The sequence below is a fragment of the Nipponia nippon genome, unplaced genomic scaffold (genome assembly GCF_047370975.1).
Source record: "Nipponia nippon isolate SJK-2023a ecotype South Korea unplaced genomic scaffold, ASM4737097v1 scaffold_10, whole genome shotgun sequence".
Lineage (NCBI taxonomy): Eukaryota > Metazoa > Chordata > Aves > Pelecaniformes > Threskiornithidae > Nipponia > Nipponia nippon.
In genome coordinates this window covers 14,689,422-15,664,596 of record NW_028262291.1, presented here as the reverse complement: position 1 = coordinate 15,664,596, position 975,175 = coordinate 14,689,422, and the positions used below count along the sequence as shown (strand labels likewise).

The following is a 975,175-nucleotide window of genomic DNA, read 5'->3' as shown; positions in this document are numbered from 1 at the left end:
ATGTATATAGAATTGTAATACTGCTACGTATGTGGTGCCAACAGCAGTTTTGAGCGCAGTGTGTTGAAGCTTATGCAGTTCTTATATTTCATGCTGCTGGGGTGTTTTGGTCCGAACACGATCTGTACTGTGTCTCTTCTGGCGCTGGTTTGCTAGGGGGGGCTGGGCTGCGCTCGTGTGGCATCTCGCCCCTCCAGTGGCGCTGAAAGCGGCTGACCGTGCTGGAAGAAGAGGGAAGGGCAGGTGCTGTTGCTGTGATGGGGTCTGTCCCACAGGGGTGGAGGAGAGGGGCAGTACCATGTAGTGAGTACTACTCGCCGGAATGAGACTGCCCAGGGACAAATCCTGGGCTTGCAGTAAGGTCAGATCCAGGTGCCGAAGGCGCTCCTGAGGATAGAGTGAGTGGTACACCAGATTGACTGCCTGTAGAGCTGGGCAATCTCTTGTCGAAGAACAGTAATGGTGTTGTGATTGTACTGTTATGCACATATATTTCTACTGCTTACGTTGCATTACTTACATTTCTATTACTTACGTTACTTACTTTACATCTTACATTAAGATACTGTATTTCCTGTAAATCCTACAGCCTAGCTTAAGTAAGCTGTCTGTCCTCACTAAGACTGTCAGCCCCTTACCCTTTGGTTGCCAGAAGAGGTACGCTGTCAGTGGAACTCGTTTGCCCCAGGGCACGCAGGTTGTCTGCTCGGCAGCTGGCGCCACGGGGCAGCGGATGCCTGCCTGGGCGTGGGAACAGCAGAGCCGAGGCACTGGCAGGGGTAAATCCTGCCGGGGGAGTGGACCCCTGCCAAGCACAACACCGAGCAACGCGTTTGACAGCGCGTGTCTGAAGAGAGGAGTGTGGGACCAGGAGGAACGTGGTCCTGCGGAAGCATCAGGTAAGCTTACCGCTCGGGGCTGTGGTACAGGCCTGTGCCTGGGTGGGAGTGAAACTCTCTCGGGTAGTCTCTGAAGTCTCCTGGACTTGTGATCCAGCTGCCCAGGTACAATACAGGTCGCGGGTGCTCAGGAGAGTTAGTGGAGTCTTTCCTGCTGCTCTGGGTAAAGGTACTATAACTTCCCTTGGCTGGACAGATGTGATAACGGGAGTAAACCCAGATCTGCAAATAGTTGGCAAAATTAATTCTTTATATGAACCAGCACAAACCTTCTCTGACCCATGGTTGTCTCCAGGCACTGCCCTGGCTTCCCTTTCCCCGGCAGCCTGGGGTGTTCACCGGGCTTTGGGCTCCACTGCCCTCCTGCTTTCTCCCGTCACAATGTCTCATCTCTTTATGGTTTCTTTTGCCTTGGCTTAACCTTCAGAAGCTATGTTCCTGCTTCTGCCTCATTCCCAGCAGCCTTTTCTGAATTTCCAGTGTTAGTCTTTTCCTCTTGCGGTATTTTTTTGTTCTCCCAGCAGGTACAAATCTGAGCGATGATAATTTTTATCCCAACGTGAGCTTTTTCCTGTGTTGCACCAGAGCACGCATCAGAAAGGAGCTCACAGCCCGCCCCTTGCAGCTCTCTTGGCCGCTGTGGCGCAGTGAAGCCTGCCCTTCCTTCGTCAGAGAGGTGCAGCCGCAGGGCCTCTGCCTCCACAGCGAGCCGTGGCACCCGGGGCCCCGCTGGCAGCCTCCCTGTGCTTTGCTGCTCCACACCAGGCGTGTTCGCGTGGCGAGTTTGGTTCACAAAAGCCTCCCGCTGGACTTCAGCCCTTGCCAGCTCCGCAGCTCTTCCAGGGCTGTGGGGTGTATGGCAGAGGCTGAGAGGCTTCCCTGTGGCTGAGAAACAACCGGTTTTGAAGGCTGGCTGCTGAGGCACCCTTCCTCTTGCAGAGCCCCCGGTGGCCAGGACTGTCTGCCAGTTCCCGGGAAGGTTTGTCGTTGGGTTGTCTTAGGAAGAGTAACGATTCTTGGAGTCGCTGCCGGGTCGCTGAGTGTGCTGAGTAGGGATCGGGTTTACTTCAGGTCTGAAGCATCGAGTTCTCCATTGGACATGGCACAGGGAGGTGGCACGAGGGCATTCTTTGGGTTATAGGTTTTCTTTCTAAACCACCTGTTTTCTCAGGAGCATGAAGCTCTTCCCTCTCTTGCCTCCCGTTTGCCTGCACCTTTCTTCTTCTCTAAACACACACACCCCCCCAGCCCAAGTTTCTGTGCTTTAAGTGTTTGCCCTGATATTTCTGGCTGTGTGTCCGAGTTCCTGTTAAGGAAATTCCCCCCCCCCCCCCTTTTTTTTTTTTTTCAAATCAATCAAGACAGTTTTCTTCATTCCTTTAGGTGACATGAGTTTAGCTTACCCTGATTTGAGTCAGCTAGGGCAGCATTCAAATGTACGAGCACAACTTCATGTTTTCTTCACTTCTACAGTTCATTCCGGAATGGTAAGCCCAGAACGGTGAGTCTTTATTCCTATGGTTAAATTAATAGGTGATTAACGCCACACGCAGTTTCTACTTTCGTTTTTAGGAAAGAGTTTGAGAGGTAACTGTTAAGTATGGGAAAGATTAACCCTGACAGGGATTTAAGGGAAAGCTGTGATTCAGTTGTTTCCAGAGGACGCTTTGAGCGCTAGATATCTGTTTGTTCTGAAGGATTTTGTGGTGTGTGAGTGGTTCCCTCATGGAGGCAAATAGACCACCTTTTACCTCTGTGAATTTTTCAAATCGACAGTTCCTGTTTACAAGTACTTCTGTGAAAAATAAGAAACCTCTAGTAATTTATTTCAAGTAAGGAAACCTAAACACCAGTTATTCTGCTGATAAGTCGTTACCACTGCTGGAAACCATTAATTTCTCTAGCTGAAAAGGGCAAAAATGTCAACCAAGCTATAGTAACAACAGTCAGAAAAGGCAAGAGATTATTCGGGTTTATAAATGGCTGCAAGTATATGCTCTTCTGATTTTTCTGGAAAACAGCTACTAAAGTGTGTTTTCGGTTGCATTTTCTGCCAGTGAGCTTTTTACAGTTTTCAACTCGCAATCATTGTTAATCCCAAATAGCGAAATGTGAATGAAACCTGTACTCTGATTTTTCTGAGCGAAGGTTTGTGTGTCGCTTTCTTCCACTGTTTTCAGTGTCACTTACAGATCACGAAAAACAATGTAGTTAAAAAGCACTGCACGTGTTTCTCGGGACTCAAGGGCCGGTTTCTTTCCCTGTTCCCATGTAAAGAAAGAGCAGTAGGGCCTACTGAATTCGCCAAAGGCAGGTTTGGTACTCCCATAGCTCTGGGATAGCTGGTGTTTCTGGCTTAGGCCAATGCTGCTTCACGTTCACACAGTTGTTTTGTTTCCTTTTCAATGCTGGGATCAAACTAGTGAAAAAATGTGGGCTGTTGCTGGGAAGTCCCTTCAATAACTCTGCACCATTTGCATGACAATGTGTTGTCCTGCCCTGGTCGCCTCCCTCCGCCAGCACGTACCTTGGCAACAGGACACGGCTCAGCAATGTTCGCTGCACTAATGGGATGTCTGTGAGTGTCCTTTTCTTGCTTCCCAAGGATTCCTGGACATACTTGCAGCTGGATAAATGATGGCTTCCCTCTTTCCTCTCCACCCTCTCCTGCTCTGGGATAAATTTTACTTCTGGTTAGAAATCTATAACCCTTGTAATGAACAGTGTTGCTGACTAGTGTGAGTTCTTCCCTGTTGCCACAGGATTTATTGAAGACATTAACCAGCACAGATGCAGTAACTGGAGCTGGATCAATATAAAAGGTTAATGTTAATGGCATAGCAATACGTACTGGATATGACGATAAGCAGTAGCGTTGTCCTACAGGCCTTGGCCGCTAGAGAAGTACTGGCAGTTAATTTCTGGAGGCTTGCTCGGTGCTCGGGACAAAAGGACCTGAAGTGCAGCCTGTTACATCCACCTCTGAGCTTGAGATGCTGGGTGGCAAGTAATTACGTGGGCTGTGCCTGAGGCAAGAGGTGTACCGACATTAAAAGATCACCTGAGTTTTCTAGCGAGTGCTGGTTTTACAGGCTAATATTTTATTCCCTTTCAGGCTGCTCACTCAAGACCCCTTTTCAGGTCAGAATTCTCCTTCTTCAGAGCCAGAAAGGGGCTTTCAAGTTTAGTGCAGCTGTCAGGGAGCAATCTTTTTTACAGCTCCTTCAAGTTCTTTATGATGCAGATGAATAATTTCCGTAGATCCTGAGCCCTGTGTTATGCCAGAGTGGGAAGAGGGTGGCTGGTGTTTTGAACTGTAGAAGCTGTTGACTGACTGGGTGAAATAACCAGTGACAGCCATTAAAAATTAATCAGGTTAAATGAATTTAGGAAGGATTCAAATCTCGGATCAGTTCTGATGGCGGAGGCATTTGAGATTTGCAAGAAAGGGAGTGGAACCATCTCTCAGTATAATATATGTTAGTGGACACTGGGGCACACCAAAAGCTGTTGTGAAATACAGGCTGTAAAAGAGCTTGCTTCTTTGTGAGGTTTTTTTTCAGTGTTGTTGTTGTTTTTATGGAAAAAACATAGCATCTTCCTTTTCCTTAAAATAAAGTCCATCCCATCGTTGCTCAGCTCTGCTGATCTTGGCAAAACTAGGACTATAAATTGATAAATTTTCAGAAACTGCTGGTATAGTAATACCTCTCTTTTGTATTGGGTATTCCATTTACAGCTCAAACTCATGCTACACATACCTCCTTAGGCTCCACTTCAGTAGTTATTCCTGATAACTTTCTTCAGCAGTAGAATCAGGTCTGGATTCTCTTGTTTTAGTATTCTGCAATTATGCCACACGGTATCTGGAAAGCAATACAAGAGCAATATTTTAAAATAGTATCTAGCTAGTTTCAATTATGCTAGGATCTCAAAAACACACATGATAAACAAATAAAGCCCTTACTAACAAATAACATTCCTGTGACGTGCAGAGAGGTGACTCGGTGTTTCAGTGGCCCTGAATTCCAAGTAGTATTACACTTGGGAGTGTTGTGGAATGACCTGGGAACAGACAGCTGCTGGAGAAAGCCTTTAGTTTTTTGGAATTCACCAAACGTGAGTGTTGCAACTTTGATGCTGCAGGAACACCATTTCACTGGTGTCTAGCTCTTACATAGTACTTTTGACCCATAAATCTTAGTGGTTTTTGTGAGAATAGAGTAGCCGATCCCCCACCCTTTCGAGGGAGACAGAGGCATAAAGCGGTGAAATAGCTTGCCTGGGGCAGTGGGAGAGCAAGGCATGCAGCTCTGCTGTCCTAAATCCCAGCCCCGTGTCCTACCTGTGAGCCTGTAATACAGTTACACTTCAAACAAAGATGGACGTATGTGGGGAGTGGTGTAGAGCTGAGCACGGAGGCAGTTTGCAGAGGCATTTGGGGCCACAGCCCATGGCACTTACTCCTGGCACAGGATACCATGGTGGGACTGTTAGCGGACAGCAGTGGGCGGTTACGATAATCCCTTTTTGCACTGATGTACGTGCAAGGTTGAGAGTGGGGGGAACAACTCCTCAACCTCTTCCTGCCCGGAGTGGGGAGCGGGCTGGGCCTCTCTTCCTTCCGCCATAGAGCACCAGGGAAATGGAGCCTGACTTTGTCTCGGAGCTTCGTCTGCCTGATTTTGCTCTTGCGGGGCACACAACTCTCTACTCCTACCAGCTCAGAGCAGATTGCGATGTGGTCTCCTACTGTTATCTTGTCTTTCTGTGTATGGCAGCTTCGGATGTAGCAAAGGTGGATATAAAAAGCAGGAAAAGTTAGGGGCTTGGCCATGTTGTACAGTTGAGACGCTGTCACTTCTCAGTTTTGAAACTTCTTGACTTACAAGTTCTGTTGTAAAATACTACACGATAATCCCCTCAATTTAGCTGCCTAATATACAGGATTCTTCTTAAAGCATAGGTAAAGCCTAGGTTTTGGTGATCTCTGGAAATTGTGTCTTCCCCTCTTAACAAATACCAGCACCTTCTGCAGCTGTGTAATAAAATTCTCAGGGCCATAAATTGGTCTAGTAAGAAATTCTATTTCAGATTAAGGATTCCTGTCAGCCTTGCTTCTGGTCTGATCAAACTAATAGGGTCGACTGAGCAGTTTAAAGAAACAATGTTATTTAAGCAAAGCAATCATGTCCTGCCGCAGTGGTGTTTGGTATTAAACAGCAATTAGATTTGTCTCCCCAACAAAATTGAAAAGCTCGTCTGAAAGCAGCTGTAATCGGAAATGTCATACCGCAGATACCGATGATAGATAGGGTTTAACAAAACACAGGCTTTGCCTTCAGTTCATCACAATGATGGATAATCCCATGGCATACAGCAGTTTAGTGCTGTTTATGTAGCTTGCAGCTTAGGTTGAGAGTATTCCTTTCACTGCCGCATACACGCTTGTATTTTTCTTTTTTGCTCTAGCGTGCCACGTGATCAACAACCATGTTAAACTTACTCTGTGGTGAAGGTCAAGTGAAACGGCATTTGGGATGATGAACCTGAGGTTTACCCAACGGTGCTTGCTGTAACAGCACATACATTGAACTTTCTGAGTCTGAGCTTTTTGCAGTGGCTCGCTCTGTGGAAGCACAAGAAACTAAGCAGCAGTTTCAGAAAGCTGCAGTGGCAGTGGTGAGAGTTGAGCAAGAGTCAACACCGACAGTAAAAGCAGATGTGCTGAAGTGTTGATTAGGGGGGTATTTACACAGACTTTAGAGGTATATGGCTGGATTTGGTTCAGCTGCCTGCATGGGAACTTTTGCAAGAGATACTTTGTGGATTGCACAAAGCTCCATCTCCTGGGCTCATGCAAATTTGCAAGAATTTTTGCTTAAAAAAAGACTAGAACATATTGCATGTGTGGCAGCCAGTCTTAAAATGCGGAACTTTTGTTAGTCAGAATACCCTGAGTAATAAGCCTTCCTCCATCCATCCTGACTTTCAGTCCTTAAACATTTGAGTTAAAGATGTTAGCAGTGAAAGAAAGCAAGCCCTGTTAGCATCAGACTACAGAGTAGGTACAAGCACCTGATGTGCGTAAAAGAGTTGGCCATCGGTGTATTTTCAGTCTTAATATTTCTTCTCATGCGAGCTGGGAGATAGTAGGAGATTCCCTCTTGCTGTGTATTTTTGCTGGGAAGGTATGGCCACTGTGAAGAAGTGTTAGGTGTGCTGTTGTCCTGCAGGCCTGCAGCGTTAGCATCACTCCACATTTTTATGGCCACAAAAAAAGTGACAGCCTGTGGGTTAGATTGTGCTGGGTGTTTCAAGCAGTGGCTTTGTTTTCTGCTCCCTAGTCCCCGAGTACTCCTGCACTTATTAAAGCGCAGGGACTCATCAGGGAGTATGTTGAAGTGCCTGGAGTCCTGATGTGCATTATTTGGAGCTTTCTCTGATCTGTGCCAGATAGATAGCTGGGGTAGTCTGAGTGCTGTCTCTTCCATCACTTCCCTTCCAAGCCACCTTGTCCTGGTGATCTGCTAAAGGTACCTCATTCCCAAGCTAAAAGTCTCTGTTGAAGTAGTGGTGCCTGACTCCATATTACCTCTCCCCAGAGGGCACAAAATGTGGCCCACCTGATTACTGCACTTCCCACGGCTGGTGGGCACACACTGAGCCCTGCATCGTTCATACACGCAGCGCCCTGTTCAAATGCAGTTTCACTTGCTGGAGTTGGTTCAAGATACAAGTTAAGAGCCAGCTTAAACAGAAATCTTCCACCCGTTCAAGTTGCAGGCATTTACTTCTCGTTGCCAGGAAATTTGCTCTGCTTTCAAACAAGAAACCGCTATCCATTTTGATGCAGGACACAACAAATTGCAGGCACCTCTCTCTATGGAGGAGGAAGAGGAAACAGATTTGCCACCTGGTTTTCTGCCTCAGTTTCCCAATCAGGGGAATGGGCTGCTTTCCAGCTGTCTGCATCCAGGCTGGCTCCTGGTGATGGGAACCTTCCCCAGTTCCATGGCTTGAGAAGAGCCAAACCTCATACATGTTGGTGTAGGCTTCAACTTGCTCTAGGGGTGAAGATCATGTGAAGAAGAATGTCTCCATATGTGTTCACTTTGGATATGTTCCCTGTCCATCAGGTGCAGGGCTGCTTTCTGTTAACTGATCCTCTTCCCCCCTCCTGCCACTGACATCTTTGACACCCTCATTTGCTATCACCCTGCAAGAAGGATGCAAAGTTCTCTGGTTAGCTATGTAGGATGCAGTTTATTATTTGAGCAATGTTGGTGGATTAGCCCGCTACTGCTGAAAGTGCAATCCAGTCTATGGTTACTATTGCAGCTCAGTCTGCAGACACTAGATCTGAGGTAAGGAAAGAAGTAGTGGAGTGGGAGGCAGAAGAGGATCCCTTTTGGTGCACAGCTATCTGTTAAATGCTCTTTACTGTCATGCCGACTGCAGAGTTCAGCTTTACCTGACAGCTGGCTCGAGGCAGCGCAGAAGTGAGTGGGTGCGCAGGTCACGCAGCGCGCTCTGTGCTGGAGGAGGCTTGACACGTCAGCAGGCTTTCAGTCCGTGATCGGCTGGTGTCATCAACCCAACAAATCTGGGAAACTGCGCGTGAGATGAGTTCTTGTGGTCCCAGTAGCAGGAGGCTGCTGCCCCCAGTGCCCTCTCTGGGAGACTCTCTTCCCCTCCCTGCTATGTGCCCCACACAGGTCTGTGATAAAAAGGGGAAAAGCCAAGAGGAAGGAGCGGTGGCCCAGAGGCGTTGCCCTAGCGTGCCCTGTGTGGCATGCAGGCCGTGCAGGCAGCCCTGTGAGGGGCAAGTCAAACCCCAGAAAATTAGGATAATTAGTTTTATATGTAGCAGTGTCACAGTTCCTCTCAGAGGGACCCCAAAGCACTTTGAGGTTTTCTTAGTAGAGTGTTTTTTCCCCTTTTATGACTGTTCAAGTGTTTCCTCCCTCAGTCTTGAATTGCTCTGAGTGCTTTTCTTGTGTTAGAGGTAGCTCTGCCTCTCTACGCTTCAGAGTAATTGAGCAGTCATTCGTTTTGCTCCCCCCCCCTTGTCTTTCAAATGCCTACCAAGCCATTGTCATCTTTAAAATTAATTTTTAAAAACCATAGTCCTTTTATAGTTCAAACTTGCTACAAAAGCAAGATCCAAATTGCGCTGTACTCTGTGGAGAATTATGAGTGTGTTAGGTAGGGCTGCAGTTTCTGTTCTTAATAAAATAACTCTAGTAACAAAGACATCTTTCTGCAAAGTAGCTTCTTTCAATTACCCCTTTTTTTTCTTTTCTAATGTTAATAATTCAGTATGTGGAAGCAAAGCCTTAAAAGGGAAATAAACACTTTGTGTCCTGACCATAAGATGGACGTTTTTGAGTTTAAATTCCCTTGATAAATGCAGTCTGGTTTGTTGTTGGGCTGTGCCGTGGCCTCGATAACTCTGGAGCATTAAGTGCAGCTAGATCATGCTGCCTTAGGAAACCCAGGAGAGGACAGGGCTGTGTGTCAAGTGCCAGGCCTTTGTGCAGTTTGTCTTAACTTTTTAGATTCATTTATCCAATCCCCTGGAAAAGCCTTTTACTACTGCACTGTATATTACACTGCCTGCTTTTCCTGTTAAGTAGAGTGTGCTTAGGGAAGGCAATGGAAGCAGTAGGTTTTGCACAACAGTAATTACTTCGGGCTTCAGATATCAGGGACCTTTTGACCTAACTGCCACTCAGGCCGAATCGGTCACGTTTAATCCCTCATGCCCCATCCATCCCTGGGAGGCTGCAGAGGTGTCCTGTTCTGCGGCCTGAGCCAAAGACCTTCTGGATACTTACCTATAAACAAGGTCTAAAAGGGAAAATTCATGTGGCGCTTCATCTTGACTTAAGCATTGAACCAGCTCAGGAGTTACGTTCGCACTTTGAGGAAAAGTCATGCTTTTGTTGGGAGGGTGGGATGGCCGACGGTTAAAACGAAGGGCTGAGGTTAGGTATTGTTTCTGTTCTGCCCCCGCCTTGCAGGTTTGCCTGGAGCTGGTTGTTAATTGCCCAGCCTTCAAAAACAATTGTACGTTTTGGCTACATGTTTTTGTTTCCTCAAGGCCAGCTCTGCCAAAATAGCCCCATGTAATCATTGCTTAGTTTTTAGACTGAATGATCCATACAGGTGTGGGTAGCCAGTGGCTTAATTTCTGGTTGTTGAAATCAGGTTGTTTGGTTAGCTACAATTCTTGATTTCTTCATAAATTCTGGGTGTTGAAGTACAGGCACAAAAATGCAGAGTCTTAATTAAGAGTCTTTTGGCCCTATTGTTTAGTTTGTCCTTGGATTGGCCCACTCCTAATTACTACCCGGTTACTATTGCTATTATTCTTGTTTAATGAGATAATCCAAATAATCTCATTTCAGTTTCACAGATCATTAGATCCAACACACTTATTAATAAGGCATTTGTGAGCTCTTTATGTCCACTCAGCTGTTTTCAGTCCTTATCCTCTACCAGGGAGGGAAGAGATGTGCTGAATGTTTTGTAGTTAGATATGTTTCTTCAAAGTATCAGCACTTGTCCCTATATACTGTTTAAACAGCTGCTTCTTTTTGTTAATTGCAGTAATAAAAACGTTGTACCTCTTGGACAGAGGTGTTGACTGTGCTAGTGAAGAGCGGCTCTCACAAGGAGGGAGCTGCTGCAGTCTCTCTCCTGCCAAAAAGGGTCACCTTTCCCAGGCAGGCAGCAAGGCGCAGCAGATGCAGGGCTACCTCGCTCCACTGGCAGTAGGATGAGAGCGAGCGGGGCGTTCTCATGCCGACTTCCCAATGACGGTCAAAGGCAAGGAAGCACTAAGGGGACCATCTAGTTCATTGCTTCCCCATCTTTTCAGCCAGCGTATTTACCCATGCAGCCAGTTAGGTGTCTTCACAGGTCTCCCCAGAGCGTGTCAGTCGCAGCCGCGTGCCCCATGCCTCATTGGCTGTTTTTAAGTCCCTCGCTGGTGAGATGTGCCTCTGAAGCAGGGAGTGCGGATCAGGTACATCTGGCGGGATGGCAGGGAGCATAGGTGTGCCCTTGGGTGAAGTATTTGCAGTGGCCTGTTACCCCACGCATCTCCCGTCGATACCAACACCGATGTGGTCTCTAACGCTGTGGCTCGGATTCTGCTTTTGCTTGGAGCTAGTAGAGCAGTGCTTGGATATCTGTACGTTTGCTGGGACCATGTGATTTAAAACAATGAAAATTCTCAAAGAGTTGAAATAAACAGGGGTGTGTGGCTGTGCTTTTGTGCCGACAATGAAAAAAGCTCCAGTTTTTATGCGCACGTATAGAATTAACTGCAAAGAGTAACAAATGCTTCACTGCTTTCCGTAGAGCGAACCTGTAACTCTGGAGGATGTGCGCTCTTCTAGTTGGGTCAGTTGGCCGCGAAGCGTGACAGTCCTGGGGCTGAAAGTGTCGCACTTCGTCACTGTGGCCCGAAGACAGGCATACATTGCTGACTCTGAACAGCGATCAAACGGTGAAATGACAACAGGAAAAGGGTTAGAAAAATCAACCCTGTTTCATCGTTGGACAAACTGGCACAGGCTGTCGGAGCAGCTGAGGTTGCCATCTATTCTGTGAGACTCTTCTCCCTGCTGTGTCACCCACGTGTGTCTGTGACATAAAGGGAAAGGGACCTGCTAGAAACGACTGTGGGCTGGAGGCTTTGCCCTGGCAAACCATGCGTGGCATGCAGGCCACGGCCCAGAGTTCTTTTAAAGCTGAAACTTGCTATAAAGGCAAGATCCAAACCAGGCTGTACTGAACAGCTGATGAATTGTCAGTGTCCAGTGAAGCTATTCTTCACGGGGCGGGGGGGGTGGGGTGGGGTGGGGAAACTCCGTCTGCTCCACTCATGATCCCTGTGGGCCTGTCTTCACCACTACAACACTTTGAAGTTCAGCTCAGAACCTGGCCTCTAACGTAGCCTGCATTCACATGCAAAAGTCTTTAGCCTGAGTAAGTGTTAGCTCTTTGTAAGGAAATGTGCCTTGAGGCTTGCTTAATGCTGCAGTGGGGACAACGCAGGCTGCGGGTTTCTCATTTGATACCAGCTCTGCTTAAGCAGGATTTAGCAGTCTCCTCCTCAGGCCCGTCCTCCTACCCTTCCACTCCCTTTGCCGTTGTGTTGGCAAGGTTACTGAAGCAGCAGCGCGGCAAGCTGGAGTGAGAGTCAATAGAGTTTGAGAAGAAAAAAAAAAAAAAAGTTGGGGGTTTATTTGGTTGATTTAAAAAAAAAAAATAAAATCCTTTCTCTGATCTGGTTTACTGTGCCGCTGCACAAACAGCTATGTCGGAGAGTGTAGTAAAGGTCGGGGCAAATCTCTGCCCAAAAAGTGACAGGGATTGCATGCAGTTTGTTTTCACGTTTGACGGCAGGGCCAGCGAGAACGGTGAGCTAATGCCATCCGTGTGTCTTCGCGGCACAGCACTCCCATATGCCAGGGCTGCTAAAGCCTCCGCGCGAACCGCCCCACTGCTGGTGCAGCCTGAGCGGGCCTTCTAACTCTCCTTACCTCACTTGAAGAGCAGGGAATGAGCTTAAGGGTGCATAATTCAAGCTAACACTGCAGTGAAAACAAGTCCCTTACCTCAAATATCACTGAAGACTCTTCTGCCCTCCCAAACCTCTGACTTCATTGCCCTTTAACAGCAGCCGATATTCTACTGGCACAGACTACAGCAGGGAAAATTAATTGCTCTGTAATGGCAAACCTGCACTCAGAAACTGGCCTTCTGTTGTGTATAAATGGACGGCAATCTGTAGCCTATCAACAGACCATTTCCTTTGGGCAAAGAGCCTTGCAGTTCTCAAATTCCCCTTTACGCTACTGGCGTCTCTTCCTACCTCAAGATCTGCTACGTTGCTGCACATTTTTTTTCTCTTTAATTAATTTCTTTCGTCTCTGTCAGGATACAGGGTAATTAAATGCTTCAGTATGTTGTCATAAAAATGCCACTTTTCAGAGGAATTGTCTTAATGAGCCTGTTTTTCAGTTTAGCAGAGACTCATCTATTAGTCCAGTGTATATTTTTAGAGCATGGCATTAGTCAGAAAAGCCCATTAGATCGTTATACAAGTGGCTGAATCAGCAAACTGTATCTGCTGCTATCCTGTCAAAGCAATAACGTTAACATTATCAAAGTGATTAAAAGCCATTCATTCATTTTGCATCTGAGTTGACAAGTTCATTCCTGTAGAGGCATACAGTATGAAGATGTAAGAAAGGAAATCTAAAAGCTCATCATACCGCTCAACCTAAAGATCTACCAATGTGTGACAGATGCAATCAAAACATGACAACTGGGTGAAATTTCGGACGCCTGTGTTCTGTCATGTGGCGGGTTGTCACTGGCAAGCAAAATCAGTCTTAACCTGGGACCCTTTTTTAAGGTTGCGTGTCTCTATGCAGTGAGTTTAAAAAGTTGCGTGTGCTTGAACAGGGCAGGGTTTCCACGAGAGACGTTGTCCTTCAGCTCTGGGTCACCCTCCTGGAGCTTCAGAGCAACGAGAGTGCTGCTGGTCTTTCCTTGCGGGGGTTACGGGGTGCGCTTGGCCAGCGCGTTCCCCGGCTCTTCAGTCCCCCTCGGGAGCTGTTGAGGGCTGGGTACTTTAGTTGCAGTTCTTGGCCTTGGCAGGGGGGTGTTGTTTGTCCGGTGTGGTACGTATATGGAGCAGGAGTTACAGGAAGGCTGAACAAGCGTTGACATTGCTGTCGTGACCCTTCTGAAAAAGCCAAGTGGACAGAAAGGTTCAATTCCTAGGAGCTGCCCTGGGGAAACGGCTCGATTAACTTGCTTGTGGAGGTGCAGCATATGCAAATCCTTTCTGTGGATAGGGCGTGACTGTAAAAGGGGTGAAAGTTGGAAGAGCGGTCTGTGCGTCTGAGACTGGAGTGACAAAATACCTGTTGGCTAGAGCGGGAGATTTGCTTGTAGGGGGCTCTGTTTTCCACTAACAAATGTAAAGCAGCTTTGAGTTCTGCAAGTCAAATTGTGCATCAAGGAAGGAAAAGGCAGAAGATGGGAAGGGCAAGCCGTTACTTGGTAAAAATCCAGCACCTGCTTCACTAGTGATCCCACCTATTCAGTTCTGATCAGTACACGAATGTATTGAATTGCATTAAAAAAAACCCCAAACGATAATGATCCAATGAGTTCTCACACTGGGGTACGTACATTTAGCTGACTTTTTTCCCCCATTGTCAATCGTCTTCATTCTGCTGATGTCAGTGTGGCCCTTTATTATTGATTCCTTTCAGTGCCACGCATCTGTTGTGGTGAAGTGTCGCTAACACCATATGTTTGTTTTAAACGAGTATCTTGTGATTACATCTATATGAATGTGGGCGTCAGACTTTTATGCTGTGTGTGCTTGTGCACGCCTGTTCAAGAGATATTAGCCCTTTTAATGGTTGTTGTGCATGCTATGTGCAATTTAATCTTTTCCTACCATGATGAAGAAAAACAACATTATTTTTGGGGGTATTTTTAATGGGCAAAGAAAAATGTGGCGAACCTGCTGGTTGATGTTTATCCAGGGAAGAATTGCTCCAGTAGGGCATCAGTGGTATTCTCGGAGCCCATGAAGACAAAAATCCATAGATACTGGGGGTGATGTAGAGGCTTTAGATATCTAACTATGAACCGCAACCTGGGAATCTCTTTCCCATTTGTAGGCATGTACTTTCTAGCCACTTGGCCACAGAGTCTTCCTGCTCATTGAATTTGTGTCCTCGTTGGCACTCTTCAAATCAAGAAAATTAATGCTTGAAGCTGTTTACTTGATTATTTTTACTAGCTTGCTAATATGAATCATGCCCAGGAAACAAGAATTTTTACTGATTTTGAGGAAAAAAAATGAGGAAGTGGCTTACTTACAAATAAACGGTGAATTCAAATCATCAGATAACTGTGAGGGTTAAAAGACAGAAACAATGATGTTTCGTTTTGAGGAGTGAGATCTGACTTTCTGAAAGGCATTTGAAATTGCGCAGCATGGTTGTTAGGTTTGGTCTGATAAAGGTACCTCAGCAGAACAGGCTCGAAAAGAGAATTGCAATAGCAGCGCTTTCTGCACAAAATCTTGGCTTCGATACAGCCGTGGGAATGAACATCTGAATATTTTATATCTCGGAAGGCAAATCTAATGATCTGTTGTTGTTTTTTGTCTCTTTTATCTATCAAAAATTTAAGCATCCATTTTTATTGGTGATTTGCTTTGTATAGACCCTTTGCCAACTGGATTGTATCATAGCTAAGTTGTGGTATGTAGAGCACAGGAGATCAATATTTGATTTTAAGTGTCTGCCACAAGAGAGCAGTGTTGGTGTAATAAGCTAGGAGAGTGTGCCTCTGGTAGCTTAATTCTTCCATCAAAATGTACACCGAAGTACTGCAAAAGAAATTCAAATACAGGACAACAAATCTGGGAGCTCCGCAGGGTTAAGGGATAAAAATAATGAATGGTGCCTAATTTCAGGTCTTAAGTTTCTTAGAGACATAATTGATATGACGGTGGAATCTTTGCGAAATTTCAAGGAGTTTATATAAATTTCATCACACTACTGATAATCTAAAGATGTTTGTTCCCATATTTGCCGGTGCAACTCCATTGAAATCAGTGCCGTTCCACTGGTATACCCGAGAGTGTAATTTGGCGATGCGTGCACATTTGTGTATGGTACAGCCAGTTCTTCAGATCTGCGGGAAACGCAGCTTCCACTGAGTGCGCTGGAAGGTGAGGTCGCTCCAGGCTTCTCAGAGCTGGGCCTGAGCTCTGTGGAGTCGCAGACCGGGAGCCCTCTGTGGGTAAGTTGTGTGCTGGATCGGGCTCATTGGCACCCAGGGTTTGCTTCATTTTTAAGCACATAACTCAAGCTGCTGAACTGCATGCTGTTGGAGAAGCTCAAAGCTACTGCTCCACTGCAGATGCCCAAATCCCAATGATACTAAACAATTAGGACTGTGCCAGTAGATTCACTGCTCCCTACCCTTTCCTGGCTGGAGACCAGAGCTACAGCGATACTTGAAATATATTACTGCCAATTTCTCCTCAAAAAAATAATTAAACTTTTATTTGGAGAAATTTGTATGGATTAGTTTGGAAGTAATTAACCGTAATTTATGTGTGGTTTCGTAGTGAAAATCTCTCTCAATATTACAAAAAATAACGGCATTCAGATCTTGATCAAAATGACTCATTTTCACTGAAATGTATTAGAAGTCTTTCTAGCAACAAAACCTGATACTAAATTTTTTAAAGCATGTGCCTGATAGTTCCTGACTTGAAAGCCTGGAGTCTGATTTTAAAACCGCCACTTCACTTGGTGCTGTCAATGGTTTGTTTCCATGTGATAGAAAACTTGCTATCTAAAAATTACAAGGCAAGTATGTGTCAAAATGAGATCCAACAGAAGCCAGGCTTAGGCCTAAGAAAGCAGGACGGATTACTTTGAAGACAAGATGTGTTTAAAGGAGGAAAGGATGTAAATGGGGAGAAGTTGCTAGGAAAAAAAAAAGCTGAAAAATGATCCAGTCAGGGAGCAACATTTTAAGCTTGGAATGAGTGGAAGAGATATAGTAGACTGCATTATCTCTTGGTACAACAAAATGCTGAACTTAGCAGAAATAGATCAGCAGATAATTTGATCCATTTGGAGGAGGCCAACAAAAGCAGTTGGGTGAGAGAAGAGAAAATTATGGGAGAGCATGGCTGTACTATGTCAGGGTATAGTGGCCTAGACAGGTCGCTGGCCTGTCTCCAAATATCTGCTACTGGATGCTTAGGAAGGGGTAATAGAAATGCTTTGTGACAAGTTTATGATTACTTTTCTCCTCCTTTACCTGTTAGTTTTCAGAAGACAAATAGGGAGAAGGGCTCACAGTATGCAGTATCTTGTAGGTGAGAATGAGAGCTGGAATAAAGCGTATCTGAACTGATTAGCCAAATCAGTGCACTTGCTAAAGTAGCCAAAACCGAGCTCTGTTTTGACTAAAAATAGTTGTCTTATCTAAATATGTCGTGTATCTACTATGCCTTCCACTTCCGAAATGTTATCGCAGCTGCAGTGTCCTGCATCCTAAATTTAGAACCATTCATCCCACTGAATTTTCCAGTACAGTAGATGGATGCAGCAGCTTTTTTAGAAACTAAAAAATAGAAAAGGTTAAGAATGACATAATGCAGAGCTGCCATACTGAAATACCTGTGCTTAATCTTTGGTAGCTATGACCGTCTTCAGTTCAGTTCTTATTTTAAGTAATGATTATACAAAACGTGTAGAGATTTTAGTGTCTGAATTATCAGTGATGGTTCTGCTTTTTTCTAGCATACTGACAAGTGTCCTTGACACCCCTTTTGTAAAACAGTGTATTTGACTATAGTCTGTGAGTCACACAGGACATGAACTGTACTGTCTAACTGTACCTCAGTATAAGAGGTCAGGCTGCTTACTGCTGTAGGTCAAATTTGAATGTGAAATCTATGCCTAATATGCAGCAAGATGAGACCAAGAATTTCCAGAACTTTATAGACCTCTGGCTTTTCATTAACCCTCACAAGTAGAGACTGTTTGGGATTTGGCTGGGGTCTTTTTCACAGGTACATGCAGGAACAAGGTCACAAAATCTTTTTTCTTCTACTCATATACAGTTGTCAGTACAACAGCCCCTATAATATCTAATAACCAATATATTTTCATACTTTAGGACTTCCCAGAATGCCTTTGACTAAGTCCAGGGTTAAATTAAAAGTGTATGCTATTTTATTAGTTTCTGTTATTAAATGGTTGTAAATTCCTCCTTTGTATTCCATCTAATAAAAATTTCTTGAAGAGATTAAAAAAATCTGTTGACAGAATAGGTGAGTAAGTCTTTATGTTTAGACTAAGCCTTTATGCTCAGATTAGTTAGGAGGTTGCTTATCAGCTGATAAACTGCACAGAGTTCTTCATACATCCTGAATTGCCGCTAGATCTAGTAAAATGCATAGGAAATGTTGAGTTTGTCCTAACGTTTTGCCAGTTCTTTCCTGATTATCACCTTAAAAATTCGGTAGTGTTGTGTATGAGCGTAAAGTATGAGTTTACAGAAGAGAGTTGCTTTTTCGTATCTGACCAAGGATGCAGAAATCTTGAGGGACTTGTAGATTAACAGTAAAGCTACTGACTGCCCGTAATCTTTACAGCTGTTTCCCTTTTGGAAGCTCTAAACTCTATTGATAGTGAGAATCAAGTTCTTAAGCTGGATTCCTAAGGTGACTTAGGACATAAAAATCCTACAAATGGTACAGGGGAAAAAAAAAAGGTGTTTTCTGACAGTTTGAACATCAAAATGCAGCTCCTCACGGTGGCCAAGCCAAAGCAGTCTTTAGACTCAGCTATGTGGAGTGAACAGTGCTCAAAGTGGATTTCATGCTCATGCGTCCTCCTTTGTGTTGGTGAAAAGAGAGGCTCCTGCCCAATGCGGGGCGGCGGGACTCGGATGCCATTCCCAAAGTGGGCTGGCTGCGAGACTGCCGCTCTCCCCGCGCTGCCTGCTCTCAGAGACAGACAATTTTGTCGTCATCTGCAATTTCAATGTTTTTCAGAGAGCTGCAAATCCCTTGTAGAAATGACGTTGTCATGAAAGTCAGTTTTACAGGGAACGGTTGTAAGAGCTCGCAGGCGGGTTGCTATTTTAGTCAGCTGGGGCTCCTGCAACAGCTGGTTTGTTTGTGGAGTCTTTTTAACATTCAGACTTCAATATAATTTTTTTAATATTCCTTCTTATTTTTCAGTTAGGAGAAGAAGAAATAAAGGGAGAGCTGGACAGAGCATCTTCCCTAGGAAGTACTGAATTTTACATCTTAAGCGAAGCTGTTCTCATCAAAACAGGATTTAATGATGATTTGCTTTCTGAGGGACCCGATGGGTTTGATGCCTATCTGAACTTTGTCATTATCTTCTAAATCTCCAGGTGTAACCTCTGACCCTTCTCCTAGGCATCTCTTCGCCGACAAACCTGAAATCCCAGTTGTTAGCTACCTCACTCAGGTTGTTTTCAATTCTAATTCCTTAGCTGTCGGGTGAGCCAGTAAAACCTAGGTCCATTTTGCTGTTTTCTGTTGAGAAGGGCACGCTGCCATTTTCCAACAATTTGGCATTCTCAGCGAGTTCTGTTTTGTAATCACCCAGGCTAACGCTCTGGAACACAGATTTGGTCATTTCTTTCTCAAAAAGCAACTCAATTTCTTACCACAATTACCTCAGGCCGTTCTGTGGCAGTTTCACAGTTATGGCAATCATTAAAATGTTCATTATTTCATTCTTTATCGTACTTGCGTTTAGTCAGACATTAAATACACATTGCGCTCTGAAAGGCTGTGGCTCTCTTTGTGCGCTGCGTGACCCCATACCTGGCCCTTTAATCAGGCTGTGGGAGTGCTCTTGTGTCGCGCTTCCTGAGATGAAGAATAGGGCTCTGGAAGAGAAAGTGACTCAGGATCAAAGATTAATAATCACCCTTTCGTTGTTGCTTTTTTCATTTGTCCATTTCAGAATAAAAGGCACAGGATTCGAGGGGAGGGAAGGTAGAATTTCAGGCAGCGTGATTTATTCCTTACTGTATTTTTAGATTTCTTTAAGTAATTTAGTCAAAAAGCTAGAGGTTGCTAGCATAAGAACCGTGGGATGTCTGCTCACAACCGGCTCAGAGGCAGAAGTCCATTTACAGTAGAAATGTTCCTGCTCCTAAAGGCAGATCCAGATCTGAACTTTTGCAAAGGTTTGAGGTGAGCTTCGATTCAGATTTCTTGCCGGTTATTATTTGCTATTATGGCAGCTATGGGCCCCTGCTGAGATCAGAGCTTCCTTTTGCTAAGTAGTTTGTATGAATTAAGAGACAGATTCACAACATGAAGAAAAAGGACAGAATAGGAGTGCAAGAAAGGAAACATTATTTTCCTTTGTATATTTGTAAGATGACAACTGAGTCTGAAAGTTTATGAAATATTTGGGAACTGAACTCTGATGTCCCCAGGCCAGTGTTCAATCATAAGATATCCTTCCTCTGGTTTTTTGTATTTACCACATGGTTGGGATGAGAGTTGAGTGCAATAAACTCTGAAGCTACTTTGGGTGTGTTTGGCAGCTCTTTCGTGAGCTTCCTTCTCTGTGTGTTTCTCTTTGCCCTTGGTCCCTGTTCCCATACATTGCATTTTACTGCTGCAAAATTTCAGTGCTCCAGTAACAAAGTTGTTCTGAAAAATGACAGATAAAGTAGAGGTCTCTGCCTGGCCTTTCACCCTGCCAGAATTCGTCGTTTTTGTCTGCAAGTAAAATGTAAACCTGAGGGGTTTTATGAAAGTTTGCATTCTGCTGTGTTAGAATAGTTCTTAGAAATAGAATAATTTTGGCTGTTAGCTTTGTGGAATATAATCCTGAAGTGGATATTGCTAGTTTTCATGCTTTATTATGTATTTCATACTCTTCCTGCCCCCCCCCCCCCTTTTTTTTTTCTTAGTGGCCTTGAGTCTGGCCAGACTGCCAGATTTTGCCTGAAAATTAAATGCTTCCAGTTCTCACTGGGGTGGTTAGGATCTCAGGAGTGCGAACCTAGGGCCTGGAAAACAGAAGGCCCAGCAAACAAAGAATCTCAGGTTTATTTATTTATTTATTTATTTGTTTGTTTTAATCAAAATATTTCTAAACTATTATTGTTGTTTTTAGGGACTGACTCAGGTTTGAATATGCAGGGTTGGTAATACTGTGTTGTATGTCCCATCTCAAAACAGTGCCCAAAATGTAGTGATGTGCCCTGGGCTGTGACCCCTTTATTTCATGATAACACTGGGGGCACGAAGCAGGCCTTGGGCTTCGCTGGCAAATGCCCTTGACGCAAAGTGCTCCACCACAGGGCGCTGAACCTGTTTTAGCAGCCCGTCCTTCGCGCAGCAAGCCCAGGCGGGTGGGAGAAGGAGTAGGAGAGATGGTAGGAGCAAGGAGCAGCCTAGCTATGGTATCTTTACTTTCCTATGCACAACCGGTAAAGCCAAACTGCAAATTACATCAGCCGTAGGGGGTGAAACTTTTGGCTAGAGTAGACCATAGTGTTTGTATAAAAAAGAGGGAAAGCTGTGAATGAGTGTGCTCAGGGAGCGAATACAGGCTGTGTGTCTTGCCAAGGCAGTGGAAATATCTTTTTTTCCTAGATGTCTTTTTAGTCGAGTAATAAAGGCAACCTTAGGCAAATGGTTTCTGTTTCTATTCATCTAACATACATATTTTAAGACTTACTCTTGTGGGAAGTTTTACCTGGCTTAATAACGTCTCTTTTATTGTTGTCTTTGTCCTCTGTGTCCCCTGTCACTGAGAGCAGTGTGCCAGGATAATGGGAACTGGGGCATGGATCACATCACAGTTATCAGTGGGAATTATGTTCGTGCAACAGAGGGAAAACTTCAAAATCTTAGAAACGGAGATATTCTTGATCTCCAGTACAGAAAAGGTGCATTGTATTTAATTTATGTGGTCATCTCGCGTTGTCCTTACATCCTCGCAGTATCAGTGAGGGATAAACTCTTCTTTCGAATTTACCAGACTAAATCCGCAGTAGCTGTGCTGAAAGTGTACGAAACTTGCCCTAGAATATCTGCTAGTGTTGTGTCTCCATTAGCACAGTATATACTCTGAACGATGCGCATGACAGGAACTATAGGGTAACAGCCTTGCGACAGGGGAACTTTGCTTAGAAAAGCTTGAGAAAGTACTAGTCTTTTCTCCTGCCGCTAAGACTTTCCCAGGGGCTAGAATCATGGATCGTTAGAGAATACACTGAATGCACCTCATGTAGGCCAGCAGGTAAACTGGCGTACTTTCAATAAATCGGCTTGGATAAGGAAGAACAGCAGGCAGTATCCTTTGCTAACCTTGGAGCTGAGTAGTATGGAAACCATGTATTCATCTCAGAAGGTGCCTGATAACCGAAACTGAATTCACACCATCACCATTAAGTGAAAAGTAAGATCTTGGAGAGACATTTTGGGATAGTCACAGGTAGGATTGCTCAGACATACCATTTATTATCCCTCTAGTTTTATATACATACACCAAAACCAGATTTCGTATCGCCTCTTCGTCCGACTTGGTGACACAGTCTCATCAGAGAGAGAAGAGACTTCAGTCTCTTCATGTTCTTAGAGAACATGACAATGACACCTTCTGAACAGGACACCTCGGCAAGCCCTGTTCCCTTTGCAGGGGGTTTCGAGGAGATGCAGTCTGCCTGCCTGCCTTCCGCAGCATTTACTGGAGGAGGCAGCAACCCTCCAGTCCTGTTAGTGTGTTGTCTTGCGAGGGGTGCGCGGGCTGGTAGAAAACTCAGCGCTGCACAGGTGGAAGGCTTCAGCAGAGAGCAAGCTGGGGACTTTATATTCAGTGGCATCAGGACAGCTACCCCAGAGCAGTCTCCCCCCAAACCCCCAGGTGCCAGGACTCCTTGACTTCTCGTAGATGCAGACAAGTCAGACCTATGTAATGAGCATTGATGGTGTGTTTATGTTTGTTGTGTTGTGAAGAGGGATGAACTTTGATGGGCTCCTAAAGTAATAGTAGAGGTCCGCGTGTGAAAGAGGTACAGCGACAACTTGAGCTCTTATCTAGGCAGCTTGTTTCACTGAGAGGGAGGGTGGTTTTCTGATGACAATGTGAAGTCTGCTTTGCCAGTATGTCTGCGTGTACACTAAAAGTGTTTTGCTGTGACAGTTTCCTGGACAAGTAAAGCGGTTCTGTTGTACAGCAAGCCTTGAATCTCCTTGTCTCACAGCATGCAATACTTTATTTTTCCAGGAATTTTTTTATGAGTATGTCTGCACAGCAGCTATCGGTTGCCTGGCTCTGATCTCCCCTCTCCCTTTCTCAGTCAGAGGAGGTGCTAGGAGTCTCCTATCTGTATCAAACCCACTTCATGAAGGCAACATTACTGTTAGTCATGGCAAGAAGTTTGAAGAGTGTGGCTGAAAACAGTTTTGTGACTTTAACTAGGACACTAGCTGTGGGGTTGCTGCTTAAAGCCCACGATAAAAAGCTGTTGGCCAGTGTCGATGCTTATTAGTGAGTCTGGACCATAAGCTTTATCTTCATTGCATACTGCTCCCTTATATTATTCTCTCTCCATAAGGCCCGGTGGTGCAATAAATCCACATTCTTTAGTCATCTGATTTGCCAAGTTTTTTCACATAAAGACCATTTTCCATTGGCTCATTAGAAGCCGCACTTCAAAACCTACTTGTTATAGGGAAAGAGGATGTAAAAATTAAAACTAGTAGCAAATCAGGCTTTCTGGGCTCTACTCTGTAAGGGTCAGTGTGTTCCTTTAAAAACAGATACTGTGAACTTTGGGGATAGGAAACTGGGAAAAACGCCAGGACAGGATAGAATGAAGATTAACGCAGGCAGCTCCTAGGCAAGTTTTCCACATTTCCTTTACAGGATGTCAATATGGTAAGATTATTTATGAATTTATATAGGATATTATTATAAAAGCTGCCAATAAAGACTCTCCTTCTTAACCTAAACTGTAGCAGTTCTTGTGTTTCAGTGTGAGGCTTCTGCACAGAGCTGCTACTGTGCTGAGCACTGCTCATGTGAAGAGAATACATTTCTGAAGGGATTACGCTGAAATTGCCCAACTTGTTTCCCTTTAGGCTTAAGCTAGATTTAAATTTTGGTTTCTGGATGTGAAAAACAAACACATTGATTTGCTGAATTGCTTGCTGTTCCCAGGAAACATTTTCAAAGAAAGATGAAATTCTTTTAACGCTCTTTTGCTCACACCCCTAAATATAAGGGTGAGCTCCTATGAACAGAGACAAATCTGCCACATTAGGATAAATATTAGCACCTCACACGTACCATGTCCCAGTTTTCTACGGATGCTCCAGTTTTTCCATTGTAGCCAATTACGTTTGAAACCAGCAGTTTGTCCCAGTTTCACTAAAATAACACATTACATTTATGAAGTGCCTATTATCTCAAGTTCTTCCAGCATTTTACAAATGACAAAAATATCTCTTAATACCTGTACGAGCTGGTGGGAGATGGAGGTGGCAATTGGAAATGGAATTACAGAGACAATCATACTGATAAGAAAAAACAAAGTATGGTACTGTGAACTGTTAGAATATAAGAATAAGTTTGAATCTACTTGCGTTTTACAGTGTCCGAGATCAAATACTGAGTCAAAGTCTGGAAGAGCAGAAAATGTTAAGATTCTTTACATTTCTGTCAGAAATACCTTTGATTTCAGGACAAAAAACCTGATGAGTGTTGCCAGGATTCCCTGTGGATTTCTATTACATCTCCTAGTAAAAATCCATTGTTCTAATGCTTTTTAACGATGGGATTTCTTCACTTTTGGTCGATTTTATCAGCTTAATAAGAAAGCTACTGTTCTGTCTTTATTTGGCAGACTGTGCCTGCCAAATCAAAGTTCCTCACAAATTAATTAAAGATTATTTCCTGCTTTGCCTGGCATTCCTCAGTAATAATGCCATTTTTTTCAGAATTCATGCATGACCTTCTCAGTGAAGCTCTGTTGAGCAAAAAACCCCCAAAAGCTTGTCATAAGTGTATCTTTGACTCAGTGCTATTCAACACAACACAGTTCCATTTCTTATTTTCTTTATTCATTGGTGAGACAGGATTATGCTTAATCCTCTCAACAGCCTCATATTTGTGATGTGCTGGCATCTTTTCTATGTATTGTGCTCTGTCAATTATTACATAGGCTATTAGAGAGATGTGTGTAGGACATTTCAAATTGTTGAGCTGGCAAATGTTTACTCCAAGTGGCTTTTGATTCCTAAGGAAATTCCAAGGGGTTTTGAATTGGTCCTTTGCTCTTTGCCTTGCATGTTAATTTTCTGTCGTGTTTTTTTTTTGGCAGGGGTATACTAAATATTTACGTCAATGAAACTGTTAGATGAAAAATGCCACCAAATGTACATCGAATCTTTTGCAAAGCGATTTTAGTAAAGCACAAACAAACTGCATACATAATTCACGGTGTAACCATTCTTTTATAGCTAAATATCTCTCCTACCCACATAGGAATAGCGTTATCCCACTTCAGAGATAGTAGCAATTGTAGGTGGCCTTAATGCAGCTATAAAAGTTGCATCTAATTCTTTTTGACTTGAGATTCGAAATATTGTTCAGCAGGAATGATACGGCGAGTTGCAGAAGGCCAACAAGGAGGTGCGTTCCCTTTTCAGTGGAAACAGCAGAAATATTGCTTGTTTCATAGTGGGAAACTTCTCCCCACTTTGCAGAATTTCCCAGATCTCCAAGCAGGTTTTTAGGATGTGGGAAACTGTTGCTTCTCAGAGTGAATCCATTATTCTTTTCCCTCTTCCACCTCCAGGTCTGTGGAATACAGTTAGAGCTCAGCAAATATCGTGCAACCCTTTCCTGGGCATCTGTCAGATCCCCCTTCCTACGACGGCTGGGTTGATGTTACACCCTCTGCAGAAGAATCCGCATTTTGCTTCTTGGTTCAGAAGTTCTGCATTGTTCTGTATCTACCTCTGGGTCCTGATATCCACCAAAATCCGGTTCAAGTGGACTTCCACTGAATGGGTTTTGGTGTGAAGAATTGGAGGTAGAAGGAAGGGAAGTAAGACAAAAGAGTTAGCTAGCAGACAGAGCACTGGCCTTACATACGCTCAGGAGGCTGCATTTGCCTTTGAATGGTAACTCACCCTTTGGATAAGTTACTTTCCATCTCTTTTTTTGCTTTTTTTTGCCCATCTTGTCTTTTTAAAGGCATATACTCTTCCAAATAGGAATGATCTCTCAGCACGTTTTCATGGCATGTTGTCAGTAGCACCTTGATTGCAATTAAGGTCTCTAGTCACTATAGTACCACAAGTAATAGCCTGCTCAGTCTCCCTGCTGCTAGGAATTGTGGATGCATTGCATCCCTGAAAATACTACCTCCCTTCTCCCTCTTTTTCCAAGATTGCTATGTGTCTGGGAAGTGGAGTGGGGATGGAGAAGGGCTGCTTTTTTTATCTTTTTCATTTTTTCTTTCTCACTTTGTAGTATTTTCTTATTCTTTCTGGCAAAGGAGACATTACGTGGCAGTGACAGCCCCGGCCCTGCTGGATCATGTGCTTCTCTCTCTGAGCTTCAGCAATCCAGCCACGGAAGCCATGTAGGAGCACGTGCATTGGCTAATGTGTAACTAGCTTCTTTCTGCTGTTGTTTTTTCTGAGGCTCAGCGCTTTTTTTTTTTTTCCCAGGACTTCAGTGCTTTCATTTTCTTTTTTATTTTGAAATATAGGACCTCTTGGATCGTTGCATCCAGCCTACTGCTATCACAGGTACAACAGCATTCAGTCTCTTTCCTAAACCTGCCAAGTTCTGTCTTAAAACCGGTTACAATTACTCCCACTGGAATGCTGTTATAAAACCTGTGTATCTCACGCCTGTAAGTATTATGAGTTTGTCTGTGCTGGTGCAGCCAGGATAGCAGAGGGCCATACTGAAGATGCAGCATGAGACAGAGGGAATTTTTTTCTGCTGGGCTTATTTCCCCACTTTCCTGAAAGCCATGAAGTAAGCCAATAAAATATTCTGGAATTTTGCCTATGTAGCCATATAAGATAAGGTGTGGATTTTTTTTTCACATTCTTAGCTGACATACTGTATCATCAAAGCTTTGTAGGATAGACTCAAGCCTTATCTGCAGACAACAATTGTACCAGTTTGCAACTGCATCGTTTTTGGAAGCTGATTCAAGGTATGGGTCAAGTCTGAAGGCAGGATTTACATCAGGTCAGTTGTGGAAAGCAAAGGGATAGAGGAGGAGAGAATTTAGGTCACTGGCAGGTGGAAAGAGAGAGAAATGTTTGAGTGCCTCAGGTCACCTGCAAGGACTGAGAAACACCACACAAGGGGCCTGGGGAAAGAACAGAAATTTTTTTCACTTGCAGGTGAAGTGGAGATGCTGTTTAGCCCCCCAAATCCTTTCCCCATTCCTATGCTGCTGGCATGGGCACGTTGACTAAATGGGACGGGTAACAATCTGTAACTGTGCTCTTAGCTTGCCTCAGCTGTAGATTGCACTGCTGTCATAACCGGATCCTCCTCAGTCATGTGCGTTTGCTCTTCGTAAAAACAATATATCTGGGTTTTTTTAGACTGTCTTAAATAATTTGACATGCCCCCACAGGAGGAGGATAGCACCTCACCAAATAAGTTGCTAAGTGAATTTAGTTACACCGATATTTCTTTATGTGAACAAAGCCTTACTAGATGCTAAAGCTTAAAATTTTCTGGAAAACATTGACTGTGACCTTTGGTATGCATCTGATTTTTCTTGTTCCTTGAAGAAGCCTTTCAGAGCTCATTGCTTCAGGGAATGGGAAAGCAGGAAGTTGATCAACAACAGCTTTCTGACACTGATGTGCTGCCTCTTTAGATGCCAGCTACTTTCACCGAGAGACTTCCCTGCAGGAGCTCAAAGGCAGGTGCTAGGAATGACATTCCTGCTTAGGCAAATGTCAAAACAAGAGGATTTTCAATTTGTAGAACAAATTCAGGACATGTAAAACTAGCAAAATTCAACAAATGTTGAAAATCTGCCTGAATCCCCCTTGTGTTAGGGAGGAGCTGCATTTCTCATTCTGCTCCCTCTGACGTGTCTGAAAGCACTTTCTTTGCTTTTCACTATGTACCTGCTCTTTGCTCTCAGGTCATGAAGCACCCCTTGTGAAACATGATTACAAATACTTGCACTCATTGGGCCAACATATATTGCATTGATCGCTAGGGACAGCTAAGCTTGTGTCTGAATTTGAGGAGGCTGCATCTTTAAAAGCACCCACAAGAATGAACCTTGGACACAGAACCACAGCGTATGCTGGTACCACAAGATGCTTTCAGTCACCATAGGTGCTAGGGGTGCCCAAAATAGACAGAGGAATTTAACCGAGTAATCTTTAAGGTGTGCAAAATAGGTGTGAAGTCCAAAATTCCTCCCCCATGCACTTGATACCTCTGCCAGCCATGGCCAAATGTTTTGGAACATGCATAGCACTGATGTTGTTGTTGGAGAATGGAAATAAGTCATAGAGTCCTTTTATATGTTGGGAGACAACTGAGACTGTGAGACCCTGATGCTATAGGCATCTATATGCATACCTTGTGTTACCTGGGTGAACATCCTCATGGACTTCAAAGGTTGAATCTATGTAACGTTAAGCATGCACTTCAGTGTCTCCAGGACTGGATGTTACTTTGCTTGTCCTAACATTAAGGAAGGATGACAAGACCTTCAGGCAAAGTTGGGCTTTTTTTTCTTCCCCAAAACTGCCTACTTGTGTTTAATTGGTTAACTCCCTTCAGTTGGATCCCTCTGTGAACTCAGGTCAGTAATGTGATTAATTACTATTACTTAGAAGGGTTTGAGACTTACTAATATTACTTAGAAGGGTGGAATGTGCTGTGTGTTACATGCTACTGCTATTAGACACAGACATATTCTGAACAGATTCATGACAAACCATTGCCTTTTATTTAAAGAGATAAATTGGTTGCATGACTTTGTGTCTCTGCCTATCCATCTAACCACTCTGACGTTCTACGCAGAATTTCTGCATGCTTCCAAGATATTTTAAAAGATGAGATTTTAATACGCTTTCTTGACAGCGGTCAGGACGTTCCCACGCCCCAGGGATTAAAGTGATGGTGGTGGTTATTTTTTAATTTTCATCTCGTTCGTCTAGAATACTTTGAATATGTGATTTTCTGTAAAATGTCATACATCCGTTAATATGCATTTACAGTGTGATTCAACATTAAGTATTCACAAGGAATTGTGTATTTGTCACGGCTGTGGTAAGGCAGCAATGATGCAATTGAGAACAGTACTGGGCTCTTACAGTAATTTACCCTGGGTATTTGGAATGCTGGAGTATACTGGCTGTCTGGATGCATGGCTTTTATTCTGGACTGATGAAAAGTTAATTACAGTTCCTGATGTTGTATGTACAGCTGTTTTCCCTTGAGAAAAATAGAATCCCATCGGGGCAAAAACTTAAAAAGAACACTGAAAAATCAGGGAATTGGCACTTGTGTTTGCAAGAATCTGAATAACTTCACAAGTAGAACAAGAATCAAAATCTTTAATGGTCCAATTGCAAAAAACAGTAACTCCAAGAAGAAATCATTAGATGTGGCCTTCTTGCAAACAGGAATTAATAAAATGTAATCTTAGGCTACAACACATTTTAATTAACTTAATGCCTCTTTCTGACAGATGCTAGTTTCTATAAATATTATCTGCATATACAGTACTGCTAAGGAAATTGGTATGATCTTGAATTCCAGTCATGCTTCTCCTGGGCAATTTTTTTGCTTTTTTTTTTTATTTTTCCTTCCTAACAGAATGCAGTCTTCACACTGACCCCTGGTTATTACATTATATTTTAGCCAAACTAGTTACTATGCCTGGCTAATGAGGAAAAATGACATTTAACTTCAAAGTTGGCTATTTAATAAAAAGAACGTAACAATAATTTGTATCCTCTCTGTCCATGAGGCCGCCATGAACCATTGACAGCTTTATTTTTTGTTGGTATATTGGCATTGGTGCATATAATACAAACTGTACCCTTTCTTGTGTCCCAAGATGGACTAGAAGCCATGTACGAGGGAAGTACAAGCCACTGTAGAAACAGCCACCACCTACAGGTGTGGGAGAGATGAATTAATGGGCAGAAAGGTGCAAGATGTTAAAAGCCAAGGTTTTGCCATTCCTGACTTCTCATTTATTGTGCATAGCAAGATGTAGAAAAAAAACTGTTTGGGCAACAGTTAGTTAACATGGGAAGAAGGACTACTTAATTCCACAGTCTTTATTGTGCTTGATGTTTCTCTTTTCATACTAAAACCTGGTCTTATAAAGTCTTGGATTTCCTCTAGAATTAGTGAAACTATTCTTCACCATCACCAGTGTTATATCAGTTTTTATCCTTAGTGATAATGCAACTACCATAGTGTACAAAGAATGAAAAAAATTTGGAGTTTAAGAAAATTACCATTTTGGAAATCTCATTTTTTCAAATAGACATTTAACTAGTTAAAAAGGCATACAGAATCTTTAACAGATGCAATGGTATTGCAACAATGGGCAAGAGACTCACATCATCAAGCAGATAGCACATGGAAACATGAGATCATCTTGTTTGCCACTTCTGCTGATAGAAGTTCATTGTATGTCGTACACTTTCAGAAATCTGTATTTCAGAAAGCTGGTCTTCCAAGGAGAAACCCTGCGATGCAAGGAACAACAGTTGACTTCAATAGAGTGCCAAGGTGGTAGAGATGGGCTGAAAGAGCTCAGCTCTCCTGGTGTTCCAACACTCTCTTCTTGATCTTAGTGATAGTGATAAAAGTGCTTGAACTCATAGGACATAGAGAAGAGATTTGGACCATGTCAGTAAGACAGCTATCGTTTTTTAGAAATGACGAAAAACTGTTTCCAAAGGGAGTGTTATGGCTACTTAATCTTGTTTATTTATCTTCTGAGAAGGTCTTTGAGATGTGACACAGGATTGCCCCATATGGGGAAAATAAGGGTGAAATGGGGTGAAAATAAGAGAAGAGACAGTGTTACACGACTTTTCCTTTCTCTCTGCGCTTCAGAGTGGATTCAGTGGGAAGGAAGCACACTTAGCCTTTCAACTGGACAGGACGTTAACAGGGGGCTTTCCTAGCTAGTGAAGTAATACACCCTTCAAATGCACATGTTGATGAGCTTTACTGGCTTTTTTGAACCAGTAATCTACACTACTTCATTCATTGTAAATAGTATAATGTTTTGCATTTAGAGAGTGCATTTCAGCCAGAGCTTTACAAATACTCATTAAGCCCCGAAACACTGCTCTGGAATAGATGAATAAATTATATGGGGAAAGTAATCATTAGAAACGGTGTTGTTTTGTCGAATGGTGTACAGTTTTCATGTAACCAAGGACTTAAGTGCAGCAAGTCCTTGACACCTACTTTCACTTTCCTATATGAATATTCATTTGGCTGAAGTGAACATTTCATCCCCACATCTTATCAGAATTAAAATTCATCCTCCTCTAATGGAAACTGTGCTGTTTCACTGCTACAGACAATGGTTGGCATAAAATAAAATTGTTCTTTGTTCCAAAACTATGGTTAGAATTCAGTAGCTAATCGGATGCTGATAGCAAACACTCACGGTTTCCTTTACATCCACGTGACAATACAAAAGACAATTGATACGTGGCTAGCGTAAGATTCACTCTCGACATTCCAGGCACATTGGGCCTTGTCAATATACAGCTTGTCATCATATGTTGCCTTACTTTGAGTTGTGTTTCTTTCCCCTAGTGCAAAACGGTTGTGCACTGAATGCTATTATAGATGTATCTTAACTACATGTATCTTACATATATCTATATATCTTACACTTGGCTAGTGCTACATTTTGTTCTTAAAATCTCTCTAGAATGTTAAAACCAAAAGAAAGGATGCTTCCAGGGACATATGGTGGGTTATCACATGGTTTCTTCTAAAAATCCAGCCTGAATCTGATCCGCTTTGTTAATCTCCAGATGTTTCTCATTACATTAGCATCAGCTTAAATGAAACAAGTTTAGCTGGGGTGCTCATATTAAGAAAAAAATAGCCATAATGGTATCATTTTTGCTAATTTTCTCAGTGAAGCTAATATTTGAATGGCTGGAGTTGTAGGTGCACTTGATCCTGCCATCAGGTCTTACTGCATCAGAACTTAGATGTTCACAGAGCCAAGGGTAAAAGCCTGCAATATCCTCACTCATCTTGTAACTGCTTTATGAACTATATGTACAATACCTGTTTATCTTCATCTTGATTCACAAGCAACAAAATAACCTTAGAAAAGTAAATATTCTCAAAACAGCTAAAACTGAAAATTGCAAAGCTGATTTCCCATGTACCAAACTAATGCTCTTCCAGAGTTTATACGACAATATCGTCATCGATACCATCAGCTGTTTTTTCAGCACTCCAGACAGATGTAATGCTGATAAAAAGTGGAATTTTTAAGGTGATTTTATCTTCAGCAGCAACAACCCCAAAAGCAGGGTTAATTGGAATAATGACCTTCAGTTGAGGCATTTCTTGGGAAATTCACCAGGAAGTGGAGAGAATGCCCTGAAGTGAAAATGCTAGCTTGTTATCCATCTCTGGAAATGCCTCAGGGCACCACTGCTACTACTAGAGCAAAGCTGCACCCTCCACTTGGGAATTAGCACATTCCCTACAGATTTGCATATAATGGAAGTAGTTGTGATAGTTTCTCAAAAAAGCCTTTGTTTTCACCATGCCTTTGCCAAACCTGAGCCAGAAACGTGTCATCTATGGAGTCATTTATGTATTTAAAAAATGAGTACTGCTTTTACACTGTTGCCATGGGACAGCTGTAGCAGGAAATGAGCAAAACACATAGATAATTATTGTTGACAGAATACAGTTCCAATTTTATCAAGTGTAACCCCTCTGCGATATGTTGTTAAGGCAGCCATCAACATCTCAGTGAATGAAATACTGATTTGAGAAGTATGCAGTGCCCAAAAGTAACATACAACTGTTATGCTTGGAAAACAGAACATGTGAAAGACACCTCCTTGACTGAGATGATACGGGAGTAATTATTGCTAAGTCTCTGAAGAACAATTAGAGTTTTTTATTACATTTTCACATTATGATTGACATTGAAACAATGCATCAATATGTAAATCCAGATTACAGTGATCTAATAAGATATTGAGAAAGATGATACTTTATAAAACAGTTGGTGGAAAAACTATACAGAGCTGAGAAAAAGCCATAAATTTATCATTTTGCAACCTGCCTTGCTTTTGTTCTTTTTTTTTTTTATTTAATCTGCTTAGCTACTAAATTAGATTAAAGAGGACTCTGTAATTAAGAATTAGGATATAGTTCATCATTTGTAGAGATCAGATCCATTAGGTATCTAAAGAATAGAAGTTATTTATAACAGCATTTTACAGCAACCTTATTAATCAATGCCAATGTAATGTTAATAATGTCAATATATAAAACTGAATCAGGTATAACAATATTCCAGTTTGATAAATATCAGGATATAACTTGCTGAAATACATAATTCTCTCTCCTTAATTGCATGGTTACTTATTTCATTGATTAAAAGGAAATCTATGGGGGTTTATTGTGAATAGTAACAAATTTGTATATATTTAATATGTATATATTTAAAAGCTATATGGAATAGTCCTATGCCCTCAAGAAAGGAAGTCTCAAATAAGAAAGAATAATTTTTTGAAAGGTAATACTGCAGTAAATGAAGAAAGTTTCTTTTAATTTTTATAAAATAATGAAGTTCACTACACATCTTTTTTGTATGAATTGAGTCTGTATTGTTTATCTATTTCAACATGCATATTTTAAAAAGTGGGAATGAGAAGGTGTGACACATGTATAAGTGCATTAAATTACTGAACTATGTTTTGCACCCTGCTGACCTTTTTAATGGTAAAGTAAGCTGAGGCACCGAGTCTATTTTGCTCTTTTCTGTGGAAGTCCACCTTCACAGGCTCTAGACAAATGAAGATTACATGACTGTTAAAAAAGGCATCTTTTCTTTAATACCTTGACTCAGTCCAGTCAGATTCAAGACCTCTTCTCAAGAACTTGCAGAAGGCTCTTCTTTTTGTATCTGTGTTTTAAAAGTTACCTATGCTATTTTGAATTATTAGAAATTGCTCTCCAGGTTTGTGCAACAGTGAGCTAGGTCACAAGCATCAGCACGTGGCCTTACTGCTTCGGGATCTGAACAGATGTCTTTAGACAGCCCAGCACTGCACTGGGGACACTGTCCTCTCTCAAACCCTTACTAACCTCCCAAAGTGCCCCTGGGACTCCCCGGGGATCTGCACCCCGGTAGTTCCCACAGAGCAGCTGGAGGTGGGGAGCTGCATTACAGGAGTCGGTTATGTGTGCGCCCAGCGAGGCAGGGACGCTCAGCTGTAATTCTTATCCCGGGGCTGGCTCCCATGCTGGGTACCATGGCCCTGTGAATCCACCTGCATGCCTGGGATTTGGGGATTGCAGGTGGAGGACTGTGCAGCCAGGCAACGATGCCAGCCTCAGTCCTGGGTGAAGCCTTTCGGTGGTGCTGCCCTGAAGACCAATTCGTAACCCGAAAGTAATAGCCATACATCTGCATCCCATCCATCTTTTTGAGGAATAACTATTCAGCCCTGTTACATCTGAGATTGAACTGACTTGCCAACTGAGAGGCATTGGTCATGCTGATGGTTTATTGCAGGAAGGGAAGATTACTAAGAAAACAAGACAATAAAAAGGAAACAGTGGAAATTAATTTCACAGTCCGCAAGAATCCTATGGTTGAACCTGTATCAGAAATTAAGGCAGAACTGGGATAGTGACAATTTTGCCTATCCTGGATTTGCAACTTACAGATGTATTTTTTCTTTTTCCAGGAAAGAGATGGTCTTTTCTTTCTAGTTTTATGTTGTATGTGATTATTTATTTCTTTTCCTCCTTAAACCAGGCAAAAGAAAGTTGTATTTCTGTCTCACTCCATTTTGGGCTAGGGGGAGATACAATTAGGTGAAGATATGCAGGAGGATGTTTATGGAACCCTGCAATATTTGGGGACGGGGAAAAAGATGACAGGTATCGCTCAGATATTTTTTTGTTTTTCTTTAAAGTATGCCTTTCTGTTACTATAGCTACTGCCTGTGTCATGCTCACATACAGATGCTTTATCACATTGTCTTTAGAAACTGACTGATTGCTGTTGCAAACCATTGAAGCCAGGAGTGGAGGGGATACAGATGTGTAACAGCAGACTGGAAAACCATGGAATGACCTGAGCCCAACATAGGAACAGGCAAAAATAGATGTGGAGGATTGACAAGGCGGCACACTTGCTAGGGTTGTAACAGAAAGCAGGAAGAAACAGGAAAGAAGTAGGACACTGGAAAACCTGCAATGAGGTATGTACGCTTCATGTTACCAGAAAAATCAAGGAGCCTGGTTAACCTTCAGTTATATCCTTCTGGAGACAAGCAGATAACCAAAATCTTAGATTCTCCTGCAAAGGAGTCTTTGAAAGAGGAACTGGGAGACCACAGTGGGAAGAGATTGCTCTACCTGGCAAAAGCTTATTTAGGAAGAGGGCTGAGACCTTGGTGAGTTATAAGCCTGCTGAGAAAATAACATCTCTGGAAAGAACGGGCAGATGCTAAAATTGAATCTTGTCTGGAGTTTTGTGTGGGGATTGTTATTAAGGGGACTCCAGGGTGAAGTTTTGGGTCTTGCAAAGCAAACAAGGAACAAACTTCAGGAGGAGCCTGGATAGTGTATTCAGGGGTCTTTAATTTCTTTAGAAAAAATGTCTTGGTGAAGATTACTGGAAATATGCGACATTCTGCTTGCCCGGAGTGCGGTCAGTAGTTGCAAAAAAAAAGGCAAATATGGTAACAGCAGTTGCCAGAGGTGCTGGAAGAGGGTAATACCAGGCATGGGCTATTACACAGGATAGTGGACTCAAAGCTGGGGAAAAATGCTTTGATGGGAATACAGAAGCGAGGTATCTCATGTTGGGGGAAGGAGTAAAGTGCTTCCTTCCATGAGGAAACCTCAGAGAATTCAACGGTTTAATTTAAAATTTTAAAGCTTTTAGTCTTAAAGTTCAGAGATGTCCATCTTTCCATTTGTCCCGTTTCTTACAAAAAAGGATCTCCTCCTCATACTCAGGTGCTCATGGCTATGGGATGACAGTGAGCCTATTTGTGTTCAAGCGTCTGCTTTAAACCAAACCAAATGTTGGTAGTCACAGGTACATAAATGTTGAAGAACTGAGGCTTTCTCAGTGCTGCCAGGCCTGCAGTATCCTTTGCCACAAAAGTAAGAAAAAGACCCTCAACGGTTCATTATAAAAATTTCAGTTAAATTTCTGGAAATGATCCTGTAAGTGACTTTGGCACATAATTGCTCTTTTCTATTTTTCCCTTCTACAAATAACTTGAAAACTGTGCAGCCATTTAATTATTGCCACTTGTATTTAGAATGATAAGACATGTGTCATGACAAAATTATGACTATTTGTTATTTAGTTTAATTATTGATTACCAAATATATCTTAGTACAAGGATTCTAGGTGTTAGGTATGTACGTTATTGGGACTTTGTGAAATGCGAAAGAGAGAAAATGAAGAGAAGCGAGAGTACTGTGTTAAATATAGTAATCATTAAAGCTTGTGTGACAGAAAATTGTAAATTGACATAGCCATTAGGAAATGTATTCATTCATTTTTGCTTTTGCATGCATTTTTGTGCATTTCAGGGGACAAGCTTAACTTGATTCCTGAAATATAAATCTTTTGGGCAATAGGATATTCAGGTGAGAGAGGTAATTGGATATATTCAGATACTAGCATCTAAAAGGTAAATCAGCAGGATGTCTTTAAAAATGAAGGAGATTTGTAAGGAAAATAGAATTGTTTTGAAGATATCTTCTGGATTCCGCAGAAGGTACTTTCAGCATGAACACACTTTTAAATACTGACAGTGGTTTGGAAAAGAAAACCTTTTAACTAAAGATAATTACCATTTTTCTTACTCCTAGGAGAGTTCAGTATGTTTTGGAAGGAGAAGTTTGGATTTGTTATGCAGCACGAGTGTTGCCTTCTCAATGTCATTTTCCCATCTGTCTTGCTCAGCAGTGTTACAGCCTCGGCTGATCCATGTGTGCAGTCATCAGTCAGATCCTACTGCACAGTGATACAGTAAGCCTGAAAACTATTCTTGTACAGTGTCTGCCATGCTCCGTATCTTCCTCAAAGGAACTGTGGATACAATTTGAACTTGTTTATATTCTTTCCAGTGGCCAGGAAAATGAATAATTCCTTTTTCTGTATTTGGAATTCCCTCAACAATAGATTTACCATTATTTAATCTGTCTTACTTTATGAGCTATATTTATCTTCTGGTACTCATAGAATTCTATTGCCTGACACTAGTCCCATGGAAATTTAGGGAAATGTCTCAATCTATTGCAAGGGAAACAGGCTCTGAAAATCTTACTTTGTCTAAAATTTGCCATCACTTTCCCCACAGCATAAATTGCCCTGTGCACAAAATGCAAAAGATGTTTCATTTAATGCCAATGCTTATAAAAAGATAAACCACAATCTATTGGTGACAATACCTTGCCTGTTCTAGTCAAGATTTATTTGGCACTGCAAACAATATGTATTAATCTTCTGCAAAGTACTTAGGCTGGAAATGGGTGATAATATCTTCCAGATGGTTTGCCTAACTTTTGTACATATTTTGTGACTCTTGCCACCCTTCCTTGTGTCTAGCTCTCCTGACTTCTGTGGATTGTGTGGTGCAACTGAAAACATTCTGGACTAGAAATGAGCATGTGCTCTATATTTAGTAATGTCATCAGTAGTACCATTGTGCAAGTTGCTTAACTACATCAGCGATTGTCCTTTCTCTTCTTGTAAATAACAGAGATCTTTAAATTCAAATGGTTGCCATGTATTCTTTCTGTGAGCTAGATAGCCACTTGATAATGGTGCTCTTTAGTAGATACCAGGTGATGACAATTTTTGATGTTCACCTATTTCTAAAAATCTTAACATTTTGACTCAGCTTCTGTTTTCCTAGAAATCTAGGCTAAAAGGGATGTTGTGACATCATCTGTTCATAGCTCCTGATCTGAGACAAGTATACTTAGAATCTCCCTGACAGAAGTTTCGTCTGGACCAGCCTTTAGAAACTGGTGATGAAGGGAATACCATAACATTCCTACTTAGTCTGTTTTACTGCTAATTACATTTGGGAAAATTTCCATGTAGTATCTCTCTTCAAATTTATCTTGGCATAAAGCAAGCTGATTTTTACTTGCACTGAAATAGAAGAACATGGTATCAAATTGATTGGTATGTATTAAAAACCATCAACTGTATTTTCATTTTGAAGGAATACAATAATGATCTTTTTGTTACCTGGTTTGCTTAACCTACGCTGTAAGGTAATATTTGGTCTTTCTTTGACTTGAATATTTTTAATTTGTCCTCTTCTTGTTGTAAACAATCTTGGACCTCAGACTTAAAAAAAAAAAAAAATCTTTCTGCATGTTTTATCTATTTCTTTATAGCGTTCCTTTCTCCTACAGCATGACACTGGCTCTAGCTGTGCATGGCCATTTTTTGTTTTTCAGGTAATTGAAGAGTCCTGTTGATGACACTAATATTTTTATTCTGCACTGAGATACTGACATTAGGTAATCAATTACATATAGTCTCTTTTTTTCTTTATAATTCCTTTCGAATAGAAGCTACCCAGAAGTGTCTTAAGTGTCTGAAGTCTACCATTTTTGTGGGTTCAAACTTGCAGCAACTGGGGACCTCAGCATGTCTCCTTGAGTTACCCAGGAACAAAGGAATCTATTATTCTTATTGTGCTGTTTTTGGAATCATTAATACTGTTCCTTGAGATTGCTTTTTCCCATGCTGTTTGAGAGTTCAACAGGGAAAGTTGTTTTCCCTAATTTGAACAAATAAACCATAGCTATTCCTTAGTGAAGTTCCTCCATCATCTGAAAAAGTGTTGCAGTTTTGGAGAAAGGGCATCAGAAATTTTCCTGGAATGTGGATTTGCCCAATTTCTCCAAGATGTCTTTCCTATTTCCCCTATTGTCTGAACAACATATTCTTCTACCTATAAGAATCAGTGTTTTGATTTCTGGTGTCTTAAGCACTTGCCACTGTTTCACTAGATGTGAATCTCACTGCACAATCTTGAAGAACAGTTTGGTTGCACAACCTATATTTGAGTGTAATCAGAAAAAGAATTGGGCAAACTGCTCCAAAATTGTCTTGCAAGTTAATCTGTCTCACTGTGAAACCTTTTGTGATTTTAATTCTCAGCTGTTCTGAGCAGAGCTGGTAAATCATGCTAGAAGGCATATTACACATTTTGCATTATGGCTTACAAGCTTTCTTAAGCAGGATTTAATAATTCAGATTCATTGCTCCTCAAATGCTCTGCCTCTGTCTGGCCTCACACTTTTTATAGGTTGTGCTTGTCCTTTAAAAAATATACAGGCCATGATGAAAAAGTCATAACTAGCAGGCTTCTCTATGCATTGTATCTCACTTCAGTTAAGTTTCCCAAAACAGCAGCAGCTTTTGACCTTGAAGACCATCAAATTCAATTATATTCAATTATATTCAATTCTCAGAAAAATAGGAAATAGATCATTAGAGTACATAGCAGCCTGAAATCCAGCTGTGATTCTGTAACCTCCTAGACACTGGATCTAATTGTGACTGATGGAAAGCATACTTTAATTTCTTTTGGTTGGAGATTCTTATATAGTGTCTCCAGTATTATTTCCAGATTCCTACTCCATGTTTTGTCGAAAAGTTATAGCATATGAAGGGTTGAAAGAGTTCAGGCAAACATGCAGACCTGAATGGGGCAGGGGGTGGTGGTGTGTGCAATAAAAGTGGAAAAAAAGGAAATGAGAAGATTTGGATGTTACCACTGACAGAGTGAAGCTGGGTTGTAAGGGCAAGGGCTGAAAAGAAAGGAAAGGGATGACGTAGAAAGGATGTTCATATTCAGTGGTTTGATTTTATTCTGGAAATAGCAAAGTGTAGATACAGATTTTCGCATACTTTAAAATACACCACTGTCCTCCCAAGGCAGAAGAAACTTAACAAAGTCATCCAAAAAAGTGCTCCCAGGGGATGCAGACAGAGCAAGTAACACCAGTAATGCATTCATATAAAGCTGCCAAACATGGGTTCAAACTTGCAGCATTTGGGGACCTCAGCATGTCTCCTTGAATTTCCCAGTTATTAACAAAGGGAGCCTCGAATCTCCTAGATTTTATTAGACCCTTAATCTTGTTGAATAGCATATTTCACTTCCTTTAGCTGAATTTCTGATATTGTGGCCTGAAACTCCTAATTTAACCCCAAATAGCTTCTTCCAGATAGTGCCTCTAGAGAGCAATGAATGATATATAATAGAAAATAAAAGCGGCTGAGATCAGTCAGGGAGGACTGGAACCAGAGCTTGAGCACTACTTGAGCACTAGCTGAATGTGGGGGGGGGGGGGGGGGGGGGGGAAGAAATCAGAAGAATCTGGTACTCTTATTAATGAATGATGCCTGGAGGCATTCTTCCTCCAGGGCTCTAAATCACAAACCTACCTCCTGATGAGCCCACACAAGTCAGCTTGTGAACTTTTATAAATTCAGAATAAGTTTGCATCTTGATCTTAATTTTAGAATAGAGATCTGCAAGTTACTGTAATAAAACACGCTTTTTCAATAATGCATTTGTCTGAAATTAACAGGTGCATGTGATAACGTGCTAATGCTGCAAGCAGCATGATGCATCAACTCAAGATTTGGTCATATGACAAGGGCGATAAATTGAAACAGGGAGCTTCTGACTTGATGTAATGAAAGTATTTTCACCACAAGAACATGGGAATGAGTTGCTAAGAGAGGCTGTGGAATTTCCATCCTTGGAGGTTCTCAGATCCTTACCTGGACAAAGACCTGAACCACCTGGTCTAAATTCAATGCTGACCCTGCAGGAGGTTGTACTAGATGACCACTGCCTCTTTCATTGCAAAAACTGAGGAGAATCAATGAAATAGGAGCTGGGTTCAAAACAAAGAAAAGGAGGTGATTCTTCATACACAGCTCAGGTAGGATGAGCATTAGGAACACTTCACTACCGGCTGTTTTGGATGACAGAAGTTATGTGGGCTCTAGTCTAGACAGGTTCACAGGAGAGATCCATTGAGTTACATATGGAAACAACATCTTGCTCATGAGTCTTCTGAAGGCAAGTACTAGATGTAGATAATAGAGGTAAGGGAAGAAAGAAAGAAGCTGGGGAGTTGCATATGACTGTCTGGCTCTTGCACTCTTTCCTGGCACCTGCTTTTGTTGAGATCTGAGACAGAATACTAGGCTAAACAGACATTTAGTTTGATCCAGTACAGATGCTTTTAGGACCTGAAATCCACAACACAATAATTTTTATTCAATTAAGTTACCATTCACTATAAGTGGAGAAGCCTGCCTTGTCACGGTGGTCTAGTGGCCAAAGCATGCTGGAGTTACAGGCTAACTTCAATCAATTCATGCAGCTAACAGAGCATGAAAGACTTGCTTCATAGCATCAAGGTAAATTAATCTTTCCAGAGCAAGAGTTTGTCTTATCTCTTCTGCACAGATCTAAACATGCAATGACACTAAGCAACTTGTATTTGATTTACTTTGTAATTGCATGAGAACTGACCTTATTGTGGTTTCTATGATAACTCACATCTAATCACAACATTACCAGAATGACTCAAAATTGTTAGGGTTTCAAAGACTCTGCTAGGCTTTCACAAAACCCCTGCCAAACTCTTGATTTCAAGCCCATGCTTTCTCATGTGTAACGGAAATCACTTTCCAACATATAGCTTCTAATGTGTCCCACAGTAATGACCATTCTTGGTCTAGCATAGCGTCATCTTCTCCAACAGTAGCCAAAAAGGGAGCACCATACAATGTCATCCTGATGCGCCATACCTGCATGTTGTCTGAAACTCCTGTGAAATAGAGCAAAGTCCTCTCTCTTTCCATTGCTGCTGCTTTTCTTGCCTCCTACTTTCTTCTAATGATGTCTTTTGGTTATTTAGAAGAAGAAAAAGCATACATGTATTATTTTCCCTGTACTGCAGCACTCTCCCCTCTTACACCCTCTCTACTGCATGGGTTCTCCCTCTCCCCCCACAGCCATGCCCTCAGTTGTTCTCTTCTGTTTTTCTTTGCTCACCTGCCCCCAGTCAAGCCCATCTACCCTTTCCCACCCCTCTTTGCAGCCTGTCTTTGCCCTATTTAATGCTCTCCTATCCCGAGCTAGCAAATCATCCCATTTCCTGGCTTTTTGATCCTTCCCTCTCCCCAGTATCAGAACAGCAAAAACGCCAGAGAGCCATGCTTGGCTCTACTGCTGCTGCCCTCTTTGCGAGAGGCAGGTGCAGATTTCCCCTCCTTGGCCTTCTTGCTCCCCGTCTCCTGCTGCAACTACCCCTACTGCCAAGGCGCGGGCTGGGCTGCCTCACCCATGTGCTGCTGGCTGCCATAGAGGACCAAGGGAAGAAGCGCAAGGGCTCTGCTGTGCGGCAGCCCGGCCACAGCACCCCTTTGCCTGTCCCATCCACTCTGTCCCTGGACCACATTCTCAAGCGACTGCAGCTTAGCCTGGAGCGCTTAACTCCGTCCTTAGCTTCCCTGCGCGAGCACCGGCAGAGATCTTGATGTCACAGGTCTGAGCGGGGAGCGAGTAACACGTAACTTAAGTTCACCTGGCAGGCTCTCTCATGTTACCACTCCCTCCTTTTCTAGGTCATTGATGAATATAGGGATTGGCACAGGTCCCTTGCGATACCGGTGACAGCTCTACTTTGTCAACTGACTGCTATTGACTCTCTGCTATCTTTTAACCTTGCAGAAATCGTCCCCTGTACCCGAGGTTCAAAGTCGTACGGCCTTTTTCTCCTCACCTTCCGCCATTGGTGAGAGTGTATCCCGGGTCACGGTGGAAATCAATTGCTATCACACCTGTTCTCATCCCCGCTTCTGACGCGTTTGGACGGGAGCTCGGACTCCGGGACTGGAGCGGGAGATGCACCCGGCCTCTCCACTGAGCGAGGAGCGTCGCTAAGGATGCGCGCCCTCCCCGCCAGACCCCGGCGCCGCTCCTGCCCGCACAGTACGCTGCTCGCCTCCCAGGCGCCGTCCCTGCGGCCCCCTCGGTGTCCTGCGCCTCGTGGGTGACGGCGGGGGCCGCTGCGCCTCCCTCGGGCGGGCGGCTCCGCCGGGGCGCGAGGGGACGAGGCCACCAGCCCACGCGGGACTCAGGGGCTGGGGGGGCGAGCGCCGGGCAGCGGCGGACAAAGCCGGCCGGCGCCGCCTCAGGCTCCCGCCCCCGGCTCCCGCCCCCCTTCCCCCGCCGGCTCTCCGCGGCTTCCCCGGGGCAGGCGCCTGCCTCCTCAGGGGCGGGAGGTGTCGTCCCGCGCCGGGGCGCCGCGCCTCCGGCGGCCGCGGTGGCGCTGCCGAGCAGAGCCGGGCGCTGGGCGCCGAGCGCCGGCCGCCCGCCCGCCCGCACCCCCTCCCCGGCCGGCTGGCTGGCTGCGCGCACGGCGAACATGGCGGCGGCGGTGGGGCGGGACACTCTACCTGAGCACTGGTCCTACGGCGTCTGCAAGGACGGGCGAGTCTTCTTCATCGAGTAAGGGGGCGCCGGCGGGCGGGGGCGCCGGGGGAAGGGGTGCGGGGGTGGAGGGTGGCCCCGCACCGCCGCTGCCCGCCTGCCTCCCGCCCGGGCGGGCGGCCGCACGCAGTCGCTAACAGGTGCATGTTTTCCGCTTCTCCCGCCCAGCGACCTGACCCGCACCACCACTTGGCTGCATCCTCGCACCGGGGAGCCCGTCAACTCCGGCCACATGATCCGCTCAGGTGGGTGCCGGGGGCGGCGGGCAGCCTGCCGCCGCCCTCCCCGCCCGCCGCGCACCGCTAACGGCCGCGCCGCTCCCCCTCCTCGCCCCCCGCGGCCCCTGAGGCGGCTCGGGGGCGCGGGCGAAGTTCTCACCCCTCCTTCCCCGCTTTCTTTCTCTCCCCCTCCCCTGCAGACCTGCCCCGCGGATGGGAGGAGGGCTTCTCGGAGGAGGGCGCCAGCTACTTCATCGAGTGAGTACTCCCCTGCCCCGCGCCGCCGTTGGCGGGGGGCGCTGGCGGCGCGGCCCCGGCCCGCCCGCGGGGACGCCTCAGGCGGGTGGGGGGGGCGCCGGGCCGCTTCCCCCTCCTTCCCCCGCAGCCCGGCACGGCCGCCCGTTTCATTAATGATCCACGCGAGGGAAGGTGACAACGAGGTGTGCGGTTTCGGCGGCGGGTGGGGAAAGTTGAGTGCCGGCCGCGGCGGGATGCGGCGATGCCCCCGCCTGCCGCGGCTCTCGGAGGCTAGCAACAGGTTTCCCCGGAGGCCGCTCTTCACTTTTTGTTGTTTGGTTTTTTGTTTTTTTTTTTTTTTTTTTAATCCTCTCTTCCTGGTATTTAAAGTGCTGTTTGTGGCAGGTGGAGCGTTGCATTGCTGAGCGCCGGTCATGGTTGAAGGTGGATGGTTGTTTTCTTTATTTTAAATGGCTCGTGGCTGTGGATGCAGCACTGGGAAGTTTGGCAAGCAAAAGGCTTTCAGTGTTTCTTCCCAGAGACGGGAAGAACGGGTGAAGTTGCCTTGCCTTGCCTGGGCTGGGCTGGTGGTGGCTGTCGTATCTCTTATGTAGTGTATCTTATTCAGAGAACAGTTAAAAACTTGAAACATGCTGCCTGTTAAAGCTCTCTTATTCTATGAGATGCAAGCATGTTGCAGTAAAATAGGATAATTAAGAGAGCTTCTTTCAAATGTTACATATATGAGGCTTTTACAAATGTAAACGCTGACATAAAAGTAGAGGTTTAATCAAATCAGTAAAGCTCTGGTATGCCCTGGATATAGAGTTGTGTGTCACTTACGACATCTTTGCATTTTCTTTTGGAAATCTAAATGCGTGACAAATTCAATGAAGCTAACAGAAAGGGATTGGAAAGCACTCGTTACTTCAGTGCAAGACTGGAATGGTTAACCCACATCACAAGTACAGTCTCCTATAACTGCTGGCAACTGTGTGACAGGTGTCTAGTTTTCAAATGCCTGCAGAGCGTACCCCAAAATCACAGACAAACTTGAGGTTTTTAGTAAAGATCAAACTTCAGAATGATAGTGGGCCCGGTGAAGGAGGGATTGACTGAAGGCATCGTAAATGCCTCACACGGTAGGATGTTTGTTAAATAAAATTACAGATGATCCTAAAATGTCCTTTTTTCCCTACAAAGGAGGAAAAAACCCATCAGGTCCTGTTTGCCTGAGCTGGAGAATTAATTATAGTGCTGGACTGGGCAGTTAGTTTAGCCCTCAACTAGTGAACAGGAGATTGCAGCAAGACATTGGAGGGCAGCTGAATTCTGCTTATAGCAGCCACCCTTTAACTGCGGCCAGTGTGTTGAGAAAAAAAAGGAATAAAAGTTGTTCTGGTTACATTGATGGGTGGTAGAACTCTAAAATATGATAACTGTACAGTCTGTAAATGTCATGTAAACAGGTCGTTTACATAGATACATGAACATAAACGTCTCTCCTCTTTGTAGGAATACATCTATTTGTTTTTCTGTCCTTTCCAGAAGCTTACTAGTGCAATTTTAGAACAGCTTCAATTCCTTTTCCCACCTGCTCTATTTGGAAGACCATTCTCGTGTCTTGTTTGTCAGGCAATTACAAAACTTTTAATTTCTGATCCGTTAAATTATAGTTGTGTGCAGTGCATTGTCATAACTTGTGCTAGTAGCATTATTTAGCTTGAACTGGAATTGCTGCAGGAAATGAAATATGGAATGGAGTGTGTATTTTACAGAGCAACTGGTTAAACTCAACCATCTTTAGACAAGCAAAGTTTTGTGAGGAGCAACAGCAATTTTTTGACATAAATATATTCAGCCGTACTGCTTCACACCGAAGATTCACCTGATATAGTATCATCTTCAGCAGTGATACTTCCCCCAGCACTGCTCTAGCCTCTCTGTTTTCAGCTCAGAGGCTTTCTGAGCCAAGTGGAATTTCTCAGTTTTTCTTCCGTGAACATACTGAGCTCCCCTTGTGCTCATGTAAACATCAGCATCCTTAGATGAGGATTTCCATACCTCACTGCTCTGTTCATTCCTCCTATGTTGCTTCCACGTGATGAGTTCTCAGCTTACAGAAAAGGTTACTGGTCCCTAAATGCATGATTTCACATGTTGTACTATGAAATTCCATTTTCTGGCATTCCAGCTTACAAAAACCATGAGCGCTTCTATATAACTACCCAGTCCTCTTTGCACTGGTGATAGTTTCCAGTCTGGTGTCATCCACAGAAATTTCATGAGCGTGTTCTCACTTCTTGACTACTACTTTATGCAAGGGTGTCAGAAGGAGTGCTATGAGTAACCCCTCTCTCTTGTGATAATTTCCACTATTAATACAACCTATTGTAGATTTTCCTCTTTGGTCAATTTCTTTGTGTATCTTGTAAGTCTTATTGTTATTTTAAGTATTATTTCTTTAATGAAATGAAAGTATTACTAAGTATTATATCTATTTTAAATAATTTCATGTGGGACACAGTATCAAACATTTTATTTAAATGTACAGAGGCTAACTTCACTTAGATAACTGATTTCTGGTACAGCAGTAATCAAAATGTTAGATAAAATACTGGATGTGAGCCATCTCTTACTTAAAAAAAAATTAATTAATCCTATGTCCATTTACTTCCTTGTCTTTATTACTTTCTTCAGTGCTATGGATAACCTTAAAGTATCATATAGAAAAACAAAGGTTTATAAGCTGGTCAAGCTTGATATCAAAACCAGGTAAGCTTTTCTCCCCTTTCCACATACCAGGAGTTGGAAAATTTCCAGAACTCCACTTCTGATGCATAGAAGCTTTCCAAATTAACATGCTCTCATTTATAACGTTGTTTTTTTGTGTGTGTGTCTGTGTGTCACTGCTGTTCTATAGTTAAGCAGCTGTGCTGTAGTTTAAGGGGAACTATTTTCCCTTTGGTTATTTACTCGAGGTGTTTGTATGAAATCACATCCCCTCTTAGTCTTGTTTTGCTCAACTAAATAAGCTGGGTTCTTTGTCCAGCCCTTTAAAAAGGGCTCTCCATCTGTCTGATTATCCTGTCATTCTTCTCTGCACCTCTTGGAATATGAAGTCATCTTTGTTGCATGTGAGTGAACAGAATCGTATGCTGGAATGAGCTTTTGTGAGACTCTCAAACAACAAAAGTGCTTTCTTGGCTCTAAAAATTTCTCAGCTTTCTGCATTTTAGCTTGTTTGCCTATTTGGGGAAGACACCCACGCTGACAGCACATGTGAATGCTCTGAATTGACTGATACATCCAGATCTTTCTTCTCCTTTACTGCTTTAAGACTATAATTTATATTAGGAAGCCATGTACAAAGCTACATTCTAGTTCTTCCCATTTATGCATGTCCACATCTTCCTGAATGATTTTCTCTGTTCTGATCATTCTTCAGGTTTTCTTGATAGTGGCAAACCCTATTAGCGCAGTCCTGCCTTTTATCCTAAAATCACTAAATAAAACATAAAATAAATGATGTATAAGCTGATTTTTCTGGATCTCCATTTCATAGTTTTGGTAAAATCTTGCTGTTTCTTTTGCAGATTATTTGGAACTTAAATAGCTTGTACTAAGAAGAAAATGGGGTAACTTTTTATAAAGTTTTATGTCTTTCCACATACATAGCCTCAGCATCTTTGTTACTCTTTGTCAAATAAAGATGTGGCATAATCAGCTGTACTCAATATAGATAGCAATTATGACAGGTTGCAATTTGGTCACCATTGCTTGTGAACTGTTAGAGTTTTTTCATCAATGATGTGACTTATTTCCTCTTTTCTTTGAGTGACAAAAATGCGTAAAAACAGCAATTTAACTTTTTTTTTTAAACCAAAACAATGGAGTGTTCAACTTGCTTGGTATGGCAACCTTTGCTCTGTTTTAAGAGGAATATTGATTTAGGCATGATCATAGGACTGGATGTTTCTTTGTCTAAAAGTATCATGGATGTTGCGTTTTCTGACTTTGAGTGCCGAGGACAACTTGCACTACTCTTATCCATCTGTTTTTTTTGCTTGTTTTCTCTGCTGATGTTTTTGAAATATGTTGCATTTGTTGGGCAACTGTTTTATGTTAGAGTCGCTGCAGAAAGGCTGTTGTTGCTGAGCATAGGTGGAATTGAATGAGGCTTGCTCTGGTTTGTTTCTGGTAGTTGGGTTGCTGATGTGAAGTGATAAGTGTGGTTGGCAGACTCTCTTTTTGGGGAAGGAGATGTGACATGCAGGGAAAATAGTGACCGATGGAAAAACAGTGCATGTATGCATTATAGTTCAGGCTGTTGTTTCCATTTGCTTATTATCTTTTTCTGATCATCCGAAAGACGGCTAAGTTGGAAAGCTTTGAAAGTCTGGAATGCTTTTTTTTTTTGTTACCTTCTTATAGCTTTGAAAGATTGAGATGAGTATTTATGTGAAAGGATCCATTCTTCCAGTATTAGATACCTAACTGGCTTGTATTAATGTATGTTAAAAAAAGTGTACTGCTGCTATAGAGGTGGTTTTAGAATGCTGCAATAATGTTCCACATCTCAAAGGTAATATTGCATTCAAATTGTAGCTTAAAATTAAGAACAAAAAAGTGGAAATCAGCACTTAGATATCTGAAGTTAACCCTTTATTTATTTTTTTCTGAAATCAGTTTTTAGTCCAACGTGGCCTCTTCTTCGGTTAACAGTGGATGTACAAGAAACAGAACTTTTTATGAAATCACTATTGTTCATAGCAATAGTCTGTAACCAACTGTTATTCTTTAATTTTTTTATTTAGCTTTTACTGTATACAGGAAATACACATGGTATGTGTTTCAAGGATTTGGAATAGTAAAAGAGCAAAGAACACAGAAGTTGAGGAACACCAAATTGAAGCCTGCATTTGTAATTTTGATTCTGCTGTGCCAAACACGTACGTTCAGATACCATGTCACTGAAAACCATACAAGAGCTCAGATTCAGCCGGTGTGGGCTGTAGATGATACCCAGTTAATGATTATTTAATCACAGAAGCCCAAAGGGAAGGAGACCATCTGGATTATTGAGTTCAGTCCTTTCGATTATCTGAGAAGACTCTTTTATAATCTCGTTAATAAATTAGTCAACAGTTTTCTTCTGCTCTGCAGAAATTCCTGCTTTCCCCACTCCTAGTAGGATGTTGAAGACTGTTGCTTTTTAGTGGCTGTTTAGGTGGGCTGAAGTACTACTGACTGTATGTGTTTCATGGCCTGCTGTAAATACAAATTATTATCTAGCTCTGTTTTCCGTGATGGTTATTGCTGTAGAAGCAAAAGATATTGGAGCACTTAACTACTGTGAGTAAGGAGTAGTTATGTCCCTTATAATGAGATCTTCAATATAGATTATGTCCTTTGTGGTTCTTGAACCCATGCTTAGATAAAGGCTCTCAGTGTGTAAGTAAGGCCATAAACCAATATGAAATCCACCTGTGAGGAGCTGGCCTGTGGAGTACTTCACTCTGTCACTGCTGTGTATAACCAGTTTGAGTTGCGTGGAGTTCCTGAAGTGGAATAAAGATTATGTAGCTGGAACCACATGAGAACTTCACCAACCAAAAGTGAAGATGTTTACACCATCACTAGCAAATTCGAGGATAGTCTCTGGCAAAATGAAAAGACTTTGTGTGCTGTAAAATGTCATGGAGAAACTTTGAGGGAAAGAAACCTGGACTGGTTCCATAGCAATGGGTGAAGCTCTAGTTTGCATAAATCTTGCGAGGCACCATATGCAGCAATCTGTACGTTATGACTGTTCCTAGAATGCAACCAGGAGTTGCCCTTGAAGGGACTAGACTTCATTGAGGTAATTTGTACAGGTGGAAAAACGGATATGAGTTTGAGAAGTAGAAGAAAAATACTAGAACTGGCTTTTGTGTTGAAATACGAGGGTAGGGAAGCCGTCCCATCCTGCAGTTCTGCAGAAGTGATAGGCGGTCTTGAGCGGCCTCTACTGGTTCCCTGGCAGGAAATTAGGCAGCAAGAGAAAAGCTGCCAGGATGGGCGTAAATCTGTGTTGGTGCTTTTTATTATTATTTTTTAATGTCTTGTAAGAAAGTGTTCCATTTGGGCAATGGGAAAAAAGAACTATATACAGTAAAAGGAAATAGTATTGCTTGTATGAGTTTCTCTGTATCTCTCCTCTTGCCCTTTGTTCTCCAGCTCTGGGCTTGATCAGAGAGCCTGTTTAATGTGTTTTGTTCTCCTGGAGTGTGAACAGAACTGAGCTGGGAATGTTGGGCCTGCTGGGTAGATACAGTAGCTATGTTTCATTCAAGTTGGGGAAACAATTAAGTGTCCTTTTTTGATGACAGTTAAAATGAGAGATCACTCTAATGAGTGAAGTAAACGCTGATAGATTTGTACTCCGGCAGAGATTGCTGATGATTGCAGGCAGCAAAAGAAGTACTTTGTAGTTTAGCTGCCAGAAAGCGGGAAAAGGGTATGTTTGTGCTGCCTGAATTGCAGAGTGCCCTCTGGAAGAGCAAGCTTGGAACTGTGCATAAGGAAAATGCTATGTGCGGTTTGATTCAGTGATGTATATGAATGAAGAGGAACATTGTGTGCATTCCTTGGGGGAGGGAGGAGTGTATAAGGGGAGATGCTGGTTTTTGTTTGTTTTTAAAGCAAGGCTGCACCAAGAAGTACTTAGCTTGGTTTGTCAATCCTTGTTTGCCTTTCTTCCAAAATACACACATGTTGGAAAACTGAATTTTGACTACCTGAGGAGGCCAGCAAGGATAAAATACACTTAAAGCATAGTTCCCATTAATTTGAGACTTCTTTTGGGTGTTAAACTCTCCTGAAAATCAAACGGGTGATGGAGGAACATTCTTTTATTCTGGTTGAGGTTATATGACTTATTTGTGTTGTAGCTCAGAAACAAGGGTATGAACTGGTTCTCCAGAGCTGCCAGTGTCCACGTTTTTTTCAGTACACATTCTAGCTTCTTTAACATGAATCTGTCAGAAAAACTTCATTCATTCAGCCTCTTTCCTGAAGTAGTGTCCACTTCTGCATTCATTGAACCTGTGAACCTGCAGGTGAACATGCGCATATGTTTTACGAAGCTGCATATTGCAGTGAGGGTTTCAATATTTCTGAAAGTCTGTCTAAAATGTAAAGTTTAAAAATAAATACAGTTGTACTGGGTAAGTATTGCTATAGTCTTAAAAATAGTTTTCATAATCTTGTGTTATATTTCAGACCGCTTTTAGAAGTGTGCAATATGTCTACCACATCAGATGAGGAAATAGATAATCTGTTCAACACTTTTGTTTTATTTGTTACCCATTATCTACCAGAAAAGAAAGATTCAAATATTTGGGACAGCAGAATCTTGATATTAATACTACATGTTTTGTTGAAGAAGGTTGCTTCTTCAGTCTATCAATAGCTATTAAACTCTCTAGCAGCTGGACCTAGTTAAAAGGATTACCTATCTGCAGGCAAATATATCATGCAAGATGTTTTTGTATTTTATAATGGAGGAAACAAAAAAGTACCTTTTCCAGGTGAGTCTGGCAATACTAAACAATCTAAGCAAGTGCTTCAGTGAAGAGAGAAGTGCACGCTGTGAAGTACATGGGTGCAGGTTTTTCTCCCGGGTTCTGTGCCCTGCATTTTCCCATCGTTCTGTTTGCTGCAGATGGATTATACTAAAATGAGTTTTCACCTCGCTACTGATCAAAGTTTGCCATCATCTCAAATATTTACATTTCACTGGTACAGATTAAGTGTACTGCTTCAGTATTGTAGTGCTGCCTCCCTGCAAAGACCAACTTGAATAATGTGGTGTCACAGTTACTTAATATCATACCCGATTCTATCCAGTATGACTGTATGTTCTAATTTATTGTTAAATCTAATTTGTTTTGTCTTTGCCTCTTAGTTGTGCTTTTTTAAAAAATGTGGGGTTTTTTTTTATGACCTTGGCTTGGATAACGGCAAAGGATGGGGCTAAAACCTCATTTTATTTGTATTTTAATTGTCTTTTCCTGCAGCATTATTAGACAATTTTACAAGGTCTGCTCTGAGACATTATCCTTAGAAGCAGAACTTTTAAATTAAAAGCAGATTTGTAATTAAAGATGTTAAAATCCAAGAAGAATCTGGTTAAGCGCCCAACCCTTTTCTCTTTGATTATCTGCCACGTGGTACTTGGCAAGAACGTCACTGACTTGTCTAGACAGGTACAAAAGCTTCTTAGCAATACATGGTAGGTATGTGCTTTTCTGCCTGAAGTTTTCTGGTTAAACCCTTGTTTTCCTTATTGCTTATCTGTATCTTCAAAGGTTTTATCTTTAGTTTAATAGAAAGTACAACCAAAACCACAAAACTTTTAAAATGAGGTTTGGATACACTGCTGAAGCGAAGTATTTGAGTAATACTGGATTTTATTTACAATTCTTTGTCAAATGAGGACTTTTATTATATTTTTATTACTTCCTAGAGGCCAAATATCCTGAACTAAGAGCAGAGTACTGAGCATTTTGAAAATACATGTTGATTCCACAACATGGAGGTGATTTTTTTTTTTTTTTTCCCCAGGAGCTTTGTATAGACTGTGATTGTCAAATATGACTAAGCAGAAAAGCTGCTGTTAATTTCCTCCTTTATTTAATCCGAAAAAATGTAGAGTTACTGGCTTTTTGCAAGCTGCATTTTTGTTTCAAAATGTCATAGTTTCACCGTCATCTTCAAACTAGCAAAATGCTTGAGCAGCAACTTCCACTTAACTTTCATGTTTACTTGGTTCTTTGCTTTTTGCTGTTATCTCTCTGTCCCTTTTCTAGGCAGAAGACTGACTCATTTTGATTAACTTAGGATATTGGTATTTATATAATGGAGAACAATGAAAAACTAGAGGCACTGTTTGTTTATCAAGCAGTGTAAATCAGAGGGCAAAAGGCAAATGTAACTTTTTTTTTTTTTAAATAGGTGTCTTTTAAAGCCAATTTTTCGGTGTTTTAAATGTGTGCTCTGCAGGTTAACCTCTTGGTGCTTGAGTTCAATGCCTACTTTGGATCAAAGGGAAAGAAATGGGGCTTATCCTAATACCTAGAATAATAAACCTGTTAGATCTATTTCAGCAGAATGTTTAAACACATCTGGAGACAGAACTATGCTAGTGGGTGTGATTCACTATATGTAATTTTCACTGGTTAGTAAAGCGGCATTGGTAGTATTTTCTTTATATATTTCTGAAGATCAGGAGTTGTAACATTAGCTGTTTGCATGGTGAGGCAAGACTGACAAAGTCTGGATGTAGACAGTTGTTCCGGAGGACATGGTGCTTCAAAACCATGTTGAATTGCACGTACTAAATTAAAATTTAATTAATTAATTAAGTTAGCTGCAAAATTATGAAAACGATTTTTCTTAGATGGCAATTGTCAGCCACTTGATATTTATTGTTACGATCTTAGGATATCAGCCCTCATTTTTTATTTAGAGAGAGTAATTTGTGAACATGCCAAATTTTTTGATGTGAAGTCGTTGCTTGCTTTCCAGTTAAGACAATGATCTTGTCAAGTGGCTTGAGAAAATGTTTTTATTTCCTTCCTTGCAAATGATAGATTGATGTTGTTCTTTAAATGCTACTTTTGTGCTTTACTTTTTTAGCACAGCAATACTTGAATACCTAAAACTATTTCAGATAGCGATAAGATTTATTCCTTCAACACTCTGCATGTTATTACTCCCAGTATTCAACTTTAAATAGCCTGACCTCTTTCTTTTTGCTCTTCCAGTTAGCTATGTAGTGAGTTGCAGTTTGAGGTCATTTATATTTAAAAAAAATAAATCAATGGCTTATTTTTACTTGTCTCATGCAAAATAATTATATGAAATTCTTTTAATAAGCAGATTACAGGTATCAAGTTGGGCTTTGATAGACTCATTTAACAGTGCATTTAGTCCTTTCAGTAGAAATGTGAAGTGATAAATCTTTACTTCATCAAGGTGCTAATCTCAGTGTAACGGATACTCTTCAGTGTCACTGGCTGGTTTTTATCCTCGTACTGCTAACTTGTTTGAGGGTGGACAGCTAAATCTCCAGGTAAAGAGTCTTTCTTGAGAGTTGCATTTCCATGCCTTTGGACAGTATTGAATTGTCTGAGGAAATATTGAAACAACAGAACAGAGGAAGGCAAATTGAAATTACTGAGGTGTATGACAATGTCATCTGACAAAGAAGTAAAACAGCACGCGCTTTTATGACTTTCAGTATATTTCCATGTGTGGCACGTGATTGCTGGGCATTCATTATGTGAATTGTTAGGCATTGAAATTCAGGTTTTGCTTATGGATTTTTATTGCAGTTGAAGGATTAAAAAAAAAACTCAGGTAGAAACATAAATTGCCGTTATTCCTGAAGTAAACATTACTAACCCAGAACATCTAGTGTGAAGGTTAAACACAAGATATGACAATACACGATTAAGGCATTCAGACATAACACCCAGTATTTGCTGTGCAGGAACTGTCTTATTGATGCAGGATAGTCTTTGCTTAGAGATTTACAAATAATACGGATATTTAAATTCTGGTAGTTTCCCTCTCCCTTACTGAGCAATTTGAGATGCTGCAACAATATTACTGGCTTTGCCAGGTGATCCTGAGAATTTCAGTAGAAATTTCAAATTTTATGTGAGATTTAAATACCCCTTGTACTTGATGGATTTCTTCACTGGATGGCAACATTCACTCCTGTGGACTGACTACAGTAAGGAATCATAGAATTGTTTAGGTTGGAAAAGACCCTTAAGATCATCAAGTCCAACCATTAACCTAGCACTGCCAAGTCCACCACTAAACCATGTCCCTAAGCACCACATCTACCTGTCTTTTAAATACCTCCAGGGATGTGGACTCAGCCACCTCCCTGGGTGGGCAGCCTGTTCCAGTGCTTGACAACCCTTTCAGTGAAGAAGTTTTTCCTAATACCCAATCTAAACCTCCCCTGGCACAACTTGAGGCCATTTCTTCTCACCCTATTGCTTGTTACTTGGGAGAAAAGACTGACCCCCCACCTCGCTACACCCTCCTTTCAGGTAGTTGTAGAGAGTGATAAGGTCTCCCCTCAGCCTCCTTTTCTCCAGGCTAAACAACCCCAGCTCCCTCAGCTGCTCCTCATAAAACTTGCTCTCTAGACACTTCACCAGCTTTGTTGTTCTTCTTTGGATGCAGAAGATGGGATCTCAGCTGTGACTTTCCCTTGGGATGGCTGCAGAGTCAGACGGTAGCTGAACTGCAGGGGCAGTGTCTGAACCGGTGGTTCCCAAGGGGCTCGCTGTGCTCGCCACACACCGGTGCTGCACATCAGTCAGCAGTGGGTGGCCAAGGGGCAGGGTGGGCTACATGCCAGGCTCAGCAGCTAGTCTGTGGGTAGCTGGCTGCTCGCACTGGGCCAGCAGAATCATCGTTCCAGTTCTAATAATAATAATAAAAAAACATGCCCCAAACATTGGAAGTTTGTGAAAACACTGTTTAAACTGAGTTTACGTGAATAAGATAATCAACATTAGCAGAAGAGAAGGAATGATGGGAAGTAATTTTGGAAATGTAGCTAAGTAGTGCATTGAAAGCTTTTCGATGTCGATTTTTCGATGTGTCTATATGTTCGCAAATTAGAAAAGAGACAAAGCATTTTGAACAGTCAGCAGTGTGAACTTGAAAAGGCCAGAAGCAGTGTTCGCGTTGGATACTATGGACTGTTTCAAATACAGCTTCTGGGGGATTTAAAATAGCCCCCCCCGCCAATCTATGTCTTCTTTCTGCAACTTTTGCTGCATCAGCATTGCTTATAAGGAAGCTCGCAGTTTTTTATTTTTCCCATTGACCAGGTGCAATGGTCAGCTATTGTGCCTGAAGTTCTTGTCCTGTCACTGGTCAAACTTGTGGTTCTGGTAGCGTAGGGGTAGCTGGGTGATGAGGCTCTTGGAAAGCTGCAGAAAAAGACAAGCAGGTAAGGCTCAAGCAGTGAACGACGGATCTGTATAGATCAGCCATCTCTGGGGAGAATAAATTCTTGAGTGAGTGGTGGACAGGATGTAAAATTTACTTATGTGGGAGGGTTGCAAAGCATTGGTTTAAACTAGTTGCAAACGAACTATTAAGTGGTACTGATAAATAAGATGGGCTAAAGAGAGAAAACAAGGAGGAAAACTGAAGCTTCTGTGTATGGATAATGTGACTTTTCTCTTCCCTCACCAGAAAAGTAGCAGTCAGAGAGAAGGGAGCTACAGGAGTTAAATTTTTTACAGCTCATCTTCCTCAGTGGATCTAATAGGGGAACTACAGTTAGCAATTTGAGGGGTGTCTCTGAAAACCAGCGTGCTGTTCCTGTGTCACTGTGGCAGGCAGACAGCAGAAGTAAACTGTGGTTTGTGGAAGTCAGATTAAGCGTTGCCTGAAATCTTAAAAAGAAGTAGCTGTAGATTGTGTTTTTAAGTAATGTGAGTAGTAAGGCTACAAGAATTTTTGAATTACTGAGGTACAGAAGAGGATTTTGTTTGTGTAGGGAGATGAGAAGACTTGTAAATTTATGTTTAGGCTATCATACAGCTATTTCCTGAGTGGTTTCTTTAGCTATGATGAGGTACATTGCAAATAGGCCTGCTACTTTTCTTTTTTGTGTGTGGGAGTAGAAAAAACCTGAATTTTTATAGATAGTGGCCTGTTAGCGAATATTAGGTTTGTTTCCTTTAGAAAGAAAATTTCAGATGGTTTATTTCTGATGAATTTTTAAGATTTCTGTGATTAGAAGCACAATAAGAAATTCTGTTAATGAGTTGAACTGTGATAATTCCAAATGAGGTAATGCAGATGGAATCAGTTTAAGAAAAGTTCAGCATCAGTAATTTTTGTTTTCCCCAGAATGTTGATGATAAATAAACTTTCTTCCTTTTATCTCATCTTTCAGGAATTCCATTAATGATAACAAACATGTTTTCTACCTGTTATTGGGTCTGTATAATGGTTTTGGGTGAAACTGAATTAAAGAAACATGCTGAGAATGCTGTTCTTGGTGAATTTCAGCATTTGTAAAACATGTAGGTGAAAATATAAAATAAATTGAGCATGATTATATGTTCAGTTGAGTTAATGAAGTTCTTAAGTATTCTGTCACAAGGTTTCTTGGTTCCGCAGTAGCACAGAAATCTGAGAGATTGTTGACCTCTGTAAATATATTAAAAATTCAACTGGATTATTCATTTTTGTGTTTTATTCAGCTCAGCAGCTTCCATGCCAATTAACTTGACATTCCATTTATTGTGGCTACTGAAGTTTGTAGTGAAAATGCTGAATTGCAGTGTAAGACTTGTCTGCCAGGGAGGTGAGTAGAAATACAAAGAAGGTATGAATTCGGAGTGCTACAGTCTGTGGAGAAGTAGTGTTAGGAAAGCCTCTGTTTTCAGCTGATCTGAAGGCAGCATGCTTATTTCTCAGTTGTGTTGTGGCTTTATTTAGGTTGAGCTCTAGTTCAAAAGCTATGAAAAACGTTGAGGCAACATCTGAACGTGCCATGTAGGAATGGAGTACTGTAAGAAAAACCAACCTTCCTGGAAGCTTTTAACTATTTGTGAGGTAGACAAAAACCATTTCTGTCTAATAATTAAATAAATTACTTTTTGCGGGGAAGTAGAGAGTCAGTAGAAGTTAGCATTAGTTGGAACTGCTGTCTTCATAAACGAAATGACTTCTATCTATGAAATATACCCTGCTTAACAATTGAAATAGTTTTGCTTACTTGTAGTTGTTTGTATAATTTTTTGGATTTTTCTGAATTTGTTATAAGAAATCCTTCAGTGGGTATTTCATGCTGCACCAGTGTCTCCAGAAATGAATGTTTGGTGACCTGGAGCAGAGGTCACAAAGCGACTTAAATTGTGGCAGTAAATATGTGGGTCCCACTTGCATTTAACTTCTGAAGTGAGCTAAAATAAAAAGTCTCTTATTAGTATGTGATAACAATGGATTTTTTATATTTTGTGATAAACTGCTTTTGGAGTGCTTCACATAATTTTAAATAGTAAATTTTGATTTCATTTTCTATTTTCAAATACTGGTTTTAATCTAGAACCATGTAAATTTGTTCTTCCATTCCTAGTGGGTTATAAATTGCAAAAAGAAAAAGGAGTTTAAGTGTGTTCCTGGTAGTTTTTCTCAGCTTCTGACATAGTTGTGAACTGAATTAGCTGAATAAGAGGAGGAATATTTTCTCTGTGCCTGCCCAGAAGCTAAAGCATTATACAAACTTTTGAAAGCAGTTTAGAGGTACAAGAATTGCTTTATCACCATGTGTTATGGGCAAGTTAAATTAACAAGGATGATGTTAAAATGTGGAGTTTCCGATACAATAGGAGAGATTTGTGTGACGTTGTTGTGTTGAAATAATCATGTATGCATACATTTTGAAAAGCTCCTGATACAGTCTTGCATCAATGTCTTAAAAGCAAGCCTTTACACTTCATCTGCTATTAGGAAAAAAACAATCACAAACCCCTGGAATTTTAAATGCTATATGTAAAAAAAAAAAAAAAAAAAAGACGGAATGACACAAAGAAAAAATTTCACATCTAAGTTAGCAATTGCTTTTATAATGGCTTCCCCTCTTTAAGAAAGAAGCAGAGCTCTGATCTTGGAAGATTTGGACAGCGAAGTTATTCCCTCTACCTAATCCATTTGTGTCAAAATGCATTTATGATAAAATACATTTATAATGATGTAGCTAACAGCTTCTCCCCTCCCCCTGCAAAAAGCATTCTTGAAGCTCAAGCAGGTCAAAGAGCGTCTAGTGGAAGCTTTTTTTTCTGTCTCATGCTGGATAAATAAATCTTCTGAGAGGTGAGCACTTGCCATCTTCATAAGACAACATTATAAATATGCTACTTAGTGAGACAAATGGCTTTGAGGAAATATTTCTGTATTGGGTATTATTTTTCTTGATGCTAGGAAGAAAAGTTGTATCTCTTTTGAAAAAGCTTTGGAAAATGGTAGGAGCAATTCTGTTGTAAGTCTTTCCTGGAATTCACGCAGTTTCAGCTGTTAAAAGGTCAGTCAGAGATTTGCAGTAAACTTGTAGCTTGCAGGTGTTGTTCTGTTAATTTTCCTTCTTTTTTTAAAGTGTGGACCTTTACCATTGATTGGGGTAAAGACTCTTATCACTAACTCGATATTCAGATAGACTAGGGTAACTTTTACAGTGCAGCTTTTAATTTATTTTTTATTTTTTAAGGTGGCTAATCATGAGGATGGCTACTTTCTGGTCAACAGGTCTAACAATTAGAGGAAGGAGTTTGTACTTAATCTGAAATATGACAGGAGAAGAATGTCCTTTAAAGCTTTCTAGATTTTACATTGATACCTCCCCCTGCCCCTGGTGTTGAAAACAGTTTCTACAGGGCATGAAAAACAGGTTTATAGTTGGGTAATGCTTCTCTGGAAATAGAGAAGATCTGTAAAAAAATTGTAATAAAACCAGTTTTTAGAGATGTTCTATTTTGGAAAGCAACGGTTTGATTGCTCAGAAGAAAGGCAGACCAACCCATTCAAATGGGCTACTGCTTAGTATGTCCTTAATGTGGATTTTTTTTTTTTTAATAGGTGTAGGCTTCTCCTTAGATTGCCTGCTAAAGAAGCTTATCTTAAGTGTCACGGCTGCCTTTTTAAAGTTGACTTGTGTAAGGGTATCATGTCCTAGTTGCTCAGAGTAGCTGCAAACAACTAAGGGACCTACAATAGCCGAATACTTGCCTTCTTTACACAATTGGTACTAGTGATGGTATAAATACTGTCACTGATGGGAAGGTGCTCCTAGTTTCAAGAAAACTGAGATACTTGTGACCTGTGTAATCAGTACCATTTGTTTAAACTTGAATACACTGAAGTGAAATTGTAAATGACAGACCTTCTTAGCATTCAACTGCTCAAGGATTATGAAGAGTTATTTCCTGTAGGGGTTGGGAAATGGTGTTCTCTGCCTGAATGGGTAGGCTGGTGCTCTGGAGAGGAGACTTGCTGAGTCAAGATGGGTGGGTGCAGAGATTAAGAATTTCCTTCCAGGATGAGAAGACAAAGAGAGAGGCTAAGAGAGCTGCAGACATCTTGGGACAGCACAGGTTGGTGATCTGGGCTAAATTACGGAGAGAGGAGTTTTTGTTATGATATGCCTGAGGAAGGCTGGTTGAAGAGGAAGCCTCGCAAGGCTGCATACTACTGATTGGAGACTTCTCTCTTCCAGTCTTAGGTGTGGCTTAATAGCTATTCTGAGGTAATAAGGAAACTTGGTGATTTCTTTTTCTCTTCTTCCTCAACCCATACCGCTCCTTTTATATGTGTGTGTACACACATACATGTTTTTCTTATATTCTGCAGGCAGTGGAGGAGAACTACATACAGTTGTATGAAAGACTGCACCTTTGATAGGTTGGGGTCTTGACCAGATAACTGGTTTGGTAGATCTTCTTATGGCTTGGTTTTACTCAGTGTCTGATAGTTAACTTTTCCTTTTAGGTAGCAAGACCAGGATGTAGGAAACACACACAAGCTAGGATAACTCTGAAAGGAAATATTGATTTATTGGTTTCAAAAGGGATGAAAAACTTGGTTGTACATAGAAGGAAAAGGGCTGTTGGACTGTTACACCTGGAAGAATGCAGCTTAATGACTCTTGATTCTTTTCTCTTTGAAAATCTTTACTGGAAATGCCGCATGAGCAAAATGATCAAAAATATCTCAAATCCTACTGATTTCACGTGTTGTCATGCTGGGTTGGTAAACTCCCTTGCCATAATCCTGCGTGGTTTCTGAACTGTCCGAGTAGCTGTGCAGCATGGCTAACAGGGCTTTGTCTCGAGGAATCTGCTCGTATGTTCAGTGTCGGCGATGTGTGCGCTTCCATGACCATTGCGTAAAGCGTTGTCATCTGGGGGGCCCAGACTGCTGCAGAAATATGGGGTACAAATAAGCCCGCAGTGCGTGCATCTGACTATTCGCAGAAGGCTTGCATCTCAGCTACATACAAACCAAGTTTTGAGAAAAAGCTCAGTGACGCTTGTCAAAAAGGATTTTTTTTTTTTTTTTTATGTTTACATCTGTGCTCTTACAGATGAAATGACAGCGACTTCACTAAGGATTAAATGATTATTTTAAAAGACATTGTTTTTATAACAAGTATTTAAAAAAAAATTCTTGGAACTTGAAAATTCAGTTGAAGACTTTGAAAATGCCTTTGTATAAACCAAACATGGATGGTTTCTGTCTGAAAAGAGAAAGTTTCAGATACTCAGGTAATGTTTTGTTATTTTCTAAAGCTGTCTGAATATTCCAACTGAAATTTCAGGCTTGATTGAGGGTTTATAATAGGTTGTGAAAGTGTTGTGTGGGTTTTTTTCTTGTTTTTAATTATTGCACTGAGGTAAAAATACTGGCTGAATATTTTCCTGTTTGACCAAAATGTGTTGTGTTTTGTTTTTTTTTTTTCCCCTCCTCTCAGCCGTAACATTTCAAACTTGCCTATTTGCTCCTGTGTTGCAGCGCGCAGCGCTACGGATGCCACCACCAGCTCGGTCCGAGTGCTTGTAGTGAGCGCACATTAGTGAAATACGACCATGCTCTGGGTTGTTGCAGATTAACTGGCAGCTGAAATATGGTATTCCTGTGCTTACAAACAATTGTTTCCTACTTGAGCTGTGTTTTGAAAAAACAGAGTAACACCTTTCACAGCAGACTCTTTACATAGGAGCAGGACGAGGGAAACAAGCTGTTAGTGACTATCCTCATGAATAATCTGGCCGGCTGCCAAGCAGCCTGAATTGCCATCGGTTGGGAAAATGCAACCAAGAGAGATGTGTTCAAGAATGTGCTCTTAACTGTGCGGTATTGTAGACGCGAGATGGGAGGCTGCCCCCCTCGCTGGGCATCGGAATTTCAGTGCCTCTTGAGGTTTGGCTTCAGTTGAAAAGCTTTCTTGGTGTTTTTTTTTTTTTTTTTGGTTTGCTTGCAAATGAACCGCTACCTTAACGTCATTTTGGCAGACTAAGAGTTAAAAAGCAGCAAAAATAAAATCTGTGTGAAAGATGTCCCTTTCAAATAAGGGAATTGAAGTGTCACGGTCACATTTCTATTAACAGAAAAATATGTAGTGTGCTAGCTTGGGGGGGGGGGGGCGGCACAAATCTGCTGGGTGGTTGTCTGTTGATTGCAGTTGTCTGTTGATTGTTCCTCTTAAGTTCAGTGGTACACCTCTGAGGATTAGTAGTCTATGGGGATGAGAGTGAGGCAGTCCTGCAAGTTGTCGCCTCTTGTTGGAGATGTTCAAGTGCATGGATACTTTCCCAGCAAAGCTGTTTTTACGCTCTTTCTTTAATAAAAGGTTCCAAACAGCACAAAGATTCCCCTTTCAGGAATCTGCCGAAGTGACAGTGCTCTGTTCCCAGAACAGCTTTCCCCAGGAATTTGATTATGCTTAGATTTACAGGAGGGACTAGATGTTCTCACTAACACTCAAAAAAAGGAAAATGAAAGAACCACATAGAAAAACTAAGTTCAGGCATTCATTCAAACTCTGAACAATGTCTGCAGTTTCAGTTTAGTTTATTATGGGCTTTCCCATCTCATTTTAGTTTCAAAATAAGCCCTGAGTAATACATTCTTGTTTTAAAATTTAAGTTGAAAGAACTGAGAGCAGGCTTTGCAGGGTTCTGCTGTGCCACAAGAGGGCAATTTTGGTGCCAACTCTCCAACTATTAAGGAATAAATGTGCTTTTAAATGTCTCACTTTAGATGAATTAATCTTGAAAAATAGAATTGAAATTATGCATCTTTTGTCCAAACTCCTGAGTTTCATAACCAAGAAAGAACAGTTTGAGATCTTTGTTTTCCTAGTTAACATGGAATTGTTGAATGATTTTTGTAATTGCATAAAGCCGGAGAATTCAAAGCAGAATTGTGTTAGATTCAGAATTTTGTGCCTGGTGAAGTTTATTTAAATGATCTGCCTAGTATTGGTTACAAAGAATTAAGTTGGACATTGAAGAAAATACGATGCTAGAACTGTTTTCCTCTTAGGACCAGTAACTTAAAATAATGTGGTTCAATGTGGAAGATGGTGATCGTAAGAACAGTGTATTCTTTTGTTCTGTTATATGGAATTCAAGACTAATAAAACTAGAGGAAATGTACTCTAAATACAGCAACATAAAATGCTTTAAATCATGCAAGATATCATCATGATAACGTTTTATAGAGTTTGCATTTTATCACTGAAGATCAGTAATACTGTAAATGGGAGAAGAAAATGTGCATAGTAAGTTTGACTTGCTGTTTAATTCAGAGATGCCCACCCCTTGCAGTGGGACGAGCCACAGTTTCTTTCAGTAAGCCCTAGAAGACCTATGCCTGTTGCCTCCTCCTTGGGCATGAGGATGTCTGCATGCGATTGCTTCATCATGTGCCTGGGACGTGTGTGTGCCTGTTAGCTGTGGGTGCATATCCTCTTAACAACATGGAGGCGTCCTCCAGCGTGTGCTCTTCTCAGGTGAGAGGATACATTCACGTACTTCAGTTGTTTATCTTGATTCCCAGACCTGTCATGTGATAAGGGGGCTCTTTACTCATAAAAGAGAATTGTAGGAGCAGAATGCCAGAAGAGTTTATCCAACTTAAAATACGTCTGGTTTTGAGCATTCCTCAGGAAATATGGCCGCAAGGAACAGCATATAAGCCAGATGAATCGTTCTGGCAGGTTTGGTTTGTTATGCCAGCTCAACTAATCTTCAGGGGCTTTCCAGTCTCACTGAACAGAAAACATAATTGTGGTAGGATTTTGTTTGTTTGTTTGTTTTTTAAAACATGGCAATTTGAGGCTTGTGAAACATTGTTCATGCTCTCGGGTTGGTGGGCCAAACTTAGGATGAAGGCATTAGCAAATACTAGAAAAACAACATTAAGATTTTAGAAAGTTGACACAAAAATTCTAACTGCAGCAAAATTTGGCTAGATTGTTTTAATGTAATTTTTGCTCCACCAAATTCACGTTTAAAAAAACCCCCAACTTCTTTAATAACCAGCACATACATTATTAGCTTCAAAGGTGATATCAGGTCTCCGTCCATAAAAACTTAAGTTATGGAAATACCTTTAGCTTTATGTACTTCACTCACTTGGCAATATTGCTGTCGTGTTAACATTCTAAAATACTCCAATTCATACATGAAATTATACTGAAATTGTGTCTTTAAAGGTCAGTGGTATGCTCTGCATCAAGAAAACAGAGAACTGTGTTTTTGTCATTCTGTTCTAGAGCATCTCTGCATGGTTATTCAAAGGATGGTTGAAGCTTTCTGAATACTTAATGTGGAGGGGTATGATATCACCAATAATTTTTGTACATCAGTTAAATAATGTGGATGCTTATTTATAATAATGCTGTTCAGTTAGATTTGGCATGGTTCATTATGAAAAACATGAATTCTTCCGCTGATGTAGTTTTCTATTGGGAATGTTTTTTATTGTGCTGTATATTTTTCTTGAAATTTATGGGCTTTTGTATATGACATGCCTGTTTTTGTGTCTTGCTTGCCAATAATCAGATTAGTTCATTGCTTGGTTTGTTTGTGGGTTTTTTCCCTTTAAAAGAAAATCTACTTTATTGGCTTTTTAAAAAAAATTAAAGTAGTATGCGAAAACACTGTTGTAATGCATGTGCTTTGAAAGAAGAAATAGCAAACTGAATACATGCTGAAAGAAAGGATAACCTTAACAGATTTTTTTTTTTTAAACTGGATTCTTCAGTGCTCCTCTGTGTCTTTTAACAACTTTGTTTTGAGGCTGTTACAGAATTTTAATCTTTTTGCAATGAGCAAGTGCATGTGCTGGTAACTCCTATTGTTTACCCTTAAGGAACAGTGTTTTGTCATTAGAAAGAGTTTATTAACACTAGGGTGGCAATTAAAAACATTCTACCTATTTCTATTTTTAAACCTTTTTAGCTTGTTTTTTGCACAGAAATTCAAAAATAAGTAGTTCCAAAGTAAAGCTCTATTCTTTTCACGGTGTTAGGGATGACAATCAAAAATGTAGAAAGCTGCCGGAGATTTGGGTTTATACGTGCCTTTAGAGAGACTCTGTTGAATGAAAATGAATAAAGGCTAAGTATTTGCAGTCTTTGGCTAGCCCTTCTTGGATTCTTAAAGCGTGTTCGTATAAGAAATACTGTCATAATTGGCACCAAGTAATTATTGTTATGAAAGTCTTAATTGAGGCTTGGCTTGGATTACTCACGGAATCTCTGTTGTTTTCCTCTATAAATTCTGCTATAAATTGGTGTTAAACTGCAGGGGAAGCTGGTAGAAGTCCAAAGATATACACCTATGCAGCAGATGTACTTGCCTGCAGATACATACATGATTTGGAGCTCATACTGCCAATAAAACACTTTTCAGAAACCCTTCTGTTCTAAATCTAGAGTCTGGGAAGCATGACAAGTTGTGCTAGCTCTATTTAAAAACAAACATACCCTCCCTCTTCCCACACATGCACGTGTAAAAATGACAGGACTTAACATTTGCATCAGCATAGAAATACGGAACTTGTATCTGTAACACGTGAGGAAAAAACCACGCTGGATTTGTGGAAAATAAGACATTAAATGACTTGTCAGAAGTTGTGTTTTGGATGGTAAGGTTTTACAAAGATGCTGCTAGTAGTAAATATTTCCAGTGGAGACCTATCCAACAAATCAAGCAGTGGATTCCAGGGAAGTTCCATTAAAACTTCATTGTTACTTCAAATTGGTAAAGCTCTTGGATAGTACAATAAAGGGCCTGTTGCAGTGTAAAGTATTTGCAGTCAGCCTTATTCAGACAAGACAACGATTGCTTTTGTTCCTATGTGTAATGTAAATGGCACTTTTCAAGTAATGATGTTTAACTTCTGGTGCCTTCAGAATGGCTTTGGAAAATAATATCTTCAGCTAAGATGATTGATTATTGAATAGATTGTAGTTTATAGGCTCGATATTTTTCGTCATTGTTTTCTAATTTAACACTACAACTTCTTTAGAAGAACACTGGTTTGAAACATTTTAAATCATACATGCTTTTTATGTTTTGGAACTATTAGAACAGTGAATGGTGTGTTTATGTGCTGCCCAAGCAATTTTTACTTTTTGTGATTCATAACAGGAGAGGGAAAGAATTAGTGGACGGATGTGTACAGAATGTGAGTGACGGTTCCTAAACATATAATGTTTGGATATGAGCTTTTCCAATAATTGGTTAGGAGATTACGCAGCTGTATACTGGTCTATAAATGAGTAAACATTAGTCCCCACTTCTGTGATTACTGTATCGGTGTGGAAAAAATGCAGTAGTGATCAAAACAAACAATATAGCATTACAAGATATAACTAGAGCATGTCTGCTTTGTGGTTTAAAGCCAGGACCAAATCCTGGGAATGTTAATTTGGCCATGATGCGCATGTTCTTACTTGCAGAGCTTTTGAATGTCATGTGCTGCCATTCCATTGCAGACAGAATTGTTTGGTGTAGAGAGTATAGTATCTCACCATAGGCATCGTACTTCTGTAAAATCATCTATGTGTGACATTCCAGGGTTTTGAAAAGGAGAAAGAAAGGGAGAACGGTTTTATTTAACCTGGAGACAATATCCGTTTGACTGGAACTAAATATCTTTGCGTGTATTCCTTAAATATATGAACGGCTTGCAATTTCTGCACTTAAAGTAATAGTACAAAACCAGAACAATTAATAACAGCATATACATCAAAGCTTTGCTTGTTTATAAAGTATTTCCTACAAATATTTAATAAATAGGAGAATAACAAAGTTGTTAGAACCAATAAAAGTTGTTTTGCCTACTACTTAGCACATGTATTTGGTTTTTTCTACTTTATCTCTACATTATTTGTTATATTTGGCACAAAATAAAGGTGTCTGTACTGTTTATACCCTAGCTATATACACTGTTATAGATGGGAGCAATTGTGTTCACTGGCCTGTTTCCCTCATGGTTATTATGGGAGGGGGAATCTTGGAACATAACAGATGATGTCCAGATTGGTTAATGAATATAAACGTTATTTGGTGATGATTCAGCTGGTGACCTTGAGAATAGCTTTTTAGAAAATTAAATTTCTTTATCAGTTAATGTTCAAACTTGTCATCCATTTCGAGGCATTTGTTTAGGCCTTTTGTTTTTAAGCTAAATAACGAAATTAGATGATAGAGTGTGTGTTCACAATTTTGAATCTTGCTAGAGTTGGGCTTCTGCCAATACTTTAAAAGATCAAATTTATATAGCGAAACTACTCAATAAGAAAGTAGTTATTGCTGTTTATTTCTGAAGAATATAATAACCATATATATTTCTTATGTACTCAGATCCTACTCTAAATCTTTGTAGAAAGTATGGTATGCTGGTTTTGTATACGTGCCTTTAATTTTATGTAGAAGACCGTCTTGCCATGGTTTAGATTAGTACGCCTTACAGTAGTACCGATGTGCACGTTTGCCCTGTCTTACCTCTTTTAATGTCATTGTAGCATACTTGGTGCTTTGTGCATGAGGACTTGCTAGGTCTGTGTAATTGTTACAGTAGCTGAGATTTTGTGTGACCATAAATTCAGTTGCATCATGTGAATATAATTAACTCTCATTATGTGTGCCTCATAAGTTCCATTCAGTTATCTGAGTAGTAATCAGCTGAAAAAGTACTGGAGATACTGTATTCAGCAGCCAGCCAGAAGAAATGTAGGAATGTGTAAACAGTGGTCTGATTTGTGTTGGGAAGTGCTGGACCTCAGTGGCCAGCATCGAGTAGCCTTCCAGGACAAGAAAGCTGAGAATCTAGCAAAGACGGGAAAGGTATCAGTAAGTCAGAACAGTATTGACTGAGCCTACGCATCGAAGGAAACACTAAAGAAAATGTTAAAATGTGAAGGAGTAGGATGTTTTATAGCATTTCTTCCTATTAATTCCGTAGCTATGGATGTGCCTGTTGCTCTCCTAAAATGATTGCTGAGGTGCTCATCCCCTTAACTAAAGTCAAAGTTGGCAGTTTGAGAATGTCGTATCTTGCTTGTAACCAAGGTACTGAATTTCAAAGTACACTTTTAATATTCCACCACCCTTCCCTCCAGTGAGTCCTCCTTGCATATGGTGTTTTACCAGAATGCGTGTCATCCATTGTGATGGGTTTTCTACCAAATTAGCCATAAATAGCGAGTATTAGCAAATATATGTAAAGATAGGAGGCAAAAATTCTGTGGGAAATAGAGGAAAACTTTGAAGAACCAAATGTTTACTTGCACACTAATAAATTAGCATACTTAGATGATCTGCTGAATGATAATTAAAGGCTTTATTCTGTCATCTTTAAATCTCATGCCTTGACTTTTTCCAGAAGCTGTTTCTGTTCTCTGAGGTAAACCCACAGTATCTGTCTCTATCTTTTCCTTTTATATGAGCTTTTAACAATAGCCTTTCAAGTAAGCTGAGTGTGCTGACAGTGGTGAGAAGTATTTCTAAGTGAAATTTTAATGGATCGAAAGTGAGGAATGCTAAATAATGGGTCACTCCAATGAGTCTACAGAAAAAGTTAAACATCTTGAAAATTAATGTAGTTATGCTCTCATAAAACCCTGGCTTGTTACAGATGCATTTTTGTATGTTGTTACATTCTTGACATGCATTTCTCCTGCAGTTTAACTTTTTCTCAAGTATACTAGGGAATACATTAAAACTGGGAAAGCTTGGCTGTTGGAGTTCTGCATTTTATTTAAACAACGGTATTTTTATAAAGGAAACATAATTTCTGTCTATAGAGAATATTGTACTTTAACATACTCAAACATTTTGATAAAGATTTAAGCTTTCAGGCTATGTGGAAATTGTAGCAAAGCCTGTGGTTTCTGAATTTCTGTAAAGGTTCGCAACAAGTGGAATAAGGGGCAGCTGGGTATTTGGGGAACTGTCTTAAACCCAATATTTTTCTATTTTTAACTAAGCTTTGGGCAGTTTTTATTCATGCTTGTTACATGTTTGTACACATCTCTCTGTTGGAAAAATAAAGTGAAAGTGGGAGGTAGATAGGGTAAGATTTATTTATTGGGCAGAGTATTCGTTATTCTCTATTTGTTTCTTGTTGATTTTTTCCACTACCTTCAGATTCCTCCTCTCCCTCTCACCCCCGAATTTTTTGAGTAATAATGTTTTAAACTATGTCATTCCAAACTAGTTATGTTTAATCATCTTTTCCTTCAGTATAGTGACTAAATGTGTTCGTTATTTTTTTTTTAAACTTTGAAGTTTGAACCAACTCCTTTAAATATTCTAGGTGACTTTGTTATAGATAGAATCCAATAGTCAAATTATAATTCAGTGTACTCTCCCCATGTGTATTTGGAAGTTACACAATGTGTAATGCCTTCCTTTTTTAAATCCTTTCCAAATTGGAGTCCTGCTGTACGTGACTACTGTACTCCCTGCTGATCTCTCACAAGCTGCAGTCCTGCCTTAGAAAACGGGTAAACGCTTCTTGGCTAGACTTTCTTGTGATACCAACTTAACCATTTAAATGAGTTTTCAGGTTTGGCATAGATTAGTTCTAATAGCATCCACTTCTTTTAGGTTTTTGGATATTCCTAACATAATCTGATCCTGAAGGCCATAATCTAAAGGTTGTTCTCTTCAGTATCTCTGTATTCCTGTTTCTATAAACCTGTTGCCTGGCACAGTTTTGTTTGCAAAATATGCTGCCATAGCACTTCCTGAACAGCATTTAATATATATGTATATGCATATATATTTAATTTTAAATTTTTTGAACTATATATGCGAGTTTTATGAGAGAGAAGCTTCCAGGTATTCAGTGACTGTTGCGTAGTTGTATGTGTATCAGAATAAATACTGTGTGATTTGAGAGTATTCAACAGTATGCTGATCTTGGCTGAGGAACAATAGCTATTGGTTTAATAAATTACTTCGGTAATTAATATTTTAGCTTATGAATCTTTTCTGTACAGTCTGAGAATAAACAGAAGAATTGACAGAATACTTACATACATAAACATATTTAATATGTCTAAAAAACAAGTATACATGTGTGCATGTAAAGCTAGATAATAGTCATATTAAAAAATGTCTATTGAGAAGTTTAATCCCAAATTTTTTATTTTGTCCTATCCATTACCAAGTTTTACATTGAGACATATTTTTACACTAGAGTTCATAAATACAGGTATCTAAAATAATGTAAATGCTTTTTAATTGTACTGCAGTTTGTTTAACATAAAGAAGCAAAGTGTTCATGAAGAATTAAGGAGGATCAGTTTTAACCATGCTTCTTAGTTGTTGAATGTTACTTTAGTAGAAGTATAGTTTTGGTTGTGCCTTCTAGCATCTTTCATGCCTTATGCAATTTTATTCACTAAGATTGTGTTTTAGGACTGCTCTCCATTTTTACAGTGGATGGTTTCTAGAGATGTCTTTACCAAGAATGCTGAAAACATGTTCTTAGTATTCTTATGGGTTTTCTTACCTCGTAAGAGGGGAAAGAGAGATTGTGCTAAGGGTGTCCAGAAGCCATGTGTCCTGATATGACCATGAGATCGCAGCTGCCAAAAGGGGAAGTGTGTAATACAGTGTCTCTATTCTGAAAGCTATGCCATCCGTCAAACCACCCTTGGTCTTGCAAGGACTTGGTTGTTCTGTGATTGCCCAGTTAGCAATCTCAGCAAAATCTGTGATGCGATATGCTTGCCCATGGCTTTTCTTTGGTACTTTCATGCATGTCTTGCATATTTGTTATGGCCTTGAAGCCATTAGCTAGAAATCATACACAGATTTACTTTTTGTCCAGCTGTAGATATCTGTAACATAGATGACACCTGAGAAAGTCACTTTCAGGTTCATTTAGCAGAAGAAAGGCCTTTCTAGGGCAACTCCATCTATCTTAAAGCTGACATCTAAAATACATCAGAGGAGTTGTTCCCCCAAATTCCCTTTCTTTCCACTGTGAAATGCAGTGGACTGCAATGCGATGACTAGCTCAGCTATTGATGTTTAGAGATAGAAGAAGTAAATCCCACAACATGTCTTAGGTGGAAACTTACTGTGCAGCTGCTTTCTGCCAACTTACTATGCAGCCAGTACCTGGTTGATGGTAGATCTTTCGGTACAGGACTAGAAAAGTTGCTCACCTCTGTAGCTGTTCTGGGTAAAGAACTTTTTTTTCTTAAATGCTTTCAGTAAAGATCCTAAAATTAATAGCTACTTGTCTGTTTTTGGGCTTGTTGATTTGGGTCCAGAGAGGAGAACTTTCTCCTTGCTAGGCAGCGTTTTCAGTTTCTTACTAGTCTGGGACTGATGGAATAACAAGTATTTATAAAAGAAAACAGTAGTGTGTTGGCTTTTTAAAATTCATGTTATTCTTTCAAAGTGGATAGTTGCTTCTGTGTTGTAACATTTCCTGGGTTGTTCTTATTTAGTTGAGATACTTTCTGGGATTAATCAAAGTTTTGATTCTAAGTAGGGTCTCAACACAAATTCAGATATCTTGCTGTTTTTCAATGCTCGGTTTGGCTCTAAAATGTATTCTGCCTGCATACAATTAAGCTGTTCAACAAAGTCCCTAGTTATGCTTCGCATTTGTGACAATAGCTGTTGTGAGCTTTCAAATTCCAAACAGCTAACAAAATGCTGTCAGCAGGAGTATCTAAGTGAAAGACAAAGAACTAGAGTGATTAAAGTCAGAAAATCCATGAATAAAGCATTAAGGGTACTGCAGTACCTATTTTGGCAGTTATATTAATAAAAAACTCTTCTCTATTTTTTTCCTTAGCTTCAATAGGTGTCTTTGTTTACCTCTTTCAGGTTATAAAATGTATGGGGAGCAGAACCGAGACTTTTGAAAGCAACTGACCTTGGGTAGTTTTGTACTTTTGTCTTCTGTTTGGTACCATTTCCCAAGTCCGCTCCCCTCACCCCATCATAGGCATATGCATTGTGTATTCTGAGAAGTTTTAAATGGTGCCCTGAAAAGTTTCTTGTTGCTTCTTAAAACTTGGCAGGGATTTCTTTCTTAGGTTACTGTTTTTGTTAGGGGGGTATTATATGCTTGGGTGAAGTAGTTGTTGCCACCAGACAGTGGGCTACTTATATCCAGCGTGTGGGAGTGGAAGAGTCAAAGGAATTAACATGCGCCTGTTTCTGAGCATTTCTGTAGAAACAAAGGACAAGAAAAGTAAATTATGTGCTTTCACCACTCTGGGTCATTAAAGGTCTAATCTGAAGCTTGCTGATTTTGGTGAGCTTTGGATTACTGCATGGCTGACTTAGAGGCCAATTAATTCAACTTCTTCACTTTCATTAGAAGAAGAAGGTGTGAAGTCCTATCCTGATTGCTGTGGATGAGAAGAACACGAATGGACTAGCTAATAAGTTTCATGAGGGGCTTAAATTAATCTAAAAATGAGCTGCCAATGAAAGGGATGCTAACATTTCCACCGTTTCCATTTTGGAGCCCTTTCCTGACCAGTCCTGGAACACTTGCTTAGCAGCCTGATGCTCCAGCTCACTTCTTTGATCTAGCTGAAAAACACATCCTATGAGAGGCTGATTTCAGCTGAATAACTTGCCCTTCACTTTGCTGCATGGCTGCACCAGTACCAGTGCTGGTGCAGAAGAAGCATTGGGAAGGCAAGAGGTGGGACTGTTCCTTTCAGTAGCAATGGGATCTTAGTTGGACTTAAGCTCTTCAGAAAATTGTACATTCAGTGGAACTGTATGACAGATGAGAATTAAGTAGAGCACGTCTTAGAGATTTAGACCTCCCAAGAGACTAGACATTCCTTGAGATTTGGCAGTTGTCCTTAGAGTTTGGTTTATACACTTCCCATCTGAAGTAATTAATTTTGTTTTACTTTTTTTTTTTACATTCATTTTCTTAAATACCTCTTACCTAACCTTTGCTTTTTATGCCTATCACGTCACTGAGCAGAACTAAAATAACTCCAGAATAAAACGATGTATAATTAAAATTAGATAGTTTTCTCTGTGAAAGCTTACCATGTGAAATTTGAGATGAAGTTACTATGCCAAAAATCTTTTGACAGAGATAGGAAAAATTAACCATTTGCCAAACAACATCTATCTTCAAGCTTTATTAGAAGAGCCTTAAGCTTTTCTTTTAAAAAACGGGCACTTTGCAAACGCTTATAGACAATGAATGTCTTGTAGAGTTTTGAATACAGATATGCATGGTTTTAACATAGTTTAGGCTTTAAATTACCTTTTGTGGAGTCTGAGTGTTATATAAGGATGCGCAGACAACCCAGGCTAGATCACTGATGTGTTCTGATACGTATTTATTGTGCATTGACTTTCCTGTAGAGTGGTGAAAGTGCTTGGCGCTTGGTTTGTTTTGCTACCCTTTGAGATTGGGAAACTGAGTAAATTTCCTTTTCAAGAACTTTGCAAAATACCAACCCATTGTTTTGGTGCATGGAGAGTTACTTTTGTAAAAAAATTGCATATTTTTGTCCTGTTGTGCAGACAAGGGATACAAAGGAACATTCAGACCTACAGCTGTGGTGGGAGGATGTGGTGGTTTCTGCAGGGACACCCCGTACATTCCATCTCATGGAATGCACTTGGTATGACATTTAACAAAATATGTTGCTTAACAGCGTCGAGAAAGACCAGCTTAATTGTAAGGACGTATGCAATGGGAGCCCTTCCTGCAAGATGGCATGCTTTTCCTACAGTTCAACAGAAGACGTTTATTGCCAAGGTAGAGAATGGGATTGTGCTGCCAGAGAGCGTTCTTGAAGTATTTGTGGCTTAAACCAAATTACAGGAGGCAGGCTTCTGTGTCTCCCAGAAAGCAGAAGGATTACCTGACCATATGTAGTTCCTGGTGAGCAAATTGAAATTATTCATTTGAATAAGTAAGATGAATTGTTTATTGTTCTTCAAATGTTTATGTGGTCATGTTGAAAACTGCAGCTAATCTACAATCTTCTACTGTCTGCTTTTTATGCTAATGTGGTGTTATTTGCAAAGGTCTAGGAAGGAAGCCTGTTATTGGGTTTATTGATCTTTGTGCTATTGACTAGCTGCAAAATAGTTTCCATAGATGGCAAAACAAACTCATATTTCAAACCTGAGGTGGTGAATTTGGATGTTGTCCTACTTCTGTTTCTTAATGAGATCCAACAAAGAACATAGGAATTCTGAGTTGATTTTTGGTGTTGTTTTGTTTTGTTGGGTTTTTTGTTTGTGTTTTTTTTTTTTTTTAATAACAAACCTTACCAAAATATTTGTTAAGCCCTAAAAGTTGTGTTTTACAAACTGTGTCTTTTTTTGGGAGGGGGAGAGTTGGTAACAGTATCTATCTCCAGAAAGAAACTATATGAGTAAAATGTGGTGGTGATTATGGCATGTAATCAGTGAGAGATAATTACGAATTTAAGCTCCAGTGTATCAGTTGTGAGGATTTCTAAATAACAGAATAGTGTCTAATGTAAAAGTATTTTGTAGGACTGACAGATTTCCTAAAGATCTGTCATGCACTCTGGTCTCTGCATTTCTTCCTCACTGGAAATATCAGATTGTAATTAATGCAAGATGACAATTATTTTAGGTGTCTCTATTTTGATGAGGGGGCAAAATTTTCAGTATTAGAAAAATAGTTCAGAAAGAATTTAATACAATTACAGAAGCAAACAAGATAATAAAATTTAGACAAAATCTGTCTTCAGAAATTGCAGTCAGGAAGAGTATAAAAATTGATGTTTAAAGTATGTTTTAAAGAATACAGGTTTAAGCCAAGAAAATTTCCTGATGAATCTGTAGAATACAATGATGTATGGTTATATCTAGGGTTTCTGAGTATTCCTGAGACAATGGGAGGACAGCAATATTGAAATAAAATGTAATTGAAAAAATTCTTATCCAAGCCTGTGTTTGAGGAACATCATATATTTTAAAAGTAGAAATAACTTAAAAAACTTCAAAGAGCTCAATGTTTACACCTCTCTCAGATAGGCAATGAGCATCAATAGTGTAATTTTACTTTTGTGTTTCTGTCTTTGCTAAAGCTTCATCTTTATTCCAAATGTGACCACTCAGGTTCTTGAAAATAATGGCAGTGTGCTAGTCTTCTGGAAGAGTGCAGCCGAAGTACCAAAGGAGCTCTGTGTGTGAGGAGGGTCTTTTTGGAAACCACAGAAGCTGAACCTTGTTGAAACTGATTTTTGTCAGACCTGTTTCCATGTGATAGGGACAAGGAACTTCTAGTTGTCAAAGTATGTCAAGGCTTCCGCAATTGTTTTTGTCAGCCTGCAAGTCTTTTCTGCGAGAGCGTGTCACTCCTTATCAGTGAACCAACTTATTTTGATACTCTAGTTCATGTTTTTGAGACAAGGGCTATCTGTTCCTTTCCCCTGCTTTCCTGGTATTGCTTGTTCTAGAAAACTTAAAGGTGTGTAATAATCTCGTGATGTAGATTCTGCCTTTTTTTGTTTTCTGCGTTTCCCTGTTGTAATGAAGTGGAGAGGTCAAGATCTAGAATGAAAATTGTGTAATAAATAATTTGTGTTCAACTTCTTCACCAGGACACATAGGTCCATTTGTACAAAGCTGTTTTCTAGCCAGCTGGCCTCCAACCTTTACTGCTGTATGGGTTTATTCCATCCCAGGTGCACGAGCCTGCATCTGTCTGTGTTGGATGTTGTGAGGTTTCTGTCAGCGTATTTCTTCAGCCTGTCAAGAGCCTTCCAAATGGCAGCTCTGTCCTCCAGTCTAGTGCTGTTTAAAACTGTCTTCTGTAGTAAATTTAGAAGGTTTAGTAAGCATGGCTTTTGGTCAGCTTTTGCATTGGTTTCCTTTCTAGTTCTACGGTGTGAAGAATGGCTATAAGAAAGTATGGAAAATCAGCAGCCTTAAAGGCAAGTCTGAATTTTAGCATCTTATTGCACTCATGCACAAAGTGCTCATATGTTCTGTCTCAGTTTCCTTATGTAATATATTGCAAGTATGGAACTTTACATATTTGACAAACATGGAAGATGAATGCTTGGCATATAGGATTTTTTTGTGTGTGCGTATGTGTTGAAAGAATGGTAGAGAGCTCTGTAAGAGATGTTTGTTGGAAGTCTTCATTGTTTATTGTGCTTTTCTGTGTACGAGCTAAATTATTTGTAAGTAAATATTTGAGCTTTCAGAAGAACTCCGTTGCTGTCAATGATGCTATAGCAAAACCTCAAGCCAAGTTACACTCAAGTTAGAAATGCCGGTGCAGGCATCTGTGATTGTCTTGCTCTAATTCTTCTTCAAGACTTTACTCTGCTTGGCTCAGCTGGTTAGTTTTACATGTGTGCGTTTTGATCTTCACTGTGAAGGACTGCGGCAGCTTTGTGAGAAAAATCACCAAATAGCCTTTGCTTATTCATACTAGTTACATGAAACTTTTTGTATGGCAGCAATTGGATCAAGTCTTTTTATAGATGTGCTGTTAAGTATCTGTTTCTAAGCTTTATAGAACTCAGATGGAATTTTTCGCACTGCTTGTGTCTACAGTTTAGATGGCTTGCTTATTTTTATGAGTATATATAGTAAATTAGAGGAATGGAAATGAGGGATAGGTGGGGCAGTTGAGAAACAGTAAGCCAAAGAGTTTCACTTGTTCTTATTTTATTTAAATTCATTTTGAGCTACAGTCTCTACAAGGTCAAATTTTGAATTATTGGGGGGGGGGGGAGGTAAAAGAACACACATAGGAAATGGTTAGGGTTTAAGGGTTATGAAAATCTTCTGAGTAAAATGCAAAAAAGAGGATTTTAAAAATAGCATATTTGTGGACCTTATTATAATTTATATGTGGAGTACAGTAGAATGCCAGGAATCTGTACTTCTCATGTAGAATTACTTAACAATTTCTAGATTTACTGGGCTCCTACTCTTTACACCCACATATTTATATCTGTTTCCTGAGCTTCTTCAGTGCCTATTTTTTCTCTCTTAAGCTATGAATATTAGGAACATCTTCATAAGATGAAAGCAGGCATTCTTAAGTCATTACATGATTGCAGGAGGCGATGTCTTAATAAATATAATAAATATCACCTCTCTTTGCGAATGGCGGCTCTTAATTGTCTGCCAAAAACTTTTACTTGGATTAAAGGCAAAGCTGGCCCAAAATATTGGAAATGTGTATCTTCCTGACTAATGCCAGTGTACATTACTCTTCTTGCTGAAGTGCTAATGAGCGAGTGCCTCTTAGCCAAATATATTCTAGTGTCATTGTTCTTGTCAGCTGTTCTAAGGCCAAATCTGGTACTTAGGTTGGATTGTTTAAAACTATTTTAATGTTTCATTTAACATAATATTTATTTCTAGCATAGGTAAGAGCTTAGCAAATCTATCCTCTTTCCCTCCCTACTTTTGACAAGTGCACACGTAAGAAAACCTGTGCATGTTAAGGATTGTGCGTAGGTGCTTTGATGCTTGAAGGGGCTATATAAGCACTACTCTCTACCATCCAAGTATAGTGTTCACAAGCTTTCACCATCATCCCTGATCAGCCAGGAAAGGTGATTCTTCAGTGTGAGAACAAGTAAACATTGCAGTAGGTTGCCTAGAGGAGGGGTGAAATCTCCCTTGCTGAAAGTAGTATTCAAGGCTCAGTTTGGATGAGTGGATGATCTAATCTAAGGCCTTGCTTTCAGCAGAACGTTGGACCAGATGATGGCCTGAAACCCCTTCGGGTTTAGGCTTTTCTATGTCTCTGATTGTTCACTGGGAAAGGGTAAGGCTTATACACCAAAGTCTTCCTCAGATTAGTTTGGGGCAACATTTTGGGTATTGCTAGTTGTCCTTTTAGGGATGAAGCAGGGATTTCTTCCTTTCTCTAGATTTAGTTTGATCATTTGAAGCTTTTAACATCCTTCTCTCAGCAGATCAGGCATCCCGGCTGTATGCATTGAACTGCAACAAAATGGGTTTTATACTTTTGGAATAATCTAATGATTCCAGAGGAAGCTGGAATTCCTGACATTCTGGACTTAGGATCATATCAGAAGAAGGTATATTCTTAATGAAATTGTGCATAATAGCTGAGGCCCTACTTTGCCAGCAAGAAGAAAATACCCAACTTCTGATGCCCTTGTCACCTGGTTGGAGGGGAGGAAGGGAGAGATTCCAGTACCATTGCTGGAACCAGACTGATGGAGGCAGGAATTTAGGTCAGATTCCTTTGCTGGACTGAAGAGACCACAGAGGGAAGATGGTTAGCGCTTGGTGAGTTTTTACTAGATAACCCCATGTATGTTAATTAAAAAAAAAAAAGTCATTTCCTAGCTGAAGAAGATGTCACTGTTTGTCTGAGACATCCAACAGGACAGATGTTGAACTTTCTTGATTCCAGAAATGTGCATCGCCCAGTTAGAGCTTTGTGGGAAGTTTGAAGTAGTGGAATAAAACCCCATGTGTGTAAGTAGACTATTGTGGACGTGAAGTAATTGTTTTCAGAATCTAAGCAGTTTTTAAGTATTACATAACATAATACCTTCAGGACGTGGGAAAACTATATTTTTTTCAGCAAACTAAAACATGACTTGAAGTTTTAAGAATTTGCTGACCTCTGCTCTACAGCAATGCTTGTTAGCTCTCGCTTACTGCTTATTTAAGGGGCAGCTTAGGAAAAAAGGAAACAAAAAGGTAGAGTTAAGTCTTAGGTTGTGGAGTAGCTTAGCGTGGTATACTCATAACATTTTTATCTTCTAGTATGCTGCAGATCAAAGACTTCTTTTGAATATTCTTGGTTCAGAAGTTTTGAAGTTCACAAGTAGGTGTTAGCACAATTGGAGAAGTCTCATGGCTTCAGAGATATAGTAGAATCCAAAATATTTATTGATATTTACAAACAGACATGAATTCTTTGCATGAGCAGTGTTACGAAATACTAGTAAATATATAATTTTTTTGTGGACGATAGGCTGGTTTCTGCAAGCAGGTATTGACTCAGTCATGTCTTCTGATTTTCACCACTTTATTTAAACTATCTCATGGACTGATTAATCTCTATCTGTTTTTTTATGTGGTTTTTTTTTTTTTATGTTTGTTTGCTTGTTTTTCCTTCCTTTTCCCTGTACCTACCAGATTGTGTTAGAAATAAAGAAATTTTGGCAACTCTGCTTTAAGTTCTGACTTGTATTAACTAGTGGCAATCTGGTATCTGTTGGTCTCCTGCCGTTACTGTTGTTCGATGAAGGCAGCTTTCCCTTCTCTGGTATTTGTATTACTGGTTGGTTTGTTTTTAAACAGAGCAGTCCTATACCCTACAAAATAAAGGGTTGAATAAGCTACATGCTAATGCACGTCCGCACTGTGCAGTGGATTGAACACAAGGCCCAGCTCATATACCTGTGTAGCACAATGCAAGTCAGAGGCATTAGTTTTCAGCCAAAAGCAGTATAGTCATGTCTGCATGATGATGTGCCTGGGCTATCAGATGTCTCGTAGTCTTCCATCTTCAGTCAGTCTGGTTCAGACACTAGCTTGGCTTGCTTTAGCTCAGGTTTCTTGGCCTTGTGCTACGTTTTACAAAGTAGATGTGCCCTCGCTCATTGCAAATGACAGAGTACTTGATGTGTCCTGATCTCTTCTCCAGATACAGAAAGTCCTCCTTTTTACATGCGTCTATTTGATGTTTTCTAAATCTGGATTATCTAGAATGGTGCATGATATTCGTGATAAAGTCTTGCTGAAACACTTTTTTATTGGATTTTTTTTTTTCTTTTTTAACTGACAGGCTGTCGTGCAATTCCTCTTGCCTCTTTTAAGTTGGTTGTAGGCTCTTCTGTCACAATATGGCCTTGAATATTTCATTATATGTTTGAAGAAGTGCCTTGCTGAAAATGGTAGAAGTCGTGGTTTCTAATTACATCTGGGTAGTTCTTTCACGTAACTCAATTGACCTTGTCATGTTTCTTGAATTAAAATAACATTACTTAAAGAAACGAAAAGCTGTAAATTCATAGAGGACTCCTATTATTACACTGTTGTTACATAATAATACATACAAATGGACATACCGGCAGCAGAGTCTTGATTTTAGGCTGTGACTTTTAAACCTAGTAACTTTTCTTTTAGATGGAGAACTTGGCTTTTTCCTGTGCTTGATCTATTCTGTTTATTGCTACTGGTAATGAGGCGATCCTCTTCTGAAGCTCCAGCTGCTCCCAATCTTTGTCGTTCATTTGAAAAATCCTGTTAGCAGAAGAAGTGTGGTAAAGCTCTGCTTCTGTCTTGGCCAAAGTAGGTGTACTGTAAGGGTGTATGGAGGAGAAAATCGGAGGAATAATAATTCTGTTAGAAACCCTAAATGTTTAGGAGATGGGCTTTCATTATAGAGCTACTTTTTCTTTGACGTGGTAAATGTCTGTTTGCTATGCAGCGCGTATATTGCTTAAAAACAAAGATGCTGCTGATCTGTTGTAATCTTATTGTAAACCCTCAAATTAAGATATGGTCCATCTTTTCAGTGAGTGTCATCTGAGTCTGATTTGAGAAAATTGGTGTTAACCACCCTCCTTACCAAAGTGGAGATAAAACTGCCAAGATATGAAAAAAGATAGTTAAGGAAAAGCTTAACTACAGCCAAAAAACCCTTCACTGCTACTTTTGGCTGTTACATCTGAGTGCAAGCATGTTTGTTTGCTCTGTCCAGGAATGCCAAGTCGTGTGAACTGCCAGGTCATACAGGCTCTAGCATTGCAACACGTGCTGCCTGTTAAAGTTCTAGAACGAATACATCCATTCTGCGTTTCACGGGTTAGAAATTTTCATTTGTGTTTCTTCTAGCTTCTGTTTTCTCTAAAACAGACTGACTTACTTTTTATCTTTTTCCTTTCCTTTTGAATGTTTGTTCTTTCAGTCTTTATTAGCATCTAGAAATAGGGTGAGTGGCAATTTATCTTCAGTTTGATGGAGTCTCAAGATTGCTTCCTTTAAGCAGTTGGCGATTAATCAGAGACGGTGTAAAACTACAATTTGATAAGGTTTTTAGATATATTTAAGCACAGCTAGTCAGTAATATGAAGATGAAATAAATAAAGTTGCACTTCTGATGTTTAAACTCTGTGTAGGTGTTCTAAGAGAGAAACAAGTGGGGGCTTAGTGCACTTTTAAAGGCTGTAGACAGATGTGAAACTTTCAGCTGAGCAAGAGATGGAGGTGGTCACTCATTCTTACTTGTCTGTCTTTTCTCCTCCAGGAGTTTACTGTCCTGTTGGATCAGCCAGCGTAACTGTGTGTATTGTCTCTTCCTAACGTGGTGTCTCAGTGATCTGGGTTACTGTATACTCTACTGCATGGTTTTCAAAAACTTAGCTTATTTTGATAGAACTGGGTTAAGGAACAACTACGTGTACAGTTACGGTGGCTGATCTGAGGAGGACATTGACTGACCTTTGGAAGTGTGTGGTGATGAGCTTTTGGGGGTAGTAGCCTCAGCAATGCCTCACTTGCAGCATAGTCTGAAAAGAGTGAATTGCACTGGTAATAGCCTTTAAACAAAGTCTTTCCAAGCATGGTGATCTTTTTAATCTCAAACCTATTCTTAATCAACAGAGACTTAATTGATATAATCTATTTATGAGCTCAAATCTATGCAGGTTTTGCACTCAGTGAATTTTATACCTTATAAAAGTATACAACCAGCTATAAATCTTTGTAATTTATATACTGTGGAAGGTCAGTAAGACAAAAGATTTTCAGAATCCTTCTGGCTGGTTTTGAAATTACTTCCAAGACAATAACGGGGTCTTCGAAGTCATGGCATTGTCCTCTTTGTAATGCAGAAACAGTAAAAGCAAACAGAACTCGATGGAAGATTGTTCTTCAGAAGAACTTAATAGATCTTGATTGAAGCCTCAACTTAGTGATCTATAACAACTGCACAATCTATGTGTTTGTATAAACTTTTCAAAGTAGAACATATCCTGATCTAGTTGAAGATGTCCCTGCCAATTGCAGGGGGGATGGACTAGATGGCCTTTAAAGGTCCCTTCCATCCCAAAGCGTTCTATGATACAAATGATACAAAAATTTAATGGACCGTATGGGGTAGATGCATAAAATTATATATTACTTGTCAAATTACTCTGTAGGATGGTACCTCTTCTTTCTTGATAAATTATATGTGTGAAGTAGAATAATACTCCTATGGAATTCTGGGGACTAAATAAGACGACTTTAAAGTAGTGTAGAAATGGCAGTGTGAAGAGGGAGAAAATTAGGAGTGAACGCTGTTTCTAGAGCAGTTGAGATCTCACTGTTTTGTATGAGTAGGAATGTGTACTGTCATTTAGTACTTCATCGGAATGGTTTATGCTGCCATCATGAGGAAATTCTATTACAAGTAGCTGCTTCTACACTGTGGTACTTGTTCATCATTTAACCAATTCTAAGTTAAGACTGTTGAAGCTCCTTTTAAATTTCCTTGAGTATGCCTACAGAATTGATAGCATATTTTTGATAATTAAATTAGTTAAAAAAAAAATCTTTAAAAATCTTTCAAGCACAAACATTTGGAAATAAGGTGAAGTGTAAAAGTGAATCTGGGTAGGTCTGGTGTTTGGGTTTCTGTGCTTTTGATCTTCATTTTTTTATAGAAATCCAGTGAAGCCTGCAGTATACTTATTTTCTGACATTTTGAATTAAAAACCACAGGACATCTTCTGTAGTCTTCTAGATCCTTATTATGCTACTTTCAGCCTGCAATGCAGAAGGGAAAATCTTCCGGAATAACACATTGTTTATGAGGTGAAGTTTACGATGTATGTTTAGGCTGAACAAACACTTGGAAGCTTCTGTAATGGAATTGCAGTGCTTTTCTCTTATCTTAGATGGCAAAATTAATCTGTTGGAACTCAAGTAAACTGGGAATGACTTTGACATTTTAGGATGTTAAATCAGGAATAAATCAGAATTTCAAGTATTTTTTATGGTCTTAGAGGGTAGTAGTTTTACACAGTCTCTGGTATTCCAGCTGTAATTTCTTTGTAGTACCAAACATGTCATGCATTAGCGGAAATGTTTTCTTGGTCTAGAGAAATCCATTGAAGGTTTTTTAGTGTCTTTAAATACTTCTTGAGCCATTATAATTTTAATTTGAGCTTCTTACAAAATTACTTCTTCTGTGCTAAAAGCTTAAACCTTACAAAAGCTGTTCACACAGCTTCAAAGTATTTTCTATGCAGAAAAGCTGTTTAGCATATTGATACTTCCCTGGGTCTATTCCATTTTAGATGACATACCAAAGCTGGAAAGCAGGTCCACAAATCGTCACAGGCATCTTATGTGTAATCTTGTTCTTTCCTCTTTAAAGGACATCGGCAACACAGGTCCCATGCTTTAAGGTTCCCATCTATTAAGTTATTATAGTAGCCCTTTGGAAATTTGAAAATTGTGTCTCATTTTTATGCTTAATATTTCCTTTTTCATCATTAGTGTAAAGACTAATCTATCTCCCCTTCCTCCTTTTTTAAGTGAGAAAACCGTTTAGGTATAATAGAGTAACTGTGAAGTAAGTTTGAAATCTTTAGCTTATTGAATCTAAATGCTGTGGGAAAAGAGGTGGTTCTGTTTCATGGGATTTTTTGTAGTATATTTATCAACTATTCCTTTTCAGAATTTAAAATTAGCATGTAAAAAGTCGTGTACTTCTTGGTAATGAGACAGTTCTGATGTTTCAAGAGTGGTAAAGATATGAAACTTATCATTTTCCACAAAGGCAAAACAAAATTTGAAACAGGTTGAGAAGAAATACTTCCATTAGGAAAGGCCAGGATTTCTTAGTCTTGTATGAAAAAAATTCTGGTTTACAAATGCCTGAATATGATAAGATTTCATGTTATGGACAGTTCCTAAATTTGGAGGGTGTCAGGGACAGAAGTGGCAGCTGGAGTATTGGGGAGATCACAAGGAGTCTTTGAAAAGGGAGCAGGAAAAAAGAGTGAGTCACCAGGATGGTGAAGTTGCGATAGGGAGAACAGGGAGAATCTGGGAAGAGAAGTGGTTGCTTAAATATCCAAAATAATTGGATAGCACAGTCTAAAAACCGTTACTTAGCAGATGTGTTGATTAAAAATTTCTATAGGCAAAAAAACGTTGTAGCCAGGGGTTGTAAGAACTGATTTTACTGGTAGCTCAATGTAGAGAAGGCATTTATGGCCGGTTCTGAAAAGTGATCAGAAGGACAGGACGCTGGGATTTCAGAAACTACGTGTAGCACTGCAGGAAGAGATTAATCCCCTTCTGCACCATGTAGTTTGTGGGAATGAAGAATGCGGGACCTGGTGTCAGGTTATGTGAGTAATTACTATTACATTTGTATAAAGTAGAAGAGTGGAAGTTTGTCAGCACCGTGCAGCTGAAATACAACAGCTGCTTTCTGATGTTGCTCTAAACCTTGTATGTGTTTGTTTCTGGTTTTAATGTACCCCTAGAAAGTACTGTCTGGGACATGTTTGCTGATGGAACGTTACGTAAATATTATTTCAAAGCAAAGATAAGGTTCTGGTGACTAATTAATATTACGATTCCAGCTTAAAATATTTTGTAATAATTAAGCAGAGATCAGTGTTGGTTTTTTTTAAACTTCATGAGCACCTGCAATTAAATGTACAGGAATTAAAAACAAATGTTGAATTAGGATGGATTGTCACTTACTCGCTAGATCTCATCTTCTGTTGGGTTTTAATGGAGGTACTTGTGTAGCATTTACTCCTAGAACCACTTCCTTGCATGTGTTTTTATATCTCACTTATAAGGTAAATAAGTAGTAATGGGAGTATTTCCAAACTTTGGTTTTGATCCTGTGATGATGAGTAAAATAAAAGCTTAGGAAAAAGTTTAATTTCTCACACATACGTTTGATGAACTGGAAGTGAAACAGAAAGCTTGCAGTCTTACAGATTTTTATTTTATCTTATTTTTAAAATAATATCCCTTAATAAAAAGAGCGTGATACTTTTGCCTTTTATTGTTTGCACTGGATTTTATTTCAGTCAAAACATTTTTATTTTTAAATGAATACTATAAGTAAACATAGCTAATATATGCTTGAGCTATAAAAATGGACCTCCTTTGATTTTGTGTCATGCCTTGCATGTTGCTCTTTTGAGCACAGCCGTAATACAAATACAGATAATAGCGAAGATCACGAGAGCTGCAAAGAGCTTTTCAATGAGAGTGAAGTCAGAGCAGCTTCGTGATAACAAACACCTCCCTTCAGGCCCCTTCTCCCAAATACGGAAAGAATTTCAGTCCTGTAGTTGTAAATGATGGTACTTTCACAAAGGCTCCCCTGTGTATCTTCAGCATAACAAAATTAATATAAAATACGTCTTCTGTACTCTGATAGAACTGGCTGTGGTGGGTTGACCTTGGCTGGATGACAAGTGCCCACCAAGCTGCTCTATGACTCCCCTCCTCAGCTGGGCAGGGGAGAGAAAATATAACGAAAGGCTTGTGGGTTGAGATAAGGACAGGGAGATCACTCAGCAGTTACCGTCATGGGCAAAACAGACTCAACTTGGGGAAATTAGTTTAATTTATTATTAAATCAGAGTAAGGTAATGAGAAAATAAAAACTAAACCTTAAAACACCTTCCCCCCCCCCCCCCCCCCCTTCTTCCCGGGTTTAACTTCATTCACGATTTTTCTACCTCCTCCCTGCGGCAGCACAGGGGGGTGGGAATGGGCATTGTGGTCAGTTCATCAGACGTTGTCTGCCTCTCCTTCCTCCTCAGGGGGAGGACTCCTCACACTCTTCCCCTGCTCCAGCGTGGGGTCCCTCCCACAGGAGACAGTTCTCCACGGACTTCTCCATCGTGAGTCCTTCCCACAGGCTGCAGTTCTTCACGAACTGCTCCAGCGTGGGTCCTTTCCACGGGGTGCAGTCCTTCAGGAACAGACTGCTCCAGGGTGGGTCCCCGCGGGGTCACAAGTCCTGCCAGCAAACCTGCTCCAGCGTGGGCTCCTCTCTCCTTGAGTCCACAGGTCCAGCCAGGACGCTGCTCCAGTGCAGGCTTCCCATGGGACCACAGCCTCCTTTGGGCATCCACATGCTCCAGCCTGGGGTCGTCCATGGGCTGCAGGTGGATATCTGCTCCACCGCTAACCTCCATGGGCTGCAGGGGGACAGCCTGCCTCACCGTGGTCTTCACCACAGACTGCAGGGGAATCTCTGCTCTGGCGCCTGGAGCACCTCCTCCCCCTCTTCCTTCACTGACCTTGGTGTCTGCAGAGTTGTTCCTCTCACATATTCTCACTCCTCTCTCTGGCTGCAGATGCAGAGGGGTTCTTTTTCCCCCCCTTCTTAAATATGTCATCACAGAGGCGCTACCACCGTCACTGATGGGCTCAGCCTTGGCTGGTGGCAGGTCCATCCTGGAGCCGGCTGGCATCGGCTCTGTTGGACATAGGGGAAGCTTCTGGCAGCTTCTCACAGAAGCCACCCCTTCAGCCCCCCCGCTACCAAAACGTTGCCACGCAAACCCAATACGCTGACCGAGAATGTGTTGAGTCCCTCAAAGACTGTGAGTTGCCTAATATATAATTTTAAATGAACAACTTTTTAGAGAAAATAAGGCAAACGCTTCTCTTGCGACTAGATTTATTAGGAAGAGATTTAAGGCAAATCTAATAGAAGTAGTGTGACCTACTTACATTAGTATAGCATATTAGATAATTATTTTAACACAGCATATTGTCGAGACAAAATTTAGTTACCAAGAGCAGTTACAGTGAGTTTTCTGATTGGTTTGTGTGGAAGTTTTTTTACAGAAAAGTTTTAAACTTACTGAAGCAATTGGACCAGAAGTCATTTTGTGATAGGCAGTGCTTTTAAGACAGTTTTAAAATAAAGCATAACAATTCCTGATAATTTAGTTACGTTGAAGCAGGAGTCATGGAATAGGTCAAGGCTCTTTTAATAAGTTTAATATCTCATAAAGCTGCAGAGATTTTTAATTCGTACCTCTGAGGAGGAATTTACAGGTTTAAGCCACCCATCCCGGAAGTGCTCCAATTTTATAAGAACTTCCATTAAAATCATGCTTGCAATAACTGTTTCGGCTTTGCTTTGAGTAATTAATCTGAGGAGGGATATTTTCTTGAAAGATTACAATTCGGCTTTATATAACAAGATTATTACCTTGTTCTAGATGGGAGGAGACCCAGAAGGTGATTGTCTGCCAACGTAATTATGGAAAGCTGCTGTCATCTCAGCCACAGAAGTTGCGTGGCCAAGGACTAATGTTAAGAGCTAATTAAAATAATGCAGCTCTATTAAAACATCAGTTTCCTGGTTTTAGGAATTATCTGGGATATAATATCATAATTATAGTTTCTTGATATTTGATATTTAAATTTATTGCCTTTATATTGAAACGTGAAGGAATGACGGCACGGAGCGGATGTGGTCATGCTACGGCATCTCCAGGAGCAAGTGGTTTTAACATCAGTGTAAAATCAACTAACATTAAATGTTCAAACTTACATCAGTTACCTAGAATGAGCTAATTATGGTTTGTTTCTCTTAAGCCAGTCTGAAGCACTGAAACCAATTTAGAGACCAGTTTTAGTCCTTTTTCTATGTGTGGATGACCTGTTGGGAGGAAATGATGGCAATGAGGTAGGCGGTATTCTGCTCTAATCTTCTTCCCTCCCCTTTCTTTCTTTCCCTAGGCAGAAAGAGAGGAGTGAAGGCGTTAATGATTTTTTCAGCAAATGGGGAGAGGGCAAGCGTGGTCCTTTTTAATGACTGTGCTTCACTTTTGAATGCTTGTGAATGCTTCAGGCTTAATCATGAGAAGGGTTAATGACTGACTGAAGCTGACAGTCTGTAAACAGAGCAGTGAAAAAGTATTATCTTAGGTATGTATCAGTGTTCAGTCCCTGCAAAAAGATTGTAATGTTTCATTTGAAACCCTGTATTTTTTCCTGTGTTCCATGTACTAAATGCCTGAAATAATACAAGGATTTTGTACTAATCTCTTGCTAACCCTTTTGAGTTTTCCATCCTGTAACTTTAAATGTGCAGTGTTTATTTTTCAAAGTTTCCTTTGTGATTAGAATACCTGCCTGAAAGTTGAGGACTGTTATCTTAAACAATTAGGGCAGTGAAAGTTGTATATTCCTGGCACATACTGTTAACACTGAGTCTCTCTCAGTACTTACATTCCAGGTTTGTGAAAGATCCTGATGAGAAGGGTAGGATTGTTTCTTGGTCATTGTGGACTTTGCCTTCAAATTGATGATTAATTCTTATCAAAGAGAATAAATATTTTCATTATTTTGAAAGTATTTAAACAGATTTTATTATGAGAGATGAAGAGTGGGAAGTATTTGTAATGCCTTCTGAAGTAATGAAATTGCTGTAGCAATCAGAAGCTTAGTTGTGAATGAAATCATGCCTTATCTTGGAAAATACCTAGCTATTTCTTATATCTATAGCCTTTGCATTTTTATCCTTGTTGTTTGGGGGGGGGGGGGGGCGGGGAACCAAACCAAAATAAAACCGAAAAGCTCTTCTCTTTTGACAGAGCACCTGAGGTTAGTCAGGTGTTGTAAACATGAATCATTTCACCGGCTCAGAAGATTAATCAAAATATAATTAGGGATTTCTACTTGTGTGTGTAAGTCCGTGTACTTTTAAGGGATGTCCTATTTGTCTGCTCTGTTTTGCATAGAAATGCATCCCATGCCCTTGCAAAGCATGTGGCCCCTGTTACTTTGCGCACTGCCATTCCTAGTGCTTTTATGTATTTCATTTTTTTGTGTTCCCATAAATCTCACTGTTCTTTTAGAACTCTATGCAGTCTGCTCAGTTCTTAACAGTGTGACTGTGATTCAAATGTGTATTGTATATTATATCATTTCACGGTTAAATTTAATTTCTTCCATTTCAAGATTGTGTATGATAATCAAAATCATAAGAATGTAACAGAATATAAAGGATTCTGTAGCATTATTTTTTTCTGAGATTAAAGTGACATACCAAAGAATATGCCAGAATGAAATAAAATAATTTCTTACACCGACACAGAATGAGGAGTTTAAACAGTTGACCGTTTAAAAAGATTGATGTGAAATATTTACATTTCAGAGAATAGGTTAGATTTGTCTCTACTTTAGTTTGTGGTGCTGAATTGTCATTTAGAGGCACATGAATTGACCTAACAAATGAAAAAGTTTTGCTATGCAAATTACATTTCTTAAGTGCAGTGAACAAATACCAGTATAATAAAAAGTGCCATCTGTCTAATTAAGCAAATTAAATATTTCTTCAGGGAGGCTGGAATGACATAGACTTGATTAAAACTATGTATACAATGTTTCGGTCTTTTAACACACTCACTCTGCTTTTAGTAGTCCAGGTGTGCCTGTGTGGACAGATAAGTAGAAGTCAGCAGATGTAATCCAAGAACTGACAGATACATTGTTTCTTTTTTTAATGCTCAGATTAAAATACATTGAGATGACAGTTACAAACAAGCAATTAATCTTGAACTGATTTGAGTACAGAGTTCTCAAAATATTTTGTGTAGTTTTAGGGATGAATTTGTTACCTTTCCTGTGTCTGAACTTAATTTTTTTTCATCCTCATAATGACCTTCAACTGGTTTTAATATGCTGGAGTTGATACTAAAAATATTTTATCAGGAATATTTCAGATTACTTCTAACAGTGATATTAGCTGAATGCAAGCCAGCTCTGGTTTAGAAGCCTTAATTAGGAAAGCTTATTTTGGAAGTGGTTTCGTTTATCACCCTGACCTCAGGAGTTTGTACAGTTTCATTTACTCTTGTTCTTTTGAGGCATGTCGAATTATACAAATTGCCATCTTTAAAGTGAAATGACAGTGTTTCATTTCCCTCTAATTGTAACGCTTTTCTGTAATCTGATACATGATTTGCACAATTCACAAAGCATTGTAGCTACAGTTGTATTTGCTAGTAAGAATTTTGAATAGGTTATTCTTATAGATAAGAATTTATCAGGGCTCTTAACGTAAAATATGTCTGAGTTAAAAAGGACACTGTATGACAGTCCTCTTATGTAGAAGACTTTTGTCTGATCTATCCTGAAGATCAAAAATTGACTCAGCCTTCCTTATGTGCAATCCTATGAGATGTATATTATATACTCCGGAGCTTCATCAAGGGCAAGCAAGCTGAAGTTTGGATGCCATTAAATAGGCATCTCTTTAGTTTGTATTAATGAGTTGGAGAGAGAAACTTACTATGTTCTGGTAGCTCAAGTAAATTAAGATTTATCTGGGTCACAGTAGAGAGGAACCTGCCTTCTAAATTCAAAGTAATTTAAAAAATTGCTTATAGTATCAGCATTCTGGCTTCTACATATGTTTGTAGTGACTGTTTTTATTAAATCGTTTCAGTCCAATTTACATGCATCCATACTCAGTGAAATACCAGATTTCCTGTTGGGTTTTAGCAAAAGTTTATTCCTTTAAAGCTTATATGGCTGACTCAATTTTTTTTATTCAATCAATTTTGGTTAGTTTTCTGTTCAATATTTTCGTGTCACTTGGCAGTAAATGTTTGTCTCTCTCCAGTATAATTCATTTTTAAGTAGGATAAAGTAGCTTAATCCCATTTCAGGCTCTGCATATTTTTTTGATTTAATAATGTCATGTCTTCATGAATGCTTTTTTTTTTTTTTTTTTAGAAGTGTTATTTCAGATTTAAGAATATGGAGTTATTTCTTACAGCGAGAGAATGTAATTTGATTCTCTGATTTTCTTTGAACTGAAATGTGGAATACCTGCTGATTCTACAGCACACAGTATTTATACTCTTGTGTTTACAAATGCAGTAGGCAGAAAATGGAATGATTGCTCCCAAATAGTCTTTGAAGATAGTCAATACCTGGAACAGGCCTTAAAATCTGTACAACTGTTTGGAAAAGTCCTGTAGAGATGGGTCAAGTTGATAACATCCTTTTGTGAGGAACTAGATGGGATTCTGGTTTGGTTCGGGCTTCTTTAGTTTTTTTGGAGCTTTTTTGGGATTTTGCTTGATTTGCTTTGGAATTCTCTCCTCTTTCTGGCCAGTAATGATGCTGGCATGGATTCACAGCCATGCAGCTCTGATAGCACTGGATTTCAGGCATGTGAGTCCTGCAGGCTTTCTCCACCAGACTGGTATGCCTGACCTGAGCTTCCCCAGTCTATTGCAGGTGGCAGCCCTTATGATTTGTGTACGCTGTAAAGCTGGGGGGAAGAAGTGCTTAGTCCTTTAGGCACCTCCTTCCAAAGCCAGTGTGAGGGCAGCGCCAGGCCAACCAGACTCCAATGATGAGATGCTGCGTCATTGATGCTCACTGCTGCAGCCTGTGCTGTGGCCTGTGAACCTCTTGCTTTCCAGCAACAGCGGTCTCCTGGCAGGCGATGGATTGCCGGTAATGACTGTGTGGCCAGGTGATATGTTTACTTTGTTTCCTGGATTAAGGTCACGGGGATGATACGGAGTGAACCTGGTGGTGGAGGGTGACATTTCCTGCTAGCCGTGAGGATGAGATCATCCCCCAAAGCTTACCTAGGTTAGAATTCAGAAATGTACAGTGCTGACTGTTTCTGTGCACAGGTACAGAATAACTAACATCTGTGTACCTCCGACTGTCGGTAGCGATCAGGTGATCTTGAAGTTAGTTTGCAGTTGCAGGTTACTCGTGGCTAATTGTTTCAGCTGGAATTGCAGTTAGAGAGGAGGGCAAGGTCATAAGGAGGGTACTTCCCCCTTCCTGTCTCCGTCATGGTCAATGGCTTTATATCTCTGAGGTTTCATGACTTGCAGTAGGTTAATTTACAGCCCAGGTATTCCTCTTCTGCCCCAGAACATCCTGATGTTTTATTGTTGACAAGAATTTTTCTTGCTCATTCTGCAAATTGTTGTGGACCAATGCAGCCAGCTGTAGGGCAGAATAGCCTGGTTGAGAACAGGGTACCTGGTTACATAGTAACTTCATTGTGATTTTACTTTTGCAGGCAGGAAGATTCACTGCTCTAGTTCAACAGGACAGGGTTATCTCTCTGACAGGCAGGATGCCAACCGTGTTCAGTTGCTCATGAATCACTGGAGAACCTTTGGCCACAGTAGTTGTTTAGCTTCTGCCTGAACACTTGCTAAACTGTAAAGAAGCATGCACTGGTTATCTGACATCTAGATCAAGATTGCAGTTTATTAATCTCAATTCTAGTACATGCTTTCTTCCCATGTTCGCTATCACGCAATATTAGTGAGAGCCATTGAGAATTCCTGGCCGACTCTTGAAACATCTGGTGGTAAAAGTTATCTGAGATACAGAATAAGTGAAATAATTATGCGAAATAAAATTTGGCTGTTATGGCTCCAGGCTCCCTAAATGGCTTATTTTGGTTTATGAGCTTTAGGTTTTTGCTCGCAATTGCTTAGTTATCTATCCTGCCTTCTGTGTTCAGAATAAAACCTTAAAGAATAAGTGCTGTAACTGAAAACAGAAACCGTGTTCTGTTCTTTGTTTAAAAATCTCTGAAGGTGTTATGCGTGAGGAACGGGGAAACTGCAGTGTAAAACACACTATTGCACAAGAGTTGCATGGATGGTGATTGCTTCTGGACATGTGCAAAACAGCTTCTGTTTTGGCTCTTCAGTGATGCAGGTTTTACACACAACAGCATACCTCCTCTTGCTTTGAGGTACAGTAGTAAACAATATGGTTCTAGCTAACTCCCTGAACAGATGCGTTACCAGAAAGGGTCCTTTTGTGAACAGGGCTAGGTTGCTGCTGGTACATACCTCCATGTCACCCTGCAGCCATTCTGTGTTGGTCATTGTTGCAGAATAGTGTGCTAAAACCTGATGTCTGTAGGTGCCATGGGACATTATGGTAGAGGGATGATGGCAGTATTAATATGTGAAGCCTGAAGAAAGGATCCTGTCTCTGGAGCACGGAGAGTAGAAGGAATGGAGCCTTAAGCTCCTTATAAATGGGGGGTGGCAATTTCCAGGAAGAGTGAAGAGGCAAGAGGGGGAGGTGTGCCACCTCCAGTTGGGGCACAAAGGCCAGAAAGATGTGCTTTCGAGTACTAATGGCGATGTGTGATTAGTAAATGAGCTGTGATTTTTGACTTGATGTAGAATTGGAATGCGTCGGGTCAGTGGAGGCTGTGCAGGCTGCACCGTAACTGCTTGTAGCTGGAATGGCTTTTGGATAATGCTGTTTAGATTGCCTTGCAAGTCAGGGCCCTGGTGTTGGACTTTGGAGTATCTTTACAGCCTGTCTAGTAGTAAAGTAGCTAAGAGCAGTTTTATGTCTGGGCTAAAAATAGAATTTTGTTTAGATAAGAATTTAATAACTTTGGCTTTTTTTGTTCCACATTGGAACAAAGACATTAAAAATATTATTTCTTAATCCAAGTAGGAATGTCTGGAAGGACTAAGGTAGGAAGCAGACATATCGGTCCTAGTAACTCCACTATGAATTCTCAGATGTTCAGAGTAAATTCTAGGCAGTGTTTCAGGCATAGGAGTTTGTCTAGCTTCAGACTCTGAGAGAAAGGCTCAATCCAGACTTACTATTTTTTTAAATCTACCAAATAAAATATTCATTGTGGAATTCTTCCAAATCCAATGTCTTTTGAAGTTCATTTTGTCAAGTAGTATTTAGCTTTTTTTATTGTATGTTTTTAATGACTGATTCCTGGAATGACGTTCGGAACACACGGAAGCTGGTGTCTGTCTAGAGGACAGCTAGGTTTAAGCCGGTGCTGCTGATGTCTCTGTGTGACTTCTGTGTCTCTGAAGAGGAGCATGGAATGAAACAGAATTGTTAGCTTTCGTATGTGACATCTTAAGATTAAGTTTCTGGATGCAGAAATATGTCTGTACCTAAAATAAAACCTACTGCTATATCTTGCAGTTACTTTTACTTCTCTATTCCTTGAAGCACAAATCCTTAATGGAAATAAATTTCTTACATGTCAGATACTTTACACTTCAAGGCCCTCGTTATTTCTACTTTATGGAGTTCCATCACTGTTACCAGCCTGCACGGTCACAGAGAGGAGTGCATTGGCATTTTGTCTTGCAAAAGATGCCTTTCTCAAGAATTTCACGTGGTACGCAAATTGCTTCAAAGGAGCCTTTTTGCAACTTGAGTGTTGCAGAAGCAGCTGAAAGCCAGGTCCTACATAACTGTTACATGTTTTCATATCTGGAAAATTAGGTTTGGGAACACATTTTTCCCTCTTTAAAGTGTATGCAAGGAAAAATGCAAGCATTTTGCCACTGAGAGGCTTCCCTAAATTGAAGGAAAGAATGACCTAGAATAGCTAGGTTTTAAATTTCTGTGCTCTGGTCTGCATCCCAGAGTGGACTCTTAACTGCTGTACAGGATGGCTGGGCAGTGGCTCTGTTCTGCGGAGGGTGCTAAGCTGCTCCTCTGATGCCTGGTTGAGAGGAACAAAGATGAACTTACGGGGACAGATGATGGAAGATTGCATAGTGCTTGAAAAGTCTCGGAACCCGTATGTTGCTTCTGGTGCTAGTATTTGATAATAGCCAGTGGAGTTCAAATCTCACACCTGTATACCAAGGAAAGAGCAAGTACATCTCTCTTCCCTCCACCACCAGTACTTTTTTGTCTGACCTACCCAGCCTTTCAGTGGCTAATGTGGGGCACAACTGCAAATTTAAAGCTCCTGCCAAAGGAGATTTCACTTATTTTTGTATCATCAGAGATGCGAACTTTGTGTTCCAGTATTCAGTTTGAGCGAGTAGCTTTACACTCGCTGTTTCATTCTAAAAATAAATAAGAAACGTACAAGCTTGAGAAACTAAGTGGAGATTCTTGCTTTTCTTGGGAATCTTGTGTTTTGAATCAGTTTTGTGTCAGTGTCACTAGCCATATTTCAGGACATGACAGTATATGGACAGGGAGTATATGGAGGAAATGTGGGGAAACTTCAGTGTCTTTATGAAGTGTGCAAGACTTAGTTGTTTAATCAACTGTTGCTTGCTCTTTGGGATGTTTACTTCTTTTTAAAGATCTTACCAGGAATGATGTAAAGCTGATGGAGGATGAGGATGGGTAACAGGCAGCCATCTCTAGGCTAGATAAATAGGCTATCAAGCTGAACAAGCTTGTACTAGGCCTACCCGGATAATGCCATGTATACGGCAAGAGAGTTGACTGAACAGCAGGAAGGAAAGAGGGGCTGGAGAAATTGAAAGCTACTGAAAGGCGAACCGAGCAACCAGGTATTGGCAGGGCAGGTAAATGGGAAATTTTAAAGACTGGAAGGCGGGGTAGGAGAGGGGGAGAAGGCAGATGTGTTTTTGCTTTGGAGAACCCAGTTTAATTGAAGTCAGAATACAAACATTTTTATGTGCTGCCTATCTTCTTTCAGGCATTGTTCAATTTTCTTTATTTTTCATTAGGTAGCCTGCCTGAAAACAAACACTAACCTGCTTATTCTGTATCTGCTTATGTGATGATGATCACTTCAGTTTTCTTAGGAAACTAGGCTGGGGGGAAAAAAAAAAAATCTTAGTTCAGTAGTTTGACCAGCAAGTTTAGGAGTGCAGCAGAGATTATGCATTGTCATTGAACCCACTAGTCTGCCTCAGAAAAAAGCGAAAGACGTCCTTCGGCAGCTAGGTTAGCTAACTCTTTCTTACATGGATGTTTTCTCCCAAGTTCTGGTGGTGTTTTAAGTCCTCTTTTCTTCCAGTGCTTTTCTGTTATTGCTTCTGGATTTTTGTTTGGTTGGTTGGTTTGTTTTGTTTTTCCCTATATAAATATCCAGTTAATCTTTAACTCTGGATAAGTTTGGGGGTTTCAGTGATAGTCCTTCTTCAGTTTCAAATTTGCCATTACTCTTCAGTGTTGTTGCATGTTTTCCTATTCTTGTTTTTCATACAGAAAGGAAAAAAAGACTTTCCATTATGTCTTCTAAGTATTGCTCATTATATTTAATATCTTTGTAATATTTTCTTTGTAAGTAATACTGTTATTTTCAAATTCCATGTAACGATTTTTCCTGTAATATTTTTTTTCTTCTATTTTAGCATCTGTAATGTATTTCTTAGCAGGCAGGGAAAATATCAGATATAATGCTGTATGGGAGTAAATTACTGATTTATGGTATTGATGTTACAATAACTTCTGCACAACACTTCGTTCTATTTTTATGAATATTAAACATTTTATGTGCATTTTGATATATCATCACATAACTGTCTACAATGTGCCTGTTTTCACTTCTAGACTTGATGAAGTTGATTTAGATTCCAATAATAAGGTTAGCTTCTTTTTCTTCTTCAGTCTGCCTTTTTAGTTTAAACTAATTTTCCATTACTTTACCAAGGACGCTACTTGTTTGAAATACCTGAAGGAGGTCATGAGCTTGCTCTTCTGCAGTCTTTCAGCCTATCCCTGCTTTTTGAAGTGCAGTTACACCTTGGTTAAGTATTGCATACCTTTTCACCTAGCAGCATTAAATGCTGTAACGGCTAACAGGTTCAGTATTAAGGTCACTGTAAATTCTGCAACACACAGTATTTGTGCCTCAGACTTATTTTCTTTGTTTAATTTTGTTCCAACAAAATAATAAGTACTACATGGCGTGCTATACCAAACAATACTAATGTGGTTATTTTTAAGTAAGTTTGTTGGCACTAAAACACGGAAGTAAAATTCAAACAAACATGACTGCAGCTGGAACGAAACCCACTTGTCTCTTTTATTGGAGGTGGTGTTTGGCAAGTATGTCTGGATCCCAGAAGTAGTTCTGTACTGTAATCAAGCCTGCATGTGGAAGGAAATAAAAGGGTCCGTTGGTAAATGTCGGGTGTCATTGTGTGGAGGCTTTCTCTTTGGTCCTTACCAGATTTTCTCTTCCCCCTTTCTGCCTCGTATGCCACATGTTCCCTTCCTGTTTCCAAATCGCTGAACTGGTATGATGCTTACCAATGAAGGATTCTGCTTCTGTAAAGATCATTTTAAATTCAGGTTTTGTCTGGCTGTTGTCATCTTGCTTATCCCTGTCTTTAAATGCTATGTAATGCTGTCCACCTGTTTAAAAGCTGTGTAGTTTCTACCACATTTTAGAATTCAAATGGCTTTTGTATTTAAATAGAAATTTCAGAGCAATAGTGCTTCTGTTGTGTTGGAGCTAGGAGCAGGAGACAAAAAGAAAGCTCTATTCTGAATATTCCCACACATCTTTTCCCTCAAATGCTACAGCTGTTTTATCCCTTCATAAATCTTTAATCAGAGGATTTCAATACTTAATTGCAAAAAAAATGTAACCTCACATCATTCCTTTGCTGTGAGCCAGTATTTTCCATATTATGTGGATAAGCTAGGCATTAAGGGACTAAGTGATTTTTGCAAAACGGCATGGTGAGCCATTGGCAGCCTCTAAGACTCCTGGTTTATAAGCCTGTAATCTGCTGACTTGACATTAACATCCTTTTCAGCTGGCAAATCAAATGGAAACACCCTAAATCCTGGTTGGGACTAAGAAGAATTATTCTGAGATGAGAATTACTGCATAAATGTGTTAATGCTGTGATTATCAGTGTCAAGGAGGCACCGAATAGAAAATGAGTAAATACACAGGATAGAAATGTAAGTGCTCTAGGGATATGCACACAAGGTGACTCATCGGGTCCGACCACAGCAGTGTAGCAGAATGACTTACGTGGCCCTCAACAGCTGTGGCAGCAGGGATGAAAGCTAACAGCACTTATCCTAACATCCCTGATGAGGCAGCAGGGAAAGGAGACTTGGACAGGCCTGGTAGAGTTTTCTCTTCCTCTCCCATGCGTGCAACTTTTTTTGCTGTTACCTGTGTGGTTTTTGAGAGCCGCGGGTTTTGGAATTAATGACGATCCATGCTAGACATGAGAGAGATTGTGTTTGTAAAAGCTGCTTTTTCAAGTCTGCTTGTAAAAATTGAGCTGATACCACAATATCATTTGTGCCTTTTCATTTTGAAATTTGAAATTTCAGTTTTGAAAATTGCCTTTTCAAGCTTTTTCTTTACAGCCAGGAGAGGTATAAAAATTTCTGTAAAATGATGTGCCCACAAGCTTGTTCGTTTTTTCCAGACATATCAGTAGGGCTAATGAAAAAAAATTACTTCTCTGGGCAAACTGTGCTCTCTTTGTATTATCCTGACATTTTCATAGGACTTCAGAAATCAGTGCCGTATCCAGTGACCTATGGTATCTGCATGTTATTCTGTGTGCAAGTGTACATTCCATTTACTGTGTAAAATGGCCTGTGATTCCCCAAGTTGTAGGTGTGGGAACAGGCAATTACTTGACTGAGCTCTATGTGTGACCATGTGCAGAGCTAATTAATAAGCATTCCCATTTTTTTGAGGACCGAGCCCTTATTCTGTAGCGTGTGATTGTTTTGGGTTTTTTTTCCCCTACTGTTTTATCTCTGTTTGACATGTTGTTACCATGTTTCACAAATAAACCACCCTTTTTTGCACCTTGACAAATATTTGTTAGGCAATGTTAAACATCACAGGGCTGTTAAAATGCTATAAAAACAGTTGACTTATATGAACAAGAAACTAAACATTTCACTGAGATCGGATTTAATTTTAAATTTAATATACGTTTGAGGTAGAAGAACGAGCTCCCATTCTTTTAAATCAGACTTTAAAAGGTACCTAGAATAGTGACAAAGTTTTGTACCAGTTTCCTAATGACTGAGCTGGTTATTGTGATAAACTTGTGATAAACCAAGTGAAACCGATTCAGTCTCTTTCCAAAACTTAGAGACAAAATAAAATGTCATGGGGTAGATGTATTAAATTCAACATTTTAATGTTTTCCAGTGCAACTAGCACAGAGAATGAAATTTCAAATCTATTTAATATTTTGCTGAAACTAAGCAAGTCTGTGTGTGAGGGCACTGTACGCCTTCTTTACGCTAATAGTAGTGTAGGTAGATAATCATTTAAGTCTGTTTGACATTAGTCTTGCCACTGGGCTATACTGTGGCTACTCACATGTCTTCCTGCTTTCCAGTTGTCTTTTCCTCTCCTGAAGAAGGCATGCCCAAATAAACTTTCACGTAACTTGCCATTGTACTGCATATCAAAAGAAATCTCGCTTTTCCTATTTCTTTGATTTAAGCTGTAGTAAAATACTACCGGAACGCATGCACATAATTTTATTTCTATATTCAATAGCTTAAATAATGTGGTTTAGGATTGCACCTCCTATCCTTCCCTCCTGCTTTCCCATAGCTGAGAGTGGAGCATGATAGGATTCTTTTTTAGCAGGGGAAACTCAATGATTTTTCATACTACTGTAGTGTGCAATGCAATCTGATGTTGCTTATAAAACAGCAGTATGCAATGTACATTTAACTGAAATTTTGAAAAGAAATTTTTGTCACTAATTTCAAGGTCATGGATCTCATGCATTTTCAAGGAAATTCTTGTCATGGGCTAAAATCGTGTTTCACCTGCAGTCTGGATCTTCATTAGCTGATAGGAGGGATTTGCGGCATTGGCAATAAGTTCTGCTGGTTGCTGGCTGCCTGCCAAAGCAGGGCTGCTGTTTAAGGCAGCAGGTCTCTCTGCCTCTCGCCAGCCTGAAAGGCACTGTGTTTTCAAGAAGAATGCGGTGCAGGATTTTATGTCGAGTCAAAACCGACGGGCTGTCCTTGCTTTACTGAAACAATTGCATGTTTATGATTTTGTAGTATGTGATGTCATGAGGGTGTTGGCTTTTAGGAATTTCACTACTGAGGAAGCAGTTTGAAATGCAGGCAGAATCTTCAAGACCTTCGAATATGCACTTGGTTTCTTTTTAGTTAGCTTTGAACCAATGTACGGATGGATACACGCATACGTTTATATTTTTATTTTTTTTTTTTGGTAAGGAATTAACATATGGAATATAGAAACGATTTAAGTGGATACAATACCTGAAGGCAATGTCGAGTCAGTCTGGATTTTCAAACTCTGTTCCTCTACCGGGATATCCATTCTACCAGGTGTCATGCAGGTATATCGTGTTTTAAGTTTTATCTTTCAATGCACTTGCATATAGAGCTGTAGCGTGATGCTTGTGTTAACAGATTTTTCTTTGTTCTCTGAAAAAACTTATGAAATCAGAGAATTAAGAAGCTGAAAAACCTAAATACAGTTTTAGAATGCTTTGTGCCTGACTTTGTAATTAGGTTTGCATTTATTTAAAGCAAATATTTTTTATTTCTAAACATGGTAAATATTTTGAGAGTTTTTCTAACTGGAAAAAAGAAGTTATAACCCTGGAGATTTTTTTAAGTGAGTTATGTATTCAGATATTTTAGTCATTTATTAGGAACCAGATATCTATGGTGTTGAGAAATGGAATTTATACAGATTTCTAGAAACATGAATAATTTTAAGTTTTTTTTCCATGCAGAATTGCATAAGATAAATAGACAAAAGTACTTATTGTTACTATGATTTTAAGATAATTCACAAAAACTGTGCACGTGTGAAAAGGTGATAAATGCTAGCGTTGTGATAAAGCTTAATCGTACAGGCTTCTTACTGTTTTATCTTTTTGACTCAACAATCCTGTTTTATTAAAAAACCTTCCTTCTGAGAGTGCTTTATAACAGTTTTCTAGCGAATGGGTTGGATTCTAACCATGAAATTACTGTTCCTGCTGTGGAAGACTGTAATATTGTATAATAATTAGAGGGAATGTGTTACAATACTTCTCTGGCTGAAAGATCTCAGGTTTCTGGCACACCTTAATAAAGGAATGTAATCTCTGTTTATTGTGTCTAAACCTGAAGTCCCTGCCTCTCATGCTGCAACAATAACAGAGGGAGAGGAAAATCGGGAGTTGGAACAGGAGTTTTGTGCTATTACTCATCTTTCTGTAACACATTTGAGGACCAGGATAAGAGAATAAGTTAATAATTAACATGTTCATATCCAGAGAATGACCCTGACAAATAATCTTCATAAACTGCAGCATACACAGTGGTATGGGTTAGTTTTGTAAGGCTGCAGTGATAGGCATTTGTGAATAGAAACAAAAGTGGTTCTGTGTATTGTTCATTTAACCACTTTTCTGTGTATTTTTTGAAATAAATTCCTGCACTTATTTGCATATTTATATCTCTGTAGCACTACCAGGCTGTCTGGTCAAAGGTACCAGTAGGGTTTTGTTGAAACCAGAGTTAGCCATTTAGAGGTCAACCACAGTGTTTGCTCATGGTTGTTGTCCTTTGGCCTAACTTTGGAGGATGCTGAAGTCTAGTAGCCTTTCTTCTTTTTTCTGGCCTTTTTTGTGATAATAGGCATGAATAAGCTGGAAGTTAAAGATGACAGAAGTTCAGTAAATGGTAGCTAATGTAAGAGCCTTCTCTTCCCAAAGGTGTATTAGATGCTTAGTCAAATGCACACCTTTTCACTCCTACGTCTTAAGATCAAAATGACCAGAGCCTGCCACCCAACTCCCTGGTTTCCACAGTGACCTTCTGGACAGAATGAAGGTCTTGTGAGCGAGTTCCAAGTCCTTGCCTTTCTGTTGTGGAAAGAGATAGATTGAAGTTCCTGAACATCTGAATCCCTGCTATTTAACTGCATTTTGTTTTTTAATTCTCCCCTCTCTGTTTCTTACATGTTTTTAAATAGTTATTCTGCATTTCAGTGAAGCCTGTGTTTAATAGTTTTCAGATAGGATAATTCTGTGATTTGCAACTGAGATCATTAAATCCTGTTTTATGTATGTAGAATTGGGTGGACTTATTTCCTTTCATTGCTAAGTTGTTCTGACTTTGCAACTCTGTTTTTGTTCCAGTACCTATAAAGAGAAATCCTTTACATTTTAGAGCTCATCCTCAGTGCAGAATTTTCCTTCAGAATAGTAACATACATCTGTTTCTGACTGGGGAGTAACATAGCTTACATAGACAGGACTGAATTAGGATTTTTATTCCTTTCTAGTTGTCATATTCTGGTGAATGAACATTTTCCAGTAAAATAAATAGGCAGTGAGACTCCTGTTTATCATAATTGGTTTGTGATCTCTATGGAGTGGGGAGGGTTAGTATACATTATGCTAAGTTTGTATGTTGGCAGAGACGTTAATCTAATATGGCTTGCATCTGGGATGGCATAAAAGTCTTGAACAGAGTTCTGGAAAAGCTCTGTCTTCAAGAAACTTTACCTTTTGTGTAGACAAGGTTAACTATCTAGAGGTCAGAATTATCTTTGGAATTGCATGGTGTTTGGAATGGATTGTGTTTTCTGTTACGCATAAGGATTAATAGTTTTGATATGATATTTTTGTGGAAATGCGGTCTGAAGTATTGGTGATAGCCTCTTCTGGAAGAGTGCAGAATCAGCATTGTGTTCATTTGTGGTTTTCTGAAGATTGCTTGGGACATTGTTTATACTTGATCTTGGAGACGACCAAGATACAGTCTCCAAAACTAGGTCACTCAGGGTGACACGGTCTCTTGGTTGGCTGTGAATTATGGAACGGCATAAATCAGGAGTTCATCTTGGGGACTGTGTTTTTGAGCCATATTGTAACTCATTTTTGGTATCCATGCACTGCTGAATTGGAGTTTCTTGGGTGCGTTTCCATATTTGGACAAAAATTGCAGATTAATAGAATTTATGTTGAGATTCATAATAAATTTCTTGTTATTTCTTTTATGGTACAACATAAGAGATCTGATCACAAGTAAACCTGCTATGTGCCATCTTACAGTGGCTAGAATGGAATTGGCCAGGTAGCTTGCGTTTTTTCACCTGCTTAATGTTGTAATGTTAGTTTTCTTTCATATATCATATAGTGTAGAAGGAAGTCTGTTCAAAAGATAGTCTTTGAAAATATGCTTATAGTGCTTTGATTTTCATAGGCTTAATCAGTAGAGATTAAGAGCAAAGTTTTCTCTGGCAGAGCTTGCAAAGACTGTGCTCATTCATGTCTTTTTTCCAGTTATCCTGGTATGGCAAGAGACCTTTTTTGTAAGAACGTTTGCTGTTTCTCATTGCTGTAGGCTGCTAGAGGGGAAGATGGTAGCCTTATGAGTTTTTCTTTGGCAAAGAGAAAAGGAAGAGATCTAGTGTCCTAGCCACATTTGACAAGAGAAGACAGAGCTTTCAGCTCCACTGGGATATTAGCAGATCGTAGCCATTTTAGAAAATGGTCACTGTTTTTATGTTTGCCTCAAAAATACACATTCAAAACCAATTTTGAGTAGCAGGAGTTACATCTCTCTTCTCACACAGAAATGTGAGATGATACAAAACCCAAGCCTGTCTCAGCTATGGAGCAATTACTAGTGTTTCTGTAATGTAGCTGGAGTTCTGCTGGTGGACTGTGATACTCTTCATAAGAAGATTCCTCTTTAGAAAGAATCTTCTTGTCTCCGACACAAATGCGTAGGGTTCAGGACATGGGTGTTCTGCATAGTTCAGAGATCTTATAATTTTCAGTAGTTACATTTGAAGTAGCAAAGCAGTTTTAAGGGTTTATCAGGGCTGCTGTAGCCCTCTGGCCTAACCAGTATCAGACCCTTCTGCAGCGCTTAGTAATACTGGAATTTCATCTTCTAGGGGAGTTGATGGAAACCATGTTCACAACAAAAGGCTGCTGTTCAGATCAAGACTTCCTTGGAATCACACATGCTATTACGCTTTTTTCTGTCTTCTAAAAAGAAAAGGGAAAAAGAAATAGGTATCCAGTGGGGGAGAGTAAAAACTTGTAATTTTGTGAATTCAAGACGAGTCAATTGCATCTGTGCAGTTGATTCCAAATGCAGGAATGCAGATCCCGTCCAGTCATAGCAATATCATAAATAAGCTATTATAATTGAAACGAAGCAACAAACGGACAGTGCATAGCTGTGGAAAGGGAAGAGATCCTGCAGCATTAAGCTGCTGCTTTTCCTTTGAGGAGGGAGCCACTTCAAATGTTGGTCTTTAATTAGCATCCATTTCTTAAATCTAAAAAAAAAATGCTGCTGTATTTTAGATAGAGGAATAGATCTTGATCACCTCCATGTTGTAGAGTGTTAGGAGAAAGCAAATACTTTTAAAGAAGCAAAACAATTACTGAGTTTTCTTTGTAGCATAATCTGACAAGTTTAGTTAAACTAAAATCTTTGAGAAATAATGACGTTAGGCAAACAGCAATCAAGAATAACAAAAAATACATTAAAATATTTGCTTGTTTGGTAGCGTTAATCAGACTCCTGGGTAGCTATTTAATGTTGATGTTCTGAATATTCAGCAACATGCATGTGTATGACAGGGATTTACAATTGAATTTTTCTTGGAATAACAAAATCTGTTGAGCAAAACTTCCTGTATTTTTTGTTCTTTGTTGGTTCAGAGCAGTTCCCGTTCCCCCGTAGGGAGAAGAGAAGGAGAAAGGGGAGGGGAGAGTTTTTGACAAAATTGACAAAATATATGCAAGAACATGGTGCGCTAAATTTGAGCTGGCTTTAGAAGCTGTTTCCCCATAGAATTTGATTTTTATATATGCCTACAATAAAATGGAGCTTTCATATTGGGAGAGGGAGATCAGTCTCTGCTTTTTAGATGGATAATTCCTTTTTCAGGACTTAGGAAGAACTAGTTAAGAAAGCTGGTGCTGCTGTCACTAGCTATTTCCTTTATGTCTAAAGAGGAATATATTAAATTCAGATTTAAGTAAGAGAGGGAATGATCAAAATCTGAAGACGACAGTTCAGTTTTACATATTTTATCCTCTGCAGTATTTAAAATGTAGGCAGGCTATTTTTATATTAAAGTGGTTTAAACATTATATAATTGCTTTACAGGCAAATGTAAAGATTGCTTTTAAGAAAAAAACCCCTTTTTTTTTCCAAGGGGCCTCATGATTAGAGTGTCAGCACTTATTTGGGCTTGACAGAACAAACAGCACATTAAAAAGCTTCACATAATAAAAAGTAACTCATTAAGCAAGATTGAACTTGAAAAAAGAGTTTTGCTTGCAGGGAATAAATCTTAAGTACAGGCTGCTCTCTGAGAAGACAAAATGATAGGAAAACTGTTAAAGACAAGGCAGGTTGCAAGATCGCCGTCTCTGAATTTTGTCCAGAAGATAGAAGCACAAAATCGTGAGTGAGAGATGTTGGTTAAGGTGTGGACTGGTGTTGTGGTTCCTGCGTGGCTTTCCTCAGTTGCTTCCTTGGAAAAACGGAGCTGGCTAAGAATGCTTTTCTTACAGAACGCCTCTAGTATGGGAAGTCTTTTCTCTCTGCCTTGTCTCCTACCTCTCCCTCCCCACCCCTTCTTCCTCACTCTGTTTTATTCACTTTTTTTTTTTTTTTTTTTTAAATCTCCCCTACTCTGTCATATCTGAACTGGAAATGAAGAGCCTCAGCTCTGTGCGAGTGGCCAGTAGATTGACACAGTCCCGCATGTGGCTCCCTTGTGAGCTACAGGACCAAGAGTGGAACTGCGAATGTCTTGATGCTGTCCCCGTGTTAAACTGAGCACTTGTGAAGCCGTTGGCAGTGATACGTTGCTAGTTTTGCCTGTGTTGAGTTATATCGGGTATTGCCTTCTCTAGGCATGTGTGTCACTTCTGGCACGTTACCTTCTGGCTCCTCAGGTCTCTTTCCACATTCCCAGCGTGGCTTGCTGCGAAGGGTGTAATCAGATGAATGCATGGCAGATTGCAACAATTCATTCTAAATCATTCTGTCAGGAAAGAGGAAACTCTGAGGAAAAATGTGAGCATTATGATAATGTTATCAACGAAGTGTCCTTAAAAGGAGACAAAAGTATAAACTGCATATGATGTGAAGCAATAGCTCTGATGTGGATTACTTACTGTTCTAATTACTTCTCGCTGAAACTTTGAATATTTCTTTTTGTTTATTTTGTGATATCTGGTATTTCAGGCTCTTATGCACAGAAATGTAATTGTAGTTCTTCTAATGACATTGATTTTTGGCCAGCAAAACCAGTTACAACAAGTTCTGTGTTACTTTTTTTCTTAACAGGTATTTTCTTACATATTCTTCATTATAAAAAAAGGAAAATGCCTAGCGTAACTAGAGATTCAGATGTAAAATCCTTTGTATTTTTGTTATTCTGAGGATTTCAGCATGGAAGGGCAGTTTGTTTCTTTATTTTTGGAACGTTGTGCATTATTTCGGTTGGTTTAGAGGAATGTGTTCTGAAACAAAATTGCTCTGTTGGTATAAATATGCACTAACTTGGTTTCCTGAATGATGACGGCTGTTCAGAATTCCGTTCAGTTCTTCTCTTCTTTCCATTCACCATTTCTACCTCAGCGGCTGACTAATCTACTTATGGAATTAAGTTAATGAATTATCATAGTTCTTAGTTCAGTAGTGTGCTTCCCACAATTTACACTGTGACCTGAAGCTGCCTGGGTGCCTCTTGGATCTTTTTAAAATCCTTACAGGGCTGTGTCTGGAAGTTTTCTGAGATTTACTTGGTGTGTTTGGGGGTCTGGGTTATGCAGCAAAATGTACGTCAAAGAACCAGAACCATCCTACAACGCTGAGAGTTTACGCTCTTAATACATTGGTTTTGAAATTAAGTATGGAAACTTACTTTGTGTCTTAGAAATTGAGCTGAGAGAGAAATATTGCTCTTTCTAGTATACATAAAGGAAACATTGACTTGTAATAAATCCTGCAGTTTAAAGGATGGTCCTAGAAATGGTCCTGGTTTGCGCAGCATTTAGTTGATAATTTGAGAAATGTGAACTAGGAATTTGTTACAATTTTGTTTGGAGAAAAAAAGTTGAAGCACTGGCAGAAAATTTGTAAGGCATAAATTTGCAAGTTTCTTCTTTATGCAAATTCAAAACTTATTAAATCAGAAATGAGGGCATTGCAGAAGCTTAAAAGTTATTCTTAAAACATTTAACTATAGGAAAATTATAACCAATACCGTGATTTGTGTTTAAATTTGAATGTGTCAGCTAATAATTGAATTATAACAAATTGTTAAACATAGATAGTATCTATGCAAATAAGATGTAGATTACATTTAGTCTCACTTTTTATGCTGTTATTTTGGCAACTGTATGATTTATGACATTGTTAATCCAGTTGTATGAGTCCTGCCATTCAGTTGAAGGACATCTTCCTGCAGAAAATGAGCATAAATTTGAGCACTTAATAAATGGATACTTATATATTCCATTTTTAGATTTTTTGCAAAAAATAGACTACTACTTTCTCACATGCTGAGGAGAGTCATCTTAAATTAAAGACACTTATTTGAAACAGATGGTAAGTCCTGTTGATGTGTAAATGCCTCTGTACACTGCTGAGATGACTGCAATGCAGATAATGTTGATGGTGCTAGCCTTTTCAAAATTTACATCAGGTTTTCAGCTCCTGCAAGAGGTTTGTTTACTTATAACTTTAGGTAAGGACTGATCATCTGCTGAAGACAAACAGCTACAGTGGAGAAGACTGTAATGGCTAAGACTATGACCTCACGCGGGGAGGGCTCCAGGGCACTACGTAACCGCGCTGTTTCCCTGGCACCTCTGTCTCAGATATGACATGCCCCAGCTGAAAAATCGGATGGCACAGGGCACCTTCTCAGAAATTAAGACCTGTGTCATTTTCAGACATCGTTGCGTGCTAGTCTCTTTCCTTGGAAACTCTTAGGTGTTGTACTATTAAGTTTTGCTTGCTGTGACATTAGTGGTGTCAGTTCTGTCTTCCCGGTGGCTACTGCCTTCTCCTGAAGTGGGACAGCATCTCTGCTGTTTTCTTTTACTCTCCAAATTCCAACTGTGCCTGCACTTTGCTCCCCTTTTCCCTGAAATGTTGAAGACCTGCCCTTTTTCCCTTAGGATTTACGGAGCCTCCTGTTAGAGGCCTTGTTTCTCTGCAGGGCTCTTCACAGAGCTCTGTAGCACTTATCCTCCTCTTCCCATGTAAGTAATCCACATTTTACCTACTGCTTTAACTACATCATCCGTTTAAAAAATCCGTTTCTTGGCTCTCCTGTTAAACTGCATCAAGTTCAAGCTTGTCTTTCTTGCTTTAAGATGTGTCATTAGCTCTGTCCCCACTCTGGTTTCTTACCAAGTTACTCCCTCTGTTTAAGTCTATTCAAATGTGACTGTAGTAAAAATTATCTGTTTTACGCTTGTCTGCTGTTGACTAGGTAAGATTTCTAGATTTGAAATATGTCCTGGTTTACAGAATTTGTAACTCGTGGTGTGGAAGCGTAATTATTCACTTATTACTGTTCTGAAAACTAAATTGTCTTGTCTTTCTCAGCCTATTTTGGCTTTTACTGATTTCCCTTCCCTCCTCCTCTCCCCTTTCGGGTAAAAGCTAGAGTGTTTCCCTTCATTTTCCTACAGCCATTCTGTCTTTTCCATTGCTCTAAAAGTTGCCTGAAGGGAAGTAAAAGACAAACTTGGAGCATTACCCATAATTGTGGAGTCTTTTAATTGTGCCTTTGTCTTCTCTTGGCGTGATGTGAGGTAAGGTGTGTTCCAGGTGATGTCAGAGATCCAGAAACATTGTTCACAAGAGTTTCTCTGTTGTTCACACAAATGAAAAACCAGCATGTGTATATCAATTAGAGAAATGTATGTATATTGTCTTGCAGGTCAACGGGATTTTAATTAGAATAATTTTCAAGTGTGTCCACAAGATACTTCTGTTGTTTTAACTCCAGCTTTTGCGAGCTGTTCTGTAGTGTCTGAAGAAGAGTAGCAAGTGTTGATGCAGCTTTTGGATGGGGAAAGATGCAATCAAGTTTTTGTTCCAATTTTGGCTATTCATGCAGAAACCTTACAGGCAGGTTTATTTTCTCTCTGCACTGTGTTACCATAGATGGATAAAATGCAGAATATTTAGTATGTGGCCTGTGTCAGCTTGTGATACTAAAATCTCAGTTCACAATTCAGAATTGTTCAAATTGAGGAAAAGCAGCACTGATCTATTAATGCCTACTAAGAGTCTTTTGTGTTCCTTCACTGGCAGAATGTTTTTCTTTTATGGATTTATTGCTGCTGTCTACCAGGCCTGCCTTATTTCCTTGTGCTGTAAACATTAGGCAAATCTGCAGTGGATTTGCTAACGTAAACTTTTCTATTGCTGTGCACCACGGGCCTTGATTTCGCTCCATTGTGCTTTCTCTCTATATTCTTTTCTGCCCACTCTCACCCTGCTGGGTCATGATTTGCTGTATTTCAGATGCTAAAAGCTCCTAAAGATAAGGCCCTTATTTTTAAGCACAAGCTGTTCTGAAAACCTCAGTTGCTCAAATGTCATAATTTTACATGTTTTAAAACCTAAATTTTCCTAACTACTAAGCTATTGAATGTTTGTACTTAGTAAGTTTGCAGAGTCTACTTTACTGCAGTGATTTGAAAGAAACTTCCTGTGTAGTTTACTAATATTAATGTATATTAAAATATTCTTCTAAAATATTCTTTCCTCTTTCTAGATGCAGCTTAAACGTGGGTAGAGTATAGTTTATCAAAGTTCACAAGCATACTCCCCTAATCTCTGTCTTCTGTATTATGACTGTGAATTTTTAGAAGTTGGAAGCATTACAGATAATGTAGTAAGTTGCAGCATTTATTCTTTTCTATTTCAGTACTGGACAGGTCAGGAACTGCAGTAGGTGTTTGGGCTTAGGTTCTTTGCCGCAGCCCTGTTGTCTAGTTGGCTCTGTTAAGTAGTAGTGTCCCAATACATGAATCCATTCTCTGCTCTGTTATTTTTAAGCTATTGCCTCTTCATGGGTTGTTTTTCCAGTTGTGAATATCCTCGTGGTGTTGTTTTTTCCTGACAATTTATTCAGCTTCTCATTGCATCGCATATAGCATATTAAGCCCAGCTTGAATACTAGCCAGTACTTTTTTGATGGAGTGATCATTGTTAATCTGCTGATCATTAAGTGCACTGATTTGGAAGTGGAGATCTGTAAGTGTTAGGACATGCATCTCAGATCTAAACCATAAATGTTTATATACTTCATAGAAATCTGGTGAAATACTGGCAACCTTCACTGGAGCCCAGCTGGAGGCACCATGTATTGTGCAAGCTTTTGTGGTTCAAGTTTAGAAATGTAACTCAGATGGTTGAATTATTTTTTTCAAAGAAAGATTCCCTTTCTGGGCAGTGGAAATAAAAACTGCTTTAGAGCAAATTCATAAATTCACATGGCATGAATTGTCCCATAGGAATCTGCAGAAACTAGTTTGAATGTAAGGGTTGCTTTTACTGGGTCATTATACTACTGTTAGCCTTATGATACGTGACAATATGTATCTTTAAAACTTGGAAGTCAGAGCTATGCAAACAACCATGGGTGCTCAGTACTAAGGCCATCCTTTTGAGCTTAAAACATCATCATTTGTTTCCAACTGGCACCTGCTCCTTCCTTTCAGCTGTTGATTTATTCTGGATTCAAAGTTGTCATGATAGGGCTCAGGTCATGATGCATTCATTTGCGCATACTGCTGTGTTCTTGCATGGAGAATTCTCACCCACCCAGAACCTGAGGCAGTTTTCTTTGGTAAAAAAGAAAGGGCAGAAAGTGGAAGTAGGAGGTGCCTCTGGGACAGAGGTGACTTTGCAATCTTCATATCAGACAACTGTAAAGCTGCTGCATGGACTTCAATTAATATTTTCACCCCCCCCAATTCTGTTACTTTGGTCAGATGTGATTGGTAATTTGGTCTTTGCCTATGCAGGCATCCTCTTGCACTCTTCTGGAAAGATGCTGCCAAAGTAGTGACAGCAGAAGCAGGAACACAAATGGTGTTTGAAGAAGAACTGAAGGTTGTTTCCCTGCCTTTTATTTTGCAAAGTACCCATGCCCTGCAACTATGTTTTAAAGAATGTGTAGCCAGTTTAACTGCCTATTTGATCACTGAGTTTTGGTGCTAGTGCATGAAATTACATGGGAATCTAATCTGACAGTAAATGTGTGTGCGGTCACTGGGTAATCCCTAGGAACTCTCTTACTGAGAGTATCTTCACATTAATTCCTTGAGGATTTCTTTTGTTGTTTGATTAGTGAAAAGCAAAAGATTTTTAACTATGGTTTATTGTGAATGTAGAGCCAAAAGGACTTTTACATGAGAAGCAACAGATAGTATGTCTGAACACACTTTTGAGGCAAATAATTTTGTGGTGTAAACAAGCGAAGAACTCTTTCTCTAAATATTAGAAGTACTAAGTGTACAACACAACTTAAAATGTACTGTTTTTCTATTTGCTACTTTGAAAGAGGTGGTTATAATTTTAACTTGGAACTTGCTTTCCCGAAAATTATAACACACGCTGAAGTTTTGCACCCTTTGAAACCTAGTATTTATATTTTGCTCCTAATATGCTACTTGCCTTGTATAACATGTATCCTGATTGTGGATTTGGAAGTTCTTTACATGTAAGATCTTTCAGGAAAATCACATAATGATCGAAATAATTTCAGTAGCCCTTGGGCTAGAAGTAGATAGTCTGATTGATATGATTAATATTACTGGTATCTGGAAGCTATTGTTTCTGAGTCACTGCTCCTTTCTACTAGGAAAACTAGTGTTCTGATACAACAGAAGTTAAATGCTTTTGTGCATAGTACAAATTGCAGCATTTATAGGATTTGATGAATTGCCAAATATGAGGGCTTTATAATTCAACAAGTAAAATTGGAATTACTTGCTGGCTCTTTGTTGTTGTTGTTTAATATTATGAGTGCATGTAGATAGTTGATACTGGTTTCCATCACTTTATAATTTTATCAATAAACTTTAAAATATAAAGAATCCAACATAGAAGTGTTGTACAGCACCAGTGTAATTAGATACTGCTAGTAGATGAGATCTGTTTCCCAGAACAGAGGTGCTGTAATGGAATCATTCTTCTTATCCCTTTTATGTAGACAGCATATGATTAAGGTGCAAGTCAAAGTGCTAAAGATAGCCAGCAAAATGTTTAGAATGATTTAAGCTAATAATTAGGTAGTTGGCAGGATGAAAGTTTATTCCTTTATTTTAGATGTGACTTTCAGGAATGCTTCATTTTCAGTTAATTAAAGGTATAGTAAATCTCCGTGGAGCTAAGATCACTTCTTTCTCACCTGACTTGTAATACTGGTTAAGCTTTAAATAAAGTAGGAACAAATTTTAGTACCAAAAGAAAAATACAGCTATGAGATAAAAGCGTGCGCGTGTGTGTATAAATCTTGTTATTTTTTTTATTACCATTTTGATGGTTCTATCTAAAGATATAACTCTAAAACGGCTATCACAATGTGGATTGTTCATCTTGAATTCTGATCTTTTTTTTCTTTTGCTGCACTAGAATATCTTATCCATTGTTGGCGTGAAATCCACTGCAGTTTAACAGATGAAGTATACTGTAACACGAGTAACTTGCACATCTCGGTACTTCTTCCTAATAAGCACAGCTATGAGTAATCAACTGCAAGACAAGTAGCTAGTCCTGACACTTCTTAAAAAGGCTTGGATTTCTCAAGTGATACTGGCAATTGATATCACTTGAGGCTTTTGTGATAAGGATTGATTACATTAATATTTCATAAAAACCTCTTTTCAGGCACTATATCTTAGTAATTTATTGTCTTTACCAACCCAGTCTGGATTCAAGATATTGATGTAAATAATTCCAGTAGTCCCCGAGTCATTTGGTCCCTGTAGGAAATTTGATTTAAATCGGTGTTGGTGATAAAGCCTCTACAGGTTTTGATCATTAACTTCTATAGTGTGATGGTTTAAACAAAGTAAATGCAGGTTATTAATGCTACAGATTTTTATTTAGTTGATTTTTCTAATCAATATACATGCCAGAATTTTTTTTGTGCTGATTTAGAACATTCTGCGTGTAGAACTTGCGAAGCTGGATGAATAAGCCTGCTGTAGTTAAATGGTGCATTTTAGAAAGGCAATCAGCACTCAGTGTTGCTTGGTCATGATTTGGAACAATATGCAGAAATAAAGGGCTTTGACTCCCTACCGCTTCTTGCCCTTGCAGTAATAAGTAATTCAACACTAACTCTTCATAGAAGGACACTTTTTTTTTCGTAGAAAAATATGTACGTATTTTCTGAGAAATACTCAACTCTACTTTTGTCCTTTGCTACTTGATTGAGTGTCTTAATGAATTCTGGATGATAATAGAAATGATGCCCTTGATTTAGAAAAAAATAACAAAACAAACCCTTCAGCTGTGTAGGAAATCAAATACTGAAATGAGAAAATTTTTTACATACTATATCTAACAACAATGGGATATGTACTGTTCTTTTTTTCCATCTGTGTTCTTTTAATGACCTAGCAGTGGTTTGGATAATTTCCTGCGAAAAAGTTCTTGGGATGTTAACTCTGGACAGATTTGAGGCGTCTGCAATACTTGTGAATTACTTTCCTTCAGTGGCGAGCTTTCGTTTCTTTTGATCGGGCTCGCTAAGTATTTGTGGTATTAGTGAAACTGTATGTTTGGTTCAGACTTGAAAAATTCCTCAAACGCTCAATTTCATGTTTCCCCCCAAAATTTTGAGTTTCCTATCATCTCTTTTACTTTAATGAGATCAATATTTAATTCATGATTCTCCATGTAATGCTGCCTTCTCACTGATATGAAGATCTTACTGATCAATAAAAACTTACTCTTTCTCACAGTACTGAACACAGGCTTTTGTTCTCGCCATTGAACTTGAAATTTTTCAGTGTTGATGCTTTCCAAGTGTCCTTCTTGAATATTTGTTTTAGAACTCTTTCACCCGAAGTGCTTTTCTAGATTGAACCCGTATTTCCTATTCAGGACATCCTGCAATTTCAGAATAAGTAACTTTTCTCTATTCCTTTGTGCCCTTTTTTTTTTTTTCTTATGTTGCTTTATTTTGGTTTGTTCTTGTATTGCAGTTCATCACATTGGCTGGAGTCTGTGCTTAAAATGTTCGCCTAGGCTTCATGTCCTGGAGAATTTGAATTCATTCTTAGGCATTGTGCTTTACTCTTCATCTTTTTTGTTGTTGTCTTTTTTTCTAAACAATTGTTGTTGTTTACTTATTTCGTTTGTTCAAGCAAGGGATTGAAAGTGTCATCTATTCACATATTCACACACATTTCTCTTTCTGTAAATGTACGTATCAGTGTATACTAGAATGGCTTTTTGACGTCCGTGAATATTTAAGAATCTGCATGAATGCAACTGTTATTTCAAATAGGTATGCATGATTAAAAAGACATGGGAGGAAGAGTCGTGACACTTTACTGATTAGGATAGCATATATGCTATATTAATTTATTTGCGTTATCTAAACTTACATGCCTAGTGGTCCTTTTTTTTTTTTTTGGTGGTGTAAACAAATGTCCTTAATATCAAAAGAAAAAGTAAGTTTTTTGCCTGAACAATCTAACTGCATTTCCCATTGCTACATATTTATTTGTACACTATAAAATTTCTGAGTAAAGTGATTACTCTGAAACCTGTATGAATACTAGTTTTTCTGCCATTTTGCATTTTTATCTGCATTTATATATTCTTGCATCACATGAGTTGCTTTTTTTTTACATTTCCTGATAGGACATGTCATGGTGGATTTAAGCCAAGAAGTAATTTTTTTTTCTTTGTTCCATGATCTCACCTGATGTTCCAAATGTACTTTGAATATTATTGTCTGATGATAGGCTATGCTGTGTGAACAGCTACAAATAATGGCAGATTATGAGGTTATCAGGCTGTATCCATTTGCCAGCTTGTTAGAGAAAAACATTGCGATGTGATTATACAGAATAACTCCAGTAGTTTGTGTTTTGTGGTAGCATGGAGAAAAATTACCACCAAGTGCTCGGCTTTTTATCCCCTTGTATATTTTTACCAGGGAACTGAAAATATTTTCTCATCTCCAGGATTGTTTATGCACACTGTGACTAATGAATAGCCCTGTCAAGCCAGGGGTTTATGGAAAGAATCTGCAGGATCTAGAACATGATGGTTTTTAATTTTGTTTTGTTTGGTTTTTTTTTCCAAAACAGTAGCTAGAATATTATCTTTAAAAAACCCACAACAGCACTTAGAAGAATTGTCTTTATTTTTCCCCAAGACTAAAATCTTGTATACTGTTGGGAACAATTGGAAAAGACATGAGATGCTTTGCCCACAGCTTTTCCTCCAGTCTTTTGCAGTTTTACCAGTCTGTGATGATAGTGGCTTAGACAAGTCAGTCTCTGATAATCATTTGAGATTTCCTACTCAGGTGACTTACAAAACTTACTCTGCATTGACATGAAAAGAATTCTGCCAGCCATCCTAAAATTCATATTCACTAACGTATTTGGTAAATAGCAAATGTGAAATCTAAACACGGGGAAAAAAATTACAAGGAGCAGGATGTTCAAGGAGAAGAATCGTGTTATTCTTGAAATCTTAAACTGGTATTTGTATTTTTGAGAGAGTAGAATTTTGTTTTGCTCAACCTGTCAGCAGAATGAATGGCAGTAATTAAAAATTCCCATTGTCTTCTCTAGGCGTGAAAAGGTTTTTGTTGTTGTCATGGTGACAGCTGAGTGACAGCTTCAAAGTGAGTAATTGCTACTGAGAGCTCCATTATGAACACTTACAATGTTTCAGAAAGGATTTCGGGACGAAATAGGATTTCTTTACTGGGCTTTCAAAACATCTTTTTTTTAACCTGATGTTTTTGTATAAAGAAATAGTGTCTAGGTGACTTTGTTTCAGAAGGTTCTTTTTAAGAACCATGTGAAATATCACTGCTAATTGCTTTTTCTTGCCCTGCTCTGATCAGAAGGGCCAAATTCACAGGAACTGTTAGCTGATGCAGCTGGTTAGAATTCGCAATACCCTGCAGGTCCTGTATATTGAATTGTTCTCTAACTCTTTCCTTTTACGGCAGGGTGTGTATGCGTTTCATCCTAGAAGGTGCATGTTGTGTGCATGCATGTACAGTCTGTATATATAATGTTGTATTTACTGCCTTTTGATGATTTGTAATGTGTTTCAGGTGATAAGTTTTTTGGATTATAAAGATTTTCTTACATGTACAAAGGTTTTATAAATTCATTTTTGGAAGACTGTATTGGAAAAGACAGTTTAGAGTTATACTTGCTTTTCAGAGCCTAAAAAGTTGCTGTGAATCCCATTTCTGAATAGTGGAAGTGTAATTAATTACGTGAGCACATTATAATCGAAATCTACGTGCTGTTCCTAAATATGCAAAAGATCAACTTTGTGAATTTTAAGAATTTTAATCTTTGGGAAATCTGCCTAACTAACATGTGTCTAGAGCATCAAAATGAAAACCGCAAGTAGGCACATGTGCGCACACATGCACACATTTTGTGTGTGTCTATTAAAAAAAAGTACAAGTAAATGTATCGGTAAACGTATATTTGTTTGGTTTATTTTTGTTCTTAACAAAAAGGAAGAGCAAAAGGGAATAACTTTAGTTTTTGGGTTTGGCCACGTAGTAGTTCAGGAAACCTCATTAGCCTTACTTTCTGCAGGCTGTCACGGGAACAGTTGGAGAGCTGAAGGACTACTGTGTTTGTGGAGGAAAACTCTGTTGAGACTACGCAATGAAATTTTGTCCATAACTGTGAATTTGACCAAATTTGGTCAGAGGTGATGAAGTATCTTAGGTCTGAACTGTCATTCTATGCTTGGTAATCCTTGACAGGTTTTGGTTTCATTTGCCAAGGAGTAAGTGAACTAAGGGCGTTCAACGTATTTTTCTGTTTGCTTCTGGTTCATGACTTTATGAGCTCAGTAGTTCAGAGCATATTCTTACATGAAAAACACTGTTGAAAAATGAGGTTGAATAGATTACACTAAGAGCACTGAAGTATTTTTTCACTGCATTGTAAGCTTTAAATATCATTGTTTTCTATATGTTTTATAAGCAGACTTACACTTTCTGTGATTACCTCTCTGTTTTAACTCATCCCACGAGTGTTAAGATGTCTTTTTACAAGAAGGTTCATAAGAATCCTTTACAGACTGACAAAAGGAGACCTACTGCTTGGTGTCCACTGATCTTAATTCTGCAAACACTAAAAAATACGAGTTGTCCCATTTGAAGTGTTTGTTAATTAAGCATGTCTTTAATCAGTTTTTATATTGTAGTAGGTAAATGACATCTCCATTTTTTCAGGTTTCATTTTTACTGATCTGTTTGTCTAGTAAGTAATTTAAATAGTATCAGTGCTGTAATTTAGACTTTCAGCTGATACCATTGATCTCAGGTCTCAGCTGGAACTTGCGGCTTCTGTCACTGCCTAAGTTTTTCCTTCCTGATAAAGGTAATACACTTCCTGGTTAATCATTTAAGCATTATTTTGTTTGTTTGTTTGAAACTGTTTATTTTATTTTCTTACTAGCAAAATTGCTTCTGGTGCTATAGTCATAGTGCCTGCTATAATTGTTTACATTAAGAGAGTTTTTAGTCTGATGAGTCGTTTCTAGGCATTTTAATTCAAATAAAGGACAGAGTACTGATTCAGAAAATACAATGGGTAATTCTAGTCTTGTCTTGGATACAGCGAAGAAGAGAGTGCGCACAGAAGTTTGTCATTTAAAGAAAAATAACTTGAAGTATTTCAAAACAAAGTTTCTTTTAATATGGTGAATATATGCAATATGAAGCAAAACCGTTTTGTGATCCAGTCGACAAATGATATGATCTTTGTCTTTTGTGTAAAATACCCATATTTCACATTGGATAATGCTAATAAGAGCCTACAACCCAACTTCCTTTTAGTCTTCTGTAGGAAATCTGCTTCTTGCCAGTTAAAATAATGTGATTAGACATTTAACTACAAAATATTGGATGGACAAAAGCATACAAAAACTGGCATCTTACAAGTTCTACCTTAATCTGTACTTTGCTGCCTGCATTGTAGTAATTCTTAATTTATGGTCAGGAAGCGTTACCTACTTTAATTCAGGTTTTTAAGGATGTTCAAGTAAATTATATGGGTTCAGCTGTAATAAATTTTATTCATGCTTTTTAGAAATATTAGTTGTTACAATTTGTTCTTAGGAACTCCACAACGGAAATACTGACATGCTGTAGTACGTTTTTCTGTCTTTGGTCATTTGGATCTTTCAGTAACAAGAAAACGTTTGTGAACGAAAACAGCTCAATATCTAAAATGGTATTCCTGATAGAGATGAAAAAATAGAATAAGGAAGAGAAAGTGTGCCAGAGCATTGTAAACTCAAGGGCTTACATTCCGTTTCTCTCTGTACATTTTGGTGCCAGCTTGTTGCAGATGCCTGATAGTTTTCCACGAATGAAGAGTGTGGAAAGTTAGTAGAAATATTTTAAGAAAGGTTGAGATGGATGCATCTTCAACTTCAGCTGGTTTTTGGAAGAGAAAATATGTCTCTGCAGTCTGCCTGTCTGCTTCTAATTCAGGATTTCTATAGTGTCCACAGTGGTATGACAGGCTAGTTGAACTAAAAGTAGTGCAAATGAAAATCTTGCTTGGAGGTGAATAGTTTAGAGAGATTGGGGGTGGGAGAGCCTGGAGCAATATGTGCGCAGCATTGTTGTTATATTTGGTGATAGAAGTGTCTGAAACTTCTCATTTACAAAATAGTACTGTACATACAGGCTCTGAGAAAATTTAAGATTAAAAGTTTTCTAAGAGTCTACTGTATTACGGAGGTTGCAGTAGAAGTGGTGGTGTGAAGACTGAATTGGGAACCCCATTTTAATTATTTCCTGAGAAATGTGCTAATTGATACCATTGAGATTTAATTTGTAGAAACAACTGCTGCTGCTAATGCCCCACATTCAGCATTCTGAATATCTGCATTTTAAAAAGTCTGCTCCATTTGGAATCTCATAGGTCAGTTAATACTTAGGTTTTGATTCTTGAATTTATGAATATGTAGAGATCTTGATTGTAAAAGTTGTATAATTGTATATGGATATAACATATATGGTTATAATATGATTATAATATAGTTATACATGTTATGGTGTGAAGAAGAGGACAGGGTATTTCTTTGGCGAGCTGGAATTACCTGTACTTCCAGCCCCAGGGAACAGTTGGAAGCTCAAGGAACAGAAGGGAACATCTCAGTTGTAGAGGATTAGGAAGCAAGGAAAATCCCTGTAGTGCTTATATGACTTTTTCTTTAGTTGCTGGAATTTGGTTTGCCTAAGGGAAAGTCCAGTGAAAAGCTGGTGACCTGAGCTGTGTGTATTGCAATGCTGCTTCCCTACCGAAGGGCATCCAATTTCTTGCTAGTCCAGTCCCTCATATGGTGGTTTTAGCTAGTAGTTGGTTTCCGAGCTCTAATGATAGTTTTCCTGTAACAGAACCAGAACTCTCATGAACCCTTTTTTCTTCCTCAATGGCAACTGCATAGAATTCATTTTGTCGTGGGCATTCGGCATTTTCCACACATCCTTCCCCTGTCTCCTTGCATGTACTGTTCCTTATTGCTCCTGCATCTTTACTCAACTGTTCCCACTACAAGCTAGCGTAACAGAAAGAGCAGATACAATTTAAAATCTCTAGCTGCCTTGAAAATATTGTGAGAAGAATTTGTGGAACACCTAGTTTATGAACTATACATGATGCTTGGATACTTTTATCAAGCATAGGAAATCTTGAGCAATCTGGAATACAGTTGTCATTAATAAGAATATGTGCGGACAATCTATGTTAAGTGAACACTGTTCAAAATACATTTTAAATGTACTTTGTGAATTTCAATGGGCAAATTGTGGTTAGCAGGTCGAGGGAGGTGATTCTCCCCCTCTATTCCACTCTTATGTGACCCCACCTGGAGTACTGCATTCAGCTCTGGGGCCCCCAGCACAAGAAAGACATGGACCTGTTGGAGCGGGTCCAGAGGAGGGCCATGAAGATGATCAGAGGGCTGGAGCACCTCCCCTGTGAGGACAGGCTGAGAGAGCTGGGGTTGTTCAGCCTGGAGAAGAGAAGGCTCCGGGGAGACCTTACAGCGGCCTTCCAGTACTTAAAGGGGGCCTACAGGAAAGATGGGGAGGGGCTCTTTATCAGGGAGTGCAGTGATAGGGTGAGGGGTGATGGCTTTAAACTGGAAGAGAGTAGATTTAGATTAGATATAAGGAAGAAATTCTTTACTGTGACAGTGGTGAGACACCACCACAACTTAAAGAAATCTTTTTTCCTCTTCTGTTGGTAAGCAGTTAGAAAACTGGCATCTTGCATATGTCTTTGATACATGCCACTTGGCATTAGATGAAGGTTACTTGCTTCCAAAAATAGTTGGTGTTACATGTCATGTATATGTTTGTTTGTTTTTTTTAACATGATTCTTGGTCCTGCTGTCAAGGGTTTTTTGTTTTTTCGTGGTTTTTGTGCACTGTAAAGTGCAGGGAGGTGGTCTCACAATTCACAGCAAAGTACCTGGCTGATCTCTGCTGTACGGTGGCTCTGCTGTTGCAGCTGGATAGTTAGGGTGCGTTCTGCTGATGCAGATTTTGGGTTCCCTCAGTTGAAGGGAAGTATTCTTAACACAATTACTGATAACAAGTAATAGTGAAATATTTACGTTTAAGTCATGGAAATCCAGTTTCAGTAAAATATCTGTTAAAGATTAATTTCTGTTTAGTTTCTTTACAAAAATAGGAATATGTGGTAGAGGTTTCTTTGGGTTTTTTTTTGTTTCCCTTCTTATTTTTGTTGTCCTTCCTTGTAGGGCATGCTGACTAACCATAAACATTAGTTTATTTTCTTTAGATCATGTTATTGAAAACAAAAATATTTCAAACTTCTGGTTTCTGTCCCCAAAATATAACTGACTATTCCCAAGTAGAACTCTAGTAGGTTTTTTTCTTCCCACAGTAACTCTCAGTTGTCATTTTCTGATGTATCAACGAAATAGCTTTCATGTCTATTTTCTAGTTCTCATGCAGATAAAATTTACGTTCATGTCAACAGAAATATTTGAGAGTGAAAACAGTTATGTAGGTATGTAAGGTATGTAGGAACAGACGTTTCAAGGTGCCAAAAAGTTTGAGCTGCTTTTTCTTAATGTTTTAAGAATACAGTGTCTTACTCTGCAACGTGTTCATGTCAGAAGAATGTAGAATATGCACGTGGTATTTGCAGAATTTGTGAGCTGTCTGAGTACAGTTAAATTCAGAGGTATTAAAACTTAAGGTCATGGCATATAACATGCAAGTCCTAGAATGCTGGATATAAAACAATGTCTGCGTCATGCAAAATAAGAATAATTTTTCTTGGAGAGCATCATCTTATTCAGAAACGGGGCATTTTTCTTCCTTTTGATCTGATTTGACAGTAATTTGCGTTACAATGTAGTTATGTCTTTCTAGTGTTGTACTTTGAAATGAATGAATATTGCCACTCATCACTTCCGGAATTTAATGTATTGTATTAGCATCACTAACTTAGATTTAGGTTCTTAAATTGTTTTCAAAGAACAGTAACAAGATGACAGTATGTGCTACTACAAAAGCAAACATATTCTGCGGCATGTTAGGCTGAACTTCGTGTTTCAGTTCAGTTATTTATAAGCCGTACCTGGGTGAATTAACTTGATAGCAACTAGGAAATAAGTAATTGAGCAGAAAGATTTTAATTAAGTAGTATAGGAAAGTTAATCTCAGAGTGAATTTCGTTTGAGAGACTTACATTTGGAGATGTAAGTTTTCAGATGGCGTTGATTGGTTTAGTTTTGAAGAACTGCACTGGCAATTTAATCTTGCCAAATAATTTTGTTAAACGTGCTTTCTGGTTTTCGTAATGCATTAGGCTTTATTGTGTTTTTACAGTGCATTACTTCACAGCTGTGAAAAAGTACACTAGTAAAGAAGGCAACCTTCTTCCCACATCCATACACTTAGTACTTGAAGTGAAAAGAATAATTGATGTAGCCAAAATGTTGTCTTCAGAATAAAGGACATTTTCTGTTGGATATAAATATTATAAAGAATAAACTTCCATGCATTGGAAGAGATTTTCTGTAAGTCTGTAAACAGTTAAACTTGGAAGGCAGCAACGTGGCTTATTTAGCTAGATTCAGAACTTCCAGCCTGTTCTCGCCTCCCAGAGTTGCTGGAATTCTTTGGGAAGGTCGAGGTAGTCCTTTCTACTATGGAAAAACAATGAATGTTTTTGCTTGTATGTACTGCAATAGCACCCTGAAAGCTGCAAATGAGGTAAAGACTCTAAATTAGTAGGAACCTTTTCTCTCTTTTGAAAGTCTTAAGTGTTAATAAATAAAATGGCAATCTTGCAAAAATAGGATTACTTGACAAGGTCATACAAGAAATCTGCCTCAGAGCTAAGATCTGAATCCTGATCTCCCAAATCCCCATGTAGTAGTGCCAAAACTATTAACTTCTTTTATCTGTTAATAATGCAGAAAAACTTACAACACTTAAAGTTTTACAAATTTAGCCACTTATTTCTCTTTTCTTGTAGGAGAACCCCATTTCTTTGTAAAGACACATTTCCAAGTCCTGATCCAGTGTCTGAAATAACTGAAATGTCATCACTCAATGAATTCAAATTGTTTCAACTTTATATTGCAAAACTGATGAATTTAACCTTGAAGCAGAATCACTCTGAGTCAGTGATGACTGACTTGGCAAAAATCAGTCACTCTGAAATCTTACTCTTTTCTATGCTACTTACAGCTTTATTTTTTTTTTTTTTTAAAATTGTGTAATTGCAGTGTCTATTAAGTTATGTTTTAGGAATAAGCATCATTTGTTGGTCACTTTATTAGAATTAAATAAGTATGAACAGCAAATGTTCAGAGTAATGATTTGTGGCCTTGATTAGTTCCAATAGCGGATTGGGAGAAATTACAATAGAAATTAATCTGAAATTAAGTCCTCAGGAAGAAATAACACAGGGCTTGTCCAGTTACTTAGTGTTCTCTAAGAGGAGCTGTTTCCTATTTGGAAGTTTTGACTTTCTGTAATCAGATAAAATCCCAGAGAAGGTGAATGTGGCAGTTACAGCTAAGCAGCTTCCAAACAACAGGTCTGGAGCTTTTTCCCCCTTTGTGGAGGTTATTGCTATAAGCTACAGCTTTTTCCCAAGCACGCAGAATTCATGCGGGGGAATGAGAGACCAGGTGAGTAGCTGTGCAGGCAAATTATTCTGCTCTTCGTAGCAAAGCAGATAGGACGCTTGAAAAAGAGTAGTTAACGTATTTTACAGTTGTAAAAAGTGAAAAGCAAATAATCTTAAGTAAAGTAGTTTTATGAAGTTAAAGCTAAAAATTTTTAGTGTAGTGTGTCACACTGTCCGAGAAGGTAGAAATAAATCGTAGCTTTCGTTTCAATTGCTGTGATGTCAAATGTAGCTTTGGAGAGGAAGGGAAGATCCCAAGAGTTCTTGAGAAAATCCTTGCAATGTTTGGTGCCTGGTCCTGGTTTAATTGTACAGAATAGTCAATATGTAAAACAAAACCAAAACAAACACAGGAAAAAAAACCCCAAACAAACTGAATCTTCTTTTGCAAATAATTAAATTGCTAGATTGTACATTTGTCTAAGCATGTTTTAAAACGTTGTGCATTTTATATAATTAGTAAATGAAAATGCAACTGAAACACTGAAAGCATGAAAAGGTACTATGCTGCTCGTAATTCTCTTGATCAAATGTATATTTATCATGTTGCACTTGGGGTTTCTTGCATTTTAAAAGTTAGCATTGAATAAAACCATTTTTACTATAGTGCTGGTCTGAACTTATCTGGAGTGCTTAGCTCTTAGTCTGGCTCTGCTTACTCATGTGCTTTGGAGCACTTTATTTTTGATCTTGCTGCCTCTGAAGGGGGAAAAAACCTTTTAATTCCCTGAATAGTGAAGGACTATTTAATACCTACATTTTCAAGAGGCTACAAAGTTTTCTGTAAGTGGAAGATGCACATTTTTGGAAGGCATTCTGTCATTGTACGTATTGTTAAATAATTACCTAAAGAACAAATATTACTTCATGTGAAGTTACTTCACCTTCATCGCTGCCAAGTTTCGGTCACATGCTCAATAGAGACTTGCTCGGCATTGAAAGGAAGTCATGCAGGATCTGAAGAAATTTTTGGAATTTCTTTCAATCTCTCATCCTGCCAGTGCTCCCCGTCCTCATCCCAGGCCTCATCAGCAACGTGAGAGTTTGCCTGCTGCCAGATCCTCTTGCTTCAGCGTTGCCGTGGCCTGTGCATCGGCTGACTGGAGGAAAGCCAGCTGGGGGGCGAGACATGCAAAGTGGACCGCTCCCTGAGTGGTGCTTCTGCTCTGCTCTGGCCGTGTTATTTGACAGTGGCAAACAGTGGTGGTGGTTTGAGGTTAGAAAGTGGACCAGCACGGGACTGTCCTCCCAGGTTGCTGGCCAGTTTGGGGAGATGGCAGAGAACTAGCCCTTGCATTGCAAAGGTGAGAGGTGGATAATACTGTAGATCCTCTGGCTGAGGTCTTATTAAGGGCACATTTTGCTGATATTCAGCTGTGTGAGCTCTGTTGTGGAGCTGTATGGGCTGTGAAAACCCTGGTGATAAAGCAGCAGGAGAGCAGTGCCATTGTACTCTTGGAGGTGTTATCTGCACCGGCTTCACATTGGTGAGAATGGAGCGCTCTGGTGGGGGCTTCAGTACGGCGGAGCTACAGGACGAGGACCAGACAAAGCGGCCGTAACACGCTGCTCAAGTGGTGCAGGAGGAATGTAGCTGATACCTCCACTATATATAGTGATGTACTAAGAGCTGTCTTTTGGCTGGATTTTGCTGCAGCCTTGCTCCGTGTACCAAAGTTAAGGAGCCTGATTTCATCCGTTTTGGCTGTTGTATTTGGCTGTTGACCTTTAGGCTTATTGTGAAGGGTGATAGTGGTGAAAATTCATCCTTCCAATTACTTTGAAAAATAATAGCACTCTTTACGTGTTTAAGGAAGAAGTTTTCATCTTTCCCAATGGGACAATGTGTTTTCACATAGAGTCTAATTCAGAGCTGATTTTGAAGATGTATGCTGTCCCCAAATGACTGCGTGCTATCCAGTAATGCGTATTGATGTTTGCTGATATCAATGAAACCTCCAAACCACTTCGTAGAAAACCAACAAAGTAGTTTTAAAAATGTGTTTGCTAGCTGAAGCTATTTTTGAGACAGAAAGAGTGAAAATGTGTTTCTTTATATATTCCTTGTGCTATTTTCCTTAGCCACTAGATCTTTGTATTGTCATCACCTGTGTCTGCTCTGGGCTTTTTCTGAGCTGGCTGTTTGGGCACTGTTAATGTGTCTACTTAGTGACATTAAGAAAATGCAAATGTTTCTTCTATGTTTGGGTTGTTTTCAGTGCTACTCTTCTCACAGCTGTCTGATTGTATTTTATTTTAATATTTTATTCTCAAATTTTCACCTTCAGATAGTGCAATGTGTTGATTCAAGAAATTGAACACAGAATGCGATTGTATGAGGATTTTCTTAAATTTGGTTTATGTTTGGTTCACATACTTAGACATTCAATACAGTAAACTCAGTGTAGTTTATGCCAATAATGTAAATTGTTATTAACCCATTGCTATAGGTTATATTGTGACTTGACATGCTTTGATTGCATGGTGATGGGTTTGAAGGTTGGGGAGGAGACACTGGATGACTGAAAATAATTGCCTTCTTTCTGCAAAATTAGTTCATTGGTTTATGTTTAGCAAAGAAAATTCTGGCATTACACACACCAAAATAGTTCATTTTTAAAACATTTTGTTTGAGTTTCTGCATTGAGTAAAATAATGAGTATTAAAGCAGGAAAGTTTTAGAGATGGGAATTGTTTAGTACAATGTTGAAATTCTTAATATCTTAATGTTTTGTTTTGTTTTTTTTTTTTTTGTTTGGTTGTATAAAGCTTGTCTAGTAGTATTATGTATATTTTAGCATATCTTTCCATTCTATAGATGCCAAAGAGAATACTTGAAATTAATTCTACAGCAATATTTCTGTGATTGTTTGGAAATGTCAGAGGAGTTTCTCTGCTTGTCTGACCTGGGGCCACTGAGTATTTCTACATCTCCGTAAGGATGAGTTGGCTCTAGGTTATTCTTTTGAGCAAGTTTGAGGTTGTCAACAACTGATACAGCTATAAACACCCCCGCCCCCTGCCTTTTTTTTAGTGCTGAAGAGCTTTTTGTTGAATTAAAAAGATGTTTCTGGATAATTTATAAACTCTGTGCATAATCTAAACAGAGAATCTTCCATGTCTGTTTTACAGTTCCAATCCCTAAACTATTCATCTGGAATTAGTTGTAGGCTATGAATCATAGTGGGTCTCTTACTACACAGTGGGGTAACTGTATGATGGAAACATTTGGGTAAATAACATTTTAGTAAAGTTTTATTTGCTTTATAGCTTTGGCCTCAGAACCATTTTATATGAGGTATGAAAGAGTGTGATTAATATGCAGTAACTCATAATACGTATTGATTCATGTGATTTAAAAAAAAATTTTTTTTTAAGAGATAGTAGTCTGACAGTGCAGATAACCCCTTTCTGTAATCTTTGAAGTTCTATTTAAGGGCAGTAGCACCTATAGCGTGTTGGGTTTTTTCCCTCTAGCTGGTCGGGATCAGCCCTCCGCGCGTGCAGTGCATGCGGGTACAGCGTGCTTCTTGTGCGCTTCCTGCGCAGGTGCGCTGCGGGGCCGGGCTTCGTGCCCACGGGCCTGAGGTCTGCACCGCGTGCGGGAGGGAAGGAGGGCTCAGAAAGAGGGGACAATGAAGTTCTGCTAGGAATGGCTCCCACTGCCCCAGGGTAAGAGCTGCCTCTGGTTAATGGGCCTTCTTTGGTTTTAATTGTGGAGTGTAAATCCGGCTCTGGGTTTGTATGGATTTGTGTGTGACTTACAGTAGCATTCTGTGAACTGATGCTAACATCATGGCTTTTTTACGTGTCAGTATTTCAGTGCTGTGGGTGCTGGGCCTCTTTAGAAAGGAAGGTAACCAGTAGCTGTGTAGCTCAAAGCTCTGAGGAGTTGGTTTGATAGACGCCGGTAATTTACACTTGATGGTTTTGTACTACTAGTCTTCTCTGAAGTGAAAGCTTGATGTTATGTGCCTTTCAGGAGTACTGTAGTCCACTTTATACTTCAAATTTGATAGGAAAAAATATTTTACAAATGCATTTAAATTTGGAGGAGATGCATCATATTTTATCCAACACAGTGAGCTGAAAGAGATTGGGGAAGGAGCAACTCCTTTAAAACAGTCAAGAATCACACAAACCAAAGGAAGTAACTTTGTTACTGTAATTTTTTTATTTTTGGCTTCAGCTGTATATGAATAGAGTTTGAAGTGTTTCAGAATTAACCACAAGATGGGCTGGAACAGTTTGTTACTAGTGAAGGAACTTTTATTAATATATATGCCAGTAAACATGAACAGCCAACCCACAAGAATAGGTGTGCACTGTGGGAATTGTGGTTTCTTCATATTAAATAGTACTTCAGCGAATGTGATGCTAATATCCTTGTTTATTCTTTAGGCTGGTGTCTGAAGGGGATGAGGTTTGTAGGATTGCAGTCAGTACCTCAACAGTGTTGTGAAGCGGTGGAGGACAGGGCTCGGCCTAGAGAGGGACTGAGACAGACCCATGCATGTTTTGAATATCCCTAAGGAAAGGCTTTGGTTGGAACATGTGTCCTATTAGATAAGAAGCACGTAACCACAGGAACCCAGGCTGCGTAAATTCTCTTCTTTCATGGAATATTTATTAGTAGAATGTAAATGAACTTTGGATTTACTTATTTGGTGAAGAAGTTAATGAATGGCATTATTAAAGGTCGAAGGAAGAAACCAGGTTTTAATGCCTATTTGAGTTTTTACTTCCTAAATGATGTGAAGTATTTACATTATTCTGTTAGCAAGATCTGTTCTGTGAAACTTTTTTGGTTGTTCTGGGTTTTGGTTGCATTTGTTTGGCTTTGTGGTAGAAATAGGAACTATACCCAACCTTATGATTGTAGGACAGTTTGTTTTGGGTGAGACCTCAGGAGGTCTGTAGTGCAACCTCCTGCTCAAAGCAGGGCCAGTGGTGAGGTCAGTCCAGGTTGCTCAGGTCTTCCTCCACTCCCGTGCTGAAAACCTCCAAGGATGGAGACTGCACAACCTCCTTGGGCAGCCTGTTCCAGTGCTTTACCATCCTCATGATACATCTGTGTATCCTCAAGGTGAAAAAGCTTCTCCTTCATGCAGGCTGAAGCTCTCTTGTTTCAGTTTATGCCTGCTGTCTCTTGTCCTTCTGTCATGCACTCCTGTGAAGAGCCTTCTTGATTACCTCCTTGCAGGAGGCTGCTGGTGGGTCGCCCTGAAGCTGTCATTTCTCCAGGCTGAAGAAGGGCTGCTCCCCCAGCCTCTGCTCACAGCACAGGTGCTCCTGACCATCTTAGTGCCTGTCCATTGAACTCGCTCCCGTTCGTTGATGCCTTTCCTGTATGAGGAGGTCAAAAACTGGATGCAGTATTCTAGACTGTAGCCCTGAGAGAATTTGATGGATACCAGCTATAATTCTTTAATTCTGTTCTGGACACTTGTGATTTTGTAAGGAAACAGTATTTGATTAACTTCATTCCTATGGTATAGGTTGTAGATAAAGCATTTCTATTTTTAGGAAAGGGGAAAAGGGCAATGTGTTTCCACACTGAGGGCACACACAGCAGCCCAGCAAGGTCTCAGTCTGTAGTATTGTCCTCTGATAACCAGTCTTTCATATTATGTGTTAAATTCAATAAATAATAAATCAGAAGTGCATTTGTCTTAAGAAGTTGAAAGTGGTCTTCAACATTAAAAAGCCAATGAAGAGAAAATATTTTGAGGTTATGTGTCTTATACGGCAGAGGAATAGTTTTTGAAAGCTGTTTTATTCAGTTTTTGTAGCTGTTGTATTAAATTGTTTCAGCTTTCTACACTGTGTGGCTTGCTAATTAGATGAAAGCTGGATGCTGGAAAACTTATATTTGCTTTCATATTTAGAACAATGTGGATCATCGTGTCTATTATTGTGTAAGTCTTTGCATCAAAGTAAAATATATTCAGATAGGACTGGTGAGGGTTTTTAGCCTCCATTGGTAAACCTAGATACTATGCATATCAACATCTCTTATTTTAACCATTTTTGTTATAGCTTCAAAATTGAGATATATAATATTTTTTGTGTAAAGCTTCCCTTAAATACTTTTTCCAAAATAGTATGCTTATATGGCAATGCTTGTTGGATGGCTTCCTCACTTGACTCTTTAAATTGTGGTTGATGTTGGAATTCAAGGGTGTGCTGCTTTTACTCAGGGTGTTTTAGTCATATTACTTAGTGATATCACCAACTTCTATTAGAGAATGCATTTATTAATTTAGGTTGTGTATCAGATCCAGAAGAAATAAATAATGTGACGTGTCACTCTCTACATATTGTTTTCTTGTGGCAGGATTGGTTTATAGCAGCATTTCACATATAACTATTCTGCAACTCTGCTGCTGTAGTATGGTTACATTAGGTCTGCATAGTTTTCTTCTGTGTGAAAGGCTGTACGGCAAATGTTGCTGTATGCGTAGGACAGAATTGGGTAGTGAAAAAAGTTAAGTTGCTGCTTTCCTGTCATACCAGTGGAAAAACAAAAAAACAAAAAAACACCTCCATGCTTCCCAAAATGTCTGATTTAAAAAAAAAAAATGTTTTCTATGTGAGCATCTGTCTTTGGAGTTTCTGCATCTAATTGGACTGTTGGGACCATTTGTCCCAACCATTCAATCCTATAGGAGTCAGTGTTATTTACATCATTGCAGAAATATCTGTGCCAGCATTGGAGATGAGGGGTGTGTGTGTATATATATCCCAGATATACATATATATACACACGTATACATGTAAATATGTATGCATACAAATACATGTATGTATATATCACCAATTCATGTATTTAACTATTGGACCTACTCCTGTTTCCGTTTCAAACTTTCAAGATTTGGATTAGATGTTCACATGATATCTGTAAGAAATATGCAATTGATTGAGCCTGCTCTTCACATTGTGACATGGTGACATTTCGTTGTCACTAAAAGTCAAGATTATTTTTATTGGGTAGCAAAGTTCGAAATTTATTTAGATAAATAGTTTTGAAGGTACTACATTTTATTTTGGAGGTTTATGGAGAATCATCTGTCTTCAAACACTTCAGTGGGAAAGAAAGGAACAGTCTTGAGTTCCAAGCCTGAGTTAAGATGATGTGATGCAATAATGTTTTTATCAAATAAAAAAATATACCTTTTTTACCTTTCTAATTTTATTTTGCTGTGATCAGAGAATGTTTTAATTTAATTTTCAATTTTGAAGGCAGGGACTGTAATTTTTCTAAAGTTGCAAAAGTGAGGAAATAGAATCAAATCACTTTTCAGGAATGTCCTCTTTCCTGAGGTTTTCCTTGTCTTCAAAACTTTATCGTGCCTTTCTTCCTTAATTTCAAGTTAACTTGAATGTGGGGTTTGTGAGTTAATAAAATCCTGATGGTGTCTCATGATATGCACCAAAAGGATTTGTGAATCAGCGGATGACTTTAATCTGTATTACTCATGAAAATCTGTGATGATCCTGTGTCGTGGTTTAACCCCAGCCAGCAACTGAGCACCACACAGCTGCTCGCTCACTCCACCCCAGAGGGATGGCTGAGAGAATTGGAAGAGTAAAAGTAAGAAAACTCGTGGGTTGAGATAAGAACAGTTTAATAATTGAAACAAAATAAAATAGTAGTAGTAATAATAATAAAAGAACATACAAAGCAAGTGATGCACAATGTAGTTGCTCACCACCCGCCGACCAATGCCCAGCCAGTCCCTGAGCAGCAGACCCCTGGCCAGTGTTCCCCTGGTTTGTGTACTAAGCATGACATGATATGGTGTGGAATAGCCCTTTGGCCAGGCTGGGTCAGCTGTCCTGGCTGTGCCCCCTCCCAGCGTCTTGTGCATCTCCAGCCTTCTCGATCTGTAGAGATGAGAAGCTGAAAAGTCCTTGACTTCGTGTAAGCACTACTTAACAACAACTAAAACATCAGTGTGTTAGCAACATTATTCTCATACTAAATCCAAAACACATCACTATACCAGCTACTAGGAAGAAAATTAACTCTATCCCAGCCAAAACCAGGACGTGCTGTGATGCGATAATATGTGCATCCTTTTATCTGTTCTTTTAATGACTGAAAATGTCTGTGATGATTCTGTGGGATTTTCCATATTAGCTTACCATTGATTTATGAGATCTGTTCTGAAAAGGATGTTCATTAACAACAAAATCTTTCCTGCTCATATTACTATTGGATAGTATAAATTATCTTCGGTAGTTCATTAAGACAGAAAAAAAATATTGACTCAGTTCCAAAGAAACTTGCAGTTCCCTTTTAACCTCATCACTAGCGAGCTAGGTAGAAGGAAGGACGCTATGTGAGAGCGCGTCTGTTGGTTTACCGACCATTTAACTGTTATTTTCAAACTTTTCCTGTCTGCAAGCTTTTACAAGGAAAAGTGAAAATATGATATAATCCAATGTCATGCCAGCTGTCCCCTTTGCTGTCGCTATAAGCACAGGCTCTTGTGTTGGCTGATTGTAGTCACAGACATAGCTGCTCAAGACAGTTACTGAATTGTATTCTGACTAAATAACTAAATACTTGTGAATTCTCAGGGTGATAGTCTGAGGAGGATATGAGATTTGAGAGAATCACTTTTACTTTGTGAATCCTATGTAATAGTTCATAGATTAAGACGCTAATTAAACTCTATGAGAGGGTGAGATTTTGACCTTATGAAAGTCTCCCAGACACTGATTACAGTGGAGCAAGGATTTTGCCACTACTCTGAGGAGGCACCCAGCTTTTTAAAACCATGGTTTTAAGTTCAGTATATTGAAAAGATGGGTTTTGATGTGAGTCCAGCTCGTAGTGGGTGCTGTTGCTCGTGTAATACAATTAGCTGGTATTATTCCAAATTCTTTTAAATTATGTCTGTACTACACTGCATTTTTCTTCCAGTAATATTCTTTGCAGAACTTTGATGGCACTGATTTTCTTGGACTATTCATTGATACTCTTTCCAACCAATTCTAAAAGCTAGTATCTAAAAAATACTGAGAAGCCAATGCTGAAACATAAAGATGTTCCTGCTTATCTAGTCTTGCAGGTAAGCGTAAAGGAGTCAGCCTACATGGAAAATAAATACTGTAGAAATGGCTTGTAATAATTTATAGGATAGTCTGTCCAATGATGACATGAATTTTTCTTGCAACTTATAGATTTGTTGTTAATGTGATGTAGACTCAATCAGTAGTTGATTCACACATTTCAAGATCCATCTGTCTGGGCATTTCAGTTACTCTAGAGGCAATCTATAAATTTTCTTGACTTCAAATGAAAGGTCATCAGCATCAGTCTCATCCAAAAGTTAATTATTAAAACTTGGCGTTGACTCAAATACAAAATGAAGTGAAAAGAAAAAAAAAAGTAATAACAGGTGAAGTCACGTTAATTATGAGTTCTGCAAAAGGATCCATGCAGGCAAAAGTGCCTGCCTGTGTCAATTATACTATAGGATTGGAGACTGGATTGTAATTGTGTGGTTTTCATGTGTTTAAATCAGTTACATTTCATCATACTGTAGGTTAGGTTAGTGCAAACAAATGATAGGCAATGTTAAATTTGCAGGCTTGCTTAATCAATACCTGAGAAATGTTTTAGGCTGCATTCTGATGGTGAGCAGTAAGGTGTTATCAAAGGGTATGGGTGTCTGTCTGCCTGCGCTCCCACCCACCCAGCAGGATCATACAATATCCAGTTTGTAACGTTATCTGGTTCCAGCCCCCCACCCCTGAACCCAGGGCCAACTTACAGGGCCCAGGGCCAAGTTACATTGGATGCTCAAGCAGCATGCTTTCACATGTAGCTAATATTAGCCAGGTGTATTAACACTGTTTACATCTTGAAGGTCTTGAGTCTTTCTGTACTGCTGTAGTACATTGGCCTTAAGGCAGCGGGTGACTATCAATTCTTACATTTGTAAAAGTTGTGTACACGTGCCGTGAAATGGTAGAATTTGTGTTGCAGTATCTAATTTCAAAGTAGTGGTGTTTGAACTGTGATTCTGTTACGAAAAGTCTGAGTCTTAACTACTACAAACCAGCAGCAAGCCTTGGAAAATGGTGTTCTGTAACTTTGAAATTCAGGATTGCTTTTAGCAGTCTATGGTGTGATTTAATGATGATGGTAGTGGTAGATGCTAATGAATGTAATTTTTGTGTGGATTTGTTACATTTTCACACTTGCTTTAGTTTGGTGGTTCTGTTGATTAGTAATTATACAAAATCAGAATAATACAAAACTGTTAAAATTAAAAGATGATTGCTAGGAAAAATGCCATCACTTATGACACAGAAAATTTGTAATGTTACTAGAAAAGTTAGCTTGGCATTTCAAATGTGTGGTGTTGTACAAGTTACATGGGGTTCGAAGTTCATGTGGTGAAGCTTCATAAGCCTTTCCCAGTTTTCTTGAGGGCATCAAGTCTTTCTCTAGTGAAAAAAGAATAAAAGGGACATGAAGAGTGGAGCAGGGTATCGTGTCCTTTTATTAAGGTTCATTTATTGTGCCTGTTCTACATGGTAGCATTCTAGACAAGAGAGACGCATTCAGCAGTTGCTATTTGGAGGAAATACAGGTGATTAACTACCGGGAGGCTTGGTTAGCTGGTGTGTCTGGAGAGCAACTGTGCCAGGTCTTTTCTTAGTCTGTGCTTGGAAAGGAGGGAGAACTTCCACTGCAACAAGTTTACTAGGTCACTCTCAGTGGAGACATATTGTTATCATTGTTGTGTAAACAGATAATACTGTTAAGCAAATGTTTAAAGGATATGAAAACAACACCAACAAAAAATCGTGATCTGAATCTAAAAATCTAATGTTACAATTTCTCTTGTTCTAATCAAAACAAGGTACTGCTAATATTCTTGGAATACATCTATTTAAATACTGGGAGAGCTTCAAAGGGATTGTAAGAATTAAATGATATTTGCAGAGAAAGATGGAGGGAGCAGCAGAGAATGACAGAACAGAAGAATTTAGGTTGGAAGGAACCTCTGGACCCCATCAGATCCAGCCCCTCCTGTTCAGAGCCAGGCCAGCTTCGAAGTTGGAACCAACTTTAAAAGTTTGATTCGGTTGCTGAAGACCTTATCCGGCCACGTTTCGGATGTTTCCAAGGATGGAGATTCCACAGCCTTGCTAGGCAACCTTTCCAATGTTTGACTGCTCTCATTGTGGACAAAAATCTCCCTGCCATCTAATTCCGTGTTGCAAGGCATTAGCCATCTGTTGTATGGGTTATTTTGAACAGTATTGCTTATTCTTAATGAGTCCTATGAGGCAAAACACTTAAACTCTCACTTTTCAAATTCAAATAAACCACAGTGTTCTGCAAAACTTAATTGTTAGTGGCAGTGGTTTCGTTTCTCTCTTCCCAGTCAAGTCCTCAGGATTGAAGCTGCAGATTTGCAGAAAGTTTTGGTTTTGTATGTCTTCTTGCCTGTGAAATTACCGTCTGCTTTTTATGTAGTGATGCAACGATCCTTCTGTTTCTCTGCTCTTACTACTCGAAGTGCAAAACTTGTCCCAAAATGCAATTGCTCAGATATTTAAGTAGTGTTTACTTTCCGTCTGAAACTTTTATTATTAGCAAATAATATTTAGTCTATTAGTAATGGACTTGTTCTTTAATTACAGCAAAAGGACTAATTAATCTTCTGAAGGCCTGGTGAATTTATTTCATAGGAAATAATAATACATTTGTAGCAGTGCTAGCATTCTGTAATGGGTAATTTCGTTTCCTAAATAACCCTGGAGCACTTCTGGAATATAGTCCTTTTTCTTCTTTTTCTTAGTCTTAACTGTAGAGTGAGTTATTAATGACTAAAAGCCTGCACATGAGAGCTTGCTGACAGAGTAAAGCTGACAATGTACTTTCATTTTTAAAGGTAACTCTGTATTTGCATTTTTGCTAGTCGTCCTAGCCTAAGTATCAAAGGTTAAACAGACTGCTTCGGTCCTGATTTAAAAGAAAAGAGGTTTAGCTTAAAACTGTTTGAACTGTATGACAAAAAGGGAGTTTAATTGCTAGTTATAATTCATTTATTATTTTCTTTGACATCTGCAAGTTCCTATTCCTTTCTTTGGATGTATACTCAAAATTAGAATCTAAACTCAGGTAAAACTGCTTCTTCAGAAAACAATGCTCCTCAGTCCTTTTGTGAGAAAAAGATCATGGTTGTTTTGTAGATGTTAGCACTCCACGCTTACTGGAAATACTTTCTCCTGAACTCTGATTTCATGGGAAAATTGAAGAGTTAGAAACTGCAAAGGTACTTCATTAACCCACCTCTGTCGCAGAGGTCAGTTCTCACCACTCTCGGAAATGAATGCTGTCGCTGGTGCTGTGGGATGGTTGATGGCCTAATATGTTGTTCACAGTTTTTAATGGCTGTAAGGCTAGAATTTTTGTAATAGGTGGGGCTGGAAAAAGTCCTTTTGGTGTACCAGAAGTTGTCACAGCTTTCAGCTTATCATTGAAAATGTTCATTTTCTTGGTCTCTTAAGTATGACTTCCCGTAGTTTATAACACAGAAGAAACATCCTCTGCCATTTATGGCCCAAGTGGGACTTAGCGTGAGCAGTTTGTGGTTTTGGTTGTGGGCTTTTTTTGTTGTTGTTGAGGGTTTTGGGGGTTAATTTTTTTTTGTGGTGTTTTTTGTTTGTTTTTGTTTTGTTTTTTTTAATCAAGACATGTCCTGAGCTATTTACATTTAAATGTTATGGGTGCATGAGCTGTGTGACTTTTAGCTGTCCTTTACTCTACAGAAAGGCTGTTATGTCTTTGGAATTTCATTAGTTTGAAACCCCAAAATATTGCTTTATGTCTTATTCTGTTTCTGGGGGGACATCCTGCTATGCTAGACAAATGGGTCAAATCTGTAAGACCTGAGATTGCTGGGAATTACAGGAGGAAAAACCCCAAATCTTCTTTAAAACAAAAAAATGGATGAAGTGTTCGTTTTTGGCTCTTTGACGTATAATTCATTTAATGGCCTTATTATTTTTTTTTTTTTCCTGAATATATTCGCAGTGTGTTAACATTTTGCTACATTTGGTGGGAATTCTAGTTTTGGATGTTGTTTACCTAAATATTGTTAACTAAACCCATAAAAATTTGGAACCTTAAATAAGTGAGCTCTTGGTTCATTACTCTCTGTCATTCTAAGACTCCCTAACAGCAGCTCAGCCGCGACCTTTCTAATTCTGAAATAAGATCTTCAATTTCCTATGTCTTTAAGATTTGTGATTGTTATAGCTTGCTTCTTTGGACAGGGCTGCAGAATAAGGCTTAGTAGGTATGAGACTCTCTAGAAATTGCCTTGTGTTTTCTATACAATTAATTCCAATGATCTACTTTGGGGAGGAGGGAAGACTACCAGTTTATCTTGAAACAAGCTTTCTTCACTCCATACTTTTGCGTTGTATGAGTACAGTTACACAGATAAAATAATTGTCTTTAATGGATAGCAATATTTCACAGAGGGTAGCAAAATATCTAGATAGTAATCTGGGGGGAAAGTTGATAGAAAATCCCAGTTTTAATTCAACTCAGATGAAATACTAAATTATGTTGGTTTATATAGGCCATGCAACTGAACAACTAAGGTTATATATGATCCTCTGCATGGAGGTGTAAAGAAAAATCATTGAAGAAATACCATACTAGAGGGGGAAAAAAAGCATGCAACAAATGGTTTCCACAGAATCTCTCTCTGTGATCTCATTAAATATTAAAAATTGTGTAAAATGTTGTCCATCAACATTTTAAGTTATTTTACTGGTTCTGTTATGTGAAATTTACAGAAATACAAATCAGTAGTGTTTGTTGTGTAATTTCTATGTTATGTTTAAATAATCTGGTAACAGTCAGGTGTAAATAATCATAAATACAAGTGCATCTCCCTAACTAAGGATTGCAACTAGTTTACTTTTAAAACATTAACCTGTTTAATAATTAAATGGTACAGTGTGCCATTGGCAAAGTCATCATGAATGTGGGAAGGAGCTGAAAACATTTCTGGCTTCAAAAATACCTAGGAAATACGTTTCATTTCTGGAGTAGCAGCAGCAAAGCATCAATGTAAACAGTTCTGCCTTTTAGAGATAAGAGGTATCTTTTACTGAGTTTAGCAATATTAATTTCTTTTTTCTTTTTTTTCTTTTTTTTTTCCTTTCAGCCATAATCAGCAGACCACGTCATTTAGACATCCTGTGACAGGACAGGTTTCTCCAGAAAATATTGAATTTATTTTGCGAGAAGAGTAAGTAGTTTTATACCCATGTCAAGAGATCTAAAACAGTAACACATTTACCTACAGTAGTTTAGCAGTTTTACAGTTCTTATGGTATTTTAGCAAAAATGTTATAGAGATAGTTTATGCTTAAAAATTTACTTCTCATTGTGATAGTGTGTTTTTGATTCGAGCACTGTTCCACCTTAGGGCTTGAGAGAAAATCTTTACCAAATCTTAAAAAATAAACAAACAAACAAACAAAAAAAAACCAACCCAAAAATAAACAAACAAAAAAGGCAATATAAATAGGATACTTTATATAAGGCTAAAGCATTATTATTTAATATCAAATATACAGAACATAAATGTAAAATGTCTTTAGAGCAAACTGGAAGGTTTGTACTGAAATTGAAATACACAAAATATTGCTAGTTTCCATTGTCATTCCTTGGTTTTCTTATATTTTAGATTTTCTGAATTCCCTGTCTTGGGCTGGTAGTTATTAAAATTTTTTTCAGTAGGCATTCTTCATTTAATTCTAGAGAAATAGAACCATATGCGGTGAGGCCGCACCTCGAATACTGTGTTCAGTTTTGGGCCCCTCACTACAAGAAGGACATTGAGGTGCTGGAGCGTGTCCAAAGAAGGGCAACAAAGCTGGTGAAGGGTCTGGAGCACAAGTCTTATGAGGAGTGGCTGAGGAAGCTGGGGTTGTTTAGTCTGGAGAAGAGGAGGCTGAGGGGAGACCTGATTGCTCTCTACAACTACCTGAAAGGAGGGTGTAGCGAGGTGGGGGTCGGTCTCTTCTCCCTAGTAACAAGTGATAGGACGAGAGGAAACAGCCTCAAGCTGCACCAGGGGAGGTTTAGGTTAGACATTAGGAAAAACTTCTTCACCGAAAGGGTAGTCAAGCATTGGACCAGGCTGCCCAGGGAAGTGGTTGAGTCTCCATCCCTGGAGGTATTTAAAGAACGGATAGATATGGTGCTCGAGGACATGGTTTAGTGGTGGACTTGGCAGTGCTAGGTTAACGGTTGGACTCGATGATCTTAAGGGTCTTTTCCAACCTTGTCGATTCTATGATTCTATATGTATTAGTTTCCAGCATATTTTATCTTCATTATCTGATTTAAAAAAAAAAAAAAAAAAAAAGTGTTCAGATTGGTGTATCTGGGCGTGTCTTTGGTTTTGGTTTGGATCACTCCCTGTTCTAGGGTTTAACTGCTCCTGTTGTCCTCGCTGCATGCTAGATTGCTCCTGGAATCCCTTCTGTAATGGGATGACTGGAAATCTTCCCTAGACAGAGTCTAGGAGAAAGTCTGCATCATCTTCTAAAACCACTCCAAAGGGCAAGGGGAATGGGACACCACCAGGTAGCTTTTCTTCCAGCCTGGTCTTCCAACATTGTTTAAGCAGCCTCTAGCCCTTCATGCATCACAGAGGCTGGGCATCATAGCTGTGATGGCCTGCGTGTGGTGGTTTGTGTGGCTGCCCGCACGATTCTGAACACTTTATGTTTCAGATTATGTGACATTTAATTTGCTTTACGTTTAATTTAAAGCAGTATAACCTTAAGAAAAATGAGGCCCATAGAAGGGCCATATGAGACTCCCAGGAGACTGAGGCTTTTCTGGCAATGTCTTCTGTTGTGGACTTGGAGAGGAAAGGACAAGTAGAGCATGACTGTACAGGCCTTTGCTTAGAGCTTCTGGTACAGCCTGGAGAAGTGCTTCTCATATGGTTTGAAAAACAAACAAACCAAACAAAAACAACAATAGCAACAAAAACCCAGCTAAACAGCTGCCCTCCCCAAGCCCAAAGCAAATCCAAGGGCCAATCCGATGTTAAGGCCCGTGCTGAGAACCAGCATGAAATAGAAGGTTGAACATATTTTGCAGTGTGTGGGAGAGGCCTGTGATCAGGTACAAAGACTGTGGGATATCTCCTGAGCTGGAGGTCACCCCAGGTGTTATGTGGTGTGCAGGTGGCTTGCTGCTCGGGAGGGGTTTGGCTGGATACAAGTACGCAAACAAGCTGCTCCAAGTCATTTAGTGAGGAGAACAGGTGCCTTGCAATGGAGCGTATCTCAAAGGCAGTGTAGACAACAGCCACTGTGCCTCTGTGTTCCAACTTCCATCCATTAATTGATTTTTATTTGATTTATTGTAAAGGTTCAATCAAATTTAATGTAAAGAAAATTTGTATATGTGTAAGGAAAAATAGGTGTTTGGATAGAACTCGTTGGAGTGCCTCCCTGGGTTAGTCACACTTCCCTGGGCTGTTTCTGGTCTTGTAATCGTGGTAGCAGATAAAATATTAAAAGCAGAATTGAAAGAACAACTTGCTGGTGGCACGTGACTTTAGTGATCTTTTATATGTTAGAAGCTTTTTAGGAAGAGAAATTAAGGTGTTTGTTTGGAGGGCAATCAGATGAACAGGCATAACTTGTCATCTCTAGACTTTAATTACTCGCACTGAGATGGTATCAAAAGCAGGAAAAAGATCTTACAATGTAGTAGAATTAATAGAGACAGGTGTTTTTTATTCTAAAAGAAGGGGGAATGGCTGGAGGGATATAGCAAGGAATATGTGTTTGTAGTGACTACTCAGGAAACAGTATTTGCGAGAACATTTTTTCTAAGCTTTATTATTTGCCTGACGTACATAGTGTTTTTAAAATTAGATGGTTTTAATACATCAGTTCAAATTACTTCAAAGATGTCATTTTCAAGTGCGTGGGATGCCCTGGTTTCCTTAGTTTTGTACTGCTTCTGTGCGACAGCGTAGGTTTTACACAGCTGCTGTTCATCACGGTCATATCGGACGACACTGTTGACATACGTGGATGTCTCTGCTGAAATCAAAGGAGGTTAGCACCTCCCTGTCTTTAGGCCTAGGTATCGTAGTGGGGCTATGCTGTGTTTTCAGTTCTTTTCCCTCAGGCATCAGGGATTTGTATGGAATCGGTGTTGTTGATCGTGTATTGGTTTGCAATCAGTATTGTAGGTTGTATCTTGTGAGGAAATGACTTTAACAAACAGGATGCAGTCAGAAAGATAGCCTCTGGATTTGCATGGTCTGTGGAAACTTTCCATCATGGGATCCTTTTGACCAAGAGTACTTTTTTCTATAGCTGAAGAATCCTGTCTGAAGTAGTAGCACTCTTAAGGGTTTCATAAATGGCAATTTGTTCTTCAGTGCTGTTGTGACGTGATATATTACTTACAGGTTGATTTTAATTTAAGATTAGAGCCAAAGCCAGGAGTTGTCACCAGATGTTTACTGGGAGCTAGGGGGGGAGACATAAGAACAAACTGGTTCGGGCTGCAACAAACATATCTATTAAAAGGACACATTTAACATCAGAAAAGTAATCTACAGTAATCCAGAAGTGATGAATGTACAGACTGCTCTGGCATTTTCTCATTCAGGAAGCAGTGTTCTGGCAAGAAGATTTGAAAAGAAGTTTTGGAAAATGATGTCAATAAATGATGTAATCTTAACTTGATTATGAGTCAGTTATGAACCAGACACCCTTGCCTCACTTGATCAAAGGATTGGATAGTTTCAGTAGAAGGCCGAGACGGTATTTTGCTAGTTTTTTCCCAAGGCATTTCCCCCTTTAAACAATATCATATCAATCTTGCTTTTTAAGCCAAAATCTGATTTCCTCAACTCCATTGCAACCGGAGGATAAAAACAGAGTATTGCCTGGAACCTGTACCTTTTAAATTACATTACCTTTTGATCCTTATGCTATTCCTTCTTCCTAAAGGTGTTCCGATTTAGATTTTTTTTTGAGAAACAGTGATAATAATCCCTTATTTCTAACCCCTTCTTAGCTGAGACCACTGTCAAATCCCCACCTCTAATTCTGCTTTCCGAGCTTAGAAGCTTTGGTCACTTAGTGTGTGGGACGTGTGTTCAGTACCTTTCGCTAGCCCTGCTTCAGTGCTAGCTTTTTGGTGTAAGGCTTTTAGATTTGTTTGTTATCTGAGTGATTGTAGGTGAATGCACTATTCAATGTATGAGCCCATTGTTTTTTATAATAATTTAATTATACTTTTTCTTCTCTATTCCTTTCCTAATAATTCTTAACGTACTTTGACTGCTGCTAGTCATTCTGCTAAGATTAAAAAATACCCTTTTCTCAGATTGCTAGTGTTGTTTTGAGTGATAAAAGCTGCAGAGATGTTTTCAATTTCTCCTTTCTTTGAATTAGTTTTCTGTTGTTGACACTGCATTCAGTTTGGCATTTTATCACATGGTTACGTGTATCTGAAGATTATTTTTCTATCTGTTCCTGTCAGCATTTCAGTTTTTGTCCGGATTAATTTTTGTCCTCTATTGACTTGGTCATCTCGCAGTTTTCAGGATCACCTCTAAATAATTTGAGCACCTTGGCTATATGGGAAGTCCTTCTGGTAGCCTCCCTCCATTTAACAACTGTATCTTAATATCTGTGCTTTACTTTCATGTTTTTAATGAACCCTTAATTCCCACAAGGAGACCTTTCCTAAACAACCAATGGAAAAATGAGTGTTAAGGACAAGGCTGCTGGAAAAGTGTTAGATCTAGTTTAATTGTTATATGTGAATTTCTCTGAAAAATCTATGATAGAATTACTTAGGATAGATGTACATAATGTTTAGATTTCTTCTGTGTTATCTTTCTTTAAATAACAGTTCTTCAAATAACTGACAGCCATGTATCTATTTGCATCTGTTGCTAAACACTAGTAGTTGTGTATTAGAAGTTTTACAGTATATTTGTGATAGTATTGTTTGCAAATGAAAAGATAGTACTTTAAAGTTAAAATATAAGACTTCAACATAATGAAGAATCGACGGTTGCAATGGCAAGGATCAGCAGGAGGAAGAGACTTCCCCCGAAGCCTGAGATGCCCTTGCAGAACTGCTTTACTGCTCTGCAGACTGAAGAGGAAAAGCCTGTCACACCAGGAGAGACGCTGGAGCTGAGCAAGGCAGCCCGATCTGCTCCCCCTATAACCACCAGTGCAACTAAGAAAAGGCAACGGGTGATAGTTGTAGGCGACTCTTTTCTGAGAGGTACAGAGGCACCCATTTTCCGACCTGACACACTCTCTAGAGGGGTGTGCTGCTTACTGGGGGCTCATACAAGGGATGTTGCCGAGAGGCTACCACGCCTCATACAGTCCACTGACTATCATCTGCTGCTGTTGTTTCACGTGGGCACCAGTGACACAGCCAGAAGCAGTCTGAGGAGTATTAAGAAGGATTACAGAGTCCTGGGAGCGGCGGTAAGGGACTCTGGAGCACAGGTATTTTTTTCATCAATCCTCCTGGTCAAAGGGAAGGGGTTTGAAAGGGCCAGTTGAATCTGGCGAATCAACAAATGGTAACGGGACTGGTGCCACAGCCAGGGGTTTGGCTACTTAGACCATAGGACTCGCTTTGAGAAACCTGGTCTACTAGGGGCTGATGGGGTCCTTCTGTAAGAGAAGGGAAGAGCATCTTTGGTCATAGGCTTGCCAAGCTGGTGAAGAGGGCTTTAAACTAAAGTTGCCAGGGGAGGAGAACCTCAATCCATCCCACTCCTACCAGTTTAATGCCAGTACCAGCAATAGATGCCCAGAGCCTGGAGAAGGATCACAGGTCAACAGGAGAGCATCTGAAGATCAGCGCAAAGGAATTCCAGCCACTCCAGCCAGTCAGCTTTGTTGGGAACCCAACTTAAATACTTCTATGCAAATGCACGTAGCATGGGGAATAAACAAGAGGAGTTAGAGATGTGCACATGCCTGCAGGTCTATGATCTTATTGGCATCACAGAGACTTGGTGGGATGGCTCCTATGACTAGAGTGTTGGTATGGAAAGATACAGGCTCTTTAGGAAGGACAGGCAGGGGAGATGAGGAGGGGGTGTTCAGACGAGGAGCTGGAGTGCATGGAGCTCTGCCTGGGGATGGCTGAGGAGCTGACTGAGAGCTTATGGGTCAGGATTAAAGAGAGGGCAGGGACAAATTACAGTATAGTGGGGGTCTGCTACAGGCCACCCAACCAGGAAGACCATGTGGATGAGGTCCTCTATAGACAGATAGGAGCAGCCTCACATTCGTAAGCCCTGCTCCTCACGGGGGACTTCAACCACCCCGATATCTGTTGAAGGGACAACACAACAGGGCATAAGCAATCCAGGAGGTTCCTGGAATGCATTGATGATAACTTCCTTCTCCAAGCGATAGATGAGCCAATGAGGAGAGGTGCTATGCTGGACGTTGTTCTCACCAACAAGGAGGGGCTGGTGAGGAATGTGAAGCTCAAGGGCAGCCTCGGCTGCAGTGACCATGAAATGGTGGAGTTCAGGATCCTTAGGGCACCGAGGAGGGCACACAGCAAGCTCACTGCCCTGGGCTTCAGGAGAGCAGACTTTGGCCTCTTCAGGGATCTTCTCGGTAGAGTACCGTGGGATAAAGCCCTGGAGGGAAGAGAGGCCCAAGAAAGCTGGTTATTATTCACAGATCACCTCCTCCAAGCTCAGGAGCAATGCATCCCAACAAAGAGGAAGTCAGGCAGAAACGCCAGGAGGCCTAGGTGGATGAACACGGAGTTCCTGGACAAACTCGAAACACAAAAAGGAAGCCTAATAGAGGGTAGGTAGGTAGGTAGCCTGGGAGGAATACAGACAAATTGTCCGAGCAGCCAGGGATCAGGTTAGGAAAACTAACGCCCTGAGAGAATTAAATCTGGCCAGGGACATCAAGAGCAACAAGAAAAGCTTCTATAGGTATGTTGGTGATAAAAGGAAGACTAGGGGAAACGTGGGCCCTCTTTGGAAGGAAATGGGACACCTGGTTACCCAGGATATGGTGGAAGATGAGGTACTCAGTCACTTTCTTTGCCTCAGTCTTCACCAGCAAGTGCTTAAGCCACACTGCCTAAGTTGCAGAAGGCAAAGGCAGGGACTGGGAGAATGAAGAACTGCCCACTGTAGAAGATTAGGTTTAAGACCATCTAAGGAACCTGAAGGTGCACAAGTCCATGGGACCTGATGAGATGTATCCCAGGGTCCTGAGAGAACTGGCGGATGAAGTTGCTAAGCCACTATTCATCATATTTGAGAAGTTGTGGCAGTCCAGTGAAGTTTCCACTGACTGGAAAAGGGGACACATAACCCTCATTTTTAAAAAGGGGAAAAAAGGAAGACGCAGGGAACTACAGGCTGGTAAGTCTCACCTGTTGGAGTGGGTCCAGAGGAGGGCCATGAAGATGATCAGAGGGATGGAGCACCTCCCTTGTGAGGACAGGCTGAGAGAGTTGGGGTTCTTTAGCCTCAGCCTGGAGAAGAGAAGGCTCCTGGGAGACCTTTTAGCGAGTTACCTTCCAGTACCTGAAGGGGGCTTACATGAAAGCTGGAGAGGTTTACAAGGGCACATAGTGATAGGACAAGGAGTAATGGCTTTAAACGTGAAAGAGGGAAGATTTAGATAAGATACAAGGAAGAAATTCTTCACTATGAGGGTGGTGAGACATTGGAACGGGTTGCCCAGAGAAGTTGTGGATGCCCCCTCCCTGGAAGTGTTCAAGGCCAGGTTGGATGGGGCTTTGAGCAACCTGGTCTAGTGGAAGGTGTCCCTACCCACTGCAGGGGGGCTGGAACCAGATGATCTTTAAGGTCCCTTTCAACCCAAACCATTCTATGATTATGTGATTCTATAAATGTGGAAATATATATATATTGTGAGCTTCATCCAATGAGTGTTACCCTCTTTTTTGCCTGTTTTTTGTGCAACTGGTAAAGCCTGTGTATCACCTCTGGGGAGAGAGCTATCTTATTTTGTCTATTGCATTTGGTTACTATAGCAGCAAAAATATCAGGTGGAGAGAAAGGAGGAAACCCAAACAGCCCCAAAATAAACATCTGCCATGTTTACATGTATGGAAATACTAGGACAGTTAATTTTTTTGTCTAGCTGAATAGGAGATTTATTAGTATTAAAAATAGATTGACATGATGTTATTGTGTCGTATTTGGTTTCAACAAAATAAACTTTTTAGGTTGCTGGTATGAATGTGGATCTTCTAAGTCGGCTAATCTTTATGATCCTTTAGAGAAAAGGAATGTGTTCTCTCGTGAGTATTGCATTTTCAGTATGGGCTACTGGTGTAATAATTTTTTTGTGTTGTTCAGTGTTTTGCCTTTTTTTTTTTTTTTATAAACCAAATATTGGCCATGTAATTCTTTTAGCTGGTAAATGTGATTTCTGTAGACATACTAACACTGTTTAAGTAGAGCAGGGAGTTGCTTGACAGGAGATACTATATAGAGTGTTATTTTCAAGTATTTTAAAAAGATGTATAAGGCACCGGAGCTCTGAATGTACATACTGCAATTCTGCGTGTGTATGCACGCACCTGGGGGGGGGGCAGTAAGAAAACTGTCTTGAAAATAGACAAAAAAACAGCACTATCAAGAGAGAATGGGATGTCTTGAATAACAGATACTATCAAACATGTTTGGTAATAGTGATTCTGAACTAATGTTTCTGAATGCACAGAGTTAGTGCTACAGTCACTTATTTTTAAAGGTTAATCTGTAAACACTATTAGGACAGTGTTAACTTCATTTACATGCTGGGATGTTTCAGGTAATTCTGCATATTCTGCATATTTTTATTTGCTTTTAAAAACAGACTGAGAATATTAATTAGCTGTTAAGAGACCTGAATACTTGAGTTTGGTTATGTTCTGATTTCATGCAAGTCTATTTTATCCTTGAAATACTATATATGAGTATTTAAATCAATTTTCAGTATTGTTTGATGTTTTCTGTTACATACACAAAGTTTGGATCACCAGTGACTGCTGCCTAAGGCTTTTTTTAGGAGAATAATAATGTATTTTCTCTTTTGGTGGATTTACTGTCTCTTTTGCTGGCTATGTGAGTTCTACCACAGGGCAATAACCTCACATGTTTTAAAAAACATTTTTCTCGTTGTGAATTTGTTCTTTTCCTAGTTGAAGTTCATCATTAATCTTGGTACTACTAGAAAAGGAAAACTCAGTTCATTGGCAGTGATCATTTTCAGTGGCAAGTGGAAGAGAGATTGCTAAATGGTCAAATTATAAATGCTTAGAAATTATGCATTTATTGTTCTGTGTTGCATTATGATTTTCTGATAGTGATGGTCTTGTTAAATATATAAAGCTTATCTCCCTCTGTAGTTCTAATTGTTTTTTTTTTTAAACTGCAGTATGTTTAACCTAATGTGAAACAGTATCTTGTGGAACAGTGAAAATCTGTTCAATCTGAGTTTGCCTACCCTGATTGGTAGATTAAAGCCATTCCTCTGGGGTTATTTCTCTTTCCATATTAATATTTTTGTTGGAAAAATTAATTCCAATTTGTTGAAAGTTAAATTTTATTTTTCATTTTTGTCTTTCCTGAGGAAGTTAGCTCTCTGTGAAATAGCTACTCTCTAAAATGAATAAACGTAATCTAATCAGATTATCTCTAGTCTGGGAAGGCCTACAGATTTTCTGAATATGTATGTTACATGCTCTATCCTCTTCCCTCCACCTCCTCCTTTCCCCCCTCCTTGACCCAGTGAGTATCTGGAAAATAACATGTATTGTGTGACTGTCCTACAGTATAAACTCAATAGTTTGTGGTGTGGACATTGTAAAGGATCTAAACCTCAAGGGAAGAAGAGAAATTTTGTGTCTTCTAAGGCCAAACATTTTCCTTGGATGTGTTTTCATACTTTTGCAACTCATTTCTAGTGGCCCTCTTAATGATCTAAAATCTAATACATTAGGTTCCTTTTGAGGAGGCAGTGTAGAAGACTGTCACATCTCTGTTAGTGTTCCTCCCTCCTTGAAATACCTGCTCTCTGCTTAGTTGCCTCGAGCAGGGAAATAGAACCTTTTTGATAAGTAAATATTAGGAAAAGGCAAGTAAGATGGTTTTACAAGCAAAATGCAGGGATATTGTAAGTCTTCATTTTCTACCTGTTTTGAAAGTTTATAGAGTGCAAGGGAGCAAGTGAGAACAGAGTCAAAAGCAGATAAGACTGGCTGATCAACAGAAATAGCTTAGGCAGTGTTATATACGGGAAGTGTCTTAATCTGCTCTCTGCTGAAACTGGATGTTCCTAAAGCTGATTAAATGCTGAAGTAGGATACTTGGTCCATAAGAGGTAAAGCAAATTGACTCAAACTGATGTGATGAAGTTCTCATGCGTTAAAGGCTGGCCAGGAATTTGGGGGTCGGCTTGTAGTTTGTTCTCGTATCTTGGACCCGAACGTACATATAAAAGCTAGAAAGGAGGGATTTATGCCAGATAAGCAAGGCATAAAGGAAATGGGATCAAGGCTGTGTTACTTCCTTGCAAGCTTAATTGAAACTGTGTGGTCACAAATGGAAACATGTGCTTTCCCTGACACCAAATCAAATATAAAAGCTTTTGGACAGGTAATTGTTCAGGTTGTAACTGAGGAAGAGCAACGGTGGCAAACACCTTGTCCTCAGTTAAACCCTGTGTTGAGCTACTACAATCGCAAACTCTTCTTCTCTGTTCTTCTGAGCGATAACTGCTCAGAATTGCTCTGTTCTCTGTTGCGTTCAGAATTGGATTGAATTTCAGTGGTAGCAACAGTAATGTTTGGTGTGGTTTGTGGGGTTTTTTTTGGTTGGGGTTTTTTTTTTTGGCTTTGGTGACTTACTAAGATGGGAAAAGGAAAATCATAAGTTGTTCATAGTTCGTTTTGTTTTGGTTTTTTTCTGATGTGACTGTATTGCTACTTGTTCCTAAGATACAATTTGCTAAACTATGTTGTTAATGATTTTTGAAAATACCACCTGTGGGTTTAATTCACAAGTTGGTGTTGAGCTTGGCTGCTGAGGGTCCTCTTCACAACCTGCATATGGGATTCCACAAGATTTTGCACTTCCATTTATCCTCTCATTTCTTCATCTGGGCAGCTGTACTGAATTCTTTCTTGTTGAACAGGTTCTTATGGTAGGATTGATCTCACCAATGCTTTAAATGGGTATCTGCATCTGAGCTAGTTATCAAGATTTCTTCAATCTTAGTATGACTCAGAAGTTATTTATTTCTAATGCTATCTGCCATGAATTGCAGCATTTCACTTAAAAGGTATTTTAATAATTCATATTGGATTATGAATCATATTTTGGGCAGATTCAAAGATCTAACATTAAGTTAGTGAACGATGTAACAGTCGGCTAGTCTCACTTTGATTTTTAAATAAGAAGCCTGTTATTGCAAAGTGCTGACTCCTATCCTTCCCTCCCCAGTACTGGCTCTTCCACATGTTTGCAGCCAAGCCTCTAAATTGGGCACAATTTAGTTTCTCTGCATTAGCCTTATCTTCTCTGAGTGCTCTTTATTATATCTTGATTCTCTGTTGGGTTTGCAGACAACTTGGCAGGTTTCTTCCTCCTGATACACTGACAAATACCAATCATCAGATGTCACTGGCAGCATCTGCTTGAGAAATATCTGAAATCAAAATAATAGGGGTGGTGCAAAGGAAGTTGCAGATGCATGGGAAATGTTTGACTAGCCTGTCATTCATTTGCTCACTGTGAATCTTAAATATAAAAAGGCAAAGCTGACTGTTTGAAACACTGTGCTTTAGTTTATCTGTTTTTCTTTGTTTTCTAGACAGAATTCATCTATGTCCAAGCAACAAATAAACCAAAGACCTTCAAGCATGGTCAGTGAAACGTCCACTGCAGTAACTACATCTGCTGTTGATACAAAACCTGGCTCTAAGGTAAAGGAAAAAGGCTATTATTTCAGCTTGATGATTAGAATTTCACTCACTTTAAATCCAATGCTCTTTTAATGCTGATTTTAATAGGGCCATGGGTTTAGCCCAGAAGTCTAATAACTTACCTCAAATAAGAGGTAGTATCTTCTACCCAAGCACAAACCCTTTTACAGCATAGGAGCACCGTATACCCCCAGGATGGTGTTGAATGATAATTTGAAAAATAGCGATTATTGTGACATGTAAAGTTTGAGAGGCTTCTTAAGAACAGAAGTAAGTACATGTAATACTAGTATTCCAGCAAGTCTTCTGATAGTCCAGTGTATATGGCAAGAAGAGCTGCAGAATACCAGGAATTGTAATTTGCAGTTCTTACTTTTCCATGAAACCTTATTGCTGTTCCTCCTCTTAGTAACAACTTAGATCCTTTTCTGTCATCACTGTAGTGCACAAACAGTGCAGACACCAAGTTTACACGCAGAATGTTTAATAATAGAAAAATCCATTATTTGTCATTGACAAAGGGCCTGTGTTTATTATTGCACAAAATACAATAAAGTGCTGTACTTGAAGTGTCACCAACTATTTTAATGCTTCTTTGACCTTACAATAAATTACAGTACAGTGAGAATGAGAGGGGGCTGGATAAAAAGAAGCAAAAAAATACTGGAAGAATTAGCAGAGATAAGATAGATTTCTTAACTTTGCCTGCAGTTCTTAAACTTCTCAGGTTTTTTTTTTTAAATGCAAAAGTGTGAAGCCTTTTAAGTAATTGAGTTGAAGAAAGGACTTTGCCAAATTGGTTGCAAAGGTATTTTTGTTGAGTTGGAATCACTTGAAATCTTTTTGTAATGTTTTGAATTGCTTGGGTGAATATTGGAGAAGATAAAAACAATTTCATGAAAAGCAAAAAAAAAAAAAAAAATTCTTTAGATCCAATGTGTATAGGTTATTGGACCAACACAAAGATTGTCATGTGTCACATTTATCTTCAAAGTGCTAGATGAAGTTATGACTGAAAAGAGGAAACTTAGTACTCACGAAAACATTGTCACAAAGAGGCTAGTTCACTGGAGACATCAGAACTGCACAGCTACAGGTGAGGGTAATGCTCTTTCCATCACAGCTTGGAGAATAGCCAGAATCACCTCCCAAAACTTCAGTTGGTCTGGTTTTGGTCTCTGCTTCTATTTTGTTTGCAGTCCAGTGTAAGTGTGGCCATGCATGCTTCTGGCAGGTTCCCAGGTGTAGCATTTTTTTTTTTAATATATGACAGCTTTAGACTTTGAATAGAGGTCTTGTAGAGGGCTTGCCTGTACTTTTCTTCTCCACCAGGTTTGTTTATATAAGATACATCCTGCTGCGGGCCCTCAATAAATACTTTACTGATGTTTTGATTAAAACAGAGAACCAACGTCTGTCTTATGTATGCTTTGCTTCATCATTGCATGTGTTTCCAGGCTTGAAATCACTCCTCTTATTCTGTAGAGTCAGAAGGAGATCTGTTAAATTCCTTTACAGCCTAACACAAAATTAATTCAAGTGAACTATCAATGAGAACAAAGGCTGTAAAGTGTGTACTGCATTTTGAGGTTGACTTTTGGCATGTTGAGAGTACATTTTAAAATCCTTTAATCTCTTTCTAAATGTTTTCTTCCATGAATTCCATAATCATTCTTTCAGAGAGTGAGTTCCCAGATGCAGACTTTAGACACAATCATGAAGCCAGAGACACGTTCTGTTTGTCATGGCAAAGGTCTCTAGCTACCCATAGCTAATTATTATCTTTTATGAAATGCTTTCATAATTTTGTCCTGCAAATGCCATCACAGAACTGCGTAGGTATAGTGTTGGAATCGTGGCCAAATTCAAACTGATTTTTATGTAGAGCTATGCGCATTGAAGTAGTACCAAATCAGAAAGTGCAGCACCAGGTACATGGCTTTCCGCTTGATTCTTCCACAGAAAGTTGACAGCTAAGAATTGCTACCTTTGGGGTGGAGGGGGAAGGTAAGCTGACAACTGTACAACAGATTTGTCATTCTCAGTTCAAGATGAAAGAGATGAAGACTTCTGGCTTGCTTGTTGCAGTGTTCAAGTCTGAACTTGGATTGAATAAAACTTCTGAAATAAAAAGTAATTGTTTGGAAAGAGAATTTCACATGTTCTGTCCAACAATTTCAGTTGAACAGTGTACAACTATAGGAGCATGTTGGAAAGAAGAATAAGAAAAAAGCCAAAATGAGGCTTATACTTATCAAAATGTCATTATGCTTTGTTGATGTGCATATAAATATATAAGGCTTCATTTTGTAAGACACCCAAGATGGGCAGTTTTGCAGAAATGCACATAGATTCTTGGCGTGGGCCCCACCATTTTGATGCTGGCGCTGTCTGAATAAGTCGTCTGAAGACTTTAGACCAATGCAGTCTACCCTTCCTTTTGAAATTTGAGGGGTATGGAATTGAGGGAATAAAAAGCAAAAGGGTGTGCTGATAAACCACAGCCGTTCTCTGTCCCAAAGATCTGCTTGTTCGTAGCCAGTTCAATTTCATTATTAACCATATTAAAAGCCATCTATATTGATTACAAATGAAGGATGTGGAGGAATAAAGATCTGTTTCAGTTTGAGAGTAAGGTACATTTGGAATTTAGTCTGTTAAAGCATCTGGTGGTGTGAATGGAAGCTTGTGAGTGTTAACTGTGCTACGCAGTACTTTGGCCAAGTCAAAAGCATAAAGGATAGTAGTGTAATGTATTTATTACCATCTACATTTTGAGAGTGTGTTTTGGATGGATTCTGCGTAAGAGAAGTAATTGAATTGTTGATGACGCTGATAGTTGCTGGTATTTTTCCAGGATGGGAGGTGAGGATTACAACAAGTAAATAAAGTAAATACTGCGTCTAGCAGTTGAGAGAAAGAGGCAATGGTGACAGGTATGCAATGGTGCCAGCTGGGTGGGACTGTGTGGAGCTGGAGTGTGGAACACAGGCATGAGTACAGGGCCACTGTAGATGAATATTCAATATTAAGAGCAGGAATTTCCTAAGAGTTTCAGGTTTTCCCATCTAAAAAATAAGGATTTTGTCTAATTTACTTAGAGATACTGAAAGGGTTGGACTTGATGATCTTGAAGGTCTTTTGCAACCTAGACGATTATATGATTCTATGATTCATGAGTTCATTTGTTAGTGTAACGTTGAGATTTTTTGAATGGAAGAGTTTATGACTTAAATAGGTGGGGTTTTTTGTGGGCTGGGTTTTTTTTGTTAATTCCCTGTAGATTGGAAGTTTCGTGTTCTCTTACCTGTATGTATATGCATATTTTTATCAAGTCTTCCTTTTTGCTATTTAGAAAATCTGTTCCAAACGAAAGGCTGTTTACTTTTTTTTTAACTGTCCAGTTTTAGAAAAAAAAAAAATTACATTTTATAATTAAGTTAGCAACTTTCCTCCTCAGCTAGAGGCTACTGTAAGGAAGGAGATGACGCAGTGATGAAAAGGGATTTGAAAATTTTGGCTCTTGACATTTTGGGGTTCTTTTCCAAAAACTTAGGAGTTATTCACAAACAAGACAGCATAACAAATGTACTGAAGTCAAAAGCAACTTCTTTGTCTTCAGTGACACAGGCAGCTGCTCTGACCTGCATTTTTCGACACGCAACAATGATATCAGAATATTTTAAGTTAGGAGAAGACTACTGCAGTACAGACAAATAGTTTTAAAAATATACCTTTTCTTTTAAACTAACTTTTTATTCTAGTCAGTGGAAGCACAGCCTGACATTCAGTATCTGTTATGCTTTGTTTTATTCCAGAGCGGAATGAGATGATTAATACTACAGATGATATGAAAATTTTAATTACATAAAGCACCATAAAATTATTTTTCATTTCTTTTATGGGTATTGTATTGATAGAGAATACACAGCCTTAGGGAAACTTTTCCCCCTCCCATGTAATAGAAATTGTTTGGTCTTTTGACCAAGTCCAAGATTGACTTTTCTACATTGTGGTCTGCATTTTTTTAAAAATTAAATAAGGTCAGAGAATCAAAGTGCTTGATCACTGACAGGGGATCTGATGAAAAAATCAAATTTAAACCCTGCTGTCAGGCTAGATTATCTATACCTTAACTGTTCCTCTGTTCATCCACCCTTCCTAGGATAAATATGAGAAAGAAAAATTAGAAAACTAAATTCTGTACATTTTGTAAATTGATTTCTGTTCAAGTGCAAAGCATAGATTTTTGCCTTTCAGAGCCTTAAACAGTTTGAGCCTCATGATTTTTAATCATCCTTGTAACGTAGCTGTTGCATCTAACACTTGGAAACAGTTTTTTAAAATCTTGACTGAATTTACTGCATCTCATTTTTCTTAAGAGAATATATATATACACACACACACACATATAAATACATATATATAGCTTGGCCTGATGATTGTATGATCATCCAGAGCTTGGCTGTCCTCATGATACATCTTTGTGTGTTTGTTTAAAGTGATATTTGGATGCAGGTTCAGAAGTTATTTTTTGAAATATTTTCAGTGGCAAACACAAAATGCCTGACATCTTATTTCTTCCTTCGTTTAGTCTCAGACTTGCTGCTTGTAGATCTGCGAGTGAGTACTGAGAGAGATTTTGTGGTTGTAATTGCGCTCTGCAGCCTGTTAGCCGAGTGCCTTAGCACAGGTACAGCAGAGAAATGGGCTGGGAGGTCTCGGTGATACCATCCTCACCTGGCTTTTACTGTGAACTGGTTATTGCCAGCTGAATGGCAGGGGCATCTGCTCAGAAACCTGTTGCTGTTTACAACCTGGCCTGTTAGGTTTGTGCTAGCCATAGACAGCTGGGCTGCTCAGGTGATCTGGAAAGCTGTCTGGTGATAAAGGACCTGGGGGTATTGGTCGCCAGCTGGCTGAATATGAGCCAGCAGTGTGCCCAGGTGGCCAAGAAGGCCAATAGCATCCTGGCTTGTATCAGGAATAGTGTGGCCAGCAGGACCAGGGAAGTGATTGTCCCCCTGTACTTGGCACTGGTGAGGCAGCACCTCGAGTACTGTGTTCAGTTTTGGGCCCCTCACTACAAGAAGGACATTGAGGTGCTGGAGCAACAAAGAGCAACGAAGCTGGTGAAGGGCCTAGAGTACAAGTGCTATAAGGAGCAGCTGAGGCAGCTGGGGTTGTTTAGCCTAGCGAAAAGGAGGCTGAAGGGGAGACCTTATCACTCTCTACAACTACCTGAAAGGAGGTTGTAGCGAGGTGGGGGTCGGTCTCTTCTCCCAAGTAACAAGCAATATGGCAAGAGGAAACAGTCTCCCCAGTTGCACTAGGGCAGGTTTAGGTTGGATAGAGGAAAAACTTCTTTACTGAAAGGGTTGTCAGGCACTGGACCAGGCTGCCCAGGGAAGTGGTTGAGTCTCCATCCCTGGAGGTATTTAAAAGATGGGTAGACGTGGTGCTTAAGGACATGGTTTAGTGGTGGACTTGGCAGTGCTAGGTTAATGGTTGGACTCGATGATCTTAAGGGTCTTGTCCAACCTGAACAGTTCTATGATTCTATGATTCCTGTGCTGCTCTGGGCCATGGGTAAATCTTGTGCAGACTGTCACTGAGGTGTCAGGTGAGGTGTCACACCAAGGGAAAAGCCCACACTTGGCATTCTTCGTGTCTCCTAAGCGTCAGGGCGTTTCACAGAAATGACTGTACCACGTAGCTCACCTGACTTCTCAGCAGAGCTGAAAGCAGCATGCTGCTTCCTGGTAAACAGACCTTGGGGCAACTACCTAGTAAAATCTGCCCTTTGATATCTCCTTATGAGCGTTAAATCAACATTGCTGTTTTATATGCTATAGCACCGAAGAAAAAGTGGATTTTTTTTTTCTTACTGATTATTGCTATTATCTTAATCCTGCATTAAGATGTGTGCTTATGTCTACTGAAATGTGTGAAATTTAGTGCAGATTGGTAAAGCCTGGCCTCGAAATTAACAGAATCCATTTAATGTTATCATATATTGCTAGAATGTTGTATTATTATATATACTGTCTTCTAGTCCAGATGTTGCCTGATTGGCAGAAGCAGTATGCTGAGGTATTTTCATGATATCATCCCTTGTGTATGACAAATGTGCTTGTTTCCAGAGCTGCTGTTTGTCTGCAGCTGACAGAGCATCAGTACTCTGACCAACTGAGAGGAGAGATTCAAACAAAGGAATTGTTCATTGTAGGAAGGAGACAGAGAGTGAATCTGGACAGCTCTTTCCTTGGAGAAGTCGGGAGCAACTGTACGGGTGGTTTGTGCACCTCAGGTTCCTAAAGCAATTGCAGTAGCAAACGGTGCTGAGGTTGGAAAAGAATAGGCAGATTATTCATCCAGAGATTCTTGCTGTCTTTTTCACAGGCTGATAGGCTTTCCTTGTTTGTTTTTGAAATAGTTTTGCCCATGTGAGTCAAAACTGAGGTTGCAGTAAAACACAAACCATTACCTAGACCTTGTGATTTCCACTTACGTGCCATCTAGGTTTCTTCCTTAGCAGCATCACTCTATGTCTTCTCCTTTTGTTTGCAGGGTCAAAGTCCAAGCATTTTATTAAGCTATCAATGATGTTTGAATTTAAACAGGAAAGAAAACCAAAGACAACAGAACACCCCCCGACAAACAACAAAGAGGAATAGTAGCATTCATGCGCACAAAGTCCCGTGCGTGTAAGAGACTTGTACCGTGTTGCAGAGACTTGCATGCAGCTCTTGTAGTACACTCAAAAATACTTCCCAAGCACACTAACACTTCAGTAGTTCTGCCTTTGAGACTTCAGTTGCCAGTGCTGCTGCTGTTCAGCTGGGAGTTGGCAGACCGTCCTGGCACTGATATGTTGATGAAAGTGGGAGATTGACTTTGCTATGTTGTAAATATCATTGTCTATTTACTTGCCCTTGAAAATGCTATAAATACTTTGTTACTGTGTAATGAAGTATGAATTATTGCAGTGAGGTTATTTGTAATATGAGTCTCAGTACAGTTTAAAAACCACTACTACATTATACTTCTTTACAGGTTGTAAAGGCTGGAAACAAAGTTCATAGCTTTGGAAAGAGGGAACAAGCTATTAGGAGGAATCCCAATGTTCCTGTTATAGTAAGAGGCTGGCTACACAAACAGGTATGCATGTAATCATCTGTTTCTGTTCATATACTTCAATACAATCATCAAGTAAAAGTAAGTGCATTCCAAGTAACTGAAAAAACAGAAGCTCAAATGTTGGCGATGCAGGGCCATGTTTGGTACTCCCACAACCTTCTATAATGAGGGCCTTGTGCTCAGCAAGTGTGAAAACCAAGTTTTATGTACAGGTTTGATTCAGAAGTGGAAACTGATAAATGGACATTGCCATCATGGTTAAATGTTGAGGCCATAATTTTGTTTTCTATATCTGGTTGTTTTCCCTGTTTTATCCTGCTGGCTTGCGGCCATGCTGATCTCGGTCTCGCTCAGAACACACTATAAACCGGAGGCTGGCTGTGAAGGCCTTATTCCATCTGCTTGCTTATGCCCTTATACCCTGATCAAAGGCTTAATTCCAACCCTTTTGTTCTCCAGAAGTAGGAGGGAGAAAATAGAGACAGGGACCCGTTCACCACACAGTGCTGTCACCAAGACCAGTGTCCAAGCAAAGGCTGGATTATAGGATTTCATCCAACAAACAGGATTTTACAGCTGCTGCATCTTGAACTCTTAAGCTGACAGAAGCACGTCCTTGAGTGCAAAAAGTAAATAAAGCTGTTGTTGTATGAGAATACTTCCCTGCTTCTAATTTGGCAGTCAGTGCCCATCAGATTATCACCAGAGATCCAGCAGCTAGGTTTAGGGATGAGTAGGAGAAGGCTAAAATCTAAGGCTTACAATTATGATTCTACATATACAGGAAAGTGAAATTGCTGACAGCCACCCGCTTCCTCCTGCATGGAGAGCTGTATTCTGCTATCAACTCTGTTGACATTCACTACCCAAGTCCATTAGTTTTCAGGACAGAATCAGAACTCCAACACAGTATGTGTTGACAGCATTGTAGCATGAAAAAGGAAAGGGAAGAAAGTCCTTGCATACTTAATATGATTGCAGAAAGAAGGGAGAAATAGTATATACAACATTCCTCTAGCTGTTTCCTTCTGTCCCCTTTCCTCTACTTGCAAGCACTTAAAGCTTGAAGATACTTTCTAGGCTGCTGATCTCATCAAAGCCTACCTCAGCTGAATAAGTTGTACGTGCTTAGGTTACAGTCTGGCAATTTTACAAGCTTTTAAAATTAATTTCAATGTAAATATTACTCATTTTGACAAGGTGATATATATTATACAGAGAGATACATATATAGATCTCCACAGACATATTATATTATACTTCATTAAAATTTGCACATTATGCACCCTGTTTTATTTCCTAAGGAATATTTGATTAAATTACATTTTAGGCATGGGTAACATATGGGAGATTGACTGTAGAATTATAGGGGTTCATTGTCTGAAATATGAGGTCATACTTCACAGCTGTGTAGTGATTTTCATCTTGGTCTACAGGCAATCCTTGCTGGAGTTTGTGCCATCCAGATGCATACTTTGTTTCTTTATTGCAGGATAAATCTGTCTAGATAAAATATGCATTGGTTGTGTATAAGGTTAATCTTAATGCTCTTTGGGATGCAAGTTTAATTACTTAATGAAAATTAGCAGTTTAATATTCTACCTTGATTATTTTATAGCTGGATGTTTTGCCTCTTATCTTTCTTAGCACATAATATTTTGCTAAAATATAAACCACTTGTTTTTGCAATTAATACCATATTTAAGCAAACTTCTGGTAAACTACTCACTGGTACAGCATTGCATAATAAGCTGTTAACTTTCCTTAAATGAAAAGTGTATCACATTTCTTGCATTTCAGGATAGCTCTGGAATGCGATTATGGAAAAGACGATGGTTCGTGCTTGCTGATTATTGTTTGTTTTACTACAAAGGTGAGTAGATACTAGCTCTTTTGAGGTAGTCTGTAACAGTTCACCTGTTCAAATCGCATTGCAAGCATAAACTAATTGAACTCTTCAGATATAGTTAGGTATTCTGAGAAGATGTGTAATGAAACACTTATCCGTGTGTCTTTAATGGGCAGCAAATTTCAGGCTGGAATGGGGGAACAAGGGGATGCTGTGTGATCTTTTGTCACATAACTTATCTTTGATATATGCCAAGGTTTACATTGCAAAACATTTGGCAGCAATACCAGTTTAAGATATATCCCATCTCTGGTCTGTATTGTGTTACCCACTTGCTTGCACTTGTACAGCTGATTTTTTGAGAATGCGCTATGGCTGGATCAGGGCATTGATTCAGCTTTAATCCAGGGGACAATGTAGGAGTGAGAACTTCCGAATCCAGTATTTATACCAAAAAAGGTTGGATGTGATCTTAGCCTGAACTAGGAATAATGGTATTACATAAGGTTATTTTGAAGTTTTGAATATTGTGTAGTGTGTTACAGTTTTTGGAAAGCCTTACAGAATATGAAACTCGAATTCATATTTCTAGGTGTTGCATTTCTGCTGCTGATCACTTTAGAGCCAGCAGTAATAGAGGTTTCCTAATTACAGCAGTTAGCCTAGATGTAGAATGCTAAATGGAAGGTCCATCATGTTATGCAGCCTGTCAGAGTTCGTCACAATAAGCTTTATTCTCAAAGCGTATTCTTCTGTCTGAACCTAAAAAATCACCCCACCCCCCTCCCCCAAAAAATCAACAAACCCCCAAACTGATCTTTTTCAAAAAAATTCAATCTTATTTCTTTAAAAATAAAACATTTTTCTCCATGTATTATTGGTGTTGACTCATAACGAAATTCAGGTCAGAAAGGACTTCAGGAAGTGTCTAGTCCAACCGCCTGGTGAAAGCAGGGTCAGGAAGGAAGTCAGCCCAGGTTGCTCAGGGCTTAATCCAGTCAGGCGTTGAAAACCTCCAAGGATGGAGATGGCACAACCTGCCTCGTTGGCCTGTTCCGCTGCTGATCCGTCCTCATGGGGAAAATTCTTTTCCTTATATCCAGTCTGAATCGCTCTTCTTTCTACTTAATGCCTGTTGTCTGTGTGTCCATAAAGGAGAATGTATTGTTAGCCCACTGAGAAGTGCAGTGAATTAGATTCTATTTTTTTTTATTCAACAGACAGCAGAGAAGAATCTGTTTTGGGTAGCATACCATTGCCTAGTTACGTAATATCTCCAGTTGGACCTGAAGATCGCATAAATCGCAAATTTTCTTTTAAGGTACAGTTACAAAGCTTATTAGCTAATCATATTTTAAAATGTTTATTTGCATTAGAAAAGATGCTGTTGTAAACAGAAACATCATCTGCTTTCCTATTTTTTTTTTTTTTTTTTAAAAGCAGACAGGTTTATTGACTGCCTGCTCAAATGTGACATAGCACTTTTTTGTTGCTTATGAAGTGACATTCATATGTCTGTTACTATGTAAGTATCTTTAGAGCTTCATAATGTGTCTGTGAGTAAAGATCCTGTTTCTAAAATTAGAAATCAGTATTGATAAGTTGTCCCAGTGTTGTTTACAAATTGAAAGAAAAGTTTTCGTTTTTTTCTTTATAGAGTACTTGATCTCATAGTGGACTGATGGTTTTGGTTTTGTTGTGTTCTTTTTTAAATGAAATAATCAGCTCAGTTCCTGCAGTTAGAAAATGACAACACTGTAGTTTTTGCTGTATAATTTCCTCGTTTCAAGGGAAAAAGAGTAACCAATTTTTTTCTCCTTTTTTGAGGGGGAGCAATAGTTGTCCTAAGTGACATGCAGTTTTTTAAAGAAAAAATACTCTTGTTTTCATGTAGTTTGAGGTTGGTTTTGTGTTTTTTCTTCTTTTAAAAACATTTAATTGTATAATTTACGGTTCTATTCTTTGTTATAAAAACTCTATGAAAATGAAATAAAACATACATTCCTTCTTGACAGTGGAGAAACCTGACTCCAATTGATTGTCTGAGCTGCAGCACTGAGGCAAAGTTTAGAAACATCAGTGTGTGTTGCAGATTTAAATTCTACTGAAACAAGGAGCAGAACCTGTTTTTCTGTCAAACAAATGAGCTATGTACTTTAAAAAAATTTCTTTTGAAATCAGGTTTTGATCAGGTATACATTAGGACATATAGAAGGAAACTTTCTGTTTAAATCTTTCTTGTGCTGAAATTACAAAGAACGTGTGCTCAGCTTAGACTTACTCTTGCATTTTGATTTTTGGGGTGTTTTAAAATTGTAGCCTGCCTTTTGTTGCTTTGGGTTCTGTTTTCAAGTGGATAATGGTTTGAAATTTATTAAACAAATATTAACTTGGGAAATGTGTTTTAAAAGAAACACCCAGTGCACTTTGTGGAAATGTTTATTGTACTTTTTCAAATGCATTGAACATGAGATAACAGGACAAGCTACAAAAGAACCTTTGTGCAAGAAAAACATTCCACTCAATTCAATATTTAATGAGTGTAATTCATCAAGCCCTCCTCTTCTAGAGCCTTTTCCTAGGAAGAAGCACATACCGAAAGAGGAAGACCCGATGTACTTCTAGGTTTCTACTGCTCTTGAATAACTATTAGTGCAGACTGGGGAAGGAGATAAAGTAGCGATAGTTGCTTTAGAGTTTAAAAAAAAAAATCTGCTTTTTATTTTATTGAAAGGATGTTTGAAAATGTTAATTGACTGTATATTAGGATTATTAACCAGTTTAACACTATGAGTGATAAGGGGGGAAAAAACCCTCTCTCTGTGTGTGTGCATATATTTATATATATGCAAACACACACGTAGTTTCCAAGCAGTATGTTCTGTAGGCAAGCTCTCAAGTCACCACTGCCAAGCTGTGCCTCTCCTTTCCTGTGGGGTAGAATCCATGGTTAAATGTTTTCAGAAGCAATTACAGACTTTCCCTGTTCCTTTTAGGATATCATATGTATATGAGCTCTACCAAGTCTTTAATCTGAGTCTTTTTCTGAAAATCAGCATGAGCCAGTAACTTGAGACTTTCAACATAGGGTCATTACTAAAAAGTTGATATAGAAATAGGGAGTTAATAGCAAAAGAAACTTTATGCTAGAAATCTATATAAAAAATCCATAACATACATTTCATGTATTCGTTTGTCCGGCCAATCTTAGCACTGCTTTAGGTGTTTGATGATTGACTGCAGACTTGATGCTGCAGTTTCATTTTATTTAGAACTAAGTCCTAGGGCAGTAGGAGGATTTTGTAAGATTCCTGTCGCATGGACCCCATCCAACACTGACGTTCAATGGTCGTGGCGTCGGCTGTGGGTGCACGGTGGCAGGAGCACGGCCGTCCTGGCATTCCATCACTCACCAGCCATTACCTTTATCTAATCTCTTCGGTACACTTCGATATCCAGAGCGTAGACGGACATTCTGTCTCTCAACATAGTGCAGCCAGAAATAGAAAACACAAGCAGATTAAGCCCAAAATGAAGATAGGACTTTTGCATTTAAGTCCTGAATGAACGGGAGAATGTGCCATGTCACTTTTTACATTTATTCGTATTGTTGTAAATCCTCTGTTACAATAGAGGTATTGGCACTCATTTTAAATGGCTGTTTTAAGCAACAATGAGTTTTTGAAGCTAGGAAAGCACTGAAACTGCAAAAAATGTCAACATTTTGGTTTGTAAAACTGAAGGAAGGAAATTTACTTAGCAAATACATGGATGCTTTTTGCATATGATGCAGTTAGAGGAAGGTTTCTAAAGTACATGCTCACTAGGATATATGTTAAACCCTGCTAGCTGTTAAAATGTACACCCTAGGAGTTCTCAGAATTCTTGTGCTTTCATCATCTCCTAAGGCCCAGCTTTAAGCTTATGTGTCTCTTTGGGAGTTTAACAATTACAGGCCTGCAGAACTGTGTACAGGCTGTTCAAATGCAATCAAAAACCTACTTTGAAGTGTAGCAGTATGTATGTTAAATTGTTTTGTTTAGAAACTCTCTTTTATTTATCTTGATGAATTTTTCACATTGTTTATTTGTCCCAAGGAAAGTGCTGTGACTGGCTGTAAGCTGCTGTCATTAAGCTGTGTGACAGCCTTTTAGAACTCAAGATCCTTGCTGCATAGTTAGTTCAGTAGCTAGCATCTTAAAGATATTAAATTAATCTAATCGCTATATTGTTAATATAGTAATTTTTTTGCTGATACAAATGTGAGGGAGCACAAATCCAATGTATAGATTTTAATGTGAAAAAGTCTGCACAACATTAATATATAGCTGGAAATACTCCCTGTGATTAATAGAGAATTGACTGTACTTTTTAGTAATACAACAATTTTAAACATGAGTAAACATTAACCTTCAATTTATGAAGGTTAATGTCATCACAGTCTCTTTAGAAGCCTCATTGTCCTCAATCATGAAAATTATTTTTAATTGGTCTTATATGTGTCAAAATATATGAGAGAACACTGAATGTAAACTCATTTCTATGAATCTGATTGTAATACAAATTGAGAAACTTGGAAGGCCTACCAACATTGGCTGTAAAGAAGACGACAAAACTTTACGCAAAGACAATATATGCAAGTATATGTTTGTATTTAGGTGCATATCTTGCTACCAAATAAAGTCAATGAAGGATGCTCTGATGTTTCTGTAAGAGGTTGGAAGTAGTGTTGGGGATAGAAGTTACTCCTTTTTATTTTGATACTACCTTTTAAATTTTTTCAAAGATATACCCTTTCAGCGTGAGGGCATTCAGAGCCGAGGAAGTCAGGCCAAATGATTACTTCCAGAAGACGCTACTGCAGCTTGTTTTTAAACATCTTTTCATTATTGACATTCTAAGACTTACTAATGGAAGTATCTGTTCATTGCTTTAGACCTCCTGGGACCAGGGCTAACTTCTTATCTTTTTCCTTGATCTGACTGGTTTTCCTAAAAAGTTTTGACATAGTTTGTTCATTTATGTTCTCTGGATCATTATTGCTTCCTTGGGCTCCCATATTGCTTATAAAGCTTCTCTGGGTCTGGGGAGTCAGGTGAAGAAATGCCAAGGGCTATAAATTTGAGAGGTGCCATTTTAGAATTTGGAAGAGGGAAGGTTTTAGCTTCTAGAAGTCCTGAAAAAGCTCAATATTATTTGAGGGTGAAAGACAAGTCAGATTGTAGTGTGCTGTTGTTGTGTTTATAGTGAAGGCTCAGAGTATCATTTCAGTTTTTGCTCATAAATGTTTCATAAATATCGAACTTCAGAAGGGAGAATTTCCTGTATTTTATAGCTTATTGAGAGGACTAACTTAGAAAGATTACAATTATTATAAAACTGTTCCCCTCCTCATCCCTCTGTCCTATGAACTGTGGCTTTTTCTCTCCTAGGAATTTTGAATTATTGGATGCGAAATTGACAGCTCTAGGCATTAGTTATTTTTAGTATAGTCTTTTGTTAAGTATTTTCTTTGGAAACGTGAATCTTTTCATGATTTAACTTGTTTTACTTTTTGTCCTTATCTTGTCCTATTGATATGCCCTTGGGGTTTACTGTCCATTTCTCCTTCTGTGCATTATGGGAGAGAGACTGCTTTTCTGCTCAATCTATCCACATTAAGGCATCTGAATGCATGAATAGGTACCAATATTATTTTTTCCCTGTTGTGTGTATGGTGTACGTGTGCGCATGTGCTGTGTTTTAGGCTTTTTAGTATGCTGTAGTCATCCTAATAGCTATTGCTTTAAAAAAAAAAAACAAAAAACCACAAAACTGCTAGCTTCTGTGTCTGCTAGCAGTGACAGCTATGGGACATTGGTGCAAAGTGGCTTTCTTGCATATAAAACATGCTACTAATCAATAACTGAAATATATTTGAATTTTCCTTTAACCGGTTTTATGTATTACAAACTTCAGAATGTCGTGTTTGTTGATAATAACACACCATCTCTGTTATCCCTTCTGAAGCTATGAATGTTTATGGCTGTGATAGCTTCAGCCTCTCAAGGGAGAATAGTGCAACATACTTTGCATTTTTATATTGTTCTCTCCTACAGCCTCTTAGGCAGTGCTTTCAGCTGTGTTCATCACGTGCTGCTGAAAGAGAACCTGAAAGGTGAATGGGTTATGCTGATCAGGACATACAGGTCAATTCAGACAGCTGTTAAATCCATTTATTGATGTGGTACGCAGTCTCCGCAGTTAGTTAGCCAAAGGTTCTGTTTTTTTTTCAGCAAGTATATAACCAGGAGTGGTAGGGTCCTACTGTGCCATCTGCAGCACGGCATACGTAGTCTGCTTTTCTGCAGGAGTTGCTTCACTTTTGAATTCTAGCATCGTCTTCTACGGGCTCAACGTGGTCTGTGAAGGAACCCTGTAGTCGTAAGGTCTAGTGTTAAAATCAGTGATTTCCTTTACATCTGGAGCTGCCAAGTTTTGGTCTGTTCTTACACTGAATGCTAACCATTAATTGCAATGAATTAAATGCTTCTAAATCATATTTGGTTTGACCACTTGTAACAGTCTCAAAATGGCAAAAAAAAAAAAAAAATCCCAATAACAGCAAAGAAAAACCAAACCCAAAGAACTCAACCAGGCAAACATGAAAAAAATCCTTTGATTCCTAAATACCCAATTGATCAGAGCTACTGTTTCATGTGTGTAAGTCCTGTTTTCCTGTGTTAAGGTAGGTAGGCAGCTATGGCGGGGAAGGAGAAACCACCTTGTATTCCCTTATCGGCTAACGCTGTTGGGAAGCAGAGACTCTTTCTAGCAGAAGAGACTTGGACTTGTCTATGTCACACTTTCCTCCTCTTCACCTCCTCCTTTTTCTAGCTGGCTGTTGTGTTGCAGTCTCACCCTTTCCACCACGGATGCGATGGCAGGCCAGGGACTGACCCCTGGGGAGGCTGTGTTACCACAGTTTTAAAAACAAACTGAGGCTTCCTTGCTTGAGGCGCATAAAGGAAAGACCACGTTTCACATGTGTGTAAGAACAGGCTGCAATAGAAAGGGAGTAAATTTTCCACAAAACTTAAAGCACTGTAATAGTAAGCAAATATTTTGCTCTTTGGAGTTGTTGATACAGGTTTCTAATGTTATGGTAATTTGGGAAATTCAGGGTAAACAACTCAAATTGTAACATTTAGGGAGGGCTGCACCAGATTAAATAGCCTGGGTTTTGTCAAAACTATTGCTGTGTTTCTGAAGCCATCTGTGATTGTAGAGTGGGTTTCTTTTATTTGGAATAATGAGGAGGAGAGGATTTCATCAAAATAAAAACACCAGTCATTTAGGGAAGATTTGTGAAATATGTTTAACCTTTAAAAGAAGATGTAGCCAAGGTAAAAAGTTGAGATAATTTTTTTTCCTTTTAAAAAACCCCCTGTCTCAGAAGTGTTTCATGACATTAGCTTTTGTGTGTGATAGCAGGTTTAGTTCTATAAAAAGCAGTTTAAATTACTAATTTTGTTTTAATATCATTATAAGAGCTTTCAAGCTGAGTATACTGTCTTCAGTGTTTCGGGAAGTAACGAGATGAATCTCTCCCTGCTAATCTGAAGCGCATCTGTAAAGTAACTTTGAGGAAATACAGTCAAGTGTTTCAGGACTGATACGACTTAGTGGTTTCTATACTATCGCTTATAGAAATTTGGATGAGACTTGATTGCATTTAGCTAGCTTAGAGTTACAAAGACATTACATATTGAATACATTTGAATATTGAATATATTTATAGAGGAATTTCCAAATACCTCTAGTTTGCAGTGGAATTTCATGGAGTATTTTGGTGTGCAGAGATACTTGTCAATATTTTGTGCTGTGATAATTCCACCAGTATTACTAACTTTATCAGTAAGTCTTGTGATTTTGCAGCTAATATATAGAGAGGTTCAACTGCACGCTTTAACCAAAAGATCTTAACGTGCATTATAATTAGTTCTTAAATAAGCAGTTTAATTGCTTCAATTGTAAGATTTTTGTCTGTGTTATGTCTGAATAAATTGCTTTATTAAATGAGCTGGGAAAATTGGCTTGCTTACGCATGTCTCAGGATTTCTTTAATTTGTTTTGCATGGTATTTATGGCAAATGAAATGTATCCGTTAAGAGAAAATGAAAAGCTGAAATTTCCTAGTATGAAAAACAGAAGCGCTGCACTTTTAGCTTAATAGTGCGAGAAAGAGGTAGAGGAATTTCAGCAAAAATCACAAGAGTGCTGTTTGAGTTTGCTGCACTACAGCCTGTTGTGGCAGTGTAATAATTTTACCCAAAATGCAAAAGTTATTCAAAAGTTATTTAAAGATATCAGGAAAAGTTACAGGAAATTTCCTGGGGGAAAAACTGGAAGGGCTGTCTGACTTTTTTCTTTTCTTTTGTTTCTTGCAGGCTGTTCATACAGGTATGCGGGCATATATTTATAATAAGAATTCTGTTATTGGCTCTCAGGCAGAGCATTCAGGGATGCGGACATACTACTTCAGTGCAGATACCCAAGAGGATATGAATGGCTGGATCCGGGCTATGAACCAAGCTGCTCTTATGCAAACACGCTCTTCACTGAAAAGGCAAGTTCAATATACAAACTGTTAGCTTTTAAAAATAATAATAATAAAAAAAATATATATATATATATTAAAAAAAATCAGATTAGTGGTGATTTCTGAAAGTGATATTTGTAAATGTGTGCATGAAACTCATTCCCATTTTAAAGAAATAATTCTTTTTAGTTTACATGCTGTTGCAAATCAGTTAACTAACATTAATTAAGAAAACCTGGTGTTCAGTATCTGTGTTTACACACAAATTGTGTGCCCATATTTAGTGACATGGATTAATTTCTGTATCTATATAATTTTTTAGGGAATTTCAGTTAAAAAGTTAGGTTTTTGTGAGAAAATTCATACACCTGCAACAGGTAATTGCCAGCCTTGAGGAGAGAGATGTAAAAGGGAAAAGACAGAAGAGTAACAAGTTGTTTCAAAAGAGTGTTCAGAAGTAGGATTAAAATGCTGTTAAGAGGGAAAGGAGTGTTACAGATGGGTAGGTCATAAGTGCATAGAGTTATGGGTATTAACTAATTTATGCAGCTATTAACTGCTTATTTTTTTTACTTACTTTGGTGGCCTTTAGTACTTGTAAGAGCTTTTTATGTTTTTCTTGGTGTAGAAAAAAAGCACTGCAACAACAGGTGGTTGTCCTTTGTCCCATTGTTAGTCCCAGTGCTAGAGGCAAATGAATTCAGCTGTGCCTTCATGTGCCTCCAGTTTTTCCCTTTTCTTAAAATTGGTGTAGCCTTCTTGATGTTTTGACTTCGGGAGCGTGATTCTTACCCTACAACTCCTTGTGAAAGAAGACTCCATACTGTGAGACAACCCTGCTTTTAACCTTTGGGGCTGTGAGGATTAAAATGTCATAGTGCAGTTTCTCACTACTGCTTGCTACTGGCAAATCAAATATAAGCAAAGGATCAACATCTCTTCCAGAGCTTTGCATCCTGTATGATTTTGTGTTAAGATTTTCTGGATTTAATTTAAATTTCAAATAACATGTAACCCATTACCTGTTTTTTCTTTGTAAATATAGGAATAATTGAAAGAAAAATTGGGGAGGTCTGGCATGTTAGAAGTATTGATCAAGTGTCCTTCCTCTTAGTAGACTATGCATTTTGCGACACTAAGTAGACTGAAGTGAAAACAATTGATTCATGGCACTTGTTCATAATTCACCTTCCATAAAGCTTTAAAGAAACTGAACTTAATTTCAGAGAAGATGAGGTGCTACTCCAAGATCAATGATACTCCATTGAATTGTAAAAGAAAAAAATGTTGTTGAGAAGCTTATCAGTATAAGGAGATGAAGAAAATTGCAAATGACATATGTAATGTGTCAAAAGCAACATAAAACTTATAGGATCCTTAGATATTTTACAGTGTGTTGTAAGTTTAATACCAAGATTTCTGGTACGGAATTTTTCAAATATTTAGACAATAAAGTAAATAAGTAAACTGGTGTGCATTGCAGCATGTGTTAGGAGCAATGGAGATATATTTTGTATTTCATTTTTTGCAGGAATAGTCCCCAGGTTAGAAATGCCCTGGACAATGATAGTACTGACTCAAATGTAGATATTGTTCTGTCCTCTTGGCCAGCAATGACTAGGCCCTAAGGCATCTACAAAGATATGAAAGACTTTTTTGACTTTGAAATGAGTAGTTGGCAGTTTGGTTTTGGTTTTTTGGCTTTCGGTGTTTCCCAGGATAGGAAGACTTTCTTATTTACAGTTGTTTGTACGTAATATTACACAAGTCGAACACTTCTTTCATACAATATTAGTGTATTCAGTCATTTTTACAGTTGCGTGTAAATGATTTCTGCTTCCTTGATAGCACTGTAAAGGTAACTTTTGTCTAACTGGGATAACAACTGAGTTTTGCTGCGTGTATCTATCTTAACATAATTCTGTCAAATTCACCACAGCCTGGAGAAAGTGCTTTTGTGGGTATCCTTTCTAAAATAGTAACAAGACCACATCAACTTTTCACAATTAAGCAGTATTCATTACTGACATGTATTTTCTTTTCAGAGAAACTGAAAAAGTGGATCAGCAAGCTGTTACACCCCAAGTCAATCATGTGGATGCCTGTAAAGAGTGTGTGAAAGCAGAGATTACAGATACAAAAGAAAGTTATCAGAAATCAGCTGAAATGCTTGGATATGATAAGCGTGAAGAGATAAGAAGAGAAAAAGAGGAGGAGGAACGTTATATCCACAGAAAAGAAACTCTGGAAACTAAGAAGGGAAAGGCTAAGCATGCGTTAACAGAAGCTGATTCATTATTTCCAGACTTAACGAATGCATCGCAGTCCCAAGTAGCTCAGCCTCAGCCAGCTGAGAAGAATGGAACGCTTCCTAGTTCATTAAGTATGAGTGCTGGCCTAGTGGAGCAGAATGGTACCAGCTCCTATAAAAGAGGGTTTGTTCCCAGAACAAATCCAGATAAACAGATTCAAAGAAAAAGTAACATGGCTCAAGTGGAGCACTGGGTAAAAGTCCAAAAAGGAGATACAAAAAGGTTAGTAATAGGCCCTTCTTTAAATAGACTGCCAAATGGCGTTTTCTTAAATTAAAGGAAAATATGTATTAGTAACATCTTTAGTGCAAATCAGAATGATATTTTACAGAGACAATATATAACAGAACTTACTTTCTCCTCCAGTGCAGAATGGTATTTTTCAGGTGGTTATCTCATGGGAAAGTCAATATGGGATTGGCTAATCAAATCCCTTTGGTGTTGTCACTATATTGCGAATAGAAAAAGTGAGATTAGAGTGCTATTTTTTTTACTGTTTTTAATCATGTGGATGCTTAAAACTTCTTAAAATTTGCTACAATTGAAGAGCCAGAAAGTGAAGTGCAGCCCTCAGTTACCTCTTATTCATAAACAACTACACAATATAAATTACAGATAATCGTTTGTTTTCCACTTAAAAGAATGATGATTTTTTTTTTTCCCCCTCCCTTCTGTTCCTGCTACAAACATCCATAAACTAGTCTATATCAGATCGCTGCACTCAAAGTCACCGTGTGTGTGGCACATATTGAAAGGTCTCCGTATATTCATTTAGTTCATGAAGAGGTCCTAGGATGATCCCATGGTCTCCAGGATTCTCTTTTCCCTTTTCAGTCCTTGAAAATTACTTAAATTGTACCAGGAGGTAGAATGCACACTGGAATGCTTTTGTAATTTGAAAATCTCGTAATTGCTTTACTTTCAAAGTGTGCAGTCAGATTAGGGACCACTTCTAAAAATGATGTATATATGCGTCTGTTCAGAATGTTACCTTGTGTCAAGTGGCAGGAAAGACAGCCGGGCTCTGTGCTGCATGTGAGGGTTTTTCAAATATGGGTAACCTACTGATTGGTACCTTATAAATTTACTAGAATCTCATTATAATATAGAACAATAGGAGACATTAGCATGTGGTTCTTAGGAGGGAGAAAACATTTTGGGCATATTTTTAACGCTTATTGAAGCTAACATTTGTCATTGTGGATCCAGTAACAAATACAAGGCTTGCTAATTCTGTTTGGAAGTCCATTCTTCTACTCTCTTATCTTTGGAATTCCCCTTAAAGAAGCTTTCATACTTTTCAATTTTATTTAATGTTCTTCTAGACTGCTAGAGTCAGTTTACTTGCTTGTTTTTGCTTGGATATCAGTCAGTGCTTCCCAAGAGAATATGACTTTAATGAAAAAAAGTACTTGGTATGTTAGTTCTTAGATGTGCAGGCGTATTAGTCTAAAACAATACAGAAAACTATTGAACTAGTTAGCCAGTGTTTAGGAAAACTTCTGCTGTTTTTCACATCAAAAGTAGAGGCCATGAACAGGCTTGATGGATAGCTAAATAAGTACTGGTTTCTTCCTAATTACTCTTTCCAGTAAATCAACTTTAGGTGTGTCTCAGGTATAGTGTTAAGATAGTGCTGTTGCAGGTGCCACCTTTTGTTCTAGATAAAACTAGCTACCTCAGCTGGAGCTGTTAAGTATTCAGTGAAACTTAGCAAGAGTTAACTGTAGTGATGTAACCAAAATCTGACTTTATATATATATATAAATTTTCTAATTTTCTTCTTACCTTGACAACTTCCTTTATGTTCTATTTTAGTTCAGTTGACCTTGTTTTCTTTGTCTTTCCCTGACAAATGCTGTTATATTCTCTGCATTCAGAATAAATGGCACATTACCTTCCCAAAGATTAATGGATTGATTTTTTAAATAGCACCTTTTCTCAGCCTGCTGAGGTTGTTGCAGTGCACTTAACTGATGGATAAAAGTGGCATGTTAGTAGTCAAATGTCTTCTTGATTTCAGGATATAGGAATTTAAGATAGAGATGATAATTTGACTGACACTCCATTTTGATTAATAAGTACGAGTAGACCACTTAATTTCTTAATGCTCCATGTTTAGTGTTATTCCACCTGAAATGTTACAAATAAAGAACTTCTGAGGATTTAGAAGCCTTTATAATTTTTGAACACAGAAGGAGTACAGTTTTATTTGTTTCCGGGCTCAGGTGTATAAAGCTGCAGTGCTTGCCAGCAAGTTGATTATGACAAGAAAGAACTCTTTTAGCTAGAAGCTTCACACAAATACAGCAGTTGTTCGTATAATTATTTGCAGGGATTGCACCTTTTATATAGAGATTTAGATCTTTCAAATAGATATTTTGCTTCCCCTTTTTATAAAGCACTCAGAACTGTTTGCTAAATAGTAAATGTTAGCTCTCTCTTAGACAATGAACTGTTAGCTGCACTGCAGTTACATCCAATGTAGTCATCTAACCCCTCTCTGTTCTCAGCAAAGGGGAATACCTGCTTTGGTAAGGTTCGTGCCAGCCTTTGAGAGAGATCTAGAGAATTGGAAGGAGGTTTGAAAGGAGGCTTTCGGGAGATTTTGATTCTAAGTAATTAAAGGTTGGGACCATCAAGCAGCAGCTGTCCAGAAATTATTAGTCTTTCATCTGATTCCAGTGCCTGGATAGACATAGTGAATGCATAGTTGTAAAGAATCTGATATTTCTACCAGTCAATTTGGACTTCTAAAATAAATAAATCTGATAAATGCAAGCTTAATATTTCCCAACTAAATGCAGTCACATTAAGGAATTTCCTTCCTTGCAAATACAGTGTCAAACATTTCTTGTTATGCAGAACCTTCCATTTCTTCATGATTTGCTTAAGGAAGCTTCTGTGCATTCCTGTGAATGGGCATCGTGTTTCCAGTAATTGTTTTCTTTTGAACTTGTATCTTCTCTTTGTACAATATCTTCTGTGTGGTTGCTTCCCATTGCAGACCCTGAATGGTTTTCATGGCAAATAATCATATAATATGACATCAGGCCATTTTTTTTACTCTTCAATGTCTGCTTTCCTTTTTATATTCTTTACACGTTATCATTCAAGACAGAGATTCTCAAGAGCATCTGCTTTTGCTCATTTTTACTCTTGATCCCTGAGAAAGCAATTTTCCGGAGTCCACTGTGGACTAATTTGAGTCATTCAGGACATTGTTCCTTCCCTGTTCTAGAAATTGGTATGTCGTCTTAGTGCCTATTTTTGTATTATGCAGATTATTTTTAAGGGTCTGAAACCTTGTGTGGTAGAGATGCCGGCTGCTTAAAGCCTGTCGTCTTAGCTGGAGGTTTCTCCCTACTTCATATACTGAGATATTACAACCTGCCTGTATGTAGGCAGTTGCCTGTGAAGTTCAGCTTTGAATATGACTTTCCCTGTGCAATCTAATGCACATGCAACTTTGTTCTTTCTAACAGGCTGAAGTATTGCATGAAGCTGACACTTACCAGCTGCTCAAAGTACAGCTTTCATCCAAAAATTTTTAGTTCCTCTCAGACAAATGCATCCTTTTCTAGAAGAAAGGCATGAATATTTTTTTTTCCCCAAAAACTCATGGGGTCTTTGTTTCCAGACTGCTTTTGCTCCTAAAGTTGCTAGCCCTGATGACTTCATTGACTACCAGTAATTCCTGCTGATCTGAATACTTTACCCTTTCATGTCCGATGAGAAAATAACCACACACAGATGGTTTGCAGCATTCAGTAGTTTGCCGATGCCTTCATGAGGGCTGCACAAGGTTGGAGTATAGGAATGGTCAAGGCCCTTTCCCCTTTATTCCACAGAGAAATCACCAAAAGAATGTGTCCTAGCTTCATGCCTGTCTCTGATGCCCTTTCAAAGCATTAAAGCATTACCTGCTCCAAACTTTGTCAGTTCTCATTCGTATCTAGAGAAAATACGTTTCTACCAACTGCTTTGATTTTCATGTGGAAAGAATTGGCAGTACGGTACAGAACATAGAGAGTACGCATGATGTAATGAGCTAGACAAATAAAAGAGGTTACTTGGCCACTAAACGGTGATCTTTGAGTTGCCTCTGTTCATACTACCTGCCTGCTTTAACCTTTATTGTGAAATTTGAGGATAACATCAAGGTTCTGTGGTATGAGAGCGCAGAGCTTTTATGAATTTGTAATCTTCCATGCAGTGCAGGGCAGTTATTCTGCTTTCTGCCATGAGGAACTATATATCCTCTCAAGAGCATCCATATTTCAAGACAGCTCGCCAGTGCCAGATACTGCAAGTAGAAATAGATGGAGGCAACTACTGAGCAGCAGTTACTGGTAGCCATTCTTTTCTCCCTGCTTCTGTTATTCTTGGATGCTGAACAAAGTTGTTCTTTTCCATACTGCTCTTTCGTTCATGTGGAATTCTGCAGTTCGCCCATCATGAGGTCTCCCTCTCATGCAGAGAGAGTGGAGCCTACTAAGTGGAGTGACGAATGTGCTCTTGAGTTCCTTCATTTGTGTTTTATTTGTTGTTGTTATTTATTTTTTGTATTGTCGCTCTGTGACAAGTCTGGCAGAATAGGTTTTGGTTTGGAGATCCTGAATCAATGGGCAAGTGACTGCAAATACAACCCCCCCAGATGTTTAACTGGGGAATCAGAAATTAGAGGCTATGGGAAGAGCATGATGCTACAGGAGGATTTTGACTTCAAAGTAGGAGAGGAAGCTAACTAAACTTTGTCAAAGCTTTTACCAGTTCTGTCTTAACTCTCTATCTACTAAAAGATTTAATTTCTACAGTTTAAGTGCATTATGGATGCAGTGCTAAAGCTAGGATGTAATGCCTCTTTTTGTATTCTGTTTGTCGATGAGTTATGTTGCAAAAAGCCTTCTGTTGCTTAAAATAGTAGAACCAGTAGCATTAGGTCAGATTAAAGTAAATCATACAGACTTGGGGACTTTGAGAAATTTCTTACCTTTTTTTGCTTCGTTCACATGAACAAAAATTAGCTGAGATACTCTTTCTGTGATTGGTGAGATTTCTTCTTGCACTTCAAGGTAATTTTTTATGAGTGTGCATTTGTTGTTCGTAAACTGCACCACCTAGTGGTGAGCAGGCTTTCGGTGAGAAGAAATATTTTGATTTACAGATTTGTTCTTTAAACATAATAATTCTGTTCTTCATGTTCTTGACATTCTTTTTGGTGTAAGTACGTAATGCACTGTCCCTTAAGTTTATTTCTAGTAGGTCATTCTAGGTTAGACACTAAGTTAAGAGCCTGTATTTATACTATTTGCATCTTTGCATGAATACAGTGTAATGTTTCTGTGCAGGGTAGATTTCATTAATATTACTTTGTTAATATTTCTGTAAGTTCTGTTCAAATGACTCTTGTATGTTGTGTCTTGTAGCTCCTATGCTAATGTCATTAGATATTTTTTTTTATCAGTCACTCCCACTCATCAATGTATGCTAAAATTTACCCTTTTTTCTTCCCCCCTCCTTTACAGCCTCACTTCTGATCAGACTCTTACGCGTCAGGGTCCCAATCCACCTTTTCCTGAAAACTATCACACTTTGCCAAAGAATACCAGGCAGCCTTCAGGGAGCTCACCACCACCACCAAACCGCAATTTGCCGAGTGACTACAAATATGCGCAAGACCGTGTTAGTCACTTGAAAATGTCCCAGGAGGAAAGGAAAGCAAATAAGGATGGAACTGTTTGGCAGCTATATGAGTGGCAGCAGAGACAGCAATTTAAACATGGCAGCCCCACTGCCCCACTTTATGTAGGTTCTTCAGACTTTATTGATCGTGGTAAGTCAAAAAGTTCATTAGATGTTCCACGATCAATATCTGTTCCACCCTCTCCATCTGATATTCCTCCACCTGGACCTCCAAAAAGCTTTCCCCCAAGGAGACCACATACTCCTGCAGAAAGGCTTACAGTTAAACCATCTGATGAGAGACAGACTGTAGATGTTCCTTTTGCTGGATCACCCAGGAAGACACGAAATCATGCTGTAAAGGTTTGTATACAGTATAAGTGATTTCAGACTATTCTGTATGTAGTGTCATACATTGATAATTTAATTTAGTCATTTTCATTGCACCCTTCCTTGTGTATGAAGGATTGTGCAAGTTGTAAAAGTTCATACAGTGAATAATTTTCTCCTAAAACTCTTATTTTTCTGATCGTTTCAGATTTATTAATTTTTGTTGGTTAGGAAAGGAATATTGGTGGCACATCGCATTGTTCTGGAATATTTTTATTCAAAAACTGGAAGGCATATGTTTATATGTATAAAATATACAAACTGAAGTATTTTAATATATAGAGTAGGTAGGCAAGAATATAAAACTCAGCAGGATGAACTCTTCCTTGATTATTTACTTATGCTTGTAGTTGTCAGTGTTTGCTGTGTCTGCTTTCTCTACCTGTTTTGCTAGTGTAGTTAGTCTTACAGCTGATTCAGTTTTTAGTTATGGCTAAAAACATAATAATTTTTCGTGCATTTGATAGTTTAAGCCCTTTGCAGAGTCGTTAGCATTGGGCTAACCAAAATCAAGTAGTGTTAGTCTGAAACTTTAACCTTCTGCAGAATTTCAGTGTGTTTTTTTTGTAGGCACTGTTGTACCTTTTTATCCAGAGGTGACAGAGGTTTCCCTATTCGGTACTCCACGTGGCTCTCCTTGCGTCAGGAAATTAGGGAAATTCAGGATTGAATCATTGTAGAATTTGCTTACTTGGTAGCTCTTACACTGGAATAAGTGGAAGTGAAAGCCTCTGTATTCACTTAATTCTTTGACCTCAGCCATGGGGTCTGATGGGGAAAGTATTTGCAAAGAGACAGACTTGTAAATTCAGATACCCAGCGTGGGTTCAGGACCATGACTTCAGGTGCATGCCAGCTTCATGCACAGTTTAGATTTTTTTCCTAGTGTATATGTGGTGTAGCTGTCAGATGCCTTTCAGCATTTATAGATTTATAATATTCTGTCAGAGGATTAAATAGTCTAGTGTTGTGCATCACTGGAAATTCATATTTTTTTAACTCCTGATTATATTATGCCAGACATTGATTTCTCCACGTGTAAGTCGAAGGAGCGTTACATCCCTTACGAAGGAATGTACAGCAGTCTTTTCCCTTCCTGTGCAATGCAGCTGTATGAATTTTACTCATAAAATAAATCTCTTTTTATGTCATACTGATTTTACCAATATAGGGAAACACAGTTTTCCTCATCTGTAAAACTTTTCTGTGAAACTTCTGTAAAAGTTTCTGGAGAAAAACACTCATGTTTTTATATGTAAGCACACAGTGTCATTTTAAATTTTAATTTATATGTCTGCAGAAATCTGTGATATTCCTCCCTCCCTGGAATGCTTTATTAAATTCCATCCAGTTACACTTAAAAAAATTAAAAGAAAAAAAGGCAGAACAAAACAGCATTCAGTGAAATTCAGAGACAGGAATAAAAACATATCATGAGACATTTAGTCTGCCTTGAAGAAAGCCATAAAAGTTTGGCATTAAGAGAACGATGAAAGAATGGATGTGCAGTAGGTTTTCATACTATAAGTGGAAAGGGGCAGATCAAATATGATTATTTAATAAAACCTGGTATTAATGGAACCCGTTGCCACAAGGTGTCACTCATGTCAGTAGCTCAGTGTTCCCTGGCTAAAAGAGGGCATTCACAGTTGTTAGTGTATGGAGTACAAGCCAACCAGGGCAAAAGCCAGCCAGCATTTCTCTGGGAGACATTAGGTGGGGGGGAACTTTATGAATATTTTTTTTATTTGCTGGAAGCCACTTTGCATGTTCCGCTGAAGCTTCTTGTGCTGCCAGAATTTACTGATCTGCCCAGCATCACAGGTGCTAAATTTGCATTTGTTCATTCATAATTTTTATTTAACCATCAAAGGATCTGGCTGGCCCATGAATGTTACCCTGATCTCAGCATGCCATGAATTCAAATACAAAATTTGTGGCAGAGGTGCATATCTTCTGAATTTTCCATCAAGTACAACATACCTCTCACTTGAGACAATCCTTACAATTCTGGCTGTGGCTTCTTACAGAGCTCAACTCACATTGATCGACGCTCTATGCCTGCTATGGGTTATATGACACATACTGTGAGTGCACCCAGTTTGCATGGCAAGTCGGTAAGTTGAGAGAGCAATTACTTTTCCTTTTGTGTCATCATAGTATTGTAGTTAAGTTTTAAAATCCTGCTCACTCCATAGTAGTTGTATTTTTATTAGTTAAAACATAAATAACTTCAATGAGAACTTAATCTTAACCAGCTCCCAGTAAAGCCTGTAGGAATTTTGCTGTTATCTGCATCGTGAACAGGGGTGAGCTGTCTGTTATTACAGGATTCAACTTTTATTATGTTTATTTGACCAAATGCAGAGTTAATGAAATAATTGCTTAATCATGTCAAGTAACTGCTTTCTGGGCACTGAGGTGAAAAATGTAATTACAGTTACTCTCCCTGAAGACTGCTAATTTCCTCTTTACAATGTGTCTAAATACCTGCAGCCTGAAGAGCTAACATTGCTTCTCATTCGATTAAGGAGACATCAGGCTAAGTTGGCTAGTATACGAAATTACACAATCGCACAATTACTGCAGCACTTGCCAACTAATTCCACCTATCAGGTCAGCTGCTGCTTGGCTCATCTGTGCCGTATGACATTTTGTGACTCTGCAAATGCTTCATTAGTGGCATGCTTGAGTCTGTGCTTTCTTGCCCGTTCTTTGGTATTCTACAATTCCCAGGTCGTTTGCGGTTTTTCTTTGCTACTGTAGTTACTATAAAAGATGAGCGGTTTAAGTTATAGGGCACCAGTGCATATGTTTCAAACTGTTATGTATGCTTCCTTTTTATACTATTTCTGAAAATGCTACATCTTCAGAAATGTGGATTAAAATATTAGATAAGTTCATTCTAAAGCAAAACCATTTCTTTGTGCTGCTTTCATGACGGGATTGGCTCTCTGTGCCACATGCTGCGTCATCTGCAAATGGAAATGCATTGGCCAGTTTGTACATTCATATGAGCTTGTAACTGTGTCAGTTCTGCAGGTGAACATTGGTTCATAAAAGCTCATGGGCATCTTGGATCATCAACAGTGCTCTCGATTGCACTGATGTATGAAACTTACAGAAATGTACTTAATGGAGCTCTTCAGTTCATATTAGAGCCTCAAAAATGGAGCCATCTGGGAATAAAATGTGGTGACTCTTTGTGGAATTGGTGAAGGCTTTGTATTGGTCCAAAACTAAAGAAATTTTTTTGAATTTGGAAAACTTTCGTTTCCTGACTTACCTCACCTACAGAACAATTGCACTAAGATGGGTGATAGTAACAGGGATTTCTCCAAAAATGGGCAGACTTTCTAGTCAAGTCCTCAGCCAGACTTATAAGCTGATCGGACAAGAACTGCAAGTGAACACCTCTAAAGAAATGCAAGTGTGATCTATTGATTTTTATGGCATAAAGGGTTTTTCTTTTCTTTTTTAACTACATATTCTCATTGGCTCAAAACTTGAGAAAAGGTATAGTTGTGTTTTTCTTTTATTCTGAAGTTTAATGTACCCAGGATATAAAATCCTGTCAAAATAGCAATAAAATTCTAGGAATTTGGGGGCATTTTGGCTGATTACAAAGCACTTCTGCAACAGTTAAGCTTTATTTTGTTGCCTATTGCAAATACCTCTTTTTGAAAAAAAAGAGAAATAACTTTGTTATGACTTCTGTGCATGCTTTTCTTGAAGCGACTGTAATGAAGATGTTGGTAGATGAATGTAACTATAAAATTAAGCTGATAGCAATTACAGGTGAGCCGATGAAAAATAAGGATCAAGTTGAATGCTATTACTTAAAAGACAAAATGGGTTCTCTATTTATATGTGAGATCTTTTTCAGTATTTTATTCACAAAACTTATTTCGTATTTTTCCTGAATAAAGGAATTCATACCTTAAAATGTGTATGAAATGTGATCAAAAGTATTCTAATGATTTGTTACATAATGCCTTCTAGTTATATTTGACGTTTAGTTAGGTACAAGTCTTCTTTTCTTCTCCCAAAGAGACATACTGTGCTGGAGGACACCACCATAGCTTTTTCAGTGAAGGGATAGTCAGTAGAAATTGATCTTGAAAAAGTAACTTTTGAAAATCTATTGTTTCAGGTATTTAATGTGTCTCATTAGAGGTGGAAAACTCAAATCTGTGTTTGGAGGGTTGGGCAGGAGGCAGTAATGTTCCTGGGAAATATTTTGCCCATTTTTCAGCTGTAAATAGCAATATGCTGGTGGAGCAAATGTGCTTTTTTTTTAAATGTACTTCCCACTCTGTTATTTTGTTTCCTCTTTCATCCATTTTCTTATATATAACCAATCCAAGTATTTTGAAATTGTTTCAAACATTCAAAGACATTGCATTTTTTTTCCCCTATGTACTTACCTGAAGGCGGATGACACTTATATCCAGTTGAAAAAAGATTTGGAGTATTTGGATCTAAAGGTAAGATTTTATAGGCGTCTACTTCCGTTATTTTTTTTTTTAACCCAGGGGTCTTTTGTGTATCGTTTTTGTACCTGCAGGTTTTCAAATCACCTTCTGTTCAGAGATAGAAACTCTGTGTCTTTTGCCATCACTGTTGTGCTTAAAATATTAAGTGTCTTTATAGTAGTGACTATACAATTAAAGTGCAAACTCAGAAAATGTAATTGCTTCAGTTTGTAGGATGAACTTGTGTTACTGGTGCTCCAGATGAATGGTGAGTTTAGAGAAATCAGATAAAAAACTGATTCAAAATGTTTGTCTGCTGTAGCATTAGAACCCATATGAAGTAAACTCCTCTAAGTTAAAATAGGGTGTTCTTTTAATCCAGCTTTTTCCCTTTAAATCTTCTTGAGCTGACTTTTTCCTTGTTTTTATAATATGCCATATTTATAATGTCTTGCTTTCTTGTGAAAATGTGGTGATTAATCAGCACCTGTCATTGTCTTCATATTATTACAGCTAAGAGATTTCAAACGCACCCATTCATCCATCCATCCGTAGATATAATCTGCCCAAATAATGTTACGTGATATTTCCTTTAAAAAAATATATATATATTGAGCATCAAAGCATCTGTCTAAACTAAATGACTTTTGTATCCAGTACACCTGATAGTTGGCAATTTGAAAGCAAATCTAGACTTATTAATATCAGGTTTTGAAGAAGAAAAAAGAAAAACGAAAACGTATAATCATTTTGCTTAGCAAAGCAGTCTGTCACTTTCTATGGTGTGTAGGATGTCTCACCATATATAAATCATATGGTGTTTCTGAAAATCAAGGTGGGGTGAAATTTGACACCTTATTATCCTTATTCTTTGCATGTACATAGCTCTCCTTGATGCCATGGGGCATTGCGTATGTGCAACTAGTGAGCTGACTGGACCTATTAGTATGTGTATTTCAGTTTTATCTGATGTTTTGATGGCTGAATATATAACCAAATATATCCATGGAAAATGTTAATAATACATATTACACATATATATAGTGACATTATATATAAAGATAGAATATTTATCACAAATATGTAAACTGTTGTAGTCGTTAATATACAAATTTAACATTGGTTGGACGCATTCCACTTTAGGCCTTGTTCTTGTTTTTTTCATGGCTTTGCCAAATGTAGCTGCATCCCAAGCCATAGCCTGAATTTTATGACAAATTTCAATTTAAAAGGTCCTACAATTTGAGAATTTTTTAATAAACACAGTGTTTTGTCCATTATAAAACAACAATTTCCACAGTTAAAAATGACCACAGTTTAAGCCTCTGAAAATGTTATGTGCTTAGCCAAATTATTAGGATGGGTTTTTAACTTTTTAGTTTATCCCATCTGGATTGATTTGTTGCAGTCCAGGACACGATGAGCTATTTGGTCTCCCAGGAGCTCCCCTTGTGCCTTTCCAGCCTGTGTAGCACCTGAAGAAAGCGGCCAGAAAGATAAATGTATGGGTGTTCCTGATCTTTCTGTGAAAAGAGACTTAATTGTAGAATGAGAATCGTAGAATAGTTTGGGTTGGAAGGGACCTTTAAAGGTCATCTAGTCCAACCCCCTGCTGTGACATCTTCAACTAGAGCAGGTTGTTCAAAGCCCCGTCCAACCTGACCTTGACTGTTTCCAGGGGTGGGGCATCTACCACTTCTCTGGGCAACCTGTTGCAGTGTTTCACCACCCTCATCGTAAAGCATTTCTTCCTTATATCTAGTATTAATCAACCCTCTTTCAGTTTAAAACCATTATCTGTTGTCCTATTGCAACAGGCCCTGCTAAAAAGTCTGTCCCCATTTTTCCTGTATGCCCCCTTTAAGTATTGCAAGGCCGCAGTAAGGTCTCCCTAGAGCCTTCTCTTCTCCAGGCTAAACAACCCAGCTCTCTCAGCCTGTCCTCAGAGGAGAGGTGCTCCAGCCCTTTTAACATTTTTGTGGCCCTCCTCTGGACCTGCTCCAACAGGTCCGTGTCTTTCCTGTGCTTGGGGACCCCAGAGCTGAAGGCAGTACTCCAGGTGGGGTCTCACCAGAGCAGAGCAGAGGGGCAGAATCGCCTCCCTCGACCTGCTGGCCGTGCTGCTTTTGATGCAGCCCAGCATACGGTTGGCTTTCTGGGCTGCGAGTGCATGTTGCTGGTGAATGTCCAGCTACCAGTACCCCCAATTCCTTCTCCTCAGGGCTGCTCTCAATCCCTTCATCCCCCAGCATTAGCGTTAATGTTAATGTTGGCGTTAGTTCCCTTTTGAAAATCTTGACAGTCAAAGTGTCAAGTGTGTTTCCATCAGAATGATCTGATTTTTTAAAACGGGCATTTCTTAATAACCTTCTTTCAGTACCGGTCCGGAAATGTAAAATTTCAGGTCAGGTTGCTGAGAGATTAAAGAGACCATGTGAAACTTGAGAAGGTGTCTTTGTATTGGTTAAGTTTGTGTTTTGCCACTAAACATAAATTACTGAAGAGGTGCTTTGCTTTCCAGTATGAGGAAAAAAGAATAGAGTGCTGGATGAAACTAAGCAAGTTACATATTGATTTGGTAATGATGGAATATGGCAAACTCACAGTTAATATATGTGGTACCTTTCATTTAAGACACTGAAGGCTTAGATAGAAAGCCTTTTAATTCAAGTCTCTCTTTTCACTTCATTGGGCTTTGAGTTAGACCCATTCTGATTAAACAGTTTTAAATAGGACTGAAGATTTTAGAACTGGAGTTAAACTTTCTTCTTTTCACTAAATCCATCATTTCTGAAGATCTCTCCTCCAAGAGGTTTTGAAATATAACTTTTCAACATGGAACAGTAATTAAGCAATTCACTGCATAATGCATGCTATAGTAATAAAACTGATTACAATAACTGGTTACACAGCATTTAGTAATTTGTCATTACACACGTTTTGTCCCCCCTTGCCCTTATCCTTTTATAAGAGCCCATTTTTTATTATTTAAGAGTTTAAAAATATTATCTAAGAAATAATTTTTATGTTAATACCAAGATGATATTTTTCAACATTACAGTGTATTGTCATAAGTATAAATGAAATAAAAATGCTCTAGAGATATAATCCATTTCAGTAGTTTTCTCTTGCGTGCAAGCTAGTTCTGACATAAAAAAAAAGTCTAAAGGCTGTTTACTCACACTACGAGGAACAATTATTCATCATTTTGAACTTGTCAAATACCATGTATTGTGGAGGTTTCCTTTAACAATATTGCCCTTAGGTTATGAACTTTTTTTTTCCCCCAAATTGCTGCAATGACTCTGTATTCTTTTTTCACTCATGAAGTAGAGCTATGTGGAGCATGAAAGAAACGGTGTAACTGTATGCTATAGCATAACCATGCCTCTTCTGCAAATAAATTTCCACAGTTGTGTTTCCACAGTTGTTGTTTTTTGATCTCTAAAGTGGATAGACCCTGTATTAGAAAAGCAGAAAGGAAGAGCAAAGGAAAGAAAACCTCAGTTTTCCCCACAAGCTTCTAAGATGACTTTGCAAATAAGGTGAAACGCAAGTGCTGAAGGAAGATTCCCTTTTCGTGACTATGAAATCAAGTTCCAGCAGGCCACAGGAGGGATGGATGGGCAGCCTCACTTCAGAATAGTTCGCAAACATTCCCGAGCAGGTTATACAAAATATGGATGAGGAAGTACAGGAAAGTTTGTGTCACTAGGTATAAACTGTGCAACCGGTTCAAGCAAATCTGGGGCCCTCTCAGTGGTTCAGCAGTGGCCCTGCTTCATTCTTCTGCAGTCATACTGTAATATCCGAAGCTGTTTAGGTTGCTCAAATTATCAATATAGAGCTCTTGGTACAAGTGTTACATGACAGAAGATATCTTCCTGTAATACCCAACACTCTTGAAACTGTAATTGGGCAAGTCTGAGCAAATCCTATTTTGTGTCGTGTGTTCATATGTGTGCTTTGCAAAAGTAAAAAAGTCTTATGGTTGGATGAACAATCTACCCACAATATAACAAGATAGGTAGATAACCAGTTGTAGCTTCCGTAATGGCAGATTATATAGACTATAAACCTCAAGGACTGGTGTGACATAAGAGCATGTGATTGCTGCTGCTCGTGGAGTTTTGACGTGTAAGATTTGGAAGTTCTCATTTTTACATCTATAACAAGCTATTACTAAACTTTTGTTTGAAACAGATAGAAAATAATGGACCTCTGATCAACATGATATACAAAGTGCTAAAGAACTCAGCACAAGGGTTACTATCCAGTATACATGTAAGACTGCTTGCATCTGAAATGTGCTCATCCCATTGCTTTTTAAAATAGCAGTCAATGTTTACATATTCTGGCTTTTACAGGTGTCTTATGGTAAACAGTAAAGCTTTCTGTAAGATTTTGTTTTTTCCTGCCTTTTTTTTTTTTTCTTCTCCCCACCGCCCCCCCCCCCCCCCCCTTTTGGAGTCTGTATGCGAAATTATGGCTGACCTCAGTGTTTGGTTTAATTTTATCATGTTTTTGAAAATGATCGTGTCAAGTAGCGACTCCTATGTGTAATTTTGAAAATGTGAAAGCATGCTAAATCTTCATTATGTTCTCATGTTCACTGCTTGATAATTAACAAATTCTTTACAGTTCTGATTATGTAATTTAAAATATCCCCAAAATCTATAGACTCTGGCTTTTATGTTAATTCCATTGCTTTGAAAAAGGCTTTTGCATTCTCTTAGCTTGCAAGTAATTAAATATGCAAAATTTTTACTTTGACATGCTGGTATTTATGCTTATATTTAATTATTTGTTACTATTATACATAGGATTTAGAATGTAAATAATTCCATTAATACTTTTGAAAGAAAGAGTTTTTCCTATATAAAACACATCATTGTTGAAAATGACAATATCCAAAAATAGAAAGTTTTGAGAAGCAGTAAATGCTTTTGATTTTGGTGGTGGGGAGATAATGTTTCACCACATGAAAACACATGATAAGTCTTTGAATGGAGTCTGCCATTGGAGGAGAGAAGACAGTAAATACAAATGATGACCATATTCTTCTGTCTTAAACCTGCTTTGTTATTTGAAGATACTATGTGTAGATGGCTAACTACACATAACATGTTAAATGAGAAACTGAGGTTGTATCAAAGATTTATTTCTACTTACAGTAAAATGTAATTACTTTAAAAAAGCTACCATGATCCTGTAGGTGCCTGTTAGGTTAATAAGTAAACTATGTAGCTTCAAGTCTGGAGATTGCCAGTCATTCAATAAAAAAATCAAACTATCCCTTCTACCCCACCAAAAAAGCCAACAACTTCTGCTCTTATATTAAATCTTCTGCGTCTTATATTATTAAAGGCAATATTTAGGTGAACTTTGCCTCATAAACTCTTGCCTGTGTATGAGTAGAAATATACTGTATATGAGTGCTATACTTCTAAACACCAGGTGTTTCTTTGGGAAGACAGCATTGGCTTTAATGAATCTTTAAAAGTGTTCTAATCTAGTAATATTAAGTCATTAGATTTTAAGGCTTTTAAAAACTGTATGATTAATGAGCTGTATTATATTGCCATTTTCTTAACCTCATTTATTCACAAAATGGGTCCCATGTAGGCAGTGGAGTAATCAACTTTCTACAGAGATAGACATGCCTTCATTTTAAGATTGCTGTGAAGGTTGAAAGTATAATATAGTATAGTTTCTGTACTGATTTAAAAACTGCATTATGTGAGAAGATAATCTTCTCACCAGAAATTGAATATAAAATGAGTGATTTATGGAATGAGAGATTTGTTATATTATAAATATGTCAAAATAGATTAATTACATTTAATTCCACTATAGCACTTGTATAGCAGTCTGTTTTTAATACAATTCACCCTGGACTATGGAAGAGACTATCCTTTGTAAAATGAAATAGTTGCCAAAAAGTTGTATTTTTAGTCATTAATTAATGCTGTTATTCTTGCAACCACACATTTAAAGGAACTATTCAAGTCCTTTGGCTTCAAGAAGGCTATTAAAACCAAACTGTTAAAACTATTAGGTTTTGCAGGAACAGGACCTTTGTAACCATAGACAAGTGGGGTTATGCTGTTTTGTACAGAATTTTAAGCTGCTGTAAGAGTTATTAAGTAGCCTAATATAACTAGTAATCCTTTCTGATAACATCTTTTTAAAAACTAAAGCCATATTTGAAAAGACTTGTATCCAAAATTTTCTTAATCTTTATTAATAACTGTGAATATTTAACAAAACTTTTCTTTTCATTGTTGAAGCATAATCAGGCTTTAGTTTGCAACAAATTTCTCAGATCTTTAAAACCTATTCCTCTTAGGTGACGGGGCGTGACACGTTAAAAGAACGAAGTACAAAACCTGTCAAGATTGCAGAAAGTGATATTGATGTAAGTATCAAATACCACTTCAGAACCTCTTGCATTGTTTTGGCTACTTATGTTGTACTGTTACGTGTTCACGTTGTTATGCTCTTTGGAGTAAAATACTACTAGTGGAGACTTTTCTGCTTGTTTTTTAAAATCTAACATTATATATTTATATGATTTCATTTTGAGGTCAAGCTAAGTATTTTCTGTGAGCAGGACAGAATTCTGCAGGACTTGGAGGACAAAATAAGAGCCCTGAAGGAAAATAAAGTAAGTAGATTAAAAATGGTTTTATAAAATAATAACTGTCATCTAATCCTAAAACGTGAAGTTGCAAACAAAAAATTGAATTACTGGATGCTGCTTGCATTATACTAGTTTTCTTTGGACATGTGTATAAACATATAAGGAAAAGAACTAGGTTTTATGTTAGGATGAGTACTCACTTTTAGAAAATATGTTTTTGAAAATGAATGTTTTATAACCACATTTAATTTTCTGGCATTTATTATAAATTGGAGTACATACACTGTTCTGTGTAGTTTTGCTTTATGTCTTAATATGTATGTGGTGTGAGGCGGAGTCATGTTTCATTTGCAGTTCTTCCCACGTGCACAAAAATTGTTTGCATGAGTAGCAGCGTGCTACCACATTGAGCTCTCACTGTAACTTGTGTGGTGGTTTGTTGGGGTTTTTTGTTGGTGGTTTGTTTTGATTTTTAAAAAAAGGAGTGAGAGAAGGGAGAGAGATTCAAGTTTGTAGTAATTTCAGAAACGTATGGTGGTTTATGTATAATACTGTGAACTTAGTTCTGAGGGTTGTGACTGAAAGGCTGGAATATCTCCAGTAACGAGTTTGTAGTTGGAACGACCTCCTTTCCTCTGTGCCCATTCAAGTCAGAGTTCAAATTGTAAACAATAACAAAATGGTTTGTCTTTCCTTGCCTGTATGTATCTTTATCTGCTTCACTGCCTGTGAGTTATAGCTGTCAATAAATTGAGGTGGTTGAGAAAAAAATCTATTCTAAAACGAAAGTACTGTCCAGATGGATCCTTTGGGAGAGCTACTGTGCAAAAATGATTCAGTGTTATTTACTCCTGACTGAATGAATCGGGCCTACTTAGTGTTTTAGACAATATTTTAATGCCTATCCTTAAATAAACATCTAATGCTGTGCGATGGTAGGGCTGTCACAGTTCTATACTACTTAGTGGGAATTTTTCTGAAACTGTACATTACAGTTTTGTACAGACTGTAAGTAGAAAAATTCCCCTCTCACTGCTTTGTTTTCCACAGTTTTGGCTACTCAATGGAAAGATTTAATGGAAAATACCAGATATTTTTGGTTATAGTAGTTAATTAAGGCTCTTGCACTTTTTCGTTTACATCTTAGTCTCCACAACAGGAGGCCAATCCTAACCTCCTGTGGCTTATAGGAAAGACTGGGGAGGTGGAAAAGAACTTTTTTTTTCCCGCAGGTTGATCCATAAAATTCCATGTAAATGTTGTAATCTTACTGCCATCATCTTTGTTAGGATCAGCTGGAGTCTGTTTTGGAGGTTTTACACAGGCAGATGGAACAGTACAAAGACCAACCACGACATGCAGAAAAAATTTCTTACCAGCAGAGACTTTTGCAAGAGGATCTCATCCAGATTCGGGCTGAAATATCCAAAGTTTCAACGGTATGTGTTTTTTGTTGTTTCAAGAAAACCATAGTTAAAATGCCAGCTAGAGTAAAACCGTATAGTTTGTTGGATTAGGGGAGTTAAGTCCTGTTCTGAGCTGATTTGGTTAAGGTACGGGATACTAAACCAGAGCAAAACAATTTAAACAGTCTCTCCAGCTTTCCTTTTTAATGCCCCCTTCTCCACCCACCCCCCACCCCCCACCCCCCCAGCTCAAAAACCTTTTTTATACCTTTTTCATTTATGTATGGGGTTTATATTGCAAATCTTTCAGCTAATCCTTTGAAAATATAAGTATGATTCCATGGTATTTTTCCAGAGGAAGAGGAATTGGGAAAGTCTGTTGATATTTCAGTCAAAATTCACTGTTGATATTATGACTTAATAAAATTGAAATGCAATTTAATGTTGCATTTTTATTAAAAAAAATATTTCTAAGAATTGGCGATGAAAGAGAGTATATGAAACCTGGGTGTTGTGTACTCAGTATATTACTCCTGCCTCTTAATGAATATGGGACCAGCTCTTCAGAAGACTGTTTCTAGAACTGCATGAACACCTTTCCTATAGTAAGATCTGGTCATTAAAATGCCAGTATTATTTTTATATATATATATATTCAAATAATACTGGCATTTTAATGCACGCATATATATATATATAATATGCAGTGTTTTGTGCCTGTAGAAAATGTGTGACTTTCACAGACAGCATTCCGCAGGGATCCATCTTGGGGCCAGTGCTCTTAAATATCTTCATAAATCACTTGGATGCAGGACTTGAAGGTTTGTTGTCAAAGTTTGGTGATGACACAAAATTGGGAGGAGCTGTTGACACTCAAGGGCAGAGAGGCCCTGCAGAGAGATCTGGACAAATTAGAGAGCTGAGCAATCACCAACCGTATGAAGTTTAACAAGGGCAAGTGCCGGATTTTGCACCCGGGACATGGCAACCCTTAGATGTACATGTAGACTGGGGAACGAGAGGCTGGAGAGCAGCCCCGCGGAGAGGGATCTGGAGGTTCTGGGTGACGGCAAGTTGAACATGAGCCAACGGTGTGCCCTGGCAGCCAAAAGGGCCGACCGTGTCCTGGGGTGCATCAAGCACTGTATTGCTAGCTGGTTGAGGGAGGTGATTGTCCCGCTCTGCTCTGCGCTGGTGCGGCCTCACCTTGAGTACTGTGTGCAGTTTGAGGCGCCACAGTACAAAAAGGATATGAAGCTACTAGAGAGTGTCCAGAGGAGAGCCACAAAGATGGCAAAGGGTTTAGAGGGGAAGCCATACGAGGAGCGGCTGAAGTCACTTGGTCTGTTCAGCCTGGAGAAGAGGAGACTGAGGGCAGACCTCATCGCGGTCTACAGCTTCCTCACAAGGGGAGGACAGGCAGGTGCTGATCTCTTCTCCCTGACGACCAACGATAGGACCCGAGGGAATGGCAGGAAGATATGCCAGGGGACGTCTAGGTTGATCATTAGGAAAAGGTTCTTCACCCAAAGGGTAGTGGAGCACTGGAACAGGCTCCCCCGGGAGGTAGTCACAGTGCCAAGCCTGACAATATTCAAGAAGCATTTGGATAACGCCCTGAGACCTATGGTGTGATTTTTGGGGTTGTCCTATGCAGGGACAGGAGTTGGACTCGATGATCCTTGTGGGTCCCTTCCAACTCCGGATATTGTATGATTCTATGATTTAAAATTTAATCAGGGGCATAAACAGCAAGTAATTGTAAGAATGGCTGTACTGGTCCAGTCCAAGGCTCCTTCTAGCCAAGGGTTCTGGCTTCAGCAGTGGGCATAAGCAGATGCTTAGGGAAGGAAGAGTAAGGATACAAGAGGTGGGTAGTATTTGCTGTCACAACCAATCCTTCTAACTATTTCCTGCTCAGGGAATTCCTGAGGCTGGTATTTTTTTGTGTGTGTGTTTAGTAATCCTGAGTAGATCTTATTTCCAAGAACCCGTACAGTCTCCTATTAAATTTTGTGAACGTTTTGCATCCAAAACATCATTTGGCAAGGTATTGCCCAGATCTTTTTTTTCCCCACTGCGTGGACAGCCACTTTCTTTTATTTGGTTTGAGCCTGACTTGTACATGTTTCATGTGGTATACCCTTGTTCTTGTATAAGAAAGGATGGGGAATGGTCAGTTGTTACCGCTCTCTCCCTGCCACTCATGGTTTCATAGACTTCTGTTATTTCTTCCCCTCAACTCCCAAGTGATCTCTTCTCTAGACTTCAGAGAAAAAGCCTTCTTCATCATTCCTTACATAAAAATGCTCCAGACATTTGATTTTTCTCAGTTCTGGGTCAGAAGGCAGACTGTAGTGCCATGGATGCTGGAAATAATCTAAGTAAAGTAAGGGTGATTAAGTAGCCTTATTTTCCAGGTGTCTGCTTGTTTAGTCACTTCTAATGACATTACAACACAGTCTGTAGAACTTTTAAAGAATGACCTGCTTTGTGTTTCAAAACATGAGTTCTGGTTTAGGTGACTGTTTGGATTTTAATTAAAAAGTTGTTTTAAATAGGTAAGGTAAAAGGAAATGGAACTGGAATAGACTTGATTCCTTCATAGCATATTAGTCATAGTTCAAATTCTATTAAATGCCGGTTCTATGCTTAAGAAATGGTTTTGTGTGAGGAAGCTGGCCAGAATTTTTTAACAAGGGATTCTTGACTTGATCTTGCAAGCTATAAAGCGTTTTGAAGTTTATCATTAACTCTAAGCGAAAATGTAGACTACAAAATGGATTTTTTGCTTCTTTTTATAATGGAACACCACCATCTTAAAAACACTTTGGCTCTCAATTAGAGAATGGATAGAGTGATTTCAAAGTTTATTGTAACATTGTATTAAGAGTATTCTCTCTGTTAATAGGAAATGGAAAATGCCTGGAATGAATATCTGAAATTAGAAAAGGATGTGAGCCAGCTGAAAAAAGCCTTACAGGAACAGATGAATAGTTCATTGGTATCTCAGGTGAGTCCATTTCCAGACACTGGTTTACTTATGAGATGATTTTGTCTGAACTTGAAAGCTATCATCTCATGAGAAATTCTCCACAATTTTTGCACTGTATTCAGCTGTCATGTAGCTTAGTTTGCAAAGTTCAGGCATTGTAACGGCATAGCTGCGCAGTAACTAGCTATCTTGCAGCATGTGTAATAGTTTCTCATAAGTTGTCTATGTAAATTTGTCATTATTTTATTACGGTTTTATTACATGCTGACATCTTGACATTGATAACGTATTTAATTTATAAGACTATGCAGGACTTCTTAGTCTTCCATTTATTTGATCTGACATTGTTGGCTTCTTTATCCATTTTTAAGAACATCAGTCACTAGCTTGTTACTGTCATTACTTGTTCTTTGTCATGTTCTGCTATTTATGGAAGATTTATCTCTGCAGATTGTTTTGTGAAGTGGAATAAGTGTTTAACAGCCATTGGTAATTGAAAGGCATCTTGGTTTTAAATCAATTATTCAGTTTTGAATCTTACAAAGAAGCTTTGTTTGAAGCTAAGCTATTCTGTTTCCTGAACTGGATGTGGCATACCAGATTATTTCTACATACCTGCTTACAGCTGGTGATTTTATTCTTAGAGCAAGAAATACAGTCCAGATTATTTTTTCTGTGTTTAAGCACAACAGTTTTATTTAAAAGACAAAACACAAGGAACAAAGCTAATGTATACATTTTGCTCAAATCTTAGCCTACTTTTCCAAATACCCTGGGCCAAAAGAGCTCACTAGTTAAATTTTTAGATTTATTTATTTGCAACAAATATCTGAGCAGATATGAATTGAAGTCTATTTATTTTCAATATTAATGGATAAACATTTTGTATCAAAGCAAGAGTTGTAAAACTTTTTTAGATTGCATCAATCTTCAAAGTCCATTTTGATTTAATTTTGGGGAGTGGCAGAGTGATTCAGTTGCTGGAGCCAGAATATTATGTAATTGAGCTCAGCTGTAGAAGACATCCCTCCAAAAAATCCCAGGGGTGTTTTAGAGTAAAATCTACCCTGTATGAAGTTATTTTGTTTAACAAAAGGAAATTACAGGTTTAAACAAAATATAGTTTGTTAAAGTACTTTAACAATTTCCAGTTGTGCATTGAGCATGCTTAAAATGCTGGATGTGTGGCATGTGATTTAGGAATACATATAGAAGGGAGTGTGGTTTGCACAGAAAAAGATGTTAACTCAATTTTATTATCATCTCATATCACATACATGCATAATTATAAAAAAATACACGTGTGCACACACACACATTATGCGTTTTGTGTGAAAGTACTGAATGACCTTAAAACTATATTCCTTCAAAGAAGCCTCACTTCAAGTGCCCATAATAGAGTTTTTTTGATCTCTGCCCAAGGGCAGGTAGACTCAAGACAGCTTATCTAGTATTTTCCAATAGCACTAAATTAATACACACTGCATTTGAAAAAATGCAGTCTTCATGGAATATGATTAAAAATTCAGTAAATTTGCAGGCTCAAGTTGCTGTAGGAAACAGCTAATGTTGTTTCTATATAGCATTAATTGAGAGGTTAAAAACTAAATGTTTCAAGCAGCTCAGTCAGAGTAAATCTTGCTTTTAAGTGTGTAGCTTCATTGTCTTTTGCTTAAGGGTTGGGGGGATCTGGGCACGCTGAAATTAACTGAGATGTGGTATTTCGTCAGTGATAACTTTTTGGTTGGTAAGTGTTTCTCCTCTGGTTTTATAAATCATTCTAAATTATGTTTCTGTGTGAAGGAAGTTAGAGAAATTGATTTATCTCTCCGAGTTATCTTTTCATGCTTGCCCATAAAGTATATTTATACCCTTTCGTGAACAGCAATCTTGGCTTTCATAATTTAAAAATAAATTCATCTGTTTATCTTTTAGATCTAGTCCATTTTTGATGTAAAATATTCTCTTCACATCAATATTTAAGTAATGGGAAGAAATAATATTAAAAGATCTCCTGGCTTTTATACATTACCGATCGAACATTTTCTGAGTGGTTTCAGAAGCAGGATTTTTGTACACGTGGGGTTTTTTTTTAACCAGTTCTGAGGCTTGATTATTGTAAATCCATCATTTGGTTCCTTGTAGTATGATTAATCTCAGAAAAATGAAATGAAACGTGCAGATTTATAGTTTGTATCCTGACAATCTTTGAAGATACGTCCCATCTATCGAGTGAGTTTACTACAGACAAATAACGTTCTCCATCATTTAAATGTTTGTGTTCTTGGCACCCTGTTTGCTGATCTATAACCTGGCTGAACATATTTTCTGATCTAAGACAGAAAGTGGAAAGCAATTTATATGCCTTCCTCAGCTCTATGAGGCATAAGAGCTTTTACTAAACTTTTTCTCTTTCAGGCTTATAGGATTAATTAGTGGTTATTTTGCAGCTCATGGCAAGTGATGGATTTCTAGAGTTCTTGAGCAGTTTCTAAGCAATTCTTAACCACAGTGTTTCACTGCCGCCTTCTTTCTTTAGTAAGACCAAGAGGAAAACAATATTATTAAGTTTATTCTTAATGCCAATTTTGGAAGGCAGAATTACCAGGCTTTGATTAAGTAGGTGAGAATAGCTATTTATGATGACTGCAGTGAACATCTGACTGAAGTGGGTGGCTTCAGTAGCCAAGGCCTCTGGCCGCAAGATGGAGTCAAAGGCGGAGTCCAGACTGTAGACAAAGTTTCCCTTTCTTTCCTCCTGGAAAGCCTCGGTAAAGCAAATAGGATGCAAGATGAGACCAAATCCTGGAACAGCAGCAGTATATTGTTTCAACTTATAATACATCATGTCCAGTAGGCCTAACAACCCGAATATAAGCAGAAATTAAATTTGTCAGCCCTTCTGAGTTAGTTTTGGTTTTATATTTCATCCATTAAAAACCATTAGGAAGTTCACAGCAGTATTCAGGGAGGCTATACTAATTTTTTGCTTTTTTTAATATTGGACATTTCCCCTAAATGTATTAAGATGATTTCTGTAAGGCTGCCTTAGCAGTCTTAAGTGTGTAATATAGGATTTAAGAAGAAAGTTCAAATGAAAAGTTGTGTAAGCTCATTTCATGTAGAACATTAAACTAGGTTTTTGTAGCCTGAATAATATTGTCGAGCAAAATGTAGATGTGTCTGTTTTGCCCAGCCTTCTATAGAAAGACTTCCAAGACTCAGAAAATGCTATAATAAATTTTATGGGCAAGATATGTTGGTTTGTGGTGGTGGGTTTTTTGTTTTTTTTTTTAATTTTAAAATAATTACTTAACTCATTTCTAGACTCCTAAGTTTTCATGTAAGTTCTGAAACGTTAGTTTGGTTTCGGTATCAAAAGAAGGATAAGCCCATAATAAATTAAAAATGAGATATAATTGATTTTTTTTTTATTTTGTTTCTCTCTCTCTCTCTCTCTCTTTTTTTTTTTTTTTTTTTTTTTTTTTACTACAAATGTCAGGAGAAAACACAAATACAAAAAGACTTGTGGAGAATTGAAGATGTTATAGCTGGCTTGAGTGCAAATAAAACAAACTACAAAACCATAGTAGACTCTATCAAGAATCCAGGTAAGAACATAATTAAAACACAAAAAAATATACAAATGCAGCTGAATCTTTGGGTCTGTACAAATAATCTAAAAGTTTGTTCTACTGCAGAAAATCCAGTTAATTCTGCCATTGGTTGCATCAAAAAACTCTGTTGATTGAGCACGTTAACTTGGTGTTTCTTTAGTTAGGTGGCAAAAAGGTTTTTTGTTGTTTGTTACCACACTCTGATGGCACTAAAATGTAACAAGCCATAAAAAAGGGAACAATAATAATAATAATAATGGGCTAAGTTCTTAAAGTTGCAGAAGGAGTTTCCGTCACATGCCAGGCTCATACCAGTCTAATATCTATTCTGCGTTCTGTCCAGGAGCTCCAATCTGTGTTTGTCTCTCCTTCCCCCCCCTCACCCCCCGCCTTGGATGCTGCCCAACTGCCCTTGGTGCAGTTGCCTTCCCCTTCCCTCTTCAGGCAGGTGTTCAGTGGGCAGAGCAACAACATCAGCTATGGAAAAGAGGAAGGGAAAGTGTGTGTGGTCTGCATTTCAATTGCTTTATTATGTTTCAAAGAAAAGACCTAAGGCATTGGGATAGCAAGAGACTGTTAACACCTACTGTAAATTCACTTTATATTTAAATTATCTTTGCTTACCTTTTACATGCAGAGATAAAATAGTTCTGGGATGGTGAGATCCTACTTTTTTTAAGGTATGGCTATGAGTGCTTAGCCTTGTCTAGATCTATTGGCATCTTAAGGAAACTGTGGCACGGGGCCAGATACAGCCTATGAACTGATTTCATATGACTCTCGGGCTTTTCTTCCCTCCCTTCCACTGCCCTCGCCAAGGAATTTTAGTGTATGACATTAAAGTGTGTGTTTTTATTTTTGGCCTGAAAGGCTTGCTTGAGCCTCATCAAGAAAATGTTTTCCACCCCTGCTATAATGTCACAATCAAACATTTTTATGTCCAAAAAACTCACCATTTGTGTTCAAAGCCATGTGCAGAGTATTAGGGCTGTTTTATGAAGTCTAAGGATGTTAATTGCTATTCTCATGAACATTATTGATAAGAAACAACACCTAACACATTTACATATTTCTCCCCTAGAGAGAAAAATAGTGCCTTCTTTTTCTCAGTCTTCAGTGCCTTCCTTACCAGCTTCCCTCACAACTGCAGAGAGCAAACTTTCAGTCCCGCAAAGCCCTCCACCCAGTCCGGTTAAGTCCTCTCTGGAGGTTAGGCTGTATCCACAGCCTTATTTCCAGGCTAGAATGCAGCATCAAGCACAGCAGCTGAAAAAAATTGAGCCGCCTCTTCAGTCACCAATTAAGCTAAAGCCAAAGGTTGTAAGTACTGCTCTTATGAGATTCATTCACCAATGTTTCCATTTACTTCTGGCAGAAACAGTGAAAGTTTTGTGGTTACAAAGTGCACACAGTGTGGAGGCACAACAGGGAGACGCTTAAGGTGTTTGTACTGAAACTGAGCAATGGCATTTACAGGAGAATATATGTGTGTAACCTGGAGCTTTATGTACAGTAGCCATATACTGGTTTAGAACATACCAATGCAGAGCCTTCCTTGGTGATGCTTTGTTGTTGATTACTTGTTTGCTTTCTTGGGTCTTTGGTTTTTAAAGCCTCAAGGTCCTGGTGTGGACAGAGGAGAGCATGCTAAAGCAATCACAAATAACTCATATAATGTAATGAACTTTCAGTCAGTTTATGCCAGACTGTTTTCAGACTGTTTGCCAAATACCTGTGCTTTCCTGTTACCAGGAAGATGAAGCACCGCCCAGACCACCTCTCCCTCAGTTGTACAGTCCTGATGATCAGCCACCAGCTGTTCCACCTCTCCCGAGAGAAGCCACTGTCATCAGACACACATCAGTGCGGGGCCTGAAACGTCAGTCAGATGAAAGAAAGAGAGACAGAGAACTCGGACAGTATGTTAATGGAGATTATAGGGTGAGCACTCATACACCGATACACCTGCACTTTAAAGATATGCGAACCTATAATAAAAGATATTGTCTGTATGTCTTGTGATAAGGAGAGAGGCATAATGGCAGAGGGGTAGTAATGGCAGGGAGAGATCTATGCCATACAGTAACAGCAGGGAGAGATTTAGTAATCCAGAAACAAAGCCTTAGGATTTAAGATTATTAAGACTTGCTGTCTGTGATTTCATTTGAGCTGATGAGTATTTTTCCATATAGGTGGAACTGCGTTCATACATGAGTGAACCAGAACTAGCAACGATAGGTGGTGACCTCAACCAACCTTCTAGTGGTTTAATAAGCTCTGACAGTGGATACCAGACATTACCTACCCGTGGTAAGCCAGGAATTTATGTAGTTGATTTTTAACAGTACTGTCTGTATAGGAGCTTTTTGCTCCTAGGATTTTCTGGAGATGGTCTTTATCATCAGATCATTATTTTTAGATTAACTATGCGATGCTGTGAAAGTCTAGAGATTTTGTGCGTTTTAATGGTGCTGTTACAGACAACCAGCCTTTTGCAAAGCAACTTAGTATATAATGCTTAAAAAAAGGCATAGCAAAACATGAAATTAGCTGTTAGAATGTCTCCTATATTTAGAGTTATTCCTCATAATTTCTGTGTGATCTTTTACAAACTCAAGTATTTTTTTTGAACACTTTTATTGCCATTGAAATGAAAGCGATAAAGAATAGGAATATAATGCCCCCAGACATTATATGTGACTTGACAGTCCATCTCCACTCTGCTACGGTCCTGTAACTGTTTCACAAATGAGGATAGAGAGGATATTTGGGGAAGAGCAATTAATTTCTTAGCCATTCTTTTCTTATTTCTTTCCTTTCTAACAGTGAATGTTAAGGTTTGATTTTTCTTCATAGATGTGATTATTTGTACGGCTTATCTACTGTTGTACAGCTGAGTTCACCCCATACCTCATTTAATAAAGCTTCTAAATTATCGTAAATATTTTTTATCAATAGTAACCTGAAACACATTACTTCTAGCTGAAATGAAATTTCATGCCTCTCATGATCTTCTGAACTGCAAAACATGAAATGTGAGCTAAAATAGTAACCAGAATGTGATAGAAAAAGCATGATAATTTAAAAAAATATCTGATGCTTGTCTTCCTTTTGTCTGTCAGTTGGTTTTAAAGCATTCTCTTTTTTCTTATCAAGGTTTATCTGGATCAACTTCCAGATTGCACCAATCATCTACCATTTCATCATATGCAACACTTCGAAGGGATAGGTCCAAGGTAAGTTTTAAATCAACATCTAAAGGCAAATGTCTGAACTGTTCAAAATAGTTAAACCCAGAATGTATATTGCATTGCAGGAAGTGGGATTGTAGTAGCACGCGAGAGGACCCAACACCTGTGATCTAATAAAATCTCCAATTTTTCAGTTTCTTAAGTGAATCAGGAATCGGACAGACAACTTACTGCATTTGAAATAGATTTATAAAACAAGGTTTAGAACCAAAAATCAGGGGTACTAATAGAAAATATAGACTTGGAATATGCAAATTAATGCAAAAATAATGGAGCAAAATCATATTAATTTAGTAATAATGTAGGAGAAAGAGTTAATTTTTTGTATACTACTTATAAAGTATTAATTACAACATGTGTTTTGTGTGCCTTGCGACTTCTACAGGAGAGACCAAAGAGTGCCTTGGAACGTTTATACTCTGGAGACCACCAAAGAGGCAAGATGAGTGCAGAGGAACAACTAGAAAGAATGAAGCGACATCAGAAGGCATTAGTTCGTGAACGCAAGAGAACTCTTAGCCAAGGAGAAAGGCAGTCTGTTTCATCTCGGTCTTTCATCAGGCCCATTTCTGCAGACGTAGGCTCAGTATGTTAGATATGCCTTAAAAGGACTAAACTAAAAATATCTTTGGATTTTTTTTTTTTTTTCCTAGCAAGCACTTTCACTTGAGTGTGTGTGTGATGCTTCTAGTCTAATTAAATTAGCGTTATACAGTATAAAATGAGTTCAGAGAGTGTGAGTAACAGATGATCTTTTTTCACTAGTAGGTACAGTATACGTAGCCGGTTCAGCAGGTAAGTTGGTCAGCGGTTAGTGTGCTGAGTGGAGATGTGAGTATATTGAGTGATTTCAGAGACATGGTTGTTTTTTATTGGAATTGTATTTAGAAAGTGTAAGAAGCTTGTACAGTTTTAAAACTGCTTCATAATGGAATGGGCCTTTTAGAATGTTCTTATTCACCATGGCTATTTTTCTTTTTAATTATTAAATCAGACTGCAAGATAGTCGTGGTAATATCAGACCAAGGTGGTATGTGTTTGGTTTTTTGTTTGTTTTTTTTTTTAAAGAAATGATAAATGGATAATCAGTTTTAAAACCTAATCATGCTGATTAGAAATTTAGGTAAAAGCTAATGTGTTTTAATTGATACAAATTCTTCTTTAAAGCTCAAAATGTAGAATATTCTAATAAGGCTCAAATTTAAGCTGCTGAATAAAAGGATTTTTGTTGCGTTCTGAGATGAAATGCTGTACAGATGATAAGTTTGTAATGATACATTTTTGGATACTAACCAAAGCAATTCTAATTGGTGAAGTTACCCAGTTGCTCACTTGGTGCTAAACCAAGATTGTACTGTAATTGCACTTATGCTGTGGTCTTTTAATTTATTTTTTATTTGGTCCACTAGAGCTTTAGAATGATCACCTTGTTTTACCTAATTCATTGCACAAGATCTCTTGCTTTTAGATTTGTCACTCATCATACCTAATGCCTCTTTTTTTGTTTGCTTGTTTTTAATTTGCAGAATTTCGTAGTCATTTTAAAATTTCTAACTGGACTACTCAATTTTTACCAGGCTTAATTGCATTTAGTACATGTGTGTCAATTGCTAGCATTAAAAAAACCCTATAATATTCAGCCTTTCATTCCCACTGTTCAGTAGCACTAATTTACAGCCAGTTACTTGTATTTACTTTCCCAGTAAATACGAGTGCACTATTTGGAGACATTCATCTATTTTGTCTTCTGTTTTGCAATCACAAGTTTATTAAAGATAGTGCATAATATTTGGGAACTGTAGAACCATAGTATCACTGTTATTTTCATATTTTAATTAGAAGAACTAAATCTGAGCTTCTGATGTTTCCTGATTCACATAACATACACAAGTTGAATTTAAACATTTTCGTAACACTCCTTATTAACATTTGTGGCAAACACTTTATCTATAAATTTGGGTGCCATCTTGGTCTTTTTCTTGCTTTAAAGAATTAAAATAGAATCTTTCAGCCCTAGCAATGTTTTGTAGAGGTCATCTCTTGTACCTATAGGGCTTCGATACGCAAAAAGCATGTTTAATAGCACAATTACTTACAGCATTACAATTATTTAGCAGCCAAAATGGCAAACAGTTAAATGTATAATTGAAGTGCTGCTCAGTATGTAACATTTGCTTTAAACATACATTGTATATGTAACTCTAATTTTTAATCGGTCAGCTCTCAAGTGTAGTATGGCATTTTAAGTATTGATCACAGTACATGAATTCATTTGTTATATACAATGCCTTTTTAATGTAAAAGTCGCAACATCAAAGCCAATAAAAATACTGCTTCGTAATAATGGTTTGATGTTTTTCTTACATATATATAATAACTTGAAGATGATACTGTGTATTTAAAATTATACTATGTCAATCAGGCCTGGTTCGAATATGAGTAGAAGAATGAGTTTGGAGTACTCGTATGAGAAAACATTTTCTTTCTCTTTTTGAATTCTCTAAAGAAACATCTTAATTTTTGAGATATAATTGCCTTTTAACTATTTAACTTTTTTAATATACATGGAAGATGTCTGTCTTCTGAGTGAACATTGAGAGCTTGTGCATGAATAGGTTTCAATTAGATTTATTAATGCAAATAGCATAATGAAGTCTAAGGACTTCATATGAAGCTCATACTTCAGCCAAAACAAGCCAAAGATTTGTAACAGAAATACTAGAGATGCTTGTAAGAAACATACAATGGCACGTTCTCCTGTCGGTACCCTCAAATGCTTGAGGAGATAATTTTTTTTGGTTTTGTTCTTTTTGTCCCTTCTCTTTCCCACTGCTTTTAATATCGTGTTTCAGTTCTGTATGGTAAAGTTACTGAGATCTGCTGGATGGAATGATGCTGCAACTGAACTTAATTTTTTTGGGGAAAAAAAAAAAAAAGCGTTGGTAATGTTCTTGAGCGTGAGTTTATATGCAGCTATATTGTGTGTAGCTGCGAAGGAGCTACTGTGCAGTGATTTGGGAACTCTAAGATTGTGCTGCTTAATTTAAATATGTTCTGAATTTATTATTTATTATTACTAAATATTTACCTTGTAAAGATAGAATGTGAAAGATTTTTACTTTACTTTAGTAAAGACATAAGAGCTTAGACATTACGAAATTATTATTTTTGAATTCAAGACAAGTTAATGCTAGTATGTAAAATATTACCAGCTTTAATCACTAGGTATTATTCTAGAAAGATACAGAAAATTTTCAAGCTGCAATTCTCAACCCGCAATACAAATACCCTTTCTGTGTAGTGATTCAAAATCACACAGCACTGCCTGGTTAGAATGCCTAGGACTAGGCTGTCAGACCATAGACTCACTTGTATTGATACCTGTGCTCCCAAAGACGTTTATGTGTAGCTAGTTCCGTGTTAATCAGCATATGTGAAATTGTGATTAATACATTTGTTAGAATTTGATACTGCTGAACGTTACCTGTAAAATTAAACAATACTCCAAAACCCATGCAGCACAGCTAGAGATCACATCTCCCAGCCATATGTTGCAAGAAACACGGTTGCATTTTCTTTTTCTTGTCAGTTAAGGGGTTTGCTCTGTGGATTCTTTCAGCAATAGAGCATTTGCAGCAGTAGTAATGTACATTGCTAAATGATGAATTTGGCAGTATGGTTGAATGCTGTTAATTGTTTTGTATCTATTACCAGTGGAAACGAGAGCAAGAATTTGATTTGCAGTTACTTGAGAGGGCAATTCGTGGAGAAGACAAGGATGAAAATGAATGGTTAAAAGTTCAGCCGGTAGCAGTGACAGAGACAGACCTGGAGCCTCAAGACTATGATTTAGATATCAGCAGAGAGGTAACACTCATAATTTTTTGCCTCCTATTCTGTGCCCCACAATATTAGCCTTTCTAAGTTTTAGGTAGTGAATTCTCATCTTTTCTTTCAAAAGTTAGCTGGAAGTTTGAACTAAAGCGAGTCTTTTGGGTATTGAAAATTTATGGCCTGGCACTTAGAATCTCTGTAAGGTTTGTGTTCATATTGTGTTTTAGTGGGGAGAAGAAATTGAAAGGTTGGCTCTACTGTTTGAAATATACGTTTCAGGCTTTATAGAGGAGAAAGTGATTAAGTTAGGCAATGTTATATAAATTGGAAAAAAAGATGAGAAGACAACATCAAGAGTATTTGAAAATAAGAAACAGCAATGAAGTATAAGTTAGCTCCCCAGAGCTACCTTACTCTTCATTTTGACTGGCAAAATATGTTAGAGAAGAGGGAGCACTGCTTTATCCTGGTCAGAACAGAAAACACCTTTCTGTTGGCTTTTCAAATGACTTGGTTGGTGTTCTGGGCACTAGATTTTTTTTCAGCTTTGGTAACCAAGTAAAGTATTTGTTTGAAATGCGATTGAGCCATCTGGTGGAAAAGAAAGAATACAGCAAGTGGAAAGATTTCAGTAGGTACTATGCATTGTGTAAAATGCCATGGTAGATGGAAAATCTGTAAAATTATTAATGATGACTAGACTAGTAAGCACCTCTACTTTTCTGAAAGCTGTTGGCAATGTATCATTTTCTGTACAGAGATATTTGTAAGAGGTTGAGTCTGTAAGCCCTTACCTGTTGATCTCTATGAATGAATGTGTCTTTCAATTAATCTTTGTATATTTTCTACAGAAAATTCAGTGCTCCTGTGAACTTCAGAAAAAGAAAAACCACTTCCATTGTATTACCTTTCCTTGTTGCACTCTGCTATTAAAATTTTTTCCAGGAGGCCTCCAGGACTATGTGAATCACTTTGCATATCCAAATTAGTGCCTTAAGCCTAGGATAGGAAACATGTTTGCTTATAGGCATTTCTGTCCTACTTCAGAGTAACTGAAGTAGATCTGAAGCTCCGAATCTAAGGCTTCTTTCTCAGGTTACCCAGGTTGTCCTTTTCCATTTCATGTAGCCACCCTCTTTACCTGGCAGGCACTTTGGTACCTGAGGTACTTCTGTGCCTCATAAGGAAATGTACTCAGTTGTGTCTTTAAGGCCAATAAGGCCATGCTGTTCACATGATAACTGAGTTTATTGTTCTGGAAGTGGCAGGATGAACAGATCTAGGTTAATTATAGTATGGACATAGATACTTAAATTTATTAAAAAAAGGAATGTACATATATAGCTACAGAGCTCCAGAGAGGAATTGGATTTGAAGGTAAGGAAGTGTAGTGGAAAATGAGGATTTTTCAGGAAGCATTGGCCTTGGGTTTACTGAGAAGGAGGTATGAAAATTTGAGGTTGTGATTTTAATGTGGTTATGAGTGCCAATGACTGTATTGTATGCTTTGGGCCTCTGATTGCCTGCGAATTACTGAGCCTAATCACTGGGGGTTAGGTCAGGCTCCTTTACAGATGCTATTGAGTTAGTGTGGACTAAGTTCAGTGGTGAAAAATTTAGGATTATTTTTATTTAAAACTTTGAATTTTGAAAACTCATCGCCTCATGAGTGTTTTAACAAGAATCCAAAGAAGAGAAGAAAAAATGGTTCCCCTTTACTTATTTTTATTTATTCACTCATCCTCTATTTGTGCTTTTAGAAAGCAGTCTGTTCTGTATAATAAGCATTGGTTTTTGAACTCCATTTGTAAACTGAATTTTCATTGGGTGACTTAGATCTTTTCTGTGGAGCAAAAATTTTACACAAAGAAACTGATCAGAACAAAAACTGTTGCTAGCTTTTGTGCAATCATATTAAAATTTTCAACCTACAGAATTATGTGTATGCAACGTGTTGTTACAATTGCACAATGTTAGTGTATTTCTGGGTCAGTTCCCTAAACAACTTCTGAACACCTAGGATTTCAGATTTCATAGTCCAAGAATTTCCTAAGATGATTACAAACTGCTGGTTTTCTTTTTTTTTTTTCCTTCTCCACTGCTCATAGAAGAAGATTATGCAGTCTCAAAAGAAGGATACCCTAGATTAAAACTTTAGGTGATACTTCCTTTCAGTTGTAGGAAGTCCTCGCTGGCATGACATACATATCATGACATTAAAATCTCAGGTTGTCTAGTCAGTCTTGTAGTGGTTGCTTCTTTCTACGGTAACAGCTTTAGGCAGTGTCCTACTTTGGGCTCTAAGCCAGAGCTGAAGAAAGGTTCCCTGTTGATTCTGATTTATTTTGTAATCCCCTTTAATATTTTTTCGATCTATCTTCTAAAGTAAAATGAATCAGAGGGAAAAGAGACTGTTAAAAGGGCATCAGCTCATATCCAGAGGGAGTGTTTAGCATCAGGTACATGTATTGACTGTGAAAACCGATGCTTTATTCTTCTCACTGTGTTCTCCCGTTGAGGAGAATTTATCTCAATTTTTTTTCAGTCTTTGTTATTAAAAACTTGATGCTTGCTTTCTTTCCACAGTTGTCAAAACCTGAGAAGGTTGCAATTCCAGAACGCTATGTTGAACTGGAGCCAGAAGAGCCTCTTTCTACAGAAGAACTGGCAGCAAGGCAGCGTAAAGCAGAAAAGATAAAGAATATTCTTACTAAATCAAGGTCAGGGTTTTTTCAAGTCTTACATAGGCGCTGGTGTTAAACCTTGGGAACTCACTTCATGCAACAGTCTAATTCGTATTGAATTATCAAAGTGTAACTTGTGGCTTTTAGAAAATGCGCACAGAATTTATGTAGTATACTTAAAGCTCCTTTTTAAAACAGGGTAGAAGAGATAATGACAACTTTTGTGTATGTCCATTTTCTTGTTCGGAGCATCCTAAAATAGTAGTGAGTTCTTTCTAAGCAACTTGTAGGTGAGACTGAGGAGGAAGGAAGGGCACAGATCTGGTCCACAGCAGAAGAAAAGTCAGTGTGAGAGCAAGTTTCTGTTGTCTCCAGAGAGCTGGCGTTCTGAAAGAACGCTTTGGGCTACTTACAGCTAATGTAGAGTCAGCTGAAACATTCCGTTTCAAGAATTTGATTACCTCGAGTATCTGCTGTCTCTTTGGAAGACAATTAAAGAGGCTGTGCCTGAGGACCACCAGGTTATACGTTTTCCTCTGGGCACTAACAAGAAATTTTACTAACAGCTTCAAATAGATAGCGTTTTTTGGTAGGGCTTCCATGTAAACAGCGTATTTACAACAAAGAACTTTCAGGTGTACTTAACGCAATGCAGAAATTGTGACTGAATGTGTAATGGCTGCATCGTTTGTATGCTGTAGTCATTTACATACAATATCTAACACTACTTGAAAGAACTTCAATAAAATACAGAGCTTGATAGATGAGATCTGAAAACTGCTGTATGAATTCAAGCTTGTTCTCATCTGCACGGTTGATTCTTCTTTATGTTTGTACATGTTAATGTTGTTTTCCACTTTCCCACTAGTATGCACAATCTACAGCCTACTGTTGCCCAGGACAAGCACAACTCAGTTGATTTAGATTCACAGCTGCAAGAGCAGGAGCGCATCATTACCATATCATACGCTTTGGCTTCTGAAGCCTCTCAGAGGAGCAAGGAGGTAGCAGGTAATACTTAGTTATTTACAAAATAACAGCTATTTCTTACCAGTTTCTAAAGTTGTGTGGGGTTGTTGCTGAACTCCTGGCATAGGAGAGTTTTAGTCATTTGTATTCAACATAGTGAAAAGTGTGTGTAGATAACAAATTTAGAGAGACTAAAGATTTAAAATTTAAATTTAAAAACTTAAAGATTTTAATTTTTTTTTAACAGAAAGATTCCTGGTCTGGTGATTGAGATTAGAGTGCCATCATTTGCAGCTAGAGCTGTATGACAACAGGCTGAAAAAGACATTTTAAAATGGGTATTGGCATGTTTCTGTCTGGTGACCAAGAAAGATTAGAGGTCAGAGCCAGACAGCTGTGCATGAATTCTGCTTGATGCCTGGAAATTAATAGATCCTTTGCAATACGTTACTAAAAGTGATAATTTCACTCTTGATTGCTTTATAGTTGAAATAAGTAAGAAATGTCAAGAGATTTGTATCACACAGTAATACACGCAGAACCTATTCTAGCAAGTATCTGACTGGCCATTTATAACTGGCACAATTCACTGTTCCAGTGGAGAATGGAAATAATGGAAACTTCAACTATGATGGAGATAAAATATGCACATTTCTCATCTGAAGGTGCCAGTTTAAACTTATGGCACTTGCCACAGAAGCCCTTAAGACCTTCCCATTAAAGACAGATTATTTCAATATCCAGATGCATAACATGCATCTGTAGTAACGGACTGTTGATTGAATGTGGCTGTATACTCACAGATGCAGTGGCAGCTAAACCTGAGGGGAATGCGATTTTGAGGGGATGGAATAAATTTTCAAGATATGAATCTTGAGACTTCAGAGAGGTTCTGTGGGTAACTTAACTGACTGGAAAGGGTAAGATGATTCACTGAGGAGACTAGACATGATAAAAAACAAAACGAAAAAAACCCCAGAATTGTAAAATCTTGGGAGCGTTTCAGGAATAACCTTTTGGACCTTCAGGCATCTCTGCGTCAAAATGGCTTCTCTGCAGGCAGTCTGGTCCTAGTTCTAGTAACCAGGTCTGTGTAATAGGGACTTGCACACTTTGGTTATGGAGCGGGACGTTGTGTTTCAGGAGGGATGAACCAATGCAGGATTTTGCCACGTGAGTTCTAGCTTCTTCTGGGAAAAGGTAACACCAAAGCTAAGATCAACCAAGATGAACACAGCCTATGCTTGAAATTATTCCTCAGCGTCAGTACAACAAGAGCAGAGTCCCTGCCATACTAAACAGTCTTCATATGGCCAGATAACTTACTTCTGGGTGTGCTTGAAGTTGCAGTAACTGTACAGTACTGAAATATGTTTGATCTTTTTATGTTGTATAGTGAATGTAGTAGCTATGTTTTCATTGCTACAGGTTTTTTTGGTTTAATTTTTTTATTGTAATTATTTCCAGAGTGTGATCACCGCATACTCTTAGGTATGCGTAACCACAGAAATCTTCTTAATTCTTTAGGAGAGAATTAAAATGTGTATCGGCACTGAAACGTTTAAATGGTGCTTGAAAAAATTTGCAGTCAGTCGTGAGATGATTTTTAATTTAATTTTCTTTGTGAAGTAGAGCAGCTAGCTCTTTTTGTCTTTCAGACACGTAAAAAAAACCTAATATAGTGTCCAAGGACTTGATTCTTTAAGGAAGCCCAAACCTTTATATGTGTGCAGTTTTCCTTGCCACATTTGCATCTCAAATACTCACTTCTTGTAACGTGTCTTGCTTTGATTTCAATTATTACTTACTCCTTGAAAAACAAACACCTTTCAAGGAATTCTAAAAAAAGCCAGAGTGGTTTGGTTTTGATGGAAAATATACAAACCCTAAAAAGAGTTCAGTGTTTTTAGTTACAGCCTATTTTCTGATGATCTAAAGCGATTAAAAAGAAAAGCATTTGATGCTTTGCACAGCTGATTGTAAATTCTCATTTATTCTAATTTTACAGAGTCCTTCATGTTCTTACTTTTGTAGCTTGATTTTTCCAGTATGAGTTGTCATTTGCTCCTTGTTGGCGAAGCAGACCATATCTGAAAGTCCCAGACTAAATATCTAGATTTTTTTTTTACAAAGATTTGCTTATGAAAAAAGACTGTGAAGCTTAACTTTTCCCACTTTTCACAGGGAAGCAGTTATGTTAAGATGCTGTGATAATATAAATCTCTTTTAAAGTAAATTGTACATTTATCTAATCCATGTAAAGCAGCGTTTTAGAGTCCCTCTGTTCCTAGTAAGATATCAACCTTCTAAATGGAAATCCTGCCAAGAATCTGAAAGATTAAAATCAAATGCATGAGTATAAAGAAGTCATTTCCTAAATTGCGTGTTTTGGAATTAGGTCTACCTTTGGCCCTCCAAAATGTAAAAGCAGAATTTAAGACTGAGTTTCAATCTCTTTACTTTTATGATTATTGTCTTCTAATAATATACCATTACTCTGTTTTATAAAGAAGGATAGTTTTAATCATTGTGTATTCTTTATCCTGAAGTTTCAAGCTCAGATCTGCAAATGTATTTACTGTATCATGCACTATACTAAGCAAAATGTTATATGCATCGGTAATTTTTTTTGTGATTTTTCTATACATTATCTTTGTTTCTGCTCATTGGCATATAACAAAGGTAATGCTGAAAACCTGTACAACCTCAGTGAAATATTGAAATCAAATTAGCAAATATAGGTGCTATTCCAGAACTGCACTTTTAAAAGTAGGGCTTGGTTAGGGTATATCAGTGTTGTGTGCCTTAAAATGTTCCAGTGAAACTTCATCTTAAGAGAGATTGTCCATATTCTCATCAAAACAGAAATGGTTTATTTGCATAATTTATACAACTAATAGAAAAAAACAGCAGATAGAAATGTTGTTTAAATTGTGTTCCATGTAACTAAAATAGTATAACACCTCATTGCATTACTAATCAGGTTTCCTATTCATGTGGTAGAAAATTAAGGTGGCTCTGTTACAATATGAATGTTTGATCGTGCAGCCTAATTCCTGTATGTGATCCCTTCTAGCTCAGCAGTTGACCTATCCATCTAAAGCACCCTCACCTTCTGTACCACAGCCACCTCACTCCCCCTTAAGCAATGGATTTCACTACACATTTGTTTAAACACCTTAAAAGTAAGAACTAACTGCTCTCAGCATGTCTGATTTGCCATTGTACCTTTGCTGTGGCTTGCTGAATTTTTACATTTTTACTAAACCTAAATTAGATCCAATTGAACGCATGCATCTATTTTTCAGAAACCTTTTATTCTTCTTAATATTGCTTCTAATGAGCTAACATGTGGGCTAATAAAGTCTTCAAATAACTGCTGTCGCTCTACAGATGAGATGCTTCCACAATCTTACTGTGGTGAAGGAAAGAGACATCTGTACTCTTGGTAGCATGGGGCCAGATTTTCAGCAGCAGTTTTTACTCCGGTGGCTAGCGTTGTGTACTCCTGTGGCTACCGTAGGGGTGCATAGGTATTTTTGCCTGCGCGTGGCATATATAGTTGCCGCACGAGAGAATCCAAAGTGCAAACAAAGTTGTATGAGCAGGGGGTTCGTTTATGGGCTGGTATCTTACACATGAACAAACATCGGAGTCTTAATTGAGGTGAGCTGAAAATTTGGCCCTTTATAACTAATTCTACAATATCGTGTTTGACTTTTTCATGCCTTTGATGTGTTTTTCATTGAATTGTGTTAACATAAGACTTGATTTTTGTCTCCGATTAGGTTATTTTGCCATTTCAAGTATTAAAATTACGATAATTTCATTGTCCTTAAAGAGATGCGTATCATCTCCTCCCAGTAGTATTTTCAGTTTTCTGTATTTGAAATAGGAAAGCCTGTAAATATGACGATACTTAACTGCGAACTGTGTCCCTAGTTAAGACACTCCCCATGCTTCTGTAGTTCCCTTTGAAATTATTCTCACCTTTCTGATTTCCTTTGGCCTAATCTTATTGCCTGATGTTGGACAAAAAGATAAAACATAGATAAAGTAGTAAAGAGGGTCGATTCAATGAATACCTCAAATAGTGTTGATCTTTAGATACCTTTATTTTCATTGTCACTAATCTGAATCAAATATATGTGCAAAAAATAAAAATCTAAATAAAAATGAGCACATACCAGAAAGGCCCAAACAGGCAGTGATCTGCCTTCAACAAGGCCTGTAAAAAATTATGAGAGGCGTATGGACAATAGGAGCTTGATGGAAATAGCTATTTGCTTTTCTGGTTCAGTTTATCTTTCTGAGAACCAGATTCTACCATCTTTGCTGTGTCTGAATAACACTTGACTCTATATGCTGGTTGATTATCACATGCGATCTTTGCATGCAAATAGGGTACCCATGTGTGGCCTCAAGAACCCAGAAAAATAACCGTACGGTCCCAAGGTATTAGACTTGAGCTGGGGGCTTGGACCGGATGACGTTCAAAGGTCCTTCCTACCCCAACCATTCTGTGATTCCAGACTGACTTAAACACATGTGTATCACATGTCTATATAAATATACATACATCCATGCATGTGTATGTATAGATATATATTTACATATATATGTATAAAACCCTACATTTTCTTCAGGAAAATTATCAAGAAAATAATTGCAATAACCAGCGACATTCAGGGGACACAGGAGTTTGAGCATCAGTGGCCCCATGAGATAATTATTCGCTTCATGTGTCCATATGATTTGTTCATTCTGTCAAACTGCAGAAGGCTTTAATAAAAAAAATGTTTCCTGAAAGTGCTTACTGCTTGGCATTAGTGTACTCACTTTAATATTAAATCATGTTTTATTTTACTTCACGCTAGCCAAAGCAGTAAGTGAACACTGACATAAGACTCAAGGCAAATCCCACCTAGTGACACCGCATGGAAGAAAGACGAGAGTCATTACCAGCTTTCTGTGAAGATACTCATCGGCCGATGACAAGTTCTTCTGGAAATACATTCAGAGAATAACAGGGGGATGTTCTATGAAAATGAAGAGAATTGCAAATCATTTTATTTTTACTTCTCTTTAGTTCAGACTTTTTATATGAATAAATGGCACTTTTAATAAACTCTGTAAAATACTGACAATGTATTTTTTAGGGCAATGTATTTTAGATTTTTTTTTTTTTTTAAATCAAGGGCTGAATTCATTTTAAGCTAAACTACTTGCATAGATGTTAAAAGATGCTGTTACTTCCCCCTCAGGCTCAGATGCACAATGTAAAGTTTCATGCAAAAAATGTAAATTTGAACAAACCTAGAAGCACATTCCTAGGGTATGGGTAGAGCTAACGCAAGTGAGAGGTTTGCCGAAAGGGTGTTTTGGATTGAATATGTTTGTAGAGTTAATCACCCACCCTTTTGCCCATTAAATAATACATTGCGAGGAACTTTTAGCTTGAATTTCTAAATATCAGTGACCACTGTATAGCTGAAATTTTTCACAAAAGCCATAATGAAAGCCAGTTTTAACTCCCGTTTCCTTTTTGATCCCATATGATTAGCTTGCTGGTATCGATACACAGTATGCTAGGTTGCTCTTGACAGTAGTACTGTCCCTTCAGTAACAAACAGCTAACAAATTATATTTTTTTGAAAGTTGAGATGTGGAAGAAGAAAACTTTTAATTATAATACATGAACTAAGCAATGAAAAAAATATAATAGGATATGTCATTTTACTAGTAAATATGTATTTTTCTTTTGATTTTTTTTTTCCAATAAACATTACAATATGATGTATTGACTAGTATTTATCCTGGAAACAGCAAAACTAATGTAATGTGGCACCTGCTAATTTTGTATGTATGTTCACCTGGTGCTTAACTTTGCCAAACTTTTGAAATTCAGCGTTTCACTTATGTGTAGAGCAAACGGTGAGGTGGTTACATAAGGAGAAAATCAGATTAAATGAATTGCTGCAACTACTTTACTTGAAAAAAAAAAACAAAACGTGTACGCATTGAATGCAAGACATGCAAAAATTTCCCCTTGTGTAATTATTAGTTGTGTTCAGCTCTGGATGAGAAATGAGTGAGAAATACTTCTGCAGTATTTCGTGAAACCACTAACTCGTTCATTTGCTGTATTGAAGTAATAGCTACAAAACGCTTGAAATTGACCTTCAAGTTTCAGACTTTAAGACAAATCATATTATTATTAACACTATACTCAGAAATATTCTTAAAAGTATATATTTAGCTAATGCAATCTATTTTACCTCAATACTGCCAGTATCAACTTCAAAACCTTTTGCCAAAATAATGATTTATTTTTGCCTTTATAAAAAGTTTTGAAAGCATAAATGAATATTTTGCAAGAAAACATTAATTTAAATAAAATGTAACAGTTTGGAAAATGGTATATGTACAGATTAAAATATTAACATAACTGCCTCCTATTGCCTCTGTCTTGTCTGCTCTCTTGTCAGCGTCCATGTGGTTGAAAATCCAGAGTCGTTTGTGCTGTTACCACATTTTGCTGCTCTTTGGTTCAAATTGGAGTTTCCCAGTTTTCCACCTGTTTCACGGGATTTGGATCAGGTTCCCCCTACACCAAAGCTTCATTTTTATTTTCTTTTTTTTTTTTTTTTAAATGTTTCTTAGCATTTGATTAAATCTGTCTTTATTCTTGAATGGAAAGATTTTTCAGAGTCGTCCCCTAAACACAATGACTACCATACTGGCCTTTCTCTCTTGTAGGTACATACGTTTGTCTGACACATTCTTAGCCCTTTAGTTTCTGGTGAAATAAAGTGTCAAAAATAACTTCAATTTAAAAACAAGCAAACAAAAAACCTGGAGGCCTCGCATAGTAACATGTGCACTGTCTGTGAATAGGGTATTGACGAAAGGGAGGATTGGTGGGCAGCTGGCAAAGCAGATTTCAGTAGCAGCTAACCAGCAACGGTGTACGCTCTAACGGTTCCCTCAAATGACATCGGTTTGATGAAGACCAGTGGAAATGTTTAATTCTTCTGAAACTTAATCGCTAGAACAAAATGTAAAGAAGCAGTTAGAAGTATTTCTGTAGCTTAGTGTTGACTCTGCGAACTCGAGGGCAAATATTTGAGAATGTGAGTACTTGACCTTCAGATGCCTGCAGCAGAAACTCAGAGCTGAGCTGCTTATGACGTGCTCCTCCTGTTTCTCCGGCGCACAAAGGAGCCTTTGACCACATCTTTCGTGGTTCAGTGAAACTGCATTCTTTCTCCAGAAGCTTTGTTACGCAGGAGGGAGGAGTACGTGGCCGTAATTGGTGGGTGAAGAGCGCAGCCCGTGGGTTCCTGAGCTGCGGCAGCCGTTGACTCCCAATTCTGCCTGCTGCCCTAGCGATGAAGGGAAAGGGGTGCAGGCACTTCTGCTCTGCGGGTTGTGGGAGACGTTAATTTTCTTTCCTTTGACCACACACACAATCTGCTCATTCAGGCTTGCATGAAAGACAAGGATTTTGCCCTAAATAGTTAATACCATTAATGTTTTTAACAAAACTAGTCTTCCTAAAGGTTTTGGTCTGTGTCCATAGTTAATCCCATATTTGGGAAAAAATTACCAAGATAATTTTTCTTCCGAAACTTTTTATTGAATATGTGAAATGCTCTTCTCCAGTGACCGTCTTTTTTGCAGGGATGGGTGTAGTTGCAAATAATTAGGGCTAATTTTCATATGCATGTAGCGTTGAGTTTGGGTTGATTTCCAGTTCTGTTTCTTTTAATCAAAATGCTGTTTTGTAGGTGTTAGACACTACTCTCTAATGTTAAGACTGGAAAAAAATGATGTCTACTTGCAGATCGATATCATTTTGGTCAGAAAGTGGCTTTTTTTCCCCCTCTGCCTATTAAGCATCTTAAGTGTTTGGGACTAATTATAATTAAAGAAACAGAAACTCATTAGAAAGCAGTATCAGTTCTTCTTTCGAAGGTGCTGTTTTTTAATTAAGTGTTTTGCAATGTTATACCAAGCAAAAATTATGCAGACTGACTTCCCTTATACATCTGTTTCCAATTTCTTCAACTAAAGTTATTAAAATTTTATTGCACGGCTGAATTTCTAAAACTACAGCCTGATACTCATGAGTAGCACTGCTTTCAACTTTTTGAACTTGCATAACACCACTCCCCTTTTTTTTTTTTTTTTCACCGCTGTTATGTTGAGTTTGTAGGTATTGCTGGGCTGTTAGGAAATGCTGTTGAGCTATAGAGCTGTTGCTTGTCTTTGTGCCGCTATATGAAGCTTTTTGTTTTAAAGGACTGGGCAGTAGCAGTAGTTAGAGGCATCCAGACTGTTTTGGAACAGTTGGATAAAAACCCTAGATAGAAAGGTTTCTCAGGAAGCAACTGGATTAAGAGATTCTATTCTGGAAAGTTACGTGTGGAGCTAAAAGCTACTGAAAGATACTACTGAACTTGTGTGCGGCTATTTCAAAAAAATCGTTACAGGTCAGGCGAGGCGGTCTCAGGTTCCCCGTAGCCTTTGGAGGGAGGGGTTGGTGTTCCGAAAACGCAGAGCACTCCCAGCGTGTTCTGGTATTGTTTACGTGGTTGTTTTTCCACCCGCGCCATTTACTCATCTGATTTCCAGATCTTCAAATATATGTGTATGTATTTTATATCAGCGTCTCTTCCCCTCTGTAAAACCGCATATTTCCCATGTGTCTTAGCAATTACCTTCTGGATGTTATATGAAGGAAAGACCAGATTTACTTAGTGTCAAAATTTAGAAGGTATAGAAGGCATGATCTGATGTTACCCCTCCGATTTATGTCTGTCTTCGAGTATTTTAAAGTGTTCACCTGTGCCGCGTGTGCGTGTCTGTCTGTGTATTGCGTAGTTATAAAAAGAACAAAGCCATGCACAAGAAAAACATGAAAAAATGCTATATTTTCCCTACCTAGTAAACATTCCCATTGGTTATTTGGCTGTATTCAAAAGGCTAAGACTTTTATTGCTCTACTAGCAAAAGCAACCTTTCTTCATAGTGGAGCAGTACAAAGAAAGAGCACAAAAAATACACACATCACAGTGTCTGAAATTCTGTTTGAACAACTGTATTGATTGGGTCTGACCCCTTTACATTTTTTTCCATTATTTCAAAAGGTGCATCTAACTGTAGCTGAATTGAACCAACCGAGATGAACTTTCCATGAAAACTTCTTGAGATACTTCTTTAGTTCAAAGCTTTGGAATTTTAAAGAGCATTTTTAATACAAGTCTGTGGAGGTATTCTGTGCAACAACCATACTTTGAATGTTAAACTACAGGTAAACCTAAGAGGAAGGTAAAATTATAAAGCCTACCGTGAAATTACTGGGAGGTGGCAGAGTAACTTTGAGCACTAATTAGAAAAGTAAATAAAACCAGAAAGTATTGCATATGTGCGCATTTGTGCACTGTTTACTTGTTATTTACTTGCCAGTGCTCCTGGTTGCCTTACAGAGAGTGCAAAACAGCCTCCAAAGAAAACGCTAACAGAATTAGGCAGCATTTCTGGAGCGGTTATTGATGAAATAGTGTTATAAGATGTAAGCTTAAAGGACAATGCTGTTTTCTTGTTGCCCACTAGAAGAAGCCTTTGACCAGGAGCTATAGCATGAGAAAGCACTGAAGGAAGGAAGAAATTAAGAAAACAAAGGTGAGTAGTGAGTTTGTATGAAATAATGGCAGAGATGTATCTGCAAGCAAGACTAAGAAAGAGGCTGAAGGTGAGAGCAGAGAACAGCCTAGTGGTTTGAAGTGAGGGGTGGTAAAAAAATTGAAGGAGCTGGAATACGTGGACTTGGACAGAAGCAAAATGCTTTAACGAAGAGAGTCGGCCTAAATTGTAGAGGGGAAGGTAAGAATAAGGAATAGCTGGCAAGTGAGAATGGAAGTCCAGTGTCCTAGTACAAAAAATACCTTATGAATGGGATAAACAAGAGAGTAGAGTGTTGATGGTGGCAATGGGTGAAGGAGAGAATCACGACTTCAAAATAGTGTTTTGGTAACAGGACAATTGTCTTTTCTATTGGCAGCTGCTGCGCTCTGTTTAAGCCAAATTGCAGTTAGGAATGGCTAGTATGAGTGAAACTCTCCTTTTCCCTGTAGGAACAGCTTGCCCCAGAGCCAGGGGTGGAAAAGGTTGGTCCGCCCTGGCACAGAGCCTGGCCCGAGTGAGTGCATCTCTCTCAGCGGTTGTGACGTGCCACTGCAAGATGGAGTGTTGTGTGGCCTGCTGTAGTCTCTGGCCTCGGTTCTGCTGTATCGTCAGGGGGCTTGGGCTGGCTTGACTTGGTCTCTAGAGCCAGAATTGAGAAAAGCCTTAACGTTGTTTTCCGGTTCATCTCTTGAGACATGGAGTGTTTTGGAGGTTTTTTGAAACTCTGGCTGGTGGCTTATGCAAGATCTAACCCTAATGAAATGAAGTAGCTGGCGACATTTAGTTCCAGTGAGTTGTACCACTCGGGGGGAGTGGGGTGGGGGGGGTCGAAGTTGACATCAGAGAAGCCACTGCTAATGCTGTTTGTCTCTCGTCTTGTCTGTTTGTTGGCTTTTCTGACTGCTAGTTCATGTTAAACAGTTCTTCTGTGTCCCTACTCAGCTTCTTCCATACTGCGCCTTTGAGCATCTGTCTTCTTCTCCCGGTATGGAACAGGATTTTGTCTTCTGCCCAGTGCAGTTGTAGTGTGTCTGTGTTGGGCGGTGTGAACGCATGCACACACACGCAGGTTGGTCCCGTTCTCCTTTCATGTGGTGCTAAGACACAGAATAAGCAAAAGGTGAGGGACCACTGCTGAGATGTGTACCAGAACTGGCTGCTCTGCTCACTTTCCGAGTTGTAACCTGGATGAAAGGCTCAGAAGGAAGAGAGAGCAACATCTCGTGACTGTACCTGTGTCCCCTGGCTTCCTCAAAGCCTTCTGTATGCCTGAGGACTCTTCGGTTGTCTTCACTGAATCCCGTTTAAAAATGACTTGGCAAATGATTTTTTACGCAGATTTTAGTCAGGATCTAGGTAGTGGCTCCATCACTTGACTACTGAGCAAATTTGATCTCTATTTTTTTTTGTGTCTAGTATCGATTTTTTATGTTAAGAAGAAACCTTTTTGATAGAAAAATTATATTTTGGTAAGAGATGTTCTATTACTGTGTCCTTACAAACAGATCTCGATTCCTAGACTTTAGTGGCTGTAATGGGAAGAAGGAGACTTGGCCCTAACCAGTTAAGGATCAAAAGCTTCACCTGCATTTGTTTTAAAGCTTTAGCAATAAATATGAGGGTGAAAAGGAGGCAGTTCAGATTGTCAGACCTTTCTGCAGTCTTTAATGTAGCTTGATGCGATGAGAACACTTACGATAACGGTTTGAGAGAATTTCCCTGCGTGTCAGGGTGGGCAGTTGTGAAAAAGTTCAAAGCAAGGAAGTTTTTTTTAAATGAGCCCCCGTATTGCTTGACTGATGATACAAAAACCTTCTTCTGATACACATTACTTCTCATTCTTCTTTTTTTTTTTCTCAACTAGATCTGCCTGAGCTATGGACACCGTAAATGGTACTGGATTTGGATGGATAATAGCACAAACTGTCAGTGTGATCTCATTCCGCACCTGCACAGCAAAACCAAATCAAATGACATTAAATCACTAAGTATTTTGCTTCTTTAATGCTGTGCAAAAACTAAGGACATTTTCTCTATCCATCGTGATGCGTACACCTATGTACTACTCGGATGTTTTTCTCAGGAAAAGTGCAGTTGAGGTGGCAGTCTTAAAAGCGAACAAAACCAACTTCTGCTTTGTCCCTTCGGTGAGGGTACCTTGACAGATGTCCCTTCTCTTAATCCCCTGACAGCTTCCAAGAGACTGATGCAAATAACTGTGCCAGGCTTTGATTATGAGATATTGCACTGCCACTTCTTCTCTTTGTCTCCTGCAGTTTACAGAGGCAGCTTCAGTGCATAATTTAATCCCTGTTCTGGGGACTGTAGCAAATCCACAGAGACTTCTACCAACCGTCCTCTCTGGCATCAGCACAACGTGTGCACATCTTCTTTGATGTGAATTCCCCAACCAGAGCCTTAGAAGGACCTGTAGCTTTGAAGCTGGCCTATAAATTGTGCTTTCAGGAATCAAGTTGTCAGCCTCCTCTTCAGGAAGAAAGGGAGAGTAAGCTGTAAAGCAGTTGCATAAAGCTACAGGGCAACTTACAGATCTGGTTTTCTTGGCCTTGAAGAATTCCTGTACGATGTTGAGAAAGAACCGGATCCCATTTTACCGGGCTTAGAAGCGTCCTCTTTTGTGACTGCAGGACCTTGTGGGCAGCGGGGCTGTGACAGTACTCGTCTTGAGGGGTTCCCTATTCCAGGGCAAAGGGAAGGGGAACAGGCACACAGTGCTTTCGACCTGTTCAAGTGTTTTCAGTCTTCCACAGCCAAATGCTGATCATGCACCTGCATTGACCTTTGTGTAGGTAAATTTTCAGAGTGGTGTAGAAACAGATGAAAACTTTGACCAGATATGATGGTGGTTCTGTGACAGATCCAACTTTCATCAGTTGTTTCCTAAGAAGACATGTAGGAGTATGGGCAGGCTTCTGCCTTTCTGTTGAGATGGAAATAAGCTGGTCTTTGAGTTGAGGAATTTCAGTGGCCAAATCTTGTTTGAAAAGACTAATACAGTTGCCCTCTTCATGATTCGGTGTCTGCCGTCATCTCTGGAAGCCCCTTCTGTACCAACCTGAAATAGCAAAGAACTGACTAGAATCAGCCAAGACATCAGCCTTCATTTTTCTTGTGTTCTCCGTCTCCGATAAGTGTGAGAGCTGAAACCATTCTGCTACTATCCATGTGGCTACTGCTGATGCTTTATACCCAGTGTTGTTAAAACTGACTCCTGAATAAAAACATTTGCTGCAGAATCTACGCTGAACTAAATCAGCCTTTCTCAATATATATGGAGAAGCTGCTTAGACAGGCTGCTTCGTAGATGAATCTGCAGGTTCTTAATAATACGTTTATAAATGTTAGACAGAAACAGACGCGATTGTGTAGAACTCTTCCTATTTTGAGCAGTTAGTCTTAGGTCAGCATCATAGAAGAGTTCCACCAAACCTCATCAGATGTTCACAATGTTAGGTGCCGTATTTTTGGGGAATGGAAGTCGTGTTGTCTTGATTGATTTTTTTTTTTTTTTTCCCCTGGCCAGAGCTGTTACTAGAGTAATTTCATTTCAGTTTAATTGTTATCCTTGTGTGGCCTATTTATTTATATTTAGAACTGATGACAAAATCTGTTTTACAAGGCAGGAGGCTGTAATCAATTTGGGGCAGAGCTGAGTGGCAGAGGCCCCTGAGGGTGCTCGTTGTGGCAGCCCATCTGGCGGCAGAGACCTGCGCAGGGCCTGCACGCTGCATCTGCTTTTCCGGGGTCTTTCCAAGTTGGTTGCAGTGCAGAGGAAAGCCCTCAGGTGAAGTTTTACCGTGCCCTTCGTGTGAGGCTGGTGGGAAAGCAGCAGGGCCCTCTGCCTTGCAGGGTGGGTCTACAGCAATGGATTCTGTCACCTTCGGAGTCTCTCATCGGATGCATGCCGATGGGCAGGTCTAGAGATCTGCGTGGATGCTGAGCAGCTGCAGAGGAAAGGTGGCGAGAGCAGCGCTAGCCTCAGCGCTGGGGCAGGGAAGGCGGCGAAGTCACTGCATAGGCAGCATTTTGCAGCCTACATCTTAATTCTGTAATCTCACTCAAGGCACTAAACAGCCACCAGCCACATCTAAAAGGATTTAACAGTGAAATGCTGGTTTAAAAGCATAGCTCGAGTGTCTAAATAGGAAAAAACTGCTATCGGTCTACTAGGAAAGTTAATCAGTTGATCTTTTGGGGAGGGCATCTATCTCTACCCAGAGATAGGGCAGCTTTCGTAAGTCATGGTGAGGTCTTCTTTCTTCACCATGTACAATTAAGTTTAATTTTTGTCTGTGTATTAGAAGCTGGCAGTATTGGGAAAACAAAAAAAATCCATACAAGTCAAGTACATATCACTGACTGTTAGTGGCTGCTGTAATGTTGTTCTTAGAACTGAATAACTGAAAGATTTTGTATTAAATGCAAGTATAGTAAAACAGATTAATCAAAATCTACACTCAGTTTTTATTTACAATCATAGAACTTTTATTTTTTCCATAATGTAACTTATTCCAAGTCCTCCCCCAGTACCTGATGCTGCAATGTTTACGTTCAATAAAACCTATACAATGATAGTACATACTGCTGCTTTCATGTAAGTCAACTGGCTTGCAAATGTTGTCTGCACGTCATAAATTGTATACAGAAATGGAAGATTCTCCACAAGCATCTGGAGTGTTTCTTGAAACACTGTTGTGGCAGAATGAGGCTGTACTAGAGGGACAGATTCTCCCAGAGCAAGGAGAAGCAGTTGATCCGTCCGATGTACTAAGAGGAAATGAAGTCTAAAAAGTTCTGCTATTTTATTAATTACTTGAATACAATAAACTATAAATTTGCAGAGGAATGGATGTGCTTAATTCTTGCTGGATGGAGTTACTGGAGCTCTGGACTCTTTAAGCCTATCAGTTTTACTTGAGAGGTACAACCTTTGACTTAGACCTCCAAGCGATGTGTGTATGGAGAGAAAACAAAGAAGGGCTTGCGTACTTAACTCTGTATTCTATATTTTAAAAAGCTAAATGATTTGTACATCCTTTTCATTATCAAACTATATTTTCTCTTTCAAAGTAAACTGGTTTCTTCGGGAGGAGTTACTTTTAATAAGAGCTCAGTGCTATAACCAGGAGCCAATAATTCAAAAATCACTCTTTTCTACTGAAAGGTATAAAGAACTACAGCTTATCCCCCTCATTATAAAGCCAAAGAAGTAATTAGAGCCTTCCGTTGTATTATGCGTTTCTAAAACATCTTCCGTGCAACTGCTGTAGGACTTCAGATGGATACAGTGATTAATACTGTCACAGAAGTGAGTGATTTCTCCTCTTAGCCCTGTCAACACTAGCATCTATAGACAAAATAATTGTTTAAAGCTCTAGTACATCACAGAATAGTGCCGATATCAGTATTTTACAACTAATGCAACATCCAGTAATTCACATGTAATCTTAAGAGTTAAAAATTCAAGACTGGGGTACTAACAAAAGAAACCACTAACATGAAGTTTCCTTATCTGGCATGGAATAAAGGGAGGAATAGTTCAGATAACATTGTAGAGATTGGGCAGGAACAAAAAGAATTTATTTCTCCATCCAGTATTTTATACACTTTACAAAAACTGGTAATATCACTGTGCCCATAAAAATGTTATCCATGGCAACTGAAAGCAAATACTACTTTTTGTCACCTAACAGGGTCTTTTTAAAATCATAATACAAAGATTTGTGCTGTAGCGGTCCTCCACTTTGCACTGTAACAATAAGGCTTACTGTACTTTAAATACAAAGCTGTTACATCTGCAGTTATGAACCGCTGGCTTTAACAAACATCATTTTATAGTTGCTTTTTGCTTCTTTTTTGTTTTCTGGAACCTCAGCTTCATCATGTTTTTCAGCAGCTTGTAGCTCCTCTGCAGACTCCTCTTGCTCTGACTCAGAGCCACTTTCGGAGTCCTCCGAACTCTCTTCAGAGGAGTGTCCAGCTGCCTCTTCTTGTTCTTCACCTTCCTGAAACTAGAAGTTCAGATTATGAGACAGATAAACCATTACTTCCTGGCAACTCCATTGCAGCTTTTAAAATTTCTCAGTGAGAATGTTTCAGTTAATGGCTCCTTTCATTTTAGAACTAAAATGGGCTATGTTGCTAAACACAGGTCTTTAATACACAAATTATTAGACAGAAAGCAACTCCACTGAAGTGGTTAACCATACCAACTGTGACATCCATGGTTTCACCAGCCACGTTCTTATTTAGTTACAGCAGAAATCCTAAAGACACCATTAACTTGAGTTTGAAAAGTTTCAGATCACATCAGTTTAGTAATTCCTTACTTTGGTATACACAGTACATAATGACACTTGAGTATCTGTCAGAGAGTGAAACATAATGAAACTAACAGCTAGACCATCAAGAATTCATATCCATGACTAATCTTTGAAAGTAAGTTTAGCACACTGCAGCATGAGGAATGCTGAAGTAATCCAGTGATACTGCTAACAAGAACAATCCCCAAATGGAATTTTGTTCATGCTCCTAAAGAGCAAAGCCTCCATGGCTGTAATATTAAGGATTCCCAGCACTGCAGAGGTGGTTTTACTCGCTCTGGAAACATCAGCTATGTTTTTTTTTTTTTACACAGTAATTGGTGCTAACAGTTAGCAAAAGATTAATTATTGCTCCTTTCAAGTGGCAGATGAAGACATGTTCCAAATAACCCAATTCTGTTGGCTTTTGTCACACTTCTCTTCCTGCTCATTCCTATGGAATTCCTTGCAAGTACAAGACCACTCAGGTGTCAGCTCACTGGAGGGCTCTGTACAGCAAACTTCCCTTGTCTGACCCCTCTATAGCCACTTACTTTTCAGGACCATAGAGAAGTTTGTGCCTCACCGCAACAGGAAGCTAAGATTAATTAGCTCGCAGCGACAACGCAGATGGTTATCCTGCCTTCTTATGTATTCCTTGGCAACACCCTGATCTAATATTTTTGTCACTTTCTGTCCTAATCAGTCTTGACTACTATGCAGCATTAAGCACGTCATATCACTTTTCAGAACCATGAGAAGCATCGATCATTTCCAGGCAGCTAAATGGCCACTGCAGTGTGGACAACTAGGGGTCAAGTGCCCGCAGTAAGCCTGCCCTTTAACCCAAACTGTGGAAGTTTGGCACTACTTGTGGTGACTGGATTTTTGAACCATGTACCATCCTGTCTTAGTGAAGTGAAAGCCAAATCATTATGGAAAGAATCAACTTACTACCTCGCTGAAACCAAGTCCACAATGGCGCCGGTTTCGTCCAGACATCGTGCTGTCCATGCTCTGTTGGTACTGAGACTCCAGTTCTTCATTCATTTTCTTGTCTTCTTCCCCTGCATTGTCCAGTGTACTTTGGTTATGGTTCATTCAAATTAACAAAGACATCAAATTACACAAAGTCACATTTTCCAAGTTTATTACTATATATGTGAAAAAGTTTAAATTAGCCACCTTGAACCACTAGACTGAGTATTATTGCGTACAAACCCATCAGATTTATGAGCAATCATATCAAGTGTGCACGCAAAATTGCTTTGATACAAAGACGAGTTGGTCAGTTCCCAAGACCTGACACATTCAGGCAGTTGTACTATGTGCAGTGTATGTTCCACAAAACAAGGTAAACATAACCAGCATGACTTCTCTGTGCTTCCTGCCAATACTGCAACATGTCACAGCAAGGAGAAAGTTTCTGACCTCCACTACATACATAACGTGATTACTATGCTTAAACCATGATTAATATATAGCAGCAGAAGTCAGGACAATACTACAGCTCTTGTTTACACAGCTGTATCTGAAACTATTTCATACAACCTGAATTATCAGGAGCGGTTACTACAGCTCTACATTTTTCTGTCTTTAGGAACTAGTGGAAAAACTAATTTTCATGAGCTACTTCTACATGCCTTTTAGTTACTTGTTTGAATAAGTAAATAATCATTTTTACTGCAGGAAAATATGGTCTAAAATAGTTAAGAATCCTCTGTTCTTGTGAAAGGTAGGAATCTGTAGTTCTCCCCTGACAGGCCTACTACACTAGTTTTTAGTTTGTATCTCTGTAAAATTAAAAGCTTGTGTTGCAAATTAATGTTTCCTCATTTGGAAGTTAGAGCTGTATGTTATTATAAAAGGACAATAACTGTATGTTGGACAAGGGAGTAAAGCGTTAAGAAAATAGCCATTCTGATTTTTTTGTGAAAAACCCCAGCATCTTAACTGTTTGCTAATAACAAAGCAGTACTGATTCTATTTGACTCCTTAAGGGAAGCATCATCTCCTTTCTAGGAAATTCAGGTATAAGGAAGTGATTCTCAGTCACTCTGCAAGCTAACAGCAGAACCTGGAACCAATCCTCAGGCTTCTGTTGGTGCTTTGGGCCATAGATCATTTTTCATCAACTGAAAAATGACTAGTGGAGCATATCAGGGAAAGAAGTTTTCTGGAATTCTGACAGTTGCTATTCTACACAGCTTTATCAAAGCTTCTCTCAGACAGTCAAGCCCAGCTTGGTTACGATGTACTTTGACTTACTACCTGAGCAAGCCTGATAAGAAGTTACCACGGTCATACATTATATGACATCAAATTATTGCTGATTGCCAAGATGACCTTGCAGATCTTTTCAGCTTCCACCTCATTGCTCCACAGCAGAGATCTTTCTATTCAGTAGGTAACCAGGTGGGGGGAGAAATCAACTCTGTTCTTTTCCACGCACAATGATTTAGAGGTTTGGATATCCATACCTGGCAGCAAGCAAGAAGTGTAGTACTGCGAGGTACCAATAGCAATAAAACTTTACTTTCTTATTTTGATAGCAAAATAAGACTGAGGACCTATAGGCTCTGATTTCCAGGGCATTTGTACACAAGTTTAACTGACCATCAAGTACGTTGCTGAACCTGGACTTTAGAAGGCAAGTAAGTGCAGTCAGGGAAAGTGTTTGTCAGCAATCTAATAAGAGAAATTAGGAACTTCTACAACTCCACAGCCTGACCCGTCTTCAACTTCAGCCACGAAACCTGAAATCCCTTCCTGCAACATCTACGAAGCTCAAAGTACTGGGATGTTCCTAAATAAGCATTCGATTTCCAACTTTGTATCAGCTGTTGGATAAACTGACCTGTCCTGAAGTGAGAGGTTGATCTGTGGTCTCCGATAACAAGGCGGCCAGTATGTTCTTTCTAAAAGAAAAGGCAGTTTGTTTTGGAGCTTTAGGGTGCACTGACAGCTCTGCCAACATTCTGGAAATCTCAAATGGAAAAGGTTTGCTGTCAAACCTTGACAACCAACTGTAAGACTCTAAGTTTTACTAGCTAACAACTGCTGTCTCTTGATAAACTTGTTTCAGCTTTATTTCGTTGAATTTTCTAAAAAAGAAACGCAACAACTAGACACTCTTTACTCTTCCCACACCCCAAAGCTGGTTCTGTTTCATTCCGTTTCTTACTACTCCAAAGATGAAGACAAGCCACACTAGTATGTCAGCTAAACAAGGAAGAATGGTGATCACCTGATACAAAAACTACACTACACAATGCTGGACAAGTGTGAATTTAGGCTCTGACAATTTACCCTTTGGGTCTCTTTGGCACTACGCAGTAGTTCAGTCTGTGCATCTTACGATGATCCCACTTTTAGCCTGGTCACAGTATCAGGTAAGACCTTCACGGTGCTCTTTAACATACTGCCTCAGTAGTTGCTCATTAGCAAATGTATCCCTACAGGCAAGAACTGGCATTGCATAGCAAGCAGCATTAAGTATCCAAATAGACCTTAAGATTAGTGGTAGCAGGATGTTTTAATAGGGTATTTTATTCCTACTCACTAGGAAGTATTAACTTTTACCTCTTTAATACAGTAAAATATTTTAGCTTACAAAAATACTGTATTCAAGCAAATTAAGCTAGTACAAGTGAAATTATTTTTCTTGAAGGTAAGTAGAATTGCAATACTAAAACATTTCGTACGTCGAGAAAGCACTAGTTTTACAGCATTTTTTGCAAAAAGCATAGCAGACATTGTTTTAGAGCATTTTCTCGTTAAAAATATCTCCTGGATTATTTAATTAGGCTTACTATTTTGCTGGTTTAGTCTATCAGCTACCATTTTTTTGAATCTTTTTTCCCCAATGAGAGAGAGTTTTACAGACCTAGTGCACAGGTTTGCTAGTTTGTAACGAGGACTCTCTCAGAGATGTCCACAAATAATTTTATTAGCTGGTCTGAAGGTATAAAGGCGTGGGGCGGGGAGGACGCTGCAGAGCAGAGGCTTGGCAATTTCAGGCCGACGTTTTGCGTTACCCCGCTGCTGACATAAAACAGCTGCGGCTGCGAAACCCGAATCCTCCTTAAAGGAGAGCCCCAAAGCGAAATCGTCTTTGAGTGTTGTCTTTTTCCCCAGAGAGCACCGCGCCCGGCCGCGACGTTCCGCTGCACGGCAAACAGAAAACCCCGCGTCGCCGCTGTGGGGGGTTCCCGCCGCCCGGGTCCCCGTGCGCCCGCTGCGGTCGGGGGCGGGGGGGAGCGGGGCGGCCTCACCTTCCCAGCGCCCATCAGCCGCAGGAACTTCTGCTTCCGCTCCTCGTTGCCGAGGTCCGCCGCCTCCCAGCTGCTGGAGCCCTGCGGGAGCACACGCTGACTGCGCCCGCCCGCCCCCTCCGCCCGCTGGGGCCCGCTGGAGCCCGCCGGCCCCCGAGCGGCCCCTCGCCCCCCGCCCTCGCCGGCCGCGGCCCCCGCAGGGCCGTCAGCGCGAGGAAGGGGGCGGCCGGGAAGGCCGCGGCCTTCCCTGCGTCCCGCCGCGGGGCTCGGGCGCCGCACCGGGACCGCGCCGCGGCCTCCCTCCCGGCCTCCGCCTCCCGGCCTCCGCCTCCGCCTCCTCCCCGCCGCCCCAGGCCCCGCGCCCATTTACATCGGGGGAGGCCGCTCGCTTGAGGCCGTGGTGGCCCTGGGACTCCCTGGCCGAGCTCATCGCTGCGGCTGGGTGACCGGGCCCCTCTGCCGCCTTCCTGCCGGAGCCGCTCCCTCGGCCAGCGCCGGGTCACAGCCCCGCCTCGGCCGCGGGGCGCGCCGGGACCGCGAGTTCTCGCCCGGCCCTCGGCGGCGCGGCGCGGGCCGGCGGGGACTACCAGTCCCACAGGCCTCCGCGGCGGCGGGGGGCGTCTCTGCCCGCTGATTGGCAGGGGCGCGGGACGGCCCCCGGGCTCCGCCTCCGGAGGGAGGCGGGGGCGGGGCCGTGGCGCGCGGGCGGGGCGGGCGGTTGGGCTCCCTGGCTGCTGCGCAGCGGTGGGGGAGGCAAGGGGGCTCCTTCGGTGTCGGTGCCGCAGCCGGACACCGAGACTTCGCCTCGGTGTGGGGGCAGGCGCCAAGTGCTGCTGGGGGAATGAGGGGGATAGAGGGCTCCCGGCCCCGGGGCTGCGCTTCTGCCGTCGTGTGAGCGCGGCCGAGTGGCGGCTGGCTCGGAGCCTGAGGTGATCCCCGCTGAGGGAAGGCGAGCTCTGGCCGCTGCCGGGCGTGCGAGCCGCCGGCGTGGAGGCGGCGCCCCGCCTGGGTGCGCCGCTGCCGGCCTCTCAGGTTGGGTCACGGTCGCCCGGAGGCGGCGGTAGCGCCCCCCGCCCCCCTCCTCCCTTGCGCCTCAGGTAACGGCCGTAGGCGCGAGGACACCGCGGGGTTCCCGCCGCTCTCCTCATCTCCCGGCGTTGGAGAGTCGGGACGGAGACGAGGCGCCGCTCCCGCTGCTCTTTTTGGTTCACTTCGGTAACCGGTTGTGTCCCGCCAGCTCCAGCCTGACCCGAAGTCCCTCTCACCACCGCATCCGAGTACCGCGGGGGCCCCCTCCCGCCGGCCGGTGCTGCCACCTCGTGTGGAGAACGGCAGTTTGTTACCTGTGGGGAATCCTGTCTTTGGAGCTCCAAACGTTTCCAGTTAACCCTTCAGTTGCTCTGGCCATTTGCCATCACTGTCGTTCCTGCAGTCCCATCTCTTCCATATATATGCCGTGTACAAAGCAAAAATTTACTTACTACCCCCAGGTTAGTATTTTCTCACATATGCCTGGTTCACAATTACCTTAATTTGAATGGGTTGCCATTGAATGTTAATATTCTGGAGTTTTTCCTTAGATTTGTTTAGTGGGGAGATGCACAATCACATCTTTAGGTCTTCTCACCTTAACGTTAAGAAAATCCCTTCTGTTTTAATTCCTCAATTACATAGTGACTTTGTCCCCATGATAAAGTTGTAGCAGTCCCACTAATGCCAGGAGGTTAAGGTGCGCATGCCGAAATGTGCAAACGATGTGTGCCAATTTGTATTGGAGCTTAAAGCTGGTTAGTTGAAGGTTAAAGTTGGTTGCTTAAGGATTTTTGAAATTAAAAGAGTTAAACTACTCGAGATGAAAACAGATATGAGCACACGTAAGTGTATGTAGTCTTACTGAAACCTCCTTAGCAACTAATTTAAAACAAATGATTGCAATTTTTTTGTTTAGTCAAAGAGCTAAAGTTAGTGTCCTAATTAGATCTTTTTTGAGTGGTTGTCAGTCTGTACATTTGTGTTGTCCATGTGCATAAAGGTAATCACTTCGGCCATGGACTTTTCATCCCAGCAGTACCCATAAATTAGGTGTGCTTGTTCCCTCAATCCGTTTGCATGCTTTGCACATACAGTAAAGGTGGTCAGAATATGCCCCAAATCTCCAGTTCTTCTCAATAGCTGGCTTGAATCTGAATAGAATAGAATAGACTATTTCAGTTGGATGGGACCTACAATGATCATCTTGTCCAACTGCCTGACCAATTCAAGGCTGACCAAGTTAAAGCATGTTATTAAGGGCGTTGTCCAAATGCCTCAAACACTGACAGGCTGGAGGCATCGACCACCTCTCTAGGAAGCCTGTTCCAGTGTTTGACTGCCGTCTTGGTAAAGAAATGCTTCCTAATGTCCAGTCTAAACCTCCCCTGGTGCAGCTTCAAATGATTCCCACGTGTCCTATCGCTGTATACCAGGGAGAAGAGCTCAGCACCTCCCTCTTCACATCCCCTCCTCAGGAAGCTGTAGAGAGCAATGAGGTTGCCCTCAGCCTCCTTTTCTCCAAACTAGACAAATCCAAAATCCTCAGTTACTCCTCATAGGACACTCCTTCCAGCCCTTTCACCAGCTTTGTTGCCCTCCTCTGGACACATTCAAGGACCTTCACATCCTTCTTAAATTGTGGGGCTCAGAACTGCACACAGTACTTACGGTGAGGCCACACCAGTGCTGAATACAGCAGGATAATCGCCTCTTTTGACAGGGTGGTTATACTGTGATGGACCCCAGGATGCGGTTTGCCCTCTTGGCTGCCAGGGCACACTGCTGGCTCGTACTGAGCCTGCTGGTGACCAGCACCCCCAGATCCCTTTCTGCAGGGCTGCTCTCCAGCCACTCCTTTCCTAGTTTATACTTGTGCCCGGTGTTTCTCCGTCCTAGGTACAGAACCCAGCATTTCGACTTGTTAAATTTCATCCCATTAATCACAGCCCAATACTCCAATCTATCTAGATCCCTCTGCAAGGCCTCTTGTCCCTCAAGAGAGTCAACAGCACCTCCCAGTTTGGTATCATCAGCAGACTTGCTAATGGTGCATTCAACTCCTGCATCCAGATCGTTGATAAACATATTGAACAGCACTGGCCCTAGAATTGAGCCCTGAGGAACACTGCTGGTGACTGGTTGCCAGCCAGATGCAGCCCCATTCACTACAACCCTTTGAGCTCTGCCTTTCAGCCAGTTCTTCACCCAGCGCACTGTGAACCCGCTTATCCTGCAGCTGGACAACTTGTCCAGAAGGATGCTGTGAGGGACAGTATCAAAAGCCTTACTAAAATCCAGAAAAACTACATCTACCGCCTTCCCTTCATCCACTAGGCAGGTGACCTTGTCATAGAAGGATATCAAATTAAACAGGACTTTCCCTTTGTGAACCCCTGTTGACTGTACCTGAACTTTCTTTTAACTTGCAGTGATCTAAGCTGCATTTCTTTGATCTACTTATCTTTAGTGATTTGTTTGGTTTAGTGTCTTCTATTTACAAGTTTTTAGTCTCATTTTTATTGGTTTTGTCACTACGACTGTTAAACATTTTGGATTTGAGCCAGTAATTTTATCCACCTACCTGTCTAGCTTTATGTTCCATCAAGGAAATTTTTGGATTTTGAAGGTTAGAGGGAAGGAAGGACAAGGTAGGCTATGCCTGCTAATGCCAGGTGTAGTCATCTGCAAGGCGGAAGACCACACTCTGCGAAGAGTGATTAGGGGCAAACATAACATTGAGAAGATAGCACGTAGGTCCCATAACACATAGGTCTACACACAGTGTAAAGATGCTGGTGGGCAACACATCTCATAAAGGAAGGGTGTTCTGTTCCTTGCAAGTAACTTCTCTTTATGCTGAAGCAGCTCGGGGTGGCGGGTGCTGGTGCGTCTGATTCCATTAACTCACTTTTGGCTGAGGTGATCTGACTGCTGGTCAGAGCTGGGTCCGGGTTTCAAACAATTTGGGGAAGATCCTTCAGTTTTCTGAATGTAGTTTTCCTATGCTCTCCCTGTAGTGAATGAAAAGTTCCTATAGGGCTTCTAAAGTTAGGCTTCTCTCTGAACTGTCTTTGAGAGCAATCTTTGTTCTTGGGGATGAACTGCTCCCAGCTAAGTTTGTCATTATGAATTTCCTCCTTACAGAGCTAAAAATGTGTCATTACAATGTTGTTTGTGAGTACGGCAATTAAGCGCTCCAGTCACTTTGATACTTTTTAGCATTTTCCCCGAGTCGTGTTATTCAGATGTCACCCATTGTTCTTTTGTAGGACTGAAATACAATGAAAGAAGAGTTGATAACAAGATATTCTGGAAGACGGAGCACAAAAGTTCAGCAGGTCTAATAATGTAGAGGTGTGCTGGTATAGCCCTTCCACTCCTGGGTACGTAAATTCAGAGTTAAAGATATATGTAGAATATCATTATTTTCAATTATTATTTATACAGAACAGCACTAGGATAGTGATGTTTAAATTCATGTTCATATATATTGCACTGCCTGAGTGTGCAAAATCAAACAGAAAGGCACAGCTGTTACACCTGCTTTCTAAAACTTCTGTAGTTATTGTCTGACAATGATAAAGAGCAGAAGGGAACATTAATATGAGACAATATTATATTTACAACATTAACCTCATTTTAATGTATTTAAATGTATAGAATATTATATAACGACTGAAATAGTGGATTAATTTAAATTTCAGTATTTAAAAAATGATTTCTCACAGAAGGGGTGTAAAAATGCAAAAAATGTAAAAATACGGTTCCCTTATGAGACAAATTGAGAAGGTTTGCCTTTGAAAAAAAAAAGTGCAAGCAAATGAGACTGTTAAACTCTAAATCAGCTATTATAATTGGGTCTTAGTTGTGGCTTGTTAAATTCAAGTCTTTTTCAGGACAACTGAAATGTGCTAATGTTTATAGGGCTGACTAATGGTTTGGTAATTTTGGTTTTGTTTACATTTTGAATGTTGATGTGCTGATGATATTTTAGTGAAGGGCTTTTACAGATTTTTTTCCCTTAGTTTATTGGTCACTTGGGATAAAAATGCTCTGTTTTTGCAGAAAATAGGTACCTTAATAAACAAATGCATCCCTAGCATTAAATGGCATCCATCTACTTATGGGGTAACTTAAAAATGGCATGATCTAAATGCTAACAAAAATGTGGATTCTCTCAGTAGCAGACAGGTTATGTAAAGGTTTCACTTATCTTTATGGAGATATTACAGATAATTCTGAGGATGTGCGACCCATGAGCTTCATATAATTCCGGTAACATGAGTAAATGATAAGAAAGGAGTTCTGAAAATCCTGTCATGCTAGGATTCAATGTTATATTTGCTGTATTCTTTTGAACAACTGAGAAATACAATGATTTGTGGAAGAACAAGGTAGATTGGGTTTCTAAGAAGAAACCTGTCTTCTCCAATCTGTGAGACTGTTTCAGAATATAAACAAAACAGTAGGTAAGGATCCTGGGCAATATTTGTGTGATTTTTCCACATTTCTTTGACATAGTCCCTCTGAAGAGAAAGTCCTGAAATTAACATACAATTCACAGGAGGTGAGATTTTTTTCATGAAGCAGAAACTGGCTACAATGCAGAAATCAGACCTCAACTAAATGACTCTCTATCAGTATAGCTAAAGCACAATAGGGAGGAATGTTGAGGTTTCTTGTTGGAAATTGACAGAGACAGACAATAAAGTGAGAGTGAGATGAGGTGAAATGACAAATAAGATAACAAAATTATTCACTGTCATGTACAATTATGCTCTGTCTTAGACTTTTCTGTAGATTTCTGCTTCTGTAGTGAGCTCCAGTCTCTGGATGGGAACCATCTTTGGGGGTGGAGGGTAGGTGAACACCAGCTCTATTACAGGAAATGCCACGAAAACTACCTTAATGAAGATTTTCCACCCCAGTCAATTCCAAGTTTTGGACCTCAGAAATCTGTGTTATAAAAACTTTCAGGCAGACAACAGCTTAGGAAAGCTAGGAATGGGGAAGCTGAGGCTTAACTAGATCTTGCGGAAGCTGTTTCATCTTTGAAGAACCTGATGTAGAATTGTGGATTTTATTTTTTTTTAATTTCTTTTTGAGCTCTCTGTGTAGAGGTAGGGTAGATTAAAGTAGAACTAGGTCTGACAGCCAAAAGAATTTTTTCATTGTGTAATGTGATAAGGATGTCTTTGCTGTGCCGTAAGTGACTGAGCTGCAGTAATAAAACTATCACATGGTGACCAAGACAATGGACAGTCCTGGCTTGGAAATCAGAGTTGAATCTTCCCCTGTTATAGTCCTGGCTCCACCGGAGGCTAAGTGGCCTTTGGAAAATTATCTCACCTTTCTGATTTATCTGTGAAATTAGGATAATATATCTACTTGCCAGCATTAAGAATTAATTAAGGGTTGCACAGTGTGTGTTCAAAGCAATGTATAAGTGCTAAATATTAGCTATAGTGTAATTGGACTGCTGTAATTTATAATATGCTAACTGACATTGGCATATAAAATAGGATCAACCTCTTCTCAAGTGCTGTAGAATTTTTAATTGTTACTAATGAACTTCTGATACTCAAAGTAGCTATGACTGTGAGACAGGGAATGCTGCCAGTATCTGTCTGTAGGAAAGCTTAACAAGGCAACTACTGATTTTTTTTAGCTTGAAATAAAAAAAAGTATGTATGTACACATACACCTACTTTAAGTGCACAGTTTAAATTAGATTTGTTTTAGGCAGAAAGCTTTATTTCTTTTTAAATGGAAACAGGACATTACCCTAGCATTTCAAAACTGCTTCATCTCTTTCAGCATATTTTAAGCTGAAAATGCTTCCTGTATTCTGACCAGCTTTGCTTAGTAGTTGTCACTGCAATATATAGAGGTTGCCACAGAGAAGAGTGGAAAATATTCTGTATATCAGTGGAGGTGGGGAAAGAATTTTTTTATTGAAATCTGACTTACACAACATACTTATTTAGTGTGTTTTAATGGCCTGATATCTGCCAAAAGTTCAATTCCAAGCTCTTGCTAAGTTTTGTTTTAAGGGGTTGGGAAGAAGAAGAGACAAGCTAAGAGCAAACAAAGAGATGTCAACAGAAAGATTGCTGAGAAGGGAGCGTCAGTTGAGGGAAGGCAGTCATACCTGTTAACATTTAAAAAGCCCTTTCAGGGACTAACAAAATAAAGGATAGAGATGTCCTCATCCTGAAATGGCTTTTATATTTCTGAACCTGTTATAAAAGCTTTTCCTAGAACACTTCCCTTCTAAAAACAAAATAGTTTCTATCGTAAACAAGACAGGCAGCACATCAATACAAAGACTGTCTTCACTTACTTTTATTTCTGGTCTAGCGGAACAGGCCATTATTCAATACCACAGAAAAAAGAATTGTTACCGCAGTTTAACGAACAAACAAAACAAAGAATGGAGAAATTATGTCCTTGAACCTAAGACTGTGCAGGCTTCCAGTACCATTGCATGTATTAGGCTTTGTCCTCAATACAAAGATTAAAAAAAAAATCCCCATTTTTTAACATCATAAAAGGTATGTTAGGACACCTTTCTCTAGGTACAGTCCTAGTGGAGACAGGACCCAGGTAGTTTTTATATCAGTCAAGGCCAATCTCTTACCTGGAGTTGATGTGAACCAGCTACACCAAAATATGAAAATACAGTGCTTTGCTGCTTCTAAGATTTTACATTGTATTAGACTGACTAGGCCTTTTCATTTACCACTGCACATGATACAGTGCTAGAATATTGTACCTGAGTAAAAATAATTTTTATTGCAGTGAAGATATAGCTTTATATATCTCACATCCTTTCTTTCTTTTTCTTTTGTGCTTGCTGTGCTGGTTTTGGCTGGGGTAGAGTGCACAAGAAGCTGGGAGGGGACACAGCCGGGACAGCTGACCCCAACTGGCCAAAGGGATATTCCATACCATATGACATCATGCTCAGCATATAAAGCTGGGGGAGGAAGAAGGAAGGGGAGGACGTTCGGAGTGATGGCATTTGTCTTCCCAAGTAACCGTTATGCATGATGGAGCTCTGCTTTCCTGGAGATGGCTGAACACCTGCCTGCCGATGGGAAGCAGTGAATGAATTCCTTGTTTCACTTTGCTTGCGTGCACGGCTTTTCCTTTGCCTGTTGAAATGTCTTTATGTCAACCCATGAGTTTTCTCACTTTTACTCTTCCGATTCTCTCCCCCATCCCACTGGTGGGGGGAGTGAGCGAGTGGCTGTGTGGTGCTTAGCTGCTGGCTGGGGTTAAACCATGACAGTTCTTTTTGGCACCCAACGTGGGGCTCGAAGGGTTTGTGACAATGACAGATCTGATTGGAATGTGCTAGGTCAATTTTATAGCTGTTATTGCTGTTTAGCTATTAATCAGCAGGCTCCTGTGCTTGCCATAGGGCTTGCTTCCTTACTGTATATTAGAGTCTAGTGCTCATTAGTGGCTGCTTTTTGCTTTTGCTGCTTGCTGTACTGCTGTACTGCTCATCATCTTACTCTGCTGTGCCTGGGAACGTTTTGATAACAGCAATGGCCATGTGCCTGGGCTGGCAGATGGCCAGGCCATCGCTGCTGTTTCTGTGCTGCTGTACTGGACAGGCTGGAACTCCAGTGTGAACTTGAGTCAAAGGGTCTGTGACCTGTGGATGAGCCCATGTGGGAGCAGGACACCCCGAAGCATCTGTGGCCGTGAATAAGACCATGCCAGAGCAGGTACATTTCAAAGTGTCTGTGGCCATTGTTATGTCGGTGCCACAGCAGGTGTACCTCTGAAGGGACTGTGTCCCAGGGATAAGTCCACGCTAGAGAAGGTACACCTCGAAGCATCAGTAGCTGTGCATGAGGTCATGCTGGAGCACCTCAAAGCATGTGGCCATGGATAAGCCCTTGACAGAGCAGGTACACTCCTGGAGGGACTGCAGCCAGGGCTAAGGCCCTGTTGGAGCAAGTTTACTTCTGAGGAGACTGTGGCTGAGGGTAAGGCCACGCTGGAGCAGCTATATCTCTGAAGGCACTGTGACCCATGGAGAAGGCCACACTGGAACAGGTGCACCTCAAAGCAGCTGTGGCTGTGGATATGTCCATGCCACAGCAGGTTAACCCCTGGAGAGATTGTGGCTCATTAATAAGCCTCCACTTGGAGCAGGTATATCCCTAAGGGACTGCAGTCTGTGGATGAGTCCCAGCTGGAGCAGGGGCAAGGGGAGGAGTTCATTGCAATGTTACACCCTATGGTCTGGTCCAAAGGGGCCACGGGTGGAGACTGTAATGGAAATACCTTTAAATTGTTGTAACCAGGGATTTGAGTGGCATGTTATGGGAATTGCTATAGCAGGAACCACCTGAACCAATGGAGGACAAGCCTTACAAAAGCAGCGCAAGTGTAGCAGTGACCCAACCTGAGCTGGCTTTGGTGCCCAATAAGTCCACACAACACACCACCTCTGCTGTGCTGAGTGACCACCATAACAGAGCCCAAAGCCATGGACTAAGTGAACTCAGTGGCCATTTTGTGGCCATTTGTGGACATTTTACAGACATTTCACATGGGTGGTTCATAGACTAAGGGAATGATATCTGTGTATGTATCAAAGGATGGGGGGGGGGGGGCGGTTAATGAGGTTGTATTGGATAGCGTGATACCTGAGCATGACATAAGTGGTATGGAGTAAGGGGTGGAGAATGTGCTGGTTTTGGCTGGGGTAGAGTTAATTTTCTTCACAGTAGCTAGTATGGGGCTATGTCTTGGATTTGTGCTGGAAACAGTGTTGATAATACAGAGAAGTTTTCATTATTGCTGAGCAGTGCTTACAGAGAGTCAAGGCCTTTTCTGCTTCTCACCCCACCCCACCAGTGAGCAGGCTGGGGGTGCACAAGAAGCTGGGAGGGGACACAGCCGGGACAGCTGACCCCAACTGGCCAAGGGGATATCCCATACCATATGATGTCATGTTCAGCATATAAAGCTGGGGGAAGAAGAAGGAAGGGGGGACGTTCGGAGTGATGGCATTTGTCTTCCCAAGTAACCATTACGCATGATGGAGCCCTGCTTTCCTGGGGATGGCTGAACACCTGCCTGCCGATGGGAAGCAGTGAATGAATTCCTTGTTTCACTTTGCTTGCGTGTGTGGCTTTTGCTTTACCTATTAAACTGTCTTTATGTAAACCCACGAGTTTCCTAACTTTTACCCTTCTGATTCTCTCCCCCATCCCATCAGGGGATCATGAGCGAGTGGCTGTGTGGGGCTTAGTTGCTGGCTAGGGTTAAACCATGACACTTGTTAACACATAAAAGCACCAATAAAGACATTTCACAGAAGGTGCCTGACAAATACAATTATTCCACTGTGAGTCTGAATGATGAGACAAAATCTTCAGTATTATCAAAATGAATTGTGTTTGCTTAAAGTGAAAACTCAGTAGTTCCTCCTTTTGGTATATCTTCTGTTTCATCCATCTGTAGTAAAGCAGAATACTTTAAGAAAAAGGGAATCTGACATTTCCATCTGTTTCTCTTAGGGAATTTAAGTTATCAGGTAATTTGAAAATTGCGCGGACAAACCACTCCTTAACATACCTCAGTGACTAACACTGCTGAAAAAGGCTGAACAAAATTAACATTGTCTTTTTTTGAGTCTTGTGGTGCTGTGAAAGCCAAAATCTCTGAAGTTAGTTGAAAGTTGGCTGCATACAGAATTTGTCTCTTCATATAATTATTCCTGTTCCTAACATCTTTGAATCTTTTACTGTATGGGCAAAGAGAAATTAGAAGGGAATGTAATTGGTATGGGAAAAACAGTGGCTCTGTGTGTTCTTTTTCCTAACCCTGTATGATTGTAGTAGTTGCTCCTCCCTGGGGGCTTCAGTAACATTTGTGGAAGTGGTCAGTGGAAAGGAATAAGAAATAACACTAGATATCTTTATACTGCTGATTTTCACTTGATCCAAAATGCTTTGAGAAAGATTTTAAAGGTGTGAAAGAAAACATGCATGTTAAAACTCTGATAGATTTACTTAGCTCTCAAGTTAGAGTCCTTTTTGAAAAGAAAACTTTCTCCTTAACTTTCATTGTCAGTGGAGCACACAGACTTTTCATATCCATCCAATGTCCAAATAAACTTCGAAGATTGCTGAAGATTCTTCTTTTCTGACAGTATCTGCATCTCCATGGTAGAGCTATATCACAATACTGTCTGCTGTCACCTCATCAGAAAGATTTTTCCTCCTGCAAAAAACATTTTCGTTAATTTGCGTCCTGACAGTATATGTTCCAAATACATGATCACTCATTACCCCTTTTATTTACAGGAGCCTATAGGAAGATGAATCAGGCCCATTGCAGCCAGTCTGTGTGTGTTCTGGTGACTTGTATGGCTTAAAACATAGGCAGCACGTCTCCTTGGCAATGCTGGTTTTTGCTCATTTTAGCTACTGTAAGATCTTTACTGTACAAAAGGACATACAAATACATATTCTCATTGTCCAGGTATTGGGCTCATGGATTATTAATTGGGTATCAGTCATAGCCCATTGGCTTTGAGTGACTGCAATAAACACAAAAATAAAAGGGAAATTCATTACCCTCTTTTACCTGTTTAACACCAACATCTTATTTCTTACATCAGGTCTTTAAAATTAATGTAGTGATCTTTTCAAGCTATAAACTATCTGGCAACTTTGCCAAGAACCTACCGTACACTCTGCCTATACTGAAGTTGACTTTACCATTTTGGTATTCATTCTCTTATAATAAATGACATTAAGTTGCAGGTGCAGTACTGCACAATTTATGTGCGTTTTGACTTTGAGCATAGAAATTTGTAGCCCAAGGATCAGGATATTTTTAATAGTCTGAAGTAATAAATTTTAAATAAATTAACCTATACATGAAAGATCATGTCCTCTTAATATCGTGGTATTTATGATAGGTCTGAGACTGTCATGGGATTGTCGTATCCTGCCTAGAGGCAGGACAGTGTCCTTTACATTAGGACAGTGGTTGTGACATACAGGCACAGTGTGCCAGGAAGAAAAATATGCTGTTCTACTGACTTTATGCCACCTTCCTTGTTTTTCCAGGGGCATAACAAGTGTCTCTTTCTATTTCAAGTAATGCATTATTTCTAAAGTATTTGGGCTTCGAAGTGGGAAGGCTTAGTATAAATGCCATGTATAATGCTGTTAATTTGCTAGAAGTAAGTTCTGTACAAAAGACCAAAGCCTTTGTTTGAATGAAAAGCTGAGAAAAGCCAATGTAAGGCTATATGCTGTCCCTAAATAGTTTAGCGAGTGCCTAGAGTGTGATACTCATAAATGTTCCTGTATATGGCATTGTTAAAACTGGTATGTGTAGCATACAAAATCATATCATGTCTATCATAGAAACATAGAATTACGTAGATTGGAAGGGACTGCCAGGGGTCATCTAGTCCTACCTCTTATTTGATGCAGGTCCAATTAGAGCACGTTGCGCAGGGCCATCTCCAGTCAAGCTGGAATATCTCCAAGGACGGTAATGCCACAGTGTTTCTTGGCAACTTGGCCCAGTGTTTGACCACCCTCAAGGTAATTTTTTTTCTTTATATTGAACTGGAATTTCCCATATTTCAGCTTGTGTCCATTGCCTCTTGTCATGTCACTGCGTGGCTCTGCAAGGAGTCTGGTTCCATCTTCCCTATTAGGCAGTTGCAGGCAGCAATAAGCTCTCACCTTCGCCTGCTGTTCCCCAGGCTGTGCAAACCCGGCTCTCTCAGCTTCTCCTTGTACATCATGCTGCAGCTTTCTAGTTGTCTTGGTGTCTCTGCCAGACTTGCTCCACGGTTTCAACATCTGTTAAGACCTGATGTAAGAAATAAGATGTTGGTGTTAAACAGGTAAAAGAGAGTAATGAATTTCCCTTTCATTTTTGTGTTTATTGCAGTCACTCAAAGCCAATGGGCTGTGACTGATACCCAATTAATAATCCATGAGCCCAGTACCTGGACAATGCGAATATGTGTTTGTATGTCCTTTTGTACAGTAAAGATCTTACAGTAGCTAAAATGAGCAAAAACCAGCATTGCCAAGGAGACGTGCTGCCTATGTTTTAAGCCATACAAGTCACCAGAACACACACAGACTGGCTGCAATGGGCCTGATTCATCTTCCTATAGGCTCCTGTAAATAAGAGGGGTAATGAGTGATCACATGTTTGGAACATATACTGCAGTCTCACAAGTGCCAGAAAGAGGGAAATTATCAGGTCCCTCAATCTGCCGGCAATGCTCCTGTTAAAACAGCCCAGGATGCTGTTGGCGGCCTTGGCTGCCAGGGCACGCTGCTGGCTCATGATCAGCTTGTTGTCCACAGGGACCTCCAGGTTTTTTCTTGCAAATAGGCTTTCTAGCCAGTTGGCCCCCAGCCTCTACTCTTGCATGGGGTTATTCCACCTCAGATGCAGGACTCTGCATCTTAATATATTGAATTATAATTATAGAATTCAATGTATTGAGTTATAATTTTGTGCTAGTAAGAATTAATAGCTTTGAGTTTGTCATTTGGGAATAGCAGTGGCATGCCTTCTGAATAGCCTAAATAATGCAGAATCATGCATAATATGACTCTCATTTTTGGATAGTCAGTTTAACAAAATCACCTAAAGCTGATGATATATCAGGTGCATCCTGGGATAAATAAATTACAGAAATCGTAGCAAATTACCAAAGAAGGGACAGTGAATTGTTTCCTGAAAGCAGATAATTTTTTTAGGCTAGCGATGCTTCATTTTTGTTTTGCACGTTTATAAATAAAGTAGGCCACACTAATTTGGAAGCAAAACCAACACTACTTTGTGGTTATTCTGTTTATTGATCAACTGAATATTTAACTTTTCTTGTTAGATTAATTTAGTGTGGAATCTTTTCATTAATGAAAGAGTTCAAAATATGATTTATTCTGAGGATATTGAAACACCATTTAATACTATCCAGTGTTGTCATTGTATGTTGAATGGTTTTCGTATAATGATTGTTCATGACTAGTGTGGTTTGACGTGTACATAAATTCTCAAACTAAAAGCTAACTTAACTTTTTATACCGTATGTCAATTTTTATAATAAAATACTTTATTATAATTTAAGAATTCTAGAATTATATGAGCAATTTGGTAGTTGATAACAAGTGGTTTTGGTTTGGGTTTTTTGACAGTCATGATAAAGGTAGTTCTCTTTGTGTTGTTAGCAAACCTCCTTAGAGGTAACACAAATCTTTACTTATGCCTTTCCGCCACTGTTAATTCATTTGCCCTTTTTAAGAATCTTGGAATTTGTCAGAAATGAGTCTGGGAGGATGAATTCAACAGATCTCTGTCCATGGTCTGTTGCAGCTTTCTCAAAAGGGCTGTATGCCCACAATGTTAGGAAAATTTGGTGTATTGTAAATTAAGCCTCGGTGCTGACGACTCTCAGCTAGGAGACGTTATACAGAAAACTAGCATTGCTGGTGCTGCCTCTGATTTTCAGCTGATGACCCCCTTCGCTAATGAAGCATGCAATCCTAATTTGGCATGGGTCAGAGGTAGGACGATCTTCTTGCAGGTGAAATGTTATTTGCCACATTTTGCAGAGTATTAGTCTGAACCTATATTTGGTTGGCACCTGTGCTCCAAAACTGGCATCCCACCTTGTGAGAGGGCAGAATGCCACTCTGACAGATGGGGAGGAATGCAAGCATGCCAGCAAACCAGTGTATGCATCAAGGGGTCACATTTCTCTCCAGGAATGTTCAAATACCGGTACATGCAGAGCTTCTGTATCTGAGGCACACGTGTTTCTTGGCAACGACCAAAGTTCCTGCTGAATATCTTGGCACAGTACGTAAGGAAGCTTAGTGAATTTTCATGGCTTTCATAGGGTTTCTACACCATGGGAGCCTACATATAATTTCTGCTAAGAATGGCCCTATGAATATAAACAGAAGAGGGAATATATTTTGCAAATTATTCTTTCTTATTAATAGATTAAGAACTGTTAAAATGCTATCATAGCTTTCATGGATGATGATTCTTTTGATTAGTTAATGGTTGGTTTATCCTGGTCTGAGAGCAATAGAACATGTGGTTTGGCAATCAACCCAAAATGTGAATATCACAGCTTAAACTTCTACCATTTCTTTTTTGTACTTTATTTTATTCTAACTTAAAAGTAAATTCTGGAATCCCATCACACTTTTGTACCTCGTCAAGAAATTAGTTTTTTTCTGTGTTGCCCAAAATGATATAATGTATTGAAATTAACTCTGGGGCATGCCTTTCTTTTGCTGAAGGTAATTCTGAATGGTTTGTTTCAGTGTTTTTACTTTTTTGCCTCCAGAATTACTGTAAAGCTTTTCTATTTCATCCATTACAGCACAGTGTTTTTCACATTTGAATAGCTGCATCAACATGAATCCTTTATAAGGACCTTAAAAACAAACTTTGCCAAGTCCCAGAATACAGAAGCTAATTCACATCCCAATACTCAGCTGCCTCATGAATAAAGGAGAGTCTGTGCCTGACACTTTGAAGCTGTAGCTGTTAAACCATACAGACTATTTACCTCAATAAATCATTATAAGAAACTAAGGTACAATTATACCCACAGAGAAATAGAATTCAAAACACTGATTTATGTGGTTCAGTGCCTGTTCCCTTTTCCATCATGTTTTGAATTTTATGCATGTTTGTCATCTTTGGCTGCTTCCATGTATCTTTAAACTAATGGGTCTTGCTTTTTTAACATTCCTCATTAGGTTTGTTATTTTACTTTGACATACAGACATGATTTGCACGCTGTACGAAGTTTTGCATTTAAAATTAACTATCTAATTTCTTATGCTATAGACCAAAAATGGAAAATGTGAGTAATTTGTTTAAACTAACATACACCCTTCTCTGGTTAATTTGTGACCATCTAAGCTGAAATTCCATATTAGTTAAGAATTTTTTTGGTGCTTATTTGTGTGATCTGAAGAGAGACCACTATACAAAGGAATCTATCATTGTGCTGTACAGAATGTGCCTGCTAATCTAGAGGGTTATCATAAAGAGATGGAAGCCGTATGAAGTTACATTTGAAGTTAGCTCCTCAATTCCTTTATCCCTTGAAGGGGCAAAATGAATCTAAAAGATTAAAAATTAAATAAAAGTGCTGGCTCAGAGGAAGGAATGGCACTGAAACCAACAAATAATTCCATATGAAATGGTAGAAGTAAGGTAAATATATCTAGCAAGTGAAGTCCGAGAGCAGCCACAGACTCTGTTAGGCCACCCAAGCCTTTAAGAGCATGCAGTGTTGTCCTGTAGAGCAACAGGGTGGGGAGTGATTTAGTAACCAATAAATGTTCCTTAATAAAACTTCAGAAAGTTACAAAATATTTAAAAGGAGATTTTAAATCTGAACAATAGTAAATATACTACAGTTCCAAATGCTTTATGCCTCGCTAATGACTTTTAGCACTGATGCTTAGGTGGATCTAAACAGTCCTGAGTGAGGCTGTATCATGCAACCTGCCTGATCCCAGTGGTTTGGATTAGAGTAGCACTTGTCTGCACTATTGAGAGGGAGTTATAAATCCATCATTATTTCTGAAGTGATTTATAACATGAAAGTTTTTAGACCATGTGTAACATTCATATATCTAGTTAAAAAAGATACATCTGTTGAAGACAGGTTTGGCCATTTCAGACTATTTTTGCTTTACAGAGGATAACAGAAATTAGAGTGAGAAGCCTAAACGCTCATCTGTACGTCTATCTGTATTTTCATTATCTTACACTGAATTTCATAAGATATTCAATTCATACATGAATATGCATATATACTCTGTGTATAATACATGAGTAACAGCACACAATCTTTTGCATGCACTCTGTCATTTGCATATATACTTAACTCTTGCACTTCGGTGTGTTTTTGCCTCTCTGAATCTACAAGCATTTTCTGAGGAAATAATATTATACCTAAGAATTTCCATATGCAAACAATGTTATTTATCCAAAATTGAAAACTCATATAGGATATTCCATAACCTGTTGCCCAGTATTCCAGGAGTCCATAACATACTGCTTTTACAGTCTGACAGCATTTAAAATGTTTCTGTTGTTATATCCATGTAATTAATAATGTTTTTATGCTACTGAAGTAGAGGATATTTTAGAAATATCAATGATGGTGGAATTCAACAAATCTGTGGATATAGCATTCTGCTATCAGCTATTGTGATTATGCAATGTGAGGCCTGTTGTATTATCGAGACATAGAAGGGCAAAGTTTAGGAATCTGGGAGCAGAAAAGCAAGACAACCACTTATCTCCAGGAAAAAAAAAAAATATATATGTTCATTATCAAGTGTGTTTCAATCTCATTTCTGATAGAAACACATCTGCAATGTCTGCACCAGTCTGTATCTCAGAAAGTGTTGGCTGATTTCAGTAGAATTTGGCAGTGGGGCAGTGTCTGAAAAGTTTCAAGTTTTTACGAGCTTCAGAAAAACTGGTGACTAGATAGGGAAAGACAGTGATCCAAAGTGTTCCTCTGTGCAGCTAAGACTGCAGAGTGAATGCAGCAGTATCTACAGCCAACCAAGCAGCTTGTCTTCATTTCTGTATGAATCATGTGTTGCGTCTTGCCCAGCTTCTAGCTGAGTACCCAGCTGCGTTCCCTAGTGAAGCACTAAAGGGAACCAGAGCTCGTGATGTTACCCATGGTCAGGGGAAAGTGGAGGGAGAGGCCACAGGACATACATGCAGCAAATGGCAATTATCATGGTTGAACCCACAGGAGGGGGTTACAGCACAAATCAACTGGTAGCCACACTGTGAACGTTTCTATTGCTTACAGAGCAATTTGTTCACTGACACCATTTAGATCTGTTGAAATTCCATTTACGAAACTACATATTCTAGGGCTTTGTAATACCTACATTTTATTTTTCCTCTGTTCTTAGTGCCCTAGAATGGAGATCCCTGCTCAATTATGAAAATAGCGATGTTATCAATGATTAAAGTTTCTTATTAGATATTTCCATTAAGAAATTTTCAAATTGTTAATTTTTCACATTGTTTTTATAGTTCAGTGCCAGTGCTACCAAGTGGCAAAGAGCCATTATATTTTGCAAAGTACTGAAAAATCTCATCCTACATTGAAAGAAATTCTGAGACATTTTCAACACTTTCTGAAATTTCAAATATTTACTAGGATTTGTTGGCTCAGGTGACCTTGCATGTTCAGTCTTTCAGTTCTCTAAGCAACAAATATAAATACATCCTGAATGCTATTTAAAAGCATCCAAAGTTAGGCGTTGTTTGCTGTGAAAATTGAAACACCTTCTCAGCTATTGGGATGCCACAGAAACTCAGGAAGCTGGTTCTGCAAGTACTCACGCCATTTTCCCTTCTGGTAGAGACTGACTATTATATCTGGAACTTTCCATCAGCTCTAAAATAGTACACATAAAAAATAAGAGTATTTTAATTCCTAATGAAATCTCTTACCAAAATTTCTAAGGGCCATCTACTTTTTCAGGTGTGTGTTCTGGTCTAAACATGGGTTCTAGAGCAGTGTAAGTACTTTGGCTATCCATTATGTTTTATTGAAATAATTCTGCAGGTGTAAGCTGGATGTGGATGCAACTGTAATAATATATAAGGGCCATGTCCGTCTTCCTTAACAAGAGGAGTTTCACATGTAGGAAGCAACCTTATGATCTCATCACAGTACAGGGCTTGAGCTGATTAAATTAAATCAGTATAATTAAGCATAACTTTTGTGTGTAGACAAATCTTAAGCATTGCATGAACACAGACCAAGGATAAACTTGCTTCGTTTACAAAACAGACTGTTAGTTGCAGCCTATCATGCAAACAGGGAAAAGAATTCTTAAATAAACTTAATGAGGTAATGATGCAACTCTGTATGTGTTAAGGAGGGCAAGATATGTCCCAGGAAAGCACCGTGAATGTTAATCTTAGGCACCTGAACCAATTTGTTGAGGCTACCTAGCATGATGTTTTTGTGGCTAGTTTGCAAAAGTAGTAACAGTAAGGAAGTACAGTTTTTTCTAAGCTTTTCTTCTATGAGCAGATGCCTTTCACTCACCGAAACTTTAAGTTCAAACAAAGGTTCTTTAATTTTAGCAATGATTCTTCAGAACATCCAGGGATTACATATAATAGATTGTGCGTATAGCATGAACAAACAAGGCATCAATAATAACCTTCTAGCATGGTTTTATCTGGATGTACTGAATTACAAGGAAAACAGTTTTGGATTTTTTCCTAAGTCTCATGGATCACAGATTGCATGTTTAAAAGTGCAGAGGGAGTAGCCAGACAAAGGAAAAGAAACAACATAAAAAGCCTTAAGTTTGCATGAGTTATGCTATGCTGAAATCCTGACCTCAAATCAATAAGAAATCCTTTATCTGGCACATATTGAGGGATTATAGACTCAACATTTTAGAGGATGTGTTTGAACAGCATTGACATCAAAACCTTCTGAAAACTCCAGGTGGATTATGGACTGTGTACTGTTTATATCTGTAAGTATAAGCAGCTGAAGAGTTGTTTCAGTCTATCTATGCTACAGTTTTGCAAGTATGCTACGTTTATTTCTTAGGAAATAATTATTAAGGAGCAGAGGGGTGTTTATGTTGGTCGAGCGGTTAAGGCATAAGGACTCAAGAGGTTAGAGTTTTCTTTGCAGTTATGCTACAGACATTCTTCATGAATGGGGTAAATCAAGTCCTCGTTCTGTATCTCTATTTCTCTGTTGGTACAGCGGAGGTGGTATACTGGCAGCACTTGATGGGCTATTGCAAGATTTGTTTTATTATTTTTGAGAGGTGCATGCAATTACTTTTAATTGCATGCCACAATATGGCGGCTTTAGGTGTTGGGTTTTGAAAAATATTTCATAATGGGCAATGCTGCTCTCCCAAAAAGCTGGTATCTTTCAGTAACCTATGCTTAGTGAGCCTGAAAACCCCAGTGATGGCATGCCGCTTAAGTAGTTGTATTTTAGATGTACCAATATAGGCTGAGCTCTGCATTTTAAACTGTTTAAACAAATTTGTTTTGCTGCAGAGAGTGTTAAAGATGCTCAACACTTCAATGCAATAGCTGTTCATTTGGGTGTTTTGTGAGCTATGTAACGTGTTTTAGGACATTTGGAAAAGTGTTTATTGGGTAAGCTTTTACTGTATATTCTGAGATTTAAGAAAGGGAATAGATCCCAATGTGTACTAAAGAAAAAAAGAAGAACATGAAAACAAAAGGGAAGGAAAATGCCTGTAATGAACAAGCCATTGGACTATATCTCGCATGTTATAAACTCAGGGAAAAGCTATAATACTTGATTTAGGAGACACCCATTCAAGAAAGCCTTTTGGAGTCTGCACAGTGTCCTGTCAATTATTTAATCAGTTTCAACCCTCTGTTCCCTACTGATGGCCAGCTGTCCTTAAACAGGGAGAAATGTTGGGGACCTGGACTTTTAAAAAGGAATTTAGATAATGAATGTCTATTATTTCCTTGATATTTAGGAGGAAGATGCGTATTGAAAAAAGACTGTGTGATATACTTCTAGAAGGACGCTTATAATATTCCTAAAATTAGTCTTCTGTTAATTTTCACGTCAAATGCAGTAGCAAAGAGACTTATCAATGGCAGAAATCTAGTTAATACAAATCAGGAGAACTGTGGATTAGTGAAAGTAAAAAGGAACAGCACTGGATCTGCTGTTACAATATTCCTTCCCTTTGACAAGTCTATGCATTTTATTTCATATACGTACTTCCTGTTTGTAAATGAACATTCAGAGTGCTGTCCTTGAGCACCACTGAGAAATAGGACATTTAGTTCTGTTTTACAGTGATGGACCTTTTTTTTTTTTTATAAAAAGTTTTAAATCTAGATTTTGTCATGTTTATGTCAGGATAAGTGAAAACTTTCTGGTTTAAGGACTGACAGAGTTCAAATGCATTTCACTTGTGATCAGGCTTTAGCAGGTAAATTTTTAGCGTGTCCAAGGCTGTGTAAGGGGAACTTATTTGGAACTGTTTATTGTTCTGGCTGGTGCCCTTAGGCAACAGCAATAACAACAACAAAATCTCTGCTGGACAAAACAAAGAACAAAACATATAATTTGGTGATAAATTACAACAGTGGGCAAATATGCCTGCAGAAATACAGCAGAAGAATAAGGATAGGTTATATTTAAAATAAAATCATACCTTTGATTGAAAGATTGTTCTGAATTTACCTGTCAGGGAAAGTAGGTACAGTGCTGCAGAATTCTTTCAGGGCTTCGGTGGCTCTATATGCAGCCCAACAGAAGAAACAGTTTATCTTGTTTAGCATGTCTGCTAAACAGTATTGCCATTATTTTAAGCTATCAGCTTGTGAATACATGGCCTGAACAGCAGTTTGATGACTGTAATGGTGATACCTGTGTACATTTGAAGCAGAACAAGGATGTTGGTCAAAGATTACAACACAGAGGCGAGAAGGGAAGCTTTGTCTGAAGTTGTGTTAAAGCACGGTGCTGGATCTTGGAGTGGGCTTTGATTTCCTTATTTCCATGAGTGTTTTCACCTTCTCTGAGAATACATCTGTACTGATCGGCTTTGCTTTGACTGCCACAAAACTAGTAGCTTGGAGTAGTAGTCATGGAGGCAAGGATTAAGATTAGAGAAACAGCAAATGAAAGAGAGCATTGCATGGTCTGACACAGGAAGAGGTGTGTCAGAAAGACCATCAGAAACCCAGCTTTTTTTTTTTTTCTGTGCTGGCCCCTGTTAGCTCTTTGTATAACAGGCACTAATTTCACTCATGCATGCTAAAATGCTGTGAATTGGTTTTACTTATGCAGGTATTATTTTTGATGTTATAAATGTTCAGACACTTAAACAAAAAGATATATCTATTATTCATATAGAAGGAAAATATTTAGTTTATATTAATAGAAATCTGCTGAACAAAGGTTTTTCTTTAAAAAAATATCTATACTAAAACTCATGACTGTGCATTTTCCTAAGAAAAGTCTGAATTAACAGCTCATTAACAGGTAGTGAGTGTGGTCAAGCAAGGTATTTTTTTTCTTCTTTCAAAATGTTTTGATTTCTTCAGGAACTATACATATCAAAGTGTCTATATCCTGTATATGTATTTGTCTTTCTGTGTCCCCATGCATATAAATGTACATATATACATACATATATACAACCAGTTAAGAATGCAAATGTGTGTGTATTCTAATACAATTATTATAATGCAGCGGGATTATATATATTGTATGCTATGGATTTCTTGTTAGGTGAATGTGTGAACTAAGAATTAGGAATGCAATGAGGACATGAGATTAAGGCTAGCAATTGATTTCCCTTGTCATAATTATGTGATTCCCATTTTAAGATGTCAAAGGAAACTTTCAGATTATATTTTCGTCCTTTACTCACTGGATGAAAATTTGTTACTTTTTCTTCCATACACATTGAGTAAAAGAAAGATATTAGTTGCAAGTAAGAGTCAAGCTCACGTTGTCATCTTGACAGGTGATGTTTGGGACTTCCTGCTTAGCCTATTAATGATCAGATTTTAATTTGAAGAAGTGAGTAAAGGTCCTAAATATCTTGCTTATCTCACTCTGAGTTTTAATAAGGCCTAAGACCTGCAGAAAGGCAAGCAAAGCCGTATGTATGCAGACAGGAATTCTTTTGTGTTAGAGGACAATGTGAGATCTGGTCTAATTTCTGGCTCTGCCATGGGCTTCCTCTGTGACCATGAACCATTTGCTTACTTTCTCTTTGCCCCACATTCCATGCTTTTATTTAGGCGTTACATTCTTTCCTTGCACCTTCTGTTTCTCTGTTAAACTTCAGACTATTCAGGACACAGTCTGCCTTTTACTGTGTATCTTCTGTCTATATGAGTAGTGCCTGGTAGAATGGGATGCACTTGTGGGTTGGGGTTTCTAGTCTTTGGTCATTTTGTAACACAGCTGCAAATGACTAAATTTATTATGTTGGGGACATAAAAATGGATTCTGAATGTTGAGCTGTTGAGCAATTGAGCAGAGATAACATAATCTTTTAGATACGTAATGAAATTAACATACAGGCAAAGGCTATTTTTTTTATGGTGGTTTTGCTGTTTGTAACTTTCTTTGTTGTTCTTGGATAGCAATATAATTAATTTCATTTTGTTTTCAATGAAACTAATATTTACAATATTATTAAAAGAACAATTATTTTTTAAGTACTTTATATTTTTGGTTGGTGAAAAAAGGTAAGGAATTCTAAATTTAAGGTTACTGATTACTGATTTGGAAGTCTGTGGTAACATATTGAAGTAAATTAAAGCTGCAACATGAAAGCAAATATTGTTGTATAATTTTTTTTGCAATCCACTTTAATGAAGTCTCTGTATGCAACAGATACTTGGAAGCAAGGGAGAAAGTCATCGATAGTGAAATTGTTTACTTGATTTATAGACCACCTTTCCAACTTTAGTTCATAAACTTCTGGTCAGAAAAATTGCTTGAAAATGTTTTTCTTGGTAAAGGCTAATATAATAAAGTACAGTGCCTACTGGAATTCTGTATATCTGTTATTTTTATACGTTATGAGTAGCAGATTGGAACCATAACCATTTCCATTTTAAAATACAACTTTTCAACATGTAAATAGGCAACGACTGTATTTTTAAAAGTACTTTAAAATTGTAAGACACCAAAAGACAGTCTGTAACTATATATAATTTAATTAAGAATTCTCAACTTCGAATGTTCAAACTTATAACTCCTGAGAAATGTGCAGAGTATATGTATGCTTGAAAGTACTTCTAATAGTTGTGCAGGAAAAGATATTTATGCCTAGCACAGGACAGCATACATGAAAAATAAGCCTTCAGTGTAGAACAGTTTATACACTGTCTATAAGGAACCTACTTCATATTCTTGCATTGTAATTAGTTATTTGTAATCCTGGTGACAATTTAGGATGGAGGAATTTGTTTGGGTTTCTCTTTGCTGTCTAGGGATTTAACCTTTTATATGTCTTTCCACAGGAGAGCTAAGATTGAGTTGAACATGATTTTAGTTTGTTAAAAAAAAAAAAAAGCAACCTTAGTTTCTAGTGTCCTGCCATGTTGATTATCTATTTTACAGTTTTTATAAGGAAATTTATACTTGCTGCACTGATATCCATTTGCAAACCTTAAATTCACTGTGATTTTTTTTTTTATGAATTGCCTTTTTTTGGTACTGAAACATCTAATCAGGAAAGGACATATTTCTTAGGGTATTACAGGAGGTGAGTGAAAATCCAGAGGATTTTAAAAGGTCACTGATTACCCACAAATTCTCCCACTGACCAACATCCAATAAAGAGGACATTTGATATCAAGAACTCATTACAAAAGGAGACCAGTGATCTCCCCCCACTAATAGCAATCTTTTAAATTTTGGGTAAGAAATGTGTTACTGTTTTGGAATACTATATGTGATCTAGTAAATTAGGGTGGTTACTTCATAATTGTATTATTGGAATGTTTTCTGTATGCATATCATGATTTATTTTGATGGTAGGACTGTGAGGAAGCATGCTGGATTGAACAATACCTGTGGTACACAGTATGGGGTAATTGCAAAACATTGCCTGAATCATCTGCTCTGAAGACAGCAGTTCCAGGTTTCACTCAAAGGTACACAGTTGCATACCATCACATGCTGATTAAAAAGACTATCAGTTAAAATCTGGGCACTCCACTCTGATGACTTAGACAAGAGTTGTAGTTTCTAGGTTAAAATACTGCAGACAGGAAAGACATTCTGTGGTCCTTTTATTCCTATTGATATGTTTTACTATCTTTCTGCTGTTAAGATAAAACTGTGCTTGGTTTTTTGGGTTTGGTTTTGTTTTGTTTTTTACAAAAATAAAAAGACTGTCTTGTCTCTGTGACAAATTCCCTAAGGAAATATGTTCAGATGTTGAATCTAATGAAGTCTAGCCTCTAAGTGTGGCTGAATCCTTGAGCTGTGCTCCTACAGGCAGTTTGAGTTCATCTGACTTGATCTGCTTAACTAATGAGAACTCAGTTTTGAGGACTGCTGCCAAATCTGTATAAACAAAGCAGACCAGAAAGGCGTGAGATTTACAGGTGTTTTTACAGTTGTATCATCAAAGCCCAGGTTTCCTTTTCCCAGCCTCAGAGATGCCATCCTATTCTTCCCCTTGCCATATATCTTTTCTTTCTCAGGATGCTTTCTGCTTGCCGAAGAAGACAGAAAGTATACCATAGCAATGCTGCTAACAACGACGTCAAAAATCAATATACATCCAAATTGGATTAACTCAACTAAACTTTGCTTTTATTATCTCAACCAGGGCAGGCCAGTAACCAAAGCTTCAGAAATCTAATTCCTTCCTTTCCCTCTCCTCAATATCTGTACATGGGGCCAGGGGACAGACACACATGAAACTTTTATTTCTGAGAAACTTTTATTTCTAGAAAACTGTCATCCAATAATTCTCCAAATCTGAAAATGTATTGATTGCATGTGAATTACGTCTACTCACTTTTCTCTTCTTGGAATTCCTTTGGCAGCTGTTTTCCAGCATTTTCCCCTTGAAGTACCCTTTACACTCTTTCCTTGCTGCTCTCCACTGCTATCCTCCAGAAGCAGGCATTTTTATCCCATCAAGTGTTCAAATGTTTCTGTTAACCTTTAACATACCTTGACCATTCTACTTAACTTTTGGAAATCTTTTTATGTCTTCATATAATTTATGCTAATTTCCCAAGTTATCAGCAGAGGACCCTAGAACATTTGTAATTCAGTACAGGAAGGTACTACAACAGTGCGGGCACAAATGTATCTGTAAATACCGGTTTACCGTAGTTAGGTTCAAAGACCTGTCTGCTAGTCGATGTACATTAGTGGGAACAGAGGTTTCACAGTCCATGTGTCACTTTGTTGTCTGTTCAAGTTCTTCATTCTGGGCCTTCTTGGCAAGTCAAGTGTTCAATATCAAACTTTCTCATCTTTTCTTAGATGTTTTCCCTGAATCAGTGGCAGTTTTTATCTTCCTTCCAACTAGTACAGGCTGCGGATGGGAAATCTAAACCTACTAATTAATATATATTTATTTATTTATGTACTTTGTATGCATAAACTAATCAAATATCTCAGTGGTCTGAGTCAGTCTCCATATAGCTGGCTTACTGATCTAATCCAAGTTACTTGCAAATAGCCTATTCTCTTTCAGGAATTAACATGCCAATCCTTTATAGCTTCCCTTCAGCTTTTGTCTGCAATTTCCAAAGCTTTAAGAAAATCTGTCTTTTACAGAGATTTTTTTTTTCTTAATATTGTTGCTGTAGTCAACATATTAGAGTTTGTTTCTTTGGTTTACAGTGTGACTGTAATATTAGAAATCTTTTTGTTGTTGGTTTAATTTCTCCTTGAATAAAGATTTTTCTCCTTTCTTTTAAATTCAGTTTTCCAACACTTCATCATGTCTACATAGTTGCCCTTATAAACTTAAGCTAGGGTAAATCTGTTTGTTCTAGAAACTTATATATCCTCAAGTAACAAAAGATTCATATTTTTGTGGATGTGGGATAGCAGAATTTAGATACTTGCATAGAGAAAAGAAGTCCGGTCTTCCGCACTATTAATTTTCCAAATGCTAGCTCCTAGTTTTCTTAGTTTCAGTCTTTTCTAGTCCTTCTCAAGCTATCTCTACCTTATCTTCTCATCTCCATTGTGATTGCATTGCAAAAAATAATATGTAGAATAATGGGTTTTATAATGATGATGGTATGGAGTCTTGTAAACTATGAGTAATGCTTTCTGAAGCCACGGCTAATGTCTTCCTGTCAGCCCAAAACTACACAATGAAGGCTTAGAAAGTAGAAATTTACTCAAAAGTGTGGTCTGTATAGCTCCAGTATTCCAGTCAGGAATGATTTGCCCTTGCTTGTTACATTCTACAGAAACTCTGCTAGATAGCTTTAAGACCATGGGGTTTTTTCTTGCTTCCCGTCTTGTTCAGTGTATAAGTAAGCGTCCCGATGTTATTTCTCTGGCATCTTGGTAATTTCAACTCGGTATACTTACTCATTCTATCATAGTGTTTTCAAAGAAAGTGCAGAGGTTTTAGAGGAAGCTTGTAAGCGGTCAGGCTGGCTCCGGCTCTGGGTCCATCACAGCTGGAGTTGATCTAAGTTTGGGCTGCCTTGTCCTCTCCTCTATTGCCTCTGGCTCTGTGTTTCCACCTTCTGCGCTGTGCTGGCACTAGCTCTTGTCTGATCATTCTGTGAATTGCTCCTTGGAGCAGATCTGGCTGAAAAGTTTTTTTGTTTGGTTGTTCTTTTTTTTGTACTTTTGTGGGGTTAGCTTCCAGACAAGTCACCTCCCTGAGCTGGCTCCTGCACACTTATGTGGGTGTTAGTGCTGATGCAAGGGAAAGAATAGAAATGCTTAGTTGGTAGAGAAAGGATGGGAGGCAAGGCTCTGTCAAACCGAACGTTTGTTGGTTTAAGGTGCCCATAGGATCCCAGCCGCAGGCTGCAGTTCTGCTCTTTCTTTAAGGGGGTATGGTCTCCATACCAGCACCTATTCACTCACCACTGTCCCCTCTTGGGCCAGCACTAGTTTTTGTGTAGCTGCGCCCTTCAAAATCACAACAGACCCCCTCTCCCTGCTCCCCCAATCCAGAGCATTTTCTTCAACTGGCTGACTATGTAGCCACTTAATGTTACTGCTGGCAGTGAGGATGGAGCAAGAAAAGTAAATTCTGTGATGCCAGCTATTAAGCCATGTAAAGTAACCATGGAATTGCAGCTTGTGAAGTACAACTGAAACCAATCTGTTTAGCCTTGATATGACTTTTAAGAAAACTGTTCTTGAATGGAAAATTGTTTCCCCCTACCTCCTCCTCCAACACACAACTCCCAGTTTAAGTCTTGTTGCAGACACCTCTAAGTCTATGTCAATATAAAGCCCAGATCTGGCACCTTTCATATATCAGAAGTTTATGATGGGTTTTTATACATATATGCATGTACTCCCATTCATACTTACACAGAAAATTAAGAAAACTATAGGGTTATTAAAAATAGGGCTTTAACAGATTTTCATGGAAAAATAATTTTACATGCTTCCCTGAAGTGTGCAACTAAACTCAGGGAAGGAACAGGTGGATCCGCATGTGGTGTAAATGATCACTGTTCCTTTAGCATTTTACATAGATGATGGTCTGCCCCGAGATTCCCGTTCTGAAGTAACACAAAGCAGGTGAATGACAAAAGGTAAATGGTAATAGTAGGCAAGGGTTGCAATAGTCATGCAAGATAGAATTCATCTCACTTGCTTGCATCACTAGAAGATAGGTATCTAGCCTAAATTAATTGTTTCTAGGTCCTTTTTAAGTCAGGAGAAAGGGACAGGCTCCTCCAGTGGCCAGTTTGTCTATTCTACTTCAGTTATTCATGGGCAAAACAGGGCAATACTGAAACATGCTATGGAGATACCTCTCTGCATGTATGTACTTGATTATAAAGGAATTCCACACAATTAGCTTAGACAGCTACTTTTAATTTCCTGAACTTATATGAGATATAATTGACCCTCAATGTTAGTTTATCACATGCACAAATTTTTATCCCCTTTAAGTGTGGAAAACCTTTATATGACTGGCAGCTTTTTTGTATTAACAAACTTCAATTATTTCATCAACTTACCGGTTACTCTTTACACAGACAGAACTACATCCATTTTAAAGAAATTCTGAATTTGTAAGAAGTGTAGTGATTCGACCCAGAAAGAAATTTTAAGCAAACATCTGAGAAAGCATAAAATTTTTGAGTTTTTCATTAAAAAAATCTAAAATAAAATAATGCTGGAAACTTAATTATGTTTTGGAATAGCTTGCTTATTGAACACAGAGCTGTTTATTTTATCCAGTGAAACCTTAGTAAATTTTTGAAGTAAAATTTGCAAGTAGCATACAGCTCCAGCTGGCTAATAATAGGACATCCTCTGCATAAGTATCCAGATCTTAAGGAGCAGTATCTCTGCATCTAAAGGGCAAGAGTCTAAATCTGAATGTAAGTATAAAAGCTGGAAAAGATTGAACATATGTTATTTCCCACCAGCACAATATTAAATGCAATTATTTTCTTTCTGCTAAAATCTTGAATATATCTTGCAACACAACCTCAAAGAGTCCCCTGCTGCTGTTGATTATAGTGAATCCCACTTCCTGCCACCCAGTAAGTCTTTGCAATTTTCTCTTTTTCGCCACCCTGTGGAGATAAATAATGTATATTAATGTGAAAATATAAACAGTAAAATCCCTTAATATTCTCCACAAAATAAAGCTTCTCTCTAAATCAAAGGATTTGTATCTTTCTTTAATTTTTTGAGCAAAAAGAAACAAGTTCCTCATGTAAGGGCTTTGAAAAGTTTGAATCTCACTCTTAGAAAACAAGTGTGCCAAATACTGTATAGGAGAGGACTGGGGTTTTTAGAATTGAAAAAGGATTCGGTATGGTGTACTACGTTTAAAGCACAGATTTTAGTCTTTTCTTATCTCAGTCTTTCATTAAATAGTCCTTAACAAATCCTTGTTTCACCTCCTTTGACTCAGAACCTTAGAAAGTATGTCAGAGTATTTTGTGGTGTTTTTTAGGAATTGCTACCTGTGCTGAACACAATGGTTACGGAGGATATTTTATAAAAGGTTCGTCATATGTGGCTACAAGAGATGTGTGCATTCAAATCTAATACATTGCTCATTCCACACTCAGCTTTCCCTGCTTTTGTACATTAAAGACCGTAACATGACAAATTTTCTTTGCGACTCTGAGCTCTAGAAAGGACAGGAAAAGCAAAGGCAGAAGCTATGACCCCTTGAATACTGCTTTACCATCTAGGTTTAGGTTTCAGTGCTTAAGTGGAAAATTACCATACTAAAGAAATTAGTACTTGCTGATCATAAGAGTTGGGGATTTGGGGTGCGTGTGACCATATTGATTATAAAGTGCTCTCCTTTTCCTCAACATATTTTTCTTTTTAATTCCAACTTCCACAAGCATGGGATCCTTTGCTGAACACTGCAAACATTTCCTAAGTTAATTTAAAAAAAACCCCAAAACTATAATGTTCCCCTTGGGCATACTTTTCTATTGCATAAATTAGAAAGCTAACTGAAAGAAAAATAATAAAAAAACCCCCACAGAACAGAAACCTTAGTTGCAGACATTTCAGATGGTAGTCTGAGAAAGCGAACCATTCCATATTACGAAAATGCCATCAAATTAAAATAATGGCAAAATACTGAGACAGAGGCAAATTGTGTCCCCTCCTCTGTGGTTGTGGCAGGCCAGCGTTCAAGGACCCAGCCAGGAGTATAATTTCTGTGGGAAGAAGGGGAGGGAGAAGGGAGGGTACCTTTTGTGTCTCTGGGCTGAGGAACGTGGTACTAGAAAAAACAGGCAGTTGTGAGCTGCATTGGATTAGCTGGTTTGGTACTTGGCATTAGTGCAATACCGGAGCAGGCTATTACAGACTGAGGGAGAAGTTGTTTCCTTCTTTTGTCCCCTATCTGCTCTTCCAATAACAGCTGCTGGGAAGGTATTTTCCCTGTGGTGTTTTTTGAAAGGTATACAAAATATTTTCAATTATGCCTTGCTGTTAGATTTCTGTGTAAATAGTTTGTATTATGGTAAAAATCCATCCAAATCAGGAAGACTGTTTGCTACTTTCAGCCCCGATTCTATAAATATTTATATGCATGTTTAGTTTTAACCATGTAAGCAGTATCCATTCGGGTGAAGTATGGCTGTAGCTGCAAGTTGGAAACTTGACCTACTTTGCATATCATTATGTATGTAGCATAATTTTAGTCCAAGAGAGTAGCCTGTAGATGGGAAGGCTGAGTTGTAGAAGAGTCCATCGAAGACATGAAATCTGGCCAACTAATATGAATTAAATATTTTTGTACTTTAGTGTAATGTATTCATTCATAACGGAATAGGTAGTAGGAATAGCATAAGCATTAACAGAAATCAGAATTTATTCAGTGTCTGAGGTAAAAAAAACCAGCTTGGATGGTGGCAACACAGGTGATTTATGAGTATCTTTTATGATTAGAACTGAAGTTTTTGGGATTATTTTACACATCACAAAGAGGTTTTTGTTTGTTTTGAAAATGTAGATATGATAAGATAGTGAAATTTTTTAATGTCAGGTTGGCTATGCATCCTCTTACTTGTACCAGAACATTATAACAGCAATTTTTAAAAGCATGCTTCTATTGAATATGATGTAGGACTTTAAGAATGTGAAGCCTGAACCTCATTACTAACTTGTATGAGTATTTTTACACTTTATCTATTCCATTAACTTAGTTCCTGATACTGCAGAAGTTTATATGCCTAGAATTATACAGAGTGAATAATTCTATTAGAGTAAATTGGACTGCTACAAATGTGTGAAGTGAAACGTGCATATGAGTCTTTGCAGGGCTGGGACTTTTAATGGTAATCTTGTTACGCATAAATACAATTGATATGTGAGGAGTCTTTTATGAATTAAGTCTCCCAACAGTCTCTCTCCATGTAGAGAAATAGGATAAGAAGATGAAAAGCCCAAAAAGGGTAGGCCCCAGCTTTTCAGAGACATATGCCTACATTCGCATGCATCCAATATAAGCAGATACGGATCTGTCTAAATTGAGCTCGAGGCATGCATTCTTTGAATTTTTTCTACTCAAGTGACTTGGTGTAAGTAACTTGTTCAAAAACACTCTGTAGGTTTGTAGCACAACCAGGAATAGAACCCACATCTCCTGACTCACAGTTATAGACCAGACGACTTCTTAAATTTGTGTGAAAAGTTAATTTGCCGTGTTTCTATATGAGAGGGAATTTATCAATATTGTTGCTACCTTCCAGTGTTTCATAATTTTCTTGCTATGATGCCATTCAATAAAGGTGTAGAACTGAATGTGGGCTTACCCTGTGTAGATGCGGAGCATCTGGTTTATACAAATGGTTTCCCACCAAAAAGGGAAACTTGGAACTGTAGATTTTTAATGCACAGATCTTGTGCTGTTGCAATGTTAAGAAGTCCTTGTTGTTATGAATGTGCATTATGAGTATATTGTACACAGTCCTGGTATGCAAATGTGTAGCATTCAGAGAAGTGAAATAATTCTGTGTTATTATTATCTTTGTAAATTGCATCTTAAGAGTTTGTTGAGGACTTTATGACGGCAGTTTTCTATAGTCACAGCCATACAGCACAAAGTGTTTCTTTCATTATTAACAATAACTGAGCCAATGAAAATGCTTTTAAATATACACCAGACAAGCAGTTATCCAGCTCTTCCTTCTTACCATCCACAAACCATCTTTTAGCATCTTATAAACGAGCATGTAAAATAGCTTTGTAAACATCTGCTTTTCATTGTTAATTGTCAGGGAAAACTAGAGATTTAAATGCTTCTTTTGTAGCATTCCTTAATCCTATCAGAAAGGATAGCTCTAGATGCTTCTCCCTTCTCACTGCAGATAGCTTCTCTAGGCTGTGGGGTTTCTCTTTTTTTCTTTCCTGTTTTTTGTTTTTAATATTGATAGTTTTCATTTACTTACAAAGAGCTTGTTTCATGTCTCAGTTTGAAAGGTCTTGCATATTCTAGTTTGTGTGGCAACTCAGTAAATTTAAACAAAATATACTATGTAATTATTGATTACTGTGTAAAATGTGTTGAAAATCCACATTTTTTTTTCTCATTAGGATCTGCTCAGTATTTTCTTTCATGTATAAACTATTGGATTAGGTATCGTATCATACATACGCAATAAGAAAACAAGAGTATATGTTCATACTGTCCTACAACAGCAAAAATAAAGAAATAGATTTTATACTGCTACAATACAATTATTATTTTTTAAAAAACACTGCCTTTATTTTGGTTAGCTTTTCTGTTCTAATAATCAAGTCATTAATGTCAGTTGAGTGTGTCTGGCAATGATTTACTTAAGGTAGCATTCGTAACACACAGTAGCTGCATTATACAGGAAAAATAAATCTATTCATGTTATATTTCCTACCTTTAAAGCTTTTTTTTTATATTGTATTATGGTCCTGGATTTGTAACATTTGACTTTTTGCTTCTTGCACACACAAAAGGAACATTCATGATTTAAAACTATTTCATGTTTTATATTTCTTAAACAGGAATAAATATTTTTTTTACGTATTTTGCCAAATCTGCTTCATTGGGAAAAGATAGATACTTTTTTTCAGTTAGAGTTTGAATGTTTCCATAGCTTTCGTCTTTTAATTTCGGTGGGTTTGAAGTCAAAGTCTGCTTAACTAGTTTCTCCAGCTCGGTTATAGTTTTAAAATAATTTAGAATTCTCCCTGTTTTGCTAATTAAATAATAATTGGAGGGTGCTGTTGCCTATCCATATTTTTATTCCTGCTTTTCAATATTTACTTCTAGAACTTCTTAAAAGAATTGTTACACGAACCTCAGCATCACTGCATGTAAAATTAATTGAAATTACATATTGTTGCAGTTTCTATGACAACCATATCATGATGCCAATGCTCTCAAAAATTTATAAACTACAATTTCAACTATGCTAATACCACTGAGTAGAGTTAACGTTTATTTACTTAATAGTCTTACTAGAATTAAGCTTTCAATACTTCATTTAAAAAAATGAGAAAAAGGTGTATGTCAGTGTTTTTCGTTTGTTTGATGTTGACTTTTTTGTAAAGGAGTTCTAATTTTTATGAGAACATTTTTTAAATCTAACTCTGCTACGTAATGTTGATGAAGAGCTTATTCAATCAAAACAAAGAAAATGTATATCATCAGTCACAGACTTTTAAATACAACATTCCAAAATAACTCTTACAGTGTAATCCACTGCGATTGATTTACAAATAGTCTTGTTTTGCTAGTGGAATGTTTAAGGCCAATTTATTCCTATTTCTATTGTCCTAGATGCTAAACCTCAAATGCTTGTGACATGAGAGTACTGATTCACTGGCATGACTTACATAAATAAAGTCACAACCGTAAGTGTCTGCATGACCAGGCACAGAATTATAAACCCCCTAAAAATATCTACTTATATTACTGCCTTCCTTTATTGTACACGTTAAAAAGCTTTGCTTAGTAACTTGATTTTTTTTTCCATATTAAATACATACCTTTAGGATAATCATGCTATTCCGTCAATCTGCAGGCTTTTAGAAGTTAGTTGATTTTAACAGTTTGACAGGGAACTCTATTACTCAGGCAACACTCACATTGGAATCAATGACTGTTTTACTTGAGTAAAAAATTTAGGACCAATGTAAGATGCCTTATTCAAGTTACTTCATAATTATATAGATTGCAATGACTTAAAAAATAGTGAGTTTTTCTCTCAAAACATAGTCATTTTATTCGGTCTAACTTGCACTTATTGAAAACGTGTGTTTTATATTCAAAATGCATGATTCTTCTGTATAAGACTTATTGATCATTGATTCAAATAGGAAATAAAACACCTTGATCTTTCAGTCATTTGTCTAAGGAAGATTCCAAAGCAGTCAAATCACATTTATTTTACTTCAGTCTTAAATTTGGTGTTACGTCGGAAAAACGTTTCATATAATTGAATGTTCAAATATGTTGAGATCATGTCGCATTTTAGTTTTTAACAGTCTGAATACTTTCAGCAGTTTCTACCCAATGTTCCCGGTTTAGTAAGCTATATTTAAACATGTTTTGAAAGATTTATACAGTGATTTGCTTCTTAGTCAACTTTGTTGCAAGAAGTTACTACTGCGTATTTTGGTTAGAAAACGTAAAGTGTTCTAAGAGGTGATCAAAGGGAGGAGACAGCCATACTACCCATTCAATATGCCATGATATATATAAGCTCCAGGCAAAATGGGACGATCTGAAACAACTTTGTACCCCAAAATTTCTTTGTAGACATTTTCACCTTTTTTTCTTGATATTTTCTAAACGGCTTATCCTTTCCAGCATCATCATTTTGATCCTCTTAATAGGAAGCATGCACTTTACATGCACAGGACTTGAGCTTCTGGGTGAAACGATTGACAATGACACGAGCCTACAAGATTAGGCCATATTATCACAAACTCACAGGAACACGCAATTTATAAGTGCACAGCGGTAGTAATATAAAATACAAAATCATTAGCCTGTCTTGAGGATTCCTTTTATTTCTGTTCGTGTGGCATATATATGTGGCTTAGTGGCAATGCATTTGTTTGCAATGTGGGCCAGTCCTCAGGTCAAAGACAGCTTTGTATATTTATTCTAGCCTTCATGTTTTTTTGGTTTTTTATATAGTATCTTGTTTGTAGCATGGTAGTTAGGTCAGGAACTTTAAAAATTGCGCTTTGGTGTTGCGATTATCGGGTTTTTTTGGGGGGTGGAGTACGAAACAAAAATAAACAGATGGAATAAATACAGTGTTATAATATGAAGTCTATACACATTCTGTTGAATTCCAGCACGTGCCATCAGAATGGGACATTGCCAGTGAAAAAAGAAAAGCACTATGGTGTGCTGATAAACCCTTACAATGGTTCATGGGGGTTTGCAGTAACCACGTTTAGCAAAGGTTTTGCTGTGATTGAGATTCTAGGGAAAATATTCAGCAACTTTTATGTTTATATCACTGAGCTACAATTTACTCTGAGCTGTAATATAAAATAGGATTACTGTGGGCTTTAAGGGGGGCTTCTAGCATGTCGTGTCCCCCCCCCAGCTCCTCGAACGTGCGTGCGGGTATAGATATGCCGGTATATCTTTCCGTCCTTCCTCATTCACAAGACGTGCTCAGCTATTCCCAGCTAAAGCTGGGAATATCGGTATAATACGTGAGGCCACACAGGTGTATGCTCGAGGAAGAGATGCCTTAGTATGACGGCGATGACTGCTGTAAGCGTCTCTTGCGTGGCTTTGGGTTGCTTCTGAAAAAGTACATTTAAAATCATTGTTAATCTTGAACTGCTTTTTTCTATGTTAACTGTTTTATGGTCATCCTATTATACGGAGATGGGAGTAGAAAAATTATTAAGATGACAAGTAGGCAAATCCAGCTGTTAGGTGAAATACCCAGCATAGGAGGAGCATTTCAGTGGAAATGTTTGCACCTTCCCGAGTAACGCTACTGTTTTTCTTTTTTTACTCTATACCTGCAAAGTATCAGGTACTCAATCTTAATGTGATTTCTAATTACAGCTGAAGGTAATTGCCATTTTTTTGGAGCGTGTTATTAGTGTTCTCATGATTTGTTTGCAGAGCTTACTCTGCCAGTGCAACTTGTAGCCAAGAGTTTGGTGACTTCAACTTTGCCGGTGCAGTTAGTGCCTTTCTGGGTGCCAGGGTGCCCTGGGGTGATGACTGCTTTCCGGCGGCTGGGGAAGAGCAGCAATCCCACCAGCTGCTGAAGGTCCCACAAGAGGACCCCTTCCTGGTTTGAGGCTTTTCGTGGATGTAAGGCTAAGAACTGCAATGTGTTGTGATGCATTGTGCCCCTGTATAACAGGATCTGTCTCCTAAAGCTGATCCGTTCCCATAGCTTTCATGTGCCTGCAGCGTGCCTATGGAACTCACTGTGCTGAGTCTTGCCTGCAACTTTTAGCAGTGTCACCCCAGGTACTGTCGGTGGGTCATAACAGCCTAGTCTTTTTTTTTTTCTTTTTTCCGTTCCCCTTCCATTAAAAAAATAAAACAAGTGTAGATTATAAACTATAAACCCAGCCTCTGGCTTGAAATCACCGAAAAGGCTTGAGAAGCAAAACCCTCCAGGAAAGCCCGGGCAGCGCAACTGGCCTGACTTTGGCCGGGGAAGGAGGCAGAGAGAAGCTGGGCAGGGGGTTAGAGGCACCCCCGGCACACGCTGCGGGAGGAGGCTGCCGCTGAGCAGGGAGGTCGGAGGCGCTTGGCGGAGCGGGGCCGGCGGGGGAGCGGGGCCGGGGTGCGCTTTCCTCCCCCCCAGCCCCTCCGGGGGAGCGAGCAGGGTGCGCTCGGCCCTGGTGGGAAAGGCAAAGGCAGAAGAGGGACTCGGGGCAGACGGTCAAGGAAAACACTGCTGTTGGGTTCGTTCTTTGTGCCTTCCCGCCTCCCTAACTTCGCCTTCAATTCGTGAGAGCGAGCGAGAGCCTGTCTGGCCCCGCAGCCCCGGGGGGCGGCTGCCGGGCGGCTCCCGCGGCGCAGCCCCCGGCTCCGCGCCCGCCGGCAGCGGCTGCTTCGGTGACTTTCGCGCTGCCGCTGAGGCTGTTTGTTTTGCTTTGCGAAGTGCTAATCCGAGAGCTCCTTGGCAGGCGGCTGCTCTCGCTGCTCTCTTTGCACTCGCCTCACGGTGGCGTTTTAAGCACATAAACAAAGCCCGAGTGAGCGGAGAGGCAAGTGTGTTTTCTAGTTTACCTTTATTAGAATAACAGTTCCGTTAATGTTTTGGATAAATCAAATCTGTCTATTAAAGCGGTTCAAGTACAGGAGATGCGCGGTGCTCCACGTCAGTGGAAGGTGTTTTCATCTTCCCGGCCGGCACAAAGCCCGGCGGAACGCGAGCGAGTCTCTGTCAGCCGAACAGCACGGTCTCACCTGGGGTTGGCTTTTTTCCCCTCCTTGGCTCTCTCCTCCCCCAGCCCCCCAGGAGAAGTTTACAAAGAATGTGATTGAAAGTTTAAAGCAGCAGATGCCGACGTTAAACTCCAGCTTGATTTGAGTATCACGATCTGAAACACAGCCCTGAGCCGCCGCCCTCATTAACACAGAAGCATGCCCCTGGGACCTGGGTTACCCGGAGAGAATAAACACAATATAGAGTCATCTTACCTCCGAGCCGGGAGAGCAACGTTAGGGGTAGGAGAGGGGAAAGTGCGGCTCTCCTCCATCCTACCTCGGCCGCTCTGGCGCAGGGCTCCGGCAGCGCTGCCGCCGCCTGCCCGGCTGGGATCCGCTCCCCCCGCCCCCCGCAGGCAGTCCCCAAACTCAGCCCAGCGCAAATCCAGAAGTCAGGGGCAGCGTTTCGAGTCAATCCGTGCCGGTGCAAATCCCCCATGGCTTCTCTCCGCCAGAGCGTGGAACAAAATTGCCGGTTACCCTGAGTTTTTTTTGTCAGGCTTTATTGGCACTCTAGGAGCAGGTAAGGCGGCTGCCGGCTGCCAGCGATTCCCGTTGCACTTGCGGAGAGCAGCAGAAGCCGGTGGAAGTGGGAGTGTGGTCTGCTCTTCATTAGGGAGGGGGGAACGGACCCTGGAGGTGATGCAGTGAAACACTTCTACTTCCTTGCATTGTGTTTGTTACAGATCACGGGCGCTCTCCTTTTGTAACATTCACTTCAAGCATTCTCAAACCCAACCGGAATAAGTTCCGATCCTCCCCTTCGGTTTACATTGGGGTTGTCAAAGGATTAAATAAATGAAACTTTATTTGACCGTGGAGTTTACAGACCCTGGGATCCCTGCGCGCTCTGGCCTTATTCTAATTCTATAGCGGTAATTACCCTTCGTTTCTTTAAGTGCAATAGATTTATTGCCTTAGAGACTATGCACAGTTTGATTGAATTATTCATTTTTTTTTCTTTGGTGTAGACTGCATCTGGGGACTGATGTGACGTGTAGATTTTTTTTTTTCAGGAACAAAGGGAATGTGGAAATGAAAGAGAGAGGGAGAGAGAGGCTGGCAGATGTGATGAGATGCGGTGAAGGTGTATCCAGCTTGGCACTCCCACTCCTCTCTTCTCCTCTCATTGCAGCCCTGGGTGACTCTCAGGCTAACACAAACAGCTTTTCTTCCGCAGCCTGCCCTCTGTCACTGTAAGTACAACAGCCTTCTCTTATCAGCATGCAAATTCCAGCCACTCACTACCTTAGCCTGGTGTTTGCACTTTAGATTTACAGAGGGGACCTTTAAAATGAACTTTCCGAGACAGGAAGGGGTTTTCATGTCAAACTTGCTTTTATTTTCTTTGTAAAAGTTTATGTGGTTTTTCCAGGTCGTATGTCCCCGTCCCGTCCCCCCCCCCCTTTTTTTTTTTGAACGGGGGGGTGGAGTGGGGAGATTGTTGCTGCGGCTTTTTGCTTCACTATCAAGATGATGCACAGTTTCAAATGAAATTAAAATCTGCTTGATCCTCTTTCCGCCAGGACAATAGATTGTGTTGGCAGATGACGCTGTAAGGAATTCAGAGTTTTTGTTTTCAGTCAGATCTTTAGCTTTGGGCGTTATAAAATGCAAACGTCCCCTAAATTTTGAGGAGATCGCCAGAGGTTCTTGTTCTAGGGGAACTCGTATCAGCTGATGGGTTTGCTTGTGAAGAACCGTGCAGTAATATGCTTCTATCTAGTCTAACAAAACTTTCTCCCAATCGGATGAGCAGGCTTTAACTTCTTTTCCTTCAGCTTTCTCTCAGATGCTGTTGATTATTTTGCAAAAGTTTCTCTGCACATCTTTAACAAGCCTATAAAAAGTCTTCATTGTCGGAGAGTGTCAGCAGAGGGAATTTATAAATACGCCTGTTAATTGCCCGGCATTAATTGGGGAGAGAGGGGAGTTCAGAATTGGGTGAATGACTTTTAAGGTGGAATCTCTTGCCCTTTGAATCAAAACTTCTGAGACTGTTCCACCAGCTCTACAGGAGTTGTAGGTTTGCTCATCACGTTAAAGATGCGGTATGTAAAACTTAACACACAGACAGGTTGCTTCGCTTGTTGAACATTGCTTTACTTTAACGTCTTTAATGAGAGAGACGGCGCAAAACGCAATGACAGCTGCGAACAGGTAAGTGCCCCGACGTGAACCGAGCGCCTCCGATCCCTTCCCTCTGCAAGGACCCGCCGCAGCTCAGCATCCCTCCTCAGCATCTGCCTGCGCTGCCTGCTCTGGCTGCTTGTAGCCTTAATGAAGCAAAAGCGAGGGAAGTAATTTAAAACGCGGTCTCTAAACGTCTGGTAACGCTAAAAGTAAAAGCGTTTTCTTGTTTCTCGGCACGTGTATACGTATCTACACGGCGGGTGTTCACTTCTGCAAACAAAGAGGGAACCACAATTATTCCTGTGCAGCGCAGACACACGCACATTTGCATACAATGCCCAAGGAGTCCTCCTCTTCTACCGCCGAGAAGTTGGAGCTCTCTGGCACCGTGTGTTACATCTGTAACTTAATTGATCACACAGGGGAAGCAACAAGCTAGAGAGGGTTACTTGCGCTCCGCCTGGGAAGGGGGACGCATCCCTGCGGCGTCCTGCCCCAGCCGAGTGTCATTCTCTGCACAGGGGGGTCGGCAGCGCAGCGAGATGCTCCCCCGATTTGGAGGTAGGTGGGCGGTTAGATTTAGCTGATGCCTTCATTATCTCTTGTCCCATTACCGCCTCGTACTTAATAAGGACGACGCTACATTTGAGGAGTGGGTGGTTGTGTTATTTTTTTTTTTTCTTTTCTGTTTCTTTCTTGAAAGAAAAAAACTTCCAGTTACAAATTGCTGGGGTTGCAAACTCGGGCAGGATAGTTCGTCCTCGTATTCTGAGTACATCTCTTTTCTTACAGAGCTCTTTCTTTTTTTGCGCGCCAAAGCTACTAGTTATGCAAAAAGTCAAGGTGTTGCCTTTACTTGCGGCAGGTTTAAATGTGTTACAAGGAAAGTGTCAGTGACCAATCAGGGGAATTCTTCTAATTAAAGATTAAAAAGGACATAGCACTATCTGGGAAGGCAGCTCTTTCCTGTTGTTAGACCCAGAGCCCGGATAACTGCAGCAAGGTGAATACTTTGAATTAGCTGAACGCAGGTGAATACAAACTCAGTATTCACAATCTTACAATTTACCCCCTGTCTCCGAATTCCAGTTTTTCTTAGTATCTTTTACTAAAATTGAAAGAATGCATGGAAATCAGCTACTATGCCCTCAGCCAGCTAATTTGATGGTAAAGCTTTACTAGGTAATTTTAAAGTTGTTTCAAGGTGTTCGCTGCTTGCCGAATAGGACTTGATTGCTCCTTTTATTGCAGTGGAATTGCCCCAAATACTGCCTGAAATAGGTCCGCTATTCCAAGAGGTTCGGACTTAAAACTCATTTTCCCTGGACTGGACTCGAGAGGGGCGATAGTACCTCGGATAGCAAGGTAGAGGATGCAACGTGCACGGCTCTGGTAGCGTGTGGAGTTTTACAGCTTGTTAGCGAAATGAAATAGAGCCAGATCAGATCAGTCCTGTGCCATCACGTTAACGCTCAATTTTCATCGCGTCCTTATGAAGCAAGATTCATTCGCAGTAGGGCTGAGTATGCGTCTGGGTCTAACCTAGTCCGCAAATTTCTACTTGAGAGAGGAGGAAAGCGAAATCAGGCTTTCTCCTCGTCTTTTTGGCCTCTATAAGTTATGAAGCTATTTTAAAATTAAAAAGTTTCTCTGTTACTAACTGTTCCAGGCGCCTTCTGGAAAATGGGGAGAAAGTGCCAAAAATACAGAGATGAATCAACAACTTCTCTCTCTCTCCCTCATTTTGTGGGCTTGAGGTTGCTTTCCGCACTCCCATCTTAACAACAGTTTAGCCTAGGTGTGAATAATATCAAAAGAGGGAGACGTTAGCTTTGCAGCGCTGTTTGCCCACCTGATCTGCGGGCCCCTGACAGTTTGAAAGACTCTTTTATGTTTACCTTTGGAATGTAAAACTACAGCAGAGAGACTTTCTTGGGTTTGCAGTACTCTGTGCCACTGGTTGATTTTCTCCTCGGCTCCTTATAGTTTTCCCTTCTTTCTCCCAGGCCGCCCCCCCCCCCCCCCCCCCCCCCCCCAATTAGCACTTCCAAGGGAGCGTGAGTTCCTAAATTGGTATTCAAGCTGATATTCAAGTCCCTATCTGTTGCCTTTTGGTAGGCAGAGAGAGAGATATTTATATATTGCCGCTGCTAAAATCTCTCGGCGTCGTCACGAGAATCCCAACTTCAGCTCCAGTCCGTCCTACATCAGTTTTTCTTCTCCGGCCATACCTGTCTTTCCCTTTGCACCCTGGGCAGGTTTTGCCTTTCTGTGGAACGCGTCAGTAGGCAGGCTGTGGACTCGGAGTGCCTTCTCCTTCCTCCCCTCCCCTGGGTGCCTGTAGCCGGACTCCCATCCCTGGTGTCATTCATACTTTACAGTTCATCTGGTTTTTACCCCGGCGGGGCTGTGGGATCGGGCTCCTCAGAGCCCCATTTATCAGCTGTCAGTAAGCGCTTGCTGAGTGCTTTCCTCCTCGTCCCCGCTTCCCCACCAGTCCTTCCCAGCTCCTCCAGACCGTCTCTCTCCCGCTTTTTTTTTTTTTTTTTTTTTTTTTCCCTTTTTCTCCCCTCTTCTTTTTTTTTTATTTGATTTGCGAGCAGGAGCCCGGCAGGACCCTCGGCGTGCGCCTCCCCGCGCAGCCCGCGGGCGGGGGAGGGCCGGGGTGTCAGACGCCGCTCCCCCCGCAGCCCCGGCCCCGCGCAGCGGCTCTGCCGGGACCCCCCCGCTCCCCCTCCTCCTTTTCCGGCCCCCGCCCTCCCCTCCCCGCCCTCGCACCCCCTCCCCGGTAACTTTCTAGTACCTTTCCTCACCACTCCGGGCAATCAGTGGTCATTAGAGGAGAGAGGTTTAAGGTTTCATTTGTCTAATAGCAATGTGAGTGGTGATAGCTTCTCGGGGATGCGGCTGGCAGCCTGGGGTGATTTCACTTTCTGTTTTGTGCTCACTTTCTCCGCAGTTGTTGCTTTCCCCGCTCGCTCGCTCTCAGCCTCCCTCTCTCTCTCTCTCTCTTCCCCTCTCCCTCTCTCTCTCTCTCTGTGTTGTCTCATCTTGCCTGTGCTGTCTGGGCGGGGGAGCCCTGCCTCCTTTTGCCTTCCTCAGATCAATGCCCTGGCCACTCACTTTCTGATGTTGCACGACGGGAAATGCTTTGAATACTTACGACATGGCCGCTCACATTGATTGCCAAGATTGACAGCAGTAACCATCGCCTTCACTTGTTTCAGGAGGAAAAAAAAAATAATAATAATGAACCTGATTGTAACCAAATCTCCAGGCAACCCATCCGCAAACTTCTAACGATCGGGATCCTGCACATCCATGGCCCGGAGAAACACCAGCAGACTCTAGTTCATTTATTTTATTTTATTTTATTTTACCCCGAATTACCACCCATTTATTCCTCTTTCTCTCTCCCCTTTCACCTCCTCCCCTCTTTTTTTTTTTTTTTTTTTTTTTTTTAATGAAAATTACCGAAGCGCGTTGCAAAAAAAAAAAAAGGAGGCTCTCCCAGTGCTTTGTGCCACACTGGATCCCGAGGAGGTAACCAGGAAAAAAAAGCCCTATTGTGTTGTATACCTGTTGTTTGCTGTGGTGTGTAGTGCTGCGTGGCTTGGTGGCGGTGGCGGTGGTTTAATGGGTTTTCGCTGGATTTATGTCGCTTTGCAGGAGAGAATCCGGTTCCCCCTGCGCTGTCTTTAATGGGTTGTTAGTTGCAATTGAGTGAAGCAGCAGCGTCCGGAGGTAGATCTGTTGTTTAGCTTTTAACGTTGCTGAATTCCCCCCTTCCCCCCGCCTCCCCCTGCACGATTATTTACTTTTATACCACGAGGGTGTTGTTGGTGGCTTTTTTTTTTTTTTTTTTTCCTTTAGGGAAAAGTAGTTACAGTCTCGTCCCCGTGCGAGTTTCCGGGGCTGTTTGAATCCCGAGGCTTCCGAGACGTTAGGGGACCCCAGTACCTTGAAATCACAACACTTTCTCATCCTTCCCGAGTAGAGTTTATTTTAAAATGTAGTGACAGATCAGCGTTGTATTTTAAGATCACCCACGGCAGGCGAACACATGGTGCTGGGAAGATATTGTACGTAAGGAACTAACACGAGAGGGAGAAAGAGAGAGAGAGGAAAAAGAAAATCCGAAATAAATCTTTGGGAGCAGAGCGCTGCTGTCATTCCTCCGAAGTGCTCGCGTGGGTTTCTCCCCACGGATAACCCCAAAAGACGCGGGATGGAGAGAGGCGAAGCGAGTTTAGTGGCGCTTTTAAATTCTCCGTTAAGTTTGAGGTGGGTAACTGCTTTGAAGTTGGCCACAAACGAGTGCTCTCCCCGGAGCAGGGCAGAAGGGAGAGCCGCCGGAGCGTCGGCGGCAATGCCGGCTCTGCCCACAGCGGGGCACTGTCCCGAGGACTTGCAGCTCCGCGGCGGCGCCTTATCTCTCCGAGCAGAGGGCTTGGATAAAGTTATACCGAAAACTTTAAAATTGATATCGCACCCTAATTTGTGATACACAAGGAGGGGGGAAGAAAGCAGTCCATCATCAGAGAGCTCTGTTTACACCCGGGGAGGGGGAGATGCGTGCCGCTTTGTGGCAATATTCGACTTGGGATTTCTTGCTGCCTTAGCTCTTTGCCGGAGGTCATGCAAATCGACCTTAAAAGAATGCATAAGCCATAAATTAAAATAAACCCTTAGCCAGAGGCTGATCCATAAGTAGACAATACCTAACCTGGACAAAACGGCTTCCTTTGCGAGCTGAAAAAAAGAATAGTGCCTAAACTAAATGCAAAGTAAGTTTTCAGGAAGTATTTCACTTGCTGTTATTATTATTGTTGTTATTATTCTTTTAAAATAAAATAGTGGCAGTTGCAACCAGCTAGCGCAGCTGTTTACAGGCGGTGCTGTAGGATACGAGTGAGGCAAGGTGTGTCTGGCGGAGAGCTTGCTCTTTTCCTGGCTTTCACTACCTTCCAAGCTGTTTGGTTTTTGATGGGGGATAAGAAGCCTCTTTAACCGTATAAGCAATTTAATGTTTTATCTCGGATAATGCTGAAGAGTTTATGAACAAATCTGGGTTGCCTGCAAATGTCACATGCGCGCACACAAGCTGTGTCTATATATAATAGTCTCGGGGCTTGTTTTTTTTTCCCGCAGTTTTTGACAATTGTTCCATTCATGATCCTGAAAGGAATCATCAGTGGGAGCTAATGAGTGTGCCTCCGCGGCTTGCCCTGCTCCGGGGAGGAGCGGGCACCGGCGCTGCCGCCGAGCCCGCTCCCGTAATGCATGCACGCGTGTACCGGCGGCGGGGTCGCCCCTGCGGGAGCGCGGCTGTCGGTAGATACGTGAGACAGAACATATAGGCGTGATGTGAGCAGGTACTTCCACGCGTGCATTAATAACCGAGCTGCCAGAGAGCTGCTCCTCTGCCGAGGGAGCTTCCCAGCTGCTTGCCGAGCCGTGCGGAGCGGCGCGGAGCAGCCCGCCCGCTCTGCCGCAGGGGCTCTGCGCTGCAGCAGAGCAGGGCCTTGAGGTCAATCAGAGGCACCGATCACAGCCGTTCGGTTGCTGTCTTTGCTTTCTGCCGAGCGCTTCCCCGTCGTGTTTGGTGTTTTGGGCTTTTTTTTTTTTTTTTTTTTTTTTTTTTAGGACGGCAAGGAGTGAAAGTGGCAACGTGAAAAGACAATTAGTGTTGTGTCTGAGGGGCGGGGGGGCTGCGGGGAAAGTCAGCCTGGTGGGAGCCTGGGGACGGCAGATTAGTTCTGTCCTAGGGGTGTTTCCCAAAAACATAGACGGTGAAACTTTCTGTGATAAAGTAATATATCTTCGCCTGCTGTTTGTAGATAAGGTATATGTTTATTAAGCTAATTTAAATAGCCTTCGGCACACGAGCGGCACTTTGTTCCTACTGTTTTCTTTTACCCTCATTTTAACATTTTTGGTGTTTCCATCTTCAGTGGCGATCGTGAGGGCAGAAGAGCAGTTTTAGCCAGTCCCCAAACAGGGTTCGAGGTCCAAAAATTAACGAATTTCCCTTTCTGTATTCGTGTAATGGAGTAATTTTGAAACCTGTTTTGAGACTTCGACTTGACTTGACTTGTTTTATTGACGTGCTTGTGCCCACTCATTTAATTAAGCCATTATACCATAAAGTAAATAATAAGAATGAATGTGAGATATGTGCATGTAGTCTGCCATTATATACAACTGTTGCCCTGGAAAAGACGCTTTAAAAAACTTTTCTCAGCACACCATGATTCCTTGGCAAGATCTTATTGCAGGTTTTTGTTTTGAGCCAGGATATTTCGCGTGGTTCTGTGCTCACGACGTTATATGCGCACTACACTCAGAATATAAACAGCAAGCGTACCTAGCAGCTCATTCTAGTAAAACTAAGAAATAATCTATTTATAGTGAGTACATTTAAAAGAAAATAATGAGGTCATTTGGAGCATGGTGCAGTTTGAAGTAGCTCGACACCTGGCAGAAACTACATACGCGTTTTCTTCAGACTCTGCACTATCCATAACTTTTCCTTATAATACATTCTTGTGTTAAGTGAGAAAGGCTGTTTGTAAAACAATCCCCTGGCTGGTTCCAGTGTTGGGTGAAGCTGATCCTGTAATGGCATTTTGTTTTGAACAGTTGCTGTAGTTGAAGTTCCCTCATAAGGTAAGGTGGCACTGGGTCTGAAAGGAGGTCCAAATGCCACATTTATAATTAGACTGCCAATTCAGCACATTGTATCTATTGCTATACAGGGATATACTGCTGTGTCTGGTCTCTCAATAGACTGTATTCAGAATTAGCCAATTCAACTGCTTAAACTTTGGAGTCAAATTTAGAATAGGCAATGAGAGAAGGAAAGAAAGAAAACAATAATGCTTTCTTTTTTTCCTCAGCTAGCTATTAAAAGCCAAAGAATATACGGAAACCAACCCAGGCACTGCACTTGGAATCAATGCACCGAGCGCAGCCTGGCCAGCCTCGCCTGCAAAACCATTTTGAAGCGCACTTCTCCGGGGGGAGGGGAAGGTGAGCCCCGGGCACCGCTCCGAGCGCCGCTCTCCAGGCCGCTTCCCTGCCCGCCGCCGGGCTCCCGCGGCCGGGGGGGGGCGCGGGGGCCCGGGCCCGGCGGCGGCCCCCGCGGGGCGCAGCCCTGCCCCGGCCGCGCCGCGGGGCCGGCCGAGTGCCCTGCTGCCGCCGGCCGGGGCGGCCGGGGGCCCCCGCAGCCACTCGCTCCGCGCCGGCGGCGGCAGCGCCCTCCCCGGGCGGGGGCTGGCCCTCCGCGCCCCCTCCGCGCCCCGCGGAGCCCTGGCGGCTGTCGGAAGGGCTCCCGCCCCCGCGGCGGGCGGGGGCAGCCGCGGCCCCGCGGGGAAGGAGCAGCCGCCGCCGGGGGACCCCGCGCCTCCCCGGGCCGCGGGCTCCGGCTGCTGGAGTCTCCCCGCGTTGCCCCCGGATTTACGGTTCCTGGCTCCTTTTCTCCCGTCATACTTTTTGTTTCGCTCACTCTGATTTCTCCGGCCTCCTCCCCTAGAACTTTAATTCATTCAGCGATGAGAATGTAAGAGGCCCTTTGGTCTGCAATCTCGCATCCTCTGCTAAATGCATTATTTTCTCTCTCTCTTGCTTGCAGTTCGGTACTCTGTTTCAGTACTGCTGGGAGACTTAGCTGGGCGGCTTCAAAGCTCGCTCAGTTCCCTTCTCTGCTAGATGGTAGGGTGCAAACTAGTGCCATGTGTATAACACATAGCATGAAGGGAGTGAGACAGATGGCTGGCTCTCCCTGCGCGGAACTGATTCTCTGCTGAACTTATGCAACGCTGCTTCATTTCTTCCTTCTTACGTTTACACGCTGGTGAAAGCGAGAAGAGAAACAAAGTGGAGCCCGTCAGCTTCCTTCGTAAGGCCGCTAGTGCCTGACTTGGAGAAAATAATAGCTGACGTCCAAAGTTAGTTGCCTTCACTTGTCAATTTGATTTTGTTCACAAGTGGGAACTGCCAGTGCTTGTTCCCTAGCCAGTGGTTTTTAATATGTGGCCAGCAATTGTTAGTGGTCACTTCCAGCTGTACTTCTTTTGCTCAGTGGGGAAAAAAAATCCCTTTGGACATGTTTTTTGCATCTTTGATCATATTTTTAGTCGAATGTATCCATGTATGTCTGCAGTTCTTAGAGGCCTTGGAATATCTTGTGGTAATAAAGGCCAGAGCTTTCCTGATGATAGCAAACCCAAATATATTTTTTCTCAGTGGGCATTAGAAAGTTTCTTTAGTCATGACCTTATATCTGCTAAACACTGTAATCACCTTGGGAGATATCACTTCAGGAGGCATATCCATTAATCTTTTACACTTGGTTTGATTTCCCCCTTAAAAGTGTATAGATCACACTTAAAAGGCTTCTGTCAATTTATTTATTTATTTCACGGAACAAAAATTACTTAGGAAAGAGAAGTCGCGAGGCACTTTTCTTTATAGGCCGTACAATGGGGTGATGTATATTTCTTTTTCCATAGTGTGACTTTAAAGATCAGCAGGCCGGTTTGGCAGAGGTTGCGTGTGATGACTAAGGTTTTAAAAGTTATGTAAATAAGGGTGTTTGTGTATATATAAGCTATGTCAACTGAAGTGATACAACGACATATTTTTAAAACATTTCGGTTAATATAGTAAATCACAGAGACAGAGCTTTGAAACATTTCTGCATGATGTCAGAACCTGCGAGAGAAGTACTGCTTTATGATGTATTTATTCGGTAGTTCACATATAGCTTATTCGTCAAGTAGCAGCAAAAGACAAAGGTGCACGTTTCAAGTTTGTGCCTTAGTAAGCTGATTTCTTGTCATCTCTTTCGGTGTCTTTTTGTGTAATCTTTACTTACACCGTTTTCTATTTTTTCCTTAGGTAGAACAGCAAGAATGGGAACGTTAGGGGACTTACTACCAAAACACAGAAACTGAATTTCCTTTTATTTTATGTGAGCTGTTCAGAATTTTTTTAGCCACACGATTCTCCCGCAGTATTTATTGATGTATCATTACAGGCCATGACATCATATTGTGAAAACAACACAATATGGCAAATTCCTGTCATTAGTAAGGTTGTGTACCGGGCCGGTGTGATGTCCATATGAAATACATGTATATTTTTTAGAGGTAGTTCTGCGCAGAAGGGAGAGATCTGATAGATGTATTTGCTGGAAAGCAGCCGATTTCTACAGCGATAAAACTGGATAATTACATGTTCCCAAAGCCTTTTCAGCACAGAAGTAGGTGTTCTTTTAAAACATTATTCTGTGGCAACAACAAATATTTGTGACATCATTGTAAGAGATTTCCTGCCAATTTTTAGTTTACTGTCTTTCAGAAAGTCTAGAGTTCTTTGGCACTGGTGAAACTGCTACACATACCCATCGTATATTCAAGTATTCAGTGAAGTTTTAAATAATTCTCTTTCAATTAGTACAACAGGAACCTGAAAAATGGATTTTCTCTTAAAGAAACAAGAATCAGTACATAGACAGTTCTTTCCTCCTCTTGTATATTTTAAAATAGTCATATCAGTTTTATGTTTACTATTTTGTCTCTTTAAATTAAGAAGAAAGAAAACACTATCCCAAGTTTGAAAATCATTGCTTGGACATTAGTTTAATCAAATAGTTTTTGAGCCTTGTGAATTGGAAAGAAAGAGTAATATAAAATTAGATATATTGGTAAACTAGGTTAATCAGAGTCATTCATTTATAGTGGAGAATAAATATCTATCAATCGATGTTTTTTTTGAAGTCAGGCAAAACATTCCATCAAGTTAATGTGTTTAAGGGTATCATATCAGGCACAGACAGGTACTAGAAGTGATAAAAAACAGATAACCCGCAACAAAATGATTTACAGATGGGTCATTATCTTCTATAGAGAGGTTACACAGATCATATTCTTTATGAAAAGAGAATGTAATTCTATAGAGCTAGGAGAATTATCTAAATAGGTCTGAATATTTAATGTTTTTCCGTGTAACTGGTAGAATTCCTCAAAACAAAATGTTTTAGCCTTCTTACAGGCAGCATATTAATGTAAGACATAGAAAAGTACTGGGTTTGTATTTTAAGTATTCTTTATGTTTATTTAACCTGGTTGATAAAGTAAAGCTTGGGAAACATTTTGCTTCTTCCCGTGTGAACTTTGTAGCACATACCTTTAAAATATGCACAAAAATGTTACATGCAAATTAAAAAAAAAAAAAAAAAGCTGGGAAGTTTGATGTTAGTGATTTATTAGCTTTCAGAACCTATTTCATGCAGCAAGTGCCTACGTTACATCTTTTCTATCGGTGGTGAGACAGAATGTCATTTAAATATCTTTTCTTTCTTCTTGAGCTAGACAGAAAGGTGTACAGTCAATTGTTTCTCCAGTCGCTGGTAGACTGACATAAGGCAACAGGAAACTCTAAAACCTCAGAGGTGCGGTATTGATTCGATTCCTAACTGCAAATCCTTCATATCATTGCTCCAAATATCTAACTTTACACCAATATTACCCATTCTTTTTATAGTGACACCATGCTTAGTAAAAAACTTCTAAGCACGGAGGTCAGGTGTTGAGATTGGATTCTAGTTTATTTTTTATGAATCAGATAAAGATTTCTTTGCATGAGACCGTATGTGAAGATGAGAGAACAAGAACATTTCCATATCAAAGGCAATATATCTGAGGCTGCATAGTAATTAAAATGCAGTGGTTTGGACTCTGTGCACTAGCACTTACGCAGAGCGTTGTTGGGACCTTGTGCAGCATGCAGGCGGTTGTCTCTTGCATACTTCTAGAAATATACTTATAATTTTGTACAAACATTTATGCCAGTCCACACTTTTCTGTGGATAATTTGTATTTCATCCAAACCATTCAAAGTAGAAGTTATTTTTTGAGCAACCCCCTCATTATGGCTTTTGTGCATCAACTATTTTTATTCTGGTTGTTTGTATTTCCTCTTACCAGAATGATGGCTTGTTTATAGTCGTATTTTTTTGTGTGTTTCTCTAAGACCCCTTCCATATACCACTGAAATTTTACTACTTGCTTGAAATATCTTGTATTAGAAACAAAAATGCTAATATCTTTTTAGATTTATTGGAGATGGTGTGATTTCTTATATACCATACTTTGCGGCAAATTAAAAAGCATGTGCTGGAACACAATATTTTTAATGGAACAATATGTATTTACTAATTCTAACTAACTGTTACACAACATAAGGAGAATTAATGCATTACTCCAAGGACCTGCTGATGTGGGAAAACTGACATAAAATACTGCAGGGTGCTCCCTATCTGGATAGTCTTTTCTGGAATAAATATGACTTTTAATTCCTGAGTAGATTGCCCTGGTGAGGAGCTGCTCCGGAAGGGCTGCCGTTGAATTGTTTACTTCATAAACTATATTGGTCAGTGTCCCAGTGCGGAGGAGGCAGTGAGTGCTGCAAAGTTCCTCATTACTCATAGATACTCGTTCTACAGAGGCTCTGTCCATTAATACTCCAAAACTATTGAGGTGAAACTTTTAGGAAGTCTTCATATTTAAACAGATGTTTGTACTGTGAAAGTATTGTATTATGGCAATCTTGCTTCATTTTGTCTAGTTTTAGCTTACAATTGGTGTATGAATACGTGAGTGCTTTGAGCTACAATATCACACTTTCAGAGATGTTCTGCATGCTTTTTACATCTGTATTATTGTTGTGGATCGGCTTGTTAAACTGAGTTCCTGACCATTTGTGGTTAGTAAAAACCCATGGTATTTTTGCACAAGTAGGGGGGTTAACCTCAATGTCATGGCCTAATTCCAGCTCAGATAGGATGTAGTTGCCCATCTACATTCTTCTTATAGTTTTAACTGGCTCAGTTAATCCTCGCTTCCTTTCCTCAATGTGGTAGTGTGCTAAGGACATTTGCAGCATTTTACCTCAGAAGTACCAAATCCAGCTATTGAAGTAATAGGTGGAATTAGATAATTAATCACATTTTGGGAGCTTTCTGAACAAGAGGGGTGCCATGTGCCTGACTGGCTTCTTATTATTAGGGTGAACATTTTGAAAGATTTAATATATATGGTATTTGAATGTTGAGCTATTTCAGAGGAATATTTTGATATAATTTGATATTTGACAGATTCTCAGCTGGCATAAGCCAGTGTAACTCCATTTACTTAAGTGGAAGGGTGCCATTTTACTCTACCCACAAGTGCATTCCTTAGGACATCATGCAGTTCCTTCTGGATTCAATGGAAAGACTTTTCTGTGACTGTGCTGGGAGGAGGGTCACATGTGAAGGCCCTGTTTGCATTGGATTCACTGTAGAAAATAACTTGGTTTCAGCTTATGGCTTTAGGATGACATTAAGAGGAATTCGTCTCATATAAACTACGTATTAGATCAACTGTCTCTCCATGTTTAATCTTCCAGCAGGTCTTCAGGTCTTCTGGTATAGTATATGCAACGTGTGGGGATTCTGACTGCTGACTTCCTGTAACCATGGAGGCTGCGGCTGTGCGTTTTCCTTTTTTTTTTTTTTTTTTTTTTTCTTTTTTTATTTCAGTCACACCTGATCTGCTGAGGGCAGATTATCTTCCTGCAGATCCTTTCATATTTTTCTTATGCTGAGGGATTCATGTAGGCCACTACAGTAAGAATATACTTTATTCAACCTTTAAAGCAAATATATGTAGATCTGCACATGAAAATTTTTTAATGTCCGTAAGTAGACATGTTTCACCATAATTTTAGTAGTATTTTTATTATGGTAGGGCCTACGATTGGGATTTTGTATTCACCTCTGTTTTACATGCGTATGTCCTTACGTTCTGCTATCTGTATCTATTCTCATTACTTGCCCAAAATGTCAAAGACGAATTCTAGGAAAACCCTTTCATGCTTTCCGGTTGCCTTCTGTATGCTCTAGTTCCCATTTTATTACCTGTTCTTTCCACATAGAAATTATGGTACCAGTGGTATTTATCTTTGAAAGTAACAATGGAATCTTCTCATTTATTTAAAAACAAGGTAGATATGATCAGCTTTTCATCTTGATTGCATGAGCTAGAAGATAGTAAACTGGTGTTGGGATGGGATGATGGCTACACAGGCTGTGAGGAGTAAGTTTGCAGAAGTGTAGTGAGATGGAAAAATGTGAAACAGAAGAGATCAAGAAAGAAAGGTAATGCCACCTAATGTTTTAGAAAAAGTAATAAGGTAAAACATACTCTCACGTCTGCTGAGCAGTAGTACAACAGATCTTTTGTACTCTTCTTAGTGGTGTTATTTATGTATTTTGATCACTCTTAGAATACCCCAAGTTACAAATCTGTCGGCATACCTGCCAGAGAAAAAAGGAATGTTCAGATGCTAGATTTGCCTAGATTTAAAGTACTGAGTGGGCAATCACTTTGCTGTCTTAAGGTGGAAGAATGTGCTAACATTGGCCATTCTGGCATCTGGCTACTTTGGACTTGGAGAGCAGATGCTATTAGCCTTTCTACTTCAAAGCTATATTGTTGCTGCAGGTAAATAAATCACAGGCTCCCTTTATTCTTCAAGAATGACTTGCAGAGGTCAGGGATATGTTACCTTATGTGTGATCATGCCTTCAGGCTTCTGCACCATATGCATGATGCTCTTGAGGGATGGCAAGTTTCAGGTAGCCCCCACTAGGCACAACAATCCCTCTTAACATTTCACTGTGTGCTGCCTCTGTATACGGACTCATACAGACACAGTGGAGTCTGTTCAGGTGTATCTCTGTGTTCACCCACAGTGCTCAACCTAGACTTCAAGGGACCATGTCTACAGAGTATTCAAGCACTTAAGTGGGCCTTTGTTCCCTGCTTTGTGGATCCAAAAAAGTTTTCTTTCCTTGCTTGTGTACACAGCCTTTCCTTGTGATTCCTTTTTTTCCTCAGTCTGTGAAAACTCTCCTTATTACTTTAATCATCACCATTGCCTCTAAACAATAATGATTCAATCTGTAATGTTTATTTTAAGAATGTAACAAAAGCTCTAATTAGCAATGGTAGTGGAGATACACCAGTGTGTATTTCAGTGCAGATATACTGCCATGCATTTTATGGGGTGAATGGGTGTGTCCACTAACAGTTGATTTGAAAACACCATTGCACAACGCTCTGTGATGGAATGGGATCAAATTACAGACTGAAAGTCAAGATGGTGGTATAAAAGTGAAAGGCTTTGACTGCAGTGAGTGTTATAGGTAGTCTTTTCAGGGAAAGAGAAAATGTGGAGAGAGAAGGTAGTTGAGGGATGTAGAGTAATTACTGAGGATTAGCTGGAGTTTCTATTTTATGAAGTCCTCCCTTGGACAGGTTGAATTCAGTTTTTCATGATGTATAATATGGCCAAAAGCAAAAAGAACAGGAGGAAATTGTTTTGCTGAATCGTATGTAGGGGTGATTTCTCACAGAAGTGCAAAAACTTCAAGGTATAAGCTGTTGCTGATTCTACTTCTGATGGATTTTTTTTTTTCCCCCAGTCAAAAAGGCGCAGAAATGCCTAGGATAACAAATAAACCAGTAAGAGACAAATCCAGCCCAAAATTGTTTTTGATTACTGCGTTCCTCTTGGGGAGGACTTTCAGTAATTCAGCATGGGATGATTAGATAAAGAAGGTGAACACTCGCTTCCCCTCACGCTGTCTAAGCGTGGCTCCCACATGATACTTCCTGTCTTTCACATATTGTCTCTTTAGTATCGATAGCAACTAGATGCAAATCAGCATGGCATCTGCTAGTTTGTTTTCAGCCGACCGGGCTAAACAGCAGATACAGAATTTATCGCCAGGAGGCTGTGACCTCATCACAGACAAGTGGCATTCCCACAAGCAGGTAATGAAGCACCCCTATTGAGTGTAGCTGAAGTCCAAATCCTCAGTAGAGTTATTACATATTCAATTTAAACAGCTCTCCCAAACTTTAAAGCTGTCCCTTGATTTTTTAAATCCATTCACTGTTGTAGCTGGAACAGCAGCTGTTGCTGGTCTCTGCCGATGCCACACTGTGCTGAATTGGGCCTTCTTGAAAGTGTGTGGGAGAAAAGAAGGGATGAAAAAACAAAGGGAGAGGAAGAGGAGGGGAAGGGATATGAAAGGACAAAGATGGGAGGGAAGAGTGAATGTGTTGAACTGAATAGTAACTGTAATGCTCTTACTGCTGTTGAACATGCATAGAGAATATCTGTAGCCAGACAGTATTTGGTAATAGCTTGATACATTTAAGTTATTAAAACTTCTCTATATAGATGGTGTAATGCTGTCTTTTTAAGACGATAACATGCAGTGGTCAAAAAAGTCCCCTTTAGTGCTTACTGTATTCAAGACTGAACTCCATATTCCTTTTCTGTTGCTCATCAAGTTGTTCACAACAAATACTTTGGGACACAAGTTATCTTTCCTTGCTGTCTGAGAAAAAGTAGGCTTCTGGGGAAGGTTTGAGTGGATCAGTTTGGTCATTTTTGTATTTTTTAGCAAGTCTTGTATGTGTACATAAATATTACTTATAAGAGCAGCCCGTGAATACTTAGCATGAATCTTAAACATTTTTGTGTTTTACTGATCTTCTAACGACTGATTGATAGCAAATATTGTTGAAAGGCTTTACAGATTCTGAATGATCAGTATAAATTAGTAATCCCAATACACTTGCACACCAATTTGTGGTCTGAATGTTGAATGTGAAATGAAATTGTATTTTATGTCTTTTTGATCTTGTTAGCGATAAAGGATTGAGACTAGCTAAAAGCAAAGCAGAAATGAAATAGGTGCTTTACAACCTGAAGTAGTCAGTTCCTGTGGATGGGAAGGGAGGGAGAATACTTCAATGAGAGGGGAAAATGAGAGAGGGAAAAGGGAAGAGGATAGGGTGAGAAGCAAAGAGCCAGAAAAAAACTAGGATATGTGGGGGCAGATCAGCATTAGTGGATGCAGCCTTTCAAGGCATACTTAGTGACTTTATTCTCCTTCTTCACCTATACTCTTCCACTTTCCAAGAAACTGGGGATGAGATATCAAAATCAGCATTTCTGTCATTCACAATCAAATGGGGTATTAATTGAGCTTAGAGTGGGAGTAATGACTGAACAGCTGTTGATAACTGGGATGTATAACCTCCAGAACTGGGAATATTGTGTTGTTAAAAGGGAAAAATAGTTTTCCTATGTTCTCAGCTTTGTGGAAAGTTGTGCAGTTCTTGTACTTTTAGTGTGAGGTTATTTTGGACTTCCTGTGATAGTCAATTTTTTTAGAAGAACTAGACCACGGCCTGCAGTCTTCCAGTTGTGCATGTTAGGCTGGGCTGGGCCCACTGCACCATGTTTAAATAACTGAGACACAGGCTGGCCTGCTAGTTATGTTGTAGAGGTAACAAATAGGGGGGTCAGTCCAAAAATACAAGAAATATGAAGCTTTATCATGAGAGGCATTGAGCCACTGAAACTTCCAGGAAAGGATCCATATATCCTCAGTGTCTCTCCTAAGAGAGTCTGGGGTTAGTAGGATCATCCATTACTGTGGCTTGATTGGAATTCTTGAGCATGTAAAAATATGCCACGGTGCATGCCAGCTCTTTTTCTCGGTGAATGCTGTAGACCAGGGTTCCCCATAGCAATGTTCTGTCTAGTTAAAGCTGCTAGATTGTGGCAGTCGACTGTCCGGTAATTTTAGGGTCACTCTATTACTGATTATGCATGTTCGCTACATCATTTCTATGCCAAAATGTAATACAGTTGTCCAAATGATGCACAGCAGCCACTACACAAAATAGTCTTTCACAATTTGTTTCGAATCTTGTTTCAGACATGAAGGTGCGTGTGGTTCTTTCTATTCCCTTTAAGTTTCTCTGTGCAAATTTTCCCTTGATTAATGTGTCAGTATCTTACTAAGCTTTCTTAAAACTCAGATTCTAATAAAATGCCTTTACTTGTGTTTAAAAATATTTGGTATATCAGTTTTTTGCAATAAATAGGGCCCTGAAATAAAAAAAAAGGCAGGACATAAAACAAACAACCCCTTTTGCACACAGATAAAAGGCTGTTTAACACTAGCCATTATTTGTTTGATGTGAGAAATTAATTTATTTGCATTTTGCTCTTCTGCTGTTTTGCTTGTCTGAAAGCACACTCGGTGTCACACCCGTTTTCATAGGACACGCTTGAGCCTTCGTTTCCTCATGGTGAATTCCAGAGCTGTGGTAAAGGCAATCACTGGGTAAGAGATTCTCATTTGCCAGAAGTCATTGACAGCCATGGGCTGCCTGCCTCTTCTCTGGTGTTGGAGCCATAACAAATATGATCAGATGTGTGAAGAGCAGTTTGCCTCTTATCACAATTTTTGTATTAAAATAAATAGCAATGATGAATTGGATAGTTGGCATTTATTCCCAATAATTCAGGCAATGATGATTCTTACAACTGAACTCAGCAGCACATGTCTTTTCTCAGCCAGTGGAGCTGATAGGCTTTGGTCCTTTTTCTAGGCCTAAGGGAAAACCTCTTTTTTTTTTTTTTTTTTTTTTTTTGACACCCAAACCAAAAGAAAATGCTGCAGTGGACCACAGCAATGGCTGCTGAGCCCTCATTCTTCTACTTGTAGTTGTGGAAGAAGGGTAGTCCGAATTCATAATCTCTGTATGGTTCACTTGTTTAGAATGAAGTTCAGAGTTATTGGCTAAGGCAGGTAGAAAATTCATTTGCTTGAGCTCTTTCAGGTCTGGCTGATAACACTCAGGGTTCAAGTCCTGGAAGATACCCAGTGCTCTGGTCCTAGTTCAACAGACTATATAAGCACATCCTGAGCTTTAAAGCCTGTGAATAATCTCAGCGGGAATGAGACTATGCATGTGCTTAAAATTCAGCATGTAGTTAAGTACTTTGTTGAACTGGAGCCAATGTGCTTAGCACTTTGGAGGGCTGGATCCTTATTCACTAGTGGTGGTTTATATGTTTTTGGCTTACGAATTTTTCTCACTGACCTCCTCCTTTGCTTAATGGTCAGCCCACAACATGGTCAGGATTAAAAACTTCTGGGGCTTGTTTTGTCTAGAAGGCTATGGATAATCTCTAGAGGGAATGGCTCATTTTACATAATTACTGATGCTAAATAAATATGTTCTTTATAATCAACTTGTGTTTAATATGCAATTGCTAAGATTTTTGATCAAGAGACCAACGTTTAGCCCAGATTTTATTTCTTCCCTTGTTTAGAACTATGTTGTCTATCTTCAGAAATTAATAATGCCTGTCTACAATTAGTATATCAAGTTCTGAAGATAAGTTATATTTGTTTATAATGACTTTTTCTGTTTCTAAGTTCTCTATGCTTTCTACCAGCTTTTTTCCCTTATTCTGAGAGAGTGTTCTTCAGGCAATAATTAGCAGGGGGCTTTATCTGAACTGAGATCTCTAGGCAGTTCTGTCAGGTATTTGGTCTTCACTCAAAATGTCTTGGCCACGTAAGGTAATGGTTCTAATCCCTTTCTTCCTTCTCTCACCTGTTCTGCTACAAAGCATAGTCTTGACACTACCTCAATGTTGTTAGAATTACAGAAGCCAGAGAATCTTTTTCTGTTATTGTATGATTATTCCCAATATTTTAAAATTTTTACCTACATATCTGTCCATTATTCTCTCTAAATTCGTGACCAAGCATCATAAAGGATCAACTGAAGAAAAACTGATTTAAAAAAACCAGAAACTCAGGAAAATCCTAGATGTCTCAGGCAAAGGTAATGGATGCAGTTTCTCCTCGGCAGGAACAAACCTTGGCCTTTTCAAACCAGTGAGGAAAGAGAATTTCATTGTCTCTGTAAGAGTTTTTGCTTGCTTCCACTAAGATGGAATAGGGGTACAGTTAAGTGCTAGCTTAAATCTTGACTTGTTTGTCTTTCTTTTTATGCTCCATCTTTAAAATAGCTGAGGTAAAGTATATATATAGCTTAGATTAGAGTGTAGACAGGCATGTTGTTGCACGTCTAGCTGGAGGGACAGAAGAAATCATACATTTAGCTCTTCTTTCCTGCCTCTCAGCTGAGGTGCAGTAAATGACTGTGTGAGCGCTTCAAATGTAATGTCATTGTGTAGCAAAGGGAGTTAGTTGAAACCACAGCTCAAACCATGTAATGTCTAAGTGGAGGGACAGTAAGTTCTACCAGGGAGAGCAGTGGCTTCTTAAACAATTCTAGTTGCATTCGTAAAAGGAGGAACAATATATGCCTCTCATGTAGCTCAGGGAGCAGTGGGCACTGAACGGGGAGGTAGGAGAACTTGGCATTATCTATTGTTTTGACGCTGCCGCAGACAGAGATTACAAACATGTTACTTTACTCACAGTATCCTTCTTTCCTCTTGTGTAACCTACTTAGACTACAAAGTGTAGAGATGTCTCTAGCTCAGTGTTTGTACCATGGGTATAGTATTTAAGTATGTTCTGGGAACAAATGCTAAGAGTTGCAAATATATGAGCAGATAGTTTTTAAGGCTGCTGTATGGATATGTGCTCCGAATCAGCAAGAAGAATCTCATTTCCAATTCAGTGTCAGTAAGGTCCTACATGATTAAAACACTACGAATTATTTTTTGCCAACTACCAGAGATTCATTGAAGGAGGATGGTGAAGCACAGATATTTTTAAAAAAACATTTATCACTTCATGACTTTTAAAATTAGATGGCCCAAGAATGCTTTTGAGAAATCTGAATGATAAAAATGTTCTGAGTTCTATGTGTACTACCAAATACATCAGAAAGTGTGCCACTGACATTTTTATCTTAATCTGAGTTCAATTTTCTGTTAATGATGACTGGGTTTTTGTATTTTTACTATTATTCTAAAGGTTTATTCAGCTTGACAGTTGTAGGATTAAGCTTTACAAACAAAAGGATAATATATCCTATGTTTACAAGTTAGCCAGAGGCCAGGTTTTATAAACTTTAAAAATACAGCTATTGCTAGTTTATAAAATAGACTAGTCAGCTTTCCAAGAGAGAAAATAAATCCAGCAATGGAGATGATTTCCATGGGAGCTTGGTACTCTCATGTATAATAATATACTTTGACCTAAAGCAATGTTACATGCGAATCTTAACAATGTTTTGGAAGAGGTAAAAATATGGAGCGCAAAGCGAAGGCATATGGGGCCTGATTCTGTATCTTACACTCCCGTGAGAGTTCCGTTGGAAGGGGCACTGAACAAGAGACATTCGGTACCATTCAGAACAGGGGCCACATAAGATTTTAGAATTTAATCTTTCCAGTGCTTTCTGTTGCATGCAATGGTTTTCATTAGTTAAAATATGATAATAAGTTCACAGGCAGGCCTGTAATCACCTGTGTTAGCAATGGAGAAAAGTATCTTGTGTTTTCTGCTGAAGACCATCTAGCAATACTTTTCATCTTAAAATTTCAACTCAAAACAGAAGAGATCCAAAGGTCATAGCAAGAAAAATAATAAATTCTGGAATTCAGGATGCATCAGGCAGCACAAGTATCTTTATTTACAAGCAAGAAATTTAAAGAAATTCTACAAAAACACAGATTCCTGTTTTATCATTTGCAGCATAGGAATAATTCGTCTTCACGTCACAACAGTTGTACTTCCAACAGATGAAGAGAACATCTCAGATGAACTATGGCTGCAATGCTGGGCATTTTTACTTACTTTTTTTTTTTTTTTAGTAATGGTGATATATTTAAAATGATGAAATCGGATTTGCCAGTGGCGTACAGGTCTCCTGTAGCACTGAGGAGGTGCTGCCCTGTTAGTTCTCAATCTTGTCACTTCTGGGGAACAGCAGTGAAACTGTTTGTTCCTGACAGCAGACAGCCCCACTGCAGGGCCCTGGTTTCATGTTACATTAAGTATTAGTGCTGTTCTTTCAGGAGCTATTATGCTGTGACATCAAAGATTTTCTGACAGGGCAGTTGTAGGTTAGCACTGAAGTTGTCTACTGAAATTTTTAAGAATGGAATTAAATATATATGATCAGATTTAATATGAGAGATCGGAAACTGCATATAAAATGGAGTTAGTGGTTAAAGAAAGCTGCAAGAATAATTATTTGGTTTGGCCTATTTGTCCTTTCTTGTCCAAGGCAATTTTTATTGCCTTTAATTTCTACAGCAGTTCCAAAAATACTGCCATATGTTAACATTTTTGTGCAACTGCTTATTTTCTGAAAAATGTTGTGTGAACCAGGAGGAAAAGGACTTTGATAAAATAAGGGTTCAGTATAGCCCCTGCAGTGCATATATAAATTAAGCCTTGAACAATAATTGTAATAGCCCAAATTCTTTTTTTACTGATTGCCTAATTACTTAAAAGGATCAAGATACACATTTTAAATAGTAAGAAAGCAATTTAAATGGCAAGCAAAAGCGTAATAGAGATCTCTGAGACTTGCATCTTTTTGTAAGAGAGAAACTGTAACTGTGTATAGATTGCAATTTCAACTATTGTTCTTTGGAAATTCTGAATCTAGTTTCTGTCTGACTTAAAGGGAAGATGATAGGAATTTGAAACTAACTGGCTGTGTAGCTGTTCAGAACAAAAAAAAATTCTTGAACATGCGCAACTTGAAATGTTCCTGTAGATTCTTATGTGATGAAATCAGCGTTGCTACAACTATAAAATTACTATTATGCTCTGATGAGGCAAGTTCAGTGACAGGAAATATCAAAATTAATTTTGGAAACACGTCTGCATATTTTTGATTACGTTACTAAGGCATTTGTTCCATTTAGTATCAAGCAAGTGAATCATCTATTAAAAATGAAAATGTGTACAATAGGGTAATACTTTTCCAGTAAAAAAAAAAAAAACCCAAACAACTAAGAAGTTGAACAATACTGTTTAGTCATCAACAAGACACTAGCATAATTTGTGCTATATATTTAATACTTACTTTCAGGCATGAGAAAAATTACATAAAGAATGTACTTCTTTCTTTGTAGTGGGATTTTTTTTTTTTAAATATAGCCAGGAATAAGAGGTATGATTCTAGGTCCTTGCTCAGGGAAACAGATCATTTGATTATTTTTGGCTGTTCTGTTCATTAAAAGCTTGCAGGATCAATTCTGAAGTTTATATTGCAGTAGAATATGCTATTTATGCTATGCTCGTTGATGAAAACTAGCTGTATGGTAGCTTTGATCAGGCATAATGATTTTAGTTTATTTAGATAACATTGCTTGACTTCTCCTTTGGTTTTCCTGCGTTGCAACACACCTATCAGCAAATCAAAATCTTTATGGCTGAACATTCAGAGGCAGCTAGCTTAGAATGAAAACTCAACCCTTTATACTGATGTGTGAAGCTCTGGGAATAGTGGCACTACCCTTAGGAAATACTCACTGACAGGTGGCAACAGTGGAATACAAAATTATCCTTTAGCTCTATAATCTCAAATCACAACATTTAAAGTATATATAAAGAAAGAAAACTGTGGGTAGTAGAGCTGAGTCTTGCAGAGAATTTTTTAAGTGATTACAAGGTACATGGCAAAATCTGGTTAGCTACTGTATCTAAAGTATTTGTTGATCGATAGTTCTAATGCCCTCGAGAGTGTGAGATTGTAAGTAGATTTTTCTTCCTTTCTTCCATGATTTAAAAGGTATAATGTAAAACTGTGTTTTTAAACAGATTTGTAGCAAACAATGTGTACCATCAGGAATCCATTTGAGTAGTTTATTATTTTGGACAGAGTATCCTTTCATTTAGCCTGTAATTGCAGAGCCCAAGGACTTTGTTACATTCAAGTCATGATGCATACCCGTTTATCTGCACTGTGTCTATGCTGGCAACATTTTTTATTCTTGCAGCTTCATTATGTTTTTTTTCTTAACTATTAGAGATGTCACTGTACTTCAGAATAGGAAACTGTTTAGGGAGGACTTGTCAAAAATTCTCTCATTATAGGAAGGTCTAGAGTCCTCTCAATTTCCTGCACAGAATGCCTGGAGTTTGTTGAACAGCTAATATTTCAATTTCTATTTAAATAAACAGCAGTAGAACTGACTTGATAAGTGTGCCACTAAATAGATCATGTTACCACTTAACTTAGGGCTAATGCTTAACAGTCTGGTTTGCTCCATTTTGGTGGCAATGTTCATGTAAAGGCCACGCAGTTCCAGGAAAGAAACAAACAGTAGTATTATATTGTATTACAGCAGCAATTATATTTAGTTGTCTGCAAGTGAAAAGCTGAAAAATGTCTAGCACATGAAAGTACATTAAGCAATTTTTTAATTATCTAGAGGAAACTAAGACTAATTATATTCTAAATCTAAAATATGCTTAAAATCCATGATTGCACAGACCCCATATAACAAAAACTAGGAAATCTAACCTTCTGATAGGTTAGTCTGTCACTAGCTTTTCCTGTTATAGAATGAAGATGAGAAGTACCAAGTCATTAAAGGTGTGGTATGTACACACCTAGACAGTATCCCTTGGCAGCTTCAGATAGCTCTAGATTTTCATGGCTTTTGCTAGACTCCACAGTACTTAAAAACACTTCTGAGAAGTTGTCTTTGTCTCTTCTTGCATGTTTAAAATGTATAAATACAATTGGGAAAGCATCAGTAGAAGGTGCTAAAGTTTCTTCTCTCAGCCATTCAGTTTTGCTTTGGTAAATACATAATGAATCAGGATGTTAAACCTGTATTATATTTTCAGGGGTCATTCAGGCCTTGGGTAAACAGAATCAAATTCTGTGAGCCTGATTCTATAGTTGCAAAGTGTTTGCATGTACATTGTGCATGAGCTAAGCTTGTGTGCTTGGCCAGTTCGGAAGGCGTCCTTTGGAAGATGAGGAGACCTTACGAATTACAGTTAAAATGATAATGGGGAGATATTTTTCTCCTTCAAATGAAACATAACAAGGGTCCTTTTTTCCCTTGTTATCTTTTATTTTTTTGTCAAAATGGTCATTTAGATGCTACAGAAGTCTCAGCTGTCTTAGCTTCTCATTCTTATTGAACATCTCACTTGTATTCACAGAGTCAGGAGTCTTTTCCTTTCTGATAGTTCTGTTTCAGAGCTGCCTGCCAGAAATGAAAAGTCAATGGAGAATGGCCACGTAAGGGTTCCCATTTTTGGAGACACCAGAGACACTGATGATACTGTAGGCAGGTCCTGGAAGGAGTTGCAAAAGCCTGTGTACACCATCTTCCAGAACTGAGGCTGAACGGCATCGTTAGGTGCATCCTGGTATGGCAGCAACTGTGGCTGATTCAGCTCTTAGAGTGCGAATGGCTGCTGAGTAAACTTGAGCAGTTCAGCCCTGATGGAGTCATGACAGGTCAAAAGTTTGTATCTGATAATATATTATTTTTATAACTGAACAGGACTTTACCTCTTCCAACTGATTTAAAAGCGCAAAAAACTGGCAAGGCACTGCTTGCTATGTATGTTAGGCAAGAAGGCACCATCAGCCATCTTTGGGCCAGCATGGATTGCTATGCAATCTGTAAGAACAAAAAGCAGAAACAGTAAAAGCCTGGCTTACGTTACTGCGTTGGGAGAGAGACAAATTGTTTCACCCTCCCTTGCTATCCAGTTCCAGGTTACTTGTCATTTAAAGCCCTGCTGGCTTTGGTGAGAGGTACCTGAGGGTTTCTGATGACAGGCATGTTCCTGCAGGTTTTAGACAAAGGTTAGTGCTTTTGTAAGAGTAAGACTCAGAAGAAAGTAAATGTGGACCTTGGAGGAGCTTTACTTTTGATTCTATGTGCATTTTCCATACGGTTTTCTTTCAGTCTCTCTTTTTCTCGAAATCACCTACCTAACCATGTCTAAACTCTCTTGCAGGTTAGAAAGCGAATGTATGTAAGAGAGAATATGCACGATTGCTATTTGTCTTTTACATTCATTTAGAGATGATAAGGGACATTGGAGCTTCTAAATAGGCAAGATACTAGTACACTGTGTTTAATTAATCCTCCACCCTTGAGAGAGAAATACTGTAGGCAAGTATGTTTATTCTCACTTTTCCAGTTGGGAAACTGAAGCAGGAAGGTTTCAAGATGGTTTGGGTCCTAGCCAGAATTCGAACTTGGAAGATATGGCTCATTTCCAGGCCTATGCTTAAATTGCAGACCATCTCTCTTTCTTTTTCTTATGCAATATTTTGTAATAAAGATAAGACTTTTTATACCATTACATATGCAGTTAGAAATAGTTCTTTATGTACTTGGAGCTGCCTTTTCTCCATGGCTTTTGATGGAGCATATGTCTGCTTGATCCGTGCTCTAGTGAGGATGCAGACTGTTCATAACAAATCTGTCGTTTATTCCTGTTTTCTTCCTGCCTGAAGGGGACTGCTCTCTTATGCAGTGGGCCATACCACTTTATAACATCAGTAGTTCTGTTACAGTGAATTCAAGATTACAGCAGGCTGTGGAGTTCACCCATCTTGCTCTTAGTTAACTAGCCATGAGCTCCCACCATATGTATGACTGAACATCTGTATCTCTCTTATTTGTGGCTACACAAGTGAGGCCTGAAATGCAAGCCCACTCCTTCATAGCACCGTGAAGAAAGAAGTTAAGTTAAATCTCCAGAAACTTTCTTTTAATTCATTTTGTCCTTGCATTTTTCTGCATGTGTTTCATCCTGTCTTTCTGTTTTACGACTCAGCAATATATTCTGTCTTGAAAACAACATTAAGTGTAGTTACGCGCACACACACTGAGAGGAGAATATCCCCCCACAGTGTTTACAGCAACACCTCTAGGTGACGGCAGGCAGTAAGCTTTCTTTTTATAGAGCTCCAGACTACAGATCATTAGCTTGATATGGTAGCTCAGTGGTGCAAAGTCATTTGAATATTTATTACCCTGCTTAAGAATTTCGCTTTTCAAGTGGGAAATAAATGTGATAAGACCCCCTTTCTGTCCTCTTGCCTGATATGCTAAAGCACAAATATGTGAAATGGATGTTAATTGTATTTCCTTGAACCTCTGTATTAGAGACCAGCAACTTGGATATTTTAAAGCAAAAACGTCTGTTGAACAGCTGCTCAAGTTTGCAAAGTCTTTTTACAACCTTCCCTCAAAGTTTGATAGGATATCCAGCTTCAGAAATGAGTTGAAATTTCAAAATTTAATATATTAATATTCATGTGTAATATACAAAAAGGCAGCTTTATAAATGTATATTTGAATGGGGCACTGTTACTTAAGTGAAGTACAAATTTAAAGGCCCCTTAAAATGGACTTTGCCAACAGTCATAGATTTTGAGAAACTGTAACAAACCAAACATTGTGTAAATGCAGGTTTGTGGGGGGGGGGAAAAGCCAGCCCTGTTACAATACGATCAGCAAGACATGAAAGGCAGCAGCAGGCGACAGAAAGGCAGAGGCAGGCTCCTGAATATATTTTAAAGGTAGAATGTTGTCAGTGTGTTTTCATTTAGCTATTTTAAGATGTCTATGTTTCGCTTGCTGCAGTCACAAATTCTAACTGTGAATAATAGGAATCATTATATGGGTGTAAATGGTATATTGACTACATTTTTCAGGCTCAAACATACCTTCCTTGTTGGCAGTGGAAGGCAATGAATGAGGCATTTTATTAAAACTGGTGCTTGTGGTTCTAATCAAAGGTCACTGGTTAGCTCTCACTTTTCAGTCTCAGATTTGTCTAGATGTTTGATCAGGGGGCTGCAATGAAATTATTATGACAAAGACTTTGTACTAGGCGGTATCTGTCTGCTGAAACTTGAAAGTCTTTGCCACAGTGATGCTGACAGCATGTGAATGCTGAAAGAATGTGCAAGAAATGTTATGTCTTAAAGAAACCTTTACTAAGTATCATCTTCCCTTTGTGTTACGTTTGAAATCATTTCAGTTGCTATTAAGGTACGAATGAAAAGGTGTTTCGTTGATTAAAGGTGGCGTGTTTTTTTTTTAAGTGTACTGTATGCTTTAAGACAGCCTTCCCATTACTTACTCTGTTCAGTCCCTGCTGCACACAGCAAGTTCATTAACATGCAGATATGCAGTGATTGAAGTCGGGTTGCCTTTTACATTGGAGTTGTCTTGATATAATGAGCTTCTCTTTAATGTTCAAAAAACTGTTGTTACTTTCTAAAAGGGGTTTGTTTGTGAATTTCATTAAATTTAATTCCATCTTCAAACAATTTCAGTATTGTTCATTTTACTACAATTAACATGCTTGCTGGTACTAAAAACTATTTTTTTTTAAACAGATGCATTTTAACTTTTAGGCAATGTGTAGTGGGGGGTTGTCATTAATGTTGAATGAGGGACCTCCTATTTAACTCATGGATTCAATATTTTAATTGGTGCCCATGTGCAAAAGTAGTAGAGAAAAGTAGGTTAGGGTTAGTCTAACGGGTTTTCCTCTTGGACTGGCATAGGCAGCATTCGGTCAGGGAGAGCAAAAAACCACTTACTATGCCAGCTTTGTTTTCTTTGTTAAATTAGGCCAGACAAATGGAGAAGGAAATGCATCAGTCAGATAATCTGTCTTTGGTACAGAGACCATTATAGGATGCAAACTTTAAAAAGGATGGTTGTAATTTTCTGCTCAGTATTTCTAATCTAAAAAGATTTGGTCGTTCAGGCCACCTAAGGTAGAAGCTTACTTGCTGTGAGGTCAAAAGACAGTGAACATCCAGTTGCTAAGATTTTGAGTCTGAGTCTTCAGTGTAGTTTCACAGCTCATTCGATGCCGGTGCCTCTTTGAAACTGCCTGTAAAAGAAAACGAGGCATAGCATTTAAGAAGTGGTTTGCTTGGTCTGGAAAAACAAATGAAGGTGATATCAGACTGAAGGTGGGGTGGGAAGCAAAACTAGGCTGGAAATACTTTTACTTTTCAATAAATGCAACTTCAGCACTCTAAGATACAGTGTTACTGTCCTGGAAGTCTCTTATGGATTAGGAAACCATCTGACATTATGTATTTTAAGGATGGATTATGATAGGGTACAGAAGCAAACAGAAGCAAATTCTTTAACTTGAGCAAACAGAACAGGGAAATAGGAAATAAGTTTACAGCTTGCCACATTAACATTTTTTTTTTTTTAATAAACTGTGCGACTTCTAAAGCCGTGTTTCTGGAACAGTTTTGTATGAACAGTGTCCACTTATGAAATGGTGGCATTGACAATTGGCCTTAATATGAAGGTAGTGCTGTCGTCTTAATTTTAATTTTCAGATCTACATAAGGAAGGATTAATTACAGATAAACCAGGTTACTATGGTATAGTTTTGTGGTCTTGTGAAGAATACAGAGATACAGAAGTGTTCAATGTGGTTTGGACAACTGAAGAAGCTCCAGTACTGGCTTTGGAGCTACTGGCTTAGAAAGCTTTAGGTTAACTTCTTGATGTAGCTAGCAGAAAGCCTGGTACAGATTACAAATGACAGCGTTTTGTATGCATAGGAAATTGAAAGTAGCTTGTATTTCTAATAAGACGGGATACTACTTTGTTACTATTTGGATACTATTGCAATACTATTGGTAAAGAAACTTTTTTTTTTCTGTTTGTGCTACTGTAACAAATGGAGTTATTAAAATATTCTGTGAGTATTAATATAAATGTTTATTCATTATCATTGCAATTCCAAAATATCTTTTTCTTACCACCTTTAGTATATTTTTAAATGTTCCATGGAGTATTTGGACGTTTACTGCTATCTCTGGGAACACATTCCTTAGGTTGATGGATTTATTATCACAATCTGTTTCATCAGTATTGAATCAATTTCCTTTAACTACCCTATTTCTCCAGTGGTGAATCTTCAGTAATAATCTGAACATCCTATGACGAGAATCTGCATTTAAAACTTACTGAAACTTCCAAGACTAACTTCTCTCAAAGTGTAATTCTTAGACATGTCCTGAACTCCGTGTGTGTGTTTGGATTTCCTTTTTGTAGAAATATTCCATTTATTTAACCTGAGATCATTCTTTTCCCGGAGAAGCTTAATTGTCTTACAGAAGAAAATATTCTCTGTGTCGCATGTACAGTTTATCTAACTTCAGGCTCTTTTATGCAGTGAGTAGAGAGAGAGGGTCTCCTATTCGCATTGCTTCTATGATTTTGGGAACCTCAGTAACTGTATAGAAAATCCTAGCTCCTAATTTAGGCATTTAAGCTAGATATCTGAAGTGATGTGGTATGAATATTCCCTGATAAGAATTTATCAATTTCTTGGTAATGATAGAGTGTGAGAGTAGCTTTATTGCTGCCAATGAAGTTGATGTTAGTGAAAATTTCCAGGCAAGTAAGAGTAGCAAACTGGGCATCTTAGTAGTAGAAATTTAATTTCAGTAAAGGCCTCTGTTGAAAACGAAGGACTCGATCCCCATGAATGTCCTCCTTATATGTTACCGGCCCTTAGGCACATTATGGAGTCCCAGTAAAGTCAAATAAGACTTTTTTTGGGCTCATGACTCAACTGTAGTGTAGCTCCAATTACAAAATCAGACCATTACTTGAGCTGAGCCCCACTGATTTCTGTTTTTTTGGTTGTTTGTTTTTTTTTTTTCCATTTTCTTTCCTTTGAGAGATTTTTTTCTTTATTTTCATCCCTCAAAAACAGTTGTTAATACATTGCTCAGATCAGTGACTTCTTTGTTTTGCCTTTCTGGATTATCACTGTTTAAGTGTTCTTTTTTAAGCCTTAAAAATGTTTAAATGCTTGCATGTGAAAATTTTGTTGAAATGAACTAGAGACTCCAAGTAGACCGGTAACTGCAAGGATATACAGTGCCTGCCTGAAATGACTTTATAGTTTGTTAAAATCAAATGACATTCAGTACGGATACTACGAAGAGAAAAATCAAAATAGACACCTAATTATAATTACTTTTTTTCCTGTCATTATATCCGTACGTGCAGAACAACTGATTTGAGATCACAACAGCTCAATTCAGTAGGTACAAAGGTTTTTCCTTCCTTTTTTTCATCATCTACAGGATGTAATATAATTTCTTATACTGACCAAAGTCTGAAATTTCCTCAAGTCAATGAGTATGCTACCTGAATTAGTGGAATTAATTAACAGTATGTGAATGCTATCAAGGTTATAGACACTACAGATTAACCATAAAAGTAAAATCCAAAGGATAAGCCTCTGATTTGGTCTCATTGTTCATAGATGGCTCTTTCCACCGGACAAAGTTGTTGTGTTAGCATATACTTTCATTGCTATTGAAGAAATGTAATTGAGAACTAAGAACAATGCTTAAGTGAGAGGGAGGAGGATACATTTTTGAGATGGGCTTTGCAATTTTTGAATGCAGAATGCATTGGCTTTCTTCCAGATTTTCATGACCTTTTTGAAATTTTAGTTCAAACTGCCAGTTCCTTTGTTAGATGAAAAATAACATTTATTTATGAAACTAGCCATTCATGTCTGCAGCTCTCAGTGTGAAGTGGGACAGACAAATAGGAACAATGCAGAAGCACTTCAGTCTGTACCTTATATACTACAGAAGGACTGAACGCAACAGGTGTCTGTCATCTGTTTTCATATATTTTTGGAGGGAGTTGGTCTTTCTCCCTAGAAAGGGGTATGTAGTACATATACATTAAAATGTGTGCATGAGTAGGCACATGCATGTGTGTGATACTGAAGGAAATGCTAGGTTTGTTGTTAGACAACAGCTTGTTTCAAAGCTGAGCCAAAAAGACCAATTAGTGTTAGATCAGAAACATGTTAAGTACAGGGGCATGTAAACTCCTGTGTGAAAATAGGGGAGGTTGGGGTGGGTGACAGAAATGAGTCTGCCGTGATATGTATTGATCAGGGAGGGTCTCAGGGGGAAAAACCAATCATGTGCTGCCAATGCTGGTTAGGGAAGTCTTACTGAAATGATCCCACGGACACTGGGATGATGCTTCCAGAGTAGGAATGTCTAAAGTCAAAGTTCTGATTCATGCTGAGACTTCAAAGTGGATGTGGTTGACTTTTGAAAGGTGCTTGCCCTTAGAATCAGGGAGGATGAGATGTTTGCCAAACACCTCTCGAAATCAGGTCACCTTTGCCTTGGTGGCTACAACAGGAGTTTAGGAGTCTTGCTTTAGGTGCTCCTGTTTCAGCTGCTTTACCAGTTATGTTTTAGAAACAGCTACCATAGGTGCCAGTCTTACCATAGTATTATCTATAATTCACCCTACAGTTACAACGAATCTGATTTCTCATGGCTTCTCAGAGGAACAGTCTATAGTGCAGATGGGACCGTACCTGATTATAAGCCATTTGTACATGGGTCCCCCATTTTAACTGTAACGTAGATAATGCTTTGATACGAGCACTGAAGAAACTAAATATTCAATTTAGTGTGCCAATACCATGAAAGATGTAGAAATAGCTGAATTGTAAATATTGTAAATCTTTCAAAAGATTGTCCAGAAATGACTGACCTTTTGTAAATCATATAAATCATGTTATTGACATTGAAAATTTTCCTCCAAAGTTTTTATTTTTTACACTAGGCTTTCTTTACAAAATGTCAGCTACATACCATGGTTTAGATTAGGTTCATTTAGCTTTACACTTCCCTGGAATCTGGGAGGCAAAAAGCCTTTTTACCACTTTATTACTGTGGTTTTAGATAATTTGTCAAAAAGTAATAATTTATTCTAAAGTTCACAGAGACAATTAAAGGACTTTTTTTTTTTTTTTAATTGTATTTCTTTTTGAAAACTGCTTTCAGTACAGTGCATGCAGGAATGTAAGCAAAAAATGAAATACAAATTTGGTTATCTAAATTGATTGGAATAATTCCAATAACTCCTTGGAATTTTTTAGCTTAAGCAGAAAGAGAATAAAACACATTCTGTTTGGTCAAACTAGGCTTTCAAGATGCATTTTTTTCATGTCTAAATTATTTACCTGCCACTACTTTTATTTAGCACTTTATAGATAAAGATTTTGGCATACCCTGTAATCTGGAGAATACCACACAGTGTGTGTCTGTATCAGATATACTGTAACTGAGGAGGCTTTTTTCCTGACCTAAAATGCTTGAGATCCTCCGCACCCTTGCCTCACCCAACATGGAAATATACTTACTGATTTATGTTCTAGGATTTTTAATATTAGCACATCAAGCTGTGAGGGAGGAGGAGTAAGGTGTGAAAAAGTGTGAAGTTGCAGCTTAGTATTTTCAAATTGTGAGAAAAGTTTTTAAATCTCTTAAGGAAGCACATGACAAAATAGTCTGTCAGAAGTGCCAGCAGGTGTGGCTCTGAAAAGAAACGCATTGTCCTAAAACTTGTAGGACTGGGGGGCTCCGGGGAGTGAGGCCCTGCATCGGCTGCGGCTGCCTCGCTGCCAGAATGCAAGTCACTCTGCAGACACAACATGCCCCAAGATGAGCTTTGCACAATTAGGTGACAGACTGATAAGCAGCTCGTTTTTTTGGAACCAAACTCAAAAGTCGTTCTAGCAGGGGTATTTTGCATTCGCAGATAACTGTACATTGTTCCATACATTTGCTGTTTCCAATAACACATGTTGCTTTCTGATAACAAGTTGGTGCTTTCAAGAGCAGGCCTTCTCTTTGTTGCTATAATATCACCGGGAAGGCACTGGACTGTTAGTACTGATGCCTATAACCCATGTTATTTTCAGAAATAATGTTTTAGGCAAATGCAAATTTATTTTATACCTTTTGGTTTCAATCCTATGTAATATCCAGGTATGTTCATCCTGAGATGGGGGATGCACAGCAGCAAAAGAAAACATTGGAGAATAGTCTGGTTAGAAAAAGCTGGGGAGAAAAGCCAATTTACTGATTATCATTCAGCCTAGAAATATTTAGGCATCGTTTAGAAATAAATAAAAGTAAAATTTAAGTTAAAAGTGTATTTTATCTGGAAAGGAACAGAAAATAATAACCATTTTCTCTGAAATAGATGTTAAAAGCGACTGACATGTTCTTTTAAATACAGGCCTTCTTTAATTTGTTTTGGAATGTATTTAAGATGGATGATATATATATAAGAAAGCTAAGTGACAAAAATAAAATATGCTTTCAGTAGATGCAAGAATATGTTTTATATTTACTTTAAACTATAAACCTTTGTTGTCCATGCTGGTGCACCGACGAGAGCACAGATATGTGTGTCTGTATGTGTACATATATGTGCGTTGCAAGCAGAATGGAGCTGGTCAACCAGTTTGTCCTGAAGACTGTTGTGAAAGGATCTAATATGTTTTGACTTTTTTACACCATGTCTGAGTTATGACTCTACTTTAATTTACCATCAGGATTTGAACAAGGTGCCTAACAACTTCTAGGTACCATGATTTGCTATTACACTAATGACAGGAATTACTAAAAATCTTTGCCACCTTATTGACCATTTAAAGTGCTTAATATTTCTAAGTGAACTCATGCTTTGAGGAGGTTTGTCCAGAAAAACATTTCAAAAAGCAGTTCAAAAGAACGGTGTGGAAGTTTGCAAGTCAAACTATGATTTATAATATTATTTTTATAAGTAGCAACCGCAAAAATAATCGTGCTGCTGGAGCCAACAGCAGTATTTTGAAATGGTAGGATCTAATGTATGAGGTTATTGCATATGAATGGAGAGATATGTTATTGCAATGATATATTTTATTACTTGCTTCTGTTTTTATTAAGGATAATGAAAACCTTCTGTTTGGCCCTGTGAACAAAACTAATGTGACCTTTCATGTGACCCACCTGTTGTGCTTTCACAATCGATAATAGTTACCTCATGTTAGGGTGATCTGGAAAATAACAGTGTGCCAGCACCACAGAAAATAACATTTGTGTTTCTGTAGTTTGAATTTGTATTTGCCTCAGATCTGAAATTAAGGAAAATATAGGTTATCTAACAAAATGCTTAAAAGGCAAAATATTATTGTAAGAGCATTGTCTGTATTACTAGCAGATACGTTTTCAAAGGCATTCAGCTGCTGAATCATAGCTGTAAATTTGCAGAATTGGCTTAAAATCTGTGATTTTTAATAGTATCAAAGATGGTGGGAAAGTCCAATTAGCTGTTTTGAAAGTTAGGAGAGTACACAAATTAAAAAAGTCAGTATATACAGATGCAAGTTTTCCACTTTTATTAATTTGAAAAATTACATTTTTTTTTTCTGTTTCATGTAGGACATAGTATTTATTTATTTTGAGCAGAAAATCTTAAAAGGCTGAATTATTTCTGGACATTTTTCTTCCACTTGCATTTAGGTCTTGATTCTGGAAACAAACATTTAACATGAATAGTGCAACGTTGTTTTTCTAGGGGTGCCTGATAAATGTATTAGACTTGTATTGTGATAACTTCTAGGTTATGGGCATAGCGGTTTGCAAGATCAGGACCCTAATTTCAAAGAGGTTTTCACATGTGGATTTGAAATACATGTGCTACTCCTGAATTTGCTTGACAGACCAGAAGGGCTCTTTCCCTTTGGAGCCCTTATGGTTTATCTGGTCAATGGCTTGCAAGCTAAGAAGGATTTACACTTTGAATCAATGATCCATGAAATAAGGGGGATTTCCACAATGTCTGTCAGTGACAAGTTACAGTGTGGCCACACAGTATGCATTTTCAGAATTAATATGTATGCAGGAATATGTAACTGTATAAATGATTATTATGTGATGCTGCCTAGTAGTCAGGGAGATATATAAATAATGTTTTATGTGTATTAGAGGGAACTTTGTCATTGCTGCATTTCTTTTGTTTGGATTGAAAAATGTGTGTGTACATTCTGTGCCAATAGTCTATGTTGTTGTACATGCATCAACAAAAATCAGAGCCAGTTAACACGAGATCTCTCAGTACTACCCTTTACTTCAAGTCATGTCAATAAATTTTTTTCTTTTCTGACCAAGTAAATGTCCCAGGTACTGAAGATCAGCAGTCAGCTGGAGTTACAAAATGGGGTCAAATGTCCTTAAATGAAAGTGTCCTCTCACCAGCACCTTTGTGGTTAAGCCACGAGACTGTCAATTTGAGTGCCTCCTGATGGCAACTGCTAAGTTATGACATGGGGAGGGAGGTAACCTACTAAGTAGGCAGGGCTTGATCAAAAGCTCTTTTGAAGTCAATAGAAAGATTCCTATTGACTTAAACAGGCTTTGGAACAAGCCCTTAATTATGAGGTACTCAATCAGGCACGTAATAAGCTTCTTATTGCCTAATTATGTACAATGGTAACTTTAGACCTATGACCCTTATGTAGGTTGGACCCCTTATCTTCCAGAAGCTCCACGCTACAAACTGACCCACTAGCAAGAGCAATGTCCCAGGTCCTTATCCTCAGTTCCTTCTCTTGCCTTAAGGGTGTAACCCTAAGCTGCAGTTCATCTCTTCTGCTTTGAGTCTGTCAGCTGGCTCATACCTTGTGTTCCCCATTATCCTACTGTAATGAAGAGGACAGGAACCCCACTGTACAGTAAACCTCAAATCTTGTCCATAAACCTGGCAAGTTCTTGGGACCAGCAGCAGATTGAGCATTGCCATGCAGAAACCCTGTATATCTGGATCTGATCTTTGTCAGTGTGCCCGTTTCAACTATACTAGCAAGAACACTTTGGTTTTGGTGAGATTCCTTCATTACAGAGGAGGCTAAATAGTGCAAATGGTGCAGCCTGGAGCTGCATTGTCTTTTGTAAAGGGTCTCCATGGGAACATCATCCAGAGAGGTGAAATGAGCCTGTCTTGGTCTTCTGCCTCTTCCTCAGCCCATTTGTTGACTGCTTGGTGTGTACAAGAAAGCCTCCAGGGGGGTACATTGCCATGGAAAGCAAATGTCGTTAAGACAGACAAATGATTCTTCCAGAAGACACTTGACAAACAGGAGTTTTACTACAGTTTACCTTGAGCAGTATGTAAACGATCACTGAGTATTCCTTGGAAATAAGAGAGTGTTAGCACTGGGATCAGCGAGTTATCGGTTAAAAAGACAGCTTATAGGGTGCCTCAAAGAACTGTTTTTAAGTCACCTGGATTTCTGTATTCCTGGTTAGTCTTTGAGAGTTTTCTTAAAAAACATTTGCTGTTGAGATAATTTAAGTCATGAACTGGCAGGCGTGTCACACTACAAAAACCCCCAAATCTGTAGTAGGATCTCTCTCCCCTGTTTTTCAGTAATGGTGTAGTTCTGTGACTTTATATTAGAGTTTTCCATGACTGCTCGCGGTAGTGTTAATCACACTGTTAAACAAGTATGAATTTAGAGACAGCTTGGAAGAGGGGAATATATGAAACAATCCTTTCCACAAGTTTTTGATGGCTTCTATTTGGTTATGTTCTTTCTGTCTGTGAGGTTTGAAGTTAGGGTCAGATAAAACAGAGAATGCGAGAGATTTGTATTGTGCTTTTAACCTCTTTCTTTGCTTTTTGTCACTACTTGTCTTATCAAAATCTAATTTAGATTCTGAGTTGCTTAGATTCTAACCAATCTGTGGCAGGATTTATGTCTTAAATTTTTAACAGACAAGCCATTTTCACTCTGCCCTGTGTTTGGTTATTCAAGGTCAAGACACCCAAAAAGGCCTCATTTTTAAATGGTGGATGGGCAGGGTTTTCTGACAGTCTGGTATCTAGAAGATGTCTTTGTACCACTAGTGGTTTTTTTTTTTTTTTTTTTTGAATGCTGAAAAGACCTATATCTTTTATTTATCTTTGAAGTACTCAGTCCATATTGAAGATAATTAAAGAGGAGAGTGCAGATTGGCATTTTCATTTAGGACAGATAAGCAGCATTAGGTTTTACGCTTTGAAAATATAATACTGGTATTTGGTTAAAAAAAAAAAGTGGTTTTCATATACTAGAAATATTTCTGTCAGCCATTCATCTAACACGTGTTATTCTCTTCCCAGATCTTTTCCCTGTTGTGTCCTTATTGCAGCAATCATCAAAACCATTTGAAGAGTTTAATTTAGACTGAAATGATTCTCCATAGAATAAACAGAATATCTCACCTGTGAAGGATGATTACATTTTCTAAATTTGTTTAAAAAGGAAGGACCTTCATAATTCACAAGTGTTCTACTTGCAGTTTTTATGGTGGAGAAATCTTACATACTTTAGGTCTGAAAATAAAGCACTGCTGTATTTGAGTGCTATTAGCAATTTAATCTTCCATATTATTGGCACTGAAAGAGGATCAGCGTTTTGATTTGAGCCATCACCTGGCCATATATTGCTATTCTTTTACTGTGAAAATACTTTTTTCTGGTTATTTGAGTACTTAAAATGTGCTGTGTTAAATAAGGGCGTTTCAGATGTCTTTCACAAGTTATACAGTAAAAGGCAGTTGTGGTACAGATATAGGTAAGACTAGACAAAACCAGGGATACCTTGTGAAAGTATTAGCTTAGAGTTCTGATGCATCTTCCACACGTGTGCGTGCTTCTCATCCGGTTTTGCATGCAGCTGAGGATATTGACTTGCTGTTTAAGCTGCTCTGTTTTGGTGAGTAGTTCACTCAGGTATGTCACTTGTGCAATCTAATTGAATGCATTTAAGGATGGAGAGTCAAATTCTTCACCTGCACACATACTTACTCTCGCCAGCAGCAACGCTGGTACAGATTTGCTTTGCAAATATGAGTAGGCTTGCCAGGAACTGTGCAAATGAATTTCCATGGCATTCATGGCAAGAACAGAATCAGAGGATGTACTGTGGTACGTCTCAACTGTCTCTTGCAGCCCATACAGAAGTTGTATGGCTTTGCTAGCTACCGAAGCTGTAGATCCTCAGCGATGGCCTCTAATCAGGTCTGTGGCCCTACCAACCCTGTTACTCCTCCAGACCATCTCCAACTGTGCAGCATACACAAACAGCTAATCCATTTATGCAGCAGCATCTGGCTAGGCCAGATTTCCAGAAAGAACAGGGTCTTTCAATAAGATTTCTGCCTGAATCTGTGAATTTCCATTCATTTTTTTAGAGGGTGGAAACCTTTGCTAAGGGCCTGAAACAGGCCAAATATGCTATTGTTGCTATTTCTTAGGCCTCTTACATAACCCAGCTGTTTTCTTTAGTGTCAGTTACATTTTTTTCTCTCTTTATAATAGGTTATATTTTTCTCTCTTTAAAGCTATGTTAAAATTGCATACTTGAATTAATTTGCTGTTGGTTCATTGTTCCTTATGCCTTTTACCTAGCTTGCAAGTTCAACGAATTTTTCAGTATATTTCCAGCAGCTCATAAGATATGAAATGTCAGCATTTTCAATGCAAAATTAGTTGTCTGTGCTTTTGGTTTTTATTAAACTTGAGACTCTGTAGAAACCTGTTTTTTGGCAACATCTTTATGAAAATCAGGGTCATCTCAAGATGGAGTCTTACAAACTAAGTGGCTACTTTAAGAGCAGATTTACTTTACATACTTCTAAATACCTGCTGCAGTTTGGTACAGTTGTGTATATTCTTATTTCAGCTTTCTTTTCCTTGAACGACTTGGCTCTCTTTTTCTTTTGCATGTTCAGGATTCCCTGTGTCCCTGCTTCTCTGCATTGTCTGCTGCCTTTTCACAGGAACAGAGTTCTGTTCATCCTGTCACATTTGTTCTGTATTAAAAACAGTGTCCAAAAGTCAAAGGGCAGTTTTGAATGGAGTAGTCGGGCCAAAAATATATTGGTGTGACAGGATTTCTGTTCATAAAAAGGGGGGAGAAAAAAAAATTGGGGGGAAAAAAAAAAGACTGATCATCTAGATTCCCTTAGGATTTTAAAAATTGAAGAAAGGTAAACAGTCATATTCTCATTTTTCTTGAATATCTCTCAGTTCAGGAGTATTTTATGTGTAACTGGCTAGTTGTGAATGTAACTATATGTGTATGTGTTTGTGAAAACATGTTTTATAATTTGAAGTTATATAGTCTGTTAACTAAAATAACACCCCCAAAAGCAGTTGGTCTGTCATAGATGACATAGCTCAGCTTTTATATCCTCTGTTCATCAAAAGAACTGATGAAAATTTCATTCTAACTGACAGCCAAGTAGCTAGAAAAATAAACTAAAGACTGCTGATGCCAGAGCATGAGCAACACAGTAATTTGCTAAGACTAATACAGCTGGCGGTAACCTGATCATATATGGATCAATTGATGATATTCTAGATTAATTTATCATGTGACTGACTTGCAGTTCTAAATTCCAGGAAAGTATCTACATTGAGTTTAGTGAAAAATAGCCTATTTAGTTCAATACAGACGTTTTGCAGCCAGGCAGTAGTGGAAGTGCTTCCTAATAAGTATATGTGAAGTTGAGAAACACATATTAGAATAGGATATTTTGTTATTGGCAGACTTCAGCTTTTTTTATTAGAGGTTTAGAAAAGGCATTATCTTCTCTCATCTAATTTTGTATTATAATTAATTATTAGACAAGGAGGAACTTCAGACGCATTCAGAATTAAACAGAATGGAATAATTCTTGACCAGACCCTGAAAAAAAAAAAAATCATTCTGGACTATACTGTTAAGGATTTATTTCCTTACTCTTTTCTTCCTTTTTCCTCTTTGCTCCTTCCCTGTTCCTTGCCATTAAATGGCAGGATTGTTTTAATTGTTTAAAGGAGAGGGGATTGTGGATAATTCTGGAGTGTCAGCTTCCGTACCTAAGCCTTGCGGGCTTACCGAGCTTTTCCAGTTCACTGATGCAAGTGCAAGCATCGAATGGTTCATATACAGCTCTAATTCCGACTTATTTGGCAGTTATTTCTTGAATGGCCTAATTTTACATACGATTAGTTTTTAATTCTTAAATCACAACATAAACTGTGTGTATTATACTACTATAAAAGTATGTTAATACATAGGATATGATTAATTCAAAGTGTGAGTTCTGTTTTTCCTGGTACGCCAGTGTGCAACCACCGTGGCTTCTGTGGGAACTCCTAGTTTGCAGCTGAAGGCAGAATTCGTCCTGAAGCAAAAAAAATGATGCAGATTTTTAGGATGTGACAAGAATAACATTACAAGATATATAACTATAGCAAGGCATAACAAGAAAATTATGTTTCTGTGAAAAGCAGACTGCAGTTATTTCTAGGCTGATCCTGGTTTCTGATTCACAGTCGTGAAGGCCAAAACATATAGAAATGCATATATTTGTGCATGGGGAGGACTTGGGAAATCTCTGCCGGGTCCTGTTCCCATTTGGGTAGGTAAGAATAGGGCCAGACAATTTATCTAGCTCTGTTTGTATCCACTAGCTTCTCCTCACATTCATTAGAGTGCAATTGTGGAAAGAACCATACACTAGGCTCATGACTAGCTCATATGCTTTGCAAAAACCGGCTGTATTTCAGAGCCGGCAACTCAGTCTTAACGTGCTCGAGGAATTTAAGTCTACTACTATCTCATGTCATTACTTGTACAGAATTTGCATCAAAAATATGCGAGAATGTATCACTTTTATAAATGGTAAACTGCTAGTTTTATTAGAAATGGTAAAGCAAGGACCTATCATATAAGGAAATTTTTTTTTTTTTTGAAGTGAGATGGAGATGTTAGGGTGTCTCTTTTTTAATGTAGACATTAGACCTAATTACTTTGTCTCATAGCAAATGAGACTCCATTGTTTCTGTGAAGTTAACATGTAATAAAACTGTAGTAACATATTAGTGAATCTGCTCCCATTGTGTCTGGCCTCTTCTGGATGCTGTGAAATTTAAACCAAAATATTAATTCCACTGGCCTGAAAGCACCAACATCTTTCCCTGTGGAAGTTTTTCTGATGTTATAGCAGTTGCTCAAGATTCTAAGGTGTAAGATGAATGATTTCTCTCGTAATTTTTATGCATTTGGATTTGATTTTTCCTTTTGGGGATGGTGTATTATCATCACATTGTGCTTGTTACATGTTACTGTGATGACAGTAGTTGAAATAACAGAGACACCCCATAATGTGTTTGTAAGGTGACAGTAATCTGATTATCCTTCCTGAAAGTAAATACTTTCATTCTTTTTCACTTGTTGGTAGAAACTTAAGAAAGTCATGCTGATGCTCAAAAAATATGAGATTATGACTTGATAACAATTTGCTACTTGCTGCAATATTGTTAGCCATGATAAAAATTAAAGGGAAAAAACCTGCGGGAAATAAATAAACCATATTTGTTTTTTTTTAAATCTCTGATGTTATGATGTTAGAAAATCTGCTCTGAGTTCCTGTATAAAAATAAAGATGTAATATGCAGTTTGTTTTTGCCAACAGATGAGATAGATATATACTCTTTGGAGTGTCACCCAGTAAGAATGATACTCTGCGTAGTCAAATGTTTATTTACTCGCTCATATATTACGTTTTGTCTGTCTGACGACTTGTCTAATAAGGATGAACACATTTGTGATTCCTCAGGTTGCCGTATGCATTCACAGATCTCTTCACCAAATTGACTGTTTCTAATTTCACACTTTCATTAGTTCCACTACCTTTACTGTTGTGCAGATATATTTTTGTGTGATTACATGTTTTATCCACCTCTTCTTTGCATCCTACTGTTATAATTTCATTAGACTTGTTTCTTCGGAATGTTGTTTTGTTGAGGGACTAACCTTGCAAAGTTACTTGTAATAATAGCTTGTTTAATTTCCATCCAAATTTCCTATACAACTTTGTTATTAATTTTTTGGTAAAATTCTGTTTGGTTCTCCATGTCTACAATATCTCATCTGTTAGTCTTTCACTATATCAGTCCAATTTATAGCTATGAAAATTTTGTTGGGTGCAAATCCATGTCCTGGTAGGATCATTTTGATTTGAAAACCTGTGTTTTCTGGTTTATATATTATTATGGTACGTTAAAGGTTTCTGTGCCATATGGAGTGCAGCAGCTTATTTGTTTGCTGTGAAACTTGGAGTTGTCATTTGGGATATATTTTCTACACTGCACTATTTTTTAAAATAGTTGCCTGTTGCTTTTTTCATGTATTTTCACTAATTTCAAAGCAGTTGACCCGTTTCGACACCATCCAGACTAATACTATGTATGTTCAATAAGCAGAAGTCTTTGAGAGAACTAATTTTTTCCACCTAGGACACTATAGAAATTAAATTCCTTAGAGTATACGGTCCAATACATTTGCATCATTTTGTGTCCTTGAATATGGGATGCTTGTAGGTGAGGGATATTAAATGTAGGCCTATCTTCAGAATTCCCCAAAGTAACTGAAATGTCTAAATTTGAGGATTATTGGTCATCACTTCAATTGAGCTCTGAATTTTTTTGTGCTATCCATATTGTCCTGAGAAAGCTGAGAATAACATCATTACTGCATACAAGTTTTCACCTTTTGCCACAAATTTTACCAGCAGAAATGAGTAAAATAAGCCAATTAAAGGCAATCTGCAAGAAAGACTTATTAATGCTCTTGGAAGAATATTCGATGTTCTCATAATGGCTTCTTTTATGTAGGTCTTGAAAACCAAGAGCCAAAAAGAATTCTAGTATCATTCAAGGGTAGTCCATATTCCTGTCGTCTCTCTTTGTTTTTCGGACTTTCCTGCATTTAGAGCTGTGCTCATATTATTACTATATGTGCAGGCACTGAAAAAAAATATAGTGGCAGTCTGATGCGAAATATTCTTGATATTGTTCTTCAGAGTATTATTGTGAAATAGCTTTGGTTCCTTTTACTTCTAATAGTTTAATTTCTGGTGGATCATTAGTTTGATTTCAGAGCCAGACATCTTAAAAGAAACTGAGTCTCAAACTAGAGGCAGTTCACTTTACCCCTAATCTGTTAGATAATGCTCTGAATCATCAACATATAGAGGAAGCATAGAATAACGAAATTGGTAAGAGATATCTTGTATGTGAATGTGAGGACATTAACTGAAGGTGAAGATGCTTCTTCTTTCTATCCTGGTAGGACAGTCAGATTCTGGTGTGTTGAAATTTCCTTTTGAGGCCGTGCTTTGGCAAGATGCTGTCTTGTTGCTTATAAAATGACTAAAGTGTCTACCAAATGCAAGTGCCAAGTCAAAATATGTTCTGTATTTTGGTAATTGTGCAGAAAGAACACCAGATGGTTCTGATGATGAAGCACTTTGGGTGGGATCACCAAGTTTTAATGGATGGCAAACTCCAAAGGCTTAATTACCAACCTCTCTAGCAGCATACTTTTTATCAGAGTGGACAAGTTATTTTCAGACACAAAAATGAAAGAACCATGTATTTCTTTGCATGTAGCTGAATAAAACCCACTGAGCTCTGTAGGAGTATCTGAAACTCAGAATACTTGGGCCTAATAGAAAGGGTGCCAAATTATGTTTCCAAAGTGGAAAAACTATATTATGAACAGTACTATTTTTGTTCGAGTAGCTTGATATTTTCCCAGCATGCTCAGTTTTCACAGTGTGCTGTATAATTCTCCTACAATATGAATATATCCTACATTTTGGGTTCAGGTGTATAATGATGATATTTATTTTCCATGGCTGGTCTGAGATGGCTCAAGAGTGGTCTGTTCTTTTAGAAGATTTTCCCATCAGAGGAATTTGGACAGGCTACATGTGGAGAGTAGAGAAACGAAACAATTAAATAGCAGGTCACACAGCACATTTTGTAACTCCCGCAGTGTTGCTTGATTTCATAAAGTAAGTCCATACAAGTTCGAAGTGTTGATTGATTTCCTTCTGCAATGTTAAAATTTGACTTTTAATTTTAATACCTTCCAGCCAGCCCTAATAACAGCACAGCAGTAATTCGTGTGCTGTAATCACAGAGGACTTTGTATGTATTTGAATGAAGTGTTCTGCATATGATTTTTTTTCTTGCATTTGTATGATACATTTGCTAAATCCTAGTGATGTTAGAGAACTTGGTGGTTAGTACTTGCTTCCAGTTTTTACACAAGAATAGTATTACTCTTGTCTGAAACTCTAGTTGTTATTGTCATTGAAATCATTGAAAGTTTCACGATTGACTGTAGTGTGATTGTACGGTCAGCTTGTTGAAATACATCTTGGATGAGGTACAGTTGAGATAATGAGGCCAAGTATAGCCATCATTTATATCATGCAAGTTCTTTGGCTTCCATATGATTAGACTGGTGCAACTGTGAAAGTGCTGTGAAATTTGAATTTTATAAAATGCGAGAATCCTGCTTCTTACGTTGCCATATAACAGTGAACAAAACCAGAAGGGCCTAACTGGTTATGTTTTTAGACCCTCTTATTGTGTCTGCAGGAGCCAGGTTTTAGAGATTGTTGGGACTTGCTGTAGAGCACAGCTGCTTCTCCAGGTAGGGAGAGGTATCAAGAAGAGTATCATATATGATTGATGGGAGACTCTTTTGTTGGCACTGAGCCACTTTGTAAATTTTTTTATATAATTATCTCTTAATTTTTGTACATGCACTTAAGCAACTTGTGATTAGTTCATCTTAAAATCGGAGTCAGCATGCTTACAGAGAGGATTCATCTCACTTCTAAGAGTAATGTATTTTTTTTGTACTTACAACTTTTAAAATGTTTTAATAGTATTTTTACTGATTTTTGCAGGCTCTACGTGGCTTAGACTGGGATTCTGATGTCTCTGATCTTACTGAATAGAATCTTATTCTCTGATTTTTCCAGGAGGTGACTTGCTATTAAGGTGTTGCTTAATTGCACAAATGACCCCAGTACAGGGTGTCAGTATTAGAAATGTATGTTGCTTGATCTCCCTCCTAGATCCTCAAATTATGGTTTGAAAGTTCTACAAACTTTATGTTGGCACTCTGTACAGAGGAAAATATAATCCAACTGTAGTATTAAATATTTATTTTCTCGTAAGGTACTTTAAAATTTCATCTGGAAATGTTATATATGTGCACAATGTATTCTTGTGGTGATTAATAGTAGTAGTGTCTGACTTTGCAGTGAATTATCAAGTACTGATAATTCACCAAAGTTCAGAAAATTTCTTAGAGATTCATTACCTCATTCGGGTGAGAGAATAAAGAGCAAAATCCTAGATCCATTAAAATCGTGGTTGTTCTGCAACGAATCAAATACAGCCGTGTTCTAACCCTGCGTTCCAAAAATAGCCATGCCTTCCTGTGAGATCAGGGGAGTCCCCAGATGTTGATATATTTCTTTGAGGGACCATATTTATTCATACTGAGTACTGTGTCTGTTGATACTTTCAAAATGCCTGTCCTCTTAGAACTGTCCACTTTTAAGACCCTTTACGGCAATTTACACAGCACTGAGAACAATGGGATCTTGAACGTAGCTGTGACCTGCAGTACCACCCTAATGCACTTAGCTGGAAAGAAAGGGAAGGATTAAGTTATTTGGAAGCAAGGAGTAGTTAGCAATAAAATAACTGAAATTATAAACGTGATCGTTGGAGCTATAACTAACATTTTACAGTTTCTTAAATGAAGAAAGAGAAGAATAAGGATTAAAAACTTTAGCAAGTGGGAAAGATCATCTATTAATGTGATTTTGGTTCTTGAGAGTGGTATTGGCTAAGATTTTAAACCTTTTCTTTTTCCTTGATTTCCCAGAAAGTTTTATTATAAGTTTACTTATACATAAGTAATTAACTTTGCACTGCACTCCAAAGGGTGCATATGCCAGAAAAAGAGGGCAGAGTCACCTGGAAAAAGAGAAATTTCTGCCTCAAAGAAGCAAAGTGTGTCTAGTTGAAGTAAAAGAAAGGAATCAGAAAATTTTACAAAAAAAAAAAAAAAAAGAAAAAAAAAAAAAGAAAAAAAGAAAGCAACCTGCATACTTCATAGTTGCCGGGGAGTAGTTATGACTTGTGCTCTAATGATTTCTGATGGATGTTGCTGTAATGTTCACTCTGGTGTTCGTTAAAAATAAAATGGAGAAAACAACACCCTAAAATTCCACAGCAATAGCTGCTTCATTTAGCACAAGACAGAAACATATTTGAAGTGCTTCCTAAAGAACTTTCTTTTTAAAGAAATATAAGTTATTCCCTGTATATTTTTCTTTCCTCATTCATTTTCTTTTGTTTAGTTAAACCAGTGATAAGATCTTGTAATGAGGCATGTCAGGCAGATGAGTTAATTTTGTAAAACTTTTAGGTTTGCTATCCAGATTAATGCCAACTTTTTGAGTGTGTGATTTTTTTTTTTTTTTTTAAGATCAGTATTCCATTTACATTTTTGAAATATCATATGCAAAGCACCTAGTAGCCACCCCTCTAGCCATCAACTTTTTATTGCTGCCTGTCAGTATCATGCTGAGGGCAGGTGCAGATAGCCTGAGGCTCATAGATGTTGAGCAATGCTAGTAAATGCCTGGAGATATGGTTTTATATGACTACCTAGAGAGGCTAGGAATCATTTTCATCACGTGAAAAACAGAACCCTTCCCCCAAACTTGCCTTTAAATTTGTAGCTTAGGACAGTCTGTCCTGAAGAGCAGGGCACCTCTGACTCCAAGATCAACAATTTACTGTTATGAGATCTCTATACACAATACAAAACCCAGGCTATGAACATAAGACTGGTCTTTATGGACTGATAGAAAGTAGTGCTTTAGCATTTTAACAGCTTGACTGTTAGTACCCATGACTGGGCTTAACATAAATTGGAGTTAGGGGTCATTGTGTCAGTTATTTGATGGGCAGTATTGCCTGCAAGGATTTCTATCTATGGTGAACATATTTCAGTTCTGGTTTTAAAATATCTTGCAGAGGTGGATGTTGCAGAAAAAAATAGGAAATCAAAACCTTTAGGTGGTAGGCACCAAGAACAAGTATTGTTCAAAATCACAAAGAAGATTTTGACAGAGATGCCATAGGTGAAAACCAGAAGAAACTAGGGCTTCACCTGGTGACGTCTCCAAAGCTTGAATTCGTATCAAACTAATAGCTTTACCATTGAAGGCAAATTTCTGTTTCAAGGTATACTTTTTCCTTAATTAAACATGATTTTTTGCTTGCTTTATAACTAATGAAGTAGTCATGCTTTAGGAGAGACTGAAAGGAAGGTGAGAGGTTTTTATTTTCAGGGCTTGGTGAGGTAACGTGTGTGTGTTGTGGTTTTTTTTTTTCTCCCCCCCGCCCCGCGATTTATTTGTCCAGCAGGTGAGAGTTAATTGTCTTCAGGGTTGATTATTGTAGATAATCACAAATAGAATGGTCCTTTGGGCAGAATACAAAGCCATATCCTTGCTGGTAGCACTCTGCCACATACTTGGAGAACTGTTTCCTGGCAGAAGATACATATGTAAGATGGGATTCTAACTGACTGAACAGATCCTTGAAGAAAGAAGTTTTATTGGCTTATGATGCTTCTAAAGTGAAATTAAAATGAGAGCACCTGGACCTCCTTTTCTCTGCTTATAGTGTCAGGACAAATGAATTTCAAAAACCGGAGCTGAGAGGGGAAGTTAGTATATGAGGTATTTTAAAAAAAAAAAAAAAAAAGTTTAAACCAAAAAAAGACTTAAGCTATAATTATTATGTTTCAGGGTTTTGGGAAAAAAAAAAAAACAAAACCCAAGATACGTAGTAAGGAGGTTTTGTCCCTCAGGGAATCCAGGGAAGTAGGCCTGAAGGCAGACATTCTTAAGGCCTAATTGATTTTTATGTCCTACTTAACTAGCTTTGAAAATCTGAGCTTCAGTAATATAGAACCCCAATATTTTGTCTGGATTAACACTGGTTTCAATGGGAGCAAATAGCACACTTCTATTATATTGTAATATTACAAAATGGATTTGTCAGAAAAAAATGTGAGTTTGTGTACAGCTGACTTAGCTCCTGGCCATTTGGCTCACAACCAGCTTACATTAAATTCTGAAGGTAAGGGTACATTGTTCCATTTTTCTTTTTCTTCTTTTTTTTTTTTTAATAGAAACCACTAATTTTTTTCTGTTGTGTAAGTGCACTGCAGTTCTGATACGTTAAATCTCCAATTTTCAGGGAATTTTCAAATCCAAGTGCTATATGGTATATTTATGCTGGAATTTTAGATAAGGTAATGTGTTCCCATGCACTAGTATTGTTGTTGATATCTCTAAAATATCAGATAGACATTTCAGCTATCTTACCACTTGTAGCTCTTGGAAATAATGGTAAAACTGGGCTTTCACAATTAACACTTTCCCCCCCACATCTCTGCTTGAGGGCTTTAGTCTCCTGTTTAAGAGGTTTCTTGTTACTATTCCAAGCCTTGCTTATGCATATGTAGGTATTACACTATCAAAAATTGTGCCAAGGAGTTTGCATCTGGTAAATGTAGCACAAGTACAACACAAGTAGGTGTTCAAGTAAAGTCCAGTGAAAGAACCTGATGAAGATGTGTCCTAAACCCTTTCCATGTTCTGTGTGCAACAGCTTCAGACTATGAGCAGTGATGTACAATGACTCAAAGCCTCCCATGTTGTTTAACTGTTCACAACTCTGTGTAATTCTTGATGCTTTGTCTAGGAAGGAAAATACAGTCATGGAACTTTCTTCTTTTTTTTTTTCTTTTCCCCAAGAAGACCATTTATTTGCTCAGAGGAGGTCAGTAATTGTGGATAAAATATAAGAATATATATAGATATTATATTAAAAAATTGGGGATAAAATGAATATGTACCTGTAAATAGATAGTCGATTTGAATCGCAAATCAATGTGATTCCATTCTGTTGTGTAATTGAATTTCAACTTAGTCCAATCCAGAGCTCATGAGGCTCATTAAAGAGACTTAACTGCGTGCTAAATTACAGTTTGAATAACATTTTACACTTTTTATACTGTCCTTTTTGGTCATATGACCGAGCTGAAAGAATGTACCCTCTTTTAAACAAAGTAAGCCAATTCTTCAGTAAAATTACTTTAAACATTGGTCTGAATATGAAAGAGAAGGGAACCTGACACATTACATATTCAAAAGATAAAGGGAGCCAAAACCTACTAATATAATTTTAATACAATTTGTCAAGGAAAAATACCTCAATGTGGTAGGCTAACAGCTCCTGGTATGTGTGTTGTTCGTCTTGCACAATGCAATTATTATGTAATGATAATATTATATAATAAACAAAAACATTGTTATTATTTTGTGTTAAAGTTGTATCCAGAGAACCCTTATGAGGTTGTTTTACAGTAGCACCCTGAGACCCTGTTATGGTTGCAAGTCCCTGTACACACATAGGAAGAGATTAAAAAGCTATCATTCCAAATGGAGGAAGTACAGTTGAGGCAGAGAGAGAGAGAAGAGAAAAAAATTGCCAAATATTGTAATGCGGGTCAATGCCAGGGCTGCCAGAGCTGTCTCTGTGTGGCTGATTTCAATGGCTGCGTGACAAATGTGAGTCTCTGAAGAGTGACCCTGGATGCCATTTCCAAGCCATGTCTGCTGCACGCTTCTGCTTCTCTAGGTACAGAAAGTAACTTTCCAAGTGCAGTTTGTGTTTGCTGTAAAACTCGCTCTGTATTTGATATATCCTTCTAACAGTGCCACATATTGGAAGGGTTCCTGGTATTTGGAACGCCAGTCATAGTTCTTGGGGCTTGTAATGCTGTAACTTTTCATTCTGGACTTAATTTACCTTGTAGTACCTTCAGCACATGGATCTGTATATGTAAACGCTACAGAAACGTTCCCGTTTTGAAAGCTTTCTCTGTTTTCTTTAATTCAATCACACTGATTAGGAATGACCCAGCCTGTGGCTATTAAAACGGCATATAGCTCACAAGAAGTTCAGAAGTGGTTTTTGTGTCACAGCTACACTGTGTGAGTGGCAGTGGGCTGGTGCAGGAACTGCTGGGGAATCTGAGTCCCTTGATGTGGGAGCAGGGAGCCAGCAGCGCTTACCAGCCTACCCCGGGCCACTGAGGAGGCTTTCGCTGTCTCTAACCCATGAGTTATAGCTGGAGTTCCTCCTCTCCCTTCAGCCTTCCAAGCAGCGTGGTGTATGTCTTGTGGTTCTTATCTGCTTGAAAGTATGAGTACAGACCTTATCAGATCTGGAATGCTAGCCCCCTTCCTTTTATACAAAAGAATAAATGCATATTTAGGTATTTCTTTCATCTTCACAGTGAACTAGATGTTTTTGGTGTTTTCAAGTGTAATTTTAGTGACAGGTATAATAATACTTTTAAATTAGTTGTTGGACATGTGCAGTACTTTTTTAATCAAAATCCTTTTTAGTCTTAACCTGATGCTATGCTGTGAAGCGATACAGCCAAAAGACCTTAATTTTGTATTCTGCGCTCAGGTCCTGTAGTGATTGGATGCTTTATAGATATGCAGGCACACAGCAGAGAAACCTTCACGAGCTGCCTGTTGAAGACATCATGCAATTTTGCAAATGCATGTGCCTTTACAGAAGAGACCGTAAGGAGCTCTTATAGTCAGTTATATAATATAATGCTGCCAGATCATGTGGCACTACTGAGTGATACCCTTTTGGGAGAAACAGGGAACAACTGTTGAGTGGTGGTGCTTACGGGGCTCCTTTTTTTAAGAGGTAGTTTACAGAAACACCATCTATTGTATGTGTATGTCGACATGCTTTTTGTAGGCAGATGTGAGGTTGCTCTAAACTGGAAGTCATGTAGTTTACGTAAGTGCTAACCATAGCTAAACTGGATTAGAGTGGGTTTGTGGCCAGTCATCTCCGAGTGTGGGCAGAGTGAGCTCACATCTCCCTGCAAAACTCTGTGGAGATGTATCCTATTTTAGGTATTTTTTTGAGCCTCGTTTCTGTAATAACAACATCACAGCTTCTGGTATGTAGAATTGTAAAGCATCAGTGTTACAGAAGGAAGAAATAGTAGCTCCTTTTTGTGAATAAGGAACTAAGAAGCACAAAGAAACTCTTTTGCTGAAGGTTGAGCAGAAAATCTACAGCAAAGGCAGCGACTGCGTCCAGAGCTTTGGAGACCAATGTTTTCATCCTATGCACCGTGTTGTTGTTGTTGTTACCTCACTGTGATGCAACATGTGTTTTAAAATGACCAATGGCATAACAGGTGGTACGCTCTGATTCCTCCTTTGATAGATCATTTGGCTGCAATCTTTGTTACAGAGTACAGAAATCCAAATGAGGATCATTGCAGAGGGACTATTCTAAAATGAAAAACATTAGGTAAACAACATTATGGTTGTTTTGGTTTGGTTGGGTCTTTTTTGTTTGTTCTTTTTTGTTTTTTTGCTAATGCATGGAACAAAGGAGAGTGAACAGTTTAAGAAACAAGCCAGCAAAGGCAGTAAAATACAATCCCAGGCCATTGAAGAGAAGTGACACAAAGGGAAGATAACAGGAATTTCCTTGTGTCTTTTGTAGAAAGTCTCATCTATAGTGGTTAATTACTGTGTTTACTTTCCTATTTCAAAATGATCATGTATGAAAAGTTTTCTGTGTGTGAGTAAACAATTCTTCATTGAATCGTCCTGAAATAGTGCCCTTTTCCTCAATTAAGCAAGATTTTTAGAAATCCAACTCAAAGGATCTCATCATAATCAGCCTACTGCCCCCTTAATTTTTCAGATTGTGGCTAGGGGCTTACAGGTCATTAATGTTGTTTTAATTGTGAAATTCTGCACATTTCAGGGTGTGAAATTGCTATGTGATTCAGGCCCTAAATGTATAGCTTCATTTTTGTATTATTCCTTTTTCTCATTTCACATCATGCTATAATTCTGAAAATAGTTTTTTAACAGTTGTTGAATGGTACATATTTTAGTCCCAGCAGCCCACAATGATAGGCCACATTCTCAAATGATATAACATGATGCCATGCTTTTTACTAAATAACTGCTTCCATTTTTTGCTTGCAGGCTTCCTTCATGCTCACTGATGACTGTGCACAGAAAATACAGACTACCTGTAGAGGATCTATCTTAGAAGAATCAGAACATTTTAATTAAAGATTTTATTAAAATGAGTAATTTTTTTCTGCTTTCCAAAAGTGGTGAAATCTTATGTTCTGAAAACTAAAATCTCTTTGTATTATTAGAGCTGACAGTGTTTGGGCGAAAAGAGGACTATTTTATAAGTGACATTTGGCTATTTATGGAATTTTCTTTGGTTCATAACACTTAGTGCATACAAGATCCTGCAGTCATTTAGTGATGTACATAATCTGGTTTATGGCCAGTGTTCTCTTGGTGTCAATATGCGTTTGCAAAACAAGCAAAAGCTTAGCTTTTTGAAAAGTGAGTTATTTTGAAAGATTCTGTGAAATTGTTGGATGACTGTACATTATTCTCAGTCAAGTCAATGAGAGATGGTTAACTTCATTAACCCTGTGACTTTTTGGTGTTTGCGGAAATGACCTTGGTTTTATTTCATGTTACCTGATGTTAGGACACCTTTTCTTTTTCAAAAAAAACAACCCCAAACAACCCAACAATCAAAACCATGAAAACTGCTATGACGGTTGCTTTTGAGCAAACATCTTCATTTAAAATGTAACCTTTTTATGGCTTTCTAAAATGGAATTTTTGAGGCAAATGAGGAGATGATCAACCTTTGCTATTTTCATTGAAAGCTGGTTGCCTCAACCCTTAGGTCCTTTTGTAAATCCCTGTCTTTGCAGTTTCTTGTTTTCGTGGTGTTGGCAGTTTGTGTTGTTCGAGTTTTTTATTCTACTTTCCAAGACTTGGGAGTCCATGGTATGTTACCTCTGGGGGTTTTCAACAGCAAGTGTCACAGAAGTATAGCCAGGAAGTTGATATAGATCTGCTATATTGCATCCGCTTTTGCCTCAGTTCCCCTGCCTTGCAGCCATGCTTCAGCTTGTAGGTTGAAATGCTGACTAGTACCAGAGCACTGGAGTCACTGGTACGCAGACTTAGGTCTTTACACTGTGTTTTTCCTCTGCCGTCAAAAGTTTTGGGATTTTAACAGCGTGGTAGAACAGAAAGTCAGCTATAGTACAGGAAAAAAAAAAACCCTAACCTTTTTTGTTTGGTTCATGCTATGTGCCGATTTAAGTATGAAACATCTTTTGGCAAAGGTATCTGCAATCAGAGCAGAGGTTGCTCTTACAGCTTTACTTTTCCCCTTTCATAGTGGGACTGGGAGAGCCAGTCTTTGATAAGGATGCTAGCAACTTTTCAAGCAAGCATCTGAAATACCTGCAGAAATTGCAGGCACTGAGAATGTTTTGAGAGCATTTTGACTGCAAAATATCTGAGTGAAGTTTCTGGTGGGACTTGTACCAATTAAATCAGCAGAATACTTTAAAGAAAACTTTGTTCTTCTATGTGTTTATGCAACAACTATTCACCTGTGTAGTCACCTGGAGTTCAACTTGAGACATCTAAAGTGCAAGTGTAAATGGTTTAAGCTAATAGAATAAGGGCTAGACTTCTGAAAGGGTTAGGTCTTTCTTCTCAACGTCAGTGGGAGCTGGCCTCCCAAACACCTTTAAAAACATGATGCAAGTCTTTTATTGATAAAAGAGACAGGTATAAAAATCTACATGGAACAACTACTGACCTGTAGTATTAGTCCTTGGTCTATTTTATTTAGGTAATAAATTTATATTTAATTATATGATTTTTACAGGATATGCCTGATGATAGAAATTTTGTATTAAACTTCATGATGTTACTGTTTGATGGACAGAGGGTTTTCTACATGGATAAGAAAATAGGGTTTTTTTTCGGTTTAAGAAAAACTACCTGGAAAGCTAAAAAGAAAAAAAGTGATGTGAGGCTACAGAATATAGGACTACAGGTGCAAAAGAGAAAAAAAAAAAAGTTAGCAACTACTTCATCTAATCAGGTCACTACGTTTGCTTTTGTTTTGTGTGTGTGTGTTAGCTATATTGTCTATCTTTTGAGCAAGGAACTGTGCAAGGTAGAATGAGTCAAGGCAATAAGAAACAGGTATCATTTTCTTCCATATAAGCTCCAGGTACCTCATACTTGAATTTTCACTGGTTGATTAGATTGTTTTCAGTATTTTACTTTGTTTGTGTTGGTAGACTACTGCTATTACTGAATGTTTAATTGATTGCACTATTTTATTAAATTTACTAAGAGAATGTGGTTGAAGGAAAAATCAGTTTTGCATGATGTACTAAATACAAGTCTAGCTCAGATGAGTCCATTTTGAATAGACTGGGCTGTTTGGGGTTGGGTTTCTTGTTTTTGTTTTTTCCACCCTGACCAGCTAACGTAATGGATAAGCCTGCAGCTGACTCCCAGCTATGAGGTGTTATCTGAGCAGCAAGCCTTCATTTGCTCAGCATCACTGGGTATGGTTAGCCCCGTTCTGCCTTCTCGCCCACTTGCACCATTGCGTAAGAATCAAGGCTTCACATACATATTATTCTGCAGGATTTTTTACCAAACTGAACTTTTTTCCTGGTAGATTAACAGAGTGCTAAAGCTAAATTTAAAATTTTGTATATTTAACCTTTCCCCCTAATTGCTTGCCCAGAATAAAGGTTTGGTGCTTTGTTCCTAAATTCTCTACATGAGGTGGTGTGCATTAAAGTGTATTTATACTCTTTCAGATTAATTAACTGTGACCTTATGAACCACTGTCCTTGTTTAATTGGTGGCTCCAAAGCACACTAATGGCATAAATCAGCTGATAATGAGATTCAGACTTGCTTTTAAAATATATAATAACACTGCATTGATAGAGCAAATGAGATTTGTTGACTCTCTGTTGGTATTACAGGAGAGAAGACACAATTAAATGTGTACTTTCAGGATGGGGGAGGGCTTGGTTGGAATGAATAATATGCACTTCAGGGTGGGTGTATGAAATAAGGAGGATATTCTACATCAAGATAAGTTTGGTATTCTCTCCTTGTCTCTAGGCACTGTGCAGTGTTGGCTGGTGCACTTTAGGATACAGAAATGTTGTGGGAAGGTGTTTCTTAAAGATTACTGGAGGCTAACAAAAATGATGATTTCATCTTAAATATAGTTACATGTTTTTAAACTGAGCTTACACCCACTGTTTTATGAACTGCAAATTAATCAGATAGCTCCCAGAGAACAAAAAGGTTTTGACCTAAACTAGTTGCCCAGGCTCCATTACTATTTTCAGTTTAATGTTACCCATATCCATCCTCACATTTTGGAAGGAAAACAAGGGCTGTGCAACAAAGTTTCTTTGTTTTCGTAAGAACTAAAAATGTGCTGTATGTAGACCAAACAATAAAAATAAACTACTGAACTACCTTCTAATGCATGGGGGTTCTGGAGAGAGGAAACCATGGATATTTAGAGGCATAAAGTGAGTCATTGTGCTAGTTAAAGAATTTTATAAGGCGAGCTCTGTGGGTTTGAGTTGCATCTGTTACCTTTCCAACTAGAACTGAAGGGTATGCAGGAAAAAGAATGTTGGATTTAATCATGCCTTATAGTGAACGCATTGTGCTTAGGCTAAGCTTCTAACCGGGATCTAGACTGTAGGAGAACAAAATCGTTAGTCTGTCTTTCTGTATGAATTTTGCCTTAGATGGGTTCCAGTTAAATGCACCTAAACAATATTATTTTACACCAGTTAAGCTGCAAAATGCTGTGAACAAAATATTTTTAAAATGTAATGAATGTTCTGTAACACTTGAAAACAAAAAAACCAAGCAAAAAACCCCAATCAAAAACCCCAACCAGCCAAAAAAACCCTCACAGCTATTTTCCTTATTAAAAGATAACCATGCGTGCATTTATGATAGTTCTTAGAAGCCGTAATGGACTGGGTTGCTATGGTGTGAGATGCAGAACAATGAAATAATTGTTTCTCTTGGTATTGGCTTCCTGGAAACAAATTCTGTGTAAATTACTTGGCTGAAATAGTGACAACAGCCTTGTGTGCTGTTTTATTTAATTCATAGTTAAAAATCATAACTATTCTATAATAATAAAAAAGTAACATTTATCAGTTCTGGGCTTTCTTTTGTTTCAACTTTTTTTCCTTTTATGTTTTCAGGTCAGTTTCATGAATTCAAAAGCAACTTACCAGTGATTTCTGGGAGCTGGGGCTGATTTTCTTGTGTATTTGTAAGTATTTATTGATTAATTTTCCTGTTATGTGCATCTTTCTAATACTCTTTTAACATAAAGAATGAAGGCTATTTTAAAATGTCGCTGTCCTATCACAGTTTTAGAACGTTCTTTTATTAAGAAATGTACCTAACTACTTATAAACCATTTGTAGTTCTTTTGCTACCACGTTATGCTTCAGTTATTCAGAGGGGCTACAGATGCTTGAATTAACAGTGAACATGCCTGTTATTTCAAGCTTTCTTTGGGTTTTTGTAGTAATAATAATAATGAGAGAACAGTGTTGCTTGCAGTAACACATCAGTTGTGACGCTTGCTAATGATAGCAATGCACCTTGCTGTTGTGATGAAAATTGTTTCTAGAAATGAATTGGGGCTGTGATTCAAGACCATCAGAACTTTTAGAGGAAATGCTACATGGGTTTATTGAGGAAACACGAGGATGACCAGTATCTGCTGAACTGGGAATGTATTTTTATACACCCTGGAGAAAGCTGACCTTTATGTTTGCAGCAAAATGACTGAGACTGTAGTCATTTAGGCCATGGCCCAAGAATATGTTTCATCATGTGCCCAAGTTCAAATAAAGCAAATGGGACTAGGCCTATGCGTAAATGCTTTGAGAAACGGAAAGATAGAGGAGAGGATCTGGGAGCAAGATAGTTATTTATGCAACGAATAGAAAGCTTTTCAGAATTGCTGTTTTTGTATAGTCTTCAGCTTTAGTCAAGTATAATAAGGAAAATCTGATGGGACTTAGACTTGGCATGATATAAATTATTGCAATAACTCTTGCATGAGGTAGTATAAGTGAAACCAATCTATGCAGCTTGTTCTCTTAAGTCACAAATACAGTTTATGAATAAATATTTATTCAATCATTTGTGGAAAAAGATGTTCACAAAACTACATTAATCAGGAAAAAAGATGGCTGGTTCTCCTCTCAGTATGGAAATGTGTTCAATTTGTACTAACCCTTCCTCTTTACAAATGTTTATTTTCGTGTATGGTTTTGCTATTATATTTGCAGTTTCCTTCATTTACAGGTCAGCATCTTTTTAATGAGCATTGTCGGTCGTATTTAAAGAAAATATTGTTATGAAATAACATAAACAATTTTAAAAAGTATTACCATTGAAAAATAGTTCTGAGAAGGCAATGTAAAGTGATTACTGAATTGAGAGTGAGGAATTTGTTGTAACTCTTCCTGGATTTGCCACTGCATGTTTTTTTCAAGCAATCAGTTAGGCTTTCTTTGCCTCATTTTTCTCGTCTATAATGGAAATAGTAATATATCAGTCAATACAACAGTACCTCTTTATACCTCAATATGGAGTATACTTTCCAATCAAAGCAATGGAATAAATACAATGGTAGATTCATGGTGAACTTTGTGTGTACCAGGCTAATTGGATGAGAACCTGTAAGTATTGTTTAATTCATGTTCATGTAGTATTATGAACGTATAAAGGGCTTTAGTAATTATATTGTGGACTCCTGATCCAAGTCCTGCTTTTCTTTGTTGACAACGACAAAAAGCAGTGGTAAACAAAATTGACATAAAAAGTACTTTGAAAACAATGTTTGTGTTTAGGTCAATCAAGTAAGGACTTAAACTTTAATGAGAAGTATGGACTGTTGTTATCACATAACTGTACACTGGCTTTTGCAGAAAAAGTTGTTAGTACAGTTGAAACACCTTACAGCATTGTCACCATGAGAGCTGGAACATGGTTCAGCAGCCTTACCAATGAAGCCAAGTAAATGACTATACAAAATGATGGTGCAAAATGAACCACAGACTAGCCTTTTATAGGTATTCTCTGCAACTCAGAGTTCAATCACATTGACATGAATATCTGGAGAAGCTAAGACTATGGCTGACTCTTCTTGTTCTCTGATTAAAGGACTTATTTTAGTATTGAGTGCTATGTATCTAGGAACATATGCAAACCTTAAGTTCACATAAACTGAAAAGAAAATGTAGAATGTACAACTGATTGATTCAGCCCGGTGTTTCCTCACATACTGAAAACAGGATTGAAATATCCATTCTATAGTAATACAGGTTTAGATCTTCTTGAATCATCTATCTCTATTGTACCTCTCCGAACTTGCAATTATTCTGTAGGTAGTATACATTAGTTCAGCAGATACAGACTCTTACTATTCAGTAACAGTAATATGTACAGTGTCATAAATTTTCACTGTGCTCTATAGACTAATAGGACAGGTTGTTACCTCAAGTATCTTTCAATTTAAAGGGTCGATTTCTGCAAATACTTATTCATGTGAGGTGTCCATGCAAGCTGATGAAACCAGGATCAAGACCTGAGGCTGAACAAATAGGCCCTAAGCAAATTATACCATGTAAGATGGGAGCTTTGGGGGGTTGGTGTGGAAGACAGAAAGTTTGCCTATATAAGGAGTTTTGAGAAGATTCAATTCTAGGCAGGATTTAAAAAAATGCTAATGAGAAGTGTATACCTTTTTCATGTTATGCTATAATATTTGGGCATGTTTTTATAGTGTGTGTGTTTGATCAATACTCCAAAGGGAAGGAGTGTAGATCAGTGCTAGGAAGATTGATCTTTGGAACTGTGCATATTTTTATAAGGGAATACAGCAAGATCAGCTAAATACTGCTATAGGTCTATACCAAAGCTATTTCAACCAGGGGCTATAATAACTTTTTCCTCAAATTTTTGAAAGTTTTGTCATAGATGCATTCTGCTGTAACATGTAATTACTTGGATCATCCAGTTCAGACAACTTTGGGGTTTTTTTGTCATATTTGGCTGGTTTTGTTCAGGAGAAAACAGGATTGATGATTCATACAAAAGTAAATTTCATGGAAAATGTGACATTTGTGAGCTTTTGTGTTATGCCCACAGAGTAATTGTCCTAACTAAAGGTTACTTTTTTCAAGAATGTGGTCTTAACATGGTTTAATTTATTTAATTGTTCTTCTCAAGTAGGTTTGTCCAGTAGTAAACTGCAATAGTTATTTAAAGTTACAGACGGCAAAATACATGCCCTCTAATAACACAGCATTTAAAACAAATTTTGCTTGTACATCAGCAATTACAACTACCTTTTTACTAGCAGTTCAGTTTCTGTGTAAACATTTTATTGTGACTTCACTACAAAGAGGAAACACTGAGAGACAGGAAAAAAGAACCCTGAAATGGATGGTGTTAAAGCCCATGAAACTTCAGTGTTTTGCAAGAACAGCTCTTCAGTGAAAAGCCTGTATTGCAAATATGGTGAAAATAATATAATTGGACTTGAGACTAAAATCAAATTGCTTTAAAAACAAACAGCAGCAATTTTTTTCAAAGAAGGTTTAAAAACAAAAATAGAAACACTTAGGGAACACCCACAGGCACACACATTATAACACAACAAAACTGAGATTATGAGTAGGTAAACTTTATCTTCTCAAACACTTATTCCAATCAGTACATCATCAGGGAGTATGCTTTGCTTCAAACTCAATATTTAATATTTTTTCCTCAATCTTATTTTTAAGGCAATTTTTATACTTTTTTTTGGTTTAGTATGGAATGGATCTATTTAAAACTTAGAGAGTGTGTTTATTTACACCATGGAGCATCTGACCAAATAGATTTGTGCTTTGTATTTGTACCAGCTTATTTAAAAGGAGAAAACTATTAAATTGTGAATATTTACATGATAAAGTCAAAGAATGCACAGCTTATTTGGAGCAAGTGAAGACATATGTGGCTTTGGCTCTATTTACCTTTATGGGTTTAATTGGTAACATCTGATGTTCTACTCAATTACAGTTAATTTATTTGGGAAAATATAGTGTCTATACTTCCTAGAAAAGCAATTTACTGAACTCAATTCTTAAAAAGTTGCTCTCCATTTTCTCTTTGTAAGATATAATTGTTTATCAGCATTTGGTCAAGGAGGTTTATCAGCTTATCACTTACCTCTTTCAATAAAGAGCTAATTCTTTCAAAATTCCTACTAAGAAAGCAAAGTGATGCCTTGCTAGAAGCTCTGTTTGCTACAAGATCCGTACTTTTTTGGCATGTGTGTGCTGGAGGTATCAGAGGTCTTTATCCTCTTCTGGCTACTTTCCTGCTAACATTTGTGGCATACCAAATGATGTAAAATGATGTAGTTGCACCATGAAGTAGCCCCTCAGCAATTCGAAGCTCTATTTTCCTGGGATTATTTTATAAACGGTGAATATAAAATCTGCTTCTGGTGGAACACTCTCTTACTCTTTTTATGCAACGCTTGCACTACAGTAGCACACAAATTTTCTAACAAGAAACAGTTCCAGTATATAACGTGAGGTATAAATAAATACAAAAGCAAGGCACCTGCCTTGAAGAGTTTTCTTGTCTCAGAAAGCTTCTGTAAATACACATATTTTAGATGTACTTAAGTAGAAACAAAATGGAAGGGGGAAAGGGCATTTCTTTACACTTCAGTAATACCTGGTGCATAGATGCCCAAGCACATTTGCTAGTGTGGGTCTAATAGAGCAGTTGCTTCCATCCAGAGTTTTGTAGTTGTACCTGAAGAGACACAGGTGTGGAAAAAAGACTGAAGGAGAGAGGAAGGTGGCTGGGACATTCATCTGCTAAGAACAGGACAGAAGTCCAATCAAAACTACAAAAAGTTCTGTTTATTTTTTAGTATCTGAACTGAAATTCTCTCTCCCCACCCTGTGCTTCTAGCTGGGATGTCTGATGGACTCCCCTGTGTGAATTTTTCTAAAGCTGTGTTTGTGGGAGGTCACCTAGGGACTTCTAATAGGAGAAGTGTCTGTTGCAGGATGCTGGCACAGAAGCGTGTTCCTGTCTGAGTTCCCACTTACCTTCTGAGTGCAGCAGACGTTATTTTGGCTGCTTCTCTATTGACCGTACACACTGTTTCTTGGTAGTAAGTAAAGAAATCAATAGATATACAGAATGCTCATATTGTGGAAGCAATATGCATTGTATTCATTTTAGCCAGTTTTTCTTGTAATAAGCAAATAGTGCACTTAAACTACTTCTAGGTTTTTGATATTTAACATAGCACAGAAATCTTCTTCAATTCTTTATGAAGAATGAAATGTATGCCACAAGAGAAAATATACAAAATAACAGTTTTCATGCATATAAACCCAAAGGGTTTCATGCTAATGTGGACACTACTGAGGGTGAGTGCGCTATCCAACCAGCTTCTGACACACTGCACAAAGACAGAGGCCACGTATGTGGTCTTTGCTTACTTGTGGTGAAGTTGAACCATTTAGTGAAAATGGTTTTTCAAAGGATTGTCATGCTCTGGATGTAAGCGAGGACCTCCTTGCTTTACTGCTCCTCCATATGTGTGCTGGATGAAATCCATGTAATGCACTAGATCCATCTGCTGTCTAAAAAATTCTTTGCAAAAGTACTAAGCAATAAAATGGAAATCCTCATCCCAACAATTCTATATGCTGTTGAAGTTGCATGCAATGCTTGGGAGAGAGGAATCTGTTAAGAAACATGTGTGCTAAGAAGCTGAATTAAGGATGTGGAAGCAAAAATATTCGTACAAGTCCATACCTGGTCAGAGTCCTATAGGTTTTCTGCAAGTGACTGGCATTTGCAGAGCCAAAATATTTTTAGAAGAAATGGTTGTTCATCACAAAACCAAAGCCTCAGGTCACTTAATAGCTACAGTGCAGGATCTTAGAAAGCTGTAAAGAGAATTTTCTTTAAGCCGTGCTGCGAGTAGTAAATTATATACAGTATTTCTCATTCTACGTAAATTATACAAAAGATTTTTTATTCTATAGTATGGATGAACAATGCCAACAGTTGGTGTCAGCATTAACTTTTCAAATCATATTACTTAAAAGGGTGAGGGTTATAAAGTGTCCACAGACAGCTTCATTTTCTCTCTGTCTTCCTAATGCACATATACCAATGGCTGTTTGATTCATTTATTGACATAAAACAGAATTGCTTAGAAGTAACCACTCATTCATCATAATCACAGTTACAAGAGAGCATGGGGTAAGAGGTTAACTGCTTGCTAGATGTATCAAGATCTTTGGTATATACCAAAGCCTGACTCAATAGAAATCTGATAATGGTCTGTTGAAGGTAAAACATAACTGTTAATAGCTAAATAAAAAAACTGATAAAGACTGTACAGTAAAACACTTAAATTCCTAAAGTTAATTAAAAAGAGCTGATCAAAGTGCAGCCTCTATTAAAAATGTTACTTTAAGATATTAAAGATAAGATAGAACACCAAGGTCAATTTAAATTTTTTTTTTTTAAATTCATTTTCCATGAGTTTTTTTTTTTTTTTTCCTTCTTGGCAGTGCTTTCATTAATAATTAAAATATAAATAATGTGAAAATATTCATTTTTACTTTTAGTAGTTTAAGTTCATGCACAGCGATGATGAATTGGTATTTTGGGGTATCTACATTAACAAGACATTGAACAAAATCAGTTTGAACTAACTGGGAATAGCTTCTGTTCTTAATACATGTGTGAGATGGATTCAGTACTGTGCATCATAAAATATTCAAAGACTATACTTAATTGTGTAAATACCATATTATCTTTATGGGTTTATTAGAGATTACTGTATAATCCTGGCTCTGAAAGTTAGTCTGAAAGATGCTCCCTGCAGGAGCCAAAAAGCCCCAGGGAGTAATTAATCCAGTTCTCCAATGCTAAAACGAAGCAGGTTACATGAGTTTTTGAAGTTTCACCTCTCACTTCTGCCTTCCCCAATGAAACAGTTCACAAAATGTAAGACTTCATTCAAAGTTCTTATTTTCCGTATAAAAAGAAAAATTTGATTTAGAAAGGGAGACGATCTTCATCGGGAAAATGGCAGGAATGAGGGTCGGACTGAGCCACGTGGTCCTGCAGGAGATCTAAAGTACTGTAGGACACCAGAGTGAAGATGGATGACTAGCTTAGCAAACTGGCTGTATATATGGAATTCCTACTGGTTTAGTATCTGTTTTCAACTCGAATGCTTTAGTATTCGATATATAATACTTTTCTTTAAAAGAATTGCCTGGTCACTGATATAACACTGAACTACAGTTAGATCTGCTGAAGTGATCAGAGTAAAGCGCAAGAATGTGAAGCCAAGGTTAGCATGATGAAAGTGAAGTAAAAATTTCACTCCCCAAAACCTCATAACTGACTACCTAATACTTGAGAGGTGCTCCTACAGCAGGCACAAGGGATCAGAGATGTGGTTAACTTCAGAGTGTGTGATAACACTCCTTGATCCTATTTCAGCAAAAGAAGTTTTATGAACATCAAATCAGGCTCATGATTAGCCAATCCATCGATGGAAAGTAGGCAGCCCTTTGCATTTCAGAGACAAGTAAAAATGTTCCAGAATGTACCTAGTTTATTAAACAATTCTGTGAAGTTCATTGAACTCACTTTTATTTCTCCTGTATTTCTGAGATATTTTTTAGGCTTGAGCACCCCAGCTTAATAGAACATGCACTATCGATTTATCTAAAGATATATTTTCTGTTTTCTTTTTATGTCTTTAGGGTTTGTTTGTACTATTGACATTTTATTTCATTGTTCCATTTTTACCAAGTGATTACAGTTTGTATAAAATCCAGCAGTGAAATTAAATAGCTGAAATTATTCTTTCTAAGATGCAACGTCCTGTGTTTGTCGACACTAGGTTTCATGTCACTTTGCTGCTTCTTAACCCAGTATTTTTAAAGTATGGTTAGAAAGTCTTAATTTTATGGAACATTTCCTCCTCCAAATCATGATGCAGATTTTAATATAAATTTTTGAAAAGCCATTTCCTCTACAACCGTATTGGATCTCCCCCCCGCCCTGTATCCACTAAAGAACAGTTATTTATTAGAACTCGGTTATCCTATCTTGCTTGGGCAAGTTTTTATCATTGCTAGGTTATTGGCCTTTTTTAATGGATTATGTGTTATGGTAGCATCCCACCCTAGCAAATAGTCCTTATACTTCCTTACTGTGTTCATTAAAGCCTACCAGTATATCTGTGTTTGTAAGAAGTGTGAATGGGTTTGAAAGGAATCTTTTGCCCAAAGATTTGTTTTGTATGAATTGAGGTATATTCACTTGCCTCTGAAATACCAGGTATTGGTTGCTGCCCACTCCAAGATTCTTCTGATCTAGTATGGAAACCTGATATGTTCTTAAATCTCCAGGTCTTGAAATATGATCAAGGAACAATCAATCTGATCCTTCACAGCCCCATTCCTAGACAATCGCAGCTAGGAAGCAACTATTATTAGCATGTCTGTGTATAATGCTTCTGTAAGTTAGTTACTTGTTTTTTAATCTCGTGTTCTTAAAGATGTTTTTAATGGACATAACTGTAACTTTTAGAGAACGATGAGGGGAACATAACCATGTACGTTCTATTATCTTTTTGCTGTATTCCTCAAAACAGCTGCAAGACCTGTATAATCTTACTCCAGATTCCTAGGTTCGTACATTACACAACATATACACATCCTCTTCACAGGCGAATTTACTTGAATAATTATGTAATTATTGAAACAAAATATAATAATAATTTTTCTCTTCCTGCAATATTTTTTAAAAACTGAATTTATATATTCTGATGGCCACAGTTTGCATTATAGATTTGTTTCAGATTGTGCAATATTCAGCAGCAAGCTATAACAATAATAAATGTTCTGTCCCGTTAAAAGCATTTAGGCAGAGCTCATGCATTCAAAAAGTGTTTGGTTTTTTTTTTTAAGGCCACATAGATTCTTGTACTTTACCCCAGAAACATGCCAGCCTTTCTTTCTTCCCCCCCCCCCCCGCCTCTCTTTTTAACTCTGGTGGTTTGTTTCTGTGTGTGAATAAACTCCTTCGTTCCTCCAAAACAGTCTTCCATTTCAGATGACTGGTTTTTTTATGGCTTTTTCCTCACCCACCCACCTGCCATTAACTATTTGGTTACCACTTGAAATACTTCATCATCGAGATTCAAACTCATTGTCCTGTGGCCATTGTTGCTTAGCAGAACACCCATGCTTGCTTCCTACACAAACACACACACACAAATTAATAACTGAGTGGAACTCCTCCTCCTCTGTGCTCCAGAAGGAGCTGCTCCAAAAAGAAGCCATTTATAGTATCAATAAGCTGCTTCTCCAAACCATGTACAGATGTGTTATTCAACCAGTTAATATTGGGGTAGTTAAAATCACCCATTATTATTTTTCTGGCAGATTTTGCCACTTCATTAATATCTTTCAACATACTGAGTTGCTTGGCTGTTCCTTCTTTTACATGGCTTATATCATATCATGCCATCACAGCATATTCTGTAGTTTCGAGTTAATTGCCCAATTAACAGTGGTATTCATGAAGTGCTAGGAAAATTCCACAACTAATGATTTGGACAATTTCAAAATAGGTTGGTATTTCATAGTTTAAAATGTCAAACATGGCAATAGCTGCAAGCTTAAGACTGTGCAGGCTTAGAACCCAATAGCTCAAAAATTCTGTATCGCAAAAATCATAATCCAGCCCTCAGAAACATGTTTCCCAGCCCCCAGGATTTCCATGTAGGGAAGTTCTGCACTACCCTAATTTCTTCTTAGACTGGTGAGGTGGGAGTGTGAAATCGGACCTCCTCGGCTTCTCTGTATTTTGTGGAAATGAGGAATAAATACCTTCTGGCAGCAGCGAATGCACTCTCACTCCCAACCTGGCCCCAGAGGATGTTTATGGCAGCACTGGGGAACCTGCTGTAATAACGGTTGTGCATATGCTTACAAGACTCAGGAAAACGGAGATGTGAGTGATTGGAAGGTTGTAGGATTTGCTAGAGGACTTTGTACTTTTCTTTCCCCTTGCCTGGATTAGGTAGGGTTATTAACAATACGTAGTTAGCTTTGATGGGCCATTGTTCCCAGATGCAACTGAGAGTTGCCAATAGACTCTCTAGGCAGTGATCTGATTTTTTGTTTTGTCTCACCAGCTGCCATGCAGGGATGCCAGGGGATACACTGCCTACTCTTTTTGCCTTTTCTCAGTACCTTCTGTGCCATTTATGAGTGGTAGGACTGAGGTGATGCCGTGGACTTAGTCTACATAGTCTGGGGATGTAAAGTAATTTCATTATTATTGCCCAAGAAAGAAATTATTCATTTTCAGCCTTGAAATTCAGGGTCAGAAGCGTGGGTACGGTAAAGGAGACAGTCCATCTCCTCAAAGCTAAAGGATCACAGACTCAAGGTTGATTTCTAACATTTGACATTATTAGAGCAGTTTGAATTTCCCTACTCATCCAGTCTATTGAGACTGTATTGGTGATCTAGTGCAAACTGCTCAGAGGTATATACATATGTGATTAAGGCCTTAGTTCAGCAAGGTGCTTTAAGTACTTTGAGGTACCTCATTGCAATTGACAGGACTTTGCAGGAGTTAAAATCCTGTGGCTACTGAGATCTTTGCTGGGACGGTACTGATTATGTAAGTATGGCTGCTGGATAGCTCTTTTTAAAAATTAAATTAATGAAATCCAGTGGTGTTTTGATCTTCCTTTTAGTCCTTCTTGGAGTTGTGGCAGATTCTTTAGGACATTATAATTCACATTTTATAACAAAAATATAGTGAATTGTCTTATCTCATGCCTCTTGGCAACTCAGCAAACTGTCATTAACATTTTTCATCAGTATTCTGTTTAGAGTTTTCTAAACTGAACAGTATAGTGGTAACAGCTCATTTTTAGATGCTATTACAGTTCTTTCACATTTTTATAGTACTGTAGTAAAGCTGAATTTACTAGCTACCTTGAAAGCAGAGTAAGACAGCATTAGAATCTACATTAAAGTGATTCAATACTCTTTAGAGAAAAGCCTTCTTAACTTGAGATCAGGTACAGTATGTGTTTTGGGGGCAGTTTTATAAGGATTGCCGATAAACTTGAATGCTACCAACAACAGCTGCTTTTTGAAATATTGTTCTGTCCAGCCCAATGAAATTTAGGGGAATTTGCTTTGCTTTGTAAGCACATGTGATCAACGTTAGCATTCAGTGGAGCTGCACCTGCAAATGGAAGGGAGGCTATATCCTAGAGACTAATTTTATGGTTTGAATTGGTAAAGATGGGAGGGATCAACTTGCATGCACTTCTTTCTCCTTGAGAGTTAGTGCAAATCTCCAGTCTCTTGGGTAAGTACCATGCTCTGATATATTTTTCCTAAACGTTTTTCTTGGTGGCCATTCAGATTCTTTCCAGTTTGGGTTTATGGAGAGAATAATTTTTTTCATAAGTGTTCATGAGTTAGGAAAATGCAAACCCTTCAAGGTCATTCAGTGTTTGCATCCAGTCAAGTTGACCTGCAATAAGTCCAGTGGTTACTGTTCCTGGCTTTATGGTTCTGAGCAGCTCACTTCATCTTTGTTTCCTTTCTTAATCTTTGACTAACTATTTTACATTTTTAAACTATAACCTTATAATGGATGGCAAAGTCTGGTGCTCAAAAGAGGCATTAGTGGAGGCCTCCAGAAATGGCTGTAATACTGATTACTATTATTACAATTATAAATACAGTAGTAGTAGTAGCAGCAGCAATTGCTACTACCTGTAGTACTGTTCAGTAAGTGCAATTTTAAACTGCTGAGAAACTAATAACTCTAAAGCTACCCACAACCACTAGAGAATGTCTTACTGCTTTTAAAGGGTACAGGTTTCTGTGTGTTCTAATGTATACAGAAGTTATACGTGTTTCTTACCTTGTTACCATTTTCAATAAATTTGCACCAAAAGCTTATTTTCAGATTAAGCTTCAGTTGTAGAAATAAACCCTCGGCCAATCAAAGTTTTAGAGAATTTTCCATCTAGACAGCTATGAAAAAAACATTTGTTAAGTTATTTTTGTGTAAGATATGGTCATACGTTTCCCATGTAGCACAATACAGCATTTAGTGTTCATGAAAGAAATGCTTTCAGTATTTTGAATGAGGCAGCTTAATGTTATTTCTCTTAAAATGTGCTAGCTTTTAAATTTTTTTTTTCCAGGTCAAAGTTAGTAAGTTAATTACACTATAGCCTTAATAAAATTTGAGAACATGACCAATAAATACCAACATCAAACAGAAAAATATTAAAAAGAAGATTAAGATATCTTTTTAAAATGGTAGTCTCTGATTCTAGTAAAATTTTTATTTTATTCCAAAGTAGGAACTATAAAATTAAGTGAACACCAAAAGAAGATCCTTCTATTATTAATTAGTTGCACAAATTCTACAAACTGAAAAATGGCAGGGATGTAAAAAGTGATTGACCATTCATTGTTAATTTAATAGCAATGTTACCATTAATGACCATAGTGACATACGCAGTATCGCAAACTGAACAGAATGGAAGAGGATTATTTTTGTGTTTAAAAAATATAATCAGTAATTAAAAGGTAACTTTAAATATACATAATTTTAAAATAGAATGGTGACCTAACATAGATAGTAGTAGTATGATTTAAGATCCAAGATCTAGAAACGTTCTGTGTTTTATCCAGTTGCAAAGTAAAACTTTTTTTTTGAGGGAAATGGCATTTATAATAAATACATTAAACTTTATAGTTTAAATATTCATTGTTGATAATGCTCGAGAATGCCTAAACATTTTCGGAATTGGTATTTAACCTTGAGGTTAGGAGTTCCCAAATACTCAGCTAGAGCCATTAAAACAGGTATTTTTCCCCCCCAGTACTGCATATAAAAAGTCACTGAAATATGTAATAAATATGTAATTCTGTCCAGGGAAGGTATAAGTGATATTGCTAAAAGGAAGAGTTGTAGTCTTTAGCTCTTTGACTCAGCTAAGTAATCTAGTTTTCAGTGCAAACTTACATTCTAATTTCTCTGCCAGATTTGACCAGCCTAAAGAGCTCTTTGATAGTGTTGCAAAAGTCTGTTTGCAAAACCACTTTCTAAGCCTAATAGACAATGCTGAAAGAAGTCTTGAATTCTGCTGTCCTAAAATGTTCTTTCTTTCTTCTAAGATGTAGGCTTACAATTTTCAGTATTTCGGTGTGTGAAAGGGAAAAGTTAACCAGTATTAGGGAAAGCAGCATATTTTTGAGATTGTGCTTTTTTTTAAGAAAGAAAATACTTCTCTCACCAGAACAGTCTTGTGGACTAGCCTCTTACGCAGTGTTTAAGGCCAGTACATTTAAAATAACAGTTCTAAAACCAGGGAAAAAAATACAGAAAAGGATGATTCCTAATTGCAGCTATTTACTGGACAGTTTCTCTGTTTTGCTGTCAAGTTTCTAAAAAACGAAAGAGTTTACAAACTTTAAAGACTAAAGGTGATCCCAGACACATCCTGTTCTTGGTTAAAGGTTCTGCTATATCACTGCTAGGACAAAAAAGTGAAGTGCCTCTCCACCAGCTGCAGAGAAAGGAGGTGATTTGAATGTTAATGAAGGATAGAAGTTTCATAGTAACAGAAAAACAGAGGCTCTATAGATAAGAGAATATTTTCCCAGGACGTCTCAGTCTGCAGTTGTTGTAACCAGAGGAAGTAATATTACTAAGGAAGTATTTAAATGTCTTTAACAGATATTAGATGATGAAGTGGAGGAGTCATTATATTCCTACCCAAGCTCCAATGCAAGAGAGGTCTATTGAAATACAATCTTTTGAGAATATCCACTTAGTCCTGTTTCTAGACTCCCAGATTAGTTTGGGCATCCTGTTAATCTACAGAGCTCCAAACACAAAAGATTTCTCAGAGAAGTTACTAAAGTTGCTGTTTAATGCATAAGGATAATAAGATTCATTGTCCTTATAAATTTAAATACGCTTCACCCCCTCTTCCATCTGAACTGGAAAAAATCCCTGTTTCAACAGCATTGAAATTCTTCCTGATATTTCACATTAGGTTTTTTAACATCTTTGGGACCTGGAAGTGCCCTCAAATGGTTCATAGCTCTTGATGCAAACATAAGAATTCCTTTTTACTCCTGCTTTTATTCTCTAGTTCTGATCATTCATTGCTATGTTTCGTGAGCCCCATGACACAATCCATTCTTTCTAAACATCTGATCCATTCACATAGATAGTTCTACAAACACAAACTGGCACTCATGGCCTTCCTTGCTATTCCCATCAAAAATAAAAAAAAAAAGAAAAAAAAGAAAAGAAAAAAAAAAAGACAGTAAAAATATCTGTATCTTTGTCTTTCAGAGTTTGAGTCAACCTACTTACACGCTAAGGTATTCAAATGTTTGGTTATTATTAAAAGCACTATCACTTGGTGTCCTCAGCAGTTATTTTCTACTGTTCAACTGGGTTTTTTTAAAGCAAATTAACAGAAAAGTAGCAATGAGTTCACAATAGTACCACTGAATTGCTCAAATCCTGAGACCTTCACAGATGGGCCTTGAGCCTATAAAGGTACAGCATTTGTCATTCTGACGGATGACTTTTCCTGCCCATAAAATAAGGGAAGTAATCCGTCCTCATTCTGCTTAGTTCTCTCTAAGCAGAGACATATATTTAGTTGCCAAACTCTCCTTTCCATTCTTCAATTAATCCCAGGGAAAAATGGAAATATGTTGAAAAGCCTGTGACACATGGTGGATGACTAGTTCTTTGCTCCCAGAGTGCTCATCTGTAGTGCTTGACAACACTATGCTTTTTCTTGCTCCTATTTAGTATCTTGATGGAATTGCTGTGGGATCCATTGAGATTAAATTTCTGCCATACATAGGAGATATGTGGCTTTCTGGAATGATAAAACCCAGTTCTGGCTCTCTGAATACCCAGTACAGAGCAGAATGAAGATCAGCTGGCTTAAGCTAAAACTGAGTAACGTGCAACAAAGGATGCCCCTCCAAAACATCTTTCTCTATTTTTCTCTGTTGAATATATCTAGCATTCACCTGCTAGCTTTCAAATAAATATGAGTAATAATCAGTTTCCAAGACAAAAAAGGAGATCTATACCTGAATATTGTTTCAAAATGTTGATTTGGGGAGGATAATGGAACAATGAATTCTCTTTTCCCTTTGGAATCTGTTTTTGTTGTGTGTGTGGGTTTGGTTTTTTTGTTTGTTTTGTTTTTTGTTTTTTTCCTGTAATCTCATCTGTGTGACATGACAGACTCTGAAAAACACTAATGTAACAGTCCATAAGCCTATTGAACTTTCTTGTTAACTATCTTTGGGTACCCACCATTGCCATCATCACCATGATATCTGAGTACCTTACAATATTTTTTAGTATTTCGGTATAATATTAACTTCTAGATCCTTTGAAAGACGGAGGGAAAAGATAGCTTTACTCACAGTTCTCAGTCAGGAATGGAACCTCGTATATAGGGTTTTGGGAATCCTTTCTTGAGTCTTATTTTGACACTGGTCAAGGATACAAAAATTATAAATTAGTTGCTTGATTTTTTTTCACAGGATACATCTGTATTCAACAAACGGGGTAAATTAGCCACTGCTGTGGGGGGTTTCAGTATTACCAGTGCAAGTTCATTAGAATTAGTTTAATTCAGCTTATCCAAATTTAGTTTTACTACCTCTAAACTATATCAAAGTGACTTCTTTGAATTCACCCTTTGCATTAATTCATCTCACAAAATTGGTAAGATGTCAGCTGTGTCACGGGATAGAATATGCAGATGCTCCTTATTTTTCCTCTGTTTTTACACTTGCACAGGGAGATGCTTAAGGTTCATTCAGGATGGATATTGGAAGCTAAGTGAGAAAGGAGCATGAAGAGCTCTGGAAGCTTAGACATGTCATCTTGGTTCTTATCTTTAAATATAATGCGGTCTGTTGTCATGTGCTAGTGATGTCAAATATCATCTGAGCATTCTTTGGGCTATCTGTCTCCACGTGCTACTGGCACATGTACATATTTCTGTCCATTTTTTAGCAGTACGTATTGGGCTTATTCCTGTGTTAACATTCCTTCCATCAATCCTGAATGCAAGCCAGCTCTACCAGCAGGAGAATTTTATATCTGTTTCATACGTTAGTATGATGACGACTTAAAAGGCCACTCCTTAATTCCAGCTAAGGTTTCTTTGTTTATTCTATATTACAGTGTGAAGGTGTCTTCTTTTGAGGCAATTAGTTTCAAACTGTTTTACATTTTTGATTTCTTCTGTCAAGCAGTATGGGACACACAAAAGCCCGAATGCCAGGATGTTCTTTGGTAAAACCTTTAGCAATGCTTCTATGCAATTACTGAGGTAGGAAAAAAGGAAAAGGGTAATAATTCTCAATGCTTGTTTTCTTACAATAGAAGATATGTGTGTAAATCAGATATGGACTATAAATCAGTGTTATTTTCATTAATTCTGTAGTTAACATTTTGTTCATATTTACATCTTGGAAAGATCTAATTCTGGAGAACAGCTGAGTAGGAGGATCCTTCTCTGTAGTCAGCTCTGACTGATAGCTTTGAAGCGGTCTCCTTTTCTGTCTGTGAAAACATATCATTCTACAGTAGATGGGATTTGCTGGACATGCTCTTCTTGAAGAAACAGACAAGTTAGCAACTTTTTCCACTGGCAAATCTCCAGTGCAAAATATTTGTTATAGTTCTTGTATGTCTTTATGCTTCATCTGCATGCTTTAATTTTTGTGTCTTAGTAACATAAGAAATCTAACCTGCTTACAGGGTAGAAGTAGCTGCATAGTTAAAAGTAGTCTCAGTTTTTGGCTGCAGAAGTATATTATTCCAGAGCACTTCTAAAGTATCTGAAGACTTAAGAACTGCAGTATCAATTTCAAAATACCAGTTTCACTGTGCATATCTAGGGGATGCTTCAGATACCTGTCTCAGACGAACTTGACAATAGATCCTGCCAGGACTCTTCATGACTGTGAATTCCTGCCAGAAATCTCAGCAGAGTTTTGCTTTAGGTTTGGCAAAAGTTTGAAGAGAGCATGGTAGCTGTAATAAGTTTGGCTATAGAATGCTGGAGAATCTGAAAAATTCCAGTCAATTCAATTTAGGAGTCTAAATCCTTCTGCAAGTTTATAGTAGCTGTGCTTGTAAGTGTCCAAGTCACTTTTTAAAACGAGAGTGAGAATTCTCATTTGTTGATACATTTGAAAGTTTTCTTTAGGGTCTTTTAGAATACATTACAAGATGTTTTCTGTTGAAAACAGGATGCACAGAGCTTTGCTAGATGACTAATTAAAAGTTTAATTGACTAACTGTACTTTTTGTGTAGTCTTTCTGAAGTCTAATGCTTCAGTGAAGATCAGATTGTTCTTAAAAATCTGTTTGTGCAATAATTCCATTTCTTTCTTGTAACTATTTTGAATGCAGCTTCAGTGTAATATGGTGACAGGGAGAGGGGTGGAGCTGCCTTGCCCTCTGAGCAAATAGCTGAATCCAGGAAATGGGGTCTTTAGTGGTAAACTTATGGGATGGGAACAAATGTGTTCTGGAGGATAATAAAGTTAGGGAAAGATAATATATTCTTTCATTTTTTAATTCGTAATGCCAAGCAGCAGAATTAGCTTTTCAGTAGCTTGTTCCTTTGGACTCTGAGCTGGGTGGCAAGTTGCCACTTGTTTGTTTGTTCTGTCCTGTGGTGTGGTCTTAAAACCTTTGAGATACTAGTTTCTGAAAATTTATGTACTACTCTGTACTATTACATCTAAGCACGAAGTTTCTTTCAATAGAATTTATTAAATGTATATGACAGAGAAGCACAAAAATACATGGAAAAAATGAACTGGATGATGAAATTCATTGTGTTTAGACAATTTTCTAATAATTAAGGACATCTGATATGTGTTTGGTATCTGCTATTAATTAATGACCTACTGTGAGATTTTTTTCCTCTGAATATCAAAGGTAGAAAAAAAACTTGCATTTGGAAAATGCATTTTGCCATTTGCAAAACTTGCATTGACTTGCATTTATTGACTCAAGCTAAGCCATTTTATTTGACTGTAAACTTTTTTCACTTCTTGAAGAAAAAGAAACTTTTTATCATGGGTATTTCCAGCATATCATGAAGAAAACTTGTTTCAGTTCATACTTTGTTGCTTCTAGTTTGTTCTGCAGTATACTGAGATTTTGTCATGAATGTGTTCAGAGCAATATATAATTGTCCCGGACTGGAACAGAAAAGCACAAATATCCTAGCATTTTGTAAGTTGAATGTAAAACATACAAATGCATTCATGTTTTTCTTCTTCACAATTTAGTTACTTACAAGTGAAGTTTACTGCAGTTCAGTAGTTTTCTACCTTTACACAACTGCAGTCTGCTATGCTACAAAGCCAAAGCCCGGTCAATGAAATAAGCCGTGTCTTCTGAAGGAAGGCCAGAGAGCCTAGCAGACAGCACTAAAATGCATAGGCAGAGTTGGTTAGCAAATATGAGGAACCCATTCTAAGAACTGATTGTCACATTGCATACACAGTAAGTTGTTTGGGTTTTTTTATTTTTTTTTTAATAGATGCTTTCAAATATATTACCCAAGTAGTTGTATACGAAAAGTTTACAATCATTTAGAAAACAGAAGAAGAATTTGATCATCTGGATGCAAGACAGGCCCGACTCTAAATGACATATTCAGTCCCACCTTAAATCAGATGAGGCCTGTGGTCCTAAAGCAGTATATACTATTTTAGAGCATCACTCTGCACAGAATAAATAGAAATTGGCCGTCTTGATCTTCTAAATGATATACTTATGTGCATCAGTCCAGTGGAGGTTTGAGAATTAACTTATGCTAAAGTGCTATAGTGAATCAATAAGAAGTCAAAGTATTCAAAGCATGTGTTCTGGATTCTAAATTAAGGCATTGTACTTCTCTGAGCATGCATATCAACAGAAGATGAGCATATGTAAATGACCTGATGTTAATATCTATCATGTGCAACTTGTGTTATGTGGACCTTTTTGGTTCTTGTTTTCCTTGATTTTTGTTGGATAGACCTTTGACATTTTGAAGTTACAGCGTAAATTGAAAGGATACAGACATAGCAAGGAAATGGATCCTTATCTAAATTTAAAAAATAAGAACTGAATGGTTTAAAAGTAACCAGCCATCTCAGGTGAGTCTGCAAGAGTCACTTTATGCAGTAGATCATGAAAGTTGTTACAAATGACATAAGCATACAGATAGTTCAGTAGCTTCAATTTCAGCATCCTTGTGCAGAGTATAGTACATCTCTATGAGTGATCTGGTTTGCTTTTGCCCTGCAAAGTCATAAAGTCCAACTTCGCTTTCTGACACTGACTAAACTGTGTGGATTAGGTATAACTGATCTTAAAAGAGAAAAATTGGACACTTGGCAAACCTAGCAGATATTTTGACACGCTCTTGGAGCTGATAAGAATCATCATAAATTTAAACGTTACCTTGCCTTGCACAGAAACCAGACTTAACAAATGGCTTTGAATTTTTCATGAATGACTGAGCACCCTGTTTTACTAATAAGACCAACGTTTTTGGGTGGGGGAATTGGAGAGGAACAGGACTATGAAGGATGCTATAAGGCTACTGATGGAGAGCCATATATTTTTACTAGTTGCATAACTGCTTTTAACTACTAAACTCTCTCTGATTAAAATAACAATCGAGCTTGTAATTTTTCTGAACAGCTGCTGCTACAGGGGGTCATTACCTTGGAGAGCTTTGAAATAATCGTACTCCTAATACATGAGTTATGTAGTCTCATGTTTTACAGCAATGCACAAAGTTTAAAGTCTATAGTAGGATGTTATTTGAAAGCTGTCAAACCATGTTAAAAAAGACTGCATCGTCAAAGGCCCTTGTGGCCAGGATTCAACATGTAGCCTTGTCTTACTCATTATAAAATGCATGTTTATAAAGTTCCACAGAGCATCCAATTCCCAATTCACTTATATCAGCAAGACTTAACTTGCTCATTAATCTAAATTCTTTTGCAACTTTAATCTACATGTTTAATTAATCATAAAATGAGGCGGTAAGTAATTTCAGCAATGTGTGGCTTGTTATCAGATGCATTTAATCACTCTTCTGTGAGCTCATTTGGAAACACCTGAAGATGTCGAGAGCAGTTTGAATAAGCATAAATTATTCTTTGTCAGTGTACTTCACTCAACTAATAAGACATTAATTTAAAAGGCACTGTTCGTCATTTTTAGATCTTCACCAATATTTTTAGCTTAGCAGTATAAATCTAATTGTACATACTGTATGATTCCCAACATAGTGCCCAACATTGAAAAGGGTAAGAGTTTTATTGAATTCATTTTTCTTATTTACATGTAATTATATCATGTAATCGTAATTTTAATGAGGATTAACCATAGGTATCAAATCTGTTAACTATTCAAATGTTTTTGGAATAAGCTGCTAATTACTTGAAATGCTAAAGAATATTAGATGGTACAAAGAGTTATAGAATCTGTTTTTTCTTTACAGATAATAGCTCTTGTCATATTTGAAACACTTGTCACATAGTAACTTGCTATAGATACGCCTGAGTAGCTCAAATGTAGGTAGGATTAGCTTTTGAAAATACAGAAACAAAGACTGCAATATTGCTGGGTATGTTACATGAATAGCTGCACTTTCAGATACTTACCCAGGATTATATTGAATGGAAAATAATATTCCCATTTTTCCTAGTCACTTAACCATTATGTAGTCAGTGATGGCATTCTAAAAAAAATAAGACATGACCTCAGACCATATATTTCAAAGGAGCTGAGTAAGTCATATATCTCTTCATGTCAAGAAAATGGGAATAAAAATCACATTTTATTGAATGTCATCACCTGTCTCTTTATGCTGTGAGAGAGGATGACATTCTATAAGAATAATTATTTCACTGGAAACAAATTTATTTGCTTGCCATGGAGCATCTCAGTTAATCTTGCTCTTGAACAGTGGACCACATTCACTAGTTGTCTGGTATGTTCCAGTATGGATCATAACAGGAAAGGGGAGGATATACCATTTTGCCGTGAAGTACAAATCACTTCTCCGCATTTTCTCCACTGTATTTAATGTCTGTGAATGAACTCCTGTTTTCTCTGACAGTGCAGTGCTCTAATAAGAATAATATTGCCATAAGTGCCCTGCCTCTGCTACCATGTTAAGAGTTGCCATACCATTTAAACTATAGCAATAAATTGTGGCAGTTGATCCTTTTTCCCTGCTGTCTATGTGTTCCTTTATACTACAATTTAGTTTTTATTTTTATTCAGCTGCCTTTTGCAGATGGAAGTGATTGTTTGTTTCTAGAGCGCTAAGAGTTTGAGGACAGTAAACCTTTTTCAACATCATATAGTACCTATCACCAGGCTGGACAGTTTAACAACGTTTTATGAAACCACCAAAAGCTATGTACAGATTACATTTAGGGTCTGACTAAAACACATACAAACTAGGAAATATGAGCTTCTTCTAGGCCTTCCTCCATGTAAACGTTTATTCTGACTTATTTACTCTGTAGACAGTAGTGAATCCTTCGCATGTGTTACTTGGCCTGTTTTTGCCTGCAGAATGTCTTTTGAAACATCTGTGGTCAAGTTTCAAGATTTAAAAAAAAAAAGTCTCAGTTCAGTAATCTGAAAAATGACGAGTTTGATTTTTCTGTAATTTCTCCTCAGTTAGAGAGTGTTATCAATGCTAGTCAGTAAATATTTCAGTGTGTGTGGATGGAGGATTTTGGGAAATCTTTCAGCCTGTTGCTGTGTCCATAGTTAGAACCATTGTTACCTATGTTCAAGTAGTTCATTTTTTCTGTGGGCATCCCACAATGGTGACTCATTTCTTCTTTTCTTTTTTTTTTTTTTTTTTCCTCTTTTCTTGTATCATAGAAAACCAGAGCTAAAATGTGCGGGAGTTGTAAGGCATTCTAGAACAAAAGACATCATTAAAATCTTTGCTGTTTATGGATAGCTAACGTACTACTTGTGATAACTCTAGGCAAAAATACATGTACTTCATTAGGCAGTAGGTGAATTTGTGAAGTTTTTGCGCTAATCACATTGGCCTTTGAAGGGAACATTCTAATCACTTGTTTATATAGAAATTGCAGAGAGCTCATGCTAAATACATTCAATTTGCATAATATATTTTGGCCTTTTCTAATTGTTTGGATTTATCTGTTATCTGCTTCAAGCCAAAAATATGTATTGACTTTATGGACTCATACAGAATGTTTTAAACGGGGATTCTTCAGGCAGATATGGCTTTTAAATTCGCAAAAACCTATGTACTTGTTTGGCAAGTGAGAGTCCAGTCTTTGACAAGAAAAAGTTGGATGCATTAAGTTCCAGGGTTGCCTATTGCAAGTGTTAAAAACTTGAATGAACTGTCCTCCCTCAAAAAAGTAAAGCAAAGCAAAGGAATCTTCATTTTTGTCTCATTAAATTTGTGCCTTTGAAGTTTGCATTTCCAAATGTTTCTGTACATCTATGACTGTTAGATATTTGCAAGAATGTACAAAAGATGAGATTCTCTTGCTCACATTACTCTGACAGTCATAGCTCCTAACAAAAGAAAAAAAAACAAACCAAACCTAAACCAAAAGTTGTCAGACCTTTGTAACAGGTCTATAAAACGTGGCACCATGGTGTTCTGCAATAAAGCTAAACTTCTAGGAATAGTGAGACACCATAACAGCAGACGTCCCTAGCACAGGCGTTTATATTAGAGCACCTGATTCATTGCACTCCAATATTCCAAGGCAGGGAACAAAGTTCTCAAAGAAAAAGATAAAATTGCTCAGCCATTATTAATTCCTATCATTTTAGCTCATAATACAAGTCCAAGTAGTTACATGAAAGAATCATGCCTAAAAGACACATATGTCAGCAAACAAGTAACTAAGTAAAATAGCGAATTTTTTCCCAGAAAGGGAGAAATAATCAGTAGATGCTATAGAAATGAGATTGAACCTATTGAGTGGTATGGTACCAGGTCACACCTACAATGGACAAGGTATTGAAAAGCTAATAATGGCTTGAAAAATAAGTATATTTATTAGCTGAACACCTTCCTAAAAGGGAGGAAACGCAATAACAGTTCTCTCTAAACTTTATTTATTCTGATAAACACTACCGTGAAATATTTAATTTTGAAAATGTTCAGCTGGAGGGAACTGCTAATCTATTGTTCCCCAAAATGTACTCACAGTTTTCAACTACCTTTGAGTGATTAGGTCTCATCATTGTCAGAAAGCAAAGAATCTGACAGCCAAGCACAACCTCCAGTTTTGAAACAAAATTTAAAAAGGTAAATCCCTTAGCTGAGGGCTGAGAACCCTACACATTCTTGCTAGTTACTTGTTTGAGACTGTTCCCTATTTTCCCCAAATGTAAATCTGACTCTTCTTCTTGCATCAAAATATTAATTTGAATTAATGAAGTCTTTCTCTTTCTAGAGAAAGTGCCCCAAACTGTGCTTTACCTTTGTTCTTTGTGGTATGTGAACCTTCTGCCTGCTACATGAAAAACAGATCTTGTGTTAAGTTCACTGTTATGTGTACTTATAAGATTTTAATGCTTGAAACTGGTCACTTGGACCACAATGCAAGTGCAGTAACAGTGATGTACTACAACTTGTCCTTGTCTCTTATTTAGTGTACATGTATCCATACACTCACAGTTTTTTAAGATGCTCATGTTGCAAAGGATCCACATAAGTGAGTAATGACGTAAGGCACAAGGAGAGTCGTGAATTACTTGAGGCATTGCATATGGCCAAGGGGTGTTCTTTTTGGCATAAAATTAGTTTAATGTAAGAGTTTTCCCCAGTACTTCTTGGATCACAAAATACAGCTTGTAAGCATTACATTCTGCAGGATGTCCCAAGAAGAGAAGGGAAATACAGAGGAGTATCAAAGGAAATTAAAAACTTCCTGCAATTTCCTAGACATTAAATGGGAGAATTCTTAGTACTATCAAATGAGACTTTATTATGCTTGGGTGATTGAAAAGCACAAAATTTACACAAAAAAGGCAAAGAAATATATTCTATTTCATTATCTTTCCATGTGTAAAAGAACCGCCGGAGTTGTCTACTTAAAGCTCTGGGAATTCTGAAACAGGCAATAGCTTTCTAACAAACATGTGACAGGCCACAAGTTTCCTTCAGAGACTATGCCTGATGAAAAGAAATCATTGAGAATAGTAAGATTTTAAAATACTAGCTATTTACCCTTGAGGAGATCACTGGTCACCGGCATTGTGGCCGCTTTGGGAAGAAATAAATCTGAAAAGTCCAGGAATATACTTCAGTGAATTTTGGACCAGCATTTTGGAGTGAGTAGTGCAGTGCAGTGTTATAAAGTTGACACACATGCTCCCCCATAAATAAACTGTATACAAGACCCATTGCTTGCTTTGGCAGGGTGTACTGATTCACAGTCAGGCTAGTGTTCTGTAGAAACTTGACGCGATAAGTAAAAACCTGCCATTGTACCAAAGTACCTTTTGATCCTCTGCGAATTAAAAGATTAATAGAAGTCTATATATTATAGATGTAATTAATTTTAGACATGCCTATAAAATACAGGAATAAAACAATAATTAAAAAAACCACCAGAAACCCCCCAAAACAACAGCGAGTAATAAAAAGAGGGAGGTGAAAACCCCATCATTGGAAAAAAATAACCTGGATTTGTATTACAAGTTTCAGGAGGTCAATTCTGTAACAATAATAAACTTTTTTTTAATATTTATTTTGTGAAAACAGACTTTTCTATGAAGGCAAAAAAAATCTTTCTACTTCAGAACCTAATTTTTCACTTAAAACTCAGTTTGACAGACTTTTCAACAAACCCTTGGTAGAATACGTTTAAAAGGCTCTCAAAGAGAAGGTGGATGGTGTTTTAGAGCTTTATAAGCAGCCTGCTGAGTAGTGGGACCCTAATACTTCATACCAGTGATTTATCTGTTTATTATTTAATTAAGCTGTAGTTATTAACAAACTTTTAATATTTAGTATGACTTATCAAATACAAGGCAGACTTTGGGAAATCTGAAACACTTTGGTAAGTGTACCTGGTGTTTATGGTTTGTTTTTCATGCCTTGCAGATATCTGCAGTGGAACCCCATCACAACAAGGGATTTGCTGATTAAGGACAGGTTGACAGGGCTCTTGAGGGCCCTCATATACTGGGTGTTCTTCACCAGCTAGCTGTGAATGCCTTGACAATTTTCTCTGGTTATTTTTTGTAGGAGTTGAAAATGAATGCAAATGGTGATCTTTGGTCTACTAATATGCTCTATGTTGCTGATACTCTTACTGCTTCGACAACTGGCTACTGACCATTACATTCTGTGAATAAAATAGCCACATAGCAGTATGTGTTTTTTGTCTGAGCGGTCTTTGTTAAAATTGTCGTTTCATCTCCATGGCATCAAAAGGGCACTTTGTAACAAATAAGGGAAGGCATCACCCTTAAAATAATCTTGACTCTTAATTAACCAAATGTATCCATTGTGGCTTTTATTCCTTTATTTTGAAGAGTTCTGAGGTAACTGAGAGACTGTTTTCTATGACAGAGATTTTTTTTGTTGTGCCTTAATGAAAAGTGCCAAATGATAACGTGACTTATTTGAAGTGGAAATTGCATTCTGAGTCATATCATGTCCTTCATCTCATCTTCATTTTGTAAGTAGGGGGGCCTGCTTGGTCTAAATCTTTTCCATAGGGAAAATTTCAGACCAGAAAGGCTGAGAGTGGTTGATAGACTGGCCTATGTATTAATTTATATAAGGCTAAAAGAAAACAAAATCTATTTAAAAAAAAGATTGCGAAGGTTCATTGGTGCTGCAGATATTCAAAGAAATGTAAAATTGTGGGAGATGAAAGAATAATGACGGGAGAACTTGTGGGAGGAGCTTTGTTTTACTGAATAAGATTAGAGGCCCAGCAGAATTCCTGGATTTAAATTTATTTTATTATGTATTGCTATATTTTAGTTATAAAATACATTCCAAAGCTAGCACCTGATGTAAGAAAGATACTAAATACTCCTCTGAAATAATAAAGCCCACAAAATTGGTGTGGTCTATTTAAAAACAAAGCAAAACAACAACAAATAACCAAAAAGCAGTCATTCCCCCCCCCTATTTCTCTAAACTTTCATGAAGTACCACTTTGATCCTCAGGAAAGACTCAAAGATCATGATGGGAGTAAGGGAGTCAGTGTGTCACGTTAGGACTGTGAAGTGCCTGAATTAGCGTTGCTGTACAGGCACTGTATAAACTCCCCAGCAGGCAATTACAGGTGCGAAAGTGAGGAATCACCTTCCGCTATGTCCATTGTTTGTAGGGGAATTTATGCTCCTAATTTAGATACCCAATTAAATGCCTTGGCAGTCTTATTTTCTCCTGTATCCGAATGTGTTCTTGAATGGGTCAGATAAGCCCCCGGGCTTACGTTTTTCCACTTATAAAATAAAGGCAATGCTGACTCATCTTTACAAAGTTCTTTGAGATCCACAAATAAAAACTGAGTCTCAGATGAGCACAAATGTCATTGCTGTATATCCTCTTCTATTCGAAGTTTGTGAGTTTTATGGTTAGAGAGTGCGACATAGTATTCATAACAAAACAGAAAACTCATTAGTAGCATATTTGTAGATATCGTGTGTAATAAGTGAAGACAGAGGTCATCAGTAAGAAATTCTGTAGATCTTTGATGAAGAATTTTTCTCTACATTTCAGTTCACAGAGGGAAAAAGCCAGAGTGTTTATACTGTAAGAATTTCCTTTTACCCCATCAACAAATGTGCCTCAGACTATAAAAACTGATATTAGTGCAGCTGATTTAGAGCTGGCTGTAGTGAATGGGAAACATTCTTAATAATCCTTGAAGTTTTGTGACACCACCCAAACCTGTTGGAGTCTGTGAAAGTAATTTCAGTTGTTCTAGCGGTAGAATATTTGAGGATAATGTGCTGACTGAATAAGATATATATTAAATGCATTTGAAAAATTGCTATTGATTTCTCAAGAAAAAGTTGGCAAACATTTGTGATCCATACTGGAATAGGAAGTTGTCATCTCCCAGGCTGATAAGGGTATTGCAATTTGACTGAATTTCTGACCTGTCAAGAGAGGGGAAAAATCTCCAAGAGAAGATCTGTGGTAGTGCCACCAACCAGACAAGAGAGAGGGCAGTATATGAGAGATTCCTTTTCAGCTTTGACAGTGCTAGGGTTTCCCAATGTCTCTGGCAGTTCAGCTATTTGATTTGGAGCCATGCTCATACTTACAGGAGCTGGAACATCTCGACTCTTATACAGCCAGTCAGTGAATTAATTGTAAAGCATAGTGAACCATTTCTTCATGTTACTTTTCTTTCTCTGCTGTGGACCTCCAGCTAAGGAGGGGGTCCAACATTTGAGTCAAATCTCTGCTCTTTTGCTCTGTTTTCTGTATAATTGCTTGGCTGTGTCTCTGAAGGCTGTAGTTTGATCAAGATTGTACTTTAGATTTTTGATTCAGGGGTTCATCTGAGTTGCCAGGCATTCTTGTTGCATAGCACATTATTTTCCAAGATGGTTGAGATCCCCACTAATGCCCACTTATCTTTAGACTTCAAGTTCCTTAATGCTCTCCAGAGCTGGTTAGGCAACCAGCAGTGCTTTCTGTTGTTGTCAGGAAAGAGCTTTTCCTCTTGTACCAGTTAAACCCTTTGACATTTTGGTTGAGTACTGCTGATGTCTTCATAGCAAGCAATCTGGGTTTTTGAAAAACCGTAAGTATAAGGACTGCTCACTTCTGCTTGGATTTGAAACTATATCATAAGGCTGCATAGAGATGCGTTTATGTTGGACCAAAATAGAATTACTCATGTTCAAATATGTTCAAAATAGAATAACTCATGTTCAAATATGTACTTAATGTTTTTAATAGGGCCCTGAGAGACAGTCTGATGAGTATTTAGCAATGGATTCACAACATTACCATTCCATATGAATCACCAAAAGGGTTTCTGATTCACATATTTTCTACTTCCTGTTCTCCTTTAGAGCCTCCTTTAGGTGGTATGTTTAGAAAGCAATTTCTTGATAAAAAGAAGAGGAGCAAGATGATGAAGGTTAAATAACCAGGAGTGTTGAATAATTGCTCTAAAGTAATTGATACCCTATGGTCTGCTGAATAGTTTGAAAACCTGTCCAATTAAAAAAAAAAAAGTATATATACACACATGATTTTAAAACATAGCAGGTCTTCTGGTTTCAGGTCCTAAACATGAAAACTTAAAAATGAGTTTTTAATGATGGTATCTTAAACTGAAGGCAAGTACAAAATCTAATTTACTTATTTTTCATTTTTATTCTCAATCATTTTTTAATATTTTATTTATTAGTATCTAATTACTCCTTACTCTTTTGAAAATACTTCAATTTAATTCAGTGTATTTAGGATAAATGAAGTCCCTATGATGATTGAAGAGGGTGGGCTTTGCTTTGTTTATAAGATCATGAATTAGAAACTAATTGATCTACATACTGAAACATAATTTGTGGCATTTGTCAAACTTATAGGAAATGAAGCAATATTTTGGAAAATTGGTTTTGCCTCCTACAAAGAATCTTTCTTATTTTTTCTTTTAAAAATACTAATTGCTGTACTGATTAAAATCAGTTATCCTGTTTCTAGTGCTTGAAAGCATCTATATGGCAATACAGAAATGCAACATGGGCTAAATGTGGTTCAGCAGACTTAGAAGCAGGACTTCTGAATTGGCTCCGTGTTGCCATTCATGTGTCATTGAGTGAGCTGTTTAACACATCTATGTCTCAGTTTCCATATCAGTAAATGTGCATGAAATGTCCACTTTACTGTTATGTCATAAAAATGAAGAACTGCAAAGTGGTTTCCACAAAGGTGCGAGATATTACTGAAATGGACTTTATTGGATTCCTGTTGTTGTTATTTTATTATTTATTAAAAATAGAGCTCCTTTGAACTGAAGGTATCTCTGCTGCTAAGTTTGCTTTCTAAATGCACAATGCAAACAAAAGGTAGAGGACAGAAAATATTTAATCCTCATGCACTGATAGTAAATTTAGACCAAATACATCCAGACTGATTACTTTGTTAAATCAGTCTCTGTATTTATTATAAACTGTGGGCTTTTAAAGATTTAGATGTCCATCCTTCAGGAAAAACTAATGAAAGGAGCTTTGAGTATGTGAATATGGGCCAGAGATTAATCGTGGTGTTTCCCTGAGCGTTTGCATGAAAGTCCAGTGGTGAAAGTCCACATGCATGTTTGAAAAACTCCAGCTTTAGTAAGTCCATAACTTTTAAGACTAGAGGGTCCATAGTAATTATTTAGTGTGACTTGCATAATGCAGGCATAGAACTGCCCCTCAAGTCCCCTAGCTATGGCTAGACTAGAGGATATATCTTTGTGGGATGTACCCTGACTGGAAAAATTTACAGTGACAGCAGATGTACCTGAACCTTTTGTTAATTTGTTTTAGTGTTTGATTTATCTCACTTACTAAGCTGTATGCCGTAATTCTACTTTGAATTGGTTTAATCTAAGTGTACAGCCATGGTTGTCTGTAAGGTTGAAAAATCCTCTGTTGTTATATTTTCTTTCCCATGTGCATACTGCTAGATTCTGATCTGAAGTCTTTTTTTTCTTCAACAAATTGGATGGAGTAAGCCACTTGGCTGCCTCATTACAGAATGTGTTTTCCATCATTTTAATCTTTCTCATGATTCTATATTAGCCTTTCATAATTGTAAAGGAGTTCTATGGAGAGGTAGTAGTACTTCTGCTGTCACCAAGTCGATTCTAGTGAAAACTTTCCCTCTTTATTGTACTCTTTGCAGATGCTTCTCCTCCTATAATGCTGATGCATTTCTCATGTAAGAGCTGCAGCTTTCTTACATATCAATTATTAGCTATGTTAGAAGTAAGCAAGTTCAATAATATGAGTCAATCATTTTGGGTCCTGGTTATGTTTGTTTTTCTGTAAAGCATATTTGATCTCCATTTAAATATCCTTATTTTTATTTTCTGTTAAGTCTGAAGGAATGCAGGTAACTACATAATACCTGGTGCTGCAAAGTCATAGTTGATTCTTCCTCACAGTACCTGAGTTTTTCTTCTTGCATTAGAATTGTAGAAAATAATTTTGAGCATTTTGAGTTTCAAATAGCTATAAAAGGCTATGAAAGTAATATGCTCCGCAAAATGAGAAGTTTTCCACCAAGTAGAGAAAATTGTCAGAGAAACAACTAATTGATCTCTGCTCCTTTACAGCTGTGTAATGCTATGCATAACTAAAAGCTCCTGTTAAATTAATTAATGATTTCAATTATGAACTTTTCTCCAAAATGTTATGATTCGTATCAAGCTGATAATGCAGTGACCTGGGAGTGTGAAATCTGTGTTATGTAGAGAGTCGACAGTTAATTGATTCACAAATTATTTAAAGTTTGTTGCACCCAAGGGAGTGCTCAGATCCATGACAGCTATTTCTTAAAGTGTGCAAACTCTCTTTTCTTTTTAAGATTGTCTTGAGCTAACAAGCATGATAAAATGGTTGCAAGCTGGATATTGGCAGTTGATAGTGCACCAGCTCATGTATTCAAAGGATTTCTCTATGTTTTTTTCCCATATCACAGCAAATGCCTCTATGAAAGGTATCAATAAGAAAAGGTTAATGTCTTGTCCAGAAATAAAGTTTAGTTTATCTTTTTATACCAATTGCTTCTGTCATTTTGAATGTTTCTCTTAACTTTCCTTATCACTTCTTATCACACATTTCATTTCTGATAATTGTAGAGTAACTCTTGTTTCCTGTTAGGGGAAATACTACTGCGCATTTCTGAAAAAGCTTCTGAGGTTTAAAATGACGGATATTTCATACAATATTGTGGTAGGCAGCAGTTTCATAGTACAGATGAGTAGTAATATGCCAACCTGTATTCCAGAATTTAATGTTATCCAATCCTGTATTTCACTGACTTTGCCATGCCTTTGCATGTACAGAAGCTTGAACAAGAAGTCTTCATACTTGCTACGGATGCATAGAGACAGGAGGGGATGTTCAGTGTAATTCTATCTGATTTTAACATCTTAGTGCATGAGTTTCACAACAATTAAAAATTGAAATGTACAAAGAATAATATAGAAGGAGGTATTAAACTAAGTTAAAGTACTGTTAATATTTTATAAACCGTTATTAAATTTTTATAAATGTTATTAAAGCGCAGTTGGGTTGACTACAGTGTTGTATAAAATGACTGCTTTCACAAATCCTTCTGTGAGTGCGAGTTCTTCACTGAAGGGGCAAAAGGACTTCATATGGCTCCCCGGGTCTGAGGAGAGACCTGAGGCATATTAGGAGAGGTATGTCTTGCTCTGAAGTTCATGTGATTGGAGTATTAGCAAGCAGTAATATTGCATTGATTTTTCTTCTACTATCAAAACATTTGGGACTGCTTGAAAGTGGAAAATTGTTTTAGATACTGGCAGTTAAATACTGTAGCAAATAAAATCATGGTGGTAACTAGCTATTCCCATCATCTTTCTCACTCTTGGAATATTCTGCCTACCCAAAGATTTAGTTCTCTCAATTACCAGTCACTTTTTCCTGGTTTTGTATTTCTGTTAAAAATACTTGTGTCAACTCTCCTCTGTTACTAAGACAAAACAAAACAACTAAAAATAAGAGTACATCTCATGGTATGAAGTTGCACATTTCTGCAGGGCCATGAGAAGCTGCCTTGAAAGGGAGCGACTTTAAACTAATATCTGTATTGTAGAAAAAAATACCATTTCAAATACTGAGTGACTGCTTCTGTTTCCTAAAATTAAGGAGCCTATAATCTCAGCACCATTAACAAGTGCTGTCATTCAGATACACAGTGTCTGGCTGATTTAAATAAAATGAAATGAAGATAGTTGTTTCTGGTCCCTTGGCTTCACTCATTGCCATAAACATATGCTCTGCGTCCCGCTTCTTTCCATCTTATTTATGACTTTAATTTGTTGTGTGGGCTGCGCTAGAAATTAAATTTAATACAATTCTCCAAGGGACCCTGTCATATAATAACATGGTAATTTCTGTGTATCCTTTTGAAAAATGAGGAAATTAATTCTTCCTGACATGTTCTAATTATTCCAGTGTGAACGGCAAATCCGTTTTTCCCAGCCCCTGAAGTGTTATAGGCAAATGGCTGCTGTTCAAAGCTGAGGTGCTAATGCTGACCAGCAGTGCGTTTAATTTGAAACATGAGCAGACACCTTTCAACACACCTTTGTAATATTGGAGTACTTTACAGAAATTAATTCACTACTTATTTGGCAGCTTAGCCTGGGGGTTATGGTTTTTATTCATCAATACTATAGTCATGTTAGCACAATGTTTCCTGTTTCCTCTAGTGCTCTGTGCCTGTGCTGCAAAATACAAATTCAGAAGGGTGTAATGGTTAGTTTTAATGCACATATTTGTAAGGTGGGGATGAGGGTACCATAGCACTGATGATTCTGTGTTGCGGTATGTTTGCAGTTTGGAGAGAGGTACTATAAGGTCTTCAGTGTTGAGTTAATTACATACTGTGCTTAACACTTTCAACTGAAATTACAGGGAAGGAATTATTTGAACCAACTTCCTGTGAAAGAGCTCTTCCACTCAGATGTTGACCTCTGTTGTGACAATCTGATGCCTGCTTCCATTTCTACTACATTGTAGAGTTCTAACTAAAAACCAGAATGCATATGCTCTAACTTCAGAATTCCGTAATATACCCGGCATAGGTAGACTTTTGCCAAGAAGAAGGCAACGAATTATCAGTATAGGAGCTGAAACTCACAGGAATTATTCTGGGCATTTATGACTTTTGATATGTTGCCTTCGGGAATTTCTATTTTAGTATGTTCATTTTGTGCAGGACTGCCGAGTGAAGTCCTTCAAGAGTCCCAGCTTTGTAATACACAGATGTTGTCTTTGTTAAGTGTTCTTTCAGAATTCAGATGCATGGAAGTATAGAAGAAATTTTAACTATTCCAAGAAACAGAATTTGACAGGATAGTTTTCAGAGATGTTTTTGAAGAGCTGGAATGAAGAATTGTCTAAAAAACTTGCTAACTGCCTAGCTATAGGGAGAAATGGGGTGGAGATTGTGGAGGTGTCAGTTAAGGCAGTAAGGGCATGAGATCAGTCAGGCTCAACCAAGGGAAAAGAGCTGAAATCTGAGTTTCTCCCAGAAGAGGGGAATGGATGGAAATAATAGGTCTATGAAAGGTGAAAGGGAACAGTGGTTGCCTGAAATGGGGTGGAGAGCTGCAAGAGAAGAGTATCAGCTAAGACTAGAGAAGATCAGATCAGGTTGAAGGTCGTTATGTACTTGAGTGGAACAGTTACAGTAGATGAAAAGGACAGAAATGACATTCGAGAGGATCTTGCAATATTAGAACGGAGACCAAAGGTAGAATTATTGAGGAACCTTGTAAATATAAAGAAGATTAAGCTAATTGATTATCAAGTCATAGGCAACACACAGGAACAAGGAAGGTTTATTTTATGAGAAGGACACCAAATGCTAAAGTAAAAAATTAATCTTCTTTTTACACATGGGATTAGTTTTTGCTAACAAGACAAGGAATCAATGTTAGAGCAATGATTAGAATTACTGGACCACACCTTAGTATGAAAGTCTCTATACAATGTCCTTTCTGTAATAAATACTTAACTGAAGAATGTGTTCTTCTTACTCCGAGTAGTTATTTACGCTGAAATCTCTGAATACGGAAAGAGAAGAGAGAAACCTTTTATGTGACTTTCATAAAGAGAGGTTTTAAGGCATAGTTGAAATCACCTTCTGACCAATATATAAGAGGTCTGAATTTCTTGAGGAGATGCTATTAGTGATATATTGTCATAAATGCTCCATGCATCCTTGCTCAACAGACTTTGTTCAAGGAGTTTCAAAATGCAATCTAAATAGTTTGACTACTGGATCTAGTTTTAATTTGAAAAAATAGATTTTGGCATTAGGATTTTCACTATAAAGGCTAAGTTCTCCCTGTGGATCTGTGTGATGGAAGAAGAAATTACTTCCAAAAGGCTGGCAATCTTGTGAATAACTCCAGTGATAAAATATGTAAGATGGTGGTCTGAGTATCTGAATAGCAAAATGGAAGGAGTACAGCTCCATCAAAAAAAGGATGAGTGCATAAAACTTGGGTATTGTTTCTGGGCACTCAGGACTCAATCAAGTCTGTGACCCACTGAGGTATATTTTGTTACATAAAAATTAGTAGGTAAAGGGAAGAAAACATAAGGCAACACAAACTATGGGTGTAGAAGCAGTACTCCTCAAAGGAGTGTTACTGATTTAGTGGAGCAAGTGTGTTCGTAGCAGCCGCATGTAGTGTGAGGGGCATTGGTTTAGTCCTCAGGGATGTTATTGCTGCATCCTTTTTGTACGCCAAAAGGATCTGCAACATGAAGGTACCTTCTTTTTTCCAGAACCAGAGAGATCTCATGGATACACAGAGATCTTGCAATACCATCTAGATCTCTTATTTCCACAGCCTGCCTGTGTGTAGGTATTGCAAGCACAGCAGTGGAAGCTGTGGCCGACTGTCTGAAGTCTTAGAACATCTGTTGCTGTCTGAAAGCTTGGTTCAGATTCCGGGCTATACACCAGGATTAGCCATGTTACTCATCATTCAGTGTACTCTCCTGTGCCATTCTCTGCATCTTCACCAAAACCTTCAAGGCTTTGTACGCTAATGGTTCTGCAATGGTACGTTTCCTGGTGACTAGAGAGTATGGTAAAAGGAATATTATAAACAAATTTTTTTTGGCTTTTCCATTGTATTCACAGTGGTAATATTCATAGTACTCTGTGCAGAACTTCAGAATAAAAAGCCTGGTCATTCAGGTAGTATTTAGTGCCTTGGCTGCTATGCATTCATATCCATCACAGTGTCATAGTGTTTTTCAGTCACATTTGTCTGATATTTGCCTCAAGGTGAAGATCACAGGATAATTCAGGTTGAAAGGGACCTCAGGAGGTCTCTAGTCCAACCTCCTGCTCACAGCAGGGTCAACTGTGAGGTCTGACCACATTACTCAGGGCTTTATCCAGGTGGGTCTTGACAAACCTCCAAGGATAGAGACAGCACAACCTCCCTTGGCAGTCTGTCCCATTGCTCGTCTCTCCTAAAGGTGAAAAAGGTTTTCCTTATGTCCACTTTGAAGCTTTCTTGTTTCAACTTCGCTCTTCACAGCAAAACTTAGAAGAGCTACAAAACTGGTTATTTAGGTGGTAATGTATGATAATTCTTTTAAAAACTGGTTGCCTTAGTGACCAACCATATGCAGCAACTTCTCTGCAGTCCTTCCTGCCTTAGCTTTTTTTTGTTGATGCCTCTAGGTATAACTTGGTCTAATCTCTCTTTTACCGTAAGATCTCTTTTCAGTGGGGAAACCCCTCAGCTTGAATTCTGCAGTAACGGTTTTGGTTTCCACTTAAAGTGCATGCTGTTAAATGTAAAAAGGCAAATGTAGGTTCCAACAATGAACCACAGATGCTTAGCAACAAAACTTAGCTAGTGAAGGTGGTGCAGCTGAAAGTTAGCATCTGAGGGGTGATTCTCTTCTTACTATGCTTCATGGTAAGGCTTCCAGTACTGGATTACACAGACAATAAGTATTTGTGTTTGGCCTGGGCTCATGACCTTTAGTTTTTGAGCCTCTTCTCTCTTTATACTACTAAATGCTGATTTCATCATTTGTTACTTGTTTGTTTTTTTTTTACCCACTCATGGGACTGGATTGCAAAGGAAGGATTTAATCAGAAATGGAACCCGTCATCCCAAAGTTCTCCAATTTGAACCCAGCCAAGTAAATAATATCCTATATTTGTTACAGTTTGACAGTTAGGTTCTCTGTGATATGTTAATTGATGGTTCAAATCCAGGAAGGTGTCCACAGGGCTAGGCCCATGGTTACTGGCACTACTTGATATTTTTTTGGCAGCTTCAGGAATCACATGAGGCTTGGAATGAAAATGGCAATTGATCTATCTGCCCACTCCTGATATTCGCTCCTTTTGGGTCAAGGTCGAAGCAGGTTGGTGGGGTAATGTGAAGAGGCCTGCATGGCCAGTGGAGTGTCTGTTCCATGGATAAATGGAGCCTTTTCAGTTTCAGAGGCTGTCAACCTGGCATGAGCAACAAATTTACTTGTGGGCAGAAAACTGAAAAGAAAGCAAGACTACCACATCTGTGTTGAAAGGTCTCTTGTTCATCAGAAGAAGGAAGCAATGTAGGAAATGGAGGAGGCAAGGTCTGAATAATTGGTTTTTCTGGGCTAGAAATGCAGTAACTTCTCTAGCAGATGAATGAAGAGTTGTTTGTTACTTTTTTCCCCTAATTATCTTGAGTTCATTGTAGATATTTTCTGTGGCAAACCTTTTTTCTGTTTATCCAGGAGACATCACTGACTGAATAATCAATAAGCCTTTTTCTCCTTCATCTATTCAAGCGTAAGACTGAGATTATTGAGTGAAAGAAGAGGGGGTCACCATCACAAATATTTTAGGACTATTGACAGTCTTTCTCTACTAGATACTTGAAGAAAAAAAATGCTCAAAGGTCTACTGATATTCTCTTAATGATTAATACTTTTGATGATATAGGTTTATAAATATGCTTTGTATACATTACAGAACTAAGGCACCCAAAACATTAGTACTGAGATGTCAGAATTAAAACTGATGTATTCTAAGACATAAGTATATACTCATCCCTTGCTTTTTTCCTTTTCATTCTTAAATTATGTTCCTTCTCCTTTATTCTACAACAGTCTATATTCCTTCTGTCTTTTTAATTAATTTGGTTCATCCCTTAAATGGATACAAAACATTAAAAGCAAGGGATTTATAAGCAAAACTGGACAAAAAAATCCAAACAGCACTTTCAAACATTTCAAGCAGAAGTCTGAATTTGTGATTCTTTGTTTTTGAAATATATATCTTACAACTTGTAACACTGTTATAAATTCTAAATCTGCTCTTACTCCTAAATCCATCCTTACATTATACTGGCAGATACTGCAAGTAGTGAAACTAAAATGTAGATGAAATTAAATAGAAAATTATTTGGCTTTTCAGACAGCATTGAGAGAATTTCTTAAGCAACTATCATTTTTCCTATCACTTCAGTCATGGCAGCTTTTTTTAAAAAAAGTATTATTTAAAGTAATACTGGCATTTTATTCTGTGAAAAAATATTCATGTTTTGCACATTTTCAGTATAAAAATGTCTTACATAGAAAGTTACTGAAAATCAGATGGAAGTAGAAACGTTATTTGCTACTTGACAAGCTGCTCTTTCTCTTGCAGCAAGATACAGAAGTGGATCCACTTGCGTTTATGACATATTGATCTTGCTAACTTCTGTCTTCATTGTGAGAGCTCCAATTCCCTCATTTTCCTGGCCCCTGTGATGGCCAGTCTGACACTTCTTTTAGCAGGCTTCTGCTGCAGTCACCGCAACTTCCTATCACACAGTCCCTGACTGTGGCCACCCAAGTGCCCTTGCTCACTGTGTAGGCTCGATGTCCCAAACTCACCTGTCACTAAGTTTGTACTGCTTTTGCATTATTCCCTTTTGGTCACGGAGCTGTAGTCTTCCCTGAGTCTGAATGGGTATGACCTTTTCCTTAATTCTGTATCACAATGCTATGTTATTTTTCTGCATTATTTTAGCAAAGAATTCAATATTGGATTTGTGCCACTGGCAACCCTGACCTTACTGATGATTGAACATGCTGAAGACATTTTCAAAATCTATGAAATTATGCAGTAGAAATACGAGCTGTAGAATACATTACTTTTAGATCATATTTATTTGCTGAATGGATAGTGCAGAAGTGACTTCACATTTTGCATTGGTTGACTTAAAAACATACTCCCTCTGCAAATAATAACTACATAGTTAATACGGAGTTCATTTAGTTGCTGTGGCAAGAGGTGTAAAGTAGGCAGAATGGGTATAAAAGTGTTACGCAATCGTTCATAATATTACGGCAAAGCCCTATGCATATTAATCTTCTACATACCTTGTTCTTAGAGAATAACTGATTCCTCCATTTCTTAGAGAACTTTATCTTGCCGAAATAATTTTATAGGGTACTAAAATTATCCTAACAGAAATGATTGTCAGAATGCATTTCACTAATGCTTATGGTTATTAGTCTTCATTGTTAATGATAAAAAAGAAATTAATATAGAAACCGTTAGAATAGCAGGAGAAATTCAGGGAAATTCAGTTTGGTCTTGAACCAAGCTAGGATTGGATAAGTGTTTGACTGGAGCTGGGGAAGGCCTTGCAGCATGACTTTCTTGACCTCTGCCTGGTTCAGTCTGCTGTTTGTCCGTTGAGGAACATATCCCAAAGGGAAGGGGAAGGTCAGGGAGAAAACTGTCCATGGCTCCTCCTTCCTTAAACTGCTTCAGTCCGAGTGCCCTTTCTGCCTGTCAGCTATCGTATGGGAGAGAAGTGGTGCTGATCCCACGTGAGTTAGAGCCTGAAATCACATTTTAAATCAATAATCTACAGTAAATCGGATGCTCTTTAAAATCCAACTGAGAAATAGATAGCAATACTTTTGATAAACATTACTAAATTGTGGCCATTTACATTTGTGTGCACACATGCACACCTGAGTATGTGCCTTGAACCATTTGTGACCCCTTTGAAGATGTGTTAGTAATAACAAGGTCATGGTAAAACAAGTTGCTTAAACAGACAAACAGTAAGATACGAGAATGTGTATAGCATACACCTATAGTATAACTGCTCACACAGATATAGGAACATGAATTAAACATCATGTACATAAAGAAGTAGTAACTCTAGGGAGAGTATATGTGACACTGTTACAGTATTTGTTTAGCTATGGAAACGTCTGTATTTAAATTGGCAGAAATTGTGCTGAAGTCTCTCAAACAACCTAGTCAAGAGCAATAATCTAAAAGCAAGTAGGAGGACTGTAAAATAGTATGATTCTTCAGTTAACATAGTTTTTAGTATTAATAGAGTTTCAAGTCAGCATGACTTTAATGCTGACCCTCCCAGTACATTAAAAAAAAAATTAACACTTGAAACTAACAGCATGTTAGCAGCTAATTCGTGCATTATTTCAGTATCATTCATAAATTACTTTTGAATCCTTTGACTTAAGAAAAAGAAAATCCCACAAATCCTACTTTTGGTCAAAGCATAAGACTGTAATTAACTCGGCATGTGCTTTTGAATTAAGAACAGAGTGTTCTGAGCTTTCTTAAAGAGCTTTTAAAAATGTTGGGGGAATACTTTCATAGAGCCTTATTGACTGAGCAGAGTTTTAAGATTTGTCACATATGAAGTGATGTTAATTAAATATTGTTATTTCTTTCTGTCAATCAAGTAAGGTTAAGCTTTTTTGTTACTTGAACAAAAAGGGAAGTGAAACAGGTGAAAATATATAAAACACCTGTGAGGAAAACAGGAGGAATAACATGGTAGGAATTTAATTAGTTGGAATTTATGGGGGATGCAGAAGGTTTAGGTGCTAATTCCAAAGCATTGAATTTTTTCAGTCCTAATACCATTTGAATATTTTTGGACTTTTTGGCAATATATCATTTACCTAATGAATGTAGAAAATAAACGTAGTGGCAGAAGGCCTTTTTTGATACATGCATATGGTTTATTTAAAGTCATATTTGCAAACTGATGTTTAATATGGCTGTCACTGAAACCTTCTTTTTATTAAATCAAAATGTCGTGAATCAGAATCCCATTTAATGCTGCTTCAGCTCTTTTGGATGATATAGGCATATTTTTAAGACAAAATGAGTTATTGTTTGCCTTAGGTATTCAAGTATTGCTGATAATGTCTCGCCAAACCATGAATTTTAAAATGATGCATGTTTATATCCTTTTATTTCTGTTAATGTGCATGCTTATGTGGGTGTGTCATATGTGCAAGGACATCTTCATGACAAGGTTTTCTAGAACTTTCCTTTTTGGAAGAAATGAAAATTGGAGTATAATTACATAACTTGAAATACTGGTACTTAAAATCCACCACCAAACATCATATGGTCTTCTATATAGCTACTACACTTGACAATTGTAAGGACAGAACCAAGAAGCAGCTATGGACGTACATAATAATAGGTAAGCTATATTGTTTCATCAATGTATTAAGCTTGGACAGTGTATTATTGCTATAGGGCTCTATTAATACTGTTGGTATTGAAACCTTTGAAGGCGTGAAAAGCATCTGGGAAGAAATGCGGAGCTCGTTTCACAGTTTCTTCTTGTTTTCTCCTTACTGGGGGAGAAACTTGTGTGTGAACAGAATTAAATTCATGTGGGGAATTCTGCCTCTAAATCTTTCGTTTCCAGGCTCTTCATGTTTTATTGTGGGTCTTTGGAAACAGCGTGGCCCATGGATGATCTAGAGTCATGAAAGGCTGCTTCAAAAGCTTCAGTGCTTTTGAAATTGTGTAGGTACTGAGGTAATATTTCATGGAATGAATCTCTTCTGCAACTCCACTTTGGAAAATTCAAAAGTCTGTAGCAAAATGATGTCTGTAGTTAGTTTTTTCACTTCGTCCTGGATAACTGAGGAAATACGGGAGCTTTGATGAACTAGAATGATTTTGCTTTATGATATTCTTTGTTTAATTAAATAAATACCAGTTATTTAAAAAAAATAAATTTCCCCAATATTAAGATTACATGATTTAAAGCAACTTAATTTGCATTGGAAACGTCATGTTTTAAATACCCAGTATGTTTTTTATCATTTAGGTATATTTTTTTTTTTCTAGTACAGTATTTAGGTTTGATGACCTCCAGAGGTCCCTGCCAACCCACATGGTTCTGTGGGGCTTCACCACCTTGACCAAACCTCATGGACTGAACTGTTGAGCCTAAGAGAACAAATGTCTATAGGTTGAATTAAAGAGCCAGGCTTTTAAAGTGAAGAGCTCTGATGGACTGGGTAGAAAAGAACACAGAGTCTACTGAGCACTTAAAATTTACTTTGAATAAGGAAACAGAACATTTTGCTTATAATCAGTTTTGTGTGGTTTTTTTTTTTTTTTTTTTTTATAGTAAGCTTCATTTTCTGGATCTTGTACACTCAAACGGATACAATTATAAGGTATTCTGGTTTCCTTATTTCATTAAAGAAAAATAACCAAAATATTACTATCTGTGAGCGTTTTTAAGGGTTCTGAATTTTGGAACTAAGATTTCTGCATGTTCCCTTTGAATCGGGAAATGATAAGAGTGTTAAGTGCAGCATCTCCAGCACTTCAAATAATCTGGGAGAGCAGAAAACTACTCAAACCTGAAGCAGTTTTGTTTAATAGTATAAGATATTGCCAATTAATCGATTTGCCCTGCATTAGCTATTAGTTTTGATACTGACTGGTAAGTAACATATTATGCATCTTTGAAAAAGTCTGTTATACTTTGATCTGCAAATATTTTATTAAAAGAGGCTATAAACCACAATGAGTGGCTCAGTTGTGGGTGGTTTTTTCATGCTTATTTTGATGATATAGCAGTATCTTGGGATGACATACTGTAGTGAGTGAGGATAAATATGTGTTGCCAAGGTCTAAACAGCAGCAATATGGAAGTAATTCAGCAGTCAGTTTCACTCAAAGTTTGAAATCTGTGCTGTATTAGAGGTATGCATAGAAGCTGTGTTAATTGCTAGCTTGTTTTCCATATGGTTCTGTTTTAATGGAGCACATTTGTTGCAGATGGTTGGAAAGTGGGTTGGACAGTGTCTAAACTGGCTATGACTAATTCATACAGTGATTATACTATACTTTAATGTTTAACAGTCGTCTTTGTAAACTACTTTCATTCACAGTTCCCTTGCCATTGAAATGTGGTCCAAGATAACTGAAAAGTATTCTTCTTTATTTAAACTTGGCCTTAGAGAAGAGCAAGAGCATGGGGTGTGTAGTCATCTTTTCCCTGATTCAAATTCAAAACCACACCCCAAATTGGTTTAATCAGATGGGTTATCTCCATCATTATTATGGTTTGCTGGGCGTATTTAGCTGAGGTAATGGACTCTAAGAAGAGCCACTTGAAGAACTGAAGTGACCTTAACAAATGCTAAAACTGGCTTTGTTCACACCACAGTGCTTTCACCTCTTCATTGGTTTGTAACTGACTATCGCCATTTTGGATACTAATAGCCATCTCTTGTTTGCAAGTTTTAATATTGCTAACTCAGACTCAAGGACACTAAATACTTGCATTATGTTGAGGTGAAACTGAAGGTATAAATGCAGCAACATTTTGTCGTAGGTCAATTTAGTGATGATATGCAGGACAAGAATCTTTCATCTATTAGCCTGGTGTTTTAACAGTTCATCTAGGAATTAATCCTAAATCCACAGAGGAAATTCAAACATAGAAGATTGTTCAGCACTGATGTAGTTGATTCTTATAATAGTTTATTTGGGTCTCTTGTGACAAAGCTTGTAGGACTGACTTTCCTTTTGCTGAAGACTACAGTGAATGTCATAGTCAAACTCCAGTCGATGGTTCTTAGTAAAGAAAAAAGAGCGCTACGGTTCAGTGAGTTTCTCTACCATTTTTACTGTTGTTTTCTCACATTGTCACTAAAATATTCTCTTTGTTATCTGAATGGGACATCTGCTGACTGGCCTAGCTCTCTTTACCTGATTGTGTGAAAAGTCTTGGTTAAATCTGTTAGGCCTTGGAGGCCCAGTAACCTGCTAAGTGCTATAGAGCCTGAAAGACATTATGTCCTTGGACTAACTTGTCTCTTCTACTTACAGCTGTATGTGATAGATAAAACAAACTTACATATAAAAGTCTGGGGTAAATGTAATTTTAATACACTTGCAGACATGTCAATGAGTAGCTGCATTTTTCTTACCCTAAAGTATATAAAAATCCATATGGAATAAGGTGTATTCTATAGTAGGGCAGAAAAGTAAAACAGGCCAAGTTTAAAAGAAAGCCTTTTTCTCTGGCTGTATCACAAACCTGCTCAATTGGAATTGATAATTTGTTTGAAGTGGTAGGAAATCCACTTACTATGGCTAACAACGTAGAATAATGCAGACCATTTGGCAGTTAGCACTAAGATGCCTAAACTACAGCTTTGATGCAATAATACTATAACTTGAAGATTTACCTAATTTATAATTTTTCTCAAAGCTTTCTCCTGCTCTGTGCCGCTGTTTGGCATGGCACTTTGTCTACGTTAACTGAAGTTTGGTTTGAAACACGTTTACATTTGATTGGTGTTTTTAGATTTTGATAGCTGCTAGTTCCTCTCTACAGAAGTAACCTTTTAAAATGTCATTTTTAATGTACAAATTTTATGAGAATAAAAAGACTTTTTAAAATACTAATTTTAGACTCCTCTGCTGAGCTTGTAGTCAGCTGCTGTTGTCTCAGGCTGAGTCTTGGAAAATTAAGTCAGTGCTCACTATAATAAAATGTGTACTCTGGACTTCATGAGGAGAAAAAAAATAGTTTCCTTTCAAATTCTTTTTCTGTAACTGTTGCACAACTGCCAAAGTAATCTTCTGTCCTTTTACTTGTTGATATTTACCCTCCTTCCTTCCTTCTTTCCATCTGTCCTTCTATCTGTCTGTCTGTCTGTCTGTTTGTGTCTAACGTGCTGGATTTCCTGCAAGAGAGAATTCCTCTCCTTTTAGGCGATAGTCCTCCCTGAGAGGAGTAATGTCAGGTACACACAATTTCATCTTGTGCTCTGTAACAGAAAAACCTTACAAATTAGGTGTACGGTTTATCAAATATTTCATGTAAAACATGGTTTAAAGAGTTTTTCCCTCTGAAGGTGACACAATATTAAATTGCTGCTAAAAGATCTGATAATTTTCTGTAATCTTAATTGCTGCAGCCTTTCCTGTAATTTGTCATATTGTCTAGGTTGCTGTGTCATATACTCCATTACAGAGATGACACCGAAATTCAAAAGGAATGGAAGCTTAAGCTTTTTCCCCCCCTTCCAATGTCCCTTGTTCTAAATCAGAAAAGCAGCACTTGTTTTGGCTTCAGGGAGCTGTATGTTCAAGCTCACAGCTGGAGGTATGGTGCTGCAGTGATGGTCACCAGTGATGGGAAAGGGAGAGTATAATGAATTAAAAAAAACAACAAAAACAACACCACATAAAAACCCCTCGGGATCAAAGGCAAGCGCTTCATTCTTTTCTCTCTCAAAGCTCCTGTATAAATTGTGCACACAGATGAAAGAATTACAGAAGGGAATATGTTCTGATTTTAAATATCAACAAGATATATTTGGTTGTGATATTGCCTCATATGGAAGTAGAGAGATTTTCTTTATCATCTTCCAGTTATGTTTCCTAAAATTGTGTCTTTTTGGTCATGATTCTTTTCAAAGAAGTAGCAGAGCTAAGCCTTTTCATTTAATTGTAATAAAATGTTGCCCTACAGTGGAATAAAAAATTATTTTTTTTTACTAGTTCATACAGAAAAACATATAAATGTAATAATATTTTAACTATAGTTTGTATAGATCTGACCCATTTAAACGCTATGCAAATCTTTCATACTGCAGGGCAAACAACTGTGCGACTATAATGTGTGGTGTAGCAAGCATACATCATAAATTTGATAATCATACTTGTGAGTTCTTCATATTTTATACAAAGAATCGGGAAGAATAAAAACAGGGGAAAAAGAGCACACAATGGAATTATGAATATCAGTGTGTAAAAGAAATAAGATTACCTTGATCTTCTGCACTTGCCTGTGCTAAAACTATTATGCTGAACGCCGATCGGATGCTGTGTTATAGTGGAATGTGGGAATATTATGGAATCAGAATTCCTTTCAGATGTACTCCATTATTTTGAAGTCCTATTTTTTTCCCCATGTGTTCCGGCTAATGAAATAAGGAAAGGGCCCTTTTAATGGGGGCAAGAGGAGACTTTACTGCTCAGCTTGTACATGTTATCCAGCTGGACTGATGGGCCACTGTTTAGAGAAACATGAGTGGGAGGCTATTTTAAAAGAAAATGAAAAAAACATTTGTTTAACTGCATGGCAACACAAATATTTTACCAAGTGAGGGCTGACTATGCATTTCATTATGACAAAAGGTGCAGGCTTGAGGGGAAAAAATTAAAGCAAAACACTATCTCTCTAGGATTTAAGATAATCGCTCTATATGTGATTATCTTAAACCTCTATATAAATTTATGGATTTAACTCTTTCATTTCTTGCATCCCTTTTCTAATCTGAAGTAGTCCATCAGAATGAAGTGCTTGCCAATGTTTCCTGTCAAATGCAGATGCTAGGCAGAAGTTCCCGGGGTTTTGTAGGGAGTCCCTGAGCTCTCCCAAGCTGTTGCTGTTCTCATTCTCCTCCCCTTAGTTCTGCTTCCTCCTCTCCTGCTAAGGCATCTGTTCCCTGGGGCCGCTCACCTGCGGCACCTGCTCTGTCCTGCACCTTGTCGTGTCCTCTTTCAGGTACGAGAGCTGAGAAATGGCTACATGTTTCCATCTGCTCTAGCTGGTGGGCTTTGAAGAAAAGGCTGAGAACACAACCTAATGATTTTCCTTAAATGTAACTGTACATGTAGGTGTATATATACCTACATATATACATATGCATACACACATTTGTATATGTGCACATACATATATATCTAAAAGATTTATATATATATATATATGAAAAGTCAGAAAAACTGTTTTCAAAACCCATTTGCGTTAATCATATTATTCACAAATGTTGAAGAAACCAGGTAGTTGTACAGCTTGTTCTCTGTGATTACCTGCAAGACTTTTATAACTGTGCTAAGTTAGCTTGCTGGAACACTGAATTGATCACAATAGTTAAAAAATTTAAGTGGTTCAACTTATTTGCATTACTTTGCTTACTAAACTGTTTTAGTTTCCATCAGTGTGACAGCGTTTCCAACTCTGTCAGCAGTGGAAATTTTGTAAAGATTTAGATATACCCCAAAATATTAATATATAACAAAAATGACACATTTTCAAAATCTATTACCTTAAGCTCTTTGAGAGTGAACTATAAATGAGTCTCTACACTGTAGTTATGAGTATCCTCTTTGTAATAGGTTATATATTTTAATTCCACTCTTTAGGAATGAAAGATTTAAAATCCTGATAATTATATGGGCAGAAGAAATGAGTGCCCAAAGATTGGATGGTGCATATCATTAAACTGCGACAGGTATACCTTTGGAGGGATGTATAATGTGTGAAAATTTGATATATGGGGTTTTAAGAAGTGTAGTGAAAGTGCCTGCTTGCAGCACCTTCCAGGTCTGAAACACTGTGTGGCACAGCTCCAGAAAGATTTGTCAGCCTGAAAGCTGTTGCAGCTGGAGCTGGATTTCGGTCTGAACCTAGGAAGGATATGTACAGGATATAGCATGTAAACAAAGTGCACTCACTGTCCTGACTTGATTAATTTGTCTGTTCTGATCCACTTTATAATAAAACAATGCAGTAGTATGACTGGCTGATTGGGTATTGAAAGCTTCAACATTAGAGAAAGGAAAAAAAAAAAACAAACCCACCCAACCAAACAACCAAAAAACCCCAAACCTTTATTTTCATTTGTTTGGTTTTGTTTTTAACTGATACCTGTTTCAGACTGCTTAGAGATTGTTTCCCTCATTCCCTCTTTTTATCAGCAAATCTCAAAGCAGTTTAGAAAGGTGATTTATAAAGGTTTTGTTTCTCCTGTTTCACACATGGGTAAACCAAGGTCTAAAAAGGTAATTTGCATGCCAGGTACTGAGTCAAAAATATGCCTTACTCTCCTGTGTGCCCCCTTCATTAGGCAACACTGATTGGGAAATTTTGACTAGTGGGAAAATTGTAAGTTAAATGCTGAAAGGTGCCTAGTGAATTATTTTCTGAGGAGGTATTGAAGTTCACCAAATGGCTCTCTTTTGTGTGTGAGTATGACACTGTAATTATATATGCATGATGCCTTTCTGTGTATGAGCTATTTTATGTTGGGTTCACCAGCAAACTGAAATCCCTTAACAGTTACATTTGGCCCAGTTTCTCTTGAAACCTAGCCTGTGTTTCTGAAGTGAGATGCAAGCCAAATTTGTATATAGATAATTTTCTTTTCACTTAATTGGCGTGAAATTTTCACGTAATTTGTGCAGGCTACTTTTGCGTGCTAGAATGCAAAAATATTTTTTGAAATGCTCATTGAGTATATTATCTGCCCTTGATAGTATATAGGTAGCTTTTCTATTACATATAATATGAAATAGTTTATCAACTTAATTTCTGACTCTCACTATAAAATCAGTGATGAATTGCATAGATCAGTATTCTCTTGCAGAAGACAGTTTGGAATATAATAGCCCTATCATTTATTGAAATCAAGTGATAATAGCCAGAAGAGTGGAGTTGACTGCTTGTGTGATTTTTGTTCCATCGTTTATCTATTTTATCTTCAGGACTAAAAAAATTAGCAGAAATGAAAATATGAAGACTCCAGTTGCAAAGAGAGTTTAAGATGTTAGGTCAAAAGTTCAATGGTATGTTCACAGGGGTAACAGTTCCAAAACCAAATAAGAAATTTATAAGGGATTTGAACACTGTTTTGTACATTATATCACAGATCCGATGGGAACGAAGTTTTGGAATGAGATGGGATACGTAGGATTGCAAGAAGCGTTAAACAGTAATAAGAATTTCTAGTAGTGAATGTGGTAACCTGATAAGTGACTTGAATTCAAATATGTATGTTGCTTGTTCCTGTAGTTCTTAGGGCTGAAAAAGAGTTACTTTGTATGGCCTAAATGCAGTCTTTTGGAAACCCAAAGAGCAGACAGCTCTGCTCTCTCTCATCTCACAGATATACAAAGCTGTGCATACAGTGATACCAGTATGGACTGACCAGGTGGAATAGCACGTGGAGAACCTGTAGAGAAGGATACATGGAAAAAACTGAGATAGGTTGTGCATAATGGGACAAACCTAAAGAGCTGTTACTGGTGCTCAGAGATAAGAACTATTCTTGTTTCACAGTATATAAAGATAGAGAAAATTGCTGTTCTGTATAATCAGTGCTAGTGGTTGGGGGGCACAAGCTGGTCATTTGAAGAAGAGGACTGGGTTTCATTATGTATATATATTTCCATATTATACAGGTTCAATTTTATACATATATATATATGCATATATAAAAAACACACTAATCTGTGGGGCTACTTGAGTAAAAAAAAATATTTAGAAGGAACTGACTTTCTTTTCCTTCTTGTCTTTGGGTCAAATATGCTTACATTATTATGCGTGAAATCTCAATGGCTTGATTTTTTTTTTCCTAGAAATACATTTTATTCATCAGTGCAGAGCATATTGTGACTTTTGCTTGGGATTACAGTTGTTCTTTTACATATATTTCTATGTACTACATGGATATTCAGCAAAAACCGCAGGACACAAAGTACTGTATTCATGTAGGCACTGGTTGTTCTAATTCTGACTGTATACAGACTGTACCTGGACAGCTCTCTAGCTGGTAGATGTGAAATGATGCAGATAATTTGCTATCTAAGCAGCTCTGATCTTAAAGCATGAATTCACATTCTGTGTCGGATACTAATGCAGATTTTATTACTTGTTCACTAAAACAGCATTGGCATATTTCATATATTTTAAGGAACAAATAGAACTTTTGGGAAATGGTGTATTTGCATTGTGCATATCAATGCCTTAGCCATCAGAGGATGCCTTTAAAATACACTGTTAGGATGAATTCTACAAACATAGTATGTGCATGGCCACAAATGAAAATAATGGTAATTTCCTGACACTGAGTTTTAAAGGATAGAGCCACCTATCACTTTGCACAAAGTCTGTTTTTCATTAGATGTTAGCGTATTTTTTTATAAATAAACTTAGCAGTGTGTTTTCTGTCTCACAGAGGTGGTCTTATTCAGGAAAAAATAACAACTAAGAGGCAGCCAAGGAACACTAGTGGATGATACATGTGTCTGTGAAAACAGGTTCTCATATCTTAAGATGTGATTATCTTGGCAGAACAGAGTTAAGTTTAAATAAATAAATAAATGGTGGTACTGGCTGCTGACAGTGATATCTCGAAGTTGTAGAAGACTATTGTGAAGTTCAGCATATTTTTAACCAGGTAGAATGCTACTACGTAGTTAATTTTATTGTTAACACTTCGTCTGCCAGAATTTGTCTGCCACCCTTTAAGCAGCTCAGGTGTTTGAGTGTTAAGTAAAGTAAATTGAAATTACTATTTTGGAAATAGGTGTATTTTCCCTTTTTACGTAGGTCATTTCAGTGACTTGCATGTAATTGTGTTAATGTTTTCAAGGGCAAGTTGTCAAATTTTTTTCAGGATCAGGACTATACTGTGAGGGAGTGTAGTGGCCACAACGTGGCAGAATCTGGCCTGTACTGTGTAAAATAGAGACAAGCAATACAGAGTGTTGACACATGGGTTTGAGACGAAACCACACCCATAGTCCTTTATATATCGTAATTTGCTTAACCTGGCTGGTTTGTAATTTATCTGGAGAAGAATTGCATTTTGCTTTCCATTGAGTAGTGGTGGGCATTGGGATTTGGAATCACATGGTACCTTGTCTCTGGACTGATGAACTTTTAAGTAAAACATAATGCAATAAGGGACTAAAAATGATTGAAAATCCCCTTTGCAGTCATTTTTGTCCCTTACTGGTCAATTAGGGATCACTTGAAGGGTGGGAGACTTCTGCGAATGAGCAGACATCGTCCAGCACAGCTTCTCAACATCTCATCCAACTTCCTACTGCTGTGACCTCAGAAGAATGCTGTCATGCTATGCTGGTATGTTTGGAAGGGGTTGGACCAGGATCTTTATGGCAAAGACATCAAGTTACAGAGAAAGCCTTTTTTCTTAACTGTTGGTAAAAAACAGGTCAAGTGGGGTTAATCTTGACTGCCCAGCTAATTACTCCAGACTTTTCAGGAAGGTATTCTTTGTGGTGCTGAACAGCAGCCTCTGCTGCTGCTGCTGTTTGGACCTAGCTTGGCACTGTCAGCAAGGTTTTGCTTCTTCGTTGATATCAGGTTGTGTGCCTCTACGTACTGTGTGACATTTCAGCTTGTCAGAGGTGTGGACTCTGTGACTGGAGGAGGATTGGTTCTGTGTACAGTTTAGGTGGTGCAGGAGACTAATCAATATTTTTGCAGCTACAATTTCAAAAAAGGAAGTAATTTATGATACATTTTGTCACCGGGAGATGAGAGTTCTTTTCTTTTGAAATTTTGTGTGAAGTGAGTGAGTTTGCTATAAGTCAAGTATTCAAAAAACAGAGCTTCAAGTACCATGAGGTTTAAGAAAATTTTTTCTATTTGGTTTGAGTCTTTGAAGTCTCATTGTCAGACTTCCTCCTGTAGCATATTTTAAGAAAATAACTTGAGGAAAAATTTTGAGATTTGGCAGCTCTAGCTTAATTTTGTGTGTTCAATAAACTTGTTACAATGAACGGTAAACTGAGAAAGGACAAAAATGTACCTGTATTTGGGATCTTTTAATGCATTATTGCCTTTTTGTGAACAAAGCGCAGAAGCAGAATTTATCACAGCAACTTGGGGCTGGCTCTTTTGAGATTTACAGAAGTGTATCTGTAGTTTCTGTCTGAGAGAGTAAGAATTTTCTATTCCGTGCTTTGCTCTGTGCCTGGTCCAAGTATCACCTGGCCCATGGTGGTTTCAAATGTTTTTCTCTTTCGTTACAGTTTCTGAATGAGCACAGACTTCTTTCCAGTTAACATACAACAATCTCTTGTGCTGATTACTGAACTCTGATCTTTGGCTGGATGCACGCTTGTTTCTTTAAGCACATGTGGTGCAGAGTAGACCTGGAGTTGGGTAATTCATAAGGGCTGGGTAGTATTATTATTATTATTATTATTACTACTGCTTGAAAGGGTCTGTATTATTTTGCACAGCAGTGTGGTCACCTGGCAGCAGGTCATTAGCATTTTAGGTTTCTTTCCTTCACAACAATGCACAACATGCTAATTAGAGGGTTTTGAAAGCTAAGCAACCTGTTTTAAAATCAGACATTTTAATTTGCAGCTTTAATGGCTGTATTATAATAACTGGCTTGGCTCGGGGGAGAGAAGCACTTCTCATGTTCCAGTAGCAAGGCCCAATATAACAGAGGCTGACAAAATTAAAAACCTCATAATGTGACCTTTGCCTGGGATAAAAGGCTGTTTCATAACAATTTCCTTTTGTTCTTTGTTTAAGCCATTACTCCAAAAGGAGCCTCCGATTAATCTAAGTAAATGCATCATTACAGTCCTAATCCATGTCCTTCTGTCAGTGTCTGTTTTAATTAAATAAGAAACACTAGCAGAAAGATATCACGCACAAAGCTGTGATTGGAGAAAGAGGGTTGTTTGATCAGGGTGAGATTAAAAAAGGCTTTACTGTTTTGTCCTTTTGCTCTAGATGCCATAATGTAGGTTAAAGGAAGAAAACTTGCCTAATAGTTTAGCATATTGCTCCTCATTACAGTATTAAAATAACCAGATTTACCAATGAAACTGTCCCAGACATCCAATTAATTATATACAGAACATTCACAGGCAAATAGTACAGCAACTTGGTTTGAGTAATTTGACACATTAATATGTTTGGGACTGTATACACAGTTGGCCAGAAATGGTATTCAAGTGCAGTTTTTTAGTATTAAATAAAGCATTGAATAAAACTGCTGATGAATTTAGGTACTTTTTTTTTTAATACTTGTGGCTTACAAATTGTAAACATGATTTATTGCAAGCCTCTGATTTAAAAATATTTTTATTTCTCAAAAAATCAGGATAGGTAAGAGACTCTTCCTCAAGGTAGTGTTTCAAGATCCCTGTGGTGAGGGTTTTCTCCCATATCCAGGCCATTATTTGATGTAATGAAAAGAGAAAGTGTGCAACACAGAGATTGTTAATTAATTTAGCCTAACAAGATGAAGATAAATGAAGCAAAGCATGGATTGAATGAAGCAAGAGGTCTTATTTACAATTTAATACTTCTTTATATTAGGCATTTTTCAATTTGCAACAGAAAAGACCCTGAGTTTAAAGAAAATGTGTTCTGTGAGCACATGCAACACAACTTCACATTATGCAAGCATTTTTAAGGACTGCTGAAAATGCCTTTTGGGTTAACCTTTAACTTTAAGTTTTCTTCCCCCTTTTATTCCTTTTCACACTTTTTTTCTCATTTTGATTTACAATATGTTGATAAGAATAAGAAAAATTAAAACCTAAACTTTTTCCCACTGAAATAAATAGCAAAGTACCAATGGGTACTCTTGCAAGCCCAAATTCTATTGTTTCTGATTGTTTATATTAACCAACAGTCATAGTTTATTTTTGAGCAATTTGTATACAGAAAGATGCATTGAGAGGTAACTATAAAAAGTACAATAAGGCATGATTTTAATTTCTGTTCCAAAGTGTAAATCCATTATTGCTTATATGTTTTCAACTATTCTATTGCAATGAAAGACGAGAGGAATCCAGGATAGTGTTATTTAACAATGATTTGATGTAATAAAACTATGATTTTTATTTGGGAGAATATTTTTTTTCTCAAGATCATGATTATCTTAAGCATTTTGTGAAAAGCTGTAGATTTTACTTTTTTATCAATAAAAAAAAAAAGATTAAAAGACATTCCAGAGGTTTTAGATATCTCTTCCTCCTAGTTCCAATTTTAAATGAAGAATATCCTAAGATAACAGTATGTTACAATATACATCAGTTGAGTCACTACATCTCAATGTATATTATTCAGTTGCCCAACTACAAAGTTTAGGGTTTAGTTCTATAGAAGAGGTGAAAAAAATACAAGGTCTATCATTTTTAATATCTATCCAACTAACCAAACAAAAAAGTCCTGTGTTGTGACTGACTTAGGCATACCTTTATCAGTTTGATCTAACCCCAGAATTCTAAATGATGACCAAATATATTAGGTCATTCTTTTTTTTTTTTTAATGAAACATCTTTCTTTTTACAGATGAATTGGGTCTGTCCACTATTTGACCTTCTGTCATGATTTCTGTCTGCAAAGGAAATGCCTTCCTTCCTTTCGCAGTAGCTAGACAGGACAGTGTTATCTAGTGTCACTACAAGCAGTGGTCTCTACAAATAGCATTATTATGGTCCCTATGTTTTTATCTTGGGGGTCATGAACAAATCCATGCAACGGCTTCTAAAGATTTCAATAAATAGGACTTTTTATCCAGACAATTGCCTTTTATATTACTTTTAAACAAAACTACTAGTCCATCAAGAGTTTCAAAAGGAAAACAATTCTACAGAGTGCTGGTATGGCAGCACAGACCAATCATTATGGCACCCATTCTCCAGTCCTTTATTTTTCAAGTCCACAACAATAGGTTGTTGATTCAATGGACAAGACCAGAACAATTAAGTTCTCTGTTTAGCAGCAGTGCAGCATTTTAATGCCCTCCTCTAATAATGGTCTCATTATTGTTATTCTAAGACTGGGCCTCAGGAGGAGGAATATTTGCTGGAGGTACGTCATTATCTTGCAAATTTCGATTAGCTCATCATGTTGTCTGTACTGTGAAAATCGTAGCTAATTAGGGCAGTCAGTTAGACTACCAGCTTTTGAGCTTATGAGTTAAAAGGTAGCACACTTGATAGGCCAATGATGTGAAAAAGGTGGTAAAAAGGGGGATTAGAGCTGTTGCCTTAGTAACTCTAACTTCCATCTGTGCGGGAACAATGGACCTGTGTTTCTCCTCCACCTTGGTGTAAAAATTGGTTTTGTTTCGAAAGGACGGGGCTTTTTATGACAATCTGGAATTCAGCCTAACCGGGTGTAGTTTTAGTTGTTAGGAGAGACCATTGGAGGATAGGAAAGATGAAAGGTCATGGCGAGCTCCAAGGACATGAAAGGTCATTGTCTCTTGTAACAATAGTGGATTGTTTTGTCCCATTATTTCCAGCCAACCACTCAGTCAGGTGATAGAAGAGATACCACCAGTCTAGTCAGGTGGAACAGGAGAGAAAGATAATGCACCTTCTAAAGAACAAAAGATAACTATAATTTGCCTTTATTAAACAAAGTTGCACTTATTTGTGACCATCCTCTGAAAAGGCTTGTTTACTGACTTACTATTCCAGCCTGCTTTGTTCAGCACTGCCTCTGTAGGCCATCACTTCTCTGGGAAGCAATCCAATGTGTTAGAAAATGTTGTTTAAGCTTTCTTCCCATGGAGAGGAGCCCCCAGGAGTACCACTGATGTGATACTTAACAATAAATTTAGTTGTTGTAGCTTTCTCGCATTATTGGTGTTCTTAAAAGGTTTTCCTTCAAACACACACAGAATAAAATTAACTATAAATATGAAATAAATTTGCTTCAACACTTTATAGCATTTTATCATAAATTCTACAGCACGTGTCATAGGAAGTTTACAGCAAACTGTATTAGGTGCTATAGAAGAGAGAGAGCAGTAGACAGAGAGCAGAGACCTACAGCTGTGTAAAAATAGATTTGCTATAGGACTGCTCTTATGCAAAGGGAAACAGATAAGTCTCTTCCATGCTATGCAGTAACTTTTGGAGACTCTGTCCCTTTGTCTAAGGAAAAACAAAAGTACTGCAGTATTATTTAATAAAACAGCTCTAGCACAATTTACCAGGAAAGCATTTCTGTTAGTGAATAGAACTGTCATCTCTTATCTTTTTCCTAGAGCATCCAAAATCCCATCATTATTTTCCAGGGGGAAGAAAAAAAAAAGCCTTTCTTATGATTCTCCATTTTTGTAGCATTATGCCTCAGTCGTCCATGCAACAAGTTTATTTTTCTCTTCCTCTCCCCTCTGTTCGCGATCAAAGCACATCCCAAGGTCCATCTTATATCCCCCAAACAAAGACTAGTTTCTTTAGGTCAGGATTTCCAGAATGTTTCGCCCTCCTATACTAGATCTCTAAACCCCTTTAACGGGTTTGTTTTATAATCTTTTTACTCATTTCACAACAGAGCTGCCAAAATGTATTAAATTCTTATGAAACTGATTAAATGTATGTAATTTATTACTATTACCTTTGAAAAATAAAATTACATGTAATTTTTAGGTATCCCATCTTAAACTGTTCTGACCTTATATGAACTCCCCTTTTTAGCTATTCTGGGCCTCTCTTATCTCATTTTTACTCGGGGCCACTCTTGCTCTTGCTTTCTGACAACACAGATGGACGGCCTTGCGCAGACTGATAACTGTGGTAATTTCTCAGCACACTATTCAATAATAAAAGATGTTATTTTCAGAATTCAGCAGGCATGTGCCATATTTACACGTACACCGAAGATGAGAGGTTGAGCCGTAGCTTCATGGGAGCGTGCTGTCGTATGAGCCATTGGACTTTACAACTTTCAGTTTGTTGATGCATTGCTTTACTGGCTCTTAGGTTTAGTAAGTAGAGTCTTTAAGAGAAAGAAAGTCTTATTTTAAGTATTTATAAGCTTTTAGTTTTTTAAAATAATCTATTCATAAACTTTCTCTTTAGCTCTTTATTTAATTGTCATGTATGTACTATCATGTGTTTTGTTATTTTTGTATTAAAATGAGCTGAACAGTGTAGGCTGCTTAGTTCAAAATGGGAGCCCTGCAAAGGGTTAACCAGCAGAGAATTACAAATGAACTATCAGGAAAGTTGATTATTAATCCAGCAAGAGAGAAAATATCCTTCCAGTTAGCAAGAATTAGTACCTGAAGAGCTGATAATATTGTTCAGGCTGTCGGTGTGGAATGGCAAAGCCAGGTAAGCTAGACATCTTCTCAAAGGAATAAAGTCTTTTCTTGCTGTTTTTCATTGTAAGAGAGTTTAGTTTTAAAAAGAATCTTTGGTGATTTACTTAAACTATCAGCATATGAAACAGCATATGTTGATCCTCAGTTTCCTCAAATGAATGAAAGAAATTAAAATTGTGTGTTAACTTTGGTAAGAAGATATATTTCTAAGCTATGCAATGTATGTAACTGTGAAATATTGTAACAATTCTTTACTGGTTTGTGGTTAAGTGTGAGAACTGATTACAAAACCTGAAGAGTCCTTTGCAATTGCAACCTAATATATTATGTAAGTCTGTCTTTAGTTGTGCTTGAACATATTGTGGAGTTTTATGGAAACTTTTATGTTGCAGAGCTCTTTCATTCACAGCGTTATTAGAGTTCAGTTTTCACCCTGTATGAATGATTTATTCAAGTTTGTTTTGATACCGTGAACACGTTTGTGTTCATTAAAAAACTTTTTTTGGTGGGATTTCAAAAATCTATGATCTGGGGTTAGAAGGAAATGGATGTTTGGTAAACATACCACTGTGTTTATATAGAGAAATGCAAACCAAACTATTAGATCAGTTGAACATAATCTTCTTATAAGTTTGGTAATTTTCTAAAGACTCAAATCTCTGTCTTGGGAAAACTTTGAAATTTGTCTATGTTTGTGCTGCTGATACTAATCAATAAGTATGATAAACATTTATTTTTTCAATGTAGTCTTCACTATTTAGTTTATTATATGAGTTGTAAAATCTTTTAAATAATGGTCTAATACTGTAGAAATTAGAAAGTCTGTATACAGTATTTAATGACTTTTCCAAACTTGTGTGCTGTTATTTAAATTAGTAGCTTTTAAAAAAATCCTGATTTGCTTGTAGAGTGGGACTCAATATGCATATGATGTTACTACAGTATCTGTCTTGGTGGAAAAGAGTTTACCATCTCCAGATTTTAGCCTATATCTATGAAATGGCCTGAAGGCTACATGAAAGGGATTGTGGTGATACAGGAATGAAAATACAGATAAAACCGGAAAGTAACCCAAATCTGAAGGCTGAGCCCCTGTAGCAATTTAGTTCTACGTGGTAACCTTTCACGAGTCATAAAGAAAGGAAGAAACCTTTTGATTTTGAGAATGGGATTAAGATATGGCATAGGGCAAAGGAGAAATGGAAAGAAGGGAAGAACAAGCAGTGAGGAAAGTGAAACGGAGAAGTGGCATTTGACAGACTTCATTGTTTTGCGTGTGACTTTGGCCTACTCCAGCAGAGAGACAGCTGGTGGCCAATTTTTCTGAAGGGCAGCTCATCACGTTAGAGTAAATTAAAATCCTAGAATTTGCTGAAGATGGAGCTATCAGGGCAACAAATGATAGCATTTTGGAAGCTATGCTAAATATTCAGATATACAGAGAGGCAAATAACTTCTTGTGGCACATTATATCTGAATATTTTTAAGGAAAATGGGGACAACACAAATAAGGTGCTTTGCCTGAATTTGAACACCAGCATCTAGGAAATACATAAAGAGCAAGAAAACCAATGATGAAAAAATTATCACACAGGAAATGATATACATAGAAAAAACAAGATTGTAATTAGTGGAGGAAAGTAGGAAACTGATTAGAGAAATGAAATTTCCCAGATGTTTAAGGAAAAAATGAAAGTTAAATTAGATAAGCTCTTTTAACTAGTATTGGGGAAGAACACTTGCTTCAGAATGGGAAAGCTAAACTTAAAATTAGAAAAGAGCTGGCAACTGAGTTTAGCTCAACTGTTTTCCTGCACGAGTGACTCTTTGGAATGCTCTGCTTGGAACATCATCAGGAACAACTAGTGTAGTGCTGTTGGGGGGGGGGGGGGCGGGAAACAAAATGAAATTCACTGTATGCTTATTTGGAATGATTAAGGTGACTGTATTACTTATGTGTGTACTAACCCACAAATTAGACAAATTGGTTGGATTTTTAAGTAGTATTTCAGCATTTATTGCATTTTGTATGTGTATGTAGTTGACATCTGAGCTCTTGCACTGTACTCATTCAACTGTTAGACTTTAATAATAATTTTAAAATTTATTGTACATATTAGCTTATTGGCAGAATCCTAAATCATCAAATACTGCCGGCAACTGAAAAGAAACAGTCTTGAACCCCCCCAGCTGTAAGCCAGTGTAAATTAGCTGTTATTTAATTATTATAATTTAAATCAACTGCGATAAAAGTAATACTCTTAAATTAAAAATGGAAAAAACAATCAAGCAGAAACTGTCTTTTTGTGCCCATTCCAGTGACTTGTTTCAAATTCAACAACATCATACTATAACCTGTGAAAAAAGTCCCCCTACCAAGTCAGTTCAGCATGGCTCTTTGCTGACATGACCCTTGCTTTTGTGCCAGTTGTAGCTTCTCAGTTGCATATTAAAAAAAAAAAAAACAACAACAAAAAAAAGTTGGACATGTCTGGAATAGATTGATAAGAACATCATCTGATTTAGTGGAACTAGCTTGACTGAGCAGGGTTTTCATGTTAAGTAAAATTGTTGCATTTTCTTCAATGCCAACTGTGTAGCTCCCAGCCTGTTTAAAGGCTTAAGGTTGAGAAGTGATGAATTTCTAGAGGTGTCTGACTAACTAGACATACATCTGGAAACAGCTGTAATTTAGGGGAGGCTGCTGAAGCAGTTAGCCTGCAGCAAGCAAGGCATTCTTGTCACTACATGGTTGGGACAGTAAGATGAGATGATGTGTAGGGTGGAGCATAAATATCTATACGTCGCTTGATTCTCTACTTTATAAAAACCTGGTGGTAGCCAGCAAGAAGCTTGTCTACAGAAGCAGATGGCCAAAGCAAAGGTTGGGCCAGGTTATTTTTGTTCCTTGGACCACACCTTGTTTGTGATGACAGCACTGGAGAGAGAGAATGTGTTTCAGTTCATTAGGAGCTCAGTGAGGCTATATGGATAACACTGAAGTATTTTATAAGATTCAGTGTAAAGCTGCATAGTTCAAGGAAGCTCATGTCTTATTAGCCATGGCTAAGGTCAGTTATCCACACAATGAGGGGGAAACTCTTTCATAAACAAGTAGATAAATATGGTGCAGCTGGTGCTTAGCTGTGCTTCAGGCTGTTATATTACCAAAAGAGCTCATGAACAACTCCGGCTTTTACGGAGTCCTTACGGAGCATCAGCAGCTTAGAGTGGTCGGATGTAACATTACAAGGTTGTGTCATGAAAAAAGGATAAATCCAGGATGAACTCGTGACTTTGCATATAGGCGTCTATCTCTACAAGATATTAAAGAGAGAATATAGAAACATTAGAACTCTCCTTCTAGAAGAAAATAAATTGTAAAATGTTAGAATTGGAAAAAAAAAAAAAAGAAACCTACCTAGTCAAACACCTGAATAAAACAGGCCTAGTGTCTTGTGGGTTTTGGTTTCAGTGCAAGCTGCTAAGTGCTCTGTTTTTCAAAACTGCCAATTAGGTACATAGGTGGTTATTAGCACTTGATCTATCTCTGATAATGTAGAGAGAAATCTTGTGAGACTTCATTTTGCCTTTGGGACTAGCATTTTTACTGTCTTATGGAAAATAATTATATTTTAAACAGCTGCAAAGAGAGAGGAGCTTGAAGAGTTAATTGAATCATGTGCTGCTAGAGGAAAACATTTTTTTCTTTCCTTTTTTTCCTTATCAGAAGTAGGAGTTACATGTGTTCCTTATTACATCCAACATATTTCAATAGTGTTTTTAAAAAGACATACTCATGAAAAAGTGTGTTTCTCGAAGACACATTATTTTCAGCTACTAAATTCTGGAGCAATCAAGCATGTCATTTTTCACTATCTGAATACAGTTCTGTGATAGTAGTGGATGATAGTACATAACATCCATAGAACTGTAAAATGTAATCCCTGACTGTCTTTACTACACAGGCTTTGGTTGTATTTTTGTAGCTGCTAGTGGAGAATCTGTCGGTATTTCTTCCAAAGATAGTACAAATCAGTATTTGTGCAGTTTTTAATTATTCTGGAGCCTTTAGACCAAATGTTTTAATTGTAGTAAAAAAACCACAAAAACAAACAAACGAAACCCACAGCAAATTTGCTCTAAAACTGTATTCACCCAAGTTTGTGAGAGCCAAAGGACAGTAGATTGACTGTTGTCCCACAAATGGGTCTGTTTTACTAACCAGACTGATGAGATTGTGATGTGCAGGTGTTCAGTGTAGGAGGCAAACAGTAGTATTCAGAACAGAGAGGCGATTTGTCAGGGTGCTTCTGCGTAAATAGGTCAAACCAACCAAACTCCATTGCGCTGGGAGAAGGCCAAAGCTGGGCACTTCAGCAGCAGCTATAATGCACAGATGCCACTACTACTCAGTGACATCCTTTTGGCCTTTCTACCTCTGGGCGGGGATGGATAATGTAAATAATATATAACATTGGTCTGCTGTCTAGTAGTTTATGTGCATGTGCAAGTTTCCTGTCATTTTACAGTGGGAGAATCATCTATTTAAACGTTAGTGAGAATTGCAGCAGGCAAATCCTAACTGTTTATGTTCATCTTTTTTCAAAACAGACTTTTCATCATGACCGTACTTGTTTAATTCCAATTTAAAGACATTTGTTCTACTTCCCTATTAACTTGGATTTAAAAAAAGCCATATGTATAAGCATACATCCCAATTTTTGCATGAAAAAGTGAGCTAAATCGCGTATGTCCCTGTTCCTTTACCGGGGTAAGCTTTTAGCATTTATTGAGGTAATATATATAGTTTACTAGCGCTGAATCTTTCATGTCTGTGATTTTTCAATAGACTGCTTTTTCTTTGAAAGAAATATTTTTAGTATGTTGTTGATTATCCTTTCTTCTTTCTACTTTTCCCATCAGTTGTAGTCCATTTAATGCCATCATCACGTTTCAGAGCACAGGTTTGAGGGAAAACAAAGTAGCTGCTAGTGACCCCATGACAACCCTCTGGTAAACCTGATTGCTAATCTAGAGCGTTGTTTAATGTAAAAGCCAAATAAAACCCTGCAGGAGAGAAACATTGTTTTGTTTTATATTCCTATTAGGAAGGGAGCTGCTATGTTATAAGAAAGAGAATAATAAGCCTCCCTTGCTTGTCAGGATTCAGATCTAGGCATTCAGTGCATACTTGCCTAGACTTCCTGTTTCAAAGAAAGAGATAAATTTTGGAATTGATGTCGAAGTCAACTAAAACAATAATTAGTAATAGCAGTTTTTTGTTTCGGGGAGGATCAGATTCTGCTTTGAACTATACTGATATAGTTCTGAAAGTCGTGTATGGACTTCATTAGGGTTATTCTCTCTTGCACCCTACAGCTGTGACATGTAATCCAGAGTTACTGTGTCCTTTGTCTTCTACTATCTGCTTTTAGCTGTTTGTAGCAACCAAAGAAAGTAAAGAATAAGAAGTGACTGCTTCATCTGCTAGTATTAATAATAATTTCTGCATTGTATGAGAAACATAATTTTCCCATTTTCCTAAAACCGATGTTTTCAGGGAATAAATTAGAAAGGAAGCTTGGTGCCAGCAAATAAATTATTGAGCCTTTTTCTGAATGTTTTTTGCACTATCACACCATTAGCCTTTAAGGGTACAATCAACATGCCTGAGGTGGTAGATGATCATAGAAGTTGTAGAAACAAGATTGCCTGCACACTTTCAACAGCATAAGGCATATGTAGGAAGAATGATTTACTTCACTTCACCTGTACTAGTGAAACACAACTAATTTTTAGTTGAATTTTAATTCATCTGTGGTGATGTTCTGGTTTTACTTCTGCAGCTCCAGCAGTGCAGCAACTGTTTTAGTTTAAAAAATGTGCCCGTATATCTGAATACATCTTCGTAAATTATTAAAACCATACCAAATGGTTTGACTGATACCAACCAAGTCTAGAGAGACTGAACCACACAGTAAGCAATTGACAGAAAAAATAATATTTATTGTTAGTAAAAATACATACTTTGTATACCTGTATTGTGGTTTTTAGACCCAGACTAGGAAGTGATCCATGCGTTAGAAAATTTGTGAGCAAACACTGTGATCCTGCAATATGATACACTACATCAGTTATTGTAGTCCTCATTAGTAACAATTAGCTTAGTGAATTCCTTCCATATTATGTATGTGTGTGTCTGTTTAAACAACATATAGTTATATGCAGGTTATAGATCTTTTTATCTACATATTTATGTATGTGTGTATATAGGCATACACACACATACATACACGCATACAAGTCCATTTTGTCCTTTATTTATATGTATTTCTGCATATGCAAATATGTATATGTATTTGCATATACATGTATGTGAACATACATATGCATCTGTCCAATGGTCATTTATGTACATATGCATAGTAATGCCCTATATAATTTTCATATTAATATTAGGTACAAAACTTCACACTTCCTTATATATATTGTCTGTCTTATAAATCATTCTGCTTTCAGAGATGATGTTCTAGAATTTAGAGGAGTAATACACTATCAGAAAATATCTTGAGAATTTATTGATAAAATCAGTAGTAGATTAGAATGCTTATGAGTCTTCCAGGCTATTGTTAGCAGTTTTACTTATGAAATGCATGGGTCAGTTCTAGCATAGCTATAGACCTGTAACCATCCCAATGTTCAACCTTGCACTTTCAGGATTTCTAATATAAAGCAGATAGAGAATTGGACATTGTACGTGTTTACTTATTACCTAAGATATTTATAAAATTGCTTTTAGAGATTATAGAGATCATACCAATGTTCTTTGCCAACTTGATTTTTTTTTACAAGGGCTTCAAGGGAAAAGGCATAAGAAAATCAGTTTCCTGGCAATGTCTGTAGTAGTACCAGGCTCATGATCTTGATAAATCTCACCATGAAGGGCTGGTGTCCCCTAATTTATGTGGTAGTCTGGAATATAATTCCTTTTCTCATTGTTTCTGTTGCCTTCTCCTGTGAAATACCGTAATATTTTAATGTGATGTTATATTGTGAAAACTGAAAATGAACCTAATCAAAATAGCTTTCAGGTGCTTAATTAGGTTTTTTTTTTTATGCTAGAAAATAGATTTTTATTTTTTATAGCTTTTATCTATAAATCTACAAGCATAATCAAGTATTAATTCTGTTTTCAAGTTTTAATCCTACTTTGCCAATCAAACCTCTTTAGTTAGAAGGAGTGTTTATCACTTTTCTGTCAAATAAAAGCTAATAAAGTACACATACTTTACAGCTTGAACATATATAAAATGTTTTCTTACACCATTGAAGTCAGTGGACAGGTGATCATCCCCAAAGTCACTTCTTTTTGTTTATATTCGGCAGTGACCTTTTTGCTGAGATATATTTATTCATACATTTTTTTTTAAAGTCTTCTAGTAGGTGGCCCTTAAATAACCTCTATCAGTCCATAATCACAAGAGAAATTAGCTGAAAATTTAGAGAAATGTAATCCTTTGTTACACAGTAATTTTATATTAGTGTTTAGAAGAACATTTGCAGGTTGAAAATCACATATTAGAAAGTGTTATAGCATGTTATATCATACATCAGCTGTTGATGAGTATAAGATACAATATAGAAATACAGAATGAAGAATCTGAACACATACATTTCCTTCTCAGGAAATTTTATCTGTATAGGAGAAGATCTAAGAGCGTGGGTAACTGAGTGAGAATCATGTTGGCCATTGATTATACCGTTTACCTTATTACAGAAACCGATTTTGGGGCAAACTACCAAATGCTGTCCTTTTGATGTAACAAATTTCACTCTCACTAGCTAACTAACTAAGCTGAAAGTTTTACCTAACAGTTTATATACTTAATACCATCTCATATACAGAGGCTAAGACTTAAAACATATTTTATTATGGAGCCCTAAGACAGAACTCTCCCTTTTTTCTGAACAGTATATTCTGCTCTTTTGTCCTTGTTATTCTTTTCTTGCTGCTCTAAGCAAGCAATAAACTAAAGGGTATAGCTTTTTTTTTTTCTGTAGTTATTGCTATAAAAAAATTCTTACCTTAACGCATCAATATTTTTAATAACATTACCATTGATTGCTTTATTTTACTTATAAGATAATTTAATTTATTTTTGCATACAATTTAAGAAAGCACTGGTTCTCATTATATGAAGTTACAGAGTTTTTGTTCTCAATTTATGTTTCATGAAAGGTTACACCATGAAGAACTCAGCAGAAAAAAAGGCTTATTTACTCATAAGATAGGCGAGGCATTTTATGCAGCTTTCATATATATTTACAACAATATGTTATGATCTTGCTCTGAATGAAAGGGCCAGCTAGTATCTGTCTTGAGGAACTGATGGGATTCATGTGTGATTGGTAAAGATTTGCTGTTGGCCTGAGAGCATCAACCCATTTTACTGAACCACTGAAAGCTTGTACATTTGTGTTCAGTTGTGACCTGAGAATCGTGGACTAGTAATAAGGGGACAAAAAAAGGTGCTTGTATTTCATTTCGGTTTCAAGAGCTTTGTTCCCACCTATCAACTTTTTGAAATCAGTTCCATGTACCCCTATAGGCAGTAGTTTACTCTTTCTGCTACGTGATTGTGGGCTCACTGGTAATGGTTTCACAGCTTTACCATTTCAGCTTGCAGATATTCTTTTTTCTTATATTATGGTACTATTTAATACTACTGACATAGCTGAAGGCCCAAGTCTTTCTCTCTAGTCCATGGAGTGGTGTTACTTTAACTTGAAGAAACCTCATAAAGACCGTTAAGTTCCATACAGGCATCTGCACTTTGCTTATAAATTACATACATCAGATCACAAGGCCAGGCACATAATTTTCATAGTTTAAAAATAATATTGGATCAAGATTTTTAATCCATTGGTTTGTTGCCTTATAGCCTTTTGATAGTGCCACCTTTTCTCTCTGCTGTGTAACAAATGTGGTATAGTTATCCGACCTTTGTTATGCCATTGTTACAGTTTATAGGTTGATAACCATTCTATGAGCTATGAAGTGTGGACCTGCCCCTGATGCATTTCCTGAAATAAAGAGAAAAAGAAAAACAAGAAAGGAAGGAAGAAAGAAACCCCTCTCCACTAACCATTAAATTGTAGAGTGATCTAGAGATAAAAGCAGAATCTCTTTTTTGCTTTTCAAATATTTGCCTGGCCTTCAAAAGGTATTTGCCTTTTGTGTTTACATTGGATTTATTTTTTTGGCCTACATGCAGAAAGAGAATGATACATTAAAGAATAATGGACAATAGAGAGGAAAATGCTCTCAGCTTTCACATCTAGCCTGTATTTTCTACTTTAGGTTTATTTTTTTAATCTTGTCTACTTTTATTTAAATAGAAACTGCTGAGTATTGTAAAGGGTTGTAAATGTGAAAGTATCAGATGAAGTACAGCACAAGAAGATTATCTACAGGTTGGCAGGCAGTAATGAGAGCTGGCAAAGTGCCATTTTCTACTATGAACCTTTGGGACCTCAAGTTATTCCTGCGTGTGGCAGAACAATGTAAAGCTTCAAAAGCCAATGTTCTGTCATTTGCAGAATTGCTTTTTGCTGTTCCTGAAAGAGGCAGGTGAGGTTTGTGTCTGTATAAATCTTCACCAAGGCAAAAGGAAAGATGCTTTGGTTGAAAGCTGAGGGCTGTGTCATATCATCTCCAGTTCTTTCCTTCTGGATGGCATTAGGGCTTCCTTGGAACCTGCATAGTCCCTCATGGATTTGTTTTCATTGAAAGAGCAGTTTTTCAGCAAGTTTGTATAAAATATAATTTGATATAAAAGCTCATATTCAAGGGAAGCACCACTTTGGGACAATAACCTGTCCCAAGGTTATCATCTTCTCTGTTGCTCAACGGTCCCTTTGTAGTGTAACATACTACTACCTCATCAGCAAAAGCTTGTGATTTTCTTAGAGTGGAATCACAAGACGGAGGTGCTTCCCAAATCTGCTTACTGTAATAATCAACGTTTTTTGATGCCACTAACTGGAAAACAAACAATGATTTAATTGAAGTATCTTGATTAACGTGCTTCAAAAATATATGCGTTTATAATACATAAAAATATATTTCACCACATGTATGTCATAAAGGTCTTAGTATGTTACAGTTTGTGAAAATTACAGTCAGTTAGTAATGTGTCAGCTCCCCACTGTGTGCTTTGTAGGATACTGAATGGGTGTTACATGATTTATTTGCTGGATTTTGCAGGTTTTCTGTAGCGTGTCAGATGCCTTGCTGATTGCTTGGTGAAGCCTAGAGCATGAGCTCCCTCCTGCAATGTTTACTTTAAGTCAATCTACATTTACTTAAAAGTATGACAGTCTTAAAATCACATCACCTCCTCAAAACTTTCCTAAAAACCTGGGTACTTTTTAGTTGTAATTTAGATGTATGTTTGTATGCCAATCATAATTTACTTCATAGTTCTTAGAATTACAGGGAATGGATTGTTAATGAAACAAATATATTATAATGTTGCTAGAGTGATAATAATACTGCGAATAACTTGTATACTTCTCTGGGATTTGGGGGGGGAAGTTGCTTAATTTGCATTTATTGACACTGTCCATAATATAGTTAGAAGGATTCTCTCTTCTTTTACCACCTTCATTCTTACGTATTTCATTGACCTCCTCATGTCTTCTCTTTCTTTCATTAATAGAGGGAACTAATAGGCCATATTGATAAAGGTGAAGTGTTGTTTTCCACCTACAGATTTAGGAAGTGGGAATGCCTAGTTAAGTTTTAAGTTCTCTTTATTCGTTGTCTTTCTGATGATTTTTATCATGCTGTCTTTTAGGATTACAGTGGAGCATTTCTGTTTAAATGATTGCATTCATGTCCTACAGCACACACAGACTTGAAGATTAGTTAGAAGGTGTAGAAATATCTGTTTTCAAAGAGTGTAAAATCCTGAAGATTATTGATGACTGGAGATAAAAATTGTAGGAGTCTCAAAATGGCAAACCATTTGAGCAAGGCATCGCTTTCTATAGTGTTCCACTGTACTGCCATATAGTATGTTATGTCAGGATAATATGGTTTCAACTGGATGGGTAAATTTCTGTGTGACTTCAAGAGCATCTAACACCAACTTGTATAGCAATTGGATTTAATAGGCAAAGAAATCAAAGGGAGTTCAGAAAAAGAGAAATTGTGTGAGTTGATGATTTAAGACTTCAGGCTCTTGTCTGATGCTAATAAAGGTTTCTGATGTCATTCTTTTTGTAGCTATAATGTACATTACTGAAATAATTTGTGTACGTCTGTGCTTGTGTGTACTATCTTGAATGAGGTATATGTTTATAATTTCTGGCTTTCAGATTTAAATCTGTGAACACTGAAGAGCTCAATGAGTTCTGGCAATAATAGTCCTATAATGCAAAGATTCTGAGAACTTCCTTGCAAATGGAAGGAGTCATTCGTCTAACAAAAGTGGTAGAGAAAGAAACTTGCCAGAGTTGCAAAGAATCATTTCTACAAAGGTCACGTAGAGTAGATTAGACCATAATCAAAATATTTTTGGGACAGCTTGGGATTTTGAGAGAGGTAGTTAAGAAGGAGCTTTGAGGATGGGTGTTTTGAGATGTATATTTCAGATCTACCACTTTGTCTTTGATTTACATCTCATGTGTAGTAAAAACATACATATCGTGAATTACAGGCTTTAATTCCCTGTCTGGTTTCTGCTGATACCGTATATCAGGAGAGTGAAACTAAAAAAATTTTTGTCTTCTCCAGATAATTTTTGATGGAATTATAACCCTTGTTTTCTTTCGGTTCCTCTCTCCCGTTTTGTGTGTAATTATGTATGCAAAGTAGGAGTGGTAGCAATTTCTAGGATTAATATGGAACAAACATTTATATTTTAAACTTTTTTTTCACTTAATTTACAAGTTCTACAAACTCACTTCTTCATTTAAAATTTACCTTTCTTGCCTTTCTTATAAATTCATTTTTATTTTGTGTTGGTTTATTTGGAAAAATTAGAGCATTGTGGGCAGTGTTTATGGAGCTGTCCTATAAAGTGTGTCTTGTATGCAGAATGAAATGGTCCTTCTCTTTCTGTCTTATATTTTCCCTTGTTTTATATATATTTGGTTGTACTTGTATTTCTTTGTGGAAGTTGAATCACCAGTTTTCACAAACAGGCTAGACTGGCACACTGCTGGGGCACCTCCGGAGAATCCTGTGGTTCTGCAGGGAGCGACATAATCTGATAACATATTTGTATCCTTCTAGCTCAAAACTTGGAATGTTTGAAAAATTAAGTTTACATCTGGTCATTTTTATAACATTTCTGGCAAATATAGAGGAGGTGCTCCCAAAATCTTCTCATAGTACATTATCATGCAGAGATCATTTCTCTGCAACCTTTTAGTTGGCTTCAAATGATAGCTTTCTGGTAGGTGCTGGGCAGATATTCAGTCTGTCAGGCACTTTAATCTGCCTTTCACTGGTCTAAGCTTAACCTGCTTGTGCTTGCTTCCAAAGTGCTGCCTTCCCGCTTTCCCTCCCCACTCTGTGTCCCAGAACCCAGTGCCTGGTAAAGCCACCTGGAAGAGCCCCAGGCATTTATTGACCCTGTTACTAGCCATTCAGAAGGAGGATGAGTGAGAGCAGGTCTGTAGCCTCAGCCTCTCTTTAAAAAGGCTGGTTGGTGTCAAGGCCATTAGAGCTGAGGTGTCTGCATCGTGTCCACTGCAGGAACCTGGGGGGAAATGTGGCCCCATTCCCACTGGTGATCCAGGAGGCCTGCTTAGTAAAGCCGCACCTTAAAATACCTTGAGTGAAATCCTGGTTCTGCTGAAGCCACTGGGCACTTAGGCATTAATTTTATTCCAGCAAGGATTTCACCAGTATTTTTATTTTGTAGCTGTCGTCAGGGGGGAAAACCCTGAACCAAGATGAATGTGACTTCACATTGTGAAATACATTCTCTGCTGGTTTCATCCTTGTCTTCCTCCCATCTGAATAACTGTAAATGATGTTCTCTGTTAATAAGTGTGTACTTTGTCTAAATTGCATTTATTTTTCTTTTGACATACATACCATTTTACTATTAATCATCCCCTTCTGCTCTTTACTGTACAAAGACACTGTTGTGCTGATGGAACATAGTTAATCTTTGGTATGTTATATTTTAGTTCTATTGTTGCTTTCTCATTTCTTTATGGAAAACCTTTCTTTATTGACTCTTAAATCATGGGCTAAGCCCTTATTGAAAACATGTTCTGTATGTACTTCTTGCTAGAGAAAAAAGTTCTTTTGAGGTTATAGGCTGGGCTTACTCAAATACTTCACTATACAGTAAAAATTCAGAGGCCTCCTATATGTTATCTAAAGCTAGAAATATACCCAATTACTCAGCAGCACATCATAAAAGGGATGCATACTATGTTCATGTCTGTCATGCCTTAAGTCATCACTCTACAGCCTTTTTTAAATTCTCTTTTTATTGAAACCAAGAAACAAAACAAAGACAAAAAAAGCAAAAGCAACATCAATTAGATGTCAACATGACATCAAACAGCATAATATATCATAAAAATAAATGTATGATCTGGTGACTCAATGATTTCTGTCCATATGGCATTTACAGAGAAGTAAAGAAAAGGCAAATAGCTACACATCTGTATTGAGAAAAATATCCAATATAGAATTGGCCATAGTGACAGCACTAGAAAGCTCTCAGCTGAGATTACCTGGAAATAAATAACGCGCAGAAGGGGAAGTGAGGTTCCAACGGTCTCACTCTTATATTTATTTAGAGTTTCGTACAGTGAGCATTGTGCAGGTCATATATGTTTTTATAAAAATTACTTTAAGGATGGAGATATGCTACTTGCTGGTGATAGGTCCAGGTTTATAGATGGGTGTGTAATGCAACTGCATGCAGAGTGATGCAAAAGTGCAATTAGGAAAAAAAAATCTTTGAAAATAAATGTGACTATATCTGTTGAAACTATTAAAATGAATGCTGACTCCAAGCCTATTTCTGTATTTGCTGAAAGACATATGAAAAAGCCTCTTTGTATAAGTGCTAAGCACATTAAAAATACAGAGAATCAGTTAAGCCTCTAAAATAACAACCTGGGAATTCCATTCATTATTATAGTAAAGGGCATCATAACTTTATGGTAAGTGGGGAAGGGTGGGAGAGAGGTGAGACTGTGGGGGTGAGAACTAAAGAAAGAAAACCCAGAAAGATCCAGAATCAAACACAGCCTCTGTTATTTGAATTTGTTGTTCATTTTCAATGGAGTGATAACTGCAACAGCTCAGCCTGAACCACCTGGCTCAACACTTCCCTTTCTAAGGAACTTGGATGTGTTTCACAGCTTACATCTGGACAACAGTGTACAGGGAAAAAAGCCACAAGGATAGATCACATATTCTCTTCGCATACTTAGGACTTGAATCTCATATATAACAAATGTATGCACACACAAAGAAACATACATATATGTGTAGATATATACATTTATGTATCTACACACGTGCATGTTCATGTGTGTGTAAATCCAGCTCCACATGGGATTTCTTCTCTTTTTGTTGTTAGGCTCAGTTCACAGATCTATCTCCTGTCTCTCCAGAGGTACAAGAAGTTCCCTTCTGGAATTTTGTTCCTTTTCCCTACCCAAGTTGTCTTTTTATACAGTGATATCTGAGATCTCTTTTTGTTAATCTTATTACAAGTACAGCTATAGGCCCCAAAGGAGGTGATAAGTAACCCATTGGACCTGGGAAATGGTACTTTCTGTAAGAGCAGGGAATCAGCAATGAACACCTTATGTTTTAGATCAGCGATAACTTCAGTGAGACCACTTGGTCAGTACTGTACAACTCACTGTATGGCCATGTCTCATCAAAGTAGTAACAAAATGCATTCTTCCCAGTATATGCAACTGGCTATTAGAGATGGTAGAAAAGAGTGTAGTGCAGAGCCTGTGGGGAGAAGCGGCTCCTGAGGGTAAAATAGCAGTACATTGAAACCTCAAAGGAAATTTAAGAAGGGATGGTGTGAGTGTGTGCGTGTATGCATTTAAGTCTGAAGCCAGAAAACTATGAGGGCTATGTGGAACATTTCCTGGAGCTTACCACTAATAAACATGGCGGGATTGTCAGCCCCGCAGTGTCCATACCTTCCTTCTGGGCCCGTGCCAGCACCCCTGCAATCGTTGGATAGTGCATCCTAACCAAAGGGTAGGAGCTTTTCACTGTATCCTCCTACACATATTTTAACACTCTCCCAGCTCCATGTTCTCTCCAGCTGAGGCAGGACTTTTCAGTATCCCTGTACAGCGTCCCCCAGTTGTTTGGATGTCACAGTGCAGAGGACTAGGGGAACTCCATTTTTGCCATTCTGTTTTGTCTTTATTGCTTCAGGCTGTGAAAAGCTAGGAGTAGAAACTAACTTAATCATTTGATTTATTCATACACTCATTTATTTTGGGTGAACTAACAGTAAACCACCAACTGTCATATCCCACAGTTTATTAAAATGGCATATATAGAACAGAGTCGCAAATAAAAACCAGTTCCTTTGTTTCCCTGCGCTGTCATGCTTTCTTTGTAAAATATTTCTTACTTTTTAAAATTGGGCTCATCCCATTCTGATACACAGAAAATCCCCTCTGCCACCAAAACATTTTGCATATTATGGGCCACATCCCCAAACCTTTACAGTCAGCCAGCATCTCTTCATTTACTTCATTTGGACATACATCAGTCCCTCTCTGTATTCAGCACAACTGAAATGCAGCCTTTTCTGGAGCAGGTTGGCAGCAATGATGCTATAGGCATCATTCCAGTGGAATGTATAGCAGCAGCACTGTGACCTGTAAGGACAGACACGACCTGGAGGACAGACAGGACTTCAAACTTTAACACTTGCTTTGAAACTACTCCAAAATTTCATTAGCATGAACGTGTCTCTCTTGGAAGCATAAAAGATTTAATTCTGTTGCTCCAGGCAGGACTTTTAAACCTAATACTTATATAAGTAAACTGTCCCCTCTATTTTTTTCACATTTACTTATAATGCCACACTGGCAAGCTTATTGGTTATATTCTGGGTCTGTGAACCAGGCAGTTGCTAGAGATGGGCTGGCAGGCTAATATGGACTGAGGTAACATCAGCAGCAAGATGGTTTTGGTTTTGACTGCTGCCTTAAGAGAAATTCCTGATAATGTTTCTTTTATATATTTACTGCAAGTCACAGTAGTCAGTTTTTTGCATGTTTGGTTATCAATGTGATATTCTGCATTTCACTCGGTTTCGTATTTTTGTACAATAAGATGAAGTATTGGGCTGCTGACAATATTAAAATAAAAGTCTGGGTGTCATTTTGCAATGAAAATGAGAAGATTTTTTCCAATTTAAGTTAGCATGAGACAAGAACATGAGTCCTTACTCTTTCAAGGAATTTAGAAAGTTGGCAGTGATGTGGTTGTAGTAGTATGCCACAGTTACCTTTTGACAGTTTAATTAGTATTATGCAAATATTTTCTGTGAATTTTTGAACAAGCTATATTTGAGGTGAAAAATCTTACAGCATGGACAGGAAAACTTTGTACAAAGTGTAGCTTTAACACCACTTTGACTCCAAACTTCTAAAGCTAATTGTCTTTTTATTTTGCTTTGTAAACATACACATTTCACATAATATCTGTAATAAGAGAGAACTTGTGGCAAATACTGTGACCTTCAGTAAACTGTGGAAAGATACCTCTTCTAATCAAACGCAAAAGCCATGATCTTCCTTGTTGTAACTGACTGTTGACACAAGAAAGGCCAGGCAGATTGACATCCATCTCTATAGAAACCATTAACCAATGCCGGATAAATCCAGAGCATTGAATCCATATGCATGCTTGCTTTTATTATTCCTGACCTATTGGCAAACTTCTGCATTTTGTGGGCTTTGTTTTAAAGGACGCTTTAAATTGCAGATAGTTATTATGTGATTTCATCGGTGAAATAAATAGTTTTGGTTGTCTAAATAAAGAAATCAGTATTATTTTGCATCTACTAAGCATTATTTGCTTAGGTGTGGCTTGGTTTGGGTCCAGATTAGCACACAATGAAGACTGTTACTTTAGCTGGGTGTAGCAAAACCAAGTAGTTTTGTTCATGTTTTCCAAATGATGTGCAAGTAATGTGTCATTTGAGCCTAACCGGGCTTTCACTGGCCTACGGTCTCTTTCTACCCTGTAAAGCATTAACAATTACTTTGTTGGCTGCAAAAACATATGCTTTTAAGAGTCCCAATGATGCTCCAAACTCACATCAGTCATAACTTCAGAACAATTGCCAGTCCTGTAGCAAGACCAGACGCCGTTAATCAAAGCTGTAGTATATTGAACGCTGTTGCCTTAACTTTCCCTTGCTGAAATCTTATTACTAGTTGTGGAGCACAAGGAAACAAAAATGCTTTTCATTTCACTCTGTGCTGTACATTTTCCAGTTTGGGTGACTAAAGCTGGCGAGGATGCCTATTTTTGGAAAGAGGAATTAAGATACTTTGGAGAAAGTAGTGCACTGTGTGCTGACATTCCAGATGTCCAAACTATAGTAGTACCAGCCCAAGTTTTTGAGCCTTTCATGCCAATGATGACCTCATGAGGTCCAGCCTGGAGAAATAGAGACATAGTTCTTCAACAATGTTCAAGAATGGCTCCTTCCTTTCATATTTCTATTCAGTGATCTCCAGTGTCCTTCTCTTTTCCTGTCTCTGACAAAATTAGCTCTTTATAATTAACAATTGTTAGTTTTTTGGCTTGTCTTTTAGACTTTTCTTAGAGTCTCTTTCACCCAATCTATGTATTGTATCCTTGCTCCCAAACAGAAAAACTTGTGATATTTTTCTCTTTGGCATTCCTGTCCTTTCCTAGCTAGCTGTTTTAATGTGGACTGTGGGAGATTTTACACTTGATTTGTTGAATCTGAACTCTTTGCTGTAAACTCTCGCCACACAGAAGAAACTATCTTTATAAATGACAGAATGGACCTGGCCTGAATGGTGCTTTGTTTACTGTTTTCCTAAAAGGGGCCCCTCTATATTTCATCTGTCAAAGTTGCTTTTCTTTCTTTCAACAATGCTTGATTGTTTTCACAAAAATTCAGGTTCCATAGACAGGAGAATTCTGTATTATATTTTCCTGCCAAATTCCGATCTCTGTTTTCCTTCCCCTGTGCTCACAAAGGGCTCATAACTTACTGTCAACTGTGAGGCAAACCACAAAGCTCCACTGTTGCTCAGCAAATAGGCTCTATTGGATGATGGCTTGACTGGCTGTAAAGTTTGCTTAACTGTAGCAGCAGTGGCAGAAGGCATGTGGGGTACTGTATCTCCCAACAGGCCCAAACGCCTTCGCTTCTCGCAGTTGCTTTTATGTTTTTAACGGCTTTAATTGTTGAACAAAGTTGACAGTGCTTTGTACAACAAATTAGATGTTGCTTATACGTATGGATAGATGTGGTAGCTTGGGAGCTGGCAGAGATTAACTCAGTGTGATTTCCTGACAGTGGCAGTGGTTCCTTGTGATTTGGGAAGGTGTCAGAGGTGTTATGCCATCAAACTCTGAAGTGCTGGCTGGTGTGGTAGGAGAAAGCAGGACAGAAGAGTGGAAGAACAGCCATTATATGTGAGTGATATGTGCAACTAGTAGTTGTGTTGTGTTTTTTTTTTTTTTTCTCCTATCACTTTAGCTTTTCTAACTACAATTCTAAAACAAATTATAGTTTTTGAGCTAAAAATAACCTTCTCTGTTACATTTATAGTCATGTATACTTTTAGATGACAATGCAGAAATTTTATTTAGAGCAATGGTTTTATTTTCAGAAGTCAGTGATACTCACTTACTATCCAAACCATGTAATTTCTCCTTGCATGCAGCCTTAGACATTTGCAATAGGTACTGCGTAAACTATTGCTTTAATTGAATCAAAGCAAGCTGTGAAGGGAAATTTTTCTTCATTGGTTTATAAATGAAAAAAAAATGTCTTCAGTTAGATGTATCTCTTGGGCTGATTTTCTACAACAGATGCAGAGTGTTTTGTGTTTTTCAAGTGAAGAACATTTCACTGCTTAACATATGTACAATGTTAGCAAATATTCCACGGAGGTTGTATTGATAAGCTATTCGCTGGGCTTGTCTTTTCACTATATTTACAGAAAGGTCCTTGAAAATACTAAAATGAATAATTTCGCTGTCTCAAGATTTATTAATTTAGTATTTTAATTGTGTATTGAAAAGATGAGATGCATTGAAACTGCAATAAATTTAAGTGCCTTTCTGAAGTGTTAAATATAGTGCAAGTGATAATATTTTTTGTTTGATGTTTTGCCCCTTGCATAAGAAAACTCAAAAGAAATGCACATAGCACACAAGCAAGTTGACAGTTTCCATGCCATTCTAGAAGCTGCGCTGGCTGGTCAAAAATGTATATTCCTTTTTTATCTTATTATCCAGTTTGTATTTTTAACACTGGCTTTGCATCACCAGCCTCTTTCTGAACTTGTATTTAATGTGGTGTTCATCCCGGTGTGGGAGCTTTCAGTTTCCTATCACTTTGATCACTACTTGCCAGTGCAGAAGTGCAGTCAGGTTTTGTAGGAATTCACTATTCAGTGTCAACAAACATTTCTCCCAGCATTTACTGGCTGATTTAAGTAAGCTGTAACTTGTGACAAGGTACAGTAAATTGATAATGACAACACTGTAGAAATAAATACAACTCTACACATCTGTTCAGTGAAATAAATCATTCTAAGGAAAGATTTCTTTGTCTGCTAGTGAGAAGAGGCTTGTTCAGTTATGAACGCATTATGAATCTGATTTGAGATTCATCTTACGCTGCAACTTATACCTTTCACAGGGAACTGAGAAGGGCTAGAAATTCAGTCGTATGTGCTCTTGACTTCCTTTGTTTCCTTGGGTTAATTCATTAAACTCACCGTGTCTCAGTTTCTTCTTTTGTAAAGTGGGAGTACCGAAAGAGTTGCTTAGTAAAGGTGAAGATATTTTGAGATTTCTGGAACACGAGAAGTTGCGCTGATTGCCAAATATTAGACTGCTTCATCACCTTCTATGTGAAAATAACCAGGGTAGAGTCTCAAAGTAAGGGAATCTCTTTATGGAGGTGCCTCTTCTGAGATTGACCCTTCTGCTGAAAAGATGAGAGGGCTCACCCCAAACCTGCCTCCTTCCTGGGGTGGCCCTGTGCCTCCCTGCTAGTTCCAGTTGCTGCCCTGGCAGGGCTTTTTCCTGCCTGAATCAGCTCCCAAAACCTCAATGACCAAAAATGATTCAACAGAAAAAAACTGAAGGAGCCTTTGCTTTCTCCCTTTTTCCACTTTATTTTTGCCTGCTCAAAGGTAGGCTGATGGGCACCTCCCCTAGTCCTGTCATCTCAGCCCTGGTCTGTGTAGTGTTAATGCCGTGGAGAGGCTGCCAGAGTGGTTGTGTGCTGAGGACTGATGTGGCCTAGTATTTGCGCCTGCTGTGCTGGGGGTCTTACATATTTGGATGACCCCCATCTCTTTCATGACCTTGCTCCACAGGAGCTGCTGGACTGCAGTGCTTTGCCAAGTAGCAACATAACAATTCATGTTCAAATTAAAACCTAAAATTGTTTTTGTTTCAGTAGTTTGTGTTAGATTCTTCCCAGAATTATTGTCTGATATTAGCGCTTATGCCAGAAGGAGAAGTAATTTTTGTTGGTTTTTTTTAAAGTGCTTGTCTGTGTAAGTGAAGAGATCTTGTTATTTTGAATCAGTTCAAGAGAATAAATTGAAAAAGTACAAAGAGTGATGCATACAGTCTGCCAGTATTCAGAATATACCTTACCATTTTTTTGCATTTCTCTGCAATGAGTGTTTGGAGGAATATTATCGTGTCGTATGATCTCTGGTAATAATGTGGTGGTAGTCAGTTCTTCACTGAAAACACAGAAATTTCATGTTGCAAAAGGACCCAATGTAATTTTTCTATGCCAAGAAAAGTTGGTAAGGATATATCTTTAGCTGGATAAAGAGGATTCAATTAACCTCGGTACAGCTGCTCTGATTTACAGTGTCTGAGGACCTGACCCATACTTGAAAGTCTGTAATGATTCTATGCCTGTGTCATAATTCCTAGATTAAAAGATACATTTCTTTTCAATTCTATTCGTACTCGGTTTAAAACCACAGACACTGGACTGTCTCGTTCATGGTTCATCATAGGGATGACAGCCGTACCAGCTAAATATGCATGTAAAGCTGTGTTCTGTATGGCAATGCTTTTGAAATTGATAATAGAGCTTTAAACAAATATCCATGAGAAAATGAAACTGTTCGAATCTGTTTTTTAGAAGTAACAGGCTGCACATATTATGTACTGTTTGCTTGTCTATTATAAATTATTACCAATAAACACAAGTGGGAAACTGTTACAAAATATAGCCCTGAGCAAAAATTGACACTGTTCGAGAAGACAAGACTTCTTTAGAAATGCAGATCATATGTTTTATTCTTAAAATATAGGAAAAAATGGGTCAGAGATGAAAACCACAGCAAGGCGCTGTGTATTTCAATGGTAAACATACTGCATCACAAGTTATAATAGAATATTTCAGTGTTTTAGCTAAAATCACCTGCAAGGAATCTAACTGAATTTAAATGGTAATGGTAAAAATGTTTAAAATCACTGACAATATGTTAAGTTTGCATTTTATACATTTGGGTTTTTATTTTCTAATTATTTGGGGACAACATTGTTTGACTGGGACTTTGGTTCATGTGCAGGTTTTGTTTTTCTTTGTATTCTGATAGTTGTGCTTTGTGATGTTCTTTAACACATTTAAAAATACTAACAGGGAACTTTGAGCACTTGGAAATGTGGAGCAATTCAGAGCCTGGGCACTCTTCACCTTTACCCTTACGATTGATTTTGCTATGCACGTTTCCTTCTCCTTGTTAGAGATCGGATGCTGTATGCCATTATCTTCTATGAAAACAGGACAGTTGAGGGTCCTCAGTTATTGCAAATTATTTCTTCCTATTTTGTGTACTTTGCAGAACTGAAACCAAAAGACAGGGAGAGTTTGTAGTTTCCTTTGCAATTGATGCAGTTTCAGAGTGCTGTATGCAGAGACTGCACACTGCTTGATCTCTCCAAGCTGAACGATGAAGCGGTGTAAGTTTTACCTGTGGCAATTACTTTTTAATGTTCTCTGATTCTTTTCAGTGCCTAGTCCAAATGACTTAATGAATTCCTTAAAAATACAAAACTTGCATTGGGAAACTGGTTAATATTAAACAATGATTTTGGGTTTTTTTTGTTTCACTAAATAACAATGAAAATACTTGATATTGTTAAGTACGTCATACTAAGAATAAGACTATGAATAACAACGTCTTAGTTAACTATTTTAATTTTTTTTTAAAGGCAGTTAAAATTGGTAGAGATTTCATCTGCGGATCTTGTGAAAGGATAGGAGGTTCAAAGTCTCAATAAATTGAACTTTAAATTGTTTGCACTTCTTAATGGCAACTGATTAGCTTAATTAATAGAGGAGATAATGTTTTGTTTTACTTTATTTGAATCCTTAGACTGGTGCAATTATTTATCTTTTGTGTTCCTATTTTCATATTGAAATAAATTAATATTAAGAAAAAAGGGCCCCATCTACTCCCTCCCATGAGAACTTGCACAGCCCAAGCAGTGGAGGGCTTGGGGGGGGAGAAAGAGAGAAGTTGCCATATTGTTGTCCTTGGCCACATTGCCAATCAAACAGGGATATTCCTGAAATATTTCTTGGGTTGTTTCAGCTAGGCATAGTATCCCTGCAGTCTTTTTCTGAACAGCATGCTGCTTCAGACTACCCTGTCCTTTATCCCAGTAGTAGCTGCAACTCACTGGTAAATGAGGTGGTTCCTGTAGGGGTCTGTAAACACATTTTAGGGTTCCCATTGTGCACGCATGTAAAGATCATGCTGTATAAGCATTAGATCAAAACAAAGATATATTGTGCACAATGTTGCCTTGTAAAAGCCTGTTTGTAAGGACTCTAACAAAAATCACAATGTCTCAAAGTTACAGAAAGTGGGGCATTTTGTCTAGTTTTGTTTTATCTGATCCAAAATGCTTGTGACTTCAAATTTGCTGTGGGTTTTTGCTACCTTCCTTTCTTCCTCTGTTCCCGTGACCCATATCCCAACCTGTCCTCCTAAATTTGCTGCTTAGCCCCTTGAAAACAATGCCACAATTAGGAATATTAGTGAGAGTGCATCAGTATTCTAATACAGTGGAAGAGAAGGTGCTCTGTGGTATGATACAGTGTAGTGCCCAAGAGCAAGCATCAACGGCCAAAACCTGCGAGCAGGTTGCAGCTGGACAGCCCAGCCTTTCGGTGCTGCATCTGAGCTCCTGGGGCTGCAACATGTGAGACAAGATGCAGGCGGTGTTCCCGATTATGTGGAGCCTGCATCTTTTCCTTAACCTGTTCTGCAAGGCTGACAATATATTTAAGCAGTCCTTGTGCCTGCTTTAACCACAAAGGTTAGGATTACATCCGGCTCTGGTGCAATTGTGCAGTGTGGAAAAAAGCTGCTTGTCCTTTACTGCAATTCTTGAATATTCCTTTGGAGAAAAAACGATCTCAAAGACCAATTCTCAGCTTTGCATATTTTGCTTTTCTCTCTTCTTTTGTAACTCCTCCAGCACTGGTGAAACTTTAAAAAGTATGTGAAGGGGATGTGCATTTACATCAATAAATGTACAAGAACTTTGTGTATGCATTTGTAGTGACTGGAATACAGACACAGAAAAGGTAATCCATAATATCACTCAATAATGCAAGTTTTTCAAGAAGAATTTAAGTTTAGCTTCATTTCTATGAACCAGATGAAAATATTTTTTCAAGTGTATATCCTACCTAGGACACACTTTTATATTTTATAGGATGCCCAAAGCTACTGTAGATATAAAACACAATTTCTGGTTATGTGATCTCTGCATCACCAAAATGCAAATTTCGCTCCTGAATATGTAGGCCACTTGCTGAATAACCTAAAGAAATATATGGTGAAAATGCTAGTTCTCATGTATTCAGATTACTCCCTTCAAAGGTTTTCCTCAGGTTTTTAATATCCTGAAAGTCCCAGTTCTGAGGCAGTCTGTAGTTCAAACTTCATTTTTGGTTCTTAGAGTGAAGTCATTTAAATAAACAAATAAAAGTGGCACGTCATGTGTAGCTTGTGCCAAAGTACGCCATGTGCCAGTTAGAATTAATTTTTATGAATCCTCACATATATGAGTTTATAATAACAACAATACAGATACATATGCTTGGCCCTAGCATCTCTGATGACACTCGCAGTACTCTAAACACGCACAAGTAACATCCCAGACCAGTTCTGACCTGTGTTTATTTTTAGTATTTCATGAATCACCTTCTGTAGCTGTTTTTCTTTTTCACTTAATGAAAGGCACATAAATCTTATTGCTAAATAAGACTAGGATATTTGATAGTAAAAATAAAATCCCTCCTCCTTTGCTTTGTGAATAGCCAGATGGATGTGTTTACCCTTTGGAGAAATTTAGATTTGATATTTTTGTTATGTTTTGTTTTCTTCCTGGTAATTATGTTGGCACTTTGCTGATCCCTAGTTGTGCATTATTACAATGGAAGGTGACAATTTGATTGTCTTCAGTTGGAGAAACAAGTAATTTCATATTCACCAAGCTGTCAGGTAACAGTACCTCACAGTACTAAGAGCTCGTGGCACTGTGGTTTGGCACCTATATTTAAGTGCTTTGATGCTTGCGTAACCTCTACTGAATTAGAAATATTTTGCCTGTTAGAAATGTTTTTAGGCTTGTAGCGTAAGGTTTTTATTAAAAAGACAATCCGTAACTGAGCTGCAGAGCCATTGTTTCATGTTACATGGAGGTACTAATTAGGTAGTTTAGTGCAACTGGCTACAGGTGAGCCTGAAATTGATACTTCATTTCACTCTCTACTGAGGTGGTCTATTTGACTTAGAAATGAGAATAAAAACTATGGAGAGGAGGGAAGAGAAAGGGGAAGGAGGGAGGAGAAATCTGACTGTAGATAAAATATTTCTGTTCTGAATTAGGTGGTGCAGAGAAACGGCACATGACTTTCTGTTTTCACACCTGTAGGATTGAAAATTAACTGTTTAACTCATTACATGGAATCTTAAGCACATCCTGAAAATTAACTGTAAGAAGAAAAAAAAAAAGTAAGAATACTGTATCTTACCACTGGAGTATGTATCTCATAGAGTATTGAAAGCATTTAAGAAACCTTTCAGGAACTTATGCCCATCAGGTTTAAGTGTGGTCAGGAAGATTTCTAGTTATTCGAACAAGTTCTTAACTGGCTTTGTAAGGGAAAAAAAAAATGTGTTCTTGTCTTTTGTATAAAGTCTCCAAGTCAAAGTCTAAACATGCTAAAATAAATTCTTCTTAGTATTTTTAGGCATCCTTTATCAAAACCATTTATATAATCATTCAGCTAAACAATTAAGTCATTCAGTTCCATAAAAATATGTGAATTAATGCTTATTTATAGCAACCATTGTTTTTTAATTTTATTGTTAATGATTGCTTTTATTTATATTGTATATTCTGTTACTTGCTGCCTAAAACAACAAATCCTAATAAGTTGCTGATGGATAAATTCTTGGCACACTCACTCTTGTTCCCATAGTTATTGGTAAAGATAGCTGGAAGTCAGTACTGCCTTTTTTCTTTTTTTTTTTTTTTCCAACAGTAAGAAATTGGATATCTAGAGACACATGGTGTAGTCATAGGACTTTAAAGGCACCCATCACTGAGAAGCTAATACCAACCAATTAAATAGAGGTGGTTACGTGATGTAACATTATCAGGAGAAACAATTCATGAGTCAAAGCATTCCAGAGCATATGAGCTCCAGTCCAAAGAACAGTCTCAAGCTGTTTAAATAAAGTGACAGCAATATTGTCAGCTAAATATAAACTACAGAAAATATTAACTACAGTGACTGAAGATGAGCACATCCCAGGTGCTAAATGACTATTCTTTCGCTGCCCTTTACTGCATTCAATGTGAGTTCACCTTAGGCATTTTCAGTGAAAGCTCCTGGTAGTGAATAAAGAGAATGGAACATTTAACCCACTAGAGAGGTAGGTTGTATTTTTAGCATTTTATAAATCCGAATAAACAATTTGGATTTTCACTGAAAAGTCATCAGGGGCTGCGAGGCTGTTTTGCTGCATCCATTTTAATGTTTTCAACAACTAGATGAATAGACAGGTTCCCTAAACCTAATATTTTACTGTGGCTGCATGGCTAAGAAGGTCACTATAATGGCAGAATGTAAGAAAAAGGCTTTCCAAAAAAGTCTGCTTAGGTCTCACATTATTTAATTACAAATGAGAAGCAATATCATAAAAATTGTTCCAAACCCTCTGAGCTTTGAGGAAGTCTGAATCTGAAGTCAAACTTTGTGATTTGGATTCATATCTATCAGCAGAAGTGTAATTTGTCTGGATTGGAAAAACAAATGCAAGAATAGCTGAGTGTGTATCTTGGAAGCCGTGGGTGTACTGCTTAGCTTGATGCTTATTTCAGCTAGAGATTTGGGTGCTCAGTTAACGTTATAGCTCCCATTTCTTAAATCATATTTGCTTCCATCCCTCCTCCCCCCCCTTTTTTATTTCCAGGGTGATTCCTGCAACTACCATAAACTCTCTAATCTTGCAATGCTCCTTATGATCTATATGTAACTAATTCTTGTAGTATTCCTGCAAAATGAAGCTGAGGAAGAGCTTGAGGGAGTTGAGCTGATTTGCTTAAGGCCTTGCTGTGACTCAGAGCCAGAGCCAGGAACAGAAATTGGGAGATTTTCTCCCATTGTTGCCTTGTCAGTTTATACGAGTTTTGTGCATAGGCATTCATGATGGGGTGTGGGGTCTCAGGAGAATGGAGTTTTTTAATAACTGTTCATTTGTGTTACTAAAGCTCCTTGAAAACAGATATGAGATTTCATAATTTTAGGAAATAACTGTTTATTCTAATATGGCAGACAGATTACGGCATTAGATTTACAATGAATTACGTTACTGAGTTATGCCTACATAACATTGTTTCACGGGGCAGAACTGCGCAATATTTTGGCTATTGGCAAAGCATTTTCATTTTTCTTTAAGTCTATCTGAACACTACTGTAACTGGTATCTTTACACAGCAAAAATAAAAATCAGTTTTCCTGAATGTTTAAACTATGCTGAACTGGTTCGCAGCTACAAATAAGTAAGTTGTTCCAGTAATTTCTATGCAACGATGTCAGTGTACCCCATTCTACATCTGGCCTGTAGTTGTATAGGTGAACTTGCACTGCAAAACAGATGGCATAAAGGATGCTCCATGGGTACGCTCTTCAGTTTCAGAAGGGGTTGGAGGATCCATGAAAGACACAGGGCTACCAAGTGATGAGGTGTGCCACAGGTATGAAAGAGGAGGATACTGTGGGCAGTGCAGGCAAAGAAGAGTATACATTGCATTTAATTTATTCCAAAGCTGAGTGCTGATTTGTAAGGGAGTGTCCTGTAAGTCAACTTTAATATCATGAAAGGAGTATGCACATTTGTTGCTCTTTTAGAAGGTGGGGAGGCCTAGGATACTGTGGCTGAATTTCACTTTTCATGAACACCAGGTTAGCATAAAAGTTTAGAAGGAAATATTTAAAAGGTTACGAGTACTTCTAAAAATGGTTTCTTTTAATTTATTTAGTTCTGGAGTCACCAAAGCACTTAGACATGTGCTTAACTTTTTGAAACTGAGTAGTCCAATTTGAAATTAGTGGACTGCTTGCATACTTGCAGTTAATCATGCACTTAAGTACTTTAATCTGGCACTTTGGGGAAAAGGAATGGAGACTGTTCATAAAAGCTCTGTAAGCGAATGTATTTCTAATCTAATCTGATTCCAATCTACTGTTGGAGCTGTAGACCTGGGTTATGTCTATACTGCAGTCACTAAAGCAGGATGAATTAGTCCATCTGAGTACCACGCTACTGTAGTTGGAGTGCTATCAGAAACGAGCTTGTTTAAAATTAGGTTGGATATCTCAGCGTTACAAAGCAGTCATTTATGTGGCTGCAGTGTAGACATGCCTTTAGTTTTATGAATGCTTTGTGAGGGTGGAGCAGAGCAGAAACTAGAGTCTCTGGCCAACTACAATCTGCTTTGTCATGTATCTTGTTATTGCTTAGTCTGTATGTTTTTGAAATAGTGTCTGGGCTATCACATTGTTGTTATCTGTGTTAATACTTTGTGGCTTGATTCTGAAATGTCTAGCGGCTAAAACTCCAGGTCTAGCCATAATTTCCACTGTAATATTTCATCATTTGAGCAGTCAGCAGGGATGGAAGATTTTAGGCTTTGGAAGCCTTTCATGTCAGGAATATCATCTAATTGTTTCAAAAAAGAATATATATATATTGTTCGAAGAATTTGAGACCATAGAAAAGCCTTAGACAAAAAAAAAAAAAAAAGTATTATTATTTGTGTATAGCAAGGTATAACACACTGTAGGAAAAAAGGAAAACTGATGTTTTGAGAATCTGACTGGCAGTCTTCATTAGAGCAGAGAGAATTTCTTCTCTGGATTAAAATAAAAAATCATGTCAGATGTATAGAAAATGGAGCTGTTTGGGACTGTGTTTAGTTTTACATAGGTAAAAAGCCCTTAGCTGTTCAATTTTAGTTTTACTACCTCGGTATCAAGGCCGACAGAAATTGGGGTCCAATTCCTCTGCTTTACTGAGGTTTTGATAAATGATCCCATTCTTTTTCTGTCTTGAGTTCAAAATGAGGAAAATCCCAATCAGGATTTATTTAATTCTCAAAGTTGAGTAGGTGATAGGACTTCAGATAATTAGCGCCTTTTTCAACTTTTTTTTCATACCCATTAGGTATATTTTCCACCTTTAGTGATTGCTGTGTTCAGCTAATCTGTCAATTTAACCAAAGCAACAATTTCACAATGTAGTTTTCTTTCTGATTGTGTGCTGTGTAATCAATATACTGATATAATGTGAGTGTAATTTCCTCTCTTATTTTATCTCCACTGCACAGTATTATAAATAAACAGCTAAAAAAGAAAAAAGAAAGAAAAGCACCAAACAAATCTGTTGCATCTTCTTTTAAGATTGTACCACTGTAGACACTTGTTCTAGTAAAGTAGAATTGGACCCACTTGATTGCATTTAAATTTTTCATGCTTCAGCAGTTTGTCTGGGAGCACAGTAAAGAAAACCCCCCGAGCGAGGATAGTTTAGAATAATAGAACTTGATTTTGTGTATTATAGCGGCACCATTTGCGCTGCTGTAGTTAGGGTTGTGTCAGCACTTCCATTATAAACCCCTGTTTGCAGGGGTTATAACTAGGGAGATATTTTTTATCAGAAACTTTTTTTAAAATCATTCGAGTGAATTTAATTGATAATAGGAGAAAAAAATAAAATAAATTATAATGGAAATTAGTAAATTTCTGATATTCTTTGCAAGCCTTATTTATTATGAATATTGATTTTTTTTTTTCTTTTTTCCTCTTGCCAGGGATTTTAGCAAATGCATTTTGAATATTTTAAATGTAAAATTGGGAAGTTATTATGGCTTAAAATTTGACTGCTATTCATGCTCATATTTTAACATTAACACATTTTATCACAACAACCTGTTCTATGGTTTAATGTTATCATAAATATAAACTACTCAAATGGGCCAGATTCTTCTCCCTTTGAATTTGATGAGACCTTGGAGTTATTGGCCAAACTCTGCCTTTGGACCTGGTGGAGTTCCCTGTACAGAATTCTCCCATTTAAGTAAAAACGAACAGGGAACGAGTGAAAACCTGCATGAAGTAATTGACTGGATAACACCCAGTCATAGACTTTATACTTACTCTGTTTTACTGATTATAAACCCAAGCATAATCAATATTTGGTGCATAACCTGGCACCCTCAGAAGACAAGTACACATGAACCTGGCACCCTCAGAAGACATGTACACATGAGGTATATTGATTGAGTTAATGATTGTGCTGGGAAAAGAAGGTGGAGGGCTTAATCTAGCAGGGTCCTACATCTCTGTCCCTTTTGCCCCAATGTTTAATATCTAGCAACCAAAAACCTGAAAGGAACCATGAAGTGCTGACCTCTGACCATAATTAATGTGCTAAATCTTGCAGTTTTAACAAAGGTTTGGGGGAAAATAGAAATGAAATGTACCCCTAAAAATTATGTCATGAGGCAAGCAAGTGCCTGGGAGGCCTGCCTGAGCTTGTCTTTCTTTTCAGACTCCAGGACTATAGGTAACCGAGTAAAGTACAGTATGAAAACATGTCTGACCATAATGCAGCAGTGGAGAAAAGGGGCAGGTAGAGCTAGAAAGCATTTGAACCCTGCTCTTGGTCCATTCTCTTAGTCTAGTACAGAAAAAAGTTGCTGGGCGTGGCTTGAGATTATTAGTGAATGCGACTTTGTCAATATAATTTTACTTTTAAGGTTAACAGAGTCCCCTTTTCTCTATGTAACCAACTTAAACAACAGAACATGACTAGAGATTTTTATTTAATTGTGCTTAAAACATCATGAATAAGAGGAAAGTATATTAGTGTATATGGCAAAGAAAAAGTGTTTTCTCTATAGTGCATTACCAGTAGATAGCTTTACTGAATGGTCACTTGACGAAATACCAAAAGCCTGTTTATGAAATAGAGGTGAAGCCTTTCTAGACTAATTATATTCAGCATGTAATTTCTAAACTTCAGTCTGAATTTTGATTTTCAATTAACATTCCCAATTTGAAGATAATTTTCTATTTAATGTAATTGCAGGAAATAATTTATTGGCTGATTAAGACTGAGGGCCCAGCCTTCCTTAAGAAAACAGTCCCTAACAAACCAGCCTTTAAAGCCAACTCGTAGCTTTGGACAGATTCAGCCTATTTTTGCAGCTGCAGAGTTGTGTTTAATTAGGATTGTGCACTATTATTCATTGGTGCAGTTTGTAGTTGAAATTATTCTTAAGAGACGTTTTCATTTCTAGTTTTGTGTCATGATTAATTTATGGTGAAGAAACAGCCATAGCTATTGCTTTTCACAGAAGCTCATTCAGTTTGAAACAGGAACGAGATCTGCTGAGAAGGTGAAAGAAAGGAAAATCCTTTATTGTGACTTTCAGTTTTCATGTCTGGTTTTCAAATTGCATAGAGCGTTGACTTATATTTTCATGTGAGTGATTAACATGACTATTTTAATGAGCAAAGGGAAAGTAAACCTTTTATTTTACCTGGGATCGTAGTAATTATGAACCAGAACCTTTTGAAGTACGTACAATAATGCCGGTTGCTGAACTCTTGACATGTTCTCTGTAGCATCAACACAAGTTCTTTAGCGTAGTAAGAATGTAATACATGGTTTAAATTCCTCAGTTCTGCTTATTGGCAACATTAATATTAGACTCCCACTTACGCTTAGGCTTCCCTAAAGAAAATGCAAACCTTTTTTCCCCACCAGTATCAAGTTTAAGAAGCTGGATTATTTCTATTTACAGAATAGTTATTCTAAATAGGTATCAGTGTTTTAATATGTTTCAAAGCACTTCAAAGCTTGTAATACTTTCATATAGAACTGTACATAATTAGATTAGTTGATCCTATATTAATTTTTTTTTCACTGTAGGATACTAAATCTGAACTCCCTCATTAATTGTGAGAAATTTAGCATTAGCTGTTAAATCCTATGTGAAACACAGGCTGCTACATAAAAACTACTGTTTAAATTGGAATTAACTTAATTATTTTTCTTTGCACTTGATATTTCCTTCACTGTAATATTCATGAAAGCATGTGACAGATTTGTAAATTTAACTGTTAGTCTCAGATTTCCAGACCCTTTAATCAGTATTTATTTGTCTGTAGAAACAGTACTAGCAAGTTAATGATTTGCTAATTTGAAAAATGCTCATGTGGTTTCCTATGTTAACTGATTTGTGCATTTTTAAAGAAATGGTATGAAATCAATTATTGTTAAAAAGCAATTAAGGTGAAGATCTTATTCCTTAGTTTCTCAGCAATTTCTGTGTCAAGGCTATTCTAAAGTTACTAAAACCTGGGAAAATAACTGATATATTTTAGCTGTCTTCTTTCAGATTTATTAATGATTGTTTTAACAGTTGCAGTTAATCTTCTTAGAAATTTTAAACAAAGTGTTTTCAGATTTTGAGTTGAAGTCAGTTATATTTTCATATAAGTGCAGAAACTGTGGTAAAAGCTGTGTTTGCATATGAGATGGTAGTAAGAGGCCATTATTAGGAAAAGACATTTAACATAAATCAGTGCATTTATTCATTACACTTTTAAGTCATTTACAGTAATTTGTTGAGCTATATTCTGTACTCGATGCCTAATATGAAATGAAACATAATTATTTTAGATTTTTAGTTCAAACTGTAAAAAATTACTCAGATATTATCCATCCACTCAATAACCCGTTCAGTTTTAGAACACTTTTCACATGAATGTCTCAAAACACTTTCCAAAAGGTGGTAAAAATTTTAAACATGTTAAGAGCAGATGCAGATTTAAACAAACAGCAAAAGGACTTATTTAGCAGAATTTGAAATGGATTTAAAAAATCTCATATGTGTAGAAAACATCTTCTGCTTGCAAGGAATGAGGTTAGGAAAGCATGATGGACTCTTTCGTTTAAACTTTTGCTTATAACCTTCAGATTGCTCATGGGAGTTAAAGACTTGAACTCCTATGCAAGATCAACACAAAAATACCAATAAAATCACTATTTTCTTATGGCTGGAGAAAATTATATTGTTTGACAAGTCTAAATGAATAGAATGACATCATATAACTTAACCCTGACCTTGACTTGGCATCAATGAACACTTTATTTCAGTGTTTTGGATCCAGACACCACAAACACGTACTTTTTAGAGTACTTTTGTCAACGGCATATGATTAATTTTAACTGTTGTAGGCAAGTGTGCCTCCTATCTGGTTTGTTTAGAGGACTGTTTTGAGCTTGGTATTTTCGTTTAACACCAATGTTTTCTTTTTATCTGCTTTTCTTTTTTTGTAGAAGAATGTCTTCCAAGCAGGCTACCTCTCCATTTGCATGTGCAGCTGATGGAGAGGAAACAATGACCCAGGATTTAGCGTCACGAGACAAGGAAGAGGGCAACAGTGATCAGCACGCGACCTCTCATCTGCCTCTACATAATGTAATGCACAACAAACCTCACTCCGAGGAGCTACCGAGTCTGGTCACGACCATCCAACAGGATCCTGAGTGGGATGGAGTCATCTCAGCCCAACACAGAATGGTGAGTTTCACAGTTCTCACCGTGGCTTTCTAAATTAGTATTGTAAAGACTGTTCACTTCCATTTTCAAAGACATGTTCAGTACAATCCTTCATGGGTGTAAAGCTTTTTAACTGTTAAAGTGTCAGTGTTAGTAATAGATCAACATCAATATGGTGTAATTGTAAATTACAATAGTATAATCTTCTTAAGTATACAGGTCTATATGAATGAGGTCATTTGATGAGTTCACCTTCGGAAAGGAAATGCATCTATTTATCATGTTTTCATTCATACCTTGATTTACGTCATAACTTCTCTAGCTCATATATTCAAGCATTAATTTCTGACAGGAGGATGTAACTCACAACTGTTTGTCATCTGCAGAGTGTTGTGCTGAAGGAAGAAACTTTAATGTATTTTTTTACTTGTCTCTCAGAAATAGAACCCACCAAATCTAGAGTATTACAGCTTTACACCACAACAAAGAAGCTGGCATTTTAGGTGACACAAACATCCTGCTGTATTTATAGGAAATTACAACTTTTTGTGGAGGGGAAAGGTGTTTATGAGTAACTATGTCATGCTCTTCTGCTCTAGATCACCAGTTTGTATATAGGTGATGTTAGCAAAGATCAGAATTATTATCTGTATTCTCTTCAGTAGCCTAGATAAAATTATTTTGCACTCGTAATTCTGTCTCTGCATCCCCAAAACTCTGCAATAAATGAGCAGACTGAATGAAGACTGAATGGGCATAGCATCTCAGCCAATTTATTTTCCTTGCATGTGTTCCTGAGGAACAGAATTAAGGTACGTGGAGCAGCCAGGTGTTCTATAAATTTAGAACATCATAATTCCAGACTCCCCATAAAGTGTCTTTCACAGACATTAAATTCACACAGTTAGTTTAAAAAGAATACCCTGCCTTTTCATAAAATTTCTTCTGTATTTTTATTAAATGTCTATGAGCAGAATTTTTTTCAGCAAGTCTTTTTTTTGCTTTCAGTAGAAATCAGCAGTTTTCAATAAGGTTAAAAAACAACTGTAGAATTTTTTTTTGACAGCTCTAACAATAACGAACTTATTTCACATTTGACTAGAAATAATAATTCTGATGCATTAATCAACGTAGATACTGGAATTCTTCACGTATATTTTGATGCCTGGAATTAATTAAATAATAACACCACAATAATATCTATTTTGTTAATATAGTGGGTTTTTTTCTTTCTAAAATCCAATTGATTCAAAAGATCAAACCAAACCAGAAAAACGCTACCTAGTCAGTAATGCACAATTTAACGCAGTGCAGAACTTTGTCAGGCCTAAAATATTCCCAAGTATTTGGGCTACTGTCATGAAGAAGGCAAAATTTCAGCTGTAAAAATGGCTTTAAAGAAAAATTATTATAGATTAGTAATTTGGCAAGGTAGGTTGTAAGTTGTACAAATGGCTTCTATGCAGAATTCTCAGATGGAACCTCATTTTGGATGGAGAGTCACCCTTTTGCCCAAGTCATGCGATAAGCACATCAGAATAACTTTAACTTCTATGTTATCAGGAGGACAAGCAGGATGCAGACTAGAAAGGAATGATCAAGTCTGTTGATGGAAAAAATAAATCTGTGAATTCATCAGCTACTTTCCTATTCATTCAGAGAGGCATGTACACCCTGGGAATTTTGGTCTTAGGACACCAATAACATTGATAAAATGACTGTGTGTCCCAGAGAGAAACTAACTCCTAGCCTATAGGAGTCCCTCAAAGCATTTGTTTTTGATTCAGGCTGTTCCTTGGACCTGGAGTAACGCTTAAGCCAAAATGATAGAACCTCTTGCAGTATGATCAGTTGTACTCATTTGTATTGCTCTGAAGTGGGTTTACAGTTACAGCAACAGAGTTTTCTTTCTTAATGCTGCACTATTACGTTAACGCTTGCTGTACCTCTGGACAGGCATGAATCATACCCAGCTTATCATGTTTCAGAACAGGTGCATAAACTTTGCTTGAGTGACTTAGCACTCTGGTTTTCCTCCCTCCTTTTTTCAGTAAATACTCCATCATATACATAGATGAATGTCCTGAAAATCATTAGGAGTTTCCACAATTCCCTCAGGTTAAATCTGGTGGTGGATGTTTGTCATCCTTATTTAGGTAGCTCTCAGCTAAACCAAACAGATTTTTTTGCCCAGCTCAAAGCTGGGTGGAATTTACAAGGCTTGGATAGAAGTGAAAACTGAAGTTCTAAGGCATGCTGTTTGGTTGCACTTAAAAGAGATCTAAAATATACAGAGCAATGTCCCACTGTATTTACAGTTTAGGTGAGTTAGATGACTAGTTAGATCATGACAGTGAAGTGGTGAAAATTTTTTTTTTCTCCTTGAGGGACTGTCATTTAGGGTAATTGGTTTGATTTTTTTTTTTTAATTATTTTTTCTCCCTTATTTATGTCCTTCATGACCAAATCTGTAAGCCTCAATTAACTGCATAAAGTTTCTCTGAAACACCTCAATCTCCAAGCAGACATCAGTATTGCTAAGAAACAATACAGAGGCACCTGCAACTTTCCTGATGAAAGCAATTTCATACTCCTTTTAGGGGAGGATAGGAGTTTCTTTCCAGAAAGACAAATTCCAGAAGGTGGGTTGGGCAGTTTTTAGATAGGTGCTGTGGTAGTGACCACTTCTCTACTTAATAAAACCAAATTCCCAGAAGGTAAGCGCTTTCTGACCTTTCCCAGACGGATCCTTTCAAAGCAGATTTGAAGAAGCACCTGCTCATACCATTTACGCTGAAAGTAAAGACAGTAGGGCTGTCATTAAAATGCATCAATAATGTGTGTTGTCTGGTTATAAGATAGTAAATTCAAAGAATGCTGTGTCGACATATGGGGAGGAAAAAATTCTCTTTTATGTGGTACCTAATTAAGGGCACAATCCTGCATCCTTTGTGCCCTTAAAACTACTAAGGAGTTAACTGGAATTTGTGAGAGCACACAGTATGCATCATAACATGCTACGAGGGCCGTACAGATCTTAGGTGAAAAAAAGATACTGTAGTAGGGCAATTTGACTGAAAAAAAAGGTTGAGGTTTTTTTCCCAACATTTATGGTATGCAGCACTTTCTGTAATGTAAGATACCTTTAAACTACATTGTGCATTATCATGAAAAAAACACACTGGCTAGAAATGTTTTCAAACTTTCACTCCCTTTTGATATCAGGCATTGCTTTCCACTGAGTCCTTTGTGTATTCTGAATGTCTGGAAGCCAAAATATTTTGTTTTAACTCCCACTCTGTAGTATTTCCCAGCTGTGTACTTATATGGTGTAATAAAAGGATTTAACAAATGGGAAATAGCAGCTGCATTTGGAAATTCCCTTTGTGCTCCCTTTTCATTTGACAGATTCAGCAATGTGTAACAACTGTAACGTCAGACCTGTAATGACTTACACTGCGAGTATCGTATCACCAGCCAATTTGGTGTTACAGTGGGGAGAAAATAAAACAACCGAAAGATTTCTGTAATTTCATATTGCTGAGCTGAAAAGGTTATATGTATATTTCTAACTGTAACTCTAATATAAAAATACCTGGACATATGGGTATTTATTGCTGCCTGTAGTTCCACTAGAAAATAAAATCTATTTTAGGCTAAGGACGTACCTGTTTGCTGCAGTAAACTGTAGGGAAGAGGGCAAAGTGGTACTAAGATAATGAGGAAACTATCCTGCTTTCTCCCATGGACAGTGAGTAGAAGGCAAGAAATACAGTCAAATTTTTAGATTGCATCCAAAACCTGGCTCTCTTGGGGCAACAGACTGAGTGAGGATGAGGGAGAAAGCCAACAATACTTACTTTTGCTAAATTTAAAGGTAACTGAATTGTTGTATCCCAATAATATATTTACTAGTAAATATGTAAAGAAATGGAGAATCATAATTTGTGCTTTGCTCACTGGGGAACCAGGAGTGGTCCCCATCTTTATACGGAGCCCCACACAGCTTGTGAGGTAAATTATGGAGGGGTTTTATTTTTGCTCTGAAGTATCAGAAAGCAGTGCCAACGACAAGATACAAAATTAGGTGGAAAAGTGGCCTGATCTTCTTTGAGGAATGGGATGGTGTATTCCCATGGCTGTAAAGGCTTGATGTAGGCCTCGTGAACAATACATTTGAGCAGCTTTAACCTAATGAAATCTGGAAACTTTCTCCAAATCGCAGAATTTCCCCCCGCACCCCGCCCACAACAGTAAAAGGAAGAGAGAGGCAAATTCTGTTCCTATCCCCAATCCCAATATAACAGTCTGGTAACAGCCAAGGTTTGCGAAGAACTCGCAGGCACTGTGCCGATCACTATACATGATGATGTATCACTGTGATGGTCACTGTACTCTTTTCTTTTCCCGTTAATGTTCCTCCCCTGCCCACCACCGTAGGGGGCATATAGACAGCATGTGCATGCACAGAATGAGGGCATCCACGTCTTTTTGCTCTACTGTTACTTGGAATGACGCAGTGAGAGACTGCTACAGGGAACCAGAGCAGCAAGTCAAGTCTAAAGGATGGGTGTTATTTCTCTGTGACAGGAAAAACAAACACATATACATATACAAATACAAGTTAATTACCCCCAAATATATGCTAGTTTCCCCATACATTTTGTAACATCACTCAGAGACCACTTAGATTTAGAAGTTAAATGTATCTCATTGGATTTTATCTCAAATGGGAATATCAACATGTATTTCATAATTATGTCAAGTCTCTGTCTTTTGTTGACTTCTTGCCAAAAGAGTGAAAGGCTTGCTACCTTTCCGCTGTGTCAGCGCGTACGTCACAGCAGTCCTGATAGCAGATTTGTATATGCAGCAGGCAAAGTGAAGATCTCTTAATGCCACATGTATTTGTTCCTTTTAAAACAATTTTAAATCACCAAGTATCAAATTTAACTTTATATAGCTTTAGCAAAACTATGGGCATCAGAAAGGCAGAAATAGGTGGTATCCTGAAGGTCTTAAAGTTTCAGTCCTTACTGTCTCTACATAAAACAAGCACAATCCTGTCACTCCCCCCCCTCCTTCTTATAAACTCCTCTTGTTCAAAGTTCTTCCCTTTAAGGAAAATAAACTCAGTTTTTTAGGAAAGATCACTGAAAAACGTTTACACATGCTAAACACCATGAGTTTGTTGTTATATAAATTCATGGCTTCAAATTCTCAAAAGTTATAGATACAATTACATGTTTTGAAAATTTATTTTTAGTTCATTTACGGGCTGGATACGAGCATATAAAATGCATCAAATATAAATGCCCTAAACTCTAGCAATTCTGTATCTGCTAAATTGCTCATGCAGCTGTTATTTACATGTACAAATCTGAGTTTTGTGATGATCAAAAGCAATTCTACTGCGCTTGTGATATTATTTCTGCATGCCAGGTAGTGCATCAGAATTTTTATCTAACTAAACAGATAAACACCTTCATATGTCATTGCATGGGTACAAAGTTTTGGCTGAAATTAAAGGGTGTGAAAACACACATGATATGATATTTTATTTTTCCATAAAATACACTTCTATGAGAAATATACTGCAGAAAAGATAGAAATAGTTTTTTTTCAAGCACGTTGTTTTGATTCAAATGCATTCGGGTATGTGCTTAACTTGACTTTATTAGGACTACCAACAACTATAATGTTAAGCACATGTCTAAAGTTTTGAACGATCAAGGACATAGTTTTACTAGCTTTAGCATAAAAAGATGTTTACATTTCATTTTAAAAATAATAAAACAATTCCCTAAAAGTGTGCAGGATAATGTGCTTAATGGGAGTGGTGAAATACAAAATTTACTTTATTTTAAGAAGAATCAAATAATTGTTCTTTTTGGCATGCCTGTTATACTTGTATTATTTTCGTTTTGACACTGTACAATTTTTTTTCCAAATGCATGGTCTAATTTAAACCTTTCCCTATATTCTAGGTTGAACTGTGTTTAAATAGAATTAATCATCACCTGAATTCTTTGCAAAATACTTGTAGTTTGTGTTCATCTAAACCTGTAGCCATTTTATTTCTTTCTCTTATTTTAACATTTCCTATTTTTTATAAAGCAATTTCTGAAAAGTTTTTAATTCACTTCTGCATATTGCCATGAATTTTTTCAAAAGTAGATGCATTAACACGCTCTAAATTGTTAAATTTTTTTTTCCTTGGGCAAGAAGGAATCAGGTATGCATGCTGATTAACACACTCCAGTCATTAACATGTGATTATGTGGGCTGCATATTGAGCACCTGCCAAAAGATAAAATCCAGCACTTTACTACATCTGCGCAAGGACTTTTTGCATTTCTTTTGTACTTTGACAGCTCAAGAAAAAACAGACTTTGGTATCTTTGTTCAGCATAATAAAACTGTGTACATAAAATGTCTTCATGGAGGAAGGGAAGATACTACATATATTTATTTTAATCTTTGAGGCCATGAAAAATCCAGTGACTGAGACTTACACAGCACCAAGTGTAATATGAATCTCCTAATGTACTGTATCACTGACATTCATATACAGTTTACAACATTCCTGCATGTTTATAAGGATTATCTGTTCTGGGATTCAGCCAATGTTATTGTAATTCAGAACAGTTTTATGTGATACCTTTATGTCTCATAAATGTCTTGTTTTTATTTCAATCTTCCAAATGTTTCATCAGTGTTTACCTTAAAGAAATACAAGTACTCTATGCAGCAGGCTGGTTTCCTGCATGCGTTCCTCTGCAAATGCTAAAAGGGAAACATAAAGCGTGTAATACATGTCATGTAACTATATACAGAGAAGGATTTCCATGTGCATTTGATATTGCTAAAAACGTAAATACAAATTTTATTTTGATATTTACAATAGATCTAGTTATAAGTCGGACAACTAAGACGACCTAATAGGAGGAAGTTGGATATATACAAAGTGGTCTGGAATATCCAAGCCACACAATCCTTGTTTTATTTGGCAGCTTCTGACAAGCATACATCACAAAATATGTGTCTTTATTTACCCAAAAGGTAAACAGTGCTAATCAGCTGGGACTGATCACAATGCATCTTCAGTTTCAGTTTGGATGAAAATATAAGTCTAAATGCTCATTCTGTAAATGGTTCTTCCATTACTTTTTCCTTAATAAGAGCATTTAACCAAAGTCCAGGGCATAAAGTCTCAATATTGTTGTGATTTATTACCAAACCTAAACACAGGGAGTTAGGACATATGGTATTTGGGTAATTAAGGAAATCCTTAGCATATAACTCTTATAAAAGCACACATGAGTTTATGCATATCATTTGTGGGTGAGTTGATTGCCCTATAGAAGTGATTGGTCATTGTATTTAACAATACAATTTAACATTGTATTTAACATTTTGAGGTGATTTTTCTATTCTGGAATGGAGCAAAATGCCTGTCAACATTTTTCACAGACTTGCCCATTTGTAAAGAGAAGGGTTTAAATCACATAGTTGAAAAATTGTAACTTTCTGAAATCTCTCTACCCAAAAGTTGGTGTAACTGGCTTCATTTTGTTTGCTCCAACAACTGAGTATGAAAGTATTGCTGCAATTAAGTGGTCATATTTTACATCAAACAAAAAGTCCCTGCCTATTCCTTCGAAACAGATACCTAGTCTTGCAGTGGCCTATCCATAAGGCCAGATTCATATTATGTGTGCCTGATTATTATGTTATTTCAGTTTTAAACCTTTGATTGAAAGTAAAGTTATTTTCCTTTTTATTTTTCTTAATTTGCCATATTCTTTCTTGGCTTAGAGCTAGTGCTTACTGTTACATTGTTTCTTCTTAAGGTTTTTAGATGTGTATGAAAGGTGAAATACGAGCCTTTTACAGATTGTATTCGGCCCATACTTTGGCAGTGAAATCAGTGTAAGTTTTATCAGAGTAAATGCTGAGTTAAAGACTTGAGGTTTTATTCCATTACTTGCCATTTGCCCTCCCACTAGCATAATCTGCTGAGACTTTACAAATAATGTTCTCTCAATAGCTCATAGCAGTCTTTCTCAAGCCTTGGATTTAAATAAATCTTTCTTAATAAAACTTTTGTTTTGTTTTTTTTTTTTTTTTTAATCGGATGAGAATTGGAAATGATCACTTAGATTTTTAATTTCTCTTAATTCTATTTAATTAAATTCCTCAAAATGGGAAACCTTATTTAATGTAGTGATTGGAAATGATTTTGTAAACATTTGCTTTCATTATATGTTAACTCCAGACTAGTTCCAAGTGCCAGCATGCCTCTAGTACTTGGAATCAAAACCACTCTGGATATCCAACTTTCCTGGGGTGTTTACATGTGTCCCATTCAATGCAGCGACAGATAAATATCCCTTTATAACAGAAAAGCTTCATCCACATGGAAATAAGCAATTCAGCTAACACATTTTATGTTAGTAATATTTGCTTTCTACTTCTTCTTGGCCATTCATCCTGTGATTTCTGTTGAACTCTTACAGAAACAGTTTTCTCTCTGGCTATAGAGTAGGATTGCAGTTGTCAACTTTCAATCAAAGGTGACGGTAGTTATTCTTGAATTGCTAACTAACACTGTGACCCTGATTTTGTACAGCCCACAGTTTCAGTTCCCGAGTTTTCCTCTTTTCTCACCTTCCGAGAGCTTCTCTTTTTGAGACAGAACCTGTGCTCCCTACATGAAACGTAAATGCCACCATAAAGGGATTGTGACGTCGCTCTATTAAAATCCACAGCCTTGTGCAACTCCCCCCTTCTAAGGCTCCCAACCAGACAATCCAGTTCACCAGTTCGTTAGTCTGTCCTTAACCCTTACGAGGATCCCAAAGAGAGATCTGTCCCAAGTCAGATCTCCACTCATGATTGTGGAATCCCCAACTCCCCAACAAATATTGCTTCTCAGCCCCCAGATGCAGCCCCCATGGTTTGTACTTTGGCCGTTCAGAGGAAGGAGCAAGAATATTGAGTCTTTATTTTAGCCTACAATGTTTTACCAATAGAACTGTCATTTTATGCGTGTTTGCTCTATTTTGGAAGTGAAGGGCTTCATAAAAGTTGACACAAGTTGGCTCATGATTCAGTTTGCAGATATTGCTATAAACGCTAGCTTCCCGATATGAAAAATACTGGGTCAACTTTCAATACCTTTATTTACATCGCTATACAGCAGTACTCCTTCATTTATCCTGCTAAAACCAGTGGGACCAATGACGGCAAAATGAACTACTTAAACTGTTAGAATCTAAATACACAAGAAAACACATTTTTTACACTAACAAGAAAATTACGATTATTTGTTCAGTCCCTTTTCAACAGAAACATCTAAGAAAGTATAAGGATTTTCCTTTCTTTGTACAGAAACTAAGCAGCTCTCTTTTTGAAGAATGTTACCAATGTAACTTGTGAAATTTAGTGAATGTACATGCTAAAAAATAATTTTCTCAGAGTAAGAGGCGTGCTGAAATATCTATACATATTATCTTAATGTAACAGTTTTAAAGGAATTATCATGGATTGTGAAGAAAATACCACGTAAGTAGTCACAAAGAGTCCCCCTCTTTATTTATACCAAACGGTTGTTTGTAATTATGCAGAATTGTTTCTGCCATTAGCAAAACTATACTTGAGGCATTCACAGCAGCTCTAAAAGGAATGGCCCATAGGCCACTCATTGTTTACACCAGGCAGCTTGGAAAGCTGATGAGACACTAAGGACACTGTTGTGGGACCACATATATTCAAAGCAAGCTTGGGATTGGTTAAAGAAATACGCTGCACCTCTAAAATGAAAAAGGCCAAGGATACACTAGGAAAGCTTTTACCACATTGCACTGGAAATCTTAATGTTGTTTTCTGAATGACATACGAGTAGGGGTGGAGGTAGAGATTTTAGGGGTAAGTAAAAGTATGATTTCATGCATGGGCTACCTATCCCTGAGTGCGCCATGCATAGTATTTTAGTATTCATGCCTTGATAATTTCTGGTTTTCTGTCTTTTGTGCATTTATTTATTTTTCTCTATTTTGCCCACTTTGAAACCTAATCCTTAAATTTTACTGACTATGTATAGGTATTTAATGTGTTATAGTGGGAACATTTTGTCAAAAAACTAAGCACAGTGGGTTGAATGATCTGTATTAAAATTTTGTCTGTGCTAATGTGCTGGCAGGGAAGGGTATACAGGAAAAATGCCCTTTATTTATCTTGATATTAAAAAACAGCTTTTCAAAAATAGACTCAATTTTGTTCCTGCTGAATGGTAAGCAGCTGGAATAGTGGTCCAGACTGAGTTTCTGTCTTCAGCTGCTGGGCAGTAAGATTTTCTGGTTTGGTCATCTCTGCAAATAAATACCTCTTCAACTTAAAACATTTTTTATATCTGACACAGTAAGGCAAAGAAAAAAGCTTAAGATGTAAAATCATCATACATGTTGTTCTTTAAGCAGTCAGATTTATGCCTAATTTTGTGTAATAAGCTGTCTTTGAATTTTATTCTTTACCAGTTATTAAGGGCTAGTCTGGAAATGCCACCATTGTGGTGGGCAAAAAATCCCTGTGCAATACCTTTGTGTATTCTGGTATGGGCATAAAGATTGTTCTACAATTATCCAGTATTAGCGTGTGAGTGGGAGGATAGTTTTATAAGTTGAGCAAAGGTGTGGTGGGATCCTGAGCAATCTGCACCAGATGTCACTTTGGATCAAACTGAGAAGAAACTCACTTTGCTATGTTATCTGTAGTAAGCAATACTTTTACCTAACACTTTCTGTTAGGACCAAATTCAAAATTTTACAAACATAGCTTTTTGTAAATTTCTTCTTTTCTAAGCACTCCATTCTTATTGGAAGTAAAATATGCTTCAGATGGGCATGATATTTTGATACTGACACTTCATTTATATGTTGATATTCTATTTCTTGACTGGAAATTGAATTAATCCTAATATAGTCAAGATTAAAAATGTGTAGGGCTTACTGTGACCAAATTTCACCAGTGTTGGATGAAGAAGTATGCTCTGTGTTAAATCTTTTGTCCATAGACTAAATGTTTAATTTTTATCTTATTATAAGATATTTTCCTTTTTTCCTCCTCCTTACATGGAAATCACTGAAATCAGTAAGAACAGCACACCTTGAGAAATGCACCTTTCAAAGGGACTGTCATGTGTTGAAGATAGTATTTCAAGTTTAGACTTAAAATGCCATTTTACAGAAATACATGAATTTTAAACCTGAGAATTCAGGGATGTGTCAGTTGTCTAGTGTATTATGTAGCTATTTGGATGACTTTGGGCACTAGATTGTGTCCAAATACATGAAGTGGACATTCGTGTCAGTCATGTTCTCTTGCCTATTTTCTTATTATCAGTTATGCTGAGAAAAGTTGACTTCAATGGAGAATTTTCATCAGTGCTGGTGGATTGCGCAGCTGGATTTTGCAAAATGAAAACATTAGAGTTGATCTTGGTTAGGCACTTGTCTTTACCTCTTCTTCCATGCTCTTGGAAAAAGCGTGAAAAATACCTTTAATAGCATCCTTTCTTTCCTCTCTTCAGGTCAAATGAACTGGGGCTTCCTCATTCTGTAAAAGGTGGCTCCATAAAGCGTCTCAAGGCTAGGATCTCTTTCATTATAATCAGAAGAACCAGGTTCTCCTTTCCATGAATTTAGTTTCTTGTTCTATAATAAGCAGCATGGTGGTTCTTTTCCATTCTGGACTCCAGATTTTCTAGTAAGAGGATACATAAGGGTGTATTTCCAGTTACATTAGGAGTATCTGCATGCTGCGTGTGAATGTTAATGCAAATTATTATTTGATAGCCAGGCCTGCGTCTGATGTATGTGATAGTTGCACTTTTGGTCATGCAGCGGGCGAGGTAATGGGACATAAATGTGACATGCGTTGGTCCGCAAAAGATTATAAGATCTACCAAGCAAGTTAAAATCCTTCATAAATTTGCTTTGTTTGATTTTCAACAAACTGAACGCTGCAGTAACAGCTTCCCTTCAAATACAGTTGAGCCAACTTTCTAGAGAAAATATAACAGAAATACTTCCCTTGCTCCATTGTTTTTTGATATGTCTAGTTTGCCATGAATGTGAGGTCAATATAACCTGTTCATATGGTTGGAATAAAAAAGAAAGCTGCCAACGGTAGTTACATAGGAGTAAAAATATCTATTCTGATTCCATAGCTATAAAATTCCTTCTGAAGCCTTTTCAGTGTTTCATTTTTAGCGATGTATTATTTGTAGATTATTCACAAATTTATCTAGAATCATAGAATGCATGGGAATTGGTTTTGTTTCTTGTAGATAATTGTACATGCAGCTGATTTTGATTTTTCTAGCTGAGTTCTGCTATTATTAGGTAAGGTATTTACACTGGACTGGTCTACAGTTTTTCCATTTGCCCATTTAATCCCTTAAATGCCTTTCAGTTTGTGCAGTTCTCCTGCTGAATCCTCAGCCGCTCTTTTTAACCATTTCTGATTTCAGAAAGAGATGGGGCTCAGAAAGTCATCCTGTTCGGTTTCTTAGAGTGCCAATTCAGATAATACACTGCAAATGTATTAGGCATTTAGTGACCCCAATACTACAGCTGTAGGGCCAAAGAGAACCAAAAATATTAGGGATACATTTTATTATTTTATTTTTATTCTATATTTTAATTATGCACAAAACTGACAATATAAAATACTTTATTAGTTGGACAGATCCTCATTCTTTCAAAGACTCATTCTGCCTCCATTCTGTACATCATTTGCACAGAGTTTCAACTTGTCCCATCTTCATTATGGACATTGTAGTCTTTGGGCAAGAAAAAGAAGTGTGGATGTGCTGCCTAACGGAGGCAGGACTCGGAGAGTCTTTCACTAGCAGTGAAGGAACGTTGTACTGGATGTTGTATGCATCCAGATGAGGGAGAGGATAGGTTATCAGGAGGAAGAACATTCAGTCATTTCTACCTGCTCCACAGATCAGCCTTATCTTCTTATTTCTGGCCTTAACAATAGATATAGTGTTCCTTGCTGAGAGCATGAAAACCCCTGCATCGAGCCTGATCGATATGCTTCAGGTACTGTAGGAGGACGTTGCTTTCTTGAGAACAAACTCCTTTAAAATTACTAAGTTGCTCTTATGCCGTAGTCTTCAAAGGTGAAAATGCCATGTTATGTAGTATTAATTCTTCACTGAGGAAATGTATTATAGAAATACAAGTTTTAAATTTGAAAAATATTAGAAGATCCTTTTTTCATCTCCATTGTAACTTAGACCAAGTTTTAAGAAAAATGCAAAGTAGTTTTCAGAAACAACTGAAGGCAAGAAAGCCTTCCTTTTCTAAAGGCAACAAAATAAATTCAGCTCTGCACCTGGACTAAGCTATTGTTGTCCTTTGTGATGTTTGATTCTTTAATGAATACAAATGGATGGAATGAAAAATTCTTTAATGTTTGACAGATGAAAAAATGAAGGTAAAGTTTTTGTTCCATGTCACCTCTCTTTCTGTCTGTGCTCACAAAACCTCTGTCACTCCTACTGTGTTGACAGGGGTGCTGCTACTGCTGGGATGTGATAGCGTCTTCTAGTTTCCTGTCCTGGCGAATAACTACATTTTCAACATCACTAGCAAATGCTGCCTCCTTCCCCAATGGCAATAATAGTGCTGTGCTAATCATATACTGCTGTGCTTGATGACGATTTGTCACCACCACCTTCTATGCAGTCCACAGCCCTTAGTTACCACACTTGCTCATTGTTAGTGTTGCTCCTTCTGTTACATTGCACAGCTACTTCTTAATCCATTCAAGACTGAAGCAAAGATTTATATCTGATGTTGTTGCCAATAGTTAATGTTCTCTAGTCCATCTTTCTTCAGACCTTGTTTCACCTGGGACATTTCCCAACACAAGTTTCTTCAGTACTCTGTAGCTGGGTATTTTCAGCTCATAGAGTAGTAGGAATATTATTGTTTGTGGGGAACACTATGCTTTGGGAGAACGATTTTTGATAGACCTATTAATTCCTCTCTTAATTATTAAGTGTATTGCTACTATTTTAAAGAAACTTTAATTTTAAAGAAAATCTGTTTTATGGCATTGAATATACATGCTGACATTTCTAGGCATACCATAAACAAAAATCCTTGATATTTTTTTACCCTAAATTTTTAGCACTCCTAGCCGGGTATTGTTAAAAATTAAAATAGAATAATAATATTGGAAAGGAAGTGTGCGAGAAATTCCCATGGTTGAGTTTTTGAGGGCAAATTGAAGAATTTGTGCTCTTTTTAGCTGAAAGAGTGAAAGCAGAGATGCAGTGGATGTTGCACCTATGGTTGGGAGAATGAGGAGTCTGAGCCGGAGGAGTTCACAAAGGGCTTGGCTGTTGGGTGATATCACAAAACTGAGGAGAATTGACATTACTCGTTGCTTTTTTATGCCTTTTTTTTTTTTTTAGGTTATTGCTCAAATACTATATGTTATCTGTTGACAAGGGAGATGAACCCTTTTTACTTCTCTTTCTGTGTTTTTGTCTATATAACACATTCTCTGATACATGCAGTCTCAATACCTATGTATCATGATACATGACTTGTTCTGCCATAAACTCATTTCCGTGCTCATTCTTGTCTATGTTAGCCTGGAAAGTGACATCTCCTTTTGTATATTAGAAGCACTATAACCTTCATTCTTTAAGAAAAGGGTTTAATTTAAAGAGCAGTGAATGAGTATGGGTAGACACATACCATTAGCTTTGTTTAACTGTGAAGTAGATTCCTTGCTCCTCAGTCATTATTGGCCTAACTCCTTTTCTAGTTTTAACGTTATGTTGTTTTCCATTAGCTGAGGATCTATCCACGAATAATTTGTCCTTGCCTGTATTTTCTCTCTCAGTGCTACATGTATTGCCCTTACTTAAGGAACTGTAAAAGCTTACTTTCATTGAAAAAAGTGTTGAAGTGGCTTGTTTCTGACAAGGAAAATCCTTGATGAGGAGTATCTCAGGCATGAAGTATGATCGTTAGAAGTGTGGAGACGACTGGCCTTAAGGAAAAAAGAGCCCCTGTCAAGCACTGAAACCGACAAATTCAAATCACAATGCTCATTTTAGAAACTGGAGGATACATGTAGGCTCATTAGTATTACAGACTAATAAAAAATGCTTTCAACTTTTACCTGTTTGAGATACTTCTGATGTAAGAGAATAGCCTATGTTTTCACATTCTATTGTTTCTTTGCAGGAGTCAGAGAGTAATAAGTTATGTTCCCTATATTCCTTCCGAAATACCTCTACCTCACCAAACAAGCCCGACGAAGGAGGTCGTGACCGCAGCGAGCTAATGACCAGTGTTAATTTTGGAACGCCAGAACGCCGCAAAGGAAGCCTTGCAGATGTGGTGGACACACTGAAGCAGAAGAAACTAGAAGAAATGACCAGGACTGAGCAAGAGGGTATGTGTTGGATAAGACCAATACAGTTTCCCCACCCCCAAACCCTACAATTTTTATGGCATAAAGAATGTATCGGGTATCAAGAGCCAGAAAATTGCATAATTGGCAAAGGCTAGGATAAAGTTATTCACAGGTTACCATGGCAATGGTAGCTTGAGATCCATTAGGGATTTTAGACAAATATGCCAGTTTTTTAAAACTTTCTAAATTGGGTTGGTTGTCTGTGAGTCAAAGCAAGAATGTCGGTTTAGGTGAAAACTCAACTCTTACTCGAAAGGTTATGATGAATTCTTAACAGATTGTAGAGTTGTGAGGGATATTCTTCAGTGGTATTTGTTCTTTTCCTTTTAAAAGATAAATGTTTATTTTAAACAATAGGAATGAATAAAACATGAGCTGGTTTGTTTTGCCTTAGAAATTCTCATCTTTCATCATCTTAATGACCCAGCATCTGTGGCTAGGAGGACGGGAAACAGTTTTAAGTGTAAAGAGTACCTAGTTGTGACCTATACATCTAGAATTGCGGCTGAAGAAATAATTTTTTTTACAGTCTGCTCAGATATTGTTACAAGTGCTAAAAGAGAGAGATAAAAATGAGGACAAAACTTCGAGCTCTAAGGCAGTTTATGTATTCAGTCCTTATTCAAATATTTTCATCGACTTTGCTAAGATTTTGGCCTTGATAGGAACTAAACAGAATTGGAGAATGAGTTTATCAGTATATGTGTGCACATGGTCAGGGTCCACTATGAAAATCTCTCCCCACGTCAAGCAGAATGAAGTCTTGGTTGCTTCTGCATCAATACCCTCTAGTCTGTGAGCTCATACATGAGTTTGAACCAGGGAAGATGTGAGAGCAGGAGGCTCTGAAATAAACAGGTGTGGAGGCATTTGTGTGGATTCTGTTAGTTAATTTACCAGTGTTGTTTTGTGGCATTAAAAATAACCCAGGAAGAATATTTGTAATGTGGTAGAACCACAAGGCGGTAGAACCACAAGGCAGTAGAACTTTGTGATCCCTTTTTTCTTTGAAATATGAATGAGTTAATAATGATTTTACATCCTCAATTTCATGGTATGGTCACAGTGCACTTCAAACAGTGCACTTTAGGATCACTTGGCTCTATGTAGCAATGTAGATTTCAATTAAAATTGATGCTGATACAATAATATGTTTAAATATGGGATAAAGTCATGTAGGGATGGAAGTAGGCTTTCAAATTTCTTGGCATAATTGTTAAATGCCAGCACATAGATAAATGTGTTCTATAGGTGTCCTTTCTGAAGCTGGTGAAACATCTCTAAAGAGAGAATGTCCCAGATTCTTTACTACCATCTGTCTGTTTTCAGCTGTAAAGATCACTCTCTTAAAAATTGCTTTCTTAGATTTGGTGGTTAGACTAGGAAAAATATTTTAAATGTTACTTTGGCAAAGTTGTTTTTTACAGTCAGTAACAGTCGTTCGACACTCCATGCTAATCAAAGGTCTTGGCTCATACTTTGCTGCGGGAGTATACAAATTGCTGTTGATTATAGTGACACCACAGCTAAGACTTTTCCAGGAGTATACTGAATGGTGTGCTAATAAAAATGTGCACCAAAAAGTTTAAACATAGTATCTTACTGTAAGGATTCAAGCATTTCATAGCTTATTTTTGTATGAATTCTCAAGAATTTTCTGCACTTCCGCTGCATTAGTATACACTAGTTGATTTACGAGAGGTGTGTGCACAGCAGAGAGATCCCTCTCACTGTGTTTGGGCCTTCCATGCTGTATGTTCTCACCAGCTGTGAAATAAAGGTCATTTCTGATCTATAAAATAATCTTGCCTTTTATGGACCACATTATACTGGAAAACTATGCTAAAGTCTGCCTGTAAGTCGAAAGGTAATTGACTGTATCTTCATGTTAACTTCTTTTCAATCCATCCAGCATTTTCTGCAGAAAAAAAGGCCACTTCCATTTTACAGAAAACAATTAATGAACAACTGACTGGTACCATATAAACTAACATGGAAAAATCATTAATAGAAAGATTGGAAATTCTTCAGGACGTTACACTTAGGAAGTTCAATGGTTTTAAACATCTGTGTAGATTAGGAATACCAAAATTCTTATGAGATATTTGAATAGCTATTTCAGTATTCAGAGGTTTCTCTGAATTAAAAAGAAGTAAACTCTCCATACTTGCTTGATTGGAATAAAATAACGTTTTTAAAATAATTACTATTTTAAGACTCTGATCTTTGTTGTGACTATGGGTGCTGCAACTGACTCAGTGCAGAGTCAGTTGGAGAAATGAGGTCTGAGATTATGAAAATATTTTGCCATCTTATAGTCTCTTTTAAGCAACCTAATTAATAGCCTAATCACACATGCACCATACATGATGCTCTTTAACATCTATCCTTTAAAATAGGTTTCTGTGGAGTTCTTTTCTTAAAATGGTATGCAGCCAATGCTGTTGAGGAGCCCTTTGTGTAATAAGTCCTGATCTGTCACAAAATTGCTTACCCAAAATGAAAAACACCTGCTGATTTTTTGAGCAAATAGATAGCATAATATAATTGCTTTAATGAATGTAATGAGGAAAAGACATGTATTGCTACTGTATACTACTGTGTAAAATCTGTGGGGCTCGAAGTCTCGCATCACTCATTTGAATAAATTAATAGTACATGTTAGCATCTTTTATAGGGAGGAGCTCCATGATCGTCAATGTAGCTGTGGGAATTGGGCTAACATATGGTCATATGTCAAGTTAATTGTAGAGTTAGAAGTGGAATAAAGAACTCAAGAATTCCAGTCATCTGCTCTAATCCCCACGCGAGTACAGCAACAAGTCTCTTTTAATGTTATTACAGTAACTTTCTGGTCCATCTATAGGATCTGAATTTGAGTAACATGAGTTGCTGATGTCAAATACTTAAATATTTTGTGGTATACCTTCAGATTTTAGGTGTCTGTTATGCTTGTATATACTATTTGTGGTCTCCACTGTACCTCATTACATTGGGAAAGAAATATATACTGAAAGACTTTATTGTGTCTAAATAGATACCTTTAATCAGAGTCCTTTGGCTTCTGAAAATAAGTTGTCTAATGAGAATTTCATCTGAGCAGCTGTGACTGAGGAGGTCAACAGGCATTGCCTAAGAGAATATGGCCCAGCTGGTTAAATCTGGTTGTTGTAGTGATTTAAATGGTCAAGTGCTGCTTGTAATCCAGGACCGTCTGTTTGTAAAGGAAAGAGTGAGTGCTTCAGCATAATGTACAGCTGTTTTAATCTCTCTTTAATAATAGTGCTTCAGCCAGTGTCATGTCTTGTGTATAAAACTGGGAACATGAGCACCTCGTACAGGACTGAATATACCTTAGGTACGTTTTTAGCATTATTTGTAGTTTGAACAAAGATTACCAGCATCACAGGGTAAACAACAGTTTTTGACTTCATGGTCCAGTATTTGCATACTTTGTACACTAAGGCATTCCTGTGTCTTAATTTGTAATGATTTGAAAATGAGAAAATTGATGAGAAAATTGTAACTTGGAAAAAAAAAAAAAGAATGCTACAAATATTTAGAGTTAATTTGAGTATGTAAAGACTTTGCTGACATGTGTTCTCATAAGACAGAAGAGGTCAGAAATGAACAGGTGTCTAATTTAATCAACAACACTAGACTCTAGGCCCTCTTGGATAACTTCAATATATTCATCTTCCTAGTTTTTCTATGAGCAGAAGGATTGTTTTCCTGGCTTTTTTTCTTTGGAAGTATCCTCCAGTACAATCAAGTATTAAATCTCTTTGCAGCTCAGATGAAGAGTTTATGTTAGATAGTATGGTCAGCCTGCTCCTTTCCCTTTATATCCCCCTTCAGTAAAAGACCTTTCTTTCAGAATATTGCTTATATTACTTTTGTGACACAGATTTACATCACCTGGGCTGCCTGAATTCTAGGCTGAGAATTGGCTTCCAGACAACTATCCTACTGTACTTCATCAAAAGCCTCTACGAGCAATAATTAGTAGTGCACATCTTGTCTGTAGCTAGGAGAGGAGATTTCCCCCTTTCGGGTCTGGAATGCTAGGTTGGCAGGTCAGCTGGCACTTCTGAGCTGGAAACTGAGCATGTCATTTCTGCTAAGTGCTAAGCCCTCATTACTCAGGGCCTGGATTCCTGATTCACTTTTGACCTTGATTCTGAGCGATGTATACAGTATCATTTTTCAACCAAGCTCAGTTCAGAATTCTAGCACAAGCTTTTTATAAACTGCTTCCCATTCTTGTTTCCTCCTTGAAGACCATAGTTGAACATTCAGAGATCAAAGATTTTTACGTATGCATGTTGGAATAATGAACATCTATATAAAGAGTAGTATATTCATAAATTTCCATCTATTCTCTGTCATGTGCACCTGTTTGTACTCTCTCTCTATGGGCGGATATATGTAACTCATAGTGATATATAATATGTCTAAAGATATCTAAATTAAAAATTAAGGATTCACATGTATTATTCATTTTATATGCAATAGGGAAAATCTTACTACTCTACCCGGTAGTGGCGGTTTCTCTGATTTTGTGTTTTGTTATTTTTTTTTTCCTTCAGCTTCATTAGTTAATAATAATTAAAGGCTTTCTTTTATACTGCCTTAAAATAGATTAACACTTCCCCTATAAAATTTTCTATCATGCCAGTAAGGACAGTATACTCAACTATTGCATACACAAATATGTACATATTTCCTGTTGACTTCACTGGGAAATAAAGAAACTTAAACTTTCACATACTGTGTTTTATAACTGGACACTGGTAAACCATTTTGGTTGTAATTTTTATGCAGGTGTTTTTGTTTGTTTGTTTGTTTGTTTGTTTTTTAATGGTATCTGTGTGTGCTATATTGTATTAAATGAATGGAGATTTTCAGGTTTGTATTTGTTTTAAGCCTCCCACAGCTGAGAACAGACAGAGTTCAGGCATATACACTTGTTTTCTGGTATAGTTTTAAGCACAATCTTTGAGGACATTACATATCAGGAGTTCTCTTTCATGGATCTAGAAGAGAACTACTGACCATCTGTGGTCAATGAATATTTTTGAATGTTTTTCAGAAGTTTTACTGAGATTTAATTCAAGTTACCCGTCTTGTGGTGTGCTCTATACCCATGCTTTCCACTAATGAAGGCATGATCCCTGGTTGTCTTAATACATCTGTCATTTATAGAACCCTGTTCTTTATTCTTCAGTTCTCTTGATGGCTACAGATATTTTGTTCTGTTTCAAGTCTTTAAAAATGTTACTGGGATTTGGTATTAGGATTATCCAAACTAATTGTTAAAAATTAATTAATACTAGTGTTCTATTTTTTGTGATACCTATGGAATTCATAAATGGTAACTGGAGTTCCTCTTAACAAGAAACAAGCTCTTTGCATGTGAAAAAACCCACCTTCTTAAGAATCCTTTCATCAGCTTTGAAAAACCTTGCCACATCTGCTAGGTATCGCGCTCATCATGTTTCCCTTTTCTTCTTCTTAACAATCATTTTTGGTAAGCAAATTCAGAATCAGTTATGTACATAGTTAATTTAATACATATCTTTTACTTGCTTTTTGTTAGAAGCCATATACGGTAGCATCTAGGCTGAGGAATTTTTCTGCTAAACTCCAAACACGCTTCCAAAATAAAAACACAAAAGCCCCAAAGTCCACACAATAAATAGATGACTCAGATCAAGTTAGAGGAGAGATATGAGGAACGTTTTCCTAAACTTTCTTGAATTACTTGCCTCTTTAGCATATAATTAAATGCAACTCACTGTCTCTTCTTTTCATCCAATAATCTTGGTAAAATCATATTGGTCAGTCCTTTTTCTTGCAATTTATGTTGCTGTTTTAGAAAAATATATTCTTCTATTTAGAGAAGTTTTATAGATCATAAAATTTCTAAGAATTCATTGTTGAAGTGTACAGTGAATTCCTATGTCTTAATGTGTTAAAGTAATTTAGGACTTTTTAGGAACATTACCACAAAGAAAGTGGTTTCTAGGGTTATTTTCCCGGTAACTAAAAGAAGATACAGCCTAGTTTGTTTCTATCTGATGTATTTGATTTTTCTATCAAAAACTCATTCTTGTCTGAAGCAGAAATAGCTTTAATAAACTTGTTTTAAAGACATTTAGAATGCAACATAGTTTAGGTAAATATTTTTTTTGCAAAGGCAGACCCAACCTGTGTAACCACACTGTATCTGGTCATTAATATTTTGTCTCATATTTTGATTTATCCTTCTAGGTATAGGAGAATTTGTGCATTTTTGATTATTTCCTGTCTTATATTCTTTAAGTCTTTCAGAGTACTGTTTTGTGATTAAATGCTATCTCACAATTTTTTTTAAGAAACTGGCACATGTTATCATCTTTCAGTATAGGCTTTTACATAGGTATCATGAAGAATGAGATCTACATGAATAAGTCAATAGATTATGGAGACCACCTTTTTTGCTAGAAGGTTTTCATGTCATTTCAGTTCTTAGCTCTAATTCAGGATTATCAACAAGAATGTGGCGAGTGTGATAGTAGCATTTTTCATAATAGAATCTGCTGGAAGCTGAACGGAAATAGCCATATGAGGACCTGTCAGGTGAAAATACACCTTCGTTACTCTCAGGCAGTTACCTAAATGTAGGATCTACGGCATTTTATGGAGCTTCTCCTGTTCTGGAGGTTCTGTTTCCCAATGCAGGTTGTTTTCTTCTTGAAGCTTTGTACCTCTGCACCTCTACAAAATTGTTGCTTTTGCTAATACACAGAGTTGATCATAGCTCAAATCCAGATATGGGGAGAGTCTGAAATTCAGGTCTCAATTCTGAAAATTGAGGCATCCCTTCTAGCTATGATAACTCTTTAAAGTATTTTTGGGTAGATGTTTACTTTCAGCATTTTGAGATGCTCACTTTGCATTGAGGAAATGTCTTTATTCAGCCCTGAATATTTGAGATGAGTAAAATCCTTTTCATTAGAACAAATGGGCTTTCAGGCTTTCCTCATTGTCTCTGAACTTCAGCTGTAGACAGGGACAGATTAAACTGAAACAGGACGAAATCTTCTCAATACCAGCATCTCCTGACCATTCCAACCAGTTCCTCCCCAGTGACTGTGTTTTCCAATATCTTACGTTCAGAGGTCATCTCTTCTTTAGTCGCACTGTACTTCTTAATTATGACATTGTCTGCTGCTGGGTACAATTTAATTTAATTTAATTTTTACTGTGTGATAAATTGTCTCCATGCTTCCATTTTATATAATTTTCTGCACTATGCTCCTCTACGGTTTTGTCTTCTTTTTTGATATGGTATAAGATTTGCTATCTTTACACTATTTGTATGTTATTAGTATTATGAAAGCATTATTAAAGAAGCATATCTAAAAAGCCAGCTTTTTCCTTAGGGCAGTAAGAAACGCAAGTTCAATGTGAATGGGTACAACTGACATTGGGCTCTGTGGCAAAGAATGTAAGTGAGTAAATAGCTGTAAAAATATGGAGAGTTGCTTCAGTTGTGTGATCTTGGCAGCAGAAAAATAAATTCAGACTTCATTGGTTTCTGATGTACTGTGACACAAACAACGTTATGATCAGATCATGCTTTAAAATGGGAATTGAAATACCTTTTGTAGTCATCAGGTTGATAGTAGGGACTAGACTGCAATACTTTCCTTCCTAAAATTGCTAATGTAAATACAAAAATATGAGGGAAAGATAGGGCTCGAATGTGGCCGGTCTTGTATGCCATTGTATTTTCCAAGTTCTGTAGGGTGAATGACCTCAGATTTCTTTGGTGATGAACTTTAGTTTTAGTTGGTTTTATTTGCTTTGCCCCATTCCTGCTGTTTTGCAACAGGGCCTAAAAGTGCTTTAAGTGCTTATGACTGGGGTAATGAATGAAAATATCTTTCCAGCACTGAGAGTATTGCATTAGACTGAATAGTCACCTTACTTGTAAAAGCACTATTAGAGAGGGGCAGCTGTAAGTAAGGATGACGATTTGTGTCCAGTGCTTATTTACTGAAAATTGTAAATGTATTATTTATTGAGAGCTCTCCAGACAGTGCTTGTCAGAATAAAAATGTCAACTCTAAGCAAAATGTTGTAATACATAATAAAAATGCTAGGTACGCACTTTAGAGATACAGCTAATTAGATCTGCTTTTCTTAAAGAAATGACAGTAAAAATGCTCAGCAGAATATACATTTTAAATGCTGATATATTCCTTATTTTTCTATACAGTATTTGGTTTAGATATCTTATCATTACTTAAAAATAATTTTGACAACTTTATTTGGTTACCACAAGAGAGACGGAGGCATTCGCTGCCTGGCTGCAGGAAGCAGCGACATACTCAGGCTGTCTTGTTCACCTAACGGAGAGAGCAGCTACTCTCACCTCTGTGTTTTAGTCTGAAACTCCAAGATGCCACGTCGTTTGTGAGGGAAACCTGCCTCCAGTGGAAATAACAAACAATTATTAAGATTAGTCTTCAGCCGTGCTAATTAACCCCAAACAAATATTATGTTAAGGAGACTAAATCCATTCAATGTCAGTGTTACTTCTGTGTATTATTAAATACAAGTAAGTATTAAGAAAAAAAAGTAGTTCATTTTTTCCATTTAAAATACTACTCTATTAAAGTATTTTTTAGACATTTTAATTTTCCCTGAAATTTGTAATGGGAAGAATTTGAGCTTAAAAAATTTGGAAATCTTCTAGAGGGTTTTATAATGTGAAGGAGGAAATTGGATTTTGAATTTATCCTTTTTACAATGAACTGCTCAGTTCAGCATCATAAAATTTAGGATGTCATCATTAAAAGCAGATTTCTTCTTTCAAGTATATCAGCCAATATGTGAAAGAGCCTTATTGTGTTTATTTCAGTGACAATCTATCCACTGCACTCAGTTTGCTGTCAGTTTCATAGAGCTGGACAATCAGAGTGGCTTTTCGTTTGCAATCATCCGGTCCAACCCACCCTGCTCAGAGCAGGATTGCCTAGAACAGGTTGCTCAAGGCTGTGTCCCATCAGTTTCTAAGTATCTCCAAGGAGTGAAACTCCACAACCTGTTCTGTGTTTGGTCATCCTTACAATAAGAAAGGTTTTTCTTATGTTTCAAGGGAATTTCCTATATTTCCGTTTGTGCCCTTTGCCTCTGGGCCTGTCACGGGGCACCGCTGAGAAGAGTGTGGATCTGTCTTTTTTACTCCCACCATCAGATATTTATATATTATCCCCTGGAGCCTGCTCTTTTCCAGGCTAAACACTCATGGTTCTCTCACCCCCTCTTTATATGAGAGATGACCCAGTCAGCGGGTTGTCTTATGGCCCATTGCTGGACTCTCTCCAGTATGCCCATGTCTTTCTTGTACTGGGGAGCCCAGAATGGGACACAGCGCCCCAGGTGTGGTCTCAAATATGGTTTATTTTAATGCCTCTAGTTTTGCACTGTAGGACTGATCTGGTGCCTTTAAAGCCAAGAAGGGCTTTATCATGAACTTCAGTGGTAGTATGCTCAAGCCCTATCTGAGTCCTACTCATCTGTATAATTCGAGTTTTAGCCCTACACGTGTGGTCTCACTTCCCAGTGCATAGCTGATGAGCACAAAGTGAAAACCAGGAACACAACATCATTCAGTGTTCTGAACTACATGTTTCTGTGCTTCATAAGTGTATTTTGCATTGTGATGAATCCTTCTAATTCCCATTTGTAGCCAGGCTTCTTCCTTATTTACTCATTGGTATGTTGATCTCCAAAATGAAGCAAGTTAATAGCTGTCAGTGTGTCAAACCCCTCCCCATTCTGTATTACTTTAATAACATAAAGAAGTGGTGGTGTTTCTGTAGAGTTCGGATCGTGACATTAATAAAAGAGTGTAACAGCCCTTTTTAAATATAATCGTGAGGGCAATTACTGTGTAAATATCTGCAGATAGCTCCTGTTAGCATTGCTCTGTCCTGACTAACAGCACCCATTCTGCTGCAGTCTTGGGTCGGTCTTTAACATGGGCTGCCAATCAATAAAGCTGTGCCAAAATGTCTTGTTCTACAGCCTAGCATTTTGGAATGTATCTAATAGCTGTTTTCTTTTATTAATCATAATATATTTTTAGTTTTACTTACATAGGTGCCCAGAGTTCCTGGGCATAGTGCCCTACGTTTGAATGCCTGTTTATTTTCATCTTCCTTTCTGTTAACTGTTTTACTTAATGCTTTACATAACCATTTGCCATATTTCGACATGAAGCTATAATGCACTGCTGCCTGCTCACATTTCTTAAAGGACTTGACGTGACATCACCTTCTACAGTGAATCATGATCTTCACTGAGCCAAAAAAACCCATCTTGAATACTCTTCTGTCTTTTATTTGTTTGAAAATGTTGAAGCAAGCAGGCTCTTTCACCCATCTGGAGGAACTCTGAACACAGTCTAGAGAGCCTGCAGTGGCACCAAAACCATTGAGAACTCTGTAGTGAATTTCTTGTTAGTCTAACACCACTTTAAGACAGAATTCTGTTTGCATTATGCTATGCTGTATGTGTTAGGGGATATGCATGAGGACAGGATTCGGCTCTTTCTACTCTTTCTTCAAATTTACCTGTATTTTCAATGTTTAAAACAGCTCTGGTTCTCAGGGTAGGTCTTAGCAGTCCTTATTGTATCTTAAATATGTAACAAGCAGATTACTTTTAAATATTTACAGTGAAACAAAAACTAACACATCGGGCAGAGGCTTGTTAAAATGTCAGAAGAACTTGCCGTAGTGAAAAATAAATATTGAACCAAGTTTATTCCTGAAGTGACTCCATTAATTTCAATGGAATTACTGTAGGAGTAGTTCTGAAAAAAAAAACTGTCTAGATTTTGTATCATAATTTTAACATTTTTTTACAGACCTTTGAATAGTTCAGAAGTAATTTTATAGATCTGGCATGCATATGCATCACTAAGTAAAATAAGCTTCCTTTACTTCAGTTTCTGTTTCCTCTGTGGACTGTTTGTGTTTTTAGCTGTTGAAATGCAGTTGTTGCAGCTTTATTAATAGGTTTGGTTACATCTGCAGTTACACTCATAATTAAAAATTTAGTTGGAGCATTGGTTCCTCCAAGTTTCAGTGTATATCTGCTGTTTCTGTCATATAATGACTAGGCAACGTATCGTGTCTGTTGCCTTTCTGTGTCTGTGTATCACGTAACACAACAGACCGTGGCCAGACATACAACCTCAAAAATCAAACCAATCTGTTAATGAACTAACAAGACAATATAGTAAGCATCTCTATTCAGTCATTTTCCCCAGCTTTCAGTTATTCCTTAGACCAAGAGTAGCTAGTGCTGTATCAACAAATGATTTGATGACAATAATTTGGCTGATGACAACAAAAGGAAAAAGTCCTAATCTCATTAGAAAACACTGTATATTAGGTGGCAAAATGTGGCTAATAGTTTATCTTTTATTGTAAAACTGCAATTTGCAACTTTCAGCAGTTAACGATTTTTATGTCCCCCCTCCCCCTACACGCACACAAAATCATTAAAAAGAAGGCAAAAAGAGACTACAGGATTTGAAACACAGTGGCCCTGAAGTGATGGGAAAATGGCCAAGGTGTCACAGCTAATTTCTGACCCTGCTTTATGAGTTCTGCTGTTCCTTATTCCCCTTGTCAGTCTGTGAATCCCTGAGGCTGTACAAACTGGCCTAACATCACTCAACTCCAGTTTTATATCCTCTTTTAATAATGTTGAGTCTATTCTGTCCAACTTTGATTCAGACAACCTGCTTGTCTTGAAAAAGTGATATATTTAATCAGTGGCTCTGTCTCCAGCATAGCTCCCACTGCGTGAGACTAGAGCCAAAGAGTAGTGCAGTGGCCTGTCACTTCTGTTTGAATAGGTAATGTGGAGCCGTTCAGCCGAAGAGACAGGAGCTGGAACTGCTTGTTAGGACACATGATCAAAAGCCACTCTCTGCTTTCTGCCAATCAAGCCTCATGTCGCCTTGTGGGGCAGACATTAAATAGATTTTTCTGCCGTACACCGTGGGCACTTTGCCAGTTTGACATGTGAACTGTTACAAAAGATACCAGAGTTTCCACTGCTTGCTGACTGCTTTTAAATATTACCAAGATCTTGCTGTCCAAAGTAGAATATTTTAAATAATGGATTATGATAAATTTCCAGTACTATTAGGCAGTCTCCTTCCTGCTCCCAACAGTTCAAAGATATTTTTAAAAACAAAACTGTAAGTTCATTTCTGAAAACAAACAGGCAAAAAAAAAATTGTTGAACAACCCTATGGCACATAGATTTGAACAACATGATTATTGTCTGAGAATTGTGGCGAGTTGTGGCTTTCACTGGTGTGATTTTGAATATTATTTCTATTTTTGGTCTTTTTACATGATTTAATTAGATTTTCCTAGTTGAGATCATAGCACTTTTATTATGATGTTTATGTGGAGGGATATTAAAAATGCCTTGTTTTGTAAATTAGGTTGAATTTATTTATTGTGTTTGTTGGCTGCTGGTGCAAATATAAATGTTTTCAAATGTCTCTGTAGTTGTTTTTAGTTATACTTTCCCTTGGTTTTTTCCTCTTTGTCTACTACCCTTCATAACCACCTCAGCTCTTGTGCCCATGGCAACAACACTCAGTGGTGGAGGCTAACAAAGATGACATTTAGGCTTTGCCTAAGTAATGAATATTCTTTTGTAACTTCCAGGGCTGCTGAATGTGTATGTCATTTTTTAGAGGTCCCCAATACCTAGATAACTGATTCTATTAATGTACTTGTGGTCATGATACCCAGATATTTGCTCCCTCGTGCTTGCTCTTCCTGATATAATATCTTTTTTTTTTTTTTTTTTGAGTAAAACTTTTCTACCAAAACATACCATGGCAATCTAGTGGAACTCATTTAAACAGTGAGCTACACATAAACAGCTGCTCCTTCAATAAGCCATTCTTTATAATACCCTTATTACCTTCTAGTGTCTCAAATTCTGATTAGTCAACAGTGCTGATTACTGTATGGCATTCCACTGCCCATCTTCCTTCTGCTCAGCTGCTCATGTCTTAGCTGTTATGTGATTACAACACAACTTGTGCATTGTTTCTCCAAGTTGTTCTTCATATTGTATATCTTAAAAAAACCCAACTAAACCCTCTTGAGGAGATGGAAAAATTTGAGTCACTATGAATTCTCTGAAACTCTGAATTGTTTTTGTACAACTGTGATCTTCACAGTCTGTGTGCTCTGCAACTTTCTAGTGGGATAAGTTCTTTAGATTTATAAGGGTAATATATAAATAAATTCCAGTTAAAAGAACTTCAGAAAAATGATGGTTAATTATTGTGGAACTTGTAATGTGGCAGAGCAGGAGAGACCAAAGATCGTGTTTAAAAAAAAAAACAACCAAAACCCCAAACCAAAACTCAGAAAACACACAGAGCCTTGGCCTAGCTTTGCTTTCACAAAAATCAGTGGGTTCAAAAGTCAGTAAGAACAGAGCAGTTTGGAAAATGTACCCCCAGTAATACACACTGAATTTCAGAAAGGTGTGTGGTGGTAGAGGGAATGCACAGAATGAAAATGGGAAGAAAAGGAATTGTTTCACCAGTGCCCTGGATCTCTGATTTCTGGTCAAAGCAGCAAACACAGAGGTTTGTTAAGGACATTAAAACTTTGTCAGCTGGTTTATAGGTAAATAGCATGGTAGTCAGGAGAACACCCTTGCCGTGGCTCCATAACCCCCTGCAGCTTCCTTTGGTGCAGCCCCTTAGAAGCAAGTCCTGGTGAGTATGAAACGCTGACACACTCAAAATGCAACCCCATTAAAGGCCTTAAATCTGTCATTGTGCTCTGGAGCCTGTTCTGAAAATAGCAAAGCTCTTTTTGTAAATTAAAATCGGTGTGAATGGGAACAGATGTTGACATGCTTTACTTTATCTGCAGGGATCCCCGTTAGGGGGGAGAGGGTCAGTGAGGTTAGATGGTAGGATTTACTGCAAATGTGCAAAGGACAGGATAGTCGAATATAGACATTGTCTTTGGTTTTATGTAGAGCTGTAATAATATCCAGTGGTTACTTCTGGTTGCTGATAAGTCTGTATATAAGGAAAGATGATTGTGTAATGCCTTTAATTCCTTGGAGAATGCTGTCCCCTTTTATATCTGTTTACACAGATAAAGGGGAGGGATGCTCGCCCTGTTTTTCAGAGTTGCTGTACTTGATCAGATCTGGATTCCAAGAGATTCTGAGTGACCTCAATTCCCATTTACTTCTGTGTTACCTGAGCTCACTCAGGACGTCATGGAAGGTGCTTAGTATATCCTAGGCTCAACCTACAAAAAATTTGTATTCAGTCTTGCATTGGGTAGCATTTTTGGTATTTCAGCATTACTTTTTAAGATTATGGGTGAACTCTCCTGTTGCTTTAGAGTCATCATCAACTTTTAATAGTTTTTGAAATAAGAAAGTAGTTCTGTTTTGAAATGTGCAATTTATTAAATAGCTTTGCTAGTCAATCTAAATAAATTCTTGTTGAAGATTTTTCCTGATTTAAAAAAAATATAGCAAAGGATGAATTTATTTATAAGAACTGTAATAGTTTCCCTCAATTCCTTTTATATTTTAGATTACCTTATAATTTTCTAAATCTACATGAACAATAATGATCAATTTTGTCAGTATTATTCACACCTTTTATTAATTTAGCATAGATGAATAAATGTGAATGTTGTGAAGAGTTGATTGGGAATAGATTTTAAATCTGACAGTTAGATTACAGGGTACCTAAGAAAAAATGGCTCTTTCACTAGGTACCTAGTAATTTAATTCTTGTTTGAAATTATTATAATTTATTACAGTGTGTGGGTCCTAATGAATGTCTACTATTAAATGAAAAGGAGAAATTGAAATTATGAAATTCTTTTAACTTGTATCTTAAAAATCCTCTTAAACAATTCAGTAGACATTAATAAGCAATGTGCTTTTCTTTCCCTTTTATGTGAGGGCAAACAAAAACATTTTTGCCAGTACATAATGATATCAGATGAGTGCTGCTGGAGATTCTTACTTAGAATCAAAACTGTCTTAAAATAGAATGAGATAATTTTATGTGATGAAAAATATCTAAAATTTGCTATCTTGATTAGACATTTAGACCTAAACGTATGAGTCCTTCTTCAAGGAAAGCTCAAAATCATTCTCTAGAAGTTTTACCTTTGTTAGAAATGCAGATATGTGTGTGCTGAGAAATTAAAACTTCACAGCATTTTTCCTAATGAAGGAGTCAATCATCATGGCATGACAACATATTAAGCGTTAAACTTTTACTATCATTATATAAAATGATTTTTCCACTTTCCTTATTGACTTTGCTTTGAAAAATAGGTAGGAGAACTTAGTAAAAATGGGTAGGTATTTACAAATTAATGGAAAATGGGTAGGTATTTCTACATAAATATTAAGAATAGGCTATAGTGGCATTTTAAATAAGTGATGGAACACAAATTGTGAAGTATCTTTGTTAAGAGGATGAATACACATTAGAAAATTCTTAGATACAAACTATATCAGTTCATACTACTGTAGCTCACATAAAATTAGGCCACTAATGGGGTTATACCAGGATAAAATATGTTTAAAGAATAGAAAGCATCTAGTTTTATCTGTAACATACCACATTATCTAAAATTGTGTGAGCATTATATAAGCATCTGATAAATAAAAAAAAGTTAGCAGTTTCAGTGGAAATTTTGTTTGTAATTACACTGTTTACAAGTCAGTAACAGGTGTGGCCATTGGCATTCACTGGTTCCAAACTAGCTCAAGTTTCTCATCTGTACTGGATTTTGTAGCTCTTCTACATGTCTTATTGTAGAGGATTTCCGTTATTAAAATATGAACCAGGATCTTTCTACAAGTCTGAAAAATGTATTTCTAAGCTGAACAAGTTACTAGGGTTTCCTGCCATTTCATGATTATTTTCTTTACGTGGAAAACAATACAGTAACCCTCCTTAGTGAAGTCAACTTAGTATGAATAATAAAATATTGCTTCTGGTTACCTGTTGCTGGCTTGCAGCTGACAGATGGAGCACCAGTTGGATATTCCATTTTAAGGTACCAAGTTAGCATTGCATGCTTGCATCCTTTGAGATGCATGTGTCTTTTCCTCTGGTAAGAGTGTGTGGGATATTATTCCACTGCATGTTTCCTGATGCGATGCCAGAAAGGAAAAGAAAAAAGAACAGAAAAAAAGAAAAGAACAGAAAAAGACAACAGAAAGAAAAGGAAAAGAAAATGGAAAGAAAAAAGAGAAGAAGAGAAAAGGAGACAAGTCTGTTTTGGGGTGTGGGTGTGATTTGTCACTTCAATAATTTTTGCATTTTCATCAAATGGATGTTTCTAACTTCAATTGGACCTAGCTGAAGCCAGTATTTTAAAAAGTAACCTGGATTTGGGACTGTATTTTTCTTTTATAATCCCTATCCAAAATAAAAGATACCCAAAATCACCATACTTGAAAATGACATTAGGCACAGAACAAAACTGGTTGTGTTAACCCTTTGTGCTCTTTCTCACTGCACACAATTGTGTTGTAGAATCTGATTGTGTATGAACTTTGTTATCTAGCTGATAGGATCCATTTCAAGCTACTAGTAGAAAAATGGAGACCAAACAGAATTTGTTCTTTTCAAATGTCTAAAAATACTTGGGCCTTTCTCATGAGTTTGGAATTTTTATATGTTTACTGTTCTTCACTATAACCAGTTCCAACAACTGCCCTGTTAGAGTAGAAAAATAGGAGCATGCTAAAACATGAGCTGAAATGTCCTTAAGAGCTAACATTTCAAAATATCAATATGAATTAATGCTAGTGTCAATTTTTTCCCCATTTTCTGAATTTCTTAGGCATATTCTAGCTATGCATGCTGTTTATTAAAATTTATTTTCGGTAAAATATGTAAGTACTATGAAATGAAGTTATTTATTTTATTAAACTTGTGAGTTTGGCATTATTTGAAACTTGAATGTGGAAATCTGAATGAGATGAGATTAAAAGGTTTAAATAGCTTTAAAATTGTATTTACATTAGTGCAATCTGTCCGTTTTAATACTAATCTGCTTTTTTAGTTGAGATTGTATTATAAAAAAGCACCCAGAGTGTGTTAAAATAGTCCAAAATATTTGCACTGTGAAGCTTGTTTGTTTGTTTCTTAATCAGTCAGAGTTCTAAAGGAAAAGTTCAGTTCAGATAGTAGCTATACTTCTTAGAAATGACCTTGTGGGGTAGAGAAGCATGGCACAGTGGCACTTTCCAGCTGTACACATGGTATCCGTCGGGGTACAATCATGCTCAGTCCCAGCACCGCAGGCTTGGACATATGTTGAGTTTTATTTCTTTCTTCTGACATTAATCCTATTCACCAGCTGTTCTGCCAGCTGCCATTCTTCAGCTTGGAGATTACATTTTGGGGGATACCAACAATCGCCTAGTTGACCAGTGTTCTCCCCACTTACTTTAAAAATGATTGGCGTTCTGGGTTAGCATTACTCAGTCTTTTTTACTGCCTATGTCCTTAACTGTCTTTGAATTCTAGACTTGATTTATGATCACTTTGAATACACTGCAGAAAAACCCTCAAAAGAGCTCTGATTTCCACCATACTGGTAAATCTGTGTTCACAGAAGAAAAAAAAAAAAGGTTTGCAGTTAACATTCTGAAAGCTGTAATTAATGTTACATGCACTATTATGTAAACAGCATTAATTAGTGACAAATTCTTCTGATAAAAATCATATTTTAGTCAAAAGAATGTCTTAATTTTTCATTTTTACATGTGTCTATTTTAAGAAGTTGCATTTTTGTAAGAAACGGTTTTGCTAATCTAGTTTGAACAGACTATTAAATCTCTGTTACACTCATAACATATACTAATAAGTCGTATAGATTTCTCAGTTCATATTCCAGATGATCTGTCCATAAGCAGGATGTTAAACATCTGTAGTTTAAGCCTTCTGGGACTAACAAATGCATTAATGCTGGAAAGAAATGTGGCCTGAACAATAAGGTTACAGACCATGTGGTAAAGAAACAACCCCGATATCATCAACTCAGCACATACGGTGCACTATGCCTGAGTTGTAATACAGCAATAAAAGAACAACGACAGTCTTAAACTGTATCCATTTATAGCATATATTTATCACATTCATATCAGTAAAGACAGAGAATCCCATATTCAACGTAATTATTTCATGTGGCAATTTAAAGATCTTTGTTGCACATCCTTCACAATTGAGAAAAATTGGCTATAAGCTGGATAAGGTTAAACTAAACTATAATGGTAAATATTTATTACAGGAATATTCAATTAATAACACATATTCGGCATTTCTTTGCACAGCCAGTGATTACATTCGGATCATGTAAAGCAGACGTTGGAATCATCCAACTCAGATCACACTTTAGGGAAACAGTAGCTACATTAATAAAAACCACCCACCTTGATTCCTTTTCCCTTTTCTCTTTTGCAGACTTCGCACAATGTTCATTTAATACAGTTATAGAATTAAGGTATCAATACTTCACACAGATGAAATATTTTTTTAAATAAGTGTTACTCTTGACTCCCGTCATAGTCAAGAAAAGTTTTGGAGAGGAATGGCGGGGGGGAGAATCCTAAGAAATATTCTTGATGAGACGATGTTCCAGACTCACCAGTAGTGAACCCCCTTAACTAAATATGGCCATTCTATTTATAGAAATATTCATATTTTCATTGGTGGCCAAAGCACTGCTTATAGGAAAACCTACAGGTGACTAATAGGAGTTGCTCACTAAGTGGAATAATGAATAGTATTAGGTGTCAATTAAATCAAGCTTCCCCGAGGTGCAGGTGCTCCACAATGTACTGACACATTTCAAGTAGCAGCGCCACTTCACCCATGCATATGAACAAGCACATTTGCATATTAAAAAGCTGAAAATTATTTAACTGAAGCAAAAGTCTTTTAGAGATGATGGAGGTTATTAAAACTGTTGACAAGAAAGAAGGTAATTGCCTGAAAATGAGAGATGACATTCTGCTATACACAGGGAACGTTGTTTTTGTTGTATTGTGCAGCAGTGCCTGGGTGTATAACCTATTACATTGAGATTGCTCCTATGCAATTAGACCCTTTTTGTCCTCACTTCAATAAGGCTATGATTATGAAGGATTGAAGAACACTTGGCATATTGAATGTCTGTTGTTTTTATAACTTCGTCAGAAATGACAAAACACGTTTTGTGTCCTGTTTTTTCTTTGTAGGCTTATTGATTCTGTGATTATAATATTCATAAAAGACAATGTGTTCATGGTTGAACACTCTGTCATTTATACAGGTTTTATTTTTTTATTTTTGAGCATAGTACTTGTTTGAATGCCAAGGTGTTAGTCAGAAAGACGGGCATATAGAAAGTAAAAGATGAATAGGTGAGAAATATAACACTCTAATAATGCCAAATATTTCTGTTAAAAGTGAAATAAAGAGCCCATGTATTTCAGAAGTGTCTGCTCAGAAATGCCAACTTACAGTGAATTTACTTTTTATCTCTCAGCAGTGTTTGTTTTCTTATGTGTTTTCTTTGTCCTGTCTTTCCTGGTGATAGTCTAAAGAAACTGGTTGAATTGTACCTTGCAAGTGGCAGGAAAAATTGCTTCTATGTAAGCCACGAGTGAGAAACTTCATTTAGCTCACATACTATTCTACGAGGAAGGAAACAATGGAGCTTCATTTTACGTAGCTCTCTAAGATAAAGGTGCCTGGCAGGCAATACCATTTAATGCTTACCACCTAAATGGTCATTTGTGGTGGGATTTGCAAAACTGCCTAAGAGATTTGGATGCCCAGTTCCCATTAAAGTTAATGAGAATTGGCGGCATCCAAATTCCCTTTGCAGCTTTGAAAATGTCAACCAGCCTTTCAGTGTTTGTGATCATGCTGTATGTTAAGAGAATGTTTCCTACAAGCTCTGTTTTTGTTAGGTTTTCTATTATGTTCCAGGAGTTGGCTCAGAATCTGGAGAGAAGCACAGCGATTGCAGTGACTTGCTTTGAGTTTGGGCAAAGATGTTAACCTTTCTGCTTCAGATACCTTGTCTGTAAATTGGAGACCCTAGCACTTACTTGATTTTGCACTATGCTTTGGTATCTTTTGAATTAATTTGTTTATATGAAAAAGTATTGATACTTATTAATAAGAAGGTTTTGTTTCACTCTTAGTGTCCTAGTCTCTTGAGGTGTGTGAGACATGTAAGACCCTCATCTGTCTGAAACAGTTTTAAATGCATGAAACCACAGAACATTGTAATGATATAAATTATTTATGATATAATTGATGTACTCAAATACATAATGAGTCATGAGGATAGATGATCCAAACTCAAGTAAAAGTATGTCATCTATTAGTATTAAGTATCTTTTCAAGAATGCATGATTTCTTTCAAGTTGTGGCTTTTTCATATGTGATTGCATTTTAATCTTTTGTCAGCCACTGCATGCCGTATACTTTCAGCTGACCCTTTCATGAAACCATTTATTTACTTTGATCTCTGAGACACTGAAATTATCTGCTTTCTTAAAATTACACTGGTCACAATTTGAAAAAGTAAAATTTACAATTTATGGGACCAATCTTGCAGTTCTTGTTTAGATAGTACACTGGTATGCCCCACGTGTAACAAACTGCTATATTAAAGATGCTAGTTGGACTTCCCGTCGTTCTGAGATACCCCCACTGGACCAGATTTTCAAATGGCCCTAGTGTTAAACAGGTCTTGTTTAGTCACATAAAAAAATGTTTCATTTATTAAAACTCTCAGTGCTGAGAATAGCGGGAACACTTCAGAGAAATTGTTCACGTCTTTTGAGTACTTGAAAGAGTTGAACTTTCTGGAAAATATAACTACTTGATTCTTGGTGTAAGTGCATGAGAAAAATGGAAGCTCAGCAGCTGTCACATAGTTCTAGTATCATGTTTGGTGTGATATATGGTATGTATGTGTATATTTTGACAGTTATATATTGAATATTTGATATTTCGTTGCCTTAGCATCTAGTATTCTTTTCAAACAAAGAAAATACAAAATCAAAGAAAATACCGATCTATTTGTTCCAAGGGAGTGCACCACTTACTAGCTGTAGAGAACATCTACGGCTTGATAAAATAAGCTGTAACTTCAAACACAGTAGCTCACATATTGTACTATAATATACTGTGAGAAGGTTTCTTAGCCAGGAGAAAGAATAGATGACTGTTATGGGCCAAGAAATATCATTTGATAGGTCTTGTGCAGAAACCATTATGGAAGTGATTTTAAACTAAAAGTAATCTCATAGATTTTAGTAGAAAATAAATCAGTTTGCATGCTATTGAAAATTAATGTTTCTAAAATAAATCTTGTTTTAACCAACAAACATTTGGCTTCAACCAAAAGACAATCAGAGAATGTTCTTTATGCCATTAGTGAAGCAGAGCATATGTTTCTGCTTTATCGGTTGCTGACATTAAGCATACTGATTTACTGGTTTGAAACTGGTAGTTGCGCTACTAGGATTCATTTAATTTGTATTAAGAATTACGTTTAAATTTTCTGCTGCACTTCTAAATTTTGGAAAGTTTTGTTATTTTTTTTTTTATATAACAGAGAGTGTAAGGAATGTTCTTCATACAGGATCTTTCTTTTACAAAGCCAGGCAATCTCCTGTGCTCTGAGGCATGGAAAGGATGAGAATGGTAGCTGCTCTTTTGCAGGACTGTCAGTCGGCAGGCAAGTAGGGAAAGAAAAATGGCATTAAACACAAGGCTGGTGAACCCCTGCTCTTATAACCACTCTGAAATCAGAACCGTGTTCATTTTGAAGTGAATAGCCACATGGAGCTTGGTGAACTTTGCAGACTTTGCTGCTGATTATTATATGGTTACCTGCACTTACTGAGGACAGGACTCATGGGCTCCAGAGATCCCTGCTTGACTGGGGCTCCTAACGTATGGAGTGGCTACTGACATTTCTGACAACTCCTTAGTAGCTTTTGTTGTGTCCCAGACTTCCAAGAGAGGAGGTACAGCATAAGCTTTGTGAGTTGTGGTAGAAGGACCTGCGAAAGGGCTGTCTGAGTTATGAGAAAGGGTTAAGGTCCCCAAAAGAAGTAGCTGACTCCCCCCAGGGAGGCTCCGAATTCTAAAAACATATTCACAGCTGGTGGCTCCTGTATTGCTTTGTCTGAAAGGTATTATATAACAGCCTTTTTTTCAGATGGAAGTGATATTTAGCTCATAGTGTCTTGACTCTGTAGTTGTGTATACTGTGAACATACTTTCCAGTGACCCAAATGATCAGTTGTGGTTACTGACTTTGGATGCCTAACTTGAAACATGCTGGGACTGATTTTTGAGATACGTTCAGCACTTATAACTTCAACTTCCAAAACTACTGGGCCCACAAGCTTTGAAAATGAGATGTAATTTGATTCAAGCACCGTACCTAAAACTTCTGGCCATTTTTTAAATACTGCAATTGTGTATGTATGTGTATCTAGCTATAAGCACACAGATGTATAAATGAGTTTCATAGGCATTCAATGTACCTAAAATACATGGGTTCTATGTATTATTCCAATTCATCTGGGCAGTAAAACCCAGCTGTCATTAAACAACACTTTTCCTCTTTCAAATGACAGTTATGAAATGGCAGACTAGTCATTCTTTCAAAGACCCAGACCTCGGTTATTGAGATGCTCAGAAGCATCTGTTGATTTTGCTGTGCCTCTATTATGCCAGGCTGAAGGTGCTGTTGATAAAGCCTTCTGAACAACCTTCCGTTTTAACAGGGATCAAATTCTCTTTATTAGCATGAAAAAAGAGAAATACTTATCATTTGAACTGGATAAAAGCTTCTCCAGTTCTTACTAAATGTTTCTGGAATCACAGTGGTCAATAAACTCTGCCTTTCTTTTCTGATATTTGGAGGTGCTATCTTGTCTGCTAACAGCAAATCTGATAAATAAAAATCTATATGTATTTCAGTGAAAAATACACTTTATTCTGCCTATATTTATACAGGCAGGATTTTTTTTTTTCCTTTTATTTGGTTTTGTCTGTAATCTAGCTTAAGAATGGAATGGTTGAAAGCTCTTTTACCATTTTTTCATAGGGATAATGCTGAGAGTTTCATTAACAGAAAAGCTTATACCTCAGCGGAATACAGACACCCAAACTATTGTTTAGCTATCTAACTCCCAATTACACAAATGGCAATTAGGCACTTAAATCTTATTTAGATATCTGAATAACTTCAGGGATTTGAGCTAATAGATCTTTATGTCTGACACATTTCTTATATGGAATGGAGAATTAGGGAGGGGAGTATGAAAGCAATAGTACAATGTCTGATGAATAGATTCCTAGATGATTTTCCTGGCTGACTCTACACAGCATTTGTAAGCATGTCAATGCAATGTTTAGGAAATTAGCCTCTGTCCTACTTATCAAATTTTGAAATTTCAGACATCCGCCAGGCACATTTGATTTTTCCAAAAGATAAACTAAAAGGAGAGCAAACTCTTTTGTGAAGGACAGATTCTCATCTGGTGTGACTCAGAAAAGATTTTGCACATAGTCTCTTTTTGCACCTTATTTCACTGTATGGCTCAAAACAATATGATTTTTGCATGACATCTGTCAACAAATCTGACCTCTGCTGAATAAACACCATTGAAGTTTGTTTGAAAAACTGTTTGAAGAAATGACCACATCCAGATTTTACTAGGGTTTTTTTTTCATCTGTAGATTGCACAAAAGCTAAGAAGGCACTTGGTGAGCAAGATCTCTTGGCCACTTTTCGGTAATGATAATAACTAAAATGAAATTCTGAGCTCTATTTGGAATAATTAATTATTATGTTTTCCAGGCATGGGTATTTGGGGCAGCTCTTTTCTGTCACATGTAATCATTTAATACTCATTATGAAATTATGGTCAGGATGAGCTTAATAACTTTGCATTATTACATTTTCAATTCAGTTATCTCTATTACACAGTGTTATTTTTCACGTCCATTTTTTTTGGAATTGTGATTTGCCAAATTTTTGTGTTTATGAACTATTCAGAGATAATTGAAATTGCCTGTTTCTCACATGTATTCTATTCATGCCATCTGCTACCTGAAATTTAGTTTGGATACTTGCCATGCAGTTGTAAAGTGTTTTCAGTTTTATTTATTTCTTGTTGACCATATGTTCTACTTATATTTGTGTGTATTTAGTATCTTTTATCTATCTATCTAAAGAGAAAGCATTAATTTATCTTGATTTACCCAGTTGACAACAGATATTACTACTTCGTGATGTCTCAAGCCCCAAATTAATTTCTTTCAGATTTAGTTGAAATTTGGTCTTCATTCAGAGTTACTGAATATGGCATAGTTCTGAAAAAATGAACAATCTCCAGTAAACTTTGAAAATACGTAAAAGTTAAGATAGTGTAATTGAAAAAAAAAGATACTATTGTGCTGAAAGCTGTTTGTATTACCATTTTGCAAAGGAATTAAATTCTTCAGTAGTTGTACAAGATAAAAAGATCATCTTTCTATCTGAGAAACTGAGTCACAAAAGGATTCAGGGATTGATTTTTTTCCCCCCACTGGTGTTTTGAAAACCTGCATGTTTTGCAGGAGTGTGATGATAAACTCTGATATTCCTATATTCCAGCTTCATTCTAATGGGGTGGACCAGCTAGACTAGTCTGTATGACCATCCAGGAGTAAGCAGAGCAGTTTCTGCAGCTTCTTCATGCTTGCATGGTAGTTTTACAGTACTCAGAGACTTTTTTTTTGAGATAGTCTGAGAATTGTTAGATTTTCCTTAACACTAGTTTGAACAACACCACTGTGTGAATATAGGTGTGCAGCACAGCTGAGAGTTGATTTGTTATGATATTTATCTTCCTTTGTGCAGTGAGATGGTATAATTTACTCCTGGCTGTATCGCTCAGGAGTAATGCTTTCTCTATTTGCTCTTAGAAATAAATTTTGTAACAGGTCAGCCATCGTATATCTTTCAAATTGTTTCAGAAATGTATGTTTGTATGTATCTATATATATAATATGCATTTTGCCTGTATCAAGGGCTGATAAAAATGCCCAATAGCATTGTGGAGTGCACAAAGCCTTTACCAGCCCAATCATTATGGTTGGGCGTGCGTGCTGGCTGTCTGCTCCTGCTGCTTTAAAGTTCCTGGGGGCAAATTATTGGAAGGGGGGTCAGAGAGGAGTTATGGCTTCACCTCTGTATCTAAGCATGCATAAAAATCTGGCTGGTTAGATGGAAGCACTAGGCTCCATCCACAGCCTTACCTGCTGAAGGAAAGCTGCTCTGAAGGTCTCGCTGCGTTCATGTGGCTGCATTGCTGCCTCAAAGGGCAATGGCATGTGTTTCACTCAATGTTTCTGAACATTGAACTGTCATACTTTTCCAGAGAGAGAATGCAAAAGAAGTAAAGCTTATTACTCTACTTCATTCTCCAAAGTATTCATGGCTCTCGTATGCATATACTCTGCAAATAAGCTTCTGAAGCCCTGTGTAAAGCAATATTTAATTCCTTGAAAGTTGTTTAATCCTTCCTGACAGTCCTTAACATTATTTCTGAGAAGAGAAGCTTGCCTGCTTTGGACTCATCAGCACAAGCCCTCAGGTTCACTAAATCCAGGCTGGCCCCCAGGTGCTACCTGTGAAGCCTGTCTGAGCAGAATGTGTCTTTCAAGAGGTACAGGAGAAAAGAGTACGTGTTAACATAAACACTAGATAATTCTAGGTAAAGGAGAAAGGAAACAGAAGAAGCCAAAAAAAAAGAGAATAGAAACATTAAGGAAGAAGGAGAAATTTTTCCTAATTGAGTCTAGAATGCAAGAAGGGAGTGTTTGCAGAAAGGGTACAACGATTGATCCCCGCAGCCTGCTTCACCACTGGAGACCACTTTGTCGTATGCACAGAACCCAGATTTCCTCTTTTGTGCACGAAGAACCCAGTTCCCCAAAAACTATGTGTCACATGTGCGGATTAGAATTATTTCATATTTGCTCTCTGGCATTTAGCCTGTGGTCACCTGACAAGTGTGGCATTTTTAGGGTAAGTGTTATTATTTTTCCAGGCTCGGGGTTTACAGTCGTCATTCGATTTGGAAAATGTGGACTGGATGAATGGACTTGTTCCTTTTGTAGGGGATTACAATAATACACGGAAGCTTGTGAGTGCTTCTGACAGATGTGTTGGCGGCCTGCCACTGCATGAAGGGTGCGGCTCTGACTGACAACTTGCAATTATATGATGATGAATGGTTCTGATGTGTGTTCAAGAGAAAACCACTTTCTAGAAAGTGAAAGTTGTGCATACGGTTCCTATAAAGTAAGTCTTAAGAAAGGCCCTAACTTCTGTTTTTTGTTGGGATAACCAATTTGGATCCCCTTTTCTGTCAAACTTTTTCTGGCTTTGATAAATAAGGGCCAAACCGAAGTTTATATGGGGAAAATTAGCTTTGGCCCATTTTGGCTTAAGAAATGCTTTATCTGCATTTTTAGTCAAACTGACATCATCATTGTAGAGATATACAAATGCATACACACAGAGAAATACTTAAATATATACACATGACTGTGCAGTAGCCAACAAGTTCATCAAAGAAAATCCATCGAGCAAAAAACCACTTTTCTGTCAGGGGTATAATTCACCCATCAGTAGGCCTGCGTAGCTCATGTTAGTGTTAATGGGAGTTTCAGCCACACACCAAAGACAGAATGTACCCACAGATGACTTATAAGTGATCTCTTTCTTTGCTAGATTTAATCCAGATTTTTACAATACAGTACTGTTGGAGTCACAGCCTCTGAACAAGAAGACATAGAGAAAGTCCAGTATAGGAGGGCACCTGGAACCTTGGTCCTGGCAAATTGTTACAGAATCATAGAATCATAGAATAGTTTGGGTTGGAAGGGACCTTTAAAAGTCATCTAGTCCAACCCTGCTGCAGTGAGCAGGGACATCTTCAACTAGAGCAGGTTGCTCAGAGGTCCAACTCTGACCTTGCATGTTTCCAGGGGTGGGGCATCTACCACCTCTCTGGGCAACTTGTTCCAGTGTTTCACCACCCTCATTGTAAAAAAATTCTTCCTTATATCTAGTCTAAATCTACCCTCTTTTAGTTTAAAACCATTACCCCTTGTCCTATCGCAATAGGCCGTGCTAAAATTTCATCCCCGTCTTTCTTATAAGCCCGCTTTAATTACTGAAAGGCTGTAATAAGGTCTCCCCGGAGCATTCTCTTCTCCAGGCTGAATAACCTCAACTCTCTCAGCCTTTCTTCATAGGAGAGGTGTTCCATTCCTACAGTCATTTTTGTGGCCCTCCTCTGGACATGCTCCAACAGGTCCATGTCTTTCTTGTGCTGAGGGCTCCAGAGCTGGATGCAGTACTCCAGGTGGGGTCTCACCAGTGCGGAGTAGAGGGGCAGAATCACCTCCCTTGACCTGCTGCTGGCTATGTTTCTTTTGATGCAGTCCAGGATATGGTTGGCTTTCTGGGCTGCGAGCACACATTGTCAGCTCATGTCCAGCTTTTCATCCACCAGTACCGCCAATTCCTTCTCCGAAGGGCTGCTCTCAATCCCTTCATCCGCCAGCCTGTCTTGATACTGGGGGTTGCTCTGACCCAGGTGCAGGACCTTGCACTTGGCCTTGTTGAACCTCATGAGCTTGTCCAGGTCCCTGTGGATGGCATCCTGTTCCTCAGGCGTGTCAGCTGCACCACTCAGCTTGGTTGAATATTGTTGATGTTGTCTGACTCAGTATTGTTTTCCAATGTATGTACTGCATCTAGCAGCTGATATTAATTGTCTAATTTTTGGGAGCTGTTGTGGATAACTTTGCCTGTTAAAGCTGTGATATTGTGAATTGAAACCAGAACACCTGCAAAACAAGAGAAATTGGGCTTTAAGTTTAGGATGTGCTATCTAAGCAACGAACAGGAGGTTGTAAAAGTAGTGTTTAAAAAACCCCTGAATTTTGTTTGCTTTGAACAAAGATGAGAATATGTGTATCTGACCACATAGATAACATCTTTTTGGATGCAAAATTAGTGGTTTACACGTGGGTTTTGTGTGGTTTTGTTTGGCCAAATTCTACTGACCCTTTCTGTGGACTGCCGGTCCTTGTTGTCTCTGGTATAAAGGGATGGAAGCTTCTTCAAAGGGAAAAAGTATTTTTGCTTAAAAGTGCAGTCTTGAGTATAGGTGGAACATGCTCATAGTATTCAAATTTTTAAACTAGTCTTTGCAAAAGTTACCATTGTTAGAGATGCATTCTTAAGCAGCCTGATACAACGTGGTGATTCCTGCATGACTTTGCAGTAAACAATTATCATAGTTTTCCTATACTTTTGTTGGCAATATTTGTTCTCATTCTCTGATCAGCAATTTAATGCAGTATAAGGTTCCATTTTTAGGGCCTGGATCTCTGTCATTATCCATCTTTTGCAATTATTTCACTAGTGCAAAAACAGAAAAAAAAAAAGGCAATCAAAATGAATGGGTAAATTTTATACTTATTTTTTAAATGACTGCAAAAAGTAATGGACTGTGGCAATTTAAATCCTTTAACCTGTGTTCTGGCTTTAATTGCCTGTAGTCTTAGGTGCCGAGTAGGTCCAGTTAATAGTTTTCAGAAGAAGGGAGATGTTATTGTCTTTGTATCAAAGTTCACATTTACACCACTGTTTATAAGACAATAAACTCATTAGGGAGTTACATTTTGCTGAAGAAGCAAATAGTTTAATTCCTGTCAACTAAAAAGCCTTTGGACAGTTCCTGAAAATATCTGGATGTGGGATAGTTCACTGAAAGGAACTGTTGTTCCTAACTGCAAGATCTTGTCACAATTCTTCTTACTTGCCTAAAATTGGAAACTCGGAACTTGAGAAACTCCATCAATCTCATTGTAGAATTAAAAAAATTCTATGTGACTTTCGCATTCGTGGAGTATACCAGCAGCTCTGGGACCTGCGGCAACTGGTTTGCCTTGGAAAAGCTGTGCCTGTGCATGCTGCCTTCCTCCTTTTGCACAGGCAAAGGTATGATGTTCATTGACCACTGGCTTAGGCTGAGCACTAGCAGTTGTTCCAGTTGAGATAGTAAGTTATATCACATGTATAGCTTTGACAGGAAAAAGGAACAAAAATAATTTATTCCATGGAGCTCAGGCCACTGAGTTCTGAAGGGTCTCTGAGTTTCACTAGAAGTAATCAGGATGATTCCGTATAATTTTTTCCAGGGACTTCTGTCAGGAAGTATGTTAGGTGCTGGACAAATAGCAGTAGTAAAAGCAAAGAACAGTCCTTGTCCCAGAGAGCTCTCAGTCAAATCTTATGATGAGAGAGAACAGGTGAAAATATGATTGGTGGGGAAAAGTGGGCACCACTGACAATGATGTTAGCGTATTTGATATAAGGAGCAGCAGTCACAGTGTACCACCTGCCCAGCCATACATAAGGTGGTGTAAATTATACTTTGCCCATAAATAAATGTTTAAAAAAAGCTTAAGGAACCAGAGACGTGTAACTTGCGATGTTTGAGACTCTGCCTTCCTAGTGCTCATGATTATATTAATAGCGTGAGTCCAAATGCAGGAGCAGGGTTTAGGCAGGTTTGCAGCCCAGGGATTAGAGAAGTGATTAGTTGACAAAAAAGATTGTATGGTTGTCTAAATACAATGAGTTTCATGGGTGACGTCAAGATAAAAACCCCAGTAAGGTAATTCTCATGTGGAGTAAAGACGATAAAAACACAACCAAAGGATAAGAGATTAATCTCAACTTTAATGTAGGTAAACACGAATTAGGTGGACCAAACCGTGAGCACGTGGAGAACCTGGCAGCAGCCCAAACTTCTGCTTTTGCCTTGATAGTAACAGGCCTTTGCATCGCATGTCCAAACCATTGTGGCCACGCTACTTTGTGTGTATGAAGTCCATGCATACAACCTTGTATATAAAAGATTTAGCCTTAGCAATCATGCAGTGGCCTTGCTAAAGACACTGTAAAAGATGGGAAGTATAGTTTACAATTAAGAAATATATAGATCCTGTTGTGAACTTTTTTATTACAAGTGCATGAAGTGCATTAGACTGATCTATTGAATGCAATGGGAATCAAATCTTCACTTGTTACTCATGCACTGAATTTGTTAGTATATTTAAATGAATAAGGCAATATAATAATTTTCCAATATACTATGTCATTTAGCATTCGAACAAAGGTATTTCCTACCTCTCCTGTTGTCTGGAATGGGTACTTCTAAGATCATAAATCAGAACTTATAATTAAGCAATCTTTTGATAACATTTTCTATTGGCCCTAAATATTAGAAAAATCCTTCTAAACAACTGAGTCTTTGTTAGATTCTCTTGCACTTGTGTAAAGAGTATATCATAAAACAGCATTAATCTACAATTTCAAAGTAGCTGTGTAGAATTTCATGCATGCTTAAATTTTCTGGGGAGTTATGCAGCTGAAATTCAGCTCATTAACTTAAATTGTTATGACTACAGAGTCTGGATTAAATCAACAAAAGCAAGAAGACTAAAAGTTTAAGACAGAAATTGTGTAAATTACCTTTGTTACCTGCAATATAACTTTTAGCGAAGGTTGTGGCATAATTCTCTAGAGCTCCATTGCCTACTTCTTGCTTGTAGTGAGGAGGATTCTGGAAAAGAAAGGATGTTTATTAGCAGAATAAGAAGTAAAGAATAACTCAGAACAGGTGGCATGATCTTACTGTGGTTGCCCTTCTCTGTAGCTATGAAATTTAATTGTACTGAATATGTATTTACCTCTTTGGGTAGCAGATTTTGGGATGAGAACTCCCCAAGTATTATTAGATGTCCTCTCAGATGTTTCCAAATGACCCCCATTTTCTTGGGTCTGAAATTTATTGTAATACTATGCTACATATTTTGGGAAGTTGTGTATGGTGACGAATTTGTGCACCAACTTTGGGGGCAAAATTTATTTTTTACCAAGAAACACGTGATGAGTTAATGGGGCAAGTAGCGTATGACACTGTGACATGACTTGCTCTAAGCAGACAGGGGAACCTAAACAGGGCTGTCAGCCCGTACATGGGAGATATGTCAAGATTTGTTTTGTCAGGAGAGCAAAAGGGGGCTGTGTCTGTTTTGCTGCACTAGGACAGGGTGCAACATGCAGTCTTCTATTATCATTAGTGCTTTTAATTGGTGAAGTCCAGTAGGGAGAAAGCAAAGTCCATTTCCTGTTCACTCTGTCTTTAATTCGGCATGATCAGTACCCTTCAAATCGCCATTGTTTCCAAATCTGGCTACTAAATCTAATTTATAAAAGTCTTAGCTGTATATAAGCACAGGTTTAAAACTGTTTTAATTTTGCAGAATGTCAGCATAACTGGTGAAAGCTTTCTTCAGTTACCCAACAGAACTTACAATGTTTTAAAAAGAAAACAATTTTTGTTTCCATGTAGATAAGTACAATTTTTCTTACATGATTAAACGATATTTTTCCTCAAAAAGAATTCTGATTCATCCAGTTCACTAACAGGATGATCCTTCGTGAATGCAAAACTATCCAGTAGCTTGTTATATCCTTACTGGTCAGTCTGAAGCCTTTGTGTCTATTAATTACTTATTATTCAAGCTGTGCTCTGAAGACGCAGATATTAAAAAATTGGCTGGGGGTTTTCAGCATACTCTGTAAATGTGCTACAAACAAATTATCTTCTCAAAGTCTTTGTAAAGAGGAAAAAAGGGTAGTCAGTATACCAACTTCACAGGTGTGGGACTAAGAGTGTGACTTTAAAAACATCACTGATTTATTGGTTGTTCAGCTTGAGGTGTTTAGGTCCTGATTCTTTTCCAGAGGACCTTTGTGCAGCAGTTTATATATAGCCATATATATTATAGCCTCAATCTTTACATTGACTTTACATTGACACAGCTGCAGCTGTGAATGTTCAGCAGTTCCTCAAATACAACCCCAAGTTTTTTGAATTGAGCTCCCAGAAAATGAAACTGCGACCCATCATTTCTCCTTTTGCAGTTCCATCCCTCATTCATTTAATTTCTTGGAACTTTTGCAGTGAAACGTGGCCAATGATCATGTGGGCAACAACCTCATTTGCTCTGCAGTTCCAGTTTATGCTTTTGTCTGGGGTTGTCCCATGTGCTGAATGTAGCAAGAATCCTCTAAAAAAAAAATTGTACATTTTTATTTTTAATTGCATTTATTTAAAGGGGTTTTTATTTAAAGAATGTATCATAATATTTATTCACATGGGGGCTGAATTGGGATTTCCTGGACAACTTTGATTCTAGCATTTCCATATCTTTCTAGTACTTGACTTTACAAAATCAATAATGTTACAATAAAAAAATTGATGGCTAATTTTCAGCTCTATGGATATAAGGAAATGAAAATTTTAAGATATTATTCTTGAAGATATTAGTGCATTCTTTTCTTAAATCTTTTCACAGATTTGTACTGAAATGTTATTGAAATATATATCCACGGCAAGTAGCTTGGTGCTTGTGAGATTTGTAAACGTTTTAAAGCTCTGTTTGCTGGAATTAGCTCAGGAAAGTCTTGCTTGTTCTATATTTATATTTATACAGAATATGATAGTTTGTTTAAGTCAAAATTTTATTGGTGTAAAGGAGGCTATAGAACTGATTTTGTCAGTGTATTTTAGCGTCCTGGAAAAGACTGCATCATGTGCCATAGAGACCTTCAGAAATGGTAAATAGAGAGGAGATTCTAGCTATTGTTTTCATTCCTTTGCATCCTTGTTTGAAGTCATTTCAAATCAAGAGCATATTATTTTGCTTTCTTTGTATTATACTTTTACATACAAAAACGCTTAAGGATTTCTCATGAAAAATTCTTTTTGTTATACAATTGTTTTGATTTCAGAATATTTTATGTAAGAGCTGAGTTAAGATTTTTATACACAATATTAAGAAGCCTTCAAATCATTAAACAGATGTTTATTACTGCATTATTAGGGTAATGAGTAGAACATGATTTAGGGGAACAAAATAGAGGTCTTTTGAATCATCCATGTTTTGTTCATAAATCATCTGGTGTCAAATTTTCCGAGGAACATTAATCAGTTTAATAGAAACTGATTTTTCTTGCTTTTCAGGAAGTCCCCTCACTCCCCACCCTACCCGCCCCAAACTAACCTGGTGTGGAGAAGGTTACACACACTTGTATTTTTGTATTACCTTTCGTTTAAGATGTTTTTACTCCCCAAAACTTTTATTAATACTGTCATGGTCATATTATGGAATTCCTACTTTTGTAAATGATACAGTACTTATTTGGCATTGCACTTGATAAGAGAAGATGCAATTACATAAATGTCTATTTGTACTACCAAATAATTTCTTGAGTTGAGATGGGATCCTCTGCTTGCTTCAGCTTAGTATAAGAATCTGGGAGAGCTGTACAATGTTAAGAGAAAATAAAATCTGTCCCCCTATGTCTTTAATAAGATGAGTCCAGCGAGTGGGTTTAGTACGTAGCTGGACACAGGCTGACATGCAATCTGCAACTTCTTGAGCTACTAGGGAAATTCATTTGTAAAAGAAAGATGCTACATATCTGGAGGCCATATGATACATGATTTGTTCCAGAGCAGTTTAACAAAGAAAGATTTAAAGATTAAATTCTCAATAGTTTGAGTAATAATGAGAAGAATGTCACTTCAACTCACAAGTGTTTGAAAAGAGTGGATACCAAAGATGAAAGTGAATTGTTTAGGGTCATAAAAGGACTATAACAAGGAATGGAGATATGAGATTAAGAGAAAGAATAATTAGGCCAAATATTGGGAGAAATTTCAAATCTATTTAAGTAGACTTTGATGGAGCTATGCTGGTGAGTTCTAGCTAAGATATCGGCTCAGTCTGTTCTTCTTTTCCACTCTGAGGAAAAAAAAAAAAAATTGATCTTCTAGAGCTGATCAATACGGAAAGATGTGAAGATGTGGAAACAAAGAAAAATAATGAAGGTTTTGAGATCTGCTTCCATTAACACAACTTTCTTCTTTTGCAAAATAACAAATATTTCAAATCCTATTGATTTTGTTACTTTGCTGATACGTAGTAAGAGACGGGAAAATAAGTGTATCATTTCCCTTTATTATATCAGTTTATGTAATGTTTTGGCCAGGGATTGCAAGCCAATTGTGCTCCCCTTTTCCTGACTGTCCCTGATTGCTGTTGTGTAAAGCCCGAGACTCTCTCTTGCCAATATTATATTTTCACTTGGGAAGTAAATAGAGGTGCACATACTTAGGGAAAAGGTGATTACATGTAATACACAGTATACTATCATTGTAATGCAAATAAGGCAATGATGTGTACTCTGATGAATACAGCCAATCTAACAGTAAAATATAGCTTATAATGGAAGGGAAACTTTAAGTGGAGGAATGAAATGTACATGTAATTTTGACAGACTTAAAAGATATTTCTCTTCTTCTAATATGCCAAAACATTGCATGCAAGCGATTACACTGACATTTGAGAAAGCTCCTTTTGACATACATAGTGTATCGTCTAGTGCAGTGTTCATGAAATTAACATTTTCCTGAAGTAATCATATACAATTAAGTGACCAAATAGTTCTGAGGCAATACAACTGTATTTCACAGGAACTAAATATATTTCTTCACACTGATCCTGCATGTTTTAGTTGAGCAGTCATTAGCATGTTTATAATGGTTCTAATTTAGCACAACATTTTCTGAATTTTATCCTTGAGTCATTTACAAATTGTTCATATTGAATAAACAAAGGAAACAGATTGCATTTTATACTTAGTAATTTATCTGAAAGAAGAGGGGAGGGTTAATTGTCTGAAAGTTTTGCTCTGTTTGGGGAAGTGATTCTAGTCTTGCATTGCTTGGCACACAATGCCTTTTTCCCTCTGTTCTGGGAAAAAAAAAAAAAAGAATGGAGGAGTGAGTAAAATGAAAAATTAGGAGCAGGACAAGATTTGCCACTCCCAAAGGGGAGTGTGGAGCAGAATTGGAGCTGGCACGAGATTATCTAAAACAGTTGGTGCATTCCTTAATGATCAAGTGCTTGAGAAGTCCAGCTCGCTCTCACAGAGCATCTGTGTTGATGTTTATATCCGTGCCATGCTGTATGGGAAAAGCATGCTTTCTCTTGTTGCTTTTCTAAAAATAGTGTGGCATATAGCATTGTATGAGTTATTTTAAGAGAACAAAAACATTTGCAAGGTTAAAGGTTTTACTCTTAATAAATAAATAAAAATAAAGGTCAGAACTGTATCTTGGGTTATTCTTTCCATGAAGTTCAAACTTCTTTTTATCTAGAGTTTTGCACTGAGCAGAATGCATTCTGCTCAGTGCAAATGCTCTTTGCACTAGAGAATTCCTGTTGAAACAAGCCATTTTAAGTGGAATTGGTACAAGCTTCAGACTCTCTACAGTTTTTCCCACTAGCCACATCATAGAAAGCAGGTTTGGAAATCACCCCCAGTTAAATTCCAATGTTTCTGTTTAGAATGTCTGTTGTTTCATGCAAGATCTAGACCATTCAAGTAGTGCAAATGAATTCAGAGGAAAACCAGAACATTTTAATGCCTAATTATTTTTAGTGAGCTTGGAGAGTTTTAATTAAAAGTTAAGAGAGCTCTCCAAGCTCTTACAGTTCTAATTTTATCATATTGTGGAAATCTTGTCACTGTGAAAAAATGTACAGCAGTTGGCAGATTTACTTGGTTCCCTGTCCTAAACAAAACTGTAATGTTAGGTAGTCAGATATCAGTTGCATTTCCATTATTGCTCTTGCAAGAAAACGTCTACTGTGAACTGACTGCCTTTTGCATATAATTGTATTTAGAAAGGCTTCTTTGCCCTTTTTTTGGTTTTCTTTTTTCTTTTTTCCTTTTTTGGTTTTACAGTATTGTCTACAGGTTGCACTGAGAATCAGAACCAAGTTCTAATTCATGATCAAAAATGTGCTAGGTGTTCAACAAAACCCTTGTGAGATACATATACTGTGCCAGAAATGTGACAGCCTCAATAGTCAAGGCAGACAAAGAGGTGGATAGAAACGAGTCAATATGAGAGGAGGGAGTAAGCGACTGGCCAGGATTACTTGGCTCCTTAATGGCAAGAGCAAGATATAGAATTTAAAAGTGGTTGGGTTTTTTTGTTGTTTGGGTTTTTTTTGTTTTCTTTTTTTTCTTTTTTTTTTTTTGTAATTTGCAATAAATGTAGCAAAAGGAATTAGCAGGTTTTCCAGTTCTAAATGTCATGTTGCTCATTTTTGTGCTGCGATTGTATTTTTGTTTTTCAAGAACTTGGCTTTTGAAAGCTTATTAAATCAAGAAAATCTTGAAAAGTTGGCCAAATAAATCAGTTCACTGGCTAACAACATGTCTGAAATGCCTTATATTTTAATTTTCTGTTAGACCACGGCAATTAATTACTGCACAAGAACAGTATGGAAATTGAGAAGGATGAGATGAGATTCTCCTGACCTGCCTCTCCACTGACAGCAAGATTGAAGCCAAGCTGCTTATGAGCAAGAGACAGTGGCAGTACATTGCAACTATGGATGTTAAGCCTTCAGGCTGATTTTTGATTAGTTTTGTATTGCTGTCCCCTTTTCTGTTATTTAAAGTTTATTGAAACAGGAAAGGATAATTTGTGTTTGAAAGAAGAAAAAAAGTAACTATGGCAACAAAGAATCTGTTTTAGTAACATTACACAAACTTTACATCCTTGGATTAAAAAAGAATAGATAGTACCATCCAGCAGTTAAGTTCCTGATAGTCACAGTTAAATTATATTTTTATTTCTCATAGTCATGAATGTAAATGTAAAGCCCTTAATTTAATTTTGAATTGTTAGAAGATTACAAAATCAGGTTCTTCCAAAGTGAATTAAATAAACCTTTTGCCTTTCCCTTTGAAACCAAAATGTTAGACTTTGCATATAATTTTAAAATGCGTAATATGAAGCATGAAAATTAGGAAATATTTTTATGATATAGATCTATGCTAGGTGGTTCTTTACCTGAAGGAAATCTGATGGGCAATGAAAGCACAAAAGGCCTGTAAGCAAGTTGTTGTCATGCACTCAGAGATGGGTCAGTTAATCAAAGGTCTCAACACAGGTATATTAAAACTCATCATTGGATTTAAAAAAGATGTATTTAATTTTCTGAATAATTCACATTTTTTATGAATGGATCTAATAATAGAACCAATGGACCTGGCGTTTTGGTTTATTTGTAAGTAACAAACATTGACTAGGGTAAAAATCTAAATTATCGTTGACTTTTATTCAGGAATACTTGTAAAGTACTGATTTTACTTAGCTTTTTCTACTCTGAACAGGATTTAGTATTCTATGAAAAATACTGAAACAAACCTTCCTCTTTCAGATGCATGATAGGTTGCGGCATTGTTATTATTATTTTAGAAGTCAGGTCTTTAGCTTCACCCACTTGAAAAAAGCACATGTGCACTTGAGGCGTGGGGTGAGATGCACAAAGGTTCAATAGGGAGCAGGGCAACCAAATGGTAGCCACTGTAATGTTTATTTGCAGCTTATTTGGTTTTTGGGGAAAAAAGCAGTTCTTCTGTAGCAGGAATCCAGCACAGTAGGCCTCGTAAGCACACAAACGTCTGTCCCAAGGAGTTCATAATCTCATTTAACATTCTTTCAAAGAAAAAAAACCCATACAACACTTTTTCTCTAACAAACGCTTCATAGATACTGACAGGGTAATTCTACTTGTGCTGTTCTTCTCATGATATAGAGTTGAAGGAGGCATTTGAACTCATTTGACAAAGGCTGATCCAAAGGACACCTTTTCTCCTGTGGAGCCGAAGGCAAATAAATGTAATGAGAGTAGCTTAGAGAATATAGAACATTAGGGATGGAGGAACTTGCATATTGTTATGTAGTCCCAAAGTTTGCAAAAATAAAACCTTTTTATGTTTAGCAATATCTACTAAATTGTAATGGGGTATAACTATAGACTATAGTTCCAAAATAGAGACAAAGATGCCACTAATTCCGTAATATTGTTCTTCTAAAATGCAGAAAAGAAGCTCATCCTCCTCCTATTGAGGATCTAATTGTATTTTAGAACAGTTTCTCTTGTAGTATGCCTGGTTTCTAAGCTCTCTACCTTGTCTTTCCCAGTGCCTCTTTCTTTAAGATGTAACAGTTCAGATGCATGTAGAAATATGTCACCTATACCTTTGATTGAATTATATTTCTGTATTGTTTATGAACTTGCTATGCATTTGCAATCATTATTAATAAATCAATGTGCTTTTGTCTTCTGTCACAAAATAATGTACGTATTCAAAAAGAATTGTATGCAAAACAAGTCATGTTTTAGAACTCATATCATTAATAATTATCAGTTTGCAGTATTGTTACAACATGTTTTGAGGGAAGCTTATTATAAAAGAAATAACAAGGCACTGCACGGTTGCAAGAATAAGACAGTTCAGTTGATCACTCGTATAGGTGTTATAAATATGCCAGTCTGTACTATAGTGTTTTATTAAGTCTCAAAAAGTCAAAGCTGATTTGAAATAATAATGTCTGACAGTCAGTGCTTTGAAGTTTTGCTGCTGCACTCTCACATTTAGGCTTTCTTTTATGTATGACTTTACCATAAAAAACAAAAACACACACACACGGCATGAATGCTTTTTTTTTCATATCTGTATTTCAAAGAAAGTAATAGGAGGCTACTTCAGTGAATTAAAAGGAAAAAAAAAAGGAACAACCCCCCCAAAATCGATGAGGATAGGTGCAGGCCACTGTAAGGTCATACAGTATTCATGTAAGCTATAGCTGGCATCGGTAACTTGTTGAACATCGCAAAAGTGAAATTAAAAAAAAAAAAAAGAAAAGAAGGGAAGAATAAGGAAGAGACAAGGCAAAAGCTATCCTTGCTAGGAACAAGATGACTTTCTTTCAGTCGGAAGGACTTGAGAGCTTGGCTGTGATAGCTAACACACTCGTTCTTCATCACTGGTCGTGCAACAAAGAGCTGGATTCCATCCATTCCATGACTGATTGATTACCCAATGGACAAATGTTAATTCTTTTCATCGATGCTTTGTCATTGTGGAGAGATCCTTTTCATCTAACACCTAGGGTTTTTTTTCTCGGCTTTTTTTTTTTTTTCCTGCTTATTTATCTTTTAACATCCTCTTCTCATTCACCTTTGCAAAACTGTCATGTCAAACAAGATTCTCACAGTACTTTAAACTCCTTTAGTCTACAATTAAAATTGCTAACAAAGTATGTAATAAATCGTGATATTAAATAATACTCAATGATTTCATTTAGTCATTTCAGTCTAATTATACTTAACCTGTTTGGTGTCCTTGAAAGAAAATTTTTCCTAGTTCACATGAGAAGAATATAAAGGACGAGAAGTTGTGTGTTGTTAATATAATAAATTGCTCCAGTGCAACTTCACGAGTTTGATCTTACATGTGCCAATACAAAATATGCAACTATGCGGCATAATCCCAACTGTGGTTTATAAAGTCAGTGAGAAGAGCTAAAAATGTATAAATGCTAATTTCTTCCTTTGCTTCTTTTATAATTGTCTTTAACAAGAATACCCCTGAATTTTGAAAACGTTGGGATCCACAAGGTTTTGGAATGGTTCTGAAGCAAAGCCTCAGTGCAGGGAGAGTGATGCAGTGCAGATGTGAGTTCAGGCTTCTTCAGTGTTCAGTGCTGGATTCCGAGTCGATGTTTTGTTTCTATAATGAACCAAATCAGAAAATGAATCATTATGGATGAAGACATTTTACTGATGTCAGACGATATCTTTCTAGATTTTATATGTATGTAAAAATTAATTTTCAGTACAGAAAGAAGAAAAAATAACTTTCCGATTCACAAACCTTTTCAAAATGTGTATTTGTGAACACAGAATACAGAACTTGAAGGGAGACATGCCTTTCAAGTATAAGCCTTTATATTTAGTTTTGTGTCTAATGTGGAGAACCTCCAGAGAGCTTTAACACAGAACATTATTTTAAATTCTAAAAATTATGCAGATTAAACCTGCTAATTGAAAATTTACAGGAATTTCAAAAATGCTATTTCTACAATAAAAAAGTTTATTAAAAGGCTCATTGTGTGTTTTTGTAATCTTCCCAATAACAAAATAGCTATAAATTGTGTGTATTCAAACATAGAGTTTGAATGAGATAGGAGTGTTTAAAGAAATGTTTCTTAAGGAATTTTTCAGTCATTTATAGAGATAAGAATTTTAACTAACAATGTGATTATATGAAAAAGAAAGCACACAGATAGACCTCTTTTCCATTCCAGTTCTTTCTCATTCTGTCTTTAGAGATGTGGGTTTTGCCCTTATGTAATATAAGAACACTACAGATAAACATGGGTGTTCTTAAGAACAGTAAGAGAAGAAATAAAACAAGTGCTTTTGAGGAAAGTATTTTATCAACTCCTGCAATATTCTAATTGTTTCTTTTTTTAAAATTTAAATGTTTTTCCTTCTTTGTATGAATTCAGGAAAATATCTTAGTTAAAAAGCAGTAGAATACATAACCTATAGCAAACATCAAAATAAAACTCTAAAGCTCTTTTTTTTTCAGGGATGAGGGGTTTGAAATTTTGGCAGGGGAGAAACACAGAAACATCTTTTTAAACTAATGATGATATCACAAAAAAGGACAAATTATAATGTTCTATTGATAATTGATGGTTATTTCTTGATTCTTCTATTATCAGGCCAGAACTCATAAAAGTAATAAGTGCCTGTTATTGTTAAAAGTAAATTGTTATTATGTAACAAGTATTTTAACACTGCCTATTGCAACTTACAGCTCCTTAATTTTGTCTCTTTCATAGAAAGATATAATTAGTAAATAAATTAGCTTTTCTACTGAAATATTACTTCAAAAACATTTACGAGCTGTCTTGTCTTTCCACGGAGGCTTGCACGGTGAATATGTGTTGCAATTAAAACCTGATCTTTGATCTTCCAGTAGTTACAGTTTGGTTTGCTTTCAACTGGTTTTCTTTTTTTGTTTTTTTGTTTGTTTATTTCTTTGTTTGTTTGTTTCAAATGAGTGGTGCTAATGTGAATTTTTAGGCTGAAACTACTTGCACCCTAAAATGTGATTCACCATATAACCTTTTTCTTCCTTAAACTTCTTAAATCTTCTTAAACTCCTCCTTTTGTGGCCTCTTTGAATGCTTCTCCTCCTTCTGAGTATTTTCTGAGGTGGAACAAACTATTACCCATTGCATTGATGCAATCTGTTTTGCCATTCTTAATCTGGGCTTTTTACTTTTGTTTTCACTTGTGTGAGTTCTTCTGATAGGACTGCTGACATGAGAATTTGAGCCACGATTTGGCCTTAATCTGCCAGTAATTCCACAGAAGGTATGTTAGGCTGAATTCTGCCTTCTTGTACACCCCAGTCGTAATTCTTCAGTGACTGGAGTGGGATCAGTGCAAATGATGTCAAAAGTTGGAACATTATTAGTTATTTAGAAAGTGTTGTGTAAATTGATCTCCTCCTAACACAAATGGCAGCTTGCTATGAGAATTTCTAACAAGCTAAGGTCTATGGCTATTCCCACTGTATGCACTAAGGAACAACATGCTCAGCACCACCCAGAGTGATATGTGGTCTTATGATGAAGGCTCTTTGCAAAGATTTGTTTTAGGAATAGAGTTGCATTTAAATAACGTTTTTGATGTCTTGCTAAACTGGGCCTAAGGTTTTCCAAGGAGTTTAGCATAGACATTCTTGGTGAGTCTGTCTACCAATGAATGTAGATGCACAATGTTTAATGGAGATTCTATTATTACCAACTGGGAAGGGAAAATAAGTGTTCAATTGTATGTAAAGTTTTCTTGATAATTGTTTATAAATCTGAATTGCGGTTCTTAAAGTCATAAAACTCTGGATCATTACATCAACCATAAGCATTGTCATCTTAAAAATCACCTTTCCTAAGTTATCTGGAAGGTTATGTAGCATTTAGACTCCAGAGCCAATTAGTTTAATTTAGGAACGGAAAAAACCCTTAGATTTTATTGAAGTGTGTTATGCTCGATATCAAATTTTCTAGTGGAATTGGGGACTGATTGTATCCAACTTACTAAGGCCTATCTTCTATTTCTCCTAAGTGTAATGACTTCAGTGACAGTTTCGCCTACAGAAGGCCTCCCAGATTGGAGTAAAGATTTGAAATGTATTCTGAACTTCAAATTATGAAAGCATATCTTCTAATCATTGCGCGTTGTTTATAGTGTACTGAGAAAATTTCTGATACTGTGAACATCCAATATGTAGAGTGCTTTTATGAATTCCATGGAGACATTATATGAATAACTTTTGCATTGACACGGGTATAAAAATGGGTTTCAGATGCCACTGTGTGCCAAATTTCCAAAAAAAGCTTCTAAATCTTCATGTATAATTTTGAGTGTACAATCATTCTCAAATGAAAAAGACAGAATTTGTATATACATTGGCAATCTATGCATGTAAATTGGCAGTTAGCATGCATAAATCCTGAACGAAGTTTTTCTTTCAATTAGACCCTTGTTAAATCCATAGTAACTCCATTAACCTCGGTGGAATTACTTTGGATTTAAAACGCAGTTAAATGAGAACGCTGTTTGGCTACAAGTTCATTTCCCTTTGAAACTATGGTCCAACTAGAACAGGGAGAACAGTTTTAAAATGAAGGTGGCACCTATTTTCCTGATGTGTGAGAATATATTTGATAATTCTTCTTTTTTTTCCCCCCTTTTTTTTTTTTTTTTTAAATAGATTCATCCTGCATGGAAAAGCTACTGTCTAAAGACTGGAAGGAGAAGATGGAAAAATTAAACACAAGTGATCTCCTTGGAGAAATTAAAGGTATCTGACTAGATCAAATTTTAAATGTTTGCATATGTTTTAAGAAGGGGATTGAGGAATTTTTAAAGTTCAGAAAAAATAATAGAAATAGCAGTCATAACTGGAAGGTGCTTTCCTCTTTCCACTCAACTCACCCTGTTTTTTAATATCTATTTTTGAGATGATGGATGTGTCTGCCAAATAAATGGATCAGAGTATGTCACAATCAGTTACAGGCAGTATCAAGGATGTTATCACAAACGCCAGATTAGTTACATTAGTTCATTGACTTAGCTATATATCTCTGTGACCAGGGGAAGAGGCAGAAACATCTCGAAAACATGGAGTTACTAGCACTTGGTACAGTTTCTTCCCAGGTGCAAAAACTATATGTAGAAAGTGTTTTCAGATTACAAAAGGGGGTAATTATGTGCTTATAGTTCTAAATTTTTGATTCAAAATTTGGAAAAAAATAATGGTTTATTTATATTCATGCTATTCCTGCAGAGAAAGAGTAGCTCTGGATGAAATTTGAGACCTACTGGTATCACTGCAAGTTTTATTGCATATATAGACAGTACTTTCCAGTATTTCCAAGATGTGTTGAACCAGCAATCTAGTAAAAGTGGAATTCTCTTGACAATTAAGTACTATGTAGAAAACTTGAAGTGTTTTTCCCCACCCATCAATTCTTCCATGGTTTTTCTTAGTGAAAAGAAATTCAGTGTTATTGATTAAGCAACAAATTAAATAGGTGGTTTTTTGTGCTGTGAGAAGGGGTCATAAGGCATGTTTGAGGAGTACACAAGTTATCTAAGATTTATTTCTCTTCATTGGTGTAATTTTATTAAACAGCAACTACAAATACGCGGAAACAAAGAATCATCTGCATCATATTAATAAATCTTTACTAGTTTAAAAGAAAAAAAAAGGAAGATACTATTTGCTAAAAGTTGATGCTTAGGGTTTTACATTTCCAGCAGTGAAACTTAAGATAGGTCAATTTTTTTATTATACAAACAGAGGAAACATTGGCCCTTTTTAATACGTCAGTTATAATTGGTTCCTTCAGCTTATTCAGGACCAAAATCTGTTGGATTGTCCTGTTGGATTTTTTTGGTAGAATTATGACAATGCATATGTATTCGGCAGGTAAGAAATCCTATAGTAATGTCAGTGGCAGAAATATAGTATGCAGCTTTACAGGAACATGTTAAAATTGACCGTAATAAAATGCAACAAAATTATGTCTTGAAATCACATTCTATTTAAAGCGATATTGTCTCTTAATAGTGTGGAAAACACTGAATGCTAGTTTGTCCATTAATTGCACAATATAGCTACTTAGTCTTTAAATAGAAACTACTTGAATGCTATTAGTGAATCAAAATTAAAAGAGGTGGGATCTCTAACAATGCAGAATAATGTTCTTTATTCTTCTATATGGCACATAAAGCTTTTTCATGAGCTTTCATTTATCAAAAAAAGGTTTGTTTTTTCTGGATTTATGTTATTCCTCCTATTTTCTTAGCATATATATTCACTGCAGAATGAACAGGTAGAGTTCTTGCTCCTAACCCTTTTTTCATCTACCTACAAAGCATTCTCACTCAGATTTGGAAGAATTTTCAACTCATTCAACCATCTTTTCTGGGGGTATAGCTTATTAGCTGTATAAAAAGGATCACCTGATTAGGCTCACTAGATTTATGTGTTGACAGTCATTCAGTTAGTTTCCACAACTTACTTCCTGTGTCTCATCCCTAGAAACCTATATTAATGTGGTCTTAATGTCTGCAGTATTCCTCTCCAGTACTGGTTGACTTCCAGCAAGATCCAATACTGAATCTTGGCTACTGCAACTGCATTTAACATCTTTCACGAACAGGCAAAAATACAAAAAAACATACACAAACATGGAAGATAAGTGATAGTTGCTGTTATGTCGTGCTTTACACTTACAGTATTCAAACCTCTTGACAAAGACATTAGTGTCATTTTATAAAAGAAGAAAACAAGGTGCAGTTACATAGCAGGAGTAGTGGCAGGTCTGAAGTAGGACTCCTTTCCTTTGGACTCCCAAGCCAGTGGCCTAGCTACTGTCTCCAGGATGGTTAGCTCCTAGCTGATAAAATTGCTATCAACCTAATAGCCTGGTATTAACTCCTATTAACGTTTGTGTGCCTTAAATCATCTCAGAAAGAAAAAACCCACCCCAACAATCTAGCCCATGGCAGCATGAAAACCAGATTACAAGAAGGAAATAAAGCAAAGTAGGGGAACTAGAGAGAATTTTTAATCTGGCAAAGAAGCATACTTTAAAAAAAATCTTTTCAGTGTTCAAGGTGGTAGATTTCCAAATCATGAAGTTCATTTTCATAGTGCTGAATGAATTTCCATTTAGGTAACTGGCAGGGCACGCTGAGGTCTGAAAGAACTACTTTTGAAAATGTGTCGTCTTTGGGAGGTCAAATATCTTTTTCCTTAATTTCCATTAGATTCTAAATCAATTTATTTAACTGGCTGATATTTTTGGCTTTTGTGCAGACTTTCTGCTCCTATTACTGAGAGCGTAACTTAAAGACATGAAGCGATGCAGTAAAAATAAATAAATGAGGTCATTAGGGAAAAAAAATCTTGATTATAAGAAAGTGAGGTGTGGTCCTGTGAGGAACTGCTCTTTGCACTGACTGTTACTGGGAGTTGTTTATTTTAGAGAGAAGGCGTCATTCTTGCTAAGGATAACCTGAGCACATACTCTTCCTCTGTGTCTGCACAACTACAACCCTCCCCCCTTCAGTGAAAGACTAGCATCTTGGTTGTGGGAAGGCAGTTCACTAGGAATCAGTGCCAGAAAAAAGGATGAAAGCAGAAAAAAATGTACCACTGACACAAACTGTTTCTATTCATGTTTGGGAAGCACATAGATGAGAAGAAAAGATAATTGGCTGAGAGAAACAAATAAAAATGGTATTTTCTTGCTTTACCTTCTATATTTAGAACACAATAGTGTTAATCAAGATATAATTATAAACTGTATCTATTAATTCAAACAATAGAAGCCAATACAAAAGTAACAAACAGTGAATCATTTATTTTTTCTCTAAGTGGGATTGTTCCTGTTCACAATTACTCTTGCATAGTGTGCTTCATTTGTAAAACTGCTTTTTCTGAGTTTCTTTATTAGGATTTCAGTTATTGATAATGGTCCAGATTCTTCCTTGAATTCCAGCCAAACAAGCCATTGACTTCAGGGAGGTTGCATGAAACTCTGAGGAGCATTTGGCAGAATGCTTTGTAGCCAAATTCCAGTGGTTAAATAAGTCTGCTTGTTCATTTGATATGTTTATAAATGAAACACATAGGTCAAATTTTCAAAGGTCTATGAAGCAGTTGAACTGAGTTAAATGACCTGCTCACCTGGAAAAAACCCTACAGCTGGCCATGCAAATCATTTCATTGTATGCTATTTGCCAGTGTGTGCATGCAAATACATTTATTTAATGTATACAAGCAATTTGTTAGGCTTATGTCTGGCTTTTGCAGTGGTTTTTTTTGTATAAAAATTAAGATCAGGAAATATTTTTCATTCTAATTTTTGTTATCATGTATTTGAATAAACAAAGTGGTGCAGGACTCTTTTCTAAATTTCCAGATATTTGGGTGCACAGAGTTCTGTCCTCACCCTCCCTCACTGCATGCGTTTCTGTTGCTTAGTTATCTAGTTTTTCTTCAGCAGCCACAGCTAGGCAGAGTAGCATCATTTATCACTGTACAGAGTCTGTTTTAAGTTTTCTGTTTCTGTTCCAAATATAAATCTCTGGAATAGCATAGTCTTGCATGTATCAGGCAGTTGTCCTACTGAACTAGCCTGCAGTGGTCTTTCTCAGCATGCAGGGTCTTTGAAGATCAAATAAGAAAGGTCAGTCTTTAAGTAACTTAAACGATGATGTTATCGTGAAAGGGTCAGAATTGGTCTAGCAGTCTTATAGAAGAGTGACTCCTGGGTCACCAGCTACTGTGTTGCAGGTTAGTTCTCTGGCTTCCATTGGTGGTGTTTACAACTGGAACTATCTATATTTATAGGCATTGTGACTTGAATGTCACATGCTGTCTTTGTACAGTATACTCTATTTTGGGAAGGATAGTGATTGATGTCCATAGCTTTATCCAATATAGAAGGCTGTTTGCATTAGGTTTCCCGTGCTTATTCCTTCCCCTTTTATATTTGCTACTTTATTAAAAAGAGCCTAAAACTCCTATTTCATGTACACATTTAATGGCCTCAAAATATTTGAATAGGTGGGAGGCAACATGCCTGTTTCCTAGGAAATGTTACATTCAGTAAAATGAAGCAACTTCACCCACTTGATAGTCTCCTTGTAAGATACACTATAAACAATATGGAAAATGATATTTGTCCCTGGTATTAGAACACAGGAGAGATGGAAAGAGGTGTCTTCTACAAGCATATTTTTGTACGTGCATTAATGACTGGAAGAGAACAGTGAGGCACAACTGTTTGAATCTAGTAATTTAACACTACCCATTTCTGGAATAGTCTTGGAGAGAGTTCTGCATGAATGAATCCTTGAGAAAGTTATGGTTTCTGTGTTTTTACAGTGAATTAAATTTTTTCTTAAAATATGCATGATTTACAAAACATTTTAAAATGCTATTTTTGCTTCCATTTTATAAAATTTGTCTTCACAGATAAGCTTTTGGGTGTTTCTTGGTGCACTATATCAAATGTGAAGACCGTTTTGACGAAAATAAAGCTGATGTTTTCCTGTAGCCCTGACCAACGCTGTAGTCTAGATTTGCAGTAATTATTTCTCAGTATAGTTGCTGAAATTTCTTTCTCATGAATTCTAAGGGTATATAACAGTCTGCCTTATAAATATGTATAAATAAATATATATATCTTATATCGCAGAGGCACTCAGAGGTTTTTTATTATGTTGCTTTGTATGGCTATAGACATTTCAAAGCTCTCCTTTGTGCTCTCTGTTATAAACATATTTTCTTTCTTTTGAAGTCTGTGTGATATAAATACTAGCAATTAAAAACCCAGCTCAGGCTTTGAGACACAAGGTCTTCTTAATTAAAACTCAAACAAAAGCTACAAGCAAAAGCCCCACTATATGATTAAGGTCTAAAGTGTTATGATACATTAGAATCATTGTTAACTGCTAGGATTTAAAAAATCAATACACAGGAAAAAGGATCAACTGGTTCCAATTAGTGAAGCCAATGAAAGCATCCAAGAAAACATAACAGAACAACGCAACCCAGAACCCCTACACCCGAATCCTTAAGAAATTGGTCCTGATTAGAAATATACCACAGTCTATAAAGATTTCTCATAATTTATTTATTACCATGATCCAATGAAGTGATATGTTTAGCTTTATGTTGTAGGTCTCCAAATCAGAGAGATATATTTGTTTTGCCATTTCTCAAGTCATTGGCATTTTGCGTAATGTGTTACAAAAGCTACATTTCCAGCTCTAAGCTGACCTTCTAAATTAAGTTGTATCTTGATATTTGAATGACTGAATATTTCATAAGCACTTTCAACAGTTAATGTTTGCATACTCTTTAGTCTGATTTGCTTGAAGAAGGTAATGGATTCCAAAATAAAAATATTTTGGTTAAACTTACCATGCCCCATTCTATCTATTTGTTATGATTAAGATACTGATATGATTGGTTACACTAATCACTAGTGTGAACTAGATTAAACTATATGGTCTTATGTTATCTTGACTTTTTTTGATATGAAATACTTTTCTCCAGATTCTGGATTTAAATAGACACAACCCAAACTGTACAGACAGAGGGCAGTTCTGTGGAAATGAATGGGACTGCTCACTGACATAGTGCTATTATTTAAATTATGTACATATAAGTCTTGGCACGATTGAAGCTGTACTTAGCGCAGAAAAAAAAAAAAAGAAGTAGTAAACATTTTTGTTGCTCTGGTCTTTTGGTCTGAGGGTCATATTTCAGTGGCACCTATCACAATAATGCCTGCTTCTAATGTTAAAAGTTAATGACTAGTACCGTTTCTAGTTCTTAAAACTCCACAACTATAAATTACATTGTAATCAACCTTTCACATAAATCAAGTTCTCCATATTGTTGAATACATTTTATAAATAATATCAACCAGGATGCATGCAGTATATTTCCAGGCACACAGTGAATTTGTCACTTACTGCAATCACATATATCTTTTTTTTTTTTTTTTTTACCTTACCAGTGTATGTTTCTAAGCTTAACAATGCAGGGCTAAAGATATGAACTCTGTACTACACTGAAATCAGTGGGGCAGCTCACTTAAATGCTGTGTTCTGTGGAACTGTGTCCCAAATAGTGTACTAAGAAATAGTATCAAGTGTTCATGAGAAAAAGGAATAAGAAGGATAATGATGCTAATAATAGGAACTTGAACCAGCAATACATTTATTGGGCACATTAGAAAAGACTGCCTTTTGGAATTTGATTCATTCTTCATTTGTACAAATAGTGACAAGAAATTGTATGGTATTAAAATGTGTTTATTTTCAAATACCATTTAATTTTTTTAGCAGAAAATGGTTGAATATAAATTAAAAATTACAAGTAGGTTTTCTTCACTTTTTCTTCAAAAATTCGCCATTTTCTTTTGTTGGTAGGTTGTTTTGGTATTGTATGTATATATTTTTGATTTTCATTATATCGGTAATTGTTTTCTTTAATAAATACAGAGTCTTTAACTGTAGTTGAAAGGCTTCTATGTTGAAGAAACCTATCACTACTTGGAACTTAAGGACTTCTCTTCTGACAATAGATGTCAGTGGCAAATTTCCTTTTGAATCAAGTCCCAGCTTAGTCTCCAATGAAGTTACTTACCTTTAGCAAAATAAAACTCTTACTGAAGACAAATATACTTCATATGAAAAAGCAAGTGCATATGTAGGAGTTTGCACTGCTAAAACAAGAGTGGAAGCTCCATTTCTTGTGTTTTATCATGTGTCAGTGATTTTGGCTTTTTGTCACTGTAGATATATGAAGTCAAATCTAACAAATTAATGGATGTAAGCGTTTATCTAGAAAGATACATATAGACACAGTATTGAAAGGACTGAAATTTTCTCATTGATTTGGATTCTGTGGAAACCGGTAGATGTATTTTATCAGTCTTTTGTTACAGGAGTTTCATATTAAGGAAATCTTTGATTTAAGTGTCAGATATAAAGAACATACTATGCTGTAGTGTCCTGTCTCTATGGATACTGAGCAACCTGGGGAAGGGTGTAAGGAAAGGGCAAACATACAGTAATGTTTCCTCAATATACTCTTCCAATTTCCCACGAAATATGATTAATGGGCTTCTTGATTCAGAGGTGGTACATTCAGGTTTAATGGCCCTTGATAGAATTATCATCTATGAACATGTCCAGTCGCTTTTGAACCCTTTAATAGACAGCTGGAAAGTCTGTGGGGATAAGCTCAGCAGTTAACAATATGCTGTATATTTGAACCTAGTACCTCGTAGGTGTGCCCTAGATCTTGTATTATAATGGACAGGGAATGGTTGTTCCCTGTTCCTCTTCTCTGTTACACTACGTTCAGTTGTCTCTTCTCCATGTTGAAAAGTAGAAATATATTTATTTATTCCTTATATGAAAGCTATTCTGCCCTTTGGTCACTCCCATCACCATTCTCTGCAGCTGATTTAGAAAGAAACTTTTTGCACAAAATATCCCTATTCTGAGCAACATCAAACTTTGGCACCAATTAATGAGAACCTTTGTGGCAATCCTTTTCACCTCAGTTGATTTTAAACTCTCTTTCTGAATAGGGAGTCTGTCTTGAAGTGGGGTCTTGATGTGTGGATGTTGTGTGGTAATGAGAGCATCCTGATGATATCAAAGCTATCAGATTTTTTTTTTTCTTAGGAGAGATGTAAAAATACCTTACTGGGAACTTTACAAACTGTAGACCCAGAGGTGGCTCAGAAATGTCATGTGTGAAACTTAAGGGACATAACATTAATACTCAGAAAAAATGAAGTATGAGCACATTTGGGAAACTCATGCAACTGAGGGTATCAATAACATAATGTGCAACCTGACACAGCCACTGCCTCAAAAGCCTAAGCTCAATGAGGAACAGAAGAAGAAATACAAGAAGGGTTGTCCTTGTCTTCTCTAAACAAGTTGACCCTTTGGAAGAGGTTAACTATCAGTATTTTTTTCAAGAGGTCTTGATTTGTCTAACTGTGTCACCTCACTTCAGATCTGACCAATGACATCTGACATTTTTCTGCCAAAGGGCAGATCTAGCCAAACCAGGCTCATTTTCCTTGTTTTCACCTCCTCCTGCCAACATTAAAGCGATTTCAGGCTAATCAGGATCCCCTTACTCCAATCAGATCATTCACAATACTTGCCCTCTTACTTAATGAGTGAATTGGTCTCAATTCATTGTCTCCCTTCTGTCTCTCCCCCAAGTATTTATTTTGGATTAAAGTAAATAATTTCTCTCTTTTCCACTCCCCCCAACTTGTTTTTGGTTCTATCATGATTTGCCAATAGAGAAAGTTTTCAAAAACAGTAAAAAGATGAAGTCTCATCAATTAATATGAGTGTATGAATTATAAAGCAAATTGAGAAAGCTATGTTGAAACAGTTTCCATAGGAAATTTGTCTGAACAGAGGAAAGAGAAATAGAAACCAATTAAGGACATAGCCTGCCCTGATTCTGTTTGTCGTAGGTATTACCCTCTGTGTTAATAAAATTAACAAATTTATACCCAGGCAGCTTGATCAGAAGTGGTTCTTTATTATTAGCTCTCACACAGAAATCCTGTTATTATATAAATATATTTTCTTACACTTTTTTTCTTTAAATTACTGTTAGTTTGACCCACATGTCCTAATATTTACCTTGGTCTGTATCAATATGAATTAACAAAGTTTAATGTTAGTCACGTTGTCATAAATGTTCTTTAAGAGTTATACAAGATTAAGCTGAGGCCTGCTCAATAGCTGTTTAAAATTTGTTGCCCCATAGATAGCAGTAATGAGAGGCTAACACACTCATGTTGGGAATGAATCCTCATGTCTATTAAGATTTGTTTGAATAGGTTTCCATCACAACAGGTGCACAATTATTTTATAAGTAAAATATTATCAGCCTTCCAAATTAGCCAGGGCAAAATGCAAGTTGTCTGATTAAATAATCAAACCCAATACTTAAAATGCACTTGATTTCCACAGGAATTTTAAGATGCTAAGTCCCAGTCTATCAGTGAAACTGTGATTGTTTGCAGCATGCAAGTAGCAGCTTGTAGAGTATCCTGTTTGGTATGTTTTACATAATTCATCCTACATTATACAAGACAAAACCGCTAAAAAAGCATATAATAATAGGTTTTACTTCTAATCAAACAATTTTAATCTACCAATGAAGGTATTATACTGTGCATTAGAATCAGAAAAATGTGGGCCTCTAATGGAAAATAGTTTGAAAGTGTTCTGCATTCAATTAGGAGGCACATCAGTTTAGAAATACAAAACACTGTGTTGTTTTTTAAATAATTTAGTTTATGAAGGGGGAGGGAAAAAAGGAAAATCCTCTGAATCTGAAGTGCACCTTGCAGTGTGGAGATCACATATGTCACCAGTTATTGAATAGCTCAGTAAACACAATGACTCAGAGACCCAAGAAATGGGTAAAATCTGAAACAGTAGGTTCACCACGAATGGAAAACTTAGCAGTGCAGCTGTCAGACGCAGATTATATACAGGTAACTGTTTGTTTTCATATCTGAATCTGTTTGTCAATCAAGGAATGCTATGAATCAGGAGATGGGATCTCAAATACAAAACCACAAAGTCAGAGACAGCATCTGGAGGAGCTCCAAGCCACAAAAATTAGGGAAGTAGCACAGAGGGAACAAAAACTGTAAATGCTTGCATGGATTCTGCCTCTATATACATTGAATTTAAATAATTGTGTTGATACATCAGTAATAATAATTGCTGATAAAAATTATAGTCCTTATTTTGGGCAGCAATATGTTTTACTAAATGTGAAATTAAATGCAATTTGTATTAATTAAGGATAATATGAAAGTATGTAAGTGGCTGACATTTCCGACATTTTTAAACATACTGCTATATGTGAAGACATAGCTTTTGCATTTGTTTTGACTTGGAAATACTGTAGATTGATATATGCCCCTAATGTGTTCTGTTGAAATAAAATCACAGTTCTAACCCCTAAGATCAGAAAATTATTTATAGACAAGGTTAACCACACTTTGAAATTTAGTTATGGGATTTGATTATTGATGTAACTGTTTACTAGACAATTGTAGCTCTCTCTGGATGCTGGAATACAATCTTATTACAGATACTAAAACAAAATACACTGTTAAAATGCAGGTGGTGTGCTCAAGTTGCAGGATTTCAAAAGTCAGTGTAGTGTATACAGACATTTTATGTAGGTTTGTACAACTTAGGTTTTTCTAAATGTGGGAAGGCTTACAGAGACTTCAAGTTTTGATTGGTAACATCAAAGGAATACAAACAGGTTTACTAAGGAAGGTAAAGAAAATGAAATGGGCATAACTGTTTTGTGGTTTGTTTTTTCAGATTCATTAAGAATCACAGAGTTCCTTTTAACTTGTAACTGAAAGAACTTCTTTTTACCTTCTCTGCTTTACTCTGGTGCCAGGATCCATTTGCCTATGTATTGTTGAGATTCTGCAACAGTCACAGGATGACTGTGGATTTCCTTTTAGGGGCTGTAGTGAATAGAGAGTTCCTACTTCAGGATGTATTAATAAATTAATTAACCCTCTTCTCTATTTTGTCGTTGTTTTCTTCACCTCCCAAGGATCTTATAGTATAATTTTGGGTCTCTCAGACTTCAGCCAGAGATGAGGGTGCCCACTTCTTCTGAAATGGAAGGGTTTTTCTAAAAAGAAATACTTTAGCCTATCAGGTTACGGTCTGCTGCTTTTCAAGATAACAGTGATTGACAAAGGCACTTCGGGTGTCTCTGCATACTCTCAGATAACATATCCCACCATCAGACAAATATGAACACTTGGTGCTAAGAACTGGCTGTGAGTAGGCCATAGTGAGAATTCTCTGTCTGCTGACCTGTTAAAACCATGGTCAGTCCCCACACATAGCTAAAGCTTAGTTAATTTCATAGATAGGTAAGTCCCTTCGCTCACTTTGCCTTTTCCTTTTCCCTTCCATGTGTACTGTGCTAACAAACACTGAGAAAAACACTTTTCTGAATTATAGTTCCTATTACAGAAAAGGGCTATAGTGATAATGAGCAAATCACCTGTGACAAAGTATAGGTGTTAATGGCACATCAGCTGAATCTGCTATCAGAAATTTACATTATGACAGCTAAGCCTGTGTAAATGCATTAAACACATAGAAATTAATATACAGTTCAAGTTTGGAAGTGAGGGAAAACTGAAGATTTATGTAATGAAAATGAACATTGTTTAACTTGTTTTAATGAAATAGTCTTCACAAAGGAGAAAGGCTTTCCTTGCAATAGGCCCACTCCAACACTTGTAGCATGATCTGTATAAGGAGAACACTGCTCTTCACCGATCAAAGTCAGATCCTATAGACCAGCTGGCATCACCAATGCCAGGGCTGAGACTGTGGCTACTATTTGAAATGGTAACATTTATAGACTCAGTTTCTGTGATGGTCCTTAAAAACCTCTGAGAGGTGTGTATTTTTTTTTTTAACAAAACTAACATGCTGTTTTTCACTGGATTTTTGAAAGACTTCATTTTCTGTTGTTCATGAACTCAAGATACATGATACTTGTTTAACATTCTTGACTGACAACTAGAAGACAGGAGAAGGTTAAATGATACTGTGAGAGTTAGAAGGTTAGTTGGTAAACTAGGTAATGCTTTTGCCATGCATACCTATTCAGGCTTTTACAGTAATGCTCTTTTTTGTCAGTGTTAGCTATGCCATAGCAGGCGTAGAGTTGTTCACTTGGCTAAGCAACTGAGAAAGTCACTCATCTTAAAGTATATACACTGAATTAATACCTAAAGCAATACTGAGTACTTGAGCTAGTAAAAATCTTTGTTTTTTTGCATGGGGAAATAAATGTGAATGAGTGTGTGTGAGTGTTGCCTTATAAATGCATTTTGTGTATTGTCTTCACATATCAGATTCGTATTTGTTCTTATGCAAGCTCGTCTTCTTATAGGGACTTTTGTCAGTATATATTGAGTCCATGATATAACTGAAAGATTACTGCAAACTTAGCTTTACTGCAAGCTGCTGAGGTTCCCTAAATGCAGAACATTTAATGTACACGAGGGCAGAAAAATCTCATCTTTGCTATTACATATCAAGCCAATAATGGAAAAGCTCCAGGAAGGAATTTGAAAATTTGTAGGTGAATGCAGTCCTTGCTACTTTGAAGTTACCAAGGTGCTACTGAGTTCTATAAAATGATATCTAAATACCTCATGTCCTTCAGCAGTTGTTCAACAATATTTCCATTTATGACTGTGTTTATTTTGATACCTGAAATTGTGATGATAACATAAATGTATTGGTGGTTACATGTTAGAATTTAGCTGTAAGGGTGCAGTTGAAAACCTTTTTTGTGCTAAGGTTATTACCTATGTGAAACTCAAAGTGAGCAACTTCAGGTTTTGACTGAAATATGTCAGCCCTAAGCCTGTATATATACACCTTCACACAGATCCAGGTTCTCATGTCCACTAGCTGGTGTTGCACATCAGAAAAGTAAACGAAACTACTTTTATGTTAAGGAAAGACAGCTGGTTGACCCATAAGTATGAATTCCCATACAGGGAAAACAAATCTTAATAAAAAATCATCAAATACTGTGTCTGAAGGGCTAAAGTTGCTACCGAAGAACTCAGAAAAAATGGAAAGGAAATCTTTGGTATAAGGAGGAAAAAACAGCGAAGCATTCATTTGACTCCAGCAGTAATCATAAATGGACACACAGCAACAAGGAAGAACAGGGAAAGCACATACTTTCACACTAATGTTATCCCAGCCTCTGACTATTTTCAGTTCCAGGGATTTCCTGACCCTGATGTGGTTTGTTTCAGTCAACTAGATCTCTCCTCCCCTCTTCCAAATACTTGTCCAGCTCCTCCCCTTGAGCCTATAGAAAACTTTGAGCTCACAGCATCTTTTAGGAAGGCATTTCATGGCTCTAGTGTCCACTGTGTGAAGAACCACCTCAGATGAAAGTGAACTGAAAACTTTTAAGGTGGATGTTATGTGATTCAAACACATCTATCTCATTTGTAAAAATAGTGTAACATGCCATCTGAGTCAATGGGTGTTAGATGCTTAATGTATTTTTTAAAAACATGGCCATTGATCTATCTGCAATAGTAAGAGTCCTCAATCCCTTTAAAAGACCTGTCCGGAGACATCTAAATCTAAGAAACCCCTTGGAAAAACACCCGAGATCTTTACAGATGCAGACAGATTAAAATTTTGATGCATATTTAAAATTCATAGAGAGGAAATGACCATAAAATACATTGCTTAAGTGCAAGATTATTTTGCAGTCACAATTAGCCTTCATCTTAGTGGGAAGTATCTCAGCATCACAATTACACTGATGTAACTTCTGAGAAACACATCAGAAACATTGCATCGAGTTGCAATAGGTATGTTGTTCCAGACGTAGCATTTTTTTTAATAGGACACTTAAAAGGAAGATGATTAACTTTCAAAACCAATTGAGAGAAGTCTCAGTAGAAATCTGTTTTCCATACTCCTGCTTCTTCTTCATTTGTGGTTCTAGTTTTAGTGTCCTGTTAGGAAGAAAAAATAATGATGAAATTGCAGTCACTGTAGAAATAAAGTAATGAAAATGCAACTTGGACAGTGTTTTATTGTCTTAAGGGGAGAAGAATAATTAGGGGATCCTGTTTTCTTAAATATATCCCAGGTCTATTTATAATATATTGAATTAGAATGCTGTTATAATGGAATTCAAAACCTCTTGGTGTGTTTCCTACATGCTCCCAGTGCTTCAAGATTTATTCTGAATTATCTTTAGACTGTGCTTAAAGTTGTGCCTCAGTTCAGGCCTTTGAATATTAAATTATATTAAGTCTTTTGAATAGTCAGTGTTTAGGTTTTCATTCTGAGTGATCCTGCTTGAGTGGTAGAATACCTATATAAACACAACACATTAACATGATACCACTCTCTGGTTTGGGACTGTGAAGAATTTCATTACTAGTGATTCTGTAGCAAAGGGCTGTGTTAAATGTTTTGGTTTGTGATCAACTAGGTATACAAATAAATTGAATTAAGAAAATTTCCAACTTTACTTTTAGTCGTTTCTAAGAAACATCTGGCTAAACATACTCATACTTGTGGTTAGAGTATAATTATACCAGAACACTCTTAGAATATGTGTGGAACTTCAGTCTGCAAATGTAGGCCACCTCTTTGTGCTCTGGTTAATGTGATTTAGGAGGTTTTTCTACAGTTAGAAAACTTGACTGATAATTTTGTAGCATATTTCACAGGAGCACAACAAGCTTGTAGTAGAATTCTAATTTGTTCTGGAATGTGTTCTATTTATTTATTTATTTATAAAATAAACTTTGAGGGAACGACAAGCATAGTTTACTTGTTTGGGTTTTGTTTCTCATACCCATACAGTGAGGTTGTGGTTATTTCAAAAGTCATAAGATAATTCATATTTGTAGCATTAATATGCTCTGCTGAACTGGTTTTACAGATTACTAGGTCGTGTGTAACAGATAAGTAGCACTTTCAACTTATAACTGTTTGATTATGAAAGGAATTTAAAATAATATTCAGATTTACAAGCCTGAAGCTGCCAATTTTGACCACCTAATGCCATTATTAATGAACATATCAATGGACCTGTTTCAAAGCCCACAGAAATAAGTGTAAATCCTTCAACTGACTTCTGTGGGCACATTCTAAATGTATAAAATGTTGTTGCTTTTCCATACATATCAAAGGCTTTTGACTAAATTGTCTCTTCTCAGATGAAGTAGGAAGTTTCTTCTTTACAGCTTCCATGATAGACAGGCTATGCTAATGTCCTTGTTTTGCAATAAACTTTGCTTCTTCATTACTTATCACCAGAGGCAATGAAAATCTTCAGAGGCAAATATAAGTTTTTCATTGATATACTTGTTTGTATTTGTAAGACATGAAAGATGAACATGTAATTAAGATCAAAATTAAAATTTATTTTTAAAGTATATAAATCTTGCAGTACTAATACTCCTCATATTTATATTTAGACATTTCTGAGTGGTGTAGCTAATAACTACTAACTAAAAACTCATGGAAGTAACTTATTTAACAAGATATAAAAAGTAACTGCAAGACATCATAAGTCAGAGTACATTTCACAGGGGCACATCTCCTCTCCTGTGTATATTGTGCGTTCTGGATGCAGTAGAAGAAACGCATTTGGGTTACGATTTTGAGTATAGGAAGAGAGGCAAGATTCCTAAAGTCTTTTGGAGTGGGATCCTCAGTGTTAGCTTTAAGGCAAATGAACTCCAGTAATTGAATCCTAATATGTAAATCGATTAGTCTTTTTATAAAAAAGCTGCAAGGGCACCTATGGAAAAGATCTCTTCCCTTCTTGCACCCATAGAGAAAAGCATTGATTCCTGTCCTTGTTCTCATAGACCTCCCTAGTACACAGATGTTCAGGTTCAATGTAAGGCAACACATCGTCCTCCTTAAAACTAGATCAGCCACAAGAAGATACAGTGATGACATGTTTTTTCACCTGATTTGCACATGTCCAACTGCAGGAGTACACATAAAAGCTGTATGGACTTCAGCTGTCACCTTTTCTTACCATCACCCCACGTATGTATTTATAGACATTACATTGCAAAGTACTCCTTACTATTTAAAGAGAAGAATCATGTTATTTCTGCAAATACTGTGACAAAAAGCAGAAAAAAAAATTACGAACCTCTTTTTCTGGAGCTTGCTGTTTTAAAATGGAAAACTTAATTAAAACATATGATTCTTTTTCATCTTTCATTATTAATCCATAGTTTAGACAATGTGAGAAGACTGAACAAACAACCAAAAGCTTCTTTTACATCATGAACTTTTTTCATGAAAGACAAATATCAGCTAACAAAATCACAACTATAAGTCCTGTTATATAGGGAAATTAATGTCATCTAATTCATACGAGCTATACTCATCAAATGAGATATTAAACTAACTTCCTCTAAACTCAGCTTCCTTCCAGTCATTTTTATGGATGTGCATATACAATTCTCTTTCCAGAATAAGATTAGATAGAACAGATATTCAGTTCATCCCTGTGATTGAAGATATAAGTTTTAATTGGAGAGCTCTTCCTTCCAAACAAGTGCTTTTTTTGCACTTGCACCACAACAGGAAGAAATACTAGTTTAAAAAAAATGAAAGAATGTATAGATCACTTGGAATTGTATCATGTTTACATAATAAAAAAATAAGATTCATTTTGAAGAGTATCACGGTACCTAGAAATCACTTGTTTAAATTAAATATGGAAACAAAATTATTTTTATCCAGCTGTATGCTGTTATGAAAGAACAATCAATGAAATGTAGTAATTTCAAAATCAGTCCTGAATTCTCCATTTACATTTTTTTCTCCAGCAGACTCCTAATCCTTTCGTGTTGGTTGATAAGATCCTACTTATTCCAGACTGTCATCAATTGTGACCCTCAACATTGTAATTCCAAAGAAGATACTACCTATGATTGTATATAAGCAAAACAAACTATCATTTCCCATCTAAAAGAGGAAGTTGGAAAAAAGTATCTTACTTACACCTTTTACTGCAATGTTTTATATGAATATTAGAGATGGCTTGGCATTCATATGTCAGACCATCTGTTCCTCCATATCAAGGCATGGGTGCTAATGTTCATCTAGAACTAAAATATTTTTCTTATTTTCTGGAAATGAAGGGCAGGGGTTTTCCATTAATTTCAAACATCTAAAACATTACTTAACTAAATTAAGATATAGTGACACTACTAGTGCAGCAGAACTCCGTTCAGTGAATTTTATGAGTCAGAAGAGAAAGAAGAAATTGAAAGAATTATCCAGAAAGCAAAATAATGTTGAGGACAAAAATACCATTGTGTTGAAATCCCTCTGAAGCTGGTGTGAAAGGTGGGGCAGTATTTCTATGTGTAAGCACCTCATTCTCAGTTTCACATATATAGTTTCACATTAAGCTGTAAGCTGCTCATGGAGAGAGGTAAGAATTTAATAAGAAAGTGCATTTAAAATTTGTTGGGACAAAGCAGTCTCAGACCTAAAAATGGGATGGTGCTATAGAATATGTACATATATAGGCTTCTTTACTAATATTTCTACATACCTAATATAGTGAGTTTTGTAGAAACTGAGAGATAGAATGTAATTAAAACCAGCATTATTCCATAACGTTCAGTGATGAGATATTTTGCATTTCTATTTGATGTGTCTGCTATTGGTCCTCTGATAATTACAAAATTCAGCCAAAGCTAATGAAAGAATCCATATGTTTTGAGTCAGGTTCAGAGATAATAGGGAAGGTGAACAACTGGCTTCACTTACTATTTATGGGAACATGGGGATCAGTTCTCATACTGTTGTAAATAAAGGATATTTCCACTGAAGTTTCTGGTTCGACATGTATGTGTAAATAATTTGAAGAGAGAATTAGGCCTGCTGAGTTGCTAATTCCAGTGTAATGAAGAAGCTACAAGCACTGTGAACATCATCGTTATTGAGGGACTTGATTTTTCTGATATTTAGTACTTGTGTCCAGTCTTCAGAAGGAAAAACTTTGGATATCTCCATTTGCCCATGAGACTTCCCCTGTCTTGCTATGTGAGAATTTAAAGCATTATAGGGCTAGTGGGTTGGAGTTAGTTGTAGAGCTCTTGTAAATGAGAAAAGTTACAGGATTTAACTTTCAAACCTCTTTTAAGAATTTCTCATCTCCTTGAGGAAGACATAACATTGGCCTGCTATTGTTTTTTGTGCTTAATGTGTGTTCTGTGATAGGGAAAGGTGAATCAATCTTGTGCCATTTTAACTTAAAATATTAACTTCCACAAAAAAATCCTGGCAAACATGATCTGTGTGGGGATGTTTGCACAGAGAAGGTTCCAATCCTGAAAGTTTATTCCTCCTGTGATGTTTAAGTATTTCTGCTATCCTTATTAACACAGTTGCTGGCATCTCAGTTTGGTTTTCTACAGAAGATGAACTGTTATATAATTACATGATGGTTAGATCTTTTTTTTTTTTTTTCTGTTTATCAGTTCTTTTTTCTTCCAATATCTCCTTTATCCTTTGGAATTTTTATTTTTTAATATACTATTTCCTTCTGTTATATGGCCCACAAATACAAATTTGGAAGCTTTTATGTTCCTGTCCTCAGAATAACACCCTCCTCCCTTTCTCCCTCCCTGATCTAGGGAAGTACTGTCATCTGTATTTAAATGGGAAAAACTAAAACTGGAGGTCAGGATATTATTTTAGCTCTCTCAAGTCCTGAGTACCTTATATAGATGGAGCATCTTTCCTCCTCTCTTGTTTGTAATTTTTTTTTACTTTAAAAACGTTGGAATTGAGCATTAGAGTCAATAATAGTATTAATAATACAAATTTTGCTCTCTATATAACACCACCATGTTCATTTTATTTTGGTGTGCTATGCCCTGGGCTACAGTCTTCTCATTTAAGAAAATAAAACTACTTATTTTTCTTTTCTCTTTACATCATATTTTAGTGTTTGTATCACTGTACAGATTACTCAGAGGCCTGTGGCCTCTGCTATATCATTATATTCTAATTCAGCAAGAACAGGTTGGCTGTGAGTTTTTAGTTGCAATGTATAATATGTATTTCTCTGTCTATATCCAGTATTATCACTATTTTTCCATATAGAGTCTGAACAGCTCATATTAAGTATATATGAAACATTTCTAATCCCACTGAAAGCACTAAAGCATTCATAATCGAATCTCTACTTGCTGCTGAAAAACCCTAGGAGTAATTTATTCAAAAAATTGTCGTCTTCTTTCTTTCACATGCACATGCATGAATTAACACTTAATATGTACTGGAATTAACACTTAATATGTACTTATAGTATTATTTAGAATGTAAGGTGACAAGTTCTTGTGGAATTGGAGAGTAATTCTAAGAAACTGGCTAAAGTATTTTTTTTTTAATAGCAAACAATACTAAAGTAGAATTGTATAGATGAGATAGTAACAAAATCTCTAAACGTAGTTAAAGTCCCCCAAGCCTTATGTCAGATAGAGGAGTTCTTTTCATGTGTGTGAAAGAAAGTAAGGAGTCAAAAAGATTTGTTGGAATTCTGCTTTTTGCTGGGTGCCAGTTTGGAGGAGGGGGAGGTTGAAGCTCTGGCTAACATCACATTCTTTCCTGCATTCCTGACGTGGATTACATTTTAGAACTCAGCTGCGCATTCACTACATCCCTAAAAACGGGGCATCGTATCATTGTGCTGCTCTATGAGCTGACCAGGCGCTACTCAATCCAGTCCTTTGCCTAGCAGGTTACTTTGGCAGTTTTGGAACTGTTTGGTAGTAACTTGTGAACAGTTTATGTTGATCCGGTCACTGCAGTGTCTTTCTTTTGAATATATTGGTTTACTTGGATTAGAGCTGTTGTGAAAAACAGGGAAGAAAACCTCTGAATATAAGGTATTCCTCAGGAAACACTACAGACTTGCTAAGAAAGAATGCAAGAACAGAAAGTCCAGCAAACACACGAGATCAGAAAAATGTTAAAGGCCATGAAAGAAACATTGTCTCAGAAGAAGCGGTTATTTGCTAAGGTATAAGCATTTGCTGGGAAATGCTAAGGCAGGTAAGCCTGCCTCAGTTGCCATGAGGTGATAGCAAATCTTTAGGGGAAATATTCAGCTGGATTACTATATACATTCCTGTGACTTATTTGTTCTTAATGCAGAATAAACTGTTCTTTGATTTGTGAAGTCTGCAGAAGGGATAAATCCTTCAAATTCTTTTGAGAAGGGAAAAAACAACTGAGTGCGGCACTTTAAATGATCGGACAGGGTACAGTTGAACCTGAACACTCAGATGTACAATGATAAAGTGAGGGCCTGTGAGGGCACTTAGGCCCAGGGACTCCTGTCTCTATCCCAGGTCAATGTCAGGGAGAGAGCTGGACATGGATCACTCTTCTGCATGTGTACTGTCTCCTCTGTTAGGCAAGATGTATGTGTGGACTGGATGAAAGCCTTAGTATGATCAAAACTAAACGGCAATGGGTGCAGGATCCTGACGTTTGCCGTGAGACAGGCCAGCAGCTCAGTTTGCACAGAGCCAGAGAGGTGGCTGTGGGGATGGAGGTGCAGCTGCCCCTGTAGTCGTGGGTCGCTGCCTGCTCCCTCACCTGTCTGTGGGCATACTGACCTGGGAAAATGAAGGGTCATCATGACCTCGCTGAGGTGATTTAATTTTCACTCAGCTGCCTCCAATTTTATAGCTAGTCTAGGAAAAAGTCTGGCCTATGGCAAGTTCAGGATTGTACTAAAACTCTCCTGTTCTGTGAATCATATTGGTTTCAAATTGTTCCCACCTAAGAAATGGCTTAAGCACCTGAGGTTTAGTATATGTGAAACTAGGATGAATCCCACAGATTGTCAGTAAAGTATTTTCATCCGTCTCATAAGCATAGCTAATTTAAGCCATTTTTTGTTTTTCTAAATCTGACAAACAGATTTTTCTCTACAGAATATTTTCAGTAGTTTCTAATATTAATTCCTGTTCCTGTTTAAGGACATAAGGTATTAATTTTTCCTTGCTCAAGGCTTAAAACACAGAATCATTTTGAGACAGAAGGGAGGGGGGGGGATCTCACACCTTCACAAGAGAAGCTATCTGCTGTGGTTTGCATGCTGGACATGTTTGCTGTGCTGCCTTCTGCACTGGGATGCTACAAAGCACAATGGAAGCATTTATAAAACTTTTTATTGACTAAAGACTGGACAGTAGCATATGGGAACATCAACAATTGCTAACTGATCATGAAATAAAGAAATTCCAGTATTCTAGTGTTATAAAAAGAAGGGGAAAAAAAAGTCATTCAGAACTTAGTCATATTGGTTCAGCTGTTGTAACCAAAGACTGATAAGATAATAGAGGTCTTTGTGTCTGTTTTCTACTGAAATGCTTTATCTTTATGATGCACTTGGGGCCCTTTGGAGTGGAAAGCTTTTTAAACTGCTGCTGGAGTTAGAACTCAAATTAGATGCTATAGCAATGGCAAGGGGGCTCCTTAGTCAGGCAGCCCTCACAAAGTGACTTTTATCTCCGAAGCCCTTCCATTAGATTGTTACTTTCTTCTGTTTTCCCTGTTTATTTTTGTTGACTTTTGCTGCCCTATTTTGTGGCATTTAAAAGGTGACCCAATCAAAAAAGGGTAAATGCTAAATGCTGGACAGAGCCTGTGAAGTAGAGACATCACAGCCTATCTGATGTGTGCTGCAGACTGCCGTGTTAGACAGAATGGTTTAACCAGGTTATCTCTGGGCAGCTAAGATCAAACACACTTTCTTTTATGTCTAGCATTGTGTTTTTGCTTTCTTTTCAAACAATGTCCATAAAAAAAAAAAAAAAACTAACAGAGGAATTGATTCCTAAAGGCTTTTTTTTTTTAAATGCTGAAATTGCTTAACTTGATTCAAAATCATTTTTGATTGTTGGTTGAATTGCTTTGGTTGATGATACTTTGGAACTGCAGTTATGTGATTTAAAGCCCTTCTTAGTTTCTGGCAAAGTCTGCATTTCTTTCTTGCATTACTGTCTCTTGATTTCATAAAAGTCACACTATGTGTTTATTCTAAAAAACATAACAGGAGTAATCATTTGTGATTTATTAATTTGTATTTCCTGTAAGTATATGGGGCAAAAGTTAGTTTAGATGCAGTGCATAAACAAGGATGATATTTGTCATGCTTTACACTAATCACAGAATTCAAGAGAACCAATAATACTTTGCAGCTGTGTAGAGATTCCATGCAAAGATCTCAAAGCACTTCAGAAGCATTAACTAACCAGGCATAAAAACCTCTGATTGGTAGTGTTTTACTTTGTGTACACGTTGGGAAACTAAGGCAAGCACATTCAAGAACCCACAGTAATTTAGTGTCACAGCTAAGAATCCTACTTCGGCAAGCTTTGGATCACGCCTATAAATTTTTGGCTTATTTATGCCTCCAGTATTTTGTCTTTTATTCACTTGATAGAATATGTGGTTTTATCTTGTTTTCCTTTGCTGAGTGTCAAAGAGATTAGTTTAAATTAGACTATGTAAGTCTAGAAGTCTATTTTTTGTTACTCCAGCTTATTTTTTCCCCTTACTCTGCCTCTATCTCATGACAACTTGCCACAAGGACAGTTCCAAATTTAACATTGAAAAGCCTCTTGTGTTTTTTGACATGCAGGTACATCTATATATAGACTGAATATGTAGTAAGAGGTAACAGAAGTGTTTTAAGGCGGTAAACCAGAGATTAATATAGGAGCTATAGTTATATTATGTATCAATGCTTACAGGATACTAGATTTTTAATCTTTTTTTGCAATGCTTAAAGAAACCTAGGTAGATAAAATGCAAGATGATGTTTATGATTTTTATTAAATGCATTCTATTGCAAGTTATACGATGATCTTTCTATTACATTGTGTACCAAAAATCATGTAGTATTGTGATCAGTTTTAAAAGGTAGGTTTTTGCCACAAGCAAAATTCTTTCTAAATGTAATTTTAGACTACAAGTTGAACTCTTTTTCAGCAGATTTATAGCTACTTCTTATTTTCTCACTCCTGGTTAGATTGACCTATGACCAGAATTTCTCAAAAGTTCTCTTTGATGCCTTAGTTCTGTTCAGTCTGACCATTTTATCTCAATTTGTGCTCAAATCTGTACAAAACTAAAGGGTAAAACAATAAGCACACATGGAAAAATTAAAATATTGCTACAACCAAATTATTTTTCAGTTTACGATTATAAACACAAAGGCAAGAATATATAACCAAAGGACTGTCACAAATAATAACTATTTTTTCTGAACTTTTAATAAGACTGTTATATTTTCATTTTAAAAAGAAGTCCTTAAACACTATTGACTTCCCACCAACACTCAAAATTTTAAATACTGCTGGTAAACGGAGTCAATGGATCAAATTCAGTATATCTGAAGTTACTGAAATAAAGGCCCCTAAGAAAAATGTGTCAATTTTAAAGGTCTTTCCTAACTGAAGACCATTTTGTGATAGAGCCAAAGGTTAATAAAATCAGTAGTGAATGTAGCAATTTTACAGATAAGCTATTCACAACAAGTGTAGTTACTTGAATAAAAAGCTAATTCAGTTCTAAAATGCCACATGCAGTAGCAGTGAATAGCTGCTTTTAGGTGCTTTCTGGAGGAGGATAAAATACAGAATCACAGCACTCTTCCAGCATCCCTGGCTGCCTGTAAATTGCTGTGAATGGGACTGTAGGCTGACAGGCTCTATTAAGACAAACTGCCTTTCTCATCGGAGAGATAAAATAAATCAGGTGTTTAGTCAAATTAAAATACTTCAGATGGAGCAGGCCCTGGGGAGCACTGATCCACCTGACAAATCTGAGAGAAACTCAAGACAGATGTGTTTTGGGGATAAGGAAGACCCCATGGAAAAAAAATGCACTGCTGTCTTTGGAGTAAGAGAATAGGATTATAACAGAGTGCGAGTTGTGATATATAATATTTTATAGAAGCTGGCATATTTACTGTATATTTTTTACTAAGCTTTTTGTTTTATCTGTTTTTATGGCAAATATATTTTACAGATAGCTATATTTTTATTTTATTTATAGGTATTTTTAGTCAGCAGCAGAAGTTTATTTACTGGTAATGAGTTTAGGAATCTCATTGCTTGCTACAGTAAGTGGATGCAAAACAGATGATGATGGCACACAGCTACTGATGACCTCTCTTGGCCCAGCCAGATCAGCTCAATCTGGTCTGCATTCTGAGCAAGTTGTTTTTTATTGGTATTTAAACTGTAAAATAATGGTTGGGATTTTCCACTCTAAAATTAAATTATACCCCCCCCCTCCCCCCGTTCATGAAGAACATTCTGCATCTTATGCTTTTTCTTGTCTTGAGCAGTGTTCAGTTAGGTGTTTTGCAGCTTCATGGAGGTCTCATTATTTTCCAGGAGCACAGTGTACATTTTGTGGTCATCAGTTCTATTCTGTTGTTCGATTACATAGCACAGTACAAATTAAAGAGTAGAGTACTTTAAATGGGGTCATTCATTTCAGATGTGTTTCTCTTGGGGGAAAAAGGAAAGAAAAACAATTACTATGAATTCCTGAATAAGAACTTATGCCTGTTATTGTATAAAACTCAAAAAAAAAAAAAAAAGAAAAAGAAATGACCTTATAAACTTGCTTCAACTATATCAAATGGCTCTAACTAATCATAAAAAATCAATCAAATTTTGTAGCCTTAGCAGGCACTCTTTGTGGTAGTTTTCTACTCGTATTATAAAGCAAGTACAAAGTATACAGAATAATATGGAAATGGAGCAGAAGATTAATATCTGCTTTGGGTGTGTAAAATATTTTATGACTGTAAGATCAGGGGCCTGCATTACAATGCCAAAGCTGCTTGACAGATGTGAAAGTCTCAAGCTGTGGTTTCCCAGGTGGCAGTGGATGGCAATAAGAATCATCTGAGGCAGCAGGTTGCTTCCCATTGGCTTTCTAAAATAGGTGGAGTGGTTGATCTCTTCTAGTCATGATGGGCAAGGGAATTTTTCTTTGGCAGAACAGTGTTTTTCTGTGAAAATGAGTTTTAGTATACAATAGCATATTCAAAAGCACCTAAATGACCTTTGATACATGCTGCAAAATCTTCAAGACTGAACAATAGAGTTTAAGAGGGTTAAGGTAAGTCTATACCAAAGTTGCAGATAATTGAACTGATCTCAACAGTGTGGAGCTCAGTACAAGCTAATGGATCCTGGCAAGGCAGTACCTTCAGTGTAGATATTTTCCTGGCCACATGCTTACTGCCTAAGCTTACTTTCAAAAATCTTTTTTTTTTTTTTTTTATTGCTTTGAAACAGCTTTTTGCACAGAACTCTTTTATTGCTTCAGTCACACATATCACACTAAGGTTTTGCAATAAGTTAGTCTGAATAGTAGAGTGTCCTTCAGGTTTAACTTCATGCATCCATCATACTTCTTGTGACTAAGAAAATTGCTAACCATTTCTAAAACTTCTACTACAACAGAAGTTACTGACTTTTCCTTGTCCGGAGGCCTGTGTCACATGTATACTGAATTAAGATTTGGCATTACAGGGTACTGAAACATTGGTTTGTTGCAGACTCTTTTAAAACTAAGATAGTTATTAGTGGCTAAGATATTGAATATTTTCAGTATTTTATGTTGTTAAATGCAATTAAGAAATGTACAGAGAAACAGGTACCTTTTGTTTCTGGGAGTTTGCTTTGTTTAGAGTGAATGACTTAAGCCATGCAGGTGTTTTTTTTCCATAGAAAGCAATCATAAACAGAGGTTTTCTTGTATGCTGCTTTTGCAAATAAGATTCTGTTTAAGAACAGCATTGGGCCCATCATAGCATGATGTAAGTAGCAGAGCATCTTGGGTTTGTGCCCTGCTTGGCAGGAGTCTGTTTTGTCTTCCCTCTCCTTATGAAACCTGTCAACTTCTTTCTTCTCTTCCCTAGAAGATATCCATCTTACTCCTGGGAAGAAGGTGGAGTCATAATTTTGGTGACAGTTTCTCCATTCCCTCCCAGGTCCTGTTCCTCACAAATTTTCTCCCTCTTCAAAAGTCCTGTGACTTCTTTATCACAATCCTCTATTGTGAGTGAAGGAAAGGAAGGATGTGAATACCGTCTCTTTTGTGCCACTTCTCATATCATTGCGGCAGATTACAGACCTGACTAGTTCTTGATTTGGTTCACTTCTTCTCTAACTCTCAGTTCTCCTGTACAACATAAAATTGCTTCATTTATCCCACTTCCAACTGTAAACCTCTTTCAGATGCTCTTCCAAGATTTCTGAATTGTTATCTTACTGTAATTATATTACCTCTTATAGAGCTGTGGGTCTGAGATGCTACACAAGGAAATGCAGTGTGTGACTCGAATATAGGAGCTGACATTGCCATTTGTGACAGAGTAATATGTTCATACGTAAGATGGGATATTTTTGGATTGATTTGCAAAAGGACCCTGTACTCTCTACTTAGGAGACCCATGCAATTTGCCCATAAACAGACCATTAAGCATCATTAGTGCAAAGAATAAATGTACCGTAGTTTCATATTAATTAAGTGCTCTCTGTAGAGTAAACTTTGAAAGTTAAATGAAAATTTTTAAGCCATTTTCTCAGGTTAGCCATTTCTCTAAGGGACAAGTAGAGCTTATTTTTAATACGCATTCCATAACCAAAGCTTACATTTACCCAAATGACCTACCAGATATATGGCTATTTTAGAGAAATGATCAATAAACTATTAAACTGCTTCTTCCACTGAACAGCATCTTTTAATTTTTTTTTTAGCATTTTTACATACTTGGGGAAAAAACCAACAAAATATATAAAGTGAAGGAAAATTATGTCTAATAAACTGTGAATGTATTTATCACACTGGGCAGATTTAGATGGAAAAGATATAGGGATTTGTACACAGTGCATCGTTAATTACTCCTGTCAGAAGAGAAGAAATACTCTATATCTTTTCTGCTCCAATTTTTGTTATATCCTCCAGTGCTTAGAGCACAGAAAAGCTATGTGCTAGATTCTTTTGGGATTTGTTAGCAAAATATATATTCAAGCTGCCACTTGAAATAAGCATGATTCAGCCATTTTTTTTTGTGAATATTGCTTGGTAACTATTGTCTATCTCATATTTACAGTACATCTTTCCTGCACATTTAGGTACACCAGAAAGCCTGGCAGAAAAAGAGCGACAGCTCTCTACTATGATCACCCAGCTGATCAGCTTACGGGAGCAGCTCCTGGCTGCCCATGATGAACAGAAAAAGCTGGCAGCCTCACAAATTGAAAAACAACGGCAGCAAATGGACCTTGCTCGCCAACAGCAAGAACAGGTGAGGCTCCAAGAAAGAAACCTGTGAAAATGTTTCATGCAGAATGCTTATCGTAAACACTGCTCTGCTTGGTGTTTCCTTTCATCTTTTTTTGATAAAAGAGCTTAAGTATCTTCAGAAATCACATCTTTTTCCAGAAAAAGGAAATATTATAGGACCCTGAGAAAACAAGTGGGTGTGGACATTCAAATAATTCTTTCCTAGAAGAAATGGCATTTGGTAGATTTCACAATTCTTGTTTCTTGCACTGAGATGTGATTTTGGGAGTTACAAATAAACCAGACTATAACCATTATTTAACTCTTTCACTTTTTGACAAGAAAATAATTGAACAAAAAACCTTAAGCATCCTTAAACCTTCCAATATCTTCTACAAGTAAGGTTTGATTTGTTTGTTCATCTTGTGGGTTTTTTTTGTTTGTTTGTTTTTTAAAGATGCAGTTGTCCAAAGAGCTGTCCTTTTCTCAGTGTACAAAAGTGTAACAACAGTGATCCCTTAAACTAGTCCCCTAGGCATTAGATCAGACAGATCCAAATTAATGTGTGGTTTTTAGGAATCTGACATTATTACTAGAATTATCTTTTCAGTTAAATGTATTTTATAGGATATATACAGCAATATATGCTCTGTTGATTTTAATGAGTTGTGACGTCTGGTATTTTATGTGCTTGAGTATTTGCCCACATGTAGGAATATGGACTCATCCCCTAATGGAAAAATAACATAAAGGAACACTGTAAAAAATCAGAAGTTAGAATGTCATTTAGCCATCCAGAGATGACACAGTAATTAACTATTGACACTTGTGAATAAGCTAGCACAAATTAATCTTGACACATTTGCAGACGAGTGATATCTTACAGTGAACACTTTGTAATTATATTTCAAAATGAAAATTAAATGACACTTAAAACTAGGTTGTCATGCTCAATGAAGCGAGCATGTAGCTCAACCGATAGGCAAATAAAATTCAGAATTTGAGCCACATGGTGCTTGTGTACCCTACTTTACTGTGTCAAGCCTATACATCAAGACTATGCTATGGTAATTGCATTGCGGGGTATTGGACACATTTTCTATCACAGTGCTGTTCCATCTAAGAGGAACCATTGACATTAGATGCTTCATGGTATATTCCTGGTTTTCATCAGGAAATGCCTGTTCAAATGGTACTATATTGTACAGACAGCTACAAAAAGCTGTTCACAAACAGTCTGAACTCCAGCAGATCAGTGCCTTTGCACATGTAAACAAAGATCTCATCCTTGCCTTGGCTATAGCTTACTATGTTAAGTAGCAGCCAGGTCACCAACAGCTCCAAACAATTGTGGACATAAGATGCTGTGTATCTGTGAAAAAAGATACAACACTCGGAAAGAATGACCCATGATGTAGCTCCATGCAGTGTCTGATTTCAATGTGAAATTACAAATAATTCCTTTCTGAAGCTGAATATCATGATAATCTTTTTATTACTTCACTGAGATTTTAGCAGCAGGGACAATGTGGACATAAACCTGACAGAGCTTATCTTTAGTGACAAGCACTACACTTCTAAGGTGGAATAGCACAATTGGTGTGTTACTCATTACAAAGAGTAACTCAAGCACTCACACAGGTTTTTAAATATTCTCTGTATCGCAGTTACCATTAGAGTTGCTTTTCCAAGCATAGATGCTACTGCTGACCACTGATCTGACAATAGATGACCTGAGATCCTAGGAGCTGCCCCTAGGTTACCTGGGCACACAGGCAGCTAGCTCTCTTTGAACTACCTTTTTCACGAGCAGACCAGGGCATGCTGCTTCAGTCTTCATTCACCATATTTTTATTGACTTTACTGGGAGATTTATCCAGAAATATTTGAACGCCAGGCTCATAAAGGGAGTTTGATCCCTGTTACAAGCATCAGTGTAGTGGGCTGTGATAGTTGCTTGATTCCTTTCCTGTGTGGCACTTTGCCTTGATCCAGCCCCAGAATCACAGAGACCTCAACTTGTCTCTTTGAGGCCATATGCAAGACTTAAAATATGTATGAATTTTGTGTTGGTCTTCCATACAAAAGTGAATTTTAACTGTAGCAGTGAAAAAAAAATGACAGAGCTATTTCCAGGTGACAAAGAAAGAGATTAAAGAAATGACAGACTTGATCTCTGTGTGTGCACAATTACAAGCTGTTAATATGTAACTGCAGATTCCTTAGGAGTTAATCTGAACAGTTTGCATTAAAACTATGGGATTGTTTATTTCCAAATCAACCTTGCTACGTTTCTGTAATTCTTTTATCATGAAAACATTTTACTTAGCTATCTCTGTTTATACAGAGAGAGTAAGCATGCTCGGAAGATGGTGGGGGAGGAGACCAAGAGGGTTTTTGCCAAAACCAAAACAGTGGATCCAAGTGACCAAGCTACCTTTGTCACCAACTTCTTGCTGTTTTATGTGGTTCCTGCTCTAGATAAATATTTATAGGAGAGGAAATTATACTTAAGAAATGAAGGTAGCAGAAGTGCTGAGGCTGGGGTTTCCAGGAAACACAAATCTTGTCCTTGTTTCAGTCTGCTGCACAGTTGCCCTTTTAAAGCAGAAGTCCAGTTGTTCCCCCAGCTCCCTGCAGCTTCTCCCCTGTAGCTGCAGTCCATGTTACCCATTGCAGGGGCAGCTCTGCGGTCTGAGGGCCGGATCCTATTTCCCTTCTGCTCTTGCATGCTGATTTTGGATGGTTTGTGGGAATTGGGGTGGGGTGGGGTGGGTGTGTCTGGGATAGATTCTCTCTCCTTAGTCTCTTATTGCTCCCTGCCCTGAACAATTGCTTCTCTCCATCTATGTTAGAGAAGTGAAATAGTGAACCTTTACCCTTCAGATCCCTTACTGAATCTACCAAATAAGGGTAAGAATATCTACATATTTCACAGTGTTGTGCTGAGGATGAGTTACTGAGCATCAGGTACTGCTTTTACACAGAATGAGACCCTACTTCCTTGAGCAGTTCCAAGGAAGACTTTGAGATATACAACAGAAGTAATGTGCTGCTCATTGTGAACGAAGTTAGAGAAGCTTGCCCTAGGAGCTTGTACTGAATAGCGAAACATCTATAAATACTAGCTAAGGCTCCAGTTCAGCAAAGCAGGAAAATGTGTGTTTAACCTTAAGCACCTGAGTAATCCCATCCCCATTCAGCAAAGCACTTCATTTTAAGCATGTGTTTCATTCCCATTGTAGCTAACAGTAATGCATCATAGTCAAAGATCACCACAGGCTTAAATGCTTTGTTGAATAGTGATGAGATTATTCACATGCACACAGCTAAACCCATGTTTCTATGCTTTGTAGAGTTGAGGCCTAAGTGCTTAAAACATATATTTCTTACTGGCTAATTGGATTTTTATGTTGCATTTAAATTTAAAATGTTTACATCACATATACCGATACCTCTAACGTATCTTTCATTTAAAAAAAATAAATTATGCTTAATAAAAACATAATAAAGAATAGCTAATAAGATGGTTTTCACTCATAATATTGAAGTTTCAATATTACTGTTTTAATTTAATGGAAATTTTATTTTTAATAGATTGCAAGACAACAGCAACAACTTCTGCAACAACAGCACAAAATCAATCTACTGCAGCAGCAAATTCAGGTCAGTGTGTTTTATTGCTCTCTCCTGATTATACTTAAATTCCATTTATGGAGAGGGAAGGATCTAAAATAAAGCAGCCACATGCTTTACTAACAAGCTTCAGTAAAGATGCTCTTTATGGAGGGTCTTCGTGTCTTTGAAAATTATTGTCAAACATCTTTTTGGTGGAAAGAGCTTTTCTTTAATAAGCAGAGTTTTCTTCTGAAAGTTATGAACTGTTTCTTAAATCTTGTAATTTAATTCTGAAATCTGCAATCACTTTGACTTGTGTGAATAATTTTTTATAGAATTCCTTATTCTACTAAGGCAAAATTGGCTTTATAAGAAGGTTAGAAGAATGTTTTCCATTTCATTAGCTAAAGCAAGCAGCTATACAATAGGATAATAGACATTGAGACAGTACTAAGTCCCTGAGATCAGTCTGCTCATGTACAAAGACCCACAGGTATGTGTGTCCCATGTGCCTTTGGAGTAACTGTACCTTTGTGGATCTGGGAGTGTTCTGGAGGTATTCAGTTATCTGTACTTGTACTCAGAACCTGGTTGAACTTTGTGCTAATAGATGTGGGTAGGGAGTCACATGTAGGTAGGGGCATTGTTGACGTGACTGTATTACCTTCTCTGCTTCCCACTTTGTTTGAAAGCATTTCCATGGGCCTGTTCTTCGATTTAAATATTTTGGTTTGGTCTGACAGATGATTGTGCTGCCAATCATTTCTTTTAAGCTTGGACTATCAGTTTTTTTCCTTAATCAGCTGATTGCCATGTTACTAGATGCCAAAACTAGTTTTTCCTTCCCTCATCCCAAAAGAATGCTTGTAAATGCTTTTGCAAATATTGTAATTCAGTTTCAGTTACACTTTAAGGAGTTTAATTAATATATATAAATGTGTTGATACCTGGGATGAGAGAGACAATTGAATTTTAAAGCACCATTATTGTCATTGCCTATTGGAAGGCTGCATGTTCATGTTAGGTGTACATAAAGGATGGAAGAGACGTAAGAATAGTGAAAGGAAACAATGCACCATTTTCTCTAAGTGTTATTTGCAAGTCTATCTTCAAAAAACAAAGAATCATGTAAAAAAATCTTTATTTGGCAAAAAAAACTAAGCATGAAACAGAGCTGAATCTGCTAAACGGAACAGTTATTTGCATGAGAAATTTCTAATTTTTTAAATTCCTTTAAAAATTAAGACACAGAAAGAGGAATCATGACCAGGTAATTTTTGTTCATATTTGGAGAATGTAGCTATGTTTTACTGGGAAGTATCCTGCTCTATAGTAAAAAGTTTAAAGGTACTTTATGTTTCAGCTCACTCAGTACTTTCCAGTAGCTTTACCCTTCCACTGACTCTGGGGAAAAGCGGTTTTAGAACAGGTTGCAGGTTCATTTTAGAATAGGTTGCAGGTTCATTTTCTTGTTCTTTCACAGTTTTCCTCTTACATAGTGCTGAAGCCTCCACAAGTTTTCTTTCACATCCTTTCCTAAACATATGTACAAAGGAGTGTTTTAATGATTGTTCTGTTCGTATGAGCTAAATTATTTCTTGCTGATCCTTCCCTATATTTGTTTCAAAATTCTTGCCAGTATAAGCTACTCTTATTCCATAGTTCCTCACTAGTTTGGCCTCTTTATTTATCCTTATATTTACATAAATCTTATCAGGGTATTCGAGGCAATGAGGACTGTTTCCTCTCCCAGCTTGTTAGCCAGATTGGTAGTGGGTATCTCATTGCCCAAGGAACATTGTTGACTCGAGTATGAAGCACTAGACCTGTTGGGCAGATGCAATCTCATACATACATTGATCTTATGAGGAGATTACTAAAAGAAGTTTGTTAGGAGATTGTTTCCTAGGCTGAACACCAGCTTACATAGTCCATTTGCTTGTAAGCCAAGTGGTTCTTCTTTGTTTATTTGTTCTTTCTTAATTCTGTGGCAGGTTTGCTAGCCAGGGGTTGCTCGGGAAAGAAGTTAGTTCCTAAGTCACCTCTGCAGTTCTTAATAGGTTTGTTGCTATTGAATTGATTACGAGTGTTGGAGTTTGTTGAGACCTGTAGCTCACTAAGGACTGCAGGTGGGCTTGAGGTAAACAAGGAGGCAGGCGAAAGATGCAGTCCTGTGCAGGTTCTCCCAGGTCCCCTCCCAGCATCTTCCTAGGAAACCTCAGTACCGATACTGAAGTTGTGCTGGTGACTCTGCGTGGAATTCATCATATCAAAAGTAGATAACTGCAGTGTAGATTCTGTCTCAGTTAATTATCCAGACTGTTTTTATAGTGAACAGAGAGAAGCAGAGTGAATAGTTTTAGAATGCAATTCATCTTGTCCTAAAGTAGACATTTAAAATATGTCAGATGAATTGTTCCCTAAAATGGCTGTTTCTCTCCATTAACTATAAAGGATATGGATGCCGATGCCTATAGTGTAGAGATCTGAAGTGAGATGAGGTGAATCACGCTCTCCGTGGCTTGAGGGGAAAAAATAATTTTCTAATAAACATTTACATTCTCAGTTTAGTTTTTTGGGCTTGGTAGAATTCAGAACTGCGTCCCCAAAAACTTACTTGATTTTATTCAGAAGGTGAATTTGTTTGAAGACATTCTTGAGCAACCCTTTTCAGGAAACAGTGATTACTTATATAAAATGGTGTGGATTCTTATCTATACTTTGTATGCATGGAAAAACAATAGTACTCTTCCCTGACACTGCCCTTTTGAAGAGATCACAAAATATAAGTAGCACAGGTGCCAGTTCCATCTGGGCATGGGCCTATTCATGGCACAGCTCCTTGAAATAAGTACAGTATGTTCTCTAGGATGCAGGAGTGGGGCATTGCTGATGCAATGTTTTCATCACATGAGACACATAGTGTACCACTGTCATCTTCTGAGGTACAGTGTTAATTCTTAAACAATAATTTATGTGAATAAGTGCATCCAGTTTATTTAACCATTTAAACAATTAGAAATGACTTTAGATGGGGCTTACAAGATTTCTGTCAACCACATATAACAGTGTAAATAATCCATATTAAATAAAACACATCTTTCCCTGGATACCTACTGGGTTAATTTACTGAGAATTTTCATTATTTGGTATTTATTATTTACACTGTGTTGTATATTATTTGTTTATTTAATCATTTTAACACCTTATTTCATTTACTTTTTGTTTTGTTTTGTTTTTAAGACCATTTACTGAAGCACCTTACTCCACACTTCTTATAGCTCCAAAATTTTGTCAACAATCTATGAGCGAAGAGAACATTAGCTAGACTTAGCATATGAAAACAACATAAGTATTTCAAGAGTACTGAGGTCATTAAATGTTCTGCATAATCATCTCATGTTTTCTAAGTGAAGCTAATGTTACTTTCAGGGTGTGCATGTTGGGGACAGCAGTTTTGTCTGTTGGCTAAAGGGAATGGGAATCTGGAGTTGTTCTCAGTTCTGTCTCTGATTATTTGAAATTTGGCAAATTGTTTCCTGTCCTTCAATTCAAATGTAACGTTTTGAGAATCTTAAATGAAAAATTTCAAATAAATGCAGTGTATTATTACTTTTCAGCTCATATGTTCATAATGTTCATAAACACTCTCCTACAGAGGTGTCTGTAGAGATGGGAGGAAAGCTAGTATGCCAAATTAAGTTCATTCTGCAAAGCTGTGCAGAGAAATCCTTGCTTTTAGTGGAAATAAAGTTGAGAAAATACTGTAGGGCAAGTAAAAGCTCACAGATCAGTCTGCAGGTTGATTCGGATTTTTTAAAAGAAATTTCTTTTTTGTTTAATAAAAAGTATCCCTTCTTAACGTAGAAGGGACAAAATGAGACTATCTTAAGGACATCTCTTAGCCTGTGCTGTGAAAGTGAAAACCTCTAGTGATACGGGAAAAAGCTGTTTAAAGGAGGAATTTGGTGGTACATCATGAAGATAAGACTACATTGGAAGAATGGAAAGCTTGCATCTCTAGGATGGTTCCAACCCTGAGAACTGCTTGAGCCTCTGAAATCCCTGTGAATTCAGTGCCTCATTGCCAGAATTCAGTCCTTTCAGGACTATGCTTGGGGACTGCTTCTGACCCCGCCATGTCCAGATGAGGAAGGGGTGGATTTCACTAATGCTTGGAGCATGTTGCTCCAGGGTTTCCCTCCAGGGCATGGGATGGGGTGGGATGGATTTAAGGGATGAAAGTTTGAGGGCTTTCCTCCTCTGGTGGGCAGGCTTTGTTAGGGCGAGTCCTAAGTTGTGCCTGAAATCTTTAAAAGGGACACTGGTTGTTGAGCTTTTCTGCAAAAACTTACAATGGGTATTACAGTGACAGCTGATCCAAACTGCTTTCATCTATTTCCATTCACCTTATTCTTCTGTACTATCCTCAATGCCATTGCAGAGCATTTTGTTTTCTGTTTGAATCGCTATGATTTCCATTGCATAGAAAAACTGGCTTCCTCTGCTCTCATAAGTATTCTGTTTTAATTCAGCCACTAGAAATTATTCCTAATAGTAATTTTTTTCTAGTTTTAATCTATACATTCATGCTGTTGTAGTTTCATATTAATGTTCTTGCATTTTCTGTTTCAGTCAAAAAGGGTGAACATGATTACTATGATAGTAAACAAACAAAAGAATAGTAACATAAAAATTACAACTATTTAAACTGTCCTTGAATAGGAATCATTTGAATCATACTTAAAACTTAAGAGGCTGAACCAATGAGTCTCTCTTCTTATCCATGATTAACTACTGACAATTCTGGTACCTGGTGAGCTGAATAAGGACTATCTCTTTATGTGAAGTACATGTCTAAAGATCAGGAATAATTACATTCCACATTAGCCTTCATGGCCTCCCTGACCTGGTTAATTAATTTTTTGCTAGGATAATAATAGTAGAAATAGATTTAAAGATATGCTTTATCATTAAGTATGTAACTGACCTCCAATTTCAAGAGCTGAACCTTTCATTTATTGCCTTTTGGAGACAGGTTAAAGCTCCTTGCAGTGAGCTTGCTGAAAATGCACAAGCTGGAATCTAGTTATTGTCAGTTCAGTTACGCTCTCTGAGGTTGCCTCTCTTTGTAAACTGTATTTAGCATTGACAAGCAAAAAGCAATTGCAATGCTACTATTCTGGCACTAGGGAATATTCTCCCCATCTTTTTTTTTTTTTTTTTTTTTTTTTTATTGATCATGAAACTGATCCCCTTCCAGCAAGCTCTGAACAGGACCAAATAAAGCCATTGAAAGCAATTTGATACTTCTATTGGCAGAGTACGCAGATCAGATACTCCCTTGAAAGAGAGCGAGAGTTATAAACAAAGCTTAGAAGTCTAGGAATAGCCCCCAGCTTCAGCAAACCCTTAAAATATTTTGTAATTGTATCTTCAATCACGAATTAGCCAGGAAAAACAGACCTTTTTTGCCTTTATATTTCACTGCTGTATGCTGTTTTTAATTGCCCACAGGCACACTGTTGTGATCTTCTTTGGAAGTTTAAAACCAGGATAAAAATGCAAATCTAATCATTTCTTTTATCTAATCTAATTAACTTTTACAAGTAATGATAGATGCACTGTAGCCTGCATCAAACATTTTAATAGTGATATTTCTGGATTAAAGTATAGGTAAAACTACCGTAATTTATAAGCAGTCAAGATTATGGCAGTAGAAAATGTAAATTATTGTGGTGGCTTAATAAACTATAGCTGCAGTTTATTAATTTACAGTAGAAAGGATACATTTCCCTTAAATTCCAGTTTGCTTATGAATTAGTTCCCTGCTGTCATTAGTATCTTTTTTCTCTTTTTTCTTTTTTTTCTAAACAGTTCAATGTTAAAAAAATCTATATCTAACTCCCTTCTGCAATGCAGTTGTGTGCACATGGAAGAGAGAAATGCTGTTATGTGCCTATAACTTGTAGCTGGCTGCTAAATCATTGATTCAAATTTATGGGCCTCTGCTGTAGGCGTGGCATCACAGCTTCTGTCCAGCTCATAACTTCCTTAGCAAAAACGGAAAGTGATCCAATGGAGGACAGACAAATATGCTAAACATCAAAGTCAAATGTTTCATATTTTATTTATTATTACATAGTGGCTTATTAATGAGTTCTAAAGTCCTTATTTGATTAATTACCCAAGCAAAAGGTCTAGTACAGGCTAGCTTTTTCCAACAAAAGCCATCTTTGTGGCTGGCTGGCTTGGAATTTTCTCTGTTAGCTGTGTGGGAAGAGAAGCAATGTGGGATCCTTACCTTCTCCCAGCAGTCTACCCTTTAATAAATATTCCAGCGATGCTCCCTATCCTTTATTCAGCCTCTTCCATACTAAAAATGCTTTGGCATGACAGCATGGTGGTGGCCTAAGCAAAAAGACACACTGTGCTAAAGGTTCACCCCTCCTGTGCTACTCCTAAGCTTCTGGTCTTGTACCTTGGTCCCCCATTTGCAAGGATCCTGCTAGTTGCTCTGCCCCTGAGGCCCTCAGCCTCTGGAAACAAGATTTATCCTAGCAAAGCAGAAAGTAGTTCTGGATTTGACTCTTAACACAATCCTTAAAACTGTATGCAGTCTTGAGGTGGGGGAGTGGGTTTTTAAAAAATTTTACTGTGACCTTCTAAGAGTAAAATCAGTTTTCTTGCAGTTTTCTAATTCACTATATGTTTTTTTTTCTCTTTTAAATAGCTTTATTTCTCCTACCCAAGTCTAAACAAATTGTATTTAATGCAAAAATTAAGCCTTGTGTATCTCTTTCATATGACTTCTCTAATTATAGAGCAGTAAATGGTAGAATAGCATATGTTAGCAACATGAGCAGCAGTCTATGAAATGAGCTACAAGTTAATAAAATGATCTTGTGGTGGTGTTGGCCAAATGTTAGCACACATGTTTCGGAAAGTGATATTTCAACAGACTTGAAGAATAGGACTTTGGCACACGGGTGCCGAACATGATCTGATGTGTGGAAATTAGTTAAACCAAAGTAAATGTCATTGTTTCTCAGGCTCATGTTGGTGCAGAAAATGATAGTAGCTGCCCTCCCACTTTCCCTCTCCCACGTCTGTTTTAAAATTGGAAATGAAGGCGCAGGCATCCATACTCCCCAGTTCAAGTACTGTTGCTGTGTTCGCTCTGGGCATGCTGCATTGCAATCTCACCAGTGGCTTCAGGACTTGTTCTCACCCATGCCTCTGTCAAAGCCGGGGGTAAAATCTCATTGATTCTATTGAGCCCAAACACTTGTTCTACAGCCTTTGCTTACAGAAGGGCCTCAGATTTGAGCCCTGTTAATTAAGGGGCAGATTATAACCAGCTCCTGAATAGCAGCAGAGGATCAAGCAAATATTTGCTACCCACCTGTACTGCTGCCCAGGGGTCACTCTCAGCTGGTGGTCTGCCCGTTCTAACCAAGTGTGGACCGAGATGCTGTGGCAGCCTTGGTGCTTGCTGATCAGACACCCTGGTCTAGCTCCCAAAGAGCTTAACAAAAATTACGCCCCTTGGAACCTCCCCGGTGCTATTTCTCTGGTAGTACAGGTCTGCATCACCCGCTCTGTCCGTCTGCATAATGTAATATTTGCAATATTGCAATATTTGGAATAATGCAATAATAATGCAGTATATGCTCCAGGACAGAAAACCAGTTTCCTTCCTAAGTGGCATGTGCAGAAACTAAAACGGATAACTGGGAGCAGAAATTGAGCCAACTGGCAGCCTACCAACAGGGCTGATCCTGTGAAGTCTTATTTGCTTGAGTAATACTTGCATAGCCAGTATTTGATGACTTGTATATCTACGTGTTGCTCACATAAGTCGGCTTTGCAGAACTGAGCACCTCGTATGAGGAAGGACTTTACAATATTAGTATTGTGGTTGGAATATCAAAGATATAAATAAGGCAGTGGTTTTAGGGGATGTAATTTCTTTTATTAGACAAATAGATGTTGGTGGAAAAAACAGGCAACCTTTTGGGCACACCAGCTCTTTTTCAGGTCTTACATCAGTGTTACATTGAAACATATCCCAGGACTGACAGAAACTGCTTAAGATATTGGCCTTTCATTTCTAATTAGTTACTTTTTCAGTGATGATTTTTGTGATTGACAGCCATGTGATGGTCAAGAAGGGAAACAATCAGGATTTGCATTACTTTTTAAAAACGAACAAACAAAAAACACACTATTTGACACACTCATCAGGAGATAGTGAATAAAGAAAATAGTTGATGAATGTTAGTATTGAAATGACTTGATTTATGCAGATATTCAGATATACCGGCAAGACTGGAATGTGATGATATCAGAGGTCAAAATTTCTGTCTGCAGAAGCAGGTATTTGGAGGAAAATGATGAAGTACAGCCCTACATAAAAAGGCAAAAAGCATTTAGCAAATAAATCATAGAATCGTTAAGGTTTGGAAAGACCCTTAAGATCGAGTCCAACCATTAACCTAGCACTGCCAAGTCCACCACTAAACCATGTCCTCGAGCACCACGTCTACCCGTCTTTTAAATACCTCCAGGGATGGAGACTCAACCACTTCCCTGGGCAGCCTGTTCCAATGCCTGACTACCCTTTTGGTGAAGAAGTTTTTCCTAATATCCAACCTAAACCTCCCCTGGCGCAGCTTGAGGCTGTTTCTTCTTGTCCGGTCGCTTGTTACTAGGGAGAAGAGACCAACCCCCACCTCACTACAGCCTCCTTTCAGGTAGTTGTAGAGAGCAATAAGGTCTCCCCTCAGCCTCCTCTTCTCCAGACTAAACAACCCCAGCTCCCTCAGCCGCTCCACGCAAGACGTGCTCTAGGCCCTTCACCAACTTCGTTGCCCTTCTTTGGAAATTGTAAAGTACTTTTTGAAATCTCACAGTAAAATCTTAAATTTACCAGATGGACTAAATCCCGATCTAAAGAATCAAAGTATGTTTTAGTTGTAATTGTGGGAATGCTCCAGAATGCAAGTGTATTACTTAATCAATCTGAGCATAAAAACTTATTTTAAATATATTTAATGTCATGACAGCAAGGAAGAAGTAAATGCATTGCTCTCTGAATGCATTCAGGAATTATGAATTCACATAAAGAAAGTAGTAGCATGTGCACACCAGTAAATGAGCAAACCAGATGCTGTTTAACATTTGGTATACATTTGATGGCATATATGTAAAAGTAAAGTGAATTAATATTTCTAATATTCATTGTCTTATGCAACCAGCTAATCCAGATACTCGCAAAAATGTCAAAGCATAGCTCTTAAGGAAAGGTGAATGGCCTTGCCTGGAATTTACCTATCTAATTTTAAAGTTGTCGTTAAAGTAAGGAAAAGCTGGTTTATGACTGCAGTTTACACCCTATCTCCTTTTGTCTGTTACATTAGAACCCTCTCTCTCCCCAGAATTAGATAATGTAGTGGCTTGTGTTGTATGCAAAAGTTTTGCTTGTTTGAAAGAACTAGTCTTTTATATAAATCTTGTATATATCTTCTTCAGCAAGTTGGGCATTTGCACAGCTTGGGTAAATTATGTCTATATTGAGAATCTAAGAAGTTACACAGTGTGCATTCCATGCTTGAGGGATGGGAAATAAAAATTGATATACTGTGCGGCACATGATATAACACAGTGAAATATCTTTTAAATTCCAGAGGGATGCACTGACATCACCACACTTAATTCACATGCAGTAACTCCCACAAAATGTTATTAATTTTAAATTGAAATTTGTAATCATTCAATAAAAAGAAAATAAATGATGTAAACAGCATACAATGGTGCATTATGAAATACTGAATTCATCTTATTCACCCACCCAAAATGACAGTATGTTAAGAAAACATTAAGGTTGTAACACCAAATAATAAAAGCAAAGAAATTCACAGTTGATGGTGAAGTGTGAAATCCATCTTGAGACACATCACTGCCCCACAGTACGGAAGGGCACTTCTGAGTTAGGGAACTTTATTTTAAAGTAACGTATTAGTCATTTTTATTCTGTAAATGAGAGACTAACCAGTTGGAGGAACATATAGTCAGTTTAAACTCTAGATCAGGTAGATAAATGAGTAGTGTGGGTACTTGCTACAGGTAACAAAATAAAGTTGATAGTGTAATGTATACCTAATAGCCTAAGCACAGACTGAGATTCCTTATTTGACAAAGCAATTTATAAAATATAAATATAGAAACAAACTTTTCTCAGAGGAGGAGGCATGGCACTTGTTTTTTGCTCTGACAATGAGTGATCTGTATGAAGAACTCTACTATCACATTTCTAGCTTTGCCTTTTCCATCTCATTGAATTTTATTGGTGATATATTTTCAGGATACTCATCTCTGTAACTGCATATCTGAGTGTCTCATAACCTGAAGTGTATTATCCTCACAACACTCTTTTGAGGCAGAATAAAAAGCATATAGATATTTGGGGGCATCTAATTTTAGATATCTAATTTGGGTGACTGAATTAGGACTTTTGACTCCATATATAAAGCAGTCCAGGTGCTGTGAATTACCTTCTGTTGATTAGACAACAAGGTTCCTAATTTAAGCACCTAAGTTAAATTTCCTAAGTGACTTGATCCAGTTCTTATATGAAATTTGACAGATGTGAAATCTGTGGTTTCAGAATCCATAGGGTGGTTCTCTAACATCTTGATCATCTTTTCTATCGTGACTTTCTGTCAGCTTATCACTTGCCTTAATGTACTCTGATGGAGCTTTTAGTCAGAGTTGAATCCACTTCAGAAATATTTGTTCGTTCCTCTCGCCCACTATCCTGCCTCAATAAAAACCATTTCAGCTAGCTTGAGTCTCCCATGTGGTTGAGCTGCTGACCAGAAGTATAGCCACTGTCATACAGGAAGAGGCAAGTGGAGAGACTACTCTCACTGAAGAAGTCTGTAGTTTCCCAAATCCATGTATTTTCCCTGCAGATATGGAACAACTTCCATGGCTGTGAAACATCCTTTGAACAGTGGCTTATTGTGGCAACAAAATAATTTTTTGTTCGAAAAATGCCTAGATTTCTTGTGGTGCCTTGCGCGTTTTGTGGGGCATTCAAAAGACGTACTTGAAACGGCCATTAAATAATGTTTTTTATTTAATCAAAATGGCTGCTTCTAAATGGAAGTCTTGCATGCCACATTTTAGGCCAGAATATATTTTTACGGCCAAGTTATAAACCTCTGAAAAAGGGGGCTTATAATGGAAAGGTTGACACAACATTAATTTTAGTGTTGTAAACGCAATGGTATAATTTTGGAAAAAAGCCTTTATAGCTCTGCTAAGATATTAATTGCAGGAAATTACAGCATATCCTATTAAAGTATTATGTCAGTGGCATACATAGCATATAACACCTTTGCATATTCTTCCTTGTTTTCACGGCAACGTTTTGCATTTTGATCTGTAAAGAGTAGGTGGATAAAGTGGCTCAGAGTTTCTGATCATTTTTTGCTCAAAGGGAAAAAAACAGCCTGGGTAATGCTTGCTTATGGTCTACTCTAGAAACAGATCTTCTGTTAACCAGGTAAATCCAATATGGGTATTGAGGAATGAACCGAATCGTGCTGAAATTAAAGTCTTTCCTTTGTTTTGTGACTTTTGCACCAGGGATTTGAATTTGGACCCAATCCTTACTCACACAAATTAGGTTCAGTCAGATTCTTTCCAGAATGACAACTACTTTTATGACAAACTTATTTTTGCTGATAAGGGCTTACTTTTCATTTACTTATACTTACAGAATCATTCCTAACTGTTACAACTGCATAGCAGACCCAGTCTTTTAACCTTTTTGATTTCTGTTCAGTTAATTATTCAGAAATGCAGTTTATGTATATATGGTGGAGGAGAAGCTGTAGATCCCTATTCAGTTGAACAATGCAGGTATGTGCATTGCATTGTACAGTTTTTTATTCCTAAGAAACACGTTATTTATTGCATTTCTCCCACTTTTAGGATTGCAGGGGCGTGGTATAATGGCATCATGGTTTCTTTACAGGAATTTGTTCTTATAACGTAATTATTTGTTAATATCTTAGTTTTAATATACGCTGAATTGTAGCCTTTGGGTATAGTCTAAGGTTGGACTTTATTCATCTGTGGTTGCTATTTTTAACTAGGATGAACTACTATTACAATAGTTTCTTCTGACTGTTGGATCTATCAGGACAAGGGGCCACGTCTTCGTATTTGCAAAGCACCTCATATTGATGTCATGATCCTGCCAGGCACTTTTTATTACTACATTGACACAAATTTGCAGTGAAAAATATCAATAACAACAACATGCAGGGTTTTTTTTTAATATATAAGTGTGACCTGGAGTCTTGATATCTTATCTCTTTTCCCCTCTGACGACAGTGGAGCATGCACAATTCTCTACACAAAAAAAGTCATGACTTTACAATAGATGAGTTTTTAACAAGACGGGAGAAAAGACCTTCTCAAAGACCCCACTGATATGCAAGTGCATTGGACTGTTGATGTCTCCCATTAATTGCAAGGCTTTAGCATATAACCATTAACTATATCTGGTTTTACTTATCAAATCCAGAACTGCTTTCTCTCTGCCTGCTGAGCAGGGAAAACTCCATGCTGTACCAGTTTCTTTTTATTTGGGGCTCCCAGTATCATCAGGATTAAAGCTGTCAGAACAGTCAGCCCTCCTTATTTTGTGGTTTTAAATACAAAGCGTAATATTGTTGCTTGAGAAATGGCATGCTTTCAATGTGTTAAAAATTGCCGAGTGGACAAAACAAAAAAAGATCCCTGTTAATAGCAGGCATTGAAATATTGCTTTCACCATTTCAGGGAAAGAAGATACAACTCTGCACTTTAATTTGTTTTTATTCTACACCACTAACATGTCTTCATTGGCTTAATCATACACTCAAGTATAAGGACAAACTCATGCTCAACTTAGTGAGAGTTTTGCTTCATTGAATGCGGTGCAGGGTGCCATTTCCTCAGCTGGTGTTGTTCGTGTTCTCTCCACTTATGTCAGTCTAACACTAGAAGTGCAGAATTAGGCCCTCTTTTTAAAAACAAAAAGAGCTCACGTGGAAATGACAGGATTTCATTTTGCCTTTTTTTATTCACTGTAAAATACTCCTCTGCTCTGTATGTGCACTTGTATTTGGGGATAATTGTGCCCACACACCATTGAGTGCTCAGAGGTAGCTTATATATTGTGTATGAATGTTTTTGTCTTGCATAAGTTTACTTCAGTTATCACTTTGTGTGATTAATATTTTTATTTTACTCATCAGAGTCCTTTTTCTTTTGTTTTATCCAGGGTAGTATAGATGCATCTTTGTGGTAACACTTTGTAAAGAACAAAACTAAAATTATTTCCTCATTATATTACTTTCCTGTTTGGTTTGTTTTAATTGAGAAAAGATTCTCTTCCTAGGCAAGGCTACGCATCTGTCATTTTATTTACCCTGTTGTTTTACTATCAGTTGAAATATGCATATATTTCAGATGTAACTTTAGGAGGAACAGAATATACTAGCAATTTATACAATAGACACTGATGATTATTGGCCATTAAAAAGTAATAAAACATTTCCTGTGTGAAATAGATGTAGCATCAAATGTCTTTATTTCTGACAGTAAATGTTTCAGGTTTACTTCACAGACATTAATGTTATTACATAAAAGTAAAAACCTGGCTACACTCTAGCAAACATAGGTCACCTCTTAATAAATGAATGGAGTTGCAGGCAAAAGAAAAAAATACTTTGAAGAAAGTCCCAGGCTCATGTGTATATTAACCAGAGCAGATGAAATGATTTATTGGGTTTTATACACAATCTGTAAAGGGTAAGCATTGCTAACAGAATGAGTGGCAGCCTCAGGGAGCTGAGTAGCCCCCAGGGACCAGCCTTTGTTCCTCTGGACTTGACAGGCATGTGTCCCTGTTAAATGAGGGCTTAATTTCTCTCATATGTGCACAATTTCCAAGCTCAACAAAGGCAGCCAGGACTGGAGCTATTTAAAAGAGCCAGATCAGGAGGAAGCATTCCTGGAGAAAGGGGATGCTAAGGGGCTAATTACTAACCATAGTTCAGCAACTGATTTTTTTTTTTCCCTAAGCAATGTTTATTAACACGGAACTGCCACTTTCATTTTACATAAACATACATTAAAATTACAAGGGTGCTATTTCTCTTTGTGAAATAGCCATTTTAAAGGTCCTGCTGATCAAAAATAAAATAAGAAATGTGTTCCTTTTATTTCAGGCCTACAGTGAAAGTCATCATCTCTTAAGCTCAGGGAAAGATTTTTTCCAAAAGGTGCAGAGAAATTCCCTCTCCAATGTCTTCCTCTTCTTTCTCGATCTTTTCCTGTCTTGCATATAGTAGTAGGAGTCGTCTTCAGTGCTTACTGCATTCATGATAATTAATATTGTCCAGGCAAATGGTTCAGCATATGTAAAGTATATTAATATTTACTTAATTACATGTGTAGTGCAGTATGCTTTTTATAAGCCTCTCACTACATATTTAAATATGTGTTTAGAACCAGCAGACCTTTATGGTGCCTTTCAAGTAGTCTAGTGACACTACTCCATACAAGAAATAGGACTTTTTCCCCCCTTTTCTAATGTGGGGCTTGGGTCACTCCTGTGTTACTGGCAGTTGGCATTCTCTGTGGAGAACAGGCCAATCATTTGACAGCGTGATACAATTTTTTTTTTAAAGTGTGGAAAACACAGTTATTTTCTTTGGACAATGTTGCCAAACTCTGTTGTTACTTCGAGAGAAAGATGAGCCACTCCAGTGCAACAGGTTTGAAAACATTATGGTCACCATTAGCAAACCACTTTGTCAAGAAATACTACGTGGTTTCAGGCTTATTTCCTATTCTGAAACAAACAGGAAACTTTCTTGTGAAACAGGCAGCCCATTTCATTCTTCTTGATTAGAACATGCTGATCCTCTTAAAATCAGAACCCAAACAGGTGGGAAAAAAGTGTTCTCTCATTGCTCTGTGGGGTCATGGGCTGAATGGGCTTCAACATGGCATAGGAAAAGGCTTTTGGATGTGTGGCGTCAAAGCCTGTAGCCTATGCTCACGACAGGGTGTATGTACATTTGTGAAAACTGAGAACACAGTAGCAATTATAGAGTGACCTCAGTAGAAGCAGCTTGCTTTTTGGATCAAGACAAGTCTCTGAATGTGAAAGGGATAAAATTTAGAAAAATTGAAAGTGAAGCATCTAATGGAGTGCTGCTTCCAACATTATATAGAGAGTTTGTACAGGTAATATTAGACGTTACCCCTTTGGCATAGGTCCTATGAAATCTTTGTGAGATTAGTCACTGTCTAACGTTACAGATGTAAATATGTTTTTTTGAATTGGATCCTTCATACATGTTTTATGGTGGTTTTTTTTTTTTTCAGTGTTGGGTTGTGTGTGGTTTTCTTGTTTTTTTTAAACAGTGTTGTAGATTGATATTCAGGCAGTTTCAAATCAAAACCAAAGCAACAAAATTTGACTGTTTTCTTCATCAAGTAATACATTTAGCATTGGAAGCAAGACTTAATCTTTTCAAGGCTAGGATGGTAAACTAAGGAATGTTTTGTCTTTCCTTGCATGGTTTCTTTGCTGTGTAATTTTTGTATGATAACCTTATTTTAAATTTTTACTTCAAGTGGCCACCTTTAGAACTTATATTATATTATTAGGATTATTATATTTCCAATATAATGGTTATAATTTTCAGAATTGTTTTGGAAATTTCAGGTGAAGCTTTTAGTCTTTCAGATCTACATTTTAAAAATTTGTAATTAAAAATATTAGAGAAATATATTTTTTTCTAATTTCAGTATTTCTGATTCATTACATAATCTAGGCAACAGAAATAGGTGTCCTCATAGAATTAGCAGAGCAAATAATCAGGTTTTATTCTTTGTATCCATTGTACATGTAGGAAGATTGTGAATGTACAAACTACAGGTTGCAGAATGCTAAGAATGAAACTAGTTGCAAACTTCTAATTGCTTTAAATCATCCCTGAGTAGACAGTGCTCTAGCAGTATGAGGAATTAAAGATTTTAAGAGGTACTATTTTAAATGAAAAATATCCATTCTTTCTTTCTTTCTGAGAAGAATGGTATGGACAGTGGATCACTGGAATGGGATGTAGGATTCTTGGTTTTTCTACTCTTTCCTTTCAAGACTTTGCTTTTTCATGCTGAAGAAGGGAATAATAGTAACAGGAAGGAGTGCAAAGCTTCCTTAGGATTTGTTAAGAGGTTTTTGTTTTTTTTTTTTTTTTTAAGTCATTATTAAGTAAATAAACTTATGTTTCTTTTTACTAAATAAAGGAATTCTGATTGGATAGAAGTCACAAACCTGACCCAGATCTTACTTACCTCTGTGCAAATCAGGAATAATGCCTCAGAATAGAAACAGTACATCTGCCTTCATCCTGGTAATAGATTTACAGCTGTCAAGGCCTAGAGTCACCCATTTATTTCCTTTTTCCCTAGAGATGACAAAGTGTATAACACTTGATGAACTGCAGCTTCCAGGAATATTCAGATGTTAATGCTACAAAGGCCTATATTGCACGTTGAAATCTTGCCTGGATTAAAATTCTGCTTTGGATGAAGTTAAGGAGCTACATATACGCAGGGGCATTTGGTACTGTCATAAGGCCCAGGGAAAATGGTTTAACCTGGATTCCATGCAGATTCTGACTAAGCCTTTCTCTAAAGATTTGTTTCCATTCTCTGGAGGAGGAGGGGTTCCTTACCAAGAGACTTTCTTTCCATCTGATTAAGAGAAAGCACCTCCTAATCAGAAAGGAAGGTCCCACACAGATTATCTTCTTGTCATGCTATGACAGGACCCAGATTTCACTGAGGCTTTTGTGAAGAGCTGTGGAGAGTATTAAAGCCATGGCTCCACAGTACTTAGCTTTTTTTACAATAGAAAAAAAGAAGATGAACTCGTGCTCACTGTTTCCAGCTAAGAATGAATTTTTATTCCTTTGCTGTATTGTTGTCTGGTTACCAGAATGAAATGTTAATCATGTAAAAGTAGCGTATCCATCTACTGAAGAAAGAAGGAATAATCAACACTTCTCTCTCGCATTCTTGCTACCTCAATGCTTTGCCTCAGTGTTACACTTCTCTTCCCCACTTCTTAAATGTTTTTCTATATTTACAAACAGCTGCCCTTGTCTTGTGGGGGGTTTATTACTATTTTGCAGCTTACTTCCATAAAATGGTAGTAACGAATGCAAATTTCAGACGGTCAACCTGCCTATTTCCCGTGTTTGTCATAGCATTTAGTTTTAAAGGAAAAAAAAAACCACCCCCAAAACCAAAACATTTTTTACCCTGATTTCCTAAGGAAAGGACTTTTATATAACTGTGCTGCCAGGCTGTCTATCAGAGTTCCACCTGAATAGTTTTTGGACACATTAGGTAATTAAGTAACCACATCTGAGTTATAGCAAGAAGTCTAAAAGGTATTGCATTCATTTAAGTCTTATGAAAGTTAGTGGTCCTGATAAACCCTTTAGTTTGCCCTGTAAGTAAAGGCTTCAGTCTAAGTTGTCCCCATATTAGAACTTGACCTATGTACTTGGGAAAGAGATGTTAAAATACCCTAACTTCAGGAAACATTTTGATCTGAGCTTATACTTCAGAAAACACTAGAGAAGCAAAACTCTGAGTTCGCATCTCATGCAAAACCATGGGAAATAAGCATTCATAAATTACGTTCCTTACCAAACTACTTGTTCTGAATATGCACACGCTTCCCATGGAAACGGAGCCTTGGGTACTGACCAAAATACTGTCTTCTTTCCTTCTTGCAGCGGGTTTGCGTGTGTCAGGGAAAGCATTTCATTTCTGGTGATATATTTCATCTTACCCTACGTGTTTTCTGCAAATTCACCAGCTAGAATTGTGCCTGAAGTTTCAGTGATTTGCTTTGAATATGCTGCACAATTTGAAGGAAGATCTTACTGGGAGATTTTACTCTAAAGAAACAGCCAATCTGTCACCTGCTGTAGCTCTCAGGTTCTTCCCTTTGTTATGCTTGCACTGTTGAGGCTTAGTTAAAATGTTTTCCATTTCATCCCCAAGAAGTTTTGTGAAACTAATGCTTTCTAAACTTCTGGTGGCAATACTATAAATTTATTGACAATAGTCCTATCTAAATTAAATTTATGGAACCCACTAAAACAATTAAGGTTTAGATGCATGGAGACTTTAAATTATATTTTTTGAAAATAAGTTTTACCTCATTCATTCCTTTTCATATTGCTCTGTACTCTGGGAGCAAGTGTTTTAACCAACCTACCAGCAACAGAAGTGCTTTTATTTCATTAGGGTATCACTAAAGTAAGAGGGCTTGGGAGAGATATGTAGCCTCCACATTTAATCCATAAATTTTAAATTATTTTTCAGTAATTCACAGCTAGAAACAATTAGTCTTAAAATATACAGAGCTATTTTTGTGTATCTTAGGAAGGAGTTATATCATGGATCTGGACAAAGTCTGGCACTTTGTCAAGTTCTTCACTATTAATTTTTATCTCTGGCCCATAATTTTCTCCTGACAGTTTGTACTTTTTTTTTCCATGTGTTCATTGATAGGTTTATGATCAGTCCTGTTTCTAATGTAAAAGGCTTCCTAGCTGTATAACCACATCAGTCCAGTTTCTCATAACGACTCACCTGCAGTCAATGATCTTGCTACTAGGGAAGCTGGGCGAGCTTCCTAGCCAGCAGTATTAGAGGAGAAAAGTGCAGTGTATTTGATGAATGACTGGGGCATCTATCTGTTTCATTCTTTATGATGTTTAAAAGGGCATAACATCATGAAAGGATCTTAGAAACGATACTGTAACCCTCAGAGGAAGTCACTTATTTGCTCCTTCTCTTGGGCCAATAGTCCTGGATTCTCTCTTGTTGGCTGGGTTTACATGCTTCCCATTCCTGTTTCAGGATTTCTACCCCATCTCTGTGCCTAAACTGCAAGTGTGCCCCACAGCCTGCTGGTGGTGTTATCCCCCTGAGAGAAATGCATCGGTGTGCACCATGGCCTCCATCCTGCCTAGCTCTTGGAAGGAAAACCTAGATGTAAGAGGAGTGGAGCAGAGCCCAGTCTCCTCCTGATATGGGATCCACACTTAGTTTGGATGCACTGTCAATCCAGGATTGTATAAGAAACATGTGAGCATAGACTCAATCTTACAGAGGCACCGCAGGACATTTTAACCCTCATATTTAAACAAGGCCTGACTTAAAATAGTATGTTACTGTTTTACCCAGCACTCATTTATCATATCTTACATTTTCCATGGCTCCTGGACTGATAGTTCACAGATCAGAGCCATCTTTCAATATGACAGGAAGCCCTATGGTTCCTGAAATCTCCATTCATCTCAGCAGAAAGTGAAGAGATCAGTAGCTATATGATTCAATACACTCTCAGTTTAGTGAGTAAAATAGGTTCACAGAAAAGGGAGCACCAGAGCTGGCAAGAGAGCAAGCATGGGAGTGAGTGCCTGGGTGGAGAAAGGAGAGGGATTGAAGAGGGAGCACTGGACCTTCCACTTTGAGGAGTGAGGTGTTGCATTGTGCAAGCTGCACTATAAAGTGCAGTTTAAGACTGTAGGAGCTCTAATCTTTTTTCCTTGTGAAATTTGTTGTTTCAAAAGTGGTCTGTGGCATTATAGTCAGTACTGTGAAGAGACCTTGTTGTAGATCACAGCAACAACAGCAAAAAAAGCTTCACTTTCTAGAGCTGTCAGTTTTGCAATTTGAGTAGAAAAGGAAGACATCAGATTTGTATTGTTAGCCTGATTGCCTCTGGAAATGATCTTTATGCAATTCTTTGTTGTGTTCGTGAGGTTGTGTATGCCACTAACTTTTCAGCCTGTTCATGGATTTCAGCTGAATTTGATAGATAGATGTTTCAAAGAAAACTAAGTTCCCACAATCTTTGTGAAAGCAGACAGTTAGACTGAGGTGAAGGAGTTTTTCCAGACTCTTTCAGACAGGTTGGGTTTCTTACCTCTACCTTTACACGAAAAGTTGTTGTGTGACAGTGTGCTGTTGAATGAGAGAATCCAAAATGGGCAGAGTCCTTATATATAACCCAACCACAGGAAAAGCTTCAGTTGAAGCTTTCACCTCAGTAACAGTGAAGGCAAATGACTGAAGTCACAAATCCATTGGGCTCTATTTGCCCTTGAACTTGTGGAACTTCTTGTGTCACTCATTATTTTAACAGTCTGTATTCCAGAAGCAAACAGGGAGTGGAGATACTCACTGTCATCAGTTGATCTATGAACTGTGACCTGATAGCAGCTCCAAAAGAAATACGCCTACTTGGAATAAATTTTGCTGTGGAAAACAATTCAAGACTGGAAGACAAGGGAAATTTCTGTCAAATTATGATCTCAGAATGCTTCCTGTAGTGAGAGAAAAGTCATGAACTGAAAATGTCTGATCTTTTGGTTTCCATTCAGTACTTCAAAGAGGGATTACTGGTGTTTTAGAGAAGTATTTAAAATGCATATGTGAATGCACAGGGGTATAAGTGAAAATATGGAGTAGCAGCAGAAAAAAGTTTTAACACCCTTGAGTTTGGGATAGCTTCTTTAACTGAAAAATCACAAGTGGATTATACATGCATCATACCATCAAAGATATCGAATTTGTTTTGGCAAAAAAACATGCAGAAATATTAAGTAGAGTGGTGGAAAAAACTAGAAAAATGAAGAAAGTTCTGAATAATAAAAAATACAGTATTTATATAGGTCATTCCTTTATGCTGACAGAAATCTTAAGTGGGGAGTAGTTCTAGTCTTACATGGTTACAAGAACATGAGCTTCTTCTGACTAATTATATAATTAATAGGAGGCGAATTTTAGGTAAAACAGTGTGAGAAATTTACATGATACATAGATACAGTGCAAAGGTGGGAAACAGACAAATATGCATGACAAATCTCTGTCTATGCTGGACGTCTTTCAGAAATCCTTTTTCCTCTGTCTATTAGTTCGTTCTGCCCTTTTTCCTTTGTTTTCTTCTTTCCACTCCTCTAATTTCTTACTTGCTGTTGAGAAAGGCCACTTCTGCACATGCAAAAGTATCAGGTTAATATTCATAGCCATGCTTATGGAAAAGATGGTCATTGCACAGTTGTTTAATTCATTCATTGTTTAAAAGCACTTTGAAAATCAAAAGTGTGATCAAAGATCTAAGTATTATATTGAAGAAACTGAAATCTCTGTGCAGTGGAGATGTTCTGAAAAGATCTGTTGTTAATGATCTTTCATTTTAAAATACATTTATTACATCGTTTATTTACTGAATTTAAAAAATAGCTACAACTAATTTATACAATCACCCCCAAAATCCAGCATTGTAGTTCTACCAGATACCCTGGGTATCCTGGGTGGTATAACTGCACATCTAGTCACATTCTTATTGCTTTCATACATACACACTGCGTAAACTCTGCCCAGCTGTACTGTGTCAGGCCATGCTTTTATCAGGGATAACTGGTGGCAATATAAACCACGAGAAAGAGAGAGATTCATATGGTTTCTACACGTGACCAGAAAAATAAGTTTAAAAATACAGTTTAACAGTGTGTATAGTTTTGGTGTTGCTGGTTATTTGTAGCAAGTGGGTACTAGGGAAAGGACATAGACACAAAAATCAAAGGTTTGACATTTTTGTTCAATATACTTAAAAATCTGAGCAATTGGATAGGAAATATGAGAGATAGAGTTCAGTTCACTGCTAAAATTAGCAATTGAATTCCTTTTAAAACACATAATCCTTTTGTTTAAAGACTTAGCAAAAAGCCATCCGTGCTTTCCTGGAATTTTTTTGCCCTCCCTTGAAATATCAGATATTGACCACAATTAATTGCAAGGCACTGATAGAGCTGAACTGAGAGTTTTAGGCTATTGGAATGGTATTGGAGTAGAGTCAATCCCGTTCAATGTGTTGGAGGTTTTGTCATGGTATGAGTGACCTTAGACTCTTCAGTCACGATTGCTTCTGAGAAGCAAGGGATGTCCCTCTCCCTAAAGAACTGAAAAATCTTGCTAGATAAGACTCAAAAGAAGAGTTACAGAAAGGAAATTTTATTTATCCTATTTTACAGGCAAGAAACTCAGACACTTAAGTGACTTGCTCCGAGTCTCACAGGAAGCCTGGGTGGAGCTGGGAATTGAACGCAGATAACCTGAGTCTGAGTGCTTGGCTCAGAAGACCACTTTAAAATGTTTTAGAATGTGGCTTTATTCACCTATTAAGTGGGGTCTGAATGACGTGGAAGATATGGGCTGGGGAACATGCTAGGTACATAATATATCTTCAGTGTACGTATATGGTATTTTATAGGAGAGTATAAACCCGTTGGTTGCTGTTTCAGGCATAGGTTAATATCACTTATAGAGTGTCTCAGTACACTGAGCATACATTGGAAAACACTAAAGAAAGGGAGTTTTTAGATTGCTAATGATTTCCTTTTAAGGAACATGTGACTAAGGGCTGAGAGAATTTGCTGCTGAAACTGCTTACTACAAGCCTTTGAAAATTCCCTGTCTAGTTATTCACATAGGAAATATCTGGTTGCAGGCACACTTGGCTGTGCAAGCTTCCATGAGTACCCCATATTTATAAAGCCCGTTCATTCAGGCCTTTGAATGGGAGCAGTTGACAGAAAGAGAGTCATTTTTGTGAATTCTTTTTAAGTATATAGCGAACTTGCTTCTTGACTTGTGGATTTGATGCTTCATTGTGATTCATGCAAAGTACAAAAGCCATATGCTACAGAGATAGATAAACATAGAGATGAAATATCACCAGTTCATTTAATTTTTAGTATCACTGGTTCATTTATTTTTTTCTTTTTCACTAGCAATAGTATTTTTACTGTGTACCTGCCTTTAAGTTTTCCAGCTCTTAGGCTGTCAGTTTGGTATCCTTCATGAAAAACTATACTCACTTAAGGCTGTATTCTCAGAGGCTTTTGGAAAGTGGCCTGGAAAAATTGTTTGCATGCCTGTTTGCACTAGCAAAATCCCAAATTATGTCTGTTAGTGAGTGTGTCTAAGCCTTCAGTTCTTTTCTATATTTTCTGTAGTACTTAAGAAATATTTTATCACTACTACTCTTTCAGCCAGTAATACTAATCTGTTGCTAGAATTCTTTTAATTTCACCCTTAGCAAGATTAATTTACATACTTCAGACTTAACTAGAATATATCTAAATGTCCGCAAACTGATTTTCATGTGAGGCTGGCATGATTTCTGACTTTGAATTAGCTAGCCGTTGCTTCACTTTGAGTAATTCAACACAAAAATAAAGAAGTGGTTGTACAAATCCTTGCGAAATGAAATCACCAAGTTTCCTAGAGCTCTGCTTTTTAATTATCCTTCTTTTCGCTCATGAAATGGTTGAAAATAAATTTCATGTAAGATAACTATTATGTATATTTCAGAAAGATATATGTTCAACTTGACACAGAAATCCAATGCAATTATTGCTTTCTAAATATTATTAAAATATCTTGAGCATCTTACTGACATATTTTGAGGTCCTGATACTTCTCAGATTTGCCTGGTTTTACTCCACCAACTTTCAGGGAGCAACTTATGGCAGGAGAAATTTATTCCAACCATTTCTTTTCAGGTGAAGTTGAAATTATTTAGACATCTAATCCCAAAGTACACCTGCAAATGAGGTACCAAATTGTTCAGGTTAAAAAATTTGCACCTCCATTTTATTGCACCTAAAACACATGGATCCCATAAGTTTGTTCATTTTTAAGTAATCATAATAAAACACTGGTTTTATTAAATTTCATGAGAATAGATAATAGATGCACACAAATATATAGATATGCAGAATTTAAAATACAGATTCCAAAGCAGTGAAGAGATCAAGATATTCTGTCCTTTTGCATTTTGCATCAACAATTTTGAATGTAATAACAGTTTGGAAATTCACACGTAGGCTAGTTATGTCCATATATGTAGGCAACTGAGAGCTCACATTTAGAGAAAATCATATGCAAAAAATTTCCAAGATAAATCAGAAAAATTTGCATAAATAGTTCACGTTTCTTATCACATTTTCTCTGCCTGTCTTCATGCAGAATATTAGATGGCTTCAGAAATTGTTGTGTTAACTCTAGAGTACAAAGAATACTATCTTGGTCTCGAGCATTTCAGCTTAATTGTTATCTGTATAGCTCAGAGCAAGAGAACCGCAAGCATCTAGTATAAATGAAGAGGGGAAAAAAGATTTCATGAAAAGGAAGGTCTAGCACCAGAAAACTGACAGAAACATGAGCAGCTAATTGCTGTAGGCTCCATACATCTTGGAATGACCTAAGGGGATATCAACAAATCACTTTCCACTGGGGTATAGTAACAGCAATGGCATAACAGTGAAATCACTGGCAAAAACTAGGGGAAAAATTCTTTTAAAGTATTGGCATTAGCATGTTAGTGAGCAATTCTTTTTCCATTTTAATCGTTATTAATGTGTGTGCTTGCATTTAACATCTGTAAACCCTTCCTTCCCACTTTTCTCCCCCAAAAACAACTGGTGGTGCGGTAATTGGATTTTACGTATCTATCTTCAGTTCCCCTATGGACTTGTGATCCTGAATAATTTTTTCTAATACCGACACCCAAAATGTAAGTTATTTGGCACTAGTATTTATAGCTTTTTTCCCCCAAAAACTGAAGAGATCGGATTAAAAAAAGAGTGATTTTGTATTTAAACCATTAGAGATTAAATTTCTTTCTTGATCATGTGTTCCAGGTTGCTCATTTCTAAAAAGAAAAAAAAATGTTCAGAGTTTAAATAAATTAATTAGATAATTTTGCAATCATTGGTGAAAGACAGCATGTAAAAGAATTTGGAAATATCCCTAGTAAGGGCCATTCTTTTGTATTTTTGCAGAACTCTCCAAAGCCATAAGCTAAACCAATTTTGGAATGTGATGACAGATATGTTTCTGAACAATTCTATTTGGCCAATACTAAATATTTAGTGGTAGATTTTACATTATTCCCATGTTTTGTTTTCTCATGGGCAGTACTGAACCTCAAATATATCATCACGATCTTTGCTAGGTAGCTTAGTTTAAAAACCAGATTTCTCCATGATTTAACTATAATTCTCGTTGAAAGACATTAGCTGGGTAATGTGCAGTGAACCATATTGCTTTGGGAAATCAATGCTCTCTTCTCCTCCTCCCCTCAGGTACTCACACGTTTTGCCGACAGTTGTTGCCGTTGTAATCGATGAGAATTTGAACCTTTTCTAAATCAAACTTCTTTTTTCGTTTCAACTGTATTCAACCGTTTTTAAATGCAGCTGGTGCTAGCAGTTACAGCATGATTTTTGGACCAGTATGGGCAGATTTCATTGCAGTTGTCAATCTTAAAGCATTTATTTCTAGTGCATCTCCAGTATCATGTCTGAAATTTGTTTGCAGTGAACTTAGGCAACAACATAATTTTATACCATGGTTCTGAAACATTCTTTACACACAAACCCCTCTGTGCTTTGCAAGGAAACTGTGGCTGACAGAGTTGTAGCACCATTGTGTTTTAAGTCTTTCTTCAAAGGCATTACTCTCTCTTTCTCCCAAAGATATGAATACTTGTGTAGAACTTCCCCATTTGTATCAAAATGATTTTTTTTTTCCCCCGAGGCATCTAAATGGGAGGAAAAAAAATCTACATATATTCAATGTCCAGTCATGGTATTCCATAGTTTAATCTAACTACAAGACAGTGATGCTATAGCTCCAAATATTTTATGTATTTGAAAAAAAGAAATACATTAGAGAAGAATAAAGACTACAGAATATATATTAAGACAGTCCATAATTAATCAACATTTGTAGGTGCAAATGTCTCACTATTACAAAGCTCACTTTTGAAATGATCTTTTATTTTTAAATGATCTCATGCCAACCACAGGTATAGCCATATTTGTGGTTTCCCCCAGATGCTGAATGATGTTCTGTAGTGGGGTCAAGCGCTCTCGTGACGTTTAGCCATTGGAAACGAAAGAAAACATTTGTGGTGTGAAACAACAGCACATACTTGACCCTCCAAAGCATATCCATTTATAAATGGATAAAAGTGACTATTTAAAGTTGTTTTATAAGGGAACCACTGTGCCCGCTGAAAACCCCTAATTTACTGTTTGAAAAAGCAAATGATGTGTGGGTACAAGAACATGCATTTTTTAAAAACATCTGTGGTGTTCCTTGTGTTGCATTTGATCTTAGTGGTAAAACAACAAAACCAAGTTTTAGAGGGACATTGCTGCCATCCTATTTTTAATTCACCATTATGTGTTGAAATAACCATTAGTTTAAACTGAACAATCACAGCTTTGCTTGCAATGGTTGCTCAGGTATTTCTTTTAAACCAGTTTATAATTTTACAGTTTGTTTTGCGTAAAGGGTGCAGCACTAGATGTAGATTAGGGAGCTGGTGGTGACTCAGTCACATTCCTTTCCTGCTCCTATTTGCCGTGGGGAAGAGGATGAATGAAGGAGAGAAAGTGTTATTTCACCCTCTTTTCTGATCTCCTTATCTGTAAGGCAAGCTGCATCAAAAAATTAGTTGTTTGGGTCAGCCAAGACTCTCCATTCTGCCCTCTGCCTTCTTGCATGCTTGCAGGAGTGGCACGAGGTCATGATTTGAGAGTACTACTACAAGAAGGTGTGTTCCAACCCATCCTTGTTTCCCTGCTCAAGCATAGCAAGGCAATGACACTCAACCCCTTTTTGTTTAATTGATTTTTTTCTTTTTAATACCCTTTGACTTCAAGCATAATTATAGCTTATAAATAGCTTATAAATATTAGTAAGCATCAAAGTGCACTTGCCTGTATGGAACTCTCCAAAGGTTATAAAATATGAGAAGTTGATTGGATCTCAAGTAAAACAAATCAGCGGTAAAATGTGTTTTTTGAGGCATGAGAGATTTTCAGAATGTATTTTTAAACAATCTGGATGTAAACAGATTAGTTGAAGACAACTTCAGTAAAGATAGCTTCCTTGAACCATCTACAAGCATTTTGTCAAAGAAAGCTGAACTATGACTAATTCTGTGAGTGGTATGAATTATTAGGTGATGAATTTTAAAAGTAGTGTCCAGATGTAAATAGTGAAAGCATCCAAAATATTACTCAGCAGCTGCAAGAGCTATAGGAAAAGCTGACATGACAAATTTAGTCATTTCTTAATCACTTTCGTTAGGCGGTATTGTCAGTTCCAAGAGGCAAATTTTCATCTTGATTTACGCCTATAATAGAAATGGCTGAAAACTGAAAAGTCCTCAAAACTGTTTACTTACAAAACACCTTTTAGGTCATTTTGGAAGCTTCCTATGACCTAGCAGTAATGTTCTTTACCCATGGGAGTTCAAAAAATACACTTTTAGACAGCTTATATCAACAAAGCAATATTTTCCACCTGAAAAAGTGACCTTAACATGTGTGCAAGTGGTAAAAACTGGCTTAAATGTATTATTTACAGCTAAGTCAAAATTTATTAATTCGTTACCTTTGGTTTAAATAAAATTGATTGTTAAAGCAGAAAGTAGAGGTTGATATGAATTCTATTCTGCAGTAGCTTTCAGATAAAAGAAGCAGTGACCCAACTCATTAGCCCTTTGATTTAATATATTGACACTTGGGTACGAATAATTCCGTTTAGTGGCTTTTGCTTCCCAGGGATCAATTTAATTAGTTATAAAATGTGACTTCAAGTCGGGAGCCAGAAGAAATGCTGACGTTAAATAAAGTCATACGCAATTTAAACAATAAAGCTATCGATGCCTGGTTAAAAGTTAATGATGCACAAAAAATGGTTTAATAGAGACAACCTCAGCAATGAAAGTGATGGTAGGAAAATTAAGCTAAGTGGATGAATGAGAAATGGTGATGTTGTTGGATTGTTAAAACAAATTCATGGATGGCCTGATGGTTCATTTCGTAGTACTGTATGTTTGTGATTTAAATACATGTTTGAAGGTAACCCTGTACTTTCATATTAGGAGTGACAAGAAGTGGTCTGAAACCTTTCTCCTTTAGATTCTAGAAAAGGACAGACAATTTACCTGTATCGCCCTGGGATATCTTGGGATGACCCAGTATTAACCATAATGACCTCCTGTTATAATATAGTACTAATATTTGCACAGTTGGTTGAGACCCCAGTCAGGATCAGTGTCTTATTATGCTAGGTGCTGTTTACATACTGTAGAAATAAGAAGGGACAGTTTGTGCCCTGAAGAAGGGTAGAAGCTAGCGTTAAAGCACCGTGTCCTTTCAAAACCCATTTAATGCTGTAGATGTAATCTACTTATGTTATCTAAGCAGAGCAAGAAGGCTTAGCGAAGAAAATAGCAACCCATAAAATTGTTGGAGGTACAATTCGTCCTTCATTTTACCTTCTGTTGCTCCATATGAACACACAGATGCACCAGAGCCCTTCAAGAATTATGGTTCCATTGTTTTCACATTTACTAGCCTGCTTTCAGCACAGCAAGGTAAAATCCATGGTAGATGTCTTAAGTAATAACCCGCAAATCCATATTCAGACATTGGGCCAAATTAATAAAAAATAATTCTCGTCTTTTTATGAGTAGCATACAAAGGATTTTTCAAGTCATGGTTCGTTGCTTCTATTTCAGTAAAACAGTGTTCAGATTTAATCGTGAATTGACACGGTCACCTCATTTAAAGATGTATAGACACTTAGCTGACTATGGTGAATAGATGTTAGGTCAAAAGAAATTATAGAGAAATGTGATTCCTTAGCTTAAAAATGTATGTTAGTCAAATGGTCTCTGACATAGAAATTATGATTAAAAATAATATGACAAGCTTTTTATTTGCTTGTAATTTATCACTGTTCGGATGAGACTGGAGTTAGTCCACCTGTGAGGAAAAAAACTGATATCAAAATGACTTGATGTTGAGCTAAACCATGTTATGGTTTCATTTATATTAATCCTTTTGGGGGCAGATGGATTCTGATTAGGAAGACCAATTGTGAAAAGGAACAGTAGTAAATTAGGCAGTTAGATGATAATTTTTAACAATTGTACACAATCGGGCTTGTCTATAGACTCCTAGAAAGCTTGAAGCCAAGCAGCAGGCAGCGGTTATTACCTGCTAAAAGCATTAACAGTAGCTACGGTAACTTGCCGAAGGATAGAGGGGATATGCCTTAGAATAAAACCTCTGTGTGTCAGAGGGATTTTCAGACTGTACAAGAGTTATGTTTTTTTTACTAATGTTAGGCAAACTGTTTTGTCTTTGCATTGACTTTACATTGGCCGCAGCCTACACAGAGGGAACTGCTGGAAAAAAGGGGGGCATTAATACTTTTTACTGTGTGCGGGCCAGCCAGTAGTTAGAGAGGGGGCCCATGTTTTCGTAGGGCTCAGATGGCAAAGCTAAGTATTCAGCCTACGGCAGGAAAAAAGTGCCTTTTTTGTTTTCTGGCTGGAGAGTCCAAGCATTCCCAAAGGAACACAATGAATGGCCCATTTTGTCTGACACTGTTTCGTAGACATAGAATTCTTGTTTTTTCATAATTATTCTTGCCTGTCACTGGGTATGCACATGACATTTGAGCGTGTTTTAAAGTCTTAACACACTCATGTGCCTGCAATAAAGTTACTCATAACAATCCAGGCTTTCTGCAGACAACAGAGCAGGGTCTGTTGTTTTCACAAGTCACAGCAGCTGGGAGGCAATTGTGAAGACAACAGCTTAATCTAGCTGGAAAATACAGGAAGAAGAGAATATACACTCAATTTCCTTCCATATTATTGCAGACAATGCAGAGGGCTTTTTTTGTTGTGGCTTTTTCTTTTCTTTGCTCTGGGTGGTCTGACTGAAAATGTGAGTGGCATAAAATACGCTAGGAAATGTACTTTGAAATTTCAACTTGTTGCATTTCTGCGTTCATGCTGATGTGCCTAGATCCGTTAAAGGGTGAAAATATTAATCTACATGAGCACTTTAAAAATCATACAATAACAGCCTTATTTTGACCTCATCTACACAGTGTTTACACTGGTGTTGGTTTACAACATATGTTGCAGTTGCTTCTGAGTTACAGCGGTATAAATGAAACTGGAATCAGGAACTTAGAGAAAATTTGGTTGCTGAAAACTTCCATTTGAAACAGCATTAAAGGAAAAATAAAGCTAGGCAGTCTTAGATGTTTGAAAGTTGTATTTTAGCTTCTGTGTAAAAGGACAAGGGCACTCAAGTAATTTGTTTCTTTATTGCATGCTTCTGAATCTGTAGATTAATCATATTTGTAAATGCTTCATTTATTTCAGAAGCACATTTACAAACAAAGCATGCAATAAATTAACATGCAAACTCAGTTAAAAAGAATCATAAGTAGGCAGTGATCAGATAGTTTTTACCCTAGCTATATTTTCTAGTGAAGTTTTGTGAAATATTAGGGAGCTGTTTTTTTTTTTCCTTGATGAAAAGTGAAGAGGAACATATACTTCAGTTGTTATGTCAACACCAGAAAAAGTAAAATGCAAATTAACATAAATTTGATTGGAGAGGTGGGGATAGCTTAGCAGTCACCATTAGATGTGGTTTCAGTGAGGGCAGAGGTTCCTTTTAAAGAAAAGGGGATATTTATCCAATTGCAGTAAAGGTACCTTCCTTTCCTGCTCTTGGGAATGCTACATACAGCAGATTTCCAGTAACCATGGCAGACAACTCAGATGGGAAAGATTTTTATTATGCATAGCACAGAGGTTATAGCAGCGTCTGGTAACAGCAAAAGCCAGTCAGTGAGTATGGAAAATGAATGAGTGATTTGAACACGGTCCAGACTTCCAGGAGAGAAAATCAAGATCAGGTTGACGTATACTGAAAAAATACAATGTGAATGCTGAGATGACTTAGATGTGCACTCTGTTGCTTGTAACAGAGCTGCAAATAGTACAGTACCACCTGCACCAGCCAACTCTGGGGCAGTGGTATTGGGGATGAACGTACTATTGGAAATGCAGTGGGTATTACTCTATTCAGCCATAAAATACAGCAGATAGTAATAATATCACATAAACATCTGATCAATTTAAAAAAGCATGGATGTGGACTTCAGGGTCTAAGCACTAAATCATTAGGCACACTACTGACCTAACGGTAAGCAAAATCTCTTCCTCTGTTTTCCTTAAGATATAATATCACACCTCTCCCCTCCATTTCCCTTAAAATTATAATACCAATGTTGTCCAAAATAAACATACAGATTAGTTGGTCTGTGCATCTCACATTAATCCTGTTCAACCCATTTGCCCTCACGTCTCAGAAACCCTATATTGGTATTTTATTTTCTTGTATTTTCTTTTGTTGCAGTTTTGGAGTTAGACCAACTTTCACAATGAAAAAAAAAACCAAACCAAACAACCTAAAAATTCTTTTGAAAAATGCATCTAAACTGAAATGGAAAATTACATCCTGAAAACTCTTATTTACCTGAAAAGACAGTGGAGACAAGCGCATGCTAACAAAATAGGGAGTCTGGGGAGGACATTGTTTACTCTGAAGACCCTTGAGTGCGCTAGGAGGGCTTTAGAAAAGCATGATTTAAATTTGTTTCACCTGGACGTGTCTATCTTAAAAAATAGATGTTTCTGTGTGTCCTCATTTCCTTGATATCATGCTACTTTTATGTCTAAGGTTTGCTTGTATTTGAGACAATGACCTTCCTGAAGCCAAGAAAGTCAAATGTACTTCACCATGATCTCCTTCTTCGTGATGGAAGTTTATTGACAACTTTTGGGCATGACTTTATTGGTATCAGTGGCCTGGAAAGGAGAATTTACTGCCAGATAGCTACCTTGTATACACAAAAAATACTCTCCAAAAGAGATGAAGTGAGAGTGAATGCTAGGAGTTTTGCAAGGAGACTGAAGGTGAGGAGTGAAAAGATTAATTGAAGGAGAAAAAAAAGATTTGATACATAGAAGAGACAGAAAGAAATCCAGCGATAATAGATGTGAGCGATAGAGTGATTTCCAAATTACTTTTTTTTGTTACTCAAGTTGTCTACCACTACGATTAGCCCAGCTGTCTTGCTGACTTCTTCACCCAGCAGTGAACCTGTTAAATGTATCATGCTCAAAGGACGTCTTTACAGAGATAGAGGTGGTCTTCCTAGAGTAAGCATTTAAGAAACACAGGTTTTGCATGTTCAAGAAAGTAATTCAAATGGTGACTATCCAGGAGTGCAGCAAGCAAGCTGTATGGCCAGATGGGTCTAAGAACACTGAAATCCCAAGTGAGGGATTTGGAAAACAAGACAAAAGCATATTCTACATATATATACCTATGTGTGTGTGTATATATGTATATTCAAACATATTTATACAAAATATATGTATATGTGTATATAAATATGTGTGCTACATATATATACACACAGATCTGTATATTATATATGTACATGTCTATATATGTAGAATATGCTTTTCTCTTTATAATATAAAATATATAAGCATATGCATACACTTATGTATTTATATATATATAGAGAGAGAGACGTTCACTTTCACTTTAAGAAAATGTCTAATAGGAAAGTTACTGCTTGTTAAGATGTGTGACTTTACAATGGCATGTACTACACACCAACGTCCACAGTGCATACTTTTTAAGAGCAATCTTCTCCTAGCGAATAAACAAATTCCCACAAAGGCATTTTCAGTGTAGTTAACCATTGTTCACATGGGAACGTAGTGCGGAAGAACTAAGGTGCTACAAATATATATACTGAAATACTGTGCAGTTGTTTCCTATATAGCTGAACCCTAAAACAGAGCTTCAGAACGGAGCACAGTGGCTTACAGGTAAACACAGATGTAAGACTTTGAGCAGAGCTATTGAAAGAAGCTTTTTGTCTTTTCCTCTGATTTTGGAAGTCTATTTAGATAGGCATTTTTGCAGAGTTCCTTGTCTTGTTTTCTTATTACCTGACCAAATACCAAAATTATGAGAAGGATAACTTACTTTCTGGATTTAGCTGTCACTAGGGCATGCCATTGTGGCTCACAGTTTTGCAAGACATTATTATGTTAGACTGATATGTTGGACTCTGTTTGTACCACCAAGTCAGCCCTCATCCTTACACTTAATTTTTATTTTTTTCCTATCTCCATGTCTCTTTCATTCCTATTCCAATGTATGTAAAAAGTGTCAGCACTAACTAGTTCCTACTTTGGAAAAAAAGTAGCACTTCAGCTGCTCCTGCAAATTCTTTCACCCTCTGAGCAGTGATTAATATACAGGTTTAAGAAGAATTCTTAAACAAAACCTGGAAAAAAGGAAAAGAGCAAATATGCAGGCTAATGGTGTACCCTGAGGTGAGCAAAATGCATTTTTTTTAACAAGCCAAGCATAGCAAAAAAGCTATTCTACAGTGAAATTAATAATACCAAAAAGATTTGCTAGCATTATTGTTGTATCCTTTATGAGAATATGGGTAACATGTTTAAAAAACATGGGAAGTGTGAATCAAAGCCCAAAGATTCAAACTGGTCTCTAATTTTTAATGTGAATTCTATTCATATACCCCTGGTGCATAGAGTGAAATACAGTCTGTGGATAACAACTGGTTTTAGAGTTGTGCCACTTAACCTGAAAATTGTATCCATTCCTCTGATAGTATGGATTTCTAATTTTCTTTACCATCCTGCTTTAACAAACCTTTAAGGTAGGAGGGCATCTTAGTGCCACATGTAGTAGATGCCTGGCTATAATACATTATTTCAGCCCCAAATATTTTCCAAAGGCAAGGTTTGTTTATTAACAGAACCCCATGCTGAGATTCAATCAATCTAATACAGCCTGAGTTTGAAGTTGAACATTCAAACGTATGCCCATACATCTTGGGCATATATCTTACATAATGATGTTGGCCCCAGACATCTTTCTGGGTTTGTTTATGTCTGTTATGGATTCCCCTCATTATCCATGCTGTTTGAGGGATTCCCTATGGATTCAGCCAGTTTATTGCATACTTTTTTAATTTTATGCCAAACAATGTTCTGAGTGGCAGCTCGTATGGTAGCTCCATACAGCTTCCTCTCAAATCCAGCGATGAATGCTATGATTAAGGTTAAATAAAATAATATGAAAACCAACATGCTGCAAAAGGGTATGTAAAAGAATGCCCCAGGAGAGGCAAGAGGGTTATAGAAGTAACATGAATGATAAAACATTAAGATGTTGACTACTCTTCCTATTTCTTTTCCTTTTAATTATAGTTAACTATTAGAGCAACAATTCTGTGATTTACAAGATCTTCCTTACTGAGCATCTATCGTAATAACACTTGGAAAACTCATTTATTAAATTTCATCAGAGTGAAGGGATGCTTTAATATGCCAGTCGCTAGGCACATCTGTGTGCACACAACTCCCAGTAACATTAATTGGAGATGCATATGCAGATCAGCCAGAGAACAGAGTCTTAAATATAGAAAGCACGGATTGGTATGGGCCACGCTCTGTTCTCAGGAGTGTGTCCTGCTCCATTGAAGTAAGTGGAGTTTCTGAGGCTCTCCTCCTGAGAAGTGAATATTGCCCTTCTCATATTCAGCGTATAGTACCCATTTAGTTCTTGTAGGAGAGTTTACTAGGGGTAATATATGGCCAGAAGAAACTAGGGCTAAAAGACAGGTTTTTCTTATAAAGCCTTTGCATTATGAAAAAGGTTGTTTTCAATCTGAAAACTCAGATTTATAAACACTTAATTCATCAGTTCCCCATGCCTTTCATTTGAAATAAACAGCCAGCAATATTATTTTAAAATAAGGCAGAAGGTGTAACAAAAATGAAGTAATGTTTTGAGAAATATGTGATTGATGATTAAAAAACAGAGAGAGAAGGGGTGGGGGGGTGTCAGTCCAGCATTCATTAGTCAGGCAAAAGTTCTATTTGAGCATGCATTAAGTCAGGAAGACCAGACAGTGTGTCTGGAAAATTATTCTTTCTTTGAGAAGTAGTCTCTCAAAAATATTCCCTTGTTTCTTAAATCTGAAGGCATCCTTTGACTGACTCTAGTTATTTTATGTCTATTGATGCTAGAGAAAACAAAAGAAACTTTAAAACCTGGAAACATAAACATCATTGAACCACCCACTTTAAAAAAAAAGGGGGGGGGGGGGAAGAGAGAAAGAAAAAAGAAAAGAAAGAAATCACAGTGGATGTTTTCCAGGAGGGAACATGCTATGCTGTGTAAAGGGGGCTAGTGTAACAAGAAGTCATCTATTCTTGATTTCTTTAGACAGCTAGAGCTTTGTGCCTTGTCTAGTTTCTACGTTTTAAGAGCTTGTTCTGTGTAGCAGAAATAATACAATAAATGGGTTTAACCACATTTGTCTCAGCTAGACAGTCTGCTTTGTCAAAGATTGCTGGTACAACATAAACAAATTATGTGTTTGTAGTGCTTTTCAATGAAAGCCTATCTAACAGAGCGGAGATTGTGTTTCGGCAGCTGTAGATTTAATCTCCTACCTGTCAGTTAAAGCAGGCATTTCCTGAGCAGATAAGGCCTGGCTGCAGAGGGGGGAGCAGCCACAGCTGGACAAAGGGCCATTGTTATTGCCCCGTAATTCTATGTAGATTTGCCCGTGCATTTCATCACACCAACTCCAGCACGTTAGGGTTGCAGAGGAGCCAGCCCTTCGCTGCTGGTTCGGCAGGCAGAGGGAAAGGGAATTGCAGCACAGCTTTGTGCTATCGACTCCCACCGATTATCATGAGCAACTGAAGAAAATATCCCAACTTTGAAAGCAGCGTCACTCTAACATGAGTGTGATCATAGGATTCATGGCAAGGATCTATTTGCAAGGCGAAAGCATGCTTTAAATAACACTGGAGTTCTGACAGATCGGGGAAAGCCAGAAAATGGGAAGATTGGCATTCCTTCTTGAATATCAGGATCCTCTGCAGAAAAGGCAGCACAGCAGTGTGGATTTATGTCTGAACTATAGCTGTTGCTGGAATTTTAACACCCACACTTGGATAGGAAATACCTAATGCTCATTTTAAATATGAGTTTCCTGGTTTTCTGCCTTATTTTACCTTTTTAATGTTTTTGTTCTTTCAAAATGTTTTTGCAGATGAATCATAAATGCTGTAGAAAGTTGAGGAGCCAATATAACTGATTTGAGCCAGACACAGTTGGCGTAGGAAGGAAGCAGGCTGTGTGTACGTTGCTGGTAGTTTAGAAACTCTCTGTGCTTACTCCCAAATCTGCAATAATTACTGTGTACCTAGTGGTGGCAATCACCTTTGTCATACTGTGCAAACACACTCTTTCTTGGAGCCTTTTCTGAGTAAAGATGGTCAGGTTGTGTCAAAATGTGAGGAATCCTAGGAAGCGATGGAACAAATTAATTTTTGCATGCAATCAGTATTCTGATTTGACTTTGATCTCTAGACACAGGAGTTTTCTGCATTAAACTAGTTCTCCACATAATTGCCTTTGATAACCCTTTGTGTTTTGATCTAGACAGTCCATAAATATCATGTGATTTCTGGAAGTTATCTAGGTTACTATTCTGCATTAAATCTCTTTCAAAAATATACAGAAGCTAGAATATTCTCACTAGATGTGAATACCTCTTTTGACCCAGTCTCTTGAATATTATCCATTTAGGCTTGAGGAAAAATATCAATGCTTGTCTCTATTAATAAAGGATAGTAAAATCACAGAGGAATAAATAGAGGAAGAAATCAGCCATAGGACTGGGTGGGATGGGAAAGGCGTCTCCTTTTGCACCTGTGACTCACCTCCACCCTTGCATCCTGCCAGTATACAAGTGTTCAAGGTAGCGCCGCCATGTACCTGCTCAAAAGCTGCCTCATTCTGATTTTTCAACAGAGCATGTCCCTCATTAGCTGTAGCTCTGCACTTTGGGTAGCTCTTTGTAAAGCTGTAAAGGTTACAAGCAGCAGATTCTAATGGAATTGGTTTATATCCACTATGCATTGTCGCTTCTGTGCCTGGAAAAGAAATGAAGGCCTCTTTGAGTGTCCTCCTGTGTAAGCTGTAGATGTAATACTGTCCTCTGAATGTGTCTTTGAGATTGAATTAATTAATAATCGTAAAGTATTCAAAATCTATAAGTGCTTATATAGTTACGATATAGTTACAAATCTTGGAATATTAGTGAAAATATAGAAAGCTTTGAAAACAGTATGCTGATCAGGAAGAAATTCTTCCCGTAGCGAAGTAAATGGCAGAACTCCTGTTAGCATCAGTGATCCCTGGGTTTCAGATATATTCTGTATTTGTTTAACATAATAGAAAAACCGCAACCTGTTCTTTTGTTGTATCTTTTTTACCTCTATAGGGCAGGAGTTTTGATCAGAGGCATTGAAAGATGTTTCTGTTTTCCTTCCCACTTCTGCTGAAGCTATTCTTTAAAGTGAAAGACAATCCTTCGTTTAGCAATCATCGATGTTGTAGCGTTAGATGATTTCTTATACTGTACATTGCAAGCCCTTCTATTGAGGGAATTAGTTTCATGTTAATAACTACTTATGGCTACTATTCAAAAAAAGAGCTCTGTCTTGAAAGGATGTGGGGGGAAAACTCTGCTTGAAAGCACCAATATGAAATGCAAATTTTAAAGCATCTCTTGCTCTAAATTTTTCCATCAACAGAAAATTTCAATGTATTCAAGAAATCTTGCACATTTTTATATCACCATAAAAACATAAGCTAATAAGGAATTTCTGACATAATTTATATTTAGATTTGAGCTCAAGTAATGGAGCTTCTGTATCTAAAATATCAACAAGTATCATTAGGCTGCAATATTTTTCTTATTTTGGCATGAGTAAGACAAGGTGCAAATGAGAAACATACATCTTCACTAGTCTTTGGAAAGATCTGAAATAATTGACTTGCTCAGTCTTCTGTGATGGCTTGGTGACCACTAACTGTGACAATTTGCATAATAGTCAACTCTTCACTTCTGTAGAGATAACTGTTTGTATCTGATTAAAATTAGGACTGTTTTAGTTCTCTTGACTTTTCCAGAAGTTGCAGAAATAGAGATTTGCTGTTATGCTTTAACCAAACAAATGCACACATGGGGATAACAATATGCTGAGTTTATGCAGATTTTACAACACAAATCTGAATAAAATACCCACTAATAGACCCTTAAGGAGTAATAAACACACATGAATTTTCCTTAGTTGCACTTTAAAGTGATTTTAACATACTACTAGGCCTTAACAATAATATTTAATTGACAAGATTATGCATTTGTATGGATTGAAAAGGTGGTAGATCTCTAATTCCAAATGAACTATAAATTCACTTTTGCATAACATGTTTTATTTATTTCTCTATAGCAGAGATGTTCTCCATCCCTCCTAGTGAGAGTTTCTTAAAATACAGACAATTTAAATAGATTTAATTACCATTTATCATACTCTTAACTTCATGAGATCATCTTTACTTGAATTCTGTATTTCCAGGTAGTCAAGGAGCTAGATAAAAACAGGCCAATACAATGAGAAGCTAAGAGAAATGAAATGAGAGCTAGTGTGTAAAACTATTCTGTTTTCAATGTGGTTGGTAGTAATTTTCTGTTGCTCCCTTCTTTATTTTCCAAGTAGACAGAATTTAAGTTTAGTTCATTTAAAGTTTCAAAGTAGTGAGGAAGAAATAATAAAAAATAAGGATGCTCTGTTTCGCTCTATGATCATGGCTGCAATTTTCACATTAATGTTGTAGCAACTGCAGTAGACTTAAATCTCCAAATCATGCTGAACCATTGGACAAATGGAAAAAACGATAGGGAAAGAGAAAGAAAATAGCAGTTACAATCCATTTACAAATTCAGTAGTGGGCTACATATTTTTCATAGTATTTCCCATATGAAATGTTCTCACTTTGCAAGTCTATGGTATCTTTTTTACAGTTTATTTGCCAACACTTCCCCTGGGATCTCATTGGCAGACATTTTCTTTGTGGCTCATGTACTTTCACTGAGAGGAAATATTTTTCAATTAGACTGTAGATAATTAGATGGCAGATAAATTAGAACATAATATACCTCCCTATATAGATATAGCTCCAGTGATTCTATATTGCTAAGAGGAGCAGAAAGTAGTCTCTGAATAATTTTCAATGTGGGAGCTATGTCAACGCCATTTTCAGTGTCTTAGCTACAATGCAGCGCCTGCATGATCACTTTTGGTCTGTTGGAGCCCGCCTTTCTTCAACTGCCGTTCCTCCTCACGCAGAGTCACAGTTGTTTCCCTGGGATTATTTATGCTAGAGAGGATTTCTCACTTAAGCATTTGGGTGCACTCTCACATATTATCTTTACTTTAGAGAATGCAAAGCCTTGAGAGTTCATCAGTTTTCTGAGCTCAAAACAAAAGGCCCAGCCACCACTCACACACAAAGCAGCCAGATCCTTTATAACTGAACTGGTCAGTTAACCCAGCCTTACAGTCATTTTGCTTCATCAGAACAGCACAAATAAAACAGCCAGACCATTCAATTATAACCAAAGAGACCTTTTTATTTTTTTCAGTACATTCTTCTGCAGTTTTTCAAAACATAATTTTTGGGACCAGAAAAGGGCTCAGTCATGTCATGAGTTCATTACAATATTGACAGAGTTGGGGAAGGGATTTGGGACCAAACCTGCAAAAATCTTAGCACATGACTGCTTTTAAACATTTAAGTGATCCCACTGACTTCCATATATATGAGTTTTCATAGAAGTCGTCCCTACTTCTTTATACAACATGGTGTTTACTTTCTAGCAGAGTCACCAAAATGACCTAAAATAAAATTCAAATTAACAAAACTTCTTATATTTCCTCTCTTACAAAGAACAACAAAGCCCAACCCTAGTTATTGAAATAAATAAAATTCCAATGGTGGTATAAAAATAATAGTGCCATGATACAGACTATTTAAAATGCAGATGAGGTAAATACATATAATATGCAGGGTATTTAAAAACTTGCACTAGTAGTACCTGGGGCACAAACACTGCTTTCAGTGCCATTAAGATTTTTAAAACGAATCAACATAAAATGTAACCTGTTGAGCTATCAGTTATAGCCATTATGTTCTATCATATAAACACGTATTCTGAGCGTTCTGAAAATGCACATTCTTAGTTGATATACTGCCATTACCTGGGAAACTCTTCTATTACTCTGCAGTTTTTAAATGAGAGTGTAGAAAACTTCAAACACATTTTTGCTATGGAAATTAAAAGCTTAATGACTGCATACAGAGGTTAAAGTTGTAGTCTGGCTATACCAATTATTCAAGAAGTTAAAAAAAAAACTTAGGTAGAAATCCAAGTTTGAACTATGAAAAGTTTAAACCTGCCTGTGAGTGAATTAGCATCTCACAGAGGCTACAACATCACAAGAACAAAACGTACTGTACATCTTATACTAAAGAAAAAAAAAGTCAATTCAGTAAATTCAAAGCTTGGTTTCTCAGCTAACATGCATCGGAGTAGTCTGTTAGACTCAATACAAATCTCAAGATTTCTACAAGTTGAGAACAGGGTCCAGAGATTTTATTGGTGGAAGAAGTGGAGCGCAATGGTTTTAAATAGCGATGTTGGATTATTCTAGGCAATTAGAGCACATTTAGCCTATTATGCTGTTTTCTACTAGTGCTGGTTGTAATTAAAAAGCAAGCTTTAAGGAAGGGATAAAATATTATAAAGATTGTGCTTACTATCTCTCAAAGAGATGGCACTTAATTCTCCCCTTTACTGAAGTAAACTGTGCATCAGAGAGTCAATTTGTCAAGTTTGATCTTGAAAAGTTTGCAAGGAATTCAGCCGCCATTATAGCGTGGGATTTACTTCTGGTCTTGAAACCTGTGATCATCACAGCTAAGCAGAAGTGTGTGAGCTGCCTTTTTGCTTGCACTGATGCCATCCTTTTCTCTGAATGCCTTTACTTCTCTAGCTGCAATCTTAGTTGTCGTAGAGGCAGCTTTGTTTTTTAAAGACAGAACCCTTCCTATTCCTTAGTCTCACTAAATGTGCTGCGTTCCTTATCCCAAAGAGGCAGATCATTTTCATTCAAGGCAGTATTTTTGTATGACATATCACTTTAGCTTCCATTTTCCAGGGACAACACTAACCATCAGTGACTTTTAAACAAGGAGGATTGTCCAGCCAACTTCTGAGATTAACATTCACATGGCTGTGGGACAAACCACTGCAGATTTGCCCAGTTTATCAAACAGGCCACACGCTTTTATTATTTCAGGGAGAATCAAATTGGAAGTTGCTTCTTGAACTAATCAGGGCTGATTTGCTCTAAAGTTGCTTCCTGACTTAGATCTCAGGCAAGGAAGTGCTGTAATCAGTTCCCAAGGGCTGTCAGAGTTGTGATGGGATATTAAAGGAATGGTACACTACCTTTTAAGAGTTCCCTAATCTTGGTGGTTTCTCATGTTTAACACAGTTAAACCTGAGCTTGTTGTATAAAATCAGAGATTAATTTTATGAGGTAGTTTTATATAAGAGATGATTTTACTAGAGGTTGCAGAATTGAGTTTTGGAAAGAATATGCTCACGTTTCCTCGAGGGTTTGTACAGTTCAGTTAAAGATATAGCCTCGCAGAATTGTTCAAAACCAAACATTTACTACCCGTCACAAAAAAAAATAAATAATCTTCATGAAAGAGAAAATGAGTCCCCCTGAGTGTCACTGTTTGCATATTAGCCCATAGTACGGGCTCTGCCAAGTTACTCTCTGACTGACTGCTGCAGATGCTCTTTCTCAAGTATTCTGAGTGAGATCTTTAGTGCAAGTCTTTGGGGACAAACAATAGCACCTGTTCCTCACAAGATAGCAGCCCAGTTAGTCCATTCATGTATCTTTAATGAAGCTCTGGGGCAGATGGCAAAAAATGGCATCATCAACAACTTAGCACAGAGGAGACAAAAGGGGAAAGCACCAATCCGACAATACGCTATTTTTACGAATGGGAAGAGACAGAGTCAGAGTGTTTCTCAGGCATCTGCTACAGTCTTGGTTTTCAGAAAGACCTGAGGAACATCTCAGCAATTAAAATTTCTGGGCATGTAGCCAATTTTATGAAGTACACCAATCAACCCCTCCTCCCAATTTCTCCCCCCTCAGTAAAATCAAAATAATAATAATAATAAAATCTTCATGAAAAAAATGTCAAAAATTAAGGTGTCCACTGTTTTTTTGGCATTCATTTTACATCTTTAATAATTCAGTGATCAGTAATACTTGTACTTTCTCTTCCTTTTTAATGCTTATTTGTGCTGTCAGTTGACCTGTGCTGAAAATCGACACCTATGTATATAATAATTCTGGGTGAAACAATATTTACCTGGGAATAGTATTTAATATGTGCCGGAGGGAATGATTACTGTTCAGTATGGGCTTTTTCAGTCTGTATAACTCTCTTAAGCGCAAACTCAAACTTACACTCTAAATGTAAGCCACCTTTAGCCAAAGTTACATTGATTTATATAGGCTGAGGACCTGATTCAGCACTCAGAGTAGTATTCAAGGAAGAATAACAGATAGCCAGAACATGCAATAGTAATTCTCCACACATACAGAATTGCTTTTATTTGAGACTTTTAAACAAAATCTTTTTGGATATGGTGGAGTGGATCCAACTCTATGGGATTGCATTGGGAAGAGGCAAATGAAATAACCATTGCAGGATCTGACCCTAATTATATGTTTCAAATGATTTTTATGACACTACGGTATGAAATACTGCTATGGGTATGTATGCACCATCACTCTAACCACAGTACTCACTCTAATCTCTTCTGTCTTGTGAGATTGTGTTGCCATCTTGTACCTTTGCAACCCCATGGAAATACTTTCTGTGCGTGCTGATTGAAAGGGATATTTCTTAAGCCTTGGGGCCATTTGATTAGACTGTAGTTGGGAACTACTGAAAATGATTGTAGACTGTATTGTGTTGAATTCCTTCCAATATATCCTACAGTTGTTTCTATCGGACAAAGCCTGTGGTTTTCATTTGCTGTACTCCTGTAGAGCCAGTGTAAAGGAACACCACACAGCAAAACTAGCACCATTTTATCAGAGGTAAATGCCTGTGCTGGGCACATGGGGATCAACTTCAATCTAACCAAGTTTAACTCATATCCTAAAACGCACAGCCAGGCTTACCTCAGCTAAAATGAGAGAAATAGCTGCTCAAAGCTAGTTTCTTTCACGCCCCAGTGCCATAGCAGTAATTGCACAAAGACCTTTTTATTATAAGTTGATTTTCCTGAGAAATGGATTCAAAAAAATACTGTAAAGTGTTTATTTTTTCCTTGACCTTTATTAACCTACATCTTAGGGCTTTCCCAAGAGAAGAGTTGTTGGTAAATTAACCCTCATAGACACACACAGTAGCATTTCTGCACTGCATCAATGGTTGTGAAAGTAATGGGGATATGACAAGAAAATTTGGCACCATTTAAACAATGTCATAGGTCAACATATGGGATTTGACCAAAAAAGTTTTTTAGGAATTAAATGAAAAAAAATTGCTTGAAGTGTACTTTAACTTTTTAATAGTATTTAATGCCACCAATTTATGCTAGGATGAGGGCAAATTTTTCATTCTGCCTAAAAAACCAATTTCTTCCTACATTTACTAGCTTTGATATATAAATCATTATATGTTTGCTTAACAACTAATCGGAAGAATCATAGTCAAACCCTTGGGTACTTCTGGGGTTAAGGAATGATGGACAAAACCTCTTTGTGATCCTAGCCACTGTCTCTGAAACACATGCAGCATAAATTAAGGAGCTAGGAAATTAACATGTGGATTTAACAGACACGATTCTATCCCATCTCCTGTTTTCTATATGTTGAATACAAATGCTGGTATAAGGTGAAGAATTTTCTGCTTTTGCATGTTTGTGCTTTTTGATACATTTATTAAGGTCAAATTAAATTTGATATAGTAAGTTTTATTCTGAAATGGTGTCTGAATACAGCTCCATAATTACCAAGCTACATGATAGTGCATAAAGCTATAAAACTGCTTAGACAGACAAGCAATTTATATGTTATAGTGAGGTGTGTATGGCAAAGGATGTTAGTTTAATTGGGAGCTAAGATGTTGGAGCCTTAAATCTTAAGAGCTGGGGTGTTGACTAGAAGACTATTTAATACTGTGGTGAGATTTTGAAATAACATACCTGAGTTGTTGGTATATATATGAACAATACAACGTTGTAAGATCTCAGAATTAAAATTACCCTAAGGATACTAAAATTTGAACATCAAAGTAGCTACTGTAGTGTTAGGTTACTTCTGAAATGCTTGTCACTCTGCTGTCTGTGACCAGAGACGAGAAAACTTGTGAAAAAATAATAGAAATACGTACCATTGTTCTTTTTAAAGAACCTGTGGTATATTAGAAAGGTTTGGTACCTTTTTACCTTGTGCCATGATGGGGAATATTAATAAAAAAAAAATAACAGAGAACCAGGAAGAAGTAGGAAAACGTGCAGTTCACTGAGACTGTTACACCTTTGACACTGAGGGAAAACAATGTTAGTGAGGGCTTTGATGTGATAATGTGAAATTGGCAGGGACTACATTAAGGCGAAGGTTCTGTGGGACTGTGTGAACACAAGAACACTATCAGTACTGGAGAAATACCTGTCAAGAGAAATTTGTGCTATGTCTGATCAGAGGCTCTCTTCTGTTTAGCAGGTTCAGGGTCACATGCCTCCGCTCATGATCCCAATTTTTCCACACGACCAGCGGACGCTGGCAGCGGCTGCTGCAGCCCAGCAGGGATTCCTCTTCCCCCCAGGAATAACTTACAAGCCAGGTAAGCTGACAGGGATGTGAAGCTATTTAACATTTTAAGATATTAACTGTAGCTTCTTGTGTGATCTGTCTCATATAGATGATGTTACACAACAGGCATAGCTGGTTGGAAATAACGTGCAGTTTTGCAGCTCCACTTGAGAAAAAACTTCTGGTTTGAAGGAGGTGGATGGAATATTGGTTATTGAACATCATGATTTTTTTTACCTTTATTTCCCACTAAATCATTTGCTCTAAATATATTGGCCCACTTGCCTAGTAATTTGTATCTGGTCTGCCCTGTGTCATTATACAAAAGCTACATATCGTTAAATAATTCTGTTATCTTCAGTATACTTGTATTTTGTGCCAAAATTCTTACTCTTAATTAGTGATAAAAGTCAGAGGAAGTATAATTTAATTAGCAGGCTTCAAATGGGCAACTTTTTGTTTGATTTCAATCTGAATAATAAAAGGTTTCAGTAGTTCAATCCCAGTCATCATTCAGACTTGTAACAGGTCACATATAACCTTGCAGTGAAATATGTTTTGAGATGATTTAGCAAATGTTATGATTTCTTTCTTTTTTCCTCTGAGTTTACAGGACTCCTGGGGAATTCAATTAGGGATATAATGGTTTGAAGCTACTTTCAGAGCCTCCTTGTAAACAGGGCTTTAAATGTTTAAAGACACGTTGCCAAAGGAATTCAATGTAGGAAGATAGTTAAGTAAATAAAAGTCAACCTTATTTTCATTTGTACATTCTTTGTAAGTGACCTCAGTCCAGAGGCAGCAACCTTATTTTGCTCATTAATAGTATACTCTGTCAAGCTGCCTTTAGCATATTAACCTGATAACTAATAACTACAAAACATAAATACCAGTTTCTTTTTTTGACATTAAATATGAAATGTACAAAGTAAAGCATTGATCCTGCTCCCACTGATGTTAGTGGTGGTTTTGCTGTTGACTGCAGCAGGAGCAGGGTCAAATCCAAAGTAAAGCCTCATAATAGATGATGTAAACAGCATACTAATTAAAAGCCAGGTTGAACTTAAAATCTTTTCTAGCAAGTTTACTTAATATTAGATGAAGTGAGGCCAAGCAGGATTTCAGCAAGCATTTCCGTTTGTCCCACTCCCTTCTGTCTCTTTAGAGACACTTTTCTTTAAACACAGATTCTTTGTCCAGTTATTATCTTATTTTCAGGTTGAGAAATCCCAAAGTTCTTTTCCAATTTGACAAACTGGCACACTGTATGCAGGAATCAGTTAATGGAGCTCTGAAAGGCAGCTGTCTCTAGATGGCACAGGATGATGGTTATTCACACACATCACCACCTCACAACAGTTGGTGACCAAAGTGAAGAATATTTTGTCTCCAAAGACAAAAGAGTTGCCAGTTGTGGAAATTGTCTATGACACCCTGGCTAATACCTTTCTTCTCACAGACATGAGAAAGCATGTGCTTTAGTTTCCTTGCTTTCCCCATTTTAATCCAAGATGCTTTCTGTACAATGACTATTAATGATTAAGCTGTTGGTTGTGCTTCCCCCGGAAAGGTGATATGTCAAATCACATCATGTTGATTTTGCCTCTGTAGGCTACTTAGTACAATAATGACTCGGGAAGAGTACCAGCGTGATTTCCTGCACAAGACCAGATTTCTGCACTTATTCTAAAGTGTTCCTTACAGTAGCTATCCTAACACTTTACCAAGCTTATACTGCTTTACCTCTGATCCTATTGACCTCATAGCAGAAGGTGATAGAGCTTTAGGACTTTTTTTCACTTGCCAGAATGCAGAAAGAGAGATCTACAACAAATATTAAAAGAATGAAGTGCAGGCAGAAATCAAGGCCTAGATATCTCGGAACACAGCTAAGCTGTTTGCTAGTATATTAGTGGTTTATATCCAGCTGATGCTAGTAAAGACCAGAAGTCAAAATGATCTGATTATACCCAGTGGCTTGCAAGAAATGAGAATATTTATATTTTTAATATATTTGTTAAATTCTGCAGCGTGAGTGGCAAAGGTAGCTGGGCAGGTTAGTAGCTTCTGTAGGAGAGGCATCATGGTAAAAAAACCTCTGTAACTACACTTGGTATTGATTAATTCCTATTTTTGGCACTCTCGGCACAGTAGTTAAGGAATTAATGAAACTGGAGATTAAGCTACACTCTTTCATAGAGAGGGTTCTTCAAAGTCATTTCTGAGGAATATTTATGAACTTGACTGCTACTACCTGTAGTCTTTTACTTTTGTGAGAAATGAGACTTTCACATCTAGAACTGTCAGTTTAGACTTGCTCATACTTCTGAGGAAAGATAGGAGATGGATTAACCCTTTAGATACTTACCATTTTCTTTTTGGTTGCCTGTTTAGTTTCTATTTCATTTTACTCTAGTTTGATGTAGGCAAGACTGAGTTTTAACACTGCCAGTTTTCCTTGACATTCAGAAAATACAGTGAGAGGGATTTCAATAATAGGAGCTGTGGGAACTGAGTATTTCTGAAACTGTGTCATTTAGGGAATGTCAAATATTGTGTGCACGGTCACTTAATTTGCTTTGCCTGCAAAATGGGCTAGATATAAGCCAGCTCTGACTTGGAAGCGGCATATCAGCGTTAGTGTGACAGCGCAGCCAAGATGAGAAGTCCTGCCTTGGTGTACAAGCTGGGGTATGATTATGTGCACATGTCCATGCATATATCTTCATGGGCTAAGTGGGAACCAATTTCATGGCTGTTTAGTTCAATGTCAAAATAGCAGTTACTGAGTACTGTTGTAAATCTGCACTTAACCTCTATGTCTTGAAGTAAGAAAATGGTATTCCTATAACAAAGTATACTAGGTCGTGCCCTCAATGGAAGGACCGCTAAAAGAGAGAATTGAGTAGGTTCTGAGGCCCTTCCAGCACGTGCCTTAGTTGCTCCTGAACTCCCGAGCTCAGAAAGTCATTATGAATAGAAAACTCGAGGAATTGCTGATATACAGCTATGAATTGTACTAAAGCCTGACAGGACAGAGTTTCCTACTGCCTGGCAGGATCTATAACATGAGGTGGCTATAGCCCTCCACCCTGTGGAGCTCTAGGAGGTGAAACAGGCCAAAGTTAGCAAGTGCTGATGACAAGTAATAATTACATTAGAAAAAAAATCCCCAAAGTCCCTTGCTTCCTTATGTATCTCAAAGTCATGAAATATAATTTTCCGGCATGGTAAGTACTAATTGAGAAATCAGAGCTGCATAGACCACCTAATTAATTTTTTATACATATTTCAGTATTTATACAGTATACCGGATTAATTAAAACTTTAGGGCGCTGTGCATCTCAAATGACTGTTGTGACTATTGACCTGCAGGCGCTTGACGAGCCTTGTAGAGTACCTGGTTGTGGGGGTTGCCACTTATTCCAGTGGGAAGCTCAGAGTGGCAGCTGTTAGGAAGCTAATACTTGCCCAGAGATGCTACGCAGTTAATATAATTATTTTGCGTTCCAAGTACAGCAAAGCAACTGTGCTGGCTTTCTGACTGTGACCACTCTACTCACTACTTGGAACTGGTGGGTAACATAAGTACCGTTATATCTCCTCTCCCAGTGCAAATTTCCCTTCACTTAACCAACCACATGCATCCAGGAAAAGTCAGTGGCCTGGAGTATCCTTGAATGTGATTAGCATGTCCCCATTAGTGCCCTGGGTCAAAAGGAGAAGACAGTGAGTGGGATAAGGAGGAAGACAATTCCCCCCTCCATCTTGCAGTGCCTAAAGTACTACTGCCTTCAAGTTTTGTGGCTAAGAGGGAATGGCAAAGTAGGATGATGACAGAGTAAAGACATAGAGTAATGCTGGGCAGCAGCCAGACCGTACTTTGAGCAGAGCTCAAACAGAGCTACGGTTTGCTCTGAGCAGAGAGTGGGAGGGCCGCTGTCCATGCTGGCTGCATAACAGCAGTCCATGTGACTTGGAAATGAATGATCACTTTTGCTTTATAGTCTTCTGAAAACATTTTGTATTATATCAGTTCTTTACCAGATGTGGAAAGTATCTCTGAAAAAGATTATTGAAAATAGAGACATTGAGGTATGGAGATTGTAAAGCTCTATTTAAAAGGGTTTGCAGTGTGATATGCTGCAGTGTATTTTCAAAGCATTTCTTCATATTTCATACATAAAGTATATAAAGACCATGATTAGAATGGCTAAGAAACAACTCCTGTCTGCCTACCTAGGTCATTCTGCTTTATACACAAAATAATTTACAAGAGATCTTGCTATGCTAGCAATACAATGAAATGTGAAAATGGAGACTGTTTTCCTAGGCTCGTGGCAAAAATAGTGAGAAATGGAGCCAACGTTTTGGCCTGGTTCCATTCCTACTTGCTTTGGGGCAAATCAACAGTAACTCCTTTGAAATCAATGAAAGCAAAATTAGGCAAAGCATGACAAACAAAACTGTCAGGCTTATTGTCATCTGGCTGGACCTCAGAACATTCCAATACTGTGAAATATTTGTCATCAAATGAATTAAACTCCTTGATTACAGTAGCTAATCCACATAACTAACATCATCTTGGTTAGCTGGATTTCACTGCTATCCATCATTGCAGTTTCCATTTGGAACAGGCCTTTCAGAAGTTTTTCCTAAAACTGTAAGGTGGTTTACATTTTACATAGCACAGTACTCTATTTTCAGTAGGCTGCTGTTCCTCTTGGCAGGTGAGAACAGAAAGTGTACATCAAATCAACTGTGTACTGAGTTGGCCGTGTATCTTTGCACGGTAGAGGAGTTGCATGAGTCTTGTTTCTAATGGAAATTCCCCAGGACTGAGATAGTCTGTCATGTGTTCCCTGTTGGGTTTTATTAGTTGGAACAAAGGATCCATAACCTCAGGATTTGTTGTAGCAATCCATATGTGCCTCACTCCTAAATGTTGAGGTAAGAGTTGGAAGTGATATTAGGTAGCTGAATATTTTCTACTGGGATTTTGCACTGAAGCTCTTTACCTGCAGACAGACAATTGTTGGGGCAACTGATTTTGCTGTGACATGAGGACGGCAATAAGGCAGTGTTGTGGCAAACCCTGCTGAGAACAAAGGCAAAACTGAGGTAGTGTCATTGGACAGAGGAGATGCTCCGTGGTATTGCCTTAGCCAGTTACCTCTGTTAACATCTTCCTCAATCTGGATGCTGCTGCACAAACAAAATGCATGCCCTGCGTGCTGCAGGAGTGGGCATCTGTATCCTTGCTGCATCCTGACAACACCGTGAGGAGAGGTATGCTTTCCTCAGTCTGTTCATTATGCCTGGGAGGGAGGGTAGGGGCCTGGAATTTGTGATCTCTCACTTTTCTTCCAACTCCATTTCCTGTTATTCTGTGATTCCACATGGAAAGCGTGCAAGTGGCAGTTTGACATCCATGCGTGAAGAGACGGATTTTAAGTTACAGACCCCAAAATGGGGAAGCCATCGTCAAACCAAAAGCTTTGTAAGTCAGATGAGGAGAGTCAGCTTGTGTCTTCCAATTGTGTTTTAGGAAAGATGGATAATACAGCAACACCTTCCCCCTACCCTGAGTCTCACAAGAGTCAGACATCCTTCTTTCCTCACAGCTCACAAAGCCCTGATCTGGAAAGTAAGTCCATACATCCTATGAATAAAGTCCACTAAGCTTCATCGCTTCATCCAAGACAAAAAGAAACATTTACATTATTTCTATGTAGAATAGCATGGTACAATTGCTCACTGCTTTTATTCATTTGGAAATGTTGCTCAACCTGACAAATGAAACAGAAGTCTGGCATCCATGGCTTATAAACACCGATTTATATATAAACAACAGCAGCCAAATGTAAATAGACAATCAGCGCAGCAAGAAGATTGAACAGATCAGTTTGCAAAACACGACAGATTTTCTTCTTCCGGCATTCTTCTCACTCCTGGTTATCAAAGGCCAGCACACACCGGTACCTAAAGCAGACCTGTTTGAACATGTTCTGCTGCCTTTTGTACAAATTTAAAAGAATGGATCCTCATGCAAGCATTCCAAATCAAGTAACAAATTTGAAAAAAATTGCTACAATACATTGACTGATTTCTTTCCATGACAGCTACTGAGAAGCTTCTTGATCCATTCTTGCACCGACAAAATGAGAGGGGGAAATAAGTACCTTCTGTAATGAAAAATTAAAACCAGTCCATTCCCTGTATGCTGAGTTTCCGCAAGGGAGAAAAAAGTACCTTTGCTCTGCTTTTACTGATTGGTGCCAGCAAAGTACTCCAGAGCTGAGAGAGTATTAATTTTTGTTCTCAGCACAAAGATACTGCTAACATACCAGGACTCAGCCATAATTTAACATGTTAAAATGAGGGGGAAAAGGGACAGTATTATGTTTTAATAACAAATAAATGGCATAACTATAAAATGATTTTTCCTGTAACAAAAGAAAGAACTGTAGCCAGCAGGTGAGCAAAACACTACAGGGTGTGGTAGAGATACTACTAAATTAACTGCAAAGCCAAAATCTATGTGTTTGTCTGCGTGCACGGCGTGCGTGTGTGTGTATAAAATACCCGGCTATTTCAAACCATAGGAGCATGACAGCTGTGAAAAAGGAGTGCCGCAGGGAATTCTTCCAGAGTTTGATTTTTTTAAAAATATGTTTGACATGGAAAATGTTTTAGTACAAATAAAGCAACTGGTATTGAACTTAAAAAGTGTATGTGGAGGGGGAGGGAGAAAGAAGAGATTGCTGTGTGGAACAGGAATGAATAATTCATGATATTTAAAGAAAGAATGCCTCCAAAATGTTCTGCAAGGCAGTCCATGCTGATAACTTGGATGGTTATTCCCCCCCCATTTAAAGCATCATTAATTCAACATCTTTGTGATTTTTTTTAAAACCTCGTAAGCTATTTCTGAAAGGAACATTATTTAACTTAGATTAGGATCATATTTATTCAGATAATTTCATATAAATATCAAAGAGATGAGTAGAATTATTTAACCATAAAGAGATAGATTTAGTACTTTAAGAAAAGGATCTAGGGGTTGGGGTTTTTTTTAAACAAAAAAAAAGAAAAAAACCCAACAACATCATTGCAAACTAAAATCAACCTCATGGAAGGGGGAAAATAAGAGGAGATATTTTGAACATTACTCCATAGGATACCAGTACAATATAGTGTTAGTGAATGCATTGTAGCAAAGCTCCATATGCAATCAGAATCCAATTGTTACTGGACTGTGTATAAGCGCGTACTGTGCTCAATGGTCTGATGAGGTATTATGAATATGATGCAAAGAGACCTTGTGCATTAGACATGTACAATTTATTAAGGAAGTGAAACAACCGAACATTTAAACTGAGCTGAATACAATAGTACTTCAGGTGGTAAAAAGGGAGAGTTCTGAGGAATTCAGTGACTGCAAAGACTTCAGCTATCATTATTTATTTGAGCGGGTTGACAAAAAAAAAAAAAATCTAACTCTTGGAATGTCCTGATTATATTATTTTGGATTTCTATATTTTTCCTTATTGCTACATGCTGCTTTCAGTGTGGAAAAGTTCATGTAAAACACCCTGATTATTGTAAATCTCAAAAATGTACAGAGGAGCAGCCTGTTAAAATGTAGCCTACAGATAGTAGATAACACTGACTTTAAATAAGAAGCTTGAGCCAAAGTGATATTCCATTAAATCATAGTTATTGTGTAATTTATCCATCACTGTATTAATTTTTACATTACAGATTACACTACTAAACGATTTCAGCCTTCCTTCATTCTTTACATTGACTAAGAGTCTCAATGGCACTGCGTGATGCATTGTTGCAGTGGCCCAGAAGTGGGAACACCCATAGATGCTATAAGATATAACGTTGCAATGCTTATTTTGGATCAATTGTATCTCTTATTTTCTGGAGTATTTGTTGTCCCCTCAATGCAGAAGGCACATATTTTCAGTTTCCAGTGAACAGAACACAGACATTTTAGTGCCTGAGTCTTCATGTAACTGAACAACTACATAATCTATCAACTGCAGGAGGGTCCCAGATCTACAAAAAAGTGAAAATTATATTTTGAGCTATATTTAAGTGATTCAATTTTATTTTTCTCTATGGCTACCTTAAAGGTGTTGTCCCAAGACAGAGAACCTCAAAGCAAAACAAGAAAGAGCCTCAACCTATGTTGAGCCAACTAGGTAGCTTTCCCAGGAAAGAGCCACTCAATACTGAAAAGAAATCACCCTGCATTAAACAGGGCTGAAATTTCTTGGGTTGTAACACATTTCTCCTGTTTTAAGAAACATGTGGTGACAACAATTTTTTTCCTCTGGGAACCACTGGGGTTTCCTGGGGTATCTTGTCTGTGTGTCTATGGCCTTAAGGTCCATTTTGTGCCCAAGCATAGACGCTTGATTTGAACATTTGCTTTTGAAAAAGGAAATCACGAGTTTCACATTTATGCTTTGCCAGTTTGCCTACCAGCTATCTGCTAACAAAAAAGTTCCAAGGGAGCACGGCAAGTCCGTGCCCAGCGAAGCCTTTTGTTTTTGCAGATGTTTAGGCTTAGAGGAGTGCTGTGGAGCACAGGCAATCCTAGGTCCATGTTTGCACTTGTCTGCTGCTATTCTCTGCTCATTGTCTGAACCTGCACGCATTGTTCTCCCGACAGGTGATAACTACCCTGTGCAGTTCATTCCATCAACAATGGCAGCTGCTGCTGCTTCTGGACTCAGCCCTTTACAGCTCCAGGTATGTGCCAGAACAAAAAAATGTGGGATTGAAGCCAACATTTTAGGGGAAAACTGCTAACCAGCTGTATGCTAAATAATAGTCTGAATGTTAAATAATTTTTGAGCACAGCCCAGGAGGATTAACACCTTATGTACTTACGGTACTGCAAATATAACAACGTGCGGCCAACCTTGATACTGTGAGTGAAAGACATTGTTCTGTGTGTCTTATATCAGCAGAGTTAATGGTATTTTTTTAATTATATGACCAGTTGATGGGAGATATGTTCAAGGATCTTTTTGTACTTTATTTTCATTTAGTCTTTCTCCTGTAGCTGCAATGCACTACCTTTAATTGGAGCAGCGAGTGTATCAAAACAAATGTGTGTTACTGGGTTTTTTTCTTTTTTTCAGACAATGTGGTGCTGACAATACAATAAATTGCAAACTCTTTCAGCTTCTGTATTTAGGTAATCTCAGCCTTTCCGTGCATTAAGCTGGTCAGATGCCAAGCATGGTCAGGAGCCTTGGTTTGGTCATTTATTTATTTTTGGCATATATAGAATGAAATGTTGTAAAAGTAAGATTTATGTGCCATATTATTAGCTAGGTTTTTGTGGCAAGAAGTTTTTAATTTCACAAGAAAAGACACAACAATGTCATAAATAATGAAGAAACAGTCAAAAGCTTTCAGAGTTAAAATGTGTGGAAAGGAAGTGACAGTGAACGTGAGAGGAAAGGCCATTAAAGATGCATGTAACTATTTGCAAGTAAACCTTTGAAACCCCTGTTTGAGTTAGGTTACAGTTAGGTTCAGATGCGAAGTAGGAATAAATTGTGCATAGAGTAGCAAAGTACTGCCATGTTAACATCCAAATATCTACTTTGCTTACCCTCCTGCAATTATATAATTTTCCAGAGGGACAAAAGCAAATTAAAAATCCTCTTGTCTTTACCCAATACTGATATTCTTCTTGCCAAGTTAACTTAGGATAAGTGAGATGGGACCAGAACTCACTGTTCACTGATAGTCCAGAACTGGCAAAAAAGACCACTTGAGCTTATGTCTGTCTACAATCAAAACTTGAAAAGAGAATACCCTGACACTGCAGGGAAAGATCTCCCAAAAATACTTTTGGGTTGTGATAGTATTATGTTAAGACTGTACCTTGGACAGGCTTCAAACCACAGGGGAGTTTTTCAAAAGGAAAAATAGCAGGTATCCTTTGAAAATCTGTATTTGAATACTTATTGAAGCAAAAGTCTCATTAGCTTTAGCTGAGAAAATACTTCAGAAATCAGCTTTGTGAATAGAGAGACTATTTTTGCTACCTTTGAAATGCAATACAACAAATAGTGAACCTACACAAGACTGTAAGGCAGGAAAGGGTAGAAACTGTTCAATGGCAAAAGAAACAGGATCTAAATCACAGACATTCCTGATTCTTTTCTTTTACAAGATCCATTTGTAGCTTGACCCACAGATCTATTTGAACATCAGCCTTGATCAGAACCTACAGCAATAGTGCAATTTCATTAACTTGCAGAAATGTTAGACTGAGCTGTTAAACATGATGAGCACAATTAGAGAGAAGACAACCAGCAAAGAAAGTGGTGTTAATAAATTCAGAAACATTTGAGTGCTTGAGGGGCCAGAATTTCCTTTCAGATATATTTGTTGTAAAAGAGTGTTTTTGTTTGTTCCCGCCCCTTTCTATTTTATTTGAATTTCACCTTTATGGGATTTCAAAACCTTTAAATGTTTCATGGTCATAAGAGCTTAAGAAATAGAGTACTTAATCTTCAGTTGGTACCTGTTCATCTGATTGTCAAACCGGCTGAACTAAATTTTATTTACTCTTACTATTAATATTCTCTTTGTGTAAATCAGTTAAGTGTTCCCTGAATGAACATTTATTTGGGTGTGTTTGTTGGAGGGAATTTGTTGTTATATGTGATGTGTCATGAAGATTGTTAGGGTGCGTAGCATTTCAGCTCATTTTTCCATCTTTGCTTCCCTTCCCCCTTCTTTCTCTGTTTTGGTGCTTTTCTTCCATGCACCCCACCCACTTATTTATTTACATTAATGCTGTGACCATGGTATCTGAGTATTTCCCAAGTGCTTAAAAATACTGATCACAAAACTAATCTCTTTTCCTTTCAACCAGTGGGAGAAATAGCTAATTCATTTGCAGGTTTGGTTTTGTTTCTACATGTGAGCGTGTGTGTGATATCTATGTTTGGAGAACTTGAGGAGGGAAAGCTATTTCAATTAAAAAAGATTTGCAGTAGCTCTAACATTTCAACTTTACCAGGGCATTATTACTAGTGCCAAAATTATATTCCATAACCCATATCCAGCTGCAGTGGAAATTCTGTCAGTTTCAAGTTTATAATCTCTCCTTTTTTTTTTCACTTCTGTTTTTTTTGGGATGATCATGCTTCAGGTAGGAGCTAGCAGCAATTTTGTGTTCTCATCTTTCTGTGTGTTAGGACAACTTCTATGGAAGCTCTGAATCTAATAGCGCAGAAAACAAATTACTCCCAGGTACATCATGTAACAACGGCAGTTATTCCACAGATGATGTTTCTCCAGCGGGCAATTTGTAATTAATGATTTGCCCATTTTATTCAAGCTATTTAGCACATTGGTATGAAAATGTATTTTCTCTGAATTGTATGTCAGTGTTCACCAGTGGATTACGTATCTCCATGAGTTAAAAAACTTTATTGAAATCATATATAGGATTTTCTCAAGTAACTAGTTTCACTCTCATGGGCCTTGAGTTAAAAAAAATAATAAAAAAAATTAAGCTCTCCTTCAGCAACAGACCTGTTTGACCCATCTACTCTTAAGATTTTGCATCACATTGATCAGCTAGTGGTAAAATACCATTAATATTCAGTTGCAGCTTTGAGTATCCTGAAAGAAAGCAGTAATTACCACATGCTTATGCCAGCCTGTGTTCCTGAAGTGGTGGCTTGCTCTGCTTTTGGTTGACATCAGATAGCTTCTTTTTATCTGTATACTGATCTTATGAGGGTGGCATTGATGATGTTGTTGACAAAAGACTTAAAACTCTGTGTTCCACACTTCCGATTGACAGCTCAGCCCCATCTCACCAGTTTCCTCAACAACTTGGCCAAGATTTAAATAATATGTGTGATAGGACCAAGCCTTGTTAGGCCTCTTGGTGTGAGGGAGGGTCTTGCTGATGAGGGAACAGTTCTGTAGGTGTGGTCTAAGAAGAAGGACCAAGCTATTTCTGTTCACCCCTCCAGCTTCAAACAACTGTGAGTGAATCCCGTCAAATCAACCTTCTGCTAAATAGTTTACAGATATATTACCAAATACACCTGTAGCAGGTATGCATAGTGGTGTGTGAACCAGTTCTGATGCATGTGTGTAACAAAAGCTTGTTGCTTTAATTAATCAGTGTGAGCAGTAAAACCTGTCAATAATTTTCCCTTAGCTCCTCTTTTTTATACCCACCTTCTCTGGAGTTTCTCCCCATTCCCATTTTCCTGAATTTTTTCCCTAGTTGTCAAATGATTGCACTGATATTAACTGATTCTAGATATGTGTGCCCGGTAATCTTGCTAAATGAGTGAACTTGATCATGAAATGGGTTTTCCCTGCTCTCATGGTTCTGGTTGCAGTAACCTGGTTACTGGGAAGTCTCAGTGGTGGCAGAGGTGGCACCTGTATGTCCTTATTTTCAAACAAGGAATGTTACTATATGCTCTTTATTGTTTAAAAAAATCTGCCTTCATTCTTAGGTATTTCTACAAAGCAGTTTATGAGGTAAATAAGGAAATGTCGCAACTCTCTCAACTACAACTGATAAACTGTTGATAGAAATGGAAGCACTACAATGATGCTAGCTGGAGTTATTCCCAAACAAAGTGAGCTCTAGGAAAAAAAGCAAAACTAAAAAGCTTTCGTTCATAACTCTTTCCCCAAACTGTTTGTGTAATTTGTCCTTCAAAATTTATCACTTATAACACTAATGAACCTTGGCAAGTCTTAACTATAGTTGCAGCTGTGTTCTTGAAGCCTGAAGTTTTTATAATCCATTAAAAAAAAAAATCTAAATTTTAACTAAACACATATTTGTCTATTTCTTTTCTCCCCTCCCATCTCATCCTACTCCTCCATACTCTCTTCTAATTGCAGACAAAGTAAATGACCTTCTGTTATACTACTGGGTGCGGATCCAGTGCACTGCCGAAGCATTGCATAGCCTGCCTCAGGGGCACGATATTAGTTGAGGGAAGGCCAAAGAATGCTATTTTTAGTTGAACAGTTCAGCAGATGGAGGCATGAATACTCATATATCTGAAGGTTGAGGGGTTTGAACCATTAATTTTGATAATGTATTTAACCCTGGGAACAATCAGAAACTGTAACTCTAAGGTTACAATGCTTTTGACCTTTAGAGAACAGAGGGCACTTGGTACAGTAAACAATATATTACATTTCTACTTATTCCAATTCTCTCACACATATAAATTTCAGGACATAGTTGACATTTGCTTTCCTCAGCTATTTTAGTGCTGGTCCTTAAAGTAAGTCAAGAAGAATGTGCAGGAAAGAGGCCAATGTAATGCGACAGTCATGTAAATACGGCCTTTAAATAACTAAGATGTTAAATGTGGCCTTTTATGAAGAAATATTATTCTCGGGAACTAGAATCTTGGTGACTTATTATTTCAATGAAAAAGTTGTTTTAGTGGACTGCTCCTCTTATGGAGTTTCCTCCATATGTTGTAACCTTAAAGCAATTTTTTAGTGGGGCTAATGTGATCTGATAGTGATAGCTTACACTGGAGGTGATTTGGTCCCACTCCGGTACCACATCATGCAAAGTGATGTACCTGCCTTATGTCTTATTAAATGATGCATGCTCCTCTTCAACAAATACAGCAGTTAAATATCACACAGCTTAAGTATTTCTAATTAAAATATCTCCATGTGTCAGCATATTGGTAATGTATTATTTTAATCCATTTATTTTGTTTATGAAACAGTGACATATGTTTAGATTGTGAAATATATGAGCCTTAAAAATCACTTTATTGAAGAAAATTAATTTCTACAATGCTGTCTCAGTAATGTGTTCACTCACCCAGTCAGTCACTGGCAGGGCTGCCAGTCTTAATGTTGGTTAGACACAGTTTAACAGTTTTATCTGACATAACACTCTCGGATGTAGGCAATAATAATTTTTTCAAATGCAAAAACCACGGGGTTTTCCTTTTTTTATTTTTTTAACACGATGAAGAATGGGGATTGGGTAAATGTGAAAGAGATTTGGTGAGACCAATCAAAATTAAAACCAGCTAGTTACCTTTTCAAAGTTAGACACTGTAATTTGTTTGTCAGCGGGTAGATGTTTGGGTCAGCACTGTGAGTGAGTGACTGTCAGCAGGAATTCCTACAAGACAAGTAATTTCCCTCAATGTATTACTGACAGATTGCTCACTTCTTCGAATCACTAGAGAAAACAAACTTAATATTGTTACAGGCAGAGTTTCTGTCTTCATTAGCCTTATAGAATGATTTTATCTAGCATTCAAAGACTACTGAGCTCTAGGTGGGCATATTTTAACAGAATGTTCCTTATTATGACACAGTGAATAGTGACCTAAATTAAGGGAATGGTGTGTGCAAATTTCAGTATATGGAAGTAGCAAATTAAATATTTTGGTCCTTTTCTTATGTGGAAATTTAGGTTGTAGCAAAGGAAGGAAAGAGGTTGAAAGAAGATTTTATTAGGGCTCTGAGAGACCAAGCAAGCCCTTTAATGAAAATAAAATTAAAAATATGCCAGCCTTGCAATACATAGGAAAATTTAATTAAAATCAATGAAATAGTTATACTTGTGCCTTTCCCTACTTGAATGTTTATGTCTCTGTATGTAATATCAGTGTTATCAAGTTGAATTATATCAGTGGCAGTATCAATGAAAATGATGTCATTGAGTCAATATTTTATCATATGACCTCCTTTCTTTGCAGAATTTCTTAATACTCGATCTTCTACACCTTCTTAACTTCAGGCCTGAATATCTGGCAAAGTGATTTTCGTCAGGAAAAGACAGCCCATCAAAATTTAGACTTTTTGCAGTAAAATATTGATTCTGATGAAATTTTTGCCAGGAGGATTTTCCTAGCTCCCCCAGTAATGGCATCCCTGGTCAAAATCAGAGGACATCTCACTGTTCTCTTCAAGTTAGTAAAAATGGACAGACAAACAAACAAACAAAACTGTTAGCCTAGAGTAATCAGCCTGGTACAGCAGCATTGCAGCTGCAAGACCTTTTTCTCACCCGTTTAATGCCCTGCATCGCCAATGATTACTTTAAACAGCGTGTCTTTGTTACTCTCATTCTTGTTTAATGGAACAGTGTCATATTATTTAATAAAAAATTATAGGAATGTTTAAGAAAGAGACTGTTTCTACAGTCTGTAGCAGTTCTAGTACTTGTCTTGGGTGTGGCAAGCCTAAGTCCAGTCCTGGGCTTGTGTTTCCCCCCGTTGCAGGAAAGACACTAGCCAACGGCCTGTAACCCAGTCTGGCATAGCTCTGTTTCTGTTCCCTTCAGATGGCCAAACCCTCCTCTGCCTTAGGAAGTGCTCCTGTCCCGTGCCTGCTCTCTTCTCCCAAGAGGGAAGACTTTTGAATCTCGCAGCTAGGGAGATCACGCTCCTGGCCTGATTCCCATCTTTTGCACCTTTAGATCTTACCAAGCAGGACAGCTGCCTTCCAGGCCCATATGTTCTGTTCCAGGGAGAATTTACCATTGAGATCATAAATGACACAGACATAAACTCACTTATCAGGCAACTTGTATGTTTAAAAGGATGTCATCCTTACAGCCTGGATTGCAGGAGGCTTCCTGTGTCTCTTCAGTCTGTATCAAGGCAGAAGCTTGAGCCCAAGTGACTGGAGCAGCTGAGCCCCCAGCGTCAACAAGACATTCTTGCTGCCTTAACCACTGGCTGCCCCTCACTGAAAGCCCAGGCTCTATTTTAAAATAATTGTGCTTTGCAAAGCTCCCTCCCTGGTGTATGTATTCACTCGGAAGCCAGTAAGAAGCAAATAAGTTACTGCTGCATTTACTGACAGAGCACCAGAGGCACCAGTACTACAGAGTGCCATCAGGGGACAAGCACTTTTTTTAAAGCTCTTTTAAAACTGTGGCATCCCTTTGGAGAATAGGCTGACTGTGAGGCATACTCTGCGCTGGCAGTTAGATTCCTTCAAGCTTTCTATACATGTATATGGTGTATGCCTTACAGGAATTAGCTGCAAGTGAATATGTTTCTGGAATTTTATTATACTTCTGATAACCATAGAGCAAGCTGCTTAATTTGGCTACAAATTACAAACATGAAGGATTTTTTCCTGTGAAGGTGATAACATATTTGGATTTTTAGGAACTTAGCAGCAATCAGATTGAAGACAAAAATGTCTTTTAAGTCAGGCCCATACACAAAGGAAAATAATACACTTCTGTATCATCATTTCTTCCTGGCTAATTGCTAAAGAAAAAGAAAACTTAATAACTCACCTTTCATCTGAAGTAAAAGTTCTAAGAATAAGGATGGTTAGATGAGAACTTCTAGGTGTAGACATACACACACATGCCTGCTAAAAGGAAGCAGAAGAATTCTCTTAACGATGCATAGACTGGAAAGATATCATCACCTGCTCTGTTTTGGAGGGTCTTTGATTATAAGAGAGTATTCCCTCCCACTGACCCAAATCATAAAGAAAGGGAAATTCATAGAAGATGAGATAGAACTCATCAAATCAGTGTGTAGAGATTGCTATCACTGAGTAGAGTCTTTTTAGATGATGAAATAGGAATGGTATTGCCTCCAACCCCCTGCTTGTCTAAGATGTGTGTGTATTTGGTCTGTGATGTTTTTAGAATCTGTATGATTGAGAAACTAGAAAAGTGCCCTAAGTCATAGGAAGTATTGGAATTATCTGTCTATTCTTAAGATTCAGCATGAAGGCTGCATATGGCTATGGGGCACAACAGAAGGCTTGCATATCCGTCCTGAAAAAAAGAGACTGGAGGGAGGAGCATCTTAAGGAATACAGGAATAAAAACACATCATGCTTAAATGTCAGTATTAAGGGATTATTCAAGACTTAAAGGAATCATTCACAAAATCTAGGGAAGTCAACACAATAGAGGACATATTTTGGTGTTGTGCATGAATTACAGCAAATAGCTAAGCATGAAAACAAATTAAGAAGTATTTCAGGTGCAGGAATAGTGAGTGTGTTGTCATGTCCACTGGCATTTTTGGAAGTGAAGTGAGAAATAAAAAAGGTAAAATCCTTTCCAGAAAGTTGCATTATTTGTCCTACACACTAGAAAGAGAACAAGTCACCAGATTTAACTAGTCTACAGCATTATTAAATAACATATCTGTGAACTATCCATAATAATTCATCCAGTACAGGCCATCTCTCCTGCTGCAGTTTTCAACATCTAGGGGAGGGCTAAGATGAGGCCTCATAACCATTTTAATCTGGTCCCAGCACTGTTGCTGAAATATCATCACACCCACTGCAGTTCAGAAAGCATGGCAAGCTTACGCCAAATTCACATTTACTTGTGTAAAATACATTAGCTTACAATGAATCTGTAATAGTAAATTCCCAGTTACCTGGTTTTGAGGTGCAAATGTGTATTTTTTTAGATGTAATTTTTATGAGCTTATTTGAATATGTTTTGCATAATTTTGTGTACACTTCCTTTAAGGAAATTATTTAATTTTCCTTGAAGGTGCATGAAAGTTCTAAACATATGGAAAAAGATCAGTGTGAGAGATCTGCTAAGCAGCCTGTAAAGCACAATTATTTCTAATGCTTTAAAATACCTGTAAACTGGGCTTGTTTTCTGCTTCACAAAGAAAACATTTCACTGTTTTCTGCATTTAAATATACATTTTAAATATGTTGACTTATCAGGTAACGCAGCAGGCTGAACAGGTACAAACCATTTTTAATGGTATGTTAATTGAATGGGATGCTAGAGATGCACCTGAGTGACTTTTTTCCCAGATGTGCCCCAGCTGACTGATAAAGCTTCTCCTGATCAGTAGAGCCAGTATATATTTATTATGTCCCTGTCTTTCGTCCATTTTCGCTAGTGAAAATAATAGAATGGCTGCAAGCTACCACATGACTGTCTGTGTCTCTTATAAAAGTAGGAAAACATTACAGCTTCAAACCCCAAGCAGCACTTTCAAAAATTCAGCTCTTAAATGTAGAGCTGCCTTGGCATCTTCTCGCAAGGTGGGGATTCAGACATGGGAACTGAGAGAGGTAGCCTAAATGGGACTCTTCCTTTTTCCTGACTTGCACCCATTTATTATGGGGATGGTGTCTCATTATTCTGTCGTGGGAGCCTGTAGAAATTTAATTGTAGTGCTTTTGCCTCCCAGTATGATTAGCAGTGGTACGTGAGCGTTCAGTTTTCTTGTTCTGTGTCTGTACAGTTCTACACAGGGAAATACTGCAATTGTTATATTTGACAATTTCTCCATCTGGGTGGTCAGATAGTGAATGAATCTACCAACCTATCACAGATCTTAAGAAACATTTCTAGAGAAGATTTATTGCCACTTATTTTTTCCATGTCCTGATTTATTTTTCTTTTACTTACGCCTCTGTTTTTCTGTCTGCTGCCACGTTGACAAACCTAGAAGGTCTACACTAGAAGCAGCAATTGTACAACGATCTACTGTCCTGAATTGATTTCATCCCCTGTAGAATTAGGAGAATAATTATGTTTTTAGACCCCTTCAACTAAGATTGTCTACATTATTGGCAATCGAACCAGTGACATGGACATGTGCTTACTAGAAAACTCATTCACCAACTCATTTCACACAGTTCAACAAGCAGTTACTCATAATTGCTTGTAATCCTGCTGACATGAGCCTGAATGAAACTCCTGACTTCTTTCACAAAGCCCATCTATGCGTTAACATTTTTTAAAATAAATATATGAAATACTGAAATGCAAAATTTGATAAGCTTTGATAGCTATCATCTCTTCAGCAAACTTACTGTAATTAATTGCTTTTAAATCATATAATTTTATTTCCCTTATCACAGGGGTTCTCTTTAAGCAGCTCCTTTTTTTTATAGTAGCTTTGGTCCAGAACACATTTCTACACATAAAGCGTGTGAAACTGTCTGAATTCGTGAGTTAACTGTTCTTCATATAGAGCTCTCACATTTATTGTTAAAGATACTTTTTATTAGCATTAAGGAATAAAAAACTGATTTTTGGAAAGCTTCTAAAAGAATATCAGAAAAAATTTTAAATTCTTTCTATGAATAATTTGATTTACAGTATCACCAGAGAAGGTAATATTATGATAGTGTAAAGTGAATGAAAAACTGCGCTCCAATGCAACCGTCTGGTTATATTTTCGTATTTCCCTGATAGGTCTGGTTATATTTTTATTTTAAATAAATGCTGCTTATTTGCTTTCCTTGGATACAGGAGGAGAAGTTTAAAATACTAGAGTCTTTGTTTGCAGGTATCTTTGGAGCCATGCTTCGTGGTCCTTGCTTGCTTTCCTAGGTGAGCTTGTTACTGTTAACTTTAGTGCTATCCACAATCTTGATGAGGTAGAATTTATGCTATCAAAATGCCAAAAGCAAATTCTAATGGAAGGAAACACAGGAAAATGACATAAAGATTTATCTTCAATATTTCACATTTTTTGTCAAATAACATTATCCACTGGAAACTCAATCTTTAAGCAAATGCAGTTGTCCTTTGCTGTGACTGGCTTTCTACCAAAGGTATTTAGGCTTAAATGATCTTATATTTTATTTATCTGTTTACTTCTATATCAAATACATAATAGTTTTAAGCAGAGTGTGTCACAGTTATTCTCTAAAACCATTTAAAAAGTTAAAGATTTTTTGCCAATTTCCAAGCTGTGTAGTGCAACATGTAATCTGGGAGAATCACAAAGATAAGTCAATTGTGTTCCTTCCTGTGCATGGTAAATAACAGGAGAATTGTGATCAAAATGTAGCATATCAGTAATCTGACAGCATTAAATGAAGGAATGAAAATCTTTGCGCTTAAGAGAAAGATTTTATTGACATTTCTGCTATTCTCCTGCAGAGGAAATGGCTATGACATTTGATGAAGTTTTTACATATTGTTGCATTCTGTTTTTTCTTGATATTTACAATATTTTATTAAAATAGCAGACTTCTATTAATGTTGACATCTTATCTTTAATAGGAATACTTTATGATTGTATTCAGACACACCTAATTCAGATACTGTAGTAATGCAGTAACAGTGTATCCATTTCACAAGCAGCACAAAGAAAATGGTGACTTGTTCAGGTTGACAGAGGAAGGTCTAAATGGAAGGTCTGAGGGGTACTTCCTAGTTTCTGGGTACAGATGCTCATCTCATGCGGAGGTGGGACACAGAAGTATTATTTAGTCCCTCCTGCCTTCTGTGCTCCTGTTTGCTGGCACACAGATGTGAGCCACGTCCTCAGGCTGGCCCGAGAAAAGATTAAGCTAGGAGGCTTCACTGTGAAAGTGCTCCTGCTCTGCAATTGCAGATGAAGACTCCTGGTTAAACTACCTCTCATTAGGTCCTCCTCTTGAGAAAAAATACAGCAAAAAAAGGATGCACTCCCAGTTTGGGCTTTGATCTTCCTTGCATAAACAACTCAAAGAATTTGCACGGTAGCATGCGACTATTCCATTATTGTTGCTAGCAAAAATACAGGAGAATAGATACACAAAGTGGAAGAGATGAGAACAGTTAGCATTCCTTTATTCCTTGTCAGAACTTAATCTCGATCAACTAAAATCCTTGCTGTTTTTGTCATGCCTCAAGATAAAATGTCAATGTTTAGATATTCCTATCTTTTAGACAAAAGATGCTTATTGTTTTAGAACTCATGAGTTACTATCCATATGAAATTATAAATATGTAACAGATGCCTAGGTTCTCCTCATTTTTAAGTATTTTGTATAAAGAATGGTTGTTATAACCACAACAAGCAATCTGTGTTCAATACTCCTGTGTTTTTTCTTCTTTTATCCTTTTCTTACACCATAAAGAATTAAACAAGGGTAAAATTAGTGAGATGAGAAGCTAAGGTGTTATGGCTTCTTCCTCCATTAGGAGAAAAAATGCTAAGCATATATTGTACAGAAAGGGTTGGTTTTTTTTTAATTATCATATTGTCCTTCCTGCTAATTGTCTAGATTTTTAGTCTGGAGAGCTCCATTTGAGACAGCAGAAGATCAAACTCCTGTTTTGGGGTTCCAAGCATTTTGTGTTAATTTTTGTGTCTGCTTAGAGTTTTTTTAGTGATATGTACACTGAACTATGCAACTGCAGTATTTCACTCCCACCCTCATTCAATTCCCTACTTTGTGCAGCAGTCTCAGTGTATTCAGCAGGTTGTACGCCAGCAGATGAAACAGATGTTTAGGCCATACTGGAATGAAGCGGCATGCTGCATCAGGACCTGGATATTCCTCTTGACATCTGGATGCTGCTGGGCTGGGAAGCTTGCCTTAGGCCAGGAGGCTGTAGGAGCCTTGTGGCAGTGAACATAGGGTCCTTGCTGCTCTTTAAGCGATTAGTGCACTGAAGCAGCAATAATGCTGAATTATCGCTTGGTTGCGTTCTTCTAAGGAATCTTGGGACAAAGGGATAGTCAAGGAGGAGTATTTACAGTAAAGTCATGTTCAGAAAGACAAGACTAATTACCATGTATCAAAAAGCTTTCTTTCAACTAATTTAATAGTAAAATTGTTATGAATACTTTAGGAAACTTTTTACAAAGCAGTAAACAAATAGCTTACAGAAAAACCTCCCTTTCTCATTTAAAATCATTTAGATGAAAAAAGACAATTTCAGCTACTTTCCAATTTCATAGTCTGGTCAAATTGTATGGAACAGACAACAAAATGTGACTGAAGACATGAAATTGAAGGTATACTAATATTCATGCCTACTAGAGACAAAAATGTGAACTTCTAATAGCTGCAGGGAAGAATATTAGGTATGGAAGCTGTCTGACTTATGCATTGATTCTTTATAGTTTCACTTTATCAAGTTGAAAATTGTGCTGTATGTGCTGCTATAGCCTAAATTGTCTGCTGCAGCACTTTCCTTTATAATGTGTGTTATTTAAACACAATAGACATGGTATATTGCATGGAAATAGGTGTTTAATGTTTTGTGATTACTAGCTGTCGGACAAAATAGCATTTAGCATGGATTCCTCTCCCCCCGCCCAATAAATTTTCATTGTTAAGACTGATGTGTTTAAACGAGGGCCCTCCCAAACAGATTACAGCTTTTTGGACAGCATGAGGTAATATTTTGAAGATGACCAGTTTGTTGCTCTCATTTAACCTCCAGTATTCTAAAGGGGTTATATTTCATTAACACTGGCTAAAGGCCTGACCTGAGAGGCAACCAAAAGTGATTGAACTGCATTTTCAGATCCAGGCTGTAATCTGTTGGGAGAGGAATAATAATAATAAAAAAAAATTAGAAAGCACCATTTACTGAAATTCTTTCTAACTAAGCTGTATTTCAATGGGCCATTTAATGCTCAGATGGACAAAGGTATTACTTCAGTCATTGAATTGTATCAAACCCTTTCTCAGAGGCCCAGTTTAAAAACTCTACAGGAAAAGTGGCTTAGCATCATATTCTCAGCAGACCAACACTCAGTCTGTTTGGAAAGGGGGAAAAAAAAAAGAGTGAAATGAGGTGAGACACAACCGCCAAGTCGGTGAGGATTTTTGCCTCTCCCTCCAGTCAGTCACTTCACAAGGGAATTGCTCTTCAGAAAGCAAGAGCTTCATATTCACTACAGAAGGCTTTCAATTTTTTTTTAAATTTTTTTTTCAGTAGCTGTTACTCTGTTCCCCCTGGTCAGCTTTCAGCCTGCCCTTTGTTCTTTTCTGACATGGCAGAAATATGGTTTTCTCTCTGGGGGACTTAGGACCAGTACCTACACTTTACAGGGTTAGATTTTTGACTCAATCACATTGGAAGAAATAAGAAGTCTCATTTAAATATCACAGACTGACACTTATGAGCTGAGTAGTTATTTTATTTCAATAGAGCTGTTGAGTATATTCTATGGTGATATAAGATACCTAATGTACTCTCTGAACTTTAATTGTATAAAAATTATAGGATACATTTTTTAAATTCATATTTTTTGCAGAGAGTAAAGCTTTTTTTGTAATTTTGACACTGTCTCATTAAAAATTCCCAGCAGCCTCATAGGGTGCTGGGGTGACATTATATCTTGGAAACTTGTCGAGGTGCTGTAAAACTAATAAACCAATGGCTTAACTTCCTAAGAGGAAACAAATACAATATTACTGAGGCAACTGCCAGGTGCCGAATTATATACATTGTCTTAGCTACTTGCAGTGACTGATAATTTATTTGCGCTCTAAGCATTCTTTCTTGGCTTTGCCCACAGCTTTACAATAAACAGGTTGTGAACAGGCTGTTGCTGAGAGATTGTATTTAATTGTCATAATTCAATGAAATCAAAGCCACTTGATTTCTAAGGGGTAAGATCTCAGGAACAATGCCTAAATGAGAGTTGCCTGCATTTAGGCAGCAAAGCAGTATGAGCTGTTTTGATGGCCATTTCTACTTTATTACATCAAAGCAGGATGAGGTCAAAATAATGAGAATACAGTTCGCAAACGAAACAGAAATGATCTTAAGAGCACCTTAATGCACATGTGCCTGAAGGCAAGTTAGTTCTTTATTGCATGGGTGCATATACTTTAGCTCTGTAGTGTTTCTCCAAATTTGCATGACTGTAACTGAGACTTTGGGATTGGATGTCTATGCTGTCAGGCCATGATGATAAACAGGTGGGGACAGGGAAAAGTGAATGAGTGAGTCTCTAAATGTGGATCTTGCTGCAGGTAGCTTCTCATTCCACTCCCCCCCGGCCCCGAACATCAGCATGAGCCTTGAGGACAGAATGTATTCTCTGTAAATCCTGTATTTAAAAATAAGCAATGTTAATAACATTTAAAGACAAATTAGTCAAATGGTAATTTCATCTTCAGTTTACATTTCCTATTACATTAAAAATTTAAGCAGATATTTCATAGCTGGCAATACTTATTCAGGCTCTCCCAATACCCGCCCATACTATGATGAATAAAACCAAACAAAATAATAGTGCAGGAACCACAACATGCAAGAATAAGTCAAGGACAAAAAGGCCTACCATTTCTTCAGAACGCATGCCAATGTGATCATTTAGTCCATTCATATTTTGAGGAGGGCCTATTATATGTGCTGTGGGACTCTTCTCTATCAAGTAATGAAAATTTGCTTCTCCAAAAGATGAGGCAAGAAATGAAAATTGATGAAGAATAGATATGGTTTGGCTAATTATTTTCCCCAGCAGAAGTCTGGGTCTTTGTCACTGACTTATTTAACAGATCCTCTTTAACATCTGTCCAGCACACTATGGACTTTATTAGCAGACAAGAGACCCACCAGATTTAGAGCCTGCTGGGTGCGTCTTCATCTTCACAGCTGTGGATTAACTCAGACTTTCCAGAAGAGGACAACCATATGGGATAATTGGTGTCATTGGGTAGCTAAAAAAAATATGAAGAAACAAATGTCGTCCAAACACAATTCACTGTTTTTACAGCCACAATTACTAGTCTGTTTAAGAAATAAGAAAGGCAGCATTACACTAAAAAAAGAAAATCTATTCATATCTGTGTGGGAACCTAATCAGGCTCTTGTTTCCAATGACGATGGCTCCACAGTCGCACCAGGTCTGCGACAAGAATGCTCCTTTTGTGTGCCGATAATGTGGAAGCGATAAAATTTCCTATAAGAGACATATGTGTTTACATCATGAGATGTGTTATTTGACAAAACGCTTTGTTCTCTGCATATTTTCCACGCAGAGTTTCATGCTGGGTTGTTTTGCTGGAAAGCTTTGATTAGCTAGAATTAGTTGCTGAAGTAAAATAGACACTTTTGTTTTATGAGTCCTCTTGCTGAGCTGTAAATTATAGTAAAACATATAAGGAGTGACAGAAAGAAGTGCTGATTTGAACCTCTGACCCATGATCGGCATAAAAACATAAGATAACTCTTTCAAAGGACTACTGAGAGCCATAAATATTCCACGGTCCACTTAAAGTTAGGCCCTTTTAACAAAATAAAGCTGTTATTTTGCATAAGGGGATCTTAACTCTGCAGTACTACAATACAAGCTGCAGTATCTAAAATGGGTAGAGATTCTTTTATTTTTGATATGGGTTGGCCATTATCCGCAGCAGGACAGTAAAAGTGATGAGAGTGATTTTTCTTTTTCTGAACCAGTACAATGAATTTGTGGTCAGTAAAAGGAGTTGGAATCGGCAGACACAGTGCCGAAATTAGGTATGTTACTTTGCAGCTTGAGAGAGAAGCAAAATAGGCATGTGTATCTCCTAAAAGAGACAGATATTGAGTGGAATATTGGAGATATTTGAGGGCCACATAAAAATTTCCCTTGACAATATATATAGTATAGCAACTGACAGACACTGAAGTTACTGGTGTTAATAGTTGAAAAAACCTGAAGTGAATGAATATGAATAACTGGTAAAATCATTCTTTTAGCTGAGAATTTTTTTTTCAGTGGATGCACACCTGAACATATAGGGAAAACTCCATCTGTGACTACAAAATGTATTATTTGTATTTTCACAAATACAGTTAGTTTGTTTGCACATATTGTGCTGTAATAAATCTGAGAGCACATTAGCCAGCAAGTGCATACATAATCACTGCAACAATCTTTGTTATTATGACATTAGTTATGATAATTCATTAGCTGCCTGTTCGTGTTACACCTTAACGCCTTTTGCAAAGATATTTTGTGGATTATCGTAAGAAGTAGAGGCTATTCACACTCTGTAACAATGAACAGACTCTGCAGTAGGGTGATGTATGGGTGTTTAGAATCAGAAAGTTATGTCCACTATGGATAGGTTAGGCCTGTAAAAACAGGGGAAAGAAAGGAATGATGCTGTTGAAAGAAAACCATGTACATATATTATGACACTTGGATTCTGTAGAGAAACAGAAGTCTTTGCAGTGTGTTGTTACTTATTATTTATTATATTTCTAAATTAAACACTTTTCCCCTAATTGTTACTCCACCTTCATGTAGCTGTACTTGATTGATACCATTTCAGATATCCCCATGTAAAGCCAAATAGTTCTCACTTACTTAGCATAAACCTGTGTGTTAAGTTGATGTTGCATACTTGTTGGTTCTTAAATAGTAAGCTGCTATTATCTATATGGTGGCACACATGAAAATGAGAGGAGGGTCTGGCCCACAGTACTAGCAGATCTGTAAAACCCACCTTATTTTGATTTGTTAACATTTTTCTTAGAACAAACTGAGAAAATGCTACCGAGACATCCAAATTGCATCAAAACAAATTTATAAAATACGCTGTTTTAACAGGTAGCACCTGCGCAAATATATTGTAAAACAAAAGAAAACATACACTCTTAGTATAAAATATTCTATCTATTTATTTGAAGGGATCTTGCTTTTGTCAGCAAAAACTTTGATTTTTCCCAGTTTTAAATTTTTAAATTCAAATAAGGGTTGCTTTCATGTGTACGTACATTTCCTTTAACAATTTTATATGCACCTTTCCTTCTCTTTCTCCTTCTCCTCCTTTTCCTTTTGTGTGGAGAGCACTGCTAGGACACAGATGCTGAGCTGTGGAAGGTGTTTTTCTGGTGATGGCATCTGGCTTCTTGGCAGACTCCACAGGCAGTAGCTGCCTTCAAGTTGCCCCTGGGTTTGTCACATGGTTAAGCTGCTGATGAGTTACTTAGGCTGTCTTGTGTTTCTGGATGTCGTTTTCTGTTAAACTACCTCCCACTCTAAGGATCTGCATAAAAATAATCTTAAAACAAAGAGAAAAACAACCATGTGCTTTTTTAAAAAATATACATACATAAGCCAATAACTCCATTTCTTACCTTGGTGCTACAGTAGAGATTCCAACTGCAGTGTCAGTCATTGAACATATTTGGTGTAAAAGACATGCCAATACAAAAAAATGACATTTATATACAAAAATAGGGAGGAATAAGTACAATTAATGTTACCTTAGAAACAGTTCTTGCACTTATATTAAGATGTGTGTGAAATTTTTAGGTAGGTTACTTATGCATCTGTACTGCTTTTTGAAAAGGTTACCTTGCCTGAATTGCTGAAGGCTATAGCAGTGACATCAGGTCAGCACTTAACCTTTATTTCCATAGTTATCTATGGCACCCAAAACATGGGTTTGAGCATTAATCCATTCTTCCTCCATACAGAAGAAAAACTTTTTCAAACAGAGACTCTGTTTCCTTTAATCTGTTTGACATCAAACTTATTTTAAGCACTTCTACACCAATAATAAAAAATAACCAGTCCCACTGAAGGTGGGATTTTTGTTTTGGGTAGCTTCTTTTCAGAAATGCGCCCTGGAAGTAGTAAAGATGTTGCTGGTTTTGGTGAGCTTGTAAAAACCCTTTGTGATCAGACAGTTCTAAGTATTATTATTGCATGTTATATACTCAGAAGTAAAATTCTGGAATTATAGCTTTGCAACACTACGTACTAAATATACTATGGAAAAAAATAACTGCATTACCTCTTGTAGTGCAGGATTTCAACAGCACTTGCAGTCACTCCTTAGAGTTTTTCATCTTTAGAAACCAAATTACTCATTGTCTAAATAGCTGAACTTTCATCTCTATAAATAAGATATTTCAGCTTTGCACAATTCGTTTAAAATGCTGACAAATAAGGATTCTCACTTGATTCTCAGTAGTTTTATTGTTTAGTTTCATTTACTGTAGCAAATGTATCTGTTGAAGATGTAATGCAGGACTTGCATTTTTAGTAATGGAAGACTTTAGAATTAATCAGGGTCCATAAAATTTAGCATTTGTTTCTGAGAAAAAAAAAAAAAATCTAACACCTTTGAAGAAATAACTTACAGAAAATGGAGAATGTATTTTCATTTTGCTCATAAATCTTTCAGTAAAACAAAATAAAAGGGTAAATGTTTCTAGAACAGATCCCTTCTTTCTTATTGAATCAAGGCACCTTCTACTGAATTTCTTTGTGGGGCATCTTCCAAATACATCCATTGCAATTCATCGTGCTAGGCCAGCCCTCATCACCTGCACTTTGATTATCTGCTACGCTGACTATTGCAAGCACTCTCCTTCTTATGCCCATATTTCACATATGGCCTTGCTATAGTTTCTTCAGAATTCTGCTGCAAAGAATAACATCTGAATTATATCCCCACTGCTGTGACCAAATTCTCCCTCACTAACACAGTCAGTTGAAACGTCTCTAGCCCTTGCCCTTTTGTTCTTGTATACAGAAGTGCAGTTGCTCTCCCTTTCCTCCCTGGGGTCATATATCTAAAGAAACTGCCTCTCTCCTATACAGCAGTTGATCACTTTCTCTTTATTGAAATACCTTCTGTAAACAAACTTCTTCCATAAGGCCTGTCACTGACAAACCACTGGTAAGAAGGTTGTGATTATCATAATTCTGTGTTAGGTGGTGAAACAGCCTGTCACAAAATTAACAAGTTGTTGTCAATGCACATCTCCCTTAACTGTGTTGATTTAAGGCCCATTCTATTTTCCTCACCATGTGTTACTTCTTTAACATTCGATTCTCAAAATTCTTCACCTTTATTCATTTGTTTAGACACAGATGCTGCAGCCTAAGAGGTAAGTATCAGTATTCCTGTTGTAAAAAAAAGGAAACATCTGGTGCATAGAAAGCTTTGCTCTGTGCTCATTTCCTGTGCTCAGTGTCATTCGACAGAGCATGTGCCTAGGAATGTCACAGGCCTACGTGCTGGCGAAAAGTCATACGGGAAAGGGACCTGAGCTAATGAAAGAGGTAGTTGAAAAAACTAGTTGAAAAACTATTGAAAAAATGTTGAAACCTGTGAGAGGGATGTGTAAGCCTAAGGTCTTTGTTTTCTAGCAAGGCATGAATGAACACTGGCAGCAAAGGCAGTTATCCTTCTGTATCGTGAAAATATCTCGCAAAGGCATTGTGAAACTTAGATGGCGTTATGAAAGGTTTTAACATTTGGATCAGTCAAGATGCTCTATTATTAGTTTATAGATTTTTTTCCAACAAATTTTAGATCATGGATGATACTTTTTATAAAGAGTGAAATGGAAATAATTCATCAAATGCCATACGCAATTTCTGAAGCAGAAAATACCACCACCAACAGATTATTATTTTTGTTAGTTATTCAATTCTTCTTGGCTGGTAGCTCTAAGCTATAGCAAAGGTATGAATTCTGCTCTTTCCAGGTAAAAAAAATCAGTATGTACTTGCACTGTGCTCTACACATGCCGAGTACAGCGCTTTCCCACTCGTCTGTAATGTTTTTTAGGTGGATGAACATCATTCAGACTCATAGGGACCTCCAACTTTCATAAATTCACCTCAGATTTTTAGCTGATTACAGCTGGAATAGTTTCAGTAACAAGCGCTTAAGTCCATAAGCCTGTAAGCTTGTAGGTGCCTAAATGTGAGACTTCACTTGCCACTGCCTTAAGGGAGACTTGTGGCATTTCAAAATCCCACTCTTCAGTGTCAGAACATGACATTAGAAGAAACCTGGTTCTGAAAACTGTTAAACTACATCCTTGTTCACGTACCTTAAGTGAGCTGGTTTTCAAAATTGTTAACTATGCAGGAGCACTCAGTAACTCAAAATCAGCACTACTTATATTTAGATGCTGGGAACTGGATTGTAAGAATCTGACTTAGTGACCTTTTAAAAAAATAAAACCCAGGCTATACATTTTTAAGGCTTCTTAAAACAATCATGAATACTTGATGGTTTTTAATATCTAATTTGTAATCAAGAGCCTTCTGAGTCAGTGGCTGGCGTAAGGGTTATGAAATGCTCTTCTCTTTATGTGCTAGACATACACTGAAAAGAAGATATGTTTCAGTGTTTGAGGTAGGTTAATATTTTTTAGTCACTCCTCAATAGTCAGTAGGTTAGAATTTCAACTGAAAAAATTCCACTGAAACTTTTGCTTTTGAGCATTAAAATCTAACAATGAACATTCATTGAATGTTTGGGGTTTTTCCCCTCCTTAACCTTGCAAATAAAAGCTTCACAAACTGACCATCTCAATGTGAGGTCCTAAATTGCCATTTTGAGCCACAGCAGTGGTATTTGCAAAAATATCAAATTTATCCCTGCAACAGTGGTGTGCACATATTTTTCCAGACTGGCGAGCTCCCCATACAAACTGGTATTTAAAAGAAGTTATGCAGCCTCCCAGTCCACACAGCAGTGTTGCTAGCACTAGTGCAAATTCTTGCAAGATTTGCACTCATTTGTGGAACAGCTTTGTTTTAAAGTCTAAGCAAAGCAGAAAGCTAATTACTGTTACTTATTTTTACATTTGTTTTTATGGTGTAAAACAAATTTACAGAATGTCAGGCTAAAGCCAGTACTATGACCTTGGAGTAACCCACTGATGAATTATACATACACACACATATATATAAACATCAAAATTTCTTCTGTTCTCCCTTCAGAAACACTTTTGCCTCATGCTGCTTGCAGTCCAGCCAATACAGCCCTCAACACACTGGGAGAGGAGCAGTGTATAACGCTAATTTTATTTTGCTTTTAATGTTTGCCTTTCCAAAATCAAACAGTTTCCTAGATAGCCACTACAACAGCCCACTTTGCTTCTTGCTATCTCTGTGACCCTTAAAGTGCTGCGGGCGTTTCTGTTGCCAGTCCTGTGGGGATTCACATACCAGGTCACCGACGAGCCCTCCTCTGACCAGCGTTACGGGTCTCTCTCTTCGTGTTGATCTTGAGCTATCTGGTCAAGTACAGCTACACCGTGGGCTGCAGCTTTTAGAGATGATAAACACACCTTTACTTGTCATGGAAAACTGGGCTACAAGCTCCATTTGCCGAGCCTGCCTGGTGTCTGTGCCCAGGTGCTCGCAGCGGGGGGGGCGCTGCAGGGCGGCCGCTGTGAGGAGAGGCGGCCAGGGCCTGGCCCGCGCTGGACCCAGCTGGTTCCAGCTGGTTCCAGAATGGCCCCACCACAGGGCACCACCGAGCCCGACAGCCAGGCTGGTGACGCCGCTGGGAAAACGTTCTCCAGAAAGGGTAAAACCCCTCATGGGCAGGGAGGAGCGAGGGACAACGTGTGAGGAACAGCCCTGCCGGCAGCCAGGCCGAGGGGGAGGAGTCAGCAATGAAGGCGTGAAGCTGAGCCTAGGAAAATGGCTGGGATGGGGGATTTTAGTTTTTGCCTGTTTCTCATCCAACTCTATTGTAATTGGCAATAAATTAAATTAATTTTCCCCAAGGCAAATCTCTTCTGCCCATGATAGTAACTGGTAAGTGATGTCCCTGCCTTTACCTCAACCCATAAGCTTTTCCATTGTATTTTCTCCCTCATCCTGTTGAGGAGGGGGAGGCAGAGAGCGGCTGGGTGGGGGGCTGGCAGCCTGGGTCAACCCACAACACCACGCTGCTGACTATCAACTTTTATCCTCTAAGAAAGAATGAATTTTGTAGAAAGAATAACTCATACCCCACCTTTTTTGCCCTGATGAGAAGGGAGAAGTCTTTTGAACTTTAGTTGGTAAACCTGGATTTGTTTTTACATAGAATTCCTTTCCTGCTCTTGAAAGTGCAATACACGCTACATTAAGTAGTAAAGTTTTAGTCTACTTTTAGTAGAATCTAAGTCATCTCCCCCAGATAGTTGAAGTAGATGTTAAATAGGTTCCTAATTAGGGGGAAAAAAAAAAAAAAAAAAGTATTTTAATAAACAGAAGTACAGAACACTGAGAAAGCCATTATAATCTTTGGGGTCTGTCTTTCAATTGTATTCAAGTTTATTGTATCATCATCATAGTACAGTGCCTGATTATTTCTGAGCTGAGAATGTGCACGCTTTCAGAAGTTTGTGAAATGTGCTTTTTACTCTCCCATAAGCAGAGCATCCTATTAAGCAAGCATAGATTGATCTGAAGAATATGCTAAAAGGGATAAGATCCCATTAGTAGGGGGAAAAAACGCCCACATACCATCGTATACAATGCTTCATTTTCATTCTCCAGGCCATCACCAAAAGCTGGGAATTTTTTCTATTTTCAATTTTTCTAGTTTTCTAGCGCAGGAAAAAATAGTACCTTAGCCAAAATGTTTGAACACCATTGATTTCAAAATATTAATCTGTGGTCCCTTTGTAGCCTCTGTGTGGTATTGAAAAGGGATGGCAGGAAACAAAAAAACAAACAAGAGTTTTCATTTGTCACCCAGAGTTCTGACACTGCCCCTCCTTCACGCGTTTGTCTAGCCACTGAGTCACTGAGCTTACAGTATTGTGTAACTTTCATTTCTGTGGAGGCTTGTTATATTAGAAAAATTGTTCCAAAGAAAGCAACAATTATGACATAAGCACATCTGGCTCTTGCAAATTATTCTTTATTAAGCTTTCATTTAATTACATGTGCTGAAAGGTCTGCTTTTGATTACTGTAATTTTTTTTATTTGTCCATCTGAATGATAGTAATGTTGGAAATTACATACAAACCACCTGGCTTTTTTCTCACTAATAAGGCAAAGTTTATATAGATTTATGTGTAGAAGAGGGATTAGGATCTTCCCTGTTTATGGTAGAAGAATTATTGCTGATGCTAATTCAAGGTGAGGGTTTAAGTTTGGTCACTGGAAGGAAATTAAACCTATTTGTTTTTGTTCAGTAAACACTTTGGATTGGTAGGAATAGTTTATTTTAATGTACAAGTCTTTTATTATGTTTCAGTTAAACTTTTTGAAAGTTCCATGAGGGCATTTTTGTATTTTCATCACTATTTACAGGAATTTTTAAGGCCTACATTCCTTACTAGCATTTATAGAAGTTATAACAGTCACTGTACACTGAGATGGAGACATACCCTGTTGCCTGTTTTACCTTTCCTTGCTATCTAGAGAAGATGCAGCATTGCCTTTTGGTAGCAAACAATTCCTATGTCAGCTCCCAGTAGAGGTTCTGGAGTTGGTGGGTAATTTCTGGGTAAGAACAGAAAGACCTGAAGCATTGTTGTTTCTGACAGGGGTTTGTCCCTCCTTTTCATAACCTGCCTTATAATTTTGCCAAGTTTGTTTTTAATATTCAGACACATTATAACCTTTTGCTCATTACCATGACCATCATTAGCAAGAAGGGAAAAAAAAAAAGCAGCTAAGAGTCAAATTAAGAAAAAAGATACTAGTGTGGGGGAGTTTTCCAGTCTTTTTTTTCCTCTTTGAAAATAACAAGAAGGGAAAAGCCACAAACAAGAAAGTGCTGAAAAAAAGCTGTAATTCCTTTAAGAGAAGAAACAGCAGAGCAATAAAAATTATGTACATTTACAGCTTCTTTTTTTAGGAATTTTGCAGGAATACATTGTATATCTTCTTGTCTTCCAGCAACTGTATGCAGCTCAGCTGGCAAGCATGCAAGTTTCTCCCGGAGCCAAAATGCCATCTACTCCACAGCCACCAAATACGACAGGGGCACTCTCACCCACTGGGATGAAAAACGAGAAGAGAGGGACCAGCCCGGTAACTCAAGTTAAGGTATTTTTCAGTAAAGAAAAAAGTTGGTGTCTGAAAAGGGCAGTGAAATTAAATGGTCTATTTAGTTGTTTTACAGTTGGAAGTTGAACCACATGACAGTTCTTCAATATTCAAATAAAATGTTCAAGTTTTAGTGCTGTATTATCAGTATAGAGAAGGGGAGAGAAAGCATTCACTTCTTGCTTCTAAAAATATCAGGCGTCCCTCTTCCTACCACAGGCAGCACAACAGATTCATCAGTAAAATGTGATATTTTCAAGATTTCAGTTTGTAATCTAGTAATGTGCATAAATGGCATCCATTTCATGAATTGTTTCACATTGAACTTTTGAGTATCTTAAAATACGGTGATAGCTTATATTGTTAGGGCACAAGAGACTGTAGATCTTCTAATTATTTTACAAATCTCTAGCTGTACTTATTCTACAATTTTGGAAAAAGCCTCACATAAAAATAAGATGTAAGTCAGGACTCCGGGGAAAACATTGTGTCACTGCAGATTGATTTGACTTTTGCTGATTTCACACAGCTGCTGACAACCGGGCTGCTCCTTGTTGGTTTTGCGCCATTGCTGAATGCTTGTGCCTGCTTATTCTCACTTGCTTGGAACCAGGCAGCTACAACATGGCATTTGCCAGCAGCTTGAAATGAACATCGTGCACCCCTTGAAATCTGTGGTGCAGCTAGTACCTTTGGGTGGAACCGTCTGGCTTTTACTGCTGTGTTCTTCTGTGGTTATTCTGCATTTCATGAGACCAAATATGCTGAGAAACAATTTACTTCAAACTGTAAAAAAACACCAACATTCAGGTGTTTTACCAATTTGAATGATAGTGCTATAAATGCAGAACTATTAAAATAGATCTAAAGAAGGCATATAGTGACTTTGTGGAGAGAGAGAATGTGTTTTTTTGCTAGCTGCTAACACCTTACCAGCATACAGTCCTTTGCCTCAAATCAGCCTTGGAAGATTTTGCTCACTTGAGGTGAGGGTTTCTTTTTTTTTTTTTTTATTTTTTGACATGAAAGTAAAATATCATTCGTTTTTTCATTATCATCAATCATCTTGGTAAAGTGTGGGTGAGTAGATATTTCTGCTTGCGCTGATAAATTTCCATGACACTTTTTTGCTAGGCTAAGAGTACTAATAAATAAAAACTATTCCATTATGGCCAGATCTAACATTTATTTAGCGAAGCGTTCACTTTACTTAACTGTAGATGTGTATTAGTCTAATATTTTACCTCTTGTAGTCCAATGCCAGGCTTGAGAGCAGTCAGTGAAATTTACCACATATGCAGTGCTTGCTATGGTCAATACAGAAGCCACCAAAAGCAAAGCCCAACTGTTTCAGCAAAGTTGCCATAGTATAGTGATACCTAATACCAGTGATTTATGGTATTGAGAATATACTACTGACTACTTTAATGTGAAAAAGTAATTTCATAAGTGAGTGAGCCAAATGGATCTACACCAAACCAAACCTTTAATATATGAGTAAAATTTTCCCTGGTTAAATTCAAGCACATATCTCCTTGAACCAAGGCCAATACCATTCCAGCTTTGTGGCCAGCTGAGTCCTATTACAGACTTGACCACATGCAAATTCTTGGGGGTTTCCCTACGTAATTTAACTTGAATGGACTGAAATATATGTTAATAAAAAAGAAGCCTTTTTATTCTTATTTTTATTAAGCACACTACTGCATTGAAAATATTAAAGATTATCTACAAGTGCTTTATGTCAACAAATACCAATGGCTAATGAAGAAATTAATTATTAGTATAAAAGCACTCTAATAAACTAGTACCTATATGCTGTCTTTGCGAATTGCTACCTTTATAAGACATGACAGTTTTGATGGTCATGCATTGCTTAACAAATCCTCTATATTTTCTGTTTTTAAACAGTTGTTTGTATATACTACATGCATTATTTATAGAACTAATGGAATTCTTTTACAGGAGTCAGATCTTTCAAAAAGTAATGATAGGTTTTTTTTAAGTCAGTGACCAGAATGTTTTCCAGCTTTTCGGTTGTCTCGCAGAAATAAGAATGCTGTCTATGAAGTACAAACACACAGGTTCTGGCAGTGTTTAGAGTTTTTTTCACATGATCGTATCAGGACTAGGCAGAAAATTATTTAGAAATTGAACATGGTAGCGTAGATTCATATGTGTACATGCTCACAGTACCTAGTCTGACAAACTTCATAGTCTGAAAGGGGCTCTGAACTCTCACAGAAATTTATTGAAGCCACTCTGTACCTGTGCAAGGAAACAGCTTGCATGTAAACATGGCCACAAAGCACAAGAATGGACTATGTCCCTTATACCTTTGTGTTTCTGCTTTCACTTGGACTCTGAACAGGTGTGGACATTTGTGTGCACTGCAAGGTCAGAAAGTATAAAAATATCATGCAGTTTTATGGAAACAGTTTAAAACTGGAGATATGATGGCATTATAAATACCTGTTTGTTGCATTTTCCTGTTTAATGCATTGTGTATGCTCAGATGTACTCTGCTAAATCACCGCTTGACAATAAGGAGAACAGAAAAGATGAGATAATGTAGTGTATTATTGTATTCTGACACATATTTCTAATCTTTGAAGAGATCAGTGCAGTGTTTTAAAATATGGACAATATTCTCTTATATCCAGCATAATTCTGCTTTGGGCCTATTTTAAGTGAGAGATCTGTCTTACTGGGCTCTTTAATTACAGAAAATCACTTTCACAATTTTCCAAATGCTCTGTCTTGCTTAACATACTAAGCAAAAGGAACAAGCTCAAAGAATGGGAAGAAGGTTACATTGTGAATATCAACCCTGATCAAAGAAATTAATTGCTTGAATGAGTCTTCATCCAAGAGTTAAGCTATTTTGTAGATGGACTTATTCTCCTATAGCACTGAAATAAGATATATGCCAGAGAGAATTTCTTGCATAATTGCATATGAAAAGTTTCAAAAGATATAAAAGTGCTGATACTAGATTTACATATCCTTAAAAAATATTCCTTGCCTTTATGCCAATAAACATACAGATATACTAAAGGTTGAATGCAGCAGAAATAACTACAGAATACAGAAATAATTAAAGAAGTATCAAACAAGAAGCAGAACAGCACTTACATGAAAAAAATTCTTGATTTTACATAAATCTGTCAAAAAATACATGACACATTTGAATAATAAAATATTGTAAAATATACAAACTTAAATAGTAGAAAATAAAATATATTTTGAAATGCATATAGTATGTATTCATTACCCTAATAAGTCAAGGAATTTGAATTCAGTGAAATTCTTATCTTCTATTATGGGGGACCAGCATAGATTATTTTGCTAAACAAAACATGCACTCAAAATAAGATGCATGGAATGTATAAGTTAGCAGCAGCATTAAATGTGGGCCAAAGAACTGTCAGGGTTTCCAAATGATTCCTTCATATAAGTACTTCTGATTCCTTAGTTTCTAATACATTTAAAAATAAGCTACATAACTTATTTTTATAGTGCCAGGAACTTTTCAAATAGAACCAATGCAAAAGCATTACTGAGCTGCTGGAAATTTTAAATAATTCTTTGTAAATGCCCTAGGTTAATTTAGATCTCTGAAAACACATTAGGAAATTAAGCTGTAATGTGAGCTAATTCAAATTTTAATTTGGCAAAAGGAACAATCCAGCCACATAGTTAATGTAAATAGAAGCATAACACAGAGAAATTAATGAGGTTTCCTTTCGCTGAATCTTAAAGGAGGCAGATAATTAGCTTCTTTTGTTATTATTGCTGGAGAATGTGGTATTGTCTTCGAGGTGTAAAGTAACTGCTGCTTGCAAAATGATGTGTTCATTTGTCTTTTCCTAATAATTATTTACATTAAATTCTTGTAGGATGAAGCAGCCCAGCCACTGAATCTTTCAGCCCGACCCAAAACAGCTGAACCTGTCAAATCCCCAACATCTCCAACACAGAACCTCTTCCCAGCTAGTAAAAGCAGTCCAGTGACAGTGACGAACAAGAGTGGCATCCCGAGCCCGCTCGGTGGATCTCTGGGAAGAGGATCCTCTTTAGGTAACTAATCTGTCCTGGGGAAAGGAGAAAACTGGCAAGTTTTCTACATGAAATCTCAGCTGGAGCACACTTACTTCTGAATTAAGTAGATATTTGGCCCTACATTTCTGTTTAAAATGGGAGAAAAATTCCAGGAAAGATTTTCAAAGAACTCTTGAATGCCAAGGTTTTACAAGAGTAACCAAAATGATGCAGCAGAGATATGCATCTACAAGAAATACAGCAAATAAATATATAACATAAGAAATATACATACATACAAATATATGCACATAAGTAAAGAGAGATGCATCTATAAAACATGTAAAAGAGGTTTGTATGAATATCTTCCCAAAATACATCAATTGGGTGTATACACGCAAAGCTAACTTTTGAATTTTGACCTCTGGATTAAACAAACGAAAAATGTCTTTGCATACACATAGAGCCTGACTAGATACTAGACATACAGGCGTAATGCCTCATGTGATTAGTGTACATGCAATGCAACAGTGTAACATACTTAAAATAAACAAGTTTTCAAGCACTTTGTTGAACCAGGGTCAAGGAGCATTCAGTATCTGCATGGCTTACAGTAAACCAGAAGCCAGGCAAGAAGGTAACTCCAAATGTGGTTTACAGCTATTTAGCCCAAATATACTGTTAGTTTTACCTAGAACAGCATTCTAAAAGAAATCTAATCCTCTGCATGCTGGGTATTAAGTTCATCTTACAAAGACCATATGCTGAATATATTTTTTTTTTTTTAACAAAGAGAGGAAGGCTTCAGTCCAGCCAGTTCATTTTATTATTTGTTCATTTTATTATTTGTTCATGGTTTTATTATTTGTTCACCCATCTGTCAAGATTTTGTTAATTCATATGGTTGCAAATAGGGAGTTTTTAACCTGTGTTCAAGATTCTTTAATTACGAAATAAAGCTTATTAAGTAACGCAACAAAATTGATCTGAAACCTATGTATGAAGACTACCTTAACCAGTCAAGAAACAGAATCAAGAGCTGCAAAATGTAGATGATCAGCCCTAAAGTTCAAATAGTAAATTTTAACAGTGACTAAATACTTACTACAGACCACTTATTCACAATCTGTAGCTCAAGTGTACTTGTAAAATATATAGAAGCACTTGTGAATAATGAACAGATACGTTAAATACATACATTAAATATATAAAAATTATGACTTGTTCCATTCTCAAAACACTTGGGAACATCATGATCTCTGAAAGATACTTTCTGCAGCTAGCTAGATATTCTACCTGTCAATTTATTTCCAGCTATCACTGCACTATCTAACATTAGAAAGTGGCATATCAGGTTGAAGTCGTAGACCATTCCAGAGAAATGGCTAGAGAAGATATGCCTAAGGTGTGAATATTTTTCATGTAAAGTCATAAAAACTTTTCCTCTCAATCCTTAAGTATAAAAGAAGCCAGGGAAACATTGTCAAAAATCAGCAAGCAACGTAGGAGCTTTTGCTCCATTTTTTACAATAAATGTAGGTGATTAGGAGTCTAAGTCTCATTAAAAGTCATGAAAATATGGTTCCCAATTTACTTAGGCTCCAGAATGGAACTTAGTTGCTGAATCAGTTCAGAGCATTGGAAATTTTACCCAGCAAGAACAATGGTTGTTCTCTAATATGTTGCTTTTATTTTGGAGGGGGTGCTTCATTCAGACAGAAAACATCACAGTTCCATCTAAAGCATCACAGTTTGCATCTCTTCTCATCCAGACCACAGTATTAAATCAACTGTTTGGTTCCCAGGATAAAGCATGGGAAACCCTTAATCTTAACCTTTTTTATTTTAAAAGAATTCAGGGTCCTTCAAAGTTGTATTCACTGTATTTTACTCAGCTGAACTTCAATGAAGCCAAAAGAATATGAAAATTATCTCTGCAGGAGAATTCCAAGTCTTAGCCTGTTTGTTTTTGGTTTTGGTTTTGGTTTTTTTATAGTGGACTGCTAGTAAGTACACAAATGTAACAAGTTCAGTGCTTTTATAAACGATATTTTCTTGTCAGGCAGATGCCCAGGTCATGCACAAACTTTGATTGCTCAAAATTTCCTAGCTAGAATGTATATGGACAAATCTATCCATGTGTGGTATAGACAATACACCCATGCAGGAACAGGCGGATCAAGTTAAAGCTTCATCACAGCAACACAAAACAACTAGTCAACAAATAATTCCTGTCTTTTGGTCTCAAATCAGAAACTGTATCCGGGGTACTCATCTTTACCTCTAGCATGCATTTTAAGATGCAACAGGAATGTTTTGTGTGAGTTTGATGCATGTTTAAAAGTTTCTCTTTCTGTCCAGAGTGATGGAAAGAAAACCATTTTTTCTCCTCTGATTTAGAGCTTTTTAGTCACGTTAAGGTGATAACAAGCTCTGTCCCCCAAAAGTAACTGTGGGTGCTCCTCTGAAATTAAAAGCTAAATGTCTGGAGTGATGGTTCTCTTGATAAAGAAATTCTAAAAATTTACTTTCATGGCCAAGTAAATAAGATTTCTTTCTCCTTCTTTGTTAATTTTTATTAATTATTATTAATACTTCAAAGGCTTCCCTGTTAAGCTTCAGAATACTGCTGTCTTAAACACATATTTAACTTTGAACTTTGAGTCCATGAGTATGGTCAGGTACCTCCATATTAGACTATGCCAAGGCTTCAGTGGTTGTATTTATGACCACAAAAGAAGTCCACAGGCTTATCAATCACTTCTATAGATTAATTCAGCCTTCAAACAGACAACAATTGCCACTCCTCCTCCTTTTGCAGATGTTAGTTGGGTGCAGCTCTAACAGTATGAGAGCTGAGTGCCTACCCCAGATTCTAATTTGGATAATTACCTAAATAAAGTGTGTTCTCTGTTTATAGATATCCTTTCCAGTCTTAATTCACCTGCCCTATTTGGGGACCAGGACACAGTAATGAAAGCCATTCAAGAGGCTCGAAAAATGAGAGAGCAGATCCAAAGGGAGCAGCAGCAGCAACAGCAGCCACATGGTGTTGATGGAAAATTGCCCTCCATGAATAACATGGGTCTAAACAACTGCAGAAATGAAAAGGTAATGTCTCCCATTGCCACACAGTCTGTCATTCAATAGCTTCTTATTTTTATATACAATTTATTTTTAGAGCTTTTAGCCATCTCTGATCTCTGATTTCACGTTGAATACACTTTGTCACTTGGCAGTGCTGGGCTACAAACTTCTCTACATTTACATGACAGCATTCAAAAAAACAGTCCTGTGCACTCACGTGATTAAGCTGTAAGCATGCATATAACAATGTGGAAAATGAATCGGTTGAAGCTACCATTGTTTGTGGTCACTAGATTTTGAATTGTGCTTTTGAGAATGATTGGATTGATAAATATGGCAAAAAGGCCAGTTGTGTACTAGCATAGTCGATTATTACAATGCTACTGAAAGTATCTGAGCATGCTTGAATCTGTGACTCAGATGCAACAAAGTAGTTAGGCTCAAAACAGTGCTTTTGGCTCTTTGATCTCTAATTTTCCATTGAAACTAAGTTATTTGTTGAATCGTGGCCATAGTTTCCAAACACTAAAAGGAAATGGGGCACTACAATAAAAGGTAAATGAGACAAAGTGGTGAGAGAACGTGACCAGCATTGGACTGAGCAGCACATCATTCAGTTTACAAAACAGCAAGCTGGGATCATATCCGAAAGGTGAGGAACATTTTCTATCACACATACTTTAAGGACCGCTCAGAGGACAAAGAAGTCTCTTGGAAAATTCTTTGTATCTGTCTGTGTTGTCCTGCTCTGTGGTCTTTCCAAGATCTACAAGATCTGCTCCAGGAGCAGGTCTCTGTGTGTATTAACGGAGCCAGTGAACACTGAATCAAGTAATTAGCTTAGCTATAAGGCAGCCCTTTTGATGAAAAATCCTTCGCTGTTAGCTTCCCTAGAGGTGGCTTATGCTGCAAAAAATATGGCACACAAGTTGTTTTTCACCACTGACACAAAATCAGTTATATACCACGATACTTATTCCAGTTAACTAGAAAGGGAAAAATATTATACAAGTAATCACTATGGCATTGTCAAATAGGAACAGTTATGATGCAATTTAGGAATGAATGAAAAGAAAATTGACACATTCATTAGCCTATAAAACAACTAGTGTTTCAGACTATTTGCTGCAAAAAAAAAAAAATATTGAAAACCAGGTAGCTTTCAATGCCTATAATTCATTAATGAAAATTCTGTAATATATCTGTATATTAGAGAGTAGGTTCTTTGTATCTTGGGGTAGGGGGTGAACATTATATTATACTCTGAAGACTACCAGGAATTTTTAGTCCAGGTTGAGTGTAAGACTCAGCAGAATATTAACTATATCTTAAACCGTGAATTTGATGATACTATGAAGTTTTCTCAGCCCACAAGGGAATACTCAGTGAGTAAGTGGATTGTAGCAAGGCACGGAAAGGCAGAGAAATGTTGTAAACAGACCCATCAAACATTGATACATACCTTTTAATCTACATTTTATATTTTTGCTTGATAGGTTCTTTACAGTACTCAAAACAAGAGAAAGGCTCAGTGTCTATTAGAAAGATTTGCTAAACTGTTACCACACAGCATTAACAATGCTTTTACAAGTCAAATTCAGAGGCTAATAAATATTTGTTTCTGCTAGTGTTAGTTTAAATGCCAGCATTGAAAAGCTCATTTAATACAGACTGATACTATAGAAAAATATAGAAACTAATAACTGATCAAGCAGCCCATATTCAGACAACAATTGTAAAGTCAGTGTTTGTCTTAACTAACTAAGAGGTAGGGTACTAAAGCCCAAGTTATAAAAATAAAATAAATGTCACATCTACGATCAGCATTAAGAGTTTATAAAATTACACTTATTTTAAAATATATTTTATGAGTTTCAGTGGCTTGACATTTAAAAAATACCTAATACACTATAAGGGCTATTAAAAGAATTCTTAACATTTGATTTGACTTCGAAAAGTAAGTATAAAAATGGCATCCCCTTACTTATCAGGTCTGCTCCCTAAGTATTTTCAGTACCATGTTTACGTCTTGTATTCAATATAACAAGTTTCTATTTCATCTTTCACCTTTTAAAGCAGAGTCAGTAAATATTTCAGTGAATAATCTGAATTTCTTTTTTGTGCTGGTTACTAGCAATACACAGATTGATGTACAGCTTCCAGACTGAGGTTATACATCAGGCAGGCAGAGGAAAAAAATTTTTTTTACTTGCAAATATAGTAAAGTCAATTGGAACTCTTTAACAAATATAAACAACATCATTCTCAAATGCCATCTTTTATGGGGAGACTTTTCATGGTAGCACTTGCAACTTTTAAAACCTAAGAATAAAACAGCAGCAAGGAAATCTGTTGTTAAATCTCTCAATGCCCTTATATAATCCTGCTGGGTTTATTTACTGTAGCATGTGCTATAGAGTGAACCATTAAGGCAGGAAAAAGTTGTAATACGTACTCTGGTTTTACCTTTGCTATGCTAGTCTGTTACCCTTGCTCTGCAGATGCAAGAAAAGGCAAGGTTTACAAAAGAATAGGATATAAATCAGTCATTTTGAATGATGAGATATCCCCACTCTCTATCCTAAAGAAAATAAAAGAATTCAGTCAGTCATGAATACTAAGGGAATGTATTTATATTTTATAGCAAGTATAAAATACATTAAAACCAGAAGCATCCTTTGCACAAACAGAATTCTACAATATTCTTCTTTCCCCCTTTACTCTCTGCCTTTCCATTTTTACATTATGATATATTTCTTTTAGTCTAAAAATGATGGGCAGGATGATCAAAATGGGGAGGGAATGATAGATCACTTCAATTAGAAAAACATAATTTTGAAATAATTGTATGGCAAGAAGATCGTGTGTAGTTTCTGTCATAATCCCAGTGAAGCTATGATAACATAGCTGCAATTTTGGATTGGTTTCTTTTGAAGAATCAGGACCCTATGTTTTCAGGACCAAATTTTCAGAGATACCTGGCTTCAGGTAATTAGACTTGTATAAATGAGTAGCTAGAAGCCGGCACCAAAAAAAGATGACAAATTAATTGCCTGCAGCTTGTTTAAAAAAGCTATTGAGTTCTGGTCAGTTACTGGTCTTCAAGTTCAGATAGCTGGTAATAGTTTGTTGTGCAAATGACTGTGCTTACAAAATTATGTACATAGCTTCAAAGCCTGAGCTTAGGCCTTTCTGAAAATGTGTCATTTAAATCTCAGAAAGCTTTGTATTTGGTTAGAGACACAGAATTGAAGATTGCCTCTGTTCATATTCTGCTGTTCAAAAAAAATCTCCTACAAAGCTTTAGAAGTGCTCACAGAGATTCACTTATCAGAAAGACCAAAACAAAAACATGCAGCACTCTAGCAGTCAAAGTTTGTCATTTGCTAAAGCATTAAGGTTAGGCTATATTTTTGAGATGATACCATTCTATGGACATCTACAATTACGGAGTTATTTCAGTTTGTGTACTGGGTTAGGGTAGGCAGGTAAGCACCATGCAGCTTCTCGCTCATGCCTCTGCAGTGGGATGGGGAAGAGAATCAGAAGGGTAAAAGTGAGAAAACTCGTGGATTGAGATAGTTTAATAGGTAAAGCAAAAGCTGTGCGTGCAAGCAAAGCCAAATAAGGAATTAATTCACTACTTCCCATCAGCAGGCAGATGTTTAGCCATGTCCACGAAAGCAGAGCTTCAGCATGTGTAACAGTTACTTGGGAAGACAAATGCCAAAACTCTGAATGTTTTGCCTTCCTCCTTTGTCCCCTAGCTTTTATTGCTGAGCACGTTGTCATATGGTGTGGAATATCCCTTTGGTCAGTTTGGGTTAGCTGGCCTGGCTGTGCCCCCTCTTGTGCATCCCCAGCCTACTCGCTGGTAGGCCAGCATAAGAAACAGAAAAGGCCTTGATGCTTTAGAAGCACTTTTCAGCAATAGCTAAAACATCCCTGTGTTATCAGCACTGTTTTGGTCACAAGTCCAAAACACAACATCATGTGACCTAAAATTAACCCTGAGCCAAAACCAGAACAGTGCATACAAGGCAAAAAGTCATTACAGCAGAGTTGACTTTTTCTGTCCCATCTGGTGCTGATCAGGTGTAGTCTGACTGAGGAAAGGGAAGAAGTAACTGTGTCAGTGGTTTCACAGAGTAAACAGAAACACTGGGGAAAGGGAGAGAATTAGGAAAATCCAGAAAATAGGCTACAGAGCTCTTTGCATGTGATATAAGCAAAACTAAAATAATACAAAAATTGGCTTTGCTTAGAGGATATGACTTTTTTCCAGTCAAGCCATGTTTACCTTCAACAAAAAAGAGTACTTAAACAAAATTTGCATTGCTAGAGCTACTTGTATTTATTTTAGTATTTCAAACTAGCATGATTGCCTGGAAGATTTGCTTTGATTTAAGGCTTTAAATGAACCTGAAAATGTATATAACTTATAAGATAACTGACATTATTTTTAAAAGGACAAGATCCTATCTTTTTTGTGCATAAAGCATGAAAACACTAAAAAAACACTTCAGAAAATCTTTGTAGAAAAAATATAGGCAGAAATGCGTTAATTTCATTGGAGAAAAATATATGAAGTCAAGATAGAATATATACCCAATTAATAATCACAATATATCTGCTACACCTAAGGATATTCCCCCACCTCCCCATGTACTTACCCACAAAGCATATTCATTGAGATCTGAGAGGAAGCAGAATTTAATATAGCATTTTTATGTTTATATTCCATTCCCACTCTTTTGTAGATTTTCAGGCAACTGTGTATTTGCAGTAGGAAACCAGAATTAGACCCCAAAATAAATGACATGAGTCATCGCCTACTTCCTGGGAATTATGGTACTTTAGCACCTCTTATAATGAGCCTTTTATTCCTTTCTTATTTCTAAATCAAAGTTTTACAAGTTGAATCCACATCATTTATCCTAATATAGACCATAGTTTGTATGCAAAATGTGTACATTCTTAAAAAAGTATATTATTTACCCTTGGAGATGTTACAGTCTATTGATCAAATCCATATTTAGGCACTTGGATTTGACTTGATAAGCCATAACGACCCCTTTGGAGGTGTTACGGTCTGCTGTATTTAGGGACTGTTAAATATGTGGATTATTGACACAATAGAGTGTAACAACTCCTCTGGAGCTGTTACGCTTCATCATTTATATGAAGCTACTGCACATGCGTGCAAACTCTGCCTGATAAAAACACTTCAGGAAGTCTTTGTAGGAAAAGTTACTAGTCATGCATAATCTCCTTTTGACTGCCTACAGCCCTGCAATGACTCCATCATTGTATTGCTTTTTTCTAAATGCAAGCAGTACTGGATTATGTTGCCGACAGTTTTTTTACCGGCTTTTTTCTCCCCATACATTCAGTATTACAGACAGAACAACTGCAGAGGCAGGAGTCACATTGTCTTTTCTGGAATTGCAGGTATTTCTCAGACAATCACCAAGAGAAGCACCTAGTTATTAGCATCCTTGTTATTAGTAATTTCTCAACTCAGTCTAAAAAAAACCCCACATAGTTAAGAAAATACTTTTCCAGTGTGTCCTGCATTCAATTATCTTTTCTTCTTTTACCGAAAGTAGTCATGACCACCCTTAAATTGAGAACATGAATAAATTGGTCATAAGGGCCTTGTATATTTTTATAAATCTTTATGAATAAGTCGTTTAGATTTGCAGGGACTGATCTATTCTCATTCGCTTTTATCTTTTAAGAAAAACTTCCTATATTTTCTTTTTTCCTTTAGTTTCTTATAGAAGAATATTTGTAACTAGTAAATAAGAGGTCAATGCTTCTATTTCAGTCTGCTAGGAAACATAACAGAAACTGTAAGCATTTTCAATTGGATCCTCATTTCTGTTGGTTAAATCTTAGTTCTACTTGTAACTAAAGGGAAATACCTCATAATTAGGCCAAAAAACGGATAGCAATATCAACAGCAAATGACTAGTTTTGCAAAGTTTTTACTTTTATTGTGGTATTGTCTTGATAGGCATTGTACCAAGTTCTGATCTCACTGCGACTTAAGGAAGGTCCTGCCTCATATAACTTACACTTAGGCATAATTTAATTTAAGTTTAAATATATATATTTAGATTCTATAATAGAAAATCTGGAACTGTATAGAGAGAAAAAAGAAAGACACTGATTTACTTAAGGAACTGTTAGTGTGGTCTCACTTTCTTGCAAGTATATAGGCAATTTATTCAACTCAGTGGGAGTGTATTCCATCTGTCTAATGAAGAATCTGATTTCCACAAAGAGACACTGCAACTGGGAGACTGTTTTTCCTGAATACGTCATTCTGCTCAGTCGACAAACCTTTCCCTGGGGAGTTTCTGAGACGTAGAAGGACACGTTGCATAGAGACAACCTCTTTACAGTTCCGTCATTTTATAACAGATAAATGACTTGTCTAAGTTAAATGCCCCAGAATAGGGAAAACTTTCAAATACAAATCCCAGCATTCCTCATAATTCTTACAAAACAAATGTCATTTATACTTTACTGTGAATTTGGCTAATTTAGCAATCTGCTTGTGGCTGTACATAATATATGTAAGTAACAATTTTTTTATATTGGGTGTTCAAATTAACTTCCTAAGCCATATTTGGGCACCAGTATTTTATTCTAAAAAACCTTTATTTAAAAAAAAAGGAAAAAATATAAAAATACTTTGTTCCAAAATTTTTTGAAACTGCAATAATTTTGCATTTTCCTTTTTAGGCTTAGGGCTTATCCTAGTACATGAAAAATGTGCCTTCATTTTATACCAATTGTAATATTTCCTTAATAATTTTGAAAGAAAAAATAGTGACTCAAGTAAAAATTTTGTAAAGTAGCTGCAATGCAGGAGCCTAAGTCCCACTGAACTAGCTCTGAAAATTTTACCCCAAGGCAGACAAGCAGATTTGTGGCTGCGTATACAGTAAGTCTATTTTCAGTGAAATTCAGCAGTTTTGTATCTTTCTCCAGCACTTTTTACAATAATTTGGACAATTCAGAATTTCAGCTGATGTAATACTGCCCCCTTTTATTAGAACTGGAAAACATGCTGGACTTCAAACATTTAGTTTTGTAGCTGGAGAAATTCTGTTTATTTATGCTGTTGCTTCTAATATTCAAAATTGCATGACAGGATAAAATAAAGCACGAAATCAATGTAAGTTTATAACAATGAATGGGGGGAAAAAAGTAATGATTCCAAGCCACATTTTTGCAGGGTGTATTGTGTGTGTTATGACTGGACTTCCTAGACAGCTTATCATGCCAGGGAATTCCCAGCTATTTTTTCAAGAAGTTCAAGGTGTTGATGATTTTTGCTTTTGTATGAATTTCATTGTCATATGTGCTTGCATTGGTTTTCTAAATCAGTGTATTTATAGAATAACAGTAGGGCACAGCTAGCATTGTATATTTTTTTTTCTTTCTTTTTTTCTATCTATTGTGAGGTCTGATCAGGAATTAGATGCATCTTTGAATAGCTGAATGATTTTAATAACTGTCAGACACAGAGAAGTGTTGCAGTGAATTCATCTTTACAATTAGAACTTTAAAATGTAATTTGAAATTAAATTCAAAGCAGAGTGTCTTGGGAAAAAGAAATTAATCCCTGGGTCTCCAACCATATCTTTTAAAAAGAAATGTTTCCATTATAAACAAACAAGAAAAAAAAAATCTGACTTTCAATATAACCCTGAAGCCTGTACTATATCACTAGCTTTTGTGGATATCACAGGAAATAAAATCAGGCTTAGAAATTTTACCCTTACTTAAAGAAATGTTTTATCTGATCTCTATGTATTTAGTGAGGAAGGTGGTGGAAGTTGTAACTGCACATGCATAAGAGGGGTCAAATACAGCCATAACACTGGTACTCAGGTTATAAGAGTTATGGCAGGAAAATACCATTGCTAGCATTAGCCTCTGTAGAAGAACATAGCTCCATTATCAAGGCCAGGTTTATAATGGGAACCAGGTGCAGAAGGCTGTGGGTATGAAATCTTGTCAAGTCTGTTCCTCAAACTCAAGAGATAGAAATATTAAAGCTGCTCATGAAACATTAAGTTTCTGTCTGTACGTAACATGATTCAGCCTTTAATTGATCACATGCTATTGCTCAAATACTGCTATTTAGACCTACATATTCATACTCATGCCTACCAATATACCTACTAAGTTTTTTTTCAGATTTACTTTGTACGCTAGGTGTAGAAAGACATAAAAATAATGCATTTGAAATTTACACATTAAAAATACATGTTCACTGAAACTGTGGAACTGACAGTGAAAAGACAAAAAGACGCAGTGCAAAATCGCTGGCATATGTAGGTCATCTAAATTTACACATAAGTTAGCTTTGGCACCAGCTTACTATAGATCCAATTTTGCACCTATGGAAGAATTTGCTGTGCAGACCTTTGTTTTTAAGCATTTTGCTCAATTGCCTTACTTTCCAAAATTGTCTTGACAAATTTGGAAGTTTGTGCATTTCTGTTCCAATATATTAGATGTGCAGTTAAGTGCTTAGTCCCTCAAATTATGTAGAGGTTGATTAAAATAAAATCTAAATTATTTGTCTATTGATTAAATTATCAAAATCAATTAATTAAGTGAAAAATATGCAATCTTTGCAAAGTATAAAATACAGAAATTTTATTGGACCATAAATAAAAAAAAAATTGACCAGTCCAATAATGATGTACATATGTAAGAAATTAAAAGAAAATGCACCTAAACATAAAGAACCTATATGAAACATTATTATTTGAATAACTGTATACACATATACATACAGGTGTGTATGTGTATATACACACACACTGTGTAGTGAAGAAACTTCCCATATTAGGTGAAGTTTTAAAGTTTTTCATACTTCCAGTTCAATCACCAGAGCACTTGGCAATAAAATATTATTTTCAGGAAAGAAATCTGCACACTGTTTTGGTATTAATAGCTATTTTTGCATTTGAATATTGGCACTAACTATGCTGAATAGTATGCTTCTATACTTGCTGAACACAACTATGGTTTTTTATTTCTGTTGTCAGGGCTACCTGAAGGGGTTGCCTAGCTGCAGGTTTTAGACCTCATTAATAACGATGATGATGATGATGATGATGATGATGATGATAATAATAATAATAATAATAATAATAATAATAATAATAATAATAATAATAACAACAATAATAATAATAATAATAATAATAATGATGGTATTTGGCCCCTTTCTACTATTGCCTTTCCAGCTTAAGAAAAAATGCCAGATACATTGCTTTTTCACTCACATGGGGTATTTCCTGTGAAAAGGATAAAAGCTTTGCTCTGTTTTGGTCTTCTCCCTCAAATCTTGGAGCAACAAAAAGTCCCAAAGGAACAGAATTAGATTAAAATGGGTCCCGAGGGTGAATGTTGAAAAATTTGCACAAACCAAGAAGGGTAATTTTTGCCAAAGGTTGATGTTCTGCCGTAAAGGATAGTGTCTTTGTGATGACTGTAACAGCATAATGATTGTATCTTCTTATGTACAATACATTTCCTAAGCTACTCAGGAGACTTTGCAGATATATACTGAAATGCATTCCATGTTTTTATTATGCTTCTCCACAAAACAATAAAGGTGGGTTGAAAATTATTGTTTGAACGTAAATTTGCTAGGACAGGAATATATTCATTGATTTAAATTGTGGGTCAGAATGGCAGCTGCACAATCCTATCATATCACTTCTTCAATTGTCCTGAGAACTACAGAACACATTTGCATATTATTTCACACTTAGATACAAGCAAAGCCATCCACAAAAGTTACTGCCATTTATTTCCAAGCTCTGTGTATTCCTCTAAGTAAATTCACAACACCAAATGCATTGCCAATATAACTCTCTTAACTACAGTAGATTAAGTACAGCAAGGATAAATTGGGATTACTTTCTCTGATACTTCATTACTTTCTAAAATTAAAAGTGTCTCCTGTTTCTCAGGTATCATTAGGCTGCATCAGTAGCTAGGATAAATTCAAATACACTCCCCGTTGTTGAAGGATATTACTTAGCTGCCTGTTTGTGGGGTTATACTTTGTGCTGCCTTAACTGTTTTGCTTCAAACAAAAGAATAAGCATGCTGGCAGGTAAAATTGTCTTCTTTTACCTCATGAAAAGACTTGAGCAAATAATGCAAAATGGTATTTGCAAACGTTTGTTTGAAATCTGATTAATGGGGTTTGACCATGCTTATTCCTTCCTTTGTTTTCTTTTCACAAATATTCATGCAAACGGATTTTTATTTTTATGGGTGTATTTGCATATGAACATGGACATTTGTGCACAATTAGGCATTTGCTGTTTATGCCCAAATTGCTCACCCTCTGTTCATAAAAAACGGAGGCTTTGATGCAGCACCCACTTCAAACTCCATGCTGACCAAATGAGGAACGCAGTATCAGGGAGCTCTTCCAGCCCCTGATACAGTGTCAATGCTAATTATAGATCTTTACAGCAACTCTGTGAACTCTGCAGCAATTTAATCTAGGGATCCTGCAGGCCTTGCTGCACTCTGCCTTACCACTGCCATCTTTTTCCTACCAATTGCATGCCAGAGGTAGGTTCATTGTTTTTTCTGTGGTGTTGAAGCTAATGGATGCAGGAGTTGATAGATAGAAGGAAAGGCTTTCCACTACTTGGGAGGTCTTTTAGCTGAGAGAATTCCCAGTTGCTTTTTTCAGGTAGTTTAAGGCAATATTGCAACACTTATCAATGAGTCAGGCACTGAAAACAATATAAATTGTCTTAGGTGACCAGCTACAGCATAAATCACAAACAGCATACTATTGAGCATTTAAGTGCATAGTTCATGCATAACTCAAAAGTTAGATTGTTAGAACACTTACAAGTTACTCATACATGTATAGCAATTGCTGATACTCCAGGGGTAGTTTGAAAAGATAAGAAAGACTACATTTGTTGGATAAATTGTTCACTGCACATAGCTTGTCCATCTGTAGTCACATAATACTAACTCCATAAACAGGTCTATCTCAATTGGAAATCTGTAACAGGGCAATAAATGATATTCAACATCAGATTACTCGTACTAAAATCATGTTCAAGTCATAGTAAGCTGTTATAACACTACTTAAAACCTAAAGTATGCCTAACCCACAAGCTGAAATTGCCCAGCTTACATCCTGAAAATCTACAGACAACATTAATTTCCCAGTATTTCACTTATATGCCTGTGGCCTCTAACATGTTGCAAATGCTTCTATAAGAAAGGCTGGAAAAACATATCAAATTTCGGTTCTCTTCCACTTGCTGACATTCATTAACTGAGGGAGAACACTGAGACAAGGTTTTGGAAAGATCTCTTCACCTCCACCCGTTCCAAAGCAATTTATTAAACAGCCAGTAAGAGAAGTGGACACTTGTGGTTTAATGTCAGACCCATGCTGCTGGGTGCATGCTTTCACTGTTATCTTGCCAAAGGCTTCTTGAGATAGCAGGCAATGGATGCATTCTTATCTCACTGCCATTTTCTTTGAACCCTTGAGTTAAATTGCTAAGTGACAGTTTCATTATAGGCTCCTATTCAGATGAACTATCTTTTTATATACATAAAAATTCTTGCTTAGTGCATCCTACTTTTACATGCTTGTTCCCTTCCATTTCTAAAGCACAGTAACACTGCTGTATTTCGGATGCCAGTACGAATAGAAGCCATCACTGGGAGGATGTGCATTAGAACTGTACACAAAGTGAGTCACTGACACATCTGTACTGTAAAACTCCTTGGTCTGTCAAGGGTTCAGCAGGTTGCCAAAACATATTCAGTTGCCAGCTCCTTGCCAGAATTCTGTTCCTTGCCTGATGCCACTCAAGCTCTTTGAATACTCATGAATAAGATTAGGTTGTACAGCTGCACTCTTCCTCCCAAGGGACTCCCCTTTATCAAGGGATTACCTGCATGACGTTTGCATAACTCCTGTGTTTTATTCTTCAGTATCACACTAGAGATCACACTACATCATGACAAATGTCTCATTGATGAAGTGTACATCAACTCTGTTTCCTTTCAGAAATAACCCAAAACTTGTAAATACAAGAAAGATATTTTCCTGCAAAGTTTTGCTCCCACCCTCTTTCACCCAAGGTTTATTTTTTCTCTTTCTTTGCAAGGAACGGGCTGAGTTAATACTCACAGGTATAGACTGACAATTTATAAACCAGGATACCTATCACTCCTCTGCAATAAATAGCATGCTCTGCCATGTCGGATTTCCATTCTGTTCAGTGCAAAAGCATCCATAGTTTATCAGTATATACTCACCAGCATGGACAGGCAAAAGTAATGAACTGCAGTATGGGAAATTTGTAGTGAATGTGTGAGTGATTCCCTACAAGGGAGTGAGATGAAGTGTACTACTTGCTTGGTTTATCAAGTGATTTCCCTTTATCTCCATCCATGACATGTTACTGTAGCTACCTGGGAATATGTGTTATGAGAACATAAAGAATCCAGTTAAAAGGGGAAAAAAGCACCCAATTTCCTGTTCGTGACCCCATTTAAGTTCTCCTAATGTAAAGCATTTGCTATGTTGAGGGTGGCTTTCAGCACATACGCCTCTCTGAATCAGGACCCACATTACTTATTCATCTTTCAACTGTTCTGAGATTCCACTCCTGCGGTATTAGGAATGATCCTAATGTGGTGCAGGCTATGGTTTAGGTAGTGGAAGCCTCTATCATTCTCTTATCATGAGAGAGATGAAAATTTTGTTGCAGTGTTTGCAATGATCTGCTAGCTCGGGTCTCCTTTCCTTGTTTCCCTGCTGCTGCTCTTCCCTGCTGCTTACCCTCACTGTGCTTTTGCTGGGACTCTTGTAGTGTCTCATGAAAACAACATCCTCATATGCTGTTGTGTGTCACATCTTAGTTAATTAATAGAATAGCACACAATTTCCACAGTTGAATTCCCACTAATATCTTACATGGTGAAAAGTGAATATTATTTCACGTATTTTTGCTATGTAGTGGGTATGTTCTCCATACAACAGCGTTCTTGTTGCTAAATCTGCCTTGGATTTGAGTTCACAACTAAGCTAAACACTGAACATTTTTCATAAGCAAAATACACAACTTACCATGTTTTTGATTGCTTGGAGGTAGCAAAGGAATGGAGATAAAATTGAAAACTGCATTATAAGTTAATCAGTCACATTATTTTTTTCTTTACTATTTCTATTTTGTTAGTGATGAAAGAACTCATTTAGGTTCAGATCCTTTTAGGCTGTGGTTTGAACCAAACCAAAGCAGGAATAGTTCCTGAGATAAAGATCTTAGATTTGAAAGGCAAGAGCTATCTATCTAAGTTCCGCACACTGCCCCTTGAGTGCAGAGGTTCTCAGCAAACTGGCCTGCAGCTCACTGCCCCCTCAAAGACATAACTATTTGAGCAACTCTGCTGTAAAAGTGGCAAAACATGACTTTGAAAACAAAAAGTCCCCCCTCTCCTTTTCTTAAACTGAAACATTTCACCATTTGAGTTTTCAGCATGACCCCATAAATAACTGAATCAGAAGATTTAAAGTATTGTGGACTGTTTGTGTTGTAGACTGGAGGATGAGGGATAGGACAGAGCTTCACTGCTGAATACAGGGCTGGTGAAACTGCACTTTGAATGTGATACAGAGTAGGAAATAAGAGTAAGGGAGAGCACAGATAGGAATATGAAGACCCTAGAGTTTGAATGGTGGATATACAACCAGATAGCTCCAGAGTATATAGTTCTTTCCTTACTTGTGGCATCATCCCTTTCAGTTCTCCCAATATATAATAATTTGAAATTCCTCTTATGTCTCTGTTTCTATACCCTGAGAAGCAGCAAACCTGAGCCTTGCTGTTTGCATTCTTCTGATATCAAAGACTCCTATCCCACTGGGGCCCTTAGCCATAGGAGAGGTTTGAGGGAGGGGGAAGAGATGTTTTTCCTCCTCCTTAGTTGCTCCACCAGATTGAAGGGTGGGGAGGGGAGAGGGAGCAGACAGTCGATTTTAACATTCAGAATGGAGGCTGGGATGTGACTGATACCAGAGCCTGACATTCTGCTGCTTAACACTGCTTCTCTTAGCTGATGTGGCAGCAGGCTTGGAGCTGGGTGGAGGTTAGTACCTGATGATGCAGAGTACCCATCCCCCCAGGGAGTCAGGGAGAGCCTTGGTCAGCCTGTTTTTGCAGAAGTCCACAGCCTAGAGATACCTTCTCCCGTATAGTAAGCAGTATGAAGGGTATTTTTCTTTATGTTTAAAATGTGTGTTACAGATTTACAGGAAGTATTTATTTATTCTTCAAATTAGCTGAGCAGGAGAATTAGCTAAACAGAGATGGATTTAGAGATCAGCACAATGCAGCAAGATTAAAAAACCCTTTCCATCTGAATTAATGAATTTCAGACTGCTTTTCATAAAGTAGTTTTTCAGAAGTCATCTGTGAAGGCTTGTATAAAGAATTTTTAAAGGTAACTTAATGGGATGGAGAAAAGGTTTAAAATTATCTACTGGGGCTGTTGCAGGAGATATTAAATATTGATTTATCTTGGAGTAAGAATCATACTAAAGAGTGAGGCTTGTAGTCAGATCAATTTATCTGGAATACAAACTGTATGGCCGTATTTAGTACAATGTCAACATGAATCTTAAACAAGTAGATGTGAAAGGTTGAGCATTTAATCTAAAGCAATTGGGTCTCCAAATCTTCAATTAAAAAAAAAAAACTTAACAGTTCAAACTGAACTGTTCCTAAATGTTTCTGGCGGTTTACATTAAAAAAAATGCTTCATTTAGTCAGTCATACTATATCATAACCCTCTCCTGTGCATCTTGTTGCAACTAGGAACAAAAATCCACAGTCCAAGGCTTTTCCAAATCTTAAGTTTTTAATACTCCAAACTCTCTTGAAAACCCAATGTAAATCGTTAAGTAATCTGGCAAATAACACTGTAAGCAATTTTCTGCTACTTGCCACTGCTACTGCACTGCCAAGCTTTTGGTCATAATATAAAAGTTGGCTCAGATTGTACTTAACCAACTAAAACTGATTATGTTCCCTTTTCAGACATAAATAGATACCAGCATGCCAGCTAGTGGTACTGGCTAAAATATTTTTCAGTATGTATATGTGTACATAGGTCTCCAGTAGGAAATCCTTTATCCAAGTGTGACATCAAAGCAGTATGTCTCAGATAGTTTAAGTGTTACATTTGCTTTTGTTTGTACTGTTTTCTTTAAACATATTCATTAGACAAGAGCAGAGCCTTTAATGTTCCATGACTGAAAAATCCATCAAACAGATTTACAGCAGAGGCAGTGTGGCATAACAGCCAGTGAACTGGCCTAATGTTCAGAAGTCCCGTGTTCAGTTCTCAGCTTAATCATTGACCTTCTAGGTAACCAGAAGATAATAATTTCCCCTCTCTGTGCCTGGAGATACCGCTTACAACCTCCTTTTTAATATGATTTGGGTACTACTAATGCACAGTGGTAGGTATAACGATTGTCTACGTGTATAATAGTAAAAAGCTCCAAAATATTGATTGCTTCCCCAGGACATTATTATTCTCTTTCCTTTAAGACATAGCAAGAAAATATGACCACAGTTATAAAGTATACAGGTATACAAAGGAGTAAGGAAGGTATGAGACAGGAAATTCCCTCTTACTCACAGATTGTGTTTGTCCACAAAGTAGCAAAAATATTCCACTGGAATGAGGTGCTGGAATGTTCCTTCCGTGAATCGCATGAACGTTTCCATATATGTCATCTAGGGTGGATGAATAAGGATAGGGAAAAAGGGAGAAAAAGTTCATTTTAAATGCAGAGAAATGTAGTAGGACCCAGTCTTTGTTTATGCTGAAAATGAGGTCAAAAATAGGTCTTAAGTGGGATGTAAGTGGCTAATATGCTCGGTGGGTGAAACCACTACTTTTGAAACTCCCATCCAAGACTGGTTGTTAAGGTATATATGTGTTTTCTAACTGTCATTGTTACATTGAGCTGAAGAGTACTTTAATGGATATCTTATGTGGGAAATTTGAAACAAGCTTTTCATGATACAAACAAAACAAGGTTTATAAAATCATTCTACTTCAAATGAAAAGCTAGAGAATGGATTTTTGCCAGTAGCATTAGCTACAGATGACTAGCAGTTTTGTCTTTGTATATTGCAGCAATAAAACCACATAACTTTTTCAGCCTGTAGGTATTCATTTTGCATTTAAGATGGTTTCAGGTATAAGGGTTCCTGGATTCTGCATGAAAAAAATGCATAGCCTTCAGTTACTCTTTTAAAGTACTCTCTCTATCTCTTGCATTCTTTTGAGTCATACGTCCTGCATGGAACAGTTACTCCTTTTGAGAGATGTAAATCTCTCCCAGTTTCCAGGAAGTACGTATTTGCCTGCATTTGGATGTTGGGTGTAGCAAATGGAACCTTTATCCTACTTTATCAGTTGCTTTTTTTTGTTTGTTTTAATGAATTTATAGTGTTCATAAATCCAGTTTGGGCTGCTTTTTCCTTGAGTGCAAATTTTAAAAACATAAATTATGAGCAACTTAGTTCTGATTGTATTAGAAAGATAAGTAAATATAGCAATTTCACTGATAGGGAGTTGTTCCTTTGCCTTCAGCTAGGACATTGTTAATGCAAGGTCTTGTTCACTTGCATAAATCCTTACAAGACCGTGTTCTTGGCTTTCTATTGTTTTATTCCTAAACAAGAATACTTCTTCTTCATACCAGAAGGCCTTCAACCTACCTGACTTAAAGGGAAAATGGAGTAATTGATAAGAAGGAGAAAGCATCCTTTTCAGCCTGGAAAAAAGTCGTTTAATTTTTATTCTCAGATTCATTGTAAACATATGAGAACTACACACTTTGGCCCTGATTCAGTGAAGTGCCATTAGTCCATTCTTAATATAAGCATATAAGTATTCCCCTGGAGTTAAGTAGTGACTATCCATGTCCTTGACGCCTCTGTTGGACTAGAGTGAAAGTACTCAGCACCTTACAAGATTAAGGACTATACGAGGCTGCAAGAATTTGCAACTCACTTGTTTTGTTTTGTTTTGTTTTCCTGTTGAATGAAGATTAAAGACAGGAGCTAGTTGAGGGGTACATCTATATTATCACAGGCATTATGTACATCATACTTGATATTGTAATCATGCAAACAGTAATCTTGCCTTCCTGACATAAACAGTAAGCAGCACATTTTCCTGAGGCTGCAATAATCAGAGAAAAACATGGCAGTGATGGGGGTACTAGAGGCAAAACACTGCATAACGATGTTGTTATCATTGTTCCATTGTCACCCATCCTTATTCTTTAGTGATACGTTTTTTTTCTCTCTGAACATAACAAAAAAGGCCTGAGTATAAAGAGAGTAATATATAAGCAGCAATCATAAAACGCAACCTTGAAAAAGTATACTTAAAATGTTACAAAATGAAAAGAAAAAAATCAGATTGATAAATACAGAAAAAGCCTACTTAATCTATATATGCATGGTATGCAGTTATACATTTACATCCAGCACAAGGCAAGGCATATACTTGAAGACAGTAGCATTTGGTGGGATTTTGTTAACTGTCTTGATTGCATTTCTAATTCTAAATATGAATATGAACTTTTAAGCCCAAGTGTCTTTTGCATCACCAATTTAAACTACTTCAGGTGTCTTCCTGAAAATGGGATGGAACAGCCATGTCTAGAGGCCTGCATTGCTTATAGAGATAAACGAAAGGGGTAGGTAGCCACAGTGACTCATTCAGAGTATCTGGGTTAGGTATCTGTACTTCCAAATCCCTGGAGGATTTACCCTAATGGAGCTACTGGGATCTATACTTACAGTATACAACACTACTCATGTTCAAAGATTGCTGTAATAAAATGCACAAAACTGAGATTCAGATTTTCCCTGAAGTTTAGTTCTCTAATTGTAAAAATACTTGCAAACAGAGTATTTGAAATATTTGCTTTTAAACCTTTATAACTACAACCCACATGTAGAGTAGGAAAAGTGCATTTATTGCTATTTGATAATTGATTATTGCATCATGTAGTCGATTTTTATCACAGTTTTTCCAGTATTGTTTGATCATATTACAAGATCTGACATGTGCCTATCATAAGGCACAGTTGAAATGATGGAATGAAAGTATCTATGAGAACATCATCTGTCTTTCTCTTAGCTTTTATAGGTTTAAAATCAAACGTATATATGTGTCTGTTTGCATGCGCTTACATTTCCATATTGTTCATAAAAGAACATCATATCGCTTCTCAAGATGTTTGACCAGTGGTGTGTGTGTATGTCTGTGTGTGTGTTCTGGATTTTTTTAAGACCACTCTTTTCCCAACTTTGTGTGGAGGGCAGCTGAATTTGCTTTGTGCTGTTGAGGTTTGCAGAACACCGCAATGAAATTGAAATTGGTGACTTCTTTTCTGCCTTTTTTTTTTTCCATTCTAAAAAAATTGTTGTGCTGAACCTAGAATAGTTTTGCTGGTTGTTATACTGCTGTGGCTTCTTGCTAAAGCTGTGTTTTCAGCCTGGAATATATTACTAGATGATTAAGAGAAAAGGAGATTCACAGTTTTGAGGCTAGTAACCAGATCTCTGATCTTCTAAATTCTATTCTGATTTTAATGCAGGGCAATATTTTTCATGAAATTTAGTCAGAAACAGAAAAGTTTGGGGAAGCATGCAGACATACATACAGAATCATGGCATTGTCTAAATTTGGTAAAAAAAAAAAATTTGGTAAAAGTGTTTCTGTACACTTCTATGGCATTTCAATGTCTCCATTTTTAAATACTTGGTGAAAATGAGGCCATAACTGACAAGGTCCAACCAGCTGCTAAATTAAACTGAAATACAGCAAAATGTATATTATTGTTCCTCTGGGGTATTTAGTCTAGTAGGAAAAACCCCTTTGTTTTACCATGCCCTTATGCATTTATTCTTGTAACTCAAATGTTAGAAATTTGAATGACCATTCTGAAGGTGCAAGAGTAGCTATTGAATTGCTTCCATTAGTCACTTTACAGTACAGACAAAAAAAAAATACAGTCCTTCTATTTCCTAGTAGAAGTGTATATCAATTGTAATTTGTGTTTATTTTTGTCTGTCTCTCAAAAATGCACATGTATGTGTTTAGTTAAAAGAAAATGTGTTTTTTTTAAATGGTTGCATTCGGGTTCTTTCTAATTACAAGGTAAATAGAGTTGGTCTGCCTTAAATCGAGTGAGCAATACCTGATGTTATAACAGAAAATTAACTTCTCTCTCTAGAAGGTTCCCAGTTAATCATCTGTGGATGTTGGTCAGGAGGGAAGGGAGCAGCAGAGAGAAAGAGGGAATTTCTCTTTGACCCCGGCAGTTGAACAGCTTACACTCTGGAACGCGAGATTTGATTATCTTAGCATGTGTTACTACAAATGTTATTAACAGTCATAAAATTATCCAGCTCTTCTAAAAACAAGTGACAGCCCAAGCTTTGGACTCTTTCTGACCTCTAGTGAATTCTACAGCTGTATTATGCAGAGTGTAAAGTAGTAACTCCTTTTGTTTGCTTTTCATTTACCAGCTGTTAATTTAATTGATTGTCCCTTTGTTTTTCAAGGACTGATGACTTCTCATCAGTCTAAGGTGGAATTCCACAGTTTGTGTGATTTTTTTTTTTAATCTTTACGTTTTAGATGATGTGTAATTTTACTGTAGGCTGCTGTATGAATTTGCTGCTGAAACAAAGAGTTAATCAGAAAGTTCTCAGATACTGCCATGCATCATGCCTTTGTGCATGAATAAAAAGTTGGAAACCGCATGAAAGCAGTAGTTGGGTTACCACACAACTGGATATGCTTAAGTCTGAACGCTTCATAACTCTAACTACTGGGGAGTTGCAAACTTATAAATAACCTTGCAATTGGTTAAAACCATATTAAAACCATATGAACAAAGACATAAAGCATTTGGTTAAGGGGGCTCAGTAAGTGCAGTAATCCTGTTGAAAGTAATCTAACCAGGGCAGATCCATAGCTTAGGAGTTCCTGCAAGTGTGGCAACAGTTACGGGTATGTCAATACTTCATGTGTAGGAGGGCATAATATCCTACTACATTTGCTATCTGTTCTTTTTTTTTTGCTTTTGAAGAATATTTTTAAATTCATACACTTATTTTTAAAGGCAATCTTCAATGCACTGAAATCTATTAACTTATTAGTATGTGCTGAATGTTCCAAATAATCAGGGAATTCCTCTAAATCCTTCATATTTGTGTTTGGAGGTCAAGATGGCTACTGCTCACACTAACCAGAGGCTCTAGGAATTCTGATCCTTAAAATCAGACTTCCAAAATAATTAGCTAAAGAGAGTGTTTACAAGTAGGGCATTTGGGTTTTCATTTATTTATCTGATGATTTTTTTTTCCCTTTAGCACTCCAGTTTCAAACTTCATTCTAGACACTTTAAATTTTGATGAAATTGTAATTCTCAATTTTGACTCCAGAACCTGGGTTGTAAAAGAAGAAAGTCCCATATCATGACAATCACTATGAAATTCTGTTACTGAACAAATTTGGAGTATTTTCTGCTTGTGATGGTCTTGTATGCGTCACATTGTCACGTAGAAGACAGCTGAGGCTTGCCAGTCAGGCAAAGAAATTTTAGTGTAAATTCCCTGTTATCTGCTTTTCATCTCTTACTTTTCAGTTATGTTTTAAGATGGGAGAATATATTTAAAAGAGGACCTAATGGCTTCTCTCTCCCCACATCTTTTCAAGCAAGCTGTTTGCTTTGAAGCACTGTAATGTAACACAAATCTGTAGTCTGTGGCAGGGATTCTAGTCCATGCTGTATGTTCAGCATACAAAGATAGTACTGGAACAGTTTATGAACAATATAGGGGCCTTCAAAAACTGAAAACAGCAGCGTGTCAGGGTGAAAATTCACTGAACTGTCCCTCTTTGGTTCCTGAGATCACTGAATTCAGGTATTTCACTTACATAAAAAATAAAGTAAGGTCAGGTTGTGTCAACATCATAGAACTCAGCATATCCTTCACTCACAAAACCTGTAAATCAGTGGTTGGAAAAGATGTACTTTCTATCTTGTAATATCTTAAAATATCAGCATTCCTACAATAAATTTGCCTACTTTGCTAATTTAATTTCTCCAGTTTCTTGGAGCAACTTCTGCTGCTATGATGCTGAAAACAAGTTCTAGATATTCACCACAGTTCTGCAAAACCAAAGGCCTTGCTTTTGATTGTAACAATAATGCCACTATTGTGTTTATCTACTTTGCCATCCAAAGAATTCAAGCAGTTGCATGCCTGCACACCAGTAGGATGATTGACATTGTTGTAATAAGGTTAATGTTTAAACTTCCCACCCGTAATAACTAAAATATCCAGAGATAAGGCTGAAAGTCAATTTGTAATTATCCCTGCTGTGCCAAGGTGTTGCAAAAGATTCTAAGCAGACGGTAATTTAACTTTTCAGTCTTAGCTGTTAAAAAGTAGTAAGAAGAAGGTGAAAAGCTTGGGACGTTTGTGTCTTGACTCTCCAGGGGAAAAAAAAAAACTTATTCAAACTGGGAATAATTTTTCCTGTGTTCTACTGAAAATGTCCTTTTTGTGTTTCAAATGTAGTAAGTTGTTTGCCTGTTGTTTACTGTCCATGGTACATGAAGGGAATAGATCACAGTTAGCAAATAAGCTACTAGAACATTTAGTATGGAATAATTCAATTTAAATACATTTCATATGTAAAGACAACATGTGATAATTGTTTGTAGGCATTCTAACTGAAGTACTGTCCTCAGAAGAAATAATATCCCTTCAGTCATATGCCCTGTGGCTTCTGTGAATGACCCGTATTAATTCAGTTTCTAGAAACTGGCTCTTTAAATTAATGTCGGTAACTGCTTCCATGCTAGACTATTGAAATAAAGGGTATTACATCATTGTCCAAACACGTCTACTTAAATAAAAAGTATTTGTTTGCAAAAAATATATATATTTTAAATCTTTTACACAACGATCAGCGTGCATGCCATTTTCCATTTCAGACTAAGCATACATTTCAGATGTGGAAAAAGCAAGCATGTTGAAATAATTTGAGGCATGGGTATAGTCGGATCAGTCTTGGTAATCCAGAAGGGAGGGACGCCCAGTGTATTATTACATTTCGTATATTATTTTTCAAGAGATGGATGCAATCAGTCATCTTCTCGCATATGGTTTGAAAAAAAAATTGTCTTCTGGCAAGTAAACTGTTATTTAAGTACACAATCCACAGTACTACAGAAACAGTTTTGCCAAACTTGTCCAAGTATTCTCACATCCTTAAAGATGGTATAAATATCATTTATAGCAAGCCGTTTACTTCAGACTATATGGAATGCCTTCCTGCTCCCCTGATCTAAGTGTCCCAGTTTGCATTATGGCCTTTATTGCTTCTGTTTGATGGAGTGATCAGTAAAAATTTAATGACACTATAAAATAATAAAAATGTCATTAATTTACCACGGATCTTGGATGCAGTGGTTGTAAAGTTACATTAATAAACAGAATATTTTTTACAACAAAAAGCATTGTTACGTGGGAATGTATAAATAACACACATAAATTTAAGAGCAATTTTACTGTTAGCACACACATTATTATGGAATAGCCAATAAGTGTATAAAACATAGTATATAAAATTTTATGAAAATATACTGTGCACATCAAAAATTCAGCTTTTATCTAAGTGCAGAGAAAAGCCATTATTGTGTGCTTACTGTTTCATTGCTGTTCTTTCACAGGATCACAATTTTATATTTGTTTCTAGTCATTTGAAGTTTGCAGCCTTTTCAGAGGTAGGGGCTACTGCTTCCTTTTCCTTTACTCCTTGCTTCACTAAATCATTCTTTTACCTTCCATAGATGAAGAAGAATTGATATTTTCTTCCAGAACGTGATGGAAAAGTTGCTAATTTAATGCAAAGCTAAAAATAATGCCAAAGGGGTTGAAAGGCTTGCTTGGTGACTCTGGAAATAAGGGATAACTATCTAGCAGTCTATCTGTCATCACTGGGGCTGCTCCATCACTGACTGTGATAATATGTGAATATGATGGATGCCACAGCCTTGTGGCTCATAACATTTAACATTCATCAGCTCTCACTAACGGGGGCTTTATAATTTAAATATCTTTATTTAATATGCAACATCTACCTCATACATCATAATTTCAAAGCACTTAGAGAACCAACAGTCCTGCAAGACAGTTGAGCAGACTTTAATTTTTTCAATAACTTTTACGTTTTCTGCATGTTTGTGACTGACAATGCATAAATAAGTGCCTAATCATATCACAGAATGGAAAATTAAGATTTGGCTGCTAAGAAGAACCTTTTTTCTCTTCTTTTTCTCATTTTAAAGATGTGATTATTTTTACTGTGTGTTCAACATATAAAGAAGCACAAAGGATCTGAATTGTGCTGGGAAGAGCTTTCATTTTTCTAGTGCAAAGTCCAATTCACTGTTGATCTAGTCATGAGAAAGGGTTGTCAGTACCATGTCCTAAACCCGTTTTCTGAAATTTACATGGGAAAACTTAATGTAACAATACAGTATAAGCTCCATAGCCAGTACAAGATATCGGTTCAGAATAGAGGTCCAAAATGCTTTTTCACAGGAAACACCTGCACTGTCCATAGCAGTGCACTTTATTACAAACTTGCCAACATTTTCAATTATTGCAGGTTAGGGAGGTAGCAATATATCCAGTGGTCAATGTACATGTGTGCAAATATAATGCATGTGTAGGTAACATATTTGTTATTGCAGCTATGTTGTGGTGGGTTGACCTTGGCTGGATGTCAGATGCCCACTAAGCCGCTCTATCACTCACCTCCTCAGCAGGATGGGGGTGGGGGTAGAAAATAAGATGGGAAAACCTCGTGGGTCAAGATAAAGGCAATTTAATAAAAGCAAAAGCAAAGGCTGCACGCGGAAGCAAAGGAAAACAAAAGATTTATTCTCCACTTCCCATCAGCAGGCAATGTCCAGCCACTTCCCGGGAAGTAGGGCTTCAGTACACGTAACGGTTTCTCTGGAAGACAAATGTCATAATAACGAATGCCCCTCCTCCTCTTGCTTTCTCTTAGCTTTTATTTCTGAGCAGATGTCATATGGTATGGAATATCCCTTTGGTCAGTTTGGGTCAGCTGTCCTGGCTACGTCCCCTCCCAAGATCTTGCCTACCCCCAGCTTACTGGTGAAGGGGGAAATGTTGGAGAGACAGCCTTGATGCTGTGTGAGCACTGCTCAGCAGTAGCCAAAACACTGGTGTGTTATCAACACCTTTCTAGCTACCAGTACAAAGCACAGCACTATGACGGGAGCAAAGACAAATCCCATAAAAAAGGATTGGAGCCTAGTGGGACAAGCTTCTTCTCTAATAACAAATTTCATATGAATTTGTTGTATTTCATGGAATTGTAAGGGCATCTACTAGATAAAAATATTATTAGTATTAAGGAACATTTTTCTATTTGTTACAGTTCTCTGAATTTGTTTAAACCTAATGCAAATATTGAGAATTTTTTTATGATCACTATGAAGATTATTTTCAGTAAAAAAGCAAGCAAAGAAATTACTTTAACAGGCATTTCAAAGACTTAAATATAGTTAGCTTTGTTACAGCTTTTTATGAATTAGAAGGAGGGGGCTATGAAATAACTATAAGTACATCTCCTTTGTTTGACAAGTGCAGGTATTTTTACTGTTTAAGTGCTTTCATTTTACTGTTCCCGAACCTTATAATGTAATTTTCCCTTTTCTCCCTCCATGTCGAAATATTGATATTCTTTCAGAAACTTTCTTTTTTTTAACAGAATATTTTCTGGTAAAATCAAAGGGAATGAATGACTAGAAAGATATTTCAAATGTGCATATTGATATGTAGCAGAGACTGTTGATTTTTATAGCAGAAAGGTATTTCTCCTCCTTCTGAAACACATTTAAAGGCTCTTCTTCCAAGAATACTGCAGGTGCTGTATTAACATCCTTAAGAAAAAGCTTTTAGTGCAAATATTTTGGAAGAGACAATATATGTGCCAAAAGCTGTTTTCTTAGTCCTGATCTTTGGTTTTATCTCAACTGCAAATCAGCCCTTTGCAATGGAACGCAGAATCCTTGACAAACTTATTTTTTATTCTGTCTACCAGTAAAACAGATCCCATCCTGATGATTCAGGTGTATTGTTACATTGCACAATATTTTTCAGTAAAATATTGGGCCTCTAGTATTGCAGTGCCTTTCTGCATTTCCATTTCATTTGTAAGTCTTTCTTTTCTCATGAGTTCCTTTGTATGTAAGCTCCTTCATCAACCACAGATTTTACAGCATAAAGTAAGTTAAGAAGTTAAGCAAATACAAAATGCAGTTATTTTGTTTGACAACTGGAAGATTCTGAGGAACTTTTAGAAATGCAGTTAGTACCTGAAATGCCTCAGCTGCATGTTGTGGCAAATCCAGTGTCAGGTTGTGCTTTCTTGTTTTCCTCTGCAAATTAAACAGAAAATAATTTTAAAAATCCATGTCTGAAGGAATCAAAAGAATTCCTCAGTTCTTGGCCTGGTGGGGTTTTATTACTGAAAGATAATGATAATAGAAAAATAATCGCATTGGAAAGCAGAAGTATTTGGAGGTGGAGCAAATGAGGAGTCAAGGCCATCAAGTATGTTTCGTCCTTAAGAACATTTCCAAGTTTCTAACCATCTTGCAGGAGAGAAACTCCTGATGTTTTCTTCTTATGTCTAGTATGCACACCACAGAACTAGGTCATTGAACAATAGACTGAACAGCAATCAGCACTCTACTTCTGCATAATGCATTAAGTATAACATGGAGAAACTGTTCGTAGAGCTGAAAGCTGGTATTTCATGTCTGTAAATTCAAGCTGACATGACATTTAATATTGTTTCATAGTAATGAACAACAAGGTTTCATTCATTCACAAGTACAACATAATGCCAAGTTTAGTCTGAAGAGGTAACAACAAGGCAAGAGGGAAAACATGCTATGTTCTTTCAAATGAGAATGCTAAATTAATGATAACCATTGAACGCTTTGCTACTGATACGCAGTACTATAGAGAGTACTATTGTGAGACAATATTACACTGTCATTTATAGCGCCCTTGTCCAGTAATTGATTGAAGAACTGGGTTAACACATAAAATACCTTTCAGTTTCCACTTTCTAGTTCCGGGTTTCCTATGGAGGTCTCCAGCTCTCAAAAGCTTTCTGTTTTTCTAGGAGTGTGCATTCTTTTTCCTTTTTTTTTTTTTTTTAAATCTCCTTAGGTTCCCTTTCCACTGAGGTACAATTTAAATTCCTAGACAAAACAATAATATCAGTTCTGTCACCTATTATTCTTTCTTTCAAATACTTGTCTTTGAAAACCTCTTGCATAAAATTCAGACTTGTGTTTTCTCAGAGGTATGAATGCAAACTTGAATCTCATAGTGGGGAAAAAGTGATTTTTCCATTAAATTAGCAGTATATTTTAATACAACCTCTTCTTTCAAGTTCTGAATTTTCATGTCTCCCAAATGTTGATTGTCTTTTCCAGTTTAAGTTAGAAAATAAGTGGAAAGGCAAAGTGAGCAGCATCAGTCAGCACTGTTTGCTGCCAAGAGTGTTTTGTATTTGCATGTACAATCATTTATACATTATGGCAGTGCAGATCAAAATAATCTCAAAGTTTCTGTATATGTTTCACATTTAAAACTGATTTTCATAAATGCAGACATTCAGAATATGTAAAAAAATTGTCCTTGAGTTAAAATTCTAATTAAATGCACTCATTATTTGTTCAGATTTAAAAAAATAAGGCATGTATCAATGCATACACATATGCACAAGCATATAATGTGAACTAACCTATATGGAGCATTAAGACTACTTCTATTCTTTTCCAGGAAAGAACAAGGTTTGAAAATTTAGGTCCACAGTTAACAGGGAAACCCAGTGAAGATGGAAAACTGGGCCCTGGTGTCATTGATCTTACAAGGCCAGAAGATGCAGAAGGTGAGTTGCAATTTTTACTATGGGTTATTGAACACTGCATCACAGAATGGTATGGCTGAAATGTTGCCAGTGTCGTAAGTACTGTCTAGCTTACATCCCAGGGTAACACTTGAATGATTTCTGTGTGTTTTTGTGAGATTGTAATAAGTCCATAGCAAAGGGCAGATACATGAAAAGAACTGTATGGCCCTCTAAGCCCTTCTGCAATGCAATTATTTTTTTCCCCCAGCAGCTGTCAATTAAGTGCTTACATTTTATACTATTAATAAAAGTGTAGGAAACATTGAGAAAATTATCTCAGCAAGGCAATATATACATATATATATATATATTTTCACCAGTTTTTAAGGATTTAGCAGCTTTGAAGAAAGTTAGAGCTCTTTAAGAAGTCTACCCATCAGCACACTCACAAACTATTCAAGATATAGCAAGCACAATTTTATTGACAGGCAGCTGTCAAATGATAATGGAAAAATATTTCACATTTTCTATATGAAAATCTTTTCTTCATTATATAAACCTTCAGTGCATTTGCACTCATTTCAGTGAGAGTTCTATATATCAGGCATACAGTGTCAAGTCACAAGTGGAAATCAGTGTTTATCAAGACTGAGTTTAGTCTCTAGCAGGATTACCATGCATGCTTTGGAAGTGGATGCCACTGGTATCCTCTCTACCCTATGATATATTAGAAGAGAACACATAGATAGATAGGAACCCTACCAGTCATTGTAGTAAGATTAATGAACTATTCAGATAGAATATTATGCAACATTTTGCCTCCTCAATTTACTTCTGTATGAGAATCATTTTGCTCTTTTTTAACCCGACATGTTCTAGTCATGCCACTGCTCTTGAGAAAAGGTTAAAAATAATCTCTATTTTTTTCCATTAATATCCAAACATCTGAGAGGTTCAAAATTTGCTTTTTTTCTTGGATCAAAAGAATAGGACCAATAAACTTGTGATTGTTGACAAATAGGGTTATTTTCAAATGATTCCTGAAATACTGTGACAGAATTTTTCTGATAAAAAGGCATTAATATTTTCTGTATAGAGAAATATTCCTATGAGCACGTATTGTCTTTTGTCTCCCTGTGACCTAGAAATAAATAGTCCAGGTACGGTCTCACAAATTGTCCCTTCATTTTGAAGTCTGACAACAACAGCACATGTAAATATTATCTTTTCTTTACTGTATAGGTAGTACATGATACACCTGTGATAAAACATCTCAAAGCCCTGATTCTCCTTGCTTGCCAACGAACATACATTATCTTTAATCAGTCTCTAGGCAAACCAAAAAAGCTGAGTTTAAAAGTATTCTGGGCATGGACTTGTATACAATGGAGAAGCTGCAAGTCCAGTTCCAAGGTGTTCCTATATTGGCTCATCCATACAAAGGAATAGTTCACTCTCAAATTTCATTCAGCGAAATATTCCTACTTATTGGCTTAATATCATGATTAGCTTATTGCATGGAACTGACACATGCACCTGGAGCACATGCTGACATGTTTCTTGCTTACAATTTTTTTTAAAGTATTTTGACATATTCAAGATTTCAGGTCTCCATAACAGTAAGATAAGATGATGACTGAAGCTCATCAGCCATTTATTACAAATAATATTCAGAAGGAGGCTAGCACCTTAATGAGACATTTCAGATTTTCCATATATGTATATATATTTTAATAGTTCCTTATAAAACCAGTAATTTCCAGATTTTCATTTTTAGGGAGCTATTATTTATGAGCTTAATTTATTCATCCTTTATTGAATGTGATTGGCCACTTTTGTATTGTCTTTAAACATAAAGAAAAATAATGAACAGAATGTAGGTAAAAAATAACTTTCAGAGAGGTGTTTTGCAATGATATTTTTTCTAGAAAGAAGGACTTAAGATATACATGGACTTTCAAAAGTACTTGTTGACTCATCAGTTATTTATAAACTGCTTTGTAAAGGAATTTCCATCCTGCAGCAACTTCTCATATTTCAATGTGTTGAAGGATATTTTTTTCCTCAGTTGGGATGAAAATTTGCAACAGAATACTTACAGATACACAGTTACTGGTTCATATGACATCAAGTCCCTGACGACTTTCTTGGTTTAGCTCATTTCCTTCAATTCATCCTTTCTCTTTCTAGTGTCCTTAATTTAGTATCTTGCTACACCTCGTGGTACTGACAGCCCCCCCTGTTATGGATAGTGCAGAATGAAGCTTTGACATATGTAACCCAAGCTACAGTGATGTGTGCCAGTTTAAGGATAGTGTACATGTCTTTCTAGAGCTAGTGGGGAGATTTGAGGCACGGTGTATTGCCACGTGGGAAATCTGAGTTCATGAATGGATTCAGATTTCCAGACTTTGTTTAGCAGCCAAGAGATGTCTCTAGAAAAGAGGTGCTGGATGAATACCTTTGCTGATCTGAAAAAAAAAAATGTTGGCGGGAGTTCAAAACTGAGCTGCTTATTTGTCCTTCTAGTTGTAGACAAGGTGAATTTAGATATTAGCTGGATATAAAAAAGCATTCAAAATATCACCCAAGTTTTTCCCGTTATCTTTGGCAACCTAGCTAAGAGATGACACTTCTAGTGTGGCATCATTTAGAGTGGAAGTCCATTGAAAACAGTGCTGCTGAAATATCAGCAGTTAAACTGTGGCCTCTGATGTACTGTACCATGCTACAGACTCTGTCTTCAAGAATATTAATGCTTCTAATTGTCATGAAACTATTATAAATCTTTCTAGGTTTCCCGTGTCACAAAGTTTTTTATGTGTTGCTATTATTTTGTGCTTCCATATGTGTCTGTTTCAGCACTGGGTTACTAAGAAACTTGACAACTTCTTCTTTAGAATCATAGAATCATTTAGGTTGGAAAGACCCTTAAGATCATCAAGTCCAACTGTTAACCTAACACTATCAATTCCACCACTAAACCATGTCCCTAAGTGCCACATCTACACGTCTTTTAAATACCTCCAGGGATGGGGACTCAACCACTTCCCTGGGCAGCCTATGCTTGATAACCCTTTCAGTGAAGAATTTTTTCCTCATATCCAATCTAAATCTCCCCTGGTGCAACTTGAGGCCATTTCCTCTTGTCCCATCACTTGTTACTTGGCAGAAGAGACCGACCCCCACCTCACTACACCCTTCTTTCAGGTAGTTGTAGAGAGCTGTAAGGTCTCCCCTCAGCCTCCTTTTTTCCAGCAGCTCCCTCAGCTGCTCCTCACAGGACTTGTTCTCTAGACCCTTCACCAGCTTCATTGCTCTTCTTTGGCCTCCTCTAAGAAGAGAGCCTTGTTGCATTTTAGTGTGTTGCCAAGGTCACCATCTCAACTGAATATCAAGGGTTCCTAATAGCCATAGTCATATTCTTTGAAGACTTAGTGTGTTTCACACCTTCCTTTCTGTTTTGTCATTGCTACTTACTTTTAATCTTTTTTAAAAGGTGGTGTAACAGATTTATTCCTGAGCCAAGGACCCCAAATTTAGTCCCACTGCTGGCCATAAACTGGGGAAAAGTGCAGTTTGGGCTGCATCCTGATCCCCCAAGTTATCTAGACCAAGTGGACTATGGAAGTGCAGTTCCACTCCCTGCCTACCTGCACACCTGCATTTCCAAAGGAAACTAAAGCACACAGGGACATGGTACATGTCTGTCTCATCCCAGCAGGCAGATGAGATAGACCAAATCTGGGAAGTGCTCCTGGTTCCCATAGCTTTGACACAGCCTTTAAGGTTCAAGTAATTTGTTATAAGAAATATCAACAGACTTCTATGTTTTATGGAATGCCTTTGTAATAGTATCTAGCAATGAGTTCTCTCTACTTCTTATATCTTTTCTATAACATATGGCAGTGATCTGAGTTTGACAGGATCAGAGTCATGTTTTCCTTTAATTTTAGGAGTGCTTGTGGTACTGGGTCATTGATCAGAAGCTGAAGCTACATATATTTTTTTTTTTTAATCATGAATTATAAGACAAGTCTTAAAATCGTTTAAATTTAGCTCTATGCAATTATAAGACAAATATGAAAGGATTCTGCAGAATGACTTTTAAGATTAATGGTAACTAGGTGTTCTTTCAGAGATGACCTAGCACATGAAATTGTATTCAAAGCTTGTGTTACTCATAATGACCTAACTGTCATCTGAATGGAGGCCTGAAAATCATCAACAAGAGTTTTATATTAAATATGACATGAACCAACATCTCTATTACTTCCTCAGCTACCAGCAGGACTGGGCTAACTATATTAAAAATAATGCTCAGACTGTATTCAAAAACATTGCCACTGACTGTGACACCATTGATGAATAATCCGCAGCTATTAGACTTATATCATTACCTGGAAATCCCAGTTGTCATGTTAAAATATATGATACATTTGTAGCTAGCAAAATTCAAAAACATGATTTGAGAGCCTCATAAATGTTTGGTGACTGGTATGCAAAATTATAAACAACAGCCAATTACCGAAGTAAACAAGGATTTTTTTTCTCCAAACCTCATCATTTTAAAGGAAGCATCATTCTTTCTGTAGGTGGCTTCATAATTTTGAGCATTTGAGATTGTCGGTACTGAAATACAGCTAGCTAGCATGGACACACCAAGACGGCTTTGAATCTAGCTATAGCTAAAACCCCTTTTTGAACATGACTGACATACATCAACTGACCAGACTGTGTAGAATATAGTCAGGAGCCCTAGGTGACCCCTGTTTAAATTCCAGGTGGGGAAACCTGTAGTATTTAGTTCTTAGTTATCTGAGGATATTGGACAATCTGAATATGTTTTTTTGGTTCAAGCTCTAAAAAAAGATATTCCTTTCACAGATGCTCACTTTTGGTGATAATGCTACTTCTTTTGAATAGTATAATGTGCTCTATGTTTATGGATCCTTCTGGTTTTGTGGTTGTGGTCAAATGCTTTGGAAATTTGTAGGAAGTATGTTAAGATTTTGTTTTGTAGTAGAGAGAAATCTGCAGAATAGACCTAACGTTCCTGTTGACAATTACTGATTTTACCTTAGCTCAGGTTGCACTGTCGTTTCCTTCAGCAGTCAAAGTCAGGGATTCGAATTCCATCAAGACCTGATCTTTATTCCTGCCAAAGAATTGGATCTGTTAAAATACAGTTTTCTTGATTGGATCCTGGGCTCAGGGCAAAAACATCTGAATGTTATTGTTCTGCCACTGCCTCACTGTGTGATTTTGTAAAAAAGAAATAACTTCTCTGTGTCCTGTTTTCCCAAGTGAAAAATCAGATGCATTGTGAAGCTAAATTCATTTTTAGAAAGCAAATGGAAACAGATGAAAATGCCATATTAGTACTTAACATTGAGTTCCATGTTCATTCCTGTTAATATATTAGAATCAGGGGCTTGTGAGTTAAATATTTGGCCTCACAGTTTGCCATTTGGGACAACATACACGAAGACCTTTTCTTCTGAGTCCTGTTTTGATGTTTTCATTTGTTCCGTTTCTCATGTAGTAGTTTTCTTGATTCCGTAAACTTTGTGTTTAGCACTTGCTGCTTCTTCCTTTGATACTAATCTATCAGTGTGTGTTAAGCATGGACCACAGTTCTGAGGATAGGTACATACCTGCTAGTTTAGATTATTTAAAATTTATATTATTTTAAAGCAATTTTAAATAATGTGGTGGGATCTGTCTTTCCACTTTATCTGTATCTATGTATTTACTTTATCCTTGTATTAGACTATTACTTTTTAAAGTCTCCCAAAGGATAACCTTTGCCATGAAACCTAGATGTTGAGTCAGTCATTAAGAGGTGTCTTGGAGTCCTCGGCATGGGACTGGTACCAGCCCATCTTCTTAAATTCATTGACTTAGTGCCCGTGTCCTGCTTAGTGCCTGTGTCCTCCTTAGTGCCTGTGTCCTCCCTTTCACTGCCTGCTGTCTCTTACTTTAATTTGTAAGTTCCTTGGTTCAGATATTGTGTTTTTCTATCACTGTTTGAGATTATATAGCTTTAAGCCTTATCTGTTTGATCATTCTGCAGCAATTCAGATGGTGGATTTGCTGACCAACATACAAAGTCAATGAATTTTTCAATATTTGCAGCACTTAATAGCAGTCTGTCTTTTTACGTCCATAAAATTAGCACTTCCCATTCATACTTGACTTGGGCTAGCCACATTGCAAGGCATGTTGTAGTACAATGAGAGATTCTACCTGCCCAAAAGCAAGGCAAATTGAATGGCAGAGAAAGAAAGAAATTGTGTTAGGCATCACCACAGATTTAACCAATTGCAAGAACATGGTGAACAATGAGTGGTTGCAATGGCAGCAGCAGCAGCAGTGAATGTGGGATCATGTGGAGGAGATAAATGAGCTAACTGGGGAAAGACAGGGAGTCTTTGCAATGTAGAAGGTAGTTTCTTGGCCATGTGGGGAGAAACATGAGAAAAAGGAGCTACAAACGGAGCACAAGTCTGATATCTAAAGATGAGGAGAAACTGCCGCCTTGTCCAGCTCCAAATTTCTGTCCATCTGTCAAAGCTTTATTTTCTCCCTCCCTGGTGATAGAGAAGACATTATGACAAGTGCCTGGGCTTTGCAAATCTCTTAAGTAAAAAACAGATCAATGCTTTCTTAAAGGAGCACCTCTACCATATACTCAAAGCCTCAACATTCTCATATATGCCCAATAGTAAATAATTGCTTATACAAAAGGGTGACACAGTTTCTTCTTAACTCCAGAAAAGGTTGACTTTGAGCAGCTGAAGAGGTAGGTGAAAGGGACCCGTATATTTGCAGGCAGATCAATCTTGGCAGGCTGCCAACACAATCCAAACCTGTGAGGTAACTTGTTTAACACCCTCCTATGCAGAGGTGTAAACAGCAGGTAGTACATGCATGACAAAGCATCACCTACTTTTGTGACAGTGCTTCATAAATACTGGAGAAAAGAATGCCTCTCCCTGCCAGTATTTGTCGCACATAAATATTTGTAATAGTTGCTATGGCAGTTGAGAGGGGAAAGATGAAAATCAGAAAACAGTGAAAGCTGTCTGAAAACAAAGAAGTGTTTCCAGAGAGAATGCAATAAGCTCAAGTACTGGAAGTTTTATTCTCTTAAATTCTTGTTATAGGTCTTTGATTAAAAAAAATCCCGTAAAGGGATCTTTATTATCTAAAGATAAAATAACTTAGTATCTTGGTTAATTAGACCAGATGCTAAAAGATGGCCTTCATTAATTGTGGTTGCCATTTTTAACACCCATGAATCTATTTGATTGTGCCTGATACTTGAGTGATACACTTAAATTTTTCAGAATAACTCATAACAAATCAGGAATCTGGGATAAAGTACTTAGGCACAGTATTTCAGTTGTGTTGGATGAGATTCAGCACCTCAGCCCTGGAGTAACTCAATGCCTGCAAGTGGGAGAGGAATAAGATGTTCTGTCTTTAAGAACCATCCCATCACTTTTCCGATGGCAACCACTTCATGAATCTCATTGTTGCGAGCACCCTCATAACATTTTACAGGGGGAACTCCCACTTTGAGTGCTGAAAAATCTGAGCTGGGGGTGTGTGGACTGATCTTCCCGTGGCATTGAAACTTATTCCTCTCAAGACACTAAAATTTAACATATACTATGCTTCTCACTTTTGGAATAATAAATCTGGATGTCCTCCACAAGTGTTACCTTTTGATTTTCAACTATCTTAGGTATTTTTTTCCTACTGCTAAATATGAGGCTTTCTCATTTGCTGTTTCCATGCTACAGTAATTGATTCTTATAGAATAATACCTTTATTTAAAAAAATTCTAGTTAGAATTTCTGATGTATCATCAACCACTGTACATGCAGTTTTACATAGGGGTGCCTATTAGCACAGTTATGGTTAAGGGATTGTCACAATTTCCATTATATAGTAAAACGTTATTTTCAGGAATTTAGAACAAGGCTGTAAAAAGTAATTGTGGACTGCAGTTTTACACAGAAAATCTTTGCCCATGAGAAAATTATTGTCACAAATGCTGAAAGCATCAGTCAGTTTGCTTAGCTATTTTTAAGTGGAGTGAACAAAGAATTAAATATAGTAGTTCAGTGGTTTATAACATTTTTTTCACACTCATGTACAGCCACCACAGGTGTAAAACACCCCATGGTCCTGATTCTTAGCTCTGCACGTCTTTGTATTGCTCCAATATCGCAAAAGGAGCTCGAAGCTGCCTAAATTAGTGTAACGTTTCCAAGCACAATTGAATTTTCAGCTGACTGAGAAAGCCACCATTATATCACACTGCATGGAGGAGGGAGGAATCTTGCCCTTCTTCCTTACCTCCTTGAGCACAGGGAGTGGAGCAGAAATATGAATACATTAAGGAAAGAACATCATACATTCTGGCTAAGCATGAGCAATTGATACAGATTCAGACAAGTCCTCTTTGTACAACTGTCTATTTTTCTAAGTTTATACTGCACACCATTTTCTCCTTCAGGAACCTCAGTATCTCAGCAATAAAATAGTGTTTCATAGCATTTGCTTTTCTTCCACGTAGATATGCCAAGTATCTAAGCAAGCACTTAGTGCAGAACTTAGTAGCAAGGGGACAATATTTTCTTAATTTGTACTTTGACATAATGTGGCAGTCCAAAATGTGTGTGGGGTGGGCATTACAGTATCTTCACAGCTCCTGCAAATATTAAATGATTATGTTTTCAATTTGGCAGGGGTAGTTTCACAGGAAGTGCAGTATTTCAAAAAAGAGTAATTTGTAAATTTTCATGTAAGTCCCTATTTTGTGGCAAAACCCCCATTTTAATCCAAACCAGGTAAATGTGGCAACACATTTGGACATGCCATTGCCCTGCTTGTAAAAACATCTCCCTGGCTTCACTCACAAATCCCAAATGCACAGGTGCGGCATATTTGAAAAATTAGCCTTAAGAGTTTTTCCTAACATTTATTTTTACTTGTTAACTTACAGCTCCTGTTATCATGCTGCTTTTGCTTCTCTCTCTTCATGATATGTTATTTACTAATTATATTATTAATTATTATAATATTAGCACCCCATGTGAAAGGCAAGAAGAAATGGCATATGCGTATCCTAGCCCTAGGTCCTTGCTATCTAATTACTGATATGATATGACAAGTGAGAACAACAAACACTGGATGAAGGGAATTAGTTATATTGATACAAAGAATGATGTTGCATATGCTAGAAAGTAACAAATTCAATTGCAGATTGAATGCAAGAAATGGGCCACTAAAGCAATGTTTCCAACACACATTAAAACCTTTTGCAAAGTATTCTGCATTTCATTAATATCACATATTTTGAGGGAGGTGGTTTTATAAACCTCTCTCCCGTTGTTAAACGTAGTTCCCTTTTATAAACCACATTGTACTTAAGCTTTTAAAATTCATTGTTTTGCTACATAGGAGAAAGCAAAGTTGTTCATTAACAGTGTTCAGCCACACCTTGAACAATACATCCATCAAATATGAAGTCAGGCTGTCTTTTTTCTCTGTAGTGAATTCTTGTCTGTCATTCCTCCATCTTAAAACAAAACAAAGCATTGACTGAAATAGGAATGGATCATGTCCTATGGCCCTTGTTCAGGCAGGATTTAAAAAAAAAACCCAACTGTCAGGGATGACTGAGGACTGCAAAATTAATCCCTGTGTTTTAAATCAGTATCATGTTTTCTGGATGTTCTAGGTGACACTGTCATGTCAGGAGAAATTTGAAATTATGTGAGTAACAGCTCCACTGGCAATAAAGCTGTTACTCTTATGGAAACATTTTTATGTTAATTAGATCGGTTCATTCCTCTTTGTATTGTTTTTACTTTGAATATGATTGATTAATATAGTAACAATAATTGCTTAGCTGTTAGAACAACAGTTTTTCTTAAAAAAAAAAACAAACCACAACAATTTGCAGTATTGATAGATCTTGTCAGATACCCAACAATAATTATTAGTAATATTTCTCTTGGGCTGGGGTGTTTTGTCCATGGTTTTCCTTTCTGTGGGCCTCTACTTTCCTCATTTGAGTATGAAATGAAATATCAAAGGGAAACAACAATAGTGTTCATGGGGATGTTGACTGGAGTTAGACCTGATGACTGGTAATCCCTTACTTCTGGTGTCATTACATAGGATGAATAAATTTCATCTTAAATACGTTTCACATTTTTTTTGTCAATAATATATATGTCAGAATGGGGTTGTTAGCATTTAATTAATTATCTGTGAAGGGTCTTGAAGTCTGCAAGTGGCACATGATTGAAAAATCTTATGACACTTACATATCTCCCCAAATTTATAGTAGAGGCTGCTTCTTCATCCCAAATTCTATCTAGATGTTTTAAGGATCTTCACAGAATAACTCCTCATGCTCTTATGTTACAGCACAAGTGGGACTATGTAGGCCACTGAGGGCTAAAGTCAGGCCTTAAGCACTAATTAATTCAATTAATATTCCATGTAATTTAAAAGATTATTGTATTGTTTTAGCTGTATTCCATGCCAAATTTCCATGAGGGTTAATTTTGCCATAAAACATGGTCAAGAAATCTAAGCTGTTTGTGTAAGCCATCAAGAAAGTAGTTGCATTTAGCGGTTTTAATTCACTTAAATAATGTAGATTTGGGCATGGCTGGCTGTGGAACATGGATGTACTAATAGTTTATTTAGAAATATCGTTTCAGTATTTAATATGACCCAACTAACAATTCCGCTTTAAACACTGGTGAGTGAACTGCTACCACTGATAGAGCTGAGAATAGTTGATTTGATTTCACACACAGAAGATATTGCACTATTAATTTTAGCTCTAGACTTTGAAATGGGGAAAGACGTATATGCAGGTTATGAAGATGGCTGTCAAAACTGGTGCTGTGTTTTAATTGAGATTAAGAATTTTGCTTGCATATGTAAAACAAATGTACTAAAAAAGTAAACTCACTGCCACCAAAACTGAAAACAAGGCACTTCGGAAAATATATGCTGATATATAACTGGGTAGAATTTCCTTCATTTTGCAAAGCCACGAGCCACATGCATCAGCTCACCACAAAGTCATTAGGTCTTTTTAAACTCAGATGAAAAACATTAACAAATACCACAAAAGGCTTTAGTATGGCCCCTTTGTTCATTCACATATGGCAGTTTATAACTCCTGCACCACTTGGGTCGTGTGTTTGTTTAAGCTGCCTCCATCAGGCCAGCCCTGAAAGAACAAAAGACATCTTGAGTGATCCTAAGCAGGAAATGGGCTAATCTAAACATGGCTTGTGACAATATAAGTAGAATAGAAAGGGGAGGGATTGATTAGTCATTAATGTCCAATTGACTCCATATGGATGTTGCAATAATAAGGCCTTTTTCAGTGCAGTAGCGGGGTTATTGAATTAGAGGTTTATGTTTCCTCAGAGCTGACCTTAGGGAATTCCCTTTTGGTTCTTCTTGTTGATGTTTTAAAGAGAATGGAGTCTCTTAACAGGAAAAATAGAAGCCTTATCATAACTGAGTGTTGCATGGATGTAACTAACCTGTGCTACAGTATATTCCCACCTCTTAATATTTACTTAGCACCTTTCAGAACCCTTGCAGGTGAGATATTTTAGAGCTCATTTAAATATTCCAGTATTTCATGAATCACTCATGTCTCTCTCAGTTTTTTACCCCTTTTCATTCACTGACATGCAGCCTAAAAGAAATGTTCGGCCCTCAAATCCCAGCTGAATAATATATGTTTAGCAATTAGAATGGAAGCAGCTTGACAAACAGACACTTCCCTGCAGAACATTTGTGCCACTGTGTGACTACAGGCATCCCCGTCCCAGACCTAGTCATGTTTCCAAGTGGGTGTTAGTTTTGCCTAGTGATGACAAGACATGCCAGTAATGACAATAGTTCATGAGGTACCCATTTATTTTGCCTCTCCAGCTGGTAATAAAGAATGAAAAAGTCTTCTGAATGTGGATGGGGATGAAGAAGTAAGAGGCAGGCAAGAGGCAAAACAGATAAATGTTACACTAACACTGCTATAAGTCGCTTAGATTACAGTGAAGTAGTAATTTTTGTAACTTTCTCCAAAATTGAACAAAAAAAGTTATTAAGTTATTAACAAAAGTTCAATAACTTAATAACTCAAAATAATAGTTAAATGATTATTCTTGTATTCTAAACTTTTTTGTCATTCTATTCTTTCCAGATTTGCATTTTTCTATTTGATTCGAAATATCGCCACATCTTTCATAGAAGCTGCATTTGTCTGTCCACAGGTTAAGAGCAGGAAGGGGGACTGCCAAGCCGGTTTTTCATGCTCTCTGTTTTTATGGCACTTCCATGTTTATGAGTAACCCATCTCTAGTAGTGAAAGAGTGACTCCTGTTTGCATGTTCACTAGGTTCTGGTCTCTGCAATGCAAGCTGCTAGCAGTGCTAGTTCTATGACCACAGACAGGACCAGATATTTTAGAGGTCACAATCAGTCTTTTCCAAAGTAGACAAAAATGTCATCTCAGCTTAATGAATAACTGATGATAAGAGCTTTACTACTAACCAGTCACTTTTACACTAGGAACCTAGAAAGATTTTTGTCTTTATTTCTATATATCCTATTTTGATATATGTCTATCGAAGACGGTATGCAGTATATTCTCTAGAGTAGCCAAAGATTCCTTATCTGGGGGGAGTCAAAGGAAATGTATCACTTGAAACATGAATCAATGGCCAAAGTGTGAAGAGTAATTAAGGAATAACAGTGTGACTGATAAAAATCTCTTTCTTTTTGCTGTCACCTCTTTTCTCTTTCTTTCCTCATCTTTTTTTTCTCCTTTCTATCATGTTTATTATTGTTTGCATTCTGGTAACGTGTAAAGGCCCAGTCTGAGGTTTTGTTGTGGTAGATGATGTATAAAATGGAAGGTAAAACCACATCTCATTAAAGACAATAGGATTAACCCTAATGTGGCCAAGATTTCAGGGAACATGCTAAGAGATGGTGCCTGTCCTGAAATTCTTGTCATTATAAAAGGTCAGAAACTCAGATAAAGACAGGAATAAATAAACAAACAATGTAACAATTGTTACTGTATGTTTCTTAACATTTAATTCATGTGAAAATGTTTATCTTTCCTGTTGATGATCAGATTCTTTTCTCTTTCTAAAGAACAGGGGTTCTTCTTCCCCTGCACTGTCATTAGAGAGCAATCAGTCTCTTTTGGAACAAGAATATTGTTTGAAATTACTTTAATGAAGCTGTAACATTTTTAGATTCATTCTGTGGTCTTCTTTGACCCAGTATTGTCCCTAGAGTCTAGTCTGGAATCCAGCTTCCACAGAGGAGTTGCCTGCCATATATCCACAAAACCTGATCATTCTCCTCTGATCTGCTTTTAGTTTTAAATCATCAAAGTCATGACAAGTTGAGCAAATGCAAAGCATTTAGGAACGGAGGCAGTCCACACCCTCAGAAGCTCAAAGTGTCACTCTGAGGACAGCCCCAGCCTTTAGGCTGAAGCGTAGACTTCTTTACCAGCTAAGCCATTAGGGCAGCCAAACTGTACTGCTTTTGCAATAATTTTTAATTCTGACCAAACTCTCAATTCTGAAAATCAAAACCTCCTCCTGCAACTGCAGTATGCACAGTAACTAGCAGATAGAGCATTAGTTGCCATAGAGAGACAATTACCAACTTCCTCCTCTCTTCTCCCTCTTCATTAGTAGTACATTTTTGTTTTATCTGTTATTTTGGGTTTATTATTTATTAGACTTTCCTGAAAATATTTTCAGAAAGAAGCAAAACACCTACTTCTTTGCAATTGTATATATCTTTTCTTTAAAAATTTCAGGCATCTCATTCAGCCTCTGTCAGTACTATAATTATCACAATAAGAAAAAAATCCATACTTTGTAAAACCTGTTGAAATTGTTTATATAGGGCACAATACTGTCTAAATATCTGATTGACAGGATGAAGTACCTAAGAACAACCAGTTTGAAAGCTTGTTCTTATGTGTTTCAAATTGTAAGAGCTCACTGAGTGTATGTGCTTTTTATATCATTAGCGCTTCATTTCTAAGCTAAAAAGGTGCTGGGACTTTCTGGCTCCCACATAGAATCACATGCTAACAGAAGTATTGTCTTGTAATGCTTTATATGCTGAACATAATTCTGTAGTTCTGAGATAGTTAGAAGAACACAGAGATTATATTACTTTAGTTATTTGCAGAAATTCATTTTGCAGATGCTTTTGTGATGGCCTATGGGTCAACTTGCAAATATTCCCCCAGAGATCAAGCACAAAGAACATCAACTCTTTGGCTGCTTTTTCAAATCCTTCAAGTATGGACTTGCTTAAAGCAGATACAGCCAGAGCTTCTTGGCCTTCTTGGGATGGTTGTAATTTATTACTCTTAAGTAAGAAGTGTTTTCTAACATAATCTTTCTCTGAAAATAGATCATTTATGGTGGGTTTTTTCCTTCTTTTTTTTATTCATTCTATCTACATTATATCCACATTAAAAAGCTGGACTATAATCTTGATACTAGTAAAGGTACTCATTGCCTGCATTAGGATTGAAAGGTCAGGCCAAAATTGTGTTAGAAAGGGCTAAAGACAAACTCCTCAGCCATAGTGAATAAGCACCTTTGGAAAAGTAAAAGATGGAAAATCATCATATGCATTCTAATACATCTTCTTTCCTTTGCTGTGAGTAGAGTAGCTGAATAAAAAATGACAATTTTTGCATCAATAATAATTAAAGTAATTTAATTTTTTTAAATTTGTCACCAACTTCCTAATTGCCCTAGTTACAAATTTTATCATATTATTTTAAAAGATGGAACAACCATTACCTGATATATTTGATTTTTCTCACATTATATAGCCATTTGTCTCAATAAATGTTTCAGGCTTGTCTTACTATGTTTGTAACTTATTATAGTTTCATAATAAATATATCCTCTCTCAAAAGATGGTATCTTTGATATGCATGTTCAAAGCCTTCTGACAACAATGGACAGAGCCTCATTAACCATACATGCCCCTAAGCTGGTCCTACGTGCAGGTCACTCAGCAAAGCTACTGTTCCTTTTTGCAATAAAAAGCTGACTGCATCTACAGCCTCCTGTAAATGCTGAACACCTGTAGCATGGTACTTAACTTATAATAGTAGTAAAATAGTTTTGCATCTCACATTTGCCACAAAACTGTCTTCTTTTATGTGCATGCATGTTAGTATACAAATTGCCAAATCGGTGTCAGTTGTAAACTAATGCCATTGGAGGCATCATAAATTACCATTCTTCCTCAGGAGAAGACAGTGCTGTATATGAATGAGTGTTTTGCTCTCAGGGTAATGTATGTCTTCATCTGGCCCAGTAGTCAGCATATTGCCCTGTGTTGATGGATATAGTCAGTTTGAAACTACACTACATTTCACTGCACAATAAACATGGCTGTCAACACCATATAAAGCAAAATCAATTTATCCTATATGGTCAGTGCGTTTTAAATGAAATTAATGTACTGTGGACCTGGTGGCAAAAAGGTAGTGTATTAGTTATGCATCCTCTATTTTAGGACTTTTTTCATGAAAGTATATTTCCTATATAGAATTTTTAAAATGGTATACCTAACATACAGTGTTTTCACACTAAATTAGGAAACTTTGTTTTTGCACAATTAAAAACTTGTGAGTCAGTCACTGAAATCAGTAAATCTGCAGTGTTTTACTTAGTGTAAAGAACTAATCTTATATTATTTGGCAAATAAATCTGTGTTGGGAACTGTAATAGTTTACAAAAAGGAGGCCTATTGCTGTATGAATTTGTTGTCAAGTTCCTTGCTTTTTCAAGATATTGAATTATATGAACAGTTTGATGAGGCCCTAGTATGTCACTCCTACTGTAAGGACTTTTTGCCTTTCTTTTATATCTAAGGTATAACCCTAAAAACATATCTTATCATCACAATTGCGCAAGTTTTTCTGGTAAAAGCATGCCTTATCTAGGCTCGGTTATCTCTTTCTCCTGTATTAACTAGTTCTACACCTCATACTCAGCTCTGTGAACTCTAAACCCCAATGAAGCTTTGCTGTTTGTGGTAAAGAAGCAGGGCTGGATGCATTAAAAAAACAGTTAAGGTTAGCATTTACAAGTTGAATTGATGGTGGGTAATGACAGGACACTGGGGTACATTAAAGCACAGCAGGCATGGAGAAGCTGGCATGCTTGTCTCCCATTCTGGAAGCTGCAGGATGCTGTGCGTGTACCTGTTGAAGGCAGACAGTTTTATTACATATATGTGATTGAATGCTCCAAGACATATCTAAAATTCAACTAAGCAGATGCGACTTTAAAATGTTGAGCGCCAAATATAATTGGATCCATAAAACTAGCAGCATGTACCTGGTGTACTATATAATTTATTTTATGAAATGCTTGGCATGTGCTTCACTGCTCAAGCAGCAAAGTCATTGTAAATTACTTGCGTGAACAGGTCTACATCAGTTTGGATTCTCAAGTGTAACTTTTAAGTGAGTTTTGTTGAGCATTCAGAACATGTATGGTATGTTAAAGTCCCAAATGGAAACTTTTTCAAATCACCATACCTTAACTGGAGAAATACCAGTGCAATTTGTTTCCTCACTCAGATGTTGATGCCTTCAGCTGGGTGGGCCTGAGCAACTACACTGAAATCACTGGATATCCTTTCTCTCTCTCTCTCTCATAGATCTGGCAGCAAAAAGAGAGAGAGAAAAAGAGAATGAGGCTAAAATAAACACAGCACTGAAAGCACTTGCGTAATCCACATAATAATGTTTTGCATCCATCTTGTTTCTTCCTGCCCTGACATTACAGGAAGTAAAGCAATGAATGGCTCTGCAGCTAAACTACAGCAGTATTATTGTTGGCCAACAGGAGGTGCCACTGTGGCTGAAGCTCGAGTCTATCGGGATTCGCGGGGCCGAGCCAGTAGCGAACCGCACATCAAACGACCAATGAATGCTTTCATGGTTTGGGCAAAGGATGAGCGTCGAAAAATTCTCCAAGCCTTCCCTGACATGCACAACTCCAACATTAGCAAAATCCTAGGTAAGTGCAAGACAATGAACAAATCATGACTGTGACTGAACCAAAACTGAGGGAAGCTTAGAAGGTTCTGCTATAGAAGTGGCAACTGGCAGAAGTTAGTTATTTTTGGAGCTGTGGAAAGATGAGGTTATTTTTATTGGTGACAGAGGCTCATTACTTCCTTCTTGGATATGCAACTTCTCTAATTTTAGGACGTATTTTGTTTGGGAGATGTTCACTGAAATTGGAATTACTGAAACTTATACAAATAAAGACTCATGGGTTGTTTTCATTTTAATTCCTTTCCTTTTCCCTTTCTGCCCCTTCCCTAATGCTTTTTATTTTCAACAGCAGAGTCACAACGTGCTTTAAAGACTTAGCAGCGGTCAAAGGGAATGTTTTGTGAAATCTGCTGCAAGAGTGTATCCTGATAAAAGCTCTAATTGCAAGATCCCATTAGAAATCACCTGAACTACAAATCACCAAAATGGTGCTTGCTGGAGTAATTACTGGGAAAAAAATAATAAAGTACAAAATCAAAATCAAAGGTTTATGTCAGACAGTGCAGTGTCAAAGAAAGAAACCTAGCACAGTTCAAAAGACATGTGCATGCATACCTGCTCACGTGCAAAATGATGTTTGATTCAAAATCTTACAGTGTTCAAAAAGCTAGGGAAGTGCTAGCATCATACAATTAAAATATTGCTTAGTTAAAAGACACTGTAGTTAATATTTAATTTGTATAGATTGGGATGATCAGGGAATATACCATGGATTACATTTTGCCACCATGCAAATAAATTGGCTCATTTTTAAGAAATTTTGATTTACTTTTTAAGAACCCTCCAGAGAATTAGAAACATACGTGAGAATGAGTGGTGAAATGTTAAAACCTATATTTGCTTTCTAAGTCTTTGAAGTGAAAGACAGATTCCACATGTAACTCGTAATAAATAAAAATAAAAATCAAGTTTCCTCTGTAATAATTTTATTGTAAACTTTGAGTTCAAATACCTTCTTACCAAAGTTTGTTGCATGTTAGTTCAGAGGCAAGAATACATAGAAATAAATGTTACTTTGTCCTAAAACTTTAAAAATCTTACTTAGTAGTTCTCATATTTTTGTCTACCATATAAGTAAGTTATATGAATAGCCTTTCAGTTTTGTATAAAACCTGCACTGTTTCAGTGTTGGCAGCTGTAGGGAATCTGTATTATTTGTGTGCATTCTGTGAAAAAACTATTAGGAGCATAGTAACTGTATTCATTAAAATGTAAACTTCCAGCATAAATATTTCAGAAGTGCCAGCAATTGAGTGTTTGTTAACCATGGAATTAACCTGTCAGTATCTGCTCTGCCACAAATAAGTCTATGTCCATATAATATCTGTGCAACTTTTCCAGGACAATGAGAAAAGAGACTGAAATATTAGAACTGACACAGAGTATTGCTGGCTACGGATAATATTTATACAACTTTTCCATTTGTTGATGTATGAAAAATCTTGGTAAAAGAATAGCTTCCACCCACGTTTACCACAGCTGTAATCATTTTATTCGTCTAAAAGACACTAAAAAAGCTATTTTCTGCATTTCTTATCCCCTGGAAAAAAAAAATCCCTTCTCTATTCAAGTGTTTAGATAGCTCCTTATAAACAATACAAGAGATCTGAATACTTTTTCCTCTTCCTGTGTACACTGTGTTAATTTTTTAACTTTTTTATTGGTGCATCTTTCAATGAGAGTTTACAGTACCTGAAGTGGTGTATATAATTACAATGTGCTTTCTGTTTTTCTTTTTTTTTAAATATAAGTTTGTTAAATGTAACTTTCTCAGTGCAGTTCTGTGCATTTATTACATCTGGCCAGAAGATAATATGCATAATAGGATTTAAAATATGGTAAGGTGACAATACTTTGCCAAGCTTATACCAGAAGGTTAGTAAATTTAAGACACCCAGACAGCAAGGGATTTTTCGTAATTTTGTTGAATCTGTAATGTTTTGATAATTTTTTTCTGCTACATAGCAAGGCATTAGTATCTATTAATAGGAGTGTATAAACCAAATCCTCATAAAACTATCAAAGCAGCACGTATCCCTAGGCAACGTGTTAAGCTTTTAACAGTAAAAGTATGGTTGTAGACCTTACTTAACCACAACACTGTGCGTTGTATTACAAAGGTATGGAATTATTCACAGATTAATGCTTATATTGTAAAAAATTAAATAGTCAGTTTTGCAGCATGAGACTGAGATTTTGAGAAGTAACTACTGATTTTAAGTGTACCTATTTAATAGAGATTTACATATGTTTGGTCTGCAGCAATATCTGAAAGTCAAGGTTCTTTTAAGGTGTCTCAAGTTGTGCATCCCAATATATATGCTGGCTGATGTAAATTCAAATCAATTTATTTAATTATATTATTTAAAATCTGTTTATTATGGCAAGAAGACATGTTGAAATGTGCATGTGTAAAGCTAAACCTGTTTTACTTGAGCACTCACTGATGTTTTGTGTTAATAGGATCTCGCTGGAAGTCCATGTCAAATCAAGAGAAACAACCTTATTATGAAGAGCAGGCACGGCTAAGTAAAATCCACCTAGAAAAGTATCCTAATTACAAATACAAACCTCGACCAAAACGTACCTGCATTGTTGATGGAAAGAAATTGCGTATTGGTGAATACAAACAACTGATGAGGTCTCGAAGACAGGAGATGAGGCAGTTCTTTACCGTAGGGTGAGTACTATTGTTGTGATTGTTTTCAAAGACAGAGCATGCTGTTTGAAAACAAATAGACTTATCTGTTTAAGTCACTGACTAATGTAATTTAGAAGGTAAGGATTTGAACCTGTAAAACCTTATTAAAAACATAAGATATATCATGGAATATGGAGCTATCAGCTTGCCACTGAATGCTGATCATGAGACTGATTGTGGAATTCTTTAAAGTCAAAAGAAGTTGTTTCCCATTAGCCTGAAAGGTTTGAATCATGTCTTTTGTGAGTTATTAGTAAGCTAATCCATTCTGGGTTAGTAATGACTCCAGGATTATTTCCTAAATTAAGACAAGAACAAAGGAAAAACACAAAAGATTACAGTGTAGAATAAGGATTCAGGAGAGGGGTAAAAGGGAAAAGGGACAGGAGTAATAGCAGTTACATTAGGAACACACATGAATGAATGATATCATAGCATGAGGCTATTAGGAATTTTGTTATATATAGAACTGTGGAAAAAATTTTTTTCAAAAAGTAAATGTTCTAGGAAGAGTCTTTCAAGCAGTGCATAGATAGACTGGGCAGATTTACAACTTGGAATATATGGCCCAAAAAGATCCTGGCACAGTTTTAAAAACATTGTGTGTTTTTTAACAGTATTTCCTCTAGTCTTCAGCAGAGAAAGCACCACTATGAAAGATCCACAGGCTAAAGATAACAGAAGTCCAGTGAAACAACTGCACCATAACTGATTTCTCTCTCCTGTTTTTTTATGAATTAATCTGTGATGCTCAGTGCTCTAACACAATGTTTCTGGTGGTTTACAAAGAGTCTAAAAGCTATCTCCAGTGCCAGCCTTTCCAAATTCACAATGTTCTGCTTATTTCTCTAATCACAATAGTCTCCTTTTGTTGGGTACTTCACTACCAGATAATTGACCTTGACGTCGATTATGTGCCCTCATTTTTGGCTTGGGATGCAGAACTCCTGTTGCAGTCAATTATTTTGTGGTACAGCCTGCAACAATGTGGGCTCTTTCTTCAATCAGTAAATAGAAGTGTTTCTGGTATCTTGAAATAACCTTCCAGTCTATAGTTTTGAGATTGTTTTTTATTCTTCACTCTAAGGGAAATTGTTTACTAATAGGCTTCCATCAGAATTGTGCATAAAACTCTAAATAGAAATCTGAATCACAGCACATCACAAATTATATTCAGATTGAGGGAATGAAACTCTAGCTTATGTCTTCCAAAGCAGATTGACAGACCAAATCACATCTAGACAAGAAATGCAAAAGAAATGCCAAAACAGCAGTCTGAACAATTTGAGAATTGTTTGCTAATTCAAAACAGTATTAAGCAGTAGCATTTTACACATTGGAAGCGGTGGCTAAATATGGAGGTGAATATGGAGGACGGATTTAAGAAACTTGTAAAAGTGCCTACTTAAAGAGTGATAGTGTGTTGTGTTTTAAAAAAAATATAATGAAAACTATTAAAAATTAAACTGCTGGTGTAACCTAAATGTAACATCTTTCTCATATATCAAACAGTATGATCACAAAGACCATGAGAATGTCATCATTTTCTTGAAAGAATTGGTTCTAATTCATATTTATGCTAAGTCCACTTCACACTGCTCTATCCATGTTGAAGAAGTTTTAAAGAGTAGATTACCTTTGTGCACTTACATAATGATGCAGTGGACTTCACCAGAAACAATGACTTTTAATTATGCAAGTGATGAAAAAGAGGGTATGAAGTCTAATGGATGTGTTCAATAAAGGTGAAATGAGATCCATGTTGCAGCTCAATATGAATATAAATTTTGATACTGAGGAAACACAGGCTGTGATTTTAAAAAATTATTTCATGCTTTTCTGTGACTTCCCACTATTGCCTGAAATTCCCTTTTTCGTTAAAGAAAAAATTAAAACAAAATTCTTGGAAGAAACCAAGCAAAAAAGGTGAAAAAGCCAGACCAGGACAGCTTTCTTGAACTGAAACATAAAACCTGGCATCATTTATTTCAGCAGAATAGTTTACTGAGTAATAAAAATCAACATTTCATCCAAATCAGATTATAATTAAGTGAAACACAATAATCAAGCCCATCAACTTCTTAAACTTACTTTCCTTGTGTTTAACGTAAATATCACATAAAGCATCAGCTAGAACAGTTTTCCTAACTGACCTTGTACACTCATCATTTTTCTACTGTTTTTATGGAACAAACAGCATAAACCATCCTTCAGAACTGTAGATGTGGGAGTTGAGATGCAGTTTCCTCTTCAGAATGAACTAGGACACAAATGTGGTTTTTAGGATTGAATATATGCTATGTTTACAGCAAATATTTCAGTGTAAGACAGAGAACAAAAGTACAAAATAGACTCCAATGAAATGTGCCAAGTGCTTCATGATGCTTGAAGTCCTGCTGGGTTTCATTTTTTTCAAAGAACATACCGATTAAGTTGGGAATGGGTATGCCAAAATGGCAAAAAATTATTATCACATAATAAAAAGATAAATAGGAGATGTATGAAAAGAAAGATAGACCTTCAAAACAGGTGGCCAGAGGAAAGTATAAATAGCAAGAAAAATTATATTCTTTCATATTTGTGTTTGGTAGTCTCTTGTACCAAATCTACACTTAATGGCTTAAGCAATCTAGTAAGCGCTAGTTCCTATCAGATCCCCTTGGGTGAATCATTGGCCAGCACAGAATAATGCTGCCATGTGTACAACTAAAACACCCCTCATCACAAACATAGAAAGAGTTTTACACTGCTTAAGCTTTTAAGATGCAGAAAGCTCATACTGCTTACTTCAGTGAGCCGCATTCTTTGATAAACATTGGTAAGATGCACAAAAGTTGTTTAGAGAATCTCAATATACAAACTAGCCAGGCTTTAAAATAAAATAGAGAAATGACCTAATGAATGGCCACATTCTGTTCTGATTTTTGAAGAAAAGCTTCCAAAGAATTGAATGACAGTGAAGTTTTCTTGCAATAAATTGCACAGGAAAGTCATGTTTCGAGATAACTGTTACATACGTGATAGACCAGCACAAAAATCTAGGAACTGGCAAGTATTTTAAAGAACCGAGTGGAACTTAAAATGTGTGCAGGCCTTCTATTGCCTCCATACATGAATGAACTTTGCTCCAAATGAGGCAGATAATATACAGAAATAATTCATGTTTAATGTAGAGGATATTAAAATTTTGCTGTTTTTAATCTAGTGGAAGCTGAATCTGAAGCCAGCTATGTCTTTAAAATAATTGAGTTATTTTTAATAATAAAATTATTAATGGGAAGTTGTGAATGATAACTTCAGCATAAGTTAATCCCTGAACAGATTTCAAGTGATTTATAATTTATCTTCAATAGTACTTTTTTTGTAATGCATAAATAAATGTGAAATAACAAATGGATCACATATAAGCCATAAATTCAGACATTTTAAGTTAAGAGTCTGTCTTTTGTTGCCTTGTCTTACAAAAATAATTCAATTCTCAGTCATTTTTACAGTCTAATACACTCTAAATACGAGTATATGATATATATTTTTCTCTGCAAAATGATGTAAGCAGTAACTTCTTTGTGTGTTTTACCAGTGTAAGATGTTTAGAATAAAGCCTTTATAGTGTTTATAACTACTGTACACACATAGTCTGAATGTTGCTAGACTGCAGTTTTGAATAAGGCTGTAATAATATACTCCTGTAGCTTGAACTTAAAGTAAGTACACAATGGGTGCTTTTGTGAGATTTACGGTTATTTCATTCCTTATGGGAATGTAAGTTTCAGGGGTGTGTAGCATATAAGCATTTTCTTTAATGCAATCGATTTTGCTTCAGTCATTTAAAGAGCTGTCAGAAAATAGTTGGGAAGGGATCAGAAAACAATGGTAATTTGCCAATCTAAATGTTTAGTTGCTTTTGCAAAAGTCAAAAGTGGAACATTCTCCAGGAAAATCCTAAGAATATTAATGCCAGAAACTTGTGAGTAGGTAAATTGGTCTAACAATTTTCATGTTACCTCCTTTTTTATATTTACCTAACTATTTTGGGCCAAATCTTTGGCCCCAGACTGGACAAATATGTTAGCAATGCTGGCAGAGCAGAGAGGCAAGCGACCTGTAGTAATTGGCCACATAAGGATTTCTTTGGCAAAGAGGAGATGGTGGAGACAGGAGTGGTTTGAAGCCAGGGTACCTAGCCATGCCTCTCCGTTCCTCACAGATCTGAAGAGACAGGAAGATTAATGTTGGGTTCTGGAAACCTTAATCAGGCAGAAAACATCCTTGCTTTAACCATGTACAAGGGAGCTGAATTGTAATGCAGCTTGCAGTAAAGTATGGTTTTATCTCCTTACTCCAAGGTCCTATGATACACAAAACTCTAGTGAGATACAAGGATTAAACATGTTGATTTTAATGTTATAAAAAATACCATTAACATGAATGCCTTTAAGAACGACAAATAAAAGAAAGCATAATGGCCAGAGTCATAGGTTAGAAACTCCAACTCTTCCTTTCAGGGAGAGTGGTTAGAATTTAAATAAATGCTCTGATTTCTTCTGCCCTCCCCATCCTATAAAATTTAATTACTTAGAAAATTATAACACTCATCTCCAGTAACATAAGCCATCCATATAGTTTGTGATATCTTAAAATAAGACTTTCTGGGATGTAATGCAGCAACTTGAGCAGAATTTACAGTGACAACCTGATCAGCTCTAAATAATAACAGGGCTCAAGTGAGAGGTAGGTGTCCAGTTACTTGGGGGGGGTGGGGTGGGGTGTGGTGTGCCCATGTTTAAGTGCTAGCAAATTTTTGCTAGCAAATGGGTAGCAATTTGAGACACTTCCCATTTAGGTGGTACAGTTACCACGTTTACAGTTCCACGGTGAGATACAGGTAATTTAAAGCTCACAGTTATTACTCACCCAGCAGCAGAAACGCACACCATGTCTGGTTTTTGTTTAACATGTAAAAAGGAACTGCATTTATGAATGACAAATTTGGTAAGCCTTTAACTTTCCTGTTACTCTGATCAAGTTCTTTACCAGTTAGATTCATTCTATAGTTTGCCATGCATTTGGTGCATTCTCAGGTAAAAAGTATCTCTGTAAATTCTGCTTCTTTATCCTCAGATGACCTGCTCCCTTTATACTTTGAAATGGGTGGTACTTGGACAAATATACACTGTCCCATTGAAACGTGGATATGCAAAAGAGTTTTGCTGACTTGATAAACATTCAAAAGAATTTCTGAGTTTCTTAAATTAGTCTGTCCTTTAGGGCTTAACAGTGACAACCATCATTTTATCAAGACACCTCACAGCCCCGTCCTAAACAGATTTTTTTCCTTCTTGCTGCTTATAAAAAGGCAATTTGCAAACTTTTTTGGGAGGAGGGGTAGGGGTGGGTATTAGGGTTCTGCCCCTTAGTGTCATCTATAACACAAGAGCAGCTTGCACCGAATCATTCTTTAAGTATAGTCTATAACTCTTATTAGAAGAGTTGTAAAAACAACTTTTCTGAAAACATTTTTGGCATTAATATTGTAATGTTCTTTGATGAACGACTGAGGATGCTTTGTTTTGTGAATTTATTTATTCTAAGAAATATCGGAAAAAGAGTAGTACCAGCAGTTAAATGGGCGGATTAGAGAGAATAAAGTGTGTAGGGCCTGGTGACAACTATGTAGAATTTTGCTGTGCCCATGTGTGGGTTTCTTTTTCCTTTGCTTTGTGGAAACAGTCATTAATGTGAACATTTTCTGTGCCTAAAAGTTGTGGAGGAGGTACATGTGGGTTTTTAACAGTAATAGTTTATACTCCTGACAACATGCAATCCTAAAACAGAAATGTTCCCATGTGAGGTAGGTGTTCAATTTTATGGATAAAGTATTGAAAGATGTTTGCAGAAAATCATTTGCAAGCAAATACATTGGCTGAAAATTGTTTTCACAGAACATTTATCAGACCATTTAAAAAGTGAAAATTTAGTGAAAAATCCCTAGCTGTTTGTAAATCATCTGCAAATCATCATTTGCAAACAGGAGTATAATGACTGTGTCAAATGAATTAGTGTGATGGTTTTGCTCGCTGCTAGCCAGGTGTACCATACTTACACAACAGATGTTTGAATTTCTCAAGCTGTGCAGAGGCTTTAAGAGTCGGGCTAGCAGCACCAGCAATGACAGTACTACATACTATTTTAATATTACCTTACACAGAGTATTCGTGATTTGACTGTCTGTATTGGTTCCCAAACGTGAAGTACTTTGGTTTCCCAGTAACTCTGTAGTGTCATATTTATCAAAATCAGAGTTTGATCAATGAACAATAAAGACTCAACATTTAGGGTCTTGTAAATAACCTTTATATTATTTTGCGTATTTGATTTAGCCAATGATTAAGGATTTGTAAGAGACTGGTTTATGGAATGTCCTTTGAATTTTAGCATAGAATGACACAGTGGTCAAGAAGTCACAGATTCGTTAGACTATTCAAACACATCTGACACTGTTTCTCCTAAAATTATAAAATAGTTCTATACTACTTGGCCAATATTGCTCTAAAGAAGGTTGGGAATACATTGAAATATACAGTTCTTTGAATAGATTATGTAAATAGGCATGTATGTTCAATAACTAGTCAATATTAAAAAGGCATCTTCCAGGGCACTTAGGTATTTCTGCTACTGGAGTATATTCATTCAGTGTTACATCTGAAGTACAATGGAGATTCTCTTCATTCAGACAAGTTACATCCCTTCTTTTTCTCTTAGCTTTACTAAAACTAATGATCCAGAAATAATAGGAGAATATTTTTATGAGTATTTTAATATAGAAAGTATGTTATTAGTTAATTAACCCAAATGTAAGAAGTAGATTTAATTAATTTGTAGCCAATAAGGGCTTGACCATGGAATGGGTTCAGCAACCTGACCTTTACTCAGCAAAGCATTTGAATATACACACATCACTGAAAGAAGAGACATTATGTCACTTAGTACAACTATGTACATGCTTACAGTAAAGCTTGTGTTCAATTGCTCGCCTGGCAGTGATATAAGCCTATTTTAGTTGAAGTGGGGTATTGCTCCAGTATGCTTAAAATCACACATACGAAAAAGGCAACATTACATAGTGCAAAGCTAGATATCGGAAGGTAAGATGTGTCAAAAGTAGAGGTAACGCACCCTTAATTGAGTCTTCCCATGTATTTGCATTGTCAAAATAAATCAGATCTGACATTGGGTCCTCAGGAGGAAGTCTTAATTTCTGTAGACTGTTACCATAGAAAAAAGAACATTTGTTCTTTTTTTTTAAGTACTTTGCTTCAAAAACTCAATCTTACACATTAAATCCTGAAGAACAAATGGCATTCTGATCATGGATTTAAATAAAAATGAAAAGCCAGCAATAAAATATCAAAAGTATTTCTATGTGACGTAGGAGTCTACCTAGCACTTAAATAGTAAATTACATACTTACAGTTAGACAATGTTACTTAGGCACCTGTCTGCCATTTTAGGTACTTACAGGTAATCTTGAGGTCCCCTCATTAACAGAAGCTCTTGTCAGGAGTTTGGAGGATTTAGATTTTGGGTACATGATGTCTACAGTAGCAGTTACGCATCACACAGGTGCCCGAAGCCTTTTGATGATCTCTGTCCAAGTGGTAGTTTACAGTATGGTTTAAACAAACACATAAAATACATAAAAGAATCAACATCTGGTAGTTACTAAACAGTTTACTCTCCAGTTGTCATTGGGGGGAGCTAAGATGAACCAATACCATACGGGACCAGACTGTGAACCCCAGAGGAATGCATGCAGCCTTTCTAGGAAACCACTCGCTTTTCTCTCATTTGGACTTGCAGAAGGTCTTCCGTCCTCTGAATACAGGAAATCATGTTCCCCTCTTGTTTTTCTTTCCAGACAACAGCCTCAAATTCCAATCACCACGGGAACGGGGGTTGTCTATCCTGGTGCTATTACCATGGCGACTACCACGCCATCACCTCAGATGACATCAGATTGCTCGAGCACCTCTGCCAGCCCTGAGCCCAGCATCCCCGTCATTCAGAGCACTTATGGTATGAAGACGGACAGCGGAAGCCTTGCTGGAAATGAAATGATAAATGGAGAGGATGAAATAGAAATGTACGAGGACTATGAGGATGATCCCAAATCAGACTATAGTAGTGAAAACGAAGCCCATGAGGCAGTCAGTGCCAACTGAGGAGTGTTCACAGAATTAAAGTACTCAGACTCATTTGGGTTTTTTTTGGGTTTTTTTTGAACAAAAGTTCTTAAAGAGCCTGCATGCATGTGTGGCTCCTACAGTTACATCAGCAGAATGGTCTTAAATGTTTCTTAACGTGTGAGACAGATTGTTTCCCTAATTTTTCATGAACTTGTTTTTTTTGTTTTTGTTTTGTTTTGTTTTTTAATTTAGATGAAGACATATATTAAATATCAGACATCAGGACTTGAAAACTTATATGAATCAATAGCTGTCTTACAAGTCTTACCTTTTGTCTTTTTCCTTTTGGATGCTGATAAAGGTTTAAGTTACTGTTTTAGATGGGGGTTATACATTCTCACTCAGGTATGCTGTGCCAGCCTACAGGTTGTGAATGTGTTTTTATTCTGGATTATTTTAGAAAACAAAAACTGCAGATTTCATATTGTGAAACAGAACAAGTCCGCAAGTGTGCACATCTGTGCATCATAGCTCGTCTTTAAAAAATAGTCTCTGAATTCCATTTTTTTCCATATGTATAGCTGAACTTCTGATGTGCCAAACTTTTCATAACTTTTGAATCTTAACATTTAAAAAAAAGTCTTAAAGGAGACACTGTAAAGTCTTAGACAATCCTTTGGCATCTTAAAAAAATTATATATAAAACCTAATTTTTTCCAGAATATGGTAAAGTACTCAGGAATCTGGAGACAGGATATTCTTAAGTAGTGAACATGGTTGCCATAGTGCATGTGCCCAATTGCTTTTGCCTCTTGATGTGCCATTAGTGTGAAATTTTAAGTAAGCACAAAAGAGCGATCACCAGCTATGGACGGGCCTGTCTTAGCAGTGTGAGGCCACCTCTGATTACATTCTCTACCCCTTTGCTTTTAACCCTTGCATTCAGTCTTAACACATTTTCTCTTAACTAATTTATTCATTCCAGAATGTCAAGGGTCCAAATACTTAATATTTATTTTTAAAAGTACTGTTGGTGGCATTACACTTACAATTCCTTATTGATATTTTAAAGAGCCCCTTCTTTCTCCTCCCCTAAATTACACAGGTATATGAAAATAAAAGTGCACCTGCTACTAAAATGAACATGACATTTATGAATGAGAAATTCAGTTGTTCCTGTAACACTGTATGTTCAAGGAGCACTTGGAAACACTCTGCTATATGTAATGCAAAATAAAGTGAGTACTTTTATATGTACATGCAGTAGAAATATTCCTAAAAAATTGTGTTTATAGTTATAAACCTCTATACTTAGGCAGCCAAGGCAGATGTAAAATCCAATTGCACATAGAGTCCACCATGATGAATTTTTAGGGCCTGTCGAATCCTGCAGTGAATCATGGCTCTGTACATCATGTTCCTGTTGCCACCTGAAGGAACTGTTTGCTACCTTAAGTATTTATGCAGTGATTTATATGTGAGACTCCTAGTGGGAGAGGGAAGGCCGCAGAAATATCTGACTTGCAAAGCTGGGAAAATGGTGCATCAAAAATATTTATTGAATATTGGTCATGTGGGAATGTGAGCCAGGCCTTGATAAATGCTTGTCAAGTGCTTCAGGATCTTTGGATATAAGGTGCTATAGAAACTAAAATTTTTATTTATATAACTACTAGAAACAATGCAATTGCTAGAGAAAATTCTGGGAAATACAAAAGAGAGAGAGATTCAAAGATTGCAAATTTATTAAATTTCAGAGACGGAGAAGAAATTGCCTTTATTTTTTTCCCTCACACTCCACTCCTGTTCACAAATACATCACTGTATATATATGCAGATCCAATGGGCCTAATGAATACATGTGCAGAAGCTCCTCGACTCCCTCAGCTTTTATTTTGAATTGGATACATTCAGCATGTTGGTGATAAATTCAGACTCGGGCTGAGAGGTATGCGTGGGCCTAGAGCAGCTCCTCTTGAAGTCTGTGGGAATATTCCCACAGAGCTGAACGGGCTTTGTGCAGGGCCCAGACAGTGGAAGAAGTATAGTGCTAATGCTGGCTATCCTCATGCTATCATCCTATCTTGCAGAAATTCAGGTGAGGTGCAATGATAAGATGCTGTATGAGGAGCAATCATTTTCCTCGTAGCCCCTCTAATATCTATTTGAGCAGAGACAGCCATTGTTGCCACTGTAGGAATCACATTTAAATGTGCGAGAACAACCCCCAAGACAAAGAACATTGTTCAATTTACAGGACAATTTATAAAGATAATGGCATAGAAACACAACGGTCAAATTTCTCTGACCATTTTGTAATTTGGAACAAAATGCTATATTTTTAATATTTATTTAAATGTGTTCTGAGTCCATGTCTATTAAGCAATAAACTGGTCTAGCCAAGACTTTAAAGGCATATGCTGTGTCGTTAGCTGGTGAGCGCCCTCTTTAAGCTGGCTAAGGTACTGATAGAAAGTGGTTTTTGTTCTTATAATTGCTTGGGAATTTGAACTGGTTTTAATACATTCAGCTCAGATTGGGGGGAGGATACCATTATTTCCTAAAAAAATGACTATTTATTAATGTCTTACATAATTCTCCAGTTAGAACTATCTCTCCCTCCCCCCACGTCACTTTCTTTCTCTCTTGCTCTCTTTTTTTCTGGTTTTGTTGCATAGGTAGAATGCTGTATTGCTAGCATTGTATTTTATGTAATTATTTTTTTGCACAAAGGCAAACATTTAGATTAGTTGGTTAATTTTTTTAAATTTTATGACCATGCCAAAATAATATTCTGCAGGCTTGTGGAGAACAAAGGACTGTTCTTTAGGACTGAAACTTGATTTTGCTTGTAGTACAAAAAAACACACACTCACAGATGTTGTTTCGTAAGTGTTATAAGCACTGGATATAAATGGTATTTTTTATCACTTCTGACTAATGTGAAACTGTTGTACGAAAACTACATGAACAAAAGTCATCTGTTTCGACTCGTGTGGGCCTGCCTCACAGTTGCCGGATTTGAGTCATTTTTATGTCTTGTTATTTCATTTATTTATGCAAAATACATGTATGTATGAACACTTTGTTTTAGCTCCAGCCCTGCCTCAGTGCTGATGCTCTGTATGTTAAAGCCACACTCTTGAAAATGACTGGCTGTTCAGGAATCGCCAGCTGGTAAAAATTGCATTTATTGGCTGGGGGAGTGGGAGGAACATATTTGAATCTGAATTGTGCATATGAGCATTTTATTCTATTTATTAGCCGACATTGGCTCTAAAATGTCAGTAGAAATCAAGGAAGGACAATCATAGGGATAAAAACCAACATTTTTACTTTATTAATCGGAGCTCAAAACAAAGTTTTTGATGAATTTACCATCTCATTTTAGAATTTTTTTAAATTGTGTAAATATAACATAGGAAATAGAATTTTATTTTTTGTTCATGGATACTTAGTGAAGTATAAGTTATGTATTTACTTTTGTTCTATATCAGTGTATGTTGGTCCATATTAAATGCTGACAAGTCACTGTACCTCATGTAGATGCTGAATTTACACCCGCAGTGTGAGCGCAGTATTGTGGACCTGTAGCTGGGACAGCAAGATGCCTCACTTGTGCTCTCACTGATTTTTAATAGCATATTCCACAAACACAGAATACTTCCTTCTTTTTTAGAAAGTTGATACATTAAACATACCAAATTTCCCATACATTTGATGATAGGAAACACAGTTAGTCTTCTGAATTCAAGTAAAACTGATGAGATATTTTGCTTCTTAACAAGAATGTCATTTGGAAGTCAAAAGCATATCCCTGGAAAGATTATCGTGACTAAGATGGCCCTTGCAATGCAGTCAAGACTTAATAATATCAAACCTTTATTTTCTGCATTCATTAAATCATGTTATTGTCATATTAGGGTATAATACCAGGGGAAATTGTTCACACAATACATGAAGAGGACTTGTGGAATTGCTTTCTAAGCATAGCGTTTGAGCCCCCTTTAATAACTCTGACTTAAAAAAATAACAACTCCATTCAGGTAATGCACAAATATAGTAATACTATTTTCTCTGTGAACAGACAGTTTATTTAATTAACAGATACAATATATTTTGTTTTTGGAAAATTATAAAATACTTATTTTCAAGAGAAGAACACTCCTGAAACAATCTGATACCAGCTAGAATAGTTCACTTCATATTTCACAAAAATGGAAGATAAAAGTCTTAATGGAAACAGAACTGCTTTCCAGGGTTCAGGTTTACATGGAGAAATGACTCTGATGAAGTGGCCCAATTCTGGTCTGCCTGTATGTTTGGGCATCACCATTTAGCATGTGAAACCGCCTGCTGAGGATGCACGGGATCACAATGTGCTCCTAAAATCAGTGTACTCAGGTGCAGCATGAGGCAGGGGGAGGGCAAAAGATGGGATTGCTCTGGGATGGGAATGCAAAACAAACAGCAGCGTTAGGCACAATAAATACGATACCCTGTGCAAAGTGTACAGCAGTCAGCTGTGGGCAGTTCCTGCTTTGAGTACAAACACAACCACCTCCCAATGCAATTTAAAACATAGTCCTCTCTCTGGGTTGGCTTTCTGGTTTTGGTTTTTGATCATGTCAAAGGCATGGCATTTCAAAATCATTTCCTAGCAAAACATACTACAAGCTTAACACCCCCATCCTCCCCCAGCAAAACACTTACCTACCTGCTTAATATTAAGCATGTTAGTACTTCCATGTTGGTCATGAGGACCAGTGAAGCGTTGGTGTTAAGCGGGGCAAACTTTGCTGAGCCTGGGCCACAGTGCAAACAACTGCACTGGAGATGCAGCCAGCAGAATGTATGATAGAGTTCTTCATGTTTTTACGAGAAGTTAGTGAATGGGCTTGGACCCTTGGTGTTTTGCATGCTTTTTTAAGATTCAAGTTGGCACTTAAGCATGTTCTTTTAAAAGAATAATACTATATGACCTCATTTGATCTTTCACAAAACACTTACTCTTTTTCCTTTAAAAAAAACTTCCCCCAAACCTTTTTTTTATATAACCCATTAGTATCTGCGATTCTTCTCAGATCAAACTGCATTTTTGATATACTGTAATGTCCTGCTACAGAAGGAAAAAAAAAATGTATATGCAAATATATTTTATTTTAATCCATTGCCCTTTTTTAACTACCAGATTTGTTGGAAATGGTGACAAAGAAGTATTCTGAGATTTCACACGCTGGGTAGAAAGGGGGTGGGGTGGGGTGAACTGGGCTAAAGGAAAACTTATCAAATTGGTATTTATGGCAATATGAAAGCTATAAAGCAACTTAGTGACATGGCTTGCTTTGTAATTTCCGCTTTCTAAAAACCACAAGTGAGGTCCTTGGTGCTCTTGGAGTATGGGGAATGTGCAAATATTTAACTGTTTGTATGCTGCACATTGCAGACCTGCTAGTGTGCATTCTCCGTTTGTCTTCCTTTGTCATTTGTGTTTTGCTTTCTAGAAAGCAACGGTTTTTTTTCTTGTACCCTTCTTCAGCTTGTAGCAAACTAGAATGCTTAGCATTTATGTTCATTCATTATTGTATTTCCCATGTAAAAATTTTTTTATTACATTAAGACAAGCTTATAAGCTGTTACTACATAACTTATCTTACTGTAACTCTTATTTCCTGACATTGTAATTTGTTTGTGATGTATATTGTGAGATTGTACTCTATGTTAATTTAATCAGCACAATTCACTGACATGCTGGACTGACATGCTAGCTGCTGTTTCAAATTGTAAAGTTTGTGTAGAGCTGTTGGGACAACTGAGACTCTTGTCAAGGTACTATGCTTTGATTCCTATAGCAACACTGTGGGTGCAGCTCTTAAAGGTGAGGGCTGCTCGTTGGACACCCACTGTCTAACTTAATGGGCAGGTTTTCTTTGTAGAAATTCTATATACAATGCAGGTACCTACCTGGGCCCATGGCCGGTAATTATTTGGGCGTTTAGAGGAAAAACTAGTGTCTATTGCTGCTTTGAATATGTTTTAAAGTCTGAAAATGTAAATAGTTTATCAAAAAAATCTTGTACAGTCCAGTGTAAAGTTTTTAAATGAACTTAAAGGTTGCCATCACATCTCACACTCTCCTCTTGATACAGTAAAAAAAAAAAAAGAAAAAAGTTTGCTAAGGATACTGATTTTAAAAAAAAATCTGTTCTCAATTTAAGAAAGAGAATAGTTATTCTTAGCTCTGCTTCATTGCATAAACAGACTTCTTGGATTTTGTTGTGCAGTATTGACGTGAGGTAAATTAAATATTAAATAATCTTTCAGTGGTACTTTTAAGAGTCTTCTCCTCCTCTGCCTCAGTTATTAATGGAAAAGACAAAATTGAAAGACACTGTCCATATACAGTATGTTCTGGTGTACATTGGCACCTTACCTACATGTTTCGGGTGGGGGGGATTTTCTTTTTATTTTTTTTTTTTTGCACAAGGTGCTTTCCTGATATGTTAAACATGTCATCCTTGGGTGATACAGTATATGCCATGATAGGGGTTTAGACCCCTCAGGGGAGTGTCTATAAGACTGCCTATTTATGCTCATTTACCTCAAGACTGTCCTCTCTACCCTTAATCTATTCACCATCACTCCATCTTTTGTACTGCTGTTGACACTTACAAATTAAAGATAAATTTTGTTTTATGAGATGTGTGTGTGACTTCTTCTATGCATCCCTTATTATTCCTTTGAAGTTAGCATTAAAGATTGACCATGATGAGCTGATGGACAAGAAAATGCAACTAGGCCTGTTCAGCCAGCCTCCTTTAAATTTAGCGACTGCATCTTCCAGCTCTTAAGTTTTCCCCATGCCTTTCCATTCTACAAAGGCATTTATCAGCCTCTGAAATCCATTAACACCATATGCTGTAAAAGACATGCATGATAACCAACTTAATCTGCTAATATTCACTGGGTACCGTCGATTTTGTAAGCAGGAAGTGCTGTTGGTAGCAACATAATCTCAGAAGGATTTTTATTGAGTAGAAATGAAACAAAACAGTTCTCATGTTTCTTCTTTCTTTGCCTTCCCTTTTCCCGCTGCATATAACATTAAACAAACTAACCAAACTTGACAACAAAAAGCCCTATAGTTGCCATATTGCCATGTCTGTAAACTGCTGCCATTTGTGTATTATGATTGGCTTTTGACTTAGTAATTAGTCATGGTTCTCATAGGAAAAGAATAAATTACATTGAAGTGTACTGTACTATAATGTAACAGAACATTTTGATTGTGCATTACATCAGATTTCAGCCTAGTTTCAGTTATTGCACAAACCACCCTGAAACATCTAAGTGGGAAAGAATCCTTACTTCCCTGGAGAGAGCATCATACATGAAATTATTACAAATGACACACTGCATTATGAATCTATGTGATTAAATACTTCAGGGTCAAAAGTGGATGTAATGAAGTTGCTGACCAACATCTTATAATGGATAAATACATAAATATTGACTTGTGCAATTTAAGCTTTGGTTTCTCGTAAGCAATCAACTGGTTACTTAGTCAAATTGCAACACTAAAGTGGTCTTGAGGAGAAGGCAGCAAAAAAACCTGTATTTCTGCTACTGAATCTACAACAGTTTGACAAAATGTGGCAATGGCCATACCGTAAGTTTGAAAAACAGAGTTAGGCACTAGATAACCGTCAGTCCAGCTTAAGCTACTAAGCTCAAAGGCACCTGGAGATGAAGCATCATGTTATTGGGCCTGAATTTTACTTTCATATGATACACCTGACCTGGGGTCCAATGGTCTGCTGCTGTAATTTCATATTGCTCCACTTCAGTCAACTTATGCCATCCAAATTTTAGCTTTTTCTCTGTTTTCCCTACACACACCCCTTACCACATGATTTGTCTCCTTTTCTTGCTGGAATCTGCAGCTGTGAATAATGATCAGTCATCTAGGAAACACTGATGGTGTCAGTTGCGTTGTTACATAGGTACAATGAAAAGCAAGCTGAGGAATGGCATACAAAAAGTCACTGCTTCCTGCAACAGTAAGAGACAAAATGTTTATTTGACACCTCTAGATGTCAATCTAAAAAAATATGCACAAATTACCATGCAGGACAGGGTTCTGCCTCCACACATACAACAATCTTCCGGAGAAAGTAGTGTGTTGGAGGCCGCAGAGCAGCATGCATGCTGTTCCTGGTGCCGAGAGGACTAGCGTGCCCAGGACAGATGGGTGGCCATACACAGGCAGCATCTGGTTTCCTTCCCTGGAGGAAACCAACTCGGTCATGCTGGCTTCCCTGCGCTACCCTTGTTGTCACTCTACATGACTATCTATCTTAGCCTTCAGAAATTTTACTAACAATACAACGTATGCATCAGCTCACTGCAAGGGAAAGATACCACAGTGCTGGATGAGTAATAAATAAGCCTCTTGGCCTCCTAAATTACTGTTGTTATTCCACTCATCACAGGAAAGATCTACTGCACTGGAAGCCAAGCCACTCCTCTGGCACCAAACGAGTGACAGAGCACAACCAAGATGAGAACCGGGGCGCTCCTGCTGCTTGGGTCCATTCTCCTTCCCTCGGACACGTTTCTCCCTCTGGCCGAGTACTGAAATGCAGCTTCGTAACACAAACTCCACTCACCAGCTGCAGCGGCTGGTTCCTTGGGAGCCCTTAGGACTCAACGCAGTTAGGGGTTTTCAGGATTACAAGGTTCGGTGCGATGGCCTGTCTCCCCACTGGTTACTTGCACTGGAATTTTCCTGTGGCAGTCAATTGCTACCACGGTAGCCCAACAGCAGCAGCTCGCAGGGGAGCGGGGTGGGGAGGAAGGGGAGAAAAATAGTAGTTGATTTATTTCTTTAATATATGGTTTACAATAGAAAATATGAGCTCCAGGTTGTGTCTCTGAGCAGTTAATGACCAGCTGGGTTAAGGGCCTTCAAATACTGCCATTGGTCATTAACTGGCAGGAAGTATCCTTCCTGTCATCTATTATTGCTTAATTGTATCAAGACCCACTACAGTGGAGGACTGTTAAATCTGTGGATTAATTGGAATCTGACCCTTAGTAGTTCTAATAATATCAAGGCCGTTGCAGGTTAGCATTTGGGTTCTTGACATGACAGGCCATAACAAATTTCTTCAGAGCTGTTCTGCTTTATATTAATGCCTATTGGATGATTGACACAGTAAAACGTAATTGCCCTGTAGAAATCACTGTGGTCAGTTGTATTAAGAACTACTTAGGGACATTTTAATTTACTTTGGCACCACAGACTTTAAAAGCTTCTATACTTGTATTAAAACCTACTTAGAGGTCTGGTTGCTGTTGTAGGTCATCAGCAAAGGATCACTTGCTAAGAAAAAAGGTAATTATTTGAGCTTTAAATAATTCTCCTCAAATAATCAAATTACAAAAGAAGTGCATATTGATTATTTAGGTATTTTTTTTTGCCACTTTTCTGGTTAATTAGCTACTAGCAGAACGTGTGAAGAAACCAACTAATCATTTTAAATTAGGTTTCAAAAATGGGATGTAAGCTCAAAACCTGTAAACATGAAGTACAAAACCCCCTGACTCTTGCATTACTTCCACAACATCCAGCTTTAATTTCATGAATGAGGTACCTCACACTTCAGCCACATGACTAAGCTCCTTTTTAAGTCAGGCCACACAGGGTTATATTTGCAAATCAGGAAATATAAATATTGTGCTATGATCCACAGCCATGCAGCGGGACCCTAGTCTGGAAGACACTACAATCAGCAAGTGGAAAGGTATCTCTGCCACCAAGACCCCATGATGGCTAATAATGTCTTTTTAGCTACTGTATGTTCACAACTAATTAGTCACAAATAACCTACAAAATTGAAAACACAGTAACTGTCCTACCGGGTTAGATTACTAGTCCACCTAGCCCAGTAATTTTATGTTCAACAGTGGCAATAGGAGATAGCATCTAATGAGAGCACCTGAGCCGGGCCAACATCTGTGGCTCGTTCTCATATTCCTCAGCATCTACAGTCATTGTGTTGGGCTGCTAATGGGTACGGCTCTTTCCTGGTCAGGAACAGGGTCTGGTATTTTGGTTGATGAAGTGATTGGGGGCAAATTGGCAGTTAAGTTTGCAGCCTGATCTTTCAATGAAGGGCCTTGATAAGGAGTTTTGCAACAGCTCTGTTCTTTTAATGGAAGAAAATCAGAGAATCAAAACAGTCAGTCTAGGTACAACTGAATTGCCAAGTCCATCAGATGATCTAAAGTATTTAGGATGCTAAACTTCTCCCATTTTTTGCAGGATCTGGTTAAAACTTAACAGACTTAATTCAGAAAATCTGGAGATCATCGGTTTTAATGATCAAATGACTCAATCACAATGAAATATCTTTCATTCAAACATCAGGAAATCCACACTTGATGAAAGACTTAGTTAATTCTGCTAGAATAGCTGCAGCTGCTGGCAAACCAAAGGGTAACTGCTGGAGAAAGAAAAAGAAATCCCCCAAAACCCACCCACCCCAAAAGAAATGCAAGTCTTTTGCTACATGTTGTGAGATCATGCAGGAAAAGGGGCTTTTGGAAAAAACAATAGGTACAAACTACCTATTTTGAGGAGTGTGACTGTAGAGACTAGCAAGCTCTCTAGTTTTGGCAATTACAATATGGGTTGAAAGAAAAAGTGGGGGACAGTCAGTGCATATGATCTTATCTGTATAGCTTCTCCTGTGGATACAGCCTGCAAAATCTCCCTGACGCTGCTTTGATTTTTATATGTCTCCAACTATGGGAGGAAAGCACTAGATAACCTAGCAGATTTAGGTTATTTTAAGGAAAAAAGGCCTTATTTCAAGGAAAATGAGTAAGTATGAATATTTACATTACGATATTTCACTGAGCTGCAATAATCTGTACTAAGAATGGCAACACTTCAGTTCTCCCATGCATACATGCATGCACCTGTAATCGTCTATAAAAGATTAATGGCTCTTTTATCATATGATAACGTGTTTAATGATCATTTTCTGTGTTTACAATTTATCAGTTATTTAAGGTGGACCTCTAAAACTACAAGATTATGAGCAGATTAATATCATTAGAAATCACCAGCTCCTCCCCGCCCCTCCTGCCGTCAGCGGGGAAGACTGTACAGTGGGCAGCAAGACTGCGAAGTTCAGCCAGCTTGTCAAGTCACATCCCTTGGTCGTTACTACCCATTTCTTAGTCCAACACGCGGTAGAACATTTCTTTCTGAGATGCCGTCCAGCGTTTCACAAATTCACAGTCACGGTGCTCCTGGGCTGTCACAGCTAAAGGGGCGTCACCGCCGCTCTGCAGCCTTTCGGAGCGCATCGAAGGGCGACGCGGCGCGCCCGGGCCCCGCCGCGCCGCGGGCGCACTGACTGCGCGGCCCCTCAGCGCCAGAGCGACGCTCGCGGGTGCCGCTCGCCGCCTCGCCCACCCCGGCCCCGGCAGAGCTGAGCCGCGCGCGCGGGGGGCCGTTGGTAACGGCCGTCCAACGGCCCGGCGCGCGCCCGGGGCAGCGAACCGTTAGTAACGGCCGGCCGACGGTCCCGCCGCGCGCACAGCGGGACTGAGGGCAGCGGCTGCCGGCGTCCCCCGCCACCGCTCCTGCCGGGTAAGGGCTGCCGCCCCTGCAGACCTCCGGCTCCCCTAACGGGCTCCCCGCCCGCGGCTCGTCCCTCTGCGCCCTCTGGGCGCCCCGACTGCCCTGCCCCACCCCGTCCTCCTGCAGGGCAGCGGCTGCAGGGGAATGGGGGGCTAATACACCCCTTCCCCCCCCCCCCCCCCCCCCAGCATCTCCAGTCCTCCTCGAACGACTTGAGCGGTGGGCTTATTTTGATCTGAGGGGACATAGGTAGTGGTTAAAGCATTTACTCCATCGCATCCGCTGTGGATGCTGGCACTGGGTGGCTGGAGCTGTGGGCAGCCTCCTGGGAGAGGCTGGGGATGATTTGTGTCACTGGGAAGGGGTGGGAAGTGCTGCTGGAAGCAGAAGTGCCTTCAGAAAGACCTCAGAATGGGTATAGGAAGGCTTAGTTTTTATTCCTTGTGTAATTCAGTAGTCACAAGTTACGAACATTCAGAAAAAATTTGGTGCCTCAGCTTTAAATTTTGACCAGCCTCCATTTTTCCTACTAGAGCCTTCGCTGCTGAGGAATTTGTCTTAAATGTATCTGCCCACTTTTGGTGGGACCCAGAGGCTGTTGATGATGCAGTCTGAGCAGAATAGCTGTGGGTCCTGCCCTTAAGGCTCCACCACACAAGTGATTCTTCTTGGACTGTGAGCTGATGCGAAGGGCCAGATGGGCTAAGTGTCCCCTGCTGGCATGAATTTCTGATCTCATGGGACAAACATGGCCTGGGTGAAGAGAGGTCAGAGTTACCTGAGAATGTGAGGGCAGATAATTTTTCTGTCTTTCTCGTAGTAGAAGAGGCAAAAGGCAGAGGTTGGAGCACATTCTTACGTTTTCTTCACAGTGTTCTCTGAAGTTTAATGGAAAAAACAAAAGAAAAGGAGATCTCTACTGTAACTGAGCAAACTTGGTAGGCACCTTACCAAACACAGTGTTTGGAAAGTGCTAAGGCTGTGATGAAGAATGTAGAAGAGCTCACTATCACTCTTTTGATAATTTGTGTGATGACAGCAAGAGTGGAGTTACAGAAATGTATTATTTGGTCAACACCTCATGGTATAAAGGGCAGTGAATGATTTTAAATTATCTTGTGGCTTTTTTTTTTTTTTCAGATAACAGGTTGCTGCTTTGAAGTTCTAAGTATGTCCTGCTCCCACTCCTGCCATAGAAACCATAGTTGGTTCAGTGCTTGGCAGTAAGTGCACAGTATTTTTCCAGGTACAATCTTGGCATTCATATTAGATGTTATATGCCTCAGATAGTGATTCATAAAGCTACCTTCTTTGATTTAATCCCTCCCTAAAAATCCACTGATCATGCTTAAAGACAGTACACACTTCTTTTACAATGTTTTGATTCTTATACTGCAAGGAGTTTGTGATTGAATTGCAAATGAAAGAGATTAGACAGTATGCAGTCCTAAGATACCTGTAAGAATCGCAGGTTGTGATGGACTTCAAATTGGTTCAGTTATTTATTCATTTTTAAGGGGATGAAATATTGGATTTCCACAACAAGACCATGCATGGAAACAGTCTGCGTTCCCTTATTCCCCAAACTTCAAAGACAATGAAGTTCTGAAATGAACCTAAAGCACTCTGAAATAATGAGAAGAAAAATCCCGTTCTTTTTCTCTTTTGAAAATGTTATTCCCATGTGAGGGATAAAAGTAAGCATTAAGTAGCTCATATAGAGAAATGTGAAATTTGCTACATTTTCTCAAAGCTTTGTGCAAAACATGCATCTCGGCTATATTTGGAATGTTATAGTAATCACTAAAGCATCTTAAAATTTTGAGATTTTCTGTCTTGATACTTGCTTATCTTCTTTCACACTCTTGCTTTTAATGTCTGAACACTTAAAATTCAGGCATCATAGATCATGCTTTCCATCTCTCCTCATTTACCTCCAACAGCTTAACCTGCAATTTATTGCAAGGATTGCACCTATAAGTAAAACAGGATCAGACCTTAATTTGTTCTGCTATTTATCCGTTGTGTTAATTGTAGCCACAGGGTTGTATTAAGAAAGTCAAAAAGTACCACTTGTAACTACGGAGTGGCTCTCACCTTTTAAATGGAAAAACACTTATTTTCTAGAAAAAATAGGAAAAACGTGGTTATGAGCTAAATGAAGAAGGCAGAAGCGTTTCTGCTTTTCCATTTTTAATGTAATTAATATAATATTGGCACCCAAAATGTAGCTGTCTGGGTGCAAGCCTGTTCCTAGCTTTTACTGCTGTTGGTGGGAACAGATGTGTAATTTCTCACACTTTTGTTTGTTTGTTTGTTTGTTTGTTTTTTAACTGCAAATGGGGTTCTTGTTAGGCTAATGGATGTTGGGATTTTTACCTCATGTTAATCAGGAATTTCATCTGCCTGTATTTCTGAATGATGCATTCTTCTTATGCTTGCTTTTTTTCCTCTCAATGCAAGAAAGAAGACAATAATTTACAGTACAAATGACCGAAAGCCAAAATTGAAAAATTGCTAAGAGAAATTCTAGTCCTACAACAGCCACCACAGTGGTAAATTCCTGGTGCCCTGGAAGGCTTTGACTGAGGGGTCTGTGTTACGTCTCACAGTGCCCACTGAAAATAAGGCACCAAGCTTGAGAATGGTAAATTGAAAAGAAAAATCCCACCTTAAATCTCTTTCAGGGCAGACTTAGAAATAGAGGTATTTAAATTCCACTGAAATGCAATAGGTTTAGAAGTACCTAATTGTCTTAGGCCCCTTTGAAAATCCTAGCCTTAAGATGCTTGATGGTTTTGGAAAACGAACAATAAACACTTTCAGTTCTCAACTTTTGGGAGTGGCTTTCCTTAGCTTGCAGTGTTTCTGCTTCCTTTCACAGAGCACAAAACGCTGCTGCATACTGAGGTCTAGGGCTGCTTGATGACTTCAGAAAGTCACCTTAAGCCTGATACTTTCTATATTGCAAAAGCAAAAAAATCTGGTAAATAATTAGCCTATCAATAATGAGTTGATGCTGCACACTACAGTGAAATCTGACAGAATATAAGAAATGGGAACTCATTCTCACTTTCTTCTTTTTCATAAAATGTCATTTTTGTCTGAGATTCCTTTTATAGTTTCTTTAAAGATAAACATGCCAGCTAATCAGTGGATAATGTGACTGCTAGAGATGTATTAGAATAAGAACTATTGCTGCTCCTGCCTTCCCAGCCCGTTAAACATTGGTTTAGCAGGACTCCACCTCACATTACAGCAAAGGTGGGAATTCTTAGTTTTTTTTTTTTTTTTTTTTTTAATTATTCTTGCCTTTCTTACCTCTCTTCCAGTCCTATGTTTTCAATATGAAAAATCTGACTGGAAAGTTCTGGATGATGAGTGAACAAGCTAGCTGTACCACCAGTGGCTTGGGAGTGTCTCATACCTTTAATTCACCAAAGCCAGCTGGCATAGTAAATGCAAGGTAGGACTGTGTAAAGCAGGGCCCAAGTACCTGCATAGTTCTCAAACAATGAAGAATGGCAAGGCAAACAGCACAGTCCTTGACTTTATCTTGTCGTTACTGGGGTTTGCTTCTTGGTATTGGGATCGCACTGCAAAGCTAGTATGTTAACGTACAGGTGAGCTCGAGCTGTCCTTGCCCTGTTGTATTGACAGAGAGCTTTTCAGGAAGGAGAAAAACCCCTCAGTCTGTCTGTGTGCTGCTCAGGTGGATGCGAGTGAGGAAGAAGACACCTGGGGAACTGAAGTGTTGCCACAGGTGTCTCAAATCTCTGTTTAGCAAAGAACGCCCTATCCTTGGAAGACTCCACTGGTCCACATCAGGATCTCATACACACAAACATGTTAAGAAGGTATTACACCTGTTTTCTATAAAATAAGTAGAGGGAGAATTCTGCTTTTTGCTGTTGTGGAAGGAGGGCTTACATCTGTAAAGCTAGAAGGTTTTACTACAAGCACTCACAAAACCTCGCACTGCTGTTTCTGAAACGTGTGGCATCCTAGGTGAGCTATCTGTCCTGAGTTTGTTCAAGTTGTTAGATATGTCTCTATAAAGAAAAAGTTAGTGTAAGCTGGTGCTCTTAATATTCTGTCTATCTGGTTATTAGAGTCCTTGTCCTCAGTAAATTGGTTTATTGGGTTGTTTTATTCTGCTTTCTTCACAGCAGTAGAGCATGACATCTGTTTCTTTTATTACTCTTTACTTGTTAGAAATATATGTGAAAGTAGGGTTTCTTCAAAGTCTTGCAGCATTTCAAAGTAATTTGGAACTGAGATTATCCAAAGAAATGCTCCTCTGATTTTAAATGTGAAGGCAATAGTACTTCTATTAGTATGTGTTGCGGTGGTGAAGTTCAACACAACTCATAATCAAACGCAGGGGAAATTTGTCTTTGATATTATGGGGAGATGTTCCAGCACAAAGGCCAGTGGCAGATGGAGTTTGGTGACTAATGGCCTTTGAAAATTTCCTTTCTTTTGGTTTATGAGCTTAAAAATTATGCATGTAATAGTAGTTGGACAAAGAATTTGTTTTGTTCCTGTGAACTGTGAATACTTTCAAGAAAACCTGTGGTTTGTTCTTTTATTTTTGTCCAACTTCCAGCAGATACTGATGGATCTCTCTTTTGTGACTAGAAAGTAAGGCCCAGGCCACTAATTCCAGCCATGCTAAAATCCCTGTGAGACCTGAAGCAGAATTCAGTAGAATTCCTGAAGAGGAGCTATTGCCCTAAAATGCTGATCCTAACCAACTGGATGTTTTGTGATGTTAGTTTGCTAGTGCACAGCATCCTCCACCCATTCCTTTTCCATCTCTTTTGGTCTGGGTGGGTTATGACAGGATTACATGGGGCAAGATATGTAAAGTCTAGAGAGATGTGAGCGTAGCTGGATTTCCTTGTGCCGGTGTCATGGGAGGGCAGTTTTCCTGGCTCCTTGTATTGAACCATCCATTTAAAAAAAAAAAAAAATAGGATAGAGAAAGATTCAAGGATGTGAGTGACAGTCTATAGAAAACAATGCTGGGAACCTTTGAGGTTACCTCAGCTTGCCTGTTTTGGTTTGTGTGCTGTGAATCCATTGGACGCTTGAGATAATTATGCCCTCCTTACCATGTCTTGTGCCAAACTGGTATCTCTCAAAGATCTCTGATGACTTCTTGAGGGAATTTTTCTGGGCATGGAACTTCTTCCTGTCTAGAAGGCAATAGAGAGCTTACCCAGTTATCTGGAAGGATGTATTATTGATGTGGTGGTGCTGTTTTATGCTAGTGGCAACTACAGCAGTATGTGATTAGTCTGTTTCTCAAGTATAATGTGAAGGTGTCTGAGGTTGAGAAATAAGTGGAGAAGGCTGCAATTGCCATTAGCTCTTATAGAAGACCAGATAAAGCTATACCTAAGGAATACACAGTTCTGTCCCCCTGCTCTCAATGGACAGATGTTAATAACCATTTTCTACAACACTAAGTTCCACACCCCTTCCTGCTGGCCAAAAAAGGCACTGGCATCAAGGATGTGCTATGTCTAGTACTATTTTTTGAATCTAAGTGCTGAGAAGCCTGTCTGGCACTGTGTGATATAATATGCTGTTCCAGACTACAGTCCACACAGTGTGTATGTTGTACTAAAGATTCTTGAAAGCATATGTGTGGGTTTTCTTTTTAAATATCACCTACAGGTATATGCTATTTCTGGAGCCATGCTTCTATGTTGGGACATAGAACAGTGCTGCACTGTACAATACCATGTTGTTTTCTGCATGACAGTATAGGGTCACTCTTGCTACCCTGCATATGGCTGAGCTGATTACCTGATTAGAGATCAGAGGGGGATTTTTGGCAAGGGTATAATAGCAGAAATCTGAAGAAAGCTTGCCTTTTTGAGACAGCTTTAAGTGGACTCTAACTGTACTTCATCTGTCTTTTTGGACCTTGTTCTGTCTATGCATTTATCTAACAACAACAAAAAACTTTTGTGATGTCCTCTATTCTGAGTCAGTCAATGTGGTACAAGGCACTCCGTCTGCCGTTGCCCATATATAGAATTTATGGTTGCATGGACATACAATTATAGAGCTCTAATGAATGGAGTGATGATTAAGAGAGATGTGGCTGCGAAGAGGAGGCAGATAAAAATTAATGGTTATTTCTTAACTCTGCCACTCTGCCTACCCTCTTTTATTCCCCACTCTGGTTTGCTGAATGGTTCCATTTGGACTGATGGTTTTAATGCTTACAGCCCAAAGGTGTGTTCTTGTGTTTTGTTGTTGGGTTTTTTTTTTCTCTCCTTAAGGAAGAAAATTGGTTCCTTATGTTCTGTACATTAAGTTTCCTTAACATTTTTTTCAACATGCGTAAAATTACAGATCTCTAGAGAGAATGAAATACCAGATTGCACATTGTAATACCGCACCCAATCGCTTGCTTCTCCTCTTCGCCGCCAAACCTTCCAAAAATCATAACATAGCATTAATACATTTACAGGCACTGGTTTTCCATGCTTGATACAAAGTAAAAATATAACTGAGTAACCAGACATAAAAATAAGTGATGTCAGTTTGTGGTGGATAAATACAATTCTGGGGAATAAAAACGTACCTTTGCCTCGAATCTGCTGCCTACAAAGAGACAGAAAGGAGGGGAGATTTGGTGTGTGAGGACTAATTTTAACAGTGCCATCCCGTGTGTGGCTACGGAACTACACTGTAGGTAATAGATAGTGAACTAGCACCCCTGACAGAATCAAGAAGATTACATCAAATTTGATAGTTGGAGCAGATTTTATGAGGATAGTAAATGGTACCTAATATAAACAAAAAGATAGAAAAAGATACTATTCCTAGGTCATCACTCTGTAGTGTAAACTTGAAGCATAATACTGTGTTTGGATATATGAATGATTGCAAACCAATGAGAATGAACATGACGTTCATGGACTGTTGTGTATTTTTCACTTTTTGCTTGATTTGCATTGTGAAAGCAAAATTCCTTTTCTGAGTGCCAGTTGTGGAGCAGACTATGCAAATCATAATTTTTTTCCTCCATTGCTCTGGCATAGAAGAAGCACGGTGTGTTGTAATGTTTGCTCTCTCCCTGACAAGTTGTTCCCAAGGAAGCAGGGACGTGGTTGTGGAGCTTGTCTCCAGCTACATCTCTGAGGTGAGGTGCTCAGCATATTAAAATGGTGGTGTTGTGTTTTGTGGCTCAGTGAGATGGATCCCAGCTCTGCTCTGAATAAGTCATTTACTCTGTTATGGCACCTTCCCACTATATTATTCATACTATTTTTTCCACCCCCATTTAAAAATTTCTCTTTCTAACCTTTTCTGTTCCTCAAGCTCTCTCTCCATCCCTGCTAACCTCTCATATTCTGCATGTATCTCTTGCTGGCAATCCTGAGCTTGGCAGTTTTGCTCCTCTTCTCTCTTACACTTCCAGGACTTTGCTTTCTCTTGTTGTGTCTATTCTGGTTTTCCTCTCTCCTCATCCCTTACTTCTGTTATTTCCTCTCTCCACCTTCGCTTTGCGTGAACTATGTCAAGTCAGCTAGCTGGGAATGTACATGGAACATTTGAGAAAAGCAGAATAAGGTAGAGGAAGGTAAGGGAAAGAAGTCTCTGGATGGTTGTTTAAAAAGGGACTTGTGTTTCCAGTACTGGGGGGGGGGGGGGAGGGGGAGGGGGGGAAGGAAGAACGGGTGGAGTAAAGTATTGAGAACTCTGGTGAGCTCCTGTACATTTTGAATCCTGTTAGCAGGGGACCTTGCTACAATAACAAGAAGTCATTAGCTGCCTTGTTTTATATCCACTGAATATGACACAATTTTTACAAGAAAATCTGTTGTGACTTTTCTCTTCTCCCCCCTCTTCACTCGCCACAAAACAATTTGGAGAAGGGGTGGGTTAGCAAATATTTAAGAAGCCATTTAAAAAGTCCTTTTTTGTTCTTTTCATCAACTTTCTCCCTGTCCTCTTGCCAGCATGTGCAGTAAGTTCCTGTCCCTGAGAGTTTGCACCAAAACCACAGTTTGAACCGGTCTGTACATAATGGGCGTCTCTGTTAGTTCCCGCCAACTGAAGCTCCCAGCAGTAGACGGAAAATTAGACATACACCACTGCACAATAAATCTTATTGTAATTCACTCAGCTAGCATCACCGCGAACAGGCCTTGAAAAATGTGTTGTGTGTGCTTGAAATCATACTTGTGCTCCTGCCATTAAAGAACGAAAAAAAAAAAAACCCTCATAAAAAAAGTTTCATTTACTTTTTTGTTATAAAATACTTTTTACTAGTGCCAGCTGGAAGGAAAATAACCCAGTTAGATCTCAAAATTATGATGTAGCTTTAAGTGCTATGTTTAGATTAACTGCCAAAATGTTAGTATAAAGTGGTAGGTGTTTGTGCTGCAGATAATAACTAATGTACTGTTGGTCAAGATAGGCCACTGTTCTGTTATTATTGTATGGATCTTATGACTAAACATTGGAGCAAGCCTAGTGGAACAACAATATTTTACTGTGCCTGGAATACTAGCTTGTCAGAACTTAACTGGGGTGCCAAAAATCTAATGAATCAGATGGGGAAGATTTTTTTTTTGTTTTGTTTTGTTGTGTGTGTGTGTCTGTGTGATGATATTTCTGATTTGCATTCCTTTCTGTAAAGTGGACTGTATTTGTCTTGTGTATTTCCTGGCAAGTATTGTCTCAAATACAACAAGACTTCTGTGATTGTCAAATGATTATGGTCTTCCAAAGACAGTGAAAATGTTTTGAGTTAGTTTGTTCCCCCGCCCCCGCTCGTGAGTGAGACTGGGTTAAATGTGTTGTATATTTTAAAGGACCTGGCTTACAAGGAAAAATCAAGGTTAAAAGCACTTCAGAACTCAAGTTGTGCTGATGTGTGTGACCTTTGGGCCCAGAATTAGCTATTTTTACTCTGTTGATATAAAACATTAACCTCAGTCAAATGCTTCTTGCAAGAAATGAAAACAAAACTGTGATGTTTAAATACACAATCTAGATGTACCTACGCCAGTCTCCATGAAAAAGTCAACATTTGCTAACAGACACCACATGGTGGATTCTGTGGTACTGCAGCTATTTCTTTGAATAGGAGGGGAAGTACCTGTGGGAGAGGAAATGTGAAATATCTTGAATCTACATGAGCTCCTAACCAATCTTCTGTTGTGATCAGTCCATGCTTCTGATTTTCCCAACTTCCTTCTCTCCCCTGTTCTGCTGTATCCCAGGCAATAACCATGACTAGATATTATTCAGTAAAGTTAGGTACCTGTCTTCTGGCCCCTGGTCATGACTCCTGTGTTACTGCTCTGTAGAAAGATTTGGTAAATTATACCAGGTGCAATAATGGTCATTGTATTGGACTTTTTTTTTTTTTTTTAAATGAGGGAGAGATTCGGTTGAACCAAACAGGAAATACTTGCACGTGTTTCTTGGTCTAGTTCTGTCTCACACCTGAGCTGATCTCAGTGTTGCGTTTGGTCTTGCTTTTCATAGCTGATAGGACTTCTAAATACAACTTGGGACTATTTTCAGAAAAGGGGAGTTTAGAATAACCTCTAACTCTTGACTAGTCCTAGGCTAACAGAAGGAAATGCCATCTTCACCTTGCCTAGAGAAACAGCAGATTTCCAGGGAATATGTAAATAGCAATGCTGACTAGCACTGACTTGCTGAAAATTGCTGTTTTCCAAAGCTTCATCTTGGACATCATTTTAAAGGAAAAGGATATTGCCAACAACATAACCAGGATAAATTTTTTATTCAGAATGTACACTAAACTTGCATTGTTCTTCCAAAATTAACTTTCAAATTATTTTTCTGTTGTCTATGCAAAATCCAGTACAAAAGTTCTGCAACTATGGTAGACAATTGAGAGAGGTGATTGATGGGTTAATATTTATACTTTACTTCAAATGAAGTTAATAAGATACTTGCTGTTATAATGTCTGTGGTTTCAGGAATGGATAGGGAATAAACGGTGATGTTTCAAACAGGGGAAATAGTGTACTTCAAATAATGCTATGACATTGATCTTTTTACAGTAATGTTTTCCTTAACATTCAGAATGACCAAAAATTTATGCAAAAGCCTCTGGCTGCCAAATTAAAAGAACAGCAAAACTCTTCCCAGAGTCATATTACTGTATATTTGGAAGAAGGATATATGAGTACAGCATGGTGTAAAATGGATATGAGTGAAAATACAGGTTAAAACTCCTTCACATCTATATTCATATTCAGGACATTTGTCATGTCGAAATTTTGAGTCTTCTGAATTGGCAATGCTGTAGACAGTGGTGTTTTGAATTCACTAAGACCTATAATATTTATCTAATGTGTTTTCCTAATCCACTCAATCTAATGTTAAATACACTTCAAGTTTTATTGCAAGTTCTGCTTAAATTCATAGAATGAGAACTTAACATCTTAGCCTTTACTGTACCAGGAAGTGATCAGTGGAATGCTTTAGAAAGTGAACACTGTTTATTTTAATTTGCTACTCCAATTAGAGTGTTCAATAAGAAAATACTTTTAATTAAAATATAGATGCTAAAAATATGTTGTTACTCTTTTTCAAACTAAGATGTTTAAAATAGCACTTTGGAAATATAGAAGTTTCTACTACTTTTTTCTGAAAGGTGTGGCAGAAATATTTGCATACATGTACAGCAATGAGCAACAGGGACAGTACCACCCAACTGGTACAGGGGACTGAATGGTTAGAGTAAAATGGTGTAAGGATATTGAAGCTGTTTCCTACAGAGGTTTATAGCAGAAGAGGACCTGATGAATGGACCAACACAGGACTTCTACATACACCTTTGAACTACTTCCAGAAACATGATAGAATGCAAATCGCAATATAGCAAGCTGTGATAGAAAGGATGCAGTCTGAAAATTAACCTTTGGATTTTCAGGTTGGCTGCTGAAGTCCTGATTCTCAGGCTGTGAAGCCTTGTATCCCCCTTGTTTCTATTGGCATCACCTCTCAGAAGTGGGTCTGAATTGATGCTAGCATACTTCTATCACTAAGTGGGGTTTTAGGTACATGATTTAAGATGGATGAACAATGCAGCTTTTGTTTAGCCTTACCTGAGAGTTAACTTCTTAATTGAAAGACACAGATTTTTTTTTTCCTCTGTGTGTTTATATTTGCTGTGTAGGAGCTATAAGATGAAACCTCAACAATCGAAGTTCAATACTGTTTGGTATTTACTTGTTTTTCTTAGTAAGACGAACCTTTCTGAGGAATTAAAAAAAAAAATAGATTTGTGTTTTTTGTTGGGTGTGTTTGGGGTTTTTTTTGACACAGGGCATGTAAGTGGTAATCTCTGTACTTTATTTGTCTGACAATTGTTGTAGTTTGATACTGTATTTTTCCTAAGTGTTCCAGAAGTTGCCAGGCCAAAACCTTGACTATTAATAGCTCTAGGTTTGTTGAGATGGGAATGGCATCCAGTCCTGCCAAGAAACAGCTGAGTATCTGGGAGTTTGAGACACATACCTATTTTTCTTTTCCTTAGTGAATGTGTAGTATCCAAAAGGAAGGATGTGCGTTAAGAATTATATGAATACAGGTACCTCTGTTGGTAAGATTTATGCTCTGGTAAATGCCACATATTCTGCAAAACTCCCCTGTAGACAACACACAATGTTTCCGTTAACTGCAGCAGTCGTAGAATCTGTACCATAAATAACAACACTGTGAATTCATCTCATGTGTTCACAGCATATAGGATGACCATGGAGAGGGATAAAAAAAAAAAAATCATTAAGGAAATGCTATGCAGAGTGATAGCTACAGAAAGCTACAGCTATAACTGCATTTCTTTATAGTCTAGGGACAGAACATGTAGTTATATTCTACTGAAAGTGAAGTTACTTCCTAATTACGTCAGAGTTTGTCTTTACTTCTGGGCGGCAAAGCAGTCCAAGCCAAAACACTGTGTCTGAACAATCTTCAGTTTTAGGATTATTTAAAATCCAGACTTGGTTCATGTCTGAAATGCCTCCAGATCCTAATTCTGTAGAGTTGAAACCCTTTATAACTCTTATGTTTAGCTTGCTAGTATGTAAATTGTAACGATAATTTATCTCAATTGCTGACATGCTTGCTATCTTCAAATATTCCCCCTAATTTCCCTGGGATAGTGAAATCATGTTTTGGATGGCCAATGATGCACTCTCAGGTGTTCTTAAAACTAAATAATGAAAGTTGGATTTGGCTATGTACTGCCCATGGATTTTTTTTTTTTTTTTTTTTTTTTTTTTATCACAGTGACCAGCATTACTGGTGAGGGCACTGCTTGGTTTTGCACTTGAACAAGCTGTCTGTTGCCTGACTACTCCAGCTACTGGACAATTGCAACTTTACAGCCTGAATCATGCAACTTACAAAGCTAAAAGGTTGCTGCCTGAACTGAGCATTTTAATTGTTCTTTTACAGACCTAAGAGCCTGCTTTGAATCTCCTGCACTACATGTTTTACTTAAAGACATATACTGAGGATTCTGTTGGGTCCTACCATTAGTTTAAGTTTTAGGTGGTGCATGTTGTCATGAGTTGCATGCTGTGCTGATTAAGCTGCATACTTCACTAATCAAGCTGCAAAGTTAAGTAGGTGAAATTTAATACACTCTACTAATCAAGGTGCATTCTTTGTTGAGCTAGCTGAATATTTTAAATGTAGAGGTTTTTTATGTACTCTGGTAACTGGCTTGGAGGCCTCTTATTGCCTACATACATGGCTAGCAAAAAGCCACCAGAAGCTATTCCATTACTGACAATGGAAGGAATGTGAGCTTTCACTTTGATACTTGTTCCAGTAGAGCTTAGGGACGAAGTAATCAAAATTAGCCCTAGTGAGCAAATGACACTATTTCCCTTTGATAAGTCTCATTGGATTACACTGGAACACATTCCTACCATAGCGGTTCCTACTAATAGCAAGGGTGCATATGACTTCTGCACCTCAATTTGGTCTGCAGGTTTCTCACAGAAGTAACTGATCTTTAAAGCCCTCTCATGATGATTATTGTTCTTGTTCAGATAATCTTAATTCAGTTTTAATTCTGAATTCTTTCTTCAGTGCATCTCAGTCACGTCTCTAAACTAATTGACAAAGCTAGAAGAATGGTAGTTTTGTCTCTTCCTCTCTTGCCAATAATAGACAGAACATATTGGGAAATATGCGAAGCCAAGGAGGAAAAAAACAGTTGCTGCAGAAAGTTTGGTAGCAGCATTTTTCAGCACTAGGACTGAACTAGTTTAGGGAGTAATGCTAAAGTCTACAATTAAGGAGACTAAGATTTTTTTTAAAGAGGGCAAAGTGAAGCATACAGGTAGGAAGTAAAGCTAAGGGTGGAAGAGAGGGGAAACAGAACAAATACTGGAAACTCAAGTAATTCCACAAATTTCTACTCTGCATCCACATATGATAATAAGGGCCAGTAGATATCCTGTCTGCGTTGCAAGCTCACATGTTCTAGCCTTGGTGGTCTTCTGGGTCTAATCTAGGGGTAAATTCTTCCTCTGTTTGCAAAATGCCGATGGACTCATTTGTATGTATTGCAGGGAAGAATTGATTCCTTCAGTCCGAGTCAAGCCTCCTTCTGCCATTTTGTTTGCTTCACTCTGTGGATTTTAACACAAGGACACCTGTGGTCAACAGTATGCAATGGCATCCTTCACTGAGGAAAGATTTCAGTCTGTGTTTCACCAGCTTAAAAAATGGCAGAAGAGGAATATTGGCTGTTTGAAAAAAATGCCTGTGATTGCTGCTGTCCATATGGAAACAAGGTGAGTAAAGTGAACTGCTCCGTCAAGAAAGGCTTTCTGAGCTTAACAAAAAAAACCAACCAACCAACCAACCAAAAAGATTGGTGTGAAAACAGACCTTCTCCCAGGTAACTTCAACATAGAGTGCTATTAGAAAGCAAGCAGTTGTATAGAAAGGCTGGGGGTTTAGTTTCAACTGTTTGGAAATGTCTTTTGCTTTGTTCAGTCTGCACGGAGTGCAACCCACTCGGCGTCAATTCACCAGCTTGTTTTATATCATTATGTTTATGCCTGTTAGTTTTTGACTTCTATCCTTTGCATCTAACCACTGGCATAGTTTGATCTTAAGGCCACTGGTAATTGAGCAAGTTGGTGACTTTTTTTTTTTTCTGGTTGCTCATTGTGGAGCAATAAGAACTGTCTTAAGGGGCATAGCATTGTTATACTCTTTGTCTCAGAGTGATTACTGAACATTATCTTCTTGTCATCTTTTATCTAATCTTTATGCTTTTGTTGGAGTATATGCAGGGAGAGATAAGGGATATGTGATTGTAAGGAAGGTATAACTGCATCTTCTAAATATTTAGTTAATGTCTGCTGTCAAACTGCTGTCTTTCCAAGCTATCAACATAACACTTTCCATGCACACAAAACATTGCAGTTCGTTTGTTAACTGAATTATTGAGATGTCCTCTATCTTTACAGTGAATCAGCAAAATACTGTATTACACTTAGTAAGAACCAAGTGCCATAAATTACTAAAACTAAACTGCACTTCTCAACAGTAATAAACAGAATATAGTGCAATGCAATGAGTGTGGTGTGTTGGGTTGCGTTTTTTTGCATTGATCACTGATTTCCTCAAATTAGGATTCCATGTTAGTGAGAAATAATCAGTTCTACTGTAACTTTAAAATTTTGAGTGGTGACCAATGCCGAATGTGATGTGCTGCCAGCTCTGTAGAGCAGGGACTTCTTGTTGGGTATGCGAAGCATAGCTGTACACAATAGAGATCTGATCCAAAAAGTGAATTCTTGAATGTTCAACAAGTATTAGTACAAGTGACCAGTTGCATAAGAAAACTAGGCACAGATTTAACTTATTCTTTCTCTTTTAGGTTTTCAAAGTAGGAATTTCTGTTGTGTGAATTTTTTTTAAAGGACCAAATGTCTATGGGAATTTTGTTTGAAAGTTGTTGGAAGTAAAGTTAGATTCCTAGGATGCTTTACAAATTTAAACTGCAACAGATGAAAGTGTCCATTGCGTACCACAGAGTGTCAGTGTAAAGCCTTAAAGAGTAAGTAAATTGCACAAGATGTAAATTCCACTCAGTAGTGTGCAAGTTGATTACGGCTCAACATTTACATAGGCTCTTTAATTAAGAGTAAAGGTCAATAGGTTAAATAAGTAACTTAATCAGAAAATTATGCAGAAGTGCCACAAATCAAACACATTATACAACCCTTGAGATCGATACGGTATGCAAATCGATCAGTAAAGTATATAGTGTATGTCTTTAAGGACTGAAACATGCAGCGTGATATTGCAAACACAATAGTTTATAGCGTTTATCTCAGTTGACAGCCCAACAATTATTTATTTATTTATTTATTTATTTATTTTCCAATTGCAGCTTTCCTTTGTTATGCGTAGTGTTTGATTCCTAGGTAACTGTTTTAGCTCATCTTGAGTGTTGTACAAAGCTATGAACAAAATTGGTGTTTGGATGAGTGAGTAAAGGAGAGGTTTCAAAGCATGCATGATGTTGTATAATCACCAAGGTTGCGTAAGGGGCAGGGAAAGGCAACAAGACTTCTTTAACTAGTAAATTAGGGTGTAGGCCCTCTAGAATATCAAAAGAGCAGGGTCCAGATTCTCTTCTCTGCTGTGGTTTGCTTGGCACAAGGAAGGAGGAGGGGACTGATTTATGGTTCCCTCATTCTCCTAGTTCATCTGTGCCAACCCTGACCACACCATAGGATACAGAACTGCTTTCTCTTATGGGAACTGGGGCGAGCCAAAGTGCAGTATGTTCCAACCACAAGCCTTCCTTGTTCCCATTTATTTGACAGGACATGAGGAGTTAGGACCAGATGTTCAGCATGTGGAGGTGGGTATAATTCCTGGTGGCTCTATGGACCTATGCCCAGATCCAGCCACCTTCCTTTTCTTTTGGGCTTACTTTACTATTTGTTGGAGTCTTGTTCTGCCCCTGTTCTGGAGCAGGTGACTGTTGTATGTAAGAGCTCAGACTGCTGTTATTGATGCCATGTTGCAGGAGGAGGCCATTGCCACAGTTTTGAGGGTTGTCTGGGTTCAGAAAAACTGTTCTGAAGGATTGTTAAGATTGGAAATGCATTCCATAATCGGATATTTGTAAGTGCTCGCTTTTCAACTGGTGGGAGCAATTTTTATCACCTGATGGGATGCAGTAGGTTTTTAGTGCATATCAATCTGTTATCAAGTCAGAAATGCATTGAGGTCAGAAGTTCTGCACCTCTTCAGACCAGCAGGAAATGCAGGGATACAGCACTTCTGGAAAAAACAAAACAAACAAAAAAATGCCACCACCAACAAAACCAAACCAGGTATGGGAATAATTTGACCGTCTTCACAGCAAGTACGCAGATTGATTGCATTTGGTTGGAACCGTGTTCACACAATGTAGTCTTTTTGAACTCTTCCACATAGTTTCTGAAAGTAGCCAGAGTTGTTATGGGAATAAGGCAGATGGAAATCCCCTCCTCCCGTAATCACAGTATGATGGGCTCCTTGGCAAAGGAGCCAGGATTTCCTGCCCATAAGCACAAATACAAAAGTCATTGGCATTTAGCAGTGGAAGTGATAGACACTCTCATGCCAAGTGGCATTCTATTGTGTCTCTCTTTTCTTTTTCCTTTCCACTTCTTTTGTTTGTCTGAAAAAGCCGCGGCTGAATGTATTCCAAGTGGCTGCATTGTTGCTAAGGCCCACGGTGGGAGGAGCCAATTCAGTAATACAATATTACTGAGAAAGAGGGTATTGGAGCTACTATTTTTTTGTTTGGTTTTTTTCACTGATTATGGAAATGACACTTCTGTGTTTATCTTTCTGTCCTTTTGCCTGTTTCTGTTCTTTCAGTGGTTTTTTTTTTTTGTTTTCAGGTTATATGGTCTGTTATGTAGTCACTATTTCTTCTTTATTTTGTTTAAGTTATAAGTAGTTTAACCAGGTAGAATAATTTCTGTGACTATTTTGGCAGGTTCTCACATAAGTTTGTTTCTCGAAATCTGAGCATAAACTGCTATTTTAAGTTGTAGGCTACCTCTGTATTTATATTAAGATTTCTACTTAGTAAATAAACTAATCTTGTTATCACATTTTACCCATACTGTTGTTATTTCTGCTGTGGGGAGAGGCTGCATCAGTACTGAACTTTTAGGATGTTTTGATGATATAAGTCCCAGACTCTGTGGTTTGAACCAAACCTTTCTATTTTTTATGCAAAGGGTCAAAATTCTAACCACATCTCTGCTTGCAAGCATCTTCCACAGCAGTGGGTGGCTTCAGTATGTAGGAAACTTTGCAAGTGCTTACTAGATTTCAACAGCTGTCTTGTACAATTGTACTGTGTTTTGTTAGAGAGATGTGCCTGCAAGCACCACTTGTGATTTAGCTTTTTTACCTCGGGTATTTTCCATATACCTGATTTAAAAAAAGTAAATTAAATTAACAAAAAATAGGACATTGTCCTGAGAAGTTTCCTGTGATCAGACAGATGAAAGTAAAGATGAGGAAAAAAAGGGACTATTCCAAATGAGATAAGTAACTGAAATCATAAGAAACAAATGGAATGTGCTATATTCAATACAGATCACATTTCTTAGCTAAAATAAATTTTAACTAAAACAACTTCAAGTACCCATGGTTGTAAAACTAGTGTAGCACTGAGCTTGGTTTGCTTAACTGTGGCTGGAATGCTTCTGGCCTGGCCTATTGTGTATGTTGTTAGTGCCGACATTCAAACTGTTTCCCATGTGTCTGTGTGAACTGCAGTTGCACCCTTACAGGCACTGTAAACATAGTGTTCATGCACTAAATGGTGAACTAAATAGTCTAAAGGACTTGGCTGGGGAGAACAGGCTCTTCTGTCAGATGCTACTGCTTCACTTACTACTTCAGTTCTCTAATTCTGGAGGCAAGCTTTCTTTTTCCCCTGTCTGTTTCTCTCCCTGTTTTCCTTTTTTTTGTTGTTGTCCATGAATATCTCAAAATGAGATCTGAATGCGATGTAAATCTTAGAAATAAAAGAGTCAGCAGGAAGAAATGCGTATGGAGTATATTTCAAATATTTCAATATATATTTCAACATTTCTCACGATTTCTAGTTCAATCTCATTATTTGATAATGGTCTGGCTTAAGCTTTCTAAATGTTTGTGTTTGGCAATGCTAGATTCCATTGATAATATATTAAAATTTATAGCAGAATTTCCCAGCATCTGGGGAGATGAACTTCCTCCAACATCTAGCTACCTACATATTAAGATACTGGCAAAATGTCTAAGCTCTTCTATGGTACCGCCCTCTTGTAACTCACTACTCAGTCTTGACATACTTAAAACTGGGGGTGTGTTGCTCATGAGTCTCTTAGCAAATCTTTTCATAAAGACACAATGATTTTCAAGCTTAAAAGAAAATTCAAAACTGGGCAATTTTTCAATTTTTCTGTGGCTTTGCTGCATACGTTTGGTGGAGCTCAAGCAGTGTTGGGAGTTGAGTACTATGACTTATGATATATATCTGCTTTCAAAGTGTAATGGACTTCATCCAAACATTCTCATAGCAGTCATCTTCAGAATCCTTCTCCTTGCATCTCTTCCTCATATAAAAACTCCTAGGTAAGCTCTTGTGTAAGGTTTACTATATTTTTGTCATAAATTTGTTGTCTGACTATTGGCTTTGCTAGTTAAGAGGAATGAGGGAAAAGGGGAGCACCACTTTGACGTCTTAGCATATGATAATTGCTGTTCTGAGGGCCTCAGAAATGACTAATGAAGGAGCATAGTCCTTTTAGGCTCCTCCTCTGTGCACGTGCTCGTACAGGTAGTGATTTTGCACCTGTGTGATGCTTTATTTACGTAAAATGCTTTCATTCTTCGTATGAGCCCATTTTTTATTTCAGTTTCTCTAGTTGATTCTTAACGTAAAAATCTTCAATGTTTATTCCATAGTCACATTGTAAAGTTATAATGTTCTAGCTTTGCTGTAGGTTCCATAGAATGAATTGCTTTGATTTTCATTACCAACAGAAGGTAGAATCAATAAACCTCTTGATGTTATTCAGTCTACATATAATTTTATTAGAAGGGGCTGTGTGGAAGGAACTGCATCTCTGGGCTGAAAATGTTCTATTTAAAAGGTTGCACTGGGACAGTGAGTAAAACTAATATTTTAATGGATGACATCTATATTGTTTAACCAGCGTCTCTCATGTTTCTGTTACTAATTTAAATTGTGAAGCCCAGCAGAAGAATGCAAGTGTGGTGCATTATGTAAATGATGTACAGGGTTCATATGGTCAAGAAAAAAAAAACCAACCCAAAATAGATATCGAATTGCTAACCCCAAGGCAAGGATCACCAGCTGTCCTTCAGTTCCATAAAGTAGTTGCTAACAGGAGCAGTTCATATGATTCTCGGCGCTACTATCACTTTTCAACTCTTCCATTGCATGAATCCCGTGCTGGTTTTGGCTGGGATAGAGTGAATTTTCTTTATAGTAGCTAGTATGAGGCTATGTCTTGGATTTGGACTGAAAAGGGTGTTGATAACACAGGGATGTTTTAGTTACTGCTGAGCAGTGCTTACACAGAGTCAAGGCCTTTTCTGCTTCTCACACCACCCCACCAGCGAGTAGGCTGGGGGTGCACAAGAAGCTGGGAAGGGGACACAGCTGCGACAGCTGACCCCAACTGACCAAAGGGACATCCCATACCATATGACGTCATGCTCAGCCTATAAAGCTGAAGGAAGAAGAAGGAAGGGGAGGAACATTTGGAGTGATGGCATTTGTCTTCCCAGCTAACTGTTACGCATGATGGAGCCCTGCTTTCCTGGAGATGGCTGAACACCTGCCTGCCCATGGGAAGTAGTGAATGAATTCCTTGTTTGGCTTTGCTTGTGTGCGTGGCTTTTGCTTTACCTATTGAAATGTCTTTATTGCAACCCATGAGTTTTCTCACTTTTACTCTTCTGATTCTTTGCTCCATCCCACTAGTGGGGGGAGTGAGCAAGCGGCTGTGTGGGGCTTAGTTGCCGGCTGGGGTTAAACCATGACAGTTCTGTTATTGAACAGAAATAAAAATACTTAAGTTAGCATTTCAAAGCCTGTGTTTCTTTTAAAAAGGAGAGAAAAGTAGCACATTTTTGTAAATCTGTGGGTGTTTTATGGTTATTAAGCTAATACACTTTAGGCTATTTGGTCACATTAGTAACTGAAAAATACAATAAGAACACGTATGTCTTATCACAGCTGATCTGTAATACTTCAGGTGTGTGAGATACAGTATATCGCATTATTATTTATTATTATTTTATACCCCTGAGGTATACCAGGGTCTTCACAGAAGACACAATCCTTGATAAATAGTAAGTGATTATCATCTCAAGCTCTGGTCCTGCAATTTACTATAGGAGCAGTACTTCCATCTGTGCGGAGCCTTATCTGCTTCAAGGTTTCAGTCATATAAAGAGCTCTCTGCAGGAGGATGCCTGGCTTCAATAGTTCCTTGTTCTCGCGTAGATCCCTATCTTGGTAGAGCTTCTTCTGTGCTCAGGGCCTGCGACTAAGCCATGACACAACTGGCAAACATTGTTCTGTAAAGGGATCTGGGAGTTGCTGCAGGGAGATGGGCGCATGTGCGTTCTGGTAGTTGTGTTTGCGCGTCCTCCCTCGCTGCAAAAAGGAATAGTGGAGTTTTTGGTCACAATCAGCTTGAGTTCCATTTTTTAAGGAATAGTGTACTGTATTTAATGAGGACCCATGTAATCAGGACACCTGCATTCCTGGTATGTTGCCCAGGGAACCAATTTAGCCTAATGACAGTGAATGACATTTACTGCTGCTTAGACTAGTGCTTAATTTAAACAATAGTGCATTAGCAATATTTAACTTAATGGGGATGTATTGGGTTTATGCCAGTGGGTTAAGTAATGTTTAACTAGGTGTTAAATAGGTAATAATAGAATAATACTTTGACTTATGTAGTGCCAATACATTCTACCTGACAATCTGTAAGTGTTAAAGAAACGTTAAGGTGCCATACCTCAGAGTATCTGTTTTGAAAGGGGAAGTAGTTTTTCCTCATTTCCCAGAGATGCACAGAGAAGCTAAGTCTGTCTAGTCTGTCCTCAGTTTGACATCTAGACAGTAATATATTGATACTAGCTGTGGATGGACTTCCGAGTACTCTGTTCCTCCAGAGTCAGTGCCTGGGGTAGATTTTGGCCCCTTGCTTAAGTTTTCTAGCTTTCTCTTCACTTAGTTACATGACAATCCTCCCTTTTTCAATTAAAAAAAAAAAAAAAAAAAGCTCCTGAATATGGTGTAAATCTACAACATGACACTGTTCTCCGCAAACAGTGAGATCCAGCTGAATGTTTTAAAATGTTTGTATAATGTGCTATTATAGAATGAATTATTTGGCTTTGCTTAACTTCCAACATCATAAAGGTGACTTCAGAGTCCAATGGCAGTGGGCCCCAAGTCGATAAGGGAAGCTGGTTTAGAAGTCAGAGACATGATTTATCATTGTGTTACCTCATTGTAAGCCCTGGATATAACTACACCAAACATGCCATCATGAAAGCTGCTGTGTATAACAAGAAGCTGATTTCACGTCTAGATCCCTGCAAAATTCTAGACTGTTTTATACTGGAGACTTGGATTTGTCAGAGATGTGTAGTGCCCTGTCTGCAACTCCTGCTGTAAGCTTCCCTGCATGTTTCATTTAAGTTGCCTGTGTATCAACGATTCAAGGCCCAGCTCTCATATAGCGTAGCTGCTTAATCTGGACTGTAGCTGCTAAAGAGGACCTGTGATAAAAATCTGTAAAGAGATAAGAAAGGTAAAAAACAGGCAAACACATGATTGTTGAGAGAGGGTCATTAGTAGCTCCAGTGGCCTAAAGGGAAAAAGCCAGCATGGAAAGGTGTGGAATCCTAAAAGGAAAAGGGGAGTCAGGGAACAGGGGGCAGAGCCTGTGCTTATGGAGCTGGTACAAGGTGGCAACTCAGCCGTGCTGAGAACGCCTTCCAGGGAGCTCTGGAGGCAGATCGTTGCCTGTCTGGCCTGGGAACACTGTACAGCTGCCTTATTGGGATGGTGAGCCGTACTGGTTGGCTTCATAGCATGTTAAATCCTTGCTATATTTTACATGTGTTTAACCAATAGATAACTGCATTATACTTCTCAGTTAAGTATACCCTGCTTGCAGTGTCGTCTTTGTGCTTGGCTAATGGTGCTCAAACAAGTGATATTTGGCTTCAAAACATTGGCATCTTTAAGGCATCTCCAGTTCATCCCTAGTTTATCTAGATAGGGCTATCCTAGCTCTGTGAAACCTGTTGTATTGACTTGAACTTTTGTGTGAAAATGAGTTGTGTTCAAATCTGATTTCATGTGGATTGGCTCCTTGGTGCCTCTATAAATGTTACAGTTCTTAGATTACTATGTCTGTACTGTATTTTACTGGAATTAGGGATCTCACTATAATGGTCTTCATTCTCTTCTTTCTACTGATATTAATCAATTCCTATTAAAAGCTATCATCCTGCCTAAACCATGATCAGATGGGATTTGGATGCTTCATCTTCTTTCTATACAACCATGATAGGAATGATTTTTATACATATATTAAATATTTATGCCATATAAATGTGGCATGTTTATCTATAAATACATACAAATAAATTAATATATAAAATACCTAAATGTACAGAAATACAAATGAAAAAATATAGATACTTAACACTTTGTATTCACCAAGAATATAGGCATGTTAACCTCTTGCAGTGTTAAAACATGGCCAACTTGGAATATTTTAGCAAATATTCTATATCTGGATGTTTTGCTTTCTAAATGATAAATTCTCAGGTTATGCTCTGCCTTAGTTCTGGAAAACAGGCTGCTTGACTGTTAGACTGGCAGGAGGTTTGTAGCATTTCAAATGCAAATAAACCTTCTTGCAGGTATTTGCAGTGAAACAGGATTTGGACTATTAGTATATCTCAATAATAATTATGAAGAATAAGTAATTTTCTAAAGTCATTGCAAAGTGGGTATTTATTATAATGTAGGAGCAGCTAACAAAAAGGTATTGTATTATGAAGAAAGTTTTGGAAAGATGAGCAACAGAATTTTGTACCTGTAGTGGAAGCAAAGTGTACCTGAAAACTTTAGTCTTACTATGTTTGTCAGATTTTGATGTGGTTTGGTTTTACCTTCCGGCCCCCGCCCCGTCCCGTGTCCCTCCCCCCCCGGCCCCCCCCCGGCCATGATATCATGTGAGGATGGGAGGAGTTGCATCATTTGCTTCCTGCAGATTCTAGATGTATTACTTGGTTTGTCTCAATAAAAAGCTTTAGGGAATGTGCTTACAGATAGTTCATATTTTGCAAACAGTGGCTTGTTATTTCAGCTAATGTGTTTTGTTGTGTTTTAGAGCATAAATTGATAAGGCATTTTACCAGGCTTAGTTGCTTTCTTCTACTCAAAAGAAAAAAGAAGCCTTGGAGTGGAGGCAGGAAATGTTTAGTCTCAAAGTGAAAGGACTGAACTTCTCCTGAGCAAGAATCCCATTGACTTCAGTGAGAGGAAGTTAAATCACCAGACTTTGAAAATTTATTTACATTACACTGAGTTCTGTCTATGCCCAAGCAAACAAGGCCTGTATAGGGAAACCTGGTGGAAATCAGCAGAAAAGGAATTCTTCCCTCTACAAGCTAAAAGCCTGTCAGAAGATGAGGTAGTTAAACAACTTATGATCTGGAATAGCGTGTTCCTTAAATGAGAGGATAACGGTGAGAACCGTACTTCCTTGCAGTGATAGATTCAAGACTGTTTCCTCAGTGCCTTCTGTCATATATCCATTCCCTTGAATCAACCAGTGGTTACTAGAGTCCTTGTTCTTCCATGGGAAGCAGACTAGAAGCTTGTGCTGTGATGCTTATCCATGACTTAAAAACAGAAATTTGGATGGAAACAGTGACTGCATCTGAATATGACTGGTTCAAATACAAATGAAACAGATTTTAATCTGTATGGAATATAAGTGCAGCAATACCCATTTTACATAAATTTACATAAATTTACATAAAGTAAAGATCAGTTAAGGCCAATGGGGTTGGGTTTAGGTAATAGAACAGGATACAAAGACATCAGTTACACCTTTTAACTAAAGTGATGCATCTGCCTCTAGAGGAAAGCAGGCTGTTAAGGTCCTGACTGAACTTGATAGGAGTGTCTGAGTCTGCTTTGGTTCATGACATTATAGCTGTAGGTATACACACCCAATGTTTAATAGATAATATATTACGCATGTGTATATAATATTTATATGTTTAATATAATATAGAATAATTATTATACAATACATACTATATTAATTTATATAATAATTAAACATTGTGTATATATATAGACAATATGAGCAATTGACAGGTTAACTATTTTTGTACTTGTTCATGAAAAGAACCTTTTACAGTGAAAATTTTAAAATAAAAATAAAATAGGGCATTTTTGAGGATTAATTTCTGCTTAAATAACTCAAAGTGGCTTTGTTGAAAGCAATGATTGTAGCCATACTGGCAAACAACTTTGCAATCTGAGTGAATATATTAGCACTGAGTGTGTCTATTCCCTTACTCCTTGAAAGGGTTTTTTCATTTGTCCAGAAGTAGCACTTCATAGCCTCCTCCAAAAGTTATATTACTATTCTACTTTAAGGCTTGACGTGTGAGGAGTTTAGTGGGGAGATATTTGCTGTTATCAAATTGTACATCAGCTCAATGAGATTAAGAGCACATGGAATCAGTCACTATTCTACTGGCTGACAGGACAGGTATGTTTATGATTTCATAAAGTCTTTCTATTCCTTTGAATGAAAAAGCTGAAAGGAGTGCTATGGCTCACCTTGTTGATTAATAGTATTTTTTTCTGGGTGACAGAAGTCAGTGGTTAGTGCTGTAGAGGGTTACAGGTCTATTGTATTTTCACAGTATTTCATCTGAAAACTGTACTTGCAGACGATGAAAAAAGGAAAACCTATTTGTATTACAGGACATAATTTAATAAGCCATAGCATATCTTTGATTCATGAAAATGGGGGTTCTGCTAAAATCAACAAGATTCCCATTGCCAGTACAGGATATCATGTCGAGGCCTTTGTACTATTGTATAATAGGAAGAGGAGTTGACAAGTGTTAGCCTGTAGTTCTAGTGAATTTGTATGGGTCCCCGTAGGGGAACTGTAAAACAGGTTCAGGGTTTGTGACAATAATGGGACCAAGTGGAAAGAGGAGCTGATGGGGGGAAAATAAACATGTAGCTAAGCAGTGGGATCCTGTTCTTTCATCTCTTTCTTGCAGCAAAGAATCAAGGAAGAAAAGACAAAAATGTATAAGGGGGTGATGTTTGCTCTGTTATGCCAAATGTATTTCTCAAACATGCATAATAATATCATAATGGAGAGAAGGGCTGTTGTCCTTCTGTTTCAGCTTAGTGAGGTCTTAAGAAATGCCTTCCTCCTGGCATAATTTTCTTTATGGTGGCATATCCTAGTACACATCTTTTCCAACAACTTATAGGCAAGTTAAGACAGAAGGTGTAATACTCTTGTTCACAATCACAGTGAATAGGGGTTTCTTCTGCTGTGATGTGCCACAGATAATCTCCACTCTTGGTCTTCTGCTTAGATTTCTGGAGTTTATTCAGCCCTGAATCTGTAGACATAGTTAGAAGCACTGCTTGTTGCCTCTGCTTTGCAGTAACTTGTTCAGCAGCACAGCTTCATTTGAAATAAAAAATAAAGGAATTCCTTGTAAAGGTTGAGAAAGGAAAAAAACCCTAACGTTTATCACAAATATCAAAAACAGAAGCCCACAACTTCAAGGAAAAGCAAGGAAATTAACTTTTAATTTGCAATTAAAAATCCAGGTAGTTATTTCCAGTTTGAGGCATATGTAATTGAAGATAATTTTAAGGAACACAACTGAATGAATGTCTAAATCTAAAATCAGTCTGAAACTCAGGCTAGAATCCCCCCCCTTCCCAAATGCTGGGAAAAGAGTAGTCATGTTCTGAGACTTTATGTCAGGATTTTGATGCAGTTTGGTTTCCAGGGTCCCTTTGGTCTAGGGTAGGACTGCCCTGTTTGCCCTTCCTGCCCAGCTAGTGTGCACGCATGCTCTCTGATTTATGTATGTATTTTAAATTTTTATATTGATATCCTCTTTACTTTAACTCTGTAATAGTCAGACAATTTCTTTTGGGCCACGTGGGGAAGATCCTGATGAAAACTTTAAATAAAAAAACAAAACAAAAAACCAAACAAAAAAACCCAAAACAGCAAAACAAAAGCCACATTTTTTTTAAAATAATACATGTGATTACTCTGCAAAAGAGCCAGAAGAGTCTCAGTTGTCTGTGTACTGACCACTGTAACAGTGACACCTAGGATGTGGTTTCAGGTGCTTACAAGTTTCATTACATGGTGTTTGTGGGTTTGTGAACACCAAAATGTAGCCATTTTTGGTGCTTGTCTCAAGAGAGAAGCCAACATCTTGCTCTTGGCTTCAACAGGTTCCTTTTGCTAAAATTTGAACTAAATTTCTCATAGGTGTACCTAAGATGGGTATGATTACAGCCACATGCCAGTGCTGCATATGGTTACAGGCTGCTTATCTGGCAAGAAATTCAGTTCCTCTTCCTGTTCTAGCATAAGCAGAAGAGACCTTATCGTAGACCAGGGCAGAATTGCTCTGCTTGGCTCCACAGCTGGCGTGAGCAGATCAGTCACAACGTGTGCCTTAAACAGTTAATCATCTGACTCCATTAACACTTTTCACAGCCACTATGTTTTTCAAAGAAGGAATGACAATATTTAGCAAAATAAATAAAACCCCTTATTTGGTGTGAGGACTTGGAAGAACTTGACAAAAGTTGTTTAAGTTGTTTTTCCAACAGCCCCCCTCCCCTTGTCTTTGGCTCCAAGTTCCTGAGAGGAATACAGAGGGATGTCTCCAGCTGTACCAGGTCCATTCTTTTTTCCTTGACAGATTTTTTTTTTTTTTTAATATCGGACTGTTCTGCTAAATATTTTTGCAAAAATAACTGTTTTGAGAGTGATAAGGACATACTCTTGCCAGGTTCATTTCTGTCCACCCCTTCTCCACACATTTTCTAAGAAAGAAGTCTTGGAATGGAAGCATTCGCGATAATAAAGCTATAAAATTAATTTCAAACATGGGCCTGATCCACATTGTTCTGAAGTAAAAAAAAAAAAAAATATTCTTTTCATTGACTCTGGTGGGCATTGAACTGAGCTGAAAAGGAAGAAAGAAAATTCATGAAACTTTAAGATAATTTTTTTTTTGTTTCCAATGCTAATCAGAGCTGTTTTAACATAATTCAGAGACCTTTCTGATAGTGCAGGGGGAGGCAGGAAGCAGTAATCTAACAGACATACAAAGACCACTTATTCTACAAGTAAACCCTGACAGAAGAGATGGGGAAAAGGGATAAAGCTGAATATATGGTATGAGGAAAAATAATTTTCTTCATGAAAAGTTGAACATAAAGGAACTTGCAGCTAGTATTCATGGTAGAGAATTTTTTGGTTAAAAAGATTGACATTTTAATAAACTGATCTTAATTAACAGTACTTTGAAATTCTGAGTTGTATGCTCCCTATCTCAAAACAGTAGAACCAATGGCTTTTTAAATAATTTGCTGCTTGTGGGTGATCTCTTTTTGAAACAAACCCAGACCCTCCAGTCACAATTTATTTTTTATTTCAAAAATGATTTTTACTAGCAAATTTTGCTTTGGTTCAAGAGAATTATAAATCATTATTACACAGCCAGACACTTCAAACATTTTGTAAGAGCTTTGTGCCCAATGAAGCATCAAAGGCAATGCTGAAATTCATGATTACAGCATGGGTGCACGTCCATTCATTAATACATTAAAGTTCAGGACTCTAATGTTATTAATAGGATTTCTAGATTGTGGTGCATTTCTCTCTTAGAAAAGGTGGCTCTTCCTGCCAGACGAAGCAAGAGGATTGTTCTTCATTAATGCCAATTTATGGAAACTTTTTTTTGTAGGTAATTTAGGGCTGCAGAACTTAGGTTTCTTAGGAGATTTTTGCTGTTGTTTATTCACCAAAGACAGGTTTAGCTTTTGTTTCCTGTTCCATCTCCCAGACAGTGTATTGTTAGTAATCTATGTAGGGAAGGAGGGAAGACAGGGAATTATCAATAGATACTTTTATTGACCCCTTCATTTCTGACACTAAATTATACTCGGTGATGATGAATCTTTATTTAGCTCTCACTGTAATAAGCTCTGAGAGACATACGTAACATGGAACAATACTTTTGAATGTAATTCAAACATGAGATAGCTCTTAAAGGCCCTGCTGTGTTCAGATCTCTATTGTATTAGACACGGCACAAATCCATAATAAGAGATGGCCCCTGCCCTTCAGCATTTGCAACCTATGTAAATGAGACAAAGAACAGAATAAATGAACTGCTGCCTGGTTTTTACTGTTGAGGAACTAAGACTCAGAAAGATTAAATGATTTGTTTAAATTGCACATCGAGTCTGTGCCAGAACTGGGAAGTGACTCCCTTTCTCCTGAGATCCCCCTAGTTATTTCTTTCTTCTCAAAATAAATGTCTATAAACGTGAAAAGAAAGGACTGATGTGCACCAAAATGCAAACCACGCTATCACCCTATTTTGAGTTTTGTGAAATTCATGGCTAGTTATGGAGTTTTTGGTGTTATGTGGCATTTGAGTAGATGTAATAAGAGATGCACTAGCTTTGTGCCAACACAAAGCTCTTGTTATCAGTGGCTTTCCTGGGGACCTGGGCAGGTTTTGAAAGTTGCTCTCGCAACAGAATTCAGTGTTCTGTTCTCCCTTTGCAGTAGTGCCTAACAGATGCAGGTATTTTTCAAAACTAACTTTTCCCTACTAGCAGAAACTCCCCTCCTCCTAAGCAGAGGAAGTTTCTTAATTCTCAGTTAATTACTTTTTTCCATCTTCTTTTCTTTCTTCCTTCTGACTAACATCCAGAAAGGTATTTCCAAATCATTTTTTTTTCATGTTGCTTTCCTGGTTATCCTGTTGTGGTACTACTTCTGTCTCTCTGGAAAGAGAACTTCACTGGAAAGATCAAGCCTCAGTAGCGGCTGCAGCTCTGTCCTGCATACAGAGCAAACATTGTACACATAACTTCTTTTTCTCCCAATTTTTTTAAAAGGTATGTGAATAGGAAAGATGAAGTATGGTGCAGGAAAAGGTCATATGACTTCTTGAGTTAGATGGGTTCATTATGGTCCTCAGCCTGCCTTCCTTGCTGTGGAGATGTTATCATGCGCTGGCCTGAAAGCTGTTATATTCATGTTGGTGCCGCCCTCTGCCAGTGCCAGAATGCCTTGCTGAGGACCTCACCATCAGGAGAATGGCCATGGTAGCTAAGGCATTAACCTGTGTTAACATGACTGCTTGGGTTCTGGGCAACTCGGAGTTTAGGAAGAGAATCTCAGGTCAAATGTATTTGTCTGTGTTGACAGGCCCTTTTTAGATCAGGTGAGTATCGAACATAGAACTTCTACATTGTGGTTAGTCCCTTAGCAACAGAATGACTCTTCTCCAGGAGAAATGACAGCAATTGGGAAGAGTTGTGACCTGAAACCAATGTGTTGGAACAACTGTTCAGTATGATCAATAACTCTGATGTCAAAAGGGCTCTGGCAGATACCAGGTTGGCTGATGTTCATTTTAGCAAGGAGAGAGCTCAGGAGGTTATGTTTAACCTGGGGTCATTTCTCTCTTTAAGTATACTTTTCACGTGCATAAGGTAGCTAGAGCTGGTTGTTAAGGTAATGGTAGAGGTAGCTTGAATGTTTGTTATATTCCTGATATCCTTTTCCCCTGTTGTGGAGGCAGGAGAAAGGCCCTGTTTAGACTGCTTTGCTCCATTTCTGAAGCAGTTCCCTGCAAATTAGGGAAAAGCCTGTTGTGAGACCATGTGCTTTATGCTAACTGAAATACAAAATGAGTTCTAATACTTAACTTTGAGTCCTACAGGAGACTTGAAATTTACTTGCAGAGAAAGAGGCTTTGATCCACATATTTTCATAAGTATTCATAAAGACATAGAATTAGAAGCTCCCCTTTGTTCCCCTTTTCATGTATGCTGGTTTTAAAACACATTTGAAGATGTGGAATTGATTGAACTTCTAGTGAAGCTTCTTTCTAGAGATGGGCTAGCCTAAAATGCAGGGTATCACAGGAAGCAAAAATATTCCGCAAAATGCTATTCCTCTCCAGCTCGGCTGGAGCAGTAGACTATGGGATGGGGGGATGTTGAGATTTACAGAATCCATAGTTGGTTTCTTAAACTGCCTATGTAGGGCTTTCATATAAGCATTTCAGCGGCCTTGAAATACCCTCTTCCTGCTAATCTGCGTGTGAACAAGGGACTGACTCTTCACTGGTTTCTACCTTGTGTGGAATTTATAGTTTTGCAAAGAGGTGAGAGAATAAGACCTCACTCACTGATTGTGTTTTAAGGCTATTTAACATGAATTTTTCAAACATACAAAGAAGATAGCAAACCAGGGCTTTAACAAGCCCTGTAGGTTACAAGTTCTCTATTTAGATGGAATAACAAAACCTGTACCTGTGGAACAGATGTTCTTGATTTTGTGAGATATCTGATTCTTCAGGTTTTTTTTTTCCCTATTCAGTTTACAGAACTAGTCAAAAGCATTTGAAGACAGATCACCTGAAATACATCATACCTTTTCAGCTAGCTCTATTTCTAATCTCTATAACTTACTTAGAACAGTAGTTGTTATTGGAAATAGTTCAAATCTTGGAATAGGCAGTTTTAAGTCTAGTACCTAGATTCAAGGAGGTTTTGAATCTCAAGGAGACAAATACACAGAAAGAAAGGAGGAAGGAATGTCATAATGACAAAGGAAGTCTAACCATATCAAGGTAGAATGTAAATATTATCTGACTGTGCTGACTTGGTTCCTTAAAATAGAATGAATGGGATACTGTGTCTCTAAATTTCTCCTTCAAATATTCTGTTTACTGTGCTGTGTATCTGGTATTTTATCCTCCTTTCGATATTATTTCTGGGATTAATATCAGTTGTATTAAACTGATGCAACAAAATATGCTGTACTTCAAAATGTTGGTATCTTCTATGTGAGATTCTTAGAGCTTTGCCAGAAATTTCTGGTGTCACATTCAGTAGATCATTTAGCCTCTTAATGCATCAGTTCCTTTCTGTTAGATGAGAAGAATATATTCTGAATCTCACAGGGTTGTTGTGAAGATGAATATAAAAGAAAGTAAACGCCAAGATTCTGAGGACCATGCAAATACTTTAAATAGGAGTCAGGGCTTTTCTGAGAGTTATCGCCATTTTCCTGTATCTCTCTTTCTATGTAGGTAACTATAGGGAAAATGAGGCATTATTAAATGTCATGTATAGTTAATTTGTAGTACAGTCAATGGCACATCTCTTGACTTTGGCTCAGTTTCTTTATCCTTTCAGGGTCTCTTTCCACTTGCAGAAGCACAGCAGACCCTCTTGTTTACTTGTTTGTTTTCTTATGTTTTGTTTTTGCCTGAACCAATAAAATATTTAAAGACAATAGAAATGTTTATTAGAGGCAAACAGCACAGTACCTATGTTTAAAAAAGAAATACACAAAACCACAGTGAACAAATTTTACTCCCAGGTGTTTCCTTGATGCCAGCCATGAAAGCTGGAAAAGTATTCATTATAAACTATCAGTTCTGTCAAGATCAAGGGTAGATTCCTGGAGTGAGCAGCACAAAAGGCAAAATGAAAGGATCTCCTCCTCTGTTACAGATAGTTCTACATATACATATGTATATGCTGTGCATGTATGTTTGCGCATATGCATGTGTAGGTTTATACATAGTCTATATAAATCAGTAGTGCTATCATCTTCTATTGAAAATATTCACGAAAGTGTGCTCTTTGAAATGTGAATATCAAAAGAATTTTTTTTTCCATTGTGAGGTTCCCGGAATAAAACAACTGTAGGGAGAATTTGACCAATCTACCTAAGTTAGCGCCTATTTGAACGTGCAGCCTTTAATCTCCACTGAATATACGAAGCCTTTGGTTACTATTCAGGTTCTATTTCTCAAATACGTGATGGAGGAACATGTGAGGGAAGCATGTGTGTGTTATGGAGGGGCTGGAAAATATCCCACCCCTCTCCCCCTACCCCACTCAAGAAATTCAGTGTGTCATCACTAAGGTGTGCTTGGAAACGGCTCCTGGAGTTAGTGGTCAGGGCCACTAAATAATAAGTACTTGGTATGAGGGCATTTGATTTTATACCTTTCAGTTCTGAGCACACAGTCTTCAATCTTCATTCCAAGACCTAGCAAAGCAGGAATTCACCACATGAGACAATGCAGTAGTTCCTAGTTTCATTAACACACAGGCTTTGTCTTCGACATTAGCAGTCAAAGTGACTGCCTGGAGCTTGGGTAGCCTTCTCATATCAGGCTACCTTGCATTGGCTGTCCTAAAAAAGAATAAACTATCCTGTATTTATCACTAGATAATGTGATACAATTCATTGTATATATTGTATATATTCAGGAGGGTTGGGAGCTAAAGGAAAAGATGCTGAGTAGATGGAGTAGTCTGCATTAGGAAAGGATTGGATAAAGGGTCCTGCTTTGGAGCCATGACAGGTAAGATAATGGAGCAGGATTGGTAAGAGGCTAAAGGAGGAAATGTGAGTTTGGGTATGTAGTGTTAAGGGAATTGGAGTTGTGGTGTGGGGAGACAGTCAAGGGACATAATGAATAGATCCTCAAGGTATGAGGCTGGTAAATGCGCTTTCTTAAAGAATAATTTAGGGCTTCACCTCTTTACTCACTAGGAACCTGGGATTGCCCGCAAGAATGGTTTTGTCATTTGCAGTGTTTCTGTTTTCAAGAAACTTCATTCCTCTGTGCACTCTTTCCCTATCTACGCTTTGGAGGACTTATTCATTGAGTAGATTAGGGTCTTGGTATTAGTTATACTGTCAAGTTAGCGAATGGACTCCAGTGTAGTGTCCTGGGTATTTTGATGTAGTGTGTAAAGTCTTATAAGTACTAAGTGAATAGATTTTATGAAAATGCAATGTTCTGTTTTTCTCAGTATCCAAACTGCTCCTACAACCCCTTCGCCTCTCCTTATGGTATGTGGAAAGTGTAGTTCCTTGATGGGCTTGCTTCAGTGTCAAAACACTTAAGTTCATGCCCTGACATTGCTCTGTCCTGCCCTCTTACTTGTGTCTATGCATCTCTGTGTGACCACACTGTAAGCTGGATTGGTAAACTGTCCTCAGTTAAAGAAAGAAACAAAGCAAGTGTCCCACCTCCATCTCAACGGAGCTACTTTAAGCCAGATCTTTTCAATGAACTAGTTTACAGTTCATTGCAGTTGTAATGGTACCACTGGTAAGGTGGTGGCTGGTAACTGAGGGTGAGGGAAGAGGGATTTAAGTATGGTTTTTGTGTTGTTACTTGTAAGCTCTGAAACAAATGTGATACAGAACTATTTACTTAGTGCCACATAGGCAGTGTGATCTCCCTGTGAGTGTATTTTAGTACCAGACTAGCTCCAGATGCTTTTGTTAATGAGAGTGGTGTTTAAAAGCAGGAAGACTGATTTCTCTGTGCCTTGCTTAGATGTTTTCACATGGGCCACAAAGTGGTTGCACAGCAGTGCCATTCTTATCCAAGCTAAAAAAAGATTTGGCTTCCTATTAAGTGTCACAGAGCATCATGCCCCCAAAACTTTCATAAGATTAAAAAGGCAGAAACAATTCTGATTTTAAAATGAGGAAAGTATTTGTGAGAAGCTGACCAATTCTTCACCTTATATTGTTTGGCTTATATTGTTTGCCTTATGATATCTTATATAGTACCTTGATTTGCTTACTTCCCAGGCTCTTTGATGTTACTAATAATAATTCATAATTAATTAATAATTCATAGCCATTTGTTCATATTCAGAATTCAGTAGTTTCAGTCCAAGTCAAGATGGGACACTCTGACTTGGCCAGGATGAGTTTTCACACAGGGGAATAGGATCCTCAGTAACTTTGTACTGGTGATCGTGAACACTTAACAGTTTGTGCAGAACCATGAGCTTCTCAGAACTGTCACTTGCATTATAGCTTTTGGTGGAGAAACCAACATTTGAAAACATGGAAGGATAAACAGCAGGTGAGAGCAGCATGGAGGAGTTTGTCCTGCCACTGTCCATATGCTATACGTTCTGTGGTTTAAACAGGATTTCAAGCTGCTGTACATTTTTGAAATACTAATTGCTATGAAGAAACATATTCTTATACAAGTATGTAAGTACGTTAAGAATATGTTTCTAAAAAAGTCACTAAACAATAACATCTGTGTTTCAGAAATGCTTAAAGTATGATCAATTGGTTAAACTCTGATCTGAGCTAACAAAAATGCCATGGGAAGTAAGAGTTTTTAAAGAGTATCCTGAGTGAAGAGTGAACAAAAGGTTAAAAAAAAAAAAAAAATAGTAGTAAATTTTATGGCTAGCTGATGTTTATTGTCATTGGTTCCCAAGGTAGTCTGTCCTCTCTGGTCTAATCTCACAAGTACAGTTCTTTTTTGATTGTACTTTAGTAGACACAGAAGTATTCATGCCTGATATGTTTTATTCTGCAGCTGGGTACGGGGATTAGAGTACCTCCTGCTTGTATCCCTGTGGGTTTCTTCTAATGAAAAGCCTCATATCTGTTCAGTAATCCCTTTGCTTTCTTTACTCACGTGCTGCCTCACGTGACACAATATTACCTTGGCTTAGCAGGAACGTCCATGTCAGAGAAGGAGAGGTAAAGGGGAGTCCAATTCTATTCTCATGACTCATTGGAGGGGAGGAGTAGGCACTGAATTCCTAATACCAGGCAGAAATCCTTTCTGGTGGAAAAGCTTGAGTGCTGCAGCAAACTTTGGCTTTTTACTTGATCTGCTAAAATGTTAGATGTTATCTGAAGGAGACTGTCCTTCCCGATTACAACTCTTCCTTAAGCTTGAGGCTGTTGTGTCCAGTTTCTTGTTCTAAAATAATTTTTGGGACTTCTGTGCATACTTATGGGAGGAGATTGGATTCATTTAAACATTGTCAGTTAGTGGAGCTGTAGAAATAAAATACAGTGCTGAGCATGGGGGGCCTTAAATCAAAGTTTGGGATCTCAGAGTGAATTAGGTCATGGTAAAATAAAGCAACAGAAATTGCGTAATCTACCATCTCCTGTGCCAGCCTCATTTTCTGTAGAGCACTGCTGAATGTGTTAATTTTCAGCCTGAGCTGGCAGTCTCTTGTATCTGTTAATAAACCTCAAAGCCTCGAATATATTTGCCACGCATTCCTAGCTTAACTGGGAGTCAGAATGCAATGTGATGCACAGTCCCCTCATGCACCTGGCTTCTCTTTGCAAAGGAAATTTGGTGCACAAGGAGGGAGGAAGGTACACTGTGTTCTGGTAGGTCCCTTGGGACAAATAGGTCTGGATGACTGGGGAGACTAGACCTGAGCATAGACGCAGGCATGTGCCCCTTGGTCTCATCTTAAAAGCAGAAATACTGCTGTTGATCTAGTCCCATTGACTGCTGTGGATGCCAACTCACAGCTGAAAATTTGACACTATATTTCTGTTCATTTGTGTAAAGCACACAGGAGAACTGTGAGTGCTTTTAGGATAATTGAGATTGCGGTCCAGCACTGGTTTGCAACAAATTGGGGTAGAAATTTGGAGAACAGGGAGAGGCAAGTAATTGGGCTTTCGCAGCTTAAGGAGTCGCTGCTAAATTGCTTGTGTGCATGTTTCTAACCTACTGTAATTCCAAGGTAACAAGTATTACATATTAGAATGTCATGATTCAGACTAACAACCGGATTAAAGTAATCTACTTTCCTTTGCAGTAGTATGCTGTGGTCCATTAATATAGCTCATCTAGTAAGTGTGAATTTGTTAAGCTGTGCTAACTGTAGTTTTCAGTCATCTGTCCATACCCTAATTTGCCACTTTGTTGGGCACTTGTTCTTTCCATCACATTTCCTCTGGATATTAGGAAAAACTTCTTGACCAAAAGGGTTATTAAGCACTGGAACAGGCTGCCCAGGGAAGTGGTTGAGTCACCATCCCTGGAGGTATTTAAAAGACATCTAGATGTGGCAGTTAGGGACATGGTTTAGTGGTGGACTTGGCAGTGCTAGGTTAACGGTTGGACTCGATGACCGTAAAGGTTTTTTTCCAACCTAAATGATTCTATGATTCATTAGGTCTTGGGAATAAGCACTCCCTACAAAGCAGTGCTCAATTAAGAAACATTTTAAGAAAGGAGTTTCTAGGCTTGATTTCAGGCGGTTGCACTATTCATCAGCATTGGACATTTCAGTACAGAAGAGCTGGCTGGCAGCATAGTATAGTAACAGCACAATTCAAACAGATGATTATTGCAGTTAAAGTGTGATGATAGCATCTGTGAAAATGTAACCAACCCATCAAGGAACATGCAGAATTGAAGTGAACAGTTGCACTGGCAATAGAGACTAGTGATCATAAATCATCTAGCAGCCTAAGTATAGACAAAGCTGAGGATCTGAAAAGCATCCCAAGCGCATGTGGGAGTCTTCGTTTTCCCTTTCTGCTCTCCTGTCACCTTCTCCATTATTGGCTGCTGAAGAAGTAGAATACTTCCTCTGGGTTTGTTGTGACAACATCTCGGAGAGTTTACAAAATGATTTTTGGTGTGAATCTTGTCACCTTGCTTGACAATTTTCTTGCCTCTTTATAATGTTCCATGGGGTAATGTAAACTATATTTGAGTAGTTCTCACTTTGGAGAACATGTGCCTCAAGGGGTATGTAAAGGCAGGAGATGAAAAAAAATTTAAATGCAAGGCACAGCAGCCTGACCGGGAGCGGTGCGTGGGAGGGGGGAGGCAGCATTACTTTCTTAAACTGTCTTTGGATATAAGTGTGGCCTGGGAGCTGCTGAACACTGGCAAGTGCACCATTAATGACAGTACGTGATAGAAACCTCATTTTTTCTGCAAACCAATTTCTTGTAATCATTCTATCTAATTTTACTATGTTGCCTTGGCTAAAGGATGCAATGGAGGCGAGTTGCAGCACAATGCAAGTTTTCTCAGTTATAGTACTTATGGGGAATGGTGGCAATGCCATGTATTTGAGTTGTTCATGTTTAAACCTATAGCTTGACTCCCCCTGTGCTGCAGTTCTCCTTAATTAAGAGAACTTTTCAGCAGTTTCTTGTTATGCCAGAGCCATCAACATTGTTTGAGGCTGCTCTAATGTGGAGGTAAACTACACAGGAGAAGGATGGTGGATACCTAAGCTCATATTCTGACTCCATGCTGTCCGAGGTGCAAATTATTTTGAATGGAGGTTTTCCTCCATAACAATATGTGGGTCTGAGGAGGAATTTGCATCTCCTTGTTTCAGTCAAGAGAGCTGAGGAAGCTATTTGAGAGATGGAGATTTTAGAAAGGAATTACTTTGTGAAGGTGCACTGATGGTTCTTCAAGAAGGACCCAGTGAATACAGGTTATAAATCTCTTTGAGTAAAAGGGACTTGTGAACATAGTATAAATAGACAAATTAGGAAAAAAATTCTGATTCTACATTGTGAGTTGTTTTTTTCTCAGGAAATTGGTTAACAAAGTTTGAAAATCTGCATCTGTTATGATAGTTTAAAAAAATTTATGAAAATCAAAATTCTGAAACTCACTAGCACAGAACATCTCTTTATTTTCTGACTAGCATGAGAGTGGGTTGACTTGTACAGTAATACAGAACTCAACATGAATAAAGTAGATGGAAGGTAAAATAAGCCCCTTGAATGAAATGAGAATTCATAGCCATAAAATTAAATGGTGAGATTTTCATCTGCTCACTCTGCAGTGTGTCTAAAATCAACACCTGCCTGCGAAGTTCTATTTACTAGTGTATCTTTGAATAAATTTAAACAAATAACTAAAAGTTTATTTGTTTTGAACTGAAGAATGCTGTATTTGGCTACACCCACAATTCTGCAGTAAGCACTGTGGCCAAAACCTTTTGCCTACAGCTGGTAGACAATGGATACCTTTATTCTAATTGACGTAAGTTACAGACTGCCTCCCAAAGGCTGGGATTCTGAACATCCTTCATATATATTTACAAACAAAATAGATATGAGATCAATTAAATTGTTAGTAATACTTCTGCACTTCCCCCAAATTCTTGTTCACATGTCTAGCATATTAAAAAGATTGTGTCGGCCGTTGTTTTTTGTCTATTTGAACTCTCTTTGCCTTTCCTTGTTCATTTTCTTTGCTTCAGTCTATCTAAAGTCATATAGCTAGGATCTTTGTAAGCATTCAGCACAATGCTCTGGGAATGCACACAAAGTGGAAAGGATTGGTTAGTACCTGTGGATGGAGGAACTGTATGGAAGGTAAGATGCGCATCTTGGAGCAGGAGAGTTTTTTTTTACTTGGAACATTTTTCATCCTGATCCCTTTTCTCTCCAGTGTAAGTTCCACTTCTAAGTACAGTTTGAATACCCTTTATTAAGACATCAATAAATGGGCCTTTTTTACGATAAGAGCTATACTAGTCGTGTTATTTGCTTCATTGTAGTTCAAGCCCCGTATCCTTTAAGAGAAGGAGAGGGACAAATGAGCATCTCTGGAGGAATACAATGCATTCTGAGCTTGTGAAAATCCCAGCAAAACTTAATTTTGGGGAAGCTGGCAGGTAGCTCAGTAGTGTTCTTTCCAGCCTGCAAATTCATTGATACTGCCGTGCTAGATTTATAGTTGTCTAGTGGAGGAGATGTAACAGAATGGAGAGGAGGGAAGTAAATAAAATGTGGTGGTGTACTCCTCCGCACCAGAAGAAATTTCCTTGCGGTAGATTATACCATCCAAAAATCTCACTGCAAAACAGTGTTTCTGCCTTGCCTGCATACATGAATTTCTCAGAAGATATTTACAGCAGTGTAGAGACACTATATTTTTGTGTTGCTGTCCTGCTCTCTCCACTTTTTTCCCCCATAATCTCATGGAATTTCTTGGTGGATCTCGGGATACACGTTAAGTTTTTAAATACTGAGATTCACCTTAAATATTAGGAAGAGTAGGCTACAGGGTTATTCTAAAAGAATAGAAGAATGAAAATTGTAATTTTTCATGTGTATGGAAATACATGGGAGTGCTCATCTGCTCTGTACCTTTTTTCAGAGGGGAACACATATCTCGATACCCTTCTTTTTGCTTTTAAACAGCTGCTTTCATGAGCAAGGGTACAGACCTAGCTATCTTATCTTTCAGATAGGCAAACACAATGCTTTTGTTGTTATTAAGGAAAAGAGAGCTAAGGATACTCAAGTAACCGGGTAAAAATGAAATAGCTCCTGGGAAACAAAATGCATAGTTAAAAATAAATTCATTGTGAAAAGTTCTCCAAAAAGATCTTTTCAAGTTTATGGCAGAGAATGAATCTGTATCCTAAAAAAGAATAAAGTCAGCAATCGTATGCACTTTTCATGACTCTCATGTAAAACCTGGCAAACAGATTATTTGTTGGCTTAGTAGATTAGACATGAGGGCTTCTGTAAATTAAAAACAAAAGCAGCTTTGGAATGTATTTCACTGTCTCAGTTGGAAAACAAAGATCTCTTTCCCTCCACCCCTTCTTTTCCTTAGGATAATTAAAAATAAAGAAGTGTGCAGAGCCATATAAATAAAACAAGGGCTGGGATGAAAAAAAAAAAAAGAAAATCTTCCTTCAAAGAGATGTCAGCAATCACAGTTTTCATTTGTCTGTGCCAAGAAATGTGCTTATATGTAGGTCTGAATGTAGTTTATTCTTGACTATTTATGGAAGTTATGCTCTTAGAGACCTTAATATGTAATAAAAAAAAGGAAAATCCTTAATTACAATCTGTTTTAAATGATGCTTAACTTAAAAGCTTTCAAATACCCCTCTAAGCATTACACAATGTTCCACTGTCTTCCTTTTCTAGCATTCCTTACCGGTACAAATACATTAAAGTTTATGCTCTAATTATATAGGGTTTTGTTGTAATTTACTTCAAGAAAGTGTGAATGCATTCTTCATGGGCAAAATATGCTACTTTGAATTTCTGAAAAACCCCTTTGGCTGTACGACTTCTCATCAAGTTTGTAACCTAAAAGAGAGCACAGTCTGTAGTAAAGAACATAGAATACATTAAAATAGAGCTCACTGTTAAAAATCATTCAAGAAAGAGGAAAAACACACAGTCCAGGAGTGTGAGTGCCTGAGGACAGCCCAGAATTGTCCCTTGACATGTTATACAATTACTTACTTTTCTATTAAGTGAAAGATTTCGAAATTGCCATAACTCGCAAAATATATATTCTGACCAGAAGCTACAGAATAACTCCTTAAGAGATGCTTGCCTAACATACAAGTTTCTGATTGTACTGAATGCTTTTGTCAATGTTTATTCTTTCCCTTTTATTTTGTGGTAGCTTCTTTCTGTGTTTCTCCATCTCCTTATTTCTCTTCTTATATTTAATTTTGGGCTGAGTCTTGTCAGACTTGGCTGGTGGGAGGATGACAAATCAAAGGAAATACAAAGTTCCCAGGGAGCAGTCTTTGCTCAGTCATAGAAGAAGCTCAAAACTACATTCCCTTTCCAGAAATTGCAGAATTTCCTCTGGTGCCCCATTCAGCTTGAGAAGAGGATGCGGAGGAAAAGAATAACTGAAGAGTGATACTGTCCCCCTGGAAGCCGTTATCTGTGGTATAGCTACATCCTCGCCCATGTTCCCATCTTGTAAGCTTTGATGACTGAACATGTGTGTTTTCCTAGATAGTCTTTGAAAGGATGCTTCTGCAAGGATATCAGATGTAGTGCATTGCTATACTGTTTTTGCTACCTGGTGATTTGCAGAATTTACGTACGGTTCTCAAGATAATCCAAATGAGTTTGAGACTCATTTACTGCTTGTGGAAACTGGAATGCCAAGTGGGGAAAATGAAGTCTTCAAATCTAATGGACACAAATGAACAGTTTGATGGCATCTATACAGGTTTCATGTGTGGCACCATTCTTTCCTCCCACTCTTTCAGGACTTTATAGAGAGTGCAACCAAAAATCAAGACTTTAGGATGTTGTATGAGGAATGCAGAATCAGTTTTTGAATCGGCAGTTGGGAAATATCTTAGGCAGTTTTGGCTAATAGTTATCAGGCATGTTCCATACAAGACAGTAACTCTCAAGGATATTCTTGATTTTGATTGAATGTTGTTTTTTTTTTGTGTGTGTGAACACTACAGTCTTTATGTTGAAACTAATACTCATTTTCAGTTCTGGGCCAACTGGCAGATCCAAATACAAATGTTACTAATTGGCTGCTCATAAGCCTTTCTAGCAATTAATTCAGTTATAAATGATTCAGACCTTTCTGTAACCCAAATAAGATTCATGCTTTGTTTATTTTTCACAGAATTATTTCATGCTAGACAAGGATGTGTAATAAACCATTATTGAGGGTGGGGGAGATCAGATGGTTAATTTGACAGTCCTTGTTACCTCTGCTGCAGTGTGGCAGACAGATAAAGTGTAACCTTTATTGTAAAGCTGTTTTTTGATTTTTATAAAAACACAAAAAATATAGTTCTTTAATTTCCAACTTTTGCATGGAATATTCTGTCAGTAACTTTGAAACTCAAAGAAAGTATAAGGAAAGATTACCTAGGGAAGATGTAAGATTCTAACCCAGACCATTGGTACAATGATGTACCAAATCTTCAGTAAAAATCAGTTGTTTTACATAACATTATGCACCCATATGTTTGTGCATTGTTATTAGTTTTCCAGGTAAATGTTTTGTTGTCTAAATCACTGAAATGAGTGGTTGCAAGTAATTATGTTTGCATTTCTTCACTGCATTTCTATATCGTGATGTACACATGAAACGGGGCCTCTAATGGAACTCTGTCCACGTGGATCCTGTGGCATTCTTTCTCAACACTGAGGCATTTCATCCTGGTATTCTAGCTGGATTTACAAGTGATTACATTTACTTGTCTAAACTGCCCTGCAGTCGCTGTTTGCACAGTGTTCTTTCTCTTTTCCAGTTTTAAACTGTTCTCTGTTGAATTAGCTGCATTCCAACTCTGTGACATCTACATTTTGGGGATGGTTAGGCCCTGATCCATACAGGGACCACCAGTTCCTCTTTGGTGACTGAATGATACTTGGCACCTATTTGGCTTCTATCTCAAAATTCCTCTTTAGTCTCTGTAGCATTGTGTAGTTGGTTGCTATTTGTTCCTACTGCTTATTATAGTTCATGGAGACTGAATGAAATTCAGAGCCCATTAATACTGGGATCACAACAAACACACATTGGTTTGCTTATAAAATTTTTAATGATTGTCAGAAATTGCAAGGCTGGCTGGACATGCCATCAGCTGCTCAGAATGACAATAAGACTGGGTAAAACTAAAAAGGACTAGCATCTGTAGGCTGGGAAGAAGATGCAGGCCAGCAAGTCTGTGAACCAGTGGAAGTCACACAGGCATCTGTGCTGTCCTCTCATGTGAAAAGGCACAGAATAATGACATTGATGAAAGCAAAGATTCCTGTTTTCTTTAGTCATGCTTCTTGCTGTAATTTTGATGAAGATGCAGCAGGATCTTTTCTAGCACCTCCTAGAAAGTTCAAGGGCTGCCTACATGAGTCATTACTAAAAGAGGAATTATTCTGCATCCAATTTGCAAAGAAAATGCTTGGAAATGTTCTCTATTTCCTTCTGTGGGAATTTCAGAACCTGCAGGACTTCTGGTTGCTGTTCTAAAGAACATAAATGAAGTTGAGTGGTTCATAGGCATAGCAGTTGGAGATGAAGGGGAAATGTCTTGGAGCATCTGTTCCTCACCTCTTTTCTAAGTATACTTTCACCTTGTGTTTGTGTTTTCTGAAAGCGTAACACATTGGTCTAGGTACATTTTTCTAGTCAACCCAGCGCACCTTTTGTCATCTTACATCCTCTATGTTACTTTGCCTCACTCTTCTGTGGCTGAAGGGGAAAAGCAGCTTCTGACAAACAGGCTTAATCTTCCAAGGTGCCGAATAGTATGGCCCTATACAGTAAAGTGCATACATAATTGATCTTAAGAAGGTGAATGGGTTTACTGATTTCAAAGGTCTTTCCCCAAACCCCAGGATCCTATATATTAAGGACAATGACATGACAAGCAGTGTGTCAGGGACTTATGTTCCCTTGCCTACTAATTAATTTTCCTCTCAGCTGTGAATGAAGGAAGCGGATGAAGGGGCATAGTTTAGGGAGAGGCTAGACATGTGAAAGGACAGACAGACTTCATGAGGTCTCTTGTGCAAGCGGCCTGCTCCATACCCTAAGTTACTTTCATTATTAAACAGAGGTAACTTAGTAAGTCTTCCAGTAGACACAGGTGTCTGTGCTTTCCATATCTTCCACATGATTTTACCCATTAAGTTCACTGGGTGTTGGATCTCACTCTTGCTGGTTATTTAGTGAGATTCTTCAGCCTTGTGTCCCATTGCTAGCTTAACATCAGCTGCACTTACTGCTTATTGTCTCTTGTGTACCTTCTTTTATTTTGATGTGTTTTTATTGAAGAAGACATACTTTACATAGAGGTCATCAGATTGAGGACACGGTCTTGTAGGTGATTGAGAGATGAGAGGATTTTGCGTCATGTTTTATTTCATTGTGTTTTGTTTATCCAATGTGATAACCTGGAGAATAAAAGTGTACTGCAGAAGCAGAGTTGACTTCGCAAGGCCTAGTGCAGATCTGTTGCAGTACCTAGATTTATACCTGGGTCAAACTATTGTGAAAACCAAATCAAGGCAACGTGTAGTACCTTGAAATACAGTGAAATCATTGCTATTTACTTCCTTGTATTTAGTTATTTTCAAGGACCTTTACAGGATCAGCTTATTCAATTTATATCTGGTTCAGAACTTATACTGTCATGAACACTAGGTCAAACCTTATTTAGTTTAAATTCTGAGACAGAATACCTAGGTTTGGTAGAGTGGAAATAAGTGTACATGCACATCCTGCACAGGCAGTTTAAAAAAAAAAAAAAAAAAAAAAGAAGTCATTTTTGAGAGTAATAAATTACTGTGTCTACCCTGGGTTGTGAAATCCCCCTGGAAGATTTGAGAGGAAAATGTTACTGCAATTGTAGAAATCTCAGTAGCTTGACTAGACTGCTTCTCTTTGGAAATGCTAACAGATAGTAGAGCAGACTATGGACTAATGTCTTGCCAAGGGCCTTTTTTCATGCCAGAACTATTTTTTTTCCAAGACAAAAATCTTTAAAAGCTTTTCAGTGCAACAAACTTCTTCTCCTCAGACATGCATAACTGAACAGTTTGTGTGCATGTTTGTCCAGAAATGGTGAAAGAGATGAGATCTCAAGATAGATCTTAGTCTCCGGTTAGAGAGAATGTTTATGGCTCTATTGTAAGTCTCTAACTTAATGACTGTTTGAAAAGTAAATGCTGACATAACCCTAACTACCATATAACAGCAAAGTAATCATTCCCTGTTTAACTCCCAGTTGTCCCTATGTTGTTGGTCCTTTTACGGATAAAGAAAAGGTGTTTCCAGACTTATGATGGATTCTCAATGGCAACTTTTGTCCACTTAAACCAGAACGGTATACATCAGGGCAAATTTTTAATATTTTTTTTTCTACAAAGCATAAGCACTGCTTCCCTAGCTCATATATGAGAGAGCTCTGGCATAATTTTTCACCTCTCATTTAAACATTGTTTTATGGGCTGAACTCTAAATCCTCATTGTCTAAATTGTCAGGATGGTTAAGGTGATTAGCAAGCTGCTTAGATTGAAGTGGCCTATTTTAGGTACACTCGTTCTCTGCCAAAGTTTTGTTTTTCTTGGTTTTTGTGTTGTTGTTTTTTTTTTTTCTCTCTCTCTTCATTATTCTCTGAAGGGACTGCTACATTTTCCTCTGATGGTGATTAAAACTATGTCAAATTGCAAATGGCTGCCCAAATCTTTCGGAATTGATTATTAATGGAGTTTTGGAACAAATAAAACTGAGTTAATTAGTGCATCTGTAATCAACGATAATCAACTCTATTCATCTATAACAAACAACTTTGCCTGATCACACTATAATGTAAAATAGAAGTGGCAATAGTTGTATCTTACACAACTGACATGAGCTCTGGTTTTGCATACATTCAGTACTTGGTGTGATCTTTTTGACTTGCTTCGTGTGTTTAATCATGTTTTATCATCTGTCTGTCTACAAGGTTTGTTGGGTACACACTCTATTGTAATTTTTACTGCTGTGGCAGAGCATCTACTATAAATCAGTGGTGGGTTTTATTGATCTAAACCATGGCTCAGATAGATCTCTGTCTCATATAAATCAGCATATCTATCAAACTTATTTATGTGGCTGCATCTTCTGGTGTTTCACATTCTTTTCTTTATGTTTCTGTCGTATAAAAATATTTATCTAAATAAATGATATGGTCTGATATCACAGAATATGGTACCAAAATACTAGCTGTGTCTTCGGTTCTTTGTAAGATATCCAGCTGCCATGCATGTGTGTGTGTTACTGGAATCTCTCGTAAAGAACTCAAAGGACCCTGACCATCATATGAAGATAATTCTTTTTAGTGATGACTAAAACTGAAAAGTTGCAGAGCTATGACTGGGTGGCCAACACAGGGTTAGGAACCTTGCAAGACATTACCATAAGAATGGCAGCACTGATTAAGGACAAGGATCTATCTAGCCTAGTATCTTTTATTCAACAGTGGTAATAAGCATATAGAATAAGAAAAACATATATGATATTTCTAACCCAGTTTTCTCCTAGCCTCTATTTTTCAGCTCAGAATTCCTGAGCCTCATGTTATGTGTTTGTTTAGTAACTAGCAGTGTATTTCTTTTTTTAAGTGTAAGGTGCGGGTGTGCCCTTGCTTGAAAAACATTCAACTGGTCTACCATCCATTGTATGAAGAACCACCTTTTTTTTGTTTGTTTGTTTGTTTTTAAACCTTGTTTTTCTAGCTTTGTTTGGTAGTCTCTCTTACTTGTATTAGGGAAAAATGAACAAATTAATCCTATCCGTTTTTTTTCATGCCCCTCATGATGCTGTAACCTTATCATAGTACCTTCTAAACACTCTGTCTTTCAGGCTGAAGAGTCCTAATGTAATCAGTAACTTTTTACATGAAAGGAGCTATTTCTAGTTCTAAAATATACTTTTTGAGACTGGGAGCCAAACAGCACACTGTAATTGAGGAATAAATAAATAATGAATTTATATGGTAGAGTAATGATATTTTTAATGTGGTCACTTGTTTTTTCCTGCTAGTTCATATAATTGCAGAAAAAGGTTGGAAGGGACATCTGGAATTATCCAATTCAACCTCCTGCTGGACTAACTTCGAAGTTAGGTCAGGTAGTTCAGGGCCTTATTCAGCCAAGTTGTGAAAATTTCCTGGGATAGAGATTCCACAGGCACTCTGGGTGCCTGTTCCAGTGCTTAACTGCAACCACTCCGTTAGCTTTTTTAATTCATATCTAACAATAATTTCCATTATTGCAACTTGTAACTATTGCATCTTGTCCTTTTGCTCTGGAAAGAGTTTGATTCCATCTTCTCTATGACCTGTTTTTAGGTAATGGAAGACTGCAACTGGATCCCACCCTAGCCTTCTCTTCTGACTAAATAATGTTCCTTCAGCTTCTTCTATATCATTTGCTCCAGCTCCTAACCCTATTAGGGCCCATCTTCCGGACTCTCAGGAGTTTGCTAATCTCTCTCATACTGGAGTGCCAAAAACTGGACACAATACTCCAGGTGTAGCCTTTTAAGTGCTGAACACCTTCCCTTGACCTGCTGGCTACATTCTTGCTGATGCAGACCAGTAGGTTGTTCACTGTCTTTGCCACAGGAACTCATTTAAACTTGACCCCCAATTGCCTTTCTGCAGAGTTGATTTCTAGTCAAATGGTTCTCAGCCTGTATTTTTGCATGGGTTATTTCGTCCAGAATTTGCATTGTCTTTCAGTTTCATGAGGCTCATGTTGGCGCATTCCTTGAGCCTTTTGAGGTGTCCTGGAATGGCAGCACTGCTTTCCAGCATATTAACTGCTCCCCACAGTGTGGTGCCATCTGTGAAGCTGGCAAGGGGTGTGCTCTGTTTTACAGTTAGTCACTGGTGAAGATGCTGAACAATGTTGCCCAAGTAGTAGCCCCTGAGGAATGTTCCTCGTAACCAGCTGCCATTAGTCTTTGAAGTATTGACCACTACCATTTCAGTTCAAACATTCTTAACCTTTCATTTCCTTTTTTGACCACTACTGAGCTAATGCTTATATAACTCTATTCACTGTAACTTCTCAGATTTCCAGTTGAGCACTTGTAGTCAGCACACAGTCCTGCATTTTACATTTGGCTGCCAGTCTGACCTGGAATGCCTTTTTGAATTTTTAACATTTTGGAACTTTGAAAACTTCTTACATTCAGTTTGAGAAGTTAAAACTTTTTTCAATAGTTTACAATATAAAAAATTTCTGAGCAGTTGAAAAGGAAAGCTGGTTCAACGTGGGGATTTATTTCAGGTTTCTGTGGCTTAAATGTTAGACTGGATCTGACATTGGATATATTTGTGAATGATGGAAGGAAACTTTTGAATCCATGTTGGATCACCCATCTGTTGGATCACCCAGTTGTTTTTATGTACTCCTAAAATTCTGCTGTTGTAAATAAGTATAGAACCAGCCTTGAATCCTTCTGGATTTTCTAGGAGGACTGCTACTGAGCGATGTCCTCAGTATCACAGTATGCAACATTTCTGGCTTTCAGTCAGTTACCAGATGAGTAAGCTTTGAACTGAGGTGCAACTGAAAAACATTTCTAATTAGTAAACTACCTGCCTATTTGCTTGTTTTTGTTGTTATTTTCTTTAAATTCTATTGGGGAGATGCCAAAACATCTGTAAAGCTTTATTTTAAATTTAAAAGCTTTATTACTCTGGAGTCAAGGACCTTCTATGCTCGCTTTTCTCCAACACTCAAGCCACTGAGCACTGGTCATGTGAATCCTGATAGAAAGCAAATGTTAACTTTTCATGCTTGAGTACCTACTGACAGCTAACATTAAACTTGTAAGCACATGTATTTGCACTGGAAGTGGTATCTGCTGTACGTGAGGGAACACTGCTTAAGTTAAGTTAATGTTCCTCAGATCTCCTTGCCAGAATGTAAGAATGGAGACTATTAAATAAGATCTGAAATATCCCTTCTTAGCCATGACTACTCACATACATATTGTGATGACCATGGTTGTGACAGAAAATTAAAGGCTAATACATGCAGTGTTCTCTGTGTGTATATATAATGTATATAAAATATGAATGAAAGCAAAGAGACAGTTTCCCTAAAGCCTTTTGCCAGACTCCCAGCACAGAAGCTGTTAACATAATCTGTCAACTGGAACAGCCTTTCACCAGCCCGAGAACTGAGCACTGTTATCCCTGTGTTCTGTTCCAAGCAGAGCCTATTCTGGAACCGTGCATTAGACCAGATCTTATTTATTCCACTCCGCTTTATGGGAATTCAGTTCAACACCCCCTGAAATAGCAAAACCAGTATCTTCCCAGAAAGTTTAGAGATTTTGTCATAGTGGAACATTGCAATTCCTTTTCAACGGGACACCATCTCCCAGCAGAATAGCCTGACTGCTTTAAAGTACCATAAAAAAACTGTCAAAATACACACTCTGGTAAGATTTTTCTTTTTCCATGTAAGATATTTTGTAAGATATTTTTATTTCTATTTTACTAGTAGGGCAATAGAGTTGCCATTACTACCAAGACAAATCCTTTTCTCATCAGTTTATTTACTGCATTTTTAGTTCTGCTTGGGCGTTACCATAGATTTTTTTTACAAACTGCATTAAGTATCATATTCTATTTTGAACAGGATTTATCAAGTTGGGAGTGATAACAATTAGAAGGAAGCTGTTTAATACAGAGATAAAAGCAAAATGACTAGGAAATACTAGTATGGAAATTAACCAAGGTGGAACTAAAATTGGAAGAGCTGAATATGCTTAGACTGGAGGAACTAGATATTATTCTGTGTAGAACACGGAAAGAAATAAAGCTGCATGTCTTGTTTCAAGGGCTTTTAATACACCTGTGAATGGCACCAGATGGCTGGAGAATAACAAACACAGTATTTAAGATGTTGGTGAAAGTCTGGCAACAGGCTCATCTTGCATCTTTGTTGGTGACTTAACTGATTTCCCAGACTAAAAAAAACCCAACACTGGTAGATCTAATCTTATTGGAATTAGTATTTGATATGGTGCAAGATGGAGAACTATTACAGACGATGTGATTATGTATCATAATCGTGAGACGGGTAGACACTGTGAAATAATAGAAAATACCAATTTGTATGAAAGCTAGAACTACCAGTTTGGGCAACAATCTTACTTAATATATCCTTCAGCCAGAACATTGGCTGAAGAGCGGGCTACTTTTCTACTTTTCAGCTATGTGCAGCAACAGCTTATCAATTAATCTGGCCCATATACTTTGTCAAGAGACAACTTGGCAGCTATCCCAACAGTCTGTCAACTCTTTGCTCTAGTTTCATGCCCCAAAGTACATAAAAAGCTGGTTAAATTTCCAGTTTGTTTTGGCTGTCACTCTGTAGCTGAAGGGTCTTCACAGGGGACAAAACTGAGTACCTGGGAAGACTGATTTCTTCTCCCATTCTACCAGCCCTGTCCTCTTGAGGGCAGGTGCTGAGTCAGAGGCAAAGGAAGGGGAAAATCTCCGGACTCTTGAGATTTCTGGGCACATGGGAGTTCCTGTCCCTTGTGCCTTAGTTGCCAGGGAAAGGAAATTTAGGCACACAATCCACAACGAAGCAGACCTGCACCTGTCTCCCAACATATTCCTGCTGGTTATTTCTAGGACAGTCTTTATTCTCAGTCCAGATACAGTTCATGGTGTATCCTGAGAAAATTAGAATTCTTATTAGGCTACATATTAGTAATTTTCTGTTCTTGAATTGCTAACATGGAAAATATGGAGTTTCTATAGATAGTAGATCAGCAGATCATTTACCTTTATTACACAGTTATCTGTTGCCTTGTAATGGTACCTTGGTAGTCTCTTTAGATCACCAGAACACTGCAAAGGACAGTAGCGTGAGCCCAATTCTTTCTTTTTTTATTCTTTTTCTTTCCTTCCCCTGCCTGATGCTGTAAAGGCATTTTGCATACATTTTGCTCTTGTAATAGGTTTCACAGATAATTGCATAGAATTTGCTCTGGTGTCTCTAAAACCTTGGTGACCAAAGGCTTTTCCAGCTGTCACTCAACTGACACTGGGACCATGTGCCAATGGCTTCATAAATGCAACTGTTCTGAACACAGCTGCCCTCATCATACCTGTTGAGTCACAGCCTTATTATCTGGCCATTTTCTGAATACTGCCAAATTTAATTTGGTACTTTCACAGTGGCATTAAGTTTGCTGTTGTCATTTCTTGATGGGAGTACAGCCCTGTGTTTGGATTTAAAGCTGTAAAAAAATCTACTGCTGCATGTAAAATATTGCTTCCTAAATCCAAGCATAGCCAAGTATACTGTTAAGATATTTAGAAGGTTCTTAAATTATTTCCACTTTAAAAATACTTTTATGTATTCTGTTCTGCTAACTTCTTAGGTTAATACAAAATTGCTTTCCTGGCTTGACATTGACATAAATGTTCTCTTTTTCCCCCTCTTTATGGAGGACAGTTAATTTTTTTGCTTGATACTTAGAACAGATACTAACTTTGAATAGGACATTGTTTCCTAGCCAGATCAGTAGCTGCCTCATGGGTTTTTTTCAGTATTAGTTCAGGGCTGGCAACAATACAGCAGTAAAAGAAGTAAAAGTTTGAATATGCTCAGAGATTGTTTAGATTTAATCCAATAGCAAACATTGTTAATTTCTTCTTTGTAAGATTTCCCTTCCCTCTCCTATAACTATTTGTAGCTGTCAGCCTCTAACCTTATTTTAATGAGAATGGCAGCTCTAAATCCCTTCTGATCATTTTTATTTCTTACTGATTCTAAATAAGGATATTCCCAGTGTGTATTAATCTCACTTGGAGATGTTTAATCAACTGATCTCAAAAAGGCCGAGTTCTCTTATGCTGTCTGCTATCGCTTCGGCTCTTCTGCATTGTGAGGGTCAACTGTGATAGTAGAATATCCACTGTTTGCACTAATTCAAACCAAGAAAATTTTAAAGTCCGGCTTTTTCCCACAAGGCTAGTGAATTTCCTTCATTTCATTTTGTTGAATGTTACCTAAGAGGGCAACAAAAGGAGCAAATATAGGTCATTTATATATTCATTTACTACAAATGAGAGAAATAGCTTGATTTCTTTGTTCCTTTCCATTTCTTTTTTTCTCAAAATGTTTTGCCATTTTTTAATTTTCTTTCCCCTCTCCTTTCCCTCTATCTTCCTTTTTTCTTGTCTTTTTTTTTTTCTTTTTTCTTTTTTCCTTTTCCTTTTTTCTTTTTCTTCTTTTTTAAGCTGCCAGGCAAAATGAGGAAACAATTACAGGATGTTGGCTTTAAAAGTGTCTGGCTTTGCCAAATAAGTTTATCTTTTTTTTCATTGTGGCTTAAAACATGCTAAACTCAAAGCCAAGTTACTAACCTAAAACTCATGGTAACTTCAATTTTTTGCATTAGGCTTACAATAAACTTGGATAGTTTTTCCACAGTCCCTTTGCCAGTGATTAGTTTGGAAGATAGTATGTTTTGAATTTGCTGAGAGATCTACTGCTCTTAGCTTGGTTTTAGTACTTTTAAAAAGCAATCAATAATGCCCATTTTGTAATAAGCAAAATTTATGAACTGACAAGCAAAATGTAATTATAGTGGGTATTCTGTACAAGAAAAAAGAGGTGATCTTAAAGCCATCTCAGCATTCTGTTTGCACTCATTTTCATTCATATAAATGATTAAGTGGTTCTGTGCTGAAATGTTTCTCTCTCAAGGCTTAACATGGGTCTGGAAAAGTTGTTGCCAGAGAGTTCTATAACGAAGTCAATGACCATTTGTATTAACTTTTCATTGTTACCTACAGACTAAATTTTTCACAGTATTATTTTTATGACTAAGGCCCTAACTCAGCAGTAACTTAGACACCTTTTATTTTTGTTCTCTGGGGACTGTACTCCATAAATGTGTAAATTCATGACAAAAGCAAAGCCTCCATCAAAGACTTAGGTTGATTACGCAGTTAACGAAACCGTTTCTCTTGTCCTTTACTCTGCTGAGAAATGGCTCTTTGCTGAATGAACCACTAAAAGATCATACAAAAAATATGATATAGTGAAGTAGAAAAAGAAGAAAATTTCATCTGATAGGGCCTGATCCAAAACTCAGGTTTGTGAAAAATCACCTCCTGAATTCAGTAGGCTTTGGATCAAACTAAAAAATGGAGATGTTAATTTCCATTTAGAGCTGGGTCAAAGCTATGCTTTGTCCATGCTGTTGAGCAATAAATGTTGAAATAATATGAAGTTAAATGAACATTCTGTCTTTTAATAATCAGAAATTGTAGTGGCTTTTAGTACAACCTAAGCAGTTCAGGCAGTTTATGTAAAGCCTACTGAGTTTTGAACCCATTTTTTGACACACCTTAGCTGGTCTTGGAAATCAGCTCACGAGTCAACCTTCCTACTTGGCTTTCTGATCATATGTCTTTCTGCATCACTGGTTTCGGCTGCACAAACTCTTGCCAAAGGATCCCCTATACTAGATATTAAAAAGAAACAAACCAAAAAGCCTTCAAGTCTTTGAGTTTTAATGTCTTCGTGTATTTAGAGAAATATACATCTAACCACAGTAGGTCAGATCATCAGATGGGGCCTCCAGCTGTGCCCAATATGTAATGTTGCTGGTTAAACTTGTATGGCCTATTGCTCCAGCAGCAACAGTTCCATAATGCATCCTGCCAATTCTGCAACAACAGACATAGAGGGCATTTCTTGTGGTGCTGATCATTTTATATATCACATTTAAGAATAAATTATTTAAGTTGTAGTAAATGAAAATCTGCAAGTGTGCTAAACTTACTGGAAAACATGGACTAACTCTGGTAGAGGAAAAAAACCCTCACTATGGCCTTCTTCAGTAATAAACTCACACTGAGAGATATGTGCACATGAAGCTCTATGGACCTCTGTGTGTCTTTATATGAGGGTGAAGAGATCAGTCAGCACAAATCTTTCCTCAGGATTGGGGCCTAAGACTTACAGTTGGAGAGGATGCAAGGAGAAGATGAAAAGAGAACTCTAAGCCTGCTTCAGATATACTTCTCAGTGTGGCAGAGCAGCACAATGATAGCTATTGTTATGCTAGATGCAAATTCTAGCTACAGACATTACATTGGTTTTCTTACAGATTAAAAAAAAGAAACCTTCCAGATACCTGTATTTCATCTGTGTGAAGTAAAATAATGATGCTGTTAGCTACTGAGCAGAAGATAATTTATATACTGTGTGTGAAACTTACTTTTCGTTAAATCAGGCCTAGAGATGCTTATGCAGATTTAACTTGTGAGATTAGCAAATAGCATATATTGTATAGTCTTATATCAGAGAGCAATATAAATGTTTTCATGATTACTTTGCAACCAAGTAGATTATCTGAAATTGGTATTAGTCACCAGGTCTCATGTTAAGTTTATTTAGCCTTTTTGTGAAGGGGAAAAAAAAAAAGGCCAGAACCAAACCCTGACCTTAGTGAAGGTTCAGCAGGCTTATCTTGAGTTTCTTGATGAAACATTGTGGCAAGCTAACCCACATGCCAGTCTCAGTTCAGTAAAAATACTTGCTCATTTAAGCCTTGTCTTTGTATGGGAATGTGGCTGTTGAGTTCCATTATCTATATATCCTTATATTAGCATGGACTGCAAATCTAATTGCCTGAGCCTGGGAAGATGGTCTAGATATTTGAGCCTTGCTCTTTATGGTACATCTGACAAGAGATGCTCAAGAGAGTTTTCAAAACAGATTGACTGGCAACTTTGCAAACCTGATTTTCTTGTCACAGAAATGACCAATATTTGGAATCCTACCTATTTTAAAATACTGGGAATAATCTATGTGCTTGTTAGCTTCTTTCAGTCTCTAGGTTCTCCCAGGGATATGATCCAACCAGGCATGTACATCCTACAGTGAAGCTCTGAGGTTTTTGAAGGTGTCACTATCTTGCTTGCTGGTATTGCCCTGTGTTAGTATGGAGTTAATGCAGAAAGACTTTAACTCATGAGACTTATCCTGAGGTACTCCTGCAATTTTAGCCTCTTTTCAAGCTATGTAGTCTCTTTGTGTCAGTGCCAGAAGAGCAATGGTAATAATAATAATGGGCACTTCAGAAATGCAAGACAGACCCACAAATAAGCATTCATGCTAGAAAGTGTTTTGTCTGGTGGAAAAGGGAGGGTAATCAGTGTTTCCAATGAGCCCAATTTCCACTCTGGAAATCTGAATTTCACTCTTTGTGTCTTGCAGGCCATATTTTCTCAGTTAGAAACCTCTGTTTGGTTCTGTGTTATTGAACTTTGTGACATGACAGCAATTAGAAGACACTTAACTAAGACGAAACAGTTTGCTATCGAAACCTTTTCTTTAAAAAAAAAAAAAAAGAAAGAAAAAGGACAATTTTCAGTATTTAAGTGATTAGAACCTGCCATTTCACGTTGTTGTTTGCAGGCTGACACAAATGACAGGACAAAGGAGCATACATGGAAGTAAGATGAAAATTCAGAACAGATGTCAGGAAGCATTTTTCATGCTGAATGTGCAACAGTGGCCAACCAGGTAAGGCAAAAACATTTTCCCATTTAGGAAATAATTAGATGGCCAGTCATGGACAAAATGGCTTTCCCAATTTCCTTTTTTTTCTAATTTTCTTACATTCTCGTTATACTCCAGGTGCTATTCACTTTCTCTGACTGGAAGCTTCATCATCATCCAGACATGAACCTAGTTCTTATTGAAATGAATGAACTATTAACTGCTAAGTGAACAGCTACTTAGATATTATCCTGTCGATATTATATCATGCTGTTATGTTCAAATTCTAGCAATGCATCCATTTTGATGTTCAGAGTTTCTGAAAGTTTTTATCACAGTTACAAAATTGAGTCTAGGAGAAAATCAGAGTGACAGAAAACATGCTGGTTTTATTATCTTAAAGAGTTTGATTATTTTAAGTGATAAAAATGTTACACAAAAAGGAATCTAGAAGATAACTTGGGGAAAAAAAAAATAAATGGACAAATCCCCCCCCCTCCGCCCCCCCCCCCCCCCCCCCTTCCCAAAGATGAATATGTTTCTGGAATCTTCTCTTCTCAAAGCCTTAGTTGAGGCTTTGCTCCTAAATCTGATACAGACTTCCTGTGTAATCTCGCTGCTGGTCTTTTATAACCACATGCCTCATCTTTTGTGTTCATGGAATAGAATAATTTTATTTTCTCAGGTGAATTTGAGCGTGAAACTGTAATTATTTGGGGCACTGACATTTGACCTCTCCAAGTATCAGTCAGCACTAAGTTAATTTATTATGCTTGCGATCCTCATTTTAGTAAAGTGTTGGCCCATTACAAGTTCATGTGTTAAAGCTGTTCGAGAGTGATAGATAGATAATGGCCACTGAGGACAATGTTAAGACTCAGACCTAGAAACTGAAAGTCTTTGGTTTGTAATAAATTTTTCCAGGAACCGTTAAGTGAGGCCTTTAAAAGACTTGCTGAACAAATCACCACAACAGCAGGCCATGTTTCCAAGCTAATGATTTCCACCATGTAAAAAGTAGGCCTGTCTGCGCCCCCCCGCCCAAGCTCCCATAGTTTCAGTGCTAAATGGTGTCACCAATGTTCTCAATTTAAAGCCATTTATGTGATAATTAACTAAAAGAATTTGATTTTCATGTTTGTGGAAATTGCTCGGTGAGGTTGCTTCTGGCTTAATAAATATGGATTCCAGCATTAGTAATAGAAATTGAAAATGTCTTCATTAACAATGACCGATTTAGACATGTAATTATGGATATTTAAAAAAGCCAATGGTGCTGAAAGATAGTAGCTCTGAGAAGCATTGTTCACTGAAGATGTTGTACTGAAGAGAATGATCATTTCCATTTTTCAAGGAATTCAGTCTTCAATCAAATAAAATGCCCAAGGAAATAAAGCTAATTTTTAATGACATATGGAGGCAATGTCAGTCACAGGACAGAGCAAGTGCAGTTTTGTTGACTTTGGAATTGGTACAGGACTTGCTTAAGTTAAAGATGGCTAGGGAACTAAAATTTAAGGATGATACTCTGCCCTCATTTCTGTGTTTGTTTTTTTTTTTTTCCCCACTGTAATCCCCTCAACACCACGGTGCACACAGTGATGTGAATTAACGCTGGAACACCAATCTTGAATGAGAATTTCGTTACTTTCTGCTGATGTATGTGACTCCCATACTCTGTTTTCCAGGATTAATTATTTGGGGTGGTAAGTGAATAAAAGGTGTCCAGCAATTCAAAAGTGGGTGTGTACTGGTGTCAACAAACTTTCCCCATCTAAAAAATTCAGTCACACCTTTTTATATGCATGGGGGATATATTGACTTAAAAACTGAAGTTTTTCCTGAAGTAAAAGAATATTTTTGTGTGGGAATTTTCAGGAATTCAAAGGGTGTGTGCATGCGTATGTATACATATAAAAATATGGTCTATAATACTTTATAATATATGTGGGGTGTGTGTGTATATATATATGTATGTAAAAGATATGTTTGGTGTAAGTATCTGTAAATGAGCCCTTCTTCTGGACATTAGCTTTTTCATTATGCCTTTTCAATTGGTGGAAAATTTAATGGTGCCCTTGTGCTTGAGGTCATTAACCACATTGACCACCACAGTCTGACCATAGAAGGAAGAGGCTACTGGTTTATTCTTACATACTAAATGTCTAGTATTAGATGTGAAGGAATATGAACAAATTTGTGCAAATACAATAACTGAGTCCCAATGTCCTCTTACATCAAGTTTACATGGAAACCCTCACAATTCTGCCTAACATGTTGTAGATAAGGACACATTCTGTATCATGCGTTGTTATGTAGCAGAAGAAACTCTTCATGGCAGAGTGGGTGTTCCACCAACAGTCTGGGCTCTGCAGCCAGTCCTGTGGGGGGACGAGCATTGGTTCATAGGAATAGAACTTTTACTCCATTTTTCCTCCCTTCCTGCAGGTGTAACAGGGAAAAGAAAGGACCAGAAGGAAGTCTTTATACCACACACACCCATACTACTTTAAAAATTACTTTGCACTATCTTGAAGTTTTTGGAGAATCTCATGCTACTGTAAAGAAAACCTTTTAGTTCTTTCACCTCTGCACTGTTGAAAATATCCATTTCCTGCTGTCCTGCTCAACACTTTTTAACCTGTGCTGTCATACTCAAGGCTATTCTTCACCTGCCTTGTGCAGTTTTGACATTCTTAGCAGTAACAGACTTGAAATAATATTTAGCATTCCAGGTATTTGGATTCGAATGCCATAAGTCATAGCATGAGCTTAGAATTATGTGTTTTTATTTAAATTATTTATTTGCATTCCTTTCTATATGCTTTCTTTACTCTGTGCTGGTTAATTGACTTTGGTCATGTTTTCAAGGCTTTTTTTCAATAACCATGAGGCTATGAACTTTATGTTCTTCTAAAAAAAAAAAGGAAAGAAGGATTCTTGTTAAATGATGTGATCAAGAAACTGCATTTTTTAAGGAAAAGATTGGTGGAGTTCATCTTACTTGATATGACTTGTGTTAAGTAACTAGTATAATTGAACTCTACAGTTGATGGAGGCAGAAACATCACCAGTGAGTGCCATATTCCAATAGCAATATGGGCTGAATGGACCATTAGCAGGATCTAAGCAGTTTCATTTTGGACATCTACAGTTAGGCCACAGTATCTCTCTTCAGAAGCAGTGAAGATCTACCTAAAATTGAGATTTGGCAGTGTTGTTCACTGAAATGACTTGAAAGCTGTATTTGCACGTGTTGTTTTCAATTTACAGCTTGTATTTTCTGGGTTAGAAATTATTAGTGTTTTAACTTCTCTGATTCAGTTTGGGAGAAGGCCTTATTCTTAAACTAAAATAATATGTCCAAATCTCACCTGTTGTCCTTACTTGTGAATTCATGGCGCTACACTACAATGTAAAAAAGGTTCAGTTCAGTGGTCATTTTGGCATGCATATTTCTCAATGTCTCAATCTGACAAGAGTCTGTAAATGTCATGGAATACACTCTACAATTGAGCCATATTAATATTACAGTTAATGCAATATATCATATGAAGTATTCAATGAGCACCAAGATCCTGCAAAACCAAAGAACGTATTAAAAAAACCTTATCAAACCAAGTACCAAAAATATAGCTTAGTACTATAATTTAATTTGCAATCAGTAAGCAAGCAAGCCATTTCCAGACATTTTTTTCTGTAATATTAGGGAAGACAAAATATCACCTTAATATGCCTGTGTTTAGCTTTAAGATACAAAGTATGTGGACTTACTTGTATAGCTAAGGTTAACCTTCTGGATATCTGTTTGTAGGAACAGGGATCTTAATTTGGTAATAATCCGTACTGCATAAGAAAATTCATTGTGGGGAAGAAGGGGCTTGGTGAGGGATAAAATGCATTGCATGCTGCAGGCAATTACAAGACCATTGTTGACTTTTTAAGAGCTTTCTTAGAAGAGGTCTTTGACTAGCTAGAAAATGAGAGCTGCATGAAAATCCAGGTTCTGGCATAGATAATTTCTTGGTATCACAGGGAGTGTAGCATTTGCATACCTTGCTTTTTTTGCCTCCAAGAAAATGGTAAGGTTAAATTTGTAAATGTATTTTCAAATTCTGAGAGGAAACATGCTATGTATGTGCAAAGTATTATTAATAGTAAGATCACTATATTGTGTCCTGGAAAATAGTTCTCGTATTAGCTATGACTATTCCAAGAGGAAACGTTAAGTACAATACTACAAAATGGAGCTCTTTTGAGCATATTTTCTTTATGTTTATGTGCCGCTGAAAGTAATAACTGACCCTCTTAAAATATAAGGCATTATTTCCTTTTCAGTTTCCAGTGCTGAAAACGATGAATAGAAAAAAAAATTGTGTGGATCATTCCTCTTTTCTTCCACATAATTTGTTAATGTATACAGCGATGGAGAACTTTAAGAGATTCTTTTGATGCGATGTAAGAACAAATTATCTTAATTCACTCCAATTTATACATGAGAGTAACTGACTCAAAATAGTCCTGTGATCAATGTGGCTATGACTACCTTAAATACATTCACTGAATATTATCTCTATAGAAAATATCCTTGTAGGATTGTTACCTGATTTTTTTTTTAAAATTGATTTTAAAAGGTCAAAATTTTAAAATGATACTGTTATTTAAATGTAGTGTGAAGGTTTAAGTGCAAATCACTCTTAGGTAACTTTTTTTTTAAGAGCAGACTAATGCAGTATTATGTTTTATAGTGCAATAAAATTATGTGCTAAAATTATGCTCATAAATGCAGGCAAATGTAAACCAAGCTATTAGTTATGTTTTCTCAGATAAAAGTGATTAGCATAGCTATCAAACTCTTCTCCCATTTGAATAACAGAATTATGTCTGAAATCTAAGGCTTGTTTGCAAAAACTGAGTCTTAAAAAGAAATGTAAATCCAGCTATCGATGTTGTATTTGAAAGTGAATGCAATGGTCTGCCCATCATTCTAACAACTAAGAGCAGAGGAACGTGACCCAAATTGCAGCAAAACACATCAATATGAAATGTGCCTCAAATACTATTTTAGAAGTCATTCTTAGCACTTTATCATAATCTCCTTACTGCTGATCAGACTTATTTAAAAACTATTGTGGTTTGCCTAAACCACAATAGAGTGGTTGAGAGTGATGAAAGGGTCTTTTAGCAACAGTCACCATGAGACAAAGTTTCATGTATAATTCATGAAGTACGTGGTCATCTACTAGCAAATTAATTTCCATCTGACAGCTATACTTCTGGTAGTGTCCTCTCAGGAAGGCACATGGTATGTAATTAAAATCTGAACAGAACAAATTAAATGCTGATTACTTCATAAACAATTTCAAGGCTTGAATATTGTTACCTGTATTTATAGGATCAAACCAAGATATTTTGACAATGTGTAGATGAATGGATGTATTTTCTCAACCCTGTATCCAGTTGTTTTCTAATGCCTTAAGGGTTTAAGGGTTAAAATTGCTACTGGAAAATCCAACTGTGAAAAAACAATTAAAAAGCCAACGCCCACTTGAAACCTGCAAGGAGCAAATAAAAACTGTCTCTACCTGTAGGTGGCTTTCCTGTAATGCTAATGTTGATTGGTCACAGGCAATATTTAGTATTTTAGATGCAAACCACTGCTCAGACAGGTGCAGTGTTTCCTTTGTGTCCTCCTTGCCTTCCTCCTTTACCCCCTTAAATTTTGTTAATAAATGCCATTGGAAGCATTTAATGGGTGTTTGCCACACTGACGAGAGAAAGACTACAGATGACCAACTCTGGTGATCATAAAGGATTTCTTCTTATTGTTTGCAATAAAAACTATTACAATAAAAGATAAACTATTAAATATTACAAAGGTTTTCAAGCAGTCATGGAATGAAGAACACTGCAGGGAAGGTTCACACATGATCTTACTGAACAGGAATTTTTTTAAGCTTTCTACCACGTTTTGCACTTGCATGCAATGTGAGGTTTAGCTTGTGCTGGCAACTGCAGTGCAAAGTCTTAAGGACGTGTTAGCATATGCTGGAGTCTGTCACCGCCTTCGCTCTCCTTTGCCAATGCTACTTAGATTAAGTTAGCAGAGATGCACTACCATGTCCTAAAATTTACCTTTCTAGGCACAGGTTTTTTGTCTGTTGTTGCAATACTGGATGGACAGCTAGACTTCTGTTCTTAATACAAGGACATTTTCTCTATGATGACACAATATCATTTATCAATCAAATGTATTTCAATTTATACCATCCTCCATGATCATCTTCTGGAGACACTGAAGGTGCAACATATACAAAATGTGCAGTAACAGATTTCTGTACAGCATAGAGATAGCAATGGCCTTTCAGTAATGCAGGCCAAGACAGCTTATTGAGAAAGAAAATTTCTTTACTGTAGAGAGAATTTGAAAAGATAAGAGTAAACCTAAAAGAATTCAGCTGATAAACGTGTGCGCAGACATGGCTGGCATCTACAATGTTACAACATCGATGCATATGAGTATTTCATAAAGATAAGACTAGTAAGTCAAATGGACGCTTACAAACATTGAGCCTCAGGTAATGTGATGGAAGATTTGTCTACTGCACTGGTATTTATTAGTAGGTGAAGCAGTTGGTACTATCCGCTCAGTCTCTGTAGTTCTCAGTAGTGAATGAACAACTCTTCTCCTACACTCCCTGCTGCTGCTTTTTTAGAAAGGTTTCCATGTCAAAAGATTGCACATAGAAAAGTACTAGTAGTATGATCACTTTCTCCTCTTCCCCTCCCTTTCCTGAAAAGCTCTGCAGAGTAATGGTTGACTTTTCATTTAACATCAATAATAAGTGTTCTGGCTCATGCATCTGTTCTTATGTCAGGCTCTTCTTACCTGACTTCACTAAATAAATGAGATCTTGCTATGGCTATAATCACAAATTCATGATTAGAGATACAGTTTAGGGTATTAGGCAGGTTGTAGTTAATGAATAGAATTGGAGAAAAATTTCAGTGGAAGGGACCTCCTGAGGTTGGCTAGTCTGCACCTCTTTCCATTCTACTCAAAGCAAGGCCTACTGAAGTTAGATCATGGTTGTGCAGATCACACCCAGTCAAGTTTTGAAGGCCGAGTTATGAGGAAACTGTTAGTAGAAATTGCCTGCGATTGGATTTGTTTGTTTTTATGCTAATGACCAAAGTCTCTAAAATTAGCTGATGGCAGAATACTGGATTAGATAGCTCAAACAATTCCTTCAGTTTGAATACTATGAAGAGGAAAAAGATCTTGTAGTATCAGTGCTGGGATGTATTGAACGCTGTTTTGTATGGCATTCTTTCCTTTTCATATTTATATCAATGAGAAGTTGTTTTCTGATCTCAAAGGACAGGCTGGTGATGGGACAGGGAAGAAGAACTGAGTTCCGAAAATGTGGGGAAAGGTAGAAGAGAGTAACCAGAGGTGGCCAGAAAGCTAAAGCTAAAGCAATAGGGAATATACAGATACAGGGAAAATATCCAGGTTTAACAAGAGTAAAAAATGAGTGAAGACTGCTTGAGGGTGAGAACATCACCACTGAGATTAATGGTGAGCAGTGGCAGCAGCTGCCACGTCAATACTGTATTAAGTTTGGAAATGTTTTAAGCATAAAAATTCTATAAAGGAAGACATTCCGTGTGGTGAAATTGAGTTCATGCCATCTTCAATTTTTTAAGACCTACTGGACAACAATTATACCTAGTAAATATTATCAGATGGCCAAAACGTGAGACATGATGTTACATGTGCTGAAAAATCTGTCATGCTGCAAGGTCTGTTAAACACAAGCTGAAAGAACAGTATAAACTGCCAGTAAATATAAAACGAAATGAAAACAAACACTGCAGTGCATGACTTCCTGTGGGATTTGATATTAATCCCCACTTATGAGGAGTAGTCTGTACAACATATTTTCCCTAGGGGACTTGTGAGTTATCCAGCTAATCCTTTCAAGGCATATGATTTGTATCTGGCAAGAAATCACACAAAATTTTTTCAATCAGCTCCAAATATACAGTATTGATAATAAAGTCTGTGTAATTGGATTAAAAAAAAAAAACCCTTGGAAAACAAGCTTAATGCATACATTCCATTATGCAGTGGTCAGCATGATAACTTTTAGACAGAGGTGCAATTTTAAACATCCGATTATCTTCTCTTAGGGTCTGTTTGGATTCAGTTCATCTCCTTTATGTTTTCAGTAATTTCTTATCCTGTTATTACCTATATTTTTATTGGATACAAATCACAGATTAATTGCTCTCATCAGTTCTCTTTTTGCATCCTAGTGATCGATGCACTCTCTGTGCTGCTTTTGAAGTCTCTTGTGTTTACCATCTGAACACAGCTTTTCCAGATTCAGATTCTTCTGCCCGATTGGTACCCTCCCCATCCTATGGATGAGAAAAATAAAGAGCTTAGAGGAAAGTAGTTTGCAGGATGTCATATTAAAGATGCTCTGGCAGAGCGCCTTCATCATCTTTTTCAAGTCCAGGCATTGTTAGGTTAAGACTAGATACTTTAAAATATGTTTGTTCCTTTCCTTTTTGAATAGAATGATATTTAATGGAAACTAAAACTAACTTAATTCTGTTAGTATGAATACTGGAACTGTTGGATGGACCTTGAAGAAGAGAAACATTTCTGTCCTCTGTGAGCAAAAAGAAGTGAAGTCCGCTGTTCTAATGGCTTTCTGCCACAAAGTAGATCAGATAGGCTTGGCTGAAATATTAGCTGGGCTTCAGTGCTTTCAAAAAAGTTCTATGTTCATGAGATGGGAGAATGGCCTGTGTTAGCAATTAGATCATTTCCTAAGCTAAGCCTGGATGTACTACTATTAGGCATTGTTCATTTTTAGTTTGTGCAAAAATACCTTATTGACTTTTCACATTCTGAGACTGGAACACAAAAATGCCAGATGTTACATATTTGTTACTTCTTGTAGCAACATGTGTGTGATACGTATGCAGCAAATATTCCAAAGACTAAATCTTGGCATGCAACTATTAGTATGCTAAAAATAGAAATTACATTGTTCTGACTTTTATTTTAAGAGTTCAAATTTGATATGTTGCTGCTCATTTAAATATACATAAAGAGGTGGAAAGGATATAGGGATATTTTAAGTTTTCTTTAAGCAAGGTTTTCTATGCAGCTGGCAGCTCTTTAGTTCCAGTTATATGAGAAGACTTGCAAGAAAATCTTTCCTTGCTAATGAAACATAGGCTGAATTTGTCCATTTATTTGATTACAGATTACCAATTTACATTTTTTATTTAACAGTTTTAACACAGTAAATATAGATAAGTGCTGAATGACTTCAGAAAGCATGAACACCTTTGCCTTCTTGTGAACACAGAGGTGCACAGGACCTGTCATGAATCTCTTGGGACTGTAGAGAATTTAGCAGTGTATTGTAGTTGTTAGGTGCTTAGAATTATAGCTTCAGCTCTGAGAAGAACTTACTGTGTGTTTGAGTGACTTGATCTGCATATCTGTTAGTTTCTACATATATGTGAAGAATAATACTGGTTGTGTCTGATTTATTGGGTAGGAGCATAGTTTCTTCTATATGGGTTTCCACAGTTCTGCAAAGAGAATATTTTGACTTTGTAGCCTATGATTTTCTCATATTTGTTTAAGATATGGGTTTGTGTTTTGTTCTTTGCTTGTCTCCTGTAAGTGGCAGAATTTCAGATCCTGAAACCAGTGATTTCCTCAGTTAATTTTGGGAAGATGCCACAGAAGCTATAGATTCCATAAACTTCCCTTTCTAACTGTTCACAAGACTGAACTACTCTATAGCTTTGTCTGTTAGCACTGTGTTTGGACTTCAGCTCGATATTTGCTGAGTCAGAAGGAGAAGTACTATCTGCTTGGTCCTTTCTGCTGCTGCATGCAACCGTCAGTTCATAGTGATCTCAGTTACTTATTGTCCATATCTTCTAAAAGAAACATGCAAAGACATTGAGATGATCCTGGCTTCCTATTGTTAAATAGGTCATGTTGTTACTGGGGAGTAAAATTCACTTTTATTATGTATCAAACTTTTATTAACTTGGGTAGAATATCAAGTTAATGTTAAGTCTGTAAAATGTTCCAAGCCTTTAGCAGTTCTGTAAACATAAAAATCTTAGTTGGCTCAGGAAGCCCACTAATGTAGTAAAAATCAGGAAAGTATGTGTGTGCCTACCAGTTGGATTACTATTAGTTGATGGGTTTGTTCCCTGACTGCTGGAAATAGAATGTCATGAAATGATCTTTGTCTCTGTTCAGGTACTAAACTTGTGTATTACACTTTGCTGTAGAAACATCTCACTTTCTGTAAGTCACCTTTACATGTTTGATGAAGGTATAAGGACAAGGTGAGGAAGTAAAAGGAAAGACATTTGCTGTCAGTTCTGAGTAGTAAACTGCTATTTGGGGTCTGGTTCCAGAACTGGAAATTTTGTTGCAGGTAATGAGTTAATCAGTGGCATCAGCAATGTTATTTGCTTTTCCAAGTACATACGGTACTTAGCTAAGAAATGTTTCTTATATGTTATGCACTGCAGTCTTAGTCCCAAATACTTTTAAAACACTTAATTCCTCTGATGATTTAACAACCTATACAACAGTCCGAATGTCTAGAAAGAGAACCCATTTGTTCTCCACACACCATCTCTCTAATGAAATAGAAACTAGTAGATGGAAATTCTGAGAACATGAGATTCTTGCCAATATGAGGTTGGACTCATGCTGATGGTTAACTTGCTGAACACCAGGAACATAAGAAGTGCCAAGACTATTTCCTCTCTTTTACTGCATAGTAAAACTCCATCAGAAAATTCAAGGAGCACCTTTTGAATACTTAATTTTTTTTGTGATTAACAGATAATTTTATGTGATCCAAAGGACTTTTTCATCCTCATAGGTAGAGTTGCCAACATGAGTTGAAAAAGAGAATGACCTCTCTGGTATTGCTGTCCTACATACAAAATTTAAGTTACTTAGAAACAAGCATAAAAATTGTAGTGTCAAATTTTTTTGGCACTTACTGATTTGACTACTAATGGGCAAGTTCAGTCTAATGTCTTACTGTAAGTTTTAGGAGCCTGAACTGTACTTAAAAATGAACTCAATATATGGTTCCCTAAGGTATGGCTATTGTCATAATCTCTCCTTACTCAGTCAGTAGAAACTTGAGCTCTGTAAAGTGTTTATTGTGTGTAAGCCACATAATAGACACTTGTATATATGGCAGCTACCTAATGGACCCAAATTTAAGAAGCCATATGGGTAACGGATTGTAAAGCAGATAGCTCTGTACCTCTGCCTGGTCCCAGTGTGTACTGAAATTCTTAAGGCTGCAGAAAGAGTTGTCTGTTGGCACAGCTTTGTCAAAGTAATGCTGACCACTCTAGTGGAATCCTAACAAATTGAAATCATCTGGATGCACTGGCAGAAGCCAAAAACTTGACTTTATACTGCTTTTTCCAACAGAGCAACCAGACCACAACACTGGACCATGTGGGTGGCCTCACCCGCCTACATATATGACACTTCTGGAAGTGAAATGGCTATGAAATCACTAACTGATTTACCCTATGTATAAAACAGCTAGTTTGTCATGGTGACTTAACAGGCTATGATCAGCCATCTTTATGGCTAAGGTTCTCAAATTCAAGACGAGGAAAATCTGACAATTGCACACTTACTTTTCTTCATGTGCAGAGCTAAGTATTGGAGGACTTCACTTACAAAGCGCTTGGATACAGGCTGTGTATAGAGATGTTGATGCGTATACTTCTTAATGATTTAACTAGTGTATTCGAACCGTGTTATCCAGAAAAGCCATTTTTACCTGTGTTCTAGTTACAAGTTATTTGAAGAATTAGGGTAACCAATTAGATAAGCTGAGTAAATTTTGCTTTGCAGCTTTTCAAGCTGTGTAAGTATCCCTGTCACAAAGAGAGGAATAAAGCTATATAAGCTATATATCTTATTTTTTATTAGCATAAATACAGGCCCTTTAAATTTACATTAAGACCACTGGAAACAGAGTTTGTCCCATTGTCTTAGTTTAATGCTTAAAATCTAAAGAAGAAATACTTTAAAGAATATCTGAGAGTCAAGTGAGCACAATTCTGTAGTTGACCGAGAGCTATGCAAATTGGTCTCAGAATTCATTAGGGAGTTAACCTTGCCTGTTCCCTGAGCTCTGATGGTTTGGATAAAATGGAAACTAGATCTTGCCAAACAAAAGCCTGTGGTGTCTGAATACCTCTAATGAGAATGAAATCCTTCACTGAATTCAGTAACAAAACTCTCATTGACTTCAACGGGGAATTGAGGGGAGTGAGCAGTGACAAGGTTTCACTAGGAGTACTTAGTATATGCTTTGAAGAATATATGATGAGTAAGAGCATAAATTCATACTGAAAGCTTTTAAAAGGCAATTGTTCAAGCAGAAAAAAAAATTGTGGGTGTTAAAAGTAGTGGATAAAATTAAAAAGAGATTCCTTCTTCCTGAGAAATTCTAACTTTATATTATAGTAATGTGGAATGACTCCAATGAGGTAAGGCAACCTCAAACCTACTGAGCATCATGAAATCCTGTTTCTTGTTCCTTGGCCCATCATAAATTGCCAAATATATGTCACCAAATCTATGTGCTGTCATTTCTGATCAAATGTCCATCAGATGACCATGGATTTTACAGATGTTTGCATTAATGTTTTGTGAGAGCTTCTTCCTCATATTTTTTCTGCATTGTTTGGCCTTTAAGAATTGATGGTTTCATGCATTTGTCCTGCAGCTGCAATACCATGCATATCTATGAGTACTTGCATGCAAAATGTGCAGCAAGAAATTGATGGATGCCACATGCACCCAATAGTGGCAAAAAAAGGAGGGAAAAAAGTAGGATAAAACAAACTTCTCCACCCTAATAGGAGATTTAAATCATAACTGCCTCAGGAGAGAATTGTTTTCCTCCTTCAGTAGCAGTCTAAACTGTTGATCGTAGTGCAGCCAAGACATATCCCCAGAAACACAGTGATTGAGCGTTGAACAGTGCTACATCTCTTTTATGAAAAACATTCTCTGAAAAGCTTGCATAAACAAGAAGCACACATGTTCAACTAAACTATTTTTTGGCACTCTCACAGTATTTGTTGACTCATTTGGATTTTTGCATGTGTGTAACTCTTTAATTTCCATGCTCCTTGCACTGTAGGCAGGTTTTGATTTTTCTTTCTCAGTCATCTATGGTTCATGAATTTCCAGAATGAGCCTATACAAAAGTTATTGTTTCAATGGTTGCCATTAAAATGTTAATGTATGATAGCTGTTCTTGCAATATTTTGATAACTTTGTTAAAAGCTAAATTTTAAGAATAGTTACTCTATATTGATGTGTATGTTAAATCTTATTAGTATTAGCAATGATAAAATTATTTGTTATATTATCAGAGCTGAGATTATGACTAGAGTTAACATTGCAGCCCTTTATACACTTAAAGCAGGAATTAAATTTCCATGTTTTCTATTGAAAAAAATGGGTACAGGGAACAGCTGTGAATGTTTTGAGTGTTTTTAATGAAAATGTAATTTCTATATATGGTCAAATCAAGCACCTCTCATTAACTATATAAGGTTCCCCCCCCCCTTTTTTTTTTCTTTTAATAAAGAACCCAAACACACCCCCTCCCAAAACCCCAGTGTTTGCCAGATGTCAACAACAGCAGCAGGCAAGGATTTGGGAAACCTAGAGCCTGTTCCCAGAAGAAGTGCCAGTCATCTGATGTACAGCTTGGTCTAGTTCCTTCTCTCACTTTTGATTTCCTTGCTATCTTTTGCTTTCTTTGCCTTGCCAGTGAAATTTCTTCAGAGTGGAATTTCTTTCCATGATGTGTTCAGACAGTATATATCGCAGCTGGGTTCTAACCTTCATTTGGGCCTCTAAGCTCTACTGCTTCATGTCTTTGTTTCTCAAATGACTTTGCGCATGTATTTTCAGGAAGAGGAGAATAGTAGAAATGAGACTGTTGCCCCTGCGTCATTGCTGGTTTAGAAGTCCTTCTGTGAGCTGTTAGAAAAGTAGGCATAGACTGTATTTCAAGGAATTCTAAGTAAAGAAAGGAGAAGCTCAATAAAGTCTTCCAGGATTAGATACCTATTAAAAAGGCATCTGGTGGGGGTGATGGTCTTCCAATTGCTGAAGTCTGTTTTTAAGTACTAATTTGTTTTTTGAATTTCCCTATGACAAGTGGTTGTCTAATTTCAAGGTGCTGCTATGTTCACACAGGAGTAGCCTATCGCTTTGGTTCTGATCAGTAGTAAATGACTACTTTATTTTTTTCCCACAGATCAACCAGTTTTAAATATTTGATATCTAAGGTATATAGATATATACCATAAAATTTATTATGTAATTTAATATTTAGACTTCCTGCCTTGTATTCCAGGTGTGGCAGTTCAAGGTATTCAGTAGATTTAGTAGAGGAGTTGTGCTGATTTTGGCTGGGGTAGAGTTAATTTTCTTCACAGTAGCTAGTATGGGGCTATGTCTTGGATTTGGGCTGAAAAGGGTGTTGATAATACAGAGATGTTTTCGTTATTGCTGAGCAGTGCTTACAGAGAGTCAAGGCCTTTTCTGCTTCTCACACCACTCCACCAGCGAGCAGGCTGGGGGTGCACAAGAAGCTGGGAGGGGACACGGCTGGGACAGCTGACCCCAACTGACCAAAGGGACATCCCATACCATATGACGTCATGCTCAGCCTATAAAGCTGAAGGAAGAAGAAGGAAGAAGAAGGAAGGGGAGACGTTCAGAGTGATGGCGTTTGTCTTCCCAAGTAACTGTTACGCATGATGGAGCCCTGCTTTCCTGGAGATGGCTGAACACCTGCCTGCCCATGGGAAGTAGTGAATGAATTCCTTGTTTGGCTTTGCTTGCGTGCACAGCTTTTGCTTTACCCATTAAACTGTCTTTATCTCAACCCATGAGTTTTCTCACTTTTACTCTTCTGATTCTTTGCTCCATCCCACTAGTGGGGGGAGTGAGCAAGCGGCTGTGTGGGGCTTAGTTGCCGGCTGGGGTTAAACCACAACAGGAGTGCAAGGATAAAAAGATGTTTTCTTGGTTATGGCACAGGTTTGTTGTCTTTTACCATAGCATTTTTATCGAATCTCAATCAAGCTATGCTTTTGAGGAGTCATTATTCGTCTGTCTTCTTTTTTGGGGGGTCTAACTTGAGACATGGTGCTTTCATCTGCTGAAATATGCATAGTTGCAAATGACTGAGTGATATAGAGTGCTAAATAGTCTAAATCAGGTACTTTGAACCTCATATTTAGAACTGAAGTAGGGTAGATATCTTTAATCTCTGTTCTATAGTTTCCCGTTTTTAAGAGCTGATAATATTCCTTCAACTCATGGACATGTCTTAATGTGAAACCCTGGAGTACTGTAATGATAAGTATCACTAAAAGTCCACAGGGGAGTTAATTTTTTTTTTTTTTTTTTTTTTACAAAACAGGGCTTGGACAATACGCTATATAGTCAGACGCAGTACTTGAACAACAAGGAGAAAAGAAAATTCTGCACCAGTAATCCTTTGTATTGTTTGATATAACACCTTGTAGAAAATTGACAAGTGAAGTTTTAAGTAAGGAGGCTGAATTAAGTTTATGCAGGCAACTTCCATTGTTATTTATAGCTTTGAGGTCTTGAATTTGCACCCCTAGTAATACTCTTTTAACACAGTTACTTAGAATACAATACACAAACAATATGAAATTCTCTACTTCTGATTATTATGTTCAGAAAGTAGTTAAACGTATGTGTTCTTGAAGAAAGAGACCAAGTATATTTGAGATAATCTAGGTTATTTGTTTTTAAAGATTGCTATTTCTGTTGCTATTTATATGTTCAATTTGCCAGGAGGATGTATGTAAGTAGAAAAGAATGTCAATACCTGAAGTGGCAATTCCAAGTAATGGTAGCTTTTTCAACTGTACTGTACAGGGCTGATAAATCTGAACGTCTATCCAAATCTCTAAGGATTCAGTGATGCCTTAGGCAATCTTGTATCTCAAATGCACCTATCTGCCACACATGCAGACAAAATGTTTGAGTACCTGTTCTAAATCTCTCAGTCTGCAAGTTCATGATCTAGTGCCATACACTGTTGTGAGACTCAGCACATTGAGTGCAAGAAGAGCTTAGAGCTAAACATCTTGCACCTCATAGGCAGCAAACACTACAGAAGGAGTGGCCTGACTGAGGTGGCTGGGTAGGGATTACTGTCCCAGTCATGTGGCCCTACAGATGATGCGATGGACTTTCTATCGGTCCTCCCTGTTTCCAGGGCAAACAGTGTCCTAGATTCATTCCAGCAGTGACCAGGAGAGGAAAGTTCCATTCTGCTGACTTGTCAGTCCTACATTTGTTCAAACAGGATGTTTACTAACATTAAGGTAAATCAGATGATGAATATGAAGATACTGTACAAGACAAAATTGATATAAATTAGTTATGAATACATTTAGAAAAAGTTCTGAAAGAGCTTTCAGTGAGGAGGAAGCCAAGCTGTTTTAAAATTATGGAAGAGATTTTGTGAGAGAGATCAACTTTTCATCAAAAGTATTTTGCTCTCTTGTTGCATTTAAAAAACATAATTTATAGTTATTCTTTGGCTTGTTTGCATTGTTTTATAGAAGTAGCTCATTGATATTCTTTTTTGTATATAAACGTCTGTGTGGGAAATATGAAGAATGTGAATCATGTAATGGCTGTCACTATAGTCCAGAGTGACTAGTCATTTGTGTACATGTACATTTTGGCATCCTGTATAAAGAAATCAGAAACAAGTATTTGATAAATATTCTATACAAGCTAATATCTTGCTAGTTCCTGTTTTTCTGACCAGGTGCAAGCTGTTTTATGGGTAGGAATAAATACCTGAAACTGAGTTTAAAATAATTCTTCACTTGTTCAACTTGAAAATAGAGATAGCATGAATTTTTGGTGTTGTTACTTGAAAAAGCTTTTCCTTTGCTCACACACACCAAAGCAAACATTTTCCATAGTGGTTTAAAAGAACACTACAAATAGATGCTCTAGCACTGATCCACATTTCACTGCTGGTGGCTTCATATCAGTTAATTGTAACTAATGTCAGTAGAGCTATTTCGAACTGATTCACACTGACAGAAGAACAGAACCTGCTCTCTACAGCAGTGTAGATACACCCAATACCTATGAAAAAGAGTAGTGCTCTGCTCAATCTAATAAACTGATATTAGATTTCAAAATTACAGTCCTCTTCCTGCAAGCTCTTCTCTTTCCTGTCTCTCATCTCCCCACTCCATGCAGCAGCTCTGCAGAATAAGGACTGAGACCTAAGTGTCCGTGTGTGTTCCTGACATGTCCAACACAGCTACTGCTTTCAAGACTAGGTAAATGATTTAGCTTCTTCAACAGACTGCCCTAGGGATGCAACTTTTTATTAGCTACAGGCAACTTTCTTAAGCACTTTGATTAAAATATGACTAAAGAGGTATTCCAGCAATTTTGCTTTTGTTTCTATTTAATCAGAAAAAAAAAGGAAGGGAAAAAAATGTTTTGCTGAATTGCATGACCTCATGGACTATATTTCATGTTCCTCATTGAAATGTGGTTAAAATAATCTTGTATTTAACGAGTTCCAAACCTTCAAACAGCAATGCGTTGGTGTTTTTTAAATGTCAACTTAAAAGACGGGCTATTTTTTTTCTTTGGCTGTATTTATCAAATACTTACATATACAAAACATTCATCATTAATTAATATGAGCACTGTAATTCATGTAAAACAATTATAGCATTTAGAGTTTTTAGAGAAGCTACTATTGCTGCCTTAGCTCTTTTAAAAAATATACTCCCCAAAGGACAAAATGTGATCTATTAATATGTATGTATTATTACTTTTTTTGTAACTCTAAGACTGCTGATGTCTGTGAATATGGAAACATTTATAGGTTATAGACGGTCCGTTAGTTGACTTGCAGTTCTAAGTGCAGTATTTTCTAAAACCTGAAAAGCAATATTAATTACCCGCTGTCTATAGTAGTGAGTTATAATATATTTTCGTCTGGAGTTTTCACATTTCCTGTGATCCTGCAATAGCAACACTTGAACTTGTTAGGTTATTTAGAATAATTGGCAACACAGGGACAAAAATTTCTGGTTGACTGCTAATTGCACAAATTATTAAAAATAATTCACCTTACATCACTTAGCTTTAAGCAGCTTTCTTGCTTTTTTATAATCCAGCAGTTCTGAGATAATACATTCCCAGCAGAAGGAGTTTACCCCCTTGTTGCGTTGCAATTGAAGGGTAGAATATGCGCAAAGGCTTGTAAAAGGAAAAATTGAGCTAATTCAATAATGTATACATTCCTCCCAAACTGAAATGAGGTATTTTTAATTTATTTTCTATTCTATACTTTATTCAGCCTTATTCAAAAGTATCTTGTGTCCTAGCTGTTTAATGGGGTTGATATAAAAGGTTTGTTACACAGGTCTGGAACTGCAGGGAAATGATTGGCTCCTTTTAAATGTATTAAGTGTAGTCAGTTTGCTTTTTATATATGAAATAAAAGAACTACTTAAAAAATTTTCAATTCTTCTCCATGATCAGTCTATTGTCACATGCATTTGGCATTCATTATATGTTAGCCCCAGGCGCCTCCAGTCTTGTACTCAGGCCAGCAGTAATTTGGTTTATAGAGATCATATGGCAGGGAAACAGACCTTGAAAGACAGAACTCTAAGAAGCATATTTGATGAATTTCCTATGATTTGAGTCTGGGTTTATTCTTTCCTGTTGTGGAGCAGACACCCTACAGCACACGCGCTGAGGCCCGCCCGATGCGCCTGAGCAAGGGGCCAATTAAATGACAATATGCGCACTGTTTTTTCGCACATCTCGGGTTGCATTTCCTATCAGAGAAAGGGAAGGGATGATGGGAGGGGGAGGAGAGGAAGAAAAAGGGGGGCCTTGTAAAGGATCCAAATATGGGCAGGAAACCACACAGAGTGAAGGTTGCCTTTGTCATTAACAATTAATGTAACCACGAACGCTGAAAAAAAATATGCTGCGGCTGCTAGTGGCAGTGGCATAGCCAGCGCAGCATGTCTCCTGCCTGTCCTTCTTCCCAGCAAGGCTGGCATCCTGGTGCAGCCAGCTCCAAGGCCTCTGCTGCTCTAGCAGATGAACCTGCAACTGTTTAACCCTCATACCCAGGTGGGACCCAATCCTTATTTGAGTGTGCCTAACAGGTTGTAAAAGTGGCAGAAATGGATCTCAGAAATTTCTGTAGTCAAATGTTTTTTTGCTATTAGCTCTTACCCTCTTGATCTGCATACTAGTGTCCCTTGTGGCTTTATAGGCTATAGTGTGAACTAATGCTCTTAGATGACATGGGAGATGTTTTCATATAAGTCACTGAATGCCAAATTAGGCCTGAGCTAAGTGAGGTGAGGCTGAGCTAAGCTGGTGAGGCTGGATTTTGATACCCTTTCTTATATTCAGCAACACTCTGGTCACTGGCATCGATGGGATGCCTTAAGTAGGAAGCTACTAACCACCACTGTAAGTGAACAGGTACAAATGTAGACCTAAACAGGCAGTTACACTTCCTACTCAGGGGCCCCTGGGTGCAGTGCACCTTTATACCTAAGCAACAGCACAGACACACACACACACGTGCACACATATAGGGAAAGTTTCACTCTGTGTTTTATTTCATTTTAAGGTCCCAATTTCTTTGATGATGTCCAGAGACTGTCCAGGTCCCTTTGGGGTTTTTTTTTGATTGATTTTAATTCCTTTTCCTCTCCTCACTTCTCCTTTCCTTTCTCTTTCCCTTCTCTTTCCCCAACCCCCACCTTTTTGTAGTAGTTTATAAACGCCACTTTTCATTAATGTGACCAAAATGTCATCAAGTAGTTTAATGCTCTTTAATGTCCTTGTATCGTTTACGTTTTTTGAACAGTGTGGAAATGAATCCCATCTGTGGGTTTGCTAACATCAAAAAAGTTTGACAGGCTATTTAGACGTGCTACTTCACATTGCATTAGCGTGTACAATGTCAGAGAGGCAGGAGCCAGAGCGAGGCCATACCGCGCCGCCTCACTCCTGACCCCTCCTATAACTGCTCTGAAAGTGACAGATCACTTACCTCAGAAAATCAAAGTCAATTGTGAAGTATCTTGGCCTGGACAGGAGCCCAGAGGCCCCAGGAAAAGTGTGAAGCCTAAATAAAAAAAGGCGAAATCATGCTGTAAAAAAAGAAAACCAAATCAAACCCATCCTCTCTTCCTTGTTAGTGCCAAGAGATCCTTATAATGTCAGTTGGGCAAGTGGACATGCTCTAATATTGTTTGATGGTTCATTTTTATTTGTAACGGGATTTTTTGTTTTTCTTATGAGTGGTTAAATGCTTCCAAAGTAATCTGGTTGCATTTTTGAGGTTTTTTTAAAATTTGTTTGGTTTTGCATGTTGGCCAACCAAAAAACTTTGTTTCTAAAATAGGTGACACCGTGCCATCTTATTAAGGTCTGTCCCCGCCCTTGAAAGGGCTTAATCATGCTCTTTTTTCAACACTCAGACTTCTTGAGGTGATATTTAAAGCTTATATGTACCCCCTCTGCCATACCCTATGCAAGTTAATACATATCAGGAAAGTATAATTTCATATTTTTTTCAACCTGTATTTGTGTTAATGTCTCATAAACAAGACTCATGGATTTAAGTTACTCTTTAGAATGTGATGGGTGTATTTTAAATTTCTTTGGCTTTGTGCCATGAGAGTGACGTGCCCCCCTTTTAAGGCATTTACTGTAAAAAGAGATGTGGCTTTTTATTTCAGGAAAACAAAAGCTTGTGTTCTTCCTGAGACACAGGGAACAGCAGAGAGTGCATTTTAACTGTTAATCATTATAGATAAATGGATAATAATTTCCACCTCTGAGTGCACTAGGATTTACTTGCCATTTTTTTAAACCCTCCCCCATACTGCATTTGCATACACAAATATAATTTAATTTTAAGTAGGAATGTAAATAAATAACCTTGTATAGTGGCATCAAGTTTTCAAAGCCAAGGTAATCTTCTATAAGCATGAAATAAAAAATCCTTTAAGGCAATTACTGTAAGTGCACAAGTCCTTTAGTCTTTAAGAATCTGGTTAGTGTGAGGGTAACATACAATTCTGTTGTTAGTTGTGTCACACTGTAAAACACAAAGTATGGAAACAGTAAATAATGCACTTTAATTTGCTCTTAAATTGGTAGGATCATGATAAAGGCAGGATAAAATTGGCACCATTTCATGCCCTGATCTAAGCACTATTTAAACAGAGTCAGGATCCAAACATAAAGGAAGAGGCAGTCAAGGTTACATTTAAATTCATTTAGCAAACACATGCATTTGAGATGCAATTCTAATTGTTTGATCTTGTGGTTTTCATGCTAAATGTGGATAAGCAGGATGGACTTTCACATTTTTCAAATGAGTTTCAGGCAAAAGCAGCACATGGACTTTCCTTAAACGTTTCTTAGGAGACAAGGAAAGAAACCCTAAAGTTTATTTTATGAACATTTTCCAAGTAGCAAAATCCAGTCTTTTCACTCATGATAGCTTGTGTTCTTTCTTGCTGTTTTGAAATCTGAAACATAGCTTCAAGTCTGTTCAATCCAGAAAGAATAAACCATGCAGTTACAAAGCTGTAGTTCTGTAAGAAAGCTGTTAGGCCTCACTGAAAATAGAGTAGGCAAATCATGGGTGTGCTATTAGAATGAGAATTTATGTTCTTTACACACACACGCACAAAACTCATGTATAGAGAGCAGATAGATTTCTCTAAAAAACTAACCCAACCGTGAAGAAAACTCAAAAAATACCATTGGGCCAAAAACTTAAGCAAAACTTCAGTATAAGAGCTTAATCCCAGAGAAGTTGTTCTCAATCACAGTTAGAATCAATGAAGTGCTCCTGTCTTTCCAAACATGCTTTGGGGATTTTGGAATAATTTAGCTGGGTACTTGCAGCTATGTGGGGCAGTGAATACAAGGCCTGAAACACATGCTGCTCACTACAAGCTATTTCTGATACCATACCGGGCCTCACTCACCATTGCCTTGCTTTCTGTTGTTAATTACACCACAGCTAGTGGATATGAAATGATAGCCTCTTGAATACTGGGGGGGGAGCCATTAATACTCATTAAAAGTAAGATCAGAAGGGACCTTAAATATGTCCATTGCTGTGAGCTAGATGACAGATCCAGCCTCAAGGCTGGACTGATTATACCTAAACTGCTTGCTTTAAAAGCAGCAGGCTTGGGGATTCCACAGTGTTCCTAGTTATTCAGGTACTAGCCTACCATCACTACTGGAAGATTGTATTCCCTCTTGCCCAACCTACATCTCCATTGATGCAATTGAAGCCTGTCATGTTTGTCCTTTCCAGAGTGGACAAGGAGAACAATTATTCCTCTCTGCTTTGGAGCTGTCTTTTGTGTATTTGAATATTGCCTTCATACTTCCCCTCAGTCATCTTTTGTCTAGACTAAATAACACTAGTTCGTTCAGTCTTTCTTCAGAGAATGTGTTTTCCAGATCATTCTTCTTGTTCTCCAGTGGGCTAAATTGAGGCTGCTTTCTATTCAAATGTGATGCCCCAGCCCAGACACTGTATTCCAGTTGTGGCCATACCGCAAAGTGAAGTGTAAAAATTCTCTTATTTGTCTTTCTGATGATACTCCTGTTTATGCTTATCCTAGTGTACTGGGGTTTTTGTGATTTTTTTTTTCCACCCCAACTGTAGCACTGATGACTAATGTTCTTCTTGTGACCCATGACACCCACTCCTTTGAGCCATTTTTGGCAAAATTACTACCTCTTGGCTTTTTCCAACTGGCGTTTAGAACATTGGGCATTCCCAACTGATATGTTTATTTTTAGGTCATTTGATATCAGGTTCATTCTGAACTCTAGTTCAAATGCTTGCAGCCTCTCCTAGTTAGGTGGCAGCTGGAAATCTAGTGTGTGCTAATTCATCATTAAGATGATGATCTTTGCATTGTGTACAAAACTGCCTAGATTATACTTCTCTCTGTGATTTCCTAGAAAGCATCCTCAAATAGCTTTTTTTGGAGCACAGCAGTTTCTCAGCTTGTACTATGTTTGCGCCTTAGGTAAGTGGAGGTGACATGTAAGTTCTCAGACTATATAGACAGTGAAAAAGAGAGCCGAGATGACTCCAGGTAGGTAAATATGAAAATTTTCTGTTTATAAATTTAAAATGAAATGGGAATACTGTGGTCATAGAAGGCTATGTAGATGAAGATAAGCCATTTACAAAGAAGATAATACGTAAAAACCCAGGAGATAAGGTATTTGCATTTCTCTTTGGATATATAGAACTGAATTGTAATTGCCAACAGGTGCTAGCTATCTAGACTATATATCTATGAAGAAAACAAAAGAGAAAAAAGCTTCTGCCAAGGTTAGAAAGACTTGCTTTTACCTTTGTGCAAAATTTTGATGGAAATGAAGAAAAATAGTAATGTTTGCAGCCTTCTTAAACAGATAACTTTCTGTCGTGAATGAGCTTGCTGAGAGTTGAATGTTGTAGAGAAAAAAATAAATTTATAAATGAAAACATTATTCTCATTTAGAAGTTCCTATTAAAAGTACTCAATAGTATGGGTATTTTTTGAGAAGCATTCATTTTTGAAGAGAATATTTGTTTAATCAAAAGCTTCTCATTAGATGCCATAGAGCGCTTGATTTTAAGCCTAGCTCTATCCTATCAAAAATGAAAATGTGAAGACAGCATGTCTTCTTCCCTCTAGGCTACTGACAGTAGTTTGGTCTGTGGCACAAACTAGAGCTGCTTCAGAATAATTCGTACAGGCAAATTTATCTGTAGTGGATTAAGGGGCTGTTCTGGGAGAAAGCTCTTGAAGTTCAGCAGCACTTTTCCTGTATCTCTGATATATGGCAAATTTTGAGACTTCTGTGGCAGATGAAGAGGGACAGGAAAATAGTTTTAAAACCAATTTTAATACTATCTCCTAGCAATATTGGAGATAGTATGGGGAAGTGGCAAGACAATGGGCATGGTGTTCTCTCCATGGTCTTTGTTTCTGAGAATACAGAATACTCCTTTTTGTATCAACTGGTGGGTTTTTCAGTGGTTCCTACTACTGCAGGGTACAGTTTTTATACCTACAGTAAATATTTTAAGTTAATATTTTCACTAAACATAAAGCGAAGTACTTCCATCCAAAGAGTTTTTTTATTTGTTTTGGGGAATCTGTAACAGGTATTCTGTTACAGAAAACTGTTGAGGAAAAATAATTGTATTTCATTGTTTTAACTGCATAATAGTGAATGTTTTTTGATAGGTCTACAGCTATCATCTCCATTTTTCACTTGCTTGCCGTTACTGTTTTCTTTTTTCTTTTTTTTTTTTTTTTTTTGTGCCACACCGCCTAAGTTTATGATTTATTTTATTTTCTTATAGTTAGCAAAATATTGTGCTAGGTGCGAATGCCCAGTAAAATATATAACAATGAGGTTATATAAATGAACTGTAACCCTAGAATAATCAGGATTTATTATGTGAATAAAGAGGTCAGCAACTGCGAGTCTGACCTTAATTCTTTGACCAATATTGCTTGATGAAAAGCCTTGGTTATAAAGCTAGTTAGGAGACTAATGTGGCTGTAGTAATAACAAGGACAAGACAGCGAGGGCTTGGAGGCTATGCAAAGCAAATGCAAGTGTGCAGCTCTGTCAGCTGCTGTTCCTGCCACTTCAGCATGAAAAAAAAAAAATCAAAGAAGAAAACCTGAAACTGCTTTCCAATGTTGTACGTAATGTTACAATGCTTCTTCTATTTTGCTAGTTTTTTAAAAAAATCAGTTAAACTGTCATGTATCCCTATTAAGATATTTGCTTGACAGAGATAATATTGGGTCAGGCTTGGATGTTATTTGCAGTACACTTCAAATTTCTGGAAAATAAAATGCAGATGAAACAATTGGTGAAGCAGGAGACAGCTGGGGATATAGAAGAAGTGGTAAAGGACAGGGAAAGAGGAACATCTCAAGTATCAAAAAAAACTTGTGTGACTGGGTGCAGTGAAGAATGTCTCCTATCCCAATGAACCTGCACTGGACCTCTGTTTTGCATTATATTGAGTACAGCTTTTGCCCTTCGGTGGGCTTAAAATAGTCCACTGTTATCTGTGGAGACATTTAATAGAATAACCTAGTTAAGATACTTGATATTTCGTGCTTAATGAGAGATTACTTTCTTTTCACTCCAATAATATTCTGAGGACTCACTACATTATAAAAATCTAAAAGAAGCAATCTTGAAGGAAGAATCCCTCTTCCTTACTAGGACACTAAAGCTGGTAGTAAATCCAGATTTTAAAAACTACTTGAATTTGTATGTTTGGGACAGCAGATAATTTTTTCTTTCTGTGATGACATAAGAAATGTATTAACTTGTCACGTTGTAACAGTAAAGCATCTTCTATATTGCTTTATACTTTAAAATATTTATCCTGTTTGATTTAAGCAAATTAATCTGTTATGTGACCCTATTATGTGACATTTACTTGGTAGAGATAAGATGGGACAGGTATGAATGGTGCTTGAAGCCCATTTCAAAATGTTTTTTTTGGCAAATAAAACACAAAAGAAACACAGAGCTAAGCAAGGTTATGTAGAACATTAAGTCCAGTGCCTCCCCTTTGCCCCTCAGCCGCCATATGGATGTGCAGTAAACATTCAGTCCAGAAGGGTCCATACAGCGTTGACTTTGCACTCCTTTCATCGCCACAAAAATGCTTCTTAGTGCTCTACCAAATATTTGAGACTTACAGTAAAAGATCAAAAAACTTTTAATACATATATGTATGTGCACATGCACCATGAAAAGAAAGTAGACCATAAATATCTCTATAAATATCTCTGATGTCTGCATTCTTTACAGTTGTAGAAGATTGCTTAGGCAAAATTCCAGTGTTCGTAGAAACAACCTAGTACATAAAGAGAAGCAGAGATGTATAACATTTTAGCTGTATTTTTTTATATAATGGTCTCACAACACAAAGTTATTATAACTCCATAGATTCTTAGATGATCCTGAACACTGTAGTATCAAGGCTCATAGCAGTCCCAAATGGACAAAAAGTTGTTGAAACACAGCATATGTTGCTGGAATACTTATTGAAGAGGCAACAATACCAGCTGGCAAAATACCTCATTCTGATGAAAATATAAACACCTACAACACGCAAGATGCAGTACTATTTAGGAAGTTCAACAGTATCGTAAAAGGAATTAAATTCATATTGAAAGGTACCCTTGAAGTCTTAAAATGCATTGGTTCTTATTTTGAGTTATATGCTCTAATAAAGCTGTCAGCATTTTGGCTTCCCTTTTTAGCAGAACTTTAAGAATCCCTGTGAACTGGTTTGAATTCATTTTGGGTTGGAGATTCTCTCTTAGTCCCAGCAGGGGTAGTAGGCTATGATTCATAACATACGCCTGAGTTGGAGTCTCCTATTCCTATTTTGACTTGTCAGTTTACCTGAATAGTTTTCTTTCTTGTAAAATGCCATAAAAAGTCACTTGATTTACTGTATTCTTGACAGGATTCCATGGTTAGTATTAGATTTCCTCTCTAAAGCACAAATGTAGTTGTAAAATTGGCTATAGAAGAAGTTGGTTATTGTGAACAGAAATGTCTAAGGCATAAAGAGAGCATCAGGAAAGCTCACAGCATTTGATCTGAACTGTACTTTGAGTAAGAGGTAGTATGCCTTTTCCCTCTTCTTCTCTGCTTGGAACCCACTGGCTATTCATCTTGAAATCAATGCCAAAAATCCCAATGACTTCAACAAAAAACAGACTGGCCCATATTTTATAAAAGAAGCTAACAGGCATAGCAGAAACTTGGCCAAATTCTCTATGCTTTAGTAAGGTAAAATTTCCACTAATGAAATGGGTCCTTCTTCCTGAAAGACGGTAAATCCAAACAACATTGCAGATCTCTGCACTTTCAAGGCCTGAAATGTCTTTTTGTCTTCCCCTTCATTTGTGGCTATTTCCAATGGATAAGACTGTCTCTGAAACTCTGATTTATTTTATTTTAGACGACAGCATTTCTTTCCCTTAGACCTGTGACTATACAATATGATAGCATTTCAATAGCCTTTCCTTTTCCCATGGTTTCTTTTTTTAAGAGGGAAAAAAAGGAAGAGACTATGCATCCTTGTATTATAGAAATAATCACAGCTGCATTATTGAAACTGTAATTTTACTAGTCTTGTGCAACCAGAATGTTACACTGCTCTAAAAATGTGTGAAGATATACATCTGCATTTGAGTTTAACTGCTTGGAAAACTTTGGAATAAATATGAGGGTTTTCCCCCCCTTCAGGAGCATGATGTGAGTGCTGTTACAGTACTAGTTTTGTTTCAATACAAGACCTGTACTGTAAGACTTTGGTGGCTGAAAGGTAAATTACATTCATGCAAAACAAAACTGATGAACTACTGAAAGCTGTAGCTGCTGAAATAAATTCCTGTGTGCTAAATTTATGGGAACTATGCACTGTGTACACCACAGTACATTCACTTGCAGATTCAACTTTCAAATGACTTTCATTACAAAAATAAGTAGCAATATTGTGAGAACAAGGTCCACCAGTGATGAGCAGAAAGGTATAATTTTGTTGTTGGAAATACTGATGCTCATCAGCATATATTAAACCCTGTGTGGATCAAGGAGCATTACTTGTGTATTTATTTTCATTTACTTCTCATTACTGACATAGAGGTAGTAACAGGGCCTAAAGGCTCAGTTTAAGAGGTACCCCACTGTATTAACAGACTTGATCTTGAGGTTTAGGGCCTCCAGCACCATGGTTTCCTCCTACAGGCTGAGTTTGCTTTGTCCTTCATAAATGCACTTGATTCCTCAATTGCAGCATCTCCTGTTTATATTCTGTATGTTTCTTCTTATTAGAACAACCAGCTTACTGAGGGAGACTGAAAAGAAGGCGGCTAAAGAATGGGCAATGTCTCCCTTTCTTTGCACAGCCTTCTGCAGTGTAGAAAATCTTGATGTTTGGATAGCAGAACAGGAAGATGGTAATTTTATGTTTTCTCAAGATTTGTGCTGAATTGAGTCACTGTCTAGCATAAAAGTGTTCAGTATGATGCTAAAGTGTGTTTGTTGTACTTCTCGCGGCAAATACTAGGAAAGACAGCAAGTGTTGGTCTTCAGATCACATCCATTTAATACAGTTGTCTCATATGCCATTTATTTCATGTTCTAAAAGCAGTGAGTCCTTAAGAGCTTACACACATACTAATGGTTGAGATGTAATTGTTAAAGAGCAGATACTTCAGACATGATGTTCTGCATAATTGATTGAAAAAATACAGACTCCAGGACAGCCAAGACAAGCTTAAATTTGAATCTAACCCCTGTTACACAGAAGGAAGTTCTCCTTTCCAATGGACACCCATTAAGTGAACAAATCATTCTTAGTAACACTGTCAGCCCGCAAAAACAAAAAGGATTTTTATTTTGATTATTTTTAAAGTTTAATGACAAATCCTTTCCCTTCTTCGCATTAAAAAATAAAGGCTGTGCTGGAGTCCCATTAAGGGACTACTTTAGAGCCTCGTTCTCTGAGGCACTTACATTGTTTAAATTTTAATTTCTAGTTTGAAATTTTTATTTAGAACAGTACTTTAAAAAAAAGTTTCTCATAGTCTTTGGCTTCTACTCTTGCAAAATCTTCTAAGCTTTTACCTGTCCCAGTGCATTCTGTGCCAACTCCCAAAGGCATATTTTCCCTTCTTTTGGCCTCCCCTACTCAGTGCTACAGTACTGTGGGAAAGCACTCTACTTAATGCCTTCCCATGATATTTTGACTAGGAATAGAATATATGAAAAGACATAGGACTACATTCACCTTCAGTGTTATGCCATGGAAGGCAATTCAAGTGGCAGTCAGTGACGTAACATCACATAGAAATTCATTTCATGCAACACACTGTTTGGGGAAATTTCTGACATGGATACAAATTTGGGAGAAGGGACTATAACCATTCTGTGAGTCTCCACCTCTCTTCTGGCTGCAAAGTATGGTTTTCTTCATAATCAGAATTGATTTGAAAAGTAGTATTTTGATCTGTGGTTTATTCATTGCAAATATCTAGCACGTACAAATTGATGTTTAAGCTGTTTTGAGTAAAGAAATGGATCAGACATTACAACTCTGTTTCCTAACTGGATCCAAAAAATGTCAGAATTAAGTTTTTAATGTGAATAAGATGCTGCTAAATTTGAAGTTCTGTGAATGCAGTATTGCATATAAGCCTAAGGGTTCCATGAACATTTCCATCACTCCTAGTGTTACTTGGATCAAACTCCAAATTCAATGAGTAGGTGAACATTCCTGTTCCTTGACTAGCCTGCTAGAATATTAATGAAAATCCCACCAAGTGAACATGAACAAAGCCAAAATAAAAGTAGATATAGTGTGTACATTGGTAAGAAAAACATCACTCCTTTTAGAATTTACATCCTGAATGGCTAGGGCAGCAAAAATATATTTATTATCCTCATCTTCAATGTGCAAAGCTCCCTGAAATCAAAGTCAGATTTACACAGCACAAATCAACATTTAAACACAAATTTAATTTTAATTTACTGCTCAAGATGAATTTAGCTGAATGAGACCCCATATGACCTACCAAAGAAATGGATGCATCTCTCTTGATTCTTATTCAGATACCTTAATGAAATCTAGCTCAGATTATAGCACTCTTCATCTACAGATCTCAAGCCACTAGGCCAGCTGTGGCTAATTCCTTTAGTCAGGTGGAGAGCTGTATTACATACGCAGCATTGTCCAGAGGATTCTGTGCTAGATTTCAGCATCTCCTGATTACTGCTCTATCACTTATTTTGCAATAGAAACACTGTAAGCAGATGGACCACAGACGTTTCCATTGCTCTCTGCTTGTGCACCTCTTGTTTATTCCTAGTGCTCAACTGGGTGCTGTGACTGAGAAAAATAAGTTAAATACTTTAAAAATACTTCAAATGAAACATAAATCTGCATTATTTTCCTCTGTGCTTACACAGGAAATTTTCTAGGCTCAGGGCTTTTGAAACGACTTTATTTAAGAAATAACTACTGTAACTTCTTTGCAAGGTCTTGCTAATTCCTTTTGTTGGTTTAACATCCTCCAGAGTTTTGGTATATTTATATGATTTTCCCTTCTTTCAGGGAGTCTTTAGAGAACCTGCAGTAAGTAGGTAGGTTCTTGTCCAACAGATACCCTTCTGGATGGTGCCTGGATTAGAGAGACCTGGTTAGGTTTGAAGTCTGCAGATGGCTTTCCTGCATATCTGTTATTATATTATGTGACATTGCTGAATACAGATAGGATAAGAAGTCTTAGTGCATTGGTATTGCTCTTCAACTTTAACGGAGTCTATGGGGTACAATTTTTTCATTCTCATCAGAAACACCTTATTCTATAATGCTTAGAAATTAGATTATTTTTCACAAGCACTGTGCTATTCAGAAACAGGGCTGTAAGGAATGCTGTACTTATACAGTTACATTAATGTTAACAAGAGTGAAAATTACCAAATTAATACAGACATTCTTAGCAAAACCTCTTTGTCTTTTCTCTTTTATGTTTTTAGGACTAGCTGCTGGATGGCTCAGCACAAATATGCAACTATCAGTGAATACTTAGCACTTGTAACTGCAGAGAAATAACTCCTTGTATTTGTTTAAGGATCCCTGAGTGGGCCAGCCACAGGTATGCCCTTGAGTTTTGTATGAGGAAGGTGAGTTGGATCAGTGAAAGACTGAGCTGGAATTGGCTGGGAAAGGGATGAGCACATAGGCAATGTATTGCTTTCATCCTGTGCATCGCCACATTATAACACTGAGTATCACTTTGTAATATTTCATCGCTTCCTATCTGTAATGGAATACTTCTAAATTAATGGAATTATTTTGAAATTAGCCATGTATTCTTTCTGCTCTAAATCAAAATATGCCTATGGTATAATACCAAAACCATGAAAGCTGCAGGAAAGACCAAAGATGCTCTTAAAAAGGATTGACACAAAATTTCATTTAAAAAAAGATTTGGAAGTAAATGACATGCCTTGCTAGGATTCTTCACACTCTTCTCCTGCCCCAGTATAAACGACAGCATTATCCATAATTCACTAATGACCTCAGTAGCCAGAATCTCTCATCTGCCTCCTGCTGTGAAACAAATGTGGGGCTTGGGGTTCAAATGGAATACAAGAGAAAGTCAGAATTTGTCCTCCTACCTTCTCCTTTCTTAAAAGAACTTTCTAGAAGAAGGGTCCAGTAGAGGAAGCTGTTGAGAGTTCAGGGCCTTGTGCTCTTCTGAACAATTTGAGCAGTCTAGATTTCCTTGCCTTTCCCATATGTGATAATATTTGCCCTTTGCCCAGTATTTGTTCTCTCAAGGATGGATATATCACGAAAACTCTATGGATTTTACTCTGTAATAAGCCCCTTAAAAATAATCATGATAGCTTTAGCTGTCTTTAAAAAACAGTATGTTTATCTGATGAGGTACAGTTTAACTATTCATTGACTTCTGACAAACTATAGTGTAAGTCAATATGCCATCCATACAGAGGTGAAAGACATCAATAACTAAAGAACTGTGCTAATCACAGCCATCAGTACAGAAGATCTGTTGGAAATTAATAGAAATGCAAACAGAGATAATTTATAATATTATTACGTCTTGTTGCCATCTTAGGACTATACTGTTGTCTATTTTCAGCACATAAATTTTCCAAAAAAAATGATTTGTGATGCTCTACTCTGCACTGACCTGTATCCTCTGCTTCTGTTCACTCTAATTGGCACTTACGGGTTTGGGCCCTTAAAACTGGCACGAAAATGAATGAATGTGATGTGTTTTAAGCTTCTGGTCTTCTCACAGTTTAATTACAAGAATAATTTAATTTTGAATATTTTTTTATCCTGAAAAAAAACCTTACTTTAAGAACCAAAAAGGGGTGATCATTCCATTCTCATTACATCCCCAAGATTGCCATGAGAAATGAAATAATTAATATCTGTGCTTATTCTTTATCATTAGTCTTTGTCCTAAGAATGGATTAATGAGAATATTCAATGAGAATCAGAAAATCCTGGCATTCACTTCTGTGAAAACTCATTCTCGTGTCAAAGACTGTAATGAGGACTGAAAGAAGCATACAATTAATTCACAGTAACCTTAAGGTTGTAGTGAGAAAATAGTACATTATTCTAGACTGATGACCAAGATCAGAATAAGAGAAGATGAAGAATGAATATGAGAAGATTGAAGTAAAAGCATTTTGTCTGCATTATAAAGCCTTTGTTTGACAGTGTATCATTTTAAAATCCACATTAGTTTTTATTGACTACAGTTTTCATTCCCTTAGTGGTCTTTTTTCACCTTTCCTTCCTAGATGTTTCTTCAGAACTAAGCAATTACCTATCAAACTGATTTTCTCCACCTCTCCCAGGTAAGAGGCTGGCAAGAAACAAAAGAAGATGAAACTACTTTTTTGTGTTCCACAACAAAGGCTAAGAAATAAGAACACTATGGAGCAAAATGACCTTTAGAGAAATTTCCTTGGTATCTATGGGTTTGAAACAAACATAATCTGGTTTTGCCCCAGTATATATTTCTTAGGTATTCTTTGCTGCAGTGATTAAACCATATAGTACTCACAGGGGTGCTCGTTTTGAACTGTAAACATGAACTATTCACAGTACAAAATAAAAGACAGAAGCTCATGTAAATATGGAGTGCTTGGGTGGGCAAAGCCATGAGGAGGAAGAGACACTAACACAGGCAGACAAGAAGATTGTACAGCTAATTAGTTCAATGTTTTTGTTAGGCCTTGTGTCATGTGTGTTGTGGGTATTATTTCTGATCAGTGTCCTCACAGTTGTGTGTTGCTGGCTTTGAATGACAGTTACTGATACAAAATAGTATATAGTAGCAAGAAATTAAATGAGCACACCTCCTTGAAAAATGTTTAAAATGGGTGCTTTGCTTTTGATTAATAATTAACGTTGCTTAGTTTCCGTAGGCTTAAAAGAATTACTACAGCAACACGCCTGTTCCATTATACTTTAGGTGGTGTCAGGTTTTCCATTATTAAGCCCTGCATTTTTAGTTTGTTTGGTAACGTGGCCATAAAAATTGATTCCAGCCGTGAACTTGCCAGGAAAAGATCTCAGCTTAGCAGAGACTTAAAAAAATTATTTTAATTTTTAAATAGCTCAGCTATTTGATGGTTAGCAGGGGGAATAGAAGCCTGGGATAACTCTTCACAGAGAGAGTGCTAGTGATCAGAGCATGGCCTTCTCACAGAATGCTATGCTTTATGCTGTTTATTTCCTGTCACATAGATGCTGCTAGAAGATAAGCAGAGCAAGTTGTAGTGAGAAGCCTGACAAAGGAGAGACTTCATACCCTTAATGAATACCTGGTTCAATATTAGAATAAGGGAATTCTGTAGTTCTTCTATAGTTCTTCTTTATGGCTCCTCCTCATGGTCAGAGCTGAACTTAAACTGAGGTAGAAGGTATGAGAGAGAAAAAAAAAAATGCTGGGGAAAAAACAAGCATTCTTTGTGCTGTAGTGACAAAATACGGACCATACTAAGGAATGTGGCATCCAATGAGAGGATAAGAGGCAGTGAGCACAAACTGAAATGCAAGAAATTCTAATTAAATATAAGAAAAAATGCTCTGGAGTCTCTTCCCTTGGAGAAATTCAAAGCCCAACTGGACATGGTCCTGGGCAACCTGCTGTAGCTGATGCTGCTGTGAGCAGAGGAGTTGGACTAAAAAATCTGCAGAGGTGCCTTTCAACCTCAGTTATTCTATGCTTCTAGGAATAATACTGCTACTACTAATAAATGTATATGGAACAAGACTAAGACTTTGGTGCTTTCTTTCTCAACTTTACATTGCTTTCTCCCTGGCGGAACAGCCTCAGTGAGGGTAAAGGTGTATATATCTCAGTGGATGGTTATCCCTGTAAATCTGGTTGTAAAGACAACCCTCCTGTTAACTGTGTTAACTGTGCAAGTAAGACAGAGTGACTTTTCAGTTTCGTTTGTCAGTCTGTCTTTGAAAACTGGAGAAGAGTTAGGCTTTTTTTTAAACTGGCCTTAACCTTGCTTCTTTTTTTCTTCCTCCCAAAGGGATGCAGGGTATCAGAGGTGTAAGAAGGAAGTGGGAGAGGACTGAGCTCAGTTTTGAATCCTACTGCTAGAATTGTTCATGCGTTGAACATTGCCCTGTCAGTGGCTAAAATGCAGAAATAGCCCTAAGAACAGAGACTAGCTATGAGTTGAGTAAGAAAGATTCCAGAGGGTTGTGGTTTAATGCAGTCTTTACTGAAGCAGTGTTCTTCATACCATTAACTGCAGAAGTGCCTATTCTTTCATATCATTCCAGGTACCAAGGAGCTGACTTCACACATAGCCACCATTCAACATGATAGCAGCTTGCTGAAGAGTATTTTCTTTTCCCAGCATTAAACAACTCAACAAGGCCTACTTAGCCAGTGATGTTGGAGAGGCTTACATCTTCACATTTGACCAGGAACTTGATATTCTGAAGCAGTAACTTTACAAAGATCTCTACCTTGACAGAAGCCTAGCACAGAAATCTTACGAAGAACTCCAGCTGACATAAGACTTGCAAGAAATACTACTATGCTAGAGAAATTTAAGAAACCAAACACTTTGCTTAGGACATCAGCAAAGAAAATGTGTAGTGATGAATTGGTCACCTGATATTGTTTTATTCTTTGACAGCAGACTCCTTGGGGGTGAGGTGGGAAACATAGGCACCATGTGAGGGAGACCAGTCTGCATTCAAAGGCTTGAGACGTTTTTACTACCTCAGCAAATTAAGAGAACAGGGTGAACCATAGTGTCATTGCAATAAGTGAAGAAGATAGGCTATCAAAAACCCCACCTCTGTAACAGTATTTACTGCCAGAGAAGAGTAGATGGAAACAGTCCCTGAGCAATCCTTTGTCACAGGGCCTCCCTCACTTGCCCAGCTGCAAGTGTTCAGAATCTCCTGTAGCCGGCTAGTAGGTCTCAACAATTACTCAGCTATTTTATACAGCAGGAGCTCATAAAGGCTCCTGGGAGGTAAGGCTCCTGTCAGAACATTCTTGGGGCATTGAGAGTAGGTTAGGTCCCCAAATGGTCCCCAAAGATATACAGTGTTATGGTGTCTAAAACCCTCTCTGCTTCCCCTCTGTGCCTGTCTCTAGTGCAAAAACATGAACCTTTGAAAGCTGGACCCCAGTCCTTGTAGGAATAAGCACAAACCGCAGCCCAAGATGACCTTTGAAAACTGAAAGTTCCTTAGACCACAACAGAACTGGTGAGTACGTTTTGACACAACCTCATTTTGATTTCTTCATGTACATTTTATAAATAAAACTACTAGTAAAACCTAACTCCCCTCTTCCCCTCCCTCCCCCCCTTCCTCTTTTTAAATTCTGGAGTAACACCCACGGAGATAGTGTTGCAAGTAAGGTTTTGTGTGTGTGTGTGCGTTAAACTGATACATTTAATTAATTAAGACACCTTGGGGCTCAAGCCTCATCTTGAAATCACAGTATAAAAAATTAAATACATGTATAATGTCTGTGAATGGTTGCCACTGAAATCTGTAAAAGGAGCCAGTGAAATATCAGCTGCACTCCTACTTAAGAAATAAATTTTAAAATTACTGTGATGATACAGTGTCTTAGCACTATGGCTTTGGTAAAAAAAGGAGCTATGTGGGATTCTTTTAACCATGAAGTACGCAGTACAAGCTCCTTGTCATTGTTTTCCTTGCATGCATACATGGTTTGCTGAAGCGAGAACTGTTTCATGGTGTGCTTGTGCAGCGCTTAGCACAAAGAACACAAAAAAGTGTTTGGGGCATCTGTGCTCTACTTTAAGACATGTACAATTGTAAATAGTGATTGACATGTCTACAACAATAAACATTTAATAAGGTAATCACAGAGAGAATAAAAAATTTAACTTAGGATTGTAACTTTTCTTTGTATTGTAACACAGTTCTTTCACGTACTTTGCCAGCTTGGAGAATTCATATCACATTTAGGATCCAAGCTCTCTATGTAATGCAAGGACTGAGTTAAGTACCAAAGTGTAAAATTCATAAAGAATGACACTCACTTGTGGGAATAAGGAGAGGAGGGTGGACAAAATTGGCCAGACCAGTTTATGTAAGACAACAAGGAAGGATCATGCCTTTAGTCCTGCCCCTCAGACAGAAGTTCCTAACTCCGCTGCACTTCAACTGCTGTTCAGTACTTCAACTGGAATATCATTATCACATCTTCTCTGAGCTGTAGTTACCTTTTCCTATACAGATCAAAGCTGGGATGTCAAAATTTGGAATCTCACCTACAGTGAGTAGGTTGATGATACAACACCTTTCAGCTGCTATGCTACTTTCAAGCAGGGAAAACCAGGCGCACCTAAGTGAGATTTTGGATTGCTGACACTATGTATTTATCAAGGAAACGATCTCTACCATACTTTCCTCCCTCCACGGTATTATCACAGATTCCTCCATTGTATGTATATACTTGCTTTTCAATTGACACTGGAATGAAATCATTCATTCATATTAACAGAAATTCATCTTCAACTTTACTGATATTGAAATCTAATCTTTGTCTGGAAATGGAAACATTTATTGAGTGGTACTTTACAGCTAAGGTGCAGAAGCCTACCTGTGTGCCTTTCAGTACAGAACTGAAATGCCGTTGACTGTTGTGTACTAAGACAGACTCATCTTAAAGTCTGTTTCTAAAGAAGGAAATATACGTTTTATGTAATCTGATGAAGCCAGAGACCTGATGTCAGGACTGAGTTATCCATATGGATACTATTCAACACTGTTCTAGTGCTGTCACAGGAAGTGAACAAAAAGAAGTGCTTGGTTAAAAAAACTTCTCATGCATCACTGCTCTATAAAGAAATACCGATGTCTTTGTGAGAGACAAATTTTTTTAATATAACAATAAATTCTATGAATGGGAGCTGTGAGTCTGAATGCATGTGTTAGTTTCACATTGTTCCTTTAAAATCTTTCCCATAATATTTGCAAATGACATCCCAGGCATTTCTGACAGAAATGTGGATATCTGAAAAGTGGTCTAAGGAAAGATAGTACTGAATGCAAATATCTGTTCCAGTGTCCTTCTGGGAACAGACTTATTAAAGAAAAAGAATAACTCATTTTGTGGAAGGAAAAACATTGTCTACCATCAAGGTTATTAAGAATAAAACTTGAATTGTTGTTTTCAGTTTTTATTTCAGTTTATTGTATTTTCTTCAGTTAGTGGCATTCTGGTGAGTGTGATGAAAATCTTGCCTCCTAAAAGAGCATGTGTGTGAATAGTAACTGAAACGCGCTTTTTTTTTTCCAAAGTTTTTGGTAGTCTGAATGTTCTTACAGCTGAATAGTTTGGCACAATCTCCAGTGTGAACACACATGAAAATACTAGCTAATACTATCAAAATGTGTCATTTTGTTGTTTCTGTTTTTTATTTATAGATCCTCCTGTTCTGCAGCTGTTCCTTATTATACAAGCTGACTAGAAGCTGAAGTATAAACATGAGGAAGAACAGAATAGTAGCACTATCTTAACCTGCTCATTTGATTTTCCAAGTTCCATATATCAACCCTTGTAGTGAGTATATGTCTTTCTAGTACAAATCCAGTCCAAGAGCAGTTCAAGGTAACACTAGTCCTGTTAATAGACCCAGCAGGCTGATGCTGGGTCACAGAAGTCATAAACCATCAGGCTTCTGTTATTCCTGACTGTGGTCTTATTGTATGCTCAAACCAACCCAAAACCTTAAATCTAAATATTTCCAAAACTACAAATACAATATTGCTGGAAGTTGGGGGGGATGGGGGAGAAGTGATTGGTCTGGCACAGAGGTGCTTGGAGAATAAAAATTTCTAATGAGAAATTATTACATGCTAACTTCTCTTGTTTTGAAGGTTTTTGCATGGGATTTTAAAGGGCAGAACTTCCCACCTATCTTATCTTCTGCTAGAAAATAAAACACATAGATGTTTTGTCCGCAACCCTGTCAGCTGGACTGTACAGGTGTTGATCCTAATTAGATGAAAACAAAAATATGAGAATGTTACCCATAAAGTGACATTATTTCTTATCACCCTGATAGCGCGTCAGCACCAGTTCCTAAGCTAATGCTGTCTGGATGAGAACTGTGCTGTTCTTCACATGCACCTGCTCAGCACCCGGACTACCGATAGAAATTATTGGAGCCTTTCAAGAAAACTATTAGAAACTCTTGCCTGGGGGAAGCAGAGGAGGGGATGAGATGTAGGGGACAGCTTGAATACTTCTTCAGCGCAATCTGCAACGTGCAAGTCTCTGGTCTTCAAGACACTACCCGGTTCAGTGTACTAAAACGCTAGGTGGGGAATAATTTCCTTTTTCTTCATTAAATTAGGGTCCTCTTGGACTAGTGGTTTATGAAACATGGAGGAAAATGTCTGTACCTTCACAGCTATCACATAAGCTTGGGGAGTGGAGGTGTGTCCAAATGAACTGTTTCTAAAATGATACCATTCTGGTTCTTACTTAGCAAATCCTCCTCAAAACCACTATCAATGTCAATCAAAGAGCACTCAAATCAAACTGAAAGTGATCTTAGTTTGTGGTTCTGAGATGTCCATTTTAATTGCAAGTACTGGACTGTTTGTTATGTTTTTTCAGACAGGGAGCGTCATGCTGAGTATTGTTTGGAAAGACAATCTAGGAAGCATTTTACTGTGCTGTTTCAGTCTGCATTAGGCAAAATGGATTTCTCACGTTAGCAAAATGTCTTGCTACAGAGATAGACACTGAAACTTTAACATTCTTTTTCCCCCTTTCTGGAAAGACATCAAGCTGTGGACTCCAAAACTGTTGGGAAAAAAAATAATGGACAAAGAGGGGGGGAGTTTTTTCATTCTGAAAAGAAAAGAAAATTAGGCATGGCTAATAACATTTGCAGCAGTACCTAGGGATCCAACTGAGAGTGAGAGTCCATAATTTTCTACAGTGTTTGTACATAGTAAGAGACAGCTCCTGATCCAATAGAGAAGAATAAGCAAAGAATAGCACAAAAGGGAATAATGAAACACTGTGTTATTAGCCCAAATTTTAGGACTAGAAATCTCTCAACAGATTAAGTATGTATCAGGCCTGGGAACTGAACCCAACCCAGTGCCTCAATCACAAGGTCAACCTTCTAGAGCTTCAAATAAGTATCAGATTATAATTCCAGCTTTAAATTTCTTATTCAAACAAAACTCCAAATCCAAACCTCTTGAGGGTCTCTCAACACTGTTAATGCACCCGTCAGTACATATTCCAAACAGCATGTTGTATATTCAACAGACAATAGTGATTGTTGTGGTGGGTGGCAAAATATGCAGTGGGTTGCAGTAGCAGGGATTAGATCCTGTATCTTTTTAATATAATACATGGCTCATATTTCAAAAACTGTTTATAATTAGGGTATAAAATATGACTTTGATTAATATTTGCATCCAATCTAATGCCTTCATTTGTTCCATAATTTCATTTGAAACAATTGTATGCAAAAGATTCTGATGTTATGTCAGCTGAAGCTTAGCAACTGTTATTATTGATTATAGCCTTGATGGAAACTTCTCAGCAGTTTACAATATTTAGTTAGGATATTTGAAGAGACCTAAAGTATTATTATAAAGAAGCAAAGCTAGGTTTGGCAAAGAGCCATTCTTTTGTCTCTGAAACTTTCTGCAGTAAATTTAGAACAGAAGAGCATTTCTCTGGAGTAAAAATATATGTATTGCTGGCTACAAGTGTATGTTTGCTGCTTCACAATTTTAGAATTAGATGATGGACTTATTTAGTAGACATTGGATAGTAAAAAGTAAACCCCCTAATTTAAAACATTCCACATTACCACATTCCAAGAAAAACATGGACCGGTGAACAAAACCAGCAGTATTGTAATAAGAAAACAACTAGGTGCATTTTTTCCAAAACCTAAACCCAGAAATCTAAATGTATGAGTTACTGGCTAAAAATGCCATTTTCATGTCTCGGTTTCTTCATGAACTGAAAAAAACACCCTAGACTTGAGAAAATTAAAAAATAAGATCTAAGAATCCAGGTCAACGTTTAGAGCACAATTCTAATTTTATAATAATCTTTTTTGAATCTTAATGTTACTTTTTTAATTTAAAAATGTGGGGGTTTTTTATAAGAGATTTATCATTACAGCATTTTTTTAATGTAAAGGTAAGATACTTTTGGTAATTTTTTAAAAGAATTATAATAATTACTGTGAGCAAAGATTTCTATCATCGTATTCTGTACACTGGCTTTGTTATCTGATCTAGGAAAGGGGTCACTTTTGACATAAGGTACAGAAGACAACTGCTGACATGTAATACAAGCCCCATTTCAGCAGGCTACATAAGCCCCTGATTGCTTGGCATCCATTTCTGATTACTATCAATTTCTGTGTGTTGATCGTAAGTCATGACTATTCAGTCAGATGGTCATACCTACGCTCAACTTTAAGCACATGCTAACATTCCAGCCCAGGTTTCTACAACATCACCTTAATTTGAGTTTTACTGAATCATAACTGTAATAATGCTTGGAAGTGAGAATGGAAGATTGTGGGAAGATCAAAGGGAAAGAAAACTTGATCCAGATTTTTGAATCCCTATTCTTATGAAGAGTGCTAAAGCTGCTTTGCTTTGACTTTCTAAAGGGTTTTGCAGAACCAGAATCTGTACCTGTGCAAGAAGGTACAGAGGAGAGGAAGACAGGACAGATGTAACTTCAGAGTTACTTATAAGGACTTTTGTCCTGTAGACATCCATGCCTCTAAATAAACAAAACTTCAGCTGCTGTCTAAAAAGCAATTCCTCTTATGCCTAATCCTTCTTGCTTTATCCATGTGGAAGAAATAGAACAAGAGGATTGGAATGCTACTCACTTGTTGGTACATCTATATGATGCTATTGGTATGTGCTGATCTCTAATATTGCAGTCACTTCCCTGTGATAGCACTGTTCCAGATTTCATATTTAGTTATCTTCCAGTAGGACACAGTATCTCATGAGGGCAGAAGATTATTTTAAAATATAATTAGTTTTGATGGGGTGATGGCAAAGAGGACTCTTGGATCGTGGACTTGCTCAGCTGTTTGAGCTCTTGCTCTTTGTGGATAGTCCAATATTAATCAGGACACTGCATGTAAAATATAATCATCTTTGTGATTACATCTTTTATCTCCCTTTTGAAAGCTAGGCAAAAGGCAGCCTCTTAACTATGCTCAGTGCTTTGTACAACTCCATGACGGACCAGAAAATAGCACCAAAATGTGGTGTGTCAAATGCATCTCCCTTAGGAGGTTCAGCGTGACTATTCCATTATGTGCCCTGACCTTCATTGCCTGAAGGACAACAAGTTTTGTTCTTGAATCTGTTTCTTTCGAACTCTGCCTTGCCCATTTTGCTTTGAGATATATATATATTTATATAAATATATATTTATAATATAATATATATTTATATAAATACAAGTGCCATAAACAGCTGTTTAAATAAATAGTGTGGATTATTTTATTGTACTTGCTGTGATGTGCAGAGAGAATATAGAGCTTTAATACATGATTAGAAGTACATTAATTGAATTATAGCCCTTCAAGGTAAGAAGTACGGTTTGATGAATGATATCTTCATATTTAGAAAATATGGAATCCGATTCCAACTTAGCCATAGATTTCTTTCTTACATAATAATGGGATGAATCGCTTAACGGTTATTACTTCACCTCATAAAATGGTGGTATGAGTTAAACTGATGCTTCTAAACTGCTTTGGAGTCCACACAGCATGTTGCCAGTATTCAAAGTAGTTTTAACTGAAAAATCTTCACCTGAATGTCTACAGAGGCACGTTGCTTACTCTGCAGTACTGTGCTGTAATGCCATAGTGGCAGCACTGTGAGCTTTTCCGTGTTGGAGCTTACTTTCGGGAACATGTAGCATTTGTTCAACAAGGCAGTGGACCATGTGAAAAGCAGGTCACATCTACTGTGATGGATAAGAGGGATGCTTCTTGGAGTCTGAGTTTCTAAACTGGGTGCCTAAAGTCTTCAGGGTTTTAAACAACTTTGTATCTAACGGAAGTCCATATATACACTAGGGTTATTATCACTGTGCAGAACCAAAGACTGGCAGGCAAAAAGGAAGTGTCGATTCATACTTACAGATGTACTAAATTATTGTCTTTATTCACAGTTTTCTCTTCTAACCTTTACCCTCTTCTCATTTGTTCTGTTCTGTTTTCACCTTAATTTATATGTGCTCTGTTTGCCTTCCCTTTCTCATTTTCCTTTCACTGGCTTCTAAGTAGAAGATGGAACAGGGTAGGTTGTTTCAGTTTGAATCAAGGTTTTTAATATCTGATATTCAGTTGTTTGAAAATAGGCAAAACTTGTTACAAGCAAAAAGTGGAAGCATCTTTAAGTCAGCAGAGGCACAGGTTATTGTTATAAGGACTTTATCTGTAGTTGATATCCTGCTAAGTGATATGATTATTCCATGCAGTTGCTAGGAAAATTGAAGTCTAAATCACACCTACATCCACCAAAAGGCTTAAGGCGTTGTGCAGTATAAAACCATTTTGAAATATGTTATACAATAAAAGACTAACCTCTAAAGAGAAAAAGAAATTAGATCGATGGAGTCCAAATGGGGGGAAAGCCTACATGAGAAAATTGTAAAAAAGTAGTAAGCGTGAAGCCAACAAAATACATGTCTGGTTGTGGCCTAAGAAACTGTCATGCTTATTGTATTACAATTGAATAAAACAAGAAGCTGGGTTATTGTCTGAATGATAAATCCTTTGTGAGGCATTGAAGCTCACTACACGTTATTCTGTGTTTCCCCTCACATAACCGCACTGTGATTTTATGAGTTAGAAGCAAAATGTGCACCTCAAGTCACGCACTCTTAAAAAAACCAGCAATATAATCTATTTAGAGAAGGCCTGAAGCATTTTCAGAACAAGTGCATCATTTTTAAAGTTTTTCCATGGGGAATTGTTTATAAAAATATGTATCTTTTGGGATTTGTACCAGGATATTTCTTAATTATTGCTGACATGCCCCCTATAACACCATGAGCTCCCTCAAAGGGCAGGAAAAGAGAATCAGTCTCCCTTAATCACCAAGTATAAACCAAATAAATTTAGCAACTACCTCATGCTATTGAGGCAACAAATTGATGCATTCAGAGTTCCCTAATGATTTAAATGTATAAAAACTAACAGGAAAAAAAGTGCTGCATGTTGCCAGGATGAAACCTCAATTTTTTTTTAGGCCACTTTGTAGAGCTACCCACTGGCTCAGAAATCTGCAAGTCACATGCAACTGAAGATTGTCTAGTCAGTCAGCAGAATCATTTGTATTGTGGAGGTAGCTAAAGTGAATTGGAGGTGTAGTAAATGAAGTCTTCAAGGAATCAAAGATAGGGGTCCAGTCCTGCACGCATTTAATACCTAGAATAGCATTTAAAAACACAAGTTATCTTACTATTTTGGGCAGGACTATTAAAAATAAAGAATAAAACCTAAGGATTTCCACAAAGAATTAGTAGAGAACATCCATTCAGGGTGCTATATATCACCTTCAACTTAGAGTACAACTCCCCTGAACAGCCAACCTATGCTAAATCAAGTATAACATGCAATTTTGGCCTATATGAGTATTTTTCTACTGTTTATCCTCATCCATTGATTTGTGTTGAGTTTTTCAGGTTTGAATAAACTCAATACTCAAAAGAAGTTTTCTAGCATGACTCTACATTTTTATAAGTTTATACTATGATAGCTTTGTGGAGTCCCAGTGGGCACTGAGGTTACATTGTGCTATTTGCTTTATAAATTTTTAAAAAGACAAAGCCACACCAGGTAGTCCCTCACTATTAAAACTGTAGTTGGCTATGAGAGGAAAGAAATATAACCATGTGCTTCACATATTATGTATCAAAGCCATCCATCAACACCAACTCACTTGAATCTTGTCTCAGATTCAAGTCTTGTGTTTTGCAGAAAAGGGCTTGAAACCAGATGAGTTTTATGACAAATGTTTCTCACAATGTTAGATGTAACCCTCATGACTTTATTTATTATTTCACTCTGGAGACTGTTTAGAGTCTTACAGGATTGGGCACTCATTTCCAACTGACTTTAAATAAAGTTATGAGCCTTGCATCTGACTAGGATCCAATGACCCTTGCACATTTTAGTACAGAGGGAGACACTTAAAATCACCATCAAATTACACACAAGCTTTCACAGTTGCACATACTAGTAGGAAATTTGTTCCATGCTTTTACTTCTGTGATTATTTTCTAGTGAATGTGATAAAAATTTAAAGGAATAATTTTTTTTAATGTCTTTTATGTATCTACCTATACAGAGACATATGTAAAAAAAATGTATAATCAGCATGGTTATATTAATCCAGGATTATTTTTATATATAATTTTAATTATCCAGTGCTTCAGCAAAGACATTAAGGAGGCTGAATGAGAGCCTTGTCCTGCTGTAATTGCTAACTTTTGCAGGTCAAATTTATTAGTCTGTTATATTGATATAAGCACAGACTGAGAAATCATAAACTTCCTCTGTATGCATTTGACCCTTCTCATTTTGACTTACCAGCCTTTTAGAGTTGTCTAAATACAGGGAGTTTTTTTCAGGTATATTTTAATGTTCTTTGGAATGGACTTTAAAGTCATTTAGGGCTAGCTCCACCAAAAAAAAAAAAAAAAGAGCGTATCTAATTTACCATTTCAGCTTCAAAACTCTTCTAAATCCCTGTTTAGTTGTCTGCTCACCCTAGAGCCAACTAAGGTTCACAGCTACCATATTATTTTCCAATAAAGTTCCTAAACGTGTGCTGTTAAAATGTATTTAAGTAAGGCCTGATGGGACTAAACCCTAAGGAATGTCCCTCAGATCTCTGTTTCTTTTGTTAAGAAGACAAGAAAGAGCGAAGTGTTACAATACTGAGCACTGACAGTCTTTTTTTTATTTATACCTAACTTGGTCTCTGTAAACACACTAATTTGCATATGGGAGGAAGGTGCCCTTGTGATTCTGGGTATTCGTCTGATATCGTAGGCTTCTAAATAGCTTTGCAAACCTGTGCCTTGAGAGTTTGCTTCTGTGGATCTTGAAGAATATAAGAGCATCACCATTAGACAACGCAGATGTGACAATGAAGTTCTGCTCAGATTACACAATAGGTTGATTTCAGGTCTAGGGGTTGAATTTTGGAAGTTTGACTTCTAGCTTTCTTATTCAAGCAACGTGTGTAGTGTTTAACGTATGTATGAGGGAACAATACATACTAAAGGCAAACCACAATAATATTTTAAAGTTCTTTACAAAAAAGACAAGACCCTTGTCGACTCTGGAAAACATGCTCTTTCATTCCTTTCTTGCTCTTCATTAAAAAAGCAACAATGTGCAACTGCAAATGTAATTCAAACCCTTTCTAAAACAAAAACAAAGACAAAAGTAGAGGAGGAGAGGTGGTTATCTAAGTTCAAGCTATTTCTATTGAAGCATAAAAGATTTCTGTGCCTTACAAAAAGATTACTTACAAATCTTCTTACTCAGAAGATTTTACCAACTTTTAAAACTTTCTCAAAATATTGTCATTGCAGACATCACTGATGCCAAAAGCTGGCACTGTCACCAGAGTAATTCGAATAAAGACAGCTGACATCTACTACTGAATGCACACTTCTATAGCATATTGATAAAGACTCCTGGGCTCTGATTGAACAGCAGCTGCTCAACAACCAGACCCCAAATCAGCTGGACTGCAGTAACAATCATGCCTTGTCTTATTTTAGCAGACAAGTCCAACCATCACCCACACAAACAGTGTGGCAAGATAAATAAACCGTTCTTGCAAGACACCCACATCTGATATAATGCTTAGAAGTCCTTGAGGTAGTGGAAGAAAAACGCATTAGTGCTCTTCAGTATTTATGATCATATTTGTAAGTTAACCCGTCCAAACTAACAAACTCGAATGCTTATTTTTCTGAAGTCTCCCTGCATGATTTTCAGTGCTACGTATTTTTGTCTAAGCTTATGGTAAATTCATTTACCTAATAATTTAATCTCCTACGTGATATTTTGATTTGATAAACTCTTTGTTCACTCCAGTTTTATCTCACTTTTCATTCAAGAACATATGTTTTTGACTGAGCAACCTTGTTACATGTTGTTTTGAAACAGCCCAAACTGTCCCCAAGGGGGACAGCTGTCTCCATTCTGGGCATCCTAAGCAGCAGCCTTAGACAGGAATTCTCATTTCTTTAAGGGTTTTGGTTCTTATTTTTTTTCTTTTTTCCTTGTTTTTTTTTTTTTTTTAAGAACACCCTATGTAAATGCATTTAAGTAAACAAATAATCTTGCAATCCCAAAAAGGTCCCAGGGTTTACGCTACTGTTTCATATCTCACAAGGGTGTTAGGCCCACTGCCAATGTTAATCCATTCCATATTAGAAATGTAAAACCTCTCAGATGTATTAGGCAGCCTACCAACACTTGGCCATTCTGTGCTGGAATTTGGCTTAATTCCTGATAGTTATCCGCTTACACTTCTTCAGGAGGGAAAAGGCTGGGTTTTTTTTTAAGAACTTGCCATTGGTGACTGCTGAGATTTTTGGTGACAGTGAAGTCTCACTAAAGTAGTTACTTAAGCTGTATTGTTGCCATCTCACCTGTAATGGTCACTACTGGAAAACTGAAGGCCTTACGCCACAGAGTCAGAACATCGTATATTTGCCAGCATATACCACAGTTGTTTCCTTTTCGAAGTGTGTGGAAATAGACAGACACAACTGATAACTGATAGCAAATGTCATATGCTGTATTATTTGCAGAGAGGCTCATGATAATTAATGACCAGTCCAGAGGTACTGATGTTGTTTGCATTGTTGTTAGTTTGAACTACCTCATCAGCTGTTTGAGTTTTTTTATCTATCTTTATGAAGCTTTGAAAAAGATGTTACAACACCACCAACATAGGTGGTAAGCAATGATTTTTGTTTTTTGAAGCTCGTAGACTCAAGAGGAAAAGTAGCACCTACTGATTTATATAGAAGAAGTAAACATTCCATTTTAAAATACAAATGGATGCCAACAAATGTTAGCCCATCCCTGGTCTCATATCCCTGTTTAGCCTATTCCTGCTTCAAATTGGTTACAACGCAAAAAAGGATTTTATTTAAACAGGAATATCATGGTCCTAAAGTGTGAAAACACTAAAGAAAGCCATTCAAAGGGCTAGAAGTAATTTCAGAGCTGTTTTTCCCTAAAAATCCCCTTAATGCCAGAGGTACACACAAGCTAACTGAACTATTTCACCCTCTACATCATCATCCAAACAACTTGAAAAGCAGTTGCCATTTTTAGATAATTAATACTCTAAATGAATTCATGTTTGTTTTTATCTGGGTGTCCATTATGCAATCTGTTGCTGTTATCCAACACAACAGCTGGGTATAATTTGCTTGTGGCTTATCTGGCAGCTTACAGGCATAGAATTTAAACTCACATATTCTTCAAAGGTGTTAGAAAATAGTTAACATGAAAGTAACCCCTTAAGTAGAGAGTGTTTGCTGTTTTGTCTGAGTTGTGTCGTACATTTTGCACCTTTTCTACCCAATCTGTGAGCCTCTAACCACTGCTACTAGCCTGTATCGTTCGTAGGATAGCAAAATGCCATCAGATGATATTTGCAGTATTTACCCAGTGAACAGCTTAATAGGATAGCGCCGAGATTTTGGGAACACCCTGAGCAGAGAGCACGTAATACTGACGAGACAAACACCTGGTGTTCCAGTCCTGCTCTTTCATGGGAGCCGATAGTGTCCAACTGTGTTGAACTACACTGAGCAGTGTAATTGCTGAGTTGTGCAGTGTCTTTTAGTAAATGCTAAAAATGTCACTTGCATGCTTATACAATGACAGTACTATTTTACTGTGACAGCATTTAATTTTAAAAGATTTGTATATGTTTTGCAGGATGGACAAGTAAAATAAGTTTTGTTTACCCCAAGCAATGGCTGATTGAAAAATGAAGCAATCCAGTACTGCTATTGGTTATGCGGCATTGCATGAGTGTGCTTAAAAAAGGGATTTGTCTGACACGGTTGTAGAGCCTTAAACTATAAAGTCATAAGCATGACTTCAGTTAGGTGAAAATGAGGAAACACTGTTAGGTCCTGTGCTGCTTAAAGGAATTCACTGTGGCCATGTTAAGATTGGGATCAGAAGCTGTAAATGGGGAGCTGACTGGTGAATAGGTATCAAAGTCTGCTTAAGTCCTTCTGTAAATCTGGTCTAAAGATTTTATGCTATGAGTGGAAAGTACAACAAAGCTCTTTGACAGCGTTGAAAGCACTACTTGGAGAGGACTGTGACAAGAGTGATGAAAAGCAAGTGCTTTACATTTGTGGTCAATACACCTTGTCCCACGTGGATGTGCTACAAGTTTCTGTACATCCTGTAAGTGACCAATGGCATAGACTCATACAAGCGATGCTGTTAACAAACAACTTTAACACGCATAGAATGTAATGTGCTTCTGTCATGTCTGACATGAAGCACAGCACTATTGGCCATAAAGCCAATTTGATGTTTTGAGGGCCAAGGCTCAAAAGGCAAAGAGGAAGGCTGGCCCACAACTTCTAATCAGCAATGACAGAAAAAGATCTACCTCATTCAAGACAAGAGAGTTAAAAGTTAATTCAACAGAAATACCCTCTATTTATGAATATTATTAAATAAATATACCACAATATTAGTAAACCGCATTTTGAAAAGAAACCTATGTGTATGAAATGAAAAATGTTTATATTTAAAAGCTGCTGTAAAAGACTTTTGTTTTGTAAAACACATTTCTTAAAAAAAAGAATATGGCATATAAACACAAACATACATATACACACATCTGCACATGCATACTTCCCAAACCCATAAGACGTCTGTTTGAAAGATGTCAGTTCTTTCAGTGACTTAAAGTTTCTTCAAGGCAGAAAACTATGGGAGATACAGTATAGCTGAACATCTGTCTTGTCATGTAGGCAGATATTAGGATTAAATTAGCTAGAAATGAATAGAATGATATATGACAGGGTGCAGATGTCCCAGCCACAGTGTGATAATTTCATTGCAAAACTATGTAATGAATTCCATACATTACAGAAACACAAATATACCACGTTAGGTAATTGTGATGAAAAGGTATAATATGGAATGGATAAACAGATGGTGTACCCAAAGGCATTTTTCGTTTACTGTTGCTCTTTAGTCATTTTGAAATTACTTTATTTGGTTACTATACGTCTATTATTACATCCTTTTTTTTTTTTTTTTTACTCTTAGCTCTTGAATCTGGATTGCATGAGGAGCATTAAGGACCATTTTGCATGTCTGCTCCTGATAGACTGGTTAGCTCCTATTTTCTTTTGTAAACTGTACATTGCTATGCTACAGCTAAAGCCAACATTTCCGTGACTTCAGAACAAACTGGATTGATTCTAGAAGCCTTTTGGCTTTATGTAGTTTCTAAATTGGCACGTGCTGCATCTGTGCTACTTGAATTAGCAGAACTGTTCATTTTTTACCACAGATTATTGGCAAATTTTCCTTTATTATTTGCAAATGGATACTTTGGATAGTGTGTGAGATTCAGCTGAGGCCTATCTGTTTCTAATAGGTATATTAAAACATGATTATATGAGGATATATTGTATGATATGATTATTTGACCATCCCGAAAAATAAAACACCTTTTTACATCTGGCAACAGGTGTTTTTAAGTGCTGTAAATAGTTAAATATACAACATGGCTTTCCATCACTGGTCTCATTTGGAGTGTATAGTCAGCCCTTGATTTCATTACTGTCCAAAGCTGAACTGCACGGAGACCAGTAAGTGAGGGGCTACATGTAGAAACTTAATATCTACTCACTGCACCCCTATATCCCTGTGCTCTTAAACTATGTGTATGTCCTTGGAGGCTGGACTGAGGCCCATCTGAAAATAAAAAATTTTTGTTCTGCTGTTAGCTGCAGATTATTTAGCTAATGTCTCATTGACCTAGAAAGTAATAGCAAAACATTTTCAAATGCTGTTGAGATTAGGAAAAAAAAATCCAAAATAAACTATTATTTCTTTTTCACTGTTATCATCTTGATTCATATTCCAGTATCATAGCAATAATATCCGCAGCATTGGTGTTCACTTACAATAAACAGCTTCTGAGGTTGTCAACTGCTTCAGCTTCAATTCAGCACTTAATCACCCGCAAAAGATATTTATTGCTTTGTGTTCTCCAATGCTGTGACTGTTACCTCTTAATTATTAACCATGTCTCTAATTTTATATCTATTTTTTAAGAAAAGATCTTTAGTAATTGAAACAGAAGATGGAAGTGTTGTCAGCTGATTTTATTTCTTTCCTAAAGCAAATCAGTGACTAAATATGGCAGTATTTTTATTACCACCAGCACAAACACATGCAAGCACCCTACATATTTCAATCACTGCTGCAGTGGTTGGTTTTATTGCTAGTTTTAGTCGCTTTAATTCAATACAGTTTATATAGTGGTTTGATGAAGGTGCTAGTACCAAGTTCAAGTTCCAATACATTAAAATGTTAGCACACTGGTTACTTAATTTTGACTTGGTATCTCCTTGTTTCAGTTTCAGTTTCAATGTTATTATTTTCTATTTCTTAAGCTTTCAAAGGAAGTTAATCTATTTAGAGACATATGTTTTTAAATATGGAGATAGCACAGTTCATTTTCTCATGATGAAAGCATATTTTGGATAATCATTTTTTTCTAAACAGATGCCCAGTTTATCTCACTTAAATCAACTGTTTCTGACTGGACCAATTCCTGGACGAGTTAATTGAGCATGGCTAAACCCAAAATGCTGGACTAATCAAGGAAATAGGAAGAGGTGATGACTATGAAGATTCTCAGCTTTCAGTAAAGGTGTTTAGTTGTTTACTTATATTCTCACAACAGAAGGAATGTAACAAACTCAGCCCACTGGAAATAATTCTGGATAATCTCACTCCATTACTTTTGGTGAAATTGAGTCTGCTCACTCTACCCTAGTGAACCAACATCTCTGGGAAACAAGAAGGTAATAGCTCATTCACGCAGTACAAAATAAGTGACAGAAGGAAAGGCAGACTGAAAGCTGTATGTCTTTAGTTTTTAATTTATATTAGTAGTCCACCATTAACGTATTAGCTTCTCAATGACTATATTCAGCACAGTAAATCAGTGTATTGGCAATGCTGTTCATTAGTACTAGGCAAATGCCCTGCTGTCTTGCACACATCACAGCTGTTCATTCATGTTCCCTTTTCAGACTTGGAAATACTAGTTTGGAGAATGCTGATGTCTTGTTTTACTTTTTTTCTTTTTTTCCTCGCTCCTCCTATAGAATCCTCTTCTGAGAAACTCATGCTAAAAGAAAATCAGATTCTTGGATATCTTAGCTATAAAAGAGGGTAACTTTCTATTCTCAGTGCTTTGAATATACTCATCTATTCACTTTCTGTGATATAATTCATAGGCAGACAGCTCATGGGATCATGCATAGAAATCTATCATCATTGCAGTCTTTGTATATGAAAAAAAAAATAGTAAGCTGGCCTCCAGAGCTGATAGTTGGAAAGGACTTTTTATGGGTCAGGAACTGTATTATGAACATTTTGGCTAACTGTTAATTTTGTACATGTGTATAATTATACTACTTTTCAGTTCTGCTTTAATAAGTATAACTAAGATGATAATAACTGATGCAGTTCTTTCAGTTACCAGTTGTTCGGTTGTTTCTGAAGTCTTTCTTTCCTAGGTTGCACGTTTAAATTTGGCCTTAATTTGAAGTGTATCTTGTTTCAGATCTTTTGCTAGATTATCAGTCACCACAATTCTAGACAGGTATCCACCTGCAAACTAATAATCTCAGTTGAGATTAACTAGTATCATTACTGATGTGCCAATAGCGATGCAGCTGTAATTAATCTGTACAGCATCAGGGAAGAATTTGGTTCCTCTCTCAATTCAATAACCAAGTAAAGACTTTTGCAACTATCCTGATGCCTGTGAACAAAAGGGGACGATGACAAACCTCTAGCTTAGTTAATAGACACAAACACATTTAGAACCTTTGAATGGATCCTTTTGGTCTCCTGATGGAGGGCACTGCAACTACTAGATGATGTACATGATGTTCTTCCTAGGACCCATCTCTATTGGTTTTGGATTTGAAGTACAGTCATAGAGTGATTTGCCTGAAAAGTTCACACCTTTCCTGTGCAGTAGCAGGCCAATGGTCAAAAAATTAGCTCAGGCTATGGGAATCAAGAAACGTTGTCAGGCATCTGACAGCTACTAAAAGTACAACTTAAAATACAACTGGAATTATAATTCTACCACCCTCTGTCAAACTTCCATCTATCTAAGGGTGAGAACTCCATCCCTTTGACATGCTGATTTTCAGTTAAAAAAAAAAAAATCTAGTTTTTTTCCTTTCAGAAAATAAAAATTGCTTAAAAAGCTACCAGTCTAGTATTGTAGGCAAGTTTACAGAAGCAAAGCAGCATGTTTATGTAAAAGAAAAATCTCAAAAACTTTCAGCTATTTCACAGACCTACTACAGAGTGAGTGCTTCCGCTATGGAATGGTTCTGCTGATAGAAAAGTATGCGTACAGCTGCCTGCCTACAGCAAGCAGTCCCTGCAGGATGGCTTTGAATTGCACAAAGATGGTATTCTTCCTGTCCAATAACCTCTGTTTGTAATTTTGAAGTTTCAACAGATTTTTTTACAAATTACTCCAGATAAGTCCTTATTAGAAAAGCAGAAGCAAAAACCCTGAAACAAAAGTCCCTAAGCCCCCACCATAAAACAATCCTCTCCCAACACTTTGTTAAGCAGACATGCAAGCAATAGGCTTACAGCTTACACAGTCTGTTTTTTTGAACAAGGCAGCTCTCCTACTGGAGAAGGAATCAGAAAGGAGCTGGCATACAGGAGGAAGGAAAAAAAAAATTGCCAGGCAGTCATTCTGGGAGGTGATGACCTGCTGGGTCAGATGAGGTTATCAACTAAACAAGTTAGCGGAAGCACATCCTGCATGAATAACAGACAAAAATATGCTTATGAATATTTATTCATGTGCAAAGGCAAAACCTACTTTTTTTCTTGTTTGTTATTGTTTGCAAACACTGAAACACTTGACCAGACTTCTGAGGCTAATAATAAAAATAATAAGAAACCTAGAGATTTTCATTTTTAATTTTGCTTATTTCCTGTGTGGCTATTTACTATCAGTACTTACTTTCCTGATATTAATGAAGATAAGCTGCAAAGTGGATTTGTCACCATGAATGAGACTAGCACAGCTAGGCCTTAAAAGTTAATTTCTTCCTGACTGTTCATAAATTAGACCGGTCAGTCTGTTGTATGTTAGCTGTTTTATCTGTTTATTCCTGGTCTGGATCTCTTAAACAATGATCTGCAGCCTAATAATAATTGTGACTCTGTTCATAGATAATTCATGAATGCAAAAAAACTGGGCAGCTACCATCAAAAGCTATTATTTGTGGTGAATTTTTCATACAGCTGTACAGGGCAGTCACTTGCCTGTGCATAGAAGACTAAGTGGGTCCTAATCCTCTGTAAACACATATATACTCCCAAAGGTGGGTAGGGACACACACTGGCAAAAAGGAAGTGTACTTTTCAGTGGTCACAGCGAGTTGTGATACTTAGAAATAAGTATTATCTCACTTTTGTTGGTGTGAGATGTGTTCAGTAATGAAGACCTAAGACAGGGGCTACTGAATGCAATTTAAGATATTATAACTGATTACAGAAGAGCACAAAATCTTTTTGCCATTCTGGGGGAAATGTAGCAGTACTAGTTACCACATTTCTTCTCTCTCTCTCTTTCCTCCCCCATGTCCCAGTAGAAAGCCAACCATAGACATAAGGCACATTTTTCAGTGAAAATGTTGAGGAAATCAATAGGTTTTCCCCCCACTAATTTCAGTATTGATCAACCTCACAAATTTCAGCATTGATCAAATAGCACTGTATGACAAAACTGTTCCAGACAGACCGAGTGTTAATCCTTAAATCTCCATGTGTGTTGTAGGACCACCAAGTTCAGTATGATGATTTCTGTCATTAATGTTATATATAAGCTTAAATCAGAGCAACTGACTTGTAGCATCTTCCCCATATGGCCTGGCCTGGCTTATCTATTACAGTGGGAAAAGGGATTAATAGCTTTGTTGGCTATCGGTGACACAAGAGCCCTCTTTTCACTGTGATAGATATGTCACCTCACTATCCAGTAGAATTTGTGGGTGATCAGTAATGCTAAAACTATAGGCCGGTGAATATTTAATATGCTACTACATCCACGGATACATACTTACACCTTTTTCAGCGATACAGCAGGGCAAATTTTATTCTCAATTACTGTATTACAGCAAATTTTGTAGTCATCCTGTGTGTCATTTTGGCAAAATGACAGCAGTAGTGTATGGATGTTTAAACTTTATTTTTGCAACCTTGCTTTATTTATGCAAGTGAGATATCTTTCATGAATTTTAATCTAAAAACTGGGTTTACAAAACATCAATGCATCTGCAGTTGCCAGTAAGGCCTCTTAGGTGAAGCAAGGCTATGAAGAGAGCTAATGTCGAATATTTGTAAGCTCTGTTGAGTTTGTGTCTCATCTGAGGCATTGTTGCATAAAATGCATTTCATGTTTTGAAAAAAAAATTACTACAGTCTTTAGTTATTTTTAATGCAGACTGGGGGGACCATAGGGAATATTGTGATTTCGAAGTTTTCTCATAAGAATGCTTCCCAGCATATGTGGTGAAATACACTGCTATAAGTCTTTATTCATTTATTTATCATGCTGCAATCCTCTAAAAAAAGAAAAGACTTATTCTGTAGTGAAATCATTGCTCATATGTAGAACTAATCATAGATGAAATTTAAGTAATTTATATGTAAAATTAATTTGCCTAATGGTATAGGAGTTCAGTTAGCTATATGGCAGCTTTACTGGTATTCTAAAGTTCTTCCGATATACTCTCAGTTTAGGAGTTTTAGTTTGGAATGCATAATTGTGTAATAGTAGGTGTGTTTATCTTTTTTTAAGTACCCAGCCTGACAGAGGCATAAAAGACCATGAGTTGATCCATTAGGTAATTAGGCCTGATCCACATTGGTGCTATCAAAAGAACTTTTTCAGAGAGACTTGGATGAGGATCTTAGGATCAGAATCTGAGCTATATGTATGCAACAGCCTCCATGTTGTGTATTTACTGAAAGGCCTGGCGCACTTCTGGGCACTTCAAAAATAGTAATTGCTGCATATAATCTGTGAGAGTGTATGAGTATGTGTGTGTGCATGTTTGCATGGTGAGTGCATGTGTGTGGCTGAATAAAGTAGAAAAAAACAACTGGTACCAAAAAACTGCAGCAATTCCTAGAGGGCAGGGGAGGAACTGGAGGAGACCCATTCCCAAACTTGTGTTATTCATCTCTTTTCAGTGTGACACTTGACAGCACTGCCTGTTGGGATTTCAAGGTGGAAATCTTGGTGTCAGCAATGAACTCTGCAAAATGTGCAGGCTTTGACCTCATTTCTTAACGAAAGAAATAGTAGGCTGCACTAGTGGGATCATCATAAGGTCAGTGATTAAAATACTATTGTAAACAATATTGATACCCTAATGCTATTCAAAATAACCTCCCACTGAGATTAACTGAAATTGCACAGGTCTTTGTTAAAAATGTCCAACCTGGTGTTAACAGTTTACTGAAACCCAGATAATACAATCTTTGACATCCAACATGCTAGGAGATGGCTTTCTTTTAAAATACTGTCTTGTTAACAAAAACTTTCATTCTATAATGGATTATATGTATCTAATAAACTGCTGCTTTTGTATCTTTTGAGTATAGCTGCCCTTCCTCAGACATACTTTTATTGAACATTCCACTTGAATTCCCTGCTTTTTTTGACTTCCATCTTAAAAAGTTGAAACAACCATTCTCCCAAGAGTCAAACAATAAGTTAGGGCAATGGGATAATGATGATTATATTGAAAGAAGAATTCTAGACCTTTGGGTGTAGAAAATGAGTATTCATAGTAAAAAACAAACAAACAAACAAACAAAAACAAACCTTGAAAGGGCATAGTTTTGCATAACATTTTTTTCTCTTCAACGTTGTGGGATTGTCTTACTGTAATGCTTCTGTGAAATGGAGATAGGCAAGAGATGACAAAAAGTCTCTTCTCCCTGTGTTAGACCTCCAGCGTTTAGTCATTCATATTAGTAGGACAGGATAGGAAAAGCTCCCTAACTCAGATGACTTTTTTTTTTTAGCTCAATGTGGCTGAGAAGGTTTTTTTCTGGAAATGCAAAACCTGTACATCAGCAGGCTGCTGACTTGCATGAGGCTGAGAAACAATGCTTCTCTATGCAAAGGACAAAAATGGAAGGTGCCATGGGGCAACAGTACAATTGCCACCAACTGAGATGTCCCTTTCATATTACATTAATATTCTTAAAAGATGGATTGCTCTGCTTGGCTTGCTCCAAAACCAGAGATTGATAAAGTCTGAACAAGCCTTCAGACAGCTCCATCAACACACACATATGCCCCAGGCAAAGTGAATGAAGGAAACAACCTACCTTGTATACCCTCATATTAGTGAGAATCAGCTGTATACCATCTCTTAGACTCTTGAAAGATAAGGAGACATCAGAAACCCAGCCATAATTAGATGATAAATTGAGTGTGGACAATAAGAGGAAAAGGAAACGATCCTAGTCAAAAGGAACACTCTGCTTTTCTACAGGAAGATGGCGATAAAGAACAAAAAGGTAATATAAAAAATAACATCCAGAAGCTAGGCATGTGGTATTCAGTAACAATGTCCCCTTTAGGACAACAAAACAGAGAAGAAAGTGTAAAAAATCATGTAAGAGTGGAGCATGGAACCTGGAGAGACAGGGAGGTTATGTCTATTTACTTTCCAGTGATCCTGTAAACTCTAAACCTGACAACATGGGAATGAGTTACCTCGTTCCTTCCATCCTGATTTTTTCTGTTTTCTGAGCAGAATTTAGGATAGCAGAAGTTTTACAGAGACATGAATGCAAGACACTCTGTTTCCAACTTCCCCTCAGTGCCCAACCCAACCTGTGTTTCCCACTTCCAATCTGCAGGCTCTTTTTGACTCCACAGATCTTTTCCTGTGCAGCATTTCCTGGTAATGCTTGGGTATAGCTTCCGCCTCCCCAGGGCCCCAAGAGTTGGAAGCCCTTGCTGCACTTGTAAGATCCAGCCAGGATCCTGCTCAGGGTTCAAAGAAGCCACAGTAGCAGAATCTGAATGAAACAGCTAGCTCTGAAATGGGAGAAGGATTAAAGATGTAGCAATGTTACCTATAATAGCAGTAAAATCAACCAGTAACGGTAGAAAAGACGTAACTTTAACAATAAGGACTCACACAAAAGCAGTGGAGTACAAATTATTCTAGCAAACTGTCATCAGTGTGATAAAGTCCTGCTCTAAATGTCATTCTAGTCAAGAGATACAGAACTCTGACTTTTGGATAAAGTCCTGTAAGAGACTGAACTACTAGTGTTCAGACAAGCATGAAATAATGCAAATTATAACAAGGCTATGAATTCTAACACAGCTACAGCTGTGGATGTTCCTGAAGCACATTTTGCCCTGTAATTCTATAATATTTGAGTAACTTCAAACACATTTTCCTATATATCTCTAACGTTCAGTTTATTTAAGCTGACATCAGAGATCAAACCGAGAGATGCTATTCTGTATAGGGGTTCATTTACTCTTCCCATTGCCTGTAAACAACATCTACCAGGTGTGAGTTCCTCCCCCATTTATTCTCTCCAGAGAAGGAAAATCATGAAATTTGACTCAGGCTTTTTTATGATACAAAAGATATAGAAAAAAAGATTTTTAAAAAAGCGTATGATCTACTCCATGCATATGTTAGAGGATACTAAAAGAGGTCTCCGCACTTCTGCGGAATTAAAAGCTCTGGCATAACTCACTATTAGATCCTAACTCCTCCCATATACCCTGAAGTCATACCACCATCACTGCTAGCTTTTCTCCTGTGAGCAGAGAAGAAAGGGAGCCAGGAAAGAGGCAGATGCCTGAGCTCCTTTGCTGTATATCAGCTTAAAGATGTGAAATTTTGTCCACACAACCAGGGACCACATCCCTTTCCCACTCACCCTCATCAAGGTGTAATCCCTTTGCCCTCTTCCTTAGGATCCTCATAAGTCCAACAGCAAGGACTTGTTAGCTGGGGAAGTGAGGCTGTGGTCTGAGGCGAGCTATGGGTAGGAAGCTCTCACAGCAGTGAGGCTCCCTCTGTAAGCTAGAGAGTCCTCTCCAAAAATTTACTTTAGTTTGGCCCAGACTATCTCGAGGAGATGGCCACAGGGAACAAAAGAAGGCCATTAGAGTAACCTGTCTCCAAACCCCTCCAAGTCTTCCCATGCCAACCCTGGCAATGAAGAGAGCAGTAAAGGCTACCAAAAAATGTTCTCTCTTCTTTTTTTTTTTGGTGACGGATTATATTAGGGAAGGTGGGAAAAAGATTGCATTAATTATGGTGAAAACAACAATATACTGTACTGAAGTACAGTACTGAAGTAGATGTATAAAGCAGTGAGGGAAAACAGTCAGTTTATACCATACATATTCTAAAATATTTCCTGCATTGACATGAGGTGCTTCTTTTTTCACCAAAAGTTATGTAAAATCAGCTAACCTGTTGCACATGACTTTCTTCTGCCCTTGGGCTAACTCACACGCTTTCTCTTTGAACAGCATTCAAATTTCATTCCCTAGAATGTGCATAATGTGCAAACAAGCTGAGACAGAGGCTGTTCTGGTTTTGGCTCATTATAGGTGTGTGTGTAAATATATACATTTTATATTACACACATAAACACATAAAATGGTGCAAACACCAATGTTAGAAGGTGCAATAAGAAACTTTTTAATGGGGAAGGGAGAGAATCCAAGAAGCATGTTGTTAATGCAGGCTTCGTTCAACAGGTCATTGCAAACCACCTAGCATTCAAATAAAAGATGGTGATTTGATACATACTCCTGTTTTCCTGGCAAAATGTCAATTTGTGACACAGGACCATAAAATGAGGAACCACATGAAATATAATGTTGAGATTTTTGTTGTTGTTGTTAAAAGAAGAGTAACAACAGCTTTAAAACAAGGGAGGTTGTTTTTTCCATTGTGAACGACAATCCATTTAAGGAATAATTCTGATATCAATAATTTCACTAAGAAAACTCTGAAGTAACATCAGCTTCTGCAGAATAAAAGTAAACTAGGTCTGAAAGGAGAGATTACAAACACATCTAGTGGTAATACCTTCATTTAAATAACAGAACGTGTAATAGACACAGGCCCTATATATAGACCCTCATCATAGGTAACTAGAACAATGCAGATATGATAATGATATACCAGATGACAAAAGTATAATTTTCATATAAATATGTATGTGTGCATGTGTATAAAAATAAATATATATACATAGCCTATAGGCAGGCACACACATAAACAAACACCCCATGTGTATGCAATATGCAAACACACCTGTCAGGTAGCCCACACTCATTAGCCATAATTAAGCATAAATGTTCTGTAGCCATTTCCTATGAGATATTTCACTAACTGCAAGTATATTCATTTTTAAATGTCCATACAGTATTTTACACTAGCCATGAGGACTCTGCTAAAAGTTGTAGACAGACCTCTGTAATTCAGAATTTTCTTCATGTTACCTCCAGTATAAATGTCTTTGCTCCTGGAAGAGCTGCCAAAGTATCAAACCAGCCTAAAGGAAGTTGCTCAGATGTGATCTTTATATAGGGACATACGGAGTTCCTATAGTATGTTTCTTTAAAAAGAAAGAAACCATTTTAGATTCTACACTTTGAGAAATCCCAACACCTTTAGGACATTGCAGAATAATAAATAGCAGAAAAGATTTTCTGTTTGGATGCTAGTCTTCAAGGGATTTGGTTTACTTTCACTCTATGTTTCCTGGCTGATAAGTAGGAGAAAAACACCAGCAGCAGCAGCTGCAGCAACAAAAAGGTCATGAAAAGTAAGTGCTATGCAAATAAAGGAAATAAAACAAACAGATCATTTAAAGCATAAAAGAAATAGAAGAAACAACCATAAATCAACATGCTTGGGAAAGAAAAATAAAATAAAAGGCAGTTTGAAACAAATCAAAATGTCATCAAACCAAAAAAATGGCAAAACCATAAAGAACTAATAAAATAAACAGTAATTGGAAGAAACTGCAAATAACAATAAAATGGAACTAACAGGAGCAACAGGTCGTTGCTGTTGTTACACAAAAGACTGAGTGGAAGCAGAAGCTTTTGGATTTCCCCAAAAGATGGGAATGCTGTTGGACCACTGGCCCTAGCTTGTGAAACTGTAACAAGAAGTGATCGACCCATTTCAAAGTTTTAATCCAAACATGTTTGAATTTTCTGACAGTCTGGATTCAAAGTTGATGCCTGTTTCCTCCATTTATGTAGTAGGCTACAAAATTAAAAAGAAACAAATCAATCCCTCTCCCCACTCCCCAAAGCCAGAAGTGTTGAGTTAAACACCTCAGAAACTGACAACCAACTAAATCTTTGCATGTGTCTCTTGTGAGTGGAAATTGGATTTCAAGTCTGGACACAAACCGGTGCTCATGGCTGTTGGAGTTACCCTGCTTGTGCTGTGGACCAAGCTCAAGGCCTGCAGAGGACAGGATGGGACACAGGGTTCTATGAGACAGCCCCCAAGATTATAACATAAGTGCCATGAAGTGTGCAGGGAGAGAAGAAAATAATCAGCTAATAAATGACTGAACAGGTATCATTTCACTTCTAACTAGACACCAGCTCCTAAAGGAGGACCTCACCAAATTAATGTGGTATATCTGTCTTATTAGCTACGACAAGCGAATGACAAAGAAACAGTTGTGGCCACAATTTGTGAAATAAGCTTAATCCAATAATAGGCCAAACAAAGGGCCTTAGTTGGGCGATACACAGATGGAGGAGAGGGGCTGCTGGTATGATGTATTGCTCTGTAATGGCTTAAATCAAATGGTAACTTTCACAAAAATTGTAGAGTTGAGTTTGATGTACTGTCAACACCAATGTGAGTAGCTGCATGCTGCCTACCTGAAGTTCCCCTGACGCCTCCTTCCAACAGGCCAGCTGTCGCAGCTGCCTTCCATGCGTGGTGGGCTGCAGGGCTGCGCTGTGTGGCTGGGTGAGGGACAGCAACCTGTGCCTGCAGCTCTGGTGAGCTGCATCCTACATTATCATTTGTTACCAGCTTCAAATGGCTGTGCAACACCTGCATTCTGGGCTAAGCAGGCAAACCACCCATATCACACTAGTGTGAAAGAATTGAGCAAAAGAGACTCAGGTGCAATAAGTTGCAGATCTGGAGCCATTTCCTGACAACAGAAATAGATGAATAAAGTAGCTGAACAGTACATGTTCATCAGGCCTACTAGAAACCTAACACCCTGCTTCAGCAGTTTATTTTGCCTTTTTTTTAAATATATTTGCTCTTAAATGGCCCCTAAACCCACGCTGTGCAGTAATTTATACAAATATTCACAGGCAACTCTGCACACAGTATATATAATTTTATTGTTTTGACTTAAAAGTCACAAGACTGAAATAAAAATGCACGGGTGGCACTTTGCCATACTGCCCCTAGAGAACAAGAGGCTGTCAGCCTGAGCTCTGTGCCAACAGGTTGCTGTGTACTAGACTAAACTGAACAGCAATAAGTCTACACAGCAGAGCTTTGCTGAAAGATGTGATCACACCTCCTAATGTGACTCCATGGCTCTGTTACTTACAGCTAAATTACATTATTATGACTTCATTGTTGAATCCCAATTCTCCTAATTATAGCCTAGAGATCTATTATTTGATTTTGTAACACCAAGTGCTTCTTTTCTAAATCATGTAATCTCTTGTAGCTTATTAATGTCAGGTTTGTGCACACGCAGGGACTTGGTTGTTTGCCAGGCAGAATCAAATTTTCAAATTTTCACTGTGTTATGTTGCAGGGGTTTGCTTGTTACAATCTAATTATATTGGCACTGAAAGCAAATTTATATTATAAAGCACTTTAACTCTTTCATGGAAATATATTTGCATATGTAAGTGTCTCGCCATTGGTCTATTAGCTTTTTCATTGGGAAATTTTTATGGGATTGTGTGGAAAAGAATAATAATTCTGAAACCATTAACTATTTATTTTCCTTTGAAAATGTGAATGTTTTCATTTAAAGTGATGCTCGTTGTAATAAATCCATGAGTTAAATGCAAGTAGGTGCCACACATGAAACTGCCTTTAAGCTTCATAATGACAAAACTGGAAAAATGGAAATTTATTGTTTTATAAAATGACATAAATTTTAAAATGCCATTTTAAATTGAGACTCTATTTCCCCAGTATAAAAACTGTCTGGCAAGTGGTTTGGATTTTATTTACATAATTCCCCATAATGCTAAGTAAAGCATATTTGGTTACAAGTAGAGTATTTTATAGTATGAGCAAGCTTTAAAGTCCCAATAGTATGCATGTCATTAGCTTTGCCTGAATTGAATGGAAGTTGAAGGGACTCATGATCTTTCAGACTCAGAGAGTGAGCAAGAGTGAAATAAGAGACTACAATTCTCGATGACTATGTTCCCCTTGTTGTATGAGGGTTGGGGCCATGAGCGGATTTAAAGCTCTCTTTAAACTACCTGGTTGTGTAACGCATTCTCAGACCTGCAAGGGCTGTGCCCTCGTCTGCCGTTCCCATAACATAACTAAAAGGCTGCTATTTCACTTTCTTCCTCACCTGGTGTAGCTGAGTGGCTCCTGAAAGGAATGGTTCTGCACCATCCCGCTCTCCTGGTTGTTCCCAGCCAACAGGCTTCCACTTCTCTTGCATGAGGTTGAATGACTGTGTGGCTGCAGCGTAAGTCATACAACCGGCAGTTTGGCAATTTATTTTTTTCATTTGCCCCTGCCTTCCCCCCACCAATTTCAATCAGAGCACTGATTTAGACTGATTTGCTTTGCAGTCAGGAGACTGTGCAGCTCAGTCCAATGCAAGAGAAAGGGCAAAGCCTGCAGCTGGGGCAGGTGGAGAGAGAGGGGAGAGCAGGGCTGCTGCTCTCAGCAAGAGCTTACAGCTACACTGGATTAGGTATAATATGAAACTGTACCCCAAACTGTACTCTAATTGCCTGCTTCCTCCAGCAACTATGACAGACAAAAAGCAGCTAGCCTATAATGTGCAGCCTCCCTTCCTTGCTTCCGATACTTGGCATTTTGTTGGTTCTGCATTACAGTTAGATTTCCACCATACAGAACAAAATGTTCCATAGGGGATAATTGGGCCTAGTGTATCTAGAGATATCTCTCTCTCTCTGCCATCAGAGAAGCAAAAGAAAGGATCAGCATTTAGAGACAAGCCCAGGACTGGGCAATTTGGGGAAGGTTTTGTCATTCAGTATATATTTATAACAGGCTTAGCAGAATGGGGCACAACCTTTGTTGCTGTAGTGAGACAGACGTTTACATACTAATATGAATATGGGATCATGATGGAGAAAACATTGTAGACACAGCTGCCACTAGAAGTTAATGGATTGCAAGATTTACTGCCAATAGAACAAAGTCTGCCTCTGTTGCCCTATCTGAGTAGGCCTGGAACTCTTTCCATTGACTTCAGTGGACTCTATTTCTGTATGCTCCAGGTAGCTAATGAGTGTGGTAACCTACATAGTATTCTTTGATGAATCTCAGTAAATACTGCTATGATATATGAAATAGGGATGATGTGTTTCTCAGAAATAGTTAATGAGTACTGTATTACTGCTTTATTTCTCCTTTATAGGGAGAAGCCTACCCTCCATTTTCTTTCCAGATGCACATTGAGAGATACTGACCCGATATACTGGAAACTTTGCTACTAAGCTCATCCTTCTGTCATTTGAAGAAGATCCCTAACTTTAGTTCTGTGCTCCTTGTTAGATTTTCCATTTATTTATCCAGTCCATGGTCACCAGACCAAATAGCAGTTGACGTCTGTTTATGCAGTTAGTGCTCCTTATGGAATCAAATCCAATGTCAGTTCTAACTCAGTGAATAATAAAGTGTAGCTTTCAATGCCTATTAAAAACACCCCATTGGTGGGCTTCCCTTCTGAAGAAATGTGTAAACTCTACAGCCAGATTTAATGGGTTGCTTTATACGTGGATCACCTTACACTGCACATGAGTACTTTTAATATTTGCAAGGATTATCATCTCCATTCCAAGCAGGTATCTGAAAAGAGAGGTGCAGGAACAACTACGTTTTCTATATAGTAAGGTGTTTTTTCTATATATTTTGATTCTGCGAAAACATCCAGGATCACTAGCAAAATTGGCAACAGTCAAGTGAATAATAAGAATAAAAAGAGATTTCCATGAGAGAATAAGATACCAAGGGGAAAACCGTTATCAAGATACAGTGGAACAAATGGGCATTATATGTATTAAAAAGCAATGTTAAATTTACTGCAGTTGCAGGAATTCTAACCTCTTTGAGCTGATCCCTGTAAAATCCAGGCCTCTTATTAAAGATCATCTGAAGCTGCTAAAATGAGAAGAGCACTGTAATTAGAATTGCAAGTATGTCATGGTTTAACCCCAGTCGGCAACCAACACCACACAGCCACTCGCTCACCCTCCTCTCATGGGTGGGGATGGGAGAGAGAATCAGAAGGGCAAAAGTAAGAAAACTCATGGGTTGAGATAAGAACAGTTCAATGATTGAAATAAAATAAAATATTATAATAATAATTAATAATAATAAATGTAATGAAAAGGAAAACAACAAAAAGAGAGAGAGAAACAAAACCCAGGAAAAACAAGTGATACAACCACTCACCACCCGCTGACTGACACCCAGCCAGTCCCCAAGCAGCGATCACTGCCCCCTGACCAACTCCCCTCAGTTTATATACTGAGCATGACGTCATATGGTATGGAATATTCCTTTGGCCAGTTTGGGTCAGCTGTTCTGGCTGTGCTCCCTCCCAGCTTCTTGTGCACCTCCTCACTGGCAGAGCATGGGAAAAAGTCCTTGACTTAGTATAAGCACTGCTTACCAACCACTAAAACATCAGTGTGTTATCACATTATTCATATGCTAAATCCAAAACACGACACTATACCAGCTACAAGGAGGAAAATTAACTCTATCCCAGCCGGAACCAGGACAAAGTAGCATAGAGATCTTCTGAGTTTCCCATATGGTAAGTTTATGCACATACACAGATGCATATTACTAAGCAACACAAGCAGTATGAAATTTGAAAGAGCAACTCTCATGTCTTCTGTGGTGTAAGTATAAGAGATTTGACCAAGGAAAGCAATAGTCCATGATAAAGAAGCAATGAAAAGCAATTACACAGCAAATTACCCTTCTGTAAGGGTGTTTAGTAAGAAATACTGATCTGTGGCCACTTAATGTTACTTGCAGCAAATCATTGATCAAATGTATGGATACATCTGAGGGTCCCTCTTATTGTGCTATTAAAGTAGCATATTCAATCATTTTATTTAGCTGTCTAACAAGGAGGTGAGTTTTTGACTCAAAAGAAGCTCCAGAGCTTAGATTTTCCTTGTGGTAGATTCATGATCAAATAATGGATTGTGGTAGTTCTTGATTACACAGTTATGGAGCAATCACCTGCCATGTTTGCCTATCCAGTTTATTTTCCTAATCAAGTCACACTGTAATTGAAGATTTTAAAACAAATTCAGGAAAACTGCTGGAGAAAATGCCATGACAATTTTCATTCTGAACTTCATATCATACTAGCAGCTCACACACCAGTTTTCTTTTGCTACAAATATTTATGAAATTTGCTTCTTCTGTTTTTTGTTTCAGCATAATTGATACTGTAGAGGTTTGTACTTTGCCTTGCACTTTTTTTTGGCGAGGTGTGTATGTACATCTTGGCCTAAGCACGTACACTGATACGCTTCATTTTTTGGAAGTAGCATAGGCAGATGGTGAAGCTGCAGACATTTCATAGAATCATAGAATCATAAAATGGTTTGGGTTGACCTGCTCCAACAGGTCCATGTCTTTCCTGTGCTGAGGACTCCAGAGCTGGATGCAGTACTCCCAGGTGGGGTCTCATCAGTGTGGAGCAGAGGGGCAGAATCACCTCCCTCAACCTGCTGGCCACACTTCTTTTATTGCAGCCCAGGATATGGTTGGCTTTCTGGGCTGCAAGGGCACATTGCGGGGTCCTGTTGAGTTTCTCACCAACCAACACCCCATATTTGACAAACTTTGAAATAGAAGTAAGGTCTCCTAAGCCCTAGAGCTGTGGTTTCATTGTTGCCTTTCTTACCATTTATAAATATGTATTGGATTTCTGTCCATTACTGTTTTGTCTCAAAACTGTGCTGTTTCAGCTGGATTTAATGCATGTGCGCTCATGTATTTTTTTCTGGTGAACGTATTTAATACATAATCAATTATTAAATAGGGGTGTGTGTTAAGAAATTGAACCAAAAGGAGACACCCATACAAAATCAATTTTTGTTGGCTGCATGACTCATTAATGAACCTTACTCAGTGCTGCTATTGTGCCGAATGCCGTATAATGAAATATACAGGGTTAATGGCTGCAGTGTAGTGGGTTTAAGTGAAACCACAGCAGGTGTGTGCCTTAACGAGGTGTTAATGGGGAGACAGGTGCATGTAAATATGGAGCAGGAGGGCACAGGAATGGCCAGGAGAGAGGGCAGAGCAGTGTGACCACAAAGTGCTCTAACAGCAGTTACAGAGTTAAGCGCTAATTGTGCTGTGGTCTTTGATACTGGCAAGTTAGACCTGAAAGACTTAATCTATAGTAAAATGTTCTGTGTTGTTACCCCTTCAGTGGAAGAGGCTGGCACTAGGAAAACTCCCAAGATAACTCTTGTTTCTTTATGTATTTGGCTAAATGAGTTTTCCTAGGAAATACTGTGGAGTTTTCCTAACTTGGTGCATGTGGCTTGGGCACACAGGTATGCGTAAGGGGGTCATATCTCCACCTGCCTTGTATAGAAAGCATTTATATGAATTCTCTTGCAGGAAAAAAACAGATATTGATAGCCAAGACCCCTAAACTTTTGAGTGACCAAGCAGTAAGAAAGGCTAAAACGAAGCAACCTCAACTACCTAGCTTCAGGGAGATGCAGAGATTCTCAGATAAAATCTGTGTCTTAAAGTAGGAACTAATTCACATGTTCAACTCAAAGGGTAAGAAACAGCATTTTTGGGTGCATAACAGCTGCCAGTATAGGAAGCAATTGTCAGGAGTGGCCATACCACAACAGTTCTAGAACTGGCAGCTGTGCAGGACACACTCTAAAAAAGCACTTTCCTGAACTTAGAAAGTTGAAGCCCTCCTTAGGCAAATTAAATTGTTAGTCTTTTCTACTAAAACTGTCTATGACCTCTCTTATTTCTACCCTAGGAGACGTCACCTTGAGTTTTGTTTTACTATCTTTTTTATTTGGTTTTGCAAACAATAATAAAAAAGTGTTATTGTTGATGGTATCATCACTCTCACATGTTACTATGACTGTAAGAGGAATAATTCACATGTCAAAACTTCTCATGGCTAACACTGGCACAAAAATCACTATTTTTCTCCTGCTAACTTCTTATAATGGTGTCTGCAATTAAAAGCTTTTTTCAACCTGGAGATAGAGGCTTCCTTTTCAGCAATAAAATAAAAAGTAATCCTCTGATTCTGGGAAGTAATGGTCCCAAGAAGTATGCTGTGAAATGCCATCTTGTTGCCTATTCTACTCTGTTTGTGGTACACATTAATGATGTTTTGGGCAAATCAGAATAGATTCCTTTAGAAGATTCATGATGAACAAAATCCTTAGGAAAAAAATGCTTTTATTAGCACTTTTCTCTTTTTATTACTCCTTACAGTTCTGACAGTTTCATCTCTCTCTTAGTTGTGAAACAGGAGTATATGATAAGTTGGCTCCAAATGTCATCCTCAGGGTATTTCTTTAGGCACCTGACATGAGCACCATTAGCTCAGATTACTCAATTACCTGCTGGCATTCTGAAGGTGCCTAAAGAAATAACATGAATATATTGCTGGAATTTGCATTAAATGTGAATGGGTAGTAAAAAAATTCTGGATTCTTTGACCTCTTTGTGGTTTGTATTAAAAAAATAGGTAACTAGGATCTCTTATGTTAGAACAGCTGCATGCTTTTTAAAAAGCTCCTAAAAGTTATTTATTTTTTAAAATGTCTTTATTTATAACTTTTCATGGTTAAAAATTAAAATAGTCTATTTCCATTAAATTACACTGCAAAAAAATTAAACTGGAGAAACAGAAAGTTTAATGACACTGCTTGAGTCTTACGGAAAAAAGAAAAAAATATGCTAACCTCTGAAGATTGCTTGTTACTCTTTAAGGTAATCTTCTGAGTTGTTCATTTTTTTTTCAGTTTGTAAGGCAAGCTGACAGGCACTTTGGACAACTTATCATGACACTGTGTGCCATAAATGTGATGCAGTGCTTCATAAATGTGACAAAGTACTTCCAAAACAACTGTTGACTTTTAAAGGCATCCTACTTCTCTAAAAGTAGGAAATTTACTGTAAGTGCAGTTTGTTGAGATTCTCAGCTAATTTGCTACCTGAGCATCTTTAATATGTTTGTGAATTCAGAAGAAGTTCATAATTGTAAGTGTCTATGAGATTACTGTGTTTTAAACCAGGCTTGACAGCACAATAGAATCCAATAAAAGAAAGCATCAGTTGTACAAGGGATGTTTGTACAGAAAGACAACATGAATGCAAATAAGATAAAAAAATAATTGACGAAACTGAAACATAAAAACTGCATGTGTATTTCTGTACTACATCCTTTCCACATCACCATCTCAGGAGCCAAACATAAAAATACTATTTTTATAATAAGAGTGGTTCTAATGAAAACTGAAGCATATAGGAGTTAAGATAAAATAAAGCTGTTTCCCATCAGATTGATACATTAAATAATCTCTAAAAGATGACACATATTTAAATCTTCCTATCTACTTAAAACTCTTTCCCACTATAAGCTGTTGGTGTTACATAAAGATATTTTTATTCTATTCTGTCAAAACAAAATACACTTCCAGCTTGACGGTCATCTGTCAATTCAGAGTTTGTTTCTCAGCAGACTGAAAAAATGCCAGCTGCATCCAGCCTTACACTGGAAGACATCAAGTGAGCTTTCAAAATTTAAATCCAATCAACATAATGGCCTCAACAGAAACTTCCCACTGTTATTGTCATGATATACCAGATGACCCAGAGGTAACACTATTACATGAAACTTTTAAATGTGAGAACAAGCTATAGCAAAATGAAACTATGCCTGATTATAGAAATGTACTCACCAGTATAGCTGAAAACAGAAGAAAAGAAAGATCCTCCTATTTCAGTGTATTCAAAAGCTACTATCTGTGTGTTTTCCAGGTATGGCCTAATATAAGATATTACCCTTCAGTAAAACCCTTGGCATTTTACACTGCATTACATTTATATATCTTCCGTTATCATCACAGGAAGAATTTAGGACTGGCAATACCTACCTCCTGAAGCACTATTGAATCTTTTTTAATTGAGCTTGCTTAAGAAGTTGCTATTCCCCTCTCCACTCCACACTTCCTTGCCACATTACCATGGTGCTGTGTCTGAGCTGCTATGCACAGTTAAACCTGAGCAGATCAAACTCATCTGTGTTTATAAAATCTTTGGTTCTTCCAGTAATTTCCAGAAGTGACCACCAGAATAAGCAGAGAAAGAGATAAATGCCTTGAGGCACAGTTTATATTGATGCCAGGGCTTTACCTTCAAGAACAGCAGTGTTCCACGAACTGTCTGCTATGACAATTCAGGGAATTCATCTGAAGGCATTAGTCTATTAGTCTAGTTAGGAACTTTTAAAACACGGCTTGAAATAAGGTGATGGTCAAAGTCCATCTAGCACTAAAAATATCATGACTCCTAGAGAGAAACGTGAATCACAAGAGAGACAAAATGGAGTATCAGGACAACCTGACAAATACTCTTATGCTTATACACAAAAGCCAAAAGTAACGGGGAATAAACTGAAACCTTATAACATAATGAAATGGACACTTAACTGGTGTGTCAGAGATGAACACAGCACAGGGTGACAATACTGATCTAGAATGGTACAGTTTCAGGCAGGAGAAGCAGGGGAAAAATGAAAAGCATGTCAATATATGCTAAGAATTAGTACACTTTTCCTGTAGTTCTGGAATGAGAGAGAAAAAGATAAAACAGGAAAAGGACAGGCACAATTTCTTGATGATCATGGATTACTTAATCTGAAGAAGGAGATTAATATCACTTATTTGAACAGGGAGAACCATGGTAATGAGGAAGGCAAAAAGGGGTGGAGATGAGTTTTAATTACCCAAGTATCTGTGGCAAAATAGCAAGGCAGAAGCAGGTCATTTTGGCATGTACTATAGACATGTTTCAGAAGGTGGAGAAAGGCTCCAGAGAAACAACAAATTAGACTTGATTCTAACTAGTGAGGAGTGACTGGACAAAAATATGAAGATGGATGTGATAGTAAACCAAAAGAGTTCATGATATGCAAGAAAAAAAGGTGATGAGAATCACAGGAGTACAACAGGTTTACAAAAAAAAAAAAAAAAAAAAAAAAAAGACAACCAACTCGGGGATCTGGTAGATAGACTCTTTTGTGAAGAAATTTTATGGAAAATAGGACTTCGGTGGTTATGGCATTAAATATTAAAGGCACACTAGCAATCTGGCTCAATGGAGGAGAAAAAGAGGAAATGTGACAACACAGTATAGAAGTTTCAGGACCTCTATAGTATAAGTCAAATGAAAATAAAGACTAACAAAATGGAAACAGTGATGACTAAAGATGTGTATAAAGAAATAGTCTACATAAACATGTAAGGTTTAGATCAAAACAGCTGAAGTACAAAATGACTTATCAGTATCAAAACAAATAAAGGGTGATAAGGAAAAAAAAAGTTGATCCATGACAAATGAGGGAAGAAAAAAGGAAGCATCCATTACTTAACATGAAAAAAGAAAGAAAAGTAGGTGTCATAGAATAGACTAAAATATTTTCTGCACTTTTTAGTTCATTCTTCATCAAAAAGGTTAGCTGCAAAGCCAAGATTTTTCATTTTAATAGAGGGAGACGTGTAGAGGCTGCAATGGGAAATGCATGAGTTAAAGTGTGTTCAGATGAGTTAGATGCATTTCAGCCAGCAGGGCCTGATAGAAAATTCACCTTAAAGTTCTTTTAAAGTGAGTCAAGGAAATCTCTGAACCAGAAATGATTATTTTCAAGAATATGGAAAGCCTGGGGGAAGTCCCACAGGACTGGAGAAGGCAAACACAGTAACTGTCTCTAAAAGAGGGGAAAAAGGGCCTTCAAGCAGACTGGCTTCTAGAAAGGCACCTGTCTCAAAAAGTCAGGAAAGCATAATGTGTCCTAAACTAAATACACAGAAATCATTGTTCAGTTCTGAAAGCTGCACCTTGAATTTAGTGGATACATAGCAATTTTCTCTTGTTACATTCACAGATGTAATTGCCTGGATTGGTGCATTACTATTTGCAAGAATGGTGACCATCAGAATTTAAGAAGCTTGAGACGTATTCTCTAGCAAATGCAGGACTGAGGCTTCAGTTTGAAGACCTTGGTCCTGAGGGCAGATCTAAGAGTCTGGGATTACAGCAGGAGAAGATGCATGTCCTTTCATCGGGGGATCTGACTCAAGCTGGCACAATGAGATTAACTTTGAGTCTCAGATTGTTTTTATTTTTACATATTTATTTTTCCCTGCCACAAGATACAAACTAGTATGTTTAGTTAGAAAAACATGTTTAATTGTACTCTGCATAAACTCCCATTTAGAAAGAAAATGTTTTTCAAATAAAGTTCTTTAAATGTTTTGTGCGACATCTGGACTTTTTTTTATATAAAGGATCTGAAAGGAATTTAGAATCCCAGACTCCTTGTGGTTCTCACATCTTCATAAAAAGGCAGCATACTAGAATGTGCTTGCTGCTGGGAACTGGCACTTCACAATTAATAAGGAAGTAAAACGTCTCCTACTAAGCACAGGTTTCATCCTGTACTGCCTAGGAGTTTTGCCGGAGGGTCTTTCTAAAGACGACTAAATTGTATGCAAGGTGGGGAAGAGTTTTAAAGGATTGTTTCCTCCTCTTATCCCCTAGTGCAGGGGCTGACCACATTCATTCTGGTATGGCCTGTGTCAGCATGAACATGCAACATTCACACTGGGCAGTGGTGACAGGAGTGTGTCAGAGCCATCCTCCTGCAGTCACCATCAAGACAGATGCAGCACAAGGGAGAAGCTCATACACACAGCATATTCTTCATAATGCAGATTATATTCTCCAGACGATTTAGAGGAATTATAAATACAGTATGATTTAGTCTCCTAATTTTATCACAACTCTTAAAATTTGCTTGTTGCTTCCGTGGAAGATCTGATTTCTGAAGTCATGTGATGATATAAAATCTTAATCTTTGTTAAATAAAGTATGTTTTAAACTCTTAGACTTCCAAACTGTAAGGGTCCAAAAACAAAAGAGGCAAGAACCAACAGATTTTATTATTTCTTCTAATATTTTGGAGTTAATCTTACAATTTTTGACGTGCTAGGTCAACTAGGATATTATCTTGGGCTTTCACTGTATGCAGTTCTCTTATTCTCTGTGGTTTAAAAAATCACAGTTGCTTTGAAGAAAAATTAATTCTCGTCCAGGGCTATAGAAGAATATAAAGTTCCAACAGTTTTCAGGAATATCTAAAAATTTAGGTCCCCACCTCTCATAGAAGGTCAGTGGTGGTGTTTAACTCTTGTAAGCTCTTTTGCAAATCTCACCTGAAATCTCTGTTATTTTCAAGTAAGTGTTTTGCTTGTTGAACTAAAGGACCAGAATCGACTCTTGCACAGTATGTTTCTTATAATTACTCACAATGGGAGACTGCACTCACAGCCAACTCTGGGAGGTATTTCTGAGTCTCTGATTTCTAACATTCTTCGCTTTCTCACCCTACGGTATGAACAGACTGCCTTATATTGCTGACAATTTATGTTTTCTCTCTAACACCCACCTACGTAACATCTATGTTGAGCATCTACGTTTACACTAATAGCCCCTGAGAATCAATTACCATATGAAGATCTGTTTCTTTACACTTCAACTGATGAATCAGTCATAGGTTAAAACAAGAGGAGGTAAAAAGCCAGCATGTCTGCACTGATTTTTTTAAAACTCTTTACTTAAAAATACTCTGGATACAGATTATTTTTTTTCTGTCGTGTGCCTGTTCAATATTATTTTACTGGCCTTAAAATATGCTTTCATAAGTGGATTGAGCAAAAAAGCACTCAGGATTAACTGTAATTTTTATACTCTCCAATACTGTGTTCTATCCCTATGCAACAGAATGCAGTCTGTTTAGTTGGCACACCCTGGTGGAAGGAAGTATGATAGCAAGCTGGCGCCCGGCTGAGACTGATTTCAGGCCTGAAATGCTTTTACAAAGATGGCTCTGTGAGGAGGACAGAAATAATCTTCTGAGGTCCCAAACACCTGTGATTACTTACCGGGTAGAGTTCTGCCACGGAGACTTTGTCCCTCCCTCACACATAGGGATTTGTAGGGCCTGGTGATGACTTTCCTCTCTTTCTAAAAAGCTTTCCATGATAAAGCTCTGCAAAGATGAGTCCTTTCTACACCTTTCCAAAGTTTCTGCAGAAGTATGGAACTGTCACCTGTACAGAATCTGACAGCCATCCTGATTTGTCTTTCACAGTCCGAGATGAAATGACTTAATGGCTTAAAATGAGTAATGGCTTAAAGAACGTTACTCATATTTCTAGAATAGATCTCAGATGGCGAAAGTTGCCCAATAACTTATTTTTTTTTAACCTTTTCAAATGTTGTTTAGAAATTTGCTTGTTTAGAAATGCCTTCTCTTTCTCATCGCTGATCAAACTTACAGCAATATTGCTTATTAAAAGACACATTTATTTCCCATCAGGTTCTTTGCATTTCTGTACATTTCCAGAATTCTTCATGCTCTGGCCATAATGCTCTGAGAGGTATAACGCTTCACACCATAGCAATAGCCGCCATGCGGTCTGCACACAGAAATCTCAGGGAGAACCTCTTGGGAATGGATACCTCTCCAGTGGCCTTTTCTCTGCTATATAGTTTCCTACAACAAAGGCAAGCCTGAGCCCCAGTTTTTGTCACTTAAGTGGTACCTTTCCACAAGAAAACTTGCAGACAAACGCTTATCACATCCTCTTGGGAGCAAAGAGCCTCTGTTCAGAAAGTAACGAGAAGAACCTGCACATTCATTGACCGTATGACCCTTTTGATCAAACACTGCCTTTCTAACCTGTGATTATATATGTACAATGGCAAAAGAGACACTGGATGAGCAAAGATAGATATCAAGAAATATTGGCAAAATGCTTCTTAAGCACAGGCAAAATTAGCAAGAAGTCATATGAAAAAGCAATTTAAATGCCAATCTCAAAGCTCTTGAGATCTTCTTAATTCTGAAGTTCACAGTGAGGAATTTATAAAACTATCAAAGGAATCCCTTTTTTGGAGGAAATCCATTTCAATTTAATTAAACATCCTGAAAAAATATTTTGTAAAAGACAAATATTTTTAAAGTTAATGCAAGGCAACATTGATATGTATAATTTCCATCTGAGAAGTATAAAAACCATATGACTGTAGTTCATAGTTACAGTCTCACAGCAATTTCCAAATTATAGCTCCTTATTTTAGAAGTGAAAAGACTTTATTTTCAAACCACTTGTCTGTTTTCTTATACATTACTATCAGTATTAAAAAAGAAAAAGAGGTTTCATGGTCAACTTTTAGCCTCGGTTTCATGTATTAAGCCTGGTATGCTGATGATGTATAGAAGACATATAAATCAAGTCTCCCTTTGCAATGCAACGACCATTAAAAAGAATTCGAGAAATATCTGAGTCACCCAAGTCAGTAACATCTTTGACTTAAAGCACTTGCGAGGCACATCTGCTAAGAGAGGAGATTGCCTTTTTATATAAATGCTTTTTAGAGTGGAACCACAATGCAAATAACCCAAATACAGCAGGGAGACAACCTAACATGAATGAATGTCTTGCAGAGCCAAATGTTTATGACAGCAGGAACCAAACTATGACTATAAACAGGCTTTCAGGCAGCACCAGGCACAACACTGGGGCAGCATAGGTGTGGCTGTTTTGTTACTTAAGAAACTGCAATGCACAGTGTCATCTCAGCTTCCTGCCACCTTTCCTGTATTGGTGGAGCCTCCTGGGCAGCAGTGCTGTGATTCTGCTTAGGGACTCATGGGAAAGGTACATCTCTGCAGTTGCCATGTCCCATTAAGTGAACTCCGTTTTACTCCTAAATCAATCAGAAGAGGGGAGATGCTAGGCTCCCATACAGTGATTTAGAAAGATGTTATCCTCCTCTTTGCTGCTAAGTAGAACTGTATTTCAGCTGCAAACATGCAAAGAAACCCTTATTTTACTTTTGCCTGTTAACTCAATTTTCATGAGAAAAAGCTTTCAATATATGTGTTTCCACAATGAGCAAACCCTTATATACCTGCCTTTGTCTGGTACTAATGACAGTCTTAATTAATTCCAGACAAATATCAACTATGTCTCCCTTGTAAGGATTTTGGCCTCCCCAAATGGTTGTTTTCTCTTACATTCTATGGGCATGGTCCAAAGTCCAGAGAGTCAATTGGGCTCGGTCAAGTGTGCTTTGGCTTGGGTCCTGTATGCCCAAGTTATTTGGCATTCATTGTTAGTAAAATTACATCTTTGCTGTGGTTCTTGTACCCCATCTTTCCTCCATAAAATTATTCATTAATCTTTCCAATACTTATTTACAGGTATCTTTCACCTTTTTCATATGGTACATTTAATTAGCTCACATTTACATTTGCTCAGCGATCACACGTGGCCATGGTTCAGTTGATGTCCTCCTGGTAACAAGTTTAACTGGGGTAACTTGACTGTGTATCTGCCCCTTGACTTTTCACACAGTTACTATGTAATTTGATCGTTTCAAAATTTTGCTTTGTTATGATCATATATTTGCAGCGTAGGTCTACTTCCCTTTGACGACAACACTCAAACATGTCTTAGGTAAAAACAATGAAATTTAGTCCTCAGGGCCACTAATTCCACAGTTTTTCATAAACTGCAGCGAGTTTCGCTTTGGTCCACTTACTGCTTCTTCACCATTTTGTTGATACCCATACTTGAGGAAATGTGGAGTATTTTAAAGTAACATAAATAAATGGGAAAATGACACTACATCAGTCTAAGGGCTGCTAACAGGAGTTCAAGAATGGTACAGAACAAATAGGGAAAATACCGTATATGTAAATCATTTGTGAAATCAAGTTAAAATTAATGACAAACAAAATTGAGTTCCCTTTGTGGTTGATTTCCATTTAGCTGCACCCAACAATAAAATAGTTATCAAAGAAAGCTACCAATTAGATTTTAATTCAAAACATTTCCAGAAAACAGTTCCCAAATCTCAATTGATATCTCTCCAACAACCTCCTAATTGCAGCAAGTTGGTGGTAAAGAAAAAAAAAAACTGCTTTAAATGAAAAAGATGTATTCCGTCTGCTGGAGCATGCAGTATCCTTTTCTTAATTATTCCCAGAATTTCCCCTATACATGAGCTTCCGCCTCAGATTATATATAGACAGATAGATATGTATGTGTGTGTCTGTGTGTGTGCGCGCACACACGCACATGGATGTATGCTGAGAGAGACAGGAAACGTTATTGTATCAAAATCTAAGGAATTTATCTAATGTTCTACCACTTTTTCACGAAGTGTACTATTCGGCAAAGGTAAAAAAGACCACAGAGTTCAGAGCTGGGGAACTTCTTCCCTTTAGTTTCACCAAGTGGGCTGCCTTCTTGAAAGGATCTTTAGCATAATCAGGAATTTAGAATCACCTATAACAAGACTCTCCAGAGCCTGTCTGATCTGAAAGCCTTATACACCTTTCACTACCCAACCACAGTATAAAATATGTCATCTTACCCAGGAACTGCAGCAAAAGTTCATTCTTCCTCCACTTACCTGCATGAGGTAGAGACAGACCATCCCATGATTCTGCCTTTATCTAATGTAAGACCATACTCTTCTGAAACCCCTCAGTCTAGTTCTTGCTGTTTTCCTCTGTGCACAACTGAAGCCTCTTGACAGCCCTCTGCAGAGGCCTTAAAAAAACGAGAAAGATGACACTGAGACATCTGAAGCCTGTTCGGCATAGCAAGAATATGATCCACATGACAAGAGACGGAAAAACTTAAAAATATTATTTATGTTTCAACCAGAAACTCCCAAGCAGATGATCACTGATGTCTTTGAGACCTGCAAAATCATCACTACGGTGTCTAGGAAGCACTAAAGATATCTGGCCATCTTTCTTCCATACTGAAAGACCAGAGCACTTTTCTTCATTGCAGGTCAATGGGCAACAGACAGATTCTTACCTTTCCTGTTTGGAAACCATGTAACCCTCTAAAAAATGTTGAAGCCTTCTGAACTGGATTTTTAAACATTGTCTGGCAGTTGAAAATATGGTTATGCTACACATTTCAGACTGCATAGTATACTTTCATTGAGCTACCAGAGAAGATGGATAAGCAAACTAAAGATGAGGCAAAGGTTATAAGAGGACAGTGCTGAGCATCCTTTGCAAGGAAGGACTAGATGTAGAAATGAGAATGCGAGGAACATAACATTTATTAGTTGATAGTGTTATAAAAGCAGATTTTTTTGCACAGTTCATGATTGCTTTCAAACATAATATCAGTACTATCAGGCAATGCACCTCGTGGCATTCCTCTCACATTGAACTTTTTGAATCTGGTAAGAACCTTGGAGCAACTGGCTCCATTTTTGTTCTCAGCAGCTACAGCTTTTGGGAGATAGAGGTCTCACAGAGACTGCTGTAATGGTCCTAATGAGAATTATCCAGTGTTGCTGTAACTTATGGTAGAAGCTGAACTGACCTTACCACTCAGGATAAATGAAAAGAAACTGGCTTTGCAGATCCCCATAGCTCTTCTGGGCCTAGACTGAACAAACAGGTTTATGTATGGGGTATGTATGGTTTTAAAGTATCCTACTATGATCAGTTCCTACATAACATATCTGAAAAAGCAACTGAGGGAAGTCTGAGGTACTATGCATCTGTAGATGAAAGAATTATCTGAAAATTATAGCAGTAAATAAATAAATTTTGGGCATGTTGATCTTTACAACATCATACTTCCATCGTAAATTCAACCAATGTGAAAATGCCTTGATTTTCTCCGAAAAGCATTCACAGCATCTTCAGTACACATTATATAAACTCTTGCAACTTTGAAAAACTCAGAGTCAGTATAAAAGTTTGCAGCTATAAGACACCATCTTTGTTTTCTCAGCTTGCTTTGCCGATTTATTTTTATTTTCCATAATTAGGAAATACCTCTTTAAATGTCAGAAAAATCAATAATTATGTAAAAGGATTTTTTATAGACTGTTTTTTCCATTTGTTTGCAGAAAAAAAAACCAACCCATCCAAAAACAAAAACAAGAAAGAAGAGATTTGGGATCTCCAGCAGAGTAATGGAACAGAATCAAAAGGTGTCACCACAATCTCTGGCACAACAGATTCAATCATTGTATCCATTCAAAGAAGTTCTAACACTCTTTTATTTTATGCTCTATGTCTCTGACTTCTTGCATCTTTTACTTGATCCAATTTGCCCACAGAAGAGTGCAGATGACTTCCCTTCCATGTAAAGATAAGTTGAGCAAGTAGCAAAGCAGTGAAGTTAGTTTGTCTTTGCCTTGTAATATCTGCAAAAGCTGTTTTAACAAGGGATTCTACTTGTCCCCCATTCTACCGCTAAGGTCAGCATGGAAATTTTTCTAGATTCAAATCTTCATGAAGTTCTCAGTTATTTCAGTTCAAGTGTTTTGATCAGAACTGCCTTTGGTGTTTCAGTGAATGTGATAAATAAGGAGCCAAGGAAACAGTTGAGCCCTGGTCAAGAGAGAACTTGTTTCTACTCCTCAGCAGAAACAAAACTTACCAGCTATTGTCACAGCCACACATAAAACAAATGAGAGGTGGAGCTGCCTCTAGTAAATATTTTTTGTCTTTCATCAGAGAAGTGTGGTCTGAATAATAGCTCTGACAAAGACCAGCATCTCTAAGATCAAGTATACAACACATACCAACAGGCCAGAGGGGAAAATATCTCGGCTAAAGACCAAAGAAAAAATCTGTTGTAGCTGTGATTATCAGTCAGGCAGAGAACTGCTCCCTGGAAGGTTGTTGAGGCACACTGTCCCACCCCCATACTATTACTTTATATCTACAAGAAAGACACGGAAGTCACACACCAGTACCCACAGACATCCACATATGCTGACTTCATTAAAATCATATTGAGCTTTTTTGCTGTCAGTTTTTTTATCTGTAGGAAAGTGTCCTCTCCCGGATGTTTTCTCCCCCCATTTCCCTTTTTAAGATGCTGAGGACTCTGCCTCCTTCTTCCTGTGGGTAACTGAAAAAAAAACCCACAAAAAAGGTCATCATTCGATCTCTGCTTTGTCTCTTACTATAATAAAATGATCTTCCTTTATATCACACTTTTATATGCTTGACAGCTATGCTTGACAGTTAGTAATAAAACTCAAGTCATAATCTGCTTTCAGTTAGAAGAGTCATCTTGAAACCCTTCGGTATTCTTGTCAAAAATAATAATTGCTCATTGTCAACATTAACCCCCTTGAGCCTGCAGATCCATCATTCCCATTGCTCAACTTAACAAGTATTACTGCCTACAAAAATCTGCTGTTGAGGTAATGGATGGGACACTGTTGCTGCTATATCTTACTAGATATTCTTTCAATAGTAGTTCATGGCAACATTAACTGGGAACGGTACAAAACAAGTTCTTGTAAAACTTTTGTTATAGGAAAAAAATATGGGCTTTGACAGAATTAAAATCATTCACAAAAATCTGCTTTTATTAAAAAACACCACATATATTTTTAATGAAAAAAACCACCCAAGTTTGGTTTTTTTAATGTTTTTAACCAGCAAGTCAAATCTGAACTTGTTGTACCACATACAGTATTTAGGGCAAATGGGATAACGCTTGAGATGATAATCTTTCACAGTTTTCCATAAAACTTTTCTTGTTCAGCACATTTTAGGTGCTAATCTCTTCACTTGGATATTTTAGGATATCTGAGCCACACGAAGAAAGTTGGAGACATGGTAGAAGAGTCTAGTATGTGATTAATAAGATCACTTTGGGAAAAAAAAACTTTTAAATTAAAAACAAATTTACTAAGCAGTTAGAAATCTAGCTAGATCTCCATTTAGATAAGTAAGAAAATATAATACACTTCAAGGTGGAAATTATGGCACCATTTTATGAAACAAATATTCTGAATGCTATCTCCATAAAACAACCTGAAAAGATATTAATTCTATGAAAAAAGAAAAAAAAAAAAAAAAGGCTAAGCTATAAAAGTTGCTCACCAACTTTCAATTCAAGAATTACAGTATAACTGATTTGCTCCCTCATGACTCCATTTCCTTTATACTGGGTAAACTGAAGGGAAAAGCTGCTACGGCTGTCCAGGCACTTTCATTAGGACCCAAGAAGTAGCTGACTATAAGAAATATGTTTTTCTGAGAATCATTTCAGACTCCATGACTTGCCTTGCTACCTATTTCAAACACATCTTTGAGTGCATAGTTACTACATGTAAAAACAGTTATCAGGGCTGTGTAATGCTGGCATGGGTTACTTAGTGACAAGGTAGAATCATTCTTGTCCAAATGTTTTTAAGAAAAGACTAGGCAAACAACAAATGTGGATAGTCCAGGTGCATGTGAGCCTGCTTCAGTTCAGTGAGTTGGATTAAGATTTCTTCTGGTCTCTAAGAGCTCTATAATTCTGCGGCTATTGTCCAAATCCATATTGCTCCATCAGAGTCCCCGTTTCTCCCTACACTCAGGTTCAAATGGCCATACGCCCATTAATAAAGATTGTACATATTTCTTGATATAATGCAGACGCTTTGTCTTTTTAAACTTTCAACAAATGAGCTACAGGACTCAGTCTTTGATGAAATATTCAGTACACATCCTCTTCGAAAGGACTAGGAACAACAACAGCTCTGAGAAAAGCTCTCTGAACTTGAACTAACATGCAAAAGGGTTATCCACAGAAACACGTATTAAAACAGAATGTTATGTCAAGCTAACTAATTATTTTACTACAGGCTCCCTCAAGTAGCTTTAGGTAACCCTGTGCTCCAGCCTACCTCCTAGTATAATGTTCTATCAAGTATGTCACTCTTCTGTGAATCAGCGATAATACTGAAATCCTTCAGAGGTGAACAAATAATGTAAGCCAATCTCCCCCAAAAAAACAAATGGAAGATTTTGAATTAATTAATCCTTGATCATATTCAACTATATGAACGTCAAACATACGTATATGTGTAAATACTTACAAAACAGTATTAGTGTTAGTCACTGACTAGCAAGTTACTCCTCTATAAGTCTTCTTGTCCTTGAGTAAGAAAGACAATGATAGTTAATATCTGTTTTGGATCACCAGGAGATGAACTGTAACTTTTGAACAGTATAAATAATTTCCCAACTTTGCCTAATTATGCTAATGCCTCTAAGGAAATGTTAAACTCAATCCATGTGTCAGTCAGAATATTCTGAGTCCACACCATTTGCTCCATTTTAACCATTTCATAAATAGGTTCTTCTATACCCTGTTAGCAATGTACACATTTCTGAATTGTTCAGCCTCATCTTTGGATAAATATGACACTTTATGAAAATGTAACATTCTTTGTGCAGGAGATCACAATGTAACTGGTACCACATAATATTAATATTGATCCTAAATGTGTTTATAATTCTAAAATGTAATTAGTCTAAAAATATTTGTGTTTAGCATGAAAGTGTGAGATTCATAATGAAATCACAATACTCATCGATTGTTACTGACCTATAGTAATTGTTAAAATATAAGAATTTGATTGGGGTTAATATGTGAAGTTAAAGGTTCTATGTGTAATGATGCTAGTAGCATTTACAGTGTTATAAAATATCCCATTAGGCTTGTATTTTCATAACTGGAGAGGTGCCAGAGCAGTGAAAAAACCAGTAATTTTTGTTGATGACAGTGATGCAAATTTCAAGATATCCTTAATGTATCAACACTAGTTAAAGACGTGGTTTGAGATTTTATTCATCCATTGAATGCAACAGCAGAAAAATGATCTGAGAAGGTGCATTTTAAAACCTCACTTTGATCAAAACAACAATGTTGCATCTTATCCAGGTTCATTGCACCTAGATCGTGTATTTTAATCTAGAGAGATATAGAGAGAATTGTATATGATGGTCTCATCAGCCTGTTGACCTTACTATGTCCAATGTATCTCCTAAAAATAGTAGAGACCTTCTTTGATGTCCAAACATGATGCATATGTTGTAACTGCTGTGAGCTAAATGACAAGGTGCAGAGATTCGTATAGTAGCCACACATGTGCTTTTTGACCTTGTGGGCATGAAGCACTGCTGGTCCTGATGCTATTAGACAACTCAATGCACAGTGGTGCCTATACTAAAAAAGTCCTGCTTGTTCAGTGAACACAGCAGTGTGGACAAAGATCCATCTGAAGTAGCCACCTATACTTTTTTTGTGGCTCATCTGACAGATTCCTGGTCAGTTTGAATAAGGGGAGCAGTAATCTATGATTGCTCTCCACATGCCTTGGAAGGTTTTAGGCTTCCAAGTAAGATGTATCATTTCAGTGCTTACTACATTGTCCAAAAGACTGTGAGTGCAAATTGTTATAATTAAATCGCTCTTACACAACCAGTACAGAAACACCACAATACCATTCTTGGGCAAAACAGATTTCCCAAAGCACAATGCTCTTTAATTTGTTGGAAGGGGAAAATAATAATTCTGTGAATGCTAACAGCCAATACTACTATTCGCAAACATTTCAGTTCTCATGCATCTGCTATTCTGGGCGGGCACATTTTAAGCATTGTAACTCATAAGCAGTATTGGCTGTGGACTGGGATAGTGCTACTGGTAAGCTATTTGCATCTTATTGCTTGCACGGGAAAGGCTGCCATAGCCTTCACCTCACTTTTATACCTGTGTAGTTTTCCCTTTTCTGTAAAAAAAAAACCAACACAACTCATTAGGATTTCCCTCCCACTTGAAGCTCCTGCTGCTGTGATCCTGCTACCTTCTGATGACAGGCCAGTATTTCCAAGTGACACGTATAGTTTTGGTTATTTAAAGATCTGGTTGGCATAAATAGAGTTTTACAGGACAGCTGATCTACACATTTTTGGCTTCCAGGAATGATCTGCTCATGAACAAACTACAATCAGGAGATCTGCTGCCCAGGATATGAGTATTGGCTACATTTTACGTCTGTCTATATAGCATTATGTATAATGCCAAGATTCCAGCCTAAAGGGCTGAGCTAAAGCACTGACTTCAGTTATCAGGAAGCTAGAGACCTTTACATACACATATTTGTAAAGCACTTTGCACTTTTTGGAAATATGGAGTAGGTTGAGCTGTCCATGAATACATAACCAAAGGTTCCCTCTTGCTTTCTGAGAGGTACTTCTAGCCTGTAAAAGTGTATTGAAAAACCAACACAGTCAGACAGATACCTACTTAATTACTCTTAATACGGTCCTACCCTAAATAATAACTTTTTAGCAGTATCTGGTGGGCTTACCACACAATTGTGGTTTCACTAATTTTCAGTCTGTTTGAAAATGGAAGATAAATGTCTTAAATAAGGGTATCTCCATTATAATGAGCCATGATCCTGATATTACTAAGGCAACAATCTAAGACCAGTTGTGTTGGTACAACTAATGGCATCACTTGGCCCACAAAATTATATTCAAACTATATGTGAGGGGAATCAGTGCAGTTTGACAGCTAACACCCAAGTGTACTCACTTTATTAGAAATCTTACATGCTTACTAAAGGAGGCTGTTAGATCAAAAAATTCAGGCATAGATTTATGCTGGTTGAGAAAGAAAGGGCCACATCTGGTAAATTCCTCTCCTCCTCCTCATGCCCTGCCTTCTTAGCACTGGTTAGGATGTCGAACTTTCCTATATCACATGTAGCAAAGCTATGCAGATGCACAGTACAACCATTTAGGACCACAACTCCCCAGGATATTTTTCTTCATTCAGTGTTTGACCCTCCTACGTGCCTCTTTTTTGATCTGAAAGACAACCAGAAGTGTTGACAGCCTGGACAGACATACACTAGTCAGGGGTCACCACTACTCAGAGAAATGCTGTTCAGTGTGTACGTTCCTGTTACTCTAGTTCTTGAATGCCGCTTCTGATGCAGCACTAGAGGAATCAGTGTAATGTAGTGAGTATGTAATCACAAAGTACCACTCTCTCTAAGGTCAGTTGCCAGGCTAAAATGGCTTTAGCGACTTTTGTGTAAGGTCAGTTACTATTACCCATTTTTTGAGGAAGTAAAATAGTTATCTTGTTAAACTCACATTCATATTCCAAACATCACAGAAAGGCTACTGCAGCAGCTAACTCCATGTAAATTTTTCTCTGTTTCAGAGGTGGGCTACATTCATGGTTTTCAAGTAGTGTGTCCTGTTGGTTTTTTTTTTTTTATTTTCTGTTCGCTTAGAAGTGGACAGACTAGACACTGTCTTCAGAGGGAGCTTCAGAATCAGAAAATACCGTGTCAAACATCAAGACTTGTGCTCAGCCTAGCCAAAGGCAATGTGCCCCAAAAAGAAACTCAAAGAAAGCTGTATTCAGCTACAAAAACACATTCAATCCACTTCACAGAGCATTTAGTGTTGATTTGGTTAGTGCAAATGTGATATTTGCGTCAAATTCTTGTGTCTTTAGAGTAGGTAAGAAAAAGGTCAGCCAGGCATGATTTCCTTACTGTTTTCTAAGCAGGACTGTCTGCATGTACAGTATTCCTTGTGGAAATAACAAAAAAAATGAAGTTAGATGATGAAATTATATAAAGACTATCCAAATATATAATCTCTCATGTTAAATCTTCTATAATTGCATTAGCAATGAGTGACTTCAGTTTCTCCATCAACTTACTGCAGTTCCAAAAAAGTGCCCAGGTTACAACATATGTCTGGACCTGGTTAGAGTTTTCTCTTTCTGAACCAAAACCCCACCAAACACTAAAGTTTCCCTCTTTCCAATCACCACTGCTTATGAATAGGATCTTTCTCATGTTTTCCCTGCTGTTGTTGTGTGCTAACTGCCCTGCCCCCTTCCCACTCTCCAAACCCATGTGAAAGGCTAATTCATCTGGGGAAGGGCAAGGGAACCCTTTGTATCGAACCTGTGACTGAGCGAGGTTTTTGATATGTGCTGCTGCACTACAATGTGCTTTTGTTTTATTCCTCTATTATTCTTGCACTTTCTTTTAAATACTGAAAGGCTTTTGCTGGGGACAGACTTGAACACAAGCCTAAGGCTTACTATATCTCCTTTCTCTTTTCTGAGTTATTAATAGGTGAGATTGGAGGGGCATTGAATAATACAAAAACACTCATTACTTTCATAATGACAGCTTTGCAGCTAGCCTCTGCAGAAAGACTTAGAAATGCTTAAATTTTTGAATTACAAGTGGCTTAAAATGGGAGCTCACCAGTCCAAATAAAAGATTTACTTATCACCTACTTACTACTTTGTTAGTCTTACAGGTATTTGACAAAACATAATCACAAACAGGCCTGCCAACATTTTGACTATAGGGATTTTTCCTTTTTTTTCTTTTCTTTTTTTTTTTTTTTTTCTCTATTTGAAGGGAGGAAAGCTGGGAGAAAAAGAATTGGTATTGACTATGTTCACCAGTAGGCCAAAATCATATCTTATGCAGATAATATCTGAACTTCCAGTATGCATGTGAGTGTGCATGCATGCATGTGCGCATATGTGAAGAAGACAAAAAACCAACCAATGACCAAGACACCAGTAAAAAGAATTTGTCACAAATATTCCCAATACATATTAACTGCATATTCAGCTACCAGTTTTGACCCAAAATTAATATACACTGAAAGGTTTTATAAATGCTACAGATATATTTTTACCAAATAAGTTCATGGTGTCAGAACAATTCTTGTTAGCCATACAAAGTGTATGATTCCAATGACATTTAGAAGGATTGTAAAAATACCTTGACTTTGCTGATATTTGAGGCTTTCACACTGGCCTGTTGATTTTAAAACTTCATCTACAGCCACTGACTACATTGCAGGTAACTGCAAAAGTCACTTTATAACAAGCAGATCTGTCACCCAACAGGGTGCTGATTTTAGCTGTTTTATTACTTCAACCTTCACCTGACAAAAATCTTGGATGCTTGGGTCTGGTAGAAAGAATATAATTCTAGTAACGGAAAAAGATCTTCCTAAGAAACTTCTTATCTGAGTAGGCCATGACAGAATTGCAAATATTCCTATTTCCAAAATGTTACTTTATATTTTTGCAGTGCTGTGTTTTCTTAAGTTCCACTGGTTTAATTGGGGCCAAGCTACCAACATACATAGTTGACTGCATGAGGAAACTAAATATATATGAAGAGTTTTGTCCACTGACTTCTTCCACTGCTTATGCAGATCACTGAAGAGAATCAGTCTAATCACAAAAGCAATTTCACTGGTGGTAGCACTTCCATGTAAAAAGACATAAGGCTCAGAGATGTAGGTTTTTTGCCTTGCTGAGTTACCACGCATTAACTAAGAGTCAAAGAGCTAAAGAGCTAAAGCATATTACCTGGTTTTTCTTTGCTACAAGCTAAAGTATGCAGTCTACTATGAGATACCTAGTTAAACTGCAGTATCTCGGTTGTCTCTGTCTGTATTTACCTAAGCATCCTGTAGGTTAAGGGTAGTCATAAAAGTTTGTAAGATGACTGGTGAGAAACATATAATCTAACTTTTTTAAAATAGCAAAAGAATAGCATTAAATTTTTTTGTAAAATCATTAATCAAAGACAATTTTCTCAAGACTATTCAGGGGAGATCTAAGCAATGTTTAGCAAATAGAAATTATTTTTTAATCGCAACCACCCAAGATTTTAGGGATCTTTTTTTCAAACAAAATGACAACCAAGATAGTTATCACTTTTTTACACAAAACTTTCCACAGGAAGAGGATGTTCCCTATCTATTTTAGTGCTCATCCTAGAAGGTAGTAGCCAGCTGCATAACTTCTCCTCTTTGCCTTTCACAGCTCGAAGCCCTATATTTAAGGCAGAGAGTTAGATTTAACTTTTTATCTGCTATCATGTTATTCTCTGACTGTGGCTGGAAGAGGACCTAGTTTGTGTCTTTGGAGGGCATTAGAGTAGGTGATCATACAGCACAGGGTCAGATCTCTAGCTGGCATTAACTGATGTCATTCCACCGAAGTCTCTGCTCCTGCATTGATCCAGGATCGCTGAGGCTCTGACCTAGTAACCAGAAAGATGTGTTCCAGTCTCTATCAATACTGGGCAACTCTTTCCTGAAAGTTAGGATTGGAAATAACTATGGTAATTCGGGTTCCACATTGTGATAACTGTTGGCACATGTCAACTTTCTAATGGCAGAGCAAGAAAGAAGCACCATCAGAACAGTCTGCTCATGCTGCTGCTGTTTCTGATGCTGACGCTTTTGATGTCCTAAAAGCTGTTGCCATTGCATCCTTCCCTGTTGATGCCACTGCACATCCTTGGGATATAAGCCAAACAGCACTTTCTTTGTACTCTCCTGCCAAGATAATTTTAACTCCCTATAGTCCCTCAAAATACAGAACCACTGATTCAGGCTGAGATGAAATTTCTGTAGTAACTTACAACAACTTAAAACAATCACTCTAAAGGCATGGAAAGGACTCGTACAATATCATAGGATGGGTAGTCGGATTAATTCATGGTATACTAGCTGAAAAGCTATTGTTCTGTAGTAACAGAAACATTGCTTTTCAATTAAGAAGTTGTTGAATGTGTTATCTCATCTTTTCAAACTACTTTCATTTCTGTGCTGCATGCCTGGTTTCCTGACTTACTAGTTACAATTGTATATTCACCTGCTTACACTTGACATAACAGTAGTTTCCACATTACATTTTTTTCATGGAAAATAAGCTGAGGAAGTCAGGGGTTTGGCTCTGTGAAACCTCATAAGTCGGATTTTGTTTTTTTCTAAAACCAAGATGAAACATGGAATTCATGTTCAGGTACTCATTCTGAGAACTCATTGAAATTGGGACAAGTGGGTGTCAGTGGAATGTTCCACTTCTGACTCATCTCTAATTTTTCTCAGTACAGTCTGAAGTCATGCATCTTTCAGCCTCCCCGCATATTCTAACCCTGTTCATTTATTGTCAGATTCTTTTACCCTGTCAACAGTATAGTACTTATACTGATTGCCAAAGCACTATTTATTCAACATGGTACTATTTAATGGAAGTGTGGCTGTTTGACTCTCAGCCCGGGACATGTAAATAATCAAAAACATTTTAAAATTATATGTGGTTGAAAAGGTTTAAAATGCACAAAAGCCAGAAACATGGTGATTTTCAAAAGTCTAGAAGAAGTAGCAAAGGTTGGAAAAGATTTATAAAGATATAGCATGGAAAAATACGAGCAAATAAAAGTCAAGTCCACTGCCAGCAGCAACAGCAACAGTAATTTTAGAAAATCCTTTGTTTCAGACTCTGGTGGGTATTCTACCAGCACCACTACTCTTAAGTGGGAGTGCCACCTCTGTTTCTTTGTTTTTCCTGCGACTATTTTTTTTTCCCTGTGTTCTTTTTATCTTCCTGAAGGATTTAAATGAAGCTTGATAATCTTTTCTAAGTTTAAAAAATATCTGTCTTGCTATAACAACAGGAGACATAATTTTTTCAAGATCTTATTTTTCCAACAGGGGACTTTGGAGGCAAACTGGCTAGGCTTTGAGTTTGCTTGGAGAGCTTGAAGTGGAAACAGAGTATCTCCAGACTCACACAGCTCTTCCATCTGCTTTGAAATTTCTTTTTAAAATAAGCTATCTTATCATGTTAAGGGAACTCTGTGAATGGATCACAAAAATCCCATTAAAAGGTTCAGTGGACAAATGCAGTTTTTAAATCTGGACCTATATGTGGCCATTCAGTTAAAATGATCTTGATGTTTTGGGTTTTTTCCATCTCTTAAAACATATGAAGAAATTGTTGCTTTTCCATAAAGCACAACACCTTTGAAACACTGAAAGACTTATAGCTTGCTTCTCATTACACTGCTCAGTAAACATCAGGGTAAACAATATATTTTTCATGAGTAAGAATTTCTAAATTGCAGTTCTTTATCAGTGTATAATTTTATTCAGCACAAGACAAAAAACAGTAAACATTCTTTCGGCTGATGTGTTTTCAGGCAACTTCTTGAAGTACTGCTTTTGAAACATGCTACACTGGCTTGAGAACACCAATACAGAGATTTGAAATCAGTGAAATTGATAGAAAGAACAGGATTTGGTCTGAGTCACATCTCTACTAAGATTGAAACACCAAAGAAAGAGTTCTTTAAAAAAGCTCAGTTATTTTAATTATTGAAAAATTCTAGCAAAAGTACTGAACAGATACTTTGAATATGTAATTGAACTTAATGCCCCAAATAAAAAAGAAAGGCACTGGGGCTGTTAACATCAAAGCTTATATTCACAATCTAGGCCTTGCAACTGATAAGCTCCTTCTGGAAAAAAAAAATTGAAAAATCTCCATATTTCAGTGTCACTTGAGTAAAACTGACATGATAAAAGCAAATATGTGAAGAAAGAAAGGCAAAGTGGGGTCAGGTTCCAGCTCCTAGCAATACTGTATCATATGAAGTCTTAAGTAATGAACTTCATTAAAAAGTAAATTAAGTATTTCTTAGGCAGCTAAAATGAGACTTTTTTCTATAGACTCTACTAAAATGCTGCTACCACAGTATCAAAGCAAATAAGCAACAGATACATTGAAAGCAACACAGTACAGATAGATACTGCTATGGTGTCGCAAACCACAAACGGTTACCATGAAAGCCATTTTCTTCTGGCAGATGATTTACATTAGTTTTAGGAGTTTATAAAAGAATTAATTTTCATGATGATCTAGAGAGGGATTCTACTAGTCAAGTGATATATTAAGAATGACTAAAAAGCATTGCCTTAAAAATCACTAATGTTACGAGAAAATTTGCAGAGCAATTTTTATGTTAGACATATGATAGAAATCTTCTAGGCCCCGAACTCTTTCCAGAGATGCTGAGGGCTTTCCCGTTCTCGTTATTTCTGTGGAAGCTGATAGTGCTTATCTTCTAACACAGAACTTTTCATATAGGTACAAACATGTATTATAAAATACATACAAACACATACATACTTCCTAATATATATTCAATACACATATAGGTAGATTGATCAATCAATCTCAGATGCAACCTGGATTAAAAATAAACCTGAAAAATAGGTTAGTTTTAGCCTGGGTCATTTCAGTGGTCCGTGTTTTTGCCACTGTCCTTCAAACAGCTATAGTAGCCCACTGTGAAGGCCACAAGCTGTACTGTAGTATAGAGGCAGGCACTTCTTAAACTGGCTTGCATATCAAAGACAGTATCATGTTGACCTGCAGTCTCAAGGATAGAGAGATAATACGTATTTCTGGATTCTGTTAAAAGATAGTTTTATATTTGGGCACAATAAAGGAGCACCACCATTATAGATATTTGTAAAATCATACATGTTGCATGAATTGACCTAGAAATCCAGGATCTCCCACCCCACTCAATTTTGTGCACAAATTACTACAAACTGACACAGACTTCAAATTTTAATTGTGATATTCTATCCTTATTGCTAGTAGCTCAGGTAAAGTTAACTGAAAGACACACACACACCCTGGGTTGATGGAAAATGCACATCTTACTTCAATAGTACAGTGATAAATATTCTCAAGCTAGACATCTAAATAAAAATACTTCCCTCTCAAAAATATACAGTGCATTATATGGTTTGCCGCTGCTTTATAAAATCCAAGAACAAGAAATGAGCAGGAATAATCTTACTTTTAAAAATGAAAAAGAATAAATGAAAAATAAATATACTAGAATACATAAATTTCAGAAAACCTTTGCTCTCCTGAGTCGACCTTGAAAGCATAAGCCAGAGTACTTTTGTGTTTTGTTTTGGTTTTTTTTAAATGAAAAACAATAAAGGCTGATTATCTACATTTTCCAAAATTTTTAACTTTCTCAAGCAGAATTTTTTCCTCTTTAAGCCATTTTAGTGCTGTTTCTAGGACTAAAAGTCAATAATACATAAACCATGCAACCTTCTGAAATAGGGTTCCACATATACACAGAACAGCACAGAGTAAACCAGCTTTCAATCTTTCAATTACACACACCACCCATTACCCACAAAATGAACAAATCCCAAGATATGCAAATATCTCTAAAGGCACATTTAGTGTGATCACAGAACCACGTGGTCTTCCAGGGGGCAGGATCTGAAGAATCCTTACAATAAATCATGAATACACAACTTCCTTGATCCTTATTTCTGAAAAATGAAAAGTCAAGCTGAATACATGGCCACAGTCTCCTGATGACAATGCTCAAGTTCATTTTGTCTCTGCACATGCAGGAACTATTATTATATATTTCTTCCTGTAAGGCACATGGTTCATAATGTGTTTTTTCACAGTTCTAGTTATGATAAAAAGATTCCAGCTATCATTTTTAATTTCTGATATTCTATGCTAATACATCTGAAGCTAGATAGAAGAATGATATAATAGATGTTATATTTTTTATATATACATTACACACATAAATAGAAAAAAGACTGTATACTTTGCGTCGACCAATAGCATTGTCTACAGTGAACAGGAACAACCAATCCATATGTAATGCGTTTGAAAAAACATGAGTATCTATAGATTACTTTTTTCTACAACAAAAGACCACACCTCTATTCTTTCTCACAAAAAAAAAATGATATGACCTAATTTCTTTTTAAAAAGCCAGTCTCTAAGTTTGCAGATAGTTGAAGTGCAATTCAGCTCTTGCCAAGAGACAACTCATTCATCCAGAGCAGTAATTCTTTACATGGACCTTGACTCAGCAAAATACTAGAGCATCTGCTTAACTTTGGCACGTGTTTAATTGATTTGCTGGCAGGAATGTAATTCTGTTTACATGCTGTGTTTAACTGAAATTTCATTGCTTAGAAAGTGTAGCTCATCTTCCATCACTTTGTGGAGGCCTATGGTTTTATGAGTGGAAATGCATATCCTTGACATAGATACACTTTTATTTCTTACAAGTTATTAATTGATCTTAAAATCAAAATTACTTTTCCCATGAGCTGATCTTTCTGAGGACAAATACATACTCTCTGTATATATATACACACACATACATATATAATACATACTATATATATTGGTTGAAAACACAGCATGCTCTATTGCAGTGCAAAAGACTACAGTAGTGTCATGAAAGTGATGAAGCAAGTTCCCTATATTTAAAATTAACTGCTGGATGTATATAACTTTTTTTTAAAAAAAGGCACATTCGACTGATAATCCAGTCAATTCCCACTACTAATTCAAAAGCAGTTGCAAGTATTATTATAGAATCATAGAATGCTTTGGGATGGAAGGGACCTTTAAAGGTCATCTAGTCCATCCCCCCTGCAACTGGCAGGGACATCTACAACTAGATCGGGTTGCTCAGAGCCCCATCCAGCCTGGCCTTGGCTGTTTCCAGGAATGGGGCATCTACAACCTCTTTGGGCAACCATTTCCAGTGTTTCATCACCCTCAGGTGGCACATGAAAAAAATGTTGATAATCACGACCTGATCTAGTTTCCATTAACTTCACAGAGAGCTGGACAATATTCTAAATATATAGTGAAAAAAAGAGAATATAATTTGAGTATAAATACTTACCTACTAGAAAACATTTGCAGCTTGTAATAATTCAAATAACTAAATATGCAATATAATAGATGTGTGCACTACATGCAACAAACCAGACATACACCACAGAGACAGGTGGAAATGGCATGGTGTGGTGACAGTGATGAGTAGGGACGACAATCATCCCAAAGTGTTCTGCAACAATAGCGCATACCAGATATTCAAAAGATCCTACAGATTTATAGAGGCATTAGTGGCAATAAAGCATCAATTTCTACAATGCCGTAAAAGAGAAAATTTGCAGGACTCAGTCCTATAGATGGGTCTGACATGCAGTACCTTGGTAAGCACTGTGGCATGCAAAGGGGCAGGAACCTTTTGTAACGTTAGTCATTTTATGCTCTTGTTTCTAGTTCTGAGATACCTTCCTCCACAGTGGCACTGCTCTGGATTATGTTAGTTGAGCACAGAACCCCTGGTGAAACCCTGAGCAAAGCAACTAGTAACTTGACTGAGACCAGGCATTTCACGTCTCCTGCAGAGCCAGTCTACCCACAGTTCCCCTCTAAGTAGTCTTACAATTAAGACACAATAAAAGATGCTGACATGCTGTGTAAGCATTGTTCCTGACTCTAGTTATCCCAATTACTTTTTTATGTTTTCCCCTTAAATGAGAAAGCCATCAGGTGGTAACTCAAACACCGAGATACCTATTTACATTTTAGAACAAACAGTTTAAAGAGTATTATATACAGATGTCTAAATATTTTGAAAGTATCTGTTTATGGAAGTAAAATGAAACTACCTGTTTAAATTTGGAGAATTTTATTTAAAATCTGCATGTAGAACTGAAATTGCTTGTTAGCTGATACACTGTGGCAAATGAGGCTTATTTGCAGAGTATATGAAGTGCTTGGATTTCTGTTTGAATCGGGAAAAGCAATACATTTGAATTTTCATTAGACTGCTCCATTTTTACAAAAATGATTCATTGTATAAAAACAGTAGTAAGTGGCTTACTGTCTGTCTTTGTCAACAGACAACTGGCAAATTGCTGGCTGCATAATATTTCTGTTAGACTACTTGTGTATGGAAATCTGACTGCTTTGCAAGCAATTTAATCAACAGTGTAAATAACCTGTGTAAAATAACCAACAGCACAAATGCCTTTAAATAATCACAGCTCTTTAATGTACATAAAATAGGCTTTTGTACCTACAATAGATTTGATCTTTATAACCATGGTTTGTTCTCACCTATTATACCACATTGTGCTCTATAGTAATCAATGCATATAGAAGCTTGATTCTCAAACCTACTCTTTAGTAGGTGCAATTTTTCACCGGCAGAGAATTGTGCCCACAATTTCACACCACTAATAAATTGCCAGGAAAAATAAGATAGGATTACAGATGTAAAAGCTGGAAGCTTGGACTGAAAAGTGGACTGTGATGCATAAATAAAAACCAATCTACCACAACAAAAAGATCACGTAATTTGCTAATCTTCGTGACAGACATCTCCCATTTTTCTTAGGCAATGCAAGTTCCCTGGGTTTTACAATGTGATAGATGTTTGATAACATCAAAATTCAGATATTTTATGCAGCATAATATATTTCCAAGTTTTCCCATTTTAATATGTCTATCAATGCACAAGTGGCAAATATGTGCATGATTTGCTTAATTACACAAACACGTGAGTATTTCCCTGTGTTCCCTACCAGATGACATCAAACAGTGAGAGGAAAAAGAACTGGAAGACTAGCAGGCAGGTAGAAGACATGCCTTAGGATATGATGCTAACATTAAAACTATGGCAAAGTAGCAAATTAAAATGGGTGCAAATATAATTGATACCCACTCAGAGGTTTCTTTAGACTCTCAGAATAATATAAAATTTTAGAATCAAGCTGTTGTGCTCATTTTGCTTTAAAGTGTCCTTAGCTGCATATTTTTATCATGTGCATTTTAAAATTTAAAAAATATAACATAGTCAAGTACGTACTTTGTTGAAAATGTTGAAATACACCATTTAATCTTTAACCAACCTACTTTTTATACCTTTTCATTCTATCTTCACCACACTTTCTCTTCCCAAGCAGGGAAGTTCTGTGCCCAAGTCAGGGGCCAGACATAAGTTAGATTTAAAATTTGTGGTGAAGCTGCAGTTCTTTCAAAAGCAGTATTTTGGAAATGGATGCTCATTAAAGAAACTGACTGATAAGATCAACTCATTGACTTTCTATCTTTCCTTTTTCAGTGGTTTTGGTGTATTTCATCTCTTCTAAACACACACACACGCACACAAAGAGGCCCAATGAATTTAATTCTTTCATTCTCTAGGTAAAGATGTTTATATTTATACCTCCAGATCAATGAACCTGGTACCGATTCACAATTCATTGCAGTGTACCTTCAATGCAGTACTACTGCAGTGCCTGAATTATGGTGTCACTAAATCATAGGAGTTACTGAGAACCCAGAATTGCCATTAGAGGTTACTAAAAGATTATTTTACGATGCTTCAGCTATTCAGACACTCTTACTCATATTCAGTAGGTGAAACAGACTTCATTCCAGATGGTCCTTCTGTTTACCATACTTTAACTAAAAATACTACAGTAGAGAATAAAGACCCATAACAGATACTTCTATCTGCCCACAAATACTGCATGTCTAATAGGAGCAAATGAAACTATTTCGCCTTTCCATCATGGGTTGTACCATGACTAGGACCTTAAACACCTCTGTGTATAGGTAACATTTAGTTCAATCAGTACAGATAATTTTGGTTATTGTTACAATAGTCACTACAGTAAGTTATTTCAGAGACATTGTCATAAATTAGATTATCATCACTTGCATTTATCTTCATAATCTTTACTATTAGCCCTCCAGAGCTCATATCATAGAGATATCAGAGACATATCTACTCATATCAAAGAGAGCTTTCTTTCATGTAATTCAGTCTTGTAGCAATCATAGCACTTGCCTGTTGTATAGTTTTTCTCCCAAATTCATTCACCACATAGCACCAGAAACTGGAGCTCTTGTTTGAGAAAAATAATGGAAGGTCAGGCCAAGTAGTGACAAAACAGTGAGGCACGCAGTTGAATTGGGATTCATCTCATCTAAGCTTAGATGTCCACATTGCATATGTCCATTTCTGAGCTAAGGTGTCTAGATTGTCTCTACAGTCAATGGAGAGAAATAGGCCTTACTAGGGTGTGGATCATCTCACCTATTTCCAGTGTTCTTTTGGATGAAATTAATCACCCCCTGAAAGGACTTATTTTTCTCCAAAGACTACAGAGTGCATCAGAATGTGTGGTTCAGATGTAAATATCTATGTTGTAGCATCCTAAAATTAGATGAGATTAATCCTACTTGTGGATTTTTATCTACATTACATGACCATCCGTTGAGGTCACTAATGGGAACTATGCTGTGGCAGCTGCTGGGAAATAAACCAGTGCAGCCATAGAGGATTAATGTGTCCTTTGCCCTCACACTGAGCACTATCTCCTTTCACAAGTATCTCCTTTATTGAAACAGAAATTCTCAAAGTGTAATACACTATTCTCAATGGGAGAATGGTAGTATTTCAATTGGCCTCATAAAGAACAGATGTAAACAAGAGACCATCTTTCTTGTCGTTTTTAAGACCTCTCTCCTTACTTAGATAACCACATTTAATTTGAAATGACTATGTGAGAAAGGCTCATTTGATTTTTGAATCTGTATTAGTATTTGACTTAAATACACATTTTAGTACTATCATTACTGGTATATCACTTCAAAAGGGTTACTGTTAAAAATGCAAGCAGGTAATTTGGAACTTTGTATTTACTATGTAGTAATTGGCACTCTTGCTACTTCCCAGAAATTACAGCTTCAACCTGAACCCAGAAAAGAGTAATACAGAAAAAGTTTGTTTTAAATTGATTCTATCTGAGAGTAACATTGGAGTACCTTTCTTTTCCTGGTGATGTGGCCTGATTTACGTGGTCTTTTAACATTAAAAAAAAGACTGTTGTTGAGAAATATGGCAGTTAAACAAACTGTTAATTTTCTGTTATGCTTTAAGGCAGCTGCATCCCCTTCTGACATTTCTGTTAGAAGCTCTAATTAAAGGCAAATTCCTGTGTATCCTACTGAGTTTTCTACAGGGCTTAGAAATAAGGAGTTCATTGTGATGTTTGTTTGAAGATTGAAAAAAAACCCAAAAGTTTACAGGTGCAGTTTAACAAGCTACAATAGAAGGTATGTGAATTTTAAATAAAACAGAATATTCTCCTGTGTATCGGCAGAGGCTTAGCATTAGGGCTATCCATACCCAGTCAACAAAGGATGAACACCTTGCTAAGAACACCCAATGTGATATGTGGTGTTTGCATTCTTAAAAAGACTAGAGGGGAAGGTGGCAAAGGAGAGCTGTAGATTGGTTGAAAGGATGAAATAAATCTGAGTTTTTCTTACTTCACAAATACTTCGGAGAAAGAACGACATTTGCCCATATTCCATCACAAAGTTTCTGTTCAGCCTCTATTCTATGCCTATCCCTTGCATAAATATTTTCAGTGAATAAACAACTTACACAGTAAGCTACCGCTGAAGGGTCAAGAGTGCAGAGCAGCTACATTTTTTTCTGACCAACGACAAATAGTTTAGAGCTCAGTTATGAGTAATGAACTTCCACTTTAGATGAGGTGTTTTATTTTTGTCCTTAATTAGAGAATGGTAAAGATTGTGCCTTACTGCTTTGCGGGTTTCACGGGTTTGCATAATAAAAGACAATATTACAATAAAACATAAAAATAAACAACATTCAAAACACAGAATATACTGAAACATAACATACTGCTTCTGGCTACAATATGAATACTTTTCTACCATTACTAATATTTTAAATTTATCTGAATATTAGGTTAAAAAAGTTTTGGTTTGGAAAACTAAGTATCAGCCACCTGAGTCTAATAAACTGTATTTTATTTACAATTCTTTTCAAATCCTTCCTACAAGATTTTACTGGTGTTGGATGGTTTATCTTTTTCACATCTCATGTTAACCCCTTATGACTTGCTTCAAAACTTACAGATGTTTTCTCCATCAACTCAAATCTTCACACACCAAATTTAAAGCCTGTTACTCAACTTTTGAGAGGTTGAGAGGAGGCAAACTCAGCAAAATTCAAAATAAAACTTCCCAACAGGAGAAGGGACTGTCTCCTAAATACAAGTACTTCAAATCTTGTTCCTCTTATAGTAAATTATGCCCCATCCAGAAAAAGAAGATGTATTTTACCGGACACATTTTCATTTCTAGTAGAGAGATGTCATTGAACAATGGCAACAACTTCCTCTATCAACTTAGTTAATTCAGTGGAAATTAGATGTTTATTTATAACAATGGTAAAGGTATTTTTGGAAGGATACGTGGACATTACTGGTGGACATGAGAGAAGAAATTAAGCACTCTGGAGGTGATCAACGCACATTTAAATGCTAGCAGAACATTCACTTAGCATAAGTAGATCTGGACCAAATGACTATGCAGAGATTCTGTTTGATGGGTTTACTTATTTTTCACCATAGAATCATAGAATATCATGAGTCGGAAGGGACCCATAAGGATCATCGAGTCCAACTCCTTGCTCCTCACAGGACTAGCTAAAATTAACCCATATGACTAAGAGCGTCGTCCATACACTCCTTGAACTCTGACTGGCTTGGTGCTGTGACCACTTCCCTGGAGAGCCTGTTCCAGTAACCAACCACCCTCTCAGTGAAGAACCTTCTCCTAATGTCCAGTCTGAACTTCCTCTGATGCAGCTTCTTACCATTTCCTCATGTCCTATCGCTGGTCATGAGAGAGAGGAGATCAGCACCTCCCCCTCTGTTGCCTCTCTTGAGGAAGTGTAGACTGTGATGAGGGCACCCCTCGGCCTTCTCTTCTCTAAGCTGAACAAACTAACTGACCTCAGCTGCTCCTCATAAGTCCTGCCCTTGAGGCCTTTCACCATCTTGGTCGCCTTCCTCTGGACACACTCTAATAGTTTGATGTCCTTATATTGAGGCACCCAAAACTGCACACAGTACTCGAAGGGCCGTTTTTCTACCTGTCATATGGCTGTGTAAAATTCTGAAAGTCAGTTTTCTTTTCAATAGCTTTTTATCTCCACCATGGAATTAACATGTGAGTTTAGGTCAATGCAAATACTCACATCAGGCACTTGGTGTCCACAGAGAGAAACATAAGCTGATGAATCTCAGATGTGATACCTCTGACTCTGTGAGCAGAAGTCTCTGAAGCTCTTGGCTACTTTACAGTTACACGAACCATGAAACTTCCATAGAAATACATGTAGAGAGCAAGGAGACACAGAGGAATGCCAAGAGAAGGATATAATGAGAGAGCTTTATTTAATTGTTCTCAGTCACAGTGAAGAGCCAGAATCACTAGTTACAGGTGAAAAAGAAAAAGAATAAGAAAATATTTTTGGATGCTATAGGTATAGTTAGCACAATCAACAACTTAATGTTTCTTTTGTAAGCCCAATCAGGTTCTCTGACTCTCAGTTCCCATCAGATGACAGATATTCACAATTCTTCACCTGGTATGTTGTAAGAACTACACAATACTTGAGGTATACTTTAAGAGTAATAAACAATGCTTCCTATTTTGCAACTTTCATTGTTAATCTCAAAGTTTTATGAAAGGCATGGAAGGTAAAGTCTCTGGTCTCCAGAGTATTAGTGTGATGATGGTGACACCAGGCCACCATGAACACAATAATCATGTATTATTGGTTACTTGGAAGATAAAGATTAAATAACATAAGCACAGACAACTTGTTTAGATGCATGCTTAAACAGGGACTTACAAAACCCCAAAGCTTTCAGAAACTGTTTTATACAATGTTTCTGTGGAATAAAATCAAGTGAAAATTTCCCATCAACAATAAAATATTAGAAAAAAATAGGATGGCAGAGCATAATTTCTTAATTTTCTTTTTTCTAGCTAACCATACAGTAGAGAATTTAGGGATGGGAAAAACAAAACAACACTCTTCCCCATGTTCCTTCTGTCCCTGTATCAGTACTTGTGCTCTCATGTACATCTTCAAATTCACATTTCAATGAATCTAGTGAAATTTGTGGGTCAGTTCCTCTGCGAGAACAAAACAGCAGAGCTGCACTTAAAGGGCTTAGAGACAAATTACTAGCATTGTGTGAGAAGTTGGGAGTAGGTAAAAATTAATAAAAGAAGAATATTTGGCAAAATCTGCATATGGTGAGAGAAGCTAGTAAATCTTTTTGACCAGACATTTAGGTTACTCTATTTATCTATGAACAGAAGAAATAGGTAAAGTTTTTATGAGATCTGCAAAGGCTGTTCTGATCCAGGGTCATTCAGGACTTCTCCTGATTTCCATCTACCAGGGAGTTTTATGAGGCAATCTAGCAATCTGCATCAAACAGCTGTTCAGGCAGCTTCAATGCAGAATAAGCAGATCCTATCCAGAACACATGTTAAGAGTAGTTTTTTGGCTCATGGCTCAACAAGCAAGGATTTCCATACGAAGGAATAAACAAATATTTTCACAAAGCCTCAAATCTTTAATCAGAGAGGAAAGAGGATACCTCTGTTTCAGAACTGGGGAAAACTGAAAAAAAAAAGAACTCTGAAAGAGAAGACTGGCATTGTGATGAAATCAGACCATCATCAAACCTCTCATCTCCCTCATGATCTCATTCAGTATGGAGAAAGTATAAACTAAAACTGCGTAAACAGTGTGTTTCCAATGACTTGTAAATGAAAGCAACCTGTAACATGGTGAGGTACCATAAAGGGTGAGGATTACGTGTTTTTGGGAATCCTAATTAGGCTGAATTTGAATGCATTTGTACTTACTATACTTTACTCCATTTATAAAGATTCTCCAGATATAATAGGATCTGTACATGACATATGCCTGACTGACCTCTTTCCAGTTCTTTCAACTCAGCCTTTGGGAAAGATACCAGTAGAGGTACCTTCCACAACAGCAGGCAATGTACTTTAGTTAACAGCCAGTAGGAATAACTGTTCTTGTTCTCACAGTTTCAGGCTCCAGTCTCTGGCTTAAATATTAAGAAAGGTACCAAAAGACTGTCATGGATTTGGTGAGGTATCTTAAAAATTCAACTGTAAACCAATTGTGGAACTTGGATACTACATTTACGTAACTGAATAGCCTGGCCAACGTCACAATTTGAAACAGGCTTTGTGATATGATTCAAATCGGACCATAATGAAAGAAGTGGCATTGGAGCTGAAATGTTGTTAAGTGTAGAACATAGTGCCTTTTCAAGTGTGTTTTCTGGCCCTCATCTTTACAAGAGTCTGAAAGACTTGGCCTCTGCCTAACCTGGGCTCCTATACCTGGCCAATATTGTTTCATTATATGACCAGATAAATGAGCGGTTCTGGAATATATAGAAGTACTGTCGAAAATGTTAGAGTTCTGTAATGTGTTACAAAGAAATGCCTGCTGTAGACTGAAAGTGAATGTCTTTGAAATTAGTTATTTTTAAAAGGAACAATTGTGGTATGTCTCTTTTAAAACAAATATGTACCATGGCCATGCTGGGGCTAACATAACGATCTTGCTTGGGAAGGCCTTTATTTCAGCATGGGTAAATGTTGTGGTTTAACTATACCAGCTACTAGAAGAAAAAAAAAAAATTAACTCTATCCCAGCTGAAACCAGGACAGTAAACTACAGTGGAATTACTTGGAATTACTGAAAAAATAGAAGACTTAAAAGTCAAAGGTGAGGAAGACAGTATCCCAAACGTAAGACAAGAGAAAAGGACTAAAACAGCTGTCCTGAGTTTTCAGTATATGAAGGATAAAATAAAGAAACAATTATTGAGAAATATGTGAAGAAACAAAATATTAAAATGGAGCATGCTTTGTGCATGTACATGTGAACACATGGATAAAAACACATATGGAACACATACAAACGTTTCCCTTCTTCTCAAGTTACCAGTGTGACATAGAAGAGTAATGAAATGGCTGTAGAACAGCTGGGTAAATCCTTCATTCATACAGCCTGGAGCTGGGGCTCAGAACTTAAATGTATTAAGCTGCACTTTGAAAATCAGTTTCATAAATTGAGGCTATACTCCATCACTGCCATGAAAATATGTAATGTCTCCTCTCCTCCACAACTTGAGGCTTGTCTCAGCTTTGTTTCACCCTCTCCATGTGCCAGCACAAGCTTGTTCCAGGCTGAATACGCAGTCAATGGCTCAATGTCCAAATAAAGATCAGTAACAAGTGGTGTCCCTCAGGGGTCTGTATCAGGATTGATATTGTTCAATATCTTTATTAATGACATAGACAGTGGAATTGAGTGCAGCCTCAGCAAGTTTGCAGATGACACCATGGTGCAGTTGATATACTTGAGGGAAGGGATGCTGTCCAGAGGGACCTGGACAAGCTGGAGAGATGAGCCTGTGTGAACCTCATGAGGTTCAACAAGGACAAGTGCAAGGTTGGGGCAACCCCTGGAATCAGTACAGGCTCGGGGATGAAGGGATTGAGAGCAGTCCTGACGAGAAGGACTTGGGGGTACTGGTGGATGAAAAGCTGGACACGACCCGGCAATGTGTGCTTGCAGCCCAGAAAGCCAACTGTATCCTGGGCTGCATCAAAAGAAGCATAGCAAGCAGGTTGAGGGAGGTGATTCTGCCCCTCTGTTCCACTTTAGTGAGACCCCACCTGGAGTACTGCATCCAGCTCTGGAGTCCTCAGTACAAGAAAGACATGGACCTGTTGGAGCAGGTTCAGAGGAGGGCCACAAAAATGATCAGAGGGATGGAACACCTCTCCTGTGAAGAAACGCTGAGAGAGTTGGGGTTGTTCAGCCTGGAGAAGAGAAGGCTCCGGGGAGACCTTATAGTGGCCTTCCAGTACCTGAAGGGGGCCTACAGGAAAGCTGGAGAGGGACTTTTTACAAGGGCTTGTAGTGATAAGACTGAAGAGGGTAGAATCAGACTAGATATAAGGAAGAAATCCTTTACTGTGAGGGTGGTGAGAACAGGCTGGAACACGCTGCCCAGAGAAGTTGTGGATGCCCCATTCTGTAAGTGTTCAAGTCAGGCTGGATGAGGCTTTGAGCAACCTGATGTGGTGAAAGATGTCCCTGCTCTTGGCAGGGTTGTTGGACTAGATGATCTTTCAGGTCCCTTCCAACCCAAACCATTGTATGATTCTAGGAAAATCATTCAGCCAAAAAAAAGGATAATTTTAAATTGGTTCAGTTTCATTGTACAGCTTATCCTAGGGTCACAGAAAAAGGCTATGCTAACATAAAGGAAAAGCTAACATAAGGATGGGATCAATGGATATGGGATGTGATAACACTTCCCCTGACAGCAGTGCCACTAATGTTGGCTTTAAAATTCTCATCAAATAATGACTTGAAGGACTAGAACTATTTCCTGGCAATCAAAATCAATGGAATATGAAAACTCAGCATTTTGTTGTATATAACTGAAGAACTTTAAGAAAGACTAGTCATTCACAGATGCCCAAAGCTTTTTGGTCCTTCAATATAAACCTTTCAAAGACGTGTGGTGGCACACAACCATCTCAAGCTACAAATGCAGAGAATAAGTTGCAGCTTAGATTCTATCAGAAATAAACTTGGACCCATGAAACTCTGGCCTATAAGTATTCTGTCTAGTATCAAAATAATAGCATTAATAAAAAAAAAATGAGAAGAATATTTTTTCTTTTATATAGAAAAGGAGAAAGAGACACGGAAGCTAAGAACAGTAAAAAAAATTAGGATCTTTTTAATAGGAACTTTTGTAGGAAATGTGACTGTTACTTATTGCTTAATCTCTAAATCTGAAATTCTTTCCAGCATTGGTCGTTTATTGTGTCTTCAATCATTTTATTGAGCAAAGGCACATATGACAAAATCATGGAAATAGATATGTATACTGTTATTCAGAATATCTGATATACCTCAGTCACCTACTAATTTAGGGCATGAGACTGCTCTTTAGAAGACAATTAGAATGTTGCCACTAACTTCTGTGGGAGCAGCTGCAGGACATGGGTGTGAACTTTTGTTATTTACTATGCAATTCTAATGTTAAAAACCACTATCAATAGTAAATGAATAATATAATTTAAATAGATGGCAGGTTTTTGAGTCTGAATTCCAGAACAACTCCATCTCCAGAAGAAAAGTATAGTAAATTCTCACTGATCTTACAGAATAAATATCACATATGATTTGTACTTAACTTCAGCATTCATTTTCCCTTCACCTCTTCCTCCACGTCGAGAATGTGAAATGCCTTCAAACACAAGGACTAACTGGGGGGAGGGGCGGAAATCCCTTCTATTATGAATCTCATAACCTTTGCCTGCCCTGGCCCATTCAGGAAGTGCTCTTAATCTTCTGAAACATTTAAGTAAATGTGTTTCTCTTGAAGTATCTCCCAGGCCCTGTTAGGAATTACATGAAATACCTCTTGACAGTGACCACAGCCACATACTGGCCTCTGTTAGACCATGAATCCCACATATTTGGAAGGATGTGAGGACAAAACAGATGAAGGTGGCAAGGACCCACATACAAATGTTATTTTTTTCTCATCCAGAGAAAAAAAAATACATGATCACTGTTGGCCTCCAGAGCCTAGTCAGTCAGTCCTCACACAGCACACACATACATTTTTATCTTCTGGAGGAGTGGCTAAAGAAATGTCTGCCATATTTAGTCACTGAGTTAAATTACACATTTTTTGTATTCCAAGTGAAAAAAGTAACTCAGTAGCTTCTAAATTAAATGGAAATGGAGTTAAGTTACAGTAAAAGCACCACTTGGTACACAGATTCATACTTAATGTAGTGTATGTGCATTCACATAACTGTGAACTTAATTAGGAATTCAGACCCGAGGGATCAGTTGCTTTAAAAGAAAAAAAATAGATTCTGAAATACATCAGTTAGTGAATATGCCTTCTACAAGAATACACCAAAACAGAACAGTAATATCTACAGAGAGAAGAGATAAATGTATCATCATACAGTATATAAAATGGGTGTGTAGTTTGCTATGGTGTATTAGGATATCCCAAACCCAAATCCTAGACATTCCATTTGTGGGAAAGAGATGATATTGCTACAATTATTCCTCACTCAGTTTCAGTACTTTACAACTTTATAATATTGCAATGCTTCAAAATTTAGTCATCTTTTCTTTTTTTGGCCTAGAATTTAGGAATAAGCATGACTGAAGCAGAACACACACCATGTTTGTCATTTAGGATTTAGATGTACGACTAACATATTAGACTAACAGGCACTTAGGTGGTTTTGGTCCTCAGTACATTCCCGTGCTTGAAATTAAACACGTATTATTTTTTTAAAAAAATTAGAGCCACAATTATGTCATGGACAATTAAAGTCAATACTGCTTACAAACAAAAAAACAGACTCAGTATTCCATCTTACAGACTTTAAATTACATTTTTTATGTCTGAAACCTTTTAGAATTGCAGCACAGTGTATCTACTTTTTTTTTCCTCAAGCATGACAGAGGGTCAGGCACAGGCAGCTCTAACATACAGCAAGAGCATATGAATAATCGGATAACTGAGGCAGTATGGAGAGCAGTTCTCCACCCTTTCATCCCTGTAGACAGTATTTGTCCCTTTGATCCCTGAGCAGATCAAACAAAATCCACTAATCAATTATTTCTTTTTTTGTCTTTCAGATGCTGCCACAGGCCTTCAAATACTGATGGCTAAGTACTTCACGAATATTTTATTTGTTTACTTTTATAAAACAAATGTTTACCACAAAGGAATATTTTTTCCATCTTATTATTTCTCCCACCATCCACAACCACAAATGAAAACATTCACTTTAAAATAGTTGTGAAAGCTTTTTTGTATTAATTATTTTGAATATAAATTTTGGAAACATGTTGGAAACTTAACTTATAAAGAGAATGTGGATTTCTTACACTGACATTTTTCAAACTGCTGAACTTTGGACTGGACAGCATCGTCACTCACTAGCAAAACTCTAGAGAGTTAGGCTTGAATGGACTATTTGAGGGGTGCCAGAGGAGAAAACATATTTCTGTAACACACAGGTTTAATAAGAGTGTGAGGAATACCTACTTGCCTCCATGAGAATGATAATAAAGATTAGTGGCTTCAGCTGCCCACTTTTCTGTGACATTGAAAGGGTCTGAGGGACTGACAACCTGGGTGGTCAGTCCATCACATGGCTACCACTTATGTTGTGATTTCTGGCACATGCTATGTACCCATCTTGGTGTATTAGTCCTCTTCAGATGCTAACACCGTAGTACAACTCCTCAGGCTGATCTAAACTACTTTATTAAAACTCAGATGTGTCTATTATAATTCTTACTTATGCACATTTGTTTGTTCTTGTAGGGTTTTATTGGTGCTGCAGCTATATCCACAAAGTTTCATCTTTAGCTACTAAATCAGAAAATGCTGACCTGAAAGGTTCAGTCCTGACAAGTCTCATATGATGTTTAGTACCACCAGTGCATCTGTAGCATACTGACAAGCTTTATTACTCATTAAAAATAATAAACACTTAAAACTTGACATATCAGCTAGTTTTGCTCTGTTGGAAGCTTGTGAGAATAGCGACAGAATTTCTTTAGACTTTGAGTAGCAGAGATCAGAAAGAAAGAAGAAAACTAGATTAAGAAGGAAGAGCAGCTGAGTTATTGCCATGTTGTCTTCAAAATGAGAAAGGATATACCTTAAGGATGGAAGAAGAAGTCTGGGCAAAGGGAGGAACACCAAAGTGAAACTACAGTAATGGACCTTGGATGATAATAACCTGATAGCAAAAACGGTTACTCACCAAGTGAATGTTGAGAGCAGTTTGGAAGCTGTTGTAGGTGGGTGTCACAGAAACACCAACTAGGGGGAAAAAAAAAAATACAAAACAAACTGAATAAAGCACAAGCAACATATGAGGGGAATTATTTCAAAACAGTGGAAGGAGAATGAAAAGAGATGGTATGCATTGCAAAAACAAGATTAAAAAAAGTAGAAACACACTATTTGTAACAAAAATGCTTTTATCCCACAAGAATGATACTGCTTAACAGATCTTTGGAAAATTTTAATTGAGCTTCTGATTTCTACATTTCATTGAAACACTGTTAGAGTATAAGGTGAGTAGATCATTCAGCAAATGAAGTTTACCCTAATAAATCCTTCTGGCTCTCTCTCAGTTATTTTCCACAGACATCTTTCTTAAAATTCTTCACACATGGATATGATACAAGAGAATAACAAAAGCAATTATTCATTTTGAATAGGCCATCCCTAAACTTTTCAAAGCAGTAGCACAGAAGACAGCCTGCAGGTATTATTACTTAACTCTTAGATTTTGTAATTATCAAAGGAAGAATGGAAATTAAGCACGACAGTGGAATTCATTGAACTGTAAAATTATTTAGGTTAGGAAGGCCCTATGGAGGCCATCTAGTCTAATCACCAGCTCAAGGGAGGGTTAAGTTTAAAGCTAAATCAGATTTCTCAGGACTCATCCAGTCAGCTCTTGAAAATCTTCAAGGATACAGGGTCCAAAACCTCTCTTCTGTCACTTTCAAATAAATATATGAGTATAAACACCTTCTATAACCACCTTCAATATCTTTAGACATCAAAATATTAGTTTTCTAATTCAGTTGTCTAGATTCACACAGTGGATGATTTATCCCTAAAGTAGCTGTCTAATACAGTTGGAAGTATTTCCTGTCTGTAGGTGCCTGTTTCCCCTCCCTCAGCTGTAAAAGGAGCCCAGAAGAATAGTTTATGTGAGACAAGTAACCTTTAGACAACTAAAGTTATGTAAGATGACCCTAATTATGATGGGTTCATATCAGGCTTGAGCTCATTACCACTTCCTCTTACATGGGGTCCTTTCCACTATTCTATACCACCCATGGAATCCTATCATCGATTCAATATGGGATTTCTCTTGGGATGAATCTTGTGTTGCCCAAGATTTTGGAAAACCTTCCATATATTATCATGCAAATGGTGATCAGTAACCCTATGCTTAAATAGTGACTGATAACAGTATGCTGCATTGTTCTGTATGGAAACCTGCAAGTGAGTATGTTTTGCTTTTCTTGATACATAATCTGTTTTGCCACAGGTTATGTTGTTCCTGGATGTATTAGGAGTTAATAATATTTTCTATCCCTCTTTCCATATTGAGTGGACTTTTTTATTCCTCTGTATATGTATTTCTTTACTCCTGCAGCAGCAATTCTATACTACAGATCCCTTTCTTAATAAAAACACAGAGTAAAGTGAGAGTGAATACACCAAAAGCCCTGCTTTTCAGGCCCAGAGATAAGAGCATTTTGACTGGCTCTTTTCCTAAATGGACATCTGAATTTTTGTGTATTAAAGGTCTGAATGTTGATAAACCTGGCTCGTTGGCAGTCCCTCTTTAGATTCTGAATTAGTACTTTTGTTGCACTTTCTAAAACACTTTCATAGCACTTTGTGAAAAATGACAGTGACACGTGTTGAAGTTCCAGTGGTGCTGTGATCTGAACAGCATTGCCTAAGATTAGAAACATGCACGTGTCTTCAACAAAAATGAAAAAGGACGACTGAGTTGACCACTGTCAAACATGGTGCAGCCACATAGTAATAAAGTTGCATGTAGCCCACTCCTCTCTCATTCCTGGAAGAAAAGGTAAAATCATGAGCTGGAAGAGAAGGAAGAGATTTGCAGTGATCAGTAATGACTTCATAGGAGAGGTTCCAGCAATGCTTATCCCATCATCAGGGAGAGCCAAGAAAATTTAATTTCTGCACTGTGCTCTCCTACTGGTTTATGATCCAGGAACTAAGACTAAAATAAATAACTGGGAGTCACGGCTCCATGAGAATAAGGCAGCACCTAGAAGAAAGTTATGGGAAATTGGGAAGTGATTTGATGATGTCTTTTCTAATGAGGAAGAAAGGATTGTATAAATTAGACAGAATTGTATCACAGGGAGATTAAAGGAATTTAAGAATTTAAGAAAACTCAACTGAGACACAGCATTGCCCTGGCACTATGCTACAACTTTATAATTCCATATGAATAAAGAGAGAGGCAGCAATACAGGCCATGGACATAGCTGTCTATCTGGCTATCACAAAAATTGATGGCATTAGGAAAAGAGCCCAAACAATCCTTTGATGAAGACCTACTGCGTCCACTTGGATCAGCCGTTTCCAGGTTGCAAGACCTGTAGATACATTTGGATTAAGCTCTCCAAAATGTCTGCAGGCTCCAGTAGACACTTATCACTCTAATAAAGTTTTTTGCTTATCAGAACACATTTTGATATCATGGTGTCATCACACAACTCCCAGAGCCAGAAACCATTTTGAGATATCCATGTCCTATGAAGGTGTAGGTTAATTGGTTAGAGTCAGAGTTGAGAAGGTGAACCGGTTTGATTGGGCGAAGGAAGAAGTAAATTGTCTTGATGGAACATGGGAAAGAAGGCATATTGTTTGTAGTAGGAAGGCAGAAAGAGATTTTCAATGGCAAGAAAAAAACAGACTATAGAATTTCCACACATTTCAATGAAAGAAGCCCTTAAACTCATCTATTAATATTTGTCCGTTAAACTGCCCCATATCTATTGCGTACTTTGCATCTTCCATACAGATGCATTGAATCTGTGATCTAAAAGACAAATGAGAGTGAGAATAAAAAAAAGAGATACAAGACTCTAGTGAAAGATTTGGGTGATTATCAGCTCTTATTTTAGTATTTAATCATATTTCCTTCTTTGTTTTGTAGTTTCAGCTATGATCCCTATGGGACAAGAAGCACCTTTAGCTGTATGTTTGTAGCAGGATTTTGTCTCCAAACATATCTGAAACTACTGCACATTTTCAGCATTGCTGCTCCTCTGTCTAAAACAAAATTCAATTTCTGCTGTAAATATATGTGATAATTATGAGAGTTCTTAGTTAATAGCTCTGTCTTTAATAAACACTTCCTATAAAATAATTCCATCATATCAGCTACCTTAATGATTAATAAACGTCACTATGCGTGGAAGCATTTGCTGTTTTCCATATTGTTTATATTTATTCTCAATCACTTTCTATGAATTAGAGGAAAGTAAGTCTTTTCTTCTTATTCCCTTGCTTTTCTCCCTGCAGTTATTTAGAAGTCCAGTTCATATATTGTGTCCTACTTTGATAAGAAAGACATACTATTGATATTTTTTATTTCAGTTTGATAAAAAGCGTGTTTGTTTTCGTTCATAGATTTAAAGCCCCAAAATGGACCAATACCGTAAATAAAACATGCAATCTCATTTTAAAAATTTATTACAAGGAATTTTGTTTATGATTTCATGTTCTCCAGTAATAATTAATTGGAGGTCTTCACCGGTCCCCACAGACTAACTATCATTCAAAATGCACTAAAGGATGATCAACACACAGCAGCACATCTTCAGCAGTGAAAGTAACCATATGTGTTTTTGCTACCAGTTTAACATAAATTTAAAAACAAGTCATTTTACAGTGTGTGTGTTTTGCAAACACTGCCAAGAAAATAGCTAATTTACCAGTTTCTAAGAGTTTGAAGATTTTTTACTTAAGTTACAATCATTACTAAATACTTGAATGATAATACTTTGCATTTTTACAGTGACTTCCATTGGAGCCTCTGGAAAAGCTTTAAAACTGTTAATTGATTAATTAGCAATAATTATTTTCAAGAACATATTGAAAAGAATTCCATTTTTTATTCTGTGTGACTTTGACTATATTTGAAGTACCAATACAATACAAGCAAAACTAGCAGCACAGCAGTTTTACCACCACTGTACAAAGGAGAAATTCATCCAGCAAATACATGGCCACCATATATTTTCACTCCTCACATGAAATCCCAAATTCTTAGGGCAAGGATGGACTTGGTAGCACATCCTAATCAAATACAAATACAAATAGCTGAGGTTGGAAGGCTCCTCTATACCATCCTGCTCAGAGCAGAGTCAACTATAGCAGGGCCATATCCAGTCAGGTTTTGAACATCTCCAAGGACAGAGACTCCACAACCTTTCTGGGCAACCTGTGCAAGTGCTTGACCACCCTCACAGTTTAAAAAAAAAACACCAAAAAAAACCCCAACAACCCCAAACAAAGCAACAAATAAAAAAAAAGTCTTATGTTTAAATTGAATTTCCTATATTTCAGGAAAGAGGAACAAAGGAAAACAGATCACATTTCTTGATCACACTTCTCCTTTACCTCTGATGAGGAACATTTGCTGTGCACTAACCCCTAATGCTATGCCAATTTCAATATAAAGTAAGAAGAATAAATGGCAATTGCTGAAACACTAGCATCATTCTCTGCCCAGAGTCACTGAGATTTATTCATGACCTAAGGCACTATAAAGAGAGCATATGATTACATCAAACAAAGTCATCTGAGTGTGAAGTATTTGTACTTTTGTAGTACATACTGTCTATTTCACTAAAGGGTCAGGAGAATTCTTGCAAAGATTAAATGTTGTCTTAAGATCAACATTTCACTTCTGTAACCAGTTTGTATGACTGACTAAAGCAAAGGTTCAGGACTTCACTAGGAAAAGAATGTGACCCACTGACAATAAAGAAAATGAAGTAAAAAGTAACCAGTCTAAAAAGCTCTTAATCTTTGCAATATCCTTAATTAGATCACTGAAGGCAGCGCTGTATACGATAGAGCTTTTAATGACTGGCTTGTGGAGCAAACTCCTACAATTTATTCAGGTTAACCACAGTTTTAAACACATAGTATTTACTTAACAAAGATTAACGGTATTATTGCAGAAGTGCCAACATTAGGAAAATGCATATTTTCCTAATGAAATAGTCTGTGATTCTATTCCTACTTTGCGGCTGCTTATTAAGGACTGTTTTTAACAAACAATTGAAAGAAGCTTCCATTATTGGTTGGCTTAATCCTGCAAGGTACATAACCCTAAAGGTTTTTAGGGGTGGGAGTTGTTCATCAATTCTAACGAGATATGTGCTTCGTTCAGTACTAGGGAATTTAGTCCAAGTGCAGAAATGTAAATTTCTTTGCAGTGTCTCAAATGAGCACCTGCCTTGACCTCCTCCCAGGAAATGATGTTCCATTCATTCCGTACCCTTTACACTAATACACTTTAAAAGGTAAGCTTTTAGTTGCTAGTACTGATTAAGAAAATAGCCTCTGGTATTCAGAATTATCCCACTAGGAACAAGATGCAGTACAATGTATTTGTTTGTATATCCAATGGCCATTAGATGACAATGTCTTTCATGCAGATCTTGTGTAGTATGAGTTTGAACTGTGAGTTTATGAGTGAAAAACCGCCATCTTTATGTGCCAGGCCTATCATTTTTAAATTTATTAATCCCTCTTAGTATCAAACTTTCCTTACCACGCTTCTAAACCAAGCTTCTCATTAAACAGAAGTAGAAAGCTGAGTCATTGACAAATCTATAATTTATTTTACCAAAATTAAATATTTGATATGTTATGTAACATACTAGCTAATTTAGTGATTATCTTACAAGATATACAACAGTTGATTTTTACCACACATACGCGTTTAGAAATTGAACCAAATCCTGTAAAACTTAAGGACAGTTTGCATGGCATATATCAACTCTGCACAGCAACAGATTTTGCTCATTAATGGCTAATTACACTCCATTTTAAGAACTTGCATAATTTAATTATTTAAGAATCTTGCAATACATTCACTACAAAGCAGCGATATTCGTAATTCCAATTTTGCATTATCTTTGAAGTGTATGCAGTTAAAAAAAGATATTACAGTGAAATAAATGAAAACATGTTGTTAAGAAGTCTCTACTCACCCTAATCTTGCCTCTAACCCACCCTTCCCCCAATCCAAAAAACATTTTCCCTCATTAATTTTATTTAGCCTCTCTGATGCCTGCAGACAAGCAGTGAATGTCCAACAAGAAGCTATGGAATTATAGACATACCTCATGTAGTCTGTCTATTCACAGGGAATTAACAGAATATCTCTATAAGGTGCACCTTAAAAATGCATGCAAGACAACGTGAAAAATTTAATACTCTCACTTTAATTTTGCTGTGCAAGTGTAGGCAAAACCAGTTTTATTAGTTACATTTGCCTTTTAAAATTTTCTGATCTTTGGCTATTAAGTTTGGAATGGACCTTCAGAAACTTTCTATTTCTTATTTTTAAGTATCTTACCTGATAAATGATGTAATATTCAAGCATCTAGCAAGCTGGCTGAAGACCTCTATAGGCCATTTTGGGGTCAGAAAGATGCCATATTATTCTGGAACATCAGAAGTGCAAAATGCACTGTCCTGGAGACTGACAATGCGGCTAGCATTTTATACAATATTAATGTAAAAGAACAGACAAACTGGCAGCCATTCACTTACATTTCAAAATGTTAACCACATAATTGTACTTTTGTATATGACAGGAGGGATTCCTAAGGGCATCTTTCCATTTAAGAGTATTGCAATGGATTTAGATGCTTCTGTTCACTCCCCAATGGAAGTCATGCAGGTCACAAAACCATAAAATACAATTTGGTATTTTAAGTTCAGAGATAGGTCCACACACTACAAAGGAGGTTAGCTACACAACTTTTTCAATCCAATAGAAATTTTCACCAACTATGTAACAGAGATCTACATACTTCTAATCTAAGAATTCATTTATATGATCTTTTTTAGTCAGAGATGTCTTTGGATGGGATCTTCAAAAAGTTCTGTTCAGCAACTACCACATATTAAACATGAAGAATGTTGCCCACATTCCTAACAGTTTTTTACCTGTCTTGACAGAATATTTTCTTGTGCTAGAAAAGGGGGACATGTCTCCAGACACAAGGGCAAAAGACAGTTTGAATTTTGTACTCTCTAATCTTTCCCACAGCATAACTGCTACTGACACATAGGATCATTTGCTCACTCACACCTTTGGCCAAATATGCCAGTAGTGGCATACTGAGGATTTATATGGCTTATTTTAAGTTTCATTGGTCACAATAGCTGCTATACAGACAACAGAAATGCTATTTCCTTCTGAAGGACAACCAGCATGCTGTAGCAATATTTATCCTCTTACCATATAGGCTTCATAAAGACATTTGCTCATTTTAAGCCCAAGTAGCTCCAACAAATGCGTGGTGTCTTGCTGAAGCTGCAGCCAGAACTTGTTGCCATTTAAATATCAAAACAAAATAGGCATATACAGAATGGGAGATAGGGATGAATATTTTTCAGTGACTTCCCAGTGATGTTGGCCATAAATGTATTCAGAAATCAAATGCAGTAATGAAAACAGACCTTTGTAAAAAAGACCTGTCAGTCCTGCTTTTCCACATGTGCCTCTTGCTTCTTATTCCCATATTGCAACAAAATACTAGCTGTCTCTTGAGTCCTTACTTAATAAGTCTTCGCTGTTGTTAAACAACCCTACTCTAAAATAATGTCTATTACAGGTAACTTTAAATACTGTCTTTTTAAGTTGTAAGTATATCATTAAATATATCACCTTTTTTTTAAAAGTACATACTGCACTGTGCAGATACATTCAGCTTTTCTGCCAATTCCTTACTATCAAATCCTTTTACAGTTCTTTGTTGTTAAACCAAATATAGTGTTACATTGTCTGTCCTTACACATATTACTGCTGGATAAAGCCCTTAGTTCCCTAGACTAAATCTGTGCTGTTCTCTGCCCTGGTTTCTCAATGCTATCTCATTGCAACAGCTCACTTTGAAAGCATGCTATTCCCACACCCACCAACACAGCCCTTGGGATAAGAACTGCACCATTGATACAGTGTGTATTCTTTTCCATAAGTTCCCACCAGCATGTTGCTAACAATTTCCTGGGCCTTATCAAAAAAAAAAAAAAAAAAAAAAAAAAAAGAAGGAAAAAAGGGGAAAAAAGCCTTTGAAAAGTGGAAACAAAGAATCAGACTCCATTGTTGTTCTACTTTCACTGCCATAATCTGTGTTTTCCATCATCCTACATGTAGAGACTACAAACATCACCTAATACAGATACTCCAATCAACAATTTACTGTGGACAGTTACTGTTCAGTATCTGTAATCTTTCATCCCAGTATTTGTGTTTTTCAAATCATCCTTTTCATTTCCTTTCAGCAACCTGAACTGAGTTGAATCCCATCCCCCTGCCTCCCCCCAAAACCCCTTTTTCTTTGCCTGTCAGCAGGAGTAACGACTGAGTCAGTTTCAAACTTTGGACTTGATTCATGCAAGCTAAACATACAGATCACATGAGTTTGCTACGGAAATTACTCAGAAACAAAGTGTGGAGCATGCCACTTTGATTAAGTGTACAACTGAGATCCCTTACTTCTCAGCATGAAGCTTTTCCCCTGAGCAAAACTAAGGGCTTTGCAATCACACAAGAAAAATACTGGTAAATGGGCGGGGAGGAAGGGAGAGGGGGGGAAAGGACAATCTTGGCTCTATTGCAGAAAATTATTTAAAAAAAAAAAGAGGTGGTCTTTCTTTTCTTTTCCCTTCCCCTCCCAAAAAAAAGATCCCTATTAAAAGTAAGCTCACCCCAGGGGATATTTTGTGGTTCAGCCATCCTTCACAAGCCCTAATTTCATTATTCAATACATTGGACACACTCGCAACTGAAGTGATATAAAGCAGTAATAACATGCACAGTAGTCCTTCAAGAGACACTGGCCTTTTTTACAAAGAAAGTAGTAGGTAATGTGCTTAAGACCAAGGACCCTTCAGTTCTGTTCCTGAGACTGACGCTGACTTGCTGTGTAAACATGGCAAAGCAATTTAACTCCCCCTCATGCCTACATTTACTCACCTACAAAGCTGTCTAATTATACATAACAGAACTTGTTTATACATTTCTTATGAGGGTTATCTAATATTTGTGGGCTGCTGTGAGACAAAGCCACTGTGATAATGGACTTATCCTGTTGTATGCTCTAAGCAGTCTGAAGGGGAAGATGAAAAGTATAAGTTTAGATTGGGATATTCAAATGGTCAAATCTCACCATTGAAATCCTAGATCCTGTAATTGTCAAAACTTTTAATAGAACTGTATTAATATAATGAGAAAAATAAAACCTTGTGTTACTTTTATTTTAAAAATTAATACTAAAAATATTAGTAAATGCTAGATTTTTTCAAACAGCAATGGAATTTAGGAATACATAAATTCTAATACAATCTATGCACTTTTCTTTCTTTGATTGTGTGGTGAAATCTTCCTCAGGAAATAGTTTGAGACAGAAAAAATTAAAAACTACGTTTCTTTTAATGAGTTAGTTTTGTCATACTTTCTGTGTGCTTTTCTACGCAAATATAGAGGTGTGCCCACACACCCTGAACTGCATGAATAACATCTGAACCATGGATTGTGCACAAGAGGTTTGCTTAATCTATTTGCTGTTTAGTGTCAATGCTTTTTAACAGTCGTTGAAGTTATGGAGTCAAATTTGTTCTCTTTGTTCAGAAGTATGAAACATTTGGGAAAGATGCTTAGGCTCCCACTGCCACCTCACTAACTTTGTCCTGGTTTTCCCCTCTCTTTGACACCATTCAAATTTTGAAGGGAAGCTGTATTAGATCGGGAGGTCAAATAGCACTATTGTCAAAAGGGAACGGAAGATAGGGTTAATGGGGGAAAGATAGGAAACAGAGTCTCTTTAGCCATCTCCCCATTAAACACTAAACTTTCAAGAAAGACAGGAGAGAACAGAAATGACTCGGATGTAGCTATGGACTGCTTTTGCCATACAGAATAAAAGGTGATAAAAGAAGAATATTTATATTTCTTTGGCAGAAATCTTATCAGAGAGGTGTAAAAAGTATTAAGTAGGCATATAAAACGTGGCATTATTATACCAGTAATATAAGGCTAAATAAAAACATATTGTCTAGGAAGGCTTCTACAGTAGTTTTACATCCCATTTCCAATACCAGAATCATCTAAATCAGTTAATCTAAAAACAAAAATTTAATCTCACAGTATTTTCTTGGCTAATTTTTTCCCCTTAGTTATTTTTACGAGATGAAATGCAATATTAGAAATTTTTAATCTAAATATGTGACTCATAAATTTAGTTAATCACAAGCAAAGCACTATTACATATATAATATTTCTCCATAGCCAGGCTTCTCAAATGCTGAAAGTACTAACACAAAACCATAGATGCTAGGATATGTGATGAAAGGAAAAAATGGCATGCTTGGCAGGTCACATAATAGGTGTGCATATATATGTGCTAAGCCACATGGTCAAGGGTGCTTGCATGCATGTGTGTGTGTGCACGTGTGTGTGTATGTGTGAGCTAGATCAAGTGACAGGAGAAGACTTGTGGTGTAAGGCTATTGAGGAACAAACCTTCTTGCCAAGCTTTGTTCTGCATTCATCCTGCTAAGAGAGACATCCCCCAGAGTAGTAGACCACCGCCACTTGCTGCTGGGCCTCACATGTCATGTGCTCCTGACTAGCCCTGACACATGGATTCTGCAGATATGCAGAAGTCAGCAAGTTGTTCAGGCAGCGTACGTGCAGTTGGTACCAAAGGGAGAAGTGCAAGCCAGAGGCCAACTGAGTGACTCTCACACTAAAAGGATGGGACTTGGTATGCCTGTTTGTCAGCTGACTGCTAGGCTGGTGCTAACCACTTTTGCTCAGTTCATTTGGCTTTTCTCAAGATGATGCCCACACATTTCTGTGCCTTCTTCCAGTACTTTCTGCTCTACCTGCAAAACTAATTTCAGTTTCTGTGCCTTCTCCGATGCCATACATTTAAAATCCACCTTTTCAGTATTGCTTAGTCATCCTTCCCCAGCTCAAAATGCATCATTCAGCTTGAATGCTGTTTTTGTTAAATCTGTGAATACTATTAAGTGAAGCTTCCTTTCTTCAGATACAGTTATTTTCCTTCCAACAGCACAGTAAACAATGAGGGAAAAGACCCTGTTTCTTGTAACAAAATGTTTCTACAAACTTAACCAACACAAGTTACAATTTAAAAAATGGCAAAGACTTACTACTAAACATGTATTTTTAATATTCCAGAGAACATGAAGAGAGAAACAATGCAAGCCACACTCATTTGTTAAGGATGCTAACAATACAGGTGCCATTCCTGACCATGGTATTATAGTTTAAAAAATAAAAACTAGACCAAAATAACTTAAGAGCATTTCAAATTAGTAAAATGAAGACTAGAAACTGGACATACAATGTAAATGTATTTAAAGGCTAAGTGAAACTGAGTGTAAAGAACTACAACTGAATGCAAAGTTAAGTTCTTGCAATAATAATAATAATAATAATAATGATAATAATGATAATAATGATAATAATGATAATAATAATAATAATAATAATAATAATAATAATAATAAACAACAAAGTGTGTATTAAAAATACTGCAGTAAAGGTGACATATGGCAAGATTATAGCTTTACAACAGGTCCTTTGAGCCTATCAGAAAACATACGTTAGAAATTACTGCAGCACGCCTCCCAGCTTCCACTTGTTTTATGTGAAGAGAACACCCTTTCCTAGTCCTGGACCTGGTATAGCACATGCCTCTGGAATACCAGGCAAAGACACTTGTCACCCCTTTACTCACCCTACCTGTGTTTTCACAAGTAGATATATCAGCCCCAGAGAATCTACTCTCACTTCCACACAGGCAGGTATGGTTTAAGGCAAGCATAACGCAAACAATCACACAAAACCCTTTGTACAAACATTGCTAAGGTTGCCAACATGGGCAACTCAGAGAGCAGAAAGCAGAAATTGGGACCAGTACTGTTTAATATCTTCATCAATGACATAGTGGGATTGAGTGCACCCTCAGCAAATGTGCAGATGACTCCAAGCTGAGTGGTGCCGTTGACAGGCCTGAGGGATGGGATGCCATTCAGAGGGACCTGGACAAGCTCGAGAAGTGCTCCCATGTGAACCTCATGAGGTTCAACAAGGACAAGTGCAAGGTTCTGCACCCAGGTCGAGGCAACCCCTGGAATCAGTACAGGCTCAGGGATGAAGGGATTGAGAGCAGCCCTGCCAAGAAGGACTTGGGGGTACTGATAGATGAAATCTACCAAGCAATGTGCTCTTGCAGCCCAGAAAGCCAACTGTATCCTGGGCTGCATCAAAAGAAGCATAGCCAGCAAGTTGAGGGAGATGATTCTGCCCCTCTACTCCGCTCTGGTGAGACCCCACCTGGAGTACTGCATCCAGCTCTGGAGTCCTCAGTACAGGAAGGACATGGACCTGTTGAAGCGCGTCCAGAGGAGGGCCACAAAAATGATCAGAGGGATGGAGCACCTCCTCTATGAGGACAGGCTGAGAGAGTTGGGGTTGTTCAGCCTGGAGAAGAGAAGGCTGTGGGGAGACCTTATTGCAGCCTTTCAGTACTTAAAGGGGGCTTCTAAGAAAGATGGGGACAGACTTTTTAGTAGGGCCTGTAGCGATAGGACAAGGGGTAGTGGTTTTAAACTGAAAGAGGGTAGATTTAGATTAGATATAAGGGAGAAATGTTTTACGATGAGGGTGGTGAAACACTGGAACTGGTTGCCCAGAGAAGTTGTAGATGCCCCATTCTTGGAAACAGTCAAGGTCAGGTTGGATGGGGCTTTGAGCAACCTGGTCTAGTGGAAGGTGTCCCTATTCATTACAGGGGGTTTGGACTAGATGACCTTTAAAGGTCCCTTCCAACCCAAACCATTCTATGATTCTGTGAAATGGGTTGAATGACTGCAGCCTTTTCAAGACATGCTATGTCCTCAGCTCACCGCCATCACTATTCATTTTATTGCTTCTCCTGTCCCCTTAAGCAATTTCCCTCATCTTTTATTCCCCTCCCCCTCCCATTTACTTCTTTTTCAGGGAATCCTTGTGTCCTGGATTATAGAGGTAGAAGTCGATTAAAAATGGGAGTGGGATTAGTTCATTTTATGAAGAGATTATTTTTATCAGAACTAAAGCAATGGGAATGGCTAAGATACTAAAACACTAGATTATGCTAAAGAATTGCACATTAATTTACAGTGTTCTATAAATTAATGAAATGGCATGACACTAAACTTCCTGGTTCAAGTTCATCTGTGGTGTAACTCTACTTGATCCAAAATACAGTTACAAGAATGAAAATGACACTCGATGCTTGATTAAATTTAAGCACCCTGTGCTTAAAAAGCTGCATTTTTGTTTCATAAACCTATTTTGAACAGAATACTTTAACAGACTCCAAAAAAGTAAAATATTAGCAAGGTGAAAACTATTTATGTCTAACAGCAATAGCTAAGCAGGACATCAACTTCTGTACACAGGAAGAATTTAAAAATTAAAATACGTTGGTAGTTGTTACTGTCATAAATGCTGTTGAACTACCCAGTATTTAAATTAATAATTTAAGTGTTTGCCTAATGAACTGGACTTGATTACATTAAGGCATTCTCAATTAATTCTGACAGATCATCTTCTGTATTAGAATACAGAACCAAAATGGTTTATGGATTCCTGGTCAAAGTGTTTACTGAGTGAATATTTCTTCAACAATTAAAAATAGCCCTGTTCTAAAGCAAAAATGCTTAAAAAGCAATGAGTGAGAAAGTTAGAAAAAAAGAAACAAAATAACAAGTAAGTGCAGCAAATTCTCCCCTTAGCCATCCTGTCAGCTGGAAATTGGCAACTACAGTAAGTAGCAACAAGAAGTGACAAGTAGTGGAAGAGACATGATACCTCTGGCAGCTATTAAAAGCATGTTAAGAGGTTAGAACCGGCTGATATATAAACCTTTATAATATCATTCAGGAAGATAACTGGAAGCTATGAAGAAAGACAAAAGAATAAGCCATAGACCTCTGTCATATTACAAGAGATCAATGCACAGTTTTGTCTCAAACCAACAACATAGTAAGACATACTGAACCTCAGAACTCTATATAGTTTTCTAAAATTTTGTTAGGCTAGGTCAACCTGTTCTTATTCACTGCACTGGATTAGGCAGCTTGCTTCCTAGGTGCTTTAAGTATTGGACTGGACATATGAGATTTCACTTCACTTCAGAGCAGTTTACAGACCTCATTCAGGTCTTTGATTTTATAAGGAAGTAAAAAACTTTCACTAGCCAGAGTTAAATTTTCATACTATGTGTTAACAGTACCTTCCATCCTGTTCTCTTTTATCTGTGTAACAGTTGGGCAATCTCTGTCCTTTGGACATTCAAATTATTCTTCTTTTTTTAAAAAAAAAAACAAAAACAGTTAACCGTCAAACATATGCTAGGACTGGATTGAGGGACAATTGCAATTGGAATGCAAGTAGAAGAGAAACAATTACTCATCAGTCATATCAGTGTTAGGAATGAACAAGCCAGAGACATGATGGGAGCTAAGAAGGCAAATGTGGATTGTTTTGATTTTCTAGAAAATTATTTTTTAAATTATTTGCCAAATATTTTAGATTCAGGAAGGGTAGTTGGAGATATTTTATGCAAAACTAAAACAGTGCATAGAGAAAATAATCACATTAACATAAGTCACCTTCTTCTCTTTGTCTTAACAGTATCTTTTTTCCCAAGCTTAAAATTGTAACACTGTGTGTTTTTCAGAGGGAACAGCATCCTTATACCTCTGTTTAGCATTTCACAAACTTATGCTACTGTTCACATTATGTCAATAAGGTGAGTCCTCATTAATCGTCATGGTAGTTCGCCTCATTTTGGAGGCAAAAAAAAGAACACCCCAATCTTATCCTTTGGGAACTTTTAGGAGAAAGGGAAAATTGGTGCTAATATTAAGCCACAACTGTCTTTCCACTACCAGACAAGTAGCCATATATTCGCATACACATTTAAAAACTGAGATCGCGTAGGGAGGTGGGGAAGTATGCTGGAGAACTTTCTGTTCAAGAACATGCCACCTCCTACTCACATCTTCTACATCATTCATCATACCCAGCTCTAAGCTCATTGCCAGTATGCAAAAATGAAGCTGTTCTCATCATTAATAATTTTCCTAGATATTTTCATCTGCAGATCTCTAAGTCTGTGACATTCAGTCAGAGCACTTCTCTGTCAATACCATGCTGTTAATCTGGATAACTACTGTCCAGCATCTGCTAAACTGGTGGTGGCAACTCATCTTCTAAAGCTGATGTATTTCGCTACTGAGAGTCACACTAACAGCCATTTCATGGAGACAGTGATTAGGCCAAATTCAGCTCTGGTCTCATTTTATCTCACCAGGGAACCTGACACATGGTGTCTTATCTCTGGCAGACCAACAAAGCACAGCAGAGAGGCATTGAGAGAGATATTTGGGTACTCAAAATTCCAGAGAGAATTCTACATGTGTCAGAGCAGAAGAGCTTCAAAGCATAAAAGGTGCAAAACATTTGTGACTTGCATGAGGCCAGTTCAGAACTTTTAGCCTCTAGGCACTCCCTTACCATTTCTGGGATGTTCTCAGGCTTTAACTCTTTCTGCTTGTTTGTTTGTGCACAGGCAAATTAAGTCACACCTTGCCTTCAAGTCCAATCTGGACCAGATGTTCAGCTAATGTTCATTGACACTGCAAGCACAATTCATGTGTCTTGAAGAATTTTTATCTGCACTCTTCTGTACAAGCATAAAGATGTTGGCAGGTTAGCAATAAATAGAACAAAAATTACCATTTCCCTAGTTTAATTTATCTACATTAATCTACTAAAAACATATATAATCAATTACAACACGTTTTCTTGAAAGAACTAAACCACATCGTATTAGAGCGCATCACTTTTTTTCTTCCATTTTTCTTATATTTTTTACATATCTTAATTTAATACTTGATTCTTTGACTTACAGCCCAATTCAGCACCAGGGTATTTTACAGGACTTCTTTTAATGACCTAAGGAGGAGTAGAATTTTTTAATACTGATTTTGAAAAATTTTATAAAGTGATCAATCTGAAAAATAAATAAATAAATAAATAAAACCCCTCAAACCCAAATCCCAACACTTAATACATAGGAAGCAGTGCTTCAGTTAGGTTTGTTTTAAAGTCAAAAGCTATTTGTGAATGTCAAAATTTGTAGTTAACAGTGAATGCTATATTATGCCTTTTATTTTTTCCCCCTAAGTTACTTAGAAAAATTTGGAGACATTGATGTCATTGTCCATGAAAGCATGACGAACTCCTAGATGCCTAAAAATAGTAACTTCCTGAATTAAAAAATTGCTAAACAATTACAGTTCTTCACAGCAAGAGTAGTCATTGAAAGGTTTATAGTGCAGAAACATTGTTGGTAAAATCATATGAATAATAATTAAATGTACAGCACTGAAAGGTAACCTCATACTTATAGGAAAAAGAAGAAAACCAAATTTAATCAGACAACAAGAATTCAATATTTCTAAAAGCATAAGAAAAGCCATAAACAACAACACAGAAAATGGAAAATCTGCATGCATTTCAAAGAGAACTTTGATACGTCTTGAGAACTACTGTTCAGCATGACTGAAGATTTATCACAGAGATGTCTACTATTCGGTTTGCAAGAGAACAATGCAGTGTTTGATGCATCTTAATCAACATAAAAGAACATCAAAGAATAAGACACAACACACACAAATACAATCGAAGTTATTAATGCATGATTTCAAACTTAAACTAACACAATTTCATTGAGAACATCCAATTTACCAGCATAAAACTAGATAATGCAGAAGTAAATCAAGAAAGTATTCAACCATAGTTTAACAGGGTCAATGATTTCCTTTTAGTTTAAATGTAAAATGGGCACTTTTTAATGAAAGTACTGTTACTTTGGGGTCTAACTTTGCAGCCTTTCCTTCAACTGAAGACACAATAAAGGTGCCTATTTCTTGCTAGAGGTGACCGTTATTTCTTGCATATGTTCCATATTTTTCTTTCTTTGAAATACATTGTAAGCAATTCATAATTATCAATTTTATCACAACATTACTCTTATTTTCAGTTGTACAGATAACTAGCTGATGAGTAACTAACATAACGAGACTACAGTAAGCTTACTACTACTGAGCCAACAGCAAAACTCCAACTGACTTTAAGTGAGTCAGCATTTTGCCTCTGTTTCTGTTGATTTGCTTATGCTTATTTGTAGTATAAACTATTAATTCATACAAAAGATAATTATTAATCACTGGCTAAGCTTTATGATTAGAGAATTAACATTAAGTACAACTATATTGTTTAACTTCACATTTTCTTACTACTTAACAATGTGAAGTCTTTGGAGACAGTTTGGCCACAAAATCGTAAAGAAAAACAGTGTTGTACAGTTTCAACAGGAGTTTTACCTTGGCTAGTCCCAAAGTCCAGGTCCAGCAGTATGCGTGACCAGGCTTTTCAAAACACTGTGCACTCAATAGCTTCCAGCTGCATACTTTCAAAAGTTGGAGATTAAAACAGGAAACAAAACAAAACAAGAACTCTTAATTACTGGTCAGTTCAAAGTATTTGAGATGTGAGCTAGTGGATGCCTTGCACTTCTGAAAGTCTTAGTCTCTTTATTTGGAGCTCAAAATACACTGGTGAAAATGTAAGAATAATCGGCAGTGCTGACTGAGCACTTTCTGTATAAATCTACCAAGCCAGGTTTTCAGATAAGCAAGAAAAAGGAATCAATAATAAACGAGACTTAGAATGTTCTTCTTTGACAGACTTTTTCATCCTATTTCACATTCTGTATACCCTCAAGCTCCCATATTTCAGGTATGCAAGGAATGCAAAATCAGCGCTCTGTTGTAATCTTCCCAATTTATCCTCCCACACAATCAACCTATTGAAAGTCTGATAATATTCCACACTGGCACCGTCATGCCTAAACCCTCTCCCATCCCACTGTTTTCCATTTCATCTATTACAGTGCTATTTTCAAAAGCCAGCACAACATTGAAAATTAATACAAACAATTTCCAAAGAAATACAGATAAAACTGAAATGGCAGTTTTCTTTTTCTATTTGTAAATTGTGTTCACTACATTCTCCTAACTCACAAAGCTACCCTGCAGAACCTTCTCTGGAGTTTAAGCCTTCAGTTTAGTTTTCTTGTATGGACTCAGCTTCATAATTTACAGAAATGTGTGCTATTATTTGTATCTTCATTTGACTCCATTATCAGTTTAATTTATTTTCATAATACTTTGTAAAAGCTACTATTTAACCATGACAATTTAGAAATTCTGTTTGGCAGTTCCTTTCTGTTTGATAGATACATAACTCAAAAGCAGAAAATACTTGGCCATTTTTAAGCTTCCCTTCAAAAAATGTGATGACATCTAAACTGTATATTCTTGTATATTCTCCACTACCCACTGCCACCTACTGCAGAATTAGGAGCAATGCAAACAGACCTACTTTCGAGAAACTCTGAAGTTGAATTGTAAATATAAACTTAAACGCTTAGTGTATAATCTATGCAGATATATGCAGTGATATATATGCATTATGGACTATTTTAGACCTGAACTGAGTAGAATGGTTAGAATAACAAATGGTTAAGCAGTGTTAGCTTAACTCTAAAAGCTAAATTGTTTCTCTGAACAGGTGTCACTTTTTCCCATACATAATTAGTTGTACTGGTTCTAAAACATTTGTATAAATTATTGGGTTTTGTTTTATGTTTATTTTTCAATTTAAAAATCCTTTGAAGTAGTCACCCTTTCCGTGCTTCTTTAGGGTTTAATGCATTTGATCTCTAAAATGCAATTGCAAATGTGAAACTACCCCAGTTGAGACAGAGGGCTTCTACAACTGCTTCAGCCCTATCTTTTTGTCAGTTTAATTACTTCCTAGGGCTTAAAGTCAAATGCTGGAGGTTATGTAAGCACACATGTCATTTTAGGTTTATTTTTCATATCAAAGAAACAAAAATCAAATTTGCTGAGAGTTAAACAGACAGCAATTTAAAATGCATTTTTAGTTTGTCAATATTCCAACTGTAAGCTTTTTGAACCATAGCAATGAATTTAGCATATTTATCTATGGTAATAATGCAAGCTTATTTTCCTTGTAAAAAATTTTTGTGAAAAAATTATTTTAAATTGAAATTTAAATTTTGTTGCAAAATGGATCTCCCTAGTCCTCAAACCTACAAGTTGTGTTACATCCATTGTTTTTTCACTCTTCAAAAACATGAAAAATGAACTGATTTCTAAGTCATTATTTTTCTATAAGAGGTGTATTCTTCCAGGTACAAAGACACGGAAAATTACTTTTCCATTTCTGGGCTTCATGTTGGAATACATATCAGTTTTTACTTTCTGTAAGTGGTTTTTGTTTTTAACTGCTTCTCCAGCATAGAAATTTTAAAGGAGATTTTATCTTGCACATTTAAGAAAATGATGTGTCTTACTGCTCAGACATAACACTAGTACAGTAATTGTCAATCACATAAAGAATATCCGCATTAAAGCTGCTTCTTCTGTTTAATGCCTACATGACTACATCACCAGTACCTTGGGTAAGAAATAGCTGTAAACCAAAACCTCTTAACTACAAATTATTTCTAAAAAATCCTTTCATATAAAAGATAAAATATTTATTTGTTTACAGAACCTAATAGGTCTTTAAACAATTCTTTAAGGGATGAAAAAAGATATGTTATAAAAACCCTTTTTGAGTGTTCATAATTTCATGCTTGTTATTGCTATAGACACCCATAGGTTAAAAAGTAAAAAATAAAAACATTTCTTATATTAAAGATTTTCAGACCAGTATCTGTTGATTCCAGATGCAGTTTCCTCTTGGTTTGAGATTTTTGTTTGGATAAAGGAAAAGGAAAGGAATTATTTGTGTGGTATCATGAGACTTCAGTTCTAAATATCAGAGTTCTGAGTATGTGGCAGGTACACACATTGGAGTAAAGAGGTTATTCTGAACACAAATTTTTCTTTTATTCAACAAAGCAGAACTAGTAAAGATTATTTAATAGATTTGAGCAATGTTAAGACTACACTAACTTGAAAGAAACAAGAACATGTACACTAAATCTTAATCCCATTGGGCTCAATGAAAACTTTCCTCTTAACATCAAAGAAACCAGGATTTAGCCTTTATGTCAACATTAACCCCTGTACCTTAGCTTTCCCACTGGACTTTGCACAAAGCAGTATGTCTGCTGAATGCATGTGGTAACAGTATATATTTTTGTGCTTAACATATCAGAAAATTGTAAGGATCTTGCATGAAGCTAGATTATTTTGTTTTTACTGGATGCATCAAAATAGTCTTCCTTTATATTTTGTACTATGAATTTATTGTAGTTTTCACAACACTGCATGCGAAGCAACATATGAACATAATACCGAGTCTAAATTCACAGCAATACATGACCACCATACTCAGCTTCACACATTTGCCATCAGGAGAAGTGATGGGTTCCCTTCTCTTTCTGGTGCATATCAGTAGGAAAGGGTTATACACTCTATACAATTATCCTATTGTTATTCTATTGCCCTTTTTGTGAAATGTGACCAGAATGGCCAGAACTCAAGATTGTCTTCCTTGTTTTCCTCTCTTCACACTCTTCCCATTCCTTTAGACATTTGTCCCAAGCTAAGACTTGGCCTGCCCTGGAGACTTTGGCCTATTCCTACACCCCTGTCAAGCTTTTCATTGCATCTGTTTGATTCTATTATACAGCACTGTGGTAACTAAATGACTTCCAAGATAAAAAAGTTACTTGGGATGAGGACTATTTCTGTGATGGGGGGAGATGAGGGAAGAATTCTTACCTTTGCCCTGGGAATGGATCTACTCCAAAGGTATTACACCTTTCTGAGGATCACTTTCTGGCTTGTTATCCTCAGTAAAAGATGAGGCGACTAATTGATTTTTTCCCAGTTGTTGCCATTGACTACGCCCAGCATTTTACACATCCTGAGTAGTCAGAGGAGGGCCACGAAGATGATCAGAGGGCTGGAGCACCTCTCCTATGAGGACAGGCTGAGAGAGTAGCGGTTGCTCAGCCTGGAGAAGAGAAGAGAAGAGAAGGCTCCGGGGAGACCTTATAGCGGCCTTCCAGTACCTGAAGGGGGCCTACAAGAAAGCTGGAGAGGGACTTTTTACAAGGGCATATAGTGATAGGACGAGGTGTTTTTAAACTGAAAGAGGGTAGATTTAGATTAGATATAAGGAAGAAATTCTTTACTATGAGGGTGGTGGGAACAGGTTGCCCAGAGAGGCTGTGGATGCCCCCTCGCTGGAAGTGTTCAAGGCCAGGATGGATGGGGCTTTGAGCAACCTGGTCTAGTGGAAGGTGTCCTTGCCCATGGCAGGGGGGTTGGAACTAGATGATCTTTAAGCTCCCTTCCGACCCAAACCATGCTATGATTCTATAATTCTATGATTTAGATTTACTTCTTACTTCCAAGTACACCTACTATCTGTGGCATCCATTTCTCCCCAGTTTGGCTACTTAGTTTATCCATGTTTTCCAAACAAATTTCATTTTGGAAAAGATTCCTATGCTGCCTCAAAATGGAATGATTTTTTCTGAGTTTGTTTTTTAAATAAAATTTGAATCTGTGTTTTACTGCTTTTTAATCATCTATGGATAGAAATGTTAAAAAAAAAATTCTTGTTGCATACTAGTTTAATTTGAATTCAGATGAAATAAATTTTGAATTTGCAGTAACAACAAGTCTGCAAAAGTGTTTGTAACTGTCGCAGAGTTGTTTGAGGATCAAGATAATTACAGTATACAGGATAACAGAAAATATAATATACTGGCATCCTATGGCTATTCAGCTAATCTTCCTCCCTTGACAGATGTTTAAACACAATATTTTCATAGACTGACTTAAAAAAAAGGTGATTCTCTTAATAGATATAAACAACATGATAAAGAACTCAAAGTATATAACCATTTAAATCATATCCCATGCAAAATAACCTTAAAAATGCAGTGAAGTCTCAAATGTTCATGGATTGTGCTCATAGAAGACTAAGTCAGAGGTCAAGGTGCACACACAGCAAAACAAAATCTGTTATGAAACAAGCTAATATCAAGCATCAAGAGGTGACAAGTGCCACCTCTAATAAACAAATAACAATAAGTTTCATTGCATTTACTCTTTGATCCTTGTTTCCAAAGGCTTTGGCATTCAAACTGAATTTACCCTCCACATCATTTTGAGGACTTAATTTTGTATAAGACCTTACTGGTCTGAGAAGGAATTTGCTGCTGTACATGGCCAGGGTGCCCCTGCCCACCCGTGAGTGCTGCAACAATGTTTTGTTGGGGGCCTCTATTTCAATTCACAGAATAGCAGTTATCATTCCAGCTTATCCTCTAACACGGAATTTCTAGGAAAGGGAAACCATGCAATAGTTAATGCCTTGCTTCTCTCCCATTCTCTTCTTGAGTACTTGCCTATCTGGGACTCACACAAAAAGCTGCTCTGCACTGCAGAGATAGATAGCATCTTACATCTCATTGAATGAGAAACTGAGAAGCAGAGTGCAGGTGGACTTGTTTGGCAAATGTATTTTGGGATTGGGTTCTCCTCAGTTCAACGCTTCCAGAAAGACAAACAATAGTTTTATCAAAAAGTTGTGGGGTTTTGTTTTCTTTTCTTCTAAAGAATAAAACATTTAATTGAACAGTTATACTTTTGGAAAATATGTATTTATAGTTAAAAGTCCTTTCTTTTGCAGTGTTGTTTTTGATGAAAAATGCTTTATTAGTCCTAGTTTTTAACTTCAGATATCTTATTTTCTTCATCTCTCATTTTACAGTGTATCCTTTCTTTGTTTTTTTCCTCTCTGTAGGCAAATGTTACCTAGAAAACATTTAAAGAGGTGTGCTGGTTTTGGCTGGGGTAGAGTTAATTTTCTTCACAGTAGCTAGTATGGGGCTATGTCTTGGATTTTTGCTGGAAACAGTGTTGATAATAGAGATGTTTTTGTTATTGCTGAGCAGTGCTTACACAGAGTCAAGGCCTTTTCTGCTTCTCACACCACCCCACCAGTGAGTAGGCTGGGGGTGCACAAGAAGTTGGGAGGGGACACGGCTGGGACAGCTGACCCAAACTGGCCAAAGGGACATCCCACACCATATGATGTCATGCTCAGCATATAAAGCTGGGGGAGGAAGAAGGAAGGGGAGGACGTTCGGAGTGATGGCGTTTGTCTTCCCAAGTAACCATTACGCATGATGGAGCCCTGCTTTCCTGGAGATGGCTGAACACCTGCCTGCCCATGGGAAGTAGTGAATGAATTCCTTGTTTTGTTTTGCTTGTGTGTGTGGCTTTTGCTTTACCTGTTAAACTGTCTTTATCTCAATCCATGAGTTTTCTCACTTTTGCCCTTCCAATTCTCTCCCCCATCCCACCGGGGGGGAGTGAGCAAGTGGCTGTGTGGGGCTTAGTTGCTGGCTGGGGTTAAACCATGACAGTCCTTTTTGGCACCCAGCATGGGGCTCGAAGGGTTCGTAACAATGACAGATCTGATTGGAATGTGCTACATCAATTTTATAGCTGTTATTGCTGTTTAGCTATTAATCAGCAGGCTCCTGTGCTTGCCATAGGGCTTGCTTCCTTACTGTATATTAGAGTCTAGTGCTCATTAGTGGCTGCTTTTTGCTTTTGCTGCTTGCTGTACTGCTCATCATCTTACTCTGCTGTGCCTGGGAACGTTTTGATAACACCAATGGCCATGTGCCTGGGCTGGCAGATGGCCAGGCCATCGCTGCTGTTTCTGTGCTGCTGTACTGGACAGGCTGGAACTCCAGTGTGAACTTGAGTCAAAGGGACTGTGACCTGTGGATGAGCCCATGCAGGAGCAGGACACCCCAAAGCATCTGTGGCCGTGGATAAGCCCATGCCAGAGCAGGTACATCTCAAAGTGTCTGTGGCCATGGTTATGTCTGTGCCGCAGCAGGTATACCTCTGAAGGGACTGTGGCCCAGGGATAAGTCCACGCTGGAGAAGGTACACCTCAAAGCATCAGTAGCTGTGCATGAGGTCATGCTGGAGCATCTCAAAGCATGTGGCCATGGATAAGCCCTTGACAGAGCAGGTACACTCCTGGAGGGACTGCAGCCAGGGCTAAGGCCCTGTTGGAGCAAGTTTACTTCTGAGGAGACTGTGGCTGAGGGTAAGGCCACGCTGGAGCAGCTATATCTCTGAAGGCACTGTGGCCCATGGAGAAGGCCACACTGGAACAGGTGCACCTCAAAGCAGCTGTGGCTGTGGATAAGCCCATGCCACAGCAGGTTAACCCCTGGAGAGACTGTGGCTCATAAATAAGCCTCCACTTGGAGCAGATACAACCCTAAGGGACTGCAGTCTGTGGATAAGTCCAAGCTGGAGCAGGGGCAAGGGGAGGAGTTCATTGCAATGTAATGTTACACCCTATGGTCTGGTCCAAAGGGGCCACGGGTGGAGACTGTAATGGAAATACCATTAAATTGTTGTAACCAGGGATTTGAGTGGCATGTTATGGGAATTGCTATAGCAGGAAACACCTGAACCAATGGAGGACAAGCCTTACAAGAAGCAGTGCAAGTGTCGCAGTGACCCAACCTGAGCTGGCTTTGGTGCCCAATAAGTCCACACAACTCACCGCCTCTGCTGTGCTGAGTGACCACCATAACAGATGGAGCCCAAAGCCATGGACTAAGTGAACTCAGTGGACATTTTGTGGACATTTGTGGACATTTTAAAGACATTTTCTAGGGCTGGTCCATAGATTAAGGAAATTATATCTGTGTTATTATGTCAAAGGATGGGAAGGGAGTGGTGGTTAATGAGATTGTATTGGATAGTGTGGTACCTAAGCATGATGTAAATTGCATGGAATAAGGAGTGGAGAACGGTGGAGAATTTCATGTTGTATAATAAACCAAATGGTATTTTAAAAGCATACACCGCATACTTGAGTATAAAATGCAGTGATAGGAAACAAAAAGAGACTCATCACTTTTGTGTGATTTTAAGATTGACTGTAGCCTGGCTGTATTATTACATATATATTTAGGCTTTCTAATGGCTGCCATCATTTCCTTCTGACTGTCCACAGACGCATGTCGTCATTTTGATAACTGGGGATCACATTTCAGCATTGCCCTTTCTTCTTTGAACACCCTCACCACAGTGTTAATCATAGAGTAACTGAACTGACCAGATGGCCAGCTTGATTTCAGAAAGTGCAAAGTGAACATATTATTTCACACTCCTCATGCCCAGGTCATATCATGGCTTAATGCTTTTTTTCTTAGGAGTTAATTTCCTATAAATAATTTTCTGCTCCATGAATTATGCTACTTGGGATACTTTGTTTCATTCCCGCTTCCACTTCCAACTCCGTGCATTATCACAGGCTGACCTGTGCATGAATTACTGTATCTCTACTCTGAAGATACCAGCACCCATTCATTCAGATTAATCTTAAAAATTTACATCTTCCTCGTGACTAAATTTGAGCAAATTCATACACAATTCTAAAAGCCAAACATTTAAGTAGTCTGCACTAATGGCATTGCCAGTATTTGTCCTTCACTACTGACTGCACCCTAACAAGGTGCAGTTACTCTATTGCTCCTAAACTAAGAGAACCACGAAATTATTTCAGATCCTATCTTCTATCAATTTATTTGGAAAAGAGACACCAAGATAGTTTAAGACCTAAATACCTTTAAAGATTTGCAATCAGGTTCTTGAGCTGAAACAGAATATCTTGTTTTAGACTGAGGTAACCTTCTAAGCAAGCATAGGGAAAATGTCAAGAACAATTTTGAGTCAAGGTGCAAGAATTAATAGCATTCAGTAACAGCCTGGCCATTTTTCTATGATACGGAGAAATATTTCTTGGTAACTATATAGCAGAACCTTTGCTCCTGCTACTTATTAATTGCCTTCTTCAGTCAGTGTAGAAAGTTTTCTATATGGTAACTTTATAGGGAAATAATACCCATCTTTGTTTTAATCACTGAAGAGAAAATTGTTACACAATGTGTAGTTGAATTTCAGATACAGACTGGAGACAAGACTAGAAAAGGGCAATTAATATGACCATGAAAGGTGAGTAAGAGCCATTAAAAACTAAAAAACACAAAGCAAACCACAAAAGCCCTAAATCAGATATGAGTTTGACTTCTGTCTTAGTCTCTGCCATGCTGCCATAGATCTGAGCTGAATATCTTTTTAGACTTAATGTAATTATCTACAAAATACTTAATATTACATCCTGAAGTTCTGCTTATTTTAGAGAGAATTTTTCTCAACAGCCCATGTTAATAATACAGTTTACTTTTTCCCTTGTGCAATACTTGAGTTTACCAGATAAAATCAAAACTGTTGACTATGGAAATACTGAAAGATGCATTTAATAATAACCTAGCAACAATTTATTCCCACTAACATCTCTCAGCAAGTAAACGCTAAGTTGAATGTAGCTGCTTGGCGAAAAAGATCAGAGCCATTAAAAAGGCGTAAGCGTTTAGCTTAGTTGAGGAAAATCAGAAAATTTCTAAAAACTCTTGGATCTGCTTTTCATTCTTCAATGAATAGAAACACATACATGCACAGAAGCTCATCTTTTACTCTCAGGTCTCCTGCCTCTCCTACAATCCACAATCCTAGTCACCTGTTCACCAAGTACTTAAAACGTAGGTATTCAGAATATATCAGCTTCATGTGAGCATCCTGGCTGTGTGTACTGTGACAGTAACCCAGAGTGCGTGCATTGCTGAGACCTGAGCTTGATGTAAAGTATTTCTGATCTCAGATGTTTAACCAGGTGATAATCTTTTAACAGATGTGAGTCTACTTCCCCCAGCTAAAGAAGGATAAACCTACATTTAGCTAGTTATCGTGGCCAGCTCTAAAAGGAGCTATCTATATAATCAGTAATAACAGCAGCGAAAACTTGTAATTGTTCTAGCCTTTCCTTTGAATATGTGTTTACTAAAACACATACCTCAGGGACATGGCATGTTTTTAAAAAAACAAGCTTCTCTTCTCAGATGAAAGGGATAGAGAACTGAAACCAATTCATGGCTTGCAATCATCATTCATCCTGGAATAAAAATGCATATTTGATCATTGGCAGTACTATGTAGTTCAAAATTCAAGAATACAGTAGATAGAGCTGACAATGAAGTAAATGTTTCCTGACAACTAAGATCTATAATACTTATAAAGTGTGTGTATGGTTGCAACTTACTGAAATAAATGCATTGCATAAGAAACCTAAAACACATAATCAGACAGTCCAGCAAAAAACATGGATCTCATCAGCAAGGATATTGTGCATTTAGTTTGCCAATTGATCTTTTTCTAGAGGCAGGTTCAAGCAAACTTTCTTGATTTCACATTGTTAGTCTTAATTATGACCCGAAATGCAGGGCACAATTTAAGGGGGAAATGAGTGCGGGGGGTGAGGGGAGAACAGGCCTAGCGCATTCAGTATTTGGATTGATTTGTAGTGCAAAGACAAATCTCTTGGTACCTTTGCAAAGGATTTCTTGCCACTTTCAACCTTGTAGCATTCATATCAGGAGACCCTGAGAAGCCAGACAGCAGGAGGAGGTCCTGCAGTAATTACAGGTCAGGAATCAGTGGCAGCCCTAACAGCTGGCTGTTGAGTAAAGATGAAATTCAAGCCCTGTACAGAGGCCTTGAAAAAGAACTATACAAGACTTCATACAGTGCTTGAGCCCTGAACAATATAACTACACATTTGCAAAGCCAAATACTACAACAGCAGTCTCTTTCATATGGCAACCCAATCATTCCTTGCACTTCTTGCACGTACGGAAAATTAATTATAGGCCTGAACTTGTTCATGACACTCAAATTCTTTTCTGTTTAGTAAATACGAAACAAAAATTTTTTTCTAAGACAAAATGGTTGATCAAATGAGTAATTTCAGATGTTGCTCTGCAGAACTTTTACAACAGAGAAATACTAAATTTACTGCTTTTTTTCCTGTGTTAATGTTACATTATTCACTCATCTTGGTATCTAGATATGTGAACCTCGCACTCTATTTTCTAATCTGTTCATCCAGGTGTCATTTTCTCTTTGAAACGTATATGCAAGTTCCTCAATGAAGAAGAAAAAATGTAAACAACACTTTCAAAGTCACTCCTGATACTACAGCAGGAGCTGGAAGTGATAAATGATATCCAAAGTATGGGATGTTGTACATGCAGATACCGTGACAAGTAACTCATAGCCTTTATACACAATCTTTCACAAGGGACAATAACTCAGTAACAATCACACAGTAAATCAATGCAAGAGCTAGAAGTAAGATTTCTAGTCTAATGTCCTTTCCATTTGGTCATTGTGCCTCTTTACAGATCTGCCCACAAGTAACAATAGCAACAGTATATGAAAAGTATGCCTTCTCGATGGATTACATGTAGTAATGGTCTCCATCTACAAACCAAAGTATCAGTTCCTTTGTTACAACAGCTTTCAGAAAGGGCCTTTCCAAAAAGATTTTATTTTCTATCAAACTAGTATAAGAACCAATCAGAAATACAGCATAAGTAACAATATGTACTGAAGCATATTCTAGACACTGGTTTTGGAATACATACAGGAGACATTTTAATTTGCATGCTCTTTTGCTGTTGATTTAGGAATCAACCATACACAGTAACAGTAAGGTATGGAGGCACTTTACTGATCCAGGGATAAAACCAGGCATTTGTAACTGACAGACACAAGAACGTTCTGCTGAAAACTATATATATTAAAGTTTTATGTGTGTGGAGCCTGAGAAAGAGGGATAAAACACTGTATTAATGTTATAGATTAACTTGACAAGACAGCTGATCCCATTGTGCTCACATTAAGTGAATATGAGGTTCACTGAGTGTTAACACAGAGAAGGAATTATTTTCTGTAGAGACAAATTCTGGTCAAAGTATAATTACCCTTGCATACAAAACCAATCTCTTGAAATTATATAAAAGTTATATTTGCAATTTGCTTTAATTTTTCTGACACTGATCTTATCAACTTGTGTTTAAAGTCTACTCTTACAGGCATTTTTGTGATACTCAGTAAAAACAGTATTTTTCATATTTTGTGTTTTTTACCAAAATGAGAAAATAATGTAAAAATCATGAGTAAAATTAGGTAAGTAAATTGAGTATAAAACCTTTGAATAAGTCAAGTAATAAAGAAAATTCTGAAATAACTACTTTTTAACAAGTTCCTTTTGGGGCTAGATATGATCACTATCAAGGCTGCTTGTCAGGAGTGGTTTTATATAATAGTTATTTGCTAACTCTTAAACTTATTCATTCATATATGCACTTTCATAGTTGCAATGGTATGAATTATTTCCCTTTGGATTATTGTCATCCCCTTTGTGAGAACTCTTCAATCATGTATGCTTATGCTTAATTTTTCTAGTATACACAATCCAATGAGATTACACATGATTGTGGAGTTAGGAATGAGCTATTTTTGTGGTCACAAATCTATTCTTTACTAATACTTTCTTTTGATATTTCAATAACACAACGTGGAAAGTAATTATCACATAAACTTAGAAACAAAAATATTAAAAAAGAAAATAATTGTAAAGTTCTTCCTAAAATTGTCTTCCCATTATTTTAATGAGAAGCTAGCATAAAATGCATCAGCCCTAGAAAGTAAAACTGTATAGGAAAGGAATCATTCCCTTTCAATGTGTTGGCTAACTTAAAAAACAAAACATAAGCACTGTGAAGGACAACAAAAAGGGCTTTTTAAAATGTGTTAACAGCAAAAGGAGAATCAGAGATAACTGGTCCATTGTTTGACGAGGTCGGTCACCTCACAAATAGGGATGCAGACAAAGCAGGGATGTTTAATGCTTTCTTCGCCTCTGTCTTCAACACTGATGATGGGCCCTGGGACCCCCAGAGCCCTGTGTTGGAAGACAATGACTGGGAGGATGATAAACTCCCAGCTGACTCTTAAGCTGTTCGAGACCTGCTGCTCCAGCTGGATGCACATACATCTATGGGACCTGATAGGATTCATCCCAGGGTACTGAAAGAGCTGGATGATGCATTGCAGGACCTCTCTCGATTATTTTTCAATGGTCTTGGGAGTCTGGAGAGGTCCTGATCGACTGGAAGCTGGCAAATGCTGTCCCAATTTTCAAGAAAGGTACGAAGGAAGACCCTGGTAATTACAGTCTTGTTAGTGCCTGGTAAAATTATGGAGAAGGTTATTCTGGGAGTTATTGAAATATACTTGGGAGACAACGCATCGGTCATAGCCAGCATGGGTTCACGAGGGGAAAGTCCTGCTTAACCAACTCAATTTCCTTTTATGACAAGGTCACCCATCTAGTTGACCAAGGGAAACCAGTAGATGTGGTGGTTTTGGATTTTAGAAAAGCTTGTGATACTGTCTCTCACAATATCCTTCTGGATAAAATGTCCAGCACACAGCTAGACAAGTCCATGATACATTGGATGAGCAATTGGCTGACGGGTTGGACTCAAAGGGTTACAGTAAATGGGGTTACACCAGGCTGGCAGCCAGTCACCAGTGGGATTCCCCAGGGCTTGATTTTAGGGTGACTGCTCTTTAATGTTTTTATGAATGATCTGGACACAGGAATCGAATGTACATTAAGCAAGTTTGCTGACCATACTAAACTAGGAGGAGCTGTGGATTCCCTTGAGGGTAGAGGGGCCTTACAGAGAGATCTGGATAGACTAGAGAGCTGGGCAATCACTAACCGTATGAAATTTAACAAGAGCAAGTGCCAGATTCTCCACCTGGGATGGAGTAATCCTCATTATACATACAAACTGGGGGACAAGAGGCTGGAGAGCAGCCCTATGGAAAGAGATCTGGGGGTCTGGGTTCATGGCAAGTTGAATATGAGTCAACAGTGTGCCCTGGCAGCCAAAAGGGCCAACCGTGTCCTGGGGTGCATCAAGCACAGCATAGCTAGCCAGTCAAGGGAGGTGACTGTCCCACTCTACACTGCACTGGTGTGGCCCCACCTTGAGTACTGTGTGCAGTTTTGGGTGCCTCAATACAAGAAGGACATCAAACTATTAGAGTGTGTCCAGAGGAAGGCGACCAAGATGGTGAAAGGCCTCAAGGGCATAACTTATGAGGAGCAGCTGAGGTCAGTTAGTTTGTTCAGCTTAGAGAAGAGAAGGCCGAGGGGTGCCCTCATCACAGTCTACACTTCCTCAAGAGAGGCAACAGAGGGGGAGGTGCTGATCTCCTCTCTCTCATGACCAGCGATAGGACATGAGGAAATGGTAAGAAGCTGCATCAGAGGAAGTTCAGACTGGACATTAGGAGAAGGTTCTTCACTGAGAGGGTGGTTGGTTACTGGAACAGGCTCTCCAGGGAAGTGGTCACAGCACCAAGCCAGTCAGAGTTCAAGGAGTGTATGGACGACGCTCTTAGCCATAGAATCATAGAATCATAGAATCGTTAAGGTTGGAAAAAACCCTTAAGATCGAGTCCAACCGTTAACCTGTCACTACCAAGTCCACCACTAAACCATGTCCTTGAGCACCACGTCTACCCGTCTTTTAAATACCTCCAGGGATGGAGACTCAACCACTTCCCTGGGCAGCCTGTTCCAATGCCTGACTACCCTTTCGGTGAAGAAGCTTTTCCTAATATCCAACCTAAACTTCCCCTGGCGCAGCTTGAGGCCATTTCTTCTCGTCCTATTGCTTATTACTAGGGAGAAGAGACCGACCCCCACCTCGCCACAACCTCCTTTCAGGTAGTGTAGAGAGCAATAAGGTCTCCCCTCAGCCTCCTCTTCTCCAGACTAAACAACCCAGCTCCCTCAGCCACTCCTCATAAGACTTGTTCTCTAGACCCTGAGACCCCATCTAGTCATATGGGCTAATTTTAGGTAGTCCTGCAAGGAGCAGGAAGTTGGACTTATTAATCCTTGTGGGTCCCTTCCAACTTGAGACATTCTATGATTCTAAACCTGTCAGTAAAAGTTCAAACAGCAAAGCAGAATTTTGAAACTGTAGAGAAGTTAGATTTTAAATTAAATTTGTTTACTGTTTTGTCCCCATGTTTGTGTTATTTTACAGGGCAATATATTTTCCATAAACTCAACATTCATTTTTCCCTAAACTTGCACTGATCCATGAGTATGCTCTGACAAATTGTATAGCCTAACAATGGAAAGTTGTAACACATTTAGATTTCATGAACTTTTTTAAGACTGTACTGTGATCTGACTGCTACTTTAAAGAACTAATATGATCACACTAATAGGTCCCCAATATATCCAGTTTTACCCAAGCACTGGGTTAGCTTCAGAAAAAACAGTCCTATTACGGATCTAAGATTTCATTACAGTGTAGACAGCAAGTCAGCAAAACTGAAAAAGAAAAATGAAAGCACTACACTTGCTTTCTTAAAGCACCTCATTTACTGTGCTATTGTACTGGCAAGCCTGATATATTTTGGGATTTAGACTAGATAAGTCTTTAAAGGTCCCTTCCAACCCAAACCATTCTATGCTTTTCCACTTAACCGTGCGTATCTTTGCTTTTGTCATTTTGTGACACAATCTTAATATCTATTCAGTGTTTTGGAAACTATATATTGGTCATCTTTTGTGACCAGACACTCCAAGAACTGTAGGAAAACCCCACGGACTAGAGGAAAGCAAATGTCACTCCTAACTTTGAGAAGAGCAAGAAGGAGGACCCAAGGAACTACAGGCTGATGAATCTCACCAAGATCCCTGGGAATGTGATGGAGCAGCTAATCCTGGAAACCATCTCCAGGTATATGAAGGACAAGAAAATCATCAGGAACAGTCAACATGGATGCACCAAAGGGAAGCCATGCTTGATCAACTTGATAACCATCTACAATGAAATGACTGGCCTGGTAGATGAGAGGAGAGCAGTGGATATTGTCTACCTGGACTTCAGTAAGGCTTTCAACAGTGTCCCGTAGGATGCTCATAGAAAAGTTGTTGAAGCATGGGCTGGATAGGCAGACAATAAAATGGACTGAAAACTGCCTGAATGGCCAGGCCCAGAGGGTGGTGATCAGGGGTGCAAGTCTAGTTGGAGGACAGTAACTAGAGGTGTACCCCAGGGGTCAATACTGGGTCCAGTCTTCTTCAACATCTTCAGTAGTCATCTGGATGGTGGGGCAGAGTGCACCCTCAGGAAGTTTGCTGAAGACACAAAACTGGGAAGAATGGCTGATACACTGGAGGGTTGTGCTACCATCCAGAGGGACCTCAACAGACTGGAGAAATGGGCTGACAGGAACCTCATTAATTTCAACAAGAGGGAGTGCAAAGTCCTGCACATGAAGAGAAACAATCCCAGGCACCGATATGTGCTGGGGGCCACCCAGCTAGAAAGCACCTTGGCAGAAAAGGACCTAGGGGTCCTGGTGGACACCAAGTCAAACATAAGACAACAATGTGCCTTTGCAGCAAAGAAGGCTAATGGCATCCTGGACTGCATTAGAAAAAGCATTTCCAGCAGGTCAAGGGAGGTGATCTACTCAACACTGGTGAGGCCACACTTGGAGTGCTATGCCCAATTTTGGGCTCCTCAGTATGAGACAGACATGGACATACTGGACAGAGTCCAATGAATGGCCACAAAGATGATTAAGGGACTGGAGCATCTCTCATGTGAGGAGAGGCTGAGAAAGCTGGGACAGTTTAGCATAGAGAAGAGAAGGCTTGGAGGAATCTGATCAATGTATATAAATACCTGAAGGGAGGGCATAAAGAAGATGGAGCCAGGCTCTTTTCAGTGGTGCCCAGGGGCAGGGCAAGAGGCAAGGGACACAAACTGAAACACGGGAGGTTCCATCTGAACATCAGGAAACACTTTTTTACTGTGAGGGTGACTGGGCACTAGAACAAGTTGCCAACAGAGGCTGTGAAGTCTCCATCCTTGCAGATACTAGAAAACCGTCTGGACATGGTCCTCAGCAGCCTGCTCTAGATGGGCCTGCTTGAGCAGGGGGGTTGGACAGGATGACCTCCAGAAGTCCCTTCCAACCTCAACCATTCTGTGACTCTGTGACTGTATGAGAACAGAAATGAAAACTAATGTTGTCATTCTACTGGAACTGACAAATTTGGTGGCCTTCTACAACAGGGTTACAGACTTGGTGGATAAGGGAAGAGCAACTGACGTCATCTACCTGGATTTATGCAAAGCATTTGACACTGTCCCGCACAACATCCGTGTCTCTAAATTGGAGAGACATGGATTCGACAGATGGACCACTTAGTCGATAAGGAATTGGCTGGATGGTCGCACTCAAAGAGTTGTGATCAATGGCTCAATGTCCAAGTGGAGACCAGAGACGAGTGGCGTTCCTCAGGGGTCAGTATTGAGACCAGCACTGTTTAGCATCTTTGTCAGTGACATGGACAGCAGGACTGAGTGCACCCTCAGCAGGTTTGCCGATGATGCCAAGCTGTATGGTGCGGTCGCATGCTGGAGGGAAGGGATGCCATCCAGAGGGACCTGGACAGGCTTGGGAGGTGGGCCCGTGTGAACCTCATGAAGTTCAACAAGGCCAAGTGCAAGGTCCTGCACCTGGGTCTGGGCAATCCCAAGCACAAATACAGGCTGGGTGGAGAATGGATTGAGAGCAGCCCTGAGGAGGAGGACTTGGGGGTGTTGGTTGATGAGAAGCTCAGCATGACCTGGCAATGTGTACTTGCAGCCCAGAAAGCCAACTGTGTGCTGGGCTGCATCAAATGAAGTGTGGCCAGCAGGTTGAGGGAGGTGATTCTGCCCCTCTACTCCACTCTGGTGAGACCCCACCTGAAGTACTGCATCCAGCTCTGGAGTCCTCAGTACAGGAAGGACACGAACCTGTTGGAGCGTGTCCAGACAAGGGCCACGAAGATGATCAGAGGGCTGGAGCACCTCTCCTATGAGGACAGGCTGAGAGAGTAGCGGTTGCTCAGCCTGGAGAAGAGAAGAGAAGAGAAGGCTCCGGGGAGACCTTATAGCGGCCTTCCAGTACCTGAAGGGGGCCTACAAGAAAGCTGGAGAGGGACTTTTTACAAGGGCATATAGTGATAGGACGAGGTGTTTTTAAACTGAAAGAGGGTAGATTTAGATTAGATATAAGGAAGAAATTCTTTACTATGAGGGTGGTGGGAACAGGTTGCCCAGAGAGGCTGTGGATGCCCCCTCGCTGGAAGTGTTCAAGGCCAGGATGGATGGGGCTTTGAGCAACCTGGTCTAGTGGAAGGTGTCCTTGCCCATGGCAGGGGGGTTGGAACTAGATGATCTTTAAGCTCCCTTCCGACCCAAACCATTCTTCATTATATGGTGAAAATTAAAATCACCAAGGTCATAGAAATTCACAGCTTTTTGAGCCATTATAGTGGAAATACTATACAAGGTTCGATGCAAAACTTTACTTTGCAAGCAAAGATGATCTCCTGCCCTGAGACCAAGGATATCTCAGTTCAGATCCTCAGCAACAGGTTTACAGGTATAATATTGGATAATCACTTAATAATTTAATCTCTCCTTGCTGTTTCTTATGGGCAAAATACAGACAACAATTCACTGTGTCAGAGGGCAGTTAGACTTGATTTTGCATCAGTAAATATTTATATATATATATACTTGATGTATTTGAACAGGAACAGAACAATATCCATTTTGATTATTTGAAAAGTCAAAGTCAAAATGAATATATATTAAATGATCAAGCAGTACAGTGAAGAACACCACAGAAAATATGGCAACAGCGCACAGTAAAATGCATTTCTCCTTATATACCAGAATATACAGCTCACTGTATTTCTATTTTATTTTAGGTTCACAGTGTAGCATCACACTTAGCTGTACTGGTACAAAAGAAAGAGAAATGGAACAGGTGGTTGATAATGGAAGCTGCTTAAACTGTGACTCCTGACAAAAAGGTTATGTTCAAGAAACCACAGCTCAAGGTCTGAATCATCCTCTACTCTACTAGTACCTATTTCTCTTCTTTGACTATGCTTACAGCCAAGAGTGATTAAACTCTTAAATTATGTCTAGTTCAGCACTTAGAGTAGCCAAGGCTTAGGTGCTTAGCACTTTCCTGAAGAATACCCTAAGTGGTACTTGCTAAAGTCCCAGGGGTGTTGGGAACAGCATTTTGTGATCTGCTTCTGCTCATGTTTCTCTTGCAATGATCTGTTTGTGTCTTTGAAGCAGAAGCACATGCCATACGGGGCAGAATGCAGTAAAGCTGTGACATTCTTCCATACCTACAGCAGTCTGCTGTTTTGAATCAGGAAGACTTATTTCTACGCAGAATTCAGGTGTAACGGATACAAAACCTTAACTAACCAAAATTAATGTTGCTTAAAGGGGAAATGCCACTGAGCTTGCTAGAAGAGCCTTCCAAGAATCTTAGACACAAATGTAAGCAATTCCTCCAGAAAATGAGGCTGGAGCCCCTTTTGCTTGTGTCATGTAACCAGGATGAAAATGTGGTGCATGTCTAACACTCCTTTTCTTGGATACAACTTAGCAAGCTATGCAGACGCACACCAGGCAGAAGCTACAATGGTTTCAAAATGAAAGAGGAGGAGAAAACAAGCTGCCATAACCTTTTTATCTGCACTTATTTCTCATGACCCCTAGCAGTTGAGGGAGGAAAGCAGATGAGGTCTTAAGTTTAATATGGGTCAGTTGCATTTCCCATAACAAAATCTACAGAATAATAAAAAAAGATGCGTGGAAAAGAATAGACAAATAGTACAGATCTTGACACATAAAAGCATTTGTATGCAAATGAACAAATTACAGATTTATGTTGGACAAAGGTTAAAAAAGGGGAAGATAAATGACTTGAGAGTCATAATTGCTACATGCAAGGAGAAAACAGGATGTTGAGTTCACTATGTAAACAAAACCATGACTGTGCTTGGGACTGCAATTTCTATGAAAAAATAACGCTACAATATGGGTTTTAAATAAATTCATCTTTTTAAATCAACTCCTTGAAAGTAATTGAAATCTGCTATTCAAAACATATCTAATCTTTCCTGTATTCTGCAGAAGATAGCCCTGATATGTCAGTGTTGGAATCTGATTTAGGTGACAGGCTCAAGGCAGCTCTGATACCTCAGACCTTAACCCCAGTCTGCTATTGCTGTGTCAGGGAGGCACTGGTTAACACTTGGTCCACCCAAGATATTTTATCAGCCCAAAGAAAGACTCACACACCTGGCTGGAAAAGTACCTTACCGTTTCATGGGGATGCCTACATCTGTGCTGAAGATGTGACACATAATCTAGCTACCTCTAATTCCCCGACTACTGCAGAGAATGAATACCTAGTGTTTGTCAGACATTCTGGCTATCATTCTCATCAATACACAAAATTTCAGGGAAAATTAAATATATAGATATTCTAAGAAACTGATGCTTAAACACTTTAGCGACAATAAGAAATGCAGATTACTAGTAGACACATTATGAAGCAAGACAAAGCCAAGATGGTAGTGCATTTGAATCACATGACAATACTGAAGGTTCCCGTCATATTTCATGTTAGGAAAAAGAAAGGGATCTTAACCCAAATGTTCCTTCTTAGACATGTAGACCGCTGTATTTTCACTGTTGTAAGGCAGGGAGGCTCTCCGTTGGGTTGTTACTTGGACCTTTTCTTGCATTCAGAGATGTCCCAACTCACTATTGATAACTATAGTGCAGATGCATTAATACACAATTTTACACCACAGTTCAGCTTAGCAAAGCTCAGTCTTGCCTTTCCAATACACTGTGACATTGTCTGTAGAAATGCTCTGTTATTAATTCAACTCAATTAATTTGAATTTACACAGGGTCCAAAGATTTCGTGTTGTCCCATAACTATTAATCCAGTTGTATTAGCACTAATGCCTTCAGAGGATGTTGCCATCATTCCCCTAAACAATACTGCAACAAGCAATTATACTGGTAGATGAGCCAAAGCCATTTTCATACAATGAGTAAAATTTCCAAAAGCACTTCAATGATCTGGGTAATGTCTACAGTGCTTTTCTATGAGACATATTAGGCCTTGCTGAAATCTGTCTCAACAAGGCTCTGACCTGTAAATGAGCTAGAGATGATAGCCCACAGCTAGATCAATACTCCCACTATATCAAACAGTGCTTGCTTAAATTTGTAAACACTATTTATGTTTTTATGCCATTTAGAGTCCAAACTATCTACAATCTCTAGACACAGGTAAGGACTTAATAGGCTGGACATTCAGAAACCCCTTTCAGAATCTAGTCTTTCCATGAATGCCCAGTGAAATTTAGGCACATAAAGATAAGATGGACAAGAACAGAGTGCTTGGAGCTATCCAATAGGAAAAAAACACATGGAGAGCCTTTTCTTAACTTTCCCCGCTTTCTAAGATTCCAGCATCACACTCAGAGACTGATGCTTATTTTCAGAAATAACCTGGGATTTAGATTACTCCTCTAGGCAAAGAGAGGGTTGGGTTAGTTTCCTAAGAATTGCTGTGTTGTTATTTTTTTTAAACACAGTAACTATTCAATGTAAATTACAGAAGCAATTTACAGACAGAGGACTGAAATTCCAGGCTTCTTTGTCTCAATAATTGCATTAATCCCTGAACTACAGTGCCTTGACTCTTCATGTCCTCCCTCTCTTTCCCACTGAATTTGGAGTTCATTCCTGCAAAGTGATTCATGTTCAAAAGGAAAGGAAAATGCTGCCATCCCCAAATTGCCCTAGCATACGAAGCAGGAGATGAAGGCTCAAAGAGCTTCTGTGTGAAAAGAGAAATGAGTGTAGGTTACTCACTTTCTGAGCAAATATTCTAAACATTAAGTACTGCTGTAAAAAGGAGGACAACACCAGCATCACTGAATTCATTGAAGAGCGGACCAATTCACTGAAAGAATGCCTGGAGTCACCTATTTTCAGCAAAGATGAAGTCTATGAATCCCAAGGGAACTGAGATCAGCTGTAAGCCTGACTTGGGGCCTAAAAAAGTACATTTTATTTGACATTACACATTTAGATTCAATAGTTATAATTTATAACATTAGTTGCTTCTTAATCCATTAGAGATAATTTATAACTTCAGTTGTTTCTTTGTTCATGCATTTCAATCATGATATGCCAGCCTTTCTCACTCAGTGTGGGAATACAGGATGTCTGCTATTCTCAAGACATATTTGTGACTTTGGTCAAAGTCAGGGTATTTTATTTCCTTTAAGATGCCAACACCACTCAGTCATTAAATGAGTTAAACCAAAAATGTTCCATGGCTTTCACTACTAATACTAAAACAGTAATTGAGGATAAAGAAGTAGCAACTTTTATACTTAAAATATAAAAGGCATCTGCATAAATAGAGAAATTTGCTGCTACTGTGAGAGTCCACTGATTCTGGTGGAGCTATGACTTAAGACACCAGAAAAAAATTTAGTCCAAAATGTTCATCTTAATTTAATTATGTTTCATTAAACACAAAAACCCTTTCAACCTCCCAGGTCACTCTGGTAGAGAACTGATGATGGTTTGTGCTTAATTATAGAATATTGTCTGACATAAACCGATATCAAATCATTGTACATCTCTGCTAACTAATGATAGAGCAGATACATTTACTCCTCCCGCTTGATTTTAGTCAGATGTTGGAATGAATTTTTAAAGCAACTGCTAAAGTAAATAAAAGTGAAGAGTTGACTGATAAGGCCATCACTGAAGGAATCCTTTAGGAATATCAGCACCAGACTAGGTGGAACATCACTTACAATTCTGACCCATATTTGGTATAATAGCTAATCCTTTCCCTCTGAAAAATTAAACTCTCATCCATCTACCATGAATTCAATTGAGAAAGGAAAGGAACCGGGTGTTATGCAAACAAATAACGTTGTGAAATAGAGATCTTCAGATACAGACACTCACCTGTCAGTACTGGCAGGGGCTAATTTAGTGATTAGATGTCTAGTGATTGCTTTTTCTAATTGTAGATTGTTTCAATTATGTCTTGAGATAAAGAAGTGCTAGAACACCATGGCACATGTCATTGCTGCTGTGCTACTTCTGCAATTCACTGCAATTAACTTGTGGCTTATCTTTTTTATAATACCAGCATTTCCTTCTTTCTGAGCAAAAATGAATGCACTGCACAGTAGCACATACTCTCCTATTGTGATCTTTCTTTTTTACTCTGGGGATTATCTCACTATTTAGATTTGAACGCTCTGCACCTTGCCCTATTTTTATCTAGCAGAAGCTAACAGAAGTAATTCCATTACAAAGTTTTGAAGGTTTTAAAAAAATGTCATAGGAAACAAATATTTTAAGAAAAAAGCAACTGTGGAGACAGCTTTCCTTCCAGAAACATCTGACAGAAAACGTGTTTATCAGCCCTAGTATGTATTTATAAGCTAAAATAATTAAAATACAATATCAATTAAAGAAACAGATGTAGATGTGGGAAAGCACTGTAGCATATGTTTAGAATCATGTGAGCATGTTCCCATTTGTGAAAGATACTCTGTCAACATTTTTTAAATGTAAAGCCAGCATTTCAACCACAATTATTAAATGTGGCTACAGTCAGAAGAAGTTACTAGGCAAAAGTCTTATTCAGTAGATCTGTTCTCCATATGTAGTCAGTCCAAGTGTACTCACTTAAGTGATAAAAATAAATTGTCACCATTTTTTACTCCTGTTAGTTCTGTGCAGCCAAATAGGGCTAAGAGGAAGTGAGCTATATTCTATTTTAACTCCTGCACCACCAACAGATGATCTAGTTGTCGAATCTGTATTATTGATGATACCATACAAGCCAGAAAGCACACAGCTTGACTGTGCAGGAAGACATGATGCAAAGGATGTGGTTTAATTAGGCCACGGCTTTATTAACTCATCTGGCAACATTACCCAGCAATGTCATACAGAGCAGGTCATCATTCTTCCATTGGTTGTTTCAACCTATTTTGAAGGTTACTGTCAACTTTCCCTCTTTCCAGACTAATTCCAGCTATTGCTGGGCCTCATCATCTTCTCATATGTACCCTCAAGGGTGCTACCTGCTAAGCTGCTATATTTTCAACGTAACCTCCTGGCCTAGCCAACTGTGGCCTTTAGAAAGGTAGACAGAACTTCTAAACCATTGGACTTGATCAATGTGTGTCAAGGAGTCAGGTTTTTTTTTTCCTCCTAGACCTGATGGAAGGCGGCAAACAACACATTACATGCAACAGGACATAAAAAGGCATAAGAGGCAGTTCTGCTTTGACCTGAAGGTAACGGTCACTGATGAGCAGCAAGAAGGCTCATAATGGTAAAGAGCTGACTATTTTTCTTCAGGCCCAGTCAATCCTTCAACATCTTTTTTCTAAGTAAGGTCCCTCAGTGATTCATTATCTCAAGGGAGAAGAGAGCAACAGAAGAACTAAATATGGTTTCCCACTGTTAGTGAGATCAAAACTTCTTTACCCATAGATTTCAAAGAACACTTTTAGATTTCAGTTTGCAAATGGGCATCAGGAAATAGCTTAGTTTCTCTATGAGCTTTTATACAAAGTGATTATAGCCTTCCCTTCTTTGCCTGGCAATGCTCCTTGAGCAGGGGATGTCTGAGGGACTAAATCAGAAGACATGCTGAGTTCAGGACAGAAGAAGGGCCAAAGCTTCACTACAGCTATTCTCATCTAGCTGATAGACCTTTACAATGTGGACCCAACTGATCAGGGAAAACAGGTCATCTAGTCCTTTACCTAAATGCGGTCTGACAGATATTTCTCTAGTTTTGTGGTTCCATGAATAATTGTCTTAGTGGAAGATCTTGCTCCTAGTGTCTTATTACCGACTTTCCAGCAGGCTGCTGAGGACCATGTCCAGACGGTTTTCTAGTATCTGCAAGGATGGAGACTTCACAGCCTCTGTTGGCAACTTGTTCTAGTGCCCAGTCACCCTCACAGTAAAAAAGTGTTTCCTGATGTTCAGATGGAACCTCCCGTGTTTCAGTTTGTGTCCCTTGCCTCTTGCCCTGCCCCTGGGCACCACTGAAAAGAGCCTGGCTCCATCTTCTTTATGCCCTCCCTTCAGGTATTTATATACATTGATCAGATTCCTCCAAGCCTTCTCTTCTCTATGCTAAACTGTCCCAGCTTTCTCAGCCTCTCCTCACATGAGAGATGCTCCAGTCCCTTAATCATCTTTGTGGCCATTCATTGGACTCTGTCCAGTATGTCCATGTCTGTCTCATACTGAGGAACCCAGAACTGGACACAAAATCATTTTATAAAGTAGGTTTTTATATTACGTCAGGTTAGAAAAGAGAAGAATTAAACTGCATTGGACACCAGCATCATTCTGGATGTAAATACAGATTAATTTGTTCTTACAAACCATCAGGGATGGAGATTCCACAAGCGTCCTGACCCCTAACTATATCAGAGCAACTGGGCTCCCAGTGGCTAGGACTACTGTAAGAATGGGGAAATAGTGTTGGATGGTTCATCTTTACTACGCAAAGAAGTGGACATTACATGTACAGATATCTGAATGAGTACAAATAGCTGAAAAGTGGCCATAAAGAAGATGGAGCCAGGCTATTTCCAGTGGTGCCCAGTGACAGGGCAAGAGGCAATGGGCACAAACTGGAACACAAGAGGTTCTGTCTGAACATCAGAAAACACTTTTTTCCTGTGAGGGTGAATGAGCACTGGCACAGGTTGCCCAGAGAGGTTGTGGAATCTCCATTCTTGGAGATATTCAAAAGTCATCTGAACATTGTCCTTTCTAGCCTGCCCTAGGTGACCGTGCCTGAGCAGGGGGCTGGGCAAGATGACCTTCAGATGTTGCTTCCAACCTCAACCATTCCACGATTCTGAGTGCAAACATGAATTGAGTGTTAAGTGGCAAAATAAGCACATTTCATAGGTGATCAAAGGGTAATACATACATTGCCTCACAGACATGCTGCCATTCTCATTTTTATATTTTATGCTTTCCAATATTGTTGCTTTCCCTAGCATCTGAGAAACTCAAAATTCACAAATTCTCATAGCAGATAGATGTCCTGAAGAATAATTAACCCTTTGTACAGATAATGGAATGCAATTGGCAACTGCTTGAGAATCTTTAGTTATAACTAGCAGCTGGCTGGAAGTAATTTAACTGACTAAAAAAATCAAGCAAACAAAAATTCACACAGAAAATCAGAAATCAGATCTTCTCATAGCCAGCTCTATGTCTCAACCTCAAAGCCTCATCTATTATGCTTGGGAACAATTTTTTTTGTTCCTTTCTACCAACTATTTGCATATAAGTATTGTGTATTCCATTTTTTTATATACATAAGAAAATATTGTAGGCATTAGTTTGATATTTGAAACTGGTATCTAGAAGTCAGCTTCATAAGCAGCACTGCTGTTTCCCTCATGATATATAGAAAAAACACAGTAGCTACAATATACTTCCACATGCTTAGATGGTTTGTGTTTAACTTGCCATATTTTCAATGAGGTACATTTAAAAGAAGAGGATGCCTGGCACCACATGCATAATTTTGATGAATAGACAAAACATTCTCATCTAAAGTATGCTCACTTTATTAAAAAGAGTAATCTAATCTTAGCCTTTATTCTGTTAAATCAGTCATGTGTGACCCATTACTAACCCACTAACATGGAATGTAACTCAAGAGCCAAAGAATTATTCCCACCATATTGCTTATCAGAGAACTGGAAAATAGGTATATACTGTATTTTCTTGTTTAATCATTCTTGTTGGTGATTTATTGGCAAAGACACTACATTTGTGGATCTCTCTCAGCCTCTCTCTTCATCTGTTAATTCTAATTATCTTCTTTCTATGTTTGCATCATTCACATGCCCTATTTGTGTACATATATACAAAAACAGCATGTCACCAAAGAAATATAAAAACTATTTAGTGACTATCCAAGCAAAGGTATGATACTAGAGGAAAGCCTTGCACTGTTTTCAGGAACAAAGCTAAGAATCAAACACCTTTTTTCTGTTCTAAACAGTCAGTTATCTTGAATTACTGGACAATTTGCCTGAGGCCCACTGAAGTTCCTAGGAATATCGAAGAGACTGCAATATGGGTACTAGACTTCTGGTTTTACATTCCAAGAAAAAAAATCCTAGTCTTGCTGAAGACAGCATTTGCACTTACTTCTTTACAGTTTAGAAAGTGCTTTGAGACAACCTTAGAAGAGATGTGTAGAAAAAGCTTATTACAGTTAGAACAGGGAACTGTACAGTCTGGTTCTCAGGAAATCATAGAACTCCTATTGTATCTTGGGCTTTCTTTGGGGAATTTATTGGCCTAATATCTGGCAAAAGGGCAGTTGAATACTGTGAGACAAATACTTCAAACGAGCATTTCAGAATGTGCTTTTCGATCTGCAGAAGAGACATGTTATAAAAGACAACTAGGACTAATCTGAGTGAAAAATACAAGTTGCTGTTGTTGGTTTGGTTTGGGTTTTTTTTAATTTTAAAACATGCTTAAGACCTTTACTATTGCTTCCTCCACTTTCTCCCTCTCCCAAGCCAGAAATTGAATTTGAAATTTTGGTTGCTTCAGCCATGATCTTAGAAATTGCTTTTGACCGGAGAGACCTATGAATCTTCACACAATATAAAGGTAAGGTCATCTTCACACAATATAAAGCTAAGGTCAAATTAATCTATGAGTTTCTGATGAAGAGATACCATGGATTCTCACTTTTTTTTTTTTTTTAAATAAAAAGATAACCTATAAAATGTGCTCATTTTACTACTGAAGGTCCAATTCATATGAAGAAAAAAAGACAACAAAAATTATTTTACTAAATGATAACTGTGAATGGACAATATTTGCCAAATCAAACTGAAATGTTTCTCCCCAAATAGGATCGCTTTCAAGTACTAGTTAGAGAAAGGCTATTCTAACTGAACAAAGCTTAAACTATCCAAGCATCTAGAATAGTATTCACGCACATCTCTAAGAATGCCACTATGCAGTAAAAGTAAAATAAAAAGGATAAACAGGTTTCCAGGGTTCTTAGCATAAAAAGAGATGCATTACACGATGTAGTGGAATCTTTTTAGCTGTTCTAATCATTAAAGCTATAAGAGACTCTGATATTTATTCAAAACAACTTAAAGCAACTCTAAAGGTCCCAGTGTGATGTTTTCACTTCTAATTTTCATAAAATGTTGATAAGAGTGGAATCAAACTAGTTAGTTATCAGTCTTGACGTTGGCATAATGTGACTGGAAATGTACTATTTGTAATTACTTGAAAGGAAACAAATTACCTTTAAGAGGAAAACCATAGGTAGAAATTGCAGAAATTAGATGTGTTAGGCTCTCTTAAAAAAAGAAAAAAAAAAAATCGTTCATGTCTGAGTTCTTGGAAACATAACAGCAGATGGAGGAACTGACTGATGCTAACCTTTCATTTAAAACCCTCAAAATCAGAGAAATCTCATGCAAAATCTTAGTTCACAGATTATTAAGCATGTACTTAATTTTAAGCATATTTTCAGTCCATCCTAATCAGTACAGTTAACCTTTAAGGATACATTTTGATGGCGCTGAGATCCTGTCTAAGCACTATGCTAAGTGGAAATGGATACTAAGGAAGAACACAAATCTCCAACTGCATCTGAACTTACATTTTTCATGAAAACAGACAGTCATTTTGCTGGCCGAGGAGAAACACAGGATTTTATACAATGGGTTTCTTGGCTGTCTGAAATAAAATTTGTCCTTGTTTTTTTCTCCCACCACTACTATCTGCCTAGCCATCTTAAGACGAGCACATGGAATAAGTATGTTTCCTGAAGTGGAATCATCCCAGCCAAGTCAGTGCCACTATTGTGTTTTTTATCAGCAGACAACCTAAACAAGGAATCACTTAAAGTAAATTCCAGTCAGTAACTGTATATCTCTAGACTCCAAAGCCAGAAAGGATCACATTGATTGTCTCATCTGACATCTTTGTAAATGAACAGTAGAATTTTCCCTAGATGTGGGATTAAAGCAAATAATTTTTAAAATTCAAAGAAGCAGGGAGCTTACTAGCTCCTCTGGTTGGCTGTTTCAGTGAACTACCTTCAACATTAAAATACTGGGATCTATATCCAGGTGAAAATATTGCAACTTCAAAAAGCAGAGAGACAGAAGAGATGAAATCCAATCTAATAATCCTGAGTCAGGATGGTGGGCTGCTTTTCTTCAATAGCTGCTCATCTTTCCCAAGAAATGTGTCATTAAGAGCAGGAAAATTATGGCTGGAGGACAATTTCTCTATAAAGTATGGTGGCTGCAAGTGGAACCGAAAATGTTGAGGAGAATATATGACAAGCTTACTGTATGAAGTTTTACTGGATGATAAAAGGAAGGGGCTGTTGCAAAATACAGCAGTTGTCCTCTAGCCATACCCATCCCAGTCCAGCCACGTGCTGCCAACCATACAGTGCTGCATAGACAGCTTTCACAGCGTAGAACAGGATGGAAATGATGGACTCCATAATCCTTGTGGGTCCCATCCAACTCATGACTGTGATGTCATATTGCTCACCTTGTCGTGACAGATTGCTCATCATGATACTATGTTTTCCACCACACATTTCATAATTTAAAAGCATAATACGGCCCTTTGCTTTCACTAAACCAGAGACTATGACTCAAGAGGACTTGAACTGTGAAACCATCTCCTGTCCATCTCTCATACTTGGCTTATTAATTGGAAAACTAGGTCATTTCAAAGCTAAGAAATGAATAAAAAAAAAAAATAACCATAGCAACATCATAACCCCAGGACATGTAAGAGCAACCATTTATTTTTCCATCTAAAAATACAACTGGCCTACCTTTTATCTCTCTGAGGGACAAAGGGATAAAAATATTGCATTACTCTTCCTTTCTTGGTACCTATATTTCTGCTCTGATCTCAGACTTCCCCATGGTGGCAGTCAGTGAAATAGAGTGTTACTGCCTTTACAAACTCGAAAGCCAAGAGGCTAAGTAAAGAAAGGATCATCATCTAGCAGTATCATGCTCTGAGACAGGAAATCTGAAAGTAAATTTCCTCAACCCCTGGCCTGTACCTAAACTACAAGGAAATCCTCCTTATCAAGACAGAAAAAGTTTTCGTTAGGTAATAACAATTATCTGCTCACAGCAGAACTTACTTGCCTACACAATATGTTACTGAGGTGTTCTCATGATGGAGAAGGAATTCTCACCATTTACATTAATTGCAAGGGTAAGTCTACACTACCAGGGCAAAAACCCCTTCAGACACAAATTCAAATCCCTTAAATATCATATTCTCATTTCAATATTTGTACAACAATACATACATACATGAAACATTCATATTTACAGATGGAATGAATGCTACTGATGAAAAAAGGGAGACTAAAATGACCTTTTATCAATACCAAACTCCTCCATTAGATTTCTTGCCAGCCTTCCATATTTCTTTTCAAGAAAGTGACTGTTGTTAGGTGATGTTATTTACCTGCATTGTCTATCTAGCCTGTGCACACCCACGGGTAATACCAAGCTATTAGTTTTTCTTACTTTTTAATGATAAGCAGGGTTCCTTTGTAATGACCAGATTGGCCCCACTTTAATCACTTCCTATTGTTTCTGAGCATAGGAAGATTTAACAGCTCATTGACTGTGTTGACTCATAATCTGCACAGGGGAAACAATGTTGTAGCTCATCAAATGTAATCAGCTACTAATTGAAAGGAAATGAAATTTTAAAATTATATGGCACCTTCCAACAAGGCAGTATAACAAAGGCTATTTATAGGTTCTGTGAGCCAGAAGCTCTTCACAATCTCCAAATTGTAGTCACCTTAAGGGTGGACATCAGTAGCTATTTTGTAGCAGAGGACAGCACAAGTGTTCCTGGAAAAAGCATATAATTTTACCAGGTAAATAATTTTACTTTCCTAAAAGAACAATCACAGGAAACAAAGGTATATCAGAATGGATGTGATTGTCCTGAAATTCAGCTAAAAAGAACAGGCCTAATAGTTCTCCTTAATAATAAAATGCCACTCTAACTTATGTTTCTACAAATTATTCCACATGGTCAAAATAATTTCTCTTATTAAAAGATCAACATCAACATTCACAATATCAAGAGACAGGACAGCTTCAGAACACATCATCAGATCCACTTCTCCATTTTTTGCACATATACTTAGAGCTATTTCTACTCAATAGCTCAGTCTAATAAAACCATATTACATCCCAATATAGCTGAAGCAATGTATATATCATAACCTAGTTTTTCTAAAACTGATCTGCTTTCTTTAGCTGGATTTAAAGAAACACACTTTTCAGAAAGTTCTGAAAAACTCCAGTATGAAAAACATGCACCTTTAATGTTCATCAGATTAAGTATCGAAAGACAGTAGTCACGTAGAAATTTTAGAGCCTTTTGTATTGAGACAGGTACCTTTCATTTTCCCATATTCCCTTGATTCATTGCGGTTCATGCAGACCAACTTCTATTCATGAGTCAAATGCTATGGGGGTATACCATCCATTGTGTTAAAAACAGTGAATTGTCATAAAGCAATTTAATCTGTCCCTCACTTTATGATTACCATTCCATTCCTATTTTTTACAAAAAAAAAAAAAAAGGAAAGAAAAAAAAGCCCTAATCCAGGGAATCATTCAGTCTGTATTTCTCTACTTAGAATAAATATGACATATAGAAATAGCAACAATGATGCTATTGCAGATGTTCTGTCCTGGATCAGGTCTTGGAACCAAAGACACATCATGTGGAATGTGTGCATATTGCTATATATATATGCTATACAAATATGACGTCCTCAAACTAGAATGTGATGTGAAAACTGTTGTGGGAAAAAAAAACAAAACGTTTTGCAATTTAGCTGCAATGAAAACTACAATGAATTATAGACTGAACTGCAAGAATTACTTCTGGGTATTTCATTGTGTCTTATTAGTAAAAGTAGTAAAACCCATTTCAATTACAGAGAAAGAGCAGATTTTGAAAAGGCTGTTTTATCCAAGCTAGAATGCAGAGATGCAGTTGGTTTGACAAGAAAGTTTTGTGTGGCAACAAGTGAGGAAAGGGGTCTTCAGACATCCTAATCTACTCAAGCACCTTTCTACTTTAACTCAATTCCATTTTTTTCAAAAAGCGGTCAGGAGATTTGTTTTCACTCCATTGAAGAAGATAAATTCTGAAACTTCAGGTGTTGCCACAAAATTAGATTTTCATCCTTTCAGATGAAAGGATCTACCCATAATTTCTTGCCTGAATCCTTTTCAGTGGCAATTGAAAACACAAATGTTCATGATTACATGGAAATGTCTTTTTTTTTTTTTTTTAAATTGTTGGCAGTTTAAAGGAAGAAAAGTTAGGGGTGTATTGCTGCTAACCAAAATTCAAATGCTGTGTTAACTTTTACTGCATGACTTCCTGAAATTTTTAGCAGGGGAAACTGTTTGAGGCAGTGTCCATAACCACACCATTTCTGAATGAGTGAGATTCATATCTGAGTAGCTTTCTTGAGCAAAAATGATGGCTGTTATTTTGAAAAAGAGCTGCTGTCCTTGTGAACAAGAGAAGACAAAGGTACAAGAAATATTTAGAACTGGATTTCATAGGTGTTTTAGCAGAAGAAGGATCCACACAAAGTTAAATCTATAGAGATGTTAACAGCAGCGTAGCCTTCTCTCTGAAAAGCATATTACAGTTGATATTTGATGACGCAAGGAGTTCAGTAGCAATGCTGGTTTAAAACCTTTGGGCTTTTTTCCTGGCTCTTGGAAAAGCTTGCAAACAGCCCCATTGCGTTGACAACTCATGGAGCTGTGCTGTGAACATTTCATAGAACCCGAAAAAACAACCCTCTTCCTCTTTCTTTTTTCCCCAGTTGTTTTTTTGTTTGTTTTTGAGACTGACAACTTATACGCTCTGACTTTCTGCAAGAGACAGAAAATGGGAAGCAAATGCAGTAGCAGACCCAAACCCAGGCTTTATACTAGTATCCTCAAATCCCAGTGGACCTGTAGTTCAGAGACTGATACACACAACATGGCCTCTGCCATTTCATACACTATCAGCCTGAATAAATGGGATGATAATGGCAGACCATATCTCAGGAAGTACAAGACTGAGAGCAAGCACTGCCACACACCCAAACAAAGCATGCCATCTACTTTAGCAAGCAAGCAAGCAAGCATTGTCTCCACTGAAGCTACAAGGCTTCCATCGGCTCTTCCATCTCCTGCTGCTCTCTCAAAGGGGGAGGGAAAGAATAACTTCAGCCAACCCCAGGACAACATGAGGGAAGAGAGCAAAAAGGGATGGCATGGGATCAAGAGCATAAAGAACATTAGGAATTTTCTTAGCAAATCCGCTAGAAACAGGAGGATGCAAAGATTCTACCAGCACTATGAGTTTCTGACAGCAGAGGCAAAAAAGCACTGCTATGCACTCTTAAATGTTATAGGCACCATCTCTCTTATTCCAAGTACTCATCTTTGACCACCTCTTGAAGAAGCTATTTTTCCATACAGGCAACAATTTTTGGGAGGAACAGCTGAGAGAGGACCCTCTCAGACCTAAATGTTTAGGTACCCATCAGAAGATGAGGAGTAAAGAAGGGCTGTATGTAGGATAAGAATAGGATTGTATTGCATACTAGTGATTCAACCTTTGTGACACGGTTATCAAGGTCATTCCCAGGAACAGTGTCTCAGCCCAGCCAAAACACAGATACAACTGTATAAATGACTCTGATTACAATTTGAATTATAATGGAAGATATCTGTAATGGTAATTCAAGGGGGGCTGTCTCCAGAGGGTACCACATAACAAAGTGTATTCTGGCCTGAAAAACTGAAAGCATCGTGCTCTTGGAATACTGTTTTAATATGCAAAGAATCCTCAAGGTAGTGATCTGAAAGTAAAACAGTTATGCTCCTTTGATGATGATGATTGTGGTAGACTTACAAAAGTGCTACGTTAGGGACTGATAGAAATCTGTTTAATTCTTCTCTACAGTTTTTGTATGAAATAGTCATACAAGAATGATCCACACATGTTTGCAGCTAAAGGTTCAAATGTGTTTAATCTAAATATGCATCCCCTTTTCTTGTTTGTTTCTCTTTCCTCAGAGGGTCAATAATAAGTGGAATAAACATTTCTTAACTGTCAGAAATCACTAATTCTGTGGCTACTGGATGCGGTTTTACTTGAAAAAAAATGGAAGTCACTTTGCAAGAGAGCATCGTTGATACAGAAAGTTTTCTTTTAATTAAAAGTAACTGGTAGCAACTTCGAAGAAGGATAGTTATACACAAAACTATCTGTCAGGAGAACACTACTTATTGGCATCCACTGGGAAAAAAAAGCCCAAGAACAAAGAGGGGCAACTATTATATATTTCAGAGGAAGGGGTTACTTTTGTTTCCATGTTTAAGATATGTAAAAATTTTACTTTAAAAAAGAAGTTTGAACTGATGACAACATCTATTTCCTGAGAACACAACGAAAAGGTCTAAAACATAGAACAAAGAATCCGCTTTTAATTTAATTTGTAGTAGTGAATCCTATAAATTTTACACTGCAAACCCATTGTTCTATAATCAGAAAGTGAACACTGTAATTTTGTTGTAGATATGCTTCTTCATATCTAAGAAAGCAGAGGAGTTTTGTCTTTAAATGAGAAAAGTCAGCTCACTGGTAAAGGAACAGTGAGCAGGACTTCCAAGATGCAGCTGAAGGCAGTCATATTAAAAGAGGAACAAAAATAAAAGGTCTACTTCATAGGACCATTTGTGGGAAATAACATGTTTTGATATATTCTGGGTGATTTATTGCTTATGTAAAAAGACCTATTTGTTAAATATGAATATGTTAGCCTTAATAGCTTCCATTTTTCTTAGACTCTCCTACCTTTCAAAAGATTCTGACTAACAAAAGGACAGAAGATTTGTTATCATAAAAGTGGCCTAGCTCGTAAATGCCTTAATTAAAGGAATATGACCAACTTAGAACAGTGTGTACATAGAAATATAATAGATTGTTTTATCTGTTGTCCTAAGCAGCATGTTTATAAATATACATTAAAGGTTCTAGTGGGAAACCACAGTGTATGTATTTTGTTTACTTTCTATATTTGACAGCTGTTTCGTTTAAATTAATTTCACTAGATATTCTCTGTGTAGCACAGAACAAGTGTGCTCTCCACTTCTCATCTTTTGGTAGAGCTTTCAAAAAGTAACAATGAGAGAGGACCCTTTTTTAAATAGAAAAATTACCACAAATCAGCAAAAAGTGGCACACAGACTAAAGGGCAGAGAGAGAGTACCTGCAAGTTCTTTTAACAAATTTGACAGTATACTTTTCATGTTGCAGTAAATTTCAACTGAGATAATTAAACTGTTATTTTTAACGTTTCCATCCAGTGCATGAGAAAAATATAGACTAGACTGCTAGCCTGAAGAATAGTGTCCAGAAGCATTTTGTTACCCTTGACCTTGTCTGAAAGCTTAGTTTCCAGAGACCCCTTGTCTTCTGAGAATTTCCTAGCAAAAATGCATTAACAATGAGTTCTGGTCTGTATCATCCTGCAATACCACTCCTCTTTCACAGAAATGAAAACAAAAATGCTTACTTGCTTAATCCACAATGCCATTTTCTTTTTGTTCCCATGGTCTTTGGTCTTGGTTAATATGCTTATCAAAAGAACATTGGAATGTTACCAGCTTTGCTTGAAATAAGCAATACAGCCTCCTAGAAGAAAATAAAAGACTGTCCACTTCTCCCTTGGTTTAGCTATTTATTTAGAGATTCAAGGTTTTTTATTAATTAACCAATTAAAATCATAACTGACAAATCAACAAGGTAGGGATGGGGTTCTTAACAATAGTTCACTACAGGTAAATTTGGCTCAAACACTTCTTTTCTCTTGTGGTATTTGCAAGAATATGTTCCAAATAGAAGCTCTCTGCAGCCCTAGACATCAACTACAATCGTTTCCACTGACCTAAGAGTCTGATCCAGAGCCTCTTAAAACCATTTAAGTCTGGAGGCCCTTCAACAGCAAGTCTGCTTTGTAACAGTTTGCCCTCTTTTTAGCCACAGACTCCAACCAGCGTCACTTCACATGCATCTCCGTCACAGGTAAGGATAACATGGAGGGGGCAAACCAACACATCCAGAGCGCTACTCCTCTGGTCAGTTCCTTCATCTGAATGTACTCTCATCCTGTATTCCCTCCTTCCTCCCCCTCTTCACCCCAGCATCATATGACTACATCCCTTGGATAGTAATCTTTAAAACATAGATACAATTCTGTTAAGAACATAAAGATTTCCTAGGAATCTGCATAACACCTTGATCTATCGCATCTTTGTTTCAAAAGAAAAAAAAAAAAAAGATGAAGAGTCCAAGACACTTCAAAAGATTTTCTTAAATAATGGAAGGGTGCAGCAGTCTACCCTGAATGTGCTTTCTTGAAGTGTCTGCTTTGCTGCTATATCGGCCTGTCCCAGGGTTAATGCCATTTGTGTGATTTTGTGATTAGAAAAAAGAGATTGTTCCTTCCCAGCTTCCATGTTTCTGAACTCTAATTTGAGCTATTCTGGATTCTGCTGGTGTGGAAGTTGAGGATATAGTTAGACTTTTCCCTGCCCTCAGAGTCCATTCCAATGTAGCACTTACACCATTCTGTCTAGTAAGGCAGATTTTTCTGGCCTATATTTAAGCAATAAGACATGACAGGTAGTGCATTTTCAGAGGATTATTATATGCCTTGGGTGGTGTCATAAAGCAAGAAGCTGAAGACTTCCCTTTAAGTGTCTTTTTGTTATTATGAAATGGAATTTATAAATCAAAAAAGAGAAAGAGAGAGCCAGACTCCTGCACTTAAAGGGCATTATTGACATGGCCATGACATCATTGACAGCCAGTCAGGAAGCTCTGACTATGTTCAGACTTTTAAAGCTATTCCATAATCACAATAAAAGGAGAATTTTGCCTTCAAACCTTGCAGCAATATTGTAGTGATAATGTACAATAGACTCTCTACCTAATTAATTGTCAAATATTATCAATGAATCAGAATACAACTAAACCAAGGCTTTGATTATTTTTGCTTTAATAGTGTGAAGTGGTCAGAGTTTTAATGTGATTAAGTAAGAGCAATCTCTGCGCTCAAAGCTTCATCTTGAATCAATGGGTCAGCTACTACTAAATACAGGATAACAGGATGAGGCATTTACTAGAGTTTCTGTTGAGTTTATTCTCAGAATCTGAGCTCACTTTTTGACTTTCTACAAAATTACTGCAAAAAAAACCAAAGCAGACTGTTAGACTGATGAATGAGCAGATAACTGTGTTTGCTGACCTTATTTACCCATTATTTGCTTTATTACAAAATTTCAGTTGAGTTTTGTTTACCTGTTCAGCTATATATGCTACTGATTACAGTTCTGTTGTTTTCCAGATACTGTGACTATAAATTAGAAGTAAGCTAGAGGTTTTTTTGTCACTTTTATTCATTAGCAGCAATACAGTAAAAATAAGAGATTCTGAATATAGCAAATTCATTAATCAAGTGAGGTTATTAAGTTGACAAAGTAGAACCTGGAATACTATCTACTTCCTCCGATCTGTGCCCAGATGGCCTTCTAGTCTAAATTTACCGTAAAAAATTGGTGGTGATTTTTTTGTTGGGTTTTTTTGTTTGTTTTGTTTTGGGCTTTTTGTTATTTGCAGTGTGGAATCAAACAGAATTTAGAATAAAAAATTGCTTCCAATTGTGTTTTCCAGTTAATACATACCCCCTTGCATGTCTCTCCTCACACTCCCCAATCTTTTATTATGAAAGGTCAAACAAAACTTTTCCCTTTGGTTTGTGACATATAATTTTTCCATTGGGATAGCCTAAAATTAAGCTTGTAGTCTGCAACCTCATTTAACCAAAATAAACTATGCTACAACAAACCAGCATTTCCGTCAGGGTTCTACAGCCATTACATGGGACTTGGGCCACCACAGAGTTAGGTCACAGTAAATGCTGGCCACAAACACTCTAGAAGTTCAGCATCCACAAAACCTAGCCTCACTGTAGGAGAAAAATGTTGTTTTCCTACAGTTGGTAACACTGGCTTTCACTTCTGACACTGTTTCTGAAACCTGCCCACAGGATGGACATTTGATATCCTGTTACCAAATGTAGTTTAGATAGCTTTACAAAAGAAGGAGCTTAATGTCCTATAATGCACGATTAAGGAGTGCTCTTCTAAACATACTGTAGCATTACAGCTGTGAGAATGTAGAACAACTGGTGACCTTTCAACTCTACACATACTTTTCTTGATGAATGTTGCACTATAAAGAAATTCAGCTTGTATAGTGCTTCCAGTAAAGCATGAGTGGAAAAGAAGAAAGATGAAATTCTAGTAACATGTTTCAAAGCACAATTTCTGATGTATCTGTAGACAGGCCGGAATTCTTGGTAATTTTCAGCTGTCAGAGTACTGAAAGGAATCGTCTCTTCATCCCTCATAAGTGAGTTCCCAAAGTTCTTTGAAGTTTTAGGGCTTTTGGTTTTTGTTTCGTTTGGTTTGTTTTAAAAAGAAGGAAACTAAAGTGAAAAAGAGTCTTTGGATTTCTATATTGATCTAAAATACACTTATCATTGTTGAAGTTTTGTCACTAAATTAACAAATAACAACCAAACAAAAATCTAAGCAAGTTGAATCAGGGCTCTGGTAATTACCTGAAGCATATTTAAACATTTGAAGTGCTCCAACAGACTTCTATTACACTGTTATATCTTAAATAAAATTGCCTCCTACAGAACTTCTGAACTAAAATTATATCATAACAGAAGTTATGTCTTATTCTTTCTATAACTAATCTCTCCAGATCTTCCTGTATTAACTGTCTCATTGAACTGAAACTCACACAAGTTGAACCTAGGATGATTTGGCTTAAAACAAACAGCTATGGAACAAATTATTGGTCTACAAGTATTTTAAGGGAAGAAGTAGTAGATATTGTGAGAATTAGTGTGAGGTGAAGGAACAACATGAAATAACCCGTAAAAAAAGGGTAACACATGAGCAAGAGAAAATTAAGTGGAATAATAAGGACAGTTTTCTGGGCTTTCCGCTTCTTCCCCCAAAATACTACTTTAGGTACCTCACAATTAAGTTTCCTAAATAAGAGGAACCTGCATCTTTATCTCCTTAAAGAGACTTATCACAATCCAGTAGAACTGATCCTGTGCCACAGAAAATTCCCCGGGGTCCAAAAGGATCACATCCATAATATTTTACTTTCCACCCATCTTTGATCAGATGCAATTTATCAGATACTCCTAAGTGTAACCAGTCTATGCTTTGCAAAACAAAGGAAAACAATCAGCATGGCTTTGTAAAATGTTCTCATTATCTCACCATTTTGCACCGGATAGCGTATTTCAGATTCAGTCTAAACTGCCAAATGCTGGGCCTTGGCATTTTAGGCCCAGACACATTAGGCACAGCGTTGAGCATCTACTAACATTAGACTACAGGCTTCGGTTACTGCTCATGTATGTAGGAAGTGGATGGATCAGAGTCTTAGTTACTTCTTTACAGACATGAATTTAATATGTTTTCAAAACAAATTTTCTTCAGCATGAATAGTGATTCAAAGACATTACCATAACACATATTATGCATGCAAAATAAGAGTCTTAATAGTTTGCAGTACGCCACCTACACTACTTCAGAATTCTGCAACAAATGTGTTTTAATCTTATTTTTAACGTTCCATTAATGACTGATGCATTTTTCAGCTGAATTTTATTCCTTAACAGAATACATTACCTTTAGATTGGACAATGTAATGGCGAATCTATTTTTCAGGCTTTTTACTTGGATGGGAACCAGTGTGTTCCTATATGAGAGCACTGAGTAATCATGTGCAAAATAGGACCACCCAACATCTGTCTACATTCACTTGGAAGTCAGTTTTATATTTCTTTGCTATAGGACTTGCAGGAAATTTATACCGAATATATGGGTGGGGTGGGATAGAATCCTTCCTCTTTGCTTAATCACATTCAGGGAAGAGCGATGATCCATTTTGTCTGGTTCTCTCCATTACTCTTTCTAAAATTAACTCACATCTGACATTATAACATATGTTAAATATTATGTAAGTGGTCTGTTCTATATTTGGTTTATTCAGTCATAAATCCTGGCATGCACACACACAAAAAAAAAGCAGCACTGTGAGGAAAAAAAAAAAAAAGAAAAAAAACCCACACCAAAAAAACTCCACAACCTTTTGCAGACAAAGAGAAATTAGTAAAAGTTGCATTACTCCCCTTTCCTCCCAAGTTCATAAAGGAGCTGAAATAATCCACTGACATTAAGAAAGCTCACAAGGTTTTACCCACTAGGGAACATATTTTGCAGGTGAATATGTTCTTTTACTTTGTAGAAATGGAATTTTCACAGTCCAAGAGAGCTTAAGAGCTACAGTTATTTATGCTGAAATAGGCTCCAGTCTGGCAAGACCAAGGTGTGTCTGTAAGCATGTGAAAGCCAATACCTAATGGCCATAACAATGAGTTAGGAGCTCCCTCCTTGCCTTTCTTACTGTTCTTATTTTCTACTGTTTTACCAGGGATATCAAGCTCTCTCTATAACTGGAAAGTAAGGTTTTGGCTGGTAGTAAACTTTGATTGTTTTTCTGAACGAGTCTTCCAGCTTTCCCAGCATATTTGTCACAACTGTATTGCCCCCAAAGCCGTGCACTGTTTAGTACAAAATTTCCAGCACTGTCTTATATCAATATTATCTGTCTCATTTGATTTGGCTTGGCTGAAATAAAATACAGAGGCAATGAATTATATATAGCTCACCATTTTCATTTCAAGGCCACTGACCTTTCTTTATACCCACTGTTTTGGACTATTTAAGAGCTGAAGGATTTCATACCACAAATGCTTGCATTGCTGTAGTGAGTGTAGGGTCTAACAGCTATAAAAATGCTTTGGCAGGAAGAGGTAGCATATAAAATATATTTTCCCTTCTGCTCCTTAAGTTCCATTTTCTGAGACTAGCTTGGTAGCGCCAGACACATGCCAAGGTCAGTTCTGAAAGAACTTTCTTAGAGGTGTGGCCCTCAAAGGACAGACATGGACAGTTAAACAGGAGACGGTAGCAACACAAAGGTTAAGATTGTCAAAGAAACTGAAATCAGCTGACAGCAAGGTGCCTAAATATCTTCAGTAGAGGAGTTAGATTGACTAGTCCCTCTACTTCAGGAATTGTCAGGGGCAAGAACAACTCAGAAAGTGGGATACTGTCTAACAAGGCGGTTTTGCCCACGCAGGTCTGAACCAAGTGCCAATTATACAGAAACACCAGCTATCCAGTTCTGGAAATCATTCCTCCTGGCAGCTCGAAAGGCCTTGTTTCTCAGGACGGTGTACCTGACATTTCCTTGTACCAGCTCCAGAAAACAGCATATGTATTTCTTCGATATTAACGTCAAGACCTATGGCTAGTAGACCTAAGCACTTTTCCAGTAGTTTCTGATAATATGTAGGATTGATATAATTGCTTCTGTCTCAGGAAGGTATCATCTGGACATCGGGGCAACAAGGGCAGAATAAAAAGATCTGTCACTGAAACATTAGCACGTAATTAACAAGCTGTAAACCATCAGGAAGATAGCTCTGTACTGGTTAATTCCTCCTATCAAAAGCCCTAAACTGAAAGAGCTGTTTTTAAGATCTGAACAAAACCTCAGGTAAATAAGATTTTAAATGTATCGACAGTTATCCAAAATCTACATTTACACCTCCCTTATATCAAATTATTTCATAGCCATAATTATCTCCTAATTATATGTTTATTTCTGAATAGAAATAAGTCCAAGCCACATATAATTATTTCTCTCCTTGGTCATTGATGCTGAAGAAACCAACTTTATAGCATTTAAAGCCACAATGAGATTTTCATATGCCAAGGTTCACACCGAGATATTCCAAAGCACAGTTGCAAAAGAGCACTGAAAGACTTCCTCTGACCCACAATAACAAAGCAGGACATTGTGAGAGCCTGACTATTATGAGATGATTTCTATATTCAGCTGCAACTGAGTGGCTGAATGGATGGTTCATACTCTAAAGTGATTCTGTCATGTTGAACCACTGTAAAAATATTGGAAAACGTGGCCGTCATTGTTAGTAATGAGAAATATTTTGCATTATTGTTACTACAATATGACATATGATGGTCTAACATGATGGTTCAGAGCGGTGGAGATCAAATTTAGTCAGCACAGGCTGCAGGAATGAGAACTAAGCATCTAATAGCCTGCTTTCTCTTTCCTGACAGGCAGCTGGGCCTTCTACAAATGTTATTCTCCTACTACCACATGAGACACTTCAAATACAGCATATGTAGATTTCCAAATCATGGTGTAGCTTTTTATTATGAATTGACATTACCTAGGCTATTATGCAAGAACAAAAGCTACTCTATAGTTAGTGCTGAAAGCTAGCTTTCCATTCTCTTGTTACCCCACAATCAGCCATAGCCACTTGCACAGGCCTGTTTTCTTGAGTATGCAGAATGCTCACAATTATTATTATTAACTGACCTAACACTGATCTAGGTTGTGTCGCTGCCCAGTGGACTGAGTCAGAGAGAAGGGAGCTAATTAACACAGGAGGGAGAACAAAGATTAAAGAGATAATATTGGAAAAATAACGAAGAGCAATAGCCTGGAAGAACAAGATAGATGGGTACCTAGAGAAAGGAAAAGCGAATCAAGAGTCCTGCTTTGAGTTAAAAATAATTTCGCTACTATTAGGAAATCTGCTGTAGCATCTTATCAACACATTTCATAATATCAAAGAGACTACATCCAGTTTTACATATAAAAATTTCCTTCTGTTCCAACAACATAGTGCATTGTGGAAAAAAAAGCAAAACTCTCACAAGCTTGTAACTTAAAATGCCACAGGAAAATATTTCTTTTAAAGCCCTTAAACATATATTTAATGCAGAATACAAAGTCATAGGAGGCATAAAAAAAAAATCTGCAGTATGGAACAAATGAAAAGAACAAAACTAAGACTGGGTGGGTAGCATAGGTAGGGTGGAGTGACAATAATGAAGGATTATACATGGCAGAAGGGAGATGACTAGGTCACTAGGTTCACATCCAGATGCTTCGAAATTTAGATTTCTTTCAAAGGTGTAGAATATTTTTAAAGAAAGGGTAATTTTTATTGAAGGAGAAGGACATAACTAAGAGCAGGAGTAGAAGCAGCCCTTGGGTGTATGCCACCTGAAACAGATTTTTAGCCTTCGTTCCTTTTCACTGAAATTGTGCCCCCCTCAACTCAGCTGGCAATTAACAGACATACATGAACATACAGACAACATACAAACACACAGAGGATACTGTAAAAAGCTGCAGTCACAGATGTCATTCCAAAACATACAGAAGGACCTTACTTGCTTTGTGAGCAAGTTAACTGTTTTGAGGAACAAAATCACTTGTTTGCCAGCTATTAAACTCAAAACAACAAAGCTGCTTAAGCTTAAACAATATAAAAGCACAATTAAAAAAATAAAATAAAAAAGCAGCATTGCAGTTTAATCTACTCCAGAGTTTCAGCTAAAATATCCTTCTACTGATTTCAATTACTCCTCTTTCATTTATCAGCTACCCACTTTAAGACAGTGTGCCTTGAACCTCTTTATTTATCTAAGGCTTTCTCTACACACAAAACTTGTATCTCCTAGTGATTCTGATGTAATAAAATAGTGTAAACCCCCTCTTCCTCAACATACAGACATACCTCTCCTGCACATACGCTGCTTCATGCCACATGGGAATGACACATACCTACATGGGTATGTCAGTGGTATAACTACGTTCACAGGTATGAATTATTTCAATTAGTATCACTAAAAAAAAACCAACCAAACCAACAATCCTACTGTAAACCTAACAAGCTATACCAGAATACAATGTATATAGACCACCTTAGGCCACATGAAGTTATATATGTATATGAAGAAGATATCTATCTTAAACCAACAAAATTTCTTTTACCAGAGAAAGGTTAGTTAAAAATGAGGAAAGAATTAATTCTGCTGAAAAATAACACAAGAAAAAAATAATGCCCATCATAACCGATTTGTTTACAGAAATGTCCTAAAAGGGAATAATTTCATAACAAAAAATTCAAAACGCAGCTCTAGAGAGACCAATAATGACAATGGTTATGAAATACTCAGGAGGAGGTAAATTTCATAAATCTACACCCAGAAAATAGAATATTATGCAATATTAGCAATGCTCTACTTGGATACCACATGCCTCAAATGTCTAATGTGCTGGATACATGGAATTTTGACTGACAACAGCTCAATGCTGTCTTCAGCTGAAGTCCAGCACTCTGGGAAAATATGCAAACTATATTTTTGCATTTCTCAGTTATAATTTCTACTTAATTATGATGTTCTTGACAGATTTCCTATTTTCACTTACATAGGATTCTTGGAGTATTGGATTCCTATAGTACAGTACAGCACACAAATCCTTTCATGTTTGATCTCCCATTCACTTGTACAGCAGAGGTTTGCTGAAAGCAGGATCAAAGATTACTCAACTTTTTTCCTTTCTTGTTTTCCCTGATGACAATTCCACACTAGCAAGTTTTTTTTTGTTGGGCAGCAAATTAATTTGTGCTAGTCAACACCTGATCTGAATTTGTGTAGCTAATTAGCAGAAAGTCTACAGGTGTAGAGCAAAGTAAGCAACACACATTTTAATTTTCCAAGAATGCTAAAATTCAGATAAACTCGGGAGAAAGTAAGCTTTCATAGGCAAAGGGACATGGTGCAAATTCAGTCTTCTGAATTCTACTATTTTGGGTGGGCCTTATTAAAATAGGCTTCATACGACATGACTATAGTTTGCACTGGTTGTGTACTGTTTTTCTCTACTCAGAATGCAAAACATGAAGGTTAAATGAAGATGGTGGTAAGCAGCAGCTTTATAGTTATATAGCTTGTGTTTATTTTTGCACACTTGCATACTCATAATTAAAAAGCAGAAAACTGGATTTATTGTTTTGGTAGCTAAGATAGAATACTGAAAACTGATTTGGTTCTCATTATCTTGCAATAAAATCCGGTGGTTCTGAATGACTCTTAGGTGAGAAACTAGCTTTTACAGATATTATACAAGTCTAAATAAGCACTGTAAACAGACTCAGGAAAACTGTATTGTGGATGGACCTACTAATACATTTTTAAAAGGAGATCACAAGAAAAGCTAAATAAGTTTTATTGTCTCTTTCAATTGTAACACTCTCACATGCCTAAGTAAGCTATAAAATCATGACATTTGGTAGCTTGCTTTCAGCATTTTTGATGTGTTTCAATGAATAGTACAGTCCTGTAACAGGAATATATCTTGTACAGATCTATACTATTGCTACAAATAGTGAAATATTAAAAAGGAAGAGGGAGGAAAAAAAGGAAATGTGAATAAAATGTAAATTACATGAAATAATAAATCAAAGACCTAAAGTCTGACATTTAGATTTCTGGTGGTCCATATGTTTTACATATTATGAAACCATCATCATAAACAATTCTTGCTAAAGAATACAATTCACATTCTTCCTAAACCATCCTATCTCATTTGTTTACAGTTTCCTTCTCAAAAGCTTCATTAAATTGAAGACAGCATGAGCAAGTTGAAACAATTCATAAAGAAAAAAAGATCTCTATTAAATAATGTCAACATCAAAGGCAACAATAAGCAATCTCCTGCAAAGGGAAGGCTGTGAAAGCATCTTTGAGCTGGTTAAAAACTGGCAATTATCAATTTCATTTTGACATGAATGAGAGGGAGGAATGTTCTGTACATGCTTTAATCTTCTAACGTATATTTTATAACAAAAAAAAAATTCAAAACACCTTAAGATATTTTTGGTGAATATTTAACTAAGTCTGTACTAGCACAAACAAGTTTACACCATTGAAAACATTATGCCTAATGTGTTTGCTTTATCCTTTAGTTTTTACAGAGTCCTACTGTTTGTGTTAGCAGACAATGGTCTAGTATTCATCCAGAGAAAAGAAGTCAGTTGGAATGAAGCTACCACTGCCTGAAAATAATATAGCATGCAGCCTTCTCCAGGGCTGGGTCTGAGGTACTGTTGCAAAAGACAGTGTCAGGGAAGAGAAGCATCAGTGCTCTGCCAATGGCAGACCTCTTTCCAAAGAGCTCCAGCAATCAAGAAAGATGGAATAAGATAAAGAAGACAGGGAAGTTTTTATTGAAGATTACAGGAGGGTAGCACTTGGCTTACTTGGCCCCTTATTAACAGAGAAACCACCACTTCAGAAAGCAGCAGTCTTCTGCACAAGTGCAGATTTATCACAGTGTGCATGGGCAATTGGTGTGTTCATGTCACAAAGGGAAAATGCTAGTGTATAGCCTTTCCTTGTCACTATAAGGCCCACTCCTCTATAGTGTTTAATAATGTAGTCATGAGATTTCAGCTATAAGAGCTTATACTTCATTATTCACAAGACACTCTACTGAAGGAGGTCTATCCCATGCACAGACCAGCTGATACAACTTTTTTTCATCTTTTAATCTTTTATGATTATAGTAGAATGAAAAACAGTGGGAAATGCAAATGACTCCTTTTTTTTACACTCATCTCTAGTCACTAGTTTATAACTATATCCTTTTTTTCTTTTCACTTTTGTTCTTATCTACAGAAGAAGAATAATCCAAGACAAAGATATCAATGACAGTTACCTAGAAGATTTTCATATTTCAAGAATGTTATATTAAAACTATGGTCAAATAGGTTAACTGTTTGTAAATTTAACAAAGAATAAAATAACTACATAAAAATAAGAACTATTTATTTCCAACTGGGAGGCATTAAAGACCACCATAGACATTTTACATCTTTCCCAAGTTGTTTGACACAGGCTTTGCCTGCTTTCTAATTATATTAATGGAGATCAATAGTAATGGTGCTAGAGTCATTATATTTCCTCTACAGATTCATGTTCATATAATACAGAAGAATTTCCTAGCAAATGTGTTTCTGAAAAGCTGATGGTATTGCTTCAAAAATTCAAAAGATACCCCAGACACATTTAGCTTACTGGAAGTTTAGAAAGAAAGAATTTACTGTGATGAAAAAACATGGTGTTCAGCTCACAGTCAGATCTGGAATGATTCATTTAAAACAATCCTTTTGAAGAGCTTGTGTGTATAAAAGCTGCTCTCTTTTTTTCAGGCTTTCTCGGGTGATTATTAAATCACCTGAGAGTGTATTTTCTTTTCCTACAAGCCTCACTAAGCAAAGGGTGTCAAACAACCCTTGCACCCCAATCATTGCTTAAGGAGAAATATCCTGAACCTCATTACATTTTTCATTTGACATTCAAAACGGATAGGATTACTTCAGTATGAGAACGCAATTAGCACAACAGAGCTCCTTGCAGAGAATAGCCACACTTCGCTTGATCAGTTAACGATATTGCTTTTCAAAACCTCAGAATTTTGAGTTTATTAGGCTACATTTACATAAGACTAAAATTGTTTCAGGATGCTCTTTGCTTAGTGATGCAAAGTTTCTAAGGACAGGTAATACCCTTATAACAACTGAGAAGATCCTCTCCATTTTTTTCTGAATCTGGAAAGCCATGCTTGCAGAAGAAAAAGTACAATACAGTCACTTTGCCAACCTATATTTAGAAATGCAGCTTATGTTCTCATAGTTTGTGTATATACATCCCACACATTGTTGGGAGGTCAATCTGAGTCAAGAGCTGCTCCTTTATATAAACCATGTTTAATATGCCTTAAAAACCTGATTTTATTTAAATCAAATTTGTGACCACTGTATGATCTAGGTCAAGAATCAGCAGCCACCCAACATTTTCTTATAAACACATTCAGTTTTCAACCATTTTTTATTTAACTCCCTCTATATAATCACCTCCTCCTTATTTCTATGCACACTAATTGATTCTCTAAGGATCTACGTTTCTATTTTATCACATAGGCAAGATAAAATGGAAAAATGCAACAAATCCTTAGTTTTTCCTAGATCTCTCTCTCTGCTTCCTATAGTATTCAGTGCTACTGTTTTCATCGTTCAAACTACCATTTATAGATATTATTATTACTACCATTTACAGGTCTGTAAATGTAGCCCTTCTGTTCTCCAAGTTTAGCCCCTTATGGATCAGGAGTGAATTGTTTTAAGAAAAACACTAAAGAGAGCAAAAATATACTGCAGTAGTCACAACACATGGATGAAATATCAAATGTTGGCAGGCTTAGAGTAAACAGTGATTTATTTATTTTTTTAAGTAGTAGCTACCAGACTGAGAGAGGTAGTGTCTTTGTAGATTTCCCATGAAAACAGAGAGGGTAAAAAAAAAGGATCCTAGAAGTAGCAAATTTATCAGTGCTCTCTCTCACTTGTTACCAACTCTGATGTTACGACTATAGCAGAGTCCTCACTTTCTTTTGTGCTATTATTTATAGAAGTGTAGAGCTTTGTACCTCCTTTACATTGATGTAGATGCTTAGGGTAGGTGGCTGTAAAGTTGTAGAAAATATTTTTGTCACTAAATTACCTGACCTATTCCAGAATACAAGTGAAAAATAGGTTTAAATTGGACAAAGATGCACAGTATATAGCTCTACATACTCTTAGTTTGAATAAAAACCATTCAAAGATGGAGGAAAACCTTTTGCAGTATTTATGTATAGTACAGCAGGAGCACTGCAGAGTTCCATGCTGCCTGGCCAACGTGTCTGTTTCTCACTTAGGAGACTAGGAAAGTTCCATCTCTTGGGCTATTTAATCCTCAGGTTCTTTGCCAAGATCGCCAGCAAAGCTATCAATTATCACATCACAAAAAGAGAGTGAACAACCATCCTGCAGAAGCTGGCATAAAACCATCAACTCTTTTCACATACCTCTTCATAGCTATCAGATGGTAGTAGTTTTGGGTTGCTACTGAATTAAATATTTCAAGTGCTCAATTTTTTTTTTTTGGGGGGGGGGGGGGGCGGGGGGAGAAAAACTTAGGCACAATGATGTCACAAGGTCTTACTAGAAGTCTATTCCATGACATTATCCAAAGCTCTGATGGTTCCCATATTTAGACATATCAGATTCTCCTCTTACTGCAGTATCCCAGTCCTTCACATTAATTTTTAGGTGGGAGCCCAATGGGTCAGTGCCAGTAAGCATGCTAACGCTTGTTCACCGGAATCCATAGTGCTGGCGAACATTTCGCTGAAACTCTACTTAAGGGTCTCAAGTGTATTTCAGCACACTCAGGGTATTAGAGCTTTATATCATTTGAAAGAATCCTTTATTTTTAGTGCTAAATCAACAAAGCTGTTAGTGTCATTTTCAGTCAGACTGTCATCTACTGGGAATTCAAAATTACACTCAGCTGCAAACTATTGACACTCCTCTTAACAAAAAAATGTTTTTAATAAATCTTTACATTAGCCTATGAGATAAAAAAATCTTTACCATGAAATATACAAGTGTATAAGTGTTTTATGAAAGTTTTATTAACTTTACAAAAGAAGAATTGGCAGTGAACCATGAACATCCTGTACTCCTAACACGTGGTTATAAATTACATGTTCTTTCCAATAACATCTGAAAAAGAGACTGTAATTTAAATTTCAAAACCACTTGGCATACCTACTATATAGTGCTGACATGAAGTAAAGGGAGGATCTGGAGAGACTCAAACAAAGAGTGAAAATATAAAGACATCCTTAGCTAAAAAGCTGCTGATGAATACAATTCCTTTCCAGCTGGACAGGGATCAAGTACTTGCTTGTCATATCATTCAATGCACTGTTCAATCAGGGATTCTTCCTTTCAACAAAAAGAAAACTTAAGTGCTGCTAATCATCCCTTGCAGAACTTTATCTTGCAGATACCTTCTTTATGTCAGGATTTCTCAATGACCATTGCCAACAGTAGAAGGATCAAAGTTGTTATTAAACAAAAATGCAAACATGCCTTCACTGATGGGGAAAAGCAGTTATCTTGTATTCTCACATACAAAATTTGCAGCTACTAGCAGCTTAATGATATTTAGTATGAAGTAAAAAAAAAATATCCATATGATGACTCTGAAGAGTATCTATAGAAAACATTTTACTTTCCATTTCTAGGTGACTACAACTGCTCAATTTAACCTATTTATTCTGATTTCCTGTAGTAAAATATATGCCACTTCATCCATTTAAGTATGTACTTTAAAACGATAACATATTCAAAACTGACTTTTTTGAATAGACCTACAGTTTGTCATGCCACATAGCAAACTATTCTCTCAAATGGTATAGTATTTTTAAGTCCTTGAAATGCCTTTAATAGACAATGCATATGTTTACAAGAAATGTAAATTTTTTGCAAGCAGACTGGGTAAGTAATTTCATGCAACCCATCCTCACAGCGCTGTCTGGATAAAACTGGTTTTTCTGCCTCCCAGCAGTATGTGAAAACCCAGAGAGAAGCTAGCTGCCAGTTAGTTTAGTGGCTTGAATGGAACGCAAGCCTATAGAGAGAAAGCCAAGCCGCAAATAAGCATGCAACATCAAGATTCCTTAAGACCAGTCCTTAGCACAAAGCAAATATAGGCTGAGAAGAGCAAGTGAGAAATAAAAAAGCCCAAAGGAAAAAAGATTAAATAACCGTAAGATTAAAAAAACCCACCACTGCCACACAGCTCTTGTGACAAAAACAAGTTGCAAGATCACCAACATTTTCTAGTAACAGATTTACCAATTCTGCTGAAATTTTGGTAACACCCAATTGCAGATCTACTTTTGTAAGAAGGGAAAAAAGGTCAAAACGGCAAGAAAAAAGACTTCATTTAGAAAACTTTAAACAGATTTTGCAGGCAATTCTAAATTTCTCCAGCCCCTACAGTGAAGTAATATGTTCTTAGAACTGTGAAACATCTAGTCTGACATTTGAGAAAGTACCAGGAGACAGGATGAGTTCATTGGATAGTTTGGGTCAGGTAGAAAAACAAATTATAGAAAGAAAATTAGTATTAACTCTGAGAAGTCTGTTGGAAAAAGTGATCAGCTTGTAGTAAAACTAGTCCACAAGACCTAATCCTTGCTATGGTGGATCAGACACATGCTGAGAGCTGTAACAAAATTCTAATTCATTGCAAGGATTTGCAATAATCTGGATAGCAGATACAGAAAAAGCCTGGACAGCAACTGAAAATGCAAAACTTTTTTCAAAGCCTGTGTATATGAGAGACTTGTGATCCATAGAGAAATCAGAAATATTATTCCTAGCTGACTAGATTCTAATGAGGTAGAAAACTGAAGTGTAATCATCAAAATGGATCCTGATGTTTATAGTCCTGCAAATAACTGATGTTTATATGCAATACTTATTCTGAAGAAGAAAAAAATTAGCTCCATCTCAAACAATATTTTTAGAAATGTGTGTTAATCGAAGAGTTAAAGAAGGCAGTGTTCTGGTGTTGGATCAGTTTTGCAAAACTATCAGGATGGCAAATTTTCACTTGTGCCAAAGTGCTTAGGAAAGTGTGCTCCCTCTCTCAGATCACTCACATTAAGGCAGGACTTAGAGGACAAATATTCAGAAGATGCGATTCACAAAAGTTGATCTAGTAATAGAAATAAAGTCTTTGATGTCTTAACTGAATTAGAAGGCCAACAGAAATAAAACTGGATGTTAATGCCATTTTGATATAGTACAGTAGCATAAATTGAAACAACAGTGAAATAAAATATGTAGGTATTACTCAACCAAAATACTTTGCAATTCTGAAAAACTTTAAAAATTTTTTTATTCAAATACATAGCTAAAAGAGAAGAAAAAAGTTGGAATTTGCTCAGAATGCAATTCATCTACCTTGCTAATTGCAGTGGTACTGCATTTTCCACCAGAGGACCCAGTCATTTTGCTTAACAAGTATTGCTCTTTTTCAGACCACATATGCGTCTGTCTTGAGCATTAGTTGAGAGTTTAATTTTGAATTGTTGTTAGAATATACGTTGTTAATGTTAGAATGCCCATTCAAATAGCACTGGAACAACGATGTAAGATTAAAAAAAAAATCCCTAATTTATTTAACTTACTTTAAAATTACACTTGATCTGTATACAAAAGGCAATATTTCTTGATTCCCTGAAAAATCAGTCTTATGTTTTTACTTCTGAGCTGTGGTGCTAAAACTGTTTTTGGGACTGCTTTGAGGTGGATCAGGGAATTGATCTAGATTAGAAAAGAAAGGAAAAACAAGGTACTGAAGTAACTGAGGAGAAAGAGGAACTGCTTATGCTAAATGATTGTACCATGGCTTCACTATGACTGTCATTGTGGCTTTCTCTTTTTATATCTGTCAAGAACTGCATTGAAACAATCAACACAGTTCACACTGGCTACTGTGTCTAGCTTTCATTAGAAAGCAATGACATTTAGTCTCTGCTAGGCTGCAAGGGAACAACTTGCAATTGCTATAAGATGACAGAATATGTTGAGTTTAATCTTTATTCCTATAGTATTTAATATTTTATTTACTCTCTGTTATTTTTTTAAAAAAACAGAATAAAACTAAATACATAAATAAAATAGAACAAAGCATAACAATACTCTACAACTTGAAAGCTTTGTGAGAAAAAGTTTCAGATGCTAAGAAATTATCTGCCCTTGACTGAAGACCTTGGAACCTTTGACCAAATAAATTAATTTTTCCAGTTCTGAATAAGTGATGCTCTCTACAAAGTAGAACTTGCCCTTCTATGAAATGTGTTAAAGGAGAATATCATACATATAGCGAGAATGCTGGATTACAAGAGCATGATGTTAATCATAGCAGATCACAGTGCTATGGCATAGCCAAAAATAAATGCAGCAAAGACAAGGAGAAACATGTACCACAATTTAAAATAGAACTTCCATGCTTGTAGCAGGATGACACTAACATATTAGACACAAAGAACTTGTGGTAAGTGATCTCTATCGGTTATTATATAAAACACGGTATACAGACTGTTAGAAAAGAAAGTTGCTTAACATGAAAAACAACACCTTTTTTAAAATCTGTGTCAGAATCACTACCTTTAAAAACAGTTCAGAAAGAACATGGCTAGCTTGAACTATTTGCATAATTCCACTACCTTCAATTTTGTGCCCCGTAGCTAACTGTCCTTTGACACTGGCATGTAACACACAGAATATATCTCTATCTATTATGTTTGCAGGGTTCAGATTGCTGGAACAGGAAAGGAAGAAAACGAAATTAAATATGTTCGTGATACTGTGAACAAGTTACAAGTAGAAAAAAAAAAAAAGGAGAGAAGCATTATTCATGACTTAGCAGCCTGACTAATACTTCCACAGCTGGAAAAGTGCAATAATGAGAAATACATGATTGTAGTATTTTTATTAAATTTTAAGATAGGTTTTATTTTGGAAGATGTAGATGATAACCACTTCTACAGGTGATATATAAATAAATTCTGCACTTGGCCACATTAAACTTACCTTGCAAAAGAAAATGGAAGTACCATAAAACTTGTTCTCATTTAAATAAAAAAGTAAATGATACGGTCACAAGAGGCCTTAGGAAAGTGAAGGGTCAGAAAATGCAAGCACTAGAAGGTCTCTATGATCTTTGATTTCAAATTCCATATCTTCACACCTGAAGCTAGCACAGCACCTTTTAGCAATTCTACCAGAAAAAATAAGAGGTAAATGATAATGGTGTAATAGCCCTAATTATGAAAAACAAGGGGTCATTATAAAGTTTTGAACTAAGATGAGCTAGACGTTTCCTAGCTCTGAAAAAAATCCTGTCAACATATCAGATTTATGACTTCTTCCTTAGACATGGATATTTCACACGTGAACAGGAAGAATGAAAATTATGTGAAAAAAACAAGAATCCCCTTCCAGTCTTGACAAGATGATTAAGATGACTGCAAATCTGAAGAAGAAAACATGACACAGAATATCCATGGATACAAAAAATACAGAGAATTTACAGTACCACAAGTTAAGTTAACCTCCTAAACAATGACTAATCACTATTTTTAAGGAATAGCTAAGTAAGATTCTTGGGTGAAAATTCCTCAGTGCCCAAAATCAAAAATTGCACAGCAAAACTGTTGTAATATCTTAATGGTAATCTTCTAGGTGAGATTCTTTCTGATCTCTTATTATGATTTTTACGTATTACTTTCTATCTTCCTTCGAAGGAAGTGTGTCCTGGACTTCCCTATACAAATGCCAACATCCATACACTAGATACTTTAAAACAGTTATAAAATTCTTAAAAAGATTTAGATTCTATCTACAAGTAGTTTGGATTAGAAAATTTTACCATTAGGCCATTAGCCAAATTGTGAGAGGGTACTGACTTGAGGAAAATTATTGTTTTAGATTCTTTCAAGGAAAGGTGAAAAATAGCTTGATAGTTTAAAACTTGGCAACATCAGTGTTCCAAAAGGAAAGTAGTTAAAGCGGGAAAAAAAAGCAGCTACAACTGTTCTTGGTGGCCAGACAAAGCTGCTGCATAAAAATGCAAACAAATATCCTGGAGACTGTTCACAATTGTTCTGCAAGGAAGTTAATGATGCTTTCCTAAACCCCTGCCTTCTCCCTCAGTGTAAGATCACAGTAGAGCTCATAGCAATTCCTTGTAGGAAACTGGTTAGCACATCATGTATCAATGAATACTTTTAGCAGCTCTTAAGTATTTCTACTAAGTGTAGACCACTCCTGGGTTTCAAAAGGGGTGGGAATAAATCTACAGCATGAAGTGATAAAAAGAAGGACCTTCCAGGAATTCAATTTACATCTGTATAGAACAATGGAAGCCAGAAAAATAAGTCATCTGCATCAGGAGGACTCAGAATCATGTCTAGAGGCAACTTCTGTGAACAGTGAAAGGAACAAAGCCAGACCTACTCGTGTGCTGATTGCTTACCTCACTGGCTGGACATGCACTTTATTTGCCCTCCATGGTCTTACTGATACAAGAGCCTGTCCTCTTCCCATCTGCTGCTTATCACTAAATATGATAATTTTAAGGAAAGTTTTACCTCTCTATTTCAGATTTATTCAGATTTATTTTGGTTCAGATTTCTCCGTTAACATCTACAAACAGAATTAAGAAAAATATTAAGAAAAGGCTAGCTTATCATAGGTACTCCAGGGACTGTGCCCAAAGACTTGAAGACACCTTTCATATTCACCTTTGTCTATCAATAAGGTTCCGGTGACCTATTTGATGAGATCACAATAGTAACAAATATCACCAACCTGAAATTCCAGGCGAGGCTATACTAGCTAAGTAAATCACAGACCTTAAGATTTATCACTCCTGACTATTTTAACATGAATTAATTAAAATTATTTACACGAGTTCGGTTTTGCTTCCAAGGTACTTTTTATTTATGACAGCAATTAGAGAGTCACACACAAAAATTTCTAACATCTATTAAATACTTTCAAAAAAAGATTAGATCTGTTAAAGTTCTGAATAAGCAAGAACTTTTTTTCAAAGCATTAGGTGAGAATAGCTTTTCGTATAGAATAGCGAACAATAATGCTGTGATTACAACCTCCTCTGAACAGTTACCTGTTTCAGGCTTTCTTTTGTCTACTTTACAATCCATGAAAAGAGCTTCTTATACTATTTTGTTTTCCATGTCTCTCCAGCTGTACCTAGCACTGATAATGTTCCTTATGATCTCCAATATTCACTGCAGCTGTCAGAGGGTTTTTTCCTTCCCTATTCATTCCAGATGCTTTTATAGACCTTCTGGAAAGATACTACTTTTATTTTCAGAACATCAGGACTTTGATATTATTTATTTTTTGTAACCTTCCATCTCATCCTTAATTTCTCTGTTTATTCAAATCTGCCCACCTATTCTTTCAATAGTAATGCTGTCTTGAGCACTCTTTCACATCTGACAGTGGACATTAATTCCAGAGTTTTACAGATATGTTTTTACTTACAGTGTGGTACTATACAGGTCCTAGACACCTGTCATTTCAAAGGAACAGAATTTGTCAGCAATAAAGGAAAACTTTCACACAATTCTACTATCTTTTCCTTGCAGAAGTCAAAGGCAATGAAGAGAGGAGAAAAAAAACCCCACCCTAAACAAAGGCAACTGTGACTGATATGGCTGACTTCAACAATACAGTGATAAAATTTTAAAGCAATACAAAAATATTCTGGAAGCATATAGGTAGTTTGGAACTGTAGCAAGAACACTGTAATCTTGGAATAAAATTCTGTTCTCTCACATTCCGACTAGAGTAATCAGATGTGTTTTGCATAAGATGTGGAGTATGTTTTAATGAGTGGAGTATTTTTTATTTCTTGAGTATCATTTAAAAGTAAAATACAAAAATTAAACTTTCACTACTGTAAAACAATTAGAAATATCATAATACTATGACTAACAGTATCAGGTCCTCTTCTCCCTTAAATTAAAAGTTACTTTAACAACTTTATACCATTTAACCAAGAACATAACACAACTACTTAATTTTATTCTAGATCATATTAATGGAGTTGATTCTGCCATCTCCTTAATGTATGAGTCACTTTAACCACGTCAGCAGACCCATGCTGTGAATCAAAATTTGTATCCTATATTCTGGTTCCAGATAGGTTAGTGTACAACCAGCAGAAAAGCAGCTAGTAGCTTTAATATGAGTTAAATTACTAGAAGAGTGGAACCCCCATTTTTGGAGAGAAAATGTCCAGTATGTTAGAAAAAAACATTTCTTCTAAGGAGAAATATTTGCTATTAAAAGGCCTGGAATGGAAACAAAAATGTTTCGTCTTGCTTCCCATTATTATCTGGATACAAACTAGGTTCAGAGCCTAGATAACACTGCCTATAATTTAAGTTAGAGCAAATAAATGTACTTTATCTTGTTTACGTCTCCTGCTACCACAACATTCTTCTGTTCTTGACAGTGTCAGAAAAGGCAAATATGCAGGGCAAGATCTGTCTAAAATCCAGCTATTACTACTGGAGGAGCAGGATACAGAGAGGAAGAAAGTTCAAAAATTGTTACAGAGAGAACACTGAATCAAAGCTAAAGGGAGTTTTATGTAAGATGTAGTCAATAATTAGTATTTGCAGCTGTATAAAACGTCTGGTACTAATAGACATTAATAAAGTGAAACATTTTGGTTTTATGTTAATTTTTCCTTGCGAATTTCTGCTCTTTTTTCACAACATGGTGGCACTGTTTTAGATGGTTTTGATTAAACCTGATTGAATGCATTTTCTCTGTATGTATAAAATGATCCCCAAATAATAATTCTTTCGAATCTGCAAATGCAATATATATTTGCATGTGGTCAAGTTTTGAAGATGTATCGTGTTCAATAAAATCGCAAGTTTGAATACAGTTGATCGAACGTAAATTTTTACTGAAGATAAAGAACTTTGACTAGAATGATTCAGCAACACAAAACTGAAAAAGGAAGTCAATAATTTTTTTAATGTTGCTACAATAGCACTTTTTTCTTGCAAAAAATATTCTAAATTGGGAACTGCTGGGAACTATTGAGGTAGCTCTAACCTTAAAAATGTTTAGAGACATTTTAAATTAAAAATACACTAGCTAAGTTTAGACATGCAAACATACCAGTATGAAAAATGGTTTATGCATTCAGTAGTGTGAAATTTGCACTGTATTTTGTTAGTGAGAATTATAAATATAATTGAAAACGACTTGCCTAAAAACCGCAAGGAATAGTGCCAGCTTAAAAGAGTAGCCACTGTTATTAATCTACATCCACCAAGTGCAGCTTCTGCTTCTTTTTGAGAAAAAAAAAGTTTTCATTTCCTTTTGCTAACTTGCTATTGCTTTCCCTATCAAGGCACAGTTATACTGTTAGGAAGGAGAAATAGAAGATCTACAGATACAATGTTTTTTCTGTGCTTTTATGACAATTGCAACAGATTCCTGAGGGGAATGGAAAAGGAAAGGAGGGAAATATGTAAAATAAATCTTGCAATGAATGACACAGCTTTGCTATCTTATGTAACAAGACAACCTGAATATGCTTCTAGTATTTGGTAGGGAAACCTACAGTATATCCTACTGGTAAAAACTCATTGCTTCAGCAAGTCAAACAGAAATTCTCTAATTCTTCTGGAAGTTTGCTGTAGTGGCCTCTAGAAGAAATGCTCTCCCCAGTTTTCCTCAGCTAACATACAGGACTCCACCAGCTCCAAAGGAAGAAAAGACTATTTTTTCTGAATACTTTCATTATAGTGTTTTCTAAGAGAAAAGTACAACTTTTAAATAAAAATACAGGATGACATGAAACTCGTCTCCACTGGTAAAAAAAATCACATGCTATTTCCCTCCATTAATTCAAACTTACAAACAATTCAGTTAAGAAATGTAGAGAAGTAAAAGAAGACATTAAAAAGTTGAAAGCAAAAAACCCACTTCTTTTACTTCTGCTGCAAGCTTTAATTCCTACAGATAGTATTCCCAAAGCCTGCTGGCCATGGCAGTCGACATATGCAGTGTTCTGCAGATGTAGCTGCAGTAACACAGCTGGATATAATGCTCTATGCATCTGGTGCACAGATGTTTGATTGTGTCCTTGGTAGCTAGCCAGATTTTGAAGGATCCATTTAGTTCTTGGAGTGAAATTGAAAGAACAAGAGAATAGTCCACTGGTAGCAGTAATACTCCACATTTCTCTTAACTGCCTTAACCACTCTCACTTTCTCTATTAAGCTGAGTCATGGTAGTTTTCTCTTACCTTTTCCAGAATTCAGGATCTAGAAGAGACAAATGAGTTGAAATTAAGCAGGCAAAAATCAAAACTCCACTGAAAGTTCTTTGCTGTCCCAGAACTCTTGCTTTCAGTCTCTTTTCAGTAAGAACTCAATCCAAAACTCCTTGGAGACAATGGAAAAAAATTAATGAGCTTTGGAATCAACCCTGAAAAAATCTGAAATGATTACTTAACCTGAGCAATTTCAGCAGTGCTATCACTGCTAAATTCTGTCAGAAACAATTTATCCTTCTTTAAAATATATGCTCATTTTACCCTGCATAAATCACCAACATTTTACCAATGTCTTCTTCAAAATGTTTCCTTCAAAATGTTTCAAACTTTGATTTCATGTTGGGTTTAGCTACAGGTTATCTTTGAGCTTTGCAGTGAGCTATATGCAGCATTCCAGAAATATGTGTTGCCACATTAGAACATAAGGTACATGTGTGCTCCTACTGATAAGAACTCTGATTCTCTTTCTCTCAGCAGAATTGAAAATCATGTATAAATTGTAACAAATAAGGAATAAGTACACAGACTTTAAAAAGATATGCCTGCCTTTCTGGGAATACTTTTTGTGTCTTGAATCATCCATTCTTCATGAACCCAGCAAGACACCTTTATCCACACGATAATGTTGCCACTACAGTTGCAACTACAGTTCATTTATTAAATAGTTACAATGGTAATGGACACAATGGTATAATTGTATGGATATAATTTTAAAAATATATGTACAATGAAATGAAATTCAAGGTGTAAAATGAAAAAGATGTATTTTCAGCAGGAAAAAAAAACCCAAAAATTATTTACTTTGACTTTTCTTATTACAAATATTGGCAAAACTGAGATATTTCTGTTTCAGAAATAGAACATTTTGGTTTCAACAAAAATATAATTTTGGATGGAAAATTATCACAGTAAATATTTTTAACTAGCTTTTATTAATATAGGTGGTCTTCCTAATCCTGTAAGGAACACTAAGATCATTAGTAAGATAACAATTACCTTGTTACCAAATTTCTTCAAGCTTCTGCTTGCTCCCTGTCTCACATTTCATGGTGTGGACCTAGAAAGACAGTAAAAAAATCCTATTGAGTAACTAAGTTTCAGTATGAGTTTTGTGCCTTTGTTGCCCATCTTGAAAGCTGCTTCCGTTACTGGCTATTCAGCTACATTGGCCAAAAGAAGAAAGAGACAAGTTTGTATCTGGAGCAGTACAGCTCATGTATCTGACTTGTCCTTTTACTACTTCCTGACCTCTATGCTGAGATAGAAACCAGATAGCTGACGTTTCAGTGGTTAAAGGTTTGCTGAGAAATGAATCTTGAGTTAAAAATTGAGACTTAGCACTTATACATATGAGATGTATCAGTTTTGAAATTCATTCAGCCCTCAGACTTCAAGACCAGCTGAAGAACATTGCAGTGGTGGCTTTCATCCATAAATAAAGTTACACATTTAACAGCTGAGAAAGCATGCTAAGTGAATGCTAAACGTTCAAGGGGAGAGGGAATTTTTACAGAGGGGAATCTTTTACCTCCCTTCCTGAGAACATAAGACTCTGGTAATAAGCTTAGAATTTATTAGTGCATAATCTAAAACCTAAAGTTTTTTATTCTGATGAGAACTCTTCTTTCACAATAAAATCAAACAGAAAATTTATTTTTTCCCTCTCTGAGGATCCTTGCTTAGATTGCATCATCTAATTCAAACAAGTATCTACAGTCCAAACCACGAGATACAACAGATAAATCTGAGTGATGACAAGAAAGCTGCAGTAGCGCATCAGCAACTTAAACATTCCCCAAATTTTACTCAACTGATTTGCAATGGTAGAAACTGAAATGTTTTATGTATTTCCCAGAGTGAGATCTGGCCCCACTGAAGCCAATTTGAAACATGCCATTGTTTTAACTGGAAAAAGAATTTCATTGCAATAGCAACATAATTCAGTCCACTCATGGCATAGAATTCCGGACAATTTGGATTTGTTTACAATTTTTGTCTATTATTTTGTATTTTTAATTCATGTAAATATTTGCAGGGATAAGCAAGCAATCTACCTTAAGAAGGAAAAAAAAAGTCCTGCGGAAGGGTGAGAAGTAGAAAAGTAGAAGTTGGGAAAGCCTTCCCTTTTTTGATCCACTCCTTATGTTTCTCATTTTCTCCTAAACTCTTCTTATTGAAAATAACAAACTAAAAATATACATAGATGCATAGAAAATTGAAGGTCCTGCAGAAATAGAAGGGTCACTAAGGTTGTTAACAACAAAGGTTAAAACAGTTTCCATACCACATAAGACTATAAAGATTTTCTTAGTTTGGAGAAGAGATAGCCAATGGGAGAGGTCTATAGAAAAATGAATTACATGGAGAAAGTGAAGAGGAAACAATTACTTTCTATTTCACAAAACAAAAGAATGAAGGAAAACCCCAGAAAATAACTAGGTAGCAGATTTAAAGTAAGTCAGAATGCTTTTCCATACAGTAGATAGTCATACTGTGAAACTCATTGCCACCGGATATTACGGACGCCAAAAGGATAAATGCACACAAAAATAGATTAAACAAGTTCACGGAGTATAACTCCATTAATAAGTCAGACAGTACTTCTGGCTCAGGGCGTTCCTGTATCACTGATTGCTGCAAGCTGGGAGGATATAACAATGAAAGCATGATGCTACACTGGCCCTTTTTCTTAATTTTTTTGTAGGCGTCTACTATTGGCCGAGCTAAGAGACAGAAGGATGGTTACACAGCCATGAACCTAATCTATTAAGGGACTTAAATAATGGCAGCAAATTATGGACATATTTTTAATTATTGTTGCCATTTCCTCAAATAGATGACAAAGAAGTCTTCCCCTTTTAGTCACAGCAAATTAGTAAAAGGATGGCAATCTAAAATGAAGAGAGATGCCACTTGGAGTATTTATTTCATCTACATACATACATCTATAGAACACAACATATATAAAACTTTTTGTAAGTTTCTCTCCCCCCCAAAATCTGTTCAATTACACTAAAATGAGAAACAGCACGCTCCTCTTTTGAGCCTTTGGAGTCTCCAAACCATTTGAGAGCTGTTCTTTTAGAGATATGGGAAACCTACCAAAATACCAGATGTTTAATCAATACTCTTAACATTTTGGAAGTCTAGAGTGTGGAAAGGAAATGTCAGTTGAATCACTCTGGAAAATCAGATCTTTTGATTTTCACAGTCTGCAATGCACAATATTGACATTCAGAAAAAGTTGGCTTCTTTTTTAAAAATACAAATCTGTGAGCAAAACCTTCACCATCTCCATACCATAAATATATTTGCTTAAAAAACCCCAACACTGTAAACAAACAACATTTTGCAGAGTTTCTTTGGAGATTTTGCCTGCATGTTTTAAGATATAAAATACTTGATCTCTTATTTCTTAGATGGACACTTCCTTAGAAAGGAATGTATTTTCAACTTCTGAAGGTAAACAACACTAACTTTTCAGTGTTCTATATCTTTACAGAAATTTACAAAATATAAGTCCTGACAGCTAAACTTCAGCCTCATTTAATCATTAGCGTTGCATTTTTATGTTGAAGATAAGAGGATTCTATTATACATATTTTAATTTATTATTATAGAGTTTAACTCCAGGACATCCTCTTCCATTTACTAATGCCAAATTGCAGTCTCTGACTTCAAGTAGGTCAGGAGATGCTTTTTGCTGTTTCAGAGTATGCTTTTTTCAGAAACAGCTCTACATCGAGAATTTAATTCAAATGCTTCTCTACTCTGTAAAAACAAGCTCCATCGTGAGCATATATATTCTGCCTTGTAATACTGAAGCATAATTACTTCAGTCATTTGATATTTTCTTCTTCCATTGATAGCATGCCAAATGATATCATGATAGATGTGCATGAAGCACTAGAAATATCTTTATTACATCTGCATTTAATCAGTATGGAAAGTAGAAAATATATTTCTTACCCAACACATCAAACAAATGTCCAGAAACTGAGGTAGAAACGAAGGGAACAGGTTTGGTGTGTCTCCTTGCTCTGCCTTTTTAACTTATTTACTAATTTGTGTGACTCATCTTTTCAATGTGTAATCACAGTTTCAAGACATCTCCATAATTACCGTAACAGGATAAAAGCTAGAAATTTTGATACTGGGGTTCTTTAGTGGGAGCCCCTAAATAACGTGTCAGCTGTCTCAAATTTCCTAGTTTTATTATAAGCATGCTTGTTAGATACCCTAGAGGCTGAAATGGGTTTAACACAAAAAAGTATGACAATTCTTTACTTAGATCTATTTATGTTTGCTTTTTTTTTTTTAAAAAAAAAGGGGGGTGTTCCCCAGTAAATTCAAGCTAAATTGTGTTTCTTTCTTTTTTTTTTTTTCTTTAAGAAACAAACTCTGAAACAGTTTGAAACATCAGCCTAATCCAGGACTAGACTTATTACTACGATACAGATATTAAGGTGGTAGGGGGTGGAGGAAGCTAGATCAGAAAAAAAAAAAATTGTCTATCTATCTAGCTGCCACCTCAGTGCTTAAACTCTATGCCATTTAATTCCTGTCAACTGCTGCCAAATTCCTGCAGGGTCAAAGGTCCCTGTAATTCTACCACTAAGGCTCTAAAAAGCCTGCTACCAAGCATGTTAACACTGCCAACACTGTGGTAGCAATGAACAGTCTAACACGTCTATGTCTTGCAAGAATTCATGAAGTAGATATTCCTCTAAATATTCTGTTTGTAGGCTCTATTGTGGTGAGCATTCTCAGAGCCTACTTAAACTTAACAAAAACACAGCCATATACTATTAACTGTCCGTACCTGAACAAAACAGTGCTGGGAATACTTCCTCAGAATGTAGGAGACCTAGGATTGCTAAGTCTAATAATTACTTCTTCTAACTCAGAAGATGTAATCTCACAGTCCAAATCACAGGAGATTTCTCAAACTATGATGATATACTTTACATGACATGATTAACTTCAATTTCTTATTTCCAGTTTGCATGAAATAATAGGCAAAAGAAAGAACACTCCATGGTCCACTGGTTAGGAAGGTAATACTGGAAGGCAGAGGAAGTACAGGGTTCCAGTTCCTGCTCCCCAAAATATCTGAGTATTTTATATTAAATATTCATGGAAGCAGCAAGTAGAGATTCATCCACCTGTCTCCACACTAATATCGCAACCACCAGATCATAAAGTTCCTTCTTGTTTACCTTTTCAGTCCAATGAATATTTATTTCTCAGGAACAGAACATATTTCTGCTTATAAACTGATACTTAGAACTCTCACCTGGGAGACAAAAGTGGCAGAGCCAGATTCCGTCAGGAAGAAGTATATGAACCAATGCATCACACACATCTTGTGGTGTTAGTGCCTGTCCAGCCAAATGCTCCCCAAAACAAAAAATGAAATATTCGCATCTGTTAATACCTGACTAGGAAGAAAAAAAAATAGAAATAATGTCATCTCTATAATCCTTTCTCTCTAAAACCCTAACCTATCCATAAAATGAGAAACTTCAGGAAACCACTGCTAAATGAAATGTCAAGAGTAAGTTGAACTGAGTCACACCCATCTCAGGCAGAATCTGCAAATCTGGCAGAAGTCAGGGGAAATCATATTCTGAAAGTTCAAATTTTCTAAAACCTAAACAGGCAACCCCACTTGAAAATATATACTTCTTTATATATAATTATCATGAGAAATATGAGATTTCAGATTCATGAGAGATGTTCTTAGTTTTTGTCTGTCAGTCTGATTGAAATCATTAATGGTAAAGTTTTCACATCCCTAGACTTTGCTTAGGCCCAGCCCTGAACTTAACCTTTCCTTTGAACAGAAAGATGGGAAATAATCATTACCTGACTTATTAAGTGGAAACCGTTCACATCACCTGATATCTGCACCCATCTTATCTAAGGAGATCAGCCATCCATTTCGCAGTCATTCTTAACTGTAACATGAATCTCTACCGTAGCTACAGTCCTAGACTTACTCAAAGGTGACGAACGCACTCCTATGTGCAATTAAAAGAATAAAATACTCAAAAATACGGACACCTAGCCTCAATTTATGTCAGATGTCCTAACTGAAATCAGCTAAAATCCATGATCCTCAGGTATAAGCTCGTGAACCTTAGGCTTGATTTTAGAAGTGTGGGTCTATAAATTAAGTAGCAGTATTTTTTGACTCTTGTCTTTAGTTTAACCTTATTAGTTCTCCTTAAAAAACGAAACAAAACAACAAAATACAGCAATCATTCTAAACAACCATAACTCTAACTCTAGCCATCTCCAAAGAACAGGAAACCTTGCTGCTTTAAGAACAGTGATACAGTATTTAGACCTACAGGAGACTACACAGGGTTTTGTTTGAAACGGCCCTATTCCCAGCCCTTACCCTGTCCCCCAACAGCAATTCCAGACATGAGGAACACAAGACTGAAGTGAAATGCAAGAAGAGAATCTTGAAACTTACTATGGGCTTTAGTTTCAGTTTGCTTGCTCACCTTAAAGTAGGCGCCAATCCACAACTCTCAACCTCATCTTGCTGTACCCTAGCCTATATTATAACCCTAAACTTAAAGTGAGGGTACCCACTGCTTCTAGAAAAAGTACTGGCTTCTCTTACAGGACCTTCTGAATTTCACTAAGAATCCCAGTTCTGTGTCCTTGCTTTCCTTGTCCAAGATCCTAATCCTAACTGAAAGATGTTACTTGAATACAAAATAGGCACCCACAAATGCCTGAAAAATAAACAGAAATAATACAGGGTATCACTTACCTCACAGTGTCTTCCAAAATTCAACTACTGTTAACAGCTGGAAGACACTTATGTTCCAGAAGGCTAACTCTAATCTCATTGTTAACCTTAGCATCTCCCAAGAGAATTAATTCTGTCCAGAGCTGCTGGTAGCCACTCTGAGCTTGTGTGAGCGCTTTTGCCCAAAATCAACAGGCTGTGCTTTGTAACTCTGAGTTTGCTTAACTTTAGCCCTAGCCTGCAATATAAAAGTTGACATTCACCACAGCCTAAAGAGGAAAAAGGCAATGTTAACATCTATTGATAACTGCTCTCAGTTTTCTTGACCAGAGCTCCAAAACTACAAAAATGACTTTGGTTCTACAGCTTTTCCCTCCTTAACCCTAGCTTTCTCTAAAGACTGTGAACTCCATGATGCCTGCAACTTAAGAAATGGATTTTCATATCAATTGATAACCACTCAGACTTTATGACTCTGGATGCTGCTGAAGTCATCAACAATACATGCACAGTGGCCACAATCTTGGTGAACTCCAATACCATGTTTGACTAAAAAAATTACATGCTCTGGCATTTGAAAAGTTAAGGAGAAAAGTTGTATCAGTTGATGTAACCACCTCAGTTTGCTTTCAGAAATTCCAAAATATGCACCTCTACATCCCTGACTCTCCCTAACTCTAATTTTCCCCCCCAAATGTAAAGCTAGGAATTCATCACTGCATAGTAATTAAGAATCAGACATGCATATCTGTTGACATCAAGGCCTCAATTTACATCACAGAACCCTTATTACTGCAGTAATTCGGATCTGTGATCCTTCCACTAACAAACATAAATTCCATTCTCAAAACTTGGCCTAAGCTGCTGCAAAGAATAGCAGTCCAGGCTACTCAAAATGTTAAAACAAGTTATTTGAATCTTGCTATCTGTAGACAGTCATGTTCAGGCATTGCTGAAGTGCGTAATGAGCCCATGTTCTGCAGCTCCAAGCTTTCTTAACCCTAATCCTTGCTCCCAGTTGCAGTACTTAAATATTTAGTAGGCATATCTCTCTTCTTAATTAGACATTCAAACCCACTCCTATCACCATCAGTATAACTTGCCAGATCCTCTAAAATACAACCCCAAATCCCATCCTCAACTATGAAGGCATGAGAGAGGGCTATCTTTGACATTTATATTCAGGAGATGCTGAGTCCTAAAAGATCAGAAGCTCCATTAGAAAGGAAGGCACTGACTTTTAGTATTATTTTTAAGGGCTTGTTTACCCTGACTTCTTCGTTTCTCATGAAGAAAGCCTATTCTGCCCTGTTATCAGTTTGCTTCAAGTATGCTTGACACTTTACATTTGGCTAGAGAACCTGGGATTTTTAAGTCCTTTTGCCAAAGGACTACGAGTTTGCCCAGAAGAAAACTCATAATCACTTTTTATAACTAGCTCTAAAGCTGGTTGAGTTAATTGGCATATATGATGCAGTTCTTGTATCATATAAATCTGTCCAACCCCTTCCCAGTGTGCAGTTACTTTACCGAGCGTAAAGAGGATCAAATACAGTATAAAACAGACAACCAGAATGAGCTATGTATTCTGATACTAGAATTCAACATATTATGATACTACTTGGGCAACTCCAAACAGATAATGTAATGGGCCAAGTCTGGCAGAAACACACCCCAAAAACAACCCGCCACTGACATTGACATCCCTAAGTTTAAACAGACTAGCTAGACAAGGGATGACAAAAGAAATCGTTATGCAAGATTTACAGATGCAGTGTGGAAACACAGAAAAAGACTCAAGTTCATGTACTAAGTTAGTGGCCAAACCCGAAAGTGAATCCATATTTCTTTAGTCTGTGTTTATAACGGAGATCAAATCTAGTCTGATCCAGAAGATTTAACCTAACAAATCTATTGCCCTTTTGTGTTCAAAGTCAGACTTGGGTGTCTGTAGATTGAGGGAGTAGCTAACAAGGGAACTTTGGAGTTGAGTTCCGAGTTCTCCTTTTCCTTTATTGGGCGCCAAATTCTGCTAGCATTGAGCAGCGAGAGTTAAGAAAACACTCCTCAGCTCATACTGGAGTTTGCCTCACCATAATAGAGGGGAGGAGGTAAGCTATAGTTCCAGTCTCAAAGGGGAAGTTGTAGCTGTTAGCTGCAACTTCACAACTGAAACTGAGCGTGGACACAGGACTGCACTCCTCCGTTATGCCTACGGGAGGCAATGGCTAACAGCCTCCCTTTCCCAGATGAGATGTGAATTTGCCACTTCAGCAATGAAGAAAAGGAGATATGTGCACTTGGCTTTGATTTCAGCAGAGAAGTGGCACCTAATGGCTCAGAGGCAATTAAGAGCATCTCTCAAACGTGACTCTTGGCTGCAACTCAGCAGCTGTTCAAAGAGTAGAACAGAGCTGAATGAAGTGGACAAACTTACTACTCACCATGGGACCTATGCAGGTAAAAGCTATAATGAGAGCTTTAGTAATCTGAATACATAAGTTAAAGTACAAACCCAGGCTCTCTGTTGGGTTTAACAGAGAACATAAACAAAGCTTAAACCTCAGATCAGTACCTTAACCAAAAGACCAGTTTCTCGTGGTAGCAATACTTTTTTTTATAGTACCCCAATGACCAATCCTCAAAGGAACTCAACATGCCAACTTTATTATAAAATCAGTGAATCAAAGGCATTCAGTACCTTACAGGACCTATGATTGGTAAGAAAGCTTTAGACTCTCTTCTTGTTATCGTGACACACAAGACTTCTACAAAAATCACGAGGAAAAAACAGACCATCAGTCATTCAGTAATTATATAGCAACTGCAAGGCCATTTAGTTACTGTGGGATAAGCAATAGAATGCTTAATAATTTAACCAATTACCATTCGTTATAATAGCCAGGTTAGCATTTGATGATCCACAGGGGTCTCACCTGCCTCTTCACATACCCAACATTTACTGTTGCCATAGTAATGTTGTTCACACCTCTCAAGTTCAACTGCTGTCAGTCTTCCCTGTAAACTCCTATTTCTAGAACTATCAAGAAAAGGCTTACAAAAGAAGTACAAATTATATAATGCCCTGCTGAAGGCCATCTTTATGGCACCTTTCTATTCTGACAGGTGTACTATTGCCTCATCCATGGATCCAAAATTTGTTTTCAATGTGCTATACTTATTTGACTGATATATTTAAGATATAAGTGAGAAGGTATAGCTCCGCTGGCCACAAGACTAAAATCTACTGTGCTTACACAGTAGTGCATTAAAATGACTGAACGAGAGCATTCATCATGTTTAGTATGGGCTAACCTAAGCAAAATGATAGTTTGCCTTTTTTTTTTTAATGACTATAGTCATTACAGTCACATCTGGTGGATAAATATCTTATTGCTGTTCTCCTATAGAAAACAGAAGTTGAATAACATTCAGAAATCTTTGAGTGAATCCATTAAACCTAACACAATATAGCAGTGTGTTGCTGTTTTGTTTTTTGTTGTTTTCTTTTTTTTTTAGGGGGGGGTGTGCATCCAATTGTTTTTAGGAACACAGGCACAAAAAAGGAAACATGAAGTCTGAAACACAGTATTTGTACCCAAATCCACTGAGTCTCTCCATTGTCTTTGATAGGCTTAGTATGACACTTTCACTCAGGAAAAGACTCATGAGAGATACAAATGATTTAACTACTATAGCTTCTTATTCAAAAAGGGAAAGCTACTTGTCATTCTTTATAACCATATTTACATTCTCAAATCCAGTTTTCAGTCTCATCCCTTCTGTTGTACTCATTCAAGCCTAAAAAGCCTGAAATCCTGGACAACATTATTTCAGGAAAATTTGTGTCTGGGCACAGACTTAGGTATTCGGGCTTATTTATAGTTCAAGGTCTGTTACAAACCCAAAACTCAGGGCAAATCTGTGAAAAGAATGTAGAGAGGCTGAGTTAACCTGGTCCAAACTTTATCAAAGCTGATTCAGGGCTTTGATTCAAGCCATGTGAAAGGTGTGGTATCGTTTGTTTAATGGAATAATAAAGGAATTCATTATTTAATTTCACTGTAACATTTTAGGTAAAGTTTAAAGAAAATGGGAGTTGTGAACCGACAGAGAATGAAACTAAAATAAACAAACAGGAAATAAAATCACTAACATGACATGCTAAAGATTGTATTTTACTATAACCTCCAGTTATTCTAAAGAACAACTTTAAAGATTATTCTCTAGACTATGGAGTTGCAAGAGTCCAAAGAGACAATGCAGTTATGTGAACACACCTAGGTGAAGCAAGACACCTATGCTTCCTGTAAAGGAACAGCTTCTGCAGGCTAGCAAAAATACCCCATCAACAATCAGAACTACATCTTACATCATTCTTCAGATTTGTGCCACATAGTACTGCCATTTTGTGATGTTTTGTCCTCGGAAGGCTTTGTGGACCTCTACTCCCAGCATTCTTCTGGCTGTTCTGATGCAAATTCTGCTAAATTCAGTTCATGCAATCCCTCTGGTTCATGTGCATTGCACAGTATCCTACCTACAAAATTTAGAACAGCAGCTAGTCTCAGAATATAGCGCTGCTACTATGTAAAGAGCTAAAGCTGGAAAAAAAGGCAGTTTAAAAAGGGAGCAGGGAACGTAAAGAGAGAGCTGGGAAATAAAATCTTTAAAATATAGACAAGTTCTCTCTTGTCAATATAGACAGGATCTCTCTCCCACAAACTTATTTTGGCTTAAGAGATGCTAGCAGGTGGCAGATATGTGACTGTGTGGTTGTCAGTCAGACCAGAACTTTTCCTAGAGTTCCTTAAATGAAGCATCTCTCAGAGGAACCATACAAAGTAATTATGGTAGGTACTTAAGCAAATGGACTGTTAATAACCAGATAGAGGTGATAAGCCTCCCAGGCCAGCTGGAGATCTGCTAGTGAAAAAGAGGAAGGAACTGAGGAGTAGAAGCCGTTTTAGTAGGGAAAAGGATTCTGTAAAATATTGGCTGATCTAATTTGTACAAAAAAAAAAAACCCAAAAACCCAAACAAAACAACCAATCCTCCCCCACCCATCAAAAAAACCCCCTATCATCAACAAGCAATCTCACGGATGCCAAGATCTGCTGGCTATCTGTCTCCTGCTTCTAAACTGCTGGCTGAAATAATTCATAACTAATTTGTTTTGTTATCCTAGAAGAACTGATGGAATGATTTTTTTTTTCTTAAGTTGATGCATGGCATGACTTTCTTTCAAAATTTCCTCTGTTCTCCACAGTATATCCCTACTCTCTGAAGAACTATAATTGCTATCAAAGGATATTTACCCAACACACCTTGTGGTGATCTCTCTAATGGCCCATAAAATTTCAAAAAAGGCTTTGAAATGCTAAATGTGGAAATACTGGGAAACTTTTTCAGTGTAGTCCTTAACAGCAGTGAAGAGAAGAAATGAAAAGTGCAATGAGATACAGGCTTACATCATGAAGCAGCAGATATTAGAAATATATTGCTACACTGTCTGGACAGTTCTAATGAACTACAGAAGGGACACAAGAACATCCAGGACTGGGATCCTGGATAGCGAAGATCAAAGCAATTATCATAATGCTATTTCTTACTTGTATATGTTACTCTAGACAATCTGAGTAAGATTTTTGTGGTTCAGTTTCTATTAAGTCAGACTGAGAGGATCTGGCCACCAAAAAAACCCCTCTCCAACTTCAGAGTATGGGAGTCTACAGAAGCACTTTCTGTTCATTGAGCAGCCCAAGGACAAGCTATGGATCTTAACAATTCTTTTGCACAAATCAAGTTCCTCCTGTGCTCACTCCAACCTAGCCAGCTACAGTCCACATAGCACCCTTCACACCATACTCAGCCAGTCAGCTCTGCAGACAACCTGCCAAAATACATTTGAGCAACACAAAATACTTCACTAAACCCAACTGAAGAAGTGTCAATACAAGAAGAGTCCCACTGTATGACCTTTCAGTCAGTTTATATATGTACCTATTTTCTGCCCTTCGCCTACTTCCTCATTCGTTCTTCATATGTCTCTCACTATGTGTTCTGTATCCCTACTCAGAATGAAATAAATAAGATTTTTTTTTTAAAAAGCTCAGGGTTTAATTCTGCAAGATAATTCGGGGGGGAGAGGGGCAGTGGTGTTTGTTTGTTTTTTAATTCCCTGCTTTTTCCCTCAAAGAGACACATGTGATTGAGAGAATGATTACAAATAAGTGGTGCTTATTACTGCTGCTCAATTCAACCACATCTGATGTACTTTCTAAGTGGTTTCAGAACAGTAACATTTATGCAAATACCCAATAGAAAGACTGTGAAAGTTGTGACCTTACTTGGGATTTCCAGGCCTACTGCTGATCATAAGTTAATGCATTGACAACATTAGTACACTGCAACATGTAGCCTCATTCATGATTCTTCCCCTCTACCTTCAGTTTCTGAATAAACAGAGAAAAAACTAGATTCAGGTAATATTACTATGTTTAAAAAGTCAAACGCTCAAAGATAAAAATGTTCAGTACTAAAATATCTGATTTATTTAAAAGAAAAGAGTAACAGGAGTTTTTAATGTGAAACTTTTTTTTTTTAAAATGTTGCCTTGTTCTTGAATACGGTTAAACTGTTTTAGCTGGTATTCTAAAAATATTCAGCCTTGATGCAGGCAATCAGCATGCTGAACTTCAAATCAAGCAGCTAATATTTTTTCAAAGTTTTAAGCTCCCAAAACATTGTCCCATAACAAAACATCAGGCAAACTTTATAACAGACAGAGGTACCAAGCAATACATACAGACATTCTTTGACAAAGAGAGTACAATTATAAGGGAAACCCAAATACAAAACCGATGTTTACTATTACTGGGATTTTAAAATATTTGCTGGGGTTATATAGGATATAGTAAGGTTAATAGACTTTGTTCCATAAAATTCTAACACTTCTGCATCCCACTGTTATTTTAAAATGCCCGAACCAATTCATCTAGTTACAGATTTGCTTAGATTGGAAGGGGGTGGGAGGGAGTGGAAGCAGGGGAGTGGGGTGGGGTGGGTGGGAAGAAGAGCTGAAGTTTTTAGACAGGTCAGCTGTTATATGACAGCAAAACAAAATTCTGAAGATGTATACACATCAGCCCAGCCCTAATTATATTTCTTCATAGTGTATCCATTAGTAAAATCACAATGCTTGAAATTTACTGATTCTAGAAGCACAGTCATTTACAAAGGGGGAGTACCTGCAATTGCTATTTTATATTGTGTCAGACAACAACAAAGAGCGTTTCAGGTAGCTGAAGTATCTGCGGAACCCGTGTATTCCAACCTCATTTAAGTTCATGTTCCACTTGCAAAGTTCCTTCTGAGTGTATCCATAATTGCTTAAACCAGCTATACAGTTTGATGATTATACATGTTTATCAGACTTTATCCTGAAAGATCTTGCATGTTAAAATGCTCAACTTACAAAACCAAAATACATAGTCAGCTACGTATAACTGGGTGGAAAGGAAAAATCCCCACTGGAAAACCATACATGGTTGTGGAGGGTGTCAAGAGGCGGCCTGCCACTCTGGCATAACTTCAACAAGGAATTGCCACATTTTTAGACTTGTTGCTTACAGGTGAGCTAACACAATGCACCCACAAATGCCATATTGATCTTCTGCCCTCACATGAAATCTAGAATAGGCGAACATCCTTGGAAAGATTACTACGAACTCTTCCATACATCAAGCTGTTGTGATCTGAAGTTGAAGGCCAGAATCTGTCCTTAGTTATCCAAGCAGAAGAGTCAAGATCAGTTTTTAATGGCCTATGAGTACATGAAATTCCAGACTAAATCACGGGAAAAATAAGGCTTAAAGGGATCTCTAGTGGTCATCTTGAAGCAGAGCAAATTTCGAAGGCTCACAACCTTTATTGATATATGGGGTTGTTCTGTCCCAGCTACAGGACATTCTACCTGTCTTTTTCAAGTTTCAGTGAGGTTTTTGTCATTCCATTTCTTCAGCTCAGTAAGGTTCCTCTGAATGGCTGCCTACACCTTCATCATAGCAACCACTCCCCTAAATTTTGAGTCATTCATGAACTTGATGAGAACGCATTCCAGCGTGCAGGTCATTGATGAGGACATTAAAAAGTATCAGCCCCAGAGGAAGGCCACTCATAAGCAGCTGCAATTAAGACTCTGAACTACTGACCACTACCATTTTACCCCAATAGTTCAACCACTTTGTAGTACACCCATCCAGTCCATGTCTCTCAAATGTGGCTATAAGGATGCTGTGCAAAGATGTGAAAAGCCCTGCTAAAGTCAAGGTAGATAATGCACACCGCTCTTCCAATTTTCTGCAGATTCAATCACCTTCTCATAAAAGGCAATGAGGTTGATCAGAAATCACTTGCTCTTGATAAGTCTATGCAGACTGTTTCCAAGCATCTTCTTGTCTTTCATGTGCTTGGTTTCCATAAAGATTTTTGATGTTATTTTCTTAGGCTGACCAACCTGTTGTTCCTCAGATCCTCTTTCTTGCCTATTTTTGAACGTGGGCATAGCATTTGCCTTTCTGCAGACCTCAGGGACTTTCCCCAGTGAACACTACCTTTCCAAGAAGACAGAGGCCTCCTAAATGAGTCAACCAGCTCCATCAGCACCCTCAGATGCATTCCATCTGTGTCCATGGACTTGAAGGCATTCTTAGTTAAACTCCAGTTCAATCTTCCTCTGCCATGGATAGTATCTTTCTCTCCCAGACTTTGCTACTAGGCCCAGAGACCTGTAAAGCTAGAGGGCAGATCTTGCTAGTAAAGACTGAGAAAAGAAGGCACTGAGTAGCCCACCACAAGGTTACCAGCCCCATTCAGCAGTGGGACAAGAATTTTCTTCATCTTCATTTTTGTTGCTGACATACCTGTAGAAGACCTTGATGTCTCAGATCTCTTGCCAGCTTTATCTCCATCCAAGTCGTGGCCTTCCTAATTACACTTTCATGTCTGCAAGCACTCTTTTGCCGCCTGTGCCTGCTTCCACCTCTCATACGCTTCTTTTTCACATTGCAGCATGGTCAGGAATTCACTGTTCGATTAAGATGGCCTTCTGCCATGCCTGCTCATTTTCTTGTCACTGGAATAGGTCATTGCTGTGCTTCAAGGTGGTTGGCCTTGATAATTAACCAATTTCTCTGCCCTGAAGGGTAGCCTCCCATTGGACCCCACGTTCCTGTTCCTTAAATAAGATGAAGCACTGTGAAAACCAAGGGTTTTATTCTACTGCTTACATGCATCACTTCCCTCCAGATCTTAAATTCCACCATCTCCTGGTCACTGCAGCAAAGGCTGCTGTTGACTGTCATCTCAACTACTTCTTTATTCATGAGCAGCAGACCTAGCAGATTACCTCACCTAGTCAACCTTCCCAGAAGATCTATGAAAAAAAATTACCTTGTACATTATTCAGTACTTTTGACTTTCTGTCTTCCTTTGGAAAGCGTTAAGAAAAAAGCATCTCATTTTTTTAAAGAAGTTATTTTGTCAAAAACAGACAGTGCTTGTCTCATGTATCATACCTTTTTCCTTTAACATTTTCAACAATATAAACCTCTGGGTTTCCAGGGAAATATTTAATGAAGAAACCTTATTCTTTGTTTTTACTTGCATGTTGAATTGCAACTGTATTATTTTATGTTTCCCTCAGAGGTTAGTTCAAAACCAGCATCTTCAGTGGGGCTGACGAGCAGCACAGTAATACGCATGCATGTCTCTCCCTTCCCTCAGAATCTCTATCTAAATGAAATTACAGCCAGAAATTATTTGATGAAATTGACAGGATATTAGTTGTTGAAAAACTCTCATATTGTTTTTACAAATTCCAAAGTAGAAATGAGTAATTAGTACTCTCTATATACGGAATGGTCATTGAGGTCTTTTAATAATTTTGCTTGAGCCAAACTGTTGTGTGACTTAAGTTACATGGTATTCATTCTGTAATGACCACTAAGAAGACTCAGGCATAAGCAGGCACCCATGAGGAAAAGGATCAGGTTTAAGGCATCTTAATAACAATTTTCCAATTCTACAGATGTTCATTCACATCAAATTCTCATTTAAGCCCTGATCTTCCAAAGAGCTAAATAGTGTACCTTAGTTTAGACCATGCAAGTTTTGTTGGATGATCTGGAATGCTTAAAATTCATGTCCATTACTTTTCAAGGTAAGTGTCATTGTCAGCACCTTTTTAATCACATGCTTTTAGTCAGATTTTTGAGACAGACTTATGATAATAGGAATTTAAAGTGTTGAACTCTGACTCTAATCACACTTTTTCCGTGTCTTTCTCATTTTGCCTTTTCTAGTATAACCTGTATTCTAACACTTATGCAGAGAAATTTTTCAAGAAATACAAGTAATTTAACTCAGATTTTAAATCTCCAAACAACAGGTCATAGAAAAAAAGAAAACTGGACAAAAAATTCAGTAAATATTTTTGACTAATGTGTACACTCCAAAAATTTGTGACCTTTCTGTCCTCCTCAAACCCCATGGACTTTCATTCCTTTGAAAGGAGAAGAGGCAAACAAACAGACAAAAGTTCCCAAGAAATCACCATTTTACAAGCTGTTTTCTCAGCTTTTGCAGTGGACTGAAATAACATAGACTTTGCATTGCTTTAATGATGCTTCTAGAGGTCAGTGATTCTGACACTGCCTTGGTGAACTATCTATCCACTCTGTGCTTTCTGATGTAAAACCAAGTAGCTGCCTGTGGGAAAACTTACAGTCAGATGTTCTAGAATTGTTCTTCCAGAGTATTGCAGATCACTTTGTAAAGTAAAAGCCTGAAAATGCTAGATAATTTCAGAGGCTCAGCACTGGTCTGCTAATATGCCAGGAAGAATAAGCAATTATGATTTTCATCTAAGCAACATATGCTGTTTGCTGTCCTGTTCTGAACAGCTGTAGGTTAGATGCTGTTAAGATTAGGCCCCTTCTCTCCTCCATATTTCAAAATTCAAATTAAACTAAAATAACAGCACCTGCTGAACAAAAACACTATTTCAAAATGTGTACTTGCACACAATTACTATGAAGAGGCTGGCCACCATTGTTACCAGTCTATTCTTTCTGAATGGAAATGGCAGAGAAGTTTTCGATGCAGCTGCAGCTCTTCAATTGTATAACTAGTCCTGGCCCCAAGCCAACCCTCAAGAACTCAAGTGGCACCAAAAGATACTATATTGATTTGCAATCGAACATAATAGGCCATCAGCTTAATTATTACTGAAGTGACAAGGTTCTGGATATTTCATATTTATATTTCTGAGGCCTGTGAAAGATGAATGTAAATCTTTTAAATGCCTACATTTGCATATCTTCAGAAGGGTTGAGTGCTCTTACTGTATTCATAGCCTGTGAAAGACCTAAAGGACTGGCTATTCAACTCAGGTTGCTAGATCACACAGTCACTTACTTGCATAAGGAAACAAGGCTATAAAACTAAAAGCATTCCCACAGGAAAATATCCCCAGATCTCTTGTAGACACCAAAAAAAAAAAAAAGTAAGTTGATCATTAATATCATCCCCATGGACCTTTTCCTTCCCCTGCTCCCTTATGGAAAAGATTGCTTGAGTATAAGAGACTGAATTGGCATCATCTAGCACTGTAAGCATCTCCCAAAATACCTATTGCACTGACTTATTTCTTCCCACTGACTCTCACCATAGCTTTATGGTGAAGGTCTGAAAACAGGACTCAACATTTTCAAGAAGTGTATGCTATGGGAATGCAGGAGCATTTACTGGCTAGAGAGTGAGACCAAAACCCAGGATTTCAATGCTGTCACTAGCCAGCAATGTCACACTAGGTGGTCAGCTAGCCATCTCCTAATGACATGCTTCTCTCTTGGTTAGGAATATACAACTTTTGCACTTAGATCCTATGACCCTTACTTAGAATCAGAAAAATTATCATTAAGACAGGTTGCTAAGAACCACTTCTATTTTAATGACCCTAGAGCCAGTTACCATCTCTACACTTTTCCTGTACCTCTCATCTTCCATGCAGGTTCCTCCATAGCTAGGTCACATTTTTACTGAGCTCATATATACACCAAGCACTGTTTTCTCTCATATTCCTAGCCTCTGAATTGCAATTGTCTTCAAAAGCTTTCTCTTCTGCTTACCCTTGGCATTTGCTGTAAGTTGCTTTTCATGTATTGTATGTGGATAGCTGAAAAAAAAAAAATTGTTTCTCCAGTTCCCAGGGAGATAAACAAGATGCAGGTGAACACATAGTTATAAATATGACAACATTCATTTTTGGTTTTGTAGGGTGGGAGAAAAGATTTGTTGTCACGCTTATCCTCTGTCTCCTGTTAGTAACATTATTCCCAAAGAATTTAGGCTTGTATGTTCAAGTATCAGTGCCCTCTACTGGAGGAAATATGCCTGAACTCCTTATGATAAGGAATCATCTTTTCTAGTGCTATACCTTTGATGACTTTCAATCACTACCGAAAGAGGAGGCCTGTTCTGAAACAGATGGCTGACAAACAGATTGTCTCTGTATACCTACTGGATCCTATAAGACAGCAACTTTGTTCAACTTCTTAGTATTAAAGACATTCAGTACTTTACGTTCTCAACTTTCATTAAAAAAAAAAAAAAAGTTAGTGGAAGATGTTTGCCAAATGGAAATGGAACAAGTTTGCAGGAAAATGCTTTTCTTCCTTGTCCGCTGTCATGCTCAAACCAACCCCCCACCCCATTGCAAAAAACAACACCTCCCTCCCTCCTGCCAAACCAGCAAACTCTAATGTGTAAAGTCAAGGTTTTCCAAAACAGCTAATGACTGTATGCGCTTTGCTCTTTGGGAGCTCAGTTATGACACTTCAAGACTATTCCAAGAAGCAGACCAGTTTGCACATTTCCACTTAAGAGTTTAAATGTAAATACAAACCAGTTCATAACTGAAATCCCATTAAAAACAAAGGGAAAACTGGAAACATCAGACAGAAATTCAGCTTTGCCATGAGCAGGTATTACTAATTCAAAATTCCTGGCTCAGCATCTACTATGGATTTGGGAAAACAGCATGAATTTTAGTCATATTGCTGCAGTGTAGAGTTGTCTTCCCATTATTTCTTCCTTCCCTTTCTAGTGTACATCGATGCTGTTTGATTACTTCCTCTTAATAGCATTACAGGAAAGGCAGCTCACAACACACTTGCAATCACTGTTTGTTATCAAAAGGATTTAAAACAAAGGAAGATGAATTCTCAAATATGATGCAAGCAAACAACATTATATGAACAACTTTGTCTTCATGCAAAAATGCTTAAACACAAACATGGTGTTCCTGTGAATAAGTGTCTAGGAAGAGGACTCAGATACAGGATTAGTTTGAAACGTTCAATAGCTTTTCCTTGGAACTTCGTGTCTAGCCCACATAGTTATCATCTAATAACTGCTATATACTTTGTGAAGTGAGTGTCTGATCTCCATCTCCTGGAAATAGTATTTGTGTTTATATCTCAAAGACCATAGTCATATTGTGCATTCATGGGAGAATACAATGAGATCAGAAACCACCATGCTGATTTAGCTTGTTCTCTGGGTCAGAATTGGAGCGTACTGCTAGAAAAATTTGGGGGGCTTTGTGTTTCATTGCTAATTAATGTAATGACTTAGGTAAAAATGTATGTGTCAAAGCATTAATAGAGGATACTGACATAATTTTGCTCACTTATCTTGAAAGTAGAATATAATTTCCCAACCAGAAATATTCCATTTTTCCTGTCCTTTTCCTGACAGTAACAGAATGGTCATGAAAAAATTCAGCTGAATACAGTGCTTTGGAATGTGAGATCTTTTGATGATCATTTTTTTAGCCATACATCTGAAAGACACTAGAAGGGGAGGAAGAACATAGAGAGGTTAGGAGAAAGAGAACACACAAGACACAGACCTATTGAGGAAAAAATGGCTTTTCAATTTGGAGGCAATGTCCTGCAATTTCACTTGGACAACCACTTGCTTCAGACTTAACAAAGTAAAGTACTTGAACATTGATGCCAAGCAAGCTGCAAAGAACAGACTTCAACTGCATCGAAGGGGCAGTCAGATCTACTACAACAGGCACCAAGAATGCTCCTGTGGGATACTAGCAGTGGTCAGCAAGGAATCAATCATTAAACACTTCTGCCAGTACAATCCCTGCAAAGTGGCCTGGTGTAAAACCAGACTGATAACAAACCACATGCATTATTGTCATGTAAAAGGAAAAGAGCTGTATAACAACCACCTGCGCAAGCAATTTCAAAATGAAAGGACGCGAAGATGAAAATTGGCTCATTGTTACTAAGTGGCTGAGAATCCAGCTGAGGTTTTTGTTGTTGTTAACAGGAACAACAAAAGCGCACTTAAAATACAGATGGAAAGTATCCAGAAACCAATGAGAAATTATCAATATTAGCTTTCTATCCTATAGGGCCGAAAGGTATCCATATAATATGAAATATGATTGCTTTCTAATTATAGAAAAATAATTGTCTTGAGTAGCACAGAATAAATACTCTCTCTGTTTAAAACAAAGAAAAAGAAAAAAGTACATTCAGATCAGACTTATTTGTCAATAAATAAGAGGCTACTACTCCTTTAAATAATTCATCAATTCATACCTACACAATGTGATCACTAAGACATTTAGTTTTTCTCCATTTCTATATAGAGTGATGGACAACAGCTGGTAAGTATGTACAGCTCAGTGCAGAGAAGAAGCACAAATAACGTAATCTGTAATGGAGCTAAGTACTCTTAGAACATCAAAATATTCCAATCATTATTTTGGCGATTTGGGATTAGAATCTTCAGATTTCAAGCTTGCAATAAGACTTAAAGGTATGATTTTTCAAGAAATCAAAAGCCAAACATTGAAAAACAGAAAAATGGTTAATAAAATATTTAAATATTTTTAATATAAAAATCAAAAAACAAACAGACCATCTCAAAGAGCTAATATCATCCCCTATCTACTCAAGTTATAGGCTGGGTTCTGAAACAATCTCTTCATATTGCTGAGCAGTTACTCACAGGAGTAATTTCACTAAGTCTGTGTAATTACTCGAGACAAGGGCTCATGAGTGAACACAAAAGCTTCATAAACTGACTCTAAAATAGCCCAGCAGAAAACCCAAATTAGTTTGAAACAAATTCTATATCAAACTGAGCTGCACCATGAAACAGAGAAGAATAAGTGTCTTCCTGGATGTCTTGATCTTATATTACAAAAGTTTTTTTCCTAATGCTTCTTTCATATTGTTTAAAACAAAGATATCTGTTAGGAGGAGAAAACTTTTTCAATTCAGAAATAAAAATATCACTGATTTACATCATATATGCTGCAGAAGTATTTATGAAATTAATTGATCCTTCTTTAAACTAAAATTATATAATGAATATTAATCCTACTATATTTCTTCTGTGGGATTTGTCTGAAGGTTTACAGAATAATAATGTAAAATACTGCTCTCTGCACAAACACATGCTACATGCAGGAAACAAAATTTGAGTCAGAGTCCTATTCATTATAGTGGAAGACTTCACAGTCTTCTCTCCTGTATTCTTCAGGTTTTATTCTCCTGACAGGCCTCCACAAAGCATGGTATGTGGCTTCCCATGGCTGCTTCTCCAAGGTTACTGCAAGAAGCACAAATTATGTAACTTCAGGCGATATTAACTTTCCTTACTTTTTGAAAGGATAAAGTGAATAAACTTTTTGCTCTGTTTTTTCCTGCTCTACAGAGTTGGACTAGATAGTCTACGCTTATGGGAGGTGGGCTGGGAAGAATGACACAGAGGCATCCAGAATCCTCCCATACACACAGTATTAGTGCAAAATACAGGCCTGGACTCCATTCATAGCCCTATCGCTGACTTTTTCTGAACTACAGTTTCTTTTCCTCTTTTTCTAAGTTGTTTGAGGCACGTGTCCATAAAGCACTTAGCACAGCAGAGACCTACTCATGACTGAGATTTAAGTGCAATTGGAACATTAATACTAAAAAGAGGAACAGACCACAGAGGCAAAATCATTGGATAGCAAAAACAACCAAGCCTAGTATTCACCAGTAGAGGAAGGATCTCCTCTGCTTATGGAGGCAGACAGGCAAAGAGACTGTATAGTTCTCAGAATCAAACAGCAAAGTGCTTTGAAGTTTTTCTTTCTCATGTCTACAGGAAATAAATGAGTGGTACATTTACAAAGTGAGCAAATCTTAAACAAGAAACTTCTGTTATCCTTCATTATTAGAATTAATCTCTGTTTAAATGAATTAATGAAGTACATAAAATTAGTCGTTATGAAATAGAAAAAATATAATACAATGTTTAATAATTTATTTTCTTTCCTTCAGCACCCCAGAACTATTGATCCCGGATTCAGCCCCAAATACTGCTGACAGAAACAGGAGCTCAAACTAAATCATTGACAAAGAAACATGTACTTAGAAGTATAGTAAGCATTGCTTATACAGGTAAGCAAGAGTCTCTAAAATCAGAATATCTGTAGCCTATATTTTCCTTTGGAGAACAAAAAGGGGTTTTGCCCTTGATGTTGTAATTTATCTTCAGTCTTCACAGAATGGTTGAAGTTGGAAGGGACCTCTGGAGATGATCTTGTCCAGCTCCCCTGCTCAAGCAGGCCCACCTAGAGCAGGCTGCCCAGGACCATGTCCAGATGTTTTTTTAATACCTCCAAAGGATGGAGACTCCACAAAATTTCTGGGAAACCTGGATCAGTGCTCAGTGACTCTCACAGTAGAAAAAGAGTTTCCTGATGTTCAGACAGAACCTCCTGTGTTTCAGTTTGTGCCCATTGCCTCTTGTCCTGTCACTGGGCACCACTGAAAAGAACCTAGCTCAATCTTCTTTATACCTTCAGGTATTTATATACATTGATAAGTATCTAAGCCTTCTCTAAGTATATCAAAGTATATACATAAGTACATAAGCCTTCTCTTCTCTAGGCTGAACCATCCCAGCTCTCTCAGCTTTTCCTCAGATGAGAGATGTTCCAGTCTCTTCATCATCTTAGTGGCCCTTGGCCATTAGGAAATAGATACATCTCTCTCTTGTACTGAGAAGCCCAGAACTGGACACTATTCCATGTGCAGCCTCACCAGTGCTGAGCAGAGGGGAAGAATCACCTCTGTTGACCGACTGGCAACACTCCTCCTAATGTAGCCCAGGATACCATTAGCCGCCTTTGCCACAAGGGCACATCGCTGATGCAAAGCAAGACCGGTGTAGATTAGTTTGCTCACTGCCTGAGCTTATGGTGTCAAACACAGTCATTTATCTTACTTTTTTTCCTTTGTTGAGTTTAAAATCTGCCGTGGGCTTGATTTACCTACATTCCCTCTCCCTTTATTTTTCTTTTAATTTAAACCTTTGTATGCATGGAAGTTTTATATCTTCATGTATCAAAACAGAAAATCCAGCTACATTCTTAGGCCCCATGTTAGGGATGAGGGCAGTCATAAATCTATAGAAAATATTACTCTTTATTTAATGTAAATATGAATGGACAGGAATGAATACCATAGGGATAAGATTCCCTATGGTTAGGTATCTTACATAATAACTGCCATCATTGCACAGTGAACAAAAAGAGATGGCAAATTAGGAGAAGTAATCCTTCCATGAATTTTGTTGCACAGGTTTAAATTACTAAATTGTAAAGAATTAAAAATTATAGAGCATAATACATTAGACAGAATTATCTCAGTGAAAAAAAAGTAAAACAACTTTACATTTTCTGATTGTTCATGCGGAATATGTTCATTCTGTCCTCCAACTCTGAAGCTTCTGAAACTGGTAGCATCTTTCATCAAACGGCCTGAAGAAACAAATGTTATGCATCCACATAGGCCAAATATGTGTCTTTGGTATATTGCCCCTTGGCATCAAAGAAAATAATTACATTTTAGTCTGGCCACTGAAGCCCAGACTCATCTCGTATGCTGAACTGAATGAAACGGAGGATAAAATTAACTAGCAGTATAATATATAGATGTGCATGCAAATGAGAGAGGAACTGATTGGACGTTACCTTCCCTGGTCTTTCATCCTGTGTAAACCAGTATCTTCTCAGTGAAAGAAGAAAGTCAGAATGTGCAATATATGACACAAGAACGGAAGTTCTTTAACCACCCCTCCAGGATAAAGTGTAATTTGGCAATAGGAACTAATTTCCCACACTTCTTATCTTTCCTGAGGGAGGAAGGGATAATAGATTTTCTTCAACTGCCCTCTCAACTATTGTACTGAAGACTGAAATTACCACTGAGTCCTTAAAGTATGTACTTAATGTCCTGAGAAATGCGTCTACAGAGAGATGATAATAGAGAATTATATGTATACACCTACACACACTCATATCTGGTTCATAACATTATTAAACTTCATATAAAGCTGGTATCTGAATTATGACCACTGAACAAACAATGACACATTAGACCTCTTCTACTCCTAATTCAGGCAGATAAAATATATCTGAGGAGGGCATCTGAAGCAATTCATGCACAGCAGCAGATTTTCCATTTTTGAACAAATCATGCATTTTCTACAGAAGACCAAACATGCAAAATAAACTTTTATCATTGTACATCAACTCTGCCTATACTGGGAGTCTTCCCTTGAAAACTCTATTCTGAATCAAAGATGTCTAAACATTTTTGACATCACACATACACGGTATCAGCCTTAAATTTAAAAAAAAAAAAAAAGAAAAATTGTGTGTGGGGACGGTATCAGGTTTCTTTTGATATACTGAGTATTCCTGTCCATCCCAATACATTAGCAGAATTTTTCAACCCACCTGGAAGTCCTGGCTGCACTGACATTTTATCTTGGTTCACAGCTTCATGAAAATATGCTGATTAAATGGGTTGTAAAGTTACAGGTTTCTCAATATTCTCAAACATTTTCCTCAGTTATGATATCACAGAAGGACTCTGCTTTAAGATCTGTTGGAATAAATAGGCGACTAAATTGCACTGGGCCTGATGGGGTGAAATAGCACATACTGAGCTGGTCCATGTATGCAGCAGCTAGATTTCTCTTAGTGAAAGTAATTACTTAAAACTTAGATGCAGCCAACCTATCTTCTCTACATTAATTAAAATGAACAGGAAATATATAAAATTAAGTCAAATCTGTGCACAAATATTTAGAACGCAGATGTAGCCTAAAGAGACATGCTGTATATCATATACTCTGTTTCGGATAAAGCCTCGTCTTTGTTTTTCTTGTAATCCCAAAATTAGGAACATATAGACTCATTAAAAATATCTTGGAGATGAAGATTCTGTATGTGTAAAGTGTTCTAGTTGTAATGATTTCTACTAATCTGTGAGTCTTACTAGTTCAACTAGTATTCCTCTACAAACCTATCCCCCAAATGAAAAAAAAAATGCTAACTTGTAAAAGGATTTTAAGCGTGAACAGCTTTAAATTCAGTACTTGCAGAAGTCCACAGAAAATGGAAAGCATAAGTCAAACAGCAGCACGGAGTGCAAAGGGAAACAAACAAGCAAGCAAGCACGCAGAAGAGCAACATCAAAAACAATGTTTGCTTGTTTTTTTCATCTTATTTTTGCTTGGGCCCATTCCTAACTTAGCTTTCACATTCTTTTTTTAAGGAGAAGAATACATTTCATATTTGTCATGTGCCCTGTAAACAGACTGCCTTTTACGATGTATTGTGATGGACTGATGTCTATACGTATAAATAAAATTTAAAAGAAAATCAGGTTTGGATGCATCAGGATCTTACTATTGATAGAATCCCTAACAGAAAACTAAACAAACCCAAATTTTTTCTACCCTCTTCATAGCTACCTGTGATAACTTTAGGTAACTACAGTAACTCTCGGCATTCCTGCTTTCTTGTTAGGAAAGAGCAAAAATAACGCTTTTAGAAAAGTCTGTCAGTCTTTTAAACATTGTATAAAACCACAGAATATTTTCACTAATGCTGAGAAGTGTGGAAACTAAAACACAATGGTAAATTGCCCAAATTGACCTCAGCTGACATGGAGAACAGCCAATGTTAAACTTACAGAGAGATTAAAACATATGGGTATGAACACCTCTTGATCAAAAATCAAGAAAGGCAAAACCGTTTTCTAGGTAAAGTACCCCTGATCTTTCAATAAGCACCACAGAAAAGAGATCATGTATCACTGCCTTTTAATTTCCTCTTCCTCTAGTGCTTTTTGAGCTGTTTTGTGGTTGACTAGAGCAGAGACCAGGCAGCAACATTGTAAACGTCTGAATGTATATTTTTCCTCACATGTCAAAAATCATCTAAAAATGTCAAGGAAAGAAAAAGAAAAATGGTGCAAGACAGTAACAAGTCAAAATGAATTCTAAGCGGCAGTCTGCAATAATAGGAATGTCTGTAGATGCCTGTGACTGGATGAGATATGTAGTACAGGAGTAATTGCCTTGGTGAAAGACAAAAGACTCATTTTACGATAACACAACATTGTCCACCTAAGCAAATGTATGTTTGCAGGCACGAAAAGTTGTATCAACAATTTACAGAACATAATTTAACAAAAATTAAACAACCTTCAAAAAGGATAGATCTCTAAAAACAATCCCAATACAGATGTGAGATGTTAACATACCAGATGAGAGTAAGCCCTATTGAATGTCTTATACCGTATATGGTTTATAAGCTTAGTAGCTAGACCCAAATATCTGTTCAGATACTGTACAGGATAGAGTTTTAGCACAATTTGAAACGCAAAGACATAAAACCATTCAAATTCATCTATCAAGGGTGCATGAATTTCAGCTGTTTCCTGAGGGACATAGAAAATTATGCAGAACATCTAAATGAACAATAAAAACAAACAAACAAACAAACAAACAAACAAACCCAAACAGCTGGGTTGGACCATAATCCATGGATTCCATGTCCAAACAAGTCTGACAGTTAAAATTCCTGGAACTTGATCGTTCACTTCATTTTACGAGTTTCACACTGATGTACGCACTCACTGCTTTGTATTAATTTAGTGACACTAATACAACGCCAGTGAAGACAGCAGGAAATAAAGCTACAGATTTCAAATTTGCAAATCTGAAATTTAATGGGGTTTCTCTGGTTCAGAATGCATCCAATGCCAAAGCAGCTGCAAGCTACAATCGCAGAAACAAGTGAACATTTGCCTGAGTCTCACGAGTGTGCCAACTAACCTGGGTTTGTAATGATCTCATTTAATGATTCCAAGTCAGTTACCTCCTAGAGAATGAATTGTTCTCAAGATTTTTTGAGGGATCTAAAACAATGAAGAAGAAATAGTTGCAACAATCTCTACTATCTAATAGTAGTGCAAAAATCCAACATACCAGAGTGAGTCTTCAGAAGTTAGTCAGCATTGTTGTGAATACTCGCACAATACAGGCACAACTAATCACCATGTTCCCTAGTTCTATCATGTGCTCAAAACAAAGTTTCATCAATGTCCTTACAGCTTGCAAATGATAAAAAACTCTCCAGATAAGTCTGCAGAATTGAGTAAGGAAGATTAGAATCAAACTCAGTATAAGTGATTCATGAAAGACATAACTATATGAACATCACGTAATACAGAAAGCCACAGGGTTGCTTTTAACCATGTTACCTACCTTCTGAAATATTTTAACGACTACCAGAAGCACCACTACAATCAGAGACATTTAGCTTCACTACACTACATGGTAACCAGTGCACAGCTAAAACCTGGGACCCAAAGTCAACTTTACTGCAAGTCCATGCAATTTGGTAATACTACAAATCTGTTCCTCAGACTATGGTAACTCTAGAAGACTGAAATGCTTTACCTTCACCACATGTCATGAGAAAATTATTTAAATCTTTTCAGAAGGTTGTAGCGTATGGAGGAAAACAGAAACAATTTCTGGGCAATTCTGTTTACTTCAGCTAGCTGACCTTCATGCAAGTTTGAAAGCGCCACTGTTACTTGAAATAGGATGTGGAGAAAAAGGATGGGAAACTGTGATGCATATTCTACAGCACATGGACTAATCCTGGGCTAGCAAAACATCATGCTATCCTCTGTTCCAGGGGCTTCTTGGGTTAGAACAGAAAAACACAGGCAGTATAAATAGTTTTAGAAGGCCACTCCATGGTGCCTCCTTCCCATTTCAAAAATGGCATCCCCAAGTGTGCACACCTCTACTCATACGGCAGGTTGTATGACATCCTCTGTCATGGGAGAATGTATTCACCCATCACATCATGCAACTTACTACTAATTTAGGGAGAAGTTTATACAACAGGCAATCTTGACTGAAGGCAACAGAATCAAAAGAGAGATTTCAGACTTCTGCAAGCAGAACATTCCTAAAAAGGCAAGTACTGTGGGAATGACATACCCCGGCAAAGGTGGCGAAGCAAGCTTTAAACAAACAACCCCAAATACTACAAGCTGTATAAATATGGTAGCAGAAGATCTGAGTAGCTTTGTATAGTGTAATGGCAGACTATCTGGCTCTAGATCACATGGTGTGTTTGAATCCCATTGCGGAAGTTTTGAGAAGGTTAATTCACTGCACTTCTCAGATCCTCAGCTAGAGTAAAACACCACTTTAATCAAGGAGGCCATCCTCATCTGTATCTCCTGAAGAGCTGATCTTTGTATTCTTCTTATAGTCCTCGAAATGTTTTTCTCAGCTGCTGTAAGGTTTTCTTATCTGCTTTTTGTTAAACAAGCTACAGAACAAACGCAAAGATACCCATGTTATGACTAAAATTGCAAGCTTAGCTTTGCAGCAAACATACAAATGCTTAACATTCAATTTACTGAACCTTCTACAAACAATTTCATGCCTCATTTTCCAGCTCTAAGTTGCTACAATGGATATCTTCACAAAAAAATGAAGTAAACCTCCGGTGTTAAGTATTCATTATATACACTCTCCTTCTAAATTTCTTTGACCATCACAATATTTCTTTGATGTCCCAGCATTTTTACATTTCAAAGACTAAGATAACAATGTGATTTTAAGAAGTCTGGAGGGGAATAAAAACAGAATACACATCTATAGTGTGCGGCAAAGAAACTGCATTTTCTAAAACAGTTTCAGTACACTAGTTCAATTGTCCTGACTTAGTTTTGATTAGTGTTGGAAGGTTTTTGGGGTTCCGTCTGTTTAAATGGAGCAAAACAGGTCATCAAAATCCCTGTTATTAACAGTGAAAGAGCAGGGGTTCTTGTTGATAATCAATTGCCTTTTTTTTTTTTTTTGTTTAAATCACTGGAATTGTGACACTATGAAGCAATTCTCTCACTTCACTTTCAATCCTCCACAGGCACGACGATGAAAGGAGCTCTTCTCACACAAGGGAGCCTCCTTTTTACTAAACAATGCATAAATGGACTTTACACGACTGGACTGAAGACCTCAAGAAAAGAAAATAACTGGGAATTGGAAAAATGTGGAAATTAACATTGTTCAAAGAAATTCATATATTGTCACTGTGTAGATATCCACTTACATACGAGCAGCTTATGTTGCATATTGTCTGTCTCTGATGTATTTGCTTAAAAATTAGGATCTCTAAAAATAGACATGTTTATTTTCTGTATTGATGTGCAAGTCATTTGTGTGGCTGATTTCCATATAATGGTAGTGAAAGATATCATTTAGTGAGAAAAAAATATGCCAAAATAAATATTTTATAGTTTGCTAGCACCTTGCTACCTGGTCATGCTATGTTTACACCTGTTTTCAACTCTGGAATCTGCTAGTGAAGAAGAAAGAGTAAGAAGTATATGGAAGGTTGTATAAAATACGTATGTTTAGCAATTTAAGAAAAGCACCAAAACCTTTGCTTTATTTACAGATGCTGAAAGAAACCAAAATCCCACCCTGTCATATGTTACTAGTGTAATGATTTTGGCTGCTCAAAATGAATTAATCCATAATTGCAAGACACTGTTAGCACAGCAGCATATTGCTAGATATGTGGTGCCAAACAGGTATCATTGTCTAGGTCTTGTAATCTAAGGAATGATGAGAATTTTAAATATGGTTAATGTTGAGATATTTGACTAAACATGTTAAGGAAAGGGAAAAGTCAAAATACTCTACATGATGTAGCTTAAAAACCTCTAGAGTTATCTTTTGACTACAATCTTCTAGCATAGACTAAACTAATCAAACACATACACATAGATTAACATTGCTTTTAAAAGTGTACTGTAGTAAAGTTTTTGTATTTACAGAGACACTATCATAGCAATTTCTCAACATCTCCCACTTCGAGGGCCATGCAAGATTAAGATGCAAGTATTTTTCTCCATGCTAGAGAAAAAGTTGAAACACATACAGACTTATAGCCTGATTCAGTTCAGCAAGATCCAGATACAATATGGTGTGTGAGAGCGCTTATACAATTTTATACCTAAAGACTTAATCTCAATGTATTCTAATTTCTCCATATTTGAGATGTCCATGGAACTAGACTTTTACTGTAGCAGTTCTATGCCTGTAGACTGTAGAACAGGGTCCAACATTTCAAGAACTCCCTCAGATCTTGAGAAATTTGATCTGAAGACATCTTGTTTTCTCTGCCAGAACTACATCATAACCACTTCTTGTTGAAGCTTGTTCTTTTAAAATGTCTATTTCCATTCCCTTGTAATATTCTAAAAAAGGAATTTCTTTCAGGTTGTCACATTTCATCTCAACAATTTTTAGTAAAGTCTCTCAAGTATTGCAGGGGGGGTACTGCATCCTGGGGGTGGGGGGTAGGGGGTTGGGAAGGATGGAGAACAAATATCCCTCTGAGAACTTTGTGACTCTTTTCTGACAATCAAAATATTCTTGAATAAGTTAGTTTTAAAACCATATCTTTTCCTAAACTTATCTAATGTAGCTCTCTGAAAAAAAAATCACTGGAGCCTGAACAACACATTTTGCAGAAGGAATATAGTTTTAGGCTCTTCCTTCTAGATCTCCCAAGTTCAGAGATAAATCAAATGGGCATCTTCTCTTACTCATAAAAACATACATTACACATACTTTGGAAAAAGAATGCAAAAAAAACCCCATTATAGACTAAATCACAGACATCAAAACTACAAGAAACAGGGACTGAATATTTTTTCTGACTTCTGTGAGAAAAATGTGTCAGTGAGACGGAGAAAAAAAAAATCAGAATTCTAGTTCTAATTAACCTATCAAAACCAGAATTTAGTGTTTATTATACACAATGTTTATCGCTTATGCTATTTATTATATCAGGGGAATGTAAAATAACGTATCTACTTAAAGCTGTTAGAAGTGTTTTTAATTTTTCTTAAGTGTGTGAACATATAAAGTCTAAAATAGCTAACTAAGAAAATATGTGTAATTTAGGAATCTTCAGTCTACAAGTCAGCTTTAAATATATAATATACTGGGATTTCACTTATGGGCTGCTTGCTTTTATTGGCAGAGATCTTTGACATTTTGAGGAAGACCTCCAGAAGATAAGGTATTAACAACATCAGCAGAGTTGATATGTAAATACAAGTTTAAAATTTTGATCACTTTTTTGAGCTACAATTGTTTACATGGATAAACTATACTAGAAGAATGCATGAATTAGCAAAACATAACCTCTAGGCTTCTCTCTATATCTAATTGCTATGTGTTCCTAGGTGTATATTCCTGAGCTGAGTAATTCTACTGGGTAGATACCTGCCTGTATATTCAGAAACTTTTAATAGAATAAAACAGTTTCTGTCTTTACCCTTCAATTCAAATAAGCACTTTAATAATAGATTACAAGTAAAAAAGACAGGGAAAATGTGCAGGAGAAGATATTTGATCAATAAAAGTTTTATCATGACAAAACAAACTTAAGACAAAAAACCTACAGAATAAGTTTATAACTCAAAACAATATACCAACAGAATGGCTTATGTCAACAATTCTGTGTTTCAAATGCAAATGATCCCTCCTTAAAAATAGTATCATGATAGTTCTGTATAGTAGACCAGTCCCTTTGAATGTTAATTAGTTTTTGTCCATAACCCCCATTGTTATGGATGGGGGACAATGTTGTACTCCCAGACTTCTGAACTCCCAGAACCTCTGATGAAAGGGAAGAATAAGTAGAGTACAAGATGACAAGGATGCATCTATTTGTGGACTGGTTCATGGTTAGTAATGAATTATATTTGATGAAAAGTATGTTCTCCTCTTTTTCTGGGCATATTGATATATTACACATTGGTTTAAAAAAACAGCTCCCACACTCTGCTACAGTAGAACTACTGACTCATTTGCTTCAAGCTGAGAGCTTTTTTTTATTACTATTATAAAGGGTTTGTGACCTGACGCAGCAATTACATGATGAGAGAAGTCAAGAGAAGACCCCATTCATTAACCTTAATAGGTTTCAAACCAAAATAAAATTGAAAGTCATGTCTCAGTTTTTAAAATTATTTGCCAGTATTGCGATGCAGTAATTTTACTGTCTCTGGCACTTCACTGTATCTGGTTTACAAGCATAATTCCAAAATTATTTCAAAATCTATTTAATCTCAATCACACAAAAACATGAGGTGAAACAAAAGGAGGATGTGAAGTACTATATTACCACCATATATCTCATACTAAATGATACTTAAGTGGCTGAAGATGATGAAAGAAGTTGAATAGAAGAGTTAACAGAAAACTGAGCTAGAACGAGCAGCACCTTTGGCCACACAACTGCTGTCAGTGTATTGTTTTTTAATCAGCCTATTTGTTTTGCTGCTTTAAAAAAAGGAATAGATACATAAACACAACATTTATTTAAAATAGAAACACAGCTAGGGCAATATACGTTCTTTACCTACATTACCTGCAGTTCATACAACTTGACATTGGAAATAAACGTTATCTTTCTGTAAATTATTTCATAAAGGAATTCTGTTTTGTGAATTCAAATTGTATTTCAGGAAGGCTTGCTTCCAAGCATTTTTATTTATTTTGGATTAACCATTTTTGGCTGAAAGGTTTTGTTTAACTATTATTTATGGCACTTCTCTGAATTCCCTGGTTTGGCACTACATAAACACAAAGTAATACACAGCTGGTTACTTTGGCACCAGGTACAAGAAAAATATACTAGGAATAAACCAATAGTGCACCTACCAATGTCTTGGTTTGGTCATCATCCTCCTAATTAACAGTGGGCAACAGAGATTTAATAATACACAGTATTTTGAAGCACAAAATTTACAGTACCTAAAAGCAACACCAAACCATCTCAGCCCTCTTGAGCAACAAAACAGTCTGAAAAGTATGGTATAAGAAACAACACATCCCTCATTTTCAACTCCAGAGAAGTTTTCCATCCCCAAAGCAGTGAAGAGCTGCACATTCAGCCCTCTCTTCAATCCATCACACTCTGTACACTGATAATTGCCACGCATCCTGACTTAAGAGTTGGCAGAAGATATTGAAAGTTAGAAAATCTTGAGCAAATTAAAAGAAACTTCCAAAGTTAAAACGCTTCGACCTCAACTGCTCTGCCAACAGCTGCCTCTCACAACTTGAGGGAATTACAGTATGAATCCCTTTACTGTTGATCTTTAAAGCTGACGGAGAGGGACATGTTTCTCAAAGGAGAACCAAAACTCTCAGATTTGTAGTTCAAACACAGAAATTCCAGCAGAAACAAACAGAAAGCCAAGCATAGAGCACTGGTGTTCTCTACTCAGTGTTCTATCCCAGTAAGACTATTCAGGGAATCTTTGTATGGATTTAATTATTCTGTTTGACTGCAAATTCTATTTTGTTTGAAAGGCTAGTCCTTGCCTTGATATTGTTTTTTACCTTTTGTCTCAGACTAAAGCACCTAAGAGATGCTTGGTAGAACTGACAATAAAAGTGCTGTAAAGTTAAAAATCTAATTTGTCTGAACAATGAGCTCACCCATACCAGGTTGCTTGCAGACATTGTGGCAGAGACAAAGAATTTCTTTGCCCCTTCGAATATTTTGGAGTAAACCCTTCAGACTGTATGTGATGTTTCTGTCTAGCTGTTTCCTGTACATCTCCATGTTCAGACACTATTTAAGTGAGTTTACCTATGAGAATGAAGGCACAAAATGGGAATCTAACTGTTGCCTAAACAATGACTCAGGAAAAGAAATCACTAGAAAGTGCTATCCCTCCATCAAAGCTATATGTTCTCTTTGAATCTTTTTGAAATGTTCTGATTAAACAAACTTGCATTTTTTTACCATCCAAAGGGACATTTCTTGCAGAAATTTAAAATATCCATGCTTAATAACAACAGCAACAGCAACAGCAATAATAATAATAATAATAATAATAATAATAATAATAATAATAATAATAATAATAATAATAATGCCACATATGAGAAATGGACATTATGTAGATCTAAATTCTATTCTGGAGCTCACAGTAACCCTTCTGGTTGGTTGGTTAGGTGGCTGTTCTTTGTAGCAGAAGTATGGGAGAATCTTTGTCCTCTGAACTGGCTATAAATATCTCTATTACCTTTTCTCTGATAAAATATAACAAATACACAAGTCCTGTTGATTACTGGTATGAGCAGGAGATACCTTGGACTTCAAGGTGACTATAAATTTGGAATTCTTTTCTTCTTGCTACAGCAGGTGATGAATTTGAGTTACAAACACCATTAAGTGCTCATTAAGTAATATTTAGCCATCGTTATCTTCATGATGCATGCAAGGCTGCATTTTGCACATATATCTAACTACTGATAGCTGATCTTCATCTGACAATTCATTCTGTTAAGAAATGGACAATAAATTGCACCAAGCTTAACAGTCTTATCCTGGATTTCTGACTCACAAAAACCTCCTTCCCTATCTCCTCCAATAACCCACAAGTGATGTAGATGTTCATAGCCTTAAAACAAGATCCTCTTTAACATCTGTCTCTCCATATATGCCATATCACTCCATGTATCAACATTGTTAACAGGTTCCTTTTGTATTATTTGATTTAAAAGAATTCAGCAAAGTAGAAGCATGTCTGAAGTTCTCTAACCATATCACTGCCACTTTCTCCCAAATCACCTTGTCAACTATACTGTAAATCAGTTTTGATATAATACTTTCTATATTAACAAATCCAAATGAGTGAGTTTTAATTAACATTGTGGATTCATCCTGTGGAATCCGCAACATGAGCATGCACTGAGTTATGCTGTCAGTCCTTAAATATGGGTCAGAATTGTTGACATATCCTTAGCCTATCTTTTCCGTTTCACGCAGAAACCATTGACGTTTCCTTCTCCTGTTCCGAAACAAATGGTCTGTTTGATACCAACAGATGAAAACCACAAATACTTTTAAAAAAATGTGGAATATATTGGAAATGTAGATCTGCTGGCACGACACAGAGAATCCCTCTCAGTGAAGTTTAATTCATTATTTTATAGGTGCTTTCTGTTAAATATATGCAGACCCTTAAAAATACAGGTTTATTTTCTTTTCAGGAATTTGAACCCATTCTTCCAACCACACCAAATTAATTTTAATTAAGATTTTTTTCCCATTTTTTATTAATTTGTTCAACCTGTAGTTTTTCTTTCTCATTCCACTTAGGCTCTTGGTACATAAATCCATTCTAAATGTTTTCACAGCTGCTCAGAAGGTGTTGATTCTTAGTGTCAACTCATTCACTCAACTTAACATAATCATTCCCTTTTAATGAAACAGTTAACAGGAGACTGACAACTATCATTTTACTGATGGGGTCCAATAGCTGGGACAGTGAGAGGTGACAGTGGTGTAATTACCAGGCCTGACATACTTTGTTCACTTTTTCCCACCTTTTTAGGCAGATGAGGCAGTACTGTGCAATGTCAACAATCAAAATGGAAATGCAGGCAGTGTGAAGACCCGGGTGAGTAATTACCAGGGGCTGCAGACCTGTGACTACTCCCAGTGTGGCAGGGCTGACAAGGTGCAGATTGTTTTTTATCCCCTAGTGTGAATCTGGCTGTCTTGCTGTTGATAGATCCAGGTGGTGGTATTAATTAATACACCAGCAGGAGCTAGTTCAGCTCTTGACAATGCATTATCCTTATCTGAAGAGAAAAGAGAAGGCAGCAGTCTGTTGTTGAGAAAAAGTCATTCCTTTTGACTTCTTTCTATTAAGGTTGAAAAATATAGTACAGCTTGAGAAGTTAGTTTATCACGAGAGATGGCTTATACTAACAGATCTAGTCTTACTGTATTTCTGTCTTTTAAAGTTGGATGTAAATAGGGCTGCATTATTTAATGAAATCACACTCAGAAATGTCAATTCCACTTACGTAGTTCATCTAAGAAATGTTCAGCTGACTAGTGCTGTATGTAGACATTAAGCTTGTCTTACTCTGTTTAAATTTTTTGGACCTATGAACTTCACATCATCAGTTTCCTGCCATTTGACCTGCAAATAAATTCCAGCAGAAAATACTGCTACTGAATGGCAATTAACTGTAATGCAGACTCAGATTGTGGGTGTAGTTAACACTCTGTTTGTTATCTAAATATACAGTAACAGCTGTTAATGTCCTAATCACCTGTAAACAATTAGTTATACTATTACTCAGACCATTTGATATTTTACATTCAAAATTTAAATTTGAATATATGTAACAATATATGCCCCACTTGGATGACTAACTCTTGTAGCAAGACTATTTCTTGTGAGAAAAATCTCTAAGTCCAAATCCTGTTTTCAATAGTGACTTTACAGTTTTTTAGGTGTCTAGTAAGTCAAAGATATTTTACGCCACAGGCACATGCAGTCCTCCATCTTTAGCTGGGGTAGGTGAAGGGGTATAAACTTGAGTCCTCAGCTACTTAACACACTGTCATGCAAGCTCTGTCCCCTCTGCTCCAACAGTGGCTTACTCCTGGGAACACTCGATAACCAGTTTCAGCCAACATGAGTCAAGCTGGCAAAACCTTATTAAGCTATTTTAAAAATATCCATTTATTTTTACTTCAGCGGGTTGGTAATGCTGGCAAGATGATGAGGCAATGCTGATGATGAGCCTCAGGAGCATGTTTTAGGTAAAGTTTAAAAAGACAACATAGCTATGATCTTAAACGTATAAAGTTGTTTTTGAAAACAGGTCGCTGGCTATCAAGTCATTGGGTGCTTCGTAAAAGTTTACAGCTTAAGTAATAACTACGCACATGAGCGTTTTGTTAATACCATACTTGTAGCATAAAGTATGGAATTTTAAACTCTTCTTAATCACACCTGAATATTTTTTCGCATTCAAATTTCAATGTCCAAGTGAAGTCAAGAACTTCAAATGCATAGAAAAAAAAAAGTTGCTTGAAATGTAAAACTTTCCAAATATTACACATAGATCAGTATATACACACCTGAAAATGCATGCCTTAAAATGGTCTTGTATAAGAACTCACAAAAAAAACCTAAAATGCATATACCCAAGAGGTATTATCCAAAACCGATATACAAATTTATTGCTGCTATGTCACACATGCAAAACCAATCTTATTGCAATAACACCCAGTATTAAACTTCATCCCCGAAAATTTTACACTCTATTGAAAGGAAATAATAGTGTTAAAGAAAAGATAATCCTGTGATCTTTTCACATTTGGCTGCAGATGTTATGCCATTTTCAAGAGAAATATTTGCCTGCCTTCCTTCTTACTCACTCAGATAGTTACTGGGCTAGACACACTGCAGTCTTCCTGAATAAAATAAAATACCCTGTTTAATTGAATGCCTGACACTCAGGATTGAACTGCTGAGACAAGCCAGCACATGCAGTAGTCAGAAGCAATATCAAAAACAGACTCTACCAAATAGCAGAAAAGCAACATACGACAACAAAAGCTGATAATCACTACTGAGAACTTCTGATGATGGATATGAAAGCATAGTGGAAAAAATGTAAATGAAATCTATGCAGGAATGCAAAGAAAGAAAAATAATTTTACACCTACAGGCTATAATAAGATCTCTGATTGTTGGTATCACACCTGTAGACCTCTGAACTAGTACGGCAGAAATACAGGGGCATGACTCATTTACTGCAATAAACAGCTTGCTGACTGATGAGAAACAAAGTAATTTGTACCTTCTCCTATTTAAAACTTCAGTGAGATGAAAGGCAATTAGGTACCCTCTGCTGTGAGGTGGCAGTGCAGTCCCTTGTGAGATGCTGAGGGCCCACAGCTTCATGGATTTCAATGGAAAAACTGCATCTGTATGGTTATTAATGTATATTTCCCTGAACAAATTTTCATTGGCATCTTGAAACACCTAAAATACAACTACATTTTACTACTGGTTTTATTGACTATAATTTGTTTCCCAAATTTAGTGTAAAAAGACACTTATGGAGATTAATTTTCTTACGTGTTAGCAACAAGCAATGTATATTCTCGCTTATATTCCTCACTGTAGTGATACTTTGTGCCTAATTAAATTCTCACATCAGTTTTGCACAGGCCTGTGAACAACTGTAACCTATTTTATAGCCTTACAGACTTAGCCCTACCCCAGGGTAAATGACAGCAGAGTAGCTGCTTTAATTTCTCATTTATTATTTAAACTGTTGATATAACAACAACAACTGTGAAAAGTTTATTAAACATTTTAGATACTAAGTTTCCCGGGTGCTACTTGTACACAGTGAGCTATGTTCAGATATCCTCAGTCATTTCTTGTGCCCTCAGTACAACTAAATAAGAGTATGATCATTAGAAAAAGGTAATATGTGGACTGAGTGCAAGCTTTTGCATGCAAACAAGACAGAGTGCCAACCACTCCTCCATACCTCAGCCAGCATTCTCCTGTGCATTCCACAATAAATGTGAAGTAATTCAAGCCAATCTTAGAGCGAAAGAGGCAGAGCTATTGTATAGCTACTATAAAAGTGCTGGGGGGCAAGGATATATACATAGGCATTACCTTAGGATACTTCATGTTTGTTAGTCCACAGAAACTTATCTATCTGTCACAACTAAAGAGGTGACAGAATCTAACATACTACGTTGTAGGCATAGATCAAACAAGCTTTAAAATAACATAGTTGAAACACAGGTTTCTTTCTGTGCTCTTCATGAGAGCATCCATCTCCAATACCCTATTTTCACTTTTTTTTTCCTCCTAAAAAGAAAGTATATACATACCTTCTTTAAAGCCTACCTTGGCAGTACTTCCAAAACTACTGTTTCCATGAGTTGCATCCCAGAAGTGGGGAAATGCATCTATATGAATTCTGCCAATTTTGTTTCTGTGGTTTACACCCTTGATGGTTACTTTCAACTTTCTGGTTTACAAAGTAAAAATCAGTATGAAAAAGATAATATTTATAACAAGCAATGACTTCCATTTGATTTTGAGTGCTCATTTTGGGATGGTAAGTGTATTTGTCTACACCAGATAACTTATCATAAGACTTGGCTAGTTTTCTTCTGAAACCAAAACAACGTATTTTGCAACTCAGTTAAAATGTGTGCTTGTTTGGACACAGCCAATTCTTTCACTTAGTGATTCAGCTACAAATTTTCCAAGCCCTGATGCTGATTTCCGCCCCCCCCCCCCCCCCCGCCAAACTTGAATTCCAAATTTCTCCAAGTTTGGGTTTCATCCCATTTGTCAAATTTGTCAGTACCTTCAGGATCTTCACAGTCTCTGGAAACTTGGAAGAGCTTAACTTTGGCTAATAATAATATTTTTCAGATGAGAGATTGAAAATGTTGTGGTGGGTTAACCTAGAAAACTGGAATGTGAAGTCATCTAATTCCTAGGTTTCAGAGCAAGCAAACCAGAACCACAAAGAACAACAAATTTCCAAGTCTGGCTATAGAGGAACAATTGTTTTCTTGGGAAAGGCATAAGTGTATGGCTATGAGCTAGGCAACTCTGCCTAACTGTTGTCTGACAAAAGATCACAGCCCTACAAATCATAATGGGAAATCTCTATTGAGGGGAAAACTACAATGGTTTAGTAATTGAAGACAAGAATTGGGGACTATGAATGGAAATACTCCAGTGGTCTTTGAAAGAGATTTAAGAGGTCAAGACAATACCAGTTTTATTTCTGAGGATGCCACTGCCCCCTTGTCCTGCTTTTTAAAAGGCATTTAGAATTAAGCCCAGTCAAAGGCTATGGCACTGACACTAAGAACAGGCAGAATTCAGTTGCCTAGATGCAGTGTTCACCTAGGGGACAAGAAAGTCACACAAAACCAACCCTGTCACAACTGTTTAACTCTGGGAATGCTTTAATTAAAAACACACATCTTTCTCTGGTTTTAAAACACTAGGACACTGCTTCTGTTACCTATACCTTGCTTGAACATGGTTTGGATCCAGAAACTAGGTCTAACTGAGGATTACAACAGAGCAGGTGTTCTCTGAGGTTCTAATAAACACTGGAAAGGATACCTAGAAAATGTATTTGCTTCTACTATTTTTCTTTTACAATAGTGATGTGGTCGTACCTCTTTATATAAGTAGATGATTAGTCAGATAGATATGGGATGACAAAGACTTTTTCATAGAAAATACAGAAACTGCTCCAGGACCATTACGCTAAAAGATCATGCCTTCTTTTGCAGTTTGTCTGTCCCAGCAGATTTTTTGTTCTTGCTAGTACAGCACAGAATGACTTCTGTGAGAAGCCTCTTGAACCTAGCCTGGAGCCTGTTACGTGTGGCACTGCCATAAGAGACCAAAGATGTAGACTGAAGAACCTCAGACTGTAAAAGTAATTGACCTTAAGTTATTTCACTTACCAGGGAAAATGCCTCCCCTCATTTTTCTTCTCCTGAAAGAAAGTGTGTCTTAATCACTACAACTAAGAGAAAGTGTAGGCACTAACCCTGAAGTTGGCACTCTGTATTAAATGGACAGGTATAACTCATTGCAGCCTCAACAGAGGTGTCAAAGCCATGAAGGACCAGCAAAATCTTAGACTTTCTGCACCGTATTTTAAATTTTGAATCTCACTCTGATTTTCTTTTTTTTTATGCATTATATAAAAAAAAAATCTAAATCTTTAACAGAAGGTTCAACACGGGAGCAAGGCACATAAAACCCAGTACTGTATTGAGCTTAAACTTAACATCTTCATAGTTTAAGCTTAAATTATCCATGTGAAAAATATAACTTGAAATAAATATACCTATTATATCTAACAGGAATTTAATGAGCTTAAATTGTTAACACCTGAGAATCACTTTGAGAACCCCTGAACAAAAAAATATACTAGTCTAAAATGACAGCATTAGTAATTAGAGACTTCATAGAAACTTTAGAAGTCATTCATAATGTGAAAGGCGAAACCTGGATAGAGTAGATAATGACAGAGAAAACATTAAAAAGAAAAAAGATTTTGGACAAAGATGACCAAAGATAACCACTAAAGTGGATTAATTTCTAAATTGTGGGAATTAGCAAAGTTTACTCTATACAAGTCTAGTTGTTCAATTTTTACATGTTGTTTTCTGCACCTATGAATCTGTAGGCACAATTCTGATATCCTTTTTGAAAACTTGAATGGTGATGCAAAATAAACCTATATTCTGCTTTGAATAGGGGATGAATTCCTTCCCACAAAACTTTTTTTGATGCATCATTATTAGAGTTCAAAAAGTGGTAGAAATCATGATTTCTCAGAACTTTTCTGAAATGTGTATTTGCAAAAAGTCCTCCAGTCTTTACACCAACCTTTATGATGTAAGTGTCAAGTACGGGCTGCAAACATGAGAGACAAAACGAAGTTTAAAGCATTGTCTTAAAGTTGGAAGAAGAAATTGTCAATGCTAATAATATTCTGATTGCAGTTTCATTTATACAGTCTTAAACATATAGTAATAATGCATTTTTAACAGAGGAATAAAATCAAATTATTTATTAAGAAACAATGAGTGTGTATCATGCAATTCTGTAAAACTTTGATTAATTCATGTTCAAGCAAACCTGTCAAACTGAAATACTCAGTCTAGCCTAATATACATATTTTGCCCACATTTCATGGATTTTCTTAAACCCTTGTCTCCATGCTTTCTGATTCATCTACATGAAATTATTCTGAATTGCCATCACTATTTGAGACCATTATGATTTGTTAGTAATTGACAGTGAAGAGTGCAAAGTAAGGAGGCAGTCTAGGCTTAAGCAGGTTCATTTTACTCACACAACTTCTTCCCCTCCTCCACAGTGAATTTACTTTACAAATGTCTTGGAACACAAAAAGATTGTGTTTCTATTCCGTGTGTATCAACAGTTAAATCGCTCATGTGTGTTAGTATAGTCACAGAACAATAAAACATCTACCTTGAATGTGTTCAGAGAAACGCTTTTTGCATTTTTAGATATCCCTTGCTGAAGCATATTTTTCTTATAACCTAAGAAGGGTTATAAGAAAAACCTAAGGGTTTCATTTCTGCAAATATAACACAGAATTTTCCAGCAAAACTGACAAATTATACTCAGACTCGCACACTTCCCATTATATTATATACAACATATAAAAAGACATATAACTTGCACATTATCATGCAAGTTTGAATCACTTTTTTCTGTAAAGGAAAACATAACACAATAGCTGGTGTACATGGACACATTACTAGTCTTTTTTAATTAGATGCTAATTAATGACTTGCTGGCTTTAATCATATCAGTCTGGTAATACTATTTATGCCACACAGAATAATGATCTACTTTATAAGAAATCAACATGGCACATGTTGACATAGGAACGCATCCAGCCATAATTCACTCTGTGTAAATATATCCACCCATACTTGGATTCTGAACAATTTAGAAAAGATACACTAACTTAGTTGATGAGCATGGAAAGAGAGGAAGGGAGAAGTTAAAGAATGGAAACAAAGTACATAATTACTTTCAAAAATATCAGCACTCTCACGCTTTATATAATATGTACCCAACAATATATTTTACATTCAAATGATAATAATGACACATAGTTCATCCATGCTGGCAGGGTTAAAAGAGATTCATATGTTTAATTTTCCTGAAAGGTGTTCCGGTACTACAGCACAAAATTTATATATTAGATAACTGACTACAGACAAATACTATTTTGAAATTATCATTCTATTGGAGGGCTGATAATAATATTTCAAAATGTTCACAGAGTATTTCAAATGTACTGAGAGCATAAGAAACTCAGTGCACCAGGAGGAATTAGATGGGTATAAAGTAATTTTCACTCTGAAATAGCCTACGCGTATCTTCGTTGAAGATCTGGACTGCTTTTTAAACATGCCAAAATGCCCAATGTGTTGCTCCTTCAGATATGGTACTATTTCCGAATACACACATAAAGCCAAAGTTTTTAATTTCAAGTTATAAGTTTACTTCTTTCTTTGATCAAAGCCTTTGTAAGTATTTATTGCTTACAATGTTTCTTGAGGTTTATTTTCTGTTAAATAATTTTCTTTCAAGCATATTCAGAATTTTAATTTGAAAACTGTATCATAATCTATTTACTGAAATAAACATCTAGGCTCATCTTGCAATAAAGTATTAAAAGGAAGACAAGGAGGATCTTTAAACTTGCATTCCTAAAATCATTGTTGGTATCACTATCTGTGTTCAGCAATGGTTTGTCACCTGCTACTAAGACTGTGCACTATTGAGATTTATGGAAACAGAAACTGAGGGAACTGAGGGATCGATTTGGGGGGGGAAGAAGAATATGATTATGGAAAACTCCTAAGAGCACATGATTTATTAAAGATCAAAAGTATTTGCTCTCCAAATCCTATTGTTTCTAGTTCTTAGAAAAAGGTACAGCAGAGAGAAATATTTTTCATCTCTCCTCCTCCAGCTGAACTAAAGCTTCCCAATGATTTAGAACAAAGGATATCAATGAGCTAATCAATATAATAACATAATTTTCACTGTCTTCCCCCTTCTTTTGCAATTGCAATTACAATAATTTGTTTCAATGCAGAAAAACTCACCTCTGTGAATCAAGATTCACTTTTTCTCACACACTCATACATGACTCCGAGTTTTAAGCGATAAACTGAGTTTCAATCATTATCACTGTCCAAATCACAAGCAGAGGTTGGAGGTTACAGTGTTAAAAATAATTTAATGACCGAGTTCCTTGTTTTACAAGGGTCCAAGACATGGAAGGCAGTCTGCATTCTGTCAGAAGAATCCACAGTTTACTGTAAAATAAAACAATCCTTTCCATTCTCCATACATTTCTTGCACAATTGCCTCCTTCTTAGTTAGTATATTTATTTCTGTGATTTGGCAGCAGCTCTCTTCTTCACTAAATAGGAACTTTAGAGATTTACCATGAAATACCATTCCATTATCAGAATGCTACCAGCTAACCTCTTCTACTGTTCTCTCCTTCAAGTTTTACCACTCTTCTATTTCTGTTCCATTGTTTTCACTGTTTAATTTTAAACATCAAAATAGTAATATATGGAAAAATTAGACCAACTAATGATATAATTTTTCCAGCAATCTGTCCTAAAACACAATGAAAATTAGCAGGATTCTTATTAAGTTGAAAAGACGTTTTCATAGATATGTCCTAAAAGTTAGGAGATTGATAATTCACTTGAAAGAACCCAAACAACTGTATTAGGGTCCAGTATAGGAAATCATCCACTTAAAAAAAAAAAAAAAAAACAAAACACAAAAAACCCACAAAAAACCCAAACATTTACCGCTCTGGCTCTTCAGCCTTCTGGAGAAAAAAAACATAGCAACCTAAATTTTTACCTTAAAAGAAATGCTTCTCAATTAAAAACATTCAAGATGTTGCCAAATGCAAGTGCACAAGAGAAGAAACTTTTTAGAAGCACTATCTCATTCATGTACCTAGTTCCTTTACTTCAGTGGAAAAAAATAAATCACACTGCAGTAGTATGAGAAACTGATGTTAGGACAGATTCTAACTATACAGGCATTAAATACAATTGTCTGTCATCTAAATATGGAACTGCAAGCCCTTCTGAGGTCCCTTTTAGGTTTCTATCATTTTATGAAGTTATGAAGTTTATGAAGCTAGAATACTCTGCAAGTTAAATCTCTGTCCACCAAGCCTGAAAAAAACCCATGAAAAAAACCCATTAAAAACACCCCCACCACCAAACCAAAAAACAAGCAAGCAATGTATACTGTGTACTTTTAATTGGGTTAAAACTACAGGAAGTATTACTGCCATAGCTATACCAAGTGAGCTCTGAAAAATTAAAGTTTTCCCTCCTAAAAAACATTGGTGCTTTTATATAATTACAATGCAGTATACATAATGTTTTCATGTCTGCTTATGTTAGGTTAGTTCTTATTGCATTATGCCATATAACTTAACATACCTTAATATACAAAGTGCATTGAGTGATACATTTTAAAACAGTGTGTGTAATTTTAGCTGACAGCATACAGCACACTTCATAGACAGAAAAAAAAAAATTTGTCTTTTTTAGTTATAGTCCTGAACAAACTGCAAACTTTGGAAGAGCCACTACCATAAATCTTCAGCTATTGGATACACTCTTTTTTTTATTCAATTGCCAATGCAAAGGAGCATAGACTATCTCCATTACAAGGAAAATTTAGCAGTTCATATACAGAACCAATTGCCATGCAAGTGAATGGACAGTCAACCTCTCATATATAATTTGCTTCATAATCAAAATCCTGTTAGGTATACTGTGTTTTTTTCAAAATTAAAAATAATCAGGAATGGCGATATAAAATATACTTCACATACTGAAATATTTTAAAATACAATATTGTAAGAAAACAGTGATATGTGCAAGTCATTGTTTTTAATTTCTCTATCAGCTGAAACAGAGAACATAACTGGACTATAGGAACATAGATTTTTAGACAGACAACTAACTTATGTAGATACACTACATACATTCCCAACAATTTGACCATGGTTAAAGGGTATTTATATTCTGATGTGGCTAAAATTGAACATGTCAACACTAATGCATTTTTCTAGGAGAATCACTACTTTCACCATAATTTCCATGGAAAATTTGTGTGCACATGCAGTAATAGACACATTTATAACATCAAAAGGATTCAATTTTCTTTTCAATCATACTACAGTATGAATAGCTTTTCCTATTGAATTTAACAATAAGGCACATTACCACAGTCTAAAGGATGGGGTACTTCTGCTTGCTCATATGAAAGTATGTCAAACAATATATAATATATCTCACAATAGCTCTGGGTTAACTGCTCCTTTATATAGGTTTGTTTCTAATACATTTGTGTCAGCAGATTTTTTTTATATTATTATTATTTAAATTTGTAAGATCAGCAGCATTTCAAACTCTGTTTAACTCTCCGTAACATTAACAGAGTATTTAAATATTATTTAAACATATGCAGTGACTTTGTATCAAGAAATTATTTTGCATTAAGAAATCAACCGAAAATCCATACTTAGATGTATAGGTTTGTCTTTGTAACACTGATAGTCATTTTACCCAATTCACAGACATCATAGTCTCTGTCACTGCAACTTGTGAGAGAGAAAGGGATGATTTTATGCATGAATTATTGTCTCAATTCTGCATGTCTTATGCATGGCAAGAAAGAATATAAAAAACAAATTGAGCCCTAATACAGTCTTGTTTGAACTCCACATTTATTTTGCTGTCATGAAAGAGGATTCTTTCCGAGCCTTCAAGTCAATGAAAACACCCAGCCTTGTGGGAGTCCAACTTTAACAGTCTAAGCTGCCACAAAGTATTGTATTGCACATTTAACAATTTTAAGAAAAAAAGACAGATCCATACAAGACTGCAAGTTTCTCTAGTAATCAAAGATAATAACTGACATGTTTTTAAGATTCATATTTAGGCTTTATTTATTTTATAGTCCATATGAGAAAGAACATGCAATAGGACAGTATATCTCTTTGAAAGAAGTCCTCTTCTTATCATACAAGTGTTGGTCATGCCCAGAAAGTGACTGGCATTTGCAAACTCGAGAGCTAAGGAAGACATCTTAATCATAAACAATAAGTGCAGAACCACAGAGTGTCCAGATGTGATTACACATAATTCCTCTTTCTATTTTCCACTGTTAAATTTGCTCACTGCTTATAAGAAACTGACCTGCGAAATATGATGCTACTCACTCTCCTTTCTATTGCTGATTTAGTTTTTATTAGGGCTGAGCTCTGCTCTAATGGGATTAAAACAAGAAAACTGCCAAAAGTCTGTGGCTTTGAAAATCCCAAATTCCTTTCAGACATTTAGATAAATATTCCTCTGTGGATTTTTTTTCCCTGCTTGTTTGAAATAATTTTTCAGAGATCCTTCTTCAGTAGCTTTTTCAGACTTACATTATTATAAAATGACAACATTTGACATGAATTGCTTGGCCAAAACCAACCAAGTTCCCTTACCATTAACCTAGTATTTAAGATTCTCACCTAGTCATTCACCCTGTACCACAGACTTCAGTTCTAGCTATAACTGAATTCTTCCAGTTTTATAGTTGAGTAAACTATGCCTTTGAATCTGGAGCCCAAAAGGACCTTAGAGATCTCTTCCAGCTACTACTCTTTGTTATGGAAAATGAGATGTGACCCATTCAGCACAGAAAAGCCTGCAAGAACTAAGAGCAACACTATTGCGCAATACCTTCCAACTGTATTTTCTCTTTATCCTCACTGGCCATTTCTTACCACTGTTGTACTATACCGTCCTTGCAGTCGCCATGTTACAGTATCCATCTTCTTTCATTTTTCTCTCTGCATATACCTCAGGATATCATTATATCAAGCTTTGCATGCTCTACCACTCATTATTAGAAGGGGGCATCGTAGTAACACAACAGACTGTGTGGTATACATAGCCAGTAGACTTTTGGCCACTCATTTCAGTGGGAGAAAGCTGGGGACTGAACTCTGTGTGGAACTCAGATGAATTTCTGCTTACCTGAAGTTCCTCATCTTAACACTTGCTATAGCTTAGCTATTGTCTCTGTTTTGCGTTGGTATTTGTTATTCAAAAGAACACTAGTTCCAAGATCTAGTCTGATTACCTAAAAATCAACTGAACCTTGCAGCACAAACACTTCATGCTTTCAGTTCTGATAGCTAATTAAATTACGGGGGGGGGGGGGGGGCGGGCAGGGAGGAAGCACAGTAAACAAAGGCAACTAGCAACAGTTTATTAAACATTCAACCTTAATGCAAACAGTTATGGAATAAAACACGTATATAGTATGTAATTTTTTGTGTTCTTGGGAGAGTTGTATCACAGTTGTTCTCTGAAGGTTTCTGTGGGGAAGGATCTGCTTTTGAGATCACAACACACAGATGGAAGGACTCTCTTCATGGTTGAGAGATTATCTGTCATTTCCCTGAGATTTTAGTATGTAGGGACATTAGATTCATAAAGCAAGAAAGGCAATAGACAATCTGCTGCTAGAAGTGCAAAAATTTCTGAAGATGACAGGAGGTGTATTTCCTAAGGGCAGGGAGAGTAAAAGTGCAAAGACAGCATAGACAAGGGACCAACAAAAGGCACATGCCTCGTCCAGTTTCTACAGCTCAGCAATACTACTTCTTTCCAGCCAGTTGCAATGAGTACCTAAAATGGCAAAGAAACTAATTCAGTCCTGAATGCATCAGAATTTTAGAGAAACAACTAACAAAAAAGCTAAAGGCCACAACCTCTAATGAGAGTTTTAGTCTCATGGGTACCACAGGTTGTTCAGTTTCATCAGCCAAGCCTGAATGAAGTATATAACTTCTGTTGGAATCCTTATGCTTACTTTCTGTGCTACTCACTGCCAAACTACACTAGCATGATTTTAACCATTTTTTTTTTTTTTTACTTGCTTTTGCAAGGTGGGCAGGGAGGCAGGGAGAAAGAAAGAAGCTAAACACTGTGAGGTGCTTTGGGTTTGTTTATGTTTTTTATTTGGTTGTTGGAGTTTTTTTCCTACATTGTCTCTCCCAAAGGTGTCTTTTTTTCCTATGACCTTTTCCTTGTAGGCACTTCAGTTCTACTGCTGTTTGGTATTCACAAGATTAGCCATAATCTGGCCCTTTATAATGAATCATATCATATAAATTGCATGTTTAGTAAATTATTGTAAAAGCAGATTATTTTCTTCTTTCCATGACTCTGCCTAGTCAGATTAGATTCAGACAACATTCAACGCCTAAGAGCACAAGGCACAGGTGTATAATATGCATAGCACACAAGCCAAAGTTTTATGAAAAAGAGATCAAATCTCCTTGTAAACTGAAGGTAGGTTTCCTGTTAATTTAGCACGTAAGAGCTGTGCTAGCTTTTCCTTAGCAGAAAGTAATTCAAAAAACCAACAATATTTGGAACGCATCATTTTGTATTTTCACTCATTTTTAACAGCAGTAGGAAACCCAAACTTTCCTCCCCTGCACCCTAACTCAACAAACCAATTCCCTACAACTTTAAGTCATAATCATGCAGCAGGGATGTCTATTTATCATTCAGGAAAGGCATGGAGATGTGGTTTAGTAAAGTAGTAAGATTAGATGTATAGTCAAGGAGACATTCTGGTCTAGCCACTGGCGAATAAACAAATACTATCAATAATTTGGACATTACATCAAGTATTTTTTCTGATTAGGGCATTCATTTAATGAAAGAAATATTATCACAGGAATATACAGCAAATGACAAACTAAATATGTGAAAACCTTCAACAGCCTGAATAAAATATGGTAGAATTCACCTGGGAAACAAGTACCTATAAGTCTCTCACAAAGAGCTTAAGTTTGGGAAAAATAAATCACAGGACTCCCAGATTCACATTTCAAATACCTGGGGTTTTTTTCATGGATTCAAGAGGACTCTATTTTCAGTATTAAAAAAGAAAATGTGTGCCTCAATTTGGAACTCTAGCAAGCCACTATTACTTATAACCATCTTATCTTGTGACAAAGCAATCTCACATTTAACTTAGAGTAGTATATGGTATCATTTTCTTACAGACTGAGCACCATAACTCCCTTCAAATTTCCTCTTTGACCTGAGCTTCCCAAAAGTGTTAGGTTCCACTGTAACAGGTACTGAGTTGAGGTAAACAAAGCGTTTTACAGAAGCTAGATCTAGTATACGAACTTCAGACTTGGAGTTCAGAATCCTGACAGCTATCCTGATTACAATCAACATTCAGTTTTGCTTTTTCCCTATCCTTCCTTTCAAAGTCTGCTGAGACACAAAATAGAAAAAAAAGACACATATTTTTTTTTTTAAATATACATAGCAACTTTTAATAACTAGTTTCCCTTGCCATTTGGAAGAGTGAAATCATATAATTAGTATTCTTGCTGTTACATTTCTGGTTTTGTGATATGTAGAACCCTAATGGTGAAAGCGGATGTACAAAAAAATGTAGATTAAATAGTATTTAAATCTTGTAGAGGTGTAGGTTACCTTGCAAGATGCTCACATATTATTGCTCAGGTAAAGAGCATAGCAGACGATCTATATAAAAAAAGAGACATCTTTCCAAAACCACACTAAAAAGAGACAGTAGCTAAAGTTTTGTAAAAACTAAATAACACAGTAACATTTCCCTGTGCCTGTGTTCCTTTTGTTTGCAAATACTGATGATCAACGTTATAGAGTGAAAGGCATTTTTTTGTCATCTTTAAACCAAAATTAATTTTTCTTTTGATTTTTATATTGCAAACTACCATTCAATTTGGAAGGAAAGGAATTTAGATTTGGCTAAGAAAAAAGAACTGCAGTCAGCAAATTCAGTGAGATGCTACACCATATATGATTCCTTTACTCGTTTGTTACTAGAACAACCACTTTAATTATGTCATCTTCCAAAACAGCAGCAGTATCACCACTTTTATTGATCATGAGCCTGGTAAGTGAGCATCAACAGGTTAAACAAACTTTGCCAGGATGATCCTCCAGAAGAGCTCTGTATTATATGAAGAAAAGGAAAGAGACCAATAAGGTATACTGATCATCCACAAAGCACAGAATCTTCATGACTGTTTAATTCAGAAGTGTAAATTTACATTTACATTCGAGTCCCTGAAAAAAGGATTGCAGTCTTGAGGCCTACAGTGTCTTCAGAGAGAACAACGTTGAAAATTACTCCTTAAGTGAGCATTTAAATATTTTAAAATATCATTGCCAAGGAGGACAACAGAACACATTTTTTTTGATTTATCACTACATTGTAAAAAATTAGGCATACAAATAATGCTCGCACAATCCCAGATCTTAATTCCACCCCTTTTCATGTACAAGTCCTATTAAATAGCAAAAGAGAGAAGAGAGAGCAATGGGGAGAAGGGAATGCACAGGATGTATGTCCTGTCTACAAACAATTGCATTTGCTCCACATGGAACTGCTGGTGCAGTAGTATTCAGGAAGTGAAAATATAAGTAGATGACCATCCATTGTGCAAATCTTTAGCTCCTCTATCTGTGACAAAATGATGACACTTCATGGAGAATCTGCAGATCTGCTCCCTGACAAAGAGATAAGAGTCTAGAGCATATACATAGGGAGAGAGAGAAGGGACAGAGAGGCAGGAAAAGGACTGTTCAAGCCAGCTCCCATGGAAATACCCATTGAGGAGCTATTTAGGAAAGACTTTGTGCTTCAAAAAATTTGGATCCTCTAAGAAAATAAATTCAGTCTAGGGAGAATTTGTAGCAGTCAAAATGCTATAAAGTTTTTCTTCACTTGAAATAAAATAATTTCTTTGTCAGACAGTTGAGAAGGAACCATGTTTACCCCCAACTCAACCATTTGTTCTCTCAAACACGCACTCTCCTATATGGATTACAGAGATGATGCAAGGAAAAGAAGGGGGACACAGAGAGGGAAGGGGGGGTGGAGAGAGAGAAAGAGTAGTGAAAATACATCTTTAAACTTAGATCATGCCCCTCTGAAAATTGGAGCAGGGACATACTCTAGTATGTGAAGTGCTTTCTTGTTCAACTCATATGGATGTAGAGTTATAACAAGAAATAGAATAAAATGTAAAATTATTTAAACATGTAAAGCCCAATTTCCTCTTCCACAGGAGAGTAATCTTTTGGAAAATGAGAAGGAATTAATAAGAAAAATTACAGTTGAATGAAGCAAGAGGTTTGAGCGACCTTTTTTAATTCATTTTGAAAGTCCCACTGCAGAGAAATCAGAAAGCTCTTTATTTTTAATATGGAGGTTCTTACAGTATAATCCTAGAAAAGGCCAGTTGCTAGCTGCTGACTCTGCAAGTCTCCCTTCATACTGTTGGTCAGAGAGTGATCAATGAAATTGACAAATGACACTGAATGCCAAGTCAGCCCTACAGAGGTTTAGCTTAGTGAAATTTGCACACTGAAGAGTCAAAGCCTGAAAAACAGAAATAAAACCCACTGAGACAGAGTTGTCTATGCAGAAGGAAGGAAAGAACAGAACATGAAGGCCACATGAAGGACACAAAGGAGGCAAATGGGTGGGTGGGAAAATGCAAGGTATTTTATTGTCTATAATTTATGGACTGTTAAAACTATTGAAGCACATGATGACTAGGCTCAGCACTGAGAGAGAGATTAAGAGGATGGAGGGATAGATCACAGAATAAAGAACAAAACTGCTTGCTTGTGAAGTTCTCTTCACAAAGGAGTGACTGTGAGACAAAGGATGTTACACATATTCCCCTTGAACAGCTAGGCTGGTAATAGTCTTTACAGATTCTTAAGCTGGTGGGAGCAGATCAGAGTTCAGACTTCTAAGTGCTGGACCTATAACTTGAGCCCAAGATTCTCTAAGAATTGAGTGAAATGAGTCCAGTTTCATCCTAGAACTTTGTGCTGATTAAGCGAATTTATTTGTCAGTTTAGGATTCAGAGATGGTGTTGATACTGAGGCTGCTAGACTAGACACGATGATAGGGAAACAGAAACATCATGAGTAATCATGGTATCAATGCTCTGCTACAATTTGCAGCATACACCAACAAAATTAAAAAATCTTGCCTTTTGGCCCTTCTGTTTCAAGAAGCCTTTCTCCCCTTATATTTCATTTAGTCATAGAATACTCTGGTTCTCTTTTTATATCTTCTCCTGTCCAACATTTTTTTAAATATGTATCCTATCACTATATGGTACAAATAAAAATGCCTTTCTAGTGTTTGTCATGTACTTTTTACTCCACTTCTTTCTGTGACTTCCTTGCAGTGGGGTTCTATAAGCAGCACCGTCACAACCTTTTATAACCGGTACCCTTTCTTCTAGTTTTTACAGAAACTTGGTCTAGAGCTTGAGTTCTCTTTACCTTTCATTAGAAAGTCACAAGTCTGAAATCTCACCTAAAAGTTATCCATTCTGACTATAAGGAAATTTTCAGACAATCTATCTATCAAGTCCAAAGAAATAACTCCTCCAATACTTCTTAAAAATCTTCACAAAAGAGTAGAAGCTCCTCTTTCTCCATAAAGCTCAGTATTCTGTTCTGCAGAGAGATAACTGAACTAATGACAGCAAAGATCACATGCCTCTAAGTTCCGAGTCAAGTGAAATTTTAGGTCTGACAAAAACCTTTAAGGTAAGCATCCCACCAATCCCTGAGATGACATTTTGTTAGAGCAGCCCTTTTAAGAGTGATCGCACACTTTCCTGAGAAAGGCAAGAGCAACAGCCAGTTCAGTTAGAAAGATCCCTGCTGTAATTTTAAATAAAATTAACTCTGACCAAGTCAGGTTCTGCGACACATAGCCTCATGCTCCCAAATACATCGAACTAAATTCCCAGACCCATGCCTAATGGGTTTAAGGCTCAGAATGACAGCCACATAGCTCTGTCCTAAATAATTTTTGAAGACTAAAAAAACTAATTTCTATGTGACTTTTTTAAAAAAAAAAAAAAAAAAGATAATTGGTGATACAATTTCAGCACATTTTTTGAAGTTTAGAATTGAGTTTTTCAAAAACCAAACCCTTGAAATTTGGGTTAGCTCTGCTTTCAACCATTTATTATTATTCAAGAGTTGGCCTGTACATTACAAAGAAGGTTTGCAAAGAAAAATACTGGCACTGTCTTTGCAATATTTTTCCTTCCAGGTCAAATACATTTTTAAAAGTAAATTTTAGAAGCTACTGACAATATTTTGCAATTTTAAATCTTTTAAATTCAGGTAACAAATATCAAAAGAAACATTCAGATTGTTGAAACAGATGGAAAGCTTAAATATTTATTTTATAAGATATCTTAACCATGCATCCACTTATAAAACATACCTAATATGTTTCTGCCACTGTTCTAGCCAGGAAAAATGGAAAACAACGTAACAGTGATAGCAATAACAATCTGTACACAGTACAGTAAAGGAACACTGAAATTAGTCAGATGGTAACATCAAGGGAGGTCACAAATGATGTGGTGATATATTTGAATGGTAACATATTCAAAAGATAGTCAAAATGGCAACTAACAAAACATAAAACAACATAATGTGATTTTGTAGTGCTCTAGGCCAACACTCATTTACAATAGCTGGTCTTACGACTTTTTGTTCAGTCTCTGTTGTTTTCTCCCAACACTAGTGCTGCAGCTGAGAAAATTCTACTTTTAAAGTGGCTTAATTATCAACAATTTCTTAAAAAAACAATAAACAGCAACAACAACAAAAAAGCACTTAAATAGTACTTCAGGTCCAAATATGTTAACATGTTCGATACAGAGAGAAAAAATAAGCAGTGTTAAGAATTTTCCAGAAGAGGAAGAGTAGACTCTTCCTCTTGTTAGCTATACTCTTTCTTTTTTTCCGTAAAACTGTGATGCATGCCAAAATTACAAAACACAGTGAAATCACAAAATACAATGAATGAAATTATCTGCCTCAGAAAAATCTCAGGTATCAAAGTGAGGATAAAAAAAAAAAAAGATGATTCATCACACTCTAAACCATACCTGTTCAGAGCCCAGGGCTAATAGCAAGGTAACTGAGGAGCTGACTTCCTCGAGTGATCCACTCCTCAAATTCTACCCCCTAAGACAAATAGAGGTATGCCTCAATCTCATTTTTTTCATCCTTCCTTTCAGACAAAAAGATAAGGAAATATTCAGAACTGGTGTACATGGAGAATTTTCACTAGACTAAAAAAATATAACCAGCGTTTATGTAGCTCGTTACGGCCTTTTATAACTAACTGTATTTTTTCTCCACAGTATTGAAGAGACTATAATGGCCACAATTTGTGTGAGAAATGAAAAGTCTAGATGTTTTATAGAAAAATCCTCATGCCTTCTTTTCCTGTTTTTGAAGATAGCTTTGGTCTCTTTTTATCTTCTCACAAGTCTTGGGTTATTAAAAAAGTGTTCTAAAATCATCACATTCAAGAAAAATATCCAGATACTTATGCTGAAAATTGCATGAAGAAATATGTGTATTAAGTGGTGTCCCCAGCAATGTCGAGTCATAGCACTTGATTTTATTAGTTTTCAATCTCAGGTTGATATGTTTCTGATTAATGAAGCATTTGTTCTGCATCACAAAACAACTGAAGAATACCCTTCTGACGCCAATGAATTGTGTCCAAGAGTTAATTACTGTGTGACCTTCGATCATGCTCTTGTTTTAGGACTAGAAGCACCTATTTTAAGCTTGAAGAAAGTTTAAAAGTGAGACTATGTATCTTTGAAATAATACCCATGGCATGCTTTGCACTGATACAGTACCCAACATTTAATGGTCTGGTTTTAAAAATCATATCACAAAGCTTCATCATAGCTCTAACATACAAGCATATAACTCATTTATAAGACACTGAGATCATATAAAAATTCCAGATGAGATTAAAGCACAGCTCTTCTGACCAGCTATTCTGTCACTACAATAATCAAACAGAGTAAAATAAAAGAAACTAACCACTCATCACACATCGGCTTTTATTGGTACAAAGAACCCTAAGTATCATGGTTAGAGAAGACTGTAGAAGGATAATCTTTCTGTTGTACACAGTCAGGCTTTCATTGCAAATTCTGACCTCTGATAAACCTAAGTTGATCTGGGGGGGGGGGGGGGGGGGGGGGGGGAGAAGGTCCAGCATGGGCAAGGCTTCCACGGTATTCAGCCAGCACTACATATATCCTTCCTAGGAGTACAAAACAACACTCTGAAACTACATTGCTCAAAAAAAAAAACCTATACTGGGAAAAATAATAGTTTTGTTTTTCCTAGAATAAATAACAAGAAATATTCTCAGTAAACCCCTGTTTCTAAAGATATTTGAATGCTGCTCTGGAACTAGGAACACAGACATCATCAAGCTGGATCAGACTTGTGGTTCACCTAGGCTCCACTCTCGTAATTAAAAAATTCTCTCTAGTTCAAAACTAAGCAAACTCACTAAACAAACTAAACAAATCTTTTATTACCTCCCAGTACAAGGCCCTTTGAAAAACACTTCCCAGAATTTGAAATACCACAGTTGATATAATTTTTAAAACAGCTCATTCATAACGGAACTTGAAACATAAACAACACTGTTTTGCAATCTGTCACAGTATTGTCTCCTGTGACTACAACAGCACGTTTCAGCTGACGATACCACAGAACATGTAGGAAATAGCGAATCTCGGCTTTGAAGAACAATGACACAAAATACAAAACATACAGTGGATTTAGTCTACTTGTATAAATTTAGAAAATAAGCCATAGGTACTAACTCTCAATAGCATTTGATAGAGTACTGAGCTAATAGCGTTACCTCAGTGTGGATAATATGGGAAATAACTATCAAGAGTATTTGTTTCCTATCACTAGTCGCAGTACTTGCCCACTGATTTATTTTCATTCCCACTTACACCCTCCTAGCTTATCTATTCATGAAATGGTTAACACTATGCATAGAGCTTTTTCGTAGCTTAACTGTATTTCTGTCAATTGCAGAAACCTCACATAGCAAGTAAGCATAGCAAAAGCTGGTTTAGGTCCCAAGTCAACAAAATATATATATGTCATTATCCCCCACTCAGCCCATTCATCACAGCTATAGGGTCAAGAACAGATGGAAAGGACAGGGAGTAGAGCACACTGAGGAATGCACGGAAATACAATCAGGCAAGAAAAGTTCACTGCATCCTTTGGACTTCTGTTACCAGGATCCAGGCAACAGTCTCAGCTTCACCCTTAATCCTGGCAATCACCGGCACTTAGACAAATTTGCAGTTAGTTGGAAACTGAGGCAGTGTCACACTATTATACTTTACTACAAAAAGGTAATAATATGTAAACCCAGGTTGTTTCTATGCCTTTGCTCTGCTACTTTGTCATCATAGAGTGAGAAAGCTTGGAAATAAATCAAAAAAGACAGATATTGTTCTACTTCTATTGTTCTATCTAACACACAGAAGTATACCTGCTCTTTTCTTCAGAAACTCATTCAGGAAGCAATCTTTGGATAAATGAGGATACAGAAATTAGCTTGAAAAAGAAAATTAAGTGATGTTTCATGAGGAGATATTTTATTAATTTATGTCCCCCACTTTTATTTGGCTTGAAAATAAGGTCACATTTTCATTGCACCTACAACTGCAAGCTGCTACCCAGACAGGTTTCAGCATACTTGGGGTTCACACCTCTGAGAGTGCCTCCTTCTTCAAGTTCATTCCACTGTTAAAGCTATTCTTCTGTTCATCCTCTGACCTACGCTGTGCTTGTCAAAAACGTCTTTATTTTTGAGAGTGCCGAATGCAGCTACAAGTCCTGAAGATTAAAAATATGGGAGCAAGCACTATGCCACAAAGAAGTCCACATGTAGAACAGAATGAACACCACAATAAAAAAGGAATTCAAGTGTCCACCTTCCTTATTCAAAATCACAACTTTGACTTCTTTAGTCACTCTTGTTTGGTTCACTGTCATCATCCCTGCAAGAGTTTGGCAACCAGAATCTGACAGAAACTGACAGTAATGCAGTCATCCTTTGCTTTTCTTACAGCGGCAGCTGTCAGAAGCTATACCACATTAAGCCAAAGTACTAGTCATCAGGAAGCTTTTCCAACATTAAAATTTAAGAATATACCTTTGGAGGGTTTAAAGTAAGTTAGGATTGTCATTTTGTGATAGATACAGAGATGGATGGATAAAGGAATGGATGAGTAAGAGAACAAGCATTACAGCGTTATATGAACAGGCCGTTTTGAAAACCCAGCTTTTGCACTCTTGTTCTACAAATTCCAGAAATAATGGTAATACTGCACAGCATAGCATTCCAGGTATCATTCAATGACTCTATGAATAATATTAAGGAACTTTCTCACCCTTCTCAGTAGATAACAGATTAAAATCCTGATTTTAACATATCAGAAACACCCCCACCATTCTCTTGTAAGTATCATTACAGTGTTTCTTGTTCTCTGACATCAGTTCTGAGATTTGTCCTATTTAGGCCAGCTGTGTCATGTAAGGGCCAGTTGCTCTCTCATATATAGTCTGAATCTACAAACACGCCCACTTGTAGATGCACATACCTTTTGAAATGGTAGCTTGCCATAGGACAAGTCAACCCCAAACCAGCAACTCAAATCAGCAACATAATGGTAAGGAAAAAGCCAATGAAGGAAAAAGAATTTAAAGATTGGCTTCCAGGTGTGAAAATGTATTTTTTCAGGAAGTCCCATCTAACAGCGTTTAAGAAAAAGCTAAAGCAATTTCATCCACTCAGACTAAATAAATAATAATAATAATAAAGCAATTTAAAGCAAAATAATAATAAAAGGAACGCAAACAGCATACAGTAACCATCAATATTCACAGTACTTATGTTACTTAGTACCCGCTGTTCATGTAACTGCAGAATGCTTACGATAGAAAACACAAAATCTGGTCTAATGTGAACATTAAAATACAGACGTTGGCATAGCATATAAACATGGAATGTGTAACCTAGAGACAGTTACCTACAGGCTGTCTCACCAATGTACATGAAACTGTATTTAGCAACAGAACTTAAGTTTCCCTGTTCTATAACCCTTGATCTCTCCACTGAGCAGCCAAGAAGAATAATCCAAGGGTTTGTGTTTTGTAAAACAAACCAACCAAGCAACCCTATCTACAACTGCATTAACACCACAGCAGAATCCCAATACTTCACTAAACACACGAATATGATTCAGTAAGATCTTATTAGTGACTACCACACGCTTAGTTAGAATTAGTGCCACAGAATTAACAATACCTTCATTGCATCAATAATTTGCATAATATTTTGCCCCAAAACATTACATGTAATTACTCATGGAGGAAAAAAAAAAAAAATCAATTTGCAAGAAGGAAAAATCCAGTCAATCCTAAAAACCTGCTTCCAATCAAGCTCTTCGGGGTAACAAGTTAATGCATCTGTCTTACAGGAAAGGTAATATCAGCTGGTGAAGGCTTTGGGAAAAATTCAGTTAATGCAAGGTGGATGGAGATGGACAAACTGTTAAAAAAAGTAGGTACTTCTTTCAAGAAACTCCCAGTAGCTAGATGTTCACATGCAAAAACCATTTTAAATTGATAAATTCTAGGTTAGTACAAGAACTGAGTTACGGTTTTCCACAGAGCCACCACCAACACGTGTTAGAAATCAGCCGAACTGAAGAAAACTGGTGGAGGTCATGTATTGAGGAAACCCTTACTGAAAGGTAGAGGAGCCCTAAACTGGGATGTAGGGGAAACACACTCACAAAAAGAAAAAATAAAAGCAAGAGACTTTTTCCTTCACTCCCAAACATGAAATTTGCTTAACATCTTATCTTTCAGCTGTCTGCGATCTGACAGCGGGCTCTGCGCCTACCTCAGGGTTATCAGCTGAAGCGGCGCAGCGTTAGGAGAGGGCGCCGCTCGCCTGCTGACTGACCGTTGGGGGGGTCAGGCGACCGTTAGCCGCTGGGCTCGCGACCTTCCCCCGCGCCGCGCGGCCGCTCTGAGGCGGCGCGAGGATTCGCGAAGCTTCCACGGTGGGATGCGGCGGGCAGCGGCCCCGCAGCGGCGCGGGCGATGCCGTCCCTCCAGCACGCCTCCCACAGGCCTGGGGTACCCCCCGCCCCGGCCCTGCCCCCTGCTGTAGGTGTGCACCCCGCAAGATAACTTATTCCTACGAGGCTGACGTTTTTTTATTTTTCTGTCTTAAACTTCTGCACGTTGCCCCTGTGTGTGTGTACGTATATATATATATATATATATATATATATATATATTTTTTTTTTTTTTTAAAAGAGCTGTCATGGTATGAGGGCTTAAAAACCAATATGAAGGAGGCAGGAAGAGCAGGATGTGTAAAGAATAAGGGAGAGGAAGAGCCACAGACTTCCCGTATGTAAAAGATACTGCAAAGACCAAAGGAATAAACCATTTTCCATGGTCCTTATACGTGGAATAAGTGTCACTAAGTATAAATTGCAGCAAAAAGGATTTAGGTTAGCCATTAGCAAAAAGCTTTCTGGCAGTAGGACAGAGATTGCAATAACTACAAACTTAAAATGTGGGGCAGCCTATCAAATACACTGCCCAACCTGGGAGGGGATTGCCGGCTAAGCTAAAGGGCCTTCTGAAACCCTTCCAGCTTGGTTTTCTCTGAGTTTTTTATGTTCCTATAGGATTGTGTCAACTATACCAATTTTAGGAGCAATTTATTTTAAAGAATAAAAATATTGTACCCTTGTATAAAAGTTTGGACCTATGTTTTTAGAGAGTGAAGCAAGACATGCTCATGAAAAAAAGACAATTTTCATACTGATTAAATACTCTACTGGGAAAGAATTAGGAATGAATTTAAATAAAAATTTTTTGAGAGATTAATTCTGAAACAATTGGCACTACATTTGAACTACTCAGAAATAATTTCTCATACATACCAACATTCCCTCTGAATGGCTCAGCTGACACTTGTAGAAACAGCTATTAGCTCAATATAAATAGCACCAATTTTCACATTTTACGCAATGCTCTGCATTCCAGCTTCTAGAAATTTCCTCCATTTTCTGGATGGCTATCTTTGTTTCTCCATACTTTCTCTCTGCCTAGTCCTTGAAACCTATTATAGCAATATCTTTTAAAAGATGCAGCATAGAAGCAAAATGTGTTTTTAAAAGGAGAAAATTATTCAAGCTATGTAGAGAGTTACCTGAGGTTTTTCCCTTTTAAAGAAAAATATTTTGATGGTGGATAACCTACTTCTAAAAGCTCCACCATGTAAGCTCCAACAGAATTTCCTTTTTTCTAAACTTAGTCTGTTCTATTCAAAGTACAGTTTTGTGCTGTGGTGTACTCCACAGTATCCATGCATATCAAGAAATGGTGACAAGATATAGAGGGACAGCAAGACTATTAAATATCCATCATGCCACTCTGGATCAGGCTTAATGCAATCAGAAACACATGACTACATCAACTTATCTCCTTTGATCAAATGTGATTAAGTAAGTCATTAATTTTCAAGACAAATAAAAAATGCAAGATCATTTTATTATAAATGTAAATGCCTGTCTTCTTAAATGATTTTTCTAAAGGAAGCCCGTCTAATACAGAACTTTGTATACTTCAGAGAACAGTTGTTTTAACATTGGTTTTAATTTTAATGAAACATTATGTATTTGTATGCATGTCTTCTTTCCTTTTTTCTCACACTGCTCATGTTGTCAAGCAAAATTTGTGCATCAGCTTGATCAAGATAATTTCATTATACCATTGTTACCATTATGACTTGGGCAATTAGTAGTTTATAAGAATAAATTTATAGCAATCAGTGATTGAGGCACATTTGCAGTAGTCAGGGTGTAATAAAGCCCAATCAATTTCTTTCATTTAATATGTAGGCTGTGACCCTAGTTTTGATGAGAACTCTTAGCTATTTCATCTTTAAATAAAAAAGAATGTCTGCAAGCAATTATAGTGGTGTGTTAATTGGATATTCCTTTTTATCTTTTATACTACAGAATGCATTGCTAACGAAATCCTTGTTTTCTCTCTCATTCCCTTTCTCTCTCCCTCTCTGTAATGAACTGATATTGACTTGGTGTATTTTGCTAAGACAATGGGCCAGATTTTGATTTTCAGTAGCACTGGTGTAAATCTGGAGTGACTTCTCTAAATTAATAGAATTACAGAGATTTCTATGCACATAACTGAAATCAAAACCCACTCCTCTTTTTCCAGTTTTTGTTGCCAGTAACAGAGGACCTGATTCAGCAGCCCTTACTGGAGCTGAGTGCTACTTCAAGCTATGATCAGTCATTGTCTTATATATGAACTGAAGTATCAACTGGCATGCAGTATTCAAATGGACAATTCCTAAGCTTAAAGCATTAGGAAGGCTTCGTCTTTGCCTAAGGTACTTTATTGAATTAATTCCGTGCTGATTTAAGTTATCTGATAGATGAAAGTAGTACACATTACATGAAGAAATGAGACTCCAACCCAGATTCAATCAGCATTACACAGGCCAAGTTGTACATGTTTCATGTTCCATGAAATAACTCATTGACCTGAACACGTCCATCATTTGGGCAACAAGTTTCTCCTCAGGACTAACAGGGGCATAAGAGTTCAGATTAAAGGTTTTGCATCTGGAGTGTGTACACGTTGGAACAGTTAACCAAAAGTTTTCTTGATATTTATTTCCCCTTGCAGCAGAGATTTAAAACACAAGCAAAATTTCAGCATTTCCTTGGTTTTGTGTCAGTATTTTGAAGATTTCCCCATCACACAATAAGGAAAATATCAAATTTTTTTTAAATCTCTTCCGGGATTCAGCCTCCAGTATTTGGAACTAACTGTGTTCTGTAATAGAATTCTGAAATAATTAACAAAATTTGTTTTTTATGCTTTGACAGGGGTATAACTTACCTTGGGAATGTCTTTAGTATCTATTTTGTGTCATATCAGTAATTATGCAAGTAAGATATTTTACAAGCAACAAAAATGTTACCATTCTACAGTGTCAAATTTTCATGTCCCGTGTCTCTTAAATTTAGGCAAAATTGTTTGCACAAAATTTCTCATTTGTACCGTAAAGCTAGAAGACTTTCAAAACAATCAATTGTAGCACTATCTGACGAAAGGAAAATACTGCTGGTGACTCCAGGGCCCATGCAAACATCTAATTCTTATTTAAGTGTCTCGTGATCTATTCAAATGCTTTACTCTAGTTCTGTGATTTATCAGTGCTTGTGATAGTTTATTACCTGCAGGCTTTATTTCTAGCATAATTGCAATAAAGATTTTACTTGATGTTTTCTGAGGCTGAGGGGATGGAATCCTGAAATCTTTAGCTCTTAATCAAGCAAAAATCCCACTGAAATTGATAGGAATCTTACTTGCACATAAACTCAGTGAAGACTGAAGGGTTATATGCTGCTTTGTACATCAGAAAACTTAGTCCCCCAAAAGCATATTTGAATTTATTATGGGGGAAAAAGATTATTAAAAGACAGAAATAAATAAAGAGATCCTCAAAACCTCAAGGCAAATAGTAATAGTAACCTGGCTTAGACAAACAAAGAGCAAGAAAAAAATCAGGCAGTAATGCATGGTAGGGAACGGTTCTTGTTCATCAGTTAGAAGTATTTTGCTGGGGAAAGTTTAAAAGTAAGACAGTCAACAATGTATGTACATATACGTGTATGTATATATGCACACGCATATGTATCGCCTAAAAGAAAGTACTTGTATGAAAGAAGAAACTGAGGTTTAACACTGTGACCAAGATGACAAAACATGTTCTTTGTGGATGGCTTAATGCTAGAACTACCTCTGATCATTTTGAAGAGGAAAGAAAACAGGTTTTTCTTTGTATGCTATAACTTGGAAATCAGCTCTTCTGAGGTTAGAAATAGCCAAGATTAGAATTTCTAATGCTTGAAGATAATCTGTGTAGTAATTCACCTATGTCAGGAGTTTCTTCCATAGCTATAAATGCTTCAAGAAGAATACACAAGTGGCAGTTACTTGTTGGGGATACTATGATGAATAATGTTCAGTATATTTAGCTTATCAATTTTGTTATGTTCCTTAGTTATTCACAGTCTTAGAAGCATGGGGGATGGTCAGATAGAAGGGAAAGATTACTTTGTAATAAAGGCGATGGACAAGGTTGAGGAAGAATTTCAGCTCTCAGTTCTGACACGGATTTCCTCTGTGTATTTTAGAAAATTGCTTAGTTGACCCAGGCCTCAGTTTCTCTTCTGCAAAACAGAACTTCCTAAGCAAACACTTAATGTTTTCCTTGCTCAGGGGTTGTAAATAATTTTTGCAACTACAGCCCTGAATAAAAAAAAAATATAGCAATGTCATTTGGAACTGCTAAAAATATAAAGAACCATAAGTACATCATATTGTTAATGAGCAAAGTGACAGTATTTTCACATACACTTCTTTGTAGTTTTCACATTGCAATGATAGATTTTAGGACCAAAACTTGCCCTGGTTTTAAGATAGGTTTTGATTGTTACCCTCCTTCAATTCACTGCTTAGCATTTGATTTTCATTACCTTTTTATATGCCTGTAATCTTTAATCAATAACACCAATATGTAAGGATTGGGACCCAGACATAAGAACAGAAAAAAAATTTCAAAACTAAAAAAAATGTGAATTGTTTTTTCAATAATTCTTTTCGGACAACATATGCTTGCTATCAGAGTTGCAGGATAAACTGGGACTGATCAATAGGTTACATGATAACATTCCCATCTCCGGCTAGTATGAGTATGCAAGTTTTGACATGCAGTCCTTATCTCTACCACAACAGCATGGACAGTTCTGCAACTCTGACTGATGTCAGTTGAAGACAACTGACAGGACCAATAGCAATCACTACTGGGTCACCGTATTTTTAGTGGTTAACTTTAGAGCATGAAATATAATGACAAATAGCTCTACAGGTTATGCATGACACAGGCAACCAACTGAACCAAACGGGTACGTGATTTTTCATAGGCATTTTCGTAGCAAACAACTAGGCTGCCTTAGTTATTTCAAAGGTTGACGAGGAAAGCAAACTCCAAGGTGTGAGTATTTCACACTAAAATACTTCTTCAGGACTTCTGCTTATTTCTATGACGGACTATCCAAACACCTTCTCCAGCCTAAGGTGTATGTATAAACATAAATGGCCATGTCACAACTGATCAGGCTTTTCCAGGGGACATCTGCACTCTGTGTATGGAAAAAAAAAAAAAAAAAAAGAGGACAGCACACATGTGTACGTGCATATGTGCACTCATGACCTCTCAGACATCTGAGGAAAAATATACATCTAACAGTGCCAATCTCCCCCTGCCAAACAGCAAACCCATGGAAAAATCAACAAGAAAACAGCTTTGCAGAAATTTCCCTGACTTCTGAACATGAAAGAGGCTTATGATTAAAAAAAAAATAAAAAATCAGGTGCACCAACCAGTTATTCTGGTGATTTTGATGATTTAACTGTAAAATACGTTTTTAAACTTCAGTGACACTACTTACTAATTTTGTTTAACTGAAAAGCATCTAAGGCATATTTGTTGTATAGGACTAGCCTAGTCAAGTACGATCACAAGTATGAAGTAACTAGTCAAATACCCAAAGGGTTTACAGCATACAACAAATGTTTCAGAAGGTATGCTGACTTTGCAGGATTTCTGATATCACATTCTGTTACATGGTAATACTGACAATATATGAAAAGAAAAGAAAAATATTAGTCTTTCTTTTTCTCCCTGTGGGTAAAATATTGCAATTCAATCATACCATTTTCCATCACATGCAAAAAATAATCTTCATTATGACAACAACTTTGCATCACATATAGAAAAAACTATAACTACTGACTTTGAAAAGAAAAATGAAAATATGTACTGGTTTTGTACTTAAGATGCTGCTAACTCAGTGGGTCATTTCTACAGAAACTGAATAGGACAGTATGAAAATGCCTTGGCTTGTATCAGAATTTTGCATCAGTATAAGCATTTGGAGATGTGCTTAAAAATGGAGTTTAAATAATATCTTCTCTTGGTGTTATCCAGTTGCCAGAGTTTATTGATTTGAATGATACTTGTTTGCAAGATGGGGGCAAAAACAGTTGTCTTCTTGTCACAGTTGTTTTGTGCAGCTATTGATGTGATGAAACAATTTCATTTGTGGAATACTGTAAAGCAGCAGCTGCCTAATGGAAATGAAATACTTTAAGAAATTGCATGCATAAAAGCTTCTAGGTGTTTAAACCTCTGGTCAAATGAGACAATTTATAATGCTAACAAACTTAATTCCAGAACAAGTTGTATCACAATTGGACCTGTCACTATACTACAAGTAACTGTCCCTCATGATTCATTATGACCCACCCTGCTTGACATGTGGACTGAGTGCAAACAGAGTGTGGAGAGTGAGTCGGGAGAGGGGAGATAACAGAGATAAATCTAAATTCATTCTGGAAGCAGTCACACTCAATGACATATTCACTGACTTCTTCAACAGCTCATTTGATAATGTTCTTTCTGCACTATTCATTTTTCTGAAAGATGAAAGCTGGCTGAAGATCTCATCTGCTCACTGATGCAGGGAGAAGATTTGAAATTAGCACAAAAATAAAAAAAGGGAGGGGTGGGGTGGTGTGGAAAGCAAGCACTTTCTGATTAACAGTTTCTTGGTCCTGACAGGGAAGGCTAAACACCCTGCCTTTTCAGGTCACCTTTAATTAGATATGCATTATAATTCTACAATATGTCAATGGGCTGGCTCTGTCTGGCAGAATTGTGCTTAGAGAAGGGGGAATACATTAATCACAATAATTAATTGCTTGAAGAATGGAAACATTGTTTTCTGTCTCAGCTTGTAACATGATACATATTTGTATAAATTTTTTATTACTGTTCTACAAAAGGCTCAATCTAGGAGGTTAATAACGTGATTGTAAGAAGAGTGCAAAAAGGGTCAGTAATTCTTGACCTTTTATAAATTCCTGTTTCGAGTTTCCTTTTCTTAAAGTGAGGAAGTAAGGGGAGGAGGAGAAAATGCTAATTGCATTAGCCAGCCAGAATGTTACATAGTTCATTACTGGAAATGAGAATTAAAACACCAGCTAACTGCTTTTCTCCACTGGTACTGAAAATATACTACACCTGCTTCTGCTGATTTGCCCAACTTGTTAATTATCCAGAAAAATCTGGGTCAGTATTTTATGACCAAATTAGTTACCAGCTAAAGATTACAACTGGCTTGCCAAAAGGAAATTAAGAAGTGTCACATTAGGTGGGGGTAAAAATAAAAATGTGATACTTACGGGTTATTTTTGGGTTTTGCCTTTAGAAAACGCTTTAAAAGAATGCTTTCCATTAAATCTCCTTTAATTTTACACTAAGAATTTAAAATGCCTGTTAACATTTCAGAATTGTCAAGAAAGTTTACAGCTCAGAAAAGTGCCTGGTAGCCCATCTTTGCATGAACACTAACAGCCACAATATGTGTATCTGTAACCATACAAACACTGCATCAGCACTTCTGTATCTACTCTTGAATGGGGACACAGAAATAAACTTCTGCTAACACATTTCTTCACTCCTTTTCATCTTCTTCATTGCAAATACGTGTGCACATTTTTATGCATACATGTCCATATCAACATTAGCCAAAAAAAAAGCAAAAGTGGCAGAGTCACAGAGACTACATGCTTGCTGATACACAATGCCTAACTCTTGGATTAGTCAAATACTCATTTGCTTATTCAGCACTCTGCACTCTAGGCCACCGTTCAGATGCTATCTTTGCCTGCCCTTACTGTTCATATGACTCATTTGTTTTCCCTGATCACATCAACAATCTTTCATGAATAAATTAATCAGTCCTCTCTCCATCCAATAAACCTTTTTACTTTCCAAATTCCTAATTTCTCTTATCCAACACCCACTTTTCTCACATCCATAAAAGATGGGAAAAGAAAGGAGGTGAGAGGGGTATATGAAGGGAATTCATTGAATCATACCTACATGTATATGGTAAACCTACTTCTTACTTAAATCAGGAGAGAGGAAAAAATATGAACAACTACAATTACATTCACAAATCTCTGTGACATTCTCTAAATGTACTAAACTCCCTTGAAGAAAAAGAGAACTTGCAAATATTACAGGTATGTCTTAAGAGGCTTCCAAAACATTTATCATTAACACAGCTGTCTACATTTGTGCTCCTTTTTCATCCTAGGCAGTTTAGGTTTTTTTTCTCTGAAATCAGAAAATTATATAGCATAAAATCTTTAATACTAGTACTATTCCTTTATCTGAAATGCAAAGGTCGAATAAATAGCCCACAGAATAAATACAATTAAAGACAGAAAGAAGCCAGTACATTAGATCTTCAGATGGAATAAGTAAATACACAGATAAAAAGTATAACTTTTTGTGAAGCTTATATGAGAAAAATACCAAAAACCAACATAACATGATCCATAAAATTCCACCCCTCCAGAAAGACGTATTTATGTACAGAAAGAATGAGAAATTAAGTATTTTTCTATCCAAAAGAATAACAAAGTAATGTTTTAATTATATTCCAGATAAGTCCAAAATTTCATAAAACAGACATTCTAACAGAATAGAATATGGTTATATTTTTTCCCTCAAAATAGATAAAAATAATGTACAGGACCAGTATAGACTGTTATTCAGCAGTGTTTCTGTGCAAGACGTGAACTGAGCAGTGACAGTGCCAGTCAATTACGTCTTTTTTATTAATGTAACACATTTCCAGTCATATTAAATAATCTTTTCTTGTAATAAATTTAGGGCTTTTCTTTCTATGTTGTCTGACACCTTACGTTGTCTCATTTTATACATGGAAAATGAGCCTTAAATATTGTCAAATAAATTGCTACTGTTATGTATTCATTTTTATGGATATAAAGAACTTGCAATACAGTGGAGATTCAGAATCAGAAGTTGGTAGACACTTCAGAAGTCATGACATATTCCAAAGGGAATCACTATGAATATTTTTATACATGATTGTGAGACTGAGTCTGCATTAGTTTGGTCTCCTATGTGTTGCCTGTGAAAGGGAAAGTTTTTCTGATCTAAATGAACAGCAAAACATCCAAACAAAAAATTCTGTTGCAGCAGTTATTCATTTCAGAAAGGAAAGCTGTGTAAAAGTGAGGAAGTTTGTTAAAAGGAAATCTCATTAAAAGGAGAAGTGAAAAGGACAAAAAATTTACGGATGTCAGGGAGACTATTTATTTAGGCAACATCGTCATAGAGGTTTAAGGGAAAAAAGGAAATTCATCAAAGTCTAACATCTACAGAAATTCCTACAATGGTCAAAAAGAGGAAAATAGGAAACAATGCATGTAAGCTACTAGAATTTTTAATAGAATTATTTAAAATTCCTCTCAAAAAATATTATTAAAGATCCTTTAGGACTAATACATGAGAAGTGTAGTAAGAACAGTTAAGGAACATTAGGCTAGAGCAGAAGAGTTAAAGTAACTATTTGCACCAAAATGCAAAAGGAAGAAGCTGAAGAGGTTGCCTTAAACAAGCCTTTTTTATGAGGAATGCATCAGAGGATTTGTCTGAAACTGAAGAGCCAGTAGAAGAGGTAATAGGAAAAAATTAAATGAACAATAGAAAATTGTCCTGAACAGACAGAATTCATCCAAGAGTTCTAAAGAAATGAAAGTATGAATTTCATATATTTTAGTGGTTAACATAAATCAGCCTAGATAACAAAGAAATGAAAGGTAATAAATGTGAAGCAAATTCTCTGTAAAAGTTCCAGGAGATTCTAGGGAGCTGTAGAGCAGTAAATCTGATTTCCACAACAGACATGTTGGTGGAAATATAATAAAGAGTAGAATAGGAAGACAAGTAAGTAAACAAGATATAGTAGGCAACAGTCAAGACATTTTTGCAGATCAAAGTCAAGCCTCACAAATCTATTAGTTTTTTGAAGGAGTCAATGAGCGTGTTGATAGGAGTAATCCAGCTGATAACATACTATACACCTCAATTTCTAACAACCTTATGGCAAAGGTCCTCACCAAAGGCTCTTTCTTAAAGGCGTTTCTTAAGAAGAAAGCATTAATAAGTGGCAAGTAGGTATCTATGTATCTATACATTTCAGAGAGTGTGAAAGACAGAACTCAATAGTCAGTGTTCACAATGTACAAGAGTTACTAATGGAATCCTATAGTGATGTATGCTTCTCTATGTATTCCTGAAAGATCTGGAAAGGAGCTGAGAAGTTAGATATTTTCTGATAGTAAAAAATTAGTCATAATAACAAAAAGAAAAAGAAGAAAGAAAAAAATGACAGCAAAGAGTTGCACAAGTATCTCACAATATGGAGCGACTGCATGATAAACTGCTTGATAGAATTCAATTTGATAAATTCAAAGAGATAAATACAGAGAAGGAAAAAAAAAAGCCTAACTATGCCTACCCCGTGATGGATGCCAATTTAACTATAACCAATCAGGAAAGAGATCTTGAAGTCATTGCAGATCTTGCAATGATACTTCTATGAAAATGTCAGCTCTGCTTAGCAGCAGCTAAAAAGACAAATAGAACATTAGGAATTATTTGGAAAGCATTAAGAGCTTAGGACAGAAAACCTTACTGCTATTAAAGAAATCCATGGCGTTCATGCAATTCTCATCACCTCATCTCAAGAAGGATACAGCAGAACTAACGAAGATGTAAGAAGGATAAGAGGATGATCAGAGATCAAAAATTATTTCCATTTGAAAAGAAATTAAATGGACTAGCTCGCAAGGAAACAGCTGAGGGAATACCGTAGAGCTACATATAACTATGAATGATATGCAGAAGGGAATTGGAAATTATCACTCAATTGAAGAAGTGAGAAGTATCCCATGGAATTTTCAGCTGCAAATTTTAAACAAACACAACTTAGCACTTTTTTATATAACATGTAATTAAACTGTGAAACTCATCACCAAAGGATATTGTGGAATTGGAAAGTATAAATGGTTTTGAAAAGCTATTAGGCAAATTCATGAAAGAAGCATTTATTAAAGAGTATTAAACAAAAAGATACAGCTATAACATTGAGCTCACTGCAGATTGCCAGAAGCTAGGAGGGGAAAAGTAGGGAGTTATCACTATGCACTTCCTCTGTCCTTACAGCATTTCATTAAAGCGTCTGGTACACGTGACCACCAAGGTCAGAATTACTAGACTTGTTTGATCTGAAGCAGTACAATCATTTGAAACAGGTGCCTTTGCCAGAAGCTCTTCCCTGTTTCTGCATATGGATAATGCCAAATCCAGGAAGGAATGGAGAAGATGGAAGAAAAGTAAAACTTCACACAACCACTTTTCCGATGACAGACATGCTTTCTGGAGCCACAACTATCCACCAGAAGTATAATTTAGAACGAGATTGAAGCGTTATCTTAGGTATGTCATAAAAGGCCAGGAACTAATAACCAGTCATAAAACTGCATTCCTTATCGTTACTTGTGTTGGTAAGTTATTGATGCAGTAATTAGGGATAATATTGCCACATTATGTCCTAAGTGTATATTCTTGCAAGTATATGGATGATGAAGCATGAAGAAAAATACAATAGTCATAATCTAAAGTTGCCATATTATATTCAGATTCTGCTGAATAAACCGTTTCTAGTGATTTGGGAATTATATCTTACCTGCAAGTATTGTAAGCTCAAAAATGGATGCAAATATCTTTTAACTCGGTTATCAGATTCATAGATGAAGACAGCTTGGAAAAAAGGAGGGAGAGCAAAGAAGATAGTAACAATAGAACTCTTTTACTTAATAGTAATGTAATTTTACTTAAATATTCTTAATATAATCTAAGATTCGAGCCATGGTCTTTAAAACGGAATTAAAACTCATTCTCCCCTCTTTCCCCGCGAATTCCTATTAAAGCAATAATAATATAAATATAAATTTACCAAACACTGGAAGATACTGTCTAAATCACCATCAAATTTGTCAAGCCTTTTCTCCCATGCCTCAGATACATACAGCATATCCTGTTCACTGACTGGAATGCTCGATTCTATGCTTATATTAATATGCGTTAAACAAGCTCTACAAAAATCTCCTGTCTTTAAAACAGGCAGACAAGCTTTCAGGTTTGTTCCACAAGGTATTGAACTATTAGTTTTATTAGCTACAACTGATGTGTCAAAAAATAATTCTATTCAAATGAAGAGTCAGTCAAGCTTCATATTAGGCTGGGGCATACATTTTTGCCACAAAGCGTTTGGTTATAAATCATAGGAGGAACTCAGACTAACAAATAAGCATATTTCTTTATTCTCTTCTGGATGATAAGCTATTTGTACAAAACAAGGGGTAAGTAGAAAGTCTGTAATAACCTAAATAGGGAAAAAACATCAGGGCTACACAGCATTGGAAACTCATGTTGTCTTCTTGACACTATGCAACCCAACAAACTTCCTTTCTCAGATAATGAAGGCTTAAGACTACAGAAAAGCTGTTGGGTTTAAAAGCAAACATGAAATCTTGCAATTTGTATCCATGCACCAAAATATTGTCCATATTTTATTTTATTTTACGTGTATATAACTTCTCAGGAATGTTCAAGAAAATAAAGTGCTGATACCAGGAGTAATGCAGCAATGCAAGTTTAAAGACAAGGAAGGGAAAAACTACTAAAAATCCTTCAGTTCAGGCTCACACATGCAGGCAGCAAACCTCTAACACTCTGGACCATGGTACACTTGAGCACATCTGTTGGGAAAGCAGCACCTAGCACATCCAAACAGGTTCCTACAGAGCACACTATCCTTGTAAACTCTCTCTTTACCTATCCATCCGTTGTGAGGCTACTCAAAATTTTCTTTGCAAGACAAACAGCTGAAGATGTGTTTTAAGAAAAGTACTTCTTCTGCATGGAACAAATAAAGAATATTTATTCTTTATATAGCTAATAGCTATTCTTTATGAGTGAATCCTGCAGAAGGTGTGCTATTTCTTAAAACCTGTAAATGCTGCAAGGTAATGCTGTTAAAAGATGGTTATAGACTCAATGCTGCTTAAATATTTAGAGCAAGTCAGTAGGAAGGACTGCAAAGTGCAAAAAAAAATTTAAAAGTGTTACTAAAAGCACTTTTCAGAGTGCTTAAAGGAGTTAGGAACCAAACTCCCAATGAGAAGATAATTTTTGAATTGCTATTCCCTACTAAAATAATAAACATCACAGAGGAGTATCTGCACAAAGCACTTGGCCCAAACATGAAAATCAAAAGTATTCTGAAAAGAATTGCTCACTGGTGAATCGTATACTTTTCCTAACATACCAGTCCTCAATACTGTACAGCTTCTTCTTCAATTTATGGTAAAATGTTTAGAAAGTAAGTTTGCCTTATAATACATGCTATAAGTAATATTTTCAATATATAGTTTGTATAAAGTTCTTTCATGTTCTTTCACCAGGAAGGAGCTTCAGAAGTGTTTTATGCAACTCTGACCATTTCACTCTGTTTAAAAACAATATAATAATGTAAATAAAAATCTCGCTAATACATATTAAGAAAAACAATTACTGAGTCACTTCCTGCTACATTAGAGAGAACCAATTTTGACACCAAGATTTTTTTGTTCTGATTCTGATTTAAGCTTTCCTACAACAAAGTGTGTTAGTTCTGCAATACCTTTCAGTCTTTTTTTTTCTGTTCTGAAGATATTTCTATTATGTTTCTGTGTCTAGGAGAATAAGAGTATGTGTACTTTAGAATATGTAGTTGCATTTTTAAGTTCCATGCACATAACAAAAGCAAAGTATCCCCCTGCTTTAAGAATTTGATAGAAAAATCATCATCAATTTGAGTAAATAGCACACATTTTTCACACATGGTATTTCTTATCTGTAGCATACCTCAAATGCTGTTAGTACAGAAATGAATGAAATATAAAAATACAGTCTCAGTGCAATATAGGCATTGATTATTACTCACTTTTGTCCAATAGTAAAGGAATTTTCAGCTAATAAATGATACCATACCAGGAGGTAGACTGAGGTAGTTCTGCAATTTTCTAGTTCTATCAGTTAAAAACAGAAAGAGCTGTTATACACATTTATTAAGGCTTAAAAAAGCAGGAATGAAGTGCAAGACTTGTTTATTCCATTACAATTTCAGAATTCTGGAAAGGAAAAGGAGGTTCTAAAGATCGCATTTCTGTAGTATCTACTTTCCCCTATTTCCATATATTTTACCTTTCTAATCTGTGAAATACAAGCGAAAAAATCCAATTTCCATGTTGCTCAGTGCTACAGATGCTGCTGCTATGGAAACTACCCTTCATGTGCCAGAAATAAAGACATACTGTTGATGTACAGTTACTGCAATGCAAAGCAGCATTACTTTTTAATTTTTCCATTAAAAGTCTAATATAAATGCCTAAAACATTGCTTCAATGCATTATGCATTCTTCTGCTTCTAGTGAACTCTATAACACTTTTGACTACTGAATGTTGTAAGAGATTTCTGTGGAGCTGTCAGCTTATTGTCTGAGGCATACAAAAGAACATTGTGTAGTGGAAGTTGGAAAACATAGTACTCTATAATAACCTGTTTGTTTATAAAACTGAAATGATGACATTTATCTAATAACAGGTCTACCTAGAATCTATGTATACTTGAAAACTAGTGTAGCAAATATTAAATGTCGGTGAGTGTTTTGATCATAAACAACATCCTGGCCCAGTGTGAAGCTCAGGGGTAGAGAGAAAGTGACCCCTCCTTCACCAAAATTATGTCTATAACCAGTTTATATATTGTGCTTGCTGGCACTCTGGACTCCCGTTCTCCTCTTCTTTAAAGGTTACTGGTAATGTGTCTCCTGTAGCTTTCAATCAATTTTTGTTTTGTCTCTCTAATTCATACTATGATAAAACTGTAAGATAATTCCCTGAATGATGAAGTGGGCCCTCATCTATTGGCTATGCAGATTCAACTGAGAAATGTTTCACTTATTAGTAGTGCTCATTACTACCACAAATTTAACTGTTTAGAACTGAAGCCACGCTTTTGTTCTGTTTCCGTGCAGCATCTTCCTAAATCATTACCACAACTTACAGTTGCCTCTTCTAGACATTAATTCAATAAAAATAATAATAAAAGAAAAATAGTAGCCCCAGTGGGCCTCAGTCCGTCTAATTTTTTCAGGAACTGTTAAAATGTTAAAGAAAGGAAAATATAACACAGGGACAAGTGATGAAAAAGAATTGCTATAATGACTTTATCCATAGGTATTTATGCTTCATTCTTTTCCATCTTCATGAAGGAAAAAAAATTTCTTCACTGTTTTCAGGCAGAGTTTGAAGGAAACAGAGATAGAAATTTGAATGAAAATAATTCGTATTTTAATATAAACTCCAAATTTCCTAAATAGGTAGTGCTTCTAGAGAGGTCCAGAGTCAGAATTTTGGATTGTGTTTTTATAAACACTTACATTACAGTTCTGTTGGTGAAGGACTGTGAGCTCCCCACCTCTGAACAATTAACTCAATAAAATCAAAGGATGAACATCCAACAATGACAGGGCTGCACCTGCAGAATTTATTTATACACATTCAAACACATATACATGCACATTTACTTATGGAATGCCCTATCTGACCAGCTAATTGCATGCAACAACATTTTGCTTAGTAATGGGTGCACATAATGTCTAGGACGTGAGTTAATGCTTTTCTGAATCGGGGCCTATCTTGCCTGATCAAGGCATAGATCATTAAGTGCTAACAACTGAGGTGGCATGGAGTGTATCTTCTTTTTCTGCTGAGGTTGTAAGTTATACACAGGGTTTGGAACATCCCTGGGTTGACAGTTACTAATCCTTGATTCCTCAAGGAATGATGAAATGAGATTCATTTTCCACTGTGAAGCAGACAAAAAATCTAAGCCTTCATAACCTTCATACAAAATTATCTAGCTTGGAAGAAGTCTTGTGTTCAATTCAACCTAAGCAGAAATGCAGGCATGTAAGATTCTGCTGCAACATAAGTGCCTGCATGTCAAAGGTGACAGCACAACGCATCACCTTTGGTATGAATATTTTAGTATTTAGTTATTAATGTAATGTAAGATTGGAATACCCCTTTCATAGTACTATATCTCAATGAAAACTTGGTTCCTCTCACTGGTTGTAAAGATAACATGGGCCTGGACATCAGGTGGTAGTAGAGATATCCCAGTATAACATGCGAGTATACTTGCACTAAAGGCAGAAAATTTGCACTGGGATGAGGCCACATGGGAGTAGCCTATAAGATGTTCCCACAGTTCTTGCCATCTCAAGAAGGCATGTCACTGGGGCTACTCATTCCTAAGCATTTAAGTGCCACAATGTCCAGACAACAGATTCTCTAATGTGACTCCCAAAAATGGCACCGTAATGAAATCCTCTGCTATGTGAATAGCAGAGGAATAATTTTAACACAGGAGTAAAGGCAGTAAAAAATGAGGAGGACGCTGGCTGCACCGGAAGTGCTACTATTACTAGCCACAGTCACATACTGGAGTTGGAGATAGGACATCAGAGAGCAGGTGTTGTACATAACATGAAGTCAAATGAACTGGGAAGGACAGAAAGAGCTTAAGAGTTCTTGCTCGCAACAGCACTCCCCCACAACAGTCTCCAATGGTTTTGTACTACTTAAATTCCAACAATAAAAAGCATGAGTGAACAAGAGGATTTTGTTCACAGAGGTAAGTTGGAAGGTAGCGGAGCTTCCCTAATCCCAGTCATACAAAGGTAAATCATTCCTGTGTCTGGTCTTTTGCTGTCCAGGGTGGGATAGCAGTCTTAGTCCTTATCCTTCTCCTGAAGCCATGTCCAAGTGTTGAAGGCTTAACAAACACAAACATGAATCTTCTTTTCCACTCTTCACCCACCTCACTGAACAGCATATGTGTGCCAGCCTTCTCTAAACTTATACCCATCGTGCAATACGTAGAAGCTTTTGGAAATTATAGCACATTGTCCTACAGAGGTTATCAGGAAACAGAAGTAGTAAGAATCTTGCAAGAACCATGCCAATGACTATACATTTTCTCTACACTGGGGTGAAGAAATTGCCAGTGTCATGTTTAGATCCTGTTTGCTCCATCTCAAGCAGCAACCCAAAAGGATGAAGGTATCCAAACCACAGTTTAACCCATGTTAAGTAGAGAGCAAAACTTCATTAATACTTGGAGCACTTTAAATCAATATTTAGACATTTAATTATTTTGTTCATTTTACTTGAATACATTAGTAAAGCCTGATAGAACTATTAGGACTCCCTGTGATTAACATACTTGAATCAGCAAAAGGTGGCAATTAAATAAAAATCTACTTGTTTTTCTGGTCTATCATAAAATTTGCATAATTTAGCAATTATTTTATCATTTTGAATATATATTAAAAGTGGTTTTCTGCTTTTTAATTGTAAGCTATATTCTACATATTTTAATTCTAGCTGCCATATGAATATATTTTGAGTCATATATAAAAATATTTTTGGCTGGCTTGAATTTGTAAAATTTTTTGTCTCTTCTATCACCAAAAGGTGCTCATGTATCAAAGATCATTAAGTGTGATTTGTGATTTGCTCATTAAAAGCATATTTACAGATTATATTGTAAATTAGAGCATTTGGGGGGATAATTATTTTTCTAGTAGCTTGAAAAATATTTAGCTAACTCCACACTCCGTCAGATAATGAGACTTCCCTCTGTACATAATTCTAGTGCTTTTTACAAAAACTAAAGCCATACCAATGATTTGTACTGTACAAATGTAGATTATCAAGTAGATCTAAACAAATGGATATCACTGGAAGTTCACACTTCAGAGGATTTTGGAACAGAACAATGTATCTTTAGTTTGAACTTCAATATCAAAATATTGAGTGTATGGTCAGAATAGCGTCCATCACAGTCCCACTATAGTTCCTGTCTTTATTCTCGTTCTGTAAAAATTTATTTCAATCAGAGAGTGTACTGAATCAAGTAGTGTATTGAACAAACTGCATCTTTTGTCTAACCACAAAGCCTTTCTTAAATTTTCTATTCTGTTCGCTAAGGTTGCTATAGTTTATCATAATCTTTAGTTTAATCTGTGGTTTACAAAGTGAAAAAATAATTACAGGAGAAGTTGCATGTAGAGTATAAGAAGTTGTTTATAATAAAATATTTCTAAAGGCATTTTTAAGTGCCTTACTTTTACTGTGGCTCAGAAAATTCATGCCTAAACAACAGTCACCTTTTAAATTAGCCATATGGCCAAAAGCAAAAGAGTTTGTTGGCCTCAGTCTCACTACAAAACCAGGTCTGTCCATACTGGCGAGATTTCTAACACAAATGGACCAATTCGAACCCTAAATGGTCACGTCAGCATTAAAAATGTAATGACCAAATAGGCAAACTAACCTACATGACCCATATAGAGGTCAGAGGGAACACGCAATGAGTTGTATGGTGTATGAACAGCATCCCCCCTGTATTTGGTGTAAGGTTAGGCAGAGATCCGAATTCCTTTTGAATGGAACAAAACCGAAAGTCATGGTCCAGGAGCACACCTAACATGCCCCAGGTACTAATAGGTATTAAACATAAATCACTTTGAAAGAAATATAGTACATTGTGTCTTGAGCAGCAAATGTTTTGTGCTGAAGATGCACTCCTACTGCACTGCACTACTTGCTAATGGAGACGTAACTACAGAAATTCATGTATAAAGTGTACTGTATGTGATGTAAACACCTTTTTCTTTAAGCTTCTAAGATCCATACTGAGCTTACAGCACCGGGGAAAATAAGCCATACCCTATACAGACTATTACAAAGAAGAGATGAAGGAAAAAGATACGATCACTCTATCCCTCCCACAAATTTACTCATGATTTTCCTGAAATAAGTGAGTATGTTAGGAAATACTGATTCACTGGGGTGGGAGATAGGAGAACGGAAACCTGGTATTTTCTTTCCAAATCTACGGAATCACGACTATCATTTGAACAGTGATGGCTTCCCTTAATTTATATACCAGAACCCCACATAGAGAAAGTCCTCTGGGAAATTCCACAGTTGATGATTCAATGGCATAGGCTTTTTTTATTATGTTACTGAACTAACACACGTCTGTGGGCAGGACTGTGCGGTCTAATATTTAATATTCGGTGGAGAAATCTTGTCCTCTTGGGCTGTGTCCCATTTTGGAAGTTCTGTTCCTTGGGATTAAATTTTGCCTCCATGCAAAAAAGATGTAAAATTGGACTTTGTTGCCTGCAAGGCTGTGAAAGCAATATGCGTCTGACTTGCCCATCGACAAATATCCTCAGCTGTCGGAAAGATTATCACAGTGCCACAGTTACATTTAGGGTCTGTATCTGTGTTTTTGACAATAGGTTGATGTCTTGATGACTGTGTAAGAAAGGGTGACAATGTATACAGGAGACTATACTATCAACCTGAAAGTAACCATCAGTCTTATCAATGGAGTTAAATATTTATAAGATAAGTAAAGCTAAAAAAATTTAATGTTAGAATTACTGATATAAAACTGTGAAACCTTAATCTGGTCAGACTAGAACATATTAATGCAATTCTTAGAGAAACCTTCCAAAGGGTATAGAAGATGAATACGGGAAAAACATCTATAATGCCCACAGACTAGCAAATGTGTGATTAGATTTCAATGAAATATCTCCTGCTAAATTCAGTAGGATCATGCAAACATAGTCCAAACTCTAAGAAACCTCACACAAAGAAGACAGAGGTGACCTTGTTTTTTTCATGATGCTCTTACAAGGCTTGGGTAAGCTGGAAGCTACTCAGCTTCAGAAATGTTCCAGAGAGATGCATAGTAGAATTTTCCAAGGAATAATGATAGATCCATTTTTCTTCACTGCTGGATGTAAGAACTGTTCCAGGAGGTCAGGGAAGTTCAGTAATTTGAAACATAAATTAATTCCCTCTGAAATGAACATACCAGTAAAAAACACTTAAAAAAATACTGTGTTGTAATTAAATCTGTTGTAGGTTGGTCTTTGTGAATTTGGTATGTTATTTACCGAAAATAAATACATTTTTGTATATACATCACAATCTTAATGTGAAAGTGGAGATGTATACTTTCAGCTGCAGCTGGTTATAAATAAACAATTTTACCACTGTGTTAAACTAGGAAACTGAGGCTGAAATAGGTCATGGACTCTCCAGTAATTATGCCTGAAGTCCTGCTAAATGTGATAACATGAGAATTTAATAGTTGTTTTCTGGTTGCCAAAAGTTTTAAAAAAAAAAAAACACAAAAAAAACAAAGAAGAAAAAACCCACAAAAATTCTTAAGCGTATTCTGCATGTAGAGAAAAATATAACCCCGAAGACAATCAATTGCTGCTACGGACGAGAAAGCATCTAAAGCTCAGAGGACCATGGTGGTGAAACTACAGTTCATTTAAAAAATAAATAAATAATGAGACTTCATTAGCTTACACTGAAGTGGAGAAACTTAAAAGTCTTCTCTAAGTTAAAAGCTGTAACAAAGAAAGCAGAGGAAGCAAAGAAACAAAGAAGCAAAGGAAATAGAAGAATGTCTTGTGAAATTAAGCAGTGGATTTTTTTTTTCCCCCTCCCTATGTCTTTGACAACGGAGGAAGTCAATGAAAATGATAGACTGATGTTCAAGAAACATAACTTGATTATTCTAGCAGCAGTGAAAGGGAAATGCTGCAAATAATTCATCAGAATACCAGAGAATCAAAAAGGGAAAAAAAAAAAAAGAAAAAAAAAAGAAAAAAGCCCATGACAATATACTGTATATTTTGGCATGATAAGTTGCTTCACACAGCAGATAATTTATCCAAGCTGTGTGATACATCTCATTAAAGGAGCAACCACCAAAAGTAACTTCTGATTTGCTATGTGCTGCTCAATCTATCAAAAAACAGTCTCTTCATACTTGTAATGTTGGCACTAAGAAAAGTGTTGAAATATGTCACCTTATTTTGAAATACCTTATAGCAAATTAATATATTCTACATTACAAAGTACTTTGTTTACTGAACGACAGTATGTTAACTACACAGTGTAAAATGCTGCAGTAAACAGGGTTACTTTCCATTGATTTTTTTAGTGCACTGGGTGATGGGTGTGTGCTGGTCCAATGCTTCTTGTCTGACATGATAGATAAATTGACAAAAAACTTTAGGATGCCTGATTAATTTGATAGATTAGAAGGTATACCACAACTGAGGAATAAGACGCAATGGTACAACTTTACTAGGATTTAAGAAATGAGAGAAGGAGATGTACAAATAGATTGATTATAGTATCTACTATTTCATGCAGTCCTACATTTTATTTTCTATTTCTATATTCAGAAGATGAAAGGAAAGAAAAACATTTTGTGTACTCAATCGGTAATGTTTATTTCTTGGAAACAGAAGAAGATGTGTCAACTGACTGCTACTGAACATTCCTATATGGCCTTGACAAATTTTGATACAAGATTTGCACAAAACTGTTCACTGGGAAAGTTAGTGCCATTCTGACTCTCTCATAACTGTATGAAGTCATAAAACTTATATTACTAATAGCAATTAAAAAATTAAGAGCCATAACCTTATGAGCTTATAAACAGTGTGAAATGAAAAGCAGCATATTAACAGAAGTCTCAGTGAAGTGTCCAAGTCTTAAAGGTTTACAGCTACAGCCTTTTCTTTTTAATAAAAAAAAAATCATGACCTCCGTCAAAAGTCGTATTTATGCTGCCATCACAGATGTGACTGCTTCTTGGGTAAACATAGCAGGTATGCTAGCTGTAAGCTTATTTGGGTGACTGATAACAAAGTAGCTAACAGCCCCAGAAATCATGAAGCTGAATGATTATCCAGGTGGTAAACCTATGGTAGGTGCTGCCATGGTTTCATGGTGTTCGCAACCTGAACCAGCTAGACCACGTTTAAAGCTAGCCCTACGTGACCTAGGCCAGAGGTTCAGGATTATGATTTAATTTGTTTCCTCATGAAATTGTTGCCTCTAGTCTTATGGTCTTAAAATGAGCCCTGCCACTCATCAAGGTTTGTTATACTGTTTAAAAAGGAGCAAGCCATAGAAAGATGTAATTTAGGAAGAAATTTTTAATAACCTCTCAGCTGTTAATTGCTGCTTCCCAAAAGAGACCAGAGTGTAAGTGTATGAATGTTCCTCCTCCCCTCCATTCCCCGGAAAAAAGCTGACACATGTCCCAGCTGGTTAGTTGCCATTGCCAAGAACATCAAAGAGGAAATGCACTTGCACAAACAGCTTAGATGACACCAGACAGCTGGGGTTTGGCTCTTCCTTTTCCTTCCGTTTCTGGTAGCTGTGCTAACCTCCAAGAAACAGAAGTCAGAAGGAGAACTGCAGAAGACTTCTGTTTCATTCCGTCTGTTAGCATGAATACACATCTCAAGTTCCTGAAAGGCAACATCTTCCAATACACAGGCTAGATAGGTATCTTCCACCTGCTGTTTGTGACTGACACATAGCCTGTTGACTTGGCATACTAAAGTAAGGCTTAACACATAATGTAAATGCATTCTGTGATTGTATAAACTGTAAGCACGCGTTTGACTGAGGCAGAAATATTTTAAAAAGTTACTGCGCAATAGTGAACTTTATGCTAGGTTTAGATTGCAATTTAAGTTGCAGTTAGAAAATAAAGCCTCCCAACAAAAACCCCATCCTTCCCTTCTAACCATGTCCCTTGTGATAAAAACGAGGGACCTGTCCTCTTTAAAAATAAGCTTGGATTCCCGTAACTACTACCATGTCTCCTCCTCCTGTCCAACTTTGCTTTCATCAAATGACCAGTTCACAGTACCTAAAAGTTCCTCTCCTCCAATTCTAGCTCATGTTTTAGCCTATTTCATCTAGTTTAACCTGTTCTTATCAATGTCTCTGATGACCCCTCCATAGTCAAAATTCATCCTATCTTTGACTTGTCAGACCTTCTCTAGTAGCTCTATGCCTTACTTTGAACAACAGAAATACAAAAGTCAATGTCATACAGACATCACACATGCAGAACAAGTAGCTTTTAACCACAGTTCTGTTTCAGGCTTGTTAGTGCTTTCATGCAACATTTCAGCCATTAGGAAAA

The 975,175-nt window shown here is 37.5% G+C and overlaps 4 protein-coding genes and 4 long non-coding RNA genes across 39 annotated transcripts; 5 read left to right on the top strand and 3 right to left on the bottom strand.

Moving 5' to 3' along the window:
* Positions 1–350: 350 nt before the first annotated feature.
* On the top strand, positions 351–36,595 carry LOC148057082 (uncharacterized). The gene is made up of 4 exons (XM_087745646.1): positions 351–398; positions 590–899; positions 2,283–2,400; positions 34,560–36,595. Exons 2-4 carry the CDS (start codon positions 734–736, stop codon positions 34,600–34,602), a joined length of 327 nt encoding a protein of 108 aa, XP_087601772.1. The 5' UTR covers positions 351–398; positions 590–733; the 3' UTR covers positions 34,603–36,595.
* Positions 36,596–43,175: 6,580 nt separating this feature from the next.
* On the top strand, positions 43,176–211,397 carry PLEKHA7 (pleckstrin homology domain containing A7). Of its 9 annotated transcripts, none has more exons than XM_087745643.1 (28): positions 43,176–43,335; positions 43,486–43,562; positions 43,736–43,793; positions 137,274–137,357; positions 149,002–149,113; positions 156,170–156,274; positions 158,054–158,126; positions 159,323–159,423; positions 166,532–166,710; positions 168,729–169,217; positions 174,524–175,043; positions 177,101–177,187; positions 179,504–179,557; positions 185,895–185,963; positions 186,132–186,212; positions 187,478–187,627; positions 190,506–190,607; positions 194,092–194,200; positions 195,288–195,526; positions 195,959–196,147; positions 196,399–196,516; positions 197,363–197,442; positions 197,843–198,043; positions 201,172–201,324; positions 203,878–204,011; positions 204,844–204,986; positions 208,021–208,129; positions 209,822–211,397. In XM_087745643.1, the coding sequence occupies exons 1-27, from the start codon at positions 43,253–43,255 to the stop codon at positions 208,116–208,118; spliced, it is 3,888 nt and encodes a 1,295-aa protein (XP_087601769.1). In that variant the 5' UTR covers positions 43,176–43,252; the 3' UTR covers positions 208,119–208,129; positions 209,822–211,397. The 9 variants fall into 9 exon arrangements, with proteins under 9 accessions (XP_087601769.1, XP_087601763.1, XP_087601764.1 ...); XM_087745637.1 differs by having other exon boundaries at positions 43,187–43,335; positions 195,288–195,523; XM_087745638.1 differs by having other exon boundaries at positions 43,187–43,335; positions 197,843–198,034.
* Positions 211,398–220,204: 8,807 nt separating this feature from the next.
* Positions 220,205–225,787, bottom strand: CUNH11orf58 (chromosome unknown C11orf58 homolog). Of its 2 annotated transcripts, none has more exons than XM_087745634.1 (5): positions 225,602–225,787; positions 225,232–225,312; positions 223,815–223,875; positions 221,912–222,024; positions 220,205–220,666 (listed from the first exon to the last, which is right to left on the bottom strand). In XM_087745634.1, the coding sequence occupies exons 1-5, from the start codon at positions 225,659–225,661 to the stop codon at positions 220,457–220,459; spliced, it is 525 nt and encodes a 174-aa protein (XP_087601760.1). In that variant the 5' UTR covers positions 225,662–225,787; the 3' UTR covers positions 220,205–220,456. The 2 variants fall into 2 exon arrangements, with proteins under 2 accessions (XP_087601760.1, XP_087601761.1); XM_087745635.1 differs by having other exon boundaries at positions 221,915–222,024; positions 225,602–225,778.
* Positions 225,788–226,105: 318 nt separating this feature from the next.
* On the top strand, positions 226,106–233,276 carry LOC148057081 (uncharacterized). The gene is made up of 3 exons (XR_015701835.1): positions 226,106–226,721; positions 229,533–229,646; positions 233,144–233,276. It is a non-coding gene; the product is annotated as an uncharacterized LOC148057081 (long non-coding RNA).
* On the bottom strand, positions 232,594–264,173 carry LOC148057080 (uncharacterized). Its single transcript, XR_015701834.1, has 3 exons — positions 263,196–264,173; positions 237,725–238,128; positions 232,594–236,514 (listed from the first exon to the last, which is right to left on the bottom strand). It is a non-coding gene; the product is annotated as an uncharacterized LOC148057080 (long non-coding RNA).
* Positions 264,174–264,223: 50 nt separating this feature from the next.
* LOC148057079 (uncharacterized) lies at positions 264,224–268,893 on the bottom strand. Of its 2 annotated transcripts, none has more exons than XR_015701833.1 (3): positions 268,695–268,893; positions 268,279–268,332; positions 264,224–265,385 (listed from the first exon to the last, which is right to left on the bottom strand). It is a non-coding gene; the product is annotated as an uncharacterized LOC148057079 (long non-coding RNA). The 2 variants fall into 2 exon arrangements; XR_015701832.1 differs by having other exon boundaries at positions 264,225–265,385; positions 267,919–268,332.
* SOX6 (SRY-box transcription factor 6) lies at positions 268,526–647,329 on the top strand. Of its 21 annotated transcripts, none has more exons than XM_087745623.1 (19): positions 268,526–268,658; positions 321,000–321,070; positions 410,168–410,411; positions 425,669–425,879; positions 468,896–468,985; positions 496,050–496,222; positions 499,798–499,866; positions 518,839–518,973; positions 544,691–544,814; positions 550,332–550,430; positions 553,473–553,552; positions 578,159–578,308; positions 582,208–582,388; positions 585,270–585,460; positions 608,319–608,372; positions 612,484–612,592; positions 629,467–629,700; positions 632,205–632,421; positions 640,361–647,329. In XM_087745623.1, the coding sequence occupies exons 3-19, from the start codon at positions 410,172–410,174 to the stop codon at positions 640,662–640,664; spliced, it is 2,661 nt and encodes an 886-aa protein (XP_087601749.1). In that variant the 5' UTR covers positions 268,526–268,658; positions 321,000–321,070; positions 410,168–410,171; the 3' UTR covers positions 640,665–647,329. The 21 variants fall into 21 exon arrangements, with proteins under 21 accessions (XP_087601749.1, XP_087601750.1, XP_087601753.1 ...); XM_087745624.1 differs by lacking the exon at positions 268,526–268,658 and adding an exon at positions 269,649–269,902; XM_087745617.1 differs by lacking the exons at positions 268,526–268,658; positions 321,000–321,070 and adding exons at positions 376,453–376,955; positions 399,074–399,191.
* Positions 647,330–652,165: 4,836 nt separating this feature from the next.
* LOC148057078 (uncharacterized) lies at positions 652,166–707,879 on the top strand. Of its 2 annotated transcripts, XR_015702057.1 has the most exons (5): positions 652,166–652,293; positions 653,425–653,530; positions 665,886–666,110; positions 707,299–707,406; positions 707,521–707,879. It is a non-coding gene; the product is annotated as an uncharacterized LOC148057078 (long non-coding RNA). The 2 variants fall into 2 exon arrangements; XR_015702056.1 differs by lacking the exons at positions 652,166–652,293; positions 653,425–653,530 and adding an exon at positions 656,179–656,292.
* Positions 707,880–975,175: the final 267,296 nt, after the last annotated feature.

Excerpts from the sequence above, each read along its gene's own strand:
- CUNH11orf58 (XM_087745634.1), bottom strand. The coding sequence starts at position 225,661 with ATGAGCTCGGCCAGGGAGTCCCAGGGCCACCACGGCCTCAAGCGAGCG. Across the intron at positions 225,313-225,601 it reads AGCGAGCGGCCTCCCCCGAT|GGCTCCAGCAGCTGGGAGGC; the intron begins GTAAATGGGCGC and ends GTGCTCCCGCAG. Across the intron at positions 220,667-221,911 it reads GACTTGGTTTCAGCGAGGTA|TTTCAGGAAGGTGAAGAACA; the intron begins GTAAGTTGATTC and ends CTGAACTTCTAG.
- PLEKHA7 (XM_087745643.1), top strand. The coding sequence starts at position 43,253 with ATGGCGGCGGCGGTGGGGCGGGACACTCTACCTGAGCACTGGTCCTAC. Across the intron at positions 169,218-174,523 it reads CAAAAAGGAGATACAAAAAG|CCTCACTTCTGATCAGACTC; the intron begins GTTAGTAATAGG and ends CCTCCTTTACAG. Across the intron at positions 195,527-195,958 it reads TTAAGCTAAAGCCAAAGGTT|GAAGATGAAGCACCGCCCAG; the intron begins GTAAGTACTGCT and ends TCCTGTTACCAG.
- LOC148057082 (XM_087745646.1), top strand. The coding sequence starts at position 734 with ATGCCTGCCTGGGCGTGGGAACAGCAGAGCCGAGGCACTGGCAGGGGT. Across the intron at positions 900-2,282 it reads TGGTCCTGCGGAAGCATCAG|GTGACATGAGTTTAGCTTAC; the intron begins GTAAGCTTACCG and ends TCATTCCTTTAG. Across the intron at positions 2,401-34,559 it reads GGAATGGTAAGCCCAGAACG|GCAAAAGAAAGTTGTATTTC; the intron begins GTGAGTCTTTAT and ends TCCTTAAACCAG.
- SOX6 (XM_087745615.1), top strand. The coding sequence starts at position 395,581 with ATGCCATCAAACTCTGAAGTGCTGGCTGGTGTGGTAGGAGAAAGCAGG. Across the intron at positions 410,412-425,668 it reads TCTCAGCCCAACACAGAATG|GAGTCAGAGAGTAATAAGTT; the intron begins GTGAGTTTCACA and ends GTTTCTTTGCAG. Across the intron at positions 582,389-585,269 it reads GGGAAGAGGATCCTCTTTAG|ATATCCTTTCCAGTCTTAAT; the intron begins GTAACTAATCTG and ends CTCTGTTTATAG.